This window comes from Lampetra planeri, chromosome 42 (assembly GCF_965212315.1).
Source record: "Lampetra planeri chromosome 42, kcLamPlan1.2.h2, whole genome shotgun sequence".
NCBI lineage: Eukaryota > Metazoa > Chordata > Hyperoartia > Petromyzontiformes > Petromyzontidae > Lampetra > Lampetra planeri.
This window is the reverse complement of record NC_136148.1, coordinates 2,152,741-3,249,423: the sequence shown is the minus strand read 5'-3', so window position 1 is coordinate 3,249,423 and position 1,096,683 is coordinate 2,152,741. Positions and strand designations below refer to the sequence as shown.

The following is a 1,096,683-nucleotide window of genomic DNA, read 5'->3' as shown; positions in this document are numbered from 1 at the left end:
TTTACCTACGGGACTTTACCGAAAAAAGTCTAAGAGTATACTGTTCGGGCCAGTGATGTTCGTGAGCACCTATGAAGGCCGCCTTTGTCTCCCTAGTGGTGATGTTTACACAACGCACCAGGTACTCATTTGAGGCTGAAGCGACCTAGGGGAGGCCCGGGACCGGTTCAGATAATCGTCACTGGTGTCGATTCTGAGCGGGCAATCGAACCCGGATTGCCGGATTCGCAGCACAGCGTGTTCGCCGCTGCACGAACCTCTCATACAAGCGCATACGCATGAGACGCACCCCAAACATCTTGCTCTAAAGACGCAGGGAGAGGAAGTACGCCATAATCCGCAGGGAACGACAACAGCCCTCGTCTGTAATAAAGGGCACACCTTCGCCAAGTCTTATAAGTGGCGTTCGCTGCATGGCAATCTAACCACGTTTAACACGTTGGCTTTCGCGACCAATATTATTCATAATCAACGTTTTTGGGTTAGATCGCGTTATTTATGAATGTGTTGTAACCCTCCGCCAGAATTGCCGGTGGGCTAAAGTAGTGAACTATTTGTCTTTTGTCAACGTGACACTTTTTTTGCTGATTGGCCGTGTCGGGTGGTGGAGGGTTACGACACATTTATAAATAACGCGATCTAACCCAAAAACGTTGATTATGAATCTAACCACGTGTTCAATTCTCGGGCCCATGGAACGTCCTGAATTAAGTGAACATTTTGAGCAAAAAAAACATCTTTGGGTTTCTCGTTTGTCTCGTTGGCGAGCAGGGGCTGAGACCATCAACTCAAGCCACGTGAGAATCCAACTTGTATACTCTTGCAAACATGATGCCTTGAATAAAGGTGTCAGTTTTGTACCAGTTAAAAGGGTAAAAACCTACCATTATATTTTGCCACTGGTAAAAGAGATCTCATAGTGTAAATGTTTACCCCGAACTCTCAATACTCTGATATTGCACTGTTTTTGAGTTGTACGCCTTCTGGTGTCATCTGGCCCTACACCAATGGGGACTAGGCTCTAAAGAAAGCCGTCTCGGGTGTGGGCCAATCAACTTCAAGGACAGTGCATATTATTATCCTTATCAGAGTTGCTTCTTTTTGTTTGCTTTATTGACTACTTGTGTTGTGGTCATTGCAAACATGATGCCTTGAATAAAGGTGTCAGTTTTGTACCAGTTAAAAGGGTAAAAACCTACCATTATATTTTGCCACTGGTAAAAAAGATCTCATAGTGTAAATTTATCGGTAAAGTCACGTAGGTAAAAAAGTAAAATAATAATAAAGTAATAGAAAAAATAAAATAATAATACAGTAATAGAAAAAAATATAATAGAAATAAAATAATAAATCACGACGCTTCGGAGGCAACACAAGCTTCCGTCTTTTTTTTCTATTGTTTTATTATTCTAAATCATCATTATTTATTTATTTACCTACGTGACTTTACCGAAAAAACCTAAGAGTATGAATTCTTGCGGTCACGAAAGCTTCACATCTAGAATCGAGCTTTTATTTAAGTCCACGGTTGGGTGGCTAATACCTGCATTTGAGCCCAGGATCTCAGCGCTACTTGCTCATCGCAACGACGCTACCAGGGCGAGAGAAGCCTCCCGGAGTGCAATAGGCCAGCCGAGCCAACGCACACGTCTCGCGTTCCAATGCTCGTTGAGCCGGATAACAAAGCGGCGCTGAAATTTTTGAGTTACGCAACACCAGGGCCGCTGTGACCCAGTTGCAGGTAAGGGGACTCGTCAACAGACTCCGTTTTGTTTCTCACACGTCCAATTTTCGTTTTAGTTATTATTTATATATATTTTAAAAATGTGTTCCCAGCTAGGCAAACGTGAATGTATTTGCTCAAGGCTTCGGCCAGTCACCGCCGTCAAGTCCAATGCAGAGATATCCCAGCGCCAATGAACGAGAGAGACGGGGACCGTCTCCTGGCAGGCAACCTTCGAGCACGTGTGTGTGTGTGTGTGCGTGTGCGCACTGAAAATAATGCTACTAATAAGAAGAAGAATAACAAGCGATATTAATATTTATACATTTGCATTGTCTGTCGTCGTGAATCGGAGATGAAGTGTGCACCCGACTTTGCAAACGCAAACTGCGCCTGACGCTTTTATTTCTCTCTCCTCTTGTGGAAAAAAAGAAAAAAATGCGGAATGGAAATAAATAAATAATCCGTGGGGGTCAGCCGGGTGGCTCACAGCTACGAATAGCGTCGAGCCCGCATCGCCTATATCTTGGGTTCAAATCCAGGTTTCGGCCGTCTTGATCAATAAACCGGGTTAGTGTAGCGATTTGATGGTCACAGCCCAGCGACTAGTGACTTACGTGGAGACCAAATGAATTGCATCGAGACCCATAGACTCGCATAGACTCACATAGGCTCAGTTGTGATTCAACTGATCTCTCAAATGTAATAAGTTGATGGGCTTAGTCCGGCTAACCAATGACTTACATAGAAACCCAATTAATTGTTTAGAGACCCATCGACTCACGTGGACTCGGTTATGATTCAACTGGTTTCTCATTTGCAATGAGTTGATGGTCTGAGCTAGGTCAGCCACCAATGACTGCTCCAATAACAAACAACGATAATGGTATGTTTGTTTTTTTGCACTTAGATTTGGATAAGGTTCAGCGTTCAAATGTAAAATTATCGGTGTGTCACGTGACAATCTCGTAGGCGAGCGTATGGGAGAGTGAGCTCCAAACCGCGTCGACTGCGTAGGGGATAAGCCGGCAACTTCAGGGAATTTTTCCATCGAAGCCTCGTCACATATCCCTTCTACAGCCATTCGTATGTATGCACTGTATGTAGAACTTCTTTCGCACTGTAAGTAGCCAACCATGATTATTCGGCGGTGCGGGGGAACGACAAAAAACTAAAAACAAAGAAGCAGTTCGAAAAAAAATTGTTTTAAATCCAGATGATGATTTAAAAGTGCACAGGTACCGTGGCGTCCTAATATCGGAAGGAAGAGCGTTCCAGACGGCCGTTGAAGCGCATCTGAAAGCGCCACGCGATGCCGGTGACCGCCGTCTTTGTCCGACAGCTAAAACCAAAAGCAGCCACGCCGCCGCGAGGACGACGGGAGATCACGCGACGATGGTGACAAGATCAGCGAGGCATTGTGGGTGGTTCATTTGTGGCCAAGCGTTGTGTGTGTGCAATGATTGTGACCGATGACGCATGCCACCTTGAGAGATAAAAAAAAACATATATATATAAATCTGTCGTTCCCTCGACGATGGCAACCCTGGAGCATAAACGCCACAAATTTCGAGACGAAAAAAACAAAGTGAGCCCTTAAACATTTTTTTACAAAAAAATATTTTTTTTATATATATTTTTATATTTTTTTAAATATATTTTGTCTATTTTTTTTTTGGGGGGGGGGGAATAAATACATAAATCTGAGAGAGAAACCCAGCCCGAGGCCACATCGAACCACGCCGCGCCACTCTGTGCAAATTGGTAAAACCAAAAAAAAAGCCACCTCCCTGTTTCAGACCTTAATTAGCTGCGGACCGTGCGCTGTCCGCAATCAGCACGATGCGTCTCTGCGGGGAGCCGCGCCACCGCCGATATTGTGAAGCCAGCATGCGGGTGGCGTGCGCCAAGGCGTTATTTCAGTGCCGGATAATTTTCCTAGAAGCAAAAGTAGCTACATATGTAGTAGCTACGGGCCCAGCACTTTCAAGGGCCTCGCGCTAAATGCTTTCAAGCTATCAATTCCGGTTCAGTGATTCTGCACTTGCTCTATTATTATAGTACTATACCGCCTTCAACTTTTATCGATTTGTCGTTTTATCTGGCTGTATAGCAAATGAAAAAATACAATTACCTGACTATGCAAGTAAAACATTTATGTTTTAATATTTACGTTTTTTTATTTAGGGCCCCTTTATAACATATGCTACAGGCCCCACACTAGCTTAATCCGGCACTGGTTATTTCGTGTTCTGTTCCGCAGGGTTACGATTTGTGGAACGTGTCGTTCTCTCTCTCGAAGGAGGAGGAGGTCATTTCTCCGTCCTCACACTTGCACCGGCAATTGTCGAGAGTAATTTGTTTTTAAGTCAATCTTTGACTCGTCAACCTGTTAAATCTCATTGGATGCTTCGTTTGTAGATTTATTTTTGTTATTGATACCTGGTACATCTTCAGGGTCCGGGTTCGAACCCTCGATCCCCTGCGTACCAGGCGAGGGCGATGACATTTCTCGCCTCCTTGATGGTCGTATATGCAACGTTGTACCGCATAGCTGCGTAGAGGTTTATTCAAAACTCGGTGCGTTGCACCGGCAAAAATAAAAACAATGATGAATGACCCGTGCCTTTGCGGCAGTAATTTATCGAGATGCGACGGCCAGTGCATGGTGGCCTCTGATGAGTGAGCCGTATATTTTTTGGTATTATTATTATTCAGAGGCTCACAACCCTCCGTGGGAAATGTAGATGACGATGGCGGTGGCTGGGGATTTGGCAGGCGCGATATAATGACGCAATAAATTTAACAACTACGAGAATGTATAATGTTGTGTATGTATAATCACATGCACGCAGTGTATGTCCTCTCCAGGCGTGTGCGTGTAGATAATAAAAATGATGATCATTTTCAGCCCTTCGTAAGTACACTGCGGGATATGACGGCCTTCCCATGCACCATGTCGGTTCTTATTCTGCACAACGATCGGTGTAAGTTTGATCACGGGTGCGTCCGGGACTCGTTTGGATAGGGATGGCCAAAAAGTAACGATACACCAGGAACATCGATATTTTGACAAATCGATATTTTGACCGAGCTATAACGACCTTGCAATGTTTTGACCTCCGATTGGCACGGTTGGCTCCGTACGGTGCGAAATAACTTCAACGTACGTGCATCAATGTTGATCCCTCAGATAACATTGGAGCATCGCTTTTTTTTCTTTGGATGTTATACGCGGCAAAAAAAAGCCAAATTACATGAAATATTTCAGCTTTCTATTTTCGGTGTGGAACATACAAATGAACCGCCTTCTGCAAGGTCCCTCTCCAACCGTCGGTGGGAGGCGTAAGGTAAGTTCAAAGTAAACATTCTGCAGGTAAAACCTAAGCTTGCTCTTGGTTGAGTGTTGACCCAGCTGTAACAGCCTTGCGCCTTTGTATATTTTTTGATAATATAGATCATTCCATTTGTCGAAATTTCCGACTTAAGATTGCGGTTGAGTGTTGATCCTCTGACAGAAGCCTTGAGGGCCATTGTGTATTTTATAAAACAGGATGTCATTATTTTTCTAAATATATATCCTCCAAAGTAACGCAAGTTTGTTTTAGGTATTGACCCTGCAACAACAGCCTTCTTTGTGCCTCCTTGTACCTTCCGATTATTATTTTCCAATGTAATTATTAAGTATGTATTATTTTCTTGATATTATAAACATTGCATTTGAATATTTCCATTACTCTTTCCTTTAAATAGTAAAACAAAACCGTTGAAAACATCAATGCAATCTGTTAATGTAAATCGATCTGTTAATGTTCTATTAATGTTAATTAATGTTCTATTAATGTTCTATTAATGTTTTATTAATGTAAACTGATGTTCTATTTAAAGATATTGAGTGGTCGATGTTTTATTTTTGTCCCATCCCTACCCAGGATTTGTCCAGATGTCACGCGCCACTGATGTTAACCATGCCTGGCAATCCAGACTCGTGAAAACACACGTGAATAGTAGCTAGCAAGAGATACAGTAGTTTCAAAATATATTTGTCTGATTGTTCACTGGAATCTTCGTTTCTCCACGAGTATTTTCCGAACCACTGGTAGACTGGAATTGATGGCACGCGACTAGTAGCCACAACCATCTCGCGAGAAGTCTACTCGATACGGTATTCCGAATTCGTAAATCATTTCTGGGGTCGCCAACCCGGATTAAATCTGCCTGAAACTAAGCCCCTGCTTATTTCTGCTTTGTCTTCCCAAACCCACCCAGTTGCTTTGTAGAGAAACCCCAACGCAACTGTTATTAGCCAGGGAAAATACAAGCTGTGGGTGGCTGACCTTTGAGCAATCGGTAGGGGGTCCAGAGCACAGCCTTCAGGCCACAGCAGGGATCAGTGCCAGATTTCAGGGTTGCTGCAGGGTTTGAGACATGATTTAGAGATACAATGCAATAACCGCGTGTGGTGGTGCATTCTTGAAATGCAGCGGCTTGGTTTATTTATTTAACCATGGGTATTATGATGTCAAGATGATGTACCGTATTTCAGATGAGTCCTCGCTATTTAGGGGTTGTAAATAGTCAAAACTTCCTGCAGAGTTGCCATACATTTTTTTTCGGTTCAGGGTCAATATTTGATTGAGTAACGGGGCCAGATGTTAACTGGTATTAAGGAGGTCGTGGGTTCGATCCTGACATTGACGCTTGCATATTTGGAGTGTGCGTGTCTCTCTCCCCGTAGTCGCGTGGATTTTTCTCCGGGTCCTCCGGTTTTCCCCTCCACATGTAGAATCATGCGTTTAGAGTATTTGGCTGCTATAACATTTCCACATGATAAGCCACTTCGCTGAGCTATCATTTGTTGCCAGGTCGCTTCTGAAAAAAATACTTCATAGCTCAGTGGGCCTGAACTGGTAAGATAAAAGTTTAGTTTAGATTCGTTTTAAAAAGTGAATGTGACGGCCTCTCGCGGTTGCAGGGTTAACTTGAGTCCGTGGCATACAACATACTGCAGATGAATTGATGGGTTCATATCACTACCCTGCGCTATGAACCCGGCAACCTGAGTTCGATTCCGGGACACGGCTAACACCAGTGCCGCATCGTGTCTAAACTTTTTCAGGGCCACGATCCACCCCGTCCAGCAATCCGCAGTTACCAGCGTCGTGAAGTATGGTCAAACAACCTCCAATAAAATAACGGTGGTGGGGAGGCCCTCATCTAGCAGTGGATTGACATATCCATTGTTACGTGTAACGACATCCACGCTGTAGTACATGTTGTTTATGTCATTTATTGTGAAAATTCCGTCACAGTTCCTATGATCACTGTTTCGTTGCTTTCATGGCTTTATTTGAGTGATTTCGAAAAGTTTATTGGTTTGGCCATTTTTGTTTGTTGTAGTACGGAGTAAGACTGATGGCCTTAATCTAAGTTGTCTTGTGGTTGTTGTTGTTTGACTTGCATCCCACTGGGATTTTTGCACACAGCGTTGGTGTACGGTGCTTTTTCTGCAATATTTTGCTGTCTTTTCTTGGATTTTCTGTTTGCACTTAGTCACATATTCACTTTAAGATGTTTTCTTGTTCATGTTTTTGTTTTTTGTTTGTTGCGGTTGCACCCGATTCAAGAGCCGAATGGCTCACAGGGCTATACCTAATAAATTAACTTGAACTTGAATTGATTTTATCAGCCACGATCGATAACACTGCTTGGATGAAGGCTGCTACCGAGCCAACACGTGCCGTGTCAACACGTGGCAAAGGTTGCCGCGGTCCCTTTAAACCGAACGCGGAAGTGGCGCGCGTCTTGGCGCCACTTTCAAAGCCGAGCGCGGGAACTTGGCGCCCGGCTCTGTTACAAAGTTTAACGAAACGCAACTGAAGACAGACATCATCGTAATGTTCGCCAATTGTTGGCGTCCTCACGAAAAATGCCGTTCGCAAAGGGCATCGTAGCTAGCTTTGGCTTCGTCCGTCAACTTTCAACCGGAGGCCTAGCACGACTCCGCGGAGTTTGTTGAAGCCTCGGCGTTGCTTGGATCGCCTACTCCGGGGAAGGATTGCTCGGGCCCCCGGGTAAGCGAAATGCCGCTTTGACAACGAATAGAATAAATCGGGATTCACCCTCATTCTCCCCGTGATGTGTTGCTTTGGCAGGCTTCGAGGGATCACAAATGTATACAGGGATAGTCTCGTCACGGTTTTGATCGATCTGTCGCGACTTGTGACAATTCGGAGCGTACAGCGTGGAGATGGAGCGATGAAATCGGCGCGCGTTGTTCAGCTCCTCGGTGGATTGTTACATCGCAGAACTGCGAGGCTATGCGACGGCTTGGAGAGCGTTGCATCCAGCAGCGGATATATCTTGGCCGGCGATGATCGCGTATCGATACCGACGCAATCTCAAGGTGATGTAGAGCAACGGCGTGCCTTGTACATCATGCACACGGTATGATATACAGTACTGCGCAGTTTAACACGTAGGCTTTCGCGACCAATATCCAGAGGTGTGGACTCGAGTCATGTGACTTGGACTCGAGTCAGACTCGAGTCATGAATTTGATGACTTGCGACTCGACTTGGACTTGCATAACAATGACTTTGTCCCACCTCTGCCAATATCCATATTAAAAACTATTTGGGCGAGATCGCATAAATATATAAATGTGTCGTTAAAGCCGCCAACACACCGGTGTGCTGTACTAGTAACGAATTGGCATGCTCTGTTTAAGTGGCAAACCTTACTAATTGGCTGTGTCGGGTGGTGGCGGGTTTAACGACACATTTACGTGATCTAACACCCCCCCCCCCCAAAAAAAACTATTATGGATACTGCACATCGTTATATTCTAGAGAAGAGACTCTCGGAGACAGATGGGGAAGGTCTTTTAGCCTGAACTTATCGACCCCGAAAGGATGATTGTCCGAGTCAAATCCCATGACCAGGATTTGAACTCGCAACTTTTCAATTGTGAGCCCGCTCTCTTAAAGACCGAGCCAGCTCGTACTATATCTTCTGCTGCGTTTGTGTTGTTGTTGTTGTTGCTGGTATAAGGCGGTTTTAATGACACACGAGTTGATCTAATCTTGATTTGAAGCTTTCGTGACTGCAGGAATCCATAGTGACTTTACCGAAAAAAACAAAGAGTACGAGTTGAATTTTGATTTAAAGATTTCACAAGCAATCATCATCAGGTACACCTCAGGTACACCTGATGATGATTGCTTGTGTTGCAGTCGAAACGTCGTGAGAATTTTTATTGTTTCATATTTATATTATTTTATTATTTCCCTTCTACGTCACTTTACCGAAAGAACCAAAGAGTACGAGTTGATCTTTTCAGATTTCTGCAAGCTTCATGAGCGGGCACATTGTTGGTGACGGACTCTTAATGCTTTAGCGATTCGTGTAATGTAACATAAATGGGTGACCCCATAGCGGGTAAGGGCCATCCGCTGTGACCCCAAACTGAGCGAAGTTCTGACCCCGGGGAGGCGGCCTTGGGTAGCGTTGGCTGCTGGACGGTTCTTATAACCAGACAGGGTTTGCTACAGGCTGGAGAAACCCCTTTTGTCCGTGCTGTGCGAAAACCTCCAGATTTTGTGCGATGAAATGTCTCTTGCCGAGCCCTTGATAAGCAGAGGCAACCCAAGAGGCGTTTTGGCTTCCAGGTCACTCGCAATGACCAGGCGTGGTTCGGAGAGGTTGAATCCAAGTTGCAAGGTTTTTTCTTTTGTGCCCACTTAGACGCGACTGAAAAACATCGCGTCAGAGAAGGCCCCTTTGCGCTTGGTGACATTAAAGGGCTATACTGGTAGGAACCTCCTGGTTACACCAGCCCACAGGGGATTATTGTGTCCATCCGTCGTGCAGGGAGGGGCTGGGTGGGGAGGTAGGGGCTGGGTGGGGAGTGGGAGGGGTGGGGCTGGGTGGGGGGGTGGGGCTGGGTGGGGAGGGGCTGGTCACCCCGTGGTGCCCTTATAAAACTCAACGTTTAACCTACTCACGCCGGCTTGTGCCTGCCCTCACAGTCGGGCATATTCGCGGAATACACCACGCCGCCGTTGACCCTGGCCATTGACCGAGCAACCCAACGTTCCTACCAGCTCCCTCCGCAGGAATGTGTTTTTGCGGTGATCCAGCCGCTGCTTTGGAGGTTTGTGGGGTTCAGAGATCCGGGTAGTTTGTATCTTATGCAACTCGCAAATATTCTGGACTGCGAAATGCCAGCTTGCGCGAACCCTTAAGAGCGTTTTTATGTTGTCTTGTGTGGTGGATTAGATGCATCACCGCATAGCAACCGCTGTGGATAGTCAAACAACCCCCGATACGAGAACTCTCCTGTAAGAAAGGGACACTTTTGTGACTTGACAAGAAACCTCCCAGGGGTTATTTGGCCATACTTTAGCACGCTTGTCACCGTGGGTTGGCGAAGGTTCGGAATGAAATACGCGAGAGCGAGGAATTCCAGTATATTTTTTCCTGTACTGCCCAGCAATGTAGTGGTTGTAGTTTAACACGGCATTCGCGACCAATATTCATAATAAAGGTTTTTGGGTTAGATCGCGTAAGTATAAATGTGTCGAAACCCTCCACCAACCGACAGGGCGAGTAAGGTTTGTCACGTAAACAACGCGCCAATTAGTTTACTACTTTAGCCCGCCGGTGTGTTGGAGAGTAAATCCACAACATTCACAATTTGAGTAGTACGACGTTTCGCTGGTAATTATATCCACCATCATCGGGCGATTTGCCAGTATATTGAAGCCATCCACCTGCTTCCGGTCTTAAATAGAGCAGCAGGGTGACGTTAGGAGGAGTGGTTGTAGCCTTTCTGAGGTTTGATCAACGCAGGCGTGTTACAGAGGATATGGTCATGTGTTTCTCTTGAACATGTAGGATAACCCTATATTCTGTTGGTCTCGGCTTATTTTGCTTAGTTGGTACGATCGTATAATTGTTATGCGCTGAATTACATTTGTGTTCTACAGTCGGTTACCTTCGTTGCACCCCAGGTCTTCTTTACAGAAGAGATTTATCTCAATGGGGCTTCCCGCCTGGACGTAAATTAAGTTTTAATAATGTAACATTCAGGGGGTGAGGCGGTGCCACATTGATATGAGCCTGGAACACCTCTTTCGATTCTTGAACCATTAAGTAGCGAGTGTTATCTGAATCTCTAATGGGAGGCACCCCTTCGCCAACCTACACTGACCGGCGTGGTGAAGCACGGTCAAACACACGCCCACACAACCCGGACAGAGTAGGGAGGCTCTCATTCAGCTGTGGATTAAACATATGGGCTGCACTCTTTGGTTCTTTCGGTAAAGTCACATATAAAGAGAAAATAATAAATTAAATTATAGCATGCGACGTTTCGATTGCAACACAAGCAATCATCAGGTATAAATGAAATAGAAAACAAACTAGTAAACTTAGAAATATAATGCAATACAACACAGAGAGTCGGCTAACACAACAGTCAACACCACCTGGTTGATTACGTTCTTCCAGAGAATGCTAAATTTGAGAGATAAAACATAAAACCGGAGACATAGACAGACATATAAGTAGAGAGAGATAACGCAGAGATACATCGAGAGAAATAGACACATATAGGCACACAGAGAAACCACGCCTCTGTGTCGAGGCCTTATGGGCTGCACACACATCCACGTGCGTTAAAAAAAGACCCTTGGGCAGTGAACAGCTTGACATCTTAGCTGACATGCTTTAATTGTGTAACGAATGGGCCGCGTTAGTGTAATAGTGACATTAGCGAACATTACACGGACACGGTATATGTGACATGGTAATGGGAATGCCTCTACTGACAGATGTTGTGAATCCAATAATGCATTGCGGTGGTTATGAGTCCTATGATCAATGCAAACGTTACAGAGAATGGTTCACCTTTATGATGTGTATATATTTTCAGAATTTATTGCTGGAGTCATTACAATCTCCTGCATTATTAATTTATTCTTTAAAGTACGTGTCTTCAGGATTGTTGCAGTTTAAAATTTCCTTGAAAATGTATTGTTTCCCAATGGGTTATTTTCCTTGGTAAATGAATTAAATGATTTAAATGTATTTAATTATGAGCCAACATCTTCCTACATCATAGTCTTTTTTTATTTCCTGATTCTTTGACGTCGTTTTGAAAAAGCCAATATGGATTCTTATATATTTTTTTTTCCCCCCCATCATCTACTTAACTTGCACGTTCTGTCTGTCGGTACCAACCTATTTGTATGTCATTGAAAGATCCCAGTTGTTTCGCTATTATTGTAAGACACGCGTGCGTGCTCTTATCGGAGAGCTCTCTGACGATGCTAATGGGGATGTCGACTTTTCGCGATAAACAACGAAGCCAACCAATCCTGGATGTCATATTGTGCGTCGCTTTGTGTCTATGTGCAGGAACTCCGCTCGAGGAATCTATCGGGATGCTCTAAAATTATAAAGGTATTGTCGCCCCAAGGGAAATGAGAAAAAAATATAAGTCCCACGATGGATACCGATCCTTCTGAAGAGCTCTGCCTGATTGATAAACGGATAACAAGGTGAGTGCGGGAATGGTGCCTGCTGTGGCTTCGACTAAAAAAATACAATCGTCTTATCTTAGAATTCAAAAGTACACAATGTGCACTATCTCAGCTCATTACGTTTCCATTGTGGGACAACATTTAAGGGGCGATAATGCCACAGAAAACGTTATTAAAGTCATAACTTTAATTTAATGGGGTTTCCGCCACGTTATAGTTTTATGATACTTGGAAAAAAAAATGGACGAATAGCTCCGATTAAAATCTGTCGTACAAAATAATACGTGATAGCGGGAGTAAAATAAAAAAAGATTATATAAAATGTCATTATGACCTGTGCTGACACTCGCTTTATGAGGTTTTCTGTACATGGTAATATTTTTATGGATGGCCACGGTGATTTATGGAAGCCTTGTCATACTCAATTATAGATGTCGCCTTATCAGAAAACGCAGTCCTCGGAGATAATAATGATTAATGGAGCCCTAACACAGTGTGTGCTACTGCCCGGAGTGCATATTTCAGTTTTATGAAGTCCACCACCATCTTCATGCATCAACTTTTTCACTCCCCTTTTGAAATTGCACATCCCTGTCCCCCCTCCCTCCCCCGAAAAAATATTCTAAACAGTATGCCAATTCTCCCCCGCCCCACGCCCCACCATCGCCTCCACAGATTTGACATAGCCCAATTAACTTTAATTATCCTTGATGGTGCATTCATTTAGCAAATCCCCTGACGCGAAGGCGCACCGCTGGTATCACGAGGCAACGTTGTTTGATCAATCTCTGAATGAGCGTGCGAGACAAGGCCGAACGAAAGTCATGGATGCAATTAATGCCATTGAGGGTTTTGTTTTTGAGAAAATAGCTAATTTCGATCTTTCGTAAACATTCAATGGTAGGTTGTTAACATGCACGCGCTAAATACACTTTTGGAAGATTTTGCATAAACGCCCAGTCCGTTTTAAACTGTAATACTTGAGCGTCTCCGTGTATAAAAATGCGGGAATTACTTTTCAAAATGTATACGTTGACGATAGCCCGCGATGGATGATTCCGCAGATTTCCACCGGTTCCGCACATTGGATGTTCAGTGGAATCTACGGCAGGCACACGGCGAGACATGCAGAGAAGAAACACTCCCAGAAGACGGGCTATGAATTTCAAACAAGCACAGACAATAAAAACGTAGCAATTTGGTAATGCGACGCCTGTGAATGTCTGCTAATTAACAATATTAACTATTCGGGGTCCTTATTTTATCCTTTTCACTATTACATTAATTAGTGTTTGGTATGTGGCAATTATGTAAAACATTCTCTGAATCAAAAGATGTATAAACAATGCAGACGTTGGTAACAGGATGTTTTTTACTCTTAAATGCAACTTTGGGAAAGCACAGGAATAAATAATGAGTGCATTCATTTCCCCATCCTCACTTGGTGTGGAAGTTCTTGTACCGAAGTGGGGAGCAGCTAGCAATTCAACGAAGTAGCCTTCCCCGCAACAACTAAATTAATTTTCACGATTCCGGATTAAGATTGTATTACAGATTCGATCGCTATTTTTCGTTGTGTGTATCACCCCGGTCGCACTGTATTATTGTGTTACCTTCCTAGTTCATAACAATTCTTATCAAACATATAATTTTTGTGTTCGCCCACGTAATGATCTGGCCAAATGTGTCTCATTAAAGACCCCCCGCGTCATCTGACGCAACCAAACACATTGTTACGTGTGCAAGCATTCGACGCGGCAATTTCTTTCGATTCGGCAAAATGGCGAGTTGAAGGAAGAATTCTCTCAACCAGAGCTCGTAATTGGATGTGACGTTTCGTTTTAAACCACGTCAAAACATAATCGGGACAAGATACCCAGGTCGTAGTAAAAATCCAGGAAATCAAGTTGTATAGTACATTTAAGCACAAGCGTAACAGCATATAATTTCCATTTCATTTTGCTAAATCATAAATAATTCATTCTCACGGATAGTGCACGTGAGAGTCGAGTTTATTTGACGAATCAATACATCATTAGATGCTTAGTTTTGGCACACCCAGTGGAGAAACAGACAACGCTCTGTCACGCTTAATTGTTATTTTTTCCCAATTTTGTCCAAATTGCACTATCAATGCAATGTCATGAAGAAGAAGTATCCATTTACATCTCTCGCAGAGCAGCCCACGGAAGCCGATAATCGCAGAACTACTCCTGAGATCCCTTCAAGTGACCTCTGGTCGACAGATTTGAGGGCTGCACTTTCCCAACGTCTCTGCCATGTGACCATTAAACCAACATTTTTAATTGTCAGGGCTGGAAATTGGCTAAATTAAGTGTGCAAGCAAATCTTATTTGATTTGTTTTTATGTGTATTTGCATCAATTGGTGACTGGTCTGACATCATCATCAACTCACTTAAATCTAGATTGAAAAACCATTTCTTTAAAACTGATTTTCGTGTTTAGTTTATTGTCCTTCCCCCCTCCGATTAGCACGGTTGTCTACGTACGGCGTGAAAGAAGTTCATCATACATACACCTGAGAACCCGATTATAGGAACAACAAATGGCTGCCTGGAATCAAACCCATGATCTCGGCGGTTGCCAGTACAGCGCACCTCCGATTAGCCTATGCACGGTGCGAAAGAAGTTCTACATACATACATTCAGCGCCGAGACCTCTGAGCCACACCAGACCCGCTCTCAAACAACGTGACCCTCCCTCCTTCCCCTTCGCAGCCTTCGCGACGTGCCCTTGCACTCTGGGCTGCGCGCTCTCAACCTTCACTGCAACCAGATCGCACGGCTGGAGGGCCTGGCGCGGCTCCCTCAGCTTGCGCACCTGGACCTGTCATCGAATCGCCTCGAGAGAATCGAGGGGCTGTCCTCACTGCCGTGCCTACGAACCCTGAACCTCTCCTGCAATCACCTTACTTCTGTCCAGGGTACGGTCGCTTTTGCGTCGTTGGTGATCGCATTTGAAAGAAAAAAAAGGATGAATAAAACAATTATCGGATTGACAGCCTTTACTGAACAATACAGAAACATTGATTGCTGCACCGTATTTTCTATGTTCCTATGGCTAGGCTTCCTGCCTTCAACCAAGCAGCACTAAGTTTGATTGTTATAGCAGCCAAATACTCTAAACCCGTGTTTCTAAATATGGAGGGAAAAACCAGAGGACCCGGAAAAAATTTCACATAACTCCACAAGCGCTACACGGTGTGCTACCGAGTAGGTTTTCCCCGAATTTGCTCGACCGTCATCCCGTGCATTTGTGTGTCGTGCGCGAAATGTCGGACATCGTGCCGAGTTAGCACAGCGGTTGCGGCTTGCAAACGAAGTCGGAGAGATAGCCCTGAGGTATTGTGAGTTGCATTTCATCTGCGCTGCTGCAGTTAAGTTTTCACAGTTTTACTTCTACTGCTCATCGCGTCCGAGACATGCGGTTTTCTCACGGGTTACTTTGTTTCTTTCAGACCTCTTGGCGTGTAATTTATCGATGCAGCAGGTTGCATGTGACTTCAAAGTTGAAGGTGGCGCTCGCCTTAGAAATATACTTCAGAATTACAACGGCGGTGCTTTGAGAGTGCGAATCCGTTTTTTATGCTTCGCTAAATTATTCAACGGTTTGGAGCGAAGAGCCAGGATTAATTGGTGCGGCGACACCTGTGCCGTGGCGAAAATTGTGCTTTATGCCCCCCCCCCCATCCTCCATCCGTCCCCGCGCTGACGACTAGCAACGAGCGATAACGGTGAACGACCGCGGTGGAGCTGGCAGGCTGCGCTCCGCTCGCGGAAGACGTTAGCGGAGTAGGCGTATCTCGTAAACGCGTGGGCACGCCAGTAACGTATCGCCGTCTGGCACCGCTGCGGATGTTTTGAGGCTATCGACGGCTGTAAATGAAATAGAATTATTTTTTTTTTGGGTAAAGGAAGCACTTTTATAGTTTGCTTCACGAGATTTTGTCATTTGAAAGTTGTGCCCAGGTTAAAGTGTTTGTGGCTCTGATTTCTTCTTATCCGTTTATTTGTTGTTTACCAATATGCTAAAAGACAGATCCTCTCTGAGCTGTATAGAGTAGGTAAGTGCTGTTGGCGAGCACCTATTAAGGCTGGCATGGCGAACAAATAGAGTAGCTGTGGCCCACAACACCAATGTTTAATTCACACGCGGCATCCAATACCCTTTTAAGGCTGAGATAATGAGGATGGCCCCCAGAATAGTTTCGATACCTGAGTCTACTGATGTTATCTGTGACCGGTAATTGAACCCAAGTCACCGAAATGGTAGCCCCGTGTGTAACCACGACACCAGTGCTCCCCAAGTATTTACACAAAGATCCCCACGTGTAGCCTCAACAGACTATTGGGGCAAGTGCTGTTAGCGAGCACCTGTGAAGGCGCCGGCACTGTGGCACACACGAAGGGGGTGGGTGGCTAGCACCATGCCCCGACCGCCTTTGTCTCCCCAGTGGTGATGTTTACACGCCTCTGCCAGGTACTTATTTTAGGCTGAGTTGACCTAGGGGAGGCCTAAAACCGGTTCAGATAATAGTCTCCGGTATTGGTGGCCATGAGCGGGTATCAGACTCGCGTTGCCGGATTCATAGCGCAGCGTGTTAACCACTGCACTACCGCTGCCCACTGTACATGTGTAGTGGTGTTTATTGGGTCACTACGGCGTTTAGCGCCAGCTACTGATGGAAGAGTGTAACTGTGCGTGTTAGAGCCTCTCTCTGACACCAGCGTATGTTATTTCATGGAAGAGAGCCCTAGGGGACATGGTTCTGGTGGCTGTCAGAGAGAGGGCAGTTGAGGACATGACAGTCTGGTTGAAGCCGAGAGGGCACGTGACCAGGACAGGGTAAGAATGTGGGCCAAAGGTGACGAGAGGGACACGTGATGTATGGCCCAGAACCTTCTAGGAGGATCCAGAAGGGGGCGTGGCCGAGGGCGGAGCCAGGCCACGCTCAGGGGCATAAAAGGGAGGTCCCGAGAGCCGATTGCTGCTGTCTTCTGGAATGGAACCCGCCGTGCTACGTCTCTTCGATCTTCGGTCTTCGCTCGGCATCGTGGGTCAGTCAGAATGTTACTGACTGACCCGCTTATGTAGTTACCCTGTTATTGTAGTGTTGTTACCCTGTTGGGGGTCTCGTTAGCATGTGCACTTTGATGTAGTTAGCCCTGTTGGGGCTGTGAAATAAACGTGTTGCCTCCAAGCCAAGTGTGTGCCTCCTTGTTCAACACTACACATGTATACACACACACTACACCCACACACTCTTTAGCATTTTCTATAGATAGGAAGGATATACAGCACCTGGCTTCCTGGTTCAGACAATTCCATCTTTCCATATCAATTGCATCTTTCTCCATGTCAGCCAGTCGGCAGAAGTGTACGAAGCTCATCATCCAGTTTACTGTGCTAGTCGATAAGATTATGTTGACGCAAAGCAAAGAGGGAGTGACCTGGCCACAGATATGTAATATGTATTTGCAATATATTACTGTCGTTTTTACTTAAATAATACCCCTACATACATGCATGACCGACGCATAAACATTTGAACACTCTATACATTTAAATCTGCGGTGTCGTCTTCTTGTACGTAGGGTGGATGTGGCAATTTATCACCCCCCCCCCCCCCCCGCTGAAAATTCTGTTCACGTCACGCACACTTCGTTTGGAGATGCGAGACATGTCTGGCGGCGAGGGAGGAGACCTTTAGCAAAAAGGACATTTTTGTTTTTTCTTGGTATTCGGCAATGGCATTGGTCAAAAAAAAAGTTCACCAAAATATAACAAAGCGGTCTCGGCTGCAGTGTTATTTTCAGTTTTATCGGTTAAAACTGAAATCCCCTAACTACACTCCTTGACAGTTTTTTTTTTGCTCATCCAGCAAGCGATGGCATATGGTCGATTCAACACGGGGAGCTTAACTCTTAAGCCTACGATTCCTCAAACACACGGGTGAAATGGCACGACAAGGTAGCTTTGCATCCTCTTCTTCCCCTCGGCGTTATTGACGCAGTCGGCCAGTGCAAACTCCGCCGACGAATTGTTGAAAAGGCTTGCGTTGGCACTGCCCCCGTTATTCTACCACGCCGGGCTTGCCCGCGAGTCGTTGTCTAATCAATGTTTGCGTTTATCATTGCAGGATTGCAGGGCTTGGTCTGCATGCACTGGCTCAATGTCTCCTACAACCGCATCACCGACCTCGTGGGTAAGAGACGGTCCACACTGCCCCGGCGTGGCTTGTTTCGTTGCGCTTGAACTTGCGGGGCCCATAGGTCACTCACGTCTGTGCCTGGGAAATGTAATATCATCCCGCTGTCTGCTCAAGGACGCTGTCGCATGTTATTCATGAAAAATACAATACCTCTAAACCAATTGCTATGGAACGTTTTATTTTATGTTTTCCCACAATTGGATCGCTGCTGTGCCATGAGCATCGCGTGTAACGTGACGGAGCATGCATTTGTAGCTTTATGAGAGAAGTGCAAAAGCCATCACTTTTTGGAGAATTGACCGTGGAAGTAGATTTCACAGAGCTATCGTTTAAAATCCCTTCCAAGTGACCTCTAGTCCACAGAGTAGGGAGCATCACCTCCCCACCTGCGCTTCCTCTCATAATTGCACGCTTTAGTGCACGATTTTAGCCAACATTTAATGATGGGGTTTCATTTTGTGCCCATAATAGCTGAGACTGCCAACACCTACACTCGAGAATCCGGCTTGATCACGGGCAGCTCAAACCTGGATTCAAGCTCACGATCTCAGTGGTCTGACCTCTGAACCACCTTGAGTGAAACTTGCCACACAGCTTGCCAAATAACCTTTTCCCGATGTTTATGGTTCGTAGGCAAAATTGGCAACATTACACTTTCCAAAAAAAGCATTCATATATCAATGAAAAAAAGTTTTTATTCATCAGCATCATCAGTGTGCCCGTGCATTTAACCTGTGCACCCGTTTGCATGTTCATTTGTGTATTTCCGTGCACAGCTTTCTTTGTACATCAGATCTCCCACAAATATGGATGCTCCCTTAATATACCGGCTTTGTCAACTTGCTAGAAATATCCATTGTGTCCACTGTCGATGAGCTATAAGCCTCGGTAGCACTGTGGGGCCACCTTTTCCAATTATTGGAATCCCCTTGAGCTTACGTCGGGGAATATATTCGGCGTGCGAGCAACTACAGATTAAGACCCGTAGTATCCTTTTTTCTGTCGCATGGGTCATTTAGCCACGCGCGGCAATATATTGCCGTGACACCGGCGAGTCAGACGCCTTTTAAAATCCTTTATATTAAGTTCGCTTGCTTGCTTGCTTGCGTGCTTGCTTGCTTGCGTGCTTGCTTGCTTGCTTACGACCGTGCAAATCTTTCGGTCGTTTTTTAACCCACTTCCCGTGATCCAATCGAGCTGACATTTTCCACACAGACTCGTTGTGCCAGACAATTATTGTTCGTGAAAAAAAATTCCCAAAATTTTACACTTTTTATGCAAAAAAAAATATTTTACATATATTCAAATACAACTCATTCATGGCTTTGGCTGAACGTCACAGTGTAAGAGCCCAGAGCGTAACCCCTCCACAGGCCGTGGCGGAGTAGCGCAGTTGGTAGCGCCCTCGCTTCCCATGCCAAAGGTCGCGGGATCGATCCCCGCGTCCTCCACAGGCGAATATATTTTTAAATCCTTTATATTAAGTTCGCTGCCACGCATATAAAGGATTTATAGTGAAAAACTTTGTTTTTACGGGTTATACTTATTCACCTCGAGGGATTCCCCACCTCGTTTTCACCCGTCCCGACTCAAGCACTCGGCTCCTCCACAGCCTTATAAGAGGTTGTGCTTGGGATGCGTTGGTCAGAAGCGCTTCACGCTCGGTTTGAATATTGCGAGTTCAAATCGCGGCCGTGTGGGCAGTTGGTAAAAATTAGTATCGCCTTGTGGGAAATCCATAGTGCTTATTCTATGGGGAGACGGAAACGTTTAAAACGGACATTGAATGCCGCCCTGGTGCTTGTTTGAGCAGGGAAGCACTTTGATTGAATAATTGAGGAAGTAGATTGTTGTGGAATAATGTATTAAATAAGTTTCAGGTTATATAGTGGCACATTGGTTTGTGCAGTATGCTACGAACCAGATAACCTAAGATTCGATTTATTTGTTTGTGTGTATCTTGAACTTCTGTCACACCGTGCGTAGCCAACCGTGCTAATCGGAGGTGCGGTGGAAGGGCAATAAATTTAACACAAAAAGCAGTTCTAAAGAAGGGAGTTTTCACTCTAGATTAAAAAAATTAACCCGTAAAAACAAAGTTTTTCACTATAAATCCTTTATATGCGTGGCGGCTAGAGTCCTCTCGTCCTCTGGCTTGAGATGGCTGCCACCTATGGGTCAGATGATTGCCTGCCACCATTAAGCAATTGGTAATTAAATATAATTTCTTTTTTCTTAAAAAGTGTAAAATTTTGGAAAAAAATTTTCACGAAAATAAATTGTCACGCACAACGAGTCTGTGTGCACAATGTCAGCTCGATTGGATCACGGGAAGTGGGTTAAAAAACGACCGAAAGATTTGCACGGTCGTAAGCGCGCAAGCAAGCAAGTGAACTTAATATAAAGGATTTTAAAAACACAGTCACCATCAGTGGTTAGTGATATTTGAACCAGTCAAGGGCTGTTGCTTGACCAACCCACACTGACCATCATGGTGAAGTACGGTCAAACAACATTCATTCGCGACCTGGCATGGGAAGGCATTAATCCAGCAGTGGATTGACACAGGGTTATAACTTTTAAGCGTTTTTTTAATATTTCTTATCCACCTACCATAGCATTCTTTAACAAACCAAATATAAGAGTACACACAATTTTGCCTAGCTTACATTGATAGAAACAATCACCGTTTGGAGTGAGAGCATTTTCATTGCGCTAATGTAGCACATTCACATTTAATTTGCCACAGTTATTGCATTGAGAGATGGCAGATGCCCTCCGGCTGTACGCCAATATATATTTTTTTCACCCGTGCTTTGTTTATGTAAAATTTAGTGGCTATAAAAATCACCTTTTTAACATTCACACGCCAAACGGTGAGGCGTAGATGTTAAAAGGTTGTCTGCTCCTATTTTTTTAAATGTCTGACATTTTAGCGTTTGTGTCAAAGCAACTAATGCCTCCAGCCCCAACAATTATTTGTTAACCTGAGTTCGATTCCAGGCCAAGGTTAACATCAGCGGTGAGTAATAGCTAAACCTCTCCTGGGCGACCCACCACCACCCCCTTCAACAACCTGCCACTGACCAGCATAGTCAAGTATGGTCAAACAACCCCTGTGACCAACATATCAGATTGGCAAAAGAGCTGTAGAATACGGTAATTTGTGCAGGTGACAGGAATAACAGCTGAAACCCCAAAGGTGATCTTGTTTAGCATGGACAGTTAGCATGCTGTGCTATGAAAGCTGCCATCTGAGTTTGATTGCTGGCAATGGCTAACATCGCGGTGGTGGTTGATATCTGAACCGGGCCTGAGCACCCACACACCCTCCCCCCTTCACCAACCAGCAATGACCAGCGTCGTGAAGTATGGCCAAACAACAAACATGATGGACGCGACGTTGGGAAGCCGTCATCCGGTAGTGGATTGACAAAGGGTTGCTCATGATTATTTTAAATTATGGCTTTGTAAAGATAATTTACTCCCTGATGGCAAGCTGGAATTGCCTCGTTAACATTTTTGCTCACCAGTACATTGTTTTTTTGTAATTCTCCCTGCTGGATACCCCCTTCCTATCCATCCTTCACTTCCCCCTACGTCGTGCCATCTCTAAACAATAAACAGGCTTAAAATAATGCTGTTTAATCAACCGTAATTTTATTTGAGGCTGGAGCGCATTAAATTCTGTCACGTAATTCTTTCTTCAGGGATTAATGCGGGGGTTTTTCCCCACCCCACCTCCTCCACCTTACCGCTACCCTGGGTTTAACGTTCCGCTAATCCAAATTGTTTAAATAATAATAAATAATCTGATAAATTATCTCCGTGTGTTGCCCGTGTTTGGAACGGTTAACTCATTGGGCACAGAGAGGCGCTCGGAGGAGGGAGCTCTCCCCGCCACCGTAACGCCCAATAAATCAATGCTGAGCCCATGCTTGTTCAAGTTCATTTATTAGGTACGGCCCTGTGAGCCATTCGGCTCTTGAATCGGGTGCAACCGCAACAAACAAAAAACAAAAACATGAACAAGAAAACATCTTAAAGTGACTATGTGACTATGCACAAACAGAAAATCCAAGAAAAGACAGCAAAATATTGCAGAAAAAAACACCGTACACCAACGCTGTGTGCAAAAATCCCAGTGGGATGCAAGTCAACAACAACAACCACAAGACAACTTAGATTAAGGCCATCAGTCTAACTCTGTACTACAACAAACAAACATGGCCAAACCAAAAAACTTTTCGAAAATCACCAAAATAAAGCCATAAAAGCAATGAAACAGTGGTCATAAGAACTGTGACCGAATTTTCACAATAAATGACGTAAACAAACATGTACTACCAAACTCTGCAGCCATAGCTGGCTGCATGAGTCACTCCACAACAGTAGGAGCATCAGTCGGAGTATCAACATTTTTCAATGCACCTTTAAGATCAGCACACTCACTCCCTGCTCCCGGGGAAGTTAAGCCGTGCGGCTGCCCGACTACTTTGCCGCGGTCGGAGCCGAATTATGCAGACGTGGTTGGAAATCTGCAGCGCTGCGAGCCAATTTCGTGGCTGAAGTAACCAATTTAAATTAATACGCATTAATAATTTACTTTTACCCAGGCAGGATAGCCGCCGCAGTATTGGCGGCTTGGCGTCTGGGTCATCCCCCGTAACAGGCGGGTGTGTTAATGCGACGCACGTGAATGAGTAAGATAAGGTGCTTAGGATTTCGTTTTGGTTCTCGAGGCTCAGGGTGGCGTCGAAGGCATCCCCCCCCCCGCCCGACAAAATTGCGTACGGGGACAGCCGTGTGTGAACAAATTTAAAACGTTTAATGATGTTTTTTTTTTATGAATATAAACTCGCATTACTTCAATTTTTTGTTACATGTGCAGTGGGTTCTACGGAGGCACACACTTGAACTTGGAGGCAACACGTTTATTACACGGCCCCAACAGGGCCCCTACTTCAATGTTACAGCGATCACAGTTAACTAGACCACAACGGGGTAACTACATAACCGGGTCAGTCGGCTAACACACTGCCTGACCCACGTGTTGATTCCAGAAGACAGCCCGGATCGGGGCTCGGGACTCGGCCTTTATGGGCGTGGCCGGGTTCTGCCTTGGCCACACCCCTTTCCAGATCCTTCCCGAAGACTCTGGCCCCCCTACATCACGTGTCCCTCTCCCCTCCTTTTGGGCCTCCCTTGCCACCTCGTCTGGTCACGTGCCCTCTAGGGGTCACCCAGACTGTCACGTCCTCACCCGACCTCTCTCTCACTGTCACCAGGACTAAGCCCCCTAGGGCCCGCTTCTATGGCATGCTACACCCACTCTGGTGCCAGAGAGAGTTGCCCAACACACACAGCTCCACTCTTGTGACGGTGGCTGGCGCTAAACGCCATAGTGACTCCATTTACGTCGCTACACACGTATATTAATTACGGTTATAAATAGGAGTGATGTTTTTTTCCACACTTGAAGCTACTTCTAATCCATGTTGACGTTTATTTCTTATTTAGTCAATTGCAGTTAAAGTGGTGCAGGTCTTTTTTAAGCTTCAGTAATTGCATTGAACTTTGTGGGTTTCTTTTTTAGTAAAACGTTCTAAATCGCATTAATTAATCTGAAATGCATTTGACCCTGAGGCTGGCGTTTACGTGCAAGCCTCGCGCAAAGGGGCCTTAACCCTGTGTTCAACGTTCGGCTGCTTGCCGTTTGAGTGACTTGGTTGGGATTTTGGTAACCGTCTCCAGTTAGCGAAAGCAACTCCCATAGCACTACCCGGCGGCGTACCATTTTGTCAACTCTCACTCGCTCGTACTCACGAGAGCCTGTTTACGCAGCCTTTTTCCTTTGAATCTCTCTCTCGCTGCTGCTGCTGCTGCTGCTGCTCCTCTTCTACGTCAACGACGACGTCATCGTTTTTTGCTCTGCGCCCGTCGCCGGGACGCCGCGAGTGGGGTTGCGCACGTTACGATTTGAACGATTGAACGGTGGCGCTGTGTGAAACTTTGCACGCGAAATTAACAATAGCAGGTGCCCCCCCCCCCCCCCCCTTGTCCATCCGTTGTCTGCCCCACGCCGTGCCGATTATGGGGAGTGTTTGACACTGCTTTGACCTTGACAGTGGGTGCGGGTCGCCGAAGGCGATCGGTGATGGGGGGTGGGGGGGGTAAGATGAATGAGTGTTTCAATTGTCACTGCCTACTAATGTCGGCTGTGTCCCAGGAATCAAAACTCAGGTCGTTGGAGTTATAATTCCGTCCGCCAGCCTCTGTGCCCCCGCTCTACGCAAATTACGAATTTGTTCAAGAGTCACCTTTTTTTGGTTAAGACCAGATGGGCTATGGTTAGGGCACGTATTTTACTGTATGTATGTTGAACTTCTTTCGCACCGTACGGAGCCAGCCGTGCTAATCGGGGGTGGGGAGCAGTTGCCACAAACTTAACACAAAAAGCAGTTCTAAAGAAATACGTTTTTAATCTCGATGATTTAAAAGTGCATAGCTCCAGTGGCTTCCTAATATCGGAAGTAAGAGCATTCCAGACGGCTGCGCAAGCGCATCTGGAAGCGTGCGATGCAGTGACCCTCTTTGTTCGATGGCCACTGTTCAGCAGATGGCGGGATCTGGCAGAGGAGCGTAGAAAGGAATCCGCGAGCTGTGGTGGCATCGGTGGCTTTGAGCATGATGACATCTCTACGTTTCATTCGAGAGCGCCTGATCGCGTTTGTATAGCAAGATGCCCACAACAGGAGTTGGGGATACAAATGGGGATAGAGGTGAAAACACATTCCTGTGGAGGGAGCTGGTAGGAACGTTTGGTTGCTCGGTCAATGGCCAGGGTCAACGGCGGCGTGGTGTATTCCGCAAATATGGCCGACTGAGGGCGGGCACAGGCCGGCGTGAGTAGGTTAAACGTTGAGTTTTATAAGGGCACCACGGGGTGACCAGCCCCTCCCCACCCAGCCCCACCCTCCACACCCAGCCCCTCCCCACCCAGCCCCTCCCCACCCTCTCCTCCCCACCCAGCCCCACCCTCCCCACCCAGCCCCTCCCCACCCTCCCCGCCCAGCCCCTCCCTCCCCACCCAGCCCCTCCCTGCACGACGGACGGACGGGCACAATAATCCCCTGTGGGCTGGTGTAACCAGGAGGTTCCTACCATTATAAAGGAGTCAAGACAGGGGCCCAGGATTGATGGTGTTTGTAACTAATGGAGTCGGGTCGTGGTGGAGGAGGTTTGGTGGGTGGCAAGGCAGTTTAGGCTCGATGCTCGTGTAGTCCACGTGATGACGATGAATTTATTGAGACCCAATGCCGGTGAGCTTTTCTCGGTGCCCGGTTGGCGTGTGACAACCCGTTTATTCTTCGATCGCAATACATTCGCACACAAATTTTGCGCATTGTCGTCTTTTGAGCTTGTAATAAAATTATTTGCAAACACTACGCCATTATCAGGTTTCAGATAATTGGGGCGAACAAAACTGTGCAAAAAGAAGTGAGATCCGAGGACGAAGAGATTATTGATTCTTGAATCAAATTGTTATAAATCGTTGAGTGGTGGGGAGTGAGTGAATTATTGAATGGCAAGCGCTCAGCACCAAGTCCTTGATAAAACAATGGGAGGTAGTGGTGGGAATTAGCAATGGGGAGGGGGAGAGGTCATAACATTGGAAATAAGACCTTTAATGTGTAGTTTACGTGAGTGGATTAGGATCAGGTGAAAGTTATAGGCTGGGAAAGCGGTACATTCTAAGCACACGGATATGCGCAACCAAAGGGGAGATGAGGAACAGGCCAAAGGCACAGCCAGAATGAAGTGGTCATCTTCATAAAGCACTGCTGATAAGCACGGTTGGCATGTACGGTGCGAAAGAAGTTATACGTACGTACGTACACACACACATCAATTGCCCCACCCCCGAGTCCTGCCTGGCCCAGAGTCGGCTTCAGATGTCTCGTGAGGCCAGTGTATCACAGTTTGGTTCTAGCTCGGCACAGCAATCAGCCAGTGGAAAAACGCCCCGAAACTTGTCAGGGCCCCAGGATGTCTCGACTCCAGCGTTGCGTGGTTACCTACGTGCGCCCTCGTTGAGTACAGTGATACCTCGGTTCACGAACTTAATTCGTGAACTGACTCTGGTCGTGAACGGAATTGTTCGTGAACCGAGGCACATTTTCCCATAGGGTTCAATGTAAATCCGGTTAATCCGTTCTGACCTTTTTTTTTGGTTTTTGAAGCACAAAAATATGAAACAAATTACAATACACATTAGTACTGTACAGTATAGTAATGTATAAAGAGAGAACACTAACCTTGCTTGAGATGACTTCAGTAAGCATTCAAACGGGTGAACTGTACAATACAGTAAGTACAGTATTGTACAGTACAGTAGTACAGTACAGTACTGTATGTGCTAAAAAGCACACCAAAAAGCAAAAAGTCACTGAAAGTGTCTTCACAGTACTCACAGTACTTCTTTCTGTGTCTCTTCTTCTCTCCACGATCTTCCTACAGGAAGTCACGACCACGTGACAGCCTGGAAATAGCATTACAATGGCCGCGGCTCCGGTTCGTGAACCGAAGCGGAGTTCGTGAACCGGAGCAGATTTTTATGAACTTTTCTGTTCGTGAACCGAGTTGTTCGTGAACAGAAGCGTTCGTGAACCGAGGTATCACTGTATTGCTCTCCACTGTCTGTTGACGGCTCAGGCCTGCGGGATCTGCACGGGCCAGACTACCAGTTGAGCCACCTGGAGGCGCACGGCAATCGGCTGGCCGACGTGGATGCGCTGGTGGCGGCACTGGGAGGCCTGCACTGCCTCTCCACGCTGGTGCTGCGCAAGGACGGGCAGGCCAACCCGGTGTGTCGCGTCACTGGTGAGCCGCTTGGATTGCCGTCTGCCGGTCGGCCGGGCGTACGTGCAGCGCTCTTTGGCTGGCCCGTCGGAACAAAAGGCGGTCACCGCATCGGGCGCTTTAGGTTGCGCTTCTGATGCCCGTCTAAAACGCCCTTCTGATATTAGGAAGCCACTGGAGCTATGCACTTTTACATCATCTCGATTGGAAACTCATTTTCTTAGAACTGCTTTTTGTGTTTTGTTTGTTGTCCTTCCCCCGGCACCTCCGCTTAGCCACGGTTGGCTACGTACGGCGCGAAAGAAGTTAAACATGCATACATACTCTTAGGTTTTTTCGGTAAAGTCACGTAGGTAAAAAATAAAAATAAAATAATAATAAATCACGACGTTGCGGAGGCAACACAAGTCTCCGTCTTCAGGTGGGACCGTCACAGCCAAATTTACTGTATCAAGTAAATTTACTTGATACAGTAAATTTGGCTGTGACGGTCCCACCTGAAGACGGACACTTGTGTTGCCTCCGAAACGTCGTGATTTATTATTTCATTTTATTATTATTTTTTACCTACGTGACTTTACCCAAAAAAACCTAAGAGTATGAATCCTTGCAGTCACGAAAGCTTCAAATCTAGAAAGACTGCATACATACCTCTGATATTCGAGCGAGAAAGACCTCTTAGACCTTTGTCCTTCCCGTGCTGTACAGCATTACCCGGCCTCTCGGAAATGTCCGCTGTTCAGCCAGCTGAATCACTCCACCCCATAATATTCCGGTGACCTTGAAAACATTGTTGTGTTCCTTTGTTCATTTATTTTTTTTATTCCGGACTTGACAGATCAAATACAACACAGGGGGGCCTGATTCGTATTTCGTGTAATTGCGGTCAGATTTGCCGCTATTTTCCGCGCATTTGTCCATTGTGCTCTGTTGGAAAAATAATTGGCCAACGTTTTCTCGACAGTGCGCGAATCGGGCTCTGATTTTGTCAACTTTTTCTTCTTCTTGCAACTGGCAAGCAGCTGACGAGCGATAAGCGCTTGGAATGTTTTGCTTAAATACAAAACCCGCGGCGAGAAATATCGCATCTCCTTGACATTTGGGTTCATTTACAGCATCTTGAGATTCTGTATCGCGTTTAGACGCCATACGTACAATTGGCGTTGTATTTTTTTTAATGATGACAATGGGGACATCAGTAAATTAATAATGGAGCTGGATGCAACAAACACAGCCTATTAAGCATCAAGAATGTTGAAAATTACACGTAATCGTGTGTGACGGGCCTTCTGTGTGCCCGATGTAAGATAATAGCGGTAATGTTAATGTGGTTATAGTTTTTGTCGTATTTGCCCATTTGTGTCGCTCGGTAAGCAGAACGTTTTTATTGCGTCGTGATTTTTTCGCCCCATTAAGGGGGGCCTCGTGTAATTTGTAAATCTACAATTGAAGCCTGTTTATCGAGCACTCCAGTTTTTAATAGCTCGGTCAGGCAAAGAACTTTCTAATGATGAAACAGTCATAATATCATCTTCTTGGTTCTATCGGTAAAGTCACGTAGAAGGGAAATAATAAAATAATATTATGTTTTATTTCCATTATTGATGAATCCCTGCAGTCACGAAAGCTTTAAATCGAAATTTAACAGCCCTAATATCGTTTTTTGAGGGTTAGATTGCGTAAATATAAATGTGCCGTTAAACCCGCCACCACCCGATACAGCCAATTAGTAAGGTTTGTCACGTAAACAGAACATGCCAATTCGTCACTAGTACAGCACACTGGTGTGTGTTGGAGAGCAAATCCACAACATTTACAATCTGAGTGCGACGTTTCGTCAGTAACTACAACCAGCTTTATCAGGCGACAGCCAGATTGGTGGAGAAATCCTCTTTTTTCGTTCCTTTAATAGAGGGATAGATGTGGTTACGTACTTGTGAGCCCTTCACGTGCTGAAGGGGGGATTAATGAATGTCATTTTTATATATATGGCAAACCCATATTAATTTCTCAAACCAAGAGACGGGCCTAGATCGTGTTACGTTACTTGTGCAGACCTTGGCGACTGGACAGAGACCATCAACTCACCGCACTCGAGAACCAAGTTTAGTCACGGGCAGCTAAAAGCCTGGAATCGAACCTCGTCTTTCGGGCGGCAGTGGTGGCGAAAGTGCTCAGACCTCGGTAGCCACTCGGCTTCCTTCCGAGAAATTGCAGGACGCGATGGGAAGAGTGGCGTCTCCGGCGGGCGTGGTGTGCTCCCCGCAGGCTACAGGGAGCGTGTGTTTGAGGCTGTCCTTTCGCTGCAAAGTCTGGACGGCCGCGACGCCCTGGGCACTGAGCTGAGCAGCTCTCGGGAGGGACCGAGGCTGGCGGAGCTCCGGGATTTGGAGGACTTCCTGGACGTCCTTGACCATTGTGATGACGACCGCATCGTCGAGCGGGTCAGGCGACGCGTGCGTCTTACCGTTTATTGCCAGAGCCATTATTGTCGTCGTTATGTTTGCGTGTACGTATATGGAACTTCTTTCGCACTGTACGTAGGCAACCGTGCTAATCGGAGGTGCGGGGGAAGAACAGCAAACCACACAAAAGGCAGCTCTAAAGAAATGAGTTTTCAATGTAGATTTAAAAGTGCACAGATCCAGGTGTTGAGATGTTAAAACACCAAACTGCAACCTTTTTACAAGGAATCATGTCTGATAATATATGCATTGTCTTTCAAACTGATTGGTCCACACCAGAGACAGCTTTCTTTACAGCCTCGTCTCAAACGGTGTCCGCTGGTCTAACACCGTTTGAGACTAGGCTCAAGAGAAAGCTGTCTCTGGTGCGGACCAATCAGTTTCAAAGAAAATGCACATATTTTCAGAGTATGGTTTCTTTGTTTGCATTTTGACCACAAGTATTGTGGTTAATGCAGACATGATTCCTTGTAAAAGGTTTCAGTTTGGTGTTTGAACATCTCAACACCTGTTTTATTGCCGTAAAAAAGGGGAAAACCTATTCTCATATTTTGGTACTGGCAAAGGAGGTCCCATGATGCACAGCTCCATTGGCCTGCCAATATCGGAAGGGGAAGAGAGTTTCAGACGGCCGCAGAAGCGCATCTGAAAGTGCAGGATGCAGTGACCGTGTTTAGCCAAACCAAGAAAAGGATCAAATCATCTTTGTAATTACTCATTAGATCGTTATGCAATTGTCTGCCATTATAAATTTGTTCATGTTAATCATCGTTATTGGAGTCGTCAACTTTATCATCACGAAGCAGATGATGATCATTATCATCATTTTCACGACTCTCAAACAATGTGTGGCCATCATTGCAAGCATCCTGGGTGCACTAATCGGATACGAGAAGTGTTTCTTTTTTAATCTGGCACCGCTGTTTTTAATTTTTGCATGCTCAATCACTTCTGTTACTGCATTCGCCTCTGCTATAACAGAAGTGACCGAGATCTGTTTGTGTTAACGTGGGGAGCGTTAGTGTAGCGATTAGCACGCTGCTCTACGAACCTGACGACCCGACCACCATCACCAGTGACTATAATAGGGACACAAAGGCGGCCGGGTGTGGTGCTGGCCACCCACCCCCTCGTGTGCCATGCCGGCCTTCATAGGTGCTACTCGCGAACAGCACTTGCCCCAACAGTCTGTTAAAGGCTATGCAGGGGACCTTTGTCTAATGCTCGCCAACAGTATATGAAAGTCGTTTTCGCCCCTCTGGAAGGAATAAGTCCCGCACCCCCATGCTAAAGTGGCTTTACAAGTGGTCTCGAAACAGCCACCATCCGTTATATACAACATGAAGCTGTAGCGATACCAAACCAGGTGTGAAGAGTTGCAGGCATTGCAGCTGGCAGCAAGTCTGCACTCTGGGGTCGAGGGAAAGTAAATGGATCTGGTTGTTTTCACATGGATAAAGGTGAGCCAGACCTTTACAACAAACGCATTTGCTATCAACTTCGCGTTTCAATCGTGGACCATTTTTTTTCCATTTACGAAAGGGGGTGGGGGAAACGTAGAAAAAATAAATCCTTTGTCCAAACCAGAGAGGTCGTAAGGAGAAATTCTGGGTGAAACTTTTGGAGCTTGCGGTTGGATAGGCAGTACCGCATGAGTGTGGTGGGCAGGGGATAAAGGATAGAAGTGTTTTTTTCTTTAAGTTGAAGGTGACGGCGGTGACGAATGTCGTACGTTCGTACGTATGTTGAACTTCTTTTGCACCCGTACGTAGCCAACCGTGCTGGTTTTGTGGTTAACACAATGTATAACGTGCGCATATTTTGTGAATCACTACACGCCTGATTCTGAGAGATCGGGGTTGCGTTGACAGGGCCCCGGCAGTCGCTCGTTCGGCCTTTGTTGCGGACGTCCACGGCACAAATCCGTCGGCCGCGCTGATGATTATTATTATGATATCAACCGTAATAAAACTATTACGCTCCTCCGCTTCCGAGCATACATTGAAGGTCCCCTGACATTCGCAAGGGCAGGCCATTGTGTGCCGGCGTCGGAGGGGATCCATATTTCGCCCCCTGCTGCGAAAAGCTTTGACTGGACCCTTCTGAATGAGAGACGTGACACTTTCTTTTCCTGGGTGAACGAAATAAATCATGTGGGAATGACGTGCTGCGGGAGGGAGTCGTAGAGCCTCTGCGAGGTTGATGGATTTCTCCCCCCCCCCCTCCCCCCCCCCCGGCGGGTTCTCAGGGTGCATCGCTGAGCACGGAGAGGCCGACGGCACTGTGCTACCGACGGCAACGCGCCACCGGGCAGGGAGACGCGGCGAACGGGAGTGAGGCAGAACCAGGGACGGGCGGGGGAGCGAGCGAGCGGCGAATCGAGAAGTTGGAAGAGCAGATCTCGACCCTGCTACGGCAGGTAAGGGTGGTTTCCTCACTGCCTCTTGCCGCAGTGGTGAGATGTTAACTCCCTTGCCTGGTATTGCAGGAGGTCGTGGGTTCGATCCCAACCCTGACGCCTGCTGTGTATATATGGAGTTTGCGTCTCACTCCCCGTGGTCGCGTGGATTTTTCTCCGGGTCCTCCGGTTTTTCCCTCCACATTTATAAACATGCATTTCGAGTATTAGGCTGCGATAAATTTCCACATCATGAGCCACTTTGTTGAGCTATCATTTGTGGCCAGGTCACTTCTGAAAAAGAGCTACGTAATGGGTCTTATGTGGTAAAATAAAAGTAGTTTATTTTTATTGTTCAGAGGAGGCGCGAGACGGCCAAGATATATATTGGCAGTACAGCAAGTTGGTTCATGAACCCATCCCTGTGGGCCTTTGAGTGATTTCCCCTCTCACAAGCATAGACTAGTGTTTTTTTCGGTGTACTCCCATTTTCTTATCCACATTTCACCTACTACTCCGTACAAACATGAATTTCCCAAACATGTCAATGCAGGTCCCTTGAAACATAAAAAAGGTCTAGAGATTCACGAATGCCTTTGCTGAATAAATACATTGATACGCTCATTAGGGGTCGAGTGCGTGACTGCTGTGCCGTCAGCAGAGCGCGATGTGTAGCGGGGCGTGCTGCGGGAGCCTCATTCTGCTGTGGTTTGGGCTTTGCCCCGCGCATTGTTAATTTTAAGGGGTCCTCTCAATGTCGTATAAAATATTAATGGACTCTGCTGCCAGCGGTGTACAAGCACACATCAAAAAAAAAAAACCTCACCACATCCGTCACGAACATTCTCTCATTCCAATAAAGTATATAATAGACAAACTTTTTGGGCACTTGCCCCCCCCCTCACTTTACATTTGGGAGAAACGTCCCCCAAACCCCGCCCCCTCTGATGACGATTCCGTGAATTGTCACGATTCAAGGTCATGATTCAATACCTGCATCGATTTTTCTTTTTTTTTACACTCTTTTTTTTTTCCCCCCCCTGTAATTTGTTGAATATTTTGCCCCACCAATCCCCCCACGGTAATTTCTTCTAACTGCTATCGGCATCATGATGAGAGATGAAAAATCAATTTGGAATTCTCATGGAGCATTGTGCAACGCGAGTTAGAGAACGATCCACGTAAGGGATTTATTCTTTTGTTCACAGCATTTCTCCCAAATAACCCTTCAGGGTGGGGGGTGGCCTTTGTACCCTTTACAGATTAAGGAGGACACTTTCGCAAACAGTCTTCCAAAGGGATTATTTGCCACGTGACAGTCAACCCGATATTTTTTATTCTCGTGGCCAGAATTCAACCGATTGAAGTGCAAAACCATGATAATTGTTTTTTTACCCTTCTATCTGGCAACAAAACTGACACCTTTTTACAAGGAGTGATGTTTGCATAGACCACAATACCTGCAGTCATAATGCAAACAAAAAACACAACTCTGATAATGTGCACTGTCCTTGAAGTTGATTGGTCCACACCCGAGACAGCTTTCCTTAGAGTCCAACCCATGTGAGACTAGGCTCTAAGGAAAGCTGTCTCGGGTGTGGACCAATCAACTTCAAGGACAGTCCACATTATCAGAGTTGTGTTTTTTTTTGCATTATGACTGCAGGTATTGTGGTCTATGCAAACATGACTCCTTGTAAAACGGTGTCAGTTTTGTTGCCAGATAGAAGGGTAAAAAAACAATTATCATATTTTTACTGGCAAATGAGGTTCCAATGGTGCAAAACCATATTTACTGATGTTTTTTTATTGTTGTGTAGCCAATGGTGACCAGGCTGAAACCATCAAATTGCTACACCTGAAAGCCCGATTGAGTCACTGACAGCTGAAACCCAATTTTATTAAATGCAGGATCTCAGCTGTGTTGGCTCAGTGGTCTGATCTCGGAATCAGAATCTGTATTTAGACCGGAGGAATCCAATGAGCCATAAAGTTATTTTCAGAGATGTCCAGCAGGGCAGGTCAACAAGTTATATATGGGGGTGGGTTGCAAAGATCATGTGATGATAATTGTGTTTTGATGTAGCGCCCTACTATACGCCAGGGCCTCTTGGAGCATCTTATCTCAAGTGTTTTAAAGGGCACCCCCAGCAGCAGCTGTCCCTCTTGGTACCAAGGTGATCCAGCACCTGGCCTGCAAATCGGCATTTGTCTGCCAATGTGAGGCGATGATTGCTGTGCATAATCCCAGCTTTAATTGTTTGAACCTTTTTACATGCAACACATACCAATTGAAAACCACCGATTCGTCCACATGTAATTCCATCTAATTATCTTGCTCTTATGAATAAATATTAATTGATGTATCATTGTAAGGCTACTTAAGATGGTTAGCTCACGTATATATTTTTTTAGTTTTGAAGCCATTCCTTATAATGCTAGCCTTCTACTTATTAGGCAGTGCCTACTGCCAAAAGCGGAATGCACCAGATCTTGTGTCATGGTTTCGTTCGCTAAGCTGCGTGGAGCTTGTTTCGTGACCACTGAAGCTCAGAGGTCGCAAACGGGTTTTGATTCCTTACCCGTACCCGTACCCGGCCGCACCAGGGTCGCAAATGGGTACCCGTAACCGTACCCGGCCGGGTACGGGTACCCGTTCCCTACCCGTACCTGTACCCTACCCGAAATGAGTGACAAACGGTTACTCACTAGTGACTCGCGGTCTACCCGTACCTGGCCGCACCAGGGTCGCAAACGGCTACCCGTACCCGTACCCGGCCGGGTACGGGTAGCCGGGTATCGGGTAGGGTACGGGTATCGGGTACCCGGTTGCGACCTCTGCCGAAGCTTGCCAGGTGCTGACGGCATGGTGCTGCAAGGCGCCAGTGTCAGGAGATGGCAGTCATGAGGGTCACCTCTTGTGCGTGGCTTTTCCCTGGGGTACTCCGGTTTCTTCCCACACGTCAAGCACTTCAGGACACTTGTGGAAAAAGAGCTGCATAGCTCATCGGATTCCTCCAGTCTAAATCAAGATTCTGATTCTGATCCCAATGCAGGACCCCCCCCCCCGCACCCCCTGCAAGCACCTGGCTGGATGTTTGCCATCAGTTGTTTTAACGACGGATGTCGTGGCGGCCGCTCATTTCCATTGGATTTCCGAGTGACGTTTTCATTAGGAGGCAAAGCGTTGCCTCCTCCAACCTTCTCTTTCTCCCGCCCCCCCCCCCCACAGCCAAGCAGCAAGCAGGGAAGGGAGGAGGTGGGGGGGGGGCCTTTGTTGTTAACAAATAAGTTTGCAGCTGTTTCTAGATTTGAAGCTTTCGTGACCGCAAGGATTCATACTCTCAGGTTTTTTCGGTAAAGTCACGTAGGTAAAAAATAAAATTAGAAGTTAATAAAAGTAATAATGGAAATAAAATAATAAATCATGACGTTTCGGAGGCAACACAAGTCTCCGTCATCAGGTGGGACCGTCACAGCTAGATTTACTTGATGCAGTAATTTTTGCTGTGATGGTCCCACCTGATGACGGAGACTTGTGTTGCCTCCGAAACGTCGTGATTTAATATTTTATTTTATTTTATTTCCACTATTACTTTTATTAACTTCTAATTTTCTTTTTTACCTACGTGACTTTAGCGAAAAAACCTGAGAGTTTGCAGCTGTTTGCCTGCTCGGCCACGGCGCGCAAAGCCATTATTATTAATAAAGCTGGCACTTTCGTTACGGACGTTCGACCGTGAGGAGCGAAAAAGGCCGCGGTATTATCAGTCCGTACTCTTTGCGGTCGTTTTCTCCTCGCGCGTTTTTTGTTTCGTTTCTTTCAACCAGTCTTCTTCGTTTCTCGTTCCCAACGAAACAAGCAGGGCGCTTGAAGCAGAGTCTCCTATTGATCGAAGCGATTGTGCGGGTCTCCAGCGGCGAGATGAGCTGTCGTTGCAACAGCAACAACAAAAGTTATTTTATACTCCGGTTTCTTTTTTTAAAGACATTATTAACACAATAGGAATCCACTCGGAACATTTTAGAGCAGTACAATTGCGTTAATTTCTTTTTTTCCCCTCTTTTTAAAGTAGTTTACGCTGCAAGAAATTCATCACTTGGAAGCGTTTAGTGTGTTCAACTTTTGCGAATTATCCGATGTTAAAATAATGAGATTTCAAATTGGAGAAGCATATTTGCTTCATTAAGCATAATAAAACCCTATTATTTCCATTCCACACATATATTTTTTTTTATATTACCAGTTAATACCCAAGTTATATTGTTATATAATACATATACGAACAATGAAAGGCACTATGTACGAATTATTTTAATTATTTTTTCGAGTGACTGAATTTTCATATGCATGATGTTCCTATATAATAAATGGTTGGTAATAATTAAATAGCCTACGCAATACGGTAGCTCGCCTGATAGTGTGCTGAACGTTTTTTTCTTTCTCTATTGCCTGCGCGTGCGTATGCATGCGTGGTGTACGCCGGTGTGTATCGGATTTTTTTTACGAGTCCCTGGTGTAAACGTCGCCCATGGGTGATACAAAAGGTGTTCAGGAGAAGGTTTGCCGACTGTAAAAAAAAAACACCCCCCTTGTGTGTCGCGCCAGCCTTAGCGGTGTATTCATTCAGCGCACTTGGACGAAATGGAATGATTACTGAAGGGTGTACAAAGAATCGGAAATCTTTGTTCATCCTTTAGGAATCCGATGAGGTACCAACAATACAAAAAAGACGCCGTCGGTGCTAGCTAGCGGAAAGGCAAGTAGATATATAATAAAAGTGCGCAAGTGCATACATTACTGCCGATTTGTCAACAACAAATACAAGCTTGGGGCAATGCAGCAAAACAACAATAACAGTCCCAGACCACACCAAGACAGCGTGCAGTCCCTCAATTGCTTTGCACGTAAAAATGTAACTATCTATACATGGGTAAGATTCAAAGTTGACGGTGACCTTGTCTGCAAGTGTGTGTATGCCAGTGGTGGTGTCGTGGTTAGCGCAGTGGTGGTTAGCGCGCCATGCTACGAACCCGGCGACCAGAGATCGATTCCCGCTCACGGCCAACACCAGTGACGGTTATCTGAACCAGTCCTGGGCCTCACCTCGGTCGACTCGCCCTCAAATAAGTACCGAGTGCGGTGTGTAAACATCGCCACTGGAGACGACATCGGTGCGTGGTGCCGGCCACCCCCACACCACCCTGTGTACTATGCCGGCCTTCATAGGTGCTCGCTAACAGCACTTGCCCCAGCAGTCTGTTCAGGCTACGCGGATGTGATGCTTTGTCTTTGTTTATGGCATTCATTAGGTTCCGAATGATGCCGCGGCTTCCTCGTCCCCTGCGCGACCGCGAGCCAAGAGGAACGTGGACGACACGTCGGAGAGCGAACCGTGCTCTGGCCCCGCGCGCAGAGGCCGCGTGCCGAGCCGCAGGAGACCGACGGAGACGCTGCGCCAGCGCACCGCCACGGCCACGGCCGGCGGCGGTGGTGGCGGTGCGCAAAAACTGGCAAAGTCTCGCAGGTTGGGAAGAAATATATATAATGTCATCAATGGAAATTTTAAGCGTGCAGCCCTTGTTTTTGACTGGGGGAGATGAGAGGCACAAGAGGACGGAGAGTTACGTTACGTGAGCAGTTTGAACAATTGTATGCGCCTGTGGGAGTATCTGACGTCGAGTTTCCGGGTGAATATTGTGCGCAGAGCTAAAAGGAAGGCTATGATCGCCGGCGTCTTTGAGAAAGGATGCGGCACATCGAGAGAGAGAGCAGCCATGAGGGCTTTGAGCAGTGAATTCTTCATGGCTGATGATGATGTAGGGCATTGAGCAGTGCATTTGTTGATGGCTGATGATGATGTAAGGCATTGGGCATTAGTAGACTGTTCATGGATATTGATGATTATGTAGGGAAGAGAACAGTGGCTTGCTCGTGGCTGATGATGACGTAGGGAATTAACCAGGTGGGGGGGACTCATCCCGCGGAGTGCAGACGGAAGGGCAGCAGCCCTGGCTCGGACGCGAGCGTCACGGCGGCGACGAGCGACTCTGCCGCAGCCGCCGGCGTCGATCGTCGTGCGAACCGCGGCCGCCCGTCAATCCATCTCGATCCGGCGTCCACCGAGGAGTCCACCTACAGGGTACCGCACGCACGCACGCTCTCACGCTCGCAAACACAAGGGTCCCGCTTGCAAAGGCTCTTAACAGAATGCCGAGGCAAGCGGTGTTCGTGAGCGCCTGTGAAGGCCTGCATAGGCGCTCCCTAACACGCCGGTCGGCATGGGTTGGTGAAGGTGGGCGAGCATGGACGCGGGAGTAATGATGTTCAGGACTCTTCTGCGCGACGACCCTCTGCTGCCCACAGCTGAGCCCCCCCACGTAAGCTTGTCATGCATGGTGGCCGAAGAACGCCGAGGTCGCGTGGGGTGGAGTAAGCGATGGGTGCTCTCCCACCTCTTCCAAGACAATCTGGCCAGTGTAGGACAATAGATCAATTATCCTGTGGAAGGGCTCCCGAGAGCTCTCTCAAGTGGAGGCCTTTCCGCTAGCAGCGTCGTGAACAAGCCGTTGCAGGGCTTCTCCTTGACCTAAACGAGGCATCGCGGCTTCATGCCTTCACCTCTCCAATTGTGCCGCGGTGGCGAGATGTTATCTGCCTTGCCTGGTATGCAGGAGGTCTTGGGTTCAATCTGACCATGATGCCTGTAGTTGCGTGGAATTTTCTCTGGGTCCTCCGGTTTTTCCCTTCCACATCTAGAAACGTGCGTTTTGAGTATTTGGCTGCTATAAATTTCCACGTGATGAGCCACTTTATTGGACTATCATTTGTGCTTCTGAAAAAGGGACGATATAGCTCAGTGGGCCTTCCCTCGTAAAATAGGAAAAAAAATGTTCAAATAGTTACATCATTGCACAATCAAACTGGGCATGGGTAAAATAGCACACGCAACGTTTTTTTTTTTCCGCCGTGCGTGTGCGCAGGCATGCAAGGCGCCTTCCCGGCTTGTCTGCCGCACCAACACAAAGGCGAGATTATAGCCTCTGAGCTCAGCCCTTCTCCCAAACGTAGCTTATGAGCCGCCTCTCCCATGACCATGTAACAGATATGCTCTCTCTCCAGGCTTACCAACAGCTCTAGCCCCAACGCAGCTTCCCGCTAGAATCCTAATCCGGGCATCTGTCGCGTGTGCTTCCTTCGTTGGGTTTTTTTAAAGTTAACAATGTTTTTTTTGTAAATGTCAAGGATAAAATTGTTTTGGCAGCTTCACTGGAGGAAAAAAAAAAACAAAAGTCACGCAGCAATAATTGTTTTTGCCAGGCAATGTTTGAAAAACCCCCAGACAAACAGATGCCGTTCGTGCGGCTGGCGTATGTCTGCCGAATTTGCCCGATAGTCTTTGCAGCTCGCTCCGTAGGCTTCTTCTGATTTCTGTTGACTCGCGTGATGCCGGGGTCTACGCGGCCGGACCTCGCGGCCGAACGCACACCCGCTAGCGCGTTGAACACTGCACGCGCCTCTTGCGCGTGCATCCACCGCGACTGAAAGAAATGTTCCCGTGACCCGCTCACTCTCTCTCTCGAGAGAAGCCCCTCCCCCCCCCCCCCCGAGCCCGCAAGTGTCTTGTGGCCTGTCAATATTGACGTGCGTTATATCTTTTCCGTCGCATTCAGAGCATGGTGGCGGCATTACTTTTTTTTCGTTCCCACACTTTTGCTGGAGACTTACCGTTTATTTCTTATTGACTTTCTCCCCCCCCCCCCCCGCCACTCTGCAGAAGAGTATTACTATGGCCTCCTTCATCTGTCTATGCAAAATTTGCACAGGCTACGTTTTTCATATAACCGGCAGAAATATCCCGTATGGTTGTGCTTGCAATCCAATCGGGGTTTGAGTACAAACAAATATTAAGGTCACTCATTCAGGAATAATTATTATTTTTAGCTAACTTGGGGTATTAGAAGTCAGTCCTGCGTTCACTCGAGTGTTGGGCCTCCATTGTTTTTCTGTCAAAAAAAATACAAATGTCAAGAGGTGGTCGGGTGGCCTAGGGGTCAGGGCTCCGATCCGGCCCTGCCGAGATGCTGGGTTCAATATTCTGGGTTCAATATTCTGGGTTCAATATTCTGGGTTCAATATTGTGGGTTCCGCCATCCCTGATGAAACTGGGTTCCCAAGTGTAGTGAAATGATGGTCAAAGCCCAGTCACCAATGGCTGCACACACACACACACAAAAATGACATTACATATTTGTTTTCACTTTATTTTGCGTAAATTCCACCACTGCAAATATAAACAAATGCTTGCCTGACTGCAATTTTTGCACGAACATTAGTTTGCAATAGTCTGTGTGGGAAAAGTGCATCTTGTAGATACATTATGATCACTTGAAGGAACTGCAGACTAACGTCAGCTTGTAAGCGTGAAGTCACCTTGTGCCATACAGGGACAGCTGATACGGGGGGGGTGGGGGCGGGGTGAAATTCAATGTTTGAGATGAGATGTAAGGCGCATATCTCGTATCAAGTGCTCTGAGACGCTGCTACGGTGCAAAGGTCACTCTGTCAAAAGCAAATCGATCAATAACCAATGGGCTCGTTCCTCTAACGGATATTTTGTCTCGTCGCATGATGCCAATATCACGTGTGGAATGAAATTGGGGGGAAAAAATGGCACTCGTTTCATTTGTGTTGGCGCGAAAGTGTATTTTATACAAGCAGCTTTTGCAGCCTATGAGCAAAGCAAGTTCGTACGCTGCCCGATCTCATTAGATGTCAGAGGCTAAGATAGGGTTGAGCCTGGCACCGGCTTCCTCCCACACAAAGCCAAAACCAAACCTTTCATGGGATTAGCCAAACATTCACGATCATTGCCCTCTTGAAAATCACAGAGTCTTGAGACTCTTCTGCGAGACTTTCCTGGATAAACACAATGCGGCATTATTCTTTCACCTGTAAGTATCGCTCCATTGTAAACTTGAGAAAACAAAATGTGACCAAAACCGTAACAGGATCTTTAGCAACAATGCGGTGCGCTGGCCCGTTGTGCTACTGGGCAACAGATGGCCGCGTTCCATTACAGATCATTGATAGAAGGCAAAAAAGTGACACGATGCGGTAAATAACATACGTCAGTATGAATGGCTCATTATGCATGCAGGACGTTCGGGGCTGTTAGCCGCGGCCGTATAATCACGGGCTTGCAAGGCGGGCGCGTGTGTTTTTAAGTGCCTCGCGTAATGTGTCCGAATTGCCTCGCATTGCCAGGTAGCGGCGTGGCAATGGAATAAAATGTTAAATACGGCGCCGGCTGGTGCTCCCCGCACGCGGTTTGTTTATTTTTATTGCTTAATATACATTCGTCAAATCCTCAGTGGGCTTGCAGAGGACCGGAGAGGCGACGGCGGCAGTGCAGATTGCAAAGACCGTTAGAGCCGCTTCTGAAACTTGGCACTACATTTATCTTTAAACTTTAAAACCGTTTTTTTTTCTCTTTTTTCTTTTCAGTAGCTGAAAAGAAAAAGCAGGATGATAAAACAAGGTTATCTCGTGACCCCGAGCCGCCAGGTTCATCTTCGCAGTTGCTGTGATCAGGGGTGACGTTGTGGAAGTAAAATCGGCATGTGCGCATTCACCGGACAAGAAAAATACTCGTGACACGTGCTGAATAGAAATTGCAATGTAAGATATGAGAATAGTTCTAGATTTGAAGCTTTCGTGACTGCAAGGATTCATATTCTTAGGTTTTTTCGGTAAAGTCACGTAGGCAAAACATTAAAATTAATGAAAGTAAAATTAAATAAAAATCACGACGTTTCGGAGGCAACACAATATTCCGTCTTCAGGTGGAACCGTCACAGCCACGACAGCTGTATCAAGTACCACTCCGTTTATATAATGGTTGGAGAGGGGGGGGGGAAGCGGCAAGTGCAGCACACTTTTTATTCATATGGTAAGGTGAGGCTTAAGAGGGTGAGCCTTTGTTATGGAGAGGTACGGTTTGTGACTCAACCTGTGACAAGGAAAAAACAACTGAACATGGTAAACCTGTAATAGTTGTCTGTCAAATAAGATTGGCCAAATAAGTGTAGTTAAATCTTTTTTGCATGGTTAATCACATCTTTCCAATGATTACTCAGTTTGTAACCATCATCACGGTTGAAATTATGTCTGTGTTTGTATATTTGTATGGCTTCGTGTACAAACCTTTTAATGGTAGCCAGGAGGTTTACTTTGATTAATTTTAATGTTTTACCTACGTGACTTTACCGAAAAAACCTAAGAATATATGAGAATAGGTTTTCCCCTTTTTTCTGGCAACTAAACAGGTGTTGAGATGTTAAAACACCAAACTGAAACCTTTTACAAGGAATCATGTCTGCATTGACCACAATACTTGTGGTCAGAATGCAAACAAAACACATACTCTGATAATATTTGCATTGTCTTTGAAACTGATTGGTCCACACCAGAGACAGCTTTCTTTTGAGCCTAGTCCCAAACATGTCCTCTGGTCCTAACACCGTTTGTAAAAGGTTTCAGTTTGGTGTTTTAACATCTCAACACCCGTTTTGTTGCCAGAAAAAAGGGGGAAAACCTATTCTCATATTTTAGTACTGGCCAAGGAGGTCTCATGATGCCAGGTGGCTCAGCGGTAGAGCAAGCGGCTAGCAATTGAGAGGTTGCGAATTTAAATGCCGGTTGAGGAATCACTCGGCCCATCATCCCTCCAGTGTTGATAAAATTAGTACCACTTTGTGTGGAAGTAAAGCGTTCTTGTCCTATGGATATACTCCCGACATAGGTATGTGGAATTTTTCACCACTGGCTGTGGGCGGTGACTTTTGTTTTCGACTTTTAAATTCCAGTTTCATCAACGTGTGTGCGCACGTGACGCGAGCCCGGATTGTGCGGAATGCGCGGCGTCGTTTGCCCATTTCACCAGAGCCACGTCTCGTTTAGTAATGTGAGAACTTTGTAAGAAAGTCCGCTCACTCGATCGCACTTGAATTTGTTGATGTGCAAATCGTGCAGCGTGTGAGACTTTTATCGCCAAAAACCAGACAGTCGCCCGGTCGGTGAATGGCTGTGCTTATTTGAGGCTTATTCCTTCGCCAATGGGTTTTTGCGGTATATTTTTGCGCGTGTCTGTTTTGATCAGCATGCGAGCCGAGTGTCATCAGCCATTCCCACATGGGGGAGGGGGGGGGGGTGCGGTTGGTGAGGGGTTGGTTGGTGGGGGGCGCTGTGTAGCGGATGGAGGTGGGGGCCTGTATAACGAGCGGGTATTCTACGCACGGCATGTGTCCCCATACAAGCGGGCAAGGGGAGAGGTCACCCAAGCAGACTGGGGCATCGACGGGAGATTAAAAAATAAATATTTCAGTGACTACGGGGAGAGAGCGCGCGACTGTGGAATGAGAACGTATGAAATTTTCAGAAAGTGTAAAATGGAATGCGAGCTTGGGTTTGCTAAATAGGTTACACAGGAAACGGTGAAGTTGTAAGAAAGTCAAATCTCGTTTTCGCCGCAGATGATTGCTTACTTAAAGTTTCCATTTATAAGGGAGATTAAATTAAAGTTGGTTGCAGACGCTGCGCCCCCCCCCCCCCGCTTCCCCATCAAGATAAAAGCGTCAATGAAACCTGGCAAAGCGAAATGAGAGTTTGCACTAGACAGGCTTCTGCGAGTGATTTTTCGAATTCGCTGGTTTTTCCGCAGCATAGTTGAGTGGTGAATGAAATGACATGTCATGCGGATTCTCAAGTGCGCTTTGACGTGACGCTTCTACGATTGGAGGCAGGGGGAAAACTAAAACCTCGTCTGTCATCGTCATCATCATCAGCAGCAGCAGCTGTGGCCTAGTCACTGCTGGATGAAGGCCACCCATGTTGTTGCCATCCCCGCACAGTCCCGTTTTAGGTGTTGTTAATCATGATTGTGCGGTGTTAGGGTGACCAGCGTTGAAGGGAAATTGAGACGGAGCCAGGCACGTCGGGCTCAATTTTGTCTGAAATGACCTGGGGAGTGTGGGAATTATGCTGGAGGACGCCCTTGGCTTGGCGTTGAATGAGAAAGATTGGGACGAACTTCATCAGTGATCGGTTAAAATGATGAAAGACTGCACCGTTATAGCAAACGCTGCATTTGGAGCCGGCCCACTCAGGCGGGGAGGAACGACGCTCGCCATACAATTACTGCCGCGCTGCTGAAGAGCGTGTTTCGTCTTTGACGATAACGAATCGATTACAAAATGCGCGAGTGCCATCGCTAATTCGCGGGCGCATATCCCCGCTCGCCCCTCTCAACCTTGTCACCTCTCTCGCCCTCCTCCGCCCCCGCCCCTTCCTCCTCGTCTTCCGCACGCACGCAGGCGCTCGTGCGGGAGCTGGACCTGGAGAGGGAACGGCGCTGGAAGGCGGAACAGGCGACCCGCGAGCTAGCGGAACGCCTGCGAGGTCTGCAAGCGCAGGCCGGTCAGGAGCGGGAGCTGCATGGAACGGCGCTACACGTCACCAACAGGTAAAAGCAGCTGCCCCGAGTCACTGGGAGAGGACGGGAGCGCAGGGTGCGCGGGGGGAAGGAGAGCGGATGCTTTGAAGATGCAGGTAGAGGTGGCGAGCGCAGGGAGGGGAGGCAGCAACAGCAGCAGCTGCAGAAGCAGCTGGGGGGGGGGGGGGTCAAGGGTGAACGGCGGAGTCTCGGTTTGCATTACAACACGGGTTCTCAACCCGGGTCCTCGGGGGATCCACGCTGTCGATCCTCCCTGCGTGTCGGCCAGCGTTCTCAATTGATGTGTAAATAAGATGTCTTTTCACTTGCGCAAGTTGAGCGGCGGCATGCGCGGGCGTTCCGTCGGGCCAATGGGGAACGGTGAGGGTGGGGGGGGGGGTGGCTCGTGCCGTCCCCGAAGATTGAGGGACGCACGTTCTCGTGTTGGTTAATGCGGAACGGCTGTTGTTCCGCAGCGCGCTTGATGTCTTGCCCCGTTTATTTTTATTTCCCCTGCAAATTGAATTGCCTCCCCGTTCGCAATTGAGGTGCTGTGTCACCGCCGACGTGGCTGATGATTAAGGGCCAACAATTCACTCTGGGACATCAGAGCTGACGGGGGGGGGGGCGGGGGATTCAGAAGAAACATTCACACGAGAGCATATTCGGCCGAATATTGAGTTCGTGTTTATTCATGAATATCGCCGAGTTTGACTGGTACAGAAAACTCCCAGGTCGGTGCAACCCTCGTGCGTCACGGCCGCGCGGATTTTCGCGGTCGTGCCGTACAGCTCTCCGACGGCGTTTTCGGGTTGTGCCCGCGTTTCTGTTTGCTACGATGCGACTCCACCTGTCACTCCACGTGCCCGAATAAAATTTCCCCGAAGAAACGCCGTGGCACGCGTAAGCTTAAACATCGGACGCCGCGCCCCAACACCGCGCGGTGCGGTCAGAAAAAGAAAAAAAACACCGTAGAGCCACTTGCTGACACCGCCGCCGCTGTTGCTGCTGTGCGTTGGTAGACTCCAGCAGGGCTTGCTGAAGGAGCGCGAGGAGAAAGAGAAACTGCGAGCCTCGCTGGCGGAGCTGCAGGGAAGAGCGGAGAGCTCGGCGCAGGAGGCGGCCGCTGCCCGGCAGGCTGACGAGCGGCAACAGAAGCGGCTCCGCTCGCTCGAGCAGAACCTGGAGGGGCTGCAGGCCCAGAGGCTTCAGCAGCAGACGGCCGAGGTGCGGGGAGCGAGAGAGCGCTTTGGCGCCGGCCCGCGTCGTGTTTTAGAGTTTATTTTCTTGAACCGGGTGACAACGCCAGAGACCAGGGGATAAAGTGTCATCTCGCAAGAGGGACCCTGGGTCATCAAAATTTGAAATTTTTTAAAATTAACAAAGTACAGCGCTGGCGTCAAACAGAAATCTGAGTGAAAACACTGCCACTTGAGGAATCGACAATATTGCCCAACGCATACATTAATGTTTAAACAAAGCAAACATTTTTATTCCCTGCAGCCTGTTTAGCGTTGCAGATGATAATGCACAGAATGGCCCAGCTGTGCTGTTTTCCACAGGCCACCTCAAAGCACTGTTTGTTTGTGAAGCTGTAAAAATAAGTCAACACCCCCACTTGCTCCGCTGCCTCCGACAGGCCATCTCGTAGCTTTATGGAATTACAGCCAGGGACAGGAAAAGGAACGCGTGGATTAGAGAACGCACACAAGTCAGAGACGTTGCATTGACCGTTACGAAAAGCTAACCTGACTTGGGCATGACGCGTCGCCGGAAAGGCACGGTGACCGGTGGACGAGACTAATGACGGGAGTGGCAGCCAAAGGCGGCAATGCGCCATAAAATTAGGTCGTGTGCTCCGGAGCCAAATCGACTGTTGTGTTCGCGAGACCGCGAAGACGTCGGCGGTTCGGGAGTTGCTTTGATCCACCGGTAAGACAGGTCATGGATGTCGATGAGGACGATGATGACGACGACTAGAGACGATGAAGTGTCCCCCCCACCCCCCTCGTCCGCAGCTGAAGAAGACGCAGGCGGCGGAGATGCGGGCGCTGGCGGTGCAGAGGGAGGCGGAGCTGCTGCGCGCGTCGCAGCGCCAGCAGCAGGACAAGGTGCAGCAGCTGCAGGAGCTTCTGGCGGCGCGCGAGCAAGACCACCGGTTTGTGGCTCCGGGGGGGGGGGGGGGGGACGCTGCGGCACGGGCTTGACGCAGGAGGGTGGCGGATGGGGGCGGCAAGGATGCGGCACGGTGTGTGGTACGGGAGCGGCACACGAGGGGGAGCGGCACAGGGGGGGGGGGGTGGTACACGGGGGGGGGGACAGTGGGGACAGGGGAGCGCCACGGGGGTGGGGGGGTGGTACAGGGGAGCGGCACAGTTATTATCATCAGCAGCAGCAGTAACAGCAAACTCGCCATCACACCCACCACAATAATCTTGATTGGCAGTGCTGTCCGATACAGTTTTGGTTATTGCTACATTCACAAGATACATTTTAAATGACAACGGCGAGACAAAGGAGGAGATGAGAGCGATGCGAGCTCGTTAACCCTTTCCCATTCCAATGTCGCACGTGTACGCCATCAGTCCTTATAAAATAAAATAACTTTATCGGTACATGTTCAGGCCGGGAGACCGACCTACTGAGACTGCCACAAGGCCATGCGAGAAGCGTGTGGCACACTTTGGCGCTAGCTTTCATAAAGTGCGGTCGTGTCGCTGCAGTTCTCTGCGGTGAGTACATAGTCTTTAAAAACAAACGGCGCTACGCATCTCTAAATAAATTTACAAACGGCGTTGAACGGGAACCCACCCTGCAACTTTCAGACGTCTCGGAACGGGAAAGGGTTAAGTGCATTGTATGCCGTGGCGCGGTTGTGTGCATGGAATAACTATGCAACGCATTTCTTTCACGATAAGACGAAAGATAAACTTAATTAGGAGAATAGATGCAAGGCCATTAGTCTGGTCTTGCAGACTAATGGACAAAGTCAGCTGTGCGCAGATAGGCAGGGGGTGGGGGTGTTCCAGACTGCATGGCGAAGGAGCGACCTGTCATGATCAAATCATCCTGAATGCGCTCACCCGATCTCGTCGGATCTCGGACGCCAAGCAGAATTTTTGATTCGTGCTTGGATTGGATTGGTGGCCCCCATGCGTAGGGGCGCCGCGGTGGCGAGAAGTTAACTACCTCTCCTGGTGTACAGGTTCGATCCTGACGCTGACGCATGTTCTCCACGTGGTTGCGTGAATATTTTCTCCGGGTCCTCCGGTTTTTACGGTTTTTCCGGCCACGTTTAGAAACATGAGTTTAGAGTATTCGGCTGCTCTCAGTTTCCACGAGATAAGTCACTTTGTTGAGCTATCATTTGTGGCCAGGTGGCTTCTGAAAATGAGCTTCATAGCTCAGTGGGCCTTACCTGGTAAAATCAACATTTTCGTTGACATATTCTTGGTTTTTTCGGTAAAGTCACGTAGAAGAGAAATAATAAAATAATAATAATATTACGTAATACAATAAAATTCTTACGACGTTTCGGCCACAACGCAAGCAGCCGTCCTCAGGTGAAGAAACAGAGCTGTCGGAAAGACAGCGTCCTAAATTAGGACGCTAATTTTTTTCATTTTATTATTTCCCTTCTACGTGACTTTACCGAAAGAACCAAGATTACGAATCCCTGCAATAACGAAAGCTTTAAATATAAATTTCCATTTACATTATAAAGTAGGCATTGTAGGCTGCTGCTGAGGTACGTTTTGAGCAGAGGGCAGTTCAGCAAAATTAATAATTGTACATTACTCGCTTGCTCCCACGTCTATGCTCCCCCACCTTCGACAACCTGCACTGACCAGCATGGTGCAGGATGGTTAAACGTCCTACACTGACCCGCACGGCGGGGTTCGGCCCTCATCCGGCAGCGGATCGACAAACCGTGCCGCGCGCGTGCACGCGGTCACCATTGTTGGGAGACGCAAGCAAACGGGGTACCTCGCACGGAACGAGCCCATTGCCATGGCACGGCTCGGTGGTCGTGCAATTTCTCGCGCGGAAATTCCACATGTATGAGCTGACGGCCTCTTAACCCTTTCCCGTTGCCGATGATGTACATGATGTAACCCACTCTGTCATCAATCTAGATTTGAAGTTTTCGTGACTGCAGGGATCCATACTCTTTGGTTCTTTCGGTAAAGTCACATAGGTAGAAAATCAAATAAATTAAATCACGACGTTTTAGGCACAACACAAGTGGGCCCACTTCAGCAATTGTTTCTTGCTGTGGTTGACCCACCTGATGACGGACGCTTGTGTTGCGCCCGAAACGTCGTGATTTTTTTTTTTTATACCTACGTGACTTTACCGAAAGAACCAAAGAGTACACTCCGTCATCGTTAACGAGAAAGGAGATCATAGAGTTGCGGTCGTATCGCTACGGTTCTCTGCGGCAAGAGTACAATGTCTTCAAAAACAACGGCGCTACGTCTCTCTGAATAAAATTATCGCTGAGCCGCTCGTGCGTTCCAAGATTCAGCAGCGAACGGGGAACTGCAACTTGCAGACGATCTCGGAAACGGGGAAAGGTTTAAGAATACTGCTGGGACCCCCCCCCCCCCCCAACTCGTGAACGTGGATGGCATGGTGAAAGCGCCGAGTCGTGATTCAAGTGCCTCCTACCCGGCCCCGCTTCAATTTCTCCTGCTGATTTTCAGTCACTGTCTGGAGATGCCTATTAAAATATCAGTGAAAAAATAATTATCTTAATTTTGCGACTGCTCGGCTTTTTCGAATATGAATGAAAAATGCTTTTGCCGATGCTAAAATATGTCATTGGGAGCGTGCGCGAACGCGATGTGGCCTGTGCAAAAGCAAAAAAGAATAAATAAATCACGAAATCTAGCTACTGCAATGGCAGCTTTATTTTGTTCCTTTTTGCCCCCTGATAACGCTGCTGAAATCATCGTGCTCTGCTGTTTTCAATTTAAAACCCAATATCGGGAGCAGCAGCAGCAGCGGCCCTGCATGGAGAAGTGGCCCAGAGCTTGTCCGTGCGATATTGCGCATCCCAAGGTGCCTGCATAAACCTTGCAGGATAACACACGCTTCTTTGCAGCGGGGCGTACATTCCCTATCTTGTTCGAGCCCGTGAGCCCATGTGAATGGGTGGATGTCACATCCTGCTGGTGCAATTAAAATGATGACCCTGCCGGCAGTTCGAGGTGTGCATTCAACTTCAGACTTAACCGTTATAGACGCCGTCGCCCTTGTTGCTGCTGTCACGCTCTCTCTCAGCTCACCGTATCGCTGGTAACCACCAGCGCTGTCTTGTAAACCACATCTCCAGATGTGGCCAGCTGGCTCGGAGGTCAGTGGTTGGTTGCTTGACATTTTGTTCGTGAGAACTTGGGGGAATTTAATTCTAGATTTGAAGCTTTCGTGACTGCAAGGATTCATATTCTTAGGTTTTTTCGGTAAAGTCACGTAGGTAAAACATAAAAAAAGTAAAATAAAATAAAATAAAAATCACGACGTTTCGGAGGCAACACAAGCTTCCGTCCTCAGGTGGGACCGTCACAGCCACGACAGCTGTATCAAGTAAATGAGAGATTGCAGGAGCTACCACTCCGTTTATATAATGGTTGGAGAAGGTGGTGGGGCAAGGGCCGCATACTTTTTATTAATATGGTAAGGTGAGGCTTAAGAGGGTGAGCCTTTGTTATGGAGAGGTACGGTTTGTGAATCAACCTGTGACAGGGAAACAACCACTAAACATGGTAAAACTGGGGGGAATTTCTTACGCAGTTGCCCACAGAACTCACCAAGCGGCCAACGGCGCTGAGATCCTGGCGTCGAATTCAGGATTCGGCCAACCGCGATTTTAAACTGGATTCTCAAATGTCGCAAGATGGTAGCTCGGGGTCATTCATCAATGACTGTTCACGAAAACCATAATCGATTTTGCAAAATAATAGTTCTGCGAATGAGAAATATCCATTCGAGCCTCATGTGACAATCTATTGGCAGGGTTTTGCAAAGCGTACGTCTTTACTGTGCAAATGATAAAATGGCAAATTGGGGATTTTTCAGAAGTCTCGTTTAAATATTTCTTCAGTAGGTCGTTGATCGTCCCACTAACATCTGCGTGAAAAAAATCCCGATGGTATTAAATTGAGTTTTCATTTAACGTTGAAAAAGATCTAATTCTGTGTATTTAAAATAAAATCGAGGTTTCACTTCCGTGCAATGCACATCGCGACAGCAGGGCGTGTGAGAATGTGCAGCACTTGGGCAATAGGCCACTTAAAGGGATCTCAGGAATTATTCCGTGATATCACCCTCTGCGGGCAATTTCTCTAACACAGAGTGACGGCTCACAGCTCTGCAAGAGTTACAAATGCGCATGTAGCCTTGTTGCATGTTGACATGAGCACGTCATCATCGTCAGGCATGATCTGTCCACCGATTAGAATAAAAATCGGAATATATATTGAAATGGAGGAATTCGATGAGCTATAAAGGTATGTCCAGTCGTTTCACAGATGTCCAGTATCACAAAGTGAAGACAGCCTTCCCACGCCGTTGCCATATCTCACGTTCCTGGCCGACATCTCACCGCCACTTCGTCTGCCGCCCTCCAGAAAAGCGATAGAGAGCCGCGTGCCACTCGACGGCCCGGAGTTCAAGCAGGCGTTGGACCGCGAGCGGGCCCGCTTGGAGGAGCAGCACGCGGAGACGCTGCGTGTCCACCAGGACAGAGTGGAGGCCCTCACGCTGCAGTACGCCCATCTGGAGGATGAGTTTCGGGCAGCCTTGTCAATCGAGGCTACGCGCTATCAGGAGGTGCGTGTGTGTTCGCACGTGTGCGTGCGTGGGTGCGTACGTGGGCCTGACAGGTGAGCGGTAGTGTAGCGGTTAGCGTTCTGTGATATGAACCCAGGGACCCGAGTTCGATTCCCACTCATGGACCCCAGTGCCGATTATATCTGAACCAGTCCTAGGCCTCCCCTAGGTCGACTCGGCCTCAAATAAGTACCTAGTACGGTGTGTAAACATCGCCGCTCGAGAGATAAAGGAGGGGGTGGCGTGGTGCTGGCCACCCACCCCCTCGTGTGCCTAGCCGGCATTTTTCGGTGCTCGCTAACAGCACTTGCCCCAACAGTCTGGTAAGGCTTTACGAGGGATTTAGTTGGCAGAGACACAGTCGAGTTATGGGAGCCACCCACGATGGCATGTGCTTGAGATCCAGCACTTACGGATGCTCTGTTAGCCTAAACGGGATATTAACATAGCATTTTCACATAATTTACATACATTGTAGAGTCATGCACACACACAGTTTGCTGTATGCTTATGATCAAATTACCCATAATGCAGGTGATTTTGTTGAATCTCGGAAGCTAAGCAGGCTTTGAGCCTGGATAGTGCCTTGAATGGATGCCCGCCATATATGAAACAGGTGCTGTAGGCTGCTACAGGGCTGCATTTCCAGCTATGGGCAGTGTGGCAATAACCACTGTGATACCGTAATGTGCTCCAGTCCAATGTTTACGTTCCCCACCTTCATCGACCCGCACTGTGACCAGTGTGGTGAAGTATGTCCAAGTCACCCCCGTGACCCGCACGGTGTGGCGATGGGCTTTCATCCGGCAGTGGATTGACATAAGAGCTGTAGGTGTTAGTGTTTTTTTATTTTCCCAAGTAAGGCCCACTGAGCTACGTAGCTCTATTTAAGAAACCACCTGTCCTCAAATGACAGCTCAAAAAAGTGGCTTATTACGTGAAAATTGATTGCAGCCAATTACTATTTTTAACGCACGTTTCTAAATGGTGAGGGAAAAACCGGAGGTCCCGGAGAAAAATCCAAACGATCACGGTGAGAGAGGCATGCACACTCCAAATATAAAGACGGGTCAGGGTCGGGATCGAACCTCCAACCTCCTGTATACCGGGAGAGGTGGTGAACATCTCGCCACCGTGGCACCCAGGTGTACTGCAAGCATAATCGTGGATCTTCTATCGATGACCGTGCCTGGCAGCTAACCCCAACGTGCGTGAGCTTCACTGGCCTGGGCACGTTAATTAGCGAAGAGAATCGAGGCTGAAGCTCGGCGGGAGAGGTGACGCGGCCCCCGTGACTCTGGGCGGCAGGTGAAGCTCGCGTTCGATCGCGCGGCCAACGAGCTGGCGCAGCAGACGGCGGAGCTGGCGGCGACGCGCGACAAGGAGCGGCGTTCCGCCACGCTCGTGCGGGAGCTCACGGTCATGGTCAAGGAGCAGAAGGGGCGGCTGTCGGAGCTCGCCAGGGCAAGGCAGGAGGCGGGTGCGCTCATCAAGGTGCGTGAGCGAAGGGATCGTGTTGACGCGCATCCACCACAGGTTGGTCCGCGGAACGCTTGCGCCGGGCGCGCGCGCGGTAAGTGGTGCGTCCGTAGTGCCACGGTGCGTTCATTGTTGGATACACCAGAAGGCTTCATTGTGTGAGGAATTCAGAACATGAATATTTATATGTGCTGGAGGAAGCTGATGAGCAGTTTCACCGCTCGGTGGCTGACGGAGGTCCGGGCGTTGTTCTTGTTGTCGTTTTGGGTTTTGTTGTGTGCCGATTTGCTGAATGCGCGGCAGAAAATTTGGGGGAGGTGGGCCCCTTTTGCGGTGTTTTTATTGATGCGCGAAAACATTCAGAGAGCGATCGCGTTCCTCGAACCATTCACCGTTTAATTCTTCAGCTTGTGCGTTGTTGTACGTTGTGAAGTGTGCATTTGTACAGGGTGGTGAATGTGTCTTGTGACCCCCATTTAATTCTCTAAAACTTAATATTGTTTTAAGTAAGGTTGAGTTAAAACAGAAATTAATATGAAAAGGAAAGAAATGCTCGGGGTCAATTCAAACTCGTGTCACCGGTTCATAGCACAGTGCGCTAACCGCTGCACTACAGCTTCCCACGCTCACAGACATGCACACACACAGACACCGACACACACACAGACACACACACACCTACACACACACAGACACCGACACACACATACACCGACACACACACAAACACCGACACACACACACACACCTACACACACACATACACCGACACACACACATACACCGACACACACAGACACCGACACACACACAAACACCGACGCACACACATACACCGATACACACACAAACACCGACACACACACATACACCGACACACACACAAACACACACCGGCTGGCGTACTCAGCGAGGGGCTCACCATGAAGCCACCACCATCCCCGGTCAATCGTTGCGCAAAGAGAAGCAGCCACGACGTCTTTGCAGCGAGCAGGCAGAAGTGCGCAGCCGATGGGCGACGATGCGCATTGGAAAACGATAAATCATTCTGTAAAGCGTTGCGGGGGAGGGCGTTCTTGGTGTGGGTGCTGGCAAATGCGAGTGCTGGATGATTTCGCTAATGGAAGTGGATTTTTTAGTTTTCTATTGTTTTCTTTCATTTTTTTTATTTTCGCCTTCGTTTTGAAATTACGCGTCACCTTTGCTTACTGGCGTCGTGTCACGAAGGAAAGAAAAAAAAAATTCCATTTGCGACCCGCGCAGGTAGCAGCACGTACACACCTTGTGCGAGATAATGGCTCCGGACGATGACGTCAGATCTATTACTGTTGGTGCCCTGTCAATTGGCAATAATCCGCACTCACTTGCCGTGATTTTGAGCTGTTTCTCTCATTCCAATCAGACTGAGCTGTGGCCGTCCATTCATTGCACAATCAGTTGCCGAGTTTTCATTTGCAGGCTCCCGGCAGTGCCGACTCGGCGCACTGAGACACTCGGAAGTGAAATCTTTAAATTCTACTGCATTGCTCGGTAGACTGCTGTGACTACCCAGACTTTTTGTTAAGACCAGCAGTATTTTTTGTAACTCTTTTGTGAATGTCCAAGACTTACATTTTCACTTATTCTTCCCCCCCACTCACCCTTAAACATTTTATAGGTCAACAGACTGGGCAATTTTCATTTATCGCATTGATGCAAACAGCACGTAGCCCGCGCCTTGGTAATGGCCAACGATTTTTTTTTAATTACGGAGGTTGTAAAATACCGCGTACAATGTCTCTGTTTGCGTGCGCAGCCCGTTCGTGTCCCAGTTGACAAAAATACAGGAATGGGAAGGGAAAAAAAGAACACCAAATTTCGGTGAGCGTGCGCACGCGCGCACACCTGTAATCCGCAGCCGGTGAAATTGGATCCCCACCCCCCCCTAGCGGCTTGCGATCAACGCCTCGCTCCGCGACCCGCAGGTCACGCGTTCAAATCGCCGGCTCGCACGTCCTCTGTTGATGTTGTTAGCGTAATTACATTCTTTTTTTTATTTACCCGGCTAGCCGCAGCAATAGTGGGTGGGAGGGGGAGGGGGGGAACCTTGGTCTGTTTCATAGCTGAAAGTCTGGAAAGCTGCAAAATGCGTTACAAATATACGTAAGAAAAAAATAAGTAATCCTATTACCGTGTGTAGTATACTGTGTGTTTGTGTTTTATTATACGGACCAACCAAAACTAAAATCACTAACTCTACATATTTCGTGTTGTGTTGCACTGTGTTGTAGTTATGTTTGTCGGTCAGTCCGATGGGTTGCCTCGATGGTACATCAGCTCCCCCATCCCCCGCCATGTAGTACTACCCCGCTACGGACGGAGAGTCAACTCGAACCCTTTCAACCTTTAGCCCGGAAAGTTTTCAAAATTCTCACCCAATCAATCGCGGCTTGCGTCTCCCGACTTTCAATCTGCCCGCGCACTGTCGCTGTGGCCGTGCCGTGCGTCACGCAGAGGCAGGCGCAGGCGCTGGACGGGGCGGCGGAGGAGGACAAGCAGAGGACGGTGCAGCTGGAGTTGCTACGCAAGGAGAAGTCGCACCTCGTGTCACAACTCAAGGCGCTGGAGTCCGTGGCGGACGGACTGCGGAGCGAGCGGCACGCCTGGGGTCATGAGCTGGCGCAGCAAGGTTCGGGCCGTGTGAAACTCTAAACTAAACTATTCAATTTCGATTTAAAGCTTTCGTGACTGCAGGGATTCATCTTCTTGGTTCTTTCGGTAAAGTCACGTAGAAGGGAAGTAATAAAATAATAAAAATAAAACATACTAAAATAATTCTCACGACGTTTCGGCCACAATGCAAGCAGCCGTCCTCAGGTGAAGACCAGATCTGTTGGGGAGACAGCGTCTTCACCTGAGGACGGCTGCTTGCGTTGTGGCCGAAACGTCGTGAGAATTATTTTATTATGTTTTATTTTTATTATTTCCCTTCTACGTGACTTTACCGAAAGAACCAAGAAGATAAACTATTAAACTGAACTATTTCAGGTAAGGCCCACTGAGCCTATACAGCCCATTTTCAGAAGCGACCTGGCTACAAAATGATAGCTCAACAATGTGGCCCATTGTGTGGAAAATGATACTCTAAACGCATGTTTATAAATGTGGAGCGAAAAACCGGAGGACCTGGAGAAAAATACACACAATCACGGGGAGAACATCCCAACTCCAAATAAACAGCAGGCATCAGGGTCGGGATCAAACCCACGACCTCCTGTATACCAGGCGAGGTGGTTCACATCTCGTCGCCATGTTGACGCCGCTTGGCGTCAACATGGCGGGATACCTTCAACCAGAACTCAGTCGATCAAAGCTGATGCTGATGACGACGACGACGATGATGATTACATTGACCACGTTTGTTGTTGAATGTTCCAGGAGCGGCGCTCTCCCAGGACCGCGGGCGGATGGAGGCGAGGATTGAGTCGCTCCAGGCCGAGGCGGATTCTCTGCGCAAGCAAGCGGAGCGCGACGCGGACGCCCTCAAGATTAAGACCAAGATCCTGGACGACCAGACGGAGACAATCCGCAAGCTCAAGGAGGCAAGGCCCCCCACCCCCCCCCCCCCCCCCCCAAATCTGAGCCGCTAGCGGTCGTCGTTCCGTCGCGCGTGCTGGCAGCGGTGGTGCCGGCACTTTTGAGGGCTCTGCCCCCCTCCCCACCTTCCCCACCTCTCCCCACCTCCCCCCTATAACACTTATATGGGACTATCGTTTTTAATGGCAAAAGAACGGATAATAGCACACTGTAACATGATAACAAATGTAACGTTAATAGCTTCAAAAAGTCAGAGTCTCTACTTGTTCGCCATCGTTGTCAACGCGTGCCTGGAATCTTCTCCAGGTGGTCTCCAGAGCTCGGAGGGTACATTTTTCGTGGTGTTACAAATTCTCGGAAGTGTTCACATTTTTTTGAAGCGCCCCCCTGTATAAGCTCCTACATGAGATGACGGAAGAGAGTTTGATGAGAGAAGATAACGGTGAGAGATATTAATGTGTTTATGTTAATCAACTCTTTTTTTTCTGTTGTCATATGTATTCAAGCTGATATTTAGTTCACCTGGTTTTTTTTCATTTTGTGAATCGTGGAGACGCCTTGAGCCGCTTGGGGGGGGGACCCTAAGGCTTCGATTAGCACCCCCACCACTGAATGTCAGTCGCAGCCTTTTGTCAAATTTAGTGCAGATTTAAATTACTGTAATTGTAGCGGGGTGTGCATGACGTATTGGGGTCTAAAACACTCTTTGCAGGCCCAATGAAAGCCGGTTTTAATTTATCTGTAATTTATCTCCTAATCCTGTGTGCCGGCAGTGCCAATTGCAGAGACGCTGCTCGGTATTTTATCAGAACTGACACCTTATATGTAGATAATTTTTTCATGGTGAGAAAAGACTACGTGTGTGCACGTGTGGCAGGGTAGCGGTTAGCGCGCTGCGCTACGAACCCGGCGACCCGGGTTCGATTCCCGCTCGCAGCCAACACCAGTGACGATTATCTGAACCGGTCCTGGGCTTCCGCTAGGTCGACTCAGCCTCAAATGAGTACCTGGTGCGGTGTGTAGACATCACCACTAGGGAGACAAAGGCGGCCGGGTGTGGTGTTGGCAGCTTACCCCCCTCGTGGGCTGTGCCGGCCTTCATAGGTGCTCACAACAGCACTTGCTTGTTACAGGCTATACGTGGGATCTTTGTTTTTGTGCGATTGCTAGAATCACCGCTCTTCATTTTATTCCCATTTTATTAAAACACCCTCATGATCTAAACGGGCCTTGGTAACGTATTGGCTGGTGTCAGGCGGTGTATAAATAAAGGTTCATTTAACCCTTTCCTGTTCCGATGATATATATGTACGTCATTGGAACGTAATCCAAAAAAATCTCTAGCATTATTGGTACCGCGGCTCCCACAAGGCCATGCGGTGAAGGTGTGTGGCACAGTTGTCATACAATGCAGTCGTGCCGCTACGGTTCTCTGCGGTGAGTGCAGTGTCTTCAAAAACATCGGCGCTACGCCTCTCTAAATAACACGTTCCTTCGGAGTGGGCAGGTAGGAACTTGGTTGGACAGCGCATTCGTACACGACAGAGAGCTCGCGGTCACGTGACGCGCTTCAACCAATCCGGGAGCGTACATGTTTGGGAGGGGCTATGCACGACAGACAAATAATCCCTGGTGGGCAGTGTGGAACTGTTGTTCCTACCTGTAAAATTAACGCTGAAACGCTCACACGTTGTGAGATTCAGCTGTGAACAGGACCCACGCTGCAACTTGCAGATGTCTCGGAAAGGGTTAATTTCTCCTCGCATTGCGCTGTCTCGGGAAACTATGAGCGCAGGCTTTTGATGGCATCATTCGTCATTAGGCGCCGTATTTCATGAAGCACAAGGTTAAACGTTTTATCGTAGCTTCGTTAATTTGAAACTGTACACTCGCATCCATACCTGCCAGTTGTACTGCTTTGCATTTAAAACAATGCACTACAATGTGTCTGTTATTTAAGATATATATGGTCGTGAATTTATACAGTGCTGACAGAAGGGCCTCTACTCGAGAAAACTCTGGGGGGGAGCCCTGTTTAGGGGGATTTTTTCAATTTAGTTTTATTATTTATTCTGCATTGGCCAGACTTCTGAGTGCGAGTTGGGAATAGCCACACGCAGCCTTATAATAGATAAACTATGGTGTTACCCATTTATACTGCTGGGTGAACAGAGGTGAGGGGTGATTAAATGAACCTGTCTTCTTGGTTCTCTCGGTAAAGTCACGTAGAAGGGAAATAATAAAATAATAAAAATAAAACATAATAAAAATATTTTCACGACGTTTCGGCCACAATGCAAGCAGCTGTCCTCAGGTGAAGAACAGGTCTGTCGGGAAGACAGCGTCTAAATGAAAAGTCGTGAGAATTATTTTATTATGTTTTATTTTTATTATTTTATTATTTCCCTTTCTTCGTGACTTCACCAAAAGAACCAAGAAGATGAATCCCTGCAGTCACGAAAGCTTTAAATTGAAATTTAAATGAACCTGCACCACTATTTTGGAAGATCGAACTGGCAAACCTCTGAATCGCAAGCTCGGTGCGCTCACCATTTCACCCCTGTGGCAGCATTATCACAACACTGGCGATAATCAGTCGGCAGTAATCGTCTGTCGTTGTGATAGCAATGCGTGGATAAACAACGCTTGAAAAACGCTTTCATGCTTTCTAAAGCCTTCGCTCAAATGAAAAATCAAGTGACTTTTCTGAAACTGGAATAACCAGCATTTAAAATAGAAGGCAAAAGTAATTGCTCGCGGTAGAACCGCGCGATTGCCTCGGCTAGAGCTGATCCCCTCGTCGCTTCAGCCGCGTGCCGTGACGGGGCGCTGCAAGATCCGACCGTGTCTGTCCAGTGCTCGCCGAGCTGCGTTGGCTGCTGAACGAACACGTGAGAAGGCCGCGCTCGTTGCACACAAATTTCTCACCGCAAATGAACCACAACGCCTCGCTGATCTCGTCACGGAGTGTAAACCACCACGCTAACTACGGTCATCCTCGCAGCAGCGGATTTTGACCGGCCATCGAACAAAGACGGCCACCGCATCGTGCACTTTCGGATGCGCTTCTGCGGCCGTCTGGAAAGCTCTTCCTTCTGATATTAGGAAGCCACTGGAGCTGTGCACTTGGATATCATCCAGCTTGACAAACTCATTTCTTTAGAGCTGCATTTTTGTGTTCATTTTGTTGTTCTTCCCCCGCACCTCCGATTGACACGGTTGGCTACATACGCTGCGAAAGAAGTTCAACACACGTGCATACATACACACATCCGTGCATACATACACACATCCGTGCATACATACACACATCCGTGCATACGTTGCGACAGCCTCTGGGTCTCTCTGCTCGGCGCGCCGCCCCTGCGACAGCCGCGACGCTGCACTCGTCGTGAGCATGAAAGACACGGCATCTGGTGCGTAATGGTGGCGCGGCGCGTACCAGGAGATAAAAGCAGCCCCCCCCCCCACTCCACTCGAACCTGCTGGGAGCTCATCATCCCGTCGTGAGCAGGTCACGAAAAATAAATAAAGCCTTTCAATAAATAAATTACGCGAGTACAAATCGCACAAGCACATGCATTCCTGCCGATTTTTCCCACACATAATGCAAGCTTGGGCAAGGCAGCAACACAACAACAAGAGTCCCAGTGCCCAGTTGTCTTTCTGCTGTGCTAATTCGTTTGGAATTGCATGACAGTGAAACGTGATATTTTTTTAATTCTCAGAGCTGGGATTTTATCTATATTAATTGCTAAGAGAAATTGGATGTGAAGGCGAGGGTGGGAGTTTTATTGTGCAGTCATTAGTGATGTGCCTGACGTCGTTAGCTCACTGCACTTGAGAGCCTCGGTTAATCACCGGTGGCTGAAAACGTGGAATCGTACACATGATCTTAGCGATGCCAACTCAGCATTGTGACCTCTGAGCCACCAGGCCTACGCCATATCGCTTTAATTAGTAGGGGTAACAGCGCGGGGAGGCCTTCATCCAGCAGTCAGCTGATCGTGGCTGATGACAGTGATGTTCACAAAAGCCATATTTGCCACCCGGCCACGAACAACATTGATGTTTCCTGTCAAACTGCCTGTCACATAAACCAAGGTCGCTGCCAGGTCCGCCGAAACCTTCAAGAACTCTCAGCGGTTCCAGCTGAGCCCTCGGACCTCTTGAGCCACCTGGCCACACTCGCAACATCGAACTTCCCGTCCAGATAGTGTCCTAGCCAGCCCTGACGAAAGGTCACCCATCGGTCGTCCGTTTTCCTCTCCCTCCGCCCTGCCCAACGCCGGCAGGGCCTGCAGGAGCGGGACGAGACGGTGCGGCGCGCGCGGGACGAGAGTCTGGCCGCCCGGCGGGAGATGGAGTCGCGTCTGGCGGAGCAGACGGCCGCCGGCCGGGAGCTGCAGGAGCGCGCCGAGCGCCTGGACGACCGCAAGGAGCAGCTGGAGCTGGAGCTGGAGGAGGCGCGCGACCGGCTGGGACGGGCCACGCTTGAGCATGAGTGAGTGAGCTGGCGAGCGCGCGGGCGGGCGGGCAGGCGGACGAGCAGGCGGGCAAGGGGTGCGAGCAAGCCATCACGCGGGGGCGGTGATAGCATGTCGGAACACCCACCCCCCCTCTTCCCCCCCCCCCCCCATCGACTCGCACGCACACCACCGGGGACCCCATACAAGCCTCGCCTTCCCATCGCCCCCCCCCCCACCCCCGTTCCCACACACCCCCCTTCATCAACCCCTCCATGCCCCTAACAATAATTAGAGGAATTGTTCGAACACGCCAATTCAGAACCGTCCTGAAGTCGCCTTGAGAATCATTGAGGATTTTTACCTGGATTAGATGGGCGGGCGTTGTTGCTCCTGCTGTTATTACAATTGTTACACAAGCGCTTGTGTGGTGGGTAGCTTTGTATGGACGCAAGGGATTCCTCGCTCGGGAAAGATGAAGAAATGACGATCTCGAAGCCTTGGAGTTGAAAGTACCCTCCTCTGCATTGCCGAGGATTCTCTGGAGAGCCCCGCGCCAGACAAGCGAATCAATTTCTGATGAAACGAGGTTCCTTGAGTCGATCAAGAAGAGAGAGATGATATTTCCTGGGACACGTTTTGCGGAAATGCGGAGGCTGCAGGGGCAGAGAAAGATGGTAACTTGAAACTAAGCTATAAACTCAACTATTTTTCAGAAGCGACCTGCCAATCGCGAATGATAACTCGACGAAGTGGGCTTATCACGTGGACATTTCGAGCAGCCAAATCCTCTCTGAACGCGTGACGTTGATTCTAAATGTGGGGGGGAAAAACCGGAGGACCCGGAGAAAAATCCACGCGGCCACGGGAAGAACACGCAAACTCCAAATTTCCAGGCGACAGGGCCGGGATCGAACCCGCGACCTCCTGTGTATACCAGGCGAGGTAGTTCACATCTCATCACCGTGGCGCCCTCAACGCTCGGACCCAGGGGAGCTTGGATTGACGGTGCCGTTGTGTGGACAAGGGGCTGCGTGCCGGACAACTCGCAAGTGCAGGTTTTTCCATCGGAGGATGCGTTCCGGAATCGAGGGAAACCTTTATTTCGACAGGAGGAGGAATCCGATTTGAGCTGCGAAGCTCCTCTTTTTCACTGATGGTCCAGTAGGCGTCGGGAGTTTTCAGCGACTTACAGCAGCAGCGACAACGGGGAAAAGGTGAGCAGGTCACGAAAAATAAATGAAGCCTTTCAATAAATAAATTACGCGAGTAAAAATCGCACAAGTACATGCATTCCTGCCGATTTTTCCCACACATAATGCAAGCTTGGGCAAGGCAGCAACACAACAAGACGACACACAGAGTAGTCCCTCGGTAACATTGCACATTCAAATGTAACTGTCGATACACGGGTAAGGATCAAAGTTGCATTTGCTAATGTGGTTGCATTCAGCACCATTCTGCTGCTTTGTGCCAACAAAAGGGCACACAAATCGAAACCGCGCGAAGAGACAGCCTGCCGAGTCACGTACAAACACAGCACGCACACACACAGCACGCACACACAGTACACACATACTACACACACAGCACACACACACACTACACACAGTACACACACAGCACACACACACACTACACACAGTACACTCAAAATGTCGTCCCATGTCCGACCCGCATAGCTCCGTGTAGAGTGAACTCAAAACGCACGATATAGCGATTTTTTGCGTAGAAATAGGTTGACCGCATAGACGCGAAATCGCACAAAGCGAACCGGCATGGGGCGAGGGAAACCTGTCCTGCTGAAGACAGAGCCCGGTGCCATAGGCCAGTCCATTCTAGTGGTCAACTTTCGGCTTGAGGAAAGCTAAAAAGCGGAAACGGACAAGTGGTCGTTTCCCGGCGCTCCGGTTTTCTCTCGCGCGTATGAGCAGTCATCAATTGGCTCAAAAAGATCTTAAAATAAAAACCCCAGTGTCACAGCAAGACCCTCCTGCCACTCAGCGTGGTACATCCGGATAAATAAATGATTATTATCAATACCAATAGAGTGCAACGATGGATGTTGGGCACGCTGCGCCCGATGCTGCCCACAACCTCCGATAAGCACGAAAGAAGTTCAACATACATACGTAGCCCCACAGATGCCTATAACAATCTACTAAATGCATGGCAGTGGGTCCCATCCAAACACTACCCAGGCTCTGTTCCTGCTTACCTTCCCAGGTCTGGCGAGATCGGGGAGGGGGGGGGGGGGTTGGCGGTGTTTGTGCATGTTGCGGGTGATTTGGTCATAGCGATAGGAACGCTATCACGAGGAGGCATTTAATTCCCACAAGCAGACGGGAGGAAAATCCGCTCGGCACCCCCCCCCACCGCCCGCCCCGGATCGGCGCTGCCAAACGCAAGTCCGTCGGAGTTCGAAGTTCGCCGTGTTCACTGCGTCTCCTCTTCCCCCCCCCCCCCACGCCCGTCGCGTCTGTGCCGCCGGTCGGCAGGGCGAGCAACCGCAAGTGGAGCGAGAAGGCTCAGCTGCTGTCGCGGCTCGAGAGCCAGGTGCGGCAGATGAAGGAGGGCTTCGACGCCAAGGAGGCTCGGCTCCAGCAGGAGAGGGACCAGGCCATCAAAGCACACAAGTACGCGCGTGTGCGTGCGTGCGTGCGTGTGTGTGTGTGTGTGTGTGTGTGCGTGCGTGTGTGTGTGCCTGTATGTGCCTGTGTGCCTGTGTGTGCGTGAGTGCGTGTGCGTGTGTGCGCGCGTGTGTGTGTGTGCGTGAGTGCGTGCGTGCGTGTGTGCGTGCGCCTGCGTGTGCGTGCGCCTGCGTGTGTGCGTGTGTGCGTGCGTGCGTGCGTGTGTGCGTGCGTGCGTGCGTGCGCCTGCGTGTGTGCGTGGGTTGGTACTGGGGAGCGGTGGTGTCGTGGTCGGCTCACTGCGCCACGAACCCGGCCACCCGGGTTCGATTCCCGCTCACGGACAACACCGGTGACGATTATTTGAACCGGTCCTGGGCCTCCCCTATGTTGACTCGGCCTCAAATGAGTACCTGGTGCAGTGTGTAAACATCGCCACTGGGAAGACATAGGTGGTCGGGCGTGGTGCTGGCCACCCACCCCCCCCTTCGTGTGCCATGCTGGCCTTGATAGGTGCTACTCCCTTACCGCAATTTCCCCAACAGCATGTTAAGGCTATATGGGGGGATCCTTTCTTTTTTGCTGCCAGTGACATAAATAATAAAAATATATACATAATTTCATCCAGATTTATCTCGATAGTCTTTTCGGCACCATGCCATGAGATTAAATATCAATGTTGGGTCTCTCACAGTGCAAGGAAAGGTGGTGCAATGAAGACCTTTAGGGGTGGTTAAGAATATTGTTAAGAGGACAAGGGAGGTAGGGCTTAAATAGTTTGGGCACGTGTTGACGAGAGACCAAGAAGGTTTTGGGGGATGGAGACGCCACGGGTGCAGGGCAGGAGGAGGAGAGGGAGAGATGGGAGGATGCGGTGGAGCGAGATAAGAGGACGGCGGTGGACGTGACGAGTGATGATGCACAGGATAGAAGCACATGGACGGAGGAAATCTGAGCAATCCGACCGCACACACGTGGGGGACTTGTGTCTTAGAAGAAGGAAGCAGAGCAGTGCGACCCTTTGATGGAAGCGGATATCACAGACCTACCTGTGAGATCCCGTTAAGTGACTTCCGCTCCTCACAAGTAGGGAGCAGCACTCTCCAACACGCTCCGCCACTGAGAGTCACGTGATGGTGAAACCAATATTTTTCATTATGGAAGCAGCACCTTGGCCACATTAAGTGTGAAACGAAACGAATCGCGATGGGTATTTGTGCAGTCCTTGGGTGTCCAGACTGTGACCATCACCGCGCTACACTCGGGAGCCCGGTTTGATCGCAGCCTGTGTTCGAACCGAGAGTATCCAGGCAATTGACAGTTGACTGCACACGTAAATGTTTCTACGCGGTACTTTTCGCGGTCGCCAGGGCGGCCCTTGACAAGCTCCGTGAGGCCGATGACGCCTTCCGGCGGCAGCTGGAGAGCGCCCACGCCGCACACCAGGCCGAGCTGGCGCTCGTGTCCACAGACAGACAGCGCCAGGTGGAGGCCGCCAATCTCTCGGTACGACCGCCCCCCCCCTCCCCCCCGTTCAGCCGCCGAGACCGCGTGTGTGTGTGTGTATATGTAAGTATGTTGAACTTCTTTCGGCACCGTACGTAGCCAGCCGTGCTAATCAGAGGTACCGGGGAAGGACAACAAACTAAACGCAAAACAAAAAAGGAGGCGGGCGATGCGCGTAGGAGGAGATGGCCGCCCTTTGATGCGTGAGACGGTCGGCGGTGAGAAGTCCACGGAGGAGGAGGAGACACGTGGCTGCCTCACGGCCGCCTTTTTAAATCCTTTATATTAAGTTCACTTGCTTGCGCGCTTACGACCGTGCAAATCTTTCGGTCGTTTTTTAACCCACTTCCCGTGATCCAATCGAGCTGACATTTTGCACACAGACTCGTTGTGCGTGACAATTTATTTTCGTGAAAATTTTTTTCCAAAATTTTCCACTTTTTAGGAAAAAAAATATTTCATATTTAATTTAAAATACCAATGTGATAAAAATGAAACTCTTACTCAAGAAAAACAGAAATGAATAATAAAATAAAACCGATGCCACGCATATAAAGGATTTATAGTGAAAAACTTTGTTTTTACGGGTTAATTTTTTTATCTCCGAGTGGAACTTTGGGCCAGCACATGAATCGAGAACCACGATCCACCAATCCCGACCTCCACCCCGATGGATTGCGCAGGCATCCGACGCAAGATGCATAATGCGCGTGTGAGGAACGCCTTTGACTCGCCGCCTCCTACGCTGGGGACAGCCGCGGCGATTCAAGCCAACAGCTGCCAACGCCGTCACACCTCCGTGCCGTCTCCGCGTGTTGGGAAATTATTTTTGTACGCTTTCCAACTTTGGTTGAATGCGTTGATGCATGAGACCTGTCCGTCTGTCTGTCTGTAGCGGTGGGTCACGAAAACCAGTGGTCGTTACCATTAGGAAACTTTGCCTGTGTAAAACTGGCCGAATGGATCAAGAGGTTGCCTAAAACTTGCTGATAAAAAGACTAGCTCGAAAAGAACTCGCCTTTTCTGCAAAGGCAATGATTTCACGTGCCAGGCCTCCCCTTGACCTCGATACTTGTGACCTCCAAATTTTCCCAACTCGAAAATGAACTGTTAATTGCTCAATTGGGACTGTACATCGCAATCATCGCCCCCTACTGGCAGACGAATGCCCGATTGCAGGCCAGGGGTCACCCTGTTGCTCACAGAGAGAGAGCTGCCACTGGGGGAAGCGCCCTGTCAAATGTTGAAGATGAAATGTGATGTAAATTGCTCTGAGATACCCTGGTGTACAGGATCCCTATATCAAAAACAAACCGTCATCAATCCTGTCTCATCTCATGACGTCACACGTCATGTGACTTTATTTCGTTGTGCGGCACGGAACGTCACGGTAATATCGCTGAACGCTTCCGCAGACAAATGCGTGTTGGTAATCGTTGCAGAATTTCATCCTATGTAGATTTATATAATGCCTCCCTCCAAGGCGTTTTACAGCAATTATACAATTGTACATTAGATGACGGTGTTTGGGATAACGAGTTAGATTTTGATTTAAAGCTTTCGTGACTGCAGGGATTCATATTATTGGTTCTTTTGGTGAAGTCACGTAGAAGGGAAATAATAAAATAAAAATAAATTCTTATTATTAAGTCACGTAGAAGGGAATGTTTTTTTTCCCTTTTACGTGACTTTACCGAAAGAACCAGGAATATAACGAGTTAGGTTAATAAAAGTGGCGCTGTACAGTTATGGTAGTGGTGGCGTAATTACGGTACCCATGATTTGTCATCCCTGTGTTTTTTGGGGGGTGTTTTTTTCCCCCCCTCTCTCTCTCACAGGTCCAGAGGGTGGAGGAGGAGATGCGCGCTTTGCTACGCGAGACAGCCAGCGGCAAGAAGTCCACGGAGGAGAAGATACGGCGTCTCACGGCCGCCTTGACGGAACTGCAGCAAGAGCTGTGACTGCTGTCGCGAACGCTCGCACGCTCACGCGTGCCGCCAAATCCCATCCCCCCCACCGAGACGTGGAGCTTGGTCAGAGCGATAGGACCATCGCGCATCACACCTCAGGCTTGTCACCGGGTCCAACACCGATTGGCATTCTGGCCACAATGTTTACCATTGGGACTTTGAATGGGGGGGGGTATGATGTGGAAAAATTGTCTTTCACTGGGTGCGTAAACTATTCAGTGTCTCTTACTTATTCGGCGATTTGTCGAGATTCTGGATCGCTCTTCGATTCAAGAAACAAAGAAAGAAAAACATGGTCCGTCTCTGTTGTTTCTCCATTTTGTCTTGTTTGAGCAGTCGTATTTTGCTCCGTTAGCTCAAATGTGACATTTGCATATCGTTTACATGAATTGTCATCAATCAGTTCTTACATGCGCGATTCACTTGCTGTGTTGTGAGCGGAAGGAATATTTTTTTAAAGATTTCCTCATTGAAATGTCTAGTCATTAGAGTTTGATAACGTTGTAGATGTTGTGTGTGTGTAGATGTGTGGGGAAGTGCAATGGTTTGTGCGCTGGCGCTACGTTTCTTGGTGACTTTGATTCGTGGCCAAACTCATCGGTGACATCCAAAACTTCTCCTAGGTCAACTTAACATGAAATGGGGACATCTAAAGTGTGCTTAGGTAAACATCAGCTCTGGGCAAACGTAGGTCGCCGGGTTTGTTACTGGCAACACCATCCCCTTGTGGACACTTAACAGCACTTAATCCAATGGCCCGTGATGTCCAAATGGGGGCAGCCCTCTTTGTCGCGTCGTGGTTATCGCGTTGCGTGTAGAGTTCAAGTCTCGGCCATGGTGATCAAAATGAGTGGCAAATGGTTGTTTGAATCTGGTTTGTCCTTGGTTAGTTCGAATTTGGCCTTTAATTTGATACGGAACGAGGCTTGTGCTGGCGTCAGTACTGAGGATAAATGTGAATGGGCATGATTTTTTTGCTGCCCACCCAGTCTCTCAAAGGCTTAACATTACACTCACGAACGGAATTTCCCTCCCTCGCTCTCTAGTACCTAACAGGGGATTCCTGTGTCTGTGTACACATGCATACATACACACTCTGGGGAGCGGAAAAGCAAAGCGGTTGGCTCGCTGCGTTAAGAACCCGTTTGACGAATCAAAGTCACCAAGCAACGTAGTGCCAGCGCACAAACCATTACGATTCCCCACACATCTACACACACACATCTGCAACACCAATGACGATTATCTGAACCAGTACTGGGCCTCCACTCGGTCGATTCGGTTTCAAGCGCAAACATCGCCCACTGGGGATACAAAGGCGGTCGGGAGTGATGCTGGTCACCCCCCTCCACCCTCGTGTGCCATGCTGGCCTTCATAGGTGCTCGCTAACAGAACTTCCCCCAAAATTATGCTGAAGTTTATGCGTGAGATATTTGTGTACACATATGCGTGTGTTTTTTTGACTGCATTAAATTATTTTTTTAGTTTTTACACTGATCTGGACAATTATTAGGAGTCGTTGCTCAAGTTATTCAGTACGGGGGGGAGGGAGACTTTTTCTCCTGCTCGGCATTTTTTTTTTCAAAGTGATGGAACTGTTAATCTTCCAACCGCTGACTGTAACAATTTTATTGTCGAACGAGCGACCCGCGGCCGACCGCCAGTGCCGCCCGCCAACGCACCCACCAAAAAAAACAAAAAGTTTAATTATAAGACCCGTGGGTTTTTTGTTTTTATAATTTTTTTATTTTATTTTTTACTATTTTTATTATGGTTTTTTGCTTTTATATTTTCAAAAAAATGTTTTTCTATCTACCTGACTTTACCGAAAGAACCAAGAATATGTATAAGACACATTTATACGTTGTTGCCAGCTCGCGTTAATCCATCCGGCTGAGCAGAGCCGTACAGACACATCGGTGCGCTTCGGCACCCAGCTGGAAGTAACGCGCCCCCCCCCCCATCTAAAGACAACGAATAAAATCCGACAGCGTTTAAAATTTTACAACGCGGAGAAGGGTGAGAAAAGCTATGGGAGGAGCAGCACAGATGAGCTTTCGAGCCATAGGAAGGATGCACAGCGTTTGCTGTGTTTTTTTTTATCCATTTACTTGTTTTGGATAATATCAGGCTTTCATTTTTTGTACACTCCCTTTGATCCCAACCTTTGATCCCAACGGGGGATCGTAACAGATGAGATTCGGGTTAGCTTCACCATCGGTCAAATGGAACACGTGGTGATGATAAAACACCGATTGAAAGTGTGGAGGGAGTGCCCCAGATAATCGCGGTGATGATTTTGTTTTTTTTGGGCCAGACTGCAAAATTGAGATCCATTTCAGTGCTGCACGGTTCAGTTGGTCTTATTTCATTGCACAAAACAAACACAAACCTGCACTTCTGTTTTCATCAATTTGCGGTTGAACCTTGTTTTGTAGACACTTTCATACAAAATTTCTACGGCGCGAGAGGATTTTGGATTTCTGCGGAAGTACACAGAACGACCCGCTATTGTTCCTCGTCAGCATGACTTCATGGTCAGCACAACATTCTAACAATGTTAAAGAAAATGTTGTTAATCAAAGCGCAGATGATTAGGCACTACAAAGGATATAGTCCTTTTCCAAGAGTGCTATTCAAAGACTCGGACATCAATTTATTTTACATCCCTTTGTGCTCTTTTACACTTTTATCAATATATTCCGTCGATCACGTTTTATATGGACAGCTTTTATTTTTTTTTCAAGAGTATTTGATGCCGCCAAGACAGAGAGGGAAATCAATTGTGGAATGTTGAATGCGGTGATTTTCGAAAGAAGTTTTCTTAAAAGGGTTTCTTTCCGAGCGGGGCCTGCGCCCATCGTAGCCCACAATGCCCAGCACGCTCCCCCTTTAATCTCGGAGAGTGTCCGACGGACGTCCCCGCTCCCCCGCTTGTTAACACGACGTTGACTTAATTCTAGATTTGAAGGTTTCGTGACTGCAAGGATTCATACTCTTAGGTTTTTTCGGAAAAGTCACGTAGGTAAAAAATAAAATTTTAATTAATAAAAGTAAAATAAAAAATCACGACGTTTCGGAGGCAACACAAGCTTCAGTCTTCAAGTGGAACCGTCACAGCACGATTGCTGTATCAAGTAAAGAGATATTCCAAGAGACCCGACCTTGTATATATACTGGTTGAGGGGGGAGGAGCCAAGGTAGGCCCCTGGATCGGAGTTTTTTTATTATGGTAAGGTTGGTGCGGCTAAGGCTGCTGCTAGGAAAGAGCCTTTGTTGTGTAGACTGGTTGAGCTGGGAGGTGCCAGAGTTGTTAAGGTGCGGCTGCTGCTAATGGGACTGATCCTTTGTTATGTAGATGGTAGAAGCAGAAAAGCAGGTCACGAAGAAACAGCCCCTTTTACTTTTATTAATTTTTATTAAATTTTTTACCTACGTGACTTTACCGAAAAAACCTAAGAGTACGACGTTGACCTGGCACCGCAACCTCCCGGCAGATTGTCCGCAAGCGCGCGCGACGGCGTGCGGAGGTAACATTGTACCTGCGTGGATTTGAAGAAGTAACCTCACCACCGGGCGCCACGCTATGTCTTCATCTGGTAAGCAGGCGAGGGTCAACATCCGACTCAATGTTGCTCGCCGCTCTTCCGGCACTGGGAAGACATTCTCTCCCCCCCCCCACGCCAACCCACCCCGTGATCAGTCCGCACCGTGACAACCCCACGTAGTTGCGGTGGCGAGATGTTTACTACCTCGCCTGGTGTGCAGGAGGTCGTAGGTTCAACCCCGACCCTGACGCCTGCTGTGTATTTGGGGTTTGCATGTTCTCTCTTCCCCGTGGTCGTGTGGATTTTCCCCCGGGTCCTCGCGTTTCCCCCCCCCCTCCACATCTAGAAACACGCGTTTAGAGTATGTGGCTGTTATTAACGTCCACACGAAGTAAAGCCACCTGGTTGAGCGATCATTTGTGATAGCCAGGTTGTGTCTGAAAAAGAGTTGCATATCTCAGTGGTCCTTACCTGGTAAAAAATTTAAAAAGTTTTATTGTTTAAAGTTTGAACTGCTTGCTCCGTTCATCGGTGCGGTAAAAATTAAACACAACATTGCGTAACCTCTTCTCTCCTTCGCCAAGCTCACTGCTCTTCGCTCGCCTACTTCTTTTTCCCCTCCAGGCAGCTGCTTTGCATTCACCAAACCCGTCGCTTTTCTGTGGCTCATGCGCCTTTTCGGGAACAAATCCCCGCGAGTACAGATTGTGGGTCAGAGTTTGGAGAGACGGCGGCGTGGGGGGCTTTGTTAGCGCTCAGCCTTGGCCACCCACCGCCCGATAATCTTGGCAAATAACGTTGCATTAACGTTCAACCAAACTCTTCAAATGCGGACGGCTTGTCCGCATTAACGACTGCGCACGTGTATTCCATTATATTATATTCTACGAGTAGACATGGGTGTAAATGTCTTAAACTGCAATAGATTTGTTTTGGGGCTGAAGCGCAAATGCTTTTTTTGTTCAAATTGGGGTCCCCATTTCATGCGTTTCGTTTTTCTTTTATGTTTTTTTATCCGTCCCAACCCCTCCTGGCCTCAATCAGAGTAAAAGAGCCCTTGGCAAACAATGTATTTGGCAGCAGAATGGATCCCTGCCGCGGATCGCAGGCTTCAGAGACGATGACCTCACTCCCCCTCCCCACCACCACCAACCACCACGAGTGTTTTATTTGCGCTGGCACGCGGCACCGCTGTAATTCCACTGTTTATCGTGTGCCACAATAGGGAGCTCTCTCCACGCCTCGCGGCTTCATCCTCGGATCTGAAGGGGGTCGATCGGGGGAGGACTGTCCCATGCTGTGTTCGTGACCCGAGCGTTCGATTGCAGCCTTCAGGGCGTACATCTCTCCTGTTTTCAACTTGTCTTCGTCCACAGCGTGATTTTATCCGTGCGCGAGTCGTCCTGAAACTTGCGGCATTTGGATTTTGATGACGACAGCAGGGTAGCTGTGGGGGGGGGGCGGGTGGTGTGGTCAGGCTGCCCCCCGCTGCACTCCCTCGTCAGGTCAGGGTTGTGGTCAAGATGACATCTAGCCCAATGCTGTTGATGACACCACACCTCACCTTCCGCTCAATCCATCGTTGCAGAGCCGACGCGTGACTTCGCACTCGTTACGCACAAAGTGCTTGCCGCAGATGAACCACGGCACCTTCCTGGTCTTGTCAAGGAGCATAAACCTCCATCGCGCAAACTCCGGTCGTCCTCGCAGTAGCAAGCGGATTTTGGCTGCCCATCGAACAAAGACGGTCACCGCATCACGTGCTTTCAGAAGCGATTCTGCAGCCGTCTGGAACGCTCTTCCGATGTTGGTGAACGCCAATGGAGTTATGCACTTTTAAGTCTTCTAGATCGAAAACGAATTTCTTTAGAACTGCTTTTTGTGTTCAGCGGGGGATGCGAAAGAAGTTCAACAGAGATACATCTTAGTCCACCGTCTGGTTTTGGATCTTTGGTTTCTGACCTCTGGGAGCCACTCCAAACCCCGTCTCGGCAGCTTTCCCCCTCCCCCGTCCCACGAGCGTGTCTCAACCATCGCAACTTCTTTGCTGATTAAAATTTGCCACACTGCAGTGCGTGTATTCGTTTGCAAAAAAAAAAGTGCAATTCGTAAAGCGTAGCTGCTTTAAACAAAATCGTAATTGAAGTCGAACACGACTGCCCTCGAGGGAATAAAGGTGGATCATGAGACCACTCTCCATATCTCGCCTCATCTCTTTCCATGTCCCCTCCGCTCGTGCTCAGCGTTCTCAATCTTCTCTCTCTGTCCCTCCTCCCTATGCCCAATCTCTGTTCCTTCTTCCTCATTGCACCACTCCATTGGAATCAACTTCCCCTGTACATTGAGCAGCACTGCACCATAGACTCAACATTGCACTATAGACTCAACACTGCACCATAGACTCAGCACTGCACCATAGACTCAGCACTGCACCATAGACTCAACACTGCACCATAGACTCAACACTGCACCATAGACTCAGCACTGCATCATAGACTCAGCACTGCACCATAGACTCAACATTGCAACTATAGACTCAACACTGCACCATAGACTCAGCACTGCACCATAGACTCAGCACTGCACCATAGACTCAGCACTGCACCATAGACTCAACACTGCACCATTGACTCAGCACTGCACCGTAGACTCGGCACTGCACCATAGACTCAGCACTGCACCATAGACTCAGCACTGCATCACCGACTCAGCACTGCACCACAGACTCAGCACTGCACCACAGACTCAACACTGCACCATAGACTCAACACTGCCTATAGACTCAGCATTGCACCATAGACTCAGGACTGCACCATAGACTCCGCACTGCACCACCGACCCAGCACTGCACCACCGACCCAGCACTGCACCACAGACTCAGCACTGCACCACAGACTCGGCACTGCACCATCGACTCGACACTGCACCACAGACTCAGCACTGCACCATCGACTCGGCACTGCACCATAGACTCAACACTGCACCATAGACTCAGCACTGCACCATAGACTCAGCACTGCACCATAGACTCAGCACTGCCCATAGACTCAGCACTGCACCATAGACTCCGCACTGCACCACAGACTCAGCACTGCACCATAGACTCAGCACTGCACCATAGACTCAGCACTGCACCATAGACTCAGCACTGCACCATAGACTCCGCACTGCACCACAGACTCAGCACTGCACCATAGACTCAACATTGCACCATAGACTCAACACTGCACCATAGACTCGGCACTGCCCCTTTAAATTCAGCAGTCCCACTCAACCTTCCGATCCTCTAAAAGCCTCACCTCTTCTCCAATGCTCATCCTCTTCACTCTCCTTGCCCCTCCACTCCTTCCCGTCCCTCCCTGTAGCCCTTTCACGGCCCCCATGTCATCTCTGTTAGGGCCACTCATTCCTCAACCCTTGCACGCCCCTGTCATAAAAAATAATTCTGTTCTTGAGTGAAGTTTTTCTATGTAAATATCAAATAAGATACGACGGCAGAGATCTTTATCGTGTAGGAGCCACAAATTCATAAGCACGAGCACCCAAATTCTTCAATCGGATCCTGCGAACATCCGACCCCTCGCCAGCAGAGTGGAGCGGGTCGTGGGGTGAAGAACCTCCACCGACCCCTCGCCAGCAGAGCGGTAGGGGTAATGGTCTTGCAAATGAACCGGTCCCTGATTCATACTCTTAGTTTTTTCTAAGACCTTGAAGGTCGGTAAACCAACCTTCAATGTGATCCGCCACTGAAAATGTGCCACTTGAAATTCCAAGTTTCTTATCCTGCTCCTCCATGAAATCCCTTGCCTTATTTGCATTCTCACAGTCAAAGTTATACGCCGCTTTTCGTTCCATTGCCTAGTTAAATTCCAGCTCGCAGGGCCCTGTTTAAGGCAGTTGGCCAATTACATAACACCCAAGTTTCTGCCGCAGTGGCCATTAGAAAACTATTTCAATGCGCGGTCTGCCATCCTTTCCTCGGTTGGTGCAGACGCGGGCGATTTGCAGGCGAGGCCGGGACGCGTTCCGTCGCGCGGACGGGAGGCACCGATGTTGCCTCTCGTGTCGTTCGAGAGCCGCCCGCAACGGCCGTCGATTGCATCGCAGTGCTGTGACAGGCGAGATCCGGCGCAGCGCAACAAGAAAAAAAACTAATTTCGCGATGATGGACGGGGTCTCGTAGCGACACATTGCCAGGCTTAGTGACCTCAAAGCCCCCACCCCTTCCTCTCTCGCCACGCTCGCTGCCTGATGATCACAAGCTGTGTGGTTTGCGCTGTTTCCCCGGATGATATTTCATATGCCAAACCAACGCTGCCACCTCACCGCCACAACCTGCATTTATGAAACAAGGTCACCGAGTCTGGGGACATCCTTGAATTGAGAGTGGCGTTCATGCCCAGTGGCAGGAGGGATGCTTCTGAGCAAATAGCAGAGCTGCGGTAACTACTTTTAACCCACCCGGGTTACTCGAATTCAAGTATACATCTCGATTTAAAGCTTTCGTGACTGCAGGGATTGTATTATTGGATCTTTCGCTAAAGTCACGTAGAAGGGAAATAATAAAAAATAAAATTCTCACGACGTTCCGGCCACAACACAAGCAGCCGTCCTCATGCCAACAAACATGCTTGTGTTGGGGCCGAAACGTCGTGAGAATTGTAGTTTTATTTTTTCCCTTCGACGTGACTTTACCGAAAGATCCAAGAATACAAGTGTCCATCTCAACCACAGCTGGTTTTGTATTTAAAACACGCACGAGTCGGTCTTACCATTTCTGGCAATCAAACGTTCAGATGTTTAATCACCAAATAGAAACCTTTTGCAGGGAATCAAGTCTGCATTAACGGCACGTACCTGTGGTGGACATGCATAAACAAGCACGCTCTGATAATGTATGCGTTGCCTTTGAAACTGATTGGCCTCCACCAGAGACAACCTTCTTTATGGCCTAGTCTCACCAGTGTCAGAACAGAGAATGTCAAAAGGCGTACACAACAAAGACAAATTCTTTGGTTCTTTTCGGTTAAGTCACGTCTAAAAATAAAATAATAAATCAAAATAAAACAACACATTACGACGTTTCGATTGCAACACAAGCAATCATCATCAGGCATAAAAGAAATAGCAACAAAAATCTAACTAGAAAACTATAGACCGACATACAAGCAGACAGACATCACAACGGCACACATAGAGAGGAGTATACAGGCACACGAAAATTAAATAACTTATTATTTTATTTTTAGACGTGACTTAACCGAAAAGAACCAAAGAATAATTCCTGCAGTCAAGAAAGCTCCCAAATTAAAACAAAGACAAATGCACTATCAGAGCATTTATAGACTCGGGGTGAGCAACTGTATTATGGGACCTTCAAAACACAATGCATATATTATTATTATCAGAGCATGTGTGTTTCCATGTTCCTTACAAGTTCGCGTGGTTGATGCAGACTTGATTCCTTGCAAAATATATCTGTTTGGTGTTTCAACATCTGAAGACCTGAAAGGGTAAAACCTATTCTTATTTGTCACGCTTTGATACTGGCAAAAAAAGTCTCATGGTTTGGTTTCGCCTGTAGAGACCGGCCCAAATGTCAGTTCTGTAAACCCTGACCCCCCCCCCCCAAAAATGTGGTGGGGCGAAGTTTATGAACAAGCTCACATCTGGCGGCTCGTCGACACAAACGAGGTCACATTTACATGTCTGGCAAGAGCGCGTTAAATAGTCTCCAGCCAAATCCACCATCTGCGGTCCACATGCTGGGCATGCACGCACACGCGTGTTTACACGTGTGTGTGCACTTGTGCATGCGGTCTCAGGAGCTCCAACGTTTCCCCTCGTCGTTCGCGAAACTTGGCTATCCACTGTTCTGGCTGTCGGCGAACCACATCGCGAGAGAGAGAGAAAAAGCGATGAGATAATTTAATTTGTAAACTATAATTTAATACTTGCACTTTTTTATTAACTTAATAATAATGAATTTAGTAGTAGGTTTTTACCCTTTTAAACTGGTACAAAACTGACACCTTTATTCAAGGCATCATGTTTGCAATATCATTATCAGAGTTGCTTCTTTTTGTTTGCTTTTTTCACTACTTGTGTTGTGGTTATTGCAAACATGATGCCTTGTATAAAGGTGTCAGTTTTGTACCAGTTTAAAAGGGTAAAAACCTACTACTATATTTTGCCACTGCTAAAAGAGATCTCATAGAATAATGAATTTAATTTGTATTGTTGTGATAATTAACATGTGTTTAATAGCTTGTGCATTTATTTAAAGTAATTCGTTCAAAAAAGATAGGTTTTCGTAGGCCAATTTAATTATCCGCGAAAATGTTTCTATTCACGTGCTTCTCTGGAAGGTATCCCTCGCGAATAACGAGGGAACAACGTGACACTGTAACGCGTTGACTTGCAAGTGAGCGTGGGGCAGAGCCAATCCATGACATTCAGATCGTCCGTGCTCTTGGCGAGGACATTTTCCCCTTACTCGGGGAAGTATATCGGTAGGTAGATTTGAAGCTTTCGTGACTGCAAGTATTCATATTCTTAGGTTTTTTCGGTAAAGTCACGTAGGTAAAAAATTTAAATTTATAAAAGTAAAATGAAATAAAGATAAAAAAATCACGACGTTTCGGAGGCAACACAAGCTTCCGTCTTCAGGTGGAACCGTCACAGCACGATAGCTGTATCAAGTAAATGAGAGATTACAAGAGCTACCACTCCATATATATAATGGTTGAGGGGGGAAGGGCCCGGAAAGGCACACTTTTTATTAATATGGTAAGGGGAGGCTTAAGACTAAGAATAGACTGCATAACAAAAGACTGAGCCTTTGTTATGGAGAGGTGCGGTTTGTGACTAACGCCTAGCCTACATAACAAAAGTGTGAAAAAATAAAAAAAATAAACCTGGTAAAACAAAACTGGCTGTCTATCAGTAACCTGTAATAGTTGTCTGTCAAATAAGATGGTCCAAATAAGTGTAGTTACATCTTTTTTGCATATATATCGGTAGGTATGGGGTAGGTTGCTTCGGGCGCTGTCCGATCACTACCCCAACACCCACCACCGGGTGTCCGCCCGATGGACGGTTGAGCATGCGCTCTGTTTACACTCGCTGTAGATTCGCGTCAAAAGCTTGTGCTGCTTTAAAACACATTGTCCTGCGGAGGGAGCTGGTAGGAACGTTGGGTTGCTCGGTCAATGGCCAGGGTCAACGGCGGCGTGGTGTATTCCGCAAATATGCCCGACTGTGAGGGCGGGCACACGCCGGCGTGAGTAGGTTAAACGTTGCGTTTAATAAGGGCACCACGGGGTGACCAGCCCCTCCCTACCCAGCCCCACCTTCCCCACCCAGCCCCTCCCCACCCTTCCCACCCAGCCCCTCCCCACCCTCCCCTCCCCCCCTCCCCACCTAGCCCCTCTCTCCCCACCCAGCCCCTCTCTGCACGACGGACGGACACAATAATCCCCTGTGGGCTGGTGTAACCAAGAGGTTCCTACCAGTATGAATCGGAATCTACATTTAGACCGGCGGAATCTAACGAGCCTACGAATCTTTTTTTGTTTTGCACAGTTGTCCTAACGATCAAAGTAAGCTCGTCGCTGCCCGTAACGCGTTCATTAAAATTGAAGCGTCTTGTTCGGTGGCATTTTCGTGTTCACAGCACCAGAAATGTGAAGCAAAGGCCGGCTTTACTAATTTCCTCCGAAAGACCAAAACAAACGCTTGCTCTCGGCTGAAAGCTAATCTTTCACGGTGACATTATAACCGCCGGAAACGTCGCCAGACGTTCGTCAACCGGAGTGAAAATGTGTCAAATACGGGAGAGAGAGACACACAATAAAAGCAAGCCGCAACACACAAGTTTTGTACACAACAGTCTCTTATTACTAGATCACAAAAATGTTTGCTTGCAATGGCCGCGAAGGCTGTGGGAGGAATATGGGGCGGGGGGTGGGAAGAAAAAAACAACCAAAAAAAATGAAAGCATATATCCGGTAGACATGATGTGCCGTTTAGCGGCGCCTTTCCGCCCAGGGGAATGATTAGCGCGCCTCAAGACGATCGCACTCCGCCTATCTCCGCCGCGCACACCAAGCCTCCCGCGTGCACTCTAATCCGGTGTTTGCCCCCCCCCCACGCGCTCGTGAAATTGGCTTTGGAGTGGGCGACGGCGTTTGGTGTCTTTGTTCCCCCGTAAAGTGCCGACCAATCCATTGGTCGCGGCCGATTTGCTCCAGAAGCAGACCGGCAGAAGCTCCCGCGGAGAGAGGAGAGTATATACTCTTAGTTTTTTCGGTAAAGTCACGTAGGTAAAAAAAATGAAATTTAAATTAATAAAAAATAAAATAATAAAAATCGCGACGTTTCGGAGGCAACACAAGTCTCCGTCATCAGGTGGGACCGTCACAGCCAGATTTGCTGCATCAAGTGAGGCAGGGATTCCAAGATGCAAGTTCTTAAATACAAAAGAGAGAGGAGAGGATATTTCTTGTTTGGGTGCCTTGACCGGGTCTGTGGAGCGGGCGTCGGGAGCTGGAGGTTGCAGGTGCTGCGCTGTGCTGTGCTGTACGTGCTGTCTGTGTGCTGTCTGTGTGCTGTCTGTGCGTGCTGTGCTGTGCAGCGTGCTGTCTGCGTGCTGTCTGTGTGCTGTCTGTGCGTGCTGTGCTGTGCAGCGTGCTGTCTGCGTGCTGTCTGTGTGCTGTCTGTGCGCGCTGTGCTGTGCAGCGTGCTGTCTGTGTGCTGTCTGTGTGCTGTGCTGTGCGTGCTGTCAGTGTGCTGTCTGTGCGCGCTGTGCTGTGCAGCGTGCTGTCTGTGTGCTGTCTGTGTGCTGTCTGTGTGCTGTGCTGTGCGTGCTGTCAGTGTGCTGTCTGTGCGCGCTGTCTGTGTGCTGTCTGTGCGCGCTGTGCTGTGCAGCGTGCTGTCTGTGTGCTGTCTGTGCGCGCTGTCTGTGTGCTGTCTGTGCGCGCTGTGCTGTGCAGCGTGCTGTCTGTGTGCTGTCTGTGCGCGCTGTGCTGTGCAGCGTGCTGTCTGTGTGCTGTCTGTGCGCGCTGTGCTGTGCAGCGTGCTGTCTGTGTGCTGTCTGTGCGCGCTGCGCTGTGCGGCGTGCTGTCTGTGTGCTGTCTGTGTGCGCTGTCTGTGTGCTGTCTGTGCGCGCTGTCTGTGCGCGCTGCGCTGTGCGGCGTGCTGTCTGTGTGCTGTCAGTGTGCTGTCTGTGTGCTGTCTGTGTGCTGTCTGTGTGCTGTCTGTGTGCGCTGTCTGTGTGCTGTCTGTGTGCTGTCTGTGCGCGCTGTCTGTGTGCGCTGTCTGTGTGCTGTCTGTGTGCGCTGTCTGTGCGCGCTGCGCTGTGCGGCGTGCTGTCTGTGTGCTGTCTGTGTGCTGTCTGTGCGCGCTGCGCTGTGCGGCGTGCTGTCTGTGTGCTGTCTGTGCGCGCTGCGCTGTGCGGCGTGCTGTCTGTGTGCTGTCTGTGTGCTGTCTGTGCGCGCTGTCTGTGTGCTGTCTGTGCGCGCTGTGCGGCGTGCTGTCTGTGTGCGCTGTCTGTGTGCTGTCTGTGTGCTGTCTGTGCGCGCTGTCTGTGTGCTGTCTGTGCGCGCTGCGCTGCGCTGTGCGTGCGTTTGACGCACGGTTGCCGTGAGACAAAGCGAGACCCGTACGAGTTCCGTGCGAATTCCTTCATACACCACATCGTCAAGGACTCCCATTTGTCGCCAAATTTCTGGGGGGGGGGGGGAAGCGAACAAGAGACGTTGGGCACCTATCTCCCCCACACCCCCCGCCAAATATATATTTGGATATCGGCAATTATTGTTGCTGATGATAGCGCATCATTGAACATGCTACAGTCAGCCACAATCCTTCTCGTGGCCCTACAATCGACCGTCTCCCCTCTCTCTGGCTGCCGCTGTCACCAGCCTCCGAGTCGTCTACAATTGTTTTGCGTTCAAATGTCGTCTTCTAATAAGTATAACCCGTAAAATAAAGTTTTTCACTAGAAATCCTTTATATGCGTGGCGGCTAGAGTCCTCTCGTCCTCTGGCTTGAGATGGCTGCCACCTATGGGTCAGATGATTGCATTGCACCATTAAGCAATTGGTAATTAAATATAATATTTTTGTCCTAAAAAGTGTAAAATTTTGGAAAAAAAGTTTCACGAACATTAATTGTCACGCACAACGAGTCTGTGTGGAAAATGTCAGCTCGATTGGATCACGGTAAGTGGGTTAAAAACGACCGAAAGATTTGCACGGTCCTAAGCAAGCAAGCGAACTTAATATAAAGGATTTAAAAACGCGCCTGCTTTTGTAGGATTTCCTCCGTAAGTTCAGCTTCGCGTGATGCGCGATGAGACCTCGTGCCAATCGCGGTATAGAACAGCGTTGTTTATTTGATTGTTATTATTACATGATACCGCCCCTCCCAATGAGTACAGAGATGAGTAGTTACATTTCATGATTATAATTATGATCTCTAACTGGGATTGAGCAAGGGCCAGTTTGATTGCTAGTGGAGGGGTTATTTTTGTCCAGCAGTGTAGGATTGACATTGATTATCCCCCCCCCGCCACTCGGACTGACCATTTCAAGAATATTTTCCCCTCTCCCACTCATAACTGGCTACGATTACACACGGCAGAAGGGTTTTTTTTTGTTTTACTTCCCAGAATTCCACATTATCGAACACGTTGGCTCCAGCAGGGCTATGCGGCGTTTAACCAGAGGAGTAAGAGTGATCTGCAAGGCCTCAGGACTGCGCCAGACTAATCTTGCCTAAGGCTGGAATAAATCATTGCATAGATTGTTCAGAGGAATTTGTTGAGGGTAAAATTTTCATAAAATGTGAGTGGGAAAAAGTTTTTTTTAAGTGGTTTACTTCCTCGGTAAATGTAATATTTCGTTGTTTCAGTAAAAAAATACATATGGAAAGTCGATATTATTTTTTTTTAAGCGGCGTTTCTAACACTCTAAAGAATTTTGATTTGAAGCTTTCGTGACTGCAGGGATTCATATTCTTGGTTCTTTCGGTAAAGTCACGTAGAAGGGAAATAATAAAATAATATAAATATAAAACAAAAATTCTCACGACGTTTCGACTGCAACACAAGCAATCGTCATCAGGTGTGAAATCCACAGCAATAAAATTTGACATTTTCTTGCTGTGGATTGCTGTGGATTTCACACCTGATGATGATTGCTTGTGTTGCAGTCGAAACGTCGTGAGAAATTTTTTTTTATATTTATATTATTTTATTATTTCCCTTCTACGTGACTTTACCGAAAGAGCCAAGAATACTTTAAAGAATCTTCAGCACCGCTCTCGTTTTTAATATTTTAATGCCACGATGGTGGCTTACAGTGCATTTTGGATGCAGATTAACCGATTAACTTTCCATCCATTTTCGTTTCCCCCACCTCCCTCCTTACCCATTTTCTCGGTCACATTATATATATTTTTTAATGAAATAATTTGGCCTGAAATGCAATTTAACGTCACGTTAATGCATTTCCTATGAGAAATGTATCACATCAAGAAGAAGATTACTTCCTCTTTAATGTAAGTTATTGTGCCTGGCTCCTCCTTAACGATGCCATGATGTTCGCGTGTCACGTGTACATCTCTTTTAACAATACATCTTTCATGCCAAACATCACTGCTAAAATACGTTATAGATGCATTTTCATTGGGTTATTTCCACCCCACCCCCCACCCCCATTTCTCCATAATGCTACCTCTCTTTAGCCAAAACTATTTTGCGTACAAATACGATCTATCACGGTGAAATTTAATTGAAAAACAATTTGTGACATCCGAACGTGGATTTTCTCGGGCTCTTAACACATTTTACATTCGAATAAATGCATGTAAAATGTATTGCGGATGCGTTTGTAATGTTATACATACATGGTGTGGAGTGTTATTAGCAATACATCCAGTAGATGTTCATTGTCGTAGCAACTAACCGCACTTTTGAGCTTACTGGACTGGTGTTAATCCCTTTTAGTCTCGCTCGCCGAGGTTTTAACCGACTGAGTATTGATGTCATATTTTTGCATTAACATATCTACACAATACACCGTTTAAAAAATTCTAAAGCCACTTAAAATGTCTCCTTTTAAAATAGATAAGACACTCATGACAAAGGTTTTTGGGTTAGATCGCGTAAGTATAAATGGGTCGTAACCCTCCACCACCCGACACGGCCAGTAAGATTTCTCACGTAAAACAACGCGCCAGTTAGTTTACTACTTCAGTACCGCCGCTGTGTTGGAGAGTAAATCCACTTTACAACACGGATATGAGGCCGAGCAGAGAGCTTTGCTCTCATGACCATGTTTTTTTTTTATAAAGACCGTGGGTAAAATGCAGGCCGATGGAATATATCACTGCGTACAAAAAAAATTATAATCCACAAAAAACACTGGATGGCTATAAAAGGTTTGTTTAGTTTCTCATGTTTAAAAAAAGCCGTGGCACCAAATAAAAAAATTCAAATCCAATGTGTTTTGCGTCTGTCCGGAATGTGTGTTCCGCTTGCCCTCACGCTGCCTTTGATTTCCGGATAATGCAACGACCCCTGATCATCGTGTGTCTGTGTGTGTGTGCCTTCCAACTACCTCGTGGTACTGTGTGCCATCCACTCACGCGGCGTCTACCGAGGTTGGGGAGGGCGTGATGAATGAACGCAGCCTTGCCCGTGACCCTTCCCTGCGAAGGCTGGAATTCTGGCACTGGGCTGCCGAGTAACTCTGCAGTTGCACTGATGCGGTGGCCCACAACACAAACTGCTGCCAACTCCAGCGGTGGAATTCGGCTGCGAACTTTGTGTCAGCTGACAACCAGCTGCTTCCGCTTGGAGGAATGAGCTAGCAGGGGCTTGCCCGTGATGTGAGCGCGTGTGTGTGATGCGTTTGGCTTGGAAATGAACCCGAGCAGAAAGGGAGATAGGCAGTTAATACGCGCCCTTGATGTGTGGCATCTGCCCTGCAGACTTTTGGGTGTGATTATCGGTCTCATTTGCAGCATTTTGTTATGTAGGCTAGCCGTAGTCTCAAGCCGCACCTCACCATAATAGAGGCTCAGTCATTTGTTATACAGTCCAGCCGTAGTCTCAAGCCGCACCTTACCATAATAATAAAAAGTGGGACGTTCCTGGCCCCCCCCCTCAACCATTATATATACGGAGTGGTATCTCTTGCAATCTCTCATTTACTTGATACAGCTGTCGTGTTGTGACGGTTCCACCTGAAGACGGGAGCTTGTGTTGCCTCCGAAACGTCGTGATTTTTATTTTATTTTTTTATTTTACTTTTATTAATTTTCATTTTTTACCTACGTGACTTTACCGAAAAAACCTAAGAATACGAATCCCTGCAGTCACGAAAGCTTCAAATCTAGAATGTGATTATAATTTCGGCAGCAATCGTTTCAGTGCAAGCGAACTGGACCAGTTTCGACATCGAGGACTTCATCAGCAGAGTCAGGCTCGCTGGAAGCAATGCTGGTGAACGTCCAGATGTAATAGGCAAACACCATCCCATTAAAATGCCGGTCCTAGTTATACAACATGTTATTCAAAATTATAATTCGCGTCGTTGTAGAGAATCTAAATAACAGTGAAGATAAGCAGACAATGTCTTCCTCGTATATTCGTGTATCCACATAAGAAAATAAGTTTTTTTTTTACAAAACCATCGGCCCCACGGCCTTCTGGGAGCGCGTAATATCAGCAACATTGACTGAGAACAAGAAAACTGGTCCGGTTTATATACATGGTGGCGCAAAAGTCAGGACACATGGTTCTTTAAAATATTAACACTGCCATTTACACATCTTTATTGTTTATTCTTGAAGCCGATATCTATTTTATCTTTTTTTTTCCTTTTCATGTGAAATTAAAAATGGAAAGAAAATTGGCGAAAGACAAACGAGTTCATTTCGTTTTGTTTTACGCTAAAGAAGGGAGCTGTAATCTTTGAAAAAAGAATCCGAAATTAATTCCAAAAGATAATTCATGCGTGCATTAATATTAATAGAAGTCAATTTGAACATTTGTTAAAGTAAATTTAATAACCCTGTGTAATTCGTTAAAATATAATAACCCTGTGTTCTGTCTTTTGGGCCACCATGCAATGTTAGCGGGGCCCTCTCCTTTAATTCATTCCCCTTCCCGTGAGCGTTTCACCGCCACCACCACCACCGCCACCAACGCCGCCACCACCACCGCCACCACCGCCACTACCACCACCGCCACCGCCGCCACCACCGCCACCACTACCACCACCGCCACCACCGCCACTACCACCACCGCCACCACCACCGCCACTACCACCACCGCCACCACCACCAACGCCACCACCACCAACGCTGCCCGTTTCTATTTCAATTCTGGTTTTTGAAATGTGAGATACGACTCGCGAAGCTCAATCCAAAGTTTAAATGAACTGGACTGTTTAATTTCGCCACCACGGCTGGTGGTGATGCACGGGAAATGCTACGGCTTTAATTAAACATGAATCAATGCCTCTTCGTTGTGTCACAGTGCTACGGTGTTGTGGTACAACCATCCCCCTATTCCTTTCCATATATCATTATTATTCCCTGTCTCCATTCTCTTCCCTTCCGTTCCCTTGTCCCTCCCTCTATTTGTGTAGGCGAGTCGGTGGCGACATGTTAACTACCTTGCCTGTTGTATATTTGGAGTTTGCGTGTCTCTCTCCCCGCGGTCACGTGGATTGTTCCTCCGGTTTTCCCCTCCACATTTAGAAACACGCGTTTAGCTTTACATGTCCACGTGATAAGCCACTTCGTTGAGCTACCGTTTGTAGCCAGGTCGCTTCGGAAAAAGAGCTACATAGCTGGTAAAATAAAAAAAATAGTTAATCGTTTTTCGTTTATTTCTCGATCACAGGGGCAAAAACAAAGATCCCACGAATAGCCTTAACAGACTGTTGGGGCCAGTGTTGTTAGCGTGCACCTATAAAGGCCGGCATGGCACACGAGGGGGTGGGTAACCAGCACCACGCCTGGCCGCCTTTGTCTCCCCATTGACGATATTTACTACACACCGCACCAGGTACTCAATTGAGGTTGAGTCGGCCTAGGAGAGGCACAGGACGGGTTCAGATAATCGTCACTGCCGGTGTTGAGCGGTAATCGAACTCGGCTCTTCAGATTCCTAACGCAGCGCGCTCGCCGCTACACGGTTCTTTCGGTAAAGTCACGTAGAAGGGAAATAATGAAATAATAAAAATAAAATAATAAAAATACAACTTAATAAAATTAAAAATGTATTGTGTTTTATTTTTAGTATTTTCTTATTTCCCTTCTACGTGACTTTACCGAAAGAACCAAGAAGAGGAATCCCTGCAGTCACGAAAGCTTTAAATCGAAAGATCCCCCGTATAGCCTTAACAGACTGTAGGGGGGCAGCCACTGTCATACACTCGGCGTGTGTTTGTGTTGATCGTTGAGACGCAGTGTGCGCCCCCCCCCCATCCCCCCACCGGTTCGTCGCTTTCATGTCTAACGTCGCGTTGACAAACACATACCGATGAAAGCGAAAAGTAATTTATTTTTTGGGGCCGCTTTACAACAAACAAAAAACATTCGACGAATTCGGGCCGCCGCCGAAAGCCCCCACGTTAATCCAGCCTCTGTGCGAGGCACGTGGTGTGGTGGTGGTGGTGGTGGGTCAATGGTCCTGGGCCTCCCCTAGGTTGACTCAGCCTCAAATGAGTACCCGGTGCGGTGTGTAAACATCGCCACTGGGGAGACAAAGGCGGTTGGGCGTGGTGCTGGCCACCCATCCCCCTCGTGTACCGTTGCGGCCTTCATAGGTGCTCGCTAACAGCACTTGCCCCTACAGTCTGGTAAGGGGCCGTCCATAAATTACGTCACGCACCTAGGGGGGGGGGGTCGAGAAATGTGACGTCACATCAAAATGCGCAACTTTAAATAAATATAGACAACACGTTCTACTTAATTAAATAGACTTTTTAATAAATGTTTTCTCCTACAACATCAGAGTGCAGCGCCACATTAAATACGCACTATAATGACAATAGTTTAAAGCGGTTTGAATCATGTTTTATTTTGGGTGGGGACATGCAGAGCTTAGTGACGTCATATTTGAGGGAGGGGGTTCTGGCTTTTTATGACGCCGTGTGACGACGGGAGGGGGGGGGGTCAAAAATCGTCCAAAATCGCGTGACGTCATTTATGGACGGCAATGTTGAGAAACGGCAGCGGGCGAACGAAGCCAAATGCCCTCTCCGCCCGTAGTGCCTCTCCTCCACGATCTGACCCCACGTTGACCCTCGCACTCGCGCCATCAAGCAACACGAGGCTTGCCCGTTCCATTCGCGCGTCCAACACGGAATGTATAACTCGCCTCGTGCAAGGACGAAGATGCCCCCCCCTCGCCCCCTATAAAGTCGCCATAATAACCAACCCTCGTGACAATCATTATTGCTGCTACCACCACCACCGTAACAACAGCAACAACAACAATAACCACCATCACTTTTTCTAGACGGATCCCCCGTAATAAACCATATTTATTTGAAGTGTAATATCACCTCCACTCAAGGGTGGTATCAAGACATTGTACACTAAAATATATGGCCCACACAAGCTACCGTGGTGGGGGGGGGATGCTGTTCGCGAGCATCTATGGAGGGCGTCACAGTGCACGAGCGTGTGTTGTGGTCACACTGTGTAACAAAAACATTTATATATTTTGTATTCCTGGGTAGTATGTGTTATTTTCCAATTGCTTATGCCTCAAAAGTACAAAAAATGGCTATTATTCCCCACAAACTTTTATTTTGTGACCAGGACAGTGATATTTTGAAATGTACCGATTTTCAACGAGAAAACGCGGTGTGCATTTGTGTCACTCCTTCGCATCAAGTCCTGGTCACAAAAGCAACGTTTGTGGGTAATCATAGCCATTTTCTATACCTTTTGAAGCATAAGCAATTATCAAACTCAGCTCACGGAGTTCGCAGCGCGGTACGTGCGAGCCACCGACCCCCCCCATTGCCCTGCAGGCTACGCACAAAGACCCCCCCCCCCCTATTTCCCTGCAGGCTGTTGGGGCACGTGCTGTTAGTGCGCGCCTATGAAGCAGGGCTGAACGATGAATCGATTTAAAATCGAAATCGCAATTTGAAAGAATGCGATTAGCTAATCGCGATGGCTGCGATTTCAAAAGTCCTGTTACTTTCTTATTGGAATTGTTTAATTTTGTATGCTTGTAACTTTATTTATTTAACTTAACAATTGTTCTGTGTGTGATTGTTCTATTTCAATTAAAACATTTTAATAAATATATGTTTGGAAGCAATTCATATCTTGAAAGTTCTCATCCTTGCATTAGAATATATAGAGCAGTTCATATTTTGATGGTATCATGTGGTAATGCTCCATCACATGTTTTAAATCTATTACACAGTCAATATTGAACTGAAGCTTGACTTTTAAAATGTTTCATCGCAAATCAAATCGCAATATCTGTGAAAAGAAATCGAAATTAGATATTTTCATCTTTTTGGTTCTTTCGGTAAAGTCACGTAGAAGGGAAGTAATAAAATAATAAAATAAAATATAACAATAAGTCTCACGACGTTTCGGCCACAACGCAAGCAGCCGTCCTCAGGTGAAGACCAGGTCTGTCGGGGAGACAGCGTCTGAATGAAACACCACCACGTTTGGAGCGTATATTTAAGCTGGGTTGGAAGGGGGGAAGGGCGCCTTGACAAAAAAATTGCATATCAAGAGGAATTTAGCATATTTATGGTAAATGCAGGTATGTGATTAGTACTACTTGTGAAATGCGTAGGAGGTGGGTGGGGGGTTTCAAAGTCATATTATGCCCGTGCATTATGCAGGATTAGCAGCATCAAAGGGAGGGGATAGGGGTAGCATTATTTTATTACTTCCCTTCTACGTGACTTTACCGAAAGAACCAAGAAGATGAATCCCTGCAGTCACGAAAGCTTTAACTCGAAATTTAGATATTTTCCCCAAATCGTTCAGCCCTACTATGAAGGCCGACACCATACGAGACCGTCTTTGTGATCTTCCGAACCACAACAGCCGTCATTCGCCACTAATTTACGATCATGTCACCACAGTGCACGTTGTGCCAGGCTAGGTGCACTTTGAGGTCACGTGAAGTGTTGAAGGCTCACACACACACGCACACATACGCACGCCTCGGATAAATGCACATTTTAAAGTGCACCCCACGTCCCGACTCTTAATCACTCGGCCTGTCGGGATGAGGTTTTGACACGCAAGCGTGCCTGGAAACTTAAAAGGGACCTTTCCACAAAATTACAAAGTCGCCTTTTTTGTGCACGTCGCTATAATTGACAGGCATACATTTCCTATCGACGCAATCAAATCCCGCCCGGGCTAACTGCTTGCCGGTAATAACCGTAAGGGAGATGAGTGTCCTTTTTTTTTGGGGGGGGGGGGCTCGAATTAGCATCCGCTTTCAAGATTTCCCTAAATCGGAGGGACCTTCTAGCGAAAGGGCGCTAATTGGCAAAGCCGCATTACTGAAATGACTGGAACCTCGAGAAGATTTCCCGCCCCCGCCCACCTTTGCCTGGATTTTATTTCGACCAAAGCGACACCTATCCTGATTGAAATCGCGAGGTCTCACGCTAACAAAACAAATGTGACTCTGCGCTGTTGGGGTCCGCTTCCAGAGTCCGTTCACGCGGTGCTTCGTTTTATTCGGGATCAGTCCCCCCCCCCCAACACACACAACATGCATACACATACACACATACATGCACATACAAAGACAAAGATCCCCCGTATAGGTTTGATAGACTGTAGGGGCAAGTGCTGTTAGCGAGCACATATGAAGGCCAGAACGGTACACGAGGGGGTGGGTGGCCAGCACCACGCCCGACCGCCTTTGTCTCATACACACATATATACACATACACACATACATACATACACACACACAGACACACATGCATACACATACACACACATACATACACACACACAGACACACATACATAAACATACACACACATACACACACGTACACACATACACACACATACATACACGCATACATAAACATACACACACATACACACACGTACACACATACACACACATACATACACTTACACACACTTACACACACATACACATACATACACTTACACACACATACATACACACACATACATACACACACATACACACGCGCGCACGCCAGGAACCAGGCAGTTGAGCTGAGCGCACCTTCGCGTTCATTGTCAACGTCTCCATCGGCACCCGCTCTGCCATGTCTGCCGTGCCCCTACAATTGGGCGGCACAAAATCCATCGTTATCGTCGTCGTCATCATCAAAGTGATTTAACGACGCCGCTATCGGGGGGCTCCCAAGAACGGAGGCAGATCTTCTTGGTTCATTCGGTAAAGTCACGTAGAAGGGAAGTAATAAAATAATAAAAATATAATATAATAAAATAATTATGACGACGTTTCGGCCACAACGCAAGCAGCCGTCCTCAGGTGAAGACCAGGTCTGTCGGGGAAACAGCGTCTGAATGTGTCTCCCCGACAGACCTGGTCTTCACCTGAGGACGGCTGCTTGCGTTGTGGCCGAAACGTCGTGAGAATTATTTTATTATGTTTTATTTTTATTATTTTATTACTTCCCTTCTACGTGACTTTACCGAAAGAACCAAGAAGATGAATCCCTGCAGTCACGAAAGCTTTAACTCGAAATTTAACGGAGGCAGATGTTGGTCGTGCGTGCGCATTTCCATGCACACGCACGGCCCTTTCGTCAATCCGCTGCTGGATGAGGTCAGTCACTTGTGGGAAACATTTGACGGTGCTTCACCACACTCGACAGCGTGGGTTGGCGAAGGTGGGGAGCGTAGACACGGGGAGCCCAGAAGTGTAGTACAACAATAGATAATTCCGCACTGTAGTTTGCTGCCCACCAGGTGAGCACGATCCAGGCTCAACTCCGCTTGGCTTCGGGGAGATCTGACATCTGATGATCTCCGACGACATCGCGCGCGATTCCCACCGATTTCGGTCACGGGACGAGAGAAAGTCATCGTTATCCTTACCAAGTTCGTTCCGTTTTTGTTTTTACAATTTACAAACCCGTCTCCAGGTCCAAACGAGACATCGACCAAGCGCGTATTTGATTCCGCCAAATAACCTTCGTTTATTCCTCTGCGCAAACGGATGGGTGGATTTTTTTTTTTAAACAAGGGCATGCACCCTTCACAAGCGAGACTTTTTTTGCTTTAAATGCAAAGGACATTCACAGCTGACGGGAGGGCGAGAGAGGCCTCGCAGCCGTGGGTGAAGGCGGAGACGACAACGCCTGTTAACACGGAACGAATTTCAGCTTCCACTTGACGCAAAGTCGACCTGCCACTGAGTTTTCGGCCTTCTTGAAATCTACAAATTGGCATCCACCATTCGTATACATCTCAGAGCGATTATCGCTTCCACACAAGTCCAGCACGAGGCTTGCTGTTGGGTTGGCCGCCGAAATTCCAGTTGCTGCGCAGGGCTTCTCAAGACCTCACGCCTCGCTTGTCACCCCCCACTGATGTCATCTCCCCTCCGCCCACCACGTGTGCAAATACTACTGACTCTATAGTAGATACTACTGACTCTATAGTAGATACTACTGACTCTGTAGTAGATACTACTGACTCTGTAGTAGATACTACTGACTCTATAGGAGATACTACTGACTCTATAGTAGATACTACTGACTCTGTAGTAGATACTACTGACTCTGTAGTAGATACTACTGACTCTATAGTAGATACTACTGACTCTATAGTAGATACTACTGACTCTGTAGTAGATGCTACTGACTCTATAGTAGATACTACTGACTCTATAGTAGATACTACTGACTCTATAGTAGATACTACTGACTCTGTAGTAGATACTACTGACTCTGTAGTAGATACTACTGACTCTGTAGTAGATACTACTGACTCTATAGTAGATACTACTGACTCTGTAGTAGATACTACTGACTCTATAGTAGATACTACTGACTCTGTAGTAGATACTACTGACTCTATAGTAGATACTACTGACTCTATAGTAGATACTACTGACTCTGTAGTAGATACTACTGACTCTGTAGTAGATACTACTGACTCTATAGTAGATACTACTGACTCTATAGTAGATACTACTGACTCTGTAGTAGATACTACTGACTCTATAGTAGATACTACTGACTCTATAGTAGATACTACTGACTCTGTAGTAGATACTACTGACTCTATAGTAGATACTACTGACTCTATAGTAGATACTGCTGACTCTGTAGTAGATACTACTGACTCTATAGTATATACTACTGACTCTGTAGTAGATACTACTGACTCTATAGTAGATACTACTGACTCTATAGTAGATACTACTGACTCTATAGTATATACTACTGACTCTGTAGTAGATACTACTGACTCTATAGTAGATACTACTGACTCTATAGTAGATACTACTGACTCTATAGTAGATACTACTGACTCTATAGTATATACTACTGACTCTGTAGTAGATACTACTGACTCTATAGTAGATACTACTGACTCTATAGTAGATACTACTGACTCTGTAGTAGATACTGCAGACTCTATAGTAGATACTGTTGACTCTATAGTAGATACTGCCAAAATAATGTCATCTGTGAATACAGGAAGGCACGGGTCTTGAGATGTGCAATAGAGTAGTGTGTAAGCGGAATGGAGTTTTGCGTAAATCATGAAATGTTGGCCCAAAGTCGCTGTCCAACGTTCCACCCACTTTGACCAATGGCCATCATCCCCTTGTAGCGACGCGTCCCATCCCGTGTCCACATCTTTGTTAACGGTCGTCACGGAGTCTGTCCAGGAGGCTGACATAAAAAATAAAATGCAGCTCTACAGAGAACCGATTGCTTCGACCCCCTCCCGTCTCATCGGCATGTCGTGCCTGGTGGGGTAGAGCGTGGGTAATTCCCACCTCTTTCAGATTCCCCGAGCGCTCCCTCAAAGTTGTTTGGAGACCCCTTCTGCCAGCAAGTGGCAGGGGCTTGTGTCGTTTATTTTAACGTTAATATATAAATATCCATCTGTAGCGGGCACTCTCCTCACCAACACGCCCAGACAAGTCAGGGTCGCAGTCTGTGTATTCCAACTCCACCACACACAGCTCTCTCCTTCGTCCACAGCTCTCTCCTTCATCCACAGCTCTCTACTTCATCCACAGCTCTCTCCTTCATCCACAGCTCTCTCCTTCATCCACAGCTCTTTCCTTCATCCACAGCTCTCTACTTCATCCACAGCTCTCTACTTCATCCACAGCTCTCTCCTTCATCCACAGCTCTCTCCTTCATCCACAGCTCTCTCCTTCATCCACAGCTCTCTACTTCATCCACAGCTCTCTCCTTCATCCACAGCTCTCTACTTCATCCACAGCTCTCTCCTTCATCCACAGCTCTTTCCTTCATCCACAGCTCTCTCCTTCATCCACAGCTCTCTCCTTCATCCACAGCTCTCTCCTTCATCCACAGCTCTCTACTTCATCCACAGCTCTCTACTTCATCCACAGCTCTCTACTTCATCCACAGCTCTCTCCTTCATCCACAGCTCTTTCCTTCATCCACAGCTCTCTCCTTCATCCACAGCTCTCTACTTCATCCACAGCTCTCTACTTCATCCACAGCTCTCTACTTCATCCACAGCTCTCTCCTTCATCCACAGCTCTCTACTTCATCCACAGCTCTCTCCTTCATCCACAGCTCTCTACTTCATCCACAGCTCTCTACTTCATCCACAGCTCTCTCCTTCATCCACAGCTCTCTCCTTCATCCACAGCTCTCTCCTTCATCCACAGCTCTCTCCTTCATCCACAGCTCTCTCCTTCATCCACAGCTCTCTACTTCATCCACAGCTCTCTCCTTCATCCACAACTCTCTCCTTTATCCACAGCTCTCTCCTTCATCCACAGCTCTCTACTTCATCCACAGCTTTCTACTTCATCCACAGCTCTCTACTTCATCCACAGCTCTCTACTTCATCCACAGCTCTCTGGCTCCTCCCGTTATTCCTCCTCCGATGTCCCCCGTCTCATCCCCACGGTCCCCTCTCCCATTCCCTTCCCTCACTCACTCACTGTCTCATCTCCATCCATCCAATCACAGATCGTCACGTCTCGGACCGTGTCTCCTCATCTCCATCCATCCAATCACAGATCGCCACGTCTCCCACCGTGTCTCCTCATCTCCATCCATCCAATCACAGATCGCCACGTCTCCCACCGTGTCTCCTCATCTCCATCCATCCAATCACAGATCGTCACGTCTCCCACCGTGTCTCCTCATCTCCATCCACCCAATCACAGATCGCCACGTCTCCCACCGTGTCTCCTCATCTCCATCCACGCAATCACAGATCGTCACGTCTCCCACCGTGTCTCCTCATCTCCATCCATCCAATCACAGATCGTCACGTCTCCCACCGTGTCTCCTCATCTCCATCCATCCAATCACAGATCGTTCACGTCTCATCTCCATCCATCCAATCACAGATCGCCACGTCTCGCGCCGTGTCTCCTCATCGCATCCATCCAATCACAGATCGTCACGTCTCATCCAATCACAGATCGCCACGTCTCGCGCCGTGTCTCCTCATCGCCATCCATCCAATCACAGATCGTCACGTCTCATCCAATCACAGATCGCCACGTCTCGCGCCGTGTCTCCTCATCTCCATCCATCCAATAACAGATCGTCCCCGGTCCACAAGGTGCACTGATTGACGTGGGACGTGCTTCTGAAATGTCGATGTTATGGGGGTCCCATCGTGGGCAGGGGTTGTTAACCTGCAGCTCCGGAGCCGCATGCGATTTTTTAATGACTGCTTCGTGACGTTACTCACGCGCGTGAAATATTGAGTGGTCGTTCGTATTCTTCGGGTCTTTCGGTAAAGTCACGTAGATAGGTTGAAAAAAAAATAACTAAAAATATTTTATTTCAACCTATCTCCGTGACTTTACCAAAGACCCAACGAATATGAATTCCTGCAGTCGCGAAAGCTTTAAGTCAAGATTTGAGTGGTGGTTGTTTGTTTTTTTTTACCGAATCAGGTGAACAAAAATTGCTCTTCTTTTTATTTCCGTTTTCTGACACTCTGGTGATGGAGGACCGTTACACATCCACGACTGGACGAAGCGTGCATAGCCCAGGCGTGGTGTGTCGACCGCGGAAGACGAGGCGGAGGGGGGGCAAGGAAGGAGGAGGAGGAGGGGGGGAAGGAAGGAAGGAGGAGAAGGGAGGAGGGAGGAAGGAAGAAAGGAGGAGGGAGGAGGAGGGGGGAAGGAAGGAGGAAGAGGGAGGGAAGGAAGAAAGGAGGAGAAGGGGGGGGAAGGAAGGAGGGAGGAGGGGGGATGAAAGGAGGAGGAGGGGGTGAAGGAAGGAAGGAGGAGGAGGGAGGAGGGGGGGAAGGAAAGAGGAGGGAGGAGGGGGGATGAAAGGAAGGAAAGAGGAGGAGGGAGGAGGGGGGGGAAGTAAGAAAGGAGGAGGGAAGGAAGAATGGAGGAGGAGGGAGGGAGGGAGGGAAGGAAGCAAGGAGGAGGGGGGAAGGAAGGAGGAGGAAGGAGGAGGGGGGATGAAAGGAGGAGGAGGGGGTGAAGGAAGGAGGAGGAGGAGGGGGGGAAGGAAGGAGGAGGAGGAGGGAGGATGAAAGGAAGGAGGAGGAGGGGGGAGGAGGGAGGAGGGGGGATGAAAGGAAGGAGGAGGAGGGGAGGAGACGTTGAGATGCTGGGCACGACGGCCTCGATCGGGCCAGGAGGCAAGCGAAGAGGTCGGTCTTGGGAAACCGCCCGCCGTCTTAATAGCCACTTAAATATTGATGGCGAAAACGGTGACATTTCGCCGGTTTACCCACTACGCCGATTCGGCGGACCAGCTGCAGATGCCGCGCTGCGAGCGCCATTCTGTTCACGAGCCCATTACGCAGCTATTCACGTCCCATTATCTCCGTCCCTGCATCCCGCATTCACTACAGTGTTCACCACCACCAACAACAACAACAACACCAACAACAACACAAACACACGTGACATTTGTTGTGCGCCCCCCCGCCCCCATTTTCTTAATGCGCAATTAAAGCGGATGTTGCCCGATCGGAAGGAATGTTCGACAAAGCTGACGGATTGGGCTGCTTTGCTGCTCATGTGAAGAGTTCAAGTTCATGTATTAGGTGTAGCCCTGTGAGCCATTCGGCTCTTGAATTGGGTGCAACCGCAACAAACAAACAAAAAAAAACATGAACAAGAAAACATCTTAAAGTGACTATGTGACTATGCACAAACAGAAAATCCAAGAAAAGACAGCAAAATGTTGCAGAAAAAGCACCGTACACCCAAGGCTGTGTGCAAAAATCCCAGTGAGATGGATGCAAGTCAAACAACACAAACCACAAGATAACTTATATTAAGGCCATCAGTCTAACTCTGTACTACAACAAACAAACAAACATGTACAAACCAAAAAACTTTTCGAAAATCATCAAAATAAAGCCATAAAAGCAATGAAACAGTGATCATAGGAAGTGTGACCGAATTTTCACAATAAACGACGTAAACAACATGTACCACCAACCCTGCAGCCGTAGCTGGATGGTCTGGCCTTTGAGATGGTTCGGAGGCATTGACGTGTGGGTGTGCAAGAGAGTTTGTGTCTGCACTTGCCTCACCGGTCTGTTAAGGCTATATGGGGGATCTTTGTGTTGGTGGGGGGTGACGTGGTTAGCGCACTGCGCGATGAACCAGCGACACGAGTTCGATTCCTGCTCACGGCCAATACCAGTGACGATGATCTGAACCGGTGTTCGGCTTCGCCCTAGGTCGACTCGGCCTCAAATGAGTACATGGAGAGGTGTGTAATCATCACTGCTGGGAGACAAAGGCTTCTGGCCACCCACCCCCTCGTGTGTTGTTCCAGCTGTCATAGTTGCTCGCTAACAGCGCTGGCCCCCCCAACAGCCTGTTCAGTCTACACGGGGGATCTTTGTCTTTGAGTTGTCGACAAGAAGTAATCTTTGCCTATTTTGCACAGAGAGCGAGAGAGAGAGAGGCGGTGTTAATTAAGACGACGCAATTGCGAGGAGGCCGCTAACACAACGCCCAGCGCACACTTACGCATGCTCTAAGGTCATCGCGAAGGCCATTAATTTACTTGTCAGCGGAGGTAAATGCCGAGCGAGCCGAGATCCTTTTCTGAAAGTGAATTCTCGCAAACGCGAGCCACGGGTCGCCCTCCCCCCCCAGTTTAGGAATCGGCACTGACGAGGGGGAGGCTCGGGGTTAATGATGCCCATTAGAAGAGGGGGCTGGCGGGGGGTAGACTGCCTCATCCCATAACCTACATCATCCACACACCGCACGCGGACCGGCTAATGGCTTAGCATGGGAGAGGTCCACAAGGCAGCTCTGGGCACGTGCCCTGGCAGCGGCGGCGGTGGTGGTGGTGGTGGCGGCGGTGGTGGTGGTAGTGGCGCAGTGGTGGTGGTGGCGGTGGTGGCGGCGGTGGTGGGTGGCGGCGGTGGTGGTGGTAGTGGCGGCAGTGGTGGTGGTGCGGGTGGTGGCGGCTGGTGGTGGTGGAGGTGGTGGTGGCAGTGGTGGAGGGTGGTGGTGGCGGCGGTGGTGGCGGCGGTGGTGGTGGAGGGTGGTGGTGGTGGAGGTGGTGGTGGCGGAGGTGGTGGAGGTGGTGGTGGCGGAGGTGGAAGTGCATAACTCCAGTGGTTTCCCAATATCGTAATGGGTCTCAGCGCTCACCCCCTCTCCATTGGCACTACCACCAACAGCACCAGCAGCAGCACCACCACCACCAACCAAAAACAGCACCACCACCAGAACCACCACCACCAGAAACCACCACCAGCAGCAGCACCACCAGCAGCAGCACCACCACCACCAGCAGCAGGACCAGCACCACCACCACCAGCACCACCACCAGCAGCACCACGAGCAGCACCACCAGCAGCAGGACCAGCACCACCACCACCACCAGCAGCACCACCACCAGCAGCACCACCACCACCAGCACCACCACCACCACCAGCAGCACCACCACCACCAGCAGCACCACCACCACCAGCAGCACCACCACCACCAGCAGCACCACCACCAGCAGCACCACTAGCAGCAGCACCACCACCACCAGCAGCAGCACCACCCACCACCACCAGCAGCACCACCACCACCACCACCACCACCAGCAGCAGCAGCACCACCAGCAGCACCACCACCACCAGCAGCAGCACCACCACCAGCAGCAGCACCACCAGCAGCACCACCACCAGCAGCACCACCACCACCAGCAGCACCACCACCACCAGCAGCACCACCAGCAGCACCACCACCAGCAGCACCACCACCACCAGCAGCACCACCACCAGCAGCAGCACCACCACCACCACCACCAGCCAGCACCACCACCACCACCAGCAGCACCACCACCACCAGCAGCACCACCACCACCACCAGCAGCAGCAGCAGCACCACCACCAGCAGCACCTCCAGCAGCACCACCACCACCACCAGCAGCACCACCACCACCACCAGCAGCACCTCCAGCAGCACCACCACCAGCAGCAGCAGGACCAGCAGCAGCAGCTCCATCAAGGCGTGTACGACGCCTGCCATCGCAGTCCTCCTCAGAATCCTTCGCTCCCACCACAGCAGTTCGCGAGTCGCGTTCGCAGCGCATTTGGTGGTCGCCGGCACAAAAGACAAAGATCCCCCTTCCCCCGTATAGCCTCTCAGATTGTTGGGGCAAGTGCTGTTTTCGAGTAGCACCTGTGAAGGCCGGCACGGCGCACGAGGGTGTTGGGGGGGGGGGCGAGCACCACGCCCTGCCACCTTTTATCTTCCTCGTGACTCTGTTTACTACACACCGAAACCAGGTGCTCATTTGAGGCTGAGTCGACCTAGGGGATGAGGCTCAGATGTAATCATCTTCTTGGTTCTTTCGGTAAAGTCACGTAGAAGGGAAATAATAAAATAGTAAAATTAAAACATAATAAAATACAATTTAGTTATTTATAATTTTATTATTTCCCTTCTACGTGACTTTACCGAAAGAACAAAGAAGATGAATCCCTGCAGTCACGAAAGCTTTAAATCGAAATTCAGATGTATTCATCGCAGGTGTTGGGGGCCGTGAGCGGGTTCCTAGCGCGGCGCGCTCTCCCGCAGACACGGACACGCGCACAGAGAGAGAGTAGAGAGAGTAGAGAGAGCAGAGAGAGTAGAGGGAGCCCGGCACCCACTTTACTGCCCGTCCGCCCGCTCTGAGCAATCAATTATCTTCAAAACAATCAGGGGGGGGGGGTCTCCCCATCCAGCCGCAGGCGACCTTTGCGCATGCTAATGGCGCTGTACCGCCCCCCCCCTCTCCTCTTGCGCGTAAACACATCCCAGAGGCTGATGAAAGAATGCTAGATCGTAACCCTCCCCCCACAGCCCACCCAGCCCCCCCACACACAGACACCCAGCCCCCCCCACAGCCCACTCCACCCAGCCCCCCCCCCCAGCTCTCTCCACCCAGCCCCCCCCACACCCCACACAGCCCCCCCCCCCCCCCCACAGCGCACCCCACCCAGCTCCCCCCCCCACACCCCCACCCAGCCCACACCCCACCCAGCCCCCCCCCCCACACTCCACCTCACCCAGCCCCCCCCCCCCCCCCCCACACAGTCCACCCAGCCCCCCCAGCCCTCTCCACCCAGCCCCCCCCACACCCCACACAGCCCCCCCCCCACAGCCCCCCCCCTCCCCCGTGTGTGACCTGTGGGAGTCTTGCTGCCACTGTGTTCGTGGCGACACAGATGGCGCTAATGGATCTTTTTTTTGTTCGCCCGAGCGGGGGCTCTGGAGAGCCCCCAAACACGCCGGCACCGGAATAAGCAATGATGATGATGATGGTGGCGGTGGTGATGGTGATGAGGGTGATGGTGATGGTGGTGATGATGATGATGGTGATGATGGTGGTGATGATGATGATGGTGTTGATGATGGTGATGGTGATGATGATGGTGATGATGATGGTGATGATGATGGTGATAATGGTGGTGATGGTGGTGATGGTGATGATGGTGGTGATGGTGATGATGATGGTGATGATGATGGTGATGATGGTGATGGTGGTGATGATGATGGTGATGATGATGGTGATGATGGTGATGATGATGGTGATGATGGTGATGATGATGGTGATGATGATGGTGATGATGGTGGTGATGATGATGGTGATGATGGTGGTGATGGTCATGATGGTGGTGATGGTCATGGTGATGATGATGGTGATGATGATGGTCATGATGGTCATGATGGTGATGATGGTGATGATGATGGTGGTGATGAGGATGGTGATGATGGTGATGATGATGGTGATGATGGTGATGATGATGGTGATGATGATGGTGATGATGATGATGATGGTGATGATGATGGTGGTGGTGATGATGATGGTGATGATGATGGTGATGATGATGGTGATGATGATGGTGGTGGTGATGATGATGATGGTAGTGGTGATGATGATGGTGATGATGATGGTGATGATGATGGTGATGATGATGGTTGCGCTGCTTGAAATGCCGATCAATTAGAGCCCCCCATTCGCATCCCCGTCCTCCCAGTTTTGTTATTTTCGTCTGAGGTGCTCTGCTCTCGTGCCAAAGGGGCCGTCCATAAATGACGTCACGCACCTAGGGGGGGAAGGGGGGTCAGACATTTGTGACAATGTGTGACGGGGGGGGGGGGGTGAGAAATGTGACGTGACATCAAAATGCGCAACTTTAAATAAATATAGACAACACGTTCTACTTAATTAAATAGACGTTTTAATAAATGTTTTCTCCTACAACATCAGAGTGCAGCGCCACATTAAATACGCACTACAATGACAATAGTTTAAAGCGATTTGAAGCATGTTTTTTTTTAGGAGGGGTGGGCAGAGATTTGTGACGTCATATTTGAGGGGGGGGGGTCTGACTTTTTGTGACGCCGTGTGACGAGGCAGGGGGGGGGTCAAAAATCTTCATAATCGCGTGACGTCACGGCCCCAAAGACAAATTCTGCCCCCCCCCCCCACACGTTTATCATGATTAGCTGACGCGGAGAGCGCTGTTGGTGAGCGTCTATTAATGCCGGCGTGGTTAAAGGGGTGGGTCAAGTGGCTTTTCCTAAGTCACGTTTGAACGCTTCGCTGGAATCCTGGGTTTGAATCCACGTCCGCACTGTGTGTGTCCATATATATACAATGTGTGTTGAATCTCTTTCTCACCGTACGTAGCCGATGTGCGGGGGAAGAATAACGCACTAAACACACAAAGCGGTTGTAAAGATGTGGGTGTTCTATTTAGCATAGTGGTGTAGTGTATAGTGTAGTACGCATGTAGGTTGAACTTCTTTCGCACCGTACGTAGCCAATCGCGCCAATCGGAGGTGCCGGGAAGGACAACAAACTCACCACAAAAAGCGGTTCTCAAGAAATTTGTTTTCAATCTGGATGACTTAAAAGTGCAAAGCCCACGTGGGTTCCGAATATCGGAAGGAAGAGCGTTCCAGACGGCCGTGATTTGTACCGGGTTCCCAAAATGTAGTCGAGCCCTCGGTGCAAACCCAGTCACCAACGATGTCACAATGAATTTGACTCGGCACTTTTATTTGGAAAAATTCCACGACGTGAGAATTTATGATATCGATGTAAAACCCAATGGGCACGGTTGGCTATACGTACAGTGAAATACATACGTGCTATAAACCTCACTCAACACATCGCAGGCGGTATGGTGGGGACATGCTGCCCCCTACTGTGTGCGAACCAGCGGTCACTTTTAAAGTAGCTCTACGTTATTCGCTTCCGTGGGGCCGTGCTGTTCACGCGAAGGGGTTGTTGATCAACGTTGCTGGGCGCAACGTCGATATTTTGTTTGGATATTCTGTGGACTTCGTTTGATCACGTCACAGGCGAAAGAATATTCGCGGCATAGAATAGCTGTAAAAAATGACAAAAAAACAAAGTTTTTTTTGTAGTGTATAGTGTAGTACATAGTTTTTGTAGTGTATAGTGTAGTACATAGTTTTTGTAGTGTATACTGTAGTACTTAGTTTTTTGTAGTGTATAGTGTAGACCATAGTTTTTGTAGTGTATAGTGTAGTACATAGTTTTAGTAGTGTATAGTGTAGTACATAGTTTTTTGTAGTGTATAGTGTAGTACATAGTTTTTGTAGTGTATACTGTAGTACTTAGTTTTTTGTAGTGTATAGTGTAGACCATAGTTTTTTGTAGTGTATAGTGTAGTACATAGTTTTTTGTAGTGTATAGTGTAGTACATAGTTTTTTGTAGTGTATAGTGTAGTACATAGTTTTTGTAGTGTATAGTGTAGTACATAGTTTTTGTAGTGTATAGTGTAGTACATAGTTTTTGTAGTGTATAGTGTAGTACATAGTTTTTTGTAGTGTATAGTGTAGTACATAGTTTTTGTAGTGTATAGTGTAGTACATAGTTTTTTGTAGTGTATCGTGTAGTACATAGTTTGTTGTAGTGTATAGTGTAGTACATAGTGTTTTGTAGTGTATAGGTGTAGTACATAGTTTTTTGTAGTGTATAGTGTAGTACATAGTTTTTGTAGTGTATAGTGTAGTACATAGTTTTTTGTAGTGTATAGTGTAGTACATAGTTTTTGTAGTGAATAGTGTAGTACATAGTTTTTTGTAGTGTATAGTGTAGTACATAGTTTTTGTAGTGTATAGTGTAGTACATAGTTTTTTGTAGTGTATAGTGTAGTACATAGTTTTTTGTAGTGTATAGTGTAGTACATAGTTTTTTGTAGTGTATCGTGTAGTACATAGTTTGTTGTAGTGTATAGTGTAGTACATAGTGTTTTGTAGTGTATCGTGTAGTACATAGTTTTTGTAGTGAATAGTGTAGTACATAGTTTTTTGTAGTGTATAGTGTAGTACATAGTTTTTTGTAGTGTATCGTGTAGTACATAGTTTTTGTAGTGTATAGTGTAGTACATAGTGTTTTGTAGTGTATAGTGTAGTACATAGTTTTTGTAGTGAATAGTGTAGTACATAGTTTTTTGTAGTGTATAGTGTAGTACATAGTTTTTTGTAGTGTATAGTGTAGTACATAGTTTGTTGTAGTGTATCGTGTAGTTCGTTGGCTTTGTTTAAAGTGCATGCCGAATGACGCGTGGTGTGTTTCACGGCTGGCCAGCTTTATTTCGCGATGCGACTCTTGGTGGTGATGCCACCCCATCGCATCTTGTCATCTTAGCGGAATTTATATAGCGCCCTGACCAAGCGGCTTTGGGGCCGTCCATAAATGACGTCACGCGATTTTGGACGATTTTTGAACCCCCCCCCCCCCTTCGTCACACGGCGTCACAAAAAGTCAGACCCCCCCCCCCTCAAATATGACGTCACAAAGCTCTGCCCCCCCCCTCCCCAAACAAAATATAAAACATGCTTCAAATCGCTTTAAACTATTGTCATTGTAGTGCGTATTTAATGTGGGCGCTGCACTCTGATGTTGTAGGAGAAAATATTTATTAAAAAAGTCTATGTTTTTGTCTATATTTATTTCAAGTCGCGCATTTTGATGTGACGTCACATTTATAAAACCCCCCCATCCCCTCGTCACACATCGTCTGACTCCCCCCCCCAGGTGCGTGACGTCATTTATGGACGGCCCCTTTAACAAATAATTAACAACGATATAACGACGCGTGTGAATGTAATGGTGGAGATGGTGTCCATAGAATGGGACGAGAGAGGAAGCAGCGGGGGCGAATCAGTGACGATGAATGGTGACGATGAATGGATTCAATGAATGGGTGTTAATGAGTGATAGGCCGGGTAATGAGAATATGAAGAGGGGGACAGCAAGGGTGGCGATTATGAAGAGGGGATCAAGGGGGTCGTGGGGTGAGCTGGGGGGTAACAGTGAGCGAGTTTTGAGTGCGGAGTGGAAACTTAGTGAGCGAAGGTGACCGCTGAACGCGGACGGGGAAGTTTGATCCAGTGAACGGGTGGGCGAGAAGAGAGAGAGAGACAGCGTGGATTGAGCACAAGGAGGAGAAGGGGGAACAGGAAGAAGGGCTGGGTGCAGATGCAGCACTTGTCGTAATTTTTTATATATAATAATATTACAAATATTACATAGAAAACATAAGGGGAACATAGACATGGGGTAGGGAGAGAGGGGGTAGAGAGAGAGAGGGGGGGTGGGGGGTAGAGAGAGGGGGTAGAAAGAGAGGGAATGGGTAAGGAGAGCAGAGCGTGACATCTATTGTGACATTTTTCATTTAAAAAGGGGGGGGGGGGTTTACATAAAGCAAAGCATAAAAAAACTAAATTATGAACGAAACAAAGTGCCGACGACACCGAGCATCTTCTTGTTTCCTCTGATCGTAAAAAAGAGAGAGAGAGACAGCGTGGATTGAGTACAAGGAGGAGACTTTTGACTTTTAAACAACTTTTATTGCCGCCAGCAGCAACAGCACTGGAGGCGATTTCGATATGAAATACACAAAGTCACCAGCAAACAAATGAAAATAAACGCTACAAATCCACGCGCTGTGGCGCTAAAAGCACCGCGCACAACACGAAAGAAAAGCCACGTGGTGGTGGTGGTCATCGCGCACGCCACGGTGACGAGCGAGCGCTTCAGAAGGTGAACACGAGGGTGCCGTCCACGCTGGTACAGAAAGGGGCTTGTCCGGCCCCCCAGCGTTCGAAGAAGACGTGCACATCACCGACATGTGTGTGGTACGCGTGCTCCTGAACACTGGAAGCAGCACAGAGCAGCCGTCAGTGTCACCTTCCAGCATCTTCTTCCTCGTTCTGTACACCGTCATCTTCGCCTGAGCACAGGCGAAGTAGGTGGAATAGAGACAGAGAGAGACAGCGTGGATTGAGCACCAAGAGGAGAAGGATGGACAGAGAGAGACAGCGACAGCTTAAGATTGAGGACGCCGAGGGCGAGAAGGCATATTGAAGTGAATCACTCGACACAGAGGCAAGAGAGTCTGTTTCGAACATAAAAATACACAGTATACGCCGAACAGTCGTTTTACCATTTTGCATAGTTGCAATTTGCAAGGACATCGGTGTTTATGAGACGGATCAAAGGGGGGATTTGGGGCTTTAATTAAACCACAACGCGCATTACATTATCCTTTAAAATTTCAAATCACGCGTAAAACACTTTCTTGTTTGCTGCTGCTGCTGCTGCCTACGGCTGCCATGTGTTGGGATTTCGTGATGTTCACCCTTTTGCACGCGTGAATGTTGAACTTCTTTCACACCGTACGTAGCCAACCGTTGCTAATCGGAGGTGCGGATTGTTGAGACTATGGGCAGTGTTGAGTCTATGGGCAGTGTTGAGTCTATGGGCAGTGCTGAGTCTATGGGCAGTGCTGAGTCTATGGGCAGTGTTAAGTCTATGGTGCAGTGTTGAGTCTATGGGCAGTGTTGAGTCTATGGGCAGTGCTGAGTCTATGGGCAGTGTTGAGGCTATGGGCAGTGTTGAGTCTATGGGCAGTGCTGAGTCTATGGGCAGTGTTGAGGCTATGGGCAGTGTTGAGTCTATGGGCAGTGTTGAGTCTATGGGCAGTGTTGGGTCTATGGGCAGTGCTGAGTCTATGGGCAGTGCTGAGTCTATGGGCAGTGTTGAGTCTATGGGCAGTGTTGAGTCTATGGCCAGTGTTGAGTCTATGGGCAGTGTTGGGTCTATGGGCAGTGTTGAGTCTATGGGCAGTGCTGAGTCTATGGGCAGTGTTGAGTCTATGGGCAGTGTTGTGTCTATGGGCAGTGTTGAGTCTATGGCCAGTGTTGAGTCTATGGCCAGTGTTGAGTCTATGGGCAGTGTTGAGTCTATGGGCAGTGTTAGTCTATGGGCAGTGTTGAGTCTATGGGTAGTGTTGAGTCTATGGGCAGTGTTGGGTCTATGGGCAGTGTTGAGTCTATGGGCAGTGTTGAGTCTATGGGCAGTGTTAGTCTATGGGCAGTGTTAGTCTATGGGCAGTGTTAGTCTATGGGCAGTGTTGAGTCTATGGGCAGTGTTAGTCGATGGGCAGTGTTAGTCTATGGGCAGTGTTGAGTCTATGGGCAGTGTTAGTCTATGGGCAGTGTTGAGTCTATGGGCAGTGTTGAGTCTATGGGCAGTGTTGAGTCTATGGGCAGTGTTAGTCTATGGGCAGTGTTAGTCTATGGGCAGTGTTATTCTATGGGCAGTGTTAGTCTATGGGCAGTGTTGAGTCTATGGGCAGTGTTAGTCTATGGGCAGTGTTGAGTCTATGGGCAGTGTTAGTCTATGGGCAGTGTTGTGTATACTGTATGTTGCACTTCTTTCGTACCGTACGTAACCAACCGTTGCTAATCGGAGGTGCGGGAAGAACAACAAACTCAACACAAAACGCGCCGCTCAAGCAATGAGTGTTGTCAGCCTCGACGACGATGATGATGATTTAAATCATCACCTCGCTACGTTTGAGAGCACGGAGTTTAAATCTGCTTTCGTTGAACCTTTTTCGTACCGTACGTAGCTTAACCGTGCTAATCCGAGGTGTGTGGGAAGGAAAATTCCAACCCAGTGTGTGAGTGAGGGGCCGTCCATAAATGACGTCACGCACCTAGGGGGGGGGGTGGTCAGACATTTGTGACGATGTGTGAAGAGGGGGGGGTGGGGGGTTGAGAAATGTTACGTCACATCAAAATGCGCAACTTTAAATAAATATAGACAACACGTTCTACTTAATTAAATAGACTTTAATACATCTTTTCTCCTACAACATCAGAGTACGCACTACAATGGCAATAGTTTAAAGCGATTTAAAGCATGTTTTATTTTTTTGAGAGGGGGGGGGGGGCAGAGCTTTGTGACGTCATATTTGAGAGGGGGGGTTCTGACTTTTTGTGACGCCGTGTGACGATGGGGGGGGGGGGGTCAAAAATTGTCTAAAATCGTGTGACGTCATTTATGGACGGCCCCTGATGCTGACTGAGTGCCTCCAAAACGAGGTAAATGCCCACTTAGCTGTGTAGCTCCGACATGGTCACAAATCATAGCTCAACCAAGTGGATTGTCGCGTGAAAATTTACATCAGTAGCCAAATACTCGACACGCGTGTCGATTATCTAAAGAATAGGCAACGTTTTGTGCAATGACCCTTCTTCATTGCACACGAAGGACCATTGTCTTAACCGTCGCATGTTATATGTTGTTCTTCTTAAGGCCACGGCGTGAATGACGAATGCGTCGAAGGAGTTTCATTTTGTTATCTTCTCTGGAACAAAATTGGAATTGTGAGGCGGTGACTTCGATGCATTTGTAACATAGCAGCCCCACCTCCTGGTAAGGGCGCGTGCATTGCAGCCAATGAGGTGGCGTCTGTGACGGGGGCGGTGAAAAAAGGGTGGGGGGGGGCGGTGAAAGAAGGGGGGGGGGGGCGGTGAAGGGAGGGGGGTGACCTCCCGCGCCCCCCCCCCCCTCCATGTGACCCCATGTCCACCGAGGCCCAGCGAGTGGCCATCACCACAGCAGCAGCTCTGCTGCATGCACCTGCTGGAGCCGGGGTCCTGGTGGACTTCTTTGCCCAAAAGTTTTTGTTCAAATCTTTTTGGTTTTTTCGGTAAAGTCACGTAGAAGGGAAGTAATAAGATAATAAAAATAAAACATAATGTTTTATTTTAAATGAAACATAATATGTTTTATTAATAAAATATAAAAATAAAACATATTATGTTTTATTTTAATAAAATAATAAAAATAAAACATAATATGTTTTATTTGTATTATTTTATTACTTCCCTTCTACGTGACTTTACCGAAAAAACCAAGAAGATGAATCCCTGCAGTCACGAAAGCTTTAAATCGAAATTTTTGTTCAAATGTTGACCTCCCACGCCCCCTAACGGCCAACTAAATAATCATGTAATTTTTACTTTACATTTTTTCCTCATTCATGGCGGTTTTCACGCTGTGGATTTCACACCTGATGATGATTGATTCTAGATTTGAAGCTTTCGTGACTGCAAGGATTCATATTCTTAGGTTTTTTCGGTAAAGTCACGTAGGTAAAACATTACAATTAATAAAAGTAAAATAAAATAAAAATCACGACGTTTCGGAGGCAACACAAGCTTCCGTCTTCAGGTGGTGACGGTTCCACCTGAAGACGGAAACTTGTGTTGCCTTCAAAACGTCGTGATTTTTATTTTACTTTTATTAATTGTAATGTTTTACCTACGTGACTTTACCGAAAAAACCTAAGAATATGATGATTGCTTGCGTTGCAGTTGAAACGTCGTGAGCATTTTTATTTTTTATATTAATATTATTTTATTATTTCCCTTCTACGTGACTTTACCGAAAGAACCAAGAATACGATTTGAAGCATGTTTTTTTATTTTTTTTTGGGGGGGGGGCAGAGCTTTGTGACGTCATATTTGAGGGGGGGGGGGTCTGACTTTTTGTGACGCCGCGTGACGAAGGGGGGGGGGGGGTTACAAATCGTCCAAAATCGCGCGACATCATTTATGGACGGCCCCTTACGCAACCTTGTCCAGCTGGCTCAAACAACTCAATACAGACTAATTAGGCCTTCATCCAGCAGTGGATTGATCATGGCCGTCGATAACTATCCCGACGATTATCTTGAATGCAGATGATGAGCGTGGAATGATGACAAAACGAGAGGCAGGTGGACAGCGTTTGCAAGCTGCTGCAATCAAGTTGCTTTAATGGATCGCAGCAGCAGCAGCAGCAGCCTCAAATCCACGCCACAAATACAAATGAAGGCGAGAGATGGAAGCAAGTCTGGTCTGCGGCCGATGTAACACATTGTCCTGCGGAGGGAGCTGGTAGGAACGTTGGGTTGCTCGGTCAATGGCCAGGGTCAACGGCGGCGTGGTGTATTCCGCAAATATGCCCGACTGTGAGGGCGGGCACAAGCCGGCGTGAGTAGGTTAAACGTTGAGTTTTATAAGGGCACCACGGGGTGACCAGCCCCTCCCCACCCAGCCCCTCCCCACCCAGCCCCACCCCTCCCACCCCCCACCCAGCCCCACCCAGCCCCTCGCCACCCTCCCCACCCAGCCCCTCCCCACCCAGCCCCTCCCTGCACGACGGACGGACACAATAATCCCATGTGAGCTGGTGTAACCAGGAGGTTCCTACCAGTAAAATAAACGCCTCGTACAGCGACTCTACCGTTGAACTTCATCCGGTGTCAACCGTCCAGGCCAACAATGATCAACCATCAACCGAATCGGAACGGGGCCACGTGGCCGATGCGGTCATCCGATGCACAAACGGCGCATCGAAGATGCGGGCAGCCTGCGAGTGCGGCCATCAATCCCAAATCATCGACCTCATCGTCAGCACTCCGTCACTGCCGCTGCTGCCTTCACTTCTTCAAGGGAGGAATGGACACAAGATCCACTCTATGAATCGACAATTGAGTGGATAACAACATCTAAAATGACATCTTTAATGTGCCGATATGAATCCATACGAGAGAAGAATGGGTCAGAGTTCAGTGGATGCGGTGAACACCCATAAAAGAGACGCAAACGTGGAATCCAAAAACATTGACGTGTTTATTGGTCTTTCATCACGAGAGGGATTAATTCTTTAGTTTCCACTAACCGTTATTGCCCTGCTTACATACAAGGTCTAAGCTATCGCCTATGAATGTTTGTGCGGATTGTTAAACTTTTTTTATTCTGGTACAAAAAATCTAGCAAAATAACTTCTTTTTTTTCAACGTCTAAACAAGTAGCATGCCGCAACACAAATTTCACGTAAACATTTTATAGTTTTTTTTCTTTCAACTATTGTAAGAGTTTGTTTTTAGCTCGGTAGAACACACACACACACACGTGCGCGTGTATGCGCACGATATACAAATGAGAGGACCAAACGTCGTGAGAATAAGATTTACAAGGTTATAATTAAACACGTGTTTTCACAATTCTAAATTTGCAGGCCTTTGTCAATCAACTGTTGAATGAAGGCCTCCCCACACCGTGTCGGTCATGGGGGTTGCTAAACCAAGTTACGCCGCACTGCTTGAGTGAAGATCGGGTAAACGTGGTAAGTGTGTGCCCAGGATCACCCGATCAGAGATCACTCGCCACCGATGTTGTAGCCGTGACCGCAAATGCAACTCGGGGGACATGCCTTCGATTCTAGATTTGAAGCTTTCGTGACTGCAAGGATTCATACTCTTAGGTTTTTTCGGTAAAGTCACGTAGGTAAAAAATAAAAATTATAATAGAAATAAACTAAAATAATAATAAATCAATTAAATCAATTGATTTATTACTATTTTATTTCTATTATTATTTAAGATTTTTATTTTTTACCTACGTGACTTTACCGAAAAAACCTAAGAGTATGCCTTAGATTGTCACGATTTGGCGGTCACGATTCTGCTCGGCAATTGTCACTTTTTTTTAAGAACATCGCAAAGCCTCCTTTGCATTGTTTCTCAAGCGTTCCATCTCATTTGTATAGGATTGTTCCCTCCATTAGCCTACGACGAAAACAGGAGCATACGTAATTAGCATTTGATTTTCACAACAATAGTAATCATAAATAATCGATTATTGCTCTCGTGATTAGATGCTCGTTCCGTGTTAGAATATATTGTTTTTATTCGTGAAAAGACAAATCGTTATGCGCAGCCGATATGTTAATCTCTCGCTCTCAAAACAATCAAGACCACCTCGTACGGACAACACGCGCGCGCTCACACACAAGATCACAAGCAAGTGCTGGCCTTCAATTTTCCACAGGTACATCTGAGTCGAGCCAGCCCTTACAGTACGAGTGTTTCTTTTCTTCCCCCCACTGGCCTCTCTACCGTGCCGAGCCGTGACCACACCAGGATGCACTGGCCTCGCTGGACGATGGCGATCCATGACCGGAGCCAAGCAGGGCCAGGGGCTCAAGACGTGCCCATTGGGTGCGACGGGCTCGCGTTCAGACTGCGGGGGGAAACAGCGTTACTGCTATACTCTTAGTTCTTTCGGTAAAGTCACGTAGGTAAAAAATTAAATTAAAATTAATAAAAAATAAAAACAATAAAATCACGACGTTTCGGAGGCAACACAAGCTTCCGTCTTCAGGTGAAACTGTCACAGCAAAAAATCTGTATCAGATTTTTTGGAAGCGTGTGTTGCCTCCGAAACGTCGTGATTTTATTGTTTTAATTTTTTATTAATTTTAATTTCATTTTTTACCTACGTGACTTTACCGAAAGAACTAAGAGTATGAATCCTTGCAGTCACGAAAGCGTCAAATCTAGCGTTACTGCTCCCCCCCCCCCCCGCTTCTCCAAACTTTCACTGCGTCGGCTGCAAAAAGCTCGGCTTCTGCAAGTGGGCCCCCCACCCCCCCGCGGATTCCGCCACCCAGTGGGGAACACAAAGGAATTGTTGGAATGACACTCGGCAGACGGCCTTGGCAGCCGTCAAGCGAAGATAGCAACGCCGCCGGTTGAACGGGAGTCACCGTCACCCTCGGCGGGTTCTACGTCCCGGTGCATCACATCCAGTATACAACTCTCTGCCGTGGCTGCGGCTACTCGTGTCTACCAGCGACCTGGAACATATGCATTTTGAAAATGAGGCCTCGGTCACCCTTAAGCTACAACGATTGCTATGTTTTATTGTAATACTTGGTCCACGGCGTTCGACGCGGGAGAGAGCGACGTGGCGTGGATTTTATGCAGAAGCGTATTCAAAAATTATATCGTCTTGTTTGTACAACGTCACTCTCTTTCACCGACACTTCATAGCCACAAGCGGCAACGGCAGACACGTCGAATGCTTTTTTTTGCCGGAAAAGCCCCGTTATTATTCTTTCCTGCGAGGCTTTTTGTGTGTGTGTGTCCCGTCCGCCGTGTGAGAGGGACGTTACCCGCGACGGAACGGGCCAACCCCGGCAAATTAACGAGCCCACATGACACAAGCATTTGCACACGCTCGTTAATTTTACGTCCCGTTACAGAAATGCAGACGTCGCTTCTTTTTCTTTTTTTACACCACGCAAAGCAACAACACCGTTACGCGGAAACGTGCGTTTCACTTATAGTACACCAGGAATTGTTTTTTTTGAAAAGTGTAATTGCGTCACTCTTTTAAAACGACCGCGCCATGCGTGCGTGTCTTGAAAATGTAACAAACAAAAAAAGAAACACAAGCTGGGTAAACCATCACATGAAGCGAGCGCCCACGGATGTTGAGACACGAGCATGCTGCTCTCCTGTGCGTGTTGTGTGTCTGCTGCGATTGTTGTTGTTGTTCAGCATGGTGTCCTGATGCAGCTCCCAAGCACGCGGAGCAAAACGTCGGACATCGTGCCGAACGACGTGCGTCAAAACCAGAAAACAACATCGGAGAGCAGTGCAGCACAACCGCGAAAACTGACGGCAAGTAGTGGTCAAAGACAGACATTTCTGTATCGAGGCTGCAACCGAGACACAATTAAGTGGGCATGGAATGATAACACAGGGTGCTGATTCCAAATCTGATCTCAGATTTGCTCTATCACATCTCATTTTATGCTATCGGCATACCCCATTTTCATTGATTTTACCCGAATTTAACTCTGCCACTTATGATTGCAAGTTGTTGCGAGTCAGTGACTGCTTTAGTGTTAAAATATGGTGCTGTATTTTTAGGATAGTGTGTTTATAATATAATTTTATGTAGATATCCACATTTATTTAATATTTTTCTTCTGCGGTTTTTATTGAAAATGCAATATTTGATATCTCAAAAACCTGATGTGATAGACAAAAACTTTTGCCAGATTTGGAATCAGCACCCCAAAATTACATTAAAACCGTTGGAATACCTTTTGCCGGAAAAAATGTGTTGACCAGTGTTATTCACCTCCGAGTGAATTGTCACAATTCAGAGTCACAATTTGATCCACGCTGTTCTATGCCATCGTAGTGCACGGAGAATCTATTAGTGGTATCAAACTACAAGGTATCCCCAGTGTTATAAACAGAAGATATTCGATTCTCACACGCGCGATTACATAAATGCCTTGCGATGCCATTCATGGACATTGACTCTTCAGCTCACGAAAAACGTGCGTCGGATGGCATGTGCGGGAATCGATATTTTTGAGCTTGCACACACACCGTATGTATGCATGTAATGCACTCACGTGATCCCTGCAGCCACTAGTGGCCGGTTCAACAGGAATGTAAAAACTTAACGAAATAAATTCCTCGGTTGAATCGTTACTCTTCTGACGGTGAGCGTACGAACAGGGCCTAAATTAACGAATGAAATAATTGTTGCGTCTCCAACATTGACAAAAGATTTTCAAATCACACGGCATAATAACCCTAACCAGCCAACACAATCACTATGGTCCCACCTCAACCCCCCCCGCCTCCTTCTCCGCACCTCCACCCCCATCTAAAACCACGGCTCACACGAAACCTTCGGCACGAGTGGTCCGGACCATATTCTGCGGCCATTTGAAACGCTCCTCCTTCCGATATCAGGAAGCCACTGGAGCGAGGCCACTTTAAAATCATCGAGATTGACAAACCCATTTCTTTAGAACTGCTGTTTGTGTTTAGTTCGTTCTCCGTTCCCCCGCGCCTCCGATTAGCGTGGTTGGCTACGTACGGTGTGAAAGAAGTTCAAACAAACAAGCATACCCTCCCCTCTTGTGGCTCCCTGACAAAATCAAGAACCGCGTACCGAAGAGCGAAACGTCGTGTATCTCCCGGTGCGAGATGAACGGGGCCATACCCTTTGGTTCTTTCGGTAAAGTCACGCGGGTATAAAATAAAATGAATTAAATCACGACGTTTCGGTCGCAACACAAGCGTCCGTCATCAGGTGGGAGACAACCACAGCAAGAAACAATTGCTAAAGTGGGCAAAAGGGGCTGCTGCAACAAGAGGCCATATAGGTAAGAGAGGGGGGAGGAGCCAGGGAGGAGAGATAGAGAGGGGGGTGTGGGGTAGGGGGAGTGGGGCGCTGCTAGAAGGGAAATCTGTCCGGTGAAAGCGTGTGTCGGCATAATTGTGATTTAATGTATTTTATACCTACGTGACTTTACCGAAAGAACCAAAGAGTATGGATCGCTGCAGTCACGAAAACTTCAAATCGAGAATGAGACGGGGCCGTTGTGACTTTGAGATGCTCGGACTCGATGAGCACGTGGTCCCCCTACCGGTGACGCTCACGTCTCCGTTGTTACAACGAACATGCGTGCAGCCGCTAACACTTGAGCCTCACAACAAGAAGCGCCTTGGGGGCTCGTCCATAAATGACGTCACGCGATTTTGGACGATTTTTGACCGCGCCCCCCCCCCCCTGTCGTCACACGGCGTCACAAAAAGTCAGACCCCCCCCCCCCTCAAATATGACGTCACAAAGCTCTGCCCCCCCCCCAAAATAAAACATGCTTCAAATCGCTTTAAACTATTGTCATTGTAGTGCGTATTTAATGTGGCGCTGCACTCTGATGTTGTAGGAGAAAACATTTATTACAAAGTATATTTAATTAAGTAGAACGTGTTGTCTATATTCATTTAAAGTTGCGCATTTTGATGTGACGTCACATTTCTCAAACCCCCCCCCACCTCGTCACATCGTCACAAACGTTTGACCCCCCCCCCCCCCAGGTGCGTGACGTCATTTATGAACGGCCCCTTAGCGTCCCGACGAAGGTGTGCTCTTACAAAACGTAGTAATAACCCAACACGTGGTAGTGGCACGTGACCACCTGCTACACGAACACGTGGTAGTGGCACGTCTACAAATTATTGATCAGAAAAAATTCAGATGAATAATTGATCAGAACATATTCTGATAAATAATTTGTTGCATTGTAACGTTGTCCATTCTGGAGAGAGGCTGTCAAAAATCTAATTTTGTATATTTAGGGCACTGTGCGCATTTACATAAATGGACACACGTGTGTGCACGTGTGCGTAGACACATTCGCACGTCTTGAGTGTGCGTGTCAAAGACAAAGAACCCCCGTAGAGCCTTAACAGACTATTGGGGCAAGTGCTGTTAGCAAGCACCTATGAAGGATGGCACACCACACGAGGGGGTGGGTGGCCAACACCACGCCTGGCCGCCTTTGTCTCTTCAGTGGCGATTTTTTTTTTTTCACACACCGCAACAGGCACTCATTTGAGGTTGAGTCGACCTAGAGGAGGCCCAGGACCAATTTAAATAATCCTCACCGGTATTGTCCGTGAGCGGAAATCGAACTCGGGTTGCCCGGGTTCGTAGCGCAGCGCGCTAACCGCTGCGCCACCGCTCCCCGCACGTGTTCGCTGCGCACACTCGACTCGCACGTGCGGTGCGAAGGTGCGATGTTTTCCATTTTAAGGCTGTGAAATACGTTTCACACAATCGTCGCGACGGCGTGTCAGCCCCCGCCGGGCCGCTGTCGCTCTGCATCAACAAGGCATCACGACGTCGTCCCCGCGGGGAAATGCGGCTTGCTTCTCTTGCGAAGAAAATGTACGAGGAGGGCATTTGAACCCCCCTACCCCCCTCTTCCTCCTGGACAGCCTGGGCGATGTGTAGTGCTCAGCAAAGGCCAGTGACCCCCATCTCATGCTCGAGTTCGTGATCTGGATGTTACTGCACGTTCTCCGTGAAGCGTTTCAAGAACACGCTGGGTTTCCATTCACCCTTTCCCGTTCGCCGCCGAATCGTGGAATGCGCAAGCGGTTCAGGCGTTAATTTTGTTCAGAGAGGCGTAGAAGCGCCGTTGTTTCTAAAGACGTTGCTCACCGCAGAGAAGCACAGCGGCACGAGAGCCGGCGCCAAAAACCGTGCTGCACGAGCTCCTCGCACGGCCTTGTGGGAGCCTCGGCATACCGATGAAGTTGCTTTACATCGTCGAAACGGGAATGGGTTAAGAAGCAGGGAAAATAGGGAGGGGTGTCCACGCGGCTCAAGAGGTCAGAGCGCCGCTCCAGCCGTTACTAAGGAGATCCGGGAGTTCGAATCTCGCTCGCCACAACATCCCGTGGCCAGAGAGAAGGCTCGCAATGAGCGTGGCGAGTTTGACGGTCTCGGCACGGTCACCGTTGACTGCACGCCAAAACGAAAAGCCGCTAGCAGCCATGATTCGTTTGCTGCTGTGATGAAGCCCTCCTCTCCGCCGCCACCCCACCTCCAAAGCCACCTCCGTCTCTCGCGATCGTACAATAAGAATAAGAATAGTAAATCCTCCCAGCACCTAAACAAACAAACCAAAAATCCCATCGCGTTAATTTGATTCTGATATTATTTTTGGCTAAATTCCAGCTCTGACAAAGATGTCAGGTTGACGTTTGCGCGATGATTGTTAGTTAGTGTCGGTGGCCGAGCGGGTGGGAAAATGCTGCCCCCCCTACCTCCTCCACATTTCAAATCAACATCGCGTGTTCAGAGAGTTTGGCTGCTGTAAATTTCCACTCCGTTGAGCTGTCATTTAGGTTTTTTTTTATACAACGCGGACTAAAGGTTTGAGTTATTGTGCCCCCCACCGTTACGGACGGACGGAGCTCAGGCATCAACGTTCTCAAGCTTACAAAGCGTTTAAAAGTCAGGTGGAAACCCAGTGTGTCTGTCCTTGTTTGAGCACCACATTACCATGTTTGACCCCAGGGAGCAACCCGATTTTTTTGCTGGAATAGCCCGGCCAGACAAACCAAAACTGGCCCTGGAAACGAGGCTTCGTTCCACCCCATGTGTGTGCCCACTACGGGTTTTACAGTGCGCCAGCTCACGCGCTCAATTCCATAACGACTCGTCACAATCAACAACCGCAGCTTAATTAGGCACATGGAAATGAAACTAGCACTGCGACAATTAGCGTATCAGCATGGCAAATAATTATCGTTACGCCCCTCGACGCAAAGAGCCGATATAAAAACATGCCCGTCACTTTCGCGACCCGCTAATTTACACTGATATGTAATGTATTGTTAAAGCAAGTCAGTACAGTTAAAATCAGTGATCGTGTAAATTGCAACTTAGACAACACTGAGCAGTATATGGTTAAGTAATCTGTTGCCTATCCTTCCAGTTAATAAGTTAAATGCGCTAACAAAGTGCTACGCAAAGCCACCGCAATAACACTGAAATTCATCGATAAAACATTTAAGGCTTCGCGACTTAAGCGTTAGGCTACGTCATCTCAGTCATGCGCTCGCAAAAACACAGGCAACCCACACGCGCGCAATGAGAGACTTGGCACGGGCAATAAACAAAAACGAAACGCGCGAACGATTCCAATCCGAGACGATATAACCGTGTGCTTCCCTTGCCCAGACGGGGAGGTTGGAGTGGCTAAGGTTTGAGTGGACGGGTCTGGCCACTTCGTGTGCAGTCCTCTGGGTGAGGGCCTCCCCCACGCCACGCCGCCTACCATGTGGCATTGCTTTAGACCATACTTCACCACAGCTGGTGAACGAGCATTGAAGGCGAGGGAGCATAGACGTGGGCGCACGCGAGTGCAGCACGACGGATTGTGCCACACCGCCCCCCTCTGTTGTCATCATTGATTTTTGGTTTTGGCCAACGTAACGGCCTGGCCAAATTTCTATCGTACGAACCTCCACCACCTGACGAAGCCCAGACAAATGAAACTGGCACACGCACAGGCGCCAAACAATGCGCCAATTATTATCAGCTTTCTCACCGGTGAGCTGAAGGGACAATTTTCACAGTCAACCAAAAAATATATATATTACGAATAATAATATTATTATCTACGTGTTGAATCAATAGGAATGTGTGTTTATCAGAGAGGAATGAACGGTCCTAGCGTTACAATATTTAAACGCATCACTTGAGCATCACGGCTGTGTCTAGTCTGCAAAGTAAAACCCGGACCGTTCAGGCAAACGAGAGCACGTGTAATAATCTTAGGTTTTTTCGGTAAAGTCACGTAGGTAAAAAATAATAGAAATAAAATAATAAATGAAAATAAATCTATGAAATCACTTTTATTATTATTTTATTTCTATTATTTTTTACCTACGTGACTTTACCGAAAAAACCTAAGATTATGAATCTTTGCAGTCACGAAAGCTTCAAATCTAGAAACACGTGTAACGACTTCACTGTGGCGTCGCACGCCTGTCAACCCCGCCACTTTCGGGGCAAGGTTTGGTGCATGACGCAGACATTTGTGAAAGTGTCTCTCTCAATCCTAGCATTGGTTAGTACTCGATTGAGGCTGCCTGGGAATAACACGTGTTGCCGGCTCGGGCCACAAGGTGGCCAGGATATAGATGAGCAGTGAGTGGCTTTGTGCCAGAGGTCGCAAACGGGTTTTGATTCCTTACCCGTACCCGTACCCGGCCGCACCAGGGTCGCAAACTGGTACCCGTACCCGGCCGTACCCGTACCCTACCCGTACCCGGCCGGGTACGGGTAGGGTACGGGTATCGGGTACCTGATTGCGACCTCTGGCATGAAGCCATGTTGCAGGCGCGGGTGGGTTGATTCTAGAAACTTGAATTGTGAGAAGAGACAAGACGTTGGGAAATGAGTGGCAAACAGTTACTCACCAGTGACTCACGGTCTACCCGTACCCGTACCCGGCCGCACCAGGGTCGCAAACGGGTACCCGTATCCATACCCGGCCGGGTACGGGTAGCCGGGTATCGGGTAGGGTACGGGTATCGGGTACCTGGTTGCGACCTCTGCTTTGTGCGCCCGTTTGTATCGGGACCTTTCGAGTGGTGTCCCCTCATATCTGTCGGGTTTTCTCCGAGCACTCTCGTTTCCTCACAAAAAAGGAATAGGCCAAACATCCAAATGCAGCACCCTCCTGAGAAATGATCTTGAGACTCGGTGAGGCTTCCCCCCGCCAAATTGCAATGTTTGACCAATAACATTGAAAAGTGGCTTCGCGTGGGATAACTTCAGAGTGCCCGGAGAAAACAAATACGCATGAGGGGAGTAACACATGACCAGTACCGTGTCCAATCTCCTAGCCAGTACACAGCTGCCCCATGCTGACATCAAGTCATGGTGGGTCACCCATTTAAGTAATAATCAGGCCACAAATGAACCGGGATGCCTTGCTGATCTCGTCAAGGGGCATAAACCATCATCACGCAAACTCTGGTCATCCTCGCAGCAGCGGCTTTTGGCTGGCCATCGAACAAAAACGGTCACCGCATCGCGCGCTTTCAGATGCGCTTCGGAGGCCGTCTGGAATGCTCTTCGTTCACGTATTAAATCTAGATTGAAAACTAATATCTTTAGAAATTATTTTAGTGTTTTAGTTTGTTGTTCTTCCCCCTGCACCTCCCATTATCACGGTTGGCTAAGTACGGTGGGAAAGAAGTTAAACATACGTTAACCTTCGATTTAAAGCTTTCGTGACTGCAGGGATTCATCTTCTTGGTTCTTTCGGTAAAGTCACCTAGAATGGAAATAATAAAATAATAAAAATTCAACATAATAAAATAATTCTCACGACGTTTCGGCCACAACGCAAGCAGCCGTCCTCAGGTGGAGAACAGGTCCGTCGGAAAGACAGCGTCTGAACATTTATACTCGTCTTTTTTGGACGTAACCTGTTTGCGACTGCTTCAACATACAATGACAGAAACAGGATCCCCAACACTGAAGTCCTTGAGAGATCTCTGCCACTGAGAGCACGCTCATTCGGGCACACCTTCACTGGGTCGGACATTCGGTCCATATGGAAGTCTGTCTGAGGATGGCTGCTTGCGTTGTGGCCGAAACGTCGTGAGAATTATTTTATTATGTTTTATTTTTATTACTTTATTATTTCCATTCTACGTGACTTTACCGAAAGAACCAAGATACGTTAACCTCACTTAGCTTCCGGAAGGCCACACAGCATCCGGCGCATTCAGGGCGATTCGGCCGTGCACAAGCAGGCCACTCGGTGGCGGCAGCGAATGTGATGAGGCACCCGTTTGGAACTGGCTTGCGAGCAAATGACTTCGAGATAAGAGGGTGACGGCATGGAACAACCCGAGCCCTAAAGGAACTCCAAACAATGACATCGCCGGTGTTGCGTGCCCAGACACCATACGTCCGGGCACGCCGACATTCGTTCGAGCGGCGCGCGTCAAAACATTGCGAGCGCTAAAGTGCACCGGGCCCACCGCAGAGCGTCGTCCGAGATGCACCGCACAGCTACGAGCGATACACAGATCCACGTGGCGTACGCAAAGCAATTGGAACACCACGTTTGAATATATTTGAATCGGACATTTTTTTCCGTCATAATGTCTGACTTGACAAAATCAATGTATGTTCATTATTTATTTTCATATATATATAATCATTATGGTCTTAGCATGTTGTTATTATTACCCTTACATTGCCCCAAATATACGTAGACGTGAGCAATGAGCAGTGAACAGTTGAAAGAGCGACGTTTTGAATTGATCGATAACGGCTGACATTTCTTCTATCCAACGAGCCCCGATAGATGTCCTTCTCTGGCTGGTCTCACACTCCCTCGCACTCCGGCCGTGTCTCTAACCAGCCAGCCTTCTCCTTTCACCCAACTCCACGTCACCCACACAGCCAGCGTCATACGTCACTCAGCTAGCTTCAAACAAATAATGGCTTGAACTCTGTATATAGGTTACGTACATGCGGTAGATATTGTTTAACCCGGAAAAACAATATTGGAAGAATCAAGTTTCATAGCGAATCCCGTGACAATTAGTATTATTTCATACTGTAACAAAGCGCTCATAATTTGTCTCTGGTAAAAAGGAAGTTACCAAGCTAGCAGAGCAGTTACCAGGCTGCCACGCTCGCAGACTTCCTGGCGAAACAGAACTTATTTTGTGTCGACTTGCAACCACTTTCATTTATTCCAACTCGAAACCACCATCGACTTGCAGTCCAATGTGAACAAACGCAGGACCACGCTTGAACGGTTCAAACTCGCCCACGCGTTACTACCTTGTAACAATGGCCAAGCGAGTTCACCATTAATAATCAAAAACAGCATTAGCCTTGCAGTTACGAGAAGAAGTCAACCTCTTGGCAAGAGACTGGCATCGCACATCACCCTCGCGACGCAATCAGTTTAACTCGACCGAACTCCCGCCGGCGCCATCGCCGGTTCTTTTCCTCCCATCGCAAATCCCACGCACGCCGCTTCGCCCCGCCGGTCGCACGATGACGACGACCCCGTTTTACCGTCGCGCTCAGAAGTCAATTCCCGCGGTGATGTCGCGCAGCTCGGACGAGTCGGACCGCGCCGACGCGTAGCTCCCGGCCTCCGACGCCTGGCTCAGCAGCGGCACCTTGTCCCGCTTGCGCCGCGACGCCGTGCGCAGGGACGGCACGGCGGGCGAGCAGCCGTCTCCGATGATGCCGCCGCCGCCGCCTCCGTTGGGAGCGGCTCGATCGACGCCGGTGCCGCCGCCGCCGCCGCCAACGCCGCCGCCGCCGCACGCGCCGGGCGCGGAGGAGAGCTGCAGGTGCTGGCGGTAAGTCTCGCCGTCGTCCAGGCTCTCGGGCAGCGGGTGCCCGCGGCTCTCGGGCAGGAACATGACGCTGAGCAGGGCGACGACGTCGAGCGCGGCGAGCACCACGTGGTGCAGGAAGGAGCCGCGCTCCGTCAGCAGCTCCTCCAGCGGCGCCGACACGCGGCCCAGCGACGCGCAGCCCGCCGCCAGGCCCAGGCCCGCGCCGCTGGAGCGTGCGCCCATCGGCAGACACACCACGCACACGCACAAACACGCACACACACACCCGCGCACACACGCAGGCACAGACACGCACACACACAAGCACACACGCACAAACACGCACACACCCACGCACACACGCACGCACACACGCACGCACACACGCACGCACACACGCACACACGCACACACGCACACACCAGGCACACACGCACACATGCACGCACCCACGCACACACGCACACACCCACGCACACACGCACGCATACGTACATACAAATGAACACATGAACAAATTCACGCACATACGCACGCACGCGAATTTGAAAAATGTACTGCAAATTACTTAATTGTAATAGACTTAACAATCATGCTACTATGAAACTTGGCGAGATACTCCTAAAAAGAGTGTCATGAGTTTCACTGAGGTTTAAACAAGTGTAATAATTTACACCATTGGAACCTCGTTTGCATAGACCACAATATCTGGTCCAACACCATGTGAGACTAGGCTCTAAGGAAAGCTGTCTCGGGTGTGGACCAATCAACTTCAAGGACAGTGCATACATTATCAGAGTTATGTTTTTTTGTTTGCATTATGACTGCAGGTATTGTGGTCTATGCAAACATGACTCCTCGTAAAAAAAGGTGTCAGTTTTGTTGCCAGATAGAAGGGTAAAAAAACCAATTATCAAGTGTAGTAATAATAATACTTCACACACACATACATATATATTGACATGCACAGATACACAGACACACACACGGATAAATGTACACAAACATACCGACACACAAGCAAGGACATTTAATTAAATGTATTTACCTAGGAGAGTAAAGCGGAGTCTCATGATGGCTCCTTCATAGGAGGGTGCCGCTGCTTTTGGATGCATGGCCATGTTCACAAACGGGTCTGAATTGAGCTGAACTAGAATTTGGATGGGAAAACCAGGTGTCGTCGGCTGGGTCTGCGAGGTGGCAGTGTAGCAACAGACTCTTGAATCCGTTACCTCCTTGTGTGCAAGGGTTTCTTCCAACATACCAAACGCTCGTGAATGGAATTGGCTCAACATCCGAGGAGCCGCACAATTCAGGCCACGCTTTGCAAGCACGTTTACAATGTAAAGATTTTGGTTGTAAGCAAACTCTAAATTCCCGGTCGCTCTGAGGAGGTCAGTGCGCTTGCCTCCTGGCTTCAGAGACCTGATGAGTTCGGCCACATTCGGGGTGACATCGTCAAAATGTAGATCTGGTGGAGAACCACGTATGCCTGGTGAAGCATTTTATCTCAGTGATGCCAATTGCAAAAGTCACAGACTGAGTGGCCCCCAACCCTACTTGCTTGGCTTAAATGCCCTTCTTCCAAATTCCAAATTTCACCGTTCATATTATCAGCAAGGAGTCGCAGTGGAAGAACTTGGCGAGAGTGGCGAAACGGCGTTTAATTTTTTCCGCCACTATTCTCCCCCTCGGCTCCGCGCTCCCCAGCGTGACGGCTACGCCCGGCGGTGGCGGTGGCGGTGGCGGCGAGAGGCGCTCACGTACCGGACCACCGTGGGCGTCACCTCGGCCGCCACGAACACGCCGAGCCCGCCGGCAGCGTGTGACACCACCAGGCCCAGCAGCGTGAGCGCCAGCACCAGCTCCGGCACCAAGTCTGCGGGGAGCAACAGGGCCGGCGGTGGCGGCCGAGAACACGCGCGTCACACACGTGTGCACACACACACAGAGACAAAGATTCCCCAGGTAGCCTTAACAGACTGTTGGAGGCAAGTGCTGTTTGCGAGCACCGATGAAGGCCCGGTAGGTGGCCAGCACAAATTCACGGCCGCCTTTGTCTCCCCAGTGGCGATGTTTACACATCACACTTGGTCCTCATTTGAGGCCGAGTCGACCTAGGGGAGGCCCTGGACCGGTTCAGATAATCGTCGCTGGTGTTGGCCATGAGCGGGAATCGAACCAGGGTCGCCAGGTTCATAGCGCAGCGAGTTAACTACTGCACCACCGTTCCCCACATATACACACAATACACACAAACATACAGGCATATACACAGACATAAATACATAAACATAAGTACATATACATACGTAAAATTGGGGAAAATTACAACAAATATATCACTTGTTAATGATGTTAACCATGGCCGGGAATCAAACATTTGCTATTTGCTATCGTAGTTCGGTGTGTGCGAACTGCACGGCACGTACACAGATACACACACGAGTAACATCAACAGGATTGGAGCAACTCAAGAGGGCATTCTGGGTCAACTGCACGTTTGTCACAAACACGTTCATCGTGGCAGCGCTTGCTTGAGCCAGGCTCTTTGTCAACACGCGAGTTTACACACGTACGTACGTGTGTGTGTTTACACACGTACGTACACGCGTTTACACACGTGCGCAAAAGCACACCCGTGAGTAAGCAGGTGACGGAGAGCGTGTGTTTGAACAGCAAATAGGTTCGCGACCCACATGTGCTGCCACGCATATGTGGGCTTTATCCGGCTAGAAATATACACGTACAGCCCCCTTTTTTTTTTACAAATCCACCGTTGGTCGAGGGCCTCACCCGCCCCCCGCGCCTGTGCCGCTCACTGGCGGGGGGGGACCAAAATTCACCCCGGCGGTGAGCGTGTGGATCGTAGCAGGCGCACACTCACACTGCGTGAGCGCCAGCAGCAGCAGGCTGGCCAGTCCCATGAGGATGACGCAGGCGAGCAGAGTGCCGCGCCGGCCCATGCGCTCGGCCGCCACGCACGTGAGGAGGCAGCCGACCGCGGCGGCGCCCGCCATCATGTAGTAGCGCGCGTAGAAGCTGTGGCCCGAGTCGCGCAGGTACTGCATGAAGCACAGGTGCAGCCCGCTGCCGATGAAGCTGCCGGGTCACGTGCAGAGTCGTGTTGGAGGGGGGAGAGGGGACAATCGGTGATTCGGCAGCCGGGTTTCTGAGCTTTTGTTAATTTATTGAAACGGTTTGCAGTGTTATAAATATAGGAGGTTGTAACAACACGCGTGCGTTGCATGTACAGACCACCAGCTCAAAAGAACTGAACGGGTGGCAATTTTGTCATTTAAATCTGTGCTTCTCAAGCTCTTTGATTTCACGGCACACTCGCGAGCTTGCTCGACCTTACGCTGCGCACCGAACCAAAGAATCACCGTGGGCCTGGGTGAGCGAGTGGGGACAAATTATAGCGACTGTTTGCCAAACTGCGCAAAGGGGCGGCCGGGTGTGGTGCTGGCCAACCACCCCCCGCGTGGTACGTGCCGCTAACAGCACTTGCCCCAACAGTCTGTTAAAGTTATACGGGGTATCTTTGCCGTTGTTTACGTGGGTGAGCGTCTCGGTCACATGTCTCACGTGATAAAGCAGAGGATGAGCAGGTTCTTCCATATGTTGCGTGTGCTGAACAGCTCCAAGACGTTGTGCTTACGCGGTTTAGACGCAAACTCAAGGGCGCACTCAATTTCTGTAAGACAGACAAAACACATCACACTTTTGTTCTTACGCTTGTTTGCCCAGGAGTGCCGCACTGAGTCTCAAGACTTTTTGAGGCTCCCGCCAAAGTTTTCGCAGCATGGGGCAATGTCTAACACTTAATTCTAGATTTGAAGCTTTCGTGACTGCAAGGATTCATACTCTTTAGTTTTTTCGGTAAAGTCACGTAGGTAAAAAATACGATAGTAAGAATTCGATACGTTCCATTCATTGGCTACCACATTCTGATAAGCTCCCCCCCTCTCCTCCCCCTTAACTTGTATTTAAGAACTTGCATCTTGGAATCCCTGCCTCACTTGATACAGCAAATCTGGCTGTGACGGTCCCACCTGATGACGGAGACTTGTGTTGCCTCCAAAACGTCGTGATTTTTTATTATTTTATTTTTATTAATTTTAATTTAATTTTTTACCTACGGGACTTTACCGAAAAAACTAGGAGTATAATGTCTAACGCCATGCCATGTGTTTTTCCTTAACGCCCCGCCCCCTCTGACTCACCCTGGAAAGCATCATTGCGCCGGGCCACATCCTCGTCCTCGGTAGCGCCGTTACGCTCGGCAATTGTCTCCATGGCAGCGCGAGCCTCCGCCACCTGGCGCGTGGCGAGGAGCCAGCGCGCGGACTCACCGAGCACGCTGCAGACACGCGCCACGCACGCACACACACATGGCAGCCTCCATATAAACACACGCACGTACACACGGCAGCCTCCATCTAAACCCCGGCAGCCTCCATCGAAACACACACGCACACGGGAGCTTCTGTCTAAACCCACACACGCATAGGCAGCCTCCACTTAAACCCTGGCAAGCCTTCATATAAACGCACTCCAACAGCCTGAGTTATTAGAGCATATTTTTCATTTAGATGTACGCAAGCATGTTGAACTTATTTTGCACCGTACGTAAGCAACCGTGCTAATCAGAGATGCGAGGTAAGGACAGCGTTAAAGAGCCTTTGGCCCATAGTTTTTGTCATGGCTCTGGCTAAGCCGAGCCACCACTCATGCATCTTTGGAAGCAATTGAGAGGCTCAAGCCGAAGTTAAGCATTGTTAGATGCCACGCCAGTGCCAAACCACACGGCAGAATACGGCATTTCATGTTAGGTGCGCAACTCTATCGGAATTCGCCTTGAATCCTAAACTCCAGCGTTCATCCACGCACGTGCAACATGCACGCACAACATGCACGCACCACGCCAGGCTGACGGAGAGCACGAGTGGTGTGGCCAGCACGGGTTGCAGCACGGCCCAGTCACGGCACAGCAGCGCCAGCCCCGGCAGCACCATCTCTCCGCCCACTAGGAACACCATGGCCATCATGCAGCGCATGAGCCGGCGCGGGGGGTCGCACATCTCGATCACTGCGGCACACACACGCGGCACGATCTGTTAAGAGCAAGCGGCACAAGAGGTACAATATCTGCCACCCTAGGGCCTAGATGGGACACATCGGGGTGTTTGGTTTTAATGAGAGCTCGCAACTAAACTTTGCAAACTGCAGAAATAAAAAATACATGTTTTTTTAAACCTCACCATCTTTCTCACAGATGCTAAAATATAAATATATAAATGATCAGTTTTCGCCTTCTTGGTTCTTTCGGTAAAGTCATGTAGAAGGGAAATAATAAAATAATAGAAATAAAACATAATAAAATACAATTCTCACGACGTTTCGGCCACAACGCAAGCAGCCGTCCTCAGGTGAAGAACAGGTCTGTCGGAAAGACAGCGTCCGAATGACGGAAAGACAGCTTCCAAGATCTGACGAGGTCGGGTGCATTCCCGATTGATTTCGTCACGAGTTAACACGTACCGTATTGCTTATATCCTTACTATGGGCCCCAACACGAATTCTTACCATATCGTCACAGGGCACGACACTACCTAGACATGATTGCTCTCTTAGGTTTAATCAAATCCTCATTCGCGCCGGTACCGCATTGCCCACGGTGAGCTATCTCTCAACCAGGCTTGGGAAATCAAGCCTGTCCCTTTCCAGCGGATCAAGTGACACACGTACACACGTGACTCGACACCGCACCTTATCCCAAAGGCTCCAATTACGCCGGGAAATGATCGCCTTTTCGCTGTTCATTATTACCATAAAGTGCTTTCCTTCAGCTGCTTCAAACAGGGCTTACAATCTGTGATTTCAAGACAGATCTTGTTAAATGCTGCCTGCAGGCAATGTGTGCATTTTTAAGTTATCCAATCATTCCCTTCAAAGCCCCCGAACACCCATGCAGCATTGCGCTATCAATTTTTTAGCACCATTTCAGGCTATCATCTTTATTTTATGCAATGATATACTGTATACCAGGGGTGGAACAATGCATCGATTGAGCACCTGATGGCGATTATCAAGCTCATCTTACGTGCATGAATAAGGTGCACAGGAATCAAACGGTCTTGCTATTTGCATTGGCATGCCTGTCAACCCATACAGTTCACCCGTATTCTTGTACAGGGAAATTGAGTTTTCAGGTCCATACGGCGTTCAGCCGTTTCAATCAAGGCAAAACTAATTTCTTTGTCTATTTGTTTGTGTTTCTCCCTTGTGATTGGACTTTGTAGGATGGATGTTGAGATTTTCCAGGGAACGGGGTGACCAATAAGATCTGAATTGGTCTGTAATAAGGGAGGCACTGATAAGGGGTTCACAGCTATGTATATGTTATTATGCACCAGTGTAGCGGTGGCGCAGTCGTTAGCTTTGCTTTGAACTCGGCGACCCGGGTTCGATACCTGGGAAATATCTGAAATGCTCCTGGGCAGCACCCCCCCCCCCCCCCACTGCCACTTCACCAACGTAGTGAAGTATGGTCAAAATATCCCCATGACTAACACGGCATTGGGCGGCTTTCGACCGCCACTTAACGAACAAAGGGTAGTAAATTACTGTAATTATGTCGAATGTAATGACTGCAAATAACCACTGCAGCTACAGCAGGCACAACAATTCACTGCATTCTGACAAAAAAAACCCATTATTGATTCTGAAATCGAATCATGACCTTGATTGAGACAATTAATCCATTCGCTGGGAGTTAGGGGAGATGGGGAGGGAATAATGAATCGTTATACGCCCACTGTATGGACGTGATAATGAATGTGTAACAATTAATTTGGCAACACACTTATCGCTTTTACGCATTTCATCGCTCCATTATTGCGTCGTCGTTTTTGAAGCCGTGGTCTGTGCCCACGAAACATCAAATACAACGATCAGATTTTACACTCGGAGTCAGGGCCGGCCCGAGGCATAAGCGAACTAAGCGGCTGCTTGGGGCCCCCTGGCCACCTTCTAGCACAGATGAGTCTGCGTGGTGGGAGGGGGGCCCCCAAATCAAATTCTGCTTAGGGCCCCCAAGAGGCTCGGGCCGGCACTGCTCGGAGTTTAACTATTTCTCTTGCGGACTAGCGTACCCGCTGCAGCAAAAACATGGCGTATAAACGCAACCACTCCACCACAAAGAAAGACCGGTCCTGTCACACCACCAAACAATGGAACAACCCAACCTGGCAATGTCTCATTCTGTCTCATCGCGGAATCGTCAATTTCCATTCCATTACATTGGTCAACACACTTTTTCTGGCATAAGGTATTCCAACGGTTTTAAGGTAATTTTGGGGTGCTGATTCCAAATCTGGCATCAGTTTTTGTCTATCACATCAGGTTTTTTGAGATATCAAATACTGCATTTTCAATAAAAATTGCAGAACAAAAATATTAAATAAATGTGGATATCTACATAAAATGACATTATAAACACACTATCCTAAAAATACAGCACCATATTTTAACACTAAAGCAGTCACTGACTCGCAACAACTTGCAATCATAAGTGACAGAGTTAATTTCGGGTAAAATCAATGAAAATGGGGTATGCCGATAGCATAAAATGAGATGTGATAGAGCAAATCTGAGATCAGATTTAGAATCAGCACCCTGAAATTAGTCTAAAACGGCTGCAAAAGTCCAGGCCAGAATTTTTTTTTTTGTTGACCAGTGTCATTAATCACGCTGTCATCCGAATCGCAAAAAGAGCGCTATCAAAGCGTGCCGAGTATTTTTTTTCGTCTGTGGCAAAAAAAGCACTAATTATCAATTTGAATGCAAAAGAAAAACACGCACGAAAAAAATATCGCAACGGTAAGCCGTCGGCTACGGAGACAAAGGGAAATTGTGCATAATTTCCAACGCGGTGAAGCCAATTATGCGAACTAAAGAGTTTCTATTGCCTATCAAGGAAATGTTAAATGCCCGTGGGGAGCGTTGCGACGCTCAACGCGTTAGGCTGTACTCGTGAACAAGTCGGGACTGCGAGGAAGTACTAGCACGGTTATAATGAGCACCTGCGTTTCTTCCACATGGCCACTTGTGACGCCCTGCAGTGAGCGGTGGCTGTGTTAACCGGGCTGATGTTAACTGCCGTTAACTCTCGATAATCCGGGGTGACGGGAGGGTGTGGGGGAGGGAGGTAAGAATGGTAATGGAGACAAAACAAAACCAAGAATAATGAAAATTATAGTACCATTTGAACCTCCTTTGACAGTAGCAAAATCTGATAATTGTTTTTTTACCCTTTTATCTGGCAACAAAACTGACACCTTTTTTTTACAAGGAGTCATGTTTGCATTGACCACAATACCTGCAGTCGGAATTCAAACAAAAAACACAACTCTGATAATGTATGCACTGTCCTTGAAATTGATTGGTCCACACCCGAGACAGCTTTCCTTAGAGCCTAAAAAAAAAGGTGGCAGTTTTGTTGCCAGATAAAAGGGTAAAAAAACAATTATCAAAATTATAGTAATTATGGTGTAAAAATGTATCACTCGTCTATGCAAAAACAGGGGATGATGCCGCAGAATGCGTCAGCTGTTTTCATAGCGTCTTCATCGGTTTACTTTCCGATTTGTCTGCCTTCACGCGGGCACTTAAGTCACTGACCGCAACGAGTCAGGAACAGCTATTAATAGAACTAGAGTTCGTGTAAAACGAATATGAGCACAGTAAATCTCCAACCCGGATAATCCACCCACGGATATTCAAGAGTTAACCGTTTGCCTCTGAAATTAAATACTCCCCCGGCAGCCTGCTATCCCCCAAAACCCCCCTCATGCTTACAAAAAAACAACAACTCCTTTCTATTTCATCCACAATATAATCGTGTGCACGTCTTGAACTTTCTGTGTATTGAGGTGCGATTGCATTTCGGCGCTGTAGACATTCTTCATTTCCTTTTTCTGCAATGTTATCCCAATCGTCCTATCATTTGTGGCCGGGTTGCTTCTGAAAAATAAGTGAATACCTCAGTGGGCTTTGCTTGGTAGGATGGGGATGGTTTCGTTCGAATTTGTACGCGTTTAGAAGATTTGTTTACCTTTCTTGTACTTTGCACTGCCGTCGTGTTTTTGTGCTGTTTGTTGTTGTCATGTTCTTACCCGCCCCGACTGGACATCTGTGAAAGAGCTTTATAGCTTATCGGATTCCTCCAGTATAAATACATATTCTGTTTCTATTTCGATTTAAAGGGATTCATCTTCTTGGTTCTTTCGGTAAAGTCACGTAGAAGGGAAATAATCAAATAATAAAAATAAAACATAATAAAATAATTCTCACGACGTTTCTACCACAACGCAAGCAGCCGTCCTCAGGTGAAGAACAGGTCTGTCGGAAAGACAGCGTCTGAATGCATTCAGACGCTGTCTTTCCGAAACGTCGTGAGAATTATTTTATTATGTTTTATTTTTATTATTTCCCTTCTACGTGACTTTACCGAAAGAACCAAGAAGATATTCTGTTTCTGTTCCGCTGCCTTTGTTAAATGACGTTGCCGATCGTTTGTCAGCGCACGGACGCGATCGAGCGGGCGGGTTTGATGAGATCGTTGGACGAAGACGAGGAAAGTGAAAATTGCCCACGGCAGGTGGGTGATTGATTAGTCTTCGCTAGGTGTGTGGGAAAGTGCTGCCCCCTACTGTGTGGAACAAGGGTCGCTTGAAAGGCTCTCAATAATTAGCTCTGCGATATCCGCTTCTGTGGCATGTTCTATAACACGAAGGGTCGGTCGCACGACAGCGAGACAGCACACTTGGGATATAAACCGGGGGGAGGCAGTGGGGGGCAAAAGATCAAAAGAAACACTGCGATGCACAGCCTCAGTTCCCATTCTCCAAACCAACTGCCCGTTTGCACGCGACGGCGCTCACGGATGAGGTAGAGGGAGAGGAAGACGCCAGGGAGGAAGAGGCCTTGCCCCAGCCGCAGCACGGTGAACATGACGGGTCCGCTGGAGAGGCCCATCGCGAATCCCACCAGCGACGTCAGCACCAGCGAGATGAGCAGCACGCAGCGGCGGCCCAGCCTGAAGCCCACGCGACGAGCGTCAGTCAAGGGTGTGCTTGGGCAGGGATACATTTCTCACCGAACATTATCCACATTCCTGGCATGCACGTAGATATGTTGAACTTCTTTCGCGCCGTACGTAGTCAACCGTGCTAATCCCAGGGGGAGGGAATCGGAGGTGCCGGGGAAGGAGACTGGAGCGTGGGGCGCGAGACTAGTGCTAGCCACAGCCATCGCAGAATGTATACTGGTTGTGGTGTGCCGGTTAAGTAAATGTTTTGCACATCACCCGACCAGGACCTCAGGTTAGCACGTTTGGCTACGTACGATGCGAAAGAAGTTCACCATATATACATATACTAAAGTAAATGGTACAAACTGTACAAAAGCAGTGGGAAAAGAGAAACCAATACAAACCAGATGGTAAATATTGAGATAAAATGTTTTATTTAGTCTTGAAAGGAATCATGATTCCAAATGGTGACAATGAATCAAATCACTGTGTGCGTGGAAACGGCAGTCAGCAGTGAATCTTTACATTCCCATTGCCAAACGGTGTCCAACCAAGTTTATTTCATTAAACCTAGGAGCAGAGAAAGGATGAGAAATTCTTGCAATGTTAAGTCAATTCACCTCACCCCAGATTCCAGAGGGCTCCTTCTCAATGAGTCCCCCCCATTGTGCCCCCGTTGCTTGGCTGTTTTCGAAGTGCGTTAATTTATTTTGCCCCGTTAAAGCAGGCAAAGGGAGTTATGGCTCTTTAAGTCCGCTACAGCGTTACGTCACTCTAATCCCTCGGCCGAACGCACACGCGTGAATTGCACAGTCACACCCTAATCCCAGTTAGCTCGTTATGGTCCACTTCTTGAAGGGGTGGAATTTTACACGGGAAGCTATAAAAACACTCAACCGCTTCAACGGGACAACGGCCTGCTTGGTGTGTTTGCCAGGATGTACATGTGTACTCGTACAGCACTTCTTGTCAATCCACTCGTGAGATGAGGGCCTCTCAAAACCACGTGGGGTCGCGAGGGTTATATTACCATACTTCACCATGCTGGTCAGTTCAGGCTGGTAACGGCAGGGAGCATAGAAAGTAGAGTACAAAATAGACTTGTATGTTTCGATTTAAAGCTTTCGTGACTGCAGGGATTCATCTTCTTGGTTCTTTTGGTAAAGTCACGTAGAAGGGAAATAATAAAATAATAAAAATAAAACATTAAATAATTCTCACGACGTTTCGGCCACAACGCAAGCAGCCTTCCTCAGGTGAAGAACAGGTCTGTCGGAAAGAGACAGACCTGTTCTTTACCTGAGGACGGCTGCTTGCGTTGTGGCCGAAACGTCGTGAGAATTATTTTATTATGTTTTATTTTTATTATTTTATTATTTCCCTTCTACGTGACTTTACCGAAAGAACCAAGAAGACTTGTATGTATTGGCCTCCGCTGGCCGCCACGTAGCCCGACAAGATCACGACAACCTGGCGTGTCTGGTGGTCACCCAATCCTCCACCATCAGCAAAAGTAAATCCACTACTGAATGAAGGCCTCTACAATCTGCCGCCATTTTCTTAGGAAGCCACTGGAGCTATACATTTTTAAATCTCGATTGAAAACTAATTTCTTTAGAACTGCTTTTTGTGTTTAGTTGGTTGTCCTCCCCCCCGCACCTCTGATTAACACGGTTGGCTCCGTACAGTGCAAAAGAAGAAGCTCAACATACATACATATATACAATCCATTGGTTGAACTACTTCAGTGCAATGGTATACGCCAAAACATTCAATGAAAACTAACCCTACGGAAGTACATTTTAAATTGCAACATAGAGAAAATAACCCACTTCAACCGAGTATTATACAATTGATTGCTTCAGTCAATTCGGCTCCACTAAACCATAGCGTTTTCTTTGATGTAAGAAGAGGTCTTCCGAGCAGATGGGATGGTGGGATCACAGCCTCCTTTGAGGATTGCCTGCTCTTTGACGGGAGAGCCATCAAAACGGTAGCCGGGGGCTAACACACATGTCGCCCGCGACCAAATCAGCCGGAAAAGCACCCGACTTCGTCCGATGAGCCTGGCTACTGCTTGTAAGGCCAGCCACCAACAATAGGTTGCTTCTATACACGATGGGAATATGTATGTGGTGGGCAAGCCGACGGCAGTGTCCATTATTTGGATACCAGAGCCAAGTCAAGACTGTTTTGCAAATTTGCAAATTGCATTTTGCTCCGATGGATATGACTGTTGGAAATATGCAAAATGCCCAGTCACCCCTCAGCCCTCATATTGACAATTAAATACTTCTCTAGACAAACGCATGTTCGAATGCATCATATAACCCATCTTGTACGGATGATTAGACCGAATTTGTTTTTAACTTAAAAATGTAGTTTTTTTCGTAGCCAATGCCATGGACCCATATATTTGTGTAGGGTTGGGCTCCGTAGTCGTTTTATGTCCAAATTCTTCAACCCTCTACCATTAACCCTCCACCACCTGACAAGATTGTCATGTTAACAAAGACATTATTTATACGTGCCAAAGTATTGATCGACTTCTGACCAATAAATCCCCTCGACTGAATTTAACATCAACGTACGACGTTTCGCTGCAACTGCTTTGAGCTTCATCAGGTGCTTCGACCAGAAACTTGTTGTGGTTCACATCACCACCACCACCACCACTCGCCTGTCAGACAGCGCTCCCATGGCCACACAGCCGACGACATAGCCGACCATAAACGCGAGGCGTTCAGCCGGCACGAGCCACCACTTCTTGCACACCAGGTCCCACTGCAACGAGAATAACAAGACGGGGGGGAAGAGGAGGGTTGACAGCGGGAAGAGAGCAATATTTACGGCCGTAAATGCTGCACAGCAAAGGATAATTTAATCCTCGCACTACAAGACATCATCCCGGCAAAATCCGTTGATGCCACCAAACCTCGCCGACGCTTTCTCACCTCCGCCAGATCCCGTAGCAGCTGCACATTAGGCGAGTGACCCTTCAAGACTTGCCCTAACAATACCCCACCATTTGGTCTTAGCTCTTCCCTTTCGCCACTGGATATAAAGTGATCACTCCAATACTGTACCTGTCTCCGTAATGAGTCCTCCCTGCAAACACTGCACACGTCCTCACCCAACACAACCATTTTTCCCCCAAAAAATGCATGCATGCATACAGCGCACCTAAACCGCTTAGCCATATGGAATTCTATGCCCTAAGCCAGCTATAGCTTAGGCAAGCCTAAGGCACACTTAACAACTGATACTGTATTGCAGCTTTTGCGCCCAATCCCATCAGACTTTGGCAGCTAAGCAGAGTTGAGCCTCCATAGCGCATGCATGTGTGATCACCATGCACAACAGGTTGTTATAGGCTGTGAGGATACGTTGAGCTGAGGGCAATGCAGCCAAATAGATTGTTGTATTGTACTTCTACATTGCACTCCCTGCCTTTACCAACCCACTCACCGGTGCGATGAGGTCAAAAAAACCCCGGTGACCTGCATGGCATGGGAGGCCCTCATCCATCGGTAGATTGTCAAAAAAAAGCTTTATAAGTAGAGAAAGCCAAGCAGCCTGGGAGGTAAACAATATATTTTTACGAAGACCTGATTATTTATTACATTGCCACGTAACAGCGCACGATGAGATTGCTATACAATATATCTTTACGCGCACAACAGGACCCTGTCTTGAAGGTGGGGTGCTCTTATCAACTACGTCTGGTGACCAGGCAGGATTTGTTGAATGAGCCCGACTATGCTGATGAGACACATGAGATCAAAACTAAACCAACATTTGATTACAAATGCTGCTGGATAACCCAAGGCCAGAAGGCGACTGTGACTCAGCTGTTGAAACAATATTTATTTATGTTTAAGTGTTACATTTATTTGACTCATAATCCTCCACAACGTTTCATGAGTTTTGATACAATCTTGGGCTTATGTTCCGTCGAAATGCAACCTCATCTCTAGACAATGTACAGAGTAGGGAGGTATACACTCGGGGCAGATGTGACGAAAAGTAATGATGATGATGCAGCCTGTGAAGAGATAATGCAATGACGCCTTGCCACATCGTAGCTGGATGAAAATTAATTTCGATGGCGACGATAGTGACAAAGTGAGCAGTGAAAATGTTTTCACTTGAGATAATTGAAGGTCAGTAGCCTAATTAGGTCAGTGCTGGCGTGTTAACTTAAAATAAATTTCAGCTCAATGTTACAGTAATAAGGTTATTTGTCAAGTGGCAGTTTCACTGCATTTTGTCAATCCTCTTATCAATTGGATGAAGATCTCACTACTCTGTGTCGGTCGTTGAGGCTGGTCGACCGTACATATTCCAACTGCTGGGTCAATTTGGGCTGGCGATGGGGCCACGGTGGCGAGATGTTAACTACATCGCCTGGTATACAGCAGGTAGTGAGACCTTCATCCAATTATCAATTGGATGAAGATCTCACTACTCTGTGTCGGTCGTTGAGGCTGGTCGACCGTACATATTCCAACTGCTGGGTCAATTTGGGCTGGCGATGGGGCCACGGTGGCGAGATGTTAACTACATCGCCTGGTATACAGCAGGTAGTGAGACCTTCATCCAATTATCAATTGGATGAAGATCTCACTACTCTGTGTCGGTCGTTGAGGCTGGTCGACCGTACATATTCCAACTGCTGGGTCAATTTGGGCTGGCGATGGGGCCACGGTGGCGAGATGTTAACTACATCGCCTGGTATACAGCAGGTAGTGAGACCTTCATCCAATTATCAATTGGATGAAGATCTCACTACTCTGTGTCGGTCGTTAAGGGCTGGTCGACCGTACATATTCCAACTGCTGGGTCAATTTGGGCTGGCGATGGCGCCACGGTGGCGAGATGTTAACTACATCGCCTGGTATACAGCAGGTCGTGGGTTCAATCCGAAACCTGACATCTGTACGTCTGGAGTTTGCATGTTCTCCCTGTACTCGTGTGGATATTTCTCCGGGCCCTCCAATTTTTTTTTCTCTCCACATTTAGAATCAACATCATGCGTTTATGAGTATTTGGCTGCTATAAATGTCAGCATGATGACAAGCCACTTCGTTCAGCAATCAGTTTTGATGGCCAGGTCACTTTTGCTCCATATACAGCTTAGTGGGTCTGAGCTAGTCAAATTAAAATATAAATATAAACTCAGGTCACCGGTTTCACGGAGCAGTGAGCTTAACCACCAATCTACACTAACAGCGAACCTCCCTTTACCCCACTCACCATGCCAATTGTCCCCCGCACCCCGCACTCATCGTAACACACAAAACCCGCAGGGGTCACAAACTCATGGTGACCAAGCGGGGAGAGGGGGGCAGAGGAGTTGCGTGAAGGTGAAACCACACACATGCTCACGACAATGTAGATCGTGAAAAATGCATCACCCCCCCCCCGCCCCAGTCGAGTTACGATCAATGACAATTGACACCCCACTCGAGTCTCTTCACATCGTTAGCCGCACTGCAGAGAGATTGTTCCACGCACAAGTTCACTCCCTTCACTTCGGCCCCGAATTGGCCTGCAGATTTGCTGGTAGGGGGGTTATTAAATGGGAACAAGTGCTCCAGTGAGCCAGAATCAAGTCCGGACAATCATCCCAATGTGTGGGGGGGGGGGGTGTTCTTCCTCCAGGAGCTTCAATCATTGATTCCTCCCTCCACCCATAGATGGAATGGATGAGACAGTTTTATGTAATTATATCCATACCGCTATTGTGTTCAAGCACGACACAGCAGGTCAAAACTACCGGACACATTTCCTTTTGCAAAGTCTACATTTTGGCGTTGGCAAGTTTTCGCCCACCTTTTGAGACACACATATTTTCCTTCCGCTTTTCTACAGCGTACGTCGATAACAGTAACAAAACATTTTTAAAAAATCCATTCATAATTGGACCATCTGCCACAGACAAGACTGAGCGAATGCATGTGAACACTTCCAACCTTAGTTGGAAAGCGTGCCCAGCCGGACAGACAAATGGCACCACCACCACCACCACCCATCCTCGCCCACCAACGGTGCCAACCTCAGCCGGCCCTCACCCCCATGGGCATCGGTCCGTGAGCAACAATCACGATCTCAGCACCAGTTGACCCCCCCCCCCCCCCATGCACTTGCCTGGGTCACGATGGTTGTCCGTAGCCCCGGCTGGCTGGGGCTCACCCTGTACACCCACGCCGTGCACTCTTCCCCCGTGCCCACCGCGGTCCTGTTGACCCCAGCAGCCCCACCGACCGCACCGTAGCGAACACGCGCGCAGTGCGGACCACCACCACCGCCACCACCGTTCATCTGCTGCTGCTGCAGGTACTGCTGCTGTTGCTGCTGCAGGTACTGCTGACCACTACGGGCTTCCCGACGCATGAGCCAGAGCCACACTTGCGCGTCCGAAGCGTTCGCCGGCAAGGCCGTGGGGTCCGGCCGGCATCGGTAGCTGTCCAGCGGCGCGCTGTTGAAGGCGTCTGCGCAAAGCACGCAGCCCACGAAGATGTACGGCAACCAGGTGAGCACAGAGTGCAGCTTTTGGTGGCGTCCGAAGCCCCCGGCGGCTGGCATCAGGGCGCAGTCGAAGGACGAGGAGGAGGCCCCCCCCTCCGACACGGCCGCTAAGCCGGCGGCGTTGTCGGAGCTGTGCGTGGCCGGAAAGCGGCCGAGCGATGTGGTCTCGCGTCTCGGGCTGAGGCTCGGGGTGTCCGGCGTGCTGGCCATTGTGTGTCAGCTGATGGCGGGGATGATGATGATGGGGGTGGTGGTGATGATGGTGGTGGTTGTGTTGGTACCGATGCTGCTGACGGCTGACAGCGGCGGTAGTGGTGGTGGTGCTTGACAATTCCCTGCAGATGGCTGTGCACGTGGGGGGGGGGGGTGCTGAGGTTGCAGACTCCTCCTGCTGTTTGACAAACCCCCTCGGCCGCTGCTCAGTGGGTTCCGTTGGAAGTGATGACGGCGATGCTGCGAATCGTCAAACCCTTTGCTGCTCCTGCTGCTGCTCCTCCTGCTGCTCCTGCTGCTGCTGCTGCTCCTGCTGCTGCTCCTCCTGCTGCTCCTACTGCTCCTACTGCTGCTGCTCCTGTTGCTCCTCCTGCTGCTGCTCCTGCTGCTGCTGCTACTGCTGCTCCTACTGCTCCTGCTGCTCCTGCTGCTGCTCCTCCTGCTGCTCCTGCTGCTGCTGCTCCTACTGCTCCTACTGCTGCTGCTCCTGTTGCTCCTGCTGCTGCTGCTCCTGCTGCTGCTCCTGTTGCTCCTCCTGCTGCTGCTGCTACTGCTCCTGCTGCTGCTGCTCCTGCTCCTGCTGCTGCTGCTGCTACTGCTGCTGCTGCTACTGCTGCTCCTACTGCTGCTGCTACTGCTGCTCCTGCTGCTACTGCTGCTGCTGTAAGCACCGCATGTGACTTAATCGATACTTATGGTTCAGATATTTCTGGGATGGGGGGGGGGTTCCTTCCCTGTCGCCCTCAATGATGCCACTTGCTGCTGCTGCTGCCGCTGTTAGCGATGACGATCCTCTCTCTCTCGCCTCTGCTGCTGCTACTGCTGCTCTCGCTCTATCCCCCCCTCCTGTTGCAGTTCTAAATGCCGCCGTCTGGCGCCACGACTGTTGCTGCTGCTTCTACAACTACTTTAATGACGCCACCATCGCCTGTTCTAGCCGATGCTGCCACACTGCTGCATCTCGTGCTGTAAGCGTATCCCTGCCGGTGTAGTTGCCGACACTAATATCGCCAATATTGTCATCGATTGTGTAGCAATCGCCGATTCTGAAGTCGGCGATACTGCGGTTTCTGCTGCCGCAGCTCCTCCTGCTGCTACAGCTGCTGTCACTGCTGCATCCCTGCTGCAGCTCCCACTCACGGTGTCACCGACGTGACAAATCCTCTTCCTCCTGCTACTGCTGCTGTGACTTCGACTGTTGCTGCTACTGTTGCACCGTACAGTTGCTATAGCTTCTACTGCTGCTGCACCACCCCCTACTGCTGCTGTACCACCCCCTACTGCTGCTGTACCACCCCCTACTGCTGCTGTACCACCCCCTACTGCTGCTGTACCACCCCCTACTGCTGCTGCACCACCCCCTACTGCTGCTGCACCACCCCCTACTGCTGCTGTACCACCCCCTACTGCTGCATGCTATAACTCTCGCTGCTGTTTGCCGCCACTGCTTGCCAACCTCTAACCCTGCTGCTTGCCAACCTCTACCCCTGCTGCTTCCTGCTGCTTGACAACCTCTACACCTGCTGCAGTGGAAGCCGGCGAAGACAGCGGCGCTTTGGTGGGGCGGCACAGCGTGCGCACACCACGGCCGCCCGTAATGTTTAACCCCCCCCACCTCCTCCTCCACCACCACACTTCGTCTTCTTATCGCTTGCTGTGGTTATATAATTACTGCTGGGGTTATATAATTATTGCTGGGGTTTTTTTGTTAACCGCGATGCCGACGCTGTTTACACGCCTGCGGCGTCCTCCAACAACTACCCCCACCACCCGCACCCCGCCAGTATGCGTGTGTCACTGTGTGTGTGTGTCACTGTGTGTGTGTCACCCTGTGTGCCACAGTGCAAGTGTGTGTGTGTGGCACCGTGTGTGTGCCACAGTGTGTGTGCGCACACACGCACTGTCACAATGTGTGTGTGTCACAATGTGTGTGTGTGTGTCACAATGTGTGTGTGTGTTACAATGTGTGTGTGTGTCACAGTGTGTGTGTGTTACAATGTGTGTGTGTGTTACAATGTGTGTGTGTGTTACAATGTGTGTGTGTGTCACAGTGTGTGTGTGTTACAATGTGTGTGTGTGCCAGTCTCGACAACGACTCGCTCGTCCCGGGTTTTAGAGACGCGCGAGGTCGTCGCGCCGCCATCTTAGGTGAGGGAAGGGGAGCGCCCACTACCACCACCACCCCCAATACCCCATCCCCCCACCACCCCCCCCCATTACCCCCCACCACCCCTCATATCCCCCCCACCACATCCCCCCCCCCATATCCCCCCCCCAATATCCACCGGCTTTGCGCGTTGTCGGATCTTCCCCTGGCTAAGATGGCCGCCGCTAATGCTGACGCGGCCCAGGCGACGCGCCCGAACCCGGTTATTCGGGAGCGCGCGCGATTGGCTGACGCGCGAGCACGTGGCGCGCTGCGGGCCGTTGGTGGGAGGGATTAGATGGGGGTGGGAGGGATTAGATGGGGGGGGGAGGGGGGTCCTCCGATGCGGTCTGCGAAATGTCTTTGTGACGTCACGGCAAACCCACACACGTGCGGATTGACTCCGCGTGGCGTCAGCGAGACGGGTAAAGCGTCAAGTTCGTTCCGGTTCAAGCGGCTGAGAACTTAAGGAGGCCACGATACAAGAGTCTCGTCCGCGAGAGTGACGTGGTTTGTCACCAAAGTGGAAAAACAAGCAAATACAAAAGCACGGCATTGAAGCAAATAGAGTGAAAATAACTGCGTCGCATCGCGCTATTTTTGTTTTCGTTTTGCTGGCTGGTGCGTTAGCGATCAATTGCGTGGCGTTGACGTCACCCACGGATTTGTGCACGCATCACCCACCACTCCCCCGGCTGTATCTCGTGAAAATGCGTGCCCAGTGCAAGCGAAAAGTCCAAAAAAGTTCACGTCAATAATGTTAAATCGTCAATTACCAGTAGTGTAGGAAGTCGGCTCGGGCAGATTGTTTTTACACCAATCGTAGTACATTTACAAATTAAAGTTTAACGAAAACATTAAAATGTGCTAATTTGTACAGAGAAGAGCAGAGTGGATGTCAAACGCCCAGACGATGGCAGTGGCTCTGGAGACGAAATGCTAAAAGGTGCAGTCCATACATTTCTCTAACCACGGCTGATGGAAAGACCTCGACTGCAGGATACAGTGGTACCCCGGAGATCGAACTTAATTCGTTCCAGAAGGCCATTCGAACATCGATTTGTTCGAACACCGAATTCATTTTCCCCATAAGAATTAATGTATATGACATTAATTGATTCCAGACACAAGAAATCTCTCATTATAAAGCATTTTTACACGAAGTTCACAGTAATTACAGGCATAAAATCATACAAAAAAACAAGAAACAATAAATAAATGGAATAAATGAACATTGAACTTCACTTTACCTGAAGTAAGGAGAGTTGTTGGCTTGAGTGGAAGGTGATGAGGAGGATGAGGTGGTTGCTGGTGTTATTGTTTAGAAGGGGAGTCCCATTTGTCTGGGCAAGCGTCATGCACGCTGTCCATATGCGTCTCAGCCGTACAGGTTCTTTCAAGTCGCGATTGCCCCGTTCGACCTCCGAATTTTGTTCGGTTTCCGGGGCAAAAGATGTTCGGAAATATCGTTCGAACACCGATTTGTTCAAGTTCTGGTGCGTTCGATCTCCGAGGTTCTACTGTACTTTTGCCTTCTCTTCTACAATGGCCATACATCCGCTTTGGTTTTTTCGGTAAGTTCACGTAGGTAAAAAATAAAATAAATGAAAACTAAATTAAATCACGACGTTTCGGGCACAACACAAGCGTCCGTCGTGATTAGTTTTCATTTATTTTATTTTTTACCTACGTGACTTTACCGAAAAAACCAGAGTATGAATCCTTGCAGTCACGAAAGCTTCAAATCTAGAATTAATGGCCACACATCTTTAAGCAAGTATTGCAAACGGAATGATCTTTCAGTCATATCCTGGCGGTTAAAAGCTCCCCTCTGGTCAATTCCAGTACGTGATCATACTGTACCAGCATATGATATGCAACACTAACATGCAAACTGGATGCAAAGCAGAGATGGCAAAAAGGAATGGAAGGTCATTTGTTAAATCATTTATATTAAGTTCGCTTGCTTGCTTGCGTGCGTGCTTGCTTGCTTACTTACGACCGTGCAAATCTTTCGGTCGTTTTTTAACCCACTTCCCGTGATCCAATCGAGCTGACATGTGCGTGACAATTAATTTTCGTGAAAAAAAAATTCCCAAATTTTACACTGTTTAGGGAATTTTTTGTAAATATTGAATTACCAATTGCTTAATGGTGGCAGACAATCATCTGACCCATAGGTGGCAGCCATCTCAAGCCAGAGGACGAGATGACTCTAGCCGCCCCGATGCCACGCATATAAAGGATTTATAGTGAAAAACTTTGTTTTTACGGGTTAATTTTTATATCCCTATCTTGGTATCTGTTCACGTGCAGCCCTCTTTCGATTTAAAGCTTTCGTGACTGCAGGGATTCATCTTCTTGCATGCAGCCCTCTTGTTCATCCACTGTTGAATGGCGGCTTCCCTGTGCAGTGCGGGTTATTTACTTTCCGCTGGTTGCTGCGGTTTGGTGAAAGAAGGCAGCATAAGACGTTATGTATATCGTTTATTGTTACATTTTAAATCACAGTTCCTATGATTACTGTTGTTACATTGTTTTTATAGCTTTATCTTGGCGATTCGAAAACATGGTTAGTCTAAATTGTCTCGTGGTTGTTGTTGTTGTTGGCTTGCACCACTTTGTGATTTTTGTGCACACAGCGTTTTAATACTTTTTTTTTATATTTGCTGGTTTATTCCAGGATGTTTCTGTTGCGCGTCGTCGCTTTGGGATGTTCTCTGTTCATATTTTGTTTGTTGCGGTTGCACCCGACTCAAGAGCCGCATGGCTCACATACCAAATACATGAAACTTTAAAACTTGAAGACGTGAGATCATAGAAGTGCAGTACGACAATGGATTTTGCACTGCCTTCTGTTGGCCACGGAGCCCCATGAAGCATTTTGACTTAAATTCAGAAAACAGCCACCCGCCTTCCTGCGTTGTATGTCCGTCATACAAGTCACCATCAGCCACGCGATGGCATCATGAATTCACGACACGAGCTGATTTCATCGCTCAATCTCTTTGGCTTGGGATGCTCTTGGACGTGTTCCGTTCTTTGGCTGCCACTCATTATTTATTGGCCATGAGACATTGCTGATTTTTTCCCGGATTTTTCTGTTGCGCGAAGTCATTTTAAGATGTTTCTTGTTCGTGTTTTTGTTTGTTGCGGTTGCGCCCGAGTCAAGAGCCGAATGGCTCACAGGGTTATACCTAATGAATGAACTGAACAAGCCACCTTTTACTGGTAGGAACCTCCTGGTTACACCAGCCCACAGGGGATTATTGTGTCCGTCCGTCCTGCAGGAAGGGGCTGGGTGGGGAGGGTGGAGCTGGGTGGGGAGGGGCTGGGTGGGGAGATACTGGGTGGAGAGGGGCTGGGTGGGGAGGGTGGGGCTGGGTGGGGAGGGTGGGGCTGGGTGGGGAGGGGCTGATCACCCCGTGGTGCCCTTATAAAACTCAACGTTTAACCTACTCATGCCGGCTTGTGCCCGCCCTCACAGTCGGCCATATTTGCGGAATACACCACGCCGCCGTTGACCCTGGCCATTGACCGAGCAACCCAACGTTCCTACCAGCTCCCTCCGCAGGAATGTGTTTAAACAAAAATCAAATGACGTCATTAACCTGCACATGTTCTATCCATGTTGTTCCTCTTTGCATTGCTCAGTGGAACGTCGAGCATGGAGCTCTCTATGCTTTTTTTGTACACATTTTATGTAAAATACTGTTTTCTTAATGACCATGTTTTCCGAAGCACAGGGTTTAATTGCTTGTTTTTGGATCAACCAAGTATACTTGCTCCGCTACGTCACATGGAATTTGACATCCATTCACAAAACAGTCACCCCCTCCGATGTGTTGCATGCACATCATACGAGCGTAATGCAATTAAGTTACAAAGAACTTTGCCACCATTTCTCTCTCCAAGCTAACAAAGGCCGAGTCATGCAAAGGCATTGCACAACAGTTGGAAGGCCGCCAAGTTGGCGTTAGTGTACAACATTTTAGAATTTACAAAATAATCACATGTGGGATGGTGTTTTTTAAAATAATAAAAATGCTAATTGAATGTACGGTGTATAGTACCGTTGGAGTTGTGTTAAAATGCTTACGGGCACATATGCATATTTAATAAAACATTTATATTCTTCTTGGTTCTTTCGGTAAAGTCACGTAGAAGGGAATTATTAAAATAATAAAAATAAAACATAATAAAATACAATTCTCACGTTTTGGCCACAACGCAAGCAGCCGTCCTCAGGTGAAGAACAGGTCCGTCGGAAAGACAGCGTCTGAACATTTATACTCGTCTTTTTTGGACGTAACCTATTTGCGACTGCTTCAACATACAATGACAGAAACAGGATCCCCAACACTGAAGTCCTTGAGAGATCTCTGCCACTGAGAGCACGCTCATTCGGGCACACCTTCACTGGGTCGGACATTCGGTCCATATGGAAGATTCCCGTACACCGAAAGTGGTGCTCTGCATATTATTAGGTTTTTTCGGTAAAGTCACGTAGGTGTAAAAAAAAAATTAATCAAATAAAATACACATTTTTTTTTTACTTATTTTACTTTTATTAATTTAAAAAAAAATTTACCTACGTGACTTTACCGAAAAAACCTAAGAATATGAATCCTTGCAGTCACGAAAGCTTCAAATCTGGTGCTCTGCAACCAACCGAGCAAAGGGACCCTTTAAACTTCAAAGCACGCGAGATATTCAAACTTGGGAACTTGTCGCACTGAACAGACGCAGATGTACAGACCTGTACTGTAATGTTCTATCCACTGCTGAGTGTCGTGTCAGGTCTCTGCATCCTAAAACTAGTGCTTCAAAGCCTCCCCCCCAACACACTTGTAAGATATGTAACGGCACTTGTAAGCCTAAGATCGGAATTGTCTCCCACTTGACTAGCCATGAAAATAAACACCAGGATGAAAGCCAACAATAGCTGAACATGCATCCTTTCAAGTGACAGGAGAACTCAGAATACTGTACTACAGGCTTTGTACACTTTATTAGAGCATGTACATTATTTAGATGCTATGTATACCGCATTACAGACTATGTACTTTATTCCAGACAATGTGTACTGCATTACCGGCAGTGGATAAAGGAAAGTCCAGAGCTGTTTCACTTGCACTTTCGCTTGGCAGAGACGATGCAGATCCATGAGGGGTCACCATGTGGTGTGCTCCGTGTCTGTACCCACGAACCAATTGCTCAGTAACAATAGTTCATGAACACGACGTCACCTGTGAAGACTAATGTCAAACCACGCAAAAGGAGAGCGTGGAAAGATTTTGCCTCTTCATCCAAGAGCTTGCATTTCCTGATAAGTGTGAACGACAGACCTCTGTTGCATCGATGCCTTGGAATTCAAATAATAAACATCTAAAATGTCTACAAATGTCAAACATCAGTGACTAGAGAACTGAAGAGAGTTAAAAAACTCGCAGCGTTTCATTTACAGCGGAGCGCAGTGTCCAAACCATCCTCATTAAGCCCTTATTAACTCCACCGCCTCAGATCACCAAGATACAACACCTTCTTGGTTCTTTCGGTAAAGTCACGTAGAAGGGAAATAATAAAATAATAAAAATAAAATAATTTCACGACGTTTCGGCCACAACGCAAGCAGCCGTCCTCAGGTGAAGAACAGGTCTGTCGGAAAGACAGCGTCAGACGAGAATTATTTTATTATATTTTATTTTTATTATTTTATTATTTCCCTTCTACGTGACTTTACCGAAAGAACCAAGAAGATGAATCCCTGCAGTCACGAAAGCTTTAAATCGAAAGATAAAACACGTTCGCCGGCTTTAAATCGTTCCCGTCAGCCACTCGGCGACCACCTGCACTTCCACCTTCTTAAAGTCCTGGGGTTGGTCGTGGCCGGTGTGGCCCCCGCGTGTCCGCGCTCGGCCACCGCGCCCGACGCGCCGCGTGCTCTGCACGTGCGGTGCAAGTTCCGAGCGGGGCAGTTGCTTGGCCGACGAGCGGTGACGAGCGAGGTGGCGGCCCAGGCTTTGGCGGTTGTATGTGGAGAAGGGGCAACGCGGGCAGCTTAGAGACTCCCCAGTGTGCGTCCGCCGCATGTGAGTGTCCATGCATTTCTTTTGGATGCTGCGAGGCGGTAGAGGGGAGATAAACACAGTGTAAACATCAGCAGTGAACTCCACTAGGTACAGTAATAGGTTTTTACCCTTTCAACTGGTACAAAAAACTGACACCTTTATACAAGGCATCATGTTTGCAATAACCACAACACAAGCAGTCAAAATTCAAACAAAAAGAAACAACTCTGATGATGATAATGATATGCACTGTCCTTGAAGTTGATTGGTCCACACCCGAGACAGCTTTTCTTAGAGCCTACTCTCCATTGGTGTTGGACCAGATGACGCCAAAAGGCGTACAACTCAAAAACAGCGCACTATCAGAGTATTGAGAGCTCGGGGTAAGCATTACACTATGAGACTTCCTTTACCAGTGGCAAAATATAGTAATAGGTTTTTACCCTTTCAACTGGTAGAAAAACTGACACCTTTATACAAGGCATCATATCCACTAGGTACAATTTGTAGAGGCACTTCCTACCTATGCGAGTGTGATTATAGTGCCAACTGATCTCAGGCCAAAGTGTCAATTTTATTGGGGGGGACCTATTGGAACACGTGCCATCATAATGAACAGAACAGACCTCCTATTATCTGCGACCCTTGAAACATGCATCATTGCTCGAAGGAAAGATGGATGATTCAATAATAGTAACGGATTGACAGCCAAAGAATGGAACACATCCAAGGGTACGTCTACCAAAGAGATGGACTGATGGAATTACTTGACATGCAGTTGGTGGATACATTGTTGCATCTAGATGTGGCGGGACAGGTGGTGTAAGCTTGGAGAGGCCTTCATGCAGCAGTGGATTGATCATGGTTCATAGTGCACTGCGTTACAAAACCGGAGGCCCAGTTTGAATCCCAGTCATGGCAAATATATCAGTGGTGATTATCTATATTTAACAGTTTTTGAGCCAGGCCAAAAGGTCCAAAACATGGAGTGACCAGCAACAATCAGCACTATCAAAGTTGTAATTGATAAGATTTCACAAGTGTGTCTTGAATTGAGCAAGGTTATGGAGGCTTGGGAAAAGAGACAATGGGAATAACCAGAAAGAGAAGTGCTGTGACCTGCATTGTGGTGAGTGTGCAAATGAATGTGTTGAGTGAATGCGTGAATGAATGGGTGAGCGACTCATCACCCACCCAAAGTTTCCCACAACGCACCAACTCATTGACAAACTCATTCACACACTGATAAAATTAGCAGATAACCCCTCAAAAATGGAATATGGGTTCCTTATTTTAAAAAAAATGGAGTTATTTTGTGGTGTTCTCTCCTTCCTTGGTGTATCCTGCATTCGGAGGCAACTATTCATGTTTGCTGAGGAATACATGCACATTACCCGCATTGTCAATCTCCTGCTGGATAAGGGCCTTGCCTTGCAAGTCATGGGGGTTATTTGAACATAATTTACCACACTGATGAAGGAAGTGTAAGTGATGGTCTACCAATGCTGTCATGCAAGTCTGAACTTACATATTGTGCACATTTTTATTTTAACTCAATCGTTACATCAGAAAGGGAGATGTAGCTGCTGCTGCTGCTACTACGTATGTGTGGAGATCAATAGAGCAACGTTTATTTAAGTCAAGTCAACAGAAAAACGGTCCTAGTCAATAAAACAAACTTGCAGTCACTATGGGGAATTCAATAGGATGCCAACACTTGACAGACTACGTGAATGTCACAGATGTTTACACAGTATTGTTGTCAGCCAGAACTACATAGGGTGAGCAATGATTTTTTTTTTCCCACAAGACAACTCGTACATTATTGGAGCTTATTTATGTGGTGTAACAAAAAGAACATGAAGCAGCTTCATAATGCCTTTTTACATCTCAGGCAAGAACCAGGACACGAAAAAATAGAACAGTTATTTCAAGAAGGGCTCCTGCTGGAAGGCGAGTGGCTCCTACTCATTGCTTGACCTGCTACCACAATCACCAACCAGGAAGCAAATGGTGAGGTGTGCTGACATCAACAGCATCAGCGAGTAGGAGGAGGAGCGGGAGAAGAGTACACGAGGAACCCACAGGGCCTCACCGGAGCACCCACCATGTGTAGGAGCAGAGCGTGCACTTGTGGGGCTTCTCGGAGGCGTGCGTGCGCTTGTGTCGTCGCAGACAGCTGGCGTCCGAGCTGCTGTATGGGCAAAGTTCACACTGGAAGGGCTTTTCACCTGCAACGCACAATGTCAGGAATCTTATAAAAAATAAAATTACTTTGAAAGCTATTTTCTTTAGGTTGTTTTACTCCTTTGGGTTTTGACCATCCGTCCCTCCCTCCCTTCAACCAGAAAACATATTTTTAATATGACAGTATCACTGTATTTAGCAGAATTTGCGCACAGCCAGGGTGGAGGGCGAGTGGGGGGGGGGCGTCAGCACGACGCATGAACCCGGCTCAACGCTGTGGGATGTGGGTGACATCACTGCGCAGATGTGCGCTGTGACGTCACCACGCATGCACACTTGGGCGCCAGTCATCCAGGAACCCAGGCAGGAAGCCAGCCAGCAAAACTTTAGTCTCGTATAGTGTATATATATGATGACAAGGGCAGCCGCGTGTGGTGTGCCGTCACTCTCGAGCACATCACCTGTGTGCGTGCGCATGTGCATGTCGAGTGAGGCCTTCAGCCGCGTCTGGTGGCCGCACTGCGAGCAGATGTACGGCTTCTCGTTGGTGTGCGTCTTCACGTGCCGATAAAGCGCCTGCCTGGTTGAGCACTCCCTAGAGCAGGGGGCAATAAAAGAGGGTGACGAGTCGTGTGTTTATACGCTGCTAAGCCACGTGAATCCTTTACTTCTCCGGTTTGTCAGTTGCATGAGAAAAATGTACACGCGTTAAAAGAGGCCTACCCGAGGTTGCGAATAATCTGTACGTAGTCGAAACAAGTGCGGCAAAATCATGCGTGCGCATGGATTATGCACTACTCTCAAACATTCGTTCGTTGATCAGCATAGAAGCAGGTGTCAGGGTAAAATGTATTTGCATTCTTCCATAGGGTAGCTGTAGGAAAAAAAAATCACTTGCATATTTGCAAAGTCCTTTTTTCAGGATTGTCTCCACGTTTTAGACATTGTCAATCTGCTCCTCACCACATATCCCTATAACAGCCTGTTGCGTGCAGTTGCCACCCATCCACGGACTATTCAGGCTTTAATTCAACATTGAGCAACCCTTTAATGAATTTGTCCAGTTTTAAATCGAGTTAGTCCCACAGTAGGTGAGCACAGTCAAACACTCATTTGAGCGGTAACTAATTTAATTTATTTGCATGTACGACCCTATTTTTCAATTCACTGCTTGATAATGGCCTCCCCATACCATGCTTGTTATGGGGGTTATATGACCATATTCTACCACGACGGTCAGGGTGGGTTTGTGATGGCAGAGAACATAGACATATGGTACAATTGATTTTGCTGTACTGCTCTCTGCTGCTCACCCTGTAGCCTAGCGGCCACCTGTAATAGACTGCTGTGCATGGTGCTCGTGCGTCGAAGCGCTGTGCAGGTCTTTTTTTCCTGCTTAGCTTCCAAGATTGTACGAGATCGGGCAAATTGTACGAGATCGTGGGTTCGAACCCGACTCTTGACGCCTGTATATTTGGAGTTTAAATGTTCTCTCCGTGGTTGTGTGAATTTTTCACCGGGTCCTCTGGTGTCTCCCTCCAAATTTAGAATCAACATCATGCATTTAGAGTATTTGGCTGCTAGAAATTTCCACATAGACCACTTTCGTTGAGCTATCATTTATGGCCAGGTCCTTTCTGAAAAAAAAGCTATATTGCTCAGTAAGCCTTACCTGGTAAAATAAAAAACTAGTTTAGTTGAATTACACTTGACGGCGCAAACGCTCACCTGCCACAGGCGGTGCACCTGAACGTGCGGTCAGAGTGTGGCTTCGTAGAGACACGCGAATCTTCACCGCTCTCAGGAGGGCGGCTCTGAACGCGAGCGCGAGCCGATGGCGCACCAAGGGATGCCCCTCCGTGAGGCGGATGCCCTCTCGTGGCCAGGCGCGGCACACGGGGCGAGTCCGAGCTCCAGACCAGTGAAACGAGGTCATGGGTCACCAGGTGCTTACGCATTCTCTTCCATTTGCGACCTGCGACCGTATCCAACGTGGTCTCTCGTTAAAACGGAGCACGATCAGAAACGCGCTTCATAAAATGTGAAAAAAAGATAATTTTGTTTGCTTCATTTGCTTAAACGTAACATATTTCATATCATATGTAAATAAATGTAATTAATCAATTATCACATGCCATTTTATCCATGATTTGTGTTTGTATGTTTAACTTGTTTTGCACTGTACTTAGCCAACCGTGCTAATCGGAAGTGCAGGGGAAAGATTTTAATCCATTAATGCTTTCATCTTCTTGGTTCTTTCGGTAAAGCCACGTAGAAGGGAAATAATAAAAATAAAACATAATAAAATACAATTCTCACGACGTTTCGGCCACAACGCAAGCAGCCGTCCTCAGGTGAAGAACAGGTCTGTCGGAAAGACAGCGTCTGCGTGACTTTACCGAAAGAACCAAGAAGATGGATCCCTGCAGTCACGAAAGCTTTAAATCATTAATGCTTTGTTAGATGCCTACTACTTGATCATGGTTTATAGGGGGAAAATAATAGAATAGGGATACAATTCACATACACGTGGACAATGCAATAAGCAATATGACATGGCAACAATGCGTGCACAGTGGATGCAATTTACCGGTGAAGTCACAATAGCAGCACTGGAATCCTTGAGGACAGTGACACACTAAATGAACGTCTCTCAGAGGCTCGCTCACAAACATGCGCGGGCACTCCGAGCACCGGAATCGTTTCCCCGATTTCGCTCCACCACATCGCCTGTTGTGCTGCTGCTGCTGCCTTCTTGGGATGCAGACAGTTGCACCGTTGAGAGTTTGCTCCGGCAGTTTCCTGTCCAACTGCTGGTGTACGTTACGCACAACCCAATCCGTGTGATCCTTGAGAAAACACGGGTCCATGAAGGTGGCAGCCTCAGAGCAGCTGCTAACGGCGGGCTGTGAAGTATGAGCACGCCTCTGTGATACGCGCGTAAGCCCCAACTTAACGGGTTTTCTCTCCAGTTTTTTCTTCTTATTAGCAGCTGACTTAGCACAAGACTTTTTGACATTGCGCCGAGGGTGGCTTGCAGGTGGGCAGTCTTTCGGGGACGAAGTTCTGCGTGTGGCCCTCTTCCTTTTTGCACTCGCGCTGGCTGATAAATCAACAACCAAGGAAGAGTAGCACGCCTCCTCTCCGTCTTCTGCTTCTTCGTGTTCAGCCGCTGTTGTATTTCCACCCACGGCATCCAACGCAAAGAATACATTCTTCTTTTCCACTTCAGGGATAGGCCCCTGGCCGCCCGGCTCCACACAGACGTCAGATGTCTTTACAGTCAATCCTGCGCCTTCACACGCCACATTTGGCGGAGCGCACCGCACCTTCACGCCGGGCTCGCCACCAAGGGGCCGCCGAGCCATCGCCGAAGTTCGGCAGAGGCCAAGCGAGAACAGGTGCTCCGACTGTGCCTCGTCCGCCTCGTCCGTCTCCTCCGCTTCGTCCCTCGACCTCGGGAGCGGGCGAGCGGCCTCCATCATCGCCTCGAAGAATCCGGCGTCGTCGGCGTCGTCGTGGCAGCCGCCCACCAGGCCGATCATCTCGCACGATGCGGGGCTCAGGCAGCGCAGCATCCGGTCGACCTCGCGGGAAATGCGATCCAGGTTTTCAGGGCCGCACACTGCCGACTCCATCCCACTGCCGGCCTGCTCGTTTTCCAGAGCAGCGCCTGTTTGGTGTTTGCCCCTGCACTCGGCCTGCAGATTACTACTGCCGGCGCTTTCGCCCTTCGTCAAGGTCAGCCTGCACTCCTCGCGATCGAGGTCGTCTCCCAGCTCCGAATGGCTCCCGCACGGCGGCGCCTCCCTGGCCACACTCAAACCAGACGACGCCTTGAGTGAAGCGTCCTCTTCTCCGTGTTCAATGGCCGCGTGCCGCTGCGGAGATTGCGGCGCGTCTTCCCTGACGGGACACGAGCCGATCGCCAACGTGCCATCGGTAGCCGTGTCTGCGGAAGATCCTCCGCATTCATCCATTCCGGAAGAAAACCTTTCGGCAGCCGATGCCGCGTCGGTATCACCGCACGGCTCGGGATCGGCCGATGACAATACCCTGGAAGTGGGAGAGGAGGGAGATTGGCTCGGTGCTGCTGCTGGTGATGCTGGTGCCGGTTGTGGTGTCGTGGCCAAGCCATCGCTGTGGTTTTGGTGGAGGTGGTCCAGCATGGTGGCGGTAACACAGCTGGTGAAGAAGCAGCGCCGGCAGCGGTACAGCTCCACCAGGAATGCGTCCACGGCCTTGTGGTCCAGGGTGGGCTCCGTGTCTACTCTCCGGCAGACCCAAACCATCTCGCCGGCCGGCAGAGCCACCCGCACCGCCGCCATCTCCCCCGTCACTTCTCCCTGCGCGGTTAATGCAAAATCACACGCAATGTAAATGTCACGCAATTGGTTTGTAATCAAAATCACTCACCGATGCCTTTTCAGGTCGTAACTGCGGTGTGTTCAAGTTCATTTATTAGGTATAGCCCTGTGAGCCATTCGGCTCTTGAATCGGGTGCAACCGCAACAAACAAAAAACAAAAACAAGAACAAAAAACATCTTAAAGTGACTATGTAACTGAGTGCAAACAGAAAATCCAAGAAAAGACAGTAAAATATTGCAGAAAAAGCAATCTTGATTTCAAACTTTCGTGACTGTAGGAATCCGTACTCTTTGGTTCTTTCGGTAAAGTCACGTAGGTAGAAAAATAATAGATCACGACGTTTCGATCGCAACACAAGCAATCGTCATCAGGTGGGACAACCACAGCAAGAAAAAACTGCATTTTTTTTCTCGAAACGTCATGATCTATTATTTTTCTACCAAAGAGTATGCGGTGTGTTGTTCGGCGTGATTTCCGACTATTTCGGTCCATGCGCTGGGAGCTTATGGGAAATAAAAAAAGTATTTAAGGTGTTTTGTGCAAAGGCCACAGAAGGGTAATCCGGGTGATATAGCAACCAACAGCAACGCCTAAACACACATGTACAGATACAGCCAGTTTATCAAACCACTGCCAGATGAGGGGCCTTATAGCGTCGCGCGGGTCCTTGACGGCTATTTGACCATGCTGGTCAAGTCGGATGCGGAAGCATAGAAGTACAGTACAGTGCACAGGACAACAATTGATTTTGTTCAACTGTCCTCTACTTCCACACAAAGCTTAGTTTTTGAGATGTAACGAGATCCCAGATCTGTCGAACCCTTATCAGTGCCCTACCTTATTACAGACCAATACCGTATTTGTCACCTCGAGCCCCCTTTATAAATCTCAACGTTCATCCTACAAAAAGTCCCATCACAAGCGAGATAAACACAAATTGACCATTTCTGTTATTTTGTCCACATTGAAACGGCTGTACGCCGTATAGACCTCAAAACTCAATTTCCCCGTACAAGAATACGGGGTAAAACCGCATGGATTGACACGGTTATGTGTTATTAAAGAGTTGAAAATAAGAGGAAAAGGAATGTAATGGTTAGTATTGAATGGTTAGAATCGAATGGTTAGGATTGTAATGGTTAATAATGTAATGTTTACGAACGAAATGTTTAAGATTGTAATGTTTACGAATGTAATGTTTAATATGGTAATGCTTATTAATGTAATGTTTAATAATGTAATGTTTAATAATGTAATGCTTAAGATTGTAATGTTTAATAATGTAATGTTTAACAATGTAATGTTTAACAATGTAATGTTTAACAATGTAATGTTTAAGATTGTAATGTTTAACAATGTAATGTTTAAGATTGTAATGTTTAACAATGTAATGTTTAATAATGTAACGTTTAACAATGTAATGTTTAACAATGTAATGTGTAACAATGTAAAGTTTAAGATTGTGATGTTTAACAATGTAATGTGTAACAATGTAAAGTTTAAGATTGTAATGTTTAGTACCGACAGTGATGTTCCCTCAGCAACGCGGCCACCGACTTTGCGAGTCGCGGAGTGATGACATCACGTCCGGTTCACCCTCAAATACCCAACCTCCCCTCCCCTCACCGTCAACGTTAACTTTTTTATTATTATCATACAAATGAATTTTTTTGCTTTAACTCGAGCGATTAAACCGATATTTATAACCGTGTCTGTATATGTGTGTTTAATACAAAAAAAACGCTGAATTACCTTATTAATAATGACGCGTCATCAAGTCGAGACGCAATGCACAGGACGCGCACGTGCGTGTGTGTGTGTCTGTGGGTACGGAGACTTCGAGAATTTTAAATATTATTAAGTTAACGTATCGTACATTTTCAAGTAGTGTATTTTGTTGTTATAACAGTGACCATCGTCATCACGCTTATTAGATTTAGTGCGCTAATGTCCCGTGGCCTATGTGTACAACTCGTAACAAGCATACACCAGTTACCGTATCACCAGTTTTTTGAGGTAAATAACCCATAATGCTGCCTTAGAATAGTATTACAGTTAATATAATTAACTTCTCTTAATTTGTAACGGATGTGTTTATACAATGTTGTAACCCATAGCGTGACCGAGTCAGCCGGAATTCGCTGGATCTCGGATGCTCGGAAGCAGAAATCTAACCCGGGATGTAGTTGATTGCATGGGTGTCCACCATGCATACCGGGTGCTATAGGCTGCTGTGGGGCTGTGTGGTGGGACAAGCAGAGGGCAGAAAAGCCCATTGTTGTAGTGTACTTCTGTGCTACAAACGTGTTTACCCCTCCTCCCCCGCCTTGGAATCCACCCCCTCCCCCCTTCAACCCACACTGCACAATGTGGTGAAGTATGGTCAAATAACTCCGTACGACACACACGAGGCCCTCATCCAGCAGCGGATATGTACGTGTGTTGTATGCAAGGGGTGTAACTTAGCAATGTTATAAAATAATCCAACTGTTGATAGGTAATGGTCACTGACTGTATTTAGATTAGTCATACATAGGCTGACCTATTGCTGTCCTGGTGTCTTTAATGTAACTTCAAAAAGTACTTTAAAAAACTCACAAATGTTTTCTCATAAACGAAGGCATCAATGTTTGTAACTGCCCATTCAAACTGTTTGTTCGAAAAGCTTTGGGATCGAAAGGTCTAAATGTTTCCACCCTGTCGTGTCGTGTGTGTAAAGTACATGAACAAGCTGCCATGCTGCAAGCCATCTCCAAGCACCCGGGCTTCAAGCTCGTCTGCGAGAAGTCCCACTTTAGCAACGAGAAGTCAAAGCATGACCGACATCTCAAAGACCATCACTTCGTCTACAAGGTGTTGTTTTCATTGTGCGGTCATCGTTGACCAAGCTGGGACCATTGTCACACTACCGCTGAGAACCCAGTTTATTGGGTTGCCTCGGTTGGCGAGATGTGAACTACCTCGCCAGGTATACAAGAGGTCGTGGGTTCGACCCTGACGCCTGTGTATTTGGAGTTTGCATGTTATCCCCATGGTCGCGTGGATTTTCCTCCACATTTGGAAACATGTGTTTGTAGTATTTGGCTGCTATAAATTTCCACACGATAAGCCACTTCATTGGGCTATCGTTTCTAGCCAGGTCGCTTCTGAAAATAAGCTATATAGCTCAGTGGGCCTTACCTGGTAAAAAAATATACGTAGTTTAATCGCATGCGGCTTTACCAACATTTAGACGAAGAATCTCAGCGATGCTGGCTCAGACCTCTGAGCCATCCGACCGTCTTATAATAATAATGCAATTTATAACGCGCGCAAATTTGCGGACCTAACGGCCGCAACTCAGAGGCGCGGAGCCAAGCTCAGAGTCGCTCGAAAGCACGTGGTTATAGAGGTGAGTTTTTAAGTGTCTCTTGAAGGGGAGGCGATTGAGGTGATGCTGCGAATGTGCAGAGGGATAGCGTTCCAGATTGTTGGGGCTGCCACCCAGAAGCGGCGCATAGACATGACCATCCTGGATCTTGGTATCAAGAGGAGGTCGTGAGTTGCGCTGCGCAGGCATCTGCCGTGTGCTGAGCTGCAAGTCGTCAATAATGAAGGAAGGTACGGCGGGCAGGCAGATGTGAAGGCATGGTGGCAGAGGCAGGCGATCTTGTATGCAAGTTTAAATACTCATTTGAAAGCCATACCGTGCTTTACATCGGTTCTCATCGCATTGTCAGTTGTCATTTGCATGTTAGGCAAAACACTCACGCCCGGCGCTAGTTACGACAGAACAGGATTGGCAACACTTTGCCTTTTGAAATACTCCACAATACGTGTGGTTTTGCAGAGCTTTTTTGCATTGATGTAGTTGTATTCAAATACACATATCAAATGTCTAAACTTGCTAAACATCAGCTGCGGATGTACGGTTGAGAATAAGGATTTCCATTTATAAGGCACTTCAATGCCTAAGAAAATGTAAATATCTTCCATCACATTTCAACCATTCCAATAGTCTGCTGCAGTCGAGCCAAGGGGACCCAAGTGGCAGCTGTCGGGTGTGGCATAAGGTGTACACATCACCAGTCAGCAAATGAGCATAATTCTGCCTTAAGGGTGACGATCTTCAAATGGGGGTTTGTCCTAATTAAATAATTTACGAGTATACTGTTAAATCTTCTTGGTTCTTTCGGTAAAGTCACGGCCACAACGCAAGCAGCCGTCCTCAGGTGAAGAACAGGTCTGCCGACAGAAGTGAGAATAATTTTGTTATGTTTTATTTTTATTATTTTATTATTTCCCTTCTACGTGACTTTACCGAAAGAACCAATAAGATGAATCCCTGCAGTCACGAAAGCTTTAAATCGAAATATACTGTTAAATTTGGACCATGATGCATGGCCTACACTTTTCAAACGTTAAATAATCTTTGACGACAAATTAAACGGTGAGGCCCAAGTGAGAAGGCAGCTTGAGAATCAAGATGTGGAGTCCGCAGCCTCGGCGTGTGCCAGAGGTCGCAAACGGGTTTTGATTCCTTACCCGTACCCGGCCGCACCAGGGTCGCAAACGGGTACCCGTACCCGGCCGTACCCGTACCCGGCCGGGTATCTGGTAGGGTACGAGTATCGGGTACCCGGTTGCGACCTCTGGCATGTACCCCGTTTTCCCAGGTGGAGGTATTCATACCAGAGTGCCAACTGCTACCCGAACCCATAGCCGCCCTGTGCAAGGAGGTCAACCCTTACCTCCGGGTTCGGGGCGTCCCAGCGGCTGCCTTCCTGCGACAAGACTTCATTCAGCAATTTGTCTCCCAAGGTCAGCAATGGTGTGTGATTTACATAAAAGACAAAATTCATGGGACCTCCTTTGCCGGTACCAAAATATGAGAATACGTTTGTCCCTCTTTTCAGGCACCGTTTGAGACTTCGCTCGAAAGAAAGCTGTCTCTGGTGTGGACCAATTAGTTTCAAAGACAATGCCAATATATTTTCAGAGTATGTTTTTTGTTTGCATTCTGCCCACAAGTATTGTGGTTAATGCAGACATTATTCCTTGTAAAAGGTTTCAGTTTGGTATTTTAACATATTAATACCTGTTTTGTTGCCAGAAAAAAGGGGAAAACCTCTTCTCAAGACAAAATTCCTTGACTGGTTGTACTGTATAGATCTACAATGTGTTTTTGGGTTGTACCGCATATTCAGCATTACGTCAGAAGTTTTTTTGCTGAAAGCTTCTTCACAAACTGAATCTAGTACCTGAGGAAGTGCCACCACGTGGAGCGAAACGTCAGACATCATGCCGAACAACACGCGGTACAGCTGAACAACACATCAGAAAAAAACTATGATCTGCCATTGTCCAAATGTCCATAATGAAAAGTCTTAAGAGTTTTGCGTTTTTCTTTACAGGGGCGATTTATGCATTGTCTTACAACACTCGGATAGACCAGGACAACACACTGGCCCTGCTGCCAACAGGTAAGCCAGCTGCACACAACTCTACAGATATAAGTAAAACTAAACAACATTTACGTATTCAGGACTCGCTGAGTCACCAGGTCTTCAAACTTTTAAATTTCAGTTTGAGGCCTACATCAGGATGTTTGGCCAATTTCTTTTTTTTTTTAAGTATGTTGCATAGAGAAGGAAACCAGAGTACAGTAAAACCTTGGATTGCGAGCATAATTCGTTCCGGACAACGTGTTTGTAATCCAAAGCACTCGTATATCAAAGCACTCGTATATCAGTTGTGATCACGTGACGCTCGGCAGACAAAGCGTAAACACGTACTACTCGTATTGCAAGACCTCGCTGGTTTATCAAATTATTATTTATTTAAAAAAATTGCTCGTCTTGCAAAACACTCACAGACCAAGTTACTCGCAATCCAAGGTTTTACTGTACTCGGAGAAAAGTCACACCTATAGGAGGGAAAGCACACCAACATCCACACAGACAGGTCATCACGAACCCACTTGTTACACTGACATCTGCTTCCCAACTTGCAGCTCAGCAGGTTTAGGAGTCTCGCAGTGCATTAAGAAACCTGCATGATCCACCACCCCCAAGAATCAGAATCTTTATTCATCCGGGAGTAATTCGAAGATCTACCAATGCATTCACAACAACGATTCTATTAACTCCGACTATCAACTCCCCAGCCTAATGGACGTTATGAAAGCAACACCTGGAGTTTAGGAACAGCTGATCAGGGACTATGTGCTCAGTGATGTGACATTTGTGTGTTTGCGCTCGCAGGAACGTTGATACTGAGTGTGACCAAAGATACGTACGAGGAGCTTGGACTGCAGGGTCAGCCGTCGCAGTACACCGGCCGGAAGCCCCTCCGATATGGTAACCGTTCACCTTGCTTCTCTATGCCTTCCCAGTACCTCGGAGATTAAACTAAACTTGCTGTCAATGAGTTAAACTCCAGGATTGTACGATGTTATACTGGTAGGAACCTCCAGGTTACACCAGCCCACAGGGGATTATTGTGTCCGTCATGCAGGGAGGGACTGGGTGGGGAGGGAGGGGCTGGGTTGGGGGGGGCTGGGTGGGGAGGGAGGGTGGGGCTGGGTGGGGAGGGGAAGGTGGGGAGGGGCTGGGTGGGGAGGGGCTGGGTGGGGAGGGTGGGTGGGGCTGGGTGGGGAGTGGGAGAGGTAGGGCTGGGTGGGGAGGGGCTGGTCACCCCGTGGTGCCCTTATAAAACTCAACGTTTCACCTACTCACGCCGGCTTGTGCCCACCCTCACAGTCGGGCATATTTGCGGAATACACCACGCCGCCATTGACCCTGGCCATTGACCGAGCAACCCAACGTTCCTACCAGCTCCCTCCGCAGGACAATGTGTTCTCCCTCACAGGAGCTCGTGGAAGTGATCCCGACCCTGACGCCTGTATCTTGGACTTGCCATGTTCTCCCCGTGGTTGTGTGGATTTTTCTCCGGGTCCTCCGATTTTTCCCTCCACATTTAGAAACATGAGTTGACAGTTTTTGGCTGCTATAAATTTCCACATGATGAACCACTTCATTGGGCGGGTCTGACTTTTTGTGACGCCGTGTGACGAGGGGGGGGGTGGTCAAAAATCGTCCAAAATCGCGTGACGTCATTTATGGATGGCCCCTAATGAAGTTGCCATTGGTGCTTTGGAAATCACATTTCACAACCTCTTTCATTCTTTTGTAATCTGTACAACGTTCTGCTGCTGATCTCCCTCCCCTAAGTCGCTCCGTTCATCACCCAGCTGCTCCTTGGCCAACATGCTCTTTCCTCTTCCCTCCGACTTTGCTCAACAGGATGATGTAAAGTTGTTGAACTTCTTTCGCACCGTACGTAGCCAACCATGCTAATCGAGTTACACAGTCGAACCGTTGCAGCTTTCCCCTCCCAAGTATTGCCAGTAGTGGTTTGTGTAACCAAATAATTTTAGTCACCTCCTTCGCATTATAGCTATCCACTGTTTTCCCCGAATGCACCTGTGACATCCACACTCCGTTCCCATTCCCTCCACTCTGCCCCACACTGATTCCACTTTGTCTCTCCCGTTCATTGCTTCCGTTTCTAAAACTTGCTTTGCCCTGGGTTTTGCATCGCCGGTAAGCCATGGAGAGCGTCAGCACGATCTGAGGTTCCTCGCCAATTCATCGGTCTCCCTGCCCTGCTCCACAGTGATCAAGCTGCAGCTCACTGAACCCGCGATGGCCCCGGGAAGGAAATGCTACGAGCGAGCTGTGTGGGCCCTCTCCGAAAAGGTGCCCTTGCGCTTCGATGTCCTCGTCAGCTGGCAGCCGCCTGGTGGGTCCCTCAATTCGTGCCGTCCTCTTTAGGGAGCCGCAGTGGCGAGATGTTAACTACCTCGCCAGGTATACAGGAGGTCGTGTGTTCGATCCCGACCCTGACGCCTGCAAATTTGGAGTTTGCATGCCTCTCTCCCCCTTGTCGCGTTGATTTTATTCGGGTCCTCCTGTTTTCCCCTCCACGTTCAGAATCAACATGCGTATTTAGTATTTGGCTGCTATACATTTCCGTATGATAATGCGCTTCGTTGAGCTATTGTTTGTGGCCAGGTCGTTTTGAAAAAAATCTATATAGCTCAGTGGGCCTTACCTGGTAAACAAAAAATTGTTTTAGTTTAGTTTACAAAAATGTACACAGCCCTTTGTCAGGCAACTGATTTTGAGGGCCCTTCCCTCATTTGACCACGCTGGTCAGCGTAGTTTGGTGTAGAAGTACAGAAATGGGTTTTTCTGCACTACCCTCTTCTGCCCACGATGTGGCTCCTCAGCCTATATAGACAACCTGTTGTTCATGGGGGTCGACAATCAAAGCACACTCAAGACTCAAATTCCTGCTTAGCTTCGCAAGTCTTTGTCTTTCTCTTACCCTCTACTAATCCTTGCACTGCCTGTTCTCTCAATGTGACGGTGATGCCGCCTACACGATCGCACCGTCAAGAAGGGAAGGCGGCAAAGGCACCCGCAAAGTTCTTTGCCGAATGGGACTGCAGGGAGGTGCGTGCGGACGTGACGGTGAGGCCGGTGGCCGCGCGGGCCTGCCCCGCGCTCGACAGCCTCAGCCTCCAGCCAGAAGACGGGGTGGCCTGTGGGGCCCAAGACTTCTTTGATTGGCTGGGAGCTGTGTCATGTGACGTAGACTGGTGAGCGTGCGATTGGCAGGGAGGTGAATGTGTGTCAGAACCACGGAAGAAATGTGTGCACGTGCAATGTGGGCAGCCGAGGGCAGTGAGGTCAAATGAATTGTGGTACTGTACTTATTTGCTCCTGTGTTTATGCCCTCTACCGACCAACATGGTGAAGTACTCGTACAGCCCTTTGTCAATTCACTGCTAGATGAAGGCCTACTCATGCCGCGTGGGTCGCGAAGTTATTTAACTATAATTCACCACACTGATAAGTGAAATTTAAATACTGTGAAAGCTATAGCTCCGTTGTTCACGGAAGAACATTGGTGGGATACATGTCGATGCTTTTAAATAAAATCTTATTTGATTAACTTGGGGAGGCCTTCAACCAGCAGTGGATTCACCATGGCTCCTGCTGATGATTTTGATGAACGTGAATGGATCACCTTGTATATGCAACTTGTATGTTGTTAAACTCCTTTCCTGTTGGTGTCGAGGTTCCATACCCTGGCTTTGGTAGAAGGCGGTACAGCAAATGAAGACTACACCTGTTGAGTCTGTGTTGCCCCCTCGCATGCGTGGTGTTTCCTCTGGGTGGTGCGGTCACATGTAAACACACATTGCCTGCTAACATACAGGAACGCAGGAGATTGAGAGGGAATTTTGTGCCAGCTCCAAGTTAAAATCATTATTATTATAACGGAATAATACATTTTAAAAACATGGTTCGCTTTGATCTCTCGCGCAGCTCCAGTGACAGCTCTGCGTCGATGAGGTGCCCGGAGCCAAGCCTGCCCATGGGCCCCAGCCTGCTCTGCTCCATCACGGGTCTGATTCGGCCCGACACCGTCATCCGCCTCCTGTCCGCTCTCAGGTGCTTGCGAGTTCCCCGCCGTTCCCGGAAGCACTGCTTACCCAGTAAACACGTGACGTTGGGGCAGTGTTGTTCCAAAGGTTCCGACTGCATGGCGATATTGGCCAAACGTTCCATTTTAACTGGGTAGTATCCGATATCTGATGAGATGAGAATGCCAACAGATTTGGTCATTAGTCAATCAATTGGTAGCCTTAACTTCTGAATACAAACTCATACGTTGCAGAGAATCATGGGTAAAACAAAGGCTCCACAGTGGCGTTATGTTAACTACCTCGCCTGGTATACAGGAATGTGTGGGTTCGATCCCCGACCCTGACGGCTGCTGTATGTTTGGAGTCTGCATGCCTCTCTCCCCCTAGTCTCGTGTATTATTTTTTTCGCTGCACATTTAGGAGCATGCATTTAGAGTACTCACTACACTTGAGACCTCTGTTTAATCAAAGGCGGCTTACCTGGATTAGAACCCAGCGTCTCATCCCATCAGTGCCAGCTCAGTGCTTTGCCCTCTGAGCCACCCGGCCACCGTCACTCCAGTTATAATTTCAGTACCTCGTGCATGTACATCATTATTTTCGCATTAAAGATCGTACAGTGTTTTTCAAAAAGTACAGTGATACCTCGGTTCACGAACGCTTCTGTTCACGAACAACTCGGTTCACGAACAGAAAAGTTCATAAAAATCTGCTCCGGTTCACGAACTCCGCTTCGGTTCACGAACCGGAGCCGCGGCAATTTCAATGCTATTTCCAGGCTGTCACATGGTCGTGACTTCCTGTAGGAAGATCGTGGAGAGAAGAAGAGACGCAGAAAGAAGTACTGTGAGTACTGTGAAGACACTTTCAGTGACTTTTTGCTTTTTGGTGTGCTTTGTAGCACATACAGTACTGTACTGTACTACTGTACTGTACAATACTGTACTTACTGTATTGTACAGTTCACCCGTTTGAGTGCTTACTGAAGTCATCTCAAGCAAGGTTCTCTCTTTATACATTACTATACTGTACAGTACTAATGTGTATTGTAATTTGTTTAATATTTTTGTGCTTCAAAAACCAAAAAAAAAGGTCAGAACGGATTAACCGGATTTACATTGAACCCTATGGGAAAATGTGCCTCGGTTCACGACCAATTCGGTTCGCGACCAGAGTCAGTTCACGAATTAAGTTCGTGAACCGAGGTATCACTGTACTCATGATTTCAAGGTAGTGTTTTATATTTCCGCCCCTGAAAAGAACGTGTTATTCATCGAGCGTCAAAATTGCAGGGTACAGTAAAACCTTGGATTGCGAGTAACTTGGTCTGCGAGTGTTTTGCAAGACGAGCTAAATTTTTTAATAAATATTAATTTGATAAATGAGCGAGGTCTTGCAATACGAGTAGTACGCGTATACGCTTTGTCTGCCGAACGTCACGTGATCACAATTGATATACGAGTGCTTTGATATACGAGTGCTTTGGATTACAAACACGTTTCCGGAACGAATTATGCTCGCAATCCAAGGTTTTACTGTATAAGATTACTCGGAGCTGAAAACGTTATCTGAAGCAGCGTTCAAACCTTTAGCGGCCAGTAGGAGGCGTCAGACTGCCGCGTGTGTGACGCTAACGGTTAACCCCATCGGGGTCGTGGAGGAACAGCACAGAGGTCACAAAAGGGCCAGAGGAGTGGAAAAATGTGTGCCTCCAGCGAGTGAGAGCCACGAGGAGATACACAATTTATAAACAAGCCTGTAAATTAGTTTCAGTGGCAAGACTGCAAACAGTAAGGGGTAAATAATGCATCAACATGCATTTTCTATATTGTTTATTCATTTGTACGCTTGCATGGTGAGTAATTTTAAACGCGAAATGTTCAAATATAATATTACATCTTTACAGATGTATGACTACATCATGTTCAGGGTGGAGGCATAGCAAGGTTAGTGAACTGTGTTCTGAACCTAGCACCCCGAGTTCCGTTCCCAGCCTCGGCTGACATCATTGGTGAATGATATCTGAACTGGAATTAAGCTTTTTATTTATTTAAAGCTTTCGTGACTGCAGGGATTCATATTCTTGGTTCTTTCGGTAAAGTCACGTAGAAGGGAAATAATAAAATAATAAAAATATAAAACAATAAAAATGCTCACGACGTTTCGACTGCAACACAAGCAATCATCATGAGGTGTGAAATCCACAGAAAGAAAATTTGAATTTTTTTTTAATTGTTTTATATTTATATTATTTTATTACTTCCCTTCTACGTGTCTTTACCGAAAGAACCAAGAATATGGAATTAAGCTGCTTATTAAATCAGTAGATATTTTCTGTGGCCATATGATATACCGGCACTTCTCATAACACCAACTATGTACAAGTGCACTTCTTAGAACGGCTCCTAAAACTAAACTATACTATATTTCATTTGACCAGGTAAGGTCCACTGAGTTATATAACTCGTTTCAGACGCGACCTGGCCACAAACAATAGCCCAATTATAAGTGGCTCATCACGTGGTTACATATTGGCGCTTCTACATTTACACTATGACCGCTCTCTTCTTGGTTCTTTCGGTAAAGTCACGTAGAAGGGCAATAATAAAATAATAAAAATAAAACATAATAAAGTAATAAAATAATTCTCACGACGTTTCGGCCACAACGCAAGCAGCCGTCCTCAGGTGAAGAACAGGTCTGTCGGGAAGACAGCGTCTGAATTATTTTATAATGTTTTATTTGTATTAATGTATTATTTCCCTTCTACGTGACTTTACCGAAAGAACCAAGAAGATGAATCCCTGCAGTCACGAAAGCTTCAAATCGAAATATGACCGATCTGTGTGATTGTATGATGACACCCCCCCCCCCTCCGGCAGGCGTTACTTTGAGGAGCCAAAGCTGGCGTGCTGGGCGACGTTGACTGCGCACGGCTTCGCCGACTCGCCCGTGTCATGGGCAAGCATGGAGCACGGCTTCCACAAGGGCGGAGAGAACCTGCAGACCCTGCTCGCCTTCGCCAACGGAAACTACTGGCTGCTCCGCGCAGTCGGCACCAACGATGGATGCCCGTCCTGACGGCGACGCGGGCCCCGTGGACGATGACATCCGGCAGCTGGGCAGCAGCCACCGCCGATGACGGACACGCGCGCCCTCCGGAGGCCGCACGGACTGAGTTAGGAATGTAAAGTCTGCCATTGCGCAGAATGTTTTGTATGTAGCAATAAAGTGTAATTGTACGAGACTGTAAGTGCGAGCTGTTTAAGCTTTTTACGCAACCGTAGTCGCGTGCGTTTTTGTGGACCCCGCCGCGTGTCGTGTCCATAACTTTTTCTGGGTCGCTTGTGTTGTACTGGGATGTAGATGGGTCTGGCTTGTAGCACATGGATGAGAGCATATAATAGAGGTATGCAATGAATTACGAAGAGGTTTATGGCTGGTGGCCAAGACTCGCATCAAGAGTGGCAGCCAAAGAAGGGAACAAGCCCAAGATGGCATCCACTTGCAAGACGAAGCAATTGGCTCGTCTTGTTGTGCAAGTTGCGAGATGGATTGTTACATGGCAGGGACATAAGAGGTGGCGATTGCTTTGGGAGGTATTCATCTGGCAGTGGATTGATCATGACGGATGGTGAGGACAACTGCGTCCAATGCGCTCTCCCCCCCCCCCCCCCCCTTTGCCGCTGGTGAGCCATATGGCCGGCCACCAAACTAATTTCTAGAACGCACGCTTCACTGCCTCTCCGCGTTTCAGTGTCGTCATTTCACAGCCACTCGACTCCCCACAAACGTCCGTCGCAATGCAACAGCGTTAACCGAGTAATTATTAACCCGCCGCAGTCAACCGAAGCCGAGGATGATCTAAAAAAAAAATGTTGCCTGTCCCTTAATGATTACAAAGTAAGTTAGCCCTCCCGCTACTGCGTGAAAGTACAAAGTCAAATGCAGCCGGCACCTTGGCCACCAGTTGGTTAGGTTTAGGTCGCTGCCTGAGAAATGAGCTCTGGGCCAGGTTGTCGGAACGAAAGTGACATCAAATTTGGGGTGTCTGGCACATCATGGCCACCGGCTCCTCTCGGGGCAGAGTGTGGGGTTTTGTCTGGGAGCCCACGGCCCAAACGACACAGGAGGAGGAGGAGGACAAAGAGACAGGACGGCAACACGAGCGAGGGGAAAGCGGCGGCGAAGGGACGGAAGCTCCCTGGCGTCGCGCTTTTGTTGACTGAAGGTTCTGGAGATTCGTTCCAGATCTGCAGTCTGAAGGTAAGAGGGCCTCCAGTGCACGTCTGTGTATCTGTTCGGTAAAGGAGCGGCAGTGTAGCGCTTAGAGCGCTGCGCTACGAACCCGGCAACCCGAGTTCGATTCCCGCTTACCAGTGACGAGTATCTGAACCGGTTCTGGGCCTCCCCTAGGTCGACTCAGCCTCAAATGAGTACCTGGTGCAGTGTGTAAACGTCGCCACTGGGGGAGACGGTCGGCCAGGTGTGGTGCTGGCCACCCAACCCCTCGTGTGCTGTTCCGGCCTTCATAGGTGTCAATTCTAGATTTGAAGCTTTCGTGACTGCAAGGATTCATACTCTTAGGTTTTTTTCGGTAAAGTCACGTATTAATAAATAGTTTAAAGCGATTTGAAGAATGTTTTATTTTCAAAATGGGAATATGGTTTTGGGGGGGGGGGGCAGAGCTTTAGCTTTGTGACGTCATATTTGAGGGGGGTCTGACTTTTTGTGACACCGTGTGACGAGGGGGGGGGTAAAAAATCGTCCAAAATCGCGTGACGTCATTTATGGAAGGCCCCCAAGGAGGCCGCTACAAAGAGTAGTGCTCTCTCTTTTAGATTTGAAGCTTTCGTGAAAACTGCAAGGATTCATCATCTTTGTTTTTTTCGGTAAAGTCACGTAGGTAAAAAATAAAATAAATGAAAACAACTAAATTAAATCACGACGTTTCTGGCGCAACACAAGCATCCTTCTTGGTTCTTTGGGTAAAGTCACGTAGAATGGAAATAATACAAATAAAACATCATAAAACACAAGCGTCCTTCTTCAGGTGGGGGACAACGTAGCGAAAGCGCAACCGTTTAATTATTTCATTTTTTACCTACGTGACTTTACCGAAAAAAACAAAGAGTAGTGCTCTTCACTGTACGTTATGCACGACGACGACGACGCTAACTAACCAGCCTTTCGTGCTGCCGGACACCACGGGCAGGCGGGAGGAGGCTGCGGCGGCGGTGGCGACGCAGAGGACTCGTCGCCCGTGCGTCGTCAGCACGGAGGAGCCGGGAGCACCCGTGCGCCTGCCTGGGGCAGCCCGTGCGGGCACGTGGCGCAATGGCCGCCGTCCACGTGGGGCGGCCATGCCTCGTCGCTCCTGCGCTGCACCGGCACCGCGCTCTCTGTTGCCACGGCGACGGAGCACAGGGGGGTCCACGGGTGCGCGCGCGCACTCACTCAGCCGTTGATGCCCCCCCCACCGACCGACCAACCCCGACCTCCTGCCATCACCTTTACCACCCCTGCGATTTATTTATTACTTATTTTCTCAAACTCTTAGGTTTTTTCGGTATAGTCACGTAGGTAAAAAATAAAATTAATAAAAGTAAAAATTTAAAAATTTTATATGATATCTTATCATGATAAAAAAACTCCTAGCCAGGGGCCTACCCTGGCTCCTCCCCCCTCAACCAGTATATATATACAAGGTCGGGTCTCTTGGAATTTCTCTTTACTTGATACAGCAATCGTGCTGTGACGGTTCCACCTGAAGACGGAAGCTTGTGTTGTCTCCGAAACGTCGTGATTTTTTATTTTACTTTTATTAATTTTATTCTTATTTTTTACCTACGTGATTTTACCGAAAAAATCTAAGAGTATGAATCCTTGCAGTCACGAAAGCTTCAAATCTAGAATTATTTTCTCAAGTCACTCATTTCAAAATGTCACCGATGGCCTCGAGCTGATGAAGGCTAAGGAATACTGGATGATGTTGTGTGCCCCTAGTTATATCAGACACTGGGCTCGTTCATAGGCATGCAGCCAGGGATGAATTTCAGCTTGGTCCCGTTCAGTAATCGAACCGATAACCAGTCCAGTAATCGGTTAATTAAATAACCGGATATCCCGTCTCTACACCGCCTGCTGAGATGCTTCTGAATCACCTCCGTGGCAGCTAGCCACGGCAACAAGAGTCTGCAATCTTGTCCTCTCGTTGCGCAGGAGGTCACCGGCTCCATGGCCGAGGGAAACGTCGTCTCCCACCGGCGACCCCCGTCGCGGCCGAAGACCCCACGCTCACACGGCCGTCCCGACCCTCCCGACCGCCGAGTCGCCCGCTACGCCTTGGAAGGAGAACGAAAGGCCAAACCACGCCAACAAAATGCGCCGCGCCACCGAGATGCACCTGGCAACGCCGCGGATATATTTTTCTCCGGACGGCGCGACGGCCGAGCGACGGCGGGGAAGGTGCGGTGGTGGCGCTGGTGGTGGCGGTGGTGGCGGTGGTGGCGGTGGTGGTGGTGGCGGCTGCGTTCTGGCCGAGCGGTTGTTCTCGCCTCCCAGCGGAGTCTGGAGGGAGAGGGGAGGAAGGTCGCGGGGTCGAGCGACGGAGGGCGAAGCTCACGCGGCGTCGGCCCGGCGTCCGGCAGGGCTCGGAGTGGAGGACCGCGCGAGCCGGCTGGAAGTTTGCGGATCGTCTCTGCTCGGGTGCGTCAACGATGCCGCTGGTGGACCCGGTGGGGGCCAAGGTGGAGGAGATGTTGGTGGGCCACCGGGTGAACAAGATGGCCAGGAGCTTAAGGACGAGCGCCTGATCGAGGTATCACAAACTAAACTAAAACTCAAGTTTTTTTTGTTTTACCAGATAAGGCCCACTGAGCTATATAGCTCTTTTTTTTAAAGAAGCGACCTGGCTATCAGCAATGATAGATCAACGAAGTGGTTTATGTATGTATGTTGAACTTCTTTTGCACCATACGTAGCCAACCCGGCTCATCATGTAGAAATGTATAGCAGCCAAATGCTCTGAACGCATGTTGATTCTAATTGTGGAGGGGAAAACTGAAGGACCCGGAGAAAAATCTACGTGACCACGGAGAGAACGTGCAAACTCCAAATGTACAGGTGTCAGGGTGGGGATCGTATCTACGGCCTCCCGTATAGCAGGAGAGGTAGTTAATATCTTACTCCAAATCGTTGCTTCCCAACAGCGCAGCCTCTAGGCACGCAATAATGAATCCATCCTTGCGCTCCCGATACACGCTTCGAATTATACTCGAATTGAAGAATAGAAAAAAAACACCGATTTTGTAGAGTTCATGGTGACACATTCGGTTGAGCGTGGGGGTCACATAGAACACAAGGGATCACGCACACAGAAATAAAGCGGAGGGCTGCTGGCAAGAAAGGTGAGAAAATGGGCATTGGGGATAGGGAATTGGGGGGAAACCCCAGTGGCGAAAAGAGAGGCTATATAATAGAGAGGGGGACAAAGGAGGAGATTCGAGAGGTCTCGCCATCAGGATCCGTGCTCGTGCGCGACGGGTGTTCGCGTCGGTGTGAAGTTCTCCACCAGCAGGACAACACGTTGTCGTCGCCCTCTCACCGGCGCAATTGCCAGTTTCAACCGACTAAAGTTGCCCGCTCGCTCGCAGGCGCAGCAAGGCGACGAGGAGACGGAGATCTTCCCTTACCCAGACGTCCTCCCGGCACCGGCGGGCGCCTGCAGCCTGCGAGACCTCGCCGCGGCCGCCGACAAGATCGCTGGCGGCGACCTCGGCGACCCCGACACGCCGGACTCCGGCGACGGCAAACGGGACGAGCGCCGGGCGGCGATCCACGGGGCTCTGGGAGGGACGCCGTTCCTCTGGCGGCTGCTCCAGCTGCAGCAGCTGGAGGATTTGACGGTGACGAGCGAGAAAGGCGGCCTCCTCGGCCCCCGCCGCCTCCGACGCCGCCGGTCAGCGTCGCCGCGGTCGCCTCGTCCCGCGACGGCCCTCGGCCGCGCAGAGGAATGCGGTGAAGGTCATGGGTCACGGAGAGGCAGCGTCGTGTCGGGCGGCGTGTGTCCCGCGCGTTTGGTGTTCGCCGGGAACTTGAAGTAGCGCCGTTTTCGCCAGGCCACGAGAATCGTTGTCCCGTCATCGCCGTCGTTAGCCGTTGGAGATCCACCGCTCGATGATGAAGGCTGTCGTATGTCTGAAAAGTCAATTATTTAGTGCGTTGTCCTTCCCCCGCACCTCCGATGAGCACGGTTGGCTACGTACGGTACGAAAGAAGTTGAACCCACGTACGTGCACCTTTCACGGTCCTGCGTAGCAACGATCCATCGAGCTCCTGCGCATGGGCTGATTTCATCGCTTCGTCTCCGAGGTGGATGTCCTCTCGGGCGTGCTTCCTTCCTTGGGTTGCCACTCCCCCGGTGGTCCCGTCCCTTCGCCATCGTCCCCTTCCAGCGACAGGTCCAGCGACAGGTCCAGCGACGTGTCCCGGACATGTCCTGCACGGAGGCACTTTTACTTGAGCCAATACGATTTGCGGAGCATGTTCTCAAATCGACGTGTTCGTGTTGATATCGCTCGAGGTAATTGCGAGCGTGCGCCTCTCCGCAGTTCCAGGACAGATGGTGGAAATGAGCTTCGCAGTCAGTCGACGTGAAGAGTTTTTTTTTCCAAAGCGCCAAGTATGACAATTCAAACACTCTTTTAGAATGCATAATACAGGGATTTTTTTGGGGTTAGAACGCGTAAATATTGGTCGCGAGTGTTGAGTCTATGGGCAGTGCTGAGTCTATGGGCAGTGTTGAGTCTAAGCGCAGTGCTGAGTCTATGGGTAGTGTTAGTCTATGGGTAGTGTTAGTCTATGGGCAGTGTTAATCTATGGGCAGTGTAAGTCTATGGGCAGTGTTAGTCTATGGGCAGTGTTGAGTCTATGGGCAGTGTTGAGTCTATGGGCAGTGTTAGTCTATGGGCAGTGTTGAGTCTATGGGCAGTGTTAGTCTATGGGCAGTGTTGAGTCTATGGGCAGTGTTGAGTCTATGGGCAGTGTTGAGTCTATGGGCAGTATGCATGTACGTCTGTTCAACTTCTTTCGCACCCTCCGTAGCCAATCGTGCTAATCGGAGGCGAGTTCCAGGCTTTTAATGTAGAATGCAAGGGAACCTGCACAAAAATGTGTCATGATTAGCACACGATGTAACATTGCGATCCCGGCAGGGAAGTTGAAACAACTGTGGAGGCCGCGCGCGCGTGGTGGGGTAAAGTGTGGGTACTCGCACCGTTGCAAGATGTCTGGCGCAAAGGTGGAAGAGTAGGGCCCACTGTCTTCTGGTGGCGATATTTCTGCGAGACAGCAATGGCAGGGCTGCATCTTAATCTTTTTAAATTTACCTTCACCAAATTAAAAGGGTCTTGCTTTAGTGTCAGACCAGTTCTTTTTTGTGTTTAAGGAGGGTCCTTGCTTGGGATGGTCAGCAACCGAATTCCTCTTTGTTTGAGCGTTGAGCACGCGCGGGAGGAAATCACAATGACGCGTAACAACAACAACAACAACAAAAACTCTCATCGCGGGGCAGGGGGGGGAGTTCGCGATCGCAACCCGAAACGAGAGAGAGAGTCGAGCGACCGCGACCGCCCCCACAATTTATCGCCCCGCGCCATTCGAGACCCCTCGCTGAATGCCTCCAGGATTAGCGGGAACATCGTGCTCATATTTAATCGCGTAGGTACCAGAACGGAAAGTGTGCCTCCGGCGAAGAGCAGACGTTGCCTCACTCGTCCGCTCCGGTTTCGTCTGTGAGAGGAGCTGCGCACAGCTGATGACTGAAACGCCAAATGCTGACCGTGCACGGCCCTGCGCCCGCAAATGGCTCGTACGCATGTGCCGTGCGTTGAACTTATTTCGCGCCGTACGTAGCCAACCCGTGCTAATTGGAGGTGCGGGAGAAGGACAGGAAACCAAACACCGAAAGCAGTTCTAAAGAAATTAGTTTTCAATTTGGACGATGATTTAAAAGCGCATTGTTCCCAGTGGCTTCCCAATATCGGAAGGGAGAGCGTTCCAGACGGCCGCAGAAGCGCATCCGAAAGCGCCGCGCAATGCGGTGACCACCTTTGCTCGGACGGCCATTGATCCGACTAAGTTGGAACGATGGATGCAGAATGACGATCGCGCAGGTGTGCTGCGTGCCCCGGGGCAGCGTGCCGAACTATTCTGGAGCGTATTTCATTGACCTCCCGAGCTGAAAAGAGGTAGAGGGGAGGGTCAGGGGGGGTCAGGGAGTGGCCAAGTACGAATCCTAAAATGCACCGAGCCACCTGAGACCCGGCACCCGGCGCACTTACAGAATCAGCTGTTCCAGGCGCAGGGCACGCACCACCCTCCCCCCACAAGCCCCCCCTAACCCCTCCCCACGCCCCCCCCCCCCCATGCCCTCCGTGAGTCGATGCACAAGGCTGCCCGCCTGGCCTCGCCGCAAGTGGCAAGGCAGCAGCCGCACCAAGACGGAAAAAAACGCACGAGAACGAGGGACCCGTTCGTCGGTTTGCAGAATCAGAATCGGAATATTTATTTATCCTGGAGGAATCCGACGAGCTGTAAAGCTCTTTTTAACAGACGTCCAGTCGCGGCGGGTGAGAAGAACGTTACAGCAACAAACAGCACAAAGTACACAGAGGGTAAACAAATCACCCAAACAAATACAACTAAACCATCCACATCCTACCAGGCAAACCCCACGGAGGTATTGCATTCATTTCTCAAAAGCGACCTTGCTAAAAAAATCACAGCGCAACAACGTGGCTTATCATTTGGACATTTTCGGCAGCAAAATAATCGCGGGCGGCCACGCGGCCCAGCTGGTGGCGCCATCGCCGCTCGTTGCAGAGTTTCGTGGTTTCGTGGAACCCAGCGGCCACCCCGGTTAATACTGTGGGTGTGTTAACCGCGAATGCACCGTCTGCTGCTCAATGTACGTAAAAAATAAGATAAAGTGACGGTATTTTAAAGAGTAGGCTGTGCGTGTAAAATATGGCGCCTTTGTGATAGCCTTGTTACTACACGCATGAATCTACGATCAATTAAGTTCATTCCGGATTGATCTTGAAAGTTCCAACATTGGGGCTAAATATGACATTATCCTAAATGTTTCGGGTTGATCTCAAATTGTGACGTCAATCTTCCACGCTATCCCTTCCGCACCTTTCCAGGCAAAAGTTTGTCACATGACATCATGATGACGTTGCTTCGCCTTAAACTATAAAAATGCGCAAATTAAAATAAATGTTTGACTGATGGAACTCTAGAAAAAAAATTCTAAGATTAACTGTTAACATTCATAAAAAAACGAATTAATGTGGCGCATATAAAATGTAAGTTATTCAAGGCGAACAAATATGAATCCGAAAATATGAAATCACCAACTTTATGACGCTTTAACCCCCCAATATCTGAAACTATTGAATGCAAAACTCAACACCAACAGGAGAATCCACCTTCAGGGCCCCCCCACCAGTTCAATACGGTCGCTCGTGACCATTATCAACGTAGCGACGCATCGATGAACCCATCCTCACCGCTCGCGATGAGTCGCATTCTTTAAAGGGCGTGAGTCGATTGTTTTTTAAAAGTCGCGTGCGGTATGGTCCGGTCGGTGGGGCTCAGTGGCAGTCACCGGTGGTGTGGGGCCGTCCATAAATGACGTCACGCACCTGGGGGGGGGGGGGGTCAGACATTTGTGACAAGGGGAGGGGGGGGGGTTTATAAATGTGACGTCACATCAAAATGCTAACTTTAAATACATATAGACAACACGTTCTACTTAATTAAATAGACTTTTTTAATAAATGTTTTCTCCTACAACATCAGAGTGCAGCGGCACATTAAGTAAGCACGTTTAATTTATTTTTGGGGGGAGGGGCAGAGCTTTGTGACGTCATATTTGATGGGGGGGGGTCTGACTTTTTGTGACACCGCGTGACGAGAGGGGGGGGGGTCAAAAATCGTCCAAAATCGCGTGACGTCATTTATGGACGGCCCCTTATCACGTGGGAATGTAGAGCAGCCAAATACGCAGAGCGCGTGTCGATTCTACATGTGGAGGGGGGGGGGAATAACGGGAAGACCCGTGGAATAATCCACGTTGCCACGGGAAGAACGTGAAAAGATCCAGGCGACGGGGTCGGGGTCGAACTCACGCGTTCCTGCACGGAAGGCGTTCACATTTCGCCACTGTGGCACCTGGGCGCTTCCACCTCGAGAGTTTTCAAACGGTGCTGAATGTGAATGTGCTCTTCTCCATCGCTGCCCCCTTCAGAAAAAACGGTCAGCATCAAAAATATGGTCAGCGTGAATTATTTCGATTTAAAGCTTTCGTGACTGCAGGGATTCATCTTCTTGGTTCTTTCGGTAAAGTCACGTAGAAGGGAAGTAATAAAATAATAAAAATGAAACATAATAAAATAATTCTCACGACGTTTCGGCCACAACGCAAGCAGCCGTCCTCAGGTGAAGACCAGGTCTGTCATTCAGACGCTGTCGCCTCGACAGACCTGGTCTTCACCTGAGGACGGCTGCTTGCATTGTGGCCGAAACGTCGTGAGAATTATTTTATTATGTTTTATTTTTATTATTTTATTACTTCCCTTCTACGTGACTTTACCGAAAGAACCAAGAAGAACATGAATAATTTTGAAATGCTCAGATTATTACTTTTTTACGTAACGATGCCGCACTCAGCAGCTACGGTCCGTTGAGATGTACGCCTCGCCTTGGCATTAAGAGATGCGGGTTAGGACAGCGGTCCCCAACATTTTCGGCACCCCCAATTTAAATTATAATTACGGCCTTGAGTCCAAGAACCCGGATCTATAGCACACAACTGACAAAGTACTCAGAGGAGGACTGCATTGGATCAGATTAACTCAAAATTCGAATTCGTCTGCAGGTCACCAGCTCATCCTTCGACGCCCTCCAGCTGACCGCGAGAGCAAAACCTCGTTGTGTTGTTCGTGTTTTTCGATTGCCGTCATTCCATTCGTGAATAAACAACCCAACGCGGACACTAAATATATCGAGCGCACGAGTTATTTTAAAACGGCACGCGCACGGACGATGGAGAGTGCCGTGAATATCAAACTCGAGGATAAGAATCGTGGTTTAATACTGGAGGAATCCGATGAGGTTTCAAGCTGTTTTTTTTCTCAGATGTCCAAATAGGGGGGCCGGGTCAGACCCCCCCAAGTTAACCCCTGACCGCAGCCGTTCCTCACATCCGAGCATGACAAGGGCGGTGACTTTAAGGGTAGCTCTACACGGCCCTGGTGAAACGGCATCACCTGGTCATCGCTTGACGACGCTGGTTTGTATTGACTGGCGAAACGTCGGTCTCGAATTGTAAATGTCGTGGGTGTTTACTCTCCAACACACACCGGTGTGCCGTGCCAGTAACGAATTGCCACCTTTTGTTTACGTGGCAAACCTTACTGGCCGTGTCGGGTGGCGGCGGGTTAAACGACACATTTATATTTACGCGATCGAACCCCCAACAACAACAAAAACCCCTCTACTGTGCATTCCCTCGTTGTTAGGCTGCCGTGATTATGGCCATCGTTCAGCAACCGCGGCCGTGCCCTTACAAGACTTCTACTTACACCAGCGGTGCGCTTGCCTGCATCTGACCCTCCCCACATATCCCCAGATCGCGTTACTAGAAAACCAAAAATGTCACCCCTCCCACCGGCCACCCAATGGAAGTTATGCCATGGCAACAGATGGCAACTGTGCCGGTCACGCACACCACACACAATACTCCACCTTTCTGGGGGGAGGAAAATAGCTTCATAGCTCATCGGATTTCTCCAGGTTAAAGACATATTCTTCGAGTGCTGGGGTCGGCAAACTTGCGGCTCTTCAAAGACTGCTTCGTGGCGTTGCTTATTAAGGGACCACCACCGTCTCGTATCCACGTGCATTGCGAGATGTTAACTACCTCGCTTGGCATACAGGAGGTCGTGGGCTCGATCCCAACACTGACGCCTGCTGCTGTATATTTGGAGTTTGAAAGTTCTCCCCGTGGTCACGTGATTTTTTCTCCAGGTCCTTTGGGTTTTCCCTCCACATCAAATTTTTTTTTAGTATTTGGCTACTATAATTGTCCACATAAGCCACTTGGTTGAGCTATCATTTGTGGGCAGTCGCTTCTGAACAAGCGGCTAATATAGGTTGGTGGGCTTCACCTGGTAAAATTAAAGAGTTATTATTTTCTACTGATTTACTCACCTTTTCTCTACTCGGCAAACCTATCGTGTTTGTATTTTGCTTGTTTTGTTACTTTCTGACCCTGCCCCACTGGACATCTGCGAAAAAGATCTTTATAGCTCATCGGATTCCTCCAGAATAAATATTCTGATAACGATAGTCACTGGACAGCCCCGCCGATATGTTGAATTACCAAGAGCTGGAATGTAGCCAGATTTAAGTACAAAACCACGTAATAAAGTGCACGGTTATTTTTCGTTGTCCAGCCATTGGTGAGCCAACGGAGACCATTAATTCACTACACTTGAAGACTTGATTAAATCCTGGACAGCTGTCTGGGTTCAAACCCCAGCATTTCAGCAGTGCCAGCTCAAGGGTTCAAACCCACTTGGGCCACCTCACGATACTTTAACATTTTTATGCTACAAGGGCAGTGTTAGAGGTTGTCGCTTTTTCATAAATGTGCCTTTACACCAGATCCAGCTGATTTGCCTGGCGAGATGGCTTTGGCTTTATCAGCCGTTACTCTTGCTGCGTGCGTGCGTGCAAAGGCGGTCGGGGGCGTGGTGCTAGCCACCCACCCCCTGTGTTTGCTGTGCCGGCTTTCCATGGTGCTCACGAACAACAACACTTTGCTCCAACAGTCTTTTAAGGCTATGGGGGGAAGAGTCTTCGTGCACCAGTTGCGGGGAGCGGTAATGTAGCCGGTTCGCGCGCTGCGCTACGAACGCGCGTAACACTCACGGCCAACACCAGTGACGATTATCGGAACCGGTCCTGGGCCTGCCCTAGGTCGACTCCGCCTCAAGTAAGTACCTGGTGCGGTGTGTAAACATCGCCACTGGAGAGACAAAGGCGGTCGGGCGTGGTGCTGGCCACCCACCTGCTCGTCCACCGCGCCGGCCTTCACAGGTGCCCGCTAACAGCACTTGCCCCGAAAGCCCGTGCAGGCTATAACACGGGCGGACTCTTTGTCGTCATCATTTGCACGAGGTACCAGGTGACGATCTTGTTGCTAGCCATGGCGCGAGGCATTAAAAGTGGCCAACGAAAACCCTCTGCGCTCTCCCGACGCGTTCTCGAGGTGTTGTGCCGCGTGCTGCTTGTGTACCACGTTGTCGTCCGGCACGGCGTCCGAAGCCTTTCGCGCCACGCAACGGAAGATCTTCTTCATTCGGGGAGAACTGAACCGAGAAGCTCCCAGCGCACGAATCAGAACCTTGTCCCGGGCATGGTGCCGAACAGCGCGCGTCGCAACAGGAAAACACATCGGGAGAGCTGTTGCAGTGCGACCTGTCATAAATGTGGTGCAGTGGGAAGAAAAACTTCCTTATCTGGGTGGCGGTTGCTGCTGCTGCTGCTGTTGAGGCAAGCGTCAGCACGCATCGACTGCCGCAGTTGTTTAAAAACTCGGAAAGATTAGTTTCGAAATCCATCGTTCACTTTACTTTAAATAAACACTTATTATTGATAGTAACAATAAAACACAATAACAGTACGCACCGTGTCGTAATGGCGATTTGCATGTAGTGCAAATCCTGTACTGGAAAAAAAGTACAGCAACGTTCAGTTAAATTACACGAGTAAAAAAAGAAAATTCGATACAAAACATCTCAAAACGTAGCTTTTTGTTTCCCTGCAGAGTTCGGAATGGTTTTTTTCGTTGTCGTTGTTCTCGTAAAGTCTCAGCGACGACGCAGGCGCTTCGGTTACAACCCAGATGCATCCCTCTCCCATGCGGCCTTGCACCTTCAAGCTGAACAGATCCGAGGAGGAGGAGCCCTGGGCTACGTTACGTTTCAAATTGCGCGCAGCCGGCAACGCCAAAAATTCCTTCCCAGAGGCAGCAGAAACCAAAACGTTTTGGAGAGAGGGGCGGGGGTCAACGAGACGACGAATGAGAGTTGGGAGAGATGGGGAAAGTTCTGGTGACGGTGTTTTTCCTTACTGCTGACCGCTTGGTGTCTCTTAGGCATGTGGATCATTTCACCGAAATTCTACAGAACTGTACCGCATAACAATAGAGCATTTACTACGTGTGCAAATTCTGTGGGTAACAAAAAAAATGATATGCTATTGTATTCATATTCTCAGGTTTTTTCGGTAAAGTCACGTAGGTAAAAACATTAAAATTAATGAAAGTAAAATAAAACAAAACAAAATAAAATTCACGACGTTTCGGAGGCAACACAAGTCTCCGTCATCAGGTGGGACCGTCACAGCCGAATTAGCTGCATCAAGTCTTGATGCAGCTAATTCGGCTGTGACGGTCCCACCTGATGACGGAGACTTGTGTTGCCTCCGAAACGTCGTGAATTTTATTTTGTTTTGTTTTATTTTACTTTCATTAATTTTAATGTTTTTACCTACGTGACTTTACCGAAAAAACCTGAGAATATGAATCATTGCAGTCACGAAAGCTTCAAATCTAAAGATATGCTATTGTACAAAGAATACCGAGGCAGTAATTAAGTATAACCCGTAAAAACAAAGTTTTTCACTATAAATCCTTTATATACGTGGCGGCTAGAGTCCTCTCGTCCTCTGTCTTGAGATGGCTGCCACCTATGGGTCAGATGATTGCATTGCACCATTAAGCAATTGGTAATTAAATATAATATTTTTGTCCTAAAAAGTGTAAAATTTTGGAAATATTTTTTCACGAACATTAATTGTCACGCACAACGAGTCTGTGTGGAAAATGTCAGCTCGATTGGATCACGGGAAGTGGGTTAAAAAACGACCGAAAGATTTGCACGGTCCTAAGCAAGCAAGCGAACTTAATATAAAGGATTTATAAACACCCAACACCGAAGAGAATCAATCCTCGGCTCGAATCGCTCACCCGGAATCACATTATCAGACCGCTGAGGTTGTGAGCGTTCAAAGTTCAGTGCTGCTGTGGTCTTACAAGCAGGCATGACGCTACAGGCCTTGAAACCCTGCGCTTCACAACAACGGTATGACATCACAAGACCAAGTTACACCGTTAAATATCCCGCTGGCACGGCGCGACAATGCACATCACTGGCAACAAAGACGACATGGCCCCGTTGGTCGGTCGGTAACAGTAAAAGACTCCTAAATATTCACACGTTAATTACTGCCATTCTAGCGAGGTCAGAACCCCAAATAAAGACTAATAGATAATTCGCGTGTGTACCTGCGGGTGCTAAAAGTATTAGCTCCTTCGCCTCTAGAAAGCCCACAACATAGGTCCCATTTCTTAAGGCTAAAAACGGCAAACAGCTGATACTATATTTTTTTACTATTTTTATTTTACCAGGTAAGGCCCACTTGAGCTATATAGGTCTTGTTCAGATGCTACCTGGCTACCGCAAACGATAGCTCAACGAAGTGGCTCTCCACGTGGACAATTTATAGCAACTGCCGACGTACGTTTCGGAGAAAAATCCACGCAACCAGGGGGAGAACACGCAAACTCCAAATATACAGCAGGCGTCAGGGTCGGGATCGGGATCGAACCCACGACCTCCTTGCATACCAGGCGAGGGGGGTTAACATCTCACGCAATAACGTGCGTACAACTTCCCATACACTTGCCCCGCCGCAGGATGTCGTCCCTTCGTGGCGTGCGCTCGGCTAAGCCAAGTGCCGTGAGCGTACGCGACACGACAAGGCGGGAGAGGGGCGTGAATGTGGGAGCGTAGTAGTAGGTCACAACAGAGGATTTTACTGTACTGCTTCTCACGGCCTACAACGTAACCAACCCCTCGTTGTCGGGACATTTAAGAATAGATACCGGCTCACATAACGCCTTTCATACAATCTCAAGGCGTGTTATTTATCGATGACAGTGGGGGGGGGAAGGGGGTTGTGCAATAAATGGTTAAGTGAACATAGGTAATTCCCTTCTCATTAGAAATGTTTTTAGGTGATGTGACTTTGAAGACCCCAAATGAACCAAAGTGACAACCTTTGGGCAGAAAGTTCCACACTCCGGGTGCCACAGACGCGACCGATCGCCCAAAGAGTGCTTTTAAAATACAGTTAAGATATCACACTGCTACATCACAAAACATTGAGATGGTCACGGCTTGGGGAGGCGTTCGTTCGGCAGTGGATTGATCGTGGTGATATTTATGATGGTAAAAAAATACTGATCATGACGACGGCAAAATATCGGTGCCTTCTGGACCATTTGTGTTTGCAGTTCTGAGACTTCAGCGTGCACTTGCGCTGCGCGGAATGTGCTGCGTATTCGGTCCGCTCGATGTCTTGGGCGCATTTTGGGCCACGGGTGTCTTGGCAGTGCTGTTGACAAGAGGGCTTGCAAGTTCTTCTTAAAAATTGCATTTAAAAACAAATCACACAGTTGTGCACTTGGTCCAATCACTTTGCAGGAGCCTCTCGTGGCTGAGAGCCAACGTGTCCGACGACACGGTGATCCTTCTTCGGACGGTTGTTTACAAAATAAATATTGGATGTCGCAGGCGTTCCGTATCTGCCACCTGCGGATGACAAAATTAGAGAGGAGAGCTACGTTAGAAATGTGACTGGCAAGAACGAGTACAGTTAAAACCAAACCGGTCTCCGAAAGTTGACAAAACATTTGAGCCCACATGTTGGTGTCTCGTTACTGTGGAATCTATAAATATTCCTTTTTGTCTGACTTGGCAACAAAAAAGTCAGAGGTCAGGAACAGATACTTTGGCAGAGGTTTCAACGGAACTTGTTTTTTGTTCTGGGTTGACAACAGCGGCGTGATAAGAGAGATGGTCAAAACACGAACATGCTCTGGAGATGGCCAGGCGGCTCACAGATCAGTGGTGGAGCTTGCACAACTGAGATGGTGGTGGGCGGGGGGGAGAGGTTCAAACCCAAGCAGCCGCCTCCTGATAAATGGGGGCTTTCAAGTTCCAGTGGGTTAATGGTATCGTGGGGGCATGAGGTGAACAATCAATTCAGAAATCTCAGGGAGCAATGCATGACCCCCGTGTTGGAAAACGGTAGTAAAGCAGAACTACCTCTGTGATCCCATCAAGGGTCCTGACAAACTAGTGGGGGGGGGGGGGGGGGGGCGGGCTCTGCAATTTGCCGCATGCCCTGCTACAGAGAATTATTTTTGTTGTTGTTGCAGAAAACTAATGTTTTTAATTCTGACAGCTGGAAGTGTATTCAAAATTAAGTGCAAAACCAAATGTAATGTTGTTTGTTTATGTGCAGTCATTGGTGGCCAGGCAATTTAATCAGGGCAGCTGAAACCCAGATTCAAACCCAGGATCTTAGTGATGCTGGGCTCACTGCTCTGACCTCTGACCCCCTCGGTCCCCTGCCTTGGGAAACACTTAATGAGGCGTTCCACCTGATGAGATTGAATTTCTAAAGTTTGCAACGATGGGAATCCACTAGAACTTTATATTCGTCAATCCGTAATATTTACAATTCAGTGTGTGTATACGGTCAACTCTCCATAATTGATTATAATCCGTGGAAGGATTATTCGGGATGTGGATGAACGGTACTTGAAAAATAAAACAAGAATATAAATGTGCATGCGCCGGTTTAATTACGAACTGCTTCCTCTGACTCGTTGAGGGTCAGTGACTCTGTGCTTCCGTAACCGCAAATGTGTTGGGAAGCAAACCAATTACTGTGAGAATCAATTAAAAAACACACTTTTGATGCCTGCGCCCTCCATTCCACGTAGGCGAACGACACACGAGTCAACAATACGTTTCTATATCCTGATTAAAACAAAATGCATTGTCAGTGCTTTTGTTTTATCAGGGCCGCCCCTGCCCTCCATTACATCTCAGATAACTGAGCAGACGAACAAACACGCACCTTCGATGAGCACGGTTGGCTGCGAACAGTATGAAAGAAGGTCAACATACGTACGTACACACAAACACGTTCAATGGAACAATGCCGACAGGTGCAAGGCTGCTCGTACGCAAGTGTGAAAGCCAACACAAACCAGCGAAACAACACAAGCAAGGGAGTGGAGAAACTTTAAATAACTCGGCACCATTGGTTGAAAGTATTTAAATATTTTTTTTCTTTTACCAGGTAAGACCCACTGAACTATATAGCTCTTTTTCAGAAGCGACCTGGCCACAAATGATGGTTTAACAAAGTGGCTCATCACGTGGAAATATATAGCAGCCAAATACTCTTTAAAACCCACGTTTCTAAATGTGGAGGGAAAAACCGGAGGACACGGAGAAAAGTCCACACGACCACAGGGAGAGAGAAACGTAAACTCCAAATATACAGCAGGCATCGTCAGGGTCGGGATCGTCAGGGTCGGGATCGTTAGGGTCGTGATCGAACCCTCGACCTCCTGTATACCAGGCGAGGTAGTTAACATCTCACCACGGCGAGAAAGAGAGACACGCAAGCTCCAAATATACAGCAGGCATCGTCAGGGTCGGGATCGTTAGGGTCGGGATCGAACCCTAGACCTCCTGTATACCAGGCGAGGTCGTTAACATCTCACTACGGCGAGAAACAGAGACACGCAAGCTCCAAATATACAGCAGGCATTGTTAGGGTCGGGATCGAACTACGTTCATTCACGGTTGTCCCCTAACGGTGTTTGCAATGTTCCGCACCACTGAGCCGGGGGCGCGGTGGTGGTGGTAGCGGCGGGAACGTTCGCACGTCACATGGTCTGCGGTGTTGAGTCAGCCGCCCATTCCTAGAAGTAATCCAACCTCACAGTTCTCAGAGGCCGGACTGGTCAGCTAATTACGAGAAGTCGACAGGAAGAGATGGTGTTGCTTTGAGGTCAAAGCTACGCCACACGCGACCTCTTAGGTTTTGCAACTAAAGTGTCAAGTTTTTTTTGTTATTTAATTTCCTTCTGCACCTCGGTTATTTTTTTCATCGTTATCTCCGATTGCAAGTAGTTGCGTATTTTTGCAGCGTCTGCATTTTTGTTATTTGTTTGAATATTTATAGCCGCTGGGGAATTCTCGTGTTCAATACTCCAGCGGATGGCAATGCAACGACAGGGATGGAATAGCGAATGCAGCAAACCTACAGCTTGTTGCAAAAAGCGACATTATTTTTTTTAATTTGGAGTTCTATTCTCCATAATAGAGGGTTTTGGGTGAGATTGCGTAAATATATATGTGTCGTTAAAATCCGTCACCACCCGACACAGCCAACTAGTAAGGGTTGTCACGTTCTATTCTTTTTATTTTAAATATACTGTGACGTTTGCGCCACAATGTAATAACAGCATATTGTTAATTTCCATTGATGCTTTAAAAAAAACTGCATTAAAACAAATTAAATTAACCCCTTAGAGTCGATGCACATTCGGTTGTGTTTTTTTAAGTAATACCCGTTTCGTTTTGTTGTTCAATCAAAGTTGTCACGATAATAATTATTGTTGACTGCATTCGCAGCAACATGCACAAATTTGATAAATTTAGTTTGAAAAAAAGGGGTTTTTTTTACACTCAATTTCTTCATGTTAATTCAAAGTGTTCACATGTTAACTCTTAAAAGTCTCCAGTTTTATCAGGCATCAGGACCCCAGAGTGTAAAATGTGCAATATCCAACTACAATCATTCAATTGCTCAACTCTCAGCTTGGAAGCATTTCTATTCGCCTGAAACGCCTGCCTCCTAATAATTGCTATCAGGCAATTTTTGGTGACAAACTCTGCCGAGGGGACGTTTTCCTTCCAAAATTCATCGCCGTAAAAAAAAAACAGAAAACTCCCGCGGAGTCACAGCTCATCGTGTACACGGCACAGGCCCATGCGTCCATTCACTGCTGGATGGAGGGACTCCCCGCACAATTTGCGGGTCATTGCGAAGGGGTTATATTTGACCACACTTCACCACGTTTGATCAGCGTGGGTCAACGAAGGATTGGGAGGAGAGAGGCTAGAGAGCAGACAAATGCACAACAACAACAACAATGCATTTCACCCACCACGCAGCCCCATAGCCAAACACAGTCGGCGGCACTTGTCGTGCGTGGTGGCCCTCCACTCAAGGACCAACCCATCCCGGCCATGCTCAGCTTCTGGGGTATGACGATGATGGCTTAAACGACGTTGCAAGCGATTTGATCGGATACAAACTCAGCATAGAGGGGGCTATAAAGCAAGATTTGTTATGCAATCCGTGTTTCATCATTGCACACATACGCACTAGAATCGGGAAGTTGTCACACGTCCCCTGAGGCCAAGGTTACAGCAAGAGCTTATCGACGCCATTATTACAACCCATTACGCTTGCTCATGTGCTTTCGAGGCGATCTCCGTTTTCATCCGTGTTCTTTCTCACCAGCCGCGATATATCCACTGCTGGATGAAGCCCAACCGCGAGCTGAACAGTGATCTTTCGCAGCTCTGAGCGATGCAAAAAAATGGGTCCAGCGCCTATACACACACAAACACACGAGCCGGCTTCATTGCTCCATCTCCGCAGAGGATGTCCTGTCGGACGCATTCACTCCCCCGGCTGGCACTCCCCGTCATTAGTCTCTTGACCGCGCGTGGATGAAACTAAAATAAATAAATAAAAATCTCTTCCGAGCAAAGAATCCCTGTCCATAACCACTTTCTTTTCTCATCTGTTTGGTTCCTGCACTGAGCAATGTGGTATAAAGTATGGTCAAACAACTCCCCCATAACCGACATGGCGTGGAGACACGTGCAGCCAGCATTGGGTTGGCAAAACACAACAATGGGTTCTTAAAAGTATCGATCTACCCAGAGCCCTTTGCTCTAAATTGGGGCAATTCCCGCTTTCTTCTTATCCGATTACAAGAGTTGTAATTTTTAGAGCAAGTGGACATGCTGCTGCTAATAATGACACAAGAGACAAAGGTGAAGCCCTACACAATCGCTTGCTCTCGCCCACTGCTGATGGAGTGGAGTTCACTATAGGGAGCTACAAGGACGTAATTACAATAGATATTGGGGGGGGGGGGGGACACATCCCCCCCCCCAATAATCAAATATGCTCAAAATGTCCCCCCCCCCCAATATATTGCTATAAAAATATTTGTAAACATAATAATTGTGATGCTATGTAAATAAAAACAACAATTTGCTAAAACCTTGGCCACAACATCTGGACTTGTCTTCATAAAACAATGCATAGATTTCTGTTAAATATGATTGTGGTTATGGTTGTACTTTATGAATCCCTAATCTCTGCCATTACATACAATAAAACAAGGTAAAAAAACAAGAAAAAACAGCAATGTAATAAAATACACTATTAGAGACATTATTGTTAAAAATAAATAAAAAGTCCATGCCCTGTTAGTGAATTTTTTTATATTTTAGGCAGGAAATTAGTTTTCAAATTTAGATTTCTTTTCTGGGGGTGGACCCCAGACCCCCTGTAAGATTTGGTCCCCCCCCCAATGTTGACTCCATGGCTACGGCCTTGGGGAGCTACGAAGGGGCCCACCACCTGGATGTGAGAGGGGGCATTTGGGTCCAGCCTTCAACACTCGGCAGATAAACTCAGAGGAGATGTGGGCAAGCACCCCACCCGCGTTTACAACCAACACCAAGCGCGGCGTGTCGAGATCGAATCTAACCTCTGGATTGCAAATACTAATGCGTTGTAGCTACAGCACAAAGCCACCGGATGAAGCCGGACAGTGGCCATCATCAGAGATCTATGAAGCTACGCAAACTTGAACATGGATATAATAGTTCCCCTTGTCAGGGCAACCCATCGCAACGGTGCCACGTTTTGGCAGCAGAAGCCCTCTATAATCACGGTACTTGCTGTCCCGTTACTGAGGGGGGCTCCCGTGTCTCTGCAACACTACGCGTGGACCGGTGTGGTGAAGTATGGTCAAAATATCACCCCCCCCCCACCCACGATCCTTAACGCAGTGGGGGAGATGGCCTCGTGATGTAGCGGTGGACAAAAGGGAGGCAAGGGGAGAGGGGGGCAGGCACATCTTGATAGTTGCGATGATTGTGAAAGACGCTGCAGAGGAAATGCATGGGCGAGAGAGGAAGCGAAGAAGATTACGCAACATTTATTTTGTTTCTTATCGGCGATTCCCACCCCAAAGGTGATGGGAAGGCCACCAGGGGACTTTTCCATCTTGGGAGGGAGATTTAAGGAATGCCTGAATGACTCAAATCGCGTCGTGACCGTCAACATTTTTGGGCCACGATTTATCCACGTGTTGGATGAAAGGCCAATATTTCAGGGAGAATACCTTACATTTAAAATAAAAACCTAATGAACAATTTAACATGCGAAGGAACTGACCAACCAAAACTAAATGAACGATTGAATAGGCGGATAAAAGAATAACTGAACATGTGAATGGCCAACGGAATGGCAAAATGAACTAACAAATCAACAAACGATCACATTGGTCTATTAAGCAAAGCATAGGGAAATTAAGGAATTGACGAGTGTGTGAACAAGGCGACGAAGGAATGAGTGAACGAATGAACAAGACAACTAATCGACTGAACTTACAAGGTCAACCGATGAATGAACAAATAAACAAGGCAATGAATGAGTTAATACAAATGTGACGAATCAATGAGTGAATTAACAATGCATCCATTGAATGTGAATGAAGAAAAAACAATCGACAACTGAACGACCGTAAATCAATGACAAGAACGGTTGAATGGTCAAAACAAGAATGAGTGAATGAAGAATGCAATGAACAGATAAATGAACGAAAAACTAAATTTCGACGTAAAGCTTTCCTGACTGCAGGGATTAATATTCTTGGTTATTTCAGTAAAGTCACGTAGAAGGGGAAATAAAAAAATAATAAAAAATAAAACAATAAAATTCTCACGACGTTTCGATTGCAACACAAGCCATCATTATCAGGTGTGAAAACCACAGCAATATTTTCTTCCACAGCAAGCGAAAAACAAGACAATTTGCTTGCTGTGGGTTTCACACCTAATGATGATTGCTTGTGTTGCAATCGAAACGTCGTGAGAATTTTATCGTTTTATTTTTATTATTATATAATGTTTTATTTTATTATTTTATTATTTCTCTTCTACGTGACTTTACCGAAAGAACCAAGAATACGATTGTTTTTCTGTTTGAATGTTTCGTTACATTTGTTGTTCATCGTACGCTGAAACATGTTTTTGGCTTGCATCCCAGATCCCTCTTCCAATAGACCTTTGTCTGAATAGGGCTCTTAAGATTATTTGAATAAGAATCTTAATTTTCGATTTAAAGCTTTCCTGACTGCAGGGATTCATATTCTTGGTTCTTTCGGTAAAGTCACGTAGAAGGGGAAACAAAACATTTATAAAAAAAATAAAACAATAAAATTCTCACGACGTTTCGATTACAACACAAGCAATCATCATCAGGTGACTTTACCGAAAAAACCAAGCATACGAAAAACAACATTTCACAAATCACCATCTTATAATTCTAACAAGCTCTCGTGAAACGAATGAACAAAGACGACAGAATGATGGAGAACGAACGAACAAACCAACGAACGAAACACGACTCCTTCACCTCCACAACTCCGGCTCGCCTGCATCCTTCACGCGCGACACGTGGCACGGAGTCGGTTCACGGCTTCTTTGATCAAATTGCCGCTCATCAGCAGCTCGTGGAGGACATCGCGGGGTTCGGACAGCGTCTCCGGCTCAGGCTCCGGCTCCTCGGGGCGCCCAGGGGACGCCGACCCCGGAGGGAGACCTCCGAGGGAGGCTCCCCCCCCCGCCGGCGGCACACCGAGGGCACCCCCGGCGAGGGAGGGTGGAGGAGGAGGCTCGCGGCGAGCCGGGTAAGGGGCGGCGCGGGCTCGCTGAGCCGCCGCGGCCCTTCGTGGCATCTTCAGCCGCAGTGACTCTGCCATGCGGGTCGCCAGCTCGTCCACGCTGCCGCCGCTGCTGCTGCTGCTGTCGCCGCCGCTGCTGCTGCCGCCGCTGCTGTCCTCGTCGTCGCACGGCATTGCGCTTGCTTACTGGTGTTGTTGTTGTTGCTGCTGCTGCTTGCGCGCCGAGACAAAGAGACGGCGCTCGGAGGGATGCAACGGCCTCCTCCTCCTACTCCGCCTACTCCGCGAGCACGTGGGACACCCACAACAACAACAAAGCCCGCCTCGCCGTGACGTCACGCGGACAACTCCTGACGTCACGTCGCGCTGCGGGGTGCGGCCAACGTAATGACGTCACGACGTAATGTTGGACGGCTGCGGTGACGTCATCGCGCGCGTGAACGGCGACGTCATCGCGCGGTTTAAATAGGGCGTGGTGACGTCACGCGGTCAGGATTTTTGCGGAACTATTTTTTTGTTTGTTTGTTGTTGTTGTTTACAAATTGGTCAATAACACTGCCTCAAAAGGAGAAATATAATAAAAAGAGAATATGTAAAAGTATTTGTCTAGATTATGAAATGATGTGCTGTAAAATACTGCAAAGGGTTATTGGCCAAAACCGTAATTTGTTATACTGAGTGCTTCAAAAAAACGTTAACACTGACATGGGACTATCGTTTTAAATGGAAGCATAACAGATAATATACACTGTAACATGATAACAAATGTAAGTTAATAGCTTCAAAAAGCCAAAGAGTCTATAACTTATATTCTTGGTTCTTTCTGTAAAGTCACGTAGAAGGGAAATAATATATATTTTTTTATTTTATTATTTCCCTTCTAGGTGACTTTACCGGGGAATTATGATTTGGCAAGAAAATTTCTTCTACGTTGGTCTCCAAAAGTTATTTTTTTACATTGTTAGTTAAATATTAGGTTTCATGTTTACACAGTAGTGATGACATTCATCGTTTGCCACTCCCATAAGCGAGAACTCCCTTGAACTCGTAATCCGTGCTTTCAAATCCATACCCCTATTCAAGTCGAGACTTGTACCTTCCTTGTATTCTCCGCATGCGTGTGAGATTGTCTACTCTACATGTGTTCACGTCCAGGTACAATGACTGACTGCATCTATAAAATCAATATGTCATTCTAGATTTGAAGTTTTCGTGATTGCAAGGATCCATGAACCAAATAATATAAAATAAATATGCCCACTGCTTCTGTCCGCTATCTTGAGGTCTAGTTGCTAAATAAATCCACAGTATATTGTATTGACTGACGGAGGCTCCTATAGACTCACACACAGCAACTCGTATGACCGGCTCTGTATTGACGTTAAATAAATGTCTCTATTTCTGCGCGTTCGCATTCTTGATATGCGGCGGCGGCGTCTTAAGACGCTACGTGACACCACACTTCATTCGCTTTCGTGAAAGCAGCAAAACCACCCCCTTATTGTGAAAATTCCGTCACAGTTCCTATGATCACTGTTTCATTGGTTTCGTGGCTTTATTTTGGTGATTTCGAAAAGTGTATTGGTTTAGCCATGTTTGTTTGTTGTAGTACAGAGTTAGACTGATGGCCTTAATCTAAGTTGTCTTGTGGTTGTTGTTGGTTGTTTGACTTGCATCCCACTGGGATTTTTGCACACAGCGTTGGTGTACGGTGTTTTTTTCTGCAATATTTAACTTCTTTTTCTTGGATTTTCTGTTTGCACTCAGTCACATATTAACTTTAAGATGTTTTTTTGTTCATGTTTTAGTTTTTTGTTTGTTGCGGTTGCACCCGATTCAAGAGCCGAATGGCTCACAGGGCTATACCTAATAAATGAACTTCAACTTGAACTCACCTGCAGCGGATCGACGCTCACCTGGAGGGAGGGGGAGAGAGGCGTGGGTCTGAACCCCGCCCGTTTAATTTTCCGTCTCCCGGTGACGTGGAGGAGACGAAAAAAAAACCCACCCAGAGCCACAAGTCGTTGACGGCACGAAGCAGCAACAGAGGCGCTCGCGAGACATTGCGAAGAGATCAGAGGGCGAGGTGGGCAAGATCACCTGCAGCTTCGCAGGTAGAGGGATCGTACACGCGCGCACACGCAGCAGGGCAGCATGATGTCACGCGCGTTCATTTTTTGTTTCGAGCTGATGTTTTGTAACGAGTGAAGCACAATGCAAGAAGCATCTCGAAGTGTCCGGACAAAGGGGTCTTTGAGATTATTACTCGGTAAAGGAAGCGATTGCAGAGCAAGTATGATGTACAGTGTGGTCCAGATGTCTTGTGACCCACCCCCCCAATGAATTGGTCCCCAACATTTTCTTCCCTTTTATATTTATTTCTGCTTAAAATAAACCTTGCTTGAACACATTACGTTTTGGAGACATGCATGGGGTCACAAGACATCTGGACCACCCTATACACAATAGAACATACATGATACACAACGGAGAATACACAGAATTAGAAAGATAACCTGTAACAGTCATTTGAGGTTATTCTTATATGTTTTCTGAAAATAATGTATTTCATTGTAGTTATTTTTTTTGGTGCATTCATATTTCTGGGTAAGGTGTGCCCCAACTTTCGTGGCAAATTCAGACCGTAGCTATACGGCAGAAAATTAAATGCCCTCCAAAATTGTGCAGTTGTTGCTGATGGATTTGCTCGTGTCTGCTGTGGCGAAACATTTGCAAATGCAGACGTCAGCAAATGTTTTGCCCCCAAAAAATAAGGATGAATAACTTTTAAAGTCCCATGGTCTCCACATGGCAAAACCAACCCTTGGTGCGGTGGTTATCTCCGTTCGCAGCACATTTCTCCAGGAACGCCTGCTCCTTGTATTGCCACAAAATTAAAATGAAAGCTGGAACAGCTCGAGTGGAATAGCCCACAAAGTGGTTGCTGCCTCAAAAGTTGTTTTTATCTTTCCGATGGCTTTCTGGTGGTTGTGCAAAAAAAACAACGATTATCGGATTCCGCAGTGCCCATTGGATCGTCAGACATTCCTCGTGACCCACCCCAACTTGTTTCCTCCCTCGCATCCAACCTGGGCAACCGTGGTGTGTTGTTCTTCTTGGTTTTTTCGGTAAAGTCACGTAGAAGGAAAATAATAAAATAATGTAAATAAAACATAATAAAATCATTCTCACGACGTTTCAGCCACAACGCAAGCAGCCGTCTTCAGGTGGAGAACAGGTCTGTCGGGAAGGCAGAGTCTGAAATTTCAGAATTATTTTATCATGTTTTATTTTTATTATTTTATTATTTTCCTTCTACGTGACTTTACCGAAAGAACCAAGAAGATGAATCCCTGCAGTCACGAAAGCTTTAAATCGAAATCGTGGTGTTGTTGTTTATTTTACTGTCTTTATCTGTTTCTACATAGTGTCTTGAAGATGTGGTCGCGTTTATACCGCGTGGAATGCACAATGTAAACAAACTATTAATTGAACTAAACTTTTTTTTATTTTACCAGGTAAGGCTCACTGAGCTATATAAGTTTTTTTTAGGAGCGACCTGGTCACAAATGACAGCTCAACGAAGCGGCTTAACCATGTGGACATTTCTAACAAATACTAGAAAGGCCTGTTTCAAAATTCGGAGGGAAATTCACGTGACCACGTGGAGAGACATGCAAAACTCCAAATATGCAGGCGTCAGGGTCAGGGATCGAACCCACAACCTCCTACAATACCAGGGGTTTCCGGTGATCACCGGTTGCCTGGAGATTCAACTGTGAAGCATCTCCCCCAAAGAACACACTTGCATACCTCTCACTGTAATGTGGCACGCAGCAATGGCAGAACATAATTAGCCTGGGGCATGGTGAGAGGAACGAAATGCCTCCCTGCCTCCCCCCATCCAATGTTCTCCTCTCTGCATAGCCAAGTGCCTTGGGTCCCACCGGTCCATGAATCCCGGTGAGGCTGCAGTAAAAACAAATATATAATCAGTTTAACACGTAGGCTTTCGCGGCCAATATTATTCATAATCAACGTTTTCGTGTTTAGATCGCGTTATTTATAAATGTGTCGTAACCCTCCACCACCCGACACGGCCAATCAGTAAAAAAAGTGTCACGTTGACAAAAAACATAGTGTGAAACCACAACATTTACAAATTGTAAATGTTATGGTTTCACGCTTCAACACACCGGTGGGCTAAAGCAGTGAACTATTTGTCTTTTGTCAACGTGACACTGTTTTACTGATTGGCCGTGTCGGGTGGTGGAGGGTTACGACACATTTATAAATAACGCGATCTAAACCCAAAAACGTTGATTATGGACAAATATATAATGTTAATTAACACATGGGTTTGATGAAACAAAGGACAGTAGTTTTACATCTCGCACAACCAGGGGTTCGTGCACCCCAGGTTAAGAACCACTGCTCTATAGCAATACCACTGTCGCACACCCAAGCCAACATTAGCATTATTGGCAAGTGCTACCTTTAGGTTAGACGTCCCTAGGCTTGACGCGGTCACGCTTGGTTGTTTTTGAATACTAAAAACATGCGATAGGGCATAACAGCTTCGGCAGGCTCTTCTAAACTGTCATGCTCACATGAGTACGGTTGACTGCGTGCAGTGCGAAATAAGTTCAACATACATATACTGTATACGACAACAATTGTTATGTTGCATTTTTGCACCCCTTTGTCAGAATCTGACTTTGTATTTATACCGGAGGAATATGATGAGCTATAAAGCTATTTTTCACTGATGTCTATTAGGGTTGGGTAAGAACGTTACAACAACAAACAATACAAAGGCATAATAGTAGTGCAAAATAAAAGAAAGGTAAACATCACTCAAACACAAACAAATCCAACTAATCTTCTTGGTTCTTTCGGTAAAGTCACGTAGAAGGGAAATAATAAAATAATAAAAGTAAAACATAATAAAATACAATTCTCAAAATGTGAGAATTGCAAATGTATTATGTTTTATTTTTATTATTTTATTATTTCCCTTCTACGTGACTTTACCGAAAAAACCAAGAAGATGAATCCCTGCAGTCACGAAAGGTTTAAATCGAAATGCAACTAAACCATCCCCATCCTACCAGGCAAAACCCACTGAGGTATGAACTCATTGTTCAGAAGCGACCTGGCCACAAATGATAGCTCAACAAAAGGTGGCCCATCATTTGGACATTTGAAGCAAACAAAATAATGTAAATAATCTCAATGCACGTTTCTAAATGTGGAGGGGAAAACCGGAGGATCCGGAGATGGGGATTGTTTGACTTGGTTTCACAAAGTTGGTCACCGTAGGGGTACAACACCGTTCAGAGATATTACTCACCACTGATGTTAACCAAGGCTCAGATTGCGAATACGTACCGTATGTTGAACTTCTTTCGCACCATACATAGCCAACCGTGCTGAGCGAAGGTTCGGGGTAAGTACAACAAACTAAAACACACAAAAACTGCTTTAAAGAAATGAGTTTTCAATCTAGATTTAAAAGTGCATAGCTCCAGTGGCTTCCTAATATCGGAAGTAAGAGCGTTCCAGACGGCCGCAGAAGGGCATCTGCAAGGTAGCCGAGTTCCCAGTGCAGTGTGCAAACCACTGTGCCACCGTTCCCCGGCGGTTGTACGTAGCGGGGAGGTAGCGAGAGTAGAGTTGGGTAGTGGTGACGGCAACAGCCCAATAGCTCCACATTTTGCACACGGAACCTGTTGTACACGAAATCTCGCCCAAGTCTCAGCAAACCCAGCCATACCCCTGCTTTTAGATTGAAACACATTCCTGCGGAGGGAGCTGATAGGAACGTTGGGTTGCTCGGTCAATGGCCAGGGTCAACGGCGGCGTGGTGTATTCCGCAAATATGCCCGACTGTGAGGGTGGGCACAAGCCGGCGTGAGTAGGTTAAACGTTGAGTTTTATAAGGGCACCACGGGGTGACCAGCCCCTTCCCACCCAGCCCCTCCCCACCCAGCCCCTCCCCACCCTCCCCTCCTCACCCACCCAGCCCCTCCCTCCCCACCCAGCCCCTCCCTCCACGACGGACGGACGGACACAATAATCCCCTGTGGGCTGGTGTAACCAGGAGGTTTCTACCAGTAAAAAGTCCCTACTGGAGCTTCATGCAGAACTGTACGGTATATATACAATTGCACAAGTTGCCAAAGCATTTGGAATTAAAAAAAATAGCAACTGGTGGCTTCATTTTAAGACGTAGTTTGTTTTTATTCAAAGGCAAAAGTATTCTTTTATTTGTTGTTGAGCACGGGCCCAAATGCCCCCAAAGCACCAAGTGTCAATTTACAAACAACACCATGGAAGGTGTATTAATAGATATACGGGCTCATGCAACTCTTGAAGAATCTGGGAAAGAGACGATTGGATGGAATTCTTAAAGTGGAGTAAGTTCCAGTGAAGAAGTAGAAAAACAAATTTTGGCCTGCAGTGTGGTGGTTGAACACAGAACGGCAATCTGTAACCAGAGCCTCCACAATCATGAACTAATTATAGATTTGAAGCTTTCGTGACTGCAAGGATTCATACTCTTAGGTTTTTTTGGTAAAGTCACGTAGATAAAATAAAAATAAATAATAAAATAATAGAAATAATAATAGAAATAAAAATCACACCGTTTCGGTGGCAACACAAGCAATCCTCATCAGGTGGGACGACCACAGCAAGAAAAAATATCTCAAAATGACAATGAATTTGATTTTAATGTTTTAGCTGGTTGCAGTACAGTGTTTATATTTTAAATGCAAAGTTTGCTTACATCTCGGTCATGATTTCCATGACTGTAGTATTTTACTCTAGTTGACACTCTTTAGTTTATTCTACATTTAGTCATAAAACGGCATCTTTGCTACTTTTTTTTTAACTACTCAAGTTTTATTTGACCAGGTAAGGCCCACTGTGCTATGTAGCTCTTGAGAAGCAACCTGGCCAGAAATGATATCTCAATGAAGTGGCTTATAATGTGGACATGTATAGTAGGCAAATAATTCCAGATTTGAAGCTTTCATGACTGCAAGGATTCATATTCTTAGGTTTTTTTCGGTAAAGTCACGTAGGTAAAAAAGAAAAATTAATAAAAGTAAAATAAAAATAAAATAAAAATCACGACGTTTCGGAGGCAACACAAGCTTCCGTCTTCAGGTGGAACAGTCACATCACGATAGCTGTATCAAGATACAGCTATCGTGCTGTGACTGTGTTTTATTTTAATTTTACTTTTATTAATTTCTATTTTTTACCTATGTGACTTTACCGAAAAAACCTAAGAATATAGTAGCCAAATGCTCAAATATTTCTAAATGTGAATGAATCATTAACTACCCATCTCCTCCCTATTCTTCAATACTCTAAACCCTGGGAACAAATGTGTTTTATGCTCCGTAAATAATTAAATACAATTAGCGTGTTAATTTGTATATTATATAACTCGTGTTGGCACTGGCTCAGCCCCGCGACGAGGACGTGATCCGTGTTTTACACTTTACACTCGACACCATGGAATTCCAGTGGGTGGGATACAAGGGATAGGGAAGGCGAGGGGGTGGAGAAACGGGGTTCTATTTGGCGCTTAGGGGTGGGTGGTGCACAAGCCGAAGGCAAGTAGTGGAGGAAAGAGTGGGCGGATCAAGGACACATCTGGCAATGACCACAGAGCCCAGCGAATATCTGTTTACGCGCCCGGACGGGGGCCGGCAGATTCACAGTAGCGCCCGGAGCCAATGCGCCCGCTGAACCCACGCACAAGAGAAGCCGGATCGTCTGCCGCGATGGACGGAGAACCGGCCACGCAGAAGGTACCTTTTAGGAAGCCGAGGTTTTAAAATGTCAACAATTTTCCAGTGGTCGTTTTGTAAAAAAAAATGTCATCACAGCGAGGCGCGCGGGATGCCGGTCCGATTCATTAATTTGTTTTTTGGCGATAGAGGCACAAAATTCACCGACTGACGCGCAAGCTCGCCTTGCCCGTCTTTCACTTTTGAGGCTGTGTCGCTTAAAGGGCTTTTGGCTTCTTCATCAACCCCTCCCCCGCAAGACGGTCACGCCGTGACCCCAGAATGAGGTCGTGTCGAGCGATGGGTTCCTCTTGGGTTGGAAGGGTGTTCACCCTCGTCGGTTCGTGCGCTAAATATTTATTTCGGTGACCGCCTTCAAGGAGGGTATCTGGGCAACAAGAGGCCAAGCGGGTTACGGAGCCACAACTCGCCAAGCTTACTTAGTCACTTTAAGATGTTTTCTTGTTCATGTTTTTGTCTTTTGTTTGTTGCGGTTGCACCCGATTCAAGAGCCGAATGGCTCACAGGGCTATACCAAAGAAATTAAACTGAAAACTTAAACTGAGTCTGCACCTACATTGTCACCAGCAGTGATTAATGATCACGAATGATCACATACGGTCAATGACGGAGCCAGGATTTTCAGGTAGGAGGGGCAACCCCTCCAGCAATGAAAAATGATAGTTGTTAGTAAGTACGGACTTGTCCCTTGATTTTTATTCGACGCGTGTGCGGCGATGGCGCAGCCATCGATCGAGGGTCGAATTCGAACCGCGTTGTGTGATCGGCATCGCGCTTGCTGAAGGTGTTAATGCCTTCAGGGAAGTACTGTACTCTATACTCAACTGCGCACAATTCTGTGAGTCACTTATAACCGCTTTGCCGTCACTTATTGCCAATTATGGACTCAGACTATTGTCCTATCATCTCATAGAGTCTCTGGCACGTAATAATATGCTACACAGTGGCAGTGGGGGTCGCAAAATGCCGATGTATTACTAATTATTACTAATAAACCCCAATGATCCGATCGAAATTAGAGATTTCGATCGGATCATTGGGGGGGGGGGGGGGGCACGTGCCATCCCACTCCACTCGCTCCGCCAGTGCATACGGTATTTTACGAAGAGCTCGGATGGGAGACAGTCTTGGTAGTGAGTACTGGAGGCGGTTCTAAAAATACTTTAAAATGTACATCCTTAGGGTTCAGAAATGTGCAATGTATCCTGCGTGTGAATGCGAGTTCACACAACCAGCCACGCACACTATAGCGGGCTGTTCTTATTTTTAAAGCCATGCGGTTGATGGACGTGCGCAGTGATAAAAAAACCAATTTACTTTGAAACGGAGATCATTCTTAATGAGGACAATTAACCACATCCACTGGCCAGGGCCTAACAGTTACAGAAACCCTGGTACAGGGTCCATGCACTGTGACTGAGCATTTAGATGCCGTTCTGGCAGCGTTACTTACATTTCTTGGTAAACGAAATATGATCTGTTTACAACTAAATGTTTATCCATGAAGGAGGGGGAATCTGAGAAGGTCTCTTTGCTGTTTTTTTCTAAACACTCAGGGGGCTCCACACCTTTTCCGTGACCCCATGTTCGGTGCTGCTTAAGAGCACAGAGATTGAATATTACAGCATATTGCCCGCCCGATGTACCCACTGTCAGCCGCTAGCCAGCACATTGTCCAATTAGTCATGGATACATTCGTAAAATCTGCGCGTCTTACAGTAACCGAAATACATTTACATTAATGCAAGCCGCATTAAGCTACAGGTGGTCGTTTGTGAACTTTAAAATTGTTCGAGAAATCAAAATCGGTCAGGCACTTGCCTTTTTATGCCGATTTGTTACCAACAAATCCACCGCAGTGACCCATAATAAAACGTTGTACAATGTTGTTCGACTGTGCTGAATGGGCCCCACCATGTCCATGTAGAGCTATTGCCTAAACATCAGGAAAGCCAGCAGCAATTCATTCAGCAGGCTACATACTGCTGATGAGTATTGGGGTAGTGGAAACCGGTCCAGTGCTTCTTTGATGGAACAAGTGCCGTTGGAAATCATTGTCTGTAATGCTTATAGGCTGATGGGCTACAATAAGGGATCTTACAATCTCCCTCCCCCCAACCCTCACTGTTGGCAAGCTATGGTTTCAATCAGATTAAGAAATAACTATTGTATATTTAGCGGTGAATCTAGCGGCATCTAGTGGCTGGTGGGAAATGCACGAAACCCATGACATACCATCGTCGATGTCGGCAGTTCCTCGGGTTTCGAGGATGACGTCCATCAGATTTCATGGTGGCTCGTGAGTTGGCTGAAGGAGTCCAGGAGATTCTTACAAAACATGAACCCGTGCACGTATTGGGAGCTCGGGCAGCAAAGGCCATCGATGAATCGATGCATCCATCGATTACATCAATAGTTCACACAGCCAGCCAGTCAGACAAGGCGAGGCAATCTCAACCTGACCTGCCATGTTAACGATCCCGTCTGCATTTGTAAATGCTTCCCAACTTAGTTTGAAACTGTTCGTGCTTTATCTGTTTCTGTCCATTCATCCGAAACGGGGAGAGGAGGGGGGTAGCGGGGTTGGGTGTCTGTGTACATTAATGCTCGGAAACATGATCCAATATGAACCAAACTTGAGCATAAATAGGTGTTGCTGTTAGGCACTTACCCGAAAAAAAATTGGCTAAATTGGCCAAAAAATTGCTCAAAATTTGGAGACACAAACCAGGCTAAAATGACTTTTCACTAATATAAAAAAAAAACACATGTTGCTCTGAAAGCTACCGGTCAGCTTTTTTGGTTCTTTCGGTAAAGTCACGTGGGTATAAAATAAAATAAATGAAATCACGACGTTTCGGGCGCAACACAAGCGTCCGTCATCAGGTGGGACAACCACAGCAAGAAACAATTGCAGCGCTATGAACACGGCGACACGGGTTCGATTCCCACTCCAGAAATTGTTTCTTGCTGTGGTTGTCCCACCTGATGACGGACGCTTGTGTCGCGCCCGAAACGTCGTCATTTAATTTATTTTATACCTACGTGACTCTACCGAAAGAACCAAAGAGTATGGATCCCTGCAGTCACGAAAACTTCACATCTAGTTTCGGTCAGCTTCTGTTACTGCTAATGAATTGCTTGAGAGGAGGACAATGCTGATGCGTGACGATTTTCTCCTGACCCCGTTTGTTCCGCTCCCCAGTGGCAGACACGCCTCGGCATCTGTCTGCTGATCGCCGTGATGGCCCTGCCGCTCCGAGCCACCTCCTCCGAGTCGTACATGGCTAAGCTCTTCAAGCACGTCGATGCCACGCAAGAGCAGTACGTGCAGGTGAGAGGCGCGCAGTGGCAACGGCTGCGTGAAGAGGAGACCACCAGGACAAAAGTCTGCTGTTGGCTCTCGCTCCAGCCGACAGGACGTTGGGTCATCCGTGTAGAATTTTGAATGGAGTGTAAAGCCCACGGACACTTTGTAAGTTCCGTGTGCTGTGTTGGTCTCCTGGAGGTTATTCAAGTCTATGGACCCTTTGTAAGTCCGATGTCTATGGGTGCTGCTATATTCGTCTATGGATCCTATTTTAATTGAGAGGTGCTATGTTAGGATTGAGCCATGATAGTGTACGGGTCCAATGGACCATATTAGTCTATGGATGCTGTGTGGGTCGATAGGCACCAAGTAGGTCTCTATGTCCTATGTTGGTCTATTGGATGCTATTCAGGTTTATGGGCCCTGTGTAAATCGATGGTCTATGGGTCCTAGATAAGTCTATGTTTTCTATTTTAAATTTTACGTATGCATGTTGAACTTCTTCTGCACCGTACGTAGCCAACCTTGTTAACTGGAGGTGCGGGTGCTATTTTCATCTAAAGTCATATGTTAGTCTATGGGTCATGTGTATCCTGTTCATCTATGGGACCTGTGTTTGCGTATGAGCTGTGATCGTCTATAAGCCTTAGGTTTGTCTGTGTCTGTGTTGTTTAGATTTCGTCGTTATTTCGTAATCTCACGTTAATATTTCATGATCTGCAAAGGTACTTATCATAATAAACCACGTTTGTTTGCTGCAAAGTCAAGGTTAAAATACATGCTTTCTCCCACTCAGCATTTATAAATCATATCGGCTACGTTTAGCTACTCTATGCCAAGCAGTAAAACAATGAGTAACCTGAACTTTGAGTTGCGCAGTTCAGGAGTGGTTAAAATATCAATGAGGGGTAAAATGTATCCGTTCGTTTCCCAGTCCGCTGGTCCTGGTGAGGGTCGCGGCTGAAGCGTGTTGAGTAGTGGCAGTCCAGACCTTCCTTTCCCTGGCGACAGACTCCAGCACTACACTACTATACACTACACTATACACTACACTACTATACACTACACTACTATACACTACACTATACTATTATACACTACTACACATGGCACTATTTTACACTACACTACTATACACTACACTATACACTACACTACACAATACACTATTATACACTACACTACTATACACTACACTATACACTACACAATACACTACACACTTGCACTATACACTACACTACAATACACTACACTATACACTACACACTACACTACTATACACTACTACACACTACACTATTATACACTACACTACTATACACTACACTACACACTACACTACTATACACTACACTACACACTACTATACACAGACTCTAGCTCTTCCTGGGGAATTCCCAGGCATTCCCAGGCCAGCCGAGCGACACAGTCCCACCAGCAGCAGCAGCAGCGTGTCCTGGGCCGGCCCCGGGGACTCCGCCCAGTGGGACGTTGCTGCTGTTGCTGCTGCTCGGTAGAGTTTCAGGGGGAGTCTATCGGGGGGCATCCTTTACCAGGTGCCCGAACTACCTCCAACTGGCTGCTCTCGATCCGGAGGAGCAGCGGTAAAATTTGTCTCCTCTAATACCATAAAGCATGACTGGGGAAGGCTTACGGCTCACAGACGGTGGTATGGCCCATGGCTTAATTTCACAAGAGCCGTGGTCACACGAGGCCCATCACTTCCAAACGATATTTATCCGTCGTCGCTGCAAGCATCTTGGCCACACTAATCGGACACCAGAGGGGAATCGTTTGGACTTGTTAGCGCTGTACTTCTCATTTTTTGCGAGCTCAATCAAATCTGTCGCTCGCTGCAAGGGTCTCTTTGCAGTGACGAAGGTGACTGATGTGTGTGCGTGCGTGTGTGTGTCACCCCTGACCTCTTCCTCTACCCTGACCCCTGACCCCTGTTGGCCTTCAGTGCAGCCCCCCGACAATACACAAATAGGGAAAACACCCCCCCCCCCCCCCGTCATCGTCGTGCTGCGGTCAAACCTTAATGGTTTCAAATGCGCGGCGGCCCTCGAACTGACGATGGCTTGTGATAGGTTGTTACCCTTTCAACTGGTACAAAAACTGACACCTTTATACAAGGCATCATGTTTGCAATAACCACAACACAAGCAGTCAAAATGCAAACAAAAAGAAACAACTCTGATAATGATATGCACTGTCCTTGAAGTTGATTGGTCCACACCCGAGACAGCTTTTCTTAGAGCCTAGTCTCCATTGGTGTTGGACCAGATGACGCCAAAAGGCGTACAACTCAAAAACAGCGCACTATCAGAGTATTGAGAGCTCGGGGTAAGCATTTAATGGAGACTAGGCTCTAAGAAAAGCTGTCTCGGGTGTGGACCAATCAACTTCAAGGACAGTGCATATCATTATCATCATCAGAGTTGTTTCTTTTTGTTAGCATTTTGACTGCTTGTGTTGTGGTTATTGCAAACATGATGCCTTGTATAAAGGTGTCAGTTTTTTGTACCAGTTGAAAGGGTAAAAACCCATCACTATATTTTGCCACTGGTAAAGGAGGTCTCATAGTGACGATGTCTTCTCGGTGAAAGTGAAAACTAGCGAAGGACACCGTAGTAAATGGTGGCAGCCCTGGTCACGTGTCAGCTGCTCACACAGTGCCCCCCCCCCCCGTCGTGCCTGATGCCCGTGCAGGAGCTGCGCGAGTGGGTGGCGGTGCAGAGCGTGTCGGCTTTCGCCGAGCGCCGGCCCGACATGATCCGCATGGCGGAGATGGCGGCCGAGCGAGTGCGGTCCCTCGGAGGGGTCGCTGAGCTGGCGGGCGTCGGCAACCACACGGTAACCACACGGTAACCACACGGTAACCACATGGTAACCACACGGTAACCAGCGCCAGCTCTCGCTTGCGGACGAGCTTGGCCGGTCTGAATGTTGTACTGTACTTCAGCGGTGATACGAAAACGTACCTACAGTAATAGCCCGATTTACGTCTTCTGCCTTTTGACGTCGTTTTGCAAGTACGTCGTCGCTTTATGAATTCCGCGACCCGATTTCCGTCCTGTCAAGCCACACTTACGTATGTACGTTGAACTGCTTTCGCACCGTACGAAGACAACCGTGCCAATCGTCGCTGACAGCATCATCCGTCCTGTCTCATATCCGTCGTCCCAGCTTTCGCCTCCACCACCTACCATGTAAACCGCTTTGATCGACGTCGTTTAGATATTCGTTGTCGCACCTTTCAGGAACGCATCCCCAACGTAAACTGGGTTATCACTGTATAAAGAAAACAGGTGATTAGTCTCTTGGCCTGTAGGCTATTCAAACGAATATTATTCATCTGTATTTATTTAAGTAAATCAAACTCTGACACCCGTTTCAAACTTCTGCTGGGCCTCACCAGCAAAGTGAGGCTTGATCAAACAATTGCTGCTGGGTTGCAAGACGTTATTGGCAAAGCACATTCCATATAAACGATGGGGGCCCCGCAATTCAACACAAAAAATATATAGTGTACAAACGTATCCATTGTTGTGGAGCATTATGGGTAAAAACATGTTTATAATTTTTCTTTACCAGATAAGGCCTTTTTCATAAGCGACCTGGCCACAAATGATAGCTCAACGAAGTGGTTTATAACGTAGAAATGTATAGCAGCCAAATACTCCCAACACATGTTTATAAATGTGGGAGGGGAAAACGTGGCAAACAAATCCACGCGACCACGTGAAGAACATGCAAACTGCAAAATATACAGAGCGGCAGGGTCAGGACCGAACCCACACGCCAGGCGCCACCACCGCCGCCGTGTATCGCGATCCACACCACGCCAACTCATGCTCCTCCTTCTGGTCCCAGACACCGGACGGGGAGGTGGTGCAGCTGCCACCCGTTGTGCTCGGCACCTTCGGAGACGACCCCACCAAGCCGACGGTCATGGCGTACGGGCACCTCGACGTGCAGCCGGCCCGCATGGACGACGGCTGGGACAGCGACCCCTACGTGCTCACCGAGAAGGACGGTGCGTCTCGCTAACCCTTTCCTGTTCCGACGACGTACACACGCGTACCAATGACGTACGTACGCACAGCGTGCGCGTCGCCAGCTTTTTCTTTCCGTTTCCGACGGCGTACGCGCACGTCTTCGGGAACGGGCGGACCAGCATTCTGTCTTATTGTAAGAGGGTCTAAATTATAGAATGTCATTCACTCTCAAATATGTGCACATGCAGAGCCGTTTTGCTAATCTATTGTTGGGTGAGGGCCCCCCAAGCCATGCGTGTTATTTGTCCAACCTTCACCACGCTGCCCAGTGCAGGTCGGTGAAGGCCAGGGAGCATACACGTGGGAGCATGGAAGTACAGTACAACACTGCAATTTTCTGAACTGCCCCCCCCCGATGACAAAGTAGCTCCACAGCAGCCTGCAGTAGCGATTGCTTGCACGGTGGACGCCCGTCCAAGCACTATCCAGGCTCAAGCCTTCTTAGCTTCTGACATCTGATGGGATTGGGCACCTTCCAGATGATTTAGTCATAGGCTTAATCATTGTCCCAGAAACTGGTTTCTCGCAGTTTTCAGTCTTGTCAATAATTGCAATTCAGTCCGGGTTACATAACACGCTGGCACTTTCGTTGCATATTGTACCGTTGACTTTGACGCCAAGGTTAAGGCCAGCGTTGCTGAATTAGAAGACCTAAGAATAGAAATATGATAAGCGGTTGGTACAATATCATTGCAGAAAGAAAAAAGAATGCTATCGAGGGCATTAAAATACTTTAAGGGGCGCCACGGTGGCGAAATGTTAAGTATCACGCCTGGCATACAGGAGGTCGTGGGTTCGATCCCGACCGTAACTCCTGTTTATTTGGAGTTTGAATGTTCTCCCTGCGGTCGTGTGGATTTTTCTCCGGTTTGCCCTTCACATTTAGAATCAACATCACGTGTTTATAGTATCGACTGCTTTACATTTCCACATGGTAAACCACTTCGTTGAGCTATCATTTGTGATAGCCAGGTGGCTTTTGAAAAATTTGAGCTATGAAGCTCAAGTGGGCCTTTACCCGGCAAAATACCAAAACATTGTTTTAGTTTTTAGTTTGAACAGATTCTCCACCTTGAGAGAAACGCGCTCAACTTCTCCCGCTAAGGCAGGCGCAGCTGATGCCTGTAGGATGTGATGGTTAGCACACCGGACGTTGCAATCGAGAGGTTCCGCCGGTCTGATTGTCGCCCCCGGCGTGGCAGTTGAAACGATGGTGTGAGTTTCTCCAATTACCTCCCCTCCCTCTCTGCCTGTGTCCATCGGGCGGTATGAATGGGTACGCTGCCAATTAATATTGTGGGTGCCTCCACCCAACCTCTTTCAAAGTCGCCTGGTCATCGTGGAATAGTGGGCTCTCGTTTCCTCATGAGGGGAACTCCCCAGAGCTCCTGTTTTAATGGGAGTCATCCGTGAAAAACAAAGGGCTTCATAGCTCATCAGATTTCTCCAGGATATATGTTAAACACAATGGAACGTGGGAGCACATCTGTGCAGAACAGCCTCATGTAATGTATACACAAGTCCTTACTGAGAAGCCCTACATAATGTCTCTCTGCGGTCAATCCACTGCTAGATGAAGGCCTTGCCATGCTGTGCGGGCCATGTGGGGTAATTTAACTACACTTCAGCTCGCTGGTTAGTGCGGCTTCGTGAAGACAGGGGACAAGGAAGGACAACAAACTAAACACACAAATAACTGCTTTTTGCGTGTCAAGTTTGTTGTCCTTCCCCGCACCTACAGATTTGTACGGGTGGCTACGTCCGGTGCAAACAAAATGTAAAATGGAACACACGTGCAAATGGAGCGTTGTACTGCGCAACGCCACGTCAGAATATTGATTTGTACTGCAGGAATTCCGATGAGCTACGAAGCTTTTGTTCTTTTACCCCCCAGTGGGTGGAGCGAGCGAGCGAGCGATGGCATTGCCGCACCTTTTGCCCACCTACGGAGGTGGTGGTGGGGGGCGAACACGCGAACGAATCCCACCCCCCCCCACCCCCCCCTTACAAGGAAGCTGCACTCAGCAGTTTGGCACCAGTCCACGTGCGGTCCGGGTTGGCCCCGAGCTCGAAGAGAGGAATGTGGGCACCGTGGGGCGTGGGCAGCCAGAACCTTGCCAAACCCTCAGCCTGGCCCTTCGTCACGTCTGCTCGCTCTATATTTATTGAGGGCGGTTATAAATACATTACCACGAAGTGCAAACTGCGTTGAGGCGTGGGGGTGGCGGGGGGGGGACGTCTCGCTTTACCAGCGGAGCGGAGGAGCATGTGGTGGACATGCACCGGCACACACGTGCCAGACTTGGTGCCGCTGATTCCTATTGGACGACGCGGTTGGGGGGGCGGGAGGGGGGGTCACCAGAGTCCTCGCGCGGAATCAGACATTTGGTATTGACCCCGAAGATGGCAAAAAGACATCAATCGGTAAACTACCCGCCGTGACGTATTCATCAGAAAAGTTGACTTTTTTTTAATTTTACACCCGGCAAAGCCTCGCTGAGTCTCAAGACTCTTATTATTTTTCAGCAGGGGTCCTGCCAGGCTACAACGCCAGATGCCGGTGCAGCAATTTCTGGACAGCCGCGGCCTTTTACGGGAAACATAACCCCAAGTGCTGTCGACGAGGGATCGCTGTACGTGTGATCCCACTTGGGGACGATTCACATCGAGAGAGAGAGAGTTAAAGAGGAGCAGGTGGATGAGAGAACATACGCAGGGTTTCGATGTAAAGCTTTCGTGACTGCAGGGATTCATCTTCTTGGTTCTTTCGGTAAAGTCAATAAAATAATACAATAATCTAAGTATGTTTTATTTATTATTATTTTATTATTTCCATTCTACGTGACTTTACCGAAAGAACCAAGAAGATACGCAGGGTTGAAGAAGGGACAGCACACGGAGCCGGGAAGGGTTGAAGGACACTGGTCGAGACTAACGACAGAATGGCAGCCAAAGGAGAGGGAACAGAAATGACCCACCGTGGAGACGGAGCGATGAAATCAGGCTCGCGTGCAGCTCCTCGCTATTGCATTGCAGGAATGTGAGAAAGAGTGATGGCTCAGAGAAGCCCTCATCTAAGATTAGATTGAGGATGATGGTGGCGGCGGTGATGAGACGGCACCGATTTTCTATTTTATTTCACGATCAGGGTGGAGTAGCGGCACAGTGAGTCGGCGTGCCGGCGCTGCGGACCCGGCGACCTAAGCGGATCCGTCGTAACGTCATTACTGACACCACCACCCGATCTGCGTCGCCTCAACCCGCACACTCGCGTCGCCTGACAGCATGGTCCGGTCCCTTCTCGTTATCCGTGGCCTCTCACACGGGAAAATGATTTGACCAAAGGCGTTTCTGTTACTCGTATTGCAATATTTTTATCGAATCTCATTCCTCACTCTGGATGCACTATTTTGCAATGTGTTTCTCGAATCTTAATGTTAAGTTTAGTTAAATATTTAATTTATAATTAAGTAATATATTTTACTTTTATTTGTTGACTGTTTTCATTGCTGTATTTATTGTATTTATATTTTTTATGCGACCTGTTGCAAAAGTTGTGTTTTTAATTTGACAGTTTTTCTGTTTTGTTGATGAAACCCGATTCACGAACACTTAGCTCACAGGGCAATTCTAAAGAAACTGTTCAAAACTGTTCCAACTCCACCACCTACCCTGTAAAATTGCTTCAATTTACATCGTTTCAGGAAGGCATCCCCGATGTAAACCGGGTTACTGCACTGTATTTGGTCTGCAGCTAAGGTGCGCCGTGCCGCCTTTTCGCAGGTAAACTCTATGGACGTGGGGTGTCTGACAACAAGACGCCGGTCCTCGCTTGGCTCAACAGCATCGAGGCGTTCCGTAGCATCGGGCAGGTGAGATGGCTCCCATTGGCCATGCTGATGTCTCCCCATCACGAGTTCTAAACGGCCCTAAAGCTGCAACACGGGATGCAAGCTGAGGGACTTGGCCAGGGTTCGAACCTGGATCACCGGAGTCAATGGCGTAGAGCAGCACCGACCGTATATGCGCAAACATACGTACACGCAGATGCACACACAACCTCGTCATCATTCGGACGCTGTCTTTTCGACAGCCCTGTGCTTCACCTGAGGACGGCTGCTTGCGTTGTGGCCGAAACCTCGTGAGAATTTTATTATGTTTTATTTTATTATTTTATTATTTCCCTTCTACGTGACTTTACCGAAAGAACCAAGAAGACTCGTCATCATCATCATCATCAGACAGCCACGTGACCGAGTGCTGGTGTGCGTTGGAAGATTTGGACCGTGATGCCAGCACGCACACACACGGACTTAATATTCTCCGAATGACGTCACTGAGATCTTTATAACTTTTCACTGTGAAGCAGACGACGCGTTACCTTTAAGCTCAGTACACCCATCGCGGCAATCACATCGGAGGCGGCCGCCGGGCTGACACTGCGAACCCTCCGCAACGAGCGGCGAATGTGCCACCGCTCGGCTGGTGTCACCGCACCATACAGCGTCGCGGTGGTGAGATGTTGACTACCTCGCCTGGTGTGCAGGAGGCCGTGGGTTCGATCCCGACCCTGACACCTGCTGTACATTTGGGAGTTTGCATGTTTTCCCCATGGTTGCGTAGATTTTTCTCCGGGTCTTCTGGTTTTTCCCTACATACTTAGAATTGTACGGATGTACGTTGAACTTCTTTCGCACCGTACGCAGCCGACCGTGATAATCGCAGGTGCGTTTCAGAGTATTTGGCTGCTATAAATGTACACGCGATAACCCACCGTGGGGCCTGCAGGTCGCTCCTGAACAAAAGAGCTACACAGCTCAGTTTGTCTCTACTGCTCCCGGTAAAATAAACAATGGTTAAATTTCGATTTAAAGCTTTCGTGACTGCAGGGATTCATCTTCTTGGTTCTTTCGGTAAAGTCACGTAGAATGGAAATAATAAAATAATAAAAATAAAACATAATAAAATAATTCTCACGACGTTTCGGCCACAACGCAAGTAGCCGTCATCAGGTGGAGAACAGGTCTGTCGAGGTCTGTCGAGGAGACAGTCATTCAGGAGACAGAGTCATTCAGACTCTGTCTCCTCGACAGACCTGTTCTCCAACTGAGGACGGATACTTGCGTTGTGGCCGAAACGTCGTGAGAATTATTTTATTGTGTTTTATTGTTATTATTTTATTATTTCCATTCTACGTGACTTTACCGAAAGAACCAAGAAGATAAACAATGGTTTTCAAAAACACTCGCAGTCTCACCCGAGCTCGCGCCATCGTGCTCCTGTGCCTCCCCGCTCTCTTTCTTGTTGCTTCTCCTCCTCCTGACCACCACCACCACGACGACCACGACCACCACGACCACGACCACCACGACCACCACGACCACGACCACCACGACCACCACGACCACGACCACGACCACCACGACGACCACGACCACCACGACCACCACGACCACCACCACGACCACCACGACCACGACCACCACGACCACCACGACCACGACCACGACCACCACGACGACCACGACCACCACGACCACCACGACCACCACCACCACGACCACGACCACCACCACGACCACGACCACCACGACCACCACGACCACGACCACCACGACCACCACGACCACCACCACCACCACCACGACCACGACCACCACGACGACCACGACCACCACGACCAGCCGCTGCCCGTGAACCTGCGCCTGGTGTTTGAGAGCCTGGAGGAGGTGGGCTCCACAGGGCTGGCGGAGCTGCTGGCGCGGCACCGTCACACCTTCCTGCGCGACGTGGAGCACATGTGCGTGTCCGACAGCGAGTGGCTGAGCGTCGGGGTGCCCGCACTCTCCTACGGCCTCCGCGGGAACTGCTACTTCTTCGCGGAGGTGAGAGCGCCCGGGCGAACGGTCACGTGGCCAGCCTGACACTCGGCATGTTGTGTACCTGTGTATATATATTTTAAATTTTGTTGTTTATAAGAGCCCGGTACAAAGCACGAGCGACGGGGGGAAGGGGTGCAGATGTTGCGCGGACGATTAGCCCCCGAGGACACGTGCCCACGGGATAGGGGAAAGGGATTCTAGATTTTAAGTTTTCGTGACTGCAAGGATCCATACTCTTTGGTTCTTTCGGTAAAGTCACGTAGGTGAAAATAAAAAATAATAAAAATAAAAGATAACAATAAAAAAATGGATGAGCGATTGGGCTCACTGCCCTACTAACGTAGGGGCGACGTTCGGGAACTTGGCATATATTTGGGAGGGGGGGGGAGGAGAGGGATAGGGGTGGAGGGGTGGCGGGAAAGAATGTCCCCAAACAAAACCGCAGGTGTGAAATCCACAACAAGAAAATTTTCTTGCAAGAAAATGTTCTTGCTGTGGAGAAAATTTTATTGCTGTGGATTTCACACCTGATGATGATTGCTTGTGTTGCTGTCGAAACGTCGTGAGAATTAGATTTTTTATATTTTTATTATTTTATTATTTCCCTTCTACGTGACTTTACCGAAAGAACCAAGAATATGAATCCCTGCAGTCACGAAAGCTTCAAATCAAAAACACAAAAAGCAGTTATTGTTGTGTTTAGTTTGTTCACCTTCCTTGTCGATGTACCCTGTCTTCACCAAGCCGCACTAACCAGCGTACTGAAGTAAAGTTAAATGGCCCGTACGGCATGAGGAGGCCCATATCTCCCATTAGATTGACCACATAGCGATATTATATAAGGGTTCTCAGTAAGGACGTTGCATACATTACTTCAGGCTGTGCGCATAGATGTGCTCCTCCTGTGTCTGATTGCGTATAACAACATTAGCACGCAATCAGAATCTTCGTTTATCCTGGGAGAAATCCAACGAGCTACAAAGCTATTTTTCGCAGACGTCCTGTCGGATGCGCCTTTTGGCGTCATCTGGTCCAACACCATGTGAGACTAGGCTCTAAGGAAAGCTGTCTCGGGTGTTGACCAATCAACTTTAAGGACAGTGCATACATTATCAGAGTTATATTTTTTGTTTGCATTATGACTGCAGGTAATGTGGTCTATGCAAACATGACTCCTCGTAAAAAAGGTGTCAGTTTTGTTGCCAGATAGAAGGGTAAAAACCAATCATCATATTTTTACTGGCAAATGAGGTTCCCATAGTGTAGATGCTTGCCCCGAGCTCTCATACTCTGATGGTGCATTGTCTTTGAGTTGTGCGCCTTTTGGCGTCATCTGGTCCAACCCATGTGAGAATATTCTCTAAGGAAAGCTGTCTTGGGTGTGGACCAATCAACTTCAAGGACAGTGCATACATTATCATTGTTTTTTTCTTTTTTTGTTTTATTGACTACTTGTGTTGTGGTCATTGCAAACATGATGCCTTGAATAAAGGTGTCAGTTTTGTACCAGTTAAAAGGGTAAAAACCTACCATTACATTATCAGAGTTATGTATTTTGTTTGCATTATGACTGCAGGTATTGTGGTCTATGTAAACATGACTCCTTGTAAAAAAAAGGTGTCAGTTTTGTTGCCAGATAGAAGGGTAAAAAACCAATTATCATATTTTTACTGGCAAATGAGGTTCCAATGGTCCTGTCGGAGGTCGAGGCGTCGAAACGTCGGGCTTCAGTCGCCCGTGAGAAGTCAGCCTCCTCCTTCTCACGGCTCCCTTTTCTCACGGCACACCTCCTCGTGGTTTCTTCACTGCGGCCCTCGCACAGGTGACGGGGACGAACAAGGACTTGCACTCGGGGACGTACGGAGGCTCTGTCCACGAGGCCCTGGGGGATCTCATCGCTTTAATGAGTAGCCGCCTCCCCCGCCCCGCCACCCCCAGCGCAATCACTCATCCCACCACTCGATCGTGCAATCATTCACTCGCAAACCGATCGCGTATCAAACCCGCCCGCAACTCGCTCAACAGCTCAAAAGGCCTCACTCCTGATCTCACTCAGTCACACTCTCACTCATCAAAGCCACTCACGCATGCAACCACTCACTCAATCATTCACAACTCACTCATACGTCAACCCACCCACATTCATCTTCTTGGTTCTTTCGATAAAGTCACGTAGAAGGGAAATAATAAAATAAGCTAAAAATGTTTTTTATTATTATTTTATTGTTTCCCTTCTACGTGACTTTACCGAAAGAACCAAGAAGATGAATCCCTGCAGTCACGAAAGCTTTCAATCGACACCCACATTCACTCAATAATTACAACTCTCATTCTTGCCCTCACTCACTCACATTCTCACTCACCTATCCACTCACTCTCACCTAACCACTCATGTAATCACTCACACACCTATTTACCCACCCACAACACCCAGTCACTCACTCCGATTCAAACCATCACTCTCACTCATACTCCCACTCACTTAACCAGCCATCCTTCAATCACTCACTACTCAAAGACAAATATCCCCCATATAGCCTTAACAGACAGTTGGGGCAAGTACTTAACACGTAGGCTTCCGCGACCAATTGCCCGATGATGCTGGATGTAATTACCAGCGAAACGTCGTTCTCAAAAAATGTAAATGTTGTGGATTCACTCTTCAACAAAACGGATGGGCTAAAGCAGTGAACTATTTGTCTTTTGTCAACGTGACACTTTTTTTTCTGATTGGCCATGTCGGGTGGTGGAAGGTTACGACACATTTATAAATAACGCGATCTAACCCAAAAACCTTTATTATGGGGCAAGTGCTGTTCGCGAGCACCTGTGAAGGCCACGCACACAAACTCACTGACCTAACCACTCACTCACCCACTGACCAGTGATGTAGCTATCAAGTGTGCAGGCAGTGCAACTGCACCGGGGGGGGGGGGTGCGGGGGCGGGGGGGGGGCTCACGCACCAGAGGGCCCATGCTAACCACTCTATGCCACTGCCACTGACCCAGTCACCCACCCAGCCACTCATTGATCGACAGGTTTTGTCAGGGTTCTCCTCCCTTCTGATTGATTTGCCGGCTGCAGGCAGCCTCGAGAGCAGCGCCGGGAACATTGCGGTGCCGGGGCTCTATGACTCGGTGGCGCCGCTCACGAAGGAAGAGGAGGAGATCTACAAGAACATCCACTTTGACCCCGAGGAATTTCGCAAGGAGATTGAGGCACCGGCCTTGCTCTACCCCACCAAGGCAAGGCCCGCCGGGACCCGACGCCCTAATTATCTTACCGTGCCGATTATTGTCATCGTCATCGTCATCATAATCTACTTCATCTTTGGTCTATCCCACTACTGGGATGAAGGCCTCGCCAACGTTGATGCCATCCCATTATTTTACTGTTATCCGATTGCTTGAATAATTATCAGTCTGATGATCGTCGGTCGGGTAGCTGCCAATTCTCTTCCTCCCAGCAACGACCTGGAGGTAAATGTATTTGTCTGGGACCGAAGCTGCAGGGGTGGGAGGGAGGTGGGAGGGTAAGAGGGAAGTGGGAGTAGGAGAAGGGAGGGGGAGCATGTTAGTATTATGTGATCTTTATAGTTAGCAGTTAACTATATAAAAAGATCTTCTTGGTTCTTTCGGTAAAGTCACGTAGAAGGGAAGACGCTGTCTTCCCGACAGACCTGTTCTTCACCTGAGGACGGCTGCTTGCGTTGTGGCCGAAACGTCGTGAGAATTATTTTATTATGTTAAATTTTTATTATTTTATTATTTCCCTTCTACGTGACTTTACCGAAAGAACCAAGAAGATGAATCCCTGCAGTCGAGAAAGCTTTAAATCGAAATATATAAAAAATAATTTTTCCTTTCTACTGTTCACTCATCGGGCCTGCCAATAACGAGCTACCACTGCTTATGTTGTTGCCCTGCACGTGCCGCAAGAGGAGGCTGTCACATGGCTCTGTGGCTACGGGGGCTAACGTCCACTCACAATATAAAACACCGACAAACATGTACAGACATTTCATCATTTTATTGCATATCTGGTGCTCTAACCGTATGACAGTCGCGTGCAAAAAAAAAAGATGTGTTCGCTAAATAAATAAATAAACCTGCTGATCCTCCATTAAATTTCATCGGGCAGGACAAAATCCTGATGCACCGCTGGCGCTACCCGGCTCTCTCGCTGCACGGGATCGAGGGGGCATTCGCCGACCCGGGCCTGAAGACCGTCATTCCCCGCCGCGTGCTCGGCAAGTTCTCCATCCGCATCGTGCCCAACATGGACCCAGACGTCGTGGAGGACCAGGCGAGTCATCGGCGTTGTGGCTGCGGGGATGGGGGGGGGGAGCGGTGGGACAGCCTTGCGCCGTCTCTTTTTAAATCCTTTATATTAAGTTCGCTTGCTTGCTTAGGACCGTGCAAATCTTTCGGTCGTTTTTTTTCCCGTGATCCAATCGAGCTGACATTTTGCACACAGACTCGTTGTGCGTGACAATTTATTTTCGTGAAAAAAATTTTCCTAAATTTTACACTGTTTAGGGAATTTTTTTAAATATTTAATTACCAATTGTTTAATGCTGCCAGAAAATCATCTGACCCATAGGTGGCAGCCATCTCAAGCCAGAGGACGAGAGGACTCTAGCCGCCCCGATGCCACGCATATAAAGGATTTATAGTGAAAAACTTTGTTTGTACGGGTTAATTTTTTATCCTCGAGCTACAACGTTTCACTTGATACAGCAGATCTGGCTGTGACGGTCCTACCTGATGACGGAGACTTGTGTTGCCTCCGAAACGTCGTGATTTTATTATTTTATTTTTATTAGTTTTTATTTCATTTTTTACCTACGTGACTTATTTGGAGTTTGCACGTCTCTCTCTCCCCATGGTCACGTGGATTTTTCTCCGGGTCCTCCGGTTTTTCCGTCCACATTTACAAACGTGCATTTAGAGTATTTGGATGCTATATTTTTCCACATGATGAGCTACTTCGTTGGGTATCATTTGTGGCCAGGTCGCATCTGAAAAAGAGCTAAATAGCTCAATGGACTTTAACCTGGTAAAATAAAAATTAAATATATCAGCCCTGTCCACTTTAAATATATACGGCCTCACTCCGCTACTATCCCTGCTCACACAAAGTGAACAGGCTCCTCCTCCTCGCTCCTTCCGTCGTTGGCGTCGCTTGCTGCTCGTAAGCATTGTGGGTTGAGAACGAGGTGAAAGCTAGGTTGAACCGGGACAAAATTTCAACCAACGCCCACCGGCGTGGTGAAGCCTACCAAATATTGTTGTTGAAGTGGTAAACTTAGCAATGACGGCACTGTGGTGAGCAGGCACGGACTGGGCCATAGGGCAGCAATCTGGGCAAATGCCCGGTGGGCCGGTCCATTCCGAGGGCTGATGGGCCGGCCTGTGTGTGTGTCAATGGAAAATGTGATCAGAGTAACATTTTATTGTATTATAATTTATTACCTCTAATGTGTACACTTCATTGTTTATTTACGCTCTCAGTCAGCATTAAGCCCCCATATATTCGGCAGCTCCAAAGATTCTTCCCCACGGGGCCCATTTGTGGTTTTCGAACCCAGCCCAAATGGGCCAATGAGACCTGTACGGCAATTTGGCGCCACGTGTGTTTACAAATGCCTGGGCCGATTTATTTTGTCCCAGTCTGTCACTGGTGGCGTGTCACGAGGAATGGAGGTTCTGGAAACTCTGCTCACCCTTGCGCTCCCCGCTGCTTTTCCGCATCTCTGGACAGGTGCGGCGCCATCTGGAGGCCGTTTTCGCCCGCCGCAAAAGCCCCAACAAGCTGCGGGTGTGGACCGAGGTTAAGGCCAAGCCCTGGGTGGCCAACGTCACCGACCCACTCTACACGGCTGGCCGCAGGGCCTTTCAAGCAGGTGGGTGCCACAGAGTTGGCGGTACCGGCTGCCACAGTACAAACTGCCGCCCTTTTGTCAGTCCACTGCTGGGTGAGGACCTCCCCCACTATAAACTATTTTTAATTTCGATTTAAAGCTTTCGTGACTGCAGGGATTCATCTTCTTGGTTCTTTCGGTAACGTCACGTAGAAGGGAAATAATAAAATAATAAAAATTAACATAAAATATTTTCTTATTTTACATGGTAAGGCCCACTGAGCTAGATAACTCTTTTTCAGAAGCGACCTGGCCACAAATGATAGCTCAACAAAGTGGCTTATCACGTGGAAATGTATAGCAGGTAAATACTCTAAATGGATGTCGATTATAAATGTGGAGGGAAAGACCGGAGGAGGTCCCAGATAAAATTCCACACGACCACGGGGAAAAACATGCAAACTCCAAAAATACAGGTGTCAGGATTGGGGTCGAACCCACGACCTCCTGTATACAAGGCAAGGGAGTTAGCATCTCGCCACCGCGGCATTCACGCTGTCCGGTTCGTGGGTGTTAGTTGACCGTACATCACCGCGCCGGTAAGTGTGGGTGGGTGAAGGCAGGAGGCATAGGCGTTGGGACATAATACAGTAAAACCTTGGATTGCGAGTAACTTGGTCTGCGAGTGTTTTGCAAGACGAGCAAAAATGTTAAATAAATATTAATTTGATAAACGAGCGAGGTCTTGCAATACGAGTAGTACGTGTATACGCTTTGTCTGCCGAGCGTCACGTGATCACAACTGATATACGAGTGCTTTGATATACGAGTGCTTTGATATACGAGTGCTTTGGATTACAAACAAGTTTCCGGAACGAATTATGCTCGCAATCCAAGGTTTTCCTGTACATTACAATTTGGACTGCACTGCACTGCCCTTTTCTGACAATTTCTCTGTGCAACAGTCTACAGCACCTGTTTTACGCGTAGTCATTGCCCATCCAAGCACCGTCCAAACTCAATCATGCTGAACTTAGCTTCCAAGATCTGGCGAGATCAGGCACATTCTTGTGACTCGTCCATGAGAAGTAATACAGTACGAGTGGTCACTGCCCACATTTTGACTACATCTCAAAACGATAACGGACGACCGATAGAAATCGAACGGCCACTTCAGTGAGAACTTGCTTGTGCGGTTTAGTGCACAAGACTCCTTGTTGATTAATAAAAAAAATTGTGTTGAATATTTTTTTTATTTGCTGTTCCGGAACGCAAGTGTACGGGCGTGAACCCGACCTTATCCGCGAGGGCGCCACCATCCCGATCGTGGCAGACCTGGAGAGGGTGGTCGGCAAGGGAGTCGTGCTGCTGCCCATTGGCGGCGCAGACGACGCCCCGCACTCGCAGAACGAGAAGGTCGACAGGTGAGCAGCGTGCGGCGCGACGCCGTCGATTTACTGACTCGCTTTCGGACCGCCCGGCTCAAGTTTAAAGGGACCAGATTTCTGGGAGGTTCAATCGGGACACGTGGTGACCTAGCTAGCACCCACTCCCTCTTTCAGCCCCGCCTGCTTATACGTAGCCACGCCCGCTCGGCCACTAGCCCCGCCCACACAGTGAACGGCCTCTCTGATATTGGCCCCTGCCACTGCTCATAGGCCCTGCCCACTCTTCTACCAACCCCGCCTACTACTTAGTGGGAGAAGCGACACCGCCCACTGTTCAGGAAGTGGGAGGAGCTACCCCGCCTACTGTTCAGGTATCTCCGCCCACCACTCATAGTCAAAGGTGACAGAGACTTTTCCGTTGAAGCACCAACGTTTTTGGAACAACGTTGTTTGCACCCTTAATGTCCTAAATCTTACTTTAAAATATGTATATATATATGTTGAACTAGAAGACTAGTGTTGGATACAACTGCGTTTGCAAATGTGATTTGTAACTTTCATCCTTACCCATGGATTCATAGTTAATTTTTATGTGCAATTTTATGGAGGGACTGCGTGTTGCCTTGGTGTGGTCTGGGACTGCTCTTGCTGTTGTTTTTCTGCCTTGCCCAGCCTTGGGGATTGGTATACTTATGCAATTTGAACTTATATACTTCATCTATTTTCCGTATTTATTTTGGAGTGATTTGGTGACCATCCCTGTTCGTTGCACTCCTGTCATTGTTTGCTGTTGTAAACTTCCTACCTGCCCCTACTGGACATAGCTTATCGGATTTCTCCAGGATAAATACATATTCTGATTCTGACTCAGATAGTCCCTCCCATTTCTCAGGTAGCTCCACCCTCCTTTGCCCATATTATGAGTTGGGCATAAGGCCGTCGGAAAAATACAGGGACTCCTCTACTTACGAACATTCGACTTACGAATTTTCAGAGATACGAACAAACCCGTCCATGTGTTCAGTTGCCTGTTCGAATCGAGAGTCGTAAGTTCAACCGCCGCACAGTAGATGGCGGTGGTGGCATCTACATATGTAGCACCTGAAGAACCAGTGGCATCTACATATGCAGAACCCGAAGAACCAGGAGCATCTACATCTAAAGGAGATTATACAACTTTTAAAGCCATTCCCCGTGTTTAGTGTACACGCCGTACAACACGTTTTAAATTGACAGGAGTAAAGTTGGACTTGCGAACAAATCGACTTACGAACAGACCTCTGGAACTTATTCATAATAAACGTTTTTTGGTTAGATCGCGTTATTTATAAATGTGTTGTAACCCTCCACCACCCGACATGGCCAATCAGCACGTTGACAAAAGACAAATAGTTCACTACTTTAGCCCACCGGTGTGTTGAAGAGTGAAACCACAACATTTACAATTTTTGAGTACGACGTTTCGCTGGTTATTGCATCCAGCATCATCGGGCGAATTGCCCTGATTGGCCGTGTCGGGTGGTGGAGGGTTACGACACATTTATAAATAATGCGATCTAACCCAAAAACATTTATTATGAATAATATTGGTCGCGAAAGCCTACGTGTTAAACTCTGGAACCTACCTCATGCGTCAGTAGAGGACTCCCTGTATTCCACTTTTCGCAAATGTTTACAGGATACACTCGGACAACTTTTTCTGAAACCACCAGGGGACTGTTCCGACCAAATCAGGACGCCTTTAAGCCAAGTGACTGACTGGGCAGAGTGATTGAGTGAGTGCTCGCGGCATGCATGGCTAGCCAGCTTGATGTAGTGCACCGCTTTGTTGTTTGTCTCAATGCAGGATAAACTTCATCAATGGGATCAAAGTGTTTGCCGCTTTCCTGCATGAGGTGGAACAGCTTCCGCGGGAGCCAGCTGCAAAGGATGTTGGGAATTCGGATGTGCCGCCCACTCAGTAATTGCACAGGGCAATTAACTACGAAATCTAAAGACGAGATCACACGAGCGTTCTCAAGGATAGGGAGGATAATTTGCAATTTTTAGCAGGTGATTTTTGCTGTCGTATCTATTTGACAAGAACAATTCGGTAACGCTTCCAAATGCCGTGTGGAAGCTGGAAATGAAACCACTTGATTTTGGTAAGAATGATCAGTATGTATGTATGTTAAACTTCTTTCACACCGTACGTGGGCGGTAAAGTAGCTTTGGCGTTAATTCCAAAATATATTGGCACATTTTTATTAAAATAAATACTACCAATTAAGTCAGCTCTCGATTATCCTGGGTAATGGTCGAGTCGGTTGACCCAGATAAAACAAAAGGATACAAGATAAAAAATAAATAAAAGTGTATTCGGCTTTTTATGCGTGTGCATCAATACCCCACGTGGAATGGGAGCGAAGACTTAGGACGAGGATGTTATTTTGCACGGTGTTGCAGAGAGCACTGTTCTTGCATTGTTAAAATCACACTTATGTTTCCTCGCGGAATTCCTGAGGCAGGGCCGGGTTTAGGCCTTAGCTAAGTAAGCCACGGCTTAGGGCCTCATGTTACGTGGGGCCTCCAAATACGGAAAACACCAAAAACTAAAAATAATTCAAAGTTTCAAGTTTTATATAATTGGTTGAAAAATAAAGGAGTTATATTTATTCCAATATGAAAAAAATTTAGAGCCATTCCTTGATGAGATTCTCTTAAGCTTGCGGTGGTTTAGAGCCCCAGCAATGCGACGATCCGGCCCTGGTCTGAGGTCACGTGGGCCCTGAGCCACTGACCCTCAACGAGTTATGAGCAGCTCATGATTGCACCGGCACCTGCATGAATACATTTTATTAGTTTTTTTAATAAGCGCGGTTAATCAGAAACCCGGGTAGCATGCCCACGGACAATCGAGAGATGACTATGTTTTATTGCCAACGTGATTTCGGCCCGTTACGTTATGACCATGGTGTGAAGACTTTCTTGCTGACGTCGGTAAAGTGATGGGCCGTCGGTGAGAAAACGAGTGCCCCCCGTTTTTAGTTCACAACCATGCCATTCATTTCGACGAAATTCTGTACAATTACACAACTAATTGCACGCTGCGTGTGCTGCGATGAACCTACCAAAGCTTGGATTACCTTCAAATGAGAAACGTGCGAGAGTACAGCCTCCTGTGTCAATCCACTGCTGGATGAGGGCCTCTCTACTACATCCTGGGGGGCCATAGGTGTTGTTTGACTCTACTTGACCCCTAACACCGGTCAATGTGGGTTAGTGAAGTGAGGAAAGCCCAGCACTTGTTCAGATACTACTCACCGCTGATATTAGCCATGGCCGGGAATGTAATTTTGGTCATCGGGCTTGTAGTTCAGTGCGCGATTCACTTTACCACCACTCCCTTCGAGATAATATAATCTATTGCACTTTTTAAAATAGAAAATTCAGATGCATAGAGGTTGGGAATCTCATAGAAGGTTGCGATTAAAAGATCTGTCTCGTGCAGCAACGCGGGTTCCCACCAAGCACACTGCCGTTCGCACGCTGGGTATATTCCTGTCAACCCATACGGTTTACTCCGTATTCTTGTACAGGGACATTGAGTTGTCAGGTCCATATGGCGTACAGCCGTTTCAATATGGGCAAAACTTTTTTTGCCTATTTGTTCGTTTCTCGCTTGCGATGGGACTTTTGAGGATGAACGTTGAGATTATAAGGGGCACGGGGTGACCCAACAAGGTTTGAATTGGTCTGTAATAAGGAGGGCGCTGATAAGGGGTTGACAGGTTTGTGAGCAGCGCTCGTGTGAGTCAGCAGGCGGCAGTGGTAATTCTTTGAGCGAAATGAGGCTTGCATTTGATCTCAAGAGGGCACGTGCTTCTGTGCAATCGAATCATTTTCTCCGCCTGTACGTCATGCAGAGAGGGAATGGCTTTTGCGACGACATGAGAGATTGGTGCGAGAAATATGTGCCCACTACTTGAGCATATTGGCACAAGAGAGAGGAAAGTGGAAACAAATTGTACGGTAGACACCTACACGCCAGTTTAACACGTAGGAGGCTTTCGCGACCATCCATGATAGAGGTTTTTGGGTTAGATCGCGTAAAAATTTAAATGTGTCGTTAGTTGTAATTACTGGCGAAACGTCGGAATCAGTTTGTAAATGTTGTGGCTTGGCTCTCCAACACACCGGTGTGCTGTACTAGTGACGAATTGGCCACGTTCTGTTTACGTGACAACCCTTACTAGTTGGCTGTGTCGGGTGGTGGCGGGTTTTAACGACACATTTATATAACCCCAAAACTTCTATTATGGACCTACAGGCTATCTGCCCATGGATCGTGACGATGATGATGATGATGATGTGCGTCATACCGTATATGCCGTGACGGTGCTGTTTGGTTGGGACTCGCTGAAGCAAGCCATGGATCGAGTCGAGTCATGTTAATTTGTATGTGCTGTGGACATTAAAGCCATTATAAAATAAACTACGAGCAAATGCATACGGCTGTATTTCTCTATCTTTATTGCTGCGTAAAGCATTATAACTTCCATGAGCTATTGCAGATCATATTGCCTGAAACCGCAACAAATTCAGCTCGATTAATTTAAGTGAAATATGAAAAGACTGAATCTTCATTTGAAGCTTTCGTGGCTGAAGAAATCCATACAATTTGGTTCTTTCGGCAAAGTCACGTAGATAGAAAAAAGAACAAAAGAACACGACGTTTCGGTCGCAAAACAAGCGTCACCTGATGACGGACACTTGTGTTGCGACCGACGTGTCGTGTTCTTTTATTATGTTTTCTATCCACGTGACTTTACTGAAAGAACCAGAGAGGATGAAAAGACTGCATCGGTTGTCCCTTGGTGCCATAACATCACATGCTTCGGGAGTCAATTATGCATCACGTCCCGGCTATGACGTTAACCTGCATCTGGTGGTGGTGTCACCTACAAACAACGCCATTGAGGGAGTCAAGGGGAAGCCAGCTTGCCCATTCCTTCACTCCCCGTGGCTCACGAAGGCTCAAGTGCGGTGCGTGTCGCAGCGAGGTGATGGTGAGGGACTGGGCTGAGCTGGGATGGAAGGAGCTTCAACCATGGAGCCTGTCCATGGGTAGAGAACTCAAGAGACAGGGAGAGAGGCTGATTATATTTCAATAACATTTGATTACTCCATTCGCACAATGTCAAATTGATCGATTTGGCCGTTCGTGGTTTCAATGGTGATAACCAGTGAAGATTTGCCCCATGCATAGAGATCCATAGACTAACACAGAGACCCATGGTGCGAGGCTAGCTAGATTCATTAAGACTCACATAGAGACCCCGTAGACTCGCACAAAGACCTACGCAGACTGACATAGACACCCATATAGAATCTCACACAGACCCACAGGATCGCATAGACACCCATAGACTAACACAGAGACCCATGGTGTGAGGTTAGCTCGATTCTCTAAAGCTCACATAGAGAACCCCATAGACTCGCACAAAGACCCACAGACTCACATGGAGACCCATAGTCTCACATAGAGACCCGTATAGGCTCATACTCGTCTAACCCACACGGTAACCCATGGGTGCGATGATTCCGGGAGAAAGCCTCTTCTGCGGATATCACAGCTCACTGCGGGATCGTGTTTTGCAAGGATTCGTGTGATGCCACTCCCTCCAGATTGGGTGTCTCTCCAAGCTCATCCCATTGATTTGCCCCATTCACTGTGTTAAGTCGTTGCACGGCAATGAGCTCAGAGCCATTCCCACGAGTCATAGGACTGCGGTCATCAGCCAGCAGAGGGCCCCAGTGCTTAAGCTTAGCTGTGATCATGTGGAGGATGTTTTAATATATTCTTGAAGTCTAAAGAGAAATTTGCATTTGTCCCCACCTATCCCGCCACCCCTTCCATTGATCCCCCCCCCGCCTGTCTACCCCCCCACTCCCCCCCCGGTCTACCCCCCCCCAACTCCCCCTCGTCTACCCCCCCCACTCCCCCCCGCCTGTCTACCCCCCCCCACTCCCCCCCGTCTACCCCCCCCACTCCCCCCCGTCTACCCCACCCCACTCCCCCTCCCGGTCTACCCCCCCCCAACTCCCCCTCGTCTACACCATCCCACTCCCCCCGGTCTACCCCCCACTCCCCCCTCGTCTACCCACCCACCCACCCCCTCCCATCCACCCCACCCCCCGTGCCCCCACACCGACCCACAAAAAACCCAAATCGTGACGCTTTAACAGCCGAGCGCCGCTGTGCCCCCCCCCCGCCCCAACACAACGCAGGGCGAACTACATCAACGGCATCAAGCTGTTCGCCGCCTTCCTGCACGAGGTGTCCCAGCTCCCCGCTGCCGCCGCCGCCGTTGCCGGAGCCGGCGCCGCGGGCTCCAACTCGCTGGGGGGCGCCCGGAGCTCGGAGCCCAACGGGGGCACCGCCAGGTCCACGACCTCCGCCGAAGCGGCCGTGCTGTGCTGCGTGCTGCTGCTGGGGCTGCAGGTGGCGCGGAGGGCTGGAGAGTGAAGCCCCCACCCACCCACCCACCATCACCACCACCACCACCCACCCACCCACCATCACCACCCCCCCCACCACCACCCCCCCCCCACCATCACCACCCCCCCCCCCCACCATCACCACCCCCCACCCCCCACCATCACCCACCCACCATCACCACCCACCCACCATCACCACCCACCCACCCACCACCATCACCACCCACCCACCATCACCACCCACCATCACCACCCACCATCACCACCCACCATCACCACCCACCCACCATCATCACTCCCCCACCACTCTGCGAATCCTCCACCGTCGGTTTTTTTGTACCTCTCCGTGCCGTCGCTTTTGATTTTTTTCAACACCGAGGACTTTTTTGGAGTTTTTTTTTGCCTTCGCCGATGGACGCCAGCCGATTCGCGCCCAGCGTGAGAAGTTGGATGATGCTCGCCATCGCCGTCGTTTTATTATTATTGTTGATGTTGTTCCGCTTATTTTTTTATGCTTTGTACATTGGAAGATGCCACTGTGTAACTATTAGTACGTTGAACTTGCAATTTAGAGGTCACCGGTGTCTCAAGTCTCTCTCCCCCCCCCCACCACTGTCTCCACCCAGCAGCATCAATTGGTTCACCACATTCACTAAAGCCATCAGCAGCTCGCGCGCGGTGAAGTAAAGTGTGCGTACCCCCCCCACCCCACCTCTTCGAAAACATGTGGCGAGTGTGTACGAGTCAAAATCCCCTCTCGAATGCCTCTCTTTGAGGAGTCCCTTCCACCGGCAGTGAGCGAGAGCAAGAAATTGCAGGGCTGCGCCTTAACCGTACACCGCACTGGACGCTTCTGTCCTTGGTTGTGCGCTAGTTGTGGGAAAGTTGCCATCGGTCCACAGCCTTTTTAAATCCTTTATATTAAGTTCACTTGCGCGCTTGCTTGCTTGCTTACGACCGTGAAAATCTTTCGGTCGTTTTTTAACCCACTTCCCGTGATCAAATCGAGCTGACATTTTCCACACAGACTCGTTGTGCGTGACAATTAATGTTCGTGAAAATGTTTTTCCAAAATTTTACACTTTTTAGGACAAAAATATCATATTTAATTACCAATTGCTTAATGCTGCCATGCAATCATCTGACCCATAGGTGGCAGCCATCTCAAGCCAGAGGACGAGAGGACGCTAGCCGCCACGCATATAAAGGATATATAGTGAAAAACTTTGTTTTTACGGGTTATACTTGTTACACTTTTTTTTATTCTTTTGCGTCAGATGTTGAAGGCAACTTCGGTTAGTTGAGTCTCAGAAGCCTCACTCGTGTTCTCAGCATCACCAGCAGCCATCCAGAGTTGACAACAAATATTACCATCGCTTCGGCAGGAGGTCAACAGCGGTTGTCCTATGCGGAGAATGGATCCCTGCCACAGGAACGTGGAATTTCAACCAATGGGTCAGGAACCTCGTCATCGGATCAGCATCCACTCAACGCTCATTTGAGTAGGTGGCATTTCTCTTTTGGCGATGGTCGTGGGGGTGATGCATCGATTCAGTTTGTTGTCCTTCCCTCGCAACTCCGATTAGCACGGTTGGCTACGTTCGGTGCGAAAGAAGTTCAAGATGAATATACACTGCCCATAGACTAACACTAACTATAGAACAATTCTACGTGACTTTACCGAAAGAACCAAGAAGATGAATCCCTGCAGTCACGAACGCTTTAAATCGAAACTAACTATAGACTCAACACTGCCCATAGACTAACACTAACTATAGACTCAACACTGCCCATAGACTAACACTAACTATAGACTCAACACTGCCCATAGACTAACACTAGCCATAGACTAACACTAACTATAGACTCAACACTGCCCATAGACTAACACTACCCATAGACTCAACACTGCCCATAGACTAACACTACCCATAGACTCAACACTTCCCTTAGACTAACATTCACTATAGACTCAACACTGCCCATAGACTAACACTAACTATAGACTCAACACTGCCCATAGACTAACACTAACTATAGACTCAACACTGCCCATAGACTAACACTACCCATAGACTCAACACTGCCCATAGACTAACACTAACCATAGACTAACACTACCCATAGACTCAACACTGCCCATAGACAAACACTAACCATAGACTCAACACTGCCCATAGACTAACACTACCCATAGACTCAACACTGCCCATAGACAAACACTAACCATAGACTCAACACTGCCCATAGACTAACACTAACCATAGACTAACACTAACTATAGACTCAACACTGCCCATAGACTAACACTACCCATAGACTCAACACTGCCCATAGACAAACACTAACCATAGACTCAACACTGCCCATAGACTAACACTACCCATAGACTCAACACTGCCCATAGACAAACACTAACCATAGACTCAACACTGCCCATAGACTCAACACTACCCATAGACTCAACACTGCACCTCTGATTATCACGGTTGGCTACGTACGATGCGAAAGAAGTTCAACACACCGTACATACATACTATCGATCCTCCAAGCTTCAGATGTGTGCATCGATTCGCATGCATCTGCTTGTAATAGGTTCATATGGACCGCCTGCAGGCTCCTTTAGACGCCTAAAACTCGCCACGGGTTTTCATCGATTTTCCGAATCAAACCGTGACCTCAAATTGTGACCATTCACCGATTTTGCTGCGACGCTGGTTTGGTTGGTGGTGGTGGTGGCGGTGATGAGGCGTTGTGGGCCGAGTCGGTGAGATTCTGCTGTATTTATTGCACGTTGCCGGAAGGCATCATCCATTCTATCTCTAAAGTAGTCGTGTTTTCGTTCGTTGTTCTTCCCCCCGCACCTCCGATTAGCACGGTTGGATACGTACGGTGCTAAAGGAGTTCAACATATATACATTATCTTTTGCATATACATATGTACACCAGTGTTATTAATATGAATGATATGCTTAAGTGAAAGCATAATAAAAGCATCTTGTTTGCATTGGTACTTTTAAGTGTATTTATTTTAATAGGATGAGCGGCATTGCTTTTCCTTCACGAAATCCCCATCAGCCATGGTCACTCCACTGCTGGATGAAGGCATCCCCCAAGAACGGCACCCCCCCCCCCCCCCATGATTAAACCACACCAAGGATCTGCACGTGACCCGATTCCTCGTTCCGTCTCCACGATAGACTCCACTCAGATGCGTTGCATTCTTTGGCTGCCACTCAGTTATTATTATTATTATCCCATGACCATTGGTCATCATCCCTTCCAGCGCCGTCCCCCGCTTCACCCATAGCTCTCAGGAAGAAAAAAAAGCCAATCCTATGCTATTGAGGGGGCGTCGTGGAAAAATACCATTGTCCAGAAAGTAGGCTTTTGAGCTGAGAGTGGGCAGATTAAATGGTTTAAAAGGCCGAGTTATTAAGTTCATTGTGCAGCCATCCTTGGGGACATGATATGAAAACAACTCTTCACGATCAAAAGTGAATTGTGTAGAGTTTGTTCCAGTGAAGCTGTGATGTATTAGTTTGAGAAATATAATGCAGGTATTCTTTTTTCGGTAAAGTCACGTAGGTAAAACATTAAAAAAAGTAAAATAAAATAAAAATCACGACGTTTCGGAGGCAACACAAGCTTCCGTCTTCAGGTGGAACCGTCACAGCCACGACAGCTGTATCAAGTAAACGTCGTGATTTTTATTTTATTTTACTTTTTTAATGTTTTACCTACGTGACTTTACCGAAAAAACCTAAGAATATGAATACTTGCAGTCACGAAAGCTTCAAATCTAGAAATAATGCAGGTAGCTGTAACGGCTCAGAGGTCAGAGCGCTGAGCTGACACTGCTGAGGTCCTGGGTTCGAACCTAGGGTGCTCTAAGCGTCGTGAGTTGGTGGTACCAACCTGGTAAACAATTAATGCACACGCACAAAACCCCTATCACATGATAATTTGATTCCGCAGGAAATATGGCGAAATGACACACACTGCGAATAAAAAAACAAAAAAATATTTTATTAAGACGTGCTGCTTCTTACTGTGAGTACGGAGATTATAAATGCGAGGTCATCACCCAGCAAACCAATGTAGTCGGGACCAGTTACGATCATTTGCGGGCACGGGGCTCTCGCACAGTCTCAGATGCAGCTCCGTTATATCCACTTCCGCGGACCGTTCTCTAACGCCGAGATATTTGCACTCCACTCGTTTGCGAGATACCCCAATGGAGTATTCCGCCTCGCGACGCGACAACGATTTATCGACAGCACGGTAGGAACGCAATCGGTGGGAACGGTAACGTAATTAAATATCAATGCGGCTTTGTTTTATGTTCTTGTTTTTTTGGATGCCCTCAATTTCATTTGCGTTGTCACCAAAGATCGTCGTCGAGGAGGACGTCCGTCAGGTTTGGTGGTGGCTCGTGAGGTTGTCCCAATTCTGGATCTGCAGATCTTTGGGCACTGGGTTGCACGCTTGTCCCAGATAGAAGCGGAATCCGCGGTGCCGGGTTGGCTTCCCGCACCACAAGGACGGCACGCATTTATAACGTCCGTCAATTTATAGTAGCAGGTTTTTACCCTTTCAACTGGTACAAAACTGACACCTTTATACAAGGGATCATGTTTGCAATAACCACAACACAAGCAGTCAAAATGCAAACAAAAATTAAACAACTCTGATAATGATAATGGCATGTACGCCTTTGGGCGTCATCTGGTCCAACACCAATGGAGACTAGGCTCTAAGAAAAGCTGTCTCGGGTGTGGACCAATCAACTTCAAGGACAGTGCATATCATCATCATCAGAGTTGTTTTCTTTTTGTTTGCATTTTGACTGCTTGTGTTGTGGTTATTGCAAACATGATCCCTTGTATAAAGGTGTCAGTTTTGTACCAGTTGAAAGGGTAAAAACCTACTACTATATTTTGCCACTGGTAAAGGAGGTCTCATAGCGTCTGTCAATTTGTCGCAGACGACGGCGTCATTCTGCATGGCCTGACCCGAGCAGTAGCAGCAGAATGCAGAAAGCAGCGTTCTCCCTCCGCTCCCCCTCCCTACCTCCCTCCCGCTCACTCTCTCTCGCCATCCCTCGTTTAGATAATGTTTTTTTTTGGTGTCACGACGCACTTGGGGTGCTCGGCGTGCCACGCGCCGGGACGCGTCGGGGGTGGGCTGGGGACAGGCGGCGGTCGCGTCGAGGGGAACGCGCGGAACGAAGGGGGGTTCCGACCTCCTCTTACTACCCAGAGAGAGAGGGAAAGAGGAGAGAGAGAGGATTGAGAGGGGGGGGGGTACATCAAGCAAAGCATAAAAAAACGAAATGATAAACGAAGCAAAGTGCCGACTACACCGAGCATCTTCTTGTTTCCTCTGATCCTAAAAAAAAGAGAGAGACGAGAGGAGAGGGAGAGATGACATGCAAATTCGTGAAGCGTTCCATATTTTTGGAGCTCTACACGCAGATATGAGCTACCCGTCGGAGGCCGTCGGACTGCGAGAAGGGCTGCGTGCAGAACGAGAGAGAGCGAGAGAGAGAGTGAGCGAGCGAGAGAGTGACCGAGAGAGTGAGCGAGAGAGTGACCGAGAGAGTGAACGAGAGAGTGACCGAGAGAGTGACCGAGAGGTGGGGGTTTACATAAAACAAAGTTATTATTTAAAAAAAAAATATTACAAAATGATGAACGAAGCAAAGTGCCGACTACACCGAGCATCTTCTTGTTTCTTCTGATCCTAAAAAAAAAGAGAGGGAGAGAGGAGAGGAGAATGCTGAATAAATGTTGTTGCCGTATTAGTTTGATTAAGGGATGCTTCCGCCTCTGTCCGCCCAGCAGTATGAATAACACCACAATTCATTGGCAGGTCTAACGTGTTACTCTTCCAAGACGTTTGGGCAGCGTGGAAGAGAATTTACCCACTAGAGGACGGGCCCTCGCAAGAGCTCCTTCTCGACTGGAGGCTCTTGCGCTCAGCAGTGGCGTGAGCAGGCAATTTCAGCGCTGCACCTTTGCATACCTTTTAAACAGACCGATTATACCAGTTTTAGTCAATTTTTGGAAAACTAAATTTACAACTCGATAATAACATATTGCTCTCAGAATTATGACAATGATTTTAATATACTTTCTATAAATCTCACAGTAAGGGCTTAGTGTGTTTATTTTTGGTTTATAAACCAGCTGTTATAAAGTGTAGCAACATCTATAGCTTCAATTGCAAAAATTGGTCTGTTTATCGCTCATGGTGCATGCATTTAAAGTTATGAGAAACTTGAGTGTAATATATTTTTTACGTTTGTGGTTAATGAGAATTGTTTTCAAAGTGTTTTTTTATACCATGACCATTGTATTGTACTCTACGTGTCCCCTGCCTGGCTCCGCCCTCGGCAACGCCCCCTTCGGGAACTCACTAGAAGGTTCTGGGCCCTACATCACGTATCCCCTCTGCCACCTTTGGCCTACATCCCGTCACGTGCCCCTGCCGGCCAATCGGGCTACTACGTCCTCAATGGCCCCCTACGCTGCCAGCCCCAGAGACCTCTTCCATGACATCATATACTCTGCTGGCAGAGAGAGCGACTATACCCACCATTTATCTGTCGGTAGATGGCGCTAGGAGCGGTAGTGACCCATTATATGTCACTACACTTTTAATGGGTTCATATGTGCCGCTTGCTGGCTCCTTTAGAGGCCGCTAACACTCGGCAGTTTTAAGGTAATTGATTGATTCTCTGAATCAAACCGTGACCCTGAATTACGGCAGCGACAACATACATAAAACATACATACAACATACATACGGTACATCAACAGGCAGATGTGCGCATCTCATATTCCGTAAATTGAAAATTCCAAGTCACAGGAATGCGATTGTGACCGTGAAACACAAACTATGGGCCCTACAGGGAACGTATCGAGACACAGAGATATATAGAGCCTCGTTCAGACACATAAAGAGATTCATAGATGTATAAAGAGACTCAGATATATATATAGTGACCCATAGAGATACATTTAAGACAAGAAACAGTGCGATTATGGCCATGCAACTCATTCTATGGGCCATAAAATAAACCACTGTAGTCTGTGCTGCAATGGAGGAAGAGAAAAACGACACAAAAACCTCTCTCCTGGTGCCCTCTTGTCGTGACGAGTCGTCGGACCCATTTAGCTCCTGAACATCTTGCAATCATACACACGAATAGAAGAGTGGCTGTCCCATACACTGTCATAGGAATGTGAAATTTGACATCACAGTTTCGTGGAGATGACCACTGCCTCGTAATGTGCATAATGTGCATTGCTGCCACTTGAATTTGCATAACGGGGATTGAGAAACGAAGTCAACTTCACGGGGCAGTCGCGTGGCTCAGCGGGAACAAGGTTGCGCTTGCTGCAGAGGTTTATGGTACGAGCCCAATGGATATTGGGACAAAAAGACGAATCTTAATTTGTCTTCTTCACAGCCAGCATCACAGTCCAAACTGTGCACCTTCATTACTTTATTTCAGTAGTTCACAATCAATATTCAAATAAATGACATGCCCCCCCCGCCCCAATATAGAAGTCAAACTCCCCCTATGGGTAAAACCACACAGCGGCAGTAGCAGCATCACCCCCCTACTGTGAAATCAACCGCAGACGACACGGCACTCGCCGTCGCGGCTGGTCTTGCGCTACGCGAACGCTCCGACGAGGATTGCGAGTGGTTGGAATGCGTAGAACGTCGCAGACTTCTCGTGGCAATCTCTGAGACGATCCGTTAATACCGCCCAGAGGGCCGTCGCCTTCAAACTATCACAACCCACGCCTTCAAACTATTACATCTGATACCGTGACGTTGAAGCGTGGTGGTCCACCGCCACCCGCCCCCCCCCCCCCAAAGCGTGGGGCCCGGGGCGGTCGCCCATATTCGTCATACCCTAGAGGGCAGCTCTGTCCATCTCAGTCAGTCGAAGCCAGGGGTGTCGACAACCAAAAATAACAAGACGAGACATTTGTTTTTTATTGCTCGAATTCGGTAAAACAACCCCCCCCCCCACCTCAACATATCAAGAGCCGCAATGCACTGCGTGGTAAATATCAGACGGTGCTGGTCCTTAATAAATAACGGCACAGAGTGGCGCTTAAAGAGACGCAGGCTGCCGACCAGAGGTCGCTAACGGGTTTTGATTCCTTACCCGTACCCTGCCGCACCAGGGTTCGGGTACCCGTACCCGTACCTTACCCGAAATGAGTGACAAACGGTTACTCACCAGTGACTCACGGCCTACCCGTACCCGTACCCGGCCGCACCAGGGTCGCAAACGGGTACCCGTTCCCTACCCGTACCCTACCCGAAATGAGTGACAAACGGTTACTCACCAGTGACTCACGGCCTACCCGTACCCGTACCCGGCCGCACCAGGGTCGCAAACGGGTACCCGTACCCATACCTGGCCGGGTACGGGTAGGGTACGGGTATCGGGTACCCGGTTGCGACCTCTGCTGCCGACCCCCCCCCCTCCCCGGGGTCTCAGCGCAATCACGGCCCACCGAGACTAAATCCCACCACAGCCGCAGGCACCGACGACTCCGCTGCCCGAGTCCACGTCGGCATTGTTGCTCTGGCCCCGGCTCCCACGGGAGGAGTGCGGTTGCGTGGCTGCGAGAGAAGAGTTTGCGTGTATGCGCATGTGTGTGTGTGCGTGTGTGTGCGTGCGTGTGTGTGTATGTGTGCGTGTGTGCGTGCGTGTGTGTGCGTGCGTGTGTGCGTGCGTGTGTGTGTATGTGTGCGTGTGTGCGTGCGTGTGCGTGTGTGTGCGCGTGTGTGTGTGCGTGCGTGTGTGCGTGTGTGCGTGCGTGTGTGTGTATGTGTGCGTGTGTGCGTGCGTGTGCGTGTGTGTGCGCGTGTGTGTGCGTGCGTGTGTGCGCGCGCGTGTGTGTGCGTGCGTGTGTGCGTGTGTGTGTGCGCGTGTGTGCGTGCGTGCGTGCGTGTGTGTGCGTGCGTGCGTGTGCGTGCGTGTGTGTGTGTGCGTGCGTGTGTGTGTTTGCGCATGTGTGCGTGCGTGCGTGTGTGTGCGTGCGTGCGTGTGCGTGCGTGTGTGTGTGTGCGTGTGTGTGTGTGCGTGCGCGTGTGTGTATGCGTGCGTGTGTGTGCGTGCGTGGTGGAAGCGGTGGCACAGCGGTGAGCGTGTTCCGCTACGAACCCGGTGACCCAAGTTCGATTCCCGCTCACAGCCACGGAACACCGGTGACGATTATCTGAACCGGTCCTGGGCCTCCTCCCCTAGGTCGACTCGGCCTCAAATGAGTAGCTGGTGCGGTGTGTAAGTAAACATCGCCACTGGGGGAACAAACGCGGCCGTGCGTGGTACTGGTCCACCCAACACCCATCGTGTGCCGGTTCCAGCCTTCATCGGCAATGCTCGCTAACAGCACTTGTCCCAAAAGTCTGTTAAGGCTACACCGGGGGATCTTCATCTTTGTCTTGTGTGTGTGTGGGGGTCACTCGGGACGAGTGAGGGGGGCTGAGGGGGGCACCGCTTGCAGCTGGCAGCTGGCGTGTTGCGCACGAGGGCTGCTCGTACGAAAATACTCGCACGCTCCGTGTGCCCTCTCTCACTCACTCACTCTCTCGGACGCTCTCCTCCTCACGACGCTCAGCACTTTCTATTTAATCACACGTACCAGGGGAATGTGTGTGTCTTGGGGGAAAAGTGCTGAGACGTTGACACCGGATTAATATTTGCATTTAATGCCTTTGTTGTTTTTGTTGTTGAACCCATAACCATACCGATCCATATTCGTTTTTTTTGGGGGGGTTGGGACACGAGGTGGTATTTTTATGTCAAAATCATTGTCGTGAACCCCTCCACCACCCGAGGAGAGTGTCACGTTTACAAAGAAGCGATTCGTTCTACGTGGCCAATGTAATCGTTGAACTTTCCGACCGGTCGCGTAGACGAAATATCGGCAACCGAGTGTCGCGGCTTCACGACCTGACGATGTCACCACCTGCGTCTGTCACTCGCGACGTCTCTCCGTCACTCTCTCTCTTCCACTCCAGCCTGCAAATATTCAGCGTCACCCCACGCATTTGCGCCCCGTGACCAGATCACCCCGAATGCGCCCTGACCTCGTCGAGGAGCGTGAACCACCATGACGCAAACTGCGGTCATCCTCGCAGCTTTTGGCTGGACATCGAACAAAGGTGGCCATCGCATCGCGCGCTTTCAGATGCGCTTCTGCGGCCATCTGGAACGCTCTTCCATCCGATACTAGGAAGCCACTGGAGCTGTACGCTTCTAAATCATCTAGATTGAAAATGAATTTCTTAACAACTGCATTTTGCGTTTAGTTTGTTCGTCTTTCCCCCGTACCTCCGATTAGCACGGTTGGCTACGTACGGTGAGAAAGAAGTTCAACGTACGCACATCAGATCTCAGAAGCTATGCAATGGATTGAGCCTGCTGAAAATGGTCCTGTGTTTGGATGGGCGATTGCCATGCACAAACAGCTTGTCCCAGGGCTTACTCAGTGGGCAGCTTAACACGTAGGCTTTCGCGACCAAGATAATTCATAATATAGGTTTTTGGGTCAGATCGCGTTATTTATAAATGTGTCGTAACCCTCCACCACCCGACACGGCCAAACAGTAAAAAATGTGTCACGTTTTCAAAGGACAAATTAATTGACTTCTTTAGCCCACCGTTGTGCTGAAGAGAGAATCAACAGCATTTTAAAATTTGAGTAGTCCGACGTTTCGCTGATAATTACAATCAGCTTCATCGGGCAGCCCACCAGCACACCGGTGGGCTAAAGAAGTCAATTAATTTGTCCTTTGAAAACGTGACACATTTTTTACTGTTTGGCCGTGTCGGGTGATGGAGGGTTATGACACATTTATAAATAACGCGATCTGACCCAAAAACCTGTATTATGAGCAGTGGGCAGCGTTGGCCAGCAGAGGGCAGTGTAACAAAATACTGCCAGGACTGTATTCCACTCTGCCGTGTTCATGCTCCCCTGACCACCGCGGTGAAGTATGGTTCAAATAACGAATCGCACGGTGTGGGAAAAGGCCATTAGCGGTGGATATAAAAACACGTTTCTTCAAAGTGGGCAGGTAGGAACTTGGTTGGACAGCGCATTCGTGCACGACAGAAAGCTCGCGGTCACGTGATGCACTTTAACCAATCCGGGAGTGTACTACATGTTTGGGAGAGGCTATGCACGACAGACAAATAATCCCTGGTGGGCAGTGTTGTTCCTACCTGTAAAACAATTATGTCATTGTTCAATGTCTTCCGTGCCTGGCACCTGGTATAGTAGTGTGGACTTGTTAATCACGGGCTTGGGATTGCCATTGGAGATGGGCATTGCCTCATTGCTAGTATTTAATTGACACTCAACATCCACTCGTAGAAAATGACTTATTCGCTAGTTGAAACCTCTAGAGAAAAAAACAAATCAAAGGGTCGCTCTGTATCGCCACGTGAAAAAAATATGCATCTCAGTCTATCGGCCTCGTGGCAATTTCAGGCTGATGATAATTGAGTCCATTTGCCATTGTGGCGCTGTCATTGTTAACAACGCAGGGTTATCGCGAAGGGAATGGCGTTGCGTTTCTCCGAACACAACCTGCAGCCGTTTCACATTCGTGGACGATGCCGCTGTGTGTGAATCCCACTTTAGAAATGTTCAGTACAGTTTAATGTTTTGCAAATGTTGCACGCTCGAACCACATTAACGAGGGACTTTAGTTTAAGCAGAACTCTAGACACGTTTCACCCTTTCAGGGCTCATCAGCAGAGCCAACTAGCGAGATGTTAACTACCTCGCCTGGTTTACAGGAGGTCGTGGGTTCCATCCCGACCCTGCCGCTTGTGTATTTGTCGTGTGAATGTTCTCCCCGTGGTGGCGTGGTTTTTTCCTCCGGTCTTTTCCATTCAGTAACACGCATTAAGACTATTTGGCTGCTATAATTTTCCACGTGATAAGCCACTTCGTTGAGCTGTCATTTGTAGACCGGTGGACCTTACCTGGTAAAATAAAAAAAAAAAGTAGTGTGTAATTGTTTAAAATTGTTTAAAACAAATGTTGCGGCTTTACCAGTCGCCCCATGCACACGTGAGCGGGAAACCAATTCTTCCCGTTCGCGACGATAACGTTGGCACACGGTGCGGGGAATCGAGGAGGACGCGTTTTACGCGCGACGCGTCGCTGCACTCGTCGGGTTGGCATTCAGACGCGGCTGCGCGCATGTGATCACGATCCTCGCCACGACCGCTGCGCGAGCGAGCGAGCGAGCGATAGCTCCATCGCAGCGGTCAGCCCGTGGCCGCTCTTTTTTCTTGACGGAGCGAAATTCGCCGGGGCGACCCCCTCTGCGACGCTTCTCAGCGACCTCCTCCTCGTGCTCCTCCTCCTCGCCGGTGCTCCCGACTATTTTTGGGAGAAGCTGTGGGGGGGGGGTGGGGGGGGTTCGGTTACATGACCTGGGCTTTGGCGTCGATCGCCGCGGGGAGGGGGGGGTCACGTGACACTTCCACTGATCGGCAGCGCCAGGTGCCGTGCGCGCCGCGTGGACGAGCGCAGCCAGGTGTGATCGCCAAGGGGGCGCGGAATTCTCTTTTGTTTTTGTGTGTAGGGGCAATTAAATAAATAAACAAACGACGACATGGGAACCCGTCGGTCCCCGGTCGCCGCTTTGAGTTGCGAACGTCTCCGTCGGTCGGATCAGAACCCCCCCCGAGGTCCCGACAGGTGACCGTCGCTTCCAGGAGGTTCTGCCGTGAGGTTGGCGACTCCGAGCTCTTCGTGGCTGCTGGAGGTGATGACCCCCAGCGTCGCCCTCCGCTCCTTTCCGCCGAGCCCCACAGGATCGAAGGAGGACACTTTTGAGAGCTTCACGCGCTCCATCTCCCGAAGTGGGTTAGCGATCGCAGGACCGCCGTGTTACCGTTGCGGGTTTCGAGTTTATCAGGGGGTCAGGATGTGTCTCACTTGCAAGGGTGATCTGGGCCATTAAATCTGCCAGTATAGGGAGAGTGGATTTTCCACGCACAAAAATTATATTCATAAATCAAGTCACGTGGTTTGCAGGACTGTTGTGTCAACCAGGGAGCTTCGGCTATATTTCCCGGCAGGCCACGATGACACCGTGGCATAGGGTCCTAAGATCGTAACGTCTGTAACTTGAGACCACTAATATTTACCTCTCGTCTATACAGTTGTCTAATCTATCTCCTTCACCTCGCTTTCATCTCACGAATCTGCATCTTTGATGTCTTGGTGAGACATATCTCGCAGTGGGCCATAACTCAGGGGCCACGCAATGGCCATCAATCGAAGGACTCTTGTCGAGACTTGGCATCGGTATTCGCGTGTTGTGACATCTTCAGTGGGAAGTTTCAGTGGAAAGCTGTCACAGCGATGAAATGGTCAGCACACTGGACTTGCATTCCAGGGGCCGAGGGTTCGATTCTAAATGACGGTGCAAGTTTCTTAAATCCGTCCCACCACCACCGCATCTGTCCACCCAGCTGCGTGTGTTCATCACACTTGTGATTGGCAGGTGACGTGTTGTGGGGGTGAAGTGTGGGTACTTCCACGTCTTCCAATACGTCTGACCAGTGTGGAAGAGTAGTCCAAAATCACCGTGTAGAGGCTCTCTCGAGTTCCCTCCAAGGGAGGCCCATTCGCTGGCAGGGGCGTGAGAAAAAGCAAAACTGCAGGCGGCACCACCAGCACCAACCGCTCCATCGCAGCACTTCTGTAAACCCAAATAAAAACCCGGCCCTCTGGCTGCGCGCAGCCACAACGGGCGAGAGACCTGCGGCCGGGACAGAGCCACGCTGGCAAACACAACACCGCCACCACTGGGGTTGCCACTTCTCAGGTACAAAACAAAAACTAAACTCAGACGTGCCGTGGGTAGAAGACAAATAAACAACAAAAAAACTAAGCTATTTTTGCTTTTACTAGGTAAGGCCCACTGAGCCATATAGGTATTTTTCAGAAGCGACCTGGCCACAAATGGCGGGTCAACGAAGTGGCTTACCGTGTGGAAAAATTTATAGCAGCCAAATACTCTAAACGTGTCATGTTGATTCTAAATGTGGAGGCAAAAACCATGGCAGCCAAAAAAAATTAATCGCGACCACACGCAGAGAGAACATGCAAACTCCAAATATACAGGCATCGGGGTCGGGATCGAATCTACGACCTCCTGTATACCAGGCGAGGTAGTTACCATCTCGCCACCGTGCGTAGATGCATGTCTTGAGTGGTGTATTGTTATTATTACTACTGCTACTACGACAACTCAATTGACAAAATATGAGTCAAATTTCGATTTAAAGCTTTCGTGACTGCAGGGATTCATCTTCTTGGTTCTTTCGGTAAAGTCACGTAGAAGGTAAATAATAAAATAATAAAAATAAAACATAATAAAATAATTCTCATGACGTTTCGGCTACAACGTAAGCAGCCGTCCTCAGGTGAAGAACAGGTCTTTGATGCTGCTAATCCTGCACAATGCACGGGCATATTATGACTTTGAAACCCCCCGCCCACCTCCTACGCATTCCACAAGTAATGACTAATCCCAATTTTGCATTTCCCATAAATATGCTAAATTCCTCTTGATATGCAAATTATTTTGTCAAGGCGCTCTTCCCCCTCCAACCCAGCTTAAATATACGCTCCAAGCCTGGTGGTGTTTCATTCAGACGTTGTCTTTCCGACAGACCTGTTCTTCACCTGAGCACGGCTGCTTGCGTTGTAGCCGAAACGTCGTGAGAATTATTTTATTACGTTTCATTTTTATTATTTTATTATTTCCCTTCTACATGACTTTACCGAAAGAACCAAGAAAAAAAAAAGAGTCTTTTCATGTCCTGCGGGAACATACAGATTTCTAAGCGATGGCGACCTCGCACAGAGCCCGGGGAAACCAGAACAGGTGGCCAAACCACAGCAAGCGCTCGCGATATCCGCTCTGGCTGCGCGCAAACGCTAGCCAGGTGCCGGGAGCAGTCGACGTGGTGCAGAATCCTCGCACTCGGCACCAAAACCGTCTGGTGACAGCCAGAAGACGGGCCGCCCGCTTCACGCCGCACAACCACAGAGACAATTCATGGCAGATATGATACAGAGGAAGAAGAAGAAAAAAGGTTACTCGGTTAAAACAATAATTGTTTTGTTTTGTATTTTTAAAATGTCGTTTACATTGGTATACAGCAACAAAAAAAAGGGGGGGGGGAGGGGGGTGGGGTTTCCGGGCAATAACTCTTCCGTGTACACTTGCATTGATAAAGAAATGTCGCATGGTTTTAATTTTTCTGGCAGTACAGTACAACCCTGATCCTCTGAGTCACAGTCATTAGAACCGCAAGCCCTTGGCGTAGTCGAAAAGCATTTACGCGTACGGAGGTTTCGTAAAAAGTTTAATGATCCACATGAAGGGGCATTTTTTTCTCTCTCTCTCTCTCTCTTTTAATAATTTCCGCTTGTAAAAAAAAAGTTATCAAAAGGTAAACAAGTTGGCATTTTAACCGTGCGGCCGATGGGGTTGCGTTACAAAAACAACCACCGTTACTGTTTGCGCGCAGAGAGACAACTGTGAGAAGAGGAGGCGTTGTTTATTTCGCCCCGTCGGCATTCCCCAACGATTCAGCTGTCGCGTTCATCTTCCAACGAGAGAGTGGCCTGCCGGGGCCGCTGGCGACAAGGGCCGGCTCGAGATGGGCGGGGGGGGGCCTTTGGGTCAAGGGTCACGACGCTCACCCAGGGGGCCACGCGTCGACAGGGCCTAGCGTCGTGCGGTGTGGGGGATACGGGGAGTGCAGGGGGTTAAGGGGGCGAGCAGATAGAATGCGCAGGGTTGGTTCTACTATATTTGACAGGAGCGAACTGAACTCTGGAATTGAAACGGTGAGATTCGATCCCTCTCCCCGCTCACCCCGTGTGACGAGGGTGAAACCAAACCTCGCCCACGTTGCCCACGCGTCGCCCACAAGGACCTTGCTCACCGACGCGTTTGGCATTTGCCCGCCGCAGCGTCCTTTGCCGTCGAGCGTCGTTGTTGTTGTTTTTTTGCAAGATTTTTTTTGTCGCCCCGCTCGCAGTTGCGTTCTTTTACATTCACGCAAAAAAAACAAAAAAACGATTGTGATTTTTCTGCCTGGTCTCTTCACCATGACGAACCATTTCCCCCCCCCTCCATACCCAAAACATTTCCGTAAATGGCACTGGTTTCAATCACCTCCGGAGACATTTTTTAAAGTACTATTTTATCCCCCCCCACGCTTATACAATGTATATCGGCGGGTGGACATTTTTTAAAATAACTTTTCCCCAAACAATCTATTCGCTTTCCGATCATCAGGCAACCTACCTCAACTTCCCCATCACAACCCAAGATAACAACGCGTACAACAACAATCCAAACGTCGCCGAGAAACTGAAAGCTGACCCACGCTGTGCCGGCCTTCAAGGAGCAGTGGGCGATGGAGGAGGCCGTGTGCTCGGTGGCAGATGACTGGGGAGCTCTGCATGCTGATATGAGCTACCCGTCGGAGGCCGTCGGACTGCGAGAAGGGCTGCGTGCAGAGCGAGAGAGCGAGAGAGTGAGCGAGAGGTGGGGGTTTACATAAAGCAAAGTTATTATAAAAAAAAAATTACGAAATGATGAACGAAGCAAAGTGCCGACTACACCGAGCATCTTCTTGTTTCCACTGATCGTAAAAAAAAAAGAAAGCTTCTCCCTCCGACCCACTCCGCACAGCTTAGCGATATGCATGTTACGGTTTCTTCAAGACCCAACTTAGAAAAAAAGCCCTTTCGTTTGTACATTGTGTTTCAATGTCATCACTCGTTTTTACTGACGCGGCTATAAAACGCATCACACACAACGCCTCCTCATCCTTCTCAATGAGAGTTTCGTCACGGAGTTGCAGAAATCACATTTCAACGTTTCATATGTTCAATAAATAATTTAACCCTGAAACAGGCATTTTATGGTATGCCTTGTGGGCCAAATCTTGCATGCAAAAGGGGCGGGGGTGGGGTTATGTTTTTCAAGTTTGAAGAGAGTCACTTACAAGTTTCATGAAACCTAACAGTACTTTTAGCCATTGGACTGACAGTGACTTCTTTGAAATATTTTTTTTAAATGTTGGGTGAAATTATCGTGGAAATTATCTTGGAAAGATAAAAAAACATTAAGGTAAATTTCAAATTTCAGGTCGTTTTCTTGCCCGCCCCCCACCCCCCGCTCCTCAAAAGTGTAAAAATTGATGTTACTTATTTACGCTGTCAAAGGTAAAAAAAAAACACAAGTTCACTTAAATCACATGTTTCCAAAAGACGTGTCCCTGATAGTGATGGACGCCTCGATAATTATTGACGTGGCACAGCAGCGGCGGCGGCGGTGGCGGCGCGGTGAGTTACGCTTTTCGCGCGACGTGACCCGGCCACCTGAGTTCCATTCGTGGGCCACGGCTAACTCACGTGGGTGGCTACCGTCATACGAACCGGTCCTCGGCACCCCCCACTCCACCCCGCCCCCACCACCCCAACCCCCACACCGCCCCCCCCCCCCTCCCCGACCCCGACTTCACCAACCCGCACTGACCAGCATGGTGAAGTATGGTCAAACAACTCCCGACGAACAACGTGTCGTGGAAGGGCCTTAATTCAGCGATGGATCGACAAAGGGCTGCGAAACATTATTTAATCAAGATATTAGTAAAACCGTCAGGGGGAACGAAAACCCCACATTGGCTTGCATCATAAACCATGCACATAATCAACGTTTTTGGGTTTAGATCGCGTTATTTATAAATGTGTCGTAACCCTCCACCACCCGACACAGCCAATCAGTAAAAAAAAAGTGTCACGTTGATAGTTCACTGATTTAGCCCACTGGTGTGTTGAAGCGTGAAACCATAACATTTACAATTTTTTTTTTTGAGTACGACGTTTCGCTGGTAATTGCATCCAGCATCATCGGGCAATTCGCCAGATTGGTTTCACGCTTCAACACACCGGTGGGCTAAAGCAGTGAACTATTTTGTCTTTTGTCAACGTGACACTTTTTTTTTTTACTGATTGGCCGTGTCGGGTGGTGGAGGGTTACGACACATTTATAAATAACGCGATCTAAACCCAAAAACGTTGATTATGAATAATATTGGTCGCGAAAGCCCTACGTGTTAAACAAACCATGCACAACTGCACTAAATATGAATGTTTATAAACCGGTGATTGTAATCATAATATTAGAAAATTCGTCCGTGTCACTGATTATTATCTGGGTCAAATTGACATGCACAAACGGGCGTATAAAAGATAATGCAGACGATCAATTCCTCGGCAGCGACAATACAGCACAGGGCGGCGCGTAAGTTTTGACGAGAGGGAAATGTTACCGTTGGCGTGGCCTTTTGGCCGTGTCTCGTGAAGTCTCAAAGTGCTGATACAGCAGAACGGTGCGACGCTGAAAATGTCCACGGCTAGTGATGTCCGATATTGCCCGCGACGTGCTTGTCGTTCCGTTATCGTGGAATGGACAAAATGTTAACGGAGAGAGAGAGAAAGACAGAGGTCGCAACCGGGTACCCGATACCTGTACCCTACCCGATACCCGGCTACCCGTACCCGGCCGGGTACGGGTACGGGTAGACCGTGAGTCACTGGTGAGTAACTGTTTGTCACTCATTTCCCAACGTCTTGTTTCTTCTCACAATTCAAGTTCCTAGAATCAACCCACCCGCGCCTGCAACATGGCTTCATCCCAGAGGTCGCAATCAGGTACTACCCGATACCCGTACCCTACCCGTACCCGGCCGGGTACAGGTAGGGTACGGGTACGGCCGGGTACGGGTACGGGTACCCGTTTGCGACCCTGGTGCGGCCGGGTACGGGTAAGGAATCAAAACCCGTTTGCGACCTCTGGAGAGAGATGACGACGACAACGATGATGATGACGATGTAGACCAACTGGATCGTAAGCAGAAGCTGTACTGCTGGCACCGATCTCAGAGGTGTGTGCGTAAGCATTGCGATTCGGGGAAAATTATTTAAGGCATGTCACGATGGAGACAATGTAAGTGACAGTCGAGAGATATTGTAATCGTAAAATACGCACGAAACCCAGGTGTGCATTACACCTCGGGTACGATCATGTCAAGAATAGCGCGGGCTTTCCTTAAAAAAAAGATTAAAAGAAAAGCAAATAACTTTTGGATTTTTTTCAAATATATTTCCTTCATTTAACAACATTTGTTCTAAAAGTAGAATATACGCTACTGCCAAACTAAGTTTTGATTTAACAAAAAGTAGCATTACTAAAATAATCTTGGTCACCGGCTTTCGACCACATTCGAATTTCTACTACGGGGAAAATTCCATGCGAGTTGGGACGCTCACTTCTCTAATATAATATCGTGCGGTGCAGATGAGCGTTTACAAAAAACGAATTCAGCTGAACTATTTTTTGTTAGTCGCAGGGTTTCAATGACTTAAGCACAAAATGCAACGATATTTCCAACACCATCAAATCACAATCCAATTGGGTTAGTGGGGGTGCAAATATAGTTATTATTTATAATGCATGCATTAAATAATTTTGTCCGTACATATTTAAATTACATAAATTATTAAATAGATTGACAGGAGGCCATGCGTTTTTTTACTTCATTAGTTCTGTGAACCGTACATGTAAAATGTATGTTTCCTCTTGTTTAAACACATTTCATGCTGTTTCCAACTCCATAAATTCAAGACGAAAAAAAAATCGTTCATTTTATCCAGCGTTTACATGACCGTCTGGAAATACCACGTGAAAAACACGTGGAAAATAAAAATGTTACAACAGTTTAGCGAATTGCAAGGAGCGTGATGTAAAATTACGCGTTCAGGCAGAGGCGTCGTCAGAAACCGCTCACTTATTTAGCGAAAATGTAACTTACACGAACAATGCTCGGAAAATAGGTCAAATACTCGGCTCACGTAGTGCCCTCCCTTAATTACTCGCAATTAAGAGGAAGTCAGTCAAAATATGACCAATATACAGTATTTAAAAGAATAATCTGGAGCATACACTAAATAATAAAACTTGCTTAAGCTAACATGAACTCGTTAACGGTGCAAAGGTTTCTATATCAAATTTAACGCGTGAGCATCTGTGCGATATTAACCGAAGCAGAAGCAACACGGATGCAAGCATTCGATAAAATTCGACTTGCAGTGAAAAATATAAACCGGTACAGACCTGAACGGACGTCACGGCGCGGGTGACATTTTTTTTTGGCGGGATGTGCGGCAACGCTTCGTTTTAAAAAGGGAGGGGGGGGAACGCCTACGGAACGTTGCGTCTGTACCACCGGTGACAATTACCAAAATAGTCTTGGCACAGGTTCATTCGCACTTCGCACGGTTCAAACGCAAGACATCGCCACCCCCCCCGCCCCACCGCAACTTCCAGTGCGCAGCGACACGTTTAGAGGGCAGCGTGCGGCACGTGGGGTTAGTACCGCGACGTCCTCGTCTTCTCACGGGCCCGCAGAGCGGCGTGCCGACGGGCGCCGCCGGTTTAAAAGCCACCACCCGCCGCGTCCTCTTGGCCGCGCGGCGCGGCACTAAGCATGCAATTTGTCGTGCGACTAAACGTCCGACGCGAAACGCCGGAAATTCGACCGTCCGTAAAGCTACCTTGGTGTTAAACAGCTTGCAGCACACCGGTAATTTGGCACTATTCTCTCCGCGCCGACGTGCCACGCAGCCGAAAAGGTGATGGCTCGCGCAACGGGCGAAACACCGCGCTTCCCGGCGTCTCGTTAACCCAAACGTGCTCTTCACGTGCAGCCGGTGAGGATGGCACAGCCGCGCCGACAAAACCGCGTGATTGTTGCGGTTCAGACATAGCGGGCGAAAGTCTCGACGCGCGGGCGGCGCCAGCAAAACACACGCCTCGCTCGTACCCACACGCGTACGTACGTACGTACGAGCGATCCGTCAGCAATACCGAATACCGAGGGATGAAAGCAAATTTGCCAACGGGCCGACGAGGGCCAGAAGAGTCCGTACCTTGCGGCTTGACCGCCGCTTTCTTACGGGTGTTTCGGGACCAGTGGCCGTGCCTCGGGATGACAGAGCCAGACCGAGGTCGGCGATCGTGAAGGGCAGGGGTCGCGATTGCACAAGGCAGGAGAATCCTACTGGCGCAAGTTGCACGAGAGCTCCCGGCGCAACAAACTGCAGTGCCATCGAAACACCCGGCGAGGCCGTAGGCATCGCAAAGCCAAACGCTCACCCAAGTGCGAGCCTTCTGGGTTAGGCCACGCGTCGAGCCTAAATCTCCTCTCGGGCTAACACCACCTGCCCGCTGCTGGCGACTTCAGCACACGATTCGTTGAAGATGCCCGCAAGACGGTAGCCCGATCCAGAAAACCAACACTTGCACCACGCGTGGCTGCGGAAATGTCCGCGCTGGATATCGTTTTACAGTCCCGGACAAAGAGATTTTGTTGTTGTTTTGTTTCAAATACGGTACTGACACACGCACCGCTGCCAGATTAGTGTTGCGAACCGCGACGTACGTCTCTCATTGGCACCTTTCGATCGAAACAAAAAATAACAAATACAAATAAATGACCAAACAGACCCTGAAAAAGAGTCCTGAGACCCGGTGGGGCTCTCGTTTTGCGATCAAGAACCACGCAACGTTGTTTTTCCAGGCCCTGAGAGATCGCGCGACCTCATGGAACAACGCTGCCTAGAGAGAGAGAGAGGATGGTGGCTCCCGTGACTCCATCTCCCTGGCTGTGCCAACTACACTGCCGACGATTCCCACCGCATCTTCAAGTCCAGACTGAAGACCTTCCTCCTCCCCACTGCCAATGGCCACTTTCTTAAGAACAATCTCGTCGATCTGCCTCACCTCTCTGCCCAATCACCTCATATCATCGTCTGCCCCCCCCCCCCCCCGCGACCACACTCCTCTTCGCAGCTGCTGGCTGCCTCCAACTCTGGACACACATTGCGGTACGTTCATCACTAGCGTGGAGGCCGTGGCATTTGACACGGCAGGACGCGGGCGGTGTCTCGTGTTCCCCTGGTGCCCTGTCGCAGAACAGCGGCTGTGCCTCGTGACGGCCTGGGCCCGGGAGGATCAGTACGAAGCCTCCGGCGGCTCCGGATTAGGGGTATGGGGTCAACTTGTTTTTGATCAGGTAAGGCCAGACTGATGCTGTGTAGCTCTTCTTCTGAAGCGACCTGGCCACAAACGATGTCATGTGGAAATTTATAGCAGCCAAATACTCTAAACGTGTGATACTGATTATAAATGTGGAGAGATTCACCGGAGGACCTGGGAGTAATGTCCACGCGACCACGGGAAGAACATGCAAGTTCCAAATATACAGGCGTCAGGGTCAGGATCGAGTCCATCACCTCCTGTATACCAGGCGAGGTATTTAACATCTCGCCACCGTGGCGCCTACATCCACGAAGGCACTTTGGATTTTAATTGTGAAGTCCAATTGGCAACACCTGGTCTCAGGATTCAGTGTGAAAGGGCCCCTTCAAATATAAAACTCAGACATTGGAATCGAGCAAGGGACACGGATAGACATGCACCGTTAAAATAATACACGTTGACACGAATGTAAAGTTACAAGTTCAGATGCTGTGTCATTACAATGCGTATTGTTTTGTTTATTGCTCTATTTGGGTACCTGGCACTCTGCGCCACAACCACTTAGAAGCCCTAAGAATCCCAATAATTCTGCTCTCGAATGTTCTCCCGTTGTTTTTTTGAGCGTAGATTAGAAAAACAACCCAACAAAACAACACGGAAAGGATTCAAAACTGAGCCGACCACTCCGTGGGCGTTTGTTGCCAGGGCCAATGCAGGCATGCAGAGGAGGTGAATTGACACTGGCACGTAACGACGCATCGATCAGTCGATTGCCAACGTCGATCCTCACACTCGTGGTACATGCGTCAACAAATCGACCGCGTGAAATTTATGCAAGTAGCACGCGTAGTATATTTAGCCTATCGCGGCAAAATAAAAGTACGCCGGTGAAATCACGAAACGTTGGGACGATACGAACGGGGAGAATGATTAATTGATTTGTTCAATCAATTCGCCTACCCTGCATCGCGACAATTGATCGGATTAGTGGAGGAGCAGAATTAGTGGTAGGTGTTGGTGTAAGGGGGTCGGGGGGAGGGGGGCTGGTGAATTGTTACATGCCCTGATAGCTCGGAAACTTTCCTCCTCGGGAGGATTAAGAGGTTCGCGCGAGGCACGAACGCATCTCTGTTTGTCGTGACGTGTGTCGCCTGGCCCAAAACGTTTTCCGTCCGGCGCTACCTCTCGGCCACCCCTCTGCTCCCCCACCTCACCCCGCACGGCTCCATCGAGGCAACCCCGAGCACAAGGAGCGCGCCGCCGGTTCTGCGGCGGCGCCACCACCGAGGGGGGTGGCACTCGTGAAGCCGTGACTGCACGTGGGTGCACACAACTGGCACTTCATGTAAATCGACGCGTGAACTTTGCTGGTTGCTTCGGGAGGGCACTTGCATCATGCATAATACGTTAATAACACCGAGCACACTCCGACAACAACATCGGCTAAGAGTCCCTTCGCCACGGACACTGTATAAATACTAAATGCACATGCCGAAATGCCACGCGGTGTAGATACGAAATCAATTTGCAATCGTTTATATATTTAAACTTCTTCGTTCCAAAAAAATAGACTTTTGCAGAAAGTTGTAAGAAAATGGAAGAAAACGTCTCTGTTGGGAAACTGTACCTATGTGTGAAATGGCCGATGCTGTTTTGAGACATCAGATTTGCTCGCGACTTTTCATTTTTCTTCAAATTTTCTTTCAACCAACCAACATTTATTTTTTCAATTTTTTTCTTTTTTTTCATCTTTATCCATCCTGCAAAAATATTACCACGATTTTTAAACGGGAAAGACCGTTTCGTTTTTGTTGTTGTTAAGATGTGTGCTTTCCCACCACCCCCAAGCACCCACGCCATGCCCAATTCACTTTTTTCCCCAACCACACGCAGAAAAGAAATTAAACGAGAGAGCAAACAACGTGATAAGACAAAAGCACTTTTTTGTTCGCTGTCTCGACAAAGTCCACGCTTGTTACTCCACTCCGTTGCACCGGTGATCGCAGAGGTCAAAGTTCACACCTCGTTACCCCAGCGCCGCCAACCACGGCAAGTCGGCTCATGGGATATGAGGGCATTGTGGCAAGGCGGCGGGGGGGAACTTGGTGATGGTGATGGTGGTGGCGAGGCAGCGAAATTCGAGGTGGCGACCTTCCCCAGCAGGTGCCATCGCCCACGGAGTGTCGAGCTCGGGAGTAGGCGCCGCCCTCCTCACCGCCGCTTCCCTCACCTCGTCGGCAAAGAGGGGAGCTCACGTGAGGAGGTGAACGAAGAGGATGGCGAGGCCCAGAACCAGCAGCCCCACCAGCGCGACGAGCACCGCGTCCGGTGCCTGCTGAGGACAGAACCGCACCGTGCCGCACACGTGCCAGGGGTCAGCACCACAGCCTGCAACGTTGGTTTTACTTGCAGCGTCACGGTTTATTGTGATACTCTCACATTGCCCACTGGCACTGCTCCGTTTCAATGAGCCCGAGGTGTTAGGTGTGGCGTACGTGGAGCGGTGACGGAGCGGATTGCGCAATGTGCCGCGTAGCCAACCCAAGCCGAGTTCGATTCCCGGAAATGACTAACATCAGCGGCGGTCGATATCTGGCCTGGTCCTGGGCAACCCCCCTTGACCGACCTGCACTAGCCAGGCTGTGCTTCACAGGTGGGTATAATCCGCGAGTAAGGGGCGATATTGCCACGTGCTTTTAACCGATTTTTTTTCAGTAATCAAGGTAATTCGTGGCTATATCGTAAAATGTGGATAAATGTAGTTGGCAAACATGACCTACACCATTTCAGGATTGCACACCGAGACCTTCAATACCCGCTGTTTTAACAATTAATGCGCCAAACCCACAGTATTTACCAGGGTGGCCAGCCGCATTCGATCCGTGAACATCTGACGACAAGCGGTGAAAGGCGCGACCACTCAGCCGTGTCAACTCGGGCTCTGCGGCATTTGGGGGCTCTCGACGAGACAAGGGCCACATTCTGCGAGCCACAAATTTAGCTCGAGGTGGTGGGGGGGGGGCGGTCGGTGCCGCTGGGGTTTGCAATCGTCAGGCATTCGCTGAGCTTTAAGCACAAGTTGCTGAATTCGACTTCGTGGCTCCAAGATCAAAGGTGGAGGAATCCCCCCCCCCGCCTGTAGGAGTACAGAGACGTTTTAAGTCGGGCAGTGCCGTTCCGGTCAGCGACGTTTGCACAAAGGATGAATCAACATAGCAGGCCCCATCAGCTGCCTATGCACTGTACGTATGTTGAACGTAGCCAACCGTAATAATCGGTGGCGCATGGTGGTCTCCCGTTTAACATTATCCAAGCTAGAATATGCTTAGATTCCAAGATATGATGAGGTTGGGTGCATTCGAGGTGACATGGGCCGGCATTCATGAGCGTCACATGATTCACTTGGGTCTTTGTTTTCGTCTGCCTGCTCTGCCCCCCCCCACCCGCTGCCTTCTGCCAAAGTGACTGAGCTCACATTTTCTGTTGCATAATTTATTTGTTTTATAATCACGAACACCGGTGTAGACACAGCGGCTCACAACAGACACTGTGAGAACAGCCTCTTCCAACAGCCTCGTGGAATCAAAGAGAGTGGCGAAGATCAGCGACTAAAATGTGACCCCTTACAGCAGGGTCAAGGAATTTTTTTGGAGGCCTGGGGCAAAATGCCAGATAAGGTCCCCGCTGAGGGCCCCATCAGATCTGAGGCCCGGGGAGAACGCGGCCCAGCTGATCTTCTCATGGGGTGGCCGGGTCAATTGATCAAGTATTCGGTTTCTCAATTCCAATCGATTTCTTACGCTCGTGACACCGTGGCTGCAGCCAGTATTTCCACATGAGAGAATACACTCTCGTGTACCGAGGATATGGGCATACCATTTCCATGGTGAATGTACACGCACAGTGCATCTCTCTGCACCTCTGAGTAGCACGGTTGTCTATGTACGGTGGCAAAAGCAGTTAAAAAGACAAAGATTCCCCGTATAGGCTTTACAGACTGTTGGGGAAAGTGCTGTTAGCGAGCATCTATGAAGGCCAGCATGGCACACGAGGGGGTGGCCAGCCAGCAACACGCCCGGTCGCCTTTGTCTCCCTAGTGGTGAAGTATTTACACGTGACACTAGGTACGCATTTGAGGCTGAGTCGTCCCAGGACCGGTTCAGATAACCGTCATCGGCGTTGGCCGTGAATGGGAATCGAACTCGGGTCGCTGGGTTCATAGCGCAGCGAGCTTACCATTACACTACCACTCCCAAAACAGTTCAACATACATATATACATCGAATTGTGCGTGCGAAACTTAATAATTTTCGTATTTATATGAATTGGGTTGGGTGAAGCGGTGGCGCATTGGTGAAGCGCACTCCTCCAAGGCCATGGCGACCTTAGTTTAATTCCTGTCACGTGGTTAACGTCAGTGGTGAGTGGCATCTGAACAGGTCCTGTCCTGGCCACCGTCTCCCACCACCGCTCCTCACGTCACCAACCCACACTGGTGAAGTATGGTCAAATAACTCTCGTGACCGACGCGGCATTCAGTCGCGTCTGGCCAAGGCAGGAAGCTAGTGTTGTCACGTGCAAGTTTAATTGACGAATCTATTCGTTTATGACAGAATTCTCTCCAAGAAAGCCACCGGCGGCTTTCAGGAGATTCACTTAAGGAGGGGTTTTGCCGATTGCTCTTTTGACGCATTTATTGTGCGATTACTGATCAATCGACCACTTAACGACCGATCAATTATAACCCCTCGCTATTAGTTAACCCATCTACTTGGTAAAAAAAACATCACGGCACACATCTCATTAGAATAATTTAATTGCCGCAAGGGATCTCTGATCGCCCGCGGCCCCCCTTCCCGCCCCCCCTCCCGTGGGGGTCCCGGAGGCCGGTTCTGTGCCACTGTGAGAGAGGGAACATTCTGCTGCCGGTCGGGGGGGGGGGGGGGGGACGGGGGGGGGCGGGACACAACGTCCAGTTATTTTCAGCGGCAACCCGAGCCGCCGCTGACGCCATGGGTCCCGGACTCGCGCGCCGTCCCTGCCCCTAAATAAGGCCGGCGTGGCCACGGTGACTTTGGGTCGGTTTGGGGGTGGCGGTGTCGCGGAGCCGGAGCCGAATGACAACGCACCAGCGGGCTGCCACCTGCTTATCGTCGACCACACCGTGATTGGCATCTCTCTTGACCGCTGAACCCTCGCGTGTTTAAACAAATTGAATTGCATTTTATTTTCTGACGGTTCTGAGTCCGTGCCCGGCAGATATTGAGTTTGATCTGGCCAAGGTGGGCAGCCCCCTTTTTTTCATTACTGGGGGAGGGGGGCGAGTCACACTTTCGCACGCCTTTGGCGGGCGACCACGCATTAGTTGACATTAAAATTTGATCCGGCTAGGACTCGTGAGCGTCCACTGAGCGGGGCTCAGAACTGCTCGTGAAAGACAACAGGTGACCGAGCGTGCTAAAAACAGAAACAGTGGTGGTGTTGCCAGGTCGACCATAGTCCGCCCCCCGGTACCTGATTAGTGCGGCTAGGACGCGAGTGCTGATGGATAAATATAGTTTGCTTGCGGGCCCTTTCCTGAGCGGTAGGCCTCGCCCGCACGGCCACGGGCCGTGCAAAGTTAATTGTCAGGTTGGTTTGTCGCACGCGAACCTTCGCTTCACCACCCCCGGGCGAGAGGGGCACGGCGTGCGGTGGCCAGGGCTGGCAGGCGGAGGATTCAACAACGTGGGCACTGGAGAGAGAGTGCAGAGGAGAGAGGGAAAAGTGCTGGAGAGAAAGAGAGAGAGAGAGGGAGGGAAAGTGCTGGTGGGAGAAAGGGTGGGGGGGGCGTCTTGAAAGAGAGGGAGAGTAGTGGAGAGACCGAGAGGGAGCAGTGGGCGCTGGAGGAGGCCGTGTGCTTAGTGGCAGATGATGGAGAGCTCTGAATGCAGATATGAGCTACCTGTCGGAGGTCGTTGGACTGCGAGAAGGGCTGCGTGCAGATGCAACACTTGTTGTAGCGACAGGGAGAACGAGAGAGAGCGAGAGAGCGAGAGAGTGAGCGAGAGAGTGAGCGAGAGAGCGAGCGAGAGAGCGAGAGAGCGAGCGAGAGAGCGAGAGAGCGAGCGAGAGAGCGAGCGAGAGAGCGAGCGAGAGTGTGAGTGAGAGAGCGAGCGAGAGAGTGAGAAGGGGGGGAGAACATAAATGAAAGCATTAAAAAATAACGAAATGATGAACGAATCAAAGTGCCGACTACACCGAGCATCTTCTTGTTTCCTCTGATCGTAAAAACAAGAGGGTGCTGGAGGGAGAGGGAGTAGTGGAGAGAGAGACAGGGAGAGTGCTGGAGAGAGAGAGAGTAGTGGAGAGACAGGGAGAGTGCTGGAGAGAGAGAGTACTGGAGAGAGAGACAGGGAGAGTGCTGGAGAGAGAGAGAGGGAGTAGTGGAGAGAGAGGGAGAGTGCTGGAGAGAGAGGGAATACTGGAGAGAGAGACAGGGAGAGTGCTGGAGAGAGAGAGAGTGGGCGCTAGAGGGGAGAGGGCGCTGGAGGGGAGGGGGTGGGTGCTAAAGGAGCAGTGCTGGAGGGAGCGGTTGCTGCACGTGGTTCTGAGCATTGCTCCCCGGCTCGTCGCTTCCCATTAGCCGCCGCCGCCGCCACGAGTTATCACTGCTCTCGCGTATCCACAGCAACCGAGAGCGGTCGTCATGGCAACCCCGCATCCGCCACTTGGGGCAGAGGGCGGATGCTCGCCGGCGAGCGAGCCAATGGCCGGCTTGGGTTTAACAAAAAAAAATAGATTTCATTCTTTCGTTCGTTCATTCCCCCTTGTCGTGAAACGGCGATGGCGAGAAAGCGATCCCATCAGTGGCGTTAATCGCTCACGGAGCTTACGTGACCCCTTCCAAGTGAGCCGTCCCCATGCATTGCAAAACCCATTATTATAATCGTGGGTGATCCCATTAGAGGGTTCGTCAGATTCAGAGTTCGTATGCATGTGGCTACGAGTGGAAATAAAGAGACGCACGCATACACATTCTCACTCACACGTGCATACGTACAAACACACACATATGCAGACCTACACATAAATATGCAAACACAGATATATATGTGGGTAGATAAACAAATACATGAATACACACGCAAACACAGACTCGTGTATACAATTACACATACACACTTGCAGACAAAAGCAAAGATCCCCCGTATAGCCTGAACGGCCTGTTGGGGCAAGTGCTGTCAGTGAGGCTGGCACGTTACACGAGGGGGGGGGGTGGGTGGCCAGCACCGCGCCCGACCGCCTTTGTCTCCCCAGTGGCGATGATTTTTACACATCGCACCAGGTACTAATTTTAGGCCGAGTCGACCTAGGGGAGGTCCAAGACACTTGCGCACACACATATACAGAGAGATGCTTTTATCTCAAATTTGGGAGGTGAGCAAATGCTGTTTGACGCAACCACAATATCCTCAAAATGAACCACCCCCCCCCCCCACCTCCCACACATACAAATGCAACGGAGCAGACGAATTCTAACTGAAATATTACAGGTCAACCATCACCTGTTACGTAACCACGTATCAGGTCATCAATTAACGTCGCGCGGAAAAACCGAAGCGACGGATTGACGCGTCAGCAGAACGGCTGAAACGCACCGGCTCGGCAATTTGGTACCGCTGTTGATGTGTCGCGGCGATCGGCACGTTTCGGCCAAAATTGGACCAGAAAAACAAACGACGAGCACTTGGCAACGGGCCACGCGAATCGCGACCAGAGAAAACGTCGTCGCGTTCCTTTCGAACCGCACGCGAATCACACGCGCGCCCACGCACAGCTTCACACTGCAAGCGCGCGCGCGTGCGTGCGTGCGTGCGTACCAGCGCGCAAGCGAACCACACACACACGGTGGCGATGGTGGTGGTGGTAGTAGCGGGCGGTGTCAGCCGGCATGCAAAATGTTTAGCACGAGCGGCGATGGGCGAGACGCAGTGCCGTGCGGGTTAGAGCACCAGAGAGAGAGACAGAGAGTGGGTGAGCGTGTGGTGTGAACGTGTACGCACGTACGCACGCTCAGGCATCGTCGTCGCCACAGAGTCTGTGGCCCTGGGTAGCGCCATGCTTAGGGATGAGTTTCGGATGTAAAATGCCAGTTTTTTTAATTTAGATATTTTTTTCAGGAACATTTTTGGGATATTTTTTGCGGGGAGGGATTTTTGGGAGGATTTTGGAAATTTCGTACGTAGGCGCGATTTTAAGAATGTTTACCTTCAGTAATAATGATTTAACGTGTCTTTGTGCTAACAATAGTGACGTCACGCGACATCCACGCGACGCTTCCATCAGCAGGGAAAAGCGCAGAAGCGGTATCGTACAAATTGTGTAATTTCCTGTGACCTCGTGCTGAAATCGGAAACAAGAAACGAACAAAAAAATATAAAATAATTCGAAATGTCATGCCTAGGCCCCGATTTTTGAGAATTAATTTGTTTTGGATTCGTCCAAAAATCGGGGCGCAATCCCTAAGCCGCAGCGGTAACCAACGCTCGCCTGAGCCAAAGCACGGCCGTGACACGCAAGGACTGGCGTCTCGTCGAGGGGCATTAATTACGCCGGCTATTTCGTTCGGTCGTTGCTCGCCGCCCCATCCCTGCGAATCTCATCACCAGGCAGTCAATTAATTGGCCAATGTGGAATTTAACCACGGCGGAGAGCGTTTGAATCGTCGTCCCAAAATCTGAAGTGCCAACTCCGTGAGGGAATGATTCAATGTCTGCATTCATTAAATAAACGGTGGATATTATGTTTTCTCAAATCAATTGCAGATGTTACGCGACAAGATTCGGAATTTTCTTTCTCAGTTTATGCTGCGTACGTAAAAAAATAAAACAGGAAGTCCCCACCCTCTAGCATTGCACTTAAGATGGGCCCAGGAGAACGATCAATTTCGGAATAATTACCATTACCAATGAGTTTTGCAATAGAGGGATAATTAAAATGTAACGCCAATGATGCGGAAGAAAGGGAATGTGCATATCTACACAAGCAGCTATTTCAACAGCCAATGTTTCTTTTTGATTATATATATAGTTTTTAATTCAAACTAACTCATTGTATTCACGAGCAATGCCTGCCGCCGTTGTTTCGACGCAGCAATTGCTCACCGAAACATACTCGGCCGGCAAAAGTAAAGTCAAATAATTTACTTCTAGATTTGAAGCTTTCGTGACTGCAAGGATTCATATTCTTTGGTTTTTTTGGTAAAGTCACGTAGGTAAAAAATTAAAATTAATAAAGTAAAATAAAAATAAAATAAAAATCACGACGTTTCGGAGGCAACACAAGCTTCCGTCTTCAGGTGGAACCGTCACAGCACGATAGCTGTATCAAGTAACCTACTTGATACAGATATCGTGCTATCGTGCTGTGACAGTTCCACCTGAAGACGGAAGCTTGTGTTGCCTCCGAAACGTCGTGATTTTTATTTTATTTTTATTTTACTTTTATTAATTTAAATTTTTTACCTACGTGACTTTACCGAAAAAACCTAAGAATATTAAATAACTTACGTTTGCCAACTCTGGCCGGTGTAACCGTGACATGGGTGGCTTGTGCATTGACTTAATGGCACCGGACGGATGAGGTGGAGGCATCAGCTAAAGCAATGGGATGTCTCGAATAAATATCAAAATTAAATTACGTTCAATGGAAGTGGCGGTGGTGGGGGGGGGGGAGTGGTGGCGGTGGGGATAGAAAATTAAAATGAGACATTCGCGAAATAAATAAATTTCACAGTGGGGGGGAAGGGGTGGGGAGTTCCTTTGGTGCAAGGTGTCCCCCCCCCTCCAGACCCACGACGTTACCTCTGAGGCCACCCCTCTGTGCAGGCGCCTTGCCATCCTGCCCAGGCCACCTAGGGGTCCTGAGCTGAGCCCAGATGCTACACTCATAAGCCAGGGCGGTACAAGCGGCGCGGGACCCTGCGAGCGGACACACCCGGTGAACGAGACACAGCCGTAAACCGGTTAACGAAATTTTTAGTTTTTTTTACTTTTTCCGGGCAATGAAAGATGGTGGGAGGTTTTTCGATTTTTTTTCTTCTGTTTCTGATATCTTCTTCGCTTTCGAGCGACTCGGAGCTTGACTCCGCGCCTCTGAGTTGCGGCCGCAAATTTGCGCGCGTTACAAATTGAACTATTATTATTAATCATCTGGCGGCGAGAGATCGCCGGAGCGAGTTCAGCTCTGTCGCCCCCCTCTCGACGAAGACCACTCGCAGACCTCGCATCGTCTATCACTGAAATCCGGACTCGCTGGGGCACTTGGGCACCGGGGCAGTGGTGGTTCACCTACAGAAGATGCAGCTGGAGCAAGTAGTTTGCTAGGCACTAGAAAAGGAGAGAGGCTCACATGCGCCTATTCATTTATTTAGTATCGTAGCAGTGTTATCACTATAATTATGCGTGTTTGCCCAGGGTAAGACTCACCGAGTCTCATGACTTTTGCCTGAGGGTCTTGCCAGGTTTTCCCAGGGAAATGTAAAATTGCCATGTACAGTATATTCAAAATGAGTATTCATATATTAAATTGCTCACTGTTTTACAAAGAGATGAATGAGAAAAATTTCGGCCCGTTTTAGTAAAGCCCATCAAATAATCTACACTGATATATTCACTCCATGAAGAGAAGTAATCTTTTTGAAGCGGTGCAGGTTAGAATTATTTTAAGGTCTCCGCCAGTGAGCAAAAAAGGATGCTTACCCAACCATACTGGACATCTGTGGACAAAAGATCTTCATAGCTCAACGAATTCCTCCAGTCTAAATACACATTTTGATTTCCAGATGCGTAGACTGCAATAAAAACCGGGGCGACAAATTTCCCGTCGCTGAATTAAAAATTCGGTCCGAAAAAAAAATAATTGTTCTTGTATCGTCCGTTGCCCGCTTCCCTTGCCATCCAACCAATGATGGAAAGATTGATGACAATTTATTTTGAAAGTTTAAGGCTGGACAATGAAACCGGCAAGACTGAACCATCCAATCGTGCGAGGTGGCCAAACGGCTTTGGGGAGGCCTTCATTCAGCAGTGGATAGATCACGACAATTCGGATCTGTTCAAAGACGTAAGCTAGCCATGGTGCCACGTGCGAGCAGGTTGAGGCGGGGTCGCTTTTGTTTCCTTCGACGTCTGCCAGTCCTGCTGTGAGTTTTACAGACTTCCCGATTAGTAGGGGCTTTCACTTTGCGTGTGACCCCAAAGCCACGGCAGAGAAGCAGCGAGGGCACCACAGAACAAAATTAACGCGACAGAGAGACAGATGCTGCCGTCGGTTACCATGGTTAGCACATTGGACTTGCGATCCGGAGGTTTTCGCTTGTTCGATTTACCGGCGCGGAAGTGAAAACAATTGTGCAACTTAATTTTAATCACCCCCCACCTCCGCCCGCCCTACCGCATGTGTCCACCCAGCAGGTATACCAGAGTTGGCCAATCAGCAGATCGCATGCGGTGGGCAAAAGTGTGGGTCGCTCCAATCTCTTCCAAGACGTCCGGACAGTGTGGAAGAATAGGCCAAATACACCACAGAGACTCTGCAGAGCTCCCTCCAGGAGTGGAGGTCTTACTGGCAGCAGTGGCGTGAGCAGGCAATTGCAGGATTGCACCTTTATCTTGTTTATATTAAGAAAGAGAGGGGGGTCATGATAATTCATAGGAATGTGGAATTTCCACCACCAGTGTCAATGCTGTCTGTTGTGATGAACACCGCCCAGTGCTCGTTTGAGCATTGGCGACTTCATACAATTACACAAGTGCGGGATTTATGTAACGTCTAAACGTGACTGCATCTCAAGCAGCTGTCAAACATTTTCAATAACCGTCTCTTATGAGCTAACTGACTGGGTGGCACAGTGGCCTTCTCGAACCTCATTCATCTTCCCGACTTCACCAATTTGCCCCCATTCAAATACAAAGTCATTACATGCCACACGTGCCTGATGATTGTTAAACACATCCCACATCACACGGGCCTCACACACACGTGTGCACACGGACGCATGCACGCGTACGCAACATCCTCTATCTTAATTTCAATCGGCACTCTCTACATCACTTGGGATGTGTTTAGCAATCAGCAGGCGCGTGCAGCGTGCAACGACCTAATGAGCACGTGATAGGAGGTGAGCGAGTAAACTCGCTGGGACGCACCGCGGTAGGTTGAGAGGAACCGAGTAAGAGAAACTCGAGGTCAGGCAGAAAATGTGGCCTTCAATTGGAAGGATGCAAGTTCAAATCCCGCTCGGGATTTGAACTTGCATCAACGAGTACCGTTCTGTTGAAGGTCAACCGTGGTTCTATGGATAAACTGACCCCTCGCCATAGGAACGTGCAATTTCCACGACTGACTCTGGGCGACGATTGGAAGGAGGTAAGCACCACTGCCATGCACGTGAGAATTGAAACAGAAAAACAGCTCCCGACTCGGGCACACGCTCGCTCCCCCCGCCCGCTCGCTCGCTCGCTCACCTGGTCCGACTGCACGTACTCAACCACCTCCTCCACCACCACCTCCGGCTCCACAGACCCATCCGGGGTCACCACCTCGGCCTGCTGCTGCTGCTGCCGCCGCTGCAGCTGGCGCTGCGCTCCGTTCGCCGTCGCCGCTCCCTGCTCCGCGGGCGATCCTCCGTCCTCCCGCGCTCCCTCCTCGTCCGGCGCGCCCACCCCGACCTCGTTGGCTCCCTCCTCCTCGTCCTCGTCGTCCTGCTTCGGGGTGCTGGCGGCGATGGGCGGCGGGACGGGCGACGGGGTCCGCCGCATCGCGAACGGCGACACCGGCGACGGCGTCTCCTCCTCCTGCTCGAAGTCGTCGGGCAGCGGTCCGGTCACCGTGGCGACGGGGTAGCTGTGGAAGTCGGCGAACATTTCGGCGCCGCCGGCGCGCCGCTGGAGGCCCTGCGTGGCCGACTCGTACGCCGTCAGGTGGTGGCTGCGGCCCTCCTTCCAGCCGGAGCCGAGCCGCCGCTTGCCGGCGCCGCCGCCGACGGCGCGAGCGGCCGACCTGGGACTGGGCGGGGGCGTGTGGACCGGCGTGCCGTCGGCCGTCACGTCTTGGCGGCAGAAGCGAGGGCTGGACTGCTCGTCGTGGTGACTGCCGCCGCCGCCGCCGTGATGCTCGTCGGCGTGCTCGGGCAGCGCCGGAAGGTGGTCGTCGCTGTCCGCGGCGTCGCGCATGATCCGCTGCTTGTGGTACTCCAGTCCTGGCGTGCAGGCAGAGAGAGCCGCGGGAGTGAGGACGGGTTTTAATTTTAAAGCCCCAGTCACCGTGGTGGCAGCGCCGAGACAGAGATGCAAATTGCGCATTGCCATCGCTGCAGCGAGTCTGTCCGCACGAGAGAATAAAGTCTCATTTACCGAGGAGAGGAGTAAACCATTTCCACGGTGGATGTACACGCGCAGCCCATTTCCACCGCAACCTCCCATTTGCACGGTTGGCCAAGTACGGTGCAAAAGAAGTTCAACATACAAACATACACTGCTGGATATTGTATCATGTGTGCCAGGCCGAATCAGAATATTTATTTATGCCGGAGGAATCTGATGAGCTGTAAAGATCTTTTTCACATGTCCAGAAGTCAGCACACTGCTGGCCGAGGGCCTCTCCATACCACGCGGTAATGAGGGTTTTTTGACCGTACTTTACCACGCTGGCAGGTGTGCGTTGACGAATGGGATGGATGAACGACCAGAGAACACAGAAGTGCAGTACAGCAATATATTTAGCTGCACTGCCCTCTGTTGCCCACGACGTAGCCATGCGAATGCCTATAATACCTCAAGTGCATGGCGGTGGTGGTGGTGGTGGCGGTGGTCACGCATCCAAGTACTATCCAGGCCATATATGAAGAGCTGAAGTGACACTGCCTGCATGCTCGAATTATATCTTGGGGCAGCGGAGCGACACTGTTGGGGGCTCTGAGCCAGACGCGGGAATTCGACGTCCTGGTGGGGACTCGTTCTCACACTTGTTGACTCTCCACAATGTGGTGCCAATGTTGAGACGTGTTTTGCCAATTTCCGAGGTGATGTTAATGATGATGATGGACTCGGGAGGAGGTGGGATGCTGATGGTGGCGATGACGACCGTGAATGTTTTGCCGTTTAACTGTGGATCTGAAAGGTCATGGGTCACTGCTAAGCCACGTGGCAGTGCCCGTGCCCTTCTACTCACATTGGGCTCTCAGTGTCCTGTCAGGAGACCAAGTGTCCCTTCGGGTCTCGAGCAGTGCCGGCGTCATCACACTGGGTTTAGAGAATGGAACCGTTGGAAGCAGATTTCACGAAACTACTTCTGAGATACCATCAAGTCACCCTTTATTTTCCATCCACATGCTCGGGCATGCTTCCCCCACAAGCCCTGCGTGCTACGAGACAAATGTTCGCCACGTGACAGTCGAGCCGATTTTTGTTTTTTTAATCCTTGGCACTTGAAATTAACCCGATTGAAATTCCTAATTGAATGTTTCGGCGCTTTTCTTAGGTGCAGTCACACCGACGACCGAGCTGAGACCATCGACTCGCTGCACCTTGAGAGCCCCGGCTTTACAATGGGAGGTGGCTGGAACCTGGGAATCTGGAATCTCAGCGTTTGCCGGATCAGAACTCTGACCTCCAAAGCCACCTGCGCACCTCACTGCCAGCTCTGTAGTGCGGCGACCTTGTTAAAAGTGCGGGGGGGGGGGGCGGCTTACAAAAACTCTGTGGCGAGCGGCGGCGGCGGTGGGCACAACAGTCTACGTTAAACAAACTTTAAACAAATGTCAGACGAAACGTTAAACAGGTTGATTGACGATGCAGCCCGCTTTCGTGATTTTAACGAGAGCAGAGGGCGGCCTGGCGCTGCGCCCGCCGGGACGGGCGCAGCTCCGGCAGTCGCGAAGTGCGTCAAATTAGCCCCTCTGAGTCGGTCCAATCTGCCGCAGGGCTCTTAATTAGGCGGGAGGATCGTCCGCAGAGAGAGACAGAGAGAGAGAAGTCTCAAGTTGCGACCGCTCGGCAGATTCCTCAGTCTGGGCTCTGGCACTGAGCCCCCCCCTCCCCACACTCACCGCCTGCCACCCACCTCCCCACACTCACCGCCTGCCACCCACCTCCCCACACTCACCGCCTCTCACCCCCCTCCCCACACTCACCGCCTGCCACCCACCTCCCCACACTCACCACCTCTCACCCACCTCCCCACACTCACCGCCTCTCACCCCCCTCCCCACACTCACCGCCTGCCACCCACCTCCCCACACTCACCGCCTCTCACCCACCTCCCCACACTCACCGCCTCTCACCCACCTCCCCACACTCACCGCCTCTCACCCACCTCCCCACACTCACCGCCTGCCACCCACCTCCCCACACTCACCGCCTCTCACCCACCTCCCCACACTCACCGCCTCTCACCCACCTCCCCACACTCACCGCCTCTCACCCACCTCCCCACACTCACCGCCTCTCACCCACCTCCCCACACTCACCGCCTCTCACCCACCTCCCCACACTCACCGCCTCTCACCCACCTCCCCACACTCACCGCCTCTCACCCACCTCCCCCCACTCACCGCCTGCCACCCACCTCCCCACACTCACCGCCTGCCACCCACCTCCCCACACTCACCACCTCTCACCCACCTCCCCACACTCACCGCCTCCCACCCACCTCCCCACACTCACCGCCTCCCACCCACCTCCCCACACTCACCGCCTCCCACCCACCTCCCCACACTCACCGCCTCCCACCCACCTCCCCACACTCACGCCTCTCACCCACCTCCCCACACTCACTGCCTCCCACCCATCTCCCAGCTCCCTACCCCATCTCCTACTCGGCCCGCTTTTGATCAGCGCTCAGTTTTAGCCACGCAACTTTTTACAGTCGAACATGAAACGGAATCTGGGAAGGGGCACTTTGTCAGTTACACCGCCAGCCTTTTCATCTTTTTATTGTTCCCTTCACCCTTTCCGTCATTAGTTTTTGTTTTTGTTGACCGACGTCAAAAAGAAAAACACAGCACCCCCAATAACCAGTTGTGTTCACCCGTGGCATACGCTGAGCCCCGCTCGGATCGTTCCCCCCTCAAGCGTGTTCGGGCAGTGCAGTGCGCATTGTGGATAGGGGGTTGTCCGACGTTTTGCTCCGCGTCCTGAGAGCTTCGGGCGAATTATTTTCGGCGAAACCCAAAAACACGTCGGAGACCAACACGACGCCACCGCGAGCATCTGGCGCAGTAGATTGTTCGGCTATTAAAAAGGCGAATTAATTGAAATGTTTGTACGCGTCTATTTAGTTGAATTCCACTCTCACTGTTTACGCCTGTTTTTATACAATGCACAATTTGTTTTGTTGTTGTCCTTGCAGGCTTTACATTGATGTTGCGTTTGAATAAGTTCAAAGCACTGATGTTTTATAATGGGTTGTGTTCGGGAGTTTGATATCTGCATTATGTTGCACAGACATTGTTTATGCCAACTCATCAAAATTTAATCCATGAACACACTTGGTTCATAAGTAAAAAAAAAAACACATCAATCATCTCGGTCTGTCGTGAATCCATCAACCCACTTGCGACAACCATTTCATTTGACACTGTCATGCGATGAGCATCTGCGTTATTAGTGCTGGTCTAAGAAGGGATCAAAGCAGCGCCTCCGGTTAGCACGGGTGGCTATGTGCGGTGCGAAAGAAGTTCAACATACAAACATACAGGCTTGGTTTTAATTGTCGAGCCAAAGTCTCTAGTCACCACGGTCGCAGCCCCCAAAAATTGCGCATTGCCATGGGTGCAGGGAGTCTTTCCGCAAGAGAAAATAAATTCTCATCTACCGAGGAGAGAGTTAAACCATTTCCACGGTGAATGTATACGCGCAGCCCATTTCCCCGCAACCTCCAATTTGCACAGTACGGTGCAAAAGAAGTTCAACAACAACAACAACCACCGCCATTCGCCACTAAGTGGCAGTGGCATCACCACAGCGCTTGTGCCAGGCTATGTGCACGTTGAGGCCACGTGAAGTGTCGAACGCCCGCTGCCAGTAGGTCACGGGTCAGACCCAGGTGCCACGGGTCGACTGACTGAGATGAAAGAAGTTCAACATCCATACATACACACACTGCTGGATATTGTATCATCTGTGCCAGTGTTGTGTGTGTGTGTGTGTGTTTTTTATTTCTCGCGGGAGTTTAGAGTGCGAGCGATTGCTTTCCTTGACACCTGCAATATCCGCCACGTGTCCTCAAAACCACTCGCGTCCCTGCAGCGCGGAGTATACGACAAAGCCACGTGACCGCAAAACCACTCGCGTCCCTGCAGCGTGGAGTATACGACAACGCACAACAGCAGCAGCAGAATTCTCTGCAGGGACCCGGCGAGACGTCGCACCGGGAATGAGCGGCACGTGGCAGAAAGGGGTCACGCGAAACGCCGGGGAGAGGAGCAGACTCGTCACGGTCGGCATGCGCGGTGCCCGGTGGCAGGTGCCTACGTCGCGAAGGAAAGGTCACCGGGAGACGAGCCCGGGGGCGAGGCGCGGGGGCATCTCTCTCCCGGCCGCGGTGCCCGGCCACCGCCAGCACGAGCACGTGGGCAAAAACGTGGGCACAGTGATGACGATGATGATCGTGATGACGGTGGTGATGATGATTTAGAACGTCAGAGTGTCTTCATTAGGCGATACTCTTCTCCTGTTTGCAGCCCAGAGCCGGCGGTGGTTGGTAGGAATTCCACGTTCCTACCATATGACGATGATGATGACCACAGCGACTGTCCACTGCCCACAAAGTGGTAACAATTCGAGCTGGCTTGAGGTGTCAGTACTCGTACCCCACCACACGCAGCCTGGAGATCAATCACGGTGCAATCATCTACACCGCTGGGTGGACAGGGGCGATGGGGGATTTGAGAAATTCGCACCACCGTTTGAACTGCCCCATCCAAAGATCTAATCGAACCGGTGAACCTCTGGATTGCAAGTCCATTGTGCTCAATGGACTGCAAGTCCAATACCGTATTCTCAGCAATATAAGACCCACTGTTGGGGGTGCGTATTGTGATGCAGTAAATGCTTCATGTGTGTGCGTGTGAGGCCAGATTTGTACAACTGCGTTGACACCAGGAAGAGGTTCGGGGTGAGTCTTACTTTCTGGAGCATCGAAACATCCAGAGAACACAGTAACACAGCGGTCGGGAACCTATGGCTCGCGAGCCATATATGGCTCTTCCGGTGACAGCATATGGCTCCCAGACAATTTTGAGTTGAAAAAAAATCAGTTTGGAACTAATTTTAAAATACTTGTGATATTGCTTAATAATACTGTGTCATCTTCTTGGTTCTTTCGGTAAAGTCACGTAGAAGGGAAGTAATAAAATAATAAAAATAAAACATAATATTATATTATATAAAACATAATATTATGTTTTATTTTTACGTGACTTTACCGAAAGAACCAAGAAGATGAATCCCTGCAGTCACGAAAGCTTTAAATCGAAAAATACTGTGTCATTTTAAAGTAAACAGAAATTCGTTTTGAAGATAAATTTCACGGGTCACGGGGCCTCAACGCCTGCATGAAGCTCAACCTCACCACGTACGAACCAGACTACAAGGCCATCAGCAAAACCATGCAGCACCAGAAGTCGCATTAAAAGTAAGACATTTAATTTATTATACATTAAAAATACTATATGGCTCTCAATGCAATATATTTAGAAATATTTGGCTTTTATGGCTCTCCCAGTCAAAAAGGTTCCCGACCCCTGCAGTAACACCATGGCAGCTTCTCCTCCACACAATACTCTCTTGTATTAGTTTATGAGCCCCACACCAGACACTTCACTCGTTGGTACCACCTGAGATGACATGACTCTCGCGGTTTCAATTTTTTTACGTGACCGATAACAGTGAATTACGCGATAACCACTTGAAGTGAGTGGGTTATTCGTTGATTCGCTGGTTCTCTAATGCAGCCTCATTAGCCGTATAAATAAACAGGCGCTACTAAAGCTGGTGACCAATGTATCCTCTGGCCCACGGACTAAATCTGGGACAGACACGTGGCACACGCTGCTGGGAGCTCGGTCACCGGGCCTGCTTACAGCCACGTGCAGCAGCGGCAACAGCACCAGCGGTGGCAGCAGAAGCAGCAGCAGGAACAGCCGCAGTAACTCACTTTACAAGCATTTTGCCACGCAGCCTCCGTGTTTTTGGTTACCGTTTATAACATATATCACGGGGGCTAGCACAACGAAACTAAAATAGTCGAGCTCACGGAGCATTCTAGTACCATCCCCCCACCACCTCCCCTGCTCCCACCTCCTACCCCCCCACGTTCCCCCTCCCGGCTTTTTTCAATTCCGGCCCAGTTTTAAAACGTTTTCTGGCAGGCTCGAGTGTAAACATCACGGCTGCCACGCGCGGTGAAAAACGTAAGAGGTTTTTAAAAAATATATAAGACAATTACATGAGAATGATCTTTTTAAAATCATTGACACAGTTGCGCGTGCCTCTCCGTTGGTTCATTAAATGTCTGCCTGGCACGTGCGCCACACAGGCCACCCTTCCCGGAGCTGTGCCTCGCTCAATTTGGCAACGAGCACCCTATTCTTCTTCTTCCCGCGAATGGCAAGTACGTGGACTTTACACATCCCGGTTTTTAGTTTGTGAGCCGCGCGATAACAGCTTCGGGAGTTGCGCGACCAATCCGGTCTGCCGGAGAGCGGGGCCGGGCCAATGATGCAGGTGGTTGAACGATACGGCGCGCTGTCTGGTTCGACGTGGCCGCGACTCACGGCACAGTTGGGCGGCGTGCTGAAGCGGTTGATGGAACAGGAGCGTGAGATACTCAGGGCGCCCCGCTGAGGTGTTATTAGATGCACGCCTGTCCGTCTCGGCCCCACACATTTCGGCATCAGAACGCCAGGCAAACTCAGGGATTGTCGGCAGTGGGCTCGGTCGGTCAGTGTCACTGATGCGGCGATTATGAGCCAGGTCAAAGATAGACCCACACGCCCTATTGTTAGATTCAAGTAAGGCCGTAGCCATGGAGTCAACATTGGGGGGGGACCCAAAGTTCCAGGGGGTCTGGGGGTCCCCCCCCCAGAAAAAAATATCAAATTTCAAACGAATTTCCTGCCATCTCCTGCCTAAAATATTTTAAAACATCACTAACACGTAGGATGGACTTTTTATTTATATCTAATAGTGTATTGTATTACATTGCTCTGTTAATTTTTTTACCTTTTCTTGTTTCATTGTATGTAATGGCAGAGATTATGGATAAATAAAGTACAACCATAACCACAAGCATAAAAACAGAAATCTATTTTATAGCAATATATTGGCGGGGGACATTTGGAGCATATTTGAATATTGGGGGGGGGGGGGATGTGCCCCCCCCCCCCAATATATATTATAATTACGGCCTTGGATTCAAGCGCACCATCTCAGTGGTGCTGGCCTCGCTCAGTGTCTGAACACAACGATTAGGAACCTCCTGAGTTATTTGGAGAAAGAGAAAGCCAAATCAAGTGTTTGCTGGATACATACATACAGTGAGGCCTTCCTGGATAAATGAATGGCATCATTATTACATTCCAAAAGGGTCTCCTGCCCACCAGGACAGGATGCGACGTTTGTGCGAACGAAGCTGCCCTTTGATGTCTTGTCGCGCGAGCAAGGCTGGGGGAGGGGGGGGGGCGCACGAGGGCAGGTGCGTCGCCTGGCGCCGTAATCAATACCGACACCGTGACCGTGGAACGGATTTGGGGGCCCCTTGCGATGACGTGGCACGACCTCTGCTCGAAATTCCCGTCGCCAATTCTCCGTCCAAAATTACGCGCAACGTGCGAAGGGGTAGAAAACACGCGGGCCACCGCCGGCACTTGCCGGGCGAGTGCTAAACGCTCCAATTAAGGACGAGTTTTAACGAGCCGGGTCAACGCGCTGCTCGTTTATTAAACAGCCTCAGGCTCCCGGATCAAAATTCCGCTCAGCGCGAGGACCTTTGATCCGCACCCAGCCGCGAGGCCATTCGCTCGCGTTCTGCCGCTCGGTAAACGCGGACGCACCGTGGGTTGTTTGTGTTTTTGTTTTTACTTCCTTCCCGTTCGAGGTCCTCTCATCTCGCCCTTGCCCAAGCGAGATGGCTGGGTGTCAAGCGCGCGTTTCGATAGGAAGAGAATATCCCCCGGGGTAGTTTTGCTTTATAAATAAATTCGTGAGACATCGGTCGAGAACAATGTGGTGCCGCATTGTTAAAACGCGGTCGATACGTTAAACGTGCATCACCCGTGACGGCTTAGGGCACCAATTAGAGCCTGCGCCGTCAATCACTGATTATTTGCCATGACAACGCCGCTTTTGCTGCACCGTCGGAGGATGCGCAATTGCACATGGCACCACGTCGATGTTGTCGTGCAGATCTGTGTGTGTGTGTGGTGTCAAGTGCTACCCGGGTTTGATTCCCGCTCACGGCCAACACTGGTGATGATTATCAGAACCGGTCCTGGGCCTCCCCTATGTTGACTCAGCCTCAAATGAGTACCTGGTGCGGTGTGTAAACATCGCCACTCGGGAGATTAAGGCGGCCGGGCGTGGTGCTGGCCACCCACCTCCTCGTGTGCCGTGCCGGCCTTCACATGTGCTTCTTAACAGCACCTTTCCAAAAAGTCTATTAAGGCTATACGGAGGAATCTTCGTTGTTATTGTTGTGCGTGATGTATGTGAAGCTGTCAGCGTGCGTGTCATGATCTGTGCGCATTGCTGTGTGAGACGCTCTATCCGTCACGCCGCGTGTATGTTGCAGCATTGTACTCTGCACGTGATGGTACTGTGTGTGCGAGCGACAATCCGTACACGATGCGTCGTTGTTGTTGTTGTTGCTGTACCTGGCTGGTGGAACGTGGGCGCGAGCTCCTTGGAGATCATCCGCGCCAGTTTCGACGCCTCCTGGGCTGCGTGTGCTGCTGCGTCTGCCGCCTCCATCTTCCCGCGCGCGTGCTGGGTCCTGGGTTCAGACAACGACGACGACAACAACAACAGCAAAGTGCCCATTAGCAAACTCTCACTTCTCTCGGTTGGGTGTTGCCACCTGTCCTGGTTTTCCTCGGACCTCTTGTTATTGAAGTAGTTGCTGTCCAGGGAAGTCTATACATCTTCTCACAACACTAAAAGCCACGGTTTTTGACAGTTGCGTAGTAATAACACGCCACTCAAGATGATGTGCTTATAGGTGGTTGTCACCTCTTCCGGTATTCTGAAATGTTCTTCCCATGATATGTCCCGTTTCTTTTTTTTATTTCAGAGGTGGCAAACCCTACATAGCTGCGAGTGAGCACCTGTTAAGGCCAACCTCGGGGCACAACGATAGCAACGCGATAACAACCGGCGGTCATTCATGCTGACTCGATCTAATGGAGACTCAGACAAGGTCATATTCTAGTTGGCACCGATGTTGTGTATCATAGCTAGCAAATGAACCCAGAGTTTCTGGGATTGTGGCCCAGTGTGCTAACTCCTGAATAACTCCACCTCTGCTCCACATAAAGAAAATGACACAGTGCCTCGCTTTTTGTCGATCTGCCCTGACCAGTGTGGTGAAGTGAGGCCAAACAACTCCGAAGACTGACAATAGATTTGGGAGGACTTCATCCAACAGTCAATTGACAAAGAGATGAAATAAAAAAATGATGTTCCATTGTTATTAGGTTTATAGGCAGGTAGCAACGAATCAATGTATTAAATTAAAGTGTTTAAACCGTAATACTCCTGATACTTGCTTTGAACCGTGCGTGTAAGGATGGATTATCTACAGTTCATGCCAATGCTACATTTAGTCATGCGAGACAAAACAAATGGAAAATAACATAATCGAAATGGGGGGAAATGAGACAAACAAGAATCCATTCTTGAATCGAATCATGACCCCTAATCACAAACATTCATTGGATTATCGTGGATGGGGTGTGAATTATTATTATCATATATTCAACTTATAAAGATATCCCATTTAAATGTCTCCGTGAATTCTAACCAATATATTTATTTCTGTCGGACGTGTATCATATTCTCACGATTATAAGATGAACTTTTATTCCCAGACTCCACTAGATTAGTTTAATAAATTTATATTTATTTTAAAAAAATTCCCACTTTCCCCGTATATCGTATAATCAAGGTTTTAAAAATAAAAATTCCTCAAAACGATGCCAAAGGTGTCGTGAGCGTAAAAAACACGTTTTGGAGCGTCTTATAATCCAGGGGATATTACAGCGGCGTAATAATTTGGGTGGCACGTTTACTCCACTAGTCAACGAACGGCCGATGACTTACAAGAAAATGGGGTCAAGGAATTCGAACGATAAAGTCCAGTGTCTGTCTGCGTGTGGTGGTCTCGGAAAGAGTAGACACGGGAGGATCGAGTGGGCTCTGGAGACGATAAGGCCGGGATGATGGTGACACTCAAAGCGCTGCGATGAATTATTCACAGTGTGTCTTTTACGGATAGATTTTTTTTTTTTTTGCCGGTTGTTTGTGTCACTTTCCCTTGAAAGGCTGATCTTCTTCCTGGGCGAGGGTTTGGAAGCGGGCAGCCACGTTAATGAGCTTGGTTTGGTTTGTCATAGGAACCTCGATTTTACTCTTCGGCCACAATGATGAATTTTGGTAGATTAAAACTCGTGCAGTGTGGTTTGTTTTGGTCATGTGATGTGCAAGGGAGCACTGAGAGGAGACCAAGCTTCACGTGATTGACAATTGCACATTTTTTCTGTCTCATAACTGTCAACCCACACGTTTTACCCAGTATTTTTGTACAGGGAAATTTAGTTTTCAGGTCCATACGGCGCACAGCCGTTCCAATACGGGCAAAATATAAATGTTTTGCCGATTTGTTTGTGTTTCTCCCTTGTGATGGGACTTTGTAGGATGAACGTTAAGATTTATAAGCACACGGGGCGAACAATAAGGCCTGAATTTGTCTGTAATAAGGTAGGCACCGATATGGGGTTGACAGGTATGCCGTCTACAAATCACCTCGTGTGTAGTAATGCTGCCGAATGTTACCGTGCAGAGCTCCGGGCGTTACTCCCTTATGTGTTTGGGTTTTCTCGGGGCACTGTAAGTTTAGTCCCATCAGCCAAACAATCGTTCATACAGAACCGACCAAAACCCATCGTGTTAAGACTTATTACTGAGAAGAAAAAGAAAAAACGAGCCTTGCGACTCGTTGAGGCTTTTCTTGGCTTAAGGGCTCATTATTGTATTCATACAATGTGACCTCCGCGAGCTAAAGGCCTCTTTTTCTCTCGGCTACATCAGCAGCAGCTGCTCCTCCGGGTGCCGTTACCTAGCAACGATAAGGCCTGTGGCCTGGTAGGGCCAATGGTCAACATTCCCCACTGTTAGTTTCACAGTAGGCTTTCGCCACCGATATTATTCATCACAGACGAGGGGTTATTTTTTTAGATTAGATCGCGTAAATATAAACGCGTCGCTAAACCCGCCACCACCCGACACAGCCAATTGGCAAGGTTTGTCACGTTACCAGAACGTGCCAAATGCGTCACCGGTACAGCACACCGGTGTGTGTTGGAGAGTAAATCCACAACATTTACAATTTGAGGACGACGTTACCCCCACCGTCGCCGGAGTCGCCACCCATCCTGGATATATCCCAGCATCGTTCCGTCTACCGAGGCGACCGACAGCATCGTGTAATCATGCGCAACTCGTGTAGACGTTCTCCAATCTTCAAATTGTGACGTGAGTCTTCCTCCCGTGACATTGTGATGTCCCGATTTTATTTGCACCTCAGAGGTGGCAACTGTGACCGTTGCTGCGAAACGGCACTCGCAAGAGAAACCAAAGTTGCGGGCAACTGCGTCCCGCTGAGGAAAACATAAAAAGGAGCCAATTGTCTAATTTGATTGTTTGCTCCTCACCTTTCCCTCCATCCTCCTCCACCGTTACAGGTGTGCAGTTTAACACGCAGGAGGCTTTCGCGACCAATATGATCCATAATAGAGGTTTTTCTGGGGTTAGAGCGCGTAAATAAATGTGTCGTTAAACCTGCCACCACCCGACACAGCCAACTAGTAAGATGAAGCTGGTTGTAATTTCTGGCGAAACGTCGTAACTCAGATTGTAAATGTTGTGGCTTGGCTCTCCAACACACTGGCGTGCTGTACTAGTGACGAATTGGCCACGTTCTGTTCACGTGACAACCCTTACTAGTTGGCTGTGTCGGGTGGTGGCGGGTTTTAACGACACATTTAGATATTTACGCGATCTAACCCAAAAAAACCTCTCTTATGGAGGTGTACATTTATCTACTTAATGTAGCCACTGCCAACGTGGACAATGACGCCGGATTTGACGAAGCCTCCAAGCTCGCCGGGCCGAGGCTCAAGGCTGCCTCTCTGTCCTCATTAGCGGCGGGCGCAACAGCGACACAAGCACCGGCCGGCGTTATGAGAAGGAGTACCGGGGAGCTCGTTAATAAGATAGGAGAGCAAAGCAAGAACAACAACAAATTAATTCCGCAAACAAAAAATACGCTTCATTTGCTTGTGCAAACGCGCTGCTGCTACTGCTGCTGCTGCACTCATTACTCATTTTCATTGGTTGCCAACCAACGGTGTCACATTAGTGGCACCTCTTGTGTCATTTTGTCTCCGGTACCTGAGGCCGGGCCTCCCTTGCAGGACAGTCACTGTCCCTCTCATGGCTGGAAATAAAGGCTTCAATTATTCTCGCCTTTTTAAATATTAATGGCATTTTTTGTTCCACCCCTCCCTCCCCCCCATTAGCCTGCAAGGTAAGCATTCATATGAATGCTTTTCTTCATAATTTAACCCCCCCCCAGAAAGCCTGGCTGCTCAGAGCATTCGTCTCCATAATGTGCCCGAGTATAAGGGGCAAGAATTGACAGAAAGCTTCGTAATTTATGCCGCCGCCGATCGCACTGGCGACGGCGAAGTCTAATTACACAACTCCGTGTGGTTGCATTTGATCATCATTGTCATCGTCATCATAACGAGCAGATTGTGCTCTTTCGTGCCATTCTCAAAGTGCGAGGATAAATCCGTGGGCAGTGTGCTTCACCGGCAGGTAAGTCTGGCGTTAAGGGTCAACGCTGCTTTGTGGTTTTACCAAAGTCAGTAAACTTGCGAGTCATTTTACAAATTTGAACCGTTGACGCTGACACGTCACTTCCTCTTTTGCGAATGATGTCACTGTGAAGCAGACAGCGAATACTTATGGTTCACTAAAACTAACCAATTTTTTTTATTTTATCACTTAGCTAAATAGCTCTTTTTCTGAAGCGATCTGGCTATCACAAATGATAGCTCAACGAATTGGGCTTAACACGTGTAAGTTTATTGCGGCCGAATACTCTAAACGCATGTTCATTATAAATGTGGAGGGAAAAAAGGGAGGACACGGAGAAAAATCTAAATATGTAGGCGGCAGGATCGGAATTGAACCCACGACCTTCTGTATACCAGGCGAGGTAGTTAACATCTCGCCAGCGAGGTTAACCTCACGCTAACCGGGGCAGCCGCAGGGTGCGAACCGTGAAAGCCTCTGCAACAAGTAATGATTGTCGGAATCAGAATCTTTATTTATCCTGGAGAAATCCGATGAGCTATGAAGTTCTTTTTCACAGATGCCCAGAAGGGGTGGGTCAGAAAGTTACAACGACAAACAATAAAAACAAAAACTTAGGAGTGCAATGCATAGAAAAGGTAAGTAAATTACTAAATTATAATTGCGTAAATAAGGTACGTAAGTTCAAATTGCATAAGTACACCAATTTCCCAGCTTGGGTAAGACAAAAAGAACGGCAAAAAAGTCGCAGACTTACACCAAGACAATACAGTCCCTCAATGAAACGTGCTAACCACTCGGCCAGGTCAATTTTCTTGCTGTGGATTTCACACCTGATGATGATTGCTTGTGTTGCAGTCGAAACGTCGTGAAAATTTTTATTGTTTAATATTAATATTATTTTATTATTTCCCTTCTACGTGACTTTACCGAAAGAACCAAGAATATGAATCCCTGCAGTCACGAAAGCTTTAAATCGAAAATTTCAGGTCACCGACGTTTGCAATCAGGTACCTCCCATTGCCTGGCAACAGGTTGGTGCGTGCCCAAGAACTTTGTCAGCAGAATATCCTCCGTCCGTCCCGTGTACCGAAAAAGAAAACCAAACGCCGTTAAACACAACAACGGATTTTGACGAGGAGAGATTGCGGGCGTGCACCTGCTAGGAAAGTCTCGCTCGAAATGAGCGCGTGGCAACACCGCCACAGCAGCGGAACCAAACTCCCGGCTAGAATTACCACAAATAAGCCCTGGCAAGAGGCGGGTCGTGGCAGCAAGATTAGTACGGTAATTAATTTTTCCAATAGCCCGTGCAAGATTCATTTACAGCCGGTATACGTTCTGTTTACACCAGCAGAAATCAATTACGACGTCTGCAAAGTCTGTGAGCTGGGGGGGGGGGGGGGTTGCGGCTCAAGTCTGCCTGCCAGTGCCCCCCCATTCGAGGCCCGTTTTGCTCGTGGGGGCTTTTCTCGTGAAGCGATGTCACGTCAGAATGTCCACGTGGGTCGCACGGGCTGGGTTTGTTCCGCTCCAGGGTGCTGCGGGCTTCTTCGAGAAACTGAACCGTGACGCGGGCGCCCGAAAATGCATCGGAGAGCCGAGGCTGTGGCGCAGGCTTCCAGAAAATAATTATTTGAAATGAAATTAGGTTTTTTTTTTACGTATAGACGCCGTCCAAATGGCTCAATGCCAACAAGAGGCGGAAAGTCGTTCGTCGTGTCAAAGGGCAGTCTGATCGATGTCGTGCCAATCGCACACTGTGTGTCAGTGGAAATTCTTACAGACGTCGTGCCAGTCACACTGTGCCACTCTGCAGCCTTGTTGACACGCTGGCCATTGCTTAATGCCAATGCCTAGCCCAGGGGTCTGCAACCTTTAAGACATAAAGAGCCACTTGGACCCGTTTCCGAAGGAAAAAATAAACTGGGAGCCGCAAAACCATTGCAACATTTAAAACAAATATAACACTGCATATATTGTTTCTTACCTTATTGCTATATACAGGATCGTGCAGTCAGCTGTCAATCTGAATAAAAAAAGGACTTTTTCACTTAACAATGTAAAATATATTTTTGCAAATTAATAGCTAAATTACCTGGTTAATGGGATTTTTGCTCCTGAACCTCAGTGCACAGTGTCTGCACATCAGGGCTGTAAGACGTCACCTTCATTTTCACACAGGCTTGCAAGCTGTCATCTGTGAGGCGTGATCGATGTTTGTTTTTAATATAGTTCATGTTGGAGAAGACCTGCTCACATACATATGTGGAGCCGAAGATCGACAGGACTCCAAATGCATACTTTTTCATGTTTATATAAGTGTTGGGGATGGCATTCCATGTTTCGAATACAAGTTTGTCCTGTTTGGGAAGGTTTTCAATATCACTCCATTTATGATTCTGAGCCAGAATGGCCTTCTGACGGGCAACATCCTCAAGAGTAGCGGTCAAGCATTTGAACTTGGACACCCATATATCTTTGTCGGCTATATCGGCCAGTTCCATCTCAAGATCAGGTTGACTTACACCTGCAAATGCAGTCATATTCAATAGGGATGGATCGATCGCCAGGGGAGTGACAGGGAAGGATAATGTCGTTTTTTCCTCTCTGAACTCACAGAATCGTTTCCCAAACGAACTTTGCATTGTGGTGATTGCAGACTTGAAATATTCCAAATTTATCGTTATCATGACTTTGTTTGAACTCTCTCAAAGAGGGAAAGTGAGACAGTGTACCTCTCTGTAAATCTTTGACAAACACTGTCAACTTGCGCTCGAATGCCAAAACCTCCTCCAGCATGTGCAGGGCTGTGCCTCCTTTCCCCTGAAGGGTTGTATTTAGCGTGTTTAGATGTGCTGTCATGTCTACCATAAAATGTAATTTTTCCAGCCACTCTGGCTGTTCCAGCTCAGCAAAGGTGAGCTCTTTGCTGCCCAGGAAGGTTTTTACTTCTTCCAAACATGTGACAAAGCAACGGCAACGTTATTGCCTGTCACCGGGCGGGCAGTGTGGAGCGGAGCGGCGACCTGTCAGCAGCGGCAACGCCAGAGCAGGTGTCACAGTGCGCCTCCTCCCCTCGCTAGCATCCGCCCCGGAGCCGCGGTCAAGGTTCAAAAGAGCCGCATGCGGCTCCGGAGCCGCAGGTTGCCGACCCCTGGCCTAGCCTTATTTGAAAAGAGTGCCAAATGCACGTGTTGTTCGGTAGAACCACACAGAGATGAGGAATGCTCTTCTTGGTTCTTTCGGTAAAGTCACGTAGAATGGAAATAATAAAATAATAAAAATAAAACATAATAAAATAATTCTCACGACGTTTCAGCCACAACGCAAGCAGCCGTCCTCAGGTGAAGAACAGGTCTGTCGAGAAGACAGTCTGAATGACACACCCCAGGCGAGAAGACAGAGTCATTCAGACATGCCAATTCGTTACTCGCACAGCACACTGCCACAAATCTGGCTGTCGCCTGATGAAGCTGGTTGTAATCACTGGTGAAACGTCGTACTCAGATTGTAAATCTTGTGGCTTTGCTCTCCAACACACAGCCGGTGTGCTGTACTAGTGACGAATTGGCACGTTCTGTTTACGTGACACACCTTACTAGTTGGCTGTGTCGGGTGGTGGCGGGTTTAACGACACATTTATATATTTACGCGATCTAACCGAAAAAAACCTGTGGTATGCCACGAAAAGCCTCCTACGCGTTAAACTGTCAATGATGGCTGTTGAATCCGTGGCAGTGGCTAATAAGAGAGTCATTCCAACGCTTATTCTTGGAGTTGTCAAATCTTTCTGGTCCCCGAGTGCAAAGCGTATGCTGCCTGGCAAAGTGTATTATTATTATTTTTTATCAACTATGCAAGTAATGTAAGGGACGGGTGTAAATAGATTCCTCCTTATATGGTAGGATTTCGTATGCCCGGTCACATGGTACGTTTCAGTTCCGTCCTTTTAGTGACCCAGGCCAGTCTTGCAAATCGGATTAATCCTGGTGAATTCTCACATGGTTAAACAAATAAATAGAATCTTGATTTTAAGCTTTCGTGACTGCAGGAATCCATACTCTTTCCCACCTGATGATGGACGCTTGTGTTGCGCCCGAAACGTCGTGATTTATTTTATTTCATACCTACGTGACTTTACCGAAATAAATGGAACTTGTGTTTTTTTTTTACGATTTTAACCAATATTTTACTCTCTTAAATTCCTGTCATCTTGTGATGTGTGCTCAGTGGTTGTGGAAAGTTTCCACGTTCTTTGACGTTTCCTCCAAGATCATTCAATGTAAACAATTATTCCCTGTACGGTGTCCAGAGAGACGCTCGCCGTACAAAGATGCAATTATAAATCTCAACGATCGTTATGAAGCGCCACCCACCGCTGCCGCTCCATCACCATTAAGCGAACGTTTACAACAACGACTTCCGAAGATTCGCGTGTGGGGCGGCGAGGAACATCTGAGTCAGTGGGGCGAAGCGCGTTTGCCTCGCCTTGTCTCTTCCCGGGGGGATGAGAAATTTACCGCTCGGCACGATGTCGCAGGATTTTTTATGCGTTTCGACGCACGGTGCGGGGACCTTCTTGTGAAACGTCGGACGTCGCGCCTAACGACGTCACGTGGCGCGACCCCCGAACACGCATCGGATGCGTACGTGGCCGCGCAGCTGCAAATACCCACGAAGTGGTGATGCACATGTTTGCTGCCTTCAACTGCGGAGGGCACAGGGCCGCCCCGGTGTTTGTTTGCGTTGGGCAGTGGCACAGGAAAGTTGTAGCGAATTATGTAGAGATCAACATAATGCCAAGAATCCCAGAGGAAAGAATTTGCTCTCGGTGGTTAGGATAACATGGGCAGGACTTGGACACAGCCTCTGTGTCAGTGTATTGAGTCAGGCCTTGACTACACAACGCAGGGAAAACTTTGCTCATTGCTTGATCACTATGAACGCAAGATGTGGAGAATAACGGCAAAAGTGCAGCTCTGCAATGTCTTGCTCTTCACTGTTGGTGGAAGGGCCTCCGCTAGAATCTAATCTAATTCGCATTTCAAATGCAGCGCCTTCACTCAAAGTGCTCGGCATAGCTTACAAAACAGTGACAGAATACAATAATTTTGATAGCAGGGGCGTACAGGTATTGAGGAATGAGCAAACGGTGATAGAGGGTACTGAGGGATCATGAAAGGGGAGGGAAAGGAAGGAGTGGAGGGGCGAGGGGAGGGAAGAGAATGGGCAATGGATAAGAGGTGAGGCTTTAAGAGAGGAACAGAAGGAGGTTGAGGAGGGAGACTGCTCAATGGACATGGGAATGTTAGTCCCCTGGAGGGGTGCGACGAGGGTGATGGACCGAAAACGGGATTGGGCACAGAGAAAAGGAAGGACAGAGAGAGATAGAGAAGATTGGGAACTCTAAAATGCATATTATTTATTTTACTTTGTCTTACACGAACACAAAAAAAGACAAGATCCTCCATAAAGCCTGTAACAGACTGTTGGGGTAAGTGCTGTTAGCGAGCACCTATGAAGTCCGGCACGGAACACGAGGGGGTGGGTAGCCAGGACCAGGCCCGGCAGCTTTTGCTTCCCCAGTGGCAATTTTTTCACACCGTACCAGGTATGCATTTGAGGCTGAGTCGACCTAGAGAAGGCCCAGAGCTGATTAAAATATTCGCCACTGTTATTGCTCATGAGCAGGGTTCGTTACGCAGTGCACTAACCACTGCGCCACTGCTCCACGCATGTACACACACGAACACACACATGAGCACACGCACGTACGTGGGTTATTGCCTGAAATTAAAACGAGGTCTCGCAGGACTTCAGCTTACAGGAAATGCCACGCCCATCGGCAAATGAGACCTTCGTATAAAAATCCACAAACAAACGCACGAAACACCGACAAACATCACGCACGCACGGACGCAGTCGGCCAGGAGAGCGAGCGGACACGGGCAGATTGTCACGTTCTTGCACGTGACACACAGAGGACCCACGAAAACAAGAATCACCGGAGACGGGGAAACGAATCCCCCCACCGAGATGGAAGCAGATTGCGTGGAGAACGAGTGCGTGGATTATGCACCTAATCACACCGAGAATTCACCGGGGAGAGCCTAAAGGGCAATTTGAGTACAATTTCTGAACCTCGGCCTTAGATTTTGGAATACAAGAAAGCGCGGACAGACGTCCAAGCTTCATGTCATGCACCAGGGGGTAAATGAAAGGCGGAAATCAATGCTTGCTTGGGGCTCAGGACCTTGAGAGAAACGGGGAGAGACAGGCATCAGGAATTGAAAGGAGAACATTCAAAATCCTCGCGTCGTGTGTTATTCTGCCGCTGATCCGTACAGCAAGTCCAAGCGAGCTTGTGTTAAATCGCAAAGTTCACCGGCATCACGACCATCATCGTGATCGCAACAGACGTCAGTTTATTTATTGTATTCCCAACATTGCTCAGCAATAGTGCATAAGGAGGGTAGGATGTATTTATTTAGTATGCGGACAGGACTCAGTTGTTTAGAGGGAGTGATTTTGTAACATCTGAAAAACCAGCAGTACTTTTTGTTATTTCAGCCTAATTCTGACCCAAAAGTTCCAAAAGGGGCCAGAGTTGGCTTTTCTTTTTCCAAAAACATCGCACTGGTTAATATTAAACCTAGGAGGCCAATGGGCTGATAGATTAAGGAAAAAAATATACACCCTTTTTTACATGTAATATCGGACAGATTTTGTATTTATTTTATTACTTAGAACCTTCAACATCAGCGTAAGACGGGATTTGATATCAACTCGAGCGCTGATTTAAGTGCAACGATTTGGGGTGGCCAGGTGGCTCAGAGGTCAGAGTGCCGAGCTGGCACCACAGAGATCCTGGGTTCAAATCCATGATTCAGTCGCCCGTGACGAAACATTAAAAAAACCTCACGCAATTTGGGTCTGCACTGGGAATGAAACAATTCCCTATTTGTTTTTAATTGAAATGTGGTAAGTGGAAAAAATCTCATTAACAAGGGTGTCCAGGGTATCTCAGCTTTGACTCATGTGCCGAAGATTGCCATCATACGGCAGGCAGGTGGGCAAGTGCTACCCCCTTAACTGTGTGGACCAGATATCACATGAAGGGATCTCGAAGGAAACTCTGTAACGTCCACTTCTGCGGGCTATTCCCACAGACAAAACATTGCCCCGTTCTGCAAGAGAGACCCCAATTCCGATTGGTCGTCGATAGCGCGCTCGCGATAAAACAGCGACAATTTTACAAAGAAAACATGCGCCAGCTCTAAACTCTTGTTCGGCGGCAGTTAGACGCAACGGTGTCCACAGACCGGTGAATCAGTGTTTGCTCTCTAGCCCGCACACACTACTGTATCCAGTGTAAACACAGCGAGGGTCTGCGACCCGCCCGAGCGAGCGCCGTTCGTTTGGGCGCTGCCTTTTTGGCCGGCGCCGAGGCTACTCGCTGCCGAGGCTCCTTTTAAGGTGCCGAGGAAACCTTCTGAAACCGCTTGGGATGTGGGGTGGAGAAGAGGCAGCGAAAGGAGAGGGAGCAGGGGGAAGGGGGAGGGGGGTGGTCCCATCCTCTCCGTGCCGCTAACCCGGGGTCGGCGACCTGCAGCTCCGTCACGTTATTTATTGAGGACTGTCACCGTCTCGGATTCACCCCTTGCATTGCGGCTCTTGAAATTATTGAGTTTTTATTATATTTTTTTTTTTACCGAATTGGAAAAAAATTGGCTCTTCTTGTTATTTTGGGTTGCCGCCACCTTGCGCGAACCGCACACGCGATGTCCCCCGTTCGAGTTTGGATAGCGGCGACGAGACTTGACGTTCAGTCACTTAGCCATCCTCACCATCTTCCCTCGCTGCCAAAACGGCCCCAGGTGTGGCAGCTCCTGCGCTGGATGAGTTATCATCCTCCGCAGGGGGCAGAGTAAAGGCGAGCGCGTAACCCGGCCTGACCCCAGCACGCGTGGGCTCTGGGCAGAGGTCGCAACCGGGTACCCGATACCCGTACCCTACACGATACCCGGCTACCCGTACCCGGCCGGGTACGGGTACCCGTTTGCGACCCTGGTGCGGCCGGGTACGGGTACGGGTAGGCCGTGAGTCACTGGTGAGTAACTGCTTGTCACTCATTCCCAACGTCTTGTCTCTTCTCACAATTCAAGTTCCTAGAATCAACCCACCCGCGCCTGCAACATGGCTTGATCCCAGAGGTCGCAATCAGGTACCCGATTCCCGTAGCCAGCCGGGTACGGGTAGGGTACGGGTACGGCCGGGTACGGGTACGGGTACCCGTTTGCGACCCTGGTGCGGCCGGGTACGGGCATGGGTAAGGAATCAAAACCCGTTTGCGACCTCTGGCTCTGGGTCAATTTCACAGCGTGGGCCAAACATTTACGTCAACATCTGAAGAGGTCAAGCGAAGGCCGAGGTCAGCGCAACCCACGGTCCAATGGCCAATGGTGGGGGGGGGGGGGAGCGTGAATTCTGAATTGATTCAGATAAGGGTCACGGCTCACAAATGCCTGCCTCTCACAACAACGACGCAGTTTCATTAAAAACTGCGAACAAAAACAACTAAAAGCGAATAAGTAAAAACCAATTCAATTACAACCCTAATCACCTTTCAATTTTGGCAACTGCCGAGGCATGCAGAATCAAATAACAACTCGCAGTGCAAAACGATACTCGACTCCTGAGCATTGCAAAAACAAAATGGAACTTTCGTACGATGTAAATTAAAATGACCCGGGGCGTGACCTCCGTACGCCAGTGGACACCCTTAATCTACGCATGCAGCTGCGCCACGCACCTGAGCCTGCACTCACAGAGACAATACGGCAACGCCACTAACGATCGGCAACGTGAAAAATGTGCCAGTGGCATTAGCTTGGCAAAGGCGTTCCCTGGCGGATTAGTATCATGGGTCCTATTACATCGAGGTATAAACAGGGAAGGTATTATTGCTCAGTGTGAAGTTGTGTATTTGTGTACACACACATACGCAGTACAAATGCAAAGCTCCCCTGTATAGCCTTTAGGGACTTTTGGGGAAAGTGCTGTTGGCGAGCAACTATGAAGGTCGGCAAGGCACACGAGGGGGGGAGGGTGCCCAGAACCACGCTCAGGGTGCCTTTGTCTCCGTGTGGCCACGTTTACACACCACACCAGGTACTCATTTGAGGCTGGGTCAATCTAGGGGAGGCCCAGGACCCGTTCAGATAATCGTCACCGGTGTTGGCCGTGAGCAAGAATCGAACTCGGGTAGCTGAGTTCATAGCTCAGCGCGCTAACCGCTGCACTACCGAGGCCCCAAGAGTACAGACTCGTTCTCACACACAGAATCTCACATACACATAGAAAACAGAATTATCTCGTACACACACACACACGTGGAACAGACTATCTCACACATGCACGTGATAGAATACAATGTTAATTTGTTATTGCATAACATATGATCACATTTCAAGAAGTTATACGGAGGCAGTGGGCTTGTTTCTTTCATGGAGGAGGCAGTCAGTCATTGAACATGGACTTGAATGCACGCAGTACAATATCTCACACACACATAGAGTACGTAATATCCCAAACACGCATTCCTTACGTTACGATATATCACACAACCAAACGGACACCCACAAATTCTCCATATTTGGCCTTTCGAATGCTGGAGCAAGTGCAGTTGGCGAGCAACTCTTTAAGTGGTGATATTTACACACCACATTAGGTATGTACTAATTTGAGGCTGAGTCGACCTAGGAGAGGCCCAGGACCGGTTCAGATAATCATCACCGGTGTTCATGGCTGTGAGCGGGAATCGAACTCGGCACACCGGGTTCGTAGCGCAGCGTGCTAATCGCTCCACCACCGCTCCCCACACACAGATGACAGATATACATACACACACGGATGCCACGCACATCACAAAATCAGGGACACACGCACACAGTTGAAACGCGCACAAACCACACAGTCAGAGACACACAGACACCACACGAACATGACACTGCCGTTAGCTCTGGACTCAGCTTAAACACACGAAGCCACTCAATGGAGAAATATGAAGCCACCACATGTCCATCGGGCGGAATGTTTGCCGTACAGTGATGCCACATGGCTTGCCAAAATTTAGCCTCAGCTGACGGCATTGTAATTTAATCCATCGCCATCACTGCTGTTACCACAACCGCCGCTGCCGCCACCGCCGCCACCGCCATCGTCGCCACCGCCACTAATGTCACGCGAAACATTTCTAAAACCCATCACCGCAACCACCTTCATCACCAGGTTACCACCGAAACCAACATCGCCATTATCAACGGCCCCTCCACCAACGTGCACGGTCAAATATCCGCCATGACCCGCAAGACGTGGAGTCTCACATCCAGCAGCGGAGGTGGCTTCGCACTCCTGTGCTGCAGCAATGGGGAGCCAGGTGGCATGCCCTGGCAATACCCTGGCGCGCTGGCAGAAAGCAGTACAGCAAAAGTGTGGACTGATATCGTCTGTCACTTCTGTATGGAATAGAGGGTTGCCCCCTCGCATGCATGGGGCTTCTCCGGGTGTTCCGCTTTCCTTGCACGTGTATAATAAACGCTCATTAATTGGTTGAAAACATCTCAATATGTGGAGAACTGCAGAGCGATTATTGGACCGGCTCGCCGCCTGGCAGCCTTCCAGCTTTCTGGCTCCCGTTCAGCGATTGGGAGATGCAATTTGCCTGAACGCCGCGGTATAAGAATTAATGATGAGATTTTAAGCGTGTAATTTAAAGTAGGATTGACACAAGCGCTCCACATGGAAACTGTGAGCGCTCCGCATAGACCCCGATTATAATGCGGTGGTTGTTTCCATGAAACACTCTTAAAAAATGAATCAATTTTTTACTGACCCACCCCGACTGGACGTCTGTGAAAAAAGAGCTTCACAGCTCATCGGATTCCTCCGGCCCAAATACAAATTTCAGATTTTTACTTGAGGTGACACACTCGGGCAAAAGTTGCACACTCATGATGATGGCCATCATTACCATCGCTACAAACACTATTAGCAACATTATCGAAGCGGTCTTTACGTCAGCTTCTCACTACCCATTCTCACAGAGAGAGAGAGAAAATAATTCCTCTGACACTGAGTTGGATGATGAGATCGGGGGGGTGGTGGGGGGGGGGGTGGTGGGAGAGTGAGAAGGACGTCAACGCGAGCTGTTTGGGCTGCACAAATGTTCTGCGTCTCCAGGGAAGAAGGCCCCAACAGACGAGCTGTGCCTCTGGCTTCAAGTGGAGACCACCCACGGGTGCTACCATGTCCCCAGCTGGCGGCGGGCTGGCGGGGGGGGTCATATTCTAGATTTGAAGCTTTCGTGACTGCAAGGATTCATATTCTTAGATGTTTCCCAGTAAAGTCACGTAGGTAAAAAAATAAAATTAAAATTAATAAAAGTAAAATAAAAATAAAAATCACGACGTTTCGGAGGAAACACAAGCTTCCGTCTTCAGGTGGAACCGTCACAGCACGATAGCTGTATCAAGTGATATCAAGTTCAGTTAGAAAAACAGTTTATATATAAAATCACTTACGCCCACCGTTTCTGCAAGGTGTCTTGAGACGGGGTCGCATTTGGCCGCAAATAGGAACGCGCGTTGTATCGCATTGCATAAGACATGCAAGCGTGTTGAAACCTTCTCCGCGTCGTCATCAGCAGTTAACTTAGCCTGGCCGGCACGACCAAGGGAAAGCGAAGAGGCTTGGCAGCCAGGACGGCCACGCGTAGGATCATCGAAGCTGCCAGGTAGGGGCCCCCCTGTGCAGTGCTGCCTGTAATGTAGCTGAGCGGCGGTGGTGGCGGTTAATGCCGCACGGGGAGCCTGTAATCAGGCACTGCCTGAGGCAGCAAGGGTTGGCGGATCGCACACATGTTGTGAAACTCCCCCGTGGTGAGTCGAGGAGGAGCCTGGCTCGCGTGGGGAACGCGGTACCCCGTCAAATGTGGACTCCACAAGTTCCGGAGGTATGGGATAGGGCAGCGGTTCCTTGACTGCAGCCTTGCACCCCTTTGCATCTCAATCGTCAAAAAATGCACAATGTTGATAACTACACAGGGTGTGATGAAACAAAGTAAGTTGTACTTACGTGCCCTTGCTTCATTTGCGTTTCGATGATTTACCTCCTAAAACAAATCTGGCCGTGTCTCGCACCCCCCCGCCCCCCCCAAAAAGGGCATCTCGCACCCACAGGTGGTGCAACCGTGCACCCCAGGTTAAGAAGAAGAACGACTGGGATCGAGCGTGTCACCCTCGCACACGCGTAGGTTTTCTCCGAGCGCTCCGGTTTCCTCCCACCTGTGTACACTCGATAATTATTGGCCGGCAACACCTTAATAAATAGAGGACCGCAGAGATTGGGCAATTGTCGGCGCTGGAACACCACGTGATTGCCTCTCCCGCTTTTCACTTGCATATGCGTTGCGTAGAACAATCACCGTGTGTATGTTGAACTTCTTTCGCACCACACGTAGACAACCGTGCTAATCGGAGGTGCGGATATATCGGTGCTCGCTTAATTTGCCTACGACCAAACCGCCCGGAATGTGTCCGAACTCGCAGAATCTCGGAAGCTAAGCAAGGCTGACCATGTTTAGCACTAATACTGGAGGCTACCAGGGCTTGCCAGCTGCGAGGTGGAGAGGATATGGCACTGTTAAAATGGATTCCGTCCGCAAATAGTTCCGTGCGCCTGACCGAATCTGTCCGCGCGGAGCTCTAAGTGCTATCCTCTCCTGAGCATGCGTGTTGGGGATTTCTCCGGACACTCCGGTTTCCTCCCAAACGTCAAACACGTAAATATCACGTTGGTCAAACATCCCGGTACACGATCCACCTCGGGGCAAGTTTGAGATCCTTGGGATCGGCCCCGCGGCACGGGCGCAGGATTGATGGACGCATCGCATGACCGTGAGATTTGACGACGGATTGTTGAGGCCAACATCCGGCATCGGATTGCTCATGGCCGACGACGATGACGGCCATGATGGCGATGATGGCGACAATACAAATCCGAGGTGGGCCTCACCTGGACAGGGCGATGTCGGCCTTCTGCTTGGCGATGGCGGCCGCCCTCTGGGCGCCCTCCACGGCGCGCTCCACCTTCTCGCGCATCTTCCTCGCGCGCAGCGGGATGAGCGTGCGCTTGCGAGCCGGCCGCGCCAGGGCGTTGCGCCGAAACTTGCCCTCCTGCTTGCGCCCATCGGGGAGCGTGGTTCGCCCGTAGCCGTGGCGACGGTTGTCAAGCCACTCGCCCTCGTACTTGAGGCCGTCGGACCGCTCGGCCACGCCGAAGCCGCTGCGCCGGTCGCCCTTCCACTCGCCGGCGAAGGCCTCGGTGGCGGTGGCGTCAACCGCCTCCTCCTCGGGGCCCTCGTCGGCGCCGCCGCCCGCCGCGTCCGAGCGCCGGTCGGCCGCCTCGGAGGCCGTATCGCTGGCGGCCGAACTGCCCACGCTCACGGGGGTGGCGCTGCGGAACGAGCTGCGCTTGCTCTGCTGCGACGCGAGGCTGGAGCGTGACGACGAGCGGCGGAGGCCCAGCACGCCCAGGAAGGAGCCGCCCCGAGCTGAGGGATGAGAGAGGAGAGGTGGATGGGGAGTTGGGGATAAATGGATGGATGGATGGAGGAGAAAGAGAGGTCGCTTGAGAGAACATGGAGGTAGGGGAGGGATGGGAGGCAAGAAAGGCCGGAGTGCAAGTAGGTAGGGATACATTCAGGCAGCGAAAGAGGACGTGACTACACGTGGATGAGCCATTGAGAGAGGAACGAAGGGCAGGTTAGGGACACGTGGCCACATTCAGGAAGTAGGAAGGTGACATGGAGGGAGATATGGAGACAGTCACATGGGAGGGGTGGCATCGGGGTGAGAGGTGACGGGGCGTTGGGCGAAACAGCACAGACACGTACGCACACACGCTCCACCCGGCACGCACACACGCTCCACCCGGCACGCACACACGCTCCACACGGCTGCCAAGTGGGACGCGTGCGGGCATCGCAGGCCACCTCAGCGGTGAGCAGTGAGCGCGCCGCCACCGCACAAAGCGCGGGGGCGCGTCGCGAGAGTGACTCAAGCTGCCTCCCCCCCTCCCGCGGCTCCTAGGAAAAGTCTCGATTGCAGCGCCGAGTCGGGTATCGGGTTGCCCGCGCCGGTTCCCCTTCCCTCCGCGCGCATCAGGCTCACTCAGCGCGTTGCCAAACCCGCGCGAGCGAGCCATTTGAACGGCGTCCGTCAGCGAGCGGCCCCCTCGCGCATTGGGAGAACGCAGCTCCCGGGATGTGGTTATCGGAAGAACGGGAATGCTGTTCGGGAAAGGGGCGTTGGCCGCATTAGGATGCTGTCTGCGCCCGGCAGTGGGCCTTGGTGCAAGGAACGCAATGGCCCCCCCCCCCCCTGTCCAATTGTACACCCCCCACACCCCCCACGGCCGTGGCTGGGCCCCTCAGGGTTCGTGGGGCCTGAAGCAGTCGCCACCCCCCTGAGCACTCGGGATCAGAATCTTTATTTATCCTGGAGGAATCCGATGAGCTTCGAAGCTCTTTTCGACAGATGTCCAGTAAGTTACAACAACAAACAATACAAACACACGATGGGAGTTCAAAGTATAGTAAAGGTAAGTAAATCACTAAAAAAACTAATTAAACTCTGTATATTTTACCGGATAAAGCCCACTGAGTTAATAGCTTCTTTTTCAGAAGCGACCTGGCCACTCGTGGCAGGCAGCCATTGGTCAATTTCACCGGTCACCATGACCCATCTCTCACTTTCCACCCCTGACCCGACACAGCAGCAGCAGCAGCAACAGACACTCAAGATCCACTCTTGGTCATCGGTGGTCGATGACGGTGGGGCGGTGCAAACGACTGAACCTCAAACTTCTTGACCGACAAAGGTCAAGGGAGGTCATCAGAGAGGCCGATACATTTGATGCCACCACATCCCACCATCGCCTCGGTCTGCTACGTCCCCCCGTAGCCGACCATCAAGGACTTGCTCTTACAGTCTCACCACCACCACGACCACCACCAAGCGGGGCTTTAGAGGTCTTCCTTTTGGTCACCGATCTCTGGGTACCACCGCGATGTCTCCCCGTGACCAGCCCTCCACCACCCTGCACGCGTGTCCCACCCGCCACAGCCTCTCCTCCTCCTGATCACATCTTCAAGGTTTTCCTTCCACATTCCATCGCCCTGCTTGCCCTCTCCTGCCCGTGACACCTGTGCTCAGAGCCAATCATATTATTTGTTTCTAGTTGCTCCGGTAAAGGCAATCTCTTGTGGGCTGTGCAGCGAAACAATCCATCGGTGAAATGCGCTTCCATAATTTCACATCCACGCTCCCCGCCTTCGCCAGCCTGCGCTGACGGGCGTGGTGAAGTATGGTCAAACGACCGGCAAGGTGTTCGGAGGATCTCGTCCAGCGGTGGACTGACAAAAGGCTCTGCGCGTACTTTATGTAGTCCTGCCAAAGTCCAACTTGGCGAACTGCACGGCAGAAGCAAATGCTGTGCCAGTTCTATTAATATCCGCTACATTTGCTCCCATGGCTGCTCGTCCTTTCAGCATTAAAATATTTCCCACACGCGCACGCGAGCGTATGTTTGTGCGCCTGTAAGTGCGTGTGGGGAGCGGTGGTGCAGCGGTGAGCGCGCTGCGCCACGAACCCGGCGGCCCGAGTTCGATTCCCGATCACGGCCAACACCGGTGACGATTATCTGGACCGGTCCTGGGCCTCCTCTCCTAGGTCGATTCAGCATCAAATGAATACCTGGTGCTGTGTGTGAATATTGTGTTAAGGCTATATGGGGCACCTTTGTCTTTGTGGGTGCGCGTCGGCACCACCGCTCCACCGGTGCGGGTGCCTGCCACGTCCAGTCCACTTCTTCGTCTAGGAGTCCGAGCCTTGCTGCCGCTGTTGCCGATGACGAAACTATTTATTTTTGCTTTTAAGTATTTCGTTTTTCCAGTTGTGTTCGTGGGCTCTGAGAACGGCCCGCGTGCGAAGGGAAGATGCCAGGAGGATGTTTACACAGCAGTACCAAGAGACATGGCGACGGACAGCTTGGTGGAGGCCTTCTTATTTAATTATTAAACGAAACTATTTTTTATTTTACCAGGACAGGCCCACTGAGCTATATAGCTCTTTTTCAGAAGCTACCAATGACAGCTCAACGAAGTGCTTATCGCGTGGAAATTTGTCGTAGCTAAATTCTCAAAATGCACGTTAATTCTAAATGAGGAGGGAAAAACCAGACGACTCGGAGAAAAATCCACGTGACCACGGGGAGAGAGACACGCAAACTCCAAATATACAACAGGCGTCAGGGTCGGGATCGAACCCACGACCTCCTGCATACGAGGCGAGGGATTTAACATATTGCCACCGCGGCGCAGTGGATTGATCGTGGCTGACGATGTTGATGATGCTGTTGATGACGTTGATGAACTTGACGATGAAGCATCAAAACGCGGCTGCCGTACGAAAGTGCAGAATGCGCGCATCAAGGGGGAGCCACCGCCGAGAGCATGGGAGGTGCATCGTGGTTCTAATATTTGAGACATTCCATCGACGCGAGTAAGTCAAAGGCAAAAATGAGGATTGCACGGAGATGGGGGGCGGACACTCGTGGAGGTGGACGGGGCTTCAGCCGGCGACAGACGGAGCTGGCAGTCAGCCACGAGTGGGCTGGCAGCGTGCGCCAATCTGCCGGCGATGCCAAGTCGACGTAGAGGCTGCAAAGAGGACGATGTCCTCTGGTGCTGATCCGCTCCGGCGATAGTCTCACCACTTTTAGCCACGTGGAAACACTCACGACTTGGCCGATTACACCTGAATATATAGAGGATCACGGAAGCTCGGGCAATTGCGTGCATCTCTTTTTCTGCTTGCCTGTGGTTCCTCCTTGCGCCTCTACGTGAGCGAGTGAATAACCGTACGGTGTGTTGCAAGATAAAATAATTATTTGTTCTTTTTTGTTACGTTTTTATTGCGCTAAAAAACGCCGGGGGCCCAGTGCAACGCGTCGGTGTCCAATAGGAGAGGGACGTGAATTTTTGTTCTATCATTATTATCAAGTCCTGCCAGAAGCCCCCCCCCCCCTCGGCCCCCCATTACGTATTTCTCTCCGCGCCGTATTCGAGTGCGGTTTTACCCCGCCACGTCGTGACGCGGCCAATGGGCGCTCACCTTTCTTGTGGTCCGTGTCCGGGTCGGGCCTGAGGCTGAGCGCGAAGCCCATGCGGGTGGCGAGTCCGGGCCCCAGGGTGAGGCCGCCGACGCCGCCGAGCGAGATGGGCGACATGGGCGAGGTGGGCGAGGGCAGAGGGGAGCCCTTGTCTCCGCCGAAGGCGGGCGGAGAGCCGGGCAGCGGGGTGCCGTCGCTGTTGAGGAGCAACGCGGCGCCGTTGGCGTGCTCGCTGCGCAGCGACGTGAGCGACGTGCCCAGCGGGGAGCACACGGGCGCCGCCATGCCGAACGGCACGCTTTGCCGCACGCCGTAGCCTTGCCGTATGCCGTTGATCCACTGGCCCAGGAAGGTGCCTGCCGGAGGGGAGGGGCGGGGGGGGTTGGGATCGGATCGGATCGCGATTGTGGCACGGAACACGCCGAAGCCGCTGCCGAAGCGTCGTCGTCATTCGCTGCAGTCGTCGTGATCGGCCGGCGTTCTCGTCGGGTCGGTTGTCGTCGTCGCGCACCTCCGATGAGCACGGTCGGCTACGTACGGTGCGCAAGAAGTTCAACGTATATATATATACCATCGCCGTTATCATCACCGCCACTCTCATTGTCAACGTTGTCACTGTGGCCATAGTTGTATCACAGTTGCCAGTGGTGTCATCACTGCCACTATTGGCACCGTTATCATCATCATCATCAACGTGGCATTAGTTTGTCAAAGCTGTCACCACTCTTATCATTGCCACCATAATTAATTTTCATCATCACCACCACCACATTCGGTGTTGTGTCTATGTCGTCACAGTCACGATCATCATCAAACATCATCATCGTCAGCGCTGCCATCATGTGTTGGTGACACTGTCATCATTATCATCGTCGTCATGATCATTGCCATCATGAGGTCATCGTTGTCGCTGTTATCATCATTACTGCTACCACTACCATTGTTATTACGGTCATTATTACAATCATGTTTTATCATGGTTAGTGCTGCCATCATTGTCAATACCATTACCACCGCCATAATTATTAACCTCATCATAATCATGTATGTATGTTGAACTTCCTTCACACCGTACGTAGCCAACCATGCCAATCGGAGGTGCGGGGGAAGGACAGCTAACCAAACACAAAAAAACTGTTCTAATGAGAATTAAAATTAGATGATTTACAAGTGCATAGCTCCAGTGGCTTCCTAACATTGGAAGGAAGAGTGTTCCAGACGGCCGCAGAAGCTCATCTGAAAGCGCGCGATGTGGTGACCGTATTTTTTCGATGGTCAGCGGAAAGCCGCAGCTGCGAGGATGAAAAGCCAGTGCGAGGATGATGATCATCATCATCATCATTATTGCCTAAAAACGCCATTGCCTTGTCTCATAAGCCAAGCAGGTTTTGAGCCTGGTTAATACTTGCTGGTGACTGACAGGGCCTGTCAGGTTGTTGTAGGATGCTAGGTGGCCAGACGATGGCAGTAGAGTAATGGATGGAATCCACCTGGACAGAGCTCCGAGTTGGGCTTTCCCCGAGTTCTCTGTGATTCTTCCCGCATGAAGCCAAAGTCTCACGAAGGTAATTGGTGGAATATTCCAGTGCAGGATCCTCCTGAACACGAGCCCTGAGACTCGGTGAGGCTCTCACTCCCATTATCATCGCCACCACCACCACCACCACTGTCATCAAGTATGTAACAACGCATCGATTCACTGATTACAATTGATTTGTTTTTGCATTGATTCGTGCACGTGTGCATTAATCCTTTGCGAATAATGCAAATAAAATGTGAGTGTTATGTTTAGGTCAACGGGGTAGTGAACAAAACCCACTAAAAATAAAATAAGAAACGTGAAATAATGCCGATGAGATGGAAAATACTAGTTTAACATGATTTATTTTATCGTTGAAAATAAGCGTGACCTCGAATTGAATCGTGATCGTTTACCGAGTAATTAGATGCCTAAACGATCGTCGTCGTCATTGTCGCCAAAGCGTCGTTCTCATAACTGCAATCAGCTGATCAATCATCACCACGATCATTGTCGACGGCGTTGGCGTTTCCGTGCCCGCATTCACCACTTTCCACCATCACCGCGATCGCATTCCTCGTCGTCAGCAGAGTTATTGCCCTAACCAGTCATCACCACCGCCACCGTTATGGCCATCATCACTGTGATAACAATTAGAATGGCTGCCACCATCATCATCATCACCAGCATAATTATCCGTGTGATTCCACCATTCTCAAAACGACGATCGTATTGATTAATCATCATCATGATCTCTAACGTCATTGTTATAATAACCCGAAGCATTGACACTCATCATCGACACCATCATCAATATTTCCACAGTGTTCATCACCCCCCCCCCCCCCCAATCATTACTATTCTCATCAGCATCACCACAAAACAACTCCGTGATTCGGATACCAATTACTGCCGGGCGGAAGCCTGACACGGGGAGCTGTCAAGATTCACGAGACGAGCAGCGGCTCTCGACGTGAAAGATTAAAACGCTTGCGTTCATAGACGGCGCGCCGTTACTGAGCAGGCAGCCATCGGTGAGCACAGCAAACGAGACATGAGGAGGATTGACGGCAAAGCCGGCGATGGAGTGCTGGGAGACGTGAAGAGAAACTTGCCACCACCACCACCGCCGCCGCCGCATTACAAGTGTAAATACTGTACAGGACACTGAATAAATAACGTAGACCGGGGAAAATAACGCAACACCAGAAGACGGAGTCGCCGACATAATCTGAGGACCGCGCGTTATATAAGTGCGGCGATCTCGATTTATTATTTTTAAATATTTTATATTAAGTTCACTTGCTTGCTTGCTTGCGTGATTGCGTGCTTGCTTGCTTGCTTACAACCGTGCAAATCTTTCGGTCGTTTTTTAACCCACTTCCCGTGATCCAATCGAGCTGACATTTTGCACACAGACTCGTTGTGCGTGACAATTAATTTTCGTGAAAAAAAATTCCCAAATTTTACACTGTTTATGGAAATTGTTTTAAATATTTAATTACCAATTGCTTAATGGTGGCAGACAATCATCTGACCCATAGGTGGCAGCCATCTCAAGCCAGAGGACGAGAGGACTCTAGCCGCCCCGATGCCACGCATATAAAGGATTTATAGTGAAAAACTTTGTTTTTACGGGTTAATTTTTTAAAATCCTTTATATTAAGTTCACTTGCTTGCACGCTTACGACCGTGCAAATCTTACGGTCGTTTTTTAACCCACTTCCCGTGATCCAATCGAGCTGACATTTTGCACACAGACTCGTTGTGCGTGACAATTTATTTTCGTGAAAAAAATATTCCCAAATTTTCCACTTTTTAGGAAAAAAGAAATTTCATATTTAATTTAAAATACCAATGTGATAAAAATGAAACTCTTACTCAAGAAAAACAGAAATGAATAATAAAATAAAACCGATGCCACGCAAATAAAGGATTTATAGTGAAAAACTTTGTTTTTACGGGTTAATTTATTCCCTGTTAAAATGCAGCGTTACACTCCAAGGAAGGCGCATTACTCGATTCACCGATGGTGGTGATCTTCCACGAGGGACTTCACGTGGTGTCGAGGTGTAGGCCCTACGAATGAAACCAAGCAAGCTGATGGCCTCAATGTCTGGGAGGACGAAATCGTTGCAATGACTGATTTTAAGATATTCAAACCCATTGCGCACAATGTCAGCTCTCTAGCTCCTCTGGAACATCATTAGAGTTGACACTAATCAACGGGGCAGTCAGGATTATCAACTTGAATCGGATACATTATTTACATTGCATTGTCAATTCACTTCTGGATCAAGGCCTCCGTCTGCCATACTTCACCGTGGTGGTCAGTGAGGGTTAGTGAAAGGGTGGTAGGATGGAGCTGGTGGGGGGGGGGGCAGGACTGGTTCAGATTTCACTAGCCGCTGATGCTAGCCCTGGCCAGGAATGAAGCACAGGTCACGGGGTTCTTAATCTGCAGTGCGCTAACCACCGTGCCACCGCTCCGCCATGCAATAGAGTTACCCTGGGAAATACGTCACGGAAAAAGGCCATCCTCATGGTTATCATCATCATCATCATCCAAAACTGTAGATGTCCCAAATCGTTGTCCTCGTACTGTATACTTTCCTCTTATAAGGAAGTGTTATGATAAAAGTTTATACAGTGTTTGTATTGTACACGAATGCTAAGATAATGGATTGTTTATCATCATCAGCTAGGGCCAAGGCAGCAACAGTTAGCTAATATTACAATACAATATAGTATATATTCACCTAGGAAAGCCTCCGTGAGCCTCAAAACTGTTTTTTCTTTCTCTCGAGGGCCTCGCGTGCGAATTGTTTGACCAATCCCACGAATATAAGCGGCACGTGCGACGAAAAATCCGGAACACCCGGAGAAAACCAGGGGCTGTGAGACACTCGCAGTATCTCTGTGCACGCATTCAGTCAACAAACTGAATCCAAATGTGGACTGAATCTCTCCGTCGACCAAAAGCCAATGCTGTACTGCCATCTCCTGCTCAGCAAACCGACCCACAGCTGGCAAGCGCTGATGGTCACCCACTTCAGTACTGATCAATGATGGCAATGGCAGCGATGTATGTACGGTATTCATCTTCTTGGTTCTTTCGGTAAAGTCACGTAGAAGGGAAATAATAAAATAATAAAAATTAAACATAATAAAATAATTCTCACGACGTTTCCGCCACAACGCAAGCAGCCGTCCTCAGGTGAAGAACAGGTCTGTCGGAAAGACAGCTGCTTGCGTTGTGGCCGAAACGTCGTGAGAATTATTTTATAAATCGAAATTTATGTACGGTATGTTGAACTTCTGTCACGTCGTACGTAGCCGACCTTGCTAATCGGAGGTCGTGCGGGGAAAGGACAACAACAACAACAGCAGCAAAACGAAAACGATGACAAAATGATGGCGACAATGAATGAGCGTGTTGACGAAGATTATGAAATTTAACACGGGAGAGGTGACGACGTTCAACAGTTCCACATCCCGGGTTCTGGCCACGAAACACGTCACATCCCCGCACCTGGACAACACCTGGGAAAAACCCCTGGTGGGTCACCCCGTCCAAGTACGCGGCAATAACAATTCCGTTTTGTGTAACGAGCAAAGAAAAAAACAAAAGGGGGCCTTAAAATAGTCCTTGCTACAATGTGAAGTCTGACCAATGCCATTGAATGAGCGATTTGAGACTTCCTTGAGTGGTAGGAAACGGAAAGTAGCCCGGAGAAAACGCTCCCCACGTGTGCAGGGGGGGGGGGGTCACACCCTGGGATAGGCCGATCTCCTTGCTGGCCACACCTCGAGCCCCCACCCCACCCCCCGATTCTACACAACTACGACTACCTGGCGAAACCCGGACGGTCAACCGTTCGAGGACTAACCATCTTCATCCGAGATCCGACGAGTTCCCGTGTCTTCTTGGTTCTTTCGGTAAAGTCACGTAGAATGAAGATAATAAAATAATAAAAATAAAACATAATAAAATTATTCTCACGACGTTTCGGCCGCAACGCAAGCAGCCTCTGTCTTCTCGACAGACCTGTTCTCCACCTGAGGACGGCTGCTTGCGTTGTGGCCGAAACGTCGTGAGAATTATCTTATTATTTTATTATTTTTATTATTTTATTATTTCCATTCTACGTGACTTTACCGAAAGAACCAAGAAGATGAATCCCTGCAGTCACGAAAGCTTTAAATCGAAGAGTTCCCGTGTATTCAGGGTAGAGGGGTCATTGCCCAGGTAATGACTATGATGCAAGGATGTTGGCAGTGATGACAACAATGATGATGATGATTTAACACGAAGGCTTTCGCGACCAATATTGTCCATAATAGAGGTTTTTGGGTAAATATAAATGCGTCGTTAAACCCGCCACCACCCGACACAGCCAATTAGTAAGGTTTGTCACGTGACCAAAACGTGCCCATTCGTCACGAGTACAGCAAACCGGTGTGTTGTCGAGTAAACCCACAACATTTACAATTCGAGAATGCGATCTACCCAAAATCTCGATGATGAATGATGATGATGATGGTGAGAATGACGTCTGTGACAACACGATGGCGGCGACATTATTAATTAAACGCGCACGCACGAGACGTGGTGACAACGGTTCGATCAAGTGGCCCACACCTCGCATCTTCATGCGTGTTAACATGCGTGTCACTCGGGAAATAAACTTATTCTGATTCTGAACATCTGCCAAGCCCTGGTGGTCACCCATTTCACGCACTGAGCAGGCGACAGCTAGCCTGCTTCGTGTTCGAGATCTGATCAAAGGAAGAAAAAAACACACATGCAAAGACAAATATCCCCCGTATAGCCTTTGGCAGACTTGGGGCAAGTGCTGTTAACGAGCGCCTATGAAGAGGCTGGCACGGCACACGAGGGGGTGGGTGGCCAGCACCACGCCCGACCGCATTTGCCTCCCCAAGCAGCGATGTCTTACACGCCGCAGCTGGTACTCATTTGAGGCTGAGTCGACCTAGGGGCGGTCCAGCACCGGTTCAGAAAATCATCACCGCTGTTGGTGGTGACCGCGAGCGAGAAATCGACCTCGGGTGCATCGCGGGATTCGTAGCGCAGCGCTCTCACTCGCGAGATGTTAACTACCTCGCCCGGTATGCAGAAGGCCGTGGGTAAGATCCCCACCCTATTTGGATGTTCTCCCCGTGGTCGCCTCAATTTTTCTCCGGGTCCTTCGGTTTCTTTTCCCTCCCTCCATATTCAGAAACGTGTCTTTAGAGTGTCTAGCTGCTATAAATGTCCACGTGACAAGCGACTTTGCCGAGCTATCATTTGTGATACCCAGGTCGATCCTGACAAAGAGCCTATACCTGGCAAAACGAAAACTGTCAAATCGCTAACAGTTGTCAACACGATGAATCACGGCGCACGATCAATGCCAAGTTACACACACACTCACGCACACACACACAAACGACGAACCCACCTCCATCTGAGTAGGTCTCCGTGCCGTACCCGTCCTGCAGCCCATTGCTCCACGTGCCCTCGTACCTCGCCCCGCTGCTCATGCTGTGCCTGCCCCCGTAGCGTCCCTTGAATCCGTGCGTCCACTCGCCCGCGTACACCCATCGCCCCTTGTTCTCCACGCCCAGACCATGCCTCTTGCCCTGCGCCCAGTGACCTTCGTACGCGTTGCCGCTCGGCCACGTGTAGACACCGACCACCTCGAAGCCATGGCTCCAGTTGCCCGAGAACTCGCCCTGGCCTCGCGGCCCCGTGCACACTCCGTGCCCGTGAGCTTTGCCGTCCTCCCAGCCACCGCAATAAGTGCCGCCGTCATCAAAATCAAAGCGTCCCCCACTCATGCATGAAGCGTTCCTCTGCGCCCGAGCGAGCGCAGCCTCACGCCCGCGAAGGAGATGAAGGTGGTGGTGGAGGAGGAGGTGGTGGTGATGGTTGCGGTTGTCGTGATATTGGTGGTGGAAGGAGTGTCACTCGCGATGAAGAGATATTCCCCCACCCCCGCCCACAGCTCTCTCAAGAGTGGTGATGGTGCTGCTGATGATGATGGTTGTGATGGTGGAAAGGGAAGTCTTCTCAATGCGGTGACGAAAAAGGAATGTTCACCTCTCCCAACAATGGTCGACGGAGATCGTTTCCACCTGAATCCGCCTTTTGGTGTCACCACCACCACCAACCACCGCAGCAACGTCCAGCCGGTGTTCAGGGGAGAAAAAAATGTCCCTAGCAGCGCAGCCTTAAAAAAAAAAATTTATTATAATACAATCATTGTGAGATAGTCACCGGGAACGTCTTTATCCTTTTCATTCTTGGCGCGTATGATGGTGATCTGCACCCGTGCAGAGCTGTAGATAGCACACGAGAAGGAGACGTTCTGCTGCTGCTGCTGCGGTGATGCTGTTGCTGTGGTGCAGACAATGTCGATGCTAATTCGGACGCGATTCCAAGGCTTGCCTCGCTGGCGTGTCTGGTTCGTCGTGTGTTGTTGTTCTTGATTATCGCCGCTGCTGGTTTTCCAAATAATATTTTCTCTTGTTATATCGTCTACATAAATCCAGCGGTCGTGGTTGCGTCGCTTCAGGTTGCCTCGCGGTGTCTCAACAACCCACACGCACCCGATGCTCCGTTCTCTTGCGAAGGCTCCGCTTAGCAGCAGCAGCAGCGGCAGCAGCAGCAGCAGCGTTCACCTGAACGGCTGAGCGGATGAAGCAGGAACAGAGAGAGAGAGGGAGGGGAGTGGGAGAGAGGAAGAGAGAGAGGGGGGGGGGTAACACGCATGGAGATGCGCACAGCTCCGAGCCCCGCCTGCCTGCCTCCGTTTGGATGCACGGTCAGTTTGGCTTCCCAGACGCTCAGTTGGGTTGCGCTGTGTGCCGAGCCGAGCCTAACAAGGCTATGTGAGCACCCGGGCAATGCCACCAAAAATAAACTAAGCCGCGTCTCTCTCTCTCTGCCTCTCTGCCCCTGCTCATCCTCCTCCCCCCCCCCTCTCGCTCTCTCTCCTCCAGCCCCCTCCTCTCTGCTGCTGCTTGTTCCCCCCAATGTTCCACAAAGCAACAATTTCGTTACGCTTTTCTCTCGCTCTCCACAAACATTTGTGAGTCAGTGGCGGAAAGTCCACATTCCTGTGGCGAGTCTATCCATAGAATAACAACTGTTAACGGCTTCACAACGTGCTGATTATTTTTCTTATCGACCCCGAGTTCACGATGAGCTGAGTCAAAACCCGAACGAGGATCTGAACTCGCCACCAATCGCTTTACCAAAAACACCTGGCCCAGGGATTTTCCATCATCTTTTTTAGGATAGGGCCCCCAATCAAGACCACTGGTCCCTCCCCCCCGCCCGCTCCCCACCACCAGCCCCAACAACACACCTCAGGCTACTGGAGGCCACAACACAGACACATCACACCCGCGGAATTGGACGTTTGTCTCACGGTCGAGGATCAGCGTACCTTGTCGTCACGACGTGGCACTGACCTTCTTCCCCCCCCCCCAGCACAATTCAAAAGCTATCCTGCACGGCATCCACGACGAAGCCTGTGCTTCGATACCACCGCACAAATAGGGCTTTGACCCCACGGCTAGAGAGCCCGTTGGTGTAACTCAGCCTCAACAACCCCCCCACCGCACCGGCTCCCACTCCCCTACTCCCCATTCAGCCCCACGCCCCCCCCCCCCAGCTGAGAGGGCAAAATACAACCCTGCTGCTTGTTAAAACTTTACAGCTCCCGCTTAGAATGCAATTAAATGTTCATTACTGAGGCTATATATAAGTGTGGGGGGGGGGAGCTTGGAAGGATTGAACGCGATGAGTTGGGATGTGCGTCGCAAGCGAAGCAGAGCCTGGTTTGGTCACCTGGATGGGTGAACCCAGTGCCGGATTATCCCAGGAGCGAAAGTAGCTACGTGTGTAGTAGCTACGGGCCCCGCACTTTCAAGGGCCCCGCACCAATTCCGGTTCAGTGATTCTGCACTTGCTCTATTACTGTAGTACTATACCGCCTTCAGCTTTTACGAACGACTGGGTGTTTAAGGTTATCGATTTGTCTTATTATCTGGCTGTATAGAAAATGAAAAAATATAATTAGTTTACTATGCAAGTAAAAATAATGTGTTTTAATATGTACGTGTTTTTATAATTTAGGGCCCTTTTATATTTATTTTAAAAACTGGAAATATGGTTTTGGGGGGGGGGGGGCAGAGCTTTGTGACGTCATATTTGAGGGGGGGGGGGTCTGACTTTTTGTGACGCCGTGTGACGAAGGGGGGGGGGGTCAAAACTCGTCCAAAATCACGTGACGTCATTTATGGACGGCCCCTTACGGCAAATACAAATCTCCCCTCATCTCGCCTTTCACAGGCGGTTGGGGCAAGTGCTTTTGGCGAGTAGCGCCTACGAAGGCCGGCACGGCACACGGTCGGGCTGGGTGGCCAGCACCACGTCCGGTCGCCTTCGTATTACGAGTGGCGACGTTTACACACCGCACCAGCTAGCTACTCATTTATTAAGGCTGAGTCGACCTCGCGGAGGCCCAGAACCGGTTTAGGTAATCGTCACCGGTGTTGGGTGGCCGTGAGCGGGAATCGAACTCGGGTCGCCGGGTTCGTAACGCAGTGTGCTAACACCTTCCTGTGCAGTGCTGACCTTCATAGGTGCTCGCTCACAGCACTTGCCCCTACAGTCTGATCACGACTATACGGTGGAACTTTACCTTTGTACAGATAGGTAGAATACGTCTCCTTCACAGATCTATCTCTCCACGTGAAAATCAAAGTAATTGTTTACGGCACCCATCGGACGCACAGTTCTCTGCAAGCGTAGAATATCAACGGCATCGATTCGGAACAAGCAAAACTGAGTTTGCTTCGCACTTTGACACAGTTTGTTCTGAGCCGTGGTGCCCACATGGGCTGTGTAAACAAATACGCTGATATGTGTAATGACCGACAAATAACCCCAAGCCAACATGCAGCCTAACGACTATCATCCCACCTGATGATGGACGCTTGTATTGCGCCCGAAACGTCTCTCGAAGCAGCTTTGTAAATACACTGGTAAATAGAGGACATGATACTGGTACGAACCTCCTGGTTACACCAGCCCACAGGGGATTATTGTGTCCGTCGTGCAGGGAGGGGCTGGATGGGGAGGGAGGGGCTGGGTGGGGAGGGGAGGGTGTGGAGGGGCTGGGTGGGGAGGGTGGGGCTGGGTGGGGAGGGGCTGGTCACCCCGTGGTGCCCTTATAAAACTCAACGTTTAACCTACTCACGCGGCTTGTGCCCGCCCTCACAGTCGGCCATATTTGCGGAATACACCACGCCGCCGTTGACCCTGGCCATTGACCGAGCAACCCAACGTTCCTACCAGCTCCCTCCGCAGGAATGTGTTTATTTCGCGTCGTTATCCACATAATATAATAATAAAAAAATATATGTTTAAATGTTTTATTTTTATTATTTTATTATTTCCCTTCTACGTGACTTTACCGAAAGAACCAATAATATGATGGGGGCTTGTTTTTGTAATAAAAAAAAATCAGGGTCTTGAACCCCCCACCCCCCCCCCGGTTGAATCACAGGTGACCACAATCCGGATTTGAAATCCACATCGACACAGGGTGGTGCTGGCCCACATCTCTCGAACACGGCCATTACGAGCAACCCACGAGCCATGGGGCCACCTTCGGCGATGCAACGATGCCGCGTCTGTTGTGACCCAGCAGTATGATTACGAAAAGCCCTCTTTAACATTTCAAGAGGGGGAGAGGAGGGGGGGGCTGCAATTTTGCCCGCGGATTGTTACACCGCGGCGGAAGCGATAAACAAACCCGCCGTCGCCTAGGTTATTGCACTTCGGAAGAGGATGACTCCGCGTGCCAATTAGTTGACGAGCTCCGCTAATTGGCAACGCAGCGAGCTTGGCCGAGCAGCCGCGTGTGGAAGTGGCGACAACAGAGAACTGGGGGAGGGAGGGGGGGGCCCCCGTCATTATTTGCCAGACTCCAGTGTCTGTGCGAGCCACCGCTCAGCCGTCACGCTTTTCCTCCGTTCAAATGTAAAATGACTCAAACAAATAAGCAGGCAGTGGGGCTAGTCTCTCCAAATGTTGTGTTCATGGCGATACGCAGCGTGAGCGTGTGCGTGGTGGGGAGCGGTGGTGTTGCGGTTAGCGCGCTGCGCTACGAACCTGGCCACCCGGGTTCGATCCTCGCTCACGGCCAACACCAGTGACGAATATTTGAACCGGTCCTGGGCCTCCCCTAGGTCGACTCAGCCTCAAATGAGTACCTGGTGTGATGTGTGAGCATCGACACTAGAGAGACAAAGGCGGCCGGGCGTAGTGTTGGCCACCCACCCCCTCGTGTGCCGTGCCGGCCTTCGTAGGTGCTCGCTAACAGCACTTGCCCCTGCAGTCTGTTAGGGCTACACGGGGGAAACTTTGTCTTTGTATACGTCTGGGTCTGGGCCTCACCTAGGTCGACTCGACCTCAAACGAGTATCTGGTGCGGTGTGCAAACATCGCCACTAGAGAGACAAAGGCGACCGTGTGCGGTGCTGGCCACCCACCCCTTCGTGTGCGTGCCAGTTTTCATAGGTGCTCGCTAACAGCACTTGCCCCAACAGTATTCTAAGGCTATTACAGGGGATCTTTGTCGTTATGTGTTCGCAACAACTATTCACAAGAGCAGTACAGTACTTGACTGAGCTGGTAAAAAAAAACAAACAGGGGCAGAGACCCCCAGCCTGGAAAATGTAATGATGGTGATGATGATGCCACCGTTTTTCTCAAGTGTAAACCATAATGATTGGCAATTAGGCACCACCAGATCTCGAATGTTGGCCAACAGCCAAATCACGATGAATGACGTTCCAATTGGAAGTTTGGAAACATTACTCTCTGCTTGTTTGTGTGCTTCCCGCGGAAGTTGTCGAGGCAAGGCGAGCCAGCAACTACACATTGCTTCCAGAAAGACCCATATAAAGGCTGACTGACGAAAATGTAAACGTTTATTTTCACATGGCGACGAAGTCTGTGTGCGGAATGTGCGATGGAATGAAGTCATCTTGACAAGCGAAGCATGCTGGGAATCTTGCTATGTTTAGTAAGACACATTTTATCGGTGATATCTACTTGCAATTTAGTTAGACACAATATTAAAAAAGCACACGATAATGTAATAGTTGTTCCCAGAATGCAATGGAATCCATGCGTTTCACTCTCCAACTAACAGTGCCTAACCAGTGGAACTCCAACGCGTTCCTTGTGACACATTTCAGCCTTTGTTCCGTTTTCTTTGTAAATGCCCAGTTTGAGACGTTATACTGGTAGGAACCTCCTGGTTACACCAGCCCATAGGGGATTATTGTGTCTGTCCGTCGTGTAGGGAGGGGCTGGGTGGGGAGGGGAGAGAGGGGCTGGGTGGGGAGGGTGGGGAGGGGCTGGGTGGGGAGGGTGGGGCTGGGTGGGGGGTGGGAGGGGTGGGGTTGGGTGGGGAGGGGCTGGTCACCCTGTGGTGCCCTTATAAAACTCAACGTTTAACCTACTCACGCCGGCTTGTGCGCGCAGGACCCGGAGAACAACCCACACGACCACGTTGAGTGAGACACGCAAACTCCAAATATACAGCATGCGTCAGGATCAGTATCGCACCCACGAACTCCTGCATACCAGGCGAGGAAGTTAACATTTCACCACCGTGGCGCTCCAAGTTATATAGGTTGGCATGTGCCCTCGTGTAAGGAACGAAATGGGACCAATCCCCGTTCAATTTCGCCGCCCACACCCCTCATTTCTTAAAAGCCCGTCAGCCTGGGACCTTTGTGGCCCGTGGGTGATTGTGACGCAGTTGCACCGCCTGCACACGCGGGCGCTTTTGTGCGCGCCAACAGCGGACCTAATTTACACCAAAAAAACCTCAACACATCTGTTGAGGTTTTGCCTTGAAATGATACATGTATAATAATAGGCGACGTTAAGGGCAATGGTGCATTATAGCACGCGAAACAATATTTTGTCATGAAGTAGGGTCATTGCCCGAAACGTCGCCTACTATAATTTTAGAGACATGTGTGTCTTGGCTTCATGCGCGCGCGTGTGTGTTTTGTTTTGTCCATGGGTAGTAAGTGTTATTTCCTAATTGCTTATGCCTCAAAGGTACAGAAAATGGCTCTTATTCCCCACAAACTTTGTGACACGGACAGTGATATTTTGAGATTTACCTATTTTCAATGAGAAAACCTGTGCATTTGTGCAATTCCTTCACATAAAGTCCTGGTCACAAAAGCAAAGTTTGTGGGGAATAATATCCATTTCTCTACATTTTAGACATAGGCAATTAAAAAGAACACTTACTACCCAGGGACAAAAATCATCTTGCAGTGTTATATGTGTGGATCACTGTCAATAGCAGCAGCAGCAGCAGCACCAACAAATTTGTTTAATTTCTACTCATCAAGTTTTCAAGGCAGCCGCAGCTGTGGCTGTTGGCTGCTGCGTGTAACGTCGGCGACAAACCCCACCACGCGACTACAAGGCCCCCCCACGGTTCTCGCAGAGGCCGTGTTGGGAAGAGCCATGGCCACGTGCGTGAATTATTAACGAGAGAGCTCCCCCCCCCCCGCTCCGCCTTGCGATGTGCCGAGGGGGGCCAGGCTCTTTCTCTCTCACTCTTTTCTGTTTGCTCAGCTCATGCTTTTTTTGGTACCTGCCCCGCTACATAAAACAGAACCAACGCACGGACACACTTTGCCGCAACATGCGGGAATACAAATCGGTGCGTGTGTTGTGTGTGCCACGTGTGTTCGATTCCCGCTCATGGCCAACACCGGTGGACGATTATATCTGAACCGGTCCTGGGCATCCCCTAGGTCGACTCGGCCTCAAATTCATATCTCGGCCGGACGTGGAGTTGGCCACCCATCCATCCCCTCGTGTGCCGTGCCGGCCTTCAAAGGCGCTCGCTAACAGCACTTGCCCCAACAGTCTGTTCAGGCTATACGGGTGATCTTTGTCTTTGTAATGTGAGATGGCACGGTCGCGTGCATTGCATCACCTTGCATATAAATGCACGTAAGTGTACAGGGCGGGCGGGAAGTCGCTATACCCCCACCCCTGTATTAAGTTATTAACGTAGAGAGGTTAACAAGTATAACCCGTAAAAACAAAGTTTTTCACTATAAATCCTTTATATGCGTGGCGGCTAGAGTCCTCTCGTCCTCTGGCTTGAGATGGCTGCCACCTATGGGTCAGATGATTGTCTGGCAGCATTAAACAATTGGTAATTAAATATTTAAAAAAATTTCCCTAAACAGTGTAAAATTTTGGAAAAAATCTTTTCACGAAAATGCGTTGTCACGCACAACGAGTCTGTGTGCAAAATGTCAGCTCGATTGGATCACGGGAAGTGGGTTAAAAAACGACCGAAAAATTTGCACGGTCCTAAGCAAGCAAGCGAACTTAATATAAAGGATTTAAAAAGCGGCGTGTATAAGACTTCTCGCCCACCCTGTACGCTGTCGTATCAATTGCAGATGTTTGATTACGTTTCCTGCAGTGCCACGTGTGGTGAGAAGTAGCCGATCTGAAAACACACGAGGTGGAATGGTCGAGCGAGCGGTGATGGTTTCGTTGATGAGGCAGCGAATCTCAATTTGAGATTTGTCGCTGTAGGCGACGCGCATGAATGAGCACGCACGTGAGCAGCCGACGTCCATCGTGAAACGGCGTTGCACTTCACCAAGCATCGGGCCCGTGCAGCGTGTGACGCAGTAGATCGGTACCGCACATGAACGGAGATTTTGGGTAAACTTGCAAAAGCTGGATTCATGGTGGGTCGCGAGGGACTGACCCTTTTGGGAAACCCGGTCGAATCCACGTAAACCAAACGTAATATTTTGTTGATTTAAAAAAAAATGAATATGCAAAGGAACAACAACAACTTATTGGTTCTTTCGGTAAAGTCACGTAGAAGGGAAATAATAAAATAATAAAAATAAAACATAATAACATAGAGAATTATTAAAAATAAAACATAATAAAATAGAGAAATATTTTAGTATGTTTATTTTTATTATTTTATTATTTCCCTTTTACGTGACATTACCGAAAGAACCAAGAAGATGAATCCCTGCAGTCACGAAAGCTTTACATCGAAAAGAACAAAAACAATTTTAGGGGTCAATTAATTGAAGATCGCAAGACATCTGGATCACATGAGGAGAAAGATTTAACCCAAGGTTCTTCAACTACATTCTCCTGCGGGACACATCGGTCAATCAGCGTCACATAAGCGACCGCTAATCTCGACTTCTCGTTTGTCTTCCATCTCGCCGATGTGTAAATATCTTGCCTACGACTCTCTCTCTCTCGTCTCTCTCTCTGTAGCGCACTAAATGGCATCTCTTTGTGACACTCATTGCTGGCTGCATGAGTGACTCATGCAGCCAACTATGGCTGCAGAGTTTGGTAGTACATGTTGTTTACGTCGTTTATTGTGAAAATTCGGTCACAGTTCCTATGACCACTGTTTCATTGCTTTTATGGCCTTATTTTGGTGATTTTCGAAGTTTTTTGCTTTGGCCATGTTTGTTTGTTGTAGTACAGAGTTAGACTGATGGCCTTAATCTAAGTTGTCTTGTGGTTGTTGTTGTTTGACTTGCATCCCACTGGGATATTTGCACAGGGTTGGTGTACGGTGATTTTTCTGCAATATTTTTCTTGGATTTTCTGTTTGCACTTAGTCACTTTAAGATGTTTTCTTGTTCATGTTTTAGTTTTTTGCTTGTTGCGGTTGCGCCCGATTCAAGAGCCGAATGGCTCACAGGGCTATACCTAATAAATGAACTTTGAACTTTGACCCCCCCCCCCTCCGATGAGCCGTATCTCTTAGCCTGGCCCGGCCACTGCAATGACTTTCGTTTGCCAGATGCGGCCCCGTTGAAGAGTCACGCTTTAAGCGACGCTTCGCACGTTAAGCCACCTGGGCCACGTGCCCGTTCATTATATTCTATTCAACTAATTCAAGCCACGGGTTAGTGGCGGGAGCATTACTTTCCCACCCATAAATCAGCTTATAAACAATAAAAAAAACTTGTACTTACAAGCTTAACATTGATTAAAAAAACACAAATTATAACCAATAGTCAAGGTCCTGGCTTCATTGGATTCAAATTAATATTTTACGATGATAGATTGTAGCCTCTGTAACACACGGGCGCACAAGATCCCCCGTGTAGCCTTTGCCAGGCTGACGGGGCAAGTGCTGTTAGCGAGCACCTATGGAGGAGTCTCATGAGCCACGAAACTCGTTTTCACAGATGTCCAATGTATGCATGAATGTTGAACTTCTTTCGCACTGCACGTAGCCAACCGTACGTATCGTAGGTGCGGGAACGCAATACCTGCTTCGCCTTTTGTCTCCCCAGTGCCGATGTTCACACATTGCTGCCGAGCTCACCTCGGGGAAGCCCACGAACTTTTGAAATATTCGTCACTGATGTTGGCTGTGGACGGACATCGAACTCGGGGAAGTCGGGTCCGTAGTGCAGTGCGCTAACCACTTCACTCCCGCTCCCTACACGCACACACAACCATGCATCTGTACAATGTTACATTCACACATCGTGCGTACAGTCCGCCCATTTATTATTCATGCACGGGAGTGAATAAAAGCGCTGATAGCGACAGCTCAGCCATCCCATCAAAGTGTTTACATCATCATTAGGTCTCATGATCGGTCACATGTGGAGTTCTATGCGTTTTCGGGTCGAATGTCCGATGTTTAGCTCCACGCGCCGGAAGCTTCTCCCGAGTTATGATTTGTCTCTGAGCCAATATCGTGAGTTTGTAAATGCAGTAGCACGTTTGTGTGTGTTTTAATTGAAGCTCTCAGCAAGTGGAGGGAAATGTGGGTTGGTAGGCTCACGAGTTCGTAGAATGCACAAACCGACTGCTTCATCATCAACAACAACATCATCATCACAGTTCAACCCCTGAACACCACCCTGGTAAATAAAAACCTACTCAACACATTCGTCAATAGCAGGAAAAATATATGACAGGCGGTGGTTAGCTTTCTGATGTGCTTTCAGGTTGTAGCACTTCTAAAGAAAACCAATTTCTTTAGAACTGTTTTTGTGTGTGTTTAGTTTGTAGTCCATCCCTTGCACCTCCGATTAGCACAGTTGGCTATGTACGCGGTGCGAAATAAGTTGAACATACATTGTGCGTATTGTCCTGACTGTTTCATTTTCGGAAGAAGCTCCCAGGGCAGAGGGGAAAATACGGGACACGATGCCGAACGATACTCGTTGTACAAATTCCGAAATCCCATCGGAGAGCTAAATGCCTGCAACTTAAACATGGCAATTAACCGATGACGTTCCCGTGTAACCATCATCACATCGGAGACTATGAATCTCGATTGGCTCTCACGTTGGTGTCACGGAGAGGGGGCGTGTATTCTGGAAGTGGAGCGATAATCGCAACAGGGGCTTAACAAGAGCTGCATCCCATCCTCAAAGCGTCGCTCCCACCCACCCACCTAGAAATGGGTCACGGCGAGAGAACCCATTAACGCGCGGCCCAGGCGTGTTCCCGACGCTAATTGCGAGTCTCCGATTGTATTATTATTATATATGTGTATTAAAATCAAATTACACCGGTTCCCATCGAATCCCGTCACGGCACCTGGACGAGCCACTTTGCCCAACTCCGTGTCATTTTCAAAAGAGAACACCGATAGTTCCCATTCGCTGGACATCACCCGTGAGAGTGGGTACTAAACACATTGTCCTGCGGAGGAGGAGGGAGCTGGTAGGAACGTTGGGTTGCTCGGTCAATGGCCAGGGTCAACGGCGGCGTGGTGTATTCCGCAAATACGCCCGACTGTGAGGGCGGGCACAAGCCGGCGTGAGTAGGTTAAACGTTGAGTTTTATAAGGGCACCACGGGGTGACTAGCCCCTCCCCACCCAGCCCCACCCCTCCCACCCCTTCCCCACCCAGCCCCTCCCCACCCAGTCCCACCCCACCCTCCCCACCCAGCCCCTCCCTCCCCACCCAGTCCGATGACGTACACGAACCGAATAAAAAAAACTAGAATTAAATAACTTTATCAGTCCCGAAGCTCCCACAAGGCTATGCGGGAGGGCATGTGGCCCAATTTGACACCAGCTATCACAGAGTGCGGTCGTGTCGCTTCAGTTATCTGCGGTGAGGACAATTTATTTTAAAACGGCGCTACGCCTCTCTAAATAAAATTAAGTACGAACCAGGTTAAAATCCCGCTCAGCTGAGACCTCCCCGATGCCTCACAGCCCAAACCTATGACATCTGGCATCCCAGGCACGCCACGAGCATGACAGTTGCAATGCGGATAGAGACAATGCCATCGGTGTGTTTGTTTAAAAGAACCGACGTTATAATTAAAGTGCCGCCGATGTTTTGGCGAGCGGGGAGGCCTTTCCAACTCGCAAACCCAGGGGTGTGATCTGTCACAAGTGCTCCGTGTCGCCGGCCGACAGATGCACGTTAAGCCACGTTACACTTACACGCGGTTGGCTTTGTCTTGTTTTTTTATGCCAATGTGTGAGCGTACTGGGGGGTTTGTTTACGACAGATGGCAACAGCGCGTCACGCAGATTTTTGTTTTTGTTCTCTCTTCTGCATAGCGGCGTACGAGTCGTCGCAGCGCGGGCTCTCGCATCGCTTGGCAACAACTCCGAAGTTTCGTTCAGCGTGCCGGGAGCTTCTTCAGGAGCTGAATCAGAATATTTATTTACACTGGAAGAATCCGATGAGCATACATCCATGTGGAAACATTGTTGAGTGGCCGTCCTATGGTAAGGCATTTCCAAACCTCATCAAAGTCATTGTTGAGTGGTCGTCCTATGGTGCAGGCATTTCCAAACCTCATCAAAGTCATTGTTGAGTGGTCGTCCTATGGTGCAGGCATTTCCAAACCTCATCAAAGTCATTGTTGAGTGGTCGTCCTATGGTGCAGGCATTTCCAAACCTCATCAAAGTCATTGTTGAGTGGTCGTCCTATGGTGCAGGCATTTCCAAACCTCATCAAAGTCTTCATGACCCACCACAGCGAGGATTGTGATTTGATTCTAGAATATTCGCAATCAGAATATGTATTTATGCTGGTGGGGTCCGATGAGCTATGAAGTTATTTTTCACAGATGTCCAGTAGGGGCAGGTTAGAATGGTACAACACTACGCAAATATGATGAGAGTGCAAAATATAGAAAAGGTAAACAAATCAATAAAACTAAAATGTTTTTATCTTACAAGGTCAAGCCCACTGAGCTATTAAGCTTCTTTTTCAGAAGCGACCTGGCCACAAATGAGAGCTCAACGAAGTGGCTTATCATGTGGAATTTATAGCAGCAAAAGTAATCTAAACGCATTCCGATTCTAAATCTGGAGGGAAAAACCGGAGAGCCTTCTGAACCGAGCCAGATACTCTCCCAGCACATGAAACCGAAACTTCAGGCGAAGTAAATTTGTTTTCGTTCTCACACATCAAAATAGCCCTGCACAAACCCAAATACTCAAAACGTCACAAGGCCAGCAACAACCGGTGGTATATTGAGATGCCATAAACCGCGCGGCGCGGTGACAACCTGAGAAGACGCGTCGGGAGGGCTTTACAGCTATACGGCGCAACCGTGAATACCCCCACGGTAGAATTGGGGAGCACGGTTTTTCGCGTCGATTTGGTTTTAGTCGCCATATCCATTCGAGCGGGCGGGCGCGCAAACGCGGCACGCACGCAGATCGCGGCGCTTACTCCGTTGCACGCTTCGCGGAGGACTTCAGCAACAATAAACAAAAACACACACGCAGCTCTTAAGAAATGTACGTTGAGGATTTGTAGAAGCATGAAACGGTCGTTACAAATAAAAAAAATCGCAGCACAACCGCGAAAAAAACCTATTGTGTGGAAACGATGGCGTGGACGGATTGATGGCCTGCCGTTCGCTTGGAAGCCACGGTTCTTGGTCTCGTAACGGCCTCATAACCAGGCACGTGGAAGACACAAGTGGCGTCAATGTGAAAAATAGGGCGCTATTCGTGGCAGTGCAGCAGTATACATCGGCACAATGAAAGCGGCCATTAAGGATCGCGCTGATGGATTTGTCTCGTCTCCGCAACAACGCCCTCTTGGCAAAGGGACTTACAAAGTGGTCGGTAAAATTGGCCAGCGGAGGGCGAAGACGTGAGGACAATGGAGCAATGTGTCATTGCTTCCCGTTGCATAAAGAGTTTTAGCAGCGCAACACGGAGCGGCGTGGGCCGTAGAGACCTGCAGGTCTGTTCAGATTTCAGCCTATTCACGTGTCACAATATAATTCGTCGATAAGTTAAAAACAATTTGTGCACTAAATTTGATCAATTAGGAATACTGTTCTTTGGAGCGGAGCGGTGGTGCAGCGGTTAGCGCACTACCCTATGAATCTGGTGACTTGAATTCAATTGCCGGCGATGGATAACACCAGTTACGAGTAATATCTGAACCAGAATCTGAATATTTATTTATACTGAAGGAATCTGATGAGCTATAAAGCTCTTTTCACAGATGTCCAGTATAACGGGTCCTGGATCCTACCTTCTTCGCTCACTCGAAATGACCAGTGTGGTGAAGTATAGTCAAACAGCTCCCGTGACCGTTGGGCATGGTGAGGCATTCATCCAGCAGTCGACTGACAATGAGCTGCAAATTTTTTTTTTTATTTTAAAGTAATTTTCGATTTAAGTTTATGCCCTTTAAACATCACATGTTAATCAATCCCATCCGTGCAAACTTCCCCTGAAACGAAAAATAAGAATTACCAAAAAAGTGCATTGAGAAAAACAATTATTTCAAGCTTTTAAAAAAGATATATCATGATCCAGTAACGCAGCCGTGAAACTAACACGGTGCAATATTCTGTTGATATTTAAATTATTTAACTAAATTAACACCTCCTAAGTAGGTCTTAATTCGGACGAAATTGTACTCATTTTCTGCTAATTACATTTTTAACAGCTTCTCCAAATATAGATTTAATGAAGTTCATTGTGAGACTTCATCTTGCATTTTCACCAGACCAGGTGGCACAGCAATACTGCACAATAAAGGCACCTGCACCGGCACATACACCCACAGCACCCTCTGCTGGTGGGTGGTAGCAAGGCAGTAATGTTCACAACAATAATACATTCTTAATCATTTCCACAGCCTACGACCAATCACTTCGATAAGTGATAACCATGCACAAATAATTGGTCAAAGGCAGCTATGGAGCTACTTGGTTGTCAGCGGAGGGCAGTGCAGACAATTGTTGTTGGACTGTACTTGTATGCTCCCACGTTCACGTTCGCCACCTTCACCGACCCGAACTAGGTGAAATAACCGCCATGGCATACGTGGCGAGGCCCTCATCTGGCAGTGGAGATGCACATGCACCAGGGAAAACCTCGACCCGAGCCTCGGTAACTCTCTTTCAGAAGGGTCCTGCAATTGAGATGTACATCCACAAAGCAGATCCAACACACCGAATCTCATGTGGACTAAACAATTGCTGTACCGCCACCTCCTGCCCACCTCACAGCCCCTGACATCTTGGCAATCGATGGGGACTAAAAACGTGCGTTCATAAACACACACACACAGTTTGGCCAAACCCCATGCCTGCGTTTGTACAAACACGAGCTGTGTGTGCGGTGTGTCTAGGAGACTATCCGAGCATTCGCGAGCAGAGAAAATAAAAGGGGATTAACGTGAATTCCATGCCGATGGTCCACAATGTCACAAGAACGCGAGCGCTCTGCGCGTCGCCTCGGTCGACTGATGAGTGGTCAGAAGCGCTCCGTACTCGGCATGTGGCCGTTCGGGATTACAATACGATGCAGGATTAAATAGGTTTTCTCTGCCCTTGTTTGCACAGTTTTGTTCGCTCCATTAACCGAATAGTAACCTTCAGCAGGGGAGTAGTGGCTCCTAAGTAGGCAGGCAGTACAATACTCCGGGGGTCCACGGCAGAGGTCGCAATCGGGTACCCGATACCCGTACCCGGCTACCCGTACCCGGCCGGTAACGGGTACCCGTTTGCGACCCTGGTGCGGCCGGGTACGGGTAGGCCGTGAGTCACTGGTGAGTAACTGTTTGTCACTCATTTCCCAACGTCTTGTCTCTTCTCACAATTCAATTTCCTAGAATCAACCCACCCGCGCCTGCAACATGGCTTCATCCCAGAGGTCGCAATCGGGTACTGGATACCCGTACCCTACCCAATACCCGGCTACCCGTACCCAGCCGGGTATCGGGTACGGGTACCCGTACCCTACCCGGCCGGGTACGGGTACCCGTTTGCGACCCTGGTGCGGCCGGGTACGGGTAAGGAATCAAAACCCGTTTGAGACCTCTGGTCCACGGGTGCCCCGGAGCGACCCAGGTGCCGGGCTACGGAATGGGACGAGATTGGAGTGGGGAAGGGGGGGTGTCCATTTCATTTCTGGCACCAGAGCCAATGCCCCCCCCCCCCCCCACTGCATGCTACCCATTTAACTATCCACACCGCACTGGCGATTATACAAATCACGATTGAGGATTGCGATGCAACTCAAAAATCTATGAATTTTGTCTCGTTTTATTGTATCTTGTTTTTTTCTGTAGCGAGTTTTGTTCGGATCATTGGCCGAAATGTAACCGTAGCAAATATATATTTTTATAAATTGTGAATAATCAAATCTTCAAGCACAATTCACTGCATATATTGATATTATTGATAATCAATGCAATGTTAGATGCCCATTCTGCAACATTTTCCGATAAACACACGGGGCGCACCTTAACCCCTCTCACATGTGGGCGATCCGTTTAGTTTCTTCCCATCGTTGAGTTGCCTCTGTCAAGATGTTATGACAGGAGGGACCCCAAGGAAGGGCGCTTAATAGGCGGTATTTCGTCAGCTGCGACCTCTCGGTTTTGATGACGGAGCGTGGCGATGCTGCTTCGCGCTGTCACAGCGCACGCTACCGCACTTGACGAACGAACTTGAAGACGAACTTTGTTCCTTTTAATCGTTACTTAATCATTCATTATCCGAAGCTTTCGCCCGTCTCGCCCTCCACTCTGCCCCGCTCCAGCGCCGCGACTCTGAGCGGCAGCATGCGGCGGGCCGGCGAGCCGCACCGCGGGCACGCGAGATCGGCGCTGGCCGCCTGCCGGCTGGCCAGGCAGTAGTAGCAGAAGACGTGGGCGCAGCCGCCGGCCGTGTGCGGGAGGCAGGGCCACTCGCCGCACGCCACGCACGCTGTGCCGGTCTCCGCCGGGTCCTTGGCGCCACCGGCGGCGCGACCGTGCGCCGTCGGCGAGAAGCGCAGGCGCGCGGCGTTGACCAATGGCAGCACGAAGAGCAGGAACTCGGCGAAGCCGTGCCACAGCAGCTCACGGTTCATGTACTCGAAGCCGACCTGGCAGAGCCGCACACGAGTTCGGGGGGGATGAGGAGGGACGTTCGGCCACCACGGAGACAATTTAATATTAACGAGCGCGTACAGATCTGGGACAGGTGAAGGATTTGCACTTGCGTAGGTTTGCGCGTTTGTGTTGAATCGTTCTCCGATGTTGTTCTCTGGTTGTACCGCGTGCTGTTGGTCAACATGATGTGTAATGTTTCACTCCCTCTGCTGGTAGCTTCTTAGGCAAATCTCCAGGAACTATCGAGTTCCTGAAGAAGCTCCCGGCACGTTGATGAAAAAGTCAAGACATCACGTCGAACAGCACGCGATTCAACCTGACACAACGCATCGGGGAGCTATTCAGGACGCCCCAGAGCAAGCGGCTGAATGGTCACGCGGCCGACGCGTCGTCCCTTACCTGCCGCAGACCCTGCGGCCGGGCCTGCACGGCATTCAGGCCGAGCAGGCGCTCGGTGAGCGAGAGCCCGGTGCCCGTGCGGAGAAACACCACGTAGGCGAGCAGCTGCGCGGCTCCCAGCAGCCCCAGCGCCGTCCCCGCCGCCTTCTTCAGCCGGGGGAAGAGCGCGGCGGTACTGCCGCCGGTCACGAATCTGTAGCCGAGCCCGCCGGCGGCACCCATCGCGCCGCTGCCACCGCCGTCGACGTGGTGCGCGGAGGAGCCGTCGCTGCCCGCCCCGCGCGGGTAGATGTCTCGCCAGCGCTCGCTGGCCCAGCCGCCGCCCACGGTGAGAGCCGCGAACCACAGCTTCTGCCGGCGGCTCAGGGACACGTGGCGGCCCCCGTGGTTGTAGCTGCTCGCACGCACACGTGTACGCGCGTGTGTGTACGCGTGTGTGGGGAATGGTGGCGCAGCGGTTAGCGCGCTGCGCTATGAACCCGGCGACCCAAGTTCGATTCCCGCTCACACCAGTGACGATTATCTGAACCGATCCTGGAACTTCTCTAGGTCGACTCAGCCTCAAATGGATACCTGGTGCTCCGCCCCTTTTGTGTTCCACTCCTTATGTAAGGTAAAGGTGTAGCCCTCCAATTGCTCGCATAGACCACTGCTGGTAGAAGGGCATCCACTGTAGGTCGGCAAATCGTTGGGACCATGGGAAGGAAGCTGTAGTGCAGTAAGTACGAGAAAATGAACCATTAAACGCGTGCTGTGTTGTTGGCCACTGCAGCGTCACTGGCTTTCCTTCGCAGACCTCGTGCCGCCAGTTTGCTTGAAGGAACCGTGCTTGCTATAACAAAACACAAAATCCTGGCTTGGACCCCCCCCCCCCCCGTTGTGTTGAATTGACTGCAAAACATTTGTGGTCACGTTGTCAATCCTGCAGGAAAAGAACCGGCTAACTAACCGATCAGCTAGCCGGAGCCACCAATCAGCCTAAACCCACACCGTCGATTAGCATGGTTGGCCACGTACGGTGCGAAAGAAGTTCAACATACGTAGAGCAGTGGTTGGAATCCCCCTCGCTCAACACAGCGCCGCCCACGCCCACCTGTAGCGGATGTTGAGCAGGGCCTGGCCGACGGTGGCCTCACTCGAGTACAGCGTGAAACGCCACAGCAGCAGGCGCAGAAGGGCTCGCAGCTCGGGCTCCCAGCCCACCAGCAGGCCCGGGCGGAACGCCTGCAACGTCAAGTGCGGCCGTCGCAATAACGCTCGTCACGTGACGTTCGACCCATTATGATTTTTAAATCTCAGCATTGGAATTAACCCAAATTCAGTGCAGACCGAAATTTAGCGTGGTTTTATTTTTTTTGTCTGCTCATTGGTGACTGGGCTTGCGACCATCAACTTTCCACACTTGAGAAGCTGGTTTAATCACAGGTGGCTGATGGGATTCAAGCCCAGGATGTCAGCGGTGCCAGCTCAGCATTTTGATCTCTGGGCAACCCGACCACCTAATTTATTACTATTAAGATTCGTTATGCCTGTAACAGAGCTAAGCAACAAACATAAGCACAATTCTGTCGAAGTAAAAAAAAAAATTCTAACGCCAATACACGAACATACTTAAAAATATGTTCGTGGTCATTACCTTCACTGGATTGTTAATTGTACGAGAACCCCATGGAGTTACGGAACGAAGACACAATAAACAAGCTGGCAGTCAAGAGGGCACCAGCTAATGTGGCCATGGCGAGGGTGACTGTACGCTACCCCCTCCATGTGGATATTGGACACGGGTGCTCGCACGCCTTCTCACCTGGAAGCAGCGACCCAGTTGCTCCCACAGCAGCTGCTCCAGCATGCGATCCAGCTCCAGTGCGTCCAGCTGACTCACTCGCAGCACCCGCCTCGGGGGGGCAGGCGGCTTGGAGGCCATGCCCTCCCCGACCCTGGCAGTGGATATGCTCGGGGCAGGGCACATGGTCACGAAAAGCTGTGGACGGAGAACACAAAGGTCATTCGTCCTCTAAAACTCACACTCCTCTCTCAACTAATACTCCATTTTCAATTGGCACGTTTGTGCTGTACCAGCATGCTAGCATGTGGCTATCACGGATTGATTTTTTGTTTATTTCCACTGGCTATTTTCTGTGCCGAGCCATGACAAAATCGTGATAAGCTGACAGGGCCAAGCAGGACCAGGTGAAAACGATTCACCGAAACGCATCGTCTAGATATGACTCGACTCGTTCATTGCGTGCGATGTCAGTGGTACAGCTTTGTTTCTATAGTGAAAAAACAACCTGGTGCCTGCAGAGTGCAACAGAGGTATAAGAGTCAAGTGTGGTAGTAGCTGTAACCCATACGCCTGTGACCCAGAACTTTGGAACCAAGGGTTTGTGAATAATAACCGCAATCAAAGTCCCAGGTGTGCCGCGCTATTTTCGGAATTGCCGTATAGGAAAGAACGTCGCAGTTTGCAAGCTCGGGCCAGATCCACCCTCCGTGCCGTTCAATAGCCGATCCCGGCAAACCACTCCCATCTCCATTGTTCAGTGATTGTTTGTTTTGGGTTCGGTGTGCCGCAAAAAGGTTGCGCAAGTTCTAAAGTGAGTGCCGTGGAGTGGAAAAGGCGAAAGAAAGCACTGCCCTGACCCCGTTAAGCCTACACGAAAATGAAGCGATGCCCTTTGACATGGCATCAACGGAAAAGAAAAAGCCGAGTCAAAGTCCGCGATTGAGTGAACATCTCCGCGAGCAATAGCGACAGAGACTCGGGTTCTTTGCCCACATTTTTAAAAAATTCCTATCACCTCGTCACCTCACAAAAGGGTGGACGGATCTTCCGAGTTTCACATTCAAGCGATCGCGTGGGGCTGCGCTCACATCCATTGGCGCACCCCAAGCAAGTGATGGAAATTCCACATTCCTATGACGCGGGCAACAACTTCCCGCCGATTTCTCCCACACTGAGCTTCTGGATATCCGGGGCCTAAACGTACACCAATCACGATCTCCCATATAGCCTTAACAGACTGTAGGGGCAAGTGCTGTTAGCGAGCGCCTATGAAGGCCGGCACGGCACACGAGGGGGTGGGTGGCCAGCACCACGCCCGACCGCCTTTGTCTCCCTAATGGCGATGTTGACACACCGCACCAGGTACTCATTTGAGGCTTAGTCGACCTAGGGGGAGACCCAGGACCCGGTTCAGATAATCGTCACTGGTGTTGGCCGTGATCTGGAATCGAACTCGGGACGCCGGGTTCGTAGCGCACCGCGCTTACCGCTACACCACCGCTCCCCACACGCACATACAGGCGCACAAACATACGCTCGCTTGCGCGTGTGGGAAAGATTAAAATGTTGAAAGGACGAGCAGCCAAGCAGCCATGAAGGCAAATGTAAAAGATATTAATAGAATCGGCACAGCATTGGCGTCTGCCGTGCAGTTCACCAAGTTGGACTTTGGCAGGACTACATAAAGTACGCGCAGAGCCTTGTCAGTCCACCGCACAGCGCACTAACCACTCCGCCACACACAGAAACCCACGTACACCACACGTACACACACAGAAACACGTACACCCCACACCCCTGCTATCGCTACTGGACACGGAACTTGTGAGCCGCGCACTGCTCGCTCTCTCGCACGGTGCGCATTCCACATTTAAACAAATAAATAAGTAAATACAAATTGTTGTTTTTTTTTTTAAAAAAACCAAGACGCGACAATATAATGAATAAATTTAAATCGTCAAACTGACCTCTCCGCGTTGCCCGGCAACACGCGCAACCCACGCCTCTTCAGGGCGCAGCCATGACACCCACCGCGAGTGACGCGCAGGCTTCCCCGCCCCCCAACCCACGTGACGCACCAAAACGGACCAATAGCATCGCGGGAAAGTCGCCCCCCCTCCCCTCCAAAGCCCTCCCGCCCCATACAAGCCACGAACGGTGGCCGAGAGGGTGGGGGTGTGGCCAGCAAACAAAACAAAGGGGGCATTTACGAAACGCGAAGCGGGAATCCAAACGGTCCGCTTCGGAAAGGCTGCTGGCAAAGCGGTGACAAACGTCATCATCACCACCACCACAGCAGTGGCCGCTAAAGTTAATCAATAACACAGCGGCGTTACAGCTTAGCTGATGTACTTCTAGCAGTGCAGCGCCCGTACCCGTGGCATGCGTTACGAATGGACATCGCGCCACATTCAAAATCGTTCGTAAAAGTTTAAGCGAGCACAGGCGTTGGTTGCGTTGGGGCTGCTCGCTTGGACGACGACGCCGACGATGATTCCTGGGCGCGCAAATGGGCTCCGCGCGGCGGGAGAGTTGCCAGCCGGCGTCGGGACACGGCTCGCCACGAGGCTTGGCGGGCCGAGTCTGGCGGTCGAATGCACGGGGGGGGAGGCCGGGCGAGGAGGAGGAGGAGTGGCGCGTAGAGACGAGACCAGAGCTCTGCTCGCCGAGGTACGGCAGCTGTACGAGGCGAAGCTGCGGAGGCTCGAAGAGGCGGAGCTGGCGGGGCAGGACACGCTCAGGGTGAGCTGGGGCTCGGATTGATGTCGTCGGTGATTGAGTGAGTTGGGTGGGCGAGGGATTTGGTGAATGAATGGATGAAGCATTGGGGAAGTCGAGGACGGTTCGATTGATGGGTTGACGGAGTGGGCGTGTGAGTGGGTCTATGAATGAATGATGGGGCATTGAATGAATTAATGAGCGGGGGAAGTCAGCCGGAGAGATATTTGAATTCACCGGTTGACTGAATAGACGTGTGACTGGGTCAATGCATGAATGAATGATGGGCCATTGAGTGAATTAATGAGGGAGTGAGTGAGCCGGAGAGCCATTTGAATTAACCAGTTGACTGAATAGGCGAGCGAGTGGGTCAATGAATTAATTAATGATGGGCCATTGAGTGAATAAATGAGGCAGTTGGTGAGCCAAACAGCCATTTGAATTAACCGGTTGACTGAATAGGCGTGCGAGTGGGTCTTTGAATGAATTAATGTGCCATTGAGTGAATGAGGCAGTGGGTGAGCCAAAGAGCCATTTGAATTAACCGGTTGACTGAGTAGGCGTGCGAGTGGGTCTATGAATGAATGATGTGGCATTGAGTGAATGAATGAGCGGAGGAGTGAGCCAAAGAGCCATTTGAATTTACCGCATAACTGAATAGGCGAGAGAGTGGGTCAATGAATGAATGAATGATGGGCCACTGAGTAATTGAATGAGCCAGTGAGTGAACCGAAGAGCCATTTGAATGAACAGGTTACTAAATAGGTGTGGGATTGGGTCAATTAATGCATTGCCATTTTAGTGAATGAATGAGCGGCGGAGTGAGCAGACGAGCCAATTAATGAACAGGTTAATGAAGAAGTTTAACGATTGAGTGACTGAGTGAGCGAGCCGTCAAGATGGTGAATTAATAAGCCACCTGCCTATCCAGATGCGTGAGCGAGTGTTGCTCACCTCAATTAATTAATGACCCAGCGAGTGAATACATACATGGGCCAGTGAATTAATGAATGAGGCATTGAATGAATGAAGTAATGAGGCAGTTAATAAAGGAATGATTTCATATTGTGAATGAATGAGCCTGTGAGTGAATGAATGAGGTGATTAAAGGCGTGAGCGCATGGGCTGGTGAGTGAGTGAATGAGCCAGTGAGTGAATAAATGCAAGTGAATGAATAAGCCGGTGAGAATGCAGCAATGAATGAATGAGCCGGTGTATTAATGAGCCAGGGAGCCAGGTGACCTGCCCCTACTGGATATCTGCGAAAAAAAAGAGCTTCATGGCTCATCGGATTTCTCCAATATAAACAAATATTTTTTATTCTGAATAAAGTAATTAGCCGAGTGAGCGAGTAAATCAATGACGTCCTACCTTGCGTGGTTGGTTGGTGGGGGGGTCACCCCAAGATGCGGGAGCGGCTGCTGCGCTCGTACGTGGGTGACCTGGAGGAGCAGAACGAGCTGCTGCTGGAGGCGGCGGAGGACGCGGAGAGGGAGGCGAGCGCCAGGGTGGAGCGCCTGTCCGAGCGCCACCAGCGGGGCCACCACAACCTCCAGGTGACGCGCGGGCGCACTGTGGTGCAGAGGGTGGAGTGGTTGGAGAGGGTGGAGTGGGTGGAGATGGTGGAGTGGTTGGAGAGGGTGGAGTGGTTGGAGAGGGAGAGGGTGGAGTGATTGGAGAGGGTGGAGAGGGTGGAGAGGGTGGAGAGGGTGGAGTGGGTGGAGAGGGTGGAGTGATTGGAGTGGGTGGAGAAGGTGGAGAGGGTGGAGAGGGTGGAGTGGGTGGAGTGATTGGAGAGGGTGGAGAAGGTGGAGAGGGTGGAGAGGGTGGAGTGGGTGGAGTGATTGGAGAGGGTGGAGAGGGTGGAGAGGGTGGAGTGATTGGAGAGGGTGGAGAAGGTGGAGAGGGTGGAGTGATTGGAAAGGGTGGAGTGATTGGAGAGGGTGGAGAGGGTGGAGAAGGTGGAGTGGGTGGAGAGGGTGGAGAAGGTGGAGAGAGTGGAGAGGGTGGAGTGGGTGGAGTGGGTGGAGAGGGTGGGGAGGGTGGAGTGGGTGGAGAGGATGGAGTGGGTGGAGTGGGTGGAGTGGTTGGAGAAGGTGGAGATGGTGGAGAGGGTGGAGTGGTTGGAGAGGGTGGAGTGGGTGGAGAGGGTGGAGTGGTTGGAGAGGGTGGAGTGGGTGGAGAGGGTGGAGAGGGTGGAGTGGGTGGAGAGGGTGGAGTGGGTGGAGAGGGTGGAGTGGTTGGAGAGGGTGGAGTGGGTGGAGAGGGTGGAGTGGGTGGAGTGGTTGGAGTGGGTGGAGTGGGTGGGGAGGGTGGAGTGGTTGGAGAGGGTGGAGAGGGTGGAGTGGCTCGAGATGGTGGAGAGGGTGGAGTGGCTTGAAAACAGGGGAAGAATAATACAAGTTCTACACAGAAAGGTACCCGAGTTGTAAATCGAACCCAAGCCTTCTTGCTGTGAGGTGCAAGTGTGGTACCACTGCGTCACCCTACCACCAAATAAAATCAGTAAATCGCCTAGTTGGCCAGGTGGCTCTGGTCGGAGTGCTGAGCTGGCACCGCAGAGGTCCTGTGTTTGTACCCAGCAGCTGACTGGGATTTAGTGAGGTTCTCCAGTGGTTTGAGTGAACCTTAGCCCGGCAATCAAAAACTGCACTCAAGAAACCTCCCATAGCATTAGATATGGTTCTGACCTGAGAATGAATAATATGGACTTGACTATCATGCGACTAATATTACTCTCAATGGACCAGGGATTGCTTGAGAGAAGGTCAGAAGTAGCTCTCTTTGATATCCACTTCCATGTGCATGCGATATTGCCGAACGGATTCTTGGTCTCGTGACGTGGCGCCGACAGCACAACCGGAACGAAGTTGGGGGGAAAAGGCAAAACGATGGATGAGCGGTGATTGTCGCACCCAACGCGCGTGTGAAGATGGCGCATTGCGCGGGTGCACTTAGGGTTGACGGCAGGCTTTCGTCGTCACACAGGAGGCGATCGAGAGGGCCACGGAGAACCAGCAGGAAGCGGAGAGGCTCGCCACCGATAACAGGAACCTGGAGGTCATGGTAAATGTACGTCCGCATACTAGATGCACGTCCACACCAATCGCAAGATACGGCCGGCCAAGATTGTGCAGTGCACTTTCACGTGAAGTCGGAGAGTTCACGCGGCTTGTTGGAAGCTAAATCCGTTCGTCTAAGTTGGCCGGCGAAAATCTCTTTGAAACGACCACCGCTGCAGTTTGTTGATTACAGTAGCACGTCCTGTTCAGAACTCATCTTCTTGGTTCTTTCGGTAAAGTCACGTAGAATGGAAATAATAAAATAATACAAATTAAACATAATAAAATAATTCTCACGACGTTTCAGATTCTGTCTTCTCGACAGACCTGTTCTTCACCTGTGGACGGCTGCTTGCGTTGTGGCCGAAACGTCGTGAGAATTGTATTTTATTATGTTTTATTTTTATTATTTTATTATTTCCATTCTACGTGACTTTACCGAAAGAACCAAGAAGATGAATCCCTGCAGTCATGAAAGCTTTAAATCGAAAAATAAAAATGTTATGTTTCATTTTTTTATTTTTTTATTTCCATTCTACGTGACTTTACCGAAAGAACCAAGGAGATGAATCCCTGCAGTCACGAAAGCTTTAAATCGAAAAACACTGTTCAGAACTGTCTGTAATTGGATAGAATCTTTCACCACGTGTATTGAAGTGCTCATTACGAATGATCATTCACTTGGTCCCGTACTCATGTCATTGACCGAACATAGGTGGAGATAAGCATTTTCAGTCCATCCCATCGACTTTCCAAACAGTTATTAGCGTCCGTCATGATCGCTGACGTCATCATCTCGGCGCATTCCGTCAAGTCTTGTGAGGGCGATGATTCCCGAGCCCACGGTGCCATTTGTGCCAGGCTAGGTGTCCTAGGCAGCGCAGCCTGGAGCGAGTGTTTCCGTGTTGTTTTCTTTCTCCGTTATACATCTCGGTGTGTCCCGTCGCCTCCTGGCAGGACCTGCGCTCGCAGTTGGCGTGGCGACACCAGCGGCTGGAGGAGGAGGAGAGGGAGGGGCCCCTGCTCGGCAAGCTGGGGGTGTCTGATCTGTGGCCTTCATCGGCTCGAAACACTCAGCGATGGGGGTGAGTCCATGCAACTCGTCTGAAATCCCGCAGCCCCTACGAGGTAGTTAACATCTCGCCGCGGTGGCGAGATGTTAACTGCCTCGTCTGGTATACAGGAGGTCGTGGGTTCGATCCCGACCCTAACGCCTGTAATAATATAATTGGAGTTTTGCACGTTCTTCGCCTGGTCGTGTGGATTTTTCTCCGGGTTTCTAAAATCGATGTGTGTTTTAGAAAGCCATTTCGTTGAGCTATCATTTGTGGCCAGGTCACTTCTGAAAGAGAGCTGTATAGCTCAGTGGGCCTTACCTGGTATGAAAATAGTATAAAAAAAATCACTCCAAGCCTTACAAACCGATGACAGCTCTAATTCTGGATGGCGTAACTCCTCGTTGAACGCAAATGTCACCCAAAAACCTGGTAACTGACCCCGAGTGGTGAAGTCCCAGGGTTCGACCTTCCACGGAAAACTTGGACAACCCTCGACCGCTTGAGGACACGGCCAGGGTAGACGATGCGGCCACTTGCTCCACAAGTGGAGCGTGAGGAGCAGTACAAATGGTGACTGTGGCCACCACTCAACTCAGACGATCGCCCCACCTTCCGAACTCGTGGCCCTGGGAGATCCATGCACGGTGGCATCGCGACCACTCACTCTGCCTCATCTGAAGCCATTGAATGGATTGCTAACCTCGACATTAAACTACAACTACTTCCCCAGCCATACGGAGAAGAAGGGTGTATATAATTTCAACCCCGTGGTACAATTTCTATTATGGCAATATCACCCCTCTTCCCCATCCATGGTAAAGTAAATCCCCTCTGGGTCAGAATAGCATGCATTATATTAGAGTTGGGTTTAGGGTGTCTGCCCAAGGGTTCTTACAACACCGTTTCAATTGGATTGTGTATGTCGTAAGGTACAAGGATAATAGGCTCACACACAACATCATTGCAGGTGCGACAGAATGTGTATTTATACTGGCGGAATCCGATGAGCTATATGACTCTTTTTCGCAGATGTTCAGGAGGAAGAAAAATTGCCCAAACTCGCTGGGGGGATTACATTATCGTGGGGGGCAGGAGTAAGGCGGGGGGGGCAAGGGGGTGGGGGGGGCAAGGGGGGGGGGGGGGGGGACGGAGGGCCAAGGTTTGGGGGGGGGTTTAAATGATCGTATACAGACCCCGGGGTCAGAATTCTACCACGAAGTACTTCGCACCGGCCGAAGGATGATGACGATGGGATCCTGATGGCGGCCGCCCCCTCTCCGCGTGCGCAGGCGTGACTCGGAGCTGGAGGAGATGAGGACCCGCCTGGCGTCCAGGGAGGAGACGATCGTGTGCCTGCGCAAAGAGGTGGCGCGCCTGTCCGGTCAGCCGAGCTTGCCGGCGCGGCAGGTAGGCCGCCACTTGCCGCCGTGCCGTACTCGAACGCTCGGGAAGACGCTCCAGTACGATTCAGTCTTTGGTGTAAAGTTGTGTTACCTTTCGGGATTTACCCGAATAAGGGTGGGTACACCGGGGTGCCACGGTGACGAGATGTTAACTCGCTCGCCTGGTATGAAGAAGGTCGTGAGTTTGAACCTAATCCCTGACGCCTGCCTGCTGTGTATTTGAACTTTGCGTGTTGTCCCGTTGGTCATGTGTTTTTTTTTCTCCAGGTCCTCCGGTTTTTGTCTCCACATTTATAAACATGTATTTATGGCAGGTCATGGTATTTCATGCCATCTCTGCTTGATATTGAGTTCATTATATATTTCTGGGATAATTGTCATTTCATCTCTGTGTTTATGCATTAATGTTCATGCGACGTGTTCATTTTTTTGTCGGATTTGTGCTACTCAGCCTATAAATTATAATAAAGTGGGTTTGGGTAGGACAATGTCATGGCCAGAGGGGATGACGGCCGATGGTCAGGAATAGTGACGGAGTGGCCGTCACGGAATGAAACACGTCCGAGTGGATGTCCACCGAGGAGATGAAGCAATGAATTCAGCCGGTGTATGCACTGTATGTATGTTGAACTTTCGCACCGTACGTAGCCAACCGTGCTTATCGGAGTTGCGGGTGAGGACAACAAACCAAACACAAAAATCAGTTTCAAAGAAATTAGTTTTCAATCTTAGATTTAAAATCTAGATTGTGTGTCGGTGCTGGGGTGGATTGTTACATCGCTGTTGTTACACCGTGAAAGATGATGACGGCTTGCAAGAAGCCTTCACCCAGCAGTAATGATGATTGTAATTCCTGCGGTGCAGGCGCTGTCGAGGCCAGAGGCGGAGGTGGCCCGTGTGAGTGAGCTCCACCGTGGGGCTCTGGAGGAGACGGTCCGCCTGCAGGCCAGGCTGGAGGCACAGCGGGTCACGTGGGATAGCGAGCGGGAGGTCCTGACCACGGAGGTGAGAGGATGGAACCCAGTGCAGCTCTCCGACGCGGTTCCGGGTTGTACCGTGTATTGTCCGACGTTCCGCTGCACGTCCTGGGAGCTTCATTCCATTGCCGAATAAGATGCCACCACTGTGGAAGTCGGCGGTTGGCCGTCAGGTTTTCATCAGTTATGGGCAAACGTTTTGATAAATTTGGATGAATTATCAACAGTTCAAGTCCCGAATAACAACGCAACTTTAAACTAAATTCAAATTGAGATTGTCTCAACTTTACGCGCGTTATCATAGCCGCACATCACAGACGGATGGACAGAGCTGATGCATTCACGTCTTCTGACTTTTTGCTGGGAAACGTTCATAAGGAACGTCAGGCTCGTGCCGATTCGTGCCTTGGCTCTTGCCCTCACAGATCGCGAGGCTGGAGGGCGACGTGCGCCAGCTGAAGTCGCGGCACAGGGAACTCGTGGACGAGCTCTCGGAGGCACGGAGTCAGGCGAGTTCCGCGAGTCTCCTCCGCAGTCACGACGACGATTTTTGTACGGCCAGTGATGAGCAAACTATGATGAGAGATTCAGTTTGTGATTTTGTGGCCGTTCAGTTTCTTTTTGAGAGGTGGTGAATTGCAGATACACCAACACCTGCACACTTATATTTTGGGGCGGTGTGAAATTATACGGTCCACGGTTTGGTGTTCGCAGCCGCGTACAAGGGGGTAACGTCTTTGATTCGGCACTCGCGCATCAGGTATCCGCCCGCATCTTCCGTGGTTTGTGCGGTTCCGGTTAAGCACTGCCATTTTTTTCCCAGTGACAGATCGCAGCCGGGACAGCGCGGCGGCGGCGGGGGGGGGGGGTCGCCGATCCGGTGTTTTCTGGGAACGTTGCTCGAATCCCATGAGTTGTTTCCGCGCCGTTTTGAAGCTCAAATCACCGCGCTCGGAGTTCGTGCCGCGTGTTTCCAAGACGGCTTCGTGGTCCTCTCGACCGTTTGTTCACCACTTTTGTTTTTGGCTGCTTTCAATTTCCACGGGGTGATAAGCCACTTTGTTGAGCTATCATTTGTGGTCAAGCCGCTTCTGAAAGAGAAGCTAATAACTCAGTGGGCATTACCTGGTAAGATAAAATAGTTTTTTGTTATTTTCTTACCTTTCGTATCCTTAATTACTCCAGACTATGTATGTGAAACATAGCCCCTTCCTGATAGCCTTGCACTATAACAATTGCGTGAATAACACAATGTGCTTGCGATTTGATAAGATGCTTTTTTTTTTGATGCAGAGAACATATTTTCCTTCCAGAAAACTCTTTAAAAATGTAGTCGCTTAGAATCATCTTCAGGAAGACTGTTCTCCATAGCAATACATGACCACCCAGCGAACAGAAAACATTAGTAGCCATTCACAATAATCTTCCAGAAGACATCTCTTGCCACTTTTAAGCAGTCTGTTCATTTATAATCATCGTCTGGAAGGCAGCCCCTTCACAGCAATGCCGTATTCTCCTGATTCCCAAACACTCTTTTTCCAAAATGACTCCAACGCTTGAGGTACGGCGTACTTTCAGAATGCGGTAAATGTTAATATTACATTCATATGTTATTGTGTTATTTATCATGTAACTGTTGTAAAAGTACACAATTGCAACTGTCGCTACTTATGATGATGATGACGACGACGACGATGATGATCATGGGACTAAATTTCATTCTCGGTTTTGCTTTGGCTTCGGGCTCCCGTCGACTGCTCAGGTCACCGAGTCCAACCAGGTGTTGATGGACACGCGGCAGGAGCTGAGTACCGCGCGGATGGGTTTACGCGATGCCCAGGACCAAGCGGGTGACCTGGCGGGGCAGCTGGGAGGCTCCGAAGCCCAAAGCAGGGCGTTGGCCCAGGAGGTACGGCGCGGTGCCTCGGATCGCCGGGCCAATCGCGGGGGTGACGCGGTTAAGAGTCGACGGTGGGCCTGGGCAGGACACGCCCGCACGAGGAGGGACAATAGCCGGTAGTCAAGACTAACGAGACGGGAGTGGCAGCCAAGAGGTGGGAACCACGCCAGAGATTCGAGTGATGAAATCGGCCCGTCTAGCAGGTGCGCTCTGTGTTACTTCGCAGGACCATGAGAAACAGCAGAGGCTTTTGGAGGCCTTCATCCAGCAGTGGATTGATCGTGCCTGACTTTGGTGGTGTTGGTGGCCCAGTAGCTTTGGTGGTCGGAGCACTAAGCTGGCACTGCCGAAATGTCGGCTTCACATTTGACTTTTCGGCCGTGTGCGAGGTAGAAGTGTGATGGGGGACGGGCCTGTGACTGGGACAGGCCAGGCAATAGGGCGCGGGCCGCGGTCGAGGGAGCTTCGGTGGTGTCGCGATGGCTGAGCAGCGCTGTCGGCGGCTGTCTGGCCACGTAGACGAGCCGCCTGGAGGGGGAGGTTTCCGCGCTGCGCTCGGCGCTCGACGGCGCGGAGGGCACGGTGCGGGAGCGCGAGGGCGAACTTCGGCGCCTGAGGGGCGAGCGGGACGAGGCTCGCGCTCACTTCGAGGAGGAGCACGGCCAGGTGAGAGACGCACCCCATGGCCAGGTGAGAGCGACACACCTGGGGAGCGCATCCGTTTCGAGTAGCTGTGCGCGCAGCAGAGGTCGCAAACGGGTTTTGATTCCTTACCCGTACCCGGCCGCACCAGGGTCGCAAACGGCTACCCGTACCCGGCCGGGTACGGGTAGCCGGGTATCGGGTAGGGTACAGGTATCGGGTACCCGGTTGCGACCTCTGGCGCGCAGAAGGAGGATGACCAGTTGGCGGCTCCCGTGAGCGGGACGCCTCCGCTGGGTCGTGACGTTGAGGCCTTTCTCCCCGTGCGGCCCCAGCGGGCGAAGGCCGAGGAGAAGGCGCATCGGGTGGCGGCCGAGGCCTCCGGGGAGGTTTCTCGGCTGCAGGCGGCCGTGGCCGGGAGCCGTCAGCTGGAGCAGGAGGTGTCGCGCCTGCAGCAGGCACTGGAGAGAACCATCTCGGCCCTGGAGGAAGCGCACAAGACCTCCGGCGGAGAGGTGCGCCACACACCCCATGCTGCAGATGCAGGTTCCATCCGTTGATTTATTCGTTTTTCAGTTAATTAATTCATCCATCCACCCATTCATCAATCCATTTCTGCATCAAGCCATTCATTTTGTCTTTTAATTTATCCATCCATGAATTCATCATCTGTCCGTTCAATCGTCTATTCATTTATCTATTAATGTATTCATCCATCCATTTCGTCCTTCATCCATCTAATCATTCATGTATTCATACATTTTTCCACCCTGCTCTTCATTCATCTGTTTCTTCATCCGTCCATCCATCCGGATATTCCGCTCACGGATAACGATTGTGAACCGTGTGTTTATGTTCCACCACCGGCTGTGACGTCCTCAGATCCAGCAGAAGGACAAGAGGATCTTTCAGCTACAGGAGGCCCTGGGAGAGGCTCAGAAGCGACACGAGGTCTGCTACAGGGAGGTAGGGCAGCAACATTCTGTCGTGCAATCGTTAAATAAGAATTGCATGAAAGGTAAAAGCGCAGCCCTGCAGTTACTTGCCAATGCCACTGCTGGCAGAAGGGCCTCCACTAGAGGGAGCTTTAGAGAACACCTCCACAAGGCATTTAGTCCTCCTCTCCCACGCTGGCCAAAGCTTTTGAAAGAGGTGGGAGTGCCCACACCTTACCCCACCACATGCCACCTGCCCATCGACTGCGGTGTGCCCGTTTACGCTGCTGGGAGGACAGAGGTAGTGACCGGGGGGTATTTAAAAATCTTGCCAAAAAATGTTTTGACTGCCGCTCCGCCAGGAGATGGAGTCGAACAGGCGACCTCTGGGTTGCAAGGTCGGCATGCTAAGCGTTACAGCGGCTAGCAGCGTCTTATCTTTTATAAAAAAAAAAGCGCCTTATTCCAAGGTGCTTTACAGCAATTGTAAAATTGCACGCAAGATGATAGTGGTTGAGATAAAGAGTGGTGCTGTTGTTATTACGAGTGATGGTGGAGTGACGGGAGAGGTTAAAGAGGGGTTAGGGTAGTGATAGGGGTTGGGGTTGTGATAGGGGTAGTGATAGGGGTAGGGGTAGTGATAGGGGTAGTGATAGGGGTAGTGATAGGGTTGTAATAGGGGTAGTGATAGGGGTTGTGATAGGGGTAGGGGTAGTGATAGGGGTTGTGATAGGGGTAGTGATAGTGGTAGGGGGAGTGATAGGGGTTGTAATAGGGGTAGGGGTAGTGGTAAGGGTAGTGATAGGGGTAGTGATAGGAGTAGGGGTAGTAATAGTGGTAGGCCTGGTCGTAGCCGGGGGGCGGGGGCAGGGAGTAGCAGTAGCAGGATGGGCTCGGCAAATTTGTTTACCTTTCCTATACCTTGAACTCCTATTGTGTGTTTGTATTGTTTGTTGTTGTAACATTCTGACCCGCCCCTCCTGGGCATCTGTGAAAAAGAGCTTTATTGCTCATCGGATTCCTCCAGCACGAATAAAGATTCCGATTGTGAGATTGACATGCAGGCAGACGCTGCTTAGCGTGACCGCCCCGTAAGGACGCCGTTTCGACGTGCATCTCGGTCCAAGAGCGCCAATGGGCGAGATCGTGCCATGCGATCGCACGCGCGCACACCGCGCCGTGCGGCGTGAAACCCCCTCGATCGCTGTGGCCCGCGACAGCTGCAGGGCCGCGAGGGCGTCCTGGGCCAGGTGCAGGACCAGGCGAGTCGCCTGGGCGAGGAGATGGCGCGCCACGCGCGCGAGGTGGCGCGCTTGGGCGGCGAGCGCGACCGCATGGGGATGGAGCTCACGCTGCTGGGAGAGAAGCACCGCACCGCCCAGCAGGAGGTGAGCGGCAACGCTCCCGCCGGCGCGCGGAGGCCTCGCGAGCGCAAAGGCAACGTTCGCCCGTCTGGCGCGTTTCGGAGCGTCGGGGGCAAGCGCCTTCGCCGGCACTCACCGACCACACTACGGCGCCGCCTTTTGTAACACGCGCACGCGCGGTGCCGTACGGCGTGACCGTGAGCCGCTCGCACCCTATCGCAGGTTTCCCACCGGGACCAACTCATCCTGAGCCTCAAGACGGAGCTGAACATCGCCGAGGAGAAGCACCGCGGAGCGCAGCAGGAGGTGCCGGCACGCTCGCTCGCTCGCCCGCCCGCCCCGTGGGGTGCCCCGTGTTTCGTAATGTGTCGAACTAAAGCACAGTGTTTCATCTTCTTGGTTCTTTCGGTAAAGTCACGTAGAATGGAAATAATAAAATAATAGAAATAAAACATAATAAAATAATTCTCACGACGTTTCGGCCACAACGCAAGCAGCCGTCCTCAGGTGGAGAACAGGTCTGTCGAGACTCTGTCTTCTCGTCGTGAGAATTATTTTATTTTTATTATTTTATTATTTCCATTCTACGTGACTTTACCGAAAGAACCAAGAAGATGAATCCCTGCAGTCACGAAAGCTTTAAATCGAAATTTAAAGCACAGTGCTCGATATGAAACTAAATTACATTTCCCCCCCCCCCACCACCCCAAAAGAAATGTAATCAACGTTAAGTGAGTGTTATTTATCAGTTTTTGTTTCTAATTGTTTTTACTATTTTATAAATGTGTATTGTTCCAGGTTAGGGCCACTGAGCTGATCAGCTCTATTTAAGAAGCGACCTAGCTATCACAAATGATAGCTTATCACATGGACATTTCTAGCAGCCAAATACTCTAAACGCACGCCTGGTACTAAATGTGGAGGGGAAATACCGGAGGACCCGGAGAAAAATCCACGCGACCACGGGGAGAGAGAGCATACAAACTCCAAACATACAGCAGGCGTCAGGGTCGGGATCGAACCCGCGACCTCCTGCATACCAGGCGAGGTAGTTAACATGTCACCACCATTACCACTGCTTGCTGTGGCGAGTCAGTCCGCTTGGAGGATCTTCGGCCTGTTAAATAAAACCCCGCCAGTGAAAACCTCCCTTGATTGACAGGGAACGTTTTGTACTTTATCTGACCCCTGGCCTATACCTTGTCGTCAGCTGGGCTATGTGGCTCCTGGTCTCGGATCAAATACTGCAACCTGCGTGTGTGTGCTTGGTAGTGTAGCGGTCAGCGCGCTGCGCTATGAACCCGGCGGTCCGAGTTTGATTCCCTCCCACGGCCAACAGCAGTGATGATTATCTGAATTGGTCATGGACCTTCCCTAGGTCGACTCGGCCTCAAATGAGTACCTGGTGCGGTAAATAAACATCGATACTTGGGAGACAAAGGCGGTCGGGCGTGGTGCTGGCCACCCACCCCCTCGTGTACCGTTCCGGCCTTCATAGGTGCTTGCTAACAGCATTTGCTCCTACAGTCTGTTAAGGCTACACGGGGGATCTCTGTGTTTGTGCGTGCAGCTCGTGGGCCGCGAGCGGGAGCTGCTGGCGCTGCAGGAGGAGGTGCCGCGTCTCCGTGGCGATGCGAAGGACGCGCGATTGCGCTGCTCCGAGCTCGACGAGCTGCTGAGCCAGGAGCGGCGAGCGGTGGCACAGCTTCAGCAGCGACTGACGGAGAGCGAGGACAAGGTGGGACGCTCTCTCTCTCTCTCACTGCTTTCTCACCTCTCACCACTCTCTACCCACCCTCTTACCATTCCTTCTCACTGCTCTGCTGCGGTTGCTGATCGTAGTGTGCATCGCGCACCGTGGCTGGAGACTCACAGAGCCTTGTGCAGGGATTCGAGCTGGGATGATCGGTCGTTTAGGTGCATCTTGAAATTAATCTGGGATTAGATTGGTAACCTGTGGAGAGATTGACGGTGACTGAGACGATGATGATATTGACCGTGATAGCGACGCAGTTGAATTTGGAACCTGACACGTGTGAATTTCGACGCACGCCAATTGTCAACTTGACGAATCGTCGCACTCCTGCCTTCCCCGCTTGCTTCCCCACCCCGACCCCCCCGCCCCCTACCACTGATCCCCCCCTCCCTCCAGCTGCGCGATGCAGAGGAGGCCTCGCGGCGTTCGCGGGAGGCGCTGGACGAGGTGGGGCGCCAGCGCGCGACCGAGACGGAGCAGAGTGAGCGGCGCGTGGCCGAGCTGCGTTCCGAGGTGTCGGCGACTCGCGGCAGCCTGGATGAGGCCTCGGAGCAGCTCGCCGACGCGAGGGCTCTGGCCGCGGCCGCGGCTCGTGAGCTGGAGGCCACCGGGGAGCGGCTGCGGAGAGCCGAGGAGCAGGCAAGAGAGGCGGAGAGCGTGCGGGAACGCGCGCGCGCGAGTCGAGCCGCCCAGCAAGCGATGCGATGAATTGTCATCGTTTATTGTCTTGATTTGATTCAATATTTTTTTTGTATTGGTCTGTTTCTCACTAAAATTTCGATTTAAAGCTTTCGTGAGTGCAGGGATTCATCTTCTTGGTTCTTTCGGTAAAGTAACGTAGAATGGAAATAATAAAATAATAAAAATAAAACCAATAATAAAAATAAAACATAATAAAATAATTCTCACGATGTTTCGGCCACAACGCAAGCAGCCGTCCTCAGGTAGAGAACAGGTCTGTCGAGGAAACAGAGTCAGACTGCTACCTGCGTGAGTCTGACTCTGTCTCCTCGACAGACCTGTTCTCCACCTGAGGACGGCTACTTGCGTTGTGGCCGAAACGTCGTGAGAATTATTTTATTATGTTTTATTATTTATTATTTTATTATTTCCATTCTACGTGACTTTACCGAAAGAACCAAGAAGATGTTTCTTACTTGTTCTATCATGATTGTACGATGACGACGGTGACGATTGTGACGATTTTGATGACGGTGACAATGATGACGTCGCCGTCCTCCCGATCGGCAGGCGTCGTGCAAAGCGTCCGAGCTCTCCGCGCTCGACGCCGAGTCGTCGCAGCTGCGCCGGCGACTCGAGGCGGCGGAAGAGGACGGGCGGGCGGCCCGCGCCGACGCCGACGAGCTTCTGCGCGAGCAGCGCACCGTCGTTCAGCGAGCGGCGCTGCTGGAGGCGCGGCTCGCCCAGCTCGAGGAGGAGAGGGAGCGACTCGGGACTGAGGTGCGACCAACTCGCCCCCCCCTCCCACCCCCCTCAACCGTCGTCATCAGTGTGGGTTGGTGAACGTGACCCCGCGCCCGCCTACTGCTAGGCGCTGTCCAGCCTCGACGCCTGCTATATCTCTCGAGATTGCATGCGTTCCGGGTGATGCATATTTACAAGCTGACACGAAAACGAGGAAGATGAATCGTGTATATCTGTGGATTCCTGAACGCTTTCGAAATTGCATTCGTCCTTGAAAGTACTTAATTAGCAGTATGAACGGTACGCTTGAAGCTGTGGAACCAGATGGTGGCACACACAATGACGTTATCGCCTTGGCATGTTTTGCGATACCCTTTGATAAATGTTTCCGTTTTTTTCTTTTGTAAACAAAAAGTCACGGAACTTTCTATTGATATTTGTTCCGCACCTCTGATTAGTACTGTGCAATAGAAGTTCAACGTTTAAACGGCTGCCGTTAAACTTAAACAGGGCTGCTCTAGTCCCTGACCCGCTGAACGGTAACGTTAATGGTTCAGGCACGGAGTTAGCGACGGCGTAAAAGCATACAACCGCGTACGATTATCTTAAGCAGACACGGACGGACAGAGTCGTCGCACCGACGCTTTCTTCAACCTCGCTTTGAAAGCGTCGCAACGCTTTGCCCCGTGCCCCCGCGTTGATTCCGCAGCTTGCCAGGGGCAGGGACATGGAGCGGCGACTGGGCGCGGAGCTGGAGCGAGCGCGGGCGGAGCTGGACGGAGCCGAGCGGCGATCGCAGGCGCTGCGAGAGCGAGCCGAGGTGCTCGGCGCCGAGCTAGCGGAGAGCCGGGACGTGGGGCGCGCGCGCGACGCGGCTTCCATCGCGCTCTCCAAGAGCCTCGCGCAGAGCCAGCAGCAGGTACGGGGGCGGGGGGGGGGGGGGCGGGGGTGTGGCGCCCACCGGCTCTGCCCGCTGTTGCGCGGCTTTCACGCGTCGAAAAGAAATCGCGAGTGAAGGAAGAATTTCAACTCGTGTGACCGCGCGGTGTTCGCTCGCCCTCGTCGAGAGAGAGAACGGCTCAGAGGTGCGTGGAACAGCAGACGAGCGGGACGGCAGCCAGGCAGTGAGCCGGCGCTATCAACAGTTGCCCAAGGTCTGAGGTCCTCTATGTATTAAGTTGTTATTGAGTACATGTGGGAGGAAAGCGGAGCACCCGGAGAAAATCCACGTGTGCGAGTAGATCAATTTATCTATCTAGTTATTTATTTATTTAGGGGTAACAGAGGATGAAAAATAATGCTTTCTTATCAGTTATGTAACACTTTCCAACTTACGTTTGCACTAGGTATTTAATCAGCGGTATGGCATTCGATAGATGACTATTAAGCAAAAAAACTATTTGCATATTCGCAAATAGTCCTTTATGTCCAAGTTTGAGGCAGCAGCTCAAGTTGGCCGGTTTCCAATCGGACGAGTCCTACGTTCACACTCGGATTCCCTCCATATCGAGTGTGTCGTGAAGAGAGTCCTAGCGGCCCGCCGTTACGTACGGACGGAACTAACAAACGTCTCTCTCTCTCTCCCCCCTCCATTGTCGCCGGGGACGGCACCGGCGGCGGCCCCAGCTGGCGGAGTGCGAGGAGGACCTGCTGCGGGTGCGGACGGCGGCGGAGGCGTTCCGCGCGACGCACGCGCACTCCGACTCGGAGCACGAAGCCCTGCAGGGGCGTGCGCGCCAGCTGCTCACGGTGACCAACGCAACCGGAAAAACCCCCGCGGCCGCGCAGATGAGAACCCAAAAGTCCGAAGCCGGCGCGGAGTTTGCCGACCGAGTCGAATGCTGCTGTGAAGGCAGATCTGCTGAAAGTTTTTTTTTTTTTACGTGGAGAGACATGTGCGGTGTTGAGAGGGTGTCGACAGGGATTATGTAGGCACAGGTGACGTCAAATAATGAAGCTGAAATGGGGCAACAGGTGTGATGATCGTGGGATCGTTTACGAATGGGTACAGCTGTTGCAATGAGACAAACATGCCTTGGCTTCGTATCGGAAGATGGCCGGTAAGGCGCCATAAACGGCAGTACTAGTCGCACTACGGTCTTCAATTACCATTTTTTTCAGTCAATAGGACAGCAGCCTTTCGATGTACGCGATGCTCACTTATCGTCAGCGATGACACCTTCGTTTTTCATATAACGCTGAACAACATTTTTCGCGTCATACTGCATTGGCAGAGGTGCACAAGCACGCCTAATAAGAACTCAACACATTCGTCAACAACACTAAGGCCTCAAGAGGAACAAAAATATATAAAAATAGGGGACGTTTTGGGAAATGGCACTTCGTCATAGCAGAGAGATCCATTGTCCCTGCTATGAAGACCAAATGTCATGTAACCATGTCTTCGTTTCACAAATGTGTGAGTGTCAGATTTGTGCTTTGAGTGTCAGATTTGTGCCAACATTTATTTGACTTGCCAAACACTGTCTTTGCTTCACAAATGGATGTCTCCGATGGGCAGGAATTGGAATCGGTGAAGGCTGAACTGCAGGCCCGAACAAAGGCCTTGGAGGAGCAAGGGGCCAAACTGGCACAGGCGACCGATGAGAGAGACTCCCTGGCTGGGGAGGCGGACAGGCGAGAGGCCAGGCTTCACGGCTTGGAGATGGAGGCGTCCGAGGCGGTGGCCAGAATCCTCGTGCTGGAAGAGGACGTCGTGAACACTCGCAACCTCTGCCTTCACAAGGAGAAGGTGAGGAGGCCCAGCACAGTCGCTAACCATTAAAAACTGTAACATAGCAAGAATGAGACTTTACTTCTTCAGGAAGCGGAACATTGGGCATCGTGCCAAACAACAAAAGACAAACGTGGTCGGGTGAGCGTTGGTAAGGCCACACCTCACTCCCTTCTGCACTGTGCCAGCCTTAATAGGTGCTCGCTAACAGCACTTGCTCAAACGGGCGACAGCCGCGACTAAACAACGGTACCTTCGTCTCTCCGCGTGCCGCCGCTTCCCTTTGCCAGGCTACGGAGGAGGCCCTGTGTCGCGCGGACCGCGCCGAGCGCGAGTCGGCGGGGTGGCGCGCCGAGGCCGAGGGCCTGCACGCCGACGCGCTCGCCCGCCAGGCCGAGTCGCAGGACCTGCGGGCGACGGCGGCCCGGCTCCGTGCCGACAGCGAGGCCGCCAAGGCAGCCGGCGACCGCTCGCGCTCCGAGCTGCAGGCGGCGCAGCGCCTCAACCGCGAGATGGGTGAGTAGCTCGCTTGCGACGCGAATGCTGCACACGCTGCTTGGGTCCAGGCCTTGTTTTTACCCGAAGCGGACAAGAGGCTTGCCACGAACAGCGGGGGACCGTTGGAAACCATTTGTGTACGTACCTTGAACTTCTTTAGCACCGTACGTAGCCAGCCGTGCTAATCGGAGGTTGCGGGATAATCGGAGGTGCGGGTAATGATCGGGACGCCACCACGCACTGACTTGTCAGCGTCGTCAAGGCATTAAACCAAGCAAAGTTGAGTCAAGTTAAATAGCTGCTCATCCCGAGTTATTAATGATTTGATATTTGCATCGCCTTTGTGCTGTTTGCATTTTGCCTTTCTCTGGTCTAACACTGGTGGAGAGCCAAGGCCAGAAAGGAGAGGGGGGGTCTGATGTTGGCCAATCAGTTTAAAGGTCAATGTTACACCACAAGCAGCTGTCATTAATGCAGACTTGATGCCTTGCACTTTGTGCCTATTTGGTGTCCGAACATCTCAACACCTTAATAATAGAGGTTTTTTTTTTGGTTAGATCGCGTGAATATAAATGTGTCGTTAAACCCGCCACCACCCGACACAGCCAATTAGTAAGGTTTGTCACGTAAACAAAACATGCTAATTCGTCACATGCAGGCATTCATAACGTAACTCAAAAATGCTCATTCATGAAGTCCGAATAAAAGATGTAACAAAATCAACTCTTGATTACCCGTGGTGATACAATGTCTAACCCAATATTAGTCGCGAAAGGCCCTAACACCTACTGTATTATCGCCGGAAAGGGTAAAAAGGCCTTTTCTTTTTTCACCATCTTGAATCAAGTTTTTATCGTTGTCGTCGTCGTTGTCTGACCCTCCCAGCTCAGGAGATGGCTCGCGAGCAGGAGCGCGGGGCGCTCATGGAGGCGGGCCTGCAGGCGGCGCAGGACAAGCTGGGCGAGCGCGTCGCCGAGGCCGTGCGCCACGAGAAGGCTCAGCGCCGCCTGCAGGCTGAGCTGCGCTCCGCCCTCGAGAGCCTCGCCACCGGCCAGAAGGAGGCCCAGGCCCTGAGGTGACCACCGCGTCCGTCTAGCGCCTCGCCATTTCTCACAAAGATTCCCCCGCCCCCGCCCGGTAGCCTGAACAGACTGTTGGGGCAAGTGCCGTCAGCGTGTACTTACGAAGGCCGGCACGGCACCACGCCCGGTCATATTTGTCACCCCTAAGTGGCGATGTTGACTCACCGCACCGGGTGCTCATTTGAGTCTCTTACATATACGCACGCACACACGGGGCCTTGTTTCAATGACCACTGGGAACTGGCTGCCACAGCCTAGGAATGGCCCAGGAATGGCACCGTGGCATGGGTCCGTGTCCCCACACTCCACGAGCCTTGAGGCTTTTGCTGGGCTACGTTCTGCCCACTCTGCCCCAATCCCCACCCTTTCCTTACCTTTTGCGGCTGGGGATCCGAATCAGGAAGCGATCGCAACAAGAAATCAGTGAGGCTGTTGATGACTCGAATCTGTAAATGATGAGAAAACCCATCGCAACAGAAAAATGAATGGCGGATGGAAATAAATATATTTAACAGCGCAAAAAAGTGTGCAGTATGGTGTGTACAACAGCCTTAACGAGAACACCAACTCAAAATACATAAATTTGTTACTATTTTGTCATGTGGACAAGGCATACGGCAACAGTCAACATTGGTGACTGCATTGTATTGATGAGCCCCAATGATGATGAAACTGGTCTACAGTCATGTCCGTTTCACTGCTGCTGGCTCGGGATGGCCACGGCTTTCTCAACTGTTTCGAGTCGGTGGTCTAACTGACAAGATGGCCACACAATTCAGTTCTTTTGAGCTGGTGTTCGGGATAAGTCTGAGCTTCCGTTCCACCTGCACACACCTTTGTGTGTTGTTAAATCTACGGCGACGGCGACGGCGGCGAGAGCGTTGACGCCGTCACGGCTCGCCCGCAGGCTGCGAGCGCAGGCCCTCGAGGGGGATCTGTCCGCGTGCCGCACCGCGCTGGCCGAGTCGGAGCGACTGCAGGACGAGCTGGCGCGACGCGGGGCGGCGCTGGAGGAGACGCGTGAGCAGCTCTCCGCCCTGCACCAGCAGGTCCGCGCGCTACCTTACGCACGCACGCACCTCACCTCACGTACGCACTCACCTCACGTACGCACTCACCTCACGCACGTACTCACCTCAGACATATCTCACGCACGCACTCACCTCGCACATCTCGCGCACTCGCACATCTCGCACATGTGTTAGAGAACGGTACGCAGAAGCGGATACCACAGAGCTACCTCCGAGATTCCTCCAGGTGACCTCTGGTTAACACAGTAGGAAGCCACACTTTGTTATGCACCCTGCAACTGAGAAAACGTTGGTCGCATGGCATCCAAACCAACATATATTTATTTATTTTTAGAGTGGGAATTTAGCCAAATTAGGCGGAATATATTAAAAAAATTGGTGCAGTCATTGGTGAGACCATCAACTTACTCCACTTGAGGACCCAGTTTAAACACAGGCAGCTACCTGGATTCAAACCCAGAATCTCAGCGTCGCCAAGATCAGCGCTCTGTCCTCCAATGTGAGCGCCAACCGCACTTAGCACGAGCGTCTATAACATCGTTCATTCATCTAGGGAAGTTTCAGTCCTGCCCAAGCACACTAACTTTTCACAACAATTAATATGTCTCTAGTTTGGGTCCTCTTATTCATGTGCTCTTCCCACTATCGCCACCATCACCACACTCGGCAGCGACGGTCGTGGCTGGCTACGTACGGTGCTAAATAATTTAAACATACGTACGTGCATAGTACATCCGGCCTCCTCGGCAAAACGTGACCCTTCACGGCCACCGTCCGTGCGCTTTCGTTCCTCCACCTTCAGCTGGCGGCGGAGGCGGAGGCGACCGCGTCCCTTCGGGAGGAGCTGGAGCGGCAGCGCGAGCGGAGCTCCGGCCTCCAGGCGGAGCTGGAGGTCGCGCGGGAGACGGCGTCGCGGCACGAAGGTGACGCGCAGGCGCTCGCGGCCCGCCTGCAGGACGCCGGCAAGCAGGTGCCACCGTCATCGCCATCGCCCCACCGCCGAAACAAAGACAAAGATCCCCCCGTGTAGTCTAAAAGGACTTTTTTGGGGCAAGTGCCGTCAGGCCGGCACGGCACGTGAAGGGGTTGGTGGCCAGCACCGGGCCCGGCCGCCTTTGACTCCCGAGTGGCGATGTTTTTTTACGCACCGCACCAGGTACTCATTTGAGACTGAGTCGATCTAGGGAAGGCCCAGCACCGGTTCAGATAATCGTCACTGGTGTTGGCTGTGAGCGGGAATCGAACCCAGGGGACAGGATTCGTAGCGCAGCAACACCACCACCACACCTGGCACCTCCACTACCACCACCACACCTACCGCCACCACTTAGTCCACACCCACCGCTACCACCACACCTACCGCCACCACCACACCCATTACTGCCACCACTTCCATATCTGCCACTACCACACCAATTACTGCCACGACCACGGTATCTGCCATCACCACCACTACTGCCACCAGCAAAAGAGCCAATGCCACCTTCCCTGCACCACTGCCACCACCGCCACCACCACCATGCCTTTCCCCATCATCACCACCATAACCACCATCACCACTGCCGCCACCACCATCACCACCATCACAGCCAACACCATCACCAGGCCCGCTGCGACCACTACCACCACTGCTGAGAGTAGTGATGGTGGGGATAGTGAGAGGAGAACATGGATCGGAGGATCCCCAAACTAGAGACACATAGACTGTTGGTAAAAGTTAGCTTGCTTGGGCAAGACTGAAACTTCCCTGGATAAATAAATGATATGACAGACGCTCGTACTCGGTGCCGTTGTCGCTCACGAGCGCACCGACATGTCTGGCCAGACCTGCCCGAAGGTCCTTGCCGAGGCCCTCTGACAAATAACAACTCCTGACCCCTTGCGCGCCGTGAAATTTCAGGTCATGTTTCCACCAACTAACAGCCCCCACGAAACCATTTTCCCACGAACAACTTTACCGATTTCCCAGGTCACTTCGAGTGCTGTAGAGTGTCGCGGGATTGGGACTCGCTTCAAAAATATGCCAGCGTTTCCAATTTACAAGCAACATTATCGCGTCGTCTGCGAATGCCTCCCTGGGGAAATCACAAAGTGGTACCCCCAGTGGAATTAAGCGCCCCAGGAAGTTCTGAAGAAGTCGGGAGGAGAGAGACCATGGCTGCCGAGATGCTGGAATATTTTAAACACGTAGGTTGTGAAGATTAATTGTCCATCATTTCACTGGGATTGATAAAATAAGTACCGCTTTGTTGGAAGTCCACAGTGGTTGTGCACAGACTCTTGTTGTTTGGTGAAATTGTGTTCAGTAATGATCGTGATATTTAATTTGTCCAAATTGGCTTTTGGTTTCGGTCACATAGTGGTAGATTTATGGAAAAATCATGAAACATATTTGCATGTGCACATGTATTGATCACATTCTGACCGAGAAAGCTCATCACGAGTGGCTTAAGACTTTTCGTGATTGAACGTAACATCAACGTGTATGTTGATGTGAACATGCTGTTACGTTGATAAGTTATAAGTTACGATTGTGCCCATCAGTAATGATCGTGCTGCTTAGTGATAACTGCTCTGATAAGCAACGATCCCGCTGATCAGTAGCGACCGTTACGATCGTTTGAAACACGGTGCCGTGTAATGATAACTGTATAGATCAGCAACGATCGCGTTGATCCGCAACGATCGCGCTGATCAGTAACGACCGTTACGATCGTTTGAAACACGGTGCCGTGTAATGACGGCCGCGTTCTCGTCCCCTGCCCGTCCCGCGCCGCCCCAGCTGGAGAGGGCCCAAGGCGAGGGGCGAGACGCGCGGCGGGCGCTGGACGGCTCCCAGACGGAGCTGCGACGAGCTCGGTCCCGCGTCGACGAGGCGCAGGCGCTGGCCGAGCGGCGGCTGCACGAGGTCAGCGCCGTGACGATCCTCTCCCCTCTCTCTTTCCGCACAAACCCTCGTCCCGGTTCGCGCGCCACCGGTGTCGTAAGAGCGGGGCGCCACTTCGTGTTTAAGAGGACGGCACGCAGAAGCGGGCGGGGTATGACAGAGCTACCTCTGAGATCACTACACGTGACGCTGTTTCGCACGGTAGGGGGCAGCACTGTCCCACCTGTTCTGCCACTGTTGTTAAAGTAGGGTCCACAGAAGTGGATGTCACAGAGCTGTTTCTTAAAAGTTGGAAAGAAGTTTTTTTTTCCGATTTTTTTTTCCACAAATTGCTCATCCTTGCACTACGTTTTGTTGTTGAGGTGTAAGCATAGTGACGGAGTGACACAAATCTTGTAATACATTTAGAATGGTGAGGATGTCCACTGCAGAGATGGAACGATGAAATCAGTTTGGAAGCAGGTGGTAGAGAGATTGTCAAGTCGCATGACCGCGAGAGATGATGATGGCTTATGGAACAATCATGGCTGATGCTGATGATGACGATGACAAGATAATGAATTTGTATGATGATTGTCATGATGCTCTGTTAAATGTAAGTATATTACTTTATAAATAACACAATCCGTACACAACTGGTGGTGACATTCAAATAGCATTTTGCGGTGTTAACCCATTGGGGCTCCGAAGCAGAAGTTATTTTTGGGGCCCCCTCCTTCAGTTGATAAAATCCTAGCGAGATGATGGAATAGGTAAGAGACATGTTAACAAAACAAAGATGTGGTGAGAACAAGAGACGTTGAATGCAGACAACGTACAGAAGAGAGAAGTTAATTGTCTTTTTTTTTTTTTTTAACGATTCTGTTCCGTTCATTAGGATTTCAATTTGAGCTGACATTTGAAAGAATCCAATTTTTGATAATGAATCCTGAGGGGCCCTCGTGTTTCTTTGGGGGCCCTAAGCTCTTTGCTCCGTTTGTTTATTTCCCGCGCCACCGCTGCCCGGCCGCCAGCCAAGTGGCTCGGCGATAGAGCGAGCGGCTCGCAATCGGAAGGTCTGCGGTGGGGGGGGGGGTGTCGACTCAGCCTGCCGACCCTCCCTTCAGGCATGGGCACAGCACCCACCGCTTCGTGGGGGAACTCAACAGCATTTGTCCTGATAATTGTTTTTTTACCCTTCTATCTGGCAACAAAAGTGACACCTTTTTTACAAGGAGTCATGTTTACATAGACCACAATACCTGCAGTCATAATGCAAACAAAAAACATAACTCTGATAATGTGCACTGTCCTTGAAGTTGATTGGTCCACACCCGAGACAGCTTTCCTTAGAGCCTAGTCTCACATGGGTTGGACCAGATGACGCCAAAAGGCGCAAAAGGCGTAAAAAAGGTGTCAGTTTTGTTGCCAGATAGAAGGGTAAAAAAACAATTATCATATTTTTACTGGCAAATGAGGTTCCAATGGAGCATTTGTCCTGTCGAGGGCCCCGTCCCTGCCATGGGAATGTGGAATTTTCCCAGCACTGGCTGACGGCTGCAAGACAGGAGATGAGCAACCCTCCTCAACGGCCGGCGGAGGAAGAAATCGCTTTTGACGTTTTGACCTTTTTGACCCATGGGGGGGGGGGGGGGGGGGGGGGGCCGGGACAGCGTAGAAACCCCGCGAGCGTCGTCGCTGTCCACTCGCAGGTCACGCGGCTGGAGCTGGAGCTAGCGGCCGAGCGGGACAGGAGCCGGGAGCTCCACGCGGGCGAGGGGCAGCTCCAGCGGCTGCTGAGCGAGCTCTCCGGCGTGCGCGGCGTGCAGCGCGACACGCAGCAGCAGGTGGGCGGTGGGTGGGGGGGGAGAGATGAGATCTAATAATTTGTTATTATTAATTTGCTTATTTACGGGTGGTGCCAAGTTTTCCCAGTCGGGAGCGATGATCGATTTCGGCAAAAACATTTCGGAGCTCGGGGGTTTTTCGATCCTTGCCCCTGAGATTTGGACCGCTCTATGCCTGAAGAACTCTGCCCGATCACTGAGATTCTCCCATTTCAGAAAGAAACTAATAAGCTACTTGGATATGTTAGCTAGACTAAGATATGCTTTTTTTTATTCCAGCACCGTGCTCTGTAGCCCTTTGTTGGATCTGCGAGCCTAAATTCCAATTGAGTAATTTGCGGAAGAATATTTCAAATTTGGACAACAATGCCAGCACACCAAGAGGTGACTCTTGCGTGAACAGCGTCGCGTGATCTTCAACGTCCACCGTGAAGACGGCCACTGTAAGGCAGGTGGCGTGTCGTATTATAACGGCTGGTGCACCCGCGGTATTAACCAGGACGGCCGCTGGAATTGAACTTCGAACCTCTGCAACGAGCGGTCAACGCGCTGCCGCCAGGCCGCGTCACCTCCACGCGTACGGTGGCTAGGAGATGTTAACCACCTCACCTGGTATGCAGGAGGTCGTGGATTCGATCCTGACCCTGAGTTTGCGTGTCTCTCCCCGTGGCCGCGTGGAATTTTCTCCGGGTCCTCCGGTTTTTCCCTCCACATTTAGAATCAATATTGCCATTTGTCTATCCAGACGAGTCTCACCGAGCCTCAAGACTTTTTTTCAGGAGAGTCCTAAGTTTGGATATTTTGCCATTTCCATTATAAAAAGTATCTTTGCATGTGGGAGGAAATCCGAGTACATCATGCATACCAAGGGGGTATAACACAGGTCTGCACAGAGGGGTACATTAACTCGCTTGCACTCCTCGGTCACCTCGCATCCACGCTGGTTTTTGAGAGGGCCCGCAAATCTTGACGCGATCCGCCAAACGTCATCTCTCTAAAAGCGCCGAGTTTGCCCGCATCCCCCGATTAGCACGGTCGGCTGCGTACGGCGCGAAAGAAGTTCAACGCACCGTACAGGCGCGGGCGTACTCCACCCCGCCCGGACTTTTTCATTTCACGGGGGCCTCCGTTCAATAACGCACGCGCTTTGATCCTTGTTGATATAATTTCTGCGGATTGATTTGTCTTCATGAACACAGCTTAAAGTCTTAATCTATACGCCCTTCCTTTCTGTGCCTCTTAATTTGTTTTCCCACCTCGTGTTGACCTTGCTGCACCCGTCCTGCCCTTACTCCACCCCGCCCCCCCGTCCAGTTGGGCTCTCTCCCTTCTTCCTCCCGTCTTTCCCCCCCCCCACCACCGCCCACTTCTGTCCACCTCCCCTCTCCACGCCTCCCCGTGTCCCCTCCGCTCTTCCTTGTGCTCCTTCACGGAGCGGCGTGCCCTGGCGTCACGTGTCTCTCCCAGGTCACCAGGTACCACGTGAAGCACGCACGCATGCCGACTTAGCGGCACCGGTTCTTGATGTTGCCCTTCTGTTTGTCTCCAAATTAAGGGTGCGTTTGTGCTCGCTGGGATAAAGTCAAGCTCTGAGACTGAAAGATATCGGATTGACTGTCATTACTGTCTTTAGCTGAGCACTGCTTCAGTCAATGCGATGTCTCTCACCTGGGTAGCTCCTCCCATCCACGTGCTCCTCTTTCTGCATCCGTGCATTTGCAAGTACAGCTCGGCTCTCCCATTATTCCAGAATCAGAGTATTTAATTGTACTGGAGGAATCCGATGAGCTATCAAGCGCCTTTTCACAGATGCCCAGTGTGGTAGGGGGCGTTGTTGGAAAGTGGCGGAAGTGATGTCCGCCTCATCAGTGGGGAACAGACGTCACGTCAAGGCATCTCAGAGGGAGCTCTGTGATGTAACAAGCGGACGTTTCTTGGGAAAACCAAGGCAGGCATGCTGCCCAGCGCGCAGATGACTTCGCTGTCAATCGCCACCGACTCCAGTATGATGCTCGATTAGGGTCACAAAAACTAGGACAGGTGGCAAGCCTACTCTCGGTGACCTCTCTCTCTGGTTTTTATCTAATTATTGAAGGGGCACCACGCCGGCGTGATGTCATCTTCCTCGCCTGGTATGCAGGATGTCGTGGGTTTGATCCCGAGCCTGATGCCTGCTGTACAATTGGAGTTTGCATGTTCTCCCTGTGGTTGCGTGGATTTTTTTCTCCCGGTCCTCCGTTTTCCTTTCCGCCACATTTATGAACATGCATTTAGAATATTTATATTATTTGGCCGCGATAAATTTACGTGCGATAAGCCACTTCGTTGAGCTATCGTTTGTAGCCAGGCCCGTGGGCTTTACGTGGTAAAATAAAACATTTTTTTACCTTTATTTGTATTTTTTTTGTGATTTGCTTACGTATACTTTGCAATTCCTATTGGCTTTTTATACCGTTTGCCGTTGTAACGTTCTGACCCCGTGCCCCTACTCGACACCTGTGAAGAAAGAGCTTTACGGCTCATCGGATTCCTCTCCGGTATAAAGATTTCTATTGCGGTGCCCCCCTCCCCTTCTCGCTCTCCCGCAGCTCGAGCGCAAGGAGGCGGAGGCGGAGTCGACTCGTGCCGAGCTGTGTCAGGCCGTCGAGAGGCTCGTGCAGCTGGAGACGGAGGTGGCGGCGCACGACAAGAAGGTGAAGCGCTACAAGGTGGAGCTCAAGAAGTGCCGCTCGCAGGCGCAGCAGCAGCAGGAGGAGGTGCGCGACCACACACTCGCAAGTCAAAGATTCCCCCCCCCCCCCCCACCCCGTGTAGCCTTGAAATGATTCTTGTTGGGACAAGTGCCGTTGGCGAGCGCCAGTTGTGACCGGTACGGCGCGCCGCGAGGTGGCGTGTGACCAGCGCCACGCCTGGCCGCCTCAGTCTCCCACAATGCCGGTGTTTACATATCGCTCGTTTGAGGTTGAGCCGAATTTGGGGAGGGCCCGGGACCGGCTCATACATTCGGCACCGATGTTGGTCGTGAGCGGGAGTCGAACTCGCGATCGCAAGGTTTGCAGTGCAGTGCGCTAGCCACTATACTATCAATCCCCACACATGCATACACACACCGACATGCAAGTTGTATCAGGTTGCTGGCGCGTTGAATCATTATGCGGTTTGCTATCCACTGCTGGATTTATGCCTTCCCACGATGTCACCATCGTTCCCGGTCGTGCGACGCCACAATCCACCTAGTCCCTGGGCACGAACTACGGGAGAGCTTCACGGAGGCGCTTCACGTTGACGAATGCAGCGATTTTAATTAGCCGTTTTTTAAATCCTTTATATTAAGTTCGCTTGCTTGCTTGCTTGCGTGCTTGCTTGCTTGCGTGCTTGCTTGCTTACGACCGTGCAAATCTTTCGGTCGTTTTTAAACCCACTTCCCGTGATCCAATCGAGCTGACATTTTCCACACAGACTCATTGTGCGAGACAATTAATGTTCGTGAAAAAAAATTCCCAAAATGTTACACTGTTTAGGGAAAACAAATTAAATATTTAATTACCAATTGCTTAATACTGGCAGACAATCATCTGACCCATAGGTGGCAGCCATCTCAAGCCAGAGGACGAGAAGACTCTAGCCGCCACGCATATAAAGGATTTATAGTGAAAAACTTTGTTTTTACGGGTTTACTTGTTTTCCCTTATGTTTTCCCTTCTCGCGACCCCACGCAGGTTTCCAGCTGTAAAGAGCAAATATCAGCACTGGAAAGTCAACTGGAAAAGGCAAAGCAGGGAAGCTTGCAGGTGAGGGGTCTCCAAACAGCAATCGCCTTCTCGCCCTCACCCACACAGGCGTACCGTTCGTAGTTCAACCTGCTCCCTTTGCCGAACCGATATCGAACGAGCTGCGGTTAACCCCGATTATCCGTGGCCCGGTTATCTGGATTGAGGGTTTTACCGTCCTTGGTCAATATTGGCGAGTGTTTTTTCTCGCACACCGCTTTCACTTTTATTCGTTCCTCCTCGCTCACCGCCGCACAGCGGTCGGCAGGCAGATTACTTTAAGAAGCAATGAAAACAGACGACACGTTCCACGTTTGCGCCCCGATTATTCATCGGTAAACAGTAAATACGTTTTTAAAGCCTAATTTTTGTTTTGCATCACCTGTGTTTCCTTTTTATCTGAGCCCCCCCATCCGTTACCACGGGTTATCAAGAGTTGATTTTGTTACATCTTTTATTCGGACTTAATGAATAAGCATTTTTGAGTTTCGTTGTGAATGCCTGCCTGTGACGAATTGCATGTTCTGTTTAGGTGACAACCCTTACTAGTTGGCTGTGTCGGGTGGTGACGGGTTTTAACGACACATTTATATATTTACGCGATCTAACCCAAAACAAAACTCGATTATGAATTTCTGCCTCTTAGGATTTTTCATCCCTGAATCGATTATTTCGTCTTAAGCCAGGTTCACACCTGAGCGACCAGTCGCGCAACAGAGTTGCGTGCGACCAGATCACTTGCAACGTCTCCTCAACCGTTTGATAGCAGCCGAGACGTCCGCCACTTTCAAGCGTCGACCCGCCCAGCGATTTGTAGCGACGCGTTTCGTCGCGCGTCGCGCACTTGCGAGCTGCGTCGTCACGATCCTGACCACGCGTCATTTCCCCGTCGCGCTACGGCTCGCTCGGACGCCAAACGACCGCTCGGCCCGCGGTGAAACCCGGCCTTAGGCCACTCTCGCTCTCGCTTGAGTCGCGCAGGAGCTGGCGAGCAGGGAAGGCCGCCTGGAGGCGTCGAGGGCCGAACTGGAGGGGGCCCGGGAGCAGCTCCGCGTGCAGGAGGCGGAGGTGACCACCCCACGCTCCCCCCCCCCCCCCTTGCTGCTCCCCCCCATCCCCCACGCTCCCCCCCCCCCCCCCCCATGCTGCTCCCCCCCATCCCCCACGCTCTTCCCCTCTCACGCCCCCCCCCCCCCCCGATGGGAGACAGCTTTTTGCAGTCAGGCTCCACGATTGTGGAATTTCCTTCCTCGGTGCGTTAGGGAAATCTCCGAGTCTGTTACACTTTTTAAACCACGTCCTAAAACTCACCTGTCTTCACAACAGGCTTTCTCCGTCACTTAAGCTTTGCGTAAAATGCTTTGGGGCTTTGTGCGAATTGCACTATGGTGGAAAACCGAGTTTATTATCATTGTTTTTATTTGGCGCAACCCAATTTCTCCGCGCCCTCTACGTTTAGACAAACGTGTCAAGCCGATGCTGGCGAGGGCAAAAATTTTGTTTTGACAAATATCCGACGGTCGTCTTCTGGGTGTCACCGCCGTCACCGAAAAAAAAAATTAACGCTGACGAATTAACTCAAGGGTGGGCGACAGTGAAAATAACGGCCGGCGGTCGATGATGATTGATGCTCGTTGCGAAGGCGATGGATGCGCGCTGAAGGATGATGGGGATAATGACGTTCGATTGACGGCACCGCATTGGCTCGTGCTGATTGATTGATTGATTGACGGTGGGGGGGGTGAAAGTGAAGGTGGGTGGCGGTAATTGACCGGTGCCCGTGAAGGTTGACCGCCGGGTGCCTGCGATGCGTGCGGACTCTTGCAGCTGTTGGCGGCACGGAGCGACGGGTCTCGGCTCCACCAGGAGAGCGAGCAGGTCATCTCGAGCGTGCAGGGCTGGCTGTCGCAGCAGAGGTGAGCGCGTCGCTCGGCGCTCTCTCGGCGTCGCATCACGTGCCCCCCCCCAACCTCCCCCCCCCCCACCAAACTTCCCTGTGCGCACACACGCAAAGTACGCGCGCACTGACGCGGACACCCGACGGCAAGACGCCGTGTCCGCCGCGCCCGAGCCGTCGGTCGTGCAAAGCGAGTGTCTGTTGAATGTCGCACGACGCGGCCGCCTCCAAACTCTGTGCCCGTGTCCGGACGAGTGGCGCGTTCGGGGTCGCAACGGCGCTGCAGATCGCCGAGCAGGATCGACGCTCGGAAGTCGCCTCCATCTCTTGCCGTGGGCAAACGGTCGCGCGCCTGCTCGCGACTGGATGTCAGATACGCGTCCGCGTTGTGGGCCCATCTGTTGCGAGCATCCAGCACCGGCTAAATGCCGTGTCTGCTCACTTGTGCTTTCCACTGCTGGGTGAAGGCCTCCCCACACTGTCGCCGGCCTTCATGGTATCGAGAACGGCTGACGGGGCGGTGAATAGATGCACGCCTATTAAACGCCACCCTCAGTTCAGCGTATTCATATGTACGGAGTGTTGTGCACTCGAACTGCCAGGCGCTCGCAGTGTGGAGCAAAGCCAGCAGAGGTCAGCACTAACTCGCCACGCTTAGCGCATCACTCGGTCAGCACTAACTCGCCATACGTGGCGAACATTCAAACTGGTCCGGGCCTCCCCTAGGCCGACTCAGCCTCAAGTGAGTACCTGGTGCGATTTGTTAGCATCGCTACCGATGAGACAAAGGCGGCCGGACGTATTGCTGGCCAGCCGCCACCTTCATAGGTGCTCGCTAACATCACTTGCCCCACCAATCTGTTAAGGCTATACGGGGGATATTTGTCTTTGTGTGCATGTGTCCAAGATGCGCAGGAGACTATTAATCACTTGGTGATTCGCTTTGGCCACGCCGGACGCTGGCATGCCTCGCAAATCCGATTTGGCCATTTTCCCCAGTGTGTGTGTGTGTGTGCATAAGCGCGCCTTTGTGAGCCAGTCTTACGGACACACGTGAGCGACCTGCCACGTGACTCGTCCTATTGGGGGGACATTGAGAATCGTGATCTCGCCTTCGTACACTCCCACCCAGGTTCAAAGCTTCCGATAGATGGGTGTGCGGCGTTATTGCGTAACAATCCTCGGGAGATGGAGAGATTACCAGGTGGCTGCATGTGAACCTTATGGCGGGACCCTGGGGTCCCGAATGTACCTCGCCTGCTGCTTCAACACCATGTGCCACGTTTCTTCCCACGTGCTGGGAGCTTTGGTTGGTTATTGGGCAACTGAGCTGGTTCCTTAAGAGGCTCCCAGCACGAGGAGCGAAACGTCGGACATGCCGAACAACGCGCGGTATGACCCGAACACACATCCGACAGCTATAGAGCACGATCTTGAACATCGACGCAGCAGTAGTATTGTGTGCATGCTTGCATGGTTAGGTTGGGGTATAGATACAGTGCGATTGTACGTGTCATTGCCGATATGTCAATGTCACCCTCGATCCACCCGATCTTCTCAGATCACATAAGCAGGGTTGTGCCTGGACGGTGCTTGGACGGGCGATCGCCGTGCACACCAGATGTTGCCAGGCGCTACCGAACAGAGGCCAGTCACAGCCAAATCAATCGCCCTAACCGACCAGCGTGGCGAAACGTGCTCAAGTTAATCCACGCGGCTCTGTGGCGAGCCTCATCCAGCAGTGGTTTGACCGACGGGCTATGCGAATACACATCGGTGCATTGTGATGATGCCTAGGCCAGGCACGTGGGTGGCACCGGATGCTTTGCGAGAAGGGGTTGCCCATCCTGGTGTGGCCTGCGCCGGGCTTCGCGCGTGTCTCCCTAGGAGCGCTCACGAGCAACTGTGCGGCCAAGTCAAGCAGCAGGGCCGCGAGATCTCCGCGCTGACGGCACAGAGGGAGTAAGAAGCCCAATCCCCCCCCCCCCCGTCGCTCGGCGCCACACGGTCACCCCGCGGTTATCTCTCACCGCAGCGCGGGGTCCGTGGCAGCCATGCATCCACCGCCGCCACCACCACCACCGTACCGTACCGCTCGGTGACCTTCGCCAATGTCAACGGCATCAATCAGGAGCGGTGTCCCCTGCACCTCCCCCGCCGCTCCCCCCCCCGCCTCTGTGCCATCGGATGTCATAGTCGGCCACCCTAATCGTGCTCAATCAGTGTCATCGTTAATGGGCATCATCGTTATTATTGCCGCCCGCCGTTATTAACCGTTATCGTCGCAGGCCTGGGCGGCCGTTGGGTTGCAATTGAAGCTCGTGGGCCACCTCAAATCGACACGTGTTCTCTCTGCTCTATCTTTAAAAAAAAAAGGGCCAAGACTACTGCACTGACAGATTGCAGACAGGAAAAGCCTAACACTCTACCTAACCCCGAACACCTTAACCCTGCAGGAAAAGTAAAGTAGCAAAGCTCCTTAGAATTTCATCAACTGAAACTTAAAGAAGCTCTGTGATTGAACAGCAATCTGGTCCACGATTGGATAGATAGATAGATAATAAATAGGTCAAAATAAACTCTTATTTTCCCATACATATGTGGGGACTGTAGAACTGACAAATCATATTTTTCACTCACGCCTGCTCACAACGGGATGGAACAAAATACACAACAGGCTCACGTTTATGGGCAAAAGCTCTTCTTGCTAACAATTAATTCATTGAGCCTTATCAGCCTATTGCATAATATTCACTGTAAGGTAGAGTTAACGAAAAAACATGGCGAGTTTAATTTTCAGTTATGCTTGCACACCATCGCTAACTCCGTCGCTGAACAATTAACGCTACTGTTCCACGGGTGGGGGGACTAGAGCGGGCCTGTTTAAATTTCACGGCAAACTTTTAAATGTTGATGTTATGCATGTATGTTGAACTTTTTTCGCAACATACGTAGCCAACCATGCTACTTGGAGGTGCGGGGGGGGAAGGACAACAAACGAAACATCAAAATTGTTCTAAAGAAATGAGTTTTCGATCTAGATTTAAAAGTGCATAGCTGCAGTGGCTTCCTAATATCAGAAGGAAGAGCGTTCCAGACGGCCGCAGACACATGTGAAAGCGCGCGATGCTCTGACCGTCTTTGTTCGATGGCTAGCCATGGTTGTATGTTCAACTTTTTTCGCATCGTACGTTCGCCAACCATGCTAACCGGAGCTGCGGGGGAAGGACAACAAACTAAACCAAAAACCAAAAAGCAGTTCCAAAGAAATTAGTTTTCATTCTAGATGATTTAAAAGTGCACAGCTCCAGTGGCAATATCGGAAGGAAGAGCATTCCAGACGGCCACAGAAGCGTATCTGTTAAGCGATTTCCTTATCGCAGCGCCCACAACTTTACAAAAACCCGCCCAAGTGTGCTTCGCCAACTCCGCGCATGCGTTCCTGTATGCTCACAACACCTGCTTGCACATTCTCACCTCTGCCTCCTGTCCTCCCCTCACCCCCCCCCCCCTTGCGACCTTTCCCCCTCCTCGTCCCGACCACAGCCACCTGCAGGACACCGTGCAGTTGCTGGCGCAGAAGAACGCCGCTCTGAGTGGCGAGCTGGAGAGCTGTAGGGCCGACCTGGAGCGAGCAAAGGTGGTGGTGGTGGTGGTGACGCATCGCTAATGGGCGCTACCGTTTTGACACAGAGGCACAGAGGTCATTGTGATTATGACAATCACGAATTTGAATAAAGTTACTGGATAAAACCAGATCGGATATGGCCGTAGAAATGCACTACATTAGGTGCTTGCTTTATTTTCATCTTTAAAATTTCAAATGTACATAACATTACTTCATTAGCTCCTGCTTTAAATTATTTGTCTTTAACTCTTAAAGGGTTATTTGAACGGTTTTAAAAATATATTTACGTAGTTTATGTATATTTAAGGTAGTTTTTTGGTGGTGGCACCAACCGCGCCTTATTCCACGATCTTTCCGTTGAAATATATTTTCTTCCCTTGCTCAAAACGTTACCGTGCCACAACCGTAGCCTTGCATGTTTACCCACAATCCACCACCACGGCCCGTCTCACCGCGGCCCGGTTCCCAAGGCAAAAAACGCGTCCCCCTCTGGCGCCCGTCCGCTCGCCAGACAATAAATCACATCGGTGGGTTTGCAAAACGTAACGATTCACGACGTTGACACATCGCGGGCCGTTTGAACAACGCGCTGGCGGGTGACCGGGAAATTAATTGAGTTTGATTAAATTGGGAGAAATAGCAACCCGAGTTGCGAAAGAACAGTCGATGGGTTTGTTGACCGCAGAGGTACAACAACAACGACAACAAAAAGTTTCTTTGTGTCCTTTAATCGCTGCACGAGTGCTGTGCAATTGATTGCAATTGGCCCCGGGTTCTTATTGACCTTCATTATTAGGGAACACTTTGTTCTTAGCGAGCCATATCCAGACTGGCCGATGCTTTCATATTTGCTGCGTTTGTGAGTGCGGCACTTTGTTTTTTTTTGTATGCGAGATTGCCCATGAAGAGGCTCTCTATAAATAAATGTTTTTTTTTATTGATCGATCGATTGCCAATGATGCCGCCCGGCTGAAAGATTTGTCGATACCGGCTGCCCCTCCACCGCCGGGGAGAGCGGCGAGCCCGACGCAATCCGTGCGTTTCAAATCGCTGGAACGCTTCACCCTCAGATCCTGATAAACGGCCGATTTCGCCAAAGCAAGAGGGCACGCAATGGCCAGGTGACTACTTCCGAGTCTGACGTGCGTGCGCGCGTGCGTCCGTCCGTGTGTGCGTGCGTCCGCAGGCCGAGGTGGAGCGGCAGGAGACCGTGGTGACGCAGCTTCGCTCGCGACTTCACAAACAAGAGTGGGTCCCTTCCGCAGCGCCCTGGTGCCGTCTCTCATCGAGCCCGGCCCATCAAAGCCAAATCTTATTAAGTGTGGCCGCAGGCCACGTTTGTCTATGCAACCCTTTGCCGATCCACTGCTGGATAAGGGCCTCCCCTACCGCCATGCGGGTCGTGGGGGTTGTTTGATCATTACGGCGCACCTTCGATTAGCAGGGTTGGCTATGTACGCTGCGAAAGAGTTCAACATACATACGTACGCCACGGGCACTGCAGGTTGGTGAAGGCGGAGAGCGTAGACGTACAGGACAGCGATAGATTTTTGCCACACTATCCGCTGCTGCCCGCAACATGGCCCAGCAGGTGACAGGCTGTTGCCTACTGTGCATGGAGGTCACCCATCCAAGCACTAACCGGACTCAAATCCTGCTTAGCTTCCAAGATCTCACGAGGTCACACATAGGCTGCCGCACATATAAGCAGAACTCCATTGTGTGTCTGCTTGTAAAGATATGTTTTAGTCCATCAGTCTATTTCGCTTTCCGAAACAGTATCATCACGCGGCATTTGTTTACGAGATCACACTCTGGATGGGGTTCAACCTCCCGTGTCTCGTCAGCAGAGTCAGGCTTGTTAAACAAAGGCTGCTGGATTACCAGATGTTATTGGCAAGAGCACTCCGTGCAAATTCCGGGGGTGCGTTCAATGCAAAAGAGACACGCAGATCGGCCAAATGCGAAAGCCGAAAGCACAGAGTCTGACGGGTCCAACGGCACGCCCAGTGTGCCACATGGGGACGCGCAAAAAAAAATCCGAAAGACATAAGGCCATCACATAGCAGCACAGCTCTGCAAGTCAGCCCTTGAAGGCACAAATTACCCTAAGTGTGCAAACTGAAGATTTGCCCTGAAACAATTGCCGCTCTAAAGTGCCCAGTCGTCTAGCAAATGAGCCTATTAGCTGTTGAACGCTGCGTTCTTTTTGACAGGCGTTGTAAAAATAATGATGATGAATTTGATGATACGCGGTGAGCATAAAATCTGAAATGCAATGAGTAGCCCGCTCGTTAAAATGCCCCCTTTTTACAGGCAAACAATATCGCGTCAAATCCTACCATTGGAAACTTCGTTTTACCGCTGCGACACGCGCGCGTTTGCAAACGCGCGTTGACGTGGCGTGCAAGCGCCGCGTCCGTCCCAAGCAGCTGGCGGGCGGCTGCCGTACGGCGGCGCAGGCTGGCGGTGCGGCGCGTCGTCACTCCAGTCGACAGACGTCGCAGCTGGCGGTGATTTCGGAGAGTCCGTTCCAGTGTGCCGCACGAGTCGAGGGGTGGATTTTGTCCCCTCGACTCATGATGCAAAGCAAAGGTAGCGGAGCTCCCTGGGTAGTGGGCGGGGCTACCTGGGTAGTGGGTGTGGCTACCTGGGTAGTGGGTGTGGCTACCTGAGTAGTGGGCGGGGCTACATGAGTAGTGGGTGGGGCTACCTTGGTAGTGGGCGGGGCTACCTGGGTAGTGGGTGTGGCTACATGAGTAGTGGGCGGGGTTACCTGAATAGTGGGAGGGGCTACATGAGTAGTGGGTGGGGCTACATGGGTAGTGGGTGTGGCTACCTGAGTAGTGGGCGGGGCTACCTGAATAGTGGGCGGAGCTACCCGAGTGGTGGGCAGAACTGCAGCAGTGGGCAGGGATACCTGAGCTGTGGGCGGAGCTACCTGAGCTGTGGGCGGAGCCTATGAGTATTGGGTGGAGTCACTGCCAGAGTTGGCACTCGCTGTGGCTTTGCAACAGCAGGTGCAGCTGACAGCTCACTCCGCCGTGTGCCGAGTTGAGCCTCATAAGTTTATTAAGCTTTGGTGTTGAGCCGTGCCGTGCCCTGGGCCAGCAATCCTATTGCGCTTTTGTATCGTTTGTTGTAACCCAAAAGAAACCAATTATAAATCGGGTTCGCGGTTGTTGCGAGTTGTTTATCTGAGCCCCGCCGCCACCTGTGGAACTACTAGACGTCTGTTAAAAAGAGCTTTATAGCTCATCGGATTCCTTCAGCATGAAAACAATATTCTGATTCTGAGCGGTGCGGTGCTACGGTGTGTCTGCTCAGGCACGAGCAGGAGCTGGAGTTGGCTGAGAAGGCAGCCGTAGCGACGGACATGCACGGGCGACTGAGGTCTCACATCCAGGTCACCCAGCAGCTCAACGAGCAGGTGCGTGTGGGGGCAGCTGAGAGGCACGTGACGTTTGTGTCCTAACCATGTTGATATCGACATTTTTAAAATAAATGCGCGGACCTTTGTCAACCCACTGCCTGGTAAAGGTCTCGCACCACACCGTGACAGTCATCAGACTTGTTTTGACTATACTTCACCACGGTGGTCGAGTGTGTGTTGGCAAGAGGAGGGACACATAACCTCTCTTCATATATCGCTCCACCGATGTTAGCCCTGTCTTCGAATTTAACTCGGGTTCACCAGGCTCCCCGTGCGGTGCGCTATCCACTGCGCCACCCAGCCCTACGCCCGGTATTTACGTAATCATCATCAGCCATGGTCGATCCACTGCCGGATGGAAGCCACCCCCAGCCGTCGCCACCCCCTCCCCCCCCTCCGAGGGTCACGCGACATAACGGACCACATGGGGCGAGCCCATCGCTCCGTCTCCGCGTTGGATGCTTTAGGTCAGGGACACTTGATTCAGCTTGTTGAGTGCCTTTTGGGAGGTGAGTGGGAGAGATGGCTGGGCGTGAATTATGGGGGTGTTTCGGTGGATTGAGCCCACGATTCAGTGGGGTTCACAAGCGTCGCGAGTTGATGGTCTCGGCAGCCCGATCACCGATGACTGCTGGAGAAAAAAAAAACCTGTCTTATTTTCTCAATTCGTTCAGATCGTCCCGGTTATGGAATGAAAAGAAACCTGCGTTGAAATCGCACACTTACTAACACACACGCATATGTACGCTCGCAAAGACAGCCACAACAAAGGTCTCCCTTAGAGCTGTAGTTTAATACAATGTTGAGATGAGGGCTGTTAGCGAGCACTTAATAAAGGAGGGGTGGGTGGGTGACCAACACCACGCCTGGCTGCCCTTGTCTCTCCAGTGCTAATGTTTACACACAGCAGCACCAGGTACTCATTCAAGGCTCCGTTCAACCGTGGGGAAGCCCAGGACCAGTTCATATGTTTACCACTGACATTGGTTGTGAGCGGTAATCGAACTCGACTTGCCGGGTACAAAGCACAGTGCGCTAACCACTGCGTCACCGCTCCCCAAACACGTACGAACATACTCGCGTAGACTCACAAAGACAGCAAAGACGCACATCCCCCTATCGCCTTCAGATGTGTTGGCTGCGAGTTGGTTTTGAACTCGGGTTATTGGGTTCGTAGCGCTATACATTTGGCACACACTCACATAAATATTGATGGCAAAAAAAATCAAATTGTGGCCAATGAAAACAGATACATCATTCCGTTGCTTTGATGAATTTTCACAATCAGGGTTGGACATTTGATTCAAGAATGCATTTATTGTTGTGCGATTTTACCTTCTCATTTGTATTTTCTCACACACGACACTCGCACGCACTCGCACACACATGAACACTCGCACAAAATCACACACCCTCGTACATATGTACGCACGCACGAATACGCGAACACCCACGCAATCGTACTCGCGCACACACACACACACTCTCTCACGCATATGCACTCGCGCTCGCACGATCTCACACACTTACACGTAACCACCTCCATGCAAACACACGCACGCTCCCACGTACAGCTGAGCACAATGAGCAAGGAGAACCTGGAACTGCGTCAGAGCCTGCGGAGGCAGGAGATGACGAGGGGAGACCTGGGTCTGGCCCATGCTCCACTGCCCTACAGTCGAACCACGATGCCCCTGCGGGGATCCCCCAGAAACCCCTACGCCGCCGAGACCATGCAGGCGAGTCTCTGAGCGCCCGCCGGGCCGAGGTGTAGATGGGCACGGTCATCGTCGTCGTCGTCGTCGTCATCAGCCATGATCTATCCACTGCTGGATGGAGGCCTCTCTGGGGCCGTCGCCATCTGTCGCGGCCTCGCGATGATCGGGCGGAGTCCGGCTCCGGCTCGTGCACGCACGCGGTCGATTCCCATCGCTTCCTTCATCGCTTCCTTCATCGCTTCCTTCATCACTGCGGTGGACTCCCTCTCGTTAGGATTGCCACGTGTCCTTGGTGTCCCAGGATCATCCTCTTCATGAGGTGGCCATCCTGGGAGATCTGTAAAGTCTTCCCACGACATTAAAAGCCCTGGTTACAGCAGCACTTAAGTAAACCCGTTAACATTAAGTTATCCCCTTCCCTGCCAGTGTTGTGAGATATTCTTATTATTCCCGTGGTAACGTTTGCTTTTGTACTTCAAAAGATTGCAACCCTACCTCTTGGTCAGGTTCCCCCCCCCCCCCCCTCCCCTTTAGCTGCCACTCTAGAATCGCTCTCGACCGCCGGTCATCATTCCCCTCCGGCGGACACGTCCTGGTCACACTCGCTTAACGCTTAAGTGCGATGCGATGTCTCTAACCTGGCTTATCTTCTCTCATCCACGATGTGCTCCTCTTTCTGTCCCGGTCCATTTGCAGGTAGAGCTCGGCTCTCCCATTATTTCAGAATCGTCAGAATCTGTATTTTCAGACTGCGGGAGATGGAGGAATCCGATGATCTTATGAAGCTTTTGTTCACAGATGTCCAGTATGAGCACGGGGTCAGTTAGATACAATAGCAAATCGATTCCTCTACCAATTATTTGACCAAGCGGACACTACGAGATGGTTGGGGGGGAAAAAAAGTCTCGCCTCTTGTTCCCACATGTGCCGCTGGACGGGAGGTGATGGATCGGGGTTTAGTGGTGAAGGCGATGTCGGCATTATCAGCCTTGGGGGGCGGGGGGGGGGGGACGTCTGGGTGACCGCCAATTTTAAAGCGGGGGAGGGGGCCCCCCAAAGTAATTGACCATTCTAATTTTAATCCATTCATGGACTCAATTGGCTCATCATCCCATCTCTAATTCCAAGCTTTCACAAGCTCCCGAGGTCATTGTTCCATAATGAGGGCGGTGGTGGTGTCTGGGCATTTGAGCCGCAGGCTTTGGGGGGCCTTGTCCCTTTATTGTTGGAAATTGCAGAACCTGACACCAATAAAGTTTCCACCCTCCCCCACTCCACCGCCGTGTGTCTCTGACAACTATATGTAGTGTGTATATTTTAACCAAGAGGCAGAGATGCATTCATTATTGACCATTAGGTTATTATAAAACGTGTGATTTGTGTGCTTATAAATGACCATAAATGTGTTTTACGTTGGTGTACGGGCACAATTTCTGTGTGTAATGATCGTAAATTCTTCTGGTATCCCAGTGGAAAGAAGGCGCCACGTAAAAACAAGACTTGATTTATCGCAGAAGTGTCTGTATCTAACGTGCATTCGTTTATCCGTGGTGGGTGTCTTTGTTTAATGCTTTACCGCAAGCCGTGAAATTCTGTAAATACAGCACGTGATTTTAAAATATACTTTGTCTACAAACTATTTTTCTGATTTTTTTTTTAAAGTCATCACTCACGCGTTTTGAGTTGCACCTATCGCCCTCGCTCGGCTTGAAATGAGCGCACAGCGCCAGGTATATAACAGGTACACCGAAATCATCTATATCATCTTTTTGCCTATGATTACCAAGTCGAAGTAAATTAATCATCTGTCCGATCTCGGAATATCTCGAGCACGGTTGAGCCTGCTTACTAATTGGAACAGGAAGACTGCCTGGGAATAATTGGGTTTTGTTGCGATGGCCTGGAAGGTTGCAATGGAATAGTCAATCTATTTGTTACGGAGTTTTGAGCGTTACTGCCTCAAATGCACGGGTTTTATTCTGGACACTCCAGTTTCCTCCCACACGAAGCCAAAACGCTCCTTCATGGATTTCACCAAACATCCAAACGTGGAAGGACGCTCCTGACAAAAGTCAAAGAGACTCGGGATTTAGTTGAAAAAGAAATGGCAAATATTCTACATGTGCAGCCCTTTATCAATGTGCTGATGGATGACGACCTCCGCATATCATGGGATATTTTCTTGCCAGTATCAAAGAATGAAAAATCTGAATAGATTTGACCCTTTGTGGCAATGAAACAGGTGGTGTTAAGATGTTCAAACACCAAATAGAAACCTTTTGCAAGGAATCAAGTCTGCATGTTCACCACAATGTATGCATTGTCTTTGCAACTGATTGGCCCACACCAGAGACAGCTTTCTTTATGGCCTAGAGCACCTTGACACCTCGTGCTTTAATGCCAGAAAGGGTAAAACCGATTCTTAGTTGTCCTTCTTTGATACTGGCAAAAAAGGTCCCATTATATACCTGCTCACCCCGAGCTAGACATGCTCTGATACGTGCATTGGTATTGTGCCGTTGACCTTTTGGCGTTCTCTGGCTTCCACATGCTGTGTGGTCCATTGGGGGTTATCAGACCACACTTCACCGCGCTGGCCACTGAGGTTTGGCAAAAGTTGAAGGGGCGAGAACTCGCACGTAATAAAGGGCATTATTTTGATTTAAAGCTTTCGTGACTGCAGGGATTCATATTCTTGGTTCTTTCGGTAAAGTCACGTAGAAGGGAAACAATAAAATAATAAAAATAATACATAATAAAATATAAAAAATAAAATTCTCACGACGTTTCGACTGCAACACAAGCAATCACCATCAGGTGTGAAAAACACACCTGATGACGATTGCTTGTGTTGCAGTCGAAACGTCGTGAGAATTGTATTGTTTTATATTTTTATTATTTTATAGTTTCCCTTCTACGTGACTTTCCCGAAAGAACCAAGCATGTAAGGGCATTATTGTTCTGACTATATTTTTGGTGTGCAGGTGGTCCCATTTCACTCGACTGTGGAATTGACATATTTTATAGGGAGTATTAAGCGCCTTGTGTGAATCTCTCAGCACCAGCTCTCGCTCTCAGCAGGAGCCGCCTGCTTGATCTAAAGAGGTAACTGTTTAGCGATTCTCTGCCCTGATGCTTTCATTTGGTAAAGGTCATCCCTGAATGGAAATATAATGCAATGCTCGCTTCTCGTAATAATAATAGGATACGTGGCATCTTAAATCTTTATAATAAGGTTATGGGGTAAGTGGTAAAAAGGGTGGCCGTATTTATATTCATTCGCCGACTTTCCTCATTAGCCCGGTTTGACTTCAGAGATGGTGTCATCAGGCCGCCACGGTGGCGAGGAGATCTTAACTACCTCGCCTGGTATGCAGGAGGTCGTGGGCTCGATCCTGACCCTGACGCCTGCTGTATATTTGGAGTTTGCGGTGTCATCATCATCGCAGTGGCTAGGAGATGTTAACTACCTCGCCTGGTATACAGGAGGTCGTGGGTTTGATCCAAACCCTGACGCCTGTCTGTATTTTGAGTTTGCACGTCTCCCCGTGGTCGTGTGGATTTTCTTCGGGCTCTCCCGGTTTTTCCCTCCAAGTTTAGAAACATTCGTTTAAGAGTATTTGGCTGCTGTACATTTCTACATGATAAGCCACTTCGTTGAGCTATCATTTGTGGCCAAGTCGCTTCTGAAAAAGAGCTACGTAGCTCAGTGGGCCTTACCTGGTAAAATAAAATAAAAATTTTATAGAGCTCTGTTGACTGGTGTGTAAATGAATACCGGTCCGCTCCAAGATTTGTTCACCCCGAGAAATTTTCAGAAAATATTTGTCGCCAACAGTGACGTCTGTAACCTCGTGGTCAGGGTCAATGATTAGGACTAAGTTAAGATCAGCATTCATAATATAAGAAGACTCCCACATGTGATAAGAGTATATGTTATTGCATTAGCCCATTGGTATTCCAAACCAATATTGTTATCCAGCAGCATGTTTAAGCAAAAACTGTTGACGGGTTTCAACCTTCTGGGTTAAACAAATGCCGTTGGGTTTCCAGGTTATTGGCAAATGCCACACCATGACGGGAATCAAAAAATAAAATTTTACTGAACCTGGACTAAGCAACTATTTCCCAATAACTGCGGAAAGTGGTCGTAACACTCAGGTTTGAGTTGAACTTAACATGGGTTAGAGACTTTCTATTTTCTAAAAGAAAAATGAGAGTTATACAAAACAAAGAAACAGGTACAAATGTTCAGAAGGGGAATCAACATACACACGCACCTCCGATTAGCACGGTTGGCTATGTACGGTGCGAAAGAAGTTCAACATACATACAGATATCGACGAATGTTGGCTTTTGGTGGGGGGAGGTGGGGGGAAGAATAATCATGCCTGGGGATCAATTTGGTCGTAGTTTGTAGTCTCTGACGCCGGCACGGCGAAGCACCGTGGTGAGGCCAGAACCATGGGGAGGCCGGCACCATGCTAGGGCCACTTCACCATCCCAGGTGCCGGTTAGTAAAATATACACCGGGAGTGGTGGTGTGTTGATAACCACCGACCCACGCCATGACTCGCGTATAAAGGTGCCCGATTTAAATGCCAATGTAATCCGATAATTTGGTTGTGGTGGTTGGTGATGACGATGGTGATGGTGGCAGTTGGTGGACAAGCCTGTGGAGGTGATGATGGTCGTGGTATTGCGTTGTGGGGAGCGGTGGTGTAGCGGTTAGCGCGCTGCGCTACGAACCCGGCGACCCGGGTTCGATTCCCGCTCACAGTCAACACCAGTGACAATTATCTGAACCGGTCCTGGACTTACCCTAGGTCGACTCGGCCTTAAATGAGTGCCGAGTACGTTGTCTAAAAACATTTCCACTCGGGAGACAAAGGCGGCCGGGCGTGGTGTTGGCCACCCACCCCCTCGTGTGCCGTGCCGGCCTTCATAGACGCTCGCTAACAGCACTTGTCCCAACAGTCTGTTAAGGCTACACGGGGGATCTCTGTTCTTTGTTCATTATTGGTGGAGGTCGTGGTGATGGCGGCGATGGTGGCAGAGGTGGTCACGCCCCAGAGGTCACCGAAATATCGCCCTTGGGTTCGAACGCACAAAAAAAAACCTCGAGCCTCTGTAAAGTCGTACTCTAGTAATAACGCCGCAATTCGTCATCGTTTGTTACCCACCACGTGACTCAATCACGTGTGAGCGCTTTATGATGCAAATCGGGTAACGTCTGTTTAACACGTGGTAGGCTTTCATAACCAATATTACTCATAATAAAGGTATTTGGGTTAGATCGCGTAAATATGAATGTGTCGTAACCCTCCACCACCCGACACAGCCAATTAGTAAGGGATTTGTCAAATCGCCCGATGATGCTGGATATAATTACCGGCGAAACGTCGTGCTACTCAAATTGTAAATGTTGTGGATTTGCTCTCCCAACACACCGGTGGGCTGAAGTTAGTATCTAACTTACTAATCGGCTGTGTCGGGTGGTGGAGGGTTACGACACATTCATACTCATGAATGGGTAACGTCTTTTCACCGCTCTCAACCCAACCGGCGCGCGGCAGAGGTCGCAAACGGGTTTTGATTCCTTACCCGTACCCGGCCGCACCAGGGTCGCAAATGGGTACCCGTACCCAGCCGGGTACGGGTACTCGTTCCCTACCCGTACCCTACCCGAAATGAGTGACAAACGGTTACTCACCAGTGACTCACGGCCTACCCGTACCCGGCCGTTCCAGGGTCGCAAACATAGCCGGGTATCGGGTAGGGTACGGGTATCGGGTACCCGGTTGCGACCTCTGGCGCGCGGTGCTTCCCCGCGGCTTTGCATCCTGGCGGCGTCCCTCGTTTGCCCACCCCTACGGTGCCGCCGCTGCTGCTGCTGGTGTGGTGGTGCTGGTGGTACGTTCGGGGTTAAGCGAAGTCCAGGCGAGTAGGCGGCCGCGCCGCGCCTGGGCAGCACCACCGTCATAATTGATGGCGCTGCTCTGGCTCCCTGATCTCCGGGCTCCCAATCGGGCTCCCCCATCCTCCGGGGTAACGGAGCCAACAAAAATAGGGTCAGTCACCTCCACCCCCCGGGTCGCTGCCTTCACCGCTCCCCAGCGCTCTGTGCTTCTACCCCCCCCCCCCCCCACTAAGCCACCTCACACGACCACCTCTCTTCACCTCCCCCTGCCTTTGTCAACAGCTGTTTATCGGTTTCCTTGCCCCTCTGTGAACTCCACTACCTCCCCCTCTTTCATCGCCTCCTATCAGACGTTCACACGTCTGTTGGCCCGTATTCCTTACTTCAACCAATTTCCGCATCCGTCTTGTTTCCTCCGCTCTCCCCTTATCCTCTCTCGCTTTCCCCTTTCCCTCCCTCCCTCCCCCTCCTCCCGCTACTCATTCCTCCCTCGATCGTTCACATCGTCTCCCTCCCCCGACTGCCCCACCGCCATCCCCGTATCTCCACTCCACGTTTACCCCTTTGTCAAGATCCTCCCCCAGTGTTTTGCCAAACTGTCGTCGATGCCCCCATGATCGTCCCGTCCCCGCCGCCGTGGGTAGCTGTCCCGAGGACATCCGTGAGTCTCCGGCCGTGACGGTGACGCTCCCAAAATTGGTCGGGAGTGTAAAGCGATGCGGAGCGCCTCTCAAGACGATGCTTTTTGCACGTAGCTCTCCCCTCTTCCACCATCGCGAGATCGTTGTCTGTCTTGAGAGGTGGATATTTAGAAGACTTCCCGGGCAGGGGGTGGGGGAGGGGTGGTGGAAGTGTGGGGGGGGGGGGTGGGGGTCGTCCCCAAAGTTAATTTCAAGCTTTCAAACAGGGCCCTTGACAATAAAAATACGTTATAATGAATTTTCCGTGGTAAATATCAGCAACAACATTTTTTTTATGGGAAATCAACTCGATCTCTCCCCCCTTGTATCTGCCACTGTTATTCGTTCAATATCCAATATCTCCCGGTGCGTTTTGTAACTTCGAGGTGACAACCCGAATCCTTCCAGCACCTCCACCCCCCCCCCCACTGCCCCCCACTCCCCTACCACAAAACCCGACCACCCACCCCCCACCCCGTCACACAGCTTCCCATCGAAAGAGTAATTCCGCCGTCGTCTGCTCCGGGCTGTCAAAGTTAAGCTGTGCGCAGCGCCTGCTCGGGCCGGAGCGAACGGGATCACGTTCGCAGCGGCGCGGAACGCAGCGCCGGCAACACAGAGAGCGGCCGTCTCCACCGGGGGGGGGGGGGGGGGGGAGGCGTCACGTTGGCCAGGAGGCTCCAGGGGTCAGGCGACGCCGCCGAGTTCCTGGGATCGAATCCGAGCTGCAGCCGTGGCCTGGCATTTAACCGGCGTCATCGCACATGTCGCGAGTTGCCGGTCTCGGCACGGTCACCAACGGCTGCGCGCGAGGAGGAAAAAACAAACCTCATGACAGTAAATTTGCTTCTGCACTTAATTTGGATACATTCCGCCTTTAAGAATTCAAACAACTTTCGGTGTGTCATGAGACATTAACATTGTGCCCCTTGTATGGGTAAAACACCTTCCGAAGAGATTTTATTGCTCGCTTTGTGACATCTTCCATGGCCATTCTCTGACACAGGGTGCTGCACGTGGCCGCTGCGTGCATCCGCGGTTGCGTTTTAATTGCACGAAATCACAACGTCGGTACCACGATGATCATTGGTTTTGGAGGCACGTGACGATTACTGGGACGTGTTGGAGGTTCGAGTAACCCTCCCCCCCCAATTGTTAGGGTCACCACCGTGTTGCGAGGTCGTGCGTCACGTGCCCCGTTTGCTTTATAATCGTTTAGGAAAATGCGCGCCGGTGTTTGTTCGGGATCACTCGAACGGGCCGGCTGTCTACTCTTTGTCGCCCTCGACATTGTTTTTGATTTGTAGCGTGTTTGCATCTTAACCCCCTCTTGAATATTACCCCTTTTGGGAAGGTAACCGGTAACCGTAGTGGTCCCGGAGGCTACCACTGTCGCGTCAAGTGACCGAGCCGTAACTGCTGAGGCCCGTGGTTCGAATCCATGCAGCCCCCCCCATGGTGAAAGCGGCTTCTCAATTTCATCTTAGGCTTTCACGACCTATGTTATGCTTCATAATCAGTAGCTTATTTTGGATTAGATCGCGTCCGTATGTTGTCAAAACAATTAAAACTATGACCCTCCGCCACCTGACGGAGCCAATGAAAACAATGCGTCACGTGAAAGCTTTGCTTCGCCCACACCCGATGACCCTCGTGGTTGTAAATGTCCAGCGAAACGTTGTACAAAATTGTCGAAACGTACCTTTGCTTTTCAATGTAACCGGTTTGTAAAAAAAAAAAATCAGGTGGCACAATCGCCCAACTTGATTTGACTGGCTCTGTCGGGTGGTGGAGGGTTATCGTAAAACAAATACAGAAAGAAGCTCACGGCACGCGCAGTAAAACGTCACAGACATCGCGTGCCGAACAGCCACGCGGTACGACCCTATCAATAAACATTGGGGAGCTGCGAAACGAAGCAGCCGTATAGCTCATCGGACATGCCAAACATCGCCGAAAGGAGTTAATTTCTATATAATTGAGGCAAAACCGTGGTTATCTTGGGAATTTAACACCACCGCGGAGCTCTGAATAAGTCTTAGTACGGTCCGCTCGCATGTTAAAGTGGTCGCGCCATGCGCCTCTGGGATTAATATTGGATGTTTACCAAACCTACGGTTCGCTGCCCTTAAAATACATATCGGGTTTCGAGGGTGTTCAAATACGACCGCAACATTCTGTACAGAAACAGCGGGCATGTGTATTGTTTATATGATAGAAAAAAAAATAGGCAGTCATATGCAGATGGGAAATGGAAGCTATTGGTTCTGGATCTAAACTGGGGCAGGGAACTGGAGGGGAGTAGAGTGAGATGAGAGGGGAGAGGCAGGAGAGTGCGTGGAGGAGAGTCGAGTGAGATGAGAGGGGAGAGGTAGGAGAGTGTGTGGAGGGGAGTAGAGTGAGATGAGAGGGGAGAGGTAGGAGAGTGTGTGGAGGGGAGTAGAGTGAGATGAGAGGGGAGAGGTAGGAGAGTGTGTGGAGGAGAGTCGAGTGAGATGAGAGGGGAGAGGTAGGAGAGTGTGTGGAGGGGAGTAGAGTGAGATAAGAGGGGAGAGGTAGGAGAGTGCGTGGAGGGGAGTAGAGTGAGATGAGAGGGGAGAGGTAGGAGAGTGTGTGGAGGGGAGTAGAGTGAGATGAGAGGGGAGAGGTAGGAGAGTGTGTGGAGGAGAGTCGAGTGAGATGAGAGGGGAGAGGTAGGAGAGTGTGTGGAGGGGAGTAGAGTGAGATGAGAGGGGAGAGGTAGGAGAGTGTGTGGAGGAGAGTCGAGTGAGATGAGAGGGGAGAGATGGAGAGTGTGTGGAGGGGAGTAGAGTGAGATAAGAGGGGAGAGGTAGGAGAGTGCGTGGAGGGGAGTAGAGTGAGATGAGAGGGGAGAGGTAGGAGAGTGTGTGGAGGGGAGTAGAGTGAGATGAGAGGGGAGAGGTAAGAGAGTGTGTGGAGGAGAGTCGAGTGAGATGAGAGGGGAGAGATGGAGAGTGTGTGGAGGGGAGTAGAGTGAGATAAGAGGGGAGAGGTAGGAGAGTGCGTGGAGGGGAGTAGAGTGAGATGAGAGGGGAGAGGTAGGAGAGTGTGTGGAGGGGAGTAGAGTGAGATGAGAGGGGAGAGGTAGGAGAGTGTGTGGAGGAGAGTCGAGTGAGATGAGAGGGGAGAGGTAGGAGAGTGTGTGGAGGGGAGTAGAGTGAGATGAGAGGGGAGAGGTAGGAGAGTGCGTGGAGGAGAGTCGAGTGAGATGAGAGGGGAGAGGTAGGAGAGTGCGTGGAGGGGAGTCGAGTGAGATGAGAGGGGAGAGGTAGGAGAGTGCGTGGAGGGGAGTCGAGTGAGATGAGAGGGGAGAGGCAGGAGAGTGCGTGGAGGGGACACGAGTGAGATGAGAGGGGAGAGGTAGGAGAGTGCGTGGAGGGGAGTCGAGTGAGATGAGAGGGGAGAGGCAGGAGAGTGCGTGGAGGAGAGTCGAGTGAGATGAGAGGGGAGAGGTAGGAGAGTGCGTGGAGGGGAGTCGAGTGAGATGAGAGGGGAGAGGTAGGAGAGTGCGTGGAGGAGAGTCGAGTGAGATGAGAGGGGAGAGGTAGGAGAGTGCGTGGAGGGGAGTAGAGCGAGATGAGAGGGGAGAGGCAGGAGAGTGCGTGGAGGGGAGTCGAGTGAGATGAGAGGGGAGAGGTAGGAGAGTGCGTGGAGGGGAGTCGAGTGAGATGAGAGGGGAGAGGCAGGAGAGTGCGTGGAGGAGAGTCGAGTGAGATGAGAGGGGAGAGGCAGGAGAGTGCGTGGAGGGGAGCAGAGTGAGATGAGAGGGGAGAGGCAGGCCGGTGCAAGACCGTGGATGATTTTGAAGACGGTGAGTAGTAGCCCGATCTTGAAATTGGAAAATATGGATCTAAGGAGTCACCCCCTTCGTGATCAATGAATCAATTCGCTTCTGAGTCTCTGCGGTGCGCGTAGAGTCTCCACGGATGTGTGAGAATGTAAAATATGCATTTACATACATGCAATGAATATATAATCCACATTGGTATAATCTGTATCGATGTATATGAGGCACAAATGATCTATTCTCACATGCACGCGTGTGACAGATACAGTGCCATATATCATGAGCCTAAGGGTCAAGTAAGCATACGAATTACAACATAACACGTGGGTTCAAGGACAAACATCAAGTTGGACACATCATATTGACCGCAAATGTGTGTGTTGTATGTTGAACTTCGTTCGCACCGTACGTAGCGAACCGTGCTGATCGGGTGTGCGGGGGGGGCAGATAGCAGTGGGATTGGGCAGGGCACGTCACTGGATGAGATTGCCCGTGGTGGAGAGTAGTGAAGGAGTGCAAGCCAAAGGAGGGAAGACGCCTGCCCCCCAACGTGGCGCGATTAAATCAGTGTACGCTGACGGATCGCTGCACCGCAAGACCCTAAGAGATGGCGACGGCTTGGGGAAGCCTCTATCCAGCAGTGGAATGATCATGGCTAACGATGTGAATGTTGGTGAACACCACGATCCAGCAACAGAATCAACGAACGGTTACATCGCTCTTAGAAAGAGAGAGAGGTTTAAAAAAGTGAGCGTGGTATGAGAAGAAATCCTCGGAAGCCCCTCCCCCCAAAACCCACCAATTCCAATGTAGCTTCCTCGGCTTTCTACCCGGCTCTGAAGGTGACTCCCTCACTCGGTGGAGCGGCGTTCTCGTCGAGGGGAGAGCCTACACGCTGCAGATCGAGCGAGGCGGGGAAGGGGGGGAGCGCAGTAATGGAGCCATGATTGCGCTACCACTGAAAGCTGTCGCGTTGGTTTCAGAAGTGAAATGCGCTTTGAGTGCCCGCCCGCTCACCCGCCCGTTCGCTCGCTCGGGCAGCGAATCCGAGGGTCCCGGGTACCCTGACGAACACCGCACGACACTTGGGCTGACTGCAGAGCCGCGCCAAACGGCTCCGACGTGGCCAGGCGACTGACACACAGGCGGGCAAACAAATCCGGCAAATGCGTGTACGCGTTGAACAATGAACGCGAACAACTGAAATGGGCAGCCCCATCGTGAATCTACTGCTGGGGGTTTGTTTATGCCAGGGCTGAATTTCGCGTGCAATATTTTCCAAAGGCAAACTCGGTAACAATAAACAAATTCTGGCTGTGTAGTCCAGTGGTTCTTCTTCTTAACCTGGGGTGCGAGATGCCCTTTCTGGGGTGTGCGAGACGTGGCCACATTTTGTTAGAAGGTAAATCGTCGGAACACAAATTAACCGCGGGCACGTAAGTATAGCTTACTTTGTTTCATCAAACCCTGTGTATTTATTCACATTGGAATTATGTTTTACAATTGAGAACAAAAGGGGTGCAAGGCTGCAGTCAAGGTTAAGAACCACTGGTGTAGTCAATTGCTGACTAGGATGCTATTCTAGATTTGAAGCTTTCGTGACTGCAAGGATGCATACTCTTAGTTCTTTCGGTAAAGTCACGTAGGTAAAAAATGAAATAAAAATTAATAAAAATTAAACAATAAAATCAAGACGTTTCGGAGGCAACACAAGTCTCCGTCATCAGGTGGGACCGTCACAGCCAGATTTGCTGTATCAAGTGAGGCAGGGATTGATGCAGCAAATCTGGCTGTGACGGTCCCACCTGATGACGGAGACTTGTGTTGCCTCGGAAACGTCGTGATTTGTATTATTTTATTTTTTATTAATTTTAATTTCATTTTTTTACCTACGTGACTTTACCGAAAAAACTAAGAGTATAGGATGATATGAACTCGCTACACTTTAGAACCCAGTCTAATGACAGGTTGCAGAAGCACACAGATTCGAACTCAACAGCATCTCAGTGGTCACCGTCTCTACTCTCTGATCCCTGAGCCACCAGGTGGCCACTTTTGAATTTTATTTTTTTTGTTTATTTTAAACATTATCTGCCCGCGAATAAACACAGCACTCGAATGATTAAACAACTCTTAAATAAACCACTCGTGTGCTATGGACGAGGACCATTGCCTGAAACGTCACCTAGTTTTGTTTTAAGGCGACAACTATTCATCTTCTTGGTTCTTTCGGTAAAGTCACGTAGAAGGGAAATAATAAAAATAAAACAGACCTGGTCTTCACCTGATGACGGCTGCTTGCGTTGTGGCCGAAACGTCGTGATAATTATTTTATTATGTTTTATTTTTATTATTTTATTACTTCCCTTCTACGTGACTTTATCGAAAGAACCAAGAAGATGAATCCCTGCAGTCACGAAAGCTTTACAGCGACAACTATTATTGACGAACGAGTCGAGGTTTGTGTGTTAATTGTGCTGGAGTAATATGCGACGGCCTTTACCTAGGCCACAGAACCCACCGGTGGCCAACACGAGCGGTCTGGATGGAGGTGCTACGGCTAAGGAAGCGTTTCCCCGTTTCAGCCGAAATAATGAAAACAAAAGTGGTCGGGCAGATCCATTGACGTCGGTGTAAATTGCTCCCAACAGCTCGCCCGACAGAGTAAAGAGAGGGATATTATTATTATTTTTACTCGCCGAACTTCATAATTACGTCTGCCACCCACAGCGCTAAGCAGAAAGTTGCTGCGACGGCTCGGAGACACCTCGTGGTGCCCACACACCGAATGCAACAACAACAACAACAAAAAATTGAACTGCAGCGTCCATTCGGCGTCACATCTCCGATGAAAACGGCGACTGAAAGCACCGCTGCCGGCTGTCTACACTGGCCTCGCAATACCCGTGCATCTTCTTATTCATATTCCATGGTTCTTTAGGTAAAGTCACGTATATAGAAGAAAAAATTATGACAATAAAAAAATACAAGTACAAAATTTAAATAAAGTGAATAACAAAATAATTAAAATATAATTAAAAAATATATATATTGTCCTGGCAGGGTCCATACTAAAATAAAACAAATAAAAACTATAGTATTTAACCGGTAAGGCCACGCATGGTAACTCGTCAAAGTTTCTTGTAACAAATGTGGGAATTCATAGCGGAAGCCTAATATTCAAGTCGCATTTTTCCTAAATGTGGAGGGCAAAAAACAGAAAAATCCACGGGATAACGGGGGAGAGAACATACAAACTCCAAATATACAGGCACAGTCAGGGTTCGGATCGAACCCATGGCCTCCTGCGTAATAGGCAATGGATATAGTAAAAGGATATCCATACATGTCCTTTGACACTTCTATGAGCACGTGACCTACGAGCAACTCACCCTACAAGCGCCCAATCTCATCAGCTCTTGGGAAGCTCATGCAAAGTGAACGCCGAACTGTGGTCGAGTGCCATGCACACAGTAGGTGCTTGTAGGCTGCTGCTGCTGCTGGGCTAGATGGTTCGCAAAATAATCCGTTGTAATGTACTTCTACGCTCCCAGGTCTATGCTCTGCACCTTTCGCCAACCCGCACTGACCAGAGCAGCGTGGTGAAGTAACCCCCCACGACCCGCACGGCTTTGGGAGGGGGGGGGGTCTTTTTCATCCAGCAGTGGGTCGATTAAACGAACTGGGCATATCGTGCCTAGCGCGTGCGTGTGTGCGTGCGTGTGTGCGTGTGTGCGTGCGTGCGTGCGTGTGTGCATGTGTGCATGTGTGCGTGCGTGTGTGCATGTGTGCGTGCGTGTGTGCGTGTGTGCATGTGTGCGTGCGTGTGTGCATGTGTGCGTGTGTGCGTGCGTGTGTGCGTGTGTGCGTGCGTGCGTGAGTGCGTGTGTGCGTGCGTGTGTGCGTGCGTGCGTGTGTGCGTGCGTGTGTGCGTGCGTGCGTGCGTGTGTGCGCGGGCATTAATTGGTCATTGGCGATGAAACCATGAAGTCACTGCACGTAAGAACGTCGATTAAATCACAGGCAGCTGCAGCCTGGATATGAACCCAGGTTTTTGTTGTTGTTGTTTTGTTTTAGCGTTGGCGACTCGCCGCTCTGAGCCTCCCGGCCACCCCTATGAACGAGGACGAAGCGTGATTTCGGTGTGCGCTCGTACGTGTTCCATGTGCCCTTCCAAAACTGTCCATTCCAAAATAAAAACATCGTCAAAGATAGTATGGTTTGTTCGTGGATCTTGCTAATGAATGTAATTAGCGGGCTTGGACTCGTCAAAGGTTAACCAGGAGTGTATACCTCCACTGGGCATACATTCACGCAGCCTGCATCGTTTCTAAGTCTCAGCCGTTCATAAAATATGAAATTCCTCGTACAGCTAATTAACTATTTATAAACATTAATGAGCATTGTTGTTCTGTGCGATGTGTTGAGATGTTTTAATAGGCGATGGGTTTAGATAGTACGATGATAATGGAATGAACATATCCACCGTGTGTGTGTGTGTACAATCGTGTAGTTGTCCTTGCACTCACCACAGCGCCACCCCAACTAAAAATATACCGCATCATATAAACAAATGACGTGCACGCGCACACACACACACACGCTCGCGCACCAGCCATTACCGCTCACCTGAATCTATCTCGACCCACACTCGTTAGGCTGACAAGCCAAGGTCAAAATTTCCGCATTTCCATAATCGCACGGGTGAAGATGCATGACAAACGGCCCTCGCCCTTGTTGCAGTGGCTCAACCTGCCGGGCGAGATAGGCCGGGCCGCTCTTCTCGTGGTGGCCTCGCTTAACACATACACAGTCACACACAAAGATAAAGATCCCCCGTATAGGCTTAACAGACTGTAGGGGCAAGTGCTGTTAGCGAGCACCTATGAAGGCCAGCACGGCACACGAGGGGATGGGTGGCCAACACCATGCCCGGCTGCCTTTGTCTCCCCAGTGGCGATGTTTCCACATCGCACCAGGTACTCATTTGAGGCTGAGTCGACCTAGGGGAGGCCCGGGACCGGTTCAGATAATCGCCACTGATGTTGAGCGGGAATCGAACCCGGGTCGCCAGTTTCATAGCGCAGCACGCTTAACCGCTACACTACCGCTCCCCACACAGCCACACACACACACAGCCACACACACACAGCCACACACACACACAGCCACACATACACAGCCACACACACACAGCCACACACACACACAGCCACACACACACACAGCCACACACACACATAGCCACACACACACAGCCACACACACACACAACAACAACCGCCATTCGCCACTAAGTGGCGGTGACGTCACCACGACGCTTGTGCCAGGCCATGTGCACCTTGAGGCCACGTGAAGTGTCGAACGCCCGCTGGCAGGAGGTCACGGGGCAGACCCAGGTGCCACGGGTCGACTGACCGAGATGACCGAGATGACTGACTGATGCACCACCTGTGCCCCCTACTGTGCCAACTTGCTGTGCTTTAGCCACCCGGCGCTCTGCTCGTTGTTGTGAGCGTCGCTCCTCCGCCCTCCGTTGTTGTTGGAGGGCGACTGCCTCCAACTGCCCAGTAGCGTCCTTCACGAGCCTCCTCCACTGAGGCCGATCTTGACACCACTGGTACCAGTCATCGGCAAGTCCACTCAGCTCCACGTCCTCCTGTACCACATCACTCCATCTCTTCTCTAGCCCGTGCCGCGCCCGTTTAGCCCCCTCGATCCGGCCGAACAAAAGCTGCTTAGGCATGCGGTGGCTGGGCATGCGGGCTACATGACCCAGCCAACACACACACACACAGTCACACACACACAGCCACACACACACAGCCACACACACACAGCCACACACACACACACAGCCACACACACACACAGCCACACACACACACAGCCACACACACACATAGCCACACACACACAGCCACACACACACACAGCCACACACACAGACACACAGCCACACACACAGCCACACACACAGCCACACACACACATACAGACACACACACACACAGCCACACACACATATCCACCAACGCCGCGCCACCCGCTTTGTTGATGTCCGTCCCTCTCTTAGCGGGCACGGTGTCATCAACGTGGCGTGTACCCCCCCTCCCCCTTGCGTTATGGGCACGATATATTTTAAAATATATTATATTTTTTTCGCGCGCGCGAGCGATAAGCACAATGTTCGCGAATTCACAAACACGGCGGCGACGATAAACGCTTGGCGAGCTGGCGTCCGAAACGGGCGACAGATATTCGTCCTAAATTTGTAGTATATGAGACAAGAGTCACATAAAAAAAAACAGATGATTTCGAGAGGGTGATTGTTTCTGGACAAAGGGAAAAACAAAAACTACGGAGAACTCTCTGTGGCACCGGCTCCGATTGTACCGCGTGAAAGGCAAACGCCAGACGCCGTGTCGAATAACTCCAATCCAAGATAACTTTTGAACGATATTGGGAAACAGTTGCACAGTTTGCTCTCAGTAGACGGCGTTTCACTTTTCATTTTCATCAGTTTGTTCGTTACGATGGACCAAGGGCAACGGGACATCGAACTCTAAAGCTCTAAACAAATGTGTGCCGGTGGGAACAAGCGTCAATTAATCGAGGGTACAACCAAGCCATCAGCAACGGCTCTTGTTTGTTGTTTACTAAGAACGGGCGTCTCGCATGCACATGCATTGCCGCTCTTGAAATATTGAGTTGTTATTTTGTTTTACCGAATAATAATAAAAAAAGAAAAGAAAATGAAGCATCGCCTTCCGGCATCGCCGCTCTTCCTCGCAAACGCCAAACGAACATCCTTGCCATGGTACGCGGGAGGTCAATGGGCAACAGACAGTGCTCGCTGTATGCTTGAAGTTCGCGTGACCTCTCACCGCGTGAGGTCCGTGCGGATTTGTTTTTATGCGGGGGGTAGGGGGCGGGTCCTCCACACTTAGAAACGTGCGTTTGGATAAGGGTCTCGGCAACCTGCGGATCTGGAGCCGCATGCGGTGGCTCTGTAAGGACTTGCTTCCCGACGTTATGTTTTGAAGGACCCGCACCGTCTCGTGTATTCGCCACGTGACATTGCGGCTCTTGAAATATTGAGGGTTTTTTTGTTTTTGTTTGACCGAATTCGAAACAAAAATGGCTCTTCTTGTTATTTTAGTGGCCGACCCCCTTTTGAAGGACCCGCACCGTCTCGTGTATTCGCCACATGACATTGCGGGTCTTGAAATATTGAGGGGTTTTTTTTGTTTTACCGAATTCGTAACAAAAATGGCTCTTCTTGTTATTTTAGTGGCCGAACTTCTGGGTTTAAACGATGTATTCCACCTGCGCGCGTTCCCTGATCCAGGCGCCTCTCTCTCTCTGTTTCTCGGCGTAATTCCACGCGTGCACTTTCGGGGAAGAAGAAACCCGCCTGTTTGTTCTATTCTCGTCTTGTTTATGCTGCTAATAAGTTCGGGGGCTAAATGCCATCGTCGAAGGCTGCCGGTCCACGAGAGGGCTTCAGGAGAGAGTTGGTGTAAGTTTTGCTACTCGTCCTCCTCCTGGGTTGCATCACCACAGTCGAGCTACCGTGCGTGGCTCGTGTTTAATTTGACATTCATGAAGGAGATGTGCGCATCGGCCCGGTGGTGTTCTCATGCGGTTACGCCGGTGGTTTTAGGGGAATGTGAAAGCGCAGGGGGTGTGCGATGTTTGGGTCTCGAAGATAAATATTTTATTTCCATGGCGGGCGCGGGAGGGTGTGCATTTGCGGTGAATATTATTATATATTATTTATGTTATGTTAATCATTATTAATATGATCAACATTAATTAAATATTTAATATTTCCCGGGGGAACAAAAACTATATTCGGTGAGAACCATTATTCAACGCAGGGCCCCCGAAATATCCACGGCTTCATCATGTTTTATGATGGTGGAAATGCAACGCTGTGGCACAGTAATAAGCCCTGTGGATAATTTGGGACTTAAATCCATAATGTCAATCCGTGCATTACTACCACTTACGTAGGTATCGGGTTGAGGTGCTCGCCACGAGAGGGAGCCCCTCTAGAGGGTATTTGGCCTACTCTTCCACGATGACCAGGCGTCTTGGAAGAGGCACCGGTTGTGTACCGAAATGTAAAAGTGTCGCCCGTATCAACTTTAAATGTAACTTCACAATTCGTTAGAACCTACATAAAAATAAACTAAAACCGAAATAATCAAAAGCCAGCGGAGTAACTTGGCACGGAGGTGCGTGTAAGGCAGTCGACTTCTTCTTCTGTGTCGTGTCTCCTGTCCACGGTCGTCGTTTTCCCAATATTCTGCACAGGCCACCGCTTCTGGCGTTGGCACTGCCAAATCTTGAGTGAGTGCCACTGCGCTGCTGCTGCTGCAGGGCATCTCAGGAGGTGATTCATGTGGGTTGTTTCTCCTGACAAGCGCATTGTTGGGTTGTTGTGTAGAAGCTCTCCCGCCGCCCTCCCATGATTTCAGGAACGAGTTGCATCTGCCGAAACTCACTTTCTCCAGTCTCGATTTAAAGCTTCTTTCGTGACTGCAGGGATTCATCTTCTTGGTTCTTTCGGTAAAGTCACGTAGAATGGAAATGATAAAATAAAACATAATAAAATAATTCTCACGATGTTTCGGCCACAACGCAAGCAGCCGTCCTCAGGTGAAGACCAGGTCTGTCGGGGAGACAGCGTCTGAATGGTGCTGCTTCATTCAGACGCTGTCTCTCCGACAGACCTGGTCTTCACCTGAGGACGGCTGCTTGCGTTGTGGCCGAAACGTCGTGAGAATTATTTTATTTTGTTTTATTTTTATTATTTTATCATTTTCCTTCTACGTGACTTTACCGAAAGAACCAAGAAGATTTCTCCAGTCTGTTTAGACTCCGCCATGTGAGGCATTTGGAATAGGAGCCAGACGCGAGCTCCTCACTCGGGATGATTCCTCTCCAACTTCATTCCGCAGTCTTGTCGCTTGATTTTTTTCTACATTATTTTTGCCAGAGAGAAGTCCTGGCAGATCCATCATCCCACTTGCGAGCTGCCCCGCTGAGTTACCTTGGTCGGTTTAATAGTCCAACCACATTTAGTTGTTTCGACAGATCTCGTGTGTCAGGGTAAAGTGTGTGTACTCTCATCTCTTCCAAGACTCTTGGCCAACGTGGAAGAGGAGGCCAAATACCCCCCCCCCCGAGCGGGTTTCAAAGAGCCAACTTTAACGGAGGCCTTTCCACCAGCAGTGGTGTGAGAAGATTGCTGCAGGGCTGCACCTGTACATTTCATCACCAGCCCTAGCGATGTGGAGTCATTACTTGACTCCTCAAAATGAATACAATTAATATCTTTGTTTATCATCTGGTTTACGTTGTTTCTTTGTTTTTTTTTGCTAGCTTTGTACAATTTTGTCCACACCACTGGCACTTAATATAACATGTGCTAATAATTGTCTTAAAATCGCAACTATAATTAATTCACACACACACACGCACACACGATTCGACGCATGTCACCATCAGCAGAACGAATGGCGTATTATCCAGGAATCGATGCATCACTTCATGCTTGCTTATCAGCAGCTCCAGGAATCAGATTTGGGCTCACCGTTGGGGGAGCAAACCGTAAAGGCCGCTTTAAAGGCCGAAGAGAACAGAAAACTGTGAAGAGTCCAACCGTGCGTTCTGCGTTATAAATAATGCATCAGTGGATTCATAATTAACGGGGCACAAGGCATGCAATTGATCCCTCCGACACGGTCTTTGTTTTTTTATTGGGGGTGGGGACAAATTAGTTGTAGGGTAATTATGCAGGCTGGTGGATTCACCGTTCCAATGCTGCACTCCATTTGTACAGACTGTACGATAAGTGTGTCTTGAAGTGGAGCTTTCAATAAACGTGGGAATATGAGCACAAATTAATTTGAAACTTGAAAAAGAAATGTTTTTTTTTTATTATTTTCCCGGTTTTTAAATCAGTGGAAAATGAGTCCAATTTGTCACGGCTCAAGTTCTAAAGCCCTCCAATCAGCGACAATATAAATCCGTGTCATCGTCGCCTTGCGATCACTACGAGCAAGGAACATAAACCATCATTACGCGAACTCCTGTCATCCTTGCAGCAGCGGCTTGAGGCTGGCCATCGAACAAAGACGGTCACTGCATCACGCGCTTTCAGATGCGCTCCTGCGGCTGCTTGAAATCCTTTTCCTTCCGATATTAGGACACTGGACCTGTGCACTTTTTAAATCTGGATTGAAAATTCATCTCTTTAAAATTGCATTTTGTGTTTAGTTTGTTGTCCTTGCACCGCACCTCGGTTGTCTATGTATGGTGCGAAAGAAGTTCAACACACATATATAGTTCATAATACACGTTTTTGGGTTAGATCGCGTTATTTATAAATGTGTCGTAACCCTCCACCACCCGACACGGCCAATCAGCAAAAAAAAGTGTTACGTTGACAAAAGACAAATAGTTCACTACTTTAGCCCACCGGTGTGTTGAAGAGTGAATCCACAACATTAAAACAAATATTTGATTCATTCTTCAACACAACGGTGGGCTAAAGTAGTGAACTATTTGTCTTTTGTCAACGTGACACATTTTTTACTGATTGGCCGTGTCGGGTGGTGGAGGGTTACGACACATTTATAAATAACGCGATCTAACCCAAAAACGTTTATTATGAATAATATTGGTCGCGAAAGCCCTACGTGTTAAACACATATATAGATTGCAACACTACAGTCCCATTTTTGCCTTCGTTGAGATAGCTGACCATTATGATAAGTTGTATTATTATTTAGCCTTACATAATCACAATAATTAGACGCTCAAGTTGTTATTCTTAGGTTTTTTTCGGTAAAATCACGTAGGTAAAAAATTAAAATTACAATTAATAAAAGTAAAATAAAATAAAAATCACGACGTTTCGGAGGCAACACAAGCTTCCGTCTTCAGGTGGAACCGCCACAGCACGATTGCTGTATCAACTAGACTTGCTGTATCAAGTCTAGTTGTTATTCGGTCACACTACCCATGTTGGCCTGTCTAATACCTGAGCTTATTTCAACATTCTACAGGGGAGATATCGGTTGTCAGAGAATCGTGACGGAGTGGCAGCCAAGGAATGGAACGTGTCCCCGAGAGGGTACGTATGCCGTAAAGATGGAGCGATAAAATCAGCCCGCGCGCAGGCGTGATATGGATTATAACGTAGCAGAAATGTGACATTGTGCAACTTTGGTTGAATCCTTCATGCCGCGTGGAATAACCATGACACGTGATTGTTCTTCAGTACTCTATAATTTCCACAGCGCTGCAGAGGAGTCTCTGGAAAACCCCTATTAGTGTATTTTGGTACTGGCAAAGGAGGCCTCATGATGTAGATGCTTACCCCGAGCTCTCAATACACTGATAGTGCGTTGTCTTTGAACTGTGCGCCTTTTGGCGTCATCTGATCGAACGCCATATGAGACTAGGCTCTAAGAAAAGCTGTCTCTGGTGTGGACCAATCCGTTTCAAGGACAATGCATAAATTATCAGAGTATTGTTTTTTGTTTGCATTTGACTGCAAGTATTGTGGTTAATGTTAACAAGATTCCTTGCAAAAAGGTGTCAGTTTTGTTGCCAGAAAAAAGGGGAAAACCCCTATTAATATAATTTGGTACTGGCAAAGGAGGCCTTATGATCTCTGGAGGAGCTCAACAGATTTGGCGAACCAACCCACGGTCTCTGTTGTGCTGCGGAGAACATAATCCCAACCATATGAATGCTGAATTTCCACCATAACGGAGATGAGCATCGTGTACTTACGTCCGTTAAATCCAAGTGAATCATTGCAGCTCAAGCGTGGTGAGCGCCTCCGACCACCACGTGGCCCCCACTTGAGCCCTCTGGTGTGAAGAAACGCGGCCGGGCGTGCGTGGCTGCCAAACGGTTAAATGCCACGATAAGTCCCCGTGAAACAAGCTCGTAACAAAAAAGAAATCCTCTTCCCCTCCTGCTGAGGCAGCAGCCTCCCTTGGTATTTTGGAACCGTCCCCCCCCCCCGCCCCCCTGTCGCTAATACATTGTCACATTGCAATTAAGAAGGGCAACTGATAATACTAGCACTGTCAAGAATGTGCCATTATATCTCTCGCCTTCCTCTATAATTAAAAAAAGAGTCATTAGGTTTTTTTTTCTTCCAAAATTGGCTTTTTTTGTACTTGTCACCGTAAATGGGATGGAGGATCACGTGGTGGATTTCTGACCTGGCGCCACCGTCGAGACGGCAGATTGCGAACCGGGATGAGAGATTTCGATGAAAAGCGGTTGGTGGATCTTGCCAGGGACGCGCGCCGTCGTTCCGCTCTCTCCTCTCTCGCCCATGCCTCGTCTCGTCGCCCTCTCCCCTCCTTCCTCTCCCCCCCCCCCTCCCGTGCCACATCTGCCACAAATAACAGGGCCTCATAGACACGATTGACCTATACCTCCGAGCCTTTATGTGGGCCCGAAAGACGTGTTCATTTAATCGGCGCGCAGTGGACCCGGGGCAACTCCGTAGCTTTCGAAGGTGCAATGGCAGTGCCCACTGTCACCTGGGCACATGGACCGCAAGGACCAAGGCAGAGAGGGGTGGGAATTGGAAAAGGGGGTCCCCGTTCCCTGCACCGGGGATGGTGTTGACAGCGTAATGGTTAGCGCACTGCACTTGCAGCGCAGAGGTCGACAGTTCGAATCGATCGTCCTGGCGCAGCGGAAAACGACGGCGCTCCTGTCCACCAAAGATGTATAAATGGGTGACACCACAATTGGTCGATCAGCAGATCACACACCGTGGAGAAAAGTGCGGATTATTCACCCCCTCTTCCAAGACGTCTGTCTAAGAGTGGAAGAGGAGGCCAAACTACCTTTCCAGAGCGGATTCTCTCTAGAGCACCCCCTTCTGCCAGCAGTGCTACGAGCAACACATTGCAAGGGCTGCACCTTCACCGGGGCCTATACCAACCACGATACGCCACTGAAGGGACACGCGGTGTAACATTTCGCCAGCAAATGCACAAACGTTGCCATTGCCTGACCGCGGATGCCACATCAGCAGCAGCAGGACCCTGACCTCTTTTGCACGCACGACTGGGACAACGGGTTGGTGTCGTTGACAAACGTCCCTCATTGTCCTCGTCGGCGATGGGCGCCAGTGTCGCTGTCACCAACATTGGGGGTGCTAACCCGCCAACCCTCGTGCATTTCGGTCGTTTCCCCAACGCGTAAATTTGGCCCAATATGTCCATGCCACCTTTGTCTCTCCCTCGCAGCGGGCATTCACGGCAGCTTTTATTCAACGCAAAACGTTTGTCAGCGCTTTTTCACGTTCGGGGTTACATTTTTTATTTTTATTTTTACTGCGGTGCAGGCGAGCGAGCGATAGAGCGAGAGAACGAGCGAGCGAGTGGGACAGCGGTGCGGGTCACGTGGCCCGTTCCGGCACAGGCTCCACCACCACCGCCGCCGCCGCCGCAACCGCCACCACTAACACCTTGTGACGAGCGCGCTAATTTGGTCGGAGGGCAAATGAAGCGTGCGGCTCCTGGCATCGCCGCTCTTCCCCGCTAACGCCGAACATCTTGCCGTGGTACGCGGGAGGTCAATGGGCAACAGACGTTGCCTGCTGCACGTTTGAAGTTCGCGTGATCTGTCCCCCGCGTGGTGGCCGTGTGGATTTTTTCCTCCGGGTCCTCTGATTTTGCCCTCCACATTTAGAAGCGTGTGTCTAGATCAGGGCAACCCGCGGCTTTGGAGCCGCATGCGGCTCTTTAAGGACTGATTCGTGATCGTTATTTATTGATGACCCACTCTCTCGTATGCACGTGCATTGCGGCTCTTGGATATTGAAAAAAATGTCTCTTCTTGATATTTTGGTTGCCCACTCCTGGTTAAGATGATTTGACTGCTCTACATTCGCAGATATTATATAAGTCACTTTTATGAGCTGACTTGTGTGGCCTCTGAAAAAGAACTAATACGCTCAGTGGGCTTTAACTGGTAAATGAAACAGTTTAGTTTAAAACTGAATACACCAGCAGCACCAACACTTTTTGTAAAAATAAAAATGTATACGCCCGAGAGGCCATCCTCTGGGGAGATGGAGCGATGAAATCGGATCGCGTTGCAGGTGGATATCAGCGAATACGAATGCAAGTGAACAATATTTTTTGTTCATACGTATATGTTTCGTGTTCTCACCCATTGTATTCCCAGTGCGATATTGGCGTCTTGCGCAAAATAATCCACGAGGAAATCTCGTGGACAACTGTTTGTGTTTGGCTGCGCAAGATTTTCTTTCTTTCTCACAAATTAATCAGCAAAATCCTTCAAGTGACCTTATCATCTTCACGGGAACGAGCACACACGTTTCCACACACAATCCCCGATGAGTTCATCCGAAACGTCAGTTCTCAACGCTGGGATTTAGCAAAGTCTAAGTGAAAACCAATTTAAAATACGACGTGTTGCTTTTTTGTGCAGTCATTGGTGACCGGCTTGAGACCATCAGCCCGCTACACTTGGGAGCCCGGTTCAATCACGGGGCCGATTTCCCGATTCAAACCCAGGGTCAGGCGGTGCCAGCCGAGCAGCGCTCTGCTCTCCAACTCATCCGGTCACTTTGTTTTTTTAATGTAAAAAAACACAAACAAACCTCAATACACTCAAACTTGATTTGAAGCTTTCGTGAATGCAGGAATTACTCTTTGGTTAAATTTCGATTTAAAGCTTTCGTGACTGCAGGGATTCATCTTCTTGGTTCTTTCGGTAAAGTCACGTAGAATGGAAATAATAAAATAATGAAAAAATAAAACATAATAAAATAATTCTCACGACGTTTGGGCCGTGCCGCGATGCCAGCTCTCTCCTCTCTCGCGTTTCTCTTTTCTGTCCACATCCAACTACCGTAATGTGGATTAATTTTTCATTTGACAAAAGCATGATGGGATGCGACTGACTTGAGGTGCTATATGAATCGAAATGGTTGTTGTTGCTGCTGCAATTTTTTTCCTTAAAGCCAACACGCGTCCCATACATTTTCCATGAGAGTGCAGAGTGAATAATTCAAAGAATTATAGTCACAGCATACGCAGAACTCACTTCAAACCTACAAAACGACTGCATTCCCTGTCAAAGACAACGACACATGTCAACAACAAAAATGTCAAAAGTTGCGCAAACATGTGAGATGGTTCTTCTGGGTAAACAAAGTGGCGCTGCTGCTGTTACTGCTGCGTTGGCAGTGGTCAACAAGCTCAAACAACAACAACAACAACTTCGACACGTTCATCAACAACACTGCGTGGCCTTCAAAGGGAGGCACGTACAATAGGTGGCATTTCAGTTAATGGCCCATCTTCTTCATAGCGCATAGTTGATGTGCTACATTTGGTAATGGATTGGAGGGGGAGGGGGGGGCAAACTGCTACGAAGCGCCACAAACTATTCAACCAGAGCAAAGCATCTCCTCCAGCAAGATAGCTACCAGCGTCAAGGCTTTTTGGGTGAAGATCGCGTACATATAAATGTATCTTGACTTAAAGCTTTTGTGACTGCAGGAATTCATATTCTTTGGGTCTTTCGGTAAAGTCACGTAGAAAAAAAAAATAACAAAAAACTAGTAGTTATTCTAGTAAAAAATATTAACAAAAAACTAGTAATTATTTTTGTTCTATGTGACTTTACCGAATAACCCCAAAAATATAAACGTATCATTACATTTATATTAAACGCGATTGAACCCAAACAGATATATTTTATTAAGGATATTGGTCGCGAAAGCCTGCGTGTTAGACTAGCCACCAGACTCGACCACTGACCCTCCTAACCTCATTCCCATCACACGTGTTTTTTTTTTCAGTGCTGAATAACGAATTTCATAATCAACAAAGCAAAATATCTTAATAATCGATTGATCAGCAGCGATTTAAAATACTAAGGAGGCTGGGCAACCAACCTACATCATAATCGTTGTCCATCATCAAACCACTGCTGGATGAAGGCTTCATTCCCGAATCCCAAAACGCAGGGAACTCACCACAATGCCGTGACGCGTTGACCTGAAAATGACGACATCGATGACGTCATAAACAACGTTAACTCCCGTGTTTAAACGACGTCACTTAACCTGTTGTGCCAAATGCGTTTATTTATGCAAATGATACGTGAATATTGAACGCAATGTTTTCGGTTTATTTAATTAACCCAATAATCTGTGGATTTTTTTCTCTTATTTCAATAACCGTTATTGACATCGCTACTCGCCAAGAAACCATTGGACACTTGGGCCAAGGTTGCAAATTAAGTTCGAGTTTACGATAAAGTGTTTGATGCAACCCGGCCCTGGGCAAAACCACATCCGTGAAAGCCGCCGATTAACTCGAAGGACGTGAAGAGGCGGGCACTTCGAATGAGGCACGTGGCGTCGAGCAGCTCCTCTCGTGCCAATCGCGCCCTGCGGTGAGCACGGTTGTCTACGTAGGGTGGCGAAAGACGTCCGACATGCATACATGGCGGGAGCAATAGATCTGTGCTTGTGTGTGTGGGTAGGGGGGGGGGCACCGTAGCAATGCTATCACGCGAACCAGCGTAGATTTACATCATGGGACCTCCTTTGCCAGTACCAGAATATGAGAATAGGTTTTCCCCTTTTTTCTGGCAACAAAACAGGTGTTACGATGTTAAAACACCAAACTGAAACGTTTAACAAAGAATAATGTCTGCATTAACCACGATACTTGTGGTCAGAATGCAAACAATAAACATTCTCTGATAATCTACACTATGGGAACCTCATTTGCCAGTAAAAATATGATAATTGGTTCTTTACCCTTCTATCTGGCAACAAAAAAGGTGTCAGTTTTGTTGCCAGATAGAAGGGTAAAGAACCAATTATCATTCTCTGATAATATTTGCAGTCCACTCCCAGAACCGGCAGCCTCGAGTCCCCCGCTCTCGGCTCCTTTTATCCCCCCAGCGTGGCCTGGCTCCGCCCTGACCACGCCTCCCTTCTCGAACCCGCCAGCAGGTTCCAGGGGCTTCCAGATGGGGTCCTCCGTGACCCTTGCCCCAGTTCCTCTGCTCTGCCAACACACCCTCACCGGCGTGTGTGCTGTCTGTCCACCACAGTTGCCGCTGCTGTCCACCAGCCGGCGCTATTACACTACACTATATACTACACTATACACTACACTATACACTACACTATACACTACACTATACACTATACACTACACACTATACACTACTATACACTACTCTACACTACACTATACACTACTATACACTACACTATACACTACACTATACACTACACTATACACTACTATACACTACTATACACTGCACTATACACTATACACTACACTATACACTACACTATACACGACAGGTCTACTATCACACGCCGTTGTTTGGGAGGGGAAGCGGTGGGGCGTGCCGTGCTGAACACGCAAAACTCGACGACCTGAGTTCGACTCCCGGCCACGACTAACGTCAAGCGGCAAGCGGTATCCGAACCTTCCTTGCGCGTCCTGCTGGATAGACTCAAGCCGAGCGCCTGATGCCAGGGTGTCCCATTAAAAAAATCCCCTCTTTTGTGCGTGGCGACCCACCGAGGAATTACGCGCTAACCACGAAACCAATCGGAGTCTCTCCTCGATTTCATCGCCCCCCCCCCTCTCGTCCTTTGTCTACTTCATTAACTTTCGATTTAAAGCTTTCGTGACTGCAGGGATTCATCGTCTTGGTTCTTTCGGTAAAGTCACGTAGAAGGGAAATAATAAAATAATAAAAATAAAACATAATACAATTATTTTAAAGCTTTCGTGACTGCAGGGATTCATCTTCTTGGTTCTGTCGGTAAAGTCACGTAGAAGGGAAATAATAAAATAATAAAAATAAAACATAATAAAATAATTCAATTTCGATTTAAAGCTTTCGTGACTGCAGGGATTCATCTTCTTGGTTCTTTTGGTAAAGTCACGTAGAAGGGAAATAATAGAATAATAAATAATAAAATAATAAATAATACAATAATAACAATTAAACATATTAAAAATAAAACATACGCGACTTTACCGAAAGAACCAAGAAGATAGTGTTAGGTTTTTACCCTTTAAACTGGTACAAAACTGACACCTTTATACAAGGCATCATGTTTGCAATAACTGCAACACAAGCAGTCAAAATGCAAACAAAAAGAAACAACTCTGATAATGGTCAGTTTTGTACCAGTTTAAAGGGTAAAAACCTACTATTATATTTTGCCACTGGTAAAGGAGGTCTCATAAACCAAGAAGATACTTCATTAACGTTTCATTTTTTATTTTAAACGCCTTCCAACTAAAGGTTGAACGCGTTTACCTCCATTAGCAGCAACATCTGTCCGTCTGCAACTGAAGGCGGGCGCGGTAACTCTCGGCGAATGATCGTTTCGCTGTGAGCGAAGCCTTCGCATCAACGCGCGCGTTTGCTTATTCTGGGAGGAGGGGCCACACTCATCGCCGAATGCCAAGCGGTCGACCCCTGAATTTGGAAGGCTCGCGCCAAAAGGGCTGAGCGCAAATGCGCAGGACGCGTTTACTCTCTTCTTATTCTGCTTTGTTTTGCGTTGCCCCGACTTCCCAAACCCCCGTCGACATCCGTGCCGCCGCGAATTAAATACCCCCCGAAAAGAAACGCGTGATGGGAAAGTGGCACAGAATTCACACTTTTTAAAATCCACCCCCTACCCACCTGCCCCCCATCTTATTTTGTCTCCTTCTAGCTCTGCCGCTCCTCGCGCTAATGCGATCCCTTTCTCCCTTCTGTCTCCTGGTTTTTGGCCTTGTTCCTTCTCTCTCATGTTGCCCGTCTTCCCACCCTGCCTGTCTTTACTCTCATACATTAAACATCCTCCGCTCTCGAATGCCTGCCGGGTCCTCTCTACATCACACGCACCCTTCTTTTATGCACCTCTCTTGTTTTATCTCCTCTCCACTCTCTTTTTCTTTCCGCAGACAGTTTTTTTTTTATCCATTGCTTTCATCACTTTCATCTCAGCGTGATTTTATCTCATTTTCTGTATCCACTTCCTTCTCATTTGTGTGTGTCTGTGTACCCCATGTGTGTGTGTGTTTATCCATGTGTGTGTATCTAGGTCAACTCGGCCTCAAACGAGTACCTGGTGCCACTGGGTAGATAAAGGTGGCCAGGCATGGTGCTGGCCACCCACTCCCTCGTGTTCCGTGTTGGCCTTCATAGGTGCTCGCTAACAGCACTTGCCCCAACATTCTGATAAGCCTATAGGGGTATCTTTGTCTTTGTATCTGTGTACCCGCTGCAGTCGCTGGTATCACCACTTACCACACGCGACAACCACTGTTGACTTGCCCACAAAATGGTACTCACTTTATCGACCCCAGAGAAACAAACAGCACAGAGAGATGACGAGCCACACCCCGAACCAGGACTTGTAACGGACAACCTTCACATTGCGAGCCGCTCGCTTTGCGGCCGCGTCATCTGCTCGGATGCATGTGTCCGTGGTGGCAGAATTATCTCAGGAACAAAGTTGAGTGTGCCCGTGTGCGTGCGTGTGCGTGCGTGTGCGCGCGTGGCGGTCAGTGATCACGCGGGGACACAGCTGCGTGGACTCGCTCCACCACTCTGCCACCCCCCCTCCAACTCCCCGCTCGCTCCCTTCCCTCCCCTCCCTCCCCTCCCTCCCTCCCTCTCTCTCTCCCACCTTCCCCTCGTGCCCCTATCGCAGGAAAACTGATACGCGGCAGCGCTGCTAATTACACGGACTGCTAATTACCCAGCCTACTTATTAGCTAGGATAATAATTGCTTTCTTTGGCACGCGATTGGGCTGATAATTAAAGGGGGGCACCGCTCACCTGCCGTTTCAGACGATACGGGGTGATCGAGAAAAACCATCACCAGCTTGTAAGGGAAATGCGCCATCGTGGCCAATGAGGTTAGGAATCTGCAATGCACCTCAACAATATAGAGGTGTATTCTTGGTTCTTTCGGTAACGTCACGTAGAAGGGAAACAATATTTTTTAAATATTTTTATTATTTTTATTATTTTATTGTTTCCCTTCTACGTGACTTTACCGAAAGAACTAAGAATATGAATCCCTGCAGTCACGAAAGCTTTAAATCACAATTTAGAGGTGGTCAATTCGATTTCCCGTTGCGGCAGTTGAACCAATTCTCACCCCTTCCCCCACGCCTCTGTCTACCCAGCAGTATTGATGGATACACCACAGTCGATTGATAAAAGTGTGGTTACTGCCCGCTGGCCACACACCCAGGCTGGAAGAGTAGGTCAAATACCCTTTAGAAAGCTCCTTCTAAGCAGAGGCCCTTCAGCGAGCAGGTGGCGTGAACCAGACATTTGCAGGACCGCACCTTTTACTTTAACCTATTTGTTGGTAGAAACGGCCAGCATCATTTCGCCCTCACTCGGTAAAATTTCAAGAGTCTGTGGAGTGACTCATGCAGCCAGCTATGGTACATGTTGTTGACGCGTTTATTGTGAATATTCGGTCACAGTTCCTATGATCACTGTTACATTGCTTTTATGGCTTTATTTTGGTGATTTCGAAAACGTTGTTTGGTTTGCCCATGTTTGTTTGTTGTAGTACGGAGTTAGGCTGATGGCCTTAATCTAAGTTGTCTTGTGGTTGTTGTTGTTCTTTGACTTGCATCCCACTGGGATTTTTGCACACAGCGTTGGTGTGTAACGGTGCTTTTTCTGCAATATTTGCTGTCTTTTCTTGAATTTTCTGTTTGCACTTAGTCACATAGTCACTTTAAGATGTTTTCTTGTTCATGTTTTAGTTTTTTGTTTGTTGCGGTTGTACCCGATTCAGGAGCCGAATGGCTCACAGGGCTATACCTAATAAATAAAACTGAAAACTGAAACTGAAGAGTCGCCGAGCTCACGTGCGGGTGATTGTTGAGCAGGCAAGGGGTTGTGTGTCGGGTGATTATTGGCCGGTTTAATTACACTGGTCAACACACTTTTTCTGGCATAAGATATTCCAACGGTTTATCGGTAATTTTGGGGTGCTGATTCCAAATCTGGCATCAGTTTTTGTCTATCACATCAGGTTTTTGAGATATCAAATATTGCATTTTCAATAAAAACTGCAGAAGAAACATAATAATAAATTTCGATTTAAAGCTTTCGTGACTGCAGGGATTAATCTTCTTGGTTCTTTCGGTAAAGTCACGTAGAAGGGAAGTAATAAAATAATAAAAATAAAACATAATAAATTATAACTTCCCTTCTACGTGACTTTACCGAAAGAACCAAGAAGATGATATTAATAAATGTGGATATCTACATAAAATTATATTATAAACACACTATCCTAAAAATACAGCACCCTATTTTAACACTAAAGCAGTCACTGACTCGCAACAACTTGCAATCATAAGTGACAGAGTTAATTTCGGGTAAAATCAATGAAAATGGGGTATGCCGATAGCATAAAAATGAGATGCGATAGAGCAATTCTGAGATCAGATTTGGAATCAGCACCCTGAAATTAGTCTAGAACAGCTGCAAAAGTCCAGGCCAGAATTTTTTTTTTTGTTGACCAGTGTTATCCAAGCGTGCGATATGCGACTCGGCGCAGGGCTGTTACGCGTGTGTGCCCTCATGTTTCCCCCTTTCGCGGCTAGATCGCGACTTCCACTCAATCGGGCAAGAGTCGTGGGCTTATCGTGTGGAAATGTATAGCAGCAGCCCAATTCTCTAAACGCGTGATGTTCATTCTAAGTGTGGAGGGGAAAACCGAAGGACCCCGAGAAAAATCCACGCGACCACGGGGAGAGAGACACGCAAACTCCAAATATACAGCAGGCGTCAGGATCGGCATTGAATCCACGACCTCCTGTATACCAGGCGAGGGAGTTAACATCTCGCCACTGCGGCGTCCCCTAATGGTTGAAATAAATATTTTATATATACAATTTATATTTTTTATACAATATATATTTTTCAACCATTAACGTGGCGTATCATTTTCTGGCTCAATGGCTAAATTACCGGTGATACAGGGTGGGTACCCTGGCATTTCCGAGCAATGCATGGCAGCGCATGCCAGGAATTTACTACCCGGCACTCAACGGCGCGCCTCCAGCTTCCAGTTCCATAGGTCACGGAGTGGGAGTGGGAGGGGAGGGGGCTCGAGATTGAACACCCTCGTTTTCCCCCCCCCCTTCTTTTTGCTTCTTACAATTTCGTATTAAATCACCGGCAGGGTTTGTCATCGTTGGCAGGCTTTAGCGCATCAGTTAATAAAAAAAAATGCGTGTACGTATTTCAAGTTGTCACCGACAGAACCCCCGCAGATAGCCATTGTCTGTGTCACTCCCACTCTGGCGTGCGTGGACGAGAGAGTTTTGCATGAAATGATCCTGATCGTAAAGACATTACGCGATGGCTTACACCGTAGCCATGGAGTCAACATTGGGGGGGACCAAATCTTACAGGGGGTCTGGGGGTCTCCCCCTCAGAAAAAAAAAAATCTAAATTTGAAAAGTAATTTCCTGCCATTTCCTGCCTAAAATATTTCACAAAATGCACTAACACATGGGATGGACTTTTTATTTGTTTTTTACAATAATGTCTAATAGTGTATTGTATTACATTTCGTTTTTTCACCTTTTCATGTTTCATTGTATGTAATGGCAGAGATTCGGGATTAATAATGTACAACCATAACCACAATCATATGAACAGAAATCTATTTTATAGCAATAGATTGGGGGGGGGGGGACATTTTGAGCATATTTGAATATTGGGGGGGGGGATGTGCCCCCCCAATATATATTATAATTACGGCTTTGGCTCACACCCTATATTAACATACACCACACACCTCGCTACGAATTCAAGTTTCGACGGGCTACTCAGTAAAGTGTCCCAGATTTATTTTTGCTCATTGGGTTCACTTTAATCGGCACCGTCATTGGTTTCCCTGCAGCTCAAAGACTCGGTCGTCCCTACAAGGCGCGTGGTGAACCTAGCAGACGTCCGTGTGTGAGCTCGGCATTTGAAGGTGATTTCGCTGACAATGTGTTCATCACGGGAGGTCGTTCCAGGCAACGCCGCCGTCTCGTCTCCCCGCTCATGCCCCCACCCCCCTCCCCGCCTTCTTCCGATGCCTCTCCTTTCCCCCTCTTGTTCGGCTCTTTTATTTAGTTGTTTTTGTTTTCATATCCGCATTTTTTTGTCTTGATTAAAGAAAGACAATTGCGCCATGAGAACGATTAAGGGCGCTTTATATATTAATATTATTATCATTAATATTATTATTATTAGGAGGACGGCTGCATGCGTTGTGGCCGAAACGTCGTGAGAATTATTTTATTATGTTTTATTTTTATTATTTTATTATTTCCCTTCTACGTGACTTTACCGAAAGAACCAAGAAGATGCATCCCTGCAGTCACGAAAGCTTTAAATCGAAAATTATTATTTTTATATCCGGACAGCAGAATGAGGAAGTGAGCTTCTGTCCAGGGAGCATGTCCTGGGGGGGGGCGGAGGGGGGGTGGGTCAAGGGCTTGGCAGGGGTTGTGCATAATCGAGTGACACGGGCGTGTTTCACATCGGGGGTGCTAAGTACGGCCTGGAGGTCTGTGGGGCAGTGGTTGTACCGTGCACGTCCCTTTCACGTCCTATCTACACCAACCGCAAGGCACTCTTCACGTGGCCCCATTCCGCGCCGATCGACAGCTCGAGGTGTCAGCTCGAGTGCACGGTGCTCTGCAGGTTGTTTAACCGCGGCGTCATCAGAGACGGTGGTGGCTTTCGTCCGGCAGTGCACTGACCGTAAAACTCAACGTGTCAAAATGCTCTACATAGCAAAACAACAGTGCCGATGCATTCAATTGAAAGAGTAAACATTGTTGTTGTTGTTTTTATTCTTTGGTTCTTTCGGTAAAGTCACGTATAAAGATAAAATAATATACGTGACTTTACCGAAAGAACCAAAGAATAATTCCTACAGTCACGAAAGCTCCAAAATTAAGGTTGTTGTTTTTGTTGTTGACAGCAAGCAAACACGCTCTCCCCTCAATGTGCCGTGTCTTTCTCAAGCACCCCGGCGATCGTGGACTTCCTTCCATCTTTGCTCTCTTCATCATATTTACTCGGGAACTTTCCATTGGATTCCCCCAGTTGCATCCAATTATTTAAATTGCGCGTCCGCTTAATTCACCGCCATCCTCAGCTTCATGTACCTATGATTTTCCCCAGGCAGAACATTATATTAACGTTCTTGTCTTCGCATTACACGTCCAATCAATCTAACTTTCCTTTCTCATATAAATGGTTTTCTAATTTTATTTCTGGACCCGCTGTCCGCAATACGTTTACGTCGCTTGTCTTGTTTGGCCGTGACATTTTTAACATCCTTAAAAAAAACAACGCGCATCTTAGTAGTATGGTTTTACCCTTTCAACTGGTACAAAACTGACACCTTTATACAAGGGATCATGTTTGCAATAACCACAACACAAGCAGTCAAAATGCAAACAAAAAGAAACAACTCTGATAATGATAATGATTAGCACTATCCTTGAAGTTGATTGGTCCACACCTGAGACAGCTTTTCTTAGAGCCTAGTCTCCATTGGTGTTGGACCAGATAACGCCCAAAGGCGTACAACTCAAAGACAGCGCACTATCAGAGTATTGAAAGCTCGGGGTGAAGCATTTACGCTTAACGCGCATCTTGCTCCTAGTTTTCTTTGGAGGGTCGTTGTAATTATGCAGCTTTCACATCCATTTCGGAAAACAGACGGTGTGTAAAGCAGACATTCCCCTGTCATTTCAAGATAATTCATCCCGCAGCGGATGCATACCTGTCAAACCCTCATCAGCGCCCTACCTTGTTAAAGACAAATTCAGACATCATTGGCCACCCAGTGCCCCCTTTATAAATCTCAACGTTCATTCTACAAAGTCCCATCACAAGGGAGAAACACGAACAAAATAAACAATTTTTTTTAATTTTTTACTCAATTTCCCTGGGCAAGTATACGGGTAAACCGTATGGGTTCACAGGTATGTGGATGCCCCAATTGATACTGACAACGACGACGATGATACCACTCATAATGAGAACGACGATCTCTTGTCCCGTGTCTATTTTAACGATGGCGAGAAAGCACCACGGAGCTCAAACAAAAATCCGCTGTCTCACGCATCGCCCTCTCGATACCAGCCCCTGGTGACACCACTTTTAAAAGTCACGAAACCCCCCCCCTCCGCCCACACACATACTTCGCTATCTTCTGCAGCTTCTGCTGCTTCTGCTGCTGCTCGCTCGGGAGCAGCCACGGGGCGATCTTGATCGCAGCCGAAATGTAAGTTCGTGGGCAGTCGCTTCCACCAATCTGCGATGCACAACTCCGATAGCCTCCCCCTGTCTGCCAAGCGTCGGGACATTTTCATTCTCCAGCGGGGGTCAATTCCGCGCTCACTCATCCCCACAAAGTGTCAACAGCAAAACACATCAACAATTTTTAACACACACGGTACACGCGGCATGGCAAACTGCTTCGCACAATCCATGATGCAGGTTTGTTTTTTTGGGTTAGATCGCGTACATATACATGTGTCGTTAAACCCGCCACCACCCGACACAGCTGCTTCGCACAAGTTGATGAAACCAAAGGACACATAAATGTTAGAACAAGGGGTGGAGGGGGGGGGAAATAAATCCACAGGGGATGTGGGAGAATGTTATCAGAATTGGCGATGGCACACGCGTGGAATTCAATTCGTGCTTATCTGCATTCCTGCATACGAAGTAACTTCAATGTCAACGCCCAAAGGGAGGGCTATTTATTTTACTTCGTAATGAAAGAGTGACCTTTGTGAAAGGAAGGCGTGGAGAAGACAAAAATGCCGCGCGCTAATGCTTGCGGCGCCCGACGCTCCAAAGACTTTAAGCGCCTTATGACGGCGTCGTATCACAGCGGCGCATTCATTTTACATTTTAGGTTTTTTTTTATTCCCTCCACGCAAAGTAAAAAAAAAAAGCCGTTTGACAAAAAAAAGTGTCGGGGGGGGTGGGGGGGACACCGAAAAAGAGGCTCCCTTTTTTTTGCGAAAAGCCGCCACGACGCTTTAATTTCATCCCAAATGTAACGTCGAGGACGCAGTCCATGTCGCTCTGACAGTATTGTCTCTCACAAGGCTCTCCCACCCGCACCACCACCCCACCGTTGCTTGCAAGTCAAAAACATTTTGCTCTACGCTTCTCTCCGCACGCCGCTCGGCTCTGGAATTCCCTCTCGTTTTCTCTTTTTGACCCTCCCCAAGTTCGCCGTTACGTTGCTCAAGTCAACAGACGTTTCGGGTAAATGTCCACGTGACGATGAGCCACTTCGTTGAGCTGTCGTGTGTGGTCAAGTGGCTTCTGAAAAAAAAAAAACGAATAGCTCAGTTGGTTTTTACTTGGAAAAATAAAAAAAAGGGTTCGTTTTATTTCATTTATTCATAGTGACTTGCTTATCTTCCCTATACTTTACACTACAATCGTTTTATACTCTTTGGTTCTTTCGGTAATGTCACGTAGCTAGAAAAAAAAATAGATCAGGATGTTTCGATCGCAACGCAATCTTCCGCCTGATGACCATTGCTTGCGTTGCGATCGAAACGTCGTGATCTATTATATTTTCTATCTACGTGACTTTACCGAAAGAAGCAAAGAGCATGGATTCCTGCAGTCACGAAAGCTTCAAATCAAGATACAATCGTTTTGTTGTCTATCGTTATTTGCTGTAACTTTCAGACCCGCGCCTACTGGAAATCGGTGGAAAAGCGCTTCATAGCTCATCGGATTTCTCCAGAACAAATACAAATTCTGATTCTGACAACTGTTATTTTTATTGCACCTTCGATAGTACTGCTTGTTTGTGACGAGCCTTTTTTTTCTTTGGTTCTTTCGGTTAAGTCACGTCTAAAGATAAAATAATAAATTAAATTATAAAATAATTAAAAAGAAAAAAAGAAAAAAAAGGCTCGTCACAAACAAGCAGTACTATCGAAGGTGCAATAAAAAACAGTTGTCAGAATCAGAAATAATTTAATTTATTATTTTATCTTTAGACGTGACTTAACCGAAAGAACCAAAGAATAATTCCTGCAGTCACGAAAGCTCCAAAATTAAGATTGAGCCTTTTTGTCTTTTGGGCCTGTAGTAGTGCTGCTTGTGGCTGGCGGTTTGGTGTTTGGGGCATTTGAGCCTCTGCTCGGCAACATGAACAACATTCAAAACGTGGCGGGGCATGACTCATCAGCCCTCTTCACACTGAACATCTGTGTCAAGTGCTCATAACCCTCAAAAATTCTCAGGCTCTATAACCCATAAACAATGGTCGTACCAGTGTTCTTTGTTTTGTGTTTTCTGAGTCACAAACACGATGAAAGGGCTGATCTTTGTATGCTCGATGCGAGCGTGTATTAGAGTGCCACTCTCAATATACACATGGGAAAAAAGTTGATTCTCCGTGTTTTGCATCACCCACCGCCCCGCACTAAGTGTGTTAACTTTGTTGTGAAATCCAACAGCTAAAAATCTCCTCCTCCTTTCCCCTGCGGCGTGTGTAAGTTCACTGCGGATGCACTCCTTGACTCCGCCGAGCAACCGGTAAATATCGAGGGATCGTCATCGAATTCACAGTGCTTCAGTTGTGACGGGCAAATGAATGAAAACAGACGGCGTGACCTTGAAATGAACACACTTCAATCTCAAGCGGCACCGTATAGCGTGTGCTCTCTTGTCCCGGTTACCGGGTTCGTAGTGCGGCGGGCTAACGGCTGCACCGTAGCGGGTTCGATTCCCGCTCACAGTCAACACCAGTGACAATTATCTGAACCGGTCCTGGGCCTCCCTTGGGTCGACCAAGCCTCAAATGAGTACCTGGTGCGACGTGTAAAAACATTGGCACTCGGGGTACAAATGCGGCCTGTCGTAGTGCGGGCCACCAACCCCCTGGTGTGCCGTGCCGGCCTTAATAGGCGCTCGCTAACAGCACTTGCCCCCAGCAGTGTTTTAAGGCTGTACTGGGAATGGTTGTCTTTGCGCCGGTGTTAGTGACGCTTGTCTTTATAGAGCAAAACATCAACAGGACTCCGCTGTCTCTCCACATTTCTATTAGCCCCATCAGCGCGTTGTCTTGCTGGAGCAATATTGTTTCAGCGGGCAAAAACAAAACACAGTGGCCCCATTTATGGACACCCCCGCTCAAAACAATACGGATAAATGATCGAGGCAAATTTACGCATTATCTCGCACCAATGGCGATACCCTTATCGCATTCTTCATCGCTCTCTTGATACACTTTGTCCGACGCTGCCGGCGTGATTTGTTTTCTCTCACAGCATTCAACGAGGCTCCAATTGAGATCATGGGGTCGACCCACGTGCACGGTGTGTTTCTTGGAGATGACCGAGACGTTAACGGGCGTTGCGCCTCTTGCAGACGTGCGGCGTTACGTCTGATAGGACACGCGCACTTTCAATGCGAGATTGAATCTTTACACTCGTTGTAACATTTGGTTCAACTTCACACATTTCGGCAGACACAGATCGTAAAGATTTCATCGGTAACAAGCACGATTCAAATCTTAACTTCACAAAAAAAACCCCTTTCAAGATGTAATTATAAAATATGAATAATACTGAAAAAACATAAAGTGTGCAAGTGACAATGTACGATTTAACAGCGAGCGTACTGTCAAACTGTACCATCGCTTAATGCACCATTCAAAAAGCTTTCAACCTCAAATTCCTTTCAATTTGTACGACATCACCGCTGTGCACTCATTTAATCTCGGCGATGAACATGTTTCTGCGGCAGGCCGATCGTGACCGAGGCTCCGGAATTCAACCATGAAATTGAGGTGCCATGTCCACGTGACTCCGCTTCTGCGAAGAGGATGCTTGACACCGCCAGTGCGCTGGTGACACGTACACGGCAGTAACGAACAAACAAACGATTGAAAACTATTTCAACTATTTTTGTTATTTTGTTTTACCAGGTAAAACCCACTGAGATCTTTCTCAGAAGCGACCAGGTCATCACAAGTGATAGCTCAACGAAGTTGGCTCATCATGTGTAAATTCATGGCAGCCAAATGATCTAAACGCACGTTGTTTCTAAATGTGGAGGGGAAAAAAGCCGGAGGGCCTGGAGAAAAATCCACACGATCACGGGGAGAACGTGCAAACTCCAAATATACCGTCGTCAATTCGGGATCGAACCCACGACCTCCTGTACACCAGGCGAGGTAGTTAACATAACGCTACCGTATCGCGCAGCCCTGAAATTGCCTACTCAAGCCACTGTGGGCAAAATGGCCTCCAACAGGTGGGAGGAACCACACCTTATCCCACCGGAAGTGACCTTCCCATTGGCTACTCATTGCACACAAAGTAGCTTGCCGCAAACGAACCACGATACCTCGATCTTAATTTTAGAACTTTCGTGACTGCAGGAATTATTATTTGTTTCTTTCGGTTAAATCACGTCTAAAGATAAAATAATAAATTAAATTAAATAATAGAATACACGATACCTCGCTGATCTCGGCAAGGAGCATAAACCATCACGCGAACTCCGGCCCATCCGTACAGCAGCTATCTGCTTGCCATCGACCACAGACGATCGCTGCATTGCGCGCCTTCAAATGCGTTTCTGCGGCCGTCTGGAACGCTCTTCCTTCCGATATTAGGACGCCACTGGAGATAAACAATTTTACATCTATATTGAAAACTCATTTCTTTAGAACTGCTTTTTTTATGTTTAGTTTGTTGTCTTTTTCCCCGCACCTCCGATCAGCACGGTTTGCTACGTACCGTGTGAAAAAATTCAACGTGGTTCCTCACACTTCTTGAGTAGGCAATTTCAGGGCTACGCGACACGGTGGCGTTATGTTAACTACCTCGCCTGGTCTACAGGAGGTCGTGGGTTCGATCCCGGACTGACAACGGTCTATTTGGAGTTTGCACGTTCTCCCCGTGATCGCGTGGATTTTTCTCCGGGCCCTCCAGTTTCTTTCCCTCCACATTTAGAAACATCGTGCGTTTAGATAATTTGGCTGCCATGAATTTGCATTCATGCGCTTGTACCCATTTATACTGCTGCTGGATAGACAGAGGCGGGGAGCGGAGGGGGGGGGGGGCGTGATTTCATAAACCTGCACCATTGTTTCACCTGTTTCACCTGCCACAACGGAGTGGTGATGTCTGAATTACCAAGTCCAGCGTGCTGACCGCGTTATACCACGGCATCGTCTAACACCACGGCAAAACGTTGCGCAGCCGCAAAATGTCCCCCCCTCCCCCCCCCGTGCTCAAATTTAAGCCGAAGTGGTTTGTCTGCGCTAAGTTACAAGAAACATGCGACAGCTGACAGATGGGGATCCAAGTCTGTCAACCTCCCCGCTTGGAGGCGACACTCGACGATGATGATGGCGATGACGATGATTTTCGATGACGTTCGTTCACTGTATCTAATGACGATTGCGTTTTGTAGTTGGCGCAGCAGTGAGCGAACACGTGGCTTGCATTCAGATCGCGATCAAACATTTCACTCGCATTTTTTTGAGTAATGAGTACGAGATGTCAACAGTTTCGGGAGGCTTTCATGAAGCTGATCGTAGCCTATGGTGACTACTTTGTAGGAAGTAGACAGTCGAATGTCACGTGGGACTACTTGCCTCCTTGTGTCATTTCCATTAGTGGTTCGAGACCGAAAACGCGGAGATGAGCCACTGCCCTGCACTAATTTTAGAGCAGGAAATCACTGGTTAACCCCCCCCCCCCCCCCCGAACACACACACCACCGTCTCCACACCTTAAAGGTCAAATCCGATGAGATTCTATCCGAAGGCGAGCCTGGGATCTTGTCAGCTGCGACCCGAGCTCCCCGCGGCAGCAGCAACTGTCGTCTGGAGATGCAGCCGAGCGGGCGAGAGGCGCCTTTGTCGGAGCATCGTGAGCCTCGGCCCATCAATAAATTAAACGTTAATTCGCTACACGTTGGGCACGGGCGACGCGGCGGCGTGCCGGTGAAGGACACGAGAACGAGCGTAAGAATCGTAGCGCGTCGCGACGTCCGGTTACACCGCAGCTTCCTCGCCGAGGCGCCTCGGGGGGTTTTTTTTTCTCTTCTCGTCGAGCTTGATGGAGATTTCGGCACGCGGTGTCCACGCTGCGTTTTTTTTTACCAGCGCGAGCCAGGCACCCCGCTGCACGGTGTGGCAGGAGTCTAAACTAAACAATGTTTCTGTTATTTTGCCAGGTAGGGCCCACTCAGATATATAGGGTGTTTAAAAAAGATTTACCCGATTTGAAATCGCTATATCTCTGCAACCACGAACCGCCCATGAATGAAACTCTTACCACTTGAAAGGGCGGGGCATAGAGTTTCAAATGATTACCACTCGATGCCTCTCCCAGCGCACAAACAGCCCCTAGCCTCAGTCATTCACAAGACACGCTGCCTCAACGTTGGATAGGTCGCACGCGACCCCAAGACTTGGTGCTACACTCCTGTCCCCCAAGATCCCCCCCAGACATCACTCCCTGCGACTTTTTCTTGTGGGGATACGTCAAAGACCGTGGGTTTGTGCCACCATTAGCGACTAATCTGGATGACCTCAAAAACAGAATCACGGCAGCGATGACTTCAGTGGAAGAAGACACTTTGAGAGGCGTTTGGGACGAATTCAACTATCGTCTCGATGTTGTCCGTACAGCAGGTGGAGGACACATAGACCATTTATAAAATGGTTAATACAACTTTATAACTCATTAAACCGTTTGTAACTTGTCGTGTAATTGTTACCCGTTGCCATCGTGAAATATACTGCTTTGAAATTGGATCCATCTTTTTCAAACACCCAGCTCGTTTTCAGGAGCGACCTGGCGATCACAAATGATAGCTCAACGAAGTTGGCTCATCACGTGTAAATTCATGGCAGCCAAATTATCTCAACGCACGTTGCTGATGATTCGTAATGTGGAGGGAAACCCCGGAGGAGCCGAAAAATAATCCACGCGACCACGAGGAGAACGTGAAAACTCCAAATACACAGCAGGCGTCAGGGTCGGGATCGAACCTACGACCTCCTGTATACCAGGCGAGGTAGTTAGCAACTCACTACCGTATGGTTCACAGGAACCACACGTATATGTTGCGGATGATCAAAGCTGTACACCATTTGCCTGGACACGTCTCATTCCCCCTTTCAACACAGGATGCTTGCACATTCCTCGTCATTAACCTTTTGCACACTCAGTTCGTCTCATCGCCTTTTAGTTCTGTGTTGTTCTCTGGGACAACACGATTCACTCATTGGTCGATGACAGTACACTTACTGCAGCATTGTCGTGTAAATCATCCACACCGAGAGCAATTGACATTTTTGCCTACACAACGCGCACTCAACTTCACTCATGAATCACCACCGGCTCGAAACCAATCCCCATTATTACAACACCTTCGTACGCGATGTTTCTTTCTGGCCGTCCTGGCAGCTTCCACCTGTGGGCAGGTGCTCAGCAGCTTCCAATTTAAACGAAAACAACAAAATCTAATGCAGCTGCATGAGAACAGCTGCGCAATAGTAAACACATGCCCGCCTGCGTTCGCTCCGAGCTCCAGAATTATCGGGGGCATGTGCCCACATTCTGGGTCGCGTTAACCTGGGGGGGGGGGGGGAGGCTGGGGGTGGTGTGGTAGGAGGCAGCGAGTCCCTCGACCGAGCGAGCGAAGCCAATTAACGCTACCGCTGTTGACGCCCTCGCCATCTTCTTAGGTTTTTTCGGTAAAGTCACGTAGGTAAAAAATAAAAATTAATAAAAGTAAAATAAAATAAAAATCACGACGTTTCGGAGGCAACACAAGCTTCCGTCTTCAGGTGGAACCGTCACAGCCCGACAGCTGTATCAAGTAAATGAGAGATTGCAGAAAATACCACTCCGTATATATAATGGTTAATGGTTGAGGGGGGGGGGGGAAGGGCCAGGAATGGCCCACTTTTGTATTATTATGGTAAGGTGCGGCTTGAGACTATGAATAGACTTCATAACAAAAGACCGAGCCTTTACTATGGAGAGGTTCGGTTTGTGACTACGCCTAGCCTACATAACAAAAGTGTGAAAAAAGAAAGCTAAACCTGGTAGAAAGCTAAACCTGGTAAAACAAAACTGGCTGTCCATCTCCATCCTTTGCGGAATCCACCGGCGATCCTTGGCAAAGAGCCTCCTCCACTGCAGACTGCTAGGCGAGCGAAAAGTCGCCCTGGGAAGGACAAACCCGTGGAATGTATTCGTGTTTTTTTTTTCCGTCCAAATTTATTTTGAATGTTACAATATTTTTTTATTGAGCTACGTAGCTCTTTTTTCAGAAGCGACTTGGCCACAAATGATAGCTCAACGAAGTGGCTCATCACGGGGAAATTTACATTCTGCCAAAATACTCTCGAAGCGCGTGTTTCTAAATGTGGAGAGAAACACCGGAGGACCTGGAGACAAATCCACGCGACCATCGGGAAAACGTGCAAACTTCAAATATACAGCAGGTGTCAGTATCGGAATCGAGCCCACGACCTCCTGCACACCAGGCGAGGTAGTTAACATCTTTCCATACCGGCGCCCCAAACGTGCCAACGGAATCAGAGCGATGCGCCTCATGAATCAAGAGAATGGCTGCAGAAGATAATTTTTGTTCAGTTCCTGAAGAATGGAATTAAGCTCCTGAAGAAGCTCCCAGGCTTTCGTAGCCACCACCGCCACCACCACAATCACCGCCACCACCGCCACCACCACAATCACCGCCACCACTGCCACCACCACAATCACCGCCACCACCGCCACCACCACAATCACCGGCACCACCGCCACCACAATCACCGCCACCACCGCTACCACCGCCACCACCACAATCACCGCCACCACCACTACCGCCACCACAATCACCGCCACCACCGCCACCACCACAATCACCGCCACCACCACTACCGGGTCGCACAAATGTTGCGAAACTCCCCTTTCACGCGGGGGACGTGTAGGCGACGTCGTGCCCCTGGCTCGCCATCAGAATGCAGTACAGCAAAGTGTGGACTGGTAGCATCTGCCCCTTCCGTATGAGATATAGGGTTGCCCCCTCTCGCATGCGTGGGTTTTCTCTGGGCGCGCCGCTTTTCTGACCACGTGTATAATAAACACTCACTGATTGGCTGAAACAAAAACATCTGAATATGTGGAGAAACGCAGAGCGTTTGTTGACGCCGGCCCCACCGCCTGCCACAGTCTTCCAGCTCGTGCCTGTGATTCCGCGGAAACTGTGAGAATCAATTTGCATGAAGGAGACTATAGACACTGCATCGAACTAATCACGTACCTGTCAACCCGTACGGGTTACCCGTATTCGCGTACAAGGAAATTGAGAAAAGGAAAAAACGTCTCATTTGTTCGTGGGTTTCTCTCCTCTGTGATGGAAAGTTGTAGGATGAAGGTTGAGATTTTTAAGGCCACGGGGATGACCAGTAATGTCTGAATTGGTCTATAACAAGGTAGGGCACTGATAAGCGGGTTGGCAGGTATGCAATCATTGTTTAGGTTCGTGGAACGAAACGTCGGACATCATGCCGAACAACACGCGGTATTCGGCACGTCGACGACAGCGTCGTCGTTACCCGTCGATTGACGGATGCCCCCCCCTTCCTCCCCCTCTTCCTCCCCCCCCTTCTCCACCCCCCCCACTCTGGCCGCCTCCCCAAAATAACCAGCGCTGCGTGAAATGCCACGCAAGACCCTCGCGGAGAAAATCCAGTCGAGGTATCGTTTAAGTAAACAACAATCAGTTTAACACGTAGGGCTTTCGCGACCAATATTATTCATAATCAACGTTTTTGGGTTTAGATCGCGTTATTTATAAATGTGTCGTAACCCTCCACCACCACTCACGCTTCAACACACCGGTGGGCTAAAGCAGTGAACTATTTGTCTTTTGTCAACGTGACACTTTTTTACTGATTGGCCGTGTCGGGTGGTGGAGGGTTACGACACATTTATAAATACAGTAACGCGATCTAAACCCAAAAACGTTGATTATAAACAACAATCATTTGGGGCGGGGGGTAGGGGGTGGTGTAAAGCTGCAACTTAATGTCGCGTTGCAGGTGGCAGGAGGTGGGGTGGGGCAGCTTTAGTTTTCTCTCTCTCGCAACTTCATGGAGTTCCCTCACCAATTACGCCTCCACGTTTCGTACGGACGTGAACGGACTGCTTTGGCAGGGGGACTATTTGGGGGGGGTGCAGATGAGTTGACGGACTTTGGAGTCCAATTGTTGTTGTTGTTGTTGACTGTGCAGCTCTCCGATGGGTGTCTATTTTTAAATCCTTTATATTAAGTTCACTTGCTTGCTTGCGCGCTTTCGACCGTGCAAATCTTTCGGTCGTTTTTTAACCCACTTCCCGTGATCCAATCGAGCTGACATTTTGCACACAGACTCGTTGTGCGTGACAATTTATTTTCGTGAAAATCTTTTTACCAAAATTTTCCACTTTTTAGGAAAAAAACTTTTCATATTTAATTTAAAATACCAATGTGATAAAAATGAAACTCTTACTCAAGAAAAACAGAAATGAATAATAAAATAAAACCGATGCCACGCATATAAAGGATTTATAGTGAAAAACTTTGTTTTTACGGGTTACTTTTTTTTCTTTTGTCTTGCACCGCGCGTGTTACTCGGCAAAGACGTCCGGCGTGTCGGAGATCTCCAGCGGCACGAGTGAGATACATCTGCCCGGCCGTGTCCGCTTCACGTTCCCGTTTCAGGACGGCCAAATCAAAAGCGAAGCGGTAAGATTGAAGCGGTAAGATTGAAGCCGTGTTACACCCGCGGGATTTCCTGCCAATCTGGTGTGTGCGTGTGTGTGCGTGCGTGTGTGTGTGCGTGTGTGTGTGTGCGTGCGTGTGTGTGTGTGTGCGTGCGTCGTTATAATCATAAACAGCTACAATAAAGCCACTGTTGGATGAAGGCCATCTCAAGCCATCGCCATCCCTCGACAAATCGACCTCACTCGACGGCCATCAGTCTCGACCACCCACCATCGATGATGCTTCTAGTCTGCCCCCCCCCCACTCACCTTTCTTAGCAGCCAACGTAATGGCAGTAACTTGCATTTTGTCCTATAACATGCATGCGCCTCTCTGTCGCATCTCTGCAGTGCCATCCCAAGCGTGCGTCTCTCCGTGCTTCTGGTGTCCGTTACAGAGCGAAACGACCCGGGCATTCAATGGCCCTGATCCGCTGCATGTGTAGTGGTGTTAACTACTCGCTGTTCGCAAACTGTGAGAGAGCGGATCGTTAACAAGGTTTTCCCGCTCAATCAAATGGTCAGGGTCAAATGGGGTGAGGTAGGATTCAAACGCCAGATTGGGAAGGACCAATCGGAGGGTCCCACAAGGTGGCCGGGGATTGGACAACCCGGCCACGGACAGGTATAAAAGCCAGAGCGCTGAGAACTCTTGGCCAGTTCTGCTACACGAAGACCCAAGTCGGCCGAAGACATCTAGGACCCTGGACCAAGCCCTCCAGCCCTTATCAGGGCTAGGGCTCAATGTAACCAGTGGTCGGGGAGAGATCCCCTAGGTCCAGCCAGAGGAAGCCTGCAAGGTCCGGAGGCTGTACCTCCTCAGGGTAACGGGTGAGGGGACCATATACCCCTTAGTGTGATAGGGACTGTGTATTAAGATAATAAACAGTGTTTGCCATAAAGAAGTTTAGAAGTCCGTCCATTACAACACTACACATGCAAGCGCTCCTGCACGATGCACTGAGAGTTACACTGCCGCTTGATTTCCGTCAGCCATACAGCAGTAATTATCCACGCGTCTGCTTCCCACGATGACGAGGATTTGGGCCTCGAGGACACAGAGTCCAAGACCGCCAGAGGCTGCCTGCCTCTGCACGTGTATCGATCTACTTTGCTAAACACACGAATTGTCTTCACGCGTTGCGCGTGTCTGATTATTGGCAAATCCTAGGCAAATGTTACTTTCGTTATCGACTTTCTTTGAGAATCGCACTGACCAATAACAACGAATAACAAGTGGCGAATTCCTGAACCGGTCCTGAGCCTCCTCTAGGTAGACTCAGCCTTAAATGAGCACCTGGTGCAGTGTGAAAAGATGAGCAGTGGGGGGGGGGGGGGACTCCACCCCATCGTGTACTGTTCCGGCCTTCATAGGTGCTCGCGAACAGCACTTGCCTCAACAGCCTGTTAAGGCTACACGGGGCATCTTTGTGTTTGCTTATTGTCCCGCGTGCCTCTAAATTTATCATTTTTATGAAATCCATCGCTATTCTTATACAGGTCACGTCATCGGCAATAAATCTATAATATGTAAGTCAGAAATAAATATACAAGCGACAGATAAGCAATTAAGCAGACGAGTCAAGGAAGCCGGCGAGGAAGTGCTTGTAAACATTGACGCGCACTCACATGTGAGTGTATACCCTCTGCGCGTGACGAATCCCTTTCGAAACATTATAATGAGGATGTTCACCGCCACCGCACGCGTTCATTTAAACGCATTTTATTTTTCTCGCGCAAAAATGTTTATTTTCTTGGTTCTTTCGGTGAAGTCACGTAGAATGGAAATAATACAAAGAAAACATAATAAAATAATATTTTATATTATTATGTTTTTATTATTATAATTATTTTAAAACATAATAAAATAATATTTATTTAATTATGTTTTAATTATTATTATTTTATTATTTCCATTCTACGTGACTTTACCGAAAGAACCAAGAAGATGCATTTCTGCAGTCACGAAAGCTTTAAATCGAAATATATATTTTGCTTCGCATTGCATTTTTAACAGCACGAACAAAGCTGCGCGGATCTTTACGTTGGACGACGCTCAGGCGTTTAACAAAAATTGTTTCTTTCTATTTATTTATTTTTCACGCATCAATCATTGTTTAACTTCGCCTCACCCACGTGACGCGTCGCCGCTTTGACAGCGATCTTCGTTCTATTTATCCCCCTACCAATAACTCTCACGCACTTTTGTGTAATTTTCAAACTCTCGTGGCGCCAGTGACAAACGTAAGAAGAGGTTTCACCCTCTGTGGTAATCAAACACGTGGTGTTAAGATGTTCAAGCACCAAATAGAAACCTTTTGCAAGGAATCGAGTACGTATTGACCACACGTACTTGTGGCAAACATCGGCATGCAATGTTTGTATGTTCACCATACGTGCGTGTGGCTAATGCAGACTTGATTCTTCTAGATTTGAAGATTTCGTGACTGCAAGGATTCATACTCTTTGGTTTTGTCGGTAAAGTCACGTAGGTATATGTCACCTGAAAAGCACCCAACCTCACCAGACATTCGGAAGCTAAGCAGGCTTTGAGCCTAGATGGAGCGTGAATGGACGTCCGCCGTTCGAAACAGGTTGTTACGAGACGCGGGGAGATGTGGTGGTCAGTGCAGACATCAGCTGCTGTTTATATTTAAAGCTTTCGTGACTGCAGGGATTCATCTTCTTGGTTCTTTCGGTAAAGTCACGTAGAATGGAAATAATAAAATAATACAAATAAAACATTAAAAAATGAATTCTCACGACGTTTCGGCCACAACGCAAGCAGCCGTCCTTAGGTGGAGAACAGGTCTGTCGAGAAGACAGAGTCTGAATAGGTCATTCTACGTGACTTTACCGAAAGAACCAAGAAGATCGGCTGCTGTGCTTGTACTCCTACGCGTGGGCTGGGTAACAACTCAGGAGGAATGGGAGTCTTGAAAAGTGCTGCCCTTCACCGGACACCCGCAGTCATTGACCCAGCCACCGATGCTTCGTGGGCGAGCGACCACAACCCCGGGTGCACGCCAGCTCCAAACTGCATCACAGTGCGGATTTTCATGGAACCTCACTGCACATCTGGCACCTCCGAAGCACTCATCCCCTGCACACCCCCCCCCGCCATCCCGAAGAAAGGAGGCCGCCTTCTGCTGCGACACGTTGAAGGTGAGCTACGTTGTTTTTTGTGTTTTTTTCTGCAGATGAATTAATTACAAATAGCGGCCCGTCAAAATGCGCTGCTTGTCAAACAATTACGCGCGTGCCCCGTAATGGAATGATCTTACCACTGTCAGCTTTATTCACACTCAATTGATTGTGAGTCTCAAAGGCCCACTATAAATGCAATAATGCATATTTACACTGCTAACTAATTATCGGCTGGGGCTTATTAAATTCAAGCTGGCCAGCGTAAGGCGATTTAATTTGCACAAAGTAAACATGACCGGTGTCATGCGGGCTGCCACTTAAAAGGTTGCTCCTATCTTCTTGGTTCTTTCGGTAAAGTCACGTAGAAGGGAAGTAATAAAATAATAAAACATAATGAAATAATTCTCACGACGTTTCGGCCACAACGCAAGCAGCCGTCCTCGAGTGGAGAACATGTATGTCGATAAGACAGAGTCTGAATGACACGTCCTAGGCTTGGATCGTCTATTTAAGCTGAGAGGGAGGAGGAAGAGCGCCTTGACAAAAGAATAGGAATTTAGCATATTTATGGGAAATGCAGGAATGCGGCTAGTGCTACTTGTGAAATGCGTAGGAGGTGGGCGGGGGGTTTAGGAGGTTGCTCATAATTGTGCTTTTTCACACGAGCAGTACACTCCACCAGATGAATGGAAACCCACAGCCATGCTCTGGGTCCATGCGGACACCTGTACTGTGACCTTTCTGGATGTCCATGATTTCTACACAACCAGAATAAGAAGAAAAAACAGAAGTAGCCCACATTTTTCCATACGTAGCAGTAAATCGTCAGCAATTACACAGACGCAATGTTTCGTGGGTCTATTTCCTCTTTCGGCAATAATCTTACATGTCATCTTGACTACCGCGAATCTCTGCTGCAATGCTTTCTCAAACGCCTCGCTGATAAACTCCAAATGACCCATAATGTCACAGCAACACTCCTTGCCCACACCTGTAAATGAGGCCACATGACTCAAATACAATACTGATCTTTCCACTGGCTCCCAATTTAGTCTTGCATCAGGAAAGCTATTTTACCAAAGGCGTTTCTATTCCTCGTTTTGCAATATTTGATCGAATCTTATTCCTCGCTCGAGATGCACTATTTAACAATATGTTTCTCTAATCTTAAGATTCAGTTCAGTTAAATATTTAATTAATAATGAAGTCATATATTGTACATTTTTAAAATTTGTTGGCTTTTTTCATTGCTGTATTGTATTTATATTTTTATGCGACCTGTTGCAAACGTTGTGTGTTAAAATTTACAGTTTTTTTTCTGTTTCTGAGCTCACAGAGCAATTATAAATAAACAGTTCTAAAACTACAAGATTAGCTCTCCCCTCTCATCTCACTGCTATTTTCTTTCATGTAGCCTCTCCGCTCCACAACCTGGCGAATGTCAATACTCAGTGTTAATCTTCGCTACATGGGAGGTCACTCCTTCTTTGCTGACACCCCTAGAATGTGGACTCCCTCTGTCCATTCACATAGCTGACTCGATATCTCTGTCCCAATCCAGGCTAGAAACATCCCTCTTCTCACGCGCTGTGAGTGAATATTTCCACCTATATCATAACCCTGCTGTCCATAATCTCTCCCTTCTGCTTAAAAAAACACACACACACTCATATTTTGCACGATCTCATAACGCGCATCTTTCGTCTTGTACATTACATTTAAATGCAGCCTGATTTAGATGCTCTTTAAATGCAAATTGTGTTGTATTATATCCTTCCATACGCACACTATAGCTGAGGCTTTAACTGCTAAATAAAGAGCATTATTATTGATATCTGTGTGCATTTTAGCACAGGTATATGCGACCGATGTCGTGGCGAGACCCGATAAGCAAAGCACGGATCTACAAGAGCTCATGCAGGTGAGTCTTGTAGATATGATGATGATGACAATGATGAAAAAACTGCAGCGCTGGGTGGGACACGTACCACCGGATGAGTGACGAACGCTTCGATTTGAAGCTTTCGTGACTGCAGGGATTGATCTTCTTGGTTCTTTCGGTAAAGTCACGTAGAAGGGAAATAATAAAATAATAAAAATAAAACATAATACAATAATTCTCACGACGTTGCGGCCACAACGCAAGCAGCCGTCCTCAGGTGAAGAACAGGTCTGTCGGAAAACCCCTCCCATTCAGACGCTGTCTTTCCGACAGACCTGTTCTTTACCTGAGGACGGCTGCTTGCGTTGTGGCCGAAACGTCGTGAGAATTATTTTATTATGTTTTATTTTTATTATTTTATTATTTCCCTTCTACGTGACTTTACCGAAAGAACCAAGAAGGGTGACGAACGGTTTGCCAAGACAGCCAATGGGAGTGGTCTCCACGAGGCCAGTGGCGGGGGAAGAGAAGACCTAAGACCAGATGGTGGGATAGTGTTTGGGCAGATCTTGGAGGCGGCGTGTCTATTGTTGAGCAGCCGCGGCATCTGACAGGGGGGGGAGTGGAGGAGGGTGGTAGATTGCACTGGCGAGAGGTGTGGCCAACAACTGCTTAGGTCACGATGACATTTTGATGTTGGTAAATACTTTCGAACGGAATAATGGTTTAGTGGTTCTGACACTGCAGAAGGAAGCCTGTCTTTGATTTACGGGCCACATCGCAACGTATAATTTCATTTCGTATTTTATTCACATGTACGAACATAAATGACATTTCAAATCTCCGTAATCTTTTTTTTGTCCGTCTATAAAAGCAAACGTACTTTTGAGTTTAACATACATTTCTATATTTTGTATACATAAAAGCTAATGCTGAAATTAGTTCCTGCTTAACGGAGCATTGAGGCTGTGCTCATTCTTATGTTGACATCCCTGAGCCGGTGACTTAAATCCCACATGGCAGGGACAAGTCTCAACATAGTAACAAACCACGCTCGACGTCCCCCACGAAGTGGTACTCATTTGATCGACCACAAATAGCGATGGTGGTCTGCGTCAACCCCCCAAATCTGGATCGTAAAACCGGCAGCTTTCCGATTGCGAGCCGCTCGCCCTTCCACGGAGTGACCTAGCCGGACGATGCACACCCACGCAGATGATTATTATTATTATACAGAAGTACAAAATAGACGGGGCAATTTGCATGCAAAATGCATACCCTCCTCCATGCGCTGGACTTTTGTTCATAAAGTTAATACATCGTGATGCAGAGATACGCGACGCGCGGTGAGTCGCACGACATATTTTTTTATATATATTTCGGAGGAGCAAATTATGCGCTCTATATTAAAATATTCATCACGCTATGCATTATTTATGTCGAATACAAAAAAAAAAACTCCCCGGCCGCGAGTCCCGAGCGGGGCAAAGAGAAGCGTCCGCTCGCTGACAGCGGCGGTGCACTCGCTCCTGCGGCACGCGGCCCGTCCCGTTGGGTGACCTCCTCGTCGTCGCGTTTGGCGTCAGGAGCCGTGTCCGTCGTCGTTCAGGCACGAGGGGTCAAGGTTCAGAGGTTAGAGGCTGCGCAGCCACGGCCGGTGTCGTGGGTCACCCCCCAACCCACACCCCCCACCCCCTCCCCCCAGCATTGTTAGACACCACTACGACGAGACAACCACAAAATGTTGGACGAAAATCGTGTTTTTTTAAACAAGTGTTTGTCTCCCTGCGCAGTGACTAATGCCGATCATGTGAGCGCACGAACGGAAGTCGTAGTGCTCAGCACTGAGTGAGTATCCAAGCTGCGTGTGGTGTGGATTTTAATATAATTATCGCGCGGACTTTGTCCGGGATCCCACTAATAATCCATCGCAGTCAACAGCCGTGGGGGACCCGCTCGCGTCCACGGTGTGAACTTTGTGCGGGATTCCACTAATAATCCTACTAATAAGTAATCCCACTAATAATCCAAGTAATAATACCACTAAAATCACACTAATAATCCTACTAATACTCTCACTAATACTCCCACTAATAATCCCACTAATAATCCCACTAATAATCCCAATACTAATCCCACAAATCATCCCACTAATAATCCAACTAATAATCCCACTAATAATCCCACTAATAATCCCACTAATAATCCCAAAACTAATCCCACTAATCATCCCATTAATAATCCCACTAATAATCCCACTAATAATCCCACTAATCATCCCACTAATAATCCAACTAATAATCCCACTAATAATCCCACTAATAATCCCACTAATAATCCCAAAACTAATCCCACTAATCATCCCACTAATAATCCCACTAATAATCCCACTAATCATCCCACTAATAATCCCACTAATCATCCCACTAATAATCCAACTAATAATCCCACTAATAATCCCACTAATAATCCCACTAATAATCCCAAAACTAATCCCACTAATCATCCCACTAATAATCCCACTAATAATCCCACTAATAATCCCAATAATAATCCAACTAATAATCCCAAAACTAATCCCACTAATCATCCCACTAATAATCCAACTAATAATCCCACTAATAATCCCACTAATAGCCCCTCGTACCAGGAGCCCACGGGGACCCGCTCGCTTCCACTGAGTCACCGCGCCCCATGTCGAGAGAGCCAAGTGGGGGGGGGAGGGGAGATGTTCACGACGGAACGGGCTCATCGTCTTATTCACGGGGGGGGGGGGGGGCGCTATCATCTTCTGCGGCGCATTTCGCTTTCACGTGTCGCCTGCAGCAGCAACAGCAACAACAACCAAAACGCACCGTGGTGATTTACGCCCCTGCAGCGCGACGCGCACGAGATGTTTTACGCTCGCTGTGCATTATGAATAAAGATTTCCAATTAATCTGTTTCGCCGATCAATCAAGAGGCGGAACTGTAGCGAACGCCGTTCTGAAGGGTTAACGATTTTTAAGTTTTCTTGGCATGAATTCGCACCGTCTAATTGAGGGTGCCGACAATTACTCCGCGTAAATAATTCATCATCGTTATCGGCGTCAATCGCAAACGTTCGCCGGCGATGTTAAACCGCCCGCGTAATCGCGGCGAGCCATCGGCGAGTCACTCGTGTGTCACGGCATCAATGCCACGTGTCAACCACCAGTCTCTATTCCTCAACCGTCACTCAGCGCTCATCAATGATGTCTCCTCGGGGCCACACGAGTCTCCGTCTTCAAATTCTGCCAAATCCATTTGCATCGATGTCCCTCTGTTCCCTGTGGGACTCACAATGGAGGATTTGTCCTTATCACTCTGCTGCAGCCTACTGCCATGGTTAACACTCTTGCCGTGAACTTCACGTGTCGATCACTCCACCCGTGGCCATGACTCGCTCTCTACCAGACGCCGGTCGTCTCATCCACCACACTGTATTCAACCACCACCACACTGCAGGTCACAACAACACATTCACCCACTCACTCTCTCACACACTCACTCACCCACCCACCCACCAATTCACCCACCAGCTCACCTACTCACTCAATTAACTACCGTCTCACACACTCAAATCACCCACCCACCTACTCACACACTCAATCACATTCCCACCCACCACACTGCAGGTCACAACAACACACTCACCCACTCACTCTTTCACACACTCACTCACCCACCGACTCACCCACCCACCAACTCGCCCATTCACTCAATCACCTACCTACTCACACACTCAATCACCCTCCCACCCACCCACACTGTAGGTCACAACAACACACTCACCCACTCACTCTCTCACACAATTACTCACCCACCGACTCACCCACCAGCTCACCCACTCACTCAATCACCTACCATCTCATACACTCGAATAACCCACCCACCACACTGCAGGTCACAACAACACACTCACCCACTCACTCTCTCACGCAATTACTCACCCACCGACTCATCCACCAGCTCACCCACTCACTCAATCACCTACCATCTCATACACTCGAATAACCCACCCACCACACTGCAGGCCACACCACTTCTCTTTGCGATTCTTCACTCCAATCGCCTCTTCCCCCAAGGTGCTCATAATCCTGCACAATTCACGAGTCGTAGTGACCCTTATCTATCACACCTTCAAGAGCCCTTTATGTATGCTGCCCGCTTGAGATGTTGGACCTTTGCCTGGCAACAGAGATACAAATACAATTTCAAAACGCACGAAGCCCACAAAGCAGTTCCAGCCTCCTACCTCCACCACAACTCGCAACGGAAAGCGTCTCATATCCCGCTCCTTGCCACTGCCGGGCTGGGGTTCTGTTTTCACTGCGGGAAGCGTACGCCACGGAATAAAGTCGCGCTCAGATACCAACCCCCAGCTCTTGTGGTGTGGCCATGTGGGCCACGGTGGTGTGCAGGGTGAGCAACGGGGGGATGGGGGGGGGAGAGGTGTTGCAGTGTACGAGATGCGGGGTGTAAGTATAGTTTGTTAAGGTGGTGAGTTGACGGAGTGGCGGCCAAGGTAGGGAATGGAACGCGGTCTTGAGTTCATGCCCGCCGAGGAGCTCGAGTGACGGAGTCAGGTCCTGCACCACAGAATCGTGAGATGGTGACGGCTTGGGGAGGTCTTCGTCCAGAAGTGGATGGATTGACCGAGGATGATGGTCCTGAAGATGTCGAAGATTCATCTGGTGGCACTGGTTGCAGCCCGTTGCTCGCAATCGGAAGGTTGTGAGTTCAACATCCTGCTCGGGGGGTGGGGGTCAAATTGGCCCATCATTCCTCCAGAGGCCGATAAAATAATAGCACTTTGTGGGAAGTCAACATTTTTTGCCTTGTTTAACACGTAGGCTTTCGCGACCAATACCATCCATAATATAAGTTATTTTGTGTTAGATCGCGTAAATATATAAATGTGTCGTTAAATCCGCCACCACCCGACACAGCGAACTAGTAAGGGTTGTCACGTAAACAGAACGTGCCAATTCGTCACTTGTACAGCACACCGGCGTGTTGGAGAGCAAAGCCACAATATTTACAATCTGAGTACGACGTTTCGCCAGTAATTACAACTAGCTTCATCAGGCGACAGCCAGAGTTGTGGAGAAATCCTCCTGTTTCGTTCCTTAATTAGAGGGGTAGATGTGATGACGTCACTTGAGCCGGGTTTAACGACACTTTAATATATTTACGTAATTTAACCCCCCCCCCCCCCACAAAAAATCTGTATTATGGATTAGTTGCCCTATCAATACGTGACATCCCTAGCGAAATTAATCTGCTCGTGTGCAGATGCTGGGTGGATTACTACATTATCGCAGAATCGTGAGAGACACCGGTGGCTTGGAGAGGCCTTTATCCAGCAACTTATTGTTAAATGATAGGAATGTGGAATTTCTACCGCAGGCTCACGGCAGTAAAGAACAGACAGGCGCCGTTTCCAATGATAATGTTGCACTCATATTCTTTGTTCTTTCGGTAAAGTCACGTAGAAGGGAAATAATAAAATAATAATAAAATAATACAGATTTTTCTCTTATTTTATTATAATAAAATATGTCTATTATTTCCCTTCTACGTGACTTTACCGAAAGAACCAATAATATGAATCCCTGCAGTCACGAAAGCTTTAAATCAAAATGTTTAACTCATAATCGTTAGGTCCGTCACAAGTATAAAAAATGCAAACAATTTAATTGCACAGAAGACAATGACAATGCCTGTAAACGTGATGTTTACAAGCGTCCAACATTATGAATTCAACTGCTGGCTTGCAGGCCAGATGTGACCTGCAATGCCCCTTGAAGTGGCCTGCGAAGCTATGAACCGTCAAGATATGGCTCTCTAAGACGGGAATAAAGATTAGTTGAGATGACAGAAAGATAAACAAGAAACATAGACGACAGGCCTGTAGACCAGAGAAAGAATGGTGAGATAAACAAGAGAGGTGAGAGAGCTGGAGACCAGAGGTACAAACCATTGGTCATATACACGGACATTATTTACATTTCTTTACTTATTCATCCCGGAAAGCCGCAATGAGTCACGGGACCTTTTTCAGGAGGGTTGTACCGTTTGTTGTCCTTCCCCCACACCTCCGATGTGCACGGTTGGATACGAATATAACATTTTTAATTTTTAAATGTTGTCAGCCAACTGATGCGTGTTTATATATATATGTGTGAGGAAGGAAACTGGAGCACACGGAGAAAACTTACACGTGCGCGGAAGCAACACTAAATCCCTGTACAGATGGAAACAGATGGTGATTAGTCCACTTGCTGTACCGCCTTCTCTTGGCGAACCAGAGTATAGCACCTGGACGAACCACGGGAAGGCAGTTTCACAACATCTGCGTGATCCGACAACCCTCGCCTCTGTGCTGGATGACACGAATGTACAGGGCAGCTGCTGCTCGTGGCATCACGACGCCGCCAATCGACACCATGTCACGTGATGGCACACGTAACCTGCACACGCCCCGCGCATTGCGTGGCCAGCCCGACAAGTATCGTTGGACAACTCTAGCGTAGGGAAACAATAAACACATTGTCCTGCGGAGGGAGCTGGTAGGAACGTTGGGTTGCTCGGTCAATGGCCAGGGTCAACGGTGGCGTGGTGTATTCCGCAAATATGCCCGCCTGTGAGGGCGGGCACAAGCCGGCGTGAGTAGGTTAAACGTTGAGCTTTATAAGGGCACCAAGGGGTGACCAGCCCCTCCTCATCCAGCCCCACCCCTCCCACCCCCCACCCAGCCCCACACTCCCCACCCAGCCCCTCCCCACCCTCCCTCCCCACCTAGCCCCTCCCCATCCTCCCCTCCCCACCCAGCCCCACACTCCCCACCCAGCCCCTCCCCACCCAGCCCCTCCCTGCACGACGGACACAATAATCCCCTGTGGGCTGGTGTAACCAGGAGGTTCCTACCAGTAAGATTCACACCTAGGCGGCGGTGGTGTTGGTGATGCTGTCGTTGGGTCACAGGACCCGTGGTAAAGGTTTTCAATGAGCAGTGGATAATCGAGGCGCTTCTTCAACGGAACGAACCGCAGCGTGGCGTGCAGTGCTCCTCCTCGTTCACGGGCGGCGCGCTGTCGTCTCAACCTTCCCACGCCACCCCCCAGCCCCAACCTCCTTTACTCGCACTCGCAGATGGCAGAACGGCGGCAGGCAGGTGCACAGGGAGCAACTAACGCAGGCGCCTTTTCACACCGCTCGTTAATTAAGTTCTCGTTTCTCCGCGGCTCGCCATCAACCCTTGCGAGCTGCCGGGGTGGTCCACTTCCCCCCCGCCCCCCTCCCCCACCCCGCTCCCCCGCCCCCTCCCCCTAAGGCCCCCCTTCCCAAAGTGCTTCCCTGGTGCAGCGTGCCATGGACCAGGATTAGAATGTACTGGCTTTTCAATTAATTTGCATTTCCAATAAAGCAACCGTATATATATATTGTTTTGTTTAACTAGGATACGAAGGATTGCCGTGTTCGGTGGGTTTCGAGATGAAGCAAGTTGTAATCACGATTTACACTTTTAAAGCACCTTTCACGCGGAGTTTACAACGTTCTGTACAGAGCTTAAAACATAAAAAAAAAATGTAAAAAAAAACACTAATAAAATTACGCATGCCATGAAGGAAGTGAAAAGGCATTTAAAAAAAAACACACACACACACAGCGACGTCTTAAGGTGGGAATTCAATTGGCCCGAGAGACTCGGCGAGGCACCGAATATCTTGGTGGAAGTGAAAAATCCACAGCCAACGGGGGAAAAGGCCCCATCAGATGGAAGTGGAGAAAACAAAAACAGAGGAAGAGAAAGGACAGAGAGTGCCGGCACACTCCGGGGGTGATGTGGCCAAGCCTCTGGTTGATGTTGATCGCGGTGTGTGTGTGACCGGGGGCGACTTGGAAACACGCTGATGGCAGCGTTGCCACCTCTGCGGTACAACACAAAGCAACGGGAACACGCGGCGGACGATAGAATATCTCACAATAGCGGGAAGAGGTGGTAAGTACGGTACACGCCGTGTCGTATTATTGCATGGAACTGACAACAACAATAACAAAACGGGACTTTGAATGCTCTGGGGGAAGATTTTGATTTTCCAGGATAAACGACCTCACACAGGAGGGATATTCCTTGGGGGAAACCAGGACAGGAGGCGACCCAGGTGGAAGGCGGTGAGGGAGCCGCGTGCGTCTTGCGCAGCATTATTATTTGTAAGGCTGCAGTGACACACATGCGCTTAAGCAAGCTGGACACCAACACACATCGACGCTTAATAGTGATTCGCGGCCCATTGTCAATCCACTGCTGGATGAAGAGGGTCTGTTTGACCAGACTTCACGTCGAAATTAAATGTTTACGGGACACAGAGAAAAATAAAATACCCGCGGCGTCCAATATGAATGTTAAACAAATCCCAAAACAACTAAATGCTCGGTAGAAGATGAGTAACGTTAAAATATAGGAGTTCAGCCTTATAAGTAACATGTCAAATACGAAGACATTAAAATAACGTGAGCTGATAAAAACATATCTGAAGAGGAATGGTCTTTAGATCTATTACGGATGCAATATTGTTCAATGCACTTCGGGCATCACGATGGAAAGCACATTTTCCCAATTTGTATTCTCAGCACGATGTCTGCAATTCGTTCTATGCGCTGGGTGAGCTTCTTGTCCAAACGTAGCATTTGATTTTGTGAAATTACATGAAAATGTTGTGGGACATCTGAATTACAACAATTATCAATAAGGGAAGTTCAAAGTTAATTCTTACGAGGTGGAATATTCGTATTTGTGGTGGTAGAGTGGGCCAGCCAGGCAGGTCCTCTCAATCGCTCACAAAAAAAACAAAAAACGTGGCTCTGAGAAGCAAAATGTATCATCTCCCGTGCACTGTATGTTGACTGTGGGCTCGCGTTGTGCCCAGAGGAAGAGTTGGCAGTTGATGTCAGAGATGCCAAACTCTGGCAAAACAAGCAGCAGGGAACAGGCTGATCCGATGGTAATTGCGGAGAGCGCTCCAAAGTAGGTCACCACAACGGTGCGTGTTGACCCACTCGAAATAACAAAAGCGAAGTGAACCAACTATGGAAATCGGCAAAAATCCAGAGTGTCAGAAAAATTACACCACTCACACGGCAGGGCGTTAATTGGTTACCCAAGAGGCATTGTGATGCAAGCCCCTGAAATGCGATCATGTAAACAGAGGTGCGTGCGTGCTTTATCACGATAACTTTTCTCCTTTGTGCCGAGTGATATAATTAGAGCACGCTCGTACAGGGAGGGGTGGTGGGGGAGGTATTAACACCGCCTATTATTATTTCAAACTCCCACACTGGAAGAACGAACCGCTGGGGCATCCTGTGGATTGCAGGTCCAGCGAACTCAACCACGGCAGTCATCCCCAGTGCATCTGCGTCTATCGCACGATGTCCGTCCGGTCGTCTGGTGTCCGGTACAGCTGCAGAGCGCGCATTTAAAAGCAACAGCGTGCAGGACTCGGATGAGACGTGCCCCTTAAATCATTCCAAAGGATGTCACGAGTGTCGGGATGGCGGTAGAGCGAGTGGATGTGTGGGGTGGGGCTGGGTGGGAAGAAGTGAAAACAGTCTACGATTGTGGTGATTACCATTGAGCGAGAGACGAGGCGGGGAAATGATACGCCGGGGTATCCAACAATCGGAGTATTCATTCAAATACAGCAGGAATCCGATGAGCTAGAACCGCTCTCTTTGTTTCTCTCTCTCTCTCTTACAAAGATGTCCAGCCGTTTCACGGATGTCCCGCAAAGCCTCGTCCTGCACCGGCTCGCGGGATCGCCGTTTAAAAACAAAAAGTTTGAGGCATTTCTCCGTAAGTCGGGCATCCTCGATTTCACCAGGAGTTGCAACGAACCCATTGAGAAGGCCACTTGGAAAGCGTCGACTCCGTTGCGAACGAACGGAGAGGAATGGGACTGCCCGTGTCCGTGCCCTGCGAGTGGTGGCGGTGTTTGGAAACAATAAAGTTGCCTTTAAGCAGGGCCGGGCACGTGTGTACTTATTTCACAATCACCACACATACACCTGTGGAACAATACACCTGTACGCTTATATAGCGCATAGACTTGAACAGTACAGCATTTCATTTACCATAAAACCTGCGTTAGATCGACAATCAATAGCGCACGCTTCTGCATCTGAGGCAGTCCATACGGGAAGCTCTTCAATAAAAAAAATAAAAATGGCTTTTCATTAACAAAAAAATATATAATTGTGTTTACACAAAGCAAGTTTTTGTTATTTTATTTTGTTTAGCATTTTCCCAAAGCAGCGGCGTCCTTACTTTCATTGTTGAAAACGTTTCCGTGCACTTTTGAACACGCCTAAATTAGCTATCGGCACGATAATTGAAATTTGCGATATCTGCATTTCTGATTAACAAAAAAACAAAATCATTACACGACAAAATTAACAAGCAACTCTGCTGCTGACCTCCTGAGCCCCAACAGCGCAATCACTTCTGCCGGTAATGAAATCGTTGATTAGAACAATACAATTCATTACGAAATCAAAACATCTGTTAACAATTCCACAATCGATCCGGGACCGTGCTCACTACGGGGTCCACATGGCAAGGGGTTGGGGTGGGGGGTTGAGGCATGCAATCTATTGGCTATTGAAAAGCAAAAACCATGGACACAGCACCAAGATAGCTTTATCTGCATCGCCGGGTCAATACAATTCAACCTGGTGAAGGGGGGGGACTCACATCTGGGACCTGCCGATAATCACAGCAACCGATTCCGAGAGGTGAGACGCTGCAGTTGTTGAACTCCAGTCTTGCCCTCTTGGTGGAGGGGAAGCATCCGTCGTGTGGGATGTGTGTCATTTATTTGCGGGGACCGGTGGTGCACTACGAACCCGGCGACCAGAGTTCGATTCCCGCTCACGGTCAACACCACTGACGATTATCTGAGCCTCCCCTAAAGCTCAAATGGGTACCTGGTGTGGTGTGTAAAACATCACCACTGGGGGAGACAAAGGCGGCCGGGCGTGGTGCTGGCCACCCACCCCCTCTTGTTAACAATTCGTAGGTGCTCGCTAACAGCAATGTTTAAAGCTATACGAGGTGGGGGGGGGGTCTTTGTATTCGTGTATTTTTGTGAACTGGTTACATCTGCTTTCTTTTGCCCTCTGCCCATCGGCCGGTGTTTGGCTGAAACTCACTCGATGCTGTCCGATCTTGAGCTGCTATTCTTCATTTTCAATGCCGTCACGCGGCACTTTCCTTCCTCTGCCTCTCCTCTTGGCCTTATTGGCAACATCCCGAAGCCATCCAGGATGTCCATCTTCAAGCCTCCACTTCCGAGCAGGTGAACCCCCATCCACGTATTTGTTTTTTTTGGTGTCTGGATCGGTGTTCTTCATCGCAAGGCCCCGCGTGTCCCCCCTAGCGGCACCCTGGTGTGTGACCCGCGATAATACACGAATGGTGACACCCCCCCCCCCATCATCATCATGGCGCTGTCAACCCCCCAATGGTTTCAAATGCGTGGCAGCCCTCACGCCGATGGTGTCTCATCGGTGAAAGTGGCCGCCCCCCTCTGAAAATGAGTGAAGAACACTGCTCTGAATTGTTGTCTACGACACCAGTGCCGGACTAAGCTAGTGCGGGCTTGTAGCATATGTTATAAAGGGGCCCTAAATAAAATGAACGTTAATATTAAAACACAAGTTTTTAACTTGCATAGTAAAGTAATTGTATTTGTTTTTCTTTCTATACAGCCAGACAAGACGACAAATCGCTAACCTAAAACACCCAATCGTTCATAAAAGTTGAAGGCGGTATAGTACTATAGTAATAGAGCAAGTGCAAAATCACTGAACCGGAATTGTAAGTCAGTTTAACACGTAGGATTTCGCGACCAATATTATAGAGAGGGGGTTTTTTGGGTGGTGGGGGGGGGTTAGATCGCATAAATATATAAATGTGTCGTTGTTAGCTTGAAAGCGTTTAGCGTGGGGCCCTTGAAAGTGCGGGGCCCGTAGCTACATATGTAGTAGTAGCTACATATGTAGTAGTAGCTACATATGTAGTAGTAGCTACATATGTAGTAGTAGCTACATATGTAGTAGCAGCTGCTACATAGGTAGTAGTAGCTACATATGTAGTAGCAGCTGCTACATAGGTAGTAGTAGCTACATATGTAGTAGCTACTACTGGGATAATCTGGCACTGTAGGACACAATGCCGCGCCCTGCGGGTTCCCATCTCATAGGTCGTGCAGAGGGCTTGGGAGCATTCGGGCTTCGATTCGAACCCATGAGGACGAACGTACGGTTTAGGCTTCGTGTGTTAGAATTGGTAACAAGTATAACCCGTAAAAACAAAGTTTTTCACTATAAATCCTTTATATGCGTGGCGGCTAGAGTCCTCTCGTCCTCTGGCTTGAGATGGCTGCCACCTATGGGTCAGATGATTGCATTGCACCATTAAGCAATTGGTAATTAAATATAATATTTTTGTCCTAAAAAGTGTAAAATTTAGGAAAAAATTTTTCACGAACATTAATTGTCACGCACAACGAGTCTGTGTGGAAAATGTCAGCTCGATTGGATCACGGGAAGTGGGTTAAAAAACGAACGAAAAATTTGCACGGTTGTAAGCAAGCAAGCGAACTTAATATAAAGGATTTAAAATTCTAAACTACTCTCAAGAAGAAATGAATAGACAATAACATGAAGGAATTACTTTATTTAAAACACAAAGTATTATCCATTCCTAATGCTATCACATGTTAGAAAACAGTTCCCCCTAGTGCTATTATACATTGATAGGCTAAGAGTGCTAATCGTAAAGTGACATTTTGACTGCAATTGACACAAATAAATTTTTAGTTTTTATAAGTGTTCTAATGTATTATCTATTGTATTGTCTTCCTCCCTCCTCTGCTTAAGTGACTCGACCTTTTGAACAAAACCGTCACTGACGATCTTACTACGTTGCACTGAATTTCTATCCCCTCCCTTTGATGCTGCTAATCCTGCATGATGCACGGGCATAATATGACTTTAAACCCCCTGCCCACCTCCTACGCATTTCACAAGTAGTACTAATCCCATATCTGCATTTCCAATAAATATGCTAAATTCCTCTTGATATGCAAATTCCTTTGTCAAGGCGCTCTTCCCCCTCCAACCCAGCTTAAATAGACGCTCCAAGCCTGGGGTTGTTTCATTCAGACTCTGTCTTCTCGACAGACCTATTCTTCACCTGAGGACGGCTGCTTGCGTTGTGGCCGAAACGTCGTGAGAATTATTTTATTATGTTTTATTTTTATTATTTTATTATCTCCATTCTACGTGACTTTACCGAAAGAACCAAGACGATACGTTGCACTGCTCAAATTAAGTTCAGCATCCTGAGGTTTCTGTCCCGTAAATTGATAAATTGGTGGCTTTATATACACGTCGAAAATGAGTGTCACAAATTCGACTTCCGAAATTTGTAATGAAAAATTAAATTGACATTTAAAAATACATCAAATCAATCCATAATGGAATATTAATATTTCACAAATATGATGCGTCTTCTTGGTTCTTTCGGTAAAGTCACGTAGAAGGGAAATAATAAAATAATAAAAAGAAAACATTATTATTTATTAAAAATAAAACATAATAATTTATTATGTTTTATTTTTATTATTTTATTATTTCCCTTCTACGTGACTTTACCGAAATAACCAAAAAGATGAATCCCTGCAGTCACGAAAGCTTTAAATCGAAAAATATTATGCGCTCAAAATTTTGCTTTAAAAAAATTCCAAACGGGAACAGGCAAACTCACGCGCGCTACATTATAGTATGAGATGAGATGACATACCACACATGTATAGCCTTTTTCTAAATCCACAACACGCTATGCAATTTGTGAGGGAAATTTTTACCATACTTCACCGTGGTACATTGGCCCATTTTTGTTTGTACCAGAAGCAGCTGCACTTGAAATGCCGTACATATCAAAATTGTTGCTACAATAATTGTAAAAATGAAAAGCAATAAGGCTACGTCGTTCAATTTCCTTTGGATTTCAAGTCGCAAAAGCAATAGGAGCACTGGAGTTTGTGCGTGGCATTAAAATTCAACAAGCAACAACGCTGATTTTGCTCAAATAAGATGTACTCAACTCTCAAGAAATACGCTTTTTTGTGTTCGGGTCACCGTCAAGTAAAAAAAAACACAACTAAAATTCAAGAAAATTGAAAGATTAGTCATGTAATGATGTACCAGGACCAGGTATCTTGTTGTGTTATATAAATTACTACGACGACGCGAGCCTCTTTGCCTTTAGTGCACGGCAGTGCGCTCGTTTAATTGGCACACGAGGGAATGGCGCTAGGCAGCATGGGCACTTTGGCCAAAGATAATTGACGAACGCCCGAAACGGAGAGAGAAACAGCGAGTTTTAAACTTTACGGCGCGTCAGACTCATTTGGCCGGGACGCAGTCGTCTTCTCTTGTAACGAGTGCCCTGGGATCTTTAACGTTCAAAGCAGATGGCGCTGCTATGTTTAATTAGCATGCGTATACGCCAGTTTAAAAAAAGAAAAGCGGGACTCCCGTACATTATAGCGACGGCTGCCGAGTGTTTTTGCCCGGTCAGGTAGATTTTGCACGTTTTTGAAAAGTGTTCGAACTTTGGCTGGATGTCACATCGCACCGTCCGGATTATAAGACGCACTACTTTTTCCACGGAGTTTTAAAACAACAACAATTCGGCACCGTGTCTTTCAATCCGGAGGACGCCGATTTTTATACAGTCTTTCGGAATCGCCTTCTGGAAGACGGATCTGCGTCGCGACACATTAGAGCCCAGAGGAGAGAACACTCGACCAGTCGTTTCTAATTATCTTCCAGCAGACATCGCTTCTCATTTTACAAGCAGTGCATTCAGAATTATCGTCTGGAAGGTGGATTTCCATCATGGTACCGTATTTTTCCAATTATAAAACACTTTTTTTAGTGACCCCAAGTTTGCGGTGAGTGGTCCGGAGTAGACGGTACAGAATTTGTCTTTGCATATTCATTTGTGCTGGACAGGAGAGAGTTTCTGTATTCGTGGGCATTTGATTCATGTCACGTGCAGTGAAAGGCAGATATAGGAACACCTTATATAAGCAAAGTTGTGATATAAGTGATACATATAAGAATAGGTTGTAAACTTTCTGGCATTAAAATAGATGTTAAAATGTTAAATTACCAAACTAAAACTTTTGCGAGGAATCATGTCTGCATTAACCACATACTTCTGGTAAACATGCAAACAAAACACATGCTCTGGTAGTATATGATGATGCATTGACTTTGAAACGGATTGGTCTACACCTGAGACAGCTTTCTTTAGAGCCTAGCCTCAAAAAGTGTTAGACCAAACAGTATTACACCTAATAGTGCATTGTCTTTGTGCTGTACGCCATATGGCGTCGCCCCTCAAGTTGCGTCTTCTAAGTCTCTTCATAACACGTGCCCAAATCATCCCAACATAACCTTCCTTACCTTTGAGAATAGTACTAACCCTCCATTCCCTTCGGAAATGTTCCCTATCCATAACAACTCACGCTACTATAACACATTCTTCTTGTAGTACATGTCAACGTGTACCGCCTGCTTATCCTCCCACCCCCTCTCTTGCACAAACTTACTGAACGTTTTGGTGTGCGCATTTAAATGATGACCGTCATCGGCGAGTCTAATTTCAGAAAATTTGAATGCTCTTTGCACGAGTGAGCAATTGCACGAGCCAACCCCATTAACGAATTGAGTCGCCCAAGGCCCTGGGAAAACTGGCAAACACTTCTGTGGAGAGAGGCCAGACCGCCTACACTCACACACACACACAAAAACACGAAATTAAACAGAAAATCACGTGCACGCACTCCGTGCCGAGCGATAAGTCGTACAAGTTCACCTCCCCGTTCATGCCCTTGTTCCGACGCAGCATTGAATTGCGTTTTTTTTTTCTCGCAAATTAGTGTTCAGAAAACAAAGAGTAGGCAAAAATGTAAGCGGAAAGACGTTTATGCTGGTGTTTGGTGGGTTGTGGCATCGCAGAAGTGGTCACAGTGGCATGGGGAGGCCTTCATCCGGCAGCGTACTCACCACGACTGATGATGAACTTGAAAGGCAAAGCATTGATAGATGGGCTTTGTTTGGCACGACCGTTTCGTCCGACCGGTGCCGTGTGGCTGAGAAGGTTAAACGCATTTGCCCAGTGGCCACCCTGGTTAATACTGCTGCTATAGTATAGCTCCTATAGATGCCAGTTGCTTCACACTGGATGTTTGAGATCCCGTTGATGTTGTGTCCAAAGCGGAGTAGGTCAAGCGTGCCAGCAGCACGATCCAATCTGCCCAATTAAAAAATAATTCGCAAGTGACCGAGCTGGTGGAAGCCAGCCACACAGAAACATCCACCGCCTCCTGTGCATGTGAGAGTGCCGATTAGGTGGCTCACGCACCGCGTTACAATCTCAACGAAAAATTTCGACTGCGGCAAACATCAGTGGCAAGAGGTGTCTACTGAGTCGGTTGTGGACCTCGCCTAGGTCAACTCAGCCTTAAATAAATACCTGGCGCCGTGTGTGAACAACAGTGCTGCGATTTAAAGCTTTCGTGACTGCAGGGATTCATCTTCTTGGTTCTTTCGGTAAAGTCACGTAGAATGGAAATAATAAAATAATAAAATAAAACATAATAAAATAATTCTCACGACGTTTCGGCCACAACGCAAGCAGCCGTCCTCAGGTGGAGAACAGGTCTGTCTTCTCGATAGTCTTCTCGACAGACCTGTTCTCCACCTGAGGACGGCTGCTTGCGTTGTGGCCGAAACGTCGTGAGAATAATTTGATGTTTTATTTTTATTATTTTATTATTTCCATTCTACGTGACTTTACCGAAAGAACCAAGAAGAACAGTGCTGCGGATACACGACCGCCACCTTACGTGCTGTGCCGGCCTTCGTGCCTGTGGACAGTACTTGCCCCAGCAGTCTGTGAGGCTATGTGGGGGGGCTATAGTTGTATGTGTATGCCCGATTGAGTTTGTGGTCGCTGTGTCGGTTGTGAAGTTAGAAAGGTGGAAAACAGAGCCGGCGATGACTCCGGAACGTTGCGGGTGTGTTTGGATTACGTCCATCTGGCCAGCGTGAAAGAGTAGACCAAATACCCTCTAGAGGGGCTTTTCCGCCAGCAGTTGTGTGAGGAAACAATTGCAGGGCCACACCTGTACCACCTTCTCGCCTTAGAGGCGCCGTGGAACATGACGGCAGTGAAATATAATTCTCATAGAGTGATCATTATTCATGATTATTCTTCGTTACTAGTACTGTTGATGATGAAGATGTTGGCGATGTGGTACTTGCGTGAAGATGCGTCCCTTTCTTAAAAATCCTGCCTTTTCTGGCACAAATCTGCCACGTGGCACAAGAAAGGGGGGGGGGATGCATTCAAAGACGTTAAAAAAATCAGTTTTCAGTGTCATTTATTAGGTATAGCCTTGTGAGCCATGCGGCTCTTGACTCGGGTGCAACTTCAACAAACAAAAACATGAACAAGAAACATCTTAAAGTGACTACACGCAACAGAAAAATCCAGAAAAAAACAGCAATGTCTTCCAGAAAAAAACACTGTATTCCAACGCTGTGTGCAAAAAATCCCAGTGGGATGCAAGTCAAACAATAACAACCATGAGATAATTTAGATTAAAGTTATCAGGCTAACTCTGTACTACAACAAACAAACATGGCTAAACCAAAACTTTTCCAAAACACAAAAATAAAGCTATAAAAACAATGTAACAGTGATCATAGGAATTGTGATTCAAATTTTACAATAAACGAAATACATAACATGTATGACCAAACTTTGCAGCCATAGCTGGCTGCATGAGTCACTCCATAACAGCAGGAATATCAGTATCAAACTTTTTCAACACACCTTGAAAGATCAGCACACTATAATCAAAACATACCCACGGTACCGTTATTCCAGTCCTTTCGCTCACCCTTGCGTACGTTTCCTTCCCTGGGGTTTGATCATCAAAGTTCAAAGTTCATTTATTAGGTATAGCCCTGTGAGCCATTCGGCTCTTGAATCGGGTGCAACCGCAATAAACAAAAAACAAAAACATGAACAAGAAAACATCTTACAACATCAAACAAAAATCAAAAACATGAACAAGAAAACATCATCAACACAAAGCCTCCAGTGGCAGGCACGAGCACAGCACTGCAATGGCGCAGTGTGGCCAGACAAAGTCAGCCACAACGTCAACGTAATGATCATAAACGACAAAATTAACGAGATTTTTTAAAAAGGAATTCTCGTTTAAAAAAATCAATTTGCAGTTGTCCAGAACAAAAGCTTAATGAATGCTCACTCCACGTGACCGCAATGTTTTAATAACGATTCGGACAACCCACGGTGATTGAAGATCTGCCGATGGTGCCCTCTTGCACATACCTCGCTCTTGGTTGCGTCTTTTGGGTGAATGGGCCATTACTGTGGTGGTGGCCTGGCTGTCGAACTCCCGACCTGTGGAGATCAGGCTCTTGGATAGCGTTGACATGTTTAAATCCAGTATAAAATATGTATTAAAAGCAACTAATCTTTAAAAAGAAAAAATTATATATTTTTTTATTCCTCTTCTGCCACCCGGTTCTATCTTTAATATATTTCTTCTTTTCATTCAAGAAGCCTTGAGACTTTTTGTTTGTGAAAGGCACTTTATAATTGCAATGTATTATGAATCATACTCATAATAATATATCCATGATAATCTCACCGAGTCTGAAGACTATTTTATTCAGGAGGGTTATTAAATATTGTATTTTTAAACCAAACAATTTTTTTTTACCAGTTGAGACCCACTGAGCTATACAGCTATTTTTAAGAAGCGACCTGGTCACAAATGATAGCTCAACGAAGTGGCTTATCAAGTGGAAATTTGTATCAGTAAAATACTCTAAACGCGTGTTTCTAAATGTGGAGGAAAAATCCAAAGGACCCTGAGAAAAATCCGTGAGACTACATGCAAACTCCAAATATACAGCAAGCGTCAGGGTCGGTATCGAACCCACAACCTCCTGTATACCAGGCGAGGGAGTTAACATCTCCTAGCCACCGTGGCACCCGTATTACGCTTCTTCACCCAGTTCTGCATTTGGACGTTGGGCCAATTCCATTCATGAACGTTTCGCTTCATGCGGGAGGGCATCGGAGTATCTGGAGAAATCTCCAAGCATTCGAGGGATTAACACGCAAAGCTCTGCAGGGGTGGATTCAATGGACAGACAAACTCAATGTAGTGAGTGAGCGAATGAACCAAAGCCATCTGTGGACCACATCCATTGCTGGCAGAATCAAAATATTGCATTTCTACTGGAGCATTGAAGCTCGTTTCCACAGACGTCCAAAAACTCGTCAGGAGTTGAAAGTACAGGAAATTCAAACAAATTACCAAAAAACATACAAATTATACTAAACCATCCTCATCCTACCAGGCAAAGCCCACTGAGGTACTAACTTATTTTTTTTTAGAAGCGACCTGACCACAAATGATAGCTCAACAAAGCGGCTTATCCACATGAAAAGCCAGCACCTTATTGTTGGTTCTTTCGGTAAAGTCACGTAGAAGGGAAATCATAAAATAATAAAAATATAAAACAATAAAAATTCTCACGACGTTTCGACTGCAACACAAGCAATCAACATGAGGTGTGAAATCCACAGCAAGAAAATGTTCTACGTGACTTTACCGAAAGAACCAAGAATATGAATTCCTGCCGTCACGACAGCTTTAAATCAAAATTTAACCAGCACCTTGTTTTTGCACTGGCGGTCATCAACTCGAGCACGAGCCCAGGTACGTGCAGTGTTATTTTGCCGTAGATGTTGTTGCCAGCCAACGAGTATATTGATGGATTCAATGCAGAATTCACTGCTCACCGACTGAACTCCCGGATGGTTTTGTAACCTTCAGCAGGAGCCGTAGTCCCCCCCGCACCCCACCCACAACCTTCAGCTTTAATGCACTTGACTAAAGATCCGCTCTCACTTTTTCTCGAGCCAACATTGCATCATGGACGCCGAATCGGTGTATACAACTTTGACAGTCGATAGCTCAGAAAGTTGATGAGATAAAACCGTGAACATTTGAACTATTTGTCAAGTCTCTGCCTGATGACGGTCGCTTGCGTTGCCATCGAAACGTCGTAGTTTTTTTGTTTATTTTATTATTTTTTGAGCCTATCTACGTGACTTTACCGAAAGACCCAAAGAAAATGAGTCAAAGCGTGACAAACTTTTTCCAAGTTTCTGGTGTAGGTTGGTTGTGTTTGAACTTCCGAGCCCGCTACTTGGGTACAACGTTTTGACGTTCGCCGTGGTAGAATCTGGTGTCAGGTTGGTCTTTGTCCTGGTACCGTTTCGTGCTTTTGGACTTTTTCCCCCCAATTTCATGACAACTGTGCTATCGACTTTATGTTACGATAATGAAGGGCCCAACTTATTCGTGATAGAGGGGCGCCTGCTCCTGCCGTGGAGAAATGTTCATCACTTGGCAATCAAATCGATATTCTATAATATGGAGTGGTGTTGCTAAAAATGATAATCTAAACCAGGGGTGGGGGACCTCCGGCCCGTGGGCCGTATAAGGCCCGCGAAATCATTTGGTGTGGCCCTGCCAAAGGAACCGCAGGCGGGACTCGAAATTCAATAAATCTAGGAGCAAACCTGGAAAAGCAGTTGCGAGTAGCAACATCATCATCATCAATACCAGCTAACATCACACGCCTCGACAAAGAGAAGCAGTTCCAGCCATCACATTAGCGGTGAGTTAATTAAATGTTTGACCAAATATAACAGGCTAAATTTTTAAGTTTATAATTTTGTATGGCCCGCGAATGATGTTATAAATATCCAAATGGCCCTTGGCAGAAAAAAGGTTCCCCACCCCTGATCTAAGCTAAAGCTAAACTATAATTTTATTTCACCAGGTACGGCCCACTGAGCTATTTATCTCTTTTCAAAAGTGACCTGGCCACAGATGATAGCTCAATGAAGTGGCTTATTATGGGGAAATGGATAGCAGCGTAATATTGTAAACGCATGCTTATAAATGTGGAGGGAAAAACCGGAGGACCCTAAGAAAAATCCAACGCTACCACGGGGAAAACATGACAATTACAAATTTACAGGCATCGGGGTCGGGATCGAACCCACGACCTCCTCTAGGTAATTATCTTGCCACGTCTGGCAATCCAGCAGAGTTGAAAAATCCGGCTTTGCTCATGAGACCCAGAAGAACAAAACCCATCCAAAATGTATGCACCTAAATAAATGCTGTTTGACAACATTAGCGTGGTAAGCCCATGGGCTGATGGAATGCAACCTTGTCTTATTAATACATACAAACACAGGACGGACATCTGCTTGTATTTACTTTCATCAATATTTTTAATTCCCAGAGCTGGAATTTTGTAAAGTAAAGTGAACCACCAAATGTAATACGACGTTTTTCTTCTCTTCTTTTAGTCATTGGTGACCGGGATGCGACCGTGTCAATTAGTTATATTTATATGATGGGTAGCTGGAACCTTTGATTCAAATTCAGGCTGTGAGCACCTCCGATTAGTACGGTTTGCTACGTAGGGTGTGAAAGAAGTTCAACGTACATACAATGCTGGATCGTTTTTTTTACTCCACCTGGTTCAGGAGTCAGAGAATCTGGGCAGTGACCATAATATGACTTTGAACCTCCCCCCCCCACCTCCTACGCATTCCACAAGTAGTGACTAATTCCATATCTGCATTTCCCAAAAATATGCTAAATTCCTCTTGATATGAAAATTCCTTTGTCAAAGCGCTCTTCCCCCTCCAACCTAGCTTAAATATACGCTGCCAAGCCTGGTGGTGTTCATTCAGACGCTGTTTTTCCGACAGACCTGTTCTTCACCTGAGGACGGCTGCTTGCGTTGTGGCCGAAACGTCGTGAGAATTATTTTATTATGTTTTATTTTTTATTATTTTATTATTTCCCTTCCACGTGACTTTACCGAAAGAACCAAGAAGATGAATCCCTACAGTCACGAAAGCTTTAAATCGAAATTTAGTGACCAGATGGTTAAACCAGTCTGGTTTAGAGCTCACTTAAAGGGATCTCAAAACTAGGTCTGTGATATCTCCTTCTGCAGACCGTTTTTTTTTCGAACACAGGACAACACACTGCTCTGCATGAGTCCCCAATTGTCACTTCCTCGCAAAATTTTTCTGATTGCACACATTGGAATAATATTGGGGGGGGGGGGGGGAGGGAATTACCATTTCTTTAAGACCGCACAAATCCTTTTTATCTCGAAAAGTATGGCATATGGACATTTGGCGTGTGAGTGTAATAAGAGCCAAAAGGAGTGTTCTGAAATATTAGCAGTCTATAACACAAAGACCTTTAAGCCTCAAGCAAATACTGTTATACAACGAGGTTTCGAAGTGTAAGCTCATGCAATGGCCTCTTGCTCTGGGTTCCCATGATTTAATCCCATATTTTAAGCATCGTATGAAAAAAAATAGCAAATTGATTTTCTTTCTATATTTTAACCATATACACAGGAGGTGGTAGAGTGGGCCAGGAAGTCGGCCTCCTTGAGCTGGCACCGCTGAGATCCTGGGTTCTCATCCTGGCAACCGTTTGAGATGAATGAGTGAATGCATGAAAAAAAAAAATAATTTTAATATTTTTCCACACTTAATTTGGCTGAATTACAGCTCTGAAAATTAACACATTGGTTTAGCTGGCATATGACAAAACATCCTTCTCATATGCAAAGTGAGTGAGAAGTACCGCCCTCTCCTGTGTAGAATTGAGGTCACTAGAATGGATCTCAGAGGTAGCCCTTTGACATCTACTTTGCGAATAATTCTTTAACATAGAGGGATGCATTGCTCAGAGAGATCTGAATGGATACTTCGTCATGTGACATAACGCCGATAACACAATTGTGGGGAAAATACCGTACACTTAAAAAAAAAACACCACACTATTTAAAACAACCTACGTCACCCACAATATGACAGAAAGACGATTTTGACCAATCAAATGCTTAACGGATACATTTGCATCTGGGGCCATACTGTACGATATTCAATTAGGTTAATGTAGCGTTCTATATTTGCTGCTCATGATGCGCAAGATAAAATCGTGGAATGAACCTGTTTGTTTAAAATCAATGGCTGCCCTTTACACTTCGCCACGCTAATAATGGCCGCAGGTAATTGAAAATAGTACAGTACAACAACGAGCCTTGCTATTGTCCATCACGTTTTGAATTTCCCCTTTTTTGTTTCCAATTCTTATCTAAGTAAATGGTTTTTAAGCAGTTTGTGCCATTTGCTGATTCCTTTCCGTTTGCACTTTGCCTGGAAATTCCAGGTTCCTCTGTTGTCGAGGGAAAATAACCAACACCGGCTGGGCCTCTTCTAGATATATATTTTTATAATTCATATATTTTTTGAAAAATTAAGGTTTAATTGTAATTTTCCAGCAGAGTTGCATATATTTGGTCGCTGTATATGCATGCACGATGCATACAGGGCTTGTAACGATGCAGACATTTATAGATTATCATTGATTATGGACGTTATCCATCGGATCGTGAATGGAAATTGTACGATCTCCGATTTGTCAATTGTGAGAGATTCGGTGAGTATCGCTGCAATTGGGACTGTTTGGAATAAAAATTGTGTTGTATTAAAATAGTTCTGTCAGATTATGTAAGATTTATAAGCATTGATATTACGCGCTTAAAACGCCTAATTATATTAAAGATATTCAGAGGCTGTACTGTACATTGTACAAAAAGTAATCACAGTCAACATTTATAACAAAGGTCGAAATGTTAACATGAAACAGTAATGAAATTGCTAATTAAATTTTTCCTTATAGTTTTGATTTTCAATTTTATGAAGACCTAAAAAAAGCCCAGTCATATATATGTGGAAGACGGTATATCCATTCGGGAATGCCACCCAACGTGGTTTTCCCAGAATTTCCTCTCTATGAGGAAGCTGTCCTGGGAAAACTACAATTATTTTAAGTAGGATAATTGGTTTTTTACCCTTCTATCTGGCAACAAAACTGACACCTTTTTTGACAAGGAGTCATGTTTACATAGACCACAATACCTGCAGTCATAATGCAAACAAGAAACATAACTCTGATAATGTGCACTGTCCTTGAAGTTGATTGGTCCACACCCGAGACAGCTTTCCTTAGAACCTATAACTACAGGTATTGTGGTCAATGTAAACATGACTCCTTGTAAAAAAAAAAAGGTGTCAGTTTTGTTGCCAGATAGAAGGGGAAAAAAAACAATTATCATATTTTTTTACTGGCAAATGAGGTTCCAATAATATTTCAAGTAGATTGATTCGAATTTTTGCTAAGTTGCGTAATAATTCACCACTCACAGATGACGCGTTCACATCTCGTTATCCTCTCTTTCGCTATTGTGACGTATCCACCTTCAATGGATACGTGCCAGTTGTTTTTGCACTACACAGGTGGATTTTTGTGTTTAGTTTGTTGTCCTCTCCCCTGCACCTCTCATTAGCACGGTTCGCTAGTCAGTTTTAATACGGAGGTTTTCGCGACCAAACCTCCCCCCCCCCTCCCCCCCCCCCAACAAAAAAAACCGTTATTACGGTTGGCTACATACGGTGCGAAAAAAGTTCAACATACGTAGAACCATAAGGTCTGGCATATTTTTAGCGAGAATACACTTTTGGTTCGGCAACACTCTGAGCTATTTTTTTTTACTTTCACCAGGTAAAGCCAACTGAGCCATATGACTATATTTCAAGGCGACCTGGCCACAAATCGTAGATCAACACAGTGGGCTTATCACTTGGAAATATATTACAGGCAAATACTCTAAACGCGTGACGTCGATTTTAAGTGTGGAGGGAGAGAAATCCACGCCACCACGGGGACAGAGGCACGCAAACTCCAAACATACAGCAGACGTTAGCGTCGGGATCGAACCCACGAGCTCCTGCACACCAGGGGAGGTAGTTAACATCTCCTAGCCACCGTGATGATGATGAAAGAAATAGACACGCAAACTCCAAATATATAGCAGGCGTCAGCGTCGGGATCGAACCCACAACCTCCTGCACACCAGGCGAGGTAGTTAACATCTCACAGCCACCGTGATGCGAGAAGTTGCGGAGCCGTGGAGTCTACGGGGCGAGTGGGGTGATAGCGATGCCAGTCGGATCCCTTTAATGTCACCCCTCATTTATGATCGAGGACGACGCTGTCGGAAAGAAAAAAGGGACGCTTATGAGTACATTAGTTGCGCTTTCCAGGTTAATAGAAAAACATTTGCATAATTACAAAAAAACATATACCCAATATCTGCGGAAATGTCAATGCCCATTCTTTTCGTTGTCAAAACAAACACATGACCAAGGCTGACTGTTGTTAATTCTCTTTCATCTGCCAATTCTGTCCCTCCCCATCCACCTTCGTGTGATGATCTCGCGTTAAGAGCCACCCGCCGCCGCTCCTCTGTAATCTTGGGGCAGCGTGCGAGAGAGCGCTTCACGGCGTAGACTCACACAAGCACAAAAGACAAAGACCGCCCCTCGCTCACCCCGTATAGCCTGGACAGACTGTCCGGGTGAGTGCTCTTAGCGAGGCTGGAACGGCACACGAGCGGGTGGATGGGTGGGTGTGTGGCCAGCACCACGCCTGTGTCTCCCGAGTGGAGATGTTTACCCATCGTACCAAGTACTCACTTGAGGCCGAATCGACTGGTTCAAATAATCGTCGCAGGTATTGGCCGTGAGCCCGGAATCGAATTCGGGTCATCAGATTCGCAGCACGGCGCGCTAACCGCTCCACTACCGTTCATGCAGAGACAAGCATCCCCCCCCATAGAGACTTACACGATGTGTTGTGGCAAGTGCTACAATTCATAAGTGGCCAATTCTCGCGCGCACGATTCATTCAATGAAAGTAGCACGGGTGCGCGCGTCGACTTTAATCAGATGTAATCAATAGCCTTGATGTGTGCCGAGGCAAGCAGGGCCGGCGCTAGCGGCGTGCTAGGCAGGGCGCCCCATCCAAGTTCACTCCGCTTAGCTGCGCATCTGTGGTGCCAAGGCCTCGAAGCAACTCTACAAGTGCCGCGACCCCCCCCACCCACCTGGCCCCCACACTGAGCACACACACGCAGCGCGCACACACACACAGCACACACACACAGCACACACACACACACAGCACACACACAGCACACACACAGCACACACACACACACAGCACACACACACAGCACACACACACAGCACACACACACACACAGCACACACACACAGCACACACACACACAGCACACACACACAACACACACACACAGCACACACACACACAGCACACACACACAGCACACACACACACAGCACACACACACAGCACACACACACACAGCACACACACACACACAGCACACACAGCACACACACACACAGCACACACACACACACAGCACACACACACAGCACACACACACACAGCACACACACACACACACAGCACACACACACAGCACACACACACACACAGCACACACAGCACACACACACAGCACACACACACACAGCACACACACACAGCACACACACACACACAGCACACACACAGCACACACACACACGCAGCGCACACACGTAGGGTCCTGGCGGGGGATTTCCTGGCACAACGGGTTTTCATCCGAAGGGTCCCTAGGAGGAAAGTCTCACGGTTTCCCGGTGCCAGGAGATTGGCCGACCCTCACAGGACAGGTCTCATTGCGGTGCCGCTGAGTTGGCTTCATAGTGTGTGGGCACAAAAGGTTCACCGGGTCAGCCGCAATGAGTCATTCCCGACATAGGGAGGGGCTGGTGTGGAATATTAGGTAAGATGGGCAGACCGTGAGATCAGGGGATCGCAGCGCCACGACCTTCCCCGACCCCTATACCAAATACACACTCGCAGGGTGTGTATTCGCCAGTCGGGCGTCATTCTGGATTAACAAGGGTGAGTAATAAATTAATGAGTGCTGACGGACAGACAATGGGTCGCAGAAGCACCCGCCAAAGTGCTCCATGTAAGGGGAAGAAACGGGTGGCTACGAGGTACGTGGTAGGGCGTTTGAGTATCTGGGGACTTGGGAAAGCAGTAGGCTAGGCACTTCTCGCGAAATATTCCCCCCTGCGAGTGTGCGGTTTGCGCTGAGAATAAAAGTTAGTACAGAGCATGGGTGTGGAGCGACTGCGTGGGGGAACGCGCGGCGAGAGTGAACGCGGAGCCCCAACGTGTGCGCGCGTTAAGAGATAAGGTGCGAGTGCGTTTGTACCCCCCCCGTGTTAGCGATAGCTGCGGTGTGCACGGGTGTGTGGTTTTACTCCGTGTGGCTATTAGCCAGCAGCACGAGGATGTCCCTCGGAGAGGGCGCTAGCCCCGGGGGGTCCCATCACTCGGTCGGCGGGGGCCCGGCGGGAGCCAACCGACGAGGTGGAGGTGGGAGCGGAATGGGCGGAAGTCGCGTCCCACCTGCCTAGCGAAGGCGGTGATGTGGACATCGGGCCCCACACATCACTGGTATGGTGGCCCCCACATAACAGATCAGCTGCCCCCCCCCCCCGCATCCATGAGGAACTGTTGCCGGGGCTGGTAGTGAGCGCGCGTTATTAGATGATGTTGGTCAGTACCACCTGGGGTGGCAAATGCTTCCCGAATCCACCGTAGAGAGTGTCGACCGTGGGCAGATGAACCTTAGTGTAATGCTGCCTGAGTTCGTAAACACTTTTCCTATTTATAATACAGGTTTTATTTTTTGGGTTAGATCGCGTAAAAAACTTTTAAAAAAACAGAATTACTGACGATTTTGGTTGCGAAAGCCTACGTGTTAAACTTTTCCTGTTTATTCTCATTCCCGTAGATGTCTCGTATCACATTCGTACCCACCCACCCCCGTAAATTACATTCACTATCAAACACGCTACAGTACCCTTGTCTAATAACATCTCTCATATACAGCTACCATGGTGACCTTGCTATCATACATATTTGTGATCTAGATATAAAAATATTCAAGAACGCCATTGTTCGAATTTTCCACCCTAGGTGTTATCAATAACATTTTTTTAGGCCAATGGATCAAGCACCATATTACACCATGCCAGCCTACCATTTGCCTGTAGTAACGCTCACACACCTCACCAGGTACACATTTAAGGCTGAGCCAATCGACAGGAAGTACAAGACGGTTCAAATCGCAGTGTTGTTCGTGGCCAGGAATTGAACTAAAGTTTTTTTCTGGGATTGCACCTCATTATGCAAACCACTGCACCATCACTATCCACTCCTCACACAAAAAGGCAAAGATCCCCAAAAAATATTGATAGAAGCCCGATGGATTTCTTTCGGCAGTGCCGTTGGCGAGCACCTATCCAGATCGGCATGACACACAAGTGGGAGGTGCGGCCAGAACTATTGTCGGCAACCTTTGTCGCCAGAGTGCCGATGTTTATACAGAGTACCAGACACTCATCTAGGTTTAGGCCCCAGACTTGTTGAAATATTCACCGCTGATGTTAGCCTTTGGCTGGGTATTTAATTCAGGTCGCTGGGTTCATATCGCAGTACGCTACACACTACACCACCACTCCCCATGACCCTCCACTCTCCTGCACACACCTACACAATTGCGCGTGTACCGAAAAGTATCTTGCACAGGACTGTGCAAGAGAACCACAGAAGGTCTGAACTGAGCTTGGCACCCGTCAGAATTCAGCTCGAATGCGCCGCAACGAGGCAAGCCCAGAGTTGCGTAGCAGTGAGGTTGGCTCGTTGTTTGGGGAGTTTGGCAAGAAAGGGGGGGGGGGGGGAGGTTGCAGGGAGGAGCAAGCGAGTCTCAAGGGTTTTGGTGGCGAGATGCTGGGGGTGGTTGCGTGTGCAGTTGGTAACGAGGACGTATTGATTAATGCCAGGGTACAAGCCGAAAAATCCATCATGTTCAGTGCGTCTGCCAGAACAAATTCATCAACGTCAAAGTAGGGAACCAGAGAATTATTAGCGGGATCGGGTCAGACACTCGCAGCTGCACTGAGAAGTGCCATGTACACCATCGGCTCACTCCCTCCAGTGTATAATGTCAGAGGCGTATGGTGTTTTAAAGCCTCTGTGTATGCAGCATCCGTGGCTCTCGCCAGGTGCGGTTTGCCACCTGCGCGCGTTCTGTGCACGAGCCTCTGAGTTTTTATGAACTAGCGGCGCCTCCTATGCAGCACGTGGAGGCGGCAGGCTGAACGAAGTGGGGGGGGGGCATTCGAGACGATGACTTTTGGTAACGCAAAGGACCGCACGCAACGTGTAAAACAAATGCAGCTAAGTCAAGAAATTCACTGACAAAATTTGAATAAATAAATGTAAAAGCTAAACGGTGCTCCCCCCCCCCCCCCAGATCATGTTGAGATATTCGTACACCACCTGAACAATGAAATGTCCATCATTCAGTCAGATGTGAACAACAGTTAATTGGTAAAACTTTAGCACTCGGCTCACTCCTTTTCACCTTGCAGGGAACAAGTTAATCCGTTAGCTACTTAAAGCAGACTCCCCCCTCGTCCCACCTCCCCCCGTGTCCCCTCCCTTGAGCAGATTCGAGCGCTCTTCTCTCTCTCTCGCACCTCTTTATACCGCCCTCCCGACACTCGCGGTATCCTGGGAATTATTTATGGCACATCTCATCCGAGTTCTGCACACTGTTGATTTTTAAATGCACCCCCCTCCCACCCCCGTCTCCAGCTGCACGTACGTCAGACGGACAGACAGACATCTCGAGATGGTGGTGCACATGTGCACTGGGGATGTCTGCCATGGTTTAATGGTTCAGTTCGCTGGACTTACAATCCATAGGATGCCCGGGTTCATTCTTCCAGCGCGGCAATTGAAAAATGATGGGCGAGTTTTTTAACCCCCCACCACCCCTTCCCAAAGGGGGCCTGTTCACCCTGCAGTGTAAATGTGTTACTACAATATCGCTGGACGACCGGTAGGTCACGCGGGATGGGTTAGAGTGTGGATACGCCCAAGCTCGCGCTAAATAAGTAATATTTAAAAAAAATAAAAAAACACGCTTTATTGAAATGTACCGTACTAGTAATGGAAGAACTCCACGACTCCAGGAAGTGCCCCCGAAGCTTGCCATGACGTAAGGGACCGTCGTCAATTACAGCCAACGTCAGTTTACCGTGGACAATTAGACCCAAGCCGAAAAATAACATGTAAAAAATAATGTTTTAAAATATGTTTTATTATTATAGAATATAGTATTGTCATCAGTATGACATAAGTATTCCAAGTTTGCAGCCGATACCACATTGGGAAGTGGGTTAAAATTGAGTTACAAGATTTGAGGACGCGACAACAACAATAGACAGAGTGAGTTCATAGAAAACGTTTAATACGATAGTCTTAAATGTATTTATTTATTTTTAATGATAGAATATGGTATTGTCATCAGTATGACATAAGTATACCAAGTTTGCAGTCGATACCACATTGGGAAGTAGGTTAAAAATGAGTTACAAGATTTGAGGATAAACAACAACGACAAAAACAACAACAGACAGAGTGAGTTAAATAAAAGCGCGTAATAACAAAAAGAAAATGTAATACCCTTGGAGCTTTACGGTTTAAAAAAAACAAAATAAAATTGCGCTCGATGCACAGCCACAAGCCACGCTTGCCGTTCCCGTGCGCGGCATGAACCAAGGGTCCGCAAAGGATCGTCACAATCCATCCAGTCTCCGCTACAAACCCCAGGCAAGTCGTGTGACTAAAGTTTTGTTTAAAACGCTCAACCGCCTCCACGAATTTGATCGTGCATTTATATAAATGTGCGACTGGGGGGGGGGGAGTGTTTTGTGGCGACAACTACCCTTGTCCGTATCTTAAGCGCAGATCATTTTCTTTTTGCAGACGCTGTGACGTTCCCAAGGACAGCAACACAGCTGACGTGTAGCTGCAAGGTGAGGGAGCAAACAAGAGTCACCGAAGTTTTACCAATTAAAGCAACAGACTTTCGCCAGGTGGAGGGAACTCCATCACGGTGGTTTTGTCAGCAAGATCACTGACTTGCCATGGAAGGATAATTCCAAGTTTAGCTGATAAACTACCCACCCCGACAATACTACTCGAAATCCAATCATCGGCTGCGAGAGTAAATCAGAGTTGTAATTGTCGAGAAGACGGATCCGGTAGCAGCTGACACTTGTGGTCAATTTTCCCGTAAAACTTCCTGGCATTTCTGAATATAGCGGTTGACCTTCTTCCACGTTGTTTTTTAAGATAACTTTTTTGTTATAAATTCTTCTTTCTTCGGGAATAATATCGACATTGCGCCGTCGCTTGTCGTCACGCGCTGATAAAGCCTCCGTTTTGTGTGTACGTTGAACTTCCTTCGCGCCGTACTTAGCCAATCGTGGATTCTGACTGCAAGACGTCGATGACCCTTTGCCAGAGAGGCATCCTGGAAGAAGGCATCACAGATCGACTGCTAAAGTCACTGAAACAGGGCGCTTTATATTCACGCTCGTGGCACACTTTGATATGGACTGCGAAGATCACTTGTCGCAGGTTTGTCAATTAAGCCGTGAATGTTTGCCTTCATCGCCAGCGATAATCTGCACGGACGGCAAACCAAATGTAATGCGGTTGATACTTCTGTGCAATCAGTGACGACAAGGCCGAGGTGAACTCGCTCAATTTGAGAACCCGGTTCAAGCACAGCTGGTTGTCCAGGTTTGAATTGAATCCTGGATCCTCAGGGAGGCTTGCTTAGCGGTGACTTGCTTGGCATTAGCCCCATTGCACCACGTGGCCACCTAATCATTCCATGTTGCTGCTACTGCCGTTGTTTCTTCTGATCTATACTGATGAACTTTCCTCGCGTGGGCCCAACGCTCACGAGAGACCTGGCCGTGTCGGAGCCGTGCTGCCAGGCAAAGCGCTGCTGAGTGGTTCTCGCGAAGGATTTTCGGACTCCCACAGGGCAGAGGGGGAATTAAAGGTCGCCACGATCGCCACCCGCCGCGGGACTTCTGCGCAGGGCAAGTCCACTTGGCGCGTGGAGGCTCCCGCTACTTTTGTCCCTTATCCCTTACTTCCCCCTCCCTATATAACCATCGACGCTACCGCTCGTAGTCCCCAAGTGTGTGTGGTGCGGCCATGAGCCCAATCTCCTCCCCGTCTATGGGCCCTGGAGTACTGAGGCCGGGCCTCAGTTATCGGAGTTGTTTTACACCCCCCCCCTCCCCTCCGCCAACCCCTTGTTACGTTGCAAAAAAAAACTATTTAAAAAAAAGGTCGCGCAAAGCCGTCCTGAATATTGTGCGCAGGTGTCGCTGCGAAATGAAATGGACAGGATGAGTGTAAAATGGCTTTGTAAAAAGCCGAGCTTCCCCGTCGCGCTGGTGTGCTCACGCGTCGTCGCGGTAATCCTGCGGTGGGCAACGTGGATGGGAGAGGGGGGGGGGACGGGCAGCTCGCAATCCTTAATGTGTACAGGGCGCAATCTGCCACGGTTCAATTTGAATTCTACAATGTGAAGCGATACGAGCAGCGCCACGCGCTCGCCCGAGTGGGCACGCGTGCGGAGCGGGCAAATGGACTCGAACGAGAATTGCTCGGGACACCGTCGTTCAATTACCGCCGTCGGGCCCCGCCTGCCCACGGGCACTTGGAGAAATACCGGCCCGACTCATTTTCCTTCAATTGTGCGTCGATTAAATTGAACCCCTGCCTCCTGCGCTTAAATGTTTGAGCGCAAAGGCGCAGCGTTTAGAGGAAACGAACGACTGGGCGATGGGATTTGATCGCACGTCCACCACGTTAACAGTGCAACCCCCACCCCAACTACCCCTCCGCGCCTTTGGTAGACACGTGCGTAAACGATGGCCGTCGTTTGGGTTGCTTTCACCACACTTTGCCACATTGTTGGTTAATTTGGGTGGGTGAATAGGGTGGGGGGGGGGGCAGCAATGGGTGATGGTGTTGAGCTGTGGCCAGGAATCAAACCCGGATGGCTGGTTTAACAGTGGTGCGCTAACCACTGCAACCACAACAACCACAACCACAAAAACGACCGTGCTACCGTATTGTGAATAATTTACTGCTGAATGAGGGCCTCCACCCCGCAACGTCATCGTGTTGGGAGTCACCGTGCGGGTTGGTGGTGGGGAGCGTAGAATCACTGCCCACGACGTCGCCCCGCAGTGTGTAGCACGCCTCTTGTGCCGCAATGTCAAAGGTCAACCTTGGAGACAAAAGCACCGGCCGGGCACGGCGAGTCGGGTTGACGTCCCGAATTGTCGCGGACAATTTTTTTTTCTTTTATTCAATTTTAGAACAAGCGAAAGCAGCTGGGGATCGTTTAATCAAGGGCGATGTTTACAGCCATTTGTTTATTTTTTTATCGAAAGTAATTGGGGGCGAGGGGGGGGTTGGGACGCGGGGTGGGATTGGAGGGAGTTCTTCAAATGCCTCCAAAACTCTTTTCAAGCGCTTTCCAGTTTTATGCGTGGACGAGGATGCAGCAGCAGCAGCGCTAAGGAAGGGTGACTAATGAGGGCATTAGGGGGCGGTTAAGCATGAAAGCTATTTCATAAAATGCAGAGCTCTAGCCATGAAACCCAAGATGGTTCCACGTGCACGTGTGCGGAATGAATAAGGGCACCAAAAAAAAAACTTCCGAGGCAGCTCCCGAGATTCGCAGACGGACGACGAGATAAATACGCCCGATACGCGGTTTCATTAAGTGCGCTTCATCGTGAATAGTTTTCGTCCCTGTGTACATTTTGGAATTTGGTGGATTTTTCCCAGATTTCGTGTTCTATTCACGTAAGAGTCAGGTTTTTTTGCATTTCCACAGAGGTAATTTAATTTCTTGGACAGAAAAAATCTCACCGACGGTTAAATCACTGGTTCGTGTTATTTACGATTTAATGTGAGGTCTTGTGGCTGTTAGGCTAAACGTATATTTTATGCGTGGTGCAGCATTAAATACTTTTCCCAGAAATATGTTAGATATGCATGTTCCTAGATGTTTTTCCAGATTTTTCAGATTAATATTAAGGGAATAAAATCAGAAACATCTGGAACTAGGTACACATTTTTCAGATGCTCTGGGAAATATTGGCTTTGGATCCATCCACTCGTGATCTAATAAGTAGTGACGCCATTTTTGTGATTTTCCTGCCAAAAGTACCATCATGTGATATTATTTTTGCTCATATTCGTTAAAATTTTTCTTGATATAATATTGCGTACATTAAAGTTTGTTTTAATGATAAAACTTCGTTAAAAATCTATCTATTAATATTTAATATTATAAGAATAATTAATTTAGTGCACAAACATTGAAAGTAAACACAATCCACAAATATGAAATTAATGAAAATTCAACACTCTAACTCATTCAGAATGTATGAATATTATTGCACCAGTGCAATACTGGTGCAATAGGAGTATTTTACTGCCAAAGTTAATGCATGCTGCTATGATTTATAGTCGTGTTTACTTGCGATATAATGTGGCCCATTAATAGTATTTTATTGCACTTGTGTAGGCCAATCAGTATCAAAGACAATGCATATATTACACTGATCAAAAAAAAAATCTGGCCTGGACTTTTGCAGCTGTTCTAGACTAATTTCAGGGTGCTGATTCCAAATCTGATCTCAGATTTGCTCTATCACATCTCATTTTTATGCTATCGGCATACCCCATTTTCATTGATTTTACCCGAAATTAACTCTGTCACTTATGATTGCAAGTTGTTGCGAGTCAGTGACTGCTTTAGTGTTAAAATATGGTGCTGTATTTTTAGGATAGTGTGTTTATAATATCATTTTATGTAGATATCCCCATTTATTTAATATTTTTCTTCTGCAGTTTTTATTGAAAATTCAATATTTGATATCTCAAAAATCTGATGTGATAGACAAAAACTGATGCCAGATTTGGAATCGGCACCCCAAAATTACCTTAAAACCGTTGGAATACCTTATGCCAGATAAAGTGTGTTATCAGAGCATGTTCATATTCTTAGGTTTTTTCGGTAAACTCACGTAGGTAAAACATTAAAATTAATAAAAGTAAAATAAAATAAAAAATCACGACGTTTCGGAGGCAACACAAGCTTCCGTCTTCAGGTAGAACCGTCACAGCCACGACAGCTGTATCAAGTACGGAGTGGTAGCTCTTGTAATCTCTCATTTACTTGATACAGCTGTCGTGGCTGTGACGGTTCCACCTGAAGACGGAAGCTTGTGTTGCCTCCGAAACGTCGTGATTTTAATTTTATTTTACTTTTATTAATTTTAATGTTTTACCTACGTGACTTTACCGAAAAAACCTAAGAATATGAATCCTTGCAGTCACGAAAGCTTCAAATATAGAATCAGAGCATGTTCGTTTACATATTCACCACAAGTTCGTGTGACCAATGCAGACTTGATCCCTTGCAAAACGTATCTATTTGGTGTCTGCACATCTTAACACCTCCTGTTATATTGCCTGGAAGGGTAAAACCGATTCCTATTTTTTTTATGCAATCGTGGAGTCGGTCAATATAAACACAGATCCAAACGGCCATGGTAACACATTCCACTGAGCAATTGGTGCACTCCAGCACGAACAAATACATAATTTTAGCATAAACCCACAGTAAGGCAAACGCTTTTCCTCCACTCCGATTGCTAATTTGTTTTGGAAATTAAACGGCATATATTGTTGTGCACGTGGGGGTGGTGTGTTTAGAGTCAGTTAACTGTGTACAGAACCATCCTTTCATTTTATTTGTCATTTAATTTCAACCCATTACTCCAATTTAAAAAAATATATATATACTAAAGCCAGAGTTAATGGATGTTGCTACGCTATATCGTGTTTACTTGCTATATAATGTGGCCCATTAAACGGCCAGAATTTAGAAATGCACATGAACATATAATAAGAAACAGTCTCACATGCTCACGTATCCCACCAGGCGCAAAATATCACAACCAGGCTACAGTTCAGCGCCTTATATTATTGTTACTCCATCGGCCACGTGGTGCAGTAGTTTCAAGTTATTTGTTTTAACCAGGTGTAGTAAGTATTCAGGAGGCTTTGACGACGGGGTCGGAGGCACACTTATTTATTAACACCAACTTGTGCACAGTAACGGGTACACACAGCACTTGAAGGGGTATCGTCCCCTTCACTCGTCTATCAGGGAGACACAACGTCTAACCCCGCTAACCTACGCCCGAGTCCTCCACTACGGAGCTAGGGGAGGCTACCTATCCCAGCCCTGGTCAAGCTGGGATCCCGGCACCCTGAGTCTCCAGACCGGCTCTTATAAGAACGTCAGTCTGGGCTCTCGGGGCCACGCCACCGGCTTGCCCTGGTCGGTCCTGACAAGGACAGCGAGCCAGGGGAGCTCCGGGGCCTATTCTAGCTGGTCTTCACTCTTCGCTGGTTAAAGCTGATACTCGACCTCGAGCCCTCCGGCTCACCACCTTTTATAGCACTCGGCCCCCGGGAGGGGCCCGTGGGGGATGTAGGTGCGGACGTCGGTGCGAGCACCTCCTTCGTGTACAGCCATAACCACGCCCCTTGTGTTTGTTTCCCATCCGTACCCATACATCTACACAATTACACCTCTACACAAGTAAGAATTCAAGATACCAGGATGAGTGTCGTTTGCAAGAGTGACCTGGGGCATTCGTCTGCCAGGAGGGGGCGGGGGGCGACGATTGCTATCGCCCAAGGAAAACGCAGCGGCTCACATTCTGAAACTTACGAGTTCAAAATTCTGTTTGGGGGACTGACTCCGCTCATCACCCCTCCGTAATCTATAAAATAGGCACCACTTTGTGGTGAAAATTCAACACTGGATGTCCCTTGAATAAACTGTCCCCACTTTCGTGATGTGGAATTTCCACCACTAGCTCAGAGCTGCGAACAGGAGACGCACATTGCTTCAATGCTGATTTGACCAAGAAATAACTTTGACTTTTGTTTTGCTGGCGGGAAGGGCCCTTGAAAGCCAATTGCATTTTAGCCACAAATACAATTTGAAATCATTGTGGTTGCACTTGTGCACACATTTAGAAAACTCTCTCTCTCTCACACTCTCACACACACGTCCATGCTAAGCACATTGAGGCCCACGTTGTCATTGAAAAATAATCAGGCTTGAATTGTTGCCAGCTCAGCACTCTGACTTCTGATGCACCTTCCATTACGCACAGGGTAGATATTTGTTACAACCAGCCCCTGACGTGAAACGCTCGAGGAGCGGCAGAGTAACCCACACGGATCGGTAGCTGCGCAAGCGGCATTCGGTGAAGAACAAGGCGATGGCTTCTTCCACTCAATCCCTGCAGGAGTGCGCAGTGCCTGCCTTGCTTAGCCCGAGTAATGGCACGTTCTATTCAATCCTGCCAGGGAGGGGAGCTGCAGCAGCCGCGTGCCTGCCCCCGTTAGTGGGAGTAATGGCACGCTCCATTTACTCAAGGGGGAAGAGCCCCGTGCCTGTCTCGTGTCCACGTACAGACAGCCCTCCTGTCCTTCCACTGCTGGATGAGGGTCTCCCCGCACCCATGGCAGGTCTGGGGGGTTACGTAACCACGCGTCATCGCCATGCTGTTCACTGTGCGTCCGTGAAGACAGGGCGCGACGGACGTAGGAGCAGCTTAGAAGTCAAATACAACATCTTCTTGGTTCTTTCGGTAAAGTCACGTAGAATGGAAGTAATACAATAATAAAAATAAAACGTAATGAAACAATTCTCACGACGTTTCGGCCACAACGCAAGCAGCCGTCCTCAGGTGAAGAACAGGTCTGTCCAGAAGACATTCAAACTCTGTCTCCCCGACAGACCTGTTCTTCACCTGAGGACGGCTGCTTGCGTTGTGGCCGAAACGTCGTGAGAATTGTTTTATTATGTTTTATTTTTATTATTTTATTTTTTCCATTCTACGTGACTTTACCGAAAGAACCAAGAAGATGAATCCCTGCAGTCACGAAAGCTTTAAATCGTAAAATACAACACCCGTTTTTTTTTCTGTACTGCCATCTGCTGCCCACAGCGTAGTCCACAGCGTAGCCCCGTAGTTCAATGACACAAGTTAACGCATGGTGGTGAGCCATGCAAGCACCGTCCAGGATGAACGCTGCTTTGTTTCCGAGATGCTGCACGATCGGGGACATAGGCGCACCTATCTCAGCTGCAAATCATTCGTATTGTTAACACACCGACTCGCTTGTTGTGGATTACACTGTGATTTTGAATGGGTGGTTTGAGTTCCTGTATTTAAATGTGTACAATTCTGCTTTTGTCACGATACCAAATGAATCAGATGATGGCCCATCATTGGAACACACAGTTACACTGTTAAATGCATTTTATATTTATTATTAATTAAAACACACACTCGCCATTAGGTAAAAATAGGCAATTGTTGCATACTGCTCGCCTGTGCTTATCGGCAGGCATAAGCACATAGTACATGCCAGACTAAGCTGTGCAGGAAAATATTATATAAAAAGCGGAAAACTTCTACAAACACACTAAACCATCAATGCACCTTTTTTTACTTCCCCAAAACTTATTATTTGGGCACAAGCTCGAAGTGTGTTCTAAGCCACCCAGAACAATGCCATGTGTGTGTATATGTGTACACATTTACCCAATGCAGACACATAAAGGTCATTGCGCTAGTGTCGGGTCTGCTTTGGAAAAAACATCTTGGCCAGCGCATCGATTTGGGCAAACTCGAGTGCACTCATCCATGCCGTGCGGCAGGAAGGCGACTCTGCCTCGTGTGTGTGTCTGATCACTTGCCCGTGTCTGTGTGTCTGTGTGTCTGTGTGTGACGACCTGTTTTAATATACGGGGAGCGGTTGGGTAGCGGTTCGAACCCGGCCATCTGAGTTCGATTCCCACTCAAGGCCAACACCCAAGGGATGATTACTTCAACCGGTCATGGGCCTTCCCTAGGTCGACTCAGCCGCCTACCCCCTCGTGTGCCGTACCGGCCGTCAACGGTGCTCGCTAACAGCACTTGCTCCAACAGTCTGATAAAGGCTACACGGGGGATCTTTGTCTTTGTTACGCGTCTGATCTGTGTCGATAATAAGTAGCCAGCCTGACTTATGTATTCCCCGGGCTCTTTTGTAGCTCAATATAATTTCTATCATGGACAAGGTAGATATTTGATACAACAGTCTGATTTGATTTCATGCCCCTATGCGCCTTGGCTTAATTAAAGAAGAATGCCTCGCTGAAGCACGCTGCTTTTAAAACAATTCCATAACGAGCGCTGAGTGCATCACAGTCTTGCGCGTGCATGCGTCTCTGAATGCTAATGTTAAATATTTCACGAACGATATCGTAGACAATTATTTGTGGGTTATTGCAACCGTGATCCAAGAAGCCCACGTAGAAAGGATTTTAAGCTTCTAATTGGAGTGTATAAATCCATTGCCTCCCCGCCACCCATTAATTGACAGGTCCAGGACCAGCGAGTTAATGCAAGAGATGTTTAAACGCTCACATTTTGACGTTGTGGTGAATGGTCGATTCTATATTTGAAGCTTTCGTGACTGCAAGGATTCATACTCTTAGTTTTTTCGGTAAAGTCACCATGTAGGTAAAAAATGAAATTTAAATTAATAAAAATAAAATAATAAAATCAAGCCTTGATACAGCAAATCTGGCTGTGACGGTCCCACCTGATGACGGAGACTGGTGTTGCCTCCGAAACGTCGTGATTTTATTATTTCATTAATTTCATTTTTACCTACGTGACTTTACCGAAAAAACTAGGAGTGTGAATGGTCGAGTTTCTGGTGGCCTTAGGCGTGACGGGGAACTCGTGAAGACATACCCAACAGAAAAACAATATATAATTTACAGGCCTTTGTCAATCCACTGCTGGATGAAGGCCTCCACACATTCACGTTGGTCGTGAGGCTTCGGTTGACCATACTTCACCATGCTGGTCAGTGCCGATTGGTTGAGGTTATCCACGGTTGGGAATCGCATTTGGGCCACCTGGTCAACGTAGCGTAGTGCGATGACCGCCGTGCCACCACTCAACTCTTCATGGCACATAAGACAACAAAAACAGAGACTTACAGAGGCAGCACCATGTCTATGTTGTGAACGTAAACACATTCCTCCTGCGGAGGGAGCTGGTAGGAACGTTGGGTTGCTCGGTCAATGGTCAGGGTCAACGGCGGCGTGGTGTATTCCGCAAATATGGCCGACTGTGAGAGCGGGCACAAGCCGGCGTGAGTAGGTTAAACGTTGAGTTTTATAAGGGCACCACGGGGTGACCAGCCCCTCCCCACCCAGCCCCACCCCTCCCACCCCCCACCTAGCCCCACCCTCCCCACCCAGCCCCTCCCACTCTCCCCACCCAGTCCCTCCCCACCTTCCCCTCCCCACCCAGCCCCACCCTCCCCACCCAGTCTCTCCCCACCCTCCCCTCCGCACCCAGTCCCTCCCTCCCCATCCAGCCCCTCCCTGCACGACGGACACAATAATCCCCTGTGGGCTGGTGTAACCAGGAGGTTCCTACCAGTATAATCAATATTAACAATCCAACGATTCACCTCCGATGAGCACGATTGGTGACGTACGGTGCGAAAGAAGTTCAACCGTACGTACACGCAATTTTTCGTATCAACGTCTTCATATTTGACTATGTTGCTTTTGTCTCTCCCATATTTACCCAGAAGCATACATCCATGCTCAACGTATGCTGCTTTTGCAGCGAAGCCAGCAGCGTGGGGGCAGTTGTCAACTAAAACAGAGTATTGTCGTACTAAACCTTGCCAGTGGCAACAAAAACTGTGATAAATAAAGCATGAACGTTCCGTTCTGGTCGTGAAAAGATAGGTATCAAAGCATGTATACCTCGACTAACGGTGCCAGGTACGCGTTAAATATTAACACGCGGTCAAACGGGAGTAATAACGTGTAGCACTGACCACAGCGCCTCTGGAGAAACAACTGAATAGTTTATGCATGACGCCTGCCCCGGCTGTTGTTATATATGTGTTTTTTTATATACATGAAAACAGAAAGGGCAGGTGTTCGGCGTGACCCTTCTCATCCTCTTCACCTCCTGTGCCTGCCCCATCGGAGTCGGCACACAAGAGTCGCGCCAAGACAGCGTCCAGCCAGCTTGTGAATTAAGACTCATTTGTGCCTCGGCGACGGATGATTGATCATTTTGGCATCGCCCAAAAGGAAGACTGAGCGTCGTGCTTAACGTCCATGGGTTGCCCCATATTAATTATCGTGTTGATTGGTGCAAGGGAGATTAAATGCGTATGGGGGCTGTGGGATGGTGCACGCGCTTCTCAGAATGAGGTTGCCCGCTTAGCAAACACAGACATAATTTCAACCGTGATGATGGGTACAAACTGAGTAATCATTGGAAAGATGTTATTAACCATGCAAAAAACATTTAACTACACATTTTTGGACCATCTTATTTGACAGGTACTATTCTACTTTACCGAGTGTTAACATCCCCAGCGTTTAATAGCACTCTGCTTTTTTGTATTTGGATGGCCACCAACGCTGGGTAAAACAACATGTGCAGTGTCGTTCTCTTCTAGCACCATGTGCACCTTTAGCATGTGACCTGTTGTTCTCTTTTAGCCCCCCCCCCATACGTTCCATTCATTGGCTACCACACTCAGTTAAGCTCCTCCCCCCCTCCTCCCCCTCCTTAGCTTGTATTTAAGAACTTGTATCTTGAAATGTTTAGCCTCACTTGATACAGTAAATCTAGCTGTGACGGTCCCACCTGATGACGGAGACTTGTGTTGCCTCCGAAACGTCGTGATTTTTATTATTTTATTTCTATTATTACTTTTATTAATTGTAATTAATTTTTTACCTACGTGACTTTACCGAAGAAAAAACCTAAGAGTAAAGAAACTCACCTCTGCGTCAGATGTGCCTTTAGGATGGCTGTGTCACGGCGCGCCCTGCTTTGAGCAGATGGAATCGCGCTTTTGTACGATTATTTCCTGTCCTTTGACATTATTACGATGATCACTCGCAGTATTAATGGGTACACTCACGCTTAGTCGATTGGCATGGTCGTGTGTGTGTGTGGTGGTGGAGAAAAGTTGTCGCTACTCCCATCTTTGTCGAGGCATCTGACCAGCATGGAAGAGTAGGCAGAAAATATATTCTAGAGCTGCTCACTAAAGCAGTGGTTCTTAACCTTTACTGCTGCCTTGCATCCCTTTGGTTTTCAATCGTAAAAAAAATACGATGTTAAAACATACAGAGGGTTTGGTGAAACAGAGTAGTTGTACTTACGTGACCGTGCTTAATTTTCTTGGTTCTTTCGGCAAAGTCACGTAGAAGGGAAATAATAAAATAATTAACAGAATTTTTATTTTATTTTATCATTTTATATTATTTTATTATGTTTTATTTTTATTATTTTATTATTTCCCTTCTACGTGACTTTACCGAAAGAACCAAGAAGATGAATCCCTGCAGTCACGAAAGCTTCCCCCAGAAAGGGCATCTCGCACCCCCAGAGGGTGCAGCGTCCACTCCAGGTGAAGAAGACGAACCACTGATCGGTAGCTACCACTACTGGAGGTCCTTCATCCAGCACGGACATGAGCGAGTACATTTGCAGGGCCCTCCCCTTTACCGCTCACACTCCACAGTAATTCTCTTAGAACCTCCCAGTTCAACCAGTCTACACAACAAAGACTCATTCCTGGCAGCGGTTTCAGCCTCACCACCTCTACATAACAAAAGGCTCAGTCCCATTTACACGCACCTTTACATCAACCTCACCTTAACTCTTTTCAACCAGTCTACACAACAAAGGCTCATTCCTAACAGCGTGCTTCAGCCTCACAATAATAATATCCAGGGCCTACCTTGGCTCCTCCCACCCTCAACCAGTATATATACAAGGACTGTTTTTTGGAATTTCTCTTACTTGATACAGCTATCGTGCTGTGACGGTTCCACCTGAAGACGGAGGCTTGTGTTGCCTCCGAAACGTCGTGATTTTTATTTTATTTTTTATTTCACTTTCATTAATTTTAATTTTTATTTTTTACCTACGTGACTTTACCGAAAAAAAACCTAAGCATATCCACAGTAATGCGTCTCGTTTCCACTTGCGAATTTCCATTAGCCTGCAGGTTCTGCATAATAATGAACACGCGACCCGAACACGGCGGGGATTTTCTAAAGTTATTTGCGCAGTGCCTATTGGCTGATTTCTGGGGGCCACGTGTCAGGGCACGGAGGTGCGTGCTATATAAATGCAGATACATGGCTAGGCCATGGGACTGCATGTCAGTGGTGGGGGTGGGTGGGTGGGGGCGGTTGTGGGAGAGGGCGGCTACATGCCAATTGAATATGGGTTTCTGTCTGGATAGAAAGTACCTGTCAGAACAATTAAGGGACACAGCAATCAAAGACGTGGCTGCTGGCGCTGTCACAGGCCGCACTCTTCACGCAGGGCGTACGCACTTTGCCTCCTATTTGCTCTGCGGCAACAACGCACGGAGATTCCATTCCACTGTAGCCGCTCGGGAGGGTATAAAGGTCAGCGCATTCGATGCATAATGCCGCGCCACGCGGACCTCCAACTGCCTGCGTGTCACACACACACACACACATTGCGGGGAGTCCACACGCTGCGAGGCTGTGACAAGCAAAGGACACCAGAAGCACAGCCTCCATTGCATGTGGTATGGATGGACATTGTGTTTATGTGAAGTTGAAATTATACAACAACAACAACAAAAAACCAGTCCATTCATCATCATCATCCATGATTTATTCAAAAACTTAAAACAGTTTTTTTTTTATTTTACCAGGTAAGGCCCACTGAGCTATAGAGCTCTTTTTCAGAAGCGACTTGGCCACAAATCATGGCTCAACAAAGTGTGCTCATCACGTGGCAATACATAGCAGCCAACTACTCTAAACGCACGTTGATTCTAAACGTGGAAGGAAAAACCCGAGGACCTGGAAAAAAAATCCACGCAATCACGGGGAGAACATGCAAACTCAAAATTCAGAGGCGTCAGGGTCGGAATCGAACCCACGGCTTCCTGTACACCATGCGAGGGAGTTAAAATCTCCTAGCCACCGTGGTGCCCTACTGCTGGACAAAGGCTTCCTCAAACCGTGGCCACCCCTCACGGTCTATTGATGCAACAATCTATCTGCCTGGCACACGGGCCGATCTCGTCTCTCCATCTCCACGCTGGGCTTCCTGCTAGGATGTTTTCCGTAGGTTGGTCGCCATTCCTCTCATAAGTCGCAGCAACCGGCCCCTATGCTCGTTCGGGACGTATCCTGCCCAAGTCTACTTACATTTTTTCCAGAGGTGGGACAAAGTCATTGTTATGCAAGTCCAAGTCGAGTCGCAAGTCATCAAATTCATGACTCGAGTCTGACTCGAGTCCAAGTCACATGACTCGAGTCCACACCTCTGATTTTTTCCGTCAATATCATGTCCATAATGTACTTTTGTTACGTGTGTTGCTCTTCATGTGCTCGGTGTAATTCCAACACATTCACCTCTCTACGTTGCTTTGCACGCGTATTGGTGTTTTAAATAGCAATGCTATTTAAATGTCCTGGTTTGAAATTGGAATAGCATCCCAGACATAATGAGAATTGTTGATACGATTTTAAGCAGAAAAAAACGTTATTTTAATTATTCTTCTTAATTGTGTGTGTATAAAGTAGTGTGTGTTCTTAGATATACGTGTTTTTGTTGCTATAGCGATAAGTCAAGGATTATCTAAGGCAGCGCTCTCAGGTTGCCTGGGTGAAAGTGCCGGGGCTGTGCCCTGACCAAATTCTGGCTAGTCTGGCTAAAAAAACAAAAAAATAATGAATAATAATTAAATGTTATATAGCAAGGTCATTCATGCCAACAGCATCCCACAACGCTGTACATTAATTATATCTAAGGACCAAATGCCATAGACAGCCACTGCCAAGCAAATTAAAACCCTACTACTGTCAAGAAAAATCAAAAAATTATTAACAAATTAATACATGGCACCAAAATGAAAGGGCACAAACAACAACAGCAGCAAAAGTTATCACAACAAAGAAATGAGTCCATGAGATCGAACTACTACACATCCTAACTAACTACAACACATCCAAACTAACTAGTACACATCCTAACTAACTACTACACATCCGAACTAACTACTACACATCATAATTTCTACACATGCCAGAGCACAGTCCCAACTACCCAAACAAGCGAGGAAACCTTCTTACATCTCAGCATTTGTTAAATTTTTGTTGCTCACATTTTCAATCCATGTAATAGGAGGCAAAATGCACTGATTGAAAACTTTCTTCTTGAAGCAGATTGCTCTTACTCACCTAAATTATTTCATTATATTTAAACCTCCTCGTGCTTCAGTGAAGTTTGTCTCCACAAAACGTCCCCACAATGCATTGCGCCGCTAACATTGACTTATTTTAGTGTAAATTAGTTTATTCAGGAGTAATACTTTTTGATGATTGAAGGAATTGTCTGGCACTGAATCGCTACTATTAGCAAAGTATTAATATGCCTACCGAACAATTGACCATCATAAAACATGTATTACATTTTTATTCCCATCAGGCCCCATGGTGTAAAGTGCAGTGCCCGAACCTTATGAACTCGATCTCTCTGGCACGCGCTGGTTAAGGGCTATGAAGAAGGGTTAATACTTGAAATATTGCCAATCACACATATATATATTCACACGGCCACGGTGTTATTGACAAAAGCGTTGAGGTTTGTGTTGTTTGTTGTGTTTGTGCGCCCCTGCCAACGCAGCAAGCAGCATCACCAAATAATTTGCGTTCGTAACTGGAGGTGTACACGATGCGATGTTTGTCACAACTTTAAACAAATGCAATTACTATCAGAGTAATGTATAGCGCCTTGAGAGAGAGAGGGGGGTTAATGAGCAAATAACAAAAAACAATCATCTGAAGCCACAAATTTTGTGTTAAGGAAAAGGAGTCGGTCTGAAAAAAAATGTAATGTTTAGCAAACTACTTTTTTCTGATTTACAAAAAGAAAACACACGAGAAAAATAAATCAGGGTGCGACATTAAGCATGATTGAAGATGTCAGAGCACGCGGCGGAAGCAGTGAGCACCTGGGAAGGCTGTGCTCTCGGTTACCGAGTGCTGCGTACATGTGATGTTCTGGGTTTATTGTTGTTGTCGTTGTTGTCATTAAAGTGCGTATGGAGATCAGCGGAGATTCAGCACATCCAGGAAACTACAACTAAACTAAAAACAAACTTTTTTTCTTTGAACCATGCAAGGCCCACTGAGCTATATTTCTATTTTTCAGAAGCGACCTGGCCACAAATGATAGCTCAACAGGGTGGCGTATCATGTGGACATTTATAGCAGCCAAATATTCTGTATGCACGGTTCTAAATGTGGAGGGGAAAACCGGAGGACCCGGAGAAAAAGCCACGCCACCACGGGGAGAACATGCAAACTCCAAATATGCAGTAGGCGTTTAGGTCGGGATCGAACCCAGGAACCCACTATCTCCTGTATACCAGGCGAGGTAGTTAACATCTCGCCACCGCGGCGCCCTATTTCCCAAGACGTCAGGCCAGCGTGGAAGACTAGGCCAAAAACACCCTCCTCCTAGAAAGGGTTCTCCAGAGCTGCAGCTACTGGAGGCCCTTCAGTCAGAAGCAGTAAGTGAGCACAGCAATTGCAGGGCTCCACCTTTACCACCCACCCTTCTCTCGTCTCTTATTCGATTCCTGTTGAAAATATATTTTTTTATCAATTTGTGGAATTACATTTCTGGGTGTTTTTTTGTTGTTCATTGACTGTCACGAGGTTAGAAAAAGCAATGTGTTGGTACGTGTGCGCGAAAGCGGAGCGGTAGCGAAACGCAGTGTGTATCAGTGTTTCTGGAAATTGCGTCTCGCATCGCTATAGAGTGGAGAGCACACTGTGTACGCACTGCTGTTTCACCTTCACGATGACGGGGCAAACTTTAATCTTCCAGTAAACTCAAAAAGCTGGAACCTAATCGCTTCATATATGCACCTCTTTTTATAACTATTCCGAATTTTATTGTGCTGCATTAAATGGTCTGGCAATTTTTTCAGTATCTTTACGTATATATGTATGCCTTTGCACAGCCAAAGTAAATATATGGGCAAATAATAATTCTTACCGTTGAATTTTCCACAGCTCAATCCCAATCCAGGACACAGTGATACAGCGCCGTCATTATTTTTGTCTTTTATCTAAAGGTAATTTGTTAAATTGGCTGGATTCCTGTGCCCGGAATTAGAACGGGAGTCGTCGACGGAGGAGGAGGAGGAGGAAGCTGCGATATTTTTCTTTAAATATCGGGGGCGGATTTATTAGGACACGCTAATGAAAGGTTGGGCTATGCGTGGGGGGTGGGGGTTAGGGTCAATTTACGAGGTGGGTTTTAAAATTGCATGTCTGCGAGCGCACAATGGATGGAGAAATACCTGTGTGACAGGTCACGGGGTCACCGATGTGACGCAGGGGATAAGAAGCGCCTCTGAAAGAGGCTTTTGGCTGCTACACATAACCCGCATTTTTATTTTTGATGTTATGAATAAAATATTACAATTATACACCCGTTATTGTTATAAAAAAAGAAAGTTAAATGCGGAATTTGTAAAAATAAGACCAGAACTCTTTATTTACCAGGTAAAGCCCATTGAGCTATTAGCTCTTCATCAGAGGTGACCTGGCCACACATGGATAGTGCATCGATAGTGAGAGCACATCATTACGTGGGAATTTATAGTTGTGGCCACATAATCTAACCGCATATTTCTAAACGTGGAGGGCATAACCGGAGGGACCCAGGGGAAAATTCCACGGAACCACCATGGGGAGAGGAGGTCACTCCAAATATACAGGAATTGTCAGGCTCGGGATTGAACCCACGACCTCCTGCGTATCAGGCGAGGGAGCGAACATCTCGCCACCGTGCGATATCAAAACCACAGAACGTACACGGACGTGGTGCGTAACGTTTTGAAGCCCTCTGACATCAAGGGTTCCAAATAATGATATTCTCTGCGCCTTAAGGAATTTGGATTACGGAAAGTCCTCGCCAAACGCGAGTCGACACACAGATGACAGTGGCTCGGGGAGGCCTTCATCCGTCAGTGTATTGGTCACGGCTGTTGACGACGATGGTAATAAAATACTGAGATTAAAAAAAATAGTTCCGTCTTCTTGTTTTCTTTCGGTAAAGTCACGTAGACCTGGTCTTCACCTGAGGACGGCTGCTTGCGTTGTGGCCGAAACGTCGTGAGAATTATTTTATTATGTTTTATTTTTATTATTTTATTATTTCCCTTCTTTACCGAAAGGACCAAGAAGATGAATCCCTGCAGTCACGAAAGCTTTAAATCGAAAAAAAAAATAGTTCCGTTGTATTTGCATATTTTAAAGTCTATTTTGTTCACCTTTCCTACAATTTGCACTCCTGTAATGTTTTTGTATTGTTTGTTGTAACGGTCTGACCACACCCCTACTGGGACATCTGTGAGAAATTGCTGTCCTGCTCATTGGATGCCTCCAGTATAAATAAAGCTTCTCATTCTGAGAACATGTTGGCATTTTGATTCATAATCAGTTTCTTCTGACTTTGACCGTGCAGGTAGAATGCCAAATTTGAGCTATGACCCCCCACCACCCGACACAGCCGATCAAATAAATCTGTCACGCCAGCAAAATATGCTGATTGATTTTATTTTTCAGCAAAAACCAGAACGTTGAGGCAGGCAAAATGTTGGCAATTTTGTAAGACATTTCGCCGAAGATTGCAACCAGCATCATCAGGCACTTCCAAGCCATCAGCTCCCACGGAGTTCTGTGCTTGCTTTTCAGCATTCCTCCGGGTTTTTATTATTACACGCTTTTATTAAAATTTCGATTTAAAGCTTTCGTGACTGCAGGGATTCATCTACTTGGTTCTTTTGGTAAAGTCACGTAGAAGGAAGATAATAAAATAATAAAAACAAAACAATAAAAGAATACAATTCTCACGACGTTTCGGCCACAACGCAAGCAGCCGTCCTCAGGTGAAGAACAGGTCTGTCGGAAAGACAGCGTCTGAATGAACACCACCAAGCTTGGCAGCGTATATTTAAGCTGGGTTAGGGGAGGAAGAGCGCCTTGACAAAGGAATTTTCATATCAACAGAGGAATTTAGCATATTTATGGAAAATGCAGATATGGGATTAGTCACTGCTTTTATTTAACTCACTCTGTTTGTTGTTGTTGTTGTTGTTGTCGTATCCTCAAATCTTGTAACTCAATTGTAACCCACTTCCCAATATGGTATCGACTGCAAACTTGGTATACTTATGTCATACTGATGACAATACTATATTCTATCACCGTGGTGATTTACAGACAACGTGAGTTGAGTGTGGACAATTAGACCCAAGCCGAAACATAACATATAAAAAAGATGGGGAAAAAATGTATATTATATATATTTCTTAACCATCTTTTACATTTCTTAACCATCTTTTTTATATGTTATGTTTCGGCTTGGCTCTAATTGTCCACGCTCAACTCACGTTGTCTGTAAATCACCACGGTCCCCCTTACGTTGTGGCAAGTCTCGGGGCCACTTCCTGGAGTCGTGGAGTTCTGCCATTACTCGTACGGTACATTTCATTAAAGCGTGTTTAAAAAAATAGTATTTTTAAATATTACTTATTCTGAAAGAAAAAAACCAAACTCACTCGGCATGTTTGCCACGTGACAACTCGATTTGATATGTTCTGTCGGGCAGCGGAGGTTTGAAGCTAACAATTGACATTATACGGCAAACACGAATCTCACCCAGAAGAAACTATTTGCGAATCATAATATTGGTTGTGAAAGCCTACGTACAAAAACATCTATTTCGACATTTTGCACAATGTTTCAGCTCGTTAGCCTGCGTTGCTATGGGTTGAGACATGCCCGACTCGTCGTGGTAATGAGTTAATGATGACGTCACCCTGCTGCTGCTCTATATAAGAACGGGAGACACAGCAGAGCCTCACCATTCTGGCGAATTGCCCGATGATGCTGGATGCAATTACCAGCGAAACGTCGTACTCAAATTGTAAATTGTTGTGGTTTCACGCTTCAACACACCGGTGGGCTAAAGCAGTGAACTATTTGTCTTTTGTCAACGTGACACTTTTTTTACTGATTGGCCGTGTCGGGTGGTGGAGGATTACGACACATTTATAAATAACGCGATCTAAACCCAAAAACGTTGATTATGAACACTTATTATGTTTGGTAAATGTTCATTCATAGCCTTGTAACCCGAAGCAAAAGCCTTTGAATGGGGAACCTACCCCTTTTCAACAGAATTAACGTTCATTTTTACGCACGATACTTTGCACATAAATTTTGACGAATGTCGCCGATTAAATGCAAATGTCGTAAACCGTTTGGTAATAATGAGAGCGGGGATGTGGTGAGCCCTAATGCTTATTTTGCCGTTTAAAAATCTACGTGTGGTATCACTGCAAAGGATTACCATAATTTAATTTTACTCGGCGACATTAAAATGCATTCCCCGCATGTTAAACATTGTCAAATACCAAGTTAATATTTGTATATAAATATATGTGTGTAAAAGAAAACGACTGGAGCATATTTGGAACAAGCACTTTTTTTTCAAGGTTCATCAGATTTAATGTGCTTTTGCTTCAACCACCAGTTTTAGGTGTCACGTGTGAGGAGCAAAACGATGAATGTTGTTTGTAAACCCTACTTTTAAAAGGATAAATTGTTTTAGGCGGATTGCACACTAAATAATGAAAAACACTTTTCTTTTTAATGTCAAAGTAATTTCCTGCTAAAATTAACATTGAGGCAGTGCCGATCTATTTACAGCTATGAACCAGTGGTGGAAGTTCCATATTCCTATGACAGGTGTGGGTCTATGTAGAGTACAGGCACTGTTCATTTTTCAACAAGGGGTGCTCATATATTTTATAATTTCTCTCTCACTCTTTCTCTCTCTATATATATTTAGCACAAGGACGTAGCCATGGAGTCAACATTGGGGGGGACCAAATCTTCGAGAGGTTCTGGGCCCCCCCCCCCCCCCCAGAAAAAAAAAATCTATATTTGAAAACGAATTTCCTGCCTAAAATATTTTAAAAAATCACTAACACATGGGATGAACTTTTTATTTATTTTTTACAATAATGTCTAATAGTGTATTGTATTACATTGCTGTTTTTTTTCTTTTTTACCTTTTCTTGTTTCATTGTATGTAATGGCAGAGATTAGGGATAAATAAAGTACAACCATAACCACAATCATATAAACAGAAATCTATTTTATAACAATATATTGGGGGGGACATTTTGAGCATATTTGAATATTGTGGGGGGGATGTGTCCCCCAAATATATATTATAACTGCCTTGATTTAGCAAGTGCATGCAAACTGTACACGAAATGCCATTTCAATTGTAGCTTAATTAATCCATTAAATTTTATTCAGCATTATCTACATAATTGGATTCACTGAAATTGTTTTTAATGAATCCCCAACTGAAGTTGATCATAAAAGCCTGTATACATTTACTCAACTTTACACGTTCATTACATTATTATTTAAGACGTAAATGAAGTGAAAATTACTGCACAATTTACGATGTTAAAGATTTGCGATAACGTACGGCAAGTTTACACGTTTCAGAGAAAGAGATATTTTTTTTTCTCAGAGTAGTACCTGCCGTTAATCCCTTCAGCAATTAAGTGACTTTTCATTTGTAACTGCCATTTTAGCTCGCGATAATAATTATTATTATAATCACTATTTTCCCATTCCTCAGGCGCCAGATGGTCCACGTTCACGCGAGGTGTTGGTGAAAGCAAATAGCGTGGAGGGAGCGCAGGTGTGGCAGGTTTTTTTAAAATAAAAAAATTGGGAGTCTAAAAAAATTAAGCCAAGGAGGAGCAGATGGTTGCGCACGGCAGAAATGAGGACGACGGAGATGGATCGCGTGGATCACGAGACTCAGATCGGGGCCCGCAATGATGGCGCGAGGAAGAAGCCACCGCGAGCGGGTGGGAGCCACCGCGGACGAAAGAAAGATGAGAGAAAAGGCGACTCGTGCGACCCGAGAAAAGCGTGGCAAGGAGAGAGGAAGACCCAACGTCGTAGGAATGCGGATGGACCTGGGACACTGAGAGGCAGGCCTGGAAAGGGGCGGTTCTGGGTGTTGAAGCAGGATATGAAGGAATGTGGAGTGATACAATAATAAAAATAAAACATAATAAAATAATTATCACGACCTGAGGACGGCTGCTTGCGTTGTGGCCGAAACGTCGTGAAAATTATTTTATTATGTTTTATTTTTATTATTTTATTACTTCCCTTCTACGTGACTTTACCGAAAGAACCAAGAAGATGAATCCCTGCAGTCACGAAAGCTTTAAATCGGAATGTGGAGTAGACGCGCACTCGTGATAACCTAGCTAGTTTGGAGTTACCGCGATACGCGAGTCTGCGTCAAAAAGGGACAATTAGTGGACGACATTAACACAACCTTATAACTCGTCAGTTATTGACGTAAATATTGCCTACGTTGTTCGCCGCAAAACAACATTCATGAATAACCCGCCATATATTGTATTGCCAAATAACACATTTAATGCTGTCGTGTGCGTCCCCCTCTGGAGTTTTGGGCCCTGGACAAATGCTCTTTGTGCCCCCGTCCCTGCCCCCCCTCCCCCCTCTAGTCCACCCACACCCATCGTTGAAAAATCTGCGATGAGATTCCCGACATGCTGCCGTGGCGATGATTGGCAACGGTGTTCGTATTCTTAGGTTTTTTCGGTAAAGTCACGTAGGTAAAAAATTTAAATTTATAAAAGTAAAATAAAATAAAAATAAAATAAAAATCACGACGTTTCGGAGGCAACACAAGCTTCCGTCTTCAGGTGGAACCGTCACAGCACGCTTGCTGTATCAAGTAAATGAGAGATTCCAAGAGATACTACCCCGTATATATACTGGTTGAGGGGGGGGGGGGGGGATGGGCCAGGACAGGTGTTCGTCCAGGTAGCCGTCAAACGCAGCAGCTGCAGTGCAAGACCAGGAACGGAGAGCCAGGTCGTTGGGGGCTGCCTCTCTCTCCCACCGGGGTAGCGTCACGCGGGCAGGGATCCTTTCCAATACAGACGCCCGTTAAGTCATCTCGGGAACACAACGTCCGATTGATTGCGAGCTAATTAAAAGCGCACTCGATCCGGCCTCGTCCTCTGAAGCTCGCCGCATTCAATTATCAGCGCCTCCGTGAATAAGCGATTATGAGACCATTATATCAGGATTTCACAACCCCTTCATCATCCACGCGCCTTTATCTGTCCATCTGCTCGGCCAGCCCTGACAATTATGCTGCAAATTCAATTTGGCTGTATAACCCAACAACGCTCTCTGCCACTTTGTACAGCCGCTTCATAAAATAAGTGCCTATTTTATTTATATCGGGAAAAATAATAGCGGAGGAAATTAAAAAGTCAAGGTTTGTTTGGAAATCTGTCGTCGAGATTTGTCTGGGAATTTTATTTTTTTTTACAGTTCATGAAATGACAGTTAAAACGTAAATTATATTCATAATAATCATGCATTACTTATAGATCACCGTCCATTCTCTTCATTATTTCCCTTGCACGCAAGTAAAATAAACAGTTTCTACATTAAATATTCCAGTGAACAGGTTAGGGGCTAGGATTTAAACGTTTATGGTTAGAAATGTTTTTTGTTGGTTTTATGGGGAGAGTTTCAAGGTTCGCGGTTAAAGTTAGTGTTTTATGTTTTGGGGTTATGATTACCGGTTGTATAATGACATAGGATTAGAAATTCGGGGTTTTGAGTTAGCTTTAGGGTTATAGGAGTGAATAATAACAGTTGTGAACCGGGAATATGTTTCATGGTTGGTTATAAAGCAAGCTTTGTTCAACTTAATACCATTGTAATATAGATTTACAAATATGATCACTTTACAAATATATATCAATCTATGTCACAAATCATAACAATAACAAATTGCTAAGTCTCTGAAAATAGCATGGGCAGGTGCTTATCTCCTCTGTTTACAACTCTGAGCCAGTGAAGAGGAAATTACACACGCCTATGGCCGTGGAAAGTTTGCACAGGACGAGCATTGTTGATATGGCTAATCCCTTTACACAATTATACATTTTTAAATCGAAGCTTTGACGTTACGTAAAAATTAGTATGGTGAATGAGAAAGGGTCACCAATCAATTAACAAGCTTAAATTCTTAAGCAGTATCCAGTCTGACTCTTGGTTATCCAGAAGGCAGCTGATACGCTGTGCGGATTAACCACAATTGCGAGAAGAAGACAAAAACAGGGATTGAAAATATGGAATTCCACGCTCATTCAGCCCCTTGTACGTGCAGTGCTTGCACGATTAAGCGGCGACTCAAGGATACAATGAAAACAAACGGCTCGTTCTACGTCCTCGGCCCCATTCCGTGCAAAGTAAACAATAAATACGTTAGCGATAGCCTCGTGCGTTTCGTATGTTTTTCACGCACGGTTCTGTTTCATCCCAGCCCGCCCACTCACCCCGGTTACCCTGTGCGGCGAGAGATATTCAAGGTGCCGCCTTAGGTTCTCGCGGTCGCATTCGTACCGGCTCTACGACGCGTTCTCGGGTCGCGCCGCGTGCTGTTGGGCACGCATGTCCGACGTTTCGCTCCGCGTGCTGGGAGCTTCTTCCTTCAATCCACTTTATTGAAGAAGCTCCTTGGCACGTTAACGGAAACGTCGGACATCATGCCAAGCAACACACGGTACGACTTGAAAGCACGTCGGGGAGTAATCTTAAAGACACACCTCCTATAAACACAAGAGAAGGTAACTTCTGAATAAATAAACAATCTCTTGCCGTCTGAGAGGTGTTCTCGCATTAGCCTAAATTTGGCTTATCGGTACCACTGACGGTGGCAAGTTCTATAAATGATTTTCTTAAAGTATTTTACGTCGAGATTACAAATATCTATGATAGCAAAGTCACCGCGGTAGTTTTTTTTTATTAAACTTATTTTTCACGAGAACAGGGTCATTAAAAAGGGCACGTTTACCAAGAATATCGTTTTGGGAAAGAAATGTGATATGAAACATCTATAGGATATGAAAATATAAGTGTCGTGTGTCTATAAAAGGGACAGTCTGTCCGCTAAGATTTCTGTAAACGGTGGATACGGTCCATGGTGGACACTGCCCATGTTGGAAAATGCTCATCTCATGCTGACTGCTGTCCATGGTAGCCACTACTCATGGTGGCTACTGGGAGCATTTACCACCCCAGATGGTGGTACCGACCATCCCCCTCGGCTCATGGGCAACCCTGCGGAGCTTCACAACATCTAGATTTGAAGCTTTCGTGACTGCAAGGATTCATATTCTTAGGTTTTTTTTCGGTAAAGTCACGTAGGTAAAAACATCAAAATCAATAAAAACAAAATAAAATAAAAATCACGACGGAGGCTTGTGTTGCCTCCGAAACGTCGTGATTTTTATTTTATTTTGCTTTTATTGATTTTTATGTTTTACCTACGTGACTTTACCGAAAAAAAACCTAAGAATACTTCACAACATCACCCATTTATTTGTGTTGCCTTCCCTCTCCAACCGCCGCCACCGACACCCTGCCGGCACCAGCACAGAGCGCGCCGGCAGGGTGTGAGGGTTAATAACGAGCAGCGCAAGCCGATGGATATCGTACAGCAACCCACCCCGCTACCCCCCCCTCCCACCCCCGAGGGGGTCACCTTCAGCGAACGGCCGAGTACGTTGCCACCTCTCCGGGGCGCGCATGCTAATTGAAGTGTCGGGCGGGAGGCGCTCGGCAAAAGTGAGGTGTCTCTCGTTGCACTCGCCTCCTTCTTGCCGGCGATAATTACTGCCGGGGGTTTCAGGGTCCGGCTTTGCTAGCCGCCGCCACCGCCGCCGCCGCCGATAAAGGGATTGCGCGGCGAGGAAGCAGATCTGGTGAAGGGATCGCTCGGTAGGTCTCCGTGTAGCTGTGAAGTTGGCGAGCGTTTTAATTTTCTTGCCTCCCGTCTCGGTGACGAGCTCGCGCTCGAGCGCGCTAGGAGATGGGAATCGCTCGAGCTAGGAGATTTTGGCAGTTGTTGTTGTTTTATACAAATTGATACGAAATTTTAGAAAAGTTAATTTTACAATTTGCTTTTGGGTCGCACCGTAAAGATGCGGCTGCATCTCGTGACACGGTGCGGAAACGGGAGGCGTTATTTTATGGAGATAAAGGGCCAGTCGGTCACGTTGAGAGGAAATGTGGAAGGTGCTGAGGCTGGATTTGAAGGGGGGGGGGGGCAGGAGTCGGAAGCACTGATGGCTGAGGGAAGGATATCCCAGCCACTGTTCCCTGTAGTAGAGACTCGAGGTCGAGGAGACCTCGAACGTGCAAATACAGCAATTAAAAAATGTGCAATTTAATACACGCTTCGAAACTTGTCACATCCGAAGAGCAAACGCTCAATTTGTAAATGTTTTTTTTTTAAACCATGATGCTTCTCACACGGAATAGCAATGCATCTCTCTTACGCTAAAAAAATAAATATTCCATTCCAATCAAACGCTATTATATTTGAAAGTTTTTCCTTCAAGTAAGAAAATGTTTTTTATTTTTTTTACAGTATGCACACAATTTGTGTGCCCTTTGAAAAAAGAATCCGCGCAGACATGTGGCTGTACCACTGCATTGCAAAAGAGTGATACTCACAATTTCAATGTAAAACGGAGCTTACCGATGCGTTTGCGATTAATGAAAAAGAACGCATTCAAACATTTTACCCAACAATAAAACACGCACAGTGAAAAAAAAAAGGTGTACAGAACGTTTCCCATAAAACGCAGGGAATAAATGTAGAATAAAATTAAATAAAAACACACTTGCCACAAGCGTCCTTTGACAGCCCAAGTCATACGGTGTGGTTATCCGTGAGCGATTCATCCCTCTGGTAAAAGGCAGAGATGGATGTTTTGTTAACAGACCCTGTCAGCGTGTTCCATCCCCATGCGCAGAGCTGCTTGGTGCAGACTCGAGCACCGGGGCGGATTGGCATTTTCTATTCATACTTTCTATTCAATTATGGACATGTGGCCAGGGTGCTGTGTGGAGACAGATAGGAGTATATTTAATAACTTATTTATCCGGGAAAAGCCTCGCCGCGTCTCAGGGAATGCTTTTCAAGAGGGTCCGTGGTCATCTTGAATCCCCTTCTGCGCACCGCAGCCAGTCAATCGGCAGGTCGCACTCGGTGGGGTCAATGTGTGGCTACTCGCGCTTCATGCCATGAAAAGCTGGTTAGTGTGGAAGAGCTGGCGAAATACTCTCTCTCTCTCGATGGGCGTCGTTGAGCAAGAAACTGCCAGCACTGAACTTTTACCAATGGGAATGTTTCGGCCAATTCCGTTGACGGGTGCTTCGCTTCATGTGGCAGGAAATACAGAAGTGTGCGGAGAAGACCCACCGCGTATGCGAAAGGAGATTGCGGTCCGTGGCATCAGAATAACACAGCCCAGCTGTGCAAGGCAATGGCCCTGTATCGAAGGCAACTTTGTATTTTTTTTTTACTCTTATCCGCCCTGCCTCCCAGCGCCAGAGAGCCTCTCATTTCATTTGTAGTTCTCACTTTCGTATTCTCCAAGGCACGGGCCCAGTTAGTCTCGCAAATTGACTTTACAAAGTGTTTTTGCTCGAGTGCTGTTTTTTTGCTGATGTTGTCGAGTGCAAGCTCCTGCTAAGTGAGCCATTTCTCCCTAGCAGGTGTCTCTCGGTGTGGCAGCCACGACGCCGCCGCAGCAGCAGCAGCGATGTATCAGAGGAATAATATGACACAGAGAGGAGGAATCACGCTTGTGGTCAGGAATGGTTCACACTGTCGTGGGTGGGCAACTTGGCATTATCTCTCTCTCCCTCTCCCTCCCTCCTGCCAACTTCCTTCCTCACAACAGCCAGTCCCTGCAGCAGTGGCAGTGTTGTTGAGTTTGCAGGCAGTGTTACTGGACCGGGGCTCCCACAAGCCAGAGGTGACATCGATACGGGGGGCTGGGAAGGGAGGGAGAAATGGACAGGGGATCCATTTGAATTTCTCGTAAAATCTCCTAACTATCTCGCCTGGTGTACAGGAGGTCGTGGGCTCGATTCCAACTCTGGCGCCTGTATATTTGGAGTTTGCATGTTCTTCCCGTGGTCGCGTGGATTTTCTCCGGGTTTTCCCTCCACATTTCGACTCAACATGCGTTTCCAGTATTGGGCTGCTAGAAATGTCCCCACGATAAGCCACTTCCTTGAGCTATCATTTGTGGCCAGGTAGCTTCTGAAAAAGAGCCACACAGCTCAGTGGGCCTTACCTGGAAAAAAAATAATAGTTCATAGTTTAGTTTAATTCTGTGCAGCCGAGCTCACACCAAACGCGCTGCGTCACTGGGTTCAGTGTAAATTCCTGCGACTCGCTGAGCCAAACCAAGGCTCCCGCTATGAAGTGTCCAAGGCAGAGGTCGCAACCGGGTACCCGATACCTGTACCCTACCCGATACCCGGCTACCCGGGTAACGGGTAGCCGTTTGCGACCCTGGTGTGGCCGGGTACGGGTACGGGTAGGCCGTGAGTCACTGGTGAGTAACCGTTTGTCACTCATTTCGGGTAGGGTACGGGTACGGGTAGGGAACGGGTACCCATTTTCGACCCTGGTGCGGCCGGGTACGGGTACGGGTGAGGAATCAAAACCCGTTTGCGACCTCTGGTCCAAGGGGGTGTCACTGCTTCTGGGGTTCACAGGCCAGAAGAGCCCAGGCGCTGGCCTATGAAGAGGAAGGGGAACTTCATTCTTTGCGCCAGCGCCCAACGCCTAGCACACGACAGTACACGCAGCCAATGCGCTGGAGTAAGGTTATATGGGCCCTTGCAAAAAATAAAAAAATAAACTCGTAAATAAAAAATATATATATACTTTGTAAAAAAGGACCAAATTCATCGACCCTTGCTATCCATCTCCATCCTTTTATTTCAGAGATAACAAAAAAAAAATCGAGCCTGCGTCCTTGTTTTTCGTCTTCTGCAGTGCATCACTTTGTGACCTGCGCAGTTTTAGACCCGAGTGGATTACGGGACAGCACATTAACAGGTGCCCCCGAGGTCCCGTGAAAAACCAACTGGGTAACCAGCTATAATGTAGCAATATTAGCCGAATAATTTATAGACAATCCCATCATCGCTGCTCCGCCTTACGCCGCAGTTTTCTGCGTCCTTCCAGGTAACAAAAGTCCCGGGAGGATGTCGTTCCATTTTTGAAATCGTTACTTGTTGTGACAGGGTCGAGGCTCGCGTTACGCGATCGATATCTCGCCCTTTCCACAACTCACAATTACTTTTAACAGAGCGCCGTTAAATCCTCGACTTGAAAACTCTTTTTTTTTGTAATTGTGAGCACGCCTTACGCGTCGAACAAACTTGTGTTGGCAGCTGAAAGGTCCAGCTGGCTATGAAAGTTGCGCCTCAGGCTCTGCCCTATGCGAGAGAGACAAGGCGATGGCAGATTTAGCTAAGCGGTGGTATTTGTGGGGAAACAATTACGTCGGTTCCACGTTTTGCTGATCGCCCGCACCAGAACTCAACGCAAGAAGCAGTTCTGAAGAAATTAGTTTTCAACCTAGATTTAAAAGTACATGGCTCCAGCGGCTTGTTAGTATCGCAGGGAAGAGCGTTCCAGACGGACGCAGAAGCGTATCTGAAAGTGGGCGATGCGGTGACCATCTTGGATCGATGGTTAGCCGAAACCGTCGCTGCGGGGATGACTGTAGCTTGCCTGATGGTTTACACTCCTTGACGAAATCAGCAAGCTGATCGTGTTTCGCCGTTGTACTCTTCAGCTTGGCACGATGTCCGACGTTTTGCTCCACGTGCTGGTGGGTTTCTTCAGGTGGAATTCGAAGTGCCACCTGAACACGCACCGGCGACCAAAGTGACCCACAGTTGTGCAGGTTTTGTAATTCATACTTTCTGTCAATTCACACCTCAATATTGTCTTATTCATTCACGTTATAATGAATCCAAAACTCATTTTACAAAATCACCCCTTTTGCAGCATGAACAATTGTTCTTGGTTTATAAACACACTCCAAACCGCACACATTAACCTTCACACCAGAGGTGAGGACTTTGCTGGCCTGCAGCCCGGATACAGCCCACGACTTCAATGCATAGGGCCTGGAGCCACATGAAGGCCGACCACTTTGACGCACCACCCACAAACGCGTGTAGCCACCGCTGCAAGCACATTAGCCGAACTCGTGCGGCACGTGATGCGAATATTTTCGACCTGGCAGCACTAAGTTTCATCTTCTTGGTTCTTTCGGTAAAGTCACGTAGAAGGGGAGTAATAAAATAATAAAAATAAAACATAATAAAAATAATTCTCACGACGTCTGAAGACGCTGTCGCCTCGACAGACCTGGTTTTCACCTGAGGACGGCTGCTTGCGTTGTGGCCGAAACGTCGGGAGAATTATTTTTATTATGTTCAATTTTTTTAATTTTATTACTTCCCTTCTACGTGACTTTACCGAAAGAACCAAGAAGATGAATCCCTGCAGTCACGAAAGAAGCTTTAAATCGAAATTTAACCAGCACTAAGTTTGTCAATGTCAAGCGCCCTCTTGCAGGTGACAGCAGCGAGAGGCGAGGTTGTGCTTGATGTGTGTGGTGTAGCGGTTTAGCGCGCTGTGCTACGCACCCGGCGAACCAGAGTTCGATTCCCGTTCACGGCCGACACCAGTGACGATTATCTGAAGCGGTCCTGGGCCTCCCCGAGGTTCGACTCAGTCTCAAATGAGTACCTGGTGCGGTGTGTAAGCATCGCCACTTGGGAGACAAAGGCGGCCGGGTGTGGTGTTTGGCCACCCACCCCCACGTGTGCTGTACTGACCTTCATAGGTGCTCGCTAACAGCACTTGCCCCGACAGTCTGTTAAGGGTATACGGGGGATATTTGTCTTTTAATGTGTGTCCCAACAAGGGGTATTTAAAAGTGAAAAAAAATTGCCCCCACCTCCACGTTAAAGTGATCTGTAATGAAATTGGCAAACTTGTATTTATCAAAATAATTTGTAAAAAATGTTACCTGCTCATTGCTCAACTGAGAAAACACGTGGCGACATCACCTCCTCCTGCGAAACGTCGGAGCCGGCCGAAAAAAAAAGCCTCGAGACTTCCGCGGGTAAATAAATGTTGCGAACCTCCAATCCCGTGCGTTGCGAGTTTTTGGAGCAAATAAAACAGCGCTTGGCCACCACCACCACCACCACCATTAACCACGTCAAACTGCCCAACTCTCACCGCTTCTCGATCGCAATGATGACGAGGCCCCAACCATGGGTGCAGAGCTCACCGCGATGATTGCAAGTTGGGGGGGGGGGGGGTGCCTTCGCTGATCGCTTGGTGAGGGCGCATTCATTTATTTATTCAAGCAGGGGAAGAAGAAGTACCCTCCGTGGTGGCATCGCGCCCACACGCCGCGAGTTAGTCAATATCCGGCGAGCGAGCCATTGATTTTTTTTTGCAGCCGCGAGGGGTAATGGGAGAAAGGCTCGGCTCAATAATTCTCAAATTACCTGCAATCACAAGTACCAGGCTGCGCCAAAGCAGTGGCTGCCAGCGTGCAGTGTGACTTGTCTCGCAGGCGCGTGCGTTACGCTACAGCACCGGGGGAGCGGTGGTGTAGTGGTTAGCACCGCTGTGCTATGAACACGGCCACACCGAGTTCGATTCCCGCTCACGGTAAACGCCAGTGACGATTATTGGAACCGGTCCTGGGTCGACTCAGCCTCGAACGAGTTCCCGGTGCGGCGTGCAAACATCTCTGCTGGGGAGACAAAGGCGGTCGGGCGTGGTGCTGGCCACCCACCCCCTCGTGTGCCGTGCCGGCCTTCATAGGTGCTCGCTAACAGCACTTGCCCCAACAGTGTTGAGGATATAGGGGGGTCTTTGCCTCTGCGTGCGCGTTAAGTGGACGTGCGCTGCCTGATCATGCATTTCCCTCGGCACGTCCACGGGTGATACTTTGTATGCCGCGTCTATGCTGCTCAGTAGGAGGTGTAACAAATTACATCGATTCATTGGTGAATATTGATCCGTCTGCCTCGTGATATGCATATTATTAATTGAATAGTGTGTATCGAAATCGTGTGTATCGAAATCGATTTGTATACGCTGCCGTGGAGGAGTGCTTGGCACCCTGCGCAACGAGACCTGAGTTCGAACGAGTACCCGGTGCGGCGTGGAAACATCTCCGATAGGGAGACAAAGGCGGCCGGGCGTGGTGGCTTCAGTCTCCCGGCAATGGATAACGCGTGACCTAGCAGTGATATGTTGAAATGTAGGACAGTTTATGAAAGGGAAAAAGATGTCTAATTAAAACTAAACTTTATTTTTAAACTAAACTTTTCATTTTACCAGGTAAGGCCCACTGTGCTATATAGCAATTTTCCCGAAGCCACAAATGATGGCTCAACGAGGTGGGCTTGTGGCGTGGGAAAGTATAGCAGCCAAATACTCTCAACGCACGTTGATTCTAAATGCAGAGGGGAAAACCAGAGGACCCGAAGAAAAAAATCCACGCGACCACGTGGAGAACACGCAAACTCCAAATATACAGCAGACGTCAGTGTCGGGATCGAAACCACGATCTCCTGTACACCAGGCGAGGTCGTTAACATTTCGCTACCGCGGCTCCGCCCTTGGGCACATGCTCAGAGGTTGAAGCTCGAGGAAGCACGCTCTGGAAGGAAGGATGTTGGGAAAGGGGTTAAGAGGCAGGGAAATAACGATCTCGCTTGGCGATTTGTCGGAAGGAAGGAAGGAATGGGGGGGGGCGGGCGGATATACATAGAGACAAAATACTGGCCTTTGGGCAGAGGACGAATTAAAGCCAACGTAAAGGGTTCACGTGACCCCTTGCCTCCACTAAAGACCACGCACGACATTGACCACGTTGGAAAAGTACATTGTGATGCTAGATTTGAAGCTTTCGTGACTGCAAGGATTCATATTCTTAGGTTTTTTCGGTAAAGTCACGTAGGTAAAAAATTTAAATTTATAAAAGTTAAATAAAAATCACGACGTTTCGGAGGCAACACAAGCTTCCATCACGACGTTTCGGAGGCAACACAAGCTTCCGTCTTCAGGTTCTACCTGAAGACGGCAACACAAGCTTCCGTCTTCAGGTGGTCTTCAGGTGGAACCTGAAGGCAGAAGCTTGTGTTGCCTCCGAAACGTCGTGATTTTTATTTTATTTTTATTTTACTTTTATTAATTATAATTTTTTACCTACGTGACTTTACCGAAAAAACCTAAGAATATACATTGTGATGCATTCTTGAATCGTGACAATGGAGTGGATCGCAAGGGAAAGGAATCGTTGCAGGTTTATTACGAAACATTGGGGCGATAAATAACTGGACGATGAGTTGGACATTGTTTAACTGTACGTGACCTCTTTTGGCTTTCTGTGCCTTGTCTGCTTTCCTCTATGCTGTGTTTTGCTCGGTGCAACGTCGTTGTTGGTGATGGCGCCTTTATATTTTCTACTTTTTTTCATCAGAGATTTAAATGTAGTGTTGCTTGCCAAACGGTGTGTTTTACCACTGGCCCTTTTTACGAATAATCTTGCACTTTTTTATTCTTTAGCTCTTATCTTTAAAAAAATACATTTGATATTTGAAATAAAACATTTCTTACCTTTAAAAAAAATATATTCATTTGTAGCATTAATGTATTTTTCTCTGTTATGTCTGCCACGAAATGGTGTGTGGTTTTTATTGATCAAACCCGACTTAAGAGTTTATTAGATCACAGGGAACTTCAAAATCAACTGTAACTAAATAAACTGCAACTGAAATAGCAACCCTCTCTTTTATAAAAAAAAAATTATCTGCAAAAAATACGAATTTCCTCTAGTATAAAGACATGTAACGTCACGATTTGCAGCTTCATGTCATGCAAGAGATTTGGAGCATTGAAATAACTCCTTGGTGTGAATATGGCTCTTGTGCTTAGCGGATTTGATCATTTCAGCCGAGTCAGCAGACCGCACAAAATAATAGAGACCCACAAAATAACACTAACCCGCGTCTGTGCATTCTTTTTGGAGCGTCGCCGTCCATAAACGGAGAAAGTTACTGGACAAGCACCACCAAATACACGTTCATGCATTATGAAACATCCGTAGCCTGAATATCTGCAGGTAGTTGAAGACTACCGTTCCTAGACAGGACGTGTATATCCCAGTGTTAATAACAGTTCCAAATGTTTCAAGGGGGCCCCTACCCTGCGATTGTCACTGGCAGTTGCGGGTGTAACGCTGCGATTGCTTACTCGATTGTCGAGAAGGCACTGAACCTGCCACCTCTCGATTTCAAAACCCCGTGTGCTAAGCACAGCACCACTGTCGCAGCAACACATTTTTGGAAGCATATTTGTTTAAAAAAAATACTGCAGCAAGATATTGCCTTTTGCAACAACGACAATTAGTCTTCTTGGATCTTTCGGTAAAGTCATGTAGAAGGGAAATAATTAAATAATACAAATAAAACATAATAACATAATTCTCACGAAGTTTCGGCCACAACGCATGCAGCCGTCCTCAGGTGAAAAACAGGTCTGTCGGAAAGACAGCGTCTGAATGAATAAAATAATTCGTGAGAATTATTTTGTCATGTTTTATTTTTATTATTTTATTATTTCCCTTCTACGTGACTTTACCGAAAGAACCAAGAAGATGAATCCCTGCAGTCACGAAAGCTTTAAATCGAAACAACAATTAGCCTGACGTAATGAACGAGGCCACACAGGCTCTACTTTTGGAACAAGCCCTGCTTTAGTAGTCCAGTAGCTTCATTCCCATTTTCTTGTTCCGATCACGGTGGGAACCACATTCCTCATTTACAAGGTGGTATCACTTCAATTTAGAGGGCAATGCCTCAGGTACTTCCATTTTGGATGGAATCACTTTAATTTATGGGGCTCCACTTTAATAAAGAGACTGGGGCAGAGCAGGGCAGCATGCGTGGCGGTTGAGGTGAGCCGCTGCGACTTTTTGGAAAGGTGGCACCACTTCAATTGTATGAAGGGGGCACAACTTAAATTGTATAAAGGGGACACCACGTCAATTCATGGCCAGAAGCTGGCATAAGCAATACCAGCTGTCCACTCTGCCGTTACAGTTGTTCCCTCATTGTCCACGAACTTGGCTATCCGCGATCTTTGGCTCTCCGAGAATCGCATCTGGAACTCTATACGACTACTCAATCGATAGGAAGTGATGCAATAACGTGATGAGAGGGAAAGCGATGAGAGGGAAAGTTATGAGAAAAAGTGATAATGCGTGGCATCATAATTGAAGGCAAGTTCGTTTATAAACTACGGTATTATTTCATACTTTAATATTTATTTACTTTATGTTTATCATAACCAATATTTTACGTGTTATGATACATTTCATGGTTTTAATAGCCTATTTATGTATTTATTTATCATTATTCGCGAAATTTGATAAATTCAGGACCATCTCCGGAATGTATCCCTCGTCGTGAATAACAAGGGAATGTCATTCTTAAACCTGTAGGGACAAACACGCTTGCCGACGCCACAGTCGGACAGACACAACAGCGATACGCTGGCGCTCAAACCGGTGTCCCTTTTCAGAGCCTATCAGTGGATATCTCCTTCTGCCCACATGTCAATAATCCGACCGCGCAATTGATTCAGCCGGAGAAAGGTAATGAAAGAGGGCCTCTGCAGCTCAAGCCAACTTATTACGGCATTTTTTTCTTCCAACGGCAGGCTCTGTGAGACGCCATAATCTCCCAACACCACTGTCAAAACTCAGATCTCGAAATAGGCCACCCTTTTTGTGTTGTTGCTGCTGCTGCTGCTCACTGTCCCGCCTTCCATTATCGCACCTCGGGTTTTTTTCCTCTGCATTTTTTCCCGAGAAAGTCCGAATTAAATTCCGTACAGTCCATCCTGCAAAATGTGGCACCCTTCGTACATGTTGACGTACACAGTGCGAAGCTTGCTCCTCTGTGTATCCATTGTGTACGGTGAGATTATTCGAGAGCAAAATATAAAAGTGCTGTACAATCAACCGCGTAGCGTAGTTTGGGGCTGGAAGGGGGGCTGAGCCCCCCACATTCTCCGCCGAAGGCTCAGCCCCCCCCCCATTTACAATGCCCTTACATTCAATAAATAAAATTGGCACGATTTCTAATGCCAGCAGCGATTGAAAGATGGGTGTCGTATCCTTTATCCTTATACACACAGGGGCCGAGAGCTACATCAGAATGCAAGGCCTTAATTATAATATATTAAAATATGCTCAAAATGTCCCTCCCAATATATATTGCTATAAACAAAATAATTGCTATGCTATGTAAATAAAAACAACAATTTGCTAAACCTTGGCCACAATATCTGGACTTGTCTTCATATAAATCAATGCGTGGATTTCTGCTTATATGATTGTGGTTATGGTTGTACTTTATTAATCCCTAATCTCTGCCATTACATACAATGAAACAAGAAATGGTAAAAAAAGTAAAAACAGAGCAATGTAATACAATACACTAGTAGACATTGTAAAAAGTTGATAATAAAGTCCATCCCATGTGTTAGTGAATTTTTTTCATATTTTAGGCAAGAAATGAGTTTTCAAATTTAGATATTTTTCTGGGTTGGGAACCCCAGACACCCTGGAAGATTTGCCCCCGCCCCCCGCCCCCCCACAATGTTGACTCCATGGCTACGGCCTTGTCAGAATGCATATGGTAGACAACAGTAGATCGCATCATTACTCTTTCTGTTTAACACGTCGTTGGCTTTCGCAACCAATATCGCGTAAATATAAATGTGTCGTTAAACCCGTCACCACCCGACACAGTCAATTAGTAAGGCTTGTCACGTAAACATAAAGGGCCGATGAGTTACTGCTTCAGCACATCGGTGTGTTGGAGAGTAAATGGGTCTGTCACCCACGTGTCAGATTACCCTCCAACACACCACCGGTGTGCTGAAGTGGTAACTAATTAGCACGATTTGTTTACCTGACAAACCTCGCTAATTGGCTGTGTCGGTTGGCGGCGAGTTTAACGACACAATTGTATTTACGCGATCTAACCCCCCGAAAAAAATCATTTATTATGGATTACTCTTTCTGTTTTGAAGTTGTTTTAACATTGACCATGTTGTGCCCCACCCCTCACCTCCGAGTTTGTGTTTGCTGTCCCTTTAAAGAATGTTATGCTCCAGGGTTGTTATATACCGTATACCCTGGCTTATATAAGACGCTCTGGGAAGTAAGACTCACTCAAACACGTGTGGCCGATGTCAATGCAAATTATACAAATCTGCACAGATACACACACATACACACACGCCTACCAGATTATAAGACGCAACCCCATATTTTAGCTTGAAAATACGGGGGGGAGGGCAGAGGAGGTAGAGGGGGTAGAGTGCATCTTAAACCCTGAAAAGATTGTAATTAAGCTGTGTGTGTGTGTGTTTTATGTCTTTGTTTGTCTGTTCTGTCTTGTGCATCATCATGTTTCTATGTTTTGAGTCTGTCAGCCATCCACGTGTCAGTTTGTTTCATTCGCGGTGCGTGTCTGTCGGCACATCTCTCCGGCGAGCGCGCTAATTAAAAGTTGTCTTCGTTTCCACGTGTCCTCCAACTACAGAAACACAACACATTCGAAACATCTCCGGGCGGGCTGAGTCAGGGGCTCGGAGTAAACAGAGAAGCCACCACCGCTCACTCTCTCGCCAGTATTTATTACAGCTACGTGCACTCTATAATTAAGGCATAAGGCATCCTATAATTAATCCTCTAGGGACCTGACACATCAACCCTTAGCAGTTATTGTCCAAAAGAGTGCAAGGGGATGGCATAATTAGATTACCGTAATGAATGTCAACATTGTTGCTGACGCAGAACAACGAACAGTTAGGCTTTAGACATTTTAGGCTAAATCGGTGATTTCCAGCGTGCTGCACCGCTGGAAAATTATTGTGGTGAGGGTCATGATGACAATCATCATTTCGACAATCGTCATCTAAACACAATGCATTGGGTAGTGATTATAATTTTTACATGCGCAAATTGGTAACGTAAAGCATCTTAATTTATTTATTTTTTATTTTTCAAACAACTACAATCAGAACGATCAATCGCTGCAGTAGGATAATTGCTTCAAACAGATCTGTGTGAAAATGTGCGCGCTTGTAACTTGCAAAGAGTTTTGTGGAATAATTCAGCGTGATGTTTTTTTTGCTTTATACCACTGTGCACTTTACTCATTAGGCCGTTATTACGTATGAGCGTAAAGATGTTAAGGGGGCAATGAGATATTTGGCTCCCTGACATTTTCCAGTGCGGGGGTTTATTGTACTTTCTTAATGTTGCAGTACTCGTAAAACTCCCGAGTTTACGTCACCCTGCACGCGTGTAAAAATCTCGAGTGCTTTGTCTGTAGGGGACGGACTGCATGGTCAATTCTGTAACCGGGGCGCACAAAGCCATTTATTAAGTCTTCAATTCTTAATCTCAGGATGCTGCCCATGGCACAATTGTTAACACATTCAACTTGCAGGCCAGAGATCCGACGTTTCGATTCGCATCAGTTGAAACGATACTGCAAGCTTCTCATATCTCTCCCCCGCCGCCTCGATCCACTCAGCAGTTACACAGCATGCGGGAATAGCGCAGTTGGTTGATCAGGTCGTGTGTAGTGGGGTCAAGGTGTGGGTATAAATGACCTCTTCCAAGATAACTGTCCAGCGTGGGGGAGTAGGCCGAACATACGAGGGGGCGTTCTGAACAGCTCCAGCTACTGGAGGCCTTCGTCAACAGCGGTGTGACATAGCAATTTCATGGCTGCACCTGTACCTTTTGATGTAATTAATTCATTTAAAGGGGGGAAAAAACGGCCACCTTGGAGAACGAACTGAAATGTGGTAACATGTGCACGCTTGTAAGGACCTTGAAGGATAGGCTTTGGAAGGCCTACATCCAGCCGTGGATGATGATAAAGATGGCAATATTTTCACACTTTACGTGGCCTCAATTGGTGTTATGCAAGATGATACAATTCAATAATTGGACTCCTTGCTTCCTTGCTTCCGTAAGTTTATTTACGGCCTGGAGGGCCTCACGGCATTCATCACGTACACTTTTTTTCCCGGTGGCGTTCAGCCTCATGTAAAAAAAACATATCTATACAGCGTCGAACACTGCGGCTTTACATTAAAAATATCTCCTGCCAAATCCGTGAAAACACGGGGACAATGTACAACGCCCTTGAGCACAAATACAGCACCATCGGAAATAATTAAGCGTGTTGTGGCACGGACGGTTTTCTGCTTGGGAATCAAATGAAGAGACAGGATGCAGCAGTTTTATTAATCACCCCCCACCCCACACACACACTCTGACAACATACGCATGTCTTGTAGAATTGCGATCGCAGGCAAATAACTTTTCTAGCACTCACGTATCTATATGGCTGGATTGTTTAATGAACACCTTTTTTTTCTCATTTCCACAATTGAACATTCAGATGTAATGTCACTCCCTCCTTGCAAAACTTAGTTCTGGCTAAGGTGCCCAAATGCCTCGGTAGGCACTGTGCTGAGAGGTAGCAAAGCTAGGCCACGCTGCCAGAGGTCAAGGAAAATAGGGTGGACGGGAAGTCCCTATACCCCAATACTTCTTTGAGCCTATAACAGCTTTGAAGACAGGGGTATAGTGACTGCCATGCACGCTATACACTGATACAGAGGGCTGTTATGGACAAACATGCAGCACTCGATAGGTTTGGTCTTAACAAGCACAATGGCCCAGGATTTGCGCCTTGAAATCAGATCTTGTATGGTCACGCAAAAAACGACATGCTTTGCCTTTGGTAACACAAACAAGACAGTCGTGAGAGTAATTTGCCCGTCTTTAAATCTAACCTCTTTAACCCGGCTTTTACCCCCCCCTCCACCCCTAGTTTCTGGCTGTTTTACCGTGAAGGTTATGTTAATTTCCATACACGGTGGCGAATTGGTGGAATCTACGGATGAAATGCGCCTTACGAATGTAAATTATAATTATTATGTAGACGTACAATTGCCTTTGCTTCTTTAAGAGCAGCTGGTTGAATTTTCTGTGTCTCTCCAAGTCTGATTGACCAATGCCAATTACGCAACGATCTCTAATGTTTAACCAGATTATATTGTATTGTTGCTCCTGGTCTAAACAATGGACAGCTGTTGTTTTAATCCCCCTGCATTGGTTCATCGGCAGAAATGGATAAAGCAGTTAGTAGTTGAGTAGGCCATTTACGGTGGGGTAAAGTGTGGGTACTCCCTGAGACACTGGTGAGACTAGGCCATAAAGAAGGCTGTCTCTGGTGTAGGCCAGTCCGTTTCCAACACAATGCATACATTGTCAGAGTTTCATAATAAACGTGTTTGGATTAGATCGCGTTAATTATAAATGTGTCGTAACCCTCCACCACCGGACACGGCCAATCAGTAAAAAAGTGTCACTTTGACAAAAGACAAATAGTTCACTACTTTATCCCACCGGTGTATTGAAGAGTGGATCCACAACATTTACAATTTTTGAGTACGACGTTTTGCTGGTAATTGCATCCAGCATCATCGGGCAATTTGCCAGAATAGTTATGAATAATATTGGTCGCGAAAGCCTACGTGTTAAAAACTTACCAGAGTGTGTTTGCATGTTCACCACAAGTACGTGTGGTTAATAGGGTAAAGGGGCCGTCCATAAATGACGTCACGCACCTAGGGGGGGGGGTGTCAAATATTTGTGACGATGTGTGACGAGGGAGGGAGGTTTGAGAAATGTGACGTCACATCAAAATGCGCAACTTTAAATAAATATAGAATTGTTATAACAACACTAATTGTTATAACAACACTCCTACAACATCAGAGTGCAGTGCCACATTAAATATACACTACAATGACAATAGTTTAAAGCGATTTGAAGCATGTTTTATTGTCAAAATGGAAATATGGTTTGGGGGGGGGCAGAGCTTTGTGACGTCATATTTGAGGGGGGGTCTGACTTTTTGTGACGCCGTGTGACGAGGGGGGGAGGGGGGTCAAAAATCGTCCAAAATCGCGTGACGCCATTTATGGACGGCCCCAAAACCTATTGTTATTTTTCATTCTTTCAAGACGTATGATCAGCGTCGAAGAGTAGGCCAAAGACCCTCATGAGGGGGGCTCTTTTGCGAGTTCCACCCCCCCCCCGTTACTAGCAGAGACCCTTCTACCAGCAGTGGTTCAAACAATCAATCGCAGAGCTGCGCCTTAACTTTTTAACTTTGCTCCCCCGTGACGACGCTTAATTGAGGCCATTACGTTTCGTTACGCGAATTAAGCGATCCTGCGTGAACCCAGCTTAATTACCGTTTATTTTTGGCAGGAATTTAATTAGTGGATCCAGGATGCGGCGGTGGTGGTGGGGTGGGGGCCCAATCCACCCCCCCTCACCTCCCTAGGTCACCAGTGAGGAAGGGTCAGAGACAACGACAAATGTATGACCGCATCAAAACAAAAATATAAAGTTTAATCGTAATATCGTAGTAGGTTTTTACCCTTTAAACTGGTACAAAACTGACACCTTTATACAAGGCATCATGTTTGCAATAACCGCAACACATGCGTCAGTTTTGTACCAGTTTAAAGGGTAAAAACCTACTACTACATTTTGTCACTGGTAAAGGAGGTCTCATAGTGTAAATGCTTACCCGAGCTCTCAATACTCTGATAGTGCGCTGTTTTTGAGTTGTACGCCTTTTGGCGTCATCTGGTCCAACACCAATGGAGACTAGGCTATAAGAAAAGCTGTCTCGGGTGTGGACCAATCAACTTCAAGGACAGTGCATATCATTACCATTATCAGAGTTGTTTCTTTTTGTTTGCATTTTGACTGCTTGTGTTGCGGTTATTGCAAACATGATGCCTTGTATAAAGGTGTCAGTCAGTTTTGTACCAGTTTAAAGGGTAAAAACCTACTACTACATTTTGCCACTGGTAAAGGAGGTCTCATAGTATAATCGTAATTTTAAGCACCTTTGTCGTTCCACCAAAGGATGAAGGCCACCCTCACGCCATGTCGATGATCGGAATCAGAATCTTTATTTACACTGGAGGAATTCGATGAGCTATAAAGCAGATGTCCAGCAGGGGCAAGTCATAACGTTACAATAACAAAGAATACAACACACGGCAGGAATGTTAAATATATAGGAAAGGTTAGCAAATTACAAAAAATATGTATAAGCCCACTGAGCTATTGGCTTATTTTGGCTTCTTTTAAAAGCCCACTGAACTATTAGAATATTTTTCAGAAGCGACCTGGCCACAAATGATATTCTAGATTTGAAGTTTTTGTGACTGCAAGGATTCATACTCTTTGTTTTTTTCGGTAAAGTCACGTAGGTAAAAAATTAAAACACATGATAGCTCAACGAAGTGTGCTTGAATCATCACGTGGACATGTATAGCAGCCATATACTGTCGTCTAAACAATCCAGACGCACGTCAATTGTAAATGTGGAGAGGAAAAACCCAGAGGGCCCGGATAACAAAAAAACAAATCATCTTCACGACGCTGGGACGAAGTTCAAGGGTTTGGAGACGAGACGAAAGACGTGGCCAATTTGAGATGTGTACTTGCCACTCACGTTAGCCGTGGCTCGCAATCGAATTCCCGTCTCTAAGGTTCGTAGCGCAGCGTCAGTGTCGTTCACAAACTTTCAGCGGGAGGGTGGCGTGGGGGGAAACTTTTGCCGATAAAACATCATCGGTGTGTGAGGGCCGCCACACCATTTCAACCCAATTGGGTGGTTTGACAGGGGCACGATGATAGGGGGGGGGGGGGTCCCATGTGTATTGTCCGGGGCCGCACTGAAGGCCACCACCAGGGGGCCGCACTAAAGGCCACTGAAGGCCACCACCAGGGGCCGAACTGAAGGCGACCACGAGGGGGCCGCACTAAAGGCCACCAAAGATCACCACCAGGCAGAGGTCGCAAACGGGTTTTGATTCCTTACCCGTACCCTGCCGCACCAGGGTCGCAATCGGGTACCCGTACCCGATACCCGGCTACCCGTACCCGGCCGGGTATCGGGTAGGGTACGGGTACCCGATTGCGACCTCTGGGATGAAGCCATGTTGCAGGCGCGGGTGGGTTGATTCTAGGAACTTGAATTGTGAGAAGAGACAAGACGTTGGGAAATGAGTGACAAACGGTGACTCACCAGTGACTCACGGCCTACCCGTACCCGTACCCGGCCGCACCAGGGTCGCAAACGGGTACCCGTACCCGGCCGGGTACGGGAAGCCTGGTATCGGGTAGGGTACGGGTATCGGGTACCCGGTTGCGACCTCTGCCACCAGGGGCCGCACTCAAGGCCACCAAAGATCACCACCAGGGGGCCTCACTAAAGGCCACCACCACCATGAACAACACTTGGACAAGAGCCATTGCAACTCCACGGGCTGTTCGAGTGGTCGGTGCGCGCTCGCGAGCGAGGCCACGTGTCCGACGGTTCGACACCCACCCCCTCGGTTGCCCCTAGCGACGGGGTGGCCGTTATTTACGTTCACGTTGCCAGTCGTCGTCAGTCCACTGCTGGATAAAGGCCTTCCATCACAAGTCGCAGGTCAAACCCTCTCAAATCGCTCCCACCTGATGTGACAATCGAAATGTTAACTCCTCAGTCGTGTTCTGTGGATATCTTGCGCGTGGCCAAGATGTTACGTTGAATTTATAAAGTGGCGATAAAAGCTAAGCTTGACTTTAATATTTATGTAAAAAAAAGTGTTAATATTTGGCATTGATGCAATGGAAGATATAAGCAGTTGTGCCCGTAGGTAGGCCCCAGTCCAACATTACTGTATTTACCATTTTACTTGTACGGTCAATCGTGTGTAAAGTTGTCGCAATTAAACGGGCTTAGTATTTGAGAGAGAAATATACAAAACAAGTCCGATATTCTCCCCGCTTTGCTTGATACGCTGTTATATTATTTAACGCACAGAGGTGCAAATTCCCGTATCAGTTCTTAAATTCAGCTAAGACTTTAAAGTCCGCTATAATGTACACGCCACCAGAGTCGACTACCGCCTTAGTGTTTAATTTATTTGCCCAGCCAGAGATGCAAACGTGAAGTTTTATTTTAGATTTATCTCATTTCGTTCGCACGTCTCGCGGACAATTAAGGGCGCAGTGTATTCTTGGTTCTTTCGGTAAAGTCACGTAGAAGGGAAATAATAAAATAAAAAATATAAAACAAAATTCCCACGACGTTTCGATTGCAACACAAACAATCATCATCATCAGCAGTCACGAAAGCTTTAAATCGAAATTTAAAATCAGCACCCGCTGATTGAGAAGCCGATATTTAACCGCTAATTCGGTAATAACGTTTAACTCTCGATTTTAAACAGTGGTGTAGGTAACAATATAGTACAGCAGATGTTGAACTTGCTTACAAGCTCAAAACCAACTGAGCTTCCGAGATGATGTGACGAGTACGGGCTACATTCCTTGTATTTTATATTACTGGTTGTTAATACAATTATCTATGAGTTGTTTTCAATACACTCCTGTAGTTGGGTTATCAATATTTTTTTCGTGAGGCTGTACTGTAATCAGGTCAAAGTGTGCAGAATTGAAAGTCACTTTGTCTACCCACTATATATATGGCCCGATGCAACATGAAGCCTTCATATTATAGCGACCTATAAACCAAACCAACGTAGATGTGCATTAAACCTCGCAAGCTAAGCAGGTGAAAAATTGAGCCTGGCGAGTGCATGGAATTAATTTCAACCAACCTCAAAACGATCTCCACCCATCGTGCTGAATGAAGTACAATCGAATAAGCCCGCGCGGGTTAAATGGACATCATCATCCAGCAATGGATTGACAAGCGACAAGTAAATATGCAGGCATAACAGTGGGATTTGTTGTTCTGTGTTGCAGGTTCGCTTTAAAAATGCAGAGGCACTCAAGTAATGAGGATAGCAGCACTTCAGGTGAAGAGGACGGCGCAATGCGAAACAGGTCAGGAAGTGAACTCACTTTACCAGCGTAGGTGCAAGGACATCCTGGGCCCTATCGAATTGCGATAGGGGGAGGGTTATTGAGATTAATCCGTAGCGGAATGCCAGTTCATCAATATCGGATCTGAAATGATGCATTGTTTTCACGTGTCACACGCGTTATTTATAATCGCCGTGTACGCATTTTATTACCCATTGACCTTGGCAAGACCCAAGTCATGTCCAGAGAACTCGACTTTATTAAGCCATACGTTGTGTTTGCTTCGGTTCGTCCTGCAGCAGAAGGAAATAACTACGACTTAAAGTGGCAAGGTGGCATTGGAGGGGAGATGGGGATGGGGGATAATTGAATCATCTGTTGATGGTGTTGCACAATTAACAACAAACACAAACTCATCACATCCGTCAAATACACTGTGTGGCCTAAAAAGGCAAAAAAAAATCAACAGGAAGAGTTTTGGGCAATGGTCCTTTCAGATATGATATTGATAAATGTGTGCTATGAAGAAGGGAATTTTCCTAAAACGTCACCTATTATATATTACAAACGTGTGATATGAAGAAAGGACCTTACCCAAAACGTCCTCTGTCATATACATAAATGCGTGCACGTAAATGAGTGTTATGAATGAGGGTCATTGTCGGAAATCATTGCCTATATACATTTTTTCCCTTTTAAGACAATATGAGCGATGAATGTGTTGATCTTTTTATGTTTATTCGGTATCGTGTCAGGGCACTGAGTTTGCACTGCTGAGGTCCTGGGTTCAAATCCGGGCAGCACGCCATGGTCACACGAGGGTTCTCAAGTGTAGCATTGAACAAAAAAAATGCATCATTAAATTTGGTAGTTGCTAAATCATCATCATACATCATGATCTATTCCCTGCTGGATGAAGGCCTCCTCCCTAAGCCTCCACCATCCCACAGTCTTGCAATGTAACGATACATCTTGTGACTGCACACTGGCTGATTTCATCACTCCATCTCTCTGCAGGATGTGACGTTCGATGCGTTCCCTACATTGTCTGCCACTGTCATTAATCTCAACTAACTGACCATCAACCCTTCTCGTGACATGTCCTGCCAAAGCCATCTCACTTTACTGCATAGTCATTATGATGTCTCTGATTTGACTATGTGTACCTAAGGTAAATTAAGAGGTTTATTCATCAAGATTGTGTTTTTATGAGTTAATGGACCTGATAAATTGTATTGTGACTTCATATTCGAGGTGGTACACTGCTAACTGAAAGCATTCTGCATGGGGAATTTCTTTGTTGCATGGTTATAACACCAAAGGCGCAATTGGAATATTAAATGTGAGAAAAATAAAATGAGATCGAAATACGTTAAGGACACTGAGGACATCTGTTCTGGAATGGGGTCTATAATAGGTTTGGGATTTTTGTGGAGAATTAACAGGGTCTTTTAATGCAAAACACTTATTTAAATTGCATACCCAGGTTGTGCACGAACATAAAATTGATGAACATATATACAATTACGCTCTAGTACGCTTAAAGGTATTCATAACGCTGCAATACGTACGACTTTATTTTATTTTCCTTTCCTCATCTCAGCTAAGTTGTTTCAAACGTACTTCGTGGGACATATTTGCGAGGAATGGAACGCGTCCGACATGTCTACAAAGGAGATGCAGCGAGGAAGTCAGCCCCGGGTGGATCGTTAATAACACAGAATCGTAAGAGATGGCGATCACTTGGGGAGGCCTTCATCTGGCAGTGGATTGATCATGGCCAATGATGATGATGATCATGAGCTCAAGCACATTTGTTAAACTGATTTTTGTGTTGAGATTGTTGTACTACCCCCCCCCCCGCACCTTCGATTAGCACGGTTGGCTATGTATGGTGTGAAAGAAGTTCAACATACATACATACAATCCGCTTGTGACGCATTCAATAGGTTTATTGTTAAAATTGTACATGCATAGGTGGCAACCGTTTACGGGCAACTTTGTAATCCAGCACAATTTTAGTCGCGTACATATGCAGCGCCCTCCCCCCACCCCCTCTTTTACGTTTTGTTTTGCCGATGACCAAACCACACAGAATGCTCCCGATCTCGTCAGATCTCGGAAGTTAAACGTTGAGAACCTCTTTGTTAGTGGAGAGGTTGACATTTGCCAAAATTAGCATTGGGTGGCGATGTTCAGTCAAAAATAATTGCCAACAATTTTACTTCAAAAGTGAACAATAATATAAAATAATGTTGCCTTTAGCCAAGATAGATTTGACAACGTTAGAGTTTATAGTATGATTCCCAGCTGAAATATTCAGCATTCTTAGCCAATAATTACTTTAGTAAAAATGGGATTCCAGGGGGTTTTGCATATTCGTTTATGGCATAGATATAAATGAATGATTTAAATCGACTTTCTATTATTCTCTGCTTATTTATTGATGTTGTGAATATTTACGTTCATTTGGCGTATATTACTGCATGGGACCTAAATGTCACGCTGCCCCCTGTTTATATCACAAATAAAAAAATCACTTTTAAAAGTTTAACAAGTCTTCCATAAATTTGCAATGTTAATCATCAAAATGTTGAATTCTTTTTTTATAATTCCACAAATGCCATTGTAATATGTTCTGATATCTGCATTGAAACACGGGATGCAGAATTTAAAGTAGGCCAGCATGAACTGTTGCTTTAGATACTCCATAGTAATTTGCATAATTCAGCCTGCATGCTTTCGACTTATCTCCATACAAACCCCTCAGGCCAGTTTTGTTAATTTACAAAGGCTTTCTCAGCTTACAGAAAGAAATGTACATAACTTCAAAACCAACACGACAGCGTTCAAAATCGCGGTAAATAACCGCATTGGCAGCGCGCTGCCGACGAGAGTGAATGTGGATCAAGTAATGTTCATGTACCACCCTTTTTTGTCAATCCATTGCTGGATGAAGGACATCTGGTGGCGTGTCAGTCATGGAAGTTGCTTGACTGTACCTCACCACAACAGATCAGTGTGGGATGGTAAAGGAAAGAGGGTGTCAGGACCGGTTTAGATATATCTCACCACTGATGTTTCTTGGCCAGTTCAGAGTTCAGCAGGCAATTCGCCAGAATTCTGCCCGATGATGCTGGATGCAATTACCAGCGAAACGTCGTACTCAAAAATTCTAAATGTTGTGGTTTCAGACTTAAACACACCGGTGGGCTATAGCAGTGAACTATTTGTCTTTTGTCAACGTGACACTTTTTTATTTGCTGATTGGCCGTGTCGGGTGGTGGAGGGTTACGCCACATTTATAAATAACACAATCTAACCCAAAATCGTTGATTATGAATAACCATTGTATGTATGTTGAACTTCTTTCGCACCGTATGTCACCGTATGTCGCCACCCGTTCTCATCGGAGGTACGGACTGTGTCAATGCTCCACCCCATGCACTAGAATGCACGCTTCTTTTAATATCATTACATTACATTACAAAAAAGTACAATCATTGTGTGGTGGAAATAATGTAACCAGGGCAGATGGCTCGGGATTATATTGATGACCACTTAAGCAATCGGACCAATTCTTCATTCCCGATGTATTGTTTGTGTAGTGGTGATACGCGCTGGGTGTATATGTCGTGTGCCAGCGCGTATGTACGGGTGTGTGTGAGGTGACGCGCGCTGACGGGGAGGAGCAGGCGTCAGTGCGCGGGTGGGGGTAGTGCTGCTGATTGGCTGTGTGCCGGTGACGCGCCCAGAGGGAGTGATCGGGTAGCAGCGCGGTGTGATTGGTCGGGGAGTGGAAACACGCGCTGAGCGGAACCGGATCGTAGGGATAGCGCGTGGGGATTGGGTAACTGAGGAGCGGTGCCGACGTTGAGGTCCGCATCCGCTCCGTCTCCCGGGAAGAGGAGGTATATAAGGTGATGCACAGAGGAGCAGGGGGCAGAAGTGGAACCATCTAAGAATGAAGACGAAGGTGCAGAGATAGAGCCCGGAGAGGAGAGTAATGGAGAGTAGAGGAGAGTAAGGTATAAGTGTGTAGCCAGAGAGAGAGAACGGTCTACACGAGCTGAGTAATGTATAGTGTGTAGCCAGAGAGAGAGAACGGTCTACACGAGCTGAGTGATGTATAGTGTGTAGCCAGAGAGAGAGAAAGGTCTACACGAGCCGAGTATGCATACGGTGTAGCCAGAGAGAGAGAGGAAGGTCTACACGAGCCGAGTATGCATACGGTGTAGCCAGAGAGAGAGATGCAAAGTCTACACGAGGCGAGTGGAGAGTGTAGCAGAGGCGCAGAGTCTACACGAGGCGAGAGAAGAGTGTAGCCGAGGCGCGGAGTCTACACGAGGCACAGAGAGCCAGCAGCACAGAATCCAGAGAGTCAAGAGAAGCGTAGAGTGAAGAAGAAGAGGTCACGAGTTGTACCGTTGTATGGTGACCGCATTGTGAAGAAGAGAGGCCACGCGTTGTATTGTTACAAGTCAAGATTTAATAAAAGAAGTGTGTTCCCGTCAAGGAGTTTCCTGCCGTCATTTTCCAATACTTCATCTGGCGTCAGAAGTGAAACGGGCTTCCAAGCATGGAGACAAGGAAGACCCGTAGGACCCACGGGATTGACCGCGAGGAAGACCTGGACGACTCGGGGCCGCTGGTGGTGGGGGGTGAGGAAGAGGACTTGCCCACGCTACAGGGTCCGTCGACGGCGCCGGCCGAGCGACCGGGGACCGACGCCGGGCTTCGTGAGGCGCACTCCCGACTGGCGGAGCTGCTGCTCGCCGCCGCGTCCATCTTGGCGGAGATCAGCTCGTCGGGAGGAGCGGGGACGGTGGGGGACATTTTACAAGGTCGCCCCGCAGATTCCCGCCAAAACGAATGGGGGATTCCCGCCATTGCGCCTGGGCCTACTTTTGGCGGGAACGGCGAGCGCCACGTGGTGGTGGGTTCCCAAGCGCGCGCACCGACGTCATCAGCGCGCGAGGGGGTCCGCCATTTTACGTCTGCTGCTGGAGCCGCCATCTTAGACACCGACGGACAGGCGGAGAGGAACCACGAGGCGGATGACTTCATTTTTCAGCAGCGCCTGCCCACGTTGTCAGCCTTCAAGGCGGAAGGCGGAGACTGGGGCCAATTTCAGCGAAGGTTTTTGGCGCATCAAGAGATGTCAGCGTGGTCCGATGCTACGGCGCTGCGGGCATTGCCCACCATGCTGTACGACGATGCGCTCGCGGCCTTCAGGGCTGCACGGAAGTCGGACCGCTCCACGCTGAAGGATGCGCTGGGTTTGTTGGCCAGGGTCAACGGACCTCCCTCTACGTGCCGCCATCAGTTCTACGCAAGACGGAAAGCGGCCACGGAGACCGCGCTGGCCTATCGCACGGCGTTGCTGGCTCTTGCTGATGCTACGTTCCCTCGGATGGACGAGGAGGGCCAAGACGCGATGGTTTTGGAGCAGCTGCTCAAGTTGGCGCAGGACCTGGGGGTTCCTATCAACACAGCTGACGAGATTGATATTTCTTCTTTGAGAGTCGCCACGAGTATTCAAGCGCACGAGGCCCTACAACGGAAGCAAGGCGTTGGTTGCAACGCTGCTGTCGTCGCAGCCCCGGGTTTGGTGGTCGCCGAACCCCAAGTCGTCAGCCCACGAGAGGAGGCGTTCGCCACGGGACGACCAGGGGACTGGAGGCCGGGGGCCCGGTCGCCTCTGCGATCGGGCCGAAAGTCGGAGCAACCAAGATCTACTCCGACCCTCGTCACGTGCTATAACTGCGGCCTCCGGGGCCACGTGGCGTCCGGGTGCCGCGCTCCGCGGCAGCGCGCCATGGGAGCTCGGCTGGACGACGACCGAGAGCCCAAGTCATCTCTACAATCCCCGGCAAGTCGCGGCACCTCACACGCTCGGCCTGTTTATTCGGCACACATGGGACGCCGCGTTGCGGCGGAGGAGGGCCGGTTAAGGTTCGGGGATTCGGTTCGGCGAGGGGGGTTCGGCCGGGACCAGGGAGACATTGAATGGGCGGAATTGGGGCATAGAATTGTGGCTGCTTCGGCGGGTTCGTCCGTTGTTACGGGATCTATTGATGGGGTTGAGATTAGGGTGTTAGTGGACACGGGGGCATCGGCAACTATTATATCGGACCTCATTTATAATATTCTTCCAGTCCAATGTCGTCCGCTGCTTCCAGTGGATGTGCCATTTTACGCCGCTAATGGGGGATCGTTGGGCATTATCGGTCAGGTTAGGGCGTCCATTTGCATTGGAGATATCAAATTGTCGGGACCCGTTTTCGTTTCGTCTTCTTTGGCAGTTCCGTGTCTTTTGGGCACTGATTTTTTGGCTAAAATGCCTATTAAAATTCTTATCGATCAACGATGCATTGAACTGCCATCGGGTCGCCGGATTTCATTTTTGACGGGCCCTACTGACATTCGGACGGCGTGCGCTACGATACAAGCGGTGGCGACGCAGACAGTGCAAGTGCCCCCGGGTTCACAGATGTTGATTCCCCTCCGGTTGCGGAAACCATGGGTGAGGGAGGCTTCGGGACAGAGTATGCTTTTGGGTCCTTCTAACAAGGCTGTCGGGGGTCTTGATTTATCGGTGGCTCACACTTTGGTGCGGGCTGACAGGGATCCGTTTGTGATGGTTTTGAACGCGGGGTCGCGACCAGCTGTCATTCCGCAGGGCACCGTGCTGGCTCACGCGGCGCAGGTCCCTGGGGATGATGGGTTGGTTGCGCAGGTGGGCTCGAGCCCCGCGCGGAACGTTGAGCCAAGGGAAGACCTTGAGTGGGTCCATTCGCTATGTGCCGCCTCGGACGATTTGTCGGCGGCGCAGTTGGGTGCGCTGCGCGAGTTGCTCATTGAATTCTCTGATGTATTCAGTAAACATAAGTATGACATTGGGTGCACGGATTTGTTGCACCATCACATTGAAACGGGCGATGCGGCGCCGGTCAGGCTAAATCCCTTCCGACTGAGTCCCGTGGAGAAGGAACATGTTCAGTCGGCTGTTAACGATATGCTAGAAGCCGATATTATTTCGCCCTCCTCTAGCCCGTGGGGAGCGCCTATTGTGCTGGTTAAGAAGCAGGACGGGTCCCTGCGATTCTGCGTTGATTTCTGTCGCCTGAATAAGATCTCTGTGGCTGACGCGTATCCGCTCCCCAGGATGGATGAGTCCCTCGATGCATTGTCTGGTGCGCGATATTTTTCGACTCTTGATTTGTTATCGGGGTTTTGGCAGTTGCCGCTCGACGAAGAGTCGAAACCTAAGACAGCATTTCGGACTCCAGGGGGGCTGTTCCAGTTTAACCGGTTACCCATGGGACTTCACTCCTCTCCAGCGACGTTTCAGCGACTTATGGAGCTGGTTTTGTCGGGCTTGCAGTGGGATACATGCTTGATTTATATGGACGATGTCATTGTTTTCAGTAAAACGTTTGAAGAACACCTCCGGCGATTGAGAGGGGTGTTCTTGCGAATGCGATCGGCTAAGTTGAAATTTAAACCGGCCAAATGTCACCTCCTTCGTAGGTCCGTTAGATACTTGGGTCACATTGTCGATTCTTCGGGGATCTCCACCGATCCCGCGAAGACGGATTGTGTCGGTTCGTGGCCGACACCTACGTCCGTTTCCGACGTGCGTAGTTTCATCGGGTTTGCTTCTTATTATCGGCGGTTCGTTGAGCACTTCGCCACTATTGCAAAACCCTTGCACGCTCTAACGGCGAAGGGAGTGAAGTTCAAATGGGGACCGGAGGAGGAGGCCGCGTTTCGCTCCCTCCGGGACGCCTTGGTGGGTGCCCCACCCTTGTGTTATCCCGATTTTGCCAGTCCCTTTTTGCTGGACACGGATGCTAGCAACACGGGCATTGGGGGGGTGCTATCCCAAGTCGTTGGGGGGGTCGAAAGAGTTGTCGCCTACGGTAGTAGGGTGTTGTCTCCGGCGGAGCAGCGCTACTGTGTCACCCGTCGCGAGCTGCTTGCCATTGTTTTTTTTGTGCAGCAGTTTAGGCCATATCTCTATGGTCGTCACTTTACAGTCCGAACGGACCACGCGGCGCTACAGTATTCATTGAGGGTCGCCCAGCCCTCGGGCCAGTTGTCGCGTTGGTTGGAAGTCCTCCAGGACTATCAGTTTACGACTACGTACCGTAAGGGGTTGCGACACACAAATGCCGATTGCTTGTCGCGGTTGTTGCCTTGTGATGAATGCGCGTGTTTGTCGGGATCGGCGCGCTGTAAACCGACGCTTGCGGGGGAGATGGGGGCACTGGCTGCGACAGCGGGCGCACCGATCGGGGATGATTCCACTGCCTCTCAGGGTCGGGACTCGCTGCTCTCGCTGTCGCTCAGCGAATGGGGCCGCCTCCAGATGGCGGACATCTCGCTGCTAGCATTGCGCCGCAAGGTTGGGGGTCCCGAGGGGGACCAGGAGCGTACCGGCTCCTATGTACTTGAGCAGGGCGTGTTATTGAGATGGGACAGTTTGTCCCGGCGGAACGCACTCGTGGTGCCTTCCGCTGTGAGGGGGAGGGTTGTCTTGGCGGCACACGAACGCCTCTTGCACTTGGGAGTTAACAAGACGCTTGCCCTGCTTCAGCGTGACTATTACTGGCCGGGAATGGGAAGTGATGTGGTACATATTCTGAAGGGGTGCGTTGAGTGCGCCAGGCGTAAACCACCGGCCGTGGCAGCTAATCCACCGCTGCAATCTATTCAGGTCTCGCGTACCAACGAGCTCGTTGCACTCGATATTTTGGGGCCCTTCCCAGTCACGCCGAGAGGGAATAAATATTTGTTAGTGGGGGTCGAATACTTTACCCGATGGCCTATGGCGTGGCCTCTCGCTAACCAGTCGGCAGCGGCTGTGACGGATGCCTTCGTCCAGGGCTATGTCCTGGACAAGGGGGCCCCCGAACGCCTGCTGACCGACCAAGGTAAAAATTTTTCGAGTAAATTGTTGCAAGAGGTGTGCGATCTGTTGGGTACCAAGAAGGTGCGTACCTCCCCGTACCACCCTCAGACTGACGGGATGGTGGAGAGACTCCACGAAACTTTGACTTCCATGCTGTGCCAGCAGGTGTGCGAGGCACATGTAGATTGGGACCTGCAGGTCCCGGGAGTCCTTGCCGCGTATAGAATGGCCCCCCATGCAGCTACGGGGTTTTCCCCATTCTATTTGATGTACGGTCGGGAAGCTGACCCGCCGATGGAAACGCAACTTGGCCTGTCCGCTCCACGAACTAATTCTAATTTGGCAGAACATATTAAGTTTAATATTCACAAGCTGACAGAGGCGAGGGAGGCCGCACGGCTTAATTCGCGGGCTCGCCAAATTGCTAATGAACGGTTGCGGGCACGGAAGGTGTCCATGCACGAATGGAAACCAGGTGACAGGGCCTGGCTGCATTGCCCTCAGGCACCCTTGGCTACGTCGCCTAAATTGTTGAGACCGTGGAGGGGACCCGTGGAGGTCGTGCGCGTTGCACGGCCCCAGTGCGTTCAGATAAAGTGGGCAAAGCGCCGTTGGTACGTTCACCCCTCCCGACTGAAACCGTTCTCGCCTCCATATGGCCTCCCCTTGTGTCGTGATGGCCGGGCGTGTGACGTGACCGGCGACCCAGAGGGGGAAATGTCTCTGCCTGATCCACACGTATTTTCGCCTGATCTGCTCCCAGGTGTCTCGGAACTGACAGCTGCCGATCACCGGCGGCCGGATCTCCACGGCGGGGCCGGCCCTTTCAGGCCCGTTCCGCGCCGTCTGGAGCAGCCGGAACCGCCGGACGGTCGTCAGTGTCCCGCCCCATACGATGGACCAGCCAGACGGACTCGCGCCAGGTCGTGCTACTTTGCATGACCTGCCTCGTGAGGAGTCGGGGCAGTTGGAGCGCCTCGTCACTGCGTGTAGTCGCAGGGACGTGGGGCGCGTTCGTTTTTCGAATTTGCTCGTATCGTGTTATTGTTGACTTTTCGTGTTCATTGTCAATCTGTACATAGTTATTCTTGTTGTTGTTGTGTTATGTTACGGGGCACACTCGGGGGGTTACGGGGTTTTTTTTTTGTTGGTTGTCGTTTTATCGTCGCGGTTGGTTGTTGTTAGCAGCCGGGCCGGCTGCGAGCTATGTGGGAGGGGGTGATGTAGTGGTGATACGCGCTGGGTGTATATGTCGTGTGCCAGCGCGTATGTACGGGTGTGTGTGAGGTGACGCGCGCTGACGGGGAGGAGCAGGCGTCAGTGCGCGGGTGGGGGTAGTGCTGCTGATTGGCTGTGTGCCGGTGACGCGCCCAGAGGGAGTGATCGGGTAGCAGCGCGGTGTGATTGGTCGGGGAGTGGAAACACGCGCTGAGCGGAACCGGATCGTAGGGATAGCGCGTGGGGATTGGGTAACTGAGGAGCGGTGCCGACGTTGAGGTCCGCATCCGCTCCGTCTCCCGGGAAGAGGAGGTATATAAGGTGATGCACAGAGGAGCAGGGGGCAGAAGTGGAACCATCTAAGAATGAAGACGAAGGTGCAGAGATAGAGCCCGGAGAGGAGAGTAATGGAGAGTAGAGGAGAGTAAGGTATAAGTGTGTAGCCAGAGAGAGAGAACGGTCTACACGAGCTGAGTAATGTATAGTGTGTAGCCAGAGAGAGAGAACGGTCTACACGAGCTGAGTGATGTATAGTGTGTAGCCAGAGAGAGAGAAAGGTCTACACGAGCCGAGTATGCATACGGTGTAGCCAGAGAGAGAGAGGAAGGTCTACACGAGCCGAGTATGCATACGGTGTAGCCAGAGAGAGAGATGCAAAGTCTACACGAGGCGAGTGGAGAGTGTAGCAGAGGCGCAGAGTCTACACGAGGCGAGAGAAGAGTGTAGCCGAGGCGCGGAGTCTACACGAGGCACAGAGAGCCAGCAGCACAGAATCCAGAGAGTCAAGAGAAGCGTAGAGTGAAGAAGAAGAGGTCACGAGTTGTACCGTTGTATGGTGACCGCATTGTGAAGAAGAGAGGCCACGCGTTGTATTGTTACAAGTCAAGATTTAATAAAAGAAGTATGTTCCCGTCAAGGAGTTTCCTGCCGTCATTTTCCAATACTTCATTTGCAATGAAACCTCCCAGATTAATATTCCTTTGAGAATAAATTCATTTTGACATGAGTTGGTCCCAAAAGTTGCCTTCTTAAACTGTGATGTGCTTTAAAAAAGTCCGCCATAATGAGTGTACCAGAACATTAAGATGACTCCCAGAGAAAGTAATGGGGTCAAATGTGCAGCCCTTGAGTTCACGCCACTGCTGGCATTAAGGGCCTCTTCTAGAGGGTATGTTGGCCTACTCTTCCATGCTGGCTAGACACGTTAGATAGGGTGCAAGTAACCACACTTTACCCCACCTACATATGACCTGCCAATTGACCTTGGTGTACCCGTTTATACAGCTGGATGGACAAACGGCCATGTAATACATTTGCCTATTATTTCAACTGCCGCGCTAGACATGGTGGTAACGTTGAGAAACTATAAGATCCTACTATAATTATGCTAATTGATTAATTAAAACGCTGCAATACACGTGTTAATTATAGCATTATAGTTGATTTCCCCTGGAGGAAAGAGCACCTAAAAGGTAGTCTTAAACAAATCCACCAATTACCTAAAGGATCATTTAGTCCCTCAAGCTCCCTCCCATAGGCTCAGAAGTGCCTCCTTATTCCTACAATTTTTTTTTCCATTTGCTAAAACTTTATTGGGTAAAAAAAAAGTCCACGTTTCTGGAATGCTCTTGCCGCTCATCTACAGCTTAGTTCCCTCCCTTCAATCCCCGTTAAACCAAAACAGCATATTTTCACCTGTAATGTTACTCTTTCCTGGTACGTGTTGCTCCCACATGTTTGGACTGTCTTTTCCAAATGTTACGCTTGTGTTATGTCGCCGTTAGACTAGGTGCTCTATAGCAGCACTTGCCCCAACAGTTTGGTTATAGGGCTCCATACTCTTTGGTTATTTCGGTAAAGTCACGTAGATGAAAAATAAAATGTAAAAAAATTAAATGAAAATAACGAAATAAAATCACGACGTTTCGGAGGCAACACAAGCTTCCGTCATCAGGTGGAACAGTCACAGCAAAATGACTGTAGTGAGGGTGGCTGTTCCACCTGATGACGGAAGCTAGTGTTGCCTCCGAAACGTTGTGATTTCATTAGGTGATTTTCATTTTTATTTATTTATTTTTTACCTACGTGACTTTACCGAAAGAACCAAAGAGTATGGATCCTTGCAGTCACGAAAACTTCAAATCTAGAATGGTTATAAGGCTATGCGGGGGATCTTAGACTAAACTATAGAGCTTATTTGGACCTGTACTTAGCATTTTCTGCTGCCTCTTGCTCTCATGTTTACACTTTTTTCAATTCGTGTTTCGTTTTTTTTTCGACCGTTAAATATTTCATTTGTTAGTTGCACAATATTTATTTTTGTTCCTGTTCTCCTTCTCTGCAGTGTCGATGTTTTTGTGTCTTTTGTTTTCTTGTGCTGTGCTCACGCGCCACGGATCTTCCTCGTAAAATATCTGGGCAACGAGTTAAACGGGATCATCCATGCAACAAATACCATAAACTTAAACAAATGAAATAAACTTGAATTTAAAAGGATGTTAAATTTTGATTTAAAGTTTTCATTACTGCAGGGATTCATATTCTTGGTTCTTTCGGTAAAGTCACGTAGAAGGGAAATAATAAAATAATAAAAACATAAAAGGATGTGTTTCGTGGAGCTTACGGTTGTTTTTGGTGTGATTTGATTTCTCAACACTTCAAAAAGTATGCCCCAACCCATTATAGCTCTTTAGAGACTGCTCTTTGAAGCTCAACGTAACCCTGCTCCGTTATTCAGTCTGCAGTGTTTTATGTACTGTAGAAATATATTTTTTTCTACAATGCATTACTTTTAAATATTTATACTACGCATTAGGACTGTTAATGAATGGGTCTTGTTTACAAATAGGTTTTGTGCTGGAATGCAGTGGTAGAAAATATATAAATTACATTATGTTTTTTTCCTACGTGTTGGGTGGGATTTAAATATTGCATTAATGTGTGATAAAGCAGCACTGGCTACGTGAATTAAATGGCAAAAACATGTTTTGTTGTGTAGACAGCGCCGAAGCACAGTGTGTTATTTCGTGTAACATATTTTGAATATATATTTTTTCGAAGCGATGTATTTTGCCATGTTGATGTATTTTTTTGTTGTTGATATTTTTGTACATTTTGAGACGGGAAAAAAATCCCACAAACAAAAATGAAGACAATTCTGATGGAAGAAATTGCATGTTGACTCAATTCTGTTATATGGAAATTAGTTTGTCTCTGCGCGTACCAAAAGTAATGAAGTTGCCTTTCCTTAATGACATTTTCTGTTTGTTAAGCCTGGGATGAGATTTTGTTTTTGTAATTACTTTTGTAGGAGGAAAACCTTGCTGGAATTCCTAATGGTTTTAAATGCCGCGTAAAAAATATGATTCAGAAACCCTCCGAGGAAATGTTTTCATGACCTTTATTAGCGAGATGTGTTTGATGTCCTCAGTTTTTCCACAATCACACCCTGTACGTACTCATAATCAACGTTTTTGGGTTTAGATCGCGTTATTTATAAATGTGTCGTAACCCTCCACCACCCGACACGGCCAATCAGTAAAACAGTGTCACGTTGACAAAAGACAAATAGTTCACTGCTTTAGCCCACCGGTGTGTTGAAGCCACAACATTTACAATTTGAGTACGACGTTTCGCTGGTAATCGTACTCAAATTGTAAATGTTGTGGCTTCAACACACCGGTGGGCTAAAGCAGTGAACTATTTGTCTTTTGTCAACGTGACACTGTTTTACTGATTGGCCGTGTCGGGTGGTGGAGGGTTACGACACATTTATAAATAACGCGATCTAAACCCAAAAACGTTGATTATGAATAATATTGGTCGCGAAAGCCTACGTGTTAACCTGTACGTACTGTTTGCTTATTCTCTTTAACCGTGCATCACTTTTGCTCATTCGCACGGAGCCCTTCGGCACAGCCGACGTTTCATCTGCCCCATTCTGTTAATTTAAAGCGATAAATAGAAAGCTATGTCTATTGGAAAATTGGAGAATGCTCCTCGGCGGAAAGTTCTTCCAGAAAGACGCATGATCGTTGCGTCACAGAAAAGCGTCAGGTCTGTCTAATGTGTCTCGTGGTGGCTGTCTGAAACTTTTATATTATTCTCATTGATGTAACCAAGTGCTGATGTGATTTATTACATACTTCTTTTCATCATGGTGTAATGCGGGCGAAAGCGACCTTCCGGATGTGACGTCACGAGGAGGCGGAGCCAGGTGACGTGGGTGAAAGGTTGGGGTCCTTAAGCGGGTAAACCGGAAAGAGAGTCAGTCGGGTTGTGAATGGAAAAGGGTGAGGCCACGAGGGCGAATGAGAGGAGGGGGGCACCGCCGGCGAGCGGGAGCCGACCCCAGAGTACAGCCAGGAAGGCTGTGTGTTAGAGGCAGCGGTGTGGCTGCAGAGAGTCGCAGGAGCGACGAAGAGAGAGAAGAGTACAGCCAGGAAGGCTGTGTGTTAGAGGCAGCGGTGTGGCTGCAGAGAGTCGCAGGAGCGACACAAGAGAGAGAGACAGCACGAGTCTGTCAGAGCGCTGCGGAGTAAGCAAGAGCGAGAAGAGCAGCAGCGATTACAGCCAAGGGGGCTGAGAGTGAGTAACAGCAGCGGAGCTGCTGTGGGGCTGCAAGAGCGACAAAGAACAGCAGCGGGGCTGCTGATGGTGACTGGAGTGACATCGGAACCAGCACTGAGAGTATAAGAGAGACAGCCGTGTGGGAATGCAGTACGGACCAAATAAAGGACACTGAGCCAGAGATCGTGGTCAAGTCTTTTATTACACTGGTGTCAGAAGTGAAACGGCTTGTCAAGACGGCTCGGAAGAAAGAATATTCCTGTGCCATCATCTGCTACATCATCCGACTTACGATTGAGACAGATGGCGCAGCTGGAGACCTGGAAAATCGTGCTGGCGAAACCGTGTGAGCTCACCACGCCGACGACGGCAGTGGGGAGAGCCGATGGTGGTCTGCAGGCCGACGCCTTGCCTGCGCTGCCAGCGCCATCTGCCACGCGGCACGAAGACGCCATCTTGGGCGTGGCAGGGGAGAAACGGCGGGAAGCCGCCATCTTGTCTTCACCGCGGCGGGGAGACGCCGCCATCTTCAACATCGCGGCGGAGAGGCAGCCTTGCGCTGCCATCTGGAGGTGCCGCGGGGAGAGCAGCCTGCTGTGAGCTGCTGTTTTGCGAGGGGGAGCTGCGAGGAGAGGACGACGACGCTACAGCTGCTGGGGCGGGAGCTCTCCCGTCCTGGCTCGGGTGCGTGACAACGGAGCAGTCAAGTCGCCGAACGAGTTCTGCGAGACGACTCAAGTTGCCGCCCTGCCGTCCTCTTCTTGCTGCAGCCCCGGGCGGGTCGTAACGATACGCACCCGGCCTTTACACACACCTCACCCATCTTTCGAGGGCCGGGTGGGGCCGATTTTGTTTTCTCTCATGACTCGATTGTGCGGAGCGCGGTTCGGACTGTGGGTATGTCTGTGTAATAACGATGAACGCGCTATCTGCTTGTTGCTCGGTGTCAATTAAAGTGTGTACGTGTGTTGAGAATGGACGGAGAGTATGCTGTGCTTGCTGAGTGTTAAATTGTGTGTGTGCGCTGCGGTGTGGAGTTGTTATATTGATGGCGAAGTTAATTATTAACTCGGGAGCGTCGGGTATCTTGCGCTGTATCATCTCGTGGGTTACCTTGTGCGATGGGCTTAATTGGAAAATATATATATATTTTTTGGTGTATTGTGCTGCGAGGTGCTATGTGCGATGTGGTTGTTGCAAGAGAGAGAATATTTGTGTTGTTGCTGCAATGTTACGACTGGATTAATGGTGTGTTGGTTACCTGCAGATCGGCTTGCTATTGTGCTTAAATGTGCGCGTGTGATCGCGATATGCTGACTGTATGTGCTGTTACACCGTTCTGTACGGTTATGGGGTGCGATGCATTGATTGACTATTGGGGTTGGGATGTTATTAATTGTGCGTACCTGTTTGGAAATTGGTAACAAATTCGAGGGGGACCCTATTTATTGGTCGTATGGATGTTATGTACACGCGATTTTGTGTATATTATGGGTAACGGCGCTTTGTGAGAGAGAGAGCGCGCTTTGAGGGTGCGTGATGACGCCGTTGTGGGTGTCTCAAGGGTTAATGCTAATGGGACCGTAAATTGGCGCCAAGTTGCGGCGCGTATTCGGTTGGTCGCATGCAGCCACGAGTTGCTTAGCGAGTTGGGTTGTGTAACCAATGTGGTTGGTAAAATATTGGTTAAAAATTCCCCGATATGACTGCTGCGCGCAGCAAGCTGGGGCTGTGCGTCTATCGTTGTTGGGATTGTTACAATAAGACGGGGGAAGCAATTTGTGACCCCCAGCAAAGGGAAGCTGGGGTGCACGAATGGAGAAAACTGGCCACGTGTTCGCACGTTGGGCCGCCATTTTGCGCACACGCGGGGTATGGCGTCGAAGCGCTTTGCGGAAAGGGCCGCCATTTTGAGTGCGCGCGAGATATTGCGCGAACGCGCTGGGCGAAGGGGGCCGCCATTTTGAGCGCGCGGGAAAAACCTCGGTGGGGCAAATATTCCATCTGTTATGCCTGCCATTGTTGATTGGGTGATGCACGAGGGGTGGTCACGTCGGCCTATGGCTGATGGCTGACCTGACAGCCCGGAGGCGAAACCTCCGTGGTATGTCTTAAACTAATGGGCCGTGTGCTCATATGGCTCGGGGAGTCATGGTTCAGTTGTGCGGTGGCAGACTGAACCTGGTGTGCCGGGGGCTCACGGGTTTTGGGTTAGGGCGTTATTGTCTCTATAAGAGAACATTACCCCGTGGGGGGGGTCGTTGATATCTGGCCTTGCCGAGGGATTGATCTTCCCTTGGCTATGAAGCGCATTTCAAAGATTGATGGAGCTCGTTTGACGGGGTTGCAGTGGCAGACGTGTCTTATATATTTGGACGATATCATTGTCTTCAGCCGCACATTTGAGGAACATTTGACATGGCTGGAGACAGTGTTCACGAGGATGCGCTCTGCGAATTAAAATTTTAAACCAAAGAAATGCCACCTACTGCAACGGTCCGTCCGTTATCTGGGGCACATTGTGAGTGCTGAGGGGGTGTCCACGGATCCGGAAAAGACGGCGTGCGTCCGGGATTGGCCGACTCCGGCCACCGTGGGGGATGTTCGGCGGTTTTTGGGATTTGCCTCTTATTACCGAAGATTTGTGCCGGGTTTTGCGACGATTGCGAGGCCCTTGCATCTCCTTACGGGTAAAGGACGGAAATTTGTTGGGGACAGCCGGAAGAGGCAGCCTTTCGGAGTCTGTGTGATCTATTGGCTACGGCTCCGACATTGGATTATCCCGATTTTGATCGCCCTTTCATTCTTGATACGGACGCGAGTGACACAGGTAATGGGGCGGTATTATCACAGTCTAAAGGGGGCGTAGAGCGCGTCGTGGCGTATGGTAGCCGAGTCTTGTCGCCTGCGGAAACACGCTACTGTGTCACTCGTAGACAACTTTTGGCGGTTGGTTTTTCCTACGGCAATTTCGACCGTACCTTTACGGTCGTTCTTTTATTGTGCGTACGGATCATGCGGCCTTGCAATATGCACTTAAAATGGACCAGCCATCGGGACAGTGGGCACGTTGGTTGGACACGCTACAGGCATTTTCCTTCCAAATTCAACATCGGAAGGGAGCGCGCCATGCGAACGCTGACGCACTTTCCAGATTACCAGGGCGCGCCCCTTGTAAATGTGCGTCGGGGACGCATAGGTGTTCGCCGATTCTAAACCCCCCTCAGCCGCTTACGTTGGCCGTCGAGAAGTCGGATACTCCGATGGAACCGGGACCGACTGACGGGGTTTTGAATCTGCCGCGGTCTGTCTGGATTCGGGAACAAATGATGGATGAGTTGTTGTTGTCCATGCGGAAGCGGTCTATGAGGGACAATGGGAGTCCGAGTACGGCTGTGGGGCCGCGAACCGCTCTCCGAGATGGTCTGCTTATGTGGCGAGAAGGGTTCCAGGAAAGCTGGCGTGTGGTGCTACCAACGTCCTCGCGATTCGAGTTGATGAGAACTCTCCATTGTGACACACTATTGCATTTAGGGGTGCAGAAGACTTTGTTGACGTTGCAACGTCATTATTTTTGGCAAGGCTGGTGTGTGTCCATCGCTGATGGGATAGTAAGGGAGGAGCATGGCCGAGTGCTGCTCATCCCCGAAATGGCACTAGCTGAGAGTATGGTAAATGGATGTTGCCGTGGGTTGACAACCACGGTGAGGGTTACGGCGAAATAAACATTACCGCTGGGGAGCGTGGCTCTCTCCACGCGAGGGTGTGCGATTAGGGGTTGTTGGTTTGTTGAGAGTGACTGTGGGTACATGCTGTGTACGTCTGAGGTCTGTGCTGGTCCTCAAGGGAGGACTGCTGCTGGATAAGAGCAGAAATTTTTTTGTTGTTGTTGTTTTCACGTGTAAATAATATTGTTGTTAAAATGTAAATACTGGGGCGTCCATCGCGGTTATTTGGGTAATTATTGGGGTTTTCTTAAGCGGCCCGGAATTACATCATCTCCACTACCCTGGGGCCGGGTGGCTGTCGTGTACGACATGCGGATGTGCGTTGTTGTGCTTTGTGCTGTTATTGTTCTTGTTCTTGCCGTCGTATTTATCGCATGCTTTCGTACGTTCGTCGATGTTACTTGTGTTGTTGTTCTTGTTGTTATATTGCATGCTTAGTGTCCTTTAAGGGGGAAGGTCGGTTCACCGCATTACGCTTTGGTATTGTTCAGCCGAGGTCGGCTGGGTTTTTTCTATGGGGGAGGGTGGTGTAATGCGGGCGAAAGCGACCTTCCGGATGTGACGTCACGAGGAGGCGGAGCCAGGTGACGTGGGTGAAAGGTTGGGGTCCTTAAGCGGGTAAACCGGAAAGAGAGTCAGTCGGGTTGTGAATGGAAAAGGGTGAGGCCACGAGGGCGAATGAGAGGAGGGGGGCACCGCCGGCGAGCGGGAGCCGACCCCAGAGTACAGCCAGGAAGGCTGTGTGTTAGAGGCAGCGGTGTGGCTGCAGAGAGTCGCAGGAGCGACGAAGAGAGAGAAGAGTACAGCCAGGAAGGCTGTGTGTTAGAGGCAGCGGTGTGGCTGCAGAGAGTCGCAGGAGCGACACAAGAGAGAGAGACAGCACGAGTCTGTCAGAGCGCTGCGGAGTAAGCAAGAGCGAGAAGAGCAGCAGCGATTACAGCCAAGGGGGCTGAGAGTGAGTAACAGCAGCGGAGCTGCTGTGGGGCTGCAAGAGCGACAAAGAACAGCAGCGGGGCTGCTGATGGTGACTGGAGTGACATCGGAACCAGCACTGAGAGTATAAGAGAGACAGCCGTGTGGGAATGCAGTACGGACCAAATAAAGGACACTGAGCCAGAGATCGTGGTCAAGTCTTTTATTACAATTATAATAATCAACCATGATCAATTCACTGCGAGATGAAGGCCTCCCCAAGCTAAGTGTATAAATACTAATCAATTGTCGGAAAATATGTCAATATCTATCATACATAGAGGACCGCAGAGTTTTTGGGCGATTGTTGGCACTCGCTCGCTGCCTTTGCCGTCTTCCCGCTTGTCTGATTCCTCACGCATCCGTGCTTTAAAGCTTGTAAAGCGTGAAGATGCAATCCGCATAATTGACGCATATATAAAACTAAACATAATCATAATTTTTATCTCATGATCCTGTGATGTAATCATTCACAAAGCTGAATTCCTTGGATAAAAAATACTGACACCGTGATTTGTCTGCAGCCGTGGATTTTCGCTGTGGCTCTCACTGCATTTGGAATGAAATTACAAGTTTATCATTGTGGACCTTCAAAATAATTGATACAAACCAGCAGTGTCGATAGTAACGCATTGCTTAAATCGTTTTAATTGTATCGACCCCGACGATCCGGCTCATTGGCAATCTGAAATTGCCACAGTTGCCTTCCTCACTGAACTTGGAAATTAAATTCAAAGTTTCTCTCATGTGGATTTTTCTAAACACCGTAGTGGCAATTATGTAACTGTGCAGATATATGTGTGCCGTGCATATGCCATAAATCTCTCGAAGGTACGGCCACAAATATCATGCTGTGCATGGTAGTTGTTGCATTTTACCCTTTGGGCCGTAAATTTGGTGGCAATAAATTGAGAGCTGTAATTGATTGCCTGATTATCATATCACCAGAAAAGAAAAGGATGGGGGGGCGGCGGGGGGGGGGGTGCAGGGGGGGGGTGCAGGGGGGGGGGGGATGCAGTGGGACGAAAATGCCCTGACTTGCTTTAATTTATCAGCCTGTGGTGTCTGTGCCATGGCTCGGGTTGAGGCCGTAAATGAACCGTTATATTTCTATTAACTATTTATCAAGTGCGATCGCCCGGCTGCATATGTGCGCGCGCGTGCACGCAGCGGGACAACATCCCATTAATCTCGTGTGCCACCCGAGGCGACCATCCCGCAAACAAAATGTCGGGGGAGGCGGGGGGGGCGCGGTGAGCACCGCAAAAGAGTTAACCCTTGGCGGATAAAGTCGGGGTCGTCCGTCAGTTAACCTCGACTAGCTGCGGTGCGTGTCGTGTTGCGGTGTGCGCCACTCTGTGTTTTTGCAAAGGCAACCACCGGCTGGCCTTTCGTATGAATTCGTAGTTTTCTTGTTGTTTGAGAAAACGAGGGGAAGGAAGTGTTAACAAAACAAAAGTATTCGTCGATGTTGGGATATATGCTTGACTTTCTTCCAGATGTGTTGGCAACCGAACAAATGTCTCGTTGGCAAAAAGAGGTTCATACTCATCAGAGACCGTGGTTTGAACATGCGAGCATGCACCTCTTCACCGATGTAATACCAGAGTTGACTCGGTAATACCAGAGTTGACTCGGTACTGATATCACATTGGTGGAACGTGCATACAACCTTGGAGCTGTCATTGCTATCGAACTCTCGGTCTCTTCCCTCACATGCTTTAACTTTGCAAGATCTCATACTGCAAAGGTTGATGACCATTAGAAGGGTCTGGCGAAGGAGTGTCAGCAAGGGGAAGGCGATCACGCTTCATAATACGACCACTGTGGATATGGAGCAATCAGACTATCACATATGCTGTGTATATTCATCGGAAGCTATTCACGTGCATGTACAGTATTCAAGCAAACGCATTTGCATCAGCGCCAGTACAAATTGGATAACATATTCTTGACAAATGTTGTTATACTTGAAGCCAATACATTTTGCTCCGGCATCGGTAATAAAGAGGTTTTCTTTTAAATTTTATTTAGAAGTAACCTATTCTTACGCCGTGAAATTGCTTTAATGCGAGGCAATACGGCCGCGTGCCTCATTGCTATTCAGGCAGCCTTAGCAGGCAACTCGAACATCTTTAGCAAAATTGAAATGCTCAGAGGCCATCCCTTCTTTTTTTAGACGCTGTTAGCTTGAGTGGCGGGCAGCGCGCATTTTAATTGAACGCCCTTGTAATTTACATCAATCGATAGGGGTTAATTAAAGTCCAAAGAAATTTCGCAAAGAGCGTTCATTTGTTTTAGGAGCAGAAAAATGTTATCGCGGTCTTCCGTGTTGTGCCGTGTCGCCTCTTGCTATGCTAGTTTACTGCACGGACAGGTTTGGTTCACCTGTAGAAGGTAGGCTCATTGTACATGCTTGAAATGTTGAGCTGTTTAGGACAGTGGGGTACTGATATTTGGAAGAGTAGGCCAACATAACCTCCATAGGGGGCTTTCGTAGAACTCCTTCTAGTGGAGGCCCTTCCACCAATACTGGCAGTGAGCAAGACATTACATGCCTGCACCTCTAACATTACTATTTGGGCATTCTTTGTAAATAGTAAAATTATATGCAGAGTTGTTATTCCCCCCAATGGCATCATGTGCTCTTTTAAATATTCCAAGTACCAATTTTGTGGTTTTCAACAATGTGTCCCACGGTGTAGAATCACTTATTAAACTATTTTCAGCCAATTGTAGGGCAATTTCATAGCAGCATACCCGTGCGAGGTCAGGGCTAACATGTTAATTGTGGGGGGGGGGGGGGGAATTCACGCCCAAGGCACGATCAGAGCTGTGAGCTTGTTATAGAATTCACAGTCGGAACATTGGCCAAAGATGGATGGTGTCTTAAATCACGCTCACTGGCAGTGATGGGCCCACCATGGCACTCCTCCATAATATATTTATTAATTTAGTTGAAGTCATTAAGCAGCGTTAACATCTGCGCTGCGGTGTCTGACTGCAATTGCAGTACTGCTGGCTGCATGATCACGTCATCATGATCAGCCATGGTTATTTCACTGCTGGATGAATGCCGACCCACCCCCCACCAAGAAGCCAGGTCGCTTCTGAAAAATAAGTTGATACATCAGTGGGTTTTGCCTGTTCGGATGGGGATGGTTTAGTTTGATTTGTATATTTTTGGGTGATTGTTGACCTTTATTGTACTTGCACTACTGTCGTGTTTTTGTATTGTTTGTTGTTGTAATGTTCTTACCCGCCCCTACTGGACATCTGTGACGAAATTAGCTTTATAGCTAATCGGATTCCTCCAGTTTAAATAAATATTCGAATTCTGATGTCTCGCAATAGGTCCAGCAAAAAAACAATCCAACAAGAGCACCCACAGAAGAGCTGATTTCATCGTGCGATCGCATTCACAGGCGATAGTAAGCAGCTTGGGTTTGCTGAGGAATTGACGCAGTCAGACTGCGGTAAAAAGAAAATCACATTAGGCGAAGTGACCTACTTCAAACATAAGGCGGCTTGGGGTCATTACCTTACAATGTAATTAGAGTAGAAAACAGGGCTTGTTCTCGAAAGCTACAAACTTTCTTAAAATATAGTAGTCTAATTCTTTATCTTAAAACAGAGGAGGCGCTTTGCATATTTTAATTGCTTAGTAAACATGTTCTGGTTTACTTTTTCCGTTACTCAACATCCTTAATTAATCTGGAAATGAAAAAATAAAGCTAAATTAATAGCACAGACAGTGGAATGGCTTGAAAATTTACAGTGTTTTGAATCGAGGACGCGTGGGGGTTTAGAATGAATGTTGTCGACTGAAACAAAAAATGGTTGTTTATTAAGTGCACCAGTTGTCGGTGTTTATTACATTAATTCATAATTGCTTCTCATAAATAGCACCCACTGATTGTTTAATACGTTATCATTGCCTTTGCTTTCAGCGTAATGTATTTATATTCGCTGCAGCACTAAAACTATTTGGTTAATTCGCGTCTGAACGCATGAAGCTATGCCCGCAACCGTATAACCCTGAATGCTCCGCTCTTGGCAGTCAAATGCTAAGAGGCGGCCTCTGAACTGCAAGTCCAGCGGTGTCGACCGTTACGCCGCTGTGGCAGAATACCGACATGCACAGTGCAGAGCGTGGAACTCACTTTGTTCTGCAAATGTGGCTTCGCTGAAGTTGGTTACATGACTGCAGGGGAGCAGAAATTCGCCTGCAAGAGCAGGAGTCTTAAAAGGGCGATTGGAGCATAGCCCTGCTTCATACATGTTGCATTTCATGTGCAAATGCGTGTTAGGCTCTCCGACTGATGTTGAAAGCATCACTGTCTGAGCTCTCACCATCTGGCGGTCACGGGGTCCCACGTTGACTCTCGTAAAGATGATCCGATATTGGCCAATTTTTTTGACAACAGTTGCATCCGCTCTTTGGGACACGTGCGAAAGAAACCGGCCACGTTGATCAATACTTTGCCGAAAACAAGAAACAAACCCAGCCATAGAAGTATTCACCCTGTCGGCCAACCCGCTTACGTCACACATCGTGTCATGTGCGATGTTATTGTGTTTCGTAAAATTGTTATACTTCCAATGACAAATGCATGTTAGAAAGCATTATAGAATCCATGCATGGGCGTGATTTCCCTTCCTAGATGTAAATCTTAAAGACGGTAATTTGTTTTGGCCTATAGATTATTCTTTGCGAACCTTTTTTATTGTTTATAATGACACAATCGGTTATAGAGCCGCGCTCGTTGCATTTGTAAAAAATCGGTATGCTTATTCATTTTATATACAGAGTATTAAAAACATTACTCTGGGTACCTTCAATAGAATTTATGTTTTCGCATACTCATTATGGCATTGCTCATTAGTTGGTTTTAGGAAATGCCACTCGTTATGAATATAAGGCTATATGCCATTTATTGGGGCAATTCTTCTTTCGTATGGCATTGTGAAAAGCAACAGTTTTTTTCTTTTCTTTTCTTAATGATCGTCATAAATTAATGCAAAGGTTCCCATCAGTCCAAGGTGGTTGACGCAGTGTGGATTTCAGTGATACCGCCAGGATGTGCATGGATGGGGCATTCATCGGTGATGTGCTTGATGGTTTGGACCTCTCCACAGTCGCAGTTGGGCGATTCTTTGATCTTCCATTTATGGAACGTGTACGAGCGTCTGCCGTGTTGTGTTCAAGCGCGATTCAGCGTGGTCCATAGTCGTCATGGAAGAGAGAATCCCGGTATTTCCACCGTAGGATCGTGATTGATGTTTTTGTTTTCCACCTCCATGGCTGCCCATGATTCAGACCACCGAGTGGCGGTTATTTTTGGCTGCTGTATCCAGAACGGTTTCCTGGATTTTAGCCTTGGGCATGGGGGTTCCTTTAGATCTTGATGGAGCAGCAGAGTGAGTTCTTCATTATCTTGTTGTACTCCTGTGTCGTCGCATCATGGCGTCGGATGTTGGCCGGAGCGATATTCGCCAGCACAGGAAGCCACGGGATTGGAGTAAACTTTAGGGAACCACTGATGATACGAAGCGCGTTGTTAAAATCGGCGTCAACAAGGTTCGTGTGAGGGCTTGCACCCCACACCGGGGCACGGTACTCCGCAGTGGAGTGAACAAGGGCCTGCGTCGATATTATCAGCGTGCTGGCATCGCTTCCCCAAGTTGTTCCTGCAAGTTTCAGAATAATATTCACTCGTGCTTTCGTTTTACATTTAGCTTATTTGAGGTGTACTTAATTTAGTTCTTTTAAATTGTATTATTATTTTTATTATTATTTTTTTTATTTTCACCTATGTGACTTTACCGAAAGAACCAAAGAGTATGGATCCTTGCAGTCATGAAAACTTCAAATCTAGAATTGTTTGAGGTGGTGATGGTAGTTGAGCGTCCAATCCAGGGTAACTCCTAGATACCGAGGGTGTTCGTCATGCCGTAGCTTCACCCCGCAGAAGTTAACGTTCAACGTTTTCGAAGATTGTTTGTTGTATAGGTGGAAGGCGGAGACGACATTTTCTATGGGTTAGGCTTTAGGCGCGAATTCTTGAAGTGAACTTCCACAGTCTTCAGACCTTTTTCAAGGACTGCCTCAGTGTTCTCCATTCTCCGTGCTTGAGTTGCGAGTGCGATATTATCCGCATATGTGAACTTATGGCAAGATGTCGCTGGATTGTCACTCGTATAGAGATTTAACAGTACTGGGGCCAGAACTGATCCGTGCGGGAGTCCGTTCAATCTTCATCGGCTGCTGGCAGCTTCACCAAAGTGGACGGTGATCCATCGGTTGCTCAGCATTTTGGTGATTAGTCTAATTATAGGGCGACAATACACGGCTTTCACAAGCTTCAGTAGGAGTCCCTTCCATTGAAGAGCTGTTGCTATTTTGATGAAAGCTGTTGCTGTTTTGAGTTGGCATTTGAAATCGGCTTCGATGTCACTTGTTAAGGCAAGCACCTGGTCGCAACAATTTCGACCAGTTCTAAATCCTGCTTGTTCCTGGGAACCAATTTCCTAAAGTGTGGGCATCAGCCTTTTGAGCAGAGGCCGCTAAATTAGTCTATAGCAGACGCTGAGTAGGGAGATAGGGCGGTAGTTTTTAGCGTCCGATGCGTCCTTGCCTGGTTTCAGAATGGCTATTATCCTTGCCTTTTTCCACTCCTTCGGAACGATGCCTGTCGAATGGATGTCAGTGAAGAATGTGGCTAGCCATTTTCTCGCTCTTGCTCCCAAGTTCTTGATCAATTCTGGATAAACATCGTCAAGATCTGAGGCTTTCCCGCATTTCAACTGGGCAATACCGGCATCTACTTCCTCTGCTGAGAAAGTACGGGACAATTTAGAGGTTTCTTGGCAGTTATCTAGTGTGCAACAAAGTTATTTGTAGACTTGCCATTTTTGTCGATCGAAGTTCGTGAATTGTTGATAAGTTGCCTAGCAATCTCGTCAGGACTGATTTGCGGAGGTTTGTAGGCTGGCGTCGCGGCTGCTCCCATCAATCTCAGGAGGCGCTGGGCTTTACGGCTCGATTTTGTGCCTCAACTGTTTCACGCCACCTTTTTCTTCTTTGCAAATTCAGTGACTCGAGTAGGGCTTTTGCAGTCTCCTGCTTCTTATCAGTATTGCATTTCCGGAAAAGGTGTTCGCTTTCTGGAGACCAACATGGAGTGAAGGCCTTTCTGAAGCCTCTTGCGATGTTGGCCTTGGCAACTGCCTTGATGAGACCAACGAAGCGACGGTAGTTGACTGCGCGTGGAGGTATCATTCCAACTGATTCTTACAAATCCGCAGTGAGATTCGCCCATTCAGCTGATCTCAGTTTCCAACGCGGTGTTGACGCGCAGCTGAAGAGCGGAATCTGAAGACCGATATGGATCACTGCAGGTCTTTGTTGGCTATTTGGAAAGTCGTCTAGGGCTGTTCTCGTTGACGGCATCGGATTTCCGTTGTGATGCCGAGACACAAAACATAAATCGGGCGTATAGCACTTTTTCCACCTCGCCGACTTGAAAGTACCGCGGACTTTTGCCAATGATGTCAGTTGTTCACCAGCTCTATCGTTGGCGCTATAGCCCCACAAGGTGTGGTGGCTGTTGAAGTCGCCTATGTGGATGATAGGGTGGCTTGGCTGCGGTAATTCCGCACACGGCCACTCCATACGTGGAGGCTTGTAGACATTGACCATTGTCACGTGGTTGCTCTTGATGGCGATGTAACGTGGCGAGGTGTGTGGCACGACCTGGACCGTGTCCGTCAGGTCGTTCTTTACGTATGCTGCAAGGCCAAGTTTTGTATGATGGCTTGCAGCAATGAGAGTGTATCCGATTATCTTTGACCGAGGGCACTGTCGATCCAGATGCACATCTTCCAGTGCAAGGACGTCGACGTCTTGAAACTGGAGAATCTTCACGATGGAATCGAATTTCGCACAGGAAAGGCCCTCGATGTTAATCTGCACGATTCGCAGCGACGGGCCCCACGTTCACGTTGCTCTGACCTTGTGAAATGCTCTCTGTACTGCTGCTTTTCAGGCCGGGATACTTTTGTCGGGGATTCGGCCGCCGATGTGATGACATCCGTTGTGCTTTCGCATGTAGCGGGGAAGGCCGCCATTATCTTTACTCTCTATAAATATTTTTTTTACAGAATGCATTGAAATCCTCGAGATGTTGATAATTGCCTACACACTTGCGTTCAACTTTCGTAGTCCACGCGTTTATGGTATGTTTTTATAACGTACATTTTAAATTGTAATGCAAGACCTGTTGTCAATCCACCGTCAGATGAAGGTCTCCCCATGTCGTGTCGGTCATGGAGATTGTTTGACCATACTTCACCATACTGGTCAGTGCAGGCTGATCGGGGGGGGGGGCGGCAGGAATGGTTCACGTATCATTCACCACCGATGTTTGCCGTGATAGCTGGGAATTGAGCTTACGGTGCTCAGTTTCGAGAACAGTGCGGCAACCACAGCGCCACTGCTCCACCCCAAAATATATAAATTCAGAAGAAAAAGAAAAATATCTCATGGCAGTCAATGTTTGATTTTTAAAATATGTATGTGTGTGGTCATAATAGATACCCGAAGCATAGCAGGAGCAGTTAAAACATAATCTTTCATCGCCGACAGCAATCTAATCTGAATAACTGTCACGTATGAAGTATTGCCCCCGTTTACAGCGAAATGCAAAGAGATTTTAAGCAGCAACACATGATTTAGCTCAACTTATACGGCACGAAAGTTCAATTTTCAGTGACCTCTGATCTTAAAGGTAAATGTGTCCTGCAATAACCACAAAGAGTGGCCCAGTGCAGTTTTTGTGACCTGTTTGTGGAGACTGGGCCACATGTTTCAGTTAATGTCACCAGTGCGGGCTATCAATCACAGAATTAACGATATTAGACATTTCCGACTGCAGAAAATCCAGACTGCCTCATTGCTGCTGCTTGTGAATTGAACGTCGAACCCCTAGCACTGCTCGCATACAGGGTCATTACATATTTGACCAGCACAGACCACGTGCTCCGTCAGCATGGTGCAAGCGCACGCCACTTTAATCACCCCGTGTTACTGGTGAGCCTCTGACCAAATCACCCGGAATACGCTTGGGCTTAGCAACTGAGCAGGGTTGAGCCTGCGTAATGCTCAGATGAGCGACAACCAGAATCAGAATCGTAATATTTATTTATACTGAAGGAATCCGATGAGCTATACAGTGGGGGCATTACAACAAGAAACAATACAAAACAACGATATGTGTGCAAAGTACAAGAAAGGTAAACAAATCACCCAAACGTATACAAATACAACTAAACCATCCCCATCCTACCAGGAAAAGCCCACCGAGGTATTCACTTATTTTTCAAAAGCGACCTGGCCACAAATTATAGCTCAAGAAAGTGGCGTATCATTTGGACAATTTTAGCAGCAAAATAATCTTAGTCTACACGCATGCTTCTAAATGTGGAGGGGAAAACCGGAGGACCTGTAGAAAAAAAATCTACGCGACTACAGGGAGAATGTGCAAACTCCAAATATACAGGCGTCAGGGTCTGGATCGAATCCACTACCTCCTGCATGCGTTACATTGTCAGCAGAGGGCAGTGCAGCCGAATCCACTGTTGTGCTGTACTATGCTCCATTGTCTGTGCACCACACCCTCTGCAGCCGGCAATGACCAGAATGCTGAAGTGTGGTCAACATGAACTTCAACAACGTGGGACCTTTTTGCCAGTATCAAAGTATGAAAAATAAGAATAGGTTTACCCTTTCTGGCAATATAACAGATGTTATTATGTTCGAACACCGACAGAGGTTCCATGATATAGTTTCTCACCCCGAGCTATAAATGCTCTGATAAGTGCATTGTCTTTGTACATTCTCTGGTCTGACACTGGTGAGACTAGGCCATAAGGAAGGCTGTCTCTGGGGTAGGCCAATCAGTTTCATAGACAATGCATATTTTATCAGAGCATGTTTGCATGTTCACCATAAGTTCATGTGGTTAATGCAGACTTGATTCCTTGCAAAATGTATCTATTTGGTGTTCGAACATCACAACACCTGTTTTATTGCCAGAAAGGGTATATAAAACCGATTCGTATTTTCTAAACCCTGACAACTTACCTGTCACGAGGAAACCCTAATCCATCAGTGGATTGGCAATAGATAATTCACATCTACATGTTTTTTTTGTAGAGACTGGCCTCAAAGGAGATGGAGAATTCACACCGGACTTGCCTCTGTCCGTACGTACGTCAGGCAAGGTTGAGCCATGTCCAAATCACAATGAAGAGCAGGACTTGTTAGAATCTTATTACTGCCACCTGGCTCACACCCAAGGTGCTCAGGGGCCCGGAAGCACGGCGGGGGGTTAAGGTGAACCTGTGAAAGTTCACAACCCTCGGCGCAAATAGGGCTCAGTGGGAATTGGACCTGCAGCTGAAAAATCTGCTATCCACGGCACTTGAAGGGGGTGACAGGCTCGTAGCGAGTGTCTCCTTCAGTGCACACATTTCCCAACCCATGTTTCTGTGCTAATAATCAGCCTGGCAAGTCCCCAGCTGCTTTTGCAGTGATGAGAGGCGTATCGACTTTTGATGACGATTACAAATTAGGGGAGTGAAATATCAATGCCGATGCGCTCATTTGCGTTGAGGTGTATTGACCAGGACGCGCGCCCCTCCCTCCCCGCTGTCGTTCTACAGGGAGATGCGGGACGACGGAAGTGGAAGGCAAGCTTCGCAGCCGAGGTGGAGAGTACGGGCGAAAGGTCGGCAGAGCGACGAGGTAACACGTTCGTCAGGGTCACCCTGATCACCACCACCACCACTGCCACCACCGCCCTTTCTAGCAGCAGTGCAGCGCTTACAGGTGGTTGACGAGTGCCAGGATAGCACCCTGCACATTAAGTGCAAAGGAGTAGCTATCGAGTGTGCAGGCGGTGTGCGACTGCACTGGGATCTCACACGTCACCGCACTTGTCAGTGTGGGTTGAGCTTGGATGCGGAAGCATAGACGTGCAGCTCAACAATGGATTTTGCTGGACTGCCCTCTGCTGACTTCCACATAGCAGTCCTGCAGCTGTTAATGACAACCTGGAATGCTAGGTGCTCGCCCATCTAAATCAATATCCAGGTTTAACCGTGCTTAGCTTCCCAGAATTGATGGGATTAGGTGCATAAGTGTATAACATCAGTGTACAAATTTCATTGTGTGTATATGAACCAGTGGGACTAATGATCCCAGGAAGGGTCTAGAATACATTAGGTAGTACAAATGTGCGGTTTTGTAATGCAATTAATCACGGAAATACACCTGAAAGATTAATTGGTTAATTTCTTAATCAGCTGCCCCGACGAGGAATCTCACAGCTCCCGGAGGCTGCCAAGGGAGTTGTGTTCATGTCCCATTGCACCGCCGCGTGTTTCGAACACTCGGTGGATGCCTTCCCTTTGGCAGAAAACAAAGAATGAAAAAATCTTAATCTGAAACACTCACTTCTACAAAGGTAAAAGTGCAGCCTAGCAATGTCTTGCTCGCATCACTGCTGGTGGAAGAACCTCCACTCGAAGCTCTAGAGCCCCTTTAGAGGGCATTTGTCCGATACTCTTCCAGGCTGACCCGATGCCTTCGGAGAGGTGTGAATACCCACACTTTAATTCACCGCGCGCAACCTGCCAATTGACTAACCGTGGGGCACCCATTTATACCACCGGGTGGACAGAGGCGGTGGGGGAATTTAGGAAAGTTTCACCGTTGTTCCAACTGCCGTGGAGATTAAACTGATTCAGCGACAAATCCAGCGTGCCATCCTTTACACCAGGGGTCCCCAACCCCCGAGCCGCAGACCGGTACCGGTCCGTGGCCTGTTAAGAACCGGGCCGGACAGCAGGAGGTGAGCGGTGAGTCCGCACGTGGAACCCGCCCATTATTTTATTATTGACCACTTCCATCCACGCCTCTTTCCCGCGCACTGTGCACTTGTCTCAGTCACAGTTTTGGTAAGCCGACAAGCTAACCCTGGTCAAAATTAGTGAAACACAAACGTTGCTGGCGAGCTTCTTTGAAAAGGGGGAAAGACCCAATGATGAACCGCTCGCCCCCCCCCCCCCAGTCCGTGAAACTGGTCCCTGGTGCCAAAAAGGTTGGGGACCGCTGCTTTACACCATGGCAGCCTCTAAACATGTGAATCACAGCTACACTTTTGATAAAAAAAATTACATTAAATTATGATGCTTTGTATGATTAAAGAATGTGGAGAGCATTCTGTGGGGCGGCTAACTGATTTACTAAATCGATGTAGTGCAATTTATAAATGGGACTTGTTTTGTTTATGGCCTGGTCAAGACACTTATGGGTTCGGCAGTAGGTGGGTGAGCAATCCCATAGGATAAATCAATTAGGGGCCCTAATGATGATTAATTAACAAGTGGTTAACTGCAATAATTAAAAATAATTTGAAACCAGAGGCAGTGGGCCGTTCCCCATATTTCTACCCCCTACTTATGTTGACGGTGTGTACGTGCCTCACAACGTATCGTATCAGGCCCGCACATTGGCTCAACTAAAATAAATATATATACAAAATGTAACCTTATTTTCAGTTCACAAAGCAAAAAAACATGATAAATCAAAGTTAGTTTTTGGGATTTCTGTTTCAAATTGGTGATCTCCATGAGGTTGCCACCTCTTCAGGTATAAAAAAAATGGGACGTATCTTGGAAAGAAGATGAATATCTCACAATACTGGAAGAGGGTCGATGCAAATATCTGCATACCATCTTTAATGGTGTATTTTCATGCAATTGATCAAGTTTCATGCAACCAGACAGACTCAACGAGAGGATGATCCTGGGAAATCACGACAGGTGACAACCCTAGATGTCCACCAATGCATGTTAATGTTAATGTACGCATTTGGGTATGCTGCCCTTTCATTACTGTACATTTACACATTTCTGCGGAGGGAGTTGGTAGGAACGTTGGGTTGCTCGGTCAATGGCAAGGGTCAATGGCGGAGTGGTGTATTTCGCAAATATGGCCGACTGTGAGGGCGGGCACAAGCCGGCGTGAGTAGGTTAAACGTTGAGTTTTATAAGGACACCACGGGGTGACCAGCCCCTCCCCACCCAGCCCCACCCTTCCCACCCCCCACCCAGCCCCACCCTCCCCATCCAGCCCCTCCCCACCCTCCCCATCCCACCCAGCCCCTCCCCACCCTCCCCACCCAGCCCCTCCTCACCCTCCCCTCTCCACCCAGCCCGACCCCTCCCATATTTGGATGCACGATGGACAGACACAATAATCCCCTGTGGGCTGGTGGAACCAGGTGGTTCTTACCAGTATTAGTGTTGTCTCCACACAGCTGTGCATCTGTTGGCTAACCAGCTCCATCTCGAGAACATTTCCCTTGACCCATGATTGGTTTCAAAGTGTGCCTTTTACAGCTCTCAGCCCTGTTATTACAAAGTCGAGGAATTATGTTTTCATTGTGTACAGTAACCAAATAGATTTTATTTTCTTATTCATAATGCTTCACGTATTTCTTGTACACTGAATTGATTTGCAAATCAAAACATATTTAACCTTTTTGTCATTATCGTCCAATTGCTTTGTTTCTTTGTTTCTCTATGCTCGTTGTAAATTGGCAATAATCGCTAACAGCAACACTATTGATATTAGCCTCTTATGGATGACTTGGAGCAGGCCAGGTAATTAATATTCCTAAGCTAAGGTGAAACCATAAACGAGGTTTAACCTTCCACCAAATTGATTGTCAAGGACATGAAAAATAGTGTAATTGGGGATTATAATGGGCTTGCATTGTAGAGTTTGTTGGGAATGCTGTACAGGCATACATACGTAGTGTGTAACCCTCAAGCCATCATCATCAAAGGCCATGATCGACTCACTGCTGGATGAAGGCTTTCCCACGTCACCATACTTCAAGATCTCTTGTTGCCGTGATCCATCTGAAACCAGAAAAGAGCATGTGAGTAAAAGCAGTGATAAAAAAATGGATGAAAATGCCAAGCACAATATAGAATATGATGCAAATCCATAAGCAAATAAATAAGATAATAAATTACAGAACACAGCACGGAAATAATTGCGGGTGTTTTGACAAACAGTGGGGACATGTGAACAGAAAAAGGAAGTCGATGATATATAAAATGACAAACACTTGCCCTTTGAAAGTGAGATGAAACCATGATGAATGACAGAGACAGAATCTATGCAGATTTCTATAACAAAAATAATAATAATCATATACCACAAGAAACAAATCATCCTTCAGATAAGGAGCAGAATGTTGTATATGTCGCACTAGAGAAAGTAATCACTGCCCTATGCAGTGTGGAAAGGGGCAGTTTCCAGACCAGATGGACTACCTGTGGACATCATAGGAGAAGAGGTTCAGCTGATCGATAGAAAATAAGAGGAAATGTTTTATCAATATGATTACAGAAATAGCTCAATTGTAGAACGATGTCTCAATCATTCTTCTCAATCGAAGTGCTCTAGGCCAGGGCTATTCTCAGGCAAACTTTCAGGAGGTATTTTCTCACTTATGTAATAAAGTGACCCACGTAATATTTTTGAGAAGAAGGGGAGCATGAACTGTGTGCATGGGCAGTGCTCTTTATTAGCCAGCCACTTCGTGTGTGTGTGTCTGGGTCTTTTAAATGATGCAATCGCGTGCCATGGATTTTGCGGGTGCCATGAGGGCATTTTATTTACTTGACTGCCAAATGGCTTTCGGACAACTTTAGACAAAATATAAAAGTTTAAATTTGGATAAGACATTTTAATTTATAACCGAAGGTACACTATGCATCCCACTTTGTACAAAACACAAACGCCACCGCTGCTGACTTTCTTCACTTTGTCCCGTTTACTCTTAAGTACTAACCACGTCACGGTTAGCACACTCAACTTGCCACGCAGAGATGGCTGGTGTACATCGATGACCCCGTGCGGCATTTAAAATATTCGCCAAGTTTATTAAACCTCCCTGCATCTCTCCACCCAGCAGTACAATTGGGTCCATCACAGTCAAGTAAATTGGCAGGTCGCGTAGGGTGGGGTAAAGTGTGGGTAGTCGCACCTCTCTCAAAATGTCTAGCCAGCGTGGAAGAGTAGGCCAAAGTACCATCTCGAGGGGGCTCTCTAGAGCTCACTCTCGTGGTCACCCTTTCACCCGCAGTGGTGTGAGCAAGCAATTGCTGAATACGTCAAAGTGCGGTATTGGCGGGATATCGTTTTGTTTTAAGGCCGTGTGAATCATTTGCGAGGGAATTATACGTCGTTAGCACTTTGAAAAGGTTTAAGTAGGGTTTCAGTTTCAGTTAAATTTATTAGGATTTACCCTGTGAGCCATTCGGCTCTTGATTTGGGTTCAACCGCAACAAACAATAAAATTACAAAATACACATTGAACGCGGAAATGCTCGTGGCGCAAGGCAGAGGTCGCAAACGGGTTTTGATTCCTTACCCGTACCCGGCCACACCAGGGTCGCAAATTGGTACCCGTTCCCTACCCATACCCTACCCGAAATGAGTGACAAACGGTTACTCACCAGTGACTCACGGCCTACCCGTACCCGTACCCGGCCGCACCAGGGTCGCAAACGGGTACCCGTACCCGGCCGGGTACGGGTAGCCGGGTATCGGGTAGGGTACGGGTATCGGGTACCCGGTTGCGACCTCTGGCGCAGGGTCACTTAGTGTGCCGGTTCCATGGCAGCGTTGCGGCGCTGAGACCGCCGCGGCACCGTGGTGCCGTTTTGTAAAAATGTACTTTTCAATTAGGGGTGTCATAAAAAAAAAACGACAGCTGTGAGCTCGGCGCCACCGCTGACATATGGACATATGGACGCGCGGTCCCCTCTCTGTGCCACCGTCGTCGAGAGTGATGGAGCCATTGTGCAAAAATAATGGAACTTTTTATTGTTGGCGCAGCAGTATAATTTATAATTGCTTCGTGTAATGCGCGCATTTTATAAAACAGAGATAAGATTGTACCACGGCCGAGGGGGTTGTGGGGGGGGGAGTATTTTCATTTCACGAAAAACTCATTGCAACTTGTGTCCTGAAAAAGATATTTGCCGAGGGCCGGGCTGGCAGGTTAAAATTCTACCAGTTTGACGGAATAAAAAATAAAATAAACAGAGTCTATTATAGAGAACTCCAGTACTGCTCGGGTCAATTCATGTATACATCTTCACCGTAGCAGGTGAAAGTAAAAACGAAATACCCCACCCTTCAGCAGCATGATCTATCATTTCTAAAGGAAGGTATAAAAACAAAGGCAATAAAGCATTGCCCATGCACATATTGTAATTATTTTAGGATCAGTGAGCTATGGGCTATTGGGTCAGACTGTATACTGACGAGGGGATTTTAGAAAACGCTGGAAGGGATTTTGTTCCTAATGACGACCGCTTGGCTTTGCGATCGAAACATCGTGATATTTTTATTTGCTTTGCTTTTATTATTTTATTGTTATTGCTTTTTCTATCTACCTGACTTTACCGAAAGAACCATAGAAGCTGGAAGGGATGTCGACCGATGGTCAAGAATAATGACAACCTTAGTGACAGCCAAGGAAGGCGACATAGCCGCGGGGTGGTGTTGTTCACCGTGGAAATGGAGCGATTAAATTAGCTCGTTTGCAGTTGCAGGGTGGATTATTACATCGCAGCATCGTAATAGATGGTCATGGCTGTGGGGAGACCTGCAATTGGCATTGGATTGACCGTGGTTGATGACGAGGACTTTTAGAAAATTGCGTTTAGGAAATGGTTAAGTGCTCCGTTTCACTTTTGACATTGCAGCTTTAGAAGCGTTGTTTTTGTGAACAATGCATTGTACAGAACTGGTTGAAGGAAATTAAAAGCATTTTCTGACTGCACAGTTTGAGCAGCCAGGGAGCCTATGAACGTAATGCACCGTATGCTTCAGTCCATCAATACATTATGATTCACTCTTATCTCCAAGAGTCGTAATTTAACTGCAATCATTATCGTTATCATTTTATTTCAAATAGTGCCTCTCACAGCACGCTACAGCACACCGTTAGGACCACTTTTTAATAGTTTGATTTTCGTGCCGTTTGATCCAGTGGGTGGAGCGGTGGCACAGTAGTTGACGCACTGCGCAGTAAACTCTACAAACCCGAGTTTGATTCACAGGCACGGCTAACATAGCTAAATCAGTCTTGATTGATTCAACTCGCACTGACCAGCGTAGTGAAGTATGGTCAAACAAGCCCATTGCGAGCGATAGAACACGAGATGTTATCTGCCTCGCCTGGTATGCAGAAGGCCGTGGGTTCGATCCCGACCCTGACGCCTGTATATTTGGAGTTTGCATGTCTCTCTTCCCGTGGTATCGTGTTTTTTTTCTTCCAGGTCCTGCGATTTTCCCCTCCACATTTAGAAACATGCGCTTTGATTGTTTGGCTTTTATAAATGCCACATGACAGGCCACTTCGTTGAGCTATCATTTGTGGCCAAGTCACTTTTGAAAAAGAGCTACCTAGCTGAGTGGGCCTTACCTGGTAAAATAAAAAAAGGTAAATTGGGAATAACTGGATTTTTTTATTTATTCAGTGAATCTGCATTAACCACAACACTCCCTTGCATGTTTTCACTTTGAGTACAAATTTATATCTTATCCCAGATTGGATGAGATGTTTATATATCGTCATGAACATCTTATCCCAGAAGGGTTTAGATGTTGATTTCTATTTAAAGTGTAAATATGCAAGCGCTGTCCCATGATCAATTGTTCACACTTGGCAGGGACATAATGAACACAGATGTTTAAGTCCACAGTGTGTGTGAGCTGAGCACTGCAGGCATAAGACAACATTTATCATAAGTTAGAGGCAAAATAAAACGGCGTGACAAGGAGACACTGGAGATAAACGGTAATGGTAAATCAAATCGCGTACAAAGTCCTAAATAGACCTTGAGGAAAGAACATTTTGTACTTTTCTAAACTTATGAGACCTAGACCGAACACACCATTGAAGCCACCTGAGTGGTTTGATAAATGGGAGAACATCAGCATTTCTCTTTGTTACATGAAGCAAAACTGTCCGTTTTGAAGTAAGCGCTATTGTGCCTGAAAAGTCAGCGGCTCCCCAATAACTGTGATAACCGAGCCGAATGTAAATCCTCCGGTGCTGTAGCAATGTTCAAAAGTAATTCTTTGCAGCAGTGGATTTCGCTCGGAGATAATAACGAAATGCCGCTGTCTAAACAACACATTACTTCTTTGCTGCTGGAGTGGAAATGAAAATCAAAACGTTCAAATAAGTTTTTGGGGAAAACATAAACACAAAAAGATTGAAATGTTTCTCAGTCAGTCTGTGGTGGCTCGCGCCTCCAGTTTGAGGATTCCAAAACGTTTTGCTACACAGTTTGTATTTTAAAGTGATACTTTGGAAGTAGTGAAGTGAAGGGTAAATTGAATTTGATGTGTCCTCAACAAAGCACGATGTCATTGGTTTTTATTTTGGAGAAAATTTGAACACTGCTGGAATTTCATTTTTATTCCACCTCGGTAAGATAAGCTGGCTCAGCATCCTCTGAGAGCAATGTGTGTGTTGAACTTCTTTTCGCCACCGTACATATCCATGCACTGTATATAACAAGCAGTGATAGGGCAGGCGACTCTCGATCGGAAGGTTGCAAGTTTAACTGTTGGTTGAGGGGAGAGCTGTTGTTGGTTGACTAAGCCCATCATCAATACATTGAGTACCATAGGAACGTGGAATTTCCACCACTGGCCTAAGGCTGTAAACGGGAGATTGGCAGGGCCTCAATTCTCACTTCAGCAGAAAATCACTTTGACTGGATGCACATTTGTATCTTTCTCCGGATATCTCCTCACAGACCATTCCACGTATGGTGTCATTTGAAAGCTCATGCCACGTAGTTTATGCAAACGAGGTTGAAATTACAAGGAGGAAATATCCAATGATTCAGTTTATTGGTCCCGATGCTCCTTAACCTGTGACATTGCACAAAGGTGAGCTCGATCGCTCGCTGCCTCGTTTGCCTCACCAGTGCAGCCCTACCCATCTATTTTCTTGCATTTGTATAACCTGCAATTATGCGCACACTCTCGGTGTACGATACTTTCATTTCAATTAGCGCCCCTGTGTGTTTTTTTCTGCACGAGTCTGTATTTTGCTGTCGACCGTTCTCGAACCAAGCCGCGTGGCTTTTTGCTGCCTTCGTTGAACCTGCAATTTTGGTAGCAGACGGCAAACGACCAGGGAGGGATGTCCCCCCGCCTCCACATCCTCCTGGGAAGGTGCAGCAGCGTTCTGCGGGCAGCTGAAAATGTTGTGCTTGCACTGCAGATACTAGAGCAGAGGTACAAGAACATACGTATGGCCTCAGTGCATACGACGTCAATGCGTGAGACACAGGCCTCTGTTGCAGTTTCAGGGAATGATGTCAATAATAATAAAATTCACCTTTTCTGCTAATTCAGCTTATCAGGCCCAACCCTGCTTATCCCTTCTACCGTTTGCAATAAGCTGGTGTATGTGTAGTGACATAAGAAGGGAGGGGCTGCTGGGGGCTCTGGGACCCTGGGAGGCCCAGGCGCTTGGGCCCCTTGGCGCCAGGCGCTGGGTTCTCAGGCGGCCCAGACGCTTAAGCCTCTTGGCGCCAGGCGTTGGGTTCCCGGGCGGCCCAGGCGCTTAAGCCCCATGGCGCCACCAACGGGGGGGGGGCTGTGTGTGCTCTGTGGGATATCTGGGGGCGCACACGGCCCCACCCCTCGTTGGGGACTAGGCATAAAAGGGGAGCTCCCTGGACGATCAGGGCCAGTTGTAGCTCAAGACCCAAGACCCAAGACCAGCCATCTGAGAACCCTGGGACGCTGTGAGGGACAGTGGTTGGACTTTGGAACTCCCGACTCTACGACCTTGTGAGGGCGAGTTCCAGAGCGTAGCCAGAGTAGTGTATCTAGGCTGTGTACCTAGGCTGTGTACCTAGGCTGTAACAGAGTATCAGGACTGTTGGAGAGTTGGAGAGTTGGGGTGTTGGAGAGTTGGAGAGTTGGAGTGTTGGAGTGTTGGATTGTAATAAAGAAGTTACCTCTACAAGTGTCTCCGGAACCCATTACATATGCCCCTCACTCTCTTTTCAAAATCATATAACGGACAAGTGTGGTTGTGTATGGTGCAGGCAGGATGCTTACCGCCATATTTATAACCCGTAGAGTAGTGAGCCAGGTGAGCAATAACCTATCTGAAACCATCTTCTTGGTTCTTTCGGTAAAGTCACGTAGAAGGGAAATAATAAAATAATAAAAATAAAACATAATAAACTTCTCACGACGTTTCGGCCGCAACACAAGCAGCCGTCATCAGGTGAAGAACAGAGTCGTCGGAAAGACAGCGTCCTAATGAACACTGCTAAGTTTGGCAGCGTATTCTAAGCTGGGTGTGAGGAGCAGAGCGCCTTGACAAAGGAGTTTACATGTCAACAGAGGAATTTAGCATATTGACGCTAAAGAACTGCTTCTACCCTACTACCATCCAATAAACCGATGTGAAAAAACTAGGTATAAACTACATCAATATAATGTTTTATTTTTATTATTTCCCTTCTACGCGACTTTACCGAAAGATCCAAGAATATGAATCCCTGCAGTCACGACAGCTTTAAATCGAAACCTACCTGAAACCGTTGCTATTGTACTGGTTAGTGGTATCAGGTGAGTGGTGAATGTCTGCCGAGGAGTCGGGCGAGTGTCACGTGAGTGTGTCGCGTTCCAGGAGCGCAACGAGGGTGGGGCAGGCAGAGGGTACCCTGCAGAGGTCGCAAACGGGTTTTGATTCCTTACCCATACCCGTACCCGGCCGCACCAGGGTCGCAAATGGGTACCCGTACCTGTACCCGGCCAGGTACAGGTAGCCGTTCCCTACCCGTACCCGTACCCTACCCGAAATGAGTGACAAACGGTTACTCACCAGTGACTCACGGCCTACCCGTACCCGTACCCGGCCGCACCAGGGTCGCAAACGGCTACCCGTACCCGTACCCGGCCGTGTACGGGTAGCCGGGTATCGGGTAGGGTACGGGTATCCGGTTGCGACCTCTGGTACCCTGCCGCCCCTCCTCCCGGTGGCCAAAGCCACGAGTTGTGGGGGGGCCCCCCCTTGACAAACACCATGAGAGATGTTTTCAACAACCGTGTAAACGAACAACAATACTTATGCAATTATTTCATTAAGGCAAGAGGAGCCGCGATATATAATGACCTCGGTGCGCGGCCGTGCGAGACGAATCAAATATTGGGGGCCCACTTGAGCTGATTATGCCTTGTTCTAAGATTATTGTTTTTTTTATCAGGGGGCCTGACAGTGAGTCTCCTGCATATGTGCCTTGGTCTCTTGAAAGATTGTTACCTGGCCCTCGTGGTTTTCCATAACCCCTTGCCAACGTTATCTGACTTGCAGGTTTACCTACAATTGAATGCCCTTGTGTTTGCGTGTTTCCCAACACTTCAAAAAATTGGCCTTTGAAATTCAAGTTTGTATAGAAAAAAGGTTACTGCTGCAACAGCGGACCACCGTTTACGGAATCCGTGTAATTGCTTTATGTTAGCGACTTAAAACTTTCGTGACTGCAGCTCTTTCCGCTGCCCACTCACATTTGGAGGCTTCGCCCCCTCTTTTCTCTCTGCCTGATGAAGTCCACTTGTGTTGCGCTCGAAACGTCGTGGGTATTTTGCTTTTATTATTTTCAATTTTGTATTTTATTTTTATGATTTTTTATTATTTAATTTTAGTTTTTTTATTTGATTTTTAAAAAAAATATTTACGTCACTTTACCGAAAGAACCAAGAATATGTTAGCTATCGCTCTAAAAAAAACAACGCTTTGTTGGGAGGGAAAAACAAAAAAAATCTTTAAAAAACAGGATAATGTTGCATCGCTTCCATTTGTATGTGCATTGCACGGAAGTACGTGGCTGACTGTTGTGTTTACGTTTTCACATCGCTGTTACGAAGGATGTGCCATTGCCCAGATGGAGAAAATTCTTTAAAATTGCTACAAACAAACTCGCACCAGTGCTCTTGCCGCGAGAGCTGTGCCCCGCTGTGTCTCCGACGTTATGAATGCGCGCGCCACCTTTTTTTAACCGTTTCTCCCACCGCAAGGCTTCATTTGCACTGCGCCGCTTGTTGTGATAGTGGTCTTGCTTTAATGTACTGACTCCCATCTATAATGGGACCATTTTCCATTGGCTAGCAACAATGTTGGATAATAACAATGCATCACGTGTTTTATATATATATAAAAACATCACAGGTAAAGATGATTCTACATTACCTATTATTATTTTTTATTCTGAACGACATCGTCAGCCGCCGAAAAGTCGACTGTTGGCAAGCCTGTGGCTCCGCCGTTCCTGGCAGAGCCGCTATCCGAGTGCCATCGCCTCTCACCCCCTTCGGCGTGCCTTTTCCGCGTGCTCTCGCTGCCGTTATTATTATTGGCAACTAAATACTTCCAAGGACAAACGCGAGTCGGGAAAAGCATCGTGAAATACGTGCACGATTTTTCTCGCTGGCTTTTTTTTTTTTAGGAAATGCGCGGGGCCAGTTGCAACACATTGTGAAGCATGTACACACCGCAGAGGTCGCAAACGGGTTTTGATTCCTTACCCGTACCCGTACCCGGCCGCACCAGGGTCGCAAATGGGTACCTGTACTCGTACTCGGCCGGGTAGGGAACGGCTACCCGTACCCTACCCGAAATGAGTGACAAACGGTTACTCACCAGTGACTCACGGCCTACCCGTACCCGTACCCGGCCGCACCAGGGTCGCAAACGGGTACCCGTACCCGGCCGGGTACGGGTAGCCGGGTATCGGGTAGGGTACGGGTATCGGGTACCCGATTGCGACCTCTGACATACCGTCAACATAAACTAAACCGGTTATAAAAAGTAGGGGGATAGAAACATGGGGAATGGACCCTGGTGCCCCATCTCGCTTGCTTATTTTAACACTTGGGGCCGGCGCATGCAAGGATGGTTGCGGTTTTATTATTTCACGCCAGGCAGCTCAATGTGGCCGTGAGCATTGCTCGCTGCGAGCACAGCTCTGAAAACAAGGGGAGAGGAGGAGGAGGGGGGGGGACTGTCGCGTCGTGAATTAACCGTGACGCCAAAGCGGTGGTGGTGGAAAGCCATTGACAATGTGCGCAGATCACAGAAATACGCAATAGGGAAAGAACGCACCATTACTGCCCCGGCTTGTTATGCAGCCAGAATAAGTAATCGGGTGGGCCAAAAACCCCGACACATCGCAATGACTTTAAAACAACCTTGTTCCTGTCTCATCGGCGCCTGGCGTATAACCTACATTAACTGGTCTCTGAGCTCTCTTTCCCCTAAGCATCAAATTTAAATCTGCGGCAGAGGGAGAGAGAAAAAAGCATCTCGGTCTGACAGCCACATGATTGAGCATTTTAGCCGAAAAGGATATTCCTTACAATTATGCGCAAATTACCGCGACTATTTTTACTCGGCGGTAAACGGTGACAGGAGCATGCCTCGGTTCGCCGTGGCGAGATATATAAATCTGAGATCATCCCTTTTTTTTGTCTTGTGGTAGGAGAATGATTTCGTGTCTAGAACGGAGCTGTAATTTTCACATATTTTTATCAATATTCTCCTGAGTGGTCCACTTACCACAGTTAGGGAATTTCACACAAATCTGTGCTTAATTGGAGAAAATGTGGAGGAGTGTCTGGTGTGGTGAGGGGGGCACACACAAGAGCTTTTCACCCAAATTATTTTTTTCACGCTGAATATAGCGATATTTAATTTGATGCCCGGCAGCGTGGACAGAAGTACGCTGCAATTGATGAAACTTTTATTAATTTCTTAAGTATTTAACTAATTCAATTACTTAAGCAGCAGGGTACTCTGCAAGTAGGGTTTATTCTCTTGGCAGAAAGCTGCCCTGCTGTTGAATATTTCATGCTTTTTGCAAGGCTGAATGCCTTGGAGGTATAATTTGTTCCTTGTTTTCCCGTTTTAAATGTTGATTCATTCAGTGGAATGTCCACGTGTGTGGGTCTGTTCTGTTTTAAGCGGGGCATCGTTTATTTGGGCAGAGGTGGAATCTGTAGGGGATCTTGTGGCAGAACCAGTAGTTGTTGGGGCGCAAAAATGTGATGGCTTCATTTTAACTTTTATTGTTTTCTTCACCCCATACCTTATATAAACACACAGGAATTTAAGTCAGAAAGTATTGAGAATTGTAAATTCAAAGCCTGCAAAATAAATCACATGCACAGAGTGTACATTGCCCGCTCTATAACAAAGAACACACCGTTTTGACCTTTAAACAAATATAAGATTCTGTCTATTTAAAAGTAATCCTGAAAAGTCAGACGATCGGAAATCAATACGAATGATCTCTAGGTGCACTGCGATTCATTTTAATGCACTTGAGGATGCAACTAAAGGTACAGTCCTGCAATTGCCTGCTAACAGCACTGCTGGCAGAAGAACCTCCAGTCGACAGAGCTCTGGAGACCCTCTTTAAGGGGGTATTTTCGGCGATGCTTCCATGCCGGCCAGACAACTTGGGAAGAGGCGAGAGTGCTCACATGGTGCTCGCCGTCGCACCCACAGCAGCAAGCCGGAGACTGTACACAAATTAAACGTGCGGGGGCGATTCCTCCGCTTTTGTACAACGCCCCGCGGTTAACCCCGACTGGCGAATTCTAAACGGGAGCTTCTCGTTTTCCGCTGGGGGTGTTGGTGGGCGAAGGATCGGGGCAGGCGATGCGCCTGCGGATCAGTGACCACAAAGCCTGTCGGTTCCTGTTTTGCCCGAGCGACTTTCACTGCTGATCGCTCCATAAGAGATTCCTTACCTCCAGCTATTTGTAATGCTCAGTGGGAGGAAATGAAATAAATAAGCGTGCCTTTTGGAGCGGCAAAGCACAAAGAGATAAGTAATAGCGGGAGCACCGGTGGTGGTGGTGTGGATTGGTGCCTGAGCAACTTCACAGGGCAAGGGTTGTTGTTTTTTTTTAACCCTTCACCTCCCACACGTTGTCCACTCGTTGGCTGGGCATGCCTTTTTCACTTTTTAGAGTCTGTAAGAGGCCAAAGGCACGCTTACCACGTGTCTCAAGTCAACAGCATGGAGGTTGATCATTGCAGTTTAGCTAGCGAGATGCGGTTTCCAAGCCAGCGATTTGTGTATATGAAATTGGGGATATTTGTTTTAATACTCTTTGGTTCTTTCGGTAAATTCACGTATAAAGAGAAAATAATAAATTAAATAATAGCATACGACGTTTTGATTGCAACACAAACAATATAAATGAAATAGAAAACAAAGCTAGTATACTTAGAAATATAATGCAATACAACACAGAGAGTCGGCTAACATAACAGTCAACACCTCACCTGGTTCATTACGTTCTTCCAGAGAATGCTAAGGGTGTTGACTGTTATGTTAGCCGACTCTCTGTGTTGTATTGCATTATATTTCTAAGTATACTAGGATTGTTTTCTATTTCATTTATAGCTGATGATGATTGTTTGTATTGCAATTGAAACGTCGTATGCTATTATTTCATTTATTATTTTCTCTTCATATGTGACTTTACCGTAAGAACCAAAGAGTAATTCCTACAGTCACGAAAGCTCCAAATTAATTTTTTTTAAATGTTTACCGCCACCCAAGCCCGATGTCAAACAGTCCATTGTTATTTACCTTGGTTACTTCAGTTCTGTTTTTTAATGTAATATACTTAGTTGTCGGAAGAGGATAGCAATTATAAAGTACAGTGTCGTACCTCGTACGCTGCTGCGCGAAATGTAAAATATTTTACAATTTTGTTGTATCGCTATCGCCATCGTAAGATGTAAATATCGTAAGTCGGACCATCGTAACTCGGGGACTACCTGTATATAAAGAGTCGGATTTATAAAGAAAAATGAGAAGGCAATTAGGTAGAGTGTGGTGGAAAGTTCACCGATGACTGCCAAAGTAGTATCGTCACATCCCCATGATAATCCAAGGTAAATAAACCTTCAAAATTTACAGTATAATTTATTGACGTGCTTTGTATAGTTTTTGCTATGATCTGTTCGTATTATTCTACAATTACATTAAGTATATGGATGTTATTTAGATGTACAGCACAGGATCAATGTTGTGGAACATTTTCATTTTCTCCCGTACGTTCAGTCGGACACGGGAACATCAACCCCTTATCCCCCCCCCCCTTCGTATAAACGTCGCCTCCACATTCGCGAATTCTATTCTGGCACAAATTGTCAAGAGCCTCACCCTCTTTTCGATTTAAAGCTTTCGTGACTGCAGGGATTCAACTTCTTGGTTCTTTCGGTAAAGTCACGTAGAAGGGAAGTAATAAAATAATACAAATAAAGCATAATAAAATAATTCTCACGACGTTTCGGCCACAACGCAAGCAGCCGTCCTCAGGTGAAGACCAGGTTTGTCGGGGAGACAGCGTTGTGGCCGAAACGTCGTGAGAATTATTTTATTATGTTTTATTTTTATTATTTTATTATTTTCCTTGTACGTGACTTTACCGAAAGAGCCTCACCCTCGATGATGTCGAGGCCTTACCCAGAAATATTTTGGCTTCGGGGGGGGGGGTTGTCCTAAATAATTCGGGGACCCAGGTTGCAACTCCCCCGAAACCCCCCCCCCCGAAAGCGCCCCCCCCCCGTGAATCCGGCCCTGCGCTCGATCTCCAATGGCGGTGGATGTCGGGTTCTCCTCGCATCGCGCACGGATTGCTCCGTGATCGTGCCACGGCGTTTTCGCTCTCTCCGCCGTGCTTTTAAAAAAGTGCCCCTTGCCACAGCAACGTGCGTTTGCACTTGTTTCGCGCGCCGTACGTAGCCAACCGCGTTGATCGGAGGTGCGGGGGAAATTGTTGGCAATTAGCGGCAGCGCGTCTCGTCGTTTTTAGGGACGATTGAGCAATTGGATGAGTGCCTGGCGCAGTTTCGCGAGCGCACTCTGGTAGGAGCAGGGGTTAAAGTGGTTTAAATTACTAACGCTGTTACGGTGTCAGAGGTTTTATTCCCTTTGCTATTTTTGCCTGCATGCGCATGTTAGTTTTTTTTTTACTTTTTTCGTCAAAGATTTATGATTATGATTCCCCCCCCCCCCACAACCATTACACAATATGCTAACATATTACTGAGCCAGATCATTTTTTTTGTTTTGGGGAAAAATTGAGTGAAGCTGAGTGATGAAGCGGTGCATTTATAGCGAACGGAGAGAAAAAAAAAGTTGTGCAGCGATTAACTAATGGAATATAGATTCACTGGTTTCTGCAGAGGAGGTAGCCTACATATTTCAATTTCAACCGATGTGCTGTAAGGGTTCTGGAATACAGCAGCGGGAGGAAAACAACACGACAAGCAACATTGCATAATAACCAAAGTGTATTGCTTACTTAATATCCCATTGCAAAGGAATTTTCAAAGTGATCTCCTTCAAAGCGAATGTACTCTGATAATTGTTTTTTACCTTATTATCTGGCAACAAAACCGACACCTTTTTTACAAGGAGTCATGTTTGTATTGACCACAATACCTGCGGTCGGAATGCAAAAAAAAAACACATCTCTGATAATGTATGCACTGTCCTTGAAATTGATTGGTCCACACCCGAGACAGCTTTTCTTAGAGCCTAGTCTCACATGGTGTTGGACCAGATGACGCCAAAGGGCGCACAACTCAAAGACAATGCACCATCAGAGTATGAGAGCTCGGGGTAAGAATTTACACCATTGGAACCTCCTTTGCCAGTAGCAAAATATGATAATTGTTTTTCTACCCTTTTTTCTGGCAACAAAACTGACACCTTTTTTACAGGAGTCACGTTTGCATTGACCAAAATACCTGCGGTCGGAATGCAAACAAAAAAGTCAACTCTGATAACCTATGCGCTGTCCTTGAAATTGATTGGTCCACATCCGAGACAGCTTTTCTTAGAGCCTAGTCTCACATGGTCCATCACCAACGTATAATGTAACCGGTCTGGGACAAAATCCCAGTGCAAAAAAAAATGACATACAAACTATAACATTGGGAATACATACAGCAACATCGCCCTCCACTGCAAATTGGTTTTAGCAGGATCCTCCAGAAAAAAAGTCTTGAGATTTAGCGAAGCTTTCTTGGTTAAACAAGCATAATAAAATAAATAAAGAATCGCATCTTAGCACCGTTCAATTGGAAGGTAATGCTTTGTGACTCAGCACAGATGGGCAGTTTCACAAAGGAAGCAATTGCACAGCCACATTTTGTGTACTTCCTACCGACAATGCATATTGCTTCTTAACCGGAGCATTGCCTTAATGTGGCGTAACATCTTGAGCACATTTTAGACCCAAGCATCTGTACTGGAATGGGGCACCCACACCAGGCAGGTACTCGGCAAGAGACGAGACAACATTCGTCTCCTTCACCAGCCCACACTGACCAGCGTGGTGAAGTATGGTCAAACATCGCCCCCCCCCCCACACCCCTCGACCGACACACCTCTACTATAGCCCCCTCCGATGAGCACGTTTGGCAACATTACATGGTTAGTGACATAGAATGGGTCACTAGGGCATGTAGCGCTGGTTTCTGGCAGAGAGGGGGATCTGAGGGTGTAGCGGCCCGGTCTGCCGGCAGGGCACGTGATAGGCCGGGGAAAGGGATGTAGGGCAAAGGTGACGGAGGGGACACGTGAGGTGAAGCCGGGAACCTTCTGGTAGGTTCCAAAAGGGGGCGTGGCCGAGGGCGGAGCCAGGCTAAGCTGGGGGGATAAAAGGGAGGCCCCCGACTCAGTGTCGGGGCTGTCGTCTGGAATGGAACCCGTCGTGCTACCAAGTCTTCGTCTTCGTCTTCATCTCCTCGGCATTGTTGGCCAGGCAGTGTGCCGGCTGTCCTGACCATAGTGTAGTTATCTCCTGTGTCTGTGATGGCTATAATAAACGAGAGTGCCTCGTAGTATTAGTGTCTCTGAAGTGATTCACTACATATGAATAAATTAACCCCCCCCCCCTCCTCTGGTCTTCGCACGTGATTGGCTCACAAGTGATGACATCACATTTATCCCTCTATTTAAGACCGACACAGGAGGATTTCTCCGCAATCATGGCTGTCGCCTGATGAGGCTGGTTGTAATCACCGGCGAAACGTCGTACTTGAACTAAACACACATTCCTGTAGAGGGAGCTGGTAGTACCGTTGGGTTGAGGCGATCCGAGAGCATGACGGAGTGCTTTTTGGAAAATTATAATTTTGATATTAAAAGCAACATTCCAATGTGCCCAAACTAGACAGATTCAATCAAGTGCATATTGCCTGCTCTGACACGCAGCGGTGCACGCTGTGAATTATCCTTCATTGGCTCTGTCGGGTGGTGGAGGGTATGTCTGAAATTGGCATGATACCAGCACAATCCAACTCAAAATTAACTGATTATAACCTCCATAATACACGGGTTTTTTTGGGTTAGATTGCGTAAATTTACCTGTGTTATGGATGATATTGGTCGCGAAAGCCTACGTGTTAAATTAATTACAACCTCATTCTAGGATAAATGGTAAAGCTCAACCTATACTATTTTCATGATTCTCTGTTACATTTTTTTTAATAGGGAAGACATAATCATTGTCAGCCATGTTCTGTGCACTGCTGGATGAAAGTCGATCCCAAGCCGTCGCCATCTATCACAGCCTTGCAACGCAACAATTCGTTTAGCAACAATCTGCACATAATCTGATTTAATCGCTCTATCTCTGCAATAGATGTCCTCTCTCTCAAGTGTCTTTCCGATGACTGTTGAAAAAGGAAAATACATTTAATATCCTGTTGTGAAAATGGTTTGGCTGTCCCATATATATTCACATACTGTATATATATTCTGTAGATAGGAAATTATAGATAAGAGTGACCCAAAATCCTTTCATTTCAGATGCTTTGGATGCAGGAATGTTTAAGCACCGGCGAACTGTGATGCTGTGTGTGGTCCGTGCCCCAGCAAGCAACGCACTGCACTGGCATTCTTTGATCGCCGCTGTTTATTGCACATACGTATTATCAATCGTCAAAAGACAAGAGCTCACCAAAAGTTGCATGCACGCACGTGAGCGGGCGCTGCGGGTATCTCTTCACTTGACCCATGAGAATGATTCCCGGTATTTATTTTACCAGGTAACCTCTCATTTAATTTGTATGTAATTTTATTCTGTTTCCTCCTGCAGTCCTCATGCAGCGCTCCCCTCTCTTCATCATTCTTACAGCTGTGCAGCCGATTAGACCCCCTCTGGGGAACTGTCGTGCAGTAGATGTGAAGGTGATTCCCTCCCCCACCCCCCCCCCCCCTTCGAAATGGCTTTACCACTCATGTTTATTATGTATTAACATTTCACAAGAGCCCGCGGCGCCAAGGGCGTTGGGAAGACAGATCGTGGGGAACTCGTACCGTTGTAGCGGTTAGTCGAGGATTCCGTCGGTGTTGCAGCAGGGGTGACGAGCCCATGGCCCGCAGGCCTCACCCGGCCGCGTGAGGCCCACTACCGCTTTGATACGGCCGGCAAACGAGATTCTTTCCCCGCGGCAAGCATCGTGGAAGATTATCTTGCCAGCATCTTAGCCGCACTGATTGGTTAACTCTTCATACTTGGTCGCCTTGTCAAGGCATAGCCTGCCCATGTACATACACCTGAAAGTACCCTCACAAATTAATGTAAGCAAGTGTTTTTAACGAGTAAAGTTTGTGGTGTGCCTAGGTGAGGCTTTCTGGATTTCAGCTGCGCCGGTATTAAGCGTTGGATTGTCCCTCTGTGGAGTAGGGAATTCAAGTTTGTGGTGTGGACTGAAAATTGCAACAATGCTGAGGCCTTAGTTAAACGATTAAGCAATGTCACCAAATGGGTCCTCAAGCAGAGCATATCTCCGTAGCTGCTCGACCCAGGACTCGCACCAGCCTCAGCCAACTCAGCACATATGCCGCGCTGGATGAATGTACTTCACGGTAACACAAGAAGAAAGAATGTTCCGCTTGAACAATTTGGCAAATTCCATGAAACGTTTAACAAAAGCCATTCGCAAAACCGTTGCTGTGCTTTGTTGCCAAGCCATTAAGCGGTTTACGTGCTGAAACATTTGCACCGGACGTATGTACAAACTCCTCTCTCTCCGGTGTGTTTTCAGGGTTGAGTCGCGCTTTGTTCGGCATTCCTGAATAAGCTTCCAGGAGATGGTGCGAAATGTCGAACGACACGTGGCAACAACCCGAAAACCCACCGTGGGGGGTGTGGGGGGGGCTGTGCAGCACAAATGTGTGTGTACACTCTTTAGGTACTTACGGTCAGGGAGCGGTAGGGTCACGGTTAGCGCACTATGCTACAAGCGCGGCATGCTGAGTTCAATTCCCGCTCACGGCCAACACCGGCGATGATTATCTGAACTGGTCCTGGGCCTCCCCTAGGTCGACTCGGCCTCAATGAGTACCTGGTGTGATGTGTAAACGTTTCCACTAGGGAGACAATGGCGGCCGGGCGTGGTGCTGGCCACCCACCCCTTCGTGTGCCGTTCCGGTCTTCATAGGTGCTCGCTAACAGCACTTGTCCCAAGGGGGATCTTTGTCTTTGGTACTCACAGTTGACACCAGACTAGTAGTGAATTTACCACAATAGTATTTACCAGGCTTACTACAATTGTTGGTGAGCTGTGTTTATTAGCTAAATTTTAAACTATACTTCAATAATAATAATAATAATGTTCAACCCTTTGCCAATTCACTGCCAGATGAAGGTATTCACATTCTGCTCATGGGAGTTGCTTTTACCAATTTTTTTTTTTATATAAAATTGGTCATTTTTTTAAATCAAATTGGTAAAGACGAGGAGCCTAGAATTCGTTTAAAGGTAATTTGCCACTGATGTTAACCATGGTCGGGTATCGAACTCAAGTTTCTGGGTTTCATGGCGCAGTCTGCCATGCACATCGCCACAATTCCCCGCACGATGCAATGCGAAGGGCTGTTCACGTGCAAGCCGAGCGCACGCATAAATTATTCTTGAGCGAAGTGGATTATTGTAAGCGAACAGATAGCTTCATTCCAGAGACCACTTTTTTCGAAAGTGTAATTTGCCATCCGTCGCAAGATGTAATTTGGAGCGGCGTATGTTGCGTTCATCCAACGCAACTGAAGTTTTATTGGGTCTACTTTTGAAACATTTTCCCCCTGCATACATTCTTGGACGATTAAGTATATATTCAATGATTCGATGCATCTTAATCTCGTTAACACCATTAAAAACGAAACTAAAAGCACAACTAAATACATCGGTGACAAAGGCACAATCGTAAACCTATAATTGCTCCTGTTGTACATTTGTACATAAAGAGCCCTTTTGTTACTGCACTGCTGGATGAGGGCCTTTTCCACGCTTGTATGGATTGTGGTGGTTGTTGGACCACGCTTCACTGCGCTGGTCTTTGCGGGTTGGTGAAAGCACGGAGCATAGTTATTGGAGCGTAGTAGAGAACAACAATAGATGTAAAATTTCGATTTAAAGCTTTCGTGACTCCAGGGATTCATCCTCTTGGTTCTTTCGGTAAAGTCACGTAGAATGGAAATAATAAAATAATAAAAATAAAACATAATACAATTATTCTCACGACGTTTCGGCTCTGTCTCCTCGACAGACCTGTTCTCCACCTGAGGACGGCTGCTTGCGTTGTGGCCGAAACGTCGTGAGAATTATTTTCTTATGTTTTATTTTTATTATTTTATTATTTCCATTCTACGTGACTTTACCGAAAGAACCAAGAGGAACAATAGATGTTGCTTCACTGCCTTCCACTGACAACGTAGCCTCAAAGAAGCCCAATAACACCTCTTATGCATAGTGGTCACCAATCCCAGCACTGTGCAGGGTGATGAGACACATTCCAAGTGATTTTGTCACAATTGTTGTGAACTATTTTGGAATGGAGTGCGTCTGACAGGACAGGACATCCACCAAGGGGACGGAGCAATGAAATAAATTTGTGCACAAGCACTGGGTGGAATGTTTCATCGAAGGATCGTGAGAGGTGGCGGCGACTTGGGGAGGCCTTCATCCAGCAGTGGATTGGCCATGGCTGATGATGGTTTAGAAACATGTGTTTACATTATTTAGATGATTTGGTATTCTTTGGGTGTTTCGGTAAAGCCACGTAGATAGAAATATAATAAAAATATCACGACGTTTCGATCGCAACACAGGCAATTGTCATCAGGTGAAAGAATATGGCGGGAGAGCTACTGAGGCAGGATGTTATAAAGGTTTGAGATGGGTGTATCCCAAGGGTCATAAGCAAAGTGGGCGGGGCTAGAGATGAAATTTGCATGTAAATGTAAGATCGGAGAGCTGAGCTACCTCCACAACGACGAAGCTGTGGAGGTGGCCATTGTATTGTAAGAGATTAGCATGTCAGTGTAAGATGATTTGTCTGCTATAAATTTCCACGTGCTAAGCCACTTTGTTGAGCTATCATTTGTGGCCAGATTACTCCTGAAAACAAAGCTAATAGTTCAGTGGGCTGTACCTGGTAAAATTAAAATAGTTTAGTTTTATGTGTCCATATTTTTTCTGTGATTTGATCACCTTTCCTATTCTTTGCTCTCCTGTCGTGGGTTTGTATTGTTTGTTGTTGTAACGTTTCTGACCGATCCCCAATCTCTACATCTGTGAAAAAGAGCCTCATAGCTCGTCGAATTCCTCCAGCACGAATACATATTCTGATTCAGATGATCATGAGTATAATTTTATTTTAAATGGATATATATATCTTTGAGAAATTTGACTTGTCACACGCGGCGCCGATGCTAGGTTTGCTAATGCCCTCGGCGGTGTTTCCAGTAGGGTCGGGCAGAGCAGGCGGCCACGCGCTTCTGAAAGGTGCCACCTTGGGGATTTAATATTTTTGCACCCCCTATATTTTCCTCCCTGGGCAAATGCCAGCGTCACATCCAACCCGTAACACCGCTGCCACTAGCTACAGCTTGAGGAGTGTTTTAAAATTGTGGTGGGTTTTCGATTTTTTTTTTTACGGGGTAATTTGTGAGCACCATGTCGTAACGGTGAGCACATTTGGCTTGCAACCCAGAAGTCACCGGTTCGATTGCATCTCCTGGCACGGCAGTAAAAACAATGCTCCACCACCCCCACCACCGCCTCTGTTCATCCAGCAGTGTCTATGGGTTCCACCACAGTTAACCGATTGACAGGTCCGCCCACAGTGGCTTGAGAAAAGCATTGCAGGGCTGCAACTTTACCCTTACCTTATTCTGTGAGCATGATGATGATGAGTCTTTGTGAGCACAGCTGTATGTGTACGACTCAGCGATTAGCAGCTGTTGTGAACAAATGTAATTACTGCGTCATGAATGATGCGATTAATGGGTTTCTTTGCGCATTCCCTTCTCATCCACATCCCATTTTGTGAAACAAATAAACCAAAAAACAACGGATAGTTAAATTGGGCAAATGTATTTCATTTGTGAGACTCACATCGCAATTATTGTTGTTGTGGTCGTTGTTTTTGTTTTTACACCCCTTGTGTAAAATCAGCACCTGCTGTCGCGATGTAAATGTGCACATTCTGAGCGAGTTACACAATTTGTATGCAGCTGCTGAACGGCTCGGATCTGTAATGGGATGCGACCTCGGTCATTGCCATGACCACATGGGATCCTTCATTCCTAGCGCGCGGCTCGGGGAAAGTGAATTACGTTAATGAATGAACGAATGAAATCAATGAGCGAAATTAATGATCAAGCAAACTGTCTTCGTATCAATTAGAGCGACGTAGCATCTATCAAGATAAGTTAATGAAACCGTTGGCTAAATGTATATGGGTGGCAGAGTGGTGGCACTGCGGTAACACTTGTGCCTCACAGCAAAAAGTGTGGGTTCGATTTTCATTTCAGACGCTGTCTTTCCGACAGACCTGTTCTTCACCTGAGGACGGCTGCTTGCGTTGTGGCCGAAACGTCGTGAGAATTGTATTTTATTATGTTTTATTTTTATTATTTTATTATTTCCCTTCTACGTGACTTTACCGAAAGAACCAAGAAGATGTTCAATATTATACCATAGTATTTTGGCTCGTCTGGCATTGTTACTAATATGCAATGTATACGCACACAGAGGTTTTAAATTATTGCGCACTACCTGCTAGGACGTGACATTTAGTTGAAAACAGAAAAGGGCACAAAGAAGCGTGGAGAGATGCAAGCTTGGATTTACACCGAGAGACAGATAGAGGAACATGTGGATTGGAGAACACACCCAGGTTAAAGACATCATTCAAACTGTTAAGCAACATAAGTGGGCTATGGCAGGACACTTTATTGAAAGGGACCTTGGCCGATGGTTGGGATTGGTGACAGAGTGTCAGCCAACGGATTGTAGCAGTCCAGAGTGGACGTCAACCGATGAGATGGCATGCTCGTTTGCAGGTGCTAGGCGCAATGCTGCATATCAGAACCGTGAGAGTTGGCAACGACCTTCATTCACAAGTGGATTGACCTTGGCCCATGATGATCTACGTTTGCGTGAAATGTAGTATTCGTGGCCACAGTGCAACAAGCAGTAGAGTTAAAAAATAAAATATATTTGTAATGTATTTTAAAGCTCTCGGTGTGAGGTTCAGATTGAAGAAACCTTTAATGAATCCATTATTGTGCACCAAAAGTTACTTGAAACACCCGACGGATAAAATAAGAGGACACAGAGGCGCAGGCCGTGTTATTATTCTGCGTCACTCCGTCGACCCCCGCGCATCTGCACATTGCGTACCGTGCAGCACTTCATCATCAAGAGCGAAATGCTAAATGCGTGCTCTGCTGCTCACACACAGTACACACCGCAGAGACTCGGAAGATAAATCATAAACACGCTATTGAATTTGGAGGGGATCATTAGCTCGCAAACATACAGCACTTAGCCACACAGATGTCGGTCGCATTGTTAAAAGGGCAATTTGAAGGCTTTGAAGTCTTCTGCTTGCACTTAACCTGCGCAACTCCTGTGCCCCAGATACAAGGGTGATATTATTGTTATTGCGTTGTTATTTTCTGTGCCCATTTACACAACCTGCAGAAGTAATGTGACGGCAGTCTCTCTGCTCTTGTATCCGAAGAGACGTGTTCATGGCAGTGGGTGAAATTCCTGTGATTGGAGGAGGCAGCCTTGAAAGTGGTGCAGGGCCTAAGTAGAAATGGTTAAAGAGGAAATGTAGGGCAAACACTCATGGGAAAACTTGAGCTTGCGGCTGCTCTGTTCTAGGATTCGGGCAGACGGGAATACACCTACTTACTTGGTGTGCAAAGCTTGCCACAAGTACTCTGAGATAAAAAAAAATCAACGTAAAAATGTCTTTGACTTGGAAAGTAGAGATATATTTATGTTAATGTCCCTCTCATTTTATCCCGATTGTGCGATCGACGTCGTTCCATGAGAGGAATAACGTTTGGATCTCTGGCAGAGCTGCGCAAACTCTCCACGATTTGATAAGGGCCCATTAACGCAGAGACCAAACTTTGTGATTTCTCGTAGTGACCTCTGCTCCACACCCTAAGGAGCAGCAGTTTTTTTTCACCGTGATGCGGTGCAGAGAGAAATGTTCATCACCTAGCAATCAAAACGATGTTTTCAATTCTCAGAGTTGATATGTGGTGTAGAACTCAAATGTACGTGATGAGTTGTTTTTAGTTTGACCTTGAACTTACTAAGTTGAGGACCAGGTTTAAACACAGGCGGGTGTCTAGATTGAACTCAGGTTCTCAGCGGTGTCGGCTCAAGCTCCGTGACCTCTAAGCCACCCAGGCAACCTCAGAGACATCTTTATTAATGGTCACCCTCACACGGTGTTGGAAATTACCGGCTCTAGCGAGTCCGTCATACCAATGGCCTAATTACAGCAGGCGGTACCATGATTGTGTACTGAAGTAGGTGATCGCACGTGTCAGCAGGGAATAGCGATTAATATATTTTAAAAAAATATACCCCTGCTGCTTTTTATTAGTGCCCTCTCTATTATCGTGAGGCAATTTTTTTCCCAGTAACAATTGCGGGAAATGTTTTTCCAGTTTTATCATCTCAATATTCTCTATTACGGAATGTTACACGGAAACCAGACAGTGCAATAAAGTAGCTCATGGAAAGGTCCGAAATAAAATACATTTTTAAGTAGCGTGAAATTACTTGTCAAGTTTGGTTGGCCATCACACTTAATTCGACCCGAGCCAGGGTGTCCAGCTCTCTCTGAGAAGCTTTTTCGCTGAGTGCATTTGATTTGTGCCAGGCTAGAGATGCTGCCACCGCAGTTGCGATCGTTAGAGCACTGGGCTTGCAACCCGGAGGTCGCCGGATTGATTCGATCTCCTGGCACGGCAGTGGAAACAATGGTGCAGGTTTCTTAAATCCAGCAGTGTAAATGAGTTGCACCAAAGTCGATCAGAATGTCGCGTGTGGTGGGGTCAAATGTGGGTGCTCCCACCCCTTTACAGAGTATAGTTTGCATGTTGAACTTCTTTTGCACCGTGCGTTAGCCAAGTGTGCTAATCGGAGGTGCGGGAGAATGACAACAAACTAAACACGAAAAGCAGTTCTAGAGAAACTAGAGGGCTGAAGTACCATCTAGAGGGGCTTTTCACCACAGAGCTATCTCTGGTCGAAGGCACCTTCCGTCAGCAGTGACGTAAGCGAGTAATTGCAGGGCTGCGCCTTTATTTTTTACTTTGCAGGGAGCTGCTGCTGCTGCTGCATTCGGTTAGACAAAAAACACCCCGCAGGAACGTTAGCTGCGTTTTGCGGAAAATCAACGAGGAAAGATTTATGACGCTGGGGCGGACAATTTTTTTTGTCCGCACGGGCTTTTTTAGTGGCTTGTGTGTTTTTAATGGTGTGTCTCGCCCATCGGCGAAACACATTAACGTGCCGTGCGCTCATCCCGTGTCTGCTTGCTGGCTGGCAGGCGCTGTCAATAGATGTTTGTAAAGGATCGGCGCACGTTTCGAGTTTGTAGGGGGTTTTTTTTTTTAACCAGGTGAGAATTCAAGATACCGGGGAAAAGTGTCATTGGCAAGAGTCAGCAAAATTACTAAAGCAAAACAATTAAAAATAAAGATTACAGCATTGAGGTAATCGGAACACAAACAGCTCTTTCACGCGAGGATTCTAATATATTGCACAAACATGTATCGATGTTATATCAAAGCTAAGTACAGTATTAAATGCAATATAAATCGGCCCTGACAAATTACCTCCTGATTGATTGCGGCACTAATTATTAAACGAAATCACAGAAACGCTAAACAGATATAAAGGTTGACTATGATACTAATATGTAAGCAACCAAGGATATATGTTCAGCGTAGGTGCCAGCTGGATTATTACTTTATATGAAAGGTATGATATGGTGGTGGCTTGGGGGGTGGCCTTCATCAAGACGTGGATTCGCCATGGCGGTTGGTGATAACGATGACGATGATTGAAAGGTTAATGTGGAGGTGCCCTTGCATTAATGTAAAAAGAACACAGCCATTTTGAACGTGTAAAAAAAAAAACCCATCAGCGTTTCCTGAAACATTGCCTTGCTGCTCCCTTTGTCACAGCTCGCTGTCAAAATAAATGTGAGTAAATGTGACCATATGACTGCAACGGCGATACAGTGATAGACAACTGTGGGCTGTTTTCATTCCTAGTTAGGTCTCATCAGCACAGGGCGGTCATTGGCGCTTACTGCTGCAAAGTCTGCCTCTGGGAACAGTATCTGTGAAGTCCCCCACTTCCACACTCTGGGACCCATTTGCTTGGCCTATGCCAATATTTGCTAGCCGGCACTAGTATTCTCATACGATGGATTTTTGTCGTCATTTACAGATTTGAGTGATGGGCCTTGCATTCAGCATCATAGCAAAAATGTTGTCGAATAAAACAAAATGCTAATTCTGACATTTAATGAACTCATCGTCAATAAAAAAAAACCCAATTAGCTAATTGAAGGAAAGTACTTTTTAGATTGCAAATATTGTATTCTCTTGTTTATATCGGTAAATGGAACGATTCCGAAGGTGCTGGCCATTTTAAAGCCGCCGCTACACATTGTTGGCGGAGGCTCACTGGCCCCAGGAGCATCGTAACACTCACTGTTGCTCCAGAGCGTTGCATAAATACGACCTCAATCACTCTACATTGGCCAGATGCTGGCGATATCGCACCTCTTATGTATGCAAAGACACACATTTAAGCTGTGTGCATTAACACGGCCGCATCCAATACTCATCCGGCTCGTTAACAAGAACAAATACTGTATACAACACCCACATACATAATGCATGTGCATGCAAATGTCCTTTTCGGTGGTTGTTCGGCAGCTACTAGGAATGGTGGGGAAATACGGTGAATTTTTTATAGTTTTTTAGGGGGGGGTGGGGGCAGTGGGAAATTCCATTTTATCCCATTCATGCTGTCAGAATCACGTCATGAGACTAAGAATCCATTTGGAAGTCTCGCAGAGCAGTGTATGTTGAATTTATTTCGCGCCGGATGTAGCCGGCCGTGCTAATCACAGGTGCAACACTTCTTGTTGGTGAATGACCCACAGAAGCGGATATGGCAGGGCTACCCCAAATCTGGTGCGTGCAATAGGGGGGACAGCACTTTCCCACCCGCTTGTGCCACTGAAAGTAATGCTCGTTGCATGACAGTCAAACCGATGTCTAATTCTCAGAGCTGGACTTTGGCTAAATTAAGTGTACAAACAAATAGTGCGTGATTGTTTTTACTTTTTATTAAGACAATGTTTTTTCGTGCAATCATTGGTGACCGCCCTGAGACTGTCCGCTCACTAATCTTGCGATACCAGAGTAATCGCAGGCGGTGGCTGAAATCTTGTTTTGAACCCAGGATCATCACAGCTTTGCCAGTTTAAGGGCTTTGACCTCTGAGCCACCAGGCCGCCTCCACGGACAATTATCTTGATTTTTGTCGGTGATGTCATGCATCGCATATAAGCCAGCTCACACGGTGTGCAGCTCTTCGACGACTCGCAGGCTAAGCGTGACTCTATTCGACTTTATAATCGTGTTGCTTTAGTCTGTGCAATCTCTGTGGATGCTATTCGTTGATAAATTCATGACTTTTTTACATAGGCCCACTACAAAGAACTTCTTATGCAGAACGATCTGCATTTATCTGGCATCTAAATGTGCACCACATCTCAAATGGATGTGTAAAACAGCTGGACAAAACAGAGAACAGGAAGAACTTGAGTCTGGACTTGACTGACAGAAGCAGGGAGGCAACAGCACGGGCGGCGGGAGGAAGTGAAACTATGGGGCGACAGCAGAAAAAGCGACCGATGCTTGACTGCGGGGCCATAACAGGTAGAGAGGAGAGTGTGTGGAGGGGAGAAGAGTGAGACGAGAGTAGAGAGATAGGAGAGTGCGTGGAGGGGAGCAGGGAGGGATGAGAGGGGAGAGGCAACAAAGAGTGAGTAGAGGGAAACAGGAGGGGAGAGGTAGGCCGGGGCAAGTTCATGGAGGATCTGGCAGAGAGTGAACGCAATCTTGAAATTGATCTGGGATTGGATTTGGAGCCGGTGGAGGGATTGGAGTATAGGGGGGGTGTGGTCCTGTTTATGATTGTGGGTGGGATGCTCTTAATGTCACTACAAAACAGTGGCACAGACTGAAGATGTTTTTTTGCGGAAGCTTGAGCCCACATTGTTTTTCACGCCAAAAAAAAATCTAGAGCCGTGTGTGTTTGTAGCATTTTGCCCTCGACTACCGTTTGTGTAAATATATGCAGAGCAGCCTCTGTGCCCTCGCCTTGAGCAGACCGCCTCGGCTGTTATCGTCGCCGTGCGCCACGTTCAATCCACTGCCGGATGAAGGCCTCCGTAAACCATCACGATATCTCGTGACACTAATTTCACCGCTCCGTTTCACCAGTTGATTTTCCTCTCGAGCACGTGCCTCTCGTTCCTTGGCTGCCACCATTCCCCCTCCCCCCATTATTATTATTATTATTGACCATCAAGCCACTGTCCCTTCTAGTGATGTATTTAACTTGTGCACGTTTTATAATCCACATGTTCCTCTTCCTGTCTCCCAATGATGAATTCCAAGCATGCATCTCGCCACGCTTCTTTGAGCACTTCTCATCTTTTGTTCCATTCATTTGGGTTAATGACCACGTTTCTGAACCGTACGCCACAGCAATTATAACGATTGAAATTAATGTGATTCGCCCGGCCGGAATGCTTTTATTTCTTTATACTGAATAACAAAGTGAGCGGTGAGGCTGTGGATGGGTCGGAGATGAAAGCGCTGCTTGTCAGCACTCTGTCGAGTGGCAAGCTTTGTTGTGTTGCTGTGGAATACGCGAGTCCTTTGTGCGATTCGTGCACCTGGATGTGCCAGTGTACACGTGTGGCATGTGGTGCGGAACAATAATGTTGAATCAAACCTGTTACGGTATACATAACCGGATACTAATCCACATTAAGTGAATCCAAGAAGTGTATTAAACTATCAGACGCAAATTATGCATTTGCAAAATGCACCCCGGGGGGTGGGGGTGGTCAGCCATTCCTGTGGAATTTCTATGGTGCGTGTGAGGGCTCGCGAAAGCATTTAAATGCACTTACGGCCCTCTTTAAATCCACTGCTGGATGAAGGCCTCCTCCGCACGCCGTGTTGGGTCATGGGGTTTGTTTGACCATACTTCACCACGCTGGTCACGTGGGTTGAGGAAGGGGGAGAGGCCCAGAACCGATTCAGATATCACTCACCACTGTTAGCAATGACTGGGAAATGAAACCCAGCGAGCCAGATTCAAAGTGCAGTGCGCTAACCACGGCGCCACTGCTCCACCCCCAGTAGCATTGACGTGTGAGAATGCAGCAACGGGAATGGGTGAGTGTTTACTTGTGGCAGTGGTAGGGGAATCCTGAATATGGCTTTCAAATACCATATAGCCTGGACAGACAGTTGGGGCAAGTGCTGTTCGCGAGCACTTATCAAGGCCGGCATGGCACGCGACGAGTTGGGTGGCCAACACCACGCCCGGCTGCCTTTGTCTCCCCAGTAGCGATGTTTACACAATTCACCAGGTACTAATTTGAGGCTGATTCGACCTAGGGAAGCCCCATGACCGGTTCAGATAATCGTCACTGGTGTTGGCCGTCAGCGGGAATCGAACTCGGGTTGCCAGGTTCGCAGCGCAGCGCGCTAACTGCTACATGACCGCTCCCCGCTATATATATATTACTCACCCACCTATGTCACTTCTGTGACTTTAAGAGGCCTTTATTGCAAGAGAAGTGACTGAGCACCCACAGTGTCGACCAGGTCAGAAATATTTCCTTTCCCCTCCGGCACCCGATCAGTGCAGCTAAGATGCTCACCGTCATGGATTAATATCATCCGCGGTCTAAAGTGGGAGGGAGGCCTCACGTGGTCGCGGACCGTGTGCAATGAAGTCGTGGGCCGCGTGCGGCCCCATGGGTCAAAGGTTCCCATCCCCTGACTCATGGGAGTGCTTGAGTGATCGGCTGAGCCGAAGCACAGGTACAGGTGACGCAGATTTATTCAGAAGCGCGGAAAACAAATCAACATCTCACGTGATGGATGTGTGCTGCCGCCAAGTCATTTTTTGTTTGTTTGTTTTTTGTTCGGCTTTTATGTCATTCTGAGCCAACAGCGAGGGAGACTCGATAAGTGGACTGCCCTTACCCGTGTCTGCTTCTCTCTGAGGCTAACAAGAAATCACTACTTTCACATGACACGTCCAGCAGCGTGTACTAAATTGTACCGCCCTACCGCTGCGGCTGCACCAGTTGTCTATAATGAGTTAACAGTAAAGTGGGTTTCCGCCGGCTGAAATATATCTGTGTTAAACCGCATGAGTCATTTGTAGCAATAACCTTTATCTTCGTGCATAATGTGTTCTTTGGGGAAATGCTGCACATAGCAATGCCATAAATATTCTTTTAAAACGCAGCACAAAGGGATTTATTGTTTTAACTGTTTAGTGGCACTGTCGAGTTTAATTTGAAAGCCATCAGAACGTTTCGCATTGTCACAAGGTAATCTTAACTTTTGCGGATATTAGTTTCTGACCGATGGCTCAGTTTTAAAATTCGACGTTGTATGGTATACACGTTGTTGAGACGAGTGGAAAATACCTGCGTGATTCATCGCTTGATTTACAAATGTGGCCTCTTTTGCTCCTGGTCGCATTGGACATCGATTGGACTCGTCTGCTGACCTGTTGGAGTGTTAAATAAAGCGAGTGATAAAATAGGCTAAAGCTGCATCCGGGCAGGCCTGATGGTTCAAAATCTGTAAATGACTTTTCCCGCGAGAATTATCTTATTTGGATAAAGGCCCACACGTGGATCTCCTCCTCCTACTCCTCCTCTTTGGTGTTTATCACTGACGCTACGTTGTGCATCGCTTGCGTAGGGAACACCGATAAGGTGAAGATTTTTGACACACTTGATGCACAGTTGCTAAAGATCAAAAGACAACCAGCACGGTTCGTAATTAGATTTTGAGTCTACTGAGACAATCCGCACAAGCGTGGCGCAACGTGAGCTTGGTAAAGTTGCCGGTTTCGTGCCGTTTTGTTGGGTGGGCGGAGGGGGGGGGGTGTCGGAAAATAATTTGGTCATCCACAGGGCTTAATTTTTTACCGAATATTTTTTATTCTGCTCGCAGGTAAGACCGGAGGACGTGACAATGTTGTTGTATATGCCGGGTTATGAAATTTTGATAAATATTAATAAAGATTTAATGAAGATTGAAAAAAATGCGTAAATTATGCTAAGTTATGTAATTATATGCATAAATTATGATAATCATGGATATAATCGTATTGATTTATTTTTCCGATCTTCATTTAATTTTGATTATTTTTATAAAAAAATTCATAACCCGACATATACAACAATGTGACTCATCACAACCACAGCGAGCGGTATATTGGGTGCAGTGTGCCGGGTGCGGTAATATTTTGCGGGTTACGAACCGGGAAAGATCTGGCTGTTATTAAGCCCCGGTCGTCCCAACACATTAACACACGTACGTAACATTGTTGGTTTTTAGTTTTGAATGTTCACAGAGAAATCAACGCACGCTCTCGATTTAAATAGGAATCGGTATACAGTTAGTGGTACGACAACTACCGTAAATAACGATTGACTGACTTTTTTCGTATTGCAAACGCACGAGCGGCAGTACAACTCTTGCAGGCGCTCCTTGGTCGTGTTGTCGAAGATTCCAGTCGGAAATTAGAGGCCCTTTGGATTTCTCTTAAGCGCACCCAGGTGGCGCGGGGTACACGCCTGTCGATTCCCCCGCACTTTGGACGCGAGGCATGACGCATTGTGCAGAATCGTGCAACTCACAAAGCCGCTGCTGGGCTGTGAGTTTGGTCACGGGATCGGAGCACAGCAAAGAGGTTTTGTGATCCTCTTTGTGTGTACCTTTGGGTGTTATCCCCCCCCCTCCCCTTTTCCTATTGTGCCGGTTTGCCATCGCCACTGCTCTTTCCTTCGACACGGAAGACGCTCGTTCAAATGGAATGAGCCAAATTTCCTATTGCATGACCCTGCTGAAAAAGAGTCTTGTGACTTTTGAAGCAATTTTCCGAATTTTATTTGAAAAAAAAGATAAAGGTGCAGCCCTGCAGTTGCTCGCTCATGCCACTGCTGGCGGAAGGGCCTCCTCCACGAGAGAGAGCTCCAGAGAGCCGCCTCAGAGGTTATTTGGCCTACTCTTCTACGCTAACCAGACGACTTGGAAGGAGTATGTATGTGTGATGAACTTCTTTTGCACCGTACGTAGCCAACCGTGCTAATAGGAGGTGCGCGTAAAGGACAACAAACTAAAGACAAAAAGCAGTTCTCAGGAAATTAGTTTTCAATGTAGATGTACAAGTGCATAGCTCACAATGGGTTCCCAATATCGGTCGGTAGAGCGTTCCAGACGGCCACAGAAACGTTTCTGAAAGCGAGCGGTGATCGTCTGCTGTTTAAGAAACTTGCCCCATTATTTCAACTGCCGTGCCAGCAGAGATCGAACCGGCGACCTGATTTCAAGTCCAATGTGCTCTCCATTACACCACGAAAGCTTTCTAAGTTAAATAAATAATATTATTGTGAAATCTAGATTTGAAGCTTTCGTGACTGCAGGAATCCATACTCTTTGGTTATTTCGGTAAAGTCACGTAGGTATAAAATAAAATAAATCACGACGTTTCGGGCGCAACACAAGCGTCCGTCATCAGGTGGGAAAGCATTTATTTTATACCTACGTGACTTTACCGAAGGAACCAAAGAGTAATATTATTGTGCTTTTAACCCCCCCCGCCCCCCACACATATTTCAGTTCTGCTTTTTCTCGCAGTGCAAGAACCTCAATGGCTTGGTTAACTTTCCCGATGCATCATCAAAGCTTAAATTGGCTATTAAATCCCTCTGCTGCAATAATTGCTTGGCCGTTGCAGGCGAACATTCACACGAAGGGGGCGGGCGGGGAGGCGAGCAATTAAAGGTAAGCATTTTCACGATTGGAAATTAATGTCGCCCTTTTTGCCATTTCACTTTCAATGGAGTGCGTGTTTATGTAAGTAAACCGGTTAATTGTTGTCACAGTTGTTTAATAGACGATTTAATGGGTGAGCGATTAATAGAGAGGTGTTGGCGTATTTTGCAGAGTGTCGGGTCGAGCGCTTTATTTTGCAAAAACAAAAAGCCAAAGTGATATCCTGCTCAAAGAAGCATTGAGGTAGTGCTACTCATCTCTTACTTGCATTCCTGAGTCATGGAAATTCCACATTCATATGGCAGGGACATGTTTATCCATAGAACTAACACTTGACCCCCCCCCCACAAAGTGGTACCCGTATTATCGACCCTGGAAGGATGATGAGCTGAGTCAACTCCAAACCAAGATTTAAACTTGCAGCCTTCTGCTGAGCCGTCAGGCCGGATATGTTCCGATAAATTAGTTTTGACTATGAGTGACGGCAAATGTGTTTATAAATGACCGCGGCAGTCAACATCACTCGAATGGCTGTTGCCGCTTAAATGTACTGTTAATGGCGTTCTTTGCTCGTGCCCCTGAAATATATGTGCAGCTAAATGATTTACTGAATTAATTTGCTCTGCTGAAAACTCCAGTCGAAGCATCCAGTATTAATGCAAACTTTTTTTTAAAAATATGTCAAGGCCTGGCGTTTGGGTTCCGTGATTTATGTTACTTTGATCAATTTATAATAGGGCGGAACAAAAAAAACGGAGCTGCATTAAATAGATATACTGCAAATAATTTCAGTTGCATCCCAAAGTTAAAATTAAAATATTAATAATTAAAATCTGAGATTGGATAAGCATATTTAAAAAAGATGAGTACATTTATTTTCGCGCACATTTTTTCCATCCCCCACATTGAAAATTCGGATTACTTTCCGCGGACTTTTATTTACGCCCAGTGTACCCGCAGTCACTGGTGCAGCCCGCTGCTTGTCAATGTATAATTCCATATGGCTGTTATTGTCCTTATTGTATACATATTTAATAGCGTGCTGGAATTTTGAGTCTGTCTGTGTTAACTGTTTTGCTTGGACCACAAATAATGTTCCCGTGTGCGGACACACGTAGCTCTGTCCCCGTATCTCTCATATCGGTCAACCGCGTGACCTCCGCGCGTAGGCGACACAGCCTCACATGGCAGGGGTCACCGTCACTAATCACGTTCTTGGTGAATGTGCTCCTGAGCGAGCAATCGTTTTGCCTAAGGCAATGATTGGTGTGACATTTTATAAATATGCGACGTTAAATATGCATTCGTGGGCACGGAGTTGTGGAGAGCTTTCCAAAAGAAAAACAGTCAATATGCTGTGTGTGTGCATTTTGTTATTTTTTAAGGATTGCCACCGCTAATAACGAGCACAACAACAACTCTATTAAAGTTGTCATCCCCTGGCACCTTCTGTGTGACAATTGTGACTATGTTGCAAGCAAGCAACAGTGGAGAGAAGGAGAAAAAACGACAGAAGAAGTCATGTGAATTGAACGTTTTTCAAAAATTGTATTTTAGTACTTGTGGTGTAATGGTCAGCACACTGAACTTGCAATCCAAAGGTCACTGATTTGATTTCCTGGCATGGTAGGTGAAACAATGGGATACGTTTATTAATTTGCTCTCCACCCATGCCTCAGTGGCGAGATGTTAACTACCTCGACTGGTATACAAGAGTGCATGGGTTCGATCCCGACCCTGATGCTTGCTATATAATTGGGGTTTGCATGTTCTCCCTGTGGTCACGTGAATTTTTCCCCGGGTCTTCCGGTTTTTTCCTCCACATTTAGAATCATGCGTTTAAGGTATTTGGCTGATATAGATTTACACGTGATAAGCCACTTCGTCGAGCTATCATTTGTGGCCATGTCGCTTCTGAAAAACACATTCCTGCGGAGGGAGCTGGTAGGAACGTTGGGTTGCTCGGTCAATGGCCAGGGTCAACGGCGGCGTGGTGTATTCCGCAAACATGCCCGACTGTGAGGGCGGGCACAAGCCGGCGTGAGTCGGTTAAACGTTGAGTTTTATAAGGGCACCACGGGGTGACCAGCCCCGCCCCTCCCACCCCCCACCCAGCCCCACCCTCCCCACCCAGCCCCTCCCCACCCTCCCCTCCCTCCCCACCCAGCCCCTCCCTCCCCACCCAGCCCTCCCTGCACGACGGACACAATAATCCCCTGTAGGCTGGTGTAACCAGGAGGTTCCTACCAGTAAGAGCTTTATAGCTCAGTGGGCCTTACCTGGTATTAAAAAAAATACTTTCAGTTTAGTTTATCTCCCCAGCAGTGTAAATGGGAACATCAGAGTCGATTGGCAAGTCACGTGTGGTAGGGTAAATTGTGATACTGCCACCTCTTTCAAGATGTCTGGCCAGCGTGGAAGAGTAGGCCAAATGCCCTCTATGATAGGGGCTGTCTGGAGCTCTCACGAGTGGAGACACATTTGCCAGAAGTAGTGTGAGCACGCTATTGCCGGGTTGTTGACTTTTTTTACTCTCGTACGTAGATAAAATTGTGAACCAGAAAAGGATGCTATCTTTTTGAATATAAATTACGTGCTATTTCCGATGCTACTGGGTCATTAAAATGTCAAAGAACTTGTTTCAAAATGAGCCAGACGTGCCAGTGCAGAACATCTCATGCGCTCATGTTTATAAATTTGTCTTTTTTCTCTCCAATAACTTCACGTCGTGGGGGGGGTTATTTATTTATTTATGCTTTCCAACTAAGGTTGAAGGTGTTAGTGCATTTGTTATTTCTAAATTTGAAGCTTTCGTGACTGCAAGGATTCATACTCTTAGGTTTTTCGGTAAAATCACGTAGGTAAAAAATAAAGAGAGAGACAGTAAATCTAGCTGTGACGGTCCCACCTGATGACGGAGACTTGTGTTGCCTCCGAAACGTCGTGATTTATTATTTTATTTCTATTATTTCAATTATATTTATTATTATTATTTATTTTTTACCTACGTGACTTTACCGAAAAACCTAGAGTATGCATTTGTTCTGTCCGCCTGTCTGTAAGGGGTGGGACAAACCAAGATTCTTGTAAAGATGGTCCAAGATAAATACAACTTTAGTACAAAGGTGTGTTGCTATTAGGAAATTACCCTATTTGAAAAAAATCAACAGGCCACGTTAATCAAAGTGTTGCCCACATCTTGGTGATACAGGATTCAATGGATAAAGCTTTTTCCACCACGGCAATGACATCATTACGTATACTCTTTGTTTTTTTCGGTAAAGTCACGTATGGAAAAAAGAAAATATAAATAAATTAAATCACGACGTTTCGGAGGCAACACAAGCTTCCGTCTTCAGGTGGCACCGTCACAGAAAAATTACTGATAAAGCAAAATTACTCCTGAAGACGGAAGCTTGTGTTGCCTCCGAAACGTCGTGATTTAATTTATCTAAATTGTATTTTTCACCTATGTGACTTTACCGAAAAAACCAAAGAGTATGGACCCTTGCAGTCACGAAAACTTCAAATCTAGAATCATTACGTATGGTTAACAGTCACACTATTACTCTTGGGTTCTTTCGGTAAAGTCACGTAGGTAGAAAAATAATAATAGATGACGACGTTTCGATCACCACACAAGCAACTGTCTTCAACCGTCTTCTCACTCCCACCTGAAAATGGTTGCTTGTGTGGCGATCGAAACGTCGTCATCTATTATTATGTTTCTACCTACGTGACTTTACCGAAAGAACCAAAGAGTAATGATTCCTGCAGTCACGAAAGCTTCAAATCAAGATAGTCACACTATTATTGCTAATTCCGATAGAACTCCGGTTGTAATGTGGGAGAGACTTGTCTGGAATTCTTGCTCGTGTAACTGGAGTCCTCAGTCGGGTAACTCCAGTTGTGTCATCCCTGGCAGTTATCTGAGCTAAAAACACCTCGGATAACTGGATTTTATCAGCGACCAGATAACTGGACGAGTGATCTATCCATCAACCCCAGATAACTCCCACTGTGAATGCAAACACATTGGAAAGTGTCATAGAAACAATTCATTTGCATGATTTTTCTTCCTTGCATATTTATTTCCTGGTTATTTTAATGTATCAATGACTTGAAAAACTCTTGTAGTATCCAGTGGTTAGTAAATGGCTATTCTAATTCGCATTAAAACAGTCCTACTTATATTTGCTCAGCATGCTTTGTGTTAAGAGATGACAGTTTTAAATATACAAATTTCGCGTTGCTTACAATTCTGCTTAAGTATCTTCGTGAGCCAAGATGTGATGAAAATATTAAAATCCAGGCATGACACATTGTTTGAATAATAAGATGCGAGTAAAAAAGTATACCGTGGTTATTAAAAAGAAAACATTGGGATGGCGTGTGGCTCTGCTGTACATTACGTCACCCCTGCTTGACATCCTTTTAGTTAAGAAACGACATGGCATATCCTGACACGACGAGGCTTTCTTCCAGAAGTGGCATTGACATTGGGCTGTACGTGTACGTGGCACATCATGGAGGGTTGCGTATTGTTGCTATTGTTGTAGTTGTCAACCTGTAACTTCCCATGGCTGATCAAATGCTGCCCCCTCTTTATCGCATTCCTTCTTTCCCCCCACTCCTCCTGACGGACATTGGCCCCCAAAGCTATCTGATTGAGTCTCGCTGCTGCCTTCGATATGCGGCCGTTTTCCTCCGCTTCTTTTGCCCCCTCTCCCTCCCTCCTCTCTCTCGGCATCTCTCTCTCCAAGAGGGTTGCGGATTAAAGAGGTTTAATTGTTAATTTCGACGAGCCCATCGCTACTCAGCAGAGGTAAGGGCATCTGATTAAAGCGGGTTGGATTTAAGGGTTTTTGACACTGGTTTGCTCACGATATTGCTCTGGGGATAAATTAAACTCCACTTGATTAGCAATATGAGCCAACGTGATCGTACAAATGAACAACACGCATTTAAAGCAGGGCTCAAGCCATGCAGCTCTTCGAAGAGCCGACGACCAATCAGCCTCACTTGCGCTTGCGGTAGATTTAATGTGACTGGCAAGGAAAAACTATCGATCATTCAATTAAGTGTATTACTCTCACCTGCATGCAAAAAAGCTGCGTTGGCACATTTTCGTAATCATCATCATCAGCAGCAGCAGCAGCCATGATTAATACACAGCTGGTTAGGGTTTCTACCTCTTAAATACAAAAAAAACAGGAAATATAATTGTAAGAAGAAGCTCACAATACCATAAAAGGGGAGAACCACATAAATGCATTTTCTTGAGTGGTGTATTATTGTAGTAGGTTTTTACCCTTTTAAACTGGTACAAAACTGACACCTTTATACAAGGCATCATGTTTGGTTATTGCAAACATGATGCCTTGTATAAAGGTGTCAGTTTTGTACCAGTTTAAAAGGGTAAAAACCTACTACTATATTTTGCCACTGGTAAAAGAGATCTCATAGTGGTGTATTATTAAGACACAACTGACAAAAACAAGGACGTTTAATGTCCTGGGATGGGTTACAAATTTCCCAGGACGCTCCTTCAAAAATAGGACAATCCTTGGAATACCAGGACGGGTGTAAACGCTAACCCTCGGATGAGGCCTCCCCAAGCTGTTGCCATATTTTATGATCCTGCGATGTAGTGAGGCTCATTGGATGTTATTCTGCTTAAAAGAATCTTCGTTCGCCAATGGAGCTGTAGCTCAATCTTAATTTAAATGAGCTGTAGCTCATTCTCCTTTCGCCGGCCGATGTCGCCAGATTTTAAGGGCAGAGTTCTCAGTGGCCATAATAAATTGCGACGCATTAAAATTACATAATTACCAAAAGGTCTCCTTGTCCCGCGTGGTAACTGTGTCACTGAGCTGGTGTGCAGGCAAAGGCTTAATGACCTCTATCAAGGCCCACGGACCCGGCATAACCCCGTAGTGTCTCGCGGCTCTGACGCGTGCAAAATAAAATTAAATAAAGTATGCACAGACTATGTGGATAGCGCTCAAGGGGGGGGGGGGGGTGTAGTTCAAAAAATAATTCATTTCAAACAATTACTGGATTTAAATATTGTAATGGTTTCGATGCCGCCTGCGTATCTATATATATATGAATCCATGTTGAGGTAGTGGGTGAAAAATATGTGTTTGACTGCAGATTTTTTAAATGCTTTGTTTTGCGCAAATGAGTATTGAGTCAATGCTTATCCCCCCCCTGTTTACAACCCTGAGCTAGTGGTGAAAATTCCTCATTCCTATGGCAGGGGTTGAGTCTTTGTGATCGTGTGGAGTGAAATCAGACGTGATTTTTTTTTATTCTAATGCAAGCGCTGACAACACATGGGATAAGAGATAAGGCATGCATTATATATTTGGGCTTGTTCAAAGCAGCACGGAGGGGAATAATGAAAGGGCCTTAGCTGAACAATGCACATCGCATTTGGGGGGCACGGCTAATCACGTGCTTCTGGTTGGCTTCAGAGGAAAAAAAAATCAAAATTGCACACAAAAAAGATAATAGAGGTAATGTTTTCATTCCTCGGGGAGAAACTGTTGTGGTGCTGAAATAAAGAGAGCACGATGGAGTGCTTTTTGGAAAATTTGAATTTTGATATTAAAAGCAACATTTCAATGTGCCCAAACTAGAAAGATTGAATCAAGTGCATATTGCCTGCTCTGACACGCAGATGTGCACACTGTGAATTATCCTGAGAGATGGAGAGAAGAATACGCAACTTTGTCGAGAAACACATTCCTGCGGAGGGAGCTGGTAGCAACGTTGGGTTGCTCGGTCAATGGCCAGGGTCAACGGCGGCGTGGTGTATTCCGCAAATATGGGCGACTGTGAGGGTGGGCACAAGCCGGCGTGAGTAGGTTAAATGTTGGTTTTATAAGGGCACCACGGGGTGACCAGCCCCTCCCCACCCAGCCCCACCCCTCCCACCCCCCCACCCAGCCCCACCCCACCCTCCCCACCCAGCCCCACCCTCCCCACCCTCCCCACCCAGCCCCACTCCTCCCATTTTTGGATGCACGACGGACGGACGGACACAATAATCCCCTGTGGGCTGGTGTAACTAGGAGGTTCCTACCAGTATTAAGTGGATTTTTGCAACAAACGTCACGAGTAGGGGGATCATTGCAGATGGGGGACTGATGAATGAGTGGCATCCAAAGGACGGAACGTGCCCAAGAGGACGATGATCACCACGGAGATTGAGCAACGTGATGGGTTGTGGCATCACAGGAGCATGAGGTTTGGTGATAATGTGGCGAGACGTTCGTCCGGCAGTGGTTAGAACATGGCTGTCGCTGCTGCTGCTGATGATGATATTCTGTACGTACATAACTTATGCATTGCCTCTTATATTGATCTTTTCATAGTGATCTTTTATTGATCCTTTCATAGACTCGGTTCACCCCTCGTAACAAAAGGGCAGGCCAAATCACCAGAGCTTAAAAAATTTATGTTTAAGCACACGGCTCTCTGACGCGCGTTCGGGTTGTTGCCCCGTGTTCCTCACGATGTCCAACGGGAGAGATCCCTATTTTGCAAGCTACTCGCTCGGATATCGACAACGCAGTTCTAAGCAATTACATTGCACGGCTTGGCTTGCATCACAGATTGCTCAGGTGTGGACCCGGCTTGAGTGGCTCCAGCGTGGTGGAGTGCTCCTTCTGCAGTGTGCGTCAGATATCAATGCAATTGAAAGCGGTGAATATTGGACAGCGTGCACTTTTAAAAGCTTTCGTGGAACGAGGAATGGTTTTTTTTTTCTCCCCCGACCGGTAATGAGCAAATCCACTCAACCGTGTCCAGCGGCTCTGGCAGTGGCCGTGTTTTGAGATACCTGGCAATTTCAATTTCCTCTGCTGACCACGATAATGACAAAGACAGTCATAATAGTAATAATAACAATACACCATAATTTTGTATTATTGGTCATGCTATTTTACGAAAACACAACATAAAAGCAATGTTCATTGGTCGGTGTTAGTAATGCACTCTGAATGAACAGTACTGGGTAGAAATACGTAAGATTTGTCAATGAGATACAATGATCGTGGTAAATGAAGGAAATTCAATAGACACTGTTCTATTCTTGCACATGGCCAGAGAGTTGGTGTAGTTTTTACATTCCTCCGAGAACCGCTCAGAGTCACGAGGAACTACAAATAAGCACGAAGGCACACCAGGTGGTGAGCCAACGTCGACAGTTGCCCCCGCTCTGTGGACCTTTATATATCGAGGTGTTATCGTGATAGGAGAAAACACACTCTATCCCTTCCCGAAGGAATGGGTGGAGCCCATATTTTTGCTGTCCTGGCAAGCCAGGGTTATGGCATCTCCTCAGCGCCCACGGGGGAAGGGACTTTCGCAACATCTGTGCGATCCACACGCCATCGCTGCTTCCATAGTTCTGGATTAGAGGTGTGAGTTGCGACCATTGCCCCACTGTCGTCTAAATAGAAAAATTAATTTCCATTTTCAATCCATGCAGGTTGTAGTGCAACCACTCCATGTCAGCGAGAGCCGGAATAAGCCAAATTAAGTGGAATCCAACAACATTAACAATTAATTTTTTTTAAGCGAGCATTTGTACCAAGCTGAGACCACCAACACGTGGTCTAACCCAAATACACATCGGGTAACTATATGCAGCTATTATTTATCTTTACAGAGTCTACATTTTAAGTTTAATAAATTAGCAAACATCCATTTCACGCTCTTAGGGTCTTTTGGTAAAGTCACGTAGACTTAAGTCGCTTGACTTAATCGGGATATCGCACCTTGGCACGACCTACTATAAAACAATTTGCAGTTTGCGCTTGTACATTTATTTTGGTATTTGTCGCACGCATTTACAGAAATGCAATAATGTATGCCGCGAGCCTAGCCCATTGAGGTAATGCACATGCAATCATATTTGTCTTGGGGAATAGGTTTTATCAGAATCAGAAGAGAGTCTGTCAGAAAGGAAAAGGAGGTTTGCACCACACTGCTCAACATGCTGCTGCCGCGACCCTCACCAGGACAAGCGGACTGAGAAACAAAACGAAAGGGAAAAAATAATCACTGTGCCACTGCTGCTAAGATTCAGTGCGACACACACACACAGTCTTGACGGAGGCTGCCGGGTTCCGCACGGTTGCGTGGCGTTAAATGGAGCGTCAAGTTGCCGGGGACTGCTTTGGCTCTGTTTCGAACATAACGTGTTATTTTCCCCCTGCATTATGAATGGAGAGTTAAATAGAGGGGAAAAAATGACTTAAGGGACCCTCGTGCACATGTGTAACCAACAATGGAATTTAATTTACTTCAGTTTACGAGAACGCTTCGGGCTTAGTCGAAAAGGGAGGATTCGCAGGATCAAATTAAGGCACCTTTTAAAAGGTTGTGAAATGAAATATTGAGACTGGCCGGTACTAACCCTTTTCATTGATCGGTATAGCTATCCCATAATCTCCGCTTCAGTGAAGCACGTCCGATAAGTATGAAGTAAAGTTTGCAAACTCTTTTTTAAAAAAAATGTCGTCATTTGCCCCAGTTTTTATCCTGATTGTGCGACTGGCGGTCGTGTCATGAGGATGAAGAAACCATTCGGATCTCTCGCAGAGCAAGTGGAAAACCTTCCTGTTAGAAAACGGCCCAATGGAAGCGGATATCACAGAAGTACCTCTGAAATCCCTTAAAAGCGACCTCTTGTCCACGCAGCAAAAGGCGGCGCTTCCCCATCCGCTTTTCAAATGACAGATTAATACTCTTCTTGGTTCCTTCGGTAAAGTCACGTAGAAGGGAAATAATAAAATAATAAAATTGAAACATAATCAAATACAATTCTCACATTGTAATACAATTCTCACATTGTATTTTATTATGTTTTATTTGTATTATTTTATTATTTCCCTTCTACGTGACTTTACCGAAAGAACCAAGAAGATGAATCCCTGCAGTCACGAAAGCTTTAAATCGAAAGATTAATACTCGTCGCTTGAGACTCAAACCGATAATTGTCAGACCTGGAATTGGCTTCACGACACTCTTATTTTTATTCTGCACATGCCAAATTCATGCTGATAAATTTTGTGGGCAGTTCTTTATCAGTGAAGGCGAATGCCACAATTAACATGGCTCGTAGTTTTTGTTGTTATTGTTGCAAAACTCCAACGGCTCATGCCGTCGGAACGTATTAAGCTTAAGCACACACACACACACGGGGCATACACAGAGGTCAAAGAACCCCGTTACGTAAGAGTGCAGGCGTGCGCGCGGTATCTCGCGGCGTCTCGGACACCGGAAATTGAGCGACTCAGATGTTATCCCAGTTCAGTCATTAACCGCGGTGTCTGTTTTGATGCGCTCCAGTTGGTGAATTACAATGTCGAAAGGCTGGAATCTCTGGATGAGCCATGTAATTGCTCGGGCTCATGGCATGTCAATGGAGAAGCCAGCAATGACGGTAATGCGTTGGGAAAGTTTTCCTTGATGGAGGGCTTAACCGTTTTGCCATCAAATTTGCGGGAGTTTTCGAATTGATTTAATTGGGTGTAAAGTAGCTTGCAATTTGTTTCATTTGCAGGCATGTGTTTTGTTATCTTAGCGTAGCTCTCGATGACGAGAAGATGCCCAAGCAAGTTCAAATGCCCTTGAACAAAGCAAGTGAGAAGGATTTGGACTCCGTGGTTCTGGTAAGAGCTGACGTAAAAAAAAAACGAGTGAAGGCACAGATTCATGTTTCTTTGTTTTGCAGCATTTATTGCCTGGGACGTTGGGACTCATGGCACGGTGACTGGTGGAGCTGTTTGAGCTTCAAACAAAAAACAACCGTCAAATGTAACCAGTGGCTTTGTTCATACATTGCGGTGCGGGCATGTTCAAGGGGTTAAGGAAGCGTAGTCTACATGTTATTTTAAAGACATGTCAAATGTAACATGCATATTTAATTACGCTTCACATTACCATAAAATATTGCCGAAGAAAAAACAGAATTGGAGCGAGCTTTAACATGCATCTCTACCTTTTCAGTGTCAGGTGCAAATTAATGTAGTCTTACAGTCAGCATGCTTAAAGTGGATTGCTGTGAACAGGCCTGTGTAATATTTTTCATATAATCGCATTGTCTTCAGCTTAGCCAAAGCGTGCCTCTAGAAATGCTTGATCCTGGCTTCGGCAAAACCATCTACATTTTCCAGCAGCTAAACACGTAATCTTCGATAAAAGAAGTATCTGCAATGCATTTAATGCCGTTCCATATTATACTTTTTTTTTTTGCTAGTGAGTTTCCACTTAAAAGTGTAACAAAGTCTGCACTGAAAATCAATGCGAAGAGTCGTTTGTGTTCATTTGTATTCCCTCCTGAAGAAATTAAAGTCTTTGGTGGTAAAGGGTAAATGTTCACGCGCGACTGCTGGCAGAAGGGCCTCTACTAAAGTCGGGGATCGTTAAGGTTATTTGTCCTTCTGTTCCACACTGGCGAGGCATCTTGTAAGAGGTTGGAGTACCCACACTTTACCCCACCAGACACGACCAGTCGTCTGACGAACTGAGGTGTACCCATGATAATTGTTTTTTTACGCTTCCATCTGGCAACAAAACTGACACCTTTTTTACAAGGAGTCATGTTTGCATAGACCACAATACCTGCAGTCATAATGCAAACAAAAAACATAACTCTGATAATGTGCACTGTCCTTGAAGTTGATTGGTCCACACCCGAGACAGCTTTCCTTAGAGCCTAGTCTCACATGGGTTGGACCAGATGACGCCAAAAGGCGCAAAAAACAATTATATGTTTTACTGGCAAATGAGGTTCCAATGGTGAGGTGTACCCAGTTTAACACGTAGGCTTTCGCGACCAATATTATCCAGAATTTCTATAGATTTTTTTTTTATTTTGGGTTAGAATTCTGGGTGGATATAGGCAGGGGGCAATTTAGAATCTTCACGCTCGGAGATCGAGTTGAACCGCCGACCTCTAGATTGCAAGTTTGGTGTGTGCGAGCCCAGACACGCGCCGCTGTGAGTTGGTAACAACTCAATTTAAGGGTCTGTGTAGCTTACACGCATACATATAACAGTGGCGTTTCTGTTTTATGTTATTTACAATCCATTTTTGTATATCTATTTGTAACTTAACTCCAATTTTATTTTGGCGATGGCATTGTGCTTATTTTTACTCTTCCATTGTTGACTCTTCACCCTGCAACTCGTCGTATTGGTGAAATATTTTAACAAGTAATTTACAAACTACAGCGTTCAGAAGAAGAATTGATCATGGGATACGAATGGTTGCGAATGAAGCTGCAACATGCCGCACGTACCGGATGGTTGGTACACGCAGAAAGTGTCACCACGGGGGGTTGCCAGGACTGATGTCTGGGAAACACTCCTGGAGATGATTGTGAATTCTCTTCCAACCAGCTATTCACATCGACACTGCCTCAGATTCCATTCAATCACACGATGGTGCAGAATAATCTGCATAATATTAAACACTCCCTGTGATCAGGTCACGGAGCAGTAGCCTTGCCTTTGGCAAACACGTGAATGTTACAGTCGTGGAAGCCCTGGTTAGAGCTGCCTTCATTTGATTTAGGCAATAGTCAGTAAAGTTAAGTAATACAATTCCTTTAACACTTTCTAATTAGTTGTTATTTGAATATCACCGATCAAGAACCAGATGTCAACATGGCCAAAGCTGTTTATGCCGCCACCCTTCGCCAATGCCTGTACGTATGTATGTTGAACTTCTTTCGCACCGTACGTAGCCAAGCGTGCTAATCGTAATTGGGGGGAAAAGACAACAAACTAAAAGAAAGACAGCGTCTGAATGTCTGAACATTCAGACGCTGTCTTTCCGACAGACCTGTTCTTCACCTGAGGACGGCTGCTTGCGTTGTGGCCGAAACGTCGTGAGAATTGTATTTTATAATGTTTTATTTTTATTATTTTATTATTTCCCTTCTACGTGACTTTACCGAAAGAACCAATAAGACGAATCCCTGCAGTCACGAAAGCTTTAAATCGAAATTCAAACTAAACGAAGTGATTTCTACCCTCGGCAAGATCCCGCAGCGACTGGACAGGAGACATGCAACCTCCAAGATCTTCCCCTACAGTCTCACGCCATCTCTCTTAGGTTGTCCTCTTGGTGATCGGGCTCATGGAAACCACGGCCTTGCCCATCCTGCACGAGTGCCCCCACCCAGCGCAGCGGTTTTAGCATCAACACATCGACAGAAGTCACCTGCGATGTGCTCTTGCAGACTTTTGCATTGCCGATCCTATCTTGCCACGAAATCCCTAGCATCGGTGAAAGGCACCGGTGCTAAAAATATCATCTCAGGCAAGATGATATTTTTGCTGACGTGATGACAAATGTGATACGTGACATTCGGTGCGTGTATTCATGGTAAATGTAAACTTATTCCCCCCCCCCCTCCCCCCCACACCTTTTAAAAGCAAACCCACACGACACAAACGTATAAAACTACACAGTTTTGAGCGCGCTGCGACTGAGGTTGAGAACGTAATTGATTTTGTTTTTTGTTCGGCCGTAACTCTTGTAAAAAATGATCCAATATGAATTAAATTTTAGTTCAGAGTTGTGTTGCTCTTAGGGACTTGCCTTTCTTGAAAACTGCCCAAATTAATCAGATGCATGCAAATATGCAATTGGGTTCATTTGGCCCTGACAGCTGTTTCAAAGGTGTTACATAATCCGTGCGTATATGCATGTTTTTTTTCTCCAAACACGTTTAACGCTACCAACGACAAAACCGAACACATGCGACCAAACTAATAGTGAACTCCCCCTACCCCCCCCCCCTACGCTGCGCGTGTAGAGAGAGATGGCTGCGGGGAAAGTCAAGCAATCACGGGGTCTGAACATGGAAGAGGTGATGCTGCTGCAGCGTGAGCTGGAGATGGAGGAGTCCGAGGAGGAGATGAACGACGGGACGCCGCGGTGGGCCTCCGTGTTCTACGACGCGGCGCTGCCGCTCGCGATGTACGCGGTGCTGCTCGCCGCCTTTGTGCTTGAGACCCTGTGGAACGTGATCTCCGGTTCCAAGTCCTAGCTCCGCTCTTCAAGATCAGGATGCCAACGCGGCCCGAAGTCACCGATGTCACCACCACGGTAAAGTCACGTATAAAGAGAAGATAATAAGTTAAATACTAGCATACGACGTTTCGATTGCAACACAAGCAATCATCATCAGGTATAGATGAAATAGAAACACAAATCTAGTGTACTTAGAAATGTAATGTAATACAACAGAGAGTCGGATAACATAACAGTCAACACCCTACCTGGTTGATTACGTTCTTCCTGAGAATGCTAAATTTGAGAGAGAGATAAAACACAGAACCAGAGACATATAGACAGACATATAAGTAGAGACAGATATCACAGAGATACATAGCGAGACATATATAGGCACACAGAGAAACCACGCCTCTGTGTCGAGGCCTTAAATAGAGAGAGGGCGGGGGCGGAGAGAGAGGGAGGGGTTAGAGAAATTAGCATGTCAATGAGTGGCACGCTGCAAAAAGCTTGGAAAAAATGAGGAGACAGGGAGAGAGACACACTGAATTAAATAACCTAGCAAAATTTCGAAATGTAATGTAATGCAACACAGAGAGTCGGTCAACACACAATTAACGCATAGACTGGTTGATTACGTTTTTCCAAAGATTGCTAAGTTAGAAGTTAAGTGTGAAATTTTAAAGAGAGACAAGACGCAAACACGAAGAACAGACAAAAGCAGAGGGAGAGGGACAACAGCCGAGACACACAGAGAGAGCAGAACATAAGAACGACAAAACGAGTGGAGACATAGAAAGTACACAAAATCAAATAAACCTCGCAAAATTTTTGAAATGTAATGCAATGGTAGTATTTAATTTATTATTTTATCTTTATACGTGACTTTACCGAAAGTACCAAAGAGTAATTCCTGCAGTCACGAAAGCTCCAAATTAAGTTTGTCACCACCACGCCTCGCCGTTCTAGACCATACTTCCTCGGGGCGAATTGAGAAACTGCCCCCCCCCCCCCCGTTGTTTCAACTCCCAAGTTGGGTGTATGAATTGGCGACCTCTGTTATTTCAAGTCCAATCGCTAACCATTACACCACGGCAGCGTCCCATCACTCGTGTGTCTTATATAATTACACAATGTCATGAAAGCATCGACAAAAGCATGGAAATTGGTGACTTTTCAGCCTGGAAGGATGCAACTTGGCCCAATGTTCATCTAATTTAATTCTACGGATGTACCAGATATGTAAAATAGGCATTACAAAAAAATGGTCGACATAGGACCCCCCACTTTGAAGGGCATAATTGAAAGAGCCTTTTTTGTAGTACATGTATCCGAGGATTGTCTTTTTTTCGTGTTCTCTGTACAGATATTGGCTTGGCTCCTCGATGGAGGGAGGGAGGGAGGGAGGGAGGGAGGGAGGGAGGGAGGGAGGGAGGGAGGGAGGGAATTGGGTGAGTCATCTGGTTTCTGATTCCCAGCGAAATGGAACTTTGTGGCCAGGTTGGCCTTTATAAGTTCATAGCTCTCTGTGTTATTAATCAGCAGCAGCTAGCTGCGCCTAGGGCCAGGTACACAGTGCACACACGCGTGAATGCATAGAACAAACCAATAGTTCCTCTTGACTGAACCCAAGAGTATGGCCTAATTAGCGTTATTTCAATTGGCCTTTTGAATGTGTTCGTTGAATATCAACAAGTATGGCTCATCCTAATAATGGGGAGCACACCGCGCTACGAACCCAGTGACCCGAGTTTGATTCCCACTTGTGACCGATAACAGTGGCGAATATTTGAATCCGTCTGGGGCCTCCTCTAGGTCGACTCGACCTTAAATGAGTATCTGGCCCACACATCAGCACTGGGGATACAAAAGCAGCCGGGGTGTGACGTTGACCACCCCCCACCCCCTTCATAGGTGCTCGCTAACACCACTTGTCCCCTACAGTCTGTTAAAGGCTACATGGGGCATTCTCTATTTTGCATAAATGTTGTGCTGTTTGACTTGCCTACCACCCCAATTGTGTACCGTGCTGCCTTAATAGGTGTTCCCTAACAGCACTGAAGGATGCCGTGGAACAGTGGCCGGCGCACTGCACAACGAATGTCGGCCCAAGCTGACATCGCTGCCTAAACTGGTCCTCCCTTATATGCTGCCCATGCCTTAATAGGCACTCGCTTGCATCATACCACAGGCAATTCATAGTAATTGGAGAATTTTTGTCTTTTTCCGGGAATTTTTTTTTTCCTCCCCAAAAGTTAAAGTTCTACAGTTTTGTTTTTTTATAGCCATTAAATATATATTTTACAATCCCTCTCTTAGGGTCACAGTTATCCCACCGTAGACTTTTAAATTGCACCTTCCAAAATTTCCCCCAAAAATGTCATGGGTTTTGTGACCCACGCAATTCATTGTGGGCAGCTTTCACTCATCTTCGCTCATCAAAAATAGAATCAATTCGATTGTTCATTTCCTTACACGGTAACTACAAGCGCAGTTTTCACATCTTCATAACACTGAGGAATCACACGTGCGTAAAGGTATTAACACGAACGGTGGTGTGTAATTTGCCCTGTTCCCACACGGACGCAGATCTTCGTAATTAAGTGCAGTTATTAGATGAGCACCGTGTAGCAAGGAACACAAATGGCACCGCCTGCAGTTGTTGCCAGGGCTGTTCAATGTTTGACTCGTTATGGCTTCGGTATTCTAGGTGTCAAGAGGGTAATTATTTTTTTCTGATATAAAAGTCGCAAAATTGTTTGCGCGAAAAAAAGGAAAATGGGGCTTTGTATCGATGTCGTGGGACGAAACGAGCGAAGCATCCTAACTTCCAGCGACATTGTAAAGATATATTTTATCTTTGAGCAAGACAATGTACACATTCACAACGACCAGTGAATAAAAGAAAGCCCCCAGCCTACATGAAACAAGAGGGCTGTATGGATTATGTCCATATGTGTGCTTGACACTAGAATCCACCCGTTAAGAGTTTTCTGTTTCCTACGCTGCTGCGTTGAAGTCACGCGCTTGGGTGCATGAGCTCTGGCATCAGGGATGACATGAGGGCACCGTTTCGTGGCCCGGCACCCGGACGAGCTTTCTGGCCCACGGGCCCCCAGGCGCAATCGCACCGCCTGCGTACTCGATTAGCTACGTCACTACCATCGTACACGTACGGTCAGCTTTGTTAATCCCGCCGCTGGATGAGGGCCTCCCCACACTTTGTGAGCCATTGAGGGCAGCGATTTATTTTCCAGAAAATTGACTGGCAGGCAAGTTGACCTCGCGACGATACAGTTTAGTAACACGGCTTTTATTTTGTGTGTGTGCTGTCAACACAATGCTTTTCTATTTTACCCATTGGGGTACGGTCGACTTGAAGTGAATTCGTAGTGTTATGCGCCTGTACAGCCTCTTGTTTGTCAATCCACTGCTGGATGAGCACCTTCTCCAAGCCTCGTGGGCCGTGAGGAATGCACACGACCGTACTTCGCTTCGCCGGTCAATTTGGGTCGGTGAGGGTGAGGTGAGCACCGAACCGTTGTGTTTCCGCGGTACTCGATGCCCTGTGCCGCCCGCAACGCCGACTGCACCCGTCGCTCGCACAGCGTGCGTATGTGTATATGTTGAACTTCTTTCGCACCGCATTCAGCCAACTATCCGCGGCTCAAATCCCCGCTTAGCTTCCGAGAACTGGGTTCATGCCTGCGTAGACGCAACGGCGCAATACCCATCGCTGGCTTTGCGAGCAGAACCTCGTGCCTCCAGTTCTTTCGCTAGGAGGCTGACCGAGGTGCGACTGGCTTGCAGCGGCGCGTGTGCCTTAAGCCTCGCCTGGGAATCTGTAAACCTGGCTTCCCGCTGTCCGCCAGGCTTCCGCGATCGATGCGAAAGTAATAATCTAGTAATCCGTCTCCTGAAATAATCGCCGGGTCTCTCCGCACATCGATCGCGCTGTGCCAACAACATCAGTTTAACTTTGCCGAGGTGTTTGTTGGCGTAAAGTGAGTTATATGAGAAGGATCTGAAGTAGTGCCAACCCAAATGTTATTTTTTTCTTCCCGCGAGAGTCGTGGGGGAATTGGCAAATTTTAAATGAGCAGACGAGCACGAACTATTTCAGATTGAGCGTGCATTTTGCACCACTCGCGATGACGGCGTTACCTGAATTCCTGCAAGCTCGTTTCCAAATACGGTGGACGTCTGCATTGGGAGCACACCATTCGGGAGCAAGGCCAGCTGTACTGAACATCTTGAGTAGTGTGCTTATATCAGAAGTTGTCCTCTGACTTTCCCCCCTCCCAACAGTAAGCATGCGTTGCTTACATCGGAACTGTGCTTGTATAAGGTGTGCTTGTGTCCAGATTCCAGTGTATAATACAACACGTGGCTTTTGTTTCATTCCTCGTTTAATATCTGTAAGCTCTGACTCATTTGACTGTATTAGCAACCAATTATTTAATTGGGTTATCAGTCACTTTAATGCGTTTATTGGTATATTAAAAAAAACGCGTGTCCATAAATTGCACCTTTACCCTCACCAATGTATTTGCTCATTATTATCAATAATTTAGCATTGTTTTGCGATGTGAAGTTAATTGGTTAAGTAAATCATCTGATAGATGTGTCAGGCACCGGTTCACTGTGTTAAACTGGTAAACACTTTTAAGTGCTGATGTGTACGCTCGGCCATTGTATTCACGCGCATGGCCGAATGTTTGAATATTTGCCGTTTGTTGCAGGGGTTCATGGTTCAAACCAGTGGCCGCCCTGGTTAATACTTCCCGCCCATCTGCTCTCACAGTGGGCAATAGAGATCCGGTTACTTTATTCTGAGGAGAGTAGGCCATGTGTGCTTTCGTTATGGTCCAACATACCAAATTCGTAAATTACCCATGAAATACCTAATTTATAATAATGACAATTTATATAGCACCGTATCATGGCCAGCTATTACAAGGGCGTTGGATACCACATTCCTGCGGAGGGAGCTGGTAGGAACGTTGGGTTGCTCGGTCAATGGCCAGGGTCAACGGGCGGCGTGGTGTATTCCGCAAATATGCCCGACTGTGAGGGCGGGCACAAGCCGGCGTGAGTAGGTTAAACGTTGAGTTTTATAAGGGCACCACGGGGTGACCAGCCCCTCCCCACTCAGCCCCACCCTCCCCACCCAGCCCCTCCTCACCCTCCCCTCCCCACCCAGCCCCTCCCTCCCCACCCAGCCCCTCCCCACCCTCCCCTCTCCACCCAGCCCCACCCCTCCCATTTTTGGATGCACGACGGACGGACACAATAATCCCCTGTGGGCTGGTGGAACCAGTGGGTTCCTACCAGTAAAACACAGCAATAACGCCTTCTCTTGGTAGACTATTACCCATCTGTAAAACAGTGCCTTTGTGGTAGATTTTTGGTTATCACAAAAACGGTGCAAATGTCCAAAACAAACACATTTTATTAATTTGACACTCACCCTCGTGCGTAACCGGAATAGAAATTACCCATCAGATCAGACAGGCCACATGCCTACCCAAGGCTGTGTGCTCTGTAGACCAAACACCGTTGATCCCAACGCACTTTTCAACAAAATCTCTTGTTCATTGGCTAGACAACGAAATTGCGTGAATATCAAATGTGCTAATTATCATGCAAAACTACATACTGCACGTCGCCCAGGTACTGCGTGTAATGTGCTGGGGAAAAAATAAAAAATAAATGCGTATGGCAAATATGCCGAGCTGACATTTCCATTTAAAGTGGTTGAACTGATAGGGTGTCACGGCTAGTCAGATTTTTTTTTCCTCTGGACAATAACCAAAAGATGATATAAATCGCGGTGATTATTAGACGGACCGTGGCGGTGTATAATTGCATTATGCAGTCACATTGAAACAGTGACAAATCAAATGTCAGTTGATATGCCCAGTAATTACACGCCGAACAGAAAAAAATACGATAATGGCTCCGCACGACTCCTCAAAATGGGAGACATTCTGTTACAATTTTTAAAAAAAATTATCACCGAACAGAATTTGATTGTTGTAACATTTTTCCATCAATGCCAATTAACCCTTTTTTCCCCCCTGAAGAAACAAAACATTAAACTTAGTGTCTTTATTTTGATTATGGGTCTACAATGTGCCGTTTGCTTGCAATATCATCTGCAGCCTTGGTCAATCCACTGCCAAAGTCACTTCCCCCCCCCCATCTCCCACGACGCTGCGATGTGATCTCATCTAACACCTGCCCACAAGCTGCTTTCATTGCTCCATCTCCTCCATGGGCGTGCTGTCGCACACATCCCATTCCTAGGCAGCCACTCCGTCATTATCGGCCATCATCTCTACATCCCATTCCTTGGCAGCAACTCCATCGGCCATAATCCCTTCCAGCCATGATGTGTCCTGCCCAAAGCCACTCTTTAACAGTTTGAAATGTTATTAACCTGTGTGTGTTCTCTCAGGGCAGGGCTATTAGTCTTCGAACTTTGCTGGAGCCTTTTGTGCAGGATTGCTGCAGTCGGCTTTGTGTGTGCCTGCCTTCACAAGACATACTCTCCTTTTCCATGCCCTTGTCCTGCACATCAGAGAGAAGAATCGCTGGATCTTCCATTACTGAGGACTTGAGGTGTACAGAATTACGCCACGCATTTTCCCCTTTACTTTTTATATGTCTGTTGAACCTCTTTCGCACCGTACGTAGCCAACCGTGCAAATTGGAGTTGTGGGGGAAGGACAAACTAAACAGCAAATTTGGCGCCAATTCCCCCAAAAATGCGCTACATCACATTCAAGAGTGGTGATAAAGTATTTCAATTCTACCGTGATGTGCATTTAGAGTAAAAAAATAATGCCTTAACATGTGCAATAGCCTCAAGCACACTTAAACCTGCTGCTTGGTTTAGAAATGTGGATGACACACATTGGTGGTCTGGCCACATGGCAAAGACACACTTAACGAATCTCTAAATCTCAACACGCAAAAACCCTGTCCATCCAGTTCACTATGGAAGTGGAAGCTGACAGAATTCTCCTATTTTTGGATATTCTGCTCGGGCGCGGTCGAAATTGTAAAATAACACACAGCGTTTACCGAAAGAAAACGGTACGGGTATTGGGTACCCGGTTGCGACCTCTGCTGCGTATTCTGTTTGACGCGCATAAGGAAACAGCCTCAGACCTCGATCTTTGCTACTTTTTCAATCTTTGTTGTCTCTCTCTGCCCCCCCCTCTTTGTGCTTAATCCACGCTTTCACTCTCTCTTCTCGCCCCCCCCCTTCACTGGAACAAACTTCCCCCTCCACATTAAGCGGTCACCTTCGCTCACTAAGTTTCCGCTACCTCACTCAAAACTTACTTATTGTTACCCCCCAGCTCATCGCCATGACCCCTTACTCTCCCCCTCATAGCCACCACCGTTCCTGTCCCCTCTTCATATTCTCATTTCATGGCCTATCACTCATTAACCCCAATCATTCAATCCATCATCACTGTCATCAATTTCGCTTTCACCGAATTCACGAATCACAAATTTGCCCCCACTGCTTCCTCTTGTCTATTTCATTCATTTCATCTCAACCATTACATCATCTGTTGTACCGTTGTTAATTCTGTGTAAATCGCCTTGGTTAAGGTGCTTATATGCATCCCATTAAAGATAGATAAAGTAATTTTGCTGGAACGGTCTGCACCTGATGACGGTTGCTTGTGTTGCTTCCGAAACGTCGTGATTTAAATTTTTATTTTTTTTATTTTATATATTTTTTTTTAAGCTACGTGACTTTACCGAAAAAAACAGAGTATGGATTCCTTGCAGTCACGAAAACTTCAAATCTAGAATAGACAAAGTCCTCGAGGAAGATTGCTCGGGTCTCAGCGGCGCAGATCCGCAACTCTTGGCGCTGTGCGTGCTGAGGCCGACTCTGCCTCCCACTCACGCCAGCCCGCTGCGCTTCCACTGATGTTGGCAAACAGAATCAGAATATTTATGCTGGAGACGAATCCGATGAGCCGTTAAGCTCTTTTTTTCACAGATATCCAGTAAGGGGCACGGGGTCAGAAAGTTATAACAACCAAAAATAAATAAATAAAACAGGATTATAGGAAAGGTAAGCAAATCACAAACAATGTTTTCTTTTTTACACCATTGGAACCTCCTTTGCCAGTAGCAAAATATGATAATTGTTTTTTTACCCTTTTATCTGGCAACAAAACTGACACCTTTTTTACAAGGAGTAATGTTTGTATTGACCACAATACCTGCGGTCGGAATGCAAAAAAAAACACAACTGTGATAATGTATGCACTGTCCTTGAAATTGATTGGTCCACACTCGAGACAGCTTTTCTCAGAGCCTAGTCTCACATGGTGTTGGACCAGATGACGCCAAAAGGCGCACAACTCAAGGACAATGCACCATCAGAGTATGTAAAAAAAGGTGTCAGTTTTGTTGCCAGATAAAATGGTAAAAAAACAATTATCAATGTTTTTTTTACCATGGAATCCCCTCTGAGCTATTAGATTATTTTTCAGAAGCGACCTTTCCATAATTGACATCTCAACGAAGGAGCTTATGTGGACATTTATAGCAGCCAAATAATCTGAATAATTTTAACAACGCGGCCTAAGCCAAGTGAATTCTATTTTTGCTTAAACACGTGGCGTCTTTCCAGGACAAATCTGCCCACTCAAAGTGTCGTCGCATTAATAGACATTCACAAACAAATAAAACGTTCTAAACAACATAGCCCTCACGGATATTTGCGTGCCCGCAGAAACCTCGGTGGTAAAAACGCTTCTACAGGACTGATTTTTGTTTGCATCGTGGCATAAATTTGCCTCGATGTGCCTTAGGATGATCAGTTTGTCGAATTTTTAATACCTGCTACGATGGTGGTGGCGGCGGCAGAGGGGTCACGCAGGGCGAGGGCCTCCTTCCCCCGCGTGGATGAGGACGCGAAGCCCCTCCAGCGTGCATAATTCAACTATCACATTTTTTAATTTCGTTCCTGGGTACCCAGCCACAGGGACGGAGTTCATTTGCGTCGTGAGCCGGAGCGTGTCGGTGACCACCGTACAAATAATTCGATCCCGTTCGAGTATCCAGCTCCCGACTGAACTCACCCCGCCGACGGGAGCGTTTAATAAACGCACGCGGGGCGTTTGGCTGGACGCAAAGTTCCCAAAACTTTGCGGTAAAATCTTGACAGCCTTCTTTCACGAGATGGTACTTCGCTGGGTCGAGGCCGGTGGTGAACAGGGCAAAGGTCGAGGCCGGTCCTGAAGTGTTGAACTTCATTCGCACCGTACGTAGCCAACCGTGCTAATCAGTGGTGCGGAGTTGAAGATGGTTTTGCGCAGCTGCACAACTCGGGGGTAGTCGGTGGGCAGGTCAAGGCGTCAGCAACTGAAAGTTTCGTCGTTGTAGAAATCCAACTTCAGTTGCGGTTCCATATAGACGAGTCTAGTTGAGCACAACCTCGGTGCGGTTGTGTTTTTCACGGCGCACCCTAAACGACACCGAAACACAACGGCGCCACAGCTTTAGCCTCACCCCCACGGCGCACGTGGCCCAGAGGGAAATTTCAAACTATCTTATCCAAGAAATTAGAACGATCATTCCACCCGTCCCCCAGGGCTGGCTCTGCAGGCTTTAATGGCTACGCTCTCATTTCCCTAAAGATGCATCAAGCGCAGATTAGGTTACCAACGACAGATTGTGTGGCGGTCGCCAAAAAGTTCAGTTACAAATTTGAGCACCTTGGGGGGGGGGGGGGGGTCTTTGTTTGGCAGATCTCCCGTCAGCGCTTGTCTTTGACATTAGCGAGAACGAAAGGTCAATCTGAGAGTTTTGTAAGTAATTTTGTAATAAAGAAGTTTCGGGTGTTAATCCGCGACCAGATGAAGGCCTCCCCCACACCGAGACAGCCATGGGGGTTTGCTTGACTCTACTTTGCCACGCTGACTCATTCACTCACTCATTCACTCACTGATTCACTCCATCCACCGGCGGTCATTCGCCTCCCTATCACTCTTTTGTCACTGCTATCAGAATTAGAATATGTATTTATACTGGAGGAATCCGATGAGCTATAAAGCTCTTTTTCACATATGTCCAATAGGGGCGGGTCAGAAAATGACAACAAAAAATACAAAAACATGATAGGAGTGCAAAGTATAGTAAAAGTAAGCAAATCACAATTATAATTTGTTTTATTTACCCGGTAAAGCCCACTCAGCCATTAGCTTCTTTTTCAGAAGCAACCTAGCCACAAATGATAGCCCAACGAAGTAGCTTATGTGGAAATGTATAGCAGCCAAATAATCGAAATAATCTAACCGCATGTTTGTAAATGGGGAGGAAAAAACTGGAGGACCGGGAGATAAAACATCCACGGTCCCACCATGGCGAGTGTTGCTATAAACTTCAAGAATTGCTTCCTCCATCCATTTGAAGGACTCGGGTTTAGCACACTGGCTTTTTCATCTCATCCACACCGCATTCAACCACCACACTGCAGGTCAAAAATACTTTCCGCTTTTCTTGCACTGCTCTACTTTGGAATTCCCTCCCATCGTCAATTCAAGAAACGCATTAACTCTTATCTGTTACAGCTCCTATAATGCTGTGTTTTGATGGCTGCTTGGACTTTTTGGCCAGTTGCTCAGCAACAGTAATTCGTAAAAAAAAGATATATATATATAAATATAACACCCGTCAGTGCTGGTTGGTTAAGTCAATTTAGGAGACCCGAGTCCACAACGCGTTTGCCGCGACTTTAAATCGAAATAAGGTTTCTGGATATCTGTGCTTCTGGATAAACCAATTAGCAATTCACTACCGGGCTGTATACGTAGGTTAGTTCGTGCATACTGTGAAGTCGACGGCAGTGTTCCTTCCAAGCCAAGGTTTTAATTTCTCAAGCGCAGATGATGTGTAAGTGTTAGTCTACACGTGACAATTTATAAAATTGTGCTATAATCCCGCATGTATTTATTCACACGCTGTGTAGTGTGTGTGTGTGTACAGCTGCATAAGGGGATGAAAGTGTAACCTGAGGGTTGAGAAATTTAATCACGACAGGGTAGGGCAACACTTTGGGGTGTTTTTTTTTCCTGGAGCATTTGTACAGCCTCCCGTGGCGAACTGAAAACCCTGGGGATCGGAAAAAAGTAATCAACTGAAATGCAAAGAGTGGATTCAAAAGCATTTCCTGAAATTATCCAGAAGCATTTTGAGTGCGCGTGGCACCACTGGGGAATTAAAACGTTTGCCATCGGTGAACCGGCGGGCTCTTGCGTTTCACTCGTACGATCGCTGCCGATAAACGCTTTCCTCGGCCATTATCTGTTCGTTCCATCCAGAGTGCTGAGCGGTGCAAAAAGAAAAAAAAATCTTTCCGATTTGCAGGTCACGCCATACCGCGGCGAGCGATTGCAGAAAGGGAATTATGACACGGCGTGGAAAAAAAAATGCGGTGATAGTCATTTACGGAGCCGCGGATAATGCGAAGCGTAATTCCAAATCGCGTCCGGGAAATTAGTTGAAATCAATCTCTGGACATTGAAACATGTACGCGAGAATCGCAAATGAAAAGGGTGCATTGTATAGGTCAGCGCAATAATTTTTCTGATTTGTTATACAAAAAATCGGGCATTTTGTCGTGCCATTTCATTACATTGGTCGGCAGATTTTTTTTTTCTCGTCGCATTTCATGCGTTTTCTATTCCCCTCGCTGCAAAGTCGTAACTAGTGACGGTTTGGTGAGAGACAAATTAAGGGGGCACAACCAATTCAATTTATTTCTCATTTAATCATAAAACCGCGTAATTACCATTTAGCGGCTGCAAAACTCTATTGCTGTAAATGAAAACATAGCCAAATTGCTCCTGCCTCATTCATTATTTAACACAGTGAGACAGCAGTACCGCGCGTGCAATACAACACAGGGCACCAGACACATTTATGGGACCTTTTAGGCAATTTTAAAGTATGAAAAACAAGAATAGGTTTTAGCCTTTCTGGAAATAAAGTAAGATGTTCAAACATCAAATAGATGCCTACACTGGTTGTTTCTCGTGTAGGCCAATCAGTTGCAAAGACATTGCATATATTATATTCTCACCACAAGTGCGTGTGGTTTACGCAGACTTGATTCCTTGCAAAAGGTCAATTTTTTCACCAGTGTGCCTCAACAATAACGTTTTTTTGTAGATCGAGTACACATCACCCGTCGTGACATTTGGATCAGAAACGTAGACATCGATGAAGAAAATTGAACAAAAAGCGCAAGGTTAGTGCAACGAAGCACGGAATGGCATTAATGTATATGTGCTGTACGTGGCAAACCGTGCTAATCGGAGGGACCCATCGGGTGAAGTGCATGCGCTGGTTGGACACATCATATTTGACCGTGAAGAAACGTAAGTGGTATGGGCAGAACGTGTCGCTTGAAGGAATGATGCCCTCTGGCCAAGACTGACACAAAACAAGAGTGGCAGCCAAGTGAGGGGAATGTGTTAGGGAGTTCCATCGTCCACCGCGGAGACGGAGCGATGAGAGGAGCTAGGCGGATCGTTACATCGCGGGACGTGAGATATGGCGACGGCTCGGGGAGGCGTCTATTCATTCAGCAGTGGATTGAGCACGGCTGATGATTGTCCGGCCAATGCAGAGGGAATGTATGGAATGGCGTGTGAGAAATGCTGCACGTTGTTTCCAGCGCACCGCATTGGGTGAAGCACAGTGGGAGTTACTTTTTCAAAATAAGACCTCAATATCGTTCAGCGTTTATCCACAGCATTCAACCGCGAGGCCGTACACTGGAATTAGATGATGTGTGCTGCATCATATACGAATAGGGTTTTTCCCCTTTTTTCTGGCAACAAAACTGAGACCTTTTGCAAGGAATCATGCTTACATTAACCACAATGCTTGCAGTCAAATGCAAACAAAAACAATACTCTGATCATTTATGCATTGTCTTTGAAACTGATTGGTCCACACCAGAGACAGTTTTCTTTAGAGCTTAGTCTCATATGATGTTCGACCAGATGACAAACAAAAAGCGCACAGTTCAAAGAAAAAAGGGGGAAAACCTTATTAGTAAAATGTGTGCTGCAGTTTGTTTCGAACGGCAATTTGGACACATTGGTTTGGAAGACGGGCCGGCCAACTCGTGAGGCTTTCGCGGTTGCGCCGTGGAGCTCTCCGTCGTGATCTCGGCGTCGCATCCCTCGATGTGTTACTGGGAGTTTCGGGGACTGAAATAGGGTAATATGCAGTAGCAAAACAGGAAACCCATCGGAGAGCTCGGGGTGGTTGAGCTTGACGATGAAGCAGTCGGTTATGTGAACGTAGTTGGTTCTGTGAGCTGGTGAGCCCACCGAAACCTCCGAAATCTCCTGGAGCAATGAAGCGTGTAAGCGGTGCAACTCAACTGGGGCTTGTGGGCCGGAGGGACCTCCAGCATCGGGAAATTAGACAGGACACGCTCCCCCACCCCCCCCCCCCCCCCAAATGAATTCTTCGTATCAGGACGCGTGTCAACCACGCTCTGTCATCGCTCCGAATGCAAAAACCGGTTGAGCTTTGTCGCCCAGGCCGGCCAGATACGGGGGCACACAACGAGTAGAAACATCCCGAACAGCGGCAGAGCCACGCAGTCGGACGCCAAAAACTGCCATTTGTTTATCTTGCAGACGAGCTTAACAAATAATTTTAACGAAGTAACCATTATTGGGCACCGTATGCCATCCTCTTCGTGCCAAGGCTGGCTGTGTGTTTCCACCGCGTTGGAATCTGCCGTTGCGCTTGGATGCGTTATGGAAAAGCAGTACTGTTGGCCTTTGTTGCTCAATTTAGTTTGCCCTTCAGCAATAACAAATCCCCCGTCTGTAGTAGGTGTGTCTCCGTTAATTAGCTGAGAACTTTCGGGCTTTTTTTTGTATATGTGCAGTTGTAGAAGAAGAAGGAAAAAAACTCCAGTGACTATGATGCGGTTCCTGCAATACGGGGTAAGTCATCATCATGATGATCATCATCATGATGATCATCATCATGATCATGATTATCATCATGATGATCATCATCATGATCATCATCATCAGCCATGATCAATCCACGGCTGGATGAAGGTCCCCTACAAGCCACCGCCACTTCTTCACAAATACGGCGATGTAATAATCTCCTGGCACCTGCACATCAGCTGATTTCATCGCTCGAGGGACGTCCTCTCAAATTTGTTAATTTCATTGGCTGCCACTTACCGTATTATTATAATTGACCATATAGTGACATCTCCTGCCAAGCCCACTCACTCTTCTTAACGGGTTGAATGATGTCACCAACCTGTGCATTACCTTTCACCCGCGTGTTCCTCTTTGTATCTCTCCATGTTTCTCTGTGCACTTTTCAGGTTTTTGCTCCGTTTTGTTTGTTTGTTGATGAACGGTGTTTCTGAACCAGGTTGTGCAGAATGCACTTTTAAAAAAGAAGTATGTTTAGTCTTCTTGGTTCTTTCGGTAAAGTCACGTAGAAGGGAAATAATAAAATAATTAAAATAAAACATAATAAAATAATTCTCACGACGTTTCGGCTACAACACAAGCAGCCGTTCTCAGGTGAAGAGGACGGCTGCTTGCGTTGTAGCCGAAACGTCGTGAGAATTATTTTATTGTTTTATTTTTATTATTTCCCTTCTACGTGATTTTACGGAAAGAACCAAGAAGATGAATCCCTGCAGTCACGAAAGCTTTAAATCGAAATTTAAGTATGTTTAGTATTATTTTGTATGAGCATTTTCAGACGCGAGTGTTTTCAAAACGATTTAAAAATATATAACTTGCGATAGGTGGCTGCGGTGGTTCAGATGTATAACCCCCGTGTCAGATTACTGAGCCAGCACTTGCGCAACCATGGATACACGGCCGTGGTAGACAAATGAAAAATGAGGGTATGCGAAGGTGTGATTCCTCCGGAACGATCGCTGATTGCTTCCGAAATAAATGAAAAACAACACACACACACACACAAAACGCCTTCGGAAAGAACGTCGGGCCCCACTTCATTCGATGCTGCTCAGTTGTAGGGACCATGCGCTGGGTGACTCAGAAAGTCAGCCGGCGAAGGGGCACGTTCAAGATGATGGTTTTCTTCATCACCAAGGGTGTTGGGCAACCAATTAATATCGGAATCTTTATTTGGACTGCAGGAGGAATCCTATGGGCTACGAGGCAATGGTTCACAGATGTTCCGTTCGGGGCACGGTCAGAAAGTTACAGCAACAAACGATAGTAGAACGCGATCGGAGTGCAAGGTATAGGAGAGGTAAGATTTCAGGATCTCCAACGGAGATGAGCACTTTGCTACATTTATTTGGGCATGGGGCCACCTGTTTACATGGGGACGGAACTCGTGAAAAATGGTAGCGGTGTTAAGAGGCGAAGAATGATTTTTTTTATACATATAGCGCCCCCTCCCCCTCTCTATTGTAAGTCCGTGAAAAGTGGCAAAACGTTGAATTAAAATCTTAGCTGATGTTGAATCATCTTCATTCACAATTGAGCTTCGGGTCAGATTGCGCAAGTAAATTGTGTGTCGTAAAAACCTCCTCCATCCGACGCGGCCAATTAATAAAGCTGTCACGGGAGCACGTGCGCCAATTACTGCTTCAGTAATGTATTTTTTTACACGAATTTTACTCGCGCGATGCGAGCCAATGGACAAGAGAAGCGAGGCACCGTGTCCTTACGGAGGCTTTGCATCGCTCCCCATCGCGACGCTTTAAGTTAGTCTTCGTGCGCTATACATCCGTGCATCGAATGCACTGCTACAGCCACTTGCAGCAAAGCCAGGTTGAGGTTCTTGCAGGCCCTAGGGCACTTCTGTTTCGTAGGTCTTCGGTGACAACTGTCTAGAGTTGGCGCTGCTGCTGCCCCGTGTCACTACCACCGCCAGTGTCACTCCCCTTGTTTCACGCGGTGCTTCGCTGGACAGATATCGTTACTGCTGATGCGTTCATTATTTGGCCTGTGCCCTAATTCGATGCGAGGCAATTTCCAGTGTTAATTTCTCTCACCTTATGACAAAGAGATTGACATTGACACGACTCTGCCAAATCGCCCGATGATGTTGGATGTAATTACCGGCGAAACGTCGTATTACTGAAATTGTAAATGTTGTGGATTTACTCTCCAACACACCGGTGGGCTGAAGTAGTAAACTAGTTGGCGTTTTGTTTACGTGACAAATCCCTTACTAATCGGCTGTGTCGGGTGGTGGAGGGTTATGACACATTCATACTTACGCGATTGAACCCAAAAATAACCTGTATTATGGATCAAGAAGATAACTTTGTTCAAATAGTTTTCATCATATATACAAACAAACAAAAAACATGGTCAAAGTGTTGATTCGTAGGCCCTTCTGTTTTCGTAGGGCCTTAGCACAGTGACTGCGATGGCTTATTGGATGATAGGGCCCTGACTTGGGGGAGCGTGCCACTACTTACGCATCAAAGTTTTATGCAAATTCGTCCGTGTCTGAAAGCTGCCTGAGACTGAATTTGAATGTTTCGTGGCGACGCTTTACTTTTACCTAAGAGTCCGTCCATAAATGACGTCACGCGATTTTGCACGATTTTTGACCCCCCCCCCCCTCGTCACACAAAGTCAGACCCCCCTCAAATATGACGTCACAAAGCTCTGCCCCCCCCCCCCCCCAAAATAAAACATGCTTCAAATCGCTTTAAACTATTGTCATTGTAGTGCGTATTTAATGTGCCGCTGCACTCTGATGTCGGAGAAAACATTTATTAAAAGTATATTTAATTAAGTAAAATGTGTTGTCTAATTTATTTAAAGTAGCGCATTTTTATGTGACGTCACATTTCTCAACTCCCCCCCCCCTCGTTACAAATCGTCACAAATGTCTGACCCCCCCTCCCCCCGAGGTGCGTGACGTCATTTATGGACGGCCCCTAAATAGCAAACGTCGTCCTAGTTGGTCTGCGTTATCGGTGTCATTGCGCGCGCTGTTCCGTGAACCTGCGACCTGAGTTTGGTTTCTGACCACGGCTAACACCACCAGTGTGTGATATTTGAAATTCTTCCGAGTTCCCCCCCCCACGCCCCCCCCCCCTCTCTTCATCAACCCGCAATTGCCAGCGTGGTGAAGTATGGTCACACAAGCCTCATGACCGACGCCGCATACGGGGGGGGGGGGGCTTCATTCATCGGTGGGCATGTGAAAACGAGCTGCATTGCTCTTTTGATTCCATCCAGGATAAGTGGAGTGACAGAAGACAAAATGTTGTACTATTAATTGCTGTGCTCTCTGCAACGGGTCTTGCTATTTGTTTAGTGCCAATGGAGATGCGCACTGGGTCTCAGCGCTGCGGGCTGACTCACCTGCGGGCGTGTTTCGGCTCCCTGTACAATTTGCTTTCAGCTCGAAGCGGATGCACCGTGCAGAAAACGATGCTGTTCTTATTCTTGGTTCTTTCTTGCTGTGGATTTCACACCTGATGATGATTGATTGTGTTGCAGTCGAAACGTCGTGAGAATTTTTTGTTCTTATTCTTGGTTCTTTCGGTAAAGTCACGTAGAAGGGAAATAATAAAATAAAAGAATATAAATATTAAACAATTAAAATTCTCACATCGTGAGAATTTTTATTGTTTTATATTTATATTATTTTATTATTTTCCTTCTACGTGACTTTATCGAAAGAACCAAGAACATGAATCCCTGCAGTCACGAAAGCTTTAAATCTAAATTTGATGCTGTTCTTGTCAACTTTATCCCCAGCGCCGCATCAATTCGCGACAAAAATAAGCAGCGGCATAACGGGGGGGGCGGTGGAGGGGAATCTGACTTAATGACTTAAGCCTCGCATTGTTCCACAAGCTCGACATCCAGTGGTGTTGCTGACATCACATACAACGAACGGGTAAAGGCGCATGTTAGATGACGCGGTTACACTCTGTCCTTGCAAGCATACTAACTAACTATCTAACTATTTTTCGATTTAAAGCTTTCGTGACTGCAGGGATTCATCTTCTTGGTTCTTTCGGTAAAGTCACGTAGAAGGGAAGTAATAAAATAATAAAAATAAAACAATAAAATTATTCTCACGACGTTTCGGCCACAACGCAAGCAGCCGTCATCAGGTGAAAACCAGGTCCGTCGAGGCGACAGAGTCTGAAGTCTAACTATTTTTGTTGTATTTTACCGGGTAAGGCCCACTGGGCTATATAGTTATTTTCCAGAGGCGATCTATCCACAAATGATAGCTCAACGGAATGGCTCATCATGTGGATATTTCGAGCAGCCAAATACACTTGACGCGTGTTTCTAAATGTGGAGGGAAACACCGGAGGACCCGGATAAATATCCACACGACCACGGGGAGAGAGAGAGACGTGCAAACTCCAAATATACAGCAGCAGGCGTCAGGGTCGGGATCGAACCCACGACTCCTGTATACCAGGCGAGGTAGTTAACATCTCCTAGCCACCGTGATGACGATAAGAGAGAGAGATAGAGACACGATAACTCCAAATATACAGCAGACGTCAGGGTCGGGATCGAACCCACGACCTACTGTATACCAGGCGAGGTAGTTAACATCTCCTAGCCAACGTGATGATGATAAGAGAGAAAGAGCGACACGAAAACTCCAAATATACAGCAGGCGTCAGGGTCGGGATCGAACCCACGACCTGCATACCAGGCGAGGTAGTTAACATATCCCAGCCACCGTGATGATGATGAGAGAGAGAAAGACACGCAAACTCCAAATACGCAGGCGTCAGGGTCGGGATCGAACCCACGACCTCCTGTATACCAGGCGAGGTAGTTAACATCTCCTAGCCACCGTGTTGATGATAAGAGAGAGAGACACGAAACCCACGACCTCCTGTATACCAGGCGAGGTAGTTAACATCTCCCAGCCACCGTGATGATGAGAGAGAGAGACACGCAAACTCCAAATACGCAGGCGTCAGGGTCGGGATCGAACCCACGACCTCCTGTATACCAGGCGAGGTAGTTAACATATCCCAGCCACCGTGATGATGATGAGAGAAAGTGACACGCAAACTCCAAATACGCAGGCGTCAGGGTCGGGATCGAACCTACGACCTCCTGTATACCAGGCGAGGTAGTTAACATCTAGCCACTGTGGCACCCTCATCAGTGGACATCTGACGCCCCCCCCCCCCCCATGGACCTACTTTGACGCTGAGCCACATTGAGACAGACGTCGTCTCGTGAGGACGGCGTTTCGCAGGTTGGTTCCGGCTTGACTCGTCGCCGTCAACGACCAGAGGCGGGAGAGTGTGGGAGGGGAGGAAGCCACTTGCCTAAAAACTTGCGCTGACCATCATGATGATGATGATGATGATCATCATGATGATGATGATCATCATGATGATGATCATGATGATGATCATCATGATCATGATCAGCCATGATCAATCCACTGCTGGATGAAGGTCCCCAACAAGCCACCGCCACTTTTTCTTGGCTTGGCTCAGCTATGCCAGTGGAAAAACAAGAAGGGGGAGGGGGGTAGGAAAGTTACGTGGGCCACTGCCTCATGAAGCCGTTCCCGAGCTGGTGTCGCCTTCGCATGCACGTGACGAGAGAGGCAGCCTGTGCCTAAACACGCCGCTTGTGAAGCGATGGGCTCCGTGGATGCTTAATGACACGGAGGTGGTTGTTTTGACAGAGTTTGGCGAGCAACATTGGCACACGCGAAGCCTGCCGTCACGTGTCACGGCTCCGCTCCAATTTGCATCTCTCTCACTCTCTCCTCCCCTTCATCTGCATTTATTTTCTCTCTCTCTCTCTTTCCATGACTGTTGTTGCTCGTCAAATCGCGCGCCCCATCTTGTCCGCATGGCTTCACCGCACTGCTAAGAGCTGTGGGACACTGCTATCCAACGCGAGTTAAATTGGGACGGGGAGGGCGAGGGTTTCACGGGGAGCGCGCACGCATTGACTGCGGTGACCGTGTGAGTCATCGTGATCGGCCACGGTCTATCCAATGCCGGATGAACCGGAGAAACTTCTTTTTGTGTTTAGTTTGTTGTCCTTTCCCCGCATCTCCCATTTGCACGGTTGGCTACGTACGGCGCGCAAGAAGTTCAACATGAATGCGTACATAAACATGCGTAGTTATTGCCCGCGATCAAAACGTGATAAATTAACCCGATTTTATCGGATTTCTGAAGCTAGGCAGGGTGTTTGAGCCTGCCCCAGGGTGTAGCGGGCATGGCGCTGCTTGGTGGCCAGGGGATAACAGTGCTGAGTGATACTGGTAGGAACCTCCTGGTTACACCAGCCCACAGGGGATTATTGTGTCCGTCCGCCGTGCAGGGAAGGGCTGGGTGGGGAGGGAGGGGAGGGTGGAGAAGGGTTGGGTGGGGAGGGTGGGGCTGAGTGGGAAGGGTGGGGAAGGGCTGGGTGGGGAGGGTGGGGCTGGGTGGCGGGTGGGAGGGATGAGGTTGGGTAGGGAGGGGCTGGTCACCCCGTGGTCCCCTTATAAAACTCAACGTTTAACCCACTCACGCCGGCTTGTGCCCGCCCTCACAGTCGGGCATATTTGCGGAATACACCACGCCGCCGTTGACCCTGGCAATTGACCGAGCAACCCAACGTTCCTACCAGCTCCCTCCGCAGGAATGTGTTTACTCGAGCGCTTCGGAATTAAAACAATGTTGCAGATATCAACATCGGAAGGAGGATTCATTTTTTTCATGAACGTCCTCCACGTCGACACTTGATCATTAGTTTGCGTTCGGTACAATATGAGTCCCGCTGTAAGAATCGTGCCTTGTGTCTGCCTCCCCCGCATGCCACCGCGCGGATTAACGGCGGAATAACTCGACGGCAAATCAGGGATGAAATTTACTTCCGAGTGTTCAATTAAGATTGGTATTTAGTTTAGACTTGCACAGCTCACAGTTCTTTATTAGCTTGCTCCCAAAGAAATATGACGAATCGGAGGCACGTGCAAACACGTACAAGCGGGAAGGCGGCACATCAGGTGATGAGCCAGTGCCAACAATTGCCCAAGCTCTGTAGCCATCTATATAGTAAGATATTCTTATCCAATTCATTATGTCAGCCACACGGAGGGGATGGGAGTGACACACGAGGTAGCACGCTACGCAATGAAGCCAGCAACTCGAGTTTTAGCCCCGGCCACGGAAAACATCAGTGGCAAAGGATTGCAGAACTGGACCTCATCGTGATGAATTGGCCACGTTCTGTTTACGTGACAACCCTTACTAGTTGGCTGTGTTGGGTGGTGGCGGGTTTAACGACACATTTATATATTTACGCGATTTAACCCCCCCCCCCCCCCCCCCAACAAAAATGAACCTATATTATGGATGATATTGGTCGTGAAAGCCTACGCGTTAAAGTGGACCTTCACCAACCCGTGCTGACGAGTGTGGTGAAGTTGGTTAGTCAAAAAACAACAATAGCCCTTGACCGCGAAAGCGTGGGGAGGTGTTCGTCAGTCGGTGAACTGAGAATGGCTGGAATTAAGCCGCGATGCCAAAGCAATGTCGATGTTAGCACGAAGTATCAGAAACGCAGGGTGGCCTTCGCGTAGAGCCGTAACACAGCACAAACAAGATCTCTGATCCTTCAGTGTGTTTCGGTATGCACGGCCATCCGCCGATGTTGGTCACCCGAACCACGTGCTCCTCTGCGTCCGAGCCGAGCTGATGGGATGGCGCGTCGCGCAGCGTGGACGGCAGAACGTTTGTGGGGCGTGTTACGGGTCTCGTATCCACGCGTCGTGTAACACATTCCTGCGGAGGGGGCTGGTAGGAACGTTGGGTTGCTCGGTCAATGGCCAGGGTCAACGGCTGCGTGGTGTATTCCGCAAATATGCCCGACTGTGAGGGCGAGCACAAGCCGGCGTGAGTAGGTTAAACGTTGAGTTTTATAAGGGCACCACGGGCTGACCAGCTCCACCCAGCCCCACCCTCCCCACCCAGCCCCACCCTCCCCACCAAGCCCCTCCCCACCCTCCCCTCCCCACCCAGCCCCTCCCTGCACGACGGACGGACACAATGATCCCCTGTGGGCTGGTGTAACCAGGAGGTTCCTACCAGTATAAACTCAACAACCAATCCGGCGGGCCACTCGACTCGAGCAGTTTCCGTTTTTTTTTTATTTTTGGCGAGGGGGTGCAGTAAATCTCGGAGCAACCCAGCGCCGCCTCGTTTGTTACCCGGCGCATGATGTGAGCTTTCCCGGCAAGCCGAATGCCGCGAGAGACTCGGTTAAACGTCAGTGCCGCTCACCGTTGTGGATTATTGAGACAACCGCCTCCCCGCCGCCGCCGCCAGCGCCGAGTTTGAACGAGTTCGCTTCGTAATCTCCCTATTCGCTCGCCCCGTCCTCCTCATTCCGCTGCGGTGGATTTAAAGGCCGGAGCATGATTTTGTGGTTCGGGGAAAGGGGAAAAAAACATAAAATAAACGGAAGCAACGCAGAACGAAGGGTGGGATCTGAACACGTTGTTTGCTTAATCACAGCGGAAATGACACGTCGTTAAACAAATACATAAACGTGTCTTTCACACAACCCACTGGCGGCACCGTCGGTTCGATGCAAGCAATGGTCTGGCCTGGTTTTGACATTCATCGTTGTTCATTACAAAATATATCACAGCTCCTTCCCATATCTACGTGAAAGAAATAAAAAAATTCAAACATTATTTTGTTTCACTCAAGGAAAAGCACGTCCTTTCGGAAAACTTCAGCGGCTGATGTTATTCTGGTTTGCAGCCGCCGATTGCTGGAACCCCTTATGCTCCGAAGGTCGACCCAGTAAACAATTGTGGCCCTGGTGCATTTATGGAGCGGCCCGAAATGATACACCGCTCGCCACCAAGTATCATGGGCCAGCTTCTTCACGGCCTCCGATGTCTGCTGTGTACGTGCGTATGGTGGACTTCTCTAGCGTCGTGCGTTGCCAACCGTGCTCGTCGGAGGTGCGAAGGAAGGGCAATAAAACAAAACACAAAAAGCAGTTGTAAAGAAATTGGTTTTCAATCGAGACAATTTAAAAGTGCATAGCTCCAGTGGCTTCCTAATATCGGAAGGAAGAGCATTCATCAACATCACCATCATCACCACCACCATCATCACCATCATCATCATCACCACCACCATCAACATCACCACCACCACCATCATCATCATCACCACCATCAACATCACCATCACCACCACCATCATCACCACAACCATCATCACCACCATCATCATCACCACCATCAACATCACCACCATCAACATCATCATCATCACCACCATCAACATCACCATCAACATCACCATCATCACCACCACCATCATCACCACCATCATCATCACCACCATCAACATCACCACCACCACCATCATCATCATCACCACCATCAACATCACCATCACCACCACCATCATCACCACAACCATCATCACCACCATCATCATCACCACCATCAACATCACCACCATCAACATCACCATCATCACCACCACCATCATCACCACCATCATCATCACCACCATCAACATCACCACCACCACCATCACCACCATCATCACCACCATCAACATCACCACCACCACCACCACCATCATCACCACCACCATCATCACCACCATCATCACCACCACCATCATCACCACCACCATCATCACCACCACCATCATCACCACCATCAACATCACCATCATCACCACCACCATCATCATCACCACCATCAACATCACCACCATCAACATCAACATCACCATCATCGCCACCACCATCATCACCACCATCATCATCACCACCATCAACATCACCACCACCACCATCACCACCATCATCACCACCATCAACATCACCACCACCACCACCATCATCACCACCATCATCACCACCACCATCATCACCACCACTATCATCACCACCACCATCATCACCACCATCAACATCACCATCATCACCACCACCATCATCACCACCATCAACATCACCACCATCATGTATGCATGTTGAACTTTTTTCGCGCCGTACGTAGCCAATCGTGCTAATCGGAGATTAGCTGGTCGTGGTGGCACGCACCCTGCGACCGGAGTTTCGCGATCAGGTCTGGCTCACAGTTATTCCTTGATTGTATTTTTAAAGTGCAAGATTATTTATGTATCTATTACATGAGAATGAGAGGCGTGGTGGCGCGGTGGTTCGCACACTACGCTCCACATTCTCGGCGAGCTGAGTTTTTGTACCCAGCCATGGTGACGAGTGACCGGCACGGTGAAGTATGGTGAAACAAGCCCCGCAAGCAACATGGCATCATTCAGCAGTAGATTGACAAAGAGCTGTAAATTATTGTCGCTGTTATTTACTAGTATGACCAGACATGGCTGTATATTATTACGTACGGGAATCTCTGCATATCAAATTCCCCGTCTATAATAGTTATGTGGGCTATTACTGATGGCCAGAGAGGGAGAGAGAGATAGCTATTCCTGTTACTTTACATCTATACATATTTATACATTCCACGTGATTATTATATTAAGCTGAAGCCGCACCTTAAGCCGAACATTATCTCAGTATTCTCCTCTTGAGTATCTTCTCTCGCTCTCAAAAAGATGTTGGTCACCTCTTTCTCATGTATATCTAAGTAATGCCACTCTCTTTTAGAGGCTAACATATGCCACGGCTGCATTATACATTTTGACATTCCAGTTTTAAGAATGCCCTTCCGCTCGCGCTTTCAATAAAATCACGTTCGCCGAGTAAGAAACGCTTAAAGTGTAATGGAATTCAGAGAAATAAAATTGTGTTACGGCACAAGAGGCTTTCTCTGAAGTGCGGCTGCCGTAATGGACGTGGGCGAGGCCGCTGAGTTACACCCGTCCCGCAATCCGCATTCCGTCGACGGTGGCGTGTCGCCGTGATTTCCACCAACAGGTCCCGAGATCGGACCCTTTGCTCGTGTCTAAATCTGGGCAGCAGAGCGGTAGCGCAGCAGCGATCAGCGCGCTGCCACCCTGCAAAACCCAGCGACACCGGGTTCGATTCCCACCCATGGCCATCGACACCAGTAACGAGTATTTGAACCGGAGATAATAGTTGGAGGAAATGCAGTGGAACCCCTCCTAACGATGGTTATTGGTTCCACCAAAACGGTCGTTAAGTGGTTTGGTCGTTAAGTGAGGATAGGAAATACTTGTTAAAAGATGAATTCGTTCCAATAGCATCAAAAGTTACCTCTTTTCACCCATAAAACATTCGTAATAATTTTAAACAATGGATATTAATACATGAAGATACTGACGACATTATAAACACATAATATTAAAATAAACGATTAATACATGCATTCATTATTATTTACTGTACCTACAACAGTCCGTCATTAACAGGGCAATGTTTGCTAAGCAAACACATTGGGCTCTTTGGAGGCACGACACCACCATACACTACTATACACTACACTATATACTACACTACAATATACACTACAATACTATACACTACACTACTATACACTACACTACTATACACTACACTATACACTACACCATTATACACTACACTACTATACACTACACTACTATACACTACACTATACAATACACTATTATACACTACACTACTATACACTACACTATACACTACAATACTATACACTACACTATACACTACAATACTATACACTACACTACTATACACTACACTATTATACACTACACTATACACTACACTATACACTGCACCATTATACACTATACACTACACTATACACTACAATAGTATACACTACACTATACACTACACTACTATCCGCTACACTATACACTACACTATTATACACTACACTATACACTACACTATACACTACACCATTATACACTAAACTACACTATACACTACACTACACTATACACTACACTATACACTACACTATACACTACAATACTATACACTACACTATACACTACACTACTATCCGCTACACTATACACTACACTATTATACACTACACTATACACTACACTATACACTACACCATTATACACTAAACTACACTATACACTACACTACACTATACACTATACACTACACTATACACTACAATAGTATACACTACACTACTATACACGACACTACTATACACTACACTACTATATACTACAATATACACTACACTATACACTACACTATTATATACTACACTACTATACACTACACTATACACGACACTATACACGACACTATACACTACACTACTGTACACTACACTATACACTACACTACTATACACTACACATTGGGCTCTATGGAGGCCCGTCGTTAAGCGATTCGTCATCAACAGGGGTGGTCGTTAAGAGGGGTTCAACTGCATAGTCTCATCTTTCTGTCACTGGACAGGGGGTGATAAGCGGGGTTTGGGGACATTGTCAGTGTGGACAGCACTGTTAAGGGTTTCCCACTTTCAGGAGGCAGCTGACATTTTAAAATGTGCCAGAGCAGTCGACTACAGACAATCACAATTTTACTTATTTATTCTAATCGAACAATTGTCCCACTTCTTTGTAACTTTGAGTCTCAGGCGAGGGTGAAAGTGGTCATCGCGAGACTACATTGGTCTCCGTAATGAAATGTACCGACCGTGAAACACGGCAAAATTATTCACGCAAAGTGAATTTCTTTCCACTTGCCAAATATTCCTCTATCAGGGCGTACACAGAAGCCAGCACGAGGAGGTCCCACATTTTAAAGCTCTGCTTCGGGGGAGTTTCCCCAGCCCGGCAGAACACCGGAGGACATTGGAAAATCACCGAGCAATTTTATTCGGGTTTTGAAACCTTTCCCAGCTCTTTCGACGTTTAATTTGAACCTCCAATACAAAACGGGTGGCACAATCCACCGATGCATACATTTATTTACGAATCAATATTGACCAATATTAATATTGATGAATGATTAACAATAGTGAATGATTAACATTGATGAATCAGTGCATTGCTCCACCGAATAAACGGCAGGGAATTTCTCATTTATACATCAGCGATTTATGTTCGTGTGATATTTTAACTATCTCACGTTTGTTTTATTTTTGTCCTGATTTCCATTTTCTTCATTCCTGTATTTCACTGTTGCTATTCGCCATGTCGGTGACCCTGGTCCCCCTCGCAAATGAGACTCCCCGGTTGAGTTCTTGCCGGATAAACACATTTAACTTGCACTTGTTCCGATGCATCAATTCATATCGCTTTATGCATCTGAAGTGACATAAGAAGGGAGGGGCTGCTGGGGGCTCTGGGACCCTGGGCGGGCCAGGCACTTGGGCCCCTTGGCGCCAGGCGCTGGGTTCCCAGGCGGGTCAGTCGCTTAAGCCTCTTGGCGCCAGGCGTTGAGTTCCCGGGCGGCCCAGGCGCTTAAGCCCCTTGGCGCCACCAACGGGGGGGGCTGTGTGTGCTCTGTGGGATATCTGGGGGCGCACACGGCCCCACCCCTCGTTGGGGACTAGGCATAAAAGGGGAGCTCCCTGGACGATCAGGGCAAGTCGTAGCTCAAGACCCAAGACCCAAGACCAGCCATCTGAGGACCCTGGGACGCTGTGAGAGCCAGTGGTGGGACTCTGGAACTCCTGACTCTACGACCTTGTGAGGGCGAGTTCCAGAGCGTAGCCAGAGTAGAGTATCTAGGCTGTGTACCTAGGCTGTGTACCTGGGAGTTGTTACAGAGTATCAGGACTGTTGGACTGTTGGAGTGCTGTTGGATTGTAATAAAGAAGTTACCTCTACAAGTGTCTCCGGAACCCGTTACACATCTAATCGCGTTTTTCACTCCGTAAAACGTCGTACGTATGTCAGGTTCTCGTGGCCCCTGCGAGGAAAGGAAAGTGAATTGCGGTGGGAAGATGGGCCAGGGCCAGAGGCAGTGTTCGATCGTGATATCTGGATATTTGTAGATTTGAAGCTTTCGTGACTGCAAGGATTCATACTCTTAGGTTTTTTCGGTAAAGTCACGTAGGTAAAAATAAATAATAATAATAAAAATAATAGAAATAATAATAGAAATAAAATTATAAATCACGTAATAATTTTATTTATATTATTATTTCTATTATTTTTACTTTAATTCTTTATTTTTAACTACGTGACTTTACCGAAAAAAACTAACAGTATCTGGTTATTTGTCTCAACATTTATCGCTGATTTTCCAATAACTTGATACGTGTGAGCGTGCCCGGTTTTGTTTACTCGAATGGGTTTAAATTACACCGTCACATTTGGCCAACTGGTAAGATCCCCCATGAATGCCTTTTTTGCACACTTACAAAACCCATTACAAATTGAGTAAGAATGAACGTATTAACTTCTGGAACACATTCAAAAATCTTCAAACACTGATGATTCATTGCAATTCAGTGACATCTTTCCTGCCACCCGAACGCCCACCCACCGTCTCCAGTCGACATACTTAATCCTCTCTCTTGCGATTAAAATCGACATTCATGCTCTATCCGCTGTTGGGCGGAAGCTGTCCTGATTCCGTTGACACACCACCCCGTTCTTTCGATGCAACAATCCGTCTGGTTTCTTGCACTCTGGCTGATTTCATCAGTCAATCTCCGTGGTGGACATCATCTCAAGGATGCGAACGCTCCTCTGGCTGCCACTCTGTCATTCATCTCGAGCACGGGGCCATCATCCCTTCGAAGTGATGAACTGAAACTTAAAACGTCAACTATTGTAAACTTACCAGGTAAGACATACTAAGCTATTTCGCTCTTTTTTCATAAGCGACCTGGCCACAACTGATAGCTCAAAGAAGTGGCTATCATCATGTGGAAATGTATAGCAGCCGAATACTCTAAACACGTTGATTCTAAATGTGGAGGGAAAATCCGGAGAACACGGAGAAAAAAACACGTAACCACGGGGAGAATGTTCAAACTCCAAATATACAGCAGGCGTCAGGGTGGGGATCGAACCCACAACCGCCTGTATACCAGGCGAGGTAGTTAACATCTCACCACCATGATATGTCCTGCCCAAGCAGACTTTTCTTGACAATAAAAATCATGTCTCTAACTTGCAGATTTTCACTAATCCAAGTGTTCCTCTTCCTTTCTCTCAGTGCCGTTCCAAGGATGCACCTCTCCTGGAGTTTGTGTGCCGACTGGGCTGGGTAAGGCTGCCATGGGGTCACAGACCGAGACCACTTGAAGTGCTCATGGCAATGCAGCTTGACGGTTCTCAATGGGACTGGGTGGTTAAGGAACAAGTTGTATATTTGACCATGTTCAAGCGTGTTGGAGCCATTTCGTTAGCAAGTCAGCAGTGCCCTCCGAAATCCAACCAGGTTTGTAGAAGTGGGTGGTGATTATGGAGGGATTCATCATCAATTTACCGTAGAGAGGAGTGAATCATTTTATCTAAAAAAAAAACATCATTAGATCACTGCAAAATAATAATCAAAACAATGTCCTTTGTTTAACCAGGAAAAGCTCTCAATGGGTTCAAAGGCATTTTCTTGGAGCACTACATTGGGATGTTTGGACAATTTCGTTAATATACAACCATATAAAAAGACAAAAACACGGACGCTGAACAAAGTCAGCGCAACGGAAAAGATACCAAGTGCGCAAAGAAGCGTAGAGGCACAATGCACGCTGGGGGGATGACGCGGAGAGAGGGAGAGAGAGAGAGAGACACGGGGAGAAGAGTGGCAAGAGAACGCCTTGCCGTGGCACTCCGGGAGATCGCTAGCGGAGGAGCCGAGATTAAAAATACATGAAATAATGATGCGGTGTATGTATGTTGAACTTTCTTTGCACCGTACGTAGCCAACCGTGATAATCGGAGGTTGCGGGGGAAGGACAACAAACTAAACACAAAACGCAGTTGCAAAGAAATACTTTTTCAATAGAATGAGCAGATGTCTTGCGGAAGGAAACCTCGGCACCCGGAGAAACCCCCACATGTAAGAGGAGGTTAAACTCAAATTTCCGCAAAAAAAACCATGATTTCAATCCACTTGCTGTACTGCCGCCTTTCTGTCCACCTCGCAGCCGAGCTCATTTCGGGAGTTTCACAAATGTGTGTAAGTCGCATACCCCTTGCGTCCCCAAAGCGACGGGTTGCAGCGCAACCACCCACAGAATTTCGCAGATGATGCTAAAACGTCACGCAAGAATCAAATGTGAACGATGAATTTTATTGTCAATCGTTTCTGTCCTCCGAGTGGGCACCGCGGGGTGTTGGAATGCCGCGCGTGAAACCCGCGTGAGAACGGAGATCTAATTGTGCTCTAAATGGAATTTAAATGGAGGGGGCCCGTGGTTCCATTCCAATTCTAAGTTCATAAATAAGAACGAGGGACCTCACACGGACCGCGGTAATCCATACTTACATTTCACGTATTAACTTGGACTCTTTGCAGATTAGCTGCGTGTCTCTTTCGGGATTTTCCAGGGTGGCCATGTCAAGGTATTGGCCAATAGCAGTAATTGAATGAGTGATAACATTGCCCGCGATTCACATTCAATCTACCGTTGGAAGAAAAAAAACAAAGGCTGGCACTTGCAGCTAATTGAGGCAGAGATCGGTTTAAATTCCTTCCATTCAATCTCCAGCTGCTATCCAATGGAAGCCGTGCCAGCGCTTCATTTCAATTAGGGCAGTGTTTCATTTTTCTTTTTAAACGTGATAATTAGACTTTGTAAAGGGAACATTACCAGTGATTATTTGCATAGTGCTCTTCGTGCAATGTCGGTGGCTGTTGACTGCTCAAAGAGCTCGGTTAATACGGCCTTGACACCGCCGTACTTGGCTGTTGTGAACATTGCCGTCACGTCTGATCGAAGTATAATAATACATCCTAACCACTCTCAAGCCAGCAATGGATGAAGAACTCCCCCCACTGAAAAAAAAAACGGTGTCAGACATGAGTCGTCATTGTCGTTTTTGTTGGGGTATTTTTAACCATACTTCACCAAGCCGGTGGGGAGGACAGCGCCACTGATGGTGACCGTGGGCCAGGAATTCCATTCCATTCTATTTCGCATTCGTAGAGCGTCCTTTTCCAGGGCGCTTCAAGACGCAATCCGACGGCGTTCGGCGAGGAAGGCGACGGAATGGATGGAGGGACAGGAGCTGGGAATGGAGCTGATGTTGCAGGGGTGGGTAAGGCAGAATAAAGTGGAATGTGATGGTGAGTGATGGTGTCTGATGTGTGCAACGTGGACGAGAGGCGGTAGGGGTATGGGGCACGTGCGTGAAGTTGTGAAATGGGCATGGAACTAGGATAGGTGGAGGGTGTTAGGGGCAGTGGTCTGTTGGCCGGACAGTTGAGCCGATGGAGGTGTAGGGGCTGGGGTGGAGTTGTGGCCAGCTGCACATAGCGAGCGGGACGTCGGGGCCAGGTCAGGAATTAGGATCGTCGGAGGATTCATCGTGCGGTGCGCTAACCACGACGCCACCAACTTGGGCAGCAATGTGTTTTTTTAGCGATGGCGGTGGGTGGTGGTGATGACGGCGGCGGCCTTGCATCAACGTTTGGGCAATTATTTGAGATATTTGAAAATAATACGATCGTAATAAGTACATTGTTTAAGGGACACATTGACATCGTCAAATTGATATTGTCAATTGACATTGTCAATTTGACGATGACATTGTCAATTTGCGTTTTAAACACGTGTTCTAGTGATTTTCGTTTGAAATAACTGCGGGAATCGTGTTGTGAATATTCCTTTAATACGTAAAAAAAAACTCTTCTCAGATTTAGTTATTATTTAGTCACGAGCGCCTCGACGATGAGACAACTTAGAGGGACGTAGAAGGGAAATAATAAAATTATTAAAACAAAACATAATAAGATGCAATTCTCACGACGTTTCGGCCACAACGCAAGCAGCCATCCTCAGGTCCTCAGGTGAGGACGGCTGCTTGCGTTGTGGCCGAAACGTCGTGAGAATTTTATTGTTTAATATTTTTATTATTTTATTATTTCCCTTCTACGTGACTTTACCGAAAGAACCAAGAATATGAATCCACGCAGTCACGAAAGCTTGAAATCGAAATTTAATTTAGAGGGAATGTCGCGGTGAGCCTCAGACCAATGGTACCGGGGTAGGGCCCGTCACAGGGCAGGCTTTTGCGATGTGCATACCGTGTACGGTGACTCTGCGATTCCATGATTGAAGAGCGCTGTAAGTGTAATGTGTCATTATTATCATCATACTGCGTCTCTGGGCACCTGGGTGCATCTCTTACCCTGAGTTTAGACACAAGTCAAACTGTTACCTGGATTATATGTGGTTGCCACTTGTCCCGGTTTTTCCGGAACAGTTATCTTATTGAGGCGGCTGACCTGAAGTTTTTTTTTTCTACGTGCGTAATCGATTATGATGATAATACACTACCCAAGATAATGCATTCACATGGGGTTTTCTCTCCCTATTCGGGAATTGTGAGAACCCCTACTCCCCGTCATTTTGCGCGCAGCGTTTTCTTTTGAGGCGGTAACTCGGGCGTTATCGCCGTTGCACCCTGTGAGGTTGGCAACATCGATTCTAGCGTGCTTAGAAATTTTGTCAATTGTGTATTTGAAGAGTGCTCTTGAATCCGTTTGTATATTTGAAGCTATCGAGGCAAGTCCAGAGGCGGTCTCTCACGTGCTGAGGTTGTTGTCGAGGTTGTTGCAGCAGCAGCTGCTGAGGTTGTTGTGGAGGTTGTGGCAGCAGCAGCAGCTGCTGAGGTTGTTGTGGAGGTTGTGGCAGCAGCAGCAGCAGCAGCAGCTGAGGTTGTTGTGGAGGTTGTGGCAGCAGCAGCAGCTGAGGTTGTTGTGGAGGTTGTGGCAGCAGCAGCAGCAGCTGAGGTTGTTGTGGAGGTTGTGGCAGCAGCAGCAGCTGCTGAGGTTGTTGTGGAGGTTGTGGCAGCAGCAGCAGCTGAGGTTGTTGTGGAGGTTGTGGCAGCAGCAGCAGCAGCAGCTGAGGTTGTTGTGGAGGTTGTTGCAGCAGCAGCAGCAGCAGCAGCTGAGGTTGTTGTGGAGGTTGTGGCAGCAGCAGCAGCAGCTGCTGAGGTTGTTGTGGAGGTTGTGGCAGCAGCAGCAGCAGCTGAGGTTGTTGTGAAGGTTGTTGCAGCAGCAGCTGAGGTTGAATTTTTCTCCTCGTTTCACAGAAGGCATCTTTGACCGCTCGTCAAATTGTACGAATGCAAATCTATTTGCAATTGCGGCACCTCACTCACGGGTGTAGTCACCGCACTTACAAACCAGCTTCCATTCCTCTTAGTTTACTTCGCTTAAAACGCGATCTCGCACTCGCAAATTTAACCGCGGAACTATTTTTGTTCAGCTGAGCGACCCTCCGCGAGATGTAAATGAAGTCAGCCTCGCGCTGGGAGTGAGTGTTTGTGTGGGCATTTCAATACGGCACATTACAGGTAGTCCTCGACTTACGATGGTCCGACTTACGATATTTTCGACTTACGATGGGGTCGTCGAAACGCATCTCCGTCGTAAGTCGGGGACTACCTTATTGTGTTCCGACTTACGAACGGGCCACGGGAACTAATTATGTTCGTAAGTAGGGGACTGTCTGTCTTATGAACTGCAAGGACAAGTCGTGTCCAACAACGTTTCCAACGGGCGGGGGGGGGGGGCAGTATTCAGAAGGGGGGTTGGATGCCGTTTATCGATTTCCTCGCCATCCACGTTACCGACGGCCCTGCCAAATTAAAGTACCACGTGGGCGCGATGCCGACCGATGGACCAGCGGATATAAGCGAAGAGCCCGGGGCAAGCGTTGGCTTATCTTGGCCCCAGAGGTCGGTGACCTCGCATGGAACAACTGGGCACATCCCAGATTATTATTTGTATTATTGCAAAAAAAAACAACGTCTGTCCGTCCTCCCCAATCACTGGGATATTGCCCAGCCTTTTCAGCCTCGCTCGGAGGTAATAATCTACTTCGAGATGGCCACGTTGAGTTATGCGTTGTTCAAATTGAGGCACGCCGGGTAGGGTTGCCACCCGTCCTGGATTGTTTTTTTCCCCCAGGATCATCCTCTTGTTGAGGTGGCCATCCTGGGAAGTCTGCCAGTCCTCGCAGGGCGTTAAAAGTCCCGTTTTTTTTAGTCAGTTGCGTAATAATACACCACTGAAGACGACGCATCAACGTGTAGGTCTCTCTATTTCTCAGTAATCAATTTTCAGTCATCAGCACTGCTGGATGAAGGCCTCCTCAATCCACCAACGACGCGACAGTCAAATGTAGCGCCCGAACATGAGCCGATATCACCGTCCTTCCATCTCCTCTTCTTCCAGCACTGCGAGATATCTTCTTGCCACGGATATGCCCCCGTTGAGTGTTGCACCTCAAGAGGTGGGAACCCGTCACAGCGAGCGAGATCTGCACTTCTACACCCACGCTGCCGCTGGCAAAACAGTCAATAGTATCGCCAACATGTCCGCAGCTGATAAGCTACAAAAAAAACTTTTCCACCGCGTGGCAGTTGAGCCTCCCCTTTAAGGGCATACATACACACAAATACGCATACCAACGAGCCCAAAGCAGAAGGTCTACAGTCGGTGCGTATTGTACAATGCTACAATATACAGGCAGCGCAAATGAAAATAGACCAATGTCTGAAAGTGCGCAGAGAGGCATGATGGGGAGACGCACACTTGGATTGACATTGAGAGGCAGAGTAACACGTGGATCAGAGAACGCATGCGACTTCGAGACGGCGTATTCACTTAGGCAGAGTACATGGGCTCGGCAAGGCACGAGCAGTGGTCGAGACTAACAGCAGAGTGGCAGCCGAAGGAGGGAAAGGCCAAGCTGACAAGATCGGCTCATGTGCAGGAGGAGCGGGATGGATTGCGGCATCAAGTGTGGACCATGAGTGATGGAAGACTAAACTAAAACGAGAAACTAAACCATTTTTATATTGCCAGGTAAGACCCGCTGAGCTATGTAGCTCATTTTTAGAAGCGACCTGACCACAAATGATAGCTCAACGAAGTGGCTTATCACGTGGAAATTTATAGCGGCCAAATACTCTTAAACGCGTGTTTATTCTAAATGTACGTGGGGGTCGGGAGACCGGAGAACTCGGAGAAAAATCTACGCGGCCACAGGGAGAGCACGCAAGCTCCCAATATACCACAGGCGCCACGACCTCCTGTATACCAGGCGAGGTAGTTGACATCTCGCCACCGTGGCGCCCCTGGTCTTCGTCCAGCCGTGGGTAGATCATGGCTGATGATGAATGGCACGGATGCGGGCATGTGGCAGGAGGGAGTGGTTGTCGAGTGTGCTAAACGCGAGCGTGACATGAGGGAGCGTGATGGTCACCCCGGCACAAGGCCCATTGATTCGTTAATTGACTGCTTGAACGATGCTGTGGAGGGATGTACAATTAAGCTCAGACGGATCACTGCGGAAAGCCTCTGCCTGATATGTGCTGCGTCAAATTGTTACTCGGCTAAACAAACAAACAAAATGCTACATTGGGGGGGGGGGGGGATTCGTGCCGTTTCTACGGCACCCTCCTCCAACGTGGCCCATTCTTACGAGCTTGTTTATTGTTGAACACCAACATTAAAGCAGCTTCTCGTTGTCGTTGTTGTTCGTCAACAAATGCACATGTCATCATTATTATATCAACCGGCATGTGTGTGTCGGCGGGGTGGTTCTGCGGTCGCATGCGCTTAGGCCGCCTTACTGAGACCCTCGGTTAAAACGCAGGCAGCTACGCACTGTAGAATCAAACTTGCTTCCGATTACAATCGCCCAGCAATACAAATAAATGAAATTTACGAAGGTTTTCATTATCCCAGTGGCTTTTTGACGTTGTGAAAATCTTTGCAGGGCATTTTATGCGTGCCCCTGTGATGTGAATAAAGAGGCGCGTTTAAGGTGACATCAGAAGTGGTTCTATGTCATCCACTTTCGGGGACATTTTCGCGACACAGGGTAGTGCACTGCTCACTGCGAGAGTTCCGAATGGAAATGTCTTCTTTTCGTGACACGGCATGGAAAAGCAACACTCTGAATTCAGTTTGTGCAGCGTAAAGATCAAGAAAAGGAACGAAAAAACGATGACTTAAAGTCATTCACGTGAACATTTTGCGGAAGCCATCTGATGGAGCTACATTTTTTTTCATCATTTAAAATCCGTGGCAAAATTAAAGTCCGTGATGAGAGAGATGGCCAAAACTACAACTTTCTTTTATTTCTTAGCAAATGATTTTACCGTATCCCCCAAACCCCGCCCTCCTCCGCATGTCCGTCTAAAGATTAAAATACGGGACAGAGTCGTGGCGCCCTTAACAACAGCAGCAGCAGCAGCGCCTTGGCACAAGGGAACTTTCTAGACGGACAGCGCCATTTGCGCGCTCAACGACTGACAAAAAAAATGTAGCCGTGGCAAGGGGCATATTTTGCAAGGGCAGTTTATTCGCACAAAGCTTCTTGGGTCTCTCTCGCTCTCACTCTCACTTCCTTGCAGCAGCAGTAGCAGCAGCATCAGGACGACAAGGGAGTCATTTTTTATCGCTTCCCATTGACCTAGTTCCAGCGAGACAGCCGACAAGTGACTCGCAGCCGAAGTTGCCGCGTGTCCAATTTAATGCTGCCTGCGTGTGTGGGGAACTAATGCGACGCCACTGCCGGGGGGGGATGGCGGGGGAGGCGCGCCGGGGGGGGGGGCCGGGGAGGCGCGCCGGGGGTGGGGGGGAGGCGCGCCGGGGTGGGGGGGGCGCGCTGTCTTGCTCGTCGCCCGGCACGAACGCAACGGCGGATCGCTGATTTGCTCCCCGCCGCTGACACCGCAGGAAGACGCGCCGTGGCCCAATGGCGGTGCAGTGAGTTGCTGCTGCTGCTGCTGTGTCCGCTGTGTCCTGCCGTTGTTGCTGCTGCTGCTGCGCTTGCCGCTCCTGCTGCGCCGATTGCGGTTGTCGTCGTTATTCGTGCAGTGGGCTTGTCACAAGAACTGCAACGGTTGGAACCCCATACTCTTAGCTCTTTCGGTAAAGTCACGTAGGTAAAAAATGTAATTAAAATTAATAAAAAATAAAAACGATAAAATCACGACGTTTCGGAGGCAACACAAGCTTCCATCTTCAGGTGAAACTGTCACAGCAAATATCTTCATGGCTTCTCTCCTCCGTTGATTTTGAAGATGATCCGATCGGGCATTTAGGCACCCCCTCCGCCGCCGCCGTCATTCCTCCTAGAGGGTTATCCGAGTTCAAGAAGGACGCAGCAGGGGAGTAGAGTTTATTGAAACACATGGGCAGGTTCAACATATTAAACGTTGGTGATAATCGTTGCACTTCGCATCGTGCCCGTACTAGCGGTGTCAACTCCAATAAATGCCCTCTGTGTGTACCTGCATCGTTTGTTCAATAAAATACTTTTGGAGAAAAAAATAATTCCAACAGTCTTTCCTTTCCAACGCTTGGGTTATTGTGGGAAGTGTACAGAGCTAATTATGATTCTGTGCTGTGCTCATTGCACAGAGAAGCGAGCTTAGTCACATGGCCTGTCTGGCCAGATGAGAGCTCAATAAAAGGGAGCTCTAAAGCACTTCATTGCGTAGGAATTACCTTTAACTTTATTCAGCGAAGTTCTCCGTTACTAACATTCTCAAGAAGCCAGTGGAGGCTAGACTCAAATGGTTTGGTCAGGTGTTGGGAAGAGGCAAAGAAGATGCGTCTCGACGGTTTGGGGAGATGCCCACGGGTGCAGGGCAGGAGGAGCGGTAGAGGGAGACCCAGGGTGAGATGGGACGATACGGTGGAGCGATATACGAGGATGGTGGGCGTGGGAAGAGAACAGGCACGGAATATAAGCGCATGGAGGAAGCATATCCGAGCAGCCGATCCAATGCATTAATCGGACTTCTGGCTTAGAAAAAAACCGTTGCCTGTATCTGTAAATAGGCCCATTGTGTTGTTATTGTGACATCAATACACGGAGCGGGCCACATCAAACGTCGCCCAAATTGTCTGCACTCACTCATTCATTGAGACGCAACTTCGTAAATAATACACATTGTGAAAAGCAAACCATTGCATCGAAACCCAGAACGCACTTGATGACCTGGCTCTCTCGCAGCCGTCTTAATTAATTTGCGCGACGGGCCCCGCGTAACGCCGCCCGCGTGCGATTTTATACGTCCGTAAAGAGACGCTACATTAACCGAAACATTTCTCGCCGCTGCATGTTCCAGCGGTCGCCGTTCACATTTAATTGGATAAGTTGCCTTAAGGTTCGGTCGCGAAGGGGCTTTTACGACTCGGAGATGCTAATGAAGGGGTCACGCCGGGCATTAAGCGACGAGGCGGAGTGCCTTGCCCGCACGACACTTGGGGCCGGCCCACGTTGCATGGCCCTGAAGGTCCGATGGGGTTTAAACTGATTCTAATTCCCCGGTGGAGAGAGTTCTAGACTAACAATATATCTATTTTACTGGGTAAGACCCACTGACATCTGTGAAGAAATTGCTTTATAGCTCATCGGATTCCTGCAGTATAAATAAATGTTATGATTCTGACCTGGCCACAAATGATAGTTCAATGAAGAGGATTATCACGTGGGAATTTCTAGCAGGGAAATACTCTAAACGCATGTTTCTCAATGTGGAGGGAAAAAACCGGAGGACCCGGAGAAAAATCCACACGACCACGAGAGAGAGAGAGACACCGCAAACTCGAAATATACAGCAGGCGTCAGGGTCGGGGTCGAACCCAGGATTATCACGTGGGAATTTATAGCAGAGAAAGACTCCAAACGCATGTTTCTCAATGTGGAGGAAAAAACCGGAGGACGCGGAGAAATTTCCACACGACCACGGGAGAGAGAGAGAAACACCGCAAACTCGAAATATACAGCAGGCGTCAGGGTCGGAATCGAACCCACGACCTCCTGCACACCTGGCGAGGGAGTTAACATCTCCTAGCCACCCCGGCGCCCAACTCAACGCAGGCACGCAAACCCCGCCACCTCCGCCGAGGCAATTTGCACCAATCACCATTTATTACTCACACTTGCAACGAGAGTGGGCCTTTTACGCATTATTAAAATGAAGGATGCCGCTATTTAAGCCGCAGTTTAAATCTGTCATCTTGACACGGGTGCTTTGTCAGTGCCACTACTGGGAGGCGGCGTTTGTTGTCCATGCCGCACGGAGGGCTCCGGCAGAAGTTGTTCTTCTTGACGGAGAGGACAAAGCCTTTTCGTATTTTTCCATCGCATAATTTTGATACCGGCAAAACGGTCCCATGGCTGTAACGGCTCAAGCCAAGCTATTCATTATTTGATACTTGGATTGCCTTTGTATACGAATCGCCTTTTGGCGTTCTCTGGTCTAACACACCGGCGAGACAAGACCACAAAGAAGGTTGTCTCTGGTGTAGGCGAATCAGCTTCAAAGACAATGCATATTTAATTATCAGAGCACACTTGTTTGCATGCAAGCTTTGCCACAAGTACGTGCGGTTAATGCAGACTTGATGCCTTGCAATAGGTGTCTGTTTGGTGTTTGAACATATTTACACCTGATTTACTGCCAGGAAGGGTAAAGCCAATTTTGTTTTTCATCATTTTGACAGCACTGGCAAAAAGTATCCCATGGATAAGACGTTGGAAACTAAAGAATCGTAAGCGCTACCGCTTGCGATTCTTTTTTTTTTTGGGGGGGGGGGGGCAGAGCTTTGTGACGTCACATTTGAGGGGGGGGGGGTCTGACTTTTTGTGACGCCGTGTGACGAAGGGGAGAGGGGGGGGTCAAAAATCGTCCAAAATCGCGTGACGTCATTTATGGCCGGCCCCTAAGCCGATTTCATGGCCGTACTTGCGCTGTTGTCTTCCTGCGGTTTCCTTAATAAGTCTCTTGCCTGGAGCAGATCGCCGGGCGAGAGGCGATGGGGAGGCGCCGCCCAAGGTGCTTAGCGAGCACCGTCCGCACCTGAGAACGGCACCATCGGTGGGGGGGGGTGGGCTGGAGGGGGGGCTGGAGGGGGGGCTGGAGGGGGGGCTGGGTGGTCCCGCGGCAAATCGACGCCGTAAACCTCATCCCCTCCCCAACCCACGCACCACCACCCCACGTCTGCCCTAATGGAGCAGAATGCCCGCAGCAGTCAACGCACCGCCGCAAATGTGGACACTCCGTTTAACGGCGAGACGTTAACGCGATAATCAACATTCGCAGTGGATAGCCCGACATTGGCCGTCCCCCCTACCCTCCCTCCCTTGCCCTTTGCATGCGCGTGGGGGCGTTTATTAGACGGGGAGCGGTGGTGCAGCGGTTAACGCGCCCCCCCCCCCCCCCGCTACAAATCCGGTGACGATTATTATCTGAATCGGTACCGGACCTTACCTAGGTAGACTCAGCCTCAAATGAGTAGCTGGTGCGGTGTGTAAACATCGCTGCTAGTGAGACAAAGGCGGTCGGGCGTGCGTGGTGCTGGCCATCTACCCCCTCGTGTGCCGTGCCGGCCTTCATAGGTGCTCGCTAACAGCACTTGCCCCAACAGTATGTTAAGTCTACAAGGGGGATCTTTGCATTTTCCGTGTATCTAATTCACACCGACCATTGTGACCGGCTCGGTGTAAATGATAGTGATGTTTTAGCAGGGCTGGAGAGCAGATTAAAACACGACAAATTGCTGCTGCGTTGGCAGCGGTGCTCACGCATAAATAACAAAGATAACTCTCTACAGGCTCATCAACAACATTTGCCTGAATGGAAAATATATTTTTTTTTCGACGACGTTCTGGGCAATGGCCCTTTCGATCTGCTGTGAAGAAGGCCCCGTTTCTCAAAACATCGCCACAGTATCGTTGACGAGTGTGTTGATTTTTTTACTTTTTTTTCAACAAAATGATTGAACATTTGTCAATGCTAAAATGGAAGAAGGCCTCGCCATGCTTTGTCAGCGATAAATTGGCCAGTCTGGCTCCTGGGCAGTGCCGGATTATCCCAGTAGCAAAGTAGCTACGTATGTAGCTACGGGCCCCGCACTTTCCAGGGCTTCGCGCTAAATGCTTTCAAGCTATCAATTCCGGTTCAGTGATTCTGGACTTGCTCTATTACTATAGTACTAAACCGCCTTCAACTTTTATGAACGACTGGGTGTTTAAGGTTAGCGATTTGTCGTAGTATCTGGCTGTATAGCAAATGAAAAAATACAATTACTTTACTATGCAGGTTAAACATTTATGTGTTTTAATATTTAAGTGGTTTATTTATTTATGTAGGGCCCCTTTATAGCATTTGCTACAGGCCACGCACTCGCTTAGTCCGCTACTGCTGCTGATCCGCAGCCTGGAATGGACCTCAGGCAGGGGTCGGATTCAAAAAGCGCAGTGCGGTTTCTAAGCCTTCAAAAAAAATGTAAAATAACAACGAAACAAGCCCAGCAGTAAACCCAAAAAAAAAATCACCAAAGGGAAACGAATGGTCGGGGCTGAACGCTACTCTAAGATAAAATGGGGGAAGTCGAAATTTCCCTCGCGCCGCCAGTGCGCGTGTCAGCTGCACCGTCACCGATCATTGGCCCCGAGCCCCTCGCCGGCTGCTCCAGCGCCCCCCCCTCCTCCCCACCATCACCCCCCCCCCCCGAGGCATCTTCCAGTCCGGCGCCAGCGCGAAACAAAGTGACTGCCGACGGCAAGCGAGGCGTGAGCACAAGCCTCGTGGCAGGCGCATCGGCCGAATGCGAGACGAACCAGTATTGAGAAAACTTTTTTTTGTTCCGCTCGCGAGAAATACGTTCGTCCTTTTAACAACCGCCAGGCGTTTTCGAGCACGTCGTTACGACGCGAAGGCATCGTAACATCAGATCAGCGGTAACGTGGCCCGGGGAAAGACAATGTGTCGTCTGGTATCTGATGGGAATTTAGAATAGCTTAATGTGTGTTGAACTTCTTTCTCGCCGTACGTAGCCAACCCGCGCTAATCGGAGGTGCAGGGGAAGGACAATGAACTATAGACACAAATGAAAACAACCACATTCAATCACAACCGCTTAAGCGGTTGTGCTTTCGCTACGTTGTCCCCACCTGAAGAAGGACGCTTGTGTTGCGCCCGAAACGTCGTGATTTAATTTAGTTGTTTTTCATTTATTTTATTTTTTACCTACGTGACTTTACCGAAAAAAACCAAAGAGTATGAATCCTTGCAGTCACGAAAACTTCAAATCCAGAATTAAAGACACAAAGCAGTTCTGAAGGAGTGAGTTTTCAATCTAGATTATTTAAAATTGCATATCTCCAGTGGCATCCTAATATCGGAAGAAAGAGCGTTCCAGAATAGCTGCTAACTGCGTGTTAATGCATCGTCTCGAGTGGTATATTATTAGTATTAAATTTCGACTTAAAGCTTTCGTGACTGCAGGGATTCATCTTCTTGGTTCTTTCGGTAAAGACGGCTGCTTGCGTTGTGGCCGAAACGTCGTGAAAATAGTATTTTATTATGTTTTATTTTTATTCTTTTATTATTTCCCTTCTACGTGACTTTACCGAAAGAACCAAGAAGAGTATTAGTATTGTTATGCAAGTGACAAAACCGGGACGTTTAATGTCCTGGTAGAACTCACAGATTTCCCAGGACAGCCAACCTAAAACAAAAAGACGACGATCCTAGGAAGGCTCGGACAAGGTGGCAACCATAGATAACACAGATAACAGTTGGCCACTTTTTTAAAAAATTCTTGCTGTGGATTTCACACCTGATGATGATTGCTTGTGTTGCAGTCGAAACGTCGTGAGAATTTTTATTTTTCGATTTAAAGCTTTCGTGACTGCAGGGATTCATCTTCTTGGTTCTTTCGGTAAAGTCACGTAGAAGGAGAATTTTTATTGTTTTATATTTTTATTATTTATTATTTCCCTTCTACGCGACTTTACCGAAATAACCAAGAATACATATAACAGTTTTAGTTCTATCCAGCCTGACTTGCGCAAAGCCATTGACCTTCGTGAGGAGCAGCAAGAGATGGACCCAGGTGCCTCTCGGCCTGATGATGTTAAAGCGTTTCTGTTGCTCTGTCACACTGGGGGGCGGAACCAAGGCACGGGATCAATATTATTTTTATTTCTTACCAGGTAAAGCCAACTAAGCTACCTTGCCATCCGTGATAATTCATGGAAGTTGCTTATCGTTACGGGGGCATTTATAGTAGCAGCCGAATAATGCATAAACGCATGTTTTCTAAATGTAGAGCGAAAAAACCTGGAGAAAAGCCCACGTGACCACCGCCGGGATCGAGAACACGCAATCTTCACGTACGCATCAGGCATCGTCAGGATCGGGATTGAACCCACGGTCTCCTGCGTATCGGGCCAGGGATAGAGCGCCTGGCCACCGCGGCAGCGCAAACGACACCAACTCGCCTTCAATGTCGGCCGAACGAGTCGGGCACAATAAACATCACTCGTCCGCTTATCCCTCCCTCCATGGCCGGCGGCACCTGGGATGCACTCTGCTTCCCGTGTGTGTGCTGCGTGCTGCGCTGCAGCCCGCGCGCGCCTGTGTGTGCGTGTCCGTGTGTGTGTGTGCGTGTGTGTGTGTGTCCGTGTGTGTGTGTGCGTGTGTGTGTGTGCGTGTGTGTGTGTCCGTGTGTGTGTGTGTGGAGAGCGGTATAGTGTAGCAGTTAGCGCGCTGTGCTATGAACCTGGCGTCCCGGGTTCGATTCCCGCTTACGGCCAACACCAGTGACGATTTTCTGAACCGGTCCTGGGCCTCCCTTAGGTCGATTCAGCCTGAAATTAGTACCCGGTGCGGGGTGTAAACATCGCTACTGGGGAGACAAAAGGCGGTCGGGCGTGGTGCTGGCCACCCACCTCCTCGTGTACCGTTCCGGCCTTCATAGGTGCTCGCTAACAGCACTTGCCCCTACAGTCTGTTAAGGTTATACGGGGGATCTTTGTCTTTGTGGGGGGGTGTGTCCGTGGTGGCCTCCCTCGCAGGTTAATGTGAGCTGCCCAACGGCGGGCAGCCCCCCCCCCCGCCTTGCAGAGCGAGCGATCGCTTATGTCTTGTTCCGCGCCGTGGCTCCCAAGCATAATGAGTTAGGGCCGTCTTGACGGGAGCCGCTTTAATTGCCTAGCCGTACCCCGGGCGGGCGGCTTTCATCTGCTCACCGTCACCCCGGCGACTTTCTGCTGCCCCCCCACCAACTCTATCCCCCCACCAAAGACAAAGATCCCCATTATAGCCTGAACAGACGGCTCGGGCAAGTGCTGTTAGCGAGCACTAATGAAGGCCGGCACGGCACACGAAGGGGTGTGTCCGCCAACACCACGCGCGGCCGTATTTGTCTCCCCGGTGGCGATGTTTACACACCGCACCAGGTACTCATTTGAGGCTGAGTCGACCTAGGGGAGGCCGAGGACCATTCGGGTAATCGTCACCGGTGTTGGCCGTGAGCGTGTGGATCGAAATCGGGTCGCCGGGTTCGTAGCTCAGCGTGCTGACCGCTACACTACCGCTCCCCCCCAAACACTCTGTCACGGACCAACCCTCTTCCGGCCCCGAATTAACATTTGCATTTTTAAACGGCACACTAATACCCAGCCAACCTTGGGTTCTCCGTTGTTATTTTCACTTCGTCCATGCTTCTCTTGATTTGTGTCCCGTCGGCAAGCTATCTAACGGTGGACGCCCGCGTGCCCTCACTGTGCAACAGCTGCCGATTTCCTCCGTCCGCTACCTTTAATTATAAACGAGTGAATAACTTGCGCGATTAGCCTTAAATTGCTTGCGCAGATTAGTGGCCCTCGATCGCTGTGGGGCAGGCCGGCTTCGACATTTTCAGCCAATCTCAACGCGGAATAAAATATCCGTGCTCAGCGCTGTCTGCTGGCCGTGCTGGAGGAGATATTCGTGGAACAATCTCCTACAAGGCCATATTTATCATATGCTGCTGCTGCTGCTGCTCATAATGATGATGCTTCTGCGGTGCCGCTGATGTTGCTTCTGCTGCCGCAGCTCACGACGATGCTGATTACTCATATTACGGCTGTGACCACCACAGCAAGCAACGCACCGCACGCGTAAATAACGATCCGAAATATTGTACGAGCCCTCGCACTATATTTCTGTTAGTTTTCAAAGCGCACGACTCCATTTGTCCGAGCGGCGAGACGAACGAGCGCGAGCCCTCGTGCGGTGACGAGCGCGCCGCGAACAGCACGCGCTCCAATTCGCTCGCGTTCGCGATGCCGCTCGTGGATGATGCCCCGAGAGCCGAGGGACGGACGGAGACACCGATAATGTAAGCGGCCCCGGGCAAGTCCGCGGAGGTTTTTTTCACGAACTCCGCGGATCGTCGTGACCCGCTTTAAACTCAGGATTAGAGAACCGCGTCCCCCACGAGCGGGGAGGGGGGGCTTGAGCCACAGGCCACTTCTTGGCTGCTTTGCGAGAGTGCAGCTGTGGAGCTTGTTGTGTGTACGTTGAACTTCGTTCGCACCGTACGTAGCCAACCGTGTTAATTGGAGAGGTGCAGTGGTGAGTTTATGGACAGTGTTGAGTCTATGGGCAGTGTTGAGTCTATGGGTGTTGAGTCTATGGACAGTGTTGAGTCTATGGGTAGTGTTGAGTCTATGGGCAGTGTTGAGTCTATGGGTAGTGTTGAGTCTATGGGCAGTGTTGAGTCTATGGGCAGTGTTGAGTCTATGGGTAGTGTTGAATCTATGGGCAGTGTTGAGTCTATGGGCAGTGTTGAGTCTATGGGTAGTGTTGAATCTATGGGTAGTGTTGAATCTATGGGCAGTGTTGAGTCTATGGGCAGTGTTGAGTCTATGGGCAGTGTTGAGTCTATGGGTAGTGTTGAATCTATGGGCAGTGTTGAGTCTATGTGCAGTGTTGAGTCTATGGGTAGTGTTGAGTCTATGGGCAGTGTTGAGTCTATGGGTAGTGTTGAGTCTATGGGTAGTGTTGAATCTATGGGCAGTGTTGAGTCTATGGGCAGTGTTGAGTCTATGGGCAGTGTTGAGTCTATGGGCAGTGTTGAGTCTATGGGCAGTGTTGAGTCTATGGGCAGTGTTGAGTCTATGGGTAGTGTTGAGTCTATGGGCAGTGTTGAGTCTATGGACAGTGTTGAGTCTATGGACAGTATGTATGAATGTATGTTGAACTTCGTTCGCACCGTACGTAGGAGGCGCTGAGGGAAGAGCCAAAAAACAGAACACGGTTCGGATCATCGGGTCGCCGGGTTCGTACCGCAGCGCGCTAACCGCTGCGCCACCGCTCCCCTGCTCCCCTTGTTGATTATTAGCCGTGCAGCCTCACCGGGCCACACACCGGCAAAGTGTCTTACGGCTGACCCGCAAAACTCGTGGTGCAAATTCTTCTCGGCGATTCAACGGCGGAACAATTCCCCGCCTGTTTTTAACTCCTTCCACCTGAGGCTGACGCCATCAAAGCATCGGCTCGATCCGTTTGGCTGCCTGCCTGTCCAGTAGGTAATGCAGAAGTACGATTACTGTCATGGACAGATAATTCTCTGGACGTGGCAGGTTCCTTCTGATAAAGTAGTCGTAAGACTCGGTGTGAGGCCTTCTTGGGGGTCGTCCATAAATGACGTCACGCACATAGGGGGAGGGGGGGGTCAGACATTTGTGACGATGTGTGACGAGGGGGGGGGGGGTGAGAAATGTGACGTCACATCAAAATGCGCAACTTTAAATAAATATAGACACCACGTTCTACTTAATGAAATAGACTTTTTAATAAATGTTTTATCCTACAACATCAGAGTGCATCGCCACATTAAATACGCACTATTATGACAATAGTTTAAAGCGATTCGAAGCATATTTTATTTTTGGGGGGGGGGGGCAGAACTTTGTGACGTCATATTTAAAGGGGGGGGGGGTCTGACTTTTTGTGACGCCGTGTGACGAAGGGGGAGGGGGTAAAAAAATCGAAAATCGTCCAAAATCGCGTGACGTCATTTATGGACGACCCCTTAGGTAAACGAGCAGAGAAAGACAAATCATAGCCAAGGGCAGAGCGAGTGCCGGGGGGGGTGGACGGGTGGGGCCCTGTCGCCTCGCTCGGTTTCAACTTCGACCTCTGCCACCCGCAAAATGGAGCCAAGTTGCAGCAGCCTCGCTGTGGTGTCCTGCTCACGACGCTGCTGGCAGAATGGTCTCCGCCAGGAACGTCCCCTTCCTACCACCGCTTCACCGAACGTCTTGGAAGAGGTGGGGGGAGTTGCCCGCACTTTACACCACCGCACGCGACCCGACCACGCTGATCGACTTGACCGCGGCGTAACCAGTGTGTACTGACTGGGGTGTTTGGCGACAGGGGTTTAATAAAGATGAGTTTCCCCCCCGCACCTCCCCCCTCCTTGGAGAGGCCTCTGTGTGTCAGGTAGTCAATGCGAGACAGTGCTAAGGGCATGGCATGGACAGCAGAGCGGGGATGGGCCCGGGCAGACGGGGTGGATGGGCACGCTTTCACCAACCTGAACAATGGACAATTCCCACCCGCTCGGACAGATTTGCGTGCGTGCGGTGTGCGCCGATGGTTTGGGGTAGCGATGGTGTTGTTGTCGCGCTGAACCAGGGACTCGGCGACACGGGGTTCGATTCCCCGCTCACAACCAACTACGCCAGTGACGATTAACTGAACCGAGATTCCCCGAGGTCGACTCAGCCGTAATGGGCTGTGTCGGGTGGTGGCGGGTTTAACAACACACATTTATCAATTTACGCGATCTAACCCCCCAAAAAAACCTGTATTATGGAGGTGCTAATGTTTTACACTATACACCAGATACGTACTCATTTCAGGCGACTGGGTGTGGTGTTGGCCATCCAACTTCTCACTCTTTGGTTCTTTCGGTAAAGTCACGTACCGAAAGAAGAGTAATTCCTGCAGTCACGAAAGCTTCAAATCAGTTTTCATTCACCTTCTCGTTGTGCAGTTTCACGCCTTAATAGCTTCTCGCTAAGAGCACTTTGCCCCAACAGTCTTTTGAAGGCTATACAGGGGAATCTGTGTCTTTATGGTTTGCGATACCCATAGGCTTATACGCCAATAAACAATGTTTTTTTTTTATGATACAGGAAATGGAGGTGCCATTTATTTATTACCCATGAGCCGAGGTGGAATGGTCACCCGACTGAGCTGAGATCGCAGTGACCCGAATTCGATTCCTGACCAAGGCAAACATCAGTGGCAAAGGATTCATCATCATTATATATTTTTTTGGGTTAGATCGTTGTGCCGGTGTAATGCCAAGTGTGAACTTATAACCCTCCACCACCTCTGTCGGGCGGTGGAGGATTCAAGTTAAGCATTGGCATTATACCTACACGGTCCAACCCGAAATAAACTCATTATAAATCATCCTGGTCGCGAAAGTCTACAATTAATCAGTGACAAATATCCGAACCAGATCTGGGACTCGCCCGTGTCGACTCAGCCTTAAATGAGTACTTACACCTGGTGTATTGTGTAAAACATTAGCACCTCCATAACAGGCTTTTTTTTCTTGGGTTAGATCGCGTAAATATATAAATGTGTGTCGTTAAACCCGCCACCACCCGACACAGCCAATTATGTTACAACCCTTACCCATTGGTTGTGTCGGGTGGTGGCGGGTTTAACGACACATTTATATATTTACGCGATGTAACCCCGAAAAAACCCTGCATTATGGATGAGCTTGGTCGTGAAAGCCTCCTGCGTGTGAAACTTGACTTGAGCACCTGGCAGATCAACGCGGAAATGCGTGGTGCTGGCCCCCACCACCCATCCGTGCGTCATTCCGGCATTAAGTATGCGCGCTCTAACAACACTTGACCCGATTCTCTGTAAGCTATATCGGAAATTGTGTGTGGTGGTGGTGGTGAGGTTTGTGAGTGTGCATGAGCAGCGCACGTGTGCGTGTGTGTACCTCCACGTGGGAGTGCAGTGGTCAGTACGTACCCACCGACCCGGGTTCGATTCCCGGACCAACTCCAGTGAGGTTATCTGAACCGGTCCTGGGCCTCTTTTAGGTCGACTCAGCCTCAAACGAGTACCTGGTGCGGTGTGTAAATATCGTCACTCGGGAGACAAAGGCGGTCGGGCGTGGTGCTGCCAACCCACCCCCCCTCGTGTTCCGTCCCGGCCTTTATAGGTGCTCGCGAACAGCACTTGCACCCACCAGTGTGTTAAGGCTATACGGGGGATCTTTGTCTTTGTTACTCACCACGCAATGCAATAAGTCAGACCATTATTTTTTCTTTCTTTTTTTACGATCAGTGGAAACAAGAAGATGCTCGGTGTATTCGGCACTTTGCTTCGTTCATCATTTCGTAATTTTTTTAAAATTAATATTTCAGCATGTTTCGTCTCCCCCCCCCTGTCGAGATGGTCAACAAACCTCTCCTCGTCACAGTCGTGATTTTCGGCAGAGATTTCGCTCTGGGCGCGTGTTGTGATTCCGCCTTCGGTGCGTTACGTCGGCGATGCTGTCGAACAACGTGGGCCGCCCCGCGTCGGTAGCGCGTCATCATTTTGCCTTCGCACGTGGCGTAGAAGGGTGCCCGCAAAGTCGCCGTCCGTTGTCCGAGGATCACGATGACAAGGGCGGCTCGCGTTGCTCGTTCGCTCCAATTCTTTGGGGGGGGAGAGGGAGAGGTCGTGCGAGCGATTAAGAAGTGCACCCGGCGACGACTCACGATGTCGGGATGTCGCGAAGGGCGGATGATGCCGCGTGTAAATCTCCGGCGACACGTCGGTGCAGATTTGTCGACATTTTAACTGGCTGAAAAGAAAACAAAGACAAAATCGATCGGTATACTTTGCACCATTGCGTGGCAACTTGATCTGATCGGCTCTGTCCACTTCCCGGTGATAGTGAAAATGTTGACATTGACCCGAGAGAAACGAATTGTGACTCGTAAAGATGTTTAGTTTGCCCTCCTTTCCCACGAGCCTCCGATTAGTACCGTTGGCTACGTACGGTGCGAAAGAAACTTCAACATACTTACATATTCGTCTACATTTATGTCATCTCACCACATCTCTATCTCTCGCCTATATATCTTCGGTCACCACACCAGGAGTCTGTAAATTGAATTGCCAGGACATGACAACATTTCTGTATAATTCTGCTAAGGACCGTCAGTGTGTGAGCGTTAACACGCAGCGCGATGATGCTCACCCACGTTCCCTTCACTCTCCCTCTCGCCTCGCAACAGCGACTCGAACAGCAGCACTCGCTTTGCTCCACCAGGCAAAGGGTAATGACACCCTGTGACTCACCGCCATGCACGTGTTGCAAGTCCAGTCCAGGTGGTTTCTCGGGAGTCCGCTTCGAGTTTTACAGCTCTTTCTCCAGCAAGTGTGGCCCCACTGTTGCTAAGAGATGTTAACTACCTCGCCTGGTATACAGGAGGTCGTGGGTTGGATCCCCATCCTGACGCCTGCTGTATATTTGGAGTTTGCGGCGTCTCTCTCTCATCATCATCGCGGTGACTAGGAGATGTTCACTACCTCGCCTGGTATACAGGAGGTCGTGGGTTCGATCCCCATCCTGACGCCTGCTGTATATTTGGAGTTTGCGGTGTCTCTCTCTCTCTCTCATAATCATCATCACGGTGGCTAGGAGATGTTCACTACCTCGCCTGTTATACAGGAGGTCGTGGGTTCGATCTCCATCCTGACGCCTGCTGTTGCTGTATATTTGGAGTTTGCGTGTCTCTCTCTCATCATGATCGCGGTGACTAGGAGATGTTCACTACCTCGCCAGGTATACAGGAGGTCGTGGGTTCGATCCCCATCCTGACGCCTGCTCTATATTTGGAGTTTGCGGCGTCTCTCTCTCATCATCATCACGGTGGCTAGGAGATGTAACTGCCTCGCCTGGTATACAGGAGGTCGTGGGTTCGATCCCGATTCTGACGCCTGCTCTATAGTTGGAGTTTGCGTGTCTCTCTCTCCATGTGGTCGCGTAGATTTTTCTGCATATGGTCCGGGTTTTTCCCTCCACATTTAGAATCAACATCACGCGTTTAGAAACGCGCTTTAGAAAGGTGCGCTTAAAGTGTTCGGCTGCTCTACATTTCCACGCGATAAGCCACTTCGGTAAGCTATCATTGATGACGAGGCCGCTTCTGCAAAAGAGCTGCATAGCTCAGTGGGCCTTACCTGGTAAAATAAAAAAAAAATAGTTTAGTTTAGAATAAACAATGGAGTTACAAGTTCAAATTAATAAAAATAAAATAAAAATCACGACGTTTCGGAGGCAACACAAGTCTCCGTCATCAGGTGGGACCGTCACAGCCAGATTTTTCTGCATCAAGTGAAACGTCGTGATTTTTATTTTATTTTTATTAATTTTCATTTCATTTTTTACCAAGGTGACTTTACCGAAAGAACTAAGAGTATGAATCCTTGCAGTCACGAAAGCTTCAAATCTAGAATTACAAGTTCAGGTTTACTTTTGCTTAACCTGTTGAGAATTCAATGGGCCAGGATGTCTCAATCGCAAGAGTGACCTCAGGTTGCCAAAATGAGAAATACTAAACCAATGGAGTACAGCAAATTAAGCAAATAGAAGCCAGGACACAATTTTGAATGCACCACATCTCATTACCATCAGCACCTGGCGTCAATTATTAACAAAGCACGGGTCTGACTTTACAGAGGATCGAGACCGGACAACGTACACTCCATCACAGTCATACGTTTCGTATCGTATGCTGAAGATGCGTTTGTTTGATCGGATATGTAAACGTATGGCATATTTAGATTTAAAGCTTTCGTGACTGCAGGGATTCATATTATTGGATCTTTCGGTAAAGTCACGTCGGAGGACAGCTTGTGTTGTGGCCGAAACGTCGTGAGAATTTTATTATGTTTTATTTTCATCATTTTATTATTTCCCTTCTATGTGACTTTACCGAAAGATCCAAGAATATGGCATATTTGTTTCCATGTCAAACCCTTGGCTGGAGCCGTGGGATGCTGTGGTTAACAAGCTGCATTCTTAACCCGGCGTGACCCAAGTTCAACTGCCAGTCGTGCCAGCGGTCACCGATATATGAATCGGTCCAATGCCCTCCCGCCTTCACCGATCCCCACTGTGACCAGCGTGGTGAAGCATGCTCGAACCAACTCCACTACCCAACACGACAATGGTCGAAGACTTTCACCCGACTGCTGGATTTCCCAGAAGGAGGCTGCTAAATAATAACTCGACAACGCTCGTGACAACACGGGGGCATAAACCCACACGGATGACGAGGACTCAAAAAAGGTCAATCGTAATTTTAAGGACGTCGGCGTGCGTAGCGGTCCTGATCAAAGGGGGTCTTACGTTTGCAAGAGCAATGTGGGCCTCACGTTTTGATCGCTTGGGAGCCGTGCTTAATCACCCAATGGCTCATGTTCTTATGCTTTTTCGTTAAAGTTACGTGACTTTACCGAAAAAAAACCTAACAATATGAATCCTTGCAGTCACGAAAGCTTCAAATCTACACCCAATGGCTGTTTTAGCCAAGAGCGGGGTTGTGTTTTTTTGTTCTCTCCTTCACCGTTCCTCGCCCCCGCAATTTTTCTGTGTGTGTCTGTTGTGTGTGTGTTGTGTGTGTGTTGTGTATGTGTGTTGTGTGTGTGTTGTGTGTGGGGAGCGGTAGTGTAGTGGTTAGCGTGCTGCGCTATGAACCTTGCGACCCGAATTCGATTCCCGCTCACGGCCAACACCGGTGAAGATTATTTGAACCGGTCCTGTGCCTCCCCTAGGTCGACTCAGCCTCAATTGAGTGCCTGGTGTCCGGTGTGTAAACATCGCCACTAGGGAGACAAAGGCGGTCGGGCTTGGTGCTGGCCACCCACTCCCTCCGTGTACCGTTCCGGCCTTCATAGGTGCTCGCGAACAGCACTTGCCCCAACAGTCTGTTAAAGCTATACGAGGGATCTTTGCCTGTGTGTGCGCGCGCGCACTGTGTGACCAGAGCCCGAGCACGCCTACCTCGCGTTATTTATGGAAATCGTTCCGGGAAAATTACCACAGCGGCACGTCCTTCTGCAAGACGCTAATCGTGGGGGAGGAGGTGGAGGGGGGGAGATGTATGGACTCTTACAGAGCCAAGTTTCGCAAGGGTCTCGGAGACGAATGGTTGAAAAGGCCCTCAAGTGATTTCCGATTGAGGCTGTTGTCGGAACAAGCAGCACCAACCTACTAAGCCGGAGACACGGAGATTAAAAACAACGTGTTTGCTTCTTTGGGACATATCAACGGCTCAAGGAAATTGCTGATTTTTCGATTTAAAGCTTTCGTGACTGCAGGGATTAATCTTCTTGGTTCTTTCGTTAAAGTCACGTAGAATGGAAATAATAAATAATAATACATAAAGCATAATAAAATTATTCTCACGACGTTTCGGCCACAACGCAAGCAGCCGTCCTCAGGTGGAGAACAGGTCTGCCAGACTCTGTCGTCTCGACAGACCTGTTCTTCACCTGAGGACGGCTGCTTGCGTTGTGGCCGAAACGTCGTGAGAATTATTTTATTGTGTTTTATTTTATTTTATTATTTCCATTCTACGTGACTTTACCGAAAGAACCAAGAAGATGAACTTGCTGATATCACCTTCATCATGGAATAACTTTATTTTTTTACAGTGTTTGTTCAAACTCGCGCAGCAACAACAACAACAACAACAAAAATATTTCACCTGCAGACAGAATTGCCTGTCCCCCTCCAGTGCAAAAAGCTCCGCGCTGGGCGACACTTTGTAAACGAGCGGTGGATTTGAACGCTTCGGTCACCTGCGAGATGGCACGGATTGGTCCTGTCGCCTCCTTCGCCGTCGGGCGTGAAGGAAGCGAGACATTAGATTATGATGATTGCCAATAACGATGCTCATCATTGCTCGGCACGATTTGAATTTCGGTGTCGTTCTCGTAGCACACGGATCTGGCGATGGTGCGGTGTTTCACCGGCGACTATGGTCTGCCAGTAGCGGCGATGTTGCGTTGTAGTTTTACCAAATTTTGCCATTTGCCAGTAAAAAAAATTCTCAAAATCTGGGACCACGACTCCAGCACACAGAGCAACCTCTTTGTACAACATCGTTGCAGCAGTAACAGGGTTACTCATGCACCTGCAGCAGTAACCAGAGTTATTAACGCACCTGCAGTAGTAACAGGATTATTAACACAGCTGCAGCAGCAACAGGGTTATTAAGACAGCTGCAGCAGTAACAGGGTTATTAACACAGTTGCAGCAGTAACAGAGTTATTAACACAGCTGCAGCAGTAACAGGGTTATTAACACACCTGCAGTAGTAACAGAGTTATTAACACGCCTGCAGCAGTAACAGAGTTATTAACACACCTGCAGCAGTAACAGAGTTATTAACACGCCTGCAGCAGTAACAGAGTTATTAACACACCTGCAGCAGTAACAGAGTTATTAACACACCTGCAGTAGTAACAGAGTTATTAACACGCCTGCAGCAGTAACAGAGTTATTAACACGCCTGCAGCAGTAACAGAGTTATTAACACACCTGCAGCAGTAACAGAGTTATTAACACACCTGCAGCAGTAACAGAGTTATTAACACACCTGCAGCAGTAACAGAGTTATTAACACAGCTGCAGCAGTAACAGAGTTATTAACACACCTGCAGCAGTAACAGAGTTATTAACACACCTGCAGCAGTAACAGAGTTATTAACACAGCTGCAGCAGTAACAGAGTTATTAACACACCTGCAGCAGTAACAGAGTTATTAACACACCTGCAGCAGTAACAGAGTTATTAACACACCTGCAGCAGTAACAGAGTTATTAACACAGCTGCAGCAGTAACAGAGTTATTAACACACCTGCAGCAGTAACAGAGTTATTAACACACCTGCAGCAGTAACAGGGTTATTAACACACCTGCAGCAGTGAAAGGGAAAAAAATGTTTATCATAGACAACGTTTTGGACAATAGCCCTTCTTCATGGCATCTAGTTTTATTTTTAAGTCAGTCCAATATTAGTGATGTCACTTTCCGTTTCGGAATAATCCAAAACACTTGTTTTTTTCGGATCGTCCAAAATGCCGCATATTTAGGCCTATTTTTTCGTCGTTTCTAAATTAATTTCGAAACCAAGAACTCAGCCCTCGTACAAGGGACATCAGGTTAGCAGCGTACCTTTGGGCAAAAGTCGTGACGAGGGAGGTCGAACTTGGGCCGTCAAGAAGCCGGATCGTGTGAATTTCGGCTCGTGTGTAGCCACCGAGACAGGGCCGTGCGATCGAGGCTAATTGCTGATGACACCTTAAAGCATAGCGCCACAGAGAGCTGGATTCACGCACACGTAAAATACAGATGACAGCCTGGGCATTACGTAGGCACCCAACCAAGACATTAAACGCCCTATATTAATGCTAATGTGTCCTGAAAATAATGAAAATGGCTAATTTTAAATGAATTTGCCGAAACCTCGCCACGTACATTTCTTGGTGTGAAAAATGAATATCATCCTCCGACGGCTCGTGGAATTAAAACTGAGGTTTTAATAATTATAATTTTCATCTCCGCAGCCATGGACGCGTCTCTTTATATATTTATTTTCTGTCACACGTGTGGGACGATTGAAGCAGAAAGTAATTTTAGGCCAAGCGGGATTTGAACAAAATGATTATCATTACCACACGACTATAATCATCATCATAATCACTACACCATCTTTACCATCATCACTACCATTATTACCCCAATCTACATGATCAGCATCATCACCATTATAACAAAGAAGAACCAACACAGTATATGCAATGATAATTAAATTGAGAATTAGCCCATCGTCGGTAGCGTACCGTGGTTGGCATTGGTCCTGATGAAAGGAATTTATGGGGGGCCCTTGTGTAGCCTGGCAGATGGTCCTATTGGCAGTGCTAGGCCTAAGCAAACTAAGCAAAAGCAGATGGCCTCAAGTATCTTAAGGGGGGCACAGATTCATAGGGGTGCACCAAAACGTCATCAGCTCAAACTCAAATACTTATCAACCTTAAACACTCGTCACTTCCATGACACGACTGTGATATAATTGAGGTATCTGGCTTTGTCCAGCATATAAAGTTTGCAGTCAAGACCCAAACCATAAAAAGTATTTTCGTTGTGGATTCCCAATGGGATAGCACCATCATTGGTTGTGCCCCTCTGGCCTGTAAGCCCATGTGAAGTCGCACCGCCTTCACACCCGACAGCTACGCCACTGCCTTTCGTCATCATCGAACAAAGATGGTCAATGATGGTGGCGTGGGTCAGGACCGATTTTAATATCACTCGCCAACGACGCTAGACCGGGACCATGAATCAAAGCCAGGTCTCCGGAATTCGTAGTGCAGTGCACTTCGTACCACATCCTCGCTCCGTCCCAAAACGTTAGCCTTGCCGTGTCGTTCCGTGGTAGGGCAGTATTAATAACATGTTCAATTTACATTAACCAGTGTTACACGTGAACGCATGTGACACGTACAAATTCATATTTCATTGGCCTTTGTCAAGCCACTGATGCGTGAAGGAGGCCTCTCTGCATGCAGTGTCAGTCACGTGGTATCCTTGGCCATACTCATCTGTGCTGCGGGTACCCAGGTTCGGTACAGATATCTCACGTCTTGCCACATTGCTTCACTTTCATCTGCGAGGGTTCTGCAACGCTGTGCCGAGAGTTATTGAACTTGAAGGCTTATTACGGATAGGCGTCATAACGTCGTTTCGCAAATACGTCGTCACTTTGTTACTAACATCGCTCACGTGGTTCGGGTCGCCTCAAGCCCCGCACTCACGTCGCTGACAGCATCATCGTCCGTCCTTACTCGTTATCCGTCGCTCTGATTCACGTCGTTTCGACATTCGACGTTGCACCTTTCAGGAACGATTCCCCGACGTTAACCTCGGTATGACTGTACCTTGCACTCGAGTGGTAGCGCTGTTCGCCTGTAATCCCTACTCAAAGCCAACCAATCGCGATAATCCCCACTCCAAGCCTGAGCGTTCTGGAAAATATAGAGTTAGAAATTAATCCTCGTGTGTTGCTCCTAACTGCCTCTCTGTGTCATTTCCAGCATGCACCTCTCCAGGTTTTTTGTGTACCATTCAGTGTGTATGAATTATATTCTTTGCCAGTGTCCACGTGTACCTCATTGGCTTAGGGGTGCGAGGGGTGGCGGTGGCCAACCGGCATCTCCCGAGCCGCGTGCGGCTCTTTAAATCCACCACGCGCGGCTCTTTAAATCCACCACGCGCGGCTCTTTAAATCTACCACGTGCGGCTCTTTAAATCTACCACGTGCGGCTCTTTAAATCTACCACGTGCGGCTCTTTAAATCCACCACGTGCGGCTCTTTAAATCTACCACGTGCGGCTCTTTAAATCTACCACGTGCGGCTCTTTAAATCTACCACGTGCGGCTCTTTAAATCTACCTCGTGCGGCTCTTTAAATCTACCACGTGCGGCTCTTTAAATCTACCTCGTGCGGCTCTTTAAATCTACCACGTGCGGCTCTTTAAATCTACCTCGTGCGGCTCTTTAAATCTACCACGCGCGGCTCTTTAAATCTACCACGTGCGGCTCTTTAAATCTACCACGTGCGGCTCTTTAAATCTACCTCGTGCGGCTCTTTAAATCTACCACGCGCGGCTCTTTAAATCTACCACGTGCAGCTCTTTAAATCTACCACGTGCGGCTCTTTAAATCTACCACGTGCGGCTCTTTAAATCTACCTCGTGCGGCTCTTTAAATTTACCACGTGCGGCTCTTTAAATCTACCACGCGCGGCTCTTTAAATCTACCACGTGCGGCTCTTTAAATCTACCTCGTGCGGCTCTTTAAATCTACCACGTGCGGCTCTTTAAATCTACCACGTGCAGCTCTTTAAATCTACCTCGTGCGGCTCTTTAAATCTACCACGTGCGGCTCTTTAAATCTACCTCGTGCGGCTCTTTAAATCCACCACGTGCAACTCTTTAAAGCCACCCACCACATGCGGCTCTACCGAAGGGGTGTAACGTAGAACGTACTATCAAAGTGGCAAAGAACAATGAATATCCCATGTGCTGTGCCAGAAACTGTCAATATGTATGATATAACCCATGCAGAGATCATGGGTAACTTTTTCGGCACTTGATCTGTTATAGGTTGGCCATCCCTGTGCTTGGGCCTTCTCCTTGAATTGCTGTAGACATTGCGGTGGAGGGTACTCCCACAATGCCCTTCTTCTCTAAGTGAGTTCAGGCTTCCACCCCCCCACTGGGCATAAGCAAACTCGGCAAAAAGATGAAGACCTCGGGCAGCTGAAGTGGTCTCAGATTAATAATACAACAAAATAGATGGAGCAAACATCAGCTCGATTTCAGGTCATAATCCAAACAAAAAGTCAACACTGAAAGCTAATAAATCTCTCTCATCCGTGTCTTGTCTGCATCCCTCGCCTCTCATTTCACGACTTGTCTCTCTTGTCTGCACCTCTCCCATTGCACCGACGTCTATCTCGTTATTTTCGTTCTCATTACACTCCATTTCTATTTCGTTTTTATCCTTATTTCTGCCATCTTGCTACATCTGTGTCATCTCATGCCCCCCCCTGTCCCCACACCACTAAGTTGCGGTGACGTCACCACAGCGTTTGTGCCAGGATAGGTGCATGTTAAGGCCACCTGAAGCGTCGAACGCTCACTGGCAGGAGGTCACGGGACAGACCCACCAGATGCCATGGGTTGTCTGACTGAGATGGCTTGGCCGATGCACTATCTGTGTGTGTCACAGTAACAACAACAGCAACAACCGCCATTCGCTGTGCACTTTAAGGCCACGTGAAGTATCGAACGATCACTGGCAGGATGTCACTTGCCAGACCCAGGAAACGTGGGTTGACTGAATGATTTGACTGACAGATGTACCAGCTGTGCCCCGTACTCTGCCAACTTTCTGTATTTTATTCGCCCGGCGCTCCGCTCGTTGTTGTGAGCGTCGCTCCAATGCTCTCCTGGCACGGGTCAATGATGACCCACGGCACACAGAGTACAACTCGCCTTGCCGATAACTCGCCGTGAACTTTATAGCTGCGTCGACGTCTGCTGTACCATGCCCCTTCTTGTGAGCGAATTAAATCCCACTTTTACGGGGGTTGGCTGTGGAATTACGAAATGGCACGTGCTGTTGAGCCTACAGGTACGCCGCGCGGAGTGAATAATTTCGTGCTAAAGATCTTGATTTGCAACGGTCTTCGCGTTGGCTTTCACAATCTCACGCGAAGTTTTAGTATTTGCCTCTGATGCGCTCTCAGGCAGCCGCAGTGTGTATTTTTGTTAGCTGATGTACATTATATGTTTTTTAACGAATGTGTTTGAATTGTATTTCGTGAACTTCTCTCATCGATTCTAGATTTGAAGCTTTCGTGACTGCAATGATTCATACTCTTAAGTTTTTTCGGTAAAGTCACGTAGGTAAAAAAATAAAATTAAAACTAATAAAAGTAATAATTTTCGATTTAAAGCTTTCGTGACTGTAGGGATTCATCTTCTTGGTTCTTTCGGTAAAGTCACGTAGAAGGGAAATAAAGTGAGAATTATTTTATTATGTTTTATTATTTATTATAAAACATAATAAAATAATTCTCACTTTATTTATTATTATTTATTATAAAACATAATAAAATAATTCTCACTTTATTTCCCTTCTACATGACTTTACCGAAAGAATCAGGAACCAAGAAGAAGAAAAAGTAATAATATATATATTAAATTTCGATTTAAAGCTTTCGTGACTGCAGGAATTCATCTTCTTGGTTTTTTCGGTAAAGTCACGTAGAAGGGAAGTAATAAAATAATAAAAATAAAACATAAAACAATTCTCACGACGTTTCGGCCACAACGCAAGCAGCCGAAACGTCGTGAGAATTGTTTTATGTTTTATTTTTATTATTTTATTACTTCCCTTCTACGTGACTTTACCGAAAAAACCAAGAAAATAGATATATTATTATTTTATTTTATTTCTATTATTACTTTTATAAATTTTAATTGTATTTTTTTACCTACGTGACTTTACCGAAAAAACCTAAGAGTATTCTCTCGTCGAGTCCTACCCATGTTTGAGGACTCGGTCGAACAAGCTGACTGCTTTATCTTATCCATACTTAGGTCGATAAATGATCCAGCACTCGCCGATTCACTCCAACCAGTTACTTTACCAGCGGTCAGTTGCCTCCTCATCGCTTGTATTTTGCTACTACGATGGTCATTTTGGTACCGTGAACTTCACTCACTGACGCCCCTTATCCATGTCGAGGACTTGGTGTCCCTTGACAGACCGTTTCATCTTCTTGGTTCTTTCGGTAAAGTCACGTAGAAGGGAAATAATAAAATAATAAAAAATCAAACATAATAAAATAATTCTCACGACGTTTCGGCCACAACGCAAGCAGCCGTCCTCAGGTGAAGAACAGGTCTGTCGGAAAGAGAGCTCATCCACCCTGGTCAACCACCACCTCTCACAGCAATTCCTTTTCCGCTTCTTCTCTCGCACCGCTCGACTTTTTTGGATTTTCCTCTCTCTTGTCGCAATTTCTCATCGTAACCTTGCTCAATTTTATGTAATGCACGAACACTTTATCTATTACGAACACCCAGCACATTGATCAATCGCGGAGGAACCCCTATACAATCAGTGATGTTTTTGGCAGTGATCGTTCTTCAAAGAAGGTGGGTTTTTGTTCTCCCTTCAGGACCTTGTTATTGACGAATTGCGTTGAAGTTATATTACTTTCGCGTGTGCGCCCACTGGCAACGCAGCATCACAAAACTTTTGTTTTAATCTATCACACCTCCAATAGTGCCGTTTGCTGCTGGCCGCTTGGCTTGTGCTCAGCAGCAACCGTGATAAATAAAATAAATAAAAAATGTAAACACAATGAGTTATTTACAAACGCAACAACAACAAATGGACGCTTAAAACAAAATGACTCTCCGCGAGGGCTTTGGGCGACGTGGCTTCACAGAGCAAGCGAGCACTTAAAAGGCCCCGGTGAAGTATGATGCCAGAAAGGGCTGCAGCGAGGACACGTCTCAGAGTGAACCCCGCGGCACAAGCGGCAGCGCTAATTGCAGAGGAGACTTAATGGTGTGGAGAGGCGGGCGGGCGGGCGGGCGCGCGCTAAGAGCCGCCGTTATTGACACTGATCAATCACGGGGCAGCGCGCGTAGCGTTATTTGCGTGCGTGGCCTTTAGCGCCGACTTACTACGGGAGACCGCGACAACAACAACAACAACACAGTGGAAAATAATGAAACATTTTTTTTTTAATATATGCGTTTCAATATTTTTACCCGCACTAATCGCTTTGGAAGGAAACTATCTCATTTTCAAGGATGCCCAGCGCGTCGAGTGGCGCATAGGGAGCCAAAGCATAATCATGTGTAAACAAACGTTTAGAAATCATAGCGCTATGAGTGTATGTGCTTGCACGTGGCGTAGTCGTAGAAAGAAGGACGCGGGGTTTGATTCCTGACGCAGCCACATTGCTCTGTGGGGTTGGTATGTTCTCCCACCCGTTCTGCGTGGGGGTTTTCTCTGCATTTATGCCACTTCCTCCCAGCTTGTGTCGGCCAAACATCTCAGTGCAGGACCCTCACGAAAACCGTCACGGTGTAGCTTTCCTGGATAAAAAAAAATGAAGGCAGCCCGCGCATGAATGTCACACCGCAGACGACAAACTGAAATAAATGGTTCACGCCACAATGTACTCGAGCTACAAGACTCGTACACGTGATGTGCAAATGTGGTTTAATTAATCGGAATCGGAATATATTTTTTATACCAGAGGAATCAGACGAGCTATGAAGCTGTACATTTGGAGTTGGCACGTTCTCCCCGTGGTCGTGTGGATTTTTATTCTCTGGGTCCTCCGGTTTCTCCCTCCACATTTGGAAGCACGCATTGAGATTATTTCGATCATTTTGGCCGCTATAAATGTCCAAATGATGGGCCACTTTTTGTTGAGCTGTCATTTGTGGCCAGGTCGCTTCTGAAAAATAAGTTAATACCTCAGTGGGCTTTGTTTGGTAGAATGGGGATGGTTTCGTTTCATTTGTTTGTGTTTGGGAGATTTGATTACTTTTTCATGTACTTAACACGCCTATCGTATTGTTGTATTTGTTCGCTGCTGTAACGTTCTTACCCGCCACTACTGGACATCTGTGAAAAATAGCTTCATAGCTCATCGGATGCCTCCAGGAAAAAAATGCATTAGTATGATTGCGACAGTTGTCCAGTAAATTAAAGATTCACGCACGTTGAGTCTTGGCGAGAGACCGGCAAGAGACGGCAACGAGTCCTTGTTTGTTAGCGGTTTCTGCACCGTGTCCATATTAAACGGTGTTGTTAGCCAAGTTAGCCGAGCGGCATTCAAGTATATACATATATATTGTTTTGATGCCACATGCAAACCAGCTCTTTGCAGGGCGTCAAAATGCGCGGACTTCGTGCAGATAAAGACGCCCTGTCGAATTTAATTCATCTTCACAGAGGCCGCTCTCCGGCACGGGGTGATGCACTGCTGGCTGCAGAGTTCTAAATGCAAATTAGTTATCCCCGTGCCATGATGCTGATATCACAATTGGGATTAAATGTGTACAACCCCCGCCCCCAACTCGAACTAGCTATGTTGACAACACTAGCATTGTTCTGCTTTGCCGATTGCATTTCTCTCTCTCCGAAAACCGATATATATATCAAATCTTTTTTTGTTTGCACGAAAACTCCCGTAGATATAAACATGTGTTCCGAACGGAGGCTTAATTTCGCTGAAATAGGCTCAAGATTCAAACGGGACCTTGATTTGTCTTGCGGACAGTCCATTACCCGATTGCCAAAGCGATATATATAGCCTCTGGATTGACCACTCCGAATGGGGGTGGCTGTTACTTTTAATTGCTTGAATGAACGAAAGCCTGCCCATCAGTTGGAGTGTTTGATTTGAGATCGTTAGGCTTGTTGGGCCTCCCAGTGCCGAATTAAATTAGTCATTTACTTTTAAAAGGCATAGGGAGCTTTCGCGTTTGTGGTGAGCACATGCTGCCACAGGATAGGGTATTGCTGCAAGATTAGCCCTGATCAATGCAAAGAGCTTGCATCTGTGTGTTTTACGCGTGTATTTAAACCGTGAGAATAACGCTCTCTTTCCTATCGCGCCGATGTAGAGCAAACCACTCACGTCGCGCGAGCATTTCAGATTGGTTGAGTGATTCAGTCATTTAATTGCTTTTTCTCAGAGTTGGTGAATTGCGGATACACCCGCTCACCCACCCGATTTCACTTGAATCTTTGGTGGCGGTGCGAATTTTTTGGCTTCATGGTTTGCAGTCCAGGGCCCAAGTTTCACCCAGGAGTGTCTGATTTCCGGTTAAATATTGCCCATTGTTGCCGTGGAAGATGAAAGCCGGGCAGTGTGGTGATGATGAGATGGTGATATGTTAACTACTTCGCTCGGTATACAGGAGGGCGTGGGCTCGATCCCGAACCTGACGCCTGCTGTATATTTGGAGTTTGTATGTCTCTCTCTCCGTAGTCCCTTTTCTCCAGGTCCTCCGGTTTTATAAACGTGCGCTTAGAGTATTGGGCTGCTATAAATTTCCACACGACGAGCTATGATTTGTGGCCAGGTTGCTTCTGAAAAAGGGTTACAGAGCTCAGTGAGCCTTACCTGGTAAAAATACAAATAGTTTGTCGTAGTAGTTTTAGGTGTGTGTGTGTACGTCGTGGAAGATGGACGCTGGGCTCGTGGTTGGGTGGGTGGGTGGGCTTGTTGCTGGGTGGGTGGGGCTAGTGGTTGGGTGGGTGGGTGGGCTCGTGGTTTGATGGGTGGCTGGGTGGGTGGGATCGTGGTTGGGATCGTGGGTGGGTGGGTTGGTAGGCTCGCGTTTGGGTGATTTTGCCCGGAGGTTTCATTGAGCTGATGGATGTCGACGCTTCATTGGCGGTGGCATTGAGATTTTTGGTTTCCATCGGTCACTGTGTGCACAATCGTCTAAGCTCTCTCTGCCGCACGGTCCTTTAAATTGCGAGTTTGAAATCGGGGTCCAGTTCGGGACAAGACCTTGTCTCTTCTTTTCTCTCTCCCACAGGATCATCCTCCTTGTTTTGCGGTAGCTGTCCTGGCAAATTTGAAAGTCTTCCTCGGAGATTCAAACTCCCAGTTTGTCAGTTGTGTGTTTAACTATATATATATCTTTTTTTATTTTACCAGGTAAAGCCCACTGAGCTATATAGCTCGTTTTCAGAGGCGACCTGGCCACAAATGACATCTCAACAAAGTGGCTTATCACGTGCACTATTATACCAGCAAAATATTCCAAATGTGGAGGGGGGGGGGAAAAACGGAGGACCCGGAGAAAAATCCACGCGAGCACGGGGAGTGAGAACACGCAAACTCCTAATATACAGCAGCAGGCGTCAGGGTCGGGATCGAACCCACGACCTCCTGCATACCAGGCGAGGGAGTTGACATCTCGTCACCGGCTCGTTATTAATGCAACCTCTCAATGCAGTGCCTTCAGTGGTGGATGCAAATGCATCTCTTCTCCTATGATATTGAGAGATGTCCATCTTCTTTGCATGAAGTGTCCCATTGTCTGTTGTTGTCTATAAAGCTGGCAACCACGGGTCCCAGTCGCTCCGTTCGCTGTGCAATTCTGGCAGACTGTAAATGTCACGGCGACTGCGAGATTTAAAAAAAGAAATGTTGGGAGGAAGAAAAAAAAATGGATCCATTATGCATTAGCATAAACAATATGTAAATTAATATCAAGGAGCAACAATTTGCATTCATTAATCACGGAAGCTGTCCCCCGTGGAGAACGGCGTTGTCAAGAAACAATGCACCACAATTACGGGGGGAGGGGGGGGGGATATGCAAATGACGCGATAAACTTCCCTTTCCTTGGTCAACGCTCAACAAGGTTGTGTTGATTACCGCTCCTAATTGATTCTGTCAGCAGAAAACGAAGTAAACTTTTGGTGCCTTTTCATAATCGGATCATCGGCGAATGCCTGCAATTAGGCACTATTACAGAATAATTACACACGTAATTGGCCAAACATTAGCCCGGAGGTGTTGAGGTCCCGACGTCGTACTTTGCTCAGTGATCGGCGTGGGATTAGAGGATAAATAGCGGCTGATGTAATTCGCGATCTCTGTTAGCTCCGAAGCTGACCTCTTCGGTGGAGGATCACCCGTTTGCCGGTCTCAGCCCCCCCCCCCCCCCTTGGGACCGTTTTTGCCAGCACCGCCAGCGGTCCCCTCTGCGTATTTTTTGTTTATTTCCGTGGCGTAATTCAATTTCGGTGCAGGAGGGGTTGTGTAAACGGAGCGGTGTTTGTTTGTTTGTTTTTGCTTTGCCCCACGTTGTCGTCGACGCGGACAGAGAGCACCTAGGGATCGGGCGGCCCAGTGATGCCCGTGCCACGCTACAATGGACGTGCAGGATCGCTCATCAGCCATGGTCAATCCACTGCTGGATGGAGACCTCCCCATGCTGTTATATTCATTCACAGTCCTCCGATGTAATTGAACCTGTGCCAGAGCTGATTCATAGCTTCATCCGATTCATCGCACCGGCCTCTCGGATGCGTTCTATCCCTCGGCTGCCACTCCATATGTGAGCCTTGATCATCGGCCAGCGTCGATTGTTCGGTTGCTCTGAGAAAGGGGTTTTGGTGGTCGTGTGAAGTTGCTCCACCCACATCCCTACTCACTCCGCTCACCGCTCTCCACTCTCTCTTGCTACTCCACCTTCCACAACTCCACCACCACTACACGTCCTGTGCTCCACCTTCCACAACTCCACCACCGCTACCCAAACCAGCCCAATCCTGTGAACGCATGAAGGGGCGGCACCTAAAAACGGCCTAGAGAAGAAGGGGCGAGTCCTAATAAGGACACAGAAATAGTTCACAAATGCAGCGACAGTAATCGAGATGTGAGATCAGTTATGGACAACTCCCCAGCGTTAAGACAGAATTATTAAAACAGTCCATTACATTTTTTGCGTAAGGCAAGAGGTTAAGGAGCTAAATTCCGAGGCCCTGCCAACCACAAGCGGCCTTGAGGAGAGCGTTCGTGTCGTGCTGCCGTTCCTCCAACGAAGGCGCACAGATTGCGGTGGTTTAACTGCGTGTGGTCCATAGTTTTGGTTGCATGGCCACAGTCGCACCGTGGCTTGTCATTAATGCTCCACTCATGCAGTAGATGTGTGCATCGTAAGGCAGCCTCTCTCACGCGTCATATTGAGCATCATCTTCACTTTTCTTACAAACTTCTGCCACGTTGCTGGCAGCTGCCCCCTCGTGTGTACGTGTGTATGAATGTGGCAGTGGTCCTCAGCAACTCAAATCTCTCGCTCTCTCTCTCTCTGCTGAGGATAACAATAGCTCTTTCATACATGTTGCTGATTTGCTGCCAATCTTACTTTTTGGCATATGCACATACCTCACTGCCATGTATAAGGGGCTGTCTTGTATTTTGAATTTTATAAAACTTGCTAGCTTTCTGGCAGAAGATGCATTGCGGCTCGTATACTCTTGGAGCATTGTTTAGATGACTTCCTGGGACATTCTGAAAGGGGCAATTCCATCGGTGACATTTTTCCTCTGGCTGAAATAGAATCAAGAAGTGTCTTCATTGTGAACGGTCTCCCGACATTTTCGCTGATAATGCACTGGTGGGATGTTTTCCCCTGGCAAAAAAGTAGTTTGCTATTTCTAAGATTGGGGCCATATTTTCTGACATCAGAAAACAAAGATTTCCAACTTTCAGCGATGATTTCCATCACTCAGAAGTCTTCGGTGAAACTAATTTAAAGTGTTAATCTTCAGAACAACAAACGAGACACAAGGTCATGCTTCTGCCGCTCACTTTGGTGGTAATCTACTCAACACAACAACTCAACAGCAGCCGCCATTCGACACGAAGTGGCGGTGACGTCACCACGGCACCTGTGCCAGACTAGGTGCACTTTAAGGCCACGTGAAGTGTCGAAGGCTTGCTGACGGGAGGTCTCCGGGACAGACCCAGGTGCCACTGACTGAGATGACTGCCAGATGCACCAGCTGTGCCCTCTACTGTGCCAACTTGCTACGTGTTAGCAAGTCGGCACAGCAAAACTGCTGCCTCCTTCCTCATAGGCTGGGTCTATGGTCCCCCATGCTGCAATTGGATTCCGGTTGCCGAACAAATCCATTAGACGGTCGCACTAATTACACACAAAGTTCTTGCCATAAATGAACCACAATACCTTGCCGATCTCGTCACGGAGAATGAACCAACGCGCGAGTTCCGGTCATCCTCGCAACAATAGCCGATTTTGGCTAACCATCAAACAAAGTCGGTGGTCACCGCATCGCACACCTTCAGATGCGCTTCTGTGGCTGTCTGGAACGCTCTCCCTTGCGATGTTAGGAAGCCATTGGAGCTACGCACTTTTAAATCGACTAGATTGACAAATTGATTTCTTTAGGACAGTTTGTTGTCTTTGGTTGTTATCCTTCCCCTGCACCTCTGATTAGCACGGTTGGTTACGTACGGTGCGAAAGGAGTTCAATATACATACCAGAGGTGTGGACTCGAGTCATGTGACTTGGACTCGAGTCAGACTCGAGTCATGAATTTGATGACTTGCGACTCGACTTGGACTTGCATAACAATGACTTTGTCCCACCTATGAGATGTGGACTCGAGTCATGTGACTTGGACTCGAGTCAGACTCGAGTCATGAATTTGATGACTTGCGACTCGACTTGGACTTGCATAACAATGACTTTGTCCCACCTATGAGATGTGGACTCGAGTCATGTGACTTGGACTCGAGTCAGACTCGAGTCATGAATTTGATGACTTGCGACTCGACTTGGACTTGCATAACAATGACTTTGTCCCACCTATGAGATGTGGACTCGAGTCATGTGACTTGGACTCGAGTCAGACTCGAGTCATGAATTTGATGACTTGCGACTCGACTTGGACTTGCATAACAATGACTTTGTCCCACCTCTGATACATACATACACGTACATAAATAAGTAAAGCAAGGTGAAACTCAACATTAAAAGCAGAACTATTGTAATGTAAAGTTTGCATGCTTAGTTTTTAAACAACTATGTACTGAATGTTGGCGAAATCATGCAAGCTTAACTGAGTAAGTTGTTTAAACTCAAGTCTGGAGCCATTTGAGCTTGTTCTGGAATTCATGGAGAATAAATAGACGATTGCTTGGTCACTAAGAAATACGATTAATGCGTTGTTTAAAACATAACCAAATTTAATTAAAATCGTAATTACGCATCTTCACCAGTTCCACAAAAAAACGCACTTCAGTATCTCAACTTCTTCCCTCCCTCGAAATCTGACACGAACGAAACGTTGAATCCATTTATTTTGAGTAAACACTTTTCCAACAAACCTTTTCAAATACTTTTCCAACAAAATAAATAAAAGTATTTATTTTCCAATAAATACTTTTATTTTCCAATAAATACTTTTCCAACAAACCCCTTAAGTGTGTGTTCATCATCACAGCCAATCATCCCTGTTGGTTGGCTTTTCGGGACTTATTTGTATCCTACTACTTAATAGGTATAACCCGTAAAAACAAAGTTTTTCACTATAAATCCTTTATATGCGTGGCGGCTAGAGTCCTCTCGTCCTCTGGCTTGAGATGGCTGCCACCTATGGGTCAGATGATTGCATTGCACCATAAAGCAATTGGTAATTAAATATATTTTTGTCCTAAAAGTGTAACATTTTGGGATTTTTTTTTCACGAACATTAATTGTCACGCACAACGAGTCTGTGTGGAAAATGTCAGCTCGATTGGATCACGGGAAGTGGGTTAAAAAACGACGGAAAGATTTGCACGGTCCTAAGCAAGCAAGCGAACTTAATATAAAGGATTTAAAAATTAACCCGTAAAAACAAAGTTTTTCACTATAAATCCTTTATATTCGTGGCATCGGGGCGGCTAGAGTCCTCTCGTCCTCTGGCTTGAGATGGCTGCCACCTATGGGTCAGATGATTGTCTGGCAGCATTAAACAATTGGTAATTAAATATTTTAAAAAATTTCCCTAAACAGTGTAAAATTTGGGAAAATTTTTTTCACGGAAATGCATTGTCACGCACAACGAGTCTGTGTGGAAAATGTCAGCTCGATTGGATCACGGGAAGTGGGTTAAAAAACGACCGAAAGATTTGCACGGTCCTAAGCAAGCAAGCGAATTTAATATAAAGGATTTAAAAAAAGAATCTATGCCTCAAGTTTAGCTCGGCTGGCTGCTGACTGGGCTACTCTCCACCCCAACAATAACTCTTCTGTTGTTTGACTCTTGATTATATTGATGTATTCTTTGGTTCTTTCGGTAAAGTCACATATAAAGATAAAATAATAAATTAAATAATAGCATACTACAACGTTTCGACTGCAACACAAGCAATGATGATTGCTTGTGTTGCAATCGAAACGTCGTAGTATGCTATTATTTAATTTATTATTTTATCTTTATACGTGACTTTACCGAAAGAACCAAAGAATAATTCCTGCAGTCACGAAAGCTCCAAGATTATATTGCTGTAGTTTATACCTAGTTTTTTCACATCGGTTTATTGTATGGTAGTAGGGTAGAAGCAGTTCTTTAGCATCAATATGCTAAATTCCTCTGTTGATATGTAAACTCCTTCGTCAAGGCGCTCTGCTCCTCACACCCAGCTTAGAATACGCTGCCAAGCTTAGCAGTGTTCATTAGGACGCTGTCTTTCCGACGACTCTGTTCTTCACCTGAGGACGGCTGCTTGTGTTGTGGCCGAAACGTCGTGATAATTTTATTATGTTTTATTTTTATTATTTTATTATTTCCCTTCTACGTGACTTTACCGAAAGATCCAAGAATATGATTTAACTCTGTTGTTGTTGGTGGCTTCGTGCCGTTGCCACGGAAACTAAGTGGGTAACTCACTCATTTCGGATAGTCCTTGGGACAAATTCACCACCGAGTTTAATCGAAATGGCAGAAGAAGTTTGGAAGACGTGAAATAAAAAAGGCGTGAGTAGCCAATCCAAAAGAATGGCAATGGTACATTTAAAATGACTCTAACCTTTTTAATTTGCGCTCATATTTATGTCAATTTTCTCGACAGAAAATTATTGACGTCCTTGACAATGTGTAACAAAAACATCATCATACATTTTATTGTGGCATTTTATTATTGCATAAAAAAACCCGATTACGTGTCTCGCTCCGAGTACAGGATTGTGTTAAGACTATTCACAATTACAGCTGCCTCTATCCTACGTTGCAGAGCAACAGGTCCTCCACTTTATATATTAAAAAAAAAACTTTGTACGAAGCATCCCCGAACAAACGAGCTTGCATTTTTTTGTTTCCACTGCAGACTACACAGCCTTATTAGTCGTGTGCGGGTTATTGCCTTAACCAGGGCCGTTCATTAGGCTGCGAGAAGACTTGGAACACAATGGCCACGGGCAAATTATCCATATTGGTGCGGGAACATTGTTTCCTGTGCAACTAAATAAATGAAGATTATTACTGTATCGTCATTACCGGGGTTGTTCTCAGTGAAGATGTGGAATTTTTTTATATAATCATTTCCAACAACCTTGTTGTCGGCACCCCGACAAAGGAGAAACGGGATTGTGTTAATGAGACGCATCTCAGCTGGGTTTAACAATAACCCCCGCCCCCCCTCACGTTATCTGGCACCGTGGAGGACATGGGTTCAATTCCAGGCAGCCGCCCGCTGATTGAGTTGCATCCTCAAGGCTCATGAATTGATTGGTCTCTGCCCGGGTCTCCAATCATTGAATTAAAAAAAAACTCATCACATTATTGCATTGTGACGGATCCTCGGAGGGCGCTGCAAGGGTGATCACCCCCGCCCTCCCCCCTTGATAACACCAAGTGAAAATACATTGAATATCGTTTTTGTTTTGTTACGAATATAGGGGCCTGTTTTAAAACATATTGACATTTCAGAAGTGCTCATCAGTACTCTGACTTTGAAGTGGGAGGGTCGCGTTTCTGAATTTTCACCTCCGCTTAGCATGGTTGGATGCGTACGGTGCGAAAGAAGTTCACCGCACACACGTGTAGTGACATCACTGGATGTCACCGTACTGTGGGTGCAGTACCGGCAACTCGCTGTGGTTGAAGGGAGAGTAAAGTTGCTTACACCACACATGGAGCCAAGGAAATTAATGCAGAATGGTATTTTTAAATCCTTTATATTAAGTTCACTTGCTTGCTTGCTTACGACCGTGCAAATCTTTCGGTCGTTTTTTAACCCACTTCCCGTAATCCAATCGAGCTGACATTTTGCACACATACTCGTTGTGCGTGACAATTTATTTTCGTGAAAATTTTTTCCAAAATTTTCCACTTTTTAGGAATTTTTTTTTCATATTTAATTTAAAATACCAATGTGATAAAAATGAAACTCTTACTAAAAAAAAACAGAAATGAATAATAAAATAAAACCGATGCCACGCATATAAAGGATTTATAGTGAAAAACTTTGTTTTTACGGGTAAATTTTTCTCCACTTGTAAACGTCGTATCTCCCCCCCCCCCCCCCCATCAGTTTTGCACCGCGCTTGTAACGGAACACACCACGGCCGTCTCTAACGTACGACCGTGGCGGTTGGGATTGTAAATACGAGGGCACGGGTGACAGATGTCATCAGGGGTTCAGTGCCCGTGCATAATTCCACTGCCATCATTGATATTCCCAAACGCGTGCGTGGTGGGGAGACGGATGATGGAATGCCGTGAGCAACGGCTCACCGTGGAGAGAGAGCCTTCCCAGAGAGCAGGGAGAGGAATTAAACAACCACAACAAAAACCCCGAACATTTTATTGTAATTCTTCACTGTGTTAGGTAGGGTATTAGTGCGGAGGCTAAACACACCCTCCAATCAACCACCCAGCCCCTGGCCAAAACTACCTCGAGGCTGTACTTGCAATATGAATGATTACATTAAGTGCACATTCAGACTGCACGGTGCTCATTAAAGAGATTACCCCCTCCCCCAAACCTCACCGTCTCTTGCATCTCCTTATCCAGCAACATTACGCGTCAGCGAATTTCAGCGTAGAATCGCATTCGGCTGTCATGTTTTTTTTGACAGTCGATGTCAGTATTTATACATTTTGTAGGGTACTAATTGAGAGACACGAGTAGGAGGCACACTCTCTCTCTCTATCTCTTGTTTCTTCCGGCCTTCACAGCCATAGGAGATTACTCCATACGGGGTCAGGACAGCCAACATGCTTCCAGACCCACAGCTTGAAGAGGACGAAAACCACGAGGCTCCGTGCTTCGCCCACAGGTCGAACTGGGTAGAACGGGCTGCTACCCCCAATCGCATTGTCCACCAATCTCCCAGCGGCATGCGCTACACTGACTCATTCAATGAAGACACCCCAAAAAAATTAAATATGCTTCAAATCGCTTGAAACTATTGTCATTGTAGTGCGTATTTAATGTGGCGCTGCACTTTGATGTTGTAGGAGAGAACATTTATTAAAAAGTCGATTTAATTAAGTAAAACGTGTTGTCTATATTTATTAAAAGCTGCGCATTTTGATGTGACGTCACATTTCTCAAACCCCCTCCCCCCTCGTCACACGGCGTCACAAATGTCTGACCCCCCCCTCCCCCCCTAGGCGCGTGACGTCATTTATGGACGGCCCCTAACCGCGCTACGGACCTGGCGAACGGTGGCGAGGACTTTATGAAAGCGTCCCCTAGGTCAATGCAACCTCAAATGAGTAGCTGTACGGTGCATTGTCGCAAACCTTGGACTAATAGTAGCTTGCAATAGACGATCTAGATTTGAATTTTTCCTGACTGCAGGGATCCAAACTATTTGGTTCTTTCGGTAAAGTCACGTAGGTAGAAAATAAAATAAATTAAATCATCAGGTGGGACAACCACAGCAAGAAACAATTGCTGAAGTGGGCAAAAAGGGGCTGCCGTGACAAGAGGCCATATAGGTAAGAGAGGGAGGAGGAGCCAGGGAGGAGAGATAGAGAGGGGGGTGTGGGTGGTCGTGGGAGTGGAGCGCTGCTAGAGAGAAATCTGTCCGGTGAAAGCGTGTGTCGGGATTATTGTGGGCTCGTAGTGGCGCAGTAAGTAGTAAGCAGGCGTGCACTCATGCATCGATTGATAGATTAGAATCGATTCCTAGGCTCACGACACTTGCATCCGTAAAATAAAAAGCCGTGCCTGTCAGAATCAAGTGTTGCCGGTGCAAATAATACGCTAATTTCAGAATAGGTTTTCTCCCCTTTCTGGCAATAAAACAGTTGCGTTAGGATGTTTAAACGCCAAACTTAAACTTTTTGCAATGAGTGATGTCTGCATTATTAACCGCATATACTTGCGATGACAGTATGTGCAACATTAGCTTGCCCCATGCCATGCTAATGCTGCATTCAGGATAAACGGAGCGAGCGAGACTGCGCAAGCGAGGCAGATCAACGCGTGACACGCGATACGAACGAGACAACACAGACGGCACCACGCACAGCAGCGTTCGTCTGAATTGCGTTGCGGCTTTGGTGGTGGTGGTGGTGGGGGGAGGGGAGTAAGCTGTTACTTCAGATGTGAAATCTGCGAATGCGAAATCTGAAACTCTCCTGGGTTTCCGTGCCCCATCCCTGAATTGACTTCGTGTTAAATGGACAAGGACATCACCACCACCACCACCACCTGTGGAGACACGGAGGTGGCTGTGCCGAGGTTGGCACGATGCTGGCGGTACCACCCATCACGTGGCGTGCCGGCTTTTAATAGCCGCTCGCTAATTGTAATTGGCCACAAGAGCCCTGCCTGGCTCGCGTGTGGCAATGCGCGAGCATAATGTGGGGTTGCCGGTGGTGTAGCGGTTAGCGCGCTGCGCTACGAACCCGGCCACCCGGGTTCGATTCCCGCTCATGGCCCAACACCAGTGACGATTATCTGAACCGGACCTGGGCCTCCCCTAGGTCGACTCAGCCTCAAATGAGTACCCGGTGCGGTGTGTAAAACATCGCCACTAGGGAGACAAAGGCGGCCGGTCGTGGTGCTGGCCACCCACCCACCCCTACCGGCCTTCGCAGGTGCTACTGGCTAACAGCACTTGCCCCAACAGTCTGTTAAGGCTACACGGGGGGGGTCTTTGTGTAATGCGTACGCGTCGCATGTGTTCATTGCTGTGCTCGTATCCCCACCCCCAGGTCTCCACCGGCTTCTCCCTCCATGGCCCTGCCCGTGGTTTGCCGCTAATTAACACATTCCTGCAGAGGGAGCTGGTAGGAACGTTGGGTTGCTCGGTCAATGGCCAGGGTCAACGGCGGCGTGGTGTATTCCGCAATTATGGCCGACTGTGAGGGCGGGCACAAGCCGGCGTGAGTAGGTTAAACGTTGCGTTTTATAAGGGCACCACGGGGTGACCAGCCCTACCCCTCCCACCCTCTCCACCCAGCCCCACCCAGCCCCTCCCCACCCTCCCCACCCAGCCCCACCCCTCCCAACCCCCACCCAGCCCCTCCCTTACCCACCCAGCCCCTCCCTGCACGACGGACGGACGGACACAATAATCCCCTGTGGGCAGGTGTAACCAGGATGTTCCTACCAGTATTACCTGCACCAAGGGCTACAATTCGCAAACACGGAGCAGGGAGGCAACGTCCGCTCCCCACCCCCCCCCACCCCCCCCACCCCCCCCACCCCCCCACCCCCCCCCACCCCTGGCTACTCCTCCTTCAATCGTCCGGCTCAGCCGCCTCAACGTTAAAAAAGAAGTAAAAAAAACTTGATTTGAAGCTTTCGTGACTGCAGGAATTACTCTGTGGTTCTTTGGGTAAAGTCACGTAGAAAGAAAATAAATTAAATAATAGAGTACGACGTTTCGATTGCAACACAAGCAGTCGTCATCAGGTAGAACTACATTTTAGAGAGAGACAACACACAGACACGGAGACATACAGACAGACGCACAAGCAAAGAGAGACACACACAGAGACACACAGACAGACACACAAACAAAGAGAGACAACACAGAGACACAAGCAGGGAGAGAGACAACACAGAGACATACAGAGAAAGACACACAGACACAAAGAGAGACACACATGATATGTTGTCCTCTGTGTGTCTGTGTTGTCTCTCTCTCTGTGTGTCTCCGTGTCTGTGTGTTGTCTCTCTCTCAAATGTAGTTCTACCTGACGACGGTTGCTTGTGTTGCAATCGAAACGTCGTACTTTATTATTTAATTTATTTTCTTTCTACGTGACTTTACCGAAAGAACCAAAGAGAAGAAAAAATCACAGCCACATGTTCGAGAACGCGTGGCCTCTCGAACGCTGATTTTGGCCTGCGGAGCACTCAGCCGATTGAAACTTTTCCGCGGGACCTCCCAGCACAGCGCCCCGCATCCACTTACCCCTCTCTCTCTCTACCTCTCAATGCCAGTCATACGCACTTGTTCATATTAGCGGAACCATCAAACACGTTTTTAAACGGAGCTAAAGGTTTTTTTTTTAAGGAGGACATTTAGAGCTCAGGGTTATGGTAGTTTAATCAGGGTAGTTTATCTAACTTACTTATTTTTCATGAAATGCCACAAGTAAAATATGAATGTCCGAAACAAAAGGTTTAATAAACATTGCCATTGTTTCCGAGTCAACCCGCATTTGCATCACAGCCCCCTCGTTACCACCTGGAGGACCGTCACGGAACCACACTGAGGTTCTGGGGACCACCACTCTGAGAACCACCGCTCTACAGCAACAACAACAACATCATCATCATCAGCCACACGGCGAAGAAGACAAAGCAGATGCTCAAGCAGTCGGGGTGATGGACGAGCCGGTCACTCACCGACACACTCCGCTCGCCCACCGGTGGTGCAGTCCTCTCCATCTCCACCACCACGCGTCCACCTCTTCCTGTGAACATCACCTGTAACAACCCCCTTCCACCCTTGTCCGAGGCCTTACTGATCTCATCATTCCCCGTGGCAGTGGTCATTCAGCGAGCGAGCCGGCCCAGCGCAGAGCGATTTCCTTCCTCGTCACGGGCCCGGCCAGGACTCGACACCGCCATCCTGGCCCCGGCCCCTTCCCGACCCTCTTTGTCTTCCCAATGCAACGATGCCTCCTTACTCTTCAGCACCCCCCCCCCAGCTTTCTGTCGCCCCCCCCCCCCCTCTACAACCAGGAGTGTCCCAACCAACCCCAGCTTATCACTCCCTCGTCTTCTACTCCGATTGAAACTACACCGCCACTTACAATAACCACAATTACTCATTTCAATTCATTATCGTCAAGACGTACATTTTGCATGATTGCTGTAAAGCGCCTCGGTCAAGGCGCTAAGTCCAGACGGGGTAAGATCTCTACAAACAACGATGGCGGTTAACGGCGGTGTGGGGGGCCCTCCTGCCTCCTACCCCTGCTCGACCCCCTTTGTCTTCCCAATGCAACGATGCCTCGTTACTCTTCAGCCCCCCAGCTTTCTGCCCCCCCCACCACCCCAGCTACGACCAGGCCTATCCCAACCAACCCCTCCTTATCAATCCATCGTGTTCTACTCTCATTAAAACTACACCACCACTTTGAATAACGCCGCTCTTTATCGCAACCAGTATCATCTAATGTGCAACTTTACAGTTTGCTGTAAAGCGTCTTGGTAAAGGCGCTCTATAAATCTCGATAAGATAAGAAATAACTTTTATTTTTAACCCTTCCAATCGTTTTTTTTTTACAAGTTCAATGATACAACTTGCTCGATAAAAAAAAATCGGTTCACTCTTATCTCGAGTGATGCTTACTACCTCTTTTTATCCTCTATGCATATCTGTGAGTGTGTTTGCATCTCTATGAGTCTCTACGTATCTCTGTGAGCCTATGGGTATATGCCTGAGTCTGTGAGTCTCTATGTATACGAGTCAATCTCTCTGTCTCTATGGGGCTCTATGTGGGTCTCCATGTATTTCAACGAGCCTCTGTGTCTCTACGGATTTAACTAAATGGGTCCATAATTTCGGTTGGGCATGGCCACAATCGCACTCATCTGGCTGTATCTTTGATTTCCCATTTATGAAGGAGATGTTGCGTGTCGACTTGTTGATGTTGTTCTGATGCAAGTTGATGGTCACACAGGCAGTGTCTTCGAGGAATGTCGAAGCCACGATGGTCAATGCCTGGGTCGCGAATGAGGGAGAGTGTTTATACTGGTAGGAACCTCCAGGTTACACCAGCCCACAGGAGATTATTGTGTCCGTCCGTCCGTCGTGGAGGGAGGGGCTGGGTGGGGAGGGGAGGGTGGGGAGGGGCTGGGTGGGGAGGGTGGGGAGGGGAGAGTGGGGATGGACTGGGTGGGGAGGGTGGGGCTGGGTGGGGGGTGGGAGGGGAGAGGCTGGGTGGGGAGGGGCTGGTCACCCCGTGGTGCCCTTATAAAACTCAACGTTTAACCTACTCACGCCGGCTTGTGCCTGCCTTCACAGTCGGCCACATTTGCGGAATACACCACGCCGCCGTTCACCCTGGCCATTGACCGAGCAACCCAACATTCCTTCCAGCTCCCTCCGCAGGAATGTGTTTCTGGACGTCCACGTTTTTCCCTCTGGGTAGTGACAACGCAATCCCAGATCGAAGGATTGGGACTCAAGTCTGCTGTAATAGTGCTGTTTGTTGCTTGTCGCTTGACAGTGTTGGGGCCGTTGAGTCGTGTGCCCAGTGAGCTGTATAAAAACGACAAAAAATATAGCCACCAGTGTTATTGTAGCTATAAACTTGCAAGTGTTCAATTAAATTGTCCATTTGACCTAATCGTTTGTGACCGTTAAATACCTCGTGTGTTAGTCGCGTAGCATTCCTTAAGCACCCATGTACTCGTTCTCTGCGATATTGACATTTTACCCTTTGTTTAATTGTTACTGCACTCACGGCACCACACATCTCCCTTGTCAAAAAAAAACACATAGCCGGTGAACTGGCTAAATGGGACCGTTCCGTGTAACAAACAAGACTTTAAGTTAAACCGTGCTGCTGTGACATCCTTTTGTTAGCAGGCCACACGCAGCGAGAATGGATCGGACACCCATTCGATAACGTTCACAATCCATTGCCGTTCCTTTGCTCGGCTTGAACATTCAAGCGCAGCTCTCTCCGACGTGTGTCTTCAGGCTGCACCGCGTGGCATGGTGTCCGACGTTTTGATCCACGTGCCAAAGAAGAGTCTTACGCTTTAAAATCAAACTTTAAGCAACCCGAAACACGACCAGAAGTCCGCCGAGGCCCTGTTTGCTGTCGTACAATTGCAGAGACTCCATATCTAATTCAATCTCTGTCCAAAAAGTGTTATCTAATAAATCAATTAGTAAATCGATTATACATGAACACAAATTTTTTTCTTATCGATTTATTAATTCCGCAGACATTATAACGTCCACAACGCGGATTTCACGGGGGGGGGGGGCAATTAAAACAGCGAGGCGAGACGAAGCTGCCGCACTGGGCTCACAGCATTTATAACGCAAATCAAACGCGCGCGCAAATCGAACGCGCGCGCCCGCTCGCGCACAAACAAAAACGCGATTTGCCTTGACGTCTGCGCCACAAACGCGGCCTCGATTTGTCTCTCGCGTAGATCGGCCGCCGAGGATAAAAAAACAAGTTTTAGCGCCTTGTCGGAGCGTACGAAATGCGCGGGGTGCCATTTTAACGGCTCGATAAAATAAAAAATGAAATTAAAAAGCAGGCGTGTGTCTGCGAATCGTCGCAAAGTTGTGGCCGCACGAGAACAGACGCCGGGCAAAGACAGCGTAATTGCGCGCCGTGGGAACTTGGTGAATTGCTGTACCATCTTGCAGTATTACTTCAGCATACCGGCGTGATGTTACAGCGTTACACGCTGTGGATGGGGTGAGGTGCCAACCATCAGGCGTACATCACTGATGACTGCCCCAGTACAACCACGCGGTGCTCTGGTGGAACAAGCGGGCTACCCCGCTCAGCTACCCCAATACACCACGCTCTATTAAAGTGGATCAAGCCGACTACTCCACTCAGCTACCCCAATACAACCAATCCGTGTTCTGGTGGAACAAGCGGGCTACCCCGCTCAGCTACCCCAATACACCACGCTCTATTAAAGTGGATCAAGCCGACTACTCCACTCAGCTACCCCAATACAACCATACCGTGTTCTGGTGGAACAAGCGGGCTACCCCGCTCAGCTACCCCAATACAACCATACCGTGTTCTGGTGGAACAAGCGGGCTACCCCGCTCAGCTACCCCAATACAACCATGCTGTGTTCTGGTGGAACAAGCAGACTACCCCGCTCAGCTACCCCAATACAACCATGCTGTGCTCTGGTGGAACAAGCGGGCTACCCCACTCAGCTACCCCAAGGCACTTTACAAGAGTTATAAAGTGGTACAATGAGGGTAGCTGAAAGTGATACGGTGAATAGGGTTGGGGCATGGGGAGCGAGGTTCGTGGGAGCGAGAATTATGGAAGTGCCTCGCGATGAAGGGGAGGATGGGGCCAGGCAGATGAGGTGAGGCTCTTGAGGGAGGAGCGGAAACTCGACAGGGAGTACCCATGATGAGGGAGGGCGCTTGCTTAATGTGATGGAGAAGAAGAGGAATCAGAGTCATAATAAGCAGAAGGGGACGAAGAGAAAAAAACGAGCAGGAATCTGTGACTAAAGAGCTTCATAGCTCATCGGATTCCTGCAGTATGAATACATATTCTGATTCTGGATAAAGAGGTGAGGGGCTTCCTTCAGCAGTGAATAAATAATAGCTCATGATATTGATTATTCACTCCACTCGAATATTTATACGTGGCTTTGTAGAGATACAGAGAATAAGCACCATAAAATATATATACACATGCTCTGCATAATTGTGGGTGTTTTATGTTTTCGAAGTAGAATGGTTATGATATTTATTTCACCGAATCACCTGGATTTCACTCGATCTCATTCATCAGGGCTCGGGTAGGATTTGGCCCGGATTCGTGCCTTGGTTGGGTGACTACCGCGTTATTGCTGCACGAGTGGCATTAGGCTGTGTGGCTGCGTGCTGGGGGCAATCCACCAATGCTCCCACGTCTGTCGCTCTCCTAGCCACATTCGCCCACCGACGCTGATCGGCGCGTGGGCTAAAGAACGCTCAAAATGTAACTTCGATAACCACTCACAGGCGTGGTGGTCTATTGTCGTGTGGCTTGTGTGGGTATCACATCGACCCCCTCTATTTAAGGAACGAAATAGGAAGTTTTATCCACAAATCCGGCTGTCGCCTGATGAAACGAGTTGTAATCACTGGCGAAACGTCGTACTCAGATTGAAAATGTTGTGGATTTGCTCTCCAACACACCGGTGTGCTGTACTAGTGACGAATTGGAATGTTCTGTTGACGTGACAGACCTTACTAGTTGGCTGTATCAGGTGGTGGCGGGATTAACGACGCATTTATATATTTACGTGATCTAACCCAAACAAAACCTATATTATGGATGATATTGGTCGAGAAAGCCCTACTACGTGTTCAGCTTGCGCTGGTATGTGAGTAAACGTGGGGCGATTGAACAACAACAACAACAACAACAAAACCCCGCATTACATTAATTAGCATCAATCTGGAATGTTTTTTTGTGTTCTGTACAAGTGGCTTGCGGTTTTATAATCAATGTCTAGCACAATGTGACCCCCTCCCGTCTCTGAAAGAGGCTTCGATGCCAACCGACTTGCAGGCTGACAGTCATGGAGGCAGCAGAGCCACGCTCACTGCGCAAAAGACAAAAGCACGTGTAGCCATAACAGAGTGTTGGGGCAAGTGCTGTTAGCGAGTAGCACCCGTGATGGCCGACGCAAGGGGGGTAGTGTGGCTATCACCGCGCCCGCCCGCTTTTGTCTCCCTCGTGGCGATGTTCACACATAGCACCAGGTAGTCATTTGAGGCTAAGTCGACCTAGGGGAGACCCAGGACCGGTTCAGATAATCGTCATTGGTGCCGGTGGCCGGGAGCGGGAATGAAACTCGGGTCGCCGGGTTCGTAGCGCAGCGCGCTAACCACTACGCTACTGCTCAGTGAGTCAGCACTCGCTATTCTACTGCACAAATCACGCGCGCACGTGCACATTGGCGGCCATCAACACGCCGAGCATCCCATCCACGTGCGACGTTCTTTGCTCGGTGCTTCAACATTCGTCAGGGCCAACGCAGACGCCATTCGTGATGATGACGGCACCGATGGTGGCCCTTCCCGCACGTCAACGGTGGCCGGGTAATTAACCGCCCAGGGCACGCGGGTACATCACGCGGGGTTGAATCAGGCTCTGCTCGGAGATGGCTTGTGCCTGTGATTTCTTTACAGCTGATCCATTTGCGATGGTCTGCAAGAAATGTGGGGGGTTTTGTTCCTACGTTTTTGTTTTTCTGTCGTTAATAAGATTTTGTTATTAAAAAGCTCCCAAGAATATTTTGGCCAGCAGGCGTAATTCTTTGAAAATGAGATGGACTTTAAATAGCCTTACCCCTTACGAAACTGCTGCATGTAAGCCAATGCATTTTATATATTTTTTTTCATAGTACCCCCCTATAGTATTTTCAACATTTGGCGTATGTACATATATATGTAAACAGCACATTTAACGCCGTGTCCGTGTGCATGATTATGGACGCACGCAACGCAAGCACATATGTCCCCGTCCATGTGTGCGTGTGCCTCCCATACTTTACGTGGCCTCAAAGTTCACCTCTCCTGGCACAAGCGCCATGGTGATGTCACCACCACATGGCGGCTGTCGTTGTTGTTTTTGGGGAGCAGTGGTGCATCGGTTCGCTGCGAACCCCAGTCACCCGAGTTCGATTCCTGACCATGGCTGACATGAGTGGCAAGGGAAATAGGTCAACTCAGCCTTAGATCAGCCCCTGGTGCCGTGTGTAAACATCAGCACTGGAGACACAACGGCAATCGAGAATGTGATTACCACTTCACCCGCTCTGGCATTATATGCTGGCCTGAATGGTTACTGGCTAAATGCACTTGGCCCAACAGCCTGTAAAGGCTACATTGGGAGGGGGGATCTATATCTTTGTTTACGTATCGATGTACCGTGCACTGCTACCACTGATTTGGGTTCAACTCTCGGCCGTAGATAATATCAGTGGCAAAATTGTGTCTGATCCCATTTTGACCCTCCCACACACACAGTTCAAATAAGATCAAGTTTATTTCATTGAACCAGGTGAGAACACAATTTTACGAAGCACAACAGACCTCCCCCCAAAGAAGGTTTCACAGCGCGGTACAGTCATAATAAAGCAACTTTCAATACAAGTCACAAAAAACACGGACGTACGTGTTTTTTTGTGACAAAGACATATGAATGGCATCGTCATCAAAATGCCCCATTCGCAAGAGCAACCGTGGTCACCAAAATGACAAACAAAAAGTGCGAACCCAAAAACTGCGTGGACTCCGCGCGCGATGACCCGTGTTCGCAACTCGCCGCACGAATCCTGTCCGAGATGCGCCGACATTAAACCGTTTCCGTTTGTGTCCATTGCATTGAACAGGGCTCCAGTGTTTTGCATGCGGCGCTCACGCCAATAACGCGGCCCGATTGGCTTCATGATGCAAGAGGCTGCCATGGTGTAATATTCGTAACAATATTAATAATATCCGTTACAATATTAATCATATCCGTAATAATGGTTACTGGCCATCTGCTTCAAAGTGGACAATAACGATCCCGTGATGTCATTGGCAAGGGTATTCCATTAGTGTGCCGGCGTCACGGTCCAAATTTGGGCAATTTGGCAATTGGGATGATCGACAAAGCAACATCGCCCCCTCTGAGAAAAGTTGGCAGGATCCTTCCTGGAAGAAAAAAAAATCACCATGAGACTGGGCGAGCATTTCCTGGCTAAATAAGCGTCATATATAAGAAACACCGTCTAGAAATCCAGCAGCATTCATTTAACAAGCCTCAATTCTACCGACGAGATACGAGAAGGTTGAAAGAGGTCCGGAGTGTTTGCCCTTAGCTCGGACAAAATGGCGCTCAAACAAAATTGGTCTGAAACCCAGACGAGCCGAAAGACTCAGACACGTTCATTTGTAAGCGCGGAGACACCGAGTGGAAAGTTCTGCTTTTACTTTCCTTGTCAAAAAGGTGGCGGTAATAATAGCGTTTGCCCCAAGAGTCCATCAAGGTTCAATCCTGCAGTGGGAATCTGCTGTTGCGCGTTCTCGAAGCGTGCGAAATATCGCGGGTTTGCAGCCCCCACTGCCGTGTCCCGGTGAAAGTCTCATCTCCACGGAAGGCATTAACGTGGCGGTCGTTATTACCGCCGTGTCGCCGCTAATACGCGCTCCGCGTGAGGTTAACGGGAGCGGTTAGCGGGGAACAATTTTACCAGCGAGCGGGCGCCACGCCGTGCCCTCCCACCTGCAAACCCGCTCAGCATGAGGGCCCCCATTGCTTGCCGCTACTGCCGCCACTGCTGCTGCTACATAAATTGTCTTGATGACTTTTAGGAGCCCGTGGCCACGGTTTACGAAGGCTTTAGGTTTTTTACATTTGTTCCTCTGTTTTGATTCGTGGGAATTGGTGGTGCTCGTTGCTTTTAGTTTGGGTTGTTAACGTCTTCCCCCCCCTCACCCCGATTCAATTGTTACGATTCAGGCACATAATTAGATTTTATAAATCAATATTTTTTAGTCGTTTGCATTCTTCATCCTTTTTTTCAATTGAAACCTAAACCTAACATTAGCATATCATGTACTCCAATACGTTAAGTAACGATACTGATTATTATTGATCTTAGTGGGATTTTGGTTGTCATTGTGAAGACGTCCCAACACTACCCGTCCAGCACCTCCGATTAGCACGGTTGGCTACGTACGGTGCGAAAGAAGTTCAACATGCACACACGCGCACACACACTGCTGGGCGTGCACTCACCCCCTTCCACGACGCCCACCACAACCCCAAACAGCCCCACCCTCTGTCCGGGAGGAGGCGGAGCCTGAGAGCTAAAAGCGGAAGAGGCAGGGCCTCATCAGGAAGGAGTGGGGCCTAAGTGTAAAGAGCAGTGCCTATGTGAGCTTGAACTTCCCTGTTGAATGAAGGCAATATAAAAGCATAGAAATCTAATACCTACAGCAGGCAGCATAGCTTCAGTGCCGCAGATGCGGCCCCAGGCCAACTCGTTACAGACGTGATAAACGCGCAAGATGCGATATGGGCTTTATGTCTATCATGCATGCCGCTTGAACTCTTGCCCTCCTGTGTGTAAGACGATAGGCAGGCGACGCCGATCTCGAGGTTCTCGTACCGTATACGAATTTAGAAGGGGGGCCATCGACAGGTATTGGAAGAGCATATCCCCTTCAGCCCTTCCCCCCCAAAAAAAATCCCTTAGAGGGCTGACAACACACGCACAGCGCAGCCGCGTAGGCAAACACCTCGGTTGCCGCATGCGCCTTGTGGCGAATTGACATGGCCAGAGTTCGCGGTAGCTGTGATGATTAATCAGTGCCACGCACGCCATGAGATCAAATCTTCATACACCTGAACCACAATCCAACTTGGGACACAGCATGCCCTTACCCCCCCCCCCCCCCACTGTCCCACAGAGCAGGACTGAATCATATGCCACTGAGCGTGACTGCCCTTTAAACTAAAGTTGAAAGGTAAAGAAAATGAATATCCGATGCCCTATTTGAGATATTGGGATGGCCGCTGTGCTTGTAATTGATGGATCAAAGGCCCAGCCATTGATTGGCTACAGCTTCAGATGGCTAAATGGGCGCGTATCGACCCGCTGCTGTAATGCACTCGAACGCGCCGAGCCGGCCCGGGGTCAGATGGGGTGACCTACCGATCGCCCCCCCACCCCCCCCAACTTCCAGGCCCTACCTGACACGCAATGCCCACCAACACAGATGTTGTCCGGTTGCCTTGGGGACTCTTTGCGATGCTTGATTCACCACGTTCTGCCATACGCAACCTACCGTATAGCAGAACGTTCAAGCCGAGAGTCTTGATCGTGTTGGTATGCATGTGTGTTGGGCCACTTCCGTTGAGCTATCATTTGTGGCCAGGTTACTTCTGAAAAAGCGCTACAGAGCTCAGCGAGCCTTAGTTTGTAACGAAAAATTGTAATCATTCATCCCGCCTCCACCTTCACCGGCAACGATGGAGCCATGGGTACACAATCGCAACAACAACAGCAACAGCAATTATAATAATAATAACAATACTTTTTCTTTTTTTTATCCTAAAATATATTTAAAGTACACGTGCCATAAGAGATTTTTTTTTTTTAGGTGAGATCGCGTAAATATGAATTTGTCGTTAAACCCGCCACCATCCGACACAGCCAATTAGTAAGGTTTGTCACGTAAACTAAACTTGCCAATTCGTTACTAGTTCAGCACACCGCTTGTGTGTTGGAGAGTAAAATCCACAACACTTACACGTGCTACTCGAGAGGGCACGGAGACCTCGTGCCGGTAGCAGCTGCTCGTTTGATAAAAAAAACCGAACAAACGACAATGCGACATAATATGCATATTTGTTCAATGGGCATGAAAGCGTGGCTCTCCACTTTTTAAGTGGACGCAGAAGTGTGCTCACAATCGCAAATCGCTCGTGTAATGTTCTACCCTGGCTCGCGGCGAATGAGCAAATCGTTACTGGCAATTATGCACGGATGGCTCTGCCGTGGGACTCGCGATGGTTGACGGTTGATTAAAAAGCACGAGATCCGCACTTTTAATTGTGTTTGCCTCTCAAATTGAATTCCTGTGTTTACAGTATTTTTTTTTACCGCATTTACAATTGGAGATTTATATTTTATCATCAGTGTTTTTTTTTATGCTGCCGCTGCAGTGTGGCGGTCAGCACACATTTCCACTCATAGTCCGTAGTCTGGAGGTCACCCGGGTCGATTTAATTTCCCGGCGCGGCAGTTGAGTCAATGGAACAGATTCCCCAAATCCCCCCCCCCCCCCGCGATTCCGTTCGCACAGCCGTACATAGGTGGACAGGCCACGTGTGGTGGGGTAAAGTGTGGGTCCTCCCAACTTCTCCTTGACTTCTGTCCAGCATTGAAGATTCAGCCAAATGCCCTCTGGAGGTGGTGATCTCTAGAGCTCCCCCTTCTGGCAGCAGCGGTGTCAGCAAAGCAATTGCAGCGCTGCACCTTTGCCGCAATTTACCCGCACACCCTCATTCCGTGTTTTTTCACTGCGGTGGTTTTGATGGGCAGGAACACATTTGAAAGAGTCTACGAGTGCTCTGAGAGTTCATGCATGTAAACCGTAACACGTACATCGTTTATAGTTTGTTTTAAAAAAAATGTCTCTGGAATGTTGAAAGTGTTCACAGACATCATCATCAAACGCGACCGATCAATTGTGTTTGGGTCTCGAAAGACCTCATTTTGGATGACGTTCCTCCTCGGAGACAATGCCGGATTATCCTAAGAGCAAATGTAACTACATATGCTATGGGCCCCACACTTTCAAGGGCCCCGCGCTAAATGCTTTCAAGCTATCAATTCCGGTTCAGCAATTCTGCGCTTGCTGCCGTGCATGAGTCTTACTTGTAGCATTCACTCCCCCTTACCCCACACCCCCACCCTCCCTGTCTCTCCTTCCTGCCTCCCCCCTCTCTTACCTATATGACTTCTTGTTGCATCAGATCCTTTTTCCCACTTCAGCAATTGTTTCTTGCTGTGGTTGTCCCACCTGATGACGGACGCTTCTGTTGCGCCCGAAACGTCGTGATTTAATTTATTTAATTTTATTCCTACGTGACTTTACCGAAAGAACCAAAGAGTATGCTCTATTACTATAGTACTATACTGCGATTTGTCGTATTATCTGACTGTATAGCAAATGAACAAATACCATTACTTTACTATGCAAGTACAAAGTTTGTATTTTAATATTTGCGGAGTTTTTTTTAATTTAGGGCCCCTTTATAACAAATGCTACAGGCCCCACACTAGCTTAGTCCGGCACTGCTCGGAGACACTTGGTGTAGCCATCGGCCGCATGAGAACATCGCCGGGCCGATGCGCACACCTGCTTCGTGAATGGGACATTAAAGACACGAGCCCCTGGTCGTGCGCTTGTGGCCATGCAACCCAAACTATGGACCATGTAATAAACCACTGTGGTCAATGGAGGCTTATCAACCGTGCACGAACTCTCCCCTGTAGCCCGCTCACAGCTGGCAGACCTCGACATTGGCATTTGGATCCCTGAATGGATTGAGTCAACCGCGAGGACGGATCAGAATAAAATCAAATAAAAAACCGCTCCCGGATGAAGGCCTCCCTGAATCCACCACCATCTCTCACGCACGATTATTTGCGACAATCCACATAGCACCTGCGCACCGGTCGATTTGATCGCTCCATCTCCTTCGGCGTGCACACACACACGCACGTATTTCATGATTCATTGTTTCAGCGTGAAATCCCTTAACATTAACGCATAATTTGTTGGTGCTTAGCATATCCGTATGGCTCTTTGCAACACCATCATCCATGATTGATACTGCTCCTCCCGTGGGGCGGTATATTAGAGGTGCCAAAATTAAAGGGTATTTGAGATAATTACTCAGGCAGGAAGTGATTGCAGACTAAATAATTGAATGTTCAACACAATACAGCAGTGCAGTGTATAGACAAATGTACAAACGCATTTGCGAATAAACTAATTTGCTCAACTGTGCTTTATCATTATTATTGACCCAGATAAGTTTCACTGAGTCTCAAGTGTCTTTTTCAGGGAGGGTCTTGCTAAATCCACAGCAGGGAGCGATGTTGGTTGTGTGTAGTCCCAACTGAGTAAGTTGCGGGTACACTTTACAACAGGGGTGGGTAACGTCCGGCCCGCTGGCCGTATGAGGCCCGCAAAATCATTTGGTGTGGCCCTGCCAAGGCAAGCAGGCGGGACTCGAAATTCAATAAATCTAGGAGCAAACCTTGAAAAGCAGTTGTGAGTAGCAACATCATCAATACCAGCTAACATCACACGCCTTGCCAAAGAGAAGCAGTTCCAGCCATCGCATTAGGGGTGAGTTAATTAAATGTTTGACCAAATATAACAGGCGAATTTTTAAGTTTATAATTTTGTATGGCCCGCGAATGATGTTATGAATATCCAAATGGCCCTTGGCAGGACAAAAGGTTCCCTACCCCTGGCTCTACAGCATTGCGTTGTTTGTCCACGTGCGTACGTATTTATGACCGTTGAACTTCTGTCGCACCGTACATTAACTAACCCTTTGAATCGGAGGGGCGGGGGGCGATACCAGTAACATTGTACATCTCTGTGGCCATGGCAGGAAACCGGAGAACCTGGAAAAACCCCATGCCGAGCCGGGGGTAGAACATACAAACTTCAGTTGGTCACGTCGTCAGCTTTCGCGACCCACATTATCCATCATAGAGGTGCTTTGGTTAGATCGCCTGATAAGGCGGGTTGTAATTATCCAGTAGTAACGTCGTACTCGAATTGTAAATTTTGTGGGTTTACTCTCCAACACACTGGTTAGTGCTGAACTTAGCAACTAATTTGGCACGTGCTGTTTACGCGACAACCTTTACTAATTGGCTGTGCCGGGCTGGTTGGCGGATTTAACGACACGTTTATATTTACACAATCTAACCCAGGGGTCGGCAACCTACGGCTCCGGAGCCGCATGCGGCTCTTTACGGGCTGCTTCTTGACGATATGTACGTATGTACATAGATGCATTGCGGCTCTTGAAATACTGAATTTTGTACCGAATTGGAAAGAAATGGCTCTTCTTGTTATTTTGGTTGCCGACCCCTGATCTAACCCAAAAAAACACCTCTACTGTGGATGCAAACTTCGCACAGAGAGACACCCGAGTCAGGAATCCAACCCAGGGCCTTTCTTGCTGCGAGGGCTCGAGTGTTGTCACAACTCCACTGCTGCCCGTCTTTGTTCGTCTTTCCGTCTCGTTTCCGTGATTGATATTAGTTCCGCTCAACTCCTTGAATATTTAATTCCCCAAACACAGAACACGTGTTATGTGTGCGTGTGTGTTTGTAGTGCACAAATAATGTATACAAGCATTGTTACGTTAGGATATGTAACCGTATAATCCGTTTCTAATGCTCATCATTCCATGACTGCTGTAGAGATTTAAAAGAGCCTTCGTGCTTCTAAAAGCCCTTCCTCTGAAACCAAAATAGAATTACGTCTCGTGGAAAATTTTACAACCCCTAGCAAAAAATATATCCACAATGCATTGCAAAACACATATCACAGACATGCACTATGGCAAGTAAAGCAATTAGGTTCACATCTTAGATGTGTATGTGATCGGATAATGATTGTGGGGATTTGGAGATTGATTCCCGTGGCGAGCCAATACCAGTGACGATTATCTGAAGTGGTACCTCCCCTAGGTCGACTCAGCCTCAAATTAGTATCTGTTGTGATGTGTAAAACATCGCCACTAGGAAGACAAAGGCGGTCGGGTTTTGTTGACGTGCCACCCCCACGTGCCGCGCCGGCTATCATAGGTACTCACTAACACCACTTGCCCCAGCATCTGTTCCATCCCTCACACCGCTCAATGTTGAACATTCCATCCCAATGTCTGCTTTCCTAAGGTGCCGTTCATAAATGACGTCACGCAATGTTGGACGATGTTTGACCCCCACCCCTCCCCCATCGTCACACGGCGTCACAAAAAGTCAGACCCCCACCTCAAATATGACGTCACAAAGATCTGTCCCCCGCCGCCCCCAAAAATAAAACATGCTTCAAATCGCTTTAAACTATTGTCATTGTAGTGCGTATTTAATGTGCCGCTGAACTCTGATGTTGTAGGAGAAAACGTGTATTTAAAAGTATATTTAATTAAGTAGAACGTTTTGTCTATATTTACTTAAAGTTGCGCATTTTTACGTGACGTCACATTTCTCAACTCCCCTCCCCCCTCGTCACACATCGTCACAAATGTCTGACCCCCCCCCCGCCCCCTAGGTGCGTGACGTCATTTATGGACGGCCCCTAAGTGCTCAAAGTGACCAGGCGCAATTCACGTAGTGCCCGTCCTTCTCAACGGCGCGTGGCCACGTGACGTCGTTGTGACGACGTCGAGCCTCTGCTCAGCAAACCGCGATGTGATTCGGTCGCACTCCACGTGCACGCGAACGTCAATGCCTCGCTGGTATCGTGAAGGGACACACAAACCACCGTCACGCGCACCCCGGTCATCATCCTCGCAGCAGCAACAGCAGCAGCGGCGGCGGCTTTCGGCTGACCGTCGAACAAATACGGTGGCCAGACGCGCTTCTACGACCGTCTGGAACGCTCTTCCTTCTCGTATTCGGAAGCCACTGGAGCTGCGCACGTTTAAATCGTCGCGATTAAAAACTAATTTTTTTACAACTGCTCTTTCTTCTTCTTGGTTCTTTCGGTAAAGTCACGTAGAATGGAAATAATAAAATAATAAAAAGAAAACATTATAAAATAATATAATATAATTTTTATTCTTTTATTATTTTCATTCTACGTGACTTTACCGAAAGAACCAAGAAGATGAATCCCTGCAGTCACGAAAGCTTTAAATCGAAATTTAACTGCTCTTTCTGTTCAGTGTGTTGTTCTTCCACCCGCAACTCCGATTAGCACGTTTGGCTACGTACGGTGCGAAGGAAGTTCAGCATACATGTCCATACGGACATGTCTCGATGAAGAACGTCGCATCCCGCCGTGTCACCCTAACCTCGTTCTCTCCCTCGTGCGGCGCTGGCGAGGGTCGAGCGATTCCTCTGATCGTGCGTGCACACCAAACGTTATCTCCACCTTAAGGGATTACGTGTAAGTAATGTCCCTGTGCAATTTGATTTTCCGCGAGCGAGAATGTGTCGTGAAGAACCTTAATTGATATTGATGAGACGCGCGGCATTACAATTGAATGTGGGTGGGAAGGGATTTTTTTTTTGGCTTCCTCTTGCAACGTAACGGATGTCCCAGGTTGCAGTTGTTTGCAATGCGACGAATCTCAGCGCAAGCGACAAATTGTTTTCGATTGCACCCAGCGTATTTCCCTCTCTACGCTAACCGGGGCATCTCCCCATTCTTCTGCCGCGTGTGTAAACGTGAAGCGCGATGCTGGATGAGAGCGCGAACCCCGGGGGATTTCGAAGCCCTCCGCTTAACCCCATCCGTCGATTCACGGAGAGATGACGAAGATGATACATTTCACAACAGTAGGGGCGGCTCAGAACGTTACAACGACAAACAAATATTCCTTGGTTTTTTCGGTAAAGTCACGTAGAAGGGAAATAATAAAATAATACAAATTAAACGTAATAACATACAATTCTCACGACGTTTCGGCCACAACGCAAGCAACCGAAACGTCGTGAGAATTTTATTTTATAATGTTTAATTTTTATTATTTTATTATTTCCCTTCTACGTGACTTTGCCGAAACAACCAAGAAGATTAATCCCTTGAGTCACGAAAGCTTTAAATCAAAACGACAAAAAAGATGTACAAACAAACGATATGAGTATAAAGTATTGGAAAGGTAAACAAATCGCTTAAAGGTATGTACACATAAAACCAAACTGTTGTTCTGTTTCATATTGAGCTTTTTCAGAAGCGACTTGGCCACAAATGATAGCTCAACGAAGTGGCTCATCAGCACGTGCAGATTTATCGCGGCAAAATAATCGAAATGATCTAAACGCACGTTTCTAAATATGGAGGGGGGGAAACTCAGAGGACCTGGAGGAAAAAAATCCACGCGACCATAGGGAGAGAGAGACATGCAAACTCCAAATATACAGGCGTGGGAGATCGAGATCAAACCCCCGACCTCCTCTCTACCGAGCTACAGCCCCGCTTTGTTAGAGACAAGGCTTGCCAATACACAAGACACAGATTAGTGAGATGAAAGAGCTGAACACGCGAGATATATATGAGAGAGCTGCTGACAACATTTACAGACGGGTGAGATGACAGAGAGATAAGCGAGAGGTGAAAGACATCGAAACGAGAGGTACACATTGCTTATCACATGTTGACGTTGTGACATCACACATCATGCCATGTGACGTCGTGACGCATGGCGCAATGTGACAGCATTTATGAGGTCACGTGGCCCGCCAGCACTCGATGAATGTATCATGTAGTTGTATAACCGTGGCTTGCATTGTAGAAAACAATGATGTCGTCATCATCATTATCATCTTTGTTTCGTGTGACGCCTCCCATCTGCAATGCATCTCGTGGTGCTCTGCAGCAGGGAACCCCCGACGGCAGCTGTCTCTGTGTGGCACAAAGTGAAGTCGCCAAGTAGGAATCACATTCTTAGGTTTTCTCGGTAAAGTCACGTAGGTAAAAAATGAAAATTAATAAAAGTAAAATAAAAATAAAATAAAAATAAAAATCACGACGTTTCGGAGGCAACACAAGCTTCCGTCTTCAGGTGGAACAGTCACAGCACGATAGCTGTATCAAGTGTATCACTTGATACAGCTATCGTGCTGTGACGGTTATCGTGCTGTGACGGTTCCACCTGAAGACGGAAGCTTGTGTTGCCTCCGAAACGTCGTGATTTTTATTTTATTTTTATTTTACTTTTATTAATTTTATTTTTTTACCTACGTGACTTTACCGAAAAAAACCTAAGAATATGAATCCTTGCAGTCACGAAAGCTTCAAATCTAGAAGTAGGAATCAGTCTTCCGACAGTGCGGTGATTTTGCTCCGTGCCTTTCCGATTCAGTAACTTGCGACTTATTTATCACAGTTGTGGTTCAATGTTAAGAATAATAACCTCTATTTTTATATAGCGCCTTTCGTATTGAAGTATCTCAAAGTGCTGTACGTAAAAATAAAACTACACTCACAGATATAGATGAAATAGCAAGCTGTTAATAACAACATTCAGTATTCAAAACAACAAACACAGTAGTGCGTAAGTCACTGGGTTTCCTCAGTTTAAGGCCAGGATAATTTTGAGAAGAAAGATTACAGACCAAAATAGCAATGGAATGTTCATTACATTTATCTAATTCGAATTAGCTTTGCTTCGTTTATTAGGATTTGAAAGCGAGCTGATGTTTAAGGTTCACCCGTTCTTTTGTTGTTGTTGTTGTTTTAATGAATGCAGAGCCCCCTTTGCTCTGCCCTTGGGGGACCTTAGATTGCCTCATGGCTAGGCCATGCGGGCCTTCAATGAGCCGTGGTCATTGACGGCCGCTCTGGTCCAGGGGCTGGGGTGGTGGTGGTTGGTGATGGTGGATGTACCGAGGTTTTTTTTTTTCGATGTGCGTTAAGCTCAGTCTCGTACATCAACCGCGTCATGGCAGCCGTGCAAAGCCCACGCCTTCTGGCAGTCGTGCAACATCCCACGCAGCTACCCCACCACAACCGCCCTCCCCCCGATGGTTTCGCTTGTGGGGTGAAATGCGCCCCCTTTATGCATCAAATTGTCAGGTAATTTCAAAACTCCATCTGGGTAAAAAAAAAAATGCGTGAATAATCTGAACACTCTGTGGAAAAGGGGGGGGGGGGACACTTGGTGCTGAGAATACGCTCATCAATCCTGCAGCCAGCAACCACAACAAGATTAATAATACCGGCAATGATGATGAAATATAGCAAACCCAAAGTTGACCAACTGCTTTCTTGAGGCGGGTGAGTTGATGGACCCTTTCTCCGGATTTAAATATGCTCCAAAAAGTGTGGGGCCGTTCTGAATAAAAGTCTGTGCGCGATATAGTCGGGGAGAATGCGGCACTTTGCGGAGAGCCACCGTCCTGTGGAAGACGTAGTGGCTCTTAATCGGGAGATTGTGCTACTTATGGAGAGCGCTCTCTATGTCTGACCCCCCCCCCCCCCCCCATAGCACAAGAAGGCCTCTGCGATACCCATACTTGATCCAATAGGGGACCGTAAGCAACACGTGGAGTTTAAAGGTGGTCACTGTTTGAATAGCAAGACTACGCCAATAAACTGCTTCACAGTCAAATATTTAAGTAAATTAAATAAGAGCATACCAGGCAGATAATAATACTTTCGCCTCTATGTCTGACCCCCCCCCCCCCCCCTAGGTGCGTGACGTCATTTATGGACGGCCCCTTAGGGCATTGAGGTACTCCCTGCCCCTTCCCCTCTCTGTTTCCCCTTTTCCTGCAAGGGTATCAGAGCTTAGGAAGACACCAGGATGTTTGAGAGTTTATTGAAACAGTTTATTGAAACACGCGGTTTTAGACGGGCGTCCATTGCACTTTAATTCGCGATATGTTTGTGCTGGTGTCTTTAAACCCGCCACCACCGGACTCAGCCAACGAGTAAGGGTTGTTACGTAAACAGAACATGCTAATTCATTACTAGTACAGCACACCGGTATGGAGAGTAAACCCACAATATTTACAATTCGAGTGCGACGTTTCACCAGGAACTACAACCAGCAACATCGGGCAACAGCCAGATTTGGTGTCAGCCTCCGTCTTGTTAGTAAAATACTTTTGGGAAAAAATCACGTTTCGAGCAAGAAGGATTAATTTTTACAGATTCATGGCATGGCACCCCCAAACCTTTGATTTAAAATACAGAGGGTGTCAGAAAGAAATATCTTGTGATCCGGAGTATCCAAAACAAATATTGCTTTTTACAAAGTGTGTGTGTGCGTGTGTGTATGAGGGGGTACGGGGAGCGGTGGTGCAGCGGTTAGCACGCTGCGCTATGAACCCGGCGACCCGGGTTCGATTCCCGCTCACGGCCAACACCAGTGACGATTATCTGAACCGGTCTCGGGCCTCCTCTAGGTCGACTCAGCCTCAAATGAGTACATGGTGCGGCGTGTAAACATCGCCACTGGGGAGACAAAGACGGTCGGGCGTTGTGCTGGCCACCCACCCCCTCGTGTACCGTTACGGCCTTCATTGGTGCTCGCTAACAGCACTTGCCCCACCAGTATGTTAAGGCTATATACGGGGGATCTTTGTCTTTGTGGTGAGAGGCGTGTTTGAGGAGTTGGTTTAATTCTTTCCCCACTTGTGTGCTCATGAAACAATCCGTGATTATACGAACGTGTGCAAATATTCGTTTGATCTGCTGAGTTTTGTCTACGCATCGTTCCAAAGACGAGACCGCAGTGATGTTCCACGAGAAATGAAGCCCTCTGCAGCAAAGCCCCGAGATTGTGAAATCCCTTACCTTGGTCCATTTGGGATTCTGAGTCTGTTTAACTTTTTCAATCGGTCTTAAAGCGCACCCATTTGCACTTGCAGGTTTTCGCCGTAACTTAAGCTTTGAAAGCCAATGTGGTTGTCTGATTGGATTACTGTGTGATTATTATCATTCGCTTTTATCATAGTTCTTCATTTTATTGGAATTTCGAATGCAGTTATTGATGTCATTATGAGCTTTCTATTTCGCTTAGATTCTATCTATGCTTGTGAGTATAGTTTTATATTTAAGCACAGTGCGTTGATATACTTCAATATGAAAGGCACCTTGTAACATAGAGGTGAAAGTATTATTATTATTATCTGCCTGGTGTGCTATTATTTAATTTAGTTAAATATTTGACTGTCAAGTAGTTTATTGGCGTAGTCTTGCTATTCATACAGTGAGCACCTTTAAACTCCACGTGTTGCTTACGTTCCGCTATTGGATCAAGTATGGGTATCACAGAAGCCTTCTTGTTCTATGGGGCCGTCCATAAATGACGTCACGCACCTAGGGGGGGGTCAGACATTTGTGACGATGTGTGACGAGGGGGGGGGGGTTGAGAAATGTGACGTCACGTCAAAATGCGCAACTTTAAGTAAATATAGGCAACACGTTCTACTTAATTAAATAGACTTTTTAATAAATGTTTTCTCCTACAACATCAGAGTGCAGCGCCACATGAAATACGCACTACAATGACAATAGTTTAACGCGATTTGAAGCATATTTTATTTGGGGGGGGGGGGGGGCAGAGCTTTGTGACGTCATATTTGAGGGGGGGTCAGACTTTTTGTGACGCCGTGTGACGTCATTTATGGACGGCCCCTATATATGTTGTGTGTCAGGTGACACACACTCACACGCGGAAAACACGTAATCACGAGCGCACCTAACAATTAAAAAAGCCACAATTTGTACGGTACACACTCGTTCGACGACATTTACATTTATAAAGGCATGCAATAATGCCTTTCACCTGTTTCGGCCATTGTTTGATGGCCATTGATTAATCTGTCAGACGTTTTGCACGCGAGGCCTTTTTGGCGCCTTACGCTGGCCTAGCGGCACACTCCTGCGACCCGGCACTCAGTGGAGGCACAGGCTGCGAGATCGCGCCAAGGTTTGCAAAACTACGCCGAAGGTCTGGGGCATTTGGTGCTCATCAGAATCAGAATCTGCATTTCGGCTGGGGGAATCCGATGAGATGTCCAGCAAGGGCGGGTCCGTTTGAATCCCTGACCGTGTTTCGTTTTCGTCCTTTCGGTAAAGTCACGTCGGTGAAAATAAAATAAAAATCACACAAGCGTCCGTCGCTTGTGTTGCGCCCGAAACGTCGTGATTTTATTTTATTTTATTTTCACCTACGTGACTTTACCGAAAGAACCAAAGAGTATGGATCCTTGCAGTCACGAAAACTTCAAATCTAGAATCGTGTTTCGTTTGTTCCTTCCCCCCCTACCTCCGATGAGCACGGGAAAGAAGTTGAGCATACGTACGAGCACACACCGAACCAGAGGTGGAAAAATCCCCACTTCTCTCTTGGCCGGGGGAAAGTCTATCCTCGGGACGACAACTGTGTTTACATCTATCAGGCTACTACGCGCGGGGGGGGGGGGGCGATGGGTGTGAAACCACAGCGGCCGCCCGTCCAGCCAGCAGTCGGCGCTGGAAGTGATCGGCCGTCTCGAGAGGGCCTGGGGCATGCGGCACATCGGCCCCGACCTCGATGCCCCCCACCACACCCCCCCCCCCACAACCCCCCCTCCCCCCCACCGATCCCCACGGCACGGGTTGTATAATCACGACAACCACCGGTCGGCCATCTGCGACCAACCGCTGGATCCCACCGGCTGCGCCAGGAATAGATGCACCGGATGCCAAGGACGCGACCCCCCCCCCCCTCCTCTACCGAGTGTCCCTGTCTAGAGATGGTGCACCCCCAATTGTGGCTTGCTCCGAGTTCAACCTCGGCGTGCGACGCGGGTGCGGCAAAAACCAACAGTAACCAGAGGGGCCGTTTGTTTCGATTTCGGTAGAAAACAAACACAAAAGACTTCAATATTTCAAGAGCCGCAACGCGTGTGGTGAATACACGAGACGGTGCGGGACCTTCATAAATAACGGCCGCGAAGAGGCTCCTTAAAGCCCCACCGCATGCGGCTCCAGAGCCGCAGGTTGTCGACCCCGTGGGCTACAAAACAGCTGCCCCACGAGGCGGAGCCACGAGGAGGCTGCTGCTGCTGCTGCCCCATGGGGGTGGTGGGGGTCGTGAGCAGAAATTATTTTGGGAACTCCCTCCCTCCCACGCCACCGCTCTCCCCTGCTTAGCTCTTCCCCCAACGACTTTCAACGATGTTTAAAATCCGAGTGAGATGCCAGAAGAGGTATGAGACAAAGGAGAGAGATTTTTTTTTCTTTTTTTTAGAGCGAGATGAGAGAAATGTGGACAAATGGGAAATGTGGAACGAGATGAGAGGAGAGCGTCGCGGGCGAGGCGAATGAAAGCGGGACATTGAGAGCGATGAGGCTGCAGACAACTGTAGAGATAAAGAGAGAGGTGGGTCATTGTAAAATAGCTTGTAATCATTAATAGGATTAAAATTGGAACTCATATTTTACGCACCGGCTTTTTTTTTTGGTTCATGAATACGGTGGCGCGGGAGGCTGGGGCGGGTGGCGCACCTTGAGACGCTTTAGCGGTGGCCCTAAACTTTTTTCTTGGTTGGATTTTCCCCCAGGGCCACCAATGAATAACCCCCCCTCCCACCCCCATCCTGCCACCACCTCCACCCGTGCGGGTTTACAGAAGGTGGCGGTGCTTTGTCTTCTCCCCTGTGTGTGTGGGGGGGGTGATATGAAGCAGAGACTCTGAGTGCAGCTCACAGGCTGGACGCTTTGCTCCAGAAGGGCGGCTATTCAAGTGGCGCGCCGTGGGCCAGTTGAAGTCGGCGAGGAAGATGACCGGGCACTGAAGATTGAGAGCGTGTTTGCTGCGGCGTTAAAAGTGCCACGTGTAATTTGAATTTAGTGCCGCAGTGTTGGGCACATTGGAGAGTCCTGGCATTCAGGGCCCTGTCTCGGTGAAGCATGTTTTATTTCGGGCTCCCGATGTGGGGGGCGGGGCGGGGCGGGGGGGGTAAACAATTCTGACAATTTGAAGCAGTCGCCGTGTGTGGAAGGGTGGGTATGGGGGGGGGGGGGGGTGAGCAGGGGTGGGGAGAGGGGGGGAAGCTCCCCCTAGGTCAGCTGGGTCTGAAATGAGTTTATGGGAAAGCAGAGTAGCCCCCCCCCCACCCCTCCCCCGACTCCATCGCCCCACACTTTGCACATTCGAACAAATATCGCGGACGGCTGCACATTCGCAGCTCATACCTGCAAATCCCAGAAACGACAACGCGCTAATCTGATGCAGATTTTTGGAGATCTTTACTGACATGAGACTTAGAGCTCGGGGTTATTGCTTGTAGTGAATGAAACCAACGCTCAAGTTAATAAATTGTCAATCATTCGCGCACTCAATTACTTTTCTGCAATACGTGAATAATTAAATACCAATCTTCGCTTCTCTGCCCCACCCCCCCACCAACCACCCGTTTTGATCTCGCACGCGCCGGCCAAAATCACGGTGAACCGGTCGGGAGTGCCTGCGAAGCTGAACGTTCATCACGATACCGGGCGAAGTGGTGGTGCAGCGGTTATCACGATGCGAGACGGTTAAACATCCAGGGCTAACCTGCCACAAACCCACTCGAGTCAACGTGGTAAAGTATGGTCAAGCAAACCCATCCACCCCCCACCCCCCCTGGACTTACCAGCAGTGGATTGAAAATAAAAAAAAACATTGCAAATACATTCTAGATTTGAAGCTTTCGTGACTGCAAGAATTCATATTCTTAGGTTTTTTTTTACGTGACTTTACCGAAAAAAAACCTAAGAATTGCAAATACAAGCCACGATTCTAAATGTCACCAGCTGGTGAGGTACAACCTCTGCTCAACTGCCTCGGCTACCTGGGCAGCCGTGGACACTCCGCTGGCAGCGCGGTTCAAATTATTTCTGTGAGCGGCGCTGTGGCGTGGCCCTAACCCAATCCCACCTGGCCACGGCCCGCGAGCTCAATTAACGTCCTCCCGCCGAGCCGACCTTTTGTTCAAAAATGAAAATGGAAAAAAAAAATGTTCAGTCAATTCTGCTGCGGTGGGAGGGGGGGGTGGGGTGGTGGAGGGAGGCTCACTGCCGCTTAAACGATGGACCCACGTGCGCGCGCTGTACCGTACGGATGATCCCGCGCCGTCTCAGAGCTTTGTGCATATGGATAATACGGAAAGGTTTTTTTTTTGCCTTTTTGTTTTAAATGGGTCGCCCTAAAAAATGGATTCCTGCTTTATGTCATCCATTATTCTGTCGTTCGCTTCGGATCAAAAATCGAGACAAATGGACACGCAGTCAGATCGGATAAATGTTAGATTTTATGTCATCGCGAGCGGACACCCCCCCTCCCCGCCACGTTCTCTCGCTAAAGGACTTTGGAAATTGAACGCAGAAAGTGGTTTTGTACAGAGCGGTGGCGGCGGCGCGCCCATGGAAAGCCGATCGCGTGATTTATGGCCACTCCACGTCCATTCACCGCCGGGGTAAAGCGAGAGCCGGAGCGGCCATCGTGGTGGTGGTGGTGATGGTCGCCTTCTCGCCGGCTTAGGGCCTTGAGCCCGAACATTATTTGCCCTTGGGGGGGGGGGGGTGGGGGGCTCCCCTTTCAATTCATAAAACCCGAGTGCGGCGTTGGGGCAGGAGGAGAGGGGGTGATCATCGGCGTGGGTGGCTGTGACATGGACTGAGAACTGTCACGTTGGGCATTGTGGGACGACGCGGCCCGTGTGTTTCTTTAGTGGCGGCTTCATTGTCCTCCGCAGTCGCAATGTGAACTTTGATCCGGATAACAGCGGCGGCTCCTCTGGGTTGACGCCAGCGTCAAGGCCTCGGACCACGCCCCCCCCCCGACACCGCGGGTCAAGGACGAGGGCCGAGATGAAACTTCGTCGAGTCGCCCGCGAGGCCTGAGACTTGCAGGTGGTACCGCTGAACCCGGGGGGGGGGGGGTTCCTCCAGCATTTGGCGACCAAGTAGGGAGGGGCCCATGCCAACCACACTAGCATGCCAGCCACACTACCATGCCAACCACACTAGCATACCAGCCACACTACACCGATGTGGCAAAGGGTTAACAGAGAGAGAGAGCAGTGCGGCTCAGCCTGCCCCGGACAGCGAGGCTCCAGTCTCGTGCCCATTCTCTCTGTGAGCGCGGCGGGCTGGCCAATTATTTTAAGTTTGAAACCTCGCGCGCCAGATCAATTCCAGCTGGAAATCACATGGCCACCGCGGCCTCTCCCTTGACAGGGGTGGGCGTGGGGGGCTTTGGGGGTGGAACGGTGACGGGCGAGAGAGAGTTCACCGCCAAATGTCATCTCTCCCAAACCCTCACCCCCACCCAGAATCCCGAGCTGTCCACAAAACTGGAACGAGAGCGTGGCACCTGCGTGGCAGTGCCCGCTGGCACGGGGGTGTGACACGTCATGTGTGCAGCTGCGCTACGGAACCCACCCGGCCACCCGAGTTCGATTCCCGCTCAGGGCCAACACCGGTGACGAGTATCTGAATCGGTCCTAGATGATGCCCACAGGCAAGGGAGTTTCGCAGCGTTTGTTCGATCCATGAATCATCGCGTTGCCCTCCACAGTGCTGGATTGCAGCGGTGTGCGCCACCACCACCACCAGGCTATTCAATTGTCACTCTGTGGTTCTTTCGGTAAAGTCACGTAGAAAGAAAATAAATGCAATAATAGAATACGACGTTTCGATTGCAACACAAGCAGTCGTCATCAGGTAGAACTACATTTGAGAGAGAGAGACAACAACACAGACACGAGACCTCTCTCTCTCTCTCTGTGTCTCTGTGTTGTCTCTCTCTGCTTGTGGGTCTCTCTGTGTCTCTCTGTGTCTCTGTGTGTGTGTCTATCTCTCTCTGTGTCTCTGTGTTGTCTCTCTCTGCTTGTATGTCTGTCTGTGTGTCTCCGTGTTGTCTCTCTCTGCGTGTGGGTCTTTCTCTGTGTGTCTCTGTGTGTGTTTCTCTCTCTCTGTGTCTCTGTGTTTTCTTCATCTGCTTGTGTGTCTGTCTGTGTATATCTGTGTTGTCTCTCTCTGCTTGTGGGTCTCTCCCTGTGTGTGTCTCTTTGTGTGTGTCTCTTTCTCTGTGTGTGTCTCTCTGTGTGTGTGTCTCTCTCTCTGTGTTTGTCTCTCTGTGTGTGTCTCTCTCTGTGTGTCTCTGTGTGTCTCTCTCTCTGTGTGTCTCTGTGTGTGTCTCTCTCTGTGTGTCTCCCTGTGTCTCTGTGTTGTCTCTCTCTGCTTGTGTGTCTGTCTGTGTGTCTCCGTGTCTGTGTTTTGTCTCTCTCTCTCAAATTAAGTTCTACCTGATGACGACTGCTTGTGTTGCAATCGAAACACATCGTATTCTATTGTTTAATATATTTCTTTCCACTTGACTTTACCGAAGGAACCAAAGAGTAATTACTGCAGTCACGAAAGCTTCAAATCAAGTTATTCAATTGTCAGTTAAGCGCTCAATCTTCAGCACCTCCTGGCTATGAATGGGCGTGCCGTGCAGTATTGTGTCAGCTAACTCAGCCAGCCAGCTGACCAAACTCACGCTCGCACCGTGCACCAAGATACGGACAATCTGTAGTCAACGTCTACAAGCAAATCCGCTCTCAACGCCTCAACAGTGACCACTGGCCGAATTGGCTTTGGTTGCGTTGTGCCAGTTAATGAGGTGACATGAGAGGTGGGGTATGGTGGAGCAGAGATGGTGCCTGTTTGATGCACCCTCCTGCAAGGGTAACAGCAGCTTGGATTTGGAACGTCGTTGATTCACGACTGTCTGTGGATATCGTCATCGTCTTCTCTTCCTGTCAACTTGACTCGTTGATTCCCCCGCCCGTGTCAAGGATTCGGTCTACCAGACACTCACTGTTTGATCTCATCCATCCTGTGTTCAAACACCACCAGCACCACCACAGCTCAAAAAAAATTTACCCGTAAAAATTTTTTCACTATAAATCCTTTATATGCGTGGCATCGGGGCGGCTAGAGTCCTCTCGTCCTCTGGCTTGAGATGGCTGCCACCTATGGGTCAGATGATTGTCTGCCAGCATTAAGCAATTGGTAATTAAATATTTAAATGTTTTTCCCTAAACAGTGTAAAATTTTGGAAAACATTTTTCACGAAAATGTATTGTCACGCACAACGAGTCTGTGTGGAAAATGTCAGCTCGATTGGATCACGAGAAGTGGGTTAAAAACGACCGAAAGATTTGCACGGTCGCAAGCAAGCAAGCAAGCGATCTTAATATAAAGGATTTAAAAACCCTTCTCGTTCTGCGTCTTGCCTCGCCGCTGTTGCTCTACTTTGGAATTCCCTTCCACCGTCACCTGTTTCCCCCCCCCCCCCCCCCCCCCCAACATCTTGCAACCTTTGCTAAAATTGCAGAAATGCATTAACTGCGGTCTCTTACACCTTCAACACTGCTTTTTGTTTCCGAGCCACTTGGGTGCGTTTGGGCCGTTCGGCCTGTGCTCAGCAACCATGATCTAAATATATCTACATTTAATGTTCAATCTGCATTGCCTCATTTGCATGTGTCCGTCATCACTTCCTTTAGCCAGCGATTCTATTGTCTGGAACAACTCCGTCGTTCTGACTCCCCGAGACATGCTGCGTGGGAGAAGGAGATGACTGTTGTTATTGTTGTTGTTTGCCCAGGAACGTCTCACTGAGTCTCAATTCTTGTTTCAAGAGGGTCCTGCCAAGTTAGCGGTCGTAGTTGTTGCCGTGTGTAATCACAGTTGAGTGATTTTCCGGTAATTTTACAGCAGTGGGATGTTTTGGCCAATCCCATTACACTTTTTTTTATTATAATAAATGATGATGATGTGTCAGGGTCGGAATCGAACCTACAACCTCTTATTTACCAGGCGCGGTAGTTAACATCTCGCCACCATGGCGCCATTAAATTAATGAAGGGTTCCATTTAAAAGCAAACTGGAGGAGGCAGTATTGCCAGTGGGATTCTGACAAAATCCATGGAGCGTTTCATTTGTATTTCCCTACCATGCATTGGTTTTCTCCTGGCATGCTGGTTTTTCTCCAGATGCAAAACTAAATATCTTTAAACGTTGTTGGCCAAACGAGTCGCAGTATGTACCATCATTGGACCTCCCTTGCCAGTATCAAAATATTAGAAGGGGGTTTACCCTTGCTGGAAATAAAACAGTTGTGTTAAGATTTTAAAACACCAAACATAAATATTTTGCTAGGAATCATGTCTGTATTAACAACATATACATGTGGTGAACATGCAAACAGAAACATGCTCTGGTAATATGTGCATTGTCTTTGAAACTGATTGGTCCACACCAGAGACAGCTTTCTAAGAGCCTCGCCTCAAAGAGTGTTAGACCAGAGGACGCTAAAAGGCCACCTTGGGAAACAAAGATTTAATTCTTAAGACTCGGCGAGGCGTTCCTGAATCTATCCCTGTGCTTGTTCTTCACAGTTAACCAGTACATCTTCCCAACGTGCCTTTCCATTTGTACCGCGTGTTGATCAGCATGTTCGACGTTTCAAGAGCTTCGGCATTTTATTCGGCAACTTTAGTTCCTTTACAATATACAGAATCAGAAACCAACATTCCTGATTGATAAATAAAACATCATGCATCGGTAACAACCCCGAACCCAGAAACACATCCGGAGAGCTCCTCCTCGCGATGAGAGGGGAAGAGTTTCGTTGAATCGTGACGGTGCCGATCATTGATCCATCCCGTTGTACAACCATTGTGGCGTTTTCCACCGATTCACTGGACGAGCAAAGACGGCACAAGGTCCCACTCAACGCCGCTCTCGAAGTTGCACAGACCCAAAGCGGCTGCTGCCAAGGGATAGGCGGGGACAGACCCACGGACTTTGCCATTCGCGTGCCGGTTTGTGTCGCTTGACGCTCCGCGCGCATACCCATGAGCTGATTTTGCCCAATCGCACGGGCGAGAGTGAGCGGCGATTGCTTAAGAATGTGAAGCTACCCGGGTGAGCCGAGCGATTTCTAGGATGAATTCTCCATCCCGCACGGCCACTTCTAATCCACCATCTGCCGCTGCCGAGGAAGGCTTCCCTGATGCGCTGCCGAGTCGCCCAGAGAGCTTCGTCCCACCGACCAGACTGCCGCTATAAAACATCGCCAATGACGCCTCTTAAAAAAAAAAACATTTAATTTCGCCTTAAATACTAATGAACACTTGCTTAAATTCACATTATACTTTACGGTCTGCTTCCCTTTTAATATATGTTTTTATGGTTCGCCAATTTTGCTTTGCGTTGACGATTTTCTATTTCAAATTTTCGGTTTTACGTTTTAAGATTTTTTTTGTGTGTTTGGGGGGTTTTGTTTGTTTACTCCTTGTGTTCTCTCGTGGGAAGAAAGTAAGTGTGCTTCTCTCTCTCTCTCTGGCCCCTACCGCTATATCACTGATTGTCGAGGTCCGGGATTACCGTCCATTTTGCCACGAATTCCCACGGGGATTGTAAATAAATCTCTGGACAGCGGACAGACGTTTCCTAGAAAACGACACCATCGCAACCTTACCAGCAGAGCGATTTTCATCAGCAGTAAAAAGATGTGCACACTCATGTAGGCACTTTATATCGTGCATATATAGAGAATGCAATGATTCATTTTTGTGAGGCCACGTTATAAAACTGACCGAAAATATGCATCACTAAGAACACTCGACCAACTGAAACGGCCGATAAATTTTATCGTCACGGTACAAGCAATGTACGCGCCAATTATACTGGTAAGAACCACCTGGTTCCACCAGCCCACAGGGGATTATTGTGTCCGTCCGTCCATCGTGCATCCAAAAATGAGAGGGGAGGGGCTGGGTGGGGAGGGGCTGGGTAGGGAGGGTGGGAAGGGGCTGGGTGGGGAGGGGACGGTGGGGAGGGGCTGGGTGGGGAGGGTGGGGCTGGGTGGGAGGGGTGGGGCTGGGCTGGGTGGGGAGGGGCTGGTCACCCCGTGGTGCCCTTATAAAACTCAACGTTTAACCTACTCACGCCGGCTTGTTTCCGCTCTCACAGTCGGGCATATTTGCGGAATACACCACGCCGCCGTTGACCCTGGCCATTGACCGAGCAACCCAAGGTTCTTACCAGCTCCCTCCGCAGGAATGTGTTTGGAGTTCCAGCCCAGCCGGTAAGGAGGAAAAGAACCATCCTCACAATCGCGTTGAGCAATTTGATATCAGAATCAGAAGTGTTATTTCCCACTGAGGTAAAGCCCATTGAGCTAAGAAGCTCTTTTGAAAGGGCAACTCGTCCGGCAGACAACACGACGATTACAGGTTTGAACAAAAACAAAAAACGCTTAATAAAATCAATAGTGTTGTAAAATGACATCACACTTCAACTTGAGTGATTTTAATGGAGTCAGTTATGGAGTCAGTTTAAACGACAGAAATGGCGGATGCCAGGAAAAACTAAACTAAGTGGAGACAAAACTTTGGTTGTGACGCGTCACAGTCCTCGTCGATGCGTCACAACCACGTGAAGGCCGTAATAAAAATCCACGCGACCACGGGGAGAGAGACACGCAAATTCCAAATATACAGCAGCAGGGGTCAGGGTCGAGATCGAACCCACGACCTCCTATATACCTGGTGAGGTACTTAACATCTCGCCACCGTATTGGGGTCAAAGGTGAAGAGACTGCCTGTCAGGGCCACGGTTTGCGTAAACGTTGTTTTCTTATTATTAGTTGTGTGTGTGTGTTTTGGTGTGTGTGTGTAAGCGGACCCTGAGGTAGCGTTTTTGGCGTCAGAAGCCTCTCCGAGAGGAGGCATCGGGCGGGCGAGGGCAGAGAGTGGTAGGGGCGCAAACCTAGGGTCTCCTCGCAATCACGTGGCCCTCGTGTTGGAACTCACTACGGGGAGCGGGCGGGCGAGCGGGAAGGATGAAGCTGACGAGAAGAAAAATATTTCATGTAAAATGTTTCGCTGTTTTCCCACTGAGGCCACGCGGTGCTTTTGCAGTTGGAGCACGCGAGTTCATGGAATCGGGTTGAATGCAATTCAATCGCCTGACCCTACCCCCTAACCCTAAAACCTGAAAGTGCAGTATTTGTTTTTATTCTGCCCCTGTGTCGTTTTAAAATTGCCTCGTATTTATTTTTGTTTTTTTTGCGATCGTGTTTAAGACCGGGTGGGCAAACGTTCTTCGGCGTTGTTTCACCTGCCAAGCATCTTTCCTCTCGGATATTATTTTTGTTTAATGACGAGACGATGTTCAATGGAATACATTAGTGACCTAACACTAAAATCAATTGTGAATTGTAATATTGTCTGCGAAACCTACGTGTTTATACAATACAATTTTTTGTATTTCTAATAATGCCATGTATTGTAGCACTTTTCATCAAGCATCTCAAAGCGCTGTACAGCACACAGCATCAGCAGCAGACACTCAGCATAAAATAACATTCTAAATACACGTTACAAATAATTTACTAAATGGACTAAGCGGATGCGTTTTTTGTAAAATGTCCACAAACTCAGAGAGATCGCTGATACATCGTGGAAGAGCGTTCCATAGCCTGGGGGCTACACGGGAAAATTCTCGGTCACCCATAGACCGAAACCTCGACCTGGGAATACAAAGAAGACCTGCATCGTGCCCACATCTTAGGGACCTTGAGGGGACGTACGCGTGTCTACATTCCCGCCTTTGTGGTCAATTAAAAGTGGTGGTCCTTTAAAGAAGAAGAGAGAGAGAAAACAAACTCCCTTCATGGGAATGTGGAGTTGCCATCACTGGCTAAGGGCTGTCAAGAGAGATTGTGAGATCCATCGCACGCTTGTTTTGAATCAGCAGCGTGTGGTGGGGTGAAGTGTGGCTAATCCCACCTCTTCAAAGAACGCCTTGAACAGCGTGGAGTAGACCTTGACCCTCTCGAATAGCTCTCTGGAGCCCCCCCCCCCTCCTATTGGAGGCCCATCCATCGGCAGTGACGTGAGCAAGCTATTGCCTGGCTGCACCTTTACCTGTTAACTTATTTCTGGCGTCTAAATCCCACTGCGTGTCAAGACGCCGGGGACTCTATGAGGCGAGAGGATTTGTCAGTAAAGCCCGTGCGATTAACTCGTATCCATTTTCGGTGTGACATGTCCCCTCGACAACTGCGTGCAGGTGAAGGGTTAACGCACACCTGGTTTGTGTGTGTGGTGGCGGCAGTGTAGTGGTTAGCGCGACGCTGCGCTACGAATCTGGCGACCCGGGTTCGATTCCCGCTCACGGCCAACATCATTGATGATTGTCTGAACCGGTCCTGGGCCTCCCTTAGGTCGACTCAGCCTCAAATGAGTACCTGGTGCGGTGTGTAAACATCGTGGTGTTGGCCACCCACCCCCTTGTGGTGCCGTGCCGGCCTTCACAGGTGCTCGCTAACAGCACTTGCCCCTACAGTCTGTTAAGGCTAGACGCGGGATCTTTGTCTTTGGTGACGGCCTGAGTCGCCCACGGTTTTTGTGGCTGGCCCCAGAGCGAGGAGCCAGCCCCCCTTGCGCCGTGCTACCGCGCAACCAACTCCCCTCCCCTCCCCCCCAACCCAAACCCCCAACCCCGCCAACCCCTCCTCTTGGCTGAATTCTTGCCAATGAAAACCCTCAGCGCCCGGGAGCTGCAATGGATGGAGTGCGGCTTAATGAATGGACACAGCGGTGGGGCTTGCGCGGGGCAGAGTCTTGGCGGCTCGGGGAGGTGTCATTACTCACGCGAGGCAGCTTAAAAGCTCGGCAAATGAGGTACGGCCATCAACTGGTGGGCCAACCCAGGGAGACGCAGACTCCTCCACAAGCTTTGCTTTTTTTCAAGTTAACCCCTTCGCAGCGGCCTCGAGATGGTTATCGTCACGATAACATGAATTATGAATGATTTAACAACAACAACAAATAATATATTTCAGCCGCCCCACCCCACCACCACTCCTTTGTCAATCCACTGCATGTTTAAGGCTGTGTCAGTCGTGGCGGTTGTTTGACCATACTTCATTGGGCCGGTAAATGCAGATGACGCCCCCCTCCCCCCCTAAACTGGTTCAGATGCCACTGATGTTCGCCCTGGGCTGGGTATCCCAATCAGGTCGTCGTTGGTTGATAGCGCAGCGCGCTAAGCACTGCGCCACCACTCCCCTGCGGCTATTATCTTAACCCTCATTAACGAGGCAAATGGAAACAGCTCAGGTTAATTGCACGATGACTTGCCTGCAGCAGGTTATGTCAGTAGGAGACACTGGAAGGTTTTTTTTTTATGGGTCACTCAATCAACAATAATAATAAAGTCAACATCGGACGTGATTAATTCACTGCTGCATGGAGGCAGTCCCATCTTCACTTATCCCTTCACGGTTTCTTAGACGGAACAATTAAGAAAGCAATCTTGATTTGAAGATTTCGTGACTGCAGGAATCCATACTCGTTGGCTCTTTGGGTTAATCACGTAGGTAGAAATAAAATAAAATAAATAAATGTATTTCTACCTATGTGACTTTACCGAAATAACCAAAGAGTATGAATTAAGAAAGCAGTCAAGTCGTTTTTTTTTTATAAAATCATATGAACCCTGGCATTGCGGTGAGACGTGTTTGTGGGGCTGAATGATTGGCGAGCGGAAAGGACTTTCTTTGAGCAATTAACGGGTAACCAGCTTCACAAGTTAAGGATAAGAGCGTGGACCTTTGCTCATTGCCGAGTTTCAACTTGGAACAGCGATGATGAGCGCCGCTCGGTCCGTTCACAGGCGGTAGGCGTGCACACCTGTCAACCCATGCGGTTTACCTGTATGCTTGTCGAGGGAAATTGAGTTTTCAGGTCCATACGGGGATGCAGCCGTTTCAATTGGTCTGCAATAACGGGGGGGGGGGGGGCACTGATAAGGGGTTGACAAGTATGGCAGTGTAACGAGGCAGCAGTAACTGGATAGATTAATTTAATTGAAATCAGAATCACAATCAGAATGTGTGTTTATACTGGAGGAATCCGATGAGCTCTAAAACTCTTTTTCACAGATGTCCAATAGTGGGCGGGTCAGAACGTTACAACAAAGAACAATACAAACACACACGATGGGCGTGCTGTGCATAGGAAAGGTAAACAAATCACAAACGCCCATTGATACATGTATCGAATCATGCTTCCAAGAATCTTTCGGTTTTTTTACTTGTATCTGGTCCACGTGACTCTAGCAACCACTAGAGGGCGCCACAAAACACCCACAATGCACTGGACTGGAAATGGTGGTCCAGATGTATTGTCACCCCCCCCCAATTAATTGAACTCCAACATGTTTTATTCCCTTTACATATTAATTTCTGTTTAAAATATCCGTACTTGCAAAATGTTGAGTTTTAGAGATTTAAATGGGGCTTACAAGTCGTATGAACCACCCTGTACTGTAAAAAAAAACAATAAAAATCGACCTGGGTCGTGCCTTGTGTGAATCGATAATTTTCGATCAGGGTGCATAATTGTCATTGGTTCACATGTGGAACCTACAGCCACTTGCGCGGGATTGGGAGGGGAGGCTGGGATATGGGGCGCCACGATGGCTAGGATATGTTAACTTCCTCGCTTGGTATACAGGAGGTCGTGGGTTCAATGCCGACGCTGACGGCCACTGTATATTTGGAGATTTGCGTGTCTCTCCCTCGTGGTGGCGTGTATTTTTCTCCGGGTCTTCCGGTTTTTGTTCCCCTCCACATTTATAAACACGCGTCTATGGTATTTGGCTGCGATGCATTTCCACGTGACAAGCCACTTCGTGGAGCTATCATTTGTAGCTTCTGAAAAAGAACTATAAATATTGTTTAATTAATATATAGTAGAATATATTGTTCCCAAAAATAGTCCCACGTTGAATTGAATCGCAAATCATTAACAGGTCTATCGGGCAGTCTTCAGTGACCACCTGTCAACCTGGCTATCGCAGCAAAGCCCTCAAGAATTCCACGTGCCCCTAATTTAACACGTTTCCCCCCCCCCCTTCCCCCAACGCAAAGTTAACGAGGTCCCAACAGAGCTCATTATTAATTGGGATAATGACCTGGCCGTGTTTTTCACGCGCTCGTTAACTAATCACGCCGCACTCTGTCGCAACAGCCCCGTAATCCCCGTGCTGCTAAATCCCATGTCACCTCGAAGGTTCAAGCAGAGAGCCTTCAAGACGGCTTCATAACAAATTATGATCGTGCCCACCCGAGTGTAACGTGTGCGGATATAAGCTCAAGTTATATGTTCTATAACGCTGTATTACTTGGTTTGTTTAACAGCCCTTGCAATGTTCACGAGCCTCCATCCTTGTCCCACTGCTCTTCTGAATGAACCTCCTTGCGCTTGGAAAAATCTGCTCCAGCTTCAACACGGACTAAAGTTTAAAATGCCCACGAACCCGGCTACATATAGCGGTTGACTCCAAAGACAGAGGGCAGTTGGAGCAAGTTCTGTTAGTGAGCATCTGTAAGGGCCGGCAAGGCACACGAGGGAATGGGTGGCCAGCAACCACGCCCGACCGCCTTTGTCTCCCCAGTGGCGATGTTTACACACCGCACCAGGTACGTCTCGAGGGGCTCCGTCCAGCCTGGGCCCTCTCGTCAGCAGCAGCGTGAGCGAGCCACTGCAGGGCTGCCATTGTCCCTTTTTCAGTATCAGAATATGTTTATTTGTACTGGAGTAATCAAATAAGATGTTAAGCTCTTTTTCACAGATGTCAAGTAGGGGCAGGGTGAGAACGTTAGCACAACAAACAGTACAAAGCATGATCATAGTGCAAAGTACACGAAAGGTAAACAAATCACCCCAAATACAACATAACCATCCCCATCCTACCAGGCAAAGCCAACTAAGGAATTCGTTGTTTTCTATTGTTGTTGCTGTAATATATCCCCTTGGGTTGTTGTTGTTTTATTTTATTTTCTAGCGATGCCGCAGTGTCCGGCCATTTTTGTATGGCATCTTGAGAAGCGGCTGCATTTGGAAGCCCCTAATTAAACAAATGGTAGCTTTGTGAATCGTGCAATGTTCGTCTGCTAAGCACGCTTGATGGTGCTCCTATCACCGCGTGTGTGTGTATCAACCTCAAATGAATACCTGGTACGGTGTGTAAACACCGCCACTGGGGAGACAAAGGCGGCCGGGCGTGCTGCTGGCCACCCACCCCCCCCCTCGTGTGCCGTGCCTGTCTTCATAGGTGCTACTCGCTAACCGCCCTTGCCCCAACAGTCTACGAAGGCTATACGGGGATCTTCGTCGTCTTCTTGGTTCTTTCGGTAAAGTCACGTAGAAGGGAGGTAATAAAAGAATAAAAATAAAACATAATAAAATAATTCTCACGACGTTTCGGCCAAAGATTTTCGTCGTCTTTGTCCTGGTACAAATAAAAAATAAATACGTTGAAAAACCGCCGTCCTAAATGAATAGCAAGTGCATCACGTGCGTAAGTGTCCATGCGTGTAAGTGGCTGCCTCTATGTGGCGGTGCGCGGCGCGGCCCGCATCGCCAAACGGGGCGCCGAAGCCTCCGCGTCGCCTACGCTCTACCGCTCTGGCTTTCGCTGACGTCTAAAGAAGGGGTCTTTCGCCTTCTTCTTCTTAACCTGGGGTGCACGCTGCACCCCGTGCAGGTGCGAGGCGGGGGTGCGAGACATGGCCAGAAGGTAAAGCATCGAAACGCACAAATAGCACGGACAAGTAAGTACGACAAATTTTTTATTTGAAGCTTTCGTGACTGCAGGGATTAATATTCTTGGTTTTTTCGGTAAAGTCACGTAGAAGGGAAATAATCAAGTAATATAAATATTTTTTTTAATTGTTTTATATTTATATTATTTTATTATTTCCCTTCCACGTGACTTTACCGAAAAAACCAAGAATACAAGTACAACTACTTTTTTTTAATCAAACCTATGTATTTATGCTTTTTGTCCCAGGCCGCAGCTAGGAAAATAGGTTTAATTTTCGAGCTGGGACGAGTACAGCGGTCGGTTAAGTGACTCAAACTCCTAATCGATTACTTGGTCACGTGATCAATTACAGTTGTGTACTTTTGAAATCGATGGCCTCCTCCGACACCGTGCCTCGTACAAGACGCGCCCAGCGTGGCCACGGCCGACGATGTCTATGACGTCACAAGGCCCCGCTCATCACTTCCTGTCTAGCGTCACGCGTGAACCTTTTGTCGTTGTTTTGTTTCTCTCAGCGATTACTTTGTTTATAAATTAGTAGATTTAAATTGAACCGGCAGAGGAAGCGATTACTTAATTAACCGGAGAGCCCCCCCCCCCCAATTCCGTCTATCATGTCACTTTCTGAACGCATAGCAATCGTGTTCACTATCATTATTACTACCAATATTACTATTCTGATAGCCAGAGATCAGTGGCGTCAAAGCTGCATGGCCTGCGACATCCCGAACAAGGAATTCATCGAGATCCGCCGATGAGCCGCATGGCCTCAGGCCGCGTAGCAAATCAATGGTCTGCTGTGCAGGGCGGATGAAATAATACGGTGAGGTGTGATCCGTTCGTTCCGTGACCGACCGCTCTCCCATTAACCCGCTTACACAACACGAGGTGGGCCGCGGACGCAACTCATCAAGCAACTCCTGACGCCGATGAATGGATTCCCAGACTCAACACACGACTGTACAATGTACCAATGTACTTTTCAAATACCATACGAAAGAGAATGTTGCTATCAATCGATGCATCCTCCCGGGTACTGCGACGGAGAGAGAGGGAATCTTCATTCCGTAAAGGCACCTCCCTCCCCCCACTCCATCCCTACCCACTCGCTAATGGGAATGGGCATTCGCCTAAGTCACGTGCCGTCTACGGGACACCAAGTGACTGGCACGCGCCCTGCATATCAGCTCCCCGCGATCCTGCCAACCGAGTTATTATGGCAGAGTGCTCAAAGCGTTGTCACAAATGAAGACACACGGCACAGATTTTCGTTTTTTATGTATACGGAATATATATACGTGCTGTGGAGGGATGAATTTGAGCAATGATCTTGGAAGCTGAGCAGAGTTACGTCTCTGGTTCAACACTTGAATGGGGGGGGGGGCAGCCACAAGGCGTGACAGGAGGACATGTGCCCTGACAGCAGAGGGCAATGCGACAAATTCAGCTGTTGTACTGTACTTACATGTGCCCGCGCCTACGCTCACTTCCTTCGCCAATGCCGCACTGACTCGCGTGGTGAAGTATGGTCAAACAAACAAAAAAACGCAACCTGCCCGGTGTGTGGAGACCATCATTCAGCAGTGGATTGACAACATATGTGGACACGTACTTGTGTATTGTTTGCACGGTAGGTTTGGTGTTGGATTGGTGTCTTGCACGTATTGTTTATTTTGCTGATTTTTATATATATAACAAAACAGATTTTGATTTGTAGGATCTCGAGAGTATAAGGAGGTTTTTTTGTTATAGTAGGGAACGAAGGGTACATTTCCGCTGGCCAGAGAGGGAATCCTGTTCTATTGTTGCATTTGACAATATCTTCCGCAGCTAAATGCCAATATCGAGGTCTGCTAGCCACGAGGGGGCTTCAGGAGAGAGAGCGAATTCGTGTCGTTTCGCTGTTCCTCTTCGTTCTCCGTTGAAGTTTAATTTTTTTTCTTTTTTTGGTAGAGCCCTGTGAGCCATTCGGCTCTTGCATCGGGTGCAACCGCAACAAACAAAAAAACAAAAACATGAACAAGAAACATCTTAAAGTGACTATGCGCAAACAGAAAAATTCAGGAAAAAACAGCAAAATCTTCCAGAAAAGCACCGTACACCAACGTTGTGTGCAAAAATCCCAGTGGGATGCAAGTCAAACAACAACAACAAGCAAAGGACAACTTAGATTAAGGCCATCAGTCTAACTCCGTACTACAACAAACAAACATGGCCAAACCAAAAAAGTGTTTTCGAAATCACAAAAATAAAGCCATAAAAGCAATGTAACAGTGATCATAGGAACTGTGACCGAAATTTCACAATAAACGACATAAACAACATGTACCACTAAACCCTGTAGCCAAACCCTGTAGAAGGGGCGCAGACTGCCACGGTGGGTTTTTGATGAATTATCCATAGCCTGGGTTGCATAGCTTGTCCTTAATGTTGCATTTATGGATGAGAAAGGGGGAATCGAGATGATCTTACACAATAGGTGAATGTAAAAACAATTCATAGAGAGACCCACACGAGTCAATTCCAGCACATAAAGGTTATTCTCACATTAGAGTGCATTTGGCATGTCGGTGATAGACTTTACATGAAACAACTTGTTTTATTCAAACTAATGGATGCAGCATTAAATATTACGTAATGCATATTGTGTACGCGCGAGAAACAAAGTGCACCGTGAGAGCATTTCAAGTGAGACGCGTGCCTCTTGTTTTTACAAAGCAAAATTTGCATCCTTCATCAAAGGCCATATTCATCTCCTTTTGCTCGACCCGTTTTTTTTTCAAGATAACGCGGCAAAGTAAAATATGTCAACGTACACAACCGTGCCGGTTTCTTTTTTTAATCGACTAAAGGCACCTCGATGCGTTGCTTCTGTGCCATTACACGGCGTTATAGTTAGTAACAGTTTGAATGATCATAAAGGTTTTTGGGTTTGGTAAATTACCAGCGAAGCGTCGTACTCAGATTGTAAATGTTGTGGATTCACTCTTCAACACACCGGTGGGCTGAAGCAGTAACTGTTTGGCCTTTTGTTTACGTGACAAATCCCTTACTATGGGAACCTCATTTGCCAGTAAAAATATGATAATTGGTTCTTTACCCTTCTATCTGGCAACAAAACTGACACCTTTTTACAAGGAGTCATGTTTGCATAGACCGCAATACCTGCAGTCATAATACAAACAAAAGAACATAACTCTGATAACGTGCACTGTCCTTAAAGTTGATTGATCCACACCCGAGACAGCTTTCCTTAGAGCCTAGTCTCCATATGAGACTTTTGTTTGTATTATGACTGCAGGTATTGCGGTCTATGCAAACATGACTCCTTGTAAAAAGGTGTCAGTTTTGTTGCCAGATAGAAGGGTAAAGAACCAATTATCAAATCCCTTACTGATTGGCCGCGTCGGGTGGTGGAGGGTTTCGACACATTTATACTAACGCCATCTAACTAAAAAAAACTTTCTCATGAATAATATTGGTCGCGAAAGCCTACGTGTTAAGTTTGAATTTTGCCCTAAACCAGCGTGCGCTCCACAATCCAAGCGTGCCTCCTCCATTTTCGTTTCTCCACGAAACCCCGGAAGCCGATGAGCGGCCATTCCCACGCGTGGCGTTTGCTATTCGCCATGAGCACAAGACGGGCCGATGTCCGGCAACCGGCTCACGAAGTTCGCTGCGTCGACTGACTCGCAAAATTTGCCCGGATCCGAGAGAGAGAGAGAGATAGACACTTTAACAGGAGCGCCGCGTGAGAGGCCGCGCCGTTAATGTGGAATTAAATATAATACAAACGTACATTTTGTTGCGAATTTCACATTGCCATTTGCAGGTACTGAGAAGATAGATTCCGAGTCTGCGTCTTCTTCGCTGTGCTTACGCTGTGCGCATGTTTTCTCGCTCTCGCTCTCTCTCTCTCGATTATTTTGTTAATGACCGTGTTCTTCCTGCGTCGCAGTAGGCAGCACGCGCTGACGCCGTGGGCATGTCGGTACGGTGCTGTTAGCTAATAACACGGAGTATAAGTGGGCTAAGACAGGACATGTCGCCAGATGAATGATGGCAGAGGGTCGGGAATAATGATGGAGTGGCGGCCAAGGAACTCAACGTGCCCGGAGGAAGTCCACGTAGGGAGATTGAGCAATGAAATCAGCTTGCGTGCAAGCGCTGGGTGGATTACTATTACATTTACTGGCGTTCTTAGTCATGGGAATTTTACATCGTGCAGGATTTTCATTGTTTCAGTCATTCGATGTAGTGCGTCAGCCTTTGGAGCGGGTTTGCCGGTTTCGCAAGATCGGCCCGTGACCGCCGGACAATGTTGGAAGCCGGATAATCGTGCGCCCGACAATTGAAGACCCACTGCATTATTATGATATCATAGAATAATGAGACATGGTGGTGGATTGTGGAGACCTTCATCCAGCAGTGGATTGACCGTGGCTGATGATGATGAATACATGTATTCCCAGTGTAGGTGTCAGCAGAAGCGTTGTGAAACCCGGGATATTATCCTCAATATGAAATGTTCTGACACCATATTCTTAGGTTTTTTCGGTAAAGTCACGTAGGTAAAAAATTAAAATTAATAAAAGTAAAATAAAAATAAAAAAAAATCACGACGTTTCGGAGGCAACACAAGCTTCCGTCTTCAGGTGGAACCGTCACAGCACGATAGCTGTATCAAGTGATACAGCTATCGTGCTGTGTCGGTTCCATAAAAGTAAAATAAAAAATAAAATAAAAATCACGACGTTTCGAAACGTCGTGATTTGTATTTTATTTTTATTTTACTTTTATTAATTAAAAAATTTTACCTACGTGACTTTACCAAAAAAACCTAAGAATATGAATCCTTGCAGTCACGAAAGCTTCAAATCTAGAATTCTGACACCATGTTTTGGACCCATGATGCAGGCAGAGGGTGGAGCTACCTGAGACACTGTGCGGCAGGGGGCTAGTGGCTGAGTGGGCGTGGCTATGAAATTGTGGTCGGGCCCGACAGGGAGAAGTTGCCAGATTACTCCACATGCGTCCCATTTGGCAGCTTTAATAACCCAGTACAGATAGTGATCGACTTACAAACACCCGACTAACGAATACCCGCACTTACGGACCAGCTTCCATTGAATATTTATTTATTAATTACATCGACCTAAAGCGCAAACTCGCACTTGCAAATTGAACCGCGGCACTATTTTGGTCGGCTGAGCGATCCTGCACGAGATGTAAATGATCCAGCCACGTGCTGGGAGTCAGTGTTTGTGTGTCTGTGGGGGGATTTAAATATACAGGAGATCACTGTGTTCCTACTTACGAACCGTTAGACTTACGAACGGGTCTCAGGAACGAATCGCTTTCGTAAATCGAGGACTGCCCTACCAGGAGCTACCCCACGAAACGGTTAATTCGCCTGACTCAGGCTCCTACAGTCATTTAATCATCATTAGAATTTGCGCACTGCCCCAGCGCACTGGGTAGAGTTTGGGTTGCACTTCACAGCCAATGGGCGCCTTTGATGTTGTTTGTGTTTTGTGACGTTCTGTTGCTGTTGTTGTTTTTAATACTAAATCAGCGTGCCGAAATCCCTGTCGCAAGATTCGATTAGCCTGGCTTTCGGGTGTTTGGCGGCATATGGCGCCGGCGTGCGAGAGCTCGGAGCTGGTGAATTATGCACAAATTACGGCGTCGCGATTGATGGCCGCGTCACCGACCACGTTTCATTTTTTATTGAGAATCGCGTGCACCCCCCACCCCACCCCACCCCGATCGTCTGTGAAACGAGATCAGAAATGAAAATTAAAACAAATGACACGCGCAAAAACAACAACAACAACGACGACGACAACAACAGCAGCAACAGCGGCAGCATAATTGAAATAAAAGCAGAGCCTTACAAAATAGATGTGGGAAGTGAAAACTTGTCTAATGATACTGCATAATGGCTCGCTTAAGAATAACTGCCGTAAACGGAGGCTTAATAACCGCCGCTTCCATTACCGGCTGCAATTACACACAAGCGCACGTAGTGCTGTGTTTTGTTTGGACGAAGGGGAGGATGGGATTCTGGTGTCTGGAAGCCAAATTAGTGGGGAAGAAAGGTGGCTAATTGCTGGTTCCGATGACAGCACAGATTGCTTGGCAGTGGGAGAGAATGCAGAGGTGTGAGCTGGTACGAGACGCGCAGGCTTGTGGAGTGACACGGCAAGACACACCGAGAGATGAGGAAGGGTTGAGAAACAAAAGTGATGGAACCAGGAAAGGTGGCTATGGCATTGACGGCGTCCGATACTCGGGTCCACGTGCCGACAGTCATTGCAGGAAGGCAATTGCATTTCTGGAAGAATTCAAGTCTTTCCCCAAGAAAGGAGCTGAAAAATAAATGTCCAGAAGAAGTTCCCTGCATGGAGGGGGGGAGGGGTGAAACGTCGGATATCACGTCCAACAACACGTGGCAGACACCGAGAACGCGTCGGGAGGGCCACGTGACCACGACTACGACACGTGACGCCGCAGTACACGAGGCACGCATTTCGCCGTACCTCCGACAAGCAATGGTCGGTTACGTACGGTGCGAATGAACTTCAACGTAGATACATACTTCCTAGAGAAGAGGCTGTCGGGGAGAATGCGGCGGAGAGAGGGCTGGGCGGGCGGGGCGGGGCGGGGGGAGAAAACGAGCGACACGTCAGGGAACTGGGCCAAGAGTTTTTTCAGTTTCATTGATTAGGTATAACCCTGTGAGCCATGCGGCTCTTGACTCGGATGCAACCGCAACAAAACAAAAACATGAACAAGAAACATCTCAAAGTGACTACACGCAACAGAAACATCCTGGAAAAAACAGCAAAGTCTTCCAGAAAAAAACACCGTATTTCAACGCTGTGTGCAAAAATCCCAGTGGGATGCAAGTCAAACAATAACGACCATAAGACAATGTAGATTAACGTTGTCAGGTTAACTCTGTACTACAACAAATAAACATGGCTAAACCAAAACGTTTTCAAAATCACCAAAATTAAGCTTTAAAAACAATGTAACAGTGGTAGTAGGTTTTTACCTTTTAAACTGGTACAAAACTGACACCTTTATACAAGGCATCATGTTTGCAATAACCGCAACACAAGCCAATCAACTTCAAGGACAGTGCATATCATTACCATTATCAGAGTTGTTTCTTTTTGTTTGTATTTTGACTGCTTGTGTTGCGGTTATTGCAAACATGATGCCTTGTATAAAGGTGTCAGTTTTGTACCAGTTTAAAGGGTAAAAACCTACATTTTGCCACTGGTAAAGGAGGTCTCATAGTGAATGTAACAGTGATCATAGGAACTGTGATTCAAGAGACGGAGAGAGCGGAGGACAAACGCAGCGTTGCGATGTTTTGTTCGTCTGGCAAGCCCCCCCCCCAGTCTCCCTTGCCCCCCCCACCCCCAGTCTCTCTTGCCCCCCCCCCGCCAGCCTGCCCGGCCCTCCCACCATCGCCGGCTTTCATTTTTAATGAACGATTTCCACCGCGCTCCCGCTAATGCATCGTCCGTGGCGCGCTCGCCTTCCGTGGTCACTCGAGGGCAAACGAAACATTTGTGGGCCAACGCCAGGGTTTTGACGGGTGCGTGTGTGCCCGTGTCTTTTTTTGGAGGGTGAAGGGGCAGAAAGGGGGGGGGAGGGGCGAGGAGTGGGAGGGTTGGAAGACTGCCCGACCGGCTGCGTGAGTGATCGGCCTATTTGATATCGACTTTTTAATTTTGTTGTGATGTGCGAATTCTTTGACCCCGGCTTTCCTCGCCAGCGGGAGAGGGACGGCCAAGCCCCTATCCGTACCCCCCCCCCTTCTCTCCACGGGAATCCTCGGGAGCGCAGTCGTTTAGCAGGCGCAGCCTCTGCCGTACGCCCGGCATCCAGCCTCGCAAAGCCCGCTAGGGAATTAGCGCATTAATTCTAGATTTGAAGCTTTCGTGACTGCAAGGATTCATATTCTTAGGTTTTTTTTCGGTAAAGTCACGTAGGTAAAACATCAAAATTAATAAAAATAAAATAAAATAAAAATCACGACGTTTCGGAGGCGGAGACTTGTGTTGCCTCCGAAACGTCGTGATTTTTATTTTATTTTATTTGTATTAATTTTGATGTTTTACCTACGTGACTTTACCGAAAAAAACCTAAGAATATAATTAGCGCATTATTTGATTCTTCATTGCCCTCCCTCTCTCTCTCTATCTCTCGTACTTTTTTTTCATTATTATTATTATTGCCTTTTATGTCCATAGGTGGTTCCAAAAAAATGCCCATTCAATTCTGCTCCACCCACATTTCAATAAAATGTGCGGCGCTTTGGCAATTCACTGCTGGGTGAAGGCCACCCCACGCTGTGTCAATCATGCGGGGGGGGGGGGGAGGTTGGTGAAGGGCGGAGCGTGGTGGGGTTCAGGACCCATTTAGCCTAATCAGTCGCGACCGATATTAGCAGCCGCGGGCGGGATTCAAACTCAGGCTCACAGGGACCACTGCGGTGCCACAGACGCTTGGGCCACGGAACCCAAATTGCTCCAGAAGTGTCAGATATATTTCATTTTGTGGTTTTGATTTAAACCAATGTTGTTGCTGATTTCGTTTTGTTTTCAAGTTAAAATTGCTCGGTCAATAGCCACATATTAAATGTGGGGGGGCGGGGGGCGTGCGTGGGGTGGCAAACCCCTGCTTAGAAAATATAAAGAATATTACTTATTTATTTATATTGAGTGACTTGGGGAGCGTTGCCTTCAAGGCGACCAGGTGGTTTTGAAGCAAACGGCAAAAACACGGCGGTGGTGTTGCTAACAGAGAGAGCGGACGTTTAGGAATTGGAGGGAATGACTCGTGGAGGGGCGGGGTGGGGGCAAGGGGGTGGGGGGTGTGATGCTTGATCAAAGATCAGAAACGAGGAGAATGCGGTCCGAACACGGCTCAGAGACTGACACACGCTGCCACGCGTTCGACTTATTGCTAGAAAGCAAAACGAGCGCTCTCGTGAGCAAACACTCATCTACAGAGGCGGGTGGAGGGTTAGTCACAGTCGATGACTCCACAGCCCTCGGATCGGAGAAGAAGAGCTGTTCGATCTTGATTTGATGCTTTCGTGACTGCAGGAATCCATACTCTTTGGTTCTTTCGGTTAAAGTCAGCAGGAGAAACCGCTCAGCAGTTTCTCCTGCTGTTTGTCTCACCTGATGAAGATTGCTTGTGTTGCGATCGAAACGTCGTGATCTATTTTTTTCTATCTACGTGGCTTTAACGAAAGAACAAAATAGTATAAAGAGCTGTTTGCTTTGATGTTCCTCCCGAGGGACTCGCGCCCGGATAATCGGGTGCGTCTGTGTGTGTGTTTCTGTGTGCGTCTGTGTGTGTCTCTGTGTGTGTCTGTGTGTGTGTTTCTGTGTGTGTCTGTGTGTGTCTCTGTGTGTGTCTGTGTGTGTGTCTCTGTGTGCGTCTGTGTATGTGTCTCTGTGTGCGTCTGTGTGTGTCTCTGTGTGTCTGTGTGTGTGTCTCTGTGTGCGTCTGTGTGTGTGTCTCTGTGTGTGTCTGTGTGTGTCTCTGTGTGCGTCTGTGTATGTGTGAGCGCGGGTGCGTGCGCATGTGGGTACACTCCAATCGGTGAGCTCCTCCGGCAGGCGAGGCTGCGTTGGCAGAATCATGTAGTGCGCGCATGCACAACCACAGCATGCCCCAAGCCGCTTCTGTTTGGCCGGATAGATGGGGCCTACAAGGGTGCGACACGGGCTGGAGAAGAAATCGACTGATGCGGTTCGGGAGGACGTGGAGCTCAGTGGACTTGCCGATGACTGGTACCAGCGGTGTCAAGTTCGGCCTCTATGGAGGAGGCTCGTGAAGGACGCTGCTACTGGGCAGTTGGAGGCAGTCGCCCTCCAACAACAACGGAGAGCAGAGGAGCGACGCTCACAACAACGAGCGGAGCGCCGGGTGGCTAAAATGTAGCGAGTTGGCACAGTAGGGGGCACAGGTAGTGCATCTGCCAGCCATCTCAGTCAGTCAGTTGATGGCACCAGGGTCTGTCCCGTGACCCCCTGTCACCGAGCCTTCGACACTTCACGTGGCCTCGGAGTGCACCTGGGCTGGCACAGGCCCAGCTGTGACGTCACCACCACTTGGTGGCGAATGGCGGCTGCTGTTGTCTATTTGTCCTGGGTTATTGGACGATAACATGATTTATCCCAGGTGAAGATCATCTTGTTAGAAGAATGCAGAGCCCAAATGTAAAGGGCTGCTCTGTGAACTTCACTTTAACGCCAATCCCATTTCCATCAGCGTGCACGACCAATTCCCACAAGCCACCCTCGCACACGCGTACTGCGATAAAAAAAAAGGTCTTCTGTTTTACTCCTGTTTTACATCTATCTTTGTTTGTGTTGTTGGATGTGTAGTCGTGTATTGGTTAGCGCACCGCGGTACGATCACGGCTACCCGAGTTCGATTCCCGCTCGCGGCCAACAGCAGTGCTGGTCACCCACCCCCTCGTGTGCAGTGTTGGCATTCATAGGTGCTCGCTAACAGCCCTTGCCCCAACATGCTTTTAAGAACGTAATCAACCAGGCCTCGACACAGAGGCGTGGTTTCTCTGTGTGCGTATGTACGTCTCTCTCTATGTATCTCTGTGATATCTGTCTCTACTTATATGTCTGTCTATATGTCTCTGGTTCTGTGTTTTATCTCTCTCTCAAATTTAGCATTCTCAGGAAGAACGTAATCAACCAGGTAAGGTGATGACTGTCATCTTATCCGACTCTCTGTTGTATTGCATTACATTTCTAAGTACACTAGATTTGTGTTTCTATTTCATTTATACCTGATGATGATTGCTTGTGTTGCAATCGAAACGTCGTATGCTAGTATTTAATTTATTATTTTCTCTTTATACGTGACTTTACCGAAAGAACCAAAGAGTAATGCTTTTAAGGCTATACGGGGGATCTTTTTCCTTGTCTTTCGTACGTGTGGGGAGCAGCGGCAGTGCAGTGGTCAGCGTGCTGCCCTCTGAACCCGATGACCCGAGTTCGGTGACAAATATCTGCATCGATCCTGGGCCTCCGTGAGGTCGACTCAGCCTTAAATGAGTACCTGGCGTGGTGTGTAAACTTCAGCACTGGGGAGACAAAGGCGGCCGGGCGTGACAATGGCCACCCAGCCCCCATTGTGTGCTGGGCCAGTCTTAATAGTTGCTTGCTAGCAGCACGTGCCCCAATAGTCTGTCCAAGACTGCACAGGGGATATTTACTACTACAATGAGCCAAGAATGTCTGTGTGTCCCGCGCGTGACGTCACTCCACGTCGACCAGCCCCCCTCATTAATAATCATGAGCAGGTGACGTCATTCCACATGGGGGGGCGAGGCGCCTCCTCCCCCCTCCTCGGCGTCAACTCACAGCCCTCACTACAAAGGCAGAATCCTCACGTCACGCGATCTCCGTCACGCTGTTGAGACATCAAAGTAAAAAGGACGTCATGATGAACAAGGGATTATAACCTTAAAATGAAATAGCTCTGTGTCACCGCGCCCTTACAAATTGCACGCGAATAGATGCAATGAATATATCACGTCGCGGTCTGCTCTTCGCTTGCAAGTTTCAGATTTACTGCAATACACCCGTCGTTCTTGGACGGGCAAAAGGTGAGTTTTTCTTTGTTGTCGCGTGCCTGGCCTCTTGTGGCAGAAGCCACTGGGTAAAAGAGTCCGTTGATAAATGTACATTTCAGTCGCTGTATTTGCCTTGCGCTTTGAATGCGTGCGGACTCTTGTCCACTGCGCCAGTGTGATTGTTCGTTTACCAGGCAAGACGAGGACACACACGCTCACGCATGGTCTCACAGCGGAGTGCTTGAGCTGGGAGTCTACACACAGGCGATACTGGATAGCGCGGCTCACAATCGCAAATTGCTCTTTGTTTTCTTCCAACGTTATTTGTTTGCACCCTCCCGAGCGGGAATTTAACTCCGCTGCCCTGTTTCGTGGACCAATTACCCTTCAGGCACGGCCCAGCAACGTACTGGAAATGTGGAATTTCCACTGCTGGCTTTAGGGCCCTGTCAGATGACCACTAGTCCAAGTTCAGTTGAGCCAGGTGATGCTCTAACCTAACATTCAGTTGAAACACCATCTTTATCGATGTTCGTAATAATTTAACGCCTTTTGTCAATACACCACTGGATAAAGGCCCTCTCCAAGCCATATCGACCGTGTGGGTTTTGTTTTTTGGACCGGTTGGGTGGGTTCACAAGTCACATGCTACTCGAGCAGGACTCGGCAAACTTACGGCTCCATGGCCGCATGCGGCGGCTCTTTAAAGGACCGCTTCTTGACATCGTTTTCACCACACAGTGGCATTGCGGCTCTTGAAATATTGCGGGGTTGTTGTTGGGTTTTTCCACAGAATTCGAAAAAGAATGCCTCTTATTGTCATCTTCATTGCCGACCTCCTGCACAAATATTTTATCCGTGGCCGGAAACTTCACTCGGCTCATCCAGCTTCAGAGCGCAGTGCGATCACCACTGTGTCAACCGCTCCTCCACCACTCAATTTGCATTCGTGCAAATCGAAATGCCGTACGAGTGATGGATTTTCTAGCAACGACGCCGCCGTGGTCTTGAACGAGCCACAGCGTGCTGCGTTTTAGAACTAACGCAACCATCGTGGCACCAAAGGTCACGGCGGTTAATGTTGTCTTGCCTTTGAACTCCAATCACTACTTACCAATCGGTGCCTCGATTGGGAACTTAAGCAGGGTCTGTTAGGCCGCTGCAGCATTGTGAATACCGTATTGCTATCTCATTGTTTATACCGCATCGCAATCTCATTGTTCCTCCCATATTGCTATCGCAAAACTTTACAGCTGCCCCTTGCGCGCGCGCATGTGCATGCGTACTAAGTCTGCGCCTCTGCGGGTGTGCATGCAAACGGTATATAGGGTAGCAGCAACGTCGTGGTTACCGCACTTTGCTACGTACCCGGCGACCCGAATTCAATACCGGCTCACGACCAACACCAGTGGCGAATATTTTCAGCTTTTCAGTTTTCAGTGTCATTTATTAGGTATAGCCCTGTGAGCCATGCGGCTCTTGACTCGGGTGCAACCGCAACAAACAAAAACACGAACAAGAAACATCTCAAAGTGACTACACGCAACAGAAAAATCCAGGAAAAACATCAAAGTTTTCCAGAAAAAACACCGCAATTCAACGCTGTGTGCAAAAATCCCATTGGGATGCAAGTAAAATAATAACAACCATAAGACATCTTGGTTCTTTCGGTAAAGTCACGTAGAATGGAAATAATAAAAATAATAAAACATAATAAAATAATTCTCACGACGTTTCGGCCACAACGCAAGTAGCCGTCCTCAGGTGGAGAACAGGTCTGTCGAGGAGACAGAGTCTGAATGACAAGCCCCAGGCTTGGAGCGACTATTTAAGCTGGGATGGAGGGGCGAAGAGCGCCTTGACAAAATAATTTGCAAATCAAGAGGATTTTAGCATATTTATGGGAAATGCAGATATGCGATTAGTACTACTTGTGAAATGCGTAGGAGGTTTGGCGAGGGGTTTAAAGTCATGTGCATGCACCATAAGACAATTTGAACCGGTACCTGCCACGCCCCCCACCCCCCCCAGGTCGGACTCGGCCTTAAACGAGTACCCGGCGCGGTGAGTAAACATCAGCATTGGGGAGACAAAGGTGGCCGGGCGGGTGGTGCTGGACACACCCACCCCGTCAGTGGCACCGTGCCGGCCTTCACAGGCCCTACTCGCGAACAGCACTTGCCCCAACAGTCCGTTGTTTAATGCGATGCGGTGCTGGTGGTGGTGGTGGGAGGGTGGAGGCGGCTCGTGATGCACGTATGATCTATTTTTCATTGCCTCCTTCATTATCCTCGTTAGACTTGCCGCCACGAGGGAGTTCTCCGCTTACGAGGAGAACGACTCCGCGCTGCGTGCGCACGCGAGGGGGGGAGGGGGGGCTGCGCCTCGACTCGTCATGAGGATCGGCTTCTTTAGGAACCCCCCACCCACCCCTTGGGGTTCATATTAAGGGGGTGGGGTGGGGTTGGGAAGGGTGTCGGGTGGAGTTTGGGGGGTTGGGGTGGAGTTTGGGGGTGGGGTTGGGGGTGGGGTTGGGGGTGGGCTTGGGGGGATTGGGGTTGGGGGTGGGGTTGGGGGGGTGGAGTTGGGGGTGGGGTTGGGGGGGTGGAGTTGGGGGTGGTTTGGGGTTGGGTGGTGGGGTTAGGGGGGTTGTGGTGGAGTTGGGGGTGGGGTTCGGGGGGGGTTGGGGTTGGGAGTGGGGTTGGGAGTAGGAGTGGGGGGTGGGGTTCGGGAGGGATTGGGGGGGGGGGTTGGGGGGGAGGTCCCTGGTGCGGTGCATGGCCAAGTGTGGCTCGTGGTGAGGAATGGAGGGAGACAGTCGATGGGACGACGTCTGTGTCCAGCTCCCCGACGCGTCTTCACGGTCGTACGGCGTGTCCTTCGGCGCCGTGTCCGACGTTTCACTCCACATGCTGGGAGCCTCTTCAGGAAATTAATGAAGAATTGCGCTTTCTCCCTCGATTGTATGGAGCTAGCCGACTGCTGCTGCTGCTGTTGTTGGTGTTTGGTGTAGGCCGGCCGATGGTCCTTCTGATTAGCTTCGTCACTTACGAGAATCATCATCTTCATCACTCGGGCACAACGAGGTGACACCCGGGCAGAGCTCACTCCAAGGGCATGCCCGGGTGACGATGCTACGCACACGTCCGCTAAACACACGGGTTCACCAACTTGCTGTACTGCCGAATGTGTGTGTGTGCGTGATTTCCGTGCGTCCCTTTGTGTCTGTGTGTGTCTGTGCTGTGGGGAGCGGCAGTGTAGCGGTTAGCACGCTGCGCGCTACGAACCCGGCGACCCGAAGTTCGCGAGTACCTGGTGCAGTGCGTGAACATCGCCACTCGGGAGACAAAGGCGGCCGGGCCTGGTGCTGGCCATTCGTCCCTCTCGTGTGCCGCCCTGTGCTACATAGGTGCTACTCGTTCACGGCACTTGCCCCCCAAAAAAAGTATCTTGAGGCTAAACGGGGGGATCTTTGTCTTTGCGTGACAATACTCTTAGGTTTTTTTCGGTAAAGTCACGTAGGTAAAAAATAAAATTAAAAATTACTAAAAGTAATCATAAAAATACTTTTAGTAATTTTTTATTTTATATTCTTAGGTTTTTTCGGTAAACTCACGTAGGTAAAAAATTACAGCAAGCGTGCTGTGACGGTTCCACCTGAAGACGGAAGCTTGTGTTGCCTCCGAAACGTCGTGATTTTTATTTTATTTTACTTTTATTAATTTCAATTTTAATTTTTTACCTACGTGACTTTACCGAAAAAAACCTAAGAATATGAATCCTTGCAGTCACGAAAGCTTCAAATCTAGAATTTTAATTTTATTTTTTACCTACGTGACTTTACCGAAAACAACCTAGAATATGAATCCTTGCAGTCACGAAAGCTTCAAATCTAGATTTTTTATTTTATTTTTTACCTACGTGACTTTACCGAAAAAAACCTAGAATATGAATCCTTGCAGTCACGAAAGCTTCAAATCTAGAATTTTAATTTTATTTTTTACCTACGTGACTTTACCGAAAAAAACCTAGAATATGAATCCTTGCAGTCACGAAAGCTTCAAATCTAGATTTTTAATTTTATTTTTACCTACGTGACTTTACCGAAAAAAACCTAAGAGTATGAATCCTTGCAGTCACGAAAGCTTCAAATCTAGATTTTTAATTTTATTTTTACCTACGTGACTTTACCGAAAAAAACCTAGAATATGAATCCTTGCAGTCACGAAAGCTTCAAATCTAGATTTTTTATTTTATTTTTACCTACGTGACTTTACCGAAAAAAACCTAAGAGTATGAATCCTTGCAGTCACGAAAGCTTCAAATCTAGAATTTGCGTCGCTTGCCGGTGACGTCTGCGACCGCGCGTGGCGCCTCTGCCGTAGGCGAGCTCAGGGGCCCGACAGGGCAGACGGGAAGAGCGAACGCGCCGACTTAATGAGGCTAATAGTTGTGCACCTACAGCTTCTGAGGCTTAAAGAGGCTCTGTTTATTTACCACGTGGTGGCTTCTTATCCCAGTAGGCGTAATTAGCGAGCCTGGATTTTAACAATTCACCCGTAATTACCAGTAATAAGCCCACCCTTTCATCACTCATGCATTCCGTTTGAGTTTTTGGGTATCTGTGCACATGAGAAGCCTCCGTGTGCTTAATTGCAACCTCTGAGCAAAAAATGTATCAAGACTAATTGCTTCTTTTATTAATGTCATTATTTTAGTTTTTTGAGCACAGGCCACTTGGATTTTCTCTTTTATGTGTTTTTGTTGGTCTTTTTTCCCCAACCAATTCCAATTGTGCAATTTGTGGCATGTCACGAAGTGAAGAATCCGTTCGAAAAGATCACGCGTGGCAGCGTGGCCCCGTGTACCAGACACTGGCTGCAGAATAAAAAAAAAGTATCACGAGGACTTTTAATTATTGATTATACAATTTACTATTTTACCAGGTAAGGCCCACTGAGCTACATATCTCTTTTTCAGAATTGACCTGGCCACAAATGATTGCTCAACAAGGTGGCTTACCACGTGCACATTTATAGCAGCCAAATACTCTAAACGCAGGTTTCTAAAGTTAAAGGGGAAACCCGGAGGACCCGTGGAAAAATTGTACAGTGCGAAAGAAGTTCAACATACATACATACAAAGACCCAGAGACTCAGAGTCACACAGACACCCACAGACTCATCGCGACCCAAAGACTCGCATAGAGACCCAGAGACTCACGTAGATCGAAAACTAATTTACTTAAAACTGATTGTTGTGTTTGGTTTGTTGTCCGTCCCCCGCACCTATGATTAGCGCGGCTGGCTACGTATGGCGCGAAAGAAGTTCAACATATGATAATTGTTTTTTTACCCTTATATCTGGCAACAAAACTGACACCTTTTTTACAAGGAGTCATGTTTGCATAGACCACAATACCTGCAGTCATAATGCAAAAAAAAAACATAACTCTGATAATGTATGCACTGTCCTTGAAGTTGATTGGTCCACACCCGAGACGGCAATCAACTTCAAGGACAGTGCATACATTATCAGAGTTGTGTTTTTTGTTTGCATTATGACTGAAGGTATTGTGGTCTATGCAAACATGACTCCTTGTAAAAAAAAGCTGTCAGTTTTGTTGCCAGATAAAAGGGTAAAAAAACAAGTATCATATTTTTTACTGGAAAATGAGGTTCCAATGAAGTTCAACATACATGCAACATACATGCAACATACATGCAAAATACAAATGTCGACGTTCAGCTACGCCACTCGTGGGTGGCATGGGCAGGGATTGTGCCACCTGCACGGCCGCTATCCCCCAGAAAAGTAAATTCCTTTGGCACAGAAATCTTTTTGTTCAAAGCCGTCGACGGCGGAGGTTGCTCTTGCCACCCGTTGCCACCGCCGCAGCGATTTTTTTTTCAGAAATGTTTCACGGCGACAGGTTTTAACCGACCATCGGAGATGGGCCACGCACCGACGTTCATTCTGCCCGACGTTTGCCAATGACGTCCGCTCAAATTGCGCTCGATTTCGTTCCGCCGAATATTACCGTTTCTGACCTTGGGTCTTTGGCATTTCCAATCACGTTGCCGTATTTCAAAGGAATTACAACATATTAGCGTTACCTTTTAGAAGAATAAAAAAACATCCCTTTTCATGCCACGCTGGCTGTAATGTCTTTTTTTTAAGCGCTCGCCGGTGGTGCGCACACGACGGAGCGCTTTAGCATCAGCTTCCCTTCATGCTGGTGTCACAGACGCTATGGGACGTGGAAAGGCCATTCGGCCCATCAAACTCGCTCCAGCGTGGATCAAAGCTGCAGTTTCTCTCCTCCCGCTGGAACGGACGAATATAAAGCAAAGCATAAAGAGGACGCCTCGCAACTTCAACCTTTTTGCATAATTTGGGGGACAAATGAATAAAAAAAAGAATAGCGGACCCAAAAAAATGCATTGACGTCCGGGGTCTTTGGTGGAAACATTTTCTGGTGATGTCCTCGGAGGGATTTTGATGGTCCCGGAGTGTTTTATGTTTGTCGTTCTTCGTGAAACACCTTCAGAAAGTCAAGACAACGGCATAATTACCTGGGCGCTGTGCCCACCTCGATAAGGACACGACGGTGGTGGCGATTTTACAATAAAATGAATACGCGTCGACATTCATCAACATCCCTTGCCAAAAAAAACACATCATTGCAAAGCACTAAAAGCAGGGCCCTTTGAAATGTTTAATATTATAATTGGTTTTTTACCCTTCTATCTGGCAACAAAACTGACACCTTTTTACAAGGAGTCATGTTTGCATAGACCGCAATACCTGCAGTCATAAATACAAACAAAAGACATAACTCTGATAATGTGCACTGTCCTTAAAGTTGATTGATTTCCTAAGAGCCTAGTCTCACATGGGTTGGACCAGATGACGCCAGATGACGCCTTTTGGCGTCATCTGGTCCAACCCATGTGAGACTAGGCTCTTAGGAAAGCTGTCTCGGGTGTGGACCAATCAACTTCAAGGACAGTGCACATTATCAGAGTTATGTCTTTTGTTTGTATTTATGACTGCAGGTATTGCGGTCTATGCAAACATGACTCCTTGTAAAAAGGTGTAAGTTTTGTTGCCAGATAGAAGGGTAAAAAACCAATTATCATATTTTTACTGGCAAATGAGGTTCCCATAATGTTTAATATTGCGTGAGGTTTTTTTTTGGTTGTTGTTTTTACTCTCTAGATCGTTTCAAATGTTTTTATTTTTTCTCACCCGTATCTCAGTCGAATCCTAACATTGGAAATGCCTTGTAAAAAAAGAAAAATGGAGAGGTTATTCCCCAGTGTTTCTCTCGCTGCGCAGATTTGAGTGCTGCCGTATTTGTTCTGGTTGTTTCGCGACGCGGATTTAGCGCCCGTCTACGCACGTGGCGGCGGTGGCGACAGGATGGGTGCGAAGGTTGTCGTTCCCTCGTGCGTGTACGCATGTTGAACTTGGTTCGCACCGTACGTAAAGCCAACCGTGTTAATCGGAGGTGCCGGGGAGGGACAACAAACCAAGCACAAAAAGCCGCTCTAAAGAAATTCGTTTCCAGTCTAGAGTTTTCAATCTATGCGAGTATGTGGGTCTCTCTGAGTCGATGTAACATTATATTTTGGTACTGGAAAAGGAGGTCTAATGATGTAGATACTCACCCCGAGCCCTCATTACTTTGTTAGTGAATTGTCTTTGAGCTGTACGCCTTTTGGCGTCCTCTGGTCGAGCACCAATTGGGTCGAGGCTCAAAAGAAAGCCGTCCCTTGGTGTGGACCAATCAGTTTCAAGGACAATGCATATATTATCATAATGTGTTTTTGTTTGCATTTTGACTGCAAGTATTGTGGTTAATGCAGACATGAGTCCTTGTAAAAAGGTTTCAGTTTTGTTGCCAGAAAAAAAGGGGAAAAACCCTATTATTATTGATGAACCCTTGTTCAAGTGTTGGTTGGTGATTCCTCGGTGAAGTATGATCTAACAACCCCTGTAACCGACACTACATGCGAATGCCTTAATCGAATACGATTTTTTTTTAAAGAGAGTCCTCCTAGCTAAAATCGTTCGAACCGTCTGCACACACGCATACTTGCACACACGGATTGTAAGTATGCATCGCACGGATATCCCACAAGGCACATCAGTTATGTGCCTGCCCTGGAACTTTTGTGTGGGATCAGTTCAGAGGTGCGATTTTCGGGGGTTGTGCCACGCGGGAGGTTGTTCGGCGTGAGGTCTCTCACACAGCTTCCGGCACGGGAAGCGAAACGTCTGACATCGTACCGAGCACGCGTCGGAGAGCTGCCCAGCACAAGCGCAAACAAAATAAGCCCATGGAGTAGCACATGCGGCTTGTGGTTGTGCATGTGCGTGTGTCTTGCGTCACCAGTGACAATTATCTGGACCGGTCCTGGGCCTCCCCTAGGTCGACTCAACCTCAAATTAGTACCTGGTGCGATGTGTTGGCACTGGGGAGACAAAGGCGTGCGGGCGTGGTGCTGACCACCCACCCCCTCGTGTACCGTGCCGCCCTTCGTAGGTGCACGCGAACGGAGCTTACCCCCAACAGTCTGTTGAGGCTACACGGGGGATCTTTGTCATTGTCTCTGTCGATGTTTCCTCAGTGGTCTGTGCCTATTTTCCTGGAGGTAAAATACAACGAATAAACTTAACATCGCCTGCCAACGGTAGCAATTCTCTAACACATAGTATTTTATAATGAAAAATAGAATCATTGTTACGAAAGTAAATTGTGTATATACAGTGTGTATATATATATAATAATATCTCACGGGCATGCCCTGCTTTCATCCCATTTATCGGACAGGGAGGTGTGCTGTATGTACGTACGTTGAACTTCTTTCGCACCGTACGCAGCCAACCACGCTATAACCAACGGGGAGAAACTGCACCCGAAGCTTCTTGGGAAAATGTGGAATCCTGAAAAGTAAAAATTGCGAAATTTTAATCCAGATGGAGCTGCTATAATGTGAGCCTTGAGAAGGAGAAAAATAAATAAAAGAAGCTGTTTTTTTTTAGCCCAATGGGCCTCACCCTGGGTAAGCCAAAAATAAAATATACTAGCGGCGGAGAGATACTGATGAGCATCACGTGACACGTCCCAACAAACGCGTCGGAGAGCTATGCAGGTCACTGTTGCAAACATTGATATGTGTGTCCCCTCCCCCCCACCCCATAATGTGCCTTTCATCATCATTATTAGTATAATCCAGTCATGATTTATTCACTGCTGGATGAAGGCCTCCCCAGGTCATTGCCGTCCGGGCCCTCGCCTTCTTCCAAATGACGGGATTGATTCGGTTTATCGATTGGTGTGCGTGCATGCACGCGCCCGGGCGCTCTTTAATTTCCTGTGTTGTTCACGTGTTGGCCGGTGAATTTGGAAAATCCGTGGTCCATCACTTTGCCCAAATTAAGGGGCACAAAGGGGCCCTAATTGATCACGGTATTTTGGTCTCCAATTAAAAATACAGAAGGCCACCCTTGCTTGTATGTGCGAAGGGACCTGTAGCGTGCATAGTTATCCCTGTCTGTTCCAGGATGCCCTTGATACAGGTAACGCTCATCCTGAGTCTCAAGACTAATACAGGTAAGGCCCATCCTGACTCTCAACACTTTATACAGGTAAGGCTCATCCTGATTCTCAAGACTGTTTACAGGTAAGGCTCATCCTGGTCTCAAGACTCTTCTTTTTTCAGGAGGAAACCCTGCTTTGGCTGTCGACCCAATTCCATAAATTAGTGGGGAAGAAAGGCGAGTACCCGGAGAAAACCCACACGCACAGCATGGGGTAACACTCAGCGCTAAGCACATATAGATTAAACAATTGCCGTACGGCCAACTCTTCGCCACCCCGCAGCACAAGTCTACAACATCTGGTATCCCCATCCACGTGTGAACAAGGCCGAACCGCTAACTTCAGCATTCGACATCTGATGGCGATCGGGTGCATTCAGGGCGAGATTTTCTCATAAGCGTGAACTCGCATCACTGCCAATGCAATCCATCCCTGGGTCCTGGACATTCCACGTAATGCCACCACCCGAGGTGGCAAAGCCTCGCTGTGCTTTCGAATGGGCTTTTAACCATAAGTGATATTTTTTGGAAATAGGAAACCACTTCCAAATGGCTACTATCGATAACTAAATCACTTTCATTGGCCCGTATAAAGGAATTGGCGCCGTTAATATTTTGAACCACCTTAAAGCGGTACCAATTTATTCTTGCGGCTCGGGCTAACTGCGGCCGGCTGCCCGGCTTTGAAAACAACTTCGGCGCACACCATTTGTCGTTTCTCTGCAGACGCCCCCCGCTTGCCCTGTGAACTCAAAAAAATTAACCCGTAAAAACTAAGTTTTTCACTATAAATCCTTTATATGCGTGGCATCGGTTTTATTTTATTATTCATTTCTGTTTTTCTTGAGTAAGAGTTTCATTTTTATCACATTGGTATTTAAAATTAAATATGAAAAAAAGAATCCTAAAAAGTGAAAATTTTTGGAAAAATTTTGGAAATTTTTTTTCACGAAAATAAATTGTCACGCACAACGAGTCTGTGTGCAAAATGTCAGCTCGATTGGATCACGGCAAGTGGGTTAAAACACGACCGAAAGATTTGCACGGTCTTAAGCGTGCAAGCAAGCAAGCAAGTGAACTTAATATAAAGGATTTTAAAAGTCGACGCGGTCAGACGAGAGCGCGAGACGTCTTGTCCGGAGTGCCTCTTAAACTCACGTCCGCTCGCGTTCTTGTGAGGGTTATTGTGGAGAACGTCGCTACAACAACAACAACAACAAAACCACGAGCCGCGCTCTGGAAAGCAACAGAGCTCGGGGAGACGGCAAGAAAATGTGGCAACGGTGCCTGAGAGCCAACCCACTCGCGCCAAGTCCCCCCCCCCCAAGCCGTGAAACCATCACCGTCATCTCTGCTCACCTTGCGGTGGTGTCACGTCCGAGGGTAGCCCACGCACCTCTCGTTCATCCAAGCACCGTCCCGCATCCAAGCGACAGCTCAAGTCTCGCCTGTCCCAGGCTCTCACCTGTCCTGGCTCTCATCTGGTTCAGGCTTTAACCTGGTTCACGCTCTCACCTGTCCTGGGACTCACCTGGTTCAAACTATCACCTGGTTCAGACTCTCTCTCTCACCTGTTCAGGCTATCACCGGGTTCAGGCTCTGACCTGGTTCAGGCTCTCATCTGGTTCACGCTGTCACCTGGTTCAGGCTCTCTCACCTGTTCAGGCTATCACCGGGTTCAGGCTCTGACCTGGTTCAGGCTCTCATCTGGTTCACGCCGTCACCTGGTTCAAGCTCTCTCTCTCACCTGTTCAGGCTATCACAGGGTTCAGGCTCTGACCTGGTTCAGGCTCTCATCTGGTTCACGCCGTCACCTGGTTCAGGCTCCCTCTCTCACCTGTTCAGGCTATCACCGGGTTTCAGGCTCTGACCTGCTTCAGGCTCTCATCTGGTTCACGCCGTCACCTGGTTCAAGCTCTCTCTCTCACCTGTTCAGGCTATCACCGGGTTCAGGCTCTGACCTGGTTCAGGCTATCACCGGGTTCAGGCTCTGACCTGGTTCAGGCTCTCATCTGGTTCACGCCGTCACCTGGTTCAAGCTCTCTCTCTCACCTGTTCAGGCTATCACCGGGTTCAGGCTCTGACCTGGTTCAGGCTCTCATCTGGTTCACGCCGTCACCTGGTTCAGGCTCCCTCTCTCACCTGTTCAGGCTATCACCGGGTTTCAGGCTCTGACCTGGTTCAGGCTCTCATCTGGTTCACGCCGTCACCTGGTTCAGGCTCTCTCTCTCACCTGTTCAGGCTATCACCGGGTTCAGGCTCTGACCTGGTTCAGGCTCTCATCTGGTTCACGCCGTCACCTGGTTCAGGCTCTCTCTCTCACCTGTTCAGGCTATCACCGGGTTCAGGCTCTGACCTGGTTCAGGCTCTCATCTGGTTCACGCCGTCACCTGGTTCAGGCTCTCTCTCTCACCTGTTCAGGCTATCACCGGGTTCAGGCTCTGACCTGGTTCAGGCTCTCATCTGGTTCACGCCGTCACCTGGTTCAGGCTCTCTCTCTCACCTGTTCAGGCTATCACCGGGTTCAGGCTCTGACCTGGTTCAGGCTCTCATCTGGTTCACGCCGTCACCTGGTTCAGGCTCTCTCTCTCACCTGTTCAGGCTCTCGTACGAATGACTTTGAGCTCTGGCCCCGAGCCTCCGAGTATTCGATCGAGCATTGCGTCCGCTTCTTGAAATACGAGCGCGTTATTAATTTGTGTTTGTGCAAGCCCTCCGATCGTGGATACAATAGCATAACGTTTCAACAGACACATCATCATATCATCGTTATAATCAGTTACCGTCGCCACTTTAACATCAATACGCCGCCACCAATGCGGTGCATCTCGTGAGGCTTGCTGCAGCAGACAGGGGACCCCCCCCTCCCCCGGTGGGAGCTGCCCCGTTTCGGCACAAGGTGCATGCAGCACAAGCCAGCCAGCGGGCACTCATCCACTGCGGCGGGGAGGGGGAAGTGGAGTGGGGGGGCGGTGTTGTAATTTGGCTTCCCATTCGAGTCATTTGCAAGCAATTTCTCAAATTCGCCAAAATTTGGAGCGTGGCGCTGGCACACGTGACCTAATCTCATTCAAGTAACGACGTGGGATCTGCGCCAAATATAACGCGCCCACGGGCACGGGCGTGCTTGCTGCTTCTCGACTACGCCGCGGTCTCCATCCCTCTCGGCCGGTGAACACTCGGAGTGTATCAGCGCTTGACACAAAAAAGCTCACGGCTATGAGAATTTATTGCACGAAGTTTGTAGTTTTTCGTGTTTTCTGACGAGTTGATGCCTGGTGCATTTGTTTTTTTGTTATTCCGTTTGGCTCTCCGCTGGGTATCGCCAATGTCCACCGCAGTAGCGGCCAGCACCGTGTGTGTTTAAGGTTCGAACACACGCGGTGTTTACCAGGTGCCGACTACTGGGTTCGAACCGCGAACGTCTGCAACGAGCAGCAGCGACGTCACCGCTCGTCCACGCCTTGTCAACGACGCCGTAGCCTCGCTCCCGCGGTTGATCGAGTTCCATGGCCACCAGCTAACCCTCCGGAAAATGTGTTGTGTGTGTTAGTTTGTTGTCCTTCCGCCGCACCTCCGATTAGCACGCTTGGCTACGCACGGTGCGAAAAAAAAGTTTAACACGCGTACACTAGGGAACTGCGTTTTGTGTTGAGTTTTGATGTCCTTTAACCGCACCTACCATTAGCGCGCTTGGCTACGTACGGTGCGAAAGAAAGTTCAACACGCAGCGTACGTACATCGATTCATCGCTCCGCAACTGCCGATAGGCGGTGCACGGAGGGGTACTAAAGCACCGACTTGCGACGATGTGAACGCGTGTTGCGGCAGTGCTCGGCAGGCGATGCGAGAGCGGGGCGAGTGGTGATCACGGGGGTCAAGCCAGAGCTCGTGTTCCGTAGAGTTTCAGCAGCAGCGGCGGAGGTGGGCGGTTACATGTTGACATTATAAGGGACACGAGCAGCAGGCAAAGTGTGAGATAATCAAAACGAAATAACTACTCCCATCATAACCGCTGGCAGTGGAGAAATGAACTGCCTTCGTCTGGAGGCGTGCCTATTTTGCCCTGCGTCGTGTTGTCGGGATAAATTGCTTTATCTTATTACGCAAGAATTGACCGTAACGGTCTCTGGATACCAATTTATTTTTTCTATCATGTGCAAAAAAAAAATACTTCCCAGCGCTAACACACGCGCTCGTATTTACACAAACACCGTGGGGGGCGGGGGGGGGGTGGGTTGCGGAATATTTATACGAAACAAAAAAAATGAATAGGAAAGGAAGCCGCTTGCGGATTTTTAAGTGGGAGAGCGATGGGGGGGGGGAAGAGGCATTGCGCGTATTGCCCGTGAGGTTCAGCTTTAAACGGACGTCAAGATTAGGGCCATCAATCCCCGAGTGACCTCGCTGTGGCGTGGTTGCAGGTGGTGCATCGTCCTATAGCTGTGCCTAGGACGCTCCCCATCTCTTTACTCGCGCGAGCACTCGCTCGCTCGCTCGCACACAGAATAGATATAGGGCGCAGCAGAAACACTCCGCTGTCTCGCCTAATGATAATGGAACGCTGCGCAGCCGTGCATTCTCGCTGCGAGCTGCAGCGAGCGAGTCCGCGAGCCTGGGTTAGCAGCTCGCCGCAGCCGGCTGGCGTGCTCAAGCCTCCCCTCGCACGCGGGGCTAAAGGGGGAGAAGGGAGAGAGACGACCTGAAGACTGAACGCGGCACAGCAAGGCACGCGATCGCGCACGTGCCGCTGAGCGCGCTTCGGGAACGAAGAGGGCTTGGCGCGAAACGTCGGACGAAAGCAGCGTCGGAGAGGCTGTCGACCGCGAAAACCTACGGCCGTGGTCTTTGTGTGATTTGTTTTTTCACCCGCGGTCTCCCGTGTGTTAGAGAGGCCGGCTGGCTGGGGTGATCGTGCTGAGTCGTCCGTGTCTGCTGACTGCAGAATTTGGCTCGGCCGCCGTGCGTTTGGACTGCAGCGCCCCCATTAAGACATCTCCTAAGATCAATTTCCGCAAAGATTAATTCCTAACCAATAACGGACGTATGAATCTGGGTCTGTCAGTCAAGAAACAACAACAAAAACGGTCCGGACAACTTTTTGTCGCTCCTATTTTGCAACAAAATGTGCCTTTTGAGCATTAACAGTAAAGAGTCCCTTTCTCTCTTTTTTACGATCAGTGGAAACGAGAAGATGCTCGGTGTAGTCGGCACTTTGCTTCGTTCATCATTTCGTAATTTTTTTTTTACATTTTCCCTCTCAATCACCATGGCAACATCCACCTCGCCGGATCTTGGGAGATCGGCAGCGTTGAGACCGGTCGAGTCACTTGAAGAGTGATGGCGAGGAATTGCCACGTGCTCTAGCAGACCTCAAAGACGATTTGTTACGGCTGGAGACTTCAGCTGACTGGAAGAGAAATTCAAAGTTCAAAGGCGGGGAAACGAGGGTGGACTTTTCGGGGGGGGGGGGGGGGGGTAACGGTTGATTGGCCTACACTCAGAGAAGGAGGACGAGGATTGGCGGAGGGAAATGGGGGTGAGCGAACCTTCGAGAAAGGGGGCCTCGAGGAATATCAAAGGGGGAGAGCACGAGGAGGGAAGGGGCGGTTGGAGAGAGGACGAAGCTCCAGCGTCAAGAATCGAACACCGGACTCAGGGACAGTGTTGGTGTCCACAGCAGAAGCTCTTCGTAGAACACGAAAGGCGCGTCAGAGTCACTGCTCATTGAAGGCGGGCAACGCTAAAAGTCACGCACAGATAGATTCATTAATCCATTGCTGTACCGCCATCTCCTGGGCTCCTCAAAGCCCAAGCCTACAACACGTGGTATCCTCCTGTTATGAACACAAGTGGATATTCATTGCATTAACAGCACAGTTAATTCTACAGTAGAAATTGTATACAAATGTGTTCATTAATTCAGGTGGCCTTGAAGTGTAACGGTGGAATGAGATTTGATGGGTGTTGTGACGTCAGCGCGCTTATTTGGAGGTATCACGTGTGCCGTAGCCGATAGGGGCAGCACTTCAAGGCAGAATGAGGTTGACAATGATGGCAAGAGACACGGGGATTTAGAGGCTCAATAAGTTGGCAAAGCGGAGAGCACAGTTGGTGTATCTGCCAGTCATCTCGGTCAACTCCATGGTACCCGGGTCTGTTTCCGTGACCTGCTGCCAGCGGGCCTTAAAGTGCACCTAGCCTGGCACGAGCGCCGTGGTGAGAATCACCGCCACCTCGTGGCTCTAACGGCGGTTGTTGACGGCTTGCGAGGTGCACGTGGAGGGGAGGCAGTCGTCCTTTAACAAGGAGCAGGTGTGTGGCGTGTGGGGGTGGGGGGTGGTTGATTGTGAATGGGGGAGAGGATGGAGGAAGAAGGGGAGGATGGAGGAAGAAGGGGAGAGGGGAGCAGAGGAAAGTGGCAGAGCTCGAGAAAGGCCGCTGCTGCCGCCGCCGCAGAGACCAGAGAGTTGAGGTTGTTCGTGATCTGTAAAGCAAAGTACACCGGCGTGGTGCCAGGTGATGAGTGTGCGTGTGTAAAATCAATTTTTGGGAACGACTGGAATTGTGTAAACACACTTTATTTCAGTAATAATAACTTTAAAACAAGTTTATGCATTCACAGCAGTGGCGTTTATTGTATTATTATCATCATTACATTTATTTTCTTGATTCTAACGCACAAACGTTTGAAATTTATCATAATAAAGGACTCGGGGAAGGTAAGTTTCCTGGCATTTGCGGTTTATGTCCTTAAAGTTAGGCTCTAACAATCCCATCCTCGTACTACACAGGCTCACTTCTGCTTAGCTGCAGAGAATGTGACAAGATCCGGTACGACAAAAAAACAAGATTAGCTTTTACCCTTACTTTAAATAAAACAGGAGGCGTTCAGATGTTCAGACACCAAAAGGATACCTTTTGCAAGGAATCAAGTCTGCATTAACCACACAGAGTTTTTTTTCAGTTTTTTTTCAGTTTCATTTATTTGGTATAGCCCTGTGAGCCATTCGGCTCTTAAATCGGGTGAAACTGCAACAAACAAAAAACAAAAACATGAACAAGAAAACATCTTAAAGTGACTATGTGACTATGTGCAAACAGAAAATCCAGGAAAAGACGACAAAATATTCCACAAAAGCACCGTACACCAACGCTATATGCAAAAATCCCAGTGGGATGCAAGTCAAACAACAACAACAAGCAAAGGACAACTTAGATTAAGGCCATCAGTCTAACTCCGTACTACAACAAACAAACATGGCAAAACCAAAAAACTTTTCGAAATCACAAAAATAAAGCCATAAAAGCAATGTAACAGTGATCATAGGAACTGTGACCGAATTTTCACAATAAACGACATAAACAACATGTACCACCAAACTCTGCAGCCATAGCTGGCTGCATGAGTCACTCCACAACAGCAGGAGCATCAGTCGGAGTATCAACATTTTCAGTACTTGTGATGAACATGCAAACAAACATGCTGAGACTAGACCCTAAAGAAAGATGTCTTTAGTGTAGGCCAATCAGTTTCAAAGACAACGTACGTATAATAATAATAACCAGAGCATGTGTGTTTGCATGTTCACCTGCAAGTACGTGTGGTTATTGCAGACTTGATTTTTTGCCAAGGTTTCTATTTGGTGTTTGAACATTTAAACATCGCCTGTTTCATGGCCAGAAATGGTAAAACCCTATTTTAGTTTTTTCATACTTTGTTACTGGTAAAAAGGTCCCAAGAACGGGTACATTAATCAGGATGATGTATTTGGTTGTAAATATAAACTATGCAGCGTGTTGTGCCTTGCACTCACACGAACAAATATTCCACGATGCAATGTACCGGCAAAATAAAAAAAATGTAATTTAACATTAGTTTATTTCATAGCAGCATTTCTAGATATACTTAAGGTTTTTTTTATATTTCTCAATACTGTATCTACTGTTAGTGTAACTATTGATATGCCAATTTAAAAAAACGAGGTCATCAAAAATCGTTGTTACAAATGTCACTGGGCACCATGGTCGCGCAGTGCCCAACGCGTATCAGCCACCATCTCTCTGGGCTCGCTGTTTACGTGCTACGAAGAAGGGCCAGTGCCTGAAACGTCTAATAATTATATACTTTTCATTTTTGTTATTGACGAATATGAGTTCATATTAAAATCTGTGTGGGGTGTATGTTTGAGCATTGCGTGGAGTCTGGCCAGCTGCAGTCTTGTGTCTTCTTGCACGCAGAGTGGACACGCGCAGTGTACACGCGCGCGCATTGGGAAACGCGACGCTGGCTGCTGTGCGTGGTGCTTCCTCTGTCGCTGCACAGGAGCCGACGATGAAACGCGAGAGGAGACGGAGGGAGAGGGAGAGAGAGAGAGAGGGCGCGCCCTTGATTCATCCTCGCGTGTCACGCAGAGGCACTGCCCTATCAGAGCAGCAGCCACCACAATCATCGTCGTTGTCGTCCGCCACCATCGCCAGAATTACACCCCCCACCACCACCACCACATTAGCAAGGTTGGCTACGTAAGGTGCGAAAGAAGTTCAACGTACATCATCACCCGCCCGCCAACACTATCGTAATCCGACTACCACCACCAAAGACAAAGTTGCCCCGTATAGCCTTCACAGACTGTTGGAGAATTCAATTTTAGTGAGCACACGAACAAGGGCTTGGAAGCCAGCACCAATCCCAACAGCCTTTGCACCAGGTACTTGTATGAGGCTGAGTCGACCGAGGGGAGGCTCGTGGCTAGTCCAGATCATCGTCACAGCTGTCAGTGGGCTCGTGGGGTGGCGCGCTAACCGCTGTGCCACCACTCCCCGCAATCACCGACACCCCCACAATCACCAACAGCTCACAAAAGACAAAGATCGCCCCGTGTAGCCTTAGCAGACTGTAGGGGCAAGTGCTGTTAGCGAGTACCTATGAAGGCCGGCACGGCACACGAGGAGATGGGTGGCCAACACCACGCCCGGCCGTCTTTGTCTCCCCAGTGGTGATGTTTACACCACACTAGGCACTCATTAGACGCTGAGTCGACCTAGGGGAGGCCCATGACCGGTTCAGATAATCGTCACTGGTCGTGAGCGGGAATCGAACTCGGGTGGCCGGGTTCGTAGCGCAGCGCGCTAACCGCTACACCACCGCTCCCCACAATCACCATCCCCAATACTCACCCGACGTCTCACCATGGTCAACCGGTCAATCAGACACTGCGATAAAAGTCCGAACCAACTCGCTAGTCCAAGTTTTTATTTATTTATTTAACCAGATGAGAACTCAAGAGTCAACGATCGAGTCACCTTGGGTCGTCAAAATGAAAAAAAACACAAATAACAAAAACATCAGAACAAAAAGCAAACCGCATCACACGAGTAAGAAAAAAAATGTTGGATGTATTGCAAAAGCATAATTGCCTGCGGTGTAGATCGACTGCAGCAAATTGCCTCCAGATTGAATACTGGCAAGCTAGCCCCGAGTCGGCTCTTCGCCCAGCCTCCTACCCCCTGCGCTTGCCCACATCCCCTTGTCATGCTCTGTTCACTGCTCAGTGCAGACGCTCACAGCCTGAAGCAGCAGCGAGGAGATTGTCTACGTCTCTCGCTCCCTCTGTTCTACTTGCAGCGTTCTCTCTCATTCCATCTCTCCCCTGCCTCGCTAACTCGCCAATCCTCCACCGCTCTCCCTCTCAGCTCTCCCTCCTACTCTCTCTCCACTCTCTCCACTCGCTACTCTGTTCCTCACTCTCTCACGCTCTCCTCTCCCTCCATCTCTCACCAATCGCACTCTCTCTCTCTCTCTCGCTAACTCTCCCACCCTCCACCACTCTGCCTCTCTACTCCCGCTCCATCTCAGCTCTCTCTCCACTCTCTCCACTCGCTACCCTCTGCCCCACTCTCTCACGCTCTCCTCTCCCTCCATCTCTCACCAATCGCACTCTGTCTCTCTCTCGCTAACTCTCCCAACCCCCCTGCCACTCTCCCCCCTCTCACCCACCCACCCACCCCCCTCTCTCTCTTTTCCCCGCTCTCCCTCCTCCCCCTTCCCACGCGCTGTTCTCAGCCTTCTGCCTCTCCTCCTCCTCCCTCCTCCTCATTCCCTCTCGCAACTCGGCCACGATCGGAGCGCCACGCACGGCGCTCTGCACAGAGTCATGCTCGCGGCGATGCAGGTGACCTAGGGAGTAGGAGGAGGAGGTGGTGGTGGTGGAAGAGGAGGCGCAGGGCTTGTGGGGAAGGGGACGAGGAGGATCCGTGCCCCTTGGCCGGGACCCTTCTTCCCTCGGTCGGGGAAGCGGTCAACCAGCAACAACAACATCATCATCAGCAGCAGCAACAACATCATCATCAGCAGCAGCAACAACATCATCATCATCAGCAGCAGCCCAGCGAGGCGGTATCCCGTGTTGGCACATCAGCCCCGCGGGGACGGGGCGAGCGAGCCGGGATGGAGCAGCTCCGCGCGCCGCCGCTGCCGCCGCTGCTCCTGCTGAGTGTCGCTTGCTGCTGCAGCTTCTCTCTGGGATTCGCCGCTCTCGGTACTGGGGGTGGGGGGCGGGGGGGGGTATGGGCACGATGATCGGTGTGCCCCGGTGTCACCGCGCACACGCTGCTCATCAGCAGCACCGGTTTTTAGTAGCCCGCACTTCGATGCGCAGCGTGATTAGGGATCCGATTGCCATGTGGATTCATACGGCCGTGTGCGCATGACAACTCTGCATCGCGAGACTACGTGTACAGAGAGTGTGACACGCGCATGCTGTTGATGCCTACACAAACACACAGACGTTGTTTCTGTTGTAGACAAGAGACAGTCATAGGTAGAACTATTGCCTCGACTTGAACAGGGGGGGTGGGTTGGCAGGGAATCGACAGCACGGAAGACGGGGGAGGGAGTTCTCTATTTCGGGACCGGCAGAGGAGAATGAGTGACATCCCCCACTGAGCGAATGTGAATCGGAGAGAACGTGAAGGGAGTGACATGGCAGGACAGAGCTGGAGCGTGTGGAGGAGAACAGAGGGCGATGAGCGTGGAGGGGAGTGGAGTGAGATGAGAGGGGATATGGGGCGAGTGTGGAGGAGAGTGGAGTGAGATGAGAGGGGAGATGGTGAGAGTGTGGAGGGGAGTGGAGTGAGATGAGAGGGGATATGGGGCGAGTGTGGAGGGAAGTGGAGTGAGATGAGAGGGGAGATGGTGAGAGTGTGGAGGGGAGTGGAGTGAGATGAGTGGGGTAAGTGCGCGGAGGGGAGTGGAGTGAGATGAGAGGGGAGATGGGGCGAGTGTGGAGGGGAGTGGAGTGAGATGAGTGGGGAGATGGGGCGAGTGTGGAGGGGATTGGAGTGAGATGAGAGGGGAAAGTGCGCGGAGGGGAGTAGAGTGAGATGAGAGGGCAGATGCGGGCGAGTGTGGAGGGGAGTGGAGTGAGATGAGAGGGCAGATGCGGGCGAGTGTGGAGGGGAGTAGAGTGAGATGAGAGGAGAAAGTGCGCGGAGGGGAGTGGAGTGAGATGAGAGGGGAGAGTACGGGGAGGGGAGTGGAGTGAGATGAGTGGGGAGATGGGGCGAGTGTGGAGGGGAGTAGAGTGAGATGAGAGGGTGAGAGTGTGGAAGGGAGTGGAGTGAGATGAGATGCGGGCGAGTGTGGAGGGGAGTGGAGTGAGATGAGAGGGGCGAGTGTGGAGGGGAGTAAGATGAGAGGGTAAGAGTGAGAGGGTAAGAGTGGTAGAATCCCACTTGAATATCTCCACACTTAGATAGGCAACTACAACAACCTCACACGATTCGACAGCATGTCACTGCTTCGCCGCGTCACCGTGTGAACCATTCATCAAGACTTTAATATTCTCACAAATTACCTAACAGACTGGCGGAGTTCAATACCCCCAGCCTGTCCCACCGCCGTCTCCGTGGTCAGCGTCTCGCTGTTGTTGTTGTTTGACTTGCATCCCACTGGGATTTTTGCACACAGCGTTGGTGTACGGTGATTTTTTTTCTGCAATATTTTGCTGTCTTTTCTTGGATTTTCTGTTTGCACTTAGTCACATATTCACTTTAAGATGTTTTTTGTTCATGTTTTTGTTTTTTGTTTGTTGCGGTTGCGCCCGATTCAAGTGCCGAATGGCTCACAGGGCTATACCTAATACATGAACTTGAAGTGCTGTTGAGCATCGAGCAAACCTCGCTGCCGTTCGTCATTGCCATCATCGGCCGTGGGCAATCCACTGCTGGATGAAGGCCTCTCCAAAGCTGCCGCTCGCCTCTGACGATCGTGTGATGTTACCGATCCACCGAGCGCCTCCCTCACACGAACTGATCTCGTTTGCTCCGTCTCCGCGTGCGTGGAGGCACTGCCTCTCTCTCTCTCGCTCTCCTCCGAGCGCGTTCCGTTCTTTTGGCTGCCATTCCGTTGTTACACTCGACCATCGTCTCTTCCCGCCATGACGTGTCCTGCCCAAGCCCGTTGACTTTGTTCTCTTATAATAGCTTGGATGATGATGGTGGTGGTGGTGATGGTGGTGGTGGTGGTGGTGGTGGTGATGATGATGATGGTGGTGGTGGTGATGATGATGATGGTGGTGGTGGTGATGGTGGTTGTGATGGTGGTGGTGGCGGTAGTGATGGTGGTCGTGGTGATGATGGTGGTGGTGGTGGTTGTGATGGTGGTGGTGGTGATGGTGGCGATGGTGGTGGTGATGGTGGTGGTGGTGGTGGTGATGGTGATGATGGTGGTGGTGGTGGTGATGGTGGTGATGATGGTGGTGGTGATGATGATGGTGGTGATGGCGATGATGGTAGTGGTGGTGGTGGTGATGGTGGTGGTGATGATGGTGGTGGTGATGATGATGGTGGTGATGGCGATGATGGTAGTGGTGGTGGTGATGGTGGTGCTGGTGGTGGTTGTGATGGTGGTGATGATGATGCTGGTAGTGAGTAAGCTACGTGTGCTGATCGCCGTTCCGCGCGTTTGCTCCATCGCTATTTCGATCCCCCAAAGCAAATGTCTCCCTGACCGTACTTCTTCTGTGCGCGGGTTTGTGTTTTTCTTCCTTCCGGTCGTTGTCTTCGTGTTGACGTGTTCGCTAACGAGCGTGCCCTACCGAACCCCACGCGTACAATGTGTGCACAGCACTCGCACTGAATCGCAGCCCCACATGTGCAGCCCATCGCCCACACAATGCTCGGCCGGGCGAGGCTATCGCTAGCGCAGTCTATGTCAGCCACGACGAGGTCGATGTAAATCTCCGCGTGTTGATTCACTCGCGGATCGATCGAGCGAGCGAGCGAGTTCTGAGGATACCGGAGTTTACCGATATACGGCGAGCGGCACACGAAACTGGGGCGCCGCGCTGGCGAGATGTTAATTCCCTCGCTAGGTATACAGGAGGTCGTCGTGTTCCATGCCGACCCTGGCGCCTGTTATATATTTGGAGTTTGTATGTCTCTCTTTCTCTGTCTCTCGCCCCGTGGTTGCGTGGAATTTTCTCCGGATCCTGCCGTTTTCCCCCCTCCACGTTTATGGAACATGCGTTGAGAGTTTTTTGGCTGCTATACATTTCCACTTGATAAGCCACTTATTTGAGCTATCATTTGGGGCCGGGTCGCTTCTGAAAAAGAGTTACATAGCTCAGTGGGCTTTACCTGGTAATTTTTATTTTATGTCTTTAAACAATGACGAAAACCCGTGCCTACGCGTGCCACTTTTTTTTGCAACGCTCTTCCAACACGCATGGCGCCCTCCCTAGGAATTCATTCACTCGGCAAGAATTGATCACCTTCTGGTTACCTTTTGTTGTTTACCTTCTGAATGCGAATCGGCACAATTTGTCCCCGGCGGCTGTGGAGAGAGAGGGTTTCATCCAGCAGTGAGATTGACCGTGGCGGCTGCTGCTGCTGATGATGATGAAAGTCACTCGGAACAACACAACATTATTCGAACGTTGCGTGTATACTGGATGATATTTAGGAGATATGTTTGGGGCCCCCCACCCCCCTCCACTCTACAGACACAACGCTAATAGCACAGTTAACGCTTTCAACTCGAGTCGGGATGCGTGAGAACAAAGTCCGGTTGTTTTTCTGAGCCTCATGTGCAGGCCTATTTAAGATCTCACTTTCGCTCCTGGGTCGGTAGGTTCGGGCAATGTATATATTGCTGTTGTTATTAATTCGGTTAATCGATCGGTCGATTACAGTTTGAGACGTTTATGGAGCTAATCCACGCAGATTGTCTCAGGAAGTCATTTAAAACCCCAATATTGCACGTGTCCTCCAAGCTCCTAGGACGTACACGGCCCAGCGATTAGACATAGTCACCAATCATGATGGAGACATTTTTTGGGCGGTGGTGGCCACGCACGTGGCCTGTAACCCAGCATTGTGGAGGCAGCAGCCGGGGTTGGTGAATCGCACACAGATGTTGTGAAACTCCCTTCCCTTTTTATGGCTTCATGTTTTCCATTGACAGGGCACTTGCTTAATTTCTGCAGCAACTTAAAGCTCCATTCTCCTTTTCTCCCCCCTCCTCTGTTCCGAGCATATATGGACTCGTCGGTCTGAACAACCGCTAGTTGCTGTCCGTGGTGCTGACGTTCAGAAAAAAACGCCACTTTTTAAATCCTTTATATTAAGTTCACTTGCTTGTTTGCTTGCGCGCTTACGACCGTGAAAATCTTTCGGTCGTTTTTTAACCCACTTCCCGTGATCCAATCGAGCTGACATTTTGCACACAGACTCGTTGTGCGTGACAATCTATTTTCGTGAAAAAAAATATTTCAAAAATTTTACACTTTTTAGGAAAAAATAAATTATATTTAATTACCAATTGCTTAATGGTGGCAGCCATTCATCTGACCCATAGGTGGCAGCCATCTCAAGCCAGAGGACGAGAGGACTCTAGCCGCCACGCATATAAAGGATTTATAGTGAAAAACTTTGTTTTTACGGGTTAATTTTTTATGGCTTCGAGGAGGTGCTGCAAATGTGGACATAAAGCTTATTCCGTCTGTATCGTATAGAGGGCTGCCCCCTCGCACGCGTAGGCCTCCTCTGAGTGTTCTGATTTCATGCCATAAGTAAACACTCATCATTCATTGGCCGATAGCCCCTTCCTGTATAGAGGACGGCAGAGCTTGGAGCAGCTGTTAGCTGCCGGCTCGCCACGTGGCTGCCTCCCTGCGGCTCCTTGTGCCTCTTGAGTCATGCCACATCCGCCTACATCGCATTTATATGAAGTCCATCTGCACAGACCGGCACAATAATACGTTGTTGTACCGTAATTGCCATGCCCCCGCGGTTGGTTTATGAATGTGATATGCCTCGGCACATCGGTGTGATGCGTCCGTAAGTTCTGGGTATACGTGAGTATACACAGGTGCAATACGCACGGTGCCGCTATTAAAAAGACAAAGAACCCCCCCCCCCCCCCTATAACCTCAAGAGACTGTTGGGGCCAGTGCTGTTAGCGAAGGGATGGGGTGGGTGGCCAGCACCACGTCCGACCGCACCAGGCACTCATTCGAGGCCGAGTCGATCTAGGGGAGGCCCATGACCAAATTCAGATAATCGTCACTGGGTGTTGGCAGCGCGCTAACCGCTACACTACCGCTCCCCACTATTGCTCTTACAAGCGGGTCGTGGTGATACTGCGTTGGAGCGGGTTTCGACAAAGCGCGAATCGCAGGGCAACTCAACACGTTGGCCAATTACACTCCACGAAAAGGAAACGTATACCTAATAGTCGACGTTCCGGGCAATGACCCTCCGCTTGTGTGGGATAACAGCAAAAAACACTCCACACATTCGCCGTTTAAACTGCCCTGAAAGGAAACGTGCCTACGCTGTGTATGCATAGAGAAAAAAAATAGGCGACGTCGCAGGCAATTGCCCTTCGTAACGCGCTTTTGTTTGCTGATTAATATTTTGTAAGATGTGTCTCAGTTGGGGCCGTGTCGGACGGGTGCTGAGCGTTCGTCTGTTTTTTTTTTGTGTTTTTGTCGAGAGTTCTTTCAAGAACAGTACTCGTGTGCCGAGCTAGCTCCCGGCGGGCGAGTGTTTACACGGGGGTGTCGCGACGTCTGTGATGTCGCGAACAGGCGTTCCCCTCCCTGCCTCTCTCCCTCCACCGCTGCATGTCCGCACGTCGCGAGCAGCGCTCTGGCGGCATTCGTGTAAAACCCCAAGCGAGGGTTTGTGTGTGTTTTTTTTTCCTTTCCTCGGCTCATGATCACAACGATAGGGGAATTATGAAGCCCATTAAATTGGCAACATTGTCCGCAGACTTCAATCGGGTGTTATCGGCGTTGGGGGACGTTAGCACGCGCCTGTCGGAGTGTGTCTGCGTGTGTGTGTCTGTGTGTCTGCGTGTGTGTGTGTGCGTGTGTATGTGTGTCCGTGTGTGTGTGTCTGCGTGTGTGTGTGTGTGTCTGCGTGTGTGTGTCTGTGTGTGTCTGTCTGTGTGTGTGTGTCTGCGTGTGTGTGTCTGTGTGTGTCTGTCTGTGTGTGTGTGTCTGCGTGTGTGTGTCTGTGTGTGTCTGTGTGTGTGGGGAGAGGCAGTGTAGTGGTTAGCGCGCTGCGCTGTGAACCCGGCGACCCGAGTTCGATTCGCCGCTCACGGCCAACACCACCAGTGACGAATATTTGAACCGGTCCTGAGACCTACCCTAGGTCGACTCAGCCTCAAAATGAGTACCTGGTGTGTAAACATCGCCACTAGGGAGACAAAGGCGGTCGGGCGTGGTGCTGGACACCCACCCCATCGTGTACCGTTCCGGCCTTCATAGGTGCTCGCTAACAGCACTTGCCCCAATAGTCTGTTAAGGCTATACGGGGATCTTTGTCTTTTTTTAGTTTTTTTTTTACGTGCACGCTTTGTTTCGCGTATGGCATTAACAACAACACCAACTATAACAACCTGACAAGATATTATGAGCCGGGAGGTGGTGGCGGCCATGCACGTTGTCTGTAATCCAGCGCTGTGTAGGCGGCCAGGGTTTGGTGGCTCACAAACTGACACGTCGACTCAACTGCCCTCCCGCGTGGCCGTCGAAGAGGTCCAATACCCGAGCCTGCCAGCTGATGGCAGCGCAGCAACACTCGTGTGACCTCCCACCTCTTTACGTCCGCCTTGGCATCGAGCGTTTCCCCCTCGCACGCGCGGGCCGAGCGCTCCGCTTTTCTCGCCGCGTGCGTGAACGCTCGTTGATTGGCCGATGGCAACTTGATATGCGTGGGCGAGAGCGGAGCTCGGGCAAATTCGCGCGGCTTCCATGCTCCCCTCCTCCCCCTTCTCCACCCCGCGAGAGAGCGAGGCGAATTCAGTGGCGGCAGCGGCGCGTTTACGAGTCGGCACGTGGCGTTTGGTGATCCGTGTCGAAATTGCCGAGGGATTCAACCAATGCGGCGGCCTTCGTATAACGCTCGGACACACGGGGCCGCGCGAGTATTCGGCGATACAATGGTAACGGTATTAATGTACAGCGGCCCTTTGTCAATGCACTGCTAGATGAAGTGTGGGTCAAATGCCTACCATGACCCACCCCCAAGCTGGTTGGTGAGGATTTGAGGGTTGGGGGGCAGAATCGGGTTTGATATCGCGAGCCACTGATGCTAGCCTTGGCCGAGAACCTCGCCAGAGTCACAGAGTCCGGAATATAACAAGTCTAGGGTAATAGTGAATACAGGAGAGAATAACTACTTTGTGTTTTTAAGTTTCCTTTCGAGACCAGGGGTGAGTCTCATTCAAGAGTAGCATGGGTCAACCAATTTACAAAAGCAATAATAATGTAACGTACGGCGCATCCATTCATCCATTCAGCGAATAGAAATCTGCGCAAAAACAACTGCGTCAAACGAACAGTCGAAAACATCGCACGAACAAATCAACGTTGAATAACGAATTCACCGTTAGCATGAATCGGCTCGGGCCGATAATTTTTTTTTTACCCGATCAAAGGACTTACAATCAGAATATTAAGTCACGGAAACATTCAACGGATGTATAGGGGTGACTATTCCATGAATATGTAAACAGACAAGGATATGTGAAGCCAAATGCAATTGCAGGCGAAGTTATCATTGAAGAATCGATAGCTCGGCGTCAAATTGTGATTTGGATGTGAGAGAAAGCACGGACAGTTTGACGCATATGATCAGTCATAGGCAACTGATAATGTCTGAATGTAACCGGGATGTTCGAAGCGTAGACGTTAACACATTCCTGCGGAGGGAGCTGGTAGGAACGTTGGCCAGGGTCAACGGCGGCGTGGTGTATTCCGCAAATATGCCCGACTGTGAGGGCGGGCACAAGCCGGTGTGAGTAGGTTAAACGTTGAGTTTTATAAGGGCACCACGGGGTGACCAGCCCCTCCCCACCCAGCCCTACCCCTCCCACCCCCCCACCCAGCCCCACCCTCCCCACCCAGCCCCTCCCCACCCTCCCCACCCAGCCCCTCCCCACCCTCCCCTCCCCACCCAGCCCCTCCCTACCCTCCCCTCCCCACCCAGCCCCTCCCTCCCCACCCAGCCCCTCCATGCACGACGGACGGACAGAATAATTCCCTGTGGGCTGGTGTAACCAGGAGGTTCCTCCCAGTATAAAGACAGCGCATGCCTTGTGCCTTTAATGAGATATTTTGTGCCGAGCGTGCCTCGAGTTGCCCACGGCATAGTAATGTGGATCTGCCAGCAGAGATGAGTGTCACGTGTCAACACCGTATTAAACATAACAGCCCTTTTGTTTCACCCAGGAACGCTTCATGGAGGCTCATAGCCTGCTTTTCAGGAAGGTCCTGCTACAGCAGCATGTTTTGGAAATTCCATCAACGAGCGCTTGGCTTTGTGTCGAGGCAAAAATCAGAATGCCCAGAGAAAATACCCCCACCACCACCACCACACAGTGACTCGGAAACAGCCCCGCACCGATCAATTCGAGAATCCACAAATTGCCGTAACGCCATCTCCTGGCCACCACGGACACGCCGCAAGCCTCGCAGCACCTCGTGGTGATGGTGGTGGTGGTGGTGGTCGTGGTGGTGGTGGTCGTGGTGGTGGTGTTCGCCGGCAGTCTCCCATCCAACGAGTGACCCCAACGCGGCTGAGCTTCTGAAATTCAAGGTGTTTGTGGCGGATTTTATGGCGGCGATGGTGATCAATTGGGAGATATCCCGTTGATTTCGAATGACCCCCCCCTCCCTCTTCTTGCACGCTTCTCGACCGGATGATTGAACGTGGGCCGACACGTTGGGCCCCCTTGTTGTTTTACAGAGTGGAGCATTGACACGGTTTCATGTGTTGTTGAGAGTCGCGGGCAGACGTCTGTAAGACTGTCAAATTAAATTTCGATTTAAAGCTTTCGTGACTGCAGGGATTCATCTTCTTGGTTCTTTCGGTAAAGTCACGTAGAAGGGAAGTAATAAAATAATAAAAATATAACATAATAAAATAATTCTCACGACGTTTCGGCCACAACTCAAGCAGCCGTCCTCAGGTGAAGACCTGGTCTTATTTTTATTATTTTATTACTTCCCTTCTACGTGACTTTACCGAAAGAACCAAGAAGACTGTCAAATTAAATGTTGTTTCCTACTACTCGGCAGTATTTTCTCACTCGCCACTTGCGTGACGGAATCTATGAACTGAACGCGCCCCGTACGAGGCGCATGTACTATTCGTGTGTGGCAATAAACGCATGCGTCAATCGATTGGCACGCAATGTGCTCTTCATACGGCCTAGGCTGCGCGTCTTTGCATTTTTGGTATTCGAGTCCCACTCGGTGCAGTTGGAGGGAGTCTGGCCAAGCATGAGGGGACCCTTAATTGCTAATTGGCGTCATTTACCTGGAATTGATGAGCCTTTGCCATTAACTCTGCAGGGAGCACATTACCAATTCCCCGCCGCAACTACCTTCATCATCATTGGTGCTCCTGTTGTTATTATTATTATTAATAATATTATTATCACCCGATTGAGTTATTGTTATGTCTTTCGCTATCCCCAGTGACACGAACGAAAATCCATGTAAGGCTAATCAACTAATTCGTAATGTTGTTTAAGGAATAAAATCGCAGTGTAAATATTCTAAAGAAACGGCGATTTAATGATGCCTATAATGACCTCGAGTTGCATGGGAAATCATCAACGAGCATTTCTGAGACTGGTTTCAGGATGGCACCTGCATTGGGGCTCGTTTGCCAATTCCATCATTGCAGAGTTTGCCTTCGCGTGAGAGAACTGGCGAGCCTGGAAAAAACCCACCAACCACACTCAGAGCTCTGCACAGATGGATTCAACAACCCATTGTTGTACTTCCATCTGCTGCCCACTGGAGCCAACCCATGGTCTACAACCCCATTCGTGGTCTTGCCACGCGTGTTTCTCTCTCCGTCGCCTTCTCGCGCTCGACGTTCTCAACCTTTGCTCTCTCTCTCTCTCTGTTCCTTCTCCTCCTTGTACTCAATCCACGCTGTCTCTCTCTCTCTGTCCCACCTCATCCCAACCATTAAATCCGCATGTACCTTTGTTAATTCTGTGTGAAGCGCCTTGGTTAAGACGGTATACACATTCCTTCATTCCTTCAAGATAAGATAAGAAAACACCTGGTATCACCGGGCAGTTTCACATCCAAATATTAACCGGTGCGTCTTTATCCCTCGCTGAGATCCCAACGCAATTGTGCGCGTTGATGGCCAGGTTGGTCACGGGGCACTCGTCACCCTTACGCATCTCATTATGTTGAAGTTTTCATGGTGAATACGAATCCGCAAAACCGTGCGCGCGTTTTAGCAGAGCCGCGCGCATCTCTCTCTCTCTCTCTCTCGATCTGTCTCTCCACTTGAGTAGACGTCAGATGCGTTCACGTGCGCATGCTAATGAAGCACCTTTTGGGTGCGCGACGGTGATTATCCCGTGTAATAGCCGCATCCCAGCGACTTGTAATGCATCTCTGGCTCGCCTTGTTCGTCGTTAGCAGCCGGCTGCTTACGACGACTCTGGGAGAAGGCGGAACACATTAAAAACTTAAACAAAAAATATAAAATTAGCTAATTATTCCTTTGACGCGTTCATTTTAAGTGCGTTAATTCCAAGCATCCCCCCCCCCACTGCCAGCGCTTTTCCCCAAACGCAGCCCCCCCCCCCCAAAAGAACCCTCCCCTCCTTCAATTACTTTCCTCTTTACGTTAATGGGAAAAACATTCATAATCAACGTTTTTGGGTTTAAATCGCGTTATTTATAAATGTGTCGTAACCCTCCACCACCCGACACGGCCAATCAGTAAAAAAGTGTTTCGTTGACAAAAGACAAATAGTTCACTGCTTTAGCCCACCGGTGTGTTGAAGCGTGAAACCACAACATTTACAATTTGAGTACGACGTTTCGCTGGTAATTGCATCCAGCATCATCGGGCAATTCGCCAGCGAAACGTCGTACTCAAATTGTAAATGTAAAAAAACCCCAAAAACCTTGATTATGAATAATATTGGTCGCGAAAGCCTACTTGTTAAACTGGGGAAAAAATTGTTACGTAATAGCGCAGCCTTGCAATTGCTAGTTCATGCCACTGCTGGTGGAAGAGTCTCGCACTCGAGGGAGCTATAGTTCGCTTCTCCGCATGTACGCTGGCCTACTCTTCCACGCGGGTCAAACTTTCAGGACGAATAGTTCATAGGAGTAAACCCACAATTTGACTCCACCACATCGAATTAGCCACTCAGCAAACCGCTGGGCGGACAGACGCGGTGCGAAGCGGATGCGATGTGAGAGCGAGCCGTTAGCAACTTGCTGTGTCGTGGCGGCTTGAATCTAACCGGCGATCTGTGGATTGCAAAGTCCAGCAACGCTGCCCGATAATACTGCCCGGCAGCGGTTTCATCGCAATGCGCATGCATGGCCAATGCGCGTGGGAGCACTGTGGGTGCCAATCTGCCTCGCTCGATGCGAGCCTGTCCCCCCACCCCCACCCCTCCGTTAGCTCTGCGGCTCTCCACGTATGTTGCATGCGTTTGTGTATGTTGCACGTGTGTATGTTGTGTGTGTGCATGTTGAACTTCTTTCGCACCGTGCGTAGCCAGCCGTGCTTAGCGGGGGTGCGGGGGGGGGGAAGGACAACAAACTAAACACAAAAGCAGTCCGAAAAAAATTAGTTTCCAATCGATGTAAGTCTAAGGGTGTCTATGCGTCTATGGGTATCTGTGTGATTCTGTGGGTCTCTAAGTGTGTATGTTGAACTTCTTTCGCACAGCACGTAGCCAACCGGAGGTGCGGCGGGGGAAGCACATCAAGCTAAACACAAAACGGTTCTAAAAAAAAATCAATCTAGATTGAAAACGACATAGCTCCATTAGCGGAAGGAAGAGCGTTCCAGACGGCCGCAGAAGCGCATCTGAATGCGCGCGATGGAGTGACCGCCATCTTTATTCGATAGATAACCAATCGCCGCTACTGCGAGAATGACCGGGGTTCACGTGATGGTCTATCCTCCTTGACGAGATCAGTAAGGTATTGTGGTTCATTTGTTGCAAGCAATTCGTGTCGTGTGTGGGGAGGATGCAGGCGGCATACCGGCAAAAATCCCCCTCCTCCTTCGACCCTTCTCTTCGCGAAGCGGCGAATTTCGGGATTTCAGGTTTCATTCACGAATCGATTAATCGTACGTGAGTCCTGTGCAATGTGTCGTGCCTGCACCGTCTGTCTCTGGGCGGCAGGGTGGTGGCGCAGTGGTCACACTTCGAGCCTCACATCAATAAAGCCCCCCCCCCCCCCCCCCCGTTATGCATGAGCTTTCTCCGCAAGCTTAAAATGTTAAAAAATACGATGTAACGGCTATTGGCCAAACATCATCTCAATGTTGAGAGGGCATTACGTGTACACGTTCGTTCAATCATGCATTCTCTCATTCGTTTAATAATTCACGCATTCGTTCAATTATTCGCTTATTCATTCACTGACCGATTCATTCACATTACGAGCAGGACACCCAGACTCTACAAGGTTCACTCTGGGGCCCATGTGGAGTCACGATGGGGGCACATGACGGCTATTGAGGGGGCATGCCCCCTCTCAACCCCATCCACCCCCGCCCCCCGTTAGAAAGCAGCTCTTCCTCGTCACCAGGGGTCGGCAACCTGCGGCTCCAGAGCCGCATGCGGTGGCTCTTTGAGGACTGCAGTGCGACTCCTGAAATTTGAAATAAAAGCGTCTACTTGTTATTTTGGTTGTCGATCCCTTACCATTGAAGTCCAGTTCACCGTGGAAGTCCAGTTCACCATGGAAGTCCAGTTCACCATGGAAATCTAGTTCACCATGGAAGTCCAGTTCACCATGGAAGTCCAGTTTACCGTGGATGTCCAGTTCACCGTGGAAGTCCAGTTCACCATGGAAGTTCAGTTTACCGTGGATGTCCAGTTCACGGTGGAAGTCCAATTCACCAGGGAAGTTCAGTTCACCATGGAAGTCCAGTTCACCGTGGAAGTCCAGTTCCCCGTGGAAGTTCAGTTGACCATGGAAGTCCAGTTCACCATGGAAGTCCAGTTCACCGTGGAAGTCCAGTTCACCATGGAAGTCCAGTTCACCATGGAAGTCCAGTTCACAGTGGAAGTCCAGTTCACCATGGAAGTCCAGTTCATCATAGAAGTCCAGTTCACGGTGGAAGTCCAGTTCACCATGGAAGTCCAGTTCACCATAGGCAGGGGTCGGGCTACCCCATCACTTTGGCGAAGATAAAAGCAAGAGCGATTGAAGCAGGTAACAGCAGCAGCAGCAGCAGTATCCACAGCAAAATGCCTGCGTGCGCTACCACCACTATTACTACGTTTGTGTGTAAACGTACAATTCAATACTTGTTTTAATAAAGACATGAACTATTATTACGTTTGTGTGTAAAAGTACAATTCAATGCTTGTTGTACCAAATAAAATAATGCGTTAGCTGAAAGGAAAGCATGGCGAGGTTAGTTGCTGTGCGTCCAAGGTCAAAAACTAGCCAATGGAAACTGTGGCACAACAAAGCAGGGCCTTGTAAAATTCTCACGGTTCGTAAGGAACGAGAGCCGATTCTTCCGATTTTTTTCTGAAACTCCTCCGCTGCGCTTGGGTTCACGGTCGGGATAAATCCGACGAGCAGGGTTGTCTACGTACGATGCGAAATAAGTTCAACATTCATGCATTCACGCAGTCGGCGATGATGCCCAGCCAGATGTTACGGCAAGAGCCTAACGTTATTAACGTGTGGTCAGCTTAATAGGACGTAGCCATGGGGAAAAGCCGTAAATGTTTACTGGCAGTTGAGTAACTACAGTATTGGCTCCAGCAAAAATATAAATATTATCGTTATCGCACTTGGTTCGCTGTGAATGTAATTTTGCTCCATCAGTGCTGCAATTGTTGCCACGTGATATTCAAATTATGCTGCTGCTTATTTTTTTGAAGCCGTCTGGCGAACCCTTTGCACGGCGTGTGAAGGTGAGCTGCGCGCGTTGACTCCACGTTGAGAAACAACGTGAGTTTTAGATTACAGGCAGTCCTCTACTTACGATGGAGATGCGTTACGACGACCCCATCGTAAGTCAAAAATATCTTAAGTCGAAGATGGCCTGGCCTACCCAGGAGTCTTCAAGAATGGTGATAATTTAGCAAAACAGAACAATTTACAATACCGTACTGTATAAACTATATACTGTATGTATTTATTAATTACAATACTGTATTGCACAGTAAAATGTAAAGTAAAAAAACCAAGGTAAATCCTTAGCCTACCTATATGAACTGCAATTGAATGGAAAGTGTTTTCAGGAAACAATCCTATCTGCTTTAAAAACGTTTAACATGCATTTTGTCGTATCGCGATCGTAAGATCGAAATATCGTAAGTCGGACCATCGTAACTCGGGTACTATCTTTACTTCGATGATAATTTGGCTGCCTTACGTTTCCACACGATAAGCCACTTCGTTGGGCTATCAATTGTGATCGCGAGGTCGCTTCTGAAAAGAAGCTAATAGCTCAGTGGGGCCTTACCTGGTAAAATAAAATAGTTTAGTTTTATTTGCATATTTATTTTTGTGTGTGATTTGCTTACCTTTTCTATACTTTGCACTCCCGCTGTTGTCCTGTTTGTTGTTGTGACGTTCTAGCCCGCCCCTACTGGACATCTGTAAAAAAAGAGTTTTACTGCCTCTCAGAATGCCTCTCCAGTAGAAATAAATATTACTGGTAGGAACCACCTGGTTCCACCAGCCCACAGGGGATTATTTTGTCCGTCCGTCCGTCCGTCGTGCATCCAAAAATGGGAGGGGTCGGGCTGGGTGGAGAGGGGAGGTTGGGGAGGGGCTGGGTGAGGAGGGTGGGGAGGAGCTGGGTGGGGAAGGGCTGGTCACCCCGTGGTGCTCTTATAAAACTAAACGTTTAACCTACTCACGCCGGCTTGTGCCCGCCCTCACAGTCGGCCATATCTGCAGAATACACCACGCCGCCGTTGACCCTGGCCATTGACCGAGCAACCCAACGTTCCTACCAGCTCCCTCCGCGGGAATCTGTTAACGTCTACGCTTCGAACATCCCGGTTACATTCAGACATTATCAGTTGCCTTTGACTGATCATATGCGTCAAACTGTCCATGCCTTCTCTCACATCTAAATCTGATTCCTGCGCCGGTTAGATGCGACCTCCCGGCGCGGCACTCGATGCGGGCAACCCTCCTTCAAATGGTGCTTGCTCCGGGCTTGCTCCATCCACCCTTGCATTGTCGGAGTTGATTCAGCCGCACGCTACTCCCCTGATGTCTCTTTCACACCCCACCGATGGTGCCCCACTGTGAACCGCGGAGTAGGCGGTAAACCATCGGCGGATGCCACCCTGGGGAGAGCAATGGAGATTTTATGTCAGCACGGCACCCGGGTTTCAGGAATTATACCCCGTCCTTGTAGTGGTGGAGGGGGGGAGGCAGGTATTCTGGAGTCGGTGGGCACTTTTAAAGACCCCCCCCAACGGGTATAAAAAGGCGGTCTCTCTGTCTAAACCAGTGGTTCTTCATACTCTTAGTTATTTCGGTAAAGTCACGTAGGTAAAAAATGAAATAAAAATTAATAAAAATAAAATAATAAAAATCACGACGTTTCGGAGGCAACACAAGTCTCCGTCATCAGGTGGGACCGTCACAGCCAGATTTGCTACATCACTTGATGCACGACGTTTCGGAGGCAACACAAGTCTCCGTCACAGCCAGGTTTTCTGTATCAAGTGATACAAGTGATACAGCAAACCTGGCTGTGACGGTCCCACCTGACGACGGAGACTTGTGTTGCCTCCAAAACGTCGTCATTTTTATTATTTTATTTTTTTATTAATTTTTATTTCATTTTTTACCTACGTGACTTTACCGAAATAACTAAGAGTATGAATCCTTGCAGTGGTTCTTCACCTGGGGTGCACGCTGTACCCCCCTTTGGACTCGAGATACCCTTTCTGGGGGTGCGAGGCATGGGCAGATTTCTTTAGAAGGTAAATCGTCGAATCACAAATTAATCATGGGCACATAAGTAATTTGTTTCATCAAACCCTGTGTTTTTATTAACATTATACTTTTTTTACGAATGACAACCAAAAGGGTGCAAGGCTGCAGTAAAGGTTAAGAACCACTTATCTAAACTATAAAAAAAAACTATTTATTGTTTACCAGGTAAGGCCCACCGGGCTATATGGCTCTTTTTCAGAAGCGACCTGGCCACAAACGACAGCTCAACGAAGTGGGCTTATCATCACGTAGAAAATCGATAGCAGCCTAATACTCTAAACGCGTGTTTCCAAATGCGGAGGGAAACCCCAGAGGATCCGGAGAAAAATCCACGCGACCACCGGGAGAGAGACACGCAAACTCCAAAAATACAGCAGCAGGCGTCGTCAGGGTCGGGATTGAACCCATGACCTCCTGCATACCAGGCGAGGTAGTTAACATTTCGCCACCGTGATGATGATGAGAGAGAGACACGCAAACTCTAAATATACAGCAGCAGGCGTCGTCAGGGTCGGGATTGAACCCATGACCTCCTGCATACCAGGCGAGGTAGTTAACATCTCCTAGCCACCGTGATGATGATGAGAGAGAGACACGCAAACTCCAAATATACAGCAGCAGGCGTCAGGGTCGGGATCGAACACACGACCTCCTGCGTACTTGGCGAGGGAGACAACATCTCCTAGCCACCGTAGCGCCCTCTTGAGCTTCTCTTTATATCTCTCTATTTAGCCTCGCGGATTCCTCCCTTCTGCTGGACATCTGTGAAAAAGCGCATTATAGCTCTTCGGATTCCTCCAGTTTAGATACACAGTCCGATTCTGATGCTCTACATGCAATGTGATTTGCAATCAATGTCTAAATTATGATTTCATTATGAACCTCCCCCCCTCCTCTTACCACATCTGTGTGCCCAACAGGATACATCCGTAAACCACAGTTAGTCGATTTGCCGGTCGCTTGTGGCGGGGTGAAGTGTGGGAACCGCCGCCTCTTCCACGACGTTTTGACCAGGGTCGATGAGTAGGCCAAAACACCCTCGAGGGGGATTCTCTAAGCTCCCTCTGGTGGAGACCCTTCAGCCGGTAACGGCATGAGCAAGTCATTTCAACGGTGCTTCATTATACAGCGTTCTTCAAAATAATGTTAACACGTGTACGGGACTATCGTTTTTTAATGGAGAAAGAACGGATAATACACTTTATACGTGATAACAAATGCACGTTAATAGCTTCAAAAAGTCCAAGAGTCTCCACTCGTTCGCCATCATTGTCAACACGTGCCTGGAATCCCCTCCAGGTGGTCCCCAGAGGCAGGAGGACACGTCTCTTATGGTATTGTTGCAAATTCTCGGAAGTGTTAAAAAAAGAATTACACATCCTGTATATCAAGTTCAAGTTCATTTATTAGGTATAGCCCTGTGAGCCATTCGGCTCTTGAATAGGGTGCAACCGCAACAAACAAAAAAACTAAAACATGAACAAGAAAACATCTTAAAGTGACTATGTGCAAACAGAAAATCCAAGAAAAGACAGCAAAATATTGCAGAAAAAGCACCGTACACCAACACTGTGTGCAAAAATCCCAGTGGGATGCAAGTCAACAACAACAACCACAAGGCAACTTAGATTAAGGCCATCAGTCTAACTCTCTATCACAACAAACAAACATGACCAAACCGAAAACCTTTTCGAAAATCACCAAGATAAAGCCATAAAAGCAATGAAACAGTGCAGGTCATGGGAACTGTGACCGAATTTTCACAATAAACGACGTAAACAACATGTACCACCAAACTCTGCAGCCATATATAATGAAGCCGTTGAGCGAATGTTATGCTCTTGCTGTGAATCGCGTAGGTGCTGATGTGGTGGTGAGTGCTGCCGTTGTGAATGTGTGACATGGGGGTGCAGATCAGGGGGGGGGTCAGCAACCGACACAACAAGAAGAGCCATTTGTGGCGGTGTAAAGTGTGGGTGCCGCACTTTAACAGCACCAAGGTGATGGCGCAGCCCTGCAATATCTTGCTCACGTCACTGCTGCCGGAAGAGTTTGTCGCCTACTCTTCCACGGCGGTGATGATTCTGTTTGATTCATCCATTCGATTCGAAAACTGTTCTCGCGGATGCTTGCAACCAATTGATTCGCGCAGGAACGCCCCTGCATATTTTTTACGTGCACGAAAATGCAATGCAGATGTTCACTCGGGGACTCGGCGGTCGGAATGTAGGAGACGAATCAGACAGGACAGATGGTACGCACACACAGAGCTAACGAGATGGTACAAATGCGTTGGTGCAGGCGAAACGCTACAGGCAGTACAGACAAGACACACTGAATGAGACAGACGGAACACGGATTATTATTTATTTCACGAAGCTTGTTTATTATCCAGGGCAGGAGTGGGCAACCAAAATAACGAACAACAATTTTTTTTTAGAATTCGGATAAAAGAAAGTCAATGTTTGGGGAGCTGCAACGCGCATGGTGAATACGAGACGGAGGGCCCTTAAATAAATGACGTCACGAAGCGCGCTCCTTGAAGAGCCACATGCAGCTTCAAAGCAGCAGGTTGCCCAACCCCTGCCGATGGTCAACTGGACTTCCACGGTGAACTGGACTTCCCTGGTGAACTGGACTTCCACAGTGAACTGGACTTCCCTGGTGAACTGGACTTCCACGGTGAACTGGACTTCCCTGGTGAACTGGACTTCCATGGTGAACTGGACTTCCATGGTGATTTGGACTTCCACGGTGAACTGGACTTCCATGGTGAACTGGACTTCTATGGTCAACTGGACTTCCACGGTGAACTGGACTTCCCTGGTGAACTGGACTTCCACGGTGAACTGGACTTCCCTGGTGAACTGGACTTCCATGGTGAACTGGACTTCCATGGTGATTTGGACTTCCACGGTGCACTGGACTTCCATGGTGAACTGGACTTCCATGGTGAACTGGACTTCCACGGTGAACTGGACTTCCATGGTGAACTGGACTTCCATGGTGAACTGGACTTCCAAAGTGAACTGGACTTCCACGGTGAACTGGACTTCCACGGTGAACTGGAATTCAATGGTAAGGGATCGATAACAAAAATAACAAGTAGAGACTTTTTTTCAAATTTCAAGAGTCACACTGCAGTCCTTAAAGAGCCACCGCATGCGGCTCTGGCACCGCAGGTTTGCCGACCCCTGGTGACGAGGAAGAACTGCAGAACCAAAGAGTAAGAGCTGCTTTCTAACGGGGGGCGGGGGTGGGGAGGGGGTTGTGAGGGGGCATGCCCCCTCAATAGCCGTCATGTGCCCCCATCGTGACTCTACATGGGCCCCAGAGTGAACCTTGTAGAGTCTGGGTGTCCTGCTCGTAATGTGAATGAATCAGTAAGTGAATGGATGGGTGAATAATTGAATGAACGGGTGGATGAATGCGTGAATTATTACAATAATGAGCGAATGAATAAGTAAATTAATGCGTACACATAATGCCTTCTCAGAGACAATGAGTGTGCCTCCACTGAGTTCTGTGTTTACCACTGAGACAATGGTCCCTCCATGTGGCCCGTGGCAAGTGGTGTTGGCACACATGAGGGTGGCACGATGGGTCGGTGTGGGCAGCACCATTGCCTGGGCACCTTTGTCTCCCCAGTACGATGAACTATGTTTTTATTTTGCCAGGTAAGGCCCACTGACCTATATAGCTCTTTTTCAGCAGCGACCTGGAAATGTATATCAACTTGATACAGCAATTTTCCTGTGAAGACGGAAGCTTGTGTTGCCTCCGAAACGTCGTGATTTAATTTATTTGTTTTCTTTAAACCTACGTGACTTTACCGAAAAAACCAAAGAGTATGATGTATGCATGTTGAACTTATTTCGCACCCTACGTAGTCAACCGTGCTAATTGGAGGTGCGGGGGTGGAAAACAAACTAAACTCAAAAAGCAGTTCTAAAAAAATGAGTTTTCAATCTAGATTTAAAAGTGCACAGCTCCTAGTGGTTTCCTAATATTGGACGGAAGAACGTTCCAGACGGCCGCAGAAGCGCATCTGGAAGCGCGCGATGCAGTGACCGTCTTTGTGCGATGGTGAGCCAAAAGCCGCTGCTGCTGAGAGGAAGACCGGAGACTCTGCGAGGATGACCCGGGAAATCTTCGCCGTGGCAGGGAATCGAACTCGGGCCCGCCGGGTTTGGGTGATCGTTCGCGTCACTGCGCCACGGCTGCACACGATGCGAGATTGAGTGTGCGCAAGCCATTTGCTCCATCGGTTGACCGTGAGCTTGTGTAAGCGCTGCCGGGGGGCTGTTCCTCCTCCGAGGCTCCTTTCCCCAAAACCGGTTCCACGCGCTCCGTCATGGCACACTGGGCGATCAATGCCCCGTGCTATAGGGCTATTTAACCAAAGGGGGAAAAAATAAAATGTCCGCCCTAATTGCGGGGGTTCGTACGGAGCCCGCTGCTAATGAGGCATATTAAAAGGGAATGCAGAGTAATAACGATCGCCTGATTAAGGAAACGCGGCCTGAACACGCGTCCCGTTTAGAAGCGCGCGTCAATAAGGATGGGCCCACGTCCATTTAAGCGGCGCCACCGGCCACGTAACAGAATTTCAATTTAATCCAACAGCCGGGCACGCTGCCACTCGTCCATCGCATGAGGAGTCTTCGCCGAACGTGGCAGGCGACGTTCAGCAGCGGTGGTGGTGCATGAGGAGTGGCTTCTGTGGCCGATCTGGGGAGACCACCCCCCCACCCACCCACCCGCCGATTGCAAACTATTTTTCGTCGTCAACTCGCACGGGCCAAGTTGTCTTCGTTTTTGACCGAATGTTGCCGTGCTATCGACTTGCCGCCGGCACGGCAGCGAATTCGTACCGACGGAGAGATCAGCGGTGGTGCAGGCAAGCGACACGACAGTGCCCGAGACCGGAGGACATTTATATAACTGCCTGATGATGCTGGCCGGGGGAGGCCCAGGACAAGTGCCGATATCTCTTACGTCCGCCGTGGCGGCGAATAAAAATCAGCGAAGCCACCACTCCCGCAGCGAAACGCCGTACCGTGTTGTGAAATATCCCCTTTTTTGGGCAATGTTGTCAATGTTTCGCCAACACACCGCGGCGTTCTGAAGCCGTAATACGTTTGTTCGTCACGTGCCAACTTTTGTTTATTGGCTGTGTATGAGTTAAGGAGGGTTTACGACACACATTTTACTTTGCACGGTCTGACCCAAAAATCAATACATCTCCGGCAGTGGCCCGCGTGCATCCGACGAGCGAGCGCGTGCTGCTGTAGGACATGGACCGGCGCCCCACGTGACCACGGCGCTCAGTCATCTGGTCCGGGTTTGCAAACTCGCATGGTCTTTGCCGGCGCTATGCATACGGGTAGCTGCATGGTGGATGCAGGGACACGGTGGGCATGGCACGGCTGCTGCTCATCTCCACTCGCGCGATCGATTGCCCGCGATGGTCGGTTTATCTGCGCGGTCATTAATTAATATCTCAACAAATTATTTGATGGCTTATATATTATTATATATATTATTTTACCAGGTAAGGCCCACTGAGCTAAATAGCTGCTTTTTTCAGGAGCGACCTGGTCACAAATGATAGCTCAACGAAGTGGCTTATCATGTGGAAATGTATAGCAGACGAACACTCTAAATGCATGTTGATTTCTAAATGTGGAGGGGAAAAACGGAGGGCCCGGAGAAAAAAAATCCACGCAACCACGGGGAGACAGAGACATGCAAACTCCAAATATATATATAGCAGGCGTCAGGGTCGGGATCTAACCCACGACCTCCTGCTTACCAGACGAGGAAGTTCAAATCTCGACAAAGTCGTGCCGCTGAGCACTTAGCACTGCCCACGCATTTACGCAGGATACAACCTCGAGTGAAGTTGCCCTCTCACTCGGAATGCATTTATGCATCTGCAATGGCATTGAAACGAAAATAAAGTGGGCCTCTACTTCAGTACGTTATTGTAAAGGCGATGCAACTAAGTGCGAACGGAGAGTTCTGGTTGAGTTTGAACTCTCCTGCAAACTTCGGTTCAATGGGACTACGAACGTCGACAACGAATGTTGTATTCCCACTCGAGATGCTGCTTTGGAAGTGGTGCGTAAGTACAAATTACAACAACAACAACAACAAAAACCTCATCACATTCATCAATAACACTATCTGGCTCTCGGAAAATGCATATAATGGGCGACGTTTCAGGCGACGGCCCTTCATAATTTACCCCGAGCTCTCAATACTCTGATAGTGCGCTGTTTTTGAGTTGTACGCCTTTTGGCGTCATCTGGTCCAACACCAATGGAGACTAGGCTCTAAGAAAAGCTGTCTCGGGTGTGGACCAATCAACTTCAAGGACAGTGCATATCATTATCATTATCAGAGTTGTTTCTTTTTGTTTGCATTTTGACTGCTTGTGTTGTGGTCATTGCAAACATGATGCCTTGTATAAAGGTGTCAGTTTTTGTACCAGTTGAAAAGGTAAAAACCTATTACTACATTCATATTTGTTGGGAGTGCAACGATGCATCGATTAATATTAATTCATTGGCCGATGGTGCGTGCATGATAAGGAATAAGCGAGTGTACAGCCCTTTGTCGATCTACTGCTAGATGGAGGCCTCCCCCACGCTGTGCCAGCCCTGGGCAATGTTTCACCATACTTCACCGTGCTGGTCAGTGCAGGTTGGAGAAGTGAGTTAGAGGTAGGGGGGGGGCTGCAAGCAGAGCCGGTGCAGGCATAGCTCGTAGCTACCGGTGGCTGCGTTCGCATCCAAGTTGTGGTTTGTCTCATTCGCGTGTGTTGCATGTTATGGGTTCACGTGACCACCCCCACTCCCACCCTCCATAGCCACTAGAGGCCGCTACATTTAGCACGATGGTTTAGCAAAATAAATCAATTCTCAGATCGAATTGCGACCTTCATTTCTTACGATTGAATCGCAAGGGGGGTGGGGGAGAGGAGGCGACGGAGTGGGAGGGGGCAAATCGTTACATCCTCAATGTCTACAGTCACCACAGCCCCCTCCCCCACCCCCACCCCCTCCTCCACCCCCTCCCCCACCCCACCTGATATCATCCCGCCAGCTCGCAAGTCACCGGCTTCCGAGCTGAGCCCCCCCACCCACCACCACCCACCCACCCACCACCACCACCCACCCACCACCACCACCCACCCACCCACAACCACCACCCACCACCACCACCCACCCACCACCACCAACCACCCACCCACCACCACCCACCACCCACCACCCATCACCACCACCCACCCACCACCCACCACCCACCCACCACCCACCCACCCACCACCACCCACCCACCCTCCAACCACCCACCACCACCCACCACCACTACCCACCCACCACCACCCACCCACCACCACCCATCACCACCACCCACCACCACCACGCACCCACCCACCACCACCCACCACCACCACCCACCCACCACCCACCCACCACCACCCACCCACCCACCACCACCCACTCACCACCACCACCCACCACCACCCACCCACCACCACCACCCACCACCACCACGCACCCACCACCACGCACCCACCACCACCCACCCACCACCACCCACCACCACCCACCCACCACCACCACCAACCCACCACCACCCACCCATCACCACCCACCCACCACCACCACCCACCACCACCACCCACCACCACCACCACCACCCACCACCACGCACCCACCACCACCCACCCACCACCACCCACCACCACCACCCACCCACTCACCACCAACCACCCACCCACCAACCACCCACCACCACCACCCACCACCACCACGCACCCACCACCACGCACCCACCACCACCCACCCACCACCACCCACCACCACCCACCCACCACCACCACCAACCCACCACCACCCACCCATCACCACCCACCCACCACCACCACCACCCACCACCACCACCCACCCACCACCACCCACCACCACCACCCACCCACTCACCACCAACCACCCACCCACCACCACCCCCATCCACCACCACCCAGCCTTGTTGGCGTCACAATTTGCATCCGATTTGCCCGAGGAGGCAGCCACGCGAAGAGGGAATTTTTACAGCCAATGACTCCGAGGAAGGAACGTCCAAGTCAGCGAAGAAACGATTCCGCTGACGCCTTCATTAGGGGGAGGGGGGGGGCAATTCTAATTCCTGTGCATGCCTGCCAACCCGACTCCCCACACCCACCCCACACACACACCACCTCGGTTTGTGCCAGCGCTGTTTAATTCTAACGCACGTTAATGAGCACAAGTTGCGCGCTGTCTGGATGCCTGCCAGCGCTCATTGTGACTCGGGCCTGAGCCACGCGGAGCATCCTCTTGGTCGCGCCGTGTCTCGGCACTTTTTCGAGGGCTCAGTGACGGGCGGATTCGATGTTGGAACGGGGCGACTGAGTTTTTTTTGTATTTGACTCAAAATGCAGACGCTGTGTCACGTGTCGCGTGTGATATCGCCCGGGTGACAATTAGGAGGAGTCAAACCGGCTGTATTCGCCTCTAAAGTGTATTCGTATGAATTGTTTAAAGCTGGCCCCGATCGAGAGAACGAGTGAATCGGTTACAAGTCTGCCAAAAAGGGGTAACGGAAGGGATGATTTGGAAGATAATGAGTGTGGGGCAAAATCAGAAAAGTAGATTCGAGGAATGGAACGAGGACAACAAAATGTAATTTACAAAAGCGGACGAATGCGCAATGGAGTTTGGCAGCTCATCCGGCAGCTCATCCCTGCCGGGACATCAGATGACGGACAGATGGGCAAAGTTAAGACGGAGTGGAGGCCGATGGAGGGAATGATGAAGAGAGATGAAATATTAAATTAGATGGCGGGGTGTATGTGTGCTCTTTCCCGCCGTGCATAGCCAACCGTGCTAATGGGAGAGGTGCAGTGGTGAGTCTATGGGTAGTTGTGAGTCTATGGGCAGTGTTGAGTCTATGGGTAGTGTTGAGTCTATGGGCAGTGTTGAGTCTATGGGTAGTTGTGAGTCTATGGGCAGTGTTGAGTCTATGGGCAGTGTTGAGTCTATGGGCAATGTTGAGTCTATGGGCAGTGTTGAGTCTATGGGCAGTGTTGAGTCTATGGGCAGTATTGAGTCTATGGGCAGTGTTGAGTCTATGGGTAGTGTTGAGTCTATGGGCAGTGTTGAGTCTATGGGCAGTGTTGAGTCTATGGGCAGTGTTGAGTCTATGGGTAGTGTTATTCTATGGGCAGTGTTGAGTCTATGGGCAGTGTTGAGTCTATGGGCAGTGTTGAGTCTATGGGTAGTGTTAGTCTATGGGTAGTGTTGAGTCTATGGGTAGTGTTGAGTCTATGGGTAGTGTTGAGTCTATGGGCAGTGTTGAGTCTATGGGCAGTGTTGAGTCTATGGGCAGTGTTGAGTCTATGGGCAGTGTTGAGTCTATGGGTAGTGTTGAGTCTATGGGCAGTGTTGAGTCTATGGGCAGTGTTGAGTCTATGGGCAGTGTTGAGTCTATGGGTAGTGTTATTCTATGGGCAGTGTTGAGTCTATGGGCAGTGTTGAGTCTATGGGCAGTGTTGAATCTATGGGCAGTGTTGAGTCTATGGGTAGTGTTATTCTATGGGCAGTGTTGAGTCTATGGGCAGTGTTGAGTCTATGGGCAGTGTTGAGTCTATGGGCAGTGTTGAGTCTATGGGCAGTGTTGAGTCTATGGGCAGTGTTGAGTCTATGTGTAGTGTTGAGTCTATGTGTAGAGTTGAGTCTATGGGAAGTGTTGAGTCTATGGGCAGTGTTGAGTCTATGGGCAGTGTTGAGTCTATGGGTAGTGTTGAGTCTATGGGTAGTGTTGAGTCTATGGGCAGTGTTGAGTCTATGGGCAGTGTTGAGTCTATGGGTAGTGTTAGTCTATGGGCAGTGTTGAGTCTTTGGGCAGTGTTGAGTCTATGGGCAGTGTTGAGTCTATGGGTAGTGTTGAGTCTATGGTGAGTGTTGAGTCTATAGGTAGTGTTAGTCTATGGGCAGTGTTGAGTCTATGGGTAGTGTTAGTCTATGGGTAGTGTTGAGTCTATGGGTAGTGTTGAATCTATGGGCAGTGTTGAGTATATGGGCAGTGTTGAGTCTAAGCGCAGTGCTGAGTCTATGGGCAGTGTTGAGTCTATGGGCAGAGTTGAGTCTATGGGCAGTGTTGAGTCTATGGGCAGTGTTGAGTCTATGGGTAATGTTGAGTCTGTGGGCAGTGTTGAGTCTATGGGTAGTGTTGAGTCTATGGTCAGTGTTGAGTCTATGGGCAGTGTTGAGTCTATGGGCAGTGTAGAGTCTGCGGGCAGTGTTGAGTCTAAGCGCAGTGCTGAGTCTATGGGCAGTGTTGAGTCTAAGCGCAGTGCTGAGTCTATGGGCAGTGTTGAGTCTAAGCGCAGTGCTGAGTCTATGGGCAGTGTTGAGTCTATGGGCAGTGTTGAGTCTATGGGCAGTGTAGAGTCTACGGGCAGTGTTGAGTCTAAGCGCAGTGTTGAGTCTATGGGCAGTGTTGAGTCTAAGCGCAGTGCTGAGTCTGTGGGCAGTGTTGAGTCTATGGGCAGTGTTGAGTCTATGGGCAGTGTAGAGTCTATGGGCAGTGTTGAGTCTATGGGCAGTGTTGAGTCTATGGGCAGTGTTGAGTCTATGGGCAGTGTTGAGTCTATGGGCAGTGTCGAGTCTATGGGCAGTGTTGAGTCTATGGGCAGTGTTGAGTCTATGAGACGGATGGAGGTGGAAAAGAGAGCGTGGAGAGGAGAGGCCTTGACCCAACAGTGGGGACGTTAGCGGCTAACGCAGAGAGACAAAGCGTTGAGTGGCTTCTCCGCTTTGCGACGCGAAGTCGTTTTTCTTCAACATGCACCGTTAGTGTCACATGCTGCGATTTAAATATTTGCCTTTACGACAGCGTCCTGATTATAACTGTCTGCGATTGGATGGAATCCGTCACATGTAACTTGATAAAAGAAAGCAGCCCTGCCTACAGATGGGGTGAATTATTTATTTGACTTATATATATAAAAATCCGCATCCTAAATTCATTTATTCGAAAAAATATACGCGACGTATGACATTTAAAAAAAATCTGGTTTTGCATGTAGGGGATTTTTTTAAGGGCAATACCGTACAGTACATTTAGAATACATGACACGAGATTTAAAATGAAAGTTAAATGTTGAAACATGCGAGTTACCCTACTTCGCAAGCTGTCCGATCTGTGTGGTGACCCGTGTCTTATCACTCGTGTCTCATCACCCGTGTCTCATCACCCGTGTCTCATCACCGAAATTTTTGTTTGAAAACTTCACCCGTATTTTGGCCAGGATAGAGATATTCAAGAGGTGCCACGTTTCAGCTGGTTGACCCGATCATTTTGGCCTCCGTGCTAAAAAAATGCTCAGTTGCCAATAGTGGGGAAATACATTGTCTGTGCAAGTGCACTACCGCAGGCAACTGTTTTAATCCATCAGCAGCAGCAGCCGCCACCCGATGGCGCGAGACGTGGGGAAAACAGTATTGTCACACACAAGGACATTATGTAAGGCTCGGCGAAGGGACATCCCTGTTTTTTCTTTGCCCCAGACGACAATGGGGACCGCTCTCAACCGTGTCCCAACAACAAAAACAACAACCCACGAAACAAAATGTGGATATTCCCTCCATTAATGTAAGATCAGAGCAATTCACCAAACTGCCAAGCAGAGAGGTGCAAACCGCCGAGCGTGCATCGCTGAAGACTGCCCAACACAGCGGGCGAATTCTGGTGGAACAAGCAAACTCCACTCGGCTGCCCCCCACCCCCCCCCCCCGGGTAGCGTGGAATGGCTTACAACAACTGCACTTCTGGCCTGTTGCTGTTTTCAAACGCCATACAAAAGAAGACCAGCAGCAGCGGATAAGATAGATTAACTGCTAGATGGAGGCCTCCACATGATGTCTCCATATCTCACGATCACGTGATGTTGCTCCAGTGGGCTGCCTGCTACTGCCGACCTGTGGCATGAACGATCGAACAATCAAATGTCCATTTAAGCAATGACATTTTCAAAAAATATCTTGACATTCCTGAACTGGTGGTGGAACTTCCAGATTTCCTTGGCAGCGATCAATACGGTGATTAAAAAATGAAGCAGTTTACAAAAGAGCTAACTTTTTGTTCTTTCGGTAAAGTCACGTAGAAAGAAAATAAATTCAATAATAGAATACGACTTTTCGATTCATCATGATGATGATTGCTTGTGTTGCAATCGACACGTCGTATTGTATTATTGAATTCATTTTCATTCTACGTGACTTTACCGAAAGAACCAAAAGTAACTCCTGCAGTCACGAAAGCTCCAAATGAAGTTTAAAAAGAGCTACATTTATTGAACGGAACGTTCGAGATGCAATTAAGTCATTATCGTCATCATCAGCCATGATCAATCCACTGCAATATGGTGGCCTCCCCAACCTACAAATCTACCGAGCACCTGCACACGCACTGATCCCATCGCTCCATCTCTGTGGTGGACGTTCCCCGTGGCCCGGTCCCTCCTTTGCCTGCCACTCCGTAGCTCGGCATGGCAACTGCCCATTGTCGCCCCCTTCCAGCCGTGGAGTGTCCTGCCAAAGGCCGCTTACTTTTCCAAACATTTTGAATGTTGTGCCTGACTTGTGCGTGTGAAGGGTTTTTTTGTTCTCGTTTCTGTCTTCTCGACGACGCTCTACGTGATTCCTTTGTACAATTTTCAGTGGAATTTCTTCAGACGTTGTCAATTTTAGAATAGAAAAATAATATACGTTTAAAGGGCCACCCCCAGTGGCAGCTGTCCCTATGCGGCACAAGGCGACTCAGCACCGGGGAGGCCACGTGTGGGCATTAGGCTGCCAGCAGAGGGAGGCGATGATTGTTACATGTAATCCAAGTTGAGTTATTTGCGGTGTCATTTTTTTTCAAATTATGGAAAGTTTGGACCATGACACCAGCACCCAATGTCCTACTCATTAATAATGACGTCAATATATCTTGAAACGTCCACGACGAAGCAGACGGCGCATATATTTCTGTTAATATCCCTGCATTATTTACCAGGGTGGCCTGGCGGATTTTAACCACGAAAACTCTGCAAAAAGCGGGCTACGTGCAACCGCTGGGCCGTGTCACCACCCCATCCAAACCTAAATATACATCAAGAATGATGGAATATTAATGTTCAATTCATTACACATCTCAAAAATGGTCTGTGAAATACAATGGCCATTAAAGACATGGGGGGTTATGGGTACAACTACTTTCCCCCTCTCCCCCAGCTGCGTCTCTTGTGTCACGAATCACACGAAATCAACAGAGGGGCGCACAGCAGGGGAGATGACCACTGAGAATATTAAGGTACGAATGTGAGATGCAAACCGATGTAGCGTGGTTAAAGACAATGGCTCACGAAAGGAAAAAAAAACTTTGAATCTAATGGAGGGGCAGAATATAAAAAAAAAAATCCTCTCCACGTCCAAATTTCCATTTGTGTTTGACGCGCATTATCACGCTGTACTGCCTTCATTCGAAAGAGCCCGTCGTATGGATACAACAAAAAAAACTTGAAAAATCTAAAAACCTGCGGCAGTGCACTTAGCGCGATCACTCCAATCGCACTCCGAGTCGTCCAGGGATGCGTGCGGGGAGCACGCCGTCCAATTCCCACAGCACCAAACCTCCGTTCCCCCCTCCTTCCGTCCGGCTGCAATGCCACCACCTCCTCCTCCTCCTCTACCGCTCGAGGCGGTGAAGGAAGCCCCGTACCAAGATGACCGTGGACGACTCTGCCCATGCATGGCCTCCGCCGGCAGTAGCTGAAATGCAGAGGTCGCAACCGGGTACCCGATACCCGTACCCTACCCGATACCCGGCTACCCGTACCCGGCCAGGTACGGGTACCCGTTTGCGACCCTGGTGTGGCCGGGTACGGGTACGGGTAGGCCGTGAGTCACTGGTGAGTTACCGTTTGTCACTCATTTCGGGTAGGGTACGGGTAGGGAACGGGTACCCATTTGTGACCCTGGTGCGGCCGGGTACGGGTACGGGTAAGGAATCAAAACCCGTTTGCGACCTCTGCTGCAATGTGGCCGCCCACATTGCTACGACTGCAACGGAGGTGTTACCTATCTCGCCTGGTACGCAGGAGGTCGTGAGCTCCATCTCCCCCCCCCCGACCGTGACGATGCCTGATGTGATCATTGGTTTTTTACCCTTTTATCTGGCAACAAAACTGACACCTTTTTACAAGGAGTCATGTTTGCATAGACCACAATACCTGCAGTCGTAATGCAAACAAAAAATATAACTCTGATAATGTATGCACTGTCCTTGAAGTTGATTGGTCCACACCCGAGACAGCTTTCCTTAGAGCCTAGTCTCACATGGTGTTGGACCAGGTGACGCCAAAAGGCGTCATTTTGTTGCCAGATAAAAGGGTAAAGAAACAATTATCATATTTTTCTACTGGCAAATGAGGTTCCAATGGTGATGCCTGATGTGTTTTTGGAGTCCGCGTGTTCTCCCTCTCTCTTAGTGGTGGCTATTCTCCGGTCGCTTCGGGGTTTTCTTTCCCCTCCATGTTTAGAACACGTGCGTGTCGATTGTTAGTTCGGTTGCTACCATGAATTGCCACGTGCGATGAAGGTGACGACGCAGGCCGCTTTGTTGAGCTATCGCCTGTGGTCAGGTCGCCTCTGAAAAATAAATAATAGATCAAGTTGGCCTAACTTGGTAATCCACTGCTAGATTGAAGGCCTTTGCCAATCATCTGCTGAACGGGAGTATGGGGGGTGGGGGGTGACCGTATTTTACCAAGCTAGTCAATGTGAGTTGATGGCCGTGCATGTATAAGGAATCCACGCAGCATTTCGCTAATAAGAAACGTAATTAATCGTTGTCCGTGGCAGTGTGTCTCAGTGATTGGTGACAGTGGCCTTTGCTGGAGTCAATGAGTTCATTGCACGGGTTGAGGCTGCCACTGCTGCTGCTGTTGCTGCCACTGCTGCTGAAATGGCAGCTCGTGTTTGCCGGAGCGAGCAATAGAATGTTTTCCTGGTCTCCCTCCCCCTGTTCAAGCCCAGCTCCTGTTCCTCCCTCCCACTCACTCCGGCGTCTTTCTATCCTCCTATGACTGACCGCATCTCCCCAACCAATTTGTTCTTTGTCGCTGTTGCTGTTGTCACTGGTCCACGCTCTCTCTCGACCTCCCTCTGCCACACAAACCCCCCGACCTCTCCGCACCACCAATCACCGCGTGCACCGCGGAGATGTTTCTCACTTGTGCCGCATCTCTCGCTTTCTCTCGTGTGTGTTGTCGACTGGTACCGCGCGTGCTGTTCGGCAGTGTCTCTCTGACATTTCGCTCCGCGCCCAGGGAGGCTTCTCGGGGCGAACTGGCAAATCAGTTCGCAGAACGTTGCCGAACAATGCCTCGGAACAACCCGAAAAACACAACGGGGAGGTGATCGCGCGATCTCTCTCACACCCCCCCACCCTCCCGCCGCCCACTCGCGCTGGCACGCATCTCCTGCTCACGCAGAACGGCGTATTGAGAGGCCGATTAATTATATTCAGAGAACGACACAAATTGTGTTGCGGCGCGCTCGAACACGCGCCGACAGAGTGGCGGAGGGCACAGAGAGGCGTGGGTGCTGTGCCCTGGTCGCGAAGTTGTATAAACTTGTTTCCGTCGGATTCAAGGAATACAGGGTATAATCATCATATCGGAGTATTATTTTTATTGTCATGGATGGGCGTGCCTTGTGTTGTAGTGGTCGTGCCTTACGCCAAATGATTTAATTTATTTTATTTTTTACCTACGTGACTTTACCGAAAAACCAAAGAGTATGAATCCTTGCAGTCACGAAAGCTTCAAATCTAGAATTTACGCCAAATAATCTGTACTCGCAGCTCTGCCGGTAACCCACCAGCGGACGGTTTCTTGTAGTTATTGATATAAATTCAGGTGGACAGTGATCATCGTTTGCCCATGCGACCAATAATGTAATTACTGTTGCCACGCCATACGTAGTTCTGACAAACCCCACCATTTAACACGCCTCAAACGTAACTGAACTGCCACCCTTTGATAATATTTCATCTGTGCCACTACTTGGCTACTCGCTCAGTCCTGAGCCTACTTTCCGCGCGATACTGTGTTGCAGCATTTAACACTCCCGTCGTCGGCGACTCTGTCACCTTCTGGTGGCGAGATAAATGTGAACACCATCATCAATTCACTGCTGGATCAAGGCCACACCGACCCACCTTCGCCAGCAAGAATCCGAGCCTGCGATTAAAAAAAGAAAAGCTATTTTATTTGACCAGGTAAAGCCCACTGAGCTACATAACCCTTATTTTCTCAGAAGCAGCCTCGCCACAAATGATGGCTCAACGACGTGGCTTATCGCGTGGTAATTCATAGCAGCCAAATACTCTAAATCAGTGGTTCTTAACCTTTACCGCAGCCTTGCGCAAAAAAAGGTCGTAAAAATGTTTTATCATGTAAAATAAATACGTAGGGTTTTGGTGAAACAGAGTAGTTGTACTTATGTGCCCGTGCTTAATTTGCGTTTCGATGATTTACCTTCTTAAAAAATGTGGCCACGTCTCGCACCCCCAGAAAGGGCATCTCAGACTCCCAGGGGGTGCGTGCGTTCACCCCAGGTTAAGAAGAACCGCTGCTCTAAATAATCCACCCAGCACCTGCACATATATAGAATATATTGTGTAGGTCACAGGATAAAACCCCATGGCACCTACACAGCGTGGCTTTGTGGCCCTGTTCGGGAGCTCACTGGGAATCATTTGTCTCCGCTCTCGAGCGCGCATATATCCTGAGGCTAAAACGGACACTGCTATCGTATGCCGAGGAGTTGATCGGCAACCCCTTTTCTAAGTTAATGTAGAAGATGGTGAGTGAGCCGGAGGACAGCTTTGAGAAGTGGCCTCATGGCGAATGTATCAAATGTCCGTCGGTTGAAGGAGGTAGAACCAGACGCATGTTTGGCAAAAAAAAACTTTTTTAAAACCTCTACAATTTCTTTGCAAATTTTAGCAATTTTTGTTTGGGTCTTTGCCACTGCAAGTGTGAATTAAAAAGAGTGGCATTCCGTGGCCGATGGCTCAGGGATGAATGCACTGAGCCCAGACTGTCAAGAGCCTGGGTTTGAATCTGGGTTCCAGCCACCGCCTGTGTTCACGCCAACTCATGGTCATCCTCGCGAGCAGCTGTTTCGGGTTGGCCATCGAGCATCTATTGAGGCCGGCACGGCACACAATAGGAGCTAGAAACACAAAATCAGAAAATGTATCTATGTTGCAGGAATTCGATGAGCTGTGAAGCTATTTTTGCACAGAAGTCCAGTCGGAGAGGATCAGAACGTGACAAGTCACGCTGCCGCTGTTGCTGCTGCTGCTGTTGCTGCCGCTGTTGCTGCTGCTGTTGCTGCTGTTGCTGCTGCTGCTGCCGCTGCTGCTGCTGCTGCTGTTGCTGCCGCTGTTGCTGCTGCTGCTGCCGCTGTTGCTGCTGCTGCCGCTGTTGCTGCTGCTGCTGCCGCTGTTGCTGCTGCTGCCGCTGTTGCTGCTGCTGCTGCCGCTGTAGCTGCTGCTGCTGCCGCTGTAGCTGCTGCTGCTGCCGCTGTAGCTGCTGCTGCTGCCGCTGTTGCTGCTGCTGCTGCCGCTGTTGCTGCTGCTGTTGCTGCTGTTGCTGCTGTTGCTGTTGCTGCTGCCCTCATTCGTCGCAGTAAAGGGGGGAAGGGGATGTTACTGGGACCGTTAATTCCGCATCAGAATGAAGCGCTGACGATGCCACTGTCACATTCTGCGCGACACTTTTAAATGCGCGTTTGAGAGCAATAATAATGAGATGCGAAATATGTGTCAAGCCGACCTGTCAGGCGCCGTATATTTTCATGTTTTGAAAGCGCAGTTATCGCTTTCAGAGATTTCCAACAGAACCAACGCGTGCGTTATGAACAGAGTAAACAGCAGCAGTCCGTGTGACACGATCACAATGTAAAGAGAGCGACTGCGTCTCGGCACGAGGATTGTGAATTGGATCTACTCGTGGTTAGGGTTTGGGATGCCACCCGTCCTGGTTTTCCCAGGACGTTCTGCCTGTTGTTGAGGTGGCTGTCCCGAGAAATCTGAACGTCTTCACAGGACATTAAAAGTCGCGTTTTGTTGTCATTTGCTTACTACTGACACTAATAATAACAACAACACACCACTCAAGACGATGCATTCCCATTTCGTTGTACTCTCCTCCACTGTTCCCATGACATGTCCTGGGTCTTTTGTGGCAAACCTGAGTTCGGGTTGAGAGTGTCTTTAATGACCCAGTGGAGTAGCATGCGCATTGATAATTTAAAAGGTCAAAGGTCGGCACGGATATGGCGGGTGTGGTGAATTACCAATGTCAACCATCTCGCCGTGCGTTCCCCGTTTCCAACCTTCAATCTGCCTCAAGCGGCCTCCTCCTCCTCCTTGTCAGGCCCCGTGAGTCTCTCAAACCAGGCGAGGTGAACGTCGTCGCCACTCTGTCGAAGCTCCGGTCGTCTGGAACGCGCTCCCTCCTCCTGTCTGACAGAAGTAACGACACAGACGTCTGCGTTGTCACTTCTGTCAGAGAGGAGGAGGGGGAAGTGACGACACAAATGTCTGTGTCGTCACTTCTGTCAGAAGCTGAAAACTTTGATCGCTCGCTCTCTCTTCAATTTGTTCTTCCGTGCCTCTGTCCTTTTAAAGTCAAAATTTCGCAGCGTTACAAATCTGTACTGATGAATGAATGAAGCTCTCGCACGCATTTTTTCGTTACGCACCTTCTTCGCGCACTTTTACCAATCCCACGGCGACTAAAACAATAAAGCGCTGGGGCGCGGGAATCTCCGGGATTTTACCTTTTCAGCTGAAGCTTCTATTGTTGCTATTATTAATTTAGCGAATGACGTCCCGCCGCCCGTGACTGCACGGTAACCGCAGTGACGCGTCGGTCGGCATCGCGCCGATTCGAGGGCAGCCGAGACTGCGGCTTTTGGTTTCGTCCGGACGTTGCCGTGAGCTCTCGGGAGCGACACGGCGAACACATCAGCTGACGTTGTCGCCCAGCTCCAGGTGAGGTCCCTCGCTTTCTACTGCGGTCGACCGCCCGCGACGTGTCGCGCAATCACCGCAGTGTTCGCCACCGGGAATTATATCGGCGATCACCGTCAACCTGTCAATCTCTGTCGGCGGTCGGTCTTCGCCGCAAGCGAAGTCATCACTCGTCGCGATTGCCGCTATGAATTATGAGCAATCATCACCACCAGCACTGCCGCAATTGTCTTCGTTGATCGTCGCGGGTTACTTTGTAATGATAATGCCCCCTTTGTGCATCGAGGGGTCTTGAGGCTCTTGTCAGGAGGGTCCTGTATTAGAATCTTCGGCCATATTCACGAGCGGTTACCATGCGCCAGGGGAGCAGAGTGTCCGGAGATTTTCGATTCAAAGCTTTCGTGACTGCAGGGATTCATTTTCGTGGTTCTTTCGGTAGAGTCACGTAGAATGGAAATAATAAAATAATAAAAATAAAACATAATAAAATAATTCTCACGGCGAGAAGACAGTCTCGACAGACCTGTTCTCCACCTGAGGACGGCTGCTTGCGTTGTGGCCGAAACGTCGTGAGAATTATTTTATTATGTTTTATATTTATTATTTTATTATTTCCATTCTACGTGACTTTACCGTAAGAACCAAGACGATGTCCGGAGATTGTTTTTGCACAAATGTATGAGACTCAACATTTCCACACAGATGGATTCAATCCATCTTAGCCAGGCAGATTCACAACCCTCTGTGTGATCAACCCACCGTTTCTCAAATCATACAACGTCGCCACCATCACCACTTGTGCTTCAGTGACCAGGAGATGTTAACTACCTCGCCTGGTACGCAGGAGGTCGCGTGTTCGATCCCGAACCGGACGCCTGCTGTATATATGGAGTTTGCATGTTCTCCCCGATGGTTGCGTGGATTTTTATCCAGGTCTTCTAGTTTTTCCCTCCACGTTTAGAATGAACGTGCGTTCAGAGTGTTTGGCTGCTATAAGTTACCACGTGATAAGCCACTTCGTTGAGCTATCATTGGCGACCAGCTCGCTTCTCAAAAACAGCTACGTAGCTCAGTGGGTCTCACCTGGTAAAGTAAAATATAGTTTAGAGTTTAGTTTTCCTCACTTTGATGCAGTAATTTTAGCTGTGACGGTCCCACCTGCCGTTGTTTGGGGTAATCGACCTCGGGGGTCACCGGGTTCAAGGGGCGCAGCGCGCTCAACGGCGTGCCACCGCTCCCCCGCACAATTGGATCGTCCCAATTTGACACGGGATATACAGAACCGTATTCTCACGTTCTGCAGGCGGAACCCCACACATACCCCCCCTCCCCCACGCCGCCCGAACACAAAGCGACGTCTGCTGCTCAATGGCGAGACAGGTGTCGAAGCGAGAAGAGGCGGCGTGAGTTCGCGTGGTCGGCAACGACCCATCGTCGTCGCTCGCTCGCCTGGCGCGCTCTCACTCAATTGGCTTGTGCCGTGACTTGCGCTAATTGATATTCCCGGCGCACGCGCGCGTGCTGGCCGGTGGCGTAGCGGGTTAGCGCTACGGACCCGGCGACCCGAGTTAGATTCCCGCTCACGGCCAATGCCGGTGACGATTATATCTGAACCGGTCCTGAGCCTCCCCTCGGTCAACTCAGCCTCAAATGAGTACCTGGTGTGGTGTGTAAACATCGCCAACTAGGGAGACAAAAGCGGCCGGGCTTGGTGCTGGCCACCCGCCCCCCTCGTGTGCCGTGCCGGCCTTCATAGGTGCTCGCAAACAGCACTTGCTCCTACAATTTGTTAAGGCTATACGGGGGATCTTTGTCTGTGTGTGCTGGCCACCCACCCCCCTCGTGTACCGTGCCGGCCTTCATAGGTGCTCGCAAACAGCACTTGTCCCTACAATCTGCTAAGGCTATACGGGGGATCTTTGTCTGTGTGTGCTGGCCACCCACCCCCTCGTGTGCCGTGCCGGCCTTCATAGGTGCTCGCTAAACAGCACTTGCCCCCCCCCCCCAACAGTGTGTTGGAGGCTTTACGGGCGAGACCTTTGCCTCGTGGAGAAGACGAGCATGGGGGGGGGGGAGGCATCATCGCACGCATCCCCCATGCGACCGCCCGCTCGACACAAGCGCTGGGTCCCAACGGTGCCGCAGGAACAATCGTCAAAGTCTGATATACGGCAGGCGCATTTAAAATAAAACACAGCGTTCGCACTTAATGTACGAGGGCGGGATGAACACGTCCTCTTTCGATGGCTTTACATCGCCCGTATATTCAGTCCGCGCTGTCGTAATGCATCTTGGGTTTGTTGCACATTTATTTATTTATACAGCGGCATTTTTTTCTAATTGGCGGCGCTTGCGATGCACAACTCGTGCGGTGGTGCAGCGCGCGTGGCCGCCTGCCCACGGTGCGACCGTCAGTCCGAGTGTGCGGCGATCGTGTGCCGTACGTGGCAAATTTCAGGCGGATGGGTGAACGGATGCTAAGTCATCGACAACAACAAACAAACAAAAAACACGAAACACAACATCACACGTGCGAGTGTGAACGTGGAGGCGGAGAAAGTCTACTGTTTACAGCCCCCAAAGCCAGCGGTGGAAATTCCACGTTGCTATGACGGCGCGCAGCGAGTCTCTCCGTGGGATAATCAATGTTCACCCTAACCCACAAAGTGGTTCCCTATTTTATAGACCCCAGGAGGGATGATGAGCCGAGTTAACCCCGGCCCAGGTAAGAACAGGTTCATCCTCATCAGTCAGCCTTGATATCCACTGCTGGATGAAAGCCTTCGCAAGCTGTCGTCATCTCTTTATAGTGTCGCGATGCAGCGATCAATCTCGCTCCTAGCACACGCGCCGATCTCATCGCTCGCTCCATCTCCTAGCAGGACGTCCTCTCAGACGCGTTCCCTCATTCGGCTGCTGTGAAGAAGTTAATAACTTGTCCATGGGACAACCATTGTTTACTTGCACACAAAGTGGTACGTATTTTACCGACCCCCCAGGGGGTGTGTGCTGGGGGTAGGTGCGAAATGATAGGTGAGTCAACTCCCAACCAGGAATTGAACTTACAACGTTCCGATTGCAAGCTGCTAACTCTACCACTGAGCCACAAGGCCAGTGATATCCGCCTTTGCCTAAACACAGTGCTCACTCAAGACTGCTTAATTACTGGAATCTACTGGTTAAGTTTGTATTACTGAGCTCGCATCCTGAAATAAACAATGATTAAAATAGTGCAGTGTTCCATGTGGTCTGTTCTGCTCTACCGGCAACAACAATAACAAGAAGAGGCATTTTCGTAGAATTCGGTAAAAAAAACTCTCAATATTTCAAGAGCAGGAATGCACTGTGTGCAGTGCCGGACTAAGCTAGTGCGGGGCCTGTAGCAGATGTTATAAAGGGGTCCTAAGTAAAAAAAAACACACGTAAATATTAAAACACATAATGTTTTACTTGCATAGTAAAATAATTGTATTTTTTTATTTGCTATACAGCCAGATAATAAGACAAATCGCTAACCTTAAACACCCAGTCGTTCATAAAAGTCGAAGGCGGTATAGTACCATAGTAATAGAGCAAGTACAGAATCACTGAATCGGAATTGATATCTTGAAAGGATTTAGCGCGGGGGCCCTTGAAAGTGCAGGGCCCGTAGCTACACATGTAGTAGCTACACGTGTAGTAGCTACACATGTAGTAGCTACACGTGTAGTAGCTACACATGTAGCTACTTTTGCTACGAGTATAACCCGGCATAGAGTGTGTGGTAAATACGAGATGGTGGTCCTTAATAAATAACTCCACGAAGCAGTCCTTAAAGAGCTGCAGGCGGCTCTGGAGCCACGGGTTACCGACCCCTGTCCTCTACGGATGTGAAAGATGGACAATTATAAAGACCCCTGTCCTATACGGATGTGAAAGATGGACAATTACAGAGACCCACGTCCGATACGGATGTGAAAGATGGACAATTGCAGAGACCCCCTACAGCGGCAAATTAGAAGCACAAGAAATTCGTTTTATTTTAAAGAAGATGACAGACACAAGATGAGAGACGTTATTAGGGGTAGGAGAAGCGTCCGCAACAAGAACGTAAGTGAGAATAATTCAAGAAAGACAAGTTATATTTCTTGAACATGTAATTAGAAAAAAAGAGACTGAATGTATCGCTTTGTCTGGGAAAATCATAGGAACAATAATCATTGTAAGAGAGCGAATTAAGTGCACAAGGCAATTTGAATAATTGGATGCAAATGGAAATATCTCATGCAAAGTTCTTGAGTAAATATGATGAAGAGAGCTGAATGGAAGAAAGGCCACTGTCGCCAACGTCTTTGAGAAAGGACACGGCACATCGAGAGAGAGAAAGAGATTCTGCAAGTAATTCAAAATTATATCAACTGAAAAACACTATAAACTTTAGTTGTTTTTTACCAGGTAAGGCCCACTGAGCTATGTAGATATTTTTACTGGTAGGGACCTCCTGGTTACACCAGCCCACAAGGGATTATTGTGTCCGTCTGTCCGTCGTGCATCCAAAAATGGGAGGGATGGGGCTGGGTGGAGAGGGGAGGGAGGGACTGGGTGGGGAGGGAAGGGTGGGGAGGGGCTGGTCACCCCGTGGTGCCCTTATAAAACTCAACGTTTAACCTACTCACGCCGGCTTGTGCCCGCCCTCACAGTCGGGCGTATTTGCGGAATACACCACGCCGCCGTTGACCCTGGCCATTGACCGAGCAACCCAACGTTCCTACCAGCTCCCTCCGCAGGAATGTGTTTCGAAGCGACCTGGTCACAAATGATAACTCAACAAAGTGCAATATCGTGTGGGCATTTATAGCAGCCAAATACTCTAAAATCACGTTTCAAAATTTGGAGAGGAAAACCGGAGGACCCGGAGAAAAATCCACGCGACCACGGGCGAGAACACGCCAACTTCAAGTACACAGGCGTCAGCGTTGGGATCGAACCCACCACCTCCTGTATACCAGGCAAGGCATTAAACATCTCGCCACTGTGTACAAAATGAACTTCATCAACACACGCACAGAGACTCCAAGCATCCCCCAACAGCAAAGCAGACGGAATATTCACGAAACAACCACACGACTTTAAAAGACGTGTCCATAAAGACGTGTCCATACGAGGACGACACGATCTGGGGTTGAACTTCGTGTGGGTCACCTTTTGGCTGCAACTCAGCGTTACTGACAACCAAGAACCTCAAACTCGTGGGATCGGTCGGTACCTCGAGATTTTTATACAATTTTTTTGTTACAATTGAACACATCTTGAATCTTTATTTTTAAGCTTAGAGTGCAGCTATGGAATGCGCCCGGGCACTTGTATGTTTTTGCTGCTTGAATAATGTATCGATTCCCAGGCACGGCGGCAGACGCGGCGAGACGCTGATTCCCACCGACAGCGCTCTGCAGCGGCGAGGGCGCGGAGTCACGCACAGCGCGCACTGTCTGCTGCTGCTGATGCTGCTGGTGTCTGCTGTTGCTGCCTGCAGCTGTCAGCTGCTGCTGTCTGCTGCTGTCTGATGCTGCTGCTGTTTGCTGTCTGCTGCTCATGCTGCCTGCTGCTGACTGATGCTGCCTGCAGCTGCTGTTGACTGTTGCTGTCTGCTTCTGCTGCTGCTGCCTGCTGCTGCTGTCTGCAGCTGCTGTTTGCTGCTGTTGACTGTTGCTGTCTGCTGTTTGCTGTCTGCAGCTGCTGCTGTCTGCAGCTGCTGTTGCTGTCTGCTGCTGATGCTGCCTGCTGCTGACTGTTGCTGTCTGCTGCTGTCTGCTGCTGCTGTCTGCAGCTGCTACTGTTGACTATTGCTGTCTGCTGCTGCTGCCTGCAGATGTTGTCTGCAGCTGCTGCTGTCTGATGCTGCTGCTGTTTGCTGCTGCTGTTGCATGCAGCTGACTGATGCTGCCTGCAGCTGCTGCTGCTGTTTGCTGCTGTTGACTGTTGCTGTCTGCTGCTGTCTGCTGCTGACTGATGCTGTTTGCTGCTGTTGACTGTTGCTGTCTGCTGCTGTCTGCTGCTGACTGATGCTGTTTGCTGCTGTTGACTGTTGCTGTCTGCTGCTGCTGCCTGCAGATGTTGTCTGCAGCTGCTGCTGTTTGCTGCTGCTGCTGTTTGTTGCTGCTGCTGTTTGCTGCAACTGATGTAGCTGTTTGCTGCTGCTGCTGTTTGCTGCTGCTGCTGCCTGCAGATGCTGTCTGCAGCTGCTGTTGCTGCTGCTGCTGCCTGCTGCTGCGTTCATTACGAATGCGCAGTGGAAGAGCTCCGCTGGTTGTTGTTTCGAGCGAGCGCCTCTGCGCCTGATGCACAGCGCGCACTCCCAGAGCACTCACTGGAATCAGAATCTTCACTTGTGCCGGAGGAATCCGATGAGCTATGCAGCTCTTTTTTAGAGATGTCCGCTCGGCCGTGTCTCGCACCTTTACGAGTTGTGTGTTGTTAAGTTTGATTTTTGCGGCCTCGGGTGAGAGTGGGCAGCTTGATGTAGCGGGGTGGATAGGGGGTGAGAGGGGGGTGGGATAGGGGGTGGGAGGGGGGTGGATAGGGGGTGAGAGGGGGGTGGAATAGGGGGTGAGAGGGGGGGTGGATAGGGGGAGAGAGGGGGGGTGGATAGGGGGAGAGAGGGGGGGTATTAAATCGAGGCGTGATCGTGTCCTTTGTTCTGTTCTGATTCGGCCTCTGAGCATCAGCTCAGTGGCAGCGTATCGATCAAGGAGCCTCTCTTTTTATTTTGGCGAAAGTGAAAGTAAGGAGGAGGAGGAGGGAGTTGCACAGTGGAAGTGAACGCCACCACGACGAGCTCAGGCAAAGTCTACCGAGGCAATGAAACTGGGGCCCTCCCCCCTCCCCTCCCCCCTCCCCCGCCCCCTCCCCCATGTCCAACATCCCCACCTACCCCCCTCCCCTCCCCCCGCCCCTCCCCCCTGTCCAACACCCCCACCTACCCCCTCCCCCAGCCCCTGGCTCCATAGTTACAGCGCAGATTTAGTCAGCGGCCGGGCCACCGTGAAAACAAAGACAAAGATCACCCGCGTAGCCTTAACAGGGCTGTAGGGGCAAGTGCTGTTAGCGAGCACCTATGAAGGCCGCCACGGCGCACGAGGCGGTGGGTGGCCAGCACCACGCACGGCCGCCTTTGTCTCCCCAATGGCGATGTTTACACGCAGCACCAGATACTCATTTTAGGCTGAGTCGACCTAGGGGAGGCCCAGGACCGGTGGAGATAATCGTCACCGGTGTTGACCGTGAGCAGCAATTGAACCCGGTTCGTAGCACGGCGTGCAGACACACACACAGTCATTAGCGGCCGTGCTGAGACACTTGGCATCCCCGGTTTGATCATGGGGCATCTGAAACCTGGATTCAATGCCAGCATACCAGCGGTGCTAACTGAACTCTCTAACATTGACGCGCCACCCCGAGGCAATGTTTTTCTTTCCTCGTTTGCGTGCGGACGATGCGAGCTGCCAGTGGTCCCTTGCGTCGTTTTGCTAAGAGTTGCATCCTTCTCTCGCTCTCTCTCTCTCTGTCGTTGCGCCCGGCAAATCTTTTTTTATATTGTCGAATCGATGCCTCGTTCGTGACACGTTCCGCTGGGCTGCGGCCACAATTCGCAAATGGAGTTAGAAGGCGTCACTGCCACACCCCCCCCCTCGCCCCGGTAAGGGAATAGAGGCGGTGTCAACCCATTGGGTTGTGCTGAGCCACCAATAAAATATTAATATTTTCACGTGTGGCAACGTATCGATGAAATTCGAACTGAAAATGAGAGCAATTGCGGCATTGGTGCGCATCTCCTGTTTTTCTTTTTTTTGACAGCCCCGAGCCAGTGGTGGAAATTCCATGTTCTTATGGCAGGGTCGAGTCTCCCCAAGGGACAATGTGACGATGACCCTCATACGCTGGGCAAGCTATATGCCTTAACGACGTCAGTCACGTGTACGAAAGCTAATGGACTAATCATAATACAAATGGGAATACGAGCGTTTTTAAGTTCATCAGGTTCTGAATTACACCTGATACACAGCACTCTGTTTGGTGCTCCCCTATTTGATTCATGAATCTGACGCACCTCAAGCTCCTTGTGCGTCGGCGGCTTCTACTTAAGACCGTCACTGCTGGAGGAACACGGGTTAGGCAAGATGCCTTCAACCCGGCATCCCCGACAGATGCACGCGTGGCCCAGCGTGGCCGATGCCGCCACCCTCCTACCTGGCCACTGGAACGTTTCAGGAGCGGTGTTCACCGTTTTGCAGGAGGTTGCGATCCAACGAGAACAATGCCTGGCCACGTGGTCCCCCGCGTGGGATTCTCTTGGCACGGCGGCACAAAGACAAAGATCCCCCGTGTAGCCTTAACAGACTGTTCGGGCAAGTGCTGTTAGCGAGCACCTTTGAAGACCGGCACAGCACATGGGCCCGCCCTTTTCTCCCCAGTGGCGATGCTTACACTTCGCACCAGGTACTCATTTTGAGGCTGAGTGGACCTAGGGGTAGACCCAGGACCGGTTCATATAATTGTGAGTGGCGTTGGCCAACACACACGTCGACACACAAAGATTCCCCATATAGCCTTAACAGACTGTAGGGGCAAGTGCTGTTAGCGAGAACCTATGAAGGCCATAACGGTACACGAGGGGGTGGGTGGCCAGCACCACGCCCGACCGACTTTGTCTCCCTAGTGGTGATGTTTAAACACCGCACCAGGTACTCATTTGAGGCTGAGTCGACCTAGGGGAGGCCCACGACCGGTTCAGATAATCGTCACTGGGTGTTGGCCGTGAGCGGGAATCGAACCCTGGTCGCCAGGTTCGTAGCGCAGCGCGCTAACCGCTACACGTTGACACACACACGCACACACGCACGCGTGCGTGCGCGCTATCTGGCCTTTAACGCAGCCATCGCTACGCGCCCATGGACGCGTTATTTGGAGCGTGCGATGGTTTTGTTTTTGGGCTCCTCGGCATCGCCGGGGCGACGCGGCGACGAGTGATGCAGCGAGTCGGCAGCGCGGGCGACGGGGGGATGTTTAAAATGAGCATCCCGCCGCGATAGCGAAGAGCATTCGGGAGCATCGCTCCCCCAGCATTGTCGAGGCAGCCTTCACAATCGCGGCAAGCCCCGCCGACTCGAGCGCAGTGATTAGGCGATAACCTCCCCCCCCCCTCTCCGCCCCCCCCCCAAACCTATATACGCCGTGTGTGTGTACGTGTGTGCCCGTGTCTGTGTGTGTACGTGTGTGTGTGTGTGTACGTGTATGTACGTGTGTGCCCGTGTCTGTGTGTATGTGTACGTGTGTGTACGTGTGTGTCCGTGTTCGTCCGTGTCTGTGTGTGTACGTGTGTGTATCCGTGTGTGTGTACGTGTATGTTCGTGTGTGCCCGTGTCTGTGTGTGTACGTGTGTGTGTGTGTACGTGTGTGTACGTGTGTGTCCGTGTTCGTGTGTGTCCGTGTCTGTGTGTGTACGTGTGTGTGTCCGTGTGTGTGTACGTGTATGTACGTGTGTGCCCGTGTCTGTGTGTGTACGTGTGTGTGTACGTGTGTGTACGTGTGTGTCCGTGTCTGTGTGTGTACGTGTGTGTGTCCGTGTGTGTGTACGTGTATGTACGTGTGTGCCCGTGTCTGTGTGTGTACGTGTGTACGTGTGTGTACGTGGGTGTACGTGTGTGTCCGTGTCTGTGTGTGTACGTGTGTGTGTCCGTGTGTGTGTACGTGTATGTACGTGTGTGCCCGTGTCTGTGTGTGTACGTGTGTACGTGTGTGTACGTGGGTGTACGTGTGTGTCCGTGTTCGTGTGTGTCCGTGTCTGTGTGTGTACGTGTGTGTGGTGGGGAGCGGTGTCAATTCTCGCTCACGGCCAACACCGGTGACGATGATCTGAATCGGTCCTGGGCCTCGCCTAGGTCGACTCAGCCTCAAATGAGTACCTGCTGCGGTGTGTAAACATCGCCACTGGGGAGACAAAGGCGGCCGGGCGTGGTAATGACCACCCACCCCTCAAGTGCTGGACAAGGCTTAATAGGTGCGAATAAACAGCACTTGCCCCAACAATCTGTTCAAGGCTATACGGAGGGATCTTTTGTATTCATACGCACAGAATGCAGCGGCAGTATGGCGAGTGTGCGTACAAATCGATTCAAATTATTGCCCCGTCGAATTGATTAAAAGATAGCTTCAACGCGTCCGCCGTGATAATCGGAGGTGCCTGTATGGAGAATGACAAGAAACCAAACACTAAACGCAGTTCTTCAGAAATTCGTTTTCAATCGAGATACGTAAAAGTGCATCGCCCCACTGGCTTCCTGATATCGGAAAGAAGGAGGCGTTCCAGCCGGCCGCAAAGGCGCATCTGAGAGCGCGCGATGCGGTGAGCGACTTTGTTCGATGGCCGAGCCAAAAGCGGCTGCTGCTGCTGATGACCATCTTGTTGCTGTGTTTGCCGTCCTCTATGTGCCATGTACGTGGTGTCCCTCTGTGTGTTCCCTCGCTATGTGCTTTACCCCACTTCCACCTGATGATGAGCGCTTGTGTTTGCGTTCGAAAGGTCGCGATTTATTTTCATCTAATTTTATTAATTTACATTCTATTTTATTTCTACATACGTGACTTTTTACCGAAAAAAACAACGAGTATAGTTATTTCTGCAGTCACGAAAGCTTCAATTCTAGATTAATTGTGACCGGGAGAGTTTGCGTGATGATGGTTCACGCTCATTGACGAGGTTACCAAAGTATCGTGGCTCAGAATGCTCCTCGATGAGAGGACACAGTTCCGCCAATCCACGTGCGTCGCTTTGCACAGTCAAGACGAGAAGAGATTGCTCATGTGGGCCACGAAGCCAAATGGCTGCTCGTATTTTCATTTTAGGGCTCAATGTTCCGTTTAATTTGTGGTCGTAAATAAGTATGGGAGGTGAGGTCTTGTGTGTGTGTCGGGGGGGGGGTGGAAGTGGTGATGCAATGCTTAGCGCACTGCCTTGTGAATCCGAGCTCCTACTAAGTTTGATTCCCAACTACGGCTAACACCGGTGGTGATATCGGAAACAGTTCTGGGCCTCTCACCACCAACCAAGCTGCACTGTGCAGCGTGGTGACATGTGGTGAAACATCGCCGCATGATTGACATGGGATGATGCTTGACCATGTTTCCTTCGATAGAGGATTTTAAAAAAGAGAGGGGGGGAGCTGTAAATCTAAAACCTTGCGGCTTCATTTCCTTCAGATCGTTTTCATCGGCTGCGATGACGAGGTTTTTAGAAACGTCTGCCACGGTGGATCTTTCTCCGTGTGCCTCGAAGCCTCTGCCGTGTTTCAAAACTCCGCACATCCATCCAGTTTTTGTTTGTAATCTGCGCCTTCAGCTACCGCAGCTCGGACAGCATCGCGAAATTGTTTGGTTTTCATTTGAAGTTCGCTCATAAACATCACTCTTGCATTGAGGGACACCACTGCAAAACACATCACACACATATATATGTATACACCTAGTGCATTTATCCAGGAAGGAATCGGATGAAAATGACAAATGCGTACGTATTCTTTGGGTCTTTCGGTAAAGCCACCGAAAGGACCCAAATAATATGAATTCCTGCGGTCACGAAAGCTTTAAGTCAAGATTTAAATGTGTGCGCGTGTGTGCGCGCGTGCACGCACGGCGTGCGCTCGGGGAGACTGGTTAAATTGCACGGCAGTGACAGGTGACAGGGGGCCGGGTGGAGTTAACGTCTCATCGCTGCGTCCCGCGGAGCGAGTGGCTAGGGATTTCACGCGGCGGTGACTGACGCTATCAGAGCGCGTGGTTTTTGCCATCACTCCGTGCGGCAGTTGCCGATGTCAAGGAAACGCCGAGCAACCCCCGCGCATTAACGCCCCACGCCATTTCCCTCCACCACCAACACCACTGTCACCACCACCAGTCACCACCACTGTCACCACCACCGTCACCGCCACCACCGTCACCACCACCACCGTCACCAACCACCACCGCCACCACCGTCACCACCACCGCCGCCACCACCGCCACCACCACCATCGCCACCACCGCCGCCACCACCACCACCATTGCCACCGCCGCCACTACTACAACCACCACCGACACCACTGCCATCACGACCACCACTGCCACCGCTACCACCATTGCCATCACCACCGCCACCACCACTACCACCACCACCGCCGCCACCACTACCACCACCGCCACCACCGCCACCACGACCACCACTGCCACCACCACCAACACCACTGCCACCACGACCACCACTGCCACCACCACCATTGCCATCACCACCGCCACCACCACTACCACCACCACCGCCGCCACCACTACCACCACCGCCACCACCGCCACCACGACCACCACTGCCACCACCACCAACACCACTGCCACCACGACCACCACTGCCACCACCACCATTGCCATCACCACCGCCACCACCACCACCACCACTGTCACCACCACCACCACCACCGCCGCCACCACCACTGTCACCACCACCGTCCCTACAACTCCTGCCAAATCGCCACGGGGCTCTGCCCCTAATTATCATTTTCGCAAGAGAGTGAACGAGCGGAGGTCCCTCGAGGATCCGCCCTGATGCCTTTCTTTCATTCTCTCTCTTTTCATTGAACTGTAAAGCGAAACAAATTGTTTTAATTTTTTTACCAGGTAAGGCCCACTATATAGCTATTGTTTTTCAGAAGCGACTTAGTCACAAATGATAGCTCAACGAAACGCATGATTATTCTAAATGTGGAGGGAAAACCGGATTACCCAGAGACAATTCCACGCGACCACGGGGAGAGAGGCATGCAAACTCCAAATATACGGGCGCGAAGTATGGTTAAAACAGTCACCGTGACCGATGGGGCATGGGAAAGCCTTCATCCAGCAAGTTGGATTGACAAAGGGCTGTAGATCATTTACCGGGGACAGTCTCGGCGAAGCCACCACTCTTGTCTGGAGGATCCTGCACGGGAAGCGTTTGACCGATTAGTGGAACCTTTTTTTTAAATCCTTTATATTAAGTTCGCTTGCTTGCTTGCTTACGACCGTGCAAATATTTTGGTCGTTTTTTAACCCACTTCCCGTGATCCAATCGAGCTGACATTTTCCACACAGACTCGTTGTGCGTGACAATTACTTTTCGTGAAATTTTTTTTCCAAAATGTTACACTTTTTAGGACAAAAATATTATATTTAATTACCAATTGCTTAATGGTTGCATGCAATCATCTGCCCCATAGGTGGCAGCCATCTCAAGCCAGAGGACGAGAGGACTCTAGCTGCCACGCATATAAAGGATTTATAGTGAAAAACGTTGTTTTTACGGGTTAATTTTTTACACGCTTTCTTTTAACTCACTCTGTCTGTTGTTGTTGTCGTCGTTGTTGTCGTTGTTGTTGTTGTCGTTGTATCCTCAAATCTTGTAACTCAATTTTAACCCACTTCCTAATGTGCTATCGGCTGCAAACTTGGTATATGTATGTCATACTCATGACAATACTATATTCTATCATAAAAAAAACATATTTTTAAGCATTATTTTTTACATGTTATATTTCGGCTTGGGTATAATTGTCCACGGTCAACTGACGTTGGCTGTAATTGGCCACGGTCCCTTATGTTATGGCAAGCTTCGGGGCCACTTCCTGGAGTCGTGGAGTTCTGCCATTACTAATACATTTCATAAAAATCGTGTTTAAAAATAATATATTACTTATTTTGCTCGTAGGAGGAAACTCCTGAATGTGCGGGGATGACATTCAAAAGATGCACATTTGTGGCTTCAAACCGCATGTGCTCTACAGCATTAGCGTCGTATATACCAGCCGGTTTGTGAGTTTCACAATTCTCGATATGATCCACCGACCCTCCTTGCCTCCAAAGCACTACACCACAGGCACGACACGCCTCTGCACTCGGCTCACTTCATCGGACACATCATTTCGAGAGTTGTTTTTTTTTTATTGTGCTGGCGTTATTACCAGCAATGTAATAAAAACATAAAAACTAATAACAATGCCCAGTCAAGAGGTTACTAGGTGGCGCAAAGGTCAGGGCATTGATCTGTCACCGCTAAGACTGTATTTATTTTCCCCAGTTTCATCCCGATTGTGTTATCGGTGGTCATGTCATGAGATGGGATCTCGCAGGTTGCTCCGTGATATCCGCTTCTGCGGACCGTTTCTGTGACACACACACACACAAGGTGCGGCACTGCTTTGCGAGAGATCCGGAGGGATTCTCGGTCTCATGACTTGCCGCTTATGACACAATTGTGATGCTAACACAGTGGGGGGGGTGGGGAGGGCAAAACTTTGATAGGTCTCCTTTGCCCAGAGAACACTGTTGTCATGGGACATCTACCTATTGTAAATGACAGCGTTGAGTGATGCTATCGGTTGCCTGTGCCGTCACGGGCGAGTCAAATGTAATGAATGTGGAATATTGTTTTCAAATCTGGGGTTTGAAATCTGTACACCAGTGGATAAAACCTTGTCGATTTAACACATTCCTGCGGAGGGAGCTGGTAGGAACGTTGGGTTGCTCGGTCAATGGCCAGGGTCAACGGCGGCGCAGTGTATTCCGAAAATATGGCCGACTGTGAGGGCGGGCACAAGCCAGCGTGAGTAGGTTAAACGTTGAGTTTTATAAGGGCACCACGGGGTGACCAGCCGCTCCCCACCCAGCAACACCCACCCACCCCCCAGCCAGCCCCACCCTCCCCATCCAGCCCCTCCCCACCCTCCCCACCCAGCCCCTCCCCACCCTCCCCACCCAGCCCCTCCCCACCCTCCCCTCCCCACCCAGCCCCTCCCCACCCAGCCCCTCCCCACCCTCCCTTCTCCACCCAGCCCCACCCCTCCCATTTTTGGATGCACGACGGACGGACACAATAATCCCCTGTGGGCTGGTGGAACCAGGAGGTTTCTACCAGTAACATGTTGTGGAGGTTAGGCTGGTGCCGTTGTACAACGTTGCCTCCCGTCTTGGTGGCAAACGTCTGATGGAATGCAAAAAAATCCAACCTTAAATCGCAAAACACAAACAGAACATCAAACAAAAATGTTCTGCATGAGACGTAAAATCCTATGATTGTGAATTATTCACGTGAACACTTCCAGCAGCCCTGCCTGCCGCAACCACCAAAGAGAAATGTCCCCCGTATAGCCTCAACAGATGCTCGTGGCAAGTGCCGTTCGCGAGCACCAATTAAGGCCGACACGGCACACGAGGGGGTGGGTGGCCAGCACCACGCTCGGCCGCCTTTGTCTCCCCAGTGGCGATGTTTACTACACACCGCACCAGGTACTTATTTGAGGCCGAGTCGACCTAGGGGAGGCCCAGGACCGGCTCAGATATAATCGTCACCGGTGTTGGTGGCCGTGAGCGGGGAATCGAAGTCGTCTCGCTGGCAACTGCCAGGTCCGAATTCGGCCACGGGCTTCAGGGCCAAACTCGAGGGCCTCCAGAGATGAAGTGAAAAGTTTTTTCACTTGTGAATGCTGAATTTTATTTGTTGTTAGCCTCGTGAAAAAAATGCATTTTATTTGTTTGAACTTTGTTTTCCTTTTGGAAATATTTACCCAGGTGCCGACAAAATCTTAACCCGGCCCTGACCTTCCTGCACCACCGCCCCAGGCACCAAGCCCCATGCCTCGTGCAGGCACCGGTGGTCAACATCTCCCCCTGTCGGTAGATCTCCGGTATGCCGGAGTGTCGAGGCATTCGCCATCGAGTCCCGGGGTGGCGGGGAGGGGGGCTGTATGTTGAGGAATGTTTAAAAAGGGCCCTTCGTGGCTCAGGTGGTCCCTGCATGGCCGTACTAACTCCATGACGTACTAACTCCATGACGTACTAACCCCATGACGTATTAACTCCATGACGTACTTACTCCATGCCGTATTAACTCCATGCCGTACTAACTCCATGCCGTACTTACTCCATGACGTCATAACTCCATGCTGTACTAACTCCATGCCGTACTAACTCCATGCTGTGCTAACTCCATGACGTCATAACTCCATGCCGTACTAACTCCATGCCGTATTAACGCCATGACGTACTAACTCCATGCCGTACTAACTCCATGACGTCATAACTCCATGCCGTACTAACTCCATGTCGTACTAACTCCAAGGCGTACTAACTTCATGCCGTATTAACTCCATGGCCGTACTAACTTCATGGCTTCAGAACGCAGAGGTATCTTTTGAAACCGAGGTGTGCACGTACAAGTGTAAAAACAAACATAGGCACAACTCCACTCTGTCTCCACATAATAACAATGCGTTTTAGTCCATCAGCTCAAAGGTGTTGGCGTTCCAGATCAATATTGTCCAGCGGCCTTTGTTAATGCAAGCAAAGTCTGGGCTGATTTTGACCATCTGGGTCTCAGCAGCAGAATCGGGCATTGTTTTTCTTAAATGCTGCTGAATTACCACATGTTATCGGCAAGAGTCCATCCAGATGGACGAAATCGTGAGACCCGTGTAACATACAGAACCAACGCCTCATCCACTGCTGGCCACCCACCCGCTCGTGTGCCATGCCGACCTTCATAGGTGGTACTCGCTAACAGCACTAGCCCCAACCCCTATAACAACCCCAACCCCTATCACCACCCCTATCACTACCCCAACCCCTATCACTACCCCTATCACTACCCCAACCCCTATCACTACCCCAACCCCTCATCCTCTCCGGCCTATCCTCACAACTGTCACCATAACTAAACCACCACTTTCAATAACAACAACAACAACCCCCACTCTTTATCTCAACCATCATCATGTTACGTACAATGTTTCAACTGCTGCAATTTTTCAACTACTGCAATGCAAAGCAGTTGAAACATGTCCTTGTTTTTCCGTGCGCGCATTAACCATTTCCCCACGAGTGTCAAATTGGGGTTAACTTTTCCACCTGCACGTGTTGATTTTGTCTTCGGGAAGCTGCTTCTTATTCAGATTATGATTTTTTTAATGTGAAACCCGGGTCAGTTCGCTTGATCGCGCAAAGTGATTAGAACGTCTTTGGTTAATTAGCACGTGATAATCGCGCCCATCTACTGAGTGAGCACTTCAGAATATGAATGCGAAATCCCCGATGGAAGCAGAATGCATCAACAACAACAAACACATTCTAATAGTGTTTTTTTTTATCAGAGTAAGTTTGGACAATAAACTTAATTTCTCTGCGACAAGAGACAAAGCAAGCAGGACAACAACATATTAATTTTCGAGATGGTCTCATGGCCATTGACAGCCACGTTCACTAAGTTCATCATCATTATCAGTTATAATCTATCCACTGCTTGATGAACAATACATTTACAACAAGTAAGGAATCCTGGAAACGGGCGTGCAGGAGACCAATTTGATAAATTAGAAGCTTCGTCTACTCGGTTATGACGGACAAACAACAACCGCCATTCCCCACTCAGTGGCGGTGACGTCTCCACGGCGATTGTGCCAGGCTATGTGCACATCGAGGTCACGTTAAGTGTCGAACGCGCACTGGCAGGCCACGGGACAGACCCAGGTGCCATGGGTTGACAGACTGAGATGACCGGCTGATGCACCACCTGTGCCCCGTACAATCACCAAATGTGTGCCGTACAACCACCACCGGTGCCCCCTACGAATGGACAAACCGCACACCTTCTTGGTTCTTTCGGTAAAGTCACGTAGAAGGGAAATAATAAAATAATAAAAAATAAACATAATAAAATACAAGAACAGGTCTGTCGGACAGCATCTGATGCTGTCTTTCTGACAGACCTGTTCTTCACCTGAGGACGGCTGCTTGCGTTGTGGCCGAAACGTCGTGAGAATTGTATTTTATTATGTTTTATTTTTATCATTTTATGATTTCCCTTCTACGTGACTTTACCGAAAGAACCAAGAAGATGAATCCCTGCAGTCACGAAAGCTTTAAAATAATTGTATTATGTTTTATTTTTATCATTTTATGATTTCCCTTCTACGTGACTTTACCGAAAGAACCAAGAAGATTAATCCCTGCAGTCACGAAAGCTTTAAAATAATTGTATTATGTTTTATTTTTATTATTTTATTATTTCCCTTCTACGTGACTTTACCGACAGAACCAAGAAGATGAATCCCTGCAGTCACGAAAGCTTTAAAATAATTGTATTATGTTTTATTTTTATTATTTTATTATTTCCCTTCTACGTGACTTTACCGACAGAACCAAGAAGATGAATCCCTGCAGTCACGAAAGCTTTAAAATAATTGTATTATGTTTTATTTTTATTATTTTATGATTTCCCTTCTACGTGACTTTACCGAAAGAACCAAGAAGATGAATCCCTGCAGTCACGAAAGCTTTAAAATAATTGTATTATGTTTTATTTTTATTATTTTATGATTTCCCTTCTACGTGACTTTACCGAAAGAACCAAGAAGATGAATCCCTGCAGTCACGAAAGCTTTAAAATAATTGTATTATGTTTTATTTCTATTATTTTATGATTTCCCTTCTACGTGACTTTACCGACAGAACCAAGAAGATGAATCCCTGCAGTCACGAAAGCTTAAAAATAATTGTATTATGTTTTATTTTTATTATTTTATGATTTCCCTTCTACGTGACTTTACCGAAAGAACCAAGAAGATGAATCCCTGCAGTCACGAAAGCTTTAAAATAATTGTATTATGTTTTATTTCTATTATTTTATGATTTCCCTTCTACGTGACTTTACCGACAGAACCAAGAAGATGAATCCCTGCAGTCACGAAAGCTTTAAAATAATTGTATTATGTTTTATTTTTATTATTTTATGATTTCCCTTCTACGTGACTTTACCGACAGAACCAAGAAGATGAATCCCTGCAGTCACGAAAGCTTTAAATCGAAATTTAAACCGCACACCGTCACAAACGTCAGCCCTCAACAACGAGTCCTTATCCTCTGCCCCTGGTCTCATGCCACCATAACTACACCACCACCACTTTTAATAACAACAACCCCACTCTTTATCTCAACCACTGTCGTCTGGTGCACAATTGTATCATCGCTGTAAAGCGCTTAGAAATAAGGCGCTGCACAAATCAATTTAAGATAATAGATTGCAGGCTGATGCAACGTCGGATGTCGCGCGGGGCAAGATGTTATCTCCCTCGCCTGGTATACAGGAGGTCGTGAGTTCGATCTCGACCCTGACGCCTGCTGTCTATTTGGAGTTTGCATCTCTCTCTCTCTCTCCCCGTGTTCGCGTGGATTTTTCTCCGGGTCCTCCGGGTTTTCCCTCCACATTTAGAATCGACATCGCGCGTTTAGATTATTTGAGCTGCTGTACATTTCCACATGATGATAACCCACTTCGTTGAGCTATCATTTTTCATAGATCCTTTGTCCTCGTATGTATGTAGAACTTCTTTGGCACCGTACATAGCCAACCGTGCAATAGGTGGTGGGGGTGGGTGAAGGACAACAAACACAAGAAGCAGCTTCTAAAGAACCGAGTTATCATCAATTCTAGATTTGAAGCTTTCGTGACTGCAAGGATTCATACTCTTAGTTCTTTCGGTAAAGTCACGTAGGTAAAACATTAAATTAAAATTAATAAAAATTAAAATTATTTTATAATTTATAAATTAATAAAAAATAAAATTACAAATTATTTTGAGTTATCATCACTCGAGGCGAAGTTGTGCAACATCGCCCCTCCCCCCCTCCAGGTGTCTTCATATCCGTCGTCTTCCTTGTCGCACGCGCGCGCGCCAGGCACGTTCCGGCAGGTCCCGCAGGACGTGACGGCGCGCGAAGGCGAAGACGTGGAGATGTCGTGCGCCTTCCACGGCGGCGGAGCGCCCGCCTACTCGCTCGAGATCCAGTGGTGGTTCGTGAAAGGCGAGACGCGAGAGGCGGCCAGGGGAGTGGCTCTGGACGACGGAGGACCCCGCAGACAGGTCCGTCAACCGGCACCCCCTCTCTGTCCAAATGATGAAGATTCCCTTTATGTCGTGTGGCCAAGCGCTGTTCGCGAAGAGCACCTGATGGAGGCCGGCACCATGCCCGGTCGCCTTTGTCTCTCCCTAGTGGCGATGTTTAACACACACCGCACCAGGTACTCAGTTCAGGCTGAGTCGACCTAGGGGTAGGCTCAGGACCGGTTCAAGCGATCGTACGCTGGTGTTGGCCGTGAGCGGGAATCGAACCCGTGTCGCCGGGTTCGTAGCGCAGCGCGCGAACCGTTGCGCTGCCGCTCCCCACAGACACACAGACACACACACAGACACACACACACAGACACACACACAGACACACACACGCAGACACACAAAGACACAGACGCACACACACAGACACACACACAGACACCCACACAGGCACAGACACACACACAGACACACAAAGACACAGACACACACACACAGACACACACGCAGACACACACGCAGACACACACACAGACACACACACAGACACACACAGACACAAACACACACACAGACACACACGCAGGCACACACACAGACACATGCGCGCGCACCCGTTTTTCAATAAACCAAGCTTATTGTTGAAAAAAGTTGAAAGCGGGTGTTATCGTCACACGTGCTGAAATCAGTTTGGGATGACCCCCTTTGCCTCTGTCGCAGATGGTGATGAAGGAAGAAGGCACAAAGATCAGTGTAAGTGGCTTAGCGAGCACCCCCCCCACACCGGCTGGCGTTCCTTCAGCGTCCACGTGCGAGTCGGTGACGCCGCTGCCTCGCCGCCTCTGAGCTTTTGCGCACTCGTCTCTGTGCGCGGATGCTTCAGTGCCGGACGAAGCTAGTGCGGGGCCTGTAGCATACATTTAAAAAAAAATATTAAAACACTCATTTTTAACTTGCATAGTAAGGTAATTGTATGCTTTCATTTGCTACACAGCCAGATAATACGACGAATCGCTAACCTTAAACACCCAGTCGTTCATAAAAGTTGAAGGCGGTATAGTACTATAGTAATTGAGCAAGTTCAGAATCACTGAACCGGAATTGATAGCTTGAAAGCATTTAGCGCGGGGCCCTTGAAAGTTCGGGGCGCGTAGCTACTAAATATGTAGCTACTTTTGATGGTTATCGTCCGAAATACAATGGTGGGGTGTGTGAAAACGTTACCTCGAGATGGCTTCGAGACGTCAGAGCACTGAGCCGGCAATAGCTGAGACCCTGGGCTCGAATCCAGGCAACCGTCTTGGGTTAGAGCCATTGTTGAGATTAAAGGTTATGGTTGACGTGAAGGCTACGGTCTAAAGTGTATTATCCGGCCAGTGTTAGGACGACATTAATAGTGTGAAGTATTTGTTACTGAAATGAGTATTAAAGGGGTGCTCAACTCCCCATTTACAGCTCCTGAACTCATTGTAGAAATGACATATTCATATGCGTGTCGGTATACTCAACTTCTTTCAGACCGTACATAGCGAACCATGCTAATCGGAGGTGCGGGGGGAAGGGCAATGAATTACAGCTGTTGTTCGAGCCGGTATTGAGACTCGGGTCAGCGCGACAACTTAGGGCTAAGGACAATCATCGCTGGGCAGATATGACATGGATTTCTGTGGCCGGTTCATCACCAACAACCCACTCGGATCATCTACCTCTGAACCCCTCCCCCGTGACCCCCGTGACCCACGTGACCCCCACGCCGCAGGTGGTGAGAGTCCTCGGCAGCGACATCTCGAACCGCCTGCGCCTGACGTCGGTGCGTCGCGGCGACGAGGGCGCGTACGAGTGCCGCGTCACGGACTACCGCCCGCGGCCGCCGCAGGAGCACACGGCCCGCGCCTGGCTGCGCGTCACGCCGCGGCCCGAGGACATGCAGGCCGCTCAGGCCCAGCCCATCGTCCGCAATGACACCTCCTCCTCATCCTCCTCGTCGTCCGCCTCCTCCTCCTCGTCGTCCACATCCTCGTCCGCACGCAAAGCCGCAAAGGAGGAGGCCGAGAAGAAAGGAGAGGAGGAAGAGGAGCAGAAGAAGAAAAAGAAGCAGCGGGCGGCCGGTGCTGGTAGGTGGGGCGGCACGGGCATCACGACTTCACTTCACGATCGCGGCGTCCCATCGCGACGAAACGGAGTGTCGCGATCGGAGGTGGCGATCGGAGTCTCGCGATCGGAGGTCGTGATCGACTTTTAAGAATTGTGCCTTCGTGGGACGCCGATGAAATCGAGCCTAACGGGCTCATTGGCTCCTTTCTGCTGAAACAAATAAATAAAATCGATCGATTATTTAAAATTTTCCCCATCTCACTTTAACATGTCGTTTGTCCTGTTTAATTTTCGCCGTTTTCATTTCGCGTGGATCCTGAACGATCAATTCTCGCGCTCACGATTCCACGCACGCGTCGCGAGTGCAAGCATCGATTTGAGTTGATGCTGCTTTACGTGCCTAAGTAGCTATCTTGTGTTTCACCATCGTCAACTTCATCATCATCATCGTCACTATTATTTATAGAACGCCTCCCATGCAGCACATCTCGAGGTGCCAAAACAAAAGTCGATTTGAGATCATTACTGGGTAAGGAGCAATGCAGAGCAGACCACATGCACGACATGTGTATGGCCTGATTAGTTTGTTGGCGGAAAGGCGGTGTTCTGGAATATTTGGCGGAAAAGCGGAAAATTCGGCTGCGAGTATTTTTTTGCTTTCATCGGTTTTTGTTCACCCAGAATTGATAGAAAAAAAAGAGTGGAACCATTCACCCGCCCCCTCATGCCTCCCTGCAGATGCAATTAAATGTCCATCATGAGGTTGACAACTTGATTCAAGAATATTTATATTTTTTTGGAAATTGTGGTGAATGGTAGCACGTCCAGTAACTACAGTGGTGACATGCAAAGTAAACGGCATAGAGAAAAATGTTGAATTTTTACACGCGTAATTCAATGCATGTATCATGAGCTTAAAAATCAATGTTAATTTGTGAATCAATGATTGTTTCTCCCCTAGCTTCCACCATCGTATCACTTGAATCGGGCTCCTGGGTTTTAAACAAAAATGTCAATCCGAGTTGTGGTTTTCCGGCTTAGGCCACGTGTTGGGCATTTCTTTCGCCATGCACTCCCGGCAGGCGTCCGCGGTAGTGCACGGCTTGCGCTGAGCGCTGTTCGGCGCGTCCTGCGAGCCTCTTCGTGAATTCAGTTCCTCGAGCAGCATCCCCGCCCCGTAGAGCGAAACGTCGGACACGGTGCCGAACCAAAAGCACTACGGCCTGAAAACGCATCGGAGAGCTGGACAAACAGCGCAACCGCGCAAGCCTACGCAGCAGCAGAATGGATTCCTCAGTTTGCCCACAACACGCATATTTGGATTACGAGTGGCTGCCAAAACAATATACATGTTGAAGTTTAAAAAAAACACCAACTTGCAATTCACTGGATCACAGTAATATTTACACCCAAGCCACCCTGGGTGGAGGAGTTTCTGTGTTTCAGCAGACTCTTACCTGGCTCATAAACAAACATCATCATTCATTCTCACTTTCGCAGGATCTCCCTTTGCATTACTCCGACTGAATAAATCACTCCGTGGTGCGGGTGGGTGAGCCCGTGTTTATCAATTCACCGAGACAAATGGTGTTCGTGCGCGCGGGGCAGAGCGATGTGTTATTCGGCCAAAATGTATCGTGTGGATCCCACCCCCTCCTTTCACGGAATGTTAAGTCAGCAAAACATTACAGACAAAAAAGTGGACATGAGCCCTCTCCGATCAATATTCACTGCATCTGCATTGCGGTCGTTGTCAGCTATTAATGGCGGAGTTGTGTTTGTCTTTGCAACACTGGCCTCGAGATTGATTACACGTTCACGGCTCGCTGTTCTAGCAGTTGCCCCCCCCCCCTCTTCATTTTTTTTTGGTTGACAGTGTCTGAAATGGAAGGTGAGGATGGGATTTATGGAGCTCGTTTCAGAGGCCGCTCATCCGCAAGTTGGCGCTGGAGTCGTCGGGGGACTGTCGCACGCGATGTGTGCTGGAGCAGCGGCGCGTTTGCCACTGCTCGCGGAGACTTGCGGTTCAAACCCAGCGAGCGGCCACCCCCGGTTAATACCGCGGGCGTGTGAACCGTTAAATACGAATGCACCGTCTGCTTCGGCGCGAGCATCAAATATCCCATGGCGTTATTTGAAAACGAGCAGGCCGCGTGTTTTTTGCCGGTGTAACGGTCCAATTTTTATTCAAATTAGCAAATTACTAATTTATTACACGCTTGGGTACAGCCACGTAGCGACATCGCCCCCTGCTGAAAAAAACCACTGAAGACAACCGACAGCGACGTATCGCATCCTCATGCGCCCCGTAGCGTAACGAGCGTCTCAGACGGCAGAGTTACGCACGACTAACGGAATGCGAACGGGAGGGAAATGGAAAGGAGGGGAAGGGAACGATGGTGACGACGTGATGAGCAGGGCATTGAACCGTTTGGCTTTGCGCGGTTCGGGTGTGTGCACGGAAGCCCGCTTGAACCGGTATTATATTCTAGCAATAAATATTGCGTAGCATACATTAAATGTAATTTAGTACCATTTTTATGTTCGTGTAGAAACCTGCAATTAACTCCAAAGCTAACCTCTTTAACATCTCAATGTAGTGTTCAATGCAGTGTTGAGCAGTTGCACACATCCTGCTTTTATCTGTCCGTGTGAGTGTGTCTATGTGAGTATGTATGTTTAACCCATTCACAGCTGGGTATGTCCCCTAACAGGTGCCAGGTTAGTCATCTTACGACACTTCACGTGGCCTCAAAGTGCACCTAGCCTGGCACAAGTGCAGCTAGCCTGACAATTCACCACATGACTGAGAAAGCATATTCACTGTGCCCTGGACAATCTGTGAAAAAGAGCTTTATAGCTCATTGGATTCCTCCAGTGTCAATAAATATTCCGATTCTCAAAATTGGCTTCGAGATTGCAGCATCTTAAAAAAAAAAATCGGGTTCTGTTTTTGCTTCTAAAAAAAAAGACCAGTTAAATCCGGTTCTTTGCGCCGGTTTTCATTTTCGTGTTCCATTCCCCGGACTTACACGCATCGGGCGAATCTGCTCATAATTTGACGTGGCAGCTCCCGCTGTTGTGCTCTGTTCATGGATTCACTTCGCTCAGCTGCCTGCGTTTCTGTCTCCCTTGCGTCCTCGTGTCCGTAGGCACAAAGACGATGGCTGGCCACCTCCTGCCGTGGATCTTCCTGGCTGCTCAGCTTCTGTGCGCCGTTAACCCCGCGCGCTAGACCGACGCGACAGCGCGACGTGTGCAGCGGCGCACGTGCCAACGTGGGCGGGGCGCGTGGGTAACTTAAACCAGATATGTAATGTGTATATACACAGTGGCGTGTACATATAGTCGAACAAATGATGCATTTATTTACGAAGGAGCGACTTTGTGTGGGTTGGCAGACGTTCAACATACTTACCACGCGTGCTTGTTGATCTTTTTATATATATATAATGTATACACGATCTGGAAAACACCAGAGGTAACGAGAAGGGGACGTGTTAGCGCGTAATAGTGAATGTTAGGAAACGTTGTAGTGTAAAAAGTGCAAGCGTAGGGATTTCCTGGTTAGGCAGCACCTTAGAGACACAAACACAGCAACCTGTGCTCCCTGGGCCTGGATCAGCGTGGCCCTTGGGACACCCACCCACCACGGCTGTCACAAGTGGTCACCTGCCTTGGCTTCATTACCTCAATAAGGGATATTGTTTTTTTTGCATTCCTCTGCTGCTCCGGAACCTACCGCTTAATGGATTCGAGCCAATTTGGCTTGCAGAGAAGAGGGTCATTGGCAGACACATTGTCACCTGCCCTGCAGAGAAACAAAATATTTTCCTCCATCAATTCTGCCGCTGAGGTTGCGGGAAGGAAAAGATAATTGGAGGGCATTTTTTTACGGCGCTTTGTTACGCCGGGATCGGAGAGCTTGCACCGGCACTGCTAGGCCCCGGAGTTAAACTGTCAGGTGCGCGGAGAGGCAGGCAGTGGGAATGGTACCCACGTGGGAAAGCCGGTGATGGATCACTTGAGCTTTTTTACAGATCCGAACTCAGTCTGTGCGGACACCCCTAGTCCACGGTAGCGCGGGCACGGCCACAACGGTGCGTCCTAAGGGCCGCGGTGGTGTCAGCTCAGCAGTGTCGGAATTTTTTGTTGCATAAAAACGAGAGAGCGATGGACAGGAGGTGACAACAACCACGAGCGAACCACGAGTGGACAGCCTCAGCTTGTTATTCAATGGCGCCATTCTAATTTAATTTCATGATTCATTCAGAAAAAAATGAGGAGCATCTGAAAATGAATGGATGCTGCCGCGGTGTAATGATTATCACGCTGGCCTTGCGGGTCCACGGGTCACCGGTTTCATCTCTGAGCACGGCAGTTGAAACAATGATGCAGTTTTCTTAAATACCGCCCGTCTCTATCCGCCCAGCAGTATAATTGGGGAAACCGCTTAGTGGGTGGGCTGGGTGTGCGTGGTAACGGGGCTACTCCTACCTCTTCCAAGATGAATGTCCATGGAAGAATGGGACAAATACACTCCCTAGAGAGGCTCCATGTACGTACGTACGTTGAACTTCTTTCGCACCGTACGTAGCCAATCGCGCTAATCGGAGGTGCAGGAGGACGGACAACAATCTAAACACAAAAAGCAGTTCTAAATAAATGAGTTTTCAATCTTGATTTAAAAGTGCATAGCTCCAGTGGCTTCCTAATATGGGGATGAAGAGCGTTCCAGACGGCCGCAGAAACGCATCTGAACGCATGCGCGATGCAGTGACCGTCTTTGTTCGATGGCCAGCCCTCAATAGTAACTCCCTCGTGTTGGAGGCCCTATATGCCAGCGGTAGCGTGAGTAGACAATTGCAGGGCTGCACCACTCTTACTCCTGAAGATCGATGTGAATGTTATTAAGGAATGCATTTATGACATTTATTTCGGTCGGATTTCATTTTTGTAAATTCTTGAGTCGGTTCTTGGGATTAACGGTGGCACCGCGAGCTGACAAGGATGGAGAGAGAGAGTGAGTGATGCGGTTGTCGGACCACGCTCGTCGCTGCGAAGAGCCCCACGGCATCGTGTGTGATCTTGAATGTGTTTTTTTGTTGATGTGCACAACAATGCTTGCGCTCATACTGTACACTACACAACTGTAGATAAGAATCACTTACAATTCAGTAACGTATAATAGTTATTAAACGACTACTAACATGTTTGCAGCGTATGCAGTATACACGGTAAGACGTTTTACCTGTATGAACAGTAAATTCCCACCAATTTAATTCGGGTCACTGCGATTAAATCCGTTGCAATGTAAAAGCTCCACGTCTGCGTTTGCTTTTGGGATATTTTTGTGTTCTGTGTTTTGAAATCAGGTTTTACTTTTTTACTGTTACATCATCTTATTTACTGGGTTTCCAAATCTCCATTTACTAGCATATGCCATTTATAAATGTGCCATTAATTTATAGAATGTATAAAAAACGTAAATGGTATTCCAAAAAATTAAAACCTACTCCATATCATGTTTTGCACATGATGTATGTTGGACAGCATACATTTACATTTTTAAACGAATCACACGTGACGGATTGTATGTCTCGGTTGCAGCCGGGCCTCGCTCAGATCTCGGGCTGGGTTTTTCCCTCCACATTTAGAATCAACGTGCGTTTAGATTATTTTTAGTATTTGTCTGCTATAAATGCTCACACGATAAGCCACTTTGTTGAGTTATTATTTGTGGCCAGGCCGCCTATGAAAAAGAAGCTAATAGCTCAGTGGGCTTTATCTTGTTAAAATAAAAATAGTTAATTATTTATTTACGTATACCTTTCCTATACTTTGCAGTCCTATCGTATTTTTACATAGGTTGTTGTTGTAACTTTCTGACCCCGTGCCCCTACTGGACATTTGTGAAAAAGAGATTTTTAGCTCATCGCATTCCTCCAATAGAAATAAAGATTCTGTAAAACAATTAATTGATCACAGCACACGTCAGTATCGGCCGTTTCAGAAAAACACATTTTTGTTGGTAAACCGTAATTTTTTCGACTTATATGAATCCATTTTGATTCAAATAATGATTTTAAAAATGTATTATTACAATGACTTGTTTTTAAAGAGCACCCTACATGTCCCGGGGCGTTTCAGAGTTGCTTTACAAACGACAAGCAACTTACATCCCATCTCATCTCAACGCATTTTAAAGGGCACTTCCAGTGGCAGCTTGCCCCTCCTGGACATGATGTGACACTTCACCTGTTTCTGCGAGTGGGGGGGCATTAGTTCGCCAATAGGTGGGCAATGATTGCTACGAGTTGTAGCAATTTAGTTGATTGTCTCCCGATGTGATTATTTGGATTGTACCGCGTGTTTTTTTCCTGCACGAAGTCCCGACGTTTCGCTCCATGCGCTGGACGCTTCTTCAGGAACTGATTTGGCGTTGCACTGAAGAAACGCGCGCACAGAACGTAATCTAGTTCCTGAAGAAGACTCTTGGCACGTATAAACGGTGGCAAGATGTTAACTACCTCGTCTAGTATACAGTAGGCATGGGTTCGATCCCGACCTTGACGCCTGTATATTTGGAGTTTGCATGTTCTCCCCGTAGTCGAGTGGATTGTCTCCAGGTCTTCCGGTTTTTCTCTCCGCATTTAGAATCAACATCATGCGTTTAAGAGTATTTGGCTGCTATAAATTCCCAGGTGACAAGCCACTTTGTTGAGTTGTCATTTGTGGCCAGGTCGCTTCTGAAAAGAAGCTAAGTAGCTCAGTGGGCCTTACCTGGTGAAATAAAAAATAGTTTTTTTTAGTAAATCGTGCCGAATAACACGCCGTACAACCCAAAACACGTCGCAGAGCTCGACAGCACAACCATAAAAACAAAAGGAGCGAGATATTCCTCTTCATATTGGAAACCCAGTGAATGACAATACAGTACTGTTGTCAGTGGTACATTTCACATTGTTGCTAGGTTGGCTTATTTGATAACATCTTTGACTTGCATCGCAGCATCCAAAGGCTTCTTCGAGTGTGGTTGTTTTCTTTCTGTCTTCACCGTGTGAGATTACAAACAGTATTTAAAATGCACAAACTTGCGCATTTTGTACAGGTCGTTCGTTGTGCGCGCTTGCAATAAAATTTCCATAAAACATCAACCCTCCCTCCTCGGCTCTGTCAAATGTGATGAATTACAATCAAGATTCTCCAGTTGCTACTGAGACTATTTGTAATTAACATTGTGAACATACCCGTCACCTATGAAGATTGCAATAGCCTTTAATGCGCAATACTCATGTAGCTACAAAATAATGCAGCTTCGTAAGTCACAAATACTGCCAATTTCCTAAAGCTTATTGCCAAAATGTGTGAATTATGAGTAGGGCTTAATTCCCTCGGAATATTTTCCTGGTTGTTTGTATACTGGAGTTTTAAATATTAACTAGTAGTTGCTTGGGTCACCCGACCGAGGCAGACATGACTCTAAAACATGTATGAGAAATGTTCAATCCCCTGCTGAATGAAGACCTCCCCAAGCCATCGTTTCCCACCAGTTCTACTTGATGGAGCACATGGTGGTGGGAAGTCAGTGGATTTTCTGGATGTAAGAATATGTAATTTATACCATTAGCGTAAGAACCCCAGTGATGAATGAGCCCAAAACTATGCTCATTGAAACGTGTGGACAATCTGACTTGTACTCAACCGCACAGCACCGTTTTTGTTTTGCTCATTTATATTGGGGGTGGAGTGGTGGCACAGTGGTGAGTGCACTGCACTGCAAACCTCGTGTCCTGAACTTTGACGGCTAACATCAGTGGCGTCGTCACATCTCAACCGGTCCTGGGTTCCACTCCCCCCCCCTCCTTTCACCAACCCGCGCTGAGCAGCGTGGTGAAGTATGGTCAAACAAACCCCATGACTACAACGGCTAAGGAAGACTTGTTATCACAGTGCATTCATAAAGCACTGTAAATCAAACATCAAATAAAAGCATGTATTTTGCTGCACTAGCCTTTGACAACCTGCCATGCATGGTGGTCACCCATCCAAACGCTTATCCAGGCTCAAATCCCTGCTTCGCTTCCGGGCGGTGACATGGCCTAGGTGCACGGTTCGAATTCCAGCAGCCCGCACTGATTAATGCTGCGGAATAATAACCATGAATGCCACGTGCCGTGCGCTTCACCCACAGCAGACGTTAAATATCTCGCGAGGGCATTCGCGATTATAGACCCATTGTGTGCCGGCCTCATGGCCTAAATTTGAAAAAAAATTCTTATGTTTTTTCGGTAAAGTCACGTAGGTAAAAAATTAGAATAAATAAAAGTAAAATAAAAATAAAATAAAAATCACGACGTTTCGGAGGCAACACAAGCTTCCTTGATACAGCTATCGTGCTGTGACGGTTCCACCTGAAGACGGAAGCTTGTGTTGCCTCCGAAACGTCGTGATTTTTATTTTATTTTTATTTTACTTTTATTAATTTAAATTTTTTACCTACGTGACTTTACCGAAAAAACCTAAGAATATGAATCCTTGCAGTCACGAAAGCTTCAAATCTAGAATTGAAAAAAATGCATTTAACTTGGCAGAAAGCTCCTTAAAAAGGGGGGAAATTAGACTCAGTGTCGCTTTCCTGGGCACAAGGTGCATTCTAAACTGACACTGATGTCATTCCTTTCGTAAGGCCAGGTGCGTGGCTGCAATCACTAAACCACGCCTCCTCTGCAGTGGGCGGGGCTTGTGCAGTCAGACCACGCCCCCTTTTTTACAACGGGCGTCGCGGTGGGTGGGCGTGGGGGCTTAATATTCTTAGGTTTTTTCTGTAAAGTCACGTAGGTAAAAAAATTTAGTGGGGAGGGGCTGGGTGGGGAGGGTGGGGCTGGGTGGGGAGGGGAAGGTGGGGTCGTGGGGAGGGGAGGGGCTGGGTGGGGAGGGTGGGGGGGCTGGGTGGGGAGGGGCTGGGTGGGGAGAGTGGGGTGGGGCTGGGTGGGGGGGCTAGGTGGGGGGTGGGAGGGGTGGGGCTGGGTGGGGAGGGGCTGGTCACCCCGTGGTGCCCTTATAAAACTCAACGTTTAACCTACTCACGCCGGCTTGTGCCCGCTCTCACAGTCGGCCATATTTGCAGAATACACCACGCCGCCGTTGACCCTGGCCATTGACCGAGCAGCCCAGAGTTCCTACTGTAGTGGTGTTAACTACTCGCTGTTCGCAAACTGTGACAGCAGATCGTTAACAAGGTTTTCCCACTCAATCAAACGGTCAGGGTCAAATGGGATGAGGTAGGATTCAAACCCAGATTGGGAAGGACCAATCAGAGGGTCTCACAAGGTGGCCGGGGATTGGACAACCCGGCCACGAACAGGTATAAAAGCCAGAGCGCTGAGAGCTCTGGAGGAGTTCTGCTACACGAAGACCCAAGTCGGCCGAAGACGTCTAGGACCCTGGACCAAGCCCTCCAGCCCTTATCAGGGCTAGGGCTCGGAGTAACCAGTGGTCGGGGAGAGATCCCCTAGGTCCAGCCAGAGGATGCTGAGAGAGCAGGGAGATTAGATAGCCTGCAAGGTCCGGAGGCTTGTACCTTCTGAGGGTAACGGGTGAGGGGACCATATACCCCTTAGTGTGATAGGGACTGTGTTATTAAGATAATAAACGGTGTGTGCCATAAAAGACATTTAGAAGTCCGTCCTTACAACACTACACTACCAACTCCCTCCGCAGGAATGTGTTTCCTATACTCGCTTAACGACCAAATCGCTTAACGACCGGTTTTGTGGAACCAATTACCATCTCTAAGAGGAGTGCTACTGGTAATGGAGAAATCCGATGAGCAATAAAGCTCTTTTTATCGCGCTAAGACCCTGCTCGGCAGTTGGCTGTGAGTCGGCGTGGCTAAATCTCGATTTGAAGTTTTCGTGACTGCAGGGATCCATACTCTTTGGTTCTTTCGGTAAAGTCACGTAGGTATAAAATAAATTAAATCACGACGTTTCGGGCGCAACACAAGTGCCCACTTCAGCAGTTGTTTCTTGCTGTGGCTGTCCCACACCTGATGACGGATGCTTGTGTTGCGCACGAAACGTCGTGATTTTATTTATTTTATTTTATACCTACGTGACTTTACCGCAAGAACCAAAGAGTGTAGGCGTGGCTCGTACAATCAAGCCGAGCCCTCGTTGGACATTACATCAGGCGGTCACGTTCCTGGGAACCCCAGTCGTAAATCGGACCCTGCTTACCCATTTACATTAGAAATAGTTAATAACATCACTTGCATATGTGTTTTTATTATTATTTTTACCAGCAATACAATATTTAACAGGGGCTTAAGAGGTCAAACAAAAAAATCCCCCAATACGCACCTGAGAATAACACCACCACCACAACCACCCACACCAAATCACATCTGAAACCAGACTCAACCATTTTTTTTTCAAATTTTCTTGCTGTGGATTTCACACCTGATGATAATTGCTTGTGTTGCAGTCGTGAGAATTTTTATTGTTTTATATTTACATTATTTTATTATTTCCCTTCTACGTGACTTTACCGAAAGAACCAAGAATACAGACTCACTGTTCAAACGCGTTCCGAATTTGTTTTCTTTTCCTGTCTTTACTTGGATTTTCTGTTTGCACTTAGTCACATATTAACTTTAAGATGTTTTTTGTTCATGTTTTGTTTTTTGTTTGTTGCGGTTGCACCCGATTCAAGAGCCGAATGGCTCACAGGGCTATACCTAATAAATGAACTTGAATGAACTTGATTTCGCGTCGGATACGTCGTAAATCGAGTCCGCGGTAGCAACCCCGCGTCGTAAACCGGAGCCCCTATGTGGGCGTGTCACTTAGCCGTGAAGGCCCCCCCCCGCGCTCCTTGTCCCCGCCCCGCCGTTGTTTTGTTTCCGGCTCGCGTGACGTCACTGCCGATGTCCCTCGTGAGCCCAGAGAAGTCGGTGGCTGAGGTGGTGGTTGTGAGGCTCCGGTGAAGCCGAACGTGCTCGACCACCCTCGTCTCGTTATCATCATCATCGTCGTCGTCGCCCAACCCGCCCGACCTCGTCCCTTGGTCGCCCACCCGTGAGTGCTTTTGCTGCCGTGCGCCCGATCGCGGTCGTCACGGTGTGACGGGGCCTACCTCGGGCGGGCTTTTGACACCCGCAAAGCTACAACGCCGACCTGCCTGGCTCGCTTGTTTTGACGACGCTCGCGATGATATATTTCTATAAAGCGGCGGCAATGATTGGAATCGACGGTAATTATTGCGGGGCGAGGTGTTGCTTGTGTAAATGAGACGCAGCAGCAGCAGCAGCTGCCCGCGACTTGGGGCAACGATGGTGGTGGTGGTGGTTGTTGTTGTTACCGGGCCCAGGTTACAACTCGCGTCTCCGTATCTCGCTATCGCTTTGCGTGTCGCTGTGTGCACCTATGTTAGTGCTTCACTCTTGCTGCTATGTCTCTCTCGCTACGTGCGTCTTCGTGTTCCGCTGTGGCTCTCCGTGTCGTTTTGCGTCCTTCCCTTTACGTTGCCTGTCACCGTGTTCTCTTGACGTGTCTGGCTCTATTACTGTGTAATTCTATATCTTTCTCGCTATCGCTTCGGCAATTTGTCTTTCGCACTCTGACTTTGTCTCCTGTGGCTTTCGATGTCTGCCTCTGTTGCAGAGGCAGATCACTGTTTCATTGCTTTTATGGCTTTATTTTGGTGGTTTTCGAAAAGTTATTTGGTTTGGCCATGTTTGTTTGTTGTAGTACGGAGTTAGACTGATGGTTTTAATCTAAGTTGTGTTGTGGTTGTTGTTTGACTTGCATCCCACTGGGATTTTTGCACACAGCGTTGGTGTACGGTGCTATTTCTGCAACATTTAGCTGTCTTTTCTTGGATTTTCTGTTTGTGCATAGTCACATAGTCACTTTAAGATGTTTTCTTGTTTATGTTTTCGTTTTTTGTTTGTTGCGGTTGCACCCGATTCAAGAGCCGAATGGCTCACAGGGCTATACCTAATAAATTAACTTGAACTCTGTGTGTGTGTGCGTCTCTTTTTCCATTTTTCGGTGTCAATGTCGTTCTCGGTTTCTTTCCTTGTTCTATCTCGTTGCCACTGCATTTGCCATGTCTCGGTGTTCATTATCCGTCCCGTCTGTGTCTCTGTGAGACTTTGTGCCCGGAGTCTCTACGTCTGCCTCTGTCTCGCGAAGCCTTCTGCATCTTCTTCGTGTTTGTCTCTTTCAGTGAGTGTCTCCACGTGGTATCCCTTGCTTGCTTTACGCATGGTGTGGTGGAGTGTTGGTACAGCGCTTACCTGGAGCCCCCAATAACTTCTCATTTGAATTGCGGGAGCTAAGGCGTATGCATGTATCTGGGTCTCAAAGTGCACCTAGCCTGGCACAGGCGCCGTGGTGACGTCGCCGCCACTTAGTGGCGAATCGCGAGTGTTGTTGTTGTTGTCGTCCAAGTAATGGTGTTGGTGTGGTGACCGGTAGTGGTTCATGTAGTTGTGGTTGTGCAATGTGTTACTGAATGTTGTTTTCACATGGGAATTCGATTTGTTTACAATGAACTGTAGCGTAATGGTTAGCACGCTGCACTATGAACCCGGCGACCCAAGTTCGATTCCCGCTCACGGCCAACACCAGTGACGATTATTTGAACCGGTCATGGGCCCTCCCCTAGATCGACTCAGCCTCAAATGAGGACCTGGTGTGGTGTGTAAACATCGCCACTAGGGAGACAAAGGCGGTCAGGCGTGGTGCTGCCTACCCACCACCTCGTGTACAGTTCCAGCCTTCATAGGTGCTCGTTAACAGCACTTGCCCCAACAATGTTTTAAGGCTATACGGGGGATCTTTGTCTTTGATTTGCATTTGAGTTGCCCCCCCCCCCCCTCTTACCCTCTATGTTCTGTGCCCCTGATATCAGATTTGATTTGTGTTGAGCGCTCACTCTTACAGTGACAATCATCAGTGGCCGTGCACTGCGATTGATAATTATAATCGGAGAGAATGCAGCAGCAGCTGCTGCATTGCAAATGAACCGGTGGAGTGTAATGTTGCCAAGCATGTATTGCTTGGTGTACTCATTTTGCTGATGTTATCCCAGTTGTAAGTTCTTTGTCGCGTGCGTCTGCGTGTATACAGTTCGTACACACAGTGGCACGTGTTATTGTTACGATTGCTAAAATATGCAGCACTCTGAAGTATTTTTTGTGTGTGTATGGAAGTGTTAACCTGAAGGTGATATACGATCACGAAGACGTGTTTACGTAAAACAATCGTTGTTGTCATGCCACGGATGTGTAGATTTGACTGCAGGGTTTGAGATAAATTGTTTACTTTTAGATAAATTGATTCCCTCTAGTGTTTGAAAAGATTAAACTGGGCTCAGAAGTATTTTTAAGGCACACATGTTTTTAAAATGGTAGATGCCTTTGAAAATATCAGCCAAGATTTACTTTTTGTTTTGCTGATGCTGCTGATAACTATGCTCTAATTTACTATAGAGCCAAAAACGATGGGCAGCATAGGACATTTCAGAAAAGCCCCTGATTGTACTGTACTTATTTGCTCTTGCATCTATGCTCTCTACTTTCAACAAGCTGTATGAAGTATGCTCATAATACCCTCACGACCTGCGTGGTGTGGGCAAGTATCATCCAGCAGTGGATTAACAAAGGACTGTGCATATATATTTTTACTTGTACAGTATTGACATCGATGTCAATGTTGTGTTTATAACAATATCCTTTCGTCGTTGTTTTTTTTCTGCCCAGATATTGAGGGCCAAAAAGCTGGCACCGCGTAGCGGCTCGCGCCAGGACCAGGGGCCGTGCCGTTCCGTGCGCCCCCGTGCCACGCCAACGCGGGCGCCATGTACTCGGAGTGGCGTTCGCTGCAGCACCTGATTGAGCGTGACCAGGGCCACCTGAGTGTGCTGCACAGCTTCCCCGAGAGCGTGGGCCGTGATGTCGTGGTGGCGGTGGTGCGGCCGCTCAGCCAACCGACCGCCGACTCCATCCTGCACACGGACAAGGAGGCACGCCCCGTTTTCCCTGTGCCACCTCCGCACGGCGCCCATCCCAGTTCTGTCGTCGGCTCATCCTCGCCCGAAAGCGTGACCCAACGAACTGAGTTTGATTCCTGGTCACAAACTGGCATCATTACATACCTACATCCCTGCCCGTAGACATGTAATTGTATATAGATACTCAACAATGAAAATGTCTTCTTATGCTCAATATATATTTGTTTCAAATTTGGAACGTGAAATTATGATTTATGTTTGCTACTTTTTTTTACTGTAAACCTGAGAAAATAAAACAGTAAAATTCTTACAGTATCTGAATACAACCACACCTCAAAATTCTGTTCAGAAACAGTGCGCATATTTATTTTATAGTGTGATGCAGTCAGTCATATGCAGAGGAAACAAATAAAGCCTTAGACCTGGACTTGAACAGGGCAGGGAGAAATCTGGGTGGATAGGAGGTCTGGACTACAGCAGAGGAGATTGAGCAACCTCCCAATGGTCCACGGTTGACTGGGAGCTTCGATAGAGAGCTTCAGTTGCCGGAGCGGCGAGTGTGTGGACGGGCGCTTAGTAACGAGAGAGACTAGAGGTGGGCAAGGATGAGTTCACGCGGGATCTTCATTTATGAACTCAATTTAACAAAACAGTCGAATCAATTTCTGACCCACAATTTTTACAATTCATTGAATCGCTGGTGGAAGTAAAGGGTCGTATGTCTTACTGGTCGGTAACGCACGCGTAAAGGGTCGCCACCGTGCGTGCCTGCCGCAGGTGAAATGGACGATGGAGGTTCTGTGCTTCGGCTTGTCGCTGGCGCTGGATGGGGACGCGGTGCGCTTGTGCGTCGACGTCTACACCGAGTGGCTGCGGGCGCTGGCCGAGCCGCGGCTGCCCAACCTCCCGACGCCTGTGCGCCGCGAACCCAACGCCTACTCGCGCAACATCTTCAAGCACCTCTACAACCTCTTTGTGCCCAGGTGCCCTGGACTGACGAGGATGACGTTTCTAACCGATTTTATTTTCGACTCAACGCGAGCCCGCTACATCGTACCAATCGTAGAACAAGAAGCGGGGCATGCATGAATCCTGCAAGCAATAGCCTGAGATCGACGCGGCAGGGTTTGGTGAAGATGGGCGGATTGGGCTCACTGCCCCACCCAGTTGGGGAGCCTTAAGCAGACAAGTGAAAGTTTATATGGGGGGGGAAGGTAAGGGAGAAGATAACTAACATTAAAGGAAAGAGAGGGGAAGGGGAGGGTACAAGTGGGGGGAAAGGCATGTAATAAATCACCACAAATAAAATTATACGCCCCGTGCGAGCTTGTAAACTTACATCCCTCGGAGCAAGACTTCCCTGAGTGAATTTACTGTGATGGAAATACGAGCGTGGCGTTCAGCGGCACACCATGGTGCTGACGATGACGTTCACTCTCCGCAGGAGCGACGGCAGCACGCAGAAGCAGGCGGAGCTGTGCCGTGGGGTGCTGCACGCCGTGCAGAGGCTGGCGCGCGACGCCACGACCATGGAGCGCGAGACGTGGGAGGAGCTGCTGCTCTTCCTGCTGCACATCAACGACACACTGCTCGCCGCTCCGACGCACATTGGTACCCGAGTGCTCGCTTTGCCATCGGCGTCGCTCTCGGAGACCATGGCAGCCCTTTGTGTTAGAGAATGACCTTTGGAAAAATAAGTCGCAGAGCTATCTCTGAGATGGTTTGTAGTGAACTCTCAAGCACATAGCCGTGGTCAGCACCTTCCTATCGGCTCTGCCACTGACGGCAGTATTTTTGGGCATGACAGTCAAACTTTTATTTGTAAGTCTCCAAGCTGGAATTGAACGAAATTTCAGTGCAGAACCAAATGTTTTTGTTTTGTTGTAGTCATTAGTGATCAGACCGAGAGCATCAACTGACTATGCTTGAGAACCCCATTTAATCAGAGATAGGTGCCTGGATTTGAATCCGAGATCTTGGCTCTGACCTCTGAGCCACACAGCCACTGTGAAGGATGGAGAGAGCTTAAAGGAAGGGGCTACACAAACAACAACTCGCTCTTGTTCCACACACGCATACTATACCTCGGTGTGTTTGCTTTGAGCTGTCTGACATGAGTTTGACTCTTCATCAATGAGAAAAAATTACTTTAAACTTGTAAAAGGGATACCTTCATTGCGCGCTGAAGTGCCGTCACTGCATTGCCATTCGAGTGATGTCACTAGCGAGCAAGAATGATCTACGTTACCACGATTTTAAAGATTGCTCGTCGATGGAGATTCACATTTGTGTCGGACCGCATGGGACGTACACCTTGGGTAAGCATCGACAGGACGCGCTCTGTGTGTTTGTGGATGCATCGTTTTTTGGCACGTAGCAGGGCAAGTATGTGCACACGTGCACAACGGTTCCGCTCCCAGCATCCGTAATCCATCACATGGAACCTCCGCAAAGGCAACGGAGACACTACCTAGCAGAGGACAACACTGGAATGCGTATTTTATTGCTTATCTATAATAGAGGCTATTTAGTTTCGTGAAAGATCTATGATCTGACCTGTGTAAATCGAAGTTAATTACACTCAGAACAGTTTATTTGTTAAGATACGCACAAACACAATTGGTATTTTGGTGTTTTCTTTTTTTAATTGATGGCTGGACTGTGGCCCAGAAAATTTGTACACGTGCGAATGGAAATTATTGGCTTTAATGTTGAACTTCTTTCGCACCGTATGTATCCATCCGTGCTCATCGGAGGTTGACGAATGGCTCTGAGTTCAGATTGTTGAACTGGCATCGCAGAGAGCCTCGATTTGAGTCCAAGTATTCGTTAGTGATCATGTTGGGTTCTCTAAGTCTAGTGAAGTTGTTGGTCTCGGCCCAGTCATCAATGAATGCACAAAAAAGACCCACCACACTACATTTAGTTCTGCACTTTGGCTAAATTCCAGCTCGAATAATTATAAATATTGATTGGATTTTTACGTAACAAACCTTACTCAAAGTGATATAACTGGTGGGAAAGTGCTGCTCCCACTACCGTATTGAGCAGAGATGACTTTGAGGGACTTGAGAAATAGCTGTGATATTTCCTTCTGTGGTTCATTCTGCTTTGCGAGAAATCAGGATGGATGCTTGATCTCGTGACATATCGCAGGTAAAACATTCGGGATGAAATTAATGAAAAATCAATACCTTTTTAGTATAGGTTTCCCTTACTTCATGCGGGTTTAGTTTGTGCGATTTCGCGCTGTATATGCGGCTAACATATTTCTACCCGAAATTCTCTATATGCTGTTTGAATTCACTCATGCGGCTATACGGTTGGACGTGGGACCAAATTGCGTGTTTGTACCTCGTGCGCTACTCGGGCAGGCTGCTGTCCCGTGCGGTTTCGCGTTGTGCGCCCTTCTGTTGGAACGCATCTACTACCGCGTAAAGCGAGGGAAACCTGTACCGACAAATGTAGTTGGCAGGTCAGACTTGTTGTATCTGCCCTGGGGAGCGTGGCCTGGCCATTGCAAGCCTCGGCGGCGATGTCTCTGCACTGCAGGTGGGCTGGCGGAGCAGCTGGCTGACAAGCTGATCGCCGTGTTGTTCGAGGCGTGGATGCTGGCGTGTGCGCGCTGTTTCCCGACGCCCCCGTTTTGGCGCACGGCACGCGAGATGGTGGCCTGCTGGCGCCACCACACGGCGGTGGTGGACCAGTGGAGCCGAGTCGTGTCGGCCCTCACCTCAAGGTGCAAGCGACAAACAATCAGAATGTTGACTTGTACCGGAGGAATCCGATGAGCTATCAAGGTCTTTGTTACAATGACCAACCATACAAAAACACGATAGGAGTGCAAAGTATACGAAAGGTAAGCTAATCACAAAAAATGTTTTTACCAGGTAAAGCCCACTGATCTATTAGCTCATGTTTCAGAAGCGACCTGGCCACAAATTATAGCTCAGCAAAGTGGCTTATCAAGTAGATATTTATAGCAGCCAAATACTTAAACGCATGTTTCTAAATGTGGAGGGAAAAACCAGAGGACCCGGAGACAATTTCCACGTGACCACGGGGAGAGCATTCAAACTTCAAATATACAGGCGTCAGGGTCGGGATAAAACCCCCGATCTCTTACATATCAGGCGAAGAAGAAAACATCACGACACTGTGGCAAAGATGGCTTTTGCGGGTTCAAGCTGGGTTGTGCATGTCCGCTCAGTGCGTGTAAGTGATGTGGTGATCGGCCAATGTGCATTGAATCTCCAGCCGTAAAGATTATTGCTTTGCGAGCTGAAACAATTCAGTCCTGTTGGCTTCTCATGTTCATTGAAGGCACAATAAAGATCAGAGAGCCCAGATTTAGATATTTCTCTGACTAATCGCTATAACAACCATTACATATATTTAAGTATACAATTAAAGAGAAGAATTTAAATTTATATGTTTCTCATCTTACAAATGATTTTCATACTGTCTGGAACACTTCTAATATCTAACGGTAGGGTCAACTGATCGCTGCAATGTGAGTACATTACTTCAATTATGGTGTTCGTGAAATGTGCAATGTGCTGGCTGTTTGTCGATCATTGACGACGTCCCTGCCGATCGTTGGTGTTGGCCACACGTGTGCGTGTACGTACGTATGTTGAATTTCTTTCGCGCTTTACGTACCCAACCGTGCTAATCGTGATGACGTTTGCTGGCGCCGCAGGCTCCTGCGCTTCATGTACGGCCCGGTGTTCCCGCTGTTCAAAGTGCCGGAGGAGGATGCCGGGCTCATCCCACCGGACATGGAGAACGACTGTGTGGCCCAGACCTGGTTCCGTTTCCTCCACATGCTCAGGTAGTGCTGAGCGACGCACGCAATCACCACATCGTGGTGATTGACTTAAAACTATGAACTATTTTTATTTAACCTGGTAATGCCCACCGAGGTATATAGCTCTTTTTCAGAAATGGCTTGGCCATGAATTATAGCTCAACGAAGTTGGCTTATCACGTGGACATTTATAGCAGCCAAATATTGTAAACACATATAGATTTTTTCTCCGGAGGACCCGGAGGAAAAATCCACGCGACCACGGGGAGAACTAGCGAACTCCAAATATACAGGCATCAGGGTCGGGATCGAACCCACGACCTTTTGTATACCGGACGAGGTAGTTTACATCTCGCCACCATGAGACTAAAAAGCATTCATGCATTAGATCTCTCTATATGTCTATCCGTCTGTCTGGAACGATAATTCTTGAAAAAAATCGTCCAAATAACTGCAATTTTATTGTAAAGTTGCGACTGGGGAATTGCCCTCTTGAAAGCCTAGTAAACCGATCACTAAAAAGCCAATAATAATTGAGAAGGCTTTTTGATCACGCTGGGCCAACAAGTGGTGGTGCTGGCCCGAGCACCCCCCTCGTGTGCCGTGCCAGCCTTCAAAGGTTAAATTTCGATTTAAAGCTTTCGTGACTGCAGGGATTCATCTTCTTGGTTCTTTCGGTAAAGTCACGTAGAAGGGAAATGTCTTTCCAACAGACCTGTTCTTCACCTGAGGACGGCTGCTTGCGTTGTGGCCGAAACGTCGTGAGAATTATTTTATTGTTTTATTTTTATTTTATTATTTCCCTTCTACGTGACTTTACCGAAACAACCTTCAAAGGTTGTTATCAACAGCGCTTGCCCCCACGAGCCGGTTAAGGCTATGACGGCAGTGGGGGGGGGGGAGATCATTGTCTTTGTTCACCACAGTAACCCGGTGGAGCTGAGCAACCCTGGCGTGGTGGCGTCGACACCGAGGTTCCAGCAGACGCTGCTAGAGGTGGGCGGGGTGCTGCACGACGTGCCACAGTTCCAGTGTCTGCGCCAGCTCCCGGTCATCTTCTTCCGTGCCATGCGTGGCGTCTCAACCCTCGTTGACGCCTTCCTCGGTAAGAGGTTCATGGGTTCGATCCTGACCCCTGACACCTGTATATTTAGAGTTTGCATGTTCTCCCTGTGGTCGTGTGGATTTTTCTCTGGGTTCTCCGGTTTTTCCCTCCACATTTAGAAGCATACTTTGGGATGCTATACATTTCCACATGATGAGCCACTTCGTTGAGCAATCATTTGTGGCCAGGTCGCTTCCGTAAAAGAGCTATACAGCTCAGTGGACCTTACCTGGTAAAATCAAAATAGTTCAATTGTAGCAAGTGTAGTACCCACACTTTACCCCACAGCACACGTACTGCCGAGCAACCAACTGCGGCATAACCATTTTATGCTGCTTGGTAGACGGGGGCGTGGGGATTTTAATGAACTTGCTACGTTGTTTCAAACGCCGCGTCGGAAAGATGGCCTCGAACCGGCGACCTCTGGTTTGCAAGTCCAGCGTCCTGCCCATCACACCTCGGCAGCTCCCTTAGAATGTTTCTGCGCTAACCGCAGGAGCGTCGGTTTTGTGAGCAGGGATTAAACGCATGCGCATAGACACTGTCACCTCACCCAGCTCGGTGTGCTTTGCTCTCGGAGTAAAAGATCGGGAGAGAGAGAACGAGCGGCTTGTGCAACATTGCTCTGCTTGAAAAGCAATGGTTATTTCTGTCACCCTATCATTGCCTCGTGAAAGCATCTGAGATGGGCATTGTTGGGTGGAACGGAGCTCACTTTTTGCACTCGACATCGACTGGCGCTGGTGAACAAGAAAATTCTGCGTAATGGAGAAAAACCGCCCCTTTGCGGGCCGTGTATCGTTTAAAAAAAATCGTGTAATTTCCTGTGCAGAAACACATCGTCTTTCAACAGGAAGTGGGCAAAAGTAAAAAAAATCAAGTGGTGCAGTATACACATGGGGTTTTTGCAGTTCAGCATGTTACTCACAAAGACTTTTCCACACGGCCTTCGCTGACAAAGTTTCAGTTGAACTCTGCCACCTGTAACAAAGCTCTCATTGTCCGCCTGGTTCGTCGTTACATCCGAACAGCAGGCAGTGAGATTCACTGCGACCAACGGCGAAGGCTGTAAATGGTTCAGGTTTACAATGCGTCAAGTGTGGCGGGTGTACACAACACGATGTATCATGTCTCCTCAACACCGGGCTAATTCACGAATGCAATCATTTATTGAGAGAAAAAAACCACACACCACCTCTTATTCCCGCGAAGACCATGCTGCGTTGGCAAGTGGTGGACAAGCACAACCTTGGCAAGAAAACTCGACACACTCGTCAACTGCACTGCCTTCAAAGAAAAAAAACATGTATATCCAGTAGAACCCCTGTTAACGACTAATCGCTCAACGACAGGCCTCCATAGAGTCCAATGTGTCCTGTGTAGTGTATAGTCGTGTGGGAAGCAGTGGTGTAGTGGTTAGCGCGCTGCGCTATAAACCCAGCGACCCGGGTTCGATTCCCACTCACGGCCACCAACACCAGTGATGATTATTTTAACCGGTCCTGGGCCTCCCCTAGGTCAACTCAGCCTCAAATGAGTGCCTGGTGCGGTGTGTAAACATCGCCACTGGGGAGACAAAGGTCGGACGTGGTGCTGGCCACCTACCCCCTTGTGTACCGTTCCGGCCTTCATAGGTGCTCGCTAACAGCACTTGCCCCCCAACAGTCTGTTAAGGCTATATGGGGGATCTTTGTCTTTGTATAGTAGTGTAGTATATAGCAGTGTAGTGTATAGTCCACCTTCTCCAACCATTATATAAACGGAGTGGTAGCTCCTGCAATCTCTCATTTACTTGATACAGCTGTCGTGGCTGTGACGGTACCACCTGAAGACGGAAGCTTGTGTTGCCTCCGAAACGTCGTGATTTTTATTTTATTTTACTTTTTTAATGTTTTACCTACGTGACTTTACCGAATAAACCTAAGAATATAGTGTATAGTCGTGTGTGGTATAACTCTTTACGATCACCCGTGTTAACGACTAATCGCTTAACGACGGGCCTCCATAGAGGCCAAAGCGGTTCGCTTACCGACCATTTTCCTGTTAACGACGGGCTTACGATGAGCACGTGACCGCCAATTTCCGCCAATCCGCAAGCGCTAATGTGGTCTGACCAGGCCTCGGCCAATCAGCGACATACATTCATGAGCGTTGGGGCATTGTTTACATTCAGTGTCTGCTGTGCTTTGAAGTGGAAGCTTCTCTTTTGAGTTCTTGGTGTATTTTGACTTAAAAGTTTAATAATTAGATCAATAATTATGGCTTCGAAAGTGCTTGCGAAGTAAGACAAGAAAGTGAGGAAGACCGTTAGTGTTTTAATCAAGAAAGAAATAAATGATAAACATGAAAAAAGTGTGAAAATAGGTTTGTTGAGTAGTGAATATGGCCTTTCCCATTCGACTGTTTCCACCATTATTCAACAAAAGGACAAATTAAAAGACATGAAAGTGACGGATGCTTCGACCAGAGTGTACAAAGGTAGGGAAGTGATTGTGGAAACGAGAGACTTTTATAAATTTGGATCCAGGAAATACAAATGCGAGGTGATTTTGTTGTAGGTAGAGTAAATATTCATTAATACATTGATTAACCATGTTTCTTTTAATGTTATGTGTTTACAATGGTGTTAGTATCTTTATGTATTAATATCCAATGTTTAAATATTATAAAGCACGATTTTTTGGTGATAAAGGGTAACTTACGATGCTATCTAACGTGTATTTTCTATACTCGCTTAACGACCAAATCACTTAACGACCAAATCCCTTAACGACCGGTTCCGTGGAACCAATTACCATCGATAAGAGGTGGTGCTACTCCTGTAATCGTCGAAATGAAGTTGGGCCATTGCCTGAAACGTCTGGAATGCTGATGAGTGCGAGTTTTAACATTGTCAGTGTTGCTTTATACTTTATTCACATGTATAAAAAGCATTTTTTACGTGAAAAAAAAATCTGCCACCGACACTACGAAAACAAGACAATTATGTCATGAATGCTATGGTGGTTGCTATACAGTACTAAATTAGGACTGCGTGGTCCCTGACGTTTCTGTGCAGTGTGGAGATGCAATGAATAACTAGTCCTAAAGATATAAAAGCATCGCTTTTATATCTTTAGGGCCCCAATCCCATAAGAGACCCATTACACGCGGCATGCGTTATGTCCACCCGCATTTACACTGCACGGACGATGCACGCCAAAGCCGTGCTGAGCAAGCCCGGCAAGGCTCAGGAGGCACCGGGTTGTGTTTCCACCGCAGAACCCAAGCTGTCCCACTGAAGTCACACAAGGTCCCACAATCAAATGGTTTTTAACCCCACACCGTGGCCCTTCTTGGCTGCAAGCCAGATTCAGATATCTTACAAGGCTTTGCTCTGCAAATAAGCCAGGAGAAGAAAACGACCCGTAACCGTGACGTTCCCCACGTCGGCTCGATACAGGTGTGCCAGTAGAAACGGGATAACGGTTAAACACCCGGGACGTGGTAATGTCGCCACGTCTGAAGCCGAAGCCTGGCGCTCTTTCGCCAGGGATCTCGCGAGCGCGCTCGGACAGCGCCCCTGCCACGCCGGTGAACCCGAGCCGCCTGAGCATGCCGGTGATGAGCGGTGCTGGAGGCGGGGCGCCCACCACATCCCCGCACACCAAGAGGGCGCGCGCCGTCACCATCAGCAAGACCACGAGCAAAGCGTCCGCTGTGAGCCTGCACGCACGCCTGGCGGACCCCCCCCCCCCCGCCGCTCGGTTAACTGGCACGTAGACAGTTATACCGATCAGGTGACTTGCAGTCGGCTTGTCATCCGAACGTGTCCGTACATTTACGACAATAATTTACAGTCCTTAGTCGTGCATTGCTTCATTGGGGGTCTTCCCACACGTAATGATTAAGGGGGTTCTCTAGCATACTTTGCCATGCTGGTCAATGTGGGTTCGTGAAGGACTGCCCAAGACCTCTTCTGAAAGCACAATTTCACAGCATGTAGAGTGAAAATATCGTTATAAACCAAAAACACATCTGAGAGCTCAATTGGTAGACCAATCGATTTAAATAAGCTCTGATCGCAACCCATTGTTCACGTTCTCGACGCCCCCTCGCTGCCCCCCTCCGCTCTCTCCGCACAAAGGGGTCGCACTCTCAGGGCGTGCCGGGCGGCACCCATGCCAGCCGCTCCTCGCTTGCGTCGTCCTCTTCATCGGCCGCGTCCTCGGCCCCGTCCTCGACGCCGTCGCTGGTGCCCGCGCCGCGCGACCAGGGGGCGATGCTGCAGCAGGTGGCGCCCTCGCTGGTGCAGCTCAGCTGCGAGCCAAGGCCCCCGCCGGCGCCGACCCGCCCGCGCGTCAACTCCGTGCTCAACCTGTTCGGCCAGTGGCTGTTCGACGCGGCGCTCGTGAGCTGCCGGCTGGACGGCGCCGTCAGCCGTGACGGCAGCATGACGGGTAAGGTCCCCCCGGGCCTCCGGGCCCGCGCACCGGAGTACTCGAATCAAACGCCTCGCCCACCACGGCACGGCACGGCACGGCCAGCGCGCCCGCTCCTGCTGAGGTACGAGTCGTGAGGCTCAGCGAGATGCTGATAGGTTCTGAATGCAAGTTTTGTTACTTTAATAGCCTAGTAGGAGGCATGTAATGATGTAATGATTTTGTGAGTTGCCATGACTCGGGGTCACCGTTCCATCATTAATTGTCATGATTCTGAGTTATGATTAGTTTGAGTGGTCAATTCCATTAATATTGTGATGGTTGAAGCACCTCGACTGGCTGCATGCGTCACATGAAACTGTTTGACACAACACAGACAAATAGAACATTATTGACTCGGTATAAATGATTTTGGAATGTATTATGAGCATAAGAATCGCCTTTAATTGATACGTGAAGGCATCATTTGCATGTCTAAATTGCCGAGCATGTGGCCAAAGGGACGGAACAATTCAGCACGCCCGAGTTTCCTTGTGTATGTTTGTGCAGCGTCAGAATTGAACTGACCCAGAACCTGCGATAATTATACGCAACCTATATTAGTGGAAAAATGCGCACAAATTAAGTAACAAACAAGGTACATTTTGGTTCAACACGTAGGCTTTCGTGACCAATATTCATAATGAGACACTCTCCCAGACACCCTGTTTGCTGTACTAGTTACGAATTGGCACGTTCTGTTTACGTGACAAACCTTACTAATTGGCCGTGTCGGGTGTTGGCGGGTTTAACGACACGTTTATATTTACGCGATCTAACCCAAAAACATCTATTGACGTAATATTAAACCGATATTAGATTAAAATATCAAGTTAAACGTGCACGTATAAGACAAGCTTATGATTTACGCACGCACGCTCACGCACAAACACGTGCATGCCTATTCATATTCTGCGTAAACCCCAGCAAGTGCAGAGTTGTGTACCCGCTTGTACAAACGCACGGCCCGTTTGTACGTGTGCCCACCTGTAAAATGTGCCCCAGTTTGCCTGGCTCTGCAAGTTGCATGCACCATTCTGCGACGCGGTCCAACCCATCGCCTTTCGTTCTCTCTGGTCGGACTCCAAAATGGCTTGCAATGCCGAGTTGCGATGGAGAGTGGCACAGACAACGTCGCCATAGTAACGCGCTGGCAGCGGAAACACTGCGTGGTGGAATGGATGTGTATGATAACGCTAAGTGTGTGTTTCGGTCACTTAATCAAACCAAGCAACCTTTAATTGAAACAAGTAACACATCCCCTTTTAAAACAAAACATTTACATTGAGAAATGCGTTGACCGTAATGTGTGACTCCTGCCAGTAGATATCCCCAAAGGTTTTAAGCAAACAGCTTGTACAGGTTTTTCTGAGAAGTCGCCTTCTGCAATATAATCGACTCGTCGGCTCAATTTCGATTTAAAGCTTTCGTGACTGCAGGGATTCATATTCTTGGATCTTTCGGTAAAGTCGCGTAGAAGGGAAATAATAAAATAATAAAAATACAACAGAATACAATTCTCACGACGTTTCGGCCACAACACAAGCAGCCATCCTCAGGTGAAGAAACGGCAAAAAATTTGGTTTCTGCTTGAATTGGGGTCGGAGGCACAGGGTTGTACGAGAACCAGCTAGGAGGTCTCACTCAAGGGAACCTCCGATTGGCTCTTTGTGGTTTCGTTATACTGCTGCCCAAACACAAATGCGCAGTTTACCAACGGCGTCCGCTCTTGTTCTAAGCAGATTGCGGTTGTTCAACGGTGTGTTCCAGCGGACCACATGTTAAAACTAGCGAGCGTTGGCGAGAAGCACGATGTCAAACGCCACGTGACGACACAATGCTATTATTTCGTGTTTGTACAGACGTGACATCACGCATTGTTGTGACGTCATAACGTCTTTGCCTCTTGTCTCCAGGTCTCTCATCTCGCTAAGCTTCATATTGTTTTCCCACAGCTCTCTCATTTCGGCCTTTCGCCTATTTTACATCGCCCAGTGTGTATTTCTGTAAGTCTCGGTGAGCTTATAGCGTTCTGCGGGCCATAGTTCTCTGCAGCCCATTACAAGAGAATTCGTCTGCCAGATCTGTCCCACCAGTTGAAGGACTCTGTATTAGATGGTGAGGCATGGCAGCCCCCTGTAAAACAACTGTCAGAGCCTCCCCCCTGCCACATCCACTTAACTTATATTTACACAGTGGTCAGCCCGGGCAGTGTAAGTTTGGACAAAATGTTTGCTTAAAGCTCCTGTCAGTATATTGACTGCTTCCAAAAAATGGTGTCAGATGATCATATCAGCACTGTCCTCTGCTGGGTGTTGGCGTCCTCTCACTGTAAGTGTACCCGGCCAAGCGGAAGGGCTATTGTGAGCGTACCGGTCACACAACGCGTTCGACATACCCCTGTCTGGTCATCGTGCACCTCGGATGACTCTAGCGCCACGGTGAAGCCACTCCGTTGATCCACACAACAAAGTTTCTGATTAATCGAGTGGCCGTTTATATGAACGATAATCAGCACACGTGTACGTTTTTTGCTGCCCTTACGTTTTCGATATATTGGTGCGATTCGGGCTAGGGATTCGATTCTAAAATTAAATTTGTATTTTTTTTAAATGTGATGAATATAAGCAGACTATTGCGGCTGTAAGGGTGACTGGAACGCTTTATACACAACATAATATAATTCGCAAAATATGAACTCTGACACATGATTCTTGATCCTTACACGTGAATCAAAAACATTGATGCACTGTTTATTGCTGTCCTTGAGTTATATATAAAAAAAAACACCGCTCCCATGGAAGTAATCATTCCTGGTTGCGACTGGTGTGTTGTAAGCACTCGCATTCCCATAAGCATCGCAATTATCCGAAGAAATAGCAGCCTCATTATTGGTGTGTGTAATAAGTGTTCCGCAACAGCAGATTTTAAGGAGGCTCATTACAAGAGAAAATGTATTTAATATAATACTTGTTACGGACAGATGCACAGAGCTTTACAATTCACAGCCTGCTGGTGAATTGTAAATGGAGCGTTCTGCACCTCCTGAATAAAATAAAATAAATTGCATCGCGCCGTGTGGGAAAATTTACATGCTCGGCACAAAGCGGTTTGCAATCGTTTCACGACAAAGGGAATGAACGATAGGATTTTCAGCCCTGTGCGACAAGCGTGGCTGTGATGTATGTGGCTGGAGCAACGGTCATAAACCAGGAATGGGTGCAATGCTTAACTTGCCTACCAGGCATAACCCAGAATAATTAAAACCAATCCTAGCCTTGTCAAAAAGTTCAAGCACTTCATAATGCGAGACGTCTTTGGTAATTGGTTTTATCGTCATATTTTTTTGGGGACTTTTATTATTATTATTTGTTTAGAGCTGTATGAAGCCTGACCTTGGAAAAATAGCAGGAATGTTTTGAGCAATAAGTGATATGTGAAGATCTCATTGGACAGACCACATCATTAAAATTTGAAGTAAGATTTCGCTTACTTAAATAATGAACTTGTATTCTTTTGTACGATTCCCCTTGAATTGTATGGCAAATGATAATATGCATGATATTTTCGACAACCTTTGACCTACTGTGTAATTTTTCATCGCAGACTTGCCGTGGCTGTGGAGTGCCATCCCGAGTGTCTCGTTCCGTGTTTGTGTTTGCGCCACTGAATTTTTCGAAGTCGGTTTGTTTGTGGTCCCATTGATTTACACTCATGATTTGCGTTTCATTTGATTTCTATTGCCTTGCAGCATCTTTTATCCAAATCCTTCTTTCTTGTAAGTAGACCTTTTCTGTCCCGCCGCCCCTTGGCGTAGCTTGCCTCGCAGTGCTTGCCACTTTAACTACCCTCTCCAGGCCCTCTCTGAAATCAAAGCAGTGGCCGGTTGAGCAAACTCGCGGGGGCCACCTTTTGCCACGAGTGAACATCGGCGCGACCCGTTGCCCAACGCTCAAAACTGAACCGCGAGCACGTCGCAAGTTTTTCAAAATCTCGTCACACACTTCATTCAATTGAGTTGAATTAAACAACCCGTTTACAATCATTGCCGAGCGAGCAAGGGATTGCGACCGTGACGCTTGACACTCATTTGACCTACTTTTGCACCTGGGGTCATGGGGTCTTCAGCACCCTCATTACGTCACACCGTGAAATGTAACAATTCTGCACTGATAGATAGATAGACTGGGTTATTATCGGGCGGCTGCAGGAAAGGTAATGCGACCATTCCTTTCACGATTCTGTAGATATGACGTTCATGGATAATACGTGTAGGTAATGAGTAAAAAATCCTCAGCAGATTCTTCTGTTTTCTGCTTGAAATGGAAATTTACTTTCACGTACAGATGTATAATAAAAAAATGCATCTTATTGGCACAGATGCTTAAGTGGCTGTGAAAATCACTTACAGTGTTTGTCGACTGCTCGTGAATTAATACGTTCATGGGGGTGGTTGAAATTATAGCCGAAATGGTAATTTACAACATGTCAAATGTCTATCAAAAAGCACTTTCACGTACTTTATTTCACTCGAGGAACATTTTGGCTGGATGTGCGCCCATGACGTAATTACAGGCGTGGCTCAATTTCAGATGTAGCTCGGACATCTTGGGGTTGTGTGAAAATCCTCCATAATTCGCAAGCAGTTTCGCTTGGTCAGTTTGGTTGGACACATGGTACGGGCATGACGATGAACCGCTTTGGACTCGGAGAGGGTTCTGTATTCATCGTCCCATTCCCCGAGGATTTAACATCCTTGCTTTCTGGGTTCCATTGCTGCAATCGCACTGTTACATCTCATCCCAGCCTGGCGCTGTGTGGGGCGGCTTGCTTGTGCGTGTGCACTGTGGGTGTGTGTGCGCGCTTGTGTCTATAATTGCGCACGTTGGAACGTTTGGAAGCAATGGAAAGGTGTACCCCCATGTACTTCTAACAACCCAAATTAACAGCTCATTTGAATAGCACAACGACATTGCTGAGATTCAGATAATATTTCTTTGAAGAAAGAAATAATGCCAATCATTTTTGTCCATATCTGATTTTGGCTATTGGAAAATCGCAGAGTCTTTGTTGGGAATTTGGGTCATGCAATTTGGGTGAGCTGAATTTGGTAAATTGAATTTCACTTTGATCTGATCTACTGCACTGTGTAACCCAGCAAATTCAGTTTTTTTTTTCCTGGAGGATTGATGGAACTAGAGAGCCCCAGTTAATTAATATGGGTGATTTGTTTCCCCTTAGAAGATGCTTTCTTGTGAGGTTCATTGTATTCCTTTATGTGCGCGAGTTTGCTTGCGTGCGTGTTTGTCAGGCGAGCCGCTAGATTACTTTGCTTTTCCCGCGGCTTTATTGCTTTACTTTTTTACAATTTTGCTCAAATCCCTGATTTTTTGTTGTTGCGACATTGACTTCTGAAAAATGTGCCATCCCCTCTGTGTTTTTATCTTCTGCTCCGGGTTCTTGGACACTCGTGGGTTGGTGCTCTCTGCCCAATGGGACGCACTCTACACGTGGTTCTCAATCGCACGGGGACTTGTTGCGGAAAACGACCCATGCTGCTCCTTCATGTGTTAAGAGCCGCTGGCATAAACGCTCTCCTTTTAGTAACCAATTAACTTCCTGCTCTTCGACAATGTTGCGGTGCAGTGTCCGGTTAAAGTTAATCCTACGAATAAAGACTCGTTTGTTTTAGCGTTACTTTGTGATGGTTCATTGGGAATCGGAAAAGCCACACGAGCCACCGTAGTCTTGATTCCTGAGCTCGCAAAGTGTTTGGCAGCTGGATATGTGAGGTCAGAGCTGCGGTGAATGTGAATGAGGTCAGGCTGCGTTTGGGCGTGGACGTGCGTTTCCACGTGCCAGACCAGGCTCTCATTAAGCTCTTTCCGGAAGATACAATCCAACAAACAGTGATTTGTCTTGAAGATACTTGCTTTGGATGTCTGTTCCAGGCTATCTGATATGAGTTTGAAGCTTCCTTCAAGATGAAAGAGACTAAAATCATGATCAGATGCCTTGTTATAGTGCCCGAGTGACATTGCTACATTACTGTTTTATTAAAATGCACAGGAGCGCCCCACCATGATTTTAAAGTCTATTATTTTCAGTGATGTTTAAAAATAATGTCGGGCAGCCGAGGTCTTTGTTGTTTTGGGTTTATATCGTCCTTCAAAAATAATTCATACTTTACTGCACTAAAACCACGCATACCCGATTTGTCTCCGCCTCCATGCCCACAACTCACCTCCATGCCCACAACTGCTCCGTGGTGCCACCATGCGGAGCGGTGGCCGGTGCGAGGTGCCCATGTTCTAGCGGTGTGTGAGCTTAACACTTGGGCTCTACTGCATGATGCTACAGCCCCCCCACACACACTTTCCCCGGCTGCCCCCCTCCACATTCGTGGTGTCCCCTCAACATCGCATTGACCATGTCGTTGGGCTAGACGATGTTTGCTTACTCAGATTGCAAACCTCATGGTGTGATGAGTGCTTTCCCGTCGTTGTGAGTGAGGAGTGTGCTTTAGGAGGGTTTAGGTTAAAGCACCGCAAGTTTGACCGGCTCTCCAGCTGTGTGCTCATAGGAAACTCAAGCAGTGGTTGATGTTATCAGCCTCTATACATCTCCTGCGCCGTCTCTGGATTGTGTTTATGCCTGTGTTTCTCTCGCATGTGTGCGCCTATCTGGTGCACTGCTATTATATTAGTTGCGTGGTTTTTTTTGGCATAATTATGTTGAGTGTGTGTTCAACAGTTTTTTTAAAAGAATGATCCTTAACTGTTGACGCTTTAAACTGTTGGCTAGTTAAAAATCATATTTAAATAACATCCCACAACAAACTCATGAGCTCTGCGAGTCATGCTTGATTTACCGTATTTTTGTTCTTTTGCCATGAAAACTCTCGGTTGGTGTCCATTGTGGTGTGTGCCTCTGTGCGGCTGCCTTTGCTGCTGCTGCTGTTTGTGCCCTGAACCTTGGCAGGATGAGACGGTCGCTCTGGTTATTATTCCAGTTTGTTTCTTTTCATCACAGTACCCTTTTGAGTCACTGCCACCGTTGTGTCCCACTTAAGCACTGGATTAAGGCTAAATCATTCCTCTGGCAATGAAACACACGCTTGCAGTGTTTTCGCTGAGAAAAAAAAAGTTACGTTTTTTACAGACACGATAAAAACAACAACTTTAGTTGCGTATGGCCCAAGCATATGTGCGTATAGCTCTTCGATGTGTTCAGTTTCTGAAGAAACTCCTAGGACGTCGAGCAAAACGTCGAACATCGTGTTGAACAGCACACGGTGGAGCCCAAAAAACATCTCGGAGAGCTGTACAGTACAACCGCGAAAGCTTGCACAAGTCACACATCCAAATGTCAGTCCGTGTAAAGTTTCTCGAGGTGTGCAGTTCATAATATCGAGATTGTGCCAATAATCTCAATGTAGGTTTCACATGTAAAATAAGTCTGCAGCCTAAGCGAGGCTTTCCCGGATAAACAAAGGGCAGCAGCATTATTATTATTACAACATTGCCAAAGTCAAATGCGGTAGCAGTGGTGAGCCGCGTACCTAGGTGTGGTCTAGAGGTTGTGTGTGTCTTGGCAGCCCGTGAGGCTCTGGGCGGGCGGTGGGGGAGGGGATGCGCTTTGTGGTCGTTGCTGTGCTCCCAGAGCCCCTGGTTTCCCGTGCGGTGCCCGAGCGCGTCGTCTCGCTCCTGTGCGTTTGTCCTGCCGCTCCGTCGCTGTTCTTCTTCCGTCACCCCCCCCGTGCCCCGCGTATTTGCGTTGTTTACGGGATCGTTAATTTACTTTCTCGGAAAGAACATCATGGCTGCTGCTGCCGCTGCCGCTGTCGCCGACTAATCAGCGCCGTGCATTCCATGCGCTTGCAAGCTTTTATTATAACCATTGTAAACGTGGCCTTGCCTGCTTTACAGTGGCTTTGTGTGCCATGTGACCTGTTCCCCCTGGCCACACCTTGGGCCCTTCTAACTTCCCCCCTTGCAATGCATTTTGATGACCGACCCTGATAGGACTTAAAACTGACAAATACTACGAAAAAAATACTAACCTGATGATAATGTCACGCATAACTTTAAAATGTACCTCCACCCTAATACAAACCTCATTGCTTGTTATAAAACTCACATATGTGCATCACACGTCAATTTTAAACGTTAACCATTGTTTTAATCTGAACACTAAGCCCAACCTTAATATCAACACTCTTTTCTATCAACACGAGCACTTACTTAGATCCCCACAAAATTAACACATCCCCTTTCCCCAACCACAACCCCTCTATCTTATCAATACTGCTGCCCATAAACCAAACCCTTCCCAACCCCACCACCTCGAACCCTCAACCCCACTCACCCTAACCCCTCAAACCCCACCACCGCTAGCCCTAACTCTAACCCTCAATTCCACTCACCCTAACCCCTCAAACCCCACCACCGCTAGCCCTAACTCTAACCCTCAACAACACTCACCCTAACCCCTCAAACCCCACCACCGCTAGCCCTAACTCTAACCCTCAACAACACTCACCCTAACCCCTCAAACCCCACCACCGCTAGCCCTAACTCTAACCCTCAACAACACTCACCCTAACCCCTCAAACCCCACCACCGCTAGCCCTAACTCTAACCCTCAACCCCACCGCCCCTGACCCTCCTCGGCACGCAGGTCTATCAACGCAGGGCGGCGCCTCTGGCCCCAGCGCCGGGGTTCCCTCGTCCGCGGCGTCCTCTGCTCAGGACGTCCGCCGCAGCAAGGCCTTTCAGCCGACGGCGGGCGACCTGTCCGGCCTCGGCGGTCCCGGCGGTCCCGGCGGCCTCGGCGGCCCCGGCGGCGCGGGCGGCGGAGGTGGCCCCGGTTCCGCTCCATTGCTGTCCCTCGACTCGGCCGATCTCCCCGAGGGCTACGACACGGGGCGCGCGGAGGCATGCGGGACGCTCTGCAGAATCTTCTGCAGTAAGAAGACGGGCGAGGAGATCCTGCCCGTCTACCTGGCCAGGTGAGGGCACTGCGCCGCCGCCGCCACCAATCACTCCGCGGGCCGAGGTGGAACATGGAGGCTGAACCCGATCGTACTGCGAACGCTCACGCTGCCCGCCCCTCGCAGCCTCCATTGTTAATTGGCGCGCGTATGGCAATTCGTTCAGGAGCTAGATCCCAGTGTCGTCGTCCGCTAGACACGAGAGTGCTTCGGGAGATAATCCATTGTAGGAGTGATGACTACAGTGGTGTACTATATGGTCTATAGTTGGGGTTGCAATCGCACTGGTGGATCATCTTTGCACTTCAGCCTTTTTGATGTGTTGATGCGGTTCACGGTTACACCACCAGTGTGTTTGAGGAATGTCAAAGCCAGGAGGCGCAATGTGTGGGTCTCTAATCAGGTGTTTATCCCGAACATTCGTGTTGTTCCACCATTCGCCAGCGTTCTTCCAGATCCGAGTGAGTTTATAAAATGATGACCGCTTGCTCCCAGAATCAGGATCGGGAATAACATTTAGCTCTTGATAATTCTTCCATATTTATTTGGTACAGGACGTAATCCGATGGGTTTCTGGCCCTTGAAAGTACCATTTAGCTCTACTGATCATGTCATCAGCCACAATCAATCCACTACCACTCCGACGCCAGACTTTACCACCGGCCGTCATCCCTGCTAGCAAGTATGTCCAGGCCAGCGTTCTTATTCTATTGAACCATTGAAACACGTCGCTCCGTTTGCGTTGGTGCCGTGCCCGCCGCAGGTTCTACATGGTGCTGATACAAGGCCTGCAGATCCAGGAGCGCGCCGTGTGCCGCCCAGTCCTCGCCAGTATCCTGCTCAACTCTCCCACGCTGCTCTGCTCCGACCTGCAGGGCATCCACGTGCTCGTGCCCTACTTCATCTCCGCCCTCGAGATCATCCTGCCCGACAGGTAGGGTCACCACCCTGACCACCCTTTTCTCCCACATCTCATGGCGTGGGACATATATATATGAGGATATGCCGACTGAGCTATTAGAACTCTTTTTCAGAAGCAACCTGGCCACAAATGATAGCTCAACCAATTGGCTGATCGTGTGGAAATTTATAGCAGCCAAATACTCTAAATGTGGAGGGAAAAGACCTGGAGAAAAATCCACGCGACCACAGGGAGAACATGCAAACTCCATATATACAGGTGTCATGGTCAGAATCGAACCCACGACCTCCTGCATACCAGGCGAGGGAGCTAACATCTCACCACCGCGGCGCCCCATCGAACTCGTCTTCGGTGACGTAAACGCCACCTCTGCTCATCCACGAGTGGATTGACGAGAGCACTGTATATTGTTGTTGTAATTGTGTACACGTAGTAATCGCTACATTGGAGGTGCAGATTTAATAATAAGTTGGTGCGTTTGGTATTCGCGCCATTCTTATAGTCCAAGGTTATCGCAAAGGTCCTATCCTTCACAGATGAGGGGGGGGGGAGGTTATTCTTCTCAAGTGGTTTTATCCAATTAAGTAATTCGATTTTTAGATATTTGGCAAATTCAGACCACGACACCAGCACTTTGTTGAATAACTTTACGGGATCCACTATTAAGCACACTGGATGTTCATACACTTGCATTATTAACCAGGGCAGCCTCTGGGCTCGAAACACGAACCTGTACAGCAAATCACTTGCAATAAATGATGTTTACAGCCCCCTTGCTTGTAAACCTTTCAGAGTCGTACAGAGTTGTCAAGGTATTTCTTCTCGCAAAATTTTAAATTTACGGAGCCAAGCCGATGCAGCTTTCGCATTCCGTTTGCTGCCGGGGCTGAGTGTCCACGTGATTCTCCCAGGGATCTGCAGAAGTTCAAGCCGTTTGTGAACACCACCGACCTGCGGCACGCCGCCATCCAGCTGCTGCTCTCCATGCTGCCGCTGCCACTGCACTTTGGGACCCTGCGAACCGAGGTGGCCCACCCACACCAGCAGAGGCCATTGTAGTGGCATTGGCAGGGAACACGGCAGATGATGAGGGGGGGGGTGCGAATAAACACTCTTACGATGGTAGGGCCCGTGACCAAGCCACCTGGGATGCGCCCGGTTCACGGGGAGCTTGAATGGGTGACCACCACGCATGATTACACAGGTGTCGTAGGCTGCTGCGGAGCTACATTTCCTGCAGAGGGCAATGCAGTGGAATCCTTTGCAATGTATTATGCTTCAGTGTCTTATGTTCCCCGCTTTCACCAACCCACACTGGCAAGCTTGGTTAAGTGTGGTCAGGCAACCTCCATGACCCGCACGGTGCCGGTAGGCCATCATCCTGCAGTAGATTGACAACAAGGCTGTACCTCAACATGTATGTATGTTTCACTTCTTTCGTACCGTACGTAGCCAACTGTGCTTATTGTAGGTCTGACATGTACACATTTACATGTAGGAGGGTAGGGACTTGCAAATGCAAAAGTTATTAGGCGCGGAATAGTGGGATCCTCGTGCAAAGGAGACATGGCATCCATGATATAGGTTTCTTTGGGTTAGATAGCGTAAAGATATAAATGTGTCGTTAAACCCACCACCACCCGACGCAGCCAATTAGTAAGGGTTGTCACATAAACAGAACATGGCAATTCGTTACTAGTACAGCACACCGGTGTGTTTGAGACCAAAGCCACAACATTTACAATCTGAGTATGATGTTTCGCCAGTAATTACAACCGGCATCATCAGGCAACAGACAGATTTGTGGAGAAATCGTCTTGTTTCGTTCCTTAAATAGTGGGTGAGATGTGATTACGTCACTTGTGTGCCCTTCTTGCGCGAAGTGGGGGGGGGATTAATTAATGCATATAAATAATTATGGGTATCCATTGCCGTTTGGGTTATTCATATGGTAATCAACATACATTTTTCATGTGCATTATGCAAGTACCTCCGCATGTACCTCCTGTCGATTGTGTGTACTAATATAGCTTCAACAGTAATCCCTATTGAAGTATGGTGACCTATATTGGCACGCATTTAAACAATGTATTGTTTGATGGTTCGCTTCCAAGCAGCACTTAGTCTAGCTATCCGAAGGGTTAAAATTATTTTTACTTCTCATAGATTCTCTAATTAGCCTTGGTCAGTCGTCACTAGTTTTGCACAGAACTTCAACATTATCAAAATCAATTGAGTGTCCTTGTTGGCACGCATGTTCTGCCACTGCCGATAGTTGTATTTTGGAGTATTTAATATTCATTTGGTGTTCTTTTAGTCTCGTGCTGATCATTCATCCTGTTTCACACCATAGCATTTGCCACAAGTGCAATTAATCTGGTACCCACCTTCTGTTGATAGCTTCGGTAATACATCTTTTGTACCAGATATTAATTTCTGTATTTTTATGTAGCATGCCAAATCTGATTCAGATGTTTTGTTTTTCCAAACATCTGGCTAGTTTATCAGTTACTTCCGCAATGTACTGTATTTTAATAGTAGTGGTCAATGCTCGTGTTATTTGATTTGATTTTGGCATTCAATGCCCTGTTGATTTGTGCATCATTGTAACCGTTCAATTGCAGCGCTTCTTGAACATGTTGAATTGCACTTCTCAGACTGTCACCATCTGACACTTTCTTAGCCTGATGTATAAGCGTCTTGATGAGAGAGGATTTCTGTGCGGGATGATGGTGTGACTGCATTCAGATAGGCGTCAGTGTGTGGTTTTTTTTCAGTAAATGCTGTGTGTTAATTTAGCTTTTCAACCGCGCCTGAGCAGAATATCCAGAAATTGTTGAGTTCTGGCAGCTTCCACTTCCATGGTGAACTGGGATGGATGGGTTTTCGGAGTTTAGATGATTGAGAAATTTGTTAAGTGTATCTTTGTCGTGTGGCCAGACCACCAATGTGTCATCCAAATATCTAAACCAAGCAGAGGGTTTTAGTGTGCTTGAAGCTATTGCTTTTGTTTCAAAACATGGCAGTCCGGCTTTCTTGACTAAAAAAAATACAAGATTCCTTGGAGGTCGGCTGTTGACTTTGCAAGAACTGTGAGATCAAGCAGAAGGACGAAAGCGAATGATGTAGGGTGAGGAGATGGCATCCCTGGCAATGATGACCTTTCGACCTTGACCTACCATTTGGAATAAGCCCGTGTTTTTACACAACCAGATGTGTGCCCTCTTACAAGCCGATGATCCACCCCCCTGTGTGTCCAGACGGTGCTGGACAACCGCTTTCTGGATGAGCGTGGCGGCGTAGGGGAGCGTCCCGGAACATTCCTGGTGCTCAAACTGCGGCTCGTGAACCTGCTGATTGGAGCGCTGCAGACGGAGACTGACTCCTGCAACACGCAGATGATTCTGGGTCAGTTGGCCCAGGGGGCGCTGCGCCACTGGCGACGCGCGGGTGGCAGGCTTAAACTAAACTCTATACTCTTTGGTTCTTTCGGTAAAGTCACGTAGGTATAAAAATAAAATAAAATAAATCACGACGTTTTGGGCGCAACAAAAGCGTCCGTCATCAGGTGGGAAAGCATGGCCTGCTGCTGATGCAGACTGTTTTAAAGGTTTGAAATGTGTGTAGCCCAAGGGTTATAAGGGAGTGGCTGGGTCTAGTGATGTTAAAGTGAGAAATTAGCATGTAACTGGGCACGGAAGTAGCTATGATATTGCGAGACATTAACATAGTGACTTTACCGAAAGAACCAAAGAGTATGGATCCTTGCAGTCACGAAAGCTTCAAATCAAAACTAAACTCTGTTTAATTTACCAGGTAATGCCCACTGAGCTTATAGAGCTCTATTTTGGAATCGACCTGGCTATCACAAATTATACCTCAACGAAGTGGCTTATCGTGTGGAAATTGATAGCAGCCAAATACTCTAAATGTGGAGGGAAAAACCGGAGGACCCGGAGAAAAATCCACGCCACCATGCAAAATATAAAGAGGGAACATGTAAAATATAAAGGCGTTAGAGTTGGGTTCGAACCCACGACCTCCTGTACACCAGGCGAGGGAGTTAACATCTCCTAGCCACCATGGTGCTATGTGCGAGCTGACACTGGTGGATGCCACGTTGTGGAGGAGAGCGGCGGGGGGAGGAATGTTAAGCGTAAATATAAAATAGAGATGAGCAGTATATATTACATTTAATTTGAATACAGAATTTCATTATGTTTGTTTTATCGGTATCTTGTTGAGTCCTTTATTTAACGAGATGAAGTAAATGCAGTGACATGCATGAAACATCCTCCTTTTGGATGGTGGACCTGGGTAACTTGACAAAAACCCAACACGTCCATCAATAACACCGTGGCCTTAAAAGGACAAATATATAACAGGTGACGTCTTGGGCAACGGCCCTTCTTTGTGGCACAGAAATAGAGAGTCCAGAGGCAGAGTGGGGAAGAATGCTTCCACACCACTGCCAATGCAATAGCACCAAATAATTTGGGTACCATCAAGACATATATCTGAATGATTCCTCATAATCAACGATTTTTGGGTTTAGATCGCGTTATTTATAAATGTGTCGTAACCCTCCACCACCCGACACGGCCAATCAGTAAAAAAGTGTCACGTTGACAAAAGACAAATAGTTCACTGCTTTAGCCCACCGGTGTGTTGAAGCGTGGAACCACAACATTTACAATTTGAGTACGACGTTTCGCTGGTAATTGCATCCAGCATCATCGGGCAATTCGCCAGAATGGTGAGGCTCTGCTGTGTCTCCCGTTCTTATATAGAGCAGCAGCAGGGTGACGTCATCATTAACTCATTAACTCATCAGGTGCAAAGATTTGAGGGGGGGTTATTGTAATGATATACTTGATTAGTAATAAGGCTATTGTTACGATGCGAGTTGTAGATTAGTAATCATTTGGAATGTGTGCTACATTAATAATCAGTTAGTGCTTGTCTCCCTTATAAGGAATTGTAATGCATCTTATTTAATAATACGCTTCCAGGCCGCACTAAGCCTGTAGCTGTCTGAGCGATTAAAGTTATTTCTGTTTCTCTCAATCTCAATGGATTCTCTAATTAGTCTTTGCCAGTAGTAACTAGTTTTACACAACACTTCAACGTTGTCAAAATCAATTGAGTGTCCCTGTTGGCAAGCATGTTCTGCCACTGCCGACAAATGATTACTAATCTACAACTCGCATCGTAACAATAGCCTTATTACTAATCAAGTATATCATTACAATAACCCCCCCTCAAATCTTTGCACCTGATGAGTTAATGAGTTAATGATGACGTCACCCTGCTGCTGCTCTATATAAGAACGGGAGACACAGCAGAGCCTCACCATTCTGGCGAATTGCCCGATGATGCTGGATGCAATTACCAGCGAAACGTCGTACTCAAATTGTAAATGTTGTGGTTCCACGCTTCAACACACCGGTGGGCTAAAGCAGTGAACTATTTGTCTTTTGTCAACGTGACACTTTTTTACTGATTGGCCGTGTCGGGTGGTGGAGGGTTACGACACATTTATAAATAACGCGATCTAAACCCAAAAATCGTTGATTATGAACAATATTGGTCGCGAAAGCCTACGTGTTAAACTGAATGATTCCTCAAAGTAATTGCCAAATTGGTATCTAAATGACACAAAACATCATTAATTGATCATCTGTATCTAATTGCACGTCCTCCAGTAACTAGTAGTTTGAATGCATATACATGATCCTGTGTGTGATGCATCATCAGCAAGGAGGAGGATCTGAATATGGTGGCTTTGACCATATATCCCAGAATGCGTCCAATCTCGTCAAATCTCAGAAGCTAAGCAGGGAAAAAAATGAACCTGGATAGTGCTTGGATTGGTGACCGCCATGCGGGGTGACACATGTTGTAGGCTGCTGCGGGGCTATTACGTAGGCAGCTGTTCGCAATATAGGAAATTCAATTGTTGTACTACACTTCTATGCCATCACGTCTTTCCCAATCCCCACCGACCAATGTGGTGACGTATCGTCAAAATAAACCCCTACGACTTTTCGAGGCCCTCGCCAGCAGTGGATTGACAAAAAGGGCCTCGCATGTCGATGTGTCATTCTGTAGCCGTGCTCATCTATGTACCCCATGATTGTTGTGGTTCCCACTTGTGTGCTTCTCCACCCTTCCCCGTCCCCTGTCCGTGTATCAGGCGCCATGCTCAGTATGGTTCAGGATTCCGCGCTGCTGGAAGCTGTGGGCCCACAGACGGAGGTGAGACACTGCTGGGCAGCGGCAGGAACTCCACGGCTCTCGGTGTTGCAATTGCGTCAGTCGTGTAGCATGGTTTGGCCCGGGCCCTTGTGCAGGGAGTGAAACGGGGCCACCTCCCTATGCTCTGTCGCTGTGTCCTCCCATTTCACTCCTCCACATGTCGATGGCGCATTTCACATGCACACGTAGGCTGGGGGGAGGGATTCACATTCGCAGCCACCCACCTGCAAGACTTGACATGACCGCCATCCCCTGAATTCCCAACAATCTGTAGCCTCTGCCTACAGCCGGCACTGCCAGGGCCTCAAGCGAGCCGCGAGAGCTATTGACCCTCCTGCCTAGCCCAACTCTTCGTAGCCTGGCCCCTCCAGCCCCTCCGGCCCGTGCTTCCATGGTGCGGTTGCACCACCCGCGCACTCGGAACGCAACGTGGTGGCGAGATGTTAACTCCCTTGCCTGGTATGCAGGAGGTCGTGGGTTCGGTCCTGTCTCTGACGCCTGTATATTTGGAGTTTGCGTGTCTCTCTCCCTGTGGTCGCGTGGATCTTTCTCCGGAACCTCCAGTTTTTCCCTCCAAATTTAGAAATAACATGCTTTTAGAGTATTTGGCTGCAATGAATTTCCACGTGATAAGCCACTTTCGTTAAGCTATCATATGTGGCCAGATCACTTCTGAAAAAAGACCTATATATAGCTGAGTGGGCCTCACCTGCTAAAATAAAAATCGCCTAAAGTTATTGTAGTTTTATTAGAACGCGACGCCACTGAATCGCGCGCTGTGTCGCGTCCCGGGCACCCGCAGGTCGACGACGCGCAGAGGACGCACAGTCGCAACAGCAGCGGCGTGAGCGCGTCGAGCAGCAGCAGCACGGAGGCCGCCACCCCGGAGGGCGACCGGCCCACCCAGGCCATGATGCGGGACTACGGTAGGCGGTGGCACCAGCCTCCGCTAGCCCCGGCTTGGGTCTGGCTACGGCCCAGCCTCGGGCGAAGCACGGCAGGGCCGAGCGGTGCCCGTGACGTCGCTCCACCGACCACGGAGGCACAGTGCGCGGTTATGCTTGGTGCAGGGTGCAGGGCTGCCTCACTTCTTTGCAAAGGAGGGTGCTGCTCTCACTCCCAGTCCGTCACCGTGATAGAGAGGTTTTGGGATGGCCCAGTGTCGCGTTTATACATTGGTGAATGTTCAGACGCAGGTTAATGAAGAGTGTTAAAAGCAGGGTGTTATGGAGCTGGAGTCATTGAAAAGCTGAAATCTGCTTTGTTTTGTTTTTGTTTTGCCGCTAAAAGGAAATGCTGTAATGTTTTCTCCATTAATCATTGTAGTTATGTCAAATTCAGTAGTAACATTCCCGGAAACAAATTAATCTTATTGCAGCTGAAATTGCTAACTTGCTTAACTCTCAAAACTAGTACATAGCTGTCTCTTTCCTTTTAAAAGTCCATTGTAGATGCCATTCATCATGACATTAACTTTTTTTCTCAATCAGATATTTGGGCCAGCATTTTGCGGTTGAGTATAGCAAGCCTCAGCTGTTTGCTTCTTCTTGGGTCGTGTGTACATGCTGGTGTGTGCATATGTGCTTGTATGTGCGGGCGTGCGTGCGTACGTGCGTACGTGTGTGCGTACGTGCATACGAACGCTTGTGCGATGGCTGTGTCTGGCTGCAGATCACATCACAGCCCCTATGTGCAACCAGATTAAGCGCCCAGTTACTGCATTGTGTCGTCGCATGCTGGGTTGGAATGAAATGCATGCATTTGGAATCCTCTGAGCTGCATTTAGTTTTTAAAAAATCGCTTTAAAGAATAATAACACTTTACAATTTTAATCAGGAGTAAGGGCATATGCGTCGCTGCAGCTAATATAATTCACGGGAAAATTTCTCAATTTGAACATTTTGTTACGTTCCTAAACGTTTGCAAAGCATTGCCATCATTACAAAATCAGCCAGGCCAATTGGCTCACAAATATTATGCATTGTAATTACGACTTGACAAACGGCGTACTAATTGTCTGTGCTGTTAATGCTGTGTAATTTGGCACACAGTGTGCACATTTTAAGTGATGCATATACTGCCCTCCTCACAATAATTATCTGGTGAAATTAACTGAATACGGAGGCGGCTTCTTGACCCAGCCAACACCGGGCACCAGGAACAACCACCAATAATGCCCCTTTGAGAAATCACGACACAGCCACATCACCTGATTAGGCCGAGTCTGCATCAGGTATGTGCATAAGAAGCCGTCAGATTCCACTGGATTTTTTTCTCGTATATAAATGAGATGATAAAATGAAGAACATGCACCCTAATTCTTTGTGCTATTCCCAGCAGCTCTTGAGGTCCCTTCCCTTTCCTCCCCAAGCCTTGCTCCTTAATGCCCGGCCTCTCCCCCACCTCTAGCTGCCTGGGATTGCGGTGCTGTGATTCACTGCTTGTATTCCTCTCCCCTCCCTCCCTGTCCCCCCCCCCCCCTCCGGGTCGCCCACCATTCTCTCCCCAGGCTCCCTCCCACCCCAAGGTAAAGTTCAGAGATGAGTGGCTCACACATCTCACAGGGGTCGCACTGGCGCGCTGAACTTTTGCGCGACATTGCGGTTGGCGTCGTTAACAAGACAGCTCGGCGACTATTATTTCCCTAAGTGTCGACTTGCACCATTTACCCATGGTGCTTCATGGCAGCGCATAATGAGTTTATGTACGGTATTGCCTTGTGCGATGGTACGGGGTCCCAACATTTCATGTGGAGCGCCTTCATCAGGAACATCTGCCAATCCAGCAGCATTTGTTTAACAAGCCTGACTATCCAGAGTTTGTTTAAACACATTTTATTGAATAATATTGCCCTGGAAAGCCAATAGGCTGATGGACTAAACGATATATTCACATGTGGAAACACAGATCGAAGTTCAGCTTATATTGGCTTTTACTCCATGATGCTGCACGAAAACTCAAAATGAATTTGCGCCACATTGGGGGAGGAGTTGAACGCCTCCCCCCCCCCCTCCGTGGTTGCGTGCAAGCAAACTCCATTCATATGGTCGCTTAAAAAAGCGCTTGCCACTTTCATGCCATTTCTCCACATCGCCTTGCCATGTGGTAGCGGCACGGAGGGTACGCGCACGGTCTCCCGTTATTAGTCGTCAGCGGCGTCACAACAGCCTCGTGTAATCGGGCGACGTTTTTTCCACCAGTGCCCCCCCCACTGCCTGCCTGCCGTTTCTGCAAAATCGCCGCACGGTCCTAGACGGTCGTCGTTGCTGTGCGACCCCTGTCGTCGCACGCTCTCTCGCTCGCACCGCTTTTGCTTGCATGTGGCTTGTGTAACCTCCCCTCCCCCGGAGGCTTTTTGCTTTTTTTCCAGTTTTTCCACCGACTTTTGCACTCATAGGTAATGATCAGTGGTTAGCTCTAAAATCATTAGCTCACCTATCAAAACGTTAAACAGGTTTGCACTGTTGTCAGTGGTGGTGGTGATGGTTGTTGGTCTTTTTAGCCAGTGTCAGCTTAACAACCGCTTGTGATTAGTCGTTTTTAGCTTGTAAAGGTTGTAAAATGAGCAGCGCTTGCATGAGTGAATGAGAAAAGGTTTTCAAGTCCCAAGTTTGCAGTCTTGATAAAAAAAAATTCTGCATTTAAAGTTTGCGTTGGCATTGATGGCCTCTGTTTTATATTTTTAAATTACTTTTGCGAATTGATTAATTGCCTTCAACATTTTAGAGATGTTTTTCCTATTTATAGTTAGCCTTTAAGTTCGCTTCTATATAAGTGTCAATATGCCAGTATATATCTTGGCTATTGCATACCATGAATTATTATGGATGTAACAATTTGTCCCTTTCATGGTTTGATGAATCGTTATGATTTTGGTGTCGCAATTCTATTCGCAAATAATGTTTCTATTCCGTTGAAGTTATTACGTAGAACCTATAAATGGTATAAAACTACAGCACCTGTCATTGTAAGAGTCTATAGAGTTCATAGTGGAATCAACATGCAGTATAAGTAAGAATTGTAATCGATGAATCGTTACATCCATAACAATTGTGTATGGTTCAGGATTGTGTTTGAGACGTTTAAGATGCTCTCTTAAGAACTAGCAGGATGGCCCGAGAGGTCAGGGCGATGAACTGGCACCGCTGAGATCCTGGTTTCAAATCCAGGCACTCACCTATGATTAAAAAGTGATCTCAAGTGTATAAAGTTGATGGTCTCAATCTGGTCATATATTGACTGTAAAAATTCAATCTGCACTTAATTCGGCTAAATTACAGATCTGAGAATTAAAAAAAAATACATATATATCTGTTTGACTGTCATGTGATGAACATTGCATGATGGATTTCAGAGGTAGCTCTTTGGTGTCCACTTCTGTGGGCCAAAGGTTTTGCGCTATTCTGCGAGAGATATGAGTGGGATACGTCATCTTGTGACATGACACGGATAGTGCAATCGGGATATTTGCGGAAATTTTTTTTTTCAAGTTCAGCGGAGTACACAGGTAACGCCTGCAACGAGTGAATGCTCCCCCACGCGTGTATCCACACGAATATGCACGTGCTCATTCGTAACCTCTACCCTACCCCCACCACCATCGGCGCGTGCGTGCAGACAGCGCTCTGGGCCTGCTGGTGCGCGCCATCCACCTGGTGACCCAGCGCGTGCGCACGCAGTGGAAGGCCGACCTCAAGGTGTCTCTCGCCGCGCTGGAGCTGCTCTCCGGCCTCGCCAAGGTCCGGCCCCTGGGCCAAATCGTTGCAAGGAATAGTTTTTTTAACCGAACGTGTCTTTCAAATTACGTCCCTCGTCCTAAGCGCGTGTGTGTCCATCGTTTTGATTTGGAGGCAGTGCGGTAAGATCCCTCCGTATACCGGTGTTTTTTTTGTATGCATGTACTGGTGTGTTTGTTGCGTGTGTGTGTACGCCAGGGCTGGATTTATGTATCTTTGCACCCCGGGGTACCAGAGCAGAAAAGACGACCCTTCCCTCCTCCCAATGTCCTATTACACACACAGACACACACAGACCTAAAAGACAAAATCTCAAACCTATATTTTTGCGGATTTGTTGTGTGACTTACTCGCAAGCCCTGTGGGTGGGTGACGGAGAATGAGCTGGTTCATAGCGAGTGCGATGCGGTAGGGTTAATGATTCGTAATAGATTTTTACGTTCAGGTGAAAAACGATCTCACTAATTTTAAGAACCCTTTCTCGATTTGAAGCTTTCGTGACTGCAATGATTCATATTCTTAGGTTTTTTCGGTAAAGTCACATAGGTAAAAACATTTAAAAGTAAAATAAAATAAAAATCACGACGTTTCGGAGGCAACACAAGCTTCCGTCTTCAGGTGGTACCGTCACAGCCACGACAGCTGTATCAAGTAAATGAGAGATTGCAGGAGTTACCACTGCGTTTATATAATGGTTGGAGAAGGTGGTGGGGCAAGGGCCGCATACTTATTATTAATATGGTAAGGTGAGGCTTGAGACTAAGAATAGACTGCATAACAAAGGCTGAGCCTTTATAACAAAGGCTGAGCCTTTGTTATGGAGAGGTGCGGTTTGTGACTCAACCTGTAACAGGGAGACCACCACTAAACATGGTAAAACAGTAATGGTTGTCTGTCAAATAAGATTGGCAAATAAGTGTAGTTAAATCTTTTTTGCATGGTTAATCACATCTTTCCAATGATTACTCAGTTTGTAACCGTCATCACGATTGAAATTATGTCTGTATTTGTATATTTGTATGGCTTCGTGTACAAACCTTTGATGGTAGCCAGGAGGTTTGCAGAGAACCTTGGTCTCGGAAAATACAATTTCATGAGAGCCCACCGAGTTGTAGCAATGATCGGCAACGGCCGAAGAATCAGTTCTGCCGTGTTTCAGATCTGACTTGTGCTCGCGGACACGATCAGAAACATGACGTTTCGTTTCTCCAATGTAGCAATCACCACAAATGCAACTCAATTTGTAGACTCCAGGATACTGTAAGTCAGGAACGACATCCTTCACAGATGGAATCAAATCACGGATTTTATGCACTGTACTGAATTGGACTTGGATCTTATGTTTGTTTAGAATTTTGGAGATCTTTTTGGTCACGCCTGCTATGTATGGCAACGTGATAGTTTTGGTCGGAGTTTCATGTGGCTGTTTCTGTATGGTGGGAGAGACAGCTTGGCGGATAGTGCGGTCAGAGTATCCGTTCATCCTGAGGGCCCGATGTACATGTCTTAATTCACCGGCCAGGTGGTGTTGGTCAGCAATGCCATGGGCTCTGTGGTATAGCGTTTTGATGAGAGAATTCTTTTGAGATGGGTGGTGGTGGGAATCCGGTTTCAAGTAGGAATCTGTGTGGGTGGCTTTCCTGTAGACAGAATGTCCCAAGGATCCGTCAAGCCTCCTCTCAAACAGAATATCCAAGAATGGTAGTTTACCGTCTTTCTCCACTTCCATGGTGAATCTGATGGATGGGTGTCTAGAATTGATGTGGTCCAAGAAGTGGTTCAATGCTGGGAGGCCATGTGGCCAGATGACGAAAGTGTCGTCCACATACCTCTTCCACAAGGAAGGACGCAGGGTGGATGTCTGGATGGCGTCTGATTCAAACTTTTCCATGAACATGTTGGCTATAACTGGTGACAAGGGGGAGCCCATAGGGGTACCCTCATTCTGTTTGTAGAAGGTGAATCAAGATTATCCGTGATAACATTTGTTAAAAAAGGATTAATCTGAGAAAAAGTTTTCTCCTTTTATCTGCAACAAAACAGGTGTTAAGTTGTTAAAACACCAAACTGAAACCTTTTACAAGGAATCATGTCTGCATTAACCACAATACTTGTGGTCAAAATGCAAAAAAAAACATACTCTGATAATATATGCATTGTCTTTGAAACTGATTGGTCCACACCAGAGAGCTTTCTTTTGAGCCTCATCTCAAACGGTGTTAGACCAGAGGACACCAAAAGGCGTACAGCCCAAAGACAATACACTATCAGAGTAATGAGAGCTTGGAGTGAGCATATTAGGTTTTTTCGGTAAAGTCACGTAGGTAAAAAATTTAAATTAATAAAAGTAATATAAAAATGAAATAAAAATCATCGTGCTGTGACGGTTCCACCTGAAGACGGAAGCTTGTGTTGCCTCCGAAACGTCGTGATTTTTATTTTACTTTTATTAATTTTAATTTAAACATTTTACCTATGTGACTTTACCGAAAAAACTTAAGAATATGAATCCTTGCAGTCACGAAAGCTTCAAATCTTGGGGTGAGCATCTACATCACGGGACCTCCTTTGCCATGGTACTGGCAAGGATTAATCTTTTTATCAGATGGGTGAAAACAAAGCAGCCAAATCAATCCATAATTCATGAAGATAGTGTTATACTGTATTGTAAAAACAATATTGGGAAAAAAAGTTTTCCTGGCTGAATGGAGCATGGGCACTCCTCTGCTTGATGACGTCACCTGAATTCTACAGCGTTGAGCCGAGTTCATGCCGATGTCACGCCTCTTCCCCCCACCCACCCTCCTACAATGCCGTATATCCCGTGCAGAGCTAGTATTTATTTTAAAATAAAAATCTGAATAAACAGTCCAACTTTCATGAATACAATATGTAAACAACATTAGGCCTCTTTAATGTTGGGCCCTGAATAAATGTAAAACTAAACGAAACTTTGAAACTATTTATATTTTACCAGGTAAGGCCAACTGAACTGTATAGCTCTCTTTCAGAAGTGATCTGGTCACAAATGATAGCTCAACGAAGTGGCGTATTATGTGGACATTTATAGCAGCGAAATACTCTAAATGTGTGATGTGGAGGGAAAAACCGGAGGACCCGGAGAAAAATCCTCGTGACCACAGGGAGAGACAGATAGAACACAAACTCCAAGTATACAGGCATTGTCAGGGTCGGGATCGAAGCCACGACCTCCTGCATACGAGGCGAGGTAGCTAACATGTCGTCACCGCCTCTGGCCCGGGTGTGCACGCGTGGGCAGGTGCGCGTGACCCCCGAGATGGCAGAGAGGCGGCGCGCGGTGAGCGCGGTGTGCGAGTTCATCGTGTTCCAGTGCAGCCGCCCGGCGCCGTTCCACTCGCGGGACCTGCACTCCATGATCGTGGCCGCCTTCCAGTGCCTGTGCGTGTGGCTCACCGAGCACCCGGAGCTGCTCGACGAAAAGGTAAGTGAGTGTGTGTGTTGGTACGAGTGTGTGTATGTGTGGCAGCGTAGTGGTTAACGCACGACGCTACGAGCCAGGCAACCGGGTTAGATTTTTCGCTCATGACCAATGTCGGTACTCGAGCTCCTCTAGGTCGACTCAGTCCTAAATGAGTACCTGGTGCGGTGTGTAAACACGAGTACTGGGGATTAGCAAGGTGGGCAGGCTCTTCTTTTACAAACACTCCAGTTTTACTCTCGCACATGTGTTTTTTTTTTTCCGTGTGTCTGTGCACTCCTGAGTCTCCTCACTTTCTCCGACAGCCTAATTGATGTTAAACAGGGGGTGGCTGCGAGTGGGTGATTAATCAGTATTGATGAATGCGTGACGCTGCTGCTGCTGCTGCAAGTGCAGAACATCTTGTCTCAAGAAGTCCTCGGTGGCACGGCTCGGTGCTGACACCGTACAAAGTGCCAAGTGTTTGGAACACCGCGTTTGGGTTCTCGAGTCCCTGGCCCAGCCTTTCGAGCAGCGACTCTGAAGACAAATGATCGCGTAGAACATCCTTGAGCGTGTGTTGACGGTGCAGCATATGATCGTTAGGCGTTTCTTATTGCGCTATTTCCCGTAAACTAGCGTGCACGGGCGTCATAAAAATTACGCATTTTGAAGCTTTGTGTTTGTACGAATTACGGTAAAAATTCATTACCATTTTTACGAGTTTTGTCAACTTTTTGTCTTGTAATTCATCACCGCTGCAATTTTACGCTGAACTTTCTTTTATGCGCGCTGTGCCTTGGCGATTAATTATTTGCACTGACACAAGCTTAATAACGAGTTGTCGGCGTGCGCTAATGAGGGTATGATTGATTTCAGTGACGGCAGGGGGGCTGGGGGCAGGGCGACTACCTGCAGCCACATCTTGGTTTTATTGGCTATTGGGTTCCTACATGTAAACGACACACGAGGCAACCTCAAACTTCTGTTGTTTCACATTACATCGCATCTGTCTGGTAGGCACGTTTCGCTCGCAATAATTATTCTCAGAAGTTGGCAAGGGCTGAGATAAGGCTGCACAGCGCATATCGATAGTGTGCGTCTGTGTTTACGTGTGACCCCCACTGCATGGTCAAAAAGCTTCTATTTGACCGGATAGGGTGGGCTAAATGGGTACGTCGCAGACGAGAAAGCAGATGGGTTGATGTGGTACAGGAGGACTTAGAGCGAAGTGCACTACTTACCCATAACTGGTATCTGCAGCGAAAAGATGGGTCTGTGCAGGAGGCTTGTGAAGTACACTACTTGGCTGTTGGGAGGCAGCTGCTCTTTAGCAATGGTGGCGGACAGAGGAGCGATGCTTAGAACGAGCAGAGCGCATGGCAGCTCAAGTTGAGACAGTCAGGAGCACTTTTGGGGCATCTGCCAGTCAAACACATGGGTCTGTCCCGGGACCTCCTGCCAGCGAGCCTCAGAATGCACCTCTCGTGGTACAAGCGCCGTGGCAACATCACCGTAATTTATTGGTGAGATGCCAAATGTTGTTGTTGTTGCTGTTGCAGGAATGTCTGTGGGAGGTGCTGGAGATTGTGGAATTGGGCATTTCGGGCAGCAAGTCTCGCTCGTCCGAAGGGGAGGTGACCTGCAAGGCGGAGAAGGAGCAGAACCCGGCTTCGCTTCGCGTCAAGGAAGCAGCAGAGGCCACGCTCACCTGGTACTGCAGGGGCCGGCCCTCTCTGCTTGGGCTCTGGGTGGCCGGGCGACGTGGTGGCTGTGATCCAAGCTGCGTGTTTACCAGTTTGCAGAATTGAGGGTTACATTGATTTAATTGGTATTGGAACAGGCATTGCTATATCTCCTCGTTATTTACGGGGGATACGTTCCAAAGATGCTTGTGGACAGCAAATTTCGCGGATAATGATACTGGCCTGCAAAAAGCCATCTTTTTAATTAATTACCGTAAATGTATATGTGAATAAGCTATTAAATACATGAAAATTATAGTAATAACATGTTTTTATCTCATCACTTCCTCTCTCTCGATGGAGTCGTGTAGAGTTCCAGATGCGATTCACGGATAGCCAAAATCGCGGATGGCGAGTTCGTGAATGACGAGGGAAAATACTGTACTGACAATATTGAATCGCAATTACGCCCATCGTTCTGTCAAGCGGTCGCGCAGAGGGCTTGCCTTGCCAGTACGTGATTAAATAATAAAAAGTTATTGAACCGCACTGGCGCAGTAGTGCTTGAGGACAAAGCAGAACGCTACGGAAGAAGATGAAGCAGCCGATGATTTGTGCAGTCGGCATTTTTGTTTTTACAGGAAAGACGGCAGAGAGAGGATTGTCAAAAAAGATACATTTTACCGGCTTCATAGTTGGAGATCGCAGCTTTTGAAAACGTCAATTCCCCGATTTACATCTCCCTTTCACGTCGTCTTGTAAAATACGTCATCACTTTATTCTTAACACCAGATTCGCGTCGCTGACAGCATCGTCGTCCTTCCTTTCTAGTTACCCGTCGCCTCTCAGCGTCCGCCTCCACCACCACCACCCTACCCTGTAAATTGCTTTGACGTCGTTTTGATATTCGTCGTCACACATTTTCGGAACGCATCCCCTATTGCTTGGTATTGCTTGTAACGAAACTACCGTCAGGCGCTCTAATCCCTCGCGACTCCGATTAGCAAGCTTGGCCATGTAAGGTGCGAAAGAAGTTCAATATACATACATCATGGTCATCATCATCATCACCACCACAATCACCGTCACCACCACTCTGATTATCATCATCACGATCATAGTCATCACTGCCATCCTGATCATGATGATCATCGTCATCATCACCACTATCATTATCACTGCATCGTAATCATCATCAATAATTCATTTCTTTAGAACTGCTTTTTTTGTTTAAATTTGTTGTTCTTCCCCCACACCTTCGATTAGCACAGTTGCCTATGTATGGTGCAAAAGAAGTTCAATATTCATACATACATAGAGACCCACAGGCTCGCATAGATTGGAAACTAATTTATTTAGAACAGTTTTTTGTGATTAGTTTGTTGTCTGGGCCCCTGCACGTCGGACTAGCACGATTGTACGATGCGAAAGAAGTTATACATACATACGTACGTCCGTCTTTGCTTTGCAGCGTGATGCAGCACCTGGGCGCCTTCCCGGCTCCGAGCGGTGCCGCGTCGCTGTGCAGCCTGCTCAAGGAGGAGACGCTTTTGCGGCAGGCACGGGGGGGCGATGGCGGCGGCAGCGGCAGCCCCAGCAACGCAGCCGTGGAGGCCGTGCCCCCGCACGCTCACTTCCGCTACTTCGTGCTCGACAACAGCGTGGTGCTCGCCATCCTGGAGCAGCCGCTCGGAAACCACCAGAGTGAGGCCCCCTCGTGACAGTGGAGCGGCGTGCGCGTGTGACACTCGCGTCGTCTGCAGACGGATTCGGCAGGATGATGTTGTTGTTTGTACGCGTCTGTGCACGCACGCGTCTGTGTATGCGTCTGCCAATGTGCGTGTGTGACGATTATCTGAACAGGTCTTGGGCCTCCCCTAGGTCGACTCAGCCTAAAATGAGTATCTGGTGCTGCGTGTAAACATCGCCATTGGGGAGACAAAGGCGGCCGTGCGTGGTGCTGGCCACCCACCGCCTCGTGCGCCGTGCCGGCCTTCATAGGTGCTCGCAAACAGCACTTGCCCCACAAATCTCTTAAGGCTATATAGGGGATCTTTGTCTTTGCGTACCCGTGGAGGGGTGATGGCACAGTGGTTTGTATACTGCACTGTAAAACCCGAGACCAGAGTTTGATTCCCAGCCAGAACCAGTCCTGGGCCTCCTCTAAGTCAACTCGGCCTTAAATGCGTACTTGCTGTAGTGTGTAATCATCCGAGCTGGAGAGACGAAGGCTTCTAGGGCGCGGTGCTTGTCATACCACCCCGTCGTGCACCACGCCATAAACTCTTCGGCGCTCCCAAACGGCACTTGTTCCAATAGTCTGTTGAAGACTATTTGGGGGATCTTTGTCTTTAGCGTGTGTGCGCGTGTACGTACGTGGGTGCCTCGGACCTCAGCAGATCCCTGCCCTACGGTGACGGTGCTGATCCGCGGACTGGGCGGGCGGCATGCGTGGACCCTGCAGCTGCGACAGCAGCCCCGGGACTGCCCTGTCGTGCTCAAGGTACGACTCTGATTCGTTTTATTCACACCGGAGGAATCCGATGAGCTATGAGATGGGATGTAAGTTGCTTGTCGCTTGCAAAGCAACTCTGAAACGCCACCGGGTCATGTAGGATTCCAACTCAAAACAAGCAATTATAATAATTATTAGAATGACTTGAATCAAAATACAGTCATACCTCGGTATACGACCGCTTTGGTATGCGTCGTGTTTGGACGAGAAAAGCATTTCTTGGGATACGACGTCTTGCTTGGGATACGACGCGCTTGCTAGAACTTGTATGGGTCAGGATGAGTCACCGCGTAGACCCCGTTCACGACTCCTCCCCTTCCTCACCACCATCCTCGTAGGCTATCAACTCCTCTCAGCAAGGTAAAGTGATGTAAAATGTTATTTTGATTTCATTTTATTTTTTTATGCATTTATTTTAATGTATGTATGCATTTTAGTAATAAGTAGTGTCTCAATTATTTAATACAACCCCATTAATGTATAATATGCCATATAAAATATCATTTCTTATACTCTGGAACGGATTATTTCCTTTCCCTTTATTTCTTATGGGAAAAATTAGTTTGGTACACGTCATTTTCGAATTAACAACGTATACCGAGGTACCACTGTACATTCATAAAAGTCGAATAATTCATGGTTTCCTAAGAAAGATGTTTTTTTTTGCTGAAACGGCTGATACTGTGTGCTGTGATGAGTGCATTTCTTTACAGAATCAGAATCTTTATTTCTACTGGAGGAATCCGATGAGCTATGAAGCTCTTTTCACAGATGTCCAGCAGGGGGCACAGGGTCAGAACGTTGCAACAACAAACAGTGCAAATTCACGATAAGAGTGCAAAGTATAGGAAAAGTAAACAAATCACTTGTTAAAAAATATGTTTTATCTCACCAGGCAAAGCCCACTGAGCTATTAGCTTCTTTTCAGAAGCCATCTGGCCACGAATGATCGCTCAACGAAGTGGCTTATCATGTGGACATTTATAGCAGCCAAATACTCTAAATGTGTGATGTGGAGGGAAAAGCCGGAGGACCCGGAGAAAAATCCTCGCGACCACGGGGAGAGACAGAGAGTACACGCAGACTCCAAGTATACAGGCATTTGTCAGGGTCAGGATCTAAGCCACGACCTCCTGCATACGAGGCGAGGTAGTTGACATGTCACTGCCTAAACACATGTTTCTAGACGCATGTGTGAGCTTAAGCGCCTCGGGCTACAAGAAGAAGCACCCACAGGCACGCACGGCAACTTGCTGGCAACGTCTCCTGTGCAATACACCCATTTTCCACTGACACTTCCGAGCCGAGCGTGGGGCCCTCGCCGTGCGGGTGGTTTTCTTTCCACTGGCTGTTTGTCGTGCCGCGCCAAAACCAACCGCCGACGAGCTGGCCACAGAAGGCGTCTGACCCTGGCTCTGTCGGCCAAGCAGGTCTAGCGCGGTGCTGGTGTGGATGCGTTCGTTGTTTGTGATGTCGGCGACAAACAACGGCTCGGCTTCTGCGGCGGAAACACAACCCGGTCGCTCACTCACTGTGCCGCGCCGATGCTGACTCGGGACAGTCGTGGGGTGGCGCGGTTGTGCAGTGGAAAAGAGGTATCGGGAGCACAGGAACGCGTTCCCTTGTGGTGCAAGTGCAGCCCTTCGCGACGGAGAACCGACCTGCGCCGCTGGCCAACGTGGGCACTCGATACAACGTGAAGCACCGCGTGTTCCCCGAGGAGGTGGACAAGATCCCCTTCGTGAAGGCTGACTGCAGCATCCCCGACCTGCCCGACATCATCAACGAGCAGGTCGGCACGGGAACACAGCCACCGCCGTGACACAAAGCTCCATTCGACCCTCTCCCACCTCCGCTTCTCTATCCCCGTAGCCCGAACACAAGCTAATAGACATATATATATATCACTCGCTTTTACCTCTTAACGCGGAGATACGCCCTGTGTGTGCCGGAGCAGATGGCGCTGCAGCAGGAGAAGCTGCGCAAGCTGATGGAGCAGCAGATGGCGTACGAGGCGGCCGTGACGCACGCGCGGGAGCGGGCGCAAGCGTCTGTCGAGTTCCCCGACCCGTCCACAGAGTGCCGGCTGCCACAGCCATCGCAGGACTTCCAGACGGCACGCCTCTTCCTCTCCCACCTTGGCTTCCTTTCGCCGGAAGCGCTCAAGGTTCGCTCCAGGGGAACAGTTGTGCAATGCGTTAACCCCAAGTACAGCGTTTCTCCATAGCAGCGTGCCTGGTTATCATGTGCGCAGTAAATCTTGAGTGTTGTTTTTTTGTTCAGCCTGGCAGCAACCACATCAGTTACCGTTCGGTATTCCCTCTGCTGACCCAACCGTCCGTGCAATATATACATGTGTGCATGTGTGCGTTCTGTATTTGTATGTGTTTATAGGTGGCCAGTTAATTATGACATCAGAGGTGCTCACTACACTTGGGTTGTCAAGTGTAGGTTACCAATTACAGCACAACAAAATCGCATTAAATTTGGTTCTGCACTTGACCCTTATGGCAGTGCCCCGGGGTACCAAATAATACAAAATGAAATCTTTTATTTCTGGGACACTATTTTTTTTCCAGGGGTGTACTGAACTCCGTGACTGGGGTACCAATCAATCCGAAATCAGTGCTACGCCGCGATGACGAAACGCGGCGAGGAAGATTGCGCTGAAACCCTGAACGCTTGTATGCACCATAGTGCACCGTGTACAGCTCGTCTCGATTGCCGCAGCGCCGACCATCATCAGACTAAAAATGACTGCATCACGGACATTATGCCAGAGCCAGGGTACTATGGTACCCCGTGGTACCACCATAAGGTTCACTTGGCTAAATTCCAGCTCTGACAATTCTAAATATTGGATGTGACTGCCATGCAACAAATATTACTTTGCAGCAGAGCAGGTGCTGCCCCTTACCCCAGAGGTCACTTTAAGAGATCACAGAAGCGGTTCTCGTGACGTCCGCTTCTGCGAGCCGCTTCAATTGCTGAGGGGGTGGCTCTGCTCTGCGAGAGATCCCAACGGATTCCTTGTCTGATGACCTCACAGCGATGGCACAATGAGGAGAACATTTCGGAAGAGAGAAGAAATATCTGCGCATGCGTGTGTGTGCGCATATACATTTTCCGCGTGCGTGCGTGCGCGCGACAGGAGATGGGCGCAAGCAGGATGCCACCCCACCTGATGGCGCTTGACCAGACGATGCCCGGCTTCCTCGAGGATCTGGCCTTGCTGGACGCTCTGCCCTCGCGTCCGTTCGACACGGTCTTCATCTTCTACGTGCGCGCGGGCCAGCGCATGCCACGCGAGGTGCCCTCACGCTCACACACCTAACCCTTTTTGGCCCCCATCAAAGGAAAATTAAGCCCGCAGAGGAAAGTGTAATTGTCATGTGGATTTGTGTCTCGGCCGTGTGCGACTCGCGGCTGTGAAGCTGTGGTGATCGGAACTAACGATTGCAGTCACATGTGTCATTGTGGCACTCTCTTGCCATGGCTTCCGTTTGAATGTCAATATCGTGACATGACTGACTTTAATAATGACAGTAGATTCTTCTCTTTCCCCAAGATCTGTCTCTTTCGTTAATTTTATCACATTTGTGCACTCTGCATGATCTAGTTCCATTACTGTGACATTGACCATTTGCAAGAGAGCGAAGGTTTTTTTTCCCCCCATTTTTGCGTCATATCTTCCTCGAAACAAAATCCTACGCATAGAGACTGACGTGTTTGTGAAAAACATTGTTGTACGTATTCGCCATCTGTTGGAAAGTCCACTCGATATATTTCAAACTCTCAACGAGGAAGTCGCACATTTTTGCACGGGGGGGGGGGATGGGCGGCTCCCCTTTGTCCTCACGGTTCATGGACGGTGCGTTCCACCTGCCCGCCGCCAGATCCTACGCAACGTGGACAGCGCCACCTCCGTGCAGCCGCACTTCCTGGAGCTGCTGGGCTCGCTGGGCTGGCCGGTGCAGGTCGGGCGGCACCCGGGCTGGACCGGCCACGTCACCTCCAGCTGGCACATCGCCGGCGGCAGTTACGGCGGGGAGGACGGGGACGGAGACGGAACGCCGCCCATGGGTACGCGGAGCGGCGGCGGTAGCCACGACGGGAGGTGCCGGGAGTGTCCTCGATATACCGTGATAATTCGTGGATGGGGGGTACCCCCGGTTTATCTGTTTTTATTAACGAAATAAACCGCGTTATATACATGGAAGCAAAATGCATCCCATTTTGCAGCGTGTAATGTTATTTATGCTAACCGGCTTTTAATGTTTTTATGTGTAAGCGAAACATATGATTTCTAAGAGTTATCTAAAAGAAAGTAAAATATTTTATAAATACACTAACCTGGCACTGCACTGGCGCACGCAGATATCCGCTCAGTGTGGAGACGCAGCTAACAACAAGCCAGCATCGCCCTTCAGTTTTTGATGTTCAAGTGGGAATGTTATATTTTTGTATTTTAACAGAACCCCCCCCCCATAAACCGCCCCCATTCATTACATGCGGCACAAATTAGATCAAACCGCGTAATTTTGAGGACGCACGGTTTTCCCGGCTTGAAAATTCCCCCGTACGCGGCCGTTTTGACCTCTGACTCCTTGTTCTTTCAGACGAGCCGGTCACGACGGAGGGCAGCGGCGGGGGCGTCTTCAACGGAGACCGCAGGGTCCTCTACTACGCCGACGCGCTCACCGAGGTGGCCTTCGTGGTGCCCTCGCTGCCCGCCTCCGCGGGTGAGCTCAGGGGAACGCGGCCGGATGATCCAAGGGGGTGGACGGGGTGGGTGGGGCGTGGGCGTGTTTGGCTGGAGCAGCGTTGGAGAAGCTTTTCATTGCCAAGGGCCAACTAGGACTTCATTTCCCTTTCCCCATTCCGATGACGTACGTGGACGTAAATTGTACGTCATCGAAATTGGGGGAAAAATGAAAATATAATATCTTTATCGGTCCGTCTTCCAACCTGAAGATGTACCGGGGCTCCCACGAGGCCATGCGGGAGGACGTGTGGCACAGCTTTTGGCACCAGCTATCATAGAGCGCGGTCCTGTCACTATGGTTCTTTGCGGTGAGTACAATGCCTTTAGAAACAACGGCGCTACGCCTCTCTAAATAACATATACGTTGAACCAACTTGCGCGTTTCGAGAATCAGCAGTGAACTGGACCACAAACTTCAACTTTCAGACATCTCGGCACGGGAAAGGGTTAATTACCCTTTGGTGGACCACACGTTCACACAAACACACCTCAGTCACGTCTGTCCCTGCAAAGGCGCTTGCAGTGACTGAGCACATTAATATTCGAAACGCTGTGTTGTCATACTCTTTGGTTCTTTCGGTAAAGTCACGTAGGTATAAAAATAAAAAAAATATTGCTGTGGTTTTCCCACCTGATGACGATTGCTTGTGTTGCGATCGAAACGTCGTGATTTTTTTATTTTTATTTTATACCTACGTGACCAAAGAGTAGGGATCCCTGCAGCCACGAAAACTTCAAATCTCGATTGTGTTGTCAGTTTGAAAACATTCACCTCTGGTACCCGACGAGTGTTCCAGATGCTTGCAGTGATGAATAAATATAGTTTGTGGGTCGTTTCAAGGTGGTCGGCCACACGTGACCCTTATTATATGAAGTCACCGGCCCTAGCTTCTCCATCCCTGGGTTGTAGGAAAGGAAAATTGTGAACAATGCATCCATTTCTAAGCATGTGACACATCAAAAGACCCACTAACCCTGTCTTACCTTCATAGGGTGACCTCTCCAACTGGGAAAAGGAGGCTTTGTGTCTCCTCGTGACTTATATGGCAGGTGGCTGTAAGGAGCACTGACATGAGTAACCCGTTGTAGTGTGTACACACCAACAGTGGGGAGACAAGAGTGGTGCTGGCCACTCAACCCCCCCCTTCCCCTTACGTTGGCGTTGTGCCAGCCTCTATAGGTGCTCGCGAATCGCTACACTGGGGAAGACCTTCTTGGTTGTTTGTGTTTGCATCATGTGCAGATCCCGCAGCCGACCCGCAGCTGTTGGCCCTGGACAACGAAGCCAACCAGGAGTTTCTGGCGAAGGTGCTGAAGCAGCACTCCCTGAGCCTGGAGCTCTTCCCAAGCCAGAACGACGGCCCCAATGCCAACCAGCAGGTGGCATCATCAGCACCCGCCATTCGCACACCGCCCTTTCTAAACTAAAACTGTTTTTTTTTATTTACCAGGTAAGGTCCACTCAGCTATGTAGCTCTTCTTTCAGAAGCAACCTGGTGATCACAAATGATAGCTCAATAACGTGGCTTATCACGTGGAAATTTATAGCAGCCAAATGCTCTGACCGCATGTTGTATTCTCAAATGTGGAGAGGAAAAACCGGGGGACCGGGAGAAAAATCATACGGGGAAAGAGATAATGCAAACTCCAAATATACAGCAGGCGTCAGGGTTGGGATCGAACGTACGACCTCCTGTATACCAGATGAGGTAGTTAACATTGGAGACGGAAGAGCAAAATGAAACGGTCAAAAATTCTGCCTTGCCCGAAGGTGCCATTCACCCCAGCGTTCAATATTCCGTATCTCACGCCCTGCCACGGCACAGACTTTTGGGGATGTGTGCGTACGTTGCGTAGCAATAGAATTTGAATTTCAATGGGGGTTATTGCCTGTGATGGATGATCACCACGAACAAGCAGCTTGCCATGTAAGGCTGTGGGTGCAATGTATGTTGCACTTGTTTTGCAACCATACGTAGCCAACCGTGCTAATCGGAGGCTGGGGGGAAGGGACAACAATGTGGTGGGCAGTAGAGGGCAATGTGGCAAAGCCCATTCTATCATTCCACATCTACGCCCTCCCCTCCGCCTTCACCAAGATGCTGGTCAGTGCGGATTGGTTGAAGGCGATGAGCATAGACTGAGATCTGTTTGAGATCGAGCACCTGACATGTAAGTTGCTCATAGACAGACACATGATGATTTCAGTACTGTCAAATAAATTATTAATAGAAACGCTGAAAAATAGTTCGCAGTTACTCGCTTAACTTGACAATTAAATGCCGGTCTCTTACTTCATAGATAAGAATGTCTGTATGTTGAACTTCTTTCGCACCATACTTAGCTAATCGGAGGTGCGAGGGAAGGACAACAAATGAAACTCAAAAATCAGTTCTAAAGAAATTAGTTTTCAAGATAGATTTAAAAGTGCATAGTTCCAGTGGCTTCCTAATATTGGAAGGAAGAACATTCCAGATGGCCGTAGAAGCGCATCTGAAAGCGCGCGATCCGGTGACCGTCTTTGTTCGATGGCGAGGGAAAAGCCGCTGCGAGGATGACCGCAGTTTGCGTGATGGTTTGTGCTCCTTGACGAGATCGGCAATGTAATTGTAGAAAGCAGTTTGTGTGTGTAATGAGTGTGAAAAGGTAGTTCTACGCTTGCACAGCTCTTCAGATGAAGACGTTTTCGGAGAGAAGTGATGTCGTGAGCGGGGCAGGGTGGCGGCGGCGGCGGGTACCCGTGCCCGCACCACACGTGCTGACACGCGACCCAATGGGCGGGCGGCGCTGTCTCTCTGGTTTGCAGGGGAGTTTGAACGGACGGATAAAGAAGTCCGCATTGGGACGGCCCCTTCCCCCGCTGGGGCCTGAGACCAAGGTGATGGTGGTGTGGGTGGAAAGCTACGACGACATCGGTGAGCGATGGAGGAGAGAGTAGCCTCAAATTAGACCAATTGCGCTGCGCCGTGTTGTTGTTCCCGCTGTAAGCGAGAATCCATTAAAGCGGCATGCCGCGTGACTTTATACAGCTCGTATGCTGCTTGAATTGTGTTTGTAAAAAAAATCGCTAATTGTATTAATGTTTCCTCCACTTATGCTGCCGCATAATGTAAATCGGTGCACTTGAATGGCCGTTAATTAATTGCACGGGAAACGATGTTTTCAGTTGTTTTTGCCACAAATAATAATTAATCCAATCTTCGCGCGCACACACACACAAATGTTCAACGGACGCATTTCAGCCCAGCGATGTTTGAACAACTGGCTTCCGCCCCTTGACACTTTGTTGCAGAGAATTTGCCGCTATCGGAACTGCTTCAAGAGACAATAACGGGGATGGAGGCGCCTGTCAACAGCAGCACCTCCGTCAGGTCTGTGTACGTGGGCAGTTGGTGGGTCCATGCAGAATCAGAATATTTATTTTGGAGCAATCCGATTAACTATGCAGCCAGTGGCTGCCTGTCGCGAGTAGCTGGTCAACTTCCAGTCCGAGTAGTCAGAATCAGCAAGAGAATCGGGCTCAGAATCAAGGTACAGTCCGTTCTGCTCGACGGCGTGTTTTCACAAAGCGAATTGGATATAACGCGATTAATATTTTTGGGGAACACGGTTTTTTTTATAACGCGTATGCGATCTGTATATAGCGTTATTGAGCGAACGGAACGACGTCGCAGCGCGAGTAGGAATAGGCGGTTGTACGGCTGCCTCGGCGTAGCGTCGCACAAGGCGGGATGCTGCTGCATGTTTCTAGGTGCTACCCACGCACCTTGTCGGCGTTTGTGCAGCCTGCATACGCATCTCACGTGTTACCGCGGACTGTGCTTTACACTGTATTATATATTATTTATTATAACGCGATTTTTCCCTAACGCGGTGTTCAACAGGAACGCAACTACCGCGTTAGAAGAGCAGCACTTGGTAGCTGGAACAGTCCAAAACGCTTTTTTTTTACCAGAATTATTTTGGCAGTCACATCTATCTTGCCTTATATTGTCAAAATAATCTTAAGATTCCTGATAATTGTTTTTTTACCCTTTTATCTGGCAACAAAACTGACACCTTTTTTTACAAGGAGTCATGTTTGCATTTACCACAATACCTGCGGTCGGAATGCAAACAAAAAACACACAACTCTGATAATGTATGCACTGTCCTGGAAATTCATTGGTCCACACCCGAGACAGCTTTTCTTAGAGCCTAGTCTCACATGGTGTTGGACCAGATGACGCCAAAAGGTGTCAGTTTTGTTGCCAGATAAAAGGCTAAAAAAACAATTATCATATTTTGCTACTGGCAAAAGAGGCTTAGGATTCCTATTTGAAGGATTATAGGAATATTTGAGTACGAGAATATCGGGTTATATAATGGAGTATCTTGTCCTCTAGTTATAGTGCCTTACAACGATAATCGCTACCCAAGCCAGGTTGGCAAAGTTCCACAAAATATCGAGTGACAATTTAAGCCCTCCCTTGTAGGCATACGATGATTACGTTCCAGATTAAATTAAATTCTTACACTCGTGACACATGCGTCGAATGAAGCGTGAATAATTATAAATGCTATTTTGCATTCATATGCGTTGTGTGAAATGTATTCCCATAGGGCCCTGCAGCCTGTAAAGATTCTACACGGACCACATTGGGGGAAAATAATAATCGGTTCTTGAAATGAATCACGACAAATAGCAAAGGGGGCGATTGAGGGACGCATGACATGAAAAATACTCGTAAAACTTCTCTCGCGTGACGTCAGTTCGATCGGCAGATTCATTTCCATTTTGCAATTGTTCATTGTTATTTTTTGCGGAAATATTGCCTTGGGCGAAGCGGTGCCGCAGTGGTTAGCGCTGTGCACTATGAGCCAGGCAACATGGGTTCGATTCCCAGGCACGGCTGACACGGGTAACAAGTTATATTTCAAGCGATCCACCACCCCCCCACCCCAATGAGAAACCTTCATCCAGCAAGCAGTAGATTGAAAAGATGCTGTAAGAAGGTAAATAACAAAATAATAAAAATATAAATGATGATTGCTTGTGTTGCAGTCGAAACGTCGTGATAATTTTATTGTTTTATATTTTTATTATTTTGTTATTTACCTTCTACGTGGCTTTACCAAAAGAACCAAGAATATGAATCCCTGCAGTCACGAAAGCTTTAAATAAAAATGCTGTAAGAAGTTGCCCCGGGCTGTGGGTTTGAACCGCGCGACCGTGTGTATGTATTCCAGGTCTGCGTCTCCGGACAAGGAAGTGCCGGTGATCTTCATCCACCCGCTGCGCACCGGGCTGTTCCGTGTGCGCCTGCAAACCTCCTCCAGCAAGTCCACGATGGCCATCCCGCTGGTGGACGGCATGGTGGTCAGCCGCCGGGCCCTCGGTGTGTGCTCGCACCAGTATTGCACGTTCACGTGTTCTGTTGGTTATTGCCAAATCAATTTTGTAATTGTCCGTGTCGTGTACTGCGCATGTCTCCTCCCGTCGTGTGCGACCTGTGGTCATCCACAATATCACACACAACGTATCATGACGCAATGCCCCGATCCACAAACACGACGGAGACGTCACAGCGATACGCCCTGCTACTCCTGTCCTGGTTATCTGGCTTGACCACCTGAATGTGAAATTGCAGTTGCTGCTCTGCTTCCTACGTCAGCCATACGAAAGAAGAAGACTGCACTTAGACATTATCGCGAGTTGTTTTAACGCTGATTTGCACTCACAACTCCATCCTAATCCTCATATCTCCAGTTATTTCCCTAGTTTGATCAATTGCAGACGTTCCGTCGTACATTGCAGTACGCTTCAATGTCTGTGGAGTTGTAATGGTTGAGACGGCTTGTGTGCGAAGCATCAGTGCTGCTCACTGTCTCCAACTTTTATTTTATTCTTCCTTATTTTTATGTTTTATATGGTTGCCTGTACGGCATCTTGAAATGCTTTTCAGCAGCTGTAAGCAATATAAATTAAAATTATCATTGTTAGGGTAAAGGGATGTACAGAAACTTGACCTGTTTATTTTATAGTGAACAAAAAAAAGAGGCAGTAAATCATAGCCACAGCAGAGAAGGAAAGTCTTGGGTCTTTATGTGCACAGCTTCTGTTTGTGGGACACGGCGTTTGGCAATTAGCACAGTTGGCTACGTACGGTGCAAAAGAAGTTCAACTTTTCTTGCTGTGGATTTCACACCTGATAATGATTGCTTGTGTTGCAGTCGAAACGTCGTGAGAATTGTATTGTTTTACATTTTAATTGTTTTATTATTTCCCTTCTACGTGACTTTACCGAAAGCACCAAGAATCAACATGCACTCGCTTACGTAATAATCCGTCTTCGCATTCTCTCGCCGTGTTCTTCGCCGGGGCAGGCTCGTTGGTGCGGCAGACGGCCGTGAATGCGTGCCGCCGCAAGCGCCTGGAGAGCGACGCGTACAGCCACCCGCACGTGCGGCGCAAGCTCAAGATCGCCGAGCTCGTAGCCAAGTACCGCAGCCGGCTCATCGAGCCCGAGTTCTACACCTCGCTCTTCCAGGAAGTTGGGATATAGCCACCCGAGCACAAACAGCGGCAGGGAGCGTGAGCAGAGGTGGGCGAGGTGGAAGTGATTGGCGGCTGCCATTGAATTTTCCTCCGCGCTCCCATCGCGCGTCTTTAAAGGACTGTGACTTTGGCGTGGCTGGTAGAAACGGAGAACCTCGGTGTCATCCATCTGGGTGGGTGAGATAGGCTTTGGCGTACGCGTCGTGACCGATGACGTAGCTCACAGCGAGGAGCCAGCCGCGCCTCCCATCCACGCACGCAGCACGCGGAACGAATGTTTGGAATAAGAGTGCGGAAGTTCAAGAATGTGATTCTGTCGGAAAACGGTCCACCGCTGCTGTCGGTGCTGGGGAGCAGGGAATGGGCGAGCGCAGACGGGAGAGGGCACTGTTGATGAGGCACAACACTTCAGCACACAGGCCCTAGCACCTGCACACTCTACTCTGCTCTGACCACCACCTCGGGTGATGCACTCACCCCACAACGCTTTGTCATGCACGAGACAAATGCAATCTGTTGTCTGATCAACCGTGAGGCTCGGAGAAAATGATTTCGCACCGCGCCACACACTCAGCAGCTGTCGCGTCTGTTACGGGATCACGTCTGCGGATTAAAGCCCCAGACACGCGGTGTGGTATTGTCACGATGGCTCCGTGGTGGGGGTGGCGGGTCGCAATTCCACAAACCCTTGCCGAGATTGCGCGCTTTAAACTTGACCTACACGGCTTCGCGTTCCGTCTCGGGCGATGGCGACGGTGCGCGAGGTGTCCACCGTGACCCGGTCTCACAGCCGTACCTGGGGCTAGACCGCTTGAGAGGGGCATTAACGCTGGGACCGTGACCACGTAGCGCCGATGGCGTGACGTCGGTTCGAGTACCGGCAGCGCCGTATCATCGTGCGTGTACGTAGAGGCACCAGGGGGGGTGGGGTGGAGGGGCGACATCTGTGGGTCCACCAGTTAGTCTCTTGCATGAATACTCCCGTGAAGAGGGTCATGCAACGAGGCCACTTTTTAAGTTTCCATGATATTGGTTTAGTTTGTTACATTCACACCACCGGCTTTGTTTTTCTCTTTTGAAGTCGCAAGCTGAGAGATATGGCCCTTATTGCGCTGGCCATTGTCAAAATAATGTGCCTCCGAGATCAGTCTTTTGGGCGCATTATTGTGATTCATCTCAACCCTCCAGCGTTATTTATGAGCAGGCTCAAACAAGAATTCACAGAAGCACTAACTTTGCTTAGCAAAAAACTGTATTCTCGTTTTGTGATAGTTGTGAAAACTAAGCTAAATTAATGATCGTTTTCACACAGGGACACTGGTGATACTAATTATTGATGCACTGTTACCTTCCAACTATTAATGGATTCCTTATCATTTCAACCACCTCTTTAAATGTTATGGGACTGTTTGTTACATTTTATCCTGGCTAAGGCGGGGGGGGGGGGCAAGAATGTTGCTCGGAGTGCTGCTGAATGAATTATCTTTTGAAAGCGTTGGGGTAGTAAAGCTGGCGCAAACCCCCGACATTTATCAGTCACCCTAGGTCTATCAAAACTGCAGTATACCGTCACAATACAACCAAATTCTCGATACAAATCAATGCCTGCCACCCAAACACAGATGCCAATTTCTTGGACTGTTTGTTTCTAAAGGGGCTTTACTCGTGGCTTTACCTACGGGTTGGCAGCTGTCTGGGTTTGACCCTTTATGCTCAGGAGCAGAAGTAGAGGTGACACTCCGCCATAGCAACCGACTCGTACCGTACAACAAGCCACCTCATGGTCGCCTGCCCCCCCCCAACCCCAAGTAGAAGAATGGATGCTGCAGCACCTACACATGCACGTGTGTTTGTGTGGGTGCGGACACACGTGCCTCCGTCTGTCAGGGCAGTCACCCTGCAGCAACAACGGAGGGCAGAGGAGCGACGCTCACAACGAGCAGAGCGCCGGGCAGCTAAAAAGTTGGCACAGTGGGTGAGCACAGTTGGTGCATCTGATGATCACGGTTGACTGCGTAGAGTGCGAAAGAAGTTCAACATGCATGCATAATACATCTGCCAGTCATCCTCGGTCAGTCAACCCATGGCACCTGGGTCTATTCCGTGACCTCCTGCCAGTGGGCCTTGGACACTTCACGTGGCCTCAAAGTGCACCTACCTAGCATGGCACATGCGCCGTGGTGACGTCCACCGCTGCTTTGTGGTGAACGGCGGTCGTGAGCTAATCTACCCTGATCCCTCATGCCCACCGACAACCTGTCCATTTGGCTTCGTAGACTCATGATCACTTTGCAGGCGCAGTTTTGCCCACGTGGCTAACTTGAATGTACGGTTACTTTCGAGTTTGTGTGGTTTGCACTTGCCTAAAGTGCAGTGCATGTCCCCAGACACCAGATGTTGTCATGTCTTATCAGTCTTAACAGTTCCCTGGACCATTCTCTCACTCCAGCGAATATACATTCTTGTGACCAATGCTTATGGATACTTTCCGAGATGCTAGCTAACCTTTATTTAACCTTTCTTTTTTTACTTTCATTGTTTCTGTCTTACATTATTTTCCTTGGGGTTATACTTGTAAGTCATCTCAGCGCGTGCAGGTTTTGTGTAGCTTAATTTCCACGTTTCGTTTAAAATATAGGAAAAGCGTCAAAAGGCCGTGTTTCCATATATATACTGTATGTCCAGGACCCTGTATGACAGTAAGTGGCTTGCGTTTTGATTCTCCCCCCCCCCCCCCCACGTTTGGATAAAGATGTCAGATATACATTATATATATTTGTTTGCACTGGATTGGCGTGCTCAATAAAGTCGACGCAATGATGATGTGCTCAATTGCGTTTGGGTTTTTAATCAATGTGTTATTCGACGCTGTAGCTTGTTTGTTTTTTTACCCGCGAAAGCGCCTAGCGAGACTTTTTTTTAAAAAGTTGTTCCGTGTGTAGTTTGCAGGAAATGTTGAGCGTTGAAAAGTTTCGACCAAGTTGTATTGTGTTGGGGGGTGGGGCGGCGGTGGGTGGGGGATGCGTCGATTTGGTGGAGTATTAAGTGAACATTCCTGCAGGGTTTCCACACTTTCTCGTCCACACTAATTAATAATGAATTGAACTCCGCATGTTTCTGCTCTCGCGCATGGCAATTCCTGTCCACGTCGTTTGCATTCCGCTCACATTTCGGTGCCACTGCGGGCAATGTCGCGTGACGTCACAATACCCCCCCCCTCTGCCCCGCCTCTTTCCTCACCACGCCTGCGTTTTTCGACGTCAGTTTAGCACGTGGTAGGCAGTCGCGACCAGGATTATCCATCAGAGGTTTTCGGGTGAGCGTAAATGTGTATCGTTAAATCCGCCACCACCCGACACAGCCAATTAGTAAGGGTTGTCACGTAAACAGAACGTGCCAATTCGTCACTAGTGCGGTAACACCCGGTGTGTTGGAGAAGAAACAACCCACATTTACAATTCGAGTACGACGAAATAACGTCATCTTTCCTCCATCTCACCCGTGTCGCGTGACGTCAAAGCCTCCCCGCGCCCCCCCCCCCCCGTGCCTGGTGACGTCTCCCCTCTCCTCACCGCAATCTCGCGTGACGTCATCGCCTGTCTGACCCAATTCGCCAGTCGCGTTGACAAACCCCTACGAAACCTACCTCTCGTGACGTCATCGACCGTCCAACTCTATCGTGACGTACCCATCCGCTCCATGACCTGACGTCATCACCCATCTAACCGACCCAGGTCTCGTGACGTCATCCCCGCCTCCACATCCGCGTGTCGTGACATCATCCCAAACTGGCGTGACGTAGGCACTCGTCCATCAGCTCCACTTCAGCCCAATAAGAATCTTTATAAAATGTGACTTAAAACTTTCGTGACTGCAGGAATTCATATTCTATGGTTATTTCGATAAAGTCACGTAGATAGAAAATAATAATAAAATAAAGTTATTTCGGTAAAGTCACGTAGAAGGAAATTAATAAAAGAATACAAATAAAACAATTAAATTCTTACGACGTTTCGATTGCAACACAAGCAATCGTCATCAGGTGTGAAACCACAGCAAGACATTTTTTAAATAAAAACATGAATTTTGATTTAAAGCTTTCGTGACTGCAGGGATTCATATTATTGGTCCTTTCGCTAAAGTCACGTAGAATGGCAACAATAAAATTACAAAAAGAATACTGGACAGTATTAACAAAACATGCGTTTACTTTACGACTTGCCACGTGGTTCCGGGTGGAGGGTGGGAGGAGTTTGCGGGGAGGGGCGGGGAAGTTGCGTGATCACGTGACTCCCCCCCCAACAACTCCTCCCACTCTAAAAGTCTGCGCATGCGCAGTGCAGGAATCGGGCGAAGTGGTTGATCGTGTTGCCCGCGTGGTGGTCGGTGGCTCGAGTTTCGTCGTCGGCGTCGTTTTCTCTTCCCCCGTCGTCGTCGTCGTCATGTCGTACGCCTACCTCTTCAAGTACATCATCATCGGGGACACGGGTGAGTGAGAGCAAGAGCGAGCGAGCGAGCCACTCTCCTCGTGGCGGGCACGGCGGCTCCCGTGCCGGCCTCGATAACAATGCCCGTGTTTAACACGCGGAGTCGTGGGTTCGTTGTCGGCTTTTCGCCACTAATGTTGTTCGCAATAAAGGTATATTTGATTTTATTTGAGGGGGTTTGATGTTGTAATTGTGTCGTCTAACCCGCCACCACTCGACCACGTTGTACTCTGAATTGTTAATGCTGTGTGGTTTTACTCTCCAATGCGCCGGTGTGCTAAATGAGTCCCTCGTTAGCACGTTTTTTTTAATTACTTTACTTAACAAACCTTAGTAAATGTTGGTGGCGGGTTTAACGACGAGTTTATATTTACGCGATCTCACCCATCCTCAAATGAAACCCACGTCTGTTATGAACAAAGCCTCAGATTCCGTAGCGCGGATAAGCGATGGCGATGTCGATGCGAGGTGGGAATTTTGAGTGGCACGCAATTGAACGGACTGGGGCTTTGTTCGTCTGCAGTGAACAATTCCACACGTGGCCGCTGAAAAAGGGCCATCGCCCGAAACGTCGCCGATTATATTTGTTAAGGGAGGGGGGGGCACGGCACCTGGGTCTGACCTGTGACCTCCTGCCAGCGAGCCTTCGACAACGCTTCACGTGGCTTCAAGAGTGCACCTAGCCTGGCACGGGAGTCGCGGTGACGTCCACCGCCACTTCGTGGTGAATGATTGCTGCTGTTGTTGTTGACGACACAGTCTCTGGGTCTTCTCTCTCGAATAATTTGAGCTCTATTTGGAGAATACTGTACTGTTAATGAATCAGTGCTGCGCGGTTGACAACACAAAATCTCAACACATTCGTCAATGGCATTGCTTTAAAATACATCTTAAGATGTGACGTTTTTGGGGCAATTGCCCTTAATAGCACATCATCATCTGGCGTCGTGAAGGCAGTGTCACTGACGGACCTGTTGTGTTTACTTAAGAGAATAAGGGCGTTTGGGAAAAATGGATTACACACATTTAAATATTCCTTTCAAAATACCGTATCATCACATCTTAACCAAGGCCATGGAATGTACACACCCGTCCTTTTATGTTCAATACACGCAATTCGACACTGTACATATAGTGAATGAGGGCGACAATGTTCTTGAGTAATGTACCGTGCTTCGAATTATAAATCCAGTTCGTGTCTTTGAGTGGGGGGGGGGCCATGCTATGAATGTGGTGACCTTATCTCATACGTTCATCTATGAATGTTGAACTTCTTTCGCACCCTACGTAGCCAACCGTAGTCGCAGTGGTTTGACGAAAGGTCTTGCAGTGTACAAGTCAATTAAGCCTATTGGTAACCCCCACTGAGTTAACATCTGTGACGTTGGCTCGTAAAACGTCTGCAGTTACAACCTAATTGCGTCCATATTTGCCATCGCTCTCCATTGAACGGAGCGTTACATAACAAGTGAAATTACCCACTGCGAGAAGCTGTGGATTGGCAAGCAACAGCAGGTGGGTTGGTCGATTGAGCTTGACGTTGTTGACCTGCAAGCTAATTTTACCGTGTTTTTCTCTTGTCACTTGCACCAAAAATATGTTGGCCATTGTGGACATAATTATCTTTTCGAGTTGGGAGAGGGCTAAGTCAATAAACGCGTGGGATGTACTCATTTAAAATGCATCCAAAAATAGACACATGTATTCGGTTGAAAGGCTGGTTTGAATACACGATATTTTTTCATTTTTTGCGTATGACAATATGTTGAAGCTAATACCAATATCAAAGTCTGCCACGAGAGGGCTTTCAGGAGAGATTTCGTGTAGTTTTGCTATTCCTGCGTTGAAAGAGTGATCACAATCGCACTGAGGCTTTGCTTTAATTTCCTTTCATGGACAAGGTTTAAAAGTTTTGATTTAAAGCTTTCGTGACAGCAGTGATTCATATTCTTGGTTCTTTCGATAAAGTCACGTAGAAGGGAAATAATAAAATAATACACATATAAAACAATAAAAAAATTCTCACGACGTTTCGACTGCAACACAAGCAATCATCAGGAGTATATATAAATGGGGACATAACAGTCGATGATCAGCAGGTCACATAGGGTGGGGTAAGTGTAGATAATCCTCGTTTTTCAAAGATGTCTTACCAGCATGGTAGAGTAGATAAGACACCTTCTACGCCAGTGTTCTTCATTGCAAAACCAGTGGGCCACTAGCCTTTAGTGCGCTCCCTAACAATACACAAATAGTGAAAACACCCCCCCCCCCCATAATCATGCGGTCACAAACCCAATGGATTCAAATGTGTGGCGGCCCTCACATCGATGTCTTATCGGCGAAAGTGTCCCCCTCTGAAAATGAGTGAAGAACACTGCATGACAGGGGCTGGCTTGAGCACCCTCCAGTGGAGGTCCATGTGTTAGAAACTGAAAGGCTGCACCGTTTTGTGTGTTTTAAATCCAATCTGCGCATGCGTGTTTCTGGATTGTGCATGCGTGTGTTCGTTTCAGGGGTGGGAAAGTCGTGCCTGTTGCTTCAGTTCACAGACAAAAGATTTCAGCCGGTCCATGACCTCACCATCGGTAAGCCCAGGATGGGATTGCACAATCACGCTCGAACTTAGTGCGGTTGCAAGCCAGTTAACATGCAATGTGTCAAAAGTTCACAATAGGCATTTAACTATTCATTTGCACAATCCAGGTCACTATTTGATTTAAGAATCTTGTTTTGTCTAGTTTCTATTCTCATGTTAGTTTCTGTTCCCTCTCATTCCAATTAACTTAAAGGTAACGTTTCATGCAATATGCATGAAAAATAAATAAAGCACAAATTAATGCAAGCTTTAAACTCAATTTGAATGCAATTGTTAAATGCTTATTTCCTCACACAGGGCAACAGCAGCACATAATACTTAACACCATCCTCATGAACATGAAAACATAAAAATCTCCTGTCAATCGATTGCTGGATTAGGGCCTCCTTGCCAATCATGGGGGTTGTTTGACCAAACTTCACCACGCTGGTCAGAACACGTTGATCATTTACCTTTAAATTCACCTTGCACAAAACAAACGGACAAAGTTAACATTTTGGGAAATAAAGCCTCTGCTGTAAATGTTGGTGAGTGATATAGACTACCATATCTACATTATAATTAACAATTCTGTCAACATTGCAGCAATTGTAGGGTTGATTTCATTTACAGATGCTTTCATTGCACAGCCTATATGAATAAATAAAAAGCCTCGCTCATTTTAAGTGCCAAGCACTTTATCTTTGACAGCAAGACACACACACACACACACCCCGCATGCTTTTTGCCAGGAGTTTGGAAACATTAAAATCTGGGCTTATAACGTCCCTCCGGAAGACCGGCGTGGCTATTTTTCTCAGCGTGTGGTGGTGATGTGCGTTGATGTGCCTGCCAGGTGTCGAGTTTGGGGCCCGCATGATCGCCATCGGCGGCAAGCAAGTCAAGCTGCAGATCTGGGACACGGTATGTCTCTCGATTCTGTTTGCCTAATGAATAGAGTGCTCTCTGCGGCCTCCACTATGGCGCTCAACATTAAGTCGGCTATAGAGGTTTTACTTAAATCATTTATGGCCATTACGACAGCGGTCGTGGCAATCTACCACTTTAAAGGTAGCGGGATACACACGAGAGGAATTCTCAATGGTTAAGGGCAGCTTAATTTTTCTAGGAAATATTTTCCTGGATTACCAAAGTAGGCACGTAGGTATGAAACTAGTAGCCATAGCGAGAGGCAAACTAGCGCATGGTATGCCCAGCTCCTAAAGATACTGTTAATATTAACCCGTGGTTATGGCGAGGGGTCCACTTGAACGCAATCACACACCATAGAAGCCATTTCTTGTCATGGGCAGCAGCGGGCAGTCAGGAGCTGCTGATTGCGCTGTAACGTGCAGCTGCTTGAATCGTGAAGCTGTTTAAATCATGAAGCTGTTTGTGTGACGCGCACGTGGTGGTGTGTAGGCCGGGCAGGAGTCATTCCGCTCCATCACGCGCTCCTACTACCGCGGAGCAGCCGGGGCCCTGCTCGTCTATGACATCACCAGGTGTGACACTCCTCCACAGCCCGGCCTGCCAGAAAGGGCCTAACTTTTTTTCTCGAAAAAATTTCCTTTTCAAGGCATGTGGGTAACCTTCACTCATGACCGCGTGAGAGCTAACTGCTTATCTGTTGATCCTTTTTTTGAGGCTTTCCAACTACGGAAGAAAGTGTTGATGCATTGGCTATGTGCATTCACTTGAAACGGGGGAGGCATAAGAATTCTCAAAATATGATCCATTATCAAACGGTAGCATAAAGTATTTTTGCAACTTGCCCAATTGAAAACTGGTTAAATAGATTACAGGGTTGCTGAAAGCGTTTTGACACCAAAACCAGAGCAGAAAGGAAATGTACAAAGGTATTTTCCCTCGACAGCTACCCATTGGCTTCCCTAATGGTAATTAAATACCACTTCAGACAAACGCATGTTGGACAGCGGAACACACAATCCATGTTCTTAGGTTTTTTTGGTGAAGTCACGTCGGTAAAAAATGAAAATTAATAAAAAAATTAATTAAATTAAAAATCACGACGTTTCGGAGGCAACACAAGCTTCCGTCTTCAGGTGGAACCGTCACAGCACGATTGCTGTATCACACAATCCATGCTTATGCATTTTTCCCCGAACAGTTTTTTTATGAATCTATTTTGCCACGGCTGTTACTTCGGGGTGCAGGAGAGACACGTTCAACCACCTGACAGCGTGGCTGGAGGACGCCCGGCAGCACTCCAACTCCAACATGGTTATCATGCTCATCGGCAACAAGAGGTGACTGCAGAATGGGGCACGTGGGCAGGACATGTGTGGGGGAGGGGGGCCGCATGTTTGACCTGCACTCTCTAGCATGTGAAAGCTGATTACCACAATTACTCGACTCAATTATGTGGGGGTGATGGCAGCAAGTTGTGGCCTGGATAAAGCAGACATTGCATTGATCATGGCTAAAAGGTGATCCTATTCAGTAATTAAGTACTAGAAAAATAAACTATCCAACTAGGAAGAGTAGGCCAAATACCATCTACAGGTGTTCTCTTAAGTTTCCAGTTATAGCAGCCTTTGAACCAGCAGTGGCATGAACTTGTAATTGCAGGGACTGTACCTTCCCTGAGCTAGAACAAAAAAAAACTTGCATTAGCGACAACAATTTACATGAATGTGCATTGATTGAGAGCTGCATTTAACGGCGCCACCGCCTTTGCTTGCCCAGTGACCTGGAGTCGCGCCGCGAGGTGAAGCGCGAGGAAGGGGAGGCGTTTGCGCGCGAGCACGGCCTCGTCTTCATGGAGACATCGGCCAAGACGGCGACGAACGTTGAGGAGGTAAGGACCCACAATGACAAAGATCCCCCCCTCTTTATAGCCTTAACAGACTGTGGGGGCAAGTGCTGTTAGCGAGTAGCACCGATGAAGGCCGTGCACTGTGGCACACGACGGGGTGGGTGGCCAGCACCACGCCCGCATAGCCTGTCTCCCTAGCAGCGGCAATGTTTACACACTGCACCAGCTACTCATGAGGCTGAGTCAACTGAAGGACCCACGCCCACACACAGGCTCTCCTTCCATGCAAGCCAGGCACGTGTTCACATGCCAGTTGACTCGTGTATAAATGCTTTAAATTGCGTTTATTTGAACAAATCTCCAAACAGAAAAGTAAAACGAGGGTGGGGAAACCTACTGCTCACAAATTATATTCAGTCTTCACATTGCGCCAATAAAATGTGTGGCGTTAACCTTCCTCCACCTGACACAGCACATTAAGGTTGTCACTTGACCAGACATGCCAAATCATTTCTGCTTCAGCACACTTATGTTGGAAAGCAATACACAACATTTAACAGCTGGGTATGACGTTTCGCTGCTAGTTACAACCAGAATTGTGAAAATGTCCTCCAGCCTTGGGACTTAAGACGGGGGGGCGGTGTGATGTCATCAACGTGCACCCACAAAAATAACTTAAAAATTATATTGCTCAAGAAAACCTACATGTTAAATTTAGCAAACATCTTGGTTCTTTTGGTAAAGTCAAGTAGAAGGGAAGTAATAAAATAATAGAAATAAAACATAAAATAATGCTCACGACGTTTCGGCCACAACGCAAGCAGCCGTCCTCACCTGCTTGCGTTGTGGCCGAAACGTCGTGAGAATAATTTTATTATGTTTTATTTTTATTATTTTATTACTTCCCTTCTACGTGACTTTACCGAAAGAACCAAGAAGATGAATCTCTGCAGTCACGAAAGCTTTAAATCGAAATTTAGCAAACATCTTATCGGCACCAATAGATAGCAGTTCACCGCAAAGGGCCTACTGATTGCATTACTTTTTGCCTCATCAGTAGGGATACCAGTAGAGGTGTGTGGTGTCTCTGAAAGTCCTATTCAGCCCTCAGTATAGACAAGGTTTCCCCACCCCTGATGTAAAGCGTCATTGACGGCATAAAGGGAAACAACAATGATTACTTACAATCTTTTAACACGCGTAGTATAATACAAAGTTAATCTTATGCACCTGTGTTCCTGTTACTGCAGGCCTTCATCAACACGGCGCGGGAAATCTACGAGAAGATCCAGGAAGGCGTGTTTGACGTCAACAATGAGGTAACCTCTCAAACTTTTAGACTTTTTGAGGTCAGAATTGCCGCTTTTTTTTTAGTTACCCATCATATGCATTTGTGACTTCTCACAGCCGGAAGATTTAAACCATGCACCAGTTACTAAATATCACCCCATGAGAGTCTAAATTTGCCCGAGTGTTGGTCAGGCTGGATACGGAAGTTTGGCCACCAACTTTGATTTTCATGTAGCGAACGTGTTTAGAGAAAAGGATACACCACTGACGATATCGAGCAAGTTGCATGCCTGTAATCATCATTGGAACGATTCCTGTGAGAAAAATAATCACGAATCGGATCCTCTATTCTATTGCCTCCACTTCCACATGAAAAGCCAGATTTGAATAACCTAATTGGCATTGGTTATATTCAACAACTTTAATTCCACTGTTATATCCTCCAGAGATTATAAGACCAGCGTTTGTATCCCAGAATCTGCTCTGTCGTAAATTTCTAATTTAAACAATTTTCTCGCTTTTGTTCTAGAATGTATGTGGGGCAAGTCCTCTTATTTACGTTTGGGATACATCCCTGGAAAACGCAATGTTAGGCAAAACAATTTAAATCGAAGCCTATTTTACAATTGGCTTGACAATATAAAGTTAGGATACGTTCCTGGGGATAAAAAAATTTGGTAAATTAAAAAAAGTAACAATCTGACAAAAGATACCCTAGAAGGTGTTGTATAACAAGTTACATTAGTTAACACAGTACTCATTAGAAATGATAGCAGAGATGATATTTGGAGGCCTGCTGTGGGGTGGGGTAATGCTGTAGACACCGTGGTGCCCCGCCTCGTCGCTTGCCCTGCTCAGATTCTTGCGTTATTTTCGTAAAATATTTCTCAAACAACCTTGGGAGTGAATTCATCCATTTTCCCCGAATTCGTTGGCACTGGTATAGTCAAACGTAGAGGACTCAGTAATTTTTTCAAGGATAAAAGTACATCAAAGATTTGGTGTGGGTGTTACTCCTTACCCCAGCACCTGCAATTGGCAAGGTTGGCTGTGTTACAAGAACGTGTCTTATAATCTGGAAAGTACAGTAACAGCTATATGAACGTGGCTAGCTGTGAGCAGCAACATTGACATCTATGGAGGTAGAGTCACTGCCCGAGATACAAGTCCGTCACACAACCATATCTATTGCACAGTATCAATACAGCCACAGGCTAAACGGATGTCCATGCTCCCCACATCCTACTCTGTAGTATTCCTTCCATTTGTTTAATATGTCTAGACATGTGATGGTATTTAGATCCCATTTAAGCTGAAATTCGTATTGTCATTACATCCCTAGCACTGCCACATCTTGTGCAGCGTAGGCACCTCATCTTGAGAGTGTGTATATGCTTCTTGCCTGTGTGTGTGCGCGTGTTGCACCTGGCTATGCTTCAGGCAAACGGGATAAAGATTGGGCCACAGCAGCTTGGAGCTACACCCAGCGGCGGGCAGGGTCGGCCAGCTGGGTCGACGGGTGGCAGTGATGGGTGCTGCTGACTGCCTGAAACAAACACACACACACTTACACCTCATGGACAACACTGCCAATTTACAGTCCCACACACTGCCACACTACACCTGAAAGCCTGCACAAAACTTTTGGGGCGTGCACTGCTAGCGAGCTACTATGAAGGCTGACATTGAAGGGGTGATTTAGCACGCACCACACCCCGGCCACCTTTGTCTCCTCAATGCCATTGTTTACACAACATACCAGGTATTCACTTGAGGCCGAGTCAACCTAGGGGAGGTCCAGGACCAGCTCAACTGGTTTGTAGTGAAATGTCTACTGCCAAGCCACAGCTGGTCACATGAGGTAAGGGAAATCCTCTCCTCGCGAAACAACCACCCCATTACTCAGGGCATGTTGCAGTGATGAAGGGACGAAGACGAGTTCAGATATTTGCCACTGATGATACCAGTGAGCGGGAATCAAACGGGGGTGGCCGGGTTCGTAGCACCAGTGTGCTAAACACTGCAACCACTCCCAACCCATCCGCCACTACACATACCTGCGCAAGTGTAAATCTGTGACTTGTCACACCTGGTGCTGTATTAGTTACCCCTGAACACACATTATGTCGTGATCCAGGCAAGGAAGTAACACACATTTTCCTTGAACTTAAACCTTAAGTCATTCCGTGGACTTTTGCTGGCCTACAACTTTGCCTGTTGTGTAAAAGAAAAAGCCAGTGTTTGCATCCTGCTACTGGAACTCAATTGCCTGTCACAATTACTTCTGTGCCTGTTCACAACTAAACTTAATCCCTCATACCACTGTAGGTTTTCACGGCCATGCTGTATAACTTTCCAACGTTTTCAGATTGTACCGAGTGTTGTTCGGCATTGTATGACATTCTGTTCCGCGTACTGGGAGCTTCAGGAACACAAGCAGCTCGCTTTCGTACCATGATACGGCATTGCCGGCGGCTGCTGGTGGTGTAGCCGATTGACGCCGTTTCGCTCAACTCTGACAGAGGCCAGCTGATGTTACCTTTGCTACGTCTGGGAGGAAACCCAGTTACCCAGAGAAAGTTCACCGTGCAGACGAGGGTAAACAACATGAGGTACAACCTGAATACAAATTGGAGAATTAATTACCTTCAATGGAAATCCTGAGCAGGAAGGGGGGACCCCTGACACTCACACTGTAGGCAATGGAGAGCACAGAACCCACCACCCACGTGGCCACTACATCTCGATGTATATTTTACTTGGAATATAATTTTAATTGTACGAGTGGGTTTTTTTTTTAATGATGCACTGATGTACCTTTTATTAATAACAGCTCACTCCTTGAGGTAAGGCGTGGAGGGTGGTTGGACACAGTCTCATAGCGAGCCCAGCGCTAGCTAGCACGCAGGCAATGCCCCCTCCCTGCAGCTGATAACGGTTGCTTTTGTTTACGTGACGGTATATTTGTTGACTCGTGTGTTTCTTGTTTGCCTTTTTGTCAACAAGTATTAAAAAGCGTTAAGTTACTCACTCGTGTGTGGCTCTGATGATGGTTCGTTTCACTACCTTGGTGACTGCACACATTCATTTAGGTTCTTATTTTGCTGAAGGAATCTTAAAATGAAACCCGCTTTTAACTTCGAATGTAACGCAGATGGTGCGATTAATTTAATTGACGTTCCCTGTATCTTTTGACTTGTAAGATGGTTACATTTCACATTTATATCCTTATTTTATAAGCACCATTGTTACCATGTAACAAGGTTTCACTTTAAGTAGAAACATTTTTATAGATTTCATACCTGTAAGTTCTATATATGTCATTTAAAAGACTGATAAACCACTTTAGTCTAATGCCTTTTTAACAAAAACCTTTACATTCTAAACATGGCCTAGCAGTAGCACGTTCACCGTTTGTTGCAGAAGTTCACGGTTCAGATCCAGCGGCCGCCCTGATTACTGTGTGGGTGTAATAACCACTAATATTACGCACAGTCTACTCCACGTCCACAATGGACGTTACAGACCCTGTGACGTCGTTCGCAAGAGTCGTGTGTTGTCGTTAGGGTCCAAATTTTCAAAATTCGCAATTTAACTGCCAGTTACTAAATTGTGACTACACATCAATCATTTTCCCCGACTGGCAAATAAACGCTCCAGGTTACTTGCAAATAAGACTATCCTGGCCTCTTGAATTCTCACCAAGTTAAACAAAATAAACTTGACTGCTTGGGCACCTACGTGCATAAAATTAAGCTTTTGTATTTTTTGTTAGCAAATCTGCCACACACCCACAAACTACATTTATATATTTGCACCGATATAACTGCTCGAAATTAAGAGATAATTTCATGTCCATCGAATCAAATCGCGGGGGTTATTTCCCACGTGTGTCAAACGAACCTGATTGGGGCTGCGGGTCCCATCGTGGTCGCGGCCACACATCCACCTCGTCACAGCTGCGAGAAGAGCTGAGCAGCATCCTCCACATTGGGTGCCTGCACAGGAGCCGCCCTCTGCCGCGTGATCTACAACAACCACCACCACCACGTGCACACTGTTCATGAAGGTGTTTGGGTGACACCTGTCCCTGCTTGAGGCTGTTTAGCTGAGCATGCACACAATTCATATCCTAGTGATAGGTTTTTACCCTTTCACCTGGTACAAAAACTGACACCTTTATACAAGGCATCATGTTTGCAATAACCACAACACAAGCAGTCAAATTGCAAACAAAAATAAACAACTCTGATAATGATAAGCACTGTCCTTGAAGTTGATTGGTCCACACCCGAGACAGCTTTTCTTAGAGCCTAGTCTCCATTGGTGTTGGACCAGATGACGCCAAAAGGCATACAACTCAAAAACAGCGCACTATCAGAGTATTGAGAGCTCGGGGTAAGCATTTACACATGATGCCTTGTATAAAGGTGTCAGTTTTTGTACCAGTTTAAAGGGTAAAAACATATCACTATATTTTGCCACTGGTTATTCATCTATTTTCAAAACTATGAACTACAACTTTTTTGTTACCAGGCATGGCCCACTGAGCTATACAAATCATTCACCAAAGAGACCTGACCACAAATAATAGCTGAAAGAAGTAGCTTATCACGTGGAAATGTATAACAGCTAAATACTGTAAGTACATGTTTCTGAATGTGGAAGGAAAAACCGAAGGACCCAGAGAAAAATCCAAGAGACCACGGCAGAACATGCAAACTCCAAATGTACAGGCGTCAGGGTCGGGATCGAACCCACGACCTCCTGTATACCAGGCGTGGTAGTTAACATCTCCTAGCCACCGCGTTAGTTACATGCTTGTGGTCAGTACTGCTGGCACAACTCCAAGCCAATCTGTATTGGGCCACTTTGATAAAATTTGCTGTAAAAAAGCCCACAAGCTCTTCCCTGCAGCCAGTCTCATTACATTTAAAAGTGATAACAGGCCTCACAGATGGGCCGTCTGCTGGTCACTCAATTAAATAATAATTTTTAAGGGCCCAACACCATCCTACACAGCAGTGGAACAAGTATTTGTTTTAAAATCTGTAAAAACTGACAGTTGCATTTGGCTCTTCCCACTCAAGCTGTTTTAACAGCTAACTCGAATGGCCTTCTAAAATCAGGTCCACAACTGAACAATCGGTTGCGCAACGTATTCACATGCAATTGAATGGCTTTCACGTGGACGTCTATACAATCAGTTGCATAACTGGTTTGCTTACAGAGGAGACTGACAGCAATGCATTTTAGTCACATGGACCTTTGAAATCTATGACTCGCTACTAAAATCCTGAACACGCCGTTTAAGTCATCTCGTAGGTTTTGGCAGCGAATATTGATTCATAATAGACTTTTTTGTGTGTTCGGTCACGTAATGTGGCCAAGGTTACATAAACCATCCACCACCTAACTCGGTCAAATAAATGAATCGCCCGTTAAACGTTTTTCGGCTCACTGGAAGGTTGACAAATTCTCACGAATAAAATGAGCAATTAGGAGACTTTCGTTCAAAATTACATCAAACCTCATCGGGAAGAATAACAATGTCAGCTGAGCCAGATTCTTAAACACAGTAGATAATCAATTATCCAGATTTTCGAAAACGCCGGATAATTTCATCATTTAAAATAGCTTATTTTTGCACATTCTTGTATGACGTTTTTAGGTATTACATATTTTTGCTGTTTTAAATTTGTTTCCTCTTTGAAATTGGCATAAACGAACAAAAGAGACGAACAAATATCCTACTTTAAAAATACTCTGCATGGGGTGATGTATCTACGTCAGTATTTTCATTACGTATGTAGTGTACAATATACTGTATGTAATATTTAACACTGAAATCAGGCATGGCGACTGTTTTGTCACGCACATGGTGCTGATCGTACGACTGGTAGACTTTGGAGCTGTTTTGACGGTTTCGCCGGATCAGCCCGAGACTGCCACATGTTGGAAACCGGACAATCGATGATCAACTGTAGGTGTCTTGGCCTCACAGTAACGACCAAATCAAGATTTTAACTCGATATATGCCATTTGATTTCCTTGCTGTACAACTATCCGGGATCACATTTGGACAAAGCAGTCGCAGGCAACGATTTAAGTTGCGTGATTTCAATAGCGATTTTAGTTTCCCCCTACTGATTGACACGCTTGGGTGTGGACCTATCTGAACCACAGTGGCTCCCCCCCACATCCCTTAACTGATGCACAAAGGGCCCCAAAGCGTTTTTCAAAATGAAACACATTTTTTTCGGGACAAATAAAAATAACACAAAACAACTCAACACGTCCATCACTAACACTGCCCTCATAAAAGGAAAATGTATACAATAGGTGACGTTTTGGACAATGTCCCCCAGTCTTCACGGCACGCAAGCGTTTGTGGGGCGTTACCTTTGTCGGCTCGGCCACCTTTGTGCCGCTTTCGGCGGGGTTGGCCACCTGTGCGTGCACCTCGCTGAAGTTCTTGTCGCTGTCGCTCACCCTCTCCTTGTTTTTGATGTTGATCTGCGGCGCAGCACAAAGAGGAAGAACGGTGTTCAAGTACAACCCAAGCGAACGCTAAACCAGGCGCCGCACCGGTGTGCATGTAAACCGAACCCCATGTGTGTGCACGTGCGTACGTACATGTCTCTCTTCTGTCAATCCCTTAAGCTGTGCGGGTCCTGCAGGTGTTATCTGACCTTACTTCACCAGGCTAGTGATCGTGGGTTGAAGGCAGGGAGCACAGATGTGGTAGCATAAAAAAGTACAGTAAAACCTTGGATTGCGAGTAACTTGGTCTGCGAGTGTTTTGCAAGACGAGCAAATTTTTGAAATAAATATTAATTTGATAAACGAACGAGGTCTTGCAATACGAGTAGTACGTGTATACGCTTTGTCTGCCGAGCGCCACGTGATCACAACTGATATACGAGTGCTTTTGATTACAAACACGTTTCCGGAACGAATTATGCTCGCAATCCAAGGTTTTACTGTACAGGGATATGGGTTTTTCTGCCATGCCCTCTGCTGCCCATCACATAGCGGAGCCGACTATGACACCTGCTATGCATGGCAGTCATCCATTAAACGCACTATCGACGCTCAAATCCTGCTTTGGATTCCCAGATCTCACGAGACTAGTCGTGTCCCAGATTATTTGGTCATAGGTGTGGCTTTATAATCATTACGACTAACATGAAATGAGTAGACAATTAAAATCGAATCAGTGTTGTTCACAATGAAAGACATGTGGAGCTGGTGACATGTGGTGTTTACTCTCTGCTCCGGGGTTATCAACAGATCGATGTCATCCCTGCCTTGCCTTTTTCAGGTTGGTCATCACGGCTTTGGGTTTGTTCTTCACTTTCAGGCGCTTTGAATTGGCCACTTTGAAGAGGCCATTCTGCTTCTGTGAAGGCGGCCGACTCTTGTGCTTGCCCATCTCGCCGGCCCGCTGTGCCACGGACATAATAACACTCAAGGTCAACAGCATCAACTTCAAGTAGCAAACACGAGTACGTGGTCGCATGAAACCACTTTGACAACCCACCACGAGATGAGGGGCCTCCCCACGACATTCACAAGGACTGAGTTTATTTGACCATACGTCACCACGCCGGTGCGTGCGGTTGGTTTCGGCGAAGGGTGTAGATGAGGATCGTTAAATGATAACTGGGAAACCAGCAACCATTTTCTTTGTTATCCAGTGGACTGTTTCCAGTGCGGTGTCAGTAACGAGTGCACCGATTGGCACACGGAGACTCCCAAACGACACGGCGGTCAAAATAACCCCATGGTACATTTGCCATAATTTCTCAGTAAATAAAATGGAAATGTGTGACATTTATTTCAGACATACGAGCTGCAAAACCGGTAACCGTTCTTACCCAAAGCGGTTACCGCTCATGCTAAGAAAAACAACCGGTTGAACAAACAACCCCTTGTGTATACTGTAGACGTGGCGCATAGAAGTATAGTGCCACCAATGGATTTCGTCGCTCTGTCCTGGGCCTAACACCTGCTGCCGTATGCCTGGTGGCACAGCGCGTTATCCAGGCTAAGCCCTGCTTAGGGCTTCGCAGATCTGACAAGATCAGGCGCGCATTCCGGAAGGATTTGGTCATAAGAACAAAGCTTGGCTATCTCATAGCAACAAGTATCAAGTTAAAAACAATTAGACACAATAAAAAACAATGCTTTTAATTAACATGTTAATTTATTTAGCCGGTAATTCTCACTGTTTACGTTCCCGGAAGCAGCATTTGTCACATTATTTGTGCTAACACTGGTCAGCCCACACTCACGTTGACAAAATCAGCCCAAGCTGTTTTTAAATTGCCACAAATGGAAGTTTCTTCTTAGGATCCAGATAGAAAGCCCAAACTATTAAACTATTTTTTTTTTTATTTTACCAGGCAAAGGCCCACTGAGCTATACGGCTCTTTTTCAGAAGCGACTTGGCCACAAATGTGATAGCTCAACCAAGTGACTTATCATCGTGGACATTAATAACAGCCAAATGTTTTTAAAACGCACGTTGATTCGAAACGTGGAGGGAAAACCCGGAGGTTATGGAGAAAATTCTAGATTTGAAGCTTTCGTGACTGCAAGGATTCATACTCCTAAGTTTTTTCGGTAAAGTCACGTAGGTAAAAATAAAATGAAAATAAATCTATTAAATCACGACGTTTCGGAGGCAACACAAGCTTCCTTCATCAACGTCGTGATTTAATTGATTTATTTTCATTTATTATTATTTTATTTTTTATTTTTACCTAGGTGACTTCACCGAAAAAAACCTAAGAGCATTGAATCCTTGCAGTCACGAAAGCTTCAAATTAAGAACACTTCCATTTACTAGTACGGTACATTTCATTAAAGCGTGTTTTTTAAAAAGTATTTTTTTAAATATTACTTATTACGCTTTCCATTCAGTCGGCACCAGCTGTTGAAAATCTACGACACGTTAAAATGCAGCATCTACGTTTGATAATCGACAACATCTAAAATTCAGAATATTTCCGTTTGATCGTTGAACGTGTTTATCGATTGACACCGATTGATTTCGCACGTTCTCGATTATATACAATACAAAATATGTAATATTGTCGATGATAATCAAACGTACGATGCATTCGTTATTTGAATATCCGTCAAAGTTAACTCGATCATTAAGGACGCGTTGTTATGTAACGTCGTCGAGACTCGAGGACGTATTTAGTTACATTTACTAATTATTTTTGCCGATTTTCCCCGAAACATAATCCAAACATCGCAAGGATTTTCGTGACATTTGCCGCGTGGTCCGTATGAAATGTGGTCTTGAAGGAGAGTATGGGTGGGGAGGATCACGTCTAGACCCCGTTTAGCGATCTCCACTGGATCATAACGAACTTAACACGAATAAATCCGTAGCCTAGCCCAGGCAGACACGGAAAACGCGCCCGTGAAAGAAACCTCCATCCGCTGCGTACATTTGAGCGACACCAATTCGTGTTGCCGTGGGCGGGGGGGGGGAGTCTCGGTGGATTGTTACATCGTTATAAGTCATGGGAGAGGGCATATCCATGGCCGATGAAAGCCTCCTCGTTAGACGGGCCTCGCTTACAGCACGCCGCGCACATAACACTACGCTGGATGTCACTACCAGCGAAACGTCGGCCTCAAATTGTAAAACGTCGTGGATTTACTCTCCAAACACACCGGTGGGCTGTAGGCGTCACTTTACTGGCGCGTTTCGTTTACCCGCTGTGTCGTGTGGTGGAGGGTTACAACGCATTTATACTTTCGCGATCTAACCCAAAAACTCTTATTATGAATATGGTTCGCATGTTAAACGCACCTAAACGTGATCGTCAATGCCGCACATTCGATCGCCGTTGTCGTTTAAAAAACACATGTTTTAATTGTTAACACGACCAGGTTAACGGCGTTATTATCTAAGTTTGACTGAAGATAACCACAACTCTACAACACCTTCGTTACCTGTGTAGTGCCCACACGCAGACTGCACTGTACACTCCACGTGTTTCTTCAACGCCGTGGATGGATCCAGGAAGCACGTGGGGAGGAGGGAGGCGCGATGACATCACTCTCCAATACCGACGTCATGTCTCTCTACTGACGTCATGGCTCTCTACTGACGTCATGTCTCTCTACTGACGTCATGGCTCTCTACCGACGTCATGTCTCTACCGACGCCATGTCTCTTTACTGACGTCATGTCTCTTTACTGACGTCATGTCTCTTTACTGACGTCATGTCTCTCTACCGATGCTGTTGATCGACCGTGGCTGATAATGATGACGATGGCCGTGTATGAATTCCCTATTTTTTTCAAAAGATAAATAAATTACGTCAGAAACTAAATATTTTTTCTCGCGTTTTCACTTTCCTAATACAACTGTTCATAATACATTTACAATCTGAGTACGACGTTTCGCCAGTAATTACAACCAGCTTCATCAGGCGATGGCCAGATTCGTCACCTGATGAAGCTAGTTGTGATTACTGGCGAAACGTCGTACTCAGATTGTAACTGTTGTGGCTTGGCTCACCAACACACCGGTGTGCTGTACTCGTACACTATACACTACACTCTATACTACACTATACACTACACTACTACACTACACTATACACTACACTACTACAGTATACACTACACTATATACTACACTATACACTACATTACTACAGTATACACTACACTACAATATACACTAGTGCTGTACTAGTACAATATACACTACACTATACACTACTATACACTACACTATATACTACACTATACACTACACTATTATACACTACACTAAACTACTACACTATACACTACTACAGTATACACTAGTGCTGTACTACTACACTATATACTACACTATACACCAGAGGTGGGACAAAGTCATTGTTATGCAAGTCCAAGTCGAGTCGCAAGTCATCAAATTCATGACTCGAGTCTGACTCGAGTCCAAGTCACATGACTCGAGTCCACATCTCATAGGTGGGACAAAGTCATTGTTATGCAAGTCCAAGTCGAGTCGCAAGTCATCAAATTCATGACTCGAGTCTGACTCGAGTCCAAGTCACATGACTCGAGTCCACACCTCTGCTATACACTACACTATTATACCCTACACTATATACTACACTATACACTACACTACTACATTATACACTAGTGCTGTACTAGTAACCAGAGGTGTGGACTCGAGTCATGTGACTTGGACTCGAGTCAGACTCGAGTCATGAATTTGATGACTTGCGACTCGACTTGGACTTGCATAACAATGACTTTGTCCCACCTCTGCTAGTAACTCATTGGCATGTTCTGTTTAAGTGACAAACTTTACTAATTGTCTGTGTCGGGTGGTGGCGGGTTTAACGACACATATTTTCGCGATCTAACCTCCCAAAAAACCTCTATTATGGATGATATCGGTTGCGAAAGCCGACGTGTTAAACTAGCACAACTGTTGTTCGCCAATGTTGCACTTTGCAACGGGCACCCTTGCAAAGAGAAGCCTCGCGTTTATTTTTTAAAATGACAAAAAAACTCGCACTCAGAGACGACGTCATTCAATTCTAGATTTTAAGCTTTCGTGACTGCAAAGATTCATACGCTTAGGTTTTTTCGGTAAAGTCACGTAGGAAAAAAAAATATAAAAAATAAATGAATAAAAACAATAAAAATGAAAATAACTTATTAACCGTGTAAAAAAATATTTAACTACGCATATTTGTACCATCCTATTTTACCGAGTTGTTGACATCCCCAGCGTTTAACAGTGCTGCTATTTTGGTTTAGGCAGCCAACATCGGCCGTACCCTCCCTTCTAGCCCCGCCCACCTCCCCCTTCTAGCCCCGCCCACCTCCCCCTTCTAGCCCCGCTCACCCTCCCTTCTAGCCCCGCCCACCTCCTCCTTCTAGCCCCGCTTACCCTCCCTTTTAGCCCCGCCCACCTCCCCTTCTAGCCCCGCCCACCTCCCCCTTCTAGCCCCGCTCACCCTCCCTTCTAGCCCCGCCCACCTCCCCTTTCTAGCCCCGCCCACCCTCCCTTCTAGCCCCGCCCACCCTCCCTTCTAGCCCCGCCCACCTTCCTCTTCTAGCCCCGCCCACCCTCCCTTCTAGCCCCGCCCACCCTCCCTTCTAGCCCCGCCCGCCTCCCTCTTCTAGCCCCGCCCACCTCCCTCTTCTAGCCCCGCCCACCTCCCCTTTTAGTCCCGCCCACCCTGCCTTCTAGCCCCGCCCGCCCTCTCTTCTAGCCCCGCCCACCTCCCCCCTTCTAGCCCCACCCACCTTCCCTTCTAGACCCGCCCCCACATCTTCCAAGTCCCTGACTGCCACATTCAGATAAGCTACTCCCCCCTCCCCTTAACCAGTATTTAAGATCTTGTCTCTTGGATTTCTCTTCACTTGATACAGTAAATTTAGCTGTGACGGTCCCACCTGAAGACGGAGATTTGTGTTGCCTCCGAAACGTCGTGATTTTATTGAGTTATTTTCATTTATTTTTATTTTGTTATTATTATTTAACCTAAAAAAACCTAAGAGTATGACGTCATTCAAATTTGCCACACATGACGTCAACCACGTGACATCCATGACGTAATCTCCGCGTGAGCCTTGCAGGCGACATCACGCCCAGCCGTTGGGGGGCGAAAACAGCGAATAGTGACGCAATTCCATCTACACTCGCACGTGACGTCATGTCAGCACGGCGCGACACCCCCCCCCCCCCATCAAATACGTCATGTCGCTCGTACCATCCCGGGTTTTACGTCACCCACGCTCTTCGTCTGCGCACAATGACGTCACTTTGCCACACATTCTCCAGAAAGCTCACCAAAGTCACCGCTGTGGACACGCGGTCCAAAATCACGTACCGCAGAGCTCCTGGGCTCCTTCGACGGAGGATGATGAATAAAAACACAAACTACACAAATTCAGCCTCCTAGTCGCGGCTAGCAGACCTCGACGTTTATCTCCTGAACGTGTTGCCATGCCCATCGACACATACGGTTTAAACCCCCGCCGCATTATTGTACAGGGAAATTTTGTTTGTGTTTCAGGTCCATACGGCGTACAGCCGTTTTAATACGGGCACATTTAGTTTCATATTTGTGTTTCTCCCTCTTGTGATGGGACTTTGTCGGATGAACGTTGAGATTTATAGTGGCGCGGGGTGACCAGTACGGTCTGAATTGGTCTGCAGTAAGGTAGGGCGTTGGACAGGTATGATTATATAGCTGAGGTTTTTTAGGTAAAGTCACGTAGGTAAAAAATAATATAATAAATAATAAATAGTGATTTTATTTTTTTATTTTTATTATTATTTTACCTACGTGACTTTACCGAAAAAACCTAAGAGTATGAATCCCTGCAGTCACGAAAGCTTCAAATCTAGGATTATATAGCTGCTATTTATACGCTAGTATACAAACAGCGGCATGAACATCACGTCACAGCGCGGTGACGTCACATCACCCACCTCCAGGAGATAACCCACCTTCAACACGCGCCGATGGCGTCACCGCGCACATAATCCCAAACAAACACACACGCCGATGACGTCACCGCGCACAGAATCCCAAACAAACACACGCCGATTACGTCACCGCGCACAGAATCCCAAGCAAACACGCGCCGATGACGTCACCGCGCACAGAATCCCAAACCATTCTAGATTTGAAGCTTTCGTGACAGCAAGGATTCATACTCTTAGGTTTTTTCGGTAAAGTCACGTAGGTAAAATTTAAAATAAATAATAAAAATAATAGAAATAATAATTGAAATAAATAATAAATCACGGCGTTTCGGATTCAACACAAGTCTCCGTCATCAGGTGGGACCGTCACAGCTAAATTTACTGTATCAAGACAAACACACGCGCCGATGACGTCCCCACGCACAGAATACCAAACAAACACACGCGCCGATGACGTCACCGCGCACAGAATCCCAAGCAAACACACGCGCCTATGACGTCACCGTGCACAGAATCCCAAGCAAACATGCGCCGATGACGTCACCGCGCACAGAATACCAAACACACGCCGATGACGTCACCGCGCACAGAATCCCAAACAAGCACACGCGCCGAGACCCGCGTGACGTCATTCCGTTTACGGCTGTTGCTGCGGTGACGTCGCACGGGTCGCGTCGCTGCGCGCACGGCGCGACATGGCGGCGGCGGCGGCGCTGGAGGGCCGCGTTTGACTCTGAGCTCGTGGTGGTCGTGGTGGTTGTGGTGGTGCACGGAGGCCCTTTGGTGAGGGGGGGGGGTGTGGGTCCCACCGCGGTGGGGGACGAGACAGCGACACCGAGCCGGAGAGAGAGAAGACAATCACAGGCACCGCGAGTTTCTATATACAGACACAAACACACACACGGGGAGTAATGGGGGCCAACCAGAGCTCGGACGCCGAGGCGGGTCCGTTCGCCGGCGCTGAGGGCCCTGGAGCCCGAGGTTCGGGGCCCGCGACCCCCACGACGGCGGCAGCGGCCGCGGCCTCCGCCTCGTACCGAGCGGGCGTCGCCGCCTCGAGTCGCGGGTCCGCGGGGCTGAGGGAGCGGGAGCGCGAGAGGGAGCGGGCCCTGGGGGGAGTCCCCGGGAGACGTTCGCCGGCCTCGTCTCGCGGCTCGGGCGACTCGGAGGGGAGCAGCCCCGACGAGGGCGACGCGCCGGCCTCAGGGGCGGCGTCAGCGGCGGGAGGCATCCTGGGCCTGGCGGGGATACCGCGCTCCCTGCCCGTGCGCTTCGCCCCGCATCTCTTCGGCGGTGATTACACGCGGAACACACGCGGAACACACACACACCGCACACACACACCGCAAACACACCGCACACACCACACACACACCTTACACACACCGCACACATACACCACACAACACACACCACACACAACACACACACACCCCACACACACACCTTACACCACACACACCTTACACCACACACACCTTACACCACACACACACCACACACACACACACCACACACATACCACACACATACACCACACACACACCCACACACCCCACACACCACACACACACCACACACACCCACACCACACACCCCACACACACCACACACACCTCAGTAGCTAGAGCCTGCCGCCTTTGTCTTCGCCTCACACATCGTGGTCGTCTTCACCCCATCGCCACGAGAATGTCTCCCTTTCCCCCGTGTCTCTTCGCAACCTCTGGCTGTCTCTTTCGTCTCTCGCCGAATTCTCTCCCCACGTGTATCTCTTACCCACACCATCCATTCCGCCTCTTAACATCTTCAGTCTGTCTTTACTCTCAATCATTTCTGTCTTCGTCTTTCCTCTAACCTGTATCCATCATCCCTCAAACCTCTTGTTCGTTCTCCTTTGTCTCCCAGCTCACCTGCTCAATTTTATTTCCTCTCGCTCGCCTCGCCTGTATTCGCTTCCATCTCATTCTTTTATCTCCCATCTCTCACCTGTCCCCACTCTCGTTTCAATATGTTTCTGCCTCTTTCCCTACCTTCTTGCGCACTCTCTCAACCTCTGCTCTCCTTTCCCATGCCCTATCTCAAACCACCCCCCACACACCCATCACGTGTTTTTCTTTGTCTCTGCTCGCGATAATTAACTGTAACGCGGCCGCGTGTCCTCACATCCCCGCCACGGGAACGTGGAATTTCCACGACGATCTTCGGTGCGCCGTCACAAACAGCCGGGGATGCGTGTCGTTTGGTTGTTTAAACCCGCTGACTTTTGGCGTTAGTGGTGGGGAATCCCGCTCCGGTCCTGTGTTCGTCAGCCCACGTGTCTCTTTGTTTCATGAATTAGGTCGCTTTCCACCAAATGGTCAAGTGAGCGGTGGGCATGGCATGGTTGACCTTACCGAACCTAAGTCCTCTACGCCACAGGACGATGCCACTCGCTGAACCCCCCCCCCCCCCACGAGCACCGTCTCGTGATGATGTAAATAGTTGTACATGGCTAGGAGTTGAACCAACGTACGGACAGCTTTAGCAGACGACAAGGGCAACGTGTAAGGATTTTAAGTGGCATTGGGTAACTGCTGTGCGGTTAAAATTAAACGGGGAAAAATATGCTGGTGCTGGGTTGGCACGGCGGTGAGCAGATGACAAAACAACACACGCGTCAGAAAACATTAACGGAAGAGAGATAGCATAGGCGACGTTTCGAGCAATGGCCCATCGTAGTGGCGAGAGTTTTTTTAATGTAATTACTATTGAATACTTCCACAGATGTATACTTATAGAGAATCTGTACAGTAGCTTGCCTGCGAAACCAACGCACTTCCGGTACTGCCTGCTGCTTATTCTGATTTGGGTGCTTAGATCCTTGGGACGTTAAGTAGCAATAAAAAAAAATCTGGATATTTTCTTTGTCACCTGTGAAGAGGATGGATGCTTGAACATTTTGTTAACATTTGTGAGAATTTGCAACAATACCACAAGACGTGTACCCTCCGGGCTCTGGGGGGGACCACCTGGAGAAGATTCCAGGCAAGCGTTGACAACGATGGTGAACAAGTGGAGACTCATATTTTTTTTCAAGCTATTAACATACATTCGTTATGTTACGGTGTATTATCCGTTCTTTTTCCATTAAAAAACGATAGTCCCATCTAAGTATAAACATTTTTTTAATAAGCACCCTGTATATATCCAGTATATATATTCCTTACATAGCATTGGTCTTATTTCGCGGGGCCATTTGGAAAAGCAACAGGCAAACTAGAGGGAGGGCTGTGTTATTGACGAATGTTGCGAGTATGTCTTTGTTTCTGGCCTCTTGAATTGGCTGTTTGTTTAAACTCACGTGGAAGCCGCTTAATACAGAGGGATGGATTGGGGAGGCTCATCCTCGGGGCCTGCCTCATGAGCTCATTACCAACCCCACGTGGCCAGGGCCCAAGGATTTATCTTTTTATTGAAGCAACACAAACTGATGGGGTTAAATACAATCAGGGGGGGGGGGGGGGGAATTGGCCATGAAATATCCCCCCCAGTGCATCAGCAGCACCAACCACCACCCTCTTGTTAAAAAAAAGTCTCAAGAATTGGTGAATGCCTTTCTGGATAAAATGTAATAATAATGATTTAAATGTATAAAGCGCCCAGGACACGCTGGCGGGACTCTGTCGCATGGCTTGGCCTGGGAACCCCTGGGAATTCCCCAGGAAGAGTTAGAGTCTGTCGCCAGGAAAAGGGAGGTCTGGACCGCCACTACTTAACACGCTGCCGCCGCCGCCACCCTCACCAGGACAAGCGGCCTGGGAAAACGAACGAAATCGCACTTAAACAGTCCTTCTCAGGGCGCTATGCATGAAAAGGCGGAACATAGTTTATCAGCAACCAAGTAGAGAAGAAGCGAGAAAGACGTTTGAAAATAACTGGAGAGAGCCATTTTAAACGCATACGTTTTTAGTCGAGATTTTAAGATTTTGTAAGTGTCTCTTTGGAGTCCTGACCTCGAGGGGCAAGGAGCTCCACAGAGAGTAGGTGCCGCTGAATGAGGGCCTTCTGTGTGCGCCGTGGGGCTTTCGAGTTGTTTCATTGACCGTTGCGTTACGCTCGTCAATGTTGGTGGGCCAAGAGGGGAGCATAGACATATAGCACAACAATGTATTTGTCTGTACGCTGCGGCTCACAAGGTAGCATTGCAGCCGCCTATAATACCTGTTGTGTGCACTGTGGTCACCCACATTGTCCAGGCTCAACCCTTCTACATAGTTTCTGAGATCTTAAGATTGGGCACATTCCGGGCGATTTGGTGATATAGGCTTCCTTGATAGAGGAATTTACTTTTTCTTATCTGAAGAAGGTAGAATTGTGTCCTGCTTTCAGTTATACATTGTCAGTGTTTGTCTTAACTAGGACTTGTTTCAAGTGGGGGGACAGTGCAATATAAGAGTATCTTGATTGACATCAGCAACTACATTACTGTCTCCAAACAGTGACCTCAACAGGCCAGGCCTGGGGTGGCTCTCACCAATAAGGGGAATTGAGAAAGTGCTACAATTTATGTTTTTTTATTTCGTAGCATACTTTGTTCAAACCTACGGAAGGGCACATTGCTCAGAGCAGCAGCACTCATTTGTGCTTTGGCATCCCAAGTCAGCAGACATTGAAGGCATTCCCTTGTTTCACCACTCGTGCTCGCCATTCCAGGCAGGAGGGGTTTATACTTCCTTATAGAATTAATATTTCCTTATGGCTTGTGTGGTGTAACAGTTACCACACTTTACTTGCAACTCACCGGTCTCTGTTTTTTCCCCCAAACGCAGCAGTTAAAACCACGGGGGTATTTTTGTAATGCCCCCCCCCCCTGTTCTCTGTCATTCCATCGTTCTATATGGCACACACCACATTAGGTTGATCGGCTGGTTCGTGTGTGGTGGAGCAAAGTGAATAATTCCCACCTGTTCCAAGGTGTCTCAACAATATGGAAGAGTAGGGGAAATACTAGAGGGGATCTAAGGAGCTCCTTCCGTGTGGAGGCCATTCTTCCCCCTTTCATATTTCACCTCGGGTACCGTCAGGCTATGGTTTGCTGCCATTGCTTTTACTGTAACGGGTTTAACAAAGTGGATTACCTGACAAAGTGGAACCAGCTTTGTGCAAACACTGAGCTTAAATTGAAGTTGACACAATGTATTAAAAATCCATTCCAGCGCAGAGAAAATACTGATGGGAAGCTTTAGCTCACTGTTTCATGTCTTTTAGTGAAAAGTTAGTCATGCAAACTTTGCTTTCAGGGTCTGTTTGACTACTCAAAGGGGCTAATGTGATTAGAAAGTACAGTAAATGGTTAACTATTTAAACATGCTGGTCGTGTTTATTTGGTTTGTGTTGTGGGGTGTCTAGACTGGCTCTTGACTGCATAAGTAACTGTTAGGCAAATTGAAATTAAGTATAATACAAATAATTGTATAGCCCTTTATCTCAGTCCCACTGCGTTCACTCAGCACACTTTTTGAGATTGTTTGTTGACCGCATTCACAATGCTAGTTACTGCTGTTGGTGAAAGAGGAGGATTTAAGATTGGTTCAGATATCACTTTCCACTGATTAGACAACCTCACTAATTAGAATAATAAAAAAATCATCCTCATAATATGGTGTAATTTTGACGGTAATTTATCTCTAGTTTTAGAAAATGTGGCCTGTTTATGGAATAAGTCATTGGTTTGCCATGCATAAACATCATGGCAACAGGCATGAAAAAGTTATTTTGTCGAAGTACATCTCACACCTCGGTATTTTAAGAGCATTTCTCCTTTTATTAAAAAGGTGGACAACTTATTTGTATCTGAATAATAGTCCTAATTGAGTGATAGCTTGGCCCCAGCAAAAAATAAACAATTTATCATTGTACAGTACTAATTTTCTTTAAAGTATCTGAAACATACTTCCGAAATTGTGGAACTGCCCTCACAGCCATGGCCAGGAATCATTCGTGCCGTCGGCTTCATAGTGCAGCGTGATAACCTCTTTGCCTTATACTAATTGCAGTTACAGTGTTAAGTGTCATTCGTAGAATTACATTTAAACTGTTTGCGTTAGTTTGTGCCTATCTTCACACTCTCCCACCCCCACCACCTACCTTGCTCTCCGACACCCTGATTTGACTCGACCCGTCTCGCCTGCATGCGTCCCTCACCCCCATCCCTGAACCCACGCAGGGCTCAAGTGCCCTATCTGCTCCAAGTTCGTGCCGTCCGATGAGGTGGAGGTTCACCTGGTAATGTGTCTCACCAAGCCTCGCGTCTCCTACAACGGTGAGGCCTCCTCCACCGCCTGCGATTGGTTTGTACTCCGGTACTTTTTTCGTCATCACCACTGCCGGACGAAGGTCTCGCTGAGCAATCGCCATCCGTCGCGATCCTGTGATGTCACTAATCCTACTAGCCACCTGCACAAGAGATTAAATCGTAACTCTTGTCCACTTGTTGGACGTCCTCTCGGATGCGTTACGTTCCTTTGGCTGCTACGCATGGAGTTATTCTCGCCCACAGGTCATCATACCTTTTAGCGACATGTTCTGTCCAAGCCCCCTACTTACTTTTCTTAACTCTCAAAATGATCTGTTACAGACTTATTCTCTAACCCATTGTAATCTCCAGGCTTATTTTCACGAAGCCAAAATTCTCTTTTCGTGCAATTTCCTGCACGCATCAAGAGCCTTAAGATTTGATTCGACGCATTTGTCACAATACCCAATTCCTCGATTGTGTGTGGGAACGACATCTGGTGTTTATGGGGGTGGGGGTTACCTGTGTCTGGGTGGCGTAGAGGACGTACTGACGAAAGACGCTGGCGAATGTGCCATCTGCCTGGATGAGATGGATCAAGGAGACACAATTGCGCGGCTGCCCTGCCTCTGTATTTATCATAAGGGGTGAGTAACGGCGCTGTGGTGCGTTTTCCGTGTCACGGCACACTCGACACTCGTTCACGCCGCTAATCATGCGCAATTGCTGTTGTCATGACAATATAACGTGAATTGGCTCTTGTGGTGCCTCAATAGCGGTCTGTTAATTTATTTTGAAGGTACAATGGAAAAAAACAATTTTTTTTTTAAATTTGTAGTGCAGTGCTTAAAAGGAAACCGACGTTTGCGTTTTTTGGCCAAAATGTTACTGGAGGTGGCCGTTTCACCATAAAGTAGCAAACAGCTGTGACGTTCTGTGTTGCCACAGCCTTGCTGTCGTCCTTGACACGTTCATGGTTATGATTTGCTAATTTGTCAACTGCAAACTAAAAAAAAAGGTAAACATTAAACCAGCTTAACTTTTGTCTCCTTGCAAACTCTGACTTCAGCATATTATCCCGCTTACTTATTTACACGACTGTCTTAAGGAATTATGTTTCACGAGTCACATGGCGGAGGAGAGCGTGGTAGACATGTAAAGTGAAATGTATCCACACCAACCTAAAAAGTGACACCACCTCCAGCTTGGATGTGATAGACACCCTTGGAAGCACATTAATCTTTCATAAATATTTTCCAAGTTGCCTTTTGAAGTTGCTGGTTCATTTAAATTGTATGTATATGTTCAGGCATATGTGATAAGATGCTTGCATGTTTCTGAACAATAATATTCCGTGCAAAGGATTAGTATTTTTTGAGCACAGGATTCACCCATGCCACACCCTTGTGGGTATTGTACTAATGAGCGTTGGCAATCTATTTAAAATGCTAATTACATTTGTAAATACACAAGTAGACCAGGAATGCAGCTGATCCCATCCGATCTCAGGAGTCTTAAGAAGAGTTCAACTTAGATAGTGATTGGATGGGCGATCACCACGCATAACTTAGGTATGAAAAAAACAAGAATAGGTTTTACCCTTTCTGGCAATAAAACAGGTGTTAAGATTTTGATTTAAAGCTTTCGTGACTGCAGGGATTCATATTCTTGGTTCTTTCGGTAAAGTCACGTCGAAGGGAAATAATAAAATAATACACATATAAAACAATACAAATTCTCACGACGTTTCGACTGCAACACAAGCAATCATCATCAGGTGTGAAATCCACAGCAAGAAAATTTTGAAAAAAGTTGCCACTTTATTCTTTGTTCAAACATCAAATATAAACCTTTTGCAAGGAATCAAGTCTGCATTAACCACACGTACTTGTGGTGAACATGCAAACAAACATGCTCTGATAAGATATGCATTGTGTTTGAAACCGATTCGGCTGCACCAGAGACGGCAGCCTTCTTTAGGGCCTACTCTCACTACCAGTGTGAGACCAGAGAACGCAAAAAGACGAACAGTACAAAGACTGCCACTATCAGAGCATTTTTAGCTTGGGGATGAGCATCTACAAATATGACTTTTTTGCTAGTAGCCTAAAACACCTGTGCATAACACAGGTGTTTTAGGCTCCCCCTCCCTTGGGCTACGTGGTGGGCAGCAGAATAAAGTGCAGAAAAATCTATTGTTGTACTCTACTTTGCTCCCTCATCTACGTTCGCCGCATTCACCGAAGCTCGCAGACCAGCGTGGTGAAGTACGGTCAAAAACTTCCCGTGGCCTGCACTGTATGGGGAGCCCCCCCCCCCCCCCCTGTCCAGAAGTTGGTTGGTTGACAAAAAGTCTGCATACCTTTTACGTAAATTTATTGCAGGCATGTAGAAACAGCTACACTGAGCGCTACACACATGGATTTTCTTGTGACTCAATACTATCGGTGCTGTGTATCAACTTGTGACTGACCTTGGACCTTCACCTGTGTTCCTTGCAGATGTATTGACTCGTGGTTTAAAGTGAACCGCTCCTGTCCTGAGCACCCGCCTGACTAACATGACTCGACCCGCCCAGAAAGGTAAAACATGCGGCTGCTTTTTTTTTGTTAAAGTGAACCGGCGTTTTTATTAATAATGACTGGGCCCGTTTGAACAGGCACCTTTGAGCCCCAGGTAGAGTTCCAGGTCCCTGGGGAGGGGGGGGGGCCCTTGGAAGCGAATTGAGTGAAAACGTGGCCTCAAAATGAATTGACGGGCTCAACAGGTGGTGCAGTGTATTGTCGAATACTGCGCTACGAATCCCGGAGACGCTACAAGTTCGATTCCCACCTGCAGCTAGCATCAGTGGCAAAGTCATATTCCAGCCGGTCCTGGAGAAACCCAGGTTCACCAAACCTGCACTGAGTTATGCTTGAACAACTTCAATGGCAGACAGTGTTGGTTTGGTGGCGCACGGGGGCTTTAGTCAGCAGTGAATTGACAAATGGCTGTGTTGATTTTTAGTTTTGACGAATTCACGGCAAATTATATTTTTGTCTCATGCCATCATTGGGCCTGTGTTCTAGTTTTTTGTCTTCTTATTAGACCGATGGAAGTCCCATTGCACATGTGCAATTGAGTCTTGGTAAATTTAGTACATCGAGCAAGGCGGCCTTGGCATGATTGCCATATTGGCATGATCTTTTCGATCATGGGGGATGTTGTAACCCAGGCTTCTCGGGTAACTTACCGAATTGGCATATTCTGACCGGTCATTTTGAGGAGTGTGGGCGGGGGGGGGAGAGGTGTGTTGTGTGTCCATCTCAGATAACTCGTATGTCACCTTATGTTCAAGTAAAGTCGTTGCAAGTCATGCTAAGGCCCCTAATAAGTTGGATGTTTACAGCTGTGCAGCTGTTAATGCACGTTGGTGCTTATAGTTGAATGTCAGGTGAATACATTTTAATTCTCATGGTGCTTGTTTTCTATGGTGGGCGATGCTTTCGTGTTACGTTGCTCAGCTGGTTTTTTTAACCCGTACGTTTTTGTTGATAATGGGGTTAAATCTGCTCGGCGAATGTGTGCAGAATGCATAACGCTGTTGGATATTCTGTGATTGTTATCCCTTGGAGTCAGTGGTGTGCGTTGCAATGAGTGTTTATTAGCCACAATTCTCTCTCACTTTAAACCTGCACTGACAGTCTCGATAAATAGAGCAAAACTGTGTTGGCTATTTAAATTATTTACAAACACTGCAGGAAGATGGCATGTGAACTTTTTTTCCCGTGTGTCAAGAGAGTGCCAAAGAAAAGTACTGGTAAAATTCTAATAATTACCATGTGAAAGACGTAGCAACAGAGCCAAAACTAACACTTTGTGTTGTGTAAAGTAGCCATGCCTACGTTTAGTTTTATTTAACTTTTTTGTCCTCCACTTTAAATAATTTAAAACACGCAAGTTATGTGGGCGTGCTTCTGAACTTGAACGTCATGGGCTTGTGGCAGCATGGTTAAAACTGAAAGCACGTGTCTGTCGAGAAAATGAGGAATGCCAACATACGCCCACTTCACTGGTTTCACCCCCAATCTTCATCCACGTTATTGTAACAGCAGCGAGATGTGCTTGTGTATACTAGGAGGGCAGTTGTCTCTGTGATTGTCTTGACCCCCCCTCCCCCGATGGTGACCTCATACCTCTGCTTTGCTGTGCAGTGGCGGCCTGATCACCACCAGCCCACGTGCCGCGGGGAGAGCGACCTGAGAGCAATCAAACGAGAGGCTTTTGATTTTTTTCTGAGTATTTTGCTCCCCCACCCACCCTCCATCACGACTTGAGCCTTAACCGCGCACTTTACCTCCGCCCTGCCGCCCGCTCTCTGCGGCGGGGTCGAGGCGGGGAGCACGAAGGCGGGTGGCAGACCCCCCCCCCCCAATCCCTCCACTTCTCCCCAATCAAAACCACGACTACCTTAAACCCCCCCCCCCCCCCCAGTCCCCATGTGTCCCATGTTGCGGTTGGAAATGACACGTGCTCTATTTGCCCCGTATGGCTGTTGCTGGTGCATCACTGACAGCGACATATACTGAACTGCCCCCTGTAATTTATTATCCATCGAGCTTTCATACCGATACGGGCCCGATTTTATCGAGAGGCAGTGTGATGAGCAACCGACATATAGGATGGGTGCTCCCGTCAGCGTGTGTGCTAGCGAGCAAGCCCCGGTCGCGTTCCTGTCGTGTCATGTGGAGACAATTGTCCGTTATCGAAATATTTAGTGAAATGGCAGAAAATGTAAAAGCTGTCCGAGGTGTCCTTGTGGCCAAATTTTTGAACTTTAAAATGTAAAGTATGTTGTTTTTGAAGCGGGAATCTGTTTCCAGTCTTTGAAAGTATGACGCCCGTTGTAGATACAGAAGCTGAATTTATAGTCGGTGTCAAGATTTCCTGACCATAATCAGAATATAAGGGATTGAGGCAAAACAATTATAAACTATAAGTAAGTAAATTCATTTCAAGTTTGTGCTTTGATCTATCAAGGTAAAGAGCTGTTGAACCAAACAACGTCGTCGCGAATGCATTTTTTTCCCGAACGTCATTTCCATCCCTTGGATATTTTCTAAACATTTCCTGAAGCTGGTGGTGTTTTTAACTTTTGGTTTCACATTTTCTTCAACAATGATGTGGCTTCGCTTAAATATCCTTGTCCATTGCACGCCGGAGAAGAAACAACCATGCAGGAATCAGGCCAAAACTGTAATTCGGGGGATGATTTATCTCCATTTACCCTTCCATGTGTGAAGAATAAATACATACGTTGCACCATCCAATATATAATGAACCGGAAAAAAAAATATATATTTCCTAACACATTTTTTTTGAGAGCATTTACAGAAATAAAATTGCCACATTACAGAAGGAAAGTGCACTCAGTTACATGGGGCTGTGCCTTTTAAAGTGTCGCGTTGCTCCGTGGGCTAATTCGCACTGTAAAAATTCCCAGTGAGGGTTTTTTCTCTCTCTATTTAATTAAAACGCAATCGAATTGATAACACACTCCTATTTAGATGCTTGAAATTTTTGCCGCGTTTGACCTTGAAATATCTGCCACACAGGAACAAATTTTATTTCACGTGAACAGAATGTTTATCGTTTTTTTCCAGCCTGTAACATTAACATTTTTGGTTTCTAAACTTTTGTGTTTGCTTGGAGACGAGACGGGAGTGTTGCTTGTAGGTGAATTCTGCGTCGCAGTCGTGTAAGCATTGCTCTTTACGCATGGTCCGACAGGTCTGGCGGTCGTAGAACTACCTCCGTTAATGCTTTGTAAGAAAAATAAGAGGCCTTTATGTTTTACATTTCAAATTGACACGTTAAAGCCACCTGCAGTAGGATGCATATGCCCTATACTGCTAGGAATAGGTGCTCTGTAGAATGGTGGGCATTTGCACAGTTTATCAACCTTTTGCATCACAGTACAATGAAATACGTCGATTAAATAATTTGAATCTAAACCTAGAACAGACAAACAAAAAAACTTGACGTCACTTTGGAAGTTGTTTCTAAAACACTGAGAAGAGGGGGGAGGGGGGCGTTGGTGCCAGGGATCGATTTGCACACTTTACCACTAACCTTCTTAACAAACAAAAAATTCCCCCCCCATAATTTAACGTTTACAGAGACGCAAATGCAACGTTATCCGAGCGTGTGCGGCGGCGGGGTCGCGTTGTATGTACGTGTAGCCATTGTATTATTTAAGCCGTAAGTAGGAAAAAAAAACGTAATCGGGGAAACACGGACGGATGCGTTGGCCCTCACGCCGGGGGCCTTCTGCGTGATTTTTGTACAGAGAAAAAAAAAACGTGTCGGCCTATTGAGTCCTCGCCTAGCACTGGGTAGTCCTGTGGTCTTGTGCGTCTTTAACAGAATCCTCCCCCTACAAACGGAAAGTGGTGTTTGTGTATGTGGACTCGAGGCAGTTTGTAAGAAAACTTTTCACGCAAACAAAGGTTACATGGGTTTGTTGTTGTTGTTATTGTTGGCGGAGAAAGTGGCGTGGTTGTTCAGGCGTATTTTCATTAAATCCCCTCCACCTGAATAGCTGGCGTTTCCAAAATATTATCACGTACCTTTTTTATATTGCAAATATACACACACATATATATTTTAAAAAGTGTAGTTACAATTTAAGGCAGTAGGGCAGGTGTGTCTTTTTAAAACTTTCAACTTGTGTTTTGTAGGAAATGCAATTGACACATTAATTTTCATGACCAGAAACCCAGATTTAAACTAATTAAACGCAAATGTAGGCTGTCGAAATATAAACAAGATCTATTGCATGTAACCGTGGAGTTTCATGGAAAATTTGTAGTGTGAGTGTATATAGTCGAACGTCTGGCCGAGTCTGTGTGATGCCTGGTTAAGGCAGTCTGTGTGTCTTTGAAATTTGGTGGCCCCATCATTTTGTACATGTCAATAAATATAGCAAAAATGCATTATACATTCATGGTGGCAAGTGTCTTTTTTTTCTTTTGTGCCTCTGGGATTGTTAGCTTCCAACTCTCTTTTTGTGTGTGTTTTCTGATTATGTTTTCGTCTTGGTGCTGAATGGTTGAGTCTCGAACGTGATGCGGTAAATGTAATTTTTATTTCAAGCGAACCAAGGGGCAGTTGCATGAGACATGTGTTCAGTGCCTGTGTGAATTATGCTTTGTCGTGGGGAAAAAAATCTCTCAATGAATTGCACAAAAGCATCTTCCGGCAATAGAGGTGCCGTCAATCCTCTGGCCATTTCCATACGGCGTGTGAGCTAAGTGTCTCTTCGTCTGTGAGAATTCATAGTTTGCACGTGATGCTTGTGTGCATTGTGCTCTTGTCCGCCCCTCTTCCATAAAAGCCGTCGCACAGTGGGTGTATCGCTCGCGCAAGAGGCAACTTGGCGTGTCTGGTTTGAAATGTCGTAAAAATGACAACGGTTTGAATGGGCTCCTTCAGAGAGTGAACCGCTGCCACATGCAATCGCAATTACACCGCTGGATGAATCATTTTGGTTGCGTAACCAGACCGTGCACCGGTCCGCTTGCGTGCTGACGTTTTGAATCGCACACTTGTGTGTGTGTGGGGAGTGGTAGTGTAGCGGTTAGCGCACTGCTCTACGAACCCGGCGTCCCGAGTTCGATTCCCGCTCACGGCAAACGTCGGTGACGATTATCTGAACCGGTCCTGGGCCTCCCCTAGGTTGACTCGGCCTCATGAGTACCTGGTGCGGTGGGTAAACATCGCCACTGGGGAGACAAAGGTGGTCGGGCGTGGTGCTGGGTGGGTCTGTCTTTTGTGTTTACAGGCTCTTTAATGCAGGTTTTTTTGGATTAGATCGCGTAAATATATAAATGTGTCTTTAAACCCGCCACCACCCGACACAGCTAAGGGTTGTCACGTAAACAGAATGTGGCCAATTCGGCACTAGTACAGCACTAACCGGTGTGTTGGAGAGCCAAGCCACAATATTTACAATCCGAGTACGACGTTTCGCCAGTATTTACAACTAGCTTCATCAGGCGACAGCCAGATTTGTGGAGAAGTCCACCCGTTTCGTTCCTTAAATAGAGGCGTAGATGCCATGACAATACTTGTGCGCAAAGGAGGGGGGGGAGGGATCTAACCGAAGAAAACGCCTGGATTATGGATGATATTGGTCGCAAAAGCCGACGTGTTAAACGGGCTCTATTTTCTTATTACACCAAAAGTACATTGTGTCGTATAAGAGTCGTGCGATGTTTGGGTTGTCTGATACTGTTTTGTGGTGGTGTGATTTAAAGTGGCATTTGCCAGGCCCTGTGTATCCTGCCGTGTTTGTCGGTTTGTTTGGGCGATGTCGTGAGGACTGCAGTGGGACATCCCTTCCGGCCGGAAGGCCCAGAGAATCGATAGCGCTCAGCTCTAAAACACAAGCCGCCTGCAGGATCAATAATCGCCTTGCACTGCCACGCATTTCCTAAACGATGCAATAATTGCCTCCCAATTACCCTGGTGCAGTCCCCTTCCATGTCGTCCTGGTGTACCATGTGGCATCTGGTAGCTGTCGTCACCATGTGACCCCTGGTGTGTGTATGTTGAACTTATACTGGTAAGAACCACCTGGTTCCACCAGGTGGTTCTGCTGTAACCAGGTTCCTACCAGCTCCCAACGCAGGAATGTGTTTTTGTACCATACGTAGCCAACCGTGATAATCGGAGATGCGGAGGGAAGAACGACAAACTAGAAACAAAAAGCTGCTCTAAAGAAATGAGTTTTCGATCTAGATGATGTAAAAGCGCATAGCTTCCTAATATCGGAAGCACCTGAAAGTGCGCGAAATGGTGAACGTCTTTCATATTACCCCCCCCCCCCCCCGTTGTCCTAACACGTGACTTGTGCTGCCCTTCACCTGTATCCCCAGTGTACCACCTGACCCTGGTAGCTGCCCCTATCGTGTGACCCACGTGTACCTCGTGAACTATGATTACCAATGTGTGATGCCCGTGACCTTATTGGCGGGAGAAATGCGACATTGTCAGCTAATTCAATTTGCGGGTGGTTGCGTGGAACGAGTCAAATATCCTCAGTGGGGCGTCACGTGTGGTAGCCACTGAGCAGTGAAATCAAGTGAAATGTGTACATCAAACCGTTGTATTAATGTGACATTTGGGTAATGTGGAGTGTGGAACGTACAGCTGTGTTATTGCATAATGCAAAAATTGCCTGCATGTACCTTTCACCCACTCGATCATCCACCTTGTACGTGACTAACACCTGCTTGTCCACTCAGTTGTCTTTAAATTTGGCTCAAAAATATTCGTCGATATATTTAGAAACATCGCCTGTATTTTTGGTGTTGTGGGTGAAGAGGCCTCCACCACTACGATTATAATTAGGATTCAGAATGTTTTATTTTCAGCTTGTGTTGAGGAGGCAGTACAAGGAAGATGTGTGCACTTTCACTTGCCATGTGGTGGTGGCCGATTTTATTTTTGAGACTTAAATGATCGCAGCGAGCCCAATTTTCCGCCTTCGCAAGGCGTCCTGTCGTGCCGACATAGGGTTGTTCGCGGGGTTTCTGTTCCCACCGACCTCCCGGCCCTCCATTTGGCGATCGGCGTATTGTACCGGGCTCGCGTTGAGTCGCGAATAAAAACGTAAGCAAACAAAAAAACAGAAATGTAAATGATCGCAAACCCTCCACTCATATCGCGCGTTGCACTCGGCCAGGAACGCAGGCCAACCGCGTCGATTATTGCAGCCAAGGTGGTTTAAATGGTCCCGTTAAACATGACTTTGATACGCAACTTCCTTTTCCAGGAACTAAACTAAGCTCCTCGTGTGGGTCTTTGCTGTCTTCAGACATTTATATGAAGAAGCAGAAGAAAAATTGCTTACACATTATTCAGTTGTGCTCCTTGAACTATGGCAGAGCAGCGCAAAACCCAAAGTGTGTACGAGAACGGCCCCGTGCAAATGGACACCACGGTCCTTTTAACGTGACCTCTGGTCTGCACAGTTAGAGGGCAGAACTTTCACACCCTTACCGCTACGGAGAGGAAATGCTCCTCGCATGAAGGCTCGCAGATATTTTTTTCGTGAATTCTCACGGATGAAATTTAGTCAAATTTAAGTGCAGCAGAACGAAATTTACTACGATGGGTTTTTTTTGTCATTGGGTGTGTGTCCAGCCGTTTAGTGATCGGGAACGAGAACCATCAACTCGGTTCAATTGAATCGTACCCGGTTTTTATCGCAGCGCTCTGACCTCTGAGCCACCTGGCCCTCACCTTTGGATGTGGATAATTTTCACCCAGGTCCATTTAAAAGCCTCGTTTGTGCCACCCCCATTCCTGCTCTAGGCTCTTAAGGTGTCATCGATAGGCTGCAGTTAAAATGTGCATTTAAAAAACACAAACTGCTGACCTTTCCATGTGCTCTCAACATCTTTAATCGAGCCCTCTATATTTTCTTGTGAAAACGGGGGCGATTGTAAGTTGTTGCTAATTTCGTCAGGGTTTCCCACCCTACCCCGTCACTCCCGCTGTCGCAAATGAACCTGCAAGTATGTTCGGCGGAAACATGTTCGACCGTAAGATCAAGTGTGGCCCGTGCAAGGTGTCGGCTCGTTTTTAGCAGCCGCAACGGCCTCACGGCGGCAGAGAGATGGTTTGGCATCGTCACAGCACCACTGCCGAAGGTCTGCAGCCCTCGGCGTTAAGTTGCGCGCGCGGCGATCGCGTCGATGGGACAAACCGGGTGGCGAAACGAAACGATGAACTGGCATGGGGCCGCACCAGTGTTAGCGGGACAGGCGGTTTAAACATTTAGTTACTCAAGGATTGCATTGGTGGCCGAGCAGATAATGCGATTTCCCCTCCGAGGATGCAGCCTCATTGGTACAGCCCATGTCAGTTTCCCCACACGGATTGTCTTCGCGTTTGCCGTACCTCCGAGTGAGCGCGCGCATAATAGCCGTACATCGCAGGCCCAGTGGTAATTGGTGCACGCGACTGCTGTGCACGCGAGCTGTGTGCAATGTACGCAGATGTGACGGGGATTTTGACAAGCGGTACGTGCGTGTGCGTGCGCGTGCATATATTCCTTTGTGCCTGTACGTATGTGTGTGTGCGTGCGGTGCGTGTGCCTAATATGTTGCGTGTGCGAGAGAGAACGTCATTGCATGCGCGCATGGGAAGACGACTGCAGTGGATGCGTGTGCATTTATGCTCATCGTCGGGCACGCACGTGTGTATACGTGTGCGGAAAAGAAATAAACGAACAGCACCAGACACATTACGTGCGGTGTGGTCGTACGCATGGGTGTGTTTGCACGCAATATTTGTACGTGCGATTTTTTTTTCTATGAAATATAAGAGGTCTCTGCGTGTGTAGGGACTCTTGCAAGTTAGGGAGGTGGCGATGGGAAAAATTCGACATGAGGATATCCAAAACCCACGATGGCAAAAGCCGCCATTTGGTTACGCAGGACGAGGTTTGAACGCAGAGAAATTCTGATTCGGAGCTCTCGTGAGCACATGCAACACTATTGGAGTTTGTAGTGCGCTTAAAATATATATATGGCGTTGATATTCTGTGGTGCAGTATAAGCTTGCGATTTTCTCTCGAGATATATGTGTGTGCGTGTGTTCCCCGCTGATATTTGTGAGAACGAGTTAATGTTTGAAAAAGCATTTAAAATTCTGTAACTGGCATAAAGATGTAATTTTTCCCATTGTCGTGTTTGCCGGCAACATGAAGGATATGCGGAGCCGGAGTTATATAGCAATTCGCCACATTATAATTGCTGCATGTACTGTGATTATCCTAGCAATGGCAGTTTTTGTTCGATCTTTGTGTGTGCGGCAGCGTATACTCGGTCACTCCTTTACAGTGATGCACTCCCATAACCGCCTTGAAAATTCATGATCTTGACTCTCAGTCGTCACCTACATTCCGTCAATCTCTGCCACAGGCTTTAAACTGTCGCGTGTGATATTCATCTTGAAAGGGGACGTGACCACATCGCTTTTCCTTTAAATGCCCATTATCTGAATTCTATCGCTGCAGTTTAGTATGCGTTCCATTGATTGCAGCAAGCAGTCGACAAAATGCTGCCCTTGCAGTTTACAGATCTCTCACCCACGCACGGATCTATCCCCCCCCGCCCTCCAATATGGAATCGTAAAAAGGCAGTCATGACAGTGACACATTTGATGCGAGGGTGCTGTGCAGTTTGCACGTGTGCATGCACGAGTGAGTTTGTGTGTACGCACAAGCGAGCCGTGTGCGAGCGCGCTCGCCTGCATCCATCACCGCGGCGTGCGCGCACGACGCCGCCCGCCACCGCCGGACGCAGCGTACGTGTCCCGCGCAGCGGCCGCAAAGTCACCAGAGATGCGATCTCGCGCCGTCTGTACACAACCGCGGTGCGCCGCCATGCTACCGTGTACGCCCGCCCGCCCGCCCGCCCGGTCAGCGCCACAACATTCTGCGTTCACAGCCGCCACGACAGGCAGCAGCAGCAGCCGCCATCCGTGCGTCCGTGCTCCTCCCAAGCCCGGCTCCTCGGCTACTGCCCGGCTGCCCGCTAATGACATAATTAATGCCGTAATGAGTCGGCGGCGATTTATTTTTTTGGAGGGAAATGCGAGACGGGCTGGGAGAGAAGGGGGGCTACGCCCCGGCCGACGTGTTGCGTGGAAACGCCCGGCTAATGCAGCAAGCGGCACTGCAGTGACGAAGGTGGACCTCCCGCTCGTGCCACTGCCGTGCCAGCGGGCACTCCGCAGAGCGGCACGAGAGCAAGCGGGCGAGCTTCTAGGCGTGCGAGCCCTTCGGTGCGGGAGATGGCACCCCCCCGCCACCACCTGCTTTTTTTATTTCAACTTCTTTACTTTGATTTCTCTCTTTAACCGGTGCACCGGGCATTCGAGGTTGTATTTTTTGCAGGGACAGGTTCACGATGGCCAGCTCGCTCGCTCTCTCTCGAGCTGCCGGCCGGCGTGCCCTCGCTCGCGGACCGGCAAGGGGCCCAGGCCCCAAGCGATGTCGTGGCGCGCTAAGGTAGGGGGAGCGGCCGCGTCGGCGGGCTCGCTCTTGGAGGGTCTGAGCAGCACTGCGCGGCCGGCAACGGTTGGCGTTGGAATGGCAGCGTCGTCTTTAATATAGATTTCGATTTAAAGCTTTCGTGGCTGCAGGAATTCGTATTCTTGGTTCTTTCGGTAAAGTCACGTAGAAGGGACATAATAAAATAATAAAAATAAAACAATTACATTCTCACGACGTTTCGATTGCAACACAAGCAATCATCATCAGGTGTGAAAACCAGACCGCGGTAAAATTTTCTTGCTGTGCTTTTCACACCTGATAATGATTGCTTTTGTTGCAATCGAAATGTCGTGAGAATTTAGTTTTATTTTTATTATTTTAGTATTTCCTTTCTACGTGGCTTTACCGAAAGAACCAAGAATTTTAATATAGATGTCACAAATATTAATTGTGTTAATTGGTTGCTTGCACGATGGCATGATTTGAGGCATTGATGCTAGTGATATTCACGAGAATGTATATTTTTCTTATTTAAATTATAACATGAAACCCTAACATTTGTTTTTTAATCTGATATTTTTAGGAACAAAGATGGTGATCCTGAATCTCGATTAGGGTATCAAAAATAGTCGCAGATTGCAGCTTCATTGATTTATTTTCGCAAAGTGACTGTGTTGGCTGAATAACGGTGGCTCTCATTACACGCCCTTGGCGCACCCATCAGTGCTGCCGCTGCACCGGTGTACGAACGTGCGCTCGAACGGCATCGCCACTGAGCGTGCAAACGGTGCAGGTGGACAGGGGGCTCATCGCGTGGAGGAAGGGGACCCCCGAGGCGAAATTGGGACGGGTTTGGGGGTTTAAAGCCCCCGCAACCCCGGGGCGTGCGCGACCGCTTGCCGTCGCTGCGCGTGCCGCCGTGTATGTCGCCACGGAGCTGGACGGCGGGGGGGGTTGCCCCCCACAACCGCCGCGGCCGCCGCGTTCTCGCCCCCCGTCAGCGCTCGCTCCGCCGAAACATCTCCCGGTACGGATCGCTCCGCGCAACGTCTCGGGAGAGAGATCACGGGGGGCGAGACTCGACACGCGGTCGAGGTTCGGCGTGCATCGCTCGCCCCGTCGGCCTTACCGGCCGCGCTTGCCATGCCGCCGCGTCGTTAGTTTGAACGTGGCCCCCCCCCCCAAACCCCCCGACGATGGGCGCCTCTGCGTCGAGACCCCTACCGGGGCAGCGACTGATCGACGCTAAACGTTCGCACAGCTGCCTCCGTCCAACCGGTTCGGAGCGTTCTCTTGAGCCGCGTTCGCCAGGATTGAGACGCAGTGTAAACCCTCGTTGTGTGTCACCGTGGTGACGGCGATGTCAATCGCTTGGTTTGGGGGGGGGGGGCTTCTCAAAATAAAGGGTAAAGGTGCGGCCCTGCAATCGCTTGCCCCACGCCACTGCTGGCAAGATGGGCCTCACCTGGAGGGGAGGTGTATGAGAGCCGCTTACGCTATTGGGAGAGCGTTTGGCCAACTCTTGCCCGCTCGCCAGACGTCTTGAAAGAGGTGAGAGTACCCCCGCTTTAACCCCGCCGTGTACCATCTGCCAATCGGCTGACCGGTGCGCCGATTTACGCTGGATTTAAGAAACTTGCCCATGGCATCAACTGCCGCGGCGGAAGATCGAATCAGATCGGCGACCGCTGGATTCCAAGTCCCAGTGCCCCCTGACGATGACACCGTGGCAGTATCCTCCCCAAAACAAGGGGATATTAAAAAAAAACGTCGTTCCAGCCCACAAACTTGGGCACCGCCGCCTTTTGCATCACCTGCCCGCCTGCCCGGGGCTAAGGCCAATTTAATGTCCCTGTCGCCGCGCGTGCCGTCACAGCCTTCACTGCCGTGGGCGTCTCGGATGCACTTGAAAGATGCCACGCGCCGCATTCCCCTCCACCCACCCACCCACCCACGCCGCTGCATCCCCCCCACCACCACCACCCACCATCCTCCACTGTCTTACGCGGACGCCGCGTGGCAGCTGCTGATTAAAGGGGGGTCAACGCGCGCCTTGCCGGGCCGCCCACGAAGACAAAAGGGGGGGCCGCCCTCGCCTCTGGCCCCAGCCGCCGTTGGGCGGATCATCCGGCGCGCTCGCCGCCTGCAGCAGTCGGACCCGCTGAATGGCACCGCGGTAAAGAAAAAAATGAAACGCTCCACGGTCTGGGGCGTCGACGCGGGGAAAAAAATGGCATTAGCATGCAGCCGTGTCCGTCGCGCCTTGAGCTTGATGCTCGACACCGGCTGTGGCCTCGACGCTGTGGCGCTTGCGGGAACAGGCGCTCGCGATTGAATCGGTCAGGATGTCGCTTGAAACGGGATGCTTTTTTGTTGTTGTTTACCAATGGTTTTCATTGATTCAAATTCAATAGAGAATTGTTGAACGAATTGATTTATTTTTGTTGTTGCTGTGTGTTAAAGGTAAAACGCGCAGCCCGACAATTTATTGCTCACGCCGCTGCTAGCAGTATGACCTCCACTCGGCGTGTAGCCCCTCGAGAGTATTTGGCCTACTCTTCCATCCAAATTTTAATGTAAATTGCGTAACTGCCGAGTCGTGTCAAATGGCTTTGCCTCTGTTTTTTTTTTGATCCAGTGTCTCCCCCCACCCTCTTCCCACTCCCACTCGTTCCCTATTATCTCCTTTCAGCGGCTGATACACAGGAATAATCATCCCCCCAATTAATGCGCCAGCATTTGTTACGACAACCCAAGTCACCCTGAGTGCGCCGCATCGTGCCGATGCTGGAAGCTAAGTCGGGTTTGAGCTGGGTTCATATTTGGATGGGCGACCACTGCCACCACCAGGGCTTGCCAGGTGGCGTAGGCGTGGAGCTGCGAGGTGTGGCCAGGTAGTTGGCCAGTGCTGAGTGTAACCCCCTCGTGATGTGCGTGTCTCGGGGTTTTCTCCGGGTACTCCAGTTTCCTCTCACTTAGCGGAATTGGCAAAACATGCCAAATGGAAGACCCTACTGAAAAAAAAATGGTCTTGAAATCTGAGACGTTTCCCCCGGGTAAATAATTGACATTACAAATAAACCATTTTCTAATTTGTCAAATGTCACTGAAGAAAAATGTCCGAGGTTTTGACTTGCGTAGTAATGGTGAAGTATTAAACGTGAGGCGCATTTAGACCTTCATTCAACAAGTAGAATGAAGGGCCCCCACCAATGGAGATGGACGCATCGCGAGGGAGACCTGGCACTATTTTAATGGAAATAAGAAGACCACGAGCATGCAGAAAGTGCACCGATGATTTTGCCAGGATCATGCCAGAAAGGAGTTGAACTCTGCCCTGGGTAGGTGAGCTGAAACGTCTTGACTCTTTTTTTTTTACACTATCAACGCAGCACCCGGGGCCTTCTCGTGAGAATGACAATCATCTCAACTTGTAACGCGCACAGCATTCGACTCGGAAAGATGCGAGGACCCACGCCCAAACGGGAAAGGCAGCCGGGTGGTGAGCCAGTGTCAAATTCCTCCCCAAGCTTTGGAGGTCCTCTATATATACACACACACATATCTATGAAGGTGTTACCGGCCAATTAATGAGCATTTACATGCGGGAGTAAACCGGAGCGCCCGGAGGAAACCCACGGGCGTGCGAGGGGGCAACGCTCTATCCCATACAGACGGAATAGGCGCGGCTCACATTTTCTGTACCACCTACGATCAGGTGAACAAAATGTAATCGCGTCCGATGAAATCAATTTTGCTTGGACAAAACAACAAAGATTCCCCCGTGTAACCCACACAGGCTGTTGATGGGGCAAGTGCTGTGAGCGAGCACCCACGGAGGCCGGTACGGCGCATGGGAGGGTGGTCTGGCCTTCACCAGGGCAAACCAATTTTGTCTTTCTCGTGGCGATGTCTACACACTGCACCAGGTGCTCTTTTAAGGCTGAGTCAACATAGGGGAGGCCCGGAACTGGCTCAGATATATCACCACTGATGTTAGCCGTGGCCGAGAATCAAACCAGATTGGGCAGCGCTGCAACCACTGTGCCATTGCTCCTCCTGCTTGGACGCACACATTCACATGCACACACGAATGTACGCACACATTCATGCAGGGGCGGGCACACACGTATTGTATGTGCGCACACGTTAAGAAGCACGCGCACGCACATTCGGACACCCACATACATTCCTCAGTTCGCGGCGATGTCACCGCAAACTGGGTGCACTTTTGAGGCCACGTGAAGTGTCGAGAGCTCGCGGGCAGAAAGTCACCGGACAAAGGTGCCTTGGCTAAACCGACTGGCAGATGCACCGCCTGTGCTCCCCACCGTGCCAACTCGCTGCGTTGTATCCGCCCCGGCGCTCCGCTCTTTGGCTGTTGAGCTTCGCGCCTCCGCCCTCCATGGTCGCCCAGGATCGTCCTTGGTGAGCCTCCTCCACCCCACACACATTGACACACGCGGCACATCTCGTGAGCTCGCAGTGTAGACGTGTCGGAGCGGTTCGAGTGCTCCGCGGCAGAAGGGCCCTTACCGAAAGGGAGTTGTGCTTTGTGTCTGACTGCGCGCGCGTGTGTGCGTGCGTGTCGAGTACGCCGTGACGCAGTGGTTATTCTTCTTAACCTGGGGGTGCGAGATGCCCTTTCTGGCGGTGCGAGACACGGGCAGATCTTTTTGGAAGGTTAATCATGGAAACGCAAATTAAGCACGGGCACGTAAGTACAACTTCTCAAAATTTTCATTTAAAGCTTTCGTCACTGCAGGGATTCATATTCTTGGTTCTTTCGGTAAAGTCACGTAGAAGGGAAACAATAAAAATATAAAACAATACAATTCTCACGACGTTTCGACTGCAACACAAGCAATCGTCATGAGGTGTGAAATCCACAGCAAGAAAATTTGAAAAAAAGTGGCGTTTTTTTCTTAACGTCAGCACCACGGACAGCGATTTGGTAATGTTTTCCTGACCAGAAACACATTGCCAGTGAACTCAAGCACGTACACCAAGCTCTTAAGGCTAATGGTTACTCCGACTACACAATCCACAAAGCCATCACTCCAACCATGAAGAAATACCCTCTTGAGGAGCCATTTAAAACCATCACCTTACCCTACATTGCGGGGATCACAAAAAATATCTCCAACATCTTGAATAAACACAAGATCCAGGTCCGATTCAACACATTACATAAAATCCGTGATCTGGTTCCGTCTGTAAAAGATGTGATTCCAGACATACAGTACCCTGGCGTTTACAAACTGAGTTGCCTCTGTGGTAGTAGTTACATTGGAAAAACCAAACGACATGTTTCAGACCGTATCCGTGAGCACAAAACAGACCTAAAACACGGAAGGACCAACACCTCGGCCGTGGCAGATCACTGTTATAATTCAGTGGGCTCACATGACATTGACTTCTCCAAGACAAAGGTTCTCTGCAAGCCATCTGGCTACCATGAGAGACTCGTTCATGAGGCTATCCACATATACAAACCCAGAGACAATTTCAACCGAGAAGATGGATTCTGGCTTAGCAATCATTGGAAGGATTTTATAAACCATTTCGGGTCTGAATTGATTGTGTTCACGCTTACGGTGACTTTCAGACCGCATACCATTTTCTGCTCCCCCATCCTCTTTTCCGAACATAGATGGACTCGTCCATCTGACCAACTGCCAAATCGCTGTCAGTGGTGCTGACGTTAAGAAAAAACCGCCACTTTTTTCAAATGTTCTTGCTGTGTTTTTCACACCTGATGATGATTGCTTGTGTTGCAGTGGAAACGTCGTGAGAATTTTATCGCTTTATATTTTTATTATTTTATTGTTTCCCTTCTACGTGACTTTACCGAAAGAACCAAGAATACAACTACTCTGTTTCATAAAACCCCGTGTAGTTATTACCATTAAAACGATTTTACGATTGAGAACCAAAGGGGGGTGGGTGCAATGCTGCAGTAAAGGTTAAGAACCACTGCTGTAGCGTAACAATGAATGGAGACAGGCCAACTGTTATCTTGTGGTTCGGCATGTCCGGTGGTGCCAGATGAACTCGTTGCCCAGCTCGGCACTGTCGGCCAACACGGGAATGAGTTGCCAGGAGCACCGGGGGAGTTTCAGGAACGCCGCCGTTCACAGCACTCGCGAGCGAGGGAGGCATTCGTCGCAGCTGCCGCTCAAGTCAGATGCCCGCCGTGGTGTGTTGGTTACAGCGCTGGAATTGTAACCCAGAGGTCACCCGTTCAATTAGATTCCCATGGCGCTGCAGTTGAAAATAACAGTGCCCGTTTTTCTCTTCAAAAACTCCTCCGCCGCCTATGTCCACCCAGCAGTGGCTAGTGGGTTCACGAACAGCGCGTCGGCTCGCTGCGTGCGGTGCGGGCTCAAGCGTGGGTACTCCCAACTCTTCCGAGACAGCTGGCCAACGTGGAAGAGTAGGCCAACGTACCCCTGTTAGAGGGGCTTTCTCTCTGCGCTCCATTTTAGAGTGGAGGCCAGCTGTGGCGTGAGCAAGAAATTTGCAGGACTGTGCCTTTTCCCCCTTTTCCCTCCTTCTTGCCATGACATGTCCCGTGTCTTTTTTTTGTTTTTGTACCTCCATAGAGGCGACAGCAGCGTCGGCGGCGCCAGCAGCGTCGGGGGCGCCAGCAGCGTCGGGGGCGCCAGCAGCCCCACGCGGTAGTCACGGCCCGCCGCTCGTGTCCCCCCAGCTCGTCGCAAAAAGCCTTTTCCAGCGCGGCCGCCCGCCCGCCCGCCCAGGGAGGGCACGGCAAGCGCCGGCTCAGCGGGCCCCCGGCCCCCGCCGCTTGGTGCCGTGCCGCAGCTGGTGTTGTGAATCAGGCTGATCCCATCCTGCTCCTCCGCCGCTTCACAGCACCGGCACGGCACGGCCGCCGCACCGCCACTGCGCACCGCACGGCACAGCGGCGGGCGGCAGGAGAAAGGCCCAGGATGGATGTTCTGTAAGAACTTTTCTTGAGGCTGTAAAATCCTTCGCTGTTGCTCATCTTTTGTCTCTCTCTCTCGCCTGTTGCATGTTTGCTTCGAACAGCTCCCCGGTTTGTTTTCTGGTTGTGCCACGTGTTGTCCGGCGTGAAGCTGTCCGGCGTTTCGCTCCGCGTGCTGGGGGTGTCTGCAGAAACTCAAGTTTCGTTCCACGCGCTGAACAAAAGGATTTTGGAGGTTGTTCGGTGAGATCCACTTCCATGGACTCTGCGCTAATGCCAGGAGTTGTTACTGCACTGATAGCTATTCGATCTCTTGGGATGGGAAAATGTGTTGATGATGTGATATCAAACTGCTGCTCTCTCTGACGTGTAACAAGTTAACTTCTTTAACAAAACTATTTTTTTGCTGCTATTTTTGTAAAGTGCATGAACCTTGACAGCGCGGTTCACAAAACGTGAATGTAACGGAATCGTATCTGGTGATAAGAGGTCTTCATCCGATCGCCTTTATTGAGCCAGTGTTCACATTTTTCACCGAACAAGCAGGTTGCCATACACATCGCGAGACACGAAGGAAATTCGCACTTTAAACGAGAAGCGTTGGCGCCAACGAATAATTTGAATTCACACACGAGCTCCCCCGGCACTACTTGCGCGGCGGACATCGCAAGCCGTATCGAGTGCGATGGAAATTGCGTGGAGACCCACGGTCTGGAGGGGCCAAGCAAAGGGCTATAAAGTGGGGGGAGGGGAGGGGGGCGGAATTCGACAGAGAAAGGATGTGGGGAGTGGGTAGATGGGAGGGGGGGCAATTTTATTTATTGTACCAAGAGCCATGCCAACCGCGCTACGCTCGCTATCGCTGTGCTTTTTGCGCTCCGTGTACAACATTTTTGTTTCTCCAGCGATAAAAAAAAAACACTTGGGACTAAGGCACAGAATTGCACACACCCGTGCCGTCCAGGTGCTCAAATAGTCGTATGTTTCGCAGCAGGTGTGTAATAACTGAACCGAGTCGGGTTCAAATAAGATAAGCACAAGCGGGGAGGGGAGGGGGGTCGAGGGAACGAGGCTGCTTGTCGAGTGAGCGTGACCGCCTCCTGCAAGTCGCGCTTCTGCCTCGCGGCGCCCAGCAACCGACACGCGGTCAGGCCACGGCGACATCCCCGCGATGGTTTGCCGACACGCGGTCCGGGTTAGACCGCCGCGTGCTGTCCAGCGCGAATGTTCAACGTTTCGCTCCACGTGCGACGCGGAGAGAAATGTGGGACATCGTGCCGGACAGAGCGAGCGATAACAACGCGGGCAGCGCGCACACAGCTCGGCGGAGACACCGACGCAGCGGCGTGGACCCGGTCGTTTCGTTATGTTTGTATGCTGAACTCCTTTTGCACCGTACGTAGCCAACCTTGCTAATCGGAGGTGCGGGGGGAACGGCTGACACCACCAACAAGTGGTGCACTGCTTCTCTGCCGAGCGATGATTGTCCGTTTTTGGGATTTACGCGAAACTGAAAACTTTAGAAAATGTTCAAAACAACATTAAGATGACGTTGATGGCGTGTTATTGTGCCGAGTAAACGGGCTCGACGATTCCACAGGGACAGATGAGGTTCGTCCTCATTCTCACTTTGTTTAGTTATGTTGATTTTACGTTGGTATAAACATGGGCATTTTCCTTCTTTTCTATCATGTGTATCAGGCCTCCCCTCCCCCCCCTCTCTGTCCAATGCGTTGGCGTGTACAGCAGTAGTCGCTTGCGCTCAACCGCGTCCACGCCGTCGCCCATCCTTTTGGCCCCGCCCCCTCCCCCTCCCGATGCGTTGTCCGTGGCACTCCGTGCCGTCCTTGAGCCCCGCCCCCCTCCCTCCCTCCCGATACGTTCCATTCATTGGCTACCACATTCTGATGAGCTCCCCCCCCCCTCTCCTCCCCCCTCAACTTGCTTTTAAGGGATTACATCTTGAATCATTGCCTCACTTGATGCAGCTAATCTGGCTGTGACGGTCCCACCTGATGACGGAGACTTGTGTTGCCTCCGAAACGTCGTGATCTTTATTTTATTTTATTAATTTTGATGTTTTACCTACGTGACTTTACCAAAAAAACCTAAGAATATGAATAGGGTGCAAACCCATTAGACCAGGATGGTCTCATCTTCTTGGTTCTTTCGGTAAAGTCACGTAGAAGGGAAATAAAAAAATAATATTATGTTTTTATATTATTTTATTATATTATTTTATTATGTTTTTTATTTTATTTTTATTATTCCCATTCTACGTGACTTTACCGAAAGAACCAAGATGAATCCCTGCAGTCACGAAAGCTTTACATCGAAATTCAGGATGGTCTCGTTTGCAAGAGTTTTTCAGGAGGGGGACATGAATGTCGTGCGCAGACCCCCAAGCGAGTGTTTCCCGGTATATCTACGGTTGTTACACCCACAGTAATAACCAGGGAGGCCACTGGATTTAAACCGCCACCGCCCGTTTACCTTGGCAAAGGATGAAAGGGTTTCCTCCTGTTCATTTCACGTCACACATCTCTCTCCCCAACCCTTCGGGAAGTCCTTCCCACTCATCAGGACCTCAATAACGGCCCTCGTCATCACTTGAAGTCACGCCAAGCCCTTTTGGACCCATTCGCTTACCCTTAGACCAGGGGTGGGGAACCTTTTTTCTGCCAAGGGCCATTTGGATATTTATAACATCATTCGCGGGCCATACAAAATTATTAACTTAACAATTAGCCTGTTTTATTTGGTCAAACATTTAATTAACTCACCCCTAATGTGATGGCTGGAACTGCTTCTCTTTGTCGAGGCGTGTGATGTTAGCTGGTATTGATGATGATGATGTTGCTACTCGCAACTGCTTTTCCAGGTTTGCTCCTAGATTAATTGAATTTCGAGTCCCGCCTGCGGTTGCTTTGACAGGGCCAGACCCAATGATTTCGTGGGCGTTATAAGGCCCGCGGGCCGGACGTTCCCCTCCCCTGCCTTAGACAATGCGAATTCAACTTTGATGAAGCTTGGAAAGTTGAATGGAGATCAAAAGAACAAACAAAACACCACCTGGGTTTTTATCTTCCACGAAGCTCAAGGTCCACCCTAAACCATGGCAGAAGCGGATACCTTTTGCACGAATGGAAAAAAAAATTGCTCCAGTGTGCGACTGTGGTCATGGAAAACGGACCATATACAACATATATAACGACGCAATGGCCAAGCCACAAATAGGAAAGAGACATCACGGCGATGCACTCCGCTTGCTCCTGACGCGGTTTGTGAAACTGTAAGCTGTTGATCTGCATCGACATCATCAGCCAGACGAATGGAGAGAAGAATATTTCACGGAGGTTTTTATTTCGTGCGGACTTGGCCTCGATTTACCCAGGGCACTCTTGCAAATTAGACCGTTATAAAGGTCTCTTGCGTTCTCAACCGGACGAACAACTATTATTTTTAAATCCTTTATATTAAGTTCACTTGCTTGCTTGCTTGCGCGCTTACGACCGTGCAAATCTTTCGGTCGTTTTTTAACCCACTTCCCGTGATCCAATCGAGCTGACATTTTGCACACAGACTCGTTGTGCGTGACAATTTATTTTCATGAAAAAAAATTTCCAAAATTTTCCACTTTTTAGGGAATTTTTTTTTCATATTTAATTAAAAATACCAATGTGATAAAAATGAAACTCTTACTCAAGGATTTATAGTGAAAAACTTTGTTTTTACGGGTTACTTTTTTCCACGATTCCACACCTGCTCACGCAGCCGATGTATATGTGTGTGTGTGGTGGAACACTGGGGAAGCGGTAGTGTAGTGGTTAACGCACTGCGCTGAGAACCCGGCAGCCCGAGTTCGATTCTCGCTCACGGCCAAAACCAGTGACGATTATCTGAACTGGCCCTAAGCTTTTTATAGGTCGACTCAGCCTGAAATGAGTACCTGTTGTGGTGTATAAACATCGCCACTGGGCAGATAAAGGCGGTCGTGCGTGGTGTTGGCCAATCGCCTCCTCGTATGCCGTGCCGGCCTTCACAGGTGCTCGCTAACAGCACTTGCCCCAACTGTATGTTAAGGCTATATGGGGGATCTTTGTCTTTGGTGGCATGCTTGGCTTGTATTGCACGTGCGGGCACAACTTGAGGAAGCCGCCACCGCAGCCATCACGTGACACATTGCACGGACAAGCTCGACCCACTTGGAGGTGCCCTGTTGCGTTCCTAAAACAAAGACAAAGATCCCCCGTATAGCATTAACAGACTGTAGGGGCAAGTGCTGTTAGCGAGCACCTATGAAGGCCGGAACGGTACACGAGGGGGTGGGTGGCCAGCACCACGCCCGACCGCCTGTCTCCCCAGTGGCGATGTTTACACACTGCACCAGGTACTCATTTGAGGCTGAGTCGACCTAGGAGAGGCCCGGGACCGGTTCAGATAATCGTCAGTGGTGTTGGCCGTGAGTGGGAATCGAACCCGGGTCGCCAGGTTCATAGCACAGCGTGCTAACCGCTACACTACCGCTCCCACACACACACACACCCCAAGCTTCAAAAAATGGTATCAGCTTCCATTCCATTTACCGAGAACATGACCCCATTTACGGCTTCGCTTTACACTTCTTCAGTAATACATTATGGATGCCACGATAACAAAAAAACAACGTGAAAATGACAAAAACTAACTACGTAACACATGGCTTGATATTGCTACGTGTGCAATCTTCAATTGTGACTAATAGCGCGAGCTTGCAAAGTACTGCGTTGGCTAATACTGAACGAATATTGGAATCTCATTGTGCCCACCAGGCAACTGACGCTCACTGCCGTGAATGTTACTGTGCAATCCACCCGGACTGGGATTGACGCGATATTCGTTGTTCACGATCCGACACGAAATAGATTTTCACAAGATGACGATTATCGTCATTCTTAACCGAAACTCTCGACATGGCATTTCACGATTTTATAGGTTTTTTCTGCTGTGCTGCACTTACAGTCGAGATAAAGATTTCACGATTTTATAGGTTTTTTCTGCTGTGCTGCACTTACAGTCGAGATAAAGATTTCACGATTTTATAGGTTTTTTCTGCTGTGCTGCACTTACAGTCGGGATAAAGATTTCACGATTTTATAGGTTTTTTCTGCTGCACTTTCAGTCGGGATGAAGATTACTCAAACGTCAACTCACATTTCACTCAAAGCAAACCTGCCACAAGACTTATCCGACCGTTGCAACTATACATTTTAAAATGCTTGTAACGCAGATGCTGTCGGTTTGAACAGTTAATACATAAACTCAGTTTAACACGTAGGCTTTCGCGACAAATATCATCCATAATATGGGGTTTTTTTTGGTTAGATCGCGTAAATATAAATGTGTCGTTAAACCCAATGGATACCCAATTAATCCCACCCTCCCTCACACGTGGAGGGCTCACAAGTCATATAATCACATTTATCCCTCTATTTAAAGAACGAAACAGGAGGATTTCTCCACAAATCTGGCTGTTGCCTGATGAAGCTAGTTGTAATTACTGGCAGAACGTCGTACTCAGAGTGTTAATGTTGTGGATTTGCTCTCCAACACGCCAGTGTGCTGTACTAGTAATGAATTGGCATGTTCTGTTTACGTGAAAAATCTTACTAATTGGCTGTGTCGGGTGGTGTCGGGTTTAACGACACATTTATAATTACGCGATCTAACCCCCCCAAAAAAACCTATAATATTCATAAATAAACTATGAATGTTACTTTGTCATATTACCATCATGCCGTCAATTAGTCTGGGAAATGGTTACATCAACAATTTTTGTGCTTGTTATTTAAATAATTTTGGTCGGGAAATAAAGTGAAAAAATTATAACCGCGATACGATGTGGTTATCGAGGACCTTACACGTTGTACGGCAACATCGCAGAACGCAATATCGTGGCAACCCAATTGCACGCACAGTTGCGACAGAAGCGCAGCTGGGCGGTAGACGTCTTACAACGTCCGTGTGACAGGTTTCCCTGAAATGACGGCGTCTGCAATACCACCCAGGCAAGTACCAGCGCCTCGTGCTAGTTGTCAATCTGAAAGGGCTGCGCCACGATTTTCCGAATGATCGACATTGCCAGCCAGCACTTGAGGCCAGTATTGTTCTGCTGCGGGCTGTGGGTCGGCATGTCTTCCCATGGTAGGTATACCAGGTTATTAGAGTTCCCCAGTGAAAGTTTCCCCCTGATGGTACAGAGGATCGCGAGCCCATTGGGAGGGAGGCTGCAGCCTTGTCAGCAGTGTGAGTGTGCGCACGTGATCTGGAGTTGTCTGTTCCGCCGGTTCGTGACTCGAGTCAGATCCAAGCAGATGACTTCTGGGAGCACTGGTGAGGCCACGTCCGTGCCGTTTACTACCGCGGACGTGCCAGTTTAACCTCGCCAATTTGTTCCGCCTGGGAAAGTGTTAAACGGCGTGCTCCTTGCTCCTGCCTGCCCGCTTGCCTCGGTGTCGGGGTTGTCCCAATCAAAATTGTCCAAATTGGGAAAAATGGATTTGCAGAGATGGGCCAGCATCACGAACTTTCTCGGCTGAGATTGATTCTGCAGTCAATAGGTCACGTGCTAACCTCCGTGTACCTGTTAAACTCGGCAAGGGACGCTTTGGAAGGATCCACTTTGAAGAGCACACTCCCACTAAATGCTAAAGTAGCGAACGATTCGGGATTAAATGCGATCTATACCTTGGAAGGTGTTGTCTTAATACCACATTGCAACCGACAATAAACGCTTTGTCCACAGCTCCGGTGTGAACTCTCAGTGACCTTGAGTTCCGTGACGTCTGTCCTGTATTGTGCCCTATGGGAAGGCCTCTCGTCTCTCGCACCCGTGCAGCTTCACTCCTCAGGTAATGCACGACCGAGTGAAAGACGGAGACAGAACACAAGGGAACTCGCCTGTATGAAATACACGCGGGGAAAATGCGTGCTTCTTCTCTGCTGCTGCTCCCGGAGTCTTGACTCTGGTCATCCACACGGCCGATAACATTCCTCTTTTCACTTCCAGACTTTTAAGATCGCTCTCTTCTCTGCCTGTAAGTGACCCAATTCCATCTGTCAAAATCTCTTGCTCAGCATTTAAATTAAGGAAAGCGCAGGGTTGCTGGGAAATATAAATTGCCCATGACCTAAAAATCCAGGTCTCACTTTTGTGCGAAGCATTTTGACATCCGGTTATCACATTTAGGTAGTTGACACATTCGGTTTATATTAATACAGCCACGGTATTAAATTCCCGCTGTTATTAAAACAACGTACAAATATACACAATGCGTTTCATCTTTTTGCCACACTGAGTAACATCCTTCCCCTAGTAAATATAAACATAAGGTGACATTATGTACGTCTGTGTACATAAATCAAGGAGTCGTCGACGGCTTTGAGAACAGAACATCAACGATAAACCCCTAACTCCATTGCACTTAGTAATAACCAAGCCAGACCTCGCCAAAAACCATCAGAAGTGTAGGAAATTTTAAATTATGAATGATGGCGATATACCAGCTTGGACGTATGTAGTCTGTCTGAACAGGGTCTACTGTCCGAATCGTTAGCCTGCTGCATTAACATCATCATCGTACAGCAGCACAAATATCGATGGAAGCGAAGTGCTTTCGGTCTTTGAACACCAGGGGTGGTAAACCTACAGCCCACGACTTCATTTCATAATAATACAATTTCATATAGCGTAGTTCATGCAAAAACTGCATCTCACAACGCCCAAACCAAGGTCAACTCAATTATAGGCCAGAGTAAACAAAACAAAAAAAAGTTTAAAATGGGACTTAAGTCGTGGCCCATGGCCACGTTGAGGCCTAACACTTTGAAACGAACAGCAAACGACGTTTACCAGTCGCTGCCATAATCTTCACCGCACTAATCAGGGACTCGAGGGTAATATGCTGGGCTGAACAACAACGCCGCGTCAAGTCATGTTGCCTTTCAAGTAGTTGTGAGCAGTCAATGCACAAGTCCTAGCATGACAAAAGTTTAGTATCACCGCGAAAGGCGAATGCCCCGTTTGGCCCTGGGGAAGGAAAAGGGTTCCACGTCCCTGGTTTAGAGAATACTTCTCGTGCCCTTGTCCACTCGCTCAGACGAGCAGTGCCAGTCCGGGGCTGTCGCAGTACGCATGGGTGGTTTCCCACTGGCTATTTGCCAAGCTGAGCCAGGACCAAACCGTCACGTGCTGCCCTCAAAAGACATCTGAATCTGGCTCGGGTGCCAAGCAGGGCCATGGGGGCAGTTTAGAATTTTTTGTCACGCGCATTGTCTGCACGCGACTCGACTCGTCCATTGCACGCGACTCGACTCGTCCATTGCACGCGACATCGACTGCATGGCACAGCTCGGTTCTGCAGTGGGGGGAAAAAAAAACTGGCGACTCCTGACCCGCGCCGGGCCGGGATGTTTCGCCACGGCCCCAGCGCGGCTCGGTTGTTCGCCCCTCCCCGCCTCCTCCCGACGGGGGACACGGAGGGAGCGCTCCGAAGCAGAAGGCCGGCACTCATCCGCGCCACTGCCACGGGATGACGACCTCGCCATCCTGCGACACCGCGTAGTAGCGCGAGACGCACACGCGCATCCCCTGGAGCCCCGAGAGATGGGGCGCCGTCGTTGGCGGAGGCAGCAGCAGCAAGCGGCGGCAGCACTCGGCCAGGGCGGCCGGGGGGAGGCCGGCCTCGCCGCGCAATCGGTGGGCTCCCAGCCGCTCCGCGCACTCCTTCGCCAATGCCAGTGCCTCGGCCTCCAGCCTGCGAGGAGCGCGGGCGGCAAGTGAGAGGCGGCGCCGCGGTTTGAGAGTCCTCGGTGCACCTGCCCGTCTCGAATACGATGCGGAATCATCTTAAGTCTGCGCCTCGATTCAGACTTGTTTTGTCTCGTTGTGTTGTCGTCCACTCGTAGTTATCGCTAAATAAAATAACGAAAAACACTTGCTTGATTAATATTTTCGTCACTCATATCGTAAAACAAAAATAACACCGGTGTGCGCCGGGGGTGATTAGGGCCCAATGAGCAGACGTGATGCCATCGACTTCCCGGCGCGACCACGCGGCGCGCACCTCTGCGTCGCGTTCATGCGCGCGCGCGCCTCCCTGGCGTTGCCCGCGATGAACATCTGCAGGGCGTCGGCCGAGCTCGTGACTGGGACCTCGAACACGCCGGACTCCAGGAGCCGCAGGCTGCACTCCGAGCTGGGACACAGCGCGCCCTGCACGGTCAACCACAGCCAGATGCCCGTTCACTCGCTCGCGCCGCACAAAACAATTCCTGCATTAATAGGGTTTTCCCCCTTTTTTCTGGCAACAAAACTGACACCTTTTGCAAGGAATCATGTTTACATTAACCACAATACTTGCAGTCAAATGCAAACAAAAAACAATACTCTGATCATTTATGCATTGTCCTTGAAACTGATTGGTCCACACCAGAGATAGCTTTCTTTAGAGCCTAGTCTCATATGGTGTTCGACCAGATGACGCCAAAAGGCGCACAGTTCAAAGACAACGCACTACCAGAGTAATCAGAGCTCGGTGTGAGCAGCTACATCATGGGACCTCCTTTGCCAGTACCAAAATATACTAATAGGGGGAAAACCCTATTAGTATATTTTGGTACTGGCAAAGGAGGTCCCATGAAATTCCTGCATTCTTCCGGGATATTTTTGTTTTCTCCCAGATTTTTTTTATCCCGATCGTGCTATCGGCGGTCATGTCACGAAACAAAGTGATTCTTCGGGTGACCTCTGACCTACGCAATAGATGGTAGCACTTCCCGCTTGCTGTGCAGATGAGCGAGGTATTTTGCGTGACAACCAACTCATAAATTTTGATTTAAAGCTTTCGTGACTGCAGGGATTCATATTCTTGGTTCTTTCAGGTAAAGTCACGTGGAAGGGAAACAATAAAATAATAAAAATATAAAACAATACAATTCTCTGCTTGTGTTGCAGTCCAAAAGTCGTGAGAATTGTATTGTTTTATATTTTTATTATTTTATTGTTTCCCTTCGACGTGACTTTACCGAAAGAACCAAGAATATGTAACCAACTCATATTTGAATTCTCAGAGCTGGAAATTATCCAAACTAAGTACAGAACCAAATTTTACGTTGTTTTTTTTCAATCGTTGGCGACGGGGCTGAGATCATCAACTCACTTCAATCGAACCCAGGACCTCAGTGGTGCGAGCTCAGCGCTCTGACCTCTTGAGCCACCCAGCCACCTCCAAATGAGCCCCACCGATGCTGTGGTGTAACGGTGAGCACACTTGATCTGCTTCTGTCTACGTTTAGCACGCTCCAGTCACCTGTTGCCTTTAAAAGGTACTTGAAAGTCGTGGTGAAACCCAGAGGTCACCGGATCGATTTGGTCTCCTGCCATGACAGGTGCAACAATGGTGCAAGTTTCTTAAATCTCGCCGCTTTCGTTCAACGAGCTGTATAGATGGGTGTGCCACAGCCTGACCGGCCAGTGTCAAAGGATAGGCTAAAGTACCCTCTACAGCAGTGGTTCTCAATCGTAAAAAAAATGTATGCTAATAAATACACAGGGTTTGATGAAACAAAGTAGTTGTACTTACGTGTCCGTGCATAATTTGCGTTTCGATGATTTACATTCTAAAAAAACCTGGCAACGTCTCACACCCCCAGAAAGGGCATCTCGCAACTCCCAGGGGGTGCGTGCAACCCAGGTTAAGAACCACTGCTCTACGGGGACTGTAAACTAATGTTGCTGGATTACACGGTTGTTGAAAGCAAAGAGGCCGATGACAGCCTAAAACACATTTCTTGTTATTTATATGTGGAGACACAACGGAATCCCGCGCTATACCGTACTCTCCAGGTTATGAAACAAAAAACTCAAAGCAATAGTCCTTCACAGCACATAAATGCTTTCCAATTATGTGCCATGGAAAGGGGCCAATCCCTATAACATCACCGATTACAAGTTATTTTTATTTAAAGGCAGCGTTATTGACGAATCTGTTGAATTGTTTTTGTAAAAACGCGACTGTACACCAATGTCAGCGTAGCAGCATCGCGAAATTAATTGAATCATAAGAAGCACATTTTTCCTCCTTTATCTTCAAGCAAATGTTGGGGGTGCGTCTGCTATCCCGGATCACGTGTCTATGAGGAGCGGTAGCACACCGCGCTACAAAGCCGGTGACCCGAGTTCCGACTCCTGCTCACGGCCAACACCAGTGAGACGATTATTTAAACTGGTCCGGAGCCTCCCCTAGATCTGCTCGGCCTTAAATCAGTACCTTGTGTGGTGTATAAAAACATCAGCGCTGGGGAGATGAAGGTGGCCGGTTGTGGTTGCTGACGACCCACCCCCTCATGTGCCATGCCGGCCTTCATAGATGCAACTCTCTAACAGTGCTTGTACCCAATAGTCTGTTCGAGGCTATACAGGGGATCTGTGTCTTTGTGTGCGCGATTGGGTTCGTGTAACTTTATTTGACACCGAGCACAAGTTTGGGCTGGGTCCACAGGCGAAGTTTTGACTTCTATATTTAGGGGGTGGGGCAGGGGTTCGCTTTGTCCTTCACATTAGGAATCGTGGATGCATATATTATTATTTTTTATCTTAATTGTAAATTACTGAAAATACATTTATGGAGGTGTCCAATGTGGGGTGCATTGCCCCCCCAAACTCCGCCCATGGCTGCATCTTACTTTCCGGTGCGTCTTACAATGCTTTAGAATATGCGGCAAATGATTGAGGACTGGCTGTAGGCCACGAAGGCTGGGCACCGCGCCGGCAACGCCGAGGCGGCAACGCCACGCCGGCAACGCCGCTCCGCCTTCTTCTCTCCTCACCCCTCCAGGATGAGCCTCAGGTCACGCAGGCTGCCCGGCAGGAAGAGGGGCGGCCCGCGCAGCGCCGACTCCCGCATGAGGTTGAGGCGAGCTAGGGCCCGTTGCGCCGACAGGCCCGAGACGTGGGGGTCGCGCTGGGTGAGCGACGCGCCGCCTAGCATGCGGCACGCGCGCTCCTCGGCGGCGCGCAGCTGGGCGAGCACCATGGACAGGCGTGGGCTCTCCTCCACTGCCTGGGACCGCGCACGAGACAAAGATCCCAACGCCCACCACCCCGTCCATAGCCATGAACAGACGGTGGGGGCAAGTTCCGTTCACGAGCAGCTGTGAAGGACGGCACGGTACACGAGGGGGGGGGGGGTTTCCCGCACCATGCCCGGCCGCCTTTGTCTCCCGAGTGGCGATGTTTACACACCGCACCGGGTACTGAGTCGAGTGACGGGAGGCCCAGAACCGGTTCAGATAATCGTCACCGGTGGTGGCCGTGAGCGGGAATCGAACTCGGGTCACCGGGGGTGTTTGTAACACAATGCGCTAACCGCTGCACTGCCGCTCCTCACAAAAGACAAAGATCCCCCCCCATCAACTCTTCACAAGTACAAAGACGCGTGCAGGCAGGTGCACGTGCACGCATCACATTGTTTCACCTTGTTTTGGAAACTGGGCAGCTCTAAAGGGCGGAGCACACCCGCGACACACGGAACATGACACACCCAAGCTTCAGCGAGCGCTGGCCGCTGCGGGAAGGAAAGTCGTCTTGTCCTGGACATCGTTGTGTCTTCGTGCGCAGCGGGGCAGAGTAGTTGCGTTGGCTGGACGGTGAAGGCGGTGCCGGTGAATTCAACTAAACCATTTAAATTTGACCAGCTAAGGCCCACTGAGCTATGCAGCTATTTTTCAGTGACCTGGTCACAAATGATAGCTCAACAAAAGTAACTTATTGCGTGGAAATGTATAGTAGCCAAACACTCTTAAGCACACGTTGATTCTAAATGTGGAAGGAAAAACTGGAGGACCCGGAGAATAATGCATGCGACCACGGGCAGAACGTGCAAACTCCAAATATACAGATATCGCCAAGGGTCGGGATAAAACCCCCGACCTCCTACTACATACCAGGCGAGGTAGTTAATAACTCGCCACCGTAGATCAGTTGGGGCTGGCTGTGAGGTGGGCAGGAGACAGAAGCACAGCAATGTGGGGGAGCTGAGTGTCAACATCTCGCCTCTGTGGCGCCCCTAAACGTGCCAGCAGCCCCCCCATCCCCCGTACCTTTATCCAGTGGTGGTGCACGTCCGTGGTGCCCAACATGATGTGCCCCAGGGCGTTCACTCCCGACTGGTCGGTGAACAGCAGCATCTGGCCTGGACGCAGCCAAACACGGCGGAGGAGAGGGTGGCAGAATGAATTTGCAGCAGGGATAACGCGCGGCATTAACCAGCAGAGAGCAGCCTTATCATTAAATATTGCATTACTGATGACCTGCACAGGTAGCCTCACCCACTTTCTATTCGCGATAGCGTCACGCTTCACGGGATGTGAATTACGTGGTTTACTGATGAGATGTTTGGGATTTCATGAATGTAAAGGGGCAGCCCTGCAACTGCTTGCTCACGCCACTGCTGGCAGAAGGGCCTCCACCAGAGGCACTTCTAAAGAGCCCCTCTAGAGTGTATTGTTGTTACATCTTCTTAGGTTTTTTCGGTAAAGTCACGTAGGTAAAACATTAAAATTAATGAAAGTAAAATAAAACAAAATAAAAATAAAAATCACGACGTTTCGGAGGCAACACAAGTCTCCGTCATCAGGTGGGACCGTCACAGCCGAATTAGCTGCATCAAGTGAAGCAATGATTCAAGATGTAATCCCTTATAAGCAAGTTGAAGGGAGGTGGAGAGGGGGGGTTTGGAGAGCTTATCAGACTGTGGTAGCCAATGAATGGAAACGTATCGGGAGGGAGGAGGAGCGGTGATCAAAGACTGCACGTAGTGCTCAACACAATGAATGGACACGTGTCGGGAGGGAGGAGGAGCGGTGATCAAAGACTGCACGTAGTGTTCAACACAATGAATGGAGACGTGTCGGGACGGAGGGTGAGCGGTGATCAAAGACTGCACGTAGTGCTCAACACAATGAATGGAGACGTGTCGGGACGGAGGGTGAGCGGTGATCAAAGACATCACGTAGTGCTCAAGCTGGCCAGACCATCTCGGAAGAGATGACAGTACCCACACTTTACCCCAATCATATTAATCTATTTCTTTGCTGGTGATGCTAGAAACATTAAAAATTATGCCCTCGTGTAAAGGAGATCGTATTTTTATGTAATGTTCCACTGTGTGTTTTTTGCGACGTCGACAGCAAACGGACGGACAGCACAGATGTGCACGGCGACACGTAGAGCAACGTGAAGAAGCCAAGCGGTCACATAAACACACACGTACTCTCTGGTGCTTTCGGTAAAGTCACGTAGATAGAAAAAATAAGAAAAGAAAACACGACGTTTCGGTCGCAACACAAGCGGTCCTGATATTTGGATTTTTTTTTTTTCTCGAGATATTTCTTTTTTTATCTACGTGGCTTTACCGAAATACCCCAAAAAATATATATATTTTCACCTGATGACGATTGCTTGTGTTGCGATTGAAACGTCGTGATAGTTATTTATTTATCTATTTATTTATTTATTCTATCTACGTGGCTTTACCGAAAGACCCAAAGAATTTGAATTCCTGCAGTCACGAAAGCTTTAAGTCATAATAAGACTATTACGTAACATTTCTTCTGTTGAAAAACACAAGACTACCTTTTTGACCCAAGCCATAACAACCATCATTATTTGAATCCCGTAGAAAACCCAAAGAACAGACACACTACATACCAGGGGGGGCGGGGGCGAGGGAAACGAAAGGCCGAAAAAAGGACACGGCACGTAGCAATCTTACACCCTCATACAATCATCTGTGTCGCCACGCTTGAGAATTACATTGCTCCAGCAGTGATTAGCCCCCATACACCCTGCACAGGGCACAGTCCCAACATCAGCAATGGGGGTAAAACAATAAAAAATATAATTCAATAAATGTAAAACAATTAAAAATATATAATACAATAAATATGAAACAATAAAAAAATTCATACAAATATAAAACAATAAAATATTTTATACAATAAAATAAAAATAAATCTAAGTGCCCCAGTACTTTGTGTTCGCTTATTTCCCCTTGAAATAGAAGCAACACATTATTTCCTGAAGCATAACGCAGCTGCTTCGTTCTGCATTGTCAGTAAAAATTGCGGAATGCTGCTGATAATAGGAATAGGAGCCGCGGATAACAGATTGTGATAATAGGAGTTTCCATGGAACTTACAGATGTGGATAATAGGAGTTTCCATGGACCTTATAGGTGTGATTAATAGGAGTTCCCATGGATCTGACAGATGTGGATAATAGGAGTTTCCATGCAACTTACAGATTGTGATAATAGGAGTTTCCATGGAACTTACAGATTTTGATAATAAGAGTTTCCATGGAACTTACAGATTGTGATAATAGGAGTTTCCATGGAACTTACCGATTGTGATAATAGGAGTTTCCATGGAACTTACAGATTGTGATAATAGGAGTTTCCATGGAACTTACAGATTGTGATAATAGGAGTTTCCATGGAACTTACAGATTGTGATAATAGGAGTTTCCATGGACCTTACAGATTGTGATAATAGGAGTTTCCATGGAACTTACCGATTGTGATAATAGGAGTTTCCATGGAACTTACAGATTGTGATAATAGGAGTTTCCATGGACCTTACAAATTGTGATAATAGGAGTTTCCATGGACCTTACAGATCGTGATAATAGGAGTTTCCATGGACCTTACAGATTGTGATAATAGGAGTTTCCATGGAACTTACAGATTGTGATAATAGGAGTTTCCATGGACCTTACAGATTGTAATAATAGGAGTTTCCATGGACCTTATAGGTGTGATTAATAGGAGTTTCCATGGACCTTACAGATTGTGATAATAGGATAATAGGGCAACGGATAGAGGAATTGTCCTGTAACAGATTTTTAAAAAATAGTTTTTGCACGCGATGATCAATAACACTTTTTCACCGGTGTATCCACACGCGCGCGCGCGCATGCGCTCCCGTACGTGTGCGTGCGTACCCTTCAGTTGCTGTGCCAGCTGCGGGAACTGCTGTCCCATTCGGCTCAGGCTGTGCAGCTGGCTGTTCTTGTGTGCCACACCCCACTGTCTTTGCCACCTGCGTGCAAATAACGACGGCAAATAACGGGGAAGTGCCGTGCACGCGTGGGGCCGACCGTGCGCTACTGCATGCTGTGGCACGAAGCATACGTCGCACAGCTGAACACACCAAAAGCAGCACACGCCACGCAAAGACAAGGCAAAGCACACACAGCGCAACACCACAAGTTCACGCTTATTCTAGGTTATTCCACACACCGTGTGGTACAAAGACAAAGATCCCCTGTATAGCCTTAACAGACTTTTTGGGCAAGTGCTGTTGGCGAGCACCTATGAAGTTTGGAACAGCAACATGAGGTGGTGGGTGGCCAGGACCACGCCCAGCCACCTTTGTCTCCCTAGTGGTGAATTGGCACGTTCTGCTCACGTGACAACCCTTACTAATTGGCTGTGTCGGGTGGTGGTGGGTTTAACGACACATTTATATATTTACGCGATCTAACCCAAAAAACCTTTGTTCTATTAGCTACACAGATGGTGGTCCCATTCAGCCAGCTGCCCGACTATTTTTCACGGGAGATCCATCATGCTGCATGAGCAGAGCGGCAACAACAACAACAACAAAAGACAAAAACATCAACAGTGCAGAGAATGAGTACAGAGTCCTTCAGCTATTTTGCACAACAAACAATGGCATAAACCAATATCATACATCTGTTCCATACCTCAAGAGCAAACATCGATCGCAGACTAATAACAAATAGCGTATGGCAATATCGTAGTTTCAATCAAGCCTCCCTTGACAGGCAGCGCTGAGTTTCGATCAGCTCTTTACTGGTTATAAAGGCCATCTTTCTGTCCATCTGGGGTGGCCGGCCGAACCGCCCCCCCCCCACCCCGACCATGCATCACTCCTGACCAGAACGCCCCCTCTGCGTGCAGTGATGAGCCGTGCCGAATCACCGTCCGAGCGTGATGCGTGCCACGCGCTTCGACAGCAAGCCTTCCCACTTCACACTGAAGGGTGGAAACGTGGAATTGGTTGACAAATATTTTTCGAAACGTGGAATTGGGTGGCAACTATTTTGAAAGCCAAGGTGAATCGCGCCTCTGTTTGGCGGAACACATCGCGGTCGCAAACGGCGCGTGGGCGGAGAGGTTTGCCGCTGCCTCAACGCTCACGAAGCGGATAAATAAGCGCTGAGCTCATGTTGTGGAAAGTCTCAAGTTGCTTGGTTAGTAATCGCACACGCCGTTAGCTTTAATGCAATGTGTGCCCTGCGACTGCTCCTCACTGACCACGTATCCTTACTATGGAACAACCACCGGGTGTGCTTATTGACGTGTACCTACCGTGTGGAGCGTACTCACCGCGCATCCTGAATTAACGTATATTCTTTTAACGTCTCCCTACTAACCATGTGTCCTTGCCATGTATCCTTACAAAATACATATCCTTCCCATGTATCCTTACTGATCTCGCGTCCTTACCAATTATTCTAACTGCACGCCCTTACCATGCATCCTCACTGACCACGTGTCCTCACTCACCGTATGTCCTGCAGCCCCATGCGCCGACACAGCTCCTCCTTGAGCCTCTGCACGGCCGTGCGGAGCGGCAGGCTCTTCTGCAGCCTCTCGGCCGCCGTGGGCCCGTGCCTCTGGAGCCAAGCCCTGGCGAGAGGGCGGCACGCGGAGCCCCCCGTACCCCGACGCGTGACTTCTCAACCATCACAATCACCACCCAACCCCCGCGGAGGGCAGCGATGAACCGCAAGGAGGTCCGGCTCAACGCTCGAGCACGATTCATTCACTCATTCATTCGTTTTCAAATGTGCTTCGTACCGCGCGTCGTTCGGCACGATGTTCGAAGTTTCGCTCCATGTGCTCTGCTGCTTCATTCATTCTCACGCATTCTTTATTCAGTCCCTGCCCAAGACAACATACTTTCCTTAACAGTCAATATGATGTCTAGAATTCGTGTTTTTTTCCAATACGTACATTTATTTTCCCTCTCTCTCTTAAGTCTAATACCCAGCATGCATCTCTCCATGCTTCTTTGCTACATTTCAGCCTTCGTTCCATTCGCTCGCTCAGAGTGTCCACGCGTCTGATCCGATCCGATCACGCGCAATCAGACGTACCCGATTCTTACACAAACGAATGCAAGCATGCATCGTGATGGTAAGAGTTTCAATCAATGACATTTGGGCGGCGAGAGTGGCGCAGTAGAAACACTCGTGCCTCACAGCTTTAAGGACCCGTGTTTATTTCCCAACTCGGGTGCCTTTCTGCGTGCAGTTTGTAATGTTCTCCCCCTGTTCTGCATTTGTTATATCTGGCTTCAGCAGCTTCCTCCCATAGATAAAAAAAAAAAACACACACCCATAGTGCGACTGGTATTGGCCAAACATCCCAAAGCTGAAAAATTACTCTGCAAATTACTAAATGGTTGCAGCATTGCCCCTGACTGCAAAGATTGGCAGGACCCTCCTGAAGGAGTTGAGATTCGGTGAGCCTCTCCTGAGTAAACGAAGCGTAGTAATAGTAGCGATAAAACGCGTAATGCTCCTCAGACAGGTCACCTAGCTCCACGTGCTGCCGAACACAGATTGGCGGCTCGAGACGTCAATGCAAAATCGTTACCCAAGCGTTGGCTCAGCCACCTTGGCCTTCCGCATCTCCTCGTCGGGGTCCTTCTGTCCCGTGAAGGTGTAGAACGTCTTGTCCCACTTGATCGGCCTAGCACGCGGGGCGCACACGACACCGCCACGTCACCAACGCTCGAACGGACCACGCGCCAAGCTCAGCCGAGCGGGCCACGTGCGATACTATGCGACGCAACGCCACTGGGATTCATGCAGCGCCTAGCCCAGGGCTCGGCAACCTGCAGCTCCGGAGCAGCATGTGGCGCTTTACAGACTGCCTTGTGACGTTATGTGTGTGTCTAGGTATTGATGTGCATTGCGGCTCTTGAAGTATTGAGGGTGTTTTTTTTTTTACCGAATATGAAAAAAATGTCTCTGCCTGTTATTTTCTTTGCCAGCGACTGGCCTAGCCGATGCATTGTTTTTCGATTCGTGCATTTTGTCTGTGATCGTTAAATACCTGGGTTTGTGAGTTGTGCAATTTTCCTTAGGACCCTGTATTTGTTCTCTGCAATATTCATGTTTTTTACTTTTGTTTTTGTTGCTGCTGCTCTGCTCACACACCGTGGATCTCGGTTATAAAATATGCTGACTAATGACTAAACGGGATCATCCGCGTAACAAATTAAATAAACTCAACACTGAAATGAACAATACTACGGGGAATGAGCCCGATCTTTTCAGATATCGGAAGCTAACCTCGTCAGATATCCCAAGAGTCTTGGGATTCGGTGAGGAAACGAGCATAATCATTTAAAATAAAGCTACGCAGGGCTGAGACTGCACGTGCACGGATGGATAGGTGTTATGGCTGGCGGAGAAACATTGGAGGGAGCAGAGGGGATTACAGAAAAATATTGATGTTGTACTGCACCACTATGCTCTCACGTCTATGACCAGTGTGGTGAAGTATGATAAAAACCAAAAACTCCACGATCGCACGGCAGTGGGAAGGCACTCATCCAGCAGTAGATTAACAAAGAGTTATTGATTACGTCATTCGCAAGAGTAGGCCATCGTATGCCGGCGTCAGGGTCCAAATTTTCCACGTTCGGAAGTTACACCCCAACATTACTCAATTGGGATCGTAAATGGCGATCATCGCCCCCTACTGGCAGACTAACGGCCTCAGGTCACTCGTGCAAATGAAACTCATTGTGGTCTCTGGAATTCTCACCTCGTTAAACGAGATAAAGTAATAAAATGACCGTGAGCATTGCGTCTAAATGTGACCACGTCTTGAGATGCTGTACAGAAGCAGTGGGCTTTGTGTGGAGAACGAGGCAGTCAGTCGTAGACAGAGAGGAGAAACGAAACGTCTTGAGCCTCAACCGGAATAGGCGTAGCGGGCTTAACAGCATGGATGAATTACATAGCAGTGTTAAGAGTATTGCTCTGTGAATGGTACCGTATAGTCAAATTAACAGCATAGTTGTGTTAATGTTATCGCTGGCTAAAGAGTAGAGCTGGTGGGAATAGCGTCACCACGCGATTAGTACGTGGCACGATTGGTACAACTGTGCAAATTACAAGGACGACTCTACTTACAAAGATTGACTTACAAACTTTCAGAGATACGAACAAACCTGTCCGTTAATTCTAGATTTGAAGCTTTCGTGACTGCAAGGATTCATATTCTTAGGTTTTTTCGGTAAAGTCACGTAGGTAAAAAAAATAAAATTAATGAAAGTAAAATAAAATAAAAATAAAAATCACGACGTTTCGGAGGCAACACAAGCTTCCGTCTTCAGGTGGAACCGTCACAGCACGCTTGCTGTATCAAGTAAATGAGAGATTCCAAGAGATACTACCCCGTATATATACTGGTTGAGGGGGGGGGGGGTGGGCTAGGACAGGCCCCCTTTTTTATTATTATGGTAAGGTTGGTGCGGCTTGAAACTACGGCTAGTCTACATAACAAAGGACTGAGCCTTTGTTATGTAGACTGGCTGAGAGGGGGGGGGGGGTGCCAGAGTTGTTAAAGTGCAACTGCTGCTAATGAGACCGAGCCTCTGCCATGTAGATGGTAAAAGCACAAAAGCAGGTCCGTATGTCCAATTGCCTCTTCGGACCAAGAGTTGTAAGTTCAACCGCCGCACAATGGATGGCGGTGGTTGTTCGGTGTCAACCACTGGCTTGTTTCGAGTCTCAGGACCCAAACACTGAAAGGGTGTCTAAGGTGTCGGCAGCTGTTGCCCGTTAACAAGTTGATTTATGAAGATAAGAAGAGAGCAACTGTGCAGGCATTTCTTGGTTAGTTTTTCAAGAGAGTAGAGAGGAAACACGAGCACCAAAGGGAATTAGCATCTACATCAGCAGAACATAAAGAACCAGTGGCATCTACGTCTGCAAAACATGAAGAATCAGTGGCATCTACATCTGCAGAACGTCAAGAATCAGTGGCATCTACATCTGCAGAACATGAAGAATCAGTGGCATCTACATCTGCAGAACATGAAGAATCAGTGGCATCTACATCTGCAGAACATGAAGAATCAGTGGCATCTACATCTGCAGAACATAAAGAATCAGTGGCATCTAAAATCTGCAGAACATGAAGAATCAGTGGCATCTACATCTGCAGAACATGACGAACAAGTGGCATCTACAGGAGATTATACAACTTTTAAACCCATTCCCCGTGTTTCATGTAGATACCGTACAATATGTTTGGAATCGACAGGAGTAAAGTTGAACTTATGGACAAATCGACTTACGAACAGACCTCTGGAACCTAACTCGTTTGTAAGTAGAGGGGTGCCTGTATACAGCTGTGTTAAAGTATAGCGGTATAAGTAGTATAGCTTCGTGGCCGTGTGAATTATATAGCCGTGAGAATTATACATAGTATGAATGGTTTAATGATGTTGCACCTATTATGTGCCTTGCAGCTGTGTGAATTATATACAGTAGCTGTACACATAGAATAGCTGTATGAAAAATATAGCTGCATGAGTCATCCTCCTGAGCAGGTCCTTATAACCAACCACTTGCTTTTTACATTTATTGAACAAAAAATACCCCATCCATCGTCAAGAGGCTTTAGCCCCATCTGTTTAATTCTCAGAAATATTGACTATTTATGAAGATGCAATGCCGAGATTAGCAAATTATCAAGAGTTCTACTGTACTCCGATATTTATTTGTACGGCGTAATATTGGCAATAAACGCACTGCCAGTTTTCATAAAATATCGTGATGTCGTGATTTAGTGCTCATGTGTATTTTATTCCCTGACAAGATATTTATTAAATAACAAAAATACATTAATTAAATGTCTAAATAATGGGGTTATTACCAATCATATCTGTAATTTACAATACTTTTTAAGGAATTGACGGCTCTGCGGTTATACGATTGTCATCATTTTTCGTAGCGCTTTCAATTTGATGAGTTTTGTTTAACTAACAGCATGTGCTTTATTATAAGCATCATACATTGATAGAAAGTTGCAGTGATGAGAAACCTTGTGATAGGCTTAATTTGAATGAACTGCAATTGGAGAACTTGGAACTAAATGTTTTATTCTTATTGGAAGTCCAGCAAAACACAAAAACAATACGATAATGCAAAATACAACTACAAAGTTATGCAAAACTGATATCACAAACACATTCCTGCGGAGGGAGCTGGTAGGAACGTTGGGTTGCTCGGTCAATGGCCAGGGTCAACGGCGGCGTGGTGTATTCCGCAAATATGGCCGACTGTGAGGGCGGGCACAAGCCGGCGTGAGTAGGTTAAACGTTGAGTTTTATAAGGGCACCACGGGGTGACCAGCCCCTCCCCACCCAGCCCCTCCCCACCCAGCCCCTCCCCACCCAGCCCCTCCCCACCCTCCCCACCCAGCCCCTCCCCACCCTCCCCACCCAGCCCCTCCCCACCCTCCCCTCCACACCCAGCCCCACCCAGCCCCTTCGCACCCTCCCCTCCCTACCCAGCCCCACCCTCCCCACCCAGCACCTCCCCACCCTCCTCACCCAGCCCCTCCCCTCCCCACCCAGCCCCACCCAGCCCCTTCGCACCCTCCCCTCCCCACCCAGCCCCTCCCTGCACGATGGATGGACGGACACAATAATCCCCTGTGGGCTGGTGTAACCAGTGAGTTCCTACCAGTATAATCGTAATGTCGTGACATGTAATATAGTCGTGTGACAAATACCATGGCAAACCAAGCAACGAGGTAATCCAATCCTTAGCATCACTGCTAGTATTGCTACCAATTATGCTTCAAAATTGAGTTTTGAAGTCCATACGGCACACGGCCGTTTTAATACGGGCAAAAAAAAACGCCTATTTGTTTGTGCTTCTCCCTTGTGATGGGACTTTGTAGGATAAACGTTGGGGTTTTTAAAGGGGGCACGGGGTGACCAATGAGGTCGGAATTGGTCTGTTATAAGGTAGGCACTGATAAGGGGTTGACAGGTATGGCTAACACAGTGAAGGGAAGGAATTTAATTTACAAAGAGGCCCCCCCATCAAACTTCATCAGGCAACCACTGCTGTCAGTAAAACTGACCGCCCAGCTCTCACCTGTCGGGAGCGGGAGAGTGACGCACATTGAGGCCGGCTAGGTGCTGCGTGGGCAGGCGGCATGAGCTCAGGATGTCTCGCACGGTGGCCACGAGGTCGCCCGAGAGAAGCGTGAAGCTCACCGGTGTGAAGCCTGCAGCGCCACAGCAGGGATCGCCACAAACATCGCTATCCTCGTTGTTGAACATCTACACCAGCATCGTCAACATCTCGGTCATCTGTTAGCATCACCAGCAGTAACGGCATCATCAACATCATCCATATCTTCTCTGGCATCATCAACACCATACTAATGTTTAATATCGAGGTAATCTTTATCATAACCAGTGGCGTCATCATCAACAACATTGCTAGCATGATAAATTACATTACTTGGACTATCACTGGTATCAGCAGAATCATAATCTCCAGCGAAACGTTCTTCAAAATTGTAAAAAAATTAACCCGTAAAAACAAAGTTTTTCACTATAAATCCTTTATATGCGTGGCATCGGATTTATTTTATTATTCATTTCTGTTTTTCTTGAGTAAGAGTTTCATTTTTATCACATTGGTATTTTAAATTAAATATGAAAAAAAAAAATTCCTAAAAAGTGGAACATTTTGGAAAAAAATTTTCACGAAAATTAATTGTCACGCACAACGAGTCTCTGTGCAAAATGTCAGCTCGATTGGATCACGGGAAGTGGGTTAAAAAACGACCGAAAGATTTGCACGGTCGTAAGCGCGCAAGCAAGCAAGCAAGTGAACTTAATATAAAGGATTTAATAAAGGATTTAAAAATGTGCTTGCTTGTCAACGTAACTCCTGGCAAAAGGGCCTCCACAGGGCACTTCGAGAGCCGCGCTCTGCTACCGGTTTCTCTCGAAGGCACTCTCGTACGAGCTTGCTGGATCTCTACGACACAGCAAACCAAAAACTCACTGTGGGCCTGGGTGGGTGGATGGAAATGCGTTGTAGCTGACTGACAATTCACAATCCCTTGCTAATACTTATTTTATTGAGCACTAAGAAATCATGTGGCGCCAAAATCCGTGAAAATAATGTTTCATTTTCAACGAGTGCCAAACTGCACATGCGTGACCGAGGCAGTTGAGTGGACCGGGGGTGGAGGCTGACGGGGGTGGGGGCTGACGGGGGTGGGGGCTGACGGGGGTGGGGGCTGACGGGTCTGCCGTACTGCACCATGACCAATGGAGAGGGGAGGGTGGGGAGGGTGGGGAGCTTGGGGGGTGGGATCGGCAACCGAACGACATGGCGAGTGCGTCTGTCCTCGCTTGTGAACAGCAAGGTTCTTTGTATGTTGAACGTCTTTCGCACCGTACGCAGCCAACTGTGCTAATCGGAGGTAAGGGAAATGATGAATAGTTGATGAATAATGATCGACATCGTATTATGGTCGATCATTCTGGATCATTTAAAATCGCTGCCAATCCCCCCCCCCAAAACCCTGCCTCACGAAGACAACGAAACCCTTACAAGCCCCCCCCCCACCCGGTCTGATGGTGCCAATGACATCACCAAGCCACGGCGATCAACTCCCGTCCAGCAGCACTTGTGGGAACAGAGGCGCGATTTTTCAATCCGACTTGCTGCCAAGTTGTATCGAGCCACCCTTACGTGAACGTATGGATAACCTTTGTCTTCTCCGTGCGTGTGTTGTCATCTTTGCATTGGTCGGTCGGCTTTCGTGAAACTTTTGTGTTGTACCAAGTTTCGATCTGCAATACCGACTGGTATTCTGATTTAGATTATAGGCTTTATCTGGTTGCCTCAGAGTGGTTTTGGTGTCCATGTATTGTGTTGCTTAATTGCGAGTCTGTTTCCTGCTGCCAAATCTATTAACCAGACCTACCAACGGGACAGTGGTGGCTATGATGGAGCTGGTCACGAAGAAGGCAGTGACGCTGAAGTTGGTGATGCTGAAGGCCAGCATGATGTTAGCAAAGATGTCGCAGATGATGATGACACAAGCAGTGATGGCTGTGATGGTGATGGTGCAGCGATTGCACACGATGATGGCGCATACAATTGATGGTGCAAGCATTGCTGCCAGAGTGAAGGTACAGCACGGTGACATTGCCGGCATTGATAGCGGAGGCAGCGATGATGCAAGCGGTGGTGGTGCAGGCGGTGACGGCCGAGGCGTGTCCCTCACCGGCGCTGATGGCGGCAGGAGGCGCCTGCGTAGTGCGCACGTAGAACGTGACGTGCAGCGGGTGTGGAGCACGAGTGTCCGGCCTCTGCAGGCTCTCCAGGTACCCGTTGAGCCGCTTCAGGGAGCTCTCGTTCACCGCCTGCACAAGGCACCACGCGACGTGACGTCAGTCAGCCTACAGAACCGGCTGCACCCACCTCTATCCCGCTGCACAGGCAGCTCTTCGTGTGCTTCTGCGCTCCCCTTTGCACAATACAATGAAACAAATTGACAGCATGTGCTCAAGTTCTTCCGATTTACGTGATGAATGTTATTCATATGAATCATTTACAACCCTCAGGAGTTCCACGACTGCGTGAAGACCTCCAGTGCCAGTGTTGGTCGTAGTAATAATAATTATATGGATATAGCGCTTTTCATCAAGTATCTGAAAGCGCTGTAAATGACACAGCAGCAGCAGACACTCAGTATGAAAATATTATAAATATTTTTTTAATCATTTAATAAGCGGAAGCGTATAAATCAGTTTTAAGGCGCATTTTTTTATATCTACAGACTCAGAAATCCTGATATCTCGTGGAAGAGCGTTCCATAGCCTAGGGGCTACACGGGGAAATTCTCGGTCTCCCATAGACCGAAACCTCGACCTGGGAATACAGAGAAGATCTGCATCATGCCCAGATCTTAGGGACCTTGAGGTGACATATGGGTGCAGCAGGTCAATGATGTAGGCTAGGGCAAGATGGTTCACTCCTTTGTAAGTGAACCATAGGATTTTAAACTGTATTCTATGTGAAACTGGAAGCCAGTGCAGGGAGGTCAAAACGGGTGGAATAATGTGTGAAGGTGTTCTAGTTAACACCTTCGCGACATTATTTATGAAGGACCGCCGCATCTCGTATTGACATGCACCTTCGTCTCTTGAAATATCTAGGGTTTTTTTGTTTACCAAATTCGGAAGAAAAAAAAATGTCTCTTCTTGTTATTTTTGGTTGCTGCACCCCCCCGTCTTGGGGCGTTAGTCTGTTCGCAACGCTGGTTGGCGCAGGTCGGTGTAGGGAAGACCGGTATAGATACCAGTCACCACTGACTTGTTCAGGTAACAATAAGCCACTGGTTCAGGCTGTCACCAAGAAAGGTCAACTGGGTTCACAGGGCACTGCAATAACCACTGCACCCACTGCTCGACTCCATAAATGTTGTTGCATTACGTTAAACGTTGACATGTTGCATTTTAGTTTGCATTTTATTTGCCGCTATATTGCACCAATAGAAATAACTTTGGGAAAATAATTCGTCTTAAAAATTCAAGATAACATCGCCGTGCTCAGATCAGCCTGTTACCACCCCAGTTTTTACACCGGAGAAAAGCGGAGCCTTTCTCGCTATGAAGACATCTAAACGCTTCATAAACACAATAAAGTTTGGGAAATAAATCCCAAATATAGCATTGCATACAACAGTTCTATAATGGCCCTATTCATAATTAGTTCTTTTTGGGTTAGATCATCGTGTGGGTGTAATGAAAATGTTGAACTATCACCATCGACCACCTGACAAAGCCGAACAATTGAAGTGTCACGTGGGCAGACATGCAAACTGATTTGCTTTACCAGCAAAACTGGAATGTTGAAGACAAGCAACATTTTTCACATCAATAGTTAAAAACTACGATTTTACTCTAAACGACCTAAACCAAGAGGAACGAATTATGAATGATAATACTGGTCGTAAAAGCCTACATATGTATCGTTCCGGATGACCGCTGCAAAGTATGATCTTGAGTTTTGATTATAATGTGCTGATCTTTAAAGGTGTATTGAAAATGTTTGATTCTGCTACTGATACTCCTGCTGTTATGGAGTGACTCATGCAGCCAGCTATGGCTGCAAAGTTTGGTCGTACATGTTATGTATATCGTTTATTGTAAAATTTGAATCACAGTTCCTATGATCACTGTTACATTGTTTTTATAGCTTTATTTTTGTGTTTTTTAAAAGTTTTGGTTTAGCCATGTTTGTCTATTGTAGTACAGAGTTGGCCTGATAACTTTAATCTACATCGTCTTATGGTTGTTATTGTTTGACTTGCATCCCGCTGGGATTTTTACACACAGCGTTGAAATACGGTGTTTTTTCTGGAAGACTTTGCCGTTTTTTCCTGGATATTTCTGCTGCGTATAGTCACTTTGAGATGTTTCTTGTTCATGTTTTTGTTTTGTTGCGATTGCACCCGAGTCAAGAGCCGCATGGCTCACAGGGTTATACCTAATCAATGAAACTTAAATGAAACTGTATAACATTAACCAGTAGTGTCCTACGAGTTCAAGACGAACATCAGACTCGTAAATATAAATGATCAAGGGGGGGCTCGCCCTCTCTCGCGGGTGCTGGCCGAAGAAGTCTGGATGCACGGCGAAGTAGAACGGACGCAGGGCGTTGGTGACGTCGGCAGCGGAGATGTTCGCGAGGCCTCGCCATGCCACCAGCGCCAGCCTGGGTACAGGACACCTGCCGGCAACATCACACCGGACGAACGATGCAGCATCCACACAACTGACCATTCCACGCGATCCATCGGTTGAACGTTCAACCGGCCACGCCAACCTGCGTAAGGCCGTGGGAAGTGGTCGGACCTGTTCGCGGAGGTTTTATAGATACTCCGGTATCTTTTGACAAAACACAACATTTTGTACTGGCAATTGCACCGCTGTTCACGTTGTATAGTTTTAGAAAGCAATTCAGTTGCATGGCCCTTTAGTTGACATTTTACAGTGTTCTGGAGTTGTTTTAATTTAGAAAAATGTTCTTGGTGCATGATGAGTGCTAACTGTTGTCCACGGATCCAGAAAGATTGGAATGTACCGATCTACACGATATTCAGTCATCACAATCGACCAGCATTGTAGTGCACCTACACGACCCATCATCGGCAATGCTCCACCATCCATACACTTCACCCACATTGATCCACGCCATGAAAGTTTTACCACCTACATGTTCCACAATCCACACAATCCACCACCACACATTCAATTCCATGTAGCCCCAAGCTAATATTTAGGAAACTCATCCAAAAACGGCATTTTTAAAAATCAGAACTTTTTCACTTCTACAGACTTACATGTACAGTCTACAACAACTGAAAATGTTAATGTACCGTCAAATATGTTTATGGTGATGAGTTAAGTGGTAGGAACCACCTGGTTCCACCAGCCATCCGTCGTGCAGGGAGGGGCTGGGTGGGGAGGGAGGGGCTGGGTGGGGAGGGGAGGGTGGGGAGGGGCTGGGTGGGGAGGGTGGGGCTGGGTGGGGGGTGGGAGGGGTGGGGCTGGGTAGGGAGGGGCTGGTCACCCCGTGGTGCCCTTATAAAACTCAACGTTTAACCTACTCACGCCGGCTTGTGCCCGCCCTCACAGTCGGGCATATTTGCAGAATACACCACGCCGCCGTTGACCCTGGCCATTGACCGAGCAACCCGACGTTCCTACCAGCTCCCTCCGCAGGAATGTGTTCAAAAGCGAGTAACAATGCTGCTGCGACCACCAGCCGCATCGTACCCGTCATCAACAGGTCAAAACGCAAGATCTCCTTCATGAATGGAAAATTAAAGATACAGCCACATGAGTGCGATTGTGGCCATGCCCAACCACCAACACTCTGGATCCATAGAGACACAGAGACGCATTGAGATATCGAGACCCAAGGAGATGGATTAAAGACAAGGCACAATGCGATTGTGGTTATGCACCCCAAACTTTGCACAATATAGCAAACCTGTAGAGACACACAGAGATACAGAGACCCACGTAGCGATAAATAAAGACCCACTCAGACATACTCACAGAGTGAAAGACTCATAGAGATACGTAGAGACGCATATACTCATTGAAATACAAATAGACACAGAGATACAGAGACCCATTGAAGAAGACAAGCCACACTGCAATTGTGGTCACGCAACACAAACTATGGACCATATAGTAAAACCGTAGAGACAGAGACGCATTGAGACACATAGAGACCCACATAAGAGATACTCATATTTAAATATAAAGACTCAGACAGTTATACCCATAGACTCAGAGAGGCTCATAGAGACCCATATACTCAGAGATACCAAGAGACACACAGAGATACATAAAACCCCATAAAGATGCATTGAAGACAAGCCACAGTGCGACTGGTCATGCAACACAAAAACTACGGACCCATAGAGTTAAACCCCTGTACTGTGTGTGTATACTGTGTGTGTATATACTGTGTGTGTGCACTGTGTGTGTGTACTGTGTGTATACTGTGTGTGTACTGTGTGTATACTGTGTGTGTATACTGTGTGTGTACTGTGTGTGCACTGTGTGGGTGGGGGGTGGTTGTGTGGTTGTGTAGGTGGGTGGTTGTGTGGGTGGGTGGGGGGAGGTTGTGTGGGTGGGTGAAGGTGACCGACAAACTGCGTCGCAACAAAACATGTGTGGTGTGTGTGTGGTGTGTAGTGTGTGTGGTGTGTGTGTGGTGTGTATGTGTGTGTGGTGTGTATGTGTGTGGTGTGTGTGGTGTGTGGTGTGTGTGTGTGTGGTGTGTGTGTGGTGTGTATGTGTGTGGTGTGTGTGTAGTGTGTGTGGTGTGTGTAGTGTGTGTGGTGTGTGTGTAGTGTGTGTGGTGTGTGTGTGTGGTGTGTGTGTGTGGTGTGTGTGTGTGGTGTGTGTGTGTGGTGTGTGTGTGGTGTGTGTGTAGTGTGTGTGGTGTGTATGTGTAGTGTGTGTGTGTGTGGCGTGTAGTGTGTGTGTGTGGCGTGTAGTGTGTGGAGTGTGTGTGGTGTTTGGTGTGTGTGTGGTGTGTGTGGTGTGTGTGTGTGGTGTGTGTGTGGTGTGTGTGTGTGGGGTGTGTGGTGTGTGTGTGTGGGGGTGTGTGGTGTGTGTGGTATGTGTGGTGTGTGGGGTGTGTGTGGTGTGTGTGTGTGGTGTGTGTGTGTGGTGTGTGTGTGTGGGGTGTATGGTGTGTGTGTGTGGGGGTGTGTGGTGTGTGTGGTATGTGTGGTGTGTGGGGTCTGTGTGGTGTGTGTGGTGTGTAGTGTGTGTGTGGTGTGTGGTGTGTGTGGTGTGTGTGGGGTGTGTGTGTGGTGTGTGTGTGGTGTGGTGTGTGGTGTGTGTGTGGTGTGTGTGTGGTGTGTGTGGTGTATGTGTGTGTGTGTGGTGTGTGTGTGTGGGGTGTGTGGTGTGTGTGGTGTGTGTGTGGTGTGTGTGTGTGGTGTGTGTGTGGTGTGTGTATGGTGTGTGGTGTGTGTGGTATGTGTGTGTGGTGTGTGTGGTATGTGTGTGTGTGGTGTGTATGGTGTGTGTGGTGTGTGTGTGGTGTGTGTGTGGGGGATATGTGTGGTATGTGTGGTGTGTGTGTGGTGTGTGTGTGCTGTGTGTGTGTGTGGTGTGTGTATGACCGTCAGCTCTCACCATGCTGCCGTGGGTGTCGAGAGCGCAGACAAGTGCTTGAGCATCGTGAGTGTCCGTACGGAGAGGCAGACAACTAAATCACGCAAACTTGGCCAAATCCGCCGCAAGCGACGTTGCTATCTCGTCAAGTAGCGCAACGCCTTCGTTGTCATACACAAAAACAAACAAAAAACCTGGCCTCGGTAACGGACCCGGATCGTCGATTATTAACTTGACGCGAGTGTTGAACTTCTTTCGCTCCGCTACGTAGCCCACCGCGATTGTACTTGTCCTGGCCGCCACCAACATAACCATGTCATCCCATGTCACAGGCAAATCCGACTCCCCAACGCTCACGAAATCCACCGCGGCCCCTTTGAATGTAACGTCGTAAGATTTATTCCATTTGCGGGCTGCCACCAAGTGAACGGAGGGGAGCAAGTTGCATCGTAGCGGAACGTCGGACGACACAACGACCACCTCGCACCATAACAACAACAGCCCCTACCGACCGCCTTAAACACGGCGGTGGTGTGGAGGTGGACGTGGGGCGTGGCGTCTTCCTCTGGGTACCACCCCAGCACTGCTCATGGACCACGGCTTCTGTGTTGCTTATCAAACGTTGCGCACGTGCGCGCGTGTGTTGGGGGAGCGGTGGTGTAGTGGTTAGCGCGTGACGTCATTTATGTACGGCCCCTTACTGGTCATCTGTGAAATAGAGCTTCATACCTCATCGGATTCCTGCGGGATATATAAAGATTATTACTCTGTAGAGAGAAATCTAGTCATTTATGTATTACCAATTGCAATTCAGTTAAAACTTCACAATGTGTCCAGTGAATGTGAAAACCAAGGCCTAAATCAGCGGTGGGGAACCTTTCTTCTGCCATGGGCTATTTGGATATTTATAACATCATTCGCGGGCCGTACAAAATTATCAACTTAAAATTTAGCCTGTTATATTTGGTTAAATATTTAATTAACTCACCCCTAATGCGATGGCTGGAACTGCTTCTTTTTGGCGAGGCGTGTGATGTTCGCTGGTATTGATGATGTTGCTACTCGCAACTGCTTTTCCAGGTTTGCTCCTAGATTTATTGAATTTCGAGTCCCACCTGCGGTTGCCTTGGCAGGGCCACACCAAATGATTTCGCGGGCCTCGTACGGCCCGCGGGCCGGACGTTCCCCACCCCTGATCTAGACCCTGGGTCGGCAACCAAAATAACAAGAAAGTATTTTCTTCCAATTCAATATTTGAAGAGCGACAATGCACGTGGATACAAGACGGTCGTCCTTAAACAATTAGCAGCCCTTCAGGAGCTGCAGGTTGCTGACCTTTGAACTAGACTATTATATCCAATCATATAGGTAAAATAGAGCATAATATCAAATCCGTCATCGTGTAGATTATAAAATCAAACATAGTGATAACCTAGACTAATAGATAATCATTGTGAGGATATAGAGTATAATGTATCGTATAACAGGTTATATTGCCTTCATGTGTACCGTATAAGGCCCGCGAAACCATTTGGTGTGGCCCTGCCAAGGCAACCGCAGGCGGGACTCAAAATTCAATAAATCTCGGAGCAAACCTGGAAAAGCAGTTGCGAGTAGCAACATCATCAATGCCAGCTAACATCACCACACGCCTCGACAAAGAGAAGCAGTTCCAGCCATCACATTAAGGGTGAGTTAATTAAATGTTTGACCAAATATAACAGGCAAATGTTTTAAGTTGATACTTTTGTATGGCCCGCAAATAATGTTATAAATATTCAAATGGCCCTTGGTAGAAAAAAGGTTCCCCACCCCTGAAACACAGTGATACAAGTGCTATTATTACACTTTACATTCCATTTATTTCAGGCCTCTTTTGTAGGAGGCTCCTGACACGTATTTCGCCAACTCCAAATATTAGTGATTGCTTTCTTCTCGGAGGAAATCAGAGTTCTCGGGGAAACCCCACCACACATACGAGGGGTGACCCTCAGCTTCCAGCATTGAGAGTTTCAAGAATCCATTGCTGTGCTTCCATCTCCTGCCTACCTCAGCCAGTGCCAACTCAGCTACGGTGGCGAAATTTTAACTACCTCGTCTGGAATACAGGAGATCGTGGGTTCGATCACGACTCTGACGCCTGCTGCTGTGTATTTGAAGTGTGCTTGTTCTCCCCCGTAATTGCGGGGATTTTTCTCCGGGTCCTCCGGTTTTTTTCCTTCCACATTTAGAAACGTGAGTATTTGGCTGCTACACATTTCCATGTGATAAGCCGCTTAGTTGAGATTTAATTTGTGGCCAGGTCGCTTCTGAAAAAGAGCTGTATAGCTCTGTGGGCCTTGCCTGGGGAATTTAAATAGTTAAATTTAACTCTACAGCACATACTATTCCGATTCAAGCTGTTCACTCAAATGCTGACCAGGCTCTGCCCTTCGAATGTCCATTCAACGTCTTTTATAAGGGGAGATAAATTAATTCTCCTGCCTTGAAAGTGCAGTCTCAGGGATAGAAAGAAAATAGCGGAGCCAGGAAAATCCTTATCTCCCCTCCAATCAAATCTCAGAGTGGGTTTAGGATGTGCAGTTAACATAAAGGCACTTGAACCACTACGATGTTTAGGTTATTTCAAGCAAGTACTCCAACAACAAAAGCATGAGGATGTAGAATTATATAAATTATGTGGGGGTGGGGGGGGGAGAGAATACCACTTACTAAATAGGGGCATAGTAAACAATCATAGAGGGAGACCTCCATGCAAAGGTAGATAAAGGAGCGGAGATGAGAGGGTAATTGGTAAATTTGGCAAAGCAGAGACGAACAAGAGAGGGGGACATCTGTTCGGGGATGTAGCCAACATCTGCCTTTTATTGAACAAAATATTGAGTTACCCTGCGTTGGCAGTGATGCACAAGCACAAATAACAAAAAACTCACATTCATCAATAAGGTTGCCTTAAAACTAAACTTATCATTGGCCACATTTTGGGAAATGGTCCTTCTTCATTTGACGTATAAGATAAATCTAGAACATTGATGTGGAGGAGTCCAGATTGAGAATTTATAATCAACGTATCTCACGGACAATGTTAGGGATGTCTCAGTCCTTGGTACGTTCAATGCAGGGAATTGTACAAGCCTGTGGGTATTGTTAATATGTTGGTTACTTACTGAATTTCTTCAGTAAGTAACCAACATATCAACCCACTTCGCCTTGACGGCGCATATCTGCTGTAGCAATCTGGTGATCTATGCCTGTGTCTACCGCACCTGATGGGTCTCTCTCTCCTGCCCCAGTTTTACTTTTCCTGAGCTCTGTCCGTCTCTCTTTCTATTCATCAACCTGTCGTGGCGCGGAAGGGACACTTACCCTGTGGAAAATCAGCCAATAATGTTAAAGGTTTACCCAACATTTTCGTACCCATTCCAGCAATAAATAAGTCATATTTTTTATTACTTTTTTTTAAAACACGCCTTAATGAAATGTACCGTACTAGTAATGGAAGAACTCCACGACTTCAGGAAGTGGCCCCGAAGCTTGCCATCACGTAAGGTACCGTGGGGATTTACAGCCAACGTCAGTTGAGCGTGGACAATTAGACCCAAGCCGAAACATAACATATAAAAAATTATGTTTAAAAATATATATTTTTGTTTTTAATGATAGAATATAGTATTGTCATCAGTATGATATAAGGGGCCGTCCATAAATGACGTCACGCACCTAGGGGGGGGGGGTCAAACATTTGTGACGATGTGTGACGAGGGGGGGGGGGAGAAATGTGACGTCACATAAAAATGCGCAACTTTAAATAAATATAGACATCACGTTCTACTTAATTAAACAGAATTTTCAATAAATGTTTTCTCCTACAACATCAGAGTGCAGCGCCACATTAAATACGCTCTACAATGACAATAGTTTAAAGCGATTTGAAGCATGTTGGGTGGGAGGGGAGGGTGGTAAGGGGATGGGTGAGGAGGGGTGGGCTGGGTGGGGCTGGGTGGGGAGGGGCTGGTCACCCCGTGGTGCCCTTATAAAACTCAACGTTTAACCTACTCACGCCGGCTTGTGCCCGCCCTCACAGTCGGCCATATTTGCGGAATACACCACGCCGCCGTTGACCCTGGCCATTGACCGAGAAACCCAACGTGCCTTCCTGCTCCCTCCGCAGGAATGTGTTTCATCTTTAAACGTCTGCTTCTCGTCCTGACCCACGTGCGGTGCGAAAGTAGTTCAACGTGCAGTAACATTCAATCACATACATGAGTCTCGCCCACTCGGCCATTCATATGTTAACCGCCAGCATTGTCAACAAAACACGTGTTGGTTGCGCTAATGGATCGATGACGTTGTGGTTCCCCCCCGTGATATGATGACCGAAGCGAACACGTGTTGCTTTTGTATGCTGCCCGTAATCTTTTGGGATGACGTGAGCAAGTCACTCGGGAACGCATCCGAGCCATCTCATCAGATCTCGGAAGCTTAAAGCAGGTGTGATCCTGGGGAGCTGCACTTGAGTGGGCTTTCGTCGTGTGTATACAACCGGTGTTCACCACAAGGGTGGCACAGTCGGGTTTTTTTACATTCGGGTTTAATTGTCTTTTTATATTAAACCCGATCATTTGAGATTGGGAGAAATCCGGTTTAATTGGTTCTAATTGCAGAACCGCACTTCTCAACGATGGGCTTCATCCATTCCAAGCTAAGGAACTCACTGGCGCCCACGATTGTGGAGGAGAAGCTCGTGTTCATCACGACCAACCTGCCCGCCGCATTCAACGACTACCCCGTGCCCGACGACCCCCCGAGTACGATGATAGCAGCACCGACAAGGAAGCAGCCTAAGCCTTGGATCAGAGTTTCGTATTCATTAAAGCAGGTTGTAATTCCCCGAAATCGGGTTTAATTGTATTAAAGAAAAAAACCCGATGCCTGCCGGTGGTTCTAGGCTGCTCCGAGGCTACATTGCGGGCAGCTGAATCGTGCAGCAAAGTGAATTGTTGTACTGCACTACGTTGCCACGTCTGTGTGCCCCGCCTTCACCACTGCGCCCTGACCAGTGCAATGGAGTGTGATCACATTATCCTCACAAACCCGCACGGCATGGGGAGGCCTTCATGCAGCAGTGGATCTATGAATCGTGAAATTCAATGATTTGTTTTTCTAACTGCCACATCGACGCTGACAATGATAATGAAAATAACACACGCACGGCAATTATCAATTGAACGAGAAGTCGTGTGCTCTCGTATTAACAAAGAGACCACACCTGCTCCTTAAGATACTAAGACATTGTCATGCCGTCAGCATGCTTGAGCGCAGATGTGCAGTGTTCAACTAAGGCTAATTGACAAGTTATTCCACATGTTCGCAAATAACAATGTGGCCTTAAAGAAAAAAAAAGGTTTTAAAGGGCCTTCTTTGGAGCAGATAAGAGGAAGGATCCAGTGGATGCATAATGTTCATTAGACAAAGGTAAATCCAAGGGGGGGGGGGGGACTGGGGAGTTCTTGACCCCCGTTGTATGCCACAGAGCATTTTAGAGGTTTTCAGAAGTGTAACATTGTAAATATATAAACATATCATTGTGCGTTTCAGTTTAGATATGCTCATTATTACACAGTGAAAATGTGTTTTTGTTTGCCTAATAGTGCAATGAGTGCTATGTGATGTGTGATCAAACTAAATTTCACGATGTTTTTCAAGACATTTGAGATTAAACAACTCAAGTAACAAGAACATTTAAAAAAAATCTCAGAGTATTATTTTTGTTGCAGTAAATTTGATTTCTCCTCTACGTTTTTTGTTTGTTTTAAATCTTAATTGCTGTGTTTAGTGCTGTTCCTTTGTTTTGTCAATTTCGTGACCTAGGGTTCTCTTGCAAATGAGAATATTGCGGTCCCCCGAGTTCTTCTCCCGGTTAAACAGACGTGAAGCAAACCTCCTCAACTCGCCTTTTGCCCGTCCAAGGACTGGTGTATTGCAGTAAATGTGAATCTTGCAAGCGAAAATCCGACCGCGACGTGATATATGCATTGCATTAATACGTGTGCACTTTGTAAGGGCGCGGTGACACAGACCTATTTCATGTAAAGGTTATAATCCCTTGTTCATCACGACGTCCTTTTTACTTCGATGTCTCAACAGCGTGACGGAGATCACGTGACGTGAGGGTTCTGCTTTGTAGCGAGGGTTGTGAGTTGACGCCGAGGAGGGGGGAGGAGGCGCTAATTATGAATGGGATGGGGGTGTCCATTTGGATGACGTCACCTGCTCATGATTATTAATGAGGGGGGCTGTTCGATGTGGAGTGACGTCACCCACTCATAATTATTAATGAGGGGGAGGGGTCCATGTGGGGGACGTCACCTGTTTATGATTATTAATTAGGAGGCTGCTGAACGTGTAGTGACGTCACGAGCGTTGCACACAGACATTTTTGGCTCATTATATTAGGTAATAATAATGGGGGGGGGGGGGAGTGTCCATTTGGAGGACGTCACCTGCTCATGAATATTAATGAGGGGGAGGGGCTGGTCGATGTGGAGTGACGTCACGAGCGTTAAGGACATTCCTGGGTGATTCTAGTAGGTATATGCTGTGCACCATTTCCTCCTCCACCCCCTCCAAAATTATTACGTGGGACCACCACTAATTGGAACGAATCAACTTTCCAGCAATGGCACTCACGATGCGCCAGTCCTATAAATAGGGGCTCACCGCACAGCTGACTGTGTTTTGTGCACCGAATCTTTGCTCAAGGATAGGTAAGGGGCCGTCCATAAATGACGTCACGCACCTGGGGGGGGGGGGGGGTCAGACATTTGTGACGATGTGTGACGAGGAGGGGGGGGGGGTTGGAGAAATGTGACGTCACATAAAAATGCGCAACTTTAAATAAATATAGACAACACGTTCTACTTAATTAAATAGACTTTTTAATAAATGTGTTCTCCTACAACATCAGAGTGCAGCGCCACATTAAATACGCACTACAATGACAATAGTTAAAAGCGATTTGAAGCATGTTTTATTTTTTTTTGGGGGGGGGGGCAGAGCTTTGTGACGTCATATTTGAGGGGGGGGTCTGACTTTTTGTGACGCCGTGTGACGAGGGGGGGGGGGGTCAAAAATTGTCCAAAATCGCGTGACGTAAAAGAAAAACATTTAAATTATTATTCTTGGTTTTTTCGGTGAAGTCACGTAGAAGGGAAATAAAAAAATAATAAAAAGATAAAAAAAATTCAAAATAGGGAAATAAAAAAAAAATATATAACAATAAAATAAATGTTTTTTTTTATATCTCTTCTACGTGGCTTTACCGAAAGAACCAAGAATATGAATCCCTGCAGTCACGAAAGCTTTAAATCGATATTTTAATTATCATTGTTTTTTTTACATTACCGTTGCAAATCTCAAAGTTGCAATGATACAAGTCATATCAACGTACAGAACCCTGCAATATGAATCTCCACCTTACGCCACGGCTGCTGCATTGAGCAGCAGCTATCGCATACATTACTGCTGCGATCTGGAGTGGAACTTGTCGTGCCGTCGTCATCGTAATCTTCGCCCTCTTCAAGCTGTGGGTCTGGCAGCGTGTTAGCCGTCCCGACCCGGTGTGTAGTTATCCCCTAAGGCTGTGAAGGCCGGAATAAACGAGAGAGAGTACCTCCTACTCGTGTCTGCGAATTAGTACACTACACGTATAATAATAACATAAAAGGCTGAGTCCTCCAAAGACGCTTACAAAACAAAGAGCGGTACAATCTTTCCTACGAACGGCTCTCCCAGGATCCCCACAGAAATAGATCTGCCTAGGTGGGCGCTGCGTATCGATCGGTCATTTCGTCTCACCGGTCATTTGAAGGCCCTGCTTCTTGCGCGATAAAGCATGCCATGGATAAGGACGTACAATATTCAAGCACATGGAGAGCCTCAACTCCCCCCCCCCCCCCACACCTTTTGTCAATCCACTGCTGGATTGGGGCATCTCCGTGCCGTGCGAGTCGTGGGTGTTGTTTGACCATACTTCACCACGCCGGACAGCAGTACGGGGTTGGTGACGGTGGCATTACGCACAGATGTCCGAGCATGACATGTACAGTGAAATGATGGATTTTGCTACACTGCTATTTGCTGCTCACAACATAGCCCTGCGGCAACCTACAGGGTGGTCCAGATGTCTAAAACCCTCAATTAATTGACACAGATTTTTTTTTTTATCTCTTTGCATATTCATTTCTGTTCGAAATGAAACATTGATTTAAAGAATATTACGTTTTGGAGGACTAAATGGGGGTCACAAGATATCTGGACTACCCTGTACAACGACATGTTATGCAAGGTGGTCACCCATCCAATTCTATCCAGGCTCACGACTGCTTAGCTTTCAAGATCTGATGAAATCGGGCCAATTTCATGTGGTTTAGGCATAGGCTGCTTCCACTGTGCATAACTTGTTTAATCTAAGGTACCAAACAGCAATGCATCCTCATCTCTGGAAATTTGATTCCTTTCAAGTTTTATTTTAGGAATCATTTCACCCCACTTACAGTTTTCCGTCAGTGGTAATGCCGGTCAGTTAACGTTGAACACGTTTGGACAATACTACTACATACGCAGTACATCACAACCTCATACAATAATCATAAATGTAAACAGCATACTGCTAAACATTATATGTAACAACTTACATAAACGCAAGTCAAGGGTTAGGTGTGTGCATGCCAATTACTTATGTTGTGGGTTACCCGACTGTTTAAAGGGCAGGTTTATCGGCTTTCCTATTAAGTATCAAACATCTAATCCATTACGATGTCAGGCAGATGCTTTGAGTAAAAGGTCAGATACCCAAGCACGTAAAGCCATGGGTTATCAAAAGCACCATCCCCATGTCATTGAGTAATTTCGCTCAATTGTGCTCTCAGCATCATGCCGTAAGACAACGAATCCATTCAGATCTCTCGCAGAAAAGTGAAATTCCCCCCCCCCCCTCCCGTGTTAGTAGTGGACAGCGCACATAAGCAGATATCACGGAAATATGATGAAGATCCTGCAATAACTTCTGATCCACATACCAGGGAGTGGCACTGTCCACCGACCCTGCTACAAAGTGTTGTCCATCACGTGACATTCAAACCAATATTTTTTGTTCATTCTCTGGAGATTAAATATGGACAAATGAAGTACACAATTTATTTTAATGTTGGTTTGATTTTGAATAGTGATTGGTGACCACGGCTGCGTACACCATCAACTCATCGCACTGGAGAAGCCACTGTTGTCGTTTGATCTCAAGGTTATTAACCTGAGACATCTCCTACCTTATTGAAATATAATGCCTCTTTCATCATCTTCATGTGCAATAAGCTCTGTTGATTTGAATGTTTAATCCATGAGCTATATATATATGTGACGTGGAAATCCCGAACAAATATTTGCCCGCAGCTAGATAATTGCAAGCCTTCTTTCGCAGCGATGCACTCCGCGGTTGTCTGGCCAAGTGTGAAATTGTAGTCGTCGCTCTGCATCTACATCAACCATACGAAAGAATAAGATTGTAAGTGAGCTATAAGGAAAGATTGATATTTTTTAGCACCATTTTTTCATTAAAACACATATGAAGGCAACTGTAGTCCCCAGTTTGACCCTGTTTGGCACGACTGTATGAAGTGCAATAATATGTTTGCCACTGGCCTTGTGCATCCACATTTGCAATTTGTTTCTGATGTGTTTTCGGATATTCGCCGTGTGTTGTTCAGCACGATGTTTGACTTTTCTTTTCACTCTACGTTCCAAGACCTTCAAGCACTGAATTCAATTTTGTTAAGAAGCTGCCAGCATGTGGAGCAAGGGTCCAAGTGTCAACGCCGTGGAACACGCAGTAACGACCCGAAAACGCATCAGACAGCTGTGCAAATACACACACTTCTAGATTTGAAGCTTTCGTGACTGCAAGGATTCATACTCTTTGGTTTAATCGGTAAAGTCACGTAGGTAAAAAATTTAATAAATGAAAACAACTAAATTAAATCACGACGTTTCGGGCGCAACACAAGCGTCCTTCTTGTGTTGTGCCGGAAACGTCGTGACTTAATTTAGTTGTTTTAATTTATTTCACTTTATTTTTTACCTACGTGACTTTACCGACAAAACCAAATATACACACGTACGAAAACCTACCGCAAGCAGGCTACATATGTGCAATTTCTGGTCACTTGGGCCTAGGAGCCGCGCAGCGAATGTAATTTGTATTCAGAAGCTTTTGTCAACGCTGTAAACCCATTAAATTACTGCCGAATTTTGACAATCCCTTCTGGTCTAATGACGGGGAGTGCAGGAAATCAGGCACGGTGTGTATTTGACTTGAGAGCAATGTGACGGGAGAAAAGTGCAATCCGCTCCTTGCAGCAGCATTAGCAGCATCAGTCCCTTAAGTAACACCACGACAATGCTGCACTTTGCTCTCTGAAGCCATCCCTGCCTCAGAGCGTCGATACTCTTCAAGAAGGGTCATTGTGTTGTTCGGGCAATGCTTTTTTTAGAAATGTGTGGTTTTTTGCATACGGGAGGAAACCAGATTGCCCGCATAACATCCGCAATATTCGAGGGAAGACTTTTGCAAGTCTACACAGACGAGCCACAATGCCACTTTCTGTACTGGCCACGTTACATGTCCATTGGGTATTGGGATTCTCATAGTTTTGGGAATCTTATCGGCGTGATCCACCACCAACCGCGCATTTTTTAAAGTGGCGACAGATACAGGCGTGCGCACACACAACACGTACACACACATAAAGAGAAACCAACAGAAAGTGCCACACTTGACAACTGCTATCAGAGTCTGAGCAGACTACCGACTATCCGAACCGAACAACCAGATTCCAGCCCCAACGCTACCCTGGCACCAGGCGCACACACAGTTGGGGTGTCTCCTACAAGTAAGTGATTTCCCGGTGGTTGTCGATAACTTGCTGACCACACGCATACCGGACATCTGTGAAATAAAAAAAGATAATCACAGCTCATCGGATTCCTTGCCCCCCCACCCACCCACACAATGAATAGAGGCATTTTACTGCAATATAATGACGGCACATTCAATCCACACAACACCACTGGCGACCGACAAAGTTACCGATTCGACAGTTCGTGCGCTACCGTGTAGCCAAAGGTTCCCTCTTCAGCAGAATCAGCATTTTACGTCGCATTGTTTGAAATAACTCGCGATACCGTGACTTTTGACGGACACAAACATGTGCGTTTCTCAGCCATATCTAAAAGATTTCGATTTAAAGCTTTCGTGACTGAAGGGAAATGCTTTTCAGACGCTGTCTTTCCGACAGCCCTGTTCTTCACCTGAGGACGGCTGCTTGCGTTGTGGCCGAAACGTCGTGAAAATAGTATTTTATTATGTTTTATTTTTATTATTTTATTATTTCTCTTCTACGTGACTTTACCGAAAGAACCAAGAATATATCTAAAAGGTGTTCGAGTGTTCAAACACCCATGTTACCCAGATGGCACCCTGCCCTCGCACCACGTGATGAATTTCGCTTCGTCCCGTTTTCACTTTTCGCTGGACTTTTTTTGTAGGGATGCTACCGTGGAACGACTGTCAGTAACCCGGGACTTGCAATTCCGAGGTCATCGTTTCGATCTCCTTGTGCGGCAGTTGAAACAACGTGCAGTGGAACAACCGTGGCGTAACGACGCTTACACAACAGTGATACAATCGGTAGGTCGCGTGTGGTGGTGTAAAGTGTGGATGCTGACACATCTTCCAAGACGGCTGTCCAACGTGGAAGAGGGCAAGGCCAAAATACCCTCGAGACGGAGGTCGAGAACTCCCGACAGTCGAGGCCCTTTAGCCAGAAGTGGAGCGATCAATCAATTGCAGGGCTGATGAACCTTCACACGTTTTTTTCTTCTTCACATCTTCCACCACTACGCCCGGTTTTGTTGTCATAAACCAACTGAGCACACGTTGCCTGCCCGGAGTCTAACCTGACCCCTCTTCCTCTTCTAGCCAGCTCAGCTCACCCTAATCTTAGTTACCTACTCGGCTCGGCTGGCCGGCTTGCCATGCTTGGCTGGCCACAGCCCCAGAGAGGCTGCGCTCTGCGACCCTCTGCGAAGTGGCCGAGTGGGTGTGGTGGGGGTGGGGTGTCAGGCCGGACGCACGAGGGCTCGCTCCTCCGGCACGACGGCCCCCAGACGTCGCATCACCACGCGCCGCGCCACGACGCCCCTCAAGGCGCGCCGGAACGCGAGGCCGTGAACCAGCGGGGTGACGCACGCCGGGTACCCGAGGCCGAAGAGACAGAGCGCCACGCCGAGCCGCCCCGTCGCCCCGCCGGCCAGGTAGTGCGAGATCAACACGGCGGCGGCGGGCGCCACGCACAGCACCACGTGCGCTACGTGAGTGACCACGGCGACCACCGCGCGCCACCGCGTGCGTCCGCGCGAAGACGGCTGCCGCTGCTGCTGCTGCTGCCGTGGCTGGGCTCTGGTGATTGCCCAAGCCGCGGCAGAGTCCACCGCCTCTACGTGGAGCGGCTCCGGCGCTGTCCTGGGTCTCGCTCCGCCGATGCGCGCCAGGAGGCAGAGGTTGGGCGCGCCGAACAGGAGCGAGAGAGCGCACACGCACGCGGTGAGCGCGCCCGTGGCGCCTCCGCTGCGCGCCGCCGACTCGCGCATGGCCGGCCGCAGCAGCGCCGACGCGCACAGCAGATGCGAGCCGAGTGGCAGCTCCGCTTCGGTGCTCATCAGCACGTCGAGCGCGAAGGGCAGCGACGAGCCCAGAGCCAGCAGAGCGAGCGCCGCCGACAGCGAGGCGACGGCCGAGTTGGAGACGCGGTGAGCGAAGAACCAGGGGCGCAGCACGGCAAGCATGGTGAGCGCGGACTTGAGCAGCAGCAGGCACAGGCGCGCCAGGTAGGTGAAGGATAACAGCAGCACCTGCAGCGCGCACGCTGTCCGGCCCAGCACCTGCGTCTCCGTCAGGAGGTTGGCGAGCAGCACCGGGGCGGAGGCGAGCGTGGAGGCGATGTCGCAGAGCGCCAGGAGCATTGCGAGCATCTTGCTCTCCTTGTGCGAGCTCGAGTCGCGCATGGCCACGTACAGGTGTGCGGCGTTGAGGAGCAGAGCGGTCACGCTGGCGGTGGCGACGAGGTACACGAGCAGGCGCTTGTGCTGCAGAGCGCAACGGAGCGATGGGACGACGTCTTCCTCGAGCCCAGCGCCGCATAGCCGACTGGCGTTGGTCGTGCACATGGTTTCGTTTGTTGAGGAGGGCACCTGCGGTCGAGGAGATATGGCTGATGTGGTTGGGGGGGAGGCTCCTTTTTCTTCTGGAGGGAGTGAGCCGATCTTGCGGGCAGGCAGTGAGTTATGTGGTGCCTGGTGCATTCATTACGTGGGATCAGGAACAGGTGTGCGTTGAAAATCGATGGCCTACCTCCGATGAGCTCGGTCGTCTCCGTACGGTGCGAAAGAAGTTCAGCATGCATACATCGAATTATACGGTCGCTGGTTTAATAATAGCGGATCAGGCAGCTGATTGTCTTCATACCCAAACCGATGTGACAGGCACCGACATGACTTATTGCGCAAGCATGCGTTTTACCGAATCATCTTAATTACCGTCGTCATCGTCGTCACCATTGGTAATGTTTCACGCACCGGGTCCAATGGAATCGGCTAGCTCCGTGCAAGCTAATGTTTTAACATCCTCATTATCGTTGTCGTCATTGGCATCGCTCGCTTATGCACCACGATTCATTGCTGGATGAAGATTTCCTCCACGATGATACATACTTCTGTCGATGATGTTTCGCAGCTGTATATTTACAACTGTAAAAGACGATCAACCTAAATTTAGACAACGATACACAGAAACGCGTAAAAATGTACAACGCCCGAATTGCAGTCAATTCGTTTATTTAGCTATACGATCTCCGCGGGCATGTGCGATATTTTAACAGATCAAACTCGTTATCGTCGCTTTATAATTATTTTTTTGGCCAAAAATAACCGTTACCTTAACAACATCAGAAACCCCACTGACATACAAAAACACGACTTTTGTTGTCTTTAAAGGATACTTATCAGCAGTGCCCCTATCCTCCCATTCACTCACCGGACCGGAGCGCAGCGTGGTACAAGAGTGGACACTCCACGTGCTACTAAACGGGGACAAAAGGGGAGTATCTTGGAGGGAGACCTAGGAGTGAGGGTGTACGAGGATGAGGGATGGGACGCGAGGTACTGGCACGCATTGCGCGTTCCTTTTTATCGAATGCATCACCGTGTGCTCGTCAGAGATTGGAGTCACAAGCTCTGCACAGGGAGGAGGAGGAGCGCATGAGAGGGCTGCACTCCCCGTGTAAGCCGTGCATTTTCATTCATTTCGCACAGATAGCAATATGCATGCGTGCGCGCTGTACGTAGGTGCATGCACACGGGCGAAAATTGAGAGGTTACCGGTGCAGCCCTGCAAATGCAATCCCCTCGCCCACGCCACCACCGCTGTTGGAAGGGCCTCCACTAGAGAAAGAGAGGGCTTTGCAGTGCCCTTTCGCTCTCTCTGTCTCAGCCTACTCTTCCACGTTCACCAGACGTGAGCGGTTTGGCGACCTGGAAAATATATCCGTGGCACCAAACGCACAACAATCCAATGTATTTAACACGTAGGCTTTCGCGACCAATATTATTCATAATATAGGTTTTTGGGTCAGATCGCGTTATTTATAAATGTGTCGTAACCTTCCACCACCCGACATGGCCAAACAGTAAAAAATGTGTCACGTTTTTCAAAGCAACAGCATTTTAATAAAAATGCTGTTGATTATCTCTTCAACACACCGGTGGGCTAAAGAAGTGAATTATTTTGTCCTTTGAAAAACGTGACACATTTGTTACTGTTTGGCCGTGTCGGGTGGTGGAGGGTTACGACACATTTATAAATAACGCGATCTGACCCAAAACCTATATCATGAATCCAGTGCATCTCTCCCCCATTATGGCTGTGTCGACTTGACATGTGTCAGCTCCTGGTCTACCAGCGACCCAATCCTCTGCTGGATGAGGGCCTCTCCCACACCTTGTGGATTGTGGGTGTTATTTGACCATACTTCACCGCTCTGGTCCTTGTGGGTTGGTGAAGCCGGGGTGTATACAAGTACAATATATAACAATGGATGTTGGTGCACTTCCCTCTGATGTAGCACCGAAGTCGATATCAACCTGCTGTGCATCGTGGTCACCCATCCAAGCACTATCCAGGACCAAGCCTGCTTAGCCTCTGAGATCTGATGAAATCGTGTGCATTCCAAATCATTGGTCGTAGGCAATATATATAGAGGCATTGCAATTCACAATGCAAGCAAATTGAGGGTTGTCTTGAAAAATATGGTAATCCACGTGTGGCTTCATCGACTCATTTGGAAATCCACTTTGGATAATACTGTATGTGTACATTGTTAAATTGTATATGCTGTTTGTATCATTCCCTCACCGTTGGCTACATAATTATTACAACAATTATCTAAAGGCGCTGCGACTCTCATACAAACGGTACACATTTCACGTGTTCAATAATACGCCGGTGCGCTACAAATTGCTCGCATGCGCATTCAGTCACGCGTGTACTCTCGTGTTGTGCGTTTGTTATTTCACAGCATGGATGCACCGCAATATATGCCATTTGTGTGAATTGTAGAGCTAAGATGTTTAATAATTGTTTTTCTTTTTTTTCGACTTAAAGCTTTCGTGACTGCAGGGATTCATATTCTTGGTTCTTTCGGTAAAGTCACATAGAAGGGAAATAATAAAATTATAAAAATAAAACATAATATAATACAATTCTCACGACGTTTCGGCCACAACGCAATCAGCCGTCCTCAGGTGAAGAAACACAGCTGCCGGAAAGACAGCGTCTTAATGCTCGCGGCCAACACCAGTGACGAAAATCTGAGTCGATCCTGGGCCCCCCTTTGGTCGACTCAGCCTCAAACGAGTACCTGGTGCGATGTGTAAACATCGCCACTTGGGAGACAAAGGCCGCTAGGTGTGGGGTTGGCCTCCCACTCCCCCGTGTGGCGTGCTGGCCTTCACAGGAGTTCGCTAACAGCACTTGCCCCCACATGCTGTTAAGGCTATACGAGCATCTTTGTATTATGTACGTATGAAACAGTTCTGAGCATGCTCAGGCATTGCATTATGTATTTTATAAGGTGAGGCCATGCAGTGTGAAGATAATGGCCAGGTAATGTATTAATTTGCACATACATATAACACAATTCACTTGGAATGTCACAGCGTAATTTTATTAAACGAATTTATCAGTTTAAATAATTATTGCTTTATCAGCTTAACCCTTGCAAGCTATTATGTTTTGAATATAAATTTATTGAAATAATTGTAAAATAAATGCTGTGCGTCAATGCTTTCTTTAAATTCGTTTAAAAAGGATTGAAAACAAGCTTCTATTTGGAATGAAATGTATTTATCTGAACGAAAAAAGCATTAAGACATTCACAATTTACAATACTTAATCACATTTTCTTCTGATTTACTCTCATAAGCCAGAATATAGTGTTGCTTAATCCTTAAAAATACGCTTATTCACATTTTTTAAATCATCTTTAAAGCATCCATGTGTCCTTTATAATTGGAGAGGATAAATGTCTTTTTTGCACAATACAAATAATCTCCATGTCTCATTGATGTATTTTAAACTGTTCAAATCGATGTAATTACGTGGACCCTTCGTCGTTGTAAATGGAAAGTCTCTTGAGCTGACGGCCAAAAAAAAATCCCATCTGTATTGTGCAATGTGGATGTCGGATTCGTCGGTCACACAATAGGTGGAGTCATCGTGTGCAACGACGCCCTTTTGCAGAGGCAGACAAGTACTACAAGCGTTGAAGCACGACAACAAGTCGATTACTGGACCTGTTTACGAAAGGCTGGCTTTTTGATCGGCAGTGTTGCATTGTGTTACAATATTTGACGAAAAAAACGTATCGGTAAAAAAACGGGCTCGTTTCAGGTTAAACTGAGCAATATTTTTTTTGCTCACAAAAAAAATACCGAGAATGGTTTCTTTACCCATCGTTAACATGAGCTGTCGTCTAGCTTGTAAACAGGCAATAACGTTACAATGTAACTATTGTACTGTAATTGACTTGTCGGGAGAGGGCAGTGTTGTGCACGTGTACAAGTTAAAACTAAACATTTTTTTATTTTACCAGGTAAAGCTCACTGAGCTATACATAGTTATTTTCAGAAGCGACCAGGCCACAAATGCTAGCTCAACGAAGTGGCTTATCCATGTGGAGATTTATCCTTGCCAAATACTCTAAACGCGTGAATGTTGATTCTAAATGTGGAGGGGAAAAATAGGAGGACCCGGAGAAAAATCCACGTGGCCACGGGGAAGAGAGACACCACAAACTCCAAATATACAGCAGGCGTCAGGGACGTGATCGGGATCGAACCCACGGCCCTCCTGTATACCAGGCGAGGGAGTTAACCTCTCCACCACGATGGCAGATGGGCGAGACTGGTGACAGAATGGCAGCCAAATGGGTAAAATAATTAACCCGTAAAAACAAAGTTTTTCACTATAAATCCTTTATATGCGTGGCGGCTAGAGTCCTCTCGTCCTCTGGCTTGAGATGGCTGCCACCTATGGGTCAGATGATTACATGGCAGCATTAAGCAATTGGTAATTAAATATAATATTTTTGTCCTAAAAAGTGTAAAATTTTGGAAAACATTTTTCACGAACATTAATTGTCACGCACAACGAGTCTGTGTGGAAAATGTCAGCTCGATTGGATCACGGGAAGTGGGTTAAAAAAACGACCGAAAGATTTGCACGGTCCTAAGCAAGCAAGCGAACTTAATATAAAGGATTTAAAAAAAAATATGCCCGAAAGGATTTGGCCACCACGGGGATTGAAGGGATGACAAAGAGCCATAGACATCGCAGGACCGTGCGGTAATCCATACAAAATACAGGGTGTTTCAAAAAGATGGACCCGATTTCAAATCGCTATATCTCTGAAATTGGGTCCATATTTTGAAACACCCTGTAGAATCAGCGTTGACCCATAGAAAGCAACGCTGGGGTAATTTGCATCTTAGTGCTGTGGGTAACTCACGTGCACGAGCCAGTGTTATGGGAGTGTGTATTTTAGTCTGCGTGTATTTATGTATGTTGAACTTCTTTCGTACCGTACATAGCTATCCGTGATAATCGCAGGTGCGGGGGAGGGACAACAAACTGCGGGTCTCTGTGTGAGTCTCTGGGTCTCTATGTGAGTTTGTAGGTCTCTGTGTGAGTCTGTGTGAGTCTGTGGGTCTCTGTGTGAGTCTACGGGTCTCTGTGTGAGTTTATGGGTGTCTGTGTGAGTCTATGGGTCTCTGTGTGAGTCTATGGGTCTCTGTGTGAGTTTATGGGTGTGTGAGTCTGTGTATTTGTTTTGACCTTCTTTCGCACAGTACGTAGCCATCCGTGCTAATCGGAGGCGCGGGTGTATGTTGACTTCGAGCCGACGGTGTTGTGCTAATTGGGGATAATTATACAATTAAAGTAATTGTATTTAGCTCTCTCTCTCTCTCAACCGTACGCTGATACTGCCCTCTGCCGTAAGAATCAACTAATTGAGCGAACAACACCGCAAAGGACACCGACCCACACTGACCAGCGTGGTGAAGTATGGTCAAACAACCCCCCCGCCCCCCGGGATTTTAAATGTTTTTTTGCGTGAATTATATTAATGTTTACGTGCACGGGGCCACGTTATATCTCCCTCTCGGTCACTTCAGCACCGAGTGAACGGGTGATGAGTCTTTAGGGTGCTTATTTAACACATTCCTGCGGAGGGAGCTGGTAGGAACGTTGGGTGGCTCGGTCAATGGCCAGGGTCAACGGCGGCGTGGTGTATTCCACAAATATGGCCGACTGTGAGGGCGGGCACAAGCCGGCGTGAGTAGGTTAAACGTTGAGTTTTATAAGGGCACCACGGGGTGACCAGCCCCTCCCCACCCAGCCCCTCCCCACCCAGCCCCTCCCCTCCCTCCCCACCCAGCTCCTCCCCACCATCCCCACCCAGCCCCACCTAGCCCCTCCCCTCCCTCCCCACCCAGCCCCTCCCCTCCCTCCCCACCCAGCTCCTCCCCACCCTCCCCACCCAGCCCCACCCTCTCCACCCTCCCCACCCAGCCCCACCCTCCCCACCCAGCCCCACCTAGCCCCTCCCCTCCCTCCCCACCCAGCCCCTCCTCCCCCTCCCCACCCAGCCCCACCCTCCCCACCCAGCCCCTCCCCACCCTCCCCTCTCCACCCAGCCCTACCCCTCCCATGTTTGGATGCACGACGGACGGACACAATAATCCCCTGTGGGCTGGTGTAACCAGGAGGTTCCTACCAGTAACACTCTTTGGTTATTTCGGTAAAGTCACGCCGGTAGAAACCAATAATAGATCACGACGTTTCGATCGCAACACAAGCAACCGTCTTCAGGTGTAAAATAAGAGGGCAAGGGGTTTTATAAAGGTTTAGAGATAGGCGGGGCAACTTAATGTTAATGTAGGAGCGAGTTGGAGAGAGATATTTTATTAGAAGTGTAAGCCGAGTTCATCGTTGAGGGTTGTAGTTTAAAAAAAATATTTGTCAGGAAATGTAACGTTTTAGAGACAGAGAGAAAATTAAACATCGCAATGGTAGTAACGACAATTTTGCTAAGAGGACGATACGATTATCGCGGACATCGTACGATATTGTATACATAACGATATATCGTGTATATATCGCGATATATCGTACGGAGCGATATATCGTACGGTGCAATATATCGTACTGTATAGCAACATGATGATGACGCGAACTGCGGCTCTTTTGCGATTGGTCGGAGCGCCGCGTGACGTCGACGGATTTTGGCGCGAGAAGCCGTCAGCAGCCGGTGGAGCGCTGTGGCCACAGCTGATCGCAGCGCCGCACGTGGCGAGCGGCAACGGCAGTGGCAGCAGTCAGTGGCAGCAGTCAGTGGCAGCAGTCAGTGGCAGCAGTCAGTGGCAGCAGTCAGTGGCAGCAGTCAGTGGCAGCAGTCAGTGGCAGCAGTCAGTGGCAGCAGTCAGTGGCAGCAGTCAGTGGCAGCAGTCAGTGGCAGCAGTCAGTGGCAGCAGTCAGTGGCAGCAGTCAGTGGCAGCAGTCAGTGGCAGCAGTCAGTGGCAGCAGTCAGTGGCAGCAGTCAGTGGCAGCAGTCAGTGGCAGCAGTCAGTGGCAGCAGTCAGTGGCAGCAGTCAGTGGCAGCAGTCAGTGGCAGCAGTCAGTGGCAGCAGTCAGTGGCAGCAGTCAGTGGCAGCAGTCAGTGGCAGCAGTCAGTGGCAGCAGTCAGTGGCAGCAGTCAGTGGCAGCAGTCAGTGGCAGCAGTCAGTGGCAGCAGTCAGTGGCAGCAGTCAGTGGCAGCAGTCAGTGGCAGCAGTCAGTGGCAGCAGTCAGTGGCAGCAGTCAGTGGCAGCAGTCAGTGGCAGCAGTCAGTGGCAGCAGTCAGTGGCAGCAGTCAGTGGCAGCAGTCAGTGGCAGCAGTCAGTGGCAGCAGTCAGTGGCAACAGCAGGTAGCGGCAGTAGCAGGCAACGACAGGCAACGACAACAAGCAAACATCCTCTGCGAGTCCAAACAGGCGGCAGCAACAGCAGCAGTCGCCCTGCAGGAATAATCTCTCCGTGCTGCCGGCAACACAAGCGAGCGTGTGCTGGGCTCAAGGGCAAAGCTGCTCACCCACCCTGCGGATACGGACACCGCATCGCCCCCCCCCAGCCCCGCGTCCGTCCTTGTTGACGACACCGCCGCTTGGGCCACGCACACGCGGGCCCAGCCATGGACCCCGACCGCAAGCGCGCACGCTTCGTGGACGGAGACGTCGACGGGTACGGAGACGACGATGAGAGGCCTCCCTCCGAGGCCACGGCGCTCGAGCGGGAACTCTCCGACGAGGGGAGCCGGGCGTCCGGCGCGGAGTCGTGGCGACGTTGGGACGCGGAGACGGTGGCCAAGTGGCTGGGGAAGATGGATGTGCCGGACGAGGTCTGCATCGCCTTCAGAAGTGCGTAACGCTCACACACACGCCGTGGGGAAGCTGTGTTTGTATTCCCCCCCCCTCCCTGGTGTTGGTGTTAAGAGGGTACGCAATCAATGCTGAGGCCACCCAGAGGAGGTCCGGTACGGGTTCAGGTATTTATCACTGATTTGGCCCTTCGTTGGACTCGATTCAGCTCGCATGGATCGTAGCGCAGTGCGCTTATCACTGCGCCATTGCGTGTTCGTGTGTATTTTGAACTTTCGCACCACCATGCGTTAGCCAAGCGTGCTAATCGGAGTTGCCTGGGAGCGAAGGACAACGAACGACCTGGCGTGAGGTGAGGTAAGGCAGGCTGGGAACTTTGATCAGATGTTGGGTAACTCGAGCACGACCTTGATTAGATCTTGGCATATAAAACCCCCGGGGTGGGGGGGGGTCCATTTATAGATCAACGCCAGCCAAGATCATCTACTTCGAGATGAACGATGCCTCTATCTTCCCCTCCTCCTTACAGACCCATCTGTTCGTACTCGCCTGCCCCATCCTCGTCTCGTTGATCTACGTCAACTTCACTTCCCCTCTCACGCATCATCGTCGTGGTCGTCGTCCTCATATTTACAACGTTCACCGCCCCATCTCATTCCATGCCACGCTTGTGTTTTTGCACCATCGTTAATTCACTGTACAGCGCTTTGGTTAAAGCTTTATAAATGTGATTAAGATTGCATACATGTCAACCCCTTATCAGTGGTCCTACCTTTCGATTTAAAGCTTTCGTGACTGCAGGGATTCATCTTCTTGGTTCTTTCGGTAAAGTCACGCAAAAGGGAAATAATAAAATAATAAAAATAAAACATAATAAAATACAATTCTCACGACGTTTCGGCCACAACGCAAGACAGCGTCTTTCCGACAGACCTGTTCTTCACCTGAGGACGGCTGCTTGTGTTGTGGCCGAAACGTCGTGAGAATTGTATTTTATTATGTTTTATTTTTATTATTTCCCTTCTACGTGACTTTACCGAAAGAACCAAGAAGATGACCCTACCTTGTTACAGACCAATTCAGACCTCATTGGTCACCCCGTGCTCCTTATAAATCTCAACGTTCATCCTACAAAGTACCACATCACTAGGGAGAAACACAAACAAATAGAGAAACACATTTTTTTGCGCGTATTGAAACGGCTGTACGTCGTTTGGACCTGAAAACTCAATTTCTCCCGTACAATAATACGGGTAAACCGTATGGGTTGACAGCTATGAGTTTATGATGATTGAGTTTCAATTGCTCCATCTCATCGCTGAACATACTTGTGGCCGCGTCCCATTACTTTCCCGTCATTCCGTCATTATTTGCTGACCTTCGGCCATGTCCCTTCTAGCCACATCTCGACAGTTTTGACGTCTTTAACCTTTTATGTAGTTGTATTGTATTGGTCGAAAAAGCTAAAAATAACAACGGGCCAACCCTAATGGCATTTGAATTTGGTGCAGTATCGATAACAAATGCAGTAAAGCAGTTGTTGGCTTTTAAAGTGAGGGCTTGGAAAACCAAACACGGCAGGTGCCTAGCTTGTTCAATCTTGTTCGCCATTGAATAGAATACAATGCAATGGGCTGGATCACTTGCAAACACTGTCAAGCCGGGCTTAAGCCAGTAGCCAACAACACACCTCCGCAACATACAATAGGGCCACCGTGTGAAGGAAGTGAATCGCGTGACCTCATGCCATATATGCAACTGGCTGTAAAGATCTTCTTGGTTCTTTCGGTAAAGTCACGTAGAAGGGAAGTAATAAAATAATAAAAATAAAACATAATAAAATAATTCTCACGACGTTTCGGCCACAACACAAGCAGCCTTCCTCAGGTGAAGACCAGGTCTGTCAGACGCTGTCTCCCCGACAGACCTGAGGACGGCTGCTTGCGTTGTGGCCGAAACGTCGTGAGAATTATTTTATTATGTTTCATTTTTATAATTTTATTACTTTCCTTCTACGTGACTTTACCGAAAGAACCAAGAAGATGAATCCCTGCAGTCACGAAAGCTTTAAATCGAAATTTAGCTGTAAAGAATATACACAAATATAGTTTAACACCTAGGCTTTCGTGACCAATATAATCCGTAATAGAGTTTTTTTGGGGTTATATCGTGTAAATATATAAATGTGTCGTTAAAACCCGCCACCACCCGACACAGCCAACTAGTAAGGGGTTGGCACGTAACATTTGCAATTTAATTCTAAATGTTATGGCTTGGCTCTCCAACACACCGGTGTGCTGTACTAGTGACGAATTGGCACGTTCTGTTTACGTGACAACCCTTACTAGTTGGCTGTGTCGGGTGGTGGCGGGGTTTAACGACACATTTATATATTTACACGATCTAACCCAAATAAAGCTCTATTAAACACAAATATAGTTTAGACGGTGATATGTTGTTGCTTGATTCATCCCCGTGCTTATGAGACTGAAATAATGTCACACGTTTTCTTCATATGCTGCACTTTTAGATCTAAATGGAAAACTAATTTCTTTAGAACTGCTTTTTGTGTTTAGTTGTCTTTACCCTGCACCTCCGATTAGCACGGTTGGCTACCTACGGTTCAAAATAAGTTAAACGTACATACAAACACTTGACAATCTGATGGCTTTTTATTATTCCACGCTTTTAATTAACTCACTAAGTCTGTTGTCGTATCCTCAAAAAATCTTGTAACTCAATTTTTACCCACTTCTCAATGTGCTATCGACTGCAAACTTGATATACTTATGTCATACTGATGACAAGACTATATTATATCATGAAAAAATCCAAAACATATTTTTTAAAAACATTTTACACATTTTTCTTTAACTCACTGTCTGTTGTCGTATCCTCAAATCTTGTAACTCAATTTCAACCGTCTTCCCAATGACGTATCGACTGCAAACTTGGTATAGGTATGTCATACTGATGACAATACTATATTCTATCATTAAAAAAAAATATATTAAAAAACAATCATTTTTACGGGTCTAATTGTCCACGCTCAACTCACGTTGGCTGTAAATCACCACGGTCCCTTACGTTATGGCAAGCCCCGGGGCCACTTCCTGGAGTCGTGGAGTTCTGCCATTACTAGTACGGTACATTTCATTAAAGCTCCATGTGATGAGGGCTTCTTCAGGATCATAAGGAGCTGAACATGCCTGGTCCAGCTCAAACACCCACTGGAGAGCAATAAAGCACAACCGGAAAATGGGCAAACTTACGCACTAGGCCGTATCTTTTAAGCACAGCCAGTCTCTTTAAGATTATTTGTTATAATCAGGCAAAAGGTCATTTTCGCAATAAAATGTTGACGGAGGGCATTTAAAACCTGGTGGAGAAAACAGAAGGAAAACATATCACTGACGTGTAGCCAAGGTTGGTCTATTTTTGCAAGGGAGGTCATGAGAAAAAAACATCTGCTGGGTGTCCGGTTATGAATAGATTTTACTTTTGTTTTTCACAGAGCATAACATCACGGGCACAGTGCTACCGGACATTACAGAAGACCACCTGAAAACAATTGGTGTTAAGTAAGTACAGCACGGTAACATTTGAACAACTTCCTCAGCCTCCAAACTTGCCACAAGTCACACTTGACCCTCACGCAGATCCATGCGTATTTGAATTTGTATTTGAAGCTTCTATTCTTTTGTGATTGATACTTGTAGACCCAATGTTAGTGATTCATTGGTGAGTGAAATTCAGTATTGTAATATCCCGTCATAATTCAGTAACGATATATATGGAGAAGGGATGGCCTGATCACACAACAACAACTGCCATTCGCCACGAAGGGGCGGTGACGTCACTACGTCGCTTGTGCCAGGCTATGTGCACTTTAAGGCCATGTGAAGTGTTGAACGCCCACTGCCTGGAGGTCAAGGGACAGCCCCGGGTGCCGTGGGTTGACTGAGATGACAGATGACTGAGATGACTGAGATGAGTGGCCGATGCACCACCTCTGCCCCCTACTCTGCCAAATTGCTGCGTTTTAGCCGCCTGGCGCTCCGCTCATTGTTGTGAGCATTGCCTCCCATGTGCGACAAGTTCCCTGTCGCGCATGAGAGGCGCGGTTTATATTTTAAGTAATGGTGGGGGATGCGGTTGTGCATTTTGGCATCAGCAACAGCTGACAAAGGGGAAGTGGCTTTTTTTGCTGGCGACTGCTGATTGCTTCTCATTCGCGGTTCAAAGCAGAGATGACCGATTCATCACAAATCATCATCGCTCGTCATCAAGTATTATTTTTGACCGTGCTTGCCATCACGCCTGGCTCCGACTCCTCTCTGATCAGGGTAGTGGGAGGGGGATGGTGGCAGAACAGCTGTTGAGTGGGGGGCCATCGTGACAGGAGAGTGAACTTGAGTGGACGGCTGTGCAGGGCTCTCCATAGCACCACCCCCGCCCGCCCGCCCACCCTGCCGCCAAGCGCTGGCGCTGTCTCCCATGCGGTGCCTCTCAAGGTGCCGGAGTCAAAAGCTGTTTGAGATCATCTTTCACCAAAGTCTCACGGAGTCTCAAGAACTTTTTTCAGACGGGTCCTGCAAAGTTTATTTTTCACAGTATGGGGCGTTGTCGCTTGCGTGTAATCCCTAGAGGTAATGCTGGGACGTTAGGAATGAACGCACCAGTTGGCAATGCACTTTTAAATCTAAATTGAAAACGAATTTATTTAGAGCTGCTTTTTGAGTTTAGTTTGTGGTCATTCCCCCGCACCACCGATTAGCACGGTTGGCTACATACGGCGCGAAAGAAGTTGAAGATGCATACAGTGCATACAACATAGACTACAAATTAGGAGTTGAAGGGTCCGTTATTTTCAAGCTGATTACACACCACTCGGTAAACGTCGAACAGTTGTATTCTAACCAAGTATTCGTTCAGCAGTATGTAGTTGGCTAGTATACATACTGCACAGGTACTGTATTGTGCTTTGCATATGTGCAGTAAAAATACGTTTGTACACGTCGTTGCTATAAAATGCATTTCATATATTCGAGGCCCCAAACAACCATTGACAGTGATATTTGTTCTTAGGAATCAGTTTCAATATCAACATTTGCTAGGCGACAGTCGGTTCACCGTGTGGAACTCGGTGAAGAAAAATGTGCAGGCGGTTTTGTGCAGGTGTTTCGACTTGCAGCACACGCATGTAAACGACGGCCAATGGCAAAAGCCCTTGTAATCGTCCACAATCTGCTTGAATAAAGACTTTCCTGTTGTTGCCACCCCATGGTCTCGGGAGATAGTCATCCATCTGGCTTCTGCACACGAGCTGATTACATCGCTGTGTCCCCACTGTGAACGGACTCTTAGGCATGGACCTTATTTTGTATAGATGTTACGTTCGTATGTATGTTGAACTTCTTTCACACCGTACGTAGCCAACCTTGCTCATCGGAAACCACATTGGTTCCAAATGGCAGCATTCGCTTCCGTTGGTCATGGCAATACTACGATATAATATCCAAGATTATCAGGCAGTCTCGTTTTGAAATATGTTGTCATATTGTGATTGTCGTTACTCATTTAAGTTTAAGAAATTGTATTTTCTAATTCGAATATTTATGAAATAAGTTATGCGATACTCATATCGCGATAATAGACATATTGTGAAGTTGGTCTTGTATCATGTAAAATGTATGTCGCAGCAAGCCGAATTGGGTGTTGGAAGTTCTGCAGGATTAGGGTCATCATCCCGACCGTAATAAAAAAAAATTTGAAATTGCAATCCTCCTTATTTCCACTGGCAGGAAACTGGGAAATCAGCTGAAAGTTCTTCAAGTTTTGAAGATCATGTGCCAGGATTCCAAGCAGAACATGAAGGCAAGTACAACCATTTTTTTTCATGCATCGTCATCATCGTTGTCGTCTTCTCACCAATTTCCATTCTTACTCCAAACTCTGTAACGCAAGCATTTGTACTCGCGTCATTAACGCGGGGGACGCCTGTGTGCACATTCACCTTCGACAGGTGTTCAATGACCCCATCCACGGGCACATTGTACTGCACCCCTTGCTCGTGAGAATCATCGACACCCCGCAGTTCCAGCGCCTCCGCAACATCAAGCAGCTGGGAGGCACCTACTGGGTGTTCCCCGGAGCCTCGCACAACCGCTTCGAGCACTCCATGGGGTGGGTTGTCCCTCTACGGGTCGTTCCGCCACACCTCCGGTTAGCACGGTTGACTACGTATGGTGCGAAAGAAGTTCAACATACGTACATATAATTCTAGATTTGAAGCTTTCGTGACTGCAAGGATTCATACTCTTAGTTCTTTCGGTAAAGTCACGTAGGTATACCATCACCACATCATCATCATCATTACCATATCATCATCATCATATCATCATCATTACCATCATCACCATATTATCAAGCCACTGGAGCTATGCACTTTTAAATCTAGATTTAAAACTTATTTATTTTAGAACTGCTTTTCGTGTTTAATTTGTTGTCCTTCCCCCACACCTCTGATTAGCACGGTTGGTAATGTACGGTGCGAAAGAAGTTCAACATACATATATACCATCACCACCTCATCATCAACATCACCACCACGACCATCTCATGGTCGTAGCATGGTTGGCTACGTAGGGTGGAAAAGAAGTTCAACATACATACAGCAGGGCTGGATGCTCATTGAACATTTTCCACTGGCACATCTGAGCCGAGCCAATGGAGGGCCCTCATGGTACGATGGTATTCCACTTGTTTACAAGCCATACCGAGTCGAAACAAGCTAGGAAACTCTGGCTTCATGAGACTTTGAAAATTGAAATGTACTTATTTAACCAGGAAAACCACACCGAGGTAGAGGGAAATGTATGTGTGTATACATGTGGGGGATAACTGGAAAACCTTGAGAAAATGCACACGCGCACGAGGGGGCAACACTCTATCCCCGTTCAGATGGAAAGGGAGTTTAATGACTTTCGTGTGATCCATCGGCGTGCACAGCCACCACTGCCCGGCGTATGAAACTGGTTCTGGTGCAAAGCAGGGCCCAGGAGTGAGGCTACAGTAACACTTTAGTTGTACTTGACATTGGACAGGTGTGCTTTGAGGACACCGTGTGTCACCGTGTCATCTTCGCGTGTCTCGACTCGTCCATTGCGTGTCACGTCCGGGGTACAGCTCAAACGACCTGGCACCTCTGCCGGGCTGGCTCGGCACAGCCCCCGGCGTGAATCTGTCCAATTTACGTCCCGCGCCCGAAACGCTGATTCGCTCTTTCTCCAGCGGTAACTCGGGGGGGGGGGGGGGGTTTACTGTGCAGTCGCTTCGGGGCTATCGGTCGTGGTGTCACCGAGAGCTCTGACCCCGCGCGCACGCGAACGTTTAACCCCCTGCAAAACACCGCTGGGTCCGTGGTGCATTGTGTTGCCCCCCGCCTGTGTTGTGCGCCCGCAGGGTGGGTTACCTGGCCGGGCAGCTCGCCACGGCCATCCAGAGCAGGCAGCCCGAGCTGGGCATCAACGAGAGGGACGTGCTGTGCGTGCAGATTGCGGGACTCTGCCACGACCTGGGTGAGTTCAGGTTCAAGTTCATTTCAAGTTAATTTATTAGGTATAGCCCTGTGAGCCATTCGGCTCTTGAATCGGGTGCAACCGCAACAAACAAAACAAAAACATGAACAAGAAAACATCTTAAAGTGACTATGTGACTATGTGCAAATTGAATATCCAGGAAAAAATAACAGCAAAAATTCCAGAAAAAAAGCACCGTACACCAACGCTGTGTGCAAAAATCCCAGTGGGATGCAAGTCTGTTTGAGTTTTCGCCAGCCCACGTCGTTTGCTGTCGTCAACGATGATGACTGGCGGGTGGATGGAAATCGTGAAGCGTGTCGATTACCAAGGATAGTAATTCGCTTCATTTGGGTGTGCAACATTTTCTCACCAAAATTTAATTTATAGTGACAAAATTTTTTCATGCTTTAGACCAAGAGAATGACTACATTATAGGCACAGGCTAAGAGTTGGCTAACATTCCACAGGTTGTCATTGAGTAGATCAGGGTTCGGCAAGCAAAATAAAAAGAGGAGTCTTCTTGTTCGGTAAAAAAAAATCTACATTTCAAAAGCTGCGATACACGCGAATATGAAACGTCACAAAAGTGGCTCCTTAAAGGGATGCACTCAGAAGAGCGGTTGATGTTTCAGTGGTTGTTCTACCCCACGTGGTCGCGTGGATTTTTTTTTTCTCCGGGTCCTCCGGTTTTTCCCTCCACATTTTGAAACATGCATTGAGATTATTTCGATTATTTTGACTGCTATAAATGTCCAAGTGTTGTATGTGTCGGGTTATGAAATTTTGATGAAAATAATAAAAATTAATAATTTTCCGAAAAATGCGCAAATCGCATTAATTATGTTAATGTGTGTATTAATATGCATAAATTATGATGATGCGTGTAATTATATGCATAAATTATGATAATGCGTGTAATTATATGCATAAATTATGATAATCGCTGAGATAATCGTAGTAATTTATGCGGATGCTTGCGATGATGTTAATGTGTGCAGTTGTGATAATTAGGCTCAGCTTCGTTTATCCAGAGTTGTCAATCAGGATAACACGATTATCATCGATTAAACGTTTACCGATTATCCTAGTGTGTGTTATGATATTTAAGGTCACCAGTTCAGATCTCATCACAGGATACAGCTTTTACGAATAAGACAGTTTTGCATGGACTTGGAAAGAAGCACTCGAACAGTTGGTGTTAAGCAATTTTATTCTAGGAGGGGTGTGGAATATTATTTGCTTGCGTGTGCAAATCTTGCTGTTTGTGCTCAAAACGTGATCACCCTCTTCTCTCTTTTGCGAGAGAAAACAAACTAAAACAGAGCGAGAATAAGCAGACACCCTCGCAATCACTCCTCGCGACCTTCCTAACCCTCCAAGCATTCATGGGCCATCTGTTTGTGCTGCGGGGAGACAAAGGCGGCCGTGCTTAACTCAAACACGCGAGCACCCTCCCTCTCTCCGCATCTCTTGCGAGAGAAAACAAACCATGTCAGCACAAACCCCCCCCCCGCCCCTTTGCGACCTCCCTGCTCCCTTCTTGCCCGCCCCGCGCGGGTCATTCCGAGGCCAGACCCCGCTGGGAGACAAGGGTGGCTGATGAGATGCCTGCAATACACCCATGTGGTCCTGTGTATTACATTTATTCTTGAACTATATTTTATGAGTTTCTTTGGTCTTGGTATCGGGGTTATCATTCGTCTATGTTTAATGAATATTCGTCATGATCCTCGTCACATTATTATTTTGGGTTTTGCCAAGCCTAGTTCTCCAGAGATTGGTGTTTATTCTGAGTTAACTCTTTTTATGTCCGGAGGTTACGTGTACTATGCACTTAAGCTTTCTGGAATTCGTACTTTTTAGTCCTTCGGAAGGTCGTGTAGATAGGAAACATACACTTCTAAATAATATGTATGCGGTGAATATAAGGGAATTACTAATAATAAAAAGTATTGTTTGTTGGTTAATTATCTATGTTAAGTCTCTACTTCTCGGCAAGGAAAACGTTAAGAAAACGCGAGTTTCAACCGTTGTTTGCTCTGCCCTTATCTGGACATCTCCAGATGTCTTTGGGAGGCTAGTCCATACATCTTTTGTCCATCTGGATGTCCATGACCTCTTTGTGACCGAACTCTCAACATTTTAACCGCCCTCCATGTTTCATGGATTCCTGGTGTTCTTGTGAGGAGAAGTGAGTTGTTTTCATTAATTAATTAAAAAAAGGTATATATATAGATTAAAAAAAAATTATTATATTTTTTTTGAATTGTTCTTAATTAAAAAAAAAAGGCATAGACACAACACAAGTGATGAGCCACTTTGTTGAGCTATTATTTGTGGCCAGGTCGCTTCTGAAACATAAGTTAATACCTCGGTGAGCTTTGCCTGGTAGGATGGGGATGGTTTCGTTTTATTTGTATGTGTTTGGGCGATTTATTTACCTATATTGTACTTTGCAATACTCTTATGTTTTTTGTACTGTTTGTTGTTGTAACGTTCTTACACGCCCCAACTGGACATCTTTGAAAAAAAGCTTCATAGCTCATCGGATTCCTCCAGTATAAATAAATATTCTGATTCTGTTCACTGCACTGTAAACCCAACGACCCAAGTTTCAATTCCTGCCCACAGCCGAGGGCAATGGCGAGTGACATTGAACCCATCCTGGCCTCTCCTCCCCCACCCTCGCAAACCCACACTGACCAGTTTGGTGGGAACGGTCACAGGTACCCCATGATCGCCAGGGAACAAATCCTTCCAGCAGTGAAATGACTCTCGTTGTGGATAAACAAAATATATATTTGCCAAAGTGACACCTTTGTTCGGCTTTAGGTTATTGTCATAATTATTATGTCCGCTGCTTGTGTTACAAAGACTCACGGTTCGTATCCAGCAGCCGCCCTGGTTAATAGTGCGTGTTAATTAATGTTCAACATACGAGGCGTCTGCATCACATGGGATGCTAATGATTATTTTAAATTGTTCGCAGACTGTAGGCCATTGTGTGCCAGCGCCATGATTCAAATTTGAAAACTGTATCTGTAAATTACTCGTTAAAAATCGAGATAACAATCATCACCCCTTCCAGCGACAACTTGGTGAAACCTGCTGAAAAATATTCATGAGACTCGGAAATAGTCTGTTGCAATGCCCTCGCAGCTGCCGCAGAATCTGATCTAATGTTTGATGTGCTGTTGTGTGTTGAGGATAGTGAGGAGTGGTCGTGTAGTGGTTAGCACGCTATGAACCTGGCAAACCGAGTTCAATATCTCACTCACGATTAACTAACAGATATTTGAACCGATCCTAGGCCTCCTCTAGGTTAAGCAGCCTTAAATGAGTACCTGGTGCAGTGTGTACACATCACCAATTGGAGGTCAGGCACGGTGCTGGCCACCCACCCCATCGTGTGCCATGCCGGCCTTCATAACAGCACTCACCCCAAGAGTCTGACAGGGGCTTACGGGGTTTCTTTACCTTTGTCTTCATTTAGGACACGGCCCATTTTCCCACATGTTTGACAACAGCTTCATCCCGGCTGCTCGCCCTGGATGCAAATGGAAGGTGATACCTTTGACAAGTTTTCAATATTTTTTTGTCAGTGACACCTCACGTGCAGTATTTTGTTATAATATTTAGATGCTTTATTGTAGCATAACTCATGCAAATGGGGTCTCTCAATGTGCTAGAATTTGTAATACCCTTCATAATTAACGTTTTTGTGTTAGATCGCGTTATTTATAAATGTGTCGTAACCCTCCACCACCCGACACGGCCAATCAGCAAAAAAAGTGTCACGTTGACAAAAGACAAATAGTTCACTGCTTTAGCCCACCGGTGTGTTGAAGCGTGAAACCACAACATTTACAATTTGTTTTTGCTGATTGGCCGTGTCGGGTGGTGGAGGGTTACGACACATTTATAAATAACGCGATCTAACCCAAAATCGTTAATTATGAATAATATTGGTCGCGAAAGCCTGATACGTGTTAATTTGTAATACCATCAGATTATTTTCTGTGGCAAGAGAACTGTCACTTAGAACCCCATCAGCACTCATAATGAGTTTATTGTGGTCGTTCGTTTAATTGCACTCATCGTAATTCTGTAACTCATTATAAGTAGTATCGATCCATATTATTGCTGGTGATGAGAAAGTGTGCTGTTCATAAGTCTGTACTTGCTTCGTTTGTGAACTCATCTGTCAAATAACAGATCAAATTGTATTTTTACTGTCAACAAAAGCAAAAAAGGAAGATGTTAACATTTCAGCTGACTGGCCTTTAGGAAATGTCTTAGTTATACTGATAATTAATCAGTTTTACTGATAATTCATTTTATTGTACTGATTGTAAGCCTAATGGTTATAGGCATCCATCTAATCATACTGACGTGAAGCCTAAACATGTTAATCACACACATCTGTACCGATTGTTAATCATCGCCTGGTTTACCACGGCCGCCCACGACTCATTGCGTGTCCGTGTCTCCTTCAGCACGAGGTGGCCTCCGTGCAGATGTTTGACCACCTAATCCAGGCCAATGGCCTGGAGGAGGTTCTGAGCAAGGAGTATGGCCTTAAGTTGCCGGAAGACCTGGACTTCATCAAAGAGCAGATCGCTGGGCCCCCGGCTGACATCGCCAATAGCTCGGGTCCTGGTAGTGGCGTCAATAACTGCTTTGCCAAATCGCCGCACGTAGACCGGGAGGAGGGTGGCCAGCAGGTGCAGGCAAAAGAAGTGAGTTGATATTGAAGGGTTTGCGTAGTGGCGCTTTGGTTAAAGTGCTCAGCCCGTAAGCAGAGGGTTGCGATTTAAAATTCTTGTCGATGGGGTGACTCATCCTATCCATGCTTCCTCTGTCACTGTCCTGCTACTCATTCTAGATTTGAAGCTTTCGTGACTGCAAGGATTCATACTCTTCGGTTATTTCGGTAAAGTCACGTAGGTAAAAAAAAGTATATAATAATAATTTAATTAAATATTAAAGAATAAAAAATAACTCGATTAAATCACGACGTTTTGGAGGCAACACAAGTCTCCGTCTTAAGGTGGGACCGTCACAGCTAAATTTACTGTATCAAGTGAAGAGAAATCCAAGAGACAAGATTTTAAATACTGGTTAAGGGGAGGGGGGATGAGCTTATCTAAATGTGGCAGTCAGGGACTGGGAGGGTGGGGAGGGGCTACTCATTGTGGCGTATTTGTAACCTCGATGAGGAAACTGCTTTGCCGTGATTTCATCTTTGCTATAACATTTGTTATTGTCCTCCCTGTTCCTCTTGCACATGTGGCTTTGCGCACAAAGTAGCAACTCGTGAGTCTTATGTCCTGTTCTGATGGTGAACATGTATAGCCCTGGGGGGAAGCTGAATGATGTCTTCACTGGCCTCCGCTAAAATTCCACACTCGCATGAAGGGCTTCCTCTTATTGTGTCAAAGACTACCTGTCAATCTTAGTCTTTGTCAACCTTTTCTTCCTCTTTGCCAAACGGCAGTTCCTCCCAAGTGTTATCCATCACGCCTGTAGCTAGGCATCCAAAACACTTTCGTCTCCTTCATTTTATTCCGGTGTACGGTTCAGCTCTTTCAACAGCCGCCTGTCGTAGTTCACTTTCATCGGTGCTTCTTGCCGCCCACGGGGTGTGCAATAGTCTTCTTCAGCATCAGAGTTCACAAGCTCCTGCTTCCTTGAGTAGCTTAAGATTAGTGCTATTTGCTTTGGAAGTCAACATTGATTGGTTATGTTGGGAGACTGGTGCAGACCATGGAATGTGGCATTTCTACCATTGGCTCAGAACCACCAATAGAGATGAATACCTAATTGATTGTCTGAGCAGGGAGAAACTTCTTACGTTGGTTAATGAAAGTATTACATTTTGTAAGATGTATTTTTCAGTTTTTTTTGTTGTTGCACAATTTACTCCCAATTTGTGCCATCGGCATTGAGCCATTGAACAGATAATCCATTGGGAAATATTTCAGAGCAGTGTGGCCCTTAAATCAAAGAGTGGCTGTGGATAAGATGTGTACAGGTATTCTCCACAACAACCTTCAAGTGACCCTAATTACCCCGTCGAGTTGCTGCTGAGCCACATTCTACCCACCCCGCGGCCCCACGCCCACCACACCCGTTGGGCACTGATGGTCTCCCACCCAAAGGCTAACCCGGCTCTCCCGACTTAGCTTCTGAAAATCCTACAAGGTCAGATCCATTTGGGGTGATTTTCTCATAGGCATTTTGTGGGATAACGTAGCCTCGAGCTGTATTCTTCAAACGATGCAAAATCTCCGTGCACCTGCCCCCTCCCCATGTTGAATGGTTTACAAATCCTGTTTTTTGTTTTTCCAAAAGTGGCCGTACAAAGGCAGGACCAAGGACAAGGGGTTCCTGTACGAGATTGTCGCGAACAAGAGCAATGGCATAGATGTGGACAAGTGGGACTACTTTGCCAGGTGCCCATGTCACATCCTCACCTTCCGTTGCGCGGCGAGGCTATTTGAGATTTTTTAACATGTAATTTAGCGACTGCTTATGTTGCATTACGTTATTTTGTGGGTAATTGGTGGGCAGCGAATCCACAAAGTCTCTGTTATTACGTTTGCTACCTTAAACAAGTAGAGGAAAAATCATGAATGCGCACGAATTGCGTAACGCTTTTCGACTCGGGTTTAATTCGCCGCCGCATCCTCGTTGTCTTCACCGGCACGAAGCCACCTCGAGACACTTTCAACTCGAGTCTGAAAACTTGGCAAGACGCCCCTCGACACTAGTCACGAGGCTCGGTGAGGCTTTCCTGGGTAAGAAAGTGTAATGATCACAATCGCAATATCTGTTGGAAAGCATCAAAAAACGTGGATTCATGTACGTTTCTTCAACTCTGCCTCGCTGGCCTCTCACTGTGCTGTGAAGAAGGGCTATTGCCCTAAACGTCGCCTATGATGTAGTCGTTCTTAAGGCCACACAGTGTTCATGACGAATGTGTTGATTTGTGCTTAGTGGGCCACTGCCAAAGCAGCAGCAGCAACAGTGGCAGCAACGCCAAATAATTCACTTACGTTTCTGCTGCGTGTTACTAGGGGTGTGAGAATGCATCGATTCAACAATAACGATTCCTAAGTTAAGGATACATGCATCTAATCACTCGTCTGAGAATTGACGCTTTTAAATTAACGTACATTGTATGAAATGCATTCACGTGACCCCTCCAACCACAAGAGGCTGCTACGAATTGTATTTTAAACCTCAATTGGTACATTATTTTAGCATCTTTAGGAGAGAAAATTGTTCGAGGCTTATATTTTAGTAACATTCTTTCCCTGACGCTATTCGACAACTCTCGTTCTTGGGAACTTAACTCAGCCGTGAATGCAATTACGACGATAATTTACAATCCTCTCTCAATCTACTGCTGGATGATGTCTTCCCCGTGCCCCTTATCACTCATCGGGGTTGTTTGGATATACTTCACCACCATGGTCACTGCAGATTTGTGAAGGGTAGTGCTCTTCAGAACCAGTTTGGATATCACCCATCACTGATGGTTAGCAGTGGCCAAAAATCATAGATGTTACAGTGCATTTGATAACCACTGCGCCACCACTCCACCCCACTTAGTCCTTTCGCTTTTCTTTATAACTGATATATGACAAGGCCATGCCTGGGGTGGCAATTTACATTCATTTGCCAATTGTGTAACCCAGGAACGTTGATTTCCCTCCACAGGGACTGCCACCATCTCGGAATTCAGAACAACTTCGACCACAGGCGCTTCATCGAGTTTGTGCGCGTCTGTGAGGTCGAAAACGAAAGGACGAAAAAAGTGATTTGCTTCCGAAACAAGGTGAGATGCCCGATGTCAAAGCCTACGTGTAATATGACTTGCTCATCACTGCTGCTAGCTGACGGGCCTCCGCTACAGGACTCTCTAGAGCATTGGGGGGGGGGGTCAGCAACCAAAATAACAAGAAGAGACATTTTTTTTCGAATTCGGAAAAAATTAAAAATAAAAATTTCAAGAGCCGCAATGCACGTGAATACGAGACGGTGGGTCCTTCATAAATAACGTCACGAAGCAAGTCCCTAAAGAGCCCGCCGCATGCAGGTCCGAAGCCACAGGTTGCCGACGCCTGCTTCATAGTGTAAAAAAACCGAATAACGTAAATTCAGTAAAAAAAACAGCTGCCCCGTCACGGGGGAGCCAAAGAACTGCATGTGGCTCTGGAGCTGCCGGTTTGTCGACCCGTGCTCTTGAGGGCAGTGTGTCTACTCTTCCACGCTGCCCATACGTCTCGGACAAGGTGGGAGTTTTTCTGCCGGAACTGTGCTCTTTAGCTGTGATATAAAAACAATTATACGGTGGGAGGGAGGACGGCGCGTCACAAACACGGCACCCTTTACATCTACGAACGACTTCTCTGCCACACAACATTCTGAGCGGCGATAGCTTAGCAAGCGTTTTCTAGCCACGTGCAGAGATGCAGGGATGTGCGTTGTGGACGTGGGGGGGGGGGTGCGGTGAGAGGGTTTGGGCTCCGCGTGACTTACCCACGCCGACGTTGTTGTGCCCGTCACCGCAGGAGGTGGGAAACCTCTACGACATGTTCCACACGCGCAACTGCCTGCACCGCCGCGCGTACCAACATCGAGTGGGCAACATCATCGAACTCATGTACGCAGCGCCCCCTGCAGCTCACTCGTGCACACACACACACACTAGTACTTGTGCACACACATGCACGAGTACTTGCTCACACGCATGCGCATACTCGCGCGTCACCGACTCGCACACACACACGTGTACTTGCGTGTCTCCAACTCGTACCTGACACATCAGCGGAAACTCGCTGCACAGCACTTGGGTCGTATCAAAGTGTTAAACTTCGTGGGGCAGAAGGGGGGTGGGGGGGGGTCAAATATTCTAGGGTCAATAAAATTCGTAGCACTTCTTGGAAAGGTCCATAGTGTTCCTACCTATGCAGCAACCTGTATCCACCACAGGAATACGAATTTTCCCCCCATTGGCTCAAAATTGACAACACAGATAATTCTTAACACCTGTTTTATAGCCAGAAAGGGGAAACCCTATTATCATAATTTAATACTGGCAAAGGAGGTTTCGTGATACAGATAATTCCCATGACTCTATTGCTTGTTTGAGGACGGGGACACCAGAAAATTATTGAAAGACTAACTTTACTCTTTCCAAATGAAATGGCTAAACCAGTAATATATTGTCGAGTTAAATCAAATATTCAACCCTTTGCCCAGTTCACTGCTTCATGAAGGTTTGCCCACGCAATATTGATCACGGATGTTATTTGACCGGACTTCACCACGCTGATCAATGCTGGTTGGTGAAGTGGGTGGGTCAGGGACCCGTTTAGATATCACTCGCCAATGATATTGGCCATGTCTAACAGGAGTCGCTTCTGCCGTGCCATCTCTTTCGCTTGGAACCTGTTGGTCCAATCATGAGCACTCGCAATCCGGACTAAAGATAAAGTGCCGGGCATTCGGCGCGAGTGAAAGACGACAGGACAAACGCGACTCACCGCATGATTTTTATATATATATTTTACTGCCGTTAATTGCGTGCTCTTTCGTCGGTATGCTCCCTCCAAGGATCAAGGAGGCTTTCCTCAAGGCAGATAAGCACATCAAGATCGAGGGATCTGGCGGCAAGATGTTCTCCATTTCCGGGGCGATTGACGACATGGTGGCCTACACAAAGCTCACAGGTTGGGGCTGCACACAGCGGCGGACGCTGGAGATCGATTGTCAGTTGTTAGTTGTGAAATGTTCCTTAGGGCACCCTGGGGGTGTTCTGTGCAATATTGATGTGCTTGTCTTTGTTTTTATTATTATACACTTTTATTTTAAGTTTATATGGTTTCAAATCTTGGACACTTAACACATTCCTGCGGAGGGAGCTGGTAGGAACGTTGGGTTGCTCGGTCAATGGCCAGGGTCAACGGCGTGGTGTATTCCGCAAATATGCCCGACTGTGAGGGGCGGGCACAAGCCGGCATGAGTAAGTTATACGTTGAGTTTTATAAGGGCACCACGGGGTGATCAGCCCCTCCCCACCCCCCACCCAGCCCCACCCGCCCCACCCAGCTCCTCCCCACCCTCCCCACCCAGCCCCTCCCCATCCTCCCCTCTCCACCCAGCCCCACCCCTCCCATTTTTGGATGTACGACGGACGGACGGGTGGTTCCTACCAGTATAAACTTCACTTGCATTGCTGAACAAACATATCTCTCCCTGTTGTGATTTTCTCTGCGTTAATCACTTGGGCTGATTTAAAAAGGGCGATTTCTTTTTTGGTGTCTGTGCGTTTCAGACCTGATTTTTTACGAGATCCTGCACTCGCGCGACCCCAATTTGAAGGAGGCCAGGGTCATCCTGGAGAACGTGGTTTGCCGGCGCCTCTACAAGTTTGTGAATCACACGCAGCCCGGGGAAGGGAAGAACCCTCTTGTAAGTGCGCAAGAAAGGAGCCCACTGCGGACCCATGTGATGAAATGCGCTTGTGATTTGACGTAAAGATTAACAGGACATTTTAAAATATACGGTTGATCATCGATAATCCGGCTCGCGATTGTCCGGCTGCTTCCAACATTATCCGGCAGTTTCAGGCCGATCCGGCGAAACCGGCGAAACCGCTCCAGGCCGACGATTGGAACCATGTCCGTGACAATAAAAGTAGCTAATTCTTGAATTCAGTGTAAAATATTATATACAGTACATTATACACTACGTACAACTTAAACAATGAAAATACTGCACTACATGCATCACCCCATGCCGAGTCTTCGAGTCTGGAGTAGCAAGTATGGTACAGTAAATCAGTAACTTTTTACAGGATATTCATTTTTGTACGTTTGTATATTTGTCCGTGCCAATTTCATCGAGTAAACAAATATAAAACACAATTTTTTTTACCGACTTTACCGAAAGGACCAGAGAGTATACTAAAATATTTATAACAACACCCAAAAAGCACAATGCAATAATGTGCAAAAATAACCAATTTTAAATAATGATGTCGTGAATTATTCAGCTTTTTTGAAAATCCGGCGCCCCCTTTCTGAAGCAGCCAGACTGTAGATCAGGTATATTGGTTACTTGGCAGAGATGTCATGAGTTTTGTGATTTGTTTTTTTTGAGTGATCTGAATTGTGCGTAACATAAAAGTGGATAGACTGTGGACTGTAAAGGAGGTTGACTCAAAGAATCAACAAGGAATTAGTCTTGATTTGAAGCTTTCGTGACTGCAGAGTCTGAATGACACATCCTAGGCTTGGAGCGTCTATTTAAGCTTATTATGTTTAATGTTTATTATTTTATTATTTCCCTTCTACGTGACTTTACCGAAAGAACCAAGAATAAGGAATTAGTCCTTTAAATACCAGGGGGAAACCAGCCGGAGGATGAGAGGGAAGGGGGTACATTTTCAATATACGAACTCAACACATTTGTCAATAACACTGCCTTGAAAGGAGGGGAAAAAAATATATAGGTGATGTTTCATGCAGTGCCCCTTTTTTATATCACACAAAGGCAAGAGCGACAGACTACGAGTTGTAAAACGCACTCTACCCCAATGGGGCTCCGAGGAGAATTTAATTATTAAAACAATATCCAGATGAGCAGTTAAATTGGTTCACAAATTAGTTACTTCTGAGTAGATAATGAGTAACAGACAAACCTTTAAAAAAAAGACAAAATGAATGTATTCCTGCACAAACTCATCTGTGTTAAAAGTTGCATCCTGGGTAACCATGTTACAGTGTGGTGGTATCTTATTAAAAAGAGTGACCCATTGTCTGCGTAGAGACTAGGGTCAATAAAATTCGTACCATGAAGAAATGTTTTCCAGGTTAAACAATATTAAATGTGTTAATAATGGTATACGCTTCGATATATTCTGTGATTCTATGATGTTCCACGTTAATTGTATCTCTTGGATTTCTGAATATCGTCCAATTGTGGGTATTGTCGCGACGTGTGGATTTGAATTGTGCAGCGTTTGTGTACATGTGGGTTTCATTGTCTGGTCTGACGCGCCCGTGTTGGTGACCTTGTCCTTGCAGGATGAGGTCAAACTGGCGAAGGAGATCGCTAACTCGGAACCGGAGACGCCATTCAACGTCAAGTTATACCCAGAGGACTTTGTGGTGCACGTAAGTGGCTTTCTTTGATGATGGTTATTCCAGTAATGATGATGATAATGATTACTCTCTTGGTTATGATGGTAGTCTAGTAATGATGATGAAAATGTGAGTGGGTTGATACTTTGTTGTGTTGCCATTGTACTGAGACCACCGTTGTTAAACATTACACATGTCCATTGCAGGTGGCTAGGAGTTGGCAGTACGGCAATGGATTGATCTGTTTGTTTGGAGATTTGAGTGTCATCTATCATGTGTGTCGGTTATCTTTGGTTACTGAAATTTCGTCCCACACCAAACATTCAGTAATGGTATTGGATAACATCCTGATCCAGGACTCTGTTAAAATATAAATGTGAATCTCAGTGAGGCTTATGTGAGTTTTAACACGTCGGCTTTCGCAGCCAATATTATCCATAATAGAGGTTTTTGGGTTATATTGCGTAAATATAAATGTGCCGTTAAACCCGCCACCACCCGACACAGCCAATTAGTAGGGTTTGTCACGTAAATAAAACATGCTAATTCTTAACTAGTTCAGCACACCGGTGTGTTGGAGAGTAAACACACAACATTTACAAATCGAGTACCATGACGTTTCGCCCGTAATTACAACCGGCCTCATCAGGCGAAAGCCAGAGTTGTGGAGAAATCCTCTTGTTTCGGTCCATATAATTTTATTATATTATGTATTGGGGTGGAGTGGCGATGCAGTGGTTAGCACACTATGCTACAAACCTGACGAATTGAGTTAAATTCCTGGCCACGTCTTACATCATTGCTGAGCGATATCGGAACCAGTCCTCCCCCCCCGGCCGACTTGCATGCACCAGCAAGGTGAAGTTTGATAACCCCCCCCCCCACAAACAAATTAAACCCATGATTGAGATATCCTGGGGGATGCCTTCATCCAGCAGTGGATTAGCTGGGCGGTGATGCCGCACGCCTCTAATCAGGCGCTGTGGGTGGGTCAGGGTTGGTGGATTGAACAAGTTTTCTCAAACGCCCTTGCCGTGGTGTATTGAGGTGCCATACCCTGGCTCGCCAGGAGAAGGCAGTACAGCAGAAATGTGTACTCCACCCGTATCGCGCCTGTATGAGATCGTTTCCCCAGAGCATCATGTGCGTTTTCTCCGGCTGCTGTGGTTTTCAACAACTACCGCCATTCGCCACTAAGTGGCGGTGACGTCACCACGACGCTTGTGCCAGGCCATGTGCACCTTGAGGCCACGTGAAGTGTCGAACGCCCGCTGGCAGAAGGTCATGGGACAGCCCCGGGTGCCGTGGGTTGACTGAGATGACTGGCTGATGCACCACCTGTAACCCCTGGCGCTCCGCTCGTTGTTGTGAGCGTTGCTCCTCTGCTGTGGTTTTCTCCCACGTGTAAACACTCATCAATTGGCCGATAACACCTTAATATATAGAGGGACTGCTGCAGAGCTTGGGGTAATGGTTTGGTGCCAGCTCATTGTGTGGTTGCCGTCCTGCTTGTCTGTGGCTCCTCCTCCTCGCGCCGCTCGAGTTGTTCTCTCTCTACGAAAATGAGCGAATAGCCGCGTGGCGCGTTACAAGTTGTGAATTTATTAAATCGCTGCGATAAATAGTTTTTTGCTTTTTTTATTCACCAGGTGTTGCCGTTGAGTGTTTCATTTTTGTGCTGCGTCGTCGTATTTAAATCTCGGCTGAAGCGAGAGCCAGCGTTATGACTTTGTGCCCTTGCAGGTAATTAACTTGGACTACGGAATGAAGGAGAAGAACCCCATCAACAATGTGTGGTTCTACTGCAAGGAGGATCCCGACAAGCCGTTCAGAATCTGCAAGACACAGGCGAGTGTGAGCATTAGAACAGTGACGGCCAGGTGTTGGGCACCATGGTGGTGAGATGTTATCTCCCTCGCCTGGTATGCAGGAGGTCGTGGGTTCGATCGCGACCCTGACGATCCCTGCGGTATATTTGGAGTTTGTATGTTCTCACAGAGCTTTGCAAATACCCATGTCATTCTGATAAGCGAGACTGATCCTGGTCTCTTGAGTTATCCACCTGGTTAGATAGAATAACCTTAAATCGTGAACCGTTCGCCAACCCGCACCGATGCGCATGGTGAAGTACGAGCGAACGAATGCCCATGGGCGGCACCGCATGGGGCAGAGGACTTTATTCCAGCAGTGGATTGACAAAGGGGCAGAACGTTATGTCATTATAACACTGTGGTCAACTGCATTGGCTCTCTCAAGCTCCACTCTGACTTAAAACACATTCCTGCGGAGGGAGCTGGTAGGAACGTTGGGTTGCTCGGTCAATGGCCAGGGTCAATGGCGGCGTGGTGTATTCCGCAAATATGGCCGACTGTGAGGGCGGGCACAAGCCGGCGGTGAGTAGGTTAAACATTGAGGTTTATAAGGGCACCACGGGGTGACCAGCCCCTCCCCACCCAGCCCCACCCCTCCCATCCCCCACCCAGCCCCACCCTCCCCACCCAGCCCCTCCCCACCCTCCCCTCTCCTCCCCACCCAGCCCCTCCCTGCACGACGGACGGACGGACACAATAATCCCCTGTGGGCTAGTGTAACCAGGAGGTTCCTACCAGTATAAGTAACTCTTTGTGCCTTGCTATTAATATCGATTGACCTAATGTACAGTTTATTTGGGACGGTAATACTAAACTATTGAACTGTTTTTTATTTCGCCAGGTAAGGCCCACTGAACTATATAGCTATTCTTTTAGGAAGCGACCTGGCCACAAGTGATAGCTCAACGAAGCGGCGTGTCGCGTGGAAATTTATGGCAGCCAAATCATCTTAATAGCTGGGAGCCGCAGACGCTACGCAACTGACGTTGTTGCCTTGAGAGCAGTCGCCCCTTGAACGACGATGACGAGAGAGAACTTGTGCGATTAACGGAACCGGTACAAACAAACAAGGTCATGGCCTTTCTTTTCCTGCAGGTGTCAAAGATGCTGCCGGAAATATTTCAGGAGCAGCACATTCGCGTTTACATCAGGAAACTGGAGCCGGAATACCTCAAAGCTGCCAAGCAGTACTTCGTGCAGTGGTGTCTGGACAAGAAGTTCATCATGCCTCAGGTCTGATGCCTCCACATACACGAGTGACACTCATTAGAGTTTGACTAAGAAAACTATCATAGCGCAACAAAAGCTCTTTACTAAACAATTTCTTATTTTACCAAGTAAGGCCCACTGAGCAATATAGCTCTTTTTCATAAGCGATCTGGCCACAAATGATAGCCCAATGAAGTGGCTTATCATATGTACATTTTTAGCAGCCCAATACTCTAAAGGCATGTTTCTAAACGTGGAGCGAAAAACCCGAGAACCCGGAGAAAAATCCACACGACCACGGGGACAAGATTCAAACTCCAAATATACGGCAGGTGTCAGAGTCGGGATCGAACACACGACCTCCTGTATACCAGACGAGTTAGTTAACATCACGTCACCTCCACACCAAATGGAACACAAGTCATGCCAATAAAATGATAGACCTACTTTTGCGTCCCATATTTGTATGTATGTTGAACTTATTTTGCGCCATACGTAGCCAACCATGCTAATCGGAGGTGGGTGGGGGGGGGACATCAAACTACGTACGAATCGTGCAACTGAGTTGATGTTGTTACAGGATGGAGAAGTGGTGGCCCCAGGGCTGACTCCATTCAAAGAGAGCTGGAAGCGGAACGCTGACGCCAACTCCGACGAGAAAGTGCGACAAGCACCCAAGGAATGCCAAAGGAAACTTTTTTTGAAAGAGAACACCAAATGATATGCCCGTGTAAAAAAAGCACCCATTTAATTTTACGTACGGTTTTGAAATTGTGGTCGACATTTAACTGCATTTTTAAATCCTTTTCCTTCTTTTCTGAAGCACTCTTGTTGCCTTACTGTTTGCTACGCAGATGTTCCCAGGTTATGCTGTACATCTCTCCGCTGTGCTTGCGAGTTGTACCGCGTGTTGTTGTTCGGCACGATACCTGACAATTTCGCTGCTCTTCGTGCCGGACAACACGCGACGCAACCTGAAAACACATCGGGGCAGCTCTTGCAGCTTTTTTCCGCTTTGTAACAATAGTTAAACGTGGCCTTTTATTAAGTGAATCTCGCTTGCAAGTTTAGACCGTGCAAGCCTAATGGCATGCAGAGTTGTTGTGTGTTTCTACTTAGTGATAGGGTTGCATGCACGATGATACCACTGAAGTGGGTTTCAGTGCTGATCGTGTTCATACTGGGATACAGGTAGGTTGAGATTATTACGGGTAAAACTTTGCGTATCTCCCGTGTGTCTGTTGTGTTTAACGCTATGCACTTGGGGGGGGGGGTGGAAACAATGCGTTGATTCTTTTATCAATGTCGATTCTTGACCTCATGATACATGCACGGAATTGCGCGTGTGTGGACTTTGGTGCGTCGGATTAAAAGATGGGATTCGTGTCACTCGTGCAGCCGCGAGAGCCGCCGCTGCCGTCCACCTCGTGAGAAATTGGATTGCCGAGTTGAATTGTCAACGTTTCATTGAACCGTCCCGAGTCGTTTCGGCCACACTCTGCGCTCTTCACATCACGACGCTTGAGTCGTCATCAATCCACTGCTGGATGAAGCCCCTCCCGCCACGCAGTTCTCGTAATTTCACACGATCCTGCGACGTCGGGTTTATGTTGGGTGTTTTAATTTGGATGGGGGGGGGAGGTTTTGTTGTACACCACCAATTGGGGCAGCTTGCAATATCAGAACAATTGCCATCTTAAATTTCGATTTAAAGCTTTCGTGACTGCAGGGATTCATCTTCTTGGTTTTTTCGGTAAAGTCACGTAGAATGGAAATAATAAAATAATAAAAATAAAACATTATAAAATAATTCTCACGACGTTTCGGCCACAACGCAAGCAGCCGTCCTCAGGTGAAGAACAGGTCTGTCGAGAAGACAGAGTCACCTGAGGACGGCTGCTTGCGTTGTGGCCGAAACGTCGTGAGAATTATTTTATAATGTTTTATTTTTATTATTTTATTATTTACATTCTACGTGACTTTACCGAAAGAACCAAGAAGAATTGCCATTTTATAATAATACAACAGAATAATAGTCATGAGGGTTTTTTGACCATGATTCACAATTATCTCAATTCGGCTTGGTGAAGGGCAGTCCCATTGCTTTTTTAAGAGTCTAAATAGTTTTACATTGTAATGTGGTGGATGTGTACGGCAAACCTTTGCTTTTATGCAAAATTATTTTTTTACTGCTTTAAATGTGTGAACAAAAAAATACGTAAAGCTTCGGTCAGCGGTGCATTTCAATTAATGCAGCAACATTTATGTTGGGCTTTGTTTACATCACGCTACTTACTTCAGCATTTTTAAGTACCACATGTTTTAAGATGTTTGGATTGTCTTCACTCCACTTAACACGATGCTCCTACATTAAGTGGGCGTCCGTTTGAGATGTTTTTCACGCTTTAATTTCCACCGTGTGATAACTCGTGTTTGGGCATTGTACGTGTGCCATTCGTATCCAGGTCATTTGCATTCTCGAGGAAATGGGGTGCTTAGGGGGGACCTACCTTTCAGCATGTGGCTCTGGTGTTTTATCCACTTGCTAGCATCAATAATGGGAGATTTCAGGGCTATGGAAGTTACCAATTTAAAATCTACACTGCTTATCGTGCTGTTCCTGTTCTTCGGGCTAACCATTTCATATTGTGAGAGCTCAGTAAACATGTCAACATTGGCCCAAAGTTTCCATGATTACTGAGAAGCTTTGTAATGTGAGCTTGCAGTTATATTTACAACACAGATGTGAATAAAACCTACTGAATGTTGGACGTTGTTGCGCTTGGCGTCTGTATAAAGTCCACTGTAAGCATCGTCCCAATGGGTTTTACATAACCCAAGTATGATGATGTCTTCGTATCTATAACAGAATCATTGTTAAGCGCCATTGCGGAGAGGGGTAATAACACAACACCTCTCCATTTTTGTGTCTCCACGTAAAAAATGAAAATATTTTTTACACATGCCTCCATCTGCTCGACTTTGAGTGCATCTTGGTAGTGTTGTATTGGTTGAAAACAAGAAAACTCCACTGGTTTCAAGGGTTCTACGTCCCATTCGCAGTTACGCTTGCTTGAACCAGTTCGGTACTGGTCGCTGAATGTAAGAAATTGTCCCTGTTCAACACGAAATTAAGTAATACATAACACAGTAATTCAGTCGTTGTGAGTAGAGAATATGGAAAGTGGGTATTATTTATTTTGTAATCAGAATATAAATTTTTTATAATTTCCAAGATTGTTCTTTGGTGTGATGGGTTCGCTAGTTAACACGCTGTTATTTTTTGAGTGTGTTTAATTTAGGCAGATGTCTTACGGGTGTTTGTGTAATTTTGCCCAGTTGCATAAGCTTAAAACGTCACTGTGTTACGTGCTATTGCATCCTTTACTTCTTCTTAACCAAGTGCCTTTATTCTGTGCAAAAAAAAGTGATTTGCTTCCATGGAAATTCGTTGTTCTCTAAAAATGCTTCTATAACAGATGGGAAATACAAGTGGGAAATAAATGTTTTCCCCCTTCGAAGTGTATACCTACCAATAGATAACGTGAAAACAATCCGTATCCTGTAATTTCAGTTGAAGCGTCTCTTCTTAAGGATGTAATCATTCGTTAACGTTTTTTGTGTTGATCTTTAAAAAAAAAATGTTTTAACATTGGTGGTGCTCTTTTAGTTGAGGTTGTATCTTGAGTTATAATTGTAAGCGTTGTCCTAACTTAAATGTTTTTTGATTGAATAAAGTCTTGATTTTTCTAAGACATTGTCTGTGTTTATGAATTATTATTTCGGCTCTCGCAGACCCTAGAAGTGACACGTGGATTTGGGAACGAACACTGTGTGATTGCCCTTTTTTTCAGTGCTTTGTTTCGTGTCAAAATAAATAAAATAAATATGCAATATTTGAAATCGTGAGTTTCAATGTGTGCATAGTTGTAAATGAATTACCATTTTTCGTTATAATACTTTGCAAAAACATGTTTGGCATACTTGATGGAACAGCGGCTGTTACGTCATGATCTGGTTCAATATTAAATTATAGTGCACCAATGGTATGGCTCATAAGCGTTATATATTGCAATGATAAGAATGGACAGACTTTAGTGAGCTGACATTGAAAAACTTTTAGGCAATCTTTGTGCATTAGAAGTGCGACAACGATACTGTACCATAAATATGTACAAATGACGTTATGGGACACGCATATTGTGACGATCCTTAATTGTGAAATGTGATCTCGTATTCATATTCTTAGGTTTTTTCGGTAAAGTCACGTAGGTAAAACATTAAAATTAATAAAAATAAAATAAAAATCACGACGTTTCGGAGGCAACACAAGCTTCCGTCTTCAAGTGGAACCGTCACAGCCACGACAGCTGTATCAAGTAAATTAGAGATTGCAGGAGCTACCACTCCGTTAATATAATGGTTGGAGAAGGTGGTGGGGCAAGGGCCGCATACTTTTTATTAATATGGTAAGGTGAGGCTTAAGAGGGTGAGCCTTTGTTATGGAGAGGCACGGTTTGTGAATCGACCTGTGACAGGGAGACAACTACTAAACATGGTAAACCTGTAATAGTTGTCTGTCAAATAAGATTGGCAAATAAGTGTAGTTAAATCTTTTTTGCATGGTTAATCACATCTTTCCAATGATTACTCAGTTTGTAACCGTCATCACGGTTGAAATTATGTCTGTGTTTGTATATTTGTATGGCTTCGTGTACAAACCTTTGATGGTAGCCAGGAGGTTTGCAGAGAACCTTGATCTCGGAAAAGACAATTTCATGAGAGCCCACCGAGTTGTAGCAATGATCGGCAACGGCCGAAGAATCAGTTCTGCCGTGTTTCAGATCTGACTTGTGCTCGCGGACACGATCAGAAACATGACGTTTCGTTTCTCCAATGTAGCAATCACCACAAATGCAACTCAATTTGTAGACTCCAGGATACTGTAAGTCAGGGACGACATCCTTCACAGATGGAATCAAATCACGGATTTTATGCACTGTACTGAATCGGACTTGGATCTTATGTTTGTTTAGAATTTTGGAGATCTTTTTGGTCACGCCTGCTATGTATGGCAACGTGATAGTTTTGGTCGGAGTTTCATGTGGCTGTTTCTGTGTGGTGGGAGAAACAGCTTGGCGGATAGTGCGGTCAGAGTATCCATTCATCCTGAGGGCCCGATGTACATGTCTTAATTCACCGGCCAGGTGGTGTTGGTCAGAAATGCCATGGGCTCTGTGGTATAGCGTTTTCTAGTCGGAATCTGTGTGGGTGGCTTTCTACAGGAAAGCCACCCACACAGATTCCTTCTTGAAACCGGATTCCCACCACCACCCATCTCAAAAGAATTATCTCATCAAAACGCTATACCACAGAGCCCATGGCATTTCTGACCAACACCACCTGGCCGGTGAATTGCAGGGCTGCACCTTTACCGTAACTTAGAACCGAACGCGCCACGTGGGATTCAATGCGGCTGGTTGGAGGTGCTGTGAGGCTGCTGCCGCTGGCCAATCAGCGTTGCGCACGGCCGCGCCGTGTGTACGTTGAACTTCTTTCGCACCGTACGTAGCCAACCGTGCAATGCGGAGGATGGACAAGAAGCTGAACACACAAAGCAGTTGGAAACAAATGAGGTTTCAACTTAGATTTAAAAGTGCATAAGCCAACTGGTGCGTTCATTGCTAACCTAGTAACCTTCCAGCAGTACCTGTAGGGTTTACACGTAGCTACAATGGCCCCATAGGGGCCGTCCATAAATGACGTCACGCGATTTTGGACGATTTTTGACCCCCCTCCCCCCGCGTCCCAATAAGTCAGACCCCCCCCCCCTCAAATATGACGCCACAAAGCTCTGCCCCCCCCCCCCCCAAAATAAAACATGCTTCAAATCGCTTTAAACTATTGTCATTGTAGTGCGTAGTTAATGTGGCGCTGCACTCGGATGTTGTAGGAGAAAACATTAAAAAGTCTATTTCATTAAGTGGAACGTGTTGTCTATATGTATTTAAAGTTGCGCATTTTGATGTGACGTCACATTTCTCAAACACCCCCCCCCCCCTCGTCACACATCGTCACAAATGTCTGACCCCCCTCCCCCCCAGGTGCGTGACGTCATTTATGGACGGCCCCATAGGTCTTTCGGCCCCTGCGTCTCGGTGACTCCCGGCAGTGAAAACACACGCCTCTGTCTGAGTGACGACTTGGCAGTGAAAACACACGCCTCTGTCTGAGTGACGACTGGCAGTGAAAACACACGCCTCTGTCTGAGTAACGACTGGCAGGGAAAACACGCCTCTGTCTGAGTAACGACTGGCAGGGAAAACACGCCTCTGTCTGAGTAACTCCCGGCAGTGAAAAAACACGCCTCTGTCTGAGTAACGACTGGCAGTGAAAACACACGCCTCTGTCTGAGTGACTCCCGGCAGTGAAAACACACGCCTCTGTCTGAGTGACTGGCAGTGAAAACACACGCCTCTGTCTCACTTCACACAGAGGCCGTGGCCACCGCTCACGTGTGCCATCATATGACGGCATCGCTTTAACGCAGCACCGAACTCACAACTCTTGACTCCGATATTCTTTAGAGCAGAAACAACAACAACAACAACGATGCCGCGAGGTGACATTTGACTACATCGCTGCCGACCCCGTTCGACCGAAGACCCTCTCGCAATGTCGCCTTCGCAAGTCGAAGGTAAACCCATCGCCTGGCCTCGTTTGTTGTCGCACTCACCGACCCTCGGCTAGATCGCAGTCGGGAAGGGCGCGACGTTTTGCCGGGGAGAGGGAGCTAGGCCCCACGGGGTGCTCACGGTCTCCTCTCGTGCGCTCTGCAGTGTCCACGGACTGCCCGGTCAGACTCCGGCGGTGAACGTTTGTCGCCGTGAAGCGGGACGTGTCACACACACGTCTCTTGTGTTATTCAGCAGACTGACGTTTCGGGCAACGTACCTTCAGAGTACAGCAGAGAGCAGAGAGAGAGATTGGCTTGGCTGAAAGGCTCCCCACGCCGTGCCGGTTGTGAGGGGCAGGCGGGGGGGGGGGGGGGGGGGTATTTCGTCATACTTCACCAATCCGGGTCGGTGCGGGTTGGTGAAGTTGAGTACCGGACCAGTTCGCTTATCAGATGCCACTGATGTTTGCCGGGACTCGGAACTCCGTTGTCCAGGCTCATACTCCTCATAACGCAACAGCGCTATCTCTTCACTGAGATATTTAGTTTTATTTTACCAACTAAAGTACACTGAGCTGTAAATATCTCTTTTCCAGAAGCGACCCGGCTACAAATGATAGCTCAACGAAGTTGGCTTTTGGGGCCGGCCATAAATGACGTCACGCACCTAGGGGGGGGGGGGGCGGGGAGAAATGTGACGTCACATGAAAATGCGCAATTTTAAATAAATATGGAATTGTTCTAACAGCACTAATTGTTATAAAAACACTCCTACAACATCAGAGTGCAGCGCCACATTAAATACGCACTACAATGACAATAGTTTAAAGCGATTTGAAGCATGGTTTATTTTTTTTAGGGGGGGGGGGGGCAGAGCTTTGTGACGTCATATTTGAGGGGGGGGGGGTCTGACTTTTTGTGACGCCGTGTGACGAGGGGGGGGGGTCAAAAATCGTCCAAAATCGCGTGACGTCATTTATGGACGGCCCCTAATATCACCTGGAAATGTATCGCAGCCAAATACTCTCTAAGATCATGTTGATTCTAAATGTAAAGGACCCGGAGAAAAACCCACGGGACCACGGGGAGAGAGAGAGAGACACGCAAACTCCAAATACACAGCAGCAGGCGTCGGGATGGAACCCACGACCTCCTGTACACCAGGCGAGGTAGTTAACATCTCCTAGCCACCAGCCGCCCAGACTTTTTATATAGCTAGGGTTGCTCAAACACTCGTTGAAATAACTCAAAATGTTATTTGTATTTGTGCGAAACTTCTTTCGCACCGTACGCAGTCAATCGTGCTAATAGGAGGTGCGGGAGAAGGACAACAGGCTGAACACACAAAACTGCTTCTGAAAAATGCGTTTTAAACATAGTAATTGTTTATTTTCACAGGGAGACCTCGAACAGAAGTTTTAATTGCTCTTTGAACTCAGCATCGTCGTTGTGCGTTAAAGTTGTCAGACGCCTGTGCTTTTAATCCGTTTTAGAAAGAAAAAAACCTTGACATTTTGACGAATGTACGTTGGTTTTTATGATCTAATTATGTAGGCATCCAACAATGTAATTTTGATGTACATCAACAATAAAATGTAAATAACGATGCGTGTTTATCCCGGTAAACTATCTTTTGGGCTATAAGTTAAACAAAGCCATGGGGAGTGTAATACATGAGTAAATTCGGCTGTACAAACATGTACTGTTTACATAGAATAAGTTGAAGACGTATAACATCTGATTCAAGATCAAGATGTCAAAGCCGCTGATAGCGCCATAACTCACCAGCACTGTATAGTTCTGCCAGTGTGTTTTTCTTTATTCTTAAATAATGGGTCACTGAGTTTTAATTAGGAGTGGATAATAATTGAAACGGCGGCCGCACTGAAGCCAAATGAGAGTAGAATAACCCTATTTGTCCTTTAGGCTACGGTTTTTTTTCCTCAAGTGCAGCTAATCTCTAACCCGGATGGCCTCCACCCATGCATTGCTCAGAATGAACTGTAAGAACACTTTTACTGGTAGGAACCTCCTGGTTACACCAGCCCACAGGGGATTATTGTGTCCATCCGTCGTGCATCCAAAAATGGGAGGAGTGGGGCTGGGTGGAGAGGGGAGGGTGGAGAGGGGAGGGTGGGGCTGGGTGGGGGGTGGGAGTGGTGGGGCTGGGTGGGGAGGGGCTGGTCATCCCGTGGTGCCCTTATAAAACTCAACGTTTAACCTACTCACGCCGGCTTGTTGCCCGCCCTCACAGTCGGCCATATTTGCGGAATACACCACGCCGCCGTTGACCCTGGCCATTGACCGAGCAATCCAACGTTCCTACCAGCTCCCTCCGCAGGAATGTGTTTTTCAGTGAACTTTTAGGTAGTCGAGTAAAGTTTGTTAAAAAAATCAATCCGATGTTCTGCTCAAACGAGCATCGAAGTGGTGCTCATCTCCCGTTTACAGCTCTGAGTCAATTGTAGAATTTACACATTCTTTTGACCGGGTTAAGTCTATCCATATGGAAAAAAACCAACTCTTTGCTTCATCATTGGAACCTCCTTTGCCAGTAGCAAAATATGATAATTAGTTTTTTACCCTTTTATCTGGCAACAAAACTGACACTTTTTTTTTTCCAAGGAGTCATGTTTGCATTTACCACAATACCTGCGGTCGGAATGCAAAAAAATACAACTCTGATAATGTATGCAATGTCCTTGAAATTGATTGGTCCTCACCCAAGACAGCTTTTCTTCGAGCCTAGTCTCACATGGTGTTGGACCAGATGACGCCTTTTGGCGTCATCTGGTCCAACACCTTTTGGCGTCATCTGGTCCAACACCACGTGAGACGAGGCTCTAAGAAAAGCTGTCTCGGGTGTGGACCAATCAATTTCAAGGACAAGTACATACATGATCAGAGTTGTGGTTTTGTTTGCATTCCGTACGCAGGTATTGTGGTCAGTTTTGTTGTCCCCACAAGTGGTACTCATTTTGTCTGCCGAAGTGATGATGGGCCGAGCCAACCTCTCAACTCGGATTTGAAATTGCAACCTTCTGACTGCGGTCGCATCCTCTACCGCTTCACCACGTGGACGATGGCTCTTGGTGGCTGGTGTTATGTCGGAGCGTTTACCTTTTCAGCAGAACTGTGATGTGTCATTTGTGAAGCTGAATTGGGTTTTTCTGCGAATTTTCTTGAACGTGTAGCGTACATTGGTTTTTCACGTTCACATTTATTTTTCTTAGATATTTTTTTTTTTCACCAATTCTGCCGTTTAAGTTGTTTGGCTTTGTTTGTCATCACTGATATTTAAAATCGTACTTTGCACGTCCAGTCTCCCTTGCGAAAAAAAAGACCTTTGTCTCAATGGGCTCTCATCTCGTTAAAATAACGATCCTGTACTTCAGTTATACCTGAGCGCAGCTGTGTAGTACAGTAAGTGCACAATCTAGATTTGAAGCTTTCGTCACTGCAGGAATCCATACTCTTTGGTTCTTTCGGTAAAGTCACGTAGGTATAAAATAAAATAAATCACGACGTTTCGATTGCAACACCAGCAATCATCATCAGGTGGGAAACGACAGCAAAACATGTTTTTCCACTTCAGCAAACAAAATTTTCATGCTGTGGTTTCTCACCAGATTATAATTGCTTGTGTTGCAATCGAAACTTCGTGATTTATTTCATTTCATACCTACGTGACTTTACCGAAAGAACCAATGCGTAGTAAGTGCACACTTAATACATGACGAAATTGCAGTGTTTACATTTGAAATGTCATGTGCTTGAAATGTATTCTTTGCCAACATTCCTCTTTACAATGCCGTGCAGTGAACTGGTCTGGTTATCATCTCCAATTCAGTGCATAGTGTTTGTGACTTCGGGGCCGCCCATAAATGACGTCACGCACCTAGGGGGGGGGGGTCAGACATTTGTGACTAGAGGGGGGGTTGAGAAATATGACGTCACATAAAAAAGCGCAACTTTAAATAAATATAGACAACACGTTCTACTTAATTAAATAGACTTTTTAATAAATGTTTTCTCCTACAACATCAGAGTGCAGCGGCACATTAAATACGCACTACAATGACAATAGTTTAAAGCGATTTGAAGCATGTTTTTTTTTGGGGGGGGGGGGCAGAGCTTAGTGACGTCATATTTGAGGGGGGTGGGTCTGACTTTTTGTGACGCTGTGTGACGATGGGGGGGGGGGGTAGAAAATCATCCAAAATCGCGTGACGTCATTTATGGACGGCCCCTTATCAATTTGCTCTATATTTTACACATACACACATTGTAACTCACTGTCCAACCCAAAGAAACCCTCTTAGGGCTACTATTGGTCACGAAAGCCAATGCGTTAAACCGACACAAACATGCACAAGCACACTCAACACCTGTGCACGATGCAAAAACACACGTGAGCATTTACCAAAGAGAGGTGCATTGTTGTCATCTTCTGCTTCAGGAACTCCTGATGGTTTTTGCATGATGCACAACACGCCGACTGTTTTCTACACGTTTCTCTCTGTTTTGTTTGCAAATTATGGTTGTCCTCCCTGCACTATATTTTGTTCTTTTGGGGTTTTCTCGTAATGTACACATGCGATTGCTTGTGTTATTGTTTGCTCTGCCAAATATACGGTTCTTACTACATGTCCCCTGTGTTATAACTATAACAAATGGTGATCTGGGATAAAAAATGCACTCCTTGCCAATGACAGCTTCAAACATTAAGCCTCTCGTATCAAAAACTCACTCTCTGTGAGCACCAATGATACTGACGATTTCTTGTTCAGTCATGGCGAGGGATTACAATCTTGAGTCTGAAATGTTCTGAGGTTTTCTCAGTTGTTGGAGCAGGATCAAACAAATGCACTCGTACACAGGCGCGTATACATCATCCCCCCGGGGGTGGCGGTGGCTGTTAGTTTCCACGTGAGAACCGAGGGTGAACGCGTTTCAGCAAGTCCCCAGGTGAATGATTGCTGCAGGAGTCACGGCAGCTTTTCACTGCAATATATCGAGAGGGGGCAATGTTTATGAGGCTTTGAAAAACGTGTCATGCGCAGCGGCGGGTGATGAGTCGTGGTGTGTGTGTGTTGTAGGTGATTCTGTTGGACGACGGCATGCATTGTTTGATGTTGCGGCGAGTGATAGTGGATGTTGTTTGGGTAATGGTGTCATCTTGCGTGGTGTGATCGTGGGTTAAGGCTCCAGAGTTTCTATTGTGGGATTCGGTGTGGTGGGTCACGTTCAAGTTGACTTTGTTTAACCAGGTGATACATCAAACTTGAGAGGCTGGGGATGAGTCACATTTGCATAAGTGAATGAGAAATTTCATACAAACAAAGAAAGAAGTAAAGCAATCAGCATAAACTCACAAACACTTTTACACCAGGAATCTTCGGTATGGGGTGAGTGTATTTTGTGATGGATGATTGTATGTGGTGAGTGGTGTTTGCTTATGGAGTGTGCTTAGCTTGTGGTGTGTGATGGTAGTGGTGGATGGTGGTTTTTGTAGTTTGATGGTGGTCTAATAATAATAATACCGTTTAGCCATGAAAACCTCACTAAGTCTCGAGGAAGTGCATTTTTTTCTGGCGGGTCTTGCATCAGGCTGCTTATAGCAAGAATGAGGAAACCAGAGTTGCAGTAAAAACCCGGCACACAAATAGGTGATGACACTCACAAATCTGCACACAAATATATTGAAGAAATATATTTGCTCTGCCGAGTTCACAGTAAAACAAGAATCTTTCTGTTTAGAGAAATGAATGTTCTTTACAACTTATTTTATGATTACTTTTAATATATTTTTGATCTCCTGCCCTCCTTGCAGCCAATTTTTACCTCCCAAAGTGCTGGATCACAGGGGGCTAAGGGGTGGGGGGGGGGTGTTGGACCTTATTAGCATCACCGCTGATCACTGTGGGTGGGGGTGCATACAGGGAGAATACGAACGGGGAGCATAGAACAGAGGTCGCAACCGGGTACCCGATACCCGTACTCTACCCGATACCCGGCTACCCGTACCCGGCCGGGTACGGGTAGCCGTTTGCGACCCTGGTGCGGCCGGGTACGGGTATGGGTAAGGGATCAAAACCCGTTTGCGACCTCTGGCATAGAAGCACAGTGAAACAATGGGCGCCGCTGTTCCAGCCGAGTTTGTGTTCTGGTGGCGGCTACGGTGGCGACACGTGACCATCGATGTTCCGTTTGCGTTGTGCAGTGGTGGCTCTTGCGCTGGCGGACGCGGCGTTCGACAAGGACGAGGCGGTGCGGGAGAGGATCGCTCGCTCCCTCAACGAGCTTGGATGCCGCCATCCAGAACCCGTGCTCGAGTGCTGCCACTCCTACCTCACCAAGCACAGCAAGGTGATGGAGGGAGGGGGGCTACCTTAATTCAGAAGTGCAAATCAAAGTGATTTCCTGATGAAATGAGCATTGATGCTTTGGTGCTCGTATGTAGGTTGAAATTGTTTTGTGAATCCGTACGACGCCAACCGTGCTAATCGGAGGTGCGGGGGAGGATAACTAAACACAAAAAGCAGTTTTCAAGAAATTGGTTTTCAATCTAGATTTAAAAGTGCGTAGATCCAGTGGCTTCGTAATGTCGGAAGGATGAGCGTTGCAGATGGCCACCGAAGCACACCTGAAGGTGCGTGGTGCAGTGACCGTCCTTGTTCGATCACTAGCCAAAAGCCGCTACGAGGATGACCAGAGCTCGCGTGATGGTTGATGTTCTTTGACGACATCATCAACTCTAGATTTGAAGCTTTCGTGACTGCAAGGATTCATACTCTTAGGTTTTTTCGGTAAAGTCACGTAGGTAATAAATTAAATAAAAAATTACTAAAAGTAATAATAAAAATAAAATAATAAATCACGACGTTTCGGAGGCAACACAAGTCTCCGTCATCACCTGGGACCGTCACAGCTAGATTTGCTGCATCAAGTGAGGCAGAGATTCCAAGATGCAAGTTCTTAAATACAAGTTAGGGGGGGAGGAGGGAGGGAGGGGCTTATCTGAATGTGGTGGTCAATGAAAGGAACGTATTGGGAGGGGGGGGGGCTAAAAGAGAGTGAATATGGAACTGTTGGACCTGTTGGTGCACATGCTAGAAGAGAAAGAAAATGCCCATGTTGTTTTACCCAGTGTTGGTTGACAATCAAATACATCATCAACGTATTGTGGTTCATTTGTGGCAAACACTTTGTGTGTAATGAGTGCAACCTTATAATGCAATTTTAAATAAATTAGTGTTCAGTCATTTCCTGTTTACAGCTCTGAGCCATTGATTGAAATTCTGCGTTCCTATGGTATGGTCGAGTTTATCCACGGGACGACCGCTGTTGACTTAAACGCAGAGCGGCACGGGTTTTATTGACCATTGCGGGATGATGGGCCGAGTCGGCTCCCCCCCAGCCAGAGATTTGAACGCGCGCAGTCTTTCGATTGCGAGCCGCTCGCTGCCACCGCTGAGACAACTGTGATTTTCTGATGAAATGAGCATGTTCACAGTGTGTATGGGCACAGCCGAGATGGTGTGTGCTGCAGTTTTGCGATGAGTATTTTGGGATTGGTTTGCGTGCCACGCTGCGATCACGACTTCAGAGTTAGGTTCCTGCTTATAGATAAAATTAGTGACGAATGTCTGAACCAGTCCTGGGCCTCCCCTAGGTCAACTCAGCCCTGTAATAATTGGTGTCAGGCAGACAAAGGTGGCAGGGCACAGTTGTTGGCCACCAACCGTTCATGCGCCGGCCTTAATAAGTGTTCGTGAACAGCACTTGCCCAAACAGTCTGTAAAGGCTAGAGGGGGATCTTTGTGTGTGCGTGTTGCTGTGTCTGTGGCCTGGGGAGTGGTAGTGTAGCGGTTAGCGTGCTGCGCTACGAACCCGGTGACCGAGTTCGATTCACTCTCACGGCCAACACCAGTGACGATTATCCGAACTGGTCCTGGGCCTCCCCTTGGTTGACTCAGTCTCAAATGAGTACCTGGTGTGGTGTGTAAACATTGCCACTAGGGAGACAAAGGCAGCCAGGTGTGGTGCTGGCCACCCACCCTCTTGTGTGCCATGCCGTCCTTCATCATTGTTCGCTAACAGCACTTGCCCCAACAGTCTGTTAAAGGCTATACTGGGGATCTTTGTCTTTGTCGCCCGGGTAGCTCCCCCAGGGCCACCGCGTGGTAATCCTGCTCAGCATGGAGCTCATCATCAAGGACACGCTGCACCAGCTGTCGGAGCCGCTGGCGCGCAGTATTGTGGCGCTCACCTCCGAGGAGATGACTCGCTCCAAGGTGCCCGCTCAGCCCACCGGCTTTTGTGTAACTATGCTGATGACAGCCAGAAGGTCAAAACCAGTCCAGTGTTTGTTTACTTGCTCGCGTCAACAAATGTTGCTGGTTAGTATTAGTTTGGAACGTCAATAGGGCGGCGATAGACTAAAGAATATTTTTTATACGTGGACACATAACGGGGCTCTATTTGATACAAAAAAATCATGTAAAATCAGGTTATAGTAATTAAGTTTTTCCACTTTTGGAAATAAAAAAGCCACCTACCTTAATCAGGTAGTAGTTTTTTTTAAACACACTGTTCAACTTTGTTGCCCTGAATTGAGTCATACTCCTTTTTGTGGAGTTGATCGCTACATTTATTGCCTTCTCAAATATAAAATATGACACTCTTTTAATCCTTGAACATTTGCTTTGGTGAGTTATATTGTGCAAGAAGCTGTATAACCACTTTTTTCAAAAAAAAAATTCCTTCAGTTATTTTTTTGCTGAAAATTATGTATTTTTATATTTTGGACCACATCCCTTTGTAATATACTTTTTGTTTGTATTACGACCGACGTAACCCTGAATGTAACCGAGGTCTGTACTGTGTATCATCTGTTCTGTCGCAGGATGCGCATGACAAAGAGCTTTATTGGGCCCTTCCTGCAGAAATAACTACAATCTATCAATAAACATGTAATAATAATACAATTAAATCACCCGCACAATAACTCTGCACAGTTTTCAAAGGCCACTGATAGAATGGGATGCAGAATCAGAATTTTGATTTAGACCCGGAGGAATCCGACGAGCTATTAAGCTCTTATTCACAGCTGTCCAGCATGGTCAGGTCAGCAAGCTACAACATCTTCTTGGTTCTTTCGGTAAAGTCACGTAGAATTGAAATAAAAAAATAAAAAAATAAAACATAATAAAATAAATATATTATGTTTTAGTTAATAGTATTATTATATTATTTTACTTAATATTATTATTATTTTATGTTATTTTATTATGTTTTATTTATTTTTATTTTATTATTTCAATTCTACGTCACTTTACCGAAAGAACCAAGAAGATGAATCCCTGCAGTCACGAAAGCTTTAAATCGAAAAAAAGCTACAACATGCTTTTCCATTGCACTGCGTGAAGTGGTTTGGAACCCGTGTGCGTGTGGCGCATCGCAGGAGGTGTTCCCCGAGTGGCAGCAGGCGGCCAGCAACGTGCTCGTGGCCATTGGTAGTGGCTTCGTCCGTGTGGTCATGGAGGAGCTGCTGCAGAAGTTTCAGCCGGGAACGATACCGCACTTCTTTACGATGAAGACGCTGGCTAATTTGGCCACTGCCAATGGTAACACTTCATTGACCTGCTGCATTAGTTATTGCACTGTGTTTTTTACACGTCTTAATTTGTTTGCAATCTACATGTGAAATAAGCTGATGGTGTCACGTCATGAGATGTTTTCCGTTTAGAATTGTGCAGCTTGAATTGCATCAATTTGTGTCAAAGAATAGTCCCAGAAGATGATCCTTTAGAACTACTTCTGAACTAACTTGAATAGACTGCATTAACCGCTGATGAGCGACACATATTTTATTTTCCCTGCAAAGATCGTTTGTCGTATATGCCAATCAAACTAATATATTTAGGTCTCAGAACTGGAATTAGTTAAATGTAGTGAAAGACCAAATTTGACATCGTGAGCATTTGTTAATTCGCATGTGATCAGGCTGAGACCATCAACTTGCTACACTTGAGAGCCCAGGTTAATCACCGATGGTTGGAACCCCGATTCATACCCGGAATTTCAGCAATGCCGGCTCAGCGCTGGATCCATCTGAGCCACGCAGCCACCTCGCCCAAGAGCTCCTTGGAAAAACATTTTTACAGAAGAGTTTGATTTACAGTTGCCCTACTTTGTGCGTCGGCTCTCGCTGTGCTGCCCTGCCAGTGTACGGGATGGTGCCCTTCCTGACCGCAACAATGGGCATCATGCTGCCCATGCTTGGAGTGACAAAACAGGACAACATGAGATGGGTCTTCACATATGGTACTGACAGCTTGTCACCACCACTTGACTTTGGTTTCTTTTTCCCCTTTTTTGTTTTTGCCACTTCTGCTATTGACCAGCACGAGCGTCGCTTCATCAGTTGTGCAATTTCACTGCGGTTGGAGACTTTCCTTGGGGTAAAGTTTCTAGCCCCGTAGGCCTGCCAAGTGTTTTCGGGTCGTGCAGCGTGTCGCTTGGCACGGTGTCTGACTTCTTTGCTCCACGTTTCGCTCCGTGTGCGGGTGAGCTTCTTGCTGAAGAAGGGTCTCTCCCCAGCGCTTGGTGCGAAACATCAGACATCTTGCTGAACAACTCGCGGTATGACCTGAAAACACGTCGGAGAGCCGTATGGCCCAAATGGCGAAGACCTACCAAGTCGTGTTCTACTCTCGTGGTTAATCCGTGCACATAGCGGAAACCTGTGTGCAGGGGAGTCGATGCTCTGGGGGTTTCCTTCTCGTGGTCGAGTGGCTACTCTGTGTGGGGTAATAATATGAAAAGCCACTTTTGGAAATGTAATTATTTTCGAAATGGGGTAGTGCTTATGATGAAAGTGGTTAGTTCTTTGTTTCCATGTTCCTGTGCATCATTGACAACACAGTCCCTTATTTCTTTATGCATAAATACAAATTAAAATGTTCCTATACTTTTTAGTTGTTAATTTATGCCGCCGTTGAGTGCTTCCCGCTCCGTACTCTGAAGCCGACGACCTGAATTTGATTCCTTGCCGTGGCTAACATCAGCTGCGACTGATTTCTCTACTGGTCCTGCCCCCACCCCACCTTCAGCCACCCGCACTGACCAGCATGGTTAAATCATGGTCAAGCAACACACATGGCCACAACTGTATGGTGATGTGATTTCCTCCAGCATTGGATTGAGAATGACTGACATGCTATACCTTGCGTGTTCCAATCATTTACTTGTGCATTATGAGAACATAATATCACACGTATGTGCCAGTGGCACGCACTTGTAATCGAGTGCTTTGTAGTTGAGGGTTGATGAATCACAGATTCCTGAAACTCCCTACCAGTGGCAGTCGAGGTGACCATCTCTTGGATTGCCAGGGTTTGGCAGTACAGCAAAGGGATTATTTTCTATCTGTACGGGGATTGGGCGTTACCCTCTCCGCGCACGTGGATTTTCTCCGTGTACTCCGGTTTCCTCATGCACGTATAAACACTCATTGATGGAGTTGGCCAAATACCCCAACATCTAACAACTAAGCTTGGGCAATTGTTGGTACCAATTCTGGCTGTCATGTATAATTGTGGTTTCCCATGCCTCTGAATTATTCTCGTCGCTCTGAGAGTGAATTAAAACTGCACGTAATACATTTAAAAATAAATTGCCGCAAAGGGTAATACCTATTATTATTTTTTCTTCATAGTTTAAAAATAGTTTATTTTTAGTTTCGTTCCCACTGCGCTGCCCATCTTTATGGAGGAATGCATCTTGACGTTCACTGTGGGCCTTCTCCGTGCAGCGCTGAGCCATTTCAGCGAGAGCATCTTGGAGTACGTGGCGAATCTGGACAAGGCCCCTGACCCCACGGTTCGGAAGGAGGCCTTCCAAAATGAAATCTACTCTGCCTACGACGTCCTCTTCAACGTCTGGCTGCAGAGCAAGGAGGCCAAGGTTGGGCTCGGCTCTCTTGCGCACTGTTCTTGAGTCAACATTTGAATTTTAGTCGTTGGTCTCAGTCGAGGCGACGACAGCCTGCGGGGAAATTAGTCTGTGGATTCAATTTGGTCATTCATTCGGTGTCGTCGACGAAAGCAGTCAAAGGTTTAGTCCACTCTCAGTTGTTAAATATTGTTGTGAAGAGCGTGTAATCCCCCCCCCCCACTCTCCCCACACCCTTCACCCTCTCAGTATTATTAGGTCAAACAAATTTCTGTGAATTCAGTACGTGTTTTATATACATATATAGCCAATGACAATGCTTGGTCTTTATGAGTGCAGTTCTGTCACTCATAACATTAATGCATTATCGCGTAGTCTAGAAATTAATTCACAGTTATGCATGCCTTGGTCTGTGTTGGGCAGTCCTAGTCATTGCCACGCTTAATGTTCATTGAAAAATACACACTCGACTGACGGAAGTTTCCATCGCAACTTTAGTTAAATCTAAATGAACATTCCATGACCCATGTGGCCAAACCCTCTGCAGTTATAGTTTTACGTCACAAGATTAGATGTTCTATGATGTGAGACAGCCTCCGTGGGAAACATGAGCGACGATCTTCCCCGTTCGCCCCGTCAGCGGAGACATAAATTCCACGGCCAGATCATTCGGCTGCCTGATTCCATGAGAAATACCGACGCGCAAGAGTTGTCTATCTTTTAAATGGTTGGGGTGGAGATAGAGTTTAGGGTAGGGTTAGAATGGGGGTTGAGGTTCATGTTGGTATTCGGTTAAGATTTAGGATCATGTTATGATTTGGGACGTCAATTTCTCAAGATGAAATGGCACTGCTGACAGTCAAACACGTTGGTCAATCCGTTGGAAATTGAGCAGTCACCCCAGCTGTCTCGTGCACTGGTTGAACTCTCCAAAGTGCTCATTTTATATCCCCACGCATTGTTGTAAATGACAATTTTATTGCAGTGGTTTTGTTTAATGTTTTGGGCATAGAAGTACAGCCACATTTGTATTCAGCCGAGGCCACGTTTGTTGTTTTGTGCCTCGCAGATTTTCCAGGTCAGACTAAATGAGTGAAACACTGTTGGGGATTCATAGCGTTCACTTTTTTAATCAATGGGTCTCTGGAAATACCTGGAAATCACGTGGGCAGCTCTATCGTGTTCTGGAAATCACGTGGGCAGCTACATATCGTGTCCTGGAAATAACGGGGGCAGCTATATCGTGTCCTGGAAATCACGTGGGCAGCTACATATCGTGTCCTGGAAATAACGGGGGCAGCTATATCGTGTCCTGGAAATAACGGGGGCAGCTACATATCGTGTCCTGGAAATAACGGGGGCAGCTATATCGTGTCCTGGAAATCACGTGGGCAGCTACATATCGTGTCCTGGAAATAACGGGGGCAGCTATATCGTGTTCTGCGTAAAACGAGAATTTTTTTTGGAGGACTTCTAAAATTTGAACAAAAAAGGAAAGAATAGAAAATCGCACTTCCAAGGCTGAACAGCGCGTGATGCAAAGCTGACTTGTCAGCTGCTTCTTTATTCATGTTCACAGCCATGTAGCAACCGGTTTACTGCTGTACAGTAACAACTCGAGCGTTTGATTGTGCAAAACATATTTTTCTTATCCGGTTGTTTTCCATAATATATTTATAATGAAAAAACAACTATACGGCTAACATTACGAGCTACAGACGGCCTTAATTGTATGCATGGAAATAACGTGGTTTCATTAAGATGGTGGATGCAGTGGGGTGGGGGGGGGGGCGGTGACCCCACTCCACCCCTGATGAATCCTGGCATTTCGAGGACTTGCTGTAATGCTACCGCCGCCAAGACATCAGACGCTCTGGATTTTCTCCCGCAGCTTCGCCTGATGATAGTGGAGGCACTGGGCCACATGGCGCACCTACTCACCTGGGAGAAGCTGGATGAGCAGCTTCCGCGCCTGCTGACCGGTTTTATGATGCTGTACAAAAAGCACTCGGAGCCTTTCTACATCACACAGGTAAGGCGGTAGAGCGGGCACGGCCTGAACGGGTCACTTATGTACGTATGCATGTTGAACTTCTTTCGCAACGTACGTAGCCAACCGGGATAATCGGAGGTGCGGGGTCTGTATCTTGGGTCCTGCTTCAGGTCCGATTATATCGGGACTCATTGTGCTGTCGTGGGGGATCGTGTGAATTGAAATGAGCGATTGTCAGAGTTGGACCGGGGGCCACAGAGCCCATAGCGCTGAGGTGACACCACCGGGTTAAAATCCGGGTAGCCGCCCATGATTTAAGTGGAATCTCAAGTGGAGTCTTATTTTATTATCTCAATGTGTACAACAATGAGTGCACCAAAAAACTAATAATCGCATTCAAATTTGAGTCTGCACGTAATTTTGCTAAGTTACAGTCCTGCGAATTAACAATACAGATTTTTCACTGTAATGTGGCAAGTGGTACTGTACTCTTATTTGGCAGAGGTGGGTGGGAAAGTGATCCCCCCTCAACTGTGTGGACCAGAGCTCACTTGAAGGAATTTCAGAGATGGTTCTGTGATATCCGCTTCCTGGGGTCCATTCTCTGAGATGGAAATGTTTTCCTGTTCTGTGTGGGATCCGAATGTATTGTCTCCTGATGTAACACCGAAAGCCCAATTAGCATTACATTGGGGATTTTATTTAAAATTATAAATGTTACTTACAAGTTATTTTTTTTATGTTTAAACATCTGGAAGCGGAGTATATCCATAAGTCTTCTCATCTTCTTACAACTCTGTTTTAGCATTAGCTCCATATTTGCTGATGTAATTCATAGGAAAGAATTTGTAACATCCGGTTCGATACCAGGTACTATTAGTTAATCGTAGAAAGATTGGAAATCTGTGTAAAAAGCCCATTTCCATCAAGCGTCTCCAACACCACCGGTGTGTTTTTGCGCGTAGAAGAATACATTTCAAATGCCTTTTTGACAACAGGGTCTGTGCCAAGTGCTGGACGCGTCGGCGAATGTGGGCAGCTGTGTTCCTGAACCCCAAGTGGACGTACTGCTTAACACCCTCCACCATCAGGTATGAAGCACAACAGCATTCCTCTCAAACGCATCACCGATGAGTGCGCCAGCCATGCGCACCCTGGCGCTATTGCTGCAATCCGTACGGCGTCTACTGCCGCCACGGTTTGGTCGAAGGACCTTAACATTCAACTGTGACATCTATACTAACTTTTGCTATCATGGCCATACGAAAGAAGAAGAAGATCCCTCTCTGATTCACATTGATCGTCATCATCATCATAGGTGCTCGCTAACATAGTGGGGGATCTTTGCCTAATACATGTGGTTTTCTTCCTGTCATTATTATCTTGAGGCGCAAACCCCTCTTGGCGTGGTGGTCCCCACAAGACGCTGCCAGGCAATCCTATCCCTGCGCTCGCCACCACACCAATCGCGCACCTCTCCTCGCTTTTCAGCAACTTGTTCCATTTTCTTTGTGCAAGTCCATTGTTCCAATCCATACCTTATAACAGAGGAATACACCCTGATTCAAACGTCTTCTGTAGGCAGGTCGGTATTTTGAAACTTGAACATTACGTAAAGTTTTTCAAAAGCACCCTAAACATGCCGTCTTGCTTCTCTTAATGTAAATATTTGTTTCCGGTCCACCCTCAACAGTTGCCAGAGGTATTCAAGCTCTGGCATTTATTCTCGCTGGGTGTTACTCCGACAGATACCTTCCCCCCCCCCCCAAGCGGTTCACATTGTGGCCCGCATTATGTTTCTGCTTTGAACTGCTTGTGGTTGGTCAGTGGGGAGTTTGTTGAACATTGTGGGCTGTTGCTGTTGCCGCTGTCATAGGTGTGCATCCCGGTGGATTTCTCAAACAACCTGGCGATGAAAAATCACAATGAGATTCTTCGCTGCTTCACTGTCATAAGTAAGCGAGTGCACGCCGCTGTTTCTACTGCTGTGTCTTGAGATTCCGGCGGGTGTATCAGCCGTAAAATCTGCGCCGCCCTGCTTAGTGGGAGACATCGGAGGTTGCTTAATGTTATTTTGATAAAGAGTGAGTCGTGTCTGCAGCCGGCGTCTTTGTCCAAATTTGTAAAATTTAACCGGCGTGCTGAAGTATGGTCAACGACCCGTGTGTTTTTTTCATACGTGTCAATCCCTTATCAGTGCCTACCTTATTACAGACCAATTCAGTTTAACAATTCAGACCTATTGGTCACCCCGTGCCCTTATAAATCTCAACATTAATCCTAGTAAGTGCCATCACAAGGGATAAACACAAACAAATAGCCAACATTTTGTTTTGCTTGTATTAAAACGGCTTTGTACGCCTGAAATCAATTCCCCTAAACAAAATTATGCGTAAACCGTGTGGATTGACAGGTATGTTTTTTGGATTGACATAAGTGCTGCACATGTTGTAATGTTCTGACCTGCCCCTCCTGGACATCTGTGAAAAAAAGCTTTATAGCTCATCGGATTCCTCCAATATTAATAAATATTCTCAGAATCAGAATCGGGAGTTTATTATCCGATTAAGTTACCCATCGAGCTATCCAGCTCTTATTCAAGGGTGACTCGGCCAGCAGACAGAGACACGGCAACATCTAATTTGAGTGACAAGAACGGTTGGACGCAGCCTGCTATCCATAATAATAATGATCACCAACCATGCGTACTCGGGTCCCCTTCATCTTTATTCTTGTGCTTTTGTTGTGGCGGTGACGTCTGCGTCCCAACAGGCAGGGTTATCCCCGACCGCCTACTGGCGTACCTGCTTCAGAAGCTGGAGCAAAACAACGAGCGCAACCGCATCGGAACGCTCATCATCCTCAAGCACCTCATCAACTCTGCGGGTAAAGAGCATCAGCCCGGGCAGCTCTTCCGTGTAGTTCCTGCCCCCCAATCATCATCATCATCACAATGCATGGGGGGAGATAGCCTGTGGGTGTCCACTGCACATTTCGCCATTTGTTTCCACTTTCCTCTGCCTTGTGTCTACATGCTCAAGTAGTGCCACATCTTTCTGGCCTCAATCTCTTATGTCGTCGTAAAGCCATTCGCTGTTAGGTTTTCCACTTTGCAGTTCCTTCTATTTTCCAAACAACAATTTTTTGTTGTTGTTGTCCATCCAACATATATGTCCAAATAGTGCCAGTTTCCTCCTCATCACTACCTGCATCATCAGGCCCACTTCTGCGTGCAACCTTTTTATTACTCCTTACGTTGGTCACTCTTTGGGTCCAGCTCAGATGCAGTATCCTTCTGTAGCAATACATTTGTGAGTGCCAGTATATTATCTCTGCTCCCACCAAGCAAGGGCTGAGATTTCCCGAGCCTCATTTTTACCGTGCGGAGGCAAACATGTCTACAAGCGGTCAGAGGTTGCCTCTTTGTCTCGCTCAGCCCCTCAGATCGAGGACAAAAAGCCTGTCATTCTCTCTGGACTCAAACTCCTCTTGCTCGAGCAGAGCAATAAGGTAAGTGCACAAGGCAGACACTGGTTATTTTATGTTTAAAGCTGTGTAAACGCACCCCCCTGCCCCCCCCCCCCCCCCGTGTTATTTTGGTTTGTCGTGGTCAATGAACCGGCATGGTCTTCAATGCTTGGCACAATACTAGAATTGGACTGTTAAAATTGTTACTCTATTTTTTGTCTATAAATGTACGTGTCGCACCATAGAATCTCGATGTAAAAATTAATTGCTGCTTGCACTCGCAATAAGCGTACAAGAATGCGTTAATTTCAGTTATGATATTTTTGTGTTTACATTTCGGCTGATGGAGCAAACAACAATGTAAACACCACATGGAGCAATTGAGAAACAATACAAACGGGATCTTAACAATTGGACAACAATATTTGAGGCTGCTCAATCGGTGTATTTAATCTCCTGGTTAAATAAAGAATACCTATATCCAGTCGATCATAGATTATCAGGCACGCGATTATCCGGCTTCCAACTAAAACGGCGATCGTCAAACACATCATGTTGTTGAAACAAGAGCGTAGTACGTACTTCACCCCATGCAGAGTCTTCGAGGTTCGGTTGTCTATTTGTATATTCATGCCAATTTCATCGAGTAAACATTTGAAGCTCAAAAAACATACACACAGCAAGAATGTGCAGAATTAAGCTATTTTTAATAATGATGTGATTATCTGGCGTTTCTGAAAATCCGGCGCCCCCTTCCCCCTGAAGCCGCCGAAAAATTATCGATGATCTACTCCTCGTACATTCTGGGTGATTTAGTCACAGGGCTAACATGTGTAATGGGAAAATGTCGAAGTGCTGTATTGCGATGCCCCGCTGCTTGGTGCCAGCAAGCCGCTTGAATGTTCGTGCAGGTGAAGAGGGCCCTGGCACAGGTAGTGATCACGATGGCGCACAGAGGATACCTGGAGCTGGAGGGCGGCGACCAGATGGTGGAGTTTATCATCAAACAGTGTGCGAACACGGGGGAAACGGCACCGGTGAGGGTGCTCAGGGTGCGAGCGCTGTGTCTTGACCGCAGTGTCTAGTCCATGGGCATGTCCATTCATTCCTTGACTTTTCAGTCTTCCTTTGCCATGTCTATTTCATTCATTGACTTTTTAGCATCTCCTTTTTCATTGACGTGACCATTCATTCGATATTCAGTCTCCTCCGAGGCGTGTCCATTCGTTCGTTCACTTAAAATATCTTCACCATTGGTGTGGTTATTCATTCGTAGGCCCTTCATTCCTCCTTTGGCTTATCCGATCATTCATTGACCATTCAGTCTCTACGTCTTCTGTGTGACCATTCATTCATTGACCATTCCATGGCGCAATAAGCTTAGTGCAATAGTCCTGTCACACGTGTTTCTGAGTGATACACATATCACCAAACTGTACAGCGAACCTATACATGTCAGGCAGTTTGACATTTTCCTTCCCCAGGAAATGCATTGCACAACACTGCTCCACAGCACATGAGTCTTTTACTGGCTAGGTACGGTGCGAAAGTTCACATACATACGTACAAAGCCGCATATTCACTGCCATTTTCTATTTTTACTACTTGCCCATTTCTAAACAACCATAAATGATGTTGATTGCATCTCGGGGGTGGCACGGTGGCGCAGTGAGTAACCGATGTGCCTCACAGCAAGGACCTGGGTTCAATTTCAAACTCGGGCACATTTCTGTGTTTTCTTCCACCGATCTTCATGCGTTTCCTCTGGGTTCTCTGGTTTCTTCCCATAGCTCAAAACCCAAACATCTCAATGTTGAAATTAAAATAACGCAATTGGGATTACAAGTAGCAAAATCAACCCCCTACTGTGTACGCTCGGCAGGGCCACTCCTGCAAAACAGCAATCTTGCACAGCTGTTGATTTTGTTGTGTGCTACTGTTAATTTTCTAATGTAAATGAATTGCCTTGTGTATTTTGCAAGGTCTTTTGTGTTCACTCTGGTATGATTTTGTGAGTTTTACCTACTCGATGTTGTTTTAAAGAAATCGCGTTGTTCATACTAATAACATCGTGTCGGTTTACGTGCCGTTCAAGAGTGCGCATGTTAAGAATATGTTATCTGTCAAGCGCATATATATACAGCGGCTTTATACGCTTATACACACGGCAAATATGTACACTTGTGGATATTTAGTGTCAGGTCAGAGGTTTTACCTCTAGATCTCTCTTGTCAGGTCAGAGGTTTTGCCTCTAGTGAGTTTTGTGGTTGCGCAATATTGTGTAAGATAAACCGTGCTTAATTTTAATAATAACTTGAGCCGGAGGTCAGCTGATGCTATCGTGCTGCTCGCTATGCTGTAAGAGAACTTGTGATGCACATCAAGACATTGGGAAAGAGCTAAACTGGTTTATTTGCTAGCCAACTCGATTACATCACATCTTGAGCATGTGCTTTTTTGTAGGCTTGCATGCGTCATGTGACTCTGTGTCATGAACACAAGTACTCGAATACAATAACTTGCGTTTCAATCATAAAAGTTGGAATAAAGGTTTATAATTAGTTAAATTTGCATATGTATACAGAGGCAAAGCTTCATTTTACATAATAAACAAATTACTGTACAACCTATACATTTATATGACTTGTATACATTTTAATGAACAAACTAGTAAAAATGGCAAAATGCTTATACTATAGCAAGCAAATGTGTGAAAGGGATGACATTCTATCTGTGAAATTTTGATTTAAAGCTTTCGTGACTGCAGGGATTCACATTCTTGGTTCTTTCGGTAAAGTCACGTAGAAGGGAAATACTTTCTGATATGCTCCGTGTTTAAGCACTCGATTGAAATCATGTGAAAATATATCATAATTATTTCCCTTCTACGTGACTTTACCGAAAGAACCAAGAATATTCTATCTGTGCTTAAATAACTGTGCATGCAGTGTCTGTTTATTGCTGGTTTGTGTGTGTGGTGAGATACACACACCAGCAATAATGAATTGCTTTGGAAGCAAGGGTTAGGGGGTCAGAGACTTGTAAAACTTTCTAACCCCCTGGGCTTTACAATGAGGTCAGGAAATGGCAGCACTGGAAATGGGTATGTGAACCCATCCACGTGGAACCTTTCATTGTTGTCTCCTTGATTGAGGTGTCGCTTTTCTCCAGGCACTCCGATTTCCTCCCGAAATATTCCCTAAAATTTAAATTTGCTAAACGTTCCGATGCACGACTCCCCCAAGATTTTGGGACTTGATGACACTTTCCATGATGAAGTTGGGGACCCAGGACGGTTCAGATATAGTTCCCTACCGATGTTAGTTATGACTAGATATCAAACTCAGGTTAATGGGTTCATAGTGTAGTGTGCTAACCACTGCGCCACCATTACACCCTTTTCTTTATCTTCATAATGTGCCTCCGTGTGGGTTGTAAAATACTTTCTGATATGCACCGTGTTTGAGCACTCGATTGAAATCATTACGTCAAAATATATCATTGCATTATTGAAAAATTACCGGTACGGATATCGCATCCTCCGTTTCAGTTGTACTAAAACATCTTTCGGTGGGTGACCGTGACGCTGCCGTCAAGGTGCAGGGCAAGCCGCGGCCGCCGGACCCCGAGGAGGTGACGGACGAAGCGCTGCGGGGAATGTCCGAGAACATCCTGCACCTCGTCACCACCACCATCGACAACATACACGGGGTGAGCAAGCCGGACCCTGGTCTGGCCCGCTGCAAAGACACCCGGCACGGAACTCCTTGAGTGGAATTTACCCATTGGAACCTCATTTGCCAGTAAAAAATATGATAATTTGGTTTTTTACCCGTTTATCTGGCAACAAAACTGATACCTTTTTTTTGGAATTTACCCCTTTTGATATTTGGCCCGCGATCAGCACGGAGTGGGAGGATAAATTAGGGAAGATATTTTTTACTCTTTGGTTCGTGATTTAATTTAGTTGTTTTTTCACTTTTTTATTTTATTTTATTATTATTTTCTACCTACGTGACTTTACCGAAAGAACCAAAGAGTATGGATCCTTGCAGTCACGAAAACTTCAAATATAGAACGAATATATTTATTTATTTAAATTTGGGGTCAACTCGGCCCTTCCTTCCCCTTTGGGGACCGGAATAGAAGTACCACTTTGTCGAAAGTCACAACGGCGGTGTCTGTCATGTGGAGAAACTCGTCTCAAACACAGGAATGTCGAATTTCTAGCATCGGCTCGCAACTGTATAAATGGGATATCAGCATAATTTTATTTTTGTTTTAAATCAACATTCTACTGCTCTAAACCAGTGTTTCCCTGTGGTTCATGTACTCACCATGATGGTAGGTTACTTTTAATACTTGACAGTAAAGTTATGATTAAAAAACGTTCCATTAAAAGTATAATGATATATTATTTTAAATGTTAATTGTTATTATGTTATAACATCTTAATTTAATGTCTTAGTTGTTTTTTCCGTGTACATGGCATTAACATGCGTGCAAAAATATATATCTATTTTAAATCTCGCTTGTTAATACATTTAACCTATATATATGCTGATCATGGGTGCAAAGAACAATTGATAAAATTTGTATTATTATTTCATTATTTCCCTTCTACGTGACTTTACCGAAAGAACCAAGAATATGAATCCCTGCAGTCACGAAAGCTTTAAATCGAAACAATTTATAGGTCTGTTGAGGGTTGCACAACAAGCAGGTGGGCTGGGAACCGCTGATCTATACACGAAGCAACACGTGGTTCTTAGAGCCCCCGTGGCGGTTTGCATCGCTGGCCGCTGCCACCACGGCGCACCGTGAATCGGGGTGGCGTCTCGTGGCAGGTGCTGTGGCCGTACCTTCTCGGATTCGTGTGTCCGCTGCAATACTCGGGGGCGTTGGCCACCGTCTGCCGCAACGCGGCTTTCCTCGCTTTCAAGAAACGCGACGCTCAGGCACCCGACTACCTCCTCAACTACGAGACGCAAGGTCGGGATAAATGTACACTGCACACCCCCCCAGGGAATTCCTAGGCGAATGAAGATGCAGCGAGAACAGGAGGGAACAAGACTGAGATCACCATTGGTACCTCATTTGCCAGTAAAAAATATGATAATTGCTTTTTTACCCTTTTATCTGGCAACAAAACTGACACCTTTTTTACGAGGAGTCATGTTTGCATAGACCACAATACCTGCAGTCATAATGCAAACAAAAAACATAACTCTGATAATGTATGCACTGTCCTTGAAGTTGGGGTGTGGACCAATCAACTTCAAGGACAGTGCACACATTATCAGAGTTATGTTTTTTGTTTGCATTATGACTGCAGGTATTGTGGTCTATGCAAACATGACTCCTCGTAAAAAAGGTGTCAGTTTTGTTGCCAGATAAAAGGGTAAAAAACCAATTATCAAGACTGTGAGATGTTTACTTTTGGCGACGGATTGGGGATACCTTCATCCGACAGTTGATAGATCATGTCTGATGATCTTCTTTCGTTTGGCATGTAAGCAACAGTTTGTATAGATGTCATAGTTGAATGTTAACGTCCTTCAAGCAATCCAAGGGGGCAGTCGATGCTTTACGGATTGCAGCGATACCGCCAGGGTGATGATGAACAATAGGCATTTTGCAGCTGAGTAGTGCAGTGGTCTATTGTCGAACACAAGTGTAGTTAATAGGCAAGTAATACTGCATAAATTAACCGATTGTTATACTTTATTGCATGCACGGTATACGTATAGAATCATGCGCGTGATAATGTTACGTTTATTATACATTGTAGACTCAACACTAATGTTGCATGTACACTAATTGAGCCAACAGAATGGCACATGAGACTGAAAAATAGAAAAATAAATAACTAACTTAAAGCCGCCATGGAGAAAATCCGTTCCTGAATCCCATTGAGGCCCTGAATCAATTTCATTGAATAGTTGTGGGGATGATTCATTGCATAGCTGGTATAGTTACAGCATTTTAAAAGGTCAACACTTTCATCCAGCACTGTTGCGCTTCACAACATATGTTTTGTAACATTTTAAGTACACATGAAGAGTGGACACTGATTTGACAGCAAACAGCATGCAATGGGCACAACCTAGCAACTGTCTAGAAGAGCCAAATAGAGAAAACATTTGCTCTAATAGCCAGAAACTTAAATAAGTAATATTTAAAAATACTTTTTTTGAAAAACACGCTTTAATGGAATGTCCCGTACGAGTAATGGCAGAACTCCACGACTCCAGGAAGTGGCCCAGAGGATTGCCATAACGTAAGGGACAGTGGTGATTTACAGCCAACGTCAGTTGAGCGTTGACAATTAGACCCAAGCCGAAACATAACATATACAAAAATATCGTTTAAAAATATATATTTTTAATTTTTAATGATAGAATATAGTATTGTCACCAGTATGACATACGTATACCAAGTTTTCAGTCGATGGGTAAAAATTGAGTTACAAGATTTTTGAGGATACGACAACAGACAGAGTGAGTTTATCAAAAGCGTGTAAAACAATGTTTTAAAATATTTGTTTTTGATTTTTTATGATAGATTATAGTCTTGTCATCAGTATGACATAAGTATACCAAGTTTGCAGGCGATAGCACGTTGGGAAGTGGGTAAAAATTGAGTTGCAAGATTTTTTGAGGATACGACAACAGACAGAGTGAGTTAAATAAAAGCGTATAAAATACGTTATAGTTTGTGTGTGTGTTTGCATCTTAGCCAACCACATTGTAGCACCAGTTTGCTCTGCGCCATTTCATAATTTGTTTGCTGTGTTTGTTTTTGTTTTTCCAGTAAATTTGCCGAAACCGCCTGCCCTGCTCACTCGATTGCTGGTGAGGCACTTTCCCGACTCAAACCACTGCCTCCCCCAAGGGAAGGGCGTAGGAAGTTCTCTTGCATCTCAATCGAGTTTTGCTTCCAGATTTGCAAGATCCGACGATGTCCGTCAAGTGCTCGCGAAGCTGTATTGGCTTCCGGTTGCTGAACGAACACATTAGGAGGTCGCACTCATTACACACAAAGTGCTTGCCACAAATGAACCAACATGAACTATCACGCGAGCTCTGGTCATCCTCGTAGCGGCTTTTGACTAGTGATCGAACAAGGGCGGTCACTGCATCACGCGCGTTCAGGTGTGCTTCTGTGGCCATCTGGAACGCTCTTCCTTCTGATATTAGGAAGCCACTGGATCTACGCACTTTTAAATATAGATTGAAAACGAATTTCTTTAAAACTGCCTTTTGTGTTTAGTCGTCATCCCTCGCACCTCTGATTAGCACGGTTGGATACGTACGGTGCGAAATAAGTTCAAAATACATATATCCCCAAGTATTTTGGCTCAGTCCTTCCTGGAAATAGACATTAGCATAGGTACTAAACGCAGTGAGGTATATATGTGTTGTAGTTGTGAATTACAGTTTTGCGAAGAAATAAACATAACACGTCTTTCCCAGAAGGATGTGGCCGTCACTGTAGTTGTGTTCTTTTGCAGTGATTAATGTGTTGAAAAATCAAACAGTATTAATGACTCTAGATTTGAAGTTTTCGTGAAGTCACGTAGGTTAAAAAAGAAAACAAATAAATTAAATCACGACGTTTCGGAGACAACACAAGCTTCCGTCTTATTAATGACAACAAGAATTTAAATATTGCAGGGTTACATGTGCTGGTTCGTTCTCCTGTATGGATGTGGAACCCGGACAATTACAAATGCCCCACAGAGCAAATTACAAGTAACAGAAATGTGTTCTTTAAGAATGTAAAACATTTTCACGGACAGGCAAAGGAGTAATGTAAGAAATGTATTATGGATAAGCAGGTACAACAACAAAATTAAACATCAGAGAAATGCAAATTAGATTTCATGGACATGTAATGAGAAAACAAGAGAGACTGTATAAAATGCTTTGTCCGGGAAACTTGTAGGTACAAGAAGTCGGCGAACAAAGTTACATAAGCAACTTGAACAGTTGTGTGCAACTCAGAGTACACAATGCAGAGTTCTTGAGCAATATCACGGAGAGAGCTAAAGGCCATGATCGCCGATGTCTTTGAGAAAGGTCAAGTCACACAGTGCGATAAATTGAGGTTATTGTATTCCCAGTATTATTGTGTAACTGCCTCCAAAAATATTGAAAATCTTAATTTACGTTTATCGAAACATCGACTTAAAATACCGCAAGTGCGTTCGCGTTGCTCTGATCGTGGTGCTGGCACCGGTGGTGGTGGTGGCGGCGGTGGTGGTGATGCAGGTGGTGTCGTCGATGCCGTGGGAGGGACCCGACCGGGGCGTCTCAGCTCTCCGGCTGCTGCAGGTCATGGCCGACAATGTGCACCCGTCGGCACGCGCGCCGTGGGACCTGCACGTGCCCAAGCTCGTCCAGCACCTGGAAGGTTTGGCCTCCATGAGCACGAGCACTTGCACACGCAAAGACAAGGATTCCCTTGTTTAGCCTTTAACGCTTTTGGGGCAAGTGCTGTTAGCGAGCACCATGAAGGGTGGCACTGCACGCGAGGGGGTTAGGTGGCCAACGTCACATTCGGCTGCCATTGTTTCCCTATTAGTTATGTTTACACGCTGCACCAGGTACTCATTGGAGGCTCACTCGGTTCCTAACAGAGGCCCAGGATCGCTTAAAATAATCAGCATTGTTGATGGCTGATGGCGGGAACTTGGGTTGCCGGGCTCATAGCACAGCGTACCACCGTGCCCCACAGGAACATACACACGCACGAAAATTATTGCATTAATATGTTAGTGTTTATGATTTGTCCATTGATCCACAAAAAATATTTAGTGATCCACGTAGCAGCCACCACCGCTGGCCTGCGCACGGGCTGCTGCTGGCAAGTGCGCCGTTAGCGAGTGCCGGTGGTGGTGTTGGTAGCGCCACACGCTGGTGCCCTTACGCACCCAGTGCTGCTGTTCACACAATGCACAGCTTTACTCATTTAAACCAATTATTTGGCGATACTTCTTTGACAACGGCGCACAAACACAAGTAAAACACCCAGCGCACTCATCAATTATGCTGCCTTACGAGAAAAAGTGTATAATACGAGACGTTTTAGCCAATGGCCTTTCTTCACAGCGCATAAACAGAGAGTTTCTATGCCTCTGATCTCGCAATTTGCATGCTTTGAAGAAGGGCGATTGCCCAAAATGTGACAGATTTAATAGTTTTACTTTTAAGGCAGTGCTATAGACAAATGTTATACATACTTGTGACGGGCAGTGGTGGGGGATGCATGCTGCACCTGGCATCTGACCTCTGGCCAAGGAAGGGGGGGGGGAGAGCAAGGCACTGCAATGCTGGGATGTAAGCCGGGGCTACTCAATGCAAAGGTGCTTTTGCTATTTTGCTATTGGCAGAGTCTGAGGAGCAATGGTCACAGAAGAAGTGGGAAGACCTGCTTCTCAAGGTACCCGGTTAACACCGCCGCTGCATTCACAGTTGTCACTGTTATTGGCATTGCGCTCGTATAATGCGATATTATAGATGCCCTATTTTTATTATTGCTATTAACACGTTATTGCTTTCATTGCATCGGCCGTAGTTTCTCTCCAGCACCCTGGAGGCGATTGCCGACGATGGATGGACCTGTCACCTTGGGGAGGAGATGTCCAAGCAGCTGCCCAACTACAGCAGCGTCCCCAGAGAGAAGGTGAGTCAGGGTCAGTGGGGGGAGGGGGGGGCGGGGGGCGATCCAATATCGGCAGATTTTCTTGCAGCTCTGATCAGCTCGGCGGCCACCGTCGTGGTTTTTTCATCCCGCGGCTTGCCCACTTGCGCGGTGCCCCGTGCACAAATGCCCCGTGCCCAATGCCCAATGCCCCGTGCCCACTGCACCGTGCCCAATGCCCCGTGCCCAATGCACCGTGCCCAATGCCCCGTGACCACTGCACCGTGCCCAATGCCCCGTACCCAATGCACCGTGCCCACTGCCCCGTGCCCAATGCCCCGTGCCCAATGCCCCGTGCCCACTGCACCGTGCCCACTGCCCCGTGCCCAATGCCCCGTGCCCAATGCCCCGTGCCCACTGCACCGTGCCCAATGCCCCGTGCCCAATGCCCCGTGCCCAATGCCCCGTGCCCAATGCACCGTGCCCACTGCCCCGTGCCCACTGCACCGTGCCCACTGCACCGTGCCCAATGCCCTGTGCCCACTGCAGCGTGCCCACTGCACCGTGCCCAATGCCCCGTGCCCACTGCAGCGTGCCCACTGCACCGTGCCCACTGCACCGTGCCCACTGCAGCGTGGCCACTGCACCGTGCTTGTACTCGATCTCAACACGCGCCGTGCCACCGGAGCCGCCTCGTCCTCGCACCTCCCCTCGTTACGGCCTCTTTAGGGGACCGCAAAACGAGATTTTAAATGAAGAGAATTGAAAACATGCGGGGGTGGGGGTGTGTGAGGGAAGGTGTATGGCTGAGATCTATGATGTATTTGGTTTGCTGCCTCATGTCAAGATGTAAATTGACACAAATTAATCCAATTTCGTTGCACCTCTGAAGCTAAGGAGAGCTGAGCCTGGTTAGTACTTGGATGGTCGATCGCCAGGTGAATACCAGGTGTCGTAGGCTTGGGCTGTGCGGTGGTCAGGAGTTGACAGTCACAGCAATGGGTTGAATACATCAGTGTGGGGCTCTCAGCGTTATCCCCTTACGTGTTTGGATTTTTTTTCCCAGGTTTACAAACACTCGTTCAGTGAATTGACCAAACCTCCCAATGCAGGAGCGACGTTCCTGAATAAAAAGTGTCTTGAACATTGACACTTGACATTATAATTATTATGATTCATTATTATAACATCACTGTTCTAGAGATATGCGTGACACTGAAGCGATGTTCGCAGGTTTCCGGAAAGGGCTACATTGCGCCCACGTTTGACACTGGCAGCTGAGCAGAAGGCATGATGACTCTCTTATTTAATTGTGACCCCGTGCGCCAGGGCTTCCTCTACAAGTGCATAGGCGTGGTGCTCAGGCAGTCGACCAACAAGACTTTCGTAAAGACGCAGCTGCACACGATGCTGAGCGACGTCAAGCACACGGATACCATAGAGAGAGAGGTGAGCGCTGTTGTTGGTCGCCGCTAGAAAGGGCGTGAGCAGTGGTAGCCGCGTGTTGTTGTGCCGTCGGCGTCGTGCGACTTGGTTGTGTGTGCGGCAGGGTCTGGCTGTTGGCATTGGGTTCAGTGCCTCTGCTCACCTCGATGACACGATTTCCAAGCTGGAGGAAGTGGCCAAGAATGAGGTTCTTAAGAAAACGATCAACATTTTCAACCTTCTCAAGGTACATCGTCGAGAATGCCATTATAATCTCTTGCTCTTTGCTTCTGTCAGTTGTCACGTAGTGGGGTTAGTGGGGTGCTTTAGAGGCTGGATGGACTTCTTTCTCTGGTCATTGCGATCGCTTAACGTAGACCGACGTTTGTCTATTTTAGTCCTCTATACCATCAGTCCACGTCTTGCATGGACGACCGTGTTTCTTGCTCCGTCCACATGGTAGCGCAAGGCCACCCACTTGTTTGCGTTTTGTTTGTTGTCCTTCCCCCGTACCCATGATTAGGATGGTTGGCTACGTAGGATGGGAAAAGTTCAACATACATACACATGTAGGCTTTCGCGACCAATATCATCAATGATATAGGTTTTTTTTTTTGGGTTAGATCACGTAAATATAAATGCATCGTTAAATCTGCCACCACCCGACACGGCCAATTAATAAGGTTTGTCACGTAAACAGAACATGCCAAATCGTTACTCGTACAGCACACCGGTGTGTTGGAGAGCAAATCCACAACATTTGAAAACCTATATTATACATACACATGCGTGTTGGGCCCCATTGTTTTCGCACATCAACACCAAATAAACCTGTGTCTTTATCTTTTGCATCAGTGTCTTGGCCGAGAGTAAAAAAAAAAAATCTCTTTTTTCGTGTTCGTTTTTTTATTATTTGGAGTCTTGATACTCCCAAGGTTCCATCAGTGTTTATTATTAATGATTTATGATAATATTTCACCTGGAATTACCCTTGCAAGGTTGTCCAGGTTGTCGGCTGACTGACGCCAGATCAATCCTGCTCCAAGTATCTTTCTTTCATATTTCCTCACCGTTAGAATCGTAATGAAAATGTTTTAAGTTATACTCTTCGCATTCATATTATGATTGCTCGTAAGACTTTGGCTATTGTGTACCGGTGTGATTGCAAGTAATTGAAATTGAAAATTATCTGCCACGGACATTTTGTTTTGCATGGTTACCAGGGTTACCTTGCAAAGGAGGTATTTTGCCGTACTAAGCTCCAACCTGGTTTAGTTGTAAGAAAATGAGGGTGTAATTGAAAGTATTCCATTCAATCAGCCTTTTATCCACTTGTGTAATCTTGCAAGTAGTATTAAAGGATCTTTTCCTGTCCAAATGTGCTGGTCTCAGGGTCTCTGAGCACCTAAGTGTAATTGCATAATGAGCAGGTCTCTGCATGAAACTGAGCGAGGAAATAGCCCATGTAATGATTTTTGTTAATATACATATATCGTTGGTCATTAGAGCTAGCTGCATAGAACTATGATAAAATGGTTATTAATAGTAGTAACATTATCACTACGATAATAAATAAGTCATGCATATTGTCATAAGTGCATTTTTACAAATGCATAATTTTAGCAAAAGTGTGAATTGTTTTTTTTTGCCGACTTACTTCACAAATCACTTTTCCACAATCATGGCCTGTACTGCTGCACTGTGGACCTTATGACCTACTTCCGTCTTCCCACCTGGTTTCAGTTTACCAAGCTGCATTGTCAAATCATTTACCATGCCCGGATCTGTATTGATAAGGGCGTTAGGTTCAAAATCAGGTCTGTAGTTCCGCTGAGTTAGGAGTGGTGGTTGCATGCTTGCGGTCCACCCCTTTGGAGGTCAGGATTGGTGGATTCACCCAGATTTTGTCAAATTCTCCAAATCCACTGGACCGCAATAATGGCCAGGAGATGGCAGTGCAACATGTGGGTTCACGAACCTATCCATGTAGGTTTTCTCTGGATGCCCCAGTTTTTCTCAATGAAAAATACTCCTTGAAGTCTTTCCGACGAGAGGACCTTCTGAGTAACTGGCTACTATAAATTTCCACGTGATAAACCACTTAGTTGAGCTCTCATTTGTATCCAGGTCGCTTCTGAAAAAGACCTACATAGGTAGTAAAAAAACACAGTCTTGATACTCGGCGAGACTGTCCTCGATAAACAATTACATTGTCAGCAACTCTTACTAAAATATAGTTTTGCATGTAAGGAACCAAACCAAACGGAACAAACCACGATATTTTTTTTTTCAATCGTTTTTGAAGGACAAGTCGGAGGTAGACGGTGAGAAGGTGAGGAGCACCATCATCCTCTGCTACGGCTACATGAGCATGTACGCGCCGGCATCCCTGCTGCCCTCGAGGCTCGAGGCCACCATCATCAAGAACGTCACCGTGCTCTACACCTCCAAGGTACCGAGGGCGCGTGCCGCAGGGGCCCAGCCCCCCCACCGTCTGCCGGGAAATTGCGGCGTCGCTCGCTCGGGGAGCTGTCGTTAATCGAGCTCGCGATTTGCGTAACTGCATTTTGTGGTTCTGATTAATGATTTATATTTGTTATGCTTGTTTAGCCAGGTAAGCCCCTCACTCAAGAGTCTCTTGACTCTTTTTTTTGTTTGTTACGAGGGTCTTGACAAGACTCCGCAGTAGGGGGGCGATGATATGGGGAAACCTGGAGGAAAAACCCACTTTGAACAGGCTAAGAACATACAAACGCCACGCAGAAAGGCGCCCGAGTTTGGTATGGAAGCCAGGCTCCTAATTGCTGTGAGGCACAAGTGTTACTGCTGCGCCCACCCTGTTTAATTGTGTCAGATCACACCCTAACGCCCCCACCTGCTTTGTCCTTCAGTGTAAGCAGAGCAATTGTATCAGAAGCTGCCCCTTGGACTAGCAACGTTGTTTCTCAATTATTGAATTTCATTTAAAGTTACGGATGAAGCCAGATTCCCCCCTCCCCCACCCCTTGTTTTTATATCACGGTTACCGAGCAAAGGCCCAAAGGCCCAAATTGCCAAGCGTCCATCAATACACAGCCCCTATTGGGTGTTTAAGAGGTAACACGTTTTTTTCTTCAATTTTAACAAGGTTATAAGAACTTGCAAAAAGAGGCGATGGTGCAGGGAATCCCAGAGGCGAGCAACACAAGGGAAAAAGTTTCATAAGACTAATAAGGGTTGTTTTTCCTTGTTTGTCCCCCGTGGCTAGAAGGTGAAATGGCATAACACTTTGTATTTACCAGGCAGATAAACACACCATTGGACCAAAGATAGTGGTGGAATATTATGGGATAGTGCTCGGAGACAAGGGTAAAACCAAACAAAGTACAAAGAGGTGAACGCAAGAATGAAATACACGACGCAGAGGGCAGTCAAGAGTTGAGGGCGGCCGTGAAACCGTTGAGTTCTCCAACAGGTACAATTAAAAAAAAAACCCCGTCTCGGTGTCGCGTGCCTCGATGTTGACGGCGCAGGTGCGAAGCACGTTTTGTGTGAGATAACGCGATGCTTTATCGCCTTGTAACCAGATCCTCGGGATTGGTGTGGCCGTGAAGGTACGGTAACTGCATTACCATCGTCCCTGGGTGTTCTCCTCCCAGCGCAGCAGGGGGCGCTGTGGGTCTATCCTGTCCTCTTCGCTGCAGCAGTGAATTTGCGGCCGCGAGCGCTTCGCTGCTTTGACATTTAAAAAAGAAACCAGGCTGGCTGTTCATTCCACGCACGCGTTGCAACGTTGCGTGCACAAGTTACAGAAGCTTTGAATGTTAAATGACGGCAATCGAATGGGATTATTACACGAGAACTAAAGACCCTGCGTTCCGTTGTTGCGATGGAAATGTTTACTGTATGGTACTGCGTTACTCCGTAGGTCACGCAGTCCTGTCCAGCCAATTAATAATGAATGCACTGCATGGCGTCTTTCATTCATTCAATCATTGTGTAGGGTGCCTACAGTGATAGTGAGTTTATATGATGTTAACTAAGCCACCCACTGCTTAGAAATATTCTAGCAAAATTAAATACATTTGTCTCCATGAAACACCCAGCCTTGTCTTTTTTTAAACTGGTCAAAGGTTATCTAAGGTCCTCACTCAAACATTCTGAGCACACTGGTTACACGAACGCCTGCCATGTCTATACACAGGGGAAAATGTCCTTTTTCTCATCCATTTTCTGTTATGCATCACGCTTACGTACGCGCATGTTTTAAAACTTACTTTAAAACTCGATAGAGAGCTCTGACCATGGAACCGATTCGAAGATAATGTAAAAGTATTCAAGCCGAACTTGACATTTTTTCCTTCGAGTATTTGATTGAAAGGCTGTAAAAGCCACATTGTCAAACGGCTGTTTCACACACACGCACATCTGAACTTTTACAAAGAATTCACCAAGAGTGTGGCAGGGCAATCGCCTTCAAAGATTTCGGCAAGAGATTGCCGAGTACCTGTCCGTCTCCTTTTACAACAATCTCCCCTCGTGCCTGTCGAGCCTGATGGTCCATCGCACAAAGTCGCCACAGGCTGAGGAGCGCGTGATGCAGAGCTGCAAAACTTCAGAAAAGCGCTGCCTGCTTTTGGGAACTTTTGGTTGGGAAATTTGGGTTGCTCGCAATCATTTTAAAATCCTGAAATCTTCAATGAGGGTGTTGGTCCTGGTTTTTATGTTTGAGTATCCTTGCTGGTGAATTTCAAATTAAAATGTTTGTAAAAAAAATGTTTTAAAGAAGGTCTGGGAAACGTGGCTTGGTTTGACCTGGTCCCCCACCTCATGGGTTTTAAGGCCCGGCTCTCCCAAGTGTTTTCGGGTTGTGCCACGCGTTGTTGGCTCTGATGTCTTCGGGAAGAATCTCCCAGCAGCGTGGAGCGGAAGGTAAAGAAGATGTCACGCCGAACAACGTGTGGCACAAACCAGAAAACACATCGGATAGCAAATGAAGCACAATCATAAAAATCCAAGGAGGGTGGTTTAAGGTCCTGCTCATAAGACCAATCGGGAGGCACATAATTGGCCCAGGCATTGTTGTATCGACACCATCGATGTACATCACTTACATATAATGTAATGTTTTGGAAGGAGCATGATGTTTGCCGCTCTGCGGTAGCCATTTCTTTAGAACAAATTTGGAGAAATAAGAAATACACTCAAATTGCAACTGGTTTGTTTAAAATGAGCAGGGCCTGTAAATAACTTGAAAAAAATTTGGGGGCCAAAGGTACAACGTTGGTGAAAATTAACTGCGCTGTTTTATAAATGTTATTGCGAAAGCAGTGCAGGCTCAAACATGGGACATTTCATTACACGGTATAACTTTATATATTATAGCAATAACTTATAGTCCATATTCTTGGGTCTTTTGGTAAAGTCACATAGATAGGTTAAAAGAAAATCGCAAAAATTTAAAATTATTTTAACCTATCTACGTTACTTTACCGAAAGACCCAAGAATATGAATTCCTGCAGAAAGCTTCAAGTCAAGAACTTCTAGCCCCTTGACAATTCACTGCTGGATGATGTCATCACATGCCATGCTGGATGGATAATTTGACCATTTTTCACGAGGCTGGTCAATGCGGGGTTGACGTATTGGACGCTCTGCGAGACCGCTGCAGATATCACTCACCGCTGATGTTAGCCGTGGCCTGGGAATCGAGCACCGTTGCCACCGCTGGTCACCAATTGCCATGCTCTTTGATGGCGTGGCGACCTTTTGTGAGCTTACATTCACAGAACTGCTCTTAAGGGCTACGGTCATCGAGGGGCCTTCCCCCACGCCCTTTCACGGAAGCTCGTAAACCTCAATGGAGATGTCCTTCAAGTTGATTGACGTTACGGCGATGAAGTTTGTCTGCTTGAAGGAAGACGTAGCCAATCAAACAAACATCTATTGTAGATACAAACTTAGGCGGTGTACCAGGCTGTAAGACGCAAGTTTTAATATTCCTTCATGCTAATAATGGCTCTAAATCATTGTCATACGCGTCACCGTAGACCAGTGGAGACTTGTCATTGGCATGTTAGTTCGTGATGTCACGGCGATTCGGACTGGAGTTCCGTAATTACCGTCAACATTTATATCCGTCCATTCAATATCTGTTTATTCACAAATGGAGTTTCAAACGTATGTCGGATGGCCCAGCATTAACAGCCCTGGTACATTTATGCAAGAGGAGAGACTTTTGGCAAAAGTGGGGGGGGGGGGGGGGCAGGGGTTGAACCAATATTCGGTGCACTGTGTCAGCACAATTTGAGAGCCCGAGTTCAAATCCAGGTTCTCCTCAAGTGCTGGGAGTTGGAAGTTGCCCAGCCCGGTCACCAGTGACTGCAAACAAAAACCACCGTATTGAAATTTGGTTTTTCAATTTGGCTTGTTCCAGCTCGTACGACAAACACTTTTGCGTAGCACGGAGAGATGCGTTGTCCTGTTGTGGATAAAGATGACTTTTAGAGTAGCTTCAGGAAACTTTAATATTCTGAGCCTTGTGGTCTGCTTCCAGGGCTAATCTTTGACGCAGAGTGGTAGCGCCTGCTAGCTGCACGAGTTCCAAATGGAAATTTTCACGTCACAACGCCAATAGGACAAATTGTCATTTATAATCGGCAGAAACTTGCAACAATGTGCAAAAGCTCTCCGATGTGTTGTTGGCTTGTTACCGCATGCTGTTCGGTGCGATGTGTGCCGAAGCTTCCAGCACGTCTTGCGAAACGACAGAATCGGATTAGAATCAGAATCTTTATTTATATTGCCAGAATACGATGAGCTATACAGCTCTTTTTCAAAGATGTCCAGTAGGGGCGGGTAAGGAAATTACAACAACAAACAATACAAAAACACGATAGGAGATAAGCAAATCACAAAATATTGAAATACAATTTTTTATAAGTAAACAATTATTATATTTTACCAGGTGAAGTCCACTGAGCTATTAGCTTCTTTTTCAGAAGCGACCTGGCCACAAATCACAGCTCAACAAAGTGGCTTATCGCGACAGCTCTTACAGCACAACCGCGAACAAATCTGCGCGGTGCCGCAACTCCGAAAAGCATTCCATTCTATTTTCTTGCGCGTCCTCCTGTTCAACATCGGCGGCCGCTTGACGCGAGTGCCCGTGTGTCGAAGGACTTGACGGTGAAGCTGAGTCTCATCAAGACGGTGTCGCTCATCGCCCAGGCCGTGCACCCCTCCAACCTGCACTCCGCCTTCCAATTCGCCAAGAAACTCGAGCTGCTTCACCTCATGCAGGTGAGCAGCGGCGCTTTGAAACGGTGAAACCGTACCTCTGACAAAATCGCCGATGGGAGATTTGCCCACGTATGGTGTTGTGGATTGTTAATCGAGATGAATTGCATCGATTCTGCGCAGTCGATCCAAAATAAATGGATATAGAAAAATACCGGCTTAATCGTAATTTGCGGGTTAATCGCTGTCAATTCATTGCCGACCGATTAATACGTGGATCGAGTAATGATGTGACACGCCCTCTTAAATTGATTGACTCGTATCAGCAAGATCGGTGTGATTCCATCGCAGGATAATGCCCGAGCACTGTCCATCCGTCTGTCTGTATAACATGGGGTCGGCTCTCACTTAGATAATGCATTCCAAATTACACTTTAGTCTAATGTTATGTTGCGATTACGGGCTTGCCCTTTAGAACACTAGCCAAATTGGGAAGCATTGCCTAAAGGACACGGTAATTCAACTTTGTAAATCACAAAAAAAGGAATTCAAATAGATTGAACAACACACAGAGGTAGATTTGAAGTTTTCGTGACTGCAGGGATCCATACTCTTTGGTTCTTTCGGTAAAGTCACGTAGGTATAAAATACATTTAATTACGACGTTTCGATCGCAACACAATTAACAACTGCAGGGCCTTTTGCTGTTGCCGAAACTGCAGGGATAAAGCAGGACAACTGCTGATTCCTAAACTAGTAGTTGTCCTGCTGTATCGGTTCCGCTGATTCCTAAATCAGTAGTTGTCCTGCTGTATCGGTTCCTCCTGATGACGGTCGCTTGTGTTGCGATCGAAACGTCGTGATTTAAATTAATTTATTTTATTTTATACCTACGTGACTTTACCGAAAGAACCAAAGGGTAACACACAGAGGTGTGCAGTATTGCATGTATAAAAGCTCTCAGCCTTATCCGGACCACCAGTTCAAGATGATTGAATGTGTGGCGATGTTGTCATCCTAGGCCACCGACTCAGAGAGTTGAGATAATGTTGCCATCCCAGCAGACACTGCTGCCTGTCGGGATAGCCGCATTCTCAACCCATTGAGACGGCCACACATTCAGTTCTGTTGAGCTGGGGTGGGCTGGATAAGGCTGTTCAGTGTGTTACCTGGGCACGTGACAGTCCCCCAACCTACAACACCTAGCAAGCACTGCTGGTCACCCATCCAAGATTAAACTTGACTCTCAGTCCTGTTTCCCTTCTGATATCCAACGATATCAGGTGCATTCAGGGTGGCTTGGTCTTGAGCAGCCGGTCTCTAACCAGAATTTCTCACCGTGAGTAGTGTCACCCAGGAGGAGGTTTCATTCCCATTGAGGGGGGGTCACGACTCGGGTCAGCAATAAATAAATAAAGAGATACGGCTACTATTTGAACGCTGCAATAAAATAATGTTACGTCCATCGATTGGCAGACCTTTCAAGTCTCAAGGCTACACTGTCTTGTATCGCAGTAACATTTACACCTTCCCTGGGCCTTTCTTGCGCGAGCAATTGAGAGGTTTTTTTTCTTTTCTTGCCACACAAAAGGTTTTTTTTTGCGTTGAAAAGATTTGAGAATCTTCATTCCCTGCTATTACCCAAAACTACGCTTCAGAAGGTCCATTTCCTAAACAAGCTCCCAGCATATGGAGCTGTCATGCCAAACCACGTGCATTACAACCGCTTGGTGCATAGTCCGTCCTGTGCACGTCTGCACATCGGGCAGTCCAACGCCGCCGTTTGTTCCTGTCCATGGCTCCGTAAAACACCTCCCAACGTCCAGCCCTTATTAGGAAGGTTACACCTTTGCTATAGCCGTCTTTTGTTGAATGAGCCATGCCAGTCCCACGCCTGGATGGAGGAAGAGGAGCTTACGATGGGCTTGAAAATTACACGGGTTAATACAAATAAAAACCCTTGCTGCATTCGAAACCACGCCACGATGAAACTGAGCTATACAGCACAACCGTGAAAACCTACGCAGTGGGTGTAGCGTTGAGCTCGCAACAATCGTGGTTCAATGTGACCCTGTTCTTCTTTATGCCCCCCCCCCCGTCTCTTCCATGTGCAGGAGATGATCAAAGCTGAGCCGAGCAGCTCCCTGTCCACACTAGTCAGGCAGACCGCGCTCACGGCGTGCTCTCACCTGGTGTATCCTTCGCACGCACGAGGGCCAGGCCAAGCACCCGTTGCCTGAAAAAGTTTGGCGCACGGGCCACTTCTGAAGGTCTTTTGCTACGACGTCTGCTTAGGGCCCCGCTCCTCTATTGGGGAACAAACTCGGCAGGCTCTGGCAACTGAACGCAGCGAAGTCACAGTAGCAGTGCACGTGCGATCGGAGAGAAGATTGCTTGACGGCAGAGCCGCCTTTATATTGTTAAATTGTGTTGCAGCAACGTATATTTATTTCCCAGCGAGTGCATAGAGCACAGTTGGGCTAAAAAGTAGCACGCAGATTCCAGTATCAAAGCTTTTCTTTTTACTAACCCAGTATTAGGGCTGTCATTTCTGCTTTTGTAATGGCATGTTCAACCGGCTGCAAATTTGCACCCGGCGCTTTTCATCACAGGGGCCCCATTGTATTTGGACGGGGCAGCCAAGTAAGCCGCTCGCATTCAGTTTGTGCCTTCCACATTCATCATCATTATCATCATCATCGTCGTCAGCCGTGATCAATCCACTGCTGGATGAAGGCTTCGCCAAGCCGCCACCACCACTAACAACAATCCGTCCAACACTTGCACGTGAACCGATCCCATCGCTTCATCTCCTCGGTGGACCCCCCGCTTGGGCAGCACTCCATTCCTTTAATCGGTCCAAATGGTGGCCTCGGCAGAAGGCGTCTCTGCTCCCGTGTTCTCTCTGTGAGAGCGCCGTATCCGCGGAGCGAAAAGTGAGTAAATGTCGTGGCGACGGTTGGGTTCACACCTTGACAGCGGGGCAGTAAGCTGGACCCCCCGCTGGCAGAAGTTGACTCGGTGGAGCTGATGAAAACCTGCTTGTACAGCGTGTACATCCTGCCTCCGCTCCCCTCCGACCGCTCTAGGGACGACGCCGTGCCCGACGGGGAGAAGAAAGAGGTAGGTTGACCAGTGCATGGTGGTGACATGTGGATGGTGGTGACATGTTGACATGTGGATGGTGGTGACATGTGGATGGTGGAGACGTGGGAGGGCGGAACACGGGATCTGGCCCGGCCTTTTGTTGTTGCCGAAAGTTTTATAATTTTGGGATTGGTTGAAGAATAATGTTGATGTTACCATTTATTAGTTAACGTAAATAACTGTGTTTAGCGCACTGCGCTATGATCACAACTTGAGTTTGAATACTGGTGACGACTAATCATCGGGGGCGAGTGACATCTGAAATTGTCTTGAACTACTGGCGTTGGCCAGAATTGTGAAGTATGGTCAAACAGCCCCAATGAATGACACGGTGTTGGTAGAACTTCATCGAGCAGTGGATCTACAAAAGAATACAAATGATATATTTTTATTGATTAATGACGGTAATAATTTAAAGCACATTCTGACCACCTCTGAGCCTCTACTAGAGGGAACGCTTGAGAAACCCTCCAGAGGGTACTAGCCAGACATCTTGGAATAAGTGGCAGTACCCACACTTTATTTCCATCGCACATGACTACCAATCCTGGTGTACAACTTTATAATGCGTGTTGGATTGAGGCTGGGAGAATTTAAGAAACCTGCACCGTTCTAAATGCCATGCCTTGAGATGAAATCGAACTGACCACCTCTGGAATGCTGCAAGTCCTGTGTCTTAACCATTGCAACACTATGGCAGCATTCCCACACCGTCCAATTAGCACGGTTGGCTACGTACGGTGCGAAAGAAGTTCGACATACAGTACAAACATACATCCAGATTGTATGAACAATTAAAAAAAATTACATTTAACCACCCAGTTCGTATCGGGCTTTTTTAGTAAAAAAAAATGTGGGCTCGCGAATACGAAAGCCAGATCCGGTCAAATCCCTCGGGACTCGGTGAGAGTTCCGCCCCCCACCTTGAGACAGTGGGGGCCCATTTTGAGCGAGGGACGTCACGTGTGACGCGTGCTCCCGTCCCGCATGCCCGTGCGGCTGCTCGCGCCGCCAGGCTCTCATGAAGGACACAGTTTCGGCGCTGCACGAGCTGCTTGTCGAGATCCTCCGCAGGGACCTCACCCCCGGTGGCCTGCAGACCGTCTTCAAGGTACGCAGTCGACGGGGCTCCGCTCATTACCGCCGCGAGCGGGGGGGTTGGGAAATGGGTGCTCGTTAATTATCAGCGATTCGTCGGTGTGCGGGGGGGGCCGCTTTGTGTACGCTCGAGATGGGACTATGTGAGCCCCCCCACTCCCCCCCCCCCCCCGCGCACTCGGTGGTGGCAGACGGAACCAATAAGGGTCTTATTAGAGTGCAGCGCGCGCTGGTAACGAGACCGAAGCGTTGCGTTAGATGACGCCCGTGTCACACGTGGCAGGAGTGTTCGGTGTACGTCTGGCGTCCTGCCTTTCCGTTGTGAGGATTCTTCGCAAATAACGTTACGTGAGCGCGGCTCGAGAGGGATCATGAAGACCTTTGTAACGTGTCTGGGTTTCGCTGGGATTCACGCTGGCCCGAGTCTTGGTCACCTGCCAGGGCACGGTGCTTATGATGAACACACAACAGCAACTGGTCATGATGCCAAGTCAAAAGTGTCTGTCTGCTCACATGAGTAATTGTATTGGCTGTTAAATTTTCGTCGGCCGTCCATATCAGGGGCGAATCTCTCCTATAACAGAATCGAAACACGAAAAATCTAAGTTACTAATTTGATGCGAAAATGTTTGAACGGTTTGTTGTACTGTTTATTGCATTGCTCTCAAACGAATTGGAAAAAAACGAGTGTTGGGGGGGGGGGGAAGGAAATCACTTTTTACCACTAACATCAGCCACCATGACAAACAAACCCGATTGCTGAGCAAAATTGCGAAGCGGTCGTGGTGAAACTGCTTGTGCGCTCGGTTCCCTGGCTCTTTACCGTGTGCGCCGTGCGTCTCTCCCGTGCGCGTAGCAAGTCGATGGCTGGATCGAGTCGGTCCGCGACCACGAGCGGGAGCGAGCGCTCTTCACCGTACACGCCCTGCTGCGCTGCTACTACAGCGGCGTCCGCGTCACGGTGAGCGCCGTCCCGCGGTGGCCTATGCCGACCATCGCCCGGGCGCACGGCAAATGTGCCATCGGAGTCGATCCTAAACCCTCGTTCAAGTCGCCCTCCTGCCCCTTGTTCGCCCCGCGTCACGTTCGGTTGTGCGGCGGTTGCGCACACTCACTGTGCCGTGAACCCGGCGGCGACCTGAGTTTCTATTAACCATCACCGCTGACGTCGGTTGTGAGTGATATCCGATCCGGTCCTCATCCCGACCCTCCCCCACCCGACTTCAGCAACCTGCATTGACCCACGTGATGAATTACGGTTTAACGAGCCCTTTGACCAACGTGGCGAGGCCTTCATCCGGGCAGCGTGGCTTGACACGCGCGTCCTGAAATGCCGTGATGAATGGGAACGCATCGATACGCGTCCGTCTGGGCCAACTTTACACGGTTTGTGCGGAATATTTGCCCCCACAGAGCATGGTGTCGCTGAGCAACCTGGGAACGGTGATGGGACGGCTAGTGCCACGCTGCACTGACCCCGTGCTGTCGGTGCGCCGCTGCGCTATTCAGGCCTTGTACGCCATCCTGCGGATCCATCTCAAGTACGAAGGTAAGCGCCTCGCCCCGTCGCGACTGCTGCCGTCGTGAGCGCGAGTTTTTTTTCTCTTCATTGCATTCACGTAGTGGATATGTGCGGCAGCGTGATGGCCGTCCGAATGTGGGAAGTTATAATCGCAGCCCCCAGGGTGTATGCTTACCACTGCTGAGCGTAAAGACGCGTTGTTTAATGATTATCTTAATGAGAATATTGCACTGCCACCCGTGATGTTTCTGATTTTTTTTACACTTTCTAATCATTCGTATTGTCTGCATTTGAGTTTTTTTAACATGCGAAATTGATATTAATTGTTATCCAATGAATTGTCAGGACAAAAGACGTGCAATTATAGTTGCAGAAGGAAAAATACGTGTACACTTGCTTCCTATTTTCTCAGCGTCGAGGTTCACCAAATGACTCACTTTTTATTGCGTAGTGAATGTTTTTTACGCATTTGGTTTCTCATTAAACCTGTGCATATACGGTACCATGAGGAGCTATGAGCAGGAGCCGTTGGGACACGGGTGGAGCACTGCACGGAACGTGCAGTCTTAACGATGGAATTTGTTAGCTGTAACGACTATGAATGTTGTTATGAGGCAATTAAAAAAAAAACTCCCCTTGATTTTCGCATCCATAAATAAGCGACCGATTAAAATCTTATTTTTTTAACGTAAAGTTATATTTCCCAACTCCCAGATGTTTTGTCTCCACACTTTTGTTGAACCGTTGTTCGTTGGGGTCTGGCGAGTGGATGGGCTCACGGCTCAGAGGGCAGAGCGTTCAGATGGCACTGCTGAGATCATGCACTCAAAAACCCCACCAACTTATGTTTGGTTTTGACTTCCCTTTGGCTCAACTCCAGCTCTTAGAATAATATATATTGATTGAATTGTCAATTTGATCAGTGGAACCAGATGTCACTTGACAAGACCTCAGATGCAGCTCTGACGTCCGCTTCCATGGGCCGTTCTCTCTGCATTTGTGGATGGTGAACTTCTTTTGCACCATACATAGCCAACCGTGCTAATCGGAGGTGCGATTAGCGCGGTTGGCCCTCGCACAAAGGTCTCCTCCACCACTCCTACCATGTGGAAACCCGTGTGGCTGTGTGTGCCAGGATTTTCCCCTGACTACAAGGACGATATGGTGGAGGGGATCCTCACTCTGAACCAAAGACTGGAGCAGTTGAACCAGCAAGCACTCCAGCAGGCCGGCTCCGACATCGCCAAGGTAAGCCCGTGACAGTCCTCCGCTTGACGTGGTGTAAGGATTGTCAGTCTGGCTAAAGTTTTCCACCAGTCGCGACATCTCACCAAAAGTATAAAAAATGTTGATTAGCTTTGGCGGTGCTTTGGGATTCATCTCGCTACCACGACCCTGTCCTCAGCTTTCTGTTAACCACACTGTGTGGATGATGAATGGCATGCATTCCCAACTCTCTCTTCGCTTTATCCAATCATACACTGTTGTGCACACACTGCTGTTCGCTCAATGTCTGTTGCTTTGCGAGTCGTATATGGCAATGAGGTGGTGGTGGTGGTTGCCGAGGTCGTTACTTGATTAAAAGCTAAATTCCATCCAGGTGAGGTTCATGCCATCTCGACAAAAATAGTGTTTTGGAATTTGAATTTTTTGTTGTTGCATATTTTCGTAATATATTTTTATTGTACAATGTTTTATTCTTGAGTTAACATTTTAGTTATGAAAAAAAGCATGTCTTTGGTTTCACCCATTCCTCTCTGGAGAATGCTTGTGCACGTTCGTGATGAATATTGGTACTATTGAACGATCCCTTAGCTTTTAGAAAAGGGTGATTGTGTACGATTTACCGTTGTTTTATTTTAAGCATTGTGGAAAGGTTTTGTGTGGAGATCTCTGACCTTTCCTTCACAACCAACATTATAATGAAAGTGTCATTGCAGCCAAATTGAATACAAATGTATCATGACCCCGTCTGGTAAAAACATTGCTTGTCGTATACCAGAAAGTTCAAGCATCTCGCTCAGCAGGTTATTATTCAGAAATGTCAGTAGGGGGGGATCCAGCACAGTCTAATGTTTCCGAATAATTCGAAGAGCTTACAAAGCTGGCGTACACAGCCATGGTGTAACGATTAGCGCACTGCACTTGCGATCTAGATGTCGCAGGTGCATCCATCTCCCAGCACGTCAGATGAAGCAATGGGCAATTTTGGTAAATTCTCTATCTCTGGGCGCCACGGTGGCGAGATGTTAACTACCTACGCCTGGTGTGCAGGAGGTCGTGGGTTTGATCGCGATCCTGATGCCTGCTGTATATTTGGAGTCTACATGTTTTGGTGGTCGTGTGGATTTTTCTCCGGGTCCTTTAGTTTTTCCCTCCACATTTAGAAATGTGCGTTCGGAGTTTTTTGCTGCTATAAATTTCCACGTGATAAGCCGTTTTGGTGGGCTATCAATTGTGGTCAGGTCGCTTCTAAAACAGAGGTATATAGTTTAGTGGGTCTTACCTGATGACATAAAAATAGTTTTGTGTGCTGTCCACCCAGCAGAATATATGGGTACACAAAAGTACATTTCTCGGCAGGCTGCGTGTGGTGGGGTAAAGTGTGGGTACTCGCGCCTCTTCAGAGATGTCTGGCAAGGATGAAAGGATAGGCCAAAATACCCTATACAAGGGCCCTCTAGAGATCTTTCTCATTGAGGCCCTCCACACAGCATGGGCATGTACCGGCAATTGCACATCCACACCTTCACCGCCTTGCGTCATCACGAGAAACATAACATTGCTGAAACCCTGCCACTTATTGAGCGAGCGGTGCTTGTGCGCCTTGCCTTCCCCCCCCCGCCCCCCTGCAGGTGCTGGGCAAGCGCGTGCCACAGGACCAGCTGGTGCCGCTGCTTACGGCACTGCTCAGCAGCCTGGGTGACCACCAGGTCAGCTCGGCCACGGGGGCCAGCGTCGTGCTCAACGGCCTCATCCGCACGCGGGGGGCGGTCCTGGTCGATCAGGTGGGTTCGGCGCGGTCCCTCACCCGGGCCGCTCGCCGTGTGTCCCCGCGTTTAATTATCCCTCCCGAGCCGCTTGTGGCATGCGCGCGTGCGGGCTGCTGCAGTGCCTCTGCCTGGTCAGTACCTGGAGCCTATGGGGCCAGGTGTCTGTTCTGGATGAGCCGACCCAATCCTCACAACCACCCTGTTTTGCCATGTCCCCTCTCCCGTGCCAGGTGAGTTGTGGAGGTCGTTAGACGATACTTGACCACGCCGGTTAACGTGGGTCGGTGAAGGTGGGGTGATGTCGGAGTGTAGAAGTACAGCACTACAACAATGGATTGTGCTGCACTACCTTCTATTGCCCATCTCATAGCCCCATTGCCTGTAACGCCTATCATGCATGGTGGTTGCCCATCCAGGCACTGTCCATGCCTGTCCAGGCTCATCTCGGTTTAACATAAAAATAGCGACAATTTTTATGGCACTCATTACAGGGGGTGCCGATAAGCCCTTAATACATGTTGGGATTGAGCATGATGACTTTAGATATAATTTGCCACTGATGTTATCTGTGACCGGGAATTTAACTCAGGTCGCTGGGTTCATTGCACAGTGGGCCACCACTCTCCTCCTTAAAATGATACAGTGTGCATTTATAATGGATGATGTATTGTCCCTCAGCTCTTGCCCAATCAGATTATCTTACCAGCAGTCAAGCATGAAGCATGCTATCACTTCTCTGGAGTGTTTATAGGTTTGCTAGATTTTTGTTATGGAAAGTTATTATTTTTAATTGGATAATTTAAAATTTTCGACAAATTATGCGGATGCTTACCACCAATTGGGTGATAATGAAATGTCAGAATTTGATGGGTTGCGAGTCGTGACATGTTGGAATATTTGGCTACTTTTGTGGCTGTTTGCCTGTTTCAATGCAATAAAAGCGATCACAGTTTAACTTTCTGATGCAGTTAATGCTTTAAAGTAAAAGCAAATAATTGACATGGAGAGGCTTCTTCTTTCTCGGGATTAAAATCCATCACAATACACGTCACTCAAAATCCTTTGTTTTATATATTTTAACGTCAAGTTTTGAAGCGTGTGTGAGGGCATCCGAATGCAATATGGGGCCGTGTGTGTATTGAGAAATTAACATTTTTACCTTATTCAGTTTTTTTGTTTTTTTTTACTCTCCCAATTAAATTTTTGCTTTGGCTTTTATGTCCTGAAACGTGGTGAGCGCGGTTTCGTTTGTGGCTGTGCTTGAGCTGTCATTTGTGGCCATGCCGCTTTTAAAAAATAAGTTAATACTTCAGTGGGCTTTGCCCGGTAGGATGGGGATTGCTTAGTTTTATTTGTATGTGTTTGGGTGATTTGTTTACCTTTCTTGTACTTTGCACACATGTCGTTGTTTGTTGTATTGTTTGTTGTTGTAATGTTCTTAACCGCCCCTACTGGACATCTGTGAAAAATAACTTTATAGCTCATCGGATTCATCCAGTATAAATACATATTCTGTTTCTAATATATTAGTGACTTTGAGGATACGTTTGTGGCTGTGTTTGTGGCCATGTTTGTGGGTGTGCACGAGCACGCATTTGTGGCTGTCGTGTTTTGTTGCCGTCGCGTTTGTGGCCACCGTGTTTGAGTCGAGGTCACGACGGCGGTTGTTTACGCGACTGTGTTTGCGCATGGTGCGCGCGCACTGGGCGCAGGTTGGCAGCATGCTGGCGATGCTGCACCTCCACCTGCAGCAGGTGTCAGCCGAGCCCGTGCGCCACGGGGCCCTGCAGGCCGCACAGCTGTTGGCGCAGCACCACCTGCAAGCCGCGATCGCCGTCCTGCTCACCTACCCCCTGCCCTATGACGAGTGCGTTGCATGGCACACGCACGTCAAGTGACACGCACATGCACGTCAAGTGACACGCACACGCACGTCAAGTGACACGCACACGCACGTCAAGTGACACGCACACGCACGTCAAGTGACACGCACACGCACGTCAAGTGACACGCACACGCACGTCAAGTGACACGCACACGCACGTCAAGTGACCTGTCAATTGCCACGCACTTCGAGCGACGTGCCCAGTGATACGCGTGTCAGGCGACGCACACGTCCTGCGACGCACGCGTCACGTGACGCACCACTCTGTGTGTGTAGAGCCGGGCCCACACCTGAGCGAATAGTTGAGTAACCAAATCGCCCTCGAAATCGCACGACTGAATTGGCTGCCTCTGCTTACTCGGTCGCATGTGGCTCGTATGTCACAGATGTCAAGTGACACACGCACGCTACATGGCTCGCACGCACACGTCAAGTGGCACATGTCACATGCCGCACACACATGTCAAATGACACACACCAGCATTACGTGACATACACAACTTACATGCCACACACACAAACACGGCAAGTTCTGATGTCGCTCGAAGCGCAATGTGCTACTCCTTCTCCGCCACGTTACATGCCACTCGCACAAAGGCGTCACACACAAGTCAAGTGATACATGCACATGCCACGTGTCACATTACACACATCACACTGTACATACACATCACGTGCCACACACGCGCGCGCCACATGTCACGCCACATGCCACACACGCACGTCACGTGCCACACGTACATGCATGCCTTGCTGTCACACCTGTCGCCCGCTCATGCGCAGAGTTTTGGTTTGCGTCGTCCCGTTCATCATCGAGCTTTTAATAGGGCAGCTCAAGCAGCAGGAGGATCGGGAGATCTGGTTTCGCTCAAATCCCCCCTAAGCATCAAACGTGAGGATCCAGTGATCCAGGAGGTCGGGTGCCCTGAATGTTCGCTTGCTATAACCCTCTCAGCCCTGACTACTGCAGTTATTGTTTATTTTTATTAACTTATTTTTGTTGTTGCCCCCTCTTCACAATGCTGCTTGCTTATGGATTCATGAAACTAGGAAGCATAGCTTTGGGAGCAAAGAAGTACAGAAGAGCAATCTAATTTGTTGCACTGCCTCCACTGCCTCCACCTACCCCTGCAGCTAATGACGGCCTGTTTGTGCGTGGTGATTTCCCGTCCAAGCACTGTGTATACTCAGCCCTGCTTAGCTTTCAAGGTTTGATAAGATCACGCACACTTCGGTGCCTGTGAACACTGTACAGTCACGAGAATAACTTTCTTCGGTCACCCGAGCACAATAAACTGTCAACACAAATATCAACTAATTAAATATTTGTATTGCTCAGCGCTGTTTTGTTTCACCAGCATGTGTCGGGATGTGTTTATTCTGCGGGCGGCCGTGCGTACGACTTGGCAAGTAACCGCTTGGGGTTGCAACCTGGTGAGGCAACAAATAAACCTAATTATATCATTGGAAAAGAACATCCCACAACACCAGAAGCGGGGACCACTGCATGTGAATGCTTTGTTCTGAATTGTTTGCTATTACGATTACAGAAGTATTACTATGCGTTTGCCACAAAATTGAGACGTTTAATGTCCCGCAAAGACTTCGAGATTTCCGAGAACCAGCTAACCTTGAAAAGACGACGGTGTTCCTGGGAAAGCCAGGGATGGTGGCAACCTTCAGTGGCTGCTTCTCTCTCTGTAATGCGTTGATCTGACGAGATTGTGCCCTGGTTGGCGTCCGCGCAGGCACGTCCAGGAGCTGTGGCGCTGCCTGGGATCGGATCCTGCTACCATTGCCAAGATCTTCTCCAACTTCATTGAAGCTCTGAGTCGGCAGCTGCCCTACCAGGAGAAGCCTGACCCTCGGAACAAGAAGCTGTCACTGCGATTCGCCACACTGCCGTCGCTAGCGGTGAGCGGGGAGCCAGTGGATGAGTGGGAGGGGTGGCGTGCCGCTTTTGCCTCTCAACTAGGGTTGCCACCTGTCCTGGTTTTCCCACGATCGTCCTCTTGTTGAGGTGGCTGTTCCTTGGAAATCTGTAGGTCTTGCCAGGACCTTAAACGTGCCAGTTTTTGTCAGCTGTGTAATGATCAACCGCTCAAAGCAATGCATTAAAATGCGGTTATCCCCTGTTATGCTGTTGCGAGATCTTATTCCTAATGATATATATTTTTTGTAGCTCGGAGGTAGCAACCCTCGCCGTAAACCTCGCAATGACCCAGTGTCGGCTCTGCGCATTGTTAACCGAAAAAATAACGTCTGTGACCACGTCAGTTTAACTCCTTTTAACGTTAATCCACTTATTGTGCATTTTTCGAAAAGAGACTTCCTGCTGAGCTCGATGGCCTTCTATTTGCAGCCAAAGTGGCGCCCCGCCGGGCCTCGGAGCCGTCCCCGCCATCAGCCTAAGCCTTTGCCGTCTCTAGCCAACCGTGCCCGTTTGTGCGCGCGCACGTGCGTTTGTGTCTGCGGTCGTGTCTCAGATAACGTGCGCGATAAAGGGCGTGCTCGCGATCCCCGAGTGCGCGGCCGTCATGGGCGGCGTCTACCCGCAGCTGTTCGCCACCCTCCTCGTGCGCCTGGGCTCCTCCGTTGGCCTGCAGCTGCCCAAGGAGCTCACGGCGAACCAGAAGTCCAATGGGCTGCCCAGGGTGGCCAAGCCAATGGACGCCTGCCAGTACGTGGGTGACCGAGGGTGGCCGGTGGGGATATCAACGTGGCCTGGCGACAGCGAGAGAAAATACCAACTTGTCTTTTTAATCTCTAGAAAATTAACAATCCATTTTGCAATGTAGATTTTAAAAAGATATATATATAGTGTAACTGGTATTGTCCAAAACATCCACATGCTGAAAATGTTTCTTTAAATTACTCAAATTGGGTAACATGACCCTCGACTGCAAAAACGTGGCAGGACCCTCCTGAAAAATAGCTTCTTTTGGCACAGCGACACTTTCCTGGGTAATCGCGCGTAAATATCTGTAAGTAAAACAATAAATATGTCCACATGTTGACCGTTGCGTTATGGCAATGCCTGGTTGTTAGAGTTTTGCTGTGCGGCTATGTTGTGGGCAGCAGTGCGGTAAAATGCATTGTACTGGACTGGATTATGCTCCCATGAGGTATGCTGCCCATCTTCACCAACTCGTACTGACCAGCGTGGTGAAGTATGGCCGAATAATACCCATGTCATGGGGAGGCCCTCGTCAAGCAGAGGATTGACAAAATGGCTGTAAATGTGCAATACATCCATTTAATTTCACTGCCAGTAGATGCTGGGTTTACAGTTCACATTTTGTTTTTTGTAAGTTATTATTTATTTGGTTAAATGTTTTTTCACGCAAATCAAAATTAATATATTTATCTCCCTCTGCCAGGCCCTTTCCGCAAAGACATTGACAATTATGGCCTTCCATTTATCTCTGTCCATGATATTACTTGAGAACTTTTGCATAGATACCCTAAGTTGCATCAAATTGTTAAAATTGCTCTTGTATTTAATTTGCTGGTTATGTATATACATCCTTGAAAATAAATGTATCCTCATTAACGGGATACAAGTGGATGCAGAAATGAACTGCCCGTGATAGATTCAATCCAATTAAATGGAGTTTTAATCAGGACATTACTATGTTAACAAGGTGTAAATCACGGCACACAACTTCAGTAGCGCGTGTTGAGGAGAAATAATTCCATTTTACAAAACGGTTTAAATGAATACAAACAGGGCAATTTCGATTTGAATAGGTGTGAAGTAACGTTCCATACATGTTAATGGAGACCCAGTGACACGTGTTATATTTTTGATACATTTTTACATCATGAGAAGGCAGAGTTTTTTTATATTGATCTTTTCTTTCACATTTTAAAACCCTTTTAATGTTTTCCCTTTAAAAAAAAATACACGTTTTCGTTTTTTCCCCAATTTTATCCCAATCCATTTGGATCTCTTGCAGAGCAGTACAAAAAAAAATCACTGTCGGGAACAGTCCACTGAAGTGGATACTGCAGTGCTGCGTCAGAGATCCCTTCAAGTGACCTCTGGTGCACATAGTCAGGGGCATCCGATCAGCCACTACGAGCAATGTTCATCGTGATGTGCCATCGTGCACAGCCGTCTACGAGACAACGCACGTGCCGCCACTGTTACCAGGGCTGAAGCCGACACGGTACTTGACCTTGCCGCACTGCAGGTGCAGCATCGAAGCCCTGGAGTTGATGCTGAGCCGCGCCGGCAATGCCGACGTGGTGCAGGCAATGGAGAGCGAGCAGGAATGGGAGCTCATTATCGACGAGGAGAGGCACCACCAGGGGGTGGCTTCCCTGGCACGGTGAGTACCCCGGGGAGGTGGGTGGCTGGGTGAGTTGGTGGGCGACTGTACGAGTAGGTTGGCGGGCAGGTGGATGGCTAGGTGGCTGGTTGGTTGGATAGCTCGTTGAGTGGGTGGCTGGGTGAGTAGTTGGATGACTGAGTAATTGGGTGGCTGGATAGCTTAGTGGCTTGGTGGGTGGTTGGGTGAATTAGTTGGGTGGCTTTGGGAGTAGGTGGGTGATTCGGTGGCTGGGTGAGTGCCACACGAGATTGTGAGGCACATAACTGTGAAGCAGAGGACAGCAGTGCTGGTCATTAGGAGAACTGGAGCTGTCTCTCGTTTCCACATTCTAGAGAGCGTATTGTGCAGCAGATGGGCAGCTTTCAATGACATGCATGGGCCTTCCGTGACAATACCAGCTGTCTTAACAATTCAAGCTGGACACTTAATACTGCAGTTGCCAGCAGCTGTGTATTAGTGAATTATATTTAGTGGTCTTTATCATATTGTCTTTGTGTATATATGTGATGCCAAATTTGTGCTCGCTAACAGCATTCGGCCCAGCAGTCTGATAAGGGCTTGGGCGGTGGACCGTTTTGGCGCGTGCGCGCGTGTGTGTGTGCGTGTGTGCGTGTGTGCGGTTAGCGCGCTGCGCTACCAATCCAGCGACCCGAGTTCGATTCCCGCTCACGGCCAACATCAGTGACGATGATCTGAACCAGTCCCGGGCCTCCCCTAGGTCGACTCAGCCTCAAATGAGTACCTGGTGTGGTGTGTAGTAAACATCGTCACTAGGGAGACAAAGGCGGTCGGGCGTGGTGCTGGCCACCCACCCCCTCGTGTGCCGTGCCGGCCTTCATAGGTGCTCGCTAACAGCACTTGCCCCTATAGTCTGTTAAGGCTATACGGGGGATCTTTATCTTTGTGTGTGTGTGTGTGCATGTGTGTGTGTGTGCACGCGTGTTTGCGTGCGTGATCAGTGCAATGGCCATGTACGCGGGGCCTCGCCTCACACTCATCACCGAGAGCCTGGCGCCCGTCCTCTCCAGCGTCTACGACCGGCAGCGGATCACGGTGGTGGCCTTCTTCGCAGAGGTGCCGTCACCGCCAGTCTCCATCAAACCACGGCGTGCTCGCCAAGCCAACAGAGGCTCCTTATTAACTGCAGCCGGTGGCAGCAGCATGGCCCCGCCAGAGAGACAGCTCCTGTCCATTGCCTGTAGTCTTGACCCAAATAGCTTAATTCTAAAGGTGAAGGTGCAGCGCTGCAAATGTCCTGCCCATGTCACTGTTGGTGGAAGGGCTACTAGAGCGGTGCTGTTTCTCAACCTTTATCATTCCACGGCACCCTTTTGAGCTTGCTCGATCTTGACGATACACGCCGCTTGTAGGTGGCTGTTTACCCAACTGCGCACGAGCGACCGAGGGAGTTCAGAGGGCTGGGGAAGGGGAGCTTGATTGGCCACCGACCGACATGGCGAGTTCGTCTCTTGTTGGCGTGCGAACAGCGAGGTCCCTACTCTCCTACAGTTCGGAAAATACCGCGGTGCACCTGGGACTTCTCTGTGAGGCACTCCTCTCTAGAGGTGATTTTAGGGTCTTCCACGCTGGCCCAAACCTCTCTCTAGAGATGGAAGTTACCACACTTTACCCCACCACATGGGGCCTGCAGATCGGATCGAATAACTTCTATATATAGAAGCAAATGTATGAAATTTACTCGGAGGTGGCTGAATGCGTCTGAGGTCGGCGCACGGAGCCAGCAATGCCGAGACCCTGAATTTGAATCTGGGCAACTGCCCATGATTCAACTGGATTTTTAAGTGAAGTGAGTTAATGGTCCCAGTTGGGCCACCAATGATTGCATAAAAATAACATGATTACATTTTTTTTTTGTTCTTTATTTGGTTTTTACAGCTTTCAGATGTAACAATTTTGGCTTGCTTGAAATGTGATGACCAATTTTTTCAGGCCATAAAAAAGGTGACTTCCGAAGAAGTTTTGTGACTCCATCTTCTCGCCCTGTTTTCTCTCGCTGGATGGTGCACTGCTAGCTGCATAGCTCCAAGTAGATTTAGTTTCCTCTTATGACTTAAATGCCTGCGACATAATTGAAATGTATTTGTGAATAAGCAAAAAGAAAATAACAGATATTAAAAATCTCCTTCATTTTGGGATGCCCGTCATATTACCAACACTGCATAGCTCAACACATGGCTCGCTACTTCACATTTGTTTTTGGGTTTGGCCACGTGACATTCACCCTCCACCACCCGACAAGATTGTCACGTTTACAGAATAGTATACACACGCATATTCTGAGCTGTAAAGCTCTGCACTGGTGGCTTAAGACTTTTCACGACCGAATTTGCCATCGGCACGTGGCGACGATTCACAGAAAATGCCTTGAGCCTCGTAACAATGGAGGGTAAACGACAATGATTTTGGCATGAAACTACCATGTTGGTCTTACCCAAAACACAGATATAGATCACTGTATGTGCTTATAGATATCTACGTTTTAAGTTACTTGAGATGTCTTTTGGTTTGTTTTGGCACATTCACGATGGCTAAGTTATTTTTAGGAAGCAGTGTATGTATTGATGTTGAACTTCTTTCGCACCGTACATAGCCAACCGTAATAATCGATGGAAGCCCTCTCCATTTCTCAGTGCAATTCGAAAACCAAAGACAATTCGACTTCTCCTTTGCTGTTCCAGCTGCTGAACCACCAGGCGGTGTCCGATCTGCTGCTGGTGGACGTGTTGATGAACAACCTGCTGGGACGACTGGTGGACAACTCGCATGTGGTGCGCATGCTGTGCATCCGTGGCCTCGGCAACATCGCCACGGGCGCTGCGCACAAGGTACGTGGGCCACCGGGCGGGGGCCACGGGCACAGGGAACTTTAGACAAAGACAAAGATCCCTGCAAAGCCTGTAAAAGGCTCTTGGGGAAAGTTGTTCGCGAGCACGTATTGAGGCTGGAATGGCTTGCAAAGGGGTTGGTTTGGCCACCACCATGTTAGGCCACCTCAATCTCCACCAGTGCTGATGTTTTACTCATGGCACGGGGTACTCATTTTAAGAATAAATCAACCTAGTGGAGATCCAGGACCAGTTCAGATATTACTCGTCACCGATGTTAGCCGTGGCTGGCATTCGAACAATGTGTTAATTATAGAGCACTAGCTTTACTACCCGGCTTCGCCCGAGACTTGGACGCTTGTCTTGGATTAATACGCGGCCTACGCGGAGGGTGGGGGGGGATGCGTGACGTCAGCAGGCACACTGCGTGACGCTGCCGCATGCGGGTGACATCACAGATGGGACGTCACCGCTCACTTGCCGTGCAAAATATATCCATTATTGCGCTCCCCCCCCCCCCCCCAAAATACAAAAGTCTATTTTTATTCGTTTTGCATTGTGTACAGTCTGGAAACTACCCACATGCCAAATTTAAAGTTTGTAGCATGTTGGGAAGTATGCTAAACATTTTGAACAGACACACATATTCACAAATTTCCCTTTTATATATATAGAAGATTATGCCAGCAACCGTTAAAGAGAAACCGTTCCAGTTTGCAAAATGGTTGAGTTATTCAACTTATTTAAATAATGTGGCAGTGCAATTTTTTTATTCGAGTAAGTACATTCTCTCGGGGGATGCTGCCGTGGTATCATTATTAACGCGCTGGAATTGGAATCCAGAGACCACCGGTTCAATTCCACCTCCCGGCTTTGCAGTTGAGACAAATGGAGCAATGTTCTTAAATAACTGCCCTTCCCGCCTCTGTCCACCCAGCAGCATAAATGGGTTCGGCACAGTTTGTCGATTGGCAGCTTGCATGTGGTGGGGCAAGTACTATTACCTCTTCCAACACATCAGGTTGGTGTGGAAGAATGTGCCATCATAAGCTCTCGACAGGGAGATCCTTCTACCAGCGGTGGGGATGAGCAAGCAATTGCAGGGATGCATTTTCTTAATTCTTATACTTGGAAACCCGACATACTGGCATCATTCCTCACACGCGCGACACTATGGGGGTCCATGCACGTCAGGTTCACAGGTACTCGACGACGGTGCTGTCGGCGCTGATCGCCGGGATGGACGATAAGGATGACCCGGATGACCTCATCACCCTGGAGGCCATGTCCGGCCTGTCCAAGGTTCTGGCGCGCGTCGATGAGAGCAACGTGCGTGGAATCCTCATCAACATCGCTCTGCGCATCCGTCCCTTCTTCGAAAAGGTCAGGGGTTAATCGTGTTAATTAGGGCGGCTACGGATTAGGGGTTTTTGTGTTTTGTTTGTAATGAACGTTCTGGTTTTTGACATCCCCTACGGGCGTGGGGTGGGAAGCGATAGGGATATTGTGTGCGGCATTGCGCAGCGAAGGCGTGACTCGTGCACGCTTTTTGGTTACTCCTGCGGTTTTGAAAGAGCATACGAAAACAATGCAAGGGAGTAACAAGATTAAAACATTGATCAAGTTGGTTTGATTTATTGGCCAATTGATTGCTTTGTTTTCTGACAAAATGGCTGGTAGCCGGCTGTCGCTGCTTGTTTGTTCGTGCGTCTTGCCTCTTCGCGTGACCTCTCCGCTTGCCGAAATCGCTCGAATGATTAAAACAATTGGAGTGAAATCACAGCGTTAAATGTCAATAGAGCCAATTAAGTTCTCGGCGAGATTGGAATTTAAAAAAGGAAAATTAGCTCTGGCATCTGGGCATTAGGCAGCTGCTAAAGCAATGTGCGTAATTGTATTCAATGTGTGCCACGTAAAACATGCCTGCAAATGCACTCAGGGTGAGATAGGATATAATAGTGATAAGCACTCTAGGAGTTTCTGTGTGTGTGTGTCTGAAGCCATTTCAAGACTGATACAACAAGTGTTGGCTTAAATTAATAGTGGATAAAAAAAAAACATGACAGGTGCATTGATGCTCTGTGGAATGTGTTGGGTGTGTTGAGTGTTGTGTGTTTGATGTGCAGAGTGTGGGGCGCAGGGCATGTGGTGTGCTGTGTGCGATGTCATTGATGTGTTGGCTGCGAGAGTATTGTGTTTGACGTGTGACATGATACGTGGTGTGTGATGTTGGATCCACGCAGCTTCTGTGCGGTTGTGTAATTCCTGCTGTGCGGTGTGTAATACGTGGTGTGTGAGATGTGTTGTGTTTGACGTGGCACCCTCTGCGTGATTCTTGGCTTGTGGGTGCAGTTTCGTAACGCGGTGTGCAACATGTGATGTGCTACGTGTAAATGTGCCGCGTGTCAAGTCGGTTTTATTTGTTTAGCCCGGTGAGAACTCAAGAGGACCAGGATGGTGTCCACTTGCAACAGTTGCCTTGCTCGCCCAAAATGACAAAAGTAAAACGAATTAAAATTAAAGCACGGAAATGAAGCGAATCGAAACGAGATGGTGTCCCAACGCGCAGGAGAAGGAGACCGTTCGCGCCGCCGCGTTCGTGCTGTTCGGGAACCTGTCCAAGTTCGGTGATGGTGAGTCCCGCGGGCAGTTCTTGGAGCAGGTGCACACCAATTTGGTGAGCATCCTGCTGCACCTCAACGACGAGCACCCCGACGTACGCAAGGTGAGCGAGTGGCGGTCACGCGAACGTTGTCGCCCGTCCCTCTCGCTTGCTCCTCTGTCCGCTCGTGATTTTCCCTACGGTGCCCCACCATTCATATCTTCTCCCGTCTCTTTTGATTCAAATCGGAAAAGCAAAACGTGCGCTAGTCAGCGGTCAGGTTTTAACTTTGCAAAACAAAATATCTCGCAGGACCAAAAGAAGGGTAAAATCCGATGGCAATCCAAAGTGGCACGATGAACAGAGTAGTGATTGCTTTTTGAACCTTGGATTATAAAACAGTAATATATGAGAACCTTGAAATGTAAATATAGGGACTCCTCTGAAGCCATTTCACAAGCACAGTTGAAACTGTCATGTTTGCCAGTGTTGTCAAGGCAACGTCCGTCGTAAATTGTCATCTCCTGTAAATGCAGAATGGCTGGTTGCTATCGCTTTGTGCCAAAATAACAGTTGCCCAAAAACAATATGGAGAACTACCGCCCTTGTGAAAGTGGCCGAGCGAGAACCCGTTTTCCGCTTTGTTGCGGAGGATGTTCGCGGTTCAAGCTTCACGGCTGTCCTGGTTAATACCGCGGGTGTATTAACCAAAAGATACATGCAGTTTGCTTCGCAGTGGACGCTAAAGATCCCGCAAAGTTTTTAGAGAAATAGCCGGCCATGTGCGCCGGCGTCACGTTCGGAATGTGCGAAGGTTTTACTCGCTAATGACCTCCTGGACATCCGTGAAACAGCTCTACATCTCATCAGATTCCTCCAGTATAAATAAATATTCAGATTCTGATAATTGGGTAAAGCCACGAAGCAACATCGCCCCCCCCTGCAGTGAATCTTCTGCAGACTATAATCGCCTAATGAAACATGGCACACTTTCTTGATAACATCGCGCTATCAGAATGGCACTAACAGCGACTGTACTAACGATTTGATGGTTGTGTGCCCGTGGCCTTGACGCGGTCCCTGTGCCATGCAGGCGTGCAAGTTTGCCCTGCGCACGATCGGCTCCTTGCTGGGCTCCGAGGCCATTGGCACCATGTTCCAGAAGCATCTGCTGGAGGATGCCAACCTGCACTACGGGGAATTCATGAACGACCTGGCCAAGTACATTGTAAGGCAGTGCCGGGGCAGCCTGCAACTACGCTGACGGCTTCACGTGAAAATAACACGGTGCTCGTTGCGAGGATGAGGCCGGCATTTTTAATAGGAACGTCATGCACCCGTTAATCTTGCATGCAATGTTGATCTGGCTCCTGGCTCATTTGTCACTAACCCTTGGGTTGAATCGGAGCACTTTGCCCGAGATTATTCTCTGGGTTCTCAAGTGTAGTGAGTTGATGGTCCCAGTACAGTCAATAAGGGAATGACTGCAGAAAAAAATCGTGACATAAAATTTTGGTTTTCACTTAATTTGCCTAAATTCCAGCTCTGAGAATGATCAGTGTCGGGTTTACAGGTAATGCTTACACACGCGTTTTCAGCGGGGTGTGTGACCACGTTCAAGTTTTAAGTTTATTTTGTTTAACCAGGAGACGGCTCAAGTGGCCAAGATAAATCTCTTTTGTAGGCGTGACCTGGGTGACCAAATGTCACGAAAGAAAAACAAACAGAATTAATATTCTTGGTTCTTTCGGTAAAGTCACGTAGAAGGGAAATAATAAAATAATAAAAATATAAAACAATAAAAATTTTCACGACGATTCGACTGCAACACAAACAATCATCATCAGGTGTGAAATCCACAGCAAGATAATTTGAAAAAAGTGGCGGTTTTTCTTAACGTCAGCACCACAGACAGCGATTTGGCAGTTGGCCAGATGGAAGAGTCCATCTATGTTCGGAAAAGAGGAGGGGGGAGAGGAAGATAATGGAATGCGTTCTGAAAGTCACCGTAGGCGTGACCACAATCAATTAAGACCTGAAATGGTTTATCAAATCCTTCCAATGATTGCTAAGCCAGAATCCATCTTCTCGGTTGAAATTGTCTCTGTGTTTGTATACGTGGATAGCTTTAAATCAAAATTTAAACAGAATGAAGTACAGCAATGAAGCACACGGAAATCAAAGCAAAAGCAACCGTGTCACACGAGAAATTTAAAACACTGCACAAACACAAACCACCGTCAAATATTAAACTCCCTGCAGTGCAAGCCAGCTCGCGCAGGTTAAGTAATGGCGCTGCCCCATAACATGTGAATGTAAATGGTCACATGAATGGTTCTCAGAAATAGTTCTGTGAATATTTCCTTCTGCTTACTGCTCGCACAACACACACTGATTTACACTTCCTTGCAAAACCTCTGAATGGATGCTTCTCTTGGCATGGAGCCAGCGGCACAAGTGGGGATAAAGACAAAATCAAACATTTAATGCAGTGAGCACAAAGTCGATTACAACTTCATTTACGGTTGTGCCAACACCTGTAGTGGTGGCTGTTGATCCCAATCGGCAATACGTGGATATAAACTCCAAACGACTGATGACTCATTCCTGTGCTCTTCCTTCTGAATGTCCCTTGTACAAGCTCAGTGGCCTCTTGCAAACTCCCACCAAACGTGCACTTCTCCGTGACTCTTCGAGTTTGGTGTCTCATTTAATTGTCCGCATCTTTGTCGCGCGAAAGCTGCTTGTTTATAGAGTTGTTATAATTTTCCTTGATTTTTTTTGTTTGCAGATCAAGGATTTTCCCGACAAGGTGAACTTCTACTTGATGAGCTGCGTGTCGTTCTTCAAAAGCACGTGGGCGGAAATCCGGGGCAACGCTGTGATGCTTGTCGGTGAGTGGACAGCGTGTGCTGCTGGGAACGGAGTGAATGATGGGCAAGAGTGACCTTTTATACAATGAGAAATACTTTTTTACAACGAAGCCGCGATGAGTCTCAACACTCTTTTTCAATAGGATCCTGCATTTTGATGTTTCTGCAAATTCCTCATTTAAGGGTGTTTTTTACTCTGCGTGGGTGGCAACTGGACTACCCGGCGAAAACGCAAACAAACGGTTAGCTGGGCAGGTGTGTCGCACGCCTGTCATCCACCACTGTGGAGGCGAGGGTTTGTGGATTGCACAAATGTTGCAAAACTCCCTTCCCTGCGGCGTCCAGGCCGGAGCCTGGTTTGCCAGGAGATGGTGGGACGGCAAAGTGTGGACTAATATTATCTCTCCCTTCTGTATGGGAAAGTGTTACCCCCTCTCACACGTGTGGGATTCTTCTGGTGCTCCCCTTTCCTCCCGCATGTGAACACACTCATTAATTGCCTGAAAACATCTTAATATATAGAGAATTGCAGAGCTTTGGCAATTGTCCAAGTCCGTGTTTCCACACCGATTCTGAGATGCAATTTTCATGAACGACGCTATGCAAACCAAACTTTATTATTCAACGTGGGTCTCTAGACCGACCTGTGGTACTAACATCTCCTGCCCAACTCAAAGTAGGATTTGAGGTTTCCTAACTCTTGGTGATCCACCAACCCTCTCCTCCACAGGCTCTCTCATGGGCGTTCGCTCTTAGCACTCGCCCCGAATCTGCGCGTAGGTTACACGGGGTGGGATCTTTGTCTTCGTGTGTGCCTGCAGGCTTCTTCCTGGGCAACGTGGCGAATGAGACATTGCAGAGCATCTCGCTGGAGCACGTGTGCGGGGGTGAGTGCCGCCCGTGCCGATGCCACATCAAGCGCGGGCACACGGCGTTCCGTCTGCGCCCTCCGTCTCGAACGCTGCGCCGTGCGGCCGCCGTCGCGCTATAAGATTTTGTCCGCCTGAGCGCTGGCGGGCCGGGAGTTGGGAGTGTCGGTGTCTGCATGGCAACAGGGCACGGTCCAATTTTGGTGCCAGGGTGGCAAGGGTAGAGAGAGGAAGCTCAGGCAGTGTCAGGCACATGTTTCGTCACTGCTCTAGCAAATAAAAAAAAATGTGTACCGTTGATAAAGATCGGACCGAAACTAAAGCATTTAATGAATTTCTCCTGCTTTCACGTTAAAAACCTGCTGCACCCACATTAGCACCGAGCGCGTAATTTATGTTTGCAATATATAGATTCACATTGCTCGTGCTGAATGTGAACGTAAATTAATGTATCGTGTGTCTGTACATGCATAAAATAAGACCTAGGCTTTTCCCTGTGGACCAACATTCCCCTCCTAAAAGCCGGTTCCGTCGCTGCCTGGCAGTTATAATTTTATTTTATGACCGTCTAATTTGTAGCCGTAGTTCAACTCGTGCCTTTATTGACGCAGCGCTGTGTATGACCGCCTTGTGTTTTCCCAGCTGTGATTATTTTGCTCAAGGATCCATCCGCCGCGGTGAGAACGAAGGCAGCGGAAGCGCTGAGTCTCTTCCACACGATGTGAAAGCTCCCGAGCTTGAGCGCGAGAACTGCAAGTATGTCTTGCTGCGCGGTTACGAGTTCCTCCTTTGGAAAAAAGGGGGGAAAGAAAAAACCCAACGGCAAAACATTGCGGCGTTAACGTTGGCCAAAAAACCCGGTAAATTTCACAGTCGAGTTTATTATAAATATAAACAGGGTAGCGGTGTTAACGCGCACGAACGTTGTTTTATCAGGCGTGTTTGATTTTGGGGTTGCGGGCGGGGTGATTGATTAATTTGGCTCTGAAGTGACTGTTTATTGCAACGTCATTCGATTCACCGTGTAGCTCGTTTGTTGTTGTGCGCAGCTGCTCGTACGCTTACATGGCAGCTGAAAATCCCGTACGGCCTGTTCTGTTCTTTTTCCTTCTGTCCTTTCTCTCGTGGACCAAATTACGGAGGATGTGTATCAGCCCCTTTCGAATTATGCGGCAAAATTATAGTGTGAAGCTCATGCCAAGTCTGTGTTGTTCCTGGTTCTTTCCATTGGACTTCGACAATATCATGAGGGGTTGAATCGCCCTTATGCTGGGTATCAGATCACCGACATTCTGTAGCAATCATTTAAGCCTTACGCCTTTTTTTTTTGTACATCATGTTCATAATAATAACTCGTGTCGCTCGGGCAATTTTTTTTTTCTCACGTGCACATTTGAGTGGAACGAGACTGCATGGGTCAGTGCGCGAAGAAATACAAGTCTAATGCAGTGTCAGAAAGTGGCGTAACGGAATAAAATAATCTAATGCCTTGACAGACAGCCGTGAGATTTGTAAAGCTACTACCGCCGTCCTTACTGATGTTCAATGGCCTGGCAGAGAGTGTTGTGTTCCTAAGTTATTGATGCTCAGCTGAAGGAGCCAATGCGTGGGTAATATGCTTATTTAAAGCTGGTGAGCTTTTGTAGACATTCATACCTGATGTGGAAGTGATTTAAAAACTTTGTAACGTCCAATAATAAGCTCGTACGTTTGTCAGAAGGAAACTTGTGCGCTGTGACACACAATTGCACCCTTTGCTCGATGTAATTTGATGGTTGTGCTGATCTCTGAATTCCGAGTGAAGAAATCGCAAAGTCTAATATGTTACATGCGCAATAGGTCACAGATCCATAGTCCGTAATGCAAATCCAGTCGGCGCCACATGAAGGTCATATTGTGGGGTTGCGAAAGCAATGGGCGTGGAAACATCAGATGGGCCAATCTGTTTCCAATGCCGACCCCGTCTGCCGGGAGTAACACAAGAGAACGTGTGTCGAGGGCATGCGCAGTCAATCATGATGCGAGTAATCCAAACCACATGGCTTTCCCAATACAGACGCGCACGCACGCTGCAAATGAAAGTCCCGCTCAACGATCTTCGAATCAGAAGTTGCGCTTGCTTTGGAGACCTGCTGTGATCGAGAAAACTCGCCCACGATCGGGGCGCGCACCTGTTTTGCGCTGCAGCGAAGCCGCGCGGCATCGTGGTATAAGCTTGGCGCAGTTTGCGGTTTGGTGTGGGAAGAGTCTTTCAGGGTGGTGCGAGCGCAGCGCCTCGTGCTTAACAGTTTGAGGAATGCGCGCTGGTCAAGGAGCCTCGTTAGAGAGGGCATTGCATATGAGGGGTGGAGTGTTAGTACGGTGGTTGGCGCACCATGCAATGAACCTGGCAACCTGAGTTTGATTAATGTCGGTGGTGAGTGGGATCTGAACGGTTTCTGGACCTTTCCTTCACCAACCCGCTGTTTGACGATACTGTACTTCATCCCACGCTGATGAACCATGTTCAGATATCCCCCCTTTCACACACGACATGGTGCAGGCACATTTGATCCAACAGTGGATTGACAAAGGGCTTGAAACGATTATGGTTGTTATTATTATTGTAATTCCACTGAAATGGGGTGAGATGAAGGCAAGCTTGGGGGCGGGATGTTGGCAAGCTGGATGGGAACACAGTTTGCCCGACGGTCAGCGCGTGGGCGTTCCTCTTATCAGACTGCTGCTCCCCCCTTCCACCGAGGAGCCGTCTGCGATATGATGTCCCTCTCGCTTGGACGTCGGCAAAAACAAATATCCCAAAGTAAAGTGAAAAACAATTAAACTTCAGTCGGCACTCCAAACATTTGACGGCGTGCAAAACCAGCCGTTGTTTTGGCTCCCAGGCCCTCTGACCCGCACTGGCTGCTAGCCCAATTATAACAAGTTATTTTTTTTTGTCTGAATAAATTGGAGTGTTGCTAAAATTATAATAATGCCATTGGTGAAATGGTTAATGAACTGGTCTGTCAGCTTGTTAAATATGATTTCGCATGGATAGTGAAGGTTACGGATGTTATTTTTTTGTAAAAAAAAAAAGGTAGCACTAATGGGAATTTTTTCTGGTCTTTGCACGTTACGTACACCTCGCTCCTCTCTCTCCCCCGGAATTGCCGATGGCTCCACTCAATGAGACGACAATTTGTGGCAAGTCCAAGTTGGGATTCCTGCGCAGGCAGACACTGAGGACAGTTGGTTGGAAATAATTAAAATCCCCTGGGTGGGAGTACTGACTGGGAATAAAACCCACCTGTTCCACAGCCCTATTGATTTTCAGTGTTTTGTAAGATTACATATATACCCACGTACACACGTGCGTGCGTGTGTGGGTATATATGAGAGTGTAATTATACATGCTGTGCACACATATATAATTAGTCTATTTCGTGTATAGACATTAGTTTATATATGCACGTGCCTATAATTGTTGTGCGTGTGTAATAGCAACTGCCATCACTTGGTGACGAACAACAACTGCAGTCCGTCATTAAGTGGTTGGCAATGTCACCAAGGCACTTGTGCCAGGCTAGGTGCACTTTGAGGCACGCATAAATGTGCAAAGTGTGTATATATATATACATTTATACACACTTGAAATTTGTATGATGTAATTTGCATAACAGTGAAAATTCTGACGAGGCAGGAATGTCAGCGTTTGGCAAAACTAAAAATTATTTCCAAAATACAACCACTGTTGATTTCCCCAGGAAGCAGTATGCATCTTGTTGACCCGGGATTTGAACTGATAACCTTCTGATTGCGAGCCGCATACTCTAGCGATCATCACGTAACCTGATGGATAAAAATGGGCTGAAGGTTAGCATTTGTATCTTCCACAATGTTACATGTGTTCATATTTTTTTTTATGTAATCATCTCGCTTAACCCATGGCCCTATTGAGACAAGGTTCTATGAGATTCTCAAGTATGAAAAGGCTTTTGAAGCTATACATTTGTTATTTCTTCACTTTTTTTTTCTCTCATAAATTCCTTGATATGTAATATGAAAACACTGCTCATGCTGAAATGTCCATCGAGGTACAAGTGGGTGTGTGTGTGAGACATGATGAATATGTATTCTCAGCACAGCTTGTCTGGCTGTGAGTCTTAAATATGAATAGGCAAGCTTGGGCAGTAATATAATTATACAGTTGTGTGGATCCAGACTGGTGTTGGTTAGTCATTCGTTGGTCATTATAACTCTACATAATGGAATGTGCCAGATAGATATTTTTTTATTGACACACGGATGAATTGGTTGCCTTTGTGCGAGTGGGAGGTTTGTAGTTGATAAAACGGACGGGCGTAAATAATGGCTCTTGACTTTCACACAGTTTGTGAAAGGTTTTTTTTTTGTGACGGCATTGTAAATGCATCACCAAGTTACTAAATGTCCTAGCTGTTCTAATTTAATTCGTCATTTCAACAACAAAAACTTTTTTTTATCTCTCCAACTTAAGCACGTTTGAAAGATCGCGGACCCTCGCGTGAATGCCAAGGCCATGGATCCAGCAGGGGCATTTTAGGGCAATCGTTGCAGGCAACCATCATTGGCAACCGTCGCTTGCAACGCATGAACCATGAGCAGACTTCGGTAAGCTTGGTGGGCAACTGAATGAAGGGACAGAGTTCTCTCTCCTGCAACCCACAGCAGTGTGGAGCTGAAATTGATCGGCTGAGTCAACTCGGGAGGCCCGTCATGCCCATCACACCACATCTCTCCACACATCTCACCACACATCTCACCACACATCTCTCCACACATCTCACCACCCCATCATAGCACTTAACACTATCTATGCACCCCACATCACCCATTTTATCCACATCATCCATACACCACACTTTATTCACCCCATCACATCACATCATCCCCCCCCCACAATCATAACACACCACCACTCTATCTCTCTAAACCAGTGGTTCTTAACCTGGGGTGCACGCACTCCCTGGGGGTGTGAGATGCCCGTTCTTGAGGTGCGGGACATACCAGATGTTTTTAGAAGGTAAATCGAAAGACAAATTACGCACGGGCACGTAAATACAATTACTTTGTTTCATCAAACCCTTGGTATTCATAAACATTATCCATTGTTTTACGACTGAGAACCAATAGGGTGCAAGGCTGCAGTAAAGGTTAAGAACCACTGCTCTACACAATCATACCGCCATCAAACCTTTCTCTCCAACACCGTCAGACCACACGACCACCACCAACACCACCCCATCGCACCAACCGTCCACACCGTATCGTTCCACGCCCCACTCGTGAGGCCGCCGTTCTTTTCAAACGAGGCGAGAGAGAGCGCGAGATCGGTCCGCGATGCGAACCCTGCGATTCTGGTCGGAGGTTGCTGCGATCAGATTTGCTCAGATGTTGGGCGACGAGATGTCTACGAGCGGAAACGCCACGGCGACCGTCGCCCCCCAAACTCGCCCCTTGGGATCACGGCCGCGGGGAGCCCGCGGCTGTTTGCCGCTTGACGGAGGAGCGCCGTGCAAGCGCCACTGTCGCACAATCGGTTTCATGGCGCTGCGTGGCCTTTATTACCGACGCCCATGCTTGTCACAGCAACTCCTGTTTTGTCAACAGAAACGCGTTGCACTCAATCCTGGACGTTGCTGTGCTTGTTCTACACAGTGGTGGTGGACCGCTGCTTATTGAGCCACGGAGCGTGGCTCAGGGTTAAACGGCTCAAAGCGATTGACACTTTAAAGCAGCCACCACCCCTTCTACAGCTCAGGCATCCGGCAGTCCATTCATCTCTCGATGCCAACGTTTTAATTGGTGATGTGAAGCCTATTTTTTTGCATATGCATTTGGATTAGCTTTGATCCGTAACTTTAGAAAAGGATCACATTTTCTCGAACACAACCTGATCTCAATGACTGATGTATGAATTTGCTGCCCCAGTGTTCTGCTATTCCTCGTCTATCGTGACCGGGGTGGTGGGGGCTGGGGTGGGGGCGGGGTTGGGGGGGAGTGGTTGTGGGGGCTGGTCTCTTGTTTGTGTGCGTGTGTGGTCTGGTTAAAATGGTAACCGTTAGAAATCTTAAACAAAAAAAGCTGTAAATCGTCAAATATACTGTACGTTATATGCCTGGGTTTCGTGATGTCATGCTGTTTACGCCATCGGTTAAACGTTCGGAATTAGGGTCGACGGTCTTGAAGGTTGCTGGGTGGCTGATTTTGATGCACGTTTGCGTTTGAGAGCAATGGTCTTTGCAATACACTTTAAATAATGTACATTACATTCTACGACTGTACTGAGTTATAAGCATCGTGTAGCGAATGCGTACTTGACGCCAAAAATAAACAATCATTTTACGATGTAAAAATAAAGTTATATTGGAACATTACCATGATGACTGGTGTCAATCATTTTGAAGATATTTGCGGATGTTCACTGCTTGCTCAGCTTTGCTGCTGCCGAGGTTTTCGTCGTTGCGCTGTACGCTTTCCCATGTGTTTTCGAGTTGTACCACCGACACCATACGGGGGCAAAGTGCGGCTCAACCCAACAACAGCGACGGCAAAAAAAACACAGCGGAGAGTCATTTTAAGCATCGTGACCAGAATTTGGCTTTTTGTATCAATTCCCACTTCCTGGTAAAGGAGGGGACCGCCTTGGGCAACGTGCATGCTTGTGTGAGCGTGATGGCGATGCATCGGTCGTTTTGTATCTTCCCAATTGACCGGTGGGCCACAGTCAACAATGTGTGTAAATCGTCGCAGATGCTCCGAGTGAATGTTTTTTTCTCTGGTGACAAGCGGCAAGGCAGAGCGGAGAGCACAGATGAAAGTGGTAGCGAAGTCCAGCGGAGGGCAGTGTTGTGTCGCGGCACGCCGTGAATGTACAAACCATGCTCGTGGATAAGAGACGAGGTCAAGAAAAACACATCTCTCTCTGCTTTTTTTGCAGAACGGAGGACGGAGTCTTAATTTAATAACAATTTGCCTGTTTGACACCGTAGGCTTTCGCGACCAATGTTGTTCATGTTAAAGGTGTTTTTTGGGTTGGATCGTGTAAGTATAAATGTGTCGTTAAACCCGCCACCACCCGACACAGCCAATTGGTAAGGTTTGTCACTTAAACAAAACATGCTAATGAGTTACTACTTAAGCCTACCGGTGTGTTCACAATTCACAATTCTGGCAAAATCGCCCGGCGATGCTGTATGTAAATGATTACCTGCGAAAACGTAACGGTACTGAAATTGTAAATGTTGTGGATTTACTCTCCATCACACCGGTGGGCTGAAGTAGTTACTAATTAGCACGTTTTTTTGTTTACGTAACAAGCCTTACTAATTGGCCGTGTCGGGTGGTTAGCTGCTTAACGACACATTTATACTTGCACGATCTAATAAAAACATCTTTATTATAAACAATGTGCTTGTATTTCATTGTAGAAATGGCAGGGTAGTTCAGCTGCGAGTCCTGGTGTGCGGCAGAAATGTACCAAGGAGCTGCAGCTACTGTGCGTGTCGTCAGTGTCTTGATACCCCCCGTGATTTATAAACATGGCTAAGAAACGCTCAACATTCCCGACAAAATCGTGGCATAATTGACTGCATTTTTGTCCATTTAACACCGTGACATCAACGCTGATAATGCTGAATGCGCTGAGTGCACAAACAGTAGGCACAGTATGTAGTCGGTATTCAATAGCTGCGTAGATTTAACATGATAAAAGTAAGTTGTTTCTTAGCTTGGTATGAGTTTGGTTTGGTTTGTTTTGGCACAGATACAACCCATTGGACAATAAATGTTCATTTTTGATTGGGATCCGATTTACAAAAAAAGCGTGAACAAAACAACCAAAAACAATTGTACACAGTGGTCAAGTTTCGAATGGCAAGGTTGTGCATCAACACAGTACTACCGGCACAAAAATCACAAGGCTCGGATAATGCATCACACGCATCGTCACATGATATCACAGGATAACGCATCACATCACGCGATATTGGGTGCAAAACAGCAGTGAAGTGGGAAAGATCGTACCAACAAAATGTCGATTACTTGTGAAATTAGAATAATGTTGCAGCTTTACACAATGTCGAGTTTGGTTGTTGAGTTCCTGAATGTGGTGGTGGTGTCTTACTTATTGATGGACTTTTTGTAAAAAAAAAATTTGTAAAATTTATCTTGGTGCACTTTAACAATGACTCCATCGATCTTAGCTGGTCACCTAGTTGCTGGTCATTGCTGCCTCCGTTATGCTTTCAGTGGTCGTGCCCTGCCACTCGTGTTACTGCTACTCCGTTCTAGCCTCCCCCACTCGATTGCCAGCGACACCACGGCCAACCTCTCTGGAAAAGCTATCTGATATTTTCTGCTTCCCAGAATAACGGATATCAAAATCCGCCCGATTCGTCAACACTGCGTTGCTTTCACTGGGCTTAATGCAACGCATGCTTCGGCCTGTTAATGGGCACTCGAACAACTCGAAAAAAAGACGAACAAAAGTAAAAGTCCCATCCCCCCCCCCAAGTTTGTAACCGAGGGCAGCTGCACTGAAACCCAATAGGGAAGGCGTCAACGTCAGCGATACCGGAGCGGCGGCACACAACGTCCGAGCGGGGACATCGTCGTACCACAGCTGCCACGGACACCACAGCGGCCGCAACGTCGCCGCCCGAAGCTACTGCTCGCCCGAACCCCGCCAGCCCGGCCGCCCGTCCGTCCGGCCGAACGATAATGGAGGCCCGTCTCGCCGTCTGCGCGGTCCTGCTGCTCGCGGTTGGCTACGTGAAAGCCTTCGGCTATGTGTCCGGCCCTGGTGAGTGAAGCGTTGGCTTGCTTGTTCTGTTGGTGGTTGTGGTGGACTTAAAACTGCAACGTCGGTTGAATGAGGTGTCGTCCAAAAGTGTTGCAGATCAGATTTTGGTTAAGCACCGGCGGGTATCGAAATTAAATGTGGTTTCCAGTGGCAGAGGGGAAATATAACAGCCCAGATGGGTAAAAAGGTAAAAGTGCAGCCCTGCACTTTTACCTTTTATAGACATTGATTCTGGGTCACGGCTAACTACAGTGGCAAGCTGAACCAGAATTGACCCTGAACACCCCCTGTCCACTAAACCACTCCGACCAGCATGGTGAAGTATGCTTAAGCAAGCCACATGTCTCATACGGCACGTGGAGGTCTTTAATCAGCAGGGAATGGACAGAGGGCTGTACATTATAATTCATTACAATTCACTCGTTTAAATTTACATCCCTTTATTAAATCAAGAGTATTGAGTCAGCAACCTCTTATCACGCTACTATCCAAAACAACCGCCATGTCTCTCGCCATCTCTGCACATCGCCACGGCGGGGTGGCGCAGTGGTGACACGTGTGCCTCAAAGCAGCAAAATCCTGGGTTTGTTCTACATTTGAAGCTTTCGTGACTGCAAGGATTCATATTCTTAGGTTTTTTCGGTAAAGTCACGTAGGTAAAAAAATAAAAATTAATAAAAGTAAAATAAAAATAAAATAAAAATCATGACGTTTCGGAGGCAACACAAGCTTCCGTCTTCAGGTGGAACCGTCACAGCACTTGATACAGCTACCTGAAGACGGAAGCTTTTGTTGCCTCCGAAACGTCGTGATTTTTATTTTATTTTTGTTTTATTAATTAAAAATTTTTTACCTACATGACTTTACCGAAAAAACCTAAGAATATGAATCCTGGGTTTGACTCCTGACTCGCCGCCTTTCATCGTGAAGTTTGTATGTTCGCCTGTGCTGCGTGGGTTCCCTCTGGGTTCTCTGGTTTCCTCCCACAGAAACGCCCCCCCCGCCCCCGCCTGTAACATTCAATGTCATTTGTATTGGCCAAATATCCCAAATGCTTAACAGTTACCTGCAAATGACGCATATGGAATTAAACATAGCGACATCGCCTCCGAAAATTTGGCAGAGTCTCCAGAAATAGAATCGCGAGACTCGGTGTCTTTCCTGGTTTAAGATTTTTTTTTTTTAAATAACCGACCGGCCACCCTTACCGAGACCATCTCACGATGATTAGAAAAAAATAGTTGCCAGGCTTCAGAATAACCCTCGCGTTGCACGACTGCTGACACGGCTTCCACAAGTAATTCGAACAAAATATCGTCATGCTGGGTGCGCTCCGTTTGGTTTGGCAAGAAGTTGGAAATGCATAATTTGTTGATGGTGTCTGAGATCACGAATCCCAACCGGGGTGAAAATTGAAACGCAGTTAAAATTCATAACAAAAAAAATTACCTCTACCAGTGTCTTAATTATTCGGTTGAAATACTAACTAAACAATTCTGTTATCAATTATCCAGTAATAGCCTGCCCGGTAATTGGTAAAACTACTTAAGTTGGACCAGGCTATGGGTTATAACTTCCTCATTGTAGCTAATAGCCGGAACAGTGGTGTGCGGTTGAATGGTACACATTATACCATTACTCTCAAACATTAAGGTTAATAAGAGGTTTTGCCTGCCGCTACTTATAGAATTAAGGTTGAGGCTTCGTGTTGAGTAAAAAAAAAAATCCCATTAAGGTTAAGGTTAGGTGTGTTATTTTAAAACTGTAATTACATATGTTGTAACCGCCGTACGTCACGCTCTTTCCTCGCACATTTTCATCGCGATCGCTTTTCCGTTCGTTTTCCCAAGTTGTTTAAACCTGCGGTAAAGGATCGTCAACTGGGATTAATTTTCTTTTCTTTTTTATTCCGTCCCGAAATTTTCAGTGCATCCTGGACAGCACACGACGAAAGACCGTTGCTTTATTTAAGCCGGGTCTGCCCCGAGCCTGGAATTCCAACACGCTGGGCCAACGTGCCAATCAAACTTTATTTGGAGCTTTCGTGACTGCAGGAATTACTCTTTGGTTCTTTCGGTGAAGTCACGTATAAAGAGAAAATAATACATTAAATACTAGCATACAACGTTTCGATTGCAACACATGCAATCATCATCAGGTATAAATGAGATAGAAACACAAATCTAGCATACTTAGAAATGTAATGTAATACAACAGAGAGTCGGATAACATAACAGTCAAATACCCTACCTGGTTGATTACGTTCTCAGGAAGAACATAATCAACCAGGTAGGGTATTTGACTTATGTTATCCAACGTGCCAATGTTGGCCAAAGCAGCATTGCCACGTTTACTTGGGATCCAGCATTGCCTCTCGCTATCGCCGGGGCTACTTAGTCACGGGAAATATTCCGTGAGGGTGATGCTAGTCCTGTTGACTGCGATTTGAGCTGTTGCTCTGGAGACCGGGAGATCGTTGATCAATGTCAGGTCCGCCGGCTTGATGGCATTAGTGGTGATTTTTCATTTCAACAGAGTAGTGGGCCACGCGAAAGTTGCCGTCTTCCACTCCAAACGATGATAAAGATTTTGTTGGAGGGGCAAGGGAAATCTTTTTAAGAGAGACGGTAACTCACTCTCACCGCCTCCTCGTCCCCGATAACACGATGAATTGTCAGAGTTCAGCGCCACGGTGTGAGTCGTTTAACATAGCGGCTAATGGAGAGTGCCTTGAGTGGCTGGCAGAGGTGACATGACTGACCCCGTTAGATGCGTGATATACGAATAAAAAAAACACTTAAATTCATATTCGCGTCTTCATTAATGGTGTTTTAAAAAAAGCAACAGGCTACAACTGTACTTTTAATGTTGTAAGCCATTCCATGGTACATGGGTAGCTGAGTGGAGTCTGCTAGTCTCTTCAGAATGCACCCGTTGTTATTGGGCAGCCATCAGTGATATGCCTCAATGCCTGATACACATACGATTCGAGGCAATGTAACTACCATCACCACCACCACCACAATATTATAACAATTCACGGCACGAGATTAAAAACCCGTGAATCGATGCGCTGCTAGACCGGGAGGGTTTTTTCTTTTTAACGCTCTTTAGCTGTGATCGGCGCATAAAATCTCCCCCTCCCCCCTACCCCAAAAAGAAAAAATCCACGCTGTCGGGGTGCGATATTGCGCAGAGCCCCCCACACAGAGCCCCCACGTGCGGGCGGTGTGGTGGCTCTAATGAGGCGTGCACGTGGCTCTAATTGATGGAAGGCACCGGGCACACAGCGAATTCCAAATGAGTCTGTGGGGCCGGGTGGTGGGGGAAGTGGGGATGGGGGGGGGCAGCTGTTGGGGACGGTCATAATTTTACTGGCGGAGTGAGTGATTCCGAGAGACGGGGGCGTGGGGGAGCGTGAGGGCATCTCCCTCTTGGGTAGTAAACACTACAGACAATGTCTCCGCCGTTGATGCAGAGTGGATGCATGTGGGGGTGGAGGGGGGAGTATGTGGAAGACAGGTCGTATTATTTTCCAGCAGGAGGCTGTGGCACCCCGCTGGTGCCACTCCGCTAGTGCGGCGGCCGACGCGGGTCTCTGCGTGAGCGTCTGTGACAGATGGCTACAAGAGTTGCCCCAAGAAGCTCCTCGAGAAGCCATTCCAGAGGGGCTGCGTCAACGACCAGGACTGCCCTTCTTCACTGCACAAGTGCTGCGTCTTCGACTGCGGGCCCGTGTGTGTCACACCCGTCGTAGGTACGAGCTTCGGTTGGGCTACGTACGGTGCGAGAGAAGTAAAAGAAAAGACAGACACCTCGGAGAGCTATCAAGCACAACCACGGAAGCCTACGCAGCAGCAGCAGCAACAGTATTACTCACCCACTTGATTGCTACAATATGGAGTCTAATCAACCTTTTATTTCCACCTTATAGCCGCCGTAAGGGTCATTCTGCTTGAGTCAGCTGCTTTGTCATGGCGCTCCCCTGTGATCTCGGTGACCCAGCTCACTGAGCCACTGAGAGGCGAAGGTTGACGGCATGCTGTCACGGCCATGTGGAAAAGCCCTTATAATAATTATCTTTAAGCCAGGAAAGCCTGAGTCTTAAGATTTTTTTTCACAGTGGCCCTGTAACATTGGAATTCTTGGCCCAATTCCAGTAATAGGTGTATGGCATGTTTTAAGAAACTGTAGGACCGAGAGAAAACCCACTGTGCATACGAGGAGGTGGTAACACTCAAATGTCTGCGTACATAGATTCAAGAATCTCTTTGACCATGCAGTTGTTTCCTGGCCACCTCGCAACCCGAGCCCACAGCACTTCGTATTCCCAGGCAGTCTCCAATCAAAGTACTCAACAGGCTCAATCAAACCTGCTTAGCTTTCCGGCATCCGAAGTTCGGGCACGTTGATTTGGTCGTGGCGGCTGGGTTTGCGTCATCCTCTTCGTGGGTAACAGGGTGATGTCTGAAAGGCGCTAATTGGCCTCTATCACACCGAACCTTTGACCTGCCTGCACACACGCACAAAAAACATGGTGATAAGGTGGATAATATCGTGCACGTTTTAAGTGCGTTATTTTCACCCGCGTGCAACAAAACAAAACCTATTAACAGCAATCTTTATGTAGCGTGCCTTGTTAGGGCCAGCAGCTTGTTTATGATGAGACCGTCTAAAGGAACAAAATTGATTGGTATGACCTGGAACGTAACATCGAACGGGGGAAAGAGAAAAAAAACATCGCCATCGACATCCCTTTTTAATGGGTACACATTCTCACCTAATTACGATTGTCATTGACCATCACGGGAGCCGAACGATGCTGCAGGCAAATACACGGTAGGCAGTGTCATCGTTATTACGACAGGCGTGCGTGAGCCAAGGAGATCACTGTGGAGTTCAAATGTGGCTGAGAAGGGGTTTTAAAAAAAAAACATTAACGCCTTTGGCTTGTTGCACCCTCTCGGCCCCCCCCTCCCCTCGTCCAAAACATTGACCTCCCCTTGGACGAATCAAACGAAGCTCCCTCACTCCAGCGTAGGTTTTTTCCCAGTTGTGCTGAATCCAGGAATTGAAATCGGGAGAGCTGTTTGAGCTCCTGACGGTTGTTTTCTCGCGCGTGGACACGACACGGCGGACTTTATGGAGAGCAGCACGTGGCGCGACTCTCAAACACGAGCACAGAGCGAGCGACTGAACTGTAGGATATCTTTTCATTTGGGTAAAACCCACTGAGCTGCATTAGCTCTTTATTGAAGGTGACCTAGCCACGCATGACGGTGGGAATTCATAGTAGCCAAGTAATCTAAACACGCATGTCTCTTAATGTGGAGGGTCAAAACCGAAGGACCTGGAGCAAAATCCACATAACCACGGAGAGAGAAAGACACGCAAACTCCAAATATATACAGGCGTTGGGGCGTCCGGGGCTCGAACCAGTCACCTCCTACCTACCCGGCGAGGGAGCTAACATCTCGCCACTGCGCCGCCTCGAGGAGAGCCCCCTTGCTGTTCGTGGGAGAGGCTTCACAGCCGCATGTTGTGTGTCCTGTGTCGTCCCCGCAGTGAAGTTTGGCGTGTGCCCGGTGCGCCACGGAATGGGTATGTGCGCCGAGTACTGCACGGATGATGTGGAGTGCCCCGGCGAAGAGAAGTGCTGCAGCAATGGCTGTGGTCACGAGTGCATGAAGGCCCACTTGGGTAAGTAAGGCTGCCCCTAACGTCCACTGGCCGGTGAGCCGGTCTCAACGGTGGCTGCGGGGAAAACAAGTGCAGGCTTGGGAACGCCACATTTCATCACCCCCCCCCCCACCATCAATGGGAATGCGACCTCCTCCTGGGTGTCACTACTGACGGTGAGACCAAGCCACCCTGAATTCACCTGATGTCGTCGTATATCACAAGGGGAACGGGGTTGAGCCGAGTTGAAACTTGGATGGGTGACCAGCAGTGCTTGCTGGGTATTGTCGGTTGTGAAACTGTCACGTCACCAGGATATCCATTGAACAGCCTTATCCAGCCCATTGGCTCAAAATAACTGAATTTGTGGCCATCTCAACGAGTTGAGAAAATGTGGCTATCCCAACAGGCAGCAGTGCCTTTTGGGATGGCAACATTTCCCCAACTCTCTGAGTCCGTGGTTCTAAACGGCAAGTGGTCAGACGTTCTTGATATGCGGAGATATTTTGCACATGCAATGCTCCCCATGTTCGTGTGTTGTTAAATCTTTTCTGTTTTTTTTCTTCCATTCGGCACTTATTATTCAGTTTTGATGGGTTTCCTCCACTTTTACAGATTCGAATCTCTGCGTGTTGTTAAATCCTAGTGGCAGTGATGTAGCGTGGTTGGCGTTGGCCATTGCTACCAGCAATGACAACGGGACCTCTGTACAAATACCCTCATCTGGGCCCCTCTGGCCCGTGACCGTGCACGGGGCGCGGGTTGCAATTCGTCCGCGAGACAGGGCATCTTGACAGCCAAGTTGGGATAACATTGGGTAACAAAAAAAAAAGCTTAAGGTGCAGCCCTGCAATTGCTCGCTGGTGCCACTGCTGGCGAAAGGGGCCTCCAACAGAGGGAGTCACCAGAGCCCACCCCTCGAGGTGGTTGGTCTCTAGAGCTTGGGTAAAAAAAAAAGTAGCGGCTGGCCTCGGACACGACCAGTTTGGGAGGTGGGGCGGAAGTGAGCTCGATACCGAACCCTGCCGCTTCTGCGAAATCCACGCACGGGGTGCTGCTCCCCCCCCCGGTCGTTATCTTTAGCTGATTTACAGCAGCGGCACGTCACGTGCCGGGCAACAACAGGTGCTATTTCTAAACGCGGTGCCAGCGCTCCGCTCGCTGGCCTACACCCGTCCGGCCGCTCCTGCACGTTGCGCCGACAATAGCCGCCTTTGTGATCGGCGAAGCTGCCGCTTTGCGTTGGTTTTGGTTGACGTGAGCAGGGAAGGATGTTGAAGCGGCTAATGGAGAAAAAAATATATAAAAAGAACCCTTTCCCCCCAACCAGTTTGCTGATTATGCCCCACGATGGGCTAGAGAATTCGTGGCCGTGCCACGCGCCAAATTGCATCTGGCAGCCCGTTGGCCCCAGCGCTTGAATAACTCAGTGTGGCGTCCGCACCAGAAGCTCGGCCGCTAATTAATGTTCTGAGACTGCTCATTGGAGGAATGCCACCTCCGGGTCTTTTAGTGCAGTAATTTTTCCATGCACAGGCCGTGCCACTGGAATGAAATGTCTTATTTCTGGTTTGCGCTGTCAGCATTGCTTAAACACAAATATTGTTGACAATTATAACACAACCTTCCCGGAGGGGAATCTCAGTTGCAACTCACACGTCCTTCATTTGTTCGGAGGAATTTGTTTTAATTTTCTGCGGTGGAACGATCCACACCTTGCTGTAACTTTACAGAGAATTTTCACAATCCAGTAGCAATATTAAAATTGCACAATTGATTATTTTTTATTAGTACTTGAGAATGGTAGCCCGCTGTAGTGGCTGCATGGGTAACATAAACCCACTACCTGCAACATGTAGAAATGGAAAAACACCAATTCTTAATCTTGTGATTCAGTCATGTATCATGAGCTTAATACTGTAATAGATGAGTCGGTGCATCATTTAACTGCTACTGTTAATACTCTACCAGAACAAAATTTGAGTGGAGTGGAGGCTAAATTTCGATTTAAAGCTTTCGTGACTGCAGAGATTCATCTTCTTGGTTCTTTCGGTAAAGTCACGTAGAAGCGCAGAAGTGACTTTCGGTAAAGTCACTTCTACGTGACTTTACCGAAAGAACCAAGAAGATGGAGTGGAGGCGTACATATTTAGACCGCTGCTCTGTGAAACGATGGAGTTGAGTTCAGTTCCCGGTCGTGGCGAGTGGTATCTGAACTGGTCCTGGGACCACTTCACCAAACCCCTATTGATTGGCGTGGTGAAGTATGGTCAAACTGCCCCCATGATTTCATCACTCCATGTCTGCGGTGGACATCCTCTTCGGCGTTTCCCACTCTTTTGGCTGCCACTGTTCAAATTGCCTCCCCGGCACGTGGAGCACAACGTTGGACATCGCGTGGAGCAAACCCGCGTTACACCCCAAAAACACGTGGGACAGCTATCACTATTATTATTATGGATGCAATTCTAAATAAAGTGGATAATTGTTACGTGGCGGGTGTGGTAACAGTGTGCGGTGGCGACCCAGTGGCGAGATGTTAACTACCTCGCCTGGTATGCAGGAGGTCGTGGGTTCGATCCCGACCACCGACGCTTGCATATTCGCAAGTTTGCGTGTTCACCTCTCCCCGTGGTCGTGTGGATTTTTCTTCGGGCCCTCCGGTTTTCCCCTCCACATTTGGAATTGGCGCGCGCTCAGAATATTTGGCTGCTCTAAATGCCCACGTGCTAAGCCACTTCGTTGAGCTATCATCTGTGGACAGGTCGCTTCTGAAAAAGATCTGTATAGCTCAGTGGGGCCTTGCACCTGGTAAAATAAAACATTGTTCTTTATTATCATTTGTCTTCTTCCTCTTCAGTGAAGCCCGGAAAGTGCTCCCAGCCCAAGACGACGGGGATGTGCGCCGAGTACTGTGAGCACGACGGAGACTGCAGCGACGATCAGAAGTGCTGCCAGACCACTTGCGGCCACGCTTGCAGTGACCCCTGCGAGTAGCCCCCCCCCTCCCTCCCCCACTCCCACCCCCACCGGCGGAGGGGATTGGAACCCCCCTTGCGGTCGGGCGCATGGAATTCCCCGAGTGGAGTTTTTCCTCCTCGGTGCGCGCGCACTCACGGCCGTATTTAGGATGTCTGTTCCCCCTGGGGGACGCCAGAGCAGAATGCGAAGAGTCCCTCTCTCTATTGTTATCTAGTTCATTGCGAGCACCGTCGTTATCATCGGCAGTCATCGATCCACTGCTGGACGACGGCTTCGCCAAAGTCGTCACGGTTACGCACGGTGCGAAAGAAGTGCGATGTACACACGTCCCTCGTGGTCCCTCGATGCAAACAATCCGCCTCGCGTCCGCGCCCGCGAGCTTTAAATCGCTCCAACTACACAAGTGGACGTTCTCTCGGATTCGTTCCATGACCGAGACGCAAACTCAATGAATGTTGTTGACCTTCGGTCATCATCCCTTTGAACGACGTGTCCTTCCGGAGCCCACTTAGTTTGCTTATCGCTTAGAATGATGTGTTCAACCTTGCGCGTGTGTTCTCGCGTCCGAGTGTTCATTTTTTTTTGTTGTCAGCACGATAGGAGAGGCTTAATCTATGTCAGTTGGGGGAAGACTTGGAGGATGAAATGCAAAAGAACTTAATAAACAGCAATAAAAAAAATTTGATCTTTTATATTGTTCATCAAGATGGCATCACGCCCAGAACTGTTGATGTCACCGCATCTCGCCAGCGCGTTCCGCCAAAGCTCGCAGCTGCCACACAGCCGACACGCGATCTCCAAGATTTGCCGTAACAGAATCCCACCGTCTGTTCGTAGGTCTTCCCCTTAGTCGCTGGACTCGTGGAGTCCATGTATTGGTCACGCTGCAACAATAATCATTATTTGGTTCTTTCAGTTAAGTCACGTCTAAAGATAAAATAATACATTAAATTAAATGTATTATTTTATCTTTAGACGTGACTTAACCGAAAGAACCAAATAATAATTCCTGCAGTCACGAAAGTTCTAAAATTAACAATAATCATCATGCTCAAACAATAATCATCATAAACAGTCCCTACTTTTTTGGTTAGAAAAAAAAAATAAAGTTTTTTTCCCCGTCAGACCCTCTGGAGATGTCGGCCGCCGGACAAATGCCCCGTGTGCCTTCTCTGCACCTAAACCCGGCCCTGCGTGCACCTGCGTTGCATCGTGTGTCACTGTGTTAGATCGTGTGCACCCGTGTTAGATGGTGGACTAAGACAGCCTGCCGCTGGAGATGTTATCAGTCGGGCCATGTGCAATGACTGTTGCTGCATTTGCGGCGTGTGCTGTCTGCAGACTGCGGCTTCAAGGGGGTTACAAGCCTACTGCGAATGTGTGGGTGCATGTGTCTGCGCGTGCGCGTGTCTGTGCATGCAAGCGCGTGCATGTGCATGCAAGCGCGTGCATGTGCGTGGAGCGGTAGCGTGGTGGTTCGCGCACTTCACCATGAATCTGGTGACCTGTGTTCAATTCCCACTCACGACCAATAACAGTGGTGAATATTTGAACTGGTCCTGGGCCTCTCCTAGGTTGACTCAGCATCAAATGAGTACCTGGTACGATGTGTAAACATCACCACCAGGAAGACAAAGGTGGCAAGGCGTGGTGCTGGCCACCCACCCCCTCGTGTGCCATGCTGGCCTTCATCGGTGCTCGCTAACTGCACTTGCCCCAACAGTTTCTACGGGGGATCTTTGTCTTTTGTATGTGGACAGCGGTAACATCGTGGTCATCCCACCACACTACAAAACCGGCAACTGGAGTTTGATTCCAGGCCATGGCAAACAGCGGTGAATATGTTAACCAGTCCTGGGCCTCCCCTAAGTTGATTGAGCCTTCATTATCTGGGGAGACAAAGGTGGCCGGGTGTGGCGTTGATCGTGCCGCTACATCATGTGCTGTGCCGGCCTTCATAGGTACTCAACAGACAGCATTGGCTACAGCAGCCTGAAAAGAGCTTTAAGTGGATCTTTCTCTGTGTGTGACGCGTGCCTGGGGTGCTATACTGTTATGCCCTGAATAGTTTAATTTTCAGTTGCAGTGATTTTTTTCCCTTTTAAAAATTGTCACGTCAATCTAGATGTGGGCTGTTTTGCCCCAAAATGCCAGAGTGACATCAGAACAAAAAAAACGGAGCCAAAAGAGTGTGTCTGTAAGCGTGTCTGTCTGTGTGTCTGTCTGTCTGAGTGTCTGTAAGAGTGTATGTCTGTCTGAGAGTGTCTGTCTGTCTGTAAGTGTCTGTTTTTAAGTGTGTCTGTAAGATTGTCTATCAGAGTGTCTGTCTGTGAGTGTCTGTCTGCCTCACCTTGGTTCAACTTGGGCCAGCAGACAGGCAGGCAGAGCCATGTGGGCAAGGATCAGCATTCGTGTTCTTTACACTGTGGCTTATAAATAGCGGTGTTTGTAGAACTCTGAAATCTGATGCAATGGCAATTTAGTCTCTAAATAAACACACGTAACCCTGCCAAGTGCTACTTATCTAGAAGTGTTTTTTTATGTCTTTGTCGTCAAGTAACATTTCTTTTTGCGGGTGACATGGCTGAGCCGATAGCGCGTCCGCAACGTCGTTGGCAGAGGTTTCAAGGTTCGAACCCAACAGCCGCCCCTGGTTAACACTGCAGGTGCTTTGAGCACGAGTATTCGTCGTCTGCTTCAAAGTGGATGTTAAAGGTCCCGGTGACGTTCCTCGGAAGAGGTGGCGCGCTAAAATGTTGTCGGCGTCACGGTCAAAAGTTGAAAAGTTCCTCGCAAATTCCTGTCTTGGATAAAGCCTCACAGCTACATTGCCCCCCTCTCCCCCCTTCTAATCTGTGAAACATAGCGCCTTCGCGATAGCCTAGCACAGAGGTCGGCAACCAAAATAACAAGAAGAGCCATTTCTTTACAATTCGGTACAAAATTCAGTATTTCAAGAGCCGCAATGCATCTGAGTACATACTGTACATACGTACATATTGTCAAGAAGCAGCCCGTAAAGAGCCGCATGCGGCTCCGGAGCCGTAGGTTGCCAACCCCTGGCCTAGCACAAGCAGAATGACAAATTCCACATTTACCAAATTGTCATTAGTAAGTGCATAAGTTGTGGCCAACTGGTATCTATGAAAGGTCATTCAAAGGTCGGGGCTTGGGGAATGTGGAGCGGTGGTGTAGTGGTTAGCTGCGCTAGGAAACAACCACATGAGTGGTGAATTATCTGAACTGGTCCTGTGACTCCTCTAGGTTAACTTAACATTACATCATGACCTGGCGCAGTGTGTAAACATCAGCACTGGCTTCCACCAACAACCCCCTTGCACGCCGTACCGACCTTCATGGGTGTTCGCTAACAGTACTAGCCCCAAGAGCCTGTGTGCGCTATGTGGGATGCCTTTGAATTTTGGTGTTGGGCACACGATGCCCAAGCAAACTCTTTGGATAGCACCCGCTGCCCATGCACGGGCAGCTATTAAATGTGGCCTACCTTTCTTACATCATTGAGATGAAAATCATTGCAAAGATTTTCTGCTACTGCATAACAATGAAGCATTCATTGATTTGTATCACGCAGTATGAATATCATTTTTTTAATGACATTCTAAGGGGACATTCTTTGTTCACAAAGCACTTTGATGGTGCCCTCCCATGGGGCCAAGTTTCTAGCTGGCAGTATATACCGTATATAAATTGTGTAAATGGGGACACCGCAGTTAGTCGATCGACAGCTCACGTGTGGCGGTGTCTGGCCAACTTGGAAGGGCAGACCAAGTAACATTCACAATTCTGGCAAAATGGCCAGACGATGCTGGGGTGTAATCACCGGCGAAACGTCACGGAACTCAAATTGTAAATGTTGTGGATTTACCCTCCAAACACACTGGCCGGCGGGCTGAAGTAGCAACGTTTTTTTTTTACCGTGACAAAACCTGACTAATTGGCTGTGTCGGGTGGCGGCGGGTAAACGACACATCTACACTTACGCGATCTAACCCAGGAAAAAAATATCTATGACAAATAAAAACCTCCTAGAGCTCCCACTCGCGGAGACCCTTTTAAGTCAGCAGTGGCATGTGCGAGCAGTTCCAGCACGCACACTTTTGTTACCTTTGGATTTTCAGCCGAACATTGCAACTTCCCGCTGGAAAGTATCCTTGTTGCGGGGGTCTTTATCATAGTTGAGCTGACAGCTCAACAACAACAATAAAGCAATTGCCAACTTGATGAGCCAAACAGCATCTGTACTGGTATTGAGTGTTCTTTCAAGCTTTAATCACGATGAAAGACTGCATTTTTCTTTCTTTCAATTGTATTACCAAACCAGTCAATCTATTCGTGGGAAGGGGATGATGGATTGATTTTGCTTCCCCCCCCCCACAACCCAAAGCAAACTCATTTCCCTATCATCCTCGACAAAAGTTTTCTTAAAGAAGATCTACTTCGCCGGAACGAAATGTCAAGTTAACCTTATTACATCGCGTGACAAGCTCGCAAATGTGGGGCTGCGTTTGTTGTTCTCAGTTGGCCGGAGGATCGCAAAACTTGACTTGCGGCGGGGGCGACGGCCTTGCAGTCGTAATCGTGGCCGCAATGACACCCCCCCCTCCCCCTTGTCACTCAAAATCTGCAGCGGACATCCTCGACTACGATGTTAACTCCCTCCGCCCTTTTTTTCAAACAGTGGTCAGAAGATGGATCGCAGAATCGCACTAAAAGAGGCCTTAACAATTTGACGTTTTCGCTCTGGCCAACTGCTGTCCGTTACGTGACAAAAAAAATCACACGCACATAATGAGACGGATTTTCAATGTGGTTTTTTTTTTGGGGGGGGGGGGCGGGGGGGGGTGTGATGTCTCCGACGTGTCGCTCTCCACTTGCTTGGAGCTTCTCTCCAGGACCTGAATGTTGTCGTTTTTAATGGGTTGCAAAGAAACACCCAAGAGAGGTTTGGTGGGTGGACTACTGCAAATGTAAATGTAGTATGTCCCCCGCACTGCCCATTAGCACGGTCGGCCATGCACGGTGCCTTCAAAGCACATCGTGAGAGTTGAAGATCAAAACCACAGAGAGCTCAGCAGTGGTCCACAGGGAAGTCCACCATTAAAGGATTTGCTGAACAACAACAAATACAACTTTTCGATTTAAAGCTTTCGTGACTGCAGGGATTCATCTTCTTGGTTCTTTCGGTAAAGTCACGTAGAAGGGAAATAATAGAATAATAAAAATAAAACATTATAAAATACAATTCTCACGACGTTTCGGCCACAACGCAAGCAGCCGTCCTCAGGTGAAGAACAGGTCTGTCGGAAAGACCTACTGCAAATAACAGGTCTGTCGGAATGAGTACCGCGTTCCTCCAAAGATTTTGCATAGCAGATGAGGGCAATAAGACACTCAAATAAAAACATTCACTTCGTACTTAACACATCTTTATGAAGAGGTTAGCTGATAAGATTGATTCATTCTCCCAGGGCCTATTCAGTTGGCTGCATCTCTCTGCTGATACTCGTGAAGAGAAGAAGCCGGCTCTATGGATGGGCGTTTGCTTCGATAATCGCACGAGCTTCCCCAGTAATTTATTACTTTTCTCACTAATCGATTCGTCGAACGATTATTATCGATTATAGACAATAACAAAACAACTCAGCTTCAACTGAATGTTGGTTGATAAGAGGCGCGCGTGCGATTTACCCCAGCACCCTGACCACCAGTACGGGAAGCTTGATGCGTGTGCCACTGGGAAACCTTTAGAGGAAGCTCATGAAGAACGCCGCTACTGGGCAGTTGGAGGCCAGTCGCCCTTCCAACAACAAGAAATAGAGACAACAAAAAATTGAGCTTCAGTGAATTAAGTGAAACAGAGCTGCAGTTAAGACAGACACCGGTTAGATGAATTGCCTTGTTTATGTTATTTAGTTGCTTGTGTTTATTCGGATTTGTGAAAACTACTGGACATCTGTGAAAGAGAGTGCTTTAGCTCATCGGATTCCCCCGGGATAAATGAATATTCTGATACTCGGGGCGGCTCAGCTTTTGCTCGACATGCTTTGGCCTCGTGCACGTGGCTAATCGAAGCCCTCCCGCGGCCACTTGAGCATCTTGCAGAGGTCGCGTTTCCCGCGGGCGCGGTGGTCGAGGGGCGGTCCTGGCCCATCCAACTGCCAGCCGATGACGCCCTGCGAGGTGCGTGGTAGGCACACGGGGGCGGCCTCCACCACCTTGCATGGCGAGACGTCAACAACAACAACAACGACAACATCAACAACAACAACAACGACGAGGTGACAACAAGGGATGAGTTGAAATCCTAGTTGAGGGATGAGTCGGCCCATCATCCATCCGGGGCCATTAACCCCGAGGGTGGTTGGGGGGACAGCCAAGGGGGGGGGCTGGTGCTGCCGAGGGGTGAAAGGGAAGAAACGGGGGGAGCGAAAGGAGGAGGCGGGGGTTTGGGGGGGGGGGGGCAAGGGGGAGCGGTGCCCAACACGGCCGCCAAACTTGTCTTATCGATAGACAAAGACATCCCGCCGTCATACGAACGTGGGGATTTCTACCGCCGATGCTAATTTTCTGAAAGAAATTACTTTGGCTTGTGCTTTCTCCTCAACAAGGGGAAGAGTTCTAGCAGTCGTACCTCCCGTTGCTGCTGCTGCTCTGATGATTTGGATGGAATGGCAGGAGTCGCATGGCCGTCACCAGGAATTTCATCTCTCGACTTACTCTCCACACGGAGGATTTCATCTTTAAGCAGCTGCAGCGACACACGAAAAGCACATTAAGAATAACACTGGTCGAGGTTAATAGGGCATTCGAAATTGAATTATTGATAAGGCCATACAGCGAACTATTTACGAATCTCATTTGATTCGCATGAAAAAGTGTCACAATGGGATTATTATATTTTGCATTTTATGTATTTTTAATACGTTCATCTGACACGCATGACATGGGAGGTATAAAGTTGGTCAGAACGTTCATTGGTGGATTGCACATGCATCACGTTTTCTAATAGAAACATTTACAATTAAACGAGAATATGTTATCTGCCTAGCCTGGCATGCATAAGGTCGTGGGTTCTATCCCGAAACATGCCTTGTAGATTATTTGGCTATTATAAATTCCCACATGCGATACAAGCCACTTCAATGAGCCGTCACGTGTGGCCAGAATTGCCTCTGAAAGAGAGGGAGCTAATAGCTCAGCGGGATACACCAAATAAATAAATATAAAAAGTCACGGGAATTGAGTCTTGGCTGCGCATGCATCGTGGCTCCCTTTATCGCCGCCGCCACTACCGCCGCTCGACGCGACGGCTCTCGCGGTCCCCGCGTTTATATTCGCAAAGCCGACCGCGCGTCGCGCTCCCGGACCAGCAAGCGAAGGAGGCTGCCGCTGTACAGCCGGTCACAGCTCCACCGGCTCTCCGTCCAGCTCCGTGTCACCCGCGACGGGTCCGTCACGGAACGCGCGCCGTGGCCTCGGGAAGGAGATCACCGGCGCTAGGCCGCCCGGTCACCCCCTCCCCCCTCCCCGGTGCTCAACGTGAGCAACGGAGAAGAGGATGATGATGCCCTTTCTAGTTGAGATTATTCGGCTGCTATAAATTTCCACGTGATAAGCCACGTGCTTTGAGCTATAATTTGTGGCCAGGTCGCCTTTGAAAAATAACTGTTTAGCTCAGTGGGACTGACCTGTTTAAATAAGAAAAAAATAGTTTAGAGATTTAAGCAAAAATGTCAATCGCAGCGCACCTGCGCCACAGTGGATATTAGGAAGCCGCTGGGTGCTATGCGCTTTTGAATCTAGATTGTGAACTCATTTCTTTAGAACCGCTTTTGTGTTTAGTGTGCTGCCCTTTAGCCCGCACCTCCGATTTAGCACGGTTGGCTACGTACGGTGTGAAATAAGTTCAACACATGCAAGTACAAATGGACAGCGGCTTTCGTGTTGTTGAATTCGACTGAACCTCTCGGTAGAAACATCAAAAAATGGGTAAAGCCGCATAGTTCGAGTCTATGGTGAGCCTGAACTGGTCAGTTTTTGCTCCGTGTCAAAGGTCGCTCTCAATGCCATCGTGGCCACTACCCCCACCAGCTTGTCACTGGTCTCATGGAGTCACGAGGTCGCTCTCAGCCAATGAGTGGATTTCTTAAGGGCAATTTCGGAACTTTCTATTGCAGATTTTCAGATCATTCACATTCTGTAATAATGTTCGTGACAAGGTAACACAATCATTTGATTTGTGCCATCACAGCAATGAGGACCTGAGTTTATTTCCGACGTGGGTGCCTTTCTGTGTGGAGTATGTACGTTCTCCCACTGTTCCACCTGGATTTCCTCCAGGTTTCGTTTTCCCCCCCCCTCCTTTAGCTAACCCCCCCCCCCCGTACACGCAATACAAATGGTATTGGCTAAAATCATCCCAATGCTGAAAATGTACCTGCAAATGACTCCGTCGGGATTACGCATTTGGCACATCGGCCCCAAACTGCGAAAACTTGCCAGGGCTCTCCCGAAAGGGAGTCTTGCGATGATGACCATCACTGCAGGCGGGTGATTTGTGAGGTCAGGCTACTGCGTGTATGTTGAACTTCTTTCACACCCTACAGTAGCCAACCGTGCCAATGGGAGGTGTGATAATGTCGCCCTCACATTTACCCTGCTGCGAGTTGTAAACAATCCCCAAGTCAACTCGGCTTAGCCAAATTTGAGAATAAAAATATATGTAATTAAATTACGAATTGCGTTTGTCTTCACCGTAATTTGGCAGTCCACGTGCCAAATTCACGCAACCTTCATCGCAACACGACAAAGAAAACGCGAAAACTCAAACATACAGCGAAGACTCACGAGTTGATGAATCGTCAAAATTAAAATGCATGAAATCCTGTTTATGCGATTCTAATTTCAATGTTATTTTTTTTACATTAAATATTAATAAAGCCGATATTTCATCATTAATGGCCCGTGAAATACAGAGAATTGCAACGATACGCGGTACATCGAGCCCCACGTGCGAATGGTTCCAGACCCCTCGCACGTTTTTATGAAAGCTTTCATCTGTGCTGCAGTGACATTTTTTGATAGTTGTTTGAATCACAGAGCCCTCGTGTGTTTTGTATTTAAATGTCTTTTATCTTAATCTTGCCTTGGGTGTGGAACTGTAAAATAATTCACACACCGAGATCAAATGAACTCGGCCAGGAAACAAGATATGGTAATTGCATAAAAATGTATTGGCTCAAATTTTTGGTTGAGGTAATGTTCCAGAAATTGAAATAATTTGGGGGAAATTGCATCACAAATGGGCACTTGTGAGCAAAAAGTCCCCTATAATTTAACGTGTGAAATAGCTTGTAAATTTCACTTAGCAAGCAATTCACAAACCTCCTGCGGATAGGCAGTCAGAAAGCCCCACGTCTTCGGCCACCTCTTTGCCGCTTCCACTTCGGCATGAACGTGACGTTTCCTGAAATTGAAGCAGAGAGTCGGGTTTTAAAAGAAAATAACAAAGAGATTGAGAAATGCCACAAGAATCTAGCAAAAAATAATTCGGCGTGGAGGCGCACGGTAAACGGACCGCCGCGCACATTCGAGTGTTGCTTTTCAGAGTGCTAGAGCAGTGAGTGGTCGCACACTCTTCTCACATGGGGTTTTAAATTGCAGCCTTTAGCCGAAAAAGCTGTAAATGCTGTCGCGGTGTAACGCTCGGGCACACTGGACCTCCAACAGAGATCGGCCTGTGCCATTTGATGTCGCGACGCGCCAGTTGACACAACGGTGCAGGTTTTGCAAAATCGCCCTTCCCTCTGTTCGCCCAGCAGTATTTTGCTGGGTCGGGCCCAAGTAGGGTTAGAGTGATAATTGGTTTTTTACCGTTTTATCTGGCAACAAAACTGACACCTTTTTTACAAGGAGTCATGTTTGCATAGACCACAATACCTGCAGTCGTAATGCAAACAAAGAACATAACTCTGATAATGTATGCACTGTCCTTGAGAGCTCGGGGTAAGCATTTACACCGAGCTCTCATACTCTGTTGGTGCATTGTCTTTGAGTTGTGCGCCTTTTGGCGTCATCTGGTCCAACACCATGTGAGACTAGGCTCTAAGGAAAGCTGTCTTGGGTGTGGACCAATCAACTTCAAGGACGGTGCATACATCATCAGAGTTATGTTATTTGTTTGCATTACGACTGCAGGTATTGTGGTCTATGCAAACAAGGTGTCAGTTTTGTTGCCAGATAAAAGGGTAAAAAAACAATTATCATATTTTTCTACTGTCAAATGAGGTTCCAAGTGTGGGTACTTTCACCTCTTCCATCACATCTGGCCAGTGTCAAAGAGTAGACCAGGTTCCCTCTAGATAGGTCTCTCCAGAGAAGCCTGCAATTTTAAGGAACTTCTGCCAGCAGTGATATGAACAAGCACTGTACTCTCGGGCTAAATTTCGATGTAAAGCTTTCGTGACTGCAGGGATTCATATTCTTGGTTCTTTCGGTAATGTCACGTAGAAGGGAAATAATAAAATAAGTAAAAGAAAACATCATAAAATTCTCACAACGTTTCGGCCACAACGCAAGCAGCCGTCCTCAGGTGAAGAACAAAGCTTTCGGAAAACTATGTTCTAAAGGATGCCGTCTTTACGAAAACTACACTGTCTCTCCGACCGCTCTGTTCTTCACCTGAGGACGGCTGCTTGCGTTGTGGCCGAAGCGTCGTGATAATTTTATAATGTTTAATTTTTATTATTTTATTATTTCCATTCTAGGTGACTTCACTGAAAGAACCAAGAATATTCTCGGATTGTAGTTTTAGCCGAAAACTATTTGTGTGACTTGTGTTTTAAGACCGAAGCGATAAAGGCCCTTAAACTCCGGGAGCTGTGTTCTCAGGAGTGGGCGGTGGCTGTGGGTGGTTAGTTTTATAGTTTTTACCTTGTTCCCTTAAAAATGTAAGATCAAGGTTAATTTATTTTTTATACGTGTTTTTAATGGCAACCTACATAGAAAGTTGCCTTGCTTATTAAGATAGCTGAGGCATTAAGGAGACGTCGTTTATTGGGCATGCAATTTTCGCTAAATGTTTTAAATTGCTCCATTAATTGACGGCGTAAAAGGCAAAAACGAGTCGCACAATTTATCATACGCACTGGCGATTTTGTACACGGTAACAATGATATCCTGTGGTCTAACACTGTTTGAGACTAGGCTCTAAAGAAAGCTGCATCATATACTATCAGAGCATGTTTTTTTTTTGCATGTTCACCGCAAGTATATGTGGTTAACGCAGACATGATTAGTTGCAAAAGGTTTCAGCTTGGTGTTTTAACATCTTAACACAACTGTTTTAGTGACAGAAAGGGTAAAACCTATTCTTATAACAATTATCCCACTGCACATCATAGTCATCATCAGCCACACGGCCAATCCACTGCTGGATGAAGGCCTCCGCAAGCTATCACCATCTCTCTCGATCCTGCGATGTATTTCATTCATCCGGTGCCTGCACATGAACCGATCTCGCTGCTGCGCATATATTCATTATTAATTTGCAAGCGTAATGAAATATAAAGAGGCTGATGGGTTTGGACTGAAAAGGGATGTGGGTTTGTTCAGCTTCTATCTTTAAATGCCCTTGTCATTTAAGATGACATTTAAAAACAGGCATGACATTTCTTATACTCTACTATCAGACTAAACCCACTGGGGATTTATACATTTTTTTCAAGAGATCAGTGTAATATTACATGAGAGCACACTTCTTGAAGTTAAAAAAATATATATAATATTACGCACGCCATTATCATCATCAGCAACAGCCATGGTCAAGTCACTGCTGCATGGAGGCATCCACAAAGCCGCTATGATTCCTCATGATTCTGCAATATAATAGTTAGCCTAAGCATCTGCACAAGAGATGATTCTATTGTTCCATCGCCTCTCAGACACGTTCAATTCTTTGGCTGCCAATCCATCATTATTTTTGACGACCAGTCATTATCCCTCGTAAGCAACGGGCCTTCCCCTAAGCCCCCTTCTTCATCATTAGCCAATGCTAATCCACTGCTGAATGAAAGCATTCCTTAGCCACCTCTCACGAAATTGCGATGCGGTTATCCACCTTGCAACCACTTACCTTTCTTCTTAACAGTTTGCATCATGTCGTCAAAACCTGCACATGCACGCGTTCCCCTTTCTGCCTTCAGTACAAATGTCTACATATATCTATGAGAAGTAACAAAACAAAACCCGAACGAAGAAAGATGGTGCCTACCATATCTCGTCCTGTGCAACGAAGTCGCGTCGCGGTTCAAATCGACCAACGTCGTCCACTTTTGCGGCCATGGGTTCCGCTTTGAGAGCAAGCGGCGTGGCGACGTAGTCCGTCGTTTCGGGACGCGGCCCCACGACGGCGGCGTAGCAACGCGACGCTCGCAGGAATTGTCCGTGCCCCCCCGCGCGCTTCGAAACACACGGCCACTCGCTCGCTCGCCCACACGCGACATGCGGTGTCATTAAGATGTCAAGGAACCCTTTCCACCCCTGGCAACTGCATGTCCGTACACGTGTCTGGAGACGCACTTTGGTTCTAGAGAAGAGGGCCTATTTGGGGGCACTTTATTTCTCTTTTATACCGACGATGAAAGGAACAGAGCTGGCGCAAACCTGGCAGACGGAGCTTTTTGGCAGTGTTGAATAATAATAATAATGCCCCTTCATCAATGAGCGCATGGTGTGGACATGAGGGAGACGGGGAGTGTTTGCAGGACATTTTGACCCCTAACTGTGTTTTTTTACGCGCAATTATTCGCTGACAAGTGAAAATGATGCGGTGTGGGGTGAAAACACGCAGCACGTGAGGCTAACGACGCAGCAGGCCACGGTCGCGTTCGTATTCGCGGAATGATTCATATTTCGCAACAAAAAGTTGCCGACGCTAATGCTGCAAGCAGATGGTTTGGTGAAAGAGTGTTCTCACTCACTCGTGGGATCTTTGAACAGCGCAGCGTTTTTACCAAGATGCGGGTCGCAACGATTACGTTTCGAGCTGGAATGGATTCGTCGATATACCATCATAACATCGTCATCGACTACTTTGTTGTGATCGATTACTCAGGGCCTCATTAAAATCGGAGCCGCCCCCATATCCTACATCCCGAAGGTGGGAAACACCCCTAAAAGTCACGCCGAGCATTGCACGGCTGATGATGCCAATTACCTCACCAAGCCTTGCCCCACGAACTCCCCCGTCCGATCGGTCGAGGAATCAAACCGATAATCGTTAGAGCAATCGACTGCCTAAATTAACCGGGTGGCCGAGATGACATTGCATCGTACTGTACAAACTCTCGGCGAATTACCGAGCCGACGTTGGGAATGCTGTCACTTGAGACGTCAAGAGCTCTTGCCAACCAATGTCCTGCGCCTTCCACAGTGCGCACCGTGGAGCGGAGGGTGTTCAATAATCGCTTTGTTTCTGACCACAGAGTTGGAAAATAAAGTATCCGCATGACTGGTCTGAGGCTGTCACGATGGGGCCCTATATAACGCTCCTTTGCTCTCGCTCGTTTTCTTTGGCTTTTCATTTGGGACATCAACTCGCGTTTGTAACGGACACAACATTCTTGATGAGGCTGGAGTTCCAATATCGAAGCAACTCCTGATGTGAAAAACGTTCCTTAAATCGTACTATTCGCAGCACCCATTTCTACTTTTTACATCCCCGGCTGAAGGCTTCCCCAGCTGTATCAAGAGCCGTTGCTTGGCAATGCTTCACCGCTATGCTGATCAGTGTGGATTAGTGATGAAAGGAAAGCAAGTGGAGGCTAAGGAGCAGTTAATATTTCATTTGACACCGATGTTAGCCCTGTCCGGGAATTAAACTCAAGTGGCGAGGATCATCACGCAGCCCGATAACTTTTGTGGCACCACTACAACATACAATTTATACATTGCGATTAGGTGTGTGCCACCTATTTAATAATTCATCTGAATTTTTTTTAGAAAACTTAGGTTTAGATGCGACATTTTTGATGATTCAAATGTTTTGGTTATTTAGGATTGATCCCAACACTGGAAGTCACATTTTTCCTCCAAAGGCGGTGTCACGTGGCATCGGGTGACGTAACTTTTGTTACAACGAAGACATTTTACATAGGAACGGAATGGTAGTGATCTAAAAATAATCGGAAAAAATGTATAAATTGTCAGTTTTTTAAATTTCGAAACGTATTAAATTCTAAACTCATCCCTATCTTCTATTACATTAAACACATTATTTGGTGACGGTGCCACGTTGGAAGTGGTGCACAAGCAACAAAACAACTCGTCAATAAACGCCTCCTTAAAAATAAAACAAACACCACAGGCGACGTGAAATACAGACATGCCGGCACACAACAACACATGACACCGCTGCACCATTTGTGGTTGGTCGGGATTGTGCGTACAGCCGGCAGTATTTCACGCCTTATACGGCGTCTTAAACTGCGCATTCCGCCTGTACACGGAGAATATCGCCATCACAGGGTTAAAACTTTATATAACGCCCCGCAAACATGGCACAGAAGACTGCACACCTTTCAAACCATCTTCTGACGTGTGGTGGTGGAGGCTACAGCTGACCTTTGGAAATAAGATGTATGCTGGATAACCCTGTCACTTCCAATACCCGGCACACTCAACGACAGACAATATTTTCTATTTTACATGTTCACTCGTTCTCCCGTGCCGAGGCTGCCACCATTTGTGGAAATCAAGCGGAGCTGCTGTCTACCTCCGAAGTGGGGGGGGGGGGGGAAGAAATGAACTAATGGTGCGAAAAAGTGAATTTACGTCCCCGAATGAATCATTTGAATGGCACGCGTTTTAAGTGGACATTTTACCGTGGCCGTAAATTGGTCGCTGGACGTCGTTGGAAGGGTTAAGATTGGATCGGCTTGGGGGTAAAATCCAATCAAACTGTTCAGTGAAGTGAGGATGAAGACCTGAGCTCAAATCTCGGCTTCCATCACTCACGGGGAAACACCCCGCGCCAGATCGCCGTGCCGGGCAGCATGATGTAGCGATGTCATAAATTCCACAGCGTTGGTCGTAAAAGAAGTCAGCGTCTCAATATTTTAGTTGCGAAAGTCAACAGAAATACTTTACTGCTCGTCCGTGTGCCGATGCCCAAAGTATATGTCTTGGTGCCGTTAAAGCGCTCCTCCGCGCTCGTCGTTGCAATGTGACAGATTGGAGAGAGAAAGAACACGGAGGTGTTCTTGAGTTTCAACAGTGAAGGCATAAAGGTTAGAGAATGTCAGTAAACAGTCTTGTGAGCTGTGCAATAGAGTGATCGAATAAATAAGAAAAGAACTCGCCAACACTCGCCATTTATCTTACACACTTTCGGTTGTCGATTTAGTTCCATTTGGCGAACAAGACATATCGGCTGATGCAGCACTACTGACAAAAGGTTGAATCTGAATTAACAAAGTCAAGCATCAAGCGTGCCAGTGGCTGACTTATGATGAATTGGGATTTTAATTATTAACAAGACGTCGTCATCGTCGTCTCGCGCCGGGGAGGGGGAGGAGGTCAGAGGTTGTGAGTCTGTATGAATTTCTCCACCGGCGCGATACGTCATGAGGCTTTAGCTCGAGCGCGGCGCCCCAACCTCGCAAACATCCACCGTCGCCCCGGGACGAGAAATAACCACCGCGCTCCATCTCCGGCTCCACACGCCATGCCCACCTCCCCTTCCACCGTAGAACTTCTTGTGCGCAGCACGTTACGCGATTTAAATGCAACGACTGATGGGAATTGGGGGAAATTGCAGGGTTTGTTTCGTGCGGGGCCGTTGTTTCGATTGTTGAACGCGTACGTTTCCTGATCACAAGATGATCCGTGGGAAAACGTTTCATGAGATTTCCTTGCTTTGCCACCCTCCAACTCGCATATTCATTCAGCCCTCTGCCCTTCTCTTCACTCATCCTCACCCTCCACTCACCCTCTCCTCTGATCCCAGCGCAGTGCGTAACAATCAAGGTGTTAGTCTTGGCGTAACCAACAACAGGACAATCGGGGGACAGGTAAACTCAATTCCTCTCCCACCAATATCTCGAAAGCCCCACTTTGACTTTGGTGCAGTTATACAGGGTGGTCAAAAACTCAAGATATATAGGGCTATTTCATTTATTTTAACACTGCCATTAAAACACTTACATTTGTATTCTTTAAGTTAATCATTTATAGATTATCATTATTCATATATACGTCTTCTTCTTCCTTCTCCTGTGAGGTCACCTCAAAAACTCGACCCTGAACGACTTGAGACAAAACACCATTGATCAATGTATAGAGATTACACGTGTTTTTTTTTTTAAAGCCCGACATTCATATTCATGTCCGCACTAATGCTAATGGCGGTCAGCCTCAACATTTGTTAAACATAAATCCAATGACCCTAAAATAAATATTACAACCCTGCGTCTCCTGACTTTTGAACCAACCCTGCATAAGGCACAGGAGGAGGAGCGGTGGAAGCAGCGGTTAGCACGAGGGGCAGAGCCACTTCGACTGCGCGAGCCTTTGTCCTGGCCAGTGAGAACGTCGGACGAGCGAGTGACGGCCTCACCGACACAAGGAGGAGGGGGGGGGGGGCTTCCTCCGTCGCTCGCCACCAACCCGCACCAACCGGCGTGGCCGAGCACGTGGATCCAACAAGCCCATGACGAGGGTTGCCACCCTTTGCCCTTGCTTGCTTGCTTGCCACAATCGTCATCTTTTCGGGCCATTAAAGGTCCCAGTTGCGTATATGTAGTTTTGCGCACTCCCCCCCACCCCTCCTCCAATAATGTGATATATTATCTCCCTCCCGCCCCCCCCCCCCCATGATATGTCCCAATTGTATGTAACTCAGAGGTGGCCACCCCTACCCATGACCGACGCGGCTCACGCGAATGCCTTCATCCGGCAGTGGAACGGCACAGGTGCCTCCACGTTGACACATTTCACGAACACCCCGTGCGCCAACAAGTGACGGGGTTTTCTCTACCCCCTCTCTGCCGCACCGATCACGGGGTGACTCATTACAATCGACGACCATTTCCCCCCCTCCTCCCCCCCGTGGTGGGAAGTGCAATGTTCAAAATCATGCGTCTCCTGGGGTCAATCGCCGTTGACTTCCCGCACCGCGACAACTGCTCTTCCGCTCGACTGTGACACACACCGAAGATGCGAAGCCGACGCTGGCCGCTCACGATTCTCGCCCCTTAGTTCACAGATGACGAACCAAAGTTCCCTTAAATTTCGATTTAAAGCTTTCGTGACTGCAGGGATTCATCTTCTTGGTTCTTTCGGTAAAGTCACGTAGAATGGAAATAATTAAATAATAAACATAAAACATTATAAAATGCAATAATTTTCACGACGTTTCGGCCACAACGCAAGCAGCCGTCCTCAGGGGGAGAACAGGTCTGTCGGGAAGACAGAGTCTGAATGACATCCCAGCTTAAATAGTCGCTCCAAGCCTGGGGTGTGTCATTTATACTCTGTCTTCCCGACAGACCTGTTCTCCACCTGAGGACGGCTGCTTGCGTTGTGGCCGAAACGTCGTGAGAATTATTTTATTTCATTATGTTTTATTTTTTATTATTTTATTATTTCCATTCTACGTGACTTTACCGAAAGAACCAAGAAGACAAAGTTCCCTTGCCTCCTCCTCCTGCTGCTGCTGCTCTCTCTCCTCCGCCCCTGTCACGCCGTCCCTCCGCTCCCTGAACCCAAATAACCTTCCCGCAGGCTCATTAGCCCCCTTCACTCTGATGTATCACTCTCCACCGCTTTGCATCAGGCCCACAGCGTGCCCATCGAGGCGTCCGCTCTCATTCCATTACATTTTTAATCGGCCGACAGTGGCCTCGGTGACACGTCCGCCTTGTCTCGTGCAAAACCCCCCCCCCCCCCCGACTTGCATAATCAACCGGCGCGAATGTCCGTGGTCTGTTCGAGTGAACGCCTCCACCGCCTCCTCGAATCAAGGGGATCCAAAAACCCTACGATCATTCTCACCGCATAAATACTGCATCGGGTGCTGGCAGGCGTCCCCACTCGTGGGTTCGGAGGCAGGAGATAGCGGTGACCTCTGAAAAGAGACATTGGAGGTGGCTGCCGTAGTCTTTCTACATTGGCCTCTCCCTTTGGTAGACGGTGCCCGAAACCCCCGACTCCAATGAACAGCAGTGGGGCCGCGGCTGCATACGTGATGCGCGCACCTGGCGCGCTCAGCTGCAGTATTTATAGTCAGACAAAGGCTCAGGTGAAATCAAAGTCAACACCGAGACACGACTGCGCCCGGGCTCTGCTACTTTGTCGAGGTCACAAAGTGCCCCCAGAGAAGTCTGGGAATCAACTCCCTCCCCCCCCACCACCAACCCACTCCCCCCCCCTCCTCCACTAAGTACAGACTGCCCACCAGCCGTGGTGTTTAGTGGTAATGTTAGCAGCTGGGGTTCAGTGTGACACTGCGCTGCACCGTGAGCCTCAAATGAAGCAACAAATCACGCAGCTGGATCGGCGTTAATAACGGCGCGGGCGCTAAAGGGGCCAGGGCCCAGGCACGCGCGGCCTCGTGAACTCGTGAACTCTTCGCGGCAACTCGATTTGCGCGGAAACGAATCGCGACCACACTGTGCAATAAGTGCGCGCGTTCTCCGTAAGTGGGGCACGCGGAGGGTTTTTTTTTTTAAACAAAAAATGTTTTACCGCCGATTAAAGAACATCGCTTTTATTGCGAAAACAATCGCTTAATGCTGCCGCACCCACTAGCGCAAAAAAAGATGCTTGTACGTGTAAACTTTAATGCGAACGATTATACTACGCAGAAAGAAAATGAAAAAAATATATATACACACAAAAAAAAACACTGCTTGCCAATTGGTGGTAAAGGAAAAAATTACGGTGAGAGTAACGGTGCGTTCGGTGTGGTCGCTCACAAATCCCTCAGCTGATAATCGCCGCCCCGGAAAGACGCGCACCGCAATGGGACCGGCGCGTCGGCAGAAGATCCACACCGAGCGGTCATCGTCCGGCACTCTCGCGCATCGTGGCCGCAACTGGGCCCGGGCTCGCTCAGGGGCCTTAGTGGTCGCAGCCCCAGGGCTTCACACAGGAGGAGACGGCGGGTGCACTACTTTATAACGGTTCAAATGCAATAGGCAGCGCTGTGATGAATCCAAAAGGTGACGTGGCGTTTAGAGGCGTAGCAGTGCAATGTGCACTACTGCCAGGGATGTGCCAAATGTAAACTGGTTTTCGTTCGTTTTAACTTTGATTCAGCATTGACAATTTGTTGAATTACATTTACCAGCTATAACTGAGGTCAACCACGTTGATATGTGTTGCATCGTCGTATATACAGGGTGCTTAAAAAAATGTTAACACTTCTGAGAATTTACAACAATACCACAAGAAATGTGACCTCCGAGCTCTGGAGACCACCTGGAGAAGATTCCAGGCACGTGTTGACAATGATGGTGAACGAGTGGAGACTCTTTGACTTTTTGAAGCTATTAACGTGCATTTGTTATGACGTTACAGTGTATTATCCGTTATTTTTCTATTTAAAAAAACTATAGTCCCAACGAAGTGTTAACATTTTTTTTAAAAACACCATATTATATCTACGGACGGTGGTAAAACAGTCGAGGAAAGACAGATAATCTACAAAGAGGGGGCCCCAAAAAAGCTATAACAGCCCCTGGTACCCTCTCCTCCCCCCCCCCCCTTATTAAACATTTCGTGTGGATCTCGTTCCCATCCACGTGGCGGATCACAGGGACTGTGTCTACTCTTCATCGGAGGCATAAATCAGGAGGGGGTGGGGTGGGGGAAGGGGGCGACAGTCATAGGTTAAGCACCAGAGTGATGCGATCCAAGTCACAAATCATGTGGAGGTAAAAAAAAGACGACGGCGCGCTTGCCGACTGTTTCTCCTGGCCCGGTTTTCATGAAGCCTTCGTGAGTCGTCTTCATTTGGATGTCGAAACATCCCACGGTTGTTGAGCACATCCTAGCGGCCCATCAACACTATTAATTTTTTTTTTTATTATATAACAGTTAATACATTTCATTGTTTTTATTGAGAAAGGTTATTCGAAGAGCTTGTGGAAAAGAGACAATGGGAAGGAATTCTAAATTGGAGGAGTGCGCGGAAGAGATTCAGGACAGAGAAGTGTTGCGACCTGGTGTTTGAGCACAGTGTGGACAAGACACACCAGTCAGTCTAGGAGACCTAATTCTCCACATGGTGGATGGAGCGGGGGTGGGGTGGGGGTGGGAGAATCAATAAGTGAAGTTCACGGGACCAGTAACCATGGTAGTAGTGATAGCAGAGCGATCAGCCTGACCGCCGCGTGTGTCGACATCCATCGAGTCCAGTCGTACGGGAGCGCAAAGCCGACGCATCCTCTCGTGTTCCATGTGCCGCATGGGACTCCCCGAGCAAACGGTTAACAAAGCACGCGGACGCCGCTGATCTGCGCGCGCGCCCTCCGAACTCCTCCGCAATGACAACGTGTTGTTAGCGGCGGCTGTGGGGCTCTGAGAGAGAGAGAGGAGAGAGGGAGAGAGGTCCGAAAGCACTCGGGGTCGTCCGTTCCTCATTTCGGGCATAATGGCTCGGAGCTGTCTGACGCGCTTGTGCCCGCACCATCAATGCTGTTACCTCCGAGACCCAGGTTGGAGTCTGGCCCAAGAAACAGCAATTAAAAATCATTCTGGTCTGGTGGCCGCCGACAGGTCCAATCGATCGACTGCATTGACCGTGGACTTAACATGCTCGCGTTGTGCGCTTGTCCCACACGTTCCTGAACCTGCGGCTCTCGCTCGCCGCTTATTAAAAGTTGTTTTGTTGTTGTTGTTGCTGCTGCTGCTGCGAGGAGTGAGATGTATTTGCCGGTCGCATCTTTGCGGTTGTCTCGCCGTTTACTTTTGCCAGCAGGCGAGTCAGCATTTGCCAATACGCTTTTAAATGCCGCCTGGGCGCTGCTCGATTTGCTGTTGGCACAATGCGAATGACAGGCGCAGCAAATGTTTATATCGGCCAACCGGTGTCACACCGTGACCGCGGTGCTCTTAGCGGGTGAGACGAATCTTTTGTACATCGAATCATAATAATAATAGTAGCAATGCAACTATCGCGTACGAATTTCACAGGCGTGCTGCACAGCCCCCTCCGGCGTGTTCTCGGGGATTTCGTACCGCGTGCTGTTCCTGACGACGCCCCCAGCACGCGGAGAGAAACGTCGGACATCACACGCGGCCCGAAGCGACGCCGGCGGTACGAGCCGGAAGGCGCAGCAGGAGAACCAACAAGGGAACGAGGCCCGCGCTTGTGATCTCGATCACAAAGTCCGAACCATCCGTCCGTTGCCCTCTCCTCTCCACTGGATGCCTCTTGATCAGAGGCTGCTGGGGGAGGGCGCAAGTGTTGAACTCACAGCGGAGCATCCTGCCGATGGCAGACAACCGCTCGGAAGGGCACGCGAGAGGAGGAAGCGAAACTTGGCATCGGTGCCACAAAAATGGACCGCGAGCCGGTCCACGTCGCTCGATTAAAATTCTTCCTCCTGTCTGCGTTGCGGCCGCCGTCTCCTCGGACGTACAACAACAACAACCGAGACACATCACGGGAAGAGGAAATATGTCACAGTTCTGGAGAGGAGGCGCTGAACTCCAAGGAAAATGCATTTTGTCTCACACGTTTTTTTTTCTTCTAGAGCGTCCTTGCAAGGGCCGCAGAATTTGTTTAACGAGCCTGACGATGTTGATGAGACACACAGCGAGGCTGAAGCCAGCCCAGGGTTTTGCCTGGTCAAGGCAATGCTGCTCGAAAATATTGGGCTCCCAATAGGTTGATGGACTAAAACTCATGTACGCGTTTAACCATTGTCTTGAGTGGTGTCCTGTATTATTACGCAACTGACAAAAAGCAGGACTTTTCGTGTCATGAGACAACTTACACATTTCCCAGGATGGCGACCTCAATAAGAGGACGATCTTGGGAAAACGAGGACAGGTGGCAACCCAAGTCTAAGTGGGCAGTAAAAAACCGCACACATACGCGGCATTCGCTCTCTCACAGTCGGCGAGGGAGGCAGGGTGGCAGTGTTAACAGCAAGAAAAACCTGGGTTCGATTCCCGACTGTGTGGCGTTTGTATGTTCTGCATTGATTTCCTCCGGGTTCTCCGCTTTTCTCCTCGAGCAAGAAAGGGAGACCACATGCCCACGCCACTAGCGCGGTGTTGGTAAGGCAACTTCTTCTTGTTTTGTATTCGTGTGTGTTTTTTTGCGTTCGTGTGCTTTGAGTGGTATGAAGGCATTTGTTTCATGGTGTGTAATTAGTGTACGGCATTTTTTGACACCGAACACACGACGCCGTGACTTATCTCCCACGCGTCCAAAAAATGTATCCTCCACGGTATCCGTGCCACGGCCTGCGTCGCCCCCCTAAAAAGCTAGCTTTGACGTTCCTAAGGAGGGCCCCACGCTGCCCTAGCGGGGGGGGGGGGGGTGGGCGGGGGGGGGGCGGCTGTCAATCAACGTGAGTCTCAGAGCCACAGCCACTCCAGGACCCATCGTCGAGTACGAGCGAAGATTACAAAACGAAACACCGGGCAGAGGCTGTTTGCAGTCAGCGGGAAACAGCTTTCCTCCTCAAGGCCACAAGCTCTGCGCTGCAATAACAGCGTGCGTGCAAATTCCGCCTGAACGCTGGAACACACCGCGGGGAATCTCTGCGAAATGTGCGGTGTGTTTATGCTGCATCTGTGCGGCTGTTATGGTAACTGTGCTTCCCATTGGAAGTAATGTACCCATTACTTGAAAATTGGATCATTTTCTCCAGAGATGCGTTTAGTCTGTAATGGCTCGGTTGTTTCTCAATGGTGTGCCTCTGTACGCTGGAGCTTACACACTCCGCCAAGTGATTGAATCCAATTCCTGCGCAAAAAAACGTAAAGCTCCAATATTTAGACTATTTGTTAAGTTTCCAGCAGGCGAGTCAGCATTTGTCATCGGCTGGCAAAAATAGAATGGGAATTCAATTTGCGTCTGGGAATGAAAGACACGGGGAGTCAATGCTTAAGCCGATAGGACTTAATCAGGTTTTCCGCTCTGATAAAGGTCTTTCACCTAAACATTAACTAACCTTACAAAACATATCGGACATCTCGTTTAAAAAAATCCTATACGATCTAAACAAGTAACCGATACGAATCCAATAGCCCCCCCGCTGCCTACGTGACCACCCCGCTCAATCCAGCAGGTGCGGACAGGCAACGCCTCTCACGCAGCGGGGTCAAAGACAAAGTGATGCATCGACGCACGAGACCTTTCCTCGCCGGAACTCACCCCCCGCCCCAGCGCCTGGGCACCACCACTTCATTTCTTTAACGCAAAGCTTGCGCAACGCTTTCTTTTTGTTGCTGTTGTTTGCACCGTCAACCAGGCCATATGGCCAGCAGCATCCGCCAGCTGCGTTTGCTGCGCGGTCACGCAAAGGCAAGCCCCGCGCCGGCTGCCCACTGCCACCTGCGCCCCTCGCCCACCTCTCTCCAGCCCCGCAGAATCCTAACCCCCCCTCCCCCACCGCGCAATGAGCTAATCAGCGGTGGCCACGCTCCCGACACCCCCTCCTCCACACCGTCCCCGTCCGCGTGCCGCGCGCGCGGATTGCTCGAGGCCGCGCGGTCTGCGCCCTTGGCGGAGGAAGACGTTGAGAAGGCAACCGACGGCCTCCCGTCGCTCTGGCTGGTGGTGGTGGGGGGGAGGGCACGGGGCACGAGACCCTGGCCGCCCGCAGATGGCAACGTGGCCAGTCGCGATTAGCGCTCACGCGCGAGCTCGCAAACACGCACGCAGGCAGACAGGGCCATCTAAACACCGGGGGTGGGAGGGGGGGTGTAGCGTGCATGGCCAGGGATTAATGTCTACATGGAATATATGGTGGGGTCCCCCCCCCCAAAACCCCTGGACCTTGACGGCGAGGTGGCGGGAGAGAAGAGGGGGGGGGGGGGGTTAACCATGGACAGCTCCAGTTGAAATTAAGCCCTGGACGTTGACCTGATGTTCCGATTGCTCCCGTGATAACGGGGCCCAAACTGAGGGCCTCGTTTTCCCCGTCCCCCACCCCCCCCCTTTTCTTTGCTCTTGGGGGGGGCTCTTTTGGGGTTTCGGGGAGTTGTCGGTAGCGCCCTCACGAAATGCATCACACCCAGCCAGATTGTAATATTCGTTTGATTGCAGTTACAAAATGGGACCTTTTTATGAGAGTTTCAAAGTTTTCAAAAAATAAGAATAGGTTTTACCGTTTCTCTTTATCAAACAGGTGGTAAGATGTTCAACCACCAAATAGAAACCTTTTTGCAAGGAATCAAGTCTGCAATAACCACACACACACACTACTTGTGGTGAACATGCAATAAAAATGTTCCTATAATATCTGCATTGTCTTTGAAACGGATTGGCAAAAAGTTTATATTTGGTGTTTGAACATCTTAGCACCTGTTTTATTAACAGAAAGGGTACAATCTATTCTTATTTTTAATACATTGGTTTAAGTTGTTTGTACTCTAGCGTATTCTGAGAACAGGGAGGAATGTTTCACTGTTTAATCAATCCGTACCCATCAACAACGAGGGAACATTTAACCGAAATTGTCATGAAATCCTTCAAAGGCCGCTTGATTCACTTCAGCCAAGTTAAGTGTAATGCGCTGCGAACGTATACATCATTAGGTGCAATAAATATGTTTTATCTGTCTCACAAGGTCACATTTCAAATAAATAGCAATAGCCAAGAAAATTTCGGAATTTAAAATTGAGATAAAAAAAAAATCTATAATACTGCCCTTAGATCTATTTTTAGGTTGGCAAATAGCAGCTATGGCATCATTATTGCCAAAGGCGGAGGGGCATCAATCCATGGAAACTAAATCCACTCAATCTCGTAATAAAACATTTTATTGCAGTTTTTGATTTATTTCAATGGAAACAACAGTTTGGCGTTTTCAATATAAATTGGAACAGACGGAGCTTGCTTATAAATTCTATTTTTTTCCTGCTGTATTGAATTAAGTTGTAAAAACAAACCCAAGAAAATTCAAAGGCTCGCATTCTGCCCGACACACTACCTTGATCTCACTCCCGACGCTCCGCGTTTTATTCTTTTATCATTCTCTCGCGTCGCATTTGCACAACGGTCAAGAAAGGCTGACGAAGCACCTCGTCACACCGTGAGACTGTGCGAAATAGTGGCGCTTGTCGGGAGGTCTTCGTCCAGCAGCGGATTGACCGTGGCTGACGTTGATGATTGAATAAATAAGGCAGCGGTTAGCACCCGTCCGTCGGACACTTTTGGGTTTAACGGTGGCGTCAAGCCTCAATAAAGGGCACTTTCTTGGTCTTGGCCCTTGGGCCTGCGTGGTTACCATGGCGATGCCGCCGTGATCTTGCACAACGGGAAGTAAAATTGAATCGGTATTTTGGTTTGTTTTGCCGATGGACGCCACAACTGTGAAGATTGGCACATTATGGTTTTCCAATTTGCCACGTTTGAGAGTTGTTCCCCAGGATGGCTCAATTGAGGCGCCGCTAGCAGATTGTTTACACGACGGCCTTTGTTTTTTTCTCTCTCCTTTACTCGACGAATGTTATGCATTTTTAATGCAACCGGGGCAATTTGGTGGTGACATTGGGCCACGATGGCCTCCCTCTGTGATCCATTTCGCGGGATCTGTGTTGCCTGGAAGCATGCAGGGAGAGCTTAATCGGCAGATTTGCATTCTCAAAACGAGATAACTTGTTGAATGTGGTGCTCAAACGAGTCTTGTTAAAAAACCTGTGGGTAAAGTATGAAGGTTTACGTTGATTTGAAATTCCATGTGCGACAAATTTGATCTGCACGGGCGGAGTTTGCGGGGGGGGGGGGGGGGGTCAACGCCCCAGCCAAACTGGACACATTTTCAGTAGTTTACAATAAAGATTTTAAATAAATAAATTACATGCACCTGCGATTCCTAATGTGAGGGACAAGGCGAACCCCTGCCCCCCCACAAATATAGAAGTCAAACTCTACCTATGCTGATCTGATTTCAGAAGCTAAGCTATCTTGAGCCTGGTTCGTACGATAGATGGATAGAAGACAGCCCGGAAATATCAGGTGTTGTAGGGTTGGGCTACGAGGTGCTCTAGGAGATGGCAGTCGAGCAATTGATGATTGAATATATCTGTTGCAGAGCTGTGAATGTTATCGTCTCCTCTATGTGGTCTCTCTGGTGACTGTCCTGCCGTGACGTCAATGTTAGCACATTGGACTCTGAGTGCAGAGGTATCTGGTTCGATCTCAATGGAGCAAGTTTATTAAATCCAACCTCCACCCGCCCCCCCCCCCCTATTCCAAGATCTTCTGGTCAGCGTGGAATAGTATGCCCAAATACCCTCTAAGAGGATTTTCTAGAGCTCCCTCTAATGCAGGGGTGGGAAACCTTTGTTCTGCCAAGGATCATTTGGATATTTATAACATAATTCGCGGGCCATACAAAATTATCAACTTCAAAATTAGCCTGTTATATTTGGTCAAACATTTAATTAACTCACCCCTAATGTGATGGCTGGAACTGGTTCTCTTTGGTGAGGCGTGCGATGTTAGCTTGTATTGATGATGTTGCTACTCGCAACTGCTTTTCCAGGTTTGCTCCTAGATTCATTGAATTTTGAGTCCCGCCTGCGGTTGCCCTGGCAGGGCCAGACCAGATGATTTCGCGGGCCTTATACGGCCCGCGTGCCGGACGTTCCCCACCCCTGCTCTAATGTATGAATCTGCAAGTCATTGAAGGTCAGCACCTTTAATTGTTCCCAGACATGCCATTCCAGGGAAAACCAAATACAGCAGCTCTTCATTCTGACTTCACCTGGCCCCAGGAACTGTGAAATGTATTGACAGTGTGATGTTTAGAAGCCAGTGTGGAAGAGTCAGCCAAAATACACTGTGGAGTGGATGCCTCCAGCCGCCAATAGTGTAGGCTCTTCTGTCAGCAGTGCCATGAGCAAAGAATTGCGGGGTTGAAGCTCTCTCTTTATCATTTTACCGGAACAAAAACGGAGGCATGTAAACCATTGCAGAGCTAGTTGACAAAAAAAACCGTGAGATAAACATAAAAAAATGAAAACAAATGTTAAACGTAATGAGTAATTACCAACCTAATGTAATGCTGCTAGGAAATAATATGCAATTTATTCATTGCATAGATGAATTGTAGCCAGCAAGGCACAACTTGCAGCTGTTAACACGAATAAGTGTTTTCAACTCGAGTGATTTGTTATTCTTCAAATTTAGAATGTTATTACTTGATATGAATACTGCAAGAAGCAGAAATTGCGGTGACCTGAGAGGTCACACGTGACCTGGAATGAACTTTTAATCTCCGTAGCTGGTCCAATTTTAGCCATCAATTCATCCAATATTTATGCAATTTAAAGTAGCATTTAAAAGAACACGGGAAAGGTTTTTTGCTTCAATGAGAGGCACGTTTAGTCTCATTTAATATTAATAAGAAAGAGGCATCCCAGTTAAATTGTTGTATGATACTCGTTTGCACTTTTCGGGGGTCACAATCGGGAAAAAGAAATGTATATATATGATACGAGGCAATAATTACAGCTAACAACGTGGCCTTGGGCGGGAAGGGGTTTTTCGTTAATCATCTTGACGAGCCGATAATGAAAAATCCCTGCAACTTGGGGTGAATGTCCATGGATAATGAGACGTGGCACAGGACGGGGAAGCACGTTGAAGCAAAGAAGAAGCGAGGGACAAAGAAGTGACTCACATAATTGAGCATCATCAGTTCACGCGACCTATTTTTCTTGATCAGCAACATACGTGAAGTTCCCTCTCTCTTCTCTTTCAGCAACAATAAAAAAAAGTACACTCACTCCAACTGTTTTTTTTTCCCCTCTCCCCCGAGTCTTCAGATTCGCTTGGAAAACTCGATGGAATTAAACTTTGCGAGTGTAAGGACTTGCGGCTTTCCTCATCTCTGAAGCGGTGCCTCGGACTGACGGAGTGTTTCAGAGCTCGCGGCTAATGGTTCAGCAGAGGGAAGGGAGCGGAGGGGGTGGGGGATGCACAACATTGGCAGATCTCAAAGACTTAAACACAGCAAGAGGTCACGCCCGAAAAAGTACATAAGAAGAAATGAAAGGGAGCTAAGGAGGTTATTCATTTCAAAAAGAGTCGCGGATCAATGGAATATTTGGCGAGCCGACAGAGAAGAGGCATCACCCATTGAGTCACGCGTCTGAGCGGAATGTGGTCCCAGCATTGAGTAAATAAGGCGGTTTGAGGTGTACGGGTTCCACATCCCCTACGGGGACACGCGAAGCACAGTTGTTTTCGCCAATTACACACGCAGCTGGCGCCTGTTTGACAATGCAGAATTGTTTGATTTATACGCACACGAACGAAAGCGATTAATAGCTCGCTTTGGAGAATGTGCAAACCGTTAAGATGTACAATTCGCGTGAGGTTGCGTTTTCGCGAAATAATTAGAGCGTGACGGGAGCGAAAAGGAGTGTGTGGGACCTTTAATGTCAGCGAGAAGGCCAGGCGAGCAGATGGGAAAGTGGTCATTTAAGTGACACTTTATATGAAACTTAATTTAGATATTTAATTAAAAGTTATATATTTTTTTAAGAGCGCAAGGAGACAGCAGGACAGCGATTTGACTTGGCCTGAATAAATGTCACTCAGGGGTGATAAGGAGGGTTGGATATGACCCAGCGATGCAGAGGATCATCACGAAACTTTTTCTCCAATTATAAACATAGCCGTGGAAGTGTCAGCGCAGAGAGGCTGAGTCAATGATTCAGTTTACAGCCGTGATGAGAGCCAATTGGTAATTATTTTGGGCATTCATCGATTGATGTTGACAAAAGCAGCCTTCAAAAAATAGCTCTCCCGTGTATTTTGGGGGCCAGCGCCGTCTTGGTGTCCAGAGTCTCGCTCGCTCCGCGTGAAGAGCCTCTTCAGCTCCTTCTGCGAGAGGCTCGCGGCAAATGGAGTGAAACGTTGGACATCGTGCCAAAACAACAGTGCGCAGTGGCAAACCCGAAAACGCACCGAAAGAGCGGTGCAACGTTTGAAATGGTGCAACGACGGCGCAACGACGGTGCAACTACAGTGCAACTACAGTGCAACTGCAGTGCAACTACAGTGGAACAACAGTTCAACTACAGTGCAAGAATGGTGCAACTACAGTGCAACTACAGTGCAACAACAGTGCAACAACAGTGCAACTACAGTGCAACTGCAGTGCAACTACAGTGGAACAACAGTTCAACTACAGTGCAACTGCAGTGCAACTACAGTGCAACTACAGTGCAACAACAGTGCAACTACAGTGCAACTGCAGTGCAACTGCAGTGCAGCTACAGTGCAACTACAGTGCAACAACAGTGCAACTACAGTGCAACAACGGTGCAACTACAGTGCAACAATGGTGCAACTACAGTGCAACTACAGTGCAATTAAAGTGCAACTACGGTGCAACTGCGGTGCAACTACGGCGCAACGCCCGCGCAAGGGAAGCCTTAAAAAAAGTCTGCATTTTAGTAAAGTTTACACGATTCAGGCAAATGACGTTAGGGCCAGCTAATCGGCGTTATTTGACAGTATCTAAACTGTAATGCAATCAGCTGTAAAAGCAGATGGTTTATTGTATTTTATTTTTCTGCCGCTACTTCACATTACTTGCGGTTCCCCTAAAGAGCAATACTTGTCCGGTATATAAAAAAAATGTTTTTTTTTATAAAATCCTAAACGCGCGCATGCCACCTGCCCACTTTATGGTAAATTATATTACCGGACATGCGCAAACGTGCAATTAAATCACTTAATGAGATTAGTTGGGCATCTGAACCTTTTTTTTTGGGTCTGCCCTAACCAACACTCGGCTAGGGGTGCAGTTCACAACCAACTCACGCCACAACACACACACAAAGCACTCCCAATCAAGAGTATATTGTCGCGACATTGCAGCCATAACGTTCCTCTAGGGAAATATATTTGATATGCGTGCGTGCACACGTACACACAACAACAACAGCAGCAGCAACACACACACACAATCATGTTCACGGCACGCTGCTTTTTAAAAGAAGAAGAAAAAAAAGCCCGCTGGCCGAAATATTGACTAACTTGTATTTTTTTGCACGCCTCACTTTAAATTCCCTTACAATTGAACCTTGTTATAATTAACTGCAGGGGGATAAGCTTGCAGCTCGTTTTTTTGTAACGATTTCCAATAGAACTCGCAGCAGACAATTATGTAAATGTGTCACTGTGTGTGGTTTTTGCAGACACATTTCCTTGGAACCGAATTCATTGCGAACGGGGGTCGGTTCTGCACGTTTCCAGCCAACGACGAACGAAGAGCTGACACGCTTACACGGAATGCTAATTGGGATGATTAAGAGGTTAGGCAACACGGTTTGTGCGCGCAAACGCAACGCAGCGTTACGGCTCGCAGACCTATTCGTCATAAACGCGACCAGTTTATTGTTGGTAACTTTCTTGCGCGAAGAAAAAAATAAACCTGGAATCTCCCAAAGGAGTAATTAACGACAGACACTAAATTATACATCTAACATAGCAACACCTGCCTGGCGTTTCACAAATTATATTATTGTACCTGAAGCAATTCTCAAGTTAGGGTGCTAGATTAGATTTGCTTCGCAAGCAGCCTGTGGAGTATACGCCGGTTAAGCCTGGCACGGCATAGCGACGTCTGCCTGGTGCTTGCCAGGGGACAGAGAGACACAGAGGACCACACTGCCACGCGACTCCATTCGGGTGTGGGGCAGAGGTCACATCTTGCTGCCCATCTCAAGACATGGGAATCACTGATATCTGTATACAAAAGACCCATACCAGGACCGTACCGAGCCAGCCCGGCACGGCTCAGTGGATGCCAGGTTGTTGTTTTTTCCCTTCTACTGCAGAGCCTCGAGGCACGACCGCTGACGTTGCAGGCCAAGCACGGGTCGCGTAATGACCATTGGCAAAGCGCGATGAAAGTTGTCAACCAATGCTCCTCGCTCCGCTTGGCACTGAGCCGGATTATGATGTCATGCGGGGACAAAGTTTCGCTGGCTGATTCTGGCTCGGCTAGGCAAATAGCCAGTGGAAAAGCACCTGTTACTGTGGCACGGCTCTGGTGTGGCAATGGAAAAAAAGGAGGTATAAAATCCGGATTCAACCTCTCGACGAATGGTGTTTTCGTTCGATTTTTTGGGGAGGAAATCTACTGCTGCCTCCGCAACTGATGATGGAGAAAATTGCCAAGAAGATGTGCCGTATCTCATAGATAGTCACCCTTTACTGTGGAGCAACGCACGCCCAGGAACACCTGACCCAGGCCCCCCATACTCACCACACCGTGTCCTTAATTTGTACCGAAAGAGGAAAAATAATGTTCGTCCGAAAATAAATTCTCATCTTTCAAATTGCTTCGTGTTCCCGAGGCACCTTAATCTTTCCAGGCGGTGGTCTTTTTTACACCACAGCTAATGGATGCCATGTTACCTCGATTGTTGATAGTTTCACATTTTCTTGAACATAATTTTTTTTTCAGAAAAGAAATAGTATCACTTTGTACAGAACAAAAATGTGACAAACAGCTGCACTTTACGTATCGATTGTTTTCAGATATCTGTTTGTATTTCATATAAACACAATATTTTTTTCATATGACATGTTACTTTTAGGTTTGTGTCTGTATGTATGAGAAACCGTTGGATTATTGCAAAATATACATCAGGACACACGCCTTCACGAAAAACAACCTTCTGGTTCTTGCTGCATGCTTCAAAAAGGGAGCATTGTATAATTATCATGAAATTGTATGTTGCAGTGGCACAGTGGTTCACACATCGCACTATTAACGCAGGCACCTGAGTTTTATTTCTGGCTATGGCTACCATCAGTCTCCAGTCCACACCGACCAACACCGGTGAAGTATGGTCAAAAAAGTCACTGTGAATGACACAGCATCTTCATCCTGAAATGGATTGACACGGCTTGAAATCAGTTTTATTTAAACATTTGTTTTTATCATGAAACAACTACGGCACATGCTAAGGTGGTATCTCCACGGGTACAAGTACCAACCATATGTTCACGCTTCGCTTGAGGCACATTGACAATGGCTCAAAGAAGAGGTTACAGACTGATAGTGTGGGCACGGCAGGGTGGTGGGGTAATGGCAACATTCGTGCTTTACAGCACGAAGGGCTTGTGGTTCAATTCCCGACTCGGGTACCTTTCTGCGTGGAGTTTGTATGTCCTCCCCCCTGTTCTGCGTTGGTTTCCTGTAGGTTATTTGATTTCTTCAGAGGAAAAACTGTCAGACACAGCCAAACGAGGTCATTTGAAAAGCAATATCGAATACAACCTGGATGATGCAATGTTTGGGTGCATTTTGGGTCCAAAGAAATGTAAATGAAACTCCATTGCGAAGTATTATCATCGATCCGTGGCTTTCTAGACCATTATTATTATTACCATTATCCAGAAGCATTTATTTATTTTCGACTTTCTAGTTCGCGTCGGCAAACGTTTACGCAAGTTACTCTTGCACCATGGTTCGTCCGCATTGAGCACCGCCTCTCCGAGAAGATGTTGACCAAGCCCCACGAGTCGCTCTTAGCAGACGCCACACCGCGCCCGCGCCTTTGAATTCGCACGTAGACGGCGGTTTTGTTCCGGCAAAGGCAACAAGTAAAGGGGATTCTAATACGATTTCTGGAATGAAGCGTGCAAAGCGTCGCGGTGGGTTAAGGTCTGTGACCAAATTCCCCTCACTCCCCTGAGTTCGGAAGGCAAAAGCAATCTCTGGAACATTATCCGGAACATTCACAGCGAATATTTTGTTTGTCCAATAACATTTATTTTTTTCTTTCTAATCCGGAACGTTTGTTTACGGGATTCTCAGCGCCAGTCTGTGAGTCCCGAGGAGCGAAGATCTGGTCGCACCACGCGGCCGTCCCATCCCGAACTGTCGCCACGTTGCAAAGCCCTCCTTGTGGCAAGGCGGTCAGGGGCCGTCCATAAATGACGTCACGCACCTGGGGGGGGGGGTCAGACATTTGTGACGATGTATGACGAGGTGGGGGGGGGGGGGTTGAGAAATGTGGCGTCACATAAAAATGCGCAACTTTAAATGAATATAGACAAGACGTTCTACTTAATTAAATAGACTCTTTAATAAATGTTTTCTCCTACAACATCAGAGTGCAGCGCCACGATAAATACGCACTACAATGACAATAGTTTAAAGCAATTTGAAGCATGTTTTTTTTTGGAGGGGGGGGGAGAACTTTGTGACGTCATATTTGAGCGTGGTCTGACTTTTTGTGACGTCGTGTGACGAAGGGGGGGGGGGGTCAAAAATCGTCCAAAACCGCGTGACGTCATTTATGGACGGCCCCCTCAATGAAACCCGGGCTCTTGTATCGCTGGTGCAACAGGGCCTGGGGAAAAAGAAATAGAGTCAAGATATCTCTACTGATGGTTTCAAGGCTCTCTCCAAGCAGTCACCGTCTCTCAGTGTCGGAAAGTAACAATCCATCTAGCGCCTGTTCGCAAGTTGATTTCATTGCTCCGTCTCCGTGACTGACTAGGCCCTCTTGGACCTGTTACCTGCTCTGGCTCCCACTCCATCATTGGCCTCAAGCGGCGGCCATTATCCATTTCTAGCGATGAGGCCTGCCCAAGCCCAATTAATTTTTTTTAAACGCTCAACATGATATCTCGAGCCTTTGTGGACAAAAAACACGTGAAATAAACACGTGACTCGGTGGAAATTGATACATAAACGATACGTTGCATGATTTCACTGAGCCATGCTGGGCACATGACGAGAAGCTCACGTCAAACGTATGCACGCGATGTACCCGCCACTTACGTATGCATGAGCATAATAATTTGATGAGCGTTAAGCAAGCTGAAGTTGAGATAATTGTCTTCTCGGAGACCATGCAATTTCTCTCCTATTATCGGACATCTCCCGACAGATACGTTTGGTCACACTGAGTGTCCTCCGTGAACCCATCTGCAGGGAGTCACTTGGCGACAGCTGCTACTTAATGCTTCTGAGTCCTGGCATAAAAAATCACTATGCTACTGCTGGTTAGCCAAGCCCTGTGGAAATCTGGGCAGGCATCAGCTGCAACACTTTTGTTCATTAGCCAGTTTTAAAAATACTCCACTGATATCGGATTTTTTTAACGTTATTTTTTTGTATTGTTATTTTTTTACTTGGGAATTCCAGGACCACCTTCGACCCTGCCCGATCGGTACTTGTGCTTGTCGCGCGCATGACATTGACGTGCACCTCATCTCCTGTCGGAATCTGCATTTATACTGGAGTAATCCTGTCCTCATATGCTTCCCCCAAGTCCCTACAATTGTGTCCTCTATGTGGTTTATTCCTGATTCAATAAAATGTAGAAAAAAACCCCACTTTGGCTGCGATGTGGCCAGGAGATGTCAGCACAGTAATGAATTCTCGAATCTCTCTGTGTGGAGCTTGGAGTGTTCCTTCTCGTATGCGTGGGATTTATCTGTCGTATCCCAAACACTCACTGGAGGAACTGGTCACATATTACAATGCAGGACCCTCCGAGAAAAAAAAAAGAGTCTTGAGGCTCAGTGGGGCTTTCTCGGGTTGAGTTAGGTCACGATTATTATCATGAACCAAAGTGGATTTTCCCCCACCAGATGTGATTCTGGAAGTTGCACCTGAAAGTGTAACAATTTTCTCCCGCCAGGTGAGATGTAGGGGGCGTAAGCCTCCGTAGCACGTGGCCATGTTCACTCTCTGGCTCCGGCCCTTCGAGCCCCTAACGGCCCGTGAGCCCGACGGACGGCTCCCTACCCAGTACCAACTCCTTGAGGTGACGATCATCCTGCTGCTTCTGCTGCAGCCATGAAAATAATTCCCCTCTCGGCCTCCTCCTGCCCCCCCCCCCACCACCTCCACCGCCAGCCGCGCAGGAACCCCAATTCGGAAGCAGCTGCCCCGCTGGGCCAGTCTCTGGGAAGCGAGCCACGTGGCCACCAAACAGCCGCAGCTGTCGCTCCCCGCATCGGGGAGTCTCGGACCCAGTCTCCTGAAGCAATCAATGGGGTTGGCCGCCTGGTGACAAAACGCGCAGCCCCGCAATTGCTTTCTAACTAAAACAACTTTGTATATATTCTTGGTTCTTTCGGTAAAGTCACGTAGAAGGGAAATAATAAAATAATATAAATATGAAACAATAAAAATTCTCCTGCTGTGGATTTCACACCTGCTGATGATTGCTTGTGTTGCGGTCGAAACGTCGTGAAATTTGTATTGTTTTATATTTTTATTATTGTATTATTTCCCTTCTACGTGACTTTACCGAAAGAACCAATCATATAAATCCCTGCAGTCACGAAAGCTTTAAATCAAAACTTTGTATATATTTTTTATTTTACCAGGTAAGGCCCAGAAGCGACCTGACTTAGCCATGAGGGCAAACTGGAACCCATGTAGAACACACAAAATGGCGCCTGCGTCGGGAATGGAACTGTGGCCATTTTCTCTGCGGGACACAAGCGTTACCACGCCACTCAAATGAATATACCTGCAAGCGTCGAACATTTTGCCAGGCACAATGGTACAGCTCTGATGTAAGTGTCTCATGCACACAGCCTAACCACTTACACCAACTGCTGATAGGATCACTACCTTTCAGTCAACAGATTTATCAAACGCGAGTGTCAGTTCGCGAACATTTTGTGTTCTCTGTTGCGTACGAATTGTCAACCAACATTTAAGCCGCAATACTTCTCGCTGTTTTTATCTCACTGCAGATATGTGTGTGTGTGTACATAACATTGTTGTTTTTTTGTTTTTTGCTGCTGACATTGTCGACTCCAATAAATGTAAACATGCGATTTCATTTACCAACGTGTATGCACTCTCTTTCTGCAAGTTTACTATAAAACTGATGATTAAATGTATCTGCAAGTAAGGGAAAGTCTACTTTTAGGCACGCTCCCAACCCACCAGCCAATGCACCGGTCTGCTAAATTAGAATGCAATTGTCACCTGAAAGAAAGCGATGGCAATTGATAAAAAGAAAATAATTTGAATTTAATTGCCCAGAGTCCGATTACGCTAATTGTCGCGAACAGTGCTTTTTTTACAGAGTTCTCCCAGCACCGATTAATACTAAAATACCATTACCATTTTTTAAAAAGTTTGCAGAAGAACATTTATGAATATTAAAATGTTTTGAATTAAATAAAGTAAAAACAAATCGTACTGCACCAACGTGTTCAGCACTATCTGTTTTTGTAATATATGTGGGTTTCATGGTGATCATCATCATCATCAGCAGCAGCAACCATGGTCCATACACTGTTGGATGAACGCCTCCCCAAGCCTCCGCCAGCTCTCACAATCCTGCGCTGTATGTATGTTGAACTTCTTTCGCAACCGTACGTAACCATCCAAGCTAATCGGAGGTGCGGGGGGGAAGGACAATGCACTTCACACAATAAGCAGTTCTACAGAAATTCGTTTTCAACCTGGACGATTTGAAAGTGCACAGCTCCAGTGGCTTCCCAATATCGGAAAGAAAGAAAGAGCGTTCCAGATAGCCGTAGACGTGCTTCTCAAAGTGCGGCATGTGGTGACTGTTTTTGTTCGATGCCTAGCGAGGATGACCGGAGTTTGCATGATGATTTATGCTCCTTGATGATAATAATATTAAAAACAACATCCCACCCAGCATCTACTGCACACGAACTGAATTGATTACTCCATCTCCTCAGTGCACGTCTTCTGAGATGTGTTCCATTCCTTGGCTGCCGTTCCGTCATTATCCTTGACCATCGTCCCTTCTAGCGACGCGTCCCACCAAAGTCCACGTCATCATCATCGTCATCATCATCACCAGCCACGGTCAATCGTCATCATCATCATCATCACCAGCCACGGTCAATCCACTGCTTCATTCAAAACCTAAATACCACACACATTCTGGCTTTGGCTTTGACGTTCCTCAAATACACTCGATTAATCATCAACCGCATCGGAATATCATCAGGCCAATGCGCACGTCTCCTTCATGAGTGGAAAATCAACATAAGCCACATGACTGCAGTGTAATTTTGCCCATGCAACCTCAAACACTTCGTATGGATCACATAGTAAACCACTGTAGTTTGCACTCCTCCAATGGAGGAGGAATAACAAAAACACATTAACTTTCGCTCGAAGCGCTCTCTTAGCTCGGAGACCTCGACATCAGCATTTCTCTCGTGAATATATCGCCACATGCAAAAACAGAATAGAATCCACCGCTGGATGAAGGCTGTCCTAAGCTGTCACCGCCTCTCATGATGAGCACGGTTGGTTACGTACGGTGCGAACGAAGTTCAACATACATTCGCGATCCTGTGATGTAATAATATAACATTGCAATCGCTTTCCTTCATGCTAATTTCAATGATGTCATTAACCTGCGCACGTTCTGAAACCCAGGGCGTTCTTCTTCACGTCTCTCAAACGTAACTCCAACCACACATCTCCCCACGATTCTTCTGTTTTCTCAGCATGCAATTTAAACGTCCACGTCGAATTGGTGCCTCGCCGTGCCGATATTCCGGCCCAAAGCAGGTAGGATACGTCTGCAGTACGCATGCGTTGTATCTTTATTAATTACGCTTTGCATATTTACTGTCAACTAATGCATACTTCTTCCGTTTTGAAGCGCAGCCTAGTGTAAAGCAGTGATCGCGAGCCAAGGCATCAGTGAAGTATTGAACTCCTTTCCTCACATCTCCTCCCGCTCTGGGAATAAAATAAAAGCGAGATGGTTGGGTGGGGGTGGGAGTGTATTTTGCTCGCCACATTTCGTTCACGCAAAGACGTTCGCCCATCAGACACCGTCGATCCAAACGGTCGCAGCAAGTTTCCAGCCACGAGCCACAGTTTATCAATCCATTCGGTACAATAAAATAAGATATCTGTATAGTGCCTCTCCAGGAGATCGTCTGAAAAAGTTTCTGTTTACCCATCACAGAAATGGTTAATTGCAGAGGGTTCTGATGCACAAGGCGTCAGGGTTTCATAGCCACGCAACTGTGACATTTCGGTGTACGACACACACACACACAAAATGGCAAAGTAAAAATGTTCACCGTATAAAGTGACCTTCATTTGGGGCCCCATTACAGAGCAGCCCGATCCATCATCAAAAAGCACGCACAGATGGAACCCTCACGAGCAGATGGCTGGAGATTCCACTTAATGCCTTACAGGCCACAGACTCCCCGAACCCACTCTTACTAACACGCATGTAACGCGCGGCCAATACTCCACCTCGGGGTGGGGTGGGGGGGTGGGGGACGTTTGAGCGCAAACAAAACCAATGGCCTCTCAGTTCATAAAAAAAGATATGCGCAGGAATCGTAAACCTCGAAAGAAAGAAATCAACAAAGCGAAGCTGGCGGACGGACGCGCGCCCCAGGACGGCCGTGCCGCTGCTCACGTGGTCGGGAATTCGCAGGACGACAACAAAACGGTGGTGGCCTCAAGCGCCCCGCGGCATACAACCTCGGCGTGTGTACGCAGAGTTGTTTTTTCGCGTCGTGCGTAGCCAACCGTGATAATCGGAGCTGGTGGTGGGAGGTGGGGGGACACACACACCAACAATGCTAAACACAAAAAGCAGTTCTAACGAAATGAGTTTTTAATCTCGATTTAAAAGTGCATCGCTCCCAGTGGCTTTATAATATTGGGAGGAAGAGCGTTCCAGACGGCCACAGAAAAAAACGAGTTGTGTCGCCCGTTGTCTCGGTGTGATGTCCGACGTGTCGTTCCGCACCCTTGAGAGCTTCCTGACCAAGAGGTCGCGCCAAGTGCAAGCAGCAGAATGTTGGACACCGTGCAAACAATGAGGGTTGTCACCTTTCACAGCACAAAATAAAAAAAAACCCCGGCACATATCATGAGAGGAACATCTCACATAGGGAAGAGGGGAGAACTCGATTCAAACGCATTGTCTTGAGTGGTATTATTATTGCATTTACTGACACAAAACTGGAACGTGTAATGTCGTGGAAAGACTCACAGATTTCCCTAGGACAGCCACCTCAAAAAAGTGGACGTTCCTGGGAAACCCAAGACGGCTGGCAACCCTGGGAACATCCCGAAAGCACACCAGAGAGCCGTACAGCACATTGCTCTGGATGAAGTTTGGTTTGTTTTGCCAGGGCCCTGTGAGGGCGGTTGTGACATACAAGCGCTGGGTTAACCGTCTCACCCTGTGCCGTGGGTGGCGAGATGCATTTGGGTGGCCGGTCCAAGTGGCCGACAAATTAAAATGCAGCCTTTGAGCGATGGCTGTCCTCAGGAAGCCAAGGTGAGAAGCATAACGCACGGCTACTGACGCCAGTGGAGACGCGGTCGTGGTGCGACGGTTTGGAAGCACGCTGGACCTGCGATGCAGAGGTCGCCGGTTCGATTCAATCTCCTGGCGCGGCAGTCGAAACAACGGTGCGCCGTTCTTAAATCCCCACCTCCCTACCTTTGTCCATCAAGAAGTATACATTGGTGCAGCACAATTCGTTGATAAGCAGGTGGCACATGGTGGGGGTAAAGTGTGGCAAATCTCACCTCTCTCGATAATTTCTGGCCAGTGTGGAAGGGTAGGCCAAAAAACCCTTGAGAAGATCTCTCCGGAGCTCTCCCTAAAGGATGCCCCCTTTGAGATCCGTGGTATTAGCAAGTAAATTGTGGTATTAGCAAGTAGAATTTGCAGGGCTGCATCATTTTTAGTTTTTATGTCACCCAGCAAAGCCACTGCAGGGAAACCAAACACGGCAGCGCTGACTTCACCTGGCCCCAGTGTTTAGGAGCTGTGCGTAAATGTATTGACAGTGTGATATTCAAAGATCACGTGTACGTATTGCTTGCGTTGGGGAGAGAATAGCCAACAATCTCATGAGATTGTTGGCCTCAAGCAATGGAAGCCCTCCATCGTCCAAGGAGAACCCCTTGACCGTGGCATTCCATGCCAGAGGCCAATCTGATTTACGTCAGCATGTGTCCAATCTGCAGAGTTAGTCTACAGAATCCTCAAACGCAACTTGCTGAGTGTCGAGATGAAACATCTCTGTGGCATTGAGGCCTCCCCAAGCTGTCGACATCCCTCATTATACCTCCACTAAAACATAATAAAGACTGTTTGGAGAAGACAATGTTTTATCAAATTCTCTTGACATCACCCACCAATCTCAGTGTTTCTTATTTGATATTTTAATTCTCTCCTCTGTAAGATACGCAGCCATCGGTTTCATATGATTCAATCAACTGTTGAGGGCCTTTATAAATCAGTGGAGTATTTGGTTATATTTTCTAAAATCTAAATTCAAAGGAATGCATTGTCTTCATCACTCTCATCATCATCATCATTATTATCATCAGCCACGGTCAATCCACTGCTGGATGAAGGCGTCACTTATTTTGTCGATATAAAACATTATCCTGATATTCACCACACTTAGCTGGATTTATGTCTGTTTAAAAAACAAATAATGCTTTGCCATCGTTTTGCGTTTATGATGTATTTTGTTAACCACTATTATTGGGAAAGCGGCCATAAAGGCTCCCCCCTTCGGCAAATAAATTGCATAACGAGGACTTACGATGCCGTTAAATATCAGGAGCCCAAAACAACACGGAGAGATGAAAACGTGTATAATATCTGGTACGACATCGGACGTTTAAAACCAAGGTGCGTCGCCCGTGGCCTGCAGTGGCACGGGATGTCCCCATCATTCACCCGACGACGCTTTGGCACTGCCCTCCCGTCGCGCCGAATGTCAGCGGCTGCCTGGCCAGTTCCCCGGTTGGCCGCAGGGAACGGCACTGACATTTGTAGACGCGGGGTCGAACCCGGGAAGGTTTAAAACTAAGTTAACTTTATCTTCTTTAATAGGCAGTAATTAAGGCTAATGCCAGCAAAAGAGCACGTGGCATCTGGCAATGGACCACAACCGCTCTCTGTGTAGCCCGGTGGCCTTCACTCGTGGAGGAGTGAGGGCATCTGTGGACAGGTGGATTGCAACTCAAAGAGAAAATGCCCCTATTAGGTAGAGTGTGCTTTGCAAATTAATGTGCCACACACCAACGTACCACGTTGACCTTTAAGGTGCGGGGGGCGGGGGTGGAGGTGACGCAGGCCGGATGTTTTCCACCGAGTCTGTGTGGGCTGTGTAAGTTACAAGGTGTGTAACGAGAACGGTTTTTTTAGATTGTTTATGAAAGTGCTTAAAACTAAATCTGTCTCAAAGGAATTGCAACTTTATGTGTAAAGTGCGGTGTTTATTTGCAGCGGGCAAAATATACATGGCATGGCGGTTCACAGTTGTCGGCTCGAATGCACTTGGATTTTTACGTAAAATAAGTTTGAGAAGTAAGTTATTATAATCAAAATTGCCCTACTCTTTATTAGTGTGAGATCTGTAATTTACGGTTTACCGCATAACACTACTATTGGCTTGAAGTATTCGTGACTGCAAGGATCCATATACTCTTTGATTCTTTCAGTAAAGTCACGTAGGTGAAAAAATAAAATAAAAACAAATAAATTAAATCACGACGTTTCGGGCGCAACACAAGTGCAGGTGGAACAACCATCAGGTGTTTTCTTGCTGTGGTTGTCCCACCTGATGACGGGCGCTTGTGTTGCGCCCGAAACGTTGTGATTTAATTTATTTGTTTTTATTAAATTTTTTCACCTACGTGACTTTACCGAAAGAACCAAAGAGTATACTACTATTGGCGTTGTGTACTCTGATCAATATATTGTTATGACAGTAACCTGATTGTAACTGTGGCTATGACCAAATCACCCTGGATACAGCATCATCAGATCTGGGATGCTCGGCCAGATGGAGTCTGGGTAGTACTTGAATGGGTGACCAACTTGCAAAAACAGGTGAGTACGGGGCATACAATCCATTGTTGTGCTGTACTTCTATGCTTCCACGTCCATGTCTCCACGCCTTCACCAAGCCGTGGTGAAGTATGGTCGAATGATCATGATCCACGTAGCGTGGGGAGGCAATCATCCAGCAGTGGATTCACAAAAGGGCTGAACGTGTCGATATAATCTGTGACTCGACAGCATATGTCAAGTGAAGTTCATATTGACGTAACATTGTTCATTGTAAACTCAGAAAAATTACAACACATTAAGGACATTTTCATCATAGTTATTAGTAAGGCACTTTTCGAAAGTACCATCTTTAACCATCCTATAAAATTTCCCATACTAAAAAAACGTTAAACCGAATTAACAGCACGTATTCAATATAATGGTGAATTGGAACCCCAGCAATCGGTTTGGGGGTAACAAACGTAATGCACACTTAGCAAACAGATGGAACCGGGGTGGCAGGGTGGTTCAACTTGCGTCTCATAGCAAGAAGTGCCTGGGCTCCTTTCTGCGTGGGGTTTGTGCATCCTCCCTCTCTTCTGAAACGGGTGTCCTCCAGGTTCTTCGGTTGCTTCCCGTAGCTGTTTTTTCGGCACACTTGTTCTTGGGGCAAACATCCCAAATGCAGAAAAAAATTACCTACAAAAATTTCTCAATTGCACCTGACTGCAAACACACACAAAAAACTTGGCATGGCCCCTCCTGAAAAATTGTCTTGAGACTCAACGTGACTTGCCCGGGTAAACACGTGCGTAACAATGTACCAATATTAATGAAGCGTGGGTCCGCCACTCTTTCACAGTTCAGGTAGTGTCCGGTCGAGTGGCATCCAGTGGCATTATCGCAGCCCCGTGCGGGATAGGATGGGCATGGAGCGGGAGCACGTTGACATTTGTTCGTGCCAAGTGTTACCAAGAGAAGCTATTAAAATGTGAATGTTGTTTTTTTTTGTTCCCAGCGCCCCCACCCCCCTCGTTTTTGCGACGCTGTCGTGGTGTAATGATGGTTCGCACACACTGCCCTTTCAATCCGGAGGCCACCGGTTCGATCTCCTGGCGCGGGGGCCGAAACAATGGGACACGTTTCTTAAATCCTCCTGCCTCTGTCCACCCAGCAGTATAACTGACGATCAGCAGGTCGAGTCTGGTGGAGGAGTAGGCCAAAGTAACCTTCAGAGGAGCTCTCTAGAGCTTCCTCTAGTATAGTGATTCTTAACTTTTACTTGTAGCCAATAATTAAATGTTATTTTATAATGTTAATACATACATAGGTTCGATGAAATAAAGTAATTGCACTTACGTGTCCGTGCTTAATTTGTGTGTTTGATGATTTACCTTCTAAAACAAAATCTAGCATGTCTCGTACCCCAGAACGGGCATCTCGCACTTGACGGAGCTGCGCGCACCCCAGGTTTAGAACCACTGCCCGAGTAGATGCCCTTACGCCAGGGGAGCAACGAGACAGGAATTGCAGGGTTGCACTTCTACGGACTTTTTTTGGAAATGTTTGCTCTGCACACAGGCACAAGCAAGCGAGTGCGTTTCGTGGTTCACGACCGCAATGGGAATATTGCCAAGTCACATCCCACGCCTCTCTGTCTCTTGCCCTGCTTCGCACGCATTGCAGAGGCATAGCGTGACCTCTTTAACCCCATACGGAAACGCACGACCCACACGGGCGCCCCGCTCTTATTGAACACTCGTTCCGTCCACTTCACAATTTTCTCCGACAAAAGTGCCAGATCAGTTGGTCACCCCGGGGCTGATGTCCAATTCACGCTCTCACTTAGCACCGTCCCAATATATAAAGGGGGATAATATTATGCTTGTTCAAATATTTCCTCAGCCGATACCCCCCGCCCTCGATCCTTCCCGAAGTAACAGCTGAGCTTTTACTTTATTTTCTCTCTTTAAGTGAAGATTAGAGCAGACTGCAGCGCGCTGCACTTTCCCCGGCTGATTGAGACGTTGATTGGGGAAAGGCGTCTGAGGAACGCGCCTGATTGAAGCCGGCGTGGGCGTGGGCGGAAGGGAGGCAGGCGGAGAAGGGCCCAGACATCACGCCCACCTTAGAGAGCCCCCTAAAATCGCTGAACCGCAGCGGCATATTTCATTCACTCTTTCTGCAGGAATTTCAGCCCACGTGGTGATTTAAAAGCCACCCCCCCCCCCGTTTTGTTGTAACCCGACGAGGGCGAATTTGCTGGAAAGATTAACGCTCCCGTTTATATTTGCAAAAATAACGATCATTTGATGCGGCAACGGAGGATTGTACTTCGGTGACAGATTTAGATGCATAATTCGGGAGTGGAATGAGCTGGCTGATAAGGTTTTTTTTTATTAAATCACCTGACACTGAAACGCACGGGACAAGGTGGCATGTCCCCCCACATTATTGCTCGAATAACGCGTGCAGTTAAATTAACATCCTGCATATTCCGCGAACGTATCAACGATATATAAGTGGCTGCCACAGCAACCACAGAGATGGGTAACGTAGAAAACTGTGGAAAGCCATTTTATTTATTATTTCACATTGAATGGAGGAAACGAAAAGCCACACAAAAGGGGAACTTAGCGGTGCAGGCCCGCCGAGGTGCAAAGTGCCACGCTTTGAAGATATCTTGAAACTGTGGGACACCTTTGGCCTGGAAACAATGGTCTGTCTCCCTTTAGCAAAATGGACATTTACGTCCGCGAGGAAGCAAATACGACGAGCAAGAGGGCCCAATAGCCGTCCCAAGATTTAGCAATTTAAGTGACAAGCTCAAGCACGTGTGCGTGTGTGTGCGTGTGTGCGTGTGTGTGTGCGTGTGTGTCTGTGCGTGTGGGGAGCGGTAGTGTAGCGGTTAGCGCGCTGCGCTATGAACCCATGACACGGGTTCGATTCCCGCTCACGGCCAACACCAGTGACGATTATCTAAACCGGTCCTGGGCCTCCCCTAGGTCGACTCAGCCTCAAATGAGCACCTGGTGCGATGTGTAAACATTGCCACTAGGGAGGTAAAGGCGGTCGGACGTGGTGCTGGCCACCCACCCCCTCGTGTACCGTTCCGGCCTTCATAGGTGCTCGCTAACAGCACTTTCCCCTACAGTCTGTTAAGGCTATATGGGGGATCTTTATCTTTGTGTGTGTGTGCGCTCGCACTGTGGGGAGCGGTAGCCTAGCGGTCATCGCGCTGCGCTACGAAGCCGGCAAACCGAGTTCGATTGCCGCTCACGGCCAACACCAGTGACGATTATCTGAACCGGTTCTGGGCCTCCCCTAGGTCGACTCAGCCTTAAATGAGTATCTGGTGCGGTGTGTAAACAAAGGCGGCCGGGCGTGTGCTGTTCTGGCATTCAGAAGTGCTCGCTAACATCACTTGCTCCAACAGTCTGTTCAGGTGAAACGGCGGATATTTTTTGTATTTGCACTGTGGCAGAATGTAGTCTGCAATTGCAGACACACTGTGCTGTAGATCCTTCCTATTCAGTGTCCTTCATGTCAAATAGCACGAAATCACGTAGTATATTTCTGAATCTTGTTCCTAGTCGCAGACAATAAAGTTATCTAAATACGAGATCAATATATGATTTCTTTCTGCACAATAAGTGCAACAATTTTCAGCCCTTTGTCAATTCCCTGCTGAATGAAGGCCTCCTCTTCACACCACATCAGTCATGGAGGTGGTTTGACCATACTTCACCAATGCTAGCCAGTGCGGGGTTGGTTAAGGGCAGGTCCGAGGGTGGGCTGGCCTCAAACGAAATCCAGGTTGCCGGTTTCCTAGCCCATTGTGTGTGCGAACCACTGTACCACTCGTCTTCTCCAATCGTAAACATCACACACATTGAAAATGTTGTACTTTTACAAACACCACTAATACTGTACCACAGCCTTCTGCGGACCACCAAAATCCTGTCAGCCATTGCCACACACAGTACCGTTAACCCATATTTTCCATTCCTATACACATCAAGCCACTGCACACTGCACCCACTTGGAGTTTAAGAAATACCGGGGTTGCAGAAACCCTGCACAGATCATCACCGGTGCAGTGGGATGGATTCACCGCCGCACGTTTGTTATTGGGTGCAATTGTGAACAGCAGCCATATTAAACACGAGTACACATAATCGGCACCGTCAATGGTTTCACTGCTGCTCACAGACTCAGGAGTCCCTACTAGGCGCATGGTGAAGTTAGGAGATGTCCGTGTGTGAGCTCGGCATTTGAAGGCCTTAGAAGACCAGAATCGGTGCTTTCGCCGACAATGTGTTCATCAGGGAGGCAGCTCCATGTCCGGAGAGCAGAGGGAAGTGGAGCTTCTGTCCAGCGAGCAATGTTCTGGCAAGTAGGAGGGTGGAGTGCAATGACAAGGGAGCAAGGGGGGAGCTTGGCATGTTAACAGCTAATGTGCCAATGCAGGGCCATGAGATGGCACCGTTAAGATTCTGGGTTCGAATCCGGGCAGCTGCCTTTTGAAAACACATGTCGTCTCAAGTGTAGCGAGTTGATGATCTCAGCCCAGTCACCATTGACTTCTCCAATTTTCCCAAATTCTAGTTCGGAGATACAAAAGAATATTGGTTTGACTGTAATGCGACGGACATAAGTATCTGTGGCAGTGTGGGTGGGCACGTGTGAAAGTGTCATGCCCCCGGCTTTGTGCAACAGAAGTCAGTTGAAGGGATCTTAGAGTAGCCCTGTGATGTCCACTTTCGTGGACCGCTTTCTTCAAGCATGAAGGGTCGATCCGTTCATTGATAGAAATGAATAAAAAACGACACATCGCCTGACACGACGCAAATAGACCAATCTGGAAAAAAATTGTTCGAAAGAAAAAAAGTTGAACACATAGATAAATAGACAGCGATCAGCAGCTCGGGAGGAATGAGAGCACGCTGGGAGCAGCTGATACATGATGCCCCGAGACTGCTGCTGAGCTGAAGTACTGAAGTAAGCTGCATGAGGTTGCTGACCTGATGCAAAGTGTGCTTTCTACTTGGGGGGAGGGGAGTCGAAAGAAACAACGTTTTTTTTAAAGACCAATAACCCCCCCCCACACCCCCCACCACCCCCCATGATCTCCACGGCCTGACTTGACAGTGTGATTTCAACAACTTAACTGCGCTCAATATCTCCGCGGCAGAATAGTGAAGCCGGAATTGTGGAGAAGAAACAACATTACCGCGTATGGGGGTTACGTTTGCGCTGGATAGCCTGTCACGTGTGTTTGTGGCTTCCAGCACGGAATGTCGGATATAAACTAAAATATAGATATTTTTTATTTTACCAGCGAATGCCCACTGAGCTATATAGCTCTTTTTCAGAATCGACCCGGCCACAAAACGATAGCTCAATTAAGTGACTTATCATGTGGACATTTATAGCAGCCAAATATTCTAAGCGCACGTTTGTAAATGTTGAAGGGAAAAACCGGAGGACCTGCAGAAAAATCCACGCGACCACGGGGAGAGAGACATGCAAACTCGAAATTTCCAGCAGATTTCAGGGTCAGGATCGAACCCACGACCTTCCTGCATACATGGCGAGCGAGTCAACATCTCACCACCACAGGTATCTTGCAACGCGTCGGAATCAATAGATTGGCCGCAGTCATTCGATGTGACCGTGGCAATGTCGACAAGCGTCACGCAAAAATAACTCCATGTACACAACTCGCCAGCGGAGCAGCGTTCGTGATTTACGATGAACAAGTCGCGTTCAGGAGTCGAGAGCGTGGACTCTGTTAAATAATTTACATGGGTGATGTTGATCGCGTCTGCGCGTTTATGGCGTTATTTGACCTTGGCTTACACCGCCAAGCTCTTACAACACAAAACCCTGATCTGAGCCAATTATAAAGTTTAACCTCATCAACCGTGTGCATTATTTTTTTTTTCAAAGAGCGAGAATCATAAATAAATAAAAATGCACAATGATTTGCGGTACACTTCCATTCGACTCTTATGTTCAATAGGCTGGCCAAACGGGTGAGTTGTGTGCATCTGTTTGAACATAACAACATTAAGAAGTGCTTCCAAAAAAACTATTGCCTTACGTGAAACAATAATTCAATAAGGACATTACCTTTTGGAACCATATTCCTTAGATCCAGGCGTGACCTCTTGGGTACTTAAATGAGTCAATGTGAATAATACACACGCTATCTGAAAGCCCATCACTCAGCCCCTGCTTTTGTGTGTTTTTTTTTTACATTTCATTGTTATTTATACTGCTCCCCTTTGATCGTGCTGAGGTGTCCAACCGAATGCATCTGATCGTATCCGCTACCCTCTCGCAACAAAACAAAAAATCTGTTCTGGAGCGAATGAAAAAAGGAGCGTAGCAAATTTGACCTCTGCCATGTAAGGTGACGAACGCCTCCCTCTCTCGCGCGCCAGCTGTAATGCCCCGGTGTTACGAATCGCCGGCAAATGTTGTGACGTGCTTTACAATCCATTCACATGTACGCTCGTACACAAACACAAGAGGACTGTTTGCTTACAGCTTCACGGCTTGATTGATTGAATTGCATCAACCACGTGGATAAGGATAAGGTCGTGCGCTTCGCAAAAAAATACCCTTTGGTCCTCGGCGAAAGACTTCAAGCGATCTCCAACTCCTCGTGTGCCGCTAATTAGGCCTCTTGGAGCTAAGGACGCCAATCATGTTTGCAGACATACATTCCGGAGACGTACTTGCTCATCGGAATAATCCCTGCAGGTATCTGCGCGGGTCTGGAGGTCAATCCGTTGCACACGGCACCACTCTTTAAGCCACATTGAGACGCCGAGTCCCAACAATCTCCGCTGCATCTCAACGCTCGAGACTCGGCATCGCAGATCTCAGACTTAGGAAGGGACGTGCTCACATAGAGATGCAACCCACCGAGTTACCGGCGCTCACATCGATGGCAATTACCAGTGACGGCACAAACCGAGCCGTGCCCCCTTGCTTCCCGTGCGATTGGAACAATACAAACGATGAGTCTTTTGACACAAGGCGAGAGATTTCGATTTAATGCTTTCGTGACTGCAGGGATTCATCTTCTTGGTTCTTTCGGTAAAGTCACGTAGAATGGGAAAAAAAAAACATAATAAATAATTCTCACGACGTTTCGGCCACAACGCAAGCAGCCGTCCTCAGGTGGAGAACAGGTCTGTCAAGGACGGCTGCTTGCGTTGTGGCCGAAACGTCGTGAGAATTATTTTATTATGTTTTATTTTTGTATTATTTTAGTATTTCCATTCTACGTGACTTTACCGAAAGAACCAAGAAGACAAGGCGAGAGCTTATGCAACTTCCACGCCGCAAGTGCCTCTCGGTGCATTTGTATGGGAAAGACAGCTCTGCCCCCCCCCCTAAAAAACCCCCCAACAACTGCGAAGCATAAAGCGTTGCAGGGTTCCTGTTTAGTGAGTGAGCAAGCGCCGTCGATCCATGCGTTGGGAAGACGTTAACAACCACTCACTCGCAAAAGTCTTTGCGTGCGCTCCTAAACACACGGCTCGTCGCCGCACATTCAAAGGGCACGTCGATCGGAACGTCGCGGAACCAAAAAAAGAAAAATCACGCGGGAGAGACCTGCGGAGTGGCGCCGTCAGTGCGCGGAGCTCCCCACGGATCCGCGCAAGTTTCCTCCGCTCCGCTCCGCGCCGCTTAGTGCTCCGGTGCGCTCGCCGTAGCGGCACCTGCGTTACGCGTCCCGGCAGATGCCGCGCCACGCATGCGGGAGGAGGCTTTGCGCAAGCACAAGCCAACACACAGACACACGCGCGCGCGCACGCGCACACAAAAAAAAACGCACCCGCTAAGACGTCTCCCAGATGCATTGTATATGCCGGAGCCTCAACATGTGCGAAAATATACCTGCCGGCAATACTCTGCTTTCCCCAGACGCACCGGTTATGGCGAGGCAGTAAGGGTATCTGCTCCATTTCACTAATTTGATTAATTCTGATTTGCACAGCACATCTGCAGGAGGTCTGCAACACAAGCATGGTAATGCATTTTAAAGTCGAGAATTGAACATTTAACATTGCTCTAAAGAGCACTCTGTGGGTTTAAGGCTTCCGATCTCCTGCTGGCATTTTATGGGCTTCCGAGTACCGTTTTATTGGAATGTTAAATTAACAGTATATGCGTTCTGCATTATTTCATTTCCATCCAATTTGTGGAACATATATGTGATGGCTCTGAGGTCAGAGCACCCTTTAAACAATGCCCGCATTTGCATTATTTGGAGCCGATGTTTAATTACAGCGGCAACACTCCACACCTGTGTTGTCTGCGCTTGCCAAGTGACCTGGAGCTACATCTAAATGGGCCATGGACTCAAACAAAGAGAGACCCCCCCCCAAATACATTAGCATCGTCGTCGGCATCGGCATCATCAGCCACGATCTCTCCACTGCTGGATGAAAGTCACTCTGCACCATTACATCTCTCGTGGCCTTGCTGATGCAACAATTTACCGAGTTCCTACCCATTTTTTCCGATTCCATCGCTTCAATCACTGCGCAGGACGTCCATCACTATTGTCTTCCCTCCTTTGGCTGCTACTGTGTCGATAGTTTTAACCGCCAGCCTTTTATTGTTCCCATAAATGTCCCTATCCATAAATATTTAAGGACATCTTGGTACAAATAATGGGAGGAGACGTGACTTTGACGCTTGATGTGGCCATCAACTGATTTTTCAAAGCGTGAGGCATTTGGACCACATCTCTAAATAAATTAGCCTGTCATGTTTTTAGTATTCCAATATATTTTTCCCATGAATTGTATTCAAGTGGTGCCGTCGGCATCGTGTCCATTAAGAATAATCGCCGAGCATCGCATCGCCCCGGTGGAGGCAGATATCACAGATTTGCTTCCGAGATCACTTCCAGTGACCATGGAGGCTTGCTGCACCTTCCCCCCCCCCCACGCTCTACTCTGCTCTGATAGCGCTGGTGGTGTGATGGTGGCTGCACACGTGATCCAGTACTGTGGAAGCAGCAGCGAGTGTTGGTGGATCACCGCAGGCGTGGCGGAGGTGACATACTCTGGCTGGCCAGTAGCAATCAGTACAGCAAGTGGACTAATCGATAATCTGTTTCGATGTGTGTGGGGGTAGAGTGTTGCCCCCCCCCCTCGCTCAAGGTGTGGGTTTCTTCCGAGTTGTCTCAGGATTCCTGCCCACTTGTATAACAAAAAACTCATCATTAATTGGCTGGAAACATCTTTCAATGGTCAAAAAAACACCCCAAAACAGCGGCAAGACCCTCCTGATAAAGAGTCCTACGACTCAGCGTGGCTCTCCTGGATAAATAAGTAAAACAACAAAATTAATGAAAATAAAATAAAACAAAAATCACGACGTTTCGGAGGCAACACAAGTCTCCGTCATCAGGTGGGACCGTCACAGCCGGATTAGCTGCATCAAGTGAGGCAATGATTCAAGATGTAATCCCTCATTGCCTCACTTGATGCAGCTAATCCGGCTGTGACGGTCCCACCTGATGACGGAGACTTGTGTTGCCTCCGAAACGTCGTGATTTTTGTTTTATTTTATTTTCATTAATTTTGATGTTTTACCTACGTGACTTTACCGAAAAAAAAAACCTAAGAATATGAATCCTTGCAGTCACACAAGCTTCAAATCTAGAATTAAGTAAAACAAGCACATTACGTATATATATATAAAATGATAATTTTTAATTCTCTGAACTGGAAATCAGCTAAGTCAATGTGAAAACCCAAATGTGATTCATGAGCTTTTTGTGCATTGCTGATCAGACTGAGACTTCGACAAGATTTGTCGCCTGTTCCGCTCTTGCCCAGGATCGTACTTTTTGTGGCAGTTGTCCCGCGAAATCTGTAAGTCATCCTGAGACATTAATAGTTCAATTTCTTGCCAGTTGAGTTATAATACACAACCCAAGACAATGTGCATATACGTAGCGCTCCCCTCTTCCCATGATATGGGTACCACGGTGGTGAGATGTTAACTACCTCGCCTAGTTTACAGGAGGTCGTGGATTCAATCCAGACCCTGATGCCTGCTGTATATTTGGAGTTTGCATGTTGTTCTCGTGGTCGTGTCGCTTTTTATGCGGGTCCTCCGGTTTTCCCCTCCACATTTAGAAACACGCATTCAGAGTATTTGGCTGATGCAAAATTCTACATGTTAAATCACTTGGTTGAGCTTTCATTGGTGGCCAGGTCGCTTCTGAAAAATAGCTATATAGCTCAGTGAGGCCTTATCTGGTCAAATTAAAATAGTTCCATATGCCGCAGGTTTTTTGTACCTCACAAGTAGCGACCCCAGTGAGAGCCCATTTTTAATCATGGGCAGCTCAATCCTGGATTCGAACCCAGGATCACAACAGAGCTGGCTCAGGTCTCGGACTGCTGATCTACCCTGCCGTCTCAAGCCTGTCTGAGTTTAATGTGAAACATAGGCACATTTGCTCTGAATGCAAATGAGTGCCAAGGAACTCAGATTTATTAGCTGTGCCTTCATTTCCCGGTTGTGTCCGTATCAGAAAAAAAAAACTCGGCTGAAAACGACAGTAAATTACTGCACTGTATGAATTTGGCGGACACAACCACGCGGTTTGCCAAAACACACCAACCACAACCCAAACACAATTAATCGACCACCCAACTCACTATTGTGCAAATGTACAAAATAATGAAGCAAAAACGAACCCCAAAATACATCAACATGGTCCTAAGACTGACCGGTGCGGAATTGAAATTTATCAATAAATAATCTGGAGAGAAGAGAAAAAAACCCATCCCTTTGCATCATTATATTCTAACAAGCGTATTAACGCGGTTCCTAAGTACAATGACACCATGATTGATGCTGGCTGATGCTGAGGGGGGGGGGGGGCTCTGTGTTGGTGGAGTCTCTGCCAAGCCGACTGAAGAGTGGAGGGAGGCCTTCCTTGAGAGAGCCGCCCATGCGGCGGCGCGGGATGACGTCTCGCTGCGAGGCATCGCTCCTTGAAAAGAGGGCACGGCTCCCCTGCAGGAGGGCATGGCTCCTTGTGGAAGGGCATGGCTCGCTGCTGTAGGAAATGTCTCCCTGCTGTGGCACAGAATCTCGCCAGCTCACCCCCGATTCCCAGAGTGCCCACTCGCAGTCGTGACCTTGAACCCTCGCACATGAACCCAGAATGGAACCCGGTGTAATCCTCACCCTACCCGTTTCATATTTTATTACAAAAGTTTCTGGATGCGTGTTTTTTTTTTTACATCACTACTCCTTTTCTCGAAGTATCGAGATGTTTTATTCATGCTACATGAAACACTACCACTGTGTAAGGGAATAATAAATACGGATGTTAGGCGGTGGTGTCGTTGCTCGCGCACGGCACTACGAGCCTGGTGACCTGGGTTTGATTCCTGGCCACGGCTGACATCTGTGGCAAGTGACATTTGAACCGGGCCCGGACCAACGCACCTTTAACAGCCCCCATTGACTGGCGCGGTGATGTGTGGTCAAACAATCGGTGTGACTGGTGCAGTGCGGGGAAGCCTTCGTCCAGCAGTGGACTAACAAGAGAGCAGCCAGCTATTTTGCACTGCTATTATTGTCACAAACATGCATTGCTGTTAACTGGAGCTCAGTTTCAATCGACTTTGATCGCACGCGTGGTACCCTGCATCTGGGAATGGCGTAGCGATAGCCCTCCTCAGGTCCCGAGCTTCATGTCGCATCTCAAACCAAGTTCCCGAAGTTGGGGTATGAGGCGTGATTTGAAAAAAATGTACTCCTCCTGTTATCGCTTCACAACCACACTCGGGCAATGCTTTTTGGCGATCACAATCCCCAACGGTGTTCTGCTGAACAAATGTATGGAAACCTTCCCATATTTAGTGATAATGAGACTTCTAAATGCACGTCTATTCATGTGTCTTCTTCATTAGTGATTCTGCTTCAGGGCAGGTTTTTGGTTGAAGTTGATCTGATCTTGTGCTTTTTCCCTTCATTTCATCACACTGACCTCCCTCTCTTCAATCATCAACCAGCACCTTCCTTTGTCTACCTCTTGGCAATTTTCGCCAGGCATCCTTTCTGTAGCCTCTCCAGCCACCGCTCCCCTCTGGCGAGTTTCCCAATCCAGATCTCTCGCCTTCTCAGAATTGTTCCAATTAAGACTTTCGCCCCCCCCCTCCCTCCAACACCCCCCACCACTGAAACTGCTCCAGCACTTTTTTTTCCTTAAAATAATTATCTCCACGCGACGCCAAAACCCACATCTCAGAACTTTCCAGTCCCCCGAATGTCTTCATTTTTTAGCATTTTCACGTCGCAACCGAATTAATCCATACCACATTGCGCGGCACGGCGGGTGTAATATTTGTGGGTTGATTCCCGACTCGGGCACCTTCCTGTGTTTATTTGAATGCTCCCCACCTGTCTGCTTGGGTAATCCTCTGGGAGTTTCCAATTTCGCCATACAATGCAACTGGTATTAGCCAAACATATTATGCTGGACATCTGTGAAAAAAAGAGATTTGTAGCTCATCGGATTCCTCCAGTATGAATAAAGATTCAGATTCAGATTCTGATACAAAATCAAAAAAATTATACCCGCAAATTGCTCAATTGTGATACTGTATGCATAGCAACATTGCATCCTTATACACGGAGGCTTTCGCGACCAGTTTTATTCATAATAAAGGTGTTTGGGTTAGATCGCGTAAGTATAAACGTATCGCAACCCTCCACCACCCGACACGGCCAATCAGTAAGAAATGTGTCACGTTAACAAAACGCCAATTAGATATTTCTTCAGCCCACCGGTGTGTTTGAAGAGTGAATCCACAACATTTACAATTTGAGTGGATTCACTCGTGACACATTTCTTACTGATTTGCTGTGTCGGGTGGTGGAGGGTTGCGACATATTTATACTTACGCGATCTCACCCAAAACCTTTATTATGAATTTCATCAATTCTGGATTTGAAGCTTTCGTGACTGCAAGGATTCATACTCTTTGTTTTTTTCGGTAAAGTCACGTCGGTAAAAAATAAAATAAAATAAATGAAAACAACTAAATTAAATCACGACGTTTCGGGCACAACACAAGCGTCCTTCTTCAGGTGGGGACAACGTAGCGAAAGCACAACCGCTTATGCAGAAACTTGGCAAGACCCTCCTGAAAGTGTGGAGACTGAGTGAGGCTTTCCTGGGTATACAAGCGTCATAATAATAATAATACTCAGGACTTTATGGATCCCCTTCTTCAATTGTCTGCTGACCTGTTTTCTCAGTTGCAAAATTTTCTCTCTGAATGCCACTTTCCCCCCCAGCTATCCGAGGTGATCTTTTCCATATGAGAGGATATATATATAAGATTACTCATTTCTCAATTTCACAAAGCCATAAACAGCCTGATAAAAGTGGCAGACCTGAACACACGAAAAAAAGAACCCCCCCCCCCAAACATCCACTGTATTTGGTAAAAACACGGTGCAAAACTGATTATTTATCCCATCTGCAACCTCATCTGCCAGAGGCACCTGCAGAACAACATCGCAGTGACCTTTGGCCGCTCAACCTGAAAAGCAATCTGCGGTGCGCGACGCAGTCAAGGGCCATCCCTAAAAGTTTTCATCAAGGTCGGCCAAGTGAGATCGTCAGATCGGCAGGACGAGAGGCGCCGTGGGTCGATGAGAAGGGACGATCGCCCCCCCCTCCCCCGCTCACGTGGCCATCGCTTGCACAAAAAAGTGGTGGCTGCGCTTGGGCTCAAGCGGACCGTGCGACAGCGTAGGTGCGGCAAAAGAGCTCGGGGGTGGGTGGGGGGGGCACACCTGAATTAATGGGCGTGTAAATAGCATGCACAAATAAACATCGAACGCCAAATTTGTCTCTCTCATCTCTGTCTTGTCCGCAGCTATTTTCACTCTCAACTCACTAAATATGTTTTATTACATTTCTCTTATCCAACTACATCTTTATCTTTTGTCGACATGTCTTCTTAGTCTTGGTTCTTTCGGTAAAGTCACGTTACCGAAAGAATCAAGAATATTAATCCCTGCAGTCACGAAAGCTTTAAATCGAGACATGTCTTCTGTCCTGGGCTTAATCTATGATATTTTGCTCTCACTAAAACTCTGCTAGGCTGGCTAGTTTATAGCAAGGGATTATCGGCATAAGGTACTGCCACGAGAGTACAAGGAACGCCTATCCATCATAATAATTTATTATTGTACCTTATATTCTTATTATATGTATAGAAATCACGAAGATAAAATAAGGCATGCTAAAATAATTCCCTGGAATAAATATGTTCAGGACCCTTCCAGCTAAAATTAAGCACCGCTTCTGTCATCTCGCTAAGATTTTGAATATTTAACGGGTTGACCCCCCCCCCCAGCCCGGGCCCTCCGGCAATCGGCTAGCGGACCTTGTAACCTCCCTCCACCTCCTCCCACCGCGTCCCATGCACGAGAGAGAGAGAGATGTCAAACGAAGCTCGTTCTCTCTCCGCAGCGACTGTGCCAGCAAAGAAATAATATCGCCCGCCACCGTCAGCGGTGTTCACGACGACTCCCGCCCCCCCTCCCTTCCAGCAGGAAATTATCCGCAGGGACCTTACACACCCCCCCCCCATCCGCCCCGCGTCCGAGACGTTGCACGCAAGGGCAGCGTGAGGATGGAACGCCGTTGTGCTCAGATGCTCGGGCGAGATGCACACGCGGCGCGCCCTGATTGATGTCGCTCGCGAACTCCTCGGGGGCGGTTAATAGATGGGAGTGTCGCGCGAGGTGAGAGGGTCGACACTGTGATTTCATGTTTGTTCATAAATTACCGCCCCTTTCGTCAATCCACTGCTGGATGAAAGTCAACCACACCCGACCACCCGCGTCACAAGTTTAAACCGCACACGTTCCGGGCAATGGTCCTTCTTCACGGCGTATATGCCACGTTCGACCGTCAGAGTTGTTTAAGCACACTTCAACCACGGCTGGGTGAGTGTGGGGTTTGGTGAAGTGTTGGCGTGGGGTGGGGGGCAGCAGCCCACGAACTGGTGTTGATATTAACTCGCTGCTGATGTCAACCGTGGCCATGACTCAAACTCAAGTCAGCCAGGGCTTATGAACATCAGTGCGCTAGCCACTGACCGACCGCTCTGCCCCGCGATGTCGCATAACGGAGGACGCTTTTTTTTTCTTAAAGAGTAATTTGATTTTCTGAAGGCAAAACTAAACAAAGGGTGGGGAGCGTGGGACAGGCATCGGAAGACGGAGCGCAAATGTTTAACGGTAACAAACGGTAACAAAACACCGATTGATAAAAACTATACCAGGACACAGTAACTGCAGTGGTGCATCTTTGTAAACCTATAGCTTGCACGGGCTGCAGGCTATTGACTACGGTTATTTTTAGTTCAGGCTTTTAAGACCGTTATCTGCGTGCCAAATGACTTTACGTCCTGTACGGCTTCGGCGTGCCCACTAACCTTATCAATCTGTGATGCGATAGCGTCTGTCTGTGGATGCCACTTTCCCTTTGTTCATAATACGTCGCGATATTACACGATTGCTTTCGCAAATTCATTTAGGAGCCATCTCTTCATGGCACCAGGTTCGCCCGGAGGCACGAGCGAAGCCGTGTCATTGAATTTTAACATTTAATCACAAAAAATAATAATAAATTCCACAACGTTTTGTTGTCGTATGAATCGAGTGTATTGGTTACCAGTGATGCTGGGTATACTAGTGGGTGGTGATCGTGGGACGGTCTAATCACCCCCCTTTCAGGAGCTGATGAAGGTTAAGGATGCTGGTCTGTGCCAACATATGCCGCGTCGCACGGTCACAGAGTGGAGCGCCCGAAAATTAGCCCCAATTTGAGGAAACATCTCAAAACAAGAGACACCGCCGGCTGGCTTGCTCGCCCCAAGCTGCCAAGCGATGCTAATTCTCTAATACAAAGATCCCCCGTGTAGCCTGTAACATACTTTAGGGGCAAATGCTGTTAGCGAGCACCTATCAAGGCCGGCACGGCACACTAGGGGGTGGGTGGGCCAGCACCACGCCCGGCCGCCTTTGTGTCCCCAGTGGCGATGTTTATACACCGCACCAGGTACTCATTTGAGGCTGAGGACCGGTTCAGATAATTGTCACTGGTGTTTGTCGTGAACGGGAATCGAACCCAGGACTGCACCTATTGCCCGGTTCGCCGGGTTCGTAGCGCAGCGAGCTAACTGCGACACCGCCGCTTCCACGGTGCTAACACATCAACGGTGGCACATCCTCCTTCTCTGCGGCCATCGCTGTCCAGACGCCAACACGGCCGAGGGTGACCCGGGACGAAGCTGCTAGTAATTCAGCTGCGCGTGGGATGCTGTCGTGGTGTAAGTGGTTAGTAGCACACTGGACTTGCAATCCAGAGGGCTCGCCATCTCAGTTCGATCTCCTGGCGCGGAAGCTGAAACCGGCGGACAAATTTCTTAAACCTCCGCCCCCACAACCTCTGTCCACCGAGGAGTACAATTAGTTCATGGGCAGGTGACGTGTGGTGGGCTACACGTGTGGGTGCTCACACCCCTGTCCAAGATGTCCTGCCAGCATGGAAGAGTAGGCCAAATCATCTCACAAGAGGGGGTCTCTCTTGAGCTCCCTCTCGCATTGGGACCTTCCGTCAGTAGTGGCGCCGTGAGCAAGTACAGTAATTGCAGGGCTGCATCTCTCGCCTTTAAATTTCTTTACTCAACTCCACACTTCGGCAATGCCACGCTGTTGGTCCAGTTTGCTTTATCGAGTACCTATGACGGGGGCACCTCTGTAGCTTTGCATGCTGCGTGTGTGCTCAAGCAAGGGAGCCGTGTGTAAACAGAATATAGTGATTTGTTTTTGGAAGCAAGCACCTCCTCCTATCCTCTAATGGGGATGTGTTGGCTTGATGTGTATGAAAAAAAACCCCACAAATAAAAAAAC

The 1,096,683-nt window shown here is 48.0% G+C and overlaps 21 protein-coding genes and 1 long non-coding RNA gene across 43 annotated transcripts; 13 read left to right on the top strand and 9 right to left on the bottom strand.

Moving 5' to 3' along the window:
• Positions 1-7,479: 7,479 nt before the first annotated feature.
• LRRCC1 (leucine rich repeat and coiled-coil centrosomal protein 1) lies at positions 7,480-71,296 on the top strand. 2 transcript variants are annotated; one of them, XM_078613781.1, is made up of 20 exons: positions 7,480-7,797; positions 12,146-12,288; positions 15,011-15,216; positions 18,433-18,498; positions 27,220-27,387; positions 29,635-29,810; positions 32,080-32,250; positions 37,543-37,757; positions 38,225-38,372; positions 44,605-44,753; positions 45,746-45,950; positions 46,742-46,881; positions 51,356-51,557; positions 52,866-53,051; positions 55,530-55,704; positions 56,454-56,617; positions 60,908-61,116; positions 63,577-63,714; positions 65,079-65,214; positions 67,053-71,296. In XM_078613781.1, the coding sequence occupies exons 2-20, from the start codon at positions 12,236-12,238 to the stop codon at positions 67,173-67,175; spliced, it is 3,030 nt and encodes a 1,009-aa protein (XP_078469907.1). In that variant the 5' UTR covers positions 7,480-7,797; positions 12,146-12,235; the 3' UTR covers positions 67,176-71,296. The 2 variants fall into 2 exon arrangements, with proteins under 2 accessions (XP_078469907.1, XP_078469906.1); XM_078613780.1 differs by having other exon boundaries at positions 29,635-29,822.
• A 48,292-nt stretch (positions 71,297-119,588) lies between these two features.
• Positions 119,589-138,445, bottom strand: LOC144732232 (solute carrier family 22 member 17-like). Its single transcript, XM_078613630.1, has 9 exons — positions 137,551-138,445; positions 134,057-134,184; positions 131,252-131,406; positions 126,228-126,396; positions 125,531-125,667; positions 124,893-125,001; positions 124,192-124,406; positions 123,072-123,183; positions 119,589-121,530 (listed from the first exon to the last, which is right to left on the bottom strand). The coding sequence occupies exons 1-9, from the start codon at positions 138,139-138,141 to the stop codon at positions 121,041-121,043; spliced, it is 2,106 nt and encodes a 701-aa protein (XP_078469756.1). The 5' UTR covers positions 138,142-138,445; the 3' UTR covers positions 119,589-121,040.
• A 6,837-nt stretch (positions 138,446-145,282) lies between these two features.
• On the bottom strand, positions 145,283-154,507 carry LOC144732309 (uncharacterized). Of its 3 annotated transcripts, none has more exons than XM_078613773.1 (6): positions 154,439-154,507; positions 151,139-152,894; positions 150,277-150,523; positions 149,010-149,143; positions 148,457-148,592; positions 145,283-146,410 (listed from the first exon to the last, which is right to left on the bottom strand). In XM_078613773.1, exons 2-6 carry the CDS (start codon positions 152,874-152,876, stop codon positions 146,107-146,109), a joined length of 2,559 nt encoding a protein of 852 aa, XP_078469899.1. In that variant the 5' UTR covers positions 152,877-152,894; positions 154,439-154,507; the 3' UTR covers positions 145,283-146,106. The 3 variants fall into 3 exon arrangements, with proteins under 3 accessions (XP_078469899.1, XP_078469901.1, XP_078469900.1); XM_078613775.1 differs by having other exon boundaries at positions 148,469-148,592; XM_078613774.1 differs by having other exon boundaries at positions 154,443-154,482.
• Positions 154,508-154,660: 153 nt separating this feature from the next.
• On the top strand, positions 154,661-165,640 carry RPP40 (ribonuclease P/MRP subunit p40). 2 transcript variants are annotated; one of them, XM_078613779.1, is made up of 9 exons: positions 154,661-154,744; positions 155,637-155,770; positions 157,573-157,717; positions 158,311-158,379; positions 159,160-159,255; positions 160,574-160,699; positions 161,363-161,561; positions 162,295-162,420; positions 165,278-165,640. In XM_078613779.1, the coding sequence occupies exons 2-9, from the start codon at positions 155,654-155,656 to the stop codon at positions 165,474-165,476; spliced, it is 1,077 nt and encodes a 358-aa protein (XP_078469905.1). In that variant the 5' UTR covers positions 154,661-154,744; positions 155,637-155,653; the 3' UTR covers positions 165,477-165,640. The 2 variants fall into 2 exon arrangements, with proteins under 2 accessions (XP_078469905.1, XP_078469904.1); XM_078613778.1 differs by having other exon boundaries at positions 154,662-154,744; positions 161,360-161,561.
• Positions 165,641-166,063: 423 nt separating this feature from the next.
• LOC144732231 (uncharacterized) lies at positions 166,064-170,500 on the top strand. The gene is made up of 4 exons (XM_078613629.1): positions 166,064-166,661; positions 167,611-167,834; positions 168,618-169,215; positions 170,051-170,500. Exons 1-4 carry the CDS (start codon positions 166,395-166,397, stop codon positions 170,498-170,500), a joined length of 1,539 nt encoding a protein of 512 aa, XP_078469755.1. The 5' UTR covers positions 166,064-166,394.
• Positions 170,501-179,431: 8,931 nt separating this feature from the next.
• Positions 179,432-188,809, bottom strand: LOC144732308 (uncharacterized). 2 transcript variants are annotated; one of them, XR_013588174.1, is made up of 3 exons: positions 188,127-188,809; positions 184,923-185,017; positions 179,432-181,123 (listed from the first exon to the last, which is right to left on the bottom strand). XR_013588174.1 is itself a non-coding variant. In XM_078613772.1 (2 exons), the coding sequence occupies exon 1, from the start codon at positions 188,566-188,568 to the stop codon at positions 188,155-188,157; it is 414 nt and encodes a 137-aa protein (XP_078469898.1). In that variant the 5' UTR covers positions 188,569-188,799; the 3' UTR covers positions 179,432-181,123; positions 188,127-188,154. The 2 variants fall into 2 exon arrangements, 1 of the variants encoding a protein (XP_078469898.1); XM_078613772.1 differs by lacking the exon at positions 184,923-185,017 and having other exon boundaries at positions 188,127-188,799.
• A 1,475-nt stretch (positions 188,810-190,284) lies between these two features.
• Positions 190,285-220,011, top strand: LOC144732307 (cytosolic non-specific dipeptidase-like). 3 transcript variants are annotated; one of them, XM_078613771.1, is made up of 12 exons: positions 190,285-190,508; positions 199,426-199,554; positions 202,246-202,389; positions 203,410-203,572; positions 207,378-207,466; positions 209,279-209,479; positions 211,299-211,383; positions 212,562-212,722; positions 213,618-213,782; positions 215,241-215,382; positions 216,617-216,764; positions 218,545-219,081. In XM_078613771.1, the coding sequence occupies exons 2-12, from the start codon at positions 199,465-199,467 to the stop codon at positions 218,690-218,692; spliced, it is 1,536 nt and encodes a 511-aa protein (XP_078469897.1). In that variant the 5' UTR covers positions 190,285-190,508; positions 199,426-199,464; the 3' UTR covers positions 218,693-219,081. The 3 variants fall into 3 exon arrangements, with proteins under 3 accessions (XP_078469897.1, XP_078469895.1, XP_078469896.1); XM_078613769.1 differs by lacking the exon at positions 190,285-190,508 and adding an exon at positions 196,029-196,220; XM_078613770.1 differs by lacking the exon at positions 190,285-190,508 and adding an exon at positions 196,033-196,220 and having other exon boundaries at positions 218,575-220,011.
• Positions 220,012-245,897: 25,886 nt separating this feature from the next.
• On the bottom strand, positions 245,898-297,149 carry LOC144732306 (junctophilin-2-like). The gene is made up of 7 exons (XM_078613768.1): positions 295,760-297,149; positions 288,781-289,134; positions 284,621-285,158; positions 267,322-267,440; positions 257,915-258,648; positions 255,251-255,367; positions 245,898-247,740 (listed from the first exon to the last, which is right to left on the bottom strand). Exons 1-7 carry the CDS (start codon positions 296,136-296,138, stop codon positions 247,657-247,659), a joined length of 2,325 nt encoding a protein of 774 aa, XP_078469894.1. The 5' UTR covers positions 296,139-297,149; the 3' UTR covers positions 245,898-247,656.
• Positions 273,525-849,248, bottom strand: RBIS (ribosomal biogenesis factor). 3 transcript variants are annotated; one of them, XM_078613766.1, is made up of 5 exons: positions 849,090-849,248; positions 846,427-846,558; positions 845,514-845,627; positions 843,015-843,139; positions 273,525-273,572 (listed from the first exon to the last, which is right to left on the bottom strand). In XM_078613766.1, exons 2-4 carry the CDS (start codon positions 846,544-846,546, stop codon positions 843,065-843,067), a joined length of 309 nt encoding a protein of 102 aa, XP_078469892.1. In that variant the 5' UTR covers positions 846,547-846,558; positions 849,090-849,248; the 3' UTR covers positions 273,525-273,572; positions 843,015-843,064. The 3 variants fall into 3 exon arrangements, with proteins under 3 accessions (XP_078469892.1, XP_078469890.1, XP_078469891.1); XM_078613764.1 differs by lacking the exon at positions 273,525-273,572 and adding an exon at positions 838,149-840,657; XM_078613765.1 differs by lacking the exon at positions 273,525-273,572 and adding an exon at positions 838,149-840,653.
• PEX2 (peroxisomal biogenesis factor 2) lies at positions 309,817-317,014 on the bottom strand. Its single transcript, XM_078613754.1, has 5 exons — positions 316,923-317,014; positions 314,974-315,150; positions 314,263-314,393; positions 313,170-313,563; positions 309,817-312,763 (listed from the first exon to the last, which is right to left on the bottom strand). Exons 2-5 carry the CDS (start codon positions 315,136-315,138, stop codon positions 312,389-312,391), a joined length of 1,065 nt encoding a protein of 354 aa, XP_078469880.1. The 5' UTR covers positions 315,139-315,150; positions 316,923-317,014; the 3' UTR covers positions 309,817-312,388.
• Positions 317,135-358,335, top strand: LOC144732229 (uncharacterized). Its single transcript, XM_078613628.1, has 34 exons — positions 317,135-317,697; positions 319,080-319,229; positions 320,662-320,745; positions 321,693-321,820; positions 323,083-323,200; positions 324,061-324,201; positions 324,599-324,682; positions 325,936-326,082; positions 326,593-326,739; positions 327,051-327,230; positions 327,598-327,681; positions 328,871-329,038; positions 329,237-329,320; positions 330,585-330,752; positions 331,167-331,409; positions 332,022-332,231; positions 332,905-333,114; positions 333,822-333,944; positions 334,717-334,947; positions 335,220-335,445; positions 336,313-336,502; positions 337,417-337,558; positions 338,343-338,510; positions 340,323-340,448; positions 342,119-342,253; positions 344,842-345,009; positions 345,973-346,044; positions 347,005-347,091; positions 347,851-347,939; positions 349,808-349,882; positions 351,467-351,560; positions 352,735-352,796; positions 354,876-354,978; positions 356,556-358,335. Exons 1-34 carry the CDS (start codon positions 317,446-317,448, stop codon positions 356,730-356,732), a joined length of 4,866 nt encoding a protein of 1,621 aa, XP_078469754.1. The 5' UTR covers positions 317,135-317,445; the 3' UTR covers positions 356,733-358,335.
• On the top strand, positions 481,963-563,571 carry LOC144732224 (uncharacterized). Its single transcript, XM_078613624.1, has 4 exons — positions 481,963-482,122; positions 483,448-483,528; positions 513,637-513,718; positions 562,431-563,571. The coding sequence occupies exons 2-4, from the start codon at positions 483,461-483,463 to the stop codon at positions 562,662-562,664; spliced, it is 384 nt and encodes a 127-aa protein (XP_078469750.1). The 5' UTR covers positions 481,963-482,122; positions 483,448-483,460; the 3' UTR covers positions 562,665-563,571.
• On the top strand, positions 706,124-770,887 carry LOC144732300 (V-set and transmembrane domain-containing protein 2B-like). The gene is made up of 5 exons (XM_078613753.1): positions 706,124-706,623; positions 761,482-761,666; positions 762,357-762,389; positions 763,396-763,750; positions 766,883-770,887. Exons 1-5 carry the CDS (start codon positions 706,533-706,535, stop codon positions 766,963-766,965), a joined length of 747 nt encoding a protein of 248 aa, XP_078469879.1. The 5' UTR covers positions 706,124-706,532; the 3' UTR covers positions 766,966-770,887.
• On the top strand, positions 774,637-830,809 carry RALGAPB (Ral GTPase activating protein non-catalytic subunit beta). 7 transcript variants are annotated; one of them, XM_078613759.1, is made up of 32 exons: positions 774,637-774,811; positions 777,502-777,764; positions 778,530-778,735; positions 779,197-779,363; positions 781,305-781,491; positions 782,455-782,586; positions 783,489-783,667; positions 787,200-787,366; positions 787,794-788,106; positions 791,879-791,905; positions 796,807-797,137; positions 797,883-798,053; positions 798,953-799,067; positions 801,302-801,449; positions 804,238-804,299; positions 805,102-805,225; positions 806,809-806,826; positions 808,917-809,038; positions 812,316-812,498; positions 814,037-814,188; positions 815,631-815,863; positions 816,559-816,662; positions 818,314-818,466; positions 818,632-818,841; positions 819,826-819,984; positions 820,571-820,757; positions 821,294-821,416; positions 822,683-822,819; positions 824,246-824,354; positions 824,732-824,810; positions 826,669-826,817; positions 827,806-830,809. In XM_078613759.1, exons 2-32 carry the CDS (start codon positions 777,600-777,602, stop codon positions 827,982-827,984), a joined length of 4,791 nt encoding a protein of 1,596 aa, XP_078469885.1. In that variant the 5' UTR covers positions 774,637-774,811; positions 777,502-777,599; the 3' UTR covers positions 827,985-830,809. The 7 variants fall into 7 exon arrangements, with proteins under 7 accessions (XP_078469885.1, XP_078469882.1, XP_078469884.1 ...); XM_078613756.1 differs by having other exon boundaries at positions 824,732-824,816; XM_078613758.1 differs by having other exon boundaries at positions 816,556-816,662.
• Positions 832,244-842,137, top strand: LOC144732304 (ras-related protein Rab-2A-like). The gene is made up of 8 exons (XM_078613763.1): positions 832,244-832,465; positions 834,981-835,052; positions 835,899-835,966; positions 836,465-836,547; positions 837,220-837,312; positions 837,752-837,863; positions 839,072-839,140; positions 840,552-842,137. Exons 1-8 carry the CDS (start codon positions 832,420-832,422, stop codon positions 840,651-840,653), a joined length of 645 nt encoding a protein of 214 aa, XP_078469889.1. The 5' UTR covers positions 832,244-832,419; the 3' UTR covers positions 840,654-842,137.
• Positions 849,249-853,219: 3,971 nt separating the features above from the next.
• On the top strand, positions 853,220-865,845 carry LOC144732299 (uncharacterized). The gene is made up of 5 exons (XM_078613752.1): positions 853,220-853,885; positions 858,798-858,893; positions 859,408-859,513; positions 861,368-861,448; positions 863,060-865,845. Exons 1-4 carry the CDS (start codon positions 853,504-853,506, stop codon positions 861,423-861,425), a joined length of 642 nt encoding a protein of 213 aa, XP_078469878.1. The 5' UTR covers positions 853,220-853,503; the 3' UTR covers positions 861,426-861,448; positions 863,060-865,845.
• A 16,361-nt stretch (positions 865,846-882,206) lies between these two features.
• LOC144732298 (uncharacterized) lies at positions 882,207-887,205 on the bottom strand. Its single transcript, XR_013588173.1, has 2 exons — positions 885,803-887,205; positions 882,207-883,090 (listed from the first exon to the last, which is right to left on the bottom strand). It is a non-coding gene; the product is annotated as an uncharacterized LOC144732298 (long non-coding RNA).
• A 2-nt stretch (positions 887,206-887,207) lies between these two features.
• TCAIM (T cell activation inhibitor, mitochondrial) lies at positions 887,208-910,264 on the bottom strand. Of its 5 annotated transcripts, none has more exons than XM_078613747.1 (11): positions 909,728-910,264; positions 906,656-906,791; positions 904,282-904,420; positions 902,124-902,256; positions 897,592-897,687; positions 896,497-896,619; positions 894,906-895,003; positions 892,004-892,095; positions 890,732-890,964; positions 887,968-888,099; positions 887,208-887,658 (listed from the first exon to the last, which is right to left on the bottom strand). In XM_078613747.1, exons 1-11 carry the CDS (start codon positions 909,769-909,771, stop codon positions 887,412-887,414), a joined length of 1,473 nt encoding a protein of 490 aa, XP_078469873.1. In that variant the 5' UTR covers positions 909,772-910,264; the 3' UTR covers positions 887,208-887,411. The 5 variants fall into 5 exon arrangements, with proteins under 5 accessions (XP_078469873.1, XP_078469877.1, XP_078469874.1 ...); XM_078613751.1 differs by having other exon boundaries at positions 887,566-887,815; positions 887,968-888,116; XM_078613748.1 differs by having other exon boundaries at positions 887,566-887,815.
• Positions 910,265-930,230: 19,966 nt separating this feature from the next.
• On the top strand, positions 930,231-957,363 carry SAMHD1 (SAM and HD domain containing deoxynucleoside triphosphate triphosphohydrolase 1). Its single transcript, XM_078613746.1, has 16 exons — positions 930,231-930,829; positions 934,305-934,371; positions 936,595-936,667; positions 936,816-936,976; positions 938,255-938,370; positions 941,867-941,937; positions 942,870-943,112; positions 944,728-944,828; positions 946,099-946,216; positions 946,953-947,044; positions 947,998-948,113; positions 948,719-948,855; positions 950,472-950,561; positions 952,272-952,376; positions 953,495-953,632; positions 954,189-957,363. The coding sequence occupies exons 1-16, from the start codon at positions 930,604-930,606 to the stop codon at positions 954,327-954,329; spliced, it is 1,995 nt and encodes a 664-aa protein (XP_078469872.1). The 5' UTR covers positions 930,231-930,603; the 3' UTR covers positions 954,330-957,363.
• Positions 957,364-960,086: 2,723 nt separating this feature from the next.
• On the top strand, positions 960,087-1,026,562 carry MROH1 (maestro heat like repeat family member 1). Of its 3 annotated transcripts, XM_078613740.1 has the most exons (42): positions 960,087-960,305; positions 966,508-966,653; positions 968,450-968,581; positions 969,751-969,913; positions 970,515-970,613; positions 972,103-972,254; positions 974,134-974,274; positions 975,234-975,326; positions 976,112-976,190; positions 977,008-977,121; positions 977,672-977,745; positions 978,615-978,740; positions 981,301-981,414; positions 982,551-982,695; positions 984,517-984,557; positions 985,977-986,118; positions 987,098-987,147; positions 987,283-987,390; positions 988,678-988,797; positions 988,898-989,020; positions 991,079-991,225; positions 992,340-992,366; positions 995,933-996,055; positions 998,107-998,186; positions 998,980-999,115; positions 1,000,155-1,000,250; positions 1,001,094-1,001,198; positions 1,001,651-1,001,786; positions 1,002,895-1,003,007; positions 1,004,615-1,004,767; positions 1,006,465-1,006,619; positions 1,008,386-1,008,551; positions 1,009,124-1,009,317; positions 1,010,834-1,010,971; positions 1,011,934-1,012,048; positions 1,013,674-1,013,820; positions 1,015,015-1,015,203; positions 1,016,390-1,016,545; positions 1,017,516-1,017,650; positions 1,019,214-1,019,316; positions 1,020,117-1,020,182; positions 1,020,807-1,026,562. In XM_078613740.1, exons 1-42 carry the CDS (start codon positions 960,284-960,286, stop codon positions 1,020,887-1,020,889), a joined length of 4,947 nt encoding a protein of 1,648 aa, XP_078469866.1. In that variant the 5' UTR covers positions 960,087-960,283; the 3' UTR covers positions 1,020,890-1,026,562. The 3 variants fall into 3 exon arrangements, with proteins under 3 accessions (XP_078469866.1, XP_078469867.1, XP_078469868.1); XM_078613741.1 differs by lacking the exon at positions 992,340-992,366; XM_078613742.1 differs by lacking the exons at positions 1,020,117-1,020,182; positions 1,020,807-1,026,562 and having other exon boundaries at positions 1,017,516-1,017,709; positions 1,019,214-1,019,301.
• A 2,171-nt stretch (positions 1,026,563-1,028,733) lies between these two features.
• Positions 1,028,734-1,040,158, top strand: LOC144732295 (uncharacterized). The gene is made up of 4 exons (XM_078613744.1): positions 1,028,734-1,028,988; positions 1,032,608-1,032,745; positions 1,034,554-1,034,688; positions 1,037,528-1,040,158. Exons 1-4 carry the CDS (start codon positions 1,028,907-1,028,909, stop codon positions 1,037,662-1,037,664), a joined length of 492 nt encoding a protein of 163 aa, XP_078469870.1. The 5' UTR covers positions 1,028,734-1,028,906; the 3' UTR covers positions 1,037,665-1,040,158.
• A 1,084-nt stretch (positions 1,040,159-1,041,242) lies between these two features.
• On the bottom strand, positions 1,041,243-1,050,190 carry CIMIP1 (ciliary microtubule inner protein 1). The gene is made up of 4 exons (XM_078613743.1): positions 1,049,942-1,050,190; positions 1,047,055-1,047,136; positions 1,044,302-1,044,418; positions 1,041,243-1,043,885 (listed from the first exon to the last, which is right to left on the bottom strand). Exons 1-4 carry the CDS (start codon positions 1,050,181-1,050,183, stop codon positions 1,043,733-1,043,735), a joined length of 594 nt encoding a protein of 197 aa, XP_078469869.1. The 5' UTR covers positions 1,050,184-1,050,190; the 3' UTR covers positions 1,041,243-1,043,732.
• Positions 1,050,191-1,096,683: the final 46,493 nt, after the last annotated feature.

Excerpts from the sequence above, each read along its gene's own strand:
- LRRCC1 (XM_078613780.1), top strand. The coding sequence starts at position 12,236 with ATGGATACCGATCCTTCTGAAGAGCTCTGCCTGATTGATAAACGGATA. Across the intron at positions 38,373-44,604 it reads CCGAGGAGTCCACCTACAGG|GCGCTCGTGCGGGAGCTGGA; the intron begins GTACCGCACGCA and ends GCACGCACGCAG. Across the intron at positions 44,754-45,745 it reads GCGCTACACGTCACCAACAG|ACTCCAGCAGGGCTTGCTGA; the intron begins GTAAAAGCAGCT and ends GTGCGTTGGTAG.
- LOC144732232 (XM_078613630.1), bottom strand. The coding sequence starts at position 138,141 with ATGGCCAGCACGCCGGACACCCCGAGCCTCAGCCCGAGACGCGAGACC. Across the intron at positions 134,185-137,550 it reads GGACAACCATCGTGACCCAG|TGGGACCTGGTGTGCAAGAA; the intron begins GCAAGTGCATGG and ends TTCTCGTTGCAG. Across the intron at positions 125,002-125,530 it reads GCGCAATGATGCTTTCCAGG|AAATTGAGTGCGCCCTTGAG; the intron begins GTGAGTCAGAGG and ends TCTGTCTTACAG.
- LOC144732309 (XM_078613773.1), bottom strand. The coding sequence starts at position 152,876 with ATGGCGGCGGTGCGGGTGGCTCTGCCGGCCGGCGAGATGGTTTGGGTC. Across the intron at positions 149,144-150,276 it reads AGGTGCACCGCCTGTGGCAG|GGAGTGCTCAACCAGGCAGG; the intron begins GTGAGCGTTTGC and ends CCCCTGCTCTAG. Across the intron at positions 148,593-149,009 it reads GCACATGCGCACGCACACAG|GTGAAAAGCCCTTCCAGTGT; the intron begins GTGATGTGCTCG and ends TGTGCGTTGCAG.
- RPP40 (XM_078613778.1), top strand. The coding sequence starts at position 155,654 with ATGCTGCAAGCCATCTCCAAGCACCCGGGCTTCAAGCTCGTCTGCGAG. Across the intron at positions 158,380-159,159 it reads ACTGGCCCTGCTGCCAACAG|GAACGTTGATACTGAGTGTG; the intron begins GTAAGCCAGCTG and ends TTGCGCTCGCAG. Across the intron at positions 160,700-161,359 it reads CGTCAGCTGGCAGCCGCCTG|AAGGGAAGGCGGCAAAGGCA; the intron begins GTGGGTCCCTCA and ends CGCACCGTCAAG.
- LOC144732231 (XM_078613629.1), top strand. The coding sequence starts at position 166,395 with ATGAGCTCTGGGCCAGGTTGTCGGAACGAAAGTGACATCAAATTTGGG. Across the intron at positions 167,835-168,617 it reads GAGCACAGGGGGGTCCACGG|GAGGTCACCGGCTCCATGGC; the intron begins GTGCGCGCGCGC and ends CTCGTTGCGCAG. Across the intron at positions 169,216-170,050 it reads AGGACGAGCGCCTGATCGAG|GCGCAGCAAGGCGACGAGGA; the intron begins GTATCACAAACT and ends GCTCGCTCGCAG.
- LOC144732308 (XM_078613772.1), bottom strand. The coding sequence starts at position 188,568 with ATGCCGTGCGACGACGAGGACAGCAGCGGCGGCAGCAGCAGCGGCGGC.
- LOC144732307 (XM_078613769.1), top strand. The coding sequence starts at position 196,146 with ATGCGCCCGCTGAACCCACGCACAAGAGAAGCCGGATCGTCTGCCGCG. Across the intron at positions 203,573-207,377 it reads CGTGCTCACCGAGAAGGACG|GTAAACTCTATGGACGTGGG; the intron begins GTGCGTCTCGCT and ends GCCTTTTCGCAG. Across the intron at positions 213,783-215,240 it reads CAGACGTCGTGGAGGACCAG|GTGCGGCGCCATCTGGAGGC; the intron begins GCGAGTCATCGG and ends ATCTCTGGACAG.
- LOC144732306 (XM_078613768.1), bottom strand. The coding sequence starts at position 296,138 with ATGAGTGGGGGACGCTTTGATTTTGATGACGGCGGCACTTATTGCGGT. Across the intron at positions 267,441-284,620 it reads GCCGACATCGCCCTGTCCAG|GACCCAGCACGCGCGCGGGA; the intron begins GTGAGGCCCACC and ends GTCTGAACCCAG. Across the intron at positions 258,649-267,321 it reads GCCCACGTTCCACCAGCCAG|GACTGGAGTACCACAAGCAG; the intron begins GTACAGCAACAA and ends CCTGCACGCCAG.
- PEX2 (XM_078613754.1), bottom strand. The coding sequence starts at position 315,138 with ATGTGCCCTGCCCCGAGCATATCCACTGCCAGGGTCGGGGAGGGCATG. Across the intron at positions 314,394-314,973 it reads AACTGGGTCGCTGCTTCCAG|GCGTTCCGCCCGGGCCTGCT; the intron begins GTGAGAAGGCGT and ends TTGACGTTGCAG. Across the intron at positions 313,564-314,262 it reads CTGCTCAACATCCGCTACAG|CTACAACCACGGGGGCCGCC; the intron begins GTGGGCGTGGGC and ends GCGTGCGAGCAG.
- LOC144732229 (XM_078613628.1), top strand. The coding sequence starts at position 317,446 with ATGATTCCTGGGCGCGCAAATGGGCTCCGCGCGGCGGGAGAGTTGCCA. Across the intron at positions 321,821-323,082 it reads CGAAACACTCAGCGATGGGG|GCGTGACTCGGAGCTGGAGG; the intron begins GTGAGTCCATGC and ends CCGCGTGCGCAG. Across the intron at positions 340,449-342,118 it reads CCGAGCGGCGGCTGCACGAG|GTCACGCGGCTGGAGCTGGA; the intron begins GTCAGCGCCGTG and ends GTCCACTCGCAG.
- LOC144732224 (XM_078613624.1), top strand. The coding sequence starts at position 483,461 with ATGCAGAGGCACTCAAGTAATGAGGATAGCAGCACTTCAGGTGAAGAG. Across the intron at positions 483,529-513,636 it reads GACGGCGCAATGCGAAACAG|GGAGATGCGGGACGACGGAA; the intron begins GTCAGGAAGTGA and ends GTCGTTCTACAG. Across the intron at positions 513,719-562,430 it reads AAGGTCGGCAGAGCGACGAG|AGAGAGATGGCTGCGGGGAA; the intron begins GTAACACGTTCG and ends CTGCGCGTGTAG.
- LOC144732300 (XM_078613753.1), top strand. The coding sequence starts at position 706,533 with ATGGAGCAGCTCCGCGCGCCGCCGCTGCCGCCGCTGCTCCTGCTGAGT. Across the intron at positions 762,390-763,395 it reads AAGAAGGCACAAAGATCAGT|GTGGTGAGAGTCCTCGGCAG; the intron begins GTAAGTGGCTTA and ends CCCACGCCGCAG. Across the intron at positions 763,751-766,882 it reads GCAGCGGGCGGCCGGTGCTG|GCACAAAGACGATGGCTGGC; the intron begins GTAGGTGGGGCG and ends TCGTGTCCGTAG.
- RALGAPB (XM_078613755.1), top strand. The coding sequence starts at position 777,600 with ATGTACTCGGAGTGGCGTTCGCTGCAGCACCTGATTGAGCGTGACCAG. Across the intron at positions 782,587-783,488 it reads CGTTTCCTCCACATGCTCAG|TAACCCGGTGGAGCTGAGCA; the intron begins GTAGTGCTGAGC and ends TGTTCACCACAG. Across the intron at positions 797,138-797,882 it reads CTGCCCGTCTACCTGGCCAG|GTTCTACATGGTGCTGATAC; the intron begins GTGAGGGCACTG and ends TGCCCGCCGCAG.
- LOC144732304 (XM_078613763.1), top strand. The coding sequence starts at position 832,420 with ATGTCGTACGCCTACCTCTTCAAGTACATCATCATCGGGGACACGG. Across the intron at positions 836,548-837,219 it reads CTCGTCTATGACATCACCAG|GAGAGACACGTTCAACCACC; the intron begins GTGTGACACTCC and ends TTCGGGGTGCAG. Across the intron at positions 839,141-840,551 it reads TGTTTGACGTCAACAATGAG|GCAAACGGGATAAAGATTGG; the intron begins GTAACCTCTCAA and ends GCTATGCTTCAG.
- RBIS (XM_078613766.1), bottom strand. The coding sequence starts at position 846,546 with ATGGGCAAGCACAAGAGTCGGCCGCCTTCACAGAAGCAGAATGGCCTC. Across the intron at positions 845,628-846,426 it reads TGATGACCAACCTGAAAAAG|ATCAACATCAAAAACAAGGA; the intron begins GCAAGGCAGGGA and ends GCTGCGCCGCAG. Across the intron at positions 843,140-845,513 it reads AGGTGGCCGAGCCGACAAAG|ATCACGCGGCAGAGGGCGGC; the intron begins GTAACGCCCCAC and ends TGGTTGTTGTAG.
- LOC144732299 (XM_078613752.1), top strand. The coding sequence starts at position 853,504 with ATGGGGGCCAACCAGAGCTCGGACGCCGAGGCGGGTCCGTTCGCCGGC. Across the intron at positions 853,886-858,797 it reads CGCCCCGCATCTCTTCGGCG|GGCTCAAGTGCCCTATCTGC; the intron begins GTGATTACACGC and ends GAACCCACGCAG. Across the intron at positions 858,894-859,407 it reads GCCTCGCGTCTCCTACAACG|AGGACGTACTGACGAAAGAC; the intron begins GTGAGGCCTCCT and ends TGGGTGGCGTAG.
- TCAIM (XM_078613747.1), bottom strand. The coding sequence starts at position 909,771 with ATGCTCAAGCACTTGTCTGCGCTCTCGACACCCACGGCAGCATG. Across the intron at positions 892,096-894,905 it reads GCTGGCACAGCAACTGAAGG|GCCAGATGCTGCTGTTCACC; the intron begins GTACGCACGCAC and ends GGCTGCGTCCAG. Across the intron at positions 890,965-892,003 it reads TGCACCACCACTGGATAAAG|GCAGTGGAGGAGAGCCCACG; the intron begins GTACGGGGGATG and ends GCGCGGTCCCAG.
- SAMHD1 (XM_078613746.1), top strand. The coding sequence starts at position 930,604 with ATGGACCCCGACCGCAAGCGCGCACGCTTCGTGGACGGAGACGTCGAC. Across the intron at positions 944,829-946,098 it reads AAGTGGGACTACTTTGCCAG|GGACTGCCACCATCTCGGAA; the intron begins GTGCCCATGTCA and ends TTCCCTCCACAG. Across the intron at positions 947,045-947,997 it reads GGCAACATCATCGAACTCAT|GATCAAGGAGGCTTTCCTCA; the intron begins GTACGCAGCGCC and ends GCTCCCTCCAAG.
- MROH1 (XM_078613740.1), top strand. The coding sequence starts at position 960,284 with ATGTCGCCTTCGCAAGTCGAAG. Across the intron at positions 977,746-978,614 it reads TGCTCGAGCAGAGCAATAAG|GTGAAGAGGGCCCTGGCACA; the intron begins GTAAGTGCACAA and ends ATGTTCGTGCAG. Across the intron at positions 1,004,768-1,006,464 it reads GGGCGGTCCTGGTCGATCAG|GTTGGCAGCATGCTGGCGAT; the intron begins GTGGGTTCGGCG and ends CACTGGGCGCAG.
- LOC144732295 (XM_078613744.1), top strand. The coding sequence starts at position 1,028,907 with ATGGAGGCCCGTCTCGCCGTCTGCGCGGTCCTGCTGCTCGCGGTTGGC. Across the intron at positions 1,032,746-1,034,553 it reads GTGTGTCACACCCGTCGTAG|TGAAGTTTGGCGTGTGCCCG; the intron begins GTACGAGCTTCG and ends TCGTCCCCGCAG. Across the intron at positions 1,034,689-1,037,527 it reads GTGCATGAAGGCCCACTTGG|TGAAGCCCGGAAAGTGCTCC; the intron begins GTAAGTAAGGCT and ends CTTCCTCTTCAG.
- CIMIP1 (XM_078613743.1), bottom strand. The coding sequence starts at position 1,050,183 with ATGACACCGCATGTCGCGTGTGGGCGAGCGAGCGAGTGGCCGTGTGTT. Across the intron at positions 1,047,137-1,049,941 it reads GTTGCACAGGACGAGATATG|GAAACGTCACGTTCATGCCG; the intron begins GTAGGCACCATC and ends CTTCAATTTCAG. Across the intron at positions 1,044,419-1,047,054 it reads TGACTGCCTATCCGCAGGAG|CTGCTTAAAGATGAAATCCT; the intron begins GTTTGTGAATTG and ends GTGTCGCTGCAG.